The 964,001-nt window shown below is 44.4% G+C and overlaps 3 protein-coding genes and 1 long non-coding RNA gene across 8 annotated transcripts; 1 reads left to right on the forward strand and 3 right to left on the reverse strand.

The window, feature by feature from the left end:
* Positions 1-697: 697 nt before the first annotated feature.
* Positions 698-129,315, reverse strand: EXOSC1 (exosome component 1). Of its 2 annotated transcripts, none has more exons than XM_069239618.1 (8): positions 129,158-129,315; positions 95,889-96,004; positions 92,555-92,629; positions 78,734-78,822; positions 30,123-30,156; positions 27,025-27,075; positions 17,439-17,523; positions 698-1,192 (listed from the first exon to the last, which is right to left on the reverse strand). In XM_069239618.1, exons 1-8 carry the CDS (start codon positions 129,189-129,191, stop codon positions 1,086-1,088), a joined length of 591 nt encoding a protein of 196 aa, XP_069095719.1. In that variant the 5' UTR covers positions 129,192-129,315; the 3' UTR covers positions 698-1,085. The 2 variants fall into 2 exon arrangements, with proteins under 2 accessions (XP_069095719.1, XP_069095718.1); XM_069239617.1 differs by lacking the exon at positions 129,158-129,315 and adding an exon at positions 128,354-128,459.
* LOC138302053 (uncharacterized) lies at positions 99,867-116,706 on the reverse strand. Its single transcript, XR_011205246.1, has 3 exons — positions 116,612-116,706; positions 111,986-112,157; positions 99,867-100,146 (listed from the first exon to the last, which is right to left on the reverse strand). It is a non-coding gene; the product is annotated as an uncharacterized lncRNA (long non-coding RNA).
* Positions 129,316-129,747: 432 nt separating the features above from the next.
* Positions 129,748-252,327, forward strand: ZDHHC16 (zinc finger DHHC-type palmitoyltransferase 16). Of its 4 annotated transcripts, none has more exons than XM_069239614.1 (11): positions 129,748-129,857; positions 168,171-168,423; positions 177,563-177,757; positions 181,389-181,477; positions 194,388-194,416; positions 205,292-205,425; positions 216,036-216,083; positions 232,750-232,835; positions 237,713-237,836; positions 239,912-239,982; positions 251,680-252,327. In XM_069239614.1, exons 2-11 carry the CDS (start codon positions 168,187-168,189, stop codon positions 251,792-251,794), a joined length of 1,128 nt encoding a protein of 375 aa, XP_069095715.1. In that variant the 5' UTR covers positions 129,748-129,857; positions 168,171-168,186; the 3' UTR covers positions 251,795-252,327. The 4 variants fall into 4 exon arrangements, with proteins under 4 accessions (XP_069095715.1, XP_069095717.1, XP_069095714.1 ...); XM_069239613.1 differs by lacking the exon at positions 129,748-129,857 and adding an exon at positions 130,171-130,317; XM_069239616.1 differs by lacking the exon at positions 216,036-216,083 and having other exon boundaries at positions 129,759-129,857.
* Positions 252,328-391,678: 139,351 nt separating this feature from the next.
* On the reverse strand, positions 391,679-885,055 carry MMS19 (MMS19 homolog, cytosolic iron-sulfur assembly component). Its single transcript, XM_069239619.1, has 31 exons — positions 884,892-885,055; positions 842,222-842,270; positions 841,191-841,291; positions 798,212-798,297; positions 772,887-772,961; positions 737,288-737,357; positions 729,355-729,483; positions 729,187-729,248; positions 718,893-718,979; positions 710,953-711,027; positions 707,855-707,932; positions 703,760-703,898; positions 692,211-692,365; positions 681,510-681,588; positions 645,773-645,898; positions 607,878-607,959; positions 590,299-590,396; positions 582,025-582,180; positions 577,734-577,889; positions 568,263-568,362; positions 567,827-567,929; positions 543,998-544,072; positions 511,692-511,818; positions 502,817-502,917; positions 446,860-446,916; positions 433,573-433,759; positions 418,470-418,552; positions 417,622-417,786; positions 407,933-407,992; positions 393,319-393,419; positions 391,679-392,243 (listed from the first exon to the last, which is right to left on the reverse strand). Exons 1-31 carry the CDS (start codon positions 884,977-884,979, stop codon positions 392,216-392,218), a joined length of 3,078 nt encoding a protein of 1,025 aa, XP_069095720.1. The 5' UTR covers positions 884,980-885,055; the 3' UTR covers positions 391,679-392,215.
* Positions 885,056-964,001: the final 78,946 nt, after the last annotated feature.

Below are 964,001 nucleotides of genomic sequence, written 5' to 3' on the forward strand. Positions count from 1 at the left end.
TTCTAAGGAGCTCTGCCTCTGGGTGATTTGAGAAAAGATAAGAAATTATAAGAATATTAGTGACTCCTCATATATTAACATATACCACAAAAAGAATAAGATCACTAGTTGAGATTTGTGCAAGATATCTTTCATTTGCAATGAAATTATGTGTATAGTACATGTATTTGCTGTTCTTTAAAAAAAAACTAAAAAAATTCAAAGTATCTCGTGTGACATTAAAATCACATAGGAACTTAACCGACATGCTTGCTGCTTCTAAGTAAAGCACTGTTTTATATAAATTAAATAAAATGACTCTCCCTATATCACATCTGTGTGGGGCTGTTGTAGGAATATAAATGATCAGTATAACAAAGCAAAAGTGAACAGATACCTCAATAGATGTCATATTTTTATATTTTGGTTAAAACCTGTCCAACTTCATTAAGTAAAACCGGGACAGAGATGTACCCTTTCCATGTACCCAACGATGGTTTATTTTGTAAAACACTGAAGAGGAATCCAATATTGCCGGTTGATGTGCAACGAATTTATAGCAGGCTGCGAAGTACATGGACGCCTCCCTTTCTTTGGTCAAACAACAGAAGAATAATCAAGTGGTCAAAGTCAGTGTGTCAGACTAGTAAATATAAAGACAAAATCACACACTAAAACCAAACCTAACAAGCAGTGGGATTAAAAAATGAAACCCATGTACTAAGAGTGTACTTTTATTTTTCTTTAAAACACAAACTTTACACTTTAATTGTATTAAAAAACGTATGCAAAAATAAAAGGAATTATTCATTTTGTGCAGAATCAAACACTATCACACCGTTTTCAGAGCAGTATCACTACTGCAGGCAGCGAGGAACAAAGAATGCGGAGAAACACATTTTTTTGTTGGACATGAATCTGCTGAGGTGCAAATCTCCTCCGCAAACTCGTGCATCTTTTGCCGAGGACACGGTAGTGAGCAGCGAGACTGTGTATGTCCGAGAACAATAGATTTTATTTAAGCCTGGAGAGCGGCCAACGGTGCGGAGTGTGCAGTACAGCTCCAAGAGGCGCGGGGAACAGCACTTTTGAAATATACCAGTTGGCTACGTCTGCAGGAACTCTGGCTGCACCCGGGCCACCTTCCTGAACTCCTTGATGTGCGTCTGCGGGCACTGCATCTCGCACCAGCTGATCGGCACCATCTGCACCCCTGGAAATGGCAAAAGCAGACGTCAGTGGTACAGTTAACTGCAGAGAGCAACTTCCAAGAATGTTGATCCTGTTCCGCAAACACGGATTGTTTTCTTTAGAGGTGAAGTATGCCCCTAAAACTTTATAGCATGATGTAGGCATGTCATTGTCAATGTTTATCAGACGACGTCCAGCCAAAGCAAACCCACAACGCAAACTAGTCAGTCGTCAGTTAACATCAATCGTTGCCCGTATAAACGAAGAAACTAAGGATTTTTAGCAATCGGACTGCAATTGGGGCTGATGCTATCAGCAGCGCGCTCTGCTCAAATTCTGTCAACAAGATTGGCTATTAGATAGGATCTTCACACAAAAACAGATTTAGATTTCTACGCACTTTGTTTTCTTTTTAAACATTTCTATGTTGAGATAAACCTGAACTGATGTAATAAATACGTATCGACATTCATACTTTGCGTACACATCAAAAAAAAAAAAAGGGTTAATCTCATAAAAAGACCATATGAACAGCACCTCAAATGGCATATACGATATGTACTTCGTTAGAATGCAGGAGATATAGAGTTTTATTTTTTAACTACAGTAGGATATATCTGCAAGAAAACTGGGCCGTAGAACTGGTGTCCTTTTCTTTTGTTTAAAAACTTTTTTTTTATTTTTTTTTATCTATGGCGTACATTAATCAATCTAAATCCACATGTAAACAAAATGCATACTTGGAAGTCAAAACAGGTTGCGGGTACGATACACAAATATTAAAGTGGGTAATCTGCACACAGTTTCATGGTTAACAATATACAAGGTTTATACAATTTATCAAGTCATGAAATATGACCTCATAAGCGAGGGGGGTGGCTGGAGGACGAGGAATGACTGGTTGCAGCTCTTTGAAGGTACGCTCCATAAGGCTCCCAAATGTCCTTCGGTGGTGCCATGGGGTGTAGTTCCTCCACGTATTGGTCAGCCATGTTGCCACAGTAGGCAGCATCCTGGAACCATAGGAAGTTCGATGGAGTTTATTTGTGCATTCAGACCGTAGCTACTCGAACGTTTGGCTAGGTCCAACATCAGGGAGACTAGACAACAAGACGCAGAGGTAGAGCTGATGTGTCACATATCAGGGCAACCGGGGGGAAGGGTCTATTACAAACTCAAGCAAGTCACTCACCACTTGAAATAGCTAGTGCCAAAAAGCAATATTTTTCTCCATGCAGGATGTAAAAATAAATAAATAAATACAAAAAATCAGCCCCCAATAGCCTGGATCGTTTACATGCTTGGCCAACCGATCCACCAACTTTGGCGATCCGTTCAGGAGTGTAGTAATACTGGTGTATACATTTTAAATGAATCTATTTGTGTTTTAGTTCACAGGCGTATCCCTTCACCTGTGCACAGCATTATGCCCACGTCTTATGTTGTGTTACACAATTTATAGAGCGCATGTCTACCCTCGGGTTTCCCAGCGCTACTAAACCCTAACCACAGAGGGGATGAGAGTGATACACTACAAGAAAGGAATAAAAACAACTGGACCTAGAATAACCAAGTTTTCAAGGCCTTTCGAAATTCCAGTTCTTGCTCCATCAGCCGAAGATTAAGAGGCAGCGAGTTCCACAATTTGGCTCCTAAAAACATCAGAGAGGACCCACCCCATCTTGCTTTCTTTATTTTCGGTACGCTTACTAAAGCAAGAGTAGGGGATCTCAAATCTCTATTCAGCCTATAAAAAGAGGCCAAGTTCCTAAGGAGCATAGGTCCTCTATCATGCAAAGACCTGTGGATATGACATAGAGCCTTAAATTTGATCCGCTGTACAACAGGCAACCAGTGCAAGGAGGCCAATCCAGCTTTCACAGAAGACCTTCTCGGGATGTTCAGTAATAAACGAACTGCAGCATTTTGAACTCTTTGTAATTTCTTTTTAACTTATACTGGGGAACCTAGGAAAAGGCCATTCCCGTAGTCTAGCCTTGAAAGAATAACAGCTTGCACAATGAGTCTTCTAGCCAGTGCTGGAAGAATAACAAAAATCTTCCTAAGAAGTCTCAGTAAGGCAAAGCAAGTAGTAGATATGTTCGTAGCCTGCAGGTCTAGCGTCAGAAGGGGATCCAGACTGATCCCCAGGCTCTTAACGTGCTTTTTGGGAGGAGGGAACTCACTAAGTGCCGGTGTGAGAAATTCCAGGCTTTGGTTCAGGGCCCAGTATCATGACTTCAGTCTTCTCCTCATTTAGTTGCAATTTACTCTGAATCATACAGCTTGAGACCGCTTGCATACAAGTAAGGAAAGCGGCTCCTTCTGAGGTCTCATTACCAGAAAAGGAAACCACCAGTTGGGTGTCATCAGCATAGGACACTAATGCTAACCCAAATGATTCCACCAAAGAGGCCAAGGGAGCCATATAAATGTTAAACAGTGTCGGACTAAGGGCAGAGCCCTGAGGTACACCACACCTGCACTGTAGTTTGTTTGATAGGAACGATCGATCTAGGACCTGAAAGGACCTGTCCTGTAGGAAGGAAGTAAACCGGGCAAGTGCCTGTTCCTTAATTCCGAGCTCCCTCATTCTCTGGATCAATACGTGGTGGTCTACTGTGTCAAAAGCTGCGCTCAAGTCCAGCATAATAATCACTGTGGTAAGATCCTGGTCAACCCTCTTTCTAACCTCTTCCGTAACTGCAATTAATGCAGTTTCCGTGCTGTGACCAGTTCTAAAGCCCATCTGAGTGGGATGGAGCAACCTATTCTCTTCTAAAAAGGTAGAAAGTTGCCAATTGATGTATTTATCCAGAATGTTAGCAGGGGTTGGCAAAAGGGAAATGGGTCTAAAATTCTTCAACACTGTTGAGTCAAGAGAAGGTTTTTTTAATAGTGGTTTCACTATAGCATGCTTCCAAGAGCTATGTACTACTGCTTTGGAAAGAGAATCATTAAGTAAATGTGTCAGCATCGGAACAATAACTTCCGCCCCCTGCACAAATATGTGAGGAGGGGCAGGGTCCAGGGGGGGATCCTGATTTCAGGGCACTCAAGAAATTTAACACTTGAGTTTGTGAAAGAGGGTTAAGGTGAGAAAGACAGGCTGTATTAACACCATTAACAAACTCCTCCTCCTTCAGTGAAGGACTTTTCTCCCCAAAAGTGGCATAGATGTCCAAAATATTTTGGTGGAAAAATTCAGCTAATAAATTGCTGTGTTCTATGGAAGCCTCTAAAGGATTGTCTTTCACCGGCGCGTGTAGAATATCTTTTAATATTTGGAAAACTACTTTGGGGGAACCTGCCGCACCCTCAATTTTCTGCTGGTAGAAGACCCTCTGTGCCTCCTTAATTTCAGCATGATACCTTCTGATAGCCCCCTTGTAAGCTTCCCTATCTGCTGGAACAAACCGCTTTCTCCAAGTTCTTTCTAACTTTTTACATTCCTTTTTCAGGAGAAGTAATGAGGGGGTAAACCAAGGGGCACTAGTTATTTTACACGGACCAGACTTTTTCCTCAGGGGAAGAACTATGTCCGGACTTTCAGTGATCCAGTCACTGAAAGCTTCAACTTCAGATCCCCTCTTACTCATGACAATTGACTTAAGAGATTCCAAAGTGACAAAAAAATTCTCTTTATCCAATTTATTCCACGATCTCCCGATCTGAACAACAGGCTTACTCCCACTCACCGTTGTACCCGTGGCTAATTCAATAGAAATTAAATAATGATCAGACCACCCTAGTGGGGTCGGAGACCTACATGTCAGGGCAGGAGTGTTACTAAACACTAAGTCAATAGTATGACCCATTTCGTGGGAAGGGCCTTTAACAAGTTGGGTCAGGCCCATTGCTTCCATACCACCAAGTAGATGCCTTGATCTGTTTGTTCCGGGATCTCACCATGAATATAAAAATCTCCTAAGATTGTAAGATTAGGTCTGGCACATATAAAATCTGCCGTACAGTCTAAGAGAGAGTCTAAAAACTTTTCCGAGGGGCCTGGGGGGTCGATAAATTAGGATCCCAGAGAAGGTGTAACGAGGGTTAAGAGCTAGAGAAAAAAACATCCCTTCCCCCTCCACTAACTGAAGAGGCTGAAAGGTAAGGTTCAAACAGTCCCTATAAATGACTGCAATACCCCCTCCTCTTGCCATCCCTCTGTCTAATCTGGCAATTCGATACCCAATAGGTAATGCCAGGCTAATATCGGGATCAGAAGCATCATTCATCCATGTTTCGGTTAGAAACAATGCTGTAGGAGAGACCTCAGTTAACAGTAAATTAATATCAAGTTTGTTGGGGGCGACCAATGAGCGGCAGTTAGTGTAGAGCAAGGAGGTAAGAGGATTACCCCCTACCTCCAACTCAACCCCCCCTAGGATTGAAAGTCCAGTGACAGGCAGGGCAGCGCCATGTATTTCTAGTACACTCTCTACATATAATATATTCCTTGTTCCCTGAGACGCTCAGGTCATGCAGTTCCTTAGAGGAATAACAGTAGATAGAAGGGGCATCACTAACCTCTGAGGGAGAATCAAGGAAGCAGGCCCCCAGGCCTGACCTGGCGCGGATGGGCGCAGACTGGCTTGCCTTTGGCGCGCCCGCTCGCCGCATCGCGCTTAAAATAGCCTTGAAAGAGGCAATTAGTGATCCAAAACACAACTGGACCGCTAACCCCTCCAAGATGGCTGCCGCAAATGGCACCAGGCAGAAAGGAAAAAATGGCAGCCGTCACAAAAAACGAACCCCAAAACAAATAGCCCAAAATAGGAATCAGGTCTACAGGGACCCTAAACACAGGTCACAAGCAACAGTCCCCCTCAGCAAAAAAAAAAAAAAAAGGAAAACCAGATTCACACGTTTATTTTAAAAAATATGAACACCATAAAAATAGTAAAAATAGTAAAACCCAATTCAGTATTAATAATTACACAGATCAGGACTATCAAAATTTACCTTAGCAGTTTTCTGGGCCAATTAGCCCTCTCACCCCTCATATGGAAAAGGTACAATGCGCACTCGCCACATCGCGCTTAAAATAGCCTTGAAAGAGGCAATTGGTGATCCAAAAAACAACTGGACCGCTAACCCCTCTAAGATGGCTGCCGCAAATGGCACCAGGCAGCAAGGAAAAAATGGCACCCGTCACAAAAAACGAACCCCAAAACAAAGATGCACCCCAATGTTATCTTTCATCTCTGTCGAGCGCCCACAAGGGAGTTTATCTCAGTGGCCATGACAGAGATGTATAGAAAGGAGAAAGAGTTTCTGGTGTCTTCTCGAAGAATGTAAGGCTTGACAATTCTAGTGGGGTTGAGGGGAAGGTGGGGATCCCAGCCCTAAGAAGCGGATTAAATCAATGATATGCAAGCTTCCCTAGTGGGGTTTTTGCACCCCTATTTAGAAAACTGTTCAACCTATTTTCAAATAGGTCTCCCAACACTGATAAACCAACTTTCTGTAACAGGAACTTGAAATATTGCTCCTGGATGGCGGGGTGGAGGAAGGGTGTAGGAGTAGGGAGGGAATCAGTGGGTTAGCTGGCAGGGTTATGAACTTAGGATAGTGCTCTCACGCACGCATTCCCTCGTGAATAGCCACCAAGTGGGACATGTAGATGCAATTATTTTAATGTCCTCACATACAATTCACGGTGGCACTTACAGTGTACGCTAATAATTCATGAGAGAGGACAATGGTCCACTCTGCTCTACACAGGATACAGTCCTGTGGGCTGGTGTTAGGTATCTCAGATAGCGTGGCTCTGCAACAAGTTAGTACCTAAAGAAGTCAGGGACCACCATCCTGTCTCTCTGCAATAGTCTAGTTGTATTTCCCCATCAGATTATTGGCTGTCGCCCACTCCATATTAACCGGAGTAATGTCTGACAAAGTTGTTTGAAAAAACAAAGCAGAAGAGCCACTGTTATACTGGTAAATAATCATAGAGGAGCAATCTTAGCCATCTATCCACTACCGTTTGTAAGCTGTCTTAGTCATCCCAAAGTTTGCCCTTATCAGCTCAGCATGATCACTTGTTGCCCATGTTCCCTGATATTTTATGGGCTCCAGAACAGAGGGTTGTCCATGGGAGGGACCGGGGCTGAACCTGTGAGCGGAAACAGTTGTGAGTTGGACCATTTGGCCAGAATGTCCCCCAAAATAGCATAATTTCATGCACAGTGGGTGAAAAAGTTTCCTCTGCTTTCTGGACATAAAGTATCACGTCATTTGCATACAGCAAGATGATTAAAGAGCAACTAGCTAGCCTCATGCCACTATGCAAATGTGTTTCCGTATAGAGCAAGAGGGGCTCAATCTCTATTGGAAAGATTAAGGGAGATAGCAGGCATCCCTGACTGGTTCTCCAGGTTTCCGTAAAGGTATCAGAGTACAGCCAATGAATCTGGACTCTAGCCATAAGGCAAAGTATAAGAAAGCGATTGAGAGAAAATATTTCCCTAGGGCCAGCCCCTGGAGCACCTTCATCATATATGATCATTCCACAGTACCAAACACTTTTTCTGCGTCAAGCAGGGCTGCCTCTGAAGGTAGCATTGGGTCCACGCTATGTAAAATGGGCATTCGGGTTTGGAGATTAAAGGCAATGGATCTGTGGAGAGTGAAACCAGACTGATCTGGCAAGACTACAAACAGTATATGACACTGGAAATGCTGTGAGAGGATCTTCACCAAGATTTTATTAAACTGTATATAGCAAAGACAGAGGTCTGTATGAACAGCAGGATTCAGGATCTCCACTGGGTTTTAAAAGGTCCCTGATAAATGCCTATATATTGGATGGGGTAAGTTTGCCCTTGAGCACTGCTTCATTGTACATAGCCAGCTGTTTAGGTGACAGCAGGTCTACATAAGCTTTACAAAAATTCACGGGAGGCCATCCCATCCCGGCAACTTGCCACTGGGTAGGCTTTCTTAATATCTACTAGTGTTACTGGGGTATTGAGCAACTCTCTGACTTCCAGCCATGCTACAGCAACACGATCCAAGTCACGTAAGATATCTTACGCAACATGGTGAGTGGAGGTGTATAGTCTCTTGTTGTACTTAAGCAAGACTAACAATATCTCCGCAGTCGGTAATAATATCTCCCTTCTCAATTACAGATACTGGTGACTTGGTTCATAAAGTCTAGTGCCTATGGTAAGCCAGGCAAGGGTTCTACCCGGTCGGTGTCCTTCACCAAACTGACGTGCCCAGGCCTTTCGATCCAAGTAGAAACCCTCTTGTGCAGCTTCTTCCTTGAACTCACCTGAGCCAGCATTACAGTATTCTAGAAAGTGGCATATTCACTTTCAAGGGTACGCAGCTCAGACTCGAGTCAGCCCATGTAGTGGTGGATAAATGCCTTTGAGGATGCCTACAATTTCAGAGATACACATTCCTCAAACATAGGCCTTCAAGGCCTTTCAGAGAATCATAACGTCTTTGATAGAGTTTTCATTTAGACTGACATATTCTGTGGTGGCCTCCCTTATTTCGGTTAGCAAAACAGTCTTGTAATTCGGTACGGTGCAGGTGCCAGTTAATGAAACAGGGGATGGCGGGTAGGTCGAGAAGTCAAAAACTAGTTGGACTGGGGAGTAGTACGAGAGAGTACAGAGGCGGACTTCAGTGTGCCTAATCATAGAGCAAAGGATCGGGAACTCAGCCACATCTCCAGTCAGGAACATGTATCATGCACTTGAGAAAGATATGTGTATTCAGGGTTATACGGTGTAAGACGCGCCATGCATCTACGAAATCGCAAGCTGCATCACTTGAGATAAAGCCTTACTTGCCTTTGGTGTAGGATGTGGTTTTGCAGAGGTTTGCTCTATCGATGTAGGAAGGGTACTGCTAAAATTGTCCCCAGGCTGTAAGCCAGCCCCCAACATTTAACACAAAGGCCGAGAAGATCATTGAAAAATTCCAGGCTATCGATATTCAGGTCATATAGGTTAATAATGAGCGAGCAACACCCCTCAAGTTTAGCAGCAACTGTAATAACCAAGCTAGCAGTGTCCTTAAGGATATCCTGACGAGTATGACCACATCACAGGGATGAATAGAATAGAAGAAGAAATATCTATGTAAGCCCCAGGCAGATGCAAAGGTGGGAGGAGCCCATCGTCAAACAGTGTGTCTCCTGTTGAAGGGCCACGCCAACCCACTGACGATCGAGGTAGAAAGGGACTTGGTGAGCTTTGCAGGGGTTATTCACACCATGGACATTCCATGTAATGAAATTTACTATGTATTTTAGAATAAAGAGATTATGTAGGGCCTTTGTAACAGTAGCCCTAAGTCTGGTCAGGTTTGTGTCTAGATCAAATGTTACATCATCAGACCTAGTAGATTTATTGTGGACAGTAAGACAAAGGAAAATATATACTAGAACTCCCTTCTCCCCCATGCCAACCCCAACCGTTAACAAGTACCAACCCCTTCACAAACAGAACCTGTAGCAGTGTCCATCCAATTCATATAGAACACATGCTTGTGTTCCACGCTTGGGGGGAGGCCAAGGAGCACAGCTAGACCTCAGCCAGCGACCCGAAACATTTCGAACATCATTACAATTCAACCATATGCACAATAGTAAGTATACATTACTGCAGAGTTACATAATCAGATATACATCATATACCAGCGCAAATTCAGATGCCCACATATTACTATTGGACATAAGGACTAACTTTGAACCCCATGGAGCAATATTGGATAGTGTACTGTTGTGTACATCCAGATATACGTTCAAAGAGGGTACCAGATGTTCCAGGCACAATCTAACATGGCCTTCAACAGAACATCATGTCAAGCACTTGAATGTTAGTAGGTGAAAACTTTTAATCACTGTTGTTAACGGCAAGTGAGTGCATCATAATTTCTGCTGCGCCCTATACTTAACTGTAGGAGCAGATTCGCAGCTCGAATAATTTTCTGGATTCACATGCAGTGCATTATTCCACCATACAGTGGTTGGGTCTCACTTTTTAGCACTTATTCCTCCCTCTTCTTTTTTGTTGTTGGGTGTCGTCTGTGGCCATATCTCCGGCCGTCTATGTCAAAAGTGCTCATGGTTACCACCTTCAGAATCATTTTTTCCACTGTTGGTTCTGGAAGCATCAGCTGAAGTTCTGCGGATGCCAGAAAAGAAGGGCACTACGTTTGACAATCCTCAAGGACAGCAACAGGAAAAACACAAGACTATGAGGGACACCCATAAGGAGAGAAAAGGAAAGTAACCAAAATACACTGAAAATCACTAAAAAGTAGGTGGACTATGTGGACGACCAACCATGTAGTCAGAGAATACATGGGCAGGAACCGTCTACAGAAAATGAGAACATTCCCTTTAGGTTCTGTCCTAAGTGTCACCATAAAATCACCCACAAGGACAACCATCAAGTTTGCAACATCTGTTTGCCAAGACACCACAGCACTGAAGGCCGCGAGGCCCATGCAGTGCTCCTTTCAAAGATGCTAAGGAGTAGGACTATGCCAAAATGCAGGCACAGAAAAAAAGCTAATCACAGAGAAAACTCAGGCTGTTGAACGAAGAAGAGAACAATGTAGGCAAAGAGGTGGCACAGGTCGAGGAATCCGATGCCGAGGGAGAGGTTGTTGAGTTGGAGCTAGAGGTACCACCCATGAAACATAAGGATGGGGGACTCTGAAAACGCCCTCATGTAACATCCAAAAAGCAAGGGGGAGATCAACGAAAGTCATCAGACTCCAACTTCCACAAGACTGCACCAGTGCCAAAAGAATCATTGACCAAAAGAAAGTCCGAACACAAGGAGCCCCACAAGCCCCAACATAGGGACACTAGGACGACGTCCCTTGGAGAAAAGTTCCATGTCGAAGGTCAAGCAAGAGGACAAAAGGATCAGACATTGAAGCCCCAGCTCTGAAAAAGTGGCCTCTGTACTTCAGCATCTCCTCCAGCAACTGGCCATTGTCCCTCTCACTAGTATCTTTTATACCTTCTAAAGCATGGTGTTCTATAGAGCCGAGACAGGGTGGCTTATGCTTATCTCCTGTATTATTATATAGGATATCTGAACAATCCTTTTTGTTTAAAATATACTCAGGAGCTCCATGCTAATTTTCTTCCTCCTTATTACAAGCTTGAACACACCACGTTATATCCCCTTCACTTCCATATCTCAGCTGTAGTGCTTATTAAAAAAAAAAAAATGAAATTTTCCTTCTCTTTATAAGCATGAGTTCAGAAAAACACTTCAGTGTAGGCACATGGTTATTAGCCTCACAAACGGTTATATTTGCCTTCTTTCTAGGCCTTGACATTGCACTTCACAGTCCATTAATTGTAAATGCATGCACATTAATCATGCTAGCATCCAACAGGGTTTGTATTGTATGAAACATGAAAAATACATACAGAAGCCTTGGCATACACTTCAAGCCCCACTTACAAAAAGATTTCTTGCCCGTTGGACTTGTAAAATAAATTGAGCAATACTTCACAGATCAATATCATGTGGTGAAATCAGAAGTGACAAGAACCATGACTGACACCTCTGAAGACTTCCAAGATATAGGAGACCGAGTGAGTAATGAGGATGTTTCTACAATGGGCACAATCCTGGATAAAACTCAATCATCTGTAACTAATATAATGGAACAGCTGAAAGATAGCAGAAAAATGCAATTACTTTTAAGATCATCCCATGTGACAATGTGAGGATAAGGAACAAGTAAGCGTAGTCTGAAGGAGATGATGTAGGGAATTGTTATGTTGCACTCTTCCAACATGTACTTAGAGTAGGTGACTAATGTGAGACTGGCATCGTGAAGGCCCAGGTTGAGGGTGCTCCAGGAGAATCAGAACGTCTGACTGACAAGATGCCCTATGTGTGTTTTCCCATGGATCGGAAGGGAGGAAATTCTGTTTAGAAGGGAAATCTTGAGTACTGGGGAACTGTGTTTTACGGTTGTATGTCAGAACCACGCATTCTATTGCAACTCACCCAGTTACCATGAGTGTGTTACAACGAGAATGCCATTACTACGCATATGCCTTACCATGCATGCCTTCAGAACGAATTATGTTGTAAAAGCATGTGTTTTAAAGACATATGCGTGGTAATTGTCCCCCACCCCACCCAATACTCCCACAAGCCCAAAAAACACCACCAGGACTAAAACCTAACCCCCCACCCCTCCCTAAAGCAATACCCCCACCCCCAGACACAATCCCCCCCTCATCCCTCAAACCTAACCCCGTCCTAAAACCTAACCTCCCACCCTTTCCCTAAAAAAGGAACCCCCACCCCCAGACCCAAGCCCCCTTACTTTACTCCTACCCCACCCTAAAACATAACACCCCCATCCAAGCCTCCTCCCTAAAAGCATACCCCACACCCCCAGATCCAATCCCCCTTACCTTATTCCGAAGGTGCGTCGCAGCTCGTTCTAAGGAAACGGAATGATCTTTCCGTTTCTTCTAATGACGCCGATAGCCTTTACCATCATTACAACACATAGCCCTTACCAATGGCTGTTTCCCCATAGGAAGATATCCACAGCGGTGGGAAGGGGGACAAAAAAGTGCACCACCAGTAAGTTATCCAATCATAAATTCAAGGTTTCCAACTGTCTGTTTTTCATGTTGCTTAGGTACACCTACATTTCAATTCAATATTTCTAACAATATTTATCGGCTGTCAATAGCAGACAAAGCAATATTTAAATTTGGACTATAAATTTGTAGGCTTTGGGGGCTGTGGTGGACGTGGCCGGCTACAGGCATGGACTTATCAATATGCCTACAGTGTTTATATTTCCCACTAGGAGATGATTTTTCATTTTTGAGAACTGGGAAGAGCTTCACTAAGAGCTATTCTTCCTGGATCCATCAAGACTGTATGTATCCCAAAAGGAATGTATGACAATACCTGGAGTGTGAAGATTTTGTAGTTTGTGACCAACTCTTGCAAGCTTGATGGTAATTTTATTTATTTGGGTACTGACAGTAAATGCCTCCTTTTGCGTGGTCACCCTCAATTTTTTGGACTGATGCTGCTGGATTTTTTAATTGTGCACCAGGCAAAAGTGCAGGGGTAGTGGCACCTAAAACTTGTATAAATTGGCATATTTAATACCCTATAGGCCATACTATATAGAGTATACAGTACACCTATTGGCATGGAAAGTTAAATGTCACCTATGGCCTAAAATATTCCCTAGTGTGACAAAACAAACAAAAAGTAACGTATAAGTTTGAAATAAACATGGCATTATAGTGACTCTAAGGGTATGACTGGCCTCCAAAAGCTATTTTCATGGTAGAAAAGCTGGCTGATCCCATACAGAAAAACTGGAAAGAAATATTAAATATTAATTCTGTAACCACAGATTAGGGACCAGCTTAAAAACCTAATTCAACAACTGTTTTTAACATTTAGTCAAAGTTCAGCTCAATGATGAATTCGGTGGTGGGGAGAAACTTCCCCAGAACTGGTTTGGAGTGAACAAAGAGGAAGGGACTGCTCATTTCCCAGACCACATCTCTGGGTGGGCACTCAGGCAATGCACACAAGTAGAAAGGTTTCTCAATCTTGAATTTAGAGAGTGAGGAGCACTTGAGGGACTGTTTGCAGTAGCACAAACAGGAACTGAGTCAAAAGTGGGTAGGGCTACTCCTGTGAACGTTCACCTTTTTGGTTACTGCACGGTCATCAGTCATCCCTACCAACAAGCTGGTGCCAGGTGTGAATTTCTTGACAATACTAATGGACCCCTGGAAGAATAATAGGACTTCATCTGCTGTTTGTGACGTGTGGTAACTTAATCGGCATGTTGCAACAAATACAAAAAAAAAAGATGATGGGAGGAATGTTCACAGTAAATCCTCCACTGGCAACCGCTTGAGGATAGCATTCCAAACCATTATTCCTTTGCCCACTATGCAACCTCAGTTTGGACTCAGGTTATGGCCACACAAGGGCCCTTTGCTCATGGTGCCACTGCAATCAGGCTACACCATTCGGGTTAAGGGAGGACCTGGCCTGGCAATTCGGGCTGGACTGTTCCAACTGGAGCAGGGTCACAGCTGATTTGCATATGGCTGGGTCCAAACAAAGGTAGCATGGTGTGCAAAATAAAGATGGGCACTTTTTGTGTACCACAGTGAAACACCCCAAGTGCAACAGGTATATCCAGATACTGACTTAAGTCCTGAGGTAAGACCACTAACGATCGGTCAAACTTAGTTGGTTTATCAGACCCGTGCTCCATCGTACTTGGCCTGAACTTGCAACCAAGTCTTGGTTTACCGTGACCAGTTGACTCACACTGGCGATAAGTGCTTTTGGGGCTATTTTCATATAAAACCTTAAAAATTAATTTCTCCATTTCCCCTTATTTGGTTTTTGTTTAATTCTTTTCATTAAATTATTCTCTCCATTTTATACATTGGAATTAGATGTTTATTTTGTTGGGCTTTTAACTTTTTCCACTGGCTTGGTACTTCTAAATGCTTTCCACATTTTCTAAATTAAGTCATTTTTCTGTGCCATGGCTACTAGGAGCTGAGCTCAGGTTTTAATTACTAAAACCTTTAACTGGACTTAGCAGGATAGTGACCTTATTACTAACATCCACTCCAGTTAATAATTCACTTTCTCACAGGGAGTAAACTCCTGTGTAAAACATCACAACATCTAGAAATCTCTCAAGGCTGATTCATTTGGTATATTTTGTCTCCAAGAAGCACACCTGTATGACACCCATAAAAGGTCCCATATGTTCAATCCCACTCAATATTTTTTGGAGCTTAACAAATATTATGTGCTACAGATAGACCTGATCCATTTGTTAAGTTGTTAGCTGCCAGATTAAGTATTTAAAAAGCAAAGACTAGAATCCTACTGTCAGAGACAAAAAGGAATGCTAGATAAACTCCAAAAAGTGCAAGCTAGACATTCAAATCCTTCTTTCATAACCCCTCTCAGGTGTAACAGGCTCAACCTCGAGATCTTGCCAAAATGTTCTGAAGATGTATCCTTTTCAACCTTGGTGAAACAGGAACATATGTGTTGAAGAGATTTCATCAAAGCAAGTGGAACGGACACACAAAAGTCCACAATATAACAAAGACCCTGGTGTAAATGGGTTGACTGGGTCCAATATTAACCACTTTAGATAAATACTGCCCTTCAACAGGGTGCTATTTACAAAAAATTTCAGGAATTGGGCAAAATTCCTCCATCCACGAGAGTAGTGGAAATAGAATTCATGCATAAACGGGATAAACTTGCTCACGCCCACATCTCCTACAGGCCTATTTCTCTGCTTAATGTGGACCTAAAACTTTCTGAAGTATGTAGAAATAGAAAGAATACCTTTTTCTGAGACGACTCACAATATTCATCTATTTGGAACAATATTTTGCTAATTGTGAAGAATCCTGAACAATCCATCATTGGGATTTAAAGGATTTGCAAGAATATGATGCAACATCAGGATTCAAAACACATCCCGAAAAACTGCAATTACTGAGTATGTTCATAGAACAGGGGAGCTTAAGGGAGACGAGATCAAGCACGGTAGGAGAAGATCTCACCCATTTATGTGGGCCAAAGACAAAATGAAGTACCTAGGAATGTATGTTACCCAGTAGTCCATATAATACAAACTGTGGTGCTTTACTGTAGGGTACTAAAAATACCTTGTCAAATGGCAACCTCTGTTTATGTCATGGCTGGCAATTGTGGTCGCACTGGAATGGATGTTTTATTGGGATCATTATACCGGTTTAAAGCCTTTCTAATCACAATCCCTGAAAATAATTGGCGGGTACACAATCAGCCTGTAATTGTTTTTTTAATTTTTTTTTATATGGGGCAGGATGGCAAGGAATTCAAAAAGCCTAGAATTTGAAATAAACTGAAGAAGGCAAATACAAACAATGGCCTGGGTCTCTGGAATTTAGAAAGAGACTACATAGTGGCCCATTTCAGAGTTGTATTTGGGTGAGTATTGCAAGCTATTCAAAAATATTGACTCCAATAGATGGATGCGTAATTCCCAGCAAATGTATTGGAATCAAGTTAAATGCACCCAATATCTCACGACTCGGAAGTCATTTTATGGGATTAAAGCCTACTGATCTGTAAGGCGTGTACAGGAAAGCTATTATGGACATCTGGGACCACCCCCATCTCCAGAAGAATATGAAGTTTGATGGTGACATAGATGCTAACCCACGATATGAGTATCAAGCAAAACAGATTTACTACACACTTTTCTAGGTCTATCATATTTTTCATATGACTTTGTTCTATAGGACTGTACAATCAAGTATCACATTTTGGATTTCTATCATGTCAACAACATTACCTTTTGTAAGGTCGCTATCATGGCACCACAGAGAAGGTGCAGCTCACTCATCCCACATCCCATCAGCCCTGGAAGGTTCTTTTGCTGACCATCTGTGGATGTGCTGACTGAAGAGGGCTTCCTCATCGTCATGAGATCCAAGTCACCATCTTCACTCTTAACGGTTACCCTTAACTATAGAAATATTAAAGCTAACAACTCCAAAGACTGCATCCTTGGACTGCCTCTCCCAAAACCCTCCTTGGTCACTGCCATTGCTGCAATAGCTCTGACCATATATATTACTGGAAAGCACAAGCAGAGTGCCTGTATCCCGGTCTCCCATCAAAAGTCAGACAACTACTTTTGTGAAAACCGGAAAGGGAAAGTAAAGACTGGAGTAACGTACACTGGATATTATCTTCTCCACTATTTTTTTGTTAATGTTTGGGAACTAAACCAACCAGAAATAAAACCAATAAAAATGTCTTGTTAAAAAACAATCTAAGCATACCAGGCTAAAAAATAATTTTTGTACAGCCCAGTTTCCCACAAAGCTGGCTTCGTAGCAAGGAAGACAAATAACAGGCATTACAGTGTTCAACTTTAAGTGTAATTCATTTTCACAACGTTGGAATTATAAGCAACTAAGTGGACCCACATGAAATCAAATGTGCAGCTTGGTCACCAGAAAGGGGGCTGTAGAGTAACCAGATAGCAAGCGTCGTGTTCTTTCAGATATGTGGTAGGTTGATGAAGTGTATTAACTGTCAACGTTTTTTTTACAGAGAAGATCCACTTGGAAACACACAAGCTGGCAGCCCCTTATAATCTAAACATGAACATCACCCCTTGTGTAAACAATGCACAAAGTAAACAAGCAGTTCATCAGGCAAGTGGTGCTGACTCACCTGCTTCACTGTGGGCAACCACCACACCCAGCTCATTCTCAGATGTTGTCAGCAGATAGTTGGACTGTGCATCCCCAAGAGAAATCTAACCCACCAGTCAAGGAAAATTAAAGTACAAATTAGGAACTTGCTGTAGGAAGCTGGCTCTTTATACAATATATCAAAATGAGATATATTGTGCCGAGTCCAGGGGTTCACTTACCAGTGGACATGGGCTTGCTCTAGCAATCCCAATGTGCTCTTTTTAGCTGGTAGTGTGGTCTTAGGCTTATCAGAAAGGAGCATCAGACATCTGCAAATACACACAGTCAATAAATATGAGACAACTGAATAAAGAGATCCACACCAATTTACAAAAATAACAAGCATCTTGTTTAGGCACCAGAAACAATACGATTGCAAGAAAAATAATGAAAATGTCACTTACCCAGTGTACATCTGTTCGTGGCATCAGTCGCAGTAGATTCGCATGTTCTGCAATAGCTCGCCATCTGGTGTTGGGCCGGAGTGTTACAAGTTGTTTTTCTTCGAAGAAGTCTTTCGAGTCACGGGACCGAGTGACTCCTCCTTTTGTCTCCATTGCGCATGGGCGTCGACTCCATCCTCGATTGTTTTTCCCCGCAGAGGGTGAGGTAGGAGTTGAATTGTAGTAATAGTGCCCATGCAATGGAGTGACTAAGTATGCACTTATTTAAGGTTGAGATGATACATATATAAATAATTGAAGGTAACTTCCAAACTGCTACAGGCTCCCGGGGAGGCGGGTGGGCACATGCGAATCTACTGCGACTGATGCCACGAACAGATGTACACTGGGTAAGTGACATTTTCAGTTCGATGGCATCTGTCGCTGTAGATACGCATGTTCTGCAATAGACTAGTAAGCAGTTATTTCCCCAAAAGCGGTGGATCAGCCTGTAGGAGTGGAAGTAGTCTGAAATAATGTCCTTAATACAGCTTGACCTACTGTGGCTTGTTGTGCGGATAACACGTCTACACAGTAGTGCTTGGTGAATGTGTGAGGCGTAGACCATGTGGCTGCCTTACATATTTCTTGCATTGGGATGTTTCCTAGAAAGGCCATGGTAGCACCTTTCTTTCTGGTTGAGTGTGCCCTTGGTGTAATGGGCAGCTGTCGTTTAGCTTTAAGGTAGCAGATTTGGATGCATTTAACTATCCATCTGGCTATACCTTGTTTTGAAATTGGGTTTCCTGCATGAGGTTTTTGAAATGCAATAAAGAGTTGTTTAGTCTTTCTGATGTTCTTTGTTCTGTCAATGTAATACATTAATGCTCTTTTGACATCTAATGTATGTAGTGCCCTTTCAGCTACGGTATCTGGCTGTGGAAAGAACACCGGAAGTTCCACTGTTTGATTTAGATGGAACGGTGAAATAACCTTTGGCAAAAATTTAGGATTGGTCCTTAGGACGACTTTATTTTTGTGTAGTTGTATAAAAGGTTCCTGTATAGTAAACGCCTGAATCTCGCTTACTCTTCTCAGGGAAGTAATGGCGATGAGAAATGCCACCTTCCAGGTTAGGAACTGTATGTCGCAGGAGTGCATGGGTTCAAAAGGTGGACCCATAAGTCTAGTTAGGACAACATTTAGGTTCCATGAAGGAACAGGTAGTGTTCTTGGTGGTATAATTCTCCTAAGGCCCTCCATGAATGCTTTAATGACTGGTATTTTATATAGGGAAGTTGAATAGGTAGTCTGCAGGTATGCAGATATTGCTGCAAGGTGAATCTTAATGGAAGAGAAAGCTAGGTTAGATTTTTGTAAGTGAAGCAAGTAACCCACTACATGTTCTGGAGTTGTGTGTAATGGTTGTATTTGATTAATATGGCAGTAGCAAACAAACCTCTTCCATTTACTTGCATAGCAGTGCCTGGTGGATGGCCTTCTTGCTTGTTTTATGACTTCCATACATTCTTGGGTAAGTTGTAAGTGCCCGAATTCTAGGATTTCAGGAGCCAGATTGCTAGATTCAGCGATGCTGGATCTGGGTGTCTGATCTTTTGGTTGTGCTGTGTCAACAGATCTGGCCTGTTGGGCAATTTGATGCAGGGTACCACTGATAGGTCTAGCAGCGTTGTGTACCAGGGTTGCCTTGCCCAAGTTGGTGCTATCAATATGAGTTTGAGTTTGCTTTGACTGAGTTTGTTTACCAGGTAAGGAAGGAGAGGGAGAGGAGGAAAAGCGTAAGCAAATATCCCTGACCAGTTCATCCATAGGGCATTGCCTTGGGATTGTTTGTGTGGGTATCTGGATGCGAAGTTTTGGCATTTTGCGTTCTCCGTTGTCGCAAACAAGTCTATCTGAGGTGTTCCCCAGAGTTTGAAATAAGTGTTCAGTATTTGGGGGTGAATTTCCCATTCGTGGACCTGTTGGTGATCTCGAGAGAGATTGTCTGCGAGTTGATTTTGTATCCCTGGTATAAACTGTGCAATTAGGCGAATTTGGTTGTGAATTGCCCAATGCCAAATTTTTTGTGCTAACATGCTTAACTGCGTGGAGTGCGTCCCTCCCTGCTTGTTTAGATAATACATTGTTGTCATGTTGTCTGTTTTGACGAGAATGTATTTGTGAACTATTATTGGTTGGAAAGCTTTTAGTGCTTGAAAAACTGCAAGAAGTTCTAGGTGATTGATATGCAGTTTTGTTTGATGTACGTTCCATTGTCCTTGTATGCTGTGTTGATCGAGGTGTGCTCCCCACCCTGTCATGGAAGCATCTGTTGTTATTACGTATTGTGGCACTGGGTCTTGGAAAGGCCGCCCCTTGTTTAAATTTATGTTGTTCCACCACAGAAGCGAGAGGTAAGTTTGGCGGTCTATTAACACCAGATCTAGAAGGTGACCCTGTGCTTGAGACCACTGTGATGCTAGGCATTGTTGTAAGGGCCTCATGTGCAGTCTTGCGTTTGGGACAATGGCTATGCATGATGACATCATGCCTAGGAGTTGTAATACCATCTTTGCTTGTATGTTTTGTGTTGGATACATGTGTTGTATGATGGTGTTGAAATTTTGAATTCTTTGTGGACTTGGAGTGGCTACTCCTTTTGATGTGTCTATTATGGCTCCCAGGTATTGTTGTACCTTGCGTGGCCGAATTTTGGATTTTGTGAAATTGACGGTGAACCCTAGTTTGAAGAGGGTTTGTATGATATGATTTGTGTGATTTGAGCACTCTATTAACGAATGGGCCTTGATTAGCCAGTCGTCTAGATATGGGAACACATGTATTTGCTGCCTTCTGATGTGTGCAGCGACTACCGCTAGACATTTGGTAAAGACTCTTGGTGCGGTTGTTAATCCGAAAGGCAGTACCTTGAATTGGTAATGTATTCCTTTGAATACAAACCTTAGGTATTTCCTGTGCGATGGGTGAATTGGTATATGGAAATAAGCATCCTTGAGGTCTAAAGTTGCCATGTAGTCGTGCAGCTTTAGCAATGGCAATACTTCTTGTAGTGTGACCATGTGGAAGTGGTCTGATTTGATGAAAGTGTTGACTACTCTGAGGTCTAGGATTGGTCTCAGTGTTTTGTCCTTCTTTGGTATCAGAAAGTACAGTGAGTAAACTCCTGTGTTTATTTGTGTGTTTGGCACTAATTCGATTGCATTCTTTTGCAATAGTGCCTGCACTTCTATCTCTAGGAGATTGGAATGGTGTGTTGTTAAATTTTGTGCTTTTGGTGGTATGTTTGGAGGGAACTGTAGAAATTCTATGCAGTAACCATGTTGGATAATTGCTAGAACCCAAGTGTCTGTAGTGATTTTCTCCCATGCTCTGTAATAATGACCTATTCGTCCCCCCACTGGTGTTGTGTGGAGGGGGTGAGTGACATGTGAGTCACTGTTTAGTAGTAGGGGTTTTGGGGCTTTGGAATCTTCCTCTATTTCTAGGGAATTGCCCTCCTCTATATTGTCCCCGAAAACCTCCTCTATACTGTCCTTGGTAACTGGACGGTGTGGCTTGTGAGGTGCTGGCTTGTGTGCTTTGACCCCGAGACCCCCCTCGAAAGGGCGTTTTACGGAATGAGCTGTAATTCCCTCTGCTCTGCGGGGAGTAGAGTGCGCCCATGGCTTTGGCAGTGTCCGTATCTTTTTTGAGTTTCTCAATCGCTGTGTCCACTTCTGGACCGAACAGTTCTTTTTCATTAAAAGGCATATTGAGAACTGCTTGTTGAATCTCTGGTTTAAATCCAGACGTTCGGAGCCATGCATGCCTTCTGATAGTTACAGATGTATTAATTGTCCGTGCAGCTGTATCTGCAGCGTCCATGGAGGAGCGGATCTGGTTGTTGGAGATGGCCTGTCCCTCCTCAACCACTTGTTTTGCCCTATTTTGGAAGTCTTTGGGCAGATGTTCAATGAGATGTTGCATCTCGTCCCAGTGGGCTCTGTCATAGCGCGCAAGTAGTGCCTGGGAGTTGGCGATGCGTCACTGGTTTGCAGCTTGTGCTGCGACTCTTTTACCAGCTGCATCAAACTTGCGGCTTTCTTTATCTGGGGGTGGTGCATCTCCAGATGTGTGAGAGTTGGCCCTTTTCCTAGCTGCTCCTACAACAACAGAGTCTGGTGGCAGCTGTGTTGTGATGAAAGCCGGGTCTGTAGGAGGCGGCTTATACTTTTTTTCCACCCTTGGTGTGATTGCCCTACTTTTGACCGGGTCCTTAAATATGTCTTTTGCGTGCCGGAGCATACCAGGGAGCATAGGCAGGCTTTGGTAGGAGCTGTGGGTGGAGGAGAGTGTGTTGAACAAGAAATCATCCTCGACCTGTTCTGAGTGGAGGCTTACGTTGTGAAATTGTGCTGCTCTAGCCACCACCTGAGAGTACGCGGTGCTGTCTTCTGGTGGAGATGGTTTTGTAGGGTATGCCTCTGGGCTGTTATCTGACACTGGGGCGTCGTATAGGTCCCATGCGTCCTGGTCTTGGTCACCCTGGCTCATGGTGGTGTGAGCTGGGGAGTGTGATGGCGTTTGTGCTGGTGAAACGTTAATCACGGGCGGAGGAGAGGGTGGTGGTGTAACTCTTTTCACCACTTTTGGTTGTGGTGCTTGTTCCGTCTGGAACTCCAACCTTCTCTTTCTCCTAATGGGGGGAAGGGTGCTTATTTTTCCTGTCCCCTGCTGAATGAAGATACGCTTTTGCGTATGGTCCGCATCAGTTGCTTGTAGCTCTTCCTCAAACCTATGCTTCTGCATTTGGGAGGTTAGCGAGTGCTCTTCTGTATAAGAGCCTGAAGCTGGGTCGCTTGCAGTTTGTTTCGGCGTCGAAACTTTGTCTGCGTGTTTTTTCGGCTCCGAGGTGACTTTTTTCCTTTTCGGGGCCGAAACCTCTCGGCGTCGATCTGTTTCGGTGCCGCTGTCTCGGCGTCGAGCCGTGTCCACACCGGCATCTCGGTGTCGAGGCTTGTCTCCAGCACTTTCTCGGTCCCGAGAAGGCTGCGTGCCGGTGTCTCGACCGGAGTCGGACGATCTCGGCACTGTTTGGGCCTTTTTCGGTGCCGACGGTCGGTCACCGATTTTATGGGTTGAGCCATGGCCTGGTGGCAGTGGCGTCCCCTGGGCCTTGTAAATGTTTCTTTGTGTGGTTTTCGACGTCTTACTCACGGTTTGTGTATCGTCGAATCCTTCGGAGTCTGAGTCTTGGATCGAGAAGGTACCTTCCTCTTCCTGTTCCTCGAACTCCCGTCGGGCTGTCGGTGCGGACGCCATTTGAAGTCTTCTGGCTCGACGGTCTCGGAGTGTTTTTCGGGACCGGAACGCACGACAGGCCTCGCAGGTGTCTTCGCTGTGCTCAGGTGACAGGCACAGGTTGCAGACCAAGTGTTGGTCTGTGTAGGGGCATTTATTGTGGCATTTGGGGCAGAAACGGAACGGGGTCCGTTCCATCGGCGTTCTTCAGCACGCGGTCGGGCCTACCAGGCCCCGACGGAGGATCGAAAAATTACCCCGAAGGGCACCGGAGCTCTTCGATCTTCGATGCGGTGTTGAATGTAAGTATGCCGATCCCGAACGCAACAATACCGACGAAAATCTTCCGAAATTAACTATTTTTTCTGTTCCGAAACTCGGAGCGACAGGAACACGTCCGAACCCGATGGCGGAAAAAAAACAATCGAGGATGGAGTCGACGCCCATGCGCAATGGAGACAAAAGGAGGAGTCACTCGGTCCCGTGACTCGAAAGACTTCTTCGAAGAAAAACAACTTGTAACACTCCGGCCCAACACCAGATGGCGAGCTATTGCAGAACATGCGTATCTACAGCGACAGATGCCATCGAACTTTCAGGTTTCAAGCGTTGGGTATAGTGCAACGACTCACGGGACCAATCTCCTGGACTTAGGTAAGTACTGGGCAAGGGTTAGGACCACACCAACAGGTCACACCGGGCGGCACAGGGGCTGCCAGGTGCAGAGGCGTAGTACGTCGTAGGGTGTCCAATGTTAGTCAATGGGGAACGGTCTGGTTGAAAAGAGGCTGCAGGTTTGACAGGGAGTCCAATGGGGGTGAACCAACAAGTGGGTTCAAGTCTTGAGATGCTCAGAGGCGAGGGGACACCTTCAGTACTTTTCTCCACAGACCAGGAGCGACGGATGCAGGGATGTCCTGAGGGGACAGGTTTTCTCCACCGGGAGTACTCGTAATTGACGGGGCCTGCAGGCAGAGGTTTCAGTGGCATCAGTGGGTCCACAGTGGGCAAGTCATAGGTGGGCTTTGTTTCTGGAAGGGTGGGGGACTACGCTGGCACTGTTGGCCCACTTCAACACAGAGTAGGTGGCACAGGTCCAGTGGTGCTTTCCGGTGTCTGGTTTTTGCAGTTCTGAGTCCTCTCAGATTTCTTGGGGTCCCTGAAGATGCCGAGTAGCACCTCTACTGCTCCACTGGACTTCCAGGGTTTTTGTTGGCAGGGCTGAGGTCAAGTCTGGTGCTTCTTGCTTGGGCTTTGCTTTTGCAGCTCTTATGTGTCCTTCGTAGGTCAGCAGGAACCTGATTTCCTGGTGCCAGGCGCTCCACTAAATACTGAATTTAGGGGTGTTTTGGGGAGTGTAGGGTATCAGCCAATGAGCTACTTACCCCGGAGGTCACTACACTCCCTATATGACTACTTCATGTGGGAAGCTGGCATAACCCTGTCCCAGAGTTCCTAAATCTGCCAACACCAAGATGGCAGATTTCTAAATGTTGTGTCAACACCTTAGTGGTGGGACTGACCTGAGGGACGGACACAGCTCTTCAAATACTACATTTCCCACTTATCCTATGTGAAATGGGCCTTGGGGCATGGCTGTGGGCAGGCAGTAAGTCAGCATTTCTCCTTTGAGTGAATCAGATCTACATACAAAGGGCAGTGGGCTTCTTTGAAATCCTCTGCCTTGGAATGCAGATTCACAGGTCAGACTGTTGGGTGGGGCGTGCAAACAACTCTCCCAGAGCAGGCTTAGTTTCTGACGGCCCGAGAGCCAAGGCTCTAACCTTTGGGGGTCAGAATTGTGTCTGGTGGTGGCAGGCTGGCTAAAACTAGTCTGTCTGCACACTGGTAGTTGGTAAGGTTTCAGGGGGCACCTCTAAAGTTCCCTCTGGATGCATGTTTAAATAAATCCATCACTGGCATCAGTGAGGGTTTATTAATATGAGATGTTTGAAACAAAACATCCCTAGTTTCAGTGAAGCCATCATGTAGCTAGGGAACTTGTATTTACCAGTGTTCAGCACATGCACCTACAATGGCTTCACTTACTATGTCTAAGAATTGACAAAGACACAGCAGGGGCATATCTGCTCTTGTAGATATGTCCTCACATGTAGTATAATGTACCCTGTTTTGAGGCTGTAAGGCCTGCTGTAGGGGTGACTTACATACATTGGATGTAGTGTTAGGAGACATAGCACACAGGCTGTGTGCCATGTTGTGTTTTCATTTTTAGCTGCACCAAGACACATAGCCTGCAATGGCAGTCTGAATGTGCTAGGCGAGGGGTCCCAGAGCGTGGCACTATATGTACTCCAGCCCTTGGACACCCTCTTGGTACCCATGCCATAGGTACCAGGAGAACTATTTACTAGGGACTTACGGGGGGCAAAGGTATTGTCAATTGGGGAACAATTGCACAGTTTTAGGGAAAGAGATCTGGCACTGGGGATCTGGTTAAAATTTTCAGTCAAAATTGCATCAATTACTAGACAAAAAGTGAGGGTGACCATGTCAAAAAAGGGCATTTTCCTACACTTTCTTTAACAACTATATTTAGTTTGGATGTGGAGTACCAAAAATCTTTACAATATTACTGACAGCAAAGCCGTTTCAGATATTTTGTGACTGTGTTTCCAAAGCAATTTTTTAATGCTGTAGGGCATGTGACAAGTGCCATATTTACAATACTGTAATAGAGTATAGGGTAAGCCCAAGAAACGATGAACCTGGGAAAAACAAATGGTTCCTCGGTATATAACTGCACTGGGGAAATTTTGACACACTGGAAACCATATGATGACAAGCATTGGCAAAGCCAATAGGTCTCGCCTATGAAAAACCTATTGGCTTTTACCAATTTGTTTTAACCATGTTGTACACCAACGTTGCTGTTGTTCAGCATGGCTAAAAGTTAGAGGCATAGAGGAAAGTGGAGAAGAGTGTTGTAGAGTGGAATGTCAGAGTGTTGTGAATTGTAGTGGCATAGTGTGGAGTCGCACAGAGTGGCATACCATGCAGTAGCACAGAGAAGATTCGACTGTGTAGAGTGTTGCAGAGTATGTTGATGTAGAGTGCAGTGGCATTGAACTCAACAGCGTACAATGCAATGTCACAGAATGCAGTGGTGTATATTAGAGTGGTGCATAGTAGAGCGCAGTGGCAGAGAGTAGAGTGGTGCATAGTAGAGCACAGTGGCGTGAAGTGGTGCATAGTAAGGGGCAGTACAGAGTGGGGCAGAGTGGTATAGAGTAGAGTATAGTGCCAAAGACTGCAGTGGCATAGAGTGGAGTAGTGCAGAACAGAGTTGCATTGAGTTCAGTGGCAGAGAGTGTAGTGAAGGGTAGTGTCAGAGTGCAGTGGTGTACAGTGGAGCATAGTGGTGTAGAGCATTGGCATAGAGTACAATGATGCAGAGAAGAGAGCAATGGTGTAGAGTGCAGTGATTATGAGTAAAGTGGCATAGAGCTGATAGTTTCAGACGAGTGGAGTGGTGCAGGGTAGAGTGCAGCTGCATAGAGTATAATGGCGTACAGTAAAGTGGTGTAGAGTACAGTGACAGAGTGTAGCAGTGCAGAGTAGAACGGAGTTGCATACAATGTACTGGCGTAGTGTGCAGGGGCATAGAGTTGAGTGTTACACAGTAAAGTGCACTGGCATAGAGCATATATGTGTAGGGTGCAGAGGCAGAGAGTGGATGGCAAAGAGTGGCGTTTTTTGCATCTCCACTTTGAGACTCTGACTTCATTCAACTGCCCATCATTTCTCTAAAGGCAATTTTACAGTACCTTTTTTTTTTTTAATGACTCCTAGTGCAAAGTGAAAGGCAAGCACTATTGAACCAAATAATTCTCATTTGCAAGAAAAAGAGGATACAACTTTGGCCAGGACGATGTCACCAGGGCGGAAACTCTTGTACACTTCAACCTAAACAATAGAAACAAATGGTTATTAACATTTTTGCCACAATAAATAACTCTGGTAACTATCAAAAGAAAACGCCTCTGGCTACTAGTTAAACAGCTAGCTACCAAGAGGAAAAAATAAATAAGCTGATGCATTCTGGGTACTGTGACCCTGAAACTAATGTGAATATTTGAGCCTTTTGTAAAGGATAGATTTTCTATGCATCACTTCACTATAGGTGTTTAGCTCAACTACTGTAAAAGTTAAATATGGGTGACGGTCCAAAAAGCATCCCAGGACTACAAGAGATCAACAACACAGCAGTAATGATAGAGACCAAACCAAATGTTTATACTCCCAATTTTTTTCTGCATCCTCCTTTTTTAAATCCTCCTATTTCATGACCTACCAATCACAGTTGCTTCAGAAACGTCAATCTTGCCACAGTGATTTACACAAAAAGGACACCTTCCTGTACAATAGAGAATGAAAATGAAGATATACAAAAAAAATACAAAAGAAAATGAAGATATACTAGAACACATTTTGAAAATAACCATAATAACTCAAACATCTCATGTTTGGGGCTAATTATGGTTATTTTCAAACCATGAAGGGAAGTGATTTGATTTCCCAGTGTGGAGCTCAGGAGTAAGGTTCCCACACTAGGAGGGAAATCACTTGCCTACCAAGGATCACACACTAATGATGACCTTGAGAGCAGAACCTCTAAAGTTTCCACACACAAACCTGAAAATTGTCCTATTCCAGCATGAAAAGGCCACACGAAGACAGGCATTTTTATAGCAACATCACATGGACAAAACACTTTGATACGTTTAGGGTACACCCCTGCATTAGTTCAATTAACATAACTTGCACAGGTCAACAGTAGGTTTTACATTCAAAAACCCCAAAAGAGCAGGGAGTTAGAGATATAAACATTTCAAAGTAATGCACTGCCACCAGTAGTTTCACATATAAACTTAATGTTCATAATTTCAAAGTTGAACAACCAAATTAATCACTTCGAAATGAATGTTAAACAGAGAATGCAACCTGGGGACTAATGCATCTCTTCTTTGAAGCAACCTTGCCTCTGCAATCGATCCAAGGATCTTTTCAGAAACATAATAAACGGTTTACTGAAATTAATGTGGTGTGGAGTCCAAAATAATATTTTATTTTTACCCACAGCTTCCGCTCCAATATCTAATCACACCTCTGGGGTTTCTAAGTGCTGCATATAACAGATGTTACAATTACCCACTTATGGTACCTAACTTACCGACCAGGATTCAAACTTGTGACCTCCTGATCACTGCTTTGTCCCAGAGGCGACGGTTCAGCTCACTGAGCTATCCCTCTTGCAAAACAGGCCGAAGACCCTTTTGTACTCCAACTTCTCAGAGGCTTTATGGTTTGATTTTTCAGAAAAGGTAATCACGCATTTTTTAATCTGGGCACTGCAAAGTTTTGAAGCAGACAGCAGTGTGAGCGCCAACGAGGCTCAATATCCATTACGCCGTGAAAAATTGGACTGTTCTGTCACTAACAGGAAGCAACATTTAAATAAAGAACATCCTCCATTTACATTTAATAGTATCCCATGAGCTGGTGGAGACCTTTGTAACCAGCATTTGCAATGCAACGGGTCTCGCATTTCTCAGAGTTAGAGCTATTGGCAGTTGTAAACTCCCAACTGGACTTTTCTTGCCACATTAAACGGAAAAAAAGAGCGCAATCGCGCTGCTACAGTTCACGCGTAGTGAAACCTATTGGCAAAAGGTCAATTATCTACGTAACCGGCCAAAGTGCAATTGACTATGTAACAGGGTTGATGTCATGCAAAGCTCTCAACTTCTGCCAAGCGAGATCATGCTGCGAAAAAAAGATAAAAAGTAGTCCACAAACAGGACGGAAAAAAGCGAGCCTCGTATGTTTTCAGTACTGGTCGCTGCACTCGAGGAGGGCTAACCACCAGAAAAGGCATGACATGACGTATGCATGCCTGCCACTAATGAAAGCAAGCAGATTTTAAAAGGCAAGCCCACGAACCAATGAAAGACACTAACGTGACAAGGACGGGTTTCCGAGCCCTTTTCAAACTACTACAACGTCTCGCAAGAGATGCGCATGCTAGCGCAAGCTCGACCCTAAAAAGGGCAACAACTCAGTCCCTGGCTACAACATCAAAGGATTCTACGGAATGAATATGGAACTAGTGGCAACCAGCTGAAAAAAGGAGCGTTGGAGCACCCTAAACTTGGTTGCCTTCTTAAGTGCAACAACACACTATCATAAACTAAAACAATGTTTGGTGACAATCCATTTTTAGGCTCTTACAAAACACCACATCTCAGGATTCCCGTATTAATGGGATTTATTTCACTTATCTTATGGATAAGTGCAGAATAATGTTTCTGTTGCACCCTGAAAACACAGATGTTATCATAAATACATAACCACTGTTAAAGGTGTCAGTGTCTACACTGAGGTTAAAAAAATTTATTGCAGAGGATTGTACCTTTTTTTTTTTTTTACAACGAGTCATGTTCATCGATGTACAATTTTCTCTTTCAAGGGCACCTTCTCCACCCCTACTTCTTACGGCGGTGTGTTTCCAGCTTCACTACACATCGGTGCACACTAAATCTCATTTGAGGCAAATCTCGAGTCAGCAAGGCCTCTCTTTCAACAACCCAACGGCACTTTTAGCTGTATCAGCAATTACATAAAACGTATTTAGAAAGAATCCTCTCATGGCTATGTGCCACTAAAATAATAAGTGTAATGCATCACTTCTCTTCTGTGCCACAGACATGCTGTTATCAGGGTTTGTTTACATCCAGCTTGTGCTTTATAAAATCACACACACCTCGCATTAAGCTACAAGTGCACGGATGGTAAAACAATTATCAAACCAAGATGCAAGTTGCAAAAATAATGAACAGTAGATCCCTAGAACGGTCTGAAGATAAATGTAAGCTAACATTTTGCACACAACAGTTCTGAATATAACAAATGACAAAAATCCATAAGATGTAAAATTTCAATGAAAAATTAACCTTGTCTTTTTCAGTGGCTCGGATGTCTTCCTTTCTGCAATAGAAAAACTTATGGTTAAATATGAGTCACCCGATCCTCATCAGCCCCTCTGCTCCCAATAAATGCCATTACTAAAACATTTCTGTGTGACTTCAGAGTGATGCTTCAAGCAGTAAATGAGCAACTCGCACAACATTTCAATCAATTCCTGAGGTAGCCTGATGAAGAGGTCACCTTGATGCCTGGTGTGATTTGTGGCCAGGTAGTGACTTTACTGTAAGGAAATGGCTCCCTGTTGCAGTTGCAACCTAAAGAAGAAGGACTGCTGACCTGAAGCCCTGCAGTGAAGATGGAGACGACAACTGATTTGGCCCCAGCCCCACCGGCCTGTCTCCCTACTTCTAAAAAAAACAGCAACAGCGACGCATCCAACAGGGTCCAGCGTCCTCTGAAGCCTCAGAGGACTACCCTGCATCTAAACGACGAAGAAGCTCCCGAGAACAGCAGCCCTGTTCAAGAAACTGCAACTTTTGGAAACAAAGAAGCAACTTTTAAAGACCACACGTTTCCCGCCGGACGCCTGAGGCTTTCCACTCTGCACCCGACACCCCCGCTCGACCTGCGGAAAACTAACACTACAGGGAGGACTCTCCGGCGACTGCGAGCCCGTGAGTAGCCAGAGTTGACCCCCCTGAGCCCCCACAGCAATGCCTACAGAGGAAATGCAGAGGTTCCCCCTGACCGCGACTGCCTGCTTCAAGGAACCCGACGCCTGGAAAACACACTGCACCTGCAGGCCCCAGGACCTGAAGGAACCGAACTCCAGTGCAGGAGTGACCCCCAGGCGACCCTCTGCCTAACCCAGGTGGTGGCTACCCAGAGGAGCCTCCCCTGTGCCTGCCTGCATCGTTGAAGAGACCCCTGATTCCTATTGAAAACCCGACACCTGTTTGCACTCTGCACCCAGCCGCCCCGTGCCGCTGAGGGTGTACTTTCTGTGCCTGCTTGTGTCCCCCCTGGTGCCCTACAAAACCACCCTGGTCTGCCCTCCGAAGTCACGGTTACTTACCTGCTGGCAGACTGGTACCGGGGCACCCATATTTCCATTGAAGCCTATGTGTTTTGGGCACCATTTTGACCTCTGCACCTGCCCGGCCCTGAGCTGCTGGTGTGGTAACTTTGGGGTTGCCTTGAACCCCCAACGGTGGGCTACCTTGGACCCAACTTTGAACCCTGTAAGTGTTTTACTTACTTGTGAACTTAACATTTACTTATCTCCCCCAGGAACTGTTGATTTTTGCAGTGTCTACTTTTAAGATAGCTTATTGCCATTTGTGTCAAAACTGTACATGCTATTGTGATTATTTAAAGTTCCTAGAATACCTGAGTGTAATACCTTTCATTTTAAGTATTACTTGTAAATCTTGAACCTGTGGTTCTTAAAATAAACTAAGAAAATATATTTTTCTATATAAAAACCTATTGGCCTGGAGTTAAGGCTTTGAGTGTGTGTTCCTCATTTATTGCCTATGTGTGTACAACAAATGCTTAACACTACCCTCTGATAAGCCTACTGCTCGACCACACTACCACATAATAAAGCATTAGAATTATCTCTTTTTGCCACTATCTTACCTCTAAGGGGAACCCTTGAACTCTGTGCACACTATTTCTTACTTTGAAATAGTATATACAGAGCCAACTTCCTACATTTACTCTTAAAAAAAAAAACACACACACACACACACAATGTACTCTTCTAAAGGCTACACAAAACACGGTACATCAACACCCACCCAACAAACCACAAGACTAATTTGAAGGGCTGATCTGGAACTTACTAAGACAATTCTCAATTGCCTCCTCAAGCCCACTAGCCAGGCACTGCGCATATCAATCCTCTGATCGTAAAATGTCAGAAATTAGGAAAGATTCCAAGCTACACACCCATATATAATGCAGTCAAATTTACAAATTAAATACTGCACTGTGAGGCAATAATAACGGCAACGTACTGCTATACAAATCTGGTCACAAAACATGTGATAGTCTGATTTTGCCTCAGCTGGTACTGCCCTGAGCCAGCAGGGTAGTAAGTAAATACACATAAAAAGCATTAGGTCAGTGATTAAACAATCAATGAGAGTAGCTGATTAGGTGAGAAACATGCAGCTTTAAGTTACCAACTTTACTAGGTCCTTCAGGTATGGCAAAACACATGCATGAGTAGAGAATCAAGGAAAATATGTTTTAGTAATGCTGTCATTTTAGAAAAACAGAATGGCCAAACAAAACCTGAAAGGATATACATTTAGTCAAACAGTCCCGTTTACTTTCAACCTATCAAAAAAGCCTCCGGAATGGTGTGGTTCTAATGCAGCAGCATACTCCATATAATTATGAATTTGCTGCCCTTGTCATATATTCCCCGCTATACTATATAATACAGATTACTGTATTAGGTCAAACAAATCAAAGATTATGTGGTACTTTGTCAGACATTTTATAATAGTAACAAAGCAACTTTTAGTTACTTACTATACAACTAATGATTATTTTTTTATAAGAATAAATGTATCCTATATGAACCTGTACGAAATAACTATAGGCCCGACTAAACACTGTATTTTAAACAAGAACATTCCTTTGTGATCCTGCACAACATGCACTTGACAGGAAATGTTAAACTTAGTGAATTAACTGCGATAGTTCATTCAAAATGTTTATTTTGACCACAGTCATTGTCACTCGCATAATATTTCATGACACAATTGCCCTATGCTAACAAAAGGAGAACAGTGATGCTTTTTTTTTTTATAAAACCACTTGATCTGTAAAATGATTACTGCTATGTCAAATTAATCTTAAATTTGTTTCTTTATGAATTGGCTTTTGCTGAAGAGACGTGTGAGACTGGAAATTATCGAATATGTTTTAACCAATTATTTACACTACTATTCTTTCTCTCATAGATTTACAAGGCTGTGAGAAAAGCTTAATGTTGCATTGCTGTTAAACCTTTAGTTAAACGTATCATGTATTTAGAATGTTCTTTGTTAAAACTTGCCATTTCAACAGAAGCTGTCTTGTTCGGATGAAGATCCTGCATTTCCATTGAATGGGAGAAGATTTTTTTTAATCAGCGTGAATGTTAACTTTTGTTGCAATGTAAAAATGTATAAAATTATCCACACGGAAAGAGAGGGCGCGACTGAGCAGACATTTGACAGCATTAATGGCCAGACAGCCTATTAGACACCTGTTCCTTTTTGCTACTGCAGACAAGAACTCCTTGAGAGCTCTCTGACTTTGATACTTTGGTATTCTATTTTGCCCAAGCTTTCAGAATTGGTATAATAGAAACTCTACTAGACGTTATGCTTTCACATCTAGAAGAGAACTCTTTACGGGTTTTCTGCTGAATATTATTTCCTGAAACTAGTACTAGATTAGGGATATGCTCTTTATGGGACTCTATATGCTTTGTTCTGTAATTTGAATGGACTTTGATTAACGTATAATAAAGAGACTTACAAACTAAATGATTAATAAACTTAAACTAGAATTAAACTCTCATCATTGACTCCCAAAGATTAACTGTCTTTAAGAATAGTCAATATTTAAATGTTTAGATTTGCAGCTTCTTCCCTTAATTGCCTCTAAGGGTTATTGCCACCGAGTCCAGTAATAAGTGGAGATTGTTAAGTATATTTTTCCAGGTCCCCACTCGCACAAAACGTGGTAGCAGAGGTAAGGTAAGATAATGAGAAAAAAACTGCAATAATTAAGTGCCCAAGTTAGGTAAATGCCAAATTGACCAGAACCCAAATTCAAAGATTGACAGTGTGCAGTTCATAAAGCAGATTGGTGAATTCTACAGGCGTATCAATAGGGTCATGTGTCGAAATTATTCAGCACAATGTGGTTTGTGAATTGCTTATTGATGTTTTGAATTGCAGTGCTCATGCTTATTTGCTTTTGTCGAAGAAGATAAAGAGCTTATTGGACTAAGAACTAGTTTACAATCCCAGGATAAAATCTAGACATAAATAAGAAGCGATGTAAGGTATTATTGTCTGTTAGGGAAAAGTGCAAGTCGTGCGACATCATCGACCGCACAATTCAGATAGGGGCATAACCAGTGGTTGTACTAATATTAATCAGAGTTAATGTAGCCTTATGTGCAAAGGTGACAACATTGATTAGGTGATTTTCTCGTTGGTCGAGAATTTACCATTGCGAGTGTAAAACCTGTGTTGATTGAAGAATCAGGTGTAAAAACCTTAAAAGTCTAGTTGTTGATTTGTTCTATGATTTCTTTAGAAAAAAAACGACAAAGACCGATGTTATTTTATGTCGCATAGTAATTAGAATTGCTTCTTTATGTATTACAAAAAAACAGGGAAGGAGGGCGAACTGCTGCAAAGCTGGTGTGGTTGCGTCATATGGTCCTGCGCAGGTATAGGTTGGTTGGTGTAAACGCCGTGCTGAGATACGTTGAGTTATGTAGAAAGCTGCACAGTCACTGGTTGTAGGAAGTTGGCTCTGTATGTGCTATTTCAGAGTAAGGAATAGCATGCACAGAGTCCAAGGGTTCCCCTTAGAGGTAAAATAGTGGTAAAAAGAGATAATACTAATGCTCTATTTTGTGGTAGTGTGGTCGAGCAGTAGGCTTATCCAAGGAGTAGTGTTAAGCATTTGTTGTACATACACATAGACAATAAATGAGGTACACACACTCAGAGACAAATCCAGCCAATAGGTTTTGTTATAGAAAAATATCTTTTCTTAGTTTATTTTAAGAACCACAGGTTCAAATTCTACATGTAATATCTCATTCGAAAGGTATTGCAGGTAAGTACTTTAGGAACTTCAAATCATCAAAATTGCATGTATACTTTTCAAGTTATTCACAAATAGCTGTTTTAAAAGTGGACACAGTGCAATTTTCACAGTTCCTAGGGGAGGTAAGTATTTGTTAGGTTAACCAGGTAAGTAAGACACTTACAGGGCTTAGTTCTTGGTCCAAGGTAGCCCACCGTTGGGGGTTCAGAGCAACCCCAAAGTCACCACACCAGCAGCTCAGGGCCGGTCAGGTGCAGAGTTCAAAGTGGTGCCCAAAACACATAGGCTAGAATGGAGAGAAGGGGGTGCCCCGGTTCCGGTCTGCTTGCAGGTAAGTACCCGCGTCTTCGGAGGGCAGACCAGGGGGGTTTTGTAGGGCACCGGGGGGGACACAAGCCCACACAGAAATTTCACCCTCAGCAGCGCGGGGGCGGCCGGGTGCAGTGTAGAAACAAACGTCGGGTTTGTAGTGTTAGTCTATGGGAGATCTCGGGATCTCTTCAGCGCTGCAGGCAGGCAAGGGGGGGATTCCTCGGGGAAACCTCCACTTGGGCAAGGGAGAGGGACTCCTGGGGGTCACTTCTCCAGTGAAAGTCCGGTCCTTCAGGTCCTGGGGGCTGCGGGTGCAGGGTCTCTCCCAGGCGTCGGGACTTTAGGTTCAAAGAGTCGCGGTCAGGGGAAGCCTCGGGATTCCCTCTGCAGGCGGCGCTGTGGGGGCTCAGGGGGGACAGGTTTTGGTACTCACAGTATCAGAGTAGTCCTGGGGTCCCTCCTGAGGTGTTGGATCGCCACCAGCCGAGTCGGGGTCGCCGGGTGCAGTGTTGCAAGTCTCACGCTTCTTGCGGGGAGCTTGCAGGGTTCTTTTAAAGCTGCTGGAAACAAAGTTGCAGCTTTTCTTGGAGCAGGTCCGCTGTCCTCGGGAGTTTCTTGTCTTTTCGAAGCAGGGGCAGTCCTCAGAGGATGTCGAGGTCGCTGGTCCCTTTGGAAGGCGTCGCTGGAGCAGGATCTTTGGAAGGCAGGAGACAGGCCGGTGAGTTTCTGGAGCCAAGGTAGTTGTCGTCTTCTGGTCTTCCGCTGCAGGGGTTTTTCAGCTGGGCAGTCCTTCTTCTTGTAGTTGCAGGAATCTAATTTTCTAGGGTTCAGGGTAGCCCTTAAATACTAAATTTAAGGGCGTGTTTAGGTCTGGGGGGTTAGTAGCCAATGGCTACTAGCCCTGAGGGTGGGTACACCCTCTTTGTGCCTCCTCCCAAGGGGAGGGGGTCACATTCCTAACCCTATTGGGGGAATCCTCCATCTGCAAGATGGAGGATTTCTAAAAGTTAGAGTCACTTCAGCTCAGGACACCTTAGGGGCTGTCCTGACTGGCCAGTGACTCCTCCTTGTTTTTCTCATTATTTTCTCCGGCCTTGCCGCCAAAAGTGGGGCCTGGCCGGAGGGGGCGGGCAACTCCACTAGCTGGAGTGTCCTGCTGGGTTGGCACAAAGGAGGTGAGCCTTTGAGGCTCACCGCCAGGTGTGACAATTCCTGCCTGGGAGAGGTGTTAGCATCTCCACCCAGTGCAGGCTTTGTTACTGGCCTCAGAGTGACAAAGGCACTCTCCCCATGGGGCCAGCAACATGTCTCGGTTTGTGGCAGGCTGCTAAAACTAGTCAGCCTACACAGATGGTCGGTTAAGTTTCAGGGGGCACCTCTAAGGTGCCCTCTGTGGTGTATTTCTCAATAAAATGTACACTGGCATCAGTGTGCATTTATTGTGCTGAGAAGTTTGATACCAAACTTCCCAGTTTTCAGTGTAGCCATTATGGTGCTGTGGAGTTCGTGTTTGACAAACTCCCAGACCATATACTCTTATGGCTACCCTGCACTTACAATGTCTAAGGTTTTGTTTAGACACTGTAGGGGTACCATGCTCATGCACTGGTACCCTCACCTATGGTATAGTGCACCCTGCCTTAGGGCTGTAAGGCCTGCTAGAGGGGTGTCTTACCTATACTGCATAGGCAGTGAGAGGCTGGCATGGCACCCTGAGGGGAGTGCCATGTCGACTTACTCGTTTTGTCCTCACTAGCACACACAAGCTGGCAAGCAGTGTGTCTGTGCTGAGTGAGAGGTCTCCAGGGTGGCATAAGACATGCTGCAGCCCTTAGAGACCTTCCTTGGCATCAGGGCCCTTGGTACTAGAAGTACCAGTTACAAGGGACTTATCTGGATGCCAGGGTCTGCCAATTGTGGATACAAAAGTACAGGTTAGGGAAAGAACACTGGTGCTGGGGCCTGGTTAGCAGGCCTCAGCACACTTTCAATTGTAAACATAGCATCAGCAAAGGCAAAAAGTCAGGGGGCAACCATGCCAAGGAGGCATTTCCTTACACTGGTTGATTGGATTACTAAACCACATTGTGATTTGAGAAGAAGGGTTTCTGAGGTCTGACTTTTACGGAAAGGATCCAAAAACATTAAAACGTTCAAATTTGATAGCGGTTATTTATTGAATTTATTTCGAAATCATTACATTTTTCAAAGCTCTTAAAAGTTAATGAGAGGTGATGTGACTATTGCAGTACGGGAAGGTGAAGAGGCCCCTCCTGATGGTAAACCTGCATACCATATGATGATTGGGCTACATACATATGTATGGCTTCGTCAAAGGTGAAAGCTCACTGAGAAAGAGGGAGCATTGAGGTTTCCAAGTCGGGGTACATTTAATTTTAGAATTGACAACTTACGAGAAAGATTTTGTGCTTGGGAGAAAACAGCTCATAATAGAGAGATCCAAAAAAAGAAAGTTGTGAGAAATTGCTGATGCAATATGGGGGTGATCAACAGCAAAGGTAGAGAAAGAACATAATAGAAGGGACAAGATTATAGCGTGTAATATCAAATGAAAAAGGTGACCAATCTGAGAAATGGAAAAAGCAGCCTAAAAGGACAAAGATTAAAGGGGATAAAGAAACAAAGGATTAAACAAAGTAAGGCACTGATACTGTTTTGGGTGGTGATATTTTAGATGTATTGTTGGCCACACAAACACCACCTTATATGGGTCCAGTGTCAAATTTTGAAGCACAGGTGACTAATAATACAGTAGCTACAGCTCCTGTTGACCCTAATACATATCAGATTGCTGGACCGGCTCAAGTAACAGTCAGTAGTTGCACAACCAATGTTAACACAGACAACAATAGCACAGCCAGCTGTAACTCAGCCGACTGTAGCACAGCCAGTTACAACACAGCCCGTTATTCAGCAAGCGATTCTGAGCTTTCCAGCTCAAATGGGAACTGCTCAAATGGGAACTGCTCAAATTCTGATCTCTACAGACGCTACTGCAATAACAACTCCTACCCAACTTACTGGAATAATTTTGAGACAAACAGTACCTGCACAGGTTGTTTGCACACCAGCTACAGATAGCTCAGATAGCTGTTGGAGCTACATCGGTAACAGGATAGGCCCCAACTACACAGATTGTTGTGGGGACACCACCACAAGGGATACAGACATTAGGGGAAGGAAGGTGATTTGTTTTCAAAGCACAACAAATACAGGGAGAGACGGGCTTGTCAGGGGAAGGAATTATTCCCGAATGGTTTGAGTTAGAATACAAAAGCAGAAAATAGAAAAAACAAGCATAAGAACTGGTTCAGAGACTGAAAGACCACTTAATGTCCCGAGATTAAAGATTGAATTAGAATAAATAATTAGAGGATGCTTCAATCTTGATCATGTAAATCAGTATCAAGGAAAAAAATGATTTATTTGTGCAAGGAAATCACAAGGAAAGCAGCAACAGTTCATGATGAAATGACTGAATTAGCAAATAAATATGAAATCGGTCGTTCTAAATACATCCCATTGCAGATGAGTTCTAGGGTACAATTGGATGAGTAGTCAATCGAAAATATGCGTTCTTCAGGAATGCGAATACACCTCACTAAATTAAGGGAATGTGTATGCAGATGGAGTGAGTTTGACAAACTAGAAAACAAATGTTCCCAGAAACATGAAAAGAAAAACGAACAGACAAAAGCGGCAGAGTTAAAACAAAAGCCAACTTCAGATCTTACTGAGGATGAGGGAACTACTGCATACGAGTTAAGAGAAGTACCAGTTTGAGGCTATGTACCTTGGAGTAGAGGAGTTCTTGCTTCATTTACAAACAATTTCCCGAAGCTGAGAAAAAACCCACTCTAGTGGTACACTCAGGTTGAGAGGCTTGTTAAAATTTCAAAGGTGTTGTGGGTTGATTTGAATACATTCTTTGATATATTTGTTCCAAATAGCTTGTGGGCTGATTGTAAGATAGTTGTTCAGTGGCCAGATGCGGAACTGGCAAGAGATCCTCTCTCTCAGGCACCATCACCTGTGGTGGTGACTAAGTATGAGGTGATTACTTTTCTGAAAGGCAGAGTCCCTCCAAATGTCTTGGCTTATGTGAGATTAAACTGAATTGAGCAGGAAGTGAAAGAGTCTGTACATGATTATCATGAGAGATTGGTGAAGGCATTTCAGCATCTTACGGGTCAAACACATCTTGAACCTACAGATATGGGATTCTACAATTTCAGAATCAGTTGTTCGTAGGAAATGGTGGGACAGTACAAGGTGTTCAAATGTTATGCACGCAGTTGGATTTCAAGAAGGAATGCAAAGTGTTCAGGTAGGTATGGTTGTTTTACAGGGTAGAGGTCGAAAGCACTGATTGATCCCAGTACAGGTGTTGATGTTGCTACTTTGCAGAAAATGCAAGTGTAATGCAAGCTTAATCCTCCCAGAGTAAAACAATAATCAAATGCAGAATGTGAATGTGCAACAAATGCAAGTGCCAATGCAGATTCAGGTTCAAATGACGCCTGTTCCCCAAGGTCCTATAGTTCAACAAACTTAGGTAACATGAAACTGAATCCAAATCAGTTGCCTCGAGTAAGTCAAAAGAATTAAAATGCGATTCAACAATTTCCCCTATTTGAAGATTAGGGTTTGGATTAAGGAACGTCACAATGACAGTGACTGAGAGGGGAGGCAGATTGCGTACTTGGCGCAGTCTAAGAGGTAGGCTAGAGTGGAGCATTTGTTGAAGGTGAAGTAAATGGCCACCAAGTGTTACTCTTTATTGACACCAGAGCTACCGTTCCACTGTTAGAACAGCGGAAGTCCCAGACCTACTCCTCTTGGGAAACAAGATCCAAGTTGTAGGAATTACAAATAGACAGATTACAAATCCAAATACAAAAGAAGTTACTGTAAAAATTGGTACCTTTGTAGCAAATTATCAGTTTGGTGTTTGTGATCAAGTCCTGTAAATCTTTTAGGGCAGGACTTGCTGTGCAAATTACATTTCACTATGGACTGTACGCCTAATGGAGTTGAGTTTCAGACTCATGATGAAGATGTTGAATTTAAACTAGCCGAACAAGAAGTTGTAGGACTTTATCCAACGATGACAATGAAAAAGTTAACTCCAGATTTAACCCCATTAGTGCGGGCATCGGCCACTGGCCGACACCACCACACCCTCCTTGGTGTGGGTCACAACCAGTGGCTGACACCAAGGAGGGGGTTGAAAAATCCTACGGTGCTATATCTCACCGACATATATACATGATCTATATTTTTATATGTGGAAAATGTCACTTACCCAGTATACATCTGTTCGTGGCATGTTGTGCTGCGTAGTGTTACAAGTTGTTTTTCTTCGAAGAAGTCTTTTAAAGTCACTGGATCGAGTGACTCCTCTTCTCGGTTCCATTGCGCATGGTCTACTCCATGGTTAGATTGTTTTCCCGCAGAGGGTGAAGGAAGGAGTGATAAAGTATATAAGTGAAAAAAGAGATGTACATGCAAATTAAAATGTATATACATATGTACCATTGTGATAACTTAAACGACTACAGGCTTCCGGGGAGGAGGGAGGGTGCATGTGAATCAGCAGAAGAACATGCCACGAACAGATGTACACTAGGTAAGTGACATTTTCCTTTCGATGGCATGTGTAGCTGCAGATACACATGCTGTGCATAGACTACAAAGCAGTTTGTCCTCACAAAATAGCGGTGGCTAGCCTGTAGGAGCTGAAGTTGTTTGAAATAATGTTCTCAGAACAGCTTGTCCTACTGTGGCTTGTTGTTGTGATAAAACATCCACACAGTAGTGTTTAGTAAATGTATGAGGTGCTGGCCATGTAGCTGCTTTACATATATTAGCTATTGGTATGCTTCCTAAAAAAAGCCATTGTTGCACCTTTCTTTCTTGTAGAATGTGCTTTAGGAGTGATTACAAGTTGTCTTTTTGCTTTGATATAGCATGTTTGTATACACCTAACAATCCATCTTGCTAAACCTTGTTTTGAAATAGGATTGCCTGTATGTGGTTGTTGGAAAGCTACAAAAAGTTGTTTTGTTTTCCTAAATTGTATAGTTCTGTCTATGTAGTACCTTAGAGCTCTTTTGAGATACAATGTATGTAGAGCTCTTTCTGCCACAGAATCTGGCAGTGGGAAAAGACTGGCAGTTCCACTGTTTGATTGATATGAAATGGTGAGACTACCTTTGGTAGAAAATGTGGATTTGTTCGTAGTACAACTTTGTGTTGTGTACTTGGAAGAAAGGTACTTCAAGAGAAAAAAGCTTGTATTTCACTTACTCTTCTTAAAGAAGTAATTGCCACAAGTAAGGCAACTTTCCATGTTAGAAATGTAATTTGGCAAGAGTGCATGGGTTCAAAAGGTGGTCCCATAAGTCTTGTAAGCACTATATTATTTAAATTCCAAGATGGAGCTGGTGGTGTTCTTGTTGGAATGATGTTTTATTTTTTTTTAGCCTTTCATGAAACCTTTAATAACAGGAACTCTAAATAAAGAGCTATGTTGAATAGTTTGTAAATATGCAGATATTGCAGTAATGTGTATTTGTATTGAGGAAAATGCTAAATTTGATTTTTGCAAATGAAGTAAATAACATTTAATGTCTTGTATTGAAGCTGAAAGAGGTTCTATGGTTTTAGATTGACAATAATAGACAAATCTTTTCCATTTGTTTGCACAGCACTGTCTAGTAGTGGGTTTGCATGCTTGTTTAATAACATCCATACATTCTGACGGGAGTTTTAAATATCCAAATTCTATGACTTCAGGAGCCAAATCGCTAGATTGAGAGCATTGGGGTCTGGATGTCTGATTTGATCTTTGATTTGTGTTAACAAATCTGGTCTGCATGGGAGTTTGGAGTGAGGTACCACAGAAAGATCTAGTAGTGTTGTGTACCATGGCTGACGTGCCCATGTTGGTGCTATGAGTATCATGTTCAGTGAAGTTTGATGCAACTTGTTGGCCAGAAATGGAAGGAGTGGGAGAGGGGAATAGCGTAAGCAAATATCCCTGACCAATTGATCCATAGAGCATTGCTCTTGGAGAGGGTATGTGGGTGTCTGGATGTGAAGTTTCGGCATTCTGTATTTTCGCTTGTTGCAAATAGATCTATGTTTGGTGTTCCCCACTTCTGAAAGTACTTTTGAAGTACTTGAGGGTGAATCTCCCATTCGTGTGTTTGTTGGTGATTTCTGCTGAGGACATCTGCTAACTGATTGTCTATCCCTGGAATGTACTGTGCTGAGAGATGAATTTGATTGTGTATTGCCCATTTCCAAATTGTTTGGGCTAGAAGGGACAGTTGAGATGAATGTGTCCCTCCCTGCTTGTTGAGATAATACATGGCTGTCATGTTGTCTGTCTTTATAAGAACATTCTTCTGTCTGAGAAGAGGTTGAAAAGCTTTGAGGGCAAGTAACACAGCTAATACCTCTAAATGGTTTATGAGTAGCTGTTTCTGTTTGACATCCCATTGCCCTTGAATATTGTGATTGTTTAAGCTCCCCAACCAATCATTGATGCATCTGTTGTGATTATGGTTTGAGGCACAGGGTTTTGAAATGACCGCCCTTTGATTAAGTTGCTGCGATTCCACCACTGAAGGGACATATGTGTCTGTTGGTCTGCCAACACTAGATCTTGAAGTTGACCGTGTGCCTGTGACCATTGTTGTGCAAGGCACTGTTGTAAAGGCCTCATGTTTAATCTTGCATGTGGGACTATTGCAATGCAAGATGCCATCATTCCTAGAATTTTCATGACAAGTCTTACAGTGTATTGTTGATTTGGTTGTATAAGTGGAATTACATTTTGAAAAGCTTGTATCCTTTGTGTATTTGGATACGCTAGAGCTAGTTGAGTATTTAGGATAGCATCTAAATATGGTTGTACTTGTGCTGGTTGAAGGTGTGACTTTTGGTAGTTTATAGAAAAACGTAGGGTGTGCAGAGTTTCTATCATGTAACGTGTATGATTTTGGCATTGTGTACGATTGCTTGATTTTATTAACCAATTGTCTAGGTATGGAAAGACATGGATATGTTGTCTTCTTAGGCAAGCTGCTACTACTGCTTAGCAATTTGTGATTATCCTTGGAGCTGTTGTTATGCCGAAAGGTAACACTTTGAATTGGTAGTGCTTTCCTTGTATCACAAACCTGAGGTATTTTCTGTGAGCTGGATGGATGGGTATGTGGAAATACGCATCTTTGAGGTCTAAGGCTGTCATAAAGTCTTGTTTTTGTAGCAGTGGGATAACATCTTACAGAGTTACCATGTGAAAATGTTCTGATAGGATGTACAAATTTAGGGGCCTGTGGTCTAATATTGGCCTGTGGGCGCCATCTTTTGGGGGAATTAGAAAGTATAGTGAGTAAACTCCTGTTCCTAATTGAGACCGTGGAACTAATTCTATTGCTTTTTTGAGTAGCAGAGATTGAACCTCTTGTTGTAACAGAACTGTATGTTCTGGGGTTAATTTGTGATACCTTGGTGGAATATTTGGAGGAGTGTTTATCAATTCTAGGCAATCGCCATTGCGGATAATTGATAACACCCAGTTGTCTGTGGTGATATTTTGCCAATGTGCGTGGAACTGTTGTACTCTTCCCCCCCAACAGGAGATGTGTGGAGTGGAAGGGAATGAGGAAAGTCACTGTTTTTGTTGTGTTGCTGGTTGTTTAGAGGTTTGGAATTTACCTCTATGTCTAGAGTATTGTCCTCTATATGTCCCTCTAAACCCACCTCGCTGGTACTGGGTTCGATAAGTTGGTTTTGCTTGTGAAGTTGATGCCTCAGAGGACTGTGGTGTAAAACCTCCTCGAAACTGAGGCTTTCGAAATGACCCCCTATATGGTGTAGTATAGAGCGCACCCATTGCCTTGGCTGTATCGGAGTCTTTTTGCAATTTTTCTATTGTAGTGTCCACCTCTGGCCCAAAAAGATGTTTCTTGTCAAAAGGCATGTTTAATACAGCCTGTTGGATTTCTGGTTTAAAATGCAGGTCCTCGAATTGTAATTTCTGTATTCATGCTCCTTGCAGCTGTATCAGCCGCATCAAGGGCAGACCTTATCTGGTTGTTACTGATAGCTTGCCCTTCCTCTACTACCTGCTGTGCCATCTTCTGGTGCACTTTTGGGAGATGCTGTATGATATCCTGCATCTCATCCCAATGGGCTCTATCATAACGGGCTAGTAGTGCCTGGGAATTAGCTATCATCCATTGATTTGCTGCTTGGGACACAACTCTCTTTCCTGCAGAATCAAATTTCCTGCTCTCCTTATCAGGAGGAGGTGCATCTCCTGAGGACTGGCTATATGCCCTCTTACGTGCAGCACTAACTACTACTGAATTGGGAGGCACCTAATGAGTGATGTAATCAGAGTCAGAGTGTGCAGGCTTATACTTCTCTATTCTAGGTGTGATTATCCTTGCTTTCACAGGCTCATTAAAAATTTGATCTGCGTGCTTTACCATACCTGGTAGCATTGGTTAATAGAATGTGTTGAGGATAACGTGTTAAACATAAAATCTTCCTCTAACGGTTCTGTGTGCATTGTTACCCCATGATAGGCTGCAGCCCTGGCTATGACCTGATTATATACTGTAGTATCTTCAGGTGGAGATGGTTTAGAGGGGTAGGTGTCTGGGTCGTTATCTGGGATGGGATCAGGATCATAAAGTTCCCATGGATCAACAATGTCTTCTTGTGAATCAAAAGAATGTGTTGGAGAATGCATTGGAGGAGGGCTGGTGTGAGGAGAGGTAGGTAGGTGCGGAGAATGAGGAGGAGAAGACTGAGGAGGTGCTGGCTTCTCTTTTTGCTTTGGCACTTTAGCTGGGGGCTATGCAGTGTCCAGTTCTTCTGGGAATGCCAGCTTTCTCTTTGTCTTTAGAGGAGGTGCTGCAAGAATTCTCCCTGTCTCTTTATGGATGTGTATCCTAGATTGCCTCTCATCCATAATTTGCAGAATGGGTTCAATGTCTGACTCTTCCTCAGAGGTTTGATGGCTTTCTCGTAGTCGTCCGGAAAGTCCTTGTTCATCTGTATGATGTGTCTTTCGGTTCCGAAGTTTGACGTTTTTTTTCGGTATCGAAAATGTTGTGGAAGGTCTCGGCTCCGAAACTGTTTTTCTAATTTTCGACTCAGAAATTTGTTGTTTTTTGCTGGAGTCCGAAATGGAGCCCTTGATATTTTTTGTCGACAATCAAGTAGTTGGAGGTGTGGCCTTTTTCGGTGCCGAACCCAAAGGTCGGTCACAGACAGTCTTTTTCCGGGCCGAACCATGGCCTTCCTGCAGTGGTGTTCCAGCCTTCTTGCTCTTCAGTCTCTAAGAGTCTTTTTCAATTGGAACGATCAGCAGGCCTCGCAGTTTTCTTCCCGATGGTGTGGAAAAAGGCAGAGGTTGCAAACTAAATGCTGATCTGTGTATGGGTATTTAGTGTGGCACCGAGGACAGAATCGGAATGGAGTCCGATCCATCAGGCTCTCCACGCGGTCGGCCCAAATAGGCCAGAGTTGGGCACATGCGCCCCAAAGGGCGAACAAAGTGGTTTTCCGACGGTACTACTGGTTCGGAGAACGCGATCGACACAATACCGACGAAAGGGAATGTTTTCTAAAGTTTGCCAAATCAAAATCTCGTAGCGAGATGAAACACGTCCGAACCAGACGGGGGAAAGAAAACAATCTAACAATGGAGTCGATGACCATGCGCAATGGAACCGAGAGGAGGAGTCACTCGATCCTGTGACTCTAAAAGACTTCTTTGAAGAAAAACAACTTGTAACACTCTGAGCCCAACACTAGATGTCAGAATCGATATGCATAGCATGTGTATCTGCAGCTACACATGCCATCGAACAATATATATATATATATATATATATATATATATATATATATATATATATATATATATATATATATATATATCCATATACACACACACTTGCCTCCAGTTCTCTTGCAGCTTGCATCTTCAAAGCAATGAACATACTCCAACTGACGCGTTTCAGCTGCAGCTTTTAGGCAGCAATAAAAAAAAATCAAGGTAACTCTTGAGATTATGTTTCTGCTAAAAAAGGAACTGACTTTAGTCTAGTGACAGTTTTGATGCCATAAAGTAGCACAGAAGGTTCATATGCCTACTGCAAAGATCAACTCTATATTTTATGTGAATAGCAGAGTAGATTAGTAAAGCCAGCCATTACCTGCGCTATAATACAAATGAAATGTATGTGCGAGGGGGGCTATGGTGAGATAAAGGACACTTTTGCTGGGTGGTAGTGAGGAAATCCGAGGAGGTCATGGGGGTGGGAGCACCAATAATGATTGCGGGACTGTGCACCAGAGGTGCTAAAGACTGATGATTGGTACTTGACAAGGGGAAGTAAAAGTGTCTTTTTTTTTTTTTTGGTGAGTTTCTGGAAAGAATGTGCTGATTTGAGGGAAGAAGCGAAGGTAAGGTGACCTTTACTGTTGCACGCTTCATGCACACCCCAGCAATTCTGTGACTGTCTACGTAGGCTAGTGTTTTAGAGCGAGAGTTTAGCCGGTAGCAGAGATGGCGTCTGTAGGAAGTTGGCTCTGTATGCACTATTTCAAAGTAAGGAATAGTATGCACAGAGTCCAAGGGTTCCCCTTAGAGGTAAGATAGTGGCAAAAAAAGATAATACTAATGCTCTATTTTGTGGTAGTGTGGTCGAGCAGTAGGCTTATCTAAGGAGTAGTGTTAAGCATTTGTTGTACATACACACAGGCAATAAATGAGGAACACACACTCAGAGACAAATCGAGCCAATAGGTTTTGTTATAGAAAAATATATTTTCTTAGTTTATTTTAAGAACCACAGGTTCAAATTCTACATGTAATATCTCATTTGAAAGGTATTGCAGGTAAGTACTTTAGGAACTTTGAATAATCACAGTAGCATATATACTTTTTACATAAAACACAATAAGCTGTTTTAAAAGTGGACACAGTGCAATTTTCACAGTTCCTGGGGGAGGTAAAGTATTGTTATTTTTAGCAGGTAAGTAAATCACTTACAGGTCACAGTTTTGGGTCCAAGGTAGCCCACCGTCGGGGGTTCAGAGCAACCCCAAAGTTACCACACCAGCAGCTCAGGGCCGGTCAGGTGCAGAGGTCAAAGAGGTGCCCAAAACACATAGGCTCCAATGGAGAGAAGGGGGTGCCCCGGTTCCAGTCTGCCAGCAGGCAAGTACCCGCGTCTTCGGAGGGCAGACCAGGGGGGTTTTGTAGGGCACCGGGGGGGACACAAGTCAGCACAAAAAGTACACCCTCAGCAGCGCGGGGGCGGCCGGGTGCAGTGTGTAAACAAGCGTCGGGTTCTCTGTAGATTTCAATGGGAGACCAAGGGGTCTCTTCAGCGGTGCAGGCAGGCAAGGGGGGGGGGCTCCTCGGGGTAGCCACCACCTGGGCAAGGGAGAGGGCCTCCTGGGGGTCACTCCTGCACAGAAGTTCCGTTCCTTCAGGTGCTGGGGGCTGCGGGTGCAGGGTCTTTTCCAGCCGTCGGGACTTTAGGTTCAGGCAGTCGCGGTCAGGGGGGGCCTCGGGATTCCCTCTGCAGGCGTCGCTGTGGGGGCTCAGGGGGGACAACTTTGGTTACTCACGGACTTGGAGTCGCCGGAGGGTCCTCCCTGAGGTGTTGGTTCTCCACCAGTCGAGTCGGGGTCGCCGGGTGCAGTGTTGCAAGTCTCACGCTTCTTGCCGGGAGTTGCAGGGGTCTTTAAATCTGCTCCTTTGAAACAAAGTTGCAGTTCTTTTGGAGCAGTGCCGCTGTCCTCGGGAGTTTCTTGTCTTTCTTGAAGCAGGGCAGTCCTCTGAGGATTCAGAGGTCGCTGGTCCTTTGGAAAGCGTCGCTGGAGCAGGTTTCTTTGGAAGGCAGGAGACAGGCCGGTAAGACTGGGGCCAAAGCAGTTGGTGTCTTCTGTTCTTCTTCTGCAGGGGTTTTTCAGCTCAGCAGTCCTCTTCTTCTTGTCGTTTCAGGAATCTAAATTCTTAGGTTCAGGAGAGCCCTTAAATACTAAATTTAAGGGCGTGTTTAGGTCTGGGGGGTTAGTAGCCAATGGCTACTAGCCCTGAGGGTGGGTACACCCTCTTTGTGCCTCCTATTATAATGTTCTCATTATTTCCCCCGGCCTTGCCGCCAAAAGTGGGGCCGTGGCCGGAGGGGGTGGGCAACTCCACTAGCTGGAGTGCCCTGTGGTGCTGGAACAAAGGGGGTGAGCCTTTGAGGCTCACCGCCAGGTGTTACAGCTCCTGCCTGGGGGAGGTGTTAGCATCTCCACCCAGTGCAGGCTTTGTTACTGGCCTCAGAGTGACAAAGGCACTCTTCCCCATGGGGCCAGCAACATGTCTCGGTTGTGGCAGGTTGCTGGAACCAGTCAGCCTACACAGATAGTCGGTTAAGGTTTCAGGGGGCACCTCTAAGGTGCCCTCTGGGGTGTATTTTACAATAAAATGTACACTGGTATCAGTGTGCATTTATTGTGCTGAGAAGTTTGATACCAAACTTCCCAGTTTTCAGTGTAGCCATTATGGTGCTGTGGAGTTCGTGTAAAACAGACTCCCAGACCATATACTCTTATGGCTACCCTGCACTTACAATGTCTAAGGTTTTGCTTAGACACTGTAGGGGCACAGTGCTCATGCACTGGTGGCCTCACCTATGGTATAGTGCACCCTGCCTTACGGCTGTAAGGCCTGCTAGAGGGGTGACTTATCTATACCTGCATAGGCAGTGAGAGGCTGGCATGGCACCCTGAGGGGAGTGCCATGTCGACTTACTCGTTTTGTTCTCACCAGCACACACAAGCTGGCAAGCAGTGTGTCTGTGCTGAGTGAGGGGTCTCCAGGGTGGCAAAGGTTATGCTGCAGCCCTTAGAGACCTTCCTTGGCATCAGGGCCCTTGGTACCAGGGGTACCATTTACAAGGGACTTATCTGGATGCCAGGGTGTGCCAATTGTGGATACAAAAGTACAGGTTAGGGAAAGAACACTGGTGCTGGGGCCTGGTTAGCAGGCCTCAGCACACTTTCAATTCAAAACATAGCATCAGCAAAGGAAAAAAGTCAGGGGGCAACCATGCCAAGGAGGCATTTCCTTACACCTCTCCCCCCTCCTCCCCCCCCAAACGAAAGAGGACGAGACTAACCTTTCCCAAGAGAGTCTTCATTTTCTAAGTGGAAGAACCTGGAAAGGCCATCTGCATTGGCATGGGCAGTCCCAGGTCTGTGTTCCACTATAAAGTCCATTCCCTGTAGGGAGATGGACCACCTCAACAGTTTTGGATTTTCACCTTTCATTTGCATCAGCCATCTGAGAGGTCTGTGGTCGGTTTGAACTACAAAGTGAGTACCAAAGAGGTATGGTCTCAGCTTTTTCAGGGACCAAACCACAGCAAAGGCCTCCCTCTCAATGGCACTCCAACGCTGCTCCCTGGGGAGTAACCTCCTGCTAATGAAAGCAACATGCTGGTCAAGGCCATCATCATTTGTTTGGGACAAAACTGCCCCTATCCCATGTTCAGAGGCATCTGTTTGCACAATGAATTGCTTGGAGTAATCTGGAGCTTTTAGAACTGGTGCTGTGCACATAGCTTGTTTCAGGGTGTCAAAGGCCTGTTGGCATTCTACAGTCCAGTTTACTTTCTTGGGCATTTTCTTGGTGGTGAGCTCTGTGAGGGCTGTCACAATGGATCCATATCCCTTCACAAACCTCCTATAGTACCCAGTCAAGCCAAGGAATGCCCTGACTTGAGTCTGGGTTTTTGGAGCTGCCCAGTCCAGAATAGTCTGGATCTTAGGCTGGAGTGGCTGAACTTGGCCTCCACCTACAAGGTGTCCCAAGTAAACCACAGTTCCCTGCCCTATCTGGCATTTGGATGCCTTGATAGAGAGGCCTGCTGATTGCAGAGCCTTCAAAACCTTCTTCAGGTGGACCAGGTGATCCTGCCAGTTGGAGCTAAAGACAGCAATATCATCAAGATAAGCTGCACTAAAGGACTCCAACCCAGCAAGGACTTGATTCACCAACCTTTGGAAGGTGGCAGGGGCATTCTGTAAACCAAAGGGCATAACAGTAAACTGATAATGCCCATAAGGTGTGGAGAATGCTGTTTTCTCTTTTGCTCCAGGTGCCATTTTGATTTGCCAGTACCCTGCTGTTAAGTCAAAGGTACTTAAGAATTTGGCAGCACCTAATTTGTCAATCAGCTCGTCAGCTCTAGGAATGGGATGGGCATCTGTCTTGGTGACAGAATTAAGACCTCTGTAGTCGAGACAAAACCTCATCTCTCTCTTTCCATCTTTGGTGTGAGGTTTGGGGACTAAGACCACTGGGCTAGCCCAGGGGCTGTCAGAGTGCTCAATTACTCCCAATTCCAGCATCTTGTGGACTTCCACCTTGATGCTTTCCTTAACTTGATCAGACTGTCTGAAGATTTTGTTTTTGACAGGCATGCTGTCTCCTGTGTCCACATCATGGGTACACAGGTGAGTCTGACCAGGGGTTAAGGAAAAGAGCTCAGCAAACTGTTGCAGGACCTTCCTACAATCAGATTGCTGTTGGCCAGAGAGGGTGTCTGAATAGATCACTCCATCCACTGAGCCATCTTTAGGGTCTGATGAGAGGAGATCAGGGAGAGGCTCACTCTCAGCTTCCTGGTCCTCATCTGTTACCATCAACAGATTCACATCAGCCCTATCATGGAAGAGTTTTAGGCGGTTTACATGGATCACCCTCTTGGGGCTCCTGCTTGTGCCTAGGTCCACCAGGTAGGTGACCTGACTCTTCTTTTCCAGGATTGGGTAAGGGCCACTCCATCTGTCCTGAGAGCCACAGGCTCCAAAACCCAGACTTTCTGCCCTAGTTGAAATTCAACCATTGCAGCCTTTTGGTCATACCAAAACTTCTGGAGCTGTTGGCTGGCCTCAAGGTTTTTACTTGCCTTTTCCATGTACTCTGCCATTCTTGAGCGAAGGCCAAGTACATAGTCCACTATGTCTTGTTTAGGCTCATGAAGAGGTCTCTCCCAGCCTTCTTTAACAAGAGCAAGTGGTCCCCTTACATGGTGGCCAAACAGAAGTTCAAAGGGTGAGAACCCTACTCCCTTCTGAGGCACCTCTCTGTAAGCGAAAAGCAGACATGGCAGGAGGACATCCCATCTCCTTTTGAGTTTTTCTGGGAGCCCCATGATCATGCCCTTTAATGTCTTGTTGAATCTCTCAACAAGGCCATTAGTTTGTGGATGATATGGTGTAGTGAATTTATAAGTCACTTCACACTCATTCCACATGTGTTTCAGGTATGCTGACATGAAGTTGGTACCTCTGTCAGACACCACCTCCTTAGGGAAGCCCACTCTGGTAAAGATACCAATGAGGGCCTTGGCTACTGCAGGGGCAGTAGTCGACCTAAGGGGAATAGCTTCAGGATACCTAGTAGCATGATCCACTACTACTAGGATGTACATATTTCCTGAGGCTGTGGGAGGTTCAAGTGGACCCACAATGTCCACACCCACTCTTTCAAAGGGGACCCCCACCACTGGAAGTGGAATGAGGGGGGCCTTTGGATGTCCACCTGTCTTACCACTGGCTTGACAGGTGGTACAGGAGATGCAAAACTCCTTAACCTTCTGGGACATGTTGGGCCAGTAGAAGTGGTTGACTAACCTCTCCCACGTCTTGGTTTGTCCCAAATGCCCAGCAAGGGGAATATCATGGGCTAAGGTCAGAATAAACTCTCTGAACGCCTGAGGCACTACCACTCTCCTAGTGGCACCAGGTTTGGGATCTCTTGCCTCAGTGTACAGGAGTCCATCTTGCCAATAGACACTATGTGTTCCATTTTTCTTGCCTTTGGACTCTTCAGCAGCTTGCTGCCTAAGGCCTTCAAGAGAGGGACAGGTTTCTTGCCCCTTACACAACTCTTCCCTTGAGGGTCTCCCTGGGCCTAAGAGCTCAACCTGGTAAGGTTCCAGCTCCATAGGCTCAGTTCCCTCAGAGGGCAGAACTTCTTCCTGAGAAGAGAGGCTCTCTTTTTCTTGTTGTGTTGCAGCTGGTTTCCCAGCTGACTTCCCTTTTCTCTTGGTAGGCTGGGCCTTTCTTCCAGACTCCAGCTCTACTTTTTCACCCTGTGCCTTGCACTGTGCCCTTGTCTTGACACACACCAGTTCAGGGATACCCAGCATGGCTGCATGGGTTTTCAGTTCTACCTCAGCCCATGCTGAGGACTCCAGGTCATTTCCAAGCAAACAGTCTACTGGGATATTTGAGGAGACCACCACCTGTTTCAGGCCATTGACCCCTCCCCACTCTAAAGTTACCATTGCCATGGGATGTACTTTAGTTTGATTGTCAGCATTGGTGACTGGATAAGTTTGTCCAGTCAGGTATTGGCCAGGGGAAACCAGTTTCTCTGTCACCATAGTGACACTGGCACCTGTATCCCTCAGGCCCTCTACACTTGTCCCATTAATTAAGAGCTGCTGCCTGTATTTTAGCATGTTAGGGGGCCAGGCAGCCAGTGTGGCTAAATCCACCCCACCCTCAGAGACTAATGTAGCTTCAGTGTGACACCTGATTTGCTCTGGGCACACTGTTGATCCCACTTGGAGACTAGCCATTCCAGTGTTAGCTGGAGTGGAGTTTGAAGTGGTATTTTTCTTGGGACAGGCCTTGTCTCCAGTTTGGTGTCCAGACTGACTACAGCTACGACACCAGGCCTTTTTGGGATCAAAGTTTTTACCCTTGTACCCAGAATTGTTTTGTGAAGAGGCTCTGGGCCCACCCTCCTGTACAGGTTTTTGGGGGCCTGTAGAAGACTCTTTACTATTTTTGTTTTTGGCTGTCTCACCACCCTTCCCCTGGGGAGGTTTTGTGACCCCTTTCTTTTGGTCACCCCCTGTGGAAGTTTTGGACACCCTAGTCTTGACCCAATGGTCCGCCTTCTTTCCCAATTCTTGGGGAGAAATTGGTCCTAGGTCTACCAGATGCTGATGCAGTTTATCATTGAAACAATTACTTAATAGGTGTTCTTTCACAAATAAATTGTACAGCCCATCATAATTACTTACACCACTGCCTTGAATCCAACCATCTAGTGTTTTTACTGAGTAGTCTACAAAGTCAACCCAGGTCTGGCTCGAGGATTTTTGAGCCCCCCTGAATCTAATCCTATACTCCTCAGTGGAGAATCCAAAGCCCTCAATCAGGGTACCCTTCATGAGGTCATAAGATTCTGCATCTTTTCCAGAGAGTGTGAGGAGTCTATCCCTACACTTTCCTGTGAACATTTCCCAAAGGAGAGCACCCCAGTGAGATTTGTTCACTTTTCTGGTTACACAAGCCCTCTCAAAAGCTGTGAACCATTTGGTGATGTCATCACCATCTTCATATTTAGTTACAATCCCTTTAGGGATTTTCAACATGTCAGGAGAATCTCTGACCCTATTTACGTTGCTGCCACCATTGATGGGTCCTAGGGCCATCTCTTGTCTTTCCCTTTCTATGGCTAGGATCTGTCTTTCCAAAGCCAATCTTTTGGCCATCCTGGCTAACTGGATGTCCTCTTCACTGGAGTTATCTTCAGTGATTTCAGAGAGGTTGGTCCCTCCTGTGAGGGAGCCAGCATCTCTGACTATTATGCTTGGAGTCGGGGCTTGAGAGGCCCTGTTCTCCCTAAATAGGACTGGTAGGGGGGAATCACCCTCCAAGTCACTATCATCATCCTCTGTGTTGCCATCCTCAGAGGGGTTGGCTCTTTCAAACTCTGCCAAAAGCTCCTGGAGCTGTAGTTTGGAAGGTCTGGGGCCCATTGTTATTTTCTTTAATTTACAGAGTGACCTTAGCTCCCTCATCTTAAGATGGAGGTAAGGGGTGGTGTCGAGTTCCACCACATTCACATCTGTACTAGACATTATGCTTCTAAAAGTTGGAATACTTTTTAAGAATCTAAAACTAGTTCTAGAATCTAATTCAAACTTTCACAAAACTTTTAAACTCTAAAAGAAATGCTAAACGGGGACTAACACAAGGCCCTAGCAGGACTTTTAAGAATTTAGAAAAATTTCAAATTGCAAAAAATCAATTTCTAATGACAATTTTTGGAATTTGTCGTGTGATCAGGTATTGGCTGAGTAGTCCAGCAAATGCAAAGTCTTGTACCCCACCGCTGATCCACCAATGTAGGAAGTTGGCTCTGTATGCACTATTTCAAAGTAAGGAATAGTATGCCCAGAGTCCAAGGGTTCCCCTTAGAGGTAAGATAGTGGCAAAAAGAGATAATACTAATGCTCTATTTTGTGGTAGTGTGGTCGAGCAGTAGGCTTATCGAAGGAGTAGTGTTAAGCATTTGTTGTACATACACACAGGCAATAAATGAGGAACACACACTCAGAGACCAATCCAGCCAATAGGTTTTGTTATAGAAAAATATCTTTTCTTAGTTTATTTTAAGAATCACAGGTTCAAATTCTACATGTAATATCTCATTTGAAAGGTATTGCAGGTAAGTACTTTAGGAACTTTGAATAATCACAGTAGCATATATACTTTTTACATAAAACACAATAAGCTGTTTTAAAAGTGGACACAGTGCAATTTTCACAGTTCCTGGGGGAGGTAAGTTATTGTTAGTTTCAACAGGTAAGTAAATCACTTACAGGTCACAGTTTTGGGTCCAAGGTAGCCCACCGTTGGGGGTTCAGAGCAACCCCAAAGTTACCACACCAGCAGCTCAGGGCCGGTCAGGTGCAGAGGTCAAAGAGGTGCCCAAAACACATAGGCTCCAATGGAGAGAACGGGGTGCCCCGGTTCCAGTCTGCCAGCAGGTAAGTACCCGCGTCTTCGGAGGGCAGACCAGGGGGGTTTTGTAGGGCACCGGGGGGGGGGACACAAGTCAGCACAAAAAGTACACCCTCAGCAGCGCGGGGGCGGCCGGGTGCAGTGTGTAAACAAGCGTCGGGTTCTCTGTAGATTTCAATGGGAGACCAAGGGGTCTCTTCAGCGGTGCAGGCAGGCAAGGGGGGGGGCTCCTCGGGGTAGCCACCACCTGGGCAAGGAAGAGGGCCTCCTGGGGGTCACTCCTGCACAGAAGTTCTGTTCCTTCAGGTGCTGGGGGCTGTGTGTCTTTTCCAGCCGTCTGGACTTTAGGTTCAGGCAGTCGTGGTCAGGGGGGGGCCTCGGGATTCCCTCTGCAGGCGTCGCTGTGGGGGCTTAGGGGGAACAACTTTGGTTACTCACGGACTCTGAGTCGCTGGAGGGTCCTCCCTGAGGTGTTGGTTCTCCACCAGTCGAGTCGGGGTCGCCGGGTGCAGTGTTGCAAGTCTCACGCTTCTTGCGGGGAGTTGCAGGGGTCTTTAAATCTGCTCCTTTGAAACAAAGTTGCAGTTCTTTTGGAGCAGTGCCGCTGTCCTCGGGAGTTTCTTGTCTTTCTTGAAGCAGGGCAGTCCTCTGAGGATTCAGAGGTCGCTGGTCCTTTGGAAAGCGTCGCTGGAGCAGGTTTCTTTGGAAGGCAGGAGACAGGCCAGTAAGACTGGGGCCAAAGCAGTTGGTGTCTTCTGTTCTTCTTCTGCAGGGGTTTTTCAGCTCAGCAGTCCTCTTCTTCTTGTCGTTTCAGGAATCTAAATTCTTAGGTTCAGGGGAGCCCTTAAATACTAAATTTAAGGGCGTGTTTAGGTCTGGGGGGTTAGTAGCCAATGGCTACTAGCCCTGAGGGTGGGTACACCCTCTTTGTGCCTCCTATTATAATGTTCTCATTATTTCCCCCGGCCTTGCCGCCAAAAGTGGGGCCGTGGCCGGAGGGGGTGGGCAACTCCACTAGCTGGAGTGCCCTGTGGTGCTGGAACAAAGGGGGTGAGCCTTTGAGGCTCACCGCCAGGTGTTACAGCTCCTGCCTGGGGGAGGTGTTAGCATCTCCACCCAGTGCAGGCTTTGTTACTGGCCTCAGAGTGACAAAGGCACTCTCCCCATGGGGCCAGCAACATGTCTCGGTTGTGGCAGGTTGCTGGAACCAGTCAGCCTACACAGATAGTCGGTTAAGGTTTCAGGGGGCACCTCTAAGGTGCCCTCTGGGGTGTATTTTACAATAAAATGTACACTGGTATCAGTGTGCATTTATTGTGCTGAGAAGTTTGATACCAAACTTCCCAGTTTTCAGTGTAGCCATTATGGTGCTGTGGAGTTCGTGTAAAACAGACTCCCAGACCATATACTCTTATGGCTACCCTGCACTTACAATGTCTAAGGTTTTGCTTAGACACTGTAGGGGCACAGTGCTCATGCACTGGTGGCCTCACCTATGGTATAGTGCACCCTGCCTTAGGGCTGTAAGGCCTGCTAGAGGGGTGACTTATCTATACCTGCATAGGCAGTGAGAGGCTGGCATGGCACCCTGAGGGGAGTGCCATGTCGACTTACTCGTTTTGTTCTCACCAGCACACACAAGCTGGCAAGCAGTGTGTCTGTGCTGAGTGAGGGGTCTCCAGGGTGGCATAAGTTATGCTGCAGCCCTTAGAGACCTTCCTTGGCATCAGGGCCCTTGGTACCAGGGGTACCATTTACAAGGGACTTATCTGGATGCCAGGGTGTGCCAATTGTGGATACAAAAGTACAGGTTAGGGAAAGAACACTGGTGCTGGGGCCTGGTTAACAGGCCTCAGCACACTTTCAATTCAAAACATAGCATCAGCAAAGGAAAAAAGTCAGGGGGTAACCATGCCAAGGAGGCATTTCCTTACAGCGTCTCATTGGATGATTGCTGCCCAAGTGCTAACTCGGGTTATAGAGGACAGCTCTGACGTAGGATCATAGACTGAGACAGCAGGTACTGAGTCAGCATCTGAGAGATAGGACAATGGCACAGACTCTGGGAGTGATTTTTCAGTAGGAAGAGGCCCATCCGACAAGTCCTCTTCCTGTGAATCGGAGGGAGGTGATGAGGACAGTCCTGCTGTCCCTTCGCAAGCACAGTCTATGCAGTAGGACAATAGCAGGTTAGTTCACCCCAGAGAGCAGGTGCATGCAGTGGCAAGCATAGAGAGTGCCCTCTTGGGAGCTCCCCAATTTAGTTCAGCCCCAAATTCCACCGCTCAAATCGTATTGTGGAGACATCAAAATGATCTATCACAAAACAACCTGGTTTTGTAAGGCAGGCACCTGCGTTTTTGGTCCTGGGATCGACAGCCATATCAGGAAACCTACCAAACCCAGACATTTCTGGAAACTAGACACCCGGGGGAGTCCACAGATGTGTGTCACACAAACTTACAGGAATATGCTGGGATCCACACAATTCCTACCACCCAGTGTTTACCCACCTGTCCTGATAAAAACGCTACCCCACTTGAGTGGCTGTACCTAGTGCCTGCACCAGGGTCAACAGTTGCCCCTCATGTAAGGACTAACATTGACCACCCACACAAGTAAGGTACCATTTTTATCGGGAGACATGGGGGAATGCTGGGTGGAAGAAAATCTGTGGCTCCTCTTAGATTCCAGAACCTTTTATCACCAAAATGTGAGGAAAAAGTGTTTTTTGCCACATTTTGAGGTTTGCAAAGGATTCTGGTAACAGAACCCAGTGAGAGCCCCACAAATCACCCCATCCTGGATTTCCCTAGGTGTCTAGTTTTAAAAAATGCACAGGTTTGCTAGGTTTCCCCAGGTACCGGCTGACCTAGAGGCCAAAATCCACAGCTAGGCACTTTCCAAAAAATACTTCAGATTTCAATGTGAAAATGTGATGTGTCCATGTTGCGTTTCCTGTCGCGGGCACTAGGCCTACCCACACAAGTGACGTACAATTTTTATCGGGAGACTTGGGGGAACACAGAATAGAAGAACAAGTGTTGTTGCCCCTTGTCTTTCTCTACAATTTTTCCTTCCAAATGAAAGACAGTGTGTAAAAAAGAAGTCTATTTGAGAAATGCCCTGTAATTCACATGCTAGTCTGGGGACCCAGGAATCCAGAGATGTGCAAACAACCACTGCTTTTCAACACCTTATCTTGTGCCAATTATGGAAATACAAAGGCTTCCTTGATACCTATTTTTCACTCTTTATACTTTACCAAATGAATTGCGGTATACCTGGTAAACAAATGAAAACCCATTGCGAGGTGCAGCTCATTTATTGGCTCTGGGGTTCTTGATGAACCTACAGGCCCTATATATCCCCCCAACCATAAGAGTCCAGCAGACGTAACAGTATATTGCTTTCAAAAATCTGCCACAGCTGGAAAAAGTCATAGAAGAGAACATGGCCGGAAATAGCTCTTTTTTCACCTCAATTTCAATATATTTTTATTTTAACTGTTACTTTCTGTAGGAAAACCTTCAAGGATCTACACAAATGACCCCTTGCAGAGTTCAGAATTTTGCCTACTTTTCAGAAATGTGTAGCTGTCCGGGATCCAACATTGGCATTGGTTTCACACCCATTTCAGTCACTAACTGGAAGGAGGCTGAAAGCACAAAAAAATAGTAAAAATGGGGTATGTCCCAGTAAAATGTCAGAATTGTGTTGAAAAATGTGGTTTTCTGATTCAAGTCTGCCTGTTCCTGAAAGCTGGGAAGATGGTGATTTTAGCACCTTAAACCTTAGTTGATGCCATTTTCAGGGGGTGAGAGGGGGGTGGGTCCCCATTTTTCTGAAAGAAACTACATTTTAGCTGTAATTTGGCTAATTTCTTGGTCTCCTCTAGGGGAACCCACAAACTCTGGGTACCTTTAGAACCCCTAAGATGTTGGGGAAAAAAGGACACAAATTTGGCGTGGGCAGCTTGTGGACAAAAAGTTATGAAGGCCTAGCCAAAAAAGGGCTCAGCCTGGGGGTTAAAGCCCAGCAGTTAAGGGGTTAAAATAAACAGTGAATCCAGAAGTGTGGGATTTCACTGGCAAGAGACTGGACTAATCAAAAGAACAGAGTCATTCACAATATATATTAAACCAAATAAATTTTTTCGAAGGACACAACTTTACCAAATGACTCTTGAAGTAATAGCAGGAATAACACCAATAATTGAGGACATGATACAGAAAGGGATTCTAAAAGAGATAATCAGGAGTCCATGCAACTCACCAATTATGTGATTACGATAGTCGAACAGCAAGTAAAGGATAGCCCAAGATTTGAGACATTGTAATCCAATGTTGTCCTGTTGTACCATATCCAGCCTCCATACTTTACCAAATTCCATGTACTGCAGGATGGTTTACCATTGTTGATCTTTGCCAAGCTTTCTTCTCTATTCCTCCACACAAGGATAGCCAGTTCCTCTTTTCCTTTTGTTTCGAGAGAAAGTATTAGCATGGTGTTGAGTTCTACAAGCCTGTACTGAAAGTCCTTCCATCTTCAACCAGATCTTGAAGGAAGATCTGGAAACACTGATAATGTTTTGTAATACAGTCCTTGTGCAATACACCGATTTACTAATGGCATCAGAGACAAGAGAATCTTGCAAAAATTACACCATTGCATTGTTGAATCGTCTGGCAGAAAATGGACATAAAGTGTCTCCAAACAAATTGCACTACCGTCAAAAAGAAGTCCAATATTTGGGACAGATCACTGAAAAATAAACAGTGTTAGACCTGTCAGTTCTTGGTGTGTTTTCCTCTGGCTTTTTGGCTTCTGACCACCTGTTTTGATCATGTGCCGAATTTTGTTTTTGCTGGCCTTGGGACTCTGGGCACTTTACCACTGCTGACCAGTGCTAAAGTGAAAGTGCTGTCTGTCTAAAATGGTATTGGTAATTGGTTTACCCATGACTGGCACATTTGGTTTACCAGTAGGTCCCTCGTGAAATGCCCTAGATTTGCCCAGGGTCTGTAAATCAAATGCTACTAGTGGGCCTGCAGCACTGGTTGTGCCACCCACATGAGTTGCCCTGTAAGCATGTCTCAGACCTGCCACTTCAATGTCTGCGTGTGCCGTTTTTACTGTCAGTTTGACCTGGCAAGTGCGTCCACTTGCCAGGCCCAAACCTTCACTTTTACTACATGTAAGTTACCCCTAACGTAGGTCCAAAGCAGCCCCATGGGCAGGGTGCAGTGTGTTTAAGAGGTAGCACATCCATTAGTCTGTTTTACATGTCCTGATAGTGAAATAATGTTACATTTTGATTTCACCATTGCAAGGCCTATCTCGCCCATAGCTTAACAATGGGATTCCCTCAGGTATTGTGGAACAAGTCAATGGTAACATTAAATGAAGACTGGCAAACATTTGTGCATCCACTTCACTGAAATGGACTGATGCTTTACCCTTGGTGTTGATGAGAGTGCTAAGAACACCTGACAGAAAGACTGGATTATCACCCCATGAAATACTGATGGGGAGAGCACTGCAATTACCTGCTTAGTTCTGCAAATGCACTTCTGAACATAAAGGATGACATGGTACTTGATTACTGCAAAGGATTGGCTGATGTGGTGCATTCTGTCTCTCGACAGGTTGAAGCTGTCACTGCGAATCCACATCAAGAGCAGTGCCATGATCGCAGTGCCATGATCTCAGTCCCGGCGACTGATACTGATAAAGAAGCATATGAGAAAGTCCTATCTGGAGCCAAGGTGGAAAGACACTTATCAAGCCATTCTGATCACGAATACAGCAGTCAAGGGTGCTGGAGTTCCAAACTGGGTACATGCATCACATACCCAGAGAACAAGAGACCCTAATGTAGAAAAATTGTGTTCTATGAACCTGAACCAAGAACACTGGTGATAGTAGTACCGCAAGTTGTAAAGATATGGAGAAGGAGAGTATCTGATCAGAGTCAGCAAGAAGGAAGGACATGCAAAGCAGTCCAATTTTCAGACGTCTCACAAAGTGGATTTGGAGCTCTTGGTGTAGGAGGAGAAGAAGAAATAAGAACTCAAGCTGAAGCGACAGTTGAAGTGCCCCTAGAGCAACAAGACAATCCAGAATAAGGTTAAAGTTTTGGATTAAGGAAGGAAGATGCTCATGATGCTAGATGGCCAAAGGTATACAGAAGAAAGAAGTTGAAGTCAAGCGTGTCAGTTAGGGCCATACCACTGACAATCGAAGAAGAAGCAGAATCAAGTGGTATAAGTGACACAGAAGGAGAACAATAATCACTCAGAAGATACAGAAGAGCTAGAGTACCTTGTTGAAGATATCCAGCATCTAAATGGACATATTATGTGAGTCAAGTTTTTAACATTCCAATTGCAGATCTACTTTACTGGAATAAAGAGCTGCCTGAACCTCCTTGAGGGTAAACAAAAGAAACTTAGGCTAAAGACAACATTAAGTCTCTAGAAAAAAGCGAAGTCCATATAATGAACAGTGCAAATAACGAGACTAATTAAAATTTTAAAAAGAATATAGAAAGAGTACCTCAGGGAGCAGTGAAAGAGAAGCGATAACATTTTAAAAGAACACAGAGTAGAGTTAAGAAATACTATATGAGAGGCGTGGCTTCGGGCGTCAAGATGGCGGTCGCACTCTGAGAGTGTTCTGGACCCCTCAGTCATCCGCCTGAAGAAATCGCACTCCATCATCCTGGTGGTGCGGCACCGGTTGTCCCCGTGGACTCCCTGCCCCCGCGGACACCGCAGAGGGGTTTGGCGGCGAGAGGTGTGCTCCAGGTGCCTGCTGCGGCGCGACTGGCCCGGGAGCCAACATGGCGGTCGCGGCCGGAGCGGCCCATTGGGGCTGAGGCGACGCCCCCGGCACTCTGAGGCGGCCGCCCGGGGTCCAGGGCGCCTGGGATGGCGCAGAGAGAGCTGACACCGCGCGTTGAGGCGCGAGCCCCCGCGGTCTAGGAGGGCGGCGGCCTCAACCCGCGAGGCAGGACCTCCGGCGGCCGGGCCGTCTCTACCCTTCCACCCCAAGGCGCCGGATGCAGGGGCTCCGCTGGCCGAGGGAGAGGACGGGCCGCCGAAGAAAGAAGACTCCCCGGCTTCGACCGGGTGGCGAGGCGGCCGCGAGGGGAGAGCACGCGCCTACGCCGCCGGCCCCTGGTGTTCGGGCCGGTGCATACAACACATTGGGGGTGCTCCCGGCGCAGGGAGTGAACCGGTTCCTCGGACCACACCGTGTCGAGCAACCGGGCGAAACCTGGTACCTCCGGACATCAGAAGAAGGGGGGGGGGGGGGGGAATAAGGTGTTGTGGCCCTGATTCCCCTACCGACAAGAATCCTTGCTCCTGAATACTGCTGCGACTGGGCTCTGGACACGGTGCCACCCTTGACCCGGCCCATTAGAAAGAGGGCTGACCAAGCACCAACTGTGATCCGTGCACTGATGGAGATGTACGCGGGCCTAGGAGATGCTCGCTTGATCCCAAAGAGGTAGAGAACTGAATTCCTCTGCGCCGGACCAGGCCGGTGGGATGCTGGCGAGAGGTGTGCCCTGTCCCCCATCCTTCTCCCCCTGACATCCGGGGACCCCTGGTGAGCCTGGACGAGTGGCTCCAGACGAGATCCAGCACAGGCCTGGGTGACCCCTCTGGGCCTCCCCTCCACACGTGATGATCCGGTTCCGAGCAGGGGGCTTGGGACCTTTGACGACCTTCCGCTGAGACACACCCCCTCGGGGCCCCCGGTGGCACGTGGGCACTTAATTCGCCAGAACTTGAGCGAGATCGCCACTGAAGACAGCACAAGTCTACCCCCACTCTATGGGACGAGATGGGGAGGGACAAAGCACACAAACAACCCCCGGCCTCCCAGCAAAGAATTGACCAGTTCACGACGCCGGCAGGCCCCAGGGGAGAGGGGGACATGGCTAGCGGAGGTCCAGCGCTGGACGGTGTGAACACCATCCTCCAGGCAATCCAGTCTTCACAATCCGTCGTGGAGACCATGATTGGGGAGGTCCGAGAGGACGTGGGCCTTATTAGGCAGGATCTCAGAAATGCTGTGAACCGAATCACCGAGGTGGAGAACCGGGTCTCCCAAACTGAAGACGAATTAGCAGACCTCAGAACCAAGGTGGCCCAGTTGCAGACTCGAACAGGTGAGCTGCATCGCCGGACGGAGGATGCAGAAAACAGATCAAGACGTAATAACCTGCGGTTTATTGGATTCCTGGAGGGTGCAGAAGACAACAGGCCCTCTGAATTCCTGGAGGACTGGGTCAAATCCTGGATGCCAGACCATATTCTTTCACCTTGGTTTGCAGTTGAACGTGCCCACAGGGCCCTTGCGCCGCGCCCCCCCACCGGGTGGTCCAAATCGCCCAATGATTGCACGCTTCTTCAACTTCAAAGACCGTGACAACATCCTTAAGGAAGCCAGGCGCTCTGAAGGCCTTCAATGTGAGAATCATAAGATCCTAATATTCACAGACTACACACGCAAAGTCCAAATCCGGCGCCGGTCATATGAATATGTTAAACAAAAGCTTAGAGCAATGCAACTCTCATATATGCTCCTCTTTCCCGCACGGCTCAAAGTCCTTATGGCCGGAAAGGCGCTTTTCTTTGATTCCCCGGAGGAAGCGTGGGACTGGGTGACTGAGGAGGGCGTTGGAGCGTGGAGGGGCCCCCAGAGGCCCACAGGTGAGGCCCCCCACGACGGTCCCCCGGAGCCGGAGGCGCACTAGATCTCGGAAAGGGAAAAGGAAAGATCCAGACACATTTATGGACGGAGGGGGGGGCTGGAGACACTGGTTCCCGGATGGAGAGGCCCCCGACGGATCCCCGGAGGAGCGGGACCCGGCCCGTTGACGACAACCGCTTTAGTCAATCCCCGGTGCTCGGCTGAGATAAGACACATGGCCCCCGTTGGGGGGGTGTTTTGGAGGCGTCTGCGACCACCTGTCTCGTGCCTGCGGTTCCTTGTGGGTGCCCCACTGGTGTCTCAGCGCCTCCCTATCGCTTGACTTTTGACCGTTGATTGCAGACGATCCGACTCAATGGAGGGGTCCACCACTCCACTCCAATGACAGTCCTTCTGGCTGTCTTGTTCTGGTTGGGTATTTGGGCGACAGATGCTTCCTGGGTGGGAGTATGGGGAGGGGGGTGGTTGGGGGGAAAGAGGTTTGATACCGAGTTAGATGGTAATGTGTTGACAATTTTTTTGTGTTATTTTTACATTACATGGTTATGTTCGAAACGGTCGTCCCTATGTCCACTGGCAAACACTTGGCAATCTGTAACACTCACACTACTTACGCCAGGCCCCCATTGACACAGATCCTCTCATGGAATGTAAATGGCCTGTTGGATAAGATTAAAAGAGCCGCAATTTTCAGTACTCTCCGTAGATACTCCCAGTCAGTGGTCCTGCTTCAAGAAACCCACCTCCTTGGGTCTAGATGCCCCATGCTCACGCAAAGGGGATACGACAGGGTTTACCACGCGGGCTTCTCCAGAGGCTCCAGAGGGGTGGCCATTCTACTTCACCGCTCCCTACCCATGGTGATCACAGCCACACAGTCAGACGCACAGGGCAGATTTGTGGTGGTCACAGGGCTACTGCATGGATGACTCCTAAATCTTATATGCGCTTACGCCCCTCCTGCGGGGCTTGATATCTTTTTACACTCGCTCCGTCAGGTAGTTGCGGGACTCCCCCAGGGAACCACCCTGGTTGGAGGGGACTTCAATGCCGTTCTTGACCCCAGACTGGATGTATCTGGCGATGTTACTACGGGTAGATCCAGCCGGGCCTCGAGTCTTAGTAATTGGGTCGAGGGTCTTGGCCTATCCGAGGTGTGGAGGGCCTGGCATCCGGGGAAACCCCAATACACACACACACACATCCGCCGCCCACCAGTCACACACCAGAATTGACCTCGTCTTTATGCCCGCCCTAGATATCATCAATGTCACTGGGGCGGAGATAGTACCCCTGGGGGTCTCAGACCATGCACAGGTGCGAGTCCGGCTGGGCGGGGCGGATCCCACCAGGTGCCCGGTGTGGCGCCTGAACGCATGGTACATGCAGGACGACGAATACACTCGTGAGGTTAGGGACCACCTTACTCATCTGGGATCGGTTCACTCTCTAGGTATAATATGGGCCGCCTGCAAGGCCACTCTCAGGGGACACGACAAATATCTCCTCCTCTCTCGTGAACGTGCACGAAATTCACGGGTATCTGACTTGGAGGCTAAGGCGCTTAACCTGGAGCGCCAGCAGTCGACCTCATTGTCTGCCTCTAGCTTGAGAAAACTTGCCATTGTTAGAGAAAAGATCAAGCAACTAGTGATGGAATCTGCGAAACATATGTGGAGGGCCTCAGCTGCCCGAATATATGGATGGGGGGATAAAAATGGGAAGCTTTTGCATTGGCTGTCTACCCATCCTCTGGCTAATAGAATCATACCTGAAATCATAGAAGACTCAGGTTCCCTGTCCGAAACTCCCATTAAAATCGCACAAAGCTTTGCTTCCTACTACACACACTTATATGAGGAGGTCCCCCGACCCACCATTGAAAGGGAATCCCCCCTTCTAAAAGAAATAACCCTTCCCAGAGTATCCCAAGCGTCTAGAAACAGGCTGGACGAACCTATCAGCCTTGCCGAAATCACCAGCGCGATCACCAGCCTGGCCTCGGGCAAGACTCCAGGGCCTGACGGATTCCCAGGAGAATTATACAATAAATGCGGTGATATTCTGGGTCCCCACCTGCTCACTATGTATGAGGAAGCTGAGCGACAAGGCCGCTTCCCCTCTGGGATTGATCAGGCTACAATTGTAGTAATCCCCAAGACCCAACCCCCTTCGCGACACTGCTCGGCATATCGACCCATTTCACTTCTAAACACCGAGATCAAAATCCTGTCCTCAATCCTTGCCTCCCGACTGAGAGAAGTAATGCCCACACTGGTACACCCTGACCAATGTGGCTTCATGCCCACCCGCAGCACCAGGCACTGCATCAGGCGACTACATTTGGCTTTGGCACACCACAAGACCCTGTCCAGTACCCCACTGGCTCTGCTCCTTCTTGATTTTGAAAAAGCTTTTGACACTGTAGATTGGTCCTACCTTGAACTCGTGCTACAAAACAACGGGCTCAGACCTAAATTCCGAGGTCTGGTGAGGCTGCTCTACTCTAATCCGACGGCTCGGGTTCAAGTGAATGGGGTGGTATCTGACCCCTTCCCCATTGGCCGTGGCACCCAGCAGGGATGCCCGCTATCCCCGCTGCTCTTCGCACTCATAATAGAACCCCTGGCGGTACTTTTGCGGGGAGACACCCTGATTGAGGGTTGGCCCTGGCCTGCTTGCCCGGAGGATCGCGTGGCATTATACGCTGACGACGTCCTCCTGTACATCTCCAACCCTGCCAAGAGTGGCCCCCGCACTCTACAGATCCTGAGCCTCTTCCCGGAGGCCTCGGGCCTGGTCCTGAACCCCAGCAAGTCCTTATTGGTCCCCCTCCACCACTCCAGAGACTGTGTAGACTGGCAACAAAGCATTCCGGTGCGTAGGAATAGTTTCAAATACTTGGGTATACACGTCTCACTACTCCCAGGTTTAGCTTGGGAACTCAACATCACGCCACTAACTAGGAAAATCAAGAATGACCTCCAGCGGTGGAAGACCCTCCCCCTCAACTTACTTAGAAGGATAGCACTCTACAAGATGATCCTTCCCAGACTCCTTTCTCTACTACAAAACTTCCCACACCCTATCCCCATGAGGTGGTTCAGGGAGGTAGACTCGTCAGCACGCCAATTCATATGGAAAGGCACCCGCCCCCGGCTGGCACTTAAAACCTGCCAGAGAGATGTTTACGACAGGGGGTTGGGCTTGTCCAACATCCATTATCATTACCTTGCCATGCACCTGCTCGTGATTAATGACTGGATGGGGGGTGGATGGTCGGACCCGGCGTTTCGACTAGAGCTCCAGATGCTGAGCTACCCTCGGATCTTTGATACCTTGTACGGAGGCCTGGTTTCTCGAGAGGTCCCAGACGTGACCAGGGTGATATTCCTAGGATGGCGAGCGGCTCAGAGAGTGTTGGGGTGGTGGGGACGCCTCACCCGGCAGACCCCGCTCTGGCACGGGAGACACTTGGCGTAGGTGGCGAAGCTTGAGGGATTCCAGAAATGGGACAACATAGGTATTTCCACACTGGGTGACGTTTGGGACGGGTCACATCTTCGATCCTTTGAGGACCTCCAGAAACTCTTCTCGCTAAACAAAACACAATTTTACAGATATCTCCAACTTCGCCACGCCTTACTAGTACATATCCAGACAGGGGACAATATACCCGAGTACAGCCCTATGGAGGCTAAGGCATTGATGGGGAACTTGGGCAAAGGGGGTGTCTCCCAGATATACCGCACCTTGGTGGCCAATACTGCTTGTTCCCTGGAGGGGCTTCGCCGGAAATGGGAGGGATGGATGGGCTCTATGGGAGACGAGGACTGGGGGGAGGCTCTAATGGCCCCACGAACCTTAACAATTGCTTCCCGCTTCCGCTTGATACAAACCTATTACCTCCATACAGCCTACCTCACACCTACCACACTGCACAGAGCGGGTCTTCGGTCCACAGTCAATTGCCCCCGATGCACGATTTCAGAAGCCGATTTTTTTCACATGGTCTGGGCATGCCCAGTTATAGCAGCCTACTGGAGGGCGGTCATGCGGGAAATCTCCGGGGTTCTGCCGAAAACCATAGAGATTGCACCTGGGACTTCCTTACTGGGGGTCACGGGAGATACAGGGTTGACAAGGCCAGATAAAATTTTCCTTCAGGTGGTTTGTCTAGTGGCCAAAAGAGACATAGCAGCTGACTGGAAAGCAAGAGGCGCACCAGCTTTGACTAAATGGCGACAAGGGGTGGACTGGTGTGCACAGCGCAAAAAACTGGTGTATGAAGCCAGAGGCTGTCCGAATAAATACACTAGGGTTTGGGGGAAATGGGAGACCGCAGTATGATTACTTCCCATATCCCAAACAACATTACCGGGGAGGGCTGGTGTTGGCCTTTCCCTTCCTCCCCCTCATAGCCAGTGAGGGTCACTTCTCGGACCACGGCAACAAAATAATGCAAATTCCTGTTCTACTGTGTAAGCCGAGACATTGGGATTGACCACCCGTTAAGTGCCCGTTGGCACCCAGTTGCTTGTATGTAAATATCAATGTTTTAATTTTATGCAAATAAATAAAAATTTATCAAAAAAAAAAAAAAGGAAATACTATATGAAGGTTGCTGTAAATCAAGCCTACAGAGACTAACCTAAAGAAGATATGAATCAAGATTTATACATTTTAAGAAGAAGATATTAAATCTGTGTAACACACATTCGCTTTTATAAAGATCTGACTGTAGGCAAACATGCGTACCTTGACTAGAAACCAATGTATGTTTTTTGTAGGGATTTTATTCACATTGATAGTTCTACTAGGAATAGCAATATTATCAGTTATACATTTTACACCAGAAACAGAAATCTGTAATTTAATTTATTAATGCAACATCTAGGCCAAAGACTAATGAGGATGAGCTAAACTACTAGAGAAACTGATATAAAGGATTGCTATGTTTGTGCACACATGCCTTCTTCAGCTTAGTTTATTATATAGACAAAGACACTTTAAATACATTTTTCAAACTTTGCCATGGTTCTTTTCCAATGTTCCACTAATGAACAGCATGTATTTACATCCACAAGCAAGAGAGATGTAGACTGCATGGCATTACTTTAAACCATTTCTTCGTGTTAACACTGGTGAGGCTCATGAAAATAACTCAACATGCTTAGTGAACTCACTAATAAAGCCTTTATATTAATGTCAGAGGAGAGAAATGCACAGTTAGTAAGAAATGAATATAAGAAATATGTTCAAAAGAATGTGGAGGAAAGAAGAGGGTGAATTTAGAAGGAAAATGTCTGTTTCGAGATTAAAACTAGATAAGAGACACAAAGGAAAACTATGTGTGTTTAAAAAATGAATAAGTGGGAGAAAGACACAAGTAGGAAACACCAATTGTGAACATGTTTTTGAATTGTCAGGGTGAACGTGGCAGATTTTGCACAAGATGATTCAACTCTACCTGGAATATATTTCATTTGTGGAGAGAATGCCTATTTTAGATTACTAGCTGATTGGGAGAGTATCTGCTACTTAGGGTTACCTTTTTTCTATAAATGTATCACATTCAGTGTTTAGATGCATTAACTTGCAAATAGATATTCGTGCTGTGTAAATGAGGAAACAAAATTAGTGTAAGACTTCTTTCTCATAACTGCTGCGGGTGTGGTACTGAATAATTAAAAAGCTTTCAACAGTAGTGGATACAACTATCAAATACTACTCAGTACTCGAAAGCACAGAGCTAGTAGCAATTAGATCAATGGAACTTCCAAATTGTTATGCGTTAGATATATCACTAGCAGAAAAGGGTGGAGTCTGCAAAATGCTGAAGAATGAAAATTGTGTCACATACATTTCAGACAAGAGTAAGAAGATTATAGATTATGCAAAGAATATTTCAGATCTCAAGCTTCATTAACGTGTACAAAAGAATTATAGGCCTAACTAAATGTTGCATTTTCTATTCTGAGCCTGCACGACATGCACTTGATATGATTTAGCATTAGCAATATCTTAACTGCTAGAGTTCATTCGAATTGTTTATTTTGATCACATGCAAATGCCCTATGCTTACAAGAGAATATTGATGCCTATTTTTAACCACTTGACCTATAAAATATTGACTGCTATGTCAGATTAATCTTACATTTGTTTCTTTATGAATAGGCGTTTGCTGAAGAGATTAGCAAGAGTGAAATTATCTTATGTTTTAACCAAGTTTTTACATGACTGTTCTTTCTCTCATAGATATACAAGGCTTGGAGAAATGCTTAATGTTGCATTGGTGTTAAACGTTTAGTCAAATGTATTGTATGTTCTTTGTTAAAACTTGCCATTTCAAGGGAAGCTGCCCTGTTCACATGAAGACCCTACATATCATTGGATGGGAGAAGAATTTTATCTGTGTGAATGTTAACTTTTGTTTCAGTGTAAAAATATATTAAAGGGGCCCATGGGAAGAAATAGCATAATTGAGCAGAGGCATTTGACAGTGTTAGCAGCAGACAGACTCTCAGATGCCTGTTGCTTTTTGCTATTGCAGAATAGAGGCTCCTGGAGAGCTCTCAGACTTTTATACTTTGATATTTTATTTTGCCCAAGCTTTCAAAATTGCTACTAGGCTTTATGATTCCACATCTAAACGAAAACTCTTAATAGGATTTCTGCTAAATATTATTTCCTGAAACTAGTATTAGATTTGAGATCAGATATTCATGGGACGCTATATGCTTTGGTCTATAGTCTGAATAGACGTTGATAAACTGATAATAAAGAGACTTATGAAATTAATGATTAATAAACTTAAAACTAGAATTAAACTCTCATCATTGACTCCCAAAGATTAAGGGCCCCATTATGAGTTTGGCGGTCGAACCGCCCAAAGTCCAATATGGTGGTGGGGAGGCAGCCGTCAAGCTGGCGGCCTCCCCACTGTCATATTACAATGTTTCAACTGGGCTGACTGGTTAAAACAGTGCAGCGGCATTGGCCTTGGCTCCCTCAGTCGAGGCCAATGTGGTCTCACACAGCACCCTCAGAATATGCACTGTCTGCAACAGCAGACAGTGGGTATTCTGAGGGTGCTGACAGGGGGGCCCCCCTTTGGCCCAAATCTGCCTTTCCGCCAGCCTTTTCATGGCACCGATGTGGTTGACCATGGCTTTCAGCATCACCAACCTGTCAGGATCCCTGATCTCAGAGGTGGAAGTAGTCTCCTGGCGGTCTGACTGCCAGGATCGTAATCTCAGTGGATAGACCATCAGGATTGTGGTGGTCGGAGTGCCACTGTCCTAGAACCGCCAAACTCGTAATCAGGCCATAAATGTCTTTGAGAATTGCAAATATTTAGATTTGCAGCTGCTTCCCTTCTTACTTGTCTCCAAGGTTCATTGCTTCGGGGTCGAGTAATAAGCAGCGATTGTTGAATATATTTTTCCAGGTCTCCGCTCCCACACTACTCAGAATCTTAGGGCCAGATGTAGGTAGAAAGCAAATTGCGAGTTGCAATTTGCGAGTCCTTCCGACTCGCAAATTGAAACTCGCAATTTGCTATGCAGAAAGGTGTCTCAGACACCTTCTGCACCTCACTATGGGGTCGCAAAGACCCACCTCATTAATATTAATGAGGTAGGTCGCAGTTTGCGACCCCATAGCGAGTCTGGGCACTCAAGGGGACGGTGGCCTGCTGGAGACAGCAGACCACCATGTCCGTGACTGCTTTTAAATAAAGCATTTTTTTTTTTTTTCTATCTGCAGCCCGTTTTTCTTAAAGGAAAACGAGCTGCACATAGAAAAATTACCGAAACCTTTTTTTTTTTTTTTTTCCCCCCAGAGTAGGCAGTGGTCCATTGGACCACTGCCTGCTCTGAAAAAATCATTTTGTGATCATTCACAAAGGGGAAGGGGTCCCATGGGGACCCCTTCCCGTTTGCGAATGAGTTACCATCCACTTCAAGTGGATGGTAACTGCGAGTTGATTTGCGACCGCAATCAACTTACATCGCGGTGCGAGTCGCAAATAGGAAGGGAACACCCCTTCCTATTTACGAGTCGGAAACACATTTTGCGAGTCGGTTCCGACTCGCAAAATGTGTTTCTATCGCGCGCGGGCATTAGCGCCTCGCAAACTGCGTTTTTAGCCGTTTGCGAGGCGCTAATGCCTTGCTACATCTGGCCCTTAGTCTTTCTAGTTCCAGTCTTTACATGTACAAATCCTCACCGTAGGAAAGATAACCCTGTAACTGGTAAGAAATAAGCTTTCCTTTTTAGGTTGAGCATAAGCGTACAGCCTCTTGTATACTTTTAAGTATACTCCTGTGGGCTTCAAGCCATTTCATTTGCTTGTTTCAGTGGCATTTAAAAATCCTTCTTTACTATTGGTCAGTCATGCCTTTTTGTCCCTCCTTTTTCTCTTTGGGAGCAGGAAGCAACTACTGTATAATTACGCTTTGTCCTGTTTATCTCTTCTTTAGGGGACATTTTTTCCTTCGATCCTTGCTCGTGTTCGGCAAAGCTTCATTTTTCATTTGCAGAGCATTCTTGCTCTCAGTTTAGCTTCGCTGTAAACACGACTATAAATCAGGCTGTTTATCTTGGTCACATTTGCTGTTCATTATCTCTCTGTGCCGAGCGTGCCTGCGTGCGGTCCCCTGTTGTGGGAGGGAGGGTGGAGGCCCGCTTGATTATTTAATTACTTGTTTTAACTTTGGAGGCTTTACGTGAGTACCAACTATGATACACAAGGAAATATAAAAAAAAAATTAGGCACGGGGAGATTAAGTGAGGTTGAGCCAACGTCATGACTCGAACACGGGTCCTCATTTCCAAAGTCGGCAGCTCTAGTCCTTGCATCACACCTTTTCCCCTGTTCTAAAAGGTTACCATGAAGCACATGAGTCATTCCAGTTCCTTTAATTGTTGCAGCGCGGCACACCGTGCTTTACATTTTCATATGGCGGCCACTCCTTTCTTTCAGTCTGCACGGCTCGCACACCTCCTTTCTATATTTACTTGTTTTTCACTTTGTCGAAAATGTACTGGTGTAACAGCTGTTAATATGTGCAAGTGTCTGTGTAGCCTTTTATGTTGCTTTTCCTCAACAAAATCAGTTTAATCTCTGATGCGGTCAGGTGACTTTCCCGCAGCTGTACCGTGTGACATGCTTGTTATTTCACTCCAGTGCTTGCAAAGTGATAAGTTAGAGAGACAATCACAGCAGGGATGCCGGCAATAAACTGAATTGAAAGGCAACTGACAAAAGTCCCATGAGAGTACTGCTCGAGGCAATGTGAGGTAAGGCTTCTCTTCTGTGACACTTGCCTTTTGACGCCATGTCACCCCGAACAGAAAATGGGGGAAATAGTATTTTTATCATCCATAAACGTGTAGTGCTCTTCGCGGGGCATAACCCCTCCATTTAATGGACAAACAGTATCATATCCATATTGAGGGCTTTCCTATTCACAATACTTTGACATTTGTGGTACTCTTCAATTTTGTAAATACGTTTTCTTACTTCTTTGAAGACACCATTGCAAATGCTTACTGCTGCGCTTTTAAAAAAAATATACAATTTCATTCTCTATATGCTACGCATTCTTAGCAGCAGGCACATTAACCCACAGCACTACTTTATGTCCAAGGGCACATAATATGGTTGTCAAGGATTGACTGAGGTGTTCGCTCTGACTCAAGTCAAGCTCTATAATATTTATAGTCCGCATTTTTCTTCGTGTTATCAGCCCACTTAAAGACATCGGTCATAAATGTGGAGTTAAAAGTCGCTGCTCATGAAAGCAATACAAGCCAGTCCCGGCTTACCATTTTCATTATTCACTTATTGTAGTGAAACCTATGTATATTTTCAGAAATTATAGTCAAAACGAAGAATCTGGTGTTGTAAGTACATTTTATCATCCTTTGTTGACTACATTGTCATCTACAGTCAGGTATTTATATTTACGCGAATTTTTGTATTGTGTTTCATTCAGGGAGGAGTAGAGTTTTCTTTCACGAAATGTCACACTAAATGAAGTACCGTAGCATGAGACAACCACTTTTCAGAAACCAGCGCGCTTATAGGGAATAGCAAGTTCCCTCTCTCAGCTGGACATATTAGTTCAATCTCCATGGCTGTTTTTACAGAATTGTGCCAGCCAGCCAGCAACTCTGATGGTGGGGTGGTCAAAGTGGAATTCTATTGTAGTTAGCATGGCAGATTTAAATTAGGTTGCCAAACGGCAACATTTTAATTTTTTGCTGCAGAAAGAGAAAGAAGGTAAACGGAAGTGCTTTATTTATGTGCAGGGCCACTGGAATTATGTGGCATGAAAGGACCAAATTATGAGGCAGGATTGACCAATTTATGTGGCAAGAAAAGTCCGATTAGGCATTTACAACACCAATAGCTCTAACTCTTGCTTGTTTCGCAGTATGGTTAAACAGTTATTCCCTTTTATACTGTCCCCCTCTTCTTCAACTATTACGCAGACCATTATCGAAGACTTAACTGTCAACAGCAAGCACCAAGAAGTATCTGGAGAGGTGGCTGGTGTTCAGGAGACACAGTTAAAACTGCTACAATTTACATGTAGACATGCGTCTGTAGAAACAGACATGCCTAAGGGCTTGTGGTACTGTGAGGACTTACTTTCACATGGGGTATGACTTCTCAAAAGTAGCTGAGTTTTGGCAGGAAGTAGGTGAATGACTCAAGCGTATCTGATATCTGCGTAAAATGGAAAGATAAGATTTTGCTGCTGGGTGTGTGAGAGTACTAGCCACCCCTAAAATATTACAAACTGCTGTGTGACATAATGGTTAGCAAAAGGCTGAACAGGATATAGACAGGCCAAGTGGAAGAAAAGTCACATCTAGGTTTGTGAATGGCTGTACAGGTATGAACAGGTTTGGGCTTTGAAGCAAGAGGTATACCAAAGCAGGGGCAGACTGTAGGTCCACAAAAGGGTGGTATGGGTGGTAACATTTCCATGAGCCCCTGTCTGAGTTGCCAAGTTTTGTTAACATTGTCCCTGCTTATACACTGTAGATATACGGACATAAGGATGGGAAGAAAATTACACTGTATGGTAAAAAGGTTGCTTATTGTCTTCTGTGTAATATCTTAAACAAACAAATGGTTTAGAAAAAAGGAAGGACATGTGGAGGTGCCTCATAGAGGAACCCCAAACGGAGGGAGCAGACAGGTGTCAATGAAGACTGGAACTTACAGAATGCATCCCTTTAAGTATTATGGATGTTACCACCTCATCCATCCTCTTTGCCCCTGTCCTAGACTTCAAGAACCAAAAAGTGACAGGATACAGGAATGCAGTGCTATAATTGTGAATTTTATCAAGCAAAGTCCTACATGTTAACTCCTTACAGGACACTAGCACTATAAAAAGGCCGTTGGGCGGCTTTACATCTATTCGATAATGGAACATTAAGGTGTGAGGAGAAGCCTAAGTGACAGCATGATAAACCTTGCACAAGAGAATCCCACTCTTCCCATGAACCTACATTTTAGGCTGGAAGCACCACTTGAACTTACGCAGAACAGTCCTAGCTAAATTAAGTTAGAGCCTAGTGATGATTAGCCAAACCACTTATTCAAAGTTGCAGTGATGGGCTTCTTACTCTGGTTCTGTAAGCTAATAAGAAATAAAAAGAATCAGTGCACTACTTGACCTGGGGACTATCCACATAAGAGAATGGTCCAATGAGCTTCAAGAGAGTGGAAATTACAGATAGGATGAAACAGATATAGGGCACGGATCCCCTAAGACCCCAACCTCCCCTAATTGATAAGCCAACATGACTCCTAGAGCAGCAAATGTAGCCGAAAGCTAAGAGGGTCAGAGTGGAAAGGGTAAAACAGAGGACCCCAATTTGGGAATTTGGGCTACCAGCTCACCCAGCAGGGTGTTGTGGCCCTGTGCCGCAAACAGAAGGTCAGCCAACTGACCTATGGAGTCTCTTGCTTTAACTGGGCTCAGAAATTGACCTTCCATGAGCAGGACTCAGCAGGCACACTCCCTCTTTCTTTGCTAGACGGCAGGTGCAGTCCACATTGATACAACCAATCTTCACCACATGCTTGGTGCAGCAAGGCAGTCCTTCAGTCATCTTCTCCAGTCTGACACCAGAGTTCTGGGTGCCCCATGGGTTCTTTTTATGCCCGGAAAATGGCCTAATGGGAGGTTGCAGCCACTTGCCAATGGGCAACTGGATTCCCTCTCTCCATGATGACTACGTCTTGTTAAGTGTGGTATCTAGTCATACAAGAGTGTTCTATTCTGCTGACTCTCAAGATGGTAGGACCCCCTTTCTCAGTGTGCAGAGTTCCCTAGTTCAACCCAGAGATGTGGCTACCAAGGGGGTTACATTGCCCTGGAAAACCGGTTTGACAACTGGTTTCCTCACTCTCTCTCTCTCTCGCTGTTTCTAGTGCCAACATGTCTACCTAAACAATAGAGCAGCCCCTCTCTCAAGTGTTTCCATGTGCCCTTCAAAGGCAGCTTCTTCTATGAAGCCTGCATTTAGGGCTAACACCCATGTGGCTTCCTGCCAGGGAAAGGTAACACTTCTCCCTCACACAGATGTTCTATTGTGTCCTTTCCCGGGAGTTGTTCACATGTCTCCTCAGAAGGGCAAAAGGCTGTCTGGGAGGACAGTCCTTATGTGCAACTATAAACAGGCTTTGAATATTTTGGCCAACTAAAATGGCAACTTCCATAGTTGCACTTTGCCCACCAGAGACATTAAATTCGATGTAACCATTAAATCAGATTTACTGCACTGATTCTTTCGATACCTCACAGTGCCAACTTTAGTAGTCCCAGTCAGAAGTTGTCAGCCTGTAACTCTGCACTCGCCAATGAAGCTACTACCCTTTTCCACAGTAAAAATGACAATTAAAGGATTTTACTGCTGGAACACGTAAAGGTACAGGTACTCCCTTTTAATATACAGCACGCTGCCTTAGAACTCAATAGGCCTACCTTAGATGTGATAATTATATTAAAAAAGGGAGGACGGGGCGTTGCCATTACTTTCAATGACAAATTTGAGTCAGCTAGTTAAAACTGCCCTACCAGTCTGCAGTGGCAGTCTGGGAGACATGTTTTACTTTGTTGTACTTGTGATGCCACAACTAGTGCTGCAGTCCACAAGAGAGACTTCAACTTACAGGCCCTAGGTACCAAATTACAAGTAATGTGAGCTATGCCATTTGGGTGTAATCCAAACAACCATATGTCCCTTTAAGAGTCAGAGTCCCGATTAGCAGGGCTTTGAGCATTTTCAGAGCCATCATACCAGTGCCTGGTAGTCAAAATGGGGGATAAAAGTGGGTGTGAGCCTGCACAAAACCGGTTTCCTTCAAATCCCCGTTTCTGTGACCCTGCCAACAGTTCAAGCACTAATATCCCTCAACCCTGATGATCCTTGCCCCTCTAGCTCCAGCCACCTTCAAGATGGTCATAAACCGCCATTGTTGCTATCAGAGGAAGCAATGTGGAGGGGATAGAGGAACCTATTCACCCACAAATGTGCGAGCACTAACCCCTGTTCCGGACCCTGCATGATCATAGACATCACTGCAACCTGGACGTCGTAATCCTGGCTCTCCAGATTCCAGTGAGAGTAGAGACTGTGATGAAGCCCTTATCCCTTAGTCACTCCCAGACTAAGACCATCTGGCCAGCCAACAATACCCACGGACACTCCTGGAGACAGGCCTTTCTCTCTTTTGGCAGAAAGACCTCATCTCTTTCTGATGCAAGGCCTACATAACAGGTCTCTCCAGAACAGGGATGATGCAAGACTTCTTCACATTCAGCAAAAAAAACAAGCTGTTTCAAATAATACCCTGCCATATGGAATTCACATCCAATTTAGAAAAGAAAGAGCAAAGATTCACTATCCATCCAGGTGAGATAACATTGGATCCCATTCAGTGAAGAGAAGTTACCACAGGTAAGACACACAGATCCACAGACAAGCCTAAAGGTAGCACAAACTGGTAGCGGCAAGACTCCACAGCAAATATTAAGAACCACAGACCGTCCAGTTGTCTACAAAACATGTTGCACATAGATTGCTAACAAGAATTCCCACATATAGAACAAAGGAATCACAGCCTGCCCCACAATCTTCTTGAAGGGGATGTGCATGATGAACCGGGTAACACAATTCAGTTTCAAGAGCGATCTAATGTTCCCAGAAAGATTTTAATTTCCTGAATGGAATTAAATAAACACCTAGACTTGCTGCTGGTGCTCAGGTGTATCCTGAATAGAATTAAATAAACACCTAGACTTGCTGCTGGTGCTCAGGTGTAGTGGTACACCCAGACAGCAGCAAGTAAATCCAGTTCCCATGGACTAGTGGCATTCAAGCAACCTGGGAAGCAGGGTAAGAAAGCAAGCATGTGTGTAAAGTAGTAATTATGATGGGGGACACATCATTGAGGAGAAAGAAAACAGACCCAAATATTGCCAGAGATAGACTAACTACAAGAGGACTCACTGAATTCCAATCCTTACATGGGTTACTAGAGATTTACACTAGGGACTACTAATATTTGAGGAGAAGAGGGAAAACAAAGAGGGTGCAAAATGGAAGAACGGGAGAAGAGTGGGGTACAAGGAAACATTAGCAAAGGATTATTCAACACAGCATAAGGAAATCAACATAACATTGCAAGTCCTCTGAATGCTGCCTACAATAAAGGTGGTTCCAAAAAGAAAAACTGAATTGGGGGAAAGGTGGGAGGGTTTTAGAGAGGTATGGTGTTATGCCACTTGTCAAAGTAGATTTGTGAAATGGAGTCTGGAATGGTAAATACCGTATTGTTCCTCTGAAAGTATTCTTCAATGGAGTGGATGCAATGTAGAGGATCTGAACCTTGGCAAAGCGGGAATTGATGCTGCACACCTGTAAGAAAGAATACACAGATGAGAACATTGGCTTTCAAAAATGTGCCACCTGCTGGAATATGGGTGGACAATTCTATCAGCAGCAACACTGCCCAGGTGTAAAAGTGAAGTGTTGAGCTCTCCCCTTCCAAGAGTTGTGAGTGGTGACTCTTCAGGTGGCGAACTATGAAAGTGAGATGGAGCATCCTGACTGTTAGGATGGAAAAGTCCTCTCAAGGTAAGAGACGTGTGCCTCTACCCTGAAAGCCCATCTGTACTGTTGTCTGGCTTCCTAATGCAGATTCTTTTTTTATAAAAGGCAAACACGGATCTTGCTATGCGCCGCGACATAGGCCTGTTTCACAGACTGTGGTCTTGTTGGACGAGGAGGGGTGACCAAAGCCCTACCCTCGTAGTGGTGGAAGGCTACTGCCTTCAGCAAGAGTTAAGCAGCACGAGTTCGGTTGTTGCAGTATACTGTGCAATGATCACTAGAAGTGAACAGGCCCTTTTTTCCCTGTGTCACTTGGGTGGGGCTTACAGGCTCACTCACCTTTTTTAAAGTTCCACTGATGTGTGCTTAAGTCAACTTTGGCCTACATCAGGTAGATGTTAAGTGCTACATATGCAGTAATAGTGTGTGTTGGATGTATGTGTGCCTCGGAAGCGTACAGTACAACGGTAAAGCAGTACTATGCAGTACATGAGTGATTACTGCATGTGCTGAGTGTATGCATGCCTGCAAAGAATACACTACACAAAAGATGTAGTGCTGTGCAATGAAACTCATATGCTGTGTGTATGTGTGCTTGCAAGAAATACAATACATGAATACTGAAGTGCTGTGCAGAGGGTACATGGTAAGTGTGTGTGTGAGCTGGCAGTGTGTTTGCCTGCAAATAACACACTCTGGTACAATACAGAGAAACCACAGTACTGAACAGTGTGAGCAGAATGAGTGTGTGTGTGTTGAATGCATGTGTGTAAAAAGCTGGCTCTTTATCTAGTGGACCAAAAAGAGGTACACTGTGGAAAGAGTCCAGACAACTCTCAGAGGAGCTACAGAGGCACAAATGACACCCCAAATGCTCCCTTCTGTGGTAGTGTGGGCAAGCAGTTAAGCATTTCAGAGCGTAGCGCTAAGCGTGTTATGCACACACATTGGCAGTAAAACACACTTAATAAAGAAATCCGACACTAATTTATAAAAAAATAACATGTACTTTTATATAAATTTTGACAACAAGATTATCTGAATCAGGTGAGTAGTTTTTGAGTTATGAATTTTTACAGTTTTTAACAGTTGACACTTAGGATAACATGACCGCACCCAAAAATTGCACTATGGGAGAGAGCATGTACTGCATTCAGACACTTTACAACTACTTACGAGACCGTTCCGCAGGGAATAAGGTGAGTATGAGAAGGTCGAAGGCCACACCAACAGGTCACCTCGGAAGGCTCTGGGGCATCCAGAGGCCGATGTATGCTACGGCATTGGGTGCCCAATTCACTTTAATGGAAAACAGTCTGGCCGGGAGGTTGCTGCAAGCTGGGGCTGGAAAGTCAGACCGGGGGAACCCACAGAGGGCTCAACCCTTGAGGTCCTCTGTCAAGTAGGGACTCCGTTGGTCCACGTCTCAGGCTGCGGTGTTCGGGTGCAGTGGTGTCTTTTGGCATTGGGTCGGGTGCTGGAGTTACTCACGGTTGGAGGGGGCCTGCAGGAAGAGGCTGCAAGTAGCAAATGAAGTCCAGTCTGGCCACACCCAAGGATGGGCTCAGCTCCAGAGGGTCTCAGGACACCATGGCCACCATCGACTCCCTCAGACTCGGGCTGTGGGGCTCGGTGCAGAGGTGTCGGGTCGTGTTGATCAGGGACTTGCTCTGCGTCTTGGTGATCTAGTGAGGAGGGGAAACAGGGCAGTGGGGCCACTTGTCCTAAATGGCCTTGTGGATCCTGATGTCCCTCGATGGCAGGTCTGTTTTGGTGTTGTTGGAATCTACATTGGACCACCAACAAGTCTTAGTTGCTGGAAGGGGTCCAGTACCCTAGATCAGTGTTTTTCAAACTTCTGTGAACCCTCAACTTTTTTATTCCTGGAAGCCAGGGACCACCCCTGAATCATTATTGGAATCAGAGGTTCCCCCACTGAGTCATTACTGGAAGTCAGTAAACATGGTCTGTGATTTGAAATGAAATACACAAAAAACAGAAACAAGCATTCATCAAACAAATACACAACTGATAACACATTTTACAAACAAATATAAATACATACAAAAAAAACAAATTCATTTTAATAAGAAGGTTGAAGCTTTTCTAAATTCAATTGAAGCCATTTATTATCCATACTGTATTCTATTTGATGCACCTGCACTGCTCCCAGGAATCAATCTAAGGACACTAATTTAATTTTTAGCCTCCAATTTCAAATTCCTTGACATTTACAGTAGGTTTTAAAATTTTCTATTGCAAATTCAGGCACTTGATTTATATACAGTTTTCTAATCTGTTAATATTAATTTTATATGCAGTCGCGGACCCCCTGAGGAAGTTTCGCAGACCCCCTAGGATCCACAGACCACAGGCTGGAAACCACTGCCCTAGGACTAGGTGCAGAGAGCCTCCGGGCGGGGTCAGCGTCTTGGGACTTCTGTGAAGATGTGGGGATGCCCTCCTGGGCTCCAAACAGTCTTCTCCTGGCTTGTTGATCCCTCAGAGGGCTCGATGGCCAACAGGGGAGAGTACCAGACTTTACAAGCATGCCTGCAGATGCAGGGAAGCAGCTCCTCTCCTACAAGGAAGACTCTTCTGGTACTGGCAGCCCTCTGGGTTTCTTGGAGTCTACAGAGTGGCGGAATGAGTCTGTTTTTCTCCTTGGGTCAGAGGCAGCAGGCAGGCTGTCAGGTTGGTTAAAAGGAGATGAATACCCAACTTCAAACTTCAAACACTTTGGCCCTCATTACAACCCTGGAGGTTGGTGGAGAAGCAGCGGTCTTACCGCCAACAGGATGGCGGTAAAAAAAATGGAATCATGACCATGGCGGTTACCGCCATGGTCATCCGCCACTTCTCCGAACCAACCGCCAGGGCAGAGACGACCACTGGGCTGGAGACTTGGGTCCCCAACCCGGCGGCCGTCACAAGACTGCCGGCAGGATCATGACCCGGCTGACCGCCATGGATTTCATGGAGTTGGGAACCGCCATGAAATCCATGGCGGTAAGCACTATCAGTGCCAGGGAATTCCTTCCCTGGCACTGATAGGGGTCTCCCCCCACCCCCGAGTCCTTCCCCGACACACCCACCCCACAAAGGTGGCAGGACCTCCCTCCCCACCCCCAACATCACTATACAGACTCACACACGACACGCACGCAGACACCACCAACACACATACCCGCACACACACCAACAAACATTCCAACAGCCACACACACAGGCATACACGCACACAGACATACATAGACAGACACGCACACATTTCCAAACACACAACACCCCCCGCATGCATACACGCACTCACACACCCCCTCTCCATACTCACACGCACACCCCCATGCACGCACACAACACACAACACCCCCCGCCCCTAACGGACGATCAACTTACCTGGTCCGTTGATCCTCCGGGAGGGGACGGGATCCATGGGGGCTGCTCCACCGCCAGCACCCCGTCAACAGAACACCGCCACGCCGAATCATGTAACGTGATTCAGTGGGCGGTGTTCTGTGGACGGGGAGGTGGAGCAACCTCCACTTCCCCGCCGACCACCAGTATGGCTGCTTGTGGCTCTCCGTCCGGAAAAGGACGGAGGGCTGCCAGCAGTCATAATTCGCCGAGCGGAAAACCGCCAGCACTGGCGGTCTTCAGCACGGCAGTCCCTCGGCGGTCTTGTGAAAAGACCGCCGTGGTTGAAATGACCGCCTCAGTTCCTAAATCACATTTTGCGTCTGGAAATGGACTATAAGAAGGGGAGGTTGAGACGCCAAACGTTTTTGTCTGCCAAGCAGCCAGACGGCTATTTGAGTAGGGTAAACTCTGCAAGACTTCTCCATGTGGCCAGGACTGGGAGCCAAGACCTGCTAGTCTCCCTGCTGGGTAAGGGGGCATCACCAAGGGAAACCAAGACTGCATGCCCTGGAGCCACATCATCAGTGATTGCCTGCTTGCCAAGAGGAAGTAAGAGCTTTGGAAGCACACAGGTCCACTGGGGACCCCTAACTAAAGGGCTCCCTGAATGAAGTGTGAGGAAACAACTGTGCACCGACAGGTCATTGTCCATGTGCAGGAGTGATGTGGCAACCTCTGTATGCCAGGAGAATTCAGGTGCAGACTGAGCCTTGTATTGAGCGATGTGGGAAGCGCCAAAGCCGTACTTTTGCGGTGACCCAGTATCCCAAAGGAGGCCACTGTTAAAGTTACAGTTGCCAGCACGTGGAGCCTGGTGGCTGCCTTGGCAGCGACCCCATACTCCAGGAGGGGCCACTGCGGTGTCTGCGACTGCACCGTATAAGTCTGCACCTAGGTGGAAAGTACTGCAGCAACTCCGTATGCCAAAAGGGTCTAATGTACCATTATTGCAAAATGTTTGGACTGTTGCCTGCGAAAAGGCTGCAAGAAGATTGACTTACCTCAGCTTCACAGGTTGGGGACATCTCCAATCTCTGGGAAAAGCTGGTGCGCCGCTCAAGCGAGAGAGCTTGCACCTGCCGGGTACCACCACATTCACCTCGAGCAGTCTGACTTCTCTGAACAGGATCAGCACTTGCGAGTGCCTGCAGACAAGAAACTCACTGCCCTGCTAAACGCTTCCATACTACAGGAGCAGGTAAGACTTGTACTGGGCCTGTGGGACCCAGGAGGACTCGCTGCAGACGGTGCTGAGGCATCACAGACACTTTTGACTAGTTCCTAAAAGAGTCAAAGAGGAACTCTTGAGTACGGCCTACTAGTGAGCATTCCCCGGATGCAGCTACCAGTGAATGGGGAAGAACCCCAAACAAGTTAGAAGGAAGACGGTAGGACAGGGATTTGCCTCAGGTGGATTCTGTTGTTGCTTACAAATGTGGTTATTCATTTGAATGTATAGAGCAACTATATGACTGGACATTACTTTATTGAAAACACTGCGTGCACTTTGAGTTCTGAGTCGTGTTCACTCACCTGTAACTACACTTACCCCGGATGGAGCCTTTGACTGCTTGTCACAGCTACCACTGAGAGTCAAATGCAGAAGGTGTACTTGGCCCAGTTGCAAGATGAAACCAACACTCCCAACAAAAATAAGGAGGGGATAACAGATGTGAACACATAGTGCCTCAACTAGCACTGCTCCACTGATATGGTGCAATCAGTAACATCAGCAAAATACTGCCACAGAAAGGAACTCTACTACTAGTGCTGCCAAATCTGATAAGGTAACTGGTGGGAAAGTTGTCATAATTTCATGAAGTTGAATTATAAATTACAATGAACATATGGATTTGAACAAAAACATCCATGGTTAGAAATGAACAGACTTGCCTGCAATCTTTCACTGGAATGGGAAACGCTTCCTTAGTTGCCCATGAATCTATTTTATGTTCAAACTTCTAAAATAGAGGTTAAAGCACACCTATTTCTAAATCTCATTGGGAATCCAGATTTTGATCATACAAGAATAAGTATGTAGGCACCGTACCGCAACTGTATATGCATAGTGAAACAGCTTTAAACGTTCTATTTCTAGCAAATACAAGAAAGAATGCATTTTATTCTATTCAGCTACATCCACATTCATCTATTAGCATAAGCAGAGTGGATACCTGCTTTTTCCATATACGCCACACAACCCCTTTCTGTAAGAGTGTGCACTAGTCATAAAATAAGCTTCATCAGGCCTGATTTTCTAGGCTCCCATGAATGATATCGGCAAAGGACTTGCTCTGAGACCCTCAGAACCAGGTATATTGCTTCACCCATTTACGGTCTCACAAGATGTCCCTCTCTGGGTTGTCATTTGCAGCTCTAAAATAAAAGGGTGCGCTTATTTTGTTGGACAAAAACACTGAAACAAATAGGCCAAGGTTAGGAAATGCTAAAGATATCTGACAAACATTGAAATGTAAACAAATAGAGCCAATAAGTGTAGGAAACTGGGTTTTTGATGCAACTTTGACTGAAGTGCACAGGATTTGTGCTAACCAGGTTCCCAGTGCCAGTGCTCCTTCCCAAAAAGCAATACCACTGGTCACTTGATGCCCAAGTGACCAGGCCCATAGCACCTTTGTATGTCCCTAGTAAGTGGTACCTAGGGCATAGGTAGGGACTAAAGAGGGTCCCTACGAGCTGCACCATAACTTGTGCCACTCTAAGGGACCCAGCACCAAACTCTCACAGACTGCCACTGCAGGCTGCGTGACGAGCTGCTCCAAAAAGTGAAACCACGACATGGCACACATGTTTGTGCCATGTCCCCTAACACTGCCTGTAACATTTATAAGTCACCCCTACAGCAGGCCTTACAACCCTAAGGTAGTGTGCATTATATTACAGGTGAGAACATCTCTGCATGAAAAGTTAAGCAACGTTGAGAGATATATTTTTTCAGCAGGGAATTATCTGCCCATGCTATGTCTTTGTCGATTCTTAAACATAGTAAGTGAACAGGGAAGCAATTTAAGTACATGTGCTGGACATTGGTCAATACAAGTTCCCCAGCTACATGATGGCTTCACTGAAACTAGGGATGTTTGGTATCAAACATTTCAGATTAATAAACACTCACTGATTCCAGTGATGGATTTATTAATACATGCACCTAGAGGGAACCTTAGAGGTGCCCCCTAAAAACATAGCAACTGCTGGAGTGCTGACTGACTGGTTTCCACCAGTCTGCCACCAAAAGACAAGTTTCTGACCCCCTAGAGTGAGAGTCTTTGTTCTCGGGCGGTCAGGAACAAAGCCTGCTCTGGCAGGACTGTTACACACCTGCATACCAAGACAGGGGAGCTTCAAAGAAGCCCAGCGTCTTTGGTAAGCAGATCTGGCTTCCCCAAGAAGGGAGATGCTGGCCTCCTGCCCCAGTGCCATTTGGCACCTGGATAGGTGGAAAAATTAGCTACACAGCAGACAACTTGCAGGCAGCGACACACCTCTAGGGTGACCAGCCTGAAGTGAACACAGCCTTAGAAATTCCACCATCTTGTGTGTGGTGGAATGAGGAATTCTGGGGCAGGGTGATGCCCACACCCCAAACGTAGTGGTCCTCTAGGGGGCATATTGATCATAGGGGTAAGTAGCCCATTGGCCACTATCCCTCACTCCCCTTAACACCCCTAAATCGAGTATTTAGAGGGACCCCTGGATACCAGGACCTCAGATCTCCACTGGACACAAAAGAATAGGACAAAGAAGACTGCTGACCCTTGAACTGAGGAGCACAACTGACTTGCTGCACCCGACCGTTGTGGAGCAACTGACTTGTACTGCCTCAGTGCAGACGCCAAGAAACATGGGGAGCTGCCAGTGCTTCACCAATTGCCAGAAGAATCTCCCTTGGAGCAGAGGAGCTGCTTCCCTGCATCTGCAGGCACCCAGAGAAGAAATGAGAGGACCCATGACCACCAAAACTCTAGGCCAGACAGCCCCACTCCACCCATGCCTCTAAGCCTGAAATGAAGTGGGCCAAAGGTGTCAGCATGGTGAACAGGCCCTCCAGAGAAGAAGCCCAAGAGATATCACGCACCTGGCACTTGCAGCCTTCTTCTGCAGGCCCCTCTCTACCGCAATTGTCTCTGGTGACGGAGGTCTCACGGTCCACTGCACCTGGCCACCCCGGACGGAGAAGAGGACCACTGGTGTCCCTACATCCCCAAGCCTCGTGAGACCTATGCCCTCTTGTTGGTTCAGTTGGGCTGGACCCTCCAGTCCATGTCTGCAGCCTGTTTCTGTGGACCCCCCTCTACCGGAACCGCCACCAGTGACGGGAATCCAATGGTCAAAGACACCTCTGCACCTGGCCGGCCCAGAACGAGGAGAAGAGGACCACTGGTGTTCCTACATCCCCAAGTATCACAAGGACCTAACCCTCTTGGTCGTTTCCCCGACTGGTTCCCCAGTACACCCCTGCAGCATCTTTCTGACCGGAACGATCCCCATTGACTTCCAAGGGGCACCAGACATTGAACTACACCACTGCACCGGGCCGCCCCAGTGTCACCCGAGGTGATCTGTTAGACAGCCATGGACCCTGCCCTGTACTCACCTTAAGTCTAGAAGATTGGTCCTGTAATTTGCTGTGAAGGACCTGTTTGCCGTATATGTTTTATCTCCGATAGGGTAACATTGCAGTTACAGAAAAATGCAAGTGTTGTCTTCTGAAAAGTGTAAAAAGTCATATCTCAAAAAGTACTCACCGAATTCCAATGATCTTAGTATCTAAATTTATATAAAAGTATGTGTAATTTTTATAAATTAGCGTTGGATTTCTTTATTGTGTGTGTTTCTCACTTACTGCCTATGTGTGTGCATTACATGATTAGCACTACACTCTGATATGCCTAAATGCTCGCCCACATTACCACAAGAGAGAGCATTTGGAGTGTCATTTGTGCCTCCGTAATTTCTTTGGGTTGGCCTGGACTCTTGGCAGTGTACCTCTTTTTGGTCCACTACATAATGAGCCAGCTTCCTACAAGAAGCAGGTTATATCACCTGAAGGTTCTAGAAAGTACAACGCAGCTCCATACAATTTGGGGTTCACGCTCAAACAGATGTAGTCATACATTTTGAAGATTAGGCATGTGTATATTTGTAGCCAAGGTAAGCATGCTACCTATATATATGTTGGTATTTGTAGACATGAAGCTAGCTTGAGAGCAAAGGAACATTGAACAAGAAACAGAGCCCCCAGGAAAAGGTCAAAGGAACAATGTTGGTCAGTGTTAATGCTCCTTAAAGAGGTGTGTTTTTATGTTTGTTTCTGAATTTATGGTGCTAATTTTATGTCAACAGGGATGGCGTTCCAAAACCTGGGGCATCTAAGAAGGCGGCTTGCCTTCTGGTTTTCAGGTCAAGCCTACCAAACAACGCAAGCTGTCTGGTTGCAAAAGGCCTGCTGTGTGCTTAACAAAACCCTATGGGGAATTTCAGCCTGCCCACTGCTTGCCATTCATTTGCCTGCTTCTTATTAGATGGCTTTCATTGTCCCAGTTTGTCAATCTTGTGTTTATCCCTACCTTGGAACATAGCCTATGTGCCATCTCTCTGATTGGCTGGCTTCTATCCTCCCTCTTTTCATTTTTAGCAAACTTTTCTTCCTCTTTTTCGTTAAGCACTCCATGTGCGTAAGGTATTTTCAGCTCTTTCCTTCTCCCAACCGTATGCTCCACTCAAAAGCCCACCCCTGCACTTGGTGTTTATGTTGTTCTCTCCTGTGCTTCTCATCCTCAAACTCCGTTGTTCTAGCCCTCGTGTGCTTCCCTTCCGCTGCTCTCAGTGTTGCTGTCACTTTCATTTACTTGCTAATGTGTGCTTATCTCCCCAACTCCAGGACTGTGTTCTACTGCCTGCGTTGTGTCCTTCTTGCCATGTGTGCTTTGTCCCTCACCCACACAATTTTTGCCCTCCAACTTGTGCAATGCTTTTCCTTTCCTCACCTCCACCTTCTTCCCCCTTCACTAATCCATTACCCTCCCGACCCCTATGGACTTTATAAATGTGCAATTTTGTGCATAAAATAAAAAAAATATCTATATTTCTTTATTTACTGATCCAACGCATGCACGCGCTAGTGGAATACAGCCCCTCAGCAGTGGTTACATCATTGCATCTTTTTTTCCTTCAAATTTTAGTTTTTTACTATACTATACAACAAAGACAAAAAGGCAGACACTGAAGAGCATCACCAAAAGGCAGTGGAGAAGCCAATAGGTCCCAAAGATAAGATCCATTGGCTTTTACAATACATGTATAATTTTCACACTATTTAGTCTCCAGTCTGGAAATAGCCAGCCCCTGATCGGGCAACATACCTCAGGGTATGGCTAGTTTGTTTGCCAGGTAACCTTGGGTCTTGTTGTTGAGGGCTTTTTACGTAATGTCGCTGGTCTTGAAGGTGATCGGGCTGCAGAGTGGAATCAGTGTAGGTATTTTAACGTGGAAGATACATGGTTCAATTTCCTAGAGTCCTTCATTAGTGGTGCCAATGTGCATAGAATGCCTAAGCAACATCGGTTCATATCATGCAGACCACTCAGCAGGCTCCATCCAGTTGTTCTAAAACTGTGTTCCACAAGAAACAGTTTCACTTTCTTCAAGAGGGACAGTTGGAACAAAGTTGTCTGGTGATGTGTTGCCCGAATGTAAGCAAGATCTATGTACAGGATGAATCCAAAATTTGTTTTTTAGCCTGTCAACTTAAGTATCAAGTGTGGATAAATTTTCTGGACTTCCTTTCAGAACACCACCCAGAACTGGTCTTTCTCAACCCTCTGGCACTAAGGACGTAGTCAATGTGCCAAGAGGAAACAGAGAACCAGGTCGACTGCAACCACCCTGCAACCCACTGGGCATCACTGGAAAGAGGTGTGTTTTAGGTAACAATCAGAAATGTGCAACTTCACAGGAGTAGTTAGTGGAACCCAAAATCCTGTGCATCATGAACAGGCACACTCAAGAAAACTAGGATTGTAATTTCAAGAGTTATTAAAATCAAAATCCTATCCTAGTGCACACAATATGAACAGCAACTACTATAGTGGTAATATTTCTTATCAGAAGGCAAAATAATAAAAACTATTGTGATATAATGATGCTATATGGTTTCTTTACATTGATATCCCAAACTCCTCCTTCCTCTAGGACAACTAAGATAAATTTAGCACCAAAATGGGGTAATGCTAACACCTGCATACCTTTTCTAAACAATGGAACCAATGTTCAGCAAAGAAACAGCAGCTGCTGTTCCCGTTTGCATCTGTGAATCAGCAGATAAGCTGAGTAAAAGACTGGACATACCCTCCCTGTAGCCTTCAGCAAGAAAAAGTGATTACGGCTTCAGTTTGACCCTCAGTTTAAAATTAATCCCTTGAACGAAAACCCTCAGTGTCTCATTATGTTTTGCTCCAGTTCATATATTCTGTTTGAACAATGTTGAACATTTTCAAAATAAATAACAGTAACCCTACCTCACCTTTCAATTACTTATATCTGTGAAACCTTGGTTTAAAAACAATAATTGAGAATTTAGGTACCTAATTTTTTACAGAGCCCTGTTTATTATTTAGAAACAATAACTAGAAAAAACAATGCAATCTGTGGAAAAATAAACATGAATATGTTCAAGCAAGTTAAATTATCATGCTGCAATGACTAATAACATTAATAATAGCAAATTTATTTATGAAATACACATCCAAATAAATGAACATAAATAATTCACAGGGCGATACCTACAATAGACATTATATAAAGATTATAACAACCAGATAGGGTTAAACTGGGGAGCGCAACTTGATTTGGAGGTGTTTTGGTGCCAATGGCAAGCAGGAGGAATTCAGTCTTTGTGGGGTTTAACTTTAGGAGGTTAGTGAACATCTAGGATTGGATGAATTCAAGGCAGGATTTCAATCTCTGTATGTTGTTGGGTAACAGTTTTTATTTTTATTTTTTAGGTAGAGTTGGCCATCATCCACATTTTGATGGCTCTTGATGATGTTGGGTGCAAAAACAGATCGGAGGGGTTCTAAGTAGAGATAAAAGGAAATAGGAGAAAATGTTGAGCATTATGGTATTACAAATGAGATGGGGAGTGTCCCTGGTATTGTGGAATCAATGCGTATGAGCCAGTGTTTGTTGGCAATGTAGGGTGTAGATCACTTTAAGGGTGAAAAGGATGTCAGACAGGACCAGCAGGCGGCTGTAGCATGGTCTGGAGACTGAGTGGTAGCCCTGTAGCTGAGTTTTGGCAGCCTTCTTGATAAAGAGGTAATAGGGCAGAAGCAGGTAAAATCAGCAAAGTTGAGATGTATTTTTTTCAGCAGGGAATGATCTGACATATTTTAGGTGGGTCTGAGAACGTTCTTAGCTTAGTGAGATATTGACAATGTGAAAAAGGAGAGTGAGGGTTGGGGGTTTCCCTGGAGTGATTTCATCGTGTAAAAAGAAAGGGTGTCTTCTTCGTAAGTTTTCAGGATATCTGAGGAAACACACAACAATGGATTAAAGAAGGTTCATTTGGTGGCGAGGAGATGTGGGATGCTTGGAAGTGAGGGGGCAGTGGAAGTGATAATTCTGGATCTGATTTTGGGATACTCGCAGTAAAGTGGAAGCTGATAGTACTGCACATGTCAACTGAAGCAGGAACTGTGGGTTCTGGGAAACAACAGGTGCAGTGACAGCCCTTTAAGATGGCTTTGCTTCTGTTGGTTGCCTCAATAATGGTGGTCTGGCTGTAAAAGGCTTTAGTTGGGAAGAGGATGAGTGATTACAGTGTAGCGTTTGAGGAGGGTGAGGACATATGGGAGTTTTTATTATCTTCCTTGATTCTTATTCTGTTTTCATATGGTATGTTTATTTTTGTTAAGCTCTTGAGTGTAACAGGTTAATGAAGACTTTGGCTTGGTAATGTTCAACATGTGTTCCCTTGTGGTGATGTAGATGTCAAGGAGAGTATGGATATCTGTGTTGGGCAAGAATGGTTCTAGCAGGTTTAGTTCCTGCCGATTTGTTTCCAGATGGGACTGGAAGGCTATTTTTCATCTTTTTCGGCTGTCCTGGATGGTGAGGTGCAGTACACAAGAAGGTAAAGCAGTGGAAATGTGGTTGACCTAGTTCAGAGTTGTAGGTGTCTGGCAGTGCACACCAGGAGATGCCGATAGGTTGAGTGTATTCAGTGAAGAACAGTGTTTTTAGGTTGTTTTGGGTGATGACTGTAGCGGTGTAAGAAGCACGTTCATGATGGCAGACTATGCATTGATGAACATCAAATGAGTGTGTTGAGGGTGGGTGTGTTCAGACGAGTGGTGTGTGGACAAGTTGAGAAGTTTTAAAATGGGCAAATGCAATGAATGTGTTAGAATAGTCTGTGTGATAAAGCTAGTTTACCTTGAGCAGGGATTCTGGTCTTAAGAGCTTCAGGTCCAAATGGGTGAGGTCTCTTTCCACATTAATCTGAAAAAGCTCAGCCAGTTGCATGCCCTGAAGCGGTGACTAAAATATGAGCGATTGCAGGACATGAAACATGGAAGCCTCCTGCAGAGATGAATGCTGGAAAATGAGATAGTCGTTTTCTCTAGAGATGGATGCTCAGAGGTGGCTTCCTGTTCAGATGGATGCTGGGCTATGTTCGCTTGCCTGACTTTCTTTTAAAGATGGGTTTGGCAGTTAACTAGAAACGTGTCTTTTCGTGACACGAAAGCTGGGAAATGTAGTGATGTATTTCCTTTCTAGATGGATGCTGGGGAAAAAAATACACTTCACAACTGAGAGTAGGGTGGTAAAGAGAGACAATTTGGAGGACCCAAAACAAGAATGATAAGGAATAAAACGTGCTAACTTCTGAAATACTCTAATTCTGTTCTGAGGACATGAAACACTACAGCACTACCACTGGAAATGAACATAATCATAACATTTCCAACTTAATAAATCAGACATATGTAATGAATGGCAGTGCTTCCACTATTTTGATAGAATGAAACAAACTCTTGTTGATAGTGTGACTCAACTGATACATGCAATAAACAGTTCTTTGGAAGAGACTTACCTTACAAGTGACAGTTGCACCCACATCAGGCAGGAGCTGGGACTGTGCATCTCTCACCACAGAAACCGTAGGCAACTTAACAAAGGAAATAAGAGCCAGACAAAATGAGTGGCACTAAACAGTAAGAAATTCAGGACAAACAATACATTTAGCAAATATTAGCACAGTCTTTAAATTGAGGCATTTGGAGCCCTCACCCTCTCCCCCAGTATGAATATTTTTTTCTTAAGTACTAAAGCAACACTTTAGCTTCACTGTACGAAACAAACACTGTGAGAAAAAGGCACCTTACATAAAGAAACGAGAAAGGAGTTGCACTATTAAAACCAGTAATAAAATACAGATGCGGACAAGAAAGGGTTCCCCCCCCCCCCCCACCCCACTATACTGTAAATATAAAGGAGACCATAACTGAAGTCTTATCGAAGAGGCCAAAAGTGTTACCAAACACGTTTGTAAAACAGCAGGATGCATGTAAAAAGATGGTAAAATCCACTTACAATGCTACACAAGCAGAAAAGTGATTGTGACAGCTAAATTACTGCCATTTTGTAAAATGAATTAAATGGACAGGCAGGTCAAAATGAACTTTAAAATAAAGAAGAAAATGCTGGAATTTCAAATCAAACTAACAGTTTACTGAGATGCTGTATTCCGTAGACCTTCAACATCTATTATACAATGTAAATATGGACCTCAAGGTTGCTTGGAAACCCAGAAATAACTGTCACAGAACCCAGTTATGACAACAATGCATTTCTATTCTTATCTTGTACTTGCCGTGTAACAAGTGTGACCAGCAATTTATGGCTTAATATTGTTTGGAAATAGAAGACCGTAAGTTACAACATTTGGACAAGAAATCCACATGCCCTTACTCAAGTTTAGATTTGCACTTTACCACGCCTAAAGTCTATTTAGCAAAAGAGCCCAGGGATAAATATATGCTGCATTGTCACTTTAGGTTTACTGTATACTAGTACTAGTATAATTAGCATTGGCAAAGCAACAGATTTTGCCTTTAGGACTTATTGGCCTTGCCAATTCTCTTCAGCAATGCTGTACAGCCCCAACAAGATGTTGTGCAGCACTGCCAATAGTTCAAGAAATAAACAAAGATGTGGCCACACCACATGTGCCTACAAAATCAATCAGGTGCCATTTTATTTAATTTACTTATATGAGAGAGAGCTATTTGCTGCCTCAGTGGCCTTTACCCCATAAAAAGTAATTCTAAAAAACGGTGAGGGCAGCATAGGACTGGATTTAGGATAGCAACGGGGAGTGTGGGGAGGTGCAAAGCACTTAGGCATGTAACACACGTAGAAGTACTGCACGAGACAAAGCAACATGGAATGTGTGAGAGGGAGGTAGCTTGGCAGGGAAGCAGCAATTTGTTAATAACATGAAGGTGATGATAACACTGAGCGTGGAGGAGTTCGTTTCGCAGCGGAGAGGCGCACAATACAGAGTTGGAAAACACATACACTCTACTGGACTGCCTAAGCAAAAAGGAAAAAAATAGTTCCATAAAAGTAAGGAGTGGAAAGATAGAAGCCCGCCAGTCGGAGATATGGTACAGTCTATCCTCCAAGGGAGGAACCAAGATGGGCAAGCTTGGGGAAGGAAAGCCGTCAGGTAATAAGTAATCAAATGAGTGATAATAAAGTAAACCAATGGTAAGCAATGGATAAGATGTATGTTTTAGTTAAAGCCATGTTAGGTCTTTTGCAATGTCTGGTAAGCTCGACATAAAAAAAGAAGTATAACAAAAAAGTATCTTACAAAGAGAAGCAATTTCAAATGTTATTTGTGCATTTACATTTGTATCTTTTGTAATTAGAGATAATGTAGCTTTCTATTCCTAATACAGTGCTTATACATTGATTTATTGCATAATTGGTTGCTCTATGTAATTACATTTATTTATTTGATATATTATAATTTTTATGGATGTTTAGGGTAACTGTTTGCTCTCTTCAATATTCTTAAAATAAATTATTTTAAATTGAATATACAAACGCATACATACATTCACATAGGAGCAGTTTATGTTTCAGAGACAGAGGAAATTTATATGGGGATGTGCAGAGAAGGGAACAGTCTCTTAGCACTCAAAGACAGTATAAAGTTTGCACTGCCGAGTGTCTACTAGACCTTTGGAATGACAACCCAAAGTACCACTTCCTAGCTCTCTGTGAAGTCACTACATGACTGTCACTACGAATGTCAAATTCCAGTCCAGCGTGTACTTCTAGGAAGCAAAGAAATCTAGAATTGCAGTCCAACTGAAGTTAACCTGTACTACGAAGTAATCAATGGAGTCGGTTAGTTTTCTTATATGTCTAGTCACTCCTGGTCTACTTGTGGTCATAAACTACGGGTTTTTGCTAACTCAATTGTTATGTATAACAGATTGTGGCAGTTCAACTCCAGGGATCTAATACAAACTATAATTATAACTTAGGGTAAACTAATATAAGCCACCACCTCAACACCCTCAAACAACAGGGTGTTGAGACTGTTTTCAGCTGTACATAAAGCTAAATATAGTTGTATCTTTCAGGTCTTCCTTTTATTCCTGGTCTTTTTTAAAGTATTAGCAGATTAAGAATGCAATAATTGCATAATAGTGATTTTTGGGAACATCTCCAAGTGTGCAATTTTTGATTTTTAGAGGATCTCAAAGGCACAACTATAAGCTTGTCCAGACCTTGGAGCACTGAAGCACGGCATCCAATTCAGCAACACTCGTATTATTTTGGTGAAGCTAGCCAAACGAAAGCCAGCAGATACGTGGCAGCAAATATGAATGTCTTTTTTACTTCTGATATTAATGGCTAATGTATTGACAATGCTAGGGAAGCACTGTTAAGTTGAGGTGGGGAGCCAGGGGAAAGAAAATCCTAAACCTTTATGGATTATTAATTTGGGCCATGTTAATTATATATTTTTAATTATTTAAGCTATTTACAGCATTTTAAGACAGCATTCACTCATCCGTATTACTACTCACCACACACCTTGCCAGCACTCTTTTTCTCATCCCTTTGTGTGGTTTTTTTTGCACTGTCACAGACTTTAATTTGGGGCTATGTCACAAACCAAAAACCCATTAAAAGCTATCTAAAAACGGATTTTATTCACTGTACCTTAAAACCTTTCACACAATCCTGGTTTCCTTTGGTTAGCTTTCATTCAAAGTAGAGTACTTGACAAACAAAACACAGAACTTAATCCCTTTGGGAACAGGTGAATAACTGTTTCATAAACACCTTGCAAGCAACACAGACTACAGAATGAAAGCACAACAAACCTATTGGTCCTTACTCACCATTCCATTATCACTTTTCTTCATCACATATCCTGAGAGGGAGGCATAAATATATCCATGCCTGCTGTATGTCCCACTGCCAGGGTAAAAGTCTTCAAGGCTGCATAACCGCTCTCCTATGAGTGTAAAAAAATGGTATCAGTGCCCAGGAAACTCTGACTTAACAGGGCCGAAATTCCTCCAACTATCAAAACAAGTGGATCATCAATTCTATGTTCCCTCTCATCACCTTTGATCCCCCCCACTCTCCAATGGCACCACAGTTTTTCCTCCTTTCAACAACTTATCTAAACTAAAAGAAAGCATATTTCTTTGCTTTGGTGACTTGACAACATTTTCTGGTGTGTCATTGTGCATGGGTGAATTCCAGGTTACCGGTCTTCACTTTTTGAAACACCCGTTTCAGCAATACACTGCAACCACCAAATGCAGACTTTCTTGTCCTAATAACGTGCCACCACAGGCATCGTTTGCTTTAATGCTGCTTTTATTTACTCATAAAATGGTATAAGGCTTCCACAATAGCAACCCTTTCCTTGAGTAGCATACATGCAAGGACATTCGCACTGCCACCTTGCAGGGGGTAGTTCCATACATAGCACAACCATAAACTATTTTCAGTGCTCACCACTGAATGGTTGGCATACAGCTGGGAAAAAGACCACTTTCAAGAAATCCTACCCAGGATGCACCAAAGAAGGATGAAAACAGGGGCACTGAGGTGTTGATAATAAGCAATCTTTTCCAAAGAACCTCACAGGTGCATTTGACAGTAGGTGTACACCCAATGCTTTAACACAGTGGTTCCCAACCTTTTGCCTTCTGTGGATCCCCACTTAATCATTTTCGAAACCCAGTGCCTCTCAATGAATCACTAGCAGAATCAGGGGGCTCCCAATAAGTCATCATTTGAAGCAGGGGACCCAAAACTAAGCATTTTCGAAGATTTAAACCACAAAACATACAGGAATAAGCATTTATCAAACAAATACACAAATTATTGTATCATTTATTTAATTCACAAACAAAAAAACAATTTTAATTGGAAGGCCGGACCTTTTCTTACATCAATTGAGGCTACTAGTCGTTCATACATTGTGTTTGATGAAAATACACAGCTTTCACAAATCAAAATGACATCAACTTTTTAAAAGTCTCCAGTTTTAAATTCCTGCACATTTATAGAACATTTTAAAGTGTTCACATTTCCATTTTTTTAAACATTTAGATATCCTTTATTTAATCTGTAAACATTTTTCTATGCAGTTACAGACTCCGTGAATAGGCTTCGTAGACCCACAGGGGTTCCCAGACAAGAGGATGGGAACAACGTTCTATAAGGATGTGAAGCTACTGTTTTTGTTCAGGTCTGATGTTCTCAGAATCAGAGCATGTAAGCTTCCACTGAGCAAATTCTACTGCAGTGCTGGATGCATGATTGGTCTGAAGCGGAGCTTTCATCTAAGATTGTTATAGTAGGATTGCAATCTTGGAATAGTGCATTCTACCATGTGCTTTTGAAGTCTGTGGGCCTTTATAGGTTTGTCACGTTCTTTTTGACATTTTTTATTATGTTCTTTATGTCAGTTTCCAAACAGACTTAATCGGACTGATGTCACAAATGCCATGTGGTCTCCAAGGAGCTCCCAGTATTATTAGAACATTGGAATGCTGGGGGCTCCATTGAAAACAATGGAGTGCTGCGGGCTTTTACTGGCCGGTAAAAGCCCACAGCGCCAACATTCCAATGTTCGCTTTGTTCACAGCAGCAGCTGTGAAAAAAGCCTCACGGAGCCAGAGGGGATTTTAATCCCCTCGGGCTCCGTGAATTTTTTTTTTTTTAATAGAACATTCTGCCCTGAGTGGCAGAATGTTCTAATAGCCTTAGAACCCGCCGTAGCGGGCTCTACCGGCTATTAAAGTCCCTCTCCCTTGTTAAATACCCTCGCCTTCGGCTCGGGCATTTAACGCGGGGAGCGAGCCTTTAATAGCCGGTAGAGCCCGCTACGGCGGGTTCTAAGGCTATATTAGAACATTGGAATGTTGGCAGCTCCATTGAAAACAATGGAGTGCTCCGGGCTTTTACTGGCCGGTAAAAGCCCGGAGCGCCAACATTCCAATCTTCTTTGTTCACAGCAACAGCTGTGAACAAATCCTCACTGAGCCTGAGGGGATTTTAATCCCCTCCGGTTCCATGAAGCCTTTGTTTTATTTATGAGAACATTACGCCCTCTAATGGCAGAATGTTCAAATAGCCTTAGAACCTGCCGTAGCGGGCTCTACTGGCTATTAAAAGCTCTCGCCGGTAGAGCCTGCTACAGCAGGTTCTAAGGCTATATTAGGGCATTATAATGTTGGGAGCTCCGTTGAAAACAATAGAGTGCTCCAGGCTTCTAATGGCCAGTAGAAGCTTGGAGCTCCAACATTCCAATGATTTGGTTCACTGCTGTTGCTGTGAACGAAGGCCTTACGGAGCCCAAGGGGATTTCAATTCCCTCCAGCTCCTGCTTCATGAATTTTTATTACAACATTCTGCCCTCTTGTGGCAGAATGTTCTAATAGCCTTATAGCCCTCTATAGCAGGGCTATAATGGCATTAAAGTCCGGCTCCCTTGTTTAAGGCCCTCGGCTTTGGCTCGGCCATTGAAGCTGGAGTGAGCCTTTAATGGCCAGTATAGCTTTCTACAGCGGACTATAAGTCTACAGGGCTCGAAAAATCTACTCACTTGCTAGGCAAGTTTTATTTTAGGAGGTCGAGCTATTTTTAGATTCCGCTCTGCCCTTCTGGCAAGTGGACAAAAAAAGAGGTGTTCTGTTCAGTCAGAAAGGAATTAGCAATTAAGATGCCTTTAAATCTTATTCTTGTCACATTTGCTCTGTGTTCAGAGACAGAGGTCAAAAGTCAGTTAGTCTTCTTGCAGCACAAATACTTTTCCTTGTGACTGCAGAGTTCCAGGATTTTGTAAATTGAACTGTCTGACCTCTGTGAAATGAAAGGCTTTTCGAATCAGGTTTTTACTAACATACAGCATTTATATAAGTAAGTCAACTTTACAAACATTTCAAAATATATTTCAGTAGCTGTGAAAGACCATTTTTTGTACCTCTGTGTAATGAAAACTTATTTTAATAGGATGACAAAAAAGGTCACAACACTTTACTCAGTGATGTGCAAATGAAAAATGTTTTCTGAAATCCAATTTTCACAGATTGTTAATACACTATATCGTTTTATCAGTAAAGCTACAAGTTAGTGGGAAGGTTTTTGGACATTTCTTGGAAATGTACTGTCTGTAATTGACAGCACGCTACCACATCATGCTTTAGTAATATATTTAAAGTGAGCGTTTAAACAAACTGAGAAACACTCCTGCCATGATAGCAAAGCTATTAGTAAACTAAGAGGCAAGTCATGCATGGATCATGTGTACCCATTTAATGTATTTAATCAAACAAAAGAGGATTTTTGTTTTTCCAGCAGAAATGCTGAACTCAAATATTTGAAGGTGCATTCATATGTGAGAATGAAGAAAAAGGTGACTGTAAAATACAATATTTGCCTAGGATCACACCATTTTAGACCAGTTTCCGGGTCAAGTACATTACGGTCGAGTAGATTATTCAAGCTACTAGACCTGCAGGTCTAGTAAAAATTTTATGATTTTGCGAGGCCTGGTCTATATTCTTGCAGTTGAACGCATCCTGCTTTATCATTTCCTTTGTTGATGAACTGTACTAGAAACTAAAACTTGACTGTCAATGTATGGCTTACTCCTGGGGTTGTGGACTAATGTAGATCTTCCTAGTAATTTATGACGGAAAGTCTTAATTTTATTAAAGACACGGAGGCGAATATTATGCATTATTTTCTTACTTTATTTTAAATAGCAGCAGTCAAGAACTACAGTTCCCAGATGGACTTGCAACAGGCTAGCCAATGGGAGTTAAAAGAAGTCAAACATAGGACCAATAAGGGAACACCATGAACCATAGAGTCTACCCTTGACTGCAAGCAGCCCTCTTTTCTTGAGCGAGCAGATTAAACAGAGTCATGAAACAAAGGGTAAATAAGTCCTAAAATTGCCAAGGCAAAAGATACGGAGAAGAAGTCCTGAACGCGGGCAACCAACGCAGAAAATGACGGAGTAATATGAGGGTCGTGACGATCCTGGATAGATGAATCCTGAAGTCCTGTTCTGACAAGAGTAGAATTGGAGTAGCTGGAACTATCCCGATGACGGAGGTAATGCAGGAGTCGCTGGGAGGGAAAGAAAAATACATGTTAGTAGTGTAAGGAAATGCCTCCTTGGCATGGTTGCCCCCTGACTTTTTGCCTTTGCTGATGCTATGTTTACAATTGAAAGTGTGCTGAGGCCTGCTAACCAGGCCCCAGCACCAGTGTTCTTTCCCTAACCTGTACTTTTGTATCCACAATTGGCAGACCCTGGCATCCAGATAAGTCCCTTGTAACTGGTACTTCTAGTACCAAGGGCCCTGATGCCAAGGAAGGTCTCTAAGGGCTGCAGCATGTCTTATGCCACCCTGGAGACCTCTCACTCAGCACAGACACACTGCTTGCCAGCTTGTGTGTGCTAGTGAGAACAAAACGAGTAAGTCGACATGGCACTCCCCTCAGGGTGCCATGCCAGCCTCTCACTGCCTATGCAAGTATAGGTCAGTCACCCCTCTAGCAGGCCTTACAGCCCTAAGGCAGGGTGCACTATACCATAGGTGAGGATACCAGTGCATGAGCATGGTACCCCTACAGTGTCTAAACAAAACCTTAGACATTGTAAGTGCAGGGTAGCCATAAGAGTATATGGTCTGGGAGTTTGTCAAACACGAACTCCACAGCACCATAATGGCTACACTGAAAACTGGGAAGTTTGGTATCAAACTTCTCAGCACAATAAATGCACACTGATGCCAGTGTACATTTTATTGTAAAATACACCACAGAGGGCACCTTAGAGGTGCCCCCTGAAACTTAACCGACTGTCTGTGTAGGCTGACTAGTTCCAGCAGCCTGCCACACTAGAGACATGTTGCTGGCCCCATGGGGAAGAGTGCCTTTGTCACTCTGAGGCCAGTAACAAAGCCTGCACTGGGTGGAGATGCTAACACCTCCCCCAGGCAGGAGCTGTAACACCTGGCGGTGAGCCTCAAAGGCTCACCCCTTTGTCACAGCCCAGCAGGGCACTCCAGCTTAGTGGAGTTGCCCGCCCCCTCCGGCCACGGCCCCCTCTTTTGGCGGCAAGGCTGGAGGGAACAAAGAAAGCAACAAGGAGGAGTCACTGGCCAGTCAGGACAGCCCCTAAGGTGTCCTGAGCTGAGGTGACTAACTTTTAGAAATCCTCCATCTTGCAGATGGAGGATTCCCCCAATAGGGTTAGGATTGTGACCCCCTCCCCTTGGGAGGAAACACAAAGAGGGTGTACCCACCCTCAGGGCTAGTAGCCATTGGCTACTAACCCCCCAGACCTAAACACGCCCTTAAATTTAGTATTTAAGGGCTACCCTGAACCCTAGAAAATTAGATTCCTGCAACAACAAGAAGAAGGACTGCCTAGCTGAAAACCCCTGCAGAGGAAGACCAGAAGACAACAACTGCCTTGGCTCCAGAAACTCACCGGCCTGTCTCCTGCCTTCCAAAGAACTCTGCTCCAGCGACGCCTTCCAAAGGGACCAGCGACCTCTGAATCCTCCGAGGACTGCCCTGCTTCGACGACGACAAGAAACTCCCGAGGACAGCGGACCTGCTCCGAAAAGACTGCAACTTTGTTTCAAGAAGCAGCTTTAAAGAACCCTGCAACTCCCCGCAAGAAGCGTGAGACTTGCAACACTGCACCCGGCGACCCCGACTCGGCTGGTGGAGAACCAACACCTCAGGGAGGACCCCCGGACTACTCTACGACTGTGAGTACCAAAACCTGTCCCCCCTGAGCCCCCACAGCGCCGCCTGCAGAGGGAATCCCGAGGCTTCCCCTGACCGCGACTCTCTGAAACCTAAGTCCCGACGCCTGGAAAAGACCCTGCACCCGCAGCCCCCAGGACCTGAAGGACCGGACTTTCACTGGAGAAGTGACCCCCAGGAGTCCCTCTCCCTTGCCCAAGTGGAGGTTTCCCCGAGGAAGCCCCCCCTTGCCTGCCTGCAGCGCTGAAGAGATCCCTTGGTCTCTCATTGACTAACATTGCAAACCCGACGCTTGTTTCTACACTGCACCCGGCCGCCCCTGCGCTGCTGAGGGTGAAATTTCTGTGTGGGCTTGTGTCCCCCCCGGTGCCCTACAAAACCCCCCTGGTCTGCCCTCCGAAGACGCGGGTACTTACCTGCAAGCAGACCGGAACCGGGGCACCCCCTCCTCTCCATTCTAGCCTATGCGTTTTTGGGCACCACTTTGAACTCTGCACCTGACCGGCCCTGAGCTGCTGGTGTGGTGACTTTGGGGTTGCTCTGAACCCCCAACGGTGGGCTACCTTGGAACAAGAACTGAACCCTGTAAGTGTCTTACTTACCTGGTAAAACTAACAAAAACTTACCTCCCCCAGGAACTGTGAAAATTGCACTAAGTGTCCACTTTTAAAGTAGCTATTTGTGAATAACTTGAAAAGTATACATGCAATTGAAATGATTCAAAGTTCCTAATGTACTTACCTGCAATACCTTTCAAACAAGATATTACATGTTAAATTTGAACCTGTGGTTCTTAAAATAAACTAAGAAAAGATATTTTTCTATAACAAAACCTATTGGCTGGATTTGTCTCCGAGTGTGTGTACCTCATTTATTGTCTATGTGTATGTACAACAAATGCTTAACACTACTCCTTGGATAAGCCTACTGCTCGACCACACTACCACAAAATAGAGCATTAGTATTATCTCTTTTTACCACTATTTTACCTCTAAGGGGAACCCTTGGACTCTGTGCATGCTATTCCTTACTTTGAAATAGCACATACAGAGCCAACTTCCTACATTGGTGGATCAGCGGTGGGGTACAAGACTTTGCATTTGCTGGACTACTCAGCCAATACCTGATCACACGACAAATTCCAAAATTGTCATTAGAAATTGATTTTTGCAATTTGAAAAGTTTTCTAAATTCTTAAAAGACCTGCTAGGGCCTTGTGTTAGATCCTGTTTAGCATTTCTTTTAGAGTTTAAAAGTTTGTAAAAGTTTGAAATAGATTCTAGAACCAGTTTTAGATTCTTAAAAAGTATTCCAACTTTTAGAAGCAAAATGTCTAGCACAGATGTGGCTGTGGTGGAACTCGACACCACACCTTACCTCCATCTACAGATGAGAGAGCTAAGGTCACTCTGTAAACTAAAGAAAATAACCATAGGCCCCAAACCTACCAAAATACAGCTCCAGGAGCTTTTGGCAGAGTTTGAAAAGGCCAACCCCTCTGAGGGTGGCAACTCAGAGGAAGAGGATAGTGAATTAGAGGAAGAGGATAGTGAATTGGAGGAAGATTCCCCCCTACCAGTCCTATCTAGGGAGGACAGGGCCTCTCAAGCCCTGACTCCAAAAATACTAGTCAGAGATACTGGCTCCCTCACAGGAGGGACCAGCACCTCTGAAATCACTGAGGATAACCCCAGTGAAGAGGACATCCAGTTAGCCAGGATGGCCAAAAGATTGGCTTTGGAAAGACAGATCCTAGCCATAGAGAGGGAAAGACAAGAGATGGGCCTAGGACCCATCAATGGTGGCAGCAACATAAATAGGGTCAGAGATTCTCCTGACATGTTGAAAATCCCTAAAGGGATTGTAACTAAATATGAAGATGGTGATGACATCACCAAATGGTTCACAGCTTTTGAGAGGGCTTGTGTAACCAGAAAAGTGAACAAATCTCACTGGGGTGCTCTCCTTTGGGAAATGTTCACAGGAAAGTGTAGGGATAGACTCCTCACACTCTCTGGAAAAGATGCAGAATCTTATGACCTCATGAAGGGTACCCTGATTGAGGGCTTTGGATTCTCCACTGAGGAGTATAGGATTAGATTCAGGGGGGCTCAAAAATCCTCGAGCCAGACCTGGGTTGACTTTGTAGACTACTCAGTAAAAACACTAGATGGTTGGATTCAAGGCAGTGGTGTAAGTAATTATGATGGGCTGTACAATTTATTTGTGAAAGAACACCTGTTAAGTAATTGTTTCAATGATAAACTGCATCAGCATCTGGTAGACCTAGGACCAATTTCTCCCCAAGAATTGGGAAAGAAGGCGGACCATTGGGTCAAGACAAGGGTGTCCAAAACTTCCACAGGGGGTGACCAAAAGAAAGGGGTCACAAAACCTCCCCAGGGGAAAGGTGGTGAGACAGCCAAAACTAAAAATAGTAAAGAGTCTTCTACAGGCCCCCAAAAACCTGCACAGGAGGGTGGGCCCAGAGCCTCTTCACAAAACAATCCTGGGTACAAGGGTAAAAACTTTGATCCCAAAAAGGCCTGGTGTCGAAACTGTAGTCAGTCTGGACACCAAACTGGAGACAAGGCCTGTCCCAAGAAAAGTTCCACTCCAAACTCCAATCCAGGTAACACTGGAATGGCTAGTCTCCAAGTGGGATCAACAGTGTGCCCAGAGCAAATCAGGGTCCACACTGAAGCTACTCTAGTCTCTGAGGGTGGGGTGGATTTAGCCACACTAGCTGCCTGGCCCCCTAACATGCAAAAATACAGGCAGCAGCTCTTTATTAATGGGACAAGTGTAGAGGGCCTGAGGGATACAGGTGCCAGTGTCACCATGGTGACAGAGAAACTGGTTTCCCCTGGCCAATACCTGACTGGAAAAACTTATACAGTCACCAATGCTGACAATCAAACTAAAGCACATCCCATGGCAATGGTAACTTTAGAATGGGGAGGGGTCAATGGCCTGAAACAGGTGGTGGTCTCCTCAAACATCCCAGTAGACTGTCTGCTTGGAAATGACCTGGAGTCCTCAGCATGGGCTGAGGTAGAACTAAAAACCCATGCAGCCATGCTGGGTATCCCTGAACTGGTGTGTGTAAAAACAAGAGCACAATGCAAGGCACAGGGTGAAAAAGTAGAGCTGGAGTCTGGAAAAATGGCCCAGCCTACCAAGAGAAAAGGAAAGTCAGTTGGGAAACCAACTGCAACACAGTCAGAAAAAGAGAACCTCTCTTCTCAGGAAGAAGTTCTGCCCTCTGAGGGAACTGAGCCTTTGGAGCTTGAACCTTATCAGGTTGAGCTCTTAGGCCCAGGGGGACCCTCAAGGGAAGAGCTGTGTAAGGGACAAGAAACCTGTCCCTCTCTTGAAGGCCTTAGGCAGCAAGCTGCTGAAGAGTCCAAGGGCAAGAAAAATGGAACACATAGGGTCTATTGGGAAGATGGACTCCTGTACACTGAGGCCAGAGACCCCAAACCTGGTGCCACTAGGAGAGTGGTAGTGCCTCAGTCGTTCAGAGAGTTTATTCTGACCTTAGCCCATGATATTCCCCTTGCTGGGCATTTGGGACAAACCAAGACGTGGGAGAGGTTAGTCAACCACTTCTACTGGCCCAATATGTCCCAGAAGGTTAAGGAGTTTTGCCTCTCCTGCCCCACCTGTCAATCCAGTGGTAAGACAGGTGGGCACCCAAAGGCCCCCCTCATTCCACTTCCAGTGGTGGGGGTCCCCTTTGAAAGAGTGGGTGTGGACATAGTTGGTCCACTGGAACCTCCCACAGCCTCAGGAAATATGTACATCCTAGTAGTAGTGGATCATGCTACTAGGTATCCTGAAGCTATTCCCCTTAGGTCGACTACTGCCCCTGCAGTAGCCAAGGCCCTCATTGGTATCTTTACCAGAGTGGGTTTCCCTAAGGAGGTGGTGTCTGACAGAGGTACCAACTTCATGTCAGCATACCTAAAACACATGTGGAATGAGTGTGGAGTGACTTACAAATTCACTACACCATACCATCCACAAACTAATGGATTAGTTGAGAGATTCAACAAGACATTAAAAGGCATGATCATGGGGCTCCCAGAAAAACTCAAAAGGAGATGGGATGTCCTCTTGCCATGCCTGCTTTTTGCTTACAGAGAGGTGCCACAGAAGGGAGTAGGATTCTCACCCTTTGAACTTCTGTTTGGTCATCCTGTAAGGGGACCACTTGCTCTTGTTAAAGAAGGCTGGGAGAGACCTCTTCATGAGCCTAAACAAGACATAGTGGACTATGTACTTGGCCTTCGCTCTAGAATGGCAGAGTACATGGAAAAGGCAACCAAAAACCTTGAGGCCAGCCAACAGCTCCAGAAGTGTTGGTATGACCAAAAGGCTGCACTGGTTGAGTTCCAACCAGGGCAGAAAGTCTGGGTTCTGGAGCCTGTGGCTCCCAGGGCACTCCAGGACAAATGGAGTGGCCCTTACCCAGTGCTAGAAAGGAAGAGTCAGGTCACCTACCTGGTGGACCTGGGCACAAGCAGGAGCCCCAAGAGGGTGATCCATGTGAACCGCCTTAAGCTCTTCCATGACAGGGCTGATGTGAATCTGTTGATGGTAACAGATGAGGATCAGGAGGCAGAGAGTGAACCTCTCCCTGATCTTCTGTCATCAGACCCAAAAGATGGCTCAGGAGATGGAGTGATCTACTCAGACACCCTCTCTGGCCAACAGCAAGCTGATTGTAGGAGAGTCCTACAACAGTTTCCTGAACTCTTCTCCTTAACCCCTGGTCAGACACACCTGTGTACCCATGATGTGGACACAGGAGACAGCATGCCTGTCAAGAACAAAATCTTTAGACAGTCTGACCATGTTAAGGAAAGCATTAAGGTGGAAGTCCACAAGATGCTGGAATTGGGAGTGATTGAGCGCTCTGACAGCCCCTGGGCTAGCCCAGTGGTCTTAGTCCCCAAACCTCACACCAAAGATGGAAAGAAAGAGATGAGGTTTTGTGTGGACTACAGAGGGCTCAATTCTGTCACCAAGACAGATGCTCATCCAATTCCTAGAGCTGATGAGCTCATAGATAAATTAGGTGCTGCCAAATTCTTAAGTACCTTTGACTTGACAGCAGGGTACTGGCAAATAAAAATGGCACCTGGAGCAAAAGAGAAAACAGCATTCTCCACACCTGATGGGCATTATCAGTTTACTGTTATGCCCTTTGGTTTAAAGAATGCCCCTGCCACCTTCCAAAGGTTGGTGAATCAAGTCCTTGCTGGCTTGGAGTCCTTTAGCACAGCTTATCTTGATGATATTGCTGTCTTTAGCTCCACCTGGCAGGATCACCTGGTCCACCTGAAGAAGGTTTTGAAGGCTCTGCAATCTGCAGGCCTCTCTATCAAGGCATCCAAATGCCAGATAGGGCAGGGAACTGTGGTTTACTTGGGCCACCTTGTAGGTGGAGGCCAAGTTCAGCCACTCCAACCCAAGATCCAGACTATTCTGGACTGGGTAGCTCCAAAAACCCAGACTCAAGTCAGGGCATTCCTTGGCTTGACTGGGTATTACAGGAGGTTTGTGAAGGGATATGGATCCATTGTGACAGCCCTCACTGAACTCACCTCCAAGAAAATGCCCAAGAAAGTGAACTGGACTGTGGAATGCCAACAGGCCTTTGACACCCTGAAACAAGCAATGTGCTCAGCACCAGTTCTAAAAGCTCCAGATTATTCTAAGCAGTTCATTGTGCAGACAGATGCCTCTGAACATGGGATAGGGGCAGTTTTGTCCCAAACAAATGATGATGGCCTTGACCAGCCTGTTGCTTTCATTAGCAGGAGGTTACTCCCCAGGGAGCAGCGTTGGAGTGCCATTGAGAGGGAGGCCTTTGCTGTGGTCTGGTCCCTGAAGAAGCTGAGACCATACCTCTTTGGGACTCACTTCCTAGTTCAAACTGACCACAGACCTCTCAAATGGCTGATGCAAATGAAAGGTGAAAATCCTAAACTGTTGAGGTGGTCCATCTCCCTACAGGGAATGGACTTTATAGTGGAACACAGACCTGGGACTGCCCATGCCAATGCAGATGGCCTTTCCAGGTTCTTCCACTTAGAAAATGAAGACTCTCTTGGGAAAGGTTAGTCTCATCCTCTTTCGTTTGGGGAGGGGGGTTGTGTAAGGAAATGCCTCCTTGGCATGGTTGCCCCCTGACTTTTTGCCTTTGCTGATGCTATGTTTACAATTGAAAGTGTGCTGAGGCCTGCTAACCAGGCCCCAGCACCAGTGTTCTTTCCCTAACCTGTACTTTTGTATCCACAATTGGCAGACCCTGGCATCCAGATAAGTCCCTTGTAACTGGTACTTCTAGTACCAAGGGCCCTGATGCCAAGGAAGGTCTCTAAGGGCTGCAGCATGTCTTATGCCACCCTGGAGACCTCTCACTCAGCACAGACACACTGCTTGCCAGCTTGTGTGTGCTAGTGAGAACAAAACGAGTAAGTCGACATGGCACTCCCCTCAGGGTGCCATGCCAGCCTCTCACTGCCTATGCAAGTATAGGTCAGTCACCCCTCTAGCAGGCCTTACAGCCCTAAGGCAGGGTGCACTATACCATAGGTGAGGGTACCAGTGCATGAGCATGGTACCCCTACAGTGTCTAAACAAAACCTTAGACATTGTAAGTGCAGGGTAGCCATAAGAGTATATGGTCTGGGAGTTTGTCAAACACGAACTCCACAGCACCATAATGGCTACACTGAAAACTGGGAAGTTTGGTATCAAACTTCTCAGCACAATAAATGCACACTGATGCCAGTGTACATTTTATTGTAAAATACACCACAGAGGGCACCTTAGAGGTGCCCCCTGAAACTTAACCGACTGTCTGTGTAGGCTGACTAGTTCCAGCAGCCTGCCACACTAGAGACATGTTGCTGGCCCCATGGGGAGAGTGCCTTTGTCACTCTGAGGCCAGTAACAAAGCCTGCACTGGGTGGAGATGCTAACACCTCCCCCAGGCAGGAGCTGTAACACCTGGCGGTGAGCCTCAAAGGCTCACCTCTTTGTCACAGCCCAGCAGGGCACTCCAGCTTAGTGGAGTTGCCCGCCCCCTCCGGCCACGGCCCCCACTTTTGGCGGCAAGGCTGGAGGGAACAAAGAAAGCAACAAGGAGGAGTCACTGGCCAGTCAGGACAGCCCCTAAGGTGTCCTGAGCTGAAGTGACTCTAACTTTTAGAAATCCTCCATCTTGCAGATGGAGGATTCCCCCAATAGGGTTAGGATTGTGACCCCCTCCCCTTGGGAGGAGGCACAAAGAGGGTGTACCCACCCTCAGGGCTAGTAGCCATTGGCTACTAACCCCCCAGACCTAAACACGCCCTTAAATTTAGTATTTAAGGGCTACCCTGAACCCTAGAAAATTAGATTCCTGCAACAACAAGAAGAAGGACTGCCTAGCTGAAAACCCCTGCAGAGGAAGACCAGAAGACAACAACTGCCTTGGCTCCAGAAACTCACCGGCCTGTCTCCTGCCTTCCAAAGAACTCTGCTCCAGCGACGCCTTCCAAAGGGACCAGCGACCTCTGAATCCTCCGAGGACTGCCCTGCTTCGACGACGACAAGAAACTCCTGAGGACAGCGGACCTGCTCCGAAAAGACTGCAACTTTGTTTCAAGAAGCAGCTTTAAAGAACCCTGCAACTCCCCGCAAGAAGCGTGAGACTTGCAACACTGCACCCGGCGACCCCGACTCGGCTGGTGGAGAACCAACACCTCAGGGAGGACCCCCGGACTACTCTACGACTGTGAGTACCAAAACCTGTCCCCCCTGAGCCCCCACAGCGCCGCCTGCAGAGGGAATCCCGAGGCTTCCCCTGACCGCGACTCTCTGAAACCTAAGTCCCGACGCCTGGAAAAGACCCTGCACCCGCAGCCCCCAGGACCTGAAGGACCGGACTTTCACTGGAGAAGTGACCCCCAGGAGTCCCTCTCCCTTGCCCAAGTGGAGGTTTCCCCGAGGAAGCCCCCCCTTGCCTGCCTGCAGCGCTGAAGAGATCCCTTGGTCTCTCATTGACTAACATTGCAAACCCGACGCTTGTTTCTACACTGCACCCGGCCGCCCCTGCGCTGCTGAGGGTGAAATTTCTGTGTGGGCTTGTGTCCCCCCCGGTGCCCTACAAAACCCCCCTGGTCTGCCCTCCGAAGACGCGGGTACTTACCTGCAAGCAGACCGGAACCGGGGCACCCCCTCCTCTCCATTCTAGCCTATGCGTTTTTGGGCACCACTTTGAACTCTGCACCTGACCGGCCCTGAGCTGCTGGTGTGGTGACTTTGGGGTTGCTCTGAACCCCCAACGGTGGGCTACCTTGGAACAAGAACTGAACCCTGTAAGTGTCTTACTTACCTGGTAAAACTAACAAAAACTTACCTCCCCCAGGAACTGTGAAAATTGCACTAAGTGTCCACTTTTAAAGTAGCTATTTGTGAATAACTTGAAAAGTATACATGCAATTGAAATGATTCAAAGTTCCTAATGTACTTACCTGCAATACCTTTCAAACAAGATATTACATGTTAAATTTGAACCTGTGGTTCTTAAAATAAACTAAGAAAATATATTTTTCTATAACAAAACCTATTGGCTGGATTTGTCTCTGAGTGTGTGTACCTCATTTATTGTCTATGTGTATGTACAACAAATGCTTAACACTACTCCTTGGATAAGCCTACTGCTCGACCACACTACCACAAAATAGAGCATTAGTATTATCTCTTTTTACCACTATTTTACCTCTAAGGGGAACCCTTGGACTCTGTGCATGCTATTCCTTACTTTGAAATAGCACATACAGAGCCAACTTCCTACAAGTAGCAAAACAGCGGTGGGATAATATTCGCCTCCATGTCTTTAATAAAATTAAGACTTTCCGTCATAAATTACTAGGAAAATCTACATTTTATGTCAAGACCGGAGGCTCTATTATGCAAGTTTAAAGCATGTCAATAACCAAAGAAGTTGCAGTTCTAGCAGGTTTACAGGAAAAAGCCCTAAAAACAGTATCGTTAGACCAATTGGCCGACCTGAGAATGTCCTCCAAACTGGAACCCAGTGAGAAGGCCTTAGAAGCCATGGCTCCCCTAGTGGAATGGGCTCCGTAAGTGGAAACACCAATACCTGCCAGGGACATAACCCATTTAACCCAACGGGCCAAGGTGGCTGAAGAAACTGGTTTACGGGGCTTACGGAAGGAGATTAACAATTGATTGGAAGAGGACATTCTCAGGTTATAGGTTCTTTTTTCATACTCCTTTAAACAAAGACCCACACAGAGTTTTGGTTTGTCAGGGAAAAAAGGATAGAAAACAGAATGAAGATTGGTTTTAGTACGTTTGGAAATATGAAATAGCACACCTCTAGGTAAAAACTGGCGGGAAGACACGTCCAGAGACTTATTGGAAACTCGTTTTATGGAAATCAAGCACAACAACATAGTGAGTTTGGCAGAAAGCATTTTAGAGAAAGGACTGAATTGTCTGACCAATTAAGGAACAAATTCAACACTAAAGAAACATCCCAAGTATGGGAATACTTGGAGGACGGAGGTTTGGACAATTTGACTCCCTTCAAGAGTCGACAGATTAAAGGATGTTCCCCAACTGGTCTACCGTCAAAATAACAGTGGTGCATAGAAATGGCTGATCTTTGGAGGTTTATAGTTTGATAAGACTTACCTGCACTAGCTTGCGCGGCTAAAAAAAATTAATAATTAGATTTAGATCTGCTGAAAAGGGATCGGCACATTTTCCCACACACCAGCCTGACCAAAGAGCCCATGCTGATCTGTAGGCTCGTCTTGTGCCAGGAGCCCAGGCATTGCAAATGAGTTCTGAAGACTCTGCCGAAATAGGGAACAACCGGAGATCTTCCAAGCTGAAAGGGTTAATGAACCGTTGAGGACTAGATTGTGGGAGATCCGAATGGGTCTAGGAGGAGAGAGGGGAACACTGGGAGGAGAATGGGGAAGTCCATAGTTAGTTCGAGTAGAGGGGGAAACCAGACCTGAGATTGCCAGAAGGGAACTACAAGGACCAGAAATGCCTTTTAACGTCTGACCTGGGCGAGCACCCTGTTGATTAAGATGAAAGGAGGGAAGGAGTAATTGAGAGATTGTGTCACGATTCACCCTGGGCTTACCGTCGAGGTTGGAGAGAGGTGGTGAGCGGCCCTGGTTCCTGCTTTGGCCGAGGTAGGAGCAACCCCTTCCGGTAGCCACGGTGCTGTTTGAAAATAGTAAGCCACTACAGTCCGTGCCCTCCAGAAGGAGTCCCAGAGGAAAAACCCCAAAAGGGTAAAAAACAGGAACTCCCTGAAACAGAAGGAGGACACAAGGACGTTAGGACTTAAGATTCTGGAATTCAGGAATTCTGGAGACGGAAGACAGATCAAGAACAACTGGCTCCACAAGAGGAAACCAGCCGGAGCGTGACTACCACCACAGGAGTGTTGCAACGCAATGAGAAAGAAACTAGATTCCCCTTATATACCCCTAGACAGGAAGTGGAAAACAGGAAGTAGTAATACCACCATCTTGGATTGGGGAAAAGATCATAACTAAGAATAGAGAACATGCACCTGAAAAAGAGAAACACTACATGCAGGGAAGAGAGGAAGTGAACAGCATGCTGGGAAGGGGAAAAGCATGCATAAAAGCTAATCAAGTGCAGGCATCCGGCTTTTGATCATGTGACCGGTAAGTGGTGTAAAGGAGGGGGTACCGGGAATCCCAATGCGCTATTTATGCTTTACGCGCTCAGCGCGGCAAGGACCGTGACCCGATTCGGGTTCTCCGGTCCTGCCGCGTTTGCCCAGGAATCCGCGGCCGGAGAAAAGGGCCGCGGCGAGTGCCGCGACCCTTGAATCGAGCCGCGGCCCACCGCGGTCTCAGAGTTGCGCCGCGGCGGCCCGTGCTTGCGGGCGCGGCACGACAGATTGAGACCAATCTTGGAGGAAAGCGGCAGTACCGGTGGCCAAGGGATCGGGGCACCAGCTGAAGAAAAGTGGAAGTTGCGAATTCAGTCGTGACGCAAAGAGATCGATGTGAAAGGGACCCCATTTTTTCCACGAGCTGTTGGAAAACTGACGGATGCAGCTTCCAATCGCTTGTATCTTTGAGATGCCGGGAATGCCAATCTGCTATAAAATTCAAAGCGCCTTGGAGGTATTCGGCCAGAAGGGAGAATTTGTGGGACAGACAAAATTCCCCAAAGGCTCTTGGCTAGAGGAGCAAGGGGTCTGGATCTGGTGCCCCCCAGATGGTTGATGTATCATACAGCGGCTATGTTGTCCAGGCGGAGAAGGATGGAGCACCGGGCCCTGTTTTTTGTAAAACTTTTGATTGCAAAGGAACCTGCAAGAAGCTCTAAACAGTTTATATGCAATTTTGACTCCCCTATGGACCATATACCGCCAGTCGAGATCGAACCACAACGGGCGCCCCAGCCTGTGAGACTGCATCTGATTCTAACACAAGATCGGGCACAGAGGGGAAGATGGACCTGCCGTTCCAGGCCTGTAAATGGGATATCCACCACTGAATTTCCATCCGAGATTCGTCGTCTATCGACACGAGGTCAGAAAATGCCAAACCTCTGCGAAGATGAAGAATTTTCAGTCGTTGTAGAGTGCGGTAGTGGAGCAGGCCTGGAAAAATGACCTGAATTGAAGAGGAGAGAAGACCTACGACCCTTGCTGAAGACCTGAGAGAGATTTGATCTTTTTGAAGCGTGAGTGAAAGTTCTCTTCTGATTGCGGAAACCTTGGCAGGAGAAGGGTGGCTGAGACCGAATCTATTTGGAACCCAAGAAATTCTATTTGTTGGGAAGGTACAACCATCGATTTTTCTTGGTTTATAAGGAAACCTAGGTCGATAAAGAGAGAAGTCGTTGTTTGAAGTTGAGAGAGAAGGGTAGATGCATTCTGATGCAAAATAAGGATGTTGTCGAGATAAATTATAAGTCTGATACTTAGGGATCTGAGATACGCAACGACGGGTTTCAACAGTTTCGTGAAACACCAAGGTGCCGAAGAAAGGCCAAAAGGAAGAGAAGAAAACTGCTACGTTTTTGACCACCATTGGAACTGCAAGAATTTCCTGTGAGCAGGATGAATAGGTATGGTGAGATAAGCGTCCTGGAGATCTAATCTGACCATTCAGTCGTATTGAAGAAGAATATCCCTGAGATGGAGAATGGTTTCCATCTTGAAGTGCCGGTACACCACGTATTGATTGAAAGATTTGAGATTGATAACCGGTCTGAGTTTTTTGTTCTTTTTGTGAACGAGAAAGAGGGAACTGATGAAACCGGAGGAATCGGGAAGGCAAGGCTGGATCGCGTTTTTGTCCAAGAGCAATTGAATCTCTGAAGAAATGAGATAGGACATTGCAAGAGAGTATCTTAGAGGAGTGGGAAGATGGGACTGAATAGGAGGGGAGAAGAGTTCGATGTAATAACCTTGCACTGTGCTTAAAACCCATGGGTCTGAAGAAATTGACCTCCATTTTGGAAGGAAATAACGTAACCGGCCGCCTACGGGAAGGCCAGAAATTAGGCTTACCTTGTGTATTGGCTGGTTTGACGTAGCGTTGTCCACGGTTACGGAAGCCTCTTGATCGTTGTGGATAGAACTGTGGCTTAAACTCCTGTGCGTAATAATTGTAGGAATTAAAGGAGCCTCTTGCGCCCTGGTTTCGGTACGCACGGCCGGTAAAGCGGCTCCTGCCTCTACCGGCCCATGCAAAAACACGCTGATTAAACACCTTTTTTATGGATTGTTGGGCCTTGTCTAAAGATGAAAAGGTAGATACATAGCGGCAGAGATCTTTGATAAAAGTGTCCCCAAATAGCTTGCCGTCTGCCTGGATACCGGGATCCAAAGTGGCCATGTTAGCCAGTTGGGATCCAATTTTAGCAGAAGACCCTTACGTCTCTCGTGTATAATCACTGAATTGGCGTTACCTAAAAGGCAGAAAGCTCTTTGGGTCCAAAGAGAGAGAGCCGACGGATCAATTGGAGTATCCTTCAGTCTAGCTGCTTCCGCTAAATCAAAAATACGAGCCAGGGGACCCACCACGTCCAGGAGTTTGTCCTGGCAAGTCGTCCAGGCTTTGTCGACCCCCTTGCGAGGGTCCTTGCCAAATTTTTTAAAAAAGGTAATGAGGGACTGATCGATAGTAGGAGTGGCGGTTATGTTGGAATCCAAGGAGGGCCTAGAGCATTCTGATTTCAATTTCGCCCGTGTTTGTTTATCCACAGGGAGACGCAGTCGGGATGAAATGTAATCTCCTACGTAGTCAGAGGGAAGCCATTCTGTAGAGTTAGGATGTTGTATCAGAGAGGGATCAAACATAGGAACGCCCTCTGAATCGACTATGTTGGTCAAAGAATTACTCAGAGAAAGTTTAGAGCGTTTAGAGGGAGGCAAGGATGGAGGAAAAATGTCATCAGGATTGTCAGATTGGGACAAATCGTCCATATCCTCATCATCAGTGTCCAAAATGTTTGAAACAACAATCTTTTTTGGCGCCTCAATAAGTTTTGATTTAAATTTGCGTTTTAACTGCGAAGAAGAGAACTTCTTTGCAATATTCCCCTCCTTCAAAGGAGGCCTGGGAGGAAACAAGTCCTCAGTCTGGTGTGAGGCAGCCTCACTGTCCAATTGAGCGCCTTTAGCAGGTTTGACCGAAGCCTGCTTATGTTTTCTGCCTTCCCCCGCAGAATGGGCCAGAGAATTGGACACCATGAACTTTACTGTGTTTTCTATGTTTTTAGACATTTTCTCCATGGATGCCTGTAAGGCATGTTTCACTGAGGATTGTATGAATATATTTAAATCCTGTTTGAAAATTTCCTCATCCTCGTTAATATCTGGCATGACTGGGGAATTATCAGAATCCATTGAAGAAATAAAAGCACTTTTAAAATCAATAAACGTATGACAGTGTGCTAAAACCCACAGAGAACAAAGCTGAACTCTTTAACCAAAAAAATCCTGGGATGGTAAGGGTTAAAGAAATAAAGAGTAGTGTCTTCGGTGCAAAAACGCTCCCTGAGGGCGGAGCAGAAGAAGGAAGAGGAACAGCAGAGAGCCGCGCCCTCCAATTTCGTGTTCGGACTGCAGTGGAAACCACACGCCGAGCTGAAAAAAGGAGCCTTTAAGGAGGGGAGTCGCCCGTGAAGAGAGCGGACCTCCCACCGGGTAGACGCGATAATAATGGACGCGCGTTGAGAGGCCGTGACGTCGGCTGAAGAAAAATGTATCTCCGGAAGTCAGCTGCCCGATAAAAGGGAATCGCGCTGACAGAAGAGTACGCGGCCAGAATTCAAAAAGGCGAGGGGGTTACCAAACGGTAAGCGCGCGCGAGGCGACCTGAAAGGGATGGGGGGGGGACACGAAAAGCACGAAATGCTGCAAAACGGAGCAGAATTAAACCACCAACTTAAAAAATAAAGATTAAAACATTAAAGCAATGTACAAATATATTCATTAACACAGAAACGGAGAGACCATGAAAGAGTGCTTATCTTGACTGCGAGCAGCAAGAAAAGAGGGCTGCTTGCATTCAAGGGTAGACTCTATGGTTCATGGTGTTCCCTTATTGGTCCTACATTTGACTTCTTTTAACTCCTATTGGCTAGCCCGTTGGTAGTCCATCTGGGAGCTGTAGTTCTTGACTGCTGCTATTTAAAATAAAGTTAGAAAAGAATGCATAATAGAGCCTCCGGTCTTGACATAAAATTCCCCAGCTAAGAACTTCCTTACCTTAAATTAAGACCAATTTATCTGAATGGCGAGGGAGACTGCTGGCTGTCCTACTAGTAGTCTTTTCTCATCTTCATTCTTCCTGTCACCACTCGTTTCTCTGTAAATATATTTTGTTCTGGAAATTAGACCTCTTTCACTATCTGAGGTGTGGTATCTGATGGAAGACATTTTTGGGTGTCTAGTTCTAGCTCCTTGTTAATGGCATGATGTGTCCATACTATCTGAACTATTTTTCTCTTCATACTGTTTACAAATCCATTGCATCAGGGATCGATATTCTGCAGAGATTAAAAAGCTGTTAACAATTCCAGTGTTTGAACTGTTTGGATTATTTGGGCACATGTCTAAGACACCTCAAGTGCAAATTACACTCAAAACTTTTCTTGTACTACATGGAAAACAAACATGCTAATGCAAAGATGAAAGAGCTAGAGCCAATGGCTTTTGTGATGATGCAACACCATTCAGTTAAGTGAAAAGAGAAGCGGAACATCTTTTGCTTTTACACACTGGTTTTGATAAATATCATATTTACCCTTCCTTCATGTCATCCACCTAATTCAACTCCTAAAACCTGTGGGCAAAATCAATTTTGATGTATACTGCTTAATTTCCAAACAATAAACAATACCTTCAACAGAATGACTGAGGATGTCACAACATCAGCTGACATAATATAGTGAACTGGACATATTAAAAGATACAATTCGTGAGAATGATGAAAAAAAAAAAAAAAAAAATAAGCCTGGTTACCACAAAAAGGCAGAACCCCAAAAAAATGTGATACTTTCTTTTTTTTTTTTTTTTTTTACATTATCAAGATATTCTACATCAGTTAAAGCAGTGGCTGTTTTCTAACTTTGAAATCAATGTGTACTCTCCTGAGGTTAAAAAAAGTAAAGAGAAAGTTATGATTCTTTAGAATTGTAGGGGAGAAGAGACCGGATACTGGGCTCTTTTTTTATAAAAAATATTTATCAGTGACTCCACATGTGCCCTCTACCTTTTAATGATTGGTTTAAATACAATAGCGTCTGTGCCACAGAGTTTGTGACAAGTGTAGTATTTTCCAGAAAGCAAAACTAGTGCAGAATTGATCTGAAAAAGTTAGATTTAGTTAAGACCTTGGCTAACTTGCTTTTCCTTAAAAGCCAACTGACCCACAACATCATTCTTAGGACCTTGCTTTTCCTTATACTATGCTGCCCATTCGTTCTCTTGATAGTTTCAAATGCCTTTCTCTGTGAATAAAGCTTTAAAGGTGTTGTAATGTGAATCTTGTGTAGTAATCTATATTCTAGGTTCTTGGAGGCTGCAGCGTTCTCTCACGAGTCAGTTGAGATCTACAGCTGGCTGGAGAGGGAGCACCGACAGCGCCAAGACTCGCATGTTAATAAATCATCCATTATTACAACCGGCCGTTGTAACTGTTCTTGGCGCAGAGGCAATGAGTGTGAGGACCCACATCAGAAAGAGAGGAGCCTCACGAGGAAATGCCGGCAATAACAAGGCAAACGATTTATATGTAAAGCAAGCGATATATGCACATATATATATGGGTTACAATATTTGTATAAACTTACGCATGAACCAATTATATTGGTTATCGCTGGCACGAGCAGATTACGGGCGGCGCGTAAACTTGCTTGCACAAGCCAGAAACGGTTCCTGGATGTGAAGATTTATGTGAGTGAATAAACCTTAATGCCTGCAAAAACACACGTACAGCGACATTGAGGTGGGCCATCTTAACTCGTTGGGAAGTATTATATAAACAAGCTCTAATTCCTGCAGAAACACATGCATGGCGTGTAGAGGCCATCTTAATTGGTTGGGAGAGATTGTACCAGATTTTATGCACAGCACAATGTCTGTACATGCACAGTAATGAGGAAAGCCTGTCACTCTGTGGTAACACAGTGATAGGCACACCATAACGAGGAGTGCCTATTATTTGCTGATAACACAGTGATACACACCACAACGTTGACAGGCACTCCCCAAAAAGAAGTACCTGTTACTCAGTTGCAACATGGTTATAGGATACGGATATCATATAAGGATATGAAGAGAAAAAGAAAAAAAAACACAGATAGAGGTTAATGATAATACATTAATATCAACTTTTGTGAGATTATGGAAAGAGCTTTAATTCCCCCACCAGTATTTTTGGACCAAACTTTAACCTCACAAATTGAATGGGAAGAATGGATAGAAATGTTGGAAAATTATTTAGACGCTTTAGATGGGAGGGAATTTCGCCCAGCTAGGAAAAAAGCATGGTTATTGAGTACATTAAGTGAAGAAGGGCAACATGTCTTGGGCGACAACAGTCAACCAGCAGCAGAAGTTAATCTCGAAGCTAAGGCGACACCGGAGACACATTTTGTCAAAGACAGAAATGTAGTGATGTGCAGAAATAAATGTTCCACTCCACTAAAGAAAAGTCATGAGACCATAGACCAATTTGTGACGAGATTAAGAGAAGTATCGCTACAATGTCAATTTTGAAATATGAGGAATGGGATGATACGAGACCAGTTGATTGCATAATGTAAAAACAAAAGAATGCAATAGAGACTATGGGCGGTGAAGAATCCATCATTACAAGATGCTATAAAGATAGCTAAAGTGGTAGAAAAATCTGAGCAATGTATGTAGGAGATGGAAGAGAAAGTGGGTGATAGTAATGTGTTGTATGTGGAGCAAGACAGAAAACAATTGTTGGAACGACCAAAATTTATGTTATGAGCACAAAGAAAAATGTAGTCTACAGGAAGGGGAGTAATTATAATACAAAAACTGAGAAAAGTTGCACAAACTGTGGAAGTAATTATCACACATCTGAATTTAAGAACTGTTTCGCAATAGGTAAGGATTGTAGATGATGTGGGCGAAAGGGACATTTCGCACAAATGGGTAAATTTGATAACAAGTTAAGGATATCAGCAATCAAGAAAAATGGAGAGGAGAAATACTTCATGGAGGGCAGAATTCTGTGTGTCTCGGATGATCAAAGGGAGAATGGGGGCGGGGGGGGGGGGGGGGGGAGAAACAGACCAAAGCCATCTTCATTGTTAAATGTAAAAAAGTCCAGTTCATGGTAGATTCTAGATCATTATACACGATTATAACTAAAAGTATGTTTAAATTGCATTGGCCTGAGGTGCGGTTACTTCCAAAGGATATTAGTCCCGGAGTGCATCAGGGAGAGAAAATAGATATAGTGGGATACGCGTTAGCTAAGATTCAATAGCGAAATAGATGTGTACAGGGTAAGGAGTACGTAGCAGAAAGTGGACCGCCGATATTGGGATGGGAACATCAATATGACCTCAATCTTATAATTAACCCTAGGTCACCTAGCCAAGTTATGATAGTAGACAAAACTAATGTAGGACAAATTTTAGAAGGGTCAAGTAAAGCATTCTCTGAAGAAATTGGGGAACTTAAGCGTTATGTACACAAAATAAAGCTAAAAGCTTCTGCAACACCAGTCCACCACAAAGTACAAAAGGTTCCAATTGTAGCCAGACAAGAGGTCATGAAAATGTTGGAGACTTCAAATTGGATTTCCCCAGTGGTTATCAAAAAGAAGTCCGATGCGACTTTTAGGTTTTGTGTAGACTTACGTACACTAAAACAGAACATAGTGGTTGACAACTTTCCAGACAAGCCTGTTTACTAAGTTCCCCTATACGCTGTGTGTTGTTGTTTCAACTTTCCACTTCCCAGTATAAATGAGTTGATTTTGATGCCGAAAAGGGGAAAGTATTTTTCCAAATTGGAGCTAAGGAGTGTGTACCATCAAATTAAATTGCATATAGATTCTAAACATTTGACAGCATTTATAACAACAGAGGGAGTATTCCAATTTACGAGGATGCCATTTGGCTTATCAGCAGTTGGGGTATTCCAAAGGATGATAGGTCAAGTGTTGAAAGGAATAGATGCTGTGGTGTATTTTCAAAACGACATCCTGGTTTTTGCTGACACCATTGAAAATCACATAGTTCTTAAAAGAGTATTGGACAAAATAATAGAGTCAGGACTGACGCTTCAAAAAGAGAAATGTAAATTTTGTGTTGACGAGGTGGAATACCTCGGGTACACGTTATCATCAGGGGTTAGGCCAAAGAGGGACCTGAAAAAGGCGATAAGGCACCCTATGGACATAGACCAGTTGAGATCTTTCTTGGGTCTCACTGAGCTTTATGCAAAAGTTGTAAAGAATTTCTCAGAAAAAAAAATGAAAAACATGAAACAATTGTTAAGGAAGGCATGCAAATATGAGTGGATGGAGTATCAACAGAGGGCTTTTGAGGACATAAAAAAGATATTTGCTTAGCGGGGATATTTATCCCATTTGATATCAAACTTACACCTATAATTACTTTGGATTCTAGTGTGGTGGGTCTGGTAACAGTGTTGACGCAAAGGCATGGAAGTGGAGAAAAAAATCATAGCATTCGCCTCACGATCTTTCATTAACACAGAGCGCAATTATTAAGTGAAAGAGAAGCACTGGCAGATGTGTGGGCAGTAGAATACTTCAGATTGTATCTGTGGGGGTAACCAGTCATAATACGAACCAATCATAAGCCGTTATTGAAAGTCTAAATGCCGGGTGGGGGTGAAAATGTGTCAGCAAGACTAGCTAGGTTAGCAGCACAATTGCAAGAATACCAGTACACTATGGAAGATATTCCAGGGTGGGAGAATGCTCAAGCAGACTGTTTATCTAGATTACCTTTACCATGGTATGAAGTTGATAAGGTTGGAGTGGGAGTGCTGGAAGGGGAAGGTGCAGTAGCAAATGTAGAAGATCTAGTAGAGTGGCGGTGATTCGGATAAAGAAATGGTATGAGAGTATGGACAAAGATCTCATATTGCAACAGATTGTGGACGTGGTGATAAAAGGCAGTAGTAGGGAGAGTTTGTTACCATTATCTGTAAGGCCATATGTAAAAATTGAGGAATTGACAGTGTGTGACGATAAGATTGTCTTGAGGGGAGATAAAATAATACCCCCTGAGAATCTAAGACATTAATTGTTTAAAATGGTACACGAGGATCATTTAGGCCAATCGTTAACTAAAAAAAGGTTACGTGAACATTTTTGATGGCCAGGTATAGATAGAGAAGTGGATGAGTAGCTGGAACATTGTAGTGACTGTAAAGAAGGAGAAAAAATGTTCAAAGTGGGGAAACAGGCTAAGATGGGCATTATAAGTGAACCTGGCATTCCATGGCACACAGTAAGCTTGAACTTTATAGGATCTATGAGGAGATTGAGTTCTGAACTACGGTATGCTTTAGTAATGGTGGATGTTCATAGCAAATGGTTAATAGTGAAATTCATGCATGAAATCACTACAGAAAGCACCATTAGGGTACTGGAAGATGTATTTAAGGAGGAAGGGTACCAGCATAGAATAGTCACTGACAATGGAATGCAATTAGTATCTGAAGAAATGACGAGGTATCTGGAGTATGGTGGGGTGTCACATTCATGCACCTCACTATACAATCCTTAAGCAAATGGCATTGTAGAAAGGGCCAACCATATGGTGAAAGGGGTAATTCAGATAGCTATAACAAGGAAGAATGTAAAGTGGATGGTGAGTGACTTAGTATGGGCTTATCATACTACCGAAAATGGAGTGATGGGGAAAATAAGTTTTGAAGTAATGAGGGGAAGGAGAGCTAAGACCAAAATGTCTCCTGCATGGTTGAAGGTCCTTTTATCCCAAGGTTCTGATATAGCGGTAAAGCAAGATAAGAGGTTGGGAGAGAATGGATGTAGAATAAAAATTGGAGATTGGGTAAAAGTGAAGCCAGGTAGAAATAGTGGTGGGTTAAATAAGTTTCGAGGTCCATACAGAGTTAAAGAAGTAGGAGACTCATTAACTGTGTTGTAGAATGGAGAGCGTGGAACATGCGCAGGGTGGTGATGTATGAAAGGGGAAATATTGATGAAGTAGTGAAAGGAGATAGGATGGGAGCAAACAGAAGTGTAGTGGGTTCATGATGATGGAGGACAAGGAAATGCTAGGGAAGGAAGGGAGTGAACAATGCACAGAAACAGGGATTGAGGAGCAAAGTGAGAGGGTGGTGGAAGAATCAAGAAGGACACGACAAAGAATGCCACCCAAATATCTAGAAGATTATGTCCACTAATGTATTATAAATATAGAATTCACTGGTGTTAGTAAAGTGTATTTCGTTGTATAAGAATGTTATACATATGGTTATGCATCCACTTAATGTACGGATAGAATATATTTAAGTCTGTAAAAGGGGGGAGATATGTTTTAATGTGAATCTCGGGTAGTATTCTATATTCTAGGTCCTTGGAGGCTGCAGCGTTCCCATAAGAGTCAGTTGAGATCTACATTTGGCTGGAGAGGGAGCACCGACAGCGCCAAGACTCGCATGTTAATAAATCATCATTATCAACTACCACAACGGATTCTGCTACATCAATTATTTCACAAGGCTTCCCATGCAACCGTAAATTGGGGAATTCCAACTGCAAAACATTTGAAACAGGGGTCTTTACGCACTGGAATATTAGTTTTACCATCTTGAACAGCATATGGTATGTTCTTAATACTTTGGCAGAGTCTGGACTGGTAGCGACATGCAAAGGTTACTCCTTTAATGAACTGCATGAATTAAAATGATTTATTCTGGGCGGGTTAAACGAACGCACTGTATTTCTAACACTGTATCTAAAAAAATAACCTTTTGTATCTGGGATGTCTATTTCTAAAATGGCCAATTCTAAAGGTTGTGCCTAATCTAATATGAAGAGCTATTCATTTATCTGAAACATGAACAAGCATATTTCCAAGGATTATTTGAAGCTTAGTACAAGTACAAGGCCCCATTATGAAATGGCAAGAAACATCCATCACATCTCGCACTGTTCCAATGCAATGCAACAAGTTAAAAAATAGCTTACGATTTCCTAGTTGTTTCCCTATCTCCTCCCGAACCACAATTGGCAGGTGTCAGCAGTAATACCGCTCATGTCACTCACAAGTTACAGCCATTTGCCAACCCCAAATCTTCTTTTTATTGTCACATTGCTCTCGTTAGTGTACCAGCAGTGCACATACTACAGGGCTGATGTGAAGGGGCAGCTTCCCAAGAATATCTGTGTTGTTCAAAAATATTTTTTTTAATCCTCTTTTCTCAAGCAGTCAGTTTTTACCATGTGTTGCCTTTCTGACGTGAAACACCAGGTTTGTTTCTATGAAAGCCACTTTGGGAACGGTACTACCTCTTTGCTTCTATCTGGCAAAGGTTTTCCATAGTATCTTGCAGCCAAGGTGAGTAAATGATGCTTGTGCAGTGTGTTGAACAACAAAACCAGTTCTTCAACTCTCATATATTATTGCACACAAATTTCGTAGAACAATATACTAAGTGGCATTTTGCACAGGCACATTTTACCAATTTCAATTTGAGTTTTTTTGTTTGTTCACTTCTATACTCAAACCGTGTGAATATTAAAGAGAACTTTAGCAGCCTGCGTCACATTTCGTACTGGTAACTGTTCAAATGGAAAGTAATTATACAGATGCCTAAATGTGTTAACTGTGGCAAACGCCTTTTGTCTTCAATGTAACATCCTACAAAGTGGTGATATGTCATAATCTAAAACTTCAGAAATCAACAAAATAAATAACAACTGAACTAACAACTTTTTACATAGTGTTAGATCAGTGGTCTATGCCATTTCACGGGGCTGCACGTATCAAGTGTAAGTAATACTAATTCAATGTATTACTCTCTGCAGGCTGGTTCTAGCCTGCGAGGATGTACAGAAATTAACATATTGCACACACCCGCTCTGCTCTTCACTAGATAGGCCCACATATTTAGCACAGCTACTCATATTGGAGTTAATTTAGGTACAAACCTATGGTCACAGGTAAGAATTGTAGCATGGATGTCTTTCATCATTCTAAGGTCAATAGAGCAAACAAGTTGGTTTTTTCAAAATAAGTCACTTTTAAACAATTTATGGTATGAAATGCATACCTAGTATGAAAAATTAGGTTCAATCACACATTTCAAGTTAGCCAGTACTTCTCTCGCTGTCAAGATAAGTACTCTGCTCGCATTACATCCATAACATTTTTTGTTATATCGTATATACTGTATATTTATTGTTTTAACTCTATTATTTATTCATTATATTCATATGCGTGTTTACAGTAATTTTATGGTGAGGGCCATGGGCTCTCAGTGCTCTTCGAACTGTCCCTAACATTTGTTGTGCCTGTTCTGAGGTATTCCTGCCTCTGGAAGCGTGTTGCGTCTTGCTCCGGTCAAGCGCTGCCGCCTCTGAGCCGAAGCTGGCCTCCTTTTTAAAAGCCTCTCCGTCCTTCGCTCCTCGGCAAAGCAGATGATGAGGGCTTTCCTTTTTACTGCCTTCACTCATGTCAGGGGCCGCCTCTGGGCACACCCCATCCCACCCCCTTTTATTAAGGCCCTCTCTGTGGGTTTTTTCCCCTCAGAATTAACCCTTTTCTGTCAGGTTTTTTTCTAAACAGAAGCCTTTTCTGGGTTTTCCTTTCGTTTTGGTTAACCCTTTCACATTTTTATAAGTTTTTCAGGGTTTTCATTAATAAATCACAGCTATTTTCTAATTCTATGTCAGGTGATGAGCAAATCCAGTCTATAAAGGATATTTTTGAAATACTTATTTAAAGACTCTGTTCAGCATGTGGTCTCTATATCCTTGCTGGACATTTCAAAGAATTTGGAAGTCTCACTATCAAAAATGTTGCAGAACCCCAAGGATGCTCCTTCTAAAAGAGGGACGAAACATGTGGCACCCCCTTATATGCCTTCCAGAGGCATTTCTGTTAAATTTGGGCCTCCCACCCAAGAGGCGAATTCTTTGGGGCTCCCTTCCTTTCCCCTTAATATACTCAATCTTAGAGAAACTGACAGTGATGGGGATGGCAATTTAGATGATATTTATGATAATGGGCCGTTGGAGAAAAGGCGTAAAAGTTCTCCCTCTGTGCTCTCACCGCATCTAGTGTCTGATGATCTTGTTGATCATTTTGGTGAACCCATGTTTGACCCTATGTCAATTCACCACCCAAATTCTTCTGAGTGGTTCACGTCCAATCATGTTTCTAATTATATGTCCTTTTATTTAAGGCATGCGCTTGATAAATCATCTAGGAATAAGTTAAAGTCTGAGTGTCCTAGACCTTCCCTTCCCTTCAAGGTTGCTGATGCTCCCACAATTAACCCCAACATGTTATTTTTTACCAAGTTTGGGAAGGATCCCAAGAAAGGCGTCGATAGGACCTGGTATAAGTGCCAGGACAGACTTTGGGACCTTTAACTAGGATATTTGATTTGGCCGAAGAGGCTAAGATGGAGGGCAATCAAGTGGACACTGAAGCGCTCTCGAACTGGGCTCAGAAAACAATATGCATGCTGGACAAAGCCAATGCCTATATCTCCCAGGAGCGTCGAAAAAGCCTTCTGCTAAAAATGTACCCCAAGCTTAGTTCACTGGCAACCAAAGAGGAAGGCCCTAATGTGGATGGCCTTCTCTTTGGAGACTTGTTTATCAAGGAAATGAGCAGGTATGTTTCTGTGTTTACTTCTTTGGATAAAGCGCATTCTTCAATGAAGAAACTTTTTTCCCAGCGTGTTTTTGGAAGAGCCAGCAAAGGAAGGGGTTGATTTGCCGGCTGTTATTCTTCCACAGGGCAATCCCTCGGGAGAGGCTCCTTCATCCAACAATAATTCAACCAGGGGTAAAAACCTCAATTCTATCCTCGATGTTTCTGTGGAGCCCATAACAGAGGATACAGGTCTAAAGGAAACCAGCTTGCAGGTGAGGACTTCCAATTCTGGCCTTCCTCCAGTAAGAGGCAGACTGGGATCCTGTCTAGATGCTTGGTAATCTCTAACCTCAGATCCTTGGGTTATCCAAACCGTTCAAGCTTACTGCATAGAGCTATATCAGGTTCCTTTTCAGACTCACCTGCCTTAACCTCTTCATTTTTCCCCCAAGATCAGTTCCTTCTGGTTCAGGTGGAAGTGCAGTCCTTACTGACAAAACAGGCTATAGAAAAGGTTTCACAGTTCCTAAGTACCATCTTTCTGGTTCAGAAAAAGAACAACAAACATTGACCAGTTAAAAACCTGAAGCTCTTCAACAATTTTGTGGTATATCACCATTTCAAGATGGAGACTATTCTCCATCTACGAGATCCTCTGCTTCAAAACGACTGGTTGGTCCGTCTGGACCTCCAAGATGCGTATCTTTCAGTAGCCATTCATCCTTCCTAAAGGAAATTTCTTCAATTTCAATGGGGGAGCCTCTTTCTTTCGGTTCAAAACTCTCTCTTTCGGTCTTTAATCAGCTCCTTGGTGCTTCACCAAGATCCTCAAACTGGTAGCAGCCTTCCTCAGAGGTCAGGGGATAAAACTCATAGTCTATCTGGATGATTTCTTCATCATGGCACAAGACAAGTCTTGCCTGCTGGATAAGCTAAACCTTTGCCGAAACAGTTTGTCATGGCTGGGGTTACTTATAAATCTTCAAAAGTCTGTTATAATTCCTTCTCAACGTCTCGAATGTCTCAGTTTCATAGTGAACACTGTTGAATTGGTGCTTCAATTACCTCAACAGAGGGTGATGCTGATAAAGAGATATGTCACGCCTTATCTATCCCTCTTTGTTCCCTCAGATCCATAGCTCGTTTAGTAGGTCTTCTTTTCTCCTCCATTCAGGCCATCTTTCTGGGGCCCCTTCATTACAGGGCTCTGCAAAGGTTGAAGATCTGTCACCTTTGAAAGGGACTAGGTTACCCAGACCTCGTTGTTCTGGATTCCGAGTCCAAAGAAGGACTTTCAGACACCAAGGCTAGGAAAATCTCACTTAGAGGGCACTAAGCATGCACCAATTTAGCATACATGTCTTTTTACATCAATTCCAATGTTTGAAACATCACAATCAAAAGCATACTTCAAAGACACAAATGCTGTGACGATGCAAAATGTCACACTTTCGACACATATGCAGGCCACACCTTGTGGCTCAGTGTAAAAATCAGACAACTGAATGTTTAACACTATCAGAATAAACCCATCAACAAACAGGATGTTGGTGATGAAGATGACCTAGCTAGCCCAAATGTTACTAATACTACACAAAGAGGCAGGCCGGAAGGAACAAAAAATAAGACTCCAACTACAAATTAGGTTGGGGTTCGTGCAGGTGAGCCAAAACATAGGCAGCATCCTAAAATTACGAAAAATCTTGCGAAATTTGATGCCCTCCCCAAAATATTAACAACCTGAACTCCCAGCCAGCCAGATCATGCCACGTACATATAAACATGTTTTCCAACATAAAATACCACATTAAATGACTTACATCTCTAATAAAGTCACATTAATGGAATTCAATTTCCCAAAGACAAAATTATGGAACACCATCTTAAGATACCAAGAGTAATAGACGTATGTTCTGACATATGATAATAACTCCTGAACGTAACAAGAAAAATAAGCAATTACCTCCTCAGTCTGAGACACTTAAATGTGTCAGACCACCAACCATATACTACTCAAAGCACTATTACGAACTGGCATACAAGTAGTATGTTACACTGTATAATACCTCATGACAAAACAACAATTTCACAAAGCAGGTCCTCAATATTAGATACTTTCACAAAATAGCAATACCTTCCCACACAAAGAAACAAATCTGTAATTGCCATTTAAGAAACGGTTCATCCTGTATCCTAGGGGCACAAGCATACAACATTTTAGAAGTTCCTTCCATCTCTCACTGGCATCTCATTTTGACCTTTCTAAAGTGGTGGCAGCTGCGAGAGATAAAGAAGTATGATGGAGGTCGGCTGTAGGAAAGGGTGAATTGTGAATTTCTAGTTGTTGAAAGTGTTGTGTCCTAGCCACGATTGACAACCCCATCGAGGCAAGCTTCATTTTAACTTTACAGTTTTTCCAAGGAAAAAAATACACACCTCGTGTGAGAACATGGAAAAAGGTCCCAATTAAAAACCTTCCTCGTCACTGTTTTGTGCGGGGAAACTCAAGATCTGAGCTCAAACAAATAGGTTGTTATAGCTTCCTTCTGCTTTAAATATCCCCACTCAAACTGAAGTTAATGGGGAAATTAAATTCCCTCTATTTTGTTCAAACCTTACTTTTAGGTATTCTCAAATGTGAAGTGCATGCTTCCTGCCCAAGAAACGATCTGTCGTGTGCGTTACAATACAAGGCCACATGGCAAGTAAGGGAGAAAGAAGTACGCAAGTCAACCAATTGAGAAGTGTAGTGTAGATGAATATATTATTAAATAAAACACGGTTTCTATTAACTATTCATCAGATCGCTGTGAGCCATTAGATAGCGTGGATCCAAAGGCAAAGCATGCCCTGATAGCAACGCAACCTCCTGCAGTACACATTCCTAGAATAACTTCACGGCCAAATTGATGGACAGTCTTGAGAGAAACGTACTTACCAGGTACACAGTACCGCGCAGGAGCCATGACCATACGACGGTCTGTTAGTCTCACACTCTAGCAAAGCGATGCAAGGTCTACCGAGCGTGATCCAACGCGATTGGTTCTGTCACATGGCCATTTTGTAATGGGCAACTTGCAAAACAGTCCTCTATCTGAAACATCACAGATTCTCTGCTAGGCTCGTTGGCTTTGGTCCGTGCGGCAAAGTTATATCGCGGCGGCCATCTTATAATAGATCTCCTAAGTATTATTCAAAGGCAAGCTTCGAGAAAGGAAGTGAATTATGCAATGTTTTCTTAAAAGTCCATAAAATCATAGCCTTTTCACGTGCATAGTATTTACTTTTACCCAACAGGCCTCAACTTAAGCCTCTGTTGCTTTAAATCGTAGTGCTTTCAATGGCGTTTTTCTGTACATCAATATAAAGGAACACAGCCGCCTTGGTCAGTTTGAAAAATGCTATAGATGAGCCATAAATTACGTTTGAACTACTCTTAAATAGCTAACATAACGAGAGACCCACGGAAAAGTGTATTTTGGTTGGTTATAGATTGTTTTTGTTTCTAACGCCGTCCTTCAAAACGTCACTTGGATGTACCAAGAAACAACATACGCATGCGTGTAAGAAATGCTCGGCAGACCCATACCTACGAATATCCGAAAAAAAGAATGACAATCAGTAATAATCTTCCTCCGGTAATTATAACATAATAATAACGTCCATGATAACGGAATCGCCCTTTTTTTTCGCTGCCAGTTGAAACGGCGCAGTTTAAAAACTGCCGATTTATTGTTTATATTTAACACGATTATTAGTCTGAAGCATCCTTTGCAGACTTTTCAATCTAGAGTTTAATTTTTTGGAAATGTATATTAGCCCAACAATTCTTTTTAAATCAAAATCATCAGGCCACTTATTATAGACTCATTTTCTCACGGTATTTGTTCTCTTCAAAGATGGCCGCCTCACTCGTGAGGGTGCCAGGACAGATTCAATTTAATTCTATTTGTAGTCTTCTTCCTTGAGGTTGAGCAGCAGCTCTTATAGAAGGAGAGGGTTGATGGCTCTTCTCCTGTGCACCCCTGACCCGGTATATGTGGGAGACAGCTGGCAGTTCGGTGGTTGACAACATGTGATGAACGGTCTGTAGCAGAGGTAGGACTGTGTCAACTCTGGTCGTTTGGTTGCTCTGCCCAGAAAAGATGTAAGGGTTTAATGGGTACTTATTGGTGCTGGGATTGAATTAATATACCACTTATCCATTTTGACGTCAAATGTGGACCAATGTAGGATGATCATCAAAGAAAACTATATTATATAGGAAAATGTGAGCGAATTATAGATAAGATCTTGTCGTTGAAATTGAACTGATGCCCATTGGTCCGATTAGTTTCCTTAATATAGCCTATATTAAGTGCTTTAAATGGGCCGGTACTCTCCGGTACTGAGTACCGGCACTTTTTTATTTTGAGAGGGAGAGTACCGGCATAGCTCAAGAAAAACGTAATGCTTTTAATTGGAGAGTACCGGCACTTCTCAGAAACAAGCAGGTACTCTGATAGAGAGTACCTGCACTTCTATTTTTCCATTTAAAGCCCTGAATATAGGGGATGCCTTTTCCTTTCGTGGCACCCAGAGATTTGCTTGGTTACCGTGGTCTGAGTAATGCAGTTTCGTAAATTGGCGTGAATACTTCATTATTTTCACTTTAGTATAGTTTTAGTGCATTTTTTTAAAAGTAAATTACAAATATCAAAAGCAAATCACATTGCTGTCAATGATTTGTGGAATCACAAACGACAGACACATCCAACCCATATTCATGGTTATCGCGCAGCAAGTATCATTTTTTTATTTAGTTAGTGAGTCACGCAAGTGAGTGTATCTTTCCAAAGAAGGAATCGAAGGATTCACCCCCACCCCCCCAAATCTGTCCCCAAGGTGGATATTCCGATCCCGTTTATCAGTAATTGATCCAAAAATGTACGCCTTTTGCTTAGAGCAGTGGTGGTTCCCAACCTTTTGACTTCTGTGTACACCCACTTTATCATCACTGGAACACGGGGACCCCCCCACTAAGTCATTACTGTAAACTGTGGACCTAATCTGTTAAAATTATTTAATTTTCTAAGCAGTAGTGGACCCCTTGAGGAGGCTTCGTGGACCCCCAGGGGACCTCAGACCACATGTTGGGAAGCACTGGTTTAGAGCGTTTTATGGAAGGACAGTTTGCAATTCAGAACAAAAATGTGAGAGTTCAGTCAGGTCAATTTTTGTGATAAAATGAAGCTCAGTAATACATTTTGGAATTTAAAAAAAACATATATATTCACTGGAAAAAACTTAATTGACGTGGATGTTACAGTTACGAAATAGAATTAAAAAACATAGAAATTCACTTAAAAAACAAAGGTTACAGGCAGGATATATTTAGGCTCACATTTTAAATGTACCCAACAATAGAAATTCACCTGCTGTAGTTAGAATTATCTCAAGTAACTTTAACTCGTGGCATAAGATAACAAATAACTTGTGCCCCTGCCACGCACAGTTTGTTTGTCAAAAAAAATACTGCAAATATCACATTGATATTATCAATGTTGTTATCAAGGATATCATGAGTGCTGTAATTTGTGGGGTAATTAGCAGTGCGTGGCAAGGCCGTGTGTTATAGTTACCTTAGGGCACGAGTTATAGTTACTTGAGATAACTCTAACTATAGCAGGTGGATTTCTATGGTTTGGTATGTTTAGAATGTGAGCCTAACTATAACATCCCTGTAATCTTTGACTTTTTAAGTGAAGTTCTATGGTTTGTGGGTCGAACATAGCAGCGCACAAGCGCTGCTTTTCCGACGTGTTATCATCTATCAGTGTGATTTAATCACTCCCATCACTTTCACTCGTTCCTGGACCTGCCTTTCAGAAATCCCTTGATGTCATTGGTAAATGCTTTACTGTTTGTCCTGCCTTGAGGCGGTTTTGGTACCGCCTAGGGGACTGACCCTGATACATGGATTATTGCACGATTGCCAATATTTTCACTGTGAGCGAAATACTTACTTTCTTCTTCTGTGTCTCTCCTTCGAACTCATGGTACTTTGAATCAGATCGCACTGCCGTCCCCCAGCACCTCCCGCCCATTCCTTAGTTTCCTGTTTGTGTCGGACCAACCCTCCCACTTCGACCGCTGATCTTAAGTACTCGAAAACCTTGAAAATGTCACACATAAGAAATTTGAAAACTCAATAGCTAAGCAAAATGGCCTAAAATGATGAGTTTTCTTTTATATATTTAATGTATACAAATATTTTTAGTTAAATGTGTTTAATAATCCTACGGGCCAGTGGATGTCAGATAGATGCAGGGGCCGGAGGTGGCAGCGCAGAGGCTGCTTTGAACAGTAGGTACACACAAGCCTAGAACAGCAGCATGGTGGAAAATTAGCCCTGCAGGAGCCTCCACGGATTAGCAGTTAAGAGTACTGTTGTCGGTTTTGTTAGGTGAGATGGGGGTGGGCAGTGTCAGTCTCTCTATAGCGAGTACATATTAAAAAGACACTCCTTTCTTCCATGGTCGTAGTATGGGGGGCTTAGAATGTGCAGGTGGCAGTTGTCTGCCACCTTAAATTGTTCCCCTTGTGGTTCTGGTGTTCTAAAGTTGGCAAATGTTGTAAGTACTTGCACAGTCTCACCAGTTCTGGGGGTCTGCAAGCTGACAGCGCTCAACCGTCTAGGCTATGTCCCTCAATTAGCTGCGGTATAAAAACACTTTTCATTCTGACAGTTGCATGTTTATAGGGCCCAGGATGCTTTATAACAACATTGACTTCACACTAACATTTTAACATTTTAAAAATCTTTTAATTCTGTATATATTCTTTACCTTTTACATTTTAAAACATCGTTTTCCTATTCCCATGCGTTTTTGTTTTAATAATATGAGACAAGTCCTTTAGAGTTGCAAAACTCTTCTCTTGTTATTAACACTAAAATAAGTATGTTGTTTCCCAAGTAGTCCTCCTCTTCTCAAAATAAGGAATGCCCTGACTTGAGTCTGGGTTTTTGGAGCTACCCAGTCCAGAATAGTCTGGATCTTGGGTTGGAGTGGCTGAACTTGGCCTCCACCTACAAGGTGTCCCAAGTAAACCACAGTTCCCTGCCCTATCTGGCATTTGGATGCCTTGATAGAGAGGCCTGCAGATTGCAGAGCCTTCAAAACCTTCCTCAGGTGGACCAGGTGATCCTGCCAGGTGGAGCTAAAGACAGCAATATCATCAAGATAAGCTGTGCTAAAGGACTCCAAGCCAGCAAGGACTTGATTCACCAACCTTTGGAAGGTGGCAGGGGCATTCTTTAAACCAAAGGGCATAACAGTAAACTGATAATGCCCATCAGGTGTGGAGAATGCTGTCTTTTCTTTTGCTCCAGGTGCCATTTTTATTTGCCAGTACCCTGCTGTCAAGTCAAAGGTACTTAGAAATTTGGCAGCACCTAATTTATCAATGAGCTCATCAGCTCTTGGAATTGGATGGGCATCTGTCTTGGTGACAGAATTGAGCCCTCTGTAGTCCACACAAAACCTCATCTCTTTCTTTCCATCTTTGGTGTGAGGTTTGGGGACTAAGACCACTGGGCTAGCCCAGGGGCTGTCAGAGCGCTCAATTACTCCCAATTCCAGCATCTTGTGGACTTCCACCTTGATGCTTTCCTTAACATGGTCAGACTGCCTAAAGATTTTGTTCTTGACAGGCATGCTGTCTCCTGTGTCCACATCATGGGTACACAGGTGGGTCTGACCAGGGGTTAAGGAGAAGAGTTCAGGAAACTGTTGTAGGACTCTCCTACAATCAGCTTGCTGTTGGCCAGAGAGGGTGTCTGAGTAGATCACTCCATCTACTGTGCCATCTTTTGGGTCTGATGACAGAAGATCAGGGAGAGGTTCACTCTCTGCTTCCTGATCCTCATCTGTTACCATCAACAGATTCACATCAGCCCTGTCATGGAAGAGCTTAAGGCGGTTCACATGGATCACCCTCTTGGGGCTCCTGCTTGTGCCCAGGTCCACCAGGTAGGTGACCTGACTCTTCCTTTCTAGCACTGGGTAAGGGCCACTCCATTTGTCCTGGAGTGCCCTGGGAGCCACAGGCTCCAGAACCCAGACTTTCTGCCCTGGTTGGAACTCAACCAGTGCAGCCTTTTGGTCATACCAAAACTTCTGGAGCTGTTGGCTGGCCTCAAGGTTTTTGGTTGCCTTTTCCATGTACTCTGCCATTCTAGAGCGAAGGCCAAGTACATAGTCCACTATGTCCTGTTTAGGCTCATGGAGAGGTCTCTCCCAGCCTTCTTTAACAAGGGCAAGTGGTCCCCTTACAGGATGACCAAACAGAAGTTCAAAGGGTGAGAATCCTACTCCCTTCTGTGGCACCTCTCTGTAAGCGAAAAGCAGACATGGCAAGAGGACATCCCATCTCCTTTTGAGCTTTTCTGGGAGCCCCATGATCATGCCTTTTAATGTCTTGTTGAATCTCTCAACCAAGCCATTAGTTTGGGGATGGTATGGTGTAGTGAATTTATAAGTCACTCCACACTCATTCCACATGTGCTTTAGGTATGCTGACATGAAGTTGGTACCTCTGTCAGACACCACCTCCTTAGGGAAACCCACTCTGGTAAAGATACCAATGAGGGCCTTGGCTACTGCAGGGGCAGTAGTCGACCTAAGGGGAATAGCTTCAGGATACCTGGTAGCATGATCCACTACTACCAGGATATACATATTTCCTGAGGCTGTGGGAGGTTCTAGTGGACCAACTATGTCCACACCCACTCTTTCAAAGGGCACCCCCACCACTGGAAGTGGAATGAGGGGGGCCTTTGGATGCCCACCTGTCTTACCACTGGCTTGACAGGTGGGGCAGGAGAGGCAAAACTCCTTAACCATGTTGGACATATTGGGCCAGTAGAAGTGGTTGACTAACCTCTCCCACGTCTTGGTTTGTCCCAAATGTCCAGCAAGGGGAATGTCATGGGCCAATGTTAGGATGAACTTCCTGAACAGCTGAGGCACTACCACTCTCCTAGTGGCACCAGGTTTGGGGTCTCTGGCCTCAGTGTACAGGAGTCCATCTTCCCAATAGACCCTATGCGTTCCATTTTTCTTGCCTTTTGACTCTTCAGCAGCTTGCTGCCTAAGGCCTTCAAGAGAGGGACAGGTTTCTTGTCCCTTACACAGCTCCTCCCTTGAGGGTCCCCCTGGGCCTAAGAGCTCAACCTGATAAGGTTCAAGCTCCAAAGGCTCAGTTCCCTCAGAGGGCAGAACTTCTTCCTGAGAAGAGAGGTTCCCTTTCTTTTGCTGTGTTGCAGTTGGTTTCCCAACTGACTTTCCTTTCCTCTTGGTAGGCTGGGCCATTCTTCCAGACTCCAGCTCTACTTGTTCACCCCGTGCCTTGCACTGTGCTCTTGTTTTCACACACACCAGTTCAGGGATACCCAGCATTGCTGCATGGGTTTTTAGTTCTACCTCAGCCCATGCTGAGGACTCCAGGTCATTTCCAAGCAGACAGTCCACTGGGATATTTGAGGAGACCACCACCTGTTTCAGGCCATTGACCCCTCCCCATTCTAAAGTAACCATTGCCATGGGATGTACTTTTCTCTGATTGTCAGCGTTGGTGACTGTGTAAGTTTTTCCAGTCAGGTATTGGCCAGGGGAAACCAGTTTCTCTGTCACCATGGTGACACTGGCACCTGTATCCCTCAGGCCCTCTATTCTAGTCCCATTAATTAAGAGTTGCTGTCTGTATTTTTGCATGTTAGGCGGCCAGACAGCTAGTGTGGCTAAATCCACCCCACCCTCAGAAACTAGAGTAGCTTCAGTGTGGACCCTGATTTGCTCTGGGCACACTGTTGATCCCACTTGGAGACTAGCCATACCAGTGTTACCTGGATGGGAGTTTGGAGTGGAACCTTTCTTGGGACAGGCCTTGTCTCCAGTTTGGTGTCCATGCTGTTTACAGCTATGACACCAGGCCTTTTTGGGATCAAAGTTTTTACCCTTGTACCCATTGTTTTGTGAAGAGGCTCTGGGCCCACCCTCCTGTGCAGGTTTTTGGGGGCCTGTAGAAGACTCTTTACTATTTTTAGTTTTGGTTGTCTCATCACCCTTCCCCTGGGGAGTCTTTGTGACCCCTTTCTTTTGGTCACCCCCTGTTGAAGTCTTGGACACCCTTGTCTTGACCCAATGGTCCGCCTTCTTTCCCAATTCTTGGGGAGAAATTGGTCCTAGGTCTACCAGATGCTGATGCAGTTTATCATTGAAACAATTACTTAACAGGTGTTCTTTCACAAATAAATTGTACAGCCCATCATAATTACTTACACCACTGCCTTGAATCCAACCATCTAGTGTTTTCACTGAGTAGTCTACAAAGTCAACCCAGGTCTGGCTCGAGGATTTTTGAGCCCCCCTGAATCTAATCCTATACTCCTCAGTGGAGAATCCAAAGCCCTCAATCAGGGTACCCTTCATGAGGTCATAAGATTCTGCATCTTGTCCAGAGAGTGTGAGGAGTCTATCCCTACACTTTCCTGTGAACATTTCCCAAAGGAGAGCACCCCAGTGAGATCTGTTCACTTTTCTGGTTACACAAGCCCTCTCAAAAGCTGTGAACCATTTGGTGATGTCATCACCATCTTCATATTTAGTTACAATCCCTTTAGGGATTTTCAACATGTCAGGAGAATCTCTGACCCTATTTATGTTGCTGCCACCATTGATGGGTCCTAGGCCCATCTCTTGTCTTTCCCTCTCTATGGCTAGGATCTGTCTTTCCAAAGCCAATCTTTTGGCCATCCTGGCTAACTGGATGTCCTCTTCACTGGGGTTATCCTCAGTGATTTCAGAGGTGTTGGTCTCTCCTGTGAGGGAACCAGCATCTCTGACTATTATTTTTGGAGTCAGGGTTTGAGGGACCCTGTTCTCCCTAGATAGGACTGGTAGGGGGGAATTTTCCTCCAAGTCACTATCCTCTTCCTCTGAGTTGCCACCCTCAGAGGGGTTGGCCTTTTCAAACTCTGCCAAAAGCTCCTGGAGCTGTATTTTGGTAGGTTTGGGGCCCATTGTTATTTTCTTTATTTTACAGAGTGACCTTAGCTCCCTCATCTTAAGATGGAGGTAAGGTGTGGTGTCGAGTTCCACCACAGTCACATCTGTGCTAGACATTTTGCTTCTAAAAGTTGGAATACTTTTTAAGAATCTACAACTGGTTCTAGAATCTAATTCAAACTTTTACAAACTTTTAAACTCTAAAAGAAATGCTAAACAGGATCTAACACAAGGCCCTAGCAGGTCTTTTAAGAATTTAGAAAACTTTTCAAATTGCAAAAATCAATTTCTAATGACAATTTTGGAATTTGTCGTGTGATCAGGTATTGGCTGAGTAGTCCAGCAAATGCAAAGTCTTGTACCCCACCGCTGATCCACCAATGTAGGAAGTTGGCTCTGTATGTGCTATTTCAAAGTAAGGAATAGCATGCACAGAGTCCAAGGGTTCCCCTTAGAGGTAAAATAGTGGTAAAAATAGATAATACTAATGCTCTATTTTGTGGTAGTGTGGTCGAGCAGTAGGCTTATCCAAGGAGTAGTGTTAAGCATTTGTTGTACATACACATAGACAATAAATGAGGTACACACACTCAGAGACAAATCCAGCCAATAGGTTTTTATATAGAAAAATATCTTTTCTTAGTTTATTTTAAGAACCACAGGTTCAAATTCTACATGTAATATCTTATTCGAAAGGTATTGCAGGTAAGTACTTTAGGAACTTCAAATCATCAAAATTGCATGTATACTTTTCAAGTTATTCACAAATAGCTGTTTTGAAAGTGGACACTTAGTGCAATTTTCACAGTTCCTAGGGGAGGTAAGTATTTGTTAGGTTAACCAGGTAAGTAAGACACTTACAGGGCTTAGTTCTTGGTCCAAGGTAGCCCACCGTTGGGGGTTCAGAGCAACCCCAATGTCACCACACCAGCAGCTCAGGGCCGGTCAGGTGCAGAGTTCAAAGTGGTGCCCAAAACACCTAGGCTAGAATGGAGAGAAGGGGGTGCCCCGGTTCCGGTCTGCTTGCAGGTAAGTACCCGCGTCTTCGGAGGGCAGACCAGGGGGGTTTTGTAGGGCACCGGGGGGGACACAAGCCCACACAGAAATTTCACCCTCAGCAGCGCGGGGGCGGCCGGGGGCAGTGTAGAAACAAGCGTCGGGTTTTCAATGTTAGTCTATGAGAGATCTCGGGATCTCTTCAGCGCTGCAGGCAGGCAAGGGGGGGATTCCTCGGGGAAACCTCCACTTGGGCAAGGGAGAGGGACTCCTGGGGGTCACTTCTCCAGTGAAAGTCCGGTCCTTCAGGTCCTGGGGGCTGCGGGTGCAGGGTCTCTCCCAGGCGTCGGGACTTTAGGTTCAAAGAGTCGCGGTCAGGGGAAGCCTCGGGATTCCCTCTGCAGGCGGCGCTGTGGGGGCTCAGGGGGGACAGGTTTTGGTACTCACAGTATCAGAGTAGTCCTGGGGTCCCTCCTGAGGTGTTGGATCGCCACCAGCCGAGTCGGGGTCGCCGGGTGCAGTGTTGCAAGTCTCACGCTTCTTGCGGGGAGCTTGCAGGGTTCTTTAGAGCTGCTGGAAACAAAGTTGCAGCTTTTCTTGGAGCAGGTCCGCTGTCCTCGGGAGTTTCTTGTCTTTTCGAAGCAGGGGCAGTCCTCAGAGGATGTCGAGGTCGCTGGTCCCTTTGGAAGGCGTCGCTGGAGCAGGATCTTTGGAAGGCAGGAGACAGGCCGGTGAGTTTCTGGAGCCAAGGCAGTTGTCGTCTTCTGGTCTTCCTCTGCAGGGGTTTTCAGCTAGGCAGTCCTTCTTCTTGTAGTTGCAGGAATCTAATTTTCTAGGGTTCAGGGTAGCCCTTAAATACTAAATTTAAGGGCGTGTTTAGGTCTGGGGGGTTAGTAGCCAATGGCTACTAGCCCTGAGGGTGGGTACACCCTCTTTGTGCCTCCTCCCAAGGGGAGGGGGTCACATTCCTAACCCTATTGGGGGAATCCTCCATCTGCAAGATGGAGGATTTCTAAAAGTTAGAGTCACTTCAGCTCAGGACACCTTAGGGGCTGTCCTGACTGGCCAGTGACTCCTCCTTGTTTTTCTCATTATTTTCTCCGGCCTTGCCGCCAAAAGTGGGGCCTGGCCGGAGGGGGCGGGCAACTCCACTAGCTGGAGTGTCCTGCTGGGTTGGCACAAAGGAGGTGAGCCTTTGAGGCTCACCGCCAGGTGTGACAATTCCTGCCTGGGAGAGGTGTTAGCATCTCCACCCAGTGCAGGCTTTGTTACTGGCCTCAGAGTGACAAAGGCACTCTCCCCATGGGGCCAGCAACATGTCTCGGTTTGTGGCAGGCTGCTAAAACTAGTCAGCCTACACAGATAGTCGGTTAAGTTTCAGGGGGCACCTCTAAGGTGCCCTCTGTGGTGTATTTCTCAATAAAATGTACACTGGCATCAGTGTGCATTTATTGTGCTGAGAAGTTTGATACCAAACTTCCCAGTTTTCAGTGTAGCCATTATGGTGCTGTGGAGTTCGTGTTTGACAAACTCCCAGACCATATACTCTTATGGCTACCCTGCACTTACAATGTCTAAGGTTTTGTTTAGACACTGTAGGGGTACCATGCTCATGCACTGGTACCCTCACCTATGGTATAGTGCACCCTGCCTTAGGGCTGTAAGGCCTGCTAGAGGGGTGTCTTACCTATACTGCATAGGCAGTGAGAGGCTGGCATGGCACCCTGAGGGGAGTGCCATGTCGACTTACTCGTTTTGTCCTCACTAGCACACACAAGCTGGCAAGCAGGGTGTCTGTGCTGAGTGAGAGGTCTCCAGGGTGGCATAAGACATGCTGCAGCCCTTAGAGACCTTCCTTGGCATCAGGGCCCTTGGTACTAGAAGTACCAGTTACAAGGGACTTATCTGGATGCCAGGGTCTGCCAATTGTGGATACAAAAGTACAGGTTAGGGAAAGAACACTGGTGCTGGGGCCTGGTTAGCAGGCCTCAGCACACTTTCAATTGTAAACATAGCATCAGCAAAGGCAAAAAGTCAGGGGGCAACCATGCCAAGGAGGCATTTCCTTACACTAACTTTCCATTTTGACATTACTTTATAGCTGCATTGTTGTTGGTGTGATATGGAGGGAGCACAGAAGGGTCGTGGGTAACAATAGCTCACTGGATTCTTCAGACTACAAACTATTAGGGAAACATTACTTAAGGAAATTATCATACTCAGCCGATTTATTCAGTATAGTTGATGCACCCTGCATATTGTGACACATGTTTGCATTATTATAGAAAAGGGGGCATAGCACTTCAATTTAAAGGGTAATAGCATGTTTACACACATTGTCGCTTAGTTACACAAATACTAAACTTTGTCACAAAAATGTTAATTTTAGTAATTATACAAATTCGGGCAATTGTCTGGGTCAGAAATATGACCAGTTTATTGATTATCAAACCGGGAGCCATTCCTCTTAATCCTGGTTGACCATAACATGCCCATCACTATTATGTCCCATTCCCTTGGTTTCATTATCTGATCAGATTGAGAGTTTTTAGAAACATATCTCCTTACTAACATTAATATATTGTGTAGAATTGTCCAAAATGTAAGATGACGGTCTGCCAAAAAACAAAGGTGTAAAACTGCACCTTTGTGTTTCCCTAGGGTACAAAAAAATAGATCCCCCTCCCGTCCTACAAGAAGTCTATTACTGGAAATCTCTTTAGCGTCAGAGAGAAATATCCCATAGTACCTGCTTGCAGAAGCGAGGTATAGCACTATTTAGGAGGCTGGCCTGGTTTGTATTGGGTACCTATGGTACTTACACCTTATACCAGATCCAGGTATCCCTTATTAGTGAAATGTAGGCAGTGTCTAGAAGTCAGGCTCTCTAGAGTTAGCTGTACCTGAGCAGCCAAAGCGTATCTAGGAGACATGCAAAGCTCATGCAATACCACTGTAGTCACACAGTACTCACACACATGAAAGAAAACACTCAGTTTAAAAAAATAAAGGTACTTTATTTTGGTGACACAAATTCCCAAAATACCGTAGAGACTATACTCCCTTAGGAGGTAAGTAATACACACATTATATACACCAGTATGCAAAAACAGGTGTAAAAACAGTTAGGAAACAGTGCAATTAGTGACAATCACAATAGTTAGAAATGGGCCCAGGGGGAACACAAACCATATACTAAAAGTGGAATGCGAATGTCGGTTTCCCACCTAGGCAAGTGTAGTGTGTAGAGGGTCCCTGGGAGTACTAGAAAACACCAAAGGTAAGTACTAGAACCCTCCCCAGAGCCCAGGAAAGCAGGAGTAAAGTACAGTAACTTTCCTAGAACACACAGAAACACGAGAAAGAAGATTATGCAAGAACCAGAAGAGACTGCAAGACACCAACAGTGGATTCCTGGACCTGAAGACCTGTGGAAGAAGGGGACCAAGCCCAAGTAGCACAGAAGAGTCCAGGGAGAAAAGGAGCCCCTGCTGACCTGGATGAAGGTGCAAAAGAAGAGCCACCAGTAAAGGAGAATAGTCAGTATTGCACCCAAGAAGATGGGGTTGGGTTCCTGGTTGGTGCAAGTGATGTCCCACGCCGGATGGAGGATTGCAGTCTGGTTTGCGTCGCTGGAGTCTGCCAACAAGCCTTGGCACATGCAAAGCTCGCAAGTCAGAAAATGGCGCTGCCCGGGACCAAGAGGGCCTGGGGGACTCTACCCAGGAGGAGGAGTCAGAGGGGGCTGTCAGCAACTCAGTGAGCCCACAGAAGATCAGGCAGCGTGCACAGGAGTCCCACAGCACGGGGACAAAGGAGGTGCAAGAAGAGGCCCATACAGCACTACGACAAAGGCTCCCACGCCACCGGAGAACAACTCAGGAAGATGTGTGTCGCAGAATAGAGTGCTGAGGGCCAGAGCTGCAAGACGCACAAAGAACTTTATGGAAGGATGCCAACAAGCCTTAGCAACTGCAAAACATGCAGTGCACGGGGGTACTGTCTTGCATGGGGAGGCAAGCTCTTACCTCCACCAAAGTTGGATAGTTGGACGTTAGGACCTTCAGGACAACTTCAGTCCACCACCCGTGATCCACGCAGCTAGTCAGGAGATGGGATCCATGCAGCCGGTTGTCGTTGCAGTAGGTGCCTGCTGAAGCAGGGGAGTGACTCCTTCACCCCAAGGGAGATTCCTTTGCTCTTATGGTGCAGGCTGAAGACAGGCTGTCCTCTGAGGATGCACAACCGGAAAACAGTTGCAGTTGCTGGCAGGAGCTGAAGATACAATGTTTGCTTCTTTGTTGCAGTTTGTAGAGTTCCTGGAGGGTCCAGATGAAGTTTCTTCACTGAGAAGGTGAAGTAAGGGATGCAGAGGGTTGGTCACCTAAACAGGTAAGCACCTATCCGGGGAGGGCTCTGATGTCACCTGCTGGCACTGGCCACTCAGATGCTCCCATAGTTCCCTGCCAACTTGGAATCCAAGATTGCAAAACCCAGGGACCCTCTGTATGAACTCTGAGCACCACCCCTCCGGTTTAACCAGATTCCTAACTGCCTTGTTAGTGTCACCTGAAGCTTTCACCGTTACAGAATAAATGCCAGCGGTTGATCTGGAGTCATCATAGAGCTAGATTTTGTCATTGTCTTGAATGACCTCTTTCCAGTGTTCAATTTGAAGGCTTGGCACTAGTATTATGGAATACATATTCAACCACTGGAACTTCCATATTCAAATTTATAAGCTAAAGGATCCCACCATCCAGCCCAGGATATTGTAAATGATTTTTCAGCTGTTTGTTTTTGGGATAAAAGGCTTCAGGTAGCTATCATCTGGCTGGTACTGATAACTGGTTCACCTCATGGCTGCAGGAGCTGTCTGATGTTACGTTGAGTGCACTACAGGAGAAGCAACAGCCAACAAAAACCAGAGGGAGACAATAAAGGTGGAGATGAAGAGGAAGCCAGGAGATGACGCTGGTGTGAGTGGGGAAAAACACCAGAATGCGATGAGGCCAGGAAAGGCCAATGTGTAGCGACTGTGAATTTGAGCTGAGACAACCCCATCGAGTCCAATAAGTAGTTACAGTCCTAGATCTGACGCAGAACTCTAAATTGTATTGGGAAGGCCATGAATCGGTTCTATGGGGGTGAAAAAGGAACATCCAAGCAGCCACCTTGGATTGCAAGACATACTGGACTTGATGAGGGAACATGCATTTGCTGCAGACCCATCACAATATACCAACCCATCAATGGCTTCCATACCCTCCGGGCACCAGGACCTGTCATAGCTAACCCATACAGCCCCTTCAAAAACAAACATTAACACCTATACCTTGTGGACCTTGGGAGTGTCAAGAGGTGACGTCCAGAGGCACTGACTCCTGATAGTCAGTGAATCTTGATCTTATCCAGTTCTTATTAGGCGGTCCTGAAAATGTAGCAAAGTGCCCGTATTTCAGCTATTTCAAATCCTGCTTTCCTCTTTTGGCCTTTCTTTTAAGCGTACTGGCCTCACTTTGTGTCTCTGGCGATGAGTAAGCACTCTGATTATATTATTGTTTTATGTGTTCCACTATAGTCAGTACGATTGGGACCATTTTGTTGAGAAGTTGAACGTGGCCACAATTGTGCTTTTGTTTCTCCATCAGTAGACTTTACAATTATTTTTTGTGGAATCTATATCTAATGGCACCGAACTCCCAAAGACGCATCAGCCAATTCCACACCCAGTGCTTATTGCTTTGCTCAGCACTTCCAGAGTCGTTCACATTCATGAGCCATTGAGCACCGTTAAAGATGTCCGTCTTGTTCACCCTTCTCGCATGAATTCACAGTACTCCAAGTGCACCAAGTTAGACCTTGGGTCTACCTTTTTTTAAATTGAAAACTGTGACTTGGCTTGCACATTGAGAGTGTAGAAACACAGCTAGGAATACATGTTCTGATAAATAATTGTCCTTTAAAGAAATTAATATTTATTTTCCAAATAGAAACGACACCAATACATCATGTCTCCAAAATGGGTCTAGTTATTTCCACACAATGCATTAACTATTTTCTTTAGCCGTTACTTGCCTTCTCTTGTGTTAATTGTAATTTATTTAGTTTTCATTGTGTTGTACGAGGCATTGTGGCTCGTGAGAGAAGGCACTGCTTGATCCTTAGAAGCCATCAGCTTCCTTGCAGCCTCAGTATTCGGCTTGCTGGGGTTGAAGGAGACTGTACTAAAGACCAATTTTCATAGTCACTGTAGAGTTAATGGCAATATCAGCACCATCATTATAGTTTCTTTGGGCACAGGAAAGCTGATGTTAATCTTTCCCCTCCAACAGCATCAAATTTTGATGCAACTGCATGTTTTTTCTCATATTAAACAGCAGCACTGATGTACTGAGGTATTTTGTGTGTAGTAAAGAGTAGAAACCAATACCTTTCTCTTTCCTCCAAGTAAAGAGCAACCTCAGTTATTGGCAGCGTAGGGATGAGTGCAGTGTTGGGTGACACAATGTGTATAATATGCAATATTATAAACTTTCTTCCATCTCCGCAGAGCGGGCTGCATATTTATAAATGTGAACAAGCATTCGTAAACGGGAATGTGCTGTATGTTTATATGCTTTACCTCTTTAGAGGTAGCCTAATTTCCAGGGTTCTTGGTGGAAATTGATACAACACTTAAACATCATTCCTTAGGATTCAGACCAGCAAAGTGTCATTTCTAGGAGCAGTATTTCTGCGTACCACATCACCTGTGGGACTTTCATTGGGGACCTTTCACTCGCCTCGTGATATAGCTAGGGTACATGACTGCTGTATCCGGAAACAACTGAAGCTATTTTCCCAAATAAGAAAGGGAACCCAGTGACCCTATATTGATTTGCAGAATAAGTGGGAGCTTTTCACTTCTCAGACCCTTCACTTTATTCCGATAAGTAGCACTGCACAAATCTAGATAGATATAATCAGGAGAGCATGGTGATGTGTACTCAACCTACTTGTCTAGCTTGTAGTCCTTCAAGGGAACAACATTGGACAAATGTGACAGCAGTTCCTCCCATTTAGTTTGTCCTATCTTCCAGATTGTATTTAGTTGTTTTCCTGCATTTGAACAACGTCTCTGTGATGTCCAAGACTTAAAAGGATACTTTGTTGGGTTCCGATGCTGAAACCCAAGACTTTGCCCTTGGAGAGTGACTCTGCTCTGAGTGACAGAAGTTCAGAGCAAATGCACTTAATTGGGGGAAAATTAGGTTAAGGATTAATGAAACTCCAAAGACATCTTTGATGGTTTGTTAACAGCTTTGCATGAGTTTGTAATTCTTCACTGTCTACTCACACATGTCCTTCCAGTATTGCCTACATAAATGACATAGGCAATAGTTCACATAATTTCCAGCCATAACCCCCAGTCCAGTTCAGGACTTAGTAGGTTCTCAGTAAGGAAGGCTGATAACGTGCCAAGAGTACTGGTAAACCTTCAGAAACCTGGAGAGCCTGAGACTTGGGAAGCAGGTAAATCGAGGTGCGTCAGTCATGAAGCCACCTGAATTCTATAGGAGGAGACACCAATTGAACACACCAACCAGGTAGTTTCAGAGGGTGACTGGATTAATTTAGAAATCAGAAGCAGGAGTGAATGAGGCAAACAAAGTAGACAACTGCAGATGAGAGGAAAACATGGGAGTGAAGGGGAGAAACAACAAAAGGGGCAGACAAGGAGCAAATGGTGGGCGGGACTAAGCCAGAGAGCTATATAACTAAGCACTTGTGAGGCAAATTACTATTATTTATTATGGTTCTTAAATTCCCCTCGAAACTCTAGCTTTCCCTCTGGGCTTCACTCCAATTGGTAGCTTAGTGGCTTTGAACTAAAAGGTCTGTCAAATACCTTTGTGCCCCAGCCACTACTGACCTGTCCCCCAAATCTTCCAAGGTCACTTCTTCCTACTATTTCCTTGCTGTGTCTGTCTAGTTCTCTGGTTGGTTTTGGGCCTCCTATTGCCCCTGATCTGAACAGTCTCTTAGAGGGTATCCAAGCACAGTAGAATATTTTATTTTTTGTTGTTGTGGCAAATTCTGAAAGCCAAGAGCATAAAGTGACAACTTATACAAAAAAGGTTCCAATCACTTTATTGGCGATATAGTTTTCAAAGACACTTCCCAATCAGGCAACACATTCTGAGGAAGAACAAGACATCTTGGGTCCAACACTTCCGCTTGAAGAAAGTGAAGCAGTTACTCCCAAAAGATAGATAGGTAGAGTGCCAACAGTATAACATTGACACATGCCTCAACAGGTTTATAGCTACAATTTCTTCTCTAGGTCTTGGTGTTAACGTGTGTTTATTCCAAATATAAGAATCCAGTGCCTTTTTATAACCAGAATGAATTCTCCTTCTGAAAGAATTTAGAAATAAATCCTGAATCAAAGATGTTCTTGTACTGTTCATTTATGTGTGTAAGACAAAGGAGACATTTACTCAAATGTCTGGCAATGAGGACAAAAAGTAGCCTTTTCTTGGAAGTAAACATCATACTGAGGTACTCTAAGTTTGCAGCCGAACCCAATGGTTCTTCAAAGGTAGGATGGCTTCAAGTAGAAGTACAATTTCTGTTCAGTTGCTACATAAGATTAAAAGATTGTAAGGAGAATTTGTTCTTGTGCATGTGCTTATTTATTGCAAAGCCTTGTTAGCTGTTACCAGAGCATTAACACTGTTTTATGCATGTATTGCCCTATGATTGGAGAGTGGTGTGTCATAGCTTTCAGCAACACTCTAGATCACATGAAGGCTGCTGAAAAGGAAAAGAAGGTTATAATTTGTGTAGCAAACCAAACGTTTGAGTTCCAAAGCACTGCATGACTGAGGTGTGCAGGATTAACAATTTAAAGGAGTGCTTTTCCAGGAAGTCTAGTCATTCTTTTTTTTGTGACTGATCCTCCCCCCCCCCTTAAAAAAATATGTGCATAGAAGAGAGAAGGGCAGAGGCCTGTAGGCAATAATGTAGGTTTTCATCCCATGAGAGCAACAGAATGCTTGAGTTCTACTCTTCTCCTGGTCCTAAAAAACGTAGAGTGACTTCACATCAAGATGATAAGCACATGTGAGGAAGCAAAATTTTTAGGTGGTGGACATGAGTACTGAATTTAACACATGGTAGTACACACTCCATCAATAGTAATCTGAGTGCCGGTGATCTGATAGTGTGAATTGGTTGGAGGTGCACGTGGTAATAGGGCCTGAGGTGCAGTTAACAAGTCAGTAGTTGCCAATGGCTTCATTGGGTTGTTGAAGGTATTTAGGATTGGTGGCTGTTTTACCACTGGTTGACTGTAGGACATGGTTTCTGGTTTTCCAGGTGTTTGTGGTGGGGTTAAGTTGTTTTCTAAAGGTCATTATATTTGTCCTTTTCTGTTATTGCTAGGGTTGTTTATGCAGTAGGCAGGTCGCATGTAGGATGTTTGACCATGTATTTAGAAATATGATTCAGTGAAGCAGCTATAAAAAAAATTTTTTGTAGGAGCAGGATCAGCCCGGACATCATTCGTGGTACAGGAAACAGCTTAGTGTGTGTGGGGTTAGATTGAGGCCAGACTACAGAACCGAGAAACAGTGCAGGACAGACAACAAACTGTAGTTGTTTTTGCAAACAGACCTTTCTACTAATAGGTCAGTCACAAAATACTTATTCATAGTGGGTTGCAATTCAACATACCTCATGAATATTAATGTAGTAGGTCGCAAATTGCAACACTCCTTGATGTGCAAATGGACAAAAAGGATCCCCCCACCCCCATGACCATCATTTACAGGCCCATGTACAAACTTGATCAAAGCAATTAGTCAGTTGATTCACCAGTTTTACTTGTTTGTATTAATTCATTACTTATTCTCAAAAGTAATATACAAACATATTTACATCGTACGATCATACACAATAATTACAACCAGGTGTTTGAGACACCTGACACCTAATACTGACAGGTTGTCATGATATGAGTGGGAATACAAATGAATTGTGGCATTTTATTTTCAGTGTAGATTCTCCTCAAACCAGCGTTAACACATCATTCAAAAAGTGCATCAGTGCTATGTTCCTTCACCAACCAGTGGTCAATAATTAACCAAAGGGGAGCAAAAGAACCAAATTCATACTTACTAGAGTGATTAATCAAAATGGAGTTAAAGATCCAGTTTTTTGTACGTGTAGTTACAGTAAGTGTCTTTCTTACTCATTTACTTTGTATAGTAGTTTACAAAATAAGCCAGGGATCTTGGCAAGAGGGTTACGTGGAAACTATGTTTAATTTTCAGAGGACTATGTTAATAGCTTCTGCAATTCTTTTGATGTCTAAGTATCACTGGGTTCTGGTGTGGCCACGTTTTTGACTCATGGTTAGTTCAGGGTCTCATCAGGATTGGGAACTGTGGGACATTAATGTAGGGTCTGCTTGAAATGGATTGTTAGTTGCCTCTGTTGGTGGAGCAGGCATCGTTGTGAAGACTTGATGAGATTAACTTGCAAACTGGAGCCTTTTGGAGAGCGCTGTGTTTTTATTAAATTGTTTTTCTTAGCAGGGTAAACAGTGGGTGTCTGTTCCTTTCAGGTAGCCCATGATCATTCAGAGCATCAACTTCTTCCTGATATGGCGCTCGATATCCATACACTTTTGAAAGGTACAGCATCACTTAAAACATTGGCAAAGTCAATTGGTCCAATGGAAAGATTTGTTGGCTTTCACAGTGCTTACATGTATAGGGTTGGCTTTATCTAAAGTCAACATCTGCAGCACCTTGAGTACACTGTGGCTAACAATTTATTCAGTCTTTCTTGTAAAGTAGGTCCTATGCAAGCAATTAAATTGCAGCAGTCTTGCATTGCAACAACCTTTAATGTACCTTCTAGTATACTAACAAATTCCTTAGTGGCTAATTACCTTTCTATATCATTTGGTTGTTTTGCTCTCAAATTTTCCAGATCTCTTTTGGCAGCCTCATAACAGCTTTAAATGGGATAGTTACCAGCTTTTTTTCTTTCCCCAGTGTCAACAGTATTTGTGCTACTGCATCCATCATGCTCCTACCTCCTCATATTGTGTGTGTATGTATAATCCCCACCATTATATAATGTTAAGAATTGTCCATTTGGGATTTCAGTATTAAATACCAGTTTCTGAAATGTCTGTACCCTGCCTGATAGATAAAAATCCCTGGTCTTCTCTTTCTCAGCTGATGCCCAGACCCTTACATTGAATTTGTGTATTCCAGACAGGTACCCTATGCATAGGCTGTCGCCTTGGATAGTCTCCTCTCATACTGCCTCCAGAAACATTTCACTATTCATATGTATTTACTGTCACCCTTCCTTGCTATTCCAGACCCGATAATTGAACATAATATGTTCCTTTTAGGTAGGTCATTCATCATAAAGTTACTAAGTTTGTATTGACTCTGTTTTTTTCAGATACCATGAAGTCTCTCACTGAAGTTGTGCTACCAGTTAATAAGTTTCTTAATTGGGGATACTCAATCCTCCTTCTGTGTTTGGTAGTTAAGGTTTTCTCATGGTCTCTCGGTGCCTATTTGAGGTACAGACCAAGGTCAACATCATAGTACCCAATTAGATAAAAAAATGTTTTACAGGTGTCTGAACTGGTAAGGTAATAAAATGCAATAGTAATGTAGGTAACACTACCATCTTTGACAGTGCTGTTTTTTCCTTTAATGACTAGTGAAGCAAGTTTGAAAATATAAAGATTTCCCCCCCCCCAATGGTTAGAATTGTTCTGCGTAAATATGCTTCATTCACATCCAGCTCTTCCTGTTACACCTGTATCCCTCGACACCTAAATTTATGTTGTTCTCATCTGATCAGGTTCTCATCCATCCCCATTCTATTAACAGGATATACTGACATGTTTGGGAACACACCTCATTTGTACCATTTTATTTTCAGTCTAGATTCTCCTCAAATCAGTTTAAGAGCTCTATGGTGGCAGTGAACCCTGCCTAAACTTTTTCTAAATAAAATACACCATCATTCACAAACTATAATATCATTTGATGAACTTTTGATATTTAAATAACCCTGTTTATTCTGTATTCTAATGGATGACCGCATTATTACTTTAAACGTTGGCGATAATCCATGGCTGCACAGGTGCCTAATTTCAGAGACGTTTGTTCAGCTAAGTTTGAGTATCCCCTTTTGAGTCCAAAGTTTTGTACAAGGGGCATCAAATCTTAGTGAAAGAGGTAGGAACAAGCTGAAAAATATTAGCATCAATGTTCACATCTTTGTTCAGCAGAAAAGAGCCTTACTACATCAGAATCTGATGCTTCTCAAAGGAAACAGCAACAGCTGATGTTTCTTCAGCCTGGTTAACTGTGCTCAAAAGCATATTAGCAGTCCCCTGGAGTGTCGCTGAGGGGAATCATGCAGGTGGCTGCCCTACTTACTCCTTGCCTACGGTACGCAAAGAAAGGTATGCACTCGATTACATAACGCTTGCGAGGTGCAAGATGTACTAATACTTGTGAGAAAATACTGTGCTTGGTTTTAAGCAAAGTGCAATCAGGAAACTGTGAAGGTCTACAATCAGGAACTACAGAAAATCTTAATTTGCGTAATAAGCACTTGGTCACCCCCTAACACTTTGCGTTTTCACTTTTTCTGAATACTGTTAATATGCACAAAAATCACCTGATTTGTCATTTGCACCTCAGTCTGGTAGGGAATGTTGTAGATATATGTATGTGGAATTTTAAACCTTAATATTGTTACAACATAAAGGTAGATTAGAGTGGCATACAGTGGATTGGCGTAGAGTGCAGGAGCATAAAGTTGAGTTTTACAGGGTAAAGTGCATTGGCATAGAGTGCAGTATTGCAGAGTGGTGTAGAGTGGAGTTGTGCAGAGTAGATTGGTGTGGCCTAGACTGGAGTGGTGTAGAATGCAGTAGTGAAGAGTGCATTGGCCTAGAGTAAAGTGGTACAGGGTAGAGTAGAGCGGCGTAGCATGAAGTGGCGTAGAGTGGAGCAGTGCAGTACAGTGGTGTATAGTGGAGTGGTGCAGAGTAGAGTGCAGTGGTGTTGAGTGGTGCAGAGTGGAGTGGCGTAGAGTGAAGTATTTATGGTGTAGTAGAACACTGCCATTACAGACAGCACATTTTCAATTGAAATAACTTGTTCTGACTTTGAAGTCAGAGAAAGAAATGTAAACAAGCCCCTTTGAAAGACAACTCCTGACATTTGACCCCAGTCTTTGAATGCACAGCATATGCGACGAGATAAGAACAAGGCCTGTTAACAGAAAGCGAGTTTGTGGAAGGAGACAGAAAGCAGGGTTTAGGCAATAGGATGGATGAACTGAACCTGAAGAGCCTAAAGCAAATAAAGCCAGCACATGGAAGTCCAGAAAGTTGCAAACCACAAAGCTAATGATAATCAACGAGCGGAATTCATCCCTAGGAAAATTTTCTGAAAGTCCCCAACATGCTGATAGCAAACCAGAGAGCTAGGATGTCTGGTAGGCTTTGACCTGAAAATCAGGCTGCATTAAAAGCTTTTTTTTTTTTTTTTTTTTTTTTAAATTTGTAGCCATGCAGCACAATCTATTGGCTTTGTAATGTCTGTTTTATATTTCCATTTGTGTATAAATCCACCGTACATCAAATGTATTGTGTGGTTCCACACTTTACAATTGCAGGCAAGAATACAAAAAGGCAAGTGTGCCTCCCTGCATCTATGATGGGGAAAGCCCTCCGTGGAGTGAGATCAGATGATGGTTTCCCTGGTTAATCTTCACACCCCCTTGAACTGATCTCTTTTCATTGGATGTTTATTGTTAGCATTGATGACTGAGTGCGCGCTTGTAAGCTGGCTCATAAAATATTAACTGAGGGCATGTTTGTTAGAAGCTCTTGGTTCAATCATGTTGTAACACATCCAGAATAGAAGGAAAACAAAGGATCAAATTATTTCCAAACAGGAGTAGGTTTACCTTTCAGACTAATCCATTCTGTTCTCTAAGGCCGCTGTCTTGTTTGGTACCTCTATCTAGAGGCGCATCGGCTTTACTATATATTTAATCAACCTACAGTTATGACTAGCATACCCTTAATGCTAACCTACTCTTCTACATATTAATACTAGAAAAATGAAGTGTGAAAGCGTGGAACCTGTGCTGTGTTTGACATACCATTGTCAACTGCATTATTCTGTCTTTATTAAAGACTTTATAATTTGTACCTTTTTGAAGTGATTGTAAGAGGGAAACTCTCTGCACTATAACATCTTTGCTGTCCTGACTTTTTATGTTTTATATGCATTTTATTGTGGTTTCTTGTATAGAGAAAACAGTTGTGGTAACAAACATTAGCACGTTCTCATTGATGTCGTACATCTGAGATTTTGTCAAGTTGTGCATTGATTGACATTGTCTTGGTAGGTGGATAATATGCAGTGTAACATAACACCAACTGTTGCACAAACCCCCTCCCACAGCCTCCCCAACTCTACCAACGTTCACCCCTTAATTTGCTCAAACTTTTTTTTAATGATGTGTTGCACATGCTTTGTTACTCCACCAGGAGAGCACTAGGTCCTGCTGGACTAGGGGATGAACCCACCCAAAGTGAAGGGTGGCCCTCTTAGCTGCAGTTTTGCTTCACCCATCATTGGTTGAGTTATGTAGTTCTGCCTTTTAGAGATATGTGTTGTGTCTGTGAGGTTTGTGAATGGTGTCATCCATAAAGATACATTGAATGTAGCTCTGTCAGAACAGTGAGTCTGAACATAAAGGTGCTAATTAACACACAAAATATGCATGGACTCCTTAGATTTACTACATTTGGAGCAAACGTATTTGCATTTTCTATTGTTTTTAGCCATGCTATTCAGCTTACCCATTGCTGTGCGGCATGGCTAATAAAAGGGAAAAAAAGGCTTTGACTCATTCGGTTGTGTAATTTGGTAGGCGCATACTCGTGCCTACAAAATGACGCATCCATGTTTTTTTTTTTTTCGTGGTTTTTTTTTATTTGCCAGTTCAGGTTGGATTCGCTAATAAAAATAACAAATGCATAAAATTATTATTTTGAATTGCAGGTGTGACAAGCAATATGGAGGGCTTGCATGAGGGCGGGTCATCACAACGCATGTGTGGGGCAACATGGATGGCACAGGTGAGGGGAATTAACGTGGGGGTGGTGAGGAGAAGTAACAGGCAACAGAAGAAGGGTGGAGGAAGCAATACTGAGAACTGGGAGGGAAGCAACATTGAGGGCAGAGATGGAGGGGAGAAGCAGTGGGGGACTGACGGATGGCATGGGCGGGGGAAGCAACACTGGGGAAACAGACAACACAGATGATGGGGCTGAGGAGGAAAAGCAATGGACATGAGAGTAACATGGTCAGGTGCAGGAAAACCGCACAGGTGAGAAAGCAATGGGGGGATGGGTAAAAGAGCGAGGCAGCATGGAGGAAGTTGGGGAGAGGCACAGGGCAACAGAGCAACATAGTGCAGATGAAGAGGAATGCATACGGGAGACACCTGGAAAACATTTGCACTCATGGAGTACTTAACCAAAAAGAAAAATCAGTGCTTGAAAAGCAAACAGTGCAACTATAGAAGCCATCCAGCCACAAATGAAGATAAAAGGGCTACTCTCCATGAGAGGTCAAACATAAGCTTGACAAGCTGGTACAACAATAAGAAGCGGGAAAATGCGTTAGAGAAAATCCAATCAGTGGGTGGGCTTCAAGCCCCTATGTGTTCTTGGTAAGCCCACAGTATGTCTTTAAAGCCAACCAATAGTAAGCAATGATCAGCTTGCTCAGTCTGGTAGGCAAAATCTAAAAACTGCTAACACTCAGCCCTTTCAGTAGGTCTGTAATATTGTGACATGAATGCTTAGCAAAAGCGGTTTTGCAATTCTGGACTTTTTTTTTCTCCGCATGGAAAATGTTTTCCCTATGAACAAACTTTTCCTCCTCTCCCTAAACAGTTTTGAGGGTGTTGTATTGAAAATGTTGTGAATACCCACCCACAAACTCACTGGTTTATGTATGTTCATCACCTTTCGTGACATCTCTGCATTGAAACACACGCTTCCCGGTATATAGTGATGTAATTGTACGTTTGAATCTGTCAGTTTACAAATTTAAATTTGTGTTCCGAATTCCAAACTAAAATTACACTAGAAAATCTTGCTAAATCTTCTCCTAGGTGGAACTTAGATATTCAAATGGCTTTGTGAATTGAGGCTTAGGAATAAACAGGTCTAGACAGACTTGCAAAAAGGAGTTCATCCCTTTTTAGGTCGAACGTTTGCTAAAGGCATCTTGGGGACATTCAGAGAGCTGACCTAGAAATGCCTAATATTGACTCACATTTTCTAGCTTTCTATTTTCTGACTTTATTTGCTTTAGACTGTCAAGCTGGAGTTTGCCCTTTTCATGACCCGAAGCTTGTTGACTGTATTCTTCCTCAAACCCACTCTCTGTAAACAGGCCTTTAAATCTTGTTCTTATCTTGTCACATTTGCTGTGCATTCAAAGACAGAGGTCAAATGTCATGCTTCTGAGGGAGCTTGGTGTTTACTTTTCATTCTCTGACTTCAGAGACAATTTATGTGATAATCCTGGTGTGTACCCATGTAAGAGGAGAGAGTGTATGGTTTTTTTTCCACACAAAGAACTATGCTAATGTTTCAGAATATATCAGAATTAGTACAAATGAATCACATTTTGTTTTTTAATTCGGAAGTGTGATGGAAACAAGTATTTAAATATGATCAAAACACATCAGTACACACGGTGATGACTTTTGCACACATAATCGTTTGTTTGGAGTAAAACCTTATTTCAGTGCCAATGTAATAGTCATTTCATTTGAAAATATGTTGTCTGTAATAGTGGTGCGCTACCACACCCTGCATACTCCACTCCACTCTGTGCCCTTCCACTCTATGCCACTCCACTTCATTCTTTGACACTCCACTTCACTCTACCCAACTTTACCCCAATCCACCTAACTCCACCCCATCCCACTGCAATCTACCTGCCCCATTCTACCCTACTCCACTCCAGTCTACCTCACTCCACTCAAATGTACCCCATTCCACTCCTGTCCAATCACCACACTCCATTCTACCCCACTCCAGTCCAATCTCCCCCACTCTAATCCACCTAGTCTCCCCACTCCATTCTAACCTACCCCACTACACTACACTGCACCCCAATCTACCCCTCATCCACTCTTTCCCAATCTCACTCCACTTCTGTCTCGACTCTACTCCAATCTATCCATCTTCATTCCACCAAAATCTACCCCAGACGACCCCATTCCAATCTACACACTCCAAACCATCCAATATATGCCACTTCACTCCACCCCAATCTATCCCACTCCACTCCATTCTACCACATGCTACACAAATCTACCCCACTACAGTCTAATCTAACCTAAATTACTCCAATCTATCCTACCCCAGTTCACGACCCTACTCCAATCTACCCCATCCAGTCCACCCCACTCCAATTTACTCCACCTTAACCCAATATACTGTGCTTCAGTCTACCCCACCTCTTCCTGATCTACTCCACCCCACTCTATTCAACTCCACTAGAGTCTACCACACTCCAGTCTACCCCACTTCACTCTACCCTACCATAATCCATCCAATGTACCCCACCCCACTCAACCCCAATCCACTCCAATCTACCCCGTTCTATTCTGATCTACCCCAATATATCCAACTCCAATCTACCCCACTTCACCCAATCTTCCCCAATTCAGTTTTTCACACCCCCACTCCAATCTACTCAGCTTCAATCTAGTCCACTCCAATTCAATCTATCCCTTTCTAATCTACCCCACTGTCCCAATCTACCTCACTTCACCCCAATGAACCCCCGCTCATTCCATTCTACCCTACTATAATCCACCCAATCTACCCCCCTCCAATCTGCCTAACTCCCCTCCAATCTACCCCAGTGTATCCCAATCCACCCTTCACCAATGTGCACCACTCAACTCCAGTGTACCTGAACATATCCCATGGCACACTACCCCAACCTACCCTACTCATACCTACTCTACTCCAGTCTAATCCACTGTAATCTTCCCAGTCTACTCCACTGCACCCCAATTCAATCTCCACCCCTCATTTCAACTATGCTAATCTACCCAACTTCCCCACCCCAATCTACTTCAGTCTACCCTACGCCAATCTTCCCCAATCCACACCACTCCATTCTACACCACTCTACCCCCCTCCACTCTATGCCACTCTACTCCAGTCCACTCTACACCAATCTACTCCATTCCACGCCACACCACTTCAGGCCACTAAAGTTCAGCCACACTGGTGTACATAATGGCTAAACACATTGCCAAAGACAATAACTCTCACATAGGCGAGACTTATTGGCTTTGTTTCAGATTGGCAATGTGCAGGGAACTCCCACCCCAGGAATTAAAAAAAGATTCAAAGATAGTTCATACGTGGAGCCTAAGTGCAAGGCATGAAGTTGGTCATTGGGATTGAGGGAAATGAACGCAAGCATTGCTGAGAAGATTGAATATGGACTCATCTAGTTATCCCCTCTTCCCCGCCTCTCCTCCTCATCTATACTATCTCTTGTTTCTTCGAAGAAACTGCTACCCTTATTTCCTTACCTGCTCACACCCACCTTCCCCCGCCTCGGTATTCCTTGATGAGATAAAAGCTGAAGCGGAACATTCGAGCTGTCTGGTTAGTGGGGCGTTTAGGGCAGTGGGATGGAATATGTGCTCTGAATGCCTCTGCTGGCGTCGTTTCTTTCGAGTTTTAGGTTGCTACTAACTGGAGGCTGCAGGTATGGTTTGTCGGTTTTTTATTCTCTACCTATGTATCTTTAACTCTTGCTTTCGCATTGTTTATTGGACCTATATATATATCCTTATATTGCTTTCTTTAAGTATTTCTGCCCAATATCGTTGCATATTCCTTATAACATCTTTATCATCCTTTCTTCACCTTCTCTTTCTCCATTACTCCCACTCTCATTCCTTACCCCTCTGTTTGTCTAACTCTGTATCCCTATCGGTCGATATTCCATCTCTGTACCCATCCCCCACTCACTCTTACTGTTAAACGCTGTGTATTTTGTCTAAATCTGCCTTTAGTTGTACTTGTTTCTGTTGTGCGTTGTGCTGCCTACCTTCTGTGGTCTGTCTGTTCGTCTAGTTACTGCAGCATGAGCCCTGCACTTGAATGCTTTCACTTTTATGTCACTCTTCTTCGGTGCTCTTTCAAACATGTAGCCAATGCAGTTTACAACTGGTGTCTGTGCCGCTCCAGCACAACTTAGTCAGCCAAGTATCGAGTGCGTGGAGTTATAGTGTAAATTCCAAATCACATCTATTTCGCCTGGTTTAATTCAAATTTCTTTTTGGTTGACATTTTTGGGACTCTGATTATTTATTCACGACTTTAATATAGTGAAGCCCAAGACTCAGTTTTAAGGCACTTTAGAAGAAACCATAAAACGAGCGTGAAATGCTGAAAATGGCGCTATTCATATTTAAATATTTTCAATGCAAAAGCTACAAATAAACACTTTTTTAATATATATTTTTTTCCATTATAAAGCACTTTTTTCAGTTGACAATTTTTGAAAACGCTCAACATTGCATACTGTTGAGGTATAGACACTAACATGCAAATATTTATTCGTTACAACTCTCCATGGAGTCACCTTTTCCTTTGTTCTTTCACTGTGTTCTTGACTTTTCTTACTCCTAGACGGACAGAGTGGATATGGTGGATTCAGGAAGTAAGGAAAGGGACGAAATGGTGAAAGAAAATGATCCTTTACGATGTAATGCCTTTTCTGACAAAAAGTGAAGCAAATAGATATAACTGGCTTTAGTAACTTTCCCTTTGCACTGGGACTTGTAGCTAGCAATCGTCAGCCAGTCCCGAGTCTCTCATTTAAACTAGTGGGTGATGCTGAGATATTTCAAGCTATGTACTGCTGGTAACCCCGCACACTATCAGATCATGGAGAAAACTAAGAAAGCGAGGTCACAAAAGATGCCAGTGTTTGTTTTTTAATATAAACAATGAGTTTGTTATTTTTAAAGCACCTTTACCAACCTCCACACAAATGGTGTTCCAGAAAACTGAAAAAACACTAGCTTCTGGGCTCAGACAATACCGTACATCGGAAATATACATGTGACCACATAAATCAGTTATCAGAGCGTCTGAACTTCTTTGTCAGATGCCATCCGAAAGACAGATCGTGAAGATAGTACCGACAGTCTTTGTAGATGAATTGTCGATCCCTAGCGAAAGAATCTTTGTCACCGTAGATGACCACCTTGCCAGACAAAGTCATTTATTTCACCATCTCGGGTCTTTTAAGTTACACAAGTCAGCTTTAGTAACACACCTACTGATAGCATCTCTTCAAGACTCGTGCAGTTTCAACCATCCAGGCTATGTTGCCCAAGTAAAGGGCAGTTTTGTGATGACAAGCAAAACTATTCAACACCTGCCCAATCAGCTCCTTTGCAAGTATTAGCAAAGAACTTTCGCTCTCCTTTATTCTTGGGAACCTATGATGCACAGCCGTCTAGGCAGATGCCTCACTTTTAATCCCCTGATTATCATGGCATCGGTGATACACTGTACCCTTACAACACTGTGCAGTCAGTGGCAAATGAGCAAAGCCACACGATGAGGTGATTTGTCTCCATTGTATCTGAAATTAGATGGACAGCAACAGTGTACCACCACTGCCTTAGGTTTAGAATCATTTACCTCGCTATCATCTACTGTTGGAAATTTGCCCTTTCAGCAGGGTCACCGCGAATATTTTTGGGGGCTTTTTGCTGAACCCTGTTTTTGATAGCTATAAACTTGTGCCCTTTACTCCTGGTAACCAGTGGTAAAGTGCCTGTGCTCCTCCTTTCAGCAGGATAAATTGGTATATTCATGCTTGGCATATCTAACTTATCTACAGGTCCCTAGAATATGGTAGCTAGGCCTTGTAAGTTAAATGTCATCAGTGGGCTGCACCACTATTTTTCCCAACCACTACAATGTCCCAGTATAGCACATCTCCAGGTCTACTCCTGTAGGGTGGCTGTGCAGTTTTAAACTGCCAATTCAACCTGTCAAAATGAACCCTTTGACATGCCTAAACCTTACTTTTAATTATTAATGTCCCCCTATAAGGTAGGCTCTATTGCCCAGAGAGTAGGGTGTATGGTACTCAAAAGTAGGACATGTAGAAGTTTAATAATTCAGATTTCTATAGTGAATACTGTTAAAATCTGTTTTTACTGCAGCAAAGCTGGTTGTTTCCATAGGGAAACAAATGCTGGATTACATTATAACACCTTGTAATGCTAAATTTGGATTGGTAACAGCTGAAAAAAATATTCATAGGACTCTTTACTAGTTAAACAAAATATCATTTATTGGTAAAGTCGAACTTTGTCTATTACAGAAAAGGTATTTTAGAAAAGTTACCTTTTCCATTCTGTAAGTATTCAGTTGTCACCGGGCAGCTTGATGACTCGCGGGTGGTGAGTTGTTAACTGCTCCCAGAACAGGAACAAAGGGCCTTAGCTGCGTGGGGGTATTTTCCTTCCTTGAAAGGGTGGTCTTGGGGACTGTGCCCACACCGTTGGCGCACTTCAAAGAGCCTCCCTTGTCCCAGGCAGACGTAGCTCACACCTGGGCCTACCCCCCTTTTGTTATTCTAGTCATTCTGATTGAATGTCACACCCTGCTTGATAGGTCTGCTGGGGTTTTACATGTAACATTTGGGCTACACTTCACAGGAAGCCAAAACAGTTTGTGTGTATCCACTGTCTGGTCGCTGAAAGATCAATTTTGATTTTTCTAGTCTTCTGTCATTGAATTTTTTGGGTATACTGGGATTGTCTCTAAAACTAGATTTTAGTGTTAGATGCTAGATGACACTAAGGTTATAATAGTACACTCCCTACATGTAGAGGATGAAGAAATGCTCTGGACCTGGCTTACTGTTGTACAATGTGCAGCTAAGTATTGGTTGTTCTTAAATATTGTTATTGCCTTTCTCAGCAATTTTTGTCTTATTAACAAGAGGACCCGCCCACCCATATCTGAAGCCCAATTTGCTTTAAAAAATTTTTAACCTTTATTTTTGAGCTTTTATACCAACAAATATAGCAGAATTTACCATAGCAAACAGTATACAGGCTGCAAGTCAAGCTATGCTAGCAATAATAGATTGCATCGGTCAAAGCATTAATGACAATAAACATGATATCTGAGCTGTTGCAACACAGTACAAGGGACAATAGCTTGAATATTTAGAGGAAAGTTCCAAATGGGATCGTGATTTTTGAAGCAGAGTCAGCAAGAAGAACATGAGAAAGTAGAGTAAAACTACAGGGAGTCAGTCATCAAGTGGTACCTGGGGATTTTGTGGACCGGTTGTACATGGGGGACTCTGCACAAGTGGCAGCACTGTCAAGAGATAGTTTCGAGTGGCTGCCATATATCTCTAGATCTTGAAGAGAGTGGCTGCAACGTTGCATAGATTTCGCTGGTAGTATGACAAAAGGACATATCGTAGAGCCAGGCTGACACAGTAGAGAGAGTACCACTTCAGTGAGGATCAATGAGAGAGGTGAAAATTCAGACGGTTCCACCGGAGACGTAAGCGGGATTGCACACAATGTACTGTGCAGGCAGTGAAGGATGAATCTATTTAATTATGTCTCATTTCCCTCCTCCAGCAGTGAGGACCCAGATTTAAGGGTGCCAGCGCTGTAAAGGTCACCCAGAGTATACAAACAATGAGTATCAAGCATATGCTGAGTATCCTGCTCCAGAGTGAGTGGGATCCAGAGGTTGTTTGACAGGAGCAGGTGTGGAGAATACAGAGTGGTGCATTCCAAATATTTGAGCAATTTGGACCAAGCCCAGCCCATGGTAGGAAGTGTCTGCAACTCATTCGGGCTTCCAGGGAGGCCCCGCAGAAGCAGTGTGGGGAGGGAATACAGGGTGATTTCAAGTGTTCAGGTTTAAGGAAGGGTAGACACACGTCTGGGTGGTATAAAAAAATAAACCAAATGTGCCTGGGCCACTAGATAATAAAGGCACAGGTCGGGCACAGCAAATCTACCTCTGTTATGAGGAAGAGTTAAAATATCCCAGCGGATGGGAGGATGCTGTCCAGCCTAGACCAGTTTAATAAGCAGACCTCTGGAGAGTATCGAAAAATCTATTATAGAGGACAATGGGAATGTTAAGAAACAAGTATAAAAAGTGCGGCAGAACCACCACCTTGATTATAGCAATTCTGCCAGCCATGGAGAAAAGAGGCACAATCCACCTATCGATTTGCTTTGCAAGTTTGTCCATAGCATGGCCATAGTCCTAACGCACCATCTCAGCACTGTCTCTATGGAGAAATAAGGCAAAGTATTTTGGTGGGCCCACGCACCACCGGAGGGGGTACACTAAGGAGCAGGGGCTGTGGCATCAGTCAATGGGAATATTTCAGATTTGCCCAAGTTAATAAATAAACCGGAGTAGGCTCAAAAGCGCACAACCTCCCGAATAAAGGAAGGGAGGTTTATAGCAGGGTACTGGATGAATAGCAGGACTTCATCTGCATAGAGGGAGGCCACCAGCAGCGGGCCCAAGGAAACCTCAGTCCCCGATCAAGATGACGTTCCTGGAAAGCACGCACTAAAGGATCCATAGCTACTATAAATAGCAAAGGGGAAAGCTGGCAGCCCTGACGACTGCCGCAGATAAGATAGTATGCCATTCACCTGGATTCGGGCGAGAAGGGCCACGTAAAGCAAGGCGATCAGCTCTCTTTGCTAGAGTAGCATGAAGAAAGCACCATTCAAGAGAATCAAGTGCCTTCTCAGCATCATGCAGCACCCCTGCTGCTGGTAGAGTTGGAGATATTTGGTTGATCCTCGCAAAAATTGTACGGAGGTTTATTGGTGTTGAGCAGTGCGGTACAAACCCTGATTGCATAGGAGATATAATTTGGTCCATCAGAAGAGCCAGCTGAGTGGCTTCAACTTTTGCCAGTATCTTGTTGTCGTGGTTTAGCAACAATAGCAGTCTATAAGATGCACATGTGGGGGCTTGCCTGGTTTCAAGAGTAATACTATCACTACCTCCCTCAGAGTAGGCAATAGGGTGCCCGTCTACAGAGACTCTGCATAAACCTCAAGTAAGTGTGGGGTTAGAATAACTTTGTAAGTTTTATAAAAGCCCCCCGTTAAACCATCAATTCCTGGGGCCTTCCAGACACTCGGAGAATCGATGGCCTGAGAGATCTCTTCGCAGGTTATAGGGGCTGAAAGGTACTGCTGATGACCTCTCTCAAGCCACTCCATGGCCACCTCTCATAGATACTCTGCCAGTGAACCGATCAGCGGGTAACAAAGCCAGTAAAACAAGAATTCAGAAATAGCATCACTGTTAGGATGTATTAAGCATGCAATACAACTGAACCAAACCACCCCCTACATCCCCCCACACTCCGATAGGTAGAATCCCCTGATGAATACCAAAGCACAGTATCCAGTATCACCCATAAACTTTGAAATGTTCTGGCATTCACCATTGGGGTGAGTCAACTCTTTCACTTTCGGAAAGGGAGATTGTCAGTGCCTGAAATAGTATGAAATGAAGAAGGTATTATGCTGTCAAATACAGTACGTAAGCTAGGACAATGCCAAATACACTGTTAGCTCTTCCGTGCCCAGATCATGGATTTCCCCTCAGGGATTGTGCTGTATCGAGGCTGATGGGGAAGGGGGGGGCAAGCCCGAGCCCCCTGCGCGTCGAGGACATCATGGATGCACTCCCCATTGAGATTGTTTGCAAAACGATGCGTCCTTAGCAGGGGTTGAAAATGTGTAGTGCTTACCATCCAATTCTATGCGCAAACATGCAGGGTACAACATTGTATTGCTCTTTTGGAGCAGTGACTTAGTGTCTGCATATTTGCTCCTTGCCTCTTGAACCAGGTGGGTGAAGTCAGGGTAAATAGAAATGGACATGTTTTGATACTGTAGTGGGCCCTTTTCGTGCGCCAGGCGCAGTGCAGTGTCTCAAAATCGAAAATTCAAAAAGTGAGCAATAAAAGGCGCAGAGGAGCTGGGTGCTGGCCCAGTGATTTGTGTGCCCTCTCCACACCAAAATTGCTTGTAATGGTGTCCATGCCAAAGAGCCCATTCATTAGCTTCTCAACAAAGCTGTCCGTGCGCCCGGTGTTGGTATACTCTGCCACTCCTGTGATGCGAATATTATTGCACGCAAGTGCATCTCTAGATCTTCATTCTTGGATCCCTCAGTTTTCAACAGATGTTCTAACCTATCCAGATGATTTTGAGTGCCAACACATCCATCCTCAATCTCGGAAACGTGTCTTTAGGCCCCTTCCATTCTGATGACCGGACGGTCCAAGCGCTCAGTCATCCGATCCAGCTGCGCCGTGAGGGAATCGAAGCAAGAGTCTGTAGGCTGAAATCCTGCACGAAGCTCAGCCAGTGCGAGTCACAGGGTCATCAGAGGCGTGCTGATCCATAAAGGAACGCCTGGGTTGTTTGCTGTTATCAAACGTCAGCAGGTGTTGTCGCTGGTCTCCACGGCCCATCTTGTCATCCAGCAACGGAGAAGTAAATTCAGGGAGCTTAGGGCAATTTCCAGAGGTAGTGTAGCAGATCAGGGACGTTGACCACGCTTGCCTTGCATGGTCTGGCCAAGTTCGCCTCCAAAACTGGGGTTCCAAAAGTCAATGTTGTCAGGGGGTGAGCGCGCATCTGTATTCAGGCCTTTACTTAGGTATAGCGACAGCCCATGCTCCACATGTTTGCTCTTCATGCTCAGCTTTATACTGGATTTATCTAGGAGGTGGAGCACCTGTAGGGCATGCAGGACTCTTCCCTCCTGGCAGGCAAACTGGGGTGCTGGTAGGTGGCGAAGCAGGCCATCGATTGGGTCCGATGCCACCAAGCCCAGCACCAGGTATGAAGTCCAGGTGGCGCAAAATGTAGGTCCCCTGTAGGACACCCTGATCTGCAGGGACTTTTGGTGACGAAGGTGGACCCAGAGAAACCACAACACGGGATCCATAAAAAAAAATCTTTGTGCTGCGAGCACTGTGGTACTCCTGCAAGGCCAAACACAGCCATACCGTGAAGCACTGTGGTACCTCGCTGGAGCTGCCGCTAAAGCTTCATCCGTATAATACATTATTGCACAAGTTTGCCCAAGGAAGCTTGCATGGTACTGTTTCACCATAGGGATAAAGCTTGAGCTCTGGATCTACAGGAGTACCCCTGTACCAGCAAAAAAAATAAAAAAATGAATGTGGGGTGTCTGTGTTTGGGATGGGTGTCCACAGGAGATTGAGTGCAGGGCCTGGACATAGGCCAGGCCCTTCAGCCAACCCCCCTAGGCCATCGGCCCGCACCCTGTGAAATGCACAACCAAAGCACATACACAGACGTGTTTTGGTTATCCAAAGTGACATGTTGATTTTTTTTTTGTACTGGACAAGAAGATTTACGAGGCAGCTTGTTCCACGGACAATTAGGTATTTTATTACATTTCACACTCCTGCATTTGTCACTGTTCTGGGGCTGTGGGGACTGGTAGTGGTGATATTTTCTAACAATAAAAAGAAATCGATGTGAGGAAGTAGCAGTTCTTTTTTCATGGGGTCGGTTTGGTGCCATGTAGTGTGGCGGCAAATTATGGCAGCAATCTCATTATATAACAGCTTTGATAATAGGCTCTCTGATTATGCCAGAGCTAATACTATAATAGGTCTTGAATACTAGCCGTTTCATTATTTTGCCACCTTTCTGCAGAACTACATACTGGGCTGGAGATAGCAGTAGGCGATAACTTCCGGGGTTGGAATGCCCTTTGCAGTCTGTGCAAACTTTCTAACTTGCATTTTTTGGAAATGTACCACTGACAAGGGCAGAACTAAATCTTCTTCCATGATTAGGGAAAAAAGTGGTTGGAGAGCGAATGAACTTGTAAGTGCTGAGCAGATTTGTGCGTGAGCAACTCTAAACATGCATATTTGCTTGTGCTAAAATACCATTCACAAATACTTTCTAGGAGTACGATTTCCTAGTTTACTTCTGTAAATTCTTGTGAATTCAAGAAATACATTAATCTGCACTACTGCAAAAACGTGCACTTTTGTGAATTTCTTTAGGAATTGTGCCCCTATTTAGGTCTGGCATTAACCAAGACCTTTTTTTCTATTAAAATGCTATCTCTTTAGCCATTTATTGGCTGGCTTCTCTGAGAACGATAGCAATCTGCTCTTTCACAAGGAGCGTATTGGCACACAGAGTAGTTTTGCTCAGTGCCAGGAACTACTGTTAATGTGTGCTTTTTAAGACCAGAAAGTATTTTTGCTTTTTACCAATGTTTGCTACAATGGTGAGGGCCTGGCAGTTCCCATAACAAAGTTTTAAAAAAGCCATGTTAATACAAGACAAACATTGACTAAACCAAAAGACACATCCACAATGTCATACTTATTGGTTTGCCAATGCTTGTTTGTTTTCATGTTTTCCGTAATCTTGTGGAAACTGGTACACTGATTTTTCCATTATAAATATGTCTGGGAAATATTAGCATGCATCAATACATTTTACTAAATGATGCTTCAAAGAAATGGTTCCTAAAATTTCACAGTAGTTTAGCAAAACGTTTTTTTCCTAGTTTTTTTTTTTGTGGGCATTTTATTTTGAGAGCACAGAATCATCAATCATGCTTTCAAGCTTCTGCAAGTACTTACATCCAATCAGAGAGCATTCTATGTGGCCTCATTTTAACGTTAAACTTGCAAACAAATGTACATATGTTTATTTGCGGGAACCACGGTCAGGAGTGAAGTCAGAGCTTACAACATTTACTTAGAGCACTCACCTAATAATAAAGGTTTTGCATTAATGAACCATTAATACAAGTTGGAATAGCATTAACGTACGGAAACAAATATTACCTCAACTGCAGACTATTCCCTTCCCTGCTGAATAATGTGTTACTGTAAACTGGCAGCACGGGGTTTGTGCTGCATGGAGTTGAGCCTGCTTGTCCCCAGGACAAAATAAACATGAAACCTTGTTGTCCTTGACCCCAAACAATATGTGCAGGGCACCAGGCTATAGGATTTCCACACCCATTGAAATGATGGGTAAATGAAGGGGCAGCTCCGTCTCTTTATTGTAGTCAGGGCCACTGGAATTATACAGGAGTAGAATGCCAAATTATACGGAAGGATTGAGCAAATTATGCAGCAATGAAAGGCAAATTATGAGGCACAAGGCAGCACATTTTGCAGTAGTATTACTTCAAAATTAAATCTTTTTTAAACTTAGTAACACTTTCTGGGCATAGTTTGCACCTCTTTAGCACCAGTGACCTGTCTAGCTTTGCAAAGGGACTTTTACTGCGTGACAACCCCTGTTGCTGTCTTTTCAGTAACTTTTGAACCGTTTGAGCTAGAAACACATTTTTTTGTTAAAATCTGCAAATTATGTGGCAAAAGCGGCAAATCTCTAATTATTCGAAAATCGCTGCAGCCGCACAATCGCATAATTCCAGTGGCCCTAATTATAGTTTGAACCGTAGTTACATCGGAAAACTTATTTTTCAATTTGAAGGAAGATTTGTGTGCAATGCTTAAATCATTTCAATGATGCATTGTCAAAATCCAAAAGTGCAAAACACTTCCTCAAAGTACCTGCAGCTCAAAGATTCAAAATATGTATTTGTGCGTAGCCACTTGTGGCTAGGCTTTTTAGCAAAAATAAGTCATATTCAGAGGTAGATTTCTTATTCTGATACTGTTCAAATGGGAAACTGACAAAATTACTCTGGGCCTATGATTTTGTGCAGTCTGGGCAAGAGTTCTTTCTTAGTAAGCAATAGACACAAAAAATTAGTCCTTTCAAACTATTTGTTAACACAGACTGCAGATGCCTTTTAGAGATCTCTTCTTGAGTTGTGGATTTAGTTGTCTGTTCTCCTAATTTTGGTTGGTTCGAGTCTATTTGTACACTTTACATTCCAGTGTTCAGAGGTGGATCATTCCACCACCCCCGCCAAAATCACTCTTTGGATGAGAATCTCTTATCCTACCTGCAATGAGGTTGAAATGTTGGTCACCAATAGACTACTCTAATGGAAGACTACAGTTGCTTACAAAACTAGATTTATCGAGTTACATTTTCTCATCGCAAGATGAGTACGTTGATCACATTACTTGACTTCTGTCTGAACTTTTTCATTAGATAAAGACAATATTTTCTGGCAAGAGTACATTAATGGTAAAGCGTCACCAAATTGTCTCATAAAATAGCATTGCTTGTTTCTGTCTATATTCTTCTCATCTATATAGATATCATTATTTTTCTGAAGAATGCAATTCAGAGACCCAAATGTTGCATGTTTGGAGACAAGTGTGTATCCAGGCATCTTTTACCTTGTGCCATGTAAGGTCAGAGTTTACAAAAAGAAACATGGTAACCACAATCACATGTTTTTCTGTACTGATATGGCATGCAGACATATTTGTATGCATGTATTATTATTCAAAACTGACCATATTTATTTTGTGCCCATCATCCCTTGTCGGCTCTACAAATAATTCATATTCTGCAACCGAAAATCACCCTTATGTTTTAGTTAAAGATAGTTTTAGCTGAAGAAACTATCTTGTAATGCAAAACCTGCTTTGAAGTAGGATAAACTTCTGAACAAAACATAGTCAATTTCAATATGAAGAGTAATTTAAAGGGACATGTTATATGCACACTGCTTTTAAACCTTGCTGCTCTCCTAATTCATAGGTTATGAGTGGTGGGAATGCGAAGCCGTCAGCGCTTTTTTGCCAGCATCATGCGCCTCTTCTTGCGGTGCCTGCGGCTAGGGCGCCGACGGAGGCTTCGGTTTCTGAAGCGTATACAGGAGCTATGGAAGTATGGGCGCCTCTCCTACCTCACCCTGGTGTACAATTCTTTCACCAACAGCGACGTCATCATTGACTCCCTCTTTGAGCCCATCTATTGGATTGTGGATCATGTTACAAGGTGGTTTGGTGTGGTAAGTATTATTAGAAAATGTATTTCTTTAGAAATCAATTCCATTAAATTGTATGAGTTTTAAGAGTTTTATGTGTGAAATTTCTTTTCTATGAATTGAGAATAAGTTCCCTGTATTGCTTAATATTCTCATTAGACTAAACAATTATGGAAGTGCTAGAAAAAAGCCTATTTTGCACATGCCTGGCCAGAGGCTTTAAAGTTTTTGAAAGCTGCTGAAATTCAAATATATTTTTGATGTACATTAGATAGATTTTTAGGAAATGACTGGGTATCAGTGCAGCCACACCTTTAGCATCACTTGCATGATTCCTGTGAGGAGCGCTTTCTCTTGGAAAGTACCTCTTTCACATGATATAGACTTAAACATTATTACTCTGCCTCCTGTCAGTAATCAGGATCTCCAAAGGCTCTCGGTCTCTTCTTTGTTTGGAAACACACATTGGAATATAGTAGTTTAAATCATAAAAAATAAAATAAATACATTAGCTATAGAAAAGGCAGTCTTTCTCAGCAGCGTCAAAGAAAGAAGAAGAGCTAAATTATGGAGAGACTTGATTATAATATTGCTTGTAATTGGCTATTGATGACATGTTTAGTGATTTAATTATCAGATTTTCATTGAATGAATAAATAGGAATTAAATTGCATTGAAAATGTTTGTTTATTTTTCTTCTGTAGTTGGGGCCACTTTGAAGAATTGGGAACAAACTGGTACTAGGATGAACTTCCTACCTGTCCCCTTCAACAGTGGGGAACCTGTTCCACAAAAGCACAATTAAATTATTCTAGTAGATCAAGGAAGACTGTGGCCTTCAGGAGGGGCAGAGGTTCAGATAACTTAAAGTGAGACTTTGCAAATGCACCTGCAGATTAGAAGAGGGCAAACCAGATAATTAACACCATTTGTAAAACTGGTGAAAACAAATACTAACCAAACCCTGCAAATCCTATTTACACATACGATTCTGACACAGACACCGAGCCAAGTCAACATTCATTTCAGAGACGGTGAAAAAAAGAACTAGTGATTATGATAGAAGATAAGGCAATCTTGCCATAATTCACATTGAAGAGAAAAGATAATCCTACATGATGTATAGATGGCACTAAACACCAGCCAGGCTGAATAAAATTAATTGTATGAGGCTAAAATCCTGCTGGTGAGGCTGCAGGCAACATTGCACTCTCTCACATACCTTGTGGGCATGCCTTCTTTAACATACATACTGGAACGAGGTGCCTGAAGGCATACATGAGATTAGAGTCCAAAGGAGCTAGAGGCCCTTTGAAGATCCCACTAGGTCTCCCATCAGAAATTATCTACTCATTGCATGGAAATAAAGGAAAGAGATGATCGTCTTCATGCTTTCAAGCTGTAAAACAGGGAATTCTCATGCTTTGTGAAAAGGCTGAAGCCCCAGCCATAAGTATAGCGTTACAAAAGATATTCCAGGGAAAGATAGTTTAAAAAACTCTGGGGACCATTGCTCTTGTTTTTGTTGAGAAATGGCAACAGTGTAACATTTCGGAGGCGATTAAAAGTGGTTGGTAGATAAAGGGACACAACAGGGCGTGCCCTAATAGAATAGATAGCATGAGTGAACTGCCTGGTATTTAAATTGATAAGAATATGATGTCGAATTAAAAATGAATGTAAATACTGCATGATTCATATTTGTCTCTGGGACCCTTTGACACCTAGTACCAAGCCAAGCCAAGCCAAGCCAAGCCAATGGTGTCAGGCCTGTTTGTGAGTGTGCAGGGAGTCCCAATTTAGCAGAGGATGGGTACCTTCTGCATCTGGGCAAAAGGGTGGTAAGGTATGGGGATGCTGTGACAGAAAGTGCACCAAGGGAAGGGAAGAGAACTTGAAATATTCTGTCCAAACTGAAATGGTAGCTAAACCAAAATTATCACTTATGATGAATAAAATAAGGAAAGCTGAACTGCGCTTGCAAAATTAATTGACCTCTTCTACAGAGTTTTTATTGTCTCTCTCCTTTCTCTTTCTAGCACTTTCTCTCTCTCTCTGTTCTCTCGCTAGTTAGAATTGTATTTTCATGGGAAAAGCATTGTTTGGTTTGGTGATAACTTTGGCACCGTTTGGCGAATCTTCAAGAAACATAAAAAAAAAAAAAGTTTTTCCATCTCCGCATCCTCCTAGAAAGTTTTGGGGTGATCCATGAAAAAGAGGGAGTACCAAAATGTGATTTTCCCAATCATTTTTCCATTGGTTGGAAAATTGATCAACAATAACACAAAAAACTACTGAACAGAATTACACAAAATTTGGCAGAAAGCAAGATCTTGGTTCAGAAAGCATGCTAATTGTGATATGGTGTGAATCCGTTCTGTAGCTTGAGTAGTTAGGGCTAAAAAAATATATAGATATAGATATTTCTCACCTTCGAGAATTCGTGGAGCTGTCAGATCTCTCGGGGAGATTTGATTGGCTGCCACCACTTCAACAACGATGTGGTGGCAACCATATAAAGACTTGGGACTCAGTCCAGAGACCTAGAAAAAAAGTATTTTGCCGGGGCCAAAGTCATGTATATATATATTTTTTAACTTTTGCTGCAAATTTGCAGTGGATCCGCAAACCCAGGGAAAAATGAATACAAAAAAAAAATTCCCCCCAGGATGGGCCAGGGCGCAGGAGTTGGTGGCGCTTGTCATCTTGAAGGGGAGGGAGTCATGCCCCTCGCTAGGCCCCAGGAACACCAGCCCCCACGGACAAAATTATTTTAAAAGGTGCGGGGCTGGACCCACTCTCGCCCCAACATCGTCCCTGGGCGCCCTGTTCCCTTCGGGCCATTTTGTTTTTATTTAAAGGCAAGGAGGGTGTGCACCCCTCCCTGAGCTTGTTTAGGCCCAGTGACCCCATCCCTCAAGCCCTGCCCCCAAGGACAAAATTATTTTAAAAGGGGCAGGGGGCTGCGCCCACTCTCGCCCCAATATCATTCCTGGGCGCCCTGTTCCCTTTGGGGCCATTTTGTTTTTATTTAAAGGCAAGGAGGGTGTGCGCCCCTCCCTGAGCATGTTTAGGCCCAGGGACCCCATCCCCCAGGGCCACATTTATTTTAAAATGGGGGAGAGGGGCCGCACATGTCCCCTCCCCGATATTAGCCCACGGCACCCCATCACCTAGAACCACATTTTTTTAAAGGGTGCAGTGGGACCACGGACCCACTCCCTGGGCCTCTTTAGGCCACGTGGGCCCAATCTCCGATGGGTGAATTTATTTTAAAAGGGGAGAGGGGTGCGCTGGGCCTAAAACTTAACAGAGTCCTGGTGAGCCCATCCTCTGAACACTGTGGTTTCCTGCACAGGCGAGTGCAGGCATACCCCGTCTGCACTCTTCCAGGCAGGGAACAGAACTTTGCTCTCACAAGGCAGGACTAGTGGAAAAAAAAATCTGCTATCCCCGGTTGGGAGATAAGGACTGGTGGCGGCTCCAGCGGGCGCTTTGGGTACCCTGTGTGACACCCAGCAGTGGGTGCACCGGTGCACCCAGCAGTGGGTGCACCAGTGCACAGACCAGGAATTTTTGTTTAAAAGGGCTGGCTTCTGTGATGGGAGCCGAAGAGACCCTGGTGCTCATCTCCCCCAGTGCCCCTCACCCCATGAAAACATTTTGATCTGTGGTTGTCGGGCTGGAGAGGCCAGGCTCTGGGACTCCTGACGCAACCCTAAAAATTTAAAATGTGGGTGCCCCAAGTCGGCTGCTTATTTATTTTCTGATGCACCCACTCACTCATTCACAGACCTACTCGGACACTCATTCACCCAATGACAGAACCACACACACACACACACACACACACACACACACACACACACACACACACACACACACACACACACACACACACACACACACACACACTCACTCACTCACTCACTCACTCACTCACTCCACACACCCACTCAGACACCCACTCAGACTGACACATCCAGTCATAGACTCACTCACACACTCACTCACCCACCCACTCAGACACTTTCACAGTCCCATCAGTGACTCATGCTGCTGCTTACAGAACCACTCAAATACTTATACACCCATTATAGTTAGGAAATAGAATTTAAAAAAACTTAGATTCACTGAAAAAAACGAAGGTTGCAGGGTCATTATAGTTAGGAAATAGAATTTAATAAACCATAGACATTCACCTAAAAAAACAATGGTTAGAGGGACGTTATTGTTAGGATTTGAATTACTCACACAAAAACATAGAAGTTTAGCAGTTATGGTTAGCTCAGGTAACTATGACTTGCGCCCTTGAAGTGCACTGCTGGGATATTACATCACCCATGACATCGCTGATAACATCATTGATAATATCAAAGTAACATTTGCAGTACAATTATTTAGCAGAAAACTGTGCACGGCGGTGGGCACAAGCTATAGTTTCCTCCTTCTGATGACACCACCTTCTATCAGGAGCTTATTAGCAGTACTGCAACATACAACCAGCCATGTACTATCTACAGAAACAGGGCAGGATGTGCTCTCTACAGTTAGCCCGCCTTATCACAGACAATCTGGCGCTGAGCTCTCTGTCACAACATCCGTTAGTTGAACATCTTCTGGGAGCAGGCAACAATTTTGACAACCTTCTCAGCAGGATTCGGCAACAAGTCCACGAGTCAGCACTCCACCAACTTCCATACTTCCCAAAGTGGGGTGCTTCCAGACATAGATCTTCCGATACACTGGACAACGCAAATTGCCCAAACTTCACCGCCAGGTTCCCACACCCCGATCCAAAGTAAATGCTCCATGGATGAACTGTTCTGGGATATTTGCCTATGCTTTTCCGCCTCCCCCTCTTCTTCTGTTTCTTGTTCAGAAGCTCAGGCAAACATCCCTCACACTAATACTAGTGGCTCCCATATGGGCCCGACCCTGGTTCACAACCCTTCTTGAACTATTAGTAGTTCCTCACAAGAAGCTTCCCCTTAACCCAAACCTTCTCACTTGGAACCATGGAGAAATCAGGCACCAAAATCCCAAGGAACTCCATCTAGCAACTTGGCTCCTGAGGTCATAGAGTTGGTTATTGCAACCTCCCACCTGACTGTATGGGCATCCTTAAAGAAGCATGCAAACCGACTACTAGAGCATGTTATGCAGCTTAATGGAAGAGATTTGTCTGTTACTGTCATAACAGCAGTATCAACAGTATCAATCGATTCAGACAAAATTTTGTTTGCTACCTACTACATGTACAACGCTCTGGCCTTGCATTCATATTCATATCCATATGCTTACATTTAGCAGCAGTTGCTGACTACCTTCAAAACAGACAACATCTGTTTTTGTTTAAAATTCCAGTTATTAAAGCCTTCATGGATGTCTTAGAAGAGTTATTCCACTGCGGGTTCCCCCAGGACCTACATGGAATTTAATCATTGTCCTCACAAGACTTGGGGTCCTCCGATCAAACCATTACGCAATTGCTCACTCCAATTTCTACCTTGGAAGCAAGGTAGCTTTTCTCATTGCCATCACTTTCCTCAGAGGTGTCTGTGAGCTCCAGGCACTAACCTTTGAAGAACCTTTCTTCCAGCTGCATAAAGATAGGGTAGTACTTTGTATGAACCTAAAATTCCTTACAAAGGTGGTCTCCCTCATCCACCTGAATCAATCAGTGGAATTACCTGTGTTCTTCCCTCACCCTGAATTGCTTGCAGAAAGAGCTCTTCATACATTAGATGTTAAAAGAGTTCTTATGTATTATATTGACACAACTAACGAATTTCGTAAAACCAAACAATTTTTTGTGTTGCTTTTTTGCCCCCTCACAAAGGAAGACCCATTTCTAAATCAAGCATTGCTAGGTGGATAGTTAGCTGTACACAAACCTGTTACATGAAAGCCAAAATAAATCTACCTTCACCTCCTAGAGCACATTCTAAGCTCAAAATAGGGGCTTCAGTGACTACAATAGGTAATATAGCTATAGCTGAAATATGTAAAGCAGCTACATGGTCTACACCACACACCTTCACTAAACACTTTTGTGTGACAATGTAAGCATGCCAACAAGTTAATGTCAGTCAGGCAGTGCTACGTACACATTTCCAAACTACTGCAACACCCTCAGGGTAGCCATCGCTTTTGGGGGGCACTGCTTTACAGTTTATACAAAGCATGTGTATCTGCAGCCACACATGCTTACTGGGGAAGTAACATTTTACATTTGATGGCATCTTTTTGTGGCATGTAGTACTGTAGATTCACATGCACCCACCCTCCTCCTCGGACACCTGTGGCTGTTGCAGTTCATTTACATTCTCATTTGCATGAACGTCTCTTTACTTAGACTTACCCTACACTCTATTCATACCCACCTGCGGGAAAACAACATATCAATGGAGTAGATGACCAGGGGCATTACCACCAATAGGAGGAGTTACTCTACCTCGTGGCTCGAAAGACTTCTTTGAAGTAAAACAACTTGCACACTTCTGGACCCAACACTAGATGGCAGGAATATGCAAAGCATGTGAATGTACAGCACTATTTGCCACTACAGATGCTTACTGGGTAAAAAACATTTTCCATTATGATCTTAGAATATTATTAAGGTGATACAAAAATACATGGACATTATAAAGAAAGATTTTTTTAATTTTAGAAAAACTGGATTAATTGGCATTTATTTCAGAGGGGTTGGTATGGATATGGAAAATAATATTGATATTTTTTAAATGTGTTTTTCTTTTTGGTTGATGGAATCATTCAAGACCTTCGTTGGAAAATTGAATACCTAAGCATACGCATTTGATGTACTTGTGTGTGGCCATTGTTTTACATTTGAGCATTATCTATCAATGTCATACTTGAATGCTCATTTCGTTGACGTATTATACTACTACAATATTAAATAAAAAAATATGTTATAGTAGAATTTATTATACCAAACCATCCACATTCATGCTTAAAACTGTTATTAAAGCTAATTCTTGACACATATGGTATTTCACTGCACATAACCTGCTCTGTATGCCACAGAAGTTGCATAGCATCAGTCAGTTGAAGCTGAGTGTCTCAGATGGTGCAAAACCAAGATATTTGACTGAGAATACAGTCACATAATTTGTATGTATTGGCTGTGTGAATAAAGCGGAAGTCCAAGTCAAAGTATTCTTTCAACATCTGCCAAGTAGTAAATAAGCAGCCACTATGAACAAAAAGAGAAAATCATTATCACAGCTCATATTTATGCCATCCATTATAATAAAAGTATTACAAGAATACTGTTGAGTTTAACCTACATGACAACATAAATGCTGATATCCTTGACCGTTATGCCCCAAGCCCGGGATACTTGTGGCAGCATATATTAACTCCATTTTCCTATACATATATATATATATTCGCAACTGGAGCATCACTTTACTTCTGCCATTCCATGAAGCCAGTAGTGTATCCTTACCAGTGTAACGGGTACAATAATGCAGTGTAGAAACCACATTTTATTTTATCAAAGTAGTCAATGATCGGATTCATAAGGCTGCTAAAAAATCACTCAGACCACTGGCAGAAAGTTCAATTTTGGCCTCCAAGGATTTATTAGCAAAAGGAAACATTGATTGTGAATGAATAACTGGTATGCTTTGGACTGGAAAAAATATGTCTTTTCATAATAGCGGAGAGTGCCCTTCACATTACCATCTACAGGTAAAAGCCTATTTGGAGAAGGTGTCAATGTACGCAGTGAAAGGCTGCCAGTTTAGCCTACACTGCGGATACTGTGTTTTATATTGATAAGTTAATAGATTATCAACTACTTTCAGCTGTATGCTGACAGAGTATCCATGCATTTTCATTTTAAATGAGAACATTCATTATTGGCTGGCCACTCACCTTCCTTGTTTGTTCTTGGAAATATGGAGGCTGACTGATGTTTGTCCTTCACAACCAGAAGCTAAAATTCTAGATTCTTCTGATGATAGAGCTACCTGCCTCAGTTTCAAACATTAAATCAAGCTTTACACTTCAAGTTCGGCAAAGAACTTGACCAGTTTGGGGATGCCTTACCCAACAACTATGGGTCCCAACCTCTTAATCCTGTCTCCAACTTCTTAGATTCACTAATTGGTCCACAAATGTCAGGATATCTACAGAATATAAAATGGCGTTTAATCTGGAATGGGCTCCTGGCTAATATTAAAACCTGCTATATCATTGTGTCTGTCAAGAAAGCCATTAAAGACAGGATTTATGTTTCCCAAAGATTGTCACTTTAAATAAAAAAAGGCCTACCTGCAGACTTCCATGTGGTGCCCCGGACTACTATAGATAAGCTTGGCAACATGTGGCAATTGATCTGCAGTGTCTGTTCAAGTTTAGATCTTGTCCTTCTTCACAAACAGCTGTGCCCACCTCCCCTTCCTCACTTCTGGAAAATAACACCTCTTCGCTTCATCCCCACAGTTGCTGCTTTGTTAGGTACCAACAAACACTTGTTACTACTCCTTGAAATGATAAAGATAGTAATGTTTAGTTTAGAAATTGGATAATAAATAACTAAAATAATAAATTCCCAACCATCTTGGGTCTTGTAGTTACATTCTTGCAGCTGCCCACTCGGTGCCAGCAGATCCACTATCCCTGTAGTGTATCTGTTCACCTGTCTAATGTATGCACATTGGACACAAATATTTGGATCCAAAATCATGAAAGGTGGCTGTTGTGTGGGATTTTAGAGACTTGTTACAGGCTGTGCTGTGCTTCGAAACTAAATTCCACAGTTGATGTTTGTGCTGTGCAAAAGTGCGGTTGTCCTCTCTTACACCAGGCATTTGTCCAATTAGTATGGAGAGAGGGAGGGAGTTAAAGGTCAAAAAGTATATTAGTCACTACGGGGAGTAACTTGTAATTGTGGGAATATTTGTTTCACTTGTGTTGTGTGCCTGAGTTTGAGTCCTTCGTGTATGGGGGAATTTTATCTCTTCCTTTATGCAAACATCCCTCTTGATCAGATGGTTAACCAGAGAACCAGTTGTTTGTTTTGATGTTTCAGCATAGTCCTTTCTAATAGTTTGGCGCTAATTTCTCTTCTCTTCTTAAAGTTTTACATTACTCTTTCAGTTGCTGTCTAACTCGTGTACTTCTTTTGCAGGTTTTCGTAGCTCTGGTTATAGTGTTAACGAGTTCGATTGTGTCGATAGTGTACCTCTGCGTTCTACCAATTATTTTGAAGACTTACTCTGTCAGCTGGATCTCCTGGCACTTAATATATGGACATTGGAACCTTATTATGATTGTCTTCCACTATTACAAAGCCATATCCACTCCCCCTGGTTATCCCCCACAGGTAAGAAAAAGTATTAGTACTTTCTTTTGCTCAACAACATAAATGTAATTTAACCCAGATGGTATTTACCTCATAGTGTGGTAACTGTCTTAATTGAAACTGCACATATACAGTGCAGGATGATGATACATGTTTTCATTTGTGCAAAGGACAAACATAGGAAGAATCTGCAAACGTTCCTGCTTAGTTGTAAAATCATCATGTCCAAACAGAGTGCCTTTACTACAGTGTCAACTAAAACCTAGGCATTGTTGTTTGATTTTGCCAAGTGTAGTGACACATGCTTGAAAATTGAACCACGTCCGAGAAAAGACCAGGATTTCATAATTTTTGGGCAGTTGTAGGCTAACTAGGTAGATTGCTTGCAGCTTTTTGCCTGTGGCTTCCACTTGGTTTTTCTGAACAACTGTGAATAACTTGTGTGAGGCATACTAGTAACAAATGGCATTATTACTGCCCAATTACAGGAAATATTTAATCTCTTCAGTATATTTATTTATATTTATTGAAGATATCCACCCAAGAAGAATGAATAACCTGTTTCTGCTCAACACATTTAAATTAGAAACAATTATTTGAACCTTTCCATTCATTTTAAGTCTTGATGAGACTCCCACAATGCATTGTTATAATGCCAGAATCAATAATGGGCATGTAAGGCAGTGCCTACTTTTATCCTGTGATTGTAGTTGGGTCCAACCGGCTCTCCTTTTTTGGGCCAGTGGGGCCCAACTGGCACTTATTTTTCCTTATCAGACATTCCCTTAGAGCAGGAAAGGGGAAAACACACAAAACGGAAAGAAGAAGGAAGATAAAACTGAAAAAACGTAAAGGAGAAGGCAGGGGCCCGCAAGAGTGAGATAATAGGGGCAGGTAGTGACTAGCAGTGGAGTAGAGGCATGAGGTGGATTCATGGCTAGGCATAGGGACACTTAATAGCTCTGGGCGCTGCGGTCTATTAAACAGTGCTTTGGGCACAGGCACTCCTTATATTGCAAATTAAGCACTGCATTATGAAACAGTTAAGGTATTGATGAATACAGAGGTCTTGGGTTATATGGAATCCCAGAAACCTGGGATTTAGTCATTGTCTTCAGGTTCTGTCTTAATCCTAATCCTACCTGCTTTCTGATTTTGTCCATCAAGCAAGCCATAACACTGCTGAGGTGCCTCCATGATAGTGGACAATAAACGTAAACAGATTAACACTTCTAGTGGCTCTGCAGATGTCTGAAATAGAGCCCACCAACCTACCCCTCGAGACCACCATATTTTGCGTGGAAAGAACTACTGATAGACAACCAAGCCTGATTGTATGCATAGTAAATAGGAGGTTTCACCCACTGACCCAAAAGTGTTATAGATGATTTCAGCCCATTTTTGTCACCCTAAGTTTGGTGAACAGGTATTAAGGCCTATTGTCTACTGACCGGTGGAGGTCAATTTAAATCACTCTCTATATCAAGCAAATGTACAAAAACTTAGAAAATAAAGAGAGTAGCAGCCTCCTGATGCCAGCGAAACGTGGAGTTAACCTTGAATAAGAACATGGCCCTAGTCATAACACCATACTGTCCTCAAAAAGCCCTAAGTACGAAAGACCATGCCATGGAGCCTTACTCAGCCAAAGAGCTGTGGTAATTACCACTAAAAAGAAAACATTAAGGGATGAAATTGTTTAAGGGACCTCCTCCAAAGGCTCAAGGGAGAAACTTATAACTCAAATGAGACGAGTAAGAGGTCCCAGGAAGGTAGCAACATTTGAAATCTGAGCTTAAACAAAGCAGAGCCACAGAATAAACAACCAGCAATGTCTCGGCTGAGGGCAAACTACTCCTAGAAGCTGAAAAGGGCCAAATGGCAGCCATCTGCAACCACAAGGTCAAAACAACAAAAGCTTCATCAAACCCATCTTGCAGAAACTGAAGCACAAACCAGGAGATGCACTACAACGGAGGGAATAGCCAGAGCTGACTCACTTTTTGAATAGATGCCCTTCCATGGCCATAAGCCTGCCAAATGGTTGGCCTATAGAATATGTGGATAGCGAGAGAGAGTCAGTCCTAAACAAGTTACCTTTTTCCTTTGAACCTCCATGGGAATAGCCGCAGTAGAGGCAAGAGTAGGATAGCATGGTGGACATGAAGCTAATGGCAGCACCCACAGCGGAGCCGCCGGCATTTAAGAACGTCTTCCCTCTTTCTTGCTATGATTTCTGGCCGGGGTCTCGGGTGCCTTTCCTTACAGACTTCTATTTTTCTTGCTCTGTAGCATGTGGTCAAGATGCCTGTGGAATTCAACATTTATTTTGCAAAGATACAATGAGTAACTCACCACTTTCTTGTTCTTTACCACTGATCTATTGTGCAATTTCACTAGGATACCTAGTAGTTCCTAGCATGTGTTCCATTCATTTTCTCAACAGTGCACACTGCTCATCACTGCATTTTGCTGCATCTTGACAAACACACCCATGTATGGCATTACTAGCAGACATGCTTCAGCACACCTCCGCTTCTTTTGAAGTTGTCTTCCCATGCCCTATTGATTACTTCTTTCTGAGTGCATTGTTCAGGTTCCCAAGCTTCTTCAAATGAAAAGCTGACCACTGAAGGATCTGCACTTAGGCAGCCTCTAACCTGCAGTCTCAGTTGGGCATGAGATGGGGCTGCTGGGCTAACAGTGACGCCTTCTAAAATTCCTTAGTTGTCTTTTTGGGTAGCACCCACAGCTGAAACGGTAATCCCATTCAGATGTATGTAAACATTGCTCGTGTCGTATGCTGGCTAGTTTACAAGCCCATGGACTAGGGTCTTGCCCTATTAATCTTGAGTATTATATGAATATCTTTGTCAAGCAACCTTTGTCTGTGGGCCCCGGAGCACATGGCTACATTACATACATATCTATTAGTTATTTTCTAACTACAATGATGAAAAATGCATGAAAGGATATATGGGTGGTAGGCAGCAGCAGTGTTGAAAATTGTAGGTTAATAAACCACACTTTACTTTACTCTTAAGGACATTTTGAACCTTATAGGAGCCAAGCTGGAATTCATTCAGATTATGTATGCACAAATAACTGCACATGAAACTGAAAAATCCTAGAATAAACTACATTCAAGTCTCTATCGTTGATTATACACAATTAAGAGGCATACATATTTGTGGTTCACCATTGTCACTTAGTTCTCCTTCAGAACATAAAATGTGACAGATGCAGAGCACTTTACCCTGCTCCCTGCCTCCTGAATAAGCACAGCTCCTACAGCCTGAACATTGACTTCTGACCTCAATTGTTTCATTGTGTCTGCCTCTGGTTACTGTTGCTGCTTCCACCATTCCATTTCAGTGGCTTTTTCCATGCATTTCACTAACATTTCAGCTATCACAGGGGCAATTGCCCCACTGCCCATTAGCGTTGTATCATGATTTGAAATGCTTTTAGAGCTCTTCCGCGGTAAATGTTTATATCTTGTATATTTTAATTTTGTGCTGTAAGTTGAATTTGTCTTTCTGTTCTTTCATCTTGTCTGGTGCCTATGTAGCTCTTAGTGTCCCATCTCCTGTGGCTTGTCAGACAAAATCTACCCTCAAGAAAGGCAAATACTTTTGTTTGTTTCCTTCAGGCTAAGACAGAGATCCCGTCTGTGTCAATTTGCAGGAAATGCATCTCCCCCAAACCAGCTCGGACACACCACTGCAGCATCTGCAACCGGTAAGAGTGTACTTTTTCTGTCTATTTGTTTGCCATCCGTTTGTTCATTTTTCTCTAGACTGTTCTTCCAAGGATTTTGATACCCCCAAAGTTGAGGAAATCTCTGTTTCAATCAACCCAAGCTTTTGAGCACCTTCACACTGTTTATTCTTGGTTTGGAAGGGTGTTAAAGATTGGAAACAATTGTTTCTACTAATCTGTTGTTTTTCAGCTAGTTTCAGGTTCCTTAAGTGTGAAGCAAATAAAAAATGGGTGATTGTGAGTATGTGGAGAAAATGTAGTTCAAATATTGTTAACAGTCAACATTCTAAGCTGGTATTGACAAATCCAGTAGGCATTTACTTTGAAATGAATTAGACTACCTCCTGGCATTTCCAATTCATGTTGCTGATGCAAATAGAAGCTTGTTGCCAGCGCTGAACACCATCAGAAAAAAAGCTACAATTCAGTAACTGAGTGATAACGTATGTGCACGGTCAGTATGTATTTTTACCCTAGTGTGATGATTTGGTTGCACACGCGTCGCTGCCCACTTATGGCAGCCAGTTTGGCTTTAAAAAAAAAAAAAAAAAACATTGCAGCACAGAGGACGCCCATTTTAGAACAGTAATTTAAAAGAAAGAAAAGATTCTCAAAACCATATTTAGAAAAAGTAGAAGCCAGATAGTAAGCTTAGATGCCATGACAGGAATCGTTCAGTTACTTCTCAAAAGCACACACTATACATGTCATTAAAAAGTATTTTTTTGGTAATGTTAATTCCATCTTTATATGGTTATTGGGAACTTTCCAGGGCTCCATCTCTGTTAAACCGTAATTTACTTGTGTGATTAGACTTTATTACAGAATGTACTTCAACATGTATTTTCTTAACAAATATATTTATTAAGCTTTTTAACCATTAATACAGTATTATAAATCTGGGCACATCATGCTATCAGGACTTCCTGTACAACAGAACGACATACTAAAGCTTTGAAAATATAAAAATTCCAGAAAACAACAGGTAAAAAACAGATTTGACAGACCTGCTCCTCAATAAAGCTCCACAAAAAAGAATATGATGTTGGGGGCAGTGGGCGTTTAAGGGACAAGCATATAGGTTTAAGTCACTTTAATCGAATTCAGGCAATAGAGGTCTTCGACATGCATGGAACATCCCAGCAGCATCTAGTAAATACACCACTTCAGGCAACACAAAACCATTAAAGCTTATAATATAAAGAAGGATGTAAAACTGAGAGAACCGCACGGAAACTATTCAGCAGCTATATTGTTCGAATTAAGGAATTTCTGAGGGGACGAGGCCATCTTCATTTAACTGAACAACGTGGGGGGCGTAGCCAAAATGGCGACCGGAGCGGCAGCATAATCTGTAGCTCCGCTCCCGGCCGTAGCAATTATCCTGGCAACGGCGCCTCCCGGCTTCCTTGGGGCGGGCGTGGGCCTCCCTGATGCCCGGGACCCCCCCCCTGGAGAAGCTTGCGGGCTCTTGTCTCGTCGACCGAGATGACCTTTCATGACAGCGGCAGCTCGCGCGGAGGGGAGGCGCGGCCCGCGCCGCCCGGGGAGCCAAGGCCCGGCACTGCCGCTGAGAGGGCGTTGAGACGGTGAGTCCTGGGCCCGCAGGACCGCAAATAAGCGGGACCAGTGTGTGTGCTCTGGCACGAGCGGGCCCAGGCACTTGCACGGGAGCCGGCGCCGGCCGGCGGGGCTTGGCTCAGTACTCTTCCGCGGCGCAAATCGAGCCACGGTGTGCATGGCGGGTCCCGGTTCCCGCTCGGATCAGCGGCAACTCCCACGGGCAGGGACTGACAGCAAACACTGAAGGGGCTGCCACAATAACTTTTGAAACCCCACGTGTCCCACCTGTGGGAGTCTGGCCTTTTTCGCCTCTGAAGTTGGGCGTAAGTGGGCCTTTTTGCCCCCTTCCTTCCGCAGCCTTCACAAGCCCCGGTGATCGGGGGATCCGTAGGAGGTGAGGTGTAAGGGCTGTGGGTCCCAGCTGTAGACCTAGACAACAGGACCTGCGACCAAGCTGTACTCAGCCCATGCGACAGGGCTGCGCTGCGCAGCGCATTGCTGCCCAACACAAAAAAGGGAAGGTCTGGGATCTGGGCCCTACCCCCAACAGAGCCTGGACATGACCACAGACAGATGAGTATGCGTGCAGCCCACTGAGGAAGCTTGAGCGGCAGAGTGGACCGAGCCGCGGCACGGGCCACGTGCTCTGCACCACAATTAGTAAAAAATTGGCTTTCATGCCAATCGTAACTTCGGCTATACCCGACTTGTATTAGGGGCCCGCACTTATCCCCCATCGCTACAAGGCTGACGACTAACCTGCACAGAACCACGTTATCCCTGTCGTGCCGTCTAACCTGGGAAGCAACCGACTAGGCGCACAATACCCTTAAGCTCTTTCTGACAGTGAAGGAGTCAAATGGGCAAGCCGAAGACCCCACGGGCACCCCCGGGGACCATGGAATCAACTGCTGCCCCCCCACCCCCCAGAGAACAAGACGCGACATGTCAAGCGCTACAGAAAATGGAACTCACCCTACACATCCATACAGCGCAGTTCGAAAAGATACTACAGGCCATCACGGACACCAGGATTAATCTAGAGGCGGAAATAGGAACTGTTGCGGCGGATGTTAGCATACTATGGGCAGACCAACATGCACTGTCAGATCGAATGGTCTAACTGGAGAAAGACATGGCAGTCTGTAATGACGGCAGGAAACAGCGTCGTAGTAATGCGGTAAGCTTTTATTCACGGAGCTCTCCTCTAACGCGGTGTCTTCTTCCCCGGTCAGCAAGCAACTGCCGGGCGGAAGAATCACCGCTAACATTCTAGGCTCGCGGCAACGATCGCACATCGTAGCCGCGAGCCACATCATAACACATCCCCCATCGTTGACACCCACAAAAGGAACCACAAATAACAACTGGAAAAACTATAACAAAATAATAGATAACAAGTTAAAAACAAAGAAAAATCTATACACAAAGTAATTACCCTAACAATAGGCTTTAAGTAACATAGTCATTCAAGAACCCTGGAGGTCTCCTACATCTAGTAGTCCTGGGAAACCCCACAGTTCTAGGCGACACCACACTTGGAACACAAGTAGAAGCTCCCATGGAATCTGAGCAGGTAACAGGAGCGTCAATAATCACTTCACTCCTGCCAACCGCAGCATCGCCATTTCCACCATCAAACTGTTTCCTCTCGCCACCACTTGAACCGTTCAGATCTTCATCTTTCATCAACATATAACCACTACAATCATCACCCCTCCTTGCACATCCACCCTCCAACGCAGAGGAAAATTTTGCGACACGCCTGAAATTCCAACGTTGACCATTATCAAGCAAAACATGCCACCTGTGAACCTGAAGAACTCTAAACGGACCTAAGAACTTGCTAAACCCCTGTCTCACTCTACCAGATTTGATTTTTACCCAATCACCTGGTTTAATTCTCTCATTGTCATCCCCTGTCTCATTGGCTGAGTCTCCATTGAATGCGCCACCACCACCCAACAATCTCTCCATCCATGCAGGTCTGAGTTTACTGACAGGTTTCCTACCCCTCATATCAACAAACGGTACTCTGCACGACGTTGTATTTTCTGTAGTTCGATATCCCCACACCAATTCTGAAATCACCGAACCAGCATCCAAACCATTTACCACAGCCAATTGCAGACCACTCTTAATCATGCGATTAGCTCGTTCCACAATACCATTAGCACGAGGATTGTATAACGCTGTACGGGCATGCCTTATGCCACACGAGTTTAAAAACCCTTTCATCTCCACAGACGTTAATTGTGTGCCATTATCAGTAATCAACACTGACGGAAAACCCTCCTCAGAGAAGATTTCTCTCAGTACACTTATGGTAGCAGATGTCGTAACCTCTCCCATAAACTTGACAATAAGCCATTTGGAGTACACATCCACCATAACCAAGGCAAAATTCCTTCCTCTGCCAATGCCAGACAAAGGTCCAATAAAGTCCAAACAAACACTATGCCAAGGTTTGCCAGGATCAGTTATATTTCCACTAACTGACTGCTCTCCCACTCTCAACCGTTTCTCACTCTGAATGCACTCAGAACATCTTTCTACCCATCTCACCACATCATCGTCCATACCAGGCCACCAAAATTCAATTTTCAACCTTCTCTTGGTAATCGTTTGACCAAGATGACCCTCATGTGCAATATCAAACAAGCGCTTGCGCACCCCCATAGGCAGAACAACTCTTTCACCCCGCAGGATCATTCTTCCATCAACTTCAGAAAGCTCATCCACAACCTTATTGAAAGGCCGTACAGATACCGGGAGAGTACTATCTCTCCTCCCGCCTTTCCTTATTAAATCTACGACCCGCAACAAGACATCATCTGCTTTCATAGCCAAATCCCAGTCAATTTCCTTCACTGCTCCTTTACACCAATGCATAACCTCACCCACTGACGCAACGACTCCCTCTTGTTCATGCTCCAATACATTGTCACCATCCACTGTCTGCCACTCAAGAGCCAGACAAGAAAGACAGTCCGCTTGCACATTCTTCCAACCTGGAATGTACTCAATCTCGTAATTAAATTCTTGCAAACGGGACGCCAACCTAGCCAATCTCGCTGACCCTTTACCAGTCCCACCTGGTGACAATATCTTCAGCAATGGTTTATGATCAGAACGCAATGTGATGGTACTACCCCATATATATGTGCGAAAATATTCCACACCCCACACCGCAGCCAGAGTTTCACGCTCAATGACAGCGTAATGTCTCTCAGCAGAAGACAAAGTCCGAGAAGCAAAGGCAACCGTCTTCTCCACCGACCCATGCATTTGAGATAAGACGGCCCCAATGCCCACAGCACTCGCATCCACCGTGATTATAGTTCTTCTCTTTGTGTCAAAAGGCACTAGAATGCCAGCGTTGCATACATCATCCTTAATCAACTGAAAACATTGGTATTGCTCTCCTCCCCAGACAAAACTAGCCCCTTTGCGCAAAAGTACTTTTAAGCATTCTGTCTTGCTAGCAAAGTTCTTTACAAATTTGGAATAGTACTCAATCAATCCCAAAAAAGATCGTAATTGATCCTTGTCTTTGGGTGCTGGAGCCGACCTAATTGCCTCCAACAGATCTTTTTTTGGTTTTACACCTTCTTGCGACAGTGAGTGTCCAAGATACTCCACCTCTGTCATCAAGAATTTACACTTCTCACGGCGCAAAGTCAAACCAGATTGCAATAATCTGTCCAATAACATCTTCAAAGTTATATTATGGTTCTCAATAGTTTCACCAAACACTAGAATGTCATCTTGGAAAAATAAGATATTGTCCAACCCCTTGAAAATTTGGTTCATCAGCCTCTGGAACACACTGGCGGCAGACGCCAGACCGAACGGCATTCGTGTGAACTGAAATGTGCCCTCCATGGTGATGAAAGCAGTGAGGCCCTTCGAATCAGGATGAAGTCTAATCTGATGGTATGCGTGCTTCAAGTCCAGTTTTGAAAAGTACTTAGCACCCTTCATCAGTAGGACCAATTCATTAATGTTTGGCAAGGGAAAATTGTCTGTAACAATCATCTGATTTAGCCCTCTCAAATCCACACAGAACCTCAACTTCCCATCTCTCTTCTTAGAAATTACTACAGGTGACAACCATGCTGAGGCCTCCACTGGTTCAATCACCCCACTATCTAACATTTCATTCAAGAGTTCCTTTACCCCCTCTCTCACCGAGATTGGAACCTTTCTAACCTTGTGCTGCACAGGAACAGCACCGGGCTTCAACCTAATCTCGTGAACATAATCTCTCAACTCTCCCATCTCCTCTCTGAATACCCCTTTAGCCCCATTCAGTATACTAGCAAGGGAAACATCTTCGATTGCAGCTACCTGACTAGGGGCACACGGATTGATGACTATGCGAAGATCGTACTGGTGTTGCCAACCTAAAATAGGCGGACCTGATTCTGCCACATACACTTTGCCTAAGATCTTTCTCCCCTTGAACCCTATTTCAGTGAGCATATAACCTACGATGTCTATCTGTTCGCCCTGATACCCACCAGGATTAATGTCCTTTGGCAATAGTCTTGTTGAAGGCCACAATTTGAAAAATAAATCCTTAGGAACTATTGTATATAAAGAGCCAGAATCCACCATTAGCTCCACAGACACATTCTTAACCATAAATTCTGCCTTAGGTCTCTGCATCCTTTCTGCTCTCACCCCTGCTACATCCAACCCAGAAACACACAACACCCTTCCGAATTTATCACCAACGGTCACTTCGCCTGAGACATCACCAACCATGGCCACCTTTCCCTTTGAATACTCTTTTTCCCTACATACCCTCGCAAAATGCCCCTTGCGCCCGCACCTTCGGCACTCTTTCCCTAGGGCAAAGCAATTCTTGGACTCAGAGGTATGGTACCTGCTCCCACACTTGTTGCACCTCCCATTTTTAGATCCACTAGATCTTTCCCAGGATGATTTACTCGTCACAGCCACATCACCCTGAACAGAAGATACCTCTTCAGAAGCCTTAACTTCTCTCCTCTCCATTTGTTTCATACAAAACTCTGACTCCTCAACCACCTTTGCAATTTCTATAGCATCCTTCAGCTTGGGATCCTTCGCTGCCCACAATCTTTCCTGCATTTTCTTACTCCTACACTGCACTATGAGCTGGTCCCGAATCAACTCCTCTGTCATCGCCCCAAATCTGCATTTGATTGAAAGCTCTCTTAAACGAGTGACAAACTCGTCCACAGATTCACCATCCCTTTGAGGTTGTGTGTAAAACTTAAATCTTTGCATGACTACATTCTCAGTCTTGGCAAACCTTATTTCTAGTCTCCGCCTTGCTTCTAAAAATACATCATCTATGGGTTGACCAGACTGATCAACAGCTTTAGGCAAGTACTTGAAGACATGCTGACCTTCATTGCCTAGGGAACTAAGTAAGATAGCTTTTTTCCTACTTGACGAGAATCCTAACCCGTCTAAGGCTTCAAGGTAATTATCAAATATGTCTATCCACTCCTCCCAAAGTATTGGCGGATTTCCAGATTGCACCAAAAATAAAGGTGGAGAGTGCACAGCAGCGGTTGACATTTCCATTGTGTGAACCTGTGCTCAGTCTCTGTAAAACACAAATTTGACGGTATGTTCCAAAGAAACTCAAAAAAAAAACACCCAAATCAATGTTCCAGGTATTTTCCAGAATAACACAATGTAGCAAACAGCAGGTTACAGGTGTGCCTATCACCATAGAAGATACTTGTCCATGCAGTTCGTCGTGGCCAAAATCTATTTTGATTGAAGTTTTCCCAACACTCTAAGATGGCCGCCACAACACATAGTAGTTCGACGTATGCGCAAAGCAATTGAAAGAGAGTATTCCCAACTCTCTAAGATGGCCGCCACCAGTTTTCTATGACGTCAACGCGACGTTGCCATGACAGCAAATCAACAGCGCTGACATTACCGAGGCCGATGCAGTCGTGTCGCCAAATCCCAGCCGGACTGCAACTTATAAATACTCTCGTTGATTAAACTATCGCTGGGAAGGCATAAAACGCCACTCGTTATACCGCGTCTTTGATCCCACAACAAAAGCGGATCACAATGCAACGTTCGCGGCATCCGCGTTAAGAGGAAAGCAATCTGTTTGCTGACATCCTCGTCGCCAAAAGTGTAATGACGGCAGGAAACAGCATCGTAGTAATGCAGTAAGCTTTTATTCACGGAGCTCTCCTCTAACGCGGTGTCTTCTTCCCCGGTCAGCAAGCAACTGCCAGGCGGAAGAATCACCGCTAACATTCTAGGCTCGCGGCAACGATCGCACATCGTAGCCGCGAGCCACATCATAACACAGTCCTACCCCCGACTGTGAAAGAATTACAAGCACAGATGAGTCAGCTGGCAGCGGAAGTAGACGACCTAAAACGCAGAGCGGAGGATGCGGAGGGAAGATCGAGGTGCAATAACATCCGACTGGTGGGATTCCCAGAACGTGTCAAAGGCCCCAGAACAGAGCTATTAGTGGAGCAATGGCTCACGGAAATTATATTAAAGAACAAGATGCCGAAGTTCTTCTCAATAGAACGCCCCCATAGAGTGCCTGGCAGACCTCCACCACCTGGAGCGCAACCCCGCCCCCTGATAGCACGGGTACTTAACTATCGAGACAAAGACCTCATATTGCAGTTATTTCGCAAAATAGGACCTGTACGCTTTGAAAACGTAACGATCACAGCCTACCCAGACTTCACCACGGAGGTACAAAGGAAACACAGCTCTTTCTACCAGGTCAAGGAACGACTCCGTGAGCACAACATCAAATACGCGCTGTTGTACCCGGTCAGGCTACGTGTACTCCCGAGTTTATTTCTTCACCACACCAGAAGACGCCTGGACCTGGCTACACGCCAAGGGCCTGGCCGGATCGACAGACGCTGAAAACACTGAGGAAAGTTGGTCCCCCCCCAAAGGCAAAACACAGACAGCGCAAAAGACAAGGAACTAAACCCACACCAGAACAATTAGTCGAAGAGCGCTCCCAGCTGCTGCAAGCTACATCGCGATTTGTAACTGAATCCCCCACAACTATGTCCAGCCAAACAGATGTTGAACTGGACCAAGATGCCCGCTCGGACTCCATAGACTCCCCCCAGGGCCCATCCCTTACTCCGCGCTTGGCTGACGATATTTGACACACACCTAATGCTTGGACATTCATGAAAATCACGCCGAAGTGGGACCGCAGACCTTAGAGTTTACTCAAGCAGAAATCCAAACGCCCGGCCGGCTGATGCGGAAAGCCCACGGCGCTGCACTCCTCTGCGGTGCCTGTGACAGGGGTCCCGGGCGGCGGGTCGAGGGCAGCCGCTTAAAGGGCCGGGAACTCCGACAACCAGTCCCCATCAACTCTATACACGCCCGCTCCATTTGGACCAGTCTCTACAGTTGTCATTCGGCGGAACTCTACCCGCTGAGACACAGCTAATGTTAATGTTTTTCATTGTTGTTTGTTCTTTCATCACCCAATGGGTTTTCCCCATGATGTTTACATGGGTTTATATTATCAGCGTTGCACGTCACATTTGTTCCACAAGCCGAAGCGCGATTAACAAGCACCAAGGGTGCAAACATGTCAGTATCGGGTGGTAGTGTGTTTCTCTTAAACACGACAGAGGTCCTGATAGATCCTCAACTAGACAAAACCCACAACTTCACATGACTGCCCAAGGTAAAAAACACATCCCACGTTATAATGTGCTCAGATGGAACATAAGGGGAATGGCGTCACCTCGTAAGCGTCAGCGGGTACACGCTTATCTCAGGAGACACCAGATACATCTAGCTATGCTGCAAGAGACACACCTCTCAGATGCCACACTAGAAAGTACACGAGTAAAATGGAATGGGCAGCTAGATGGGACCACATCCTCTTAGTTCGCCTGAGGAGTGGCGATTTGGATCACCCCGGGAGTCCCATTTGTGACGGCTCGCACACAGATTGACCCTAACGGCAGATACGTGGTCCTAGAGGGCGCACCAGACGGCTTACCCTTATCACTGGTAGCGCTATATGCCCCCAACACTAACCAACACGACTTCCTACGCACACTATCAACTGGGATTTTTGGTGACCCAGCAGTAGACAGAATATGGGGTGGCGATTTTAATTGCATCTTAGATATCCACATGGATCGCTCCTTTCCCCCACTCAGTACTGCCGAGACCAACTTGGGTCTCGAAAAATGGCTTGAGAGATGTTTGGGGATCTGGGCATCCAACTCATCGCGAATACTCCTATTATTCCCCAGTGCACAACCTGCACACCAAGATAGATATGCTCCTCGCATCAGCGGCAGTAATCCACAAGATATGCACATCAGACTACCTGGCCCGCACCATATCAGACCATAGCCCGTTATGTTCAACACTAGATTGGGGTCGCACACACACGCATACCCACATGGCGCCTACAAACAGAGGCACTCGCAGACCCCCCCCCCTTCCACGCAGAACTAGCCAAGTGCTTGACCACTTATTTCTCCCTGAATAATAACACAACTGCATCACTCGCAACCGAATGGGACGCCCATAAGGTTGGGGTGCGAGGGTACTGCTTAGCAGCCTCAGTAGGGGTAAGGCGTACACTAACCAAAGAGCTGAAAGGATTAGAAACTAAGTTACGTGAGGCAGAGGTGGTGGTCTCCAGAGATGAGATGCCAGTGGAAGAGCTGAAACTATTAAGGGCTAGTTACACGTAGGCAGACACCAGACTGTGTAAACACGATTACAGACATTACACGACACGTCAATACGCAGAAGGAGATAGATCAGGACGGCTATTGACGTGGCTAGCTCGCAGCCATCGCAACACTCACCCATTGGGGCGATCCGGCTGCAATCAGGTAATATTATTAACACCCAGGTGGAAATTAATGAGGCCTTTTATACATACTACCGCTCTTTATACTCACCTCCTCCTCCATTATCCGCACAGCAAATGACCAAATTCTTGTCGATAATCCCCCAGAACCGACAACTAACCGAACACGCAGACGTACTGGGTAGCCCAATCACTATAGAAGAAGTCCGTCTGGCGATGTCACAGATGGCACGCAGCAAAGCACCTGGCTCAGATAGTCTGCCAGTAGAATATTTAAACTCCCAAGCAACCCATCTTTTGCAGCCATTACTAGAGGTGTTTAACGAAGCGTACGACCGGGTGCAACTGCCAGACTCTATGCGCAAAGCTTTAATAGTGGTGCTCCCGAAGCCTGGCCGCGACCCCCTAGATGTCCGATCATACCGGCCACTCTCCCTACTTAACTCTGACTGCAAGGTTCTTGGGAAGATCTTAGCAAACAGATTACTCCCCTTTCTACCAAGTTTGATCCATAACGATCAATCTGGATTTATACCCGGGAGAAGCACCTTCTTAAATATCAGACGATTACTCCGTATAATGCATAACGGCGAGGGCGGGGAAGCGGTAGCATTGTCATTGGACATAGAAAAAGCATTTGACACGTTGAGCTGGGACTTCCTCGTGCACACACTTAAAGCACTGGGCTTTGGTACCGGCTATATAAGATGGATTAAAACGCTATATGCTAAACCCACAGCCGTGTCAAAACAGGACAAGTTATCTCTGATTCATTCCCAATAGGCATAGGCACTAGGCAGGGGTGGCCGCTGTCACTCTTATTGTTCGCAATAGCCATGGAACCACTAGCGATCAAGCCCCGCAGCCAGGCCCAAATATGGGGCATCCCAGAACTTAATACATACCACATTATCTCCCTATACGTGGATGACGCCCTGATATATTTACGTGATCACGCCGCCTCCACAGCTGGGGTAATGACAATACTGGACACCTTTGCAGCTATCTCCGGCCTACGAATTAATTGGACTAAGTCATGTATCTACCCTCTCTCTCCTATAGCAACTGAACTACGCGGGGCACTACCGGAATATCAACTACCATGGTCCCACTCCACTTTCAAGTATTTAGGTACACAGATATATCACTCCATAGCAGACCTCAAAGAAGGCAATATCGATAGAGTTCTTAGATCTGTCCGTAGCTCCTTACCGCTCTGGGGATCGCTCCCCTTATCCCCTATGGGACGGGTAGCCATAGCCAAAATGCTGATCCTCCAGAGATTTCTATATTACTTCGCTGCGCTCTCGATACTCCTACCAAGATCATTCTTTCAATCCCTACACTCCCTAATGACCGACCTACTCTGGGGCAGAGTAGCATTATCCACAACACAATATCCTCAGGACGAAGGTGGGCTAGGCATGCCAAATTTCGAATTATACTGCGCTGCTGCCCAATTGCAATGGCCATCCACGTGGCTCAGCGAGTCCCCCTCAGAAGAGCGTAAAGCGATAAAGGAATCAATAGCACCGCTCCCGATCCTAACTTTGCTACTAGTTAGTCCCCACCACCCACAGAGAGGGGCTATATTGCTAGACTTAGCCAGAGCTTGCTTGCACAGATACGTCCAAGATGCTCACAAGCAGAGGCCCAGACATTACGTCAGTTACAACACAGGGGATTGATCCAGGGCGGCGCTGAAATATGGGATACTTTTGTGGTAAACATTGAGGCCAGAAATGATACATATCTGCCTTGAACCCTGGGTAAACTACATGATACAGACCTCGTTAAACCCTTATACTGAATATCCACCCAGAGGTCACCGTAGATAACCTAGGCATCATACTCATCGCACACCACTTAGGGCCCATGCCCGCTAGACAAATGGCCACAAGATAAGCAAGGTCCCCCCTGCAGCGGATATCTTCACTGCCACGATAGGATCACCTGCAGAGTAACACCCACCCCAGGCTAAATCAATCTCCCCCTTAATCTGCAGACGCACACTGTGCACCATCTCCCCTCTCAAGACAAGGACAGTCCAACCCACTCCACACACCTGGTAAGCCATATCAAGAATATAAATGTGACGTTATTTATCAGTTTTATGTTATGTGTTATCTCGCAGTACAGCAATATACGAATTGCACTATATAAGTTTATATATGCGTGTAAACAGTATATCTGAATTAATGGAGAAATGTACTGACGCTTTTAATCATGATTAATAAACAGACTTCAATTTTTTTTTTAAACTGAACAACTTCATATTTTTGCCAATAATTTACCAGTGACTCTAAGAAATCAAGTAAAGGCAGTTACATATACACTTGTTTTTTCTAGCATACAAACGGTGCACCTGTGTGCATTTAAAGGTTATTAAATTGTATACATCGGCGAAATCCCCTAACTTGTAGAAAACTTGTTAAAAATGTTCTCATTGTTTTTTTCTTTTAGGTGTATATTGAAGATGGATCACCATTGCCGTATCCTTTTAAAATGTCACCAGGTTTCGAAGCATATTCAGAGGCTCTTTTTGTTCTATTAAAAGTGCGACCCTTTTATATGAAAAATATTGAGTACTGGATATATATAATAATCACAGGCAAGCACTATTAAAACAGTAGCAAGTTGACATGCCATTGGATGGTTGATCTCTTGACTTTTATTGCATTGTATTGAATAGCACCCCTACGCATGGTGATGACCTTTAGGTATGATGTTTTTCAGTCAGTCAATCAATCATTTGTAGAGCGTGCTACTCACCCATAGGGTCTCAAGACGCTGTGGGGTATGTCCTCAGGGTTCAGTCGAAGAGCCAGGTCTTCAGGTCCTTCTTGTATTGAGGTAGCGATGGCGACTGCCTGGAGAGGAGTGGTAAGGTGTTCTAACCTTTTGCTGACAGGTAGGTGAGTGATCTTCCTTCAGCCGAGGACTTCTTTATGCGGGGTATGGTGGTGAGCGACTGCTGGGAGGAGCGGAGAAGACCTGGAAGGGGAGTACCAGGTGATGCAGTGGTTGAGATAGCTGGGTCCGATGTTCTGGAGGGCTCTGTAGGCATGTATGAGGAGTTTGAAGTTGATCCTCTTCTCGATGGTGAGCCAGTGGAGTTCTCTCAGGTGTCCTTTGATGTGTTCTCGGCCGTGGATGTTCACAATGAGTCTTGCAGCAGCATTCTGGATTTGTTGCAGCTTGCTCAGGTTCTTCTTGGTGGTTTTGGCATAGAGGGCATTGCCGTAGTCGAGTGTGCTTGAGATCAAGGCATGTGTCACTGTTTTGTGGCAGTCGCTTGGTATCCATCTGAAAATCTTCCATAGGTGTCAGAGGGTGGGGAAGCAGGTGGATGCGACGGAGTTGACCTGTCTGGTCATGGTGAGCGCTGAGTCGAGGACATCTCTGAGGTTTAATGCGTGGTCTGTGGAGGTGGGGGGTTCTGCAGAGTGTTGGGGGCCACCAGGAGCCGTCCCGGGCTTAGGAGAAAGGTCTCGGAATGAGGATCTTGGTCTTGTCAGAATTCAGCTTAAGGCAGCTCTCCTTCAGCCAGGTGGCGACTGCTTCCATCCCGTCTTTGAAATTCTTCTTGGCTGTTGAGGGGTTTTCGGTCAGGGAGATGACCAGCTGAGTGTCATCAGCATAGGAGATGATGATCATATCGTAGTTCCTGACGACTGGGGCGAGTGGGATCATGTAGATGTCGAACAGCGTGGGGCTCAACGAAGATCCTTGGGGTACTCCACAGCTGATTTCAGTAGGTTCTGGCAGTGTTTGACTCCGGAGCATTCTCTTCTGTGTGGAACACTGAATTTTAGGTTATGTTGAATTGTACAGTACGCTAATCATCCAGGCTCTTAGGCAGGTGTGTAGATATTGTGTCCCCAAGGTGTTTATACGAAGCTTTGTGCAGAACTCAAGAAGTGAGGAGGAGGCTGTGATGTGTTGAGAGAGGTTGTTCCATGTCTTGGATGCGATGTAGGAGAATGAGCAACCTCCAGTTTTGCTTTTGTGGACATGGGGAGTGTGTGTGTGAGTGAGAATGAGACAGAGTGTAGGTGTCTGGTGGGTTGATGAAAGTGTATGACTGTCAAGTATTTCTGGTCCTGTGTTGTGTATAGCTTTGTCTGTGTGTGTGAGAAGTTTAAATTGACTGTGCTTGTGAATGGGTAGCCAGTAAAGCTTCTTGAGGTGTGGTGTGATGTGAGAGGTTGAGTATGAGACTTGAGGCGTTATTCTGGATGGTCTGAATTTGTGTAGGAGTTGTTTGGAGATTCTAGCATGGAGAGTGTTGCTGTAGTCCAGTCTGATGGTGAGGAGTGCTTGCATGACGGTCCGTCTGGTGTTCTGAAGCAACCAGCATGCGTAGGATGTGGCAGCAGGAGGTGCACACTATGTTGACTTCTTGTCTAGGATGATCCCTAGATTTCTTTTGTGGTCTATGGGTATGTGTGTTAGTCCTAGCTTCAACAGTCACCAGGTGGAGTTCCATTTGGAGGTCTTGTTGCCGAAGACCAGTAATTCCATCTTGTCGGACTTGAGCTTCAGGCAGATGGGTCTTATCCAGTCTCCTACCATGGTCATGCAGTTGGTGAAGTTGATTCTGGTGGTGGTTGTCTTGTTCATCAGGGAGAGGCTGAGTTGGTTGTCATCGGCGTAGGAGTTGACGGTGATGTCTTGTGTTCAGATGATGTTGGCGAGCGGTGTCATGTATATGTTGAAAAGGATGGGGCTGAGGGACAATCCCTGTGGAACTCTGCATGTCAGTTTCTTGGTCTCTGATATGAAAAGTGGCAGCCTGACCCTTTGGGTTCTTCCTGGTTTATGCCAATCTTGTGGAGTCTTCTGATGAGTGTGTTATGGGAGACAGTGTTGCAGGCTACTAAGAGGTTGAGCAGGACGAGGGCCGCTGTTTCTTCTTGATTCAGGATGATTCGAATGGCGTAGGTGGCGACGATGAGTGCTGTTTCAGTGCTGTGTCTCTTTCTGAATCCTTATTGAGTGTTGTCTAGAAGGTGGGTTGTGAGTTGCTTATTGATGGCCTTCTCAATCCCTTTGACTGGATAGGGGAACGGGGAGATGGGTCAGATATTACTCAATTGATTTTGGTTGGCTGTGGGCTTCTTGAAGAGGGCGTTGATTTCTGAAAAATTCCACTCATACAGGAAAGTGGTGGACGTGATGGAGGGGTTGATGATGTGGGTCAGAGTGATGCTGATTGGTGATGTTCCCGGTTTGTGGATGTTGTGGGAGCATAGGTCTGTTTGGTCCCCTTAGTGGACGGTCAGCATAATTGCTGTTGTGTTGTTTCTGGTGAGGGTTGTCCATTCGGTCAGGTAGTTGTCTTGATTGGTGGTGGGTAGGTTAGCAATGAGTTCTTTGGGGTTGAGTTGGTGGGCGAAGTTGCTGTAGATATTTGCGATTTTGCTATGGAAGAAGTTGGATAGTTTGTTGCAGAGTTATTGGGCGGCAGGGATGTTGATAGTGGCTAAAGGTGAAGTGAAATCCTTGACGATGTAGAAGAGCTCCTTGCAGCTGTTGAAGCTTTCTTTGTTGCGTTCCACTAGTCCTTTTTTCTTGGTGTCTGTTATTAGCTTGTGATAGCGTCTGAGTGTAGCCTTGTAGGTTGTTCTGTTGGTTGTAGTGGCTGGATCTCCATTTCCTTTCTAGCTATTTACAGTGTTGTTTGATGTCTCGGAGGGCTCCTGTGTATCAGCTGACCTGCTTGTTTGATCTGCTATGCTTGTTGGGTTTGATGAGTGCAATGGAGTCTGCGCAGTTCTTGATGCAGTTGTTGATGTCCTTGTGGAGGTTGTCTGTGAGGCTAGGTTGATCCATGCTGAGGGCACTGAGACAGTCAGCTTCTGTTATTTTGCCCCAGCTGCAGCTTAGAATGCTAAACTTGATAGAGGTTTTGACGTGAGGTGTGTTGATTTGGAAGTGGATGATAGAGTGGTCGATCCATGTAAACAGTGTGGTGGAGTCGTATTTAATGCTATTGCTTATGGTGTAGCTAGGGTCCAATGTGTGTCCTGCGGTGTGTTTGGTTCTGAGACGAGCTGGGTGAGTCTGATGCTTTTGAGGAGTGCTGTGGAGCAGGGGTCGTTTAAGCCTTCCAGCTGAAAATTAATGTCACCCCACAGAATGTAGCCTCTGGATTCAGCTGTAAGTTCAGTGACAAAGTTGTTGATGAGTTTGGTAAAGGTGACTCGTGGTCCAGGTGGTCGGTAGGCAAGGGTTCCGTTCAGGGTGAAGTTTTCAGAGATTTGCAGCTTGAAGTGCAGGTGTTCCATGAACGGGGTAGCGTTCCTTGTGGATGTTGTGCATGTGATGGAGTCTTTGTAGATGACGGTGAGCCCTCCTCCTGGCTTGTGAAGACAGGCCCGTCAATCGATCTTGTAGCCCGCTGGGATTGCCGTGGCAATGTCTGGAGCCGATGAAGCATTGAGCCACTTCTCTGTGATGAAGAGGATGTTGGGTGCGTCACTGCTGAGAAGGTCCCATATTTTGGTTGTGTGGTTGCTCTTCAACCCCCACTCATGCATATGTTGAGAAGCATGTATGTAAGCAGGCGTTGAAATGCTGGTTTGCTGTGGTGTGTGGTGTAGGGTAGGGACAATTGCATTGTTGGTTCTTGTGTGTGTGTGTGTGTTGGTGGGGGGTGTGGAGGATGTTGTTAGTATTTGCATGGGGGTGTGGGTGGCTGACGAATCACCAGCAGTGGGTGCAGGTGAAAGCTCTACTGTGATGTGAGTCATGGTGCTGCAACAGTTGGAGTAATGGTGTCTGGGTTTTAGCGACCTAAGGAGTGCTGAGGAGTATCGCTGGCCATTTAGTATGTCCTGGGAGAGGGAAGAAGTGCAGGGTGCTGTGTTGTCATTTCCTGTACTGATGGGTGATGGAAAATGAAATCATATGGCTTGGCTTCTTCTTTTAAGCACGCTTTTGCTGGGAAAACCAATAATGTTGCTTCCTGTCCAGATGGGTGATGAGAAATTCAGTGATGTCTCTAGCTCTGCAGTGAATGATGGGAAATCCAGTGATGCCACCTTCTGTACTGATGAGGAATAATCTGACTGTGTTCCTTTTCAAGTTCCTATTTGTTTTAGTTTTCCGAGGTTCTTAGTTAAGCTGCTCCATGATTAGACATCTATCAATGCCTCTCAACCACATTCATTTTGGATTGCAACACTCCGTGTGCTGTCTTGAAGACATCAGATAAAGGGCTTGATTTACTCAGCATTTTCCCGTGTTGTTTGTTACAACATATCCTCACTTGCGGTGCTCTAAATTGCCTGTGTTTGAGCAGACCAGGCCTCCCTTGTCTCCTAGCACTGTCGGGATTTTCTTGATTGTCCTTATCGCCCTTGCTTTTTTTTCATTTATATGAATTTTGGTATTAATGTTTGCAGTGACTAAACTACATGTTTCGCATGGCTATTGGTAGTGCCTGATGGTAGCACAGAAGGTGAGGAAGACTCAACATTTCTATTACAGCACTCATCCCACGAAATGAAATATAGTGCCCCTTTCATCTTCAGCAGTCTGACTCTCAATTTGTGGTAGCTGACTTTGTATAAATTGTCAGTTTCTCTGGTTATGGGAATTCCCAGGTATGTCAAACCTCTCATCCACGGAAGACCCACCTGAGCCTCTAGCATGTCTTTCTCTGCCCTTAATAAGTTAAAGGCCAGCATTTCTGATTTCTGTATATTAAGTCTGAACCCCAATACCCTTTTGAAATGACGAATTATGCAATTTTAGATGCTCCCTTAAAGTAAGGTCCGCAAACCGACCCCGCTTGTGTTCCTTTATCCCCAATGTAATGCCATTGTTACTGTTCCTTATTTTCACTCCCTTTCGGCAAAAAACAATGTAGGAGCACAGACAGCAGTGTGTCAGTAGGGCAAAGGAGAAGGGAGTAGTTTTTTTTTTTCTTCATTTTTTTAAATCAACCTGTTCTTTATTTAGTACCTGCTACCTCAGCGCTAACTCTATTTTGGGGGCTGCTGTTATCCATATTGACCTTATCTGCAGAGCAGGAACACCTGTTTATTACCCTTCTATCATATACCCCCTCGCTGGAGGTTCAGATACCTAGCTGTGGGGAGGGTACTTAACAGCTGCTAACGTTTTGGTGTTGCTTTTAGTTCGTATTCCTCTGTCAGACTTATTTCACTGGAATTTATTTCAAATTACATCCTATGTGCGGGATGATTAAATGTGGAGGGAAGTTGCAACCCTCTAGCGTCCAGTATGGGATCAAATGTGTTCTCAGGAGAAAAAAAATCAATCATATTTTTCTGAAAAGTTGCAGGGCCTTGCACTTTGATTTGAAAAATTCATTCTCTCGTTGATAATGAAATCTAAACTCTTGATAAGGATAGAGCGCTCAGTAGTGGTAGGAGGAAGAGTGGAAAGGTTAACAGGTGTCATAGAATTAGTAACCATTGGTTGTTAGAGTTTCGGGCAATCTCTCTGCCTGTTTCCTGTTGTCTGAGATAAAAAAGTATGCTATGTGGGATTTGTCAGTTGCGCTGCTGTTCTTGTACTAAGTCCCAGTATGTCATGTTTGCTGTGCACATATTTGGAATTGACCTGTTGAGTTTTTGTAAAGTTGTTGCCAGTTGTTGCAGATAGATGATCTTAAGTGTCAGCTTTCCCTCCCTATAATAGACCATAGGACTTCCTTCCTGTGTCTTGCCTCATTTAAGAACCTATGCAGTATACGTGTAAGAGTCTGATTAGTGTATATAATTATAGAAAATACCTTTCCTCCTGTCTCCCTTAACTTTCGTGCACCAATTATTTATCCCTTTTCTGTTCACTACCAATTTGTTTTTACCCATCTTCTTTCCTTTGTGCATCTTCTCTTTTTTTTATTACTTTCTTTATTTTCTCTCCCTCCTCTCACAGGCAGTTTGCCTCCTCTTTGTACATCATACATTCTACTTCTCTATTTCTCTATCTTTATATCTCGACTGCTCTTTATCTCACGGTTCCTATTTCCATCTCTATTCCTTTGTCCATCTCTTTTTTCCTGTTTTGTAATTTAACTCTTCACCTCTCTCTCTCCATTCTTCTTAGCTTGCACTTTACTTATTTATCACCATTTGTCTAACCCTCTCTCTTCTTCACTCCCTTTTCCTTGATACCCCGTCTTTGATTTCCTTTACAGCTCCCTAATTTGATAACCCATCTAATCCACGTCACATTTAGTACATGACAGCAGCTGGATTTGATCCCTCACGGATGAGTGCTATAAATTAAAACATAAGTCCCTTATGCTACAAAAGGGAGAAGTCCTGAAGAGCTGTGTTGCAAAGCTGATTCACTTCTGGACCACCATCCAGCAGGCAGGTTGTGAAAACGGAACACTTGGTCTTGGGTTTTTACCCTGATGTGCTTTGGAAACCCACACCATTTCACCTAATCATCAAAATACCCATGGTTCATCTCCCATGTAGGCATATATTAAGAAAAACATCAGTAAATCAATAGATTGCTAATGCCATTCATTTATTAAGTACAACAGCATCTTGACTATGAAACTCTGTTTCTAGTACACTGTCCTACCATTTTCTCTTACGTTTGTATGCTAGCAAATTGCCAGTAGTGTGGTGGCGGTCACCATTAGTATAGAAAATATCAGGAACTAACTCTAATTTTTCTTTTGTGGCTTACTGCATTCAGTTCCAACAATGGCAATAGTGGAGATGACAATCCTAGCAGCTTGTGGGTGTCACATCAATCAAACACAGTACTTGTAGGGCCAGCTTACCCAAAGGTGGTTTTCAAAGCAAGAAGTTTTTTTGAAAAGAGGCAAAGGAAGATGCAGAATGTGGAATAGAACTAATGACTAATATCAGAACCAGTGGATGAGAAACTTCCAATTCATGACACACAGACTTGGGAAAGATGCTACATCCCAACTGCCGGACCAGACATTGTAGTCCGTTTAAGCACATCTTACTGAGATGCATATAGAAGTCTCAACAAGGGACTTGGACACGTTCCTATCCAAAAGATAACTACTTCATTTTTCTGAGCAATCAAATTAATATTGTTCTTTAAATCCTCGGAGAACTCTGCTAATCTTTCGCATAAGCAAGGAAGAAATTCTTCTTTATCCCTCTGCACACATTCAGTTTCTCCTGAAGTTCATGCTTTTGAAAAGGCTTTACTTAAAGATTCAGAGAACTTGGTAAGAAAGACTTTCAACAAGGGAACGGTTTAGCTCTACGGTAGAAAGATACGATCAGGGGATAAGGACAGCTATCAATTTAATTGCCCCCCCTAAGAAATCCAGACCCTTGGCCTGTAAGAAAGAATCCTCTCCTTGGTATATCAAGGAACTCAAGGATCTGCAAAGACTTTATAGGCTGCAGGAACGTAGATGGAAACTTAATCAGAACCCAGTAGAAAGAGACAAGCTCGGGTCTCTCCTTGGGGACTATAAACTGGTGATTAAAATGTTAAAGCAGACTATTTCACATTTAAAATTAAGGAAGCAGACAATGCTCCTAGGGAACTCTTTAGAGTGGTCCGCTCCCTTACTTCCCAAACCTCCCCTCCCACCAGAATTGCAGAATTCCCAAGCTTTTTGCAGTGAGGTCGCTGACTTCTTTAAAAACAAAGTCCTTCAGATCCATGCTAATTTTGATCAACACCCGATGTATCTGGACCCTAACGTCCATGGGGGGACTTGGTAACTAACAACGATCTGGCACTTACCAGATTCCAACCATTGCTGGTGATTAGGATTAAATAATTGTTGTCAGGAGTTAAGGCCAGGTTCCCTAACAATCCCTGCCCCCCTAATATACTGAAACTTGCTCCGGACTTGGTGTCCGCAGCATTAGAACTGGTCTACCAGGAGATATTGAATGCCGGAGTCTTTCCCCCCTCCTGATAAGAGGCATTTGTTATCCCATTCAAAAAGAAACCAGGAGGTGCCCCTAATGATCTTAAAAATCTTTGTCCCATCACTTTATTACCTGCCCGGGCCAAAATTCTTCAAAAACACCTCAATATTGAACTTGCCCGGTTCTTACAGGACACTGGCTGCTTAGACCCCTCTCAGCACGAATTTCATAAAGCGCATAGCACAGAATCCGCGCTCATTGCCGCCTTGGATTTGATCCGTAGACTGGTAGATCAAGGGGACGGTGCCATTCTAGTATTATTAGATCTCTCAGCTGCATTCAACACCATCTCGCCGCAAAAAGATTAACCATTGTGAGCTGGCCAAGCTGGTACATTCCTTTGGCTTCCAGGTTGCCTCCTTTGTTGACGACACCCAGCTTATTATCCCAGTCAATAGGAACTGGGAGGAGGCAGCCAACAGGTTTTACAACTCCATGAACGAGATTAATAAATGGATGAGACATAACTGGCTCAAAATGAACGGAGAAAAAGGGAAATTCAATTTTTTGGGCTCCAACAGTTCTTTATGGAATTCCCGCTAGTGGCCGCAATCTTGCATCCACCTACCAGCATCCATTCCAATGGCAAGGGAACCTAGGGATCCTATTTGACAACGCCTTATCTTTTGATCAACAGGTGAACCAGACCATTAAACATGTTACTGGACGATCAAAACCCTCCAGAAAATTCTCCTCTATATCAGAATTTCGGTGACCCGGGCTTTAGTTATCTCCAAACTGGACTATTGCAATGCTTTGATGTTGAACATCAACAGAGCGTCTCTTCACAAACTGCAACTGATTCAGAACACCGCAGCCCGACTGCGATTGGATCTTCCATGCTCTGCTTCCGCCAGCAGCAGCTTGAGGCAGCTGCACTGTTTACCATTAGAGAAGAGCATTATTTTCAAAGCTCTTTGCCTAACACATATCAGGAAAGAGGACACTTTTATGCCTTTCCGGAAGCTGCTAAAAACTTGGCTTTTTTCCATCAAATTATAACTGTCTTTCCAGCATGTCTCTTCTTCTCCCTTGTCTTTCTTCTCACTCACTTGCACTACTCTCCGCATAGCGATTCAATGCCACGGACGGAATGTGCTTTACAAATACAAATATACACACACATACACTACGGGAAGCATCAGTACTTATGAAGTCAAAAAGTTGAAACAAGTGATAAAACCAGCAGATAAAAGGGAAACAATAATCATACAACACATTGATGATCATCTTATTCCCATAAACCTGACCTCTGGAATTGGAGTTGATTCTCCTTCCAGCATAGTAAGTGATAAATCTGAGATCCTGTTTAAAAAACACTCTTTCTTGCAGTGGAGTGAAGCCATCACTGTAAACATCAGTACAAATCTTCAGCTCATGATGCTGAGAAGTTAGTTTCTACTCATTAAGACGAAACAACAGATGAAACATACAAGGCTTTAGTTACTTGCCTTTTGAAAAAGTATGTATTACTACGGATATGTAGGTATTGGAATGACACTCCTCCAACCACCCCAAAATAAAAGTTGCAAAAGGTACAAACATAGTAATGTGGAGATGGTTTCTTTGTAATATGTTTTAAATTCACATAGATCCACCCACCATCCATTCTTTGATTGTTTTCCCTTCTAAGAAGGGGTGAGGCCCAGCAACTCCCATCACTTAAGTCCCGTGTTCATCCACCCCCCCCCCCCTCCCAGGGCACACACAGATGCCACCTGGAGGTCAAGTGCCACAGCTGCACAAATTTATTCTCACATGCTGTAAAATGGCTACAAACTGTCGTGTTGGTATGTTACAAATGAATTGCAAAGCTGCCTCGACCAGTGCCTTTCTGTACACATGCAGTGATTTCTTTTTTTTTTTTTAAACCGTAGTAGCAAGCATAAATATATAATCTGTGACAGCAAAAATTGTACATCTATATAAAGGAAAACTTATCAATTTAGTAATAAAGCGGACAAAGCAATGACTCCATAACCTGATATGGGATTAATTATATTAAGGGGGAGTGGAGGGAAACACAAAAGCGCTGAGAAGGGAAGGGATAGAGTTAAAAAAACAACTCATAACTCAGTACCGTAGGTTACCTTAGTTTTTGGTAAGTACATGTTAAAAAAAGCACCTATATTGATTTGCACTGCAGTGAAGAATTATGTGCATTCTGGTGTTTAACATTCCACCTAGTAGACTAAGTGGTGTGAGTAGGGGTCCACCATGGAGGCAATGTTAATGAAGCTGCCTTCTTTCTGGTTGAATGTAAATGTCCTGCGAAAAAGTGCTGTAAACATATTGTGCTGTTGTTTTCCCAGCATTAGAGTTTGTTTATTATGTTATTGAGTCATTGCTGCTGCAGGAGAAGGTGATGCATTTTTTGAATGACTTACAAATCCTTTGTATGTTTGTCTTCCTGTACAGTTATCTAGCTTTAACTTTTTGCAACAGCTTGGTTGAACAACTGTGTTGGTCACTTCAACCATCGCTACTTCCTTTCCTTCTGTGTCTTCATGACCATGGGGTGTGTGTACTGCAGCATCAGCAGCCGAGAGATGTTTCGAGAGGCTTATGCAGCTATCGAGGTGAGAAAACCTAGGCTTTACAGCAGGAGTCATTCCTTCTCTCCTAAAAGGAGGTAAAAATGTTGATAATATGTTATATTTAGGCTTTTGCTTCATGTGAGTAATGGTTAATCTCTCTGGAAACAATATAATGGCGGAAAGTATTTTCCATATATTAAAATCTTAATTTCCCCCACTACAATTAAATTCTGCAGTTGATGTTGAAAAGTGAATGATGATAGGATAACAACATATATGTACAAAATGCGAATGTGTTTTCTTTACATAAGCATTGCAAGGTTTTCAGAAAAAAGGTATACTTACAGCAATTGGATGTAGGGTCATTTTATTGGGTCTAGTGCAGCAAGTGTAAGTGTTGATACTGGATGAGATACTATCACTTTAAATGGGGTTGTCACTTTATTTTGAAAATCGTAAGTGCTCTTCCTTAGCTGATAACCCCACGTACGCCTGTTATAATCTTTTGCACAACCATTGAGGCCTTTTCCTTGTTTTGTTCTAGCTATTTTCAACCTTTGAATTTTACTTGCTGGGCTGATAACCAGATTTGTTGTGTTCTGATTCTTACATGTATGTGAGGTTATGAGTGTATGTAGACATAAGATGTAGCAATGAGCAATGGGGAATAAATGTGTAATGGAGACTGTAGTGATAGTTTGAGTCTTTTTCGTGTATCTTTAAGAATTTCTTCTGTAGTCAAAAAGAGCGAGCTACTTCCCTACGGTAGTGCTCTTTCTGGTGGGAACTCTTTCTGAGTATATATTTCTCACCTTTAGGCTATCCCAAGACTAGAGCTAGAGAACTTCAGCAGTAGTGCTCTTTCGTGTCAGCAGGTGGCATTGTGTGGTTCTGCTTTGGCTCAGCACTGCTACAGAAGTGACGAAGTAGAGTAGCACACAAGCACCACCCCTGTGCACTGAGTTTTGTAGCTTTTCTCTCCAGTTCCGTGCCATCAGACTTGCAAAACAATTGTTTGTGACAGTGTGCCAGTCTTTAATTTGTGATCTTTTTAGATGTTTAAGAGGCCACTTCACAAAGGGGAGATGGGAGATCATTGAGAAATCTGCAGTTGGACAGAAGTACCCATGAGAAGTTACTTCTCTTGTGCAGCACTCTTCCTGGTGGATAACAGCAGACTTCTCACTATTAGAATAGATACTAAAGCATTACTTCCTAAAGGTGGAACGTCTGAGGAGTGAATTCAGACCAAAACGTCCAACAGAACTAAGGAAGCAGGCACTCCTGCCTTGCCTGTCAAGACAGTAGTGCTTTTTGAATGTATGTGCCGATGACAACGTTGCAGCGAGGCAGATATCAAGAACAGGCACCCCTTGTGCCAATGCTATTATCTTGTCTTTGGCACCTAATGAAATAGGTGCTCAGGGCCCTTTGGGGCTGCCTTTTAGCCATTGCATAATAGATTTTAGTGAAAAGGGTATCCAATCTTGCAGGATCCTCTTGGGCACCGTCCTGACATTCTTCCACTCTAGAAACTGATAAAGATCTGATTATACACCCAGTGTGGTTTCCTCTGGTCTATGTAAAAGCTTAACACCCTCTGTGGATGGAACCTCTCCTCTTCTTTCGAAGGATAAGGCATAGTGAAGAATGCAGGCAATGTTATTGATTGGCCGACATGGGTAGGGTGTTGCGACCTTAGGGAGGAAAGCTACCTGAGTCCTCAACACCAGCTTGTCTGGGAAGAAGGTAAAATAGGATAGTTGTACAGGCAGCACCTGCATGTCACTTACATGGTGTGCTAACATGATTGAAACAAGACTATTTTCAGTGACAATAGCCTGTGTACAGGCTTGAAGTGTTTGCACATAAGGAACATCAAGACATGATTATATAAAAACATATAGTGTATATTGTACATAAAACATAGTCCAAAATTACATTATTCACAAATGCTGTGCACACTATGCAAATACTGAGTCAGTACTCATTCCCCTGGCAGTGCAGGAATCACAATATCATGCATCCTAACAGCACGGCATGAAATGCAGCAGTTTGTTTAGAGTAAAATACATGAATCATCACAGATCACCATAGGCCTATCAGTAACTATAAAGAAACATGGATCCAGGAACACCTGCCCTCCTGTTAGCAGGATTATGGTCGTCGCAATAGCCTGGTTACAATTAGTGCATTGGTGCCCAGAGTGTAGGCTGCAGGAGTCCCTGCGGACCTACAATATGTACTGTGGTAATTTACAGGTTTCTTGGGATTAGCGACTTCCTGAGGTGGTTGGGAACCCAACCTGCAGTGCCACCAAGAAGGAAGGGTACCTCCAAAGCACGTCCTCCCCTAATGGGGACACGCCAGAGGGGAGACCTTGCTGGATCCCACATGCATGCAGCAGAAGAAGGCAGCTGCTGCAAGTGCAACCAGGGCAGTGCGTCTCAGGCACTGGGAGAAATCGGCATGGTCTGGGCACCCCGAGAATGGATGGAGCAACTGGCAGGTGAGGTGTGCTGTGGTCATCAAGGAAGGCGGAGCTGGGGTGAACTGGCTCTGCAAGTCTTGAACCCCGTTGCCTGCGAGCGTGTGGTGCAGGAGCAGTTTCAGTGCTCTCCTGCGGGGTTTCTGCCGGGACCCACGTTGGGAGAGGACTCCGTGTCAGCATGCGCTGAGTCCAAGGGGTGGGGCTGGCCACAAGGATCCCACAGAGTGCCAACCTGCCCCAGGTTTCAGAACAACGCAGCTTTCACTGGGCAGCCGCGTCATGTTTTCACAGCTTCACTAGCTGCCTGCAGGGCATGAAAAGTAAAAGAACACTCTATCCTCAACAGCTTCTAGGAAGACGTTGGTGGCCGGACTAGGGGAAGAACACAAACTGTTCCACACTTGCTGTCAGAGTAAATTGAGATCAGATAGCACTCGTGCAGGACAAAGTGCTTACCACACACTTGTGATTACAGCAGCCAGGAGCACAAATCCAAGTCGCTCACCCAGCAATAAATTTGTCTATGGGGAAAAAAAAGAAGCGCTCACCATGTGCTGTTTGTGTGGACTGCGGGGCCAGACTCAAGGTCCCACGGCCAATTCTTGGGCAGCCCAGTCCCAGGAGAACACTTGGGGGCACCTACAGGCAGGCAGGCCAGCACATAAAGGCAAACAATGGCTATTAGTCCCGGCAGTCAACAGTGCCTGGTGAACCCAAAGTCCAGGAGCAGCTGGCAGCAAGGTAACAAGCAGAAAAGCAACCTAGTGAGTCCTTTAGGCCACCCAACTAGTAGCAGGGCAACAGCAGAAAAGCAGTCTAGATGAATCCTTTGTGCAGCACAGCAGACGGAGGTTCAGTCCCAGTTCCAAATATGCTCTCCAAACTTGGGGTCAGAACCCGTGTATTTATACTCAAAAATGTATTTGATGTAAGAGGTGACATCAAAAGAACCCTTTTAAGTGTAACACAAACCCCTTTCAACCCAGCCCTGGCTCAAGACATCAGTAAGGGATAAATAGGCCCTTTGTGTTAGGGCAGGACACAGCATATTGACATGCAAGGTGTGAACCACCTCTCCCAGCCCAGGAAGACTATCATTATGCAGATAAATGCAGATGCCTCTCCTGTTATACCCATCCCTCCGTGTTGTGGCTGTCTGGAAAGTATGCACAATGTTTAACTGTCACTCTGCCCTAGAAGTAGAGCACAGGGAAATGCCCACATTCTAAAAGTGGCATTTCTAAAATAGTAGTGCAAAATCCAACTACCCCACTAAGCAGGATTTCTCACTACCATTTCAAACATACGCAAATCGCTACTCCTTCCAGATCAGATATTGCCACTAAGTTATATATGAGCAGCCCACCCAGTGGTGAAAAACAAAATAGGCTGTTTGTCACTAGGACACGTACAACATTTTACCTTTTACGTACACAGCACCCTGCCCATGGGCTTTCTAGGGCCTACTTTAGAGGCGACTTAGGTGTAATAAAAGGGGAGCTTAAGCCTTGGCAAGTAGTTTGAAATGCCAAGTCAAGGTGGCAGTAAACTGCACATGCAGGCTCTGCAGTGGCAGGCCTGAGATAGGTTTGAAAAGGCTACTTTTGCAGGTGCTGCAATCAGCACGGCAGGCCCACTAGTAGCATTTAATTTACAGACCCAAGGTATATGATATACCACTTTACAAGGGACTTACAGGTAATTCACATATGCCAAACAGGTGTAAGCCAATCATACCATTGTTTAGGGGACAGACCATACACACTTTAGCACTGATTAGCAGTGGTAAATTGCCCAGAGTCCTAGATCCAACAAAAAGAAGATCAGAAAAATAGGAGGAGGAAGGCAAAAGGTTGGGGCATAACCCTGCAGAAAGGGCCATTTCCAAACAAAACCTCCCTCCAGCCTAATGCCACATAGACCAGTCAGTACCTTGATGGTCTTCCCTGCTTGGGCCGATAGAACGTGGACAATTACCTGCAACCTCAGGGGCACGTGCCAGTTCTACGCCTCTCTGAACCCAGTTGGATCCCTTTGTCTATACTTTCAAGACCCATTAAGCTAACCCATGGGAAATTCCTCCTTACCTGTGGACCTCATCTGTCAAGCATCTAACTTTAATCTGCTCACAGATGCATCCCAGTAGGCAGACACTAGCACCATGGCCAGCAAAGTGGTGTGGCCCATTCCACCCCTTGGGTCTGGCTTCTGTCCCCAAACCAAGGATAAGTCTGTCCATAAGGACGGCAACAACCAGAGGCCACTAACCGCTGTCCGTGTCAAGAGCCAGGCCCCAGACCATCTAGGGGTGTATGTCCTCTGTGGCTTCTCAGAGTGGGAGGCGGTAGCGCCATGTGCATCGCATCAGTTCTCTACTCCACCTCCCACCGGTGCAGGGGTGGTATCCTGAGACTGGTCCTCCAGCCCAGGGTCTGTACCCTCAGGCTGGACGGGGGCGAGGAGCAAGGCTTTCCTCTCCTGGCCCCTCCTTCTGGGGTTCCTTACTGCCCTTTTGGGAGTGGTACCCCCAGAATCCAGAACTGTTAGGGCACTTGTGTTAGCTGTCCTGCTCAGCTCTCCCACCAGTTCAGTGGTTCTGCCCTGTAACTGGTCTCCCAGCCGAGGGTCTGCACCCTTGGGCTGAACTGGGATCAGAGGCAAGTCCTTCCTCCCCCTGCTCACCTCCCCCCCCTTCTAGAGTTCTGCACCCTTCTACCAAGAGTGGTACCCCCAGAAGATAAAATGATAGAGACGCTTGTGGCAGCCACCCCTCCTTCCAGGACTGGGGTGATACCCTGAACCTGGCTCTCCAATCCAAGGTCTATACCCATAGGCTGGACAGGGGTTAGGAACGCGTCCTTCCTCCCCCCTACTCCTCCATCTGGGCGTCGGCACCCTCCTTGGCTGAGTGGTACTGCCCGTCATCAGAACTGGTTGGACGCTTATGTCAACGGCCCTTCCCCACCCCCCAAGTTCTCCTGGCGCTATGGGGTCTCCCTCAGTAGATGGTCTCCCAGTACAAACTAAATCCCCTTCCTAGGGCCCCCTCTGGGTACTCACCAGGATCTGGGGCTGGGCATAGGGCACCCTGGGACGTCTCCCACCCCCACCACTCCTCCTCCTTGGAGAACGGACATGGGACCCTGTACCCACCACACTATAATGGGACCTGTTTGGACTACTATGAACCTCCTCTGCCCTTGGTTGGGGGAACCTGAGCCACTCCCTTTGGGATCACCCCCAAGTGCCTTACCAGACTTTCTGGTACTCACCCAAAGGTCGGCCTTCTTTGCAAGTTCCCTGAGGTCAGAGAACTTACACTCCAACAGGTGTTGCACAGCCCTGGAAAACAACAGAACATGTGTTCTTTGATAACCAGATTGTACAGCCTTTCAAAATTGTTTGCTATGCTATCCTTCAACCACCCATCTAGTGCTTTGCAACAATCCTCCACAAACTTCCCCCAAGACTCGTGAGACAGTTCCCTCCTGCCCCTCAACTTCACCCTACACTCTTTAGGGTTGAGCCCATACTTTACAATCAGTTCATGGGGTGTACCTCTGCCTGTTACTCCTTTCTAGGTCCAGAAGGGCATCCCTACCATCACCAGGACTCTATCTCCTCAAGCCAGACCTAAAACTATGCTCATGGGTCAGTATACCTTCCTCAAAAGCAAGCTTTTCTCTGGTGAAGTCTCTTTCAGCCTCCACCATCCTCTCCTCCATGGCAAGCCTTTTTTCCTCTAAGGTCTGTCTTTTCTTTTTCCCCATCTCCTGAATGGCCAGTTACCATTGTTTTACCTCACTTTTTAGCCTGGCCTTCTCCAATCTAAACTAATAAACAATAAAATTACCAATAAGAGAGCAGGAGAATCAGAAAATGCATATATTACAAATGAGAAACAGGGAGATTTAATGGTTCTGTGTATCACCTCCCTACACTACTACGGGATAGGAGACTAGCGCAAATACGTCCCCCATTATGGATCAGGCTCCATAGGAAACCACGGGCCAGGAGATTAGCGCAAATATTCAAAGCTTCTCGGTCTCCGATAGCAAACCTACCCACGCCCGTGTTCCTATGGAGCCTGATCCATAATGGGGGACAGTTGACCTTTACATGTGACTAGACTGATGTGCAGTTGACTTTTGTAAGTGACCGGAGACGTTGTAACTGACAGTTGGAGACTGATTGAGGTCCATATGTAAAATTAAGGAGAAGTATTGAGCTATCTGGTCCTGAAGAAGCGTCATTGGATCCGTATGGACCCTTGAGATGCGAAACATGGTGACCCATTAAAGGGGTTTTTAGGTAGATCCCGCCCCTTGTTGTTTTTTGATGCGATTCAGAGAGTGAATGAACATTATCTCATTCCCCACTCTCCTTGTTGTTTTAACCTTGGCCAAGACCCTCTTTGGATTAATAAATAATTGTCTCGTATTTGGATTTTGAGACAATTTTATTCTTTCCCTTTTTTCTCTCCTTTCTATTCCGTGTCTATATCTTTTTTTATGGCACCAAAACATTGAGATAAGATCTCCGGCAAAGAACCCCCCCTCATGGGATGCCTGTCAGACATTGCAGCGCCGGTCTGACGGGGAGCAGACCCCATGATGAAGCATGACATCCATGTGGATGTGTGAGGGCTCTTGCTTCAAACAATAGGCCATCCTTGTATTCTCTTTTCTATCTTGGAACAGTGTATCTTTGTTTGTTAGAATCAGAAAACGCAACACGTAATGGTTTAAGTGCAGAGTTTGTAGTGCAACAATTAGTCACTGTGGTATCATGCAAACGCAAGTCCTATCCTCACCACTGATCACCAAAGTTAGAAATAGGGATTTCTGGTTGGCTAGGGTATGCACCTAAGCCAGGCAGAACCCACCACTCTAGTTCTCCCCTTGCCTCTCATAGTCTTCTTTGCGTCCGCCACGTAGAGCAGTTTTTGTCCCATTTCCTAAAGTATGCCTAACCCTAATAAACCACCCTCTCCACCATCATACACCAGTCCATGTCCCTCTCCCATTTGATGAGTTCTGGTACTGATTTTGCCCCCAACTGCTGGGTTATGTTCTGTTGCGCCACTGTGAACCTTAATGCCATTCACGGTTTATGCTAGTTTGGCACTGTTTGGACACCCCATACATTTAACAGAAACTCTTTATCTACCCACACTGAAGGGAGACCAGTCACCTGCAACATGCAGTGTGTCATTCCCTACTGAAAGCTCCGCAGTTTGGGAGAGTCCCCCGCAGTGTGGGAAAAGGTGCCCAATTACCCAATTTCCATGGTGCACATTTGTGAGGCACCTCTTCCAATCCTGTGTAAGGTAACTCGGGACTAGTAGACCCTGTGCAGTATCCAGAGTTGGACGAGCCTGAACCTTACCCTAATGGTAATTTCTCTGGGGTCCTGGAGGCTTCCTCCCATTCTTCCTCTTCCATGTCCCCAAGATCCTGTTCCCATTTGGCCTTCAGGTGACCCAGGATGTCTTGGGAGTTATTGATTATTTTCTTGTATACTAAGGATGTGGTGCCCCTGATCATGCAGTCGACCAGCAGCCTGTCCTCTGGGGCGGTGGGGGGCATTCTGCAAGAATCAGACCCCGCGGAACGCAAGATCTCAAGGGGTGCCTTACCTGAATGTAGTGAAATATTTTGGTGCTTGCCATTTGTTAGGACTCTCTGAGGGTGTCAAGAGGGCAACATATCCCTCCCATCACAAGTAACCCATTTATGAAACCGCTACTGTGTTCAAACGTGTGAACCTCTTCCGGTACCCGAATGCCTCAAGTATGTCACTGTCCCATAGCGGGGTCTGTTCCGTGGGGGGTGCCTTTCCAACTCAGAATGCCGTTGCCTCTCCCCATACCATCTCATTATTTCAGTGTGTGGTAGTAAGGATTTCTAAGGAGCCCTTCTGTACAATAATGTGGGATACCTCCTGGTTCCCATCACAGATCTGTTCACTCGGACCGCTGGCTGCATGGCCTCCTTTATGGCTGTAATCTTCAGTGGTTTTGGCGAAGTTGGGAAACTCTGTGTGCATTGGGAACAGATGAGGAATCCGTTCTGGAACGAGGGATTTTGAATGGGAGCAATGTTCATCTTGATTCCCTCACACCTTTTCTTTTAAACTAGGGTGACGCGATGGGGTGGAGTCCTTCTTTTCCTTTTTATGTTTGCTCTTGGACTTCAACTTACCTGCAGACTTCGAATTAGAGGTGGATCGTTCACATAAGCATCCACAGGACTAAGGCAGAGACTTGACCTGTAATGTGGATTGGGAGCAAGACCTTAGTATTGAGAGCAATCTGTTCTTGTGTTTAAGGATGTAGAGCTTATCCTCCAGGACCTGGATAACCTTTGGATGCATGAGAGCACACTTGTTACACGTCTTAGAATTATTAACGAACCCCGTGCATTATAGACACACCTCGGGCAGGCCCATGACCCGCATCTGCTTTCTGCAGTCTCGGCACAGCTTGAAGCCTATGGTTTGTAGAGGGGGCATCATTCCCTGGCACACTATCTAATAGTTTTGGATACAGACAAAAGTTGGCAGCGGAACTCTAGATTTGTGTTGGAATGAAGAAACTAAGTGATGTCAGCATGCAGGGATCGCTCATGTGTGCTGCTCTACTTCAGCACTTGGGGCAGCGTGAAGCCAGTGCATGGGAGCATGATGCCACCTACTGCCACACAGGCAGCACTGGTTTTGAAGTTCCCAGGATCCAGTCTGGTGCCTAGATTTATTCTAAAGGTGAGGAATCTGCGGTTAGGCACAACCATCAGAAAAGGGCTTCACCAGTATGGCCAGTGAGGAGTGAGCACCCACACTTTTTCTAAAACTTTGGATACAAAAGCAAGTGACAACTGCAGCAGTATATATGAACGTTAGAGATAGGAGTGGAATCTGCAAAGAAGCAATCCAGTTCTTCGCTGTTTCACAAAACTTGTATTGGTCTTTTTTAGCAGCCAACAATGGATATAAATTGTTGATTGCTATACCTTTTTACAGTCATTTTGTGAAAATAAGCAACTAGTGCTCATATTTCACCAACAGTGCATTGGATTGGTGGATTCTGCAGCATCAAACCTGTGGTCTCATAAGTTCTAGTCTTAGCTAAGGTATCCCAAACATAAATACTGGATGCCTGTTACAACACTGCCTGTTTTGATGATTACTGAAAATTATACCTGTCCGGTTACAGGAGATTAAATCAATTGCAATCTTTTCATGGAATGCAAGTAATTTAGCAGTAACTACCATGATGTTTGAGATGCATTGCCATATTGTCACAGTAAGTGAAGTAAATATTGTGGTAGAGTGGCAGAGGTAAATGGGTGTGTCAATGTCTTCAGTGATCCTTCCAGAAACAGTCTAAGGGCAGTTGTAGACCACATATGCTTTATTGGTGTCCGTAATCGCCTATAGAATGCATTTATCACAGTGACCATTTACAGCTGTGTTTTAGCCAGAAAATAAAGCCTTGTGACTACTTCTCTAGTAACGCTCATCCATATCCCTGTTTATTGATCATTAGAGGGAACCACTCCTGCAGCCCTCAACCGACATGTAAAAATAAAAGGCTGCATCTGAAGCCGATATTCCCTCCACATTACAAAAAAAGCATGTATCTGTAAAGTGAAAGTGAATGTTTTCCACCTATATGCTGTCTAAACTGCATCAAATGGTTGCGTTGATTGCAGCCTAGTGTTTTGTGCTTGCACTACATAGGTTGCAGTGTGTCCATTATTGGGCTGTTTTTTCAACAAGATAATGTGTGTATGGTTGTGAACATCCAAAAATGATAAAACAAAAAAGAGATTGGCAAGCTAAGCATCCTAGTGATTAGACACATCTAATCTTTATTGGCAAAGGAGGTTGTGAAAGGTGGTAGTGCCCTCTAATTTCTAGCGTTAACGGTCTAAGCTTGGCACACATTTATTTAAACACATGGATTAACATTCAGGGCTGATATTTCTCTTAACCTGAGTCTACAGACAGTCTCGTCTCACTGGCTCTGCTAGTAGTATTTGGGTGCATGAAAGGCAGGATGTGTGCAGTTGGTTTTATGAGCAAGAACCATTTGCCCCCACCAGCCCACCTACAGCTCTATATAAAAGGTAACTGCAGTAATTTTATTCCCCTCCAATAGAAAATGAAAATGCTTGACAAGGAGAGACTTCAGTTTGCAGCCAATCAGGTGGGATATCCTTTTAGGGTTTCAAGAGAATGGTTAGTTCAGACAGTATCAAAGCAAAGATTAAGCTCAAGGTTGCGTGGCGGGTTGAGTAAGAACATCACTGTTTATTTCAACATTTTTATTAGTCACAGTGAAAATATTTGCCTTAACACAGCATGAGGGGTTAGATGTATTAAATATCAAGGCCCCCAATTTCATGCACATTGAAAGTGGGTTAACAATTTAAGAGATAAACACAAATGCTTGTGTCAATCAATTTTGTATGAAAAGGGGTATCTTGTAGTTCTTTTTAAAATGCTTTTGATACTGTCAGCTGACCTTCTGTCTCTTGGAATCTCTTACATGCAACTTAAAACATTAACTTCTAAAGTTTATTTAAACTAACTTGGGCTATTGCCAAACATGCATGTACTTCCTGTAAGTCCTGTGGTCTTGTCAAGTGTTGAGTAGTCATCAGATCAGTGTGTACTGGCCATTTTGTTTGCTTTATAGTCATCCTGTCCCACAATCCACGTCTTGTCAGTCCATTGTGTCATCTTTATTGGTTGTGAGTGCTTCTGTACAGTAAAACCTCCTCTCCAGGGTATTTTGCACTGACTCATTTGCTGCCACTGGTAGCCTTTAGTAGATTAAGACCAACCATATACCACAAACTAAAAGTGTACTCAGACCTCTTAACTGACAGACTTGCTTGACTACCATGATGTCAGCCAGAAGTTGCATGGTAGCAGTTGTACTCACAGTAATGTGTTTTACCATTTAAGGTTAAAAATATTTTTAAAAGATAAATCCCAAAATTTAACAGATTACTGGTCTGAGAGATAAGGAGTTCATTGAAACTACTGAATTTCATTTTCCCTTAACAATCGGTTTAACAATTTAAATGTCAACTTGAAATTCCAACAATATATTTAAGAAACCGGAAGAATTCTATTTTGTGCTTTGAAAGTTAGTAGCAGTGCTGCTGCTTATTTTTCTTGTGCAGTGTTTAAATGCATCTCATTCAGAAAAATTCACTTGAACTATTTTATCAGACCAGTGGATGTTTGCATGGAAACTTTATTCCCTATGCAGCTGTGTTTGCATGGAAACGTTAATTATTTTGCAGGTGTAGAAACTTCTGTGTTCCTTAAGCAAGAATCCTTACCAGGCCTTTTTTCCACATATTAGTGAATGCAGAAAATGTGTGTTACTTTAACGGGTAGACAAGCAATGCATAGCACGCCAAAGTTAATGCTACAATAGCACAGAAGAGTATATTAAGCAGCACCAAGAACAATTATCCCTACATATGTCACTAAGGCCCATATTTTTTGCAAATGCACTTGTATCTGGATTACATCTGAGTACAAAGTCTATGGTCTATATTCCAGTCAAACTCATTTGTTCGACATATCTGCCATTTCACTAAACAGAGGTCCTGGTCGATTTTGTAGATGCATACAGGCTGTGTCACTACCAGCACCTGGGAAATTGTGAAGAGACATATAAATGATAATGTCCTGGAAGGGATTTTGATTTGAGAGCGGATGATGATTTTCAGCATTCAATCGCTTAAATAAATACATTCTATGACGCGTGTTAGTCCAAAGATTGCTATACCTTTCTTTTCAATCCGAGCATAGCTGTGGATCATCTTAGAAATGAATATGACTGAAATTGGGAAGATGGACTTTAAAATGCTAATGACCGGCTTATCTCTTTTCAAATGTGTGATCTGGATCAGGCAAGGAAAACCAAGAGTCTTTAGCAAAGTTCCAGATAATATCAGAAAGATAACACATCTGAGGTTTGAACTAGGTGTTTCAGAGGGAAAAACATGAAACTGACAAAAGGGATGTAAAAAGTACAAAAGTTGTCCGAAAGCTGAATTGCAAGGTCTTTCTGTAGGCTTGGATGAAAAAGGTAATAGCTTTTAGATCCTGAGCCTCCACAGATGGTTTCACACCGCTTGTCTTGTGAAACCGAAGAGTTGGCCCAGAAGAACTAATGCCACCTTCATACTGCTGTGCCACTGCTTGTTGCCAAACCATGCAGACAAAACAGTTGTGAAGCCTGTGAGAGACATTTTTTTAATCATTCTTTGGACAAGTGGCAAGTGCAGTTGTGCTCTATAACCATGTACTGGGTGCATTCCTTTGTGATTTTATGGATGCCTCTTCATTTGGTTGCTCAGATAAGATGACCCAGCATGAATAGTGTACTTGATTAGAGATTTTAACATAGACATTAGCTGCAGGACTTAATAATACTCAAAGATTATAAAGTAGAGTTCTAGGATAACAACTAGTAGTGGGTGAAATTTAATCTGATGTACACCAAAATTAAATTCAATGTTATACGTGAATTCTCCTGTAGGCAATAAATCCAAACATGATGTCTTCAAAGTGAGTACTGAAACATCCAAATTATTTCTGTATGGTTTAATTCAGTGGCTAGAATTGTCCTCTGCTCTGTGGGAGATAACAAGGTGATCAATTTAGGATGTATTCCAATTGACTTATTGAATACTTACTAAGCATATGTTCTAAATTATTATAGTATGTTAGTTATGCTGAGAGAGAAAACAACAAATACTGAATATATTTTGGAGATCATTGCTGCCTAGTGTTTACGTTTAGTTCCTGTCTTACAAGCTACTTGATGTCTGTTTTTTAATGGCATCTCTTAGAACTAGGATGGACATTTAGTTGTTGAACGGAGGTGGATCCACAACGATGTCCATTGCACGTTAATGCCATTGTTTAGATGCTGGACAAGAATTGCTGCTAGCCCATGAGATTGTGTATTGTGTATGCCACTACATGAAAGGCAGCAATCCAATACAAATCTGTATTGGCTCCATCCCAAAAAGAGAAGTCCAGTCCCAACCGTTATACCGCCATGTTATTCCTGAATGTAAACAAATGTATTTGGCCTTGTTTGGCCTCCTCATTGAGATACATCTTGAATTCATATAACGTCTTACAAGGTACACTTTGTTGCATACCTTTTTAGGCAAACACTGAGAAACACAAAAAGGAGTAGATGGTAATGCTTAAATTAATCTTAACCATTGCCAATAACATTAGACACGTTTTTTCAGTTGTTTCTACACCTTGCTTAAAACAAAACTATTGCTTTGTTACATTTATTACTATACCTTGTATTTTATGAAAGATTACACAGCATTGTTTGGCTGGAAAATAGAATATTGAAATACTTTTTTTAAATTGTTGATTAAAGAATAAACAATATGGACTTTGTTAGAATGCAGAGGCCCAAGCAATAGTGAGTCATTTGGGTAGTCTGATCTAATCAAACATATTAGCTTAACAGCCATTTTAATTTGGTAAACGCACATAATTATACATGGTTTCAAACTAACATTTTTAGCTCATCACTGATTCCTTATAAGAAGATAAAGTTGAGAGAAACATGGTAGCACATCTTCAGTCAAGTAAAAAATATCGAATGTTTTTGCTCATTAAGTGGAAATCACTAACCTAAGGAGCAGCATTATTCAGAAAAGGCAGTAATAACTTTCACCAATGTTAAATGTAAAAGAGTAAAATGTTCCAGGGTGATGGGCCTCTTAAAATGGTTCAAAGTCTAGCTTCTACCAACTTTCATACAGTGAAATTAGGCTTTGGCTACTTTTACACTGTCATTCCAAAGTTTTTTTTTTTTTTTCAATAGCAAAGTTTCTGAAGAGGTCAGAATGGACAGGTGATCATTTTACCACCTACACAGCATGCTCCCAGTTTGATAATGGCAAATCCATCTTCACTCCTATTTAACATGGCTCTTTGGACCCTACTACTCTATGAAGATCACTTTAAAGATATATTTTTTTCTAGCTTTGCATATCGAAAGGCAATGTTTCGTCAAGCAGGTCCATTACAAATAACAAGCATCTTGCTTCAGAACACTTTTTAATTTCTTATTTGAAGAGCATAAAATGGGACCAGGAAGCCAGCAGCCTTATCAGAGAGGGTTTTACACAGTTATTTTAAGGCAGCAGGCAATGTTGAAGCCATTCATTGGCACTTTGACGAGTATGGATTTCTGAACATTGGACTTTACCCATTTTCACTTCAAAATTGGGGTTGATGCATTTGTTTATTTCCTTAGTAATCCTTATGTAACGAATACCTCGTGAGACCTTTTCTATGAAAGGAAAGTGCATTTTCACTTTTTTCTTTTCAGATACTTTTCCTTTGCTGTGCCTTCAGTGATCACAGTAGTTCTTTTTGACAAGACTCCTGCCTTTGTTTGGAATAAGTAATGGAGATACACATATGTGTGTTGTGTTACTTTCTGTAGTTAGCATGTGTGGCATTTGTGATGTGGTGATGCTTAGGAGACTAACAAACAGGCTGGGAGTTTGCAGTGCTCATAACAGGTCTTTTTGCAAAGTGCACTTAAAGAAATATTTTCATACCTAAGAATCCATTGTGCAACAGTGGCAAGTGTAGTATTTTCACCGTGGACCCACTTGGATACCTGCAGAGATTCCTCAGCTCCCTGGTGCTATTGCCACCATTCTCGAGGTCTCTTGTTAGCCGTCAAGATGTTAAAGGTTAAGACACTTTTTCTGTTGAAATGTGGTTTAATGTCATGAATTTAGATGCGGAGACAGATTGCCCTTACCTTCACCTGTGAGAGTGTATATTTTACCGAGTCGCATGACTATGCTCTTTTGATGTCTTTGGGGGGGGAGGGGGCAACTTATCTCCCAGGGTAGGCCAGATCCCTACCTAGCAACTTAGGAAGAGAATCGTTCCAGCATGTACAAAAAGAAGAAAAAATAAAATTACGAACGTTTTCAGCAAGTATATAAGTGGATTAAGCTGAAGAAACGTCTTTGCAACATACAGCCTAACCTAAATGTAACACTTTTTATGTTATATGAACACCAGGAACTAACTGCTGGACCTGCAGTCAGTTTTCTGTTAAGTGATTCACAATTGTTCAACACTGAACCTTTTGAAGCACTGAAAGCCTTACGGATTCTGGTATTAATTCATGCAATCTGCATTTATTTTCCTGGTGTTTGGAAAGGTATGGTTCATTTGAAAAATGCCAATAACCAACTCTTTGGTTATGTTTTCGATCACTGAGAACACATTAACAAACCAGAATTTCATTGGTAAATTTGTAGTGTGTAAAGTTCCCTGGGCATTTTGTGGTTAGTGTGCAGTAGCTCTGCCGGTTACTGTTGTTTACAGGGGTGTACCACTACTGAAGGCATTAGTCACTCCATTTGGATAACCCAAGTTCCTCACTATGTAACCTTGGCTCATGGTAATTAGGCTGAGCCATCTAAGCATACTCCAGGAGGTATTATTGGGTTTGGAGCACAGGCATAGTTGGACTCGGTAATCAGACACAATTTATTTAATGCGTAGTCTGCCATAAATTTGTAAAATAATATATATTTATTCCGAACTCAACCACAGTTGAAGTGTCCTCACCATGTTTTATCAGTACATCAAGGACATTTTTAGGGACTCACGACTGGGCCGGCCATTCTAAATCGGCCATTTTAAATCTAGCACCCTGTGTGCCACAATGCTATTAACCATCGAAGATCTTGAAGCGTCTCGGCCATCTGGAAATATATCTTTCACCATCTCCTAAATGGGCAGAAGAACGCAGAGAAGAGCAGACAGGACCTTTTAAAGATTTTTGGAAAGCGGCCCCATTACTGCACTACTCTAAATCAGGCTGTATGTCTTCAGCATCACAGCCACTGGCTGACTTCCTACATTGAAAGTGCTCTTTTAATTTCTGTACATGCTTTGTATCGCTTTTATTTTAATTTATCAATTATCTTGTTTTGCCGTCCAAACTCAAGGCCTTGTTTTCACTTTTTAGTGGTACAAATGCAGAGCTTTTTTTTTTTAACACTAACCTGCTCACCAGTAAATCAGATCTTTTTTCACTTGGAGGAAATCTTCAATAAACCATATTTTTTGACATTTTAATATTAATAGTAAACTGCCCTTGATCTCGTGTATAGAGGTGATGTGTCATACCCTATTTGACTACATTTGCATACGAATACCACTGTTGCAGGTAGGTAACTTGACCTTGCCTTGCAAATGATCCAGAAAATGATATCACCAACCAGTGGGAAACTGAGAAGGTTGTGTAAGATTACAGTGGGAATAAAGAAGTTACCTTCTGTAATGCTCTTTCTGGTGGATACTCTATCTAACTGCAGATTCCTCGCCATCTGAATATCCTGAGGTGCCAGACTGGGTCCATAGATTTTACTCAGCAATTCCCTTGTGCCCTGGTAGATGGCATCGTGCAGCTCCGTGTTAGGTTTGTCCCATCCTGAAACTGACATCAGGCCACACAAAATCTCCATCTCTTCACATCAACCAGAGTTTCTTTCTGATATCTGTCTGTGTCATTGGACGCAGAACCTTGAGCAATCAGATTTGACAGTGTGCAGATCTGTAATTGGAAGCTTTTGAGAAAAGCAGAAAAAAGGATCCAGTCCACAGTACAGGGAGGAAGAAGGGCTGGTGAGAAATGAGGGTTAGAGTATTGACGTAAAAGAGTGTTACCAAAGGTACTTAGCTTGTTTTGTTGATGCATTCTTCTAACCACAGACTTCTCACATCGTAAATAGATATCAAAGTAGTCCTGCCCCAGGTGGCGAGCTTGTGGAATGGCTCAGACCAAAATGTCCTGTAGGACCAAATGGGCAGAGTGCCCCTCCCGTCGAACCTTGCTATCCAGGCATTAATGCTTCGTGAATGTGTGAACTGATGACCACTTCGCAGCCTGACAGATGTCCAAGACAGTACTCCATTTACCAGCATGGTGATAGCAGCCGTGGGTTCGGTAAAATGAGCTCAGAGGCCTTCTGGAGCCTATTTTATGGCCATTCCATAGCAGATCTTAATGGAAAGCACAGTCCATCTAGAGAAGGGACCTTTCTGCCCTGCTTTTTCCATCTTTGTCCTAGAGAACCACCACAAAAAGTTGATCATCCACCTGTTGGTCCATGGTGCAACTGATATTGAAGCTCAGCGCTTTGTTTGGGTCCTAGTGATGGAGCCTGCCTTCTTCCTTGGAGGGATGAGGTGGCACAAAGAACTCTAGCAGGGTGATAGACTGCTTGATGTGGAAAAGCTTCACCAGGTTTAGGAGGAATGCTAGTCCTTAGTACTAGCTTGCCCGGAAAACGGTAGTATAAGGTTGCTGGACAGAGAATACTTGCGGTTTACTCACATGACAAGCTGACATTATCACTATGGGGCACTTAGTCATTAGGGTTAGCCACCTTAGAGGGCAGCTGTGCTTACGATCTGGGTACCAACCTATCCTGGCCCATTCTGGAGGCACTAGGTCGTTCCTAATCTTGAGGATTCCGGACCTGAAAGTAAGGCTAGAAAACATACAGGAGTCCAAAGCTCTATAACAACTAAAAAGCATCTCTGAGAGAGAAGTGAGTTTGGCACGCTGACGTGCAAATGTTTGGACTCTGCGAATTCTCAGTGGTGGCAAAAAGAGTGAGCCAGGGCCTTCCCCATTTCGGGAAGGTATCCTTCATCACCACCATTCGTGATCCGCTAGGCAGCGTCGTTTGAGAGCGTCTTCCCTGACATTTATAGTTTCTGCCAGGCGTGGTACAATCAGGGAAATGCCCAGATACCTCAAACAGTTCTTGGCACAAGACCCGCAGTCCCACTCCACCTTGCTTGTTGCAGTATCACATGGCTTGGGTGGGGTCTGTGAGAACCTGGACCTGTTCCCCCTTAATGGACAGGAGAAAAGTGTTCAATCCCAAGCAAATTGCTCGAAGTCTCCAACAGATTGATATAAAGGCAGGTTTCCATCAGGGACCAGAGTCCTCTGATCTCCTCCTCTCCCTGATAACCTCCTCAACTCAGCAACAATCCATCCATCACAAACATTAACTCTGGGTAGGTTAGTGAGAGGGTCCACTTACGGTCCAGCAGCCATGACTGCAGGTCTTATGCAGCCTCCTCCGACACCTAGCTGGAACTGTACAGGCTCCATTGGTGCTGAGTCCACTCAGCCTTCAGATCCACTGCAGAGTCTGCGTATGTCACCTGGTGTGGTCCACCAGCAGGATGCAGGAAGCCAAGGAGCCAGGAAGTCTCCTAGCCGCTCTCATAGAGACCCAGTTCAAGCGTCAAAACAGCAGGATCATAGCGGATTGTCATGGACTTGATGGTGTGGAGAAAAGGCTTTAAACGGCCCTGTCTGGATTGAACCAATGAATAGAAGCCTTTGCAAAGGAGCCAGGTGTGATTTCAGAATATTGGTCGAGGAACTCAAAGATACCAATAGATTAGCCATCATCTGGAGGTAGTTCATGACTGAGGTGAGCCCGCCTTCAGCAACCAGTTGTCAAGATATGGGAAGAGTCACACACAACACTAATGGACTTCAGGAGTCCATTATGTCCTCTCTGTTATTCAGTATTTATCCAACCCCTTTACCAAATCTGATTAAATCATTCAACTTAACCTGTTAGAACTATGCAGACAACACCCAAATCATTTTAAATATGGCTAGCCCTGAAGCGTTCTACAATTCAAAACTCTGACTGCCTTCGTGCCGTAATCACATCTGTGATGAGTAAACATCGAAAGCTCAAAGTAATTAACATAAGCACTACGTATTGTATGAAATACCATGTTGGGACCTACGAAGCTGTCCAAAGCTGCCTGCATGCTGAAAACCAGAAAACCATGCATCTGCCTTATACACTTTATCATCCAACACACTTGTATGCACTATGTCCAATAATACGATAACTGCACTTTGGTGGTCATCACTCACAACATGGAAACACTTCCCACATAGAATCAAAAGAAAGACAATATCCTTCCAATCGCACACCTACATGGTGTAGGTAGCATGCTACTAATCTAGGCAAGTGCTTCAGTGCCCCCATAGAAGTAGTTATCGCTATATAAATGCTGCAATTCAGTACAATGGATGGGCGCCTGAGCACCACACTGGTATGAACTGCCGTGCCCAGTCCATAGTATCCAAACTTGACCCAATCACATAGTCTGCTGCATCTTGTGCATCATGTGTTATCTGTCGTAGATTGTCTGAAAGGTTATCAGGGACCATGAGCAAGATGTTGCTCACCAAGTCACACAACACATGTGAGTAATGCCGCAGGATCGGAGTTAACAAATCTAAGGGCAAGTCTGGTGGAGGAAAATATCCTTTTATCGTTTTTGAAAGGCCGCCATGCGTTTTGACTCCCTCTGTGTAGGTTTATTTGGGAAGAAATTTGGGTTCAGCCTGTTAATAGAGAATTGTACCATAAGGCTTTCTATTGAGGGGTGCTGGAGGAGTAAGGATGGTACCCTGGAGATGGCCTAAGTCTCTTAGCAATCTGCGTATTAACAGGGAGGAACGATCCTGGCTTTGCCCATGTGCCCAGTGGGGTTTCTGTGAGGGCTTGGTTAAAAGCAGGAGCAGCTCTGAGGACATCTACCCTGGCTGCATGACATTCGTATTGACCTCCACTGAATGCAGCTGTAGGTCAGTGACTTTTGCTGCCCTCCTCATTACCACTGGGAATGAGGTGGATTTCTCCATTTAGGTGCCAGATGAAGAGTTGTGGCCAGTGTCAGGGGGATTTGTTGTGGCCACTTGCATCTTTTAGGTCCAGCAATATGTTATCCTCCTCATATGAGTGCAACTCTGTATCGCCACTGTAGGAAAGTACCATCTTGCCTGGCATGTTACCCCCATATTTCACTGTATATATGTTGTTTTAGTGTATGTGTCACTGGGACCCTGCCAGCCAGGGCCCCAGTGCTCATAAGTGTGCCCTGTATGTGTTCCCTGTGTGATCACTGTCTCACTGAGGCTCTGCTAACCAGAATCTCAGTGGTTATGCTCTCTCTGCTTTCCAAATTGTCACTAACAGACTAGTGACCAATTTCACCAATTCACATTGGCATACTGGAACACCCTTATAATTCCCTAGTATATGGTACTGAGGTACCCAGGGTATTGGGGTTCCAGGAGATCCCTATGGGCTGCAGCATTTCTTTTGCCACCCATAGGGAGCTCTGACAATTCTGACACAGGCCTGCCACTGCAGCCTGAGTGAAATAATGCCCACATTATTTCACAGCCATTTTACACTGCACTTAAGTAACTTATAAGTCACCTATATGTCTAACCTTTACATGGTAAAGGTTGGGTGCTAAGTTACTTAGTGTGTGGGCACCCTGGCACTAGCCAAGGTGCCCCCACATCGTTCAGGGCAAATTCCCCGGACTTTGTGAGTGCGGGGACATCATTACACGCGTGCACTATACATAGGTCACTACCTATGTATAGCGTCACATTGTTAACTCTGAACATGGCCATGTAACATGTCTAAGATCATGGAATTGTCACCCCAATGCCATCCTGGCATTGGGGAGACAACTCCATGATCCCCCGGGTCTCTAGCACAGACCCGGGTACTGCCAAACTGCCTTTCCCGGGGTTTCACTGCAGCTGCTGCTGCTGCCAACCCCTCAGACAGGTTTCTGCCCTCCTGGGGTCCAGCCAGGCTTGGCCCAGGATGGCAGAACAAAGGACTTCCCCAGAGAGATGGTGTTATACCCTCTCCCTTTGGAAAAAGGTGTCAGGGCTGGGGATAAGTAGCCTCCCCCAACCTCTGGAAATGCTTTGATGGGCACAGATGGTGCCCATCTCTGCATAAGCCAGTCTACACCGGTTCAGGGATCCCCCAGCCCTGCTCTGGCGCGAAACTGGACAAAGGAAAGGGGAGTGACCACTCCCCTGACCTGCACCTCCCAGGGGAGGTGCCCAGAGCTCCTCCAGTGTGCTCCAGACCTCTGTCATCTTGGAAACAGAGGTGCTGCTGGCACACTGGACTGCTCTGAGTGGCCAGTGCCAGCAGGTGACGTCAGAGACTCCTCCTGATAGGCTCTTACCTGTGTTGCTAGCCTATTTTCCTTCCTAAGTAGCCAAACCTCCTTTTCTGGCTATTTAGGGTCTCTGCTTTGGGGAATTCTTTAGATAACGAATGCAAGAGCTCATCAGAGTTCCTCTGCATCTCTCTCTTCACCTTCTGCCACGGAATCGACCGCTGACTGCTCAGGACTCCTGCAAAACCGCAACAAAGTAGCAAAGACGACTACTGCAACCTTGTATCGCTGATCCTGCCGCCTTCTCGACTGTTTTCCTGGTGGTGCATGCTGTGGGGGTAGTCTGCTTCCTCTCTGCACTAGAAGCTCCGAAGAAATCTCCTGTGGGTCGACGGAATCTTCCCCCTGCAACCGCAGGCAACAAAAGACTGCAACACCGGTCCTCTGGGTCCCCTCTCAGCATGACGAGCGTGGTCCCTGGAACTCAGCAACTCTGTCCAAGTGACTCCCACAGTCCAGTGACTCTTCAGTCCAAGTTTGGTAGAGGTAAGTCCTTGCCTCCCCACGCTAGACTGCATTGCTGGGTACCGCGTGATTTGCAGCTGCTCCGGCTCCTCTGCACTCTTCCAGGATTTCCTTTGTGCACAGCCAAGCCTGGGTCCCCGACACTCTAACCTGCAGTGCACAACCTCCTGAGTTGTCCTCTGGCGTCGTAGGATCTCCTTTTGTGACTTCGGATGAGCTCCGGTTCACTCCTCTTCGTAGTGCCTGTTCCGGCACTTCTGCGGGTGCTGCCTGCTTCTGTGAGGGCTCCCTGTCTTGCTGGGCGGTCCTCTGTCTCCTCACGCAATTGGCGACATCCTGGTCCCTCCTGGGCCACAGCAGCATCCAAAAACCCTAACCGGGACCCTTGCAGCTAGCAAGGCTTGTTTGCGATTTTTCTGCGTGGGAACGCCTCTGCAAGCTTCTTCACGACGTGGGACATCCATCCTCCAAAGGGGAAGTTCCTAGTCCTCTTCGTTCTTGCAGAATCCACAGCTTCTACCATCCGTGGCAGCTTCTTTGCACCCTCAGCTGGCATTTCCTGGGCATCTGCCCAATCTCGACTTTGTCGCGACTCTTGGACTTGGTCCCCTTGTTCCACAGGTACTCTTGTCCGGAAATCCACTTTGGTTGCCTTGCTGGTGTTGTTCATTCTTGCAGAATTCCCCTATCACGACTTCTGTGCTCTCTGGGGAATATAGGTGCACTTTACACCTACTTTTCAGGGTCTTGGGGTGGGCTATTTTTCTAACCCTCACTGTTTTCTTACAGTCCCAGCGACCCTCTACAAGCTCACATAGGTTTGGGGTCCATACGTTATTCGCATTCCACTTTTGGAGTATATGGTTTGTGTTGCCCCTGTACCTATGTGCTCCTATTGCAATCTATTGTAACTTTACACTGCTTGCATTACTTCCTTTTGCTATTACTGCATATTTTTAGTATTGTGTACATATATCTTGTGTATAATTGGCATCCTCATACTGAGGGTACTCACTGAGATACTTTTGGCATATTGTCATAAAGTACCTTTATTTTTAGTATATCTGTGTATTGTGTTTTCTTATGATATTGTGCATATGACACCAGTGGTATAGTAGGAGCTTTGCATGTCTCCTAGTTCAGCCTAAGCTGCTCTGCTAGCTACCTTTTCTATCAGCCTAAGCTGTTAGACACCTCTTCTACACTAATAAGGGATAACTGGACCTGGTACAGAGTGTAAGTACCCCTTGGTACCCACTACAAGCCAGGCCAGCCTCCTACAGCCACCATCATCATCATGTTTTTTGGGGGGTCTGAAAAATGTTGAGGTAACAGAAGCATGGCTTCAGACTCTGATTGGGTTTAGGATCGAGGTGGGTGCAATTTCTGCCAAGGTCACTGTGGATTGGATTCAGAGTCCGATATGACTATATGTTGTTCTCTTGGCATTCCCTGTGCTGCTGTCAGCGCCAAATGAGAAACAGGCATCAGTTCCGGAGTCAGGCAGGCCCCAAAATTGGATAAAGAGATACCATCAGTGTTAGGGATGTATTCGCTGGCTGAAACCTCTCTGTGGATCTGCAAGGCCCAAATGCACACTGGGGGGATCTCAATGGGTACCAAAAATAGGCAGCATTGCCTCCAAGTCTTGGATCTGTTGCGGCATCGACAATGGCCCTGGGAATTCTGCCTGAATCAGGACACCTTCAGAGATCAACTACATTGCAGGAAAACGGGATTTTGTTGTTAGGTACTCTGATGTCTGCTTGACTTTTCAGGATGAGAATTGTGGGAAGAATGGAGGAGTCACAATTCAACTTTTCCGTGGTGGTCTATAGATATAGAGTTTGACTTTGCAATTTCAGGTGGCCATCAGGTTCAACCAAGCGAAATCGCCGCATGATTTCATATCATGCGAGGAGCCCAGACGCCACAGACGGACCTCTTGGGGGATCCATCACTGACATTTATTTGTGGGGATCCATGCAGGGTTTCATCAGTCTTGAAGTTTTGGGGAAAGACATGTCCCTTGCACACTGGAAAATCTTTTTGGTATAAAATGTTTTCTGTCTATGACAGAATTGAGGAAGCGCGTTCCGGATCTGCATTTGAAGATGCAGAAACAAAGGAATGGCCATCAACCTGCAGAGGTGGCGGTTATATAATGACCCCAGCATCACTCTAGAGGCGGAATGAACACAATGTGGAGCAGCGCAATGCCACCTACTGTCACGCAAGTGAATTGCTAAAAAAAAAATCTGGATCCAGTATGGTGCCTGGGAGGTATTCACTAGGTGAGGAATCTGCGTTTAGAAGTATATATCAGAATGCATATTTTTGAAGCTGCTAGTGAAAAAGAAAAAAATATATGCCAGGTGAAAATAAAGGAAACTCAGATTATTCAAAGATTGTGCACAGCTATCTAAAGGATGCAAATCGTAAAGAGTTCTTAGTCATTACATCTCTGCCGACCATACTTTTCTTAGTGAAATATTGCTTATTTCCATCCTAGCACCACACTTCTGTATACTCCCCCTCTTTCCATTAGTTCCTCTTGCTCCTACCCCAGTTAATTATTTAACATTCTTTAGCCTCTGTTAGCAGGACCTACACCTTGTAGTTGATGTTCACAACTCTTCCCAAGTCTTATATTCACTATGTGTTAACTTGCAAGATTCTGCTTGTTTCCCCTTTCCTTCCCTGCCTGCCATATACTGTCCCTTTTCATATTTTAAATTTCTTAGTTTTTGCAATGGTTTATGTTGCATGTAATATCTTACTGATTTTGTATAAGTCATAAAATAGAAAGGCATATGAGTATAAATCTTGATAGCAACCTTGATAATATCGAGTTGGAACAACAAAGCAAAACAATAGGACGCTTATTTATCTAAATTATACGATAGCTGCAGAAAAAAGGAAATTAGGCCTAGCTCTTAACTGTAGACCACAACTCCTCAAAATAGTAAAGTTAGCGTATTGCTGCATCCCACCCTCCAGCAAAGCACTCAGGAAAAGATCCTTTACAATGTGGCAGTTACCATGCATTGCCTTTATCGCACAGCTTTTGCCACACATGAATGTTGTGGTGCTTTTACCATGCATACCTTACCACACATGGTTAATCTAGTTAAAGTAAGTATGTGTGTGTGTGCGGGTGTGTGTTTATTTTAGAGGTAGGTAGTGGAATAGGGTAGTAAGGATATTTTTATGATTTAGAGGTATAGGGTGGTAAGGGCATTTAATAAAGGGCATTTGGGGGGTTCCCCCAATAAAATGTATTTATTTAAAAAGGGAGTGTTGGGAGAGACAGTCACACCAAAAAAACAATCAAAAACATATATATATTTCACTTTCCTTATTTATACTTACCTGCATGTGTATGCAGTGTAAAAAATGCGTGGTAAAGGCATACCTTGTAACATTGTACAACTGCCACACATAATTATGATTGTTTCACTGGAAGCAAGTACTGTTGTGGAGCAGTAGACTACTTCTGTTGGTTCCAAAGGTACATGAGTGCTATCTTAAAAGCAGATGACTGACTGACTACACTTTTCACTGTGCATAGAAGCCTGGAAATAATTTTGCATTTAAAGTCTTGTTGTGAAGTCACAGCTATTATAAAATAAGACTATACCAGAGTGTAATTGCCAAATTGTAATGTATTGCAGTTTCTCTTTATCACTGTAGATGTAGTTACAGTCTAACTAATTCCAAGCCTGCATCAGATTCCAAAGAATACTTCTGACTTATGGTAAATAAATGTGATTTGAACAGTGTCTTGTGGCATCTTATCCCACAATTTATTAACAGCGTTACATTTGGGTTGGGGCATATGAAGGTAAACTGATGATTAGGGCGTCTTACATTGACTTACCCAATTGTCGAAAGAAACCTCTAATACTATGTAAGAAATTAAATTTGGAAAAATAATATGAATCAATTTAAAGCCCATATTTATTTTTGAATTGTATAGCCAAAGAACAATAGAGTCCGAATTAAATTTATTGGTATTCTGGTTGGACTGCTGTCGTAGCCTGCATAGAGATCATATAAACATTCATCACAATACCGGAGTAGGTGATCTCTATTATTCACACAGTACACTTGATTATTTAATCCCTTTGCATTCTGATGTATGAGTGGCTGTAAAAAATAGCATTTAAAAATGAGAAAATCTACTCTAGACACAAACCCTCATCTGTTTAATAGTCCATCGTGCCTAGAGAGAATGAATCAGGCTAGCTCTATAAAGCGATACTCAGTCAAAAAGCATTTAATCACAAGAATGTCTGCATTTTGCTAGGTACTTGCTGCAAATGACGGTGCAGAAGATTCCCTGATAATTATGCACAAATTAGAAAATAAAAAAGGCCCTAATTGAAGACACATACCACTAGAAATAGCAGTGAGATAGTATTCAAGGGCTTCTATTCTGAGCTTCACTTAGCTGAAGAAAAAGGTAGACTTCAGACCTTCTGAAACTGGAAAAGGACAAGCTGCTCTATATCAGTGAACACTGTTGTTAATCTTCTAGCTCTCCTTGAATGTTGCTATGGTGGAAGCAAAAAATTGCTTCATTTTCACAAAGGAGACTGTCTCGGAAAGTAAAGTGCGCAAATTGCAGTCACCAAAAGCCATTCAGCAGAATGAGATTTCTTATGCTGGTGACGTACATATGCTCTTATAAGAGTTCCAAAATGCAAGTTCTTTTGATCTGTTTTAGAATTACCTCTGCCTTGCATGAGCATTGGAATGTGGATGAAGGAACACAAAATGTTGAGGCTCTCCTCCAAAGCTATTTTGTTTTATTTCCTGTAAAAGAACTGGTGGAACGTCTTGTCATTAGCATCCAAAAATGTGTTTGTTTAACGTCAAATTGAGCACTGCATTGACGGTCCTAAAATATTTGATTCCTCGGTCATGGGTTCCTTCTCGTAACGTCCTTAAAATGTAAAAATCGAAGCATATCTCAGTTTCAAAGTTATTCTAAACCAAACATAAAATTCATTAAGTGAGCGTATGCTCCCTTTGTTTTAATCTTTATTTGCACTACAATTTAGAGTCTGTATTGTCTAAATTGATAGTCCTGCAGAAGAGTTGTCCTGAGTTAAGTGGAGAGGTCCTGAACCAGATGTTGAGAAGGCAAGGGAAGCGGTGTCGGGGATCTCGGTGCATGGCCTTCATTCACGTTGCTAACATTATAGTATAAATTCCCAAGGTTTAGATGATGAAAATGCTGTTTTTGTGTATTTCAGACATATTACCAGACTCCACCTCCCGTGTATTCATTCAGAGAAAAAATGTTTCATAAGTGTATTGTTTACCTTTGGGTCCTTTGCAGGTAAGTTATCTCCCACTCCTCACACCTAATATGTGTATTGAAGTCTAATATTAATCTTTCAGTTACTACTGTGCTTTGGTTTCTGCCTGTCAATGTGCATCCTGTAAATTCCTATAAGGAAATCCTTTCTAAACCCCCTTAACACGTACAGTATATATGTATTTAAGTGTACAGTGAACATAGCAAAGTTTTTTCCAGCTGTAAATCAGTCTTATGCCTTGTCAAAATGGTAATTTTTGAATTTATATTTTAGGCACATAAAACACAAAACATATATAAATACATGCTGACAGGTGAAATATATGTATGCAAGGATTGTGTACACTGTTGGAACATCCAGTGCTGCAGAATCAAGACAGATGTGGAGTAGCATGGAAAGTATTGATGCCCAGCAAAAATTAGATGATGATGAAATTAGAATCCTAAGCTCATATGTGGCCAGGCTGTGCCCAACCGAAACATCGCCCTTGCCACGCTCACTGGCTTTCAGACCCACATCTGTCTTTCCAGTGATTACCTTTCTAGGTTTTTGATAGTTCTCAAGCAAGCAGTTTGCAAGCTTAATACCAGTCATTGCCGGAGGCGTGAGATACTCAGCTATTTAGTAGAGATTCAGTGGGGGCTCATTTTTTGGACACTTGCCCACCCCGTACCCAAAACGTGGGGTTATCGATTGGACTCTTTCGTCTGTGGAATAGCAAATTCCTGACTCCCTGCTTTTAACACCTTCGAACCTACAGAAAATAAGAGAAACATAAAAACAAGTAATACAAATCGTCTACAGAAAATAGTTTTAATGAGACAAAAGACCATTTTACATCATCTTTCTCTCCAATTACATTAAATAACTGATATTTTGGACAAAGTGGAGAACAAAAATAATTCAATATCGAGGATGGAAAATGAGTGGATAAATCGAGTTGATATTCCTGACCACAGTGAATAAATGAGGGATTCAGATTTGTAGACTTGTAAACACTAAATAGGTATTCCACAGAAAGACTTAATTTAAACAGGAAGGTAGCAGTTTGATCGCATGCTTTTAAAAGGGACAGTGGTCCGAGTAAGAGCGGAATGTTTGTTTAATAAAACTAAAATAAAAAAGATTTCAGCATTTTGAAACCTATGCCAGTGGTGTCCGGGTGAGTTGTAATAATGTTGCATTGTTTTCCTAGAAAATCCGGTTTATGTTGTTCTTCCTGATGAAACAGATCCTTTCCTTTGTTAACAGAAACATAACTGATACAATGAAGTTTTTGTTCTACTAACAGAGTTTTTCTCCCAAAATGTATAGAGATTAACAAAACAAACTTCTCATTTGTTGAATATGAAATTATTATAGTGTTCGTGACATAGAAAGTTAATGTAAAATACAACAAAATGGGGTTTAGAACATACGTTTTTAAGAAAATGCAACAAATACATTTTTCATATCAGTAAATGTCGATAAACCTTGTGGAAATGCACGAAATCTTGGTATGTGTATGTCTATTAAACAATAGGGTGTCTGCTGCAATTTAAAGATTCCAGTGAGGTTGAGATTCTAGACATAGCATTACAGGTGCAAAAAGAGCATAAAACACATCTTGTATCTGATTCTGAAAAGGGAGAGGCACACATTGTACTCCTTACCCTTAAAGAATCTTGGAAAAACGTTTCAGGGAGAGTGGGCAGTGGACCACAGTGAAACGATTTTTAATGCAATCCCATCATTTTAAGTTTTCTTTTTATTTAAACATAGGGCAGACATGGTGGTCTGCGGACCCCTACAGGCCACCATCCCTCTGACCATGGCTTGTCGCAAGGGGTTGTAAATTGCAACCTGCCTAACGAAGATTAATTCAGAGGTCATTCTTTGACATGCAATTCAGTGTGTAAAGTGACCTATTTGTGCATATGTTGTTTTGAAAAATACTGTTATATTCGCAAAACGTCAGTTGACAATTTGCGACCACATTTTGCTAATGGAATAATAGCGCATAAGGCGCTAAATGCTTTGAGTCCTGCCAGGAAAGGCTTTTTGTCTTTTCTCGTTCCCTTCAGTTTGGCCCAAAGTTATACATCTTACCATGGATGATGAAAGCAGAGATTCCGCAGACTACTGTTCTGTTATTGGGTTCACTGGAATTTTTTAGTAATATGGCAGGATTATATACCATCATTTCCTTTGCATATCTACCAAACTATTGTGGACTTAATTTTTGCATCACCCGTGGTCACATTCTGTATGGCCAGTAATTATTATGAACTTTGGTCCTCTGAGAATACCTGACACACAATATTTAGTAAGAGCATGTTTTGTTAATGATTGCCTCTTTCAGCTTGTTTACACCCTCTAACATGATGATACCTTGGCTTGGGCTTATGACAGTGGGATTTACATTGGCCAGAGATGTGTGATTGAGCTCCATTATTCTGCCTGTGGTAGGCCCTCCTAGATAACTTGGGTTTCCCCTTTGGCAGCAAGGTTCTACTTGATCCAAGCACTCATTGCAGCGTAACTAGTTTTGTTTCCCTCCTAGTAATTGTCCTGTATTCTCTGAATGTGAAGGATTAGCATCCAGAGTCTTTTCACCCTGTATCTTTAATGTAGTGGCTTCAGGTGGCAAAAATGGCCTTCAGTTGCACTTTACTTTGGACTTTTAAGCTGTAAGCAAGTGGTGTTTAAATGTGGCATTTTGTTTACTGTTACTGTGTTGTCTTAATTTGAGACATTCTTGTTGGTTTTACTGGACTCTAAGGTCTTGAATTTACAGCACGCTGGCTCTTCCTCACGTCAAAATAGAGGAATTCTTTTAAGGGCTTTTCTACCACTGTTTATGTATATAAGCCTTTCAGCAGCATCCTTATCTATCGGTCTGTGTCCCTACTTTGGTTTGCCAACTGGTTCCTTTTGGAACAGTAAAACAATGATACACTATGTACAGTACTGTTCCAAGATGTCCATAACATGTAGAATCAGTTTGGTGACCATCTTAGAACTGTACAGAGTGTATCATTCTTCTACTGTTACAAGGTGGCTGCCACATTTAAAATAGACATGGTTGTCATCTTGTTTCTCACTAGTTTTACTTGTGTGCACATATCCAATCTTGTGCATTTGGTTTGGGGGCTGGGCTGAGAGTGATGCAAATGTTTGTCCCTACATCCACATGCTTTTGCCTGTCACTGTGTTGGGTAGTATGATGCATTTGATATGTAAGTTTGCTTTGTAATGGTACAGCAGAGAATTATATTCTTGTGTTTTATATCCTTGATTGCTGAGTTCTTTTGTCAGCGTCGTAGGGTCATGTTTGCCGATATTGGTGTTTAGAAATGTATGTTTACATGCACAGAACCAAATTTAGCACTATATAGTTCTGTTTAAGGAACAAAAGTGCTTACAGTGAGTTCTAAATATTGCTCTGGGCCATTTTCATTGTTGCATAAAATAGGACTGTTCTTAATGTTTGTTAACTATTGACTTTGCAGAACATTGATAGAGACGATAAATCTGTTATTAATGTGCAAACACAGGCATGCACAGCACAGCTGTGCACCATTTATGCCATGCCTTTTTACAACTGCCTCTTTCTGTGTTTCGTCCACATGTGATCTGTTTTTTGTAATCTCCGAGGATGATTTGCATTTGTTAGCACATTAAATACATACCTTGTTTATCAAACAGGCTAAACAGCCAAATTCTTCATGTTTTCAATTACCTAGCACCATTAAGTGTTTATATAGCCTGCTAGGTTTTTACTGCACACTGATTTAGTTACGATCACAAGACGTTTCACGTTGTGGATCCGCAAAAGAGAAGTCACTGCTGTTGCACCTGAATGCATGCGCCTGCAGTTGGCAATGCTAAAGAGTAAGTAGCATATTTAGAAGCCCCGTGCGCCACCAGAATGTCAACTTTTTTCACGCTCTGGCGACGCAGACTGCAGAACCATATCTACAAGGCCACATTAAGCCCCTTTATGTGGCTTTTCACGGCCTCCTAGATATGGAGTAAGGCAAGGCAGCGCTAGTTTCTACGTTGCCTTATTCTGCATCCAGGGGGTGCTCCATGAGCGTTGCAGTGGGTTTTCCCATGCAACATCCATGGGTTTTCGCGCATTCCCAGATTTACAAGGACATGTAAACCTGGGAATGCGTTGAAACCATATGCCTCCCCAGGGGATAATGAGATTTCTCCTAGTTTTTTTCCTCTTTCTATGTGTGCTGCATCCTGCAGCACACATAGAAAGAGGAAAATGCCTCCATTGATTGTTTTTGTGCAGGAAGGTATCCCATCATGCACAAAAACAATCCTGGATGCAATGCAGGCATCCTTGCGCAATGGTGCATGGGTGCCTGCGTTGGCTCTAGGCAGCCAAAAAGGTGGCAGCATAGGAAAAAAAGACAGAAATGCATCGTATTTCGTATGTTTGGTGCATTTCTGCCCTTTCCCAGTGGCGCAGCAAGGTGATTTGCTGGGCTGCCCTGCAACACCAGTTAAGTAAATATGCCCTTAAGTATCTTAGAGAGAAATAACATTCAACTTAAAATTAGCTGCTTCTCTAATAAGCTGTCGTGCATTATAAACGTCTTGCCTAGTCAAGTGCTCTTAAAGAGTGGTAGAAGGTCAGGAGAGAGAATCTGAATCTTTGAGGCTCCCAGACAATTCAAAACGCTTACCTTTTTTTCTATATAAAAGGCCTCATTTAGAAGCATTATGATGTACTGGTGTGACCTGTTGCCAACGTCTCAAAGTAATTTGGGATTCAATGCAGAGAATTTAATTAATAAACCTAGAACCTTTTATAGCTAGTTTAGAGATCATAAAACTGTATTTAAAAAAGTCCTAACGGTCTTATTTCTCCCTCTTTGTTATCTCATATAATACCATTCAGCTCTGTGGCATTTGCTCTGGGAGCCCTTACCCTCTGGCATCTCATCCTCATCACTCGGGGCGAGACCAGTATTGAGAGGCATATCAACAAGAAGGAGATGCAGAGACTCAAGCAGAAAGGAGAGGTGATTACAAATGACCAAAAAATTGCCTGCACTAAAAACACATGCTACAAAGAACAATTGCACAAAGCCAGTTGGGCCACATGATGTAATGTCCTTTTCTTCCAGAACACTTCTTGTTTGTTTTGAGTCTTTGATTTATTGTACTCACATATGCTTTTCATCCTTTTCTAAAAATACTCTGCAGCTTCACCATCTCCAGATTCTTGTTGTTGGACTCACTACATTCTAAAGATTTACAAGCACTGTTTGCTCTATGGAGTAGCCATACAGAGGGTTGTTGATCTGAGTAAGATTGTTAGCTCCTTCAGATCTAGTGAATAAATGTAGCCCATTTGGTTTGCAGCAAATATACACTTTGCTCATCTTGTGAGCTTGCGGTCATTCTCAAGTTATTGTTTACAAATAAATGATCTTTAACCAATATAGGGTGAATCAATTTGATAGATCTGTTCATTTGTGCGATTGGGGTTAATAATTAATCTGGGTGCACATATATTGTATAAACTAAACCAAAATAATTGTTTTTTTGGGGTAAAGCGTGTCATTCAGTGATACTCTGTAGCTCTCAGTCATGTTACATTAAAAAATCTCCTTTTAACAGAACAAATTTCACATCTACCAAAGAGCAGTCAGGCTCAGTGTTCTCCCAAAGATCGAATGTGTGCATTGGTGGGACCCTGTGCTGCTAGTGTCTAGCCCTGGTGAACCCACTTGATCTTCAAATGCCAGTTTGTCTAAGAACTATAAGACTTGAGGTGTCTGGTGTGTTCATTCCAACATGTCAATTCATTTAGCTATTGTAGGCTGAATACACCCTTTATATTAACTTCAAAGGTTAACAAGTTGTACTGCTTCCACCAGGCACTTAAAAAGAGATGTGTGTAAGCTTTATGCTTCATGTTAAGACACAGCAGCATTTCCTTACTTATTTTGTGGGGGAATGCATATCGTAGATTGCAGAGGTCTAATCATGCCATGACTAGTAATCTGATTGGGGTCAGTGGTATGATCAGTTAGATGTTGCCACTCCCTTTATTAGTGGTGAAAAGAAGGTTTGATATTACAAGGGGTGCAGTATTGCACTTTGTAGGATGCACTGTATAGCTGAGAGCAGAGAGAGATTGTTTGGAATGTACATAAGCCCTGAAAACTAAACTATTTCAAATCGCTTTCATCTGAACACTGCACATGCAGTGGAATCGAAAAGCATCGGACCAGTCCTTCCTCACGCCGACAGTACTTCTCACAATATCCAAACACTCACCCACTTCTACTGCTCTAAATTATACATAAATTGACATGCAGGACCATATATAAAAGTAAATTATAAAATGTACAACTCTGTCTTCTTTCTTTCCCTTAGATAGAGCTGTTGCCAATGTTTAGTTGCCGTTGAACAGACCTATTTTAAGTGGTTAGATAAGTTCTAGACAATTTTAAGCCATGTAGAAATATTCATTTCATTTCATTCACTGTTTTGTTGTCCTGAACATTATAATAACTTGTATTTCAAGAATAAAGGCTACACATGACTTCTGAGCCCATGTCCTGCAATATGGAAGAAAGAATTGTGTGTTTTTATAAATAATACAGCTATAAAAGTGATAAACAAATACAAATTGGTGCCAGGAATTTAATGTGAATACCTTTCATATACTTGAATTGAGTTTCACTGACTTAGCAGACTTAGAAGGGTGGGGTCTAATAGGGCATGCCTTGCCAAAAGAAACTCTGAACATACGATAGAAGATGCATTATTTCAGTGTCCTCTGGGTTCACCTTTGAGATATATATTGCATATTTAGATAACTTCCATAAGTATTCATAACTTTTGTATATGTATTTTATTTACAGACATCCATTTGATGAACATTGCAGTATGTTCTTCACCTTTTACGAATGCCTTGAGGCGAAAAGATTTTTGAAAATGATCATAAATCATTTTTTACAGTAGACCAAAGGAAAAGGATATGCATTGCCATCACCTTTCAATGTGTTGGGTGGCTTTGAGAGATGATCAATGATGCTTTAATTTGGAAGAAGGCTAATAATATATGCTCTGTCTCTGGCTGCAGGTGTTCCGGAATCCATACAGCTACGGCAGCATCAATAATTGGAGGGTTTTCTTAGGAGTAGAGACAGAAAGGTATGTGACTCCGGATACTTGCTTGAAAATGTCTTAGACTTGAAGCCAGCATCAGCTTTCACCATTGCGTGCTCATATTTAAACACTCAGGTGCTCATATTAGAATACTTGTGGACAACTGCTGCAGAACTTCATTGCTTTCTATCATTTCTATTGTTTAAATTACAGTGCTGTTGTTTGACCTGAAGTTAAAGCAGTGTCCAATCACGTTCTTGCATGAACATGTCAACAAAACCTTCAAGGATCTCTCCAATAGAGGATATTTGGAAGGGCACTGATCTCAATTGTGATAGTACTTAAATGTCTCTTTGTTGTGCAGCAAGTAATGCCTTCATGTTGACAGTTTCTATTCATCTCCAATTGTTTTGGACAATAGGTAAGAAGCAGTGGAAGGTTAGAATCTCGTAAAAAGTGTAGTGGGTCTGTTGGCAGTAGAGCTCAGCATCTCCTCAGTCCATTGGAAAATGCTTGTTCTGTAGACCACTTCTTTCACTCACTGGTCCTCCCACTAAATGCCCCTGTACCACCATTGAACAAGTTTTTACTTTCAGTAGTGCTCTTTCTGATATCAACTTGTCGCTGTAAATTCCTCACCTTTTGAATATTCCCCAAGCATCAAACTGGAACCTGAAACTTTTCAGCATTAGCGCTGCCCGCTGGTAGGTGGCACTGCACTAATGCCACTGATGCCACTCCACTTTGGAAAGGACGTGCGGAGCCTATAAAGGCCCCACTCCCGCATGCTGACTTCCGTATTTCTCACCTCGTTCAGAGACAAATATAATTTTGTTTTGTACATAATTCTCAGTGTGCAAGTGATGTCACCCCCCAAAATACAGATTTTAAGCCATGTAGGTAGTGTCGCAAACAAATGTTTGTGACAGATCCCTATCAGGAGTGCTTTTGACCCTTGGGTCGAGTCATGACTCTAAGGCTTGCAGTGACTGCACATCAATGAATTTGAAGGCCCTCTGGGACCATGAGGCAAAGCTTCACATCGCAAGCACAAGAAGTCTTTGTGACAAGACTGGTCTAAGTTGGGGCCCAGGTCCAAGGTTCAACCATGGTCCAATTCTCTCTCCCGGGGTCGCCAAAGCCTTTCCAGAGGCCAGTCTTCATTGAAATTCTAATGTTTGGGTAAGTCGAACAAGAAACATTTAAAAAAAATCAAAGCAGGGCTCTGTCTCCTCTCGTCACTTTCATTCACCTGAGCAGGCACAGGGGAGGTGCCATGTCTCTTTATCGCTCCAAGAGCTAATCAACTTCGAAACTGATCCCCCAACTGTTTCCAGCACAACCTGAATTTCTGGGGCCGTTCTCCTCTCCACAACAGATCCAAAAGTTCTGAGACAAGAGCCCCTCCACCGGCAGTACAGCCAGCAGGTTTGGTGCCACTTGGTCCTCTGAGCCTGTCACAAAGCATCTGGCTCCGATCCTGACACCACCTTCGGTGCTACAGGAGTCTACGATCAGGTCTAACCCCAACACATTTCTGACTACTCCCCTAATAAGGAATGCAATCAGAGACCTTTGGGAAGCAACGTTTTTTACCACCTGTCTGGCTCCTACCAGCTGCCTCCTGGGTCTAAATTTCTATGCCTATGTCAACTTTGAGGGTTCTCTTTCAACATGACCGAGACATCCCTGACTCCTCAGACGCTCCAGTTTATCAGAGCCTATCTGGCCATGGTTCTGAAAAGAGAATTCAGGACATTCAGGCTATGATCTGTATCTTTCAGCCTCTGGTCTGGATTAAACTCTGAGATTGTTGGCACTGATTGCCTCCTACATCCTGCTGGTTGAGCACTCCAAGTGGCGTATGCAGTCTGTGACATGGGATCAGACGTCTCAGTGACCCAACATCAAGGGGGCCTTTCTGACCACATGTAGATTTTGGAGGAGACTGCACAAGATCTGCAGTGGTGGTTACTGGACCACCAGTGGGTTTGCAGTAGATCCCTTTCCCACCCAGAGCTGATAGTGGTGACCAATGCATCCCTTCTGGGTTCTGGCAGCCATCTGGGAAAGGTGGAGATCTGAGGCCACTTGTCTCTGACAGAATTCGATCTCCAGATCAGCCTTCAGGAGCTGAGGGTCTTCTGCTTGGCTTTAAAAGCCTCCTCTCAAGCCATCAAGTGAAGGCTGTTTCAGGTGCTCACGGACAACAGTACCGCCATGTGGTATTGCAACAAACATGGTGGGCTGAGGTAAGTGACCGTGTGTCAGGAGGCCATGTCCTCTCCAAGTGGCTGGACAACAAAGGGATCTTCCTGGTGGTGAACCACCTGGCAGGCTATTTGAATGCTAGGCCAGGTGAACTCAGCTGTTGCAGCCTAGCAGTTCACGAGTGGCAGTTGCATCCAGAGATGGGGCAAGGTCTCTTCCGCGAAGAACCTTTACTCGATCTCTTCACCACTGCAGAAAACAAGCAATGTTAACACCTCTGTATGTTGCAGTTTCCAAGGCATCTCTCACTCGTAGACGTATTCTGCCTCGAGTGGAAGTCGGGACTCCTATATGCCTTTCTGCCACCCCTGCCCCGAGTTCTCAAGAAGATCAGGACTGACTGACCTACGTTATCCTAGTGGCTGCAGATTGGGCAAGAAGAGTATGGAATCAGAACTCCTGGGCTTGAGCATCTGTCCTCAAATCAGACTGCCTCTCTGGTTTGATCTGCTGTTGCATAAGCAGAGCTGGATTCTGCACCCGGCCTTAGCAATCTGTACCTTTATGTTTGGCGATTGAACGAGACAGCTGAACGCATTCGACAACCTTCCTCTGGGGATAGTTAATATCATCTTGCCAGCTAGGCGTCCCTCGACTAAAGCTGTATACACCCGTCATTGGGACAAATTGTGGGTTGGTGCAGCACTCCCCAGGCAGAACCCCTCCAGGCAAAGCTCTTGGAGATTTTATTTGTTTTGGCGATAGCCCGGCATGCCTTTTCTCTGGACACAGTTAAAGAACCCCTGCCTCCGTCCCCTTCTTAATGGCAGCTGCGCAGGGGGTGTGCCGCTGGCATGCCAAAGGCAAGCCCATCCGTGCCTGGACTGCACCCAGTGCCACAAACCCTGGTCCGCCGTCCTTCCACCGCTACAAGGCAGAGACCCTCCACGCACTGCCATTTCGCATCACCCAGACACCCATGGACCGTGCCCCTGCCTCCACTCCCACCGCGTCTTCACCCTACACCATGCACCGGACCCTCTTGCCACTGAGCCATCAAACACCAACCGGGAGCACCTCATTTGTATCCTCCTCAACATTCGCTTCCTCCACAAACATGCGGTAGAACTTTGGGACCTACTGGACTCCTCCCGCCCAGACATTGCCTTTCTCACCAAAACATGGACAAACCCAGCATCTGCACTGGACATCACCTTCCCCAGCTACTACAAAACTGCTTCGCAAAGACCGGTCTTCTCGCCCAGACGGCAGCCCCTCCATCATACACAAATCCACCCTCAGCCTGACAACCAAAGTGGAAGAACACTCCCCATCATGGAGCACCTCCATTTCTAGATACATGCTACCCCCAAGTCTACCTTCCATTGCACCCTCATCTACAGGCCACCCAGCCCCCGCCCAGCCTTCAGCGACTCCATCATTTCTCCTCACGCTCTCGCCTCCTTGAACTACGTCCTCCTCGGCGACCTCAACTACCACATTGACAACGGCAACGACACCAATACCACTTCCCTGCTCGATAATCTCGACACTATTAGACTAAAGCAACTGGTCACCTCACCAACACCCATCGCTGGACACACACGCAACACCATCTTTTCCACCAGCAACAACATCGTCGTTGACAACACCTCCACATTTCACTGGACTGACCACCACTGTATTCACTTCACCATCACCCCACCGACCATCCACCCCCTCACATTCTGAGCCCCAAGCAGAAAATGGAACCAGATCACTGAGGAACAGCTCACCAACACCCTCAGCAAATCTCCCCCACCCCTCACCGCAGACGCTAACATCTCAGCACGGAACTTCCACCAATAGATCTCCGAATGCGCCAACACCTAGCACCTCTCCGTAAGACCTCAGCTAAACACCACTTCAAAAAAGCCAGCTGGTTCTCCCCCACACTCCAGAATTCCAGGCGCACCTGCAGACGGCTAGCGAAAAATGGAGAAACAGCAAGTCCCCGAAAGACTTTGAGGCCTTCAAACCTGTCATCAAATCCCACCTCATCAGAGCCACCATGAAAGCCACCCTGCAGGACCGTATCGGCGCCATCACTCACAACATCAAAGAGCTCTTTACTGTGGTCAGAGTTTTCCAAACCCCAATCAGAAACAACAAACATCCCTCCATCTCAAGACCTCCTCAACAGACTAGCCAATTTCCACTGAAAAATCAAAGACATATACAACAGCTTCGGACCCCAAGATCTTCTAAGCCTTCGAGAAAACCCCCCAGCCCCGTCCCTCCGAACCGTCACAGATCCTGCACTGCTGGACCACCCTCTCCACGGACAAGACCAGCTCCATCATGAGCAGCATCCACTCCGGAGCCCCTACAGACCCCTGACCTCACCACATTTTCAACAAAGCCAACATCTTAATCGCATCCGAGCTCTGCGACACCCTCAACTGTTCCATAGATAAAGCTACCTTCCCCGAGGACTGGAAACACTCTGAGATCTTCCTGCTTCTGGAGAAACCCACAGCCAACCCCCTGGACCACAAGAACTACCGCCCCATCTCTGCTGCCTTTCCCAGCCAAGGTCATTGAAAAGGCCATCAACACAGAGCTCTGTAAGCACATTGAGGACAACAACATCCTGGACATCTCCCAATCAGGTTTCAGGAGCAACCACTGCATGGAGACCACCCTTCACAGATGACATCCGCTCGCTCCTCGACCGTGGCCATACCGCAGCCCTCATCCTACTGGACCTATTGGCCGCCTTCAACACAGTTTTACACATCACCCTCTGCTCCAGACTCCACACAGCTGGCATCTGCTGAAAGGCCCTACAATGGATAGGCTCCTTCCTGTCTTGCAGAACACAGAGTCAGACTCCTGCCTTACGTGTCAGAGCTTACAGAGATTAGCTGCAGAGTTCCACAGGACTCCTCAACATCTACATGGCCCCACTGCCAGAAACCACGAGCTGAACATCGTCTCCTTCGCCGATGATACCCAGCTGATCATTTCACTGGCCGAAAACCCCACAACTGCCAAGAAAATTTTTCACCACGGAATGGAAGCCATCGCCACCTGGATGAAGGACAGCTGCCTCAAGCTTAACTCTCACAAGACCGAGATCCTCATCGTGGGACCCTCCACATCAGCCTGGGACGACTCCTGGTGGCCATCCACCCTCTGCATCCCCCCACAACCCAGGCATGCAACCTCTGTTTTATCCTGGATTCATCACTCACCATGACCCGCCAAGTCAACTCAGTTGCATCCTCCTGTTTTCACACACTCCAACTTCTACAGATGGATTCCAAAGGACTGCTGCAGAACCATAACCCATGCTCTGGTTACCAGCAGACTCGACTATGGCAACGCCCTGTACACTGGCACCGCCCAGAAGAACCTGAAGAATCTACAGCACATCCAAAACGCCTCCACCAGACTCATCCTGGACATTCCTGCTGTAAACACATCACCAGTCGCTAAGAGACCTCCACTGGCTTCCTATTGAGAAAAGATTTAACTTCCAACTCCTCGTCCATGCATATAATACAAGACCCTCCACGACCTAGGACCGCCAACCTTGACACCGCATCACCTTCTACCCCTCCTCTAGACCTTTTCGCTCCACTCAACAAGCACTAGCCACTGTACACCGCATATGAAAGACCTCGGCTGGAGGAAGATCCATCGCTTACCTTGCGGCAAAGAGCTGGAACACCCTGCCCCTGCACCTCAGGCAGTCACCATTGTTACCTCAAACAGGAAGGACCATAAAACCTGGCTGTTCAACTGACACAAAGGACAAACCCCCTCAGCTCCTTGAGACCCTTACGGTTGAGTAGTCGCGAACTATAAATCCTGTTTTGATTTGATTTGAAACGGTACCTTTCAGCTTTATCCTGGTTGCCAGATCAGCCTTCATTATTTAAGTCCCCAGATGTTATGTATTTTTTTTAAAGGGTTACATTTGTTTCCTCCCTCTCCCTTTGTCATGCCACAGTTGATTTTAACTTGTTTATTACGCTTCTGATGTGCACTCCATTCAAGCTGCTTCACAGCTGCCCTTTTCTGCTTCTTACCCTCAAGACAGTATTCCTCATCAGTATTACATCAGTGTGGAGGTTGAGTAAGCTTCAGGCTCTCCGTGTTAACCCTCCACACATCACCTTGTTCCCAGACAAACTGGTTCTGAGGACGCAAGCATTTTTCTTACCAAAAATCCACATCTGTCAAACCATCACCCTGCCTGCATTGTATTCTTCGTCTCACCCCTCTAAGAAGGAGGTGCGACTCCATCGCTTGGACCCCAAGAGAGCGCTGAGCTTTTACATTGATCGCACCAAAGAATACAGGGCAGACAATCAGCTCTTTGTGGGTTCTCTGGAGCAGAAAAATCAAGGCAGTACAGAAGAGAACCAACTCTGGCTAGATCATGCTCTGCATTAACATCTGCTATGCATTGGCTAAAAAGCAGCCCTTGGAAGGAGTCTGTTCTGATTCTACCAGGGCCAAAGCTGCTAGCACTGTGTTGGCATGTGTAATCCATGTCCCCGACATTTGCCACGAGCTACGTGGGCGTCCCTCCATGTGTTCACAAAGCATTATTGTCCGGACAGACAGGTCCACCAAGAGAGGCCTTTTACCAGCACAGTCCTGCTGTACTTTTGGGTTTGAGAACATTCACAGACTTGCCTGCATATAGGTACAGCTTTTTGGTTATGTATTCAAAAGGTGAGGAAACTGCAGCTAGAAGATGAAAGAACAAGTTACTTGCCTTTTCTAATGCTTATTCTTTGTAGAGATGCTATCCAGCCGCAGATTCATCACCGATTCTCCCCGATCTATGATTGGACTCTATCCAATAATAAGAACCCAAGTCTAGAAATCCGCACACTGGTTACACCAGTTTTCTTTTGGGGCTCTGTGTCTAGGCGCATGGACAGTCTCAACAGCAACTGATGTCCGTGTGCGAGGGTGACACCTGTATCAGCTCTGCATGTCATTTCCAGAGCAGAACGGCCTCAGTGCAGAACCCCATGGTGCTACCCACCAGTGCTAAGAGGTACTTCTGAAAGGTTTCCATCGGATCCAGTCTGACGACTGGGAAATATTCAAAAAGTGAAGAATCTGTGGCTAGATAGGGTCTCTACCAGAAAGAGCGTTACCAAAGGTAGGTTGTTATTTTTGGGATACTTTAACTGAAAATACCTTACCTTCAGATTATCTCCAGCTTATCTCCCACCTAAAGGTTTGTGCTGGAGTGGGGAAAATAAAGACCGATTGGCCAACAAGGAAGGGATCCATGACCTTTGGTAGGAAGACGGCCTGGGTCCCCAGTACTGATTTGTCCAGAAAGAAAGTGGTTTAGAGCAGTTGTACCAAAAGCACCTGCAGTTCACTTATGCAGCATGCTGAGGTAATTGCAGTGAGGAAGGCAGTCTTAAGTATCAAAAGTGTTAAGGAACATCTGTGCATAGGAGCAAAGCGCGTGCACATGACAAATGTGAAGACGGCTTGGGAGAAACGTAAGCCAACTTTTTATAAAACGCATTACAAACAGTAACTTAAGCATAAAGGGTTGGTTAGATAAACAAGGAAAAGTTGATGGGACTGATAAAAAAACTGTTTAATGTGCCCTCTGCATGGCCTTGTTAGGCTAATGAAGGAACAAACCAAGCAAGTCTAGCTTGCAAAGGGTTAGTGTTTCAGACACCACACCAGGCAACATATTTGTCCCAGCATAGATCTAGTTCATGGAAGGGTGTCTGACGGCATGGATGACACAACATTTACAGGCAAGTCAAACCCATTTAGCTGCTACCGCTCAACATCCACGCCTAGAGGTGTAGTTTATAGAGACTTGGATGTAGGACCCTCGCCTGTTGCTGAGACAGGAGATTCTCCTGAACCATATGCCTGATGGGAGGGCAAATGCTCAGGAGCTCTGGGCAGCACTCTCTCCTTGCCCAGTGACTGGCAATAAGAATGACATGGGCCCGGTTTGTCTTGATCTTCCTCAGAACTCAAAGAATAAGAGGCATGGGGCAATTACATAGAGAAGCCTTTATTTCCATCCCAGCCGGAACACTTCTGATAACAAGTGCCTTGGAAGAAACTCCAGGATGCAGAATTGTTGACACTGCATATTCTCGATGGTATCAGATCTAGCCACAGAGTACCCCACTGCATGAAGACTCTCTGCGCCACCTCCGGTTGAAGATCCCATTTCTGGTCCACCAGACAGCATTCTGGCATTCAGAGACCCTTGCAGGAGGTTGATGGTTAGGAAGATGTTCTGCTTGGCCTGCCACCTCCAGAGGTGTAGCGCCACAAGACGTAGGATCCCCACCCCACTCTACTCTGTTTGTTGCATTACCCCAAGGCGGTCATGGTGCCGTAAGAACCTGAGCCAGCATCCATTTGATGGACTGCAGAAAGGAATAATCGCCAACTTTACTTGCCAGGGCTTGACCAATCCAGCTGTCCTGTGTAAGGTGCTCGGTTGAGAAGTTCAGGTTGTTAGGGGCTTGTCTGTGTCGCCTAGCCACAGGTCGACTGACTGACTGGTGAGCACGAGCAAGGCTTAGACCATGTAGGCAGAAGGGGATCAATAAGGATTTCATTATATGGCAATAACAGCTCAGATGAAGCTAGCTAGGGTTCAAGAATCTTGGGGCCTCCATTTTTGGCTCCTCAGCTGCCCTCCAAACCACTAATGCAGATGAAGTGTTGTTGGTCTAAGTGGGGAATCTAGCTTCATTTCAGGGAATGTATCTATCCCACTGGCATTTTACATTTTACTTCAAATACATTGAATTGTTGTGGTAATGAGTGGGGTCGCAATATGTCCCCTTCTTCCTCATCAGGAACCAGCCTGGTGCCTGAGGATGTTATGAAGGTGGAATATCTGCGGTTAATTTCTGGTTTTGAGCATTGAAGCGAATTGTATTCTCTGATCATATCATTATGAAACCCTTCTGTTATGTAGCTACCTCCTTTCAAAGTATTTGGGGTGTGCATTAATATGGCTAAGTGATGAATGCCTTCTTCGACGTGATTGTATGATGCAATAGCACCTCAGTAACAACGAGAAGCAAGGGAAATTTACCTATGGAACAAAGTTTAGCTTAAAAATCAATAAAATGCAAGTTAGAAAATAAGTGCTGCTGCCCTCTCAATATTGTAAAACTCTGCTAGTTAGCAGGCCTTTAATACTGCTCAATTGTGCCTTATGTGGGAATGAGAGTCAACACAACATTATAGTACATTTTTCTGTATGAACAAAAGCATCTTTTGTAAAAAAAAAAAAAAAAAAAACACCTTATAAAATAAAAAAAATCAGCAAATAAAAAAGTTGTTTCTTTGGCTTTAAGAAAAAAAACACAAAAGCATTATGCCAGACTCTAATATTGTGCCTTATAGTGAAATAGTTTGCTCCCCATATTTATTGTCCCGCCCAGATGTTCTTTAATGGAACTAGAGGTGTACGCTATGGTAACGTGTCGTTCAGGTCTTTCATCTGTCCCCTGCTGCCTGCTCTAATTTATTTATAGGTAGCTTTCTACCTGGTTTTCGAACTTCAGCCTGTACTTTTCACAGTTCGGCGGCAAACCTGATCTCTGAGATTAAATTTAATTCAATCCACTCTTGGAAATGTGTGTTAAATTATTCACAGGTATCTTTCCACCTGCCTCTGGATCTAGAGCTAGTACTTTCCCCTTTCTGCTGCAAAAGAACACTTGAATCTCTTTGATGACCATCTTTGCAAATGTGCATTATGCTTGGTTTTTTTTTTGTGTAGATTTCTAAATTCTCCAACGACTCACAACTTGTATTCTGTTGTTTTTGGTCATCCATAAAGATTCTTCTGTGAAACATCAACTTTGCTAGGAATATAATGCCTTTCAAGCCATCAAACGGCGCATTTGTCTCTCTTGACTGCTCTGTTTTTTGACCCATATCCCATCATGTGCTTCCTTGGCTACTGACCAATTTAAAACCACATACATCTAGAGCTCCAAGATCTGTTATCTTGGTGCAGGTAGGCCTGGGACCAACGAAATGCAAGGTTTGTTCTTCCACAGGCTCTTAAATCTCAAGGGATATCCTGAAAACGGATCTAATGAAAAGGCAGGTAAGTGAAGATGAACTGCTTACCAGTAGTACACAATGTTTACTTATTTAAGAGTTGTAAGTTTTATTTTTATTTTATTTTTTTATATATCTTTATTAACTTTTCACTTTGTTACATTTGCAATACTATTGGTAACATCAACAGATTTCCATTAAATGCACATTATTAATCTTTAATGGTACGACGGATTCTAAGAGTGGTAAGTTGTGGCAAAAATAAACTGCTGGAAGACAGACCGATTGGCCAACATGGAAGGGAGTCATGACCTTTGGTAAGAAGACAGCCTAGGTCCCCAGTACCGATCTGTCCAGAAAGTGGTTTAGAGTAGTTGTACCAAAAGCACCTGCAGTTCACGTATGCGGCATGCTGAGGTAATTGCAGCGAGGAAGGCGGTTTTAAGTATCAAAAGTATTGAGGAACATCTGTGCATATTTAAAAGTGTACTCACCAGTTGCTCTTAATATGTGCCATTTTTTTCGCCGTCAAGTAAGGGAAAGGTGGCTGGTGACTGAGACTAATTGCACAGATCTCTTCACAAAGGTGTCATAAACTACGATGCCAAGTTATGCATTTAACATTTCATCATTGTTTGTGTGCCATAAGCAGAAAACTGAGTTGCAAAATTAAGCTGTCATTTATAGTGCCAAGAGCAAGAGGGTGTCAGATTGCCTCTGAAAACAATAAAAATGTTTCTCCAATGCCGCGGGTGCAGGAACTTCCCAGCAAAGTGTGCGAAACATCCTTGCCCTGGTCTTGGTATGCTGCAGCCTGATAACACTAGCAACCCAAGGGAAACAAGTCACAGTTTGGGAGTGTGATGCAGTGAACAGTACGGTTGGGTTTGCCATACGAATAAATACACCACAAAAACCTTGTCAAATACATTTTCTGATTATGGACCTGCAGGCAGTGTCTCTTCTTCCGCCACCTTGGATGAAATCAGTTTAATTTCAAGCAGCAGACCTGAGGGCATTAAAACAGCCGGAATACAAGTGAAGTCACCCCAGAGATACAGCAGACATTCGAGATACCTAAAGCTTTCGCGTCCATCCATGTTTTGAAGCAGATCACTGCAGACACAATGAGCATTAGGCTAGTGATAGCGCATTGTCCGTGGGGGCAGCCGGAACAGATGGAGGAGATGAGAAAAGTGCTGCAGAGATGTTGAAGCGAGTCATTTCAGTTTTAGGTTTTGCGACACTTACAACTGAACTAGATCAGACAGTCATAAACAGGTTTAGCGTTTCCTAGTTTTTGTGTAACGGTGTAGTCACAATGCGTTTGACGACTTATCTATACTATTGGCGAGGGATCTGACCTAATATGGTATCATTTTTGGAAATCTCTCTTCAGGGGGCAGCATCTGTATGTGAGTGAATCTGTTGTTTGGTCACTTTTAGGCATTGGCTGACCCGCGTCCTGCTGCCGTCTTCGCACTCACCTGATGGAGATGGGCTCGTTTGGGATACACCTTCCTGCATATCCTGCAAGCCAGCGTCCATTCTAGCGATTTGATGCCCTCAAGGACGTGAACGCCGACGAGCTCCGGCCTCTCTTCACAAAGGGGTTTAAAACATTTAATCTGTAATACTTTTCAGGCATTAAACTGGTTTTGGTGCCACTGCAGTGTTGGGAAATAAGCAAAGCTGCTTATGTCTTTAAATTCGAACTCGTAGACAAATCATGTGTTGTTTGTACATCCGTGCACAGGACCAAGTTATCTGTCGTTATTTCCTTATAAAGGTGAACATAAAACCTTGCGACGTAGGACGATGGACTAGCCTGCTACTTAGCACATACTATTGAAAGAGAAACCACGCAAAACAGTACCCGGAGGCCGTGGAAAATGCAACGCCACCATTTACACTATTTTATGTCTTATAAATTTGATAATCATGGATTACGAGTGCGAATGTGTGAATGAAAGGCACACTTTAATTGTCGGTCTTTAAAGCATTGTTTTATACTTTGAATAATTTTATTTGGGGTGGAAGAGTGGTTTGGAACGGAATTAAATACACTTTATGTGAATACACTGGAAGGGTTAATTAATGTCTACTTTTTTAAACCAGTTGAAATCCAGCCAACAAGTATGTTACACACATCTATTGAGATGTATTCTTTTTCTAATTCTAATTAACCTCCTTAATTTAGAAATGATATAACAATCAAGATTTTATTCTGTATCAGAAACAGAGGTATATTTTGTTTTCATCTGTAAAATGCATCTAGGACGTGCTTTAGCATGGAGTCCCGGTTTTTAGCCATCTCCCTGCATTCCAAATATGAAGCTCTTGAGCCAGCGAGTCAAGGCGAGAGTTGAGGGACAGCCCTTTATAAATTATCACTAGACAACAAGCAGTCTCTTCTCCCTGCCCTGTCAAGGATGACATTTATAATTGCAAAATACTTTCCGAGTATTGCTTTCTCGCCCTGCTGTTTTAGCCAGTGTCTGCTATAGTACAGCCTGTTAGAACTGGCGTGGGTCGGAGTTCACGGATGTGACCCCACTGACGTGCTGACGTTGTTCGCGTGAACAGGGAACATGACGTGTTTCTCCTTCTCCTGCGCACCTATTGCCTGTTGAGTGGGTGTTGGGGGACGCCTGTCAGCAGACTTTCTCTACTTCATTACCACCGGACTCTTCAGACATGACTCAGTCGGGAAAGCCCTTAACCGTATAATTGTTCTTATTATTCCTGTCTCCACCTGGTGTTGAGTATACCTTTATCTTATACGGTGAACGTCGGTAACGCAATTGGAGTAGATGAGTTTTAGGAATGGACTGACAACAGTTCAGTTTTGTTGGGAACTATATTAATGGAAAAGGTAAGTGGAATCTGCTGTTGTAAAGTTAGATTTAATAGGTGCGCCTACAGATGGGAATATGTCTAGCAACCAAACATTTGTACCATCCCGCAGTGAGTTCAAATGTCAAGCGTGCCCACTCCTTTGTGTAGGCCAGTACGTTCTGCTGCAGACAGAAATACTGCCATACCCTGCACGCTGCTGTGTAAGGCTGCTGCCTGGACGATGACGCTGAAGTAGTTGCCTGATCTAAAGGGTGAGTCGTCATAAGCTTTTCTATTGTTGCTGCCTCCATCTTCAAGCAACTGCTATGGTATTAAATGGTAAATCGATAAATGATGTATCAAATAGACTTAATCTGCCATTCCACCCTCCCTAATTCCAGTGGACTTGTGTTTACCATTTAATGGTATGGAAGAGCTGAGTTCTTGATGTCAAATCATCTGTTGTATATTGCGAGCAGTTCGTCCCACCAGCACCATAACTTTGAAAAGTCTTTGTCTTCTTGTCCCTAAAAGACATTTCAACTGTACTCGTCTGTAGAGTGGTGTACTCTTGAGAACCAGTGTTACTTGCACAAAAGTACCATCTCGTATGTTTCTCTTAAAATGTTGTTTCCAGTCATTTTGTTTCAAACACGCAGTTTTAGTTTTGTAGTAGTTAAAGTATAATTGATCATGTCAGAACATATAGTGGGTGACATTGTCTGAGGTGAATGTAAAATTGTAAACTGGACATTCCCAATTAAGCTAGCATTAGTTTGGGGTGTAAAGCTCAGTTCTTCCGTGCCACAGGTGCTCCCTCTGGTGTTGCTATATCTTACAGAGACAACAAAGTACATAATACAGTAAAATATAGTTTCTGTGCTGCAGCACACCATTGTGTTTATCTGTGTATTTATTTTATAGTGTATACAAGTATGGCTTCTGGACCATGCATTGGGCAAGACCACCACAGGAAAAAAAGAAAATAAACAACTAAGTCATAGTACAAACAGACCCACATAAGGGTAAAGGTTGTTTCATGCAGTAGAATGTCACTGGTCAAAGCCTCTGCACGCAGAATCAGTCATGTATTTGAGAGTATATGATTGAGCAATGTTGGACCTGGCCTTTTTTGCAGGTTTATCCCCAAACTTTTTGCCTTCTTCCTCCTATTTTTTTTACAGTCTGTTTTTGTTAGCTTTAGGACTCTGGGCACTTTCCCTCTGCTAACCAGTGCTAAAGTGCATATGCTCTCACTCTAAATTGTACTCATGATTGGTTTAGCCATGATTGGAATATTTGATGTACTAGTAAGTCCCCTAGTATAGTGCACCAGGTGTGCCCAGGACATGTAAATCAAATGCCACTAGTGGGCCTGCAGCACTGATTGTGCCACCCACATGAGTAGCCCTGCAAACATGTTTCAGGCCTGCCATTGCTGCATCTCTGTGTGCAGTTTTAAACTGCCATGTCGACCTCGCAAGTGCACCCATTTGCCAGGCCCAAACCTTCCCTTTTACTATGTGTAAGTTACCCCTAAGTGCAACGTCTGTGTTTCCTCATCGTTATTCAAGATACTGTACCTGGGGTCCATGTGACTCTGTCACCGGCCCACACGCCCTCACGAGTTGCGTCAGATTGTTGGAGATGACCCCATCAAGACGTTGTGATAACCCCAGTTGGAGCTATTGTGTTTCTAAGCCCTATACTAAGATTGAACCTTCGAAAATGCATATCTTTGCCTCTGTATGTTGGATTTTTGTCATTTTGGTCCTGTTTTACTCAGATAAATATTGGCTATTCTTCTAAATTGGTGTGTAGTACTTTTGTGGTTTTTCACTGTGTTACTGTGTATATTTACAAATACTTTACACATTGCCTCTGAAATAAGCCTGACTGTGTGCACCAAGCTACCAAGTTGGGGTGAGCAGGGGTTATCTTAACTATGTGGCTCCCTTACCCTGATCAGAACTGTCTGGTCGGCTGTTGACTGCAATTTGAAGGTCCTCTCCAGCATTGCCTGTGAAGATCCTGGTCAATGTATTTAGTCACTCTTAAAGTGAGAGACAGCTGAGACCACTAACAGTTGAATAACGCTAACTCAGTATTGTCAACTGGTGGTTCCTTTCACTCTATTGTTGTGGTGACCCTTTTTTTTGCTGGGGAGAGGGGGCTCACTTATTGGATGTAATGCACTACTGACCATGGGTAATTGTTTCATGGACCACTGTCTTGAGTTAGTAGGAGAAATGAAGGAGTAAATCTGCCCTAAGGTGAGTCATGCAGACATTGACAAACAAGCTGAACTTTTTGGCAAGGGATAGAGTATGGTTGAGGTGATTGCTGAGACTTTTAATTTAGTTCCTTGCTGGATAAATTTTACCTAATAATTTCCCACTTTTCCCACTAGATAGCTGGGAAGGATATATCATTTATTTTCGCTTTTTCAGAGTTAAATTTGAGACCACTGTAAATTTGTGAGGATTGAAATGGACTACATTGAAGCAGCTTGAGTGGCTGCTAGTCACTCTTTATAGCTCTTGCAGTTACCGTTGGCAGTGACTTGCCACTACCAACAGTAGGTATTTTCATGGTTGTAAGGTGATGTGCAACAACAGCCTATAAGCCACGTGGCATGTTCTAAATATTGTTGTTTGGGAAAATGCTTCCGTATAGGTTTTGCGTCATGTAAAACAAAACCAAATAAAAGAACCCACAACATATAAGACCCAACAGGCACATCTATCTACCAGCTGAAAGTCCTTAACTTCCTTCACTGTATTCATACTTTGCCTTGATTTGCTGCCCCCTCTCCAAAATACAATCAGCGTGAATCTAGGAGGTTATGGGTTCGACTGACACTCTTTTATTCTAAAAAAAAACAATAACATGATTATCAATTAGTTGGGGCACCTCTGTGGTTAGAACCCTTAGTGGCAAAATTTAAAAGCCCTTTGTAACATGCTCTTTTAAAGTGGGATATTATTGTATCCTAGACTTTTAACAAAGTGCCTCTTTTCACTGTGACATAGGGATCTCTATTTGCAGTCTCACATCCAGACTCTGACTCCTTTTGGCAAAGTGCATAGCCTTGCTCCTTTGTTTTCCTTGCAAAGCTTGCCATTCGTTGACCCAGACATGAAGCAGAAATAGAGAGCTGTAGTAATTTAAGGCAGAAGTGGCTTATACCAAAAACTATCAGGTTACATAAGTCGAATTCAAAACTCAAGGCTTGTAAACCATCTACTGTGATTTTTCAATGCAGCTGACTATGGTTAGGCAGGCACTGTTGAAAAGTGCCTCCTGCATAGTGCTCTCCAGAAGTGGTCTCTATATCCACACTTAGTCCAAGTCATCAGAACCTTCTTTTGATCAATGATGACACTACTCGTAACACGCAGCAACCCCCTCCCAACCTTCAGATATTTTCAGCCAAGTAGGTACAAATCAGAATTATGGGAATGCTGTTTCAAATGTTTTTGTTTTTTTGAAGATCATGCATGTTTAATTTGCTTTTCAGTCATGGTTGCAGTCTCTTCTTTGTGTTCTAGTTCTTCTTCCAGTGTGCATACTTCGGTTGGTGTGATGCTACAGATTGCTTGCACCTCATATGAGACTGAGCCCCAGCAAAAGCGAAGTCAGGCTAGGTGATATCCAAGGATACAACAATATAGATTCAAGGAGACACTGGATATACGAATTTTGGTGCAGTTGCCCTGGTCCTTATTCATGTACCTTCCATGCCAGATATGTAAACTCATTGAACATTTGGGTGAGAGCATGTAAGGGAAAAAATTGAAAATGGCTGACTATGATCTAAGGAAGATTTAGGAAAACCCTGAAAACATACTAAGAGCCATGGTTCACCCAGGCTCGTTTTCGCTCACTTTCCAACCTGCCCCCTCACCTGGTGGTGCTCACAGTTTTGAACACAAACATTTTTGACTGCCCACTTCCCACACACCCCTTTTTGGAACTTTAGAAAGACTGCACAGTATTATTTTTTCCCAAAGTACCTTCCCATATGGGCGCAAATCTCCCTTAGTGTAATTCCTAATTTGCACATTTTATTGCCAACTTCACACTGCTAATTTTTGCATTTCACTATATTATTTTTACATTTCTGGGTATGTGAATGGGCTCTGTATGGCTGGGTACCCACCTCTATTTATTGCAATTCGGTTGCCACCAGTCATGATTCTAATAATGTAGTTTCAGGAATCTGTCACAGAGTGCATTTTAAATCACAACCCAACCGTTCAGTTGTGTACCTTAACACGCTGCATATCAGGTTTTGAGAAGTAGCTGGTATAGCAAAGCTTTCAGAAAGATTGTGAAAGCACGCAAGTACTGATTTCATTCAGTTGCCTTTTGAGAGGTGGCTGGTCAGCAACGAACTGGTGTGATAGTTACCCCGTGTGACGAAACTTAACTCTGCTGAATCAGAATATAACGGGTACTATAAATACCACCCAATTACGAGTTTTTGAAGAATTTCATTCAGATATTGGTGCTTTCTCCCTGTAATGTCCTGCAGCTTAAACTTGCCGATATGTATTATAAAACTCATTATTGAGATGTGTGAGGTAACATAACGTACTGTATATTTCGTAGTTAGCGGGCTGCTCATAATGAGGGCTGAAAAGTCTTCCTTATAGAACTCAGAATGTGCCTGGGTTCGGTTCTGCCCCCTGGAGAGGAATGTTAGCACCACTTTCCTCTTTCAGTCTCCTCGTATAAGGTGCTGCATGCTTCTACCAGTGTGATTGGTCACAGTTTGACCAGTAGGAACGCTTAGAGGGGACGCGGCCTTTAGAAATATGGAGTCCTGTGAGGCACTGAGGATTTCTCTCTTGGTGGATGGTCTACACAAAGTGTGAATCCAGTGAAAGGCACTATGGCATCACTCTCACACATACCGAAGAATCGTAAGAGGTAAAGAGGTAATAAAATAAAGACTGTCCCAGTGAACAAGTGACATTCCCAGGTGTTTGTTTCACAATGAATGCTATAGAACAGCCAGCCCTATGTCATAGTTACCAGCCGAGGCCTGTCCTGGGAACTAATTGTGTATGTAATACTCTGTGTACTTTTAATAATTGCATTTGTTGGTTATATTTTTGTTGTACCCCCAGTTTAACATAGTAGATGAAATTACAGAAGCTGTAAAACAAAATCTCAGTCTCTGGCGTGTGGAATGGCACAAGAATTTTTAAAAAGTGTTCGATAGTTTGAAAATAAATGTTTTCTAACAATTTGAGTGCTGCAATGTACCTTTGTTATCCTCCATATGTGTTCGCCGATAGCTTTCCAAATGGTGTTGAGATGTGAATTACTTTTCCCCACTGATCCCACTGCATGTTATTCCCACAATGCTATAAGTGCACAAATCGTTTTAAGAAAACCTCTTCGACAGCATTATGCCATCTGATTCACATTTAGTAATGCTGGAAGCATGCATGCCTGAACAACGCGGTCAGAACAATGACTGGTGTGCAGTAATTTATGAGAGCAGTATTGCTGTGCACTGTTCTCAGTTCTCTCCTGAAGAATGAGGAATTATTGTGTAAAATGTGTTTCTGTACAAATTTCCGCTTTGTGCATATCCTCGTAGTGAAATACTGCATGCGGAATCATGGCAAACCTCAGATTCCTGTGTAACTCCTGTGTGGTACGAGCTCTGGCAAAGCCAATAGGTCTCGCCTATAGAGGAGCTATTGGATTTGCCAATGTGATTGACCTATGTTGCACACCAGTGTGGCCGCTGTTTAGAGTGGATAAAAGATTTTGAAGTGCAATAGAGTGGAAAAGTGGAGAGTGAAGTGAAGTCTTGTGAAGGGATATAGCATAGAGTGTAGTAAAGTTGCCTAGAGAGAAGTGGATAAGGTGGCCTAGAGTGAAGTGGCATAGAGTAGAGGGGAGCACAGTTTGTGGAGTAGTGACCCATAGAATGGAATAGCGATGGGGTGGAAATGGCATCGCCAAGCATTTTTAATTAAAATATTTGTTTTCCACCACACTTCAGAATTACAAAAAAACACTGATATATTCTGAAATATTTGCTCAGTTCATTTACAGACATTTACATTTTGCTGTGTGGTACAACAAAATAACATCTTGCAGCCTCTCCTCTCACATAGGTACCCAGCAGGATTGTAACATAAATCCTCTTACTTAGAAGTCGGAGAAAGAAAAGTAAACACCAAGCTCCCAGGACGACAGAGCCTGGCATTTGATCTCTGTCTTTGAATGCACAGCAAATGTGAAAAAATAAGACCAAAATTTAAAGGTCTGTTTACAAAGCTCGTGAAAGAATACAAGGAACGATAGTAAATAGGCAGTGCTCCACGGGATGGACAATGACATGCTGAACAGCCTAAAATGAATAAAACCGGCAAATAGAAAGCAAGCAAATGTGAGTTACAAATCTCAAAGCCAATGGAAAGCAGTGGTTGGAATGGATACCCAGGGAAGCTTTTTGAGTGTCCCCAAGATATCGTTGGCAAACTAGACAGCTGTGCTGCTTGGTAGGCTTTAACTAAAAATGATCATTGATGAGCTAAGGCTTTAAGAGCAAGATCACTTTATATCTGAGCTAAACCAGAGGTCAGCATTGCTGGGAATGCCCGTTAGTGATCACAGCAGAATATACTGCATTCCAATGTTCCAAGGATTCAAACAACCAAGAGAGTTGGGGCAGAAAGAGGTGAGGAAGAAATATGGGGAAAAATGGAGTGAGCGGGCAAATCCAAAAACATGGAAACAACATACAAAACATTCATGGATGAAATATAACATATGACTGGCAATAAATAGCACAATAAAAATAAAAGCCAGTTACCAGACCTATTGGAAATAGCAAGAGGCGTGGAATGAAAACCCTTTTATTTTTCAAGTGGAAAATGAAGTAAATTCAGAATACCACCCAGTCTCCTTTTTTAAATAAACATAAGGTTAGCAGTAGCTTTGTTAGTCTCACTAGGAGAAAGAAGCAAGCAACTGATAGCCCAGAGGTTTATTGGTAGGTAGCACCAACTTCCTAAGGTAGAGTGAGTTCCATATCATATTCAGTTCCTTATGAGGCCTAGGGTCTGTGACGGGTTAGGGAAAAGCATAGGCAGTTACTCGTAACTTGATGCAAAGTCAGCATGGGAAAATCTTAAGGGAGCAGAGGTTTTCAGAGCCATAGGTGAGAACACAATCATTCCATCCAATCTCCACCGACTTTAAGCTATTGCCAAATGCTCTGGGCTTTATTTTGGGCATGATCGGACTTCTCTTCTGTGTAATACTCGTAATACCTTCAGTGTTATTATTGGCACCAATAAATCGTCCATAAACTGAATCAATATTTATTGTAGTAAGGAGATATAACTGTGACATAATTGATCTCACATATTTTTATTAGTTATTCATGGTGGCTTTAGGGGTTGGTGTGACAGGAGACAGTACAGTTTATGGTGGCTTGGGGTTTTAGTTTCAGATTTGTTTGGCGAGTCGAAAGTCCAGTTCAAACTAGGCCTCATCCCAGCACATTTAACTGTAGTTATATACTTGGGTCCCTATTTAATAACATTTTGCGTCATAGTTGCCCCATTTTTGTGGCACAGCTATGATGCCAAAAGGCAGTAGATTTTTATAAAGCAGCACAAGCGGCAGTTTGCACCACCGGCCGTGGCTTTGTGAAGAAATGTAACGCAACGCAGTGGCTTGCTCTGCATTCGTTTTTGTGGGCGTACCATAGATGGAGCATCGGCGTTCACGTGCATCTATCCAGGGATTTCACTCAATCCTAGCTTCCCAGAGGTTTGTAAATTTGGGATTACCTGAAATCCCTACAACTCCCATAGGATGGCGTAACCAGCAGAAAAGCTCTTTTTTCCCCTTGTTATTTCCTTTCTGTCTGTGTCAGCTGTATTTTGTGGCACATCTAGAAAGAGGAAAATGCCTTGAGGATTTGTTTTTATGCAGGAAAGTGTCCCATACTGTGGTGCAAGGGTATCTGCGTTGTCGTTAGGCTGCCTTTAGTGCACCTGTGCTATGAGAAGGTAAAAGTGTGCCATATCTTAGTAGATATGGCACATTTCTGCTCTCTTCTTTTCACGCAACACAGCGCAGCAAGTTGCCTTGCTGCACTGCATTGTATGAAAGATTTAATAAATCTGGCCCTGGGTTACAAGGACAGATGCAATGTCAAAGGTCACAGAGCATCAAAAGCAATCATTGAAAATGCTACTTGTTCTACTGCTGAGGTATTTAGACGATTTCTGCAGATCTCCCTTGATTATCAATTGATCAATCTTACAATGGCCTTTGCAGGATTTACACACATTTCTTTAAAATGTTCCACTTGGACTGAAATCAGGCCGCTGGTCCTGAAGTAAAGCATACTGAGGAAGTGTCCAGCTTCTGAAGGCTCAGTGCAACATTTTAACAGACTTTATAGTAACGCTGATGCTGTGCTACAAGTAACTTTTACACCTGCATGCAAATAAAACATAATGAAACCAGTGCTGACTAGCTGGAGGATGAGCTCCTTTCATGGTCACTGAGGAGCCATAGCTGTGCCCAGCTTTCCGGCCACATAGGGTTTCAGATTTGCATGTTCCACATAAGCAGACTCTGGCCTCTTAGGCAGGAATTCATGCCTACTCCAGGCAATGTAGCATGTGGTGCAACTTGTAGATGTTGTGTTCTGCCCTACTGATTGTTATACCACTTGTTTGGAAAACACTTAAAGGGACACTGCCAGAGAGCACAGAATGATTAGCCACAAGCTTTATGATGGGACTTATCCTAGCCTAACAGTTCTTAACCTGTTGCCTTCTGTGGACCCCCACCGAAATGCTGTTGGAAGCTAAGGATCCCTGCCTAAGTAATTTCTATGGTTTGAATCTAAAAACAAAACCTCAAAGATAGAAAAACAAGTACAAACCAAAAAATAAATAAACTATGAAACATTTTCTTTAATTCACAATGAACATAATATACAGCAATCCAAATTGTATGGGAAGGTTAGAGCTTTTCAAAATTGGGTTTCAGATCTAAAGAACAAGTTACTTACTTTCAGTAATGCTGTTTCTGGTAGAGACTCTAGCCGCGAACTATCTAGCTGCAAATTCTTCACCTTTTGAATGTTCACCTGGTGTCAGACAGGATCTGGAAACTTTTTCAGCACTACCTCTGTGTGCCAATAGGTGGCACTGTGCAGCTCTGCACTGATGCAGCTCAGGTCAAGAAATGACCTGTGAGTCCTATATGGGCTCCACTCCTGTCTGTTGACGTCACTTGCATTCAAGACTGTCCATGCCCCCAGATGGAAAACCTCCATAGCAAATTGATTCTGACCAGTGTGCAGATTCCTAGATGTGGTATCTTAACAATGGGTGGAGTCCAATCACAGAACAGGAGGGATGGGAGGGTTGGTGATTAATCTGCAGCGAGATAGAGTCTCTACCAGAACAAGTATTACCAAAGTTAAATAACTTGTTCTTCTGATAGAGACTTCTTGCTGCAGATTCCTCACCTTTTGTATAGATATCAAAGCAGTAGATATTTAGAGGCGGGCCTGTGCTGGGACTCAACCCAGAAAGTCCTGCAAAATCGACGTGGCAAAATGCCCCTTTTAGCTAACTTGACTGTCCATGCAATAGTGCTTTGTGAACATATGGAGGGACACCTACTCAGCCACCTGGCAAATGTCCAGGACAAGGACTCACTGGGCCAACGCAGTGGTAGTAGCTTTGGCCCTAGTAGAATGAGCATTCAGTCCTCAGTCCTTCTGGATGCTGCTTGTTAGCCAGTGCAGAGCAGATCCTAATCCAGCAGGAGTTGGTTCTCTTCTGCAAATTGTCCACCCAGTGTTATTTGGTACAATATATGTAAAACCTTAGCACTCTCTTGGGGTCCAAGCGATGGAGTCTCGCCCCCTCATTAGAGGGGTAAGGCAGAGCATAGAATGCTGGCAAGGTGATGTGATCGATGTGGAGCTGCAAATAACTTTTGTGCAAGTAGGATTCTTGCTTCAGCAGAACCAGTTTGTCTGGGAAGAAGGTGGTGTATGGCAGGTTCACACACCAACTTAACCCCACCAATGTGCTGTCAAGAATACCACCTTGAGGGTGAGAAGCAGCAATGGGCAGCTGTGAAGTGGCTGCACAGGAGTGCACATCAGAAATGCGATGACCAAGTTAAGGTCCCACTAAGGAATTACAAAGGGAGAGGGAGGCAATTTTTTTTTTAAACCTTTCAAAAAACAAACAAACATCGGACAGCTTTACCTGGAGAGGGGCTGTCTGCTGAGCACGTCACCAAGCCACAAATTTGTCCCAACTATAGCCATATAAATTTTTTACCGCAGGAGGTTTATCTGTCAAGATTACATCAACCACATCCAGAGGAAGTTTGAAGGTGTTCATCTATGTCCTCTCAAGCATGAGGGTAAAGATTGCGAAGGCCTGGATGCAGAACCCTGTACTCACTGTTGCTACACTGGCAGGTCCTCCCAGAGGGGCACCCTGAACAGTGGACAGATGCTAAAGCCCAGGAGTGCTGGATACCCTACTCTGTGCCCAATCCGGGCACCATAGATGACTTAGTCCTGGTCAGTTCTGATCTTGAGAACTCTGGGCACGAGTGGTTTTGCAGAACATCATACAGTGGTCAAGAGTTCCAGGTGGAACTTGCCTTCGAGCGAGAGACAGCTTGGAAACTCTAACATGCAGAAGTGCTGACATTGCGTGTTCTCAACGTTGGTGAACAGATAGAGCCAATGTTCCCCCCAGTCACGGAACAGTCCTTGAGCCACCTCTTAAGTAACTGCCACTTGTGATCTTCTAGGAGTCAACATTTGAGCTTGTCTGTCCTGGCATTCAATAATCCTGAAAGGTGGTTCACCACTAGGAAAATTCCATGGTGGTCCAGCCATTTCCAGAGATGCAGAGCCTCCCGGCTCAGGGTCCGTGACATCCCACCCTACTCTGCTTGCTGCCATGGCAGTGATGATGTCTGTGAGCACCGGTTTCAGCCTCCTCCTGATGGATAGAAGGAAGGCTTTCAATGCCAAGCAGAAGGCCCTCCAGAAGGTTGATAGGCAGCTGGGACTCCACAGGAGGCCATGGGACTCCGATCTCCACCACTCTCAGAAGAGATGCATCAGTCACCACTATCAGCTCTGGGAGGGAAAGAGAGAGAGGTCTGAGTCTGACCCAATCAAGGACAATAACCTCCATTGCAGACCTTTTGCAGTCTCCACTGAAATCTGAACCTGGTTGGAGAGTTCCCGTTGATGTTGGGCCTACTGAGACTTCAGAGCTCACTGCAGTGCTCATATATTCAACCTAGCCTGGTCGACCAGTGGGATGCAGGGTTCCATCAGTCTCGGAGTCGACCTCCCTGAAATCCAGGACCAGGGCTAAAAGATCAGCATCATAGTCTGAATGTCCTGGACCCTCCCTGGGGAAAGGCACGAAACTGAATTGTGACTAGAATGGCACCGATTAAGTGGAGCATCTAAGAAGGAGTCAGGTGTGATTTCAGCATGTTGATAGTGAACCCCAAAGATGACAGGAGGTTAACAGTAGTGTGGAGTTGGTTGACGTCTGCCTGGGGGCAAGCCTGCCTTAAACAGTGAGTCATCTAAGTAGGGGAAGACTGGGACCCCTGAAATCTGAACATGCGCTGCTACCCCCACCATAATTTTCATGAAAAACTGAAGGGCACTGGTGTGACCAAAGTGGAGCACAGCATACTGAAAGTTCTCCAGTCCCATCATGACTCCAGGTAGCACCAATTGGCCAGCAGGACAGGTATGTTAAAATACCATATACCTCATCTCAAGGGTCAAGTGCAGATAAGATCTAGGCCAGTGCCAGTATTTTGAATTTCTCCATCCATTGAGAGGGTGCAGGTCTAGAGCAGGATGAAGGCCTCCATCCTTCTTGGGCACCAGAAAGTAGCAGGAATAACAACCACATCCACTTTCTGGTACGGACACCCTCTTGATAGCCATGTTGGCCGAAAGGGCGTTAACTCCCTGCCGCAAATCAGAGAGATGATCCTCTGTCAGTTGCTATGGGGACAGGGGATGGTGAAGGGTATGGAAAGGAAGAATAGGGCATAGTTCTTCCAAACAATCTGTAAGACACACCTGTCTATTGTTATGGCCTGGTAAGACTTGTCAGATCATGCCTCCGACCAGATGGCTATGCCTCGCTAAGGGCACATTAAAGGTGTTTGACAGGTAGAGCTGTAGGGTGGGTAGTGGACTGAGGGGACCATTGGCCATGACGGTGGGCACCACGTCCTTGACTGCAAAACTGCTGGGCTCCTTGCGAAGGTTGAATTGGCTGGCAGGATAGAGCACCTCTACACTGAAGCTATGAAAGGAGTGAGAGGGCTGTTTCGGTTGGGAAGGTGGGGCAGACAAGCCCAGGGAGAGGACGTGGCCCTACTCTCCTTGAATTGCTCAAGAGCAGAAACTGCCTTGTCCCCAGACAGGAGAAAAAGGTTGAATGCCATGTCGATGAGGGAGGATTCGACATTGCCTGAAAAAATGGTGAACTGCAACCAAGCATGGTGGCAAATGGCTCCAATGGTGCCAATAGCCCACCTGCTGGCATTGGTGGTGTCCACTCCATGTAGCATCTGTGAGACTGTAAGATGGATACATGAAAGTTAGGTGTCCTGCATGTCCAAAGCTACAACCCAGCTGCCTCGAACCAGGGCAGACAGAACATGTGCCAGTGTGTTCATCTTGATTTTTCAGTTCTGCAAGAAGGTGCTAAAGGGCAGAGATCTAAAATATGAACCACCCTTCTTCAGCTCGAGGAAATACCGGGAGTAACAGCCAATCCCTATTTCCGGGGTTGAGACCCTCAGTATGGCTCCTTTTGTCAAACATCCTGCAATTCTAGGAGCAAGATGGATAGGTGCTCCTCTGAAAAATGCTAAGATGTGGCAGATCTAAAAGGAATGGCAAGATGCAGCCTTGTTGAATGATCTGCAGGACCCTCCTGTCGGATGTTATCCTTTGCCACTCATGGAAGGAAAGTCATGGAAGGAAAGTCTGATCCTGCCTCGCAGAGGGTGGTCCTGTGCCACTAAGGACAAACTACAGTGACTTAGAGAAGTGTATGATTGAGAAGTACATTGTCCCTGATGGCCTACGCGCTCTCTGCATTGATCCCTCCCGCCGACAGGACTGTTGCAGGGTAGGGGACCTTGGTGTTGCTGAGGGCAAGCCCTCTGGAGTTGGTGTGAAACTGTTGGGTCGATGGACTCCCAGGGGTTGAAAGGCCTAAGGAACGCACCACTACATAGCTTTCTTTAAAGCCTTCCAACAATTAATTTGCCTTCTGGCTGAACAGAAAAGACCCATCAGCATGTCTATTAAAGAGGATTGCACATCCCCTAAGACATGGATCACATTCAAGCTTGCCCCAAAGCTCAGTGCTACTGCCAACTGCTCTGCCTCCCAGTCGGTAGTGCGCATTCCAGATTATGATATACTTTGCAGCATTTTACCCATCCTGGGTGCTGTATCACAAAATAAGGATCACCTGGCGCTGGTCTGTAACATTTGGTAACCTGACTCTTCACTGGTGGACAGGACCAGGTGCCCATTTGAGTGTCAGTTAGGGATTCATTAAATGGAATTAAAGTTTCTGATGGAGTTTGTTCCGGTTGTAAAACTTCTGTTAGTATGTTAGTTTTGATTTCAATAGACGGTCATTGTAAATCCAATTCCTCAGCTGCACGCCTCCTTTCCAGAGGAGACATTCTCTTCCATTGGTGTCAACAAACCTAGGGACATATTTACAAGAAACGGGTGCATCAGCTCTGTTGCGCCAGTTTCCTTACGTCACCCTGTGCCCCCTGACGACACCATGGTAGCGTTGTATTTACAGTACAGTGCACCTTGGCGCATGTTAGGACAATAGCGTCAGAATTTTTGCCCTATTGTGGTGCTTTGCTGGACTACCACCAAAAATGTTGGCGCTAGTTCAGTAAAGCACAGGGAGCCCATAAACGAATGCACTAGCATCACTCTAATGCCAACCCTGAGCAGGCGTTAAAAAATTATGCTAGAATGGTGCAGTGAATTCTTGTTAATTTCACTGTGCCATTTTTTTGGGGACTGCCTGCGGGTGAATGCTCCTCTTGCATACATTATACCTGGCGTAGGTATAATGCGGCGTAAGGGGTTACAAAGTGGCGCAATGCTTGCATTGCGCCACTTTGTTAATATGGAGGAGGGCGGGTAACTGATTAGTGCCGCCTTAGAGTAAAAAAATTACTCTAATGTGGCAATAAGGGCTTGTAAATATGCCCCATAGTATGCAGGGAAGTATCCAATTCACAGGCTTCCTGCAAGTCCATGTAGAAACTGTCATCCTCATAATGTTGAGGAAAATAATCCTCCTCATCTTTATTGCCATCTCCAAAGGGTGGCTGGCTGGCTCTGATTAGAGTGCAAACTAAAAGATGCTGGAGCACTGGGCTGCAGCTCCAAACTACGGGCACTGTTCTGTCGGAGTTTAAATGAACTGGTGCTGGGTGCATCGTTATGGTTTCGAGACATGACCATGGCTGAGACGAATTTGACTCAGTCGGATAAGACTATAAGAACAGTGTCTTCCTTTGACAGTGTCAAATGCCAAATGTAGTGGCATGGATTTTGGTGAAAGATTACAGGCTTACTCTGGCAGAACTTGAGATAGGATCAGGTAGCACAGAGTGGGATGGACCTGCTGGCAGTAACCCGACTGGTGGCCTCTTTAGAGACTTTGGGGGCATATTTATACTCTGTTTGCACCGAATTAGTGTCATTTTTTTTTAACTCTAATTCGGTGCAAAACTAACTCCATATTTATACTTTGGTGCTAGATCCCTCTAGCGCCAAATTTATGGAGTTAAAGTAATTTTTTTTAAAGTGGAGACCTACCTTGCCTTAATGAGATGCAAGGTAGGTGTTCCCATGCAAAAAATGACTCTATGGCCTTAACGCCATATTTAGGGGCATGTTTGTACTCTGTGGCATATTTATACTCTGTTTGCACCGAATTAGCGTCATTTTTTTTACTCTAATTCGGTGCAAATTTAACTCCATATTTATACTTTGGTGCTAGACCCTTCTCGCACCAAGGCCCTGATTTATACTTTTTTTGTGCCGCATTAACGTAATTTTTTTATGCAAAAGTGGCGCAAATGTACAAAATATTGGCCCTTATTTATACTTTTTGCTGCAAAACTGCACTAACTCAGTTTTGCACCAAAAAGTTTAGCACCGGCTTGCACCATTTCTGTGCACCAGCCGGGCACCATATTTATGGAATGGTGCAAAGGGTAGGCTAGAGTAAAAAAAAATGACTTTAGTCGGGTGGGGCTGGAAGTATAGAAGAAGAGGGTTTAGCACCAAAAAATGACTTTAGGCAGGTTAGAGTAAAAATAAAAATGACTCTAACCAGAATAGCGTCATTTTATGGTGCTAAACCTACCATGCCACATGACTCCTGCCTTAGAAAAGGCAGGAGTCATGCCCACCCCCCCAATGGCCAGCACAGAGGACAGGGGTCCCCTGGGCATGGCCATTGCATCCTGTGCCATGTATGGGGGCCCATTTCAGGGCCCCCATGGCACTTTCAAAAATAAAATGCAATCTTACCTGTACTTACCTGAGATGGGGTCCCTCATCCTCTGCAGTCCCTCTGGTGTGGGTGCCCCTTGAGCGTGGGGAGGGCACCTGTGGGCTTATTCCATGGTGTTCCACTATGGAAATAGGCCAACAGGTCCCCTAACTCCTGCCCTGACCCAGGCTTTAAAAAAATGGGGCAAAGCAAGCTTTGCCCCATTTTTTGACCCCTCCTCCCTCCCATGCACCATTTTTGCATGGGAGTATAAATATGGCGTTAAGGCCATAGAGTCATTTATTTGCACGGGAACGCCTACTTTGCATCTCATTAAGGCAAGGTAGGTTTCCACTTCCAAAAAATGACTTGCAGTTTTGCACTGAATTAGAGTAAAAAAAATGACGCTAATTCAGTGCAGAGTATAAATATTCCCCTTAGCGTCAAAACATGATGCTAATCTGGTTAGAGTCATTTATTTTGACTCAAACCTGCCTAACGTAATTTTTTTTTAAGCTAGCCTACCCTTTGCACTGGCTTGCACCATTCCATAAATATGGTGCCCACCTGGTGCTAAAAAATGATGCAAGCCGGTGCAAAACTTTTTGGTGCAAAACTGCGTTAGTGCAGTTTTGCACCAAAAAATATAAATAAGGCCCTTGGTGCTGAAGGCATGCCAGTGGACACCAGAAGAGTGCCAAAAATTCACAACATGGCTCTTTGAAAAGCCTCAACCTGTTGTGATGTTGCAGGTGGACCCATAAACTCAAGGTGTATTGGGATCAGTTGCGGTATTGGCTCCGCAGTCGGAGACTGATGACAAGACTGCAAAGCACCCTGACATCCTCCCCAGTTCTCAGGTTGAGAGTGGCTATACTGGGACAAATCCAGCTTTGCCTATTTGTCCTTCCAGTTTGATTTTGACTTACCAGAAGACATGGACTGAGAAGAGACCATGTCATGAGAACTGGTCCATAGAGTTGACTTTGTGCAGGAGTGGGACTTCTGAGACATCTTTTGGTGCTCAGCGACATACAGCTTCTCTTCCCGTTCCTGGGTCGCCCTTGAGTTCATAAGACAAACTCCTTGCTGGACTTGGAGTCTCCCACTGAATTCAGACACCAGAGGATACTGTAGTTTGAGGAGGGTGCACACCAGAAAAAATAGCAAAAAAAAATAGCAGACATTAGCAAAAAGTTTATATCAAGATCCGTGTTCATGTATGAATGCATTGTAGAACAAGTTAGTTATGTTCAATAACACCTTATCTGGTAGTGACTCTATCAAAGTGCAGATTTCTTCCCTTAGAGTTATCTCCAGGCATCAGACTGGATCCAGAAATGTTGTTTGAGCAGTATCCCTGCACGCAGGTAGGTGGCATCGTTCGGCTCCACGTGGCGTCATCTGCACTGGAAGTGACCTGCATGGAGTTTATGTAGGCATCAACGCAGCACACTGAACATTGACCACTGGTGTGTAAAACTAGAGCTGCGAAAGGGGAACAGCCCTGTACCTAGAAATCCGTTGGCAGACCATGGAGGATGGGTGGGTCAGTAAGGAATCTGCAGCAAGATAGTCTCTACCAGATAAGACGTTACTGTAGGTAAGTAACTTGTTCATCAGATAGAGACTTCTAGCTGCATATTCCTTATCTTAGAATAGATATCCAAGCAATACCTCCACAGAGGTGGGTCTGCAAAACAGTTTCACACCAAAATGTCTTGTTGGAGGAAATGGGCAAAGTGCCCATCCCTACGTACCTGACTGTCCAGGCACTAGTGCTTGGTAAACGTGTTTAGAGACGTCTGCGTTGCTGCTTGGCACATGTACAGGACTGGGAGTCCATGTGCTAATGCAGTGGCTGCAGCTTTTGCATTGGTCAAATGAGCACGCAAACCCTCTGGGTGCTGCTTCTTCATCAGAGCATAGCAGATTTTATTGAAGAGCACGATCCAGCGAGAGATTGTCCATTTCTGCCCAGCCTTTGCATTCTTGTACCCAACATACCCCACGAAGAGTTGATTTGGAATGGATTTGTGCGTTCCATGTAGAACGACAATGACCTTTTTGGGTCTAGCCGGTGGAGTCTCTCTTCCTCCCTCGAAGGATAAGGTGAATCGTAAAAGGTAGGCAAAGTGATTCATTGGCCTACCTTTGGGCAAGAATAATACTGGGGTTCCAGGACCAGTTTGTTGGGGAAAAACATGCTGTAGGGAGTCTGAGAGGACAGTGCCTGTAACTCATTGACCCGCCAAGCAGATGTAATTGCCACCAGAAAGGCTGAAGGTAAGAACTAAGTTAAGGTCCCATGAGGCATAATAAAGGTGAGCTGGGGGAAACTTGCAGTAGACCTTTAGGGAACCTAATTACAATATGGGACTTATAGAGAGGGCTGATCTTGCCAAAGCAGAAAGAAAGAGATGGCAAATAAATAACCCTTCGAAGTGCCTAATGCAGAACCCTGCTAAGCCAGGGTAAGGAAAACAAAAGAACCTGAAAGGGTTTCTGGATTATCCTCCTGAAGTGCAAATCCAGGATAGTCAGGCTATGATACTAATGTTTCGGTCTCTAACCTGGGCTTTGGTGCGACTGACTCTGAGGCTGCGGGGCCTCATGGCCTACTGCATCCTGCTTGCAACACATGCCCACTGGCATAAGTAGGCTGTGCAGTGGAACCTGAAGTTCCAGGGAGCGCAGCATCAGTGCAATCTCTCAGACACAGTCCAGATCTCTGAGGGCACTGCAAAAGATCTGCTGTGGTGATTAACGAGCAGAGATTGGGTCAGTGGCAGATCCCTTCCCCAACCAGATTTGACAGTAGTGACAGATGTGTGACGGCTGGGGTAGCATCTGGGACAGGAGCCCCTGTGCAGGGCATGGACCAGGACCCAAGCATGGCATCTGTGAGGGCTTGGTTATTGGTTCTTATGGGGAGAGTTATGGCTGAAGCACCTCTGTCAAGACATTTATCTTGACAGCCACAGAGGGCAGCTAAAGGTCTAGGACCTTGGCCGCCCTCCTCACCACCATAGCAAATGAGGCTCCCTCGTCTATAGCCACAGTAGGAGAGACCAAGTCAGTATCTGGGGAGGTGACTAGTCCAGTGGCATCTGCCAAATCATCACATCAGGTGTCCTCCTTGGGGTCTAGAGCCTGGTATTCATAGGGGTTCAGTGGCCTCTCCTAATCCCCCAGGTTCCAGCCCATAGGAGTAGGGCTCTGGGCTAGATGGCACGGCTCAAGTCGACATCGGGTGATGCCAATCCAGCTCCCTGTCATGGATATGAATGTGGACAGCGCTGCCAGGAGCGTCTGCAGCGGTGCTGGCGCTTTGTAAGGTAGTAAAAGTGGCTCGACTGACGCCAGTCCAGATGGGCGTAGAGGGTGAACCCGGTGGCAGAAGACCAGTAGGGGCCCCTCCCAAACCTGCAGGACCCGAAAGTGCCTACAGTATAACAATACATGGTATCCCTCTCCCCAAAATAGCTTGTGTGCACCTTGCCAGTGATAACTGCAAAGAAAAAGAATCTTCCTTTTTTTAAATATATAACCCTCACCCACTCTAGTTGTGGGATACTTCATCATTGGGTTCACCCTGGCCGCTAAAAGGCAGGGTGGGCTTGACCATATTCCAGGGAGCTCTTAATATATTGTGGAGGTCAGGGTGAGCCAAGTGTGATAAAAATGTCTTATCCACACCCAGGTATCCCTTTATCAGTAGGGTGGATGGGCACAATCAAAATCAACGTACAATGAAGGATATTAGTGGTCCTATCACCCTCGCTGCATCAACATGTTTCTGACCTTCTCTTTGGCCAAACAAAGATCAGAGGAATTCACCAGGACGGGTTCCAACTGCTGCCACGTACTCCAGTGACAACCTGTGAATAGCTTTTCACTGCCTGATGCAAATCGTTTTAGCATGCACGGTGAGAACTATAGTTGCCTGATCACTGATAAGTGTTGCCTGTAAGTTAAAAACATATGTACACAAATGATTAAGATTCATACATGGGAAAACACAAGGTGCTAATGCAATAAACCACATATTTTGGGGCATATTTATACTCCGTTTGCGCCGAATTTGCGTCGTTTTTTTCGACGCAAAACTAACTCCATATTTATACTTTGGCGTTAGACGCGTCTAGCGCCAAAGTTCATGGAGTTAGCGTCATTTTTTTCCGTGAACACCTTCCTTGCGTTAATGATATGCAAGGTAGGCGTTCCCGTCTTAAAAAATGACTCCGATGCTATTGCGTCGGATTTATACTCCCGGGCAAAAATGACGCCCGGGAGTGGGCAGGACTAAAAAAACCCGCATTTGCGCCGGATTTTAGCGCCTGGGTCAGGGCAGGCGTTAAGGGACCTGTGGGCTCAGAATGAGCCCAGAGGTGCCCTCCCAAGCCCCCAGGGACACCCCCTGCCACCCTTGCCCACCCCAGGAGGACACCCTAGGCTGGAGGGACCCATCCCAGGGAAGAAAAGGTAAGTTGTGGTAAGTTTAAAAAAAAAAAAAAAAAATTGTGGCATAGGGGAGCCTGATTTGTGCCCCCCTACATGCCACTATGCCCAATGACCATGCCCAGGGGACAGAAGTCCCCTGGGCATGGCCATTGGGCAAGGGGGCATGACTCCTGTCTTTGCTAAGACAGGAGTCATGTTAATGGCGTCTGGGCGGCAAAAAAAAATGGCGCAAATCGGGTTAAGACGTTTTTTTGCCTCAGCCTGACTTGCCCCATTTTGGGACGCCCAAACGCCATTTTTCACTACGCCGGCGCTGCCTGGTGTACGTGTTTTTTTTTCACGCACACCAGGCAGCGCCGGTCGACTAACGCCGGCTAACGTCATTCAATAAATACGGCGCCCGCATGGTGCTTCAGAATGGCGTTAGCCGGCGCTAATTTTTTTGGCGCAAAACTGCGTTAGCGCAGTTTTGCGTCAAAAAGTATAAATATGGCCCTTTGTGTTTCACTAAATCACTTCATGCATTCTAAACCAGGCTCTTATGACCAGTCTCAACATCCCATAATTCAGTGCCATATGACGAGACTAGTGAAGGAAACACATGCATCCTGTAACAGTTGTATACCTAATGGTTACTGCAAACCATGCTGATTAAAAGCTCCAAAGAAAGTTAACAAAAGTAGCACTGCTGGCATATCTAACTGTTGTGTAGGTTCTCATTATCCTAATGAGACTACTGGATTTATGCAGCAGAATCACCTGAATTGTGGGGTACAGAGTACAATCCCACACCATGTGACACCTGTCAGGCCAATCTAGGTTTTCCGACCAACTAGCAGTGCCTCATCTCCACCCGAGAGCAGGTATGATTGTGGCAACTGGGCGCATGGCTGAGTGGACTCCTCAAGGGAATCGTGGTCTATCAGATCTCATCCCTTTCCCTCAGTTACATTAGTCTCACACAGGCAAAGACAAGCAGAGTATAGTTCAAAAAGGTTTATTGAAGTAACAGCATCTTGGATAAAATGGCATGTATTACAATAACTAGGATGATAAAACACGCTAGAAGCAAAATTGTTACAAGAAGTGAAACACAAAAACAGTCCCATCATACTGTTACTAGGAAAAATATGTATGCATTTCCTACCTAAGCTATGTTAGAGTACAGTGTGATAAGCCTAATCCACCCTTCTGCTCCCCCTCTCCCCCGGGTAGGCATCATCCCCATACCTGAGCAAGGAAACCTATTGTCTAAAAAAGATACTGTCCCCATGTAGACCAGGGATCTGGCAGTCTAAGCAAGCAGCTGTAGCGAAGACGTTCAGCAATCGGCATGCAGTTGTGGTCATCTGGCTGGAACCTTCCTCTAATGTGTATGGGACAGAGAAGTGTTTTTATAATAAAAAAAGCTGATATTCTAAGAAAAGGTCCCCACGTAAGGATATGTATGTTTCTGTGAATGTTGGAGACACAGCATACCACTTTTGCTGGCAACCTTATCTGACTGCAGCGTTGAGGGAAGCACAAAGTGAAATGAATGCTGTGCTGGGAATGTAATACTTTTCCAGGTGAAAGAGAAAACAGATAGAGAAAATAAAACAACACCGCAAATGTGGCTAATGCTAGAAAAACAAAGTGATGCTGAACAAAATGTAACTGGGCTAAAGTGCACAATAGCAGGCCTAGTTTGCTAAAATGACTTGTCTAAAACATGGCTAAATTAGCTATACACCACCCTCCCCGTGCCGGTTCAAAGGTGGGTAAAATATGAAAGCTACTAAAATCTATTCATAAAAGCATATTCACATAAACGTCAATAATGACAATTGAAAAGACACTTGAGCATAGGGTAAAAAGGGCAATTTATAACAGTGGCTCCAATAAAACCAAATTCAAAAGTCAATGTCATTTTTTAAATTGGCAATTATATCCGGGACAATTGAAGCCAGGAAATGTTCCACTTCGTCCGGTGGTAAAATATCCAAATAGTTTCCAAGGAAAACCAATGAGCACTCATGTTCCAAAGCCTCAGCTCCAGCTGAGGCAGCAGCATTCCACGTTGTGCCCAATGTTGAGAGCTGCATGATCCACAAAGGGCAACTCATAAACAGCTTCCCGTAGCAAACACACCCTCATTGATCATGTCTGGTAAAGACCGCTCAGCAAGAATATCAACAGATCAGTGTCCAATGAAAGTAAGCGCTACGTAGAAAGACAAACTTTCAGTGCACATTCGATAAGGCACCAAAGGCATCGAAATATGGGCTGCACACAATCCAAAACCTGTCTAAATGACAGAGACCTGTGGCACTCCAGTTCTTCCAGGAGTGGTGCTCTGAAATACTGCATCATGCGTTCACGACACAGTTGCGCTGGTGGAAGCACTTTCAGTCCTCCTTGTTGTGAAGGGACAGCCATTGCGCAGACAAAATGGCAACAGCAGAATGTCACTTATGATATCCAAAGTAATCGGAAATCCCCCCAAAACACTCGAAAGTATAGATTGTATGGCTTAAGATATTAAGTCAAATATAGAGGAAAAGGTGTGAACAAAACCAGAACCAACAGCCTTAAAGAAATGTGTGACCCCAGTAATACTGGACCCGTTAAATATTCATCCCATGAGTTCACCAAAGTGTCTCAGAAAGTTTGTACTTAAAAGGGACTGAATCTCTGCAGATGACCTTGCAACTTGAAGCACATAGATCTTGGCCGCAGATGTAAGTGCCAAATGTTTTTTTGAAACAGTAAAGCCTTGAATCTGTTCAACTTGTCAAAATTCACTTCTGAAGTAGCAATATGAGGCCAAATCTCTGCCACTTCCCTTTGTTGTGTAGGGGGAAAAAGGAAATTCTTGCAACAGGTGACAATTTGTGAGACAAATGACATAAGCTATTCAGTCTTGCATTCCACAACAACTCTCACTATTAAGGAGCACATAGCTTCCAATTGAGAGCACCTGAAATGCAGGTCTAATAAAGGGGACTGGAACTCCCTTCAGATAGCAAGCCAAGTTCGCTGCCGAGGCATTACACGCCCCCATGCAAAGACAGCTGCTTACACACCATTGAATGGCTCACAGAAGTCTTGCATTCACTGCCGTTAAGAAAGACCTCTTTCATGCCATTGAAACATTTGTATGAAAAGGGAAGCTCCCACACCTCGTGTATACAACTATCTCGCAGCCTTTCATATCTGCCTACTGGAATGTCTTGAAATAGGCAGATTAATAACCCTGTGTATTAACCATTCAGCAGATGGTATTTCAGCCACAGTAAAAGGCACCTTTCCAATTCCTCAATGTTTAGCATGATATAAGTTGCTTCCTTATTAGCCATTATTTGTTGTTATCGCATTAAATTAAATGTTGAAAATATATACCTTCTCCTAACGTGTTGCCAGGAAACACGACCTGCTTTCAATGTTTGTAGTGTCTACCCTAACTGCATAATGGACCTTAGCTGACTCTGTCCGTGGTGTAAAGATGACATGTCACTCTGTACTATGTCTATTGCAGAAGAGACAATGTTGTTTAAAGGGTATATCTCGTCAGACAAGGTGTTAATCCTATTATCTACAATGGCTAATGCTTTCTGTACATTTTCTTGATCTATTTGCCTTAACCGGGCAGCAGCTTCTTGTTGGGAAAGTTTCCAAATGTAATTATATACTGCATATAAGAAGCGCTTTGTGCGTTGTCTTCTGGGGTCTTACAGGCAATCCTTCAAATCTGTATCATTAGACAGGAAACTGAGGTGTTCTTTAACAGCATCAAGTGAGGAACCTTTCAGCCATTGCTGGCATAATTTCCCTACACTATATGTTGTTACTATACCCAAGTGTTCCAATGACATATAGCGAGGGTCTGGCCTATTGTTCTAAAACCCTCCGTGCAGTTTACAAAACGTGTATGGCATCAATTGGTGTCTACTGGCCACAACACCACTCACCAGGACGTGAGAGTGATGTATTAGATGTTCCATTCTGGACCCACTCATCAAGCTGATTTTCAGATGCATTTATGTACTTTTGCCATTTGCAAAATTTTGCATTATACTGGGGCGCATTCAAAGCCTAAACAACTTGTTTGTTGTACAGTTTCATTTAAAAATATCATTTGAACAGGTTTCAGGCATGCTCTAATAAAGCTTCCTTTCCCTTTATTTGCCAATTTTAGTTCCCCACACACTTTTTAAGTCTATCGACTTCAACCAATATTCATAACCTTCTAACCCGGAAACAGGAATCAAAATAAATCAATTTTGTATCAGTCAATAAAATATGTTGACTTTCCATTACTGGCAATTTGAAATAATACGACTCTGTGTTTTTAACACTGTGCCCAGAGAAATATGCAAACTTTTCAGAATATGTTTTGGAATATTTCCGCTGGCGGAGTTGGACAGTGTTCCCACTGCATATAATTAAAAATAGTCTTTGGGGTATTTGCTCTGTGAATGAAATGATGTCCATAATAATTATGACAGAACATATCTCCAAATTTTTCTTTGGATCGATAAACATCCTCACTTTCAAATACAGTGAAATATTGCAAATCAGACACCATAGAATCAACTGTTTCACATCCTAATCATCAGAAACTACTCCTGGTGTTATTACATCGTTCATGGAAAGTTTTTAAATACATACGGAATTTGGATGACCTCCGTAAGGCCATATATATCAAATGATACTTCATCCCAAACAATTCCATCAGGAATCTATATAGTGGAAATGTTCACTAGGTACAAGTCCGTGTGGACTTTGTGAGAGGAAAAATGTGGTTTTAGGACCTCATCCACTAGTTCAATGTAGAGCGCTGAGGAAGTAAAAAGAAAATGATGACAAACCCAATCCAAAGGAGGAAGGCAAGTACAGTTAATAAGAGCCACAGATAGTTCCATGGAAAGATAAAATAGTTAATTTTGAGCCAAATTATCAGCTAACGTGCTCTTAACAGTTCTGTTGCAATAGAGGTAGATGAGGTGATGAAAGTGTCATTAATGTCGGGGGAAATATCCAGAAGTAGTTCGTGCAAAAACTGGAGCTGTGTTTGGAAGAGGAGAGTTGGCAAAAGTCTCCCTTGGTGATTCATAGTAGACTATACCATCCGTTTGGGTTGAATTTGAGTAGAATCGCTCAATGTTGTTGACGTTACGTGTCACAGACGAAGTTAATGGAACTAATGAAAGATCATTTTCCACCCTCCCCAATCTCGGAGAAGTGTCAGCGTTGCTGCTTAGAACCTGTAGAGGAACATCCTGGTCTGTAGCGAGAGGTATTTATGTACTACCCAGGAGTCTTTTAGTTCTGCTGTGTGAGATCAGCCATATGGTGTAGCTTGACATTGTCGATGGAGACAAAGCGATTTTCTTTAGAGCCAGGCAGCAGTGGTAAAATGACAGTTCTGTTACTATGTATTCCCAGGACTGCAACCGGTGCACGATTGGAAGGACTAAACTACTTCACAGCAATCTTTTCACACACTTGATCCCCAACTTTTGGAATCCAGCCAATAGATGTTATTGGTACATCCTTTATTCCCAAGGAGGTAGCACTGGCAGATGCATTGTCATGACAGAACTGTTGTAAGTCCTGCAAGACAGTGACACGTTCATTTATGTCAAAGGTGTATCTGCCACCTCTGTGCCAGGACCATCAAGATCTGGAACACACATGTGTGTTCCAAACAGGCATTCGTATGAGGTCCATCCCCTCCCCTGGACCTTCTGGGTAGATTATTAAGTGCTCTCTGGACTCCATAGAGGTGAGTAAGCCAACTACGACCTGTGCCTAAAACTCTGTCTGTTAAGGATTGCTTTAAATCCAGTTTTTTCGCTCTACAACACTATTTCCCTCGGGATGAAATGGAGACGAATAATGCAGTTAGGCCCAGGGAAGCCATGGCATCCCTGAAAGCCCTTAAGGTGAATGAAGGTCCCTGGTTCAAGTGGAAAGCTGCAATACCGTATGTGCCGACAAAGACTTGCAAATATTAAATAACAGTTGGAGTGTCAGACGAGCGTTGTGGCCAAATCCCTAGAAATCTGGAGCATGAGTCAACAGCGACTAAAATGTATTTGTACGCACTGGCAGGTGGCAGGGGACCACAGTGGTCCAAGCACACACTGTAATGGTTTGTTAGAAATTGGGAGGGGTGTCTGCGTTGGGCGTTTGATGGTGGACCCCTTCATTTGCTGACAGATGTCAAAACAAAGGACATACTACTTGGTCCTTTTTTTATATATATATATATATATATCTATCACCAGTAACGTGATAACAAGGATATTGTAGCCACCACACCAACATGGGCAGAAGCAACTCTCTCATGCGCTGCTTTGATCAATTCTGGTCTTAGATGGGAATCACACGATTACCCACCCCTGGTATTACAACCAGGGCAGTATTGAGGCATGATATGCAGTAGGAACATTTGGCAGGATAGGCCTTTGGCATGGGTGTGCCGTCAGCCGAAGCTTTCACAGCAGCCAGTGTTTTATCATCCAATTTTGTCCTAGAACGAGTTGAGTACTGCTGCAACAGAAGACTTAGTTACTGCTGATTTGGCTGCTTCATCAGCCAAAGTATTGCCAGCAATGTGTATTCCAACATGCTGGTGTCCTAGTGTATGTACAACATGGATATTAGGTGGCGTTTCTTTCAGATCTGCTACTTTCCCCCACAGAAGTCCGTGCTTGATGGTGTTTCCTTTTGAATCTCTGAACCCATTCTGGCCCCAGTAATGCAGATATTCATTGAAGGAAGGACTGGACACAATAGGACGTTCACAGAAAATCAACGTCAGCTGATCTGGATCCGTGTGTTCCAGTGCCATCACCAGTGCTTTAAACTGTGCCAATTGTGCAGTGCTTTCCCCGAAGGTCTGCGTATAAGTATGCTGCAGATTGAATTCACCATTCTTCATGTAGCCACTCACAACTGCGCAAGCAGCGGAGTATTGATGTTTTCTGCCTGTAGCTTGTTGGGCTGAGCCATCAGTGTACATATTTGTTTGGTATTTTTCAATAGGTAATGAATTTGCTGGAACTGGGAATTTAAGTTTGTATTGCAAAAATTCTTGAGTTTGTAATTTAAATCAAAAATATAGTCAACATCAGTGGCTGTCAGAGATGTTGCCCATTGAATCCAACATTGATGTAGTGCTTTAGCTTTGAGAACACTAGCTTTAGTAACAGCCTCAAGGGCGGGATGGGGGATACGACAATAATATGTTTCCATAGGGCCATAGGTCTCTCTTTGATGATAGCCATCTGAACAGCAGTGAGAATTTTCTCAGTGGGAGCAAAGCGTTGTTCTGCTGTAGAGTACAAATGTGATTTGTATGCAATCAGAACAGTCTCACCCTCATTGAACGTTACATAGGTGAAACCAATGGCACCAGCAATTACTCTGATGACCAAGTGTAAGTGTTTAGCTGAAACATGTCTTGTTGTAATGCTCTGAGAATGCATGTGTGTTCGACTGTCCATAACTTACAGGAAAAGTCAGAACGTATCAAGTCATATAAAGGTTTAATACGTTGTGCATAATCTGGAATGTATGTTCTGCCAAAATGTAAAAAGCCCAACAAAGACTGGATCTTTTTGATGGTGTTTGGAGGTTGTAGTTGTGCGCGTTTATCTAAGAATTGGGGCGCTAGGCTCTTGCTTTCATCTGATAATTTGTATCCCAAAAACAGGACACTAAGGAAGGCTATTTTTGTTTTCTTAAAAATGAATTTGTAGTCTAATTCGGCAAAGGTCATTGTTCATGAGGTAGATGGTCATCTACATGGGACAACGCCTCAGGGTCAATGTTGTGTAAAATAGATGTGACACGAGCTGAAAACAGTCCTAGATTGTCTTGTACCCTTGTTGGAGTTGGCACATTTTTTTCTGAGAGCATAAAGCGCTGAAATGTGTCAAGTCCCTACTATCAGGCACTATATTTTGGCAGGAAAATCAGTTGGAAATATCCATCGTTGTTTTATATTTCTTGCACAATATATTGTTCATAAGTGCCGTGCTGTGTGCATTTTGTATAGAAAATGTGCGTGTATTGCTGTTTAAATGTCTGTAGTCTAATACTTTTCTGTATGAATAGTCTTGTTTAGCTACGGGGAATAATGGATTATTCACTGGTGAGCACAGGGTTCAATTACACATTGGTACTCTTAACTGGTACTCTAACTGTGTGAGGATTTCCCTCACGGGTGCTTTAGCTTCATGCTTTATTGGATATTGGGGTTGAGGTTGAGGTTGGGATTTAATGGGTATTACATGATAGGGGGAGTTGTTATACCACCCTACGTGGTTGCGATATAAAGTGGGTGCCTGCGCCACTTCCCAATCAATGGCGTGAATTTCTACGAGCTTTCTGGGAACAAGGGGTGAGAAAGACTATTCAATAATCCCTTCCCCATAGGGGAGATTACGAACACATTCTGGTTGCCAATCTTCTCGCCCAGCAAAATATTATGAGTAGTAACAACGCGATCCCAAAAGATGGCATATACTGTGCATTAAATGTCTCCTTCTAAGTTTATAGTTACTTTATACACCCTATCGGGCGTGGAAACACACATGTCCGCAGTCTCAACTTGTAAGACGTCATCAGTTGCTTTCACCTGCAGACGCTCTTGAAGATCCCGGCAAACTATTGTGACCTCTGCTGCACTGTCTGGCAGTGCTAGTGACCACTTCCTGTTCTTCATGAAAGTCCTTTTCCTGAGTGGCATGTAGTATTGCAACTGTTTACACTTTTTACTTTTTAAATTGGGGTTTTTGCTGGGGAAGTTTCTCTTCTTTCTTAACAAAAACTTCAGACAAGCGTTAGGAGTCATTTCTCTGTTTCACGTACTCTGTTCGCTGCTCTGACTGCCCACCTCTCTCACTGCGTTTTTCTGGTGAATCCTGAAAGGAACCAGATAGGCATGTATCAGTATATTGATATCTGTCAGGCTTTTTTATACTATCTCTATTTCTAAGATTATAGTGGTTTTGAGAGGTCTCCGAATGCAGAGATTCTCCCCTTTCTTTTTTAGGTGTTTGTTATTTTTTTACCCCAGCATTCTCTAGAGCCTTCAGGTGCTTGCTTGGTAGAAGTTTTATTAGATTTACCCTGTAATTGTAGTTTAATGGGGCTGGCCATCAGACTATCTTGACCAATACTAGAGTAGGTCTCAGCGATAATCTTTGGCAGCTCACGTTCTTGATCCTTTGCAGAAATGTCCCGGAGCCGCATACGCACTGCTAGTGCAACTGCCTCTCCTTTGAGATTACTGAATATTATTGAAGACACTATGGCAAAATTCCTCATCAGTTGCATCTTCAAATCAAGGGCCGGGGTAGCTCTGTATTCATCTTGAAATTGTTTTAACACCTCCAGAAAATTGTTAAGTGTTGGTGTACCGTGTGCAGTAGTATAGAGCGTGGCAAATACCGTGCCCAGAGTATTAGAGTTATCTACTGTGGGAACCATCCCAAATGGCAGGTTCATGTGAGTATTCTGTGTTTCTCCTGAGGACCCGTATGGGGGAAAACTGCTTCCAGCACATTAATTTTTTGAGCTAACCAAAACTGAATCTCCTCTCGCTTGGCGGGTACTTTACCCATGATCGAATGTACAGTCACAAAATTAATGCCTGGCATAACTGCATGTGGTTGCGCTGGGGCAGCATGTGCTGGGTTAGTATTTAATGTTTGCATTACAAACTGTACTAATAGTCAGTATATTGCCATGAGCTCTATATATAAGTGGTGAACTTAGCTACCGCCAAGGTTGCTGCATCAGAGTGTGGTGTACAGTACATGTGGCCAGTAAAGGCCAGGTAGGACCGTCATTGCTCAGAGGACCTAATCTAATGTGCAATATTGTATGTGGTAGGGCGCCATCAAGCCAATTGTTGTTCTTGATAAGATAGAGCTATCTCTATGTATGCTGAAGCCCTGTATTGTGCAGGTATGTTAGCAGGTGTGTAGTAATGAAATGTGTTAGTGTTCCCATCAACTGCTGGAAAGGTGACCCAAGATGAGCCTCAACTACAATTGTGACTTGACCCCCCTAGCCTGAGAGGCCATTTGCCAATAAATGTGCTGTGAGGGGTGGCCACATGTTTGCTGCAATTACTTACCGTTGTGGGTTCGCCATGGTAATGTTAAATGTATTTGTTCAGAGATAAGGACACCAAATGGGGATTGATCCTGTTAAGGTTCAAGCTTGAACAACCTACAGATTTGGATAGGTACTAACTACGTAGCTGAGGAGTAAATCATCAAAACCACAGACGTCTCCGTATATAGAATTGAGGTGCCTTTTGCACATAGTGAGACAGAGATACTTAGGAGGATTCGAAAATTAGTGCCTGACCAAACGTTGGCGGCTCCATGTCGCATAGGTTCTCATTATTCTATTGAGAGTACTGGATTTGGGTGGCAGAATAACCTGAATTGTGGGGTACTGAGTACAATCCCACACCATGTGTGTCGGGCCAATCTGGAGTTTCCCGGCAATTAGAAGTGCCTCATCTCCACCCAAGAGTAGGGATGATTGTGGCATCCGGGCGCATGACAGAGGACTCCTCCGGGGAATTGTTGTCAATCAGATCTCATCCCTTTCTCTCCGATAACATTAGTCTCACACAGGCAAAGACAAACAGAAGCAGAGTATTATTCAATAAGGTTTATTGCAGTAACTGCATCTTGGATAAAATGGCATGTATTGCAATAAATAGGATGATAAGACGAGCTAGAAGCAAAATTGTTGTATGTATTTCCTACCTAAGCTATGTTAGAGCACAGTGTGATAAGCCCTAATCCGCCCTTCAGGTTTCCCCTCTGGGAAGACATCATCCCCCTTACCTTAGCAAGGAAGCCCATTGTCTAAAAAGACACCGTCCCCATATAGGCCAGGGATCTGGAATTTAAGCAAGCTGCTGTTGCGAAGACGTTCAGCAATCAGCATGCATTTGTGGTCATCTGGCTGGAATCTCCCTCTAAAATGAATGGGGCAGAGAAGTGTTTTTTATAATAAAACAGCTGATGTCCCCACATAAGGATATGTATGTTTCTGTGAATGTTGGAGAGACAGCGTACCACTTTTGCTGGCAACCCTATCTGACTGCAGCCTTGAGGAAAGCACAAAGTCAAATGAATGCTGTGCTAGGAACATAATGCTTTCCTAGGTGAAAGAACAAACAGAGAAAGTAAAACAACTCACAAATGTGGCTAATTCTAGAAAAACAAAGCAATGCTGAATAAAATGCAACTGGGCTAAAGTGCACATCGGCAGGCCTGGTTTGCGAAAATAACTTGTCTAAAACATGGCTAAAATAGTTATACAACAGAATAAAATGGAATACAAAACAACATGAGAGTCACAACGACTTATCCAAAAGGGTATACTGTCAGGCCTCAATGGGGTGCGGGAGGATGTTTGACCCTGTAGTCAAACACTGTTCTCCATATGACATCAGCAATCGTTGTTTATTGCATCCAAACTAACCTAAACAAGCACAGACACATCAGTAAGACCGAGGCCGGGGTTAAATGACCTGGTCATATAACATCAGACCCACAGCTGAGACTAGAAACATCTGCCCCTTTACTCACGTCACCAAATGTTTGCAAACCGCCTGTGTACCTGCTTTGTCCTGCTTCACCTGACTCTTTGTGCAGAAAGAAGGGCGGCGAGACCAGTATTTATCTCGCCTCACTGTCTTCAGCTGAAATGGGTTATGGTCATGTGGTATGTTGCAATGTGCGTCATCCGCGTGATACATGGCGACGAGGATAGATGGGAAATTAAGTCCATTCCCACCTCGCATCAACCCGTGTTTTCAAGGACTGAAAGAAAGATTTGGATTTATGTCCGAGATCAAACATAGAAGCAAATCATTCTCGCCTAAATAAATCGCACCGTAGAAAACAAAGGATTGAGAAAATTGCTAAACACCCTTTGTTTATGGGGGAATTGCAGAGTATATCAATGCACTCCATGTGGAATGTCCTTTAAGATACAAGTGCCATTTGGGAAAAAAACATATAAGTGTGTGTGAATGTACAAAATGGAGAGACTGACTTAAAAAATGCACTCCTTGGTAGGATGTCACGCTGTGCATGTGAATAAAACATAAAAAAGGAATAAGGCAAAAAAAATGCAGAAGTGTTAATGGTAAAGAGAGAACTATAAATAGAAGAGCACAGTACCCCCACTTCATGGACAGAGCTTGTCATATAACTTACTTATCCATTACCCCATATAAGATTAAGTTATGTGTGAAGAGTAAAGATCGCATGACATCTAGTGCTAAGTAGGTTCCAAGGTATATCGTCATTGAGCCCTATTTTGCCTTTTGCGTTCTCCTATTCTTATTCTTACCTTTCAAGTGGTCATCCGAATGGAATGGAGTCTGCATGGGCATTTGATCAAATATATCACATTGTCACTGTTAAAATTGGTGTGCACCCGCTGTTAAGGAGCACAAAGTACAGCTTCCGCAAGGGTAATGACCCATTACTTGTGGTAAACCCCAAAGGGTGTTTGGTCTCTCAGTGTTCTGTGTCCACGTTTTTGTGTGTGCAAGCCTATCCCTAATACTCCTTTTCTTTCTGAAGAAAAAAGGGGATTGGCAAAAGTCAGTTGGTTAGATGTGAGGATCCTCCATTGCTTGTTGATAATTAGCTTGACATCATTTGAGGAGGTGTTGTACGTGCTGACACAGATTAAGGACTCCGTATCCTCCTTCCTGTTTGTCTCCCACAAAGGATCTCTAGAGATATTTTTTGTTTGTTTCTTTGCTCTTGCAATTCTCTTGCCTAGGTATTGTTTTTCCCTGAGTTTGTTATTTATGACCTCACCTTCCTTATGAAAATCTCCTATTTCTGAGCAGTTTCTCCTTATGTGCAAAAACTATCCCAATGGGAAATTTTCTCTTAGTGCTCGGGGATGGACGTTGTTAAAGTGCTGAAGTCTGTTCCTGCCTGTACGTTTTGTGTATAGGGTAGTGGTTAGCTTCCCGTTATTGGCTTTGATGGTGAGATCAAGGAATGGTACGGACTGACTATCAGCCGGGATTGTGAACTTAAGATAAGGGTTTCTATTGTTGAGCCATTCTAGAAATAGTACTCTGGTTCTGTCTTTGCTATGCCAGATAACTAAAGCGTCATCTATGTAACAACGCCAGTGAAGTATTTCCTAGGCAAAGAAGTTATTGTTCCCTGTAGTCTACTCCTCGAACCAATGCATGTAGAGGCACACTATGCTCGGGACAAATGTACTGCCCATCATTGTACCTGATGCTGCAGACAGATTTTGTCTTCATAATTGAAGAAATCATCTGTTAATGCCAGCTTGGCCAACTTCATCACCCAATACAGTATATCGGGACTGCCTAATCCCAGTTTGGGGTGTGTAGTAGGTCATAGGCTTTCCTCTTGAGGAATGCTGGTGTAGAGTGCTTCGATGTCTAGACACAGCACCCTCTCAGTATTGGGGTCATACTCAACCTTTTCAATCCTTTTGAGGATGTTTAACAGATGTTTTGTATCCTTCATGTAGGATCTGGTTTAAGTCACCAGAGGATGAAGGAACCAGCCTTCGAACTGAGTCAAAGGCTTGACAACTGAACTAATGCCAGAGACTATGGGCTGGCCTGGAGGCAGTGTTCTTCCTTTGTGTATTTTTGGGATGGTTTGAAACAATGGCATCCAAGGTTCAGCTGTTGTGAGGAAGTCATACTCCTTACAGGTGATCCACTAATTTTCCTTTGCCTCGTTAAGGAGGGTCTTGATTGTTTCCTGTAGTCGTTGAGTAAGGTCTGTTCTGACAACCTCATATGTTCTTTCATCACATAATAGTGTGAGGCATGCGTCACTGTAATCATTTTTATCTTGTATCATAATAGCAACTCCCTTATCAGCAGGTGTTATGACAAGGTGAATTTTTACTCAAGGAATTCAGAGCCTGCCTTTTACCTGTAGTCAGATTCTGGTAGGTGTTCCTTCTGGGGTTTTGCTGTTCCACGTCTTTTATGACTGCTTCTTCAAACGCCCAGACCTCTGGTGGTATTGACAAGGGTGGAGGGTTCAAATAGGATTTTTTGCGTAGGATAGTACGCCCATCATCAGTATCTGTACTGGGTTTACTGTGAAAAAAATACATTTATCCTAATCTTCCTAAAAAATGTAATTCATGCAGGTCTTGCAGTTGTAGTCGTGCTCAAGGCACCAGAGGCAGATGAGGTGTGGGTCTGTCACCGAAATTTGTCAGTGACAGGCGATGCAGGGCTTGAATCCATCCTTCCTCATTGACATAACTGCCACACCAGGAGACATGTCTAAAACAACATTGACAAAAAGTTTTTAAAAAAAGACAGTCAAAAAATGACTGAGGGTAACTCTCTGCGCTGACTGGTATGGAAAGAAAAGAACTGACTTCAGCCTGCAAGGGTAGTGCCTATATAGGCACTTCGCATGCACTACCCACCTGGACAATGCTGACGAAGCAATGCGAAGCCAAACAATGCCACCTATATGCACGGAGGTATACTGTAATGAAAAATCTCCAGATCCAGTCTGACGCATGAGAATAGTTCTAAAGTAAGGAATCTTTGGCTAGAAGTCTCTATCACATAAGAAAGGTACGCAGAAATGTCACTTAGATGAGGTTCCGTCATCACTTCTGGGGTGGAGCATACTAAACATGGAACTGCATGGCACCACCTTTAGGTGTGCCAGAGAGTTGCTTTTAAAATCTTCTGGATCCAGTCTATCACCTAGGGATATTCTAAAGGTGAGGAATATGCAGATAAAAGTGCCTATCAGAAGAGATAAATAATTGCACACTCGCTGGAGAAGATGTTTCTTCAGCAGCTAGGTGTTATTGCATAACAATAAAAAGTGGACTAGCCAGCCAAATACCATTTTCAACAAAGGGATAATGCAAGTGTTGAAAAGTTTAGGTCCCAGTGCTGAACCCAGTGGAATTACACAATTCATAGGTTGGGGTGCACAGTAAAAATGTGGGTGTGACCTACCTGTGATAATCCCTCAAAAACTATCAATACATTCCAATGACCTTTTGTGCAACCCCTTCTCTCTCTGCAATTTCTAGAAGGATGGACAACAACATGACTACTATCCAATTCCTGTCTGTAATCACCCAGTAGTAAAGTTATCACTGACTGTACTATTCTTTGGAAAGATGCCTGCTCAAGCTTTATTGAAAGCTTAGCACTCTAGATGAGCTTCAAGTCTGGCAATAACTAATTGTCACATCAATTTAGCTAGTTGTGGTAAACTGAACATTGTCCCGAAGCTGGACATGTCTTGTTGGTTCTGCTTGTGCTTTTTGAGCAGTAGAATATGGTTGCTGTTTTAAAGGTGTCTTGTATAATGATAGAGTTGAATGTTGAGCTGGAAATGTCCTACAGGGCTTCTTAAAGAGAAAGAAGTTCCTGAATCTTCTTACAGATGTCTGCACAGCAGGTATCTACAGCTGATCCTGACGGTTTGCTTTTCTGAATCAGTGCTACCAGTTTATCAGGATCAAATGAGAAGACCCCATCCAGCAGAACCCCTTCCACAAATGGCCCAGGTGCTCATCTAATTGTTACCTTTTGAGAATAATAAGAGTGACTATATCAGATTTTTCAGAGAGGTAATAGTAACACACATAATCATAAATGAGTAATAGTGAATAATGGTTGTTTTTCACCAAGGGGTTCTGAGTGACACAGAGAGCAAAGCTCAAGTTGTTTATAGTGCTAGTCATAACCCTGACACTAGTATGTGTGGCCAATTCACATAATCTGCCCGATTTCAACAGCGGTGCAGGGGTAGACAAGTCATGGAGGCGCATCCACAAATGGCCTAACCTTCCTCAGCCCTTTCCCTGGTCCTACACCTCATGTCATGCCACCCACACAACCATACTTTGGCCATTATGTTGACTCCCTAACACCACCAATAAAAAAAAGAAAATACATGCCATCCTGACACTATTCTTTGCCCCCAGATATAATGAAAAGCACTTGCTGTCCTGCCACCTACTCTCACCAAATTCTCCATTTGCCATTCCTCCAAGTTTAATATTCTACCACCCCCTCTTTAACCCACAAAGCAGTGCTCTCTGATCCCAATGGAGCAGAGCCAGTGCACTCTGAATGGCTGAGACCCTGTCAGAGCAGTCTAGAATTCCTTTATGACGCAGTAACTGTGTGAAGTAACATTTGTTCCTTAATGTTAATGCATCATAGCATCAAATAACCAGACTTAGAATTTGGTATTCATACTAGTAGCTTACAGCAAGAGCCATACAAAATAATGGGATCACATAAGGACTGAGACATTGGAATCGTGCTCCCGTGTCTGAAGGGTCAAGCTTGTACAGAATTGTGCAATATTTCTTTTGTGGATCTGAAGCAGCTCTGGTCTAATTGAACAAAAAAAGCTTGCATTTCTTCGGTTATTAAAGATTTGAGAGCGCTCCACCACATGGCTGTCTGATTATGGTCACTTCTCTTTTTACTTTTGAGTTTCTTCAAATTAACTTGGGGGTTGCAATTAAAATTGTGTAGCTGGAATCTGATCAAGCCGCTCAGTCTTGTGTTGATCTTCCCAGGAAGACGTGATAAGCAGTCAGCGTCCAGTTTAAGTTGGTAGGTCTTGCTTCGCTTCCTAGGTCACAGCATCAAAGAACCTCCACAGGTTTATTCTGACTTAAATCTAGTGTGGAGCCGCTTTTCCCACACGTATGTAAGGTGACTGTGGTGAACAAAGTACAACATGAGTGGACTTATACCCCCCCTCCTAATTTAGGTGGACTGCCAAAACTAACTAGAGCTGCTACATTCAAAGATTTATGAGCCCCTCCAATCCTGAAGGAACATTCTGTTGTTGGTCAGGCTTTGTGGGCTTTCTGTCCACTGTGCACAATGACACTATTTTATATTAGCTCTGGGCGATGTACTAGTCTCCATCAGGAGGTTTGCACTGCTTCTCTTTCCAGGGGTTATCGCCACAATAAAGGAAAAGGATTACGGGGTGGGAACATTTTTAGTTTCAAACTAGCATAGACTCCAAAGTTCAGAGAACAGTGTTTGTATTGCCAAAAACATAAAATGGAAAGAGTAACAACAATAAATTTGATGAGAAAACAAGGCTATGAGAAATTGTACAAGGGTAGGTCAGCACAGCTTTGCGAAGCCATGCTTAGGAGTTTCACTCCAACAGCAGACCCATCCAAGATAAGGCTCTCCTCAAGTAGCTCAGATTACCCACATTTTTCTAGCCTGAGTCAAGAACGATAGCCAGCATCGCATGCAGTTCACCTCCTGCGTTGTGCTGCACATTAAAACACAATCATTGGAGGGAGATGGAAAACTTGAGAAGCTTAGGTTATAGCCACTTTAGCCATCAGCCACTTGAAAAGTTTATTATTGTAAATTTAGGTCCAAACGAACAAGTTACTTACCTTCAGTAATACTCTTTCTGGTGGATACTCTATATAACTGCAGATCCCTCACCTTAGAATACTCCCCTGGCACCAGACACCAGACTGAGAGTTGCAATGCACCACTAGGTGGCACTGTGCAGCTCTGTATTGCCCCAGAAGTGACATAGCAGAACCGCATATGCTCCACCGATGCACACTGACGTCACTTTCTCGATTTTCATTTTCTGCACTCTCTCACACAGAGCGTGAGCAAATGTTGGCGTCAGTGTGCTGAATATGAACTGGGCATCTTTTTAGATTTTTTAATTTTTTAAATAAAGAAGCCACTCAGCAGAACGGAGAGGTGGGATGTGGGAGGGGACAGAGTGGAATGTGATGTTTAGAGTATCGATTCGAAATAGCGTTACCAAAGGCAACTTACCTGTATTTGTGATGGACAGTTTGTAGTGGATCCTATTTAGTTTTATTGGAAATCAGGAGTTTGCTTAGCTTTCTGGTTTGCAGTCCTGTGCCCCTGTCACCTAATGACTTAACCTACTTAGCCTGCTCTATTTTAGTGCATTAATTTAACTATTTCCTCTAAGATGGCTGCTATGTTTATAGTTAGGAAAATGTTTTGATTTCACGTTATCAGAGCCACCCTGTGAAGGCGTCACTATCAGCATAAAAGACAAGTGATATACGTAGGTATTCACATTATGTCCCTTTCCCACTTACGTGAGACAGGAACATAATGTACCTTTGGAGGCAATTGTTTATATATTGTCGCCCCAGACATGCCTCCTTATCTATGGTTTAGGAACATACCTGCGTCATGGGTCCTACAGGATCTGTATAAATACATCTCACACAGACAAGGTTATCAGAGGGATTCCTACCGGATGCTATCAATGCTATCTATGCTGCATGTTGCCTTGATGCAGACCCAGCCTTTGTGTCTCCACTGGGTCTGACCTAGAGGCCTCGTTCCAAGGTAACTAGGGTCGGAGGGCGTATCTACGATACTGGTAGATTATGTTTATCACACCTAGCTCTCTTTAGGTTAGAGATTAGGTTCTGTATGCTAGGGCATTAGGGACTATTTTACATCTTATGTATATTGCAAGATGGTGAGAGTCTTTGTATTCTTGACTCTCATTTTCACAATTGCTTCTTGCACTATGCATTATCCTACTCATTGCAGCTCATGCATTTTATCGCAGATTTCAGCCATTTCAATAAACCTGTTGAAAGCCTTCCTGCATCTCCTTCATTGTCTGTGTGTGACTGAGACTTGTTGTTCATGTGAGAAAAGGGTACTCTCCGTTTAACCACAACTTCTCTGAGATGTCGCACTCTAGAGTCCATGCGTAAAGGCTACCCAAAATCACCTTTTACTGTTTGGGTATTTGGTGAGGTACTGCTTGTGAGGCGGGAGGGTTGGGCCGACATTTGCAACTTATTGTAGGAGTGACCTCATCACCTACAAAAAAATGCTGTCATCCCTAAACCAGCAGTCTCGCCTAGGAGCAAGAGTCCAACTATGACATGGCACCACCAAGGATGGTGTTTTGGCACTCATTTACAGATGCCCTGAGTATCACACACAACAGGTACCCTAAGTACCATTATACGGAGACGTCCGTGGTCTTGGGGATAATCCTTCTCAGCTGAACAGGGAGCACGTAACTAGGCTGTGGGTTGTTCGAGTGCGAACTCTTAAAAGGACTTTTTTCCCCATTTGGCGTTCCGTCTCTCTACCCATTTTTCAACATGGCTAGAGCCATAGATATTGCCGAGAATGTCAGACATGTATTAACACTATATGTAATAGGGCGTGGATTAACAGATGAGGGCGAGGATGTCACATTCCTTGTAGAAGCCAATGAAGCTTACCAAAGAGAAACATGCTATTCCTAGGTTAACTTACCTGAAGAAGATGGGACTACATGCACATTCCACACATACAGAATGGCAAACATACCACAACGGTACCAAGCATACCAGTATCTTGAAATACTGATTACTTAACAAGAACATCAGAACTGGTTTAATGGTGCCGTACCACACGTAATACAACCAGTGAGATTAGGTCCCTTAGGTAATGACGGACCAATGTGGCCAATGTTTGCCACATATACACCACACCCCGGGGTGCAGAAGATGCAGGTGGCTGATCTGCGCAATCTTCACAATGAGCTAGTAACGTTATACAGACGACTTGTTCAGTTCATAATGTGAACTTTGAACACAACACCAGCAGGACACCAATTGGTCCTTACTGGGATTAACCCACAAACATTACATTCTGTCATGGGCAAAGTGCCCACAGAACGAGAGAAAATCCCGTTCTGGATAGCCCAGAAAACTAATCAGCTGGAAGCTGTGTTTCCTTATACGGGCCCACGTGAGAAACATAGAATTCTCACAATGTGCTTACCATTCAGAATGGTTCCCTCAGTAGACAACTGCACCACATGTGGTACAGTCTTCACTGCAATATACACTACCACACATGGTACCCCGACACTTGCCAATTTACCGGAAGCGTTAAAACAAATTCAAAACGAACACAGGCTGCACTAGCCCTGGACTTGGGAATGAAATTGATGTGTAATTTCGACACAGTCTCCTCAATAATACTCAGTAACATTAAAGGGGAAGCAGTAGCATTGGTCATATGCCAGCGGCTCCGGGAGATTCCAAACCTGGAACAGGAGCAACATCTACCGAAAATGATTTCCGATACCTATATTAGGATAGGACGAGATGGTTTGGGAGCCAAGCCGAAAAAGCCTGAAATGCAGAGTACCACCCTTGAGGAAGGTACTAAACAAGCACAGGAGGGTTCTAAAAAGCGCTGGGATATACAAAAACAAAACAAAGAGAGGCGAAGTCAGAGAGCAGACTCTCCACAATCGTAGAACTCCGAAAGGAGAAATAATCTCAGAAATAGAGAACATTTAAAAGCTCCTGACAGGTGTCCCTCTCGTTCCTTTCAAGACGCACCTGATAGTCGTAGCAAGAGAGTGGGATGGTCAGAACAACATCCTGACTACATGAAACAGAAGAAAAGCTCACAGGCCTTCAGACAAGCAGACAAGTCCACACAACAAAAGCCACAATTGAAAAAGAAACAGGTGGCAGCACTTTCAATTAAAAATACCAGCAAACTTAAGAACACTGCTAAAGAACAAGACGTGGGCAGTGACAATGCTGGACAGTGCGGCAGAAGTCGCAATATGTTGCCAGAGTCTGAAAGATCATCTGGATGTGACAGCAACTAGCGACTTTTTTAGTAGTCGAGATTACGGACGCGTGCGTTCTCCCACCCAGCAGAGTTTATGAATTAAATATCCAAATTGAGGGAGCTATAGAGTGCACCATTAGTGTAATATTCTGGGATGAACTTAGTTGTGAGACCCTATTGGTCGAAAAAGACTGGCTTCCTGAACATGTCCATAAGCTCCTTCATGGGGAAGAAGTCATTTTGCATTCTTTCTCTTTTCTTTTTTCAGAGGCGGTAAAACAAGCCTACAGTGTCAACTTTGCTTTAGCGCAGGCACCTGCGCTATAGTGCAATCATGTAGGTTGGGATAAGGATTCTCTGTACCATATAATACCTTTTTAGGTCTACACGCCAGCCTCAGCCCCAATATCCTGTTAAACACGAAGCCAAAGCTCCGGTGAGGAAGATCCTCACTCAGCTCGAGTACCAGGGTGTAATTGAACCCTGTGTCTCTGCAATGAATAACCCGTTATTCCCCATTGCAAAAGCAGACCATTCATATAGAATGGTCTTAAATTACACACATTTAAACAGTCACACACTCATGCGTAATACAAAATTCACAAAGCACAGCACTAATTAACAACATAGTGCGTAAAAAATACAAAACAACCTTGGATATCTTCAGTGGTTTCTTTTGCCAAAACTTAGCACATGAAAGTCGGGACCTGAGTGCATTGTCATTCGGCTCACAAAAACACTTCCGTAGTTTGCCCCAAGGCTATAAGGACAGCCCAGGGTTGTTCTCAGCCTGTGTAACACTAATATTGCATGATATTGACCCCCGAGGCGTTGTCCTATGTGGATGATATCTACCTCACAGATGACGACCTCAACATTCATCTTGCCAGGGTCGATCGGATTGTTCTAGGATTAGCAGGCGCTGGCTACAAATTCAATTTCAAGAAAACTAAAATAGCCTTTCTCAGTGTACTGTTCCTGGTATACGAGCTATCAAACGAGGGCAAGAGCCTCGCCTGCACTTTTTAGAAAAATGTGCTCAACTCCAACCACCAAACACTATCAAGAAACTGCAGTCTTTACTTGGTTTCTTCTTCTTTGGCAGAACTTACATTCCTGACTATGCACAAAGCATCAAGCCACTCTGATTTAATACACCCAGATTTCTCAAGCAGACACTACACAGTTGAACACACATGCATCCTTAGAGGAGTGCAACAGGACATGCTAGAAGAAGAACACTTACACACCCGTGAAAGCAAAACTAATTTGGACATCAGAATAATTGCTGGTGCCATTGGGTTCACCTATGTCATCCTTAATGAGGGTGACACGTGCCCATAGCATGCAAAGCACATTTACTCTAATGCTGAACCATGCTTTGCACCCACAGTAATGTTTTTAACTGCTGTACAGATGGTTGTCATCAGGGAGAGGCCACTTGCCCAGGGGAAAAGCATTATTGTCATTACCCCGGTGCCAGCCTTAGAGGCTGTCACGACAGTAAGCATTCTTAACGCTAAAGCATTACATCCATGCTGGATTCAGTGGGCAACCTCCCCGACCACCACCAATGTTCACTACATCTTTGACCCAAAACTTCAAACACAAGAATTTCTCCAATATGAACAGGAGTACCCCTCACCTCTTAAAATCTTGCTATTCGACAGATCTCACACTGTCATTTACTTTGATGGTTCAGCACAACCAGTTGAAGGTAAAAAACATCAATATTCAGCTGCTTGCGCAGCCGTGACTGGTGTGATGAAGGATGGTGTATTCCACCCTCACAATACCTACACGCAGACCCTAGGGGACTGCACAACACAATTGGCTGAACTCAAAGCCCTAATCCTGGCATTGGAACATATACGGATCCAAAACAGTTTACATTGATATTATGTGATTCGTACTACTGTGTTTATTCTTACAATGATTATCTCAATCATTGGAGGTTGAACGGGTTCAGAGACTCAAAGAAGAACACCATAAAACACAGAACTCTGTGGAGAAGGGTGGCTGAACTTAAGGATAAGCTATGATGAGGCGGAAAAATCGGCTACGGGTTCTGTTGCTGCAGTGACTTGTTCTCAGATGAGACTGGATAATGAAATCTTGGCTACCATGAAAGCCTTGGCTCAAGGCAAGCCTTTCCCAAAAACATACCCTACTTAATATTCATACCACATCAGTGTACAGAAAGTTGCCTTTGCAACAATTCCTGGTGGTTGGAGATTGAGTGATCCCCAACCAAGACCAGAGATTAGATCTCATCAAAGCAGCACATGAGGGTGTTTAATCTGCTCATGCTGGTGTTGCAGCCACACTAACACTCTTACAGAAGCGCTTCTGGTGGCCAGGCGGATACAAACAGACCAAGCAATATGTTCTTTGCTGTGACATTTGCCAGCAAATCAAGGGCTTTAAAGTCAAACACCCTCTGTAGACTTCCCTCTTAGTGTCCAACAAGCCACTACAATGTGTGTACCTGGACCATTGTGGTCTCCTACCTCCCGATGGTGCCTACAAATACAGATTAGTTGCTGTTGATTCATATTCTAGATTCCTGTGGGTGTGGCCACAGCTGTCAGCTGACGCTCAAACTGTTATAAAAGACTTGCTGATCTTTATCGGTACATATGCGGTTGCAGCATTTCGTTAGGACCAGGGCCCTTTTGCCTTTAAGGCATTCAGGGGGGACGATGAGTGTTGAGCTCCATTACTCCTAACTCTACCATCCTGAGGATAATCCTGGTGAAGAGGAATTGAGATCGAAAGCAGTCCTTAACAGCTAGAGTATTAGGTTCAGGTCGCAGTTGCCTTCATCACCTATATGGGGTCTAGAGAGCACAGAATAATCTCCTAAAATGGTCCTTGGGAGGACGCACTCCTTAAGAGGTTCGGGATACCTATGTATGTCCCAGATCTAGATGGCCCTAGTTTGGTAGCAACAGACACTCTATTTGACATGAATGAATGTCTCACTGTCTTACAGGAGCTTCAGCAATTTCATGATGATAATTCATCTGCCAATGCTGCCACCTTAGAAATAAGGGTTTTGCCAACAACTTCTACAGGCTGGATTTCTAAAGTTGGGGATCTGATTCGTCAGAAGATTGCTGTGAAGAAGGAATTCATCCCAGTCTCAGTCCTGGGAATAAAAGGCACCTGAACCATCAATCTTACCTCCGCTGCCAGGCTCTAAACGAAACAGATTTGTCTGCATTGACAACATCAAACTACACCATGTGGTTGATCCTGCACAGTAGACCCAGAGGTCCTTTGGGTAGTCTCAGTCCCCTCTCACTACCCAACAGGATATACCTTTCGAAAGAAGAAGCAACAGCACTTCTGAATATACCTCCATGTACAACACTGCTATAAATGTCTCCTGGAATGTGGGGAGGGTGGAAAATTAACTTCTTATAATATCTGTTACCATCTCACCGACCAGAACTGTCCAGGATGTGGCTGCCTTTTACTCCAATGTAGCACAAACTGGCAACACAAACTTGCAACACTACCTTCTATGAGCTTCCACATGAAGTGGGTCCATCCACCAATAATGTACCAGCACCTGTGTTTGCAGAAACTGCTTATGGTTACTTCATCGACCTTGATGACTTTTCTTTAACTTCATCTACACCTACAACTGAAAATGTTTCAAAGACACATAATTTGTACTTATGGCTTAAAATAACTAGTTTATACATGTAATTATCTGTGGATATCTCTGACATTGCTAGCTTTTCTAATATGGATTGGCTTTGTGACTGTTTTCTTTTTCCTTATAAATGGTCATTATCTTCCTGAACGCTCTCCTGTCAAGCCGATGAAGAAGTTCTAACTTCCTATCTTTCCTCGCATAAGGTCCGAAGAGACATGTCCTTTGTGAACATTTCAGCGGTACCAATTCCAGGAAGGATTGTTTGGGATAAAGTTCCATTTGGTATCTACAGGCCTACTGAGATCATTCAAATTCCATATGTATTTTAAATTTCAATGACTGATGTAATTACACCTGTTTTTCTTTGGGATGTTCACACAGTTGATTCAATGCTTGCTGAACTACAAGATTACACTGTATTTGAAAGTGACGATGTGTACACTAACACAAAGAATTATGGGGAAATGTTCTGCTATCATCATTGGGGACATTACTACCTGCACTGAGCAATTAGACATAGATCATTATTCAAGTACATACAATGAGAACACTGTTCCACACCTCGAGGAAGAATTAAATGCTAAGGTTTGGGATGGTACCTATAATTCTTAACTTTCCAGTCCTGGTGGGCAATTATTGGTGCCAGTAGACACAGAAAAATGTTGACTTTGCACATTCTCTTGTAGCTATGATTCTTCCCACTGTTGAAAGATGCTCCGCACCACCCTGGGGTGTAGATGCCACTCCTGCTCTTCCAGATATTGCCTGTTCAGCTTGCCCACTTTGGCATTGAGGGGCCCTGCACGGTGGTTTGCGATCCAACCAATCCTAGGGGCGCAGAACCTCCTGGCACAGGATCCTAACTCCACCCTGTTCATTGCAATACCTCAAAGGTAGTGGCGTTGTCTCTGAAACCCTGCACCAGCCTCCCCTTTATGGATAGCAGGTAGGCCTTCACAGCCAGACAAATGGCCTGCAGCTTCAACAGACTGATGTGGAGTCAGGCTTCTGGTGGAGACCAAAGTCCTCTAATGTTTACCTCCCCCTGATGACCTTTCCAGCCCAGAAGGGGCATATCCATCACTACTGTCAATTCTGAATGGGAAAGAAGCCTGCCACTTGATCAATTCTGATTTAACAGTCACAATGCAGATTATAAGCCATCTCTTCTGAGATCTGGATGACATCTGTTACATTTCTTTGATACAAGGTGAACTGGAACTTTGGATTCCATTGCAGAGTCTACCTGTGACTAAATGTACCTGGCACCAGTTACAAGGAGGATGGATGCAGGAGACTAAGGGGCATATTTATACTCTGTCTGCGCCGAATGTGCGTCAAAACTTTTGACGCACAATCAGCGCAAACCGTGCACCATATTTAAACTTTGACGCCCGAGCCCGCGAACGCCAAAATTCCGCTGTGTGCGTAATTTTCTGGATGCGGGAAACCGCCTTGTGTTAATGGCATGCAAGGTAGGAGTTCCTGTGCAAAAAATGACAAACTCCTGTGCGCCTTATTTATGCTACCGCGCAAAAATGACGCACGGCCGGGAGGCGAAGTCTGAAAATGACGCACAGCCCGATTTGCGTAAAAAAATAACGCCTGGGTCAGGGCAGGCGTTAAAATGGGGCAAACCCACCTGTACTTAATGAAAACACACAGAAGCAACAGCAAAGCTCCAAAAGGGAAACATGGAGGTGCTTTTCATCCAGCATGCACGCAAACGCAGAGCACAGGACCAACAACAGCAGCTTCCACAACACCAGCAGGGACCCCAAAGGCAATGCAGAAGGCAGGAGAGGATGTTCCGCACCAGGACAAACCTTCTGGGACTCCACCAACAAGACATCATTCAGAGGTACAGGCTTAACTGGCAAGCCATTCAGCAGCTGCTGCGCAACATTGAGCCACAATTGGCACCCAGCTTGCAGACACCCCACACCATTCCACCAGAAACCAAGCTGCTAGCTGTACTCCACATGTTGGCAAGTGGCTCCTTTCAAACCACTGGTGCCCTGGTTGCCGGGATCTCACAGCCCTCATTCTCTGCCATCCTACGCAAGGTACTGGATGCCTTCATCTCCCTCACACCCGCCACATCAGCTTCCCCAACACACAGGCGAAGCAGCAGGAGACCAAACAGGGTTTTTTACCTAATTAATGGCTTCCAACACGTCCTTGGTGCCATTGACTGCACACATGTCCGCATTGTGCCACCTGCTGCAACCGAACATCTATACCGCAACAGGAAGCACACACACTCCATCAATGTGCAGGCCATTGTCGATCACCGGGGTTTGATCACCAACATCGTGGCAAAGTATCCTGGGAGTGTACATGATTCATTCATCTTCCGTCACTGCACCATCAATCAACACTTCCAGGAAGGACAATATGGAAATGGACTACTTGTTGGTAAGTACAGAAACCCAGTTATATACACACTGCACAGCAACCCTCTAGGACACACAACACATACACCACGACATCGACACGTGGACAGGAACACACTGAGGTTGTGACACCGCTAGGCATGTTTGATATCCTCACCCAATGGGATACACACCTAGGGACAAATGACAGTTCCAAATACAACAGATGCCACTCCAGAGCCACAAGGGGACAATTTAAAACAACTCAATGACAAAGACATGGCCCCAACTGGCAGTACAATTTGGAAGATTAATCTTTCAATATCACATCAATAACACTCAATCAAACACCCTTCAAACCAATACGTACTGTGTAAGGGGTGTGTAATGATTTTTGCTGCAGGTCAAACACCATGACACACATAGCATGATGATGACTCAAATGAAGGTCACATGCAATCATTGAGGCTGTACCAATATCTCACATCACTCCTGCTCTCACATTGCCCACTACCAATAAGCAAGTGGACTGTACTCAGAACACATCTTGATGGGACAATATTGAAAGTGCACATTCCTACACATATGCATCGCGCCAAATTAACACACACACACAACAGATGTACAGGCATACGGACCTTCTGAAACTCTAAATGAACACCTCACAACCAAGTTACCATCTGAACTAGAACATGTTCAGTAGTATATGTACACGTTACAACCTGAGTCGACTTGGCAAGGGCTGAGAAATAGGTCTGCAGTGAACTTGTCACACGTGAAATTAGTGCATAGTCAATTGTTAACACGTCAGTGCTCACAACGTACGGACATGTGTTGCACATTGTCGCCTTGCAAAATCTAAGGGTCTCACTGATGGTTAAAAAATTCTATTGCATATGTGAAATTGGATGGGATGTCCAGGGTATATAGATGCAACTGTGTTACCACCACTGTCGAATTGATTCTGTGTATGGAAGTATGATGTCACCCCCAGTTAAGACAGAGAGACACCTATTTCACATGATACAATGCAAGGGAGTACACACTGTACTGCAACTCTACAAAAATACTGCTGACATCCGGTCAACAGCCAAACACCCGTTCAGATAACAAAACAACCCAATGCTGATGGTACATCCTAGAAGCCTAGGATTCCACACAATAACAGAAACACTGATGAGTCACAGAAAACACAAGAGAACAACTGCCATGCAAAGTGATATTTATGGTGCAAGGTACATCAACATGTTCTCACTCATTTTCTCTTTCAGCTGATCAGGGGTATGGGATCCAGCCATGGATCATGACCCCATTTGCAAACCCAAGCACTGCAGATGAGCGTGCCTATAATGAGGCACATAGGAGGACACGCACCGTAGTCAAGAGGACCTTTGGCATCCTGAAGTCAAGATTCAGGTGCCTCAACATCACTGGAAGCAGCCTCTTATACTCACCTGAAATGGTGTGCACAATCATTTTGACCTGTGCCATCCTTCACAACATATGTGTAAGAAGGAACATTCCCCTACATGAACCCGACCCACAAATGCCGGAAGAGGAGGATGCTGTCCATCAACATGAGGGGGATCATCCAAACACAGCTGCAGGATTGCGTCGGAGACAACATATTGTCCAAAATTTCTTTTAACTCTACTCATCCATCACCACTGTCTTACCATATGTAAATAGACCCCTATACCAAATCACTATATCATGGTCTGGATAATCATTTTTGCATAACATTATCTCTAACTATCAGAATCAGAGTGTAGCCTCATGGAGCATTGCTGAAATACAGATTAGGACACAGAAAATTCTGAAACTATTTTGATGCGTATGAATGTACAGCCACATTCACTCACACTGCAAATGACATATATCCTGTACATTTCACATTTGAAGGGCAATAGCAGAGGACCACACCTATTTCACACATACATGTTGGCAACATGGTTCATCACAGCATATGGCACACAACTAAGACACCATCAGTCAATAAGGGAAACAAATGCCTCATACATGAGGCAGTGGATGTGCTATTGCATTGGTAACAGGAATGTATGACCAGACCCTTGACAGCAGTAAGTATTACATCACCTATCTTTGCAAGGACTATGTGTGACAAGATTTCAGTATAAGCAGCAAATTTATAGCACAAGTGCCCCAGGTATGACTACGTTGCTCACATGACATCCCCTGCACATGGCAGCCCATGTCCTAAGTCCAGCCACACCCATGTTCCCTGTCTCAGCCCACCCTTCTTCAGAGGTCCCTGGAATGGGAATATGTGTCCCCAGATAATCCCTCCTCTACACATACCCAGACTCACAATGTTAATCCAGTGTGCTTCCCTCTTTAGTATGGTATGCCATAGTCATTATACTTCTGTCTGCATGGACGTCAGGTTAAATAATGCACTGCCTTGTAGTCTGTAGGACCTGTAACTTGCTTCCCATTTGAAAGGTACTGTTGGCCCTTTGAACTAGAATCTCACCTTTGACCAGTCTCAGTCTGACCACTGTGTATTTACCTTGTGAAATGTTTGGATCCTGATTGACCCTGCATCCTGTTAGCCTGACTGGCTCCTGTCTTTGCGTTACCCTAAAGGCTCTTTGTGCCTACATTTGTATCATACTTTCTTTCCCAACCCTCATATTACTCCTGGGGTATTGTGTCAGGTGGGTCTACAATGCATACTCAAATACATTGTATAGTATAATCAGTTTATTTGTTGTACCATGGGGGGGAACTTGTCTCCAAATAGCCGAATCATGGCCTATCCCTTGTCTGGGTTTCATGTATGCATGAGTGACAAATAGTGACAGTGTGCCATGGCTGTATGCATGGATTGGGTATGGTGCCTCCAGCATAACAAACAATGTCAGATAATGTGCATGAAATGTCTACACATGTTAGGACCCTGACAGTCCACACGCTGATTCACATTGCTCCCAACATATTGATGGGGCTTGTGTGGTGAATAGCTGTGAGATTAATCAGCACAGAGGCACTGATGTTCCCAGATGCAGTGGGAATTTTAGAGGCCAACCTGTGTACAAATGTTGTGAGGACACCTGCCGGTATAAGAATCCTGAGACATTAACTTTGTCAGCACACCAAGGTTGCCCTGTTGACAGTCTCATAACACATCTGCAGTGACAGGGCTGGACCATCCCCATGTGTGTTCTCAAATCCTCATTGACTTTCCTTCTTTTGATCTGCGAAGGATACATTGTAGATACAGGAAATGGCTCCACAGACTCATGACTAGACCTGCACGTAACTGTGACAACATAGACCCCAATAATCATACAGGCTAAACATTGGCCCAAACACATGAACCAGACACCTCTGTGCATTTTACCACTGGAAATATGTGAACACGTGGTGCTTGGTCTGCTGGTCCTCCACTGCCACAGGAGAGACATGGCTCAGTTATATGACTCCAACTGTGGCGTAACATTACAATTGTGTATTATATTTGAGACTCGGTGTCACAAACACGGTACCCACATAATATTATCCAATGCCTGACTCATGGTAGGTAAACAAACAAGTGCCTAGGAAGTAGTATCCAACATTCCAGGACATGTGATGGCTAAGTTTTGGAACATTGCCATGAACAACCATCTGCTATCTATCCTGTGCATGCTTTGTCATTGGTGGTGCTTATGTTCCCAAAAAATCTAGGAAGTGCACACAGCAGTTGTTGCTATGTGTATGACTAACACATGTCCTCTCTCATTTCCACACTGACTTGCATCTGAGGGTTGAACACATTGAATCCACATGCATACAAGCAGATTTGCAAAAATGCATCATGTGATGTTCACACAGTGGGACAACAACAATAGTAGTAGCCAAATCACACACATTGACCCATAGGCATGAAGTTACTGTATTGAGTTGGGTCGCCTTGCTATCCTCTCTTGACGCAAAACATGCCCAAACTGGGTAATACATAATTGTATCCCACACGTTTGGCCATCTATTGCGTCAGTGAAGAGTGCAAATCCGGTACAACAAGTAGAGGATCATGGTCCGCAGTAGTATGATCTGTCACATGTGCCCATACACCGTAATGCCCAATGTGGGTGCAATCAGCCTATCTCTGTATTGTCACAACTGTCATGTACCACTACAAATGAGAAATGACCCAAACCCAGTTAATGACAGGAATTTTGAGGCATACGCTTAAAAAAAAGACGCACATGCATCAAAAATTACGCATATGCGTTGAAATATGACACACATTGCCATGAAACATCCATTGGCCCTGAGCGGTAATTCCCACACTATACCCCCGAAAATTGGTTAAGTATGAAACATATTTAACAATATGGATGCAAGGTTATTTCTAATCATGTGTGTTAAAAACAAAATGACGCACAGACTGTAAGCGTCATAATATTTTGACGCATAACAAGAAAAACGCACTGCATTTGAGGCAGGAAGTGATGTAATAGGAAAACCTGTTTACAGAATTGGTACAGTGGGTGTACTTTCACTTTCACTTTGCAGTCTGTGATATTTCCTGACTGTGTGGCTGTGTTCAGACTTGTCTCTCTCTGCATTTTGTGATTTTGTCTCCAGTGTGGTCTTTAAATTGTCTTTTTGTGTTTCATAACTGTCTGTGGTATCCCATCTGAGTGTTTTTTTGGTCATTTGTGGTGTCAACATTTGTCTTTGTTGTGTTGGGAGTCTGCTGTGGATAGTGGTAGTTTGGGTACAGTTGGGCTGTGTTCTTAGTTATTTTGCATTTCCCTGTCCTAGTTTCCCTCTATTCTCCTTTGTACCCCTTTATTCCCTCTTTTTTTGGTGCAATAATGTTGGTTAGGCCTCGTCTTGGCAGGATGGGAGAGGAGGAGCTGGGTGGGTTTATTTGGCTGGTGTGCCACTTCCTACCCTTAATGATAGAAGCAGGTGGTTGTGTGATCCAAGGCTATCACAGAGAGGCAAGGAGGCTCCGGTGGGCAAAGGTGTACCATATGCAGAGAATATACAACACACCGTGCAATGATCTTGTTGCCAGGGAGCAAGACCTGCTGGACAACCTGGGGATTGTGATTGGTGGCCCTGTTGGTGAGTACAAATCAGAGTAATGTGCACGTTTAAATGCTCTGTAGTGACAGTAGCTGATTTGTTCATATGCTGCCGGTAATGGTTTTGAACATGTGGAATGCTAGTGAAACATACAGGGCCATATTTCTACTTTGTTAGCACCGCAATTGCAACCTGTTTTGAAGCAAGAGCGGTGCAAACTTACAAAATACAATTGTATTTTGTAAGTTTGCGCCGCCTTTGTGTCAAACAGCAACACAAATGCGGTGCAAAATTTGTATAAATATGGGCCACAGTTGTCTGTGAGGCATACAATATTTCCTACACATTACCATCATTTGTTGATGCAACAGTTAGACCAACTTTCAAAACACAACAGGAGCCTGTAAATTTGTGCTGCCTTCACGTCAATTGATGATGGCAATGTGGCTCTAACATATGTTTCATGTGTACTCTGTGATTGTATCAGTAAACATATCTTGGAAATCCAGAATTTTTCAAGAAATAATTGTTTTCGAATACATGCCTGAACTGGATTCTGACACATACGTAACAAGTTATAGCTTACCTCAGGTAACATCTTAGACTGATATTTGGAGTTTGTAGTGCCACATTTAAATTAGGGATGGCTGGCAAAAGGTATGCACATGGGTTCATATCTCTACGGTTGGTGCAACTTACCATAGCTGTGGCACATGAAATGAAGAAAATGATACAAATTGAGGGCTAACAACTGTCCCTGGCCCTCTGTACATTGTACCTGTGTGTCTAAAATTGGTCTTAGTCACAATGCCTGGGTAACTGGTATTGCAGTCCTCACGGAAAGTGGCTTTGCATGTCTCTCATGGATACACATGATGAGAGGAATACACTCCATGAATTTGTCTGCTCACTAATGAAGAAGCATGTTTGCCACCACATGATAGTTAGGACCACTGCATGTGTGCAGATATGTGTGTATCACTCACTGGAGTCCCGGGTCTGTACATGTTTGCAGTGGTATGTAGGATGTAGTATCATCATGTCTGAGAGGCTTGACTTTCTGAGTTATTACACTTAGTATTTGTATTTGGAAGTGTTGTACAGTGCACAGATATTGAGCACATTTTCCCTTCCATGCCTTACAGGTGGACCTGCACCCTACACTATCGGGGAGGTGGCTCGATTTGCGGACCCAGATATCTCCAGTAAGTGTTGTTATTTCTGGTCTGTGTTGTGTTTGATGATGATGTGTGATTGACTCCTGTGTCTTGTACACATAGCAAGGTGTGGTGCGCCTGTCAATGATCTGTTTTGTTACTTGAGTGGAGTATTATTTTTTACCCATCTTTGAGTTGGCCAATCCTTATCGTATTGTCATAATTTGGGATTGTAGGTCAGTCCTGTAGGCACGGCAATGTGAATAGGGATGAGTTATGTGGATAAAACTTGAAATCAGAAAATGTAGCAGTGGACCATATTAGTGATTTAGTCAGCCAGTCAGACCCTGATTCTCCCAGAATAGGGTTGCCAAAGTCTTACGCACAGACTTCAGCTTCCCTATTCACTAATGAACATGTTTGACTGTATGTTTAACTTCCTAGCAGCATGTAGCTCCACATGTTGTGCTACAAGTATGAGGCACTTGAGTACAATGGCCTAGGTGTGCATGCAGCTCATGGCCAGAGGTGTGCTTGCATCTATCTGTTTGTTGTAAGTAATGGGTTACTGGTAGGAAATTATGTTGACAATGGTCTGCATTTCCAAAGATAAGTGTTGATGAGATTGTCCAAGGTTTGGGTGTATCCTAGTTGGACTTCCTCCTTACCTGTGGTGTGCTGGCCAAACCCATGTACAGCTTTCCAAAGATTCCAGGGTACCCCTGTTGTTAGAAATTATTAGTTACTTGTCCACCCCCCCTCAGGCACAGGCGTAGGGTTGTGAATAGTGTACCTAGGACTAATGATCCAAGTTTAGTACACAAACATGTAAATGTGTAAATCACTTGTCCATACCTAGTATACCCACTCATGATTAGCACCTGCATTCTATACTGCCATTCCATTTACAACTTGCAGATCTTGTGGCCCTAGATTGTCATCAAGAACATAGTAATTTGTTGGCCTGTCAGTGGTGGAGGATTTGCAGCATGATTTTTACCTGACAAGTGGCTGAACAATGATGCCAAAGTCATTCCAGTTGTTACCCATCTTTTAGGGTTTTGATGTGCTGTTTGATGATAGGACATGTGTAGGCTGGCTTGGTATGTACTTCCTCAGGGACAATCAGTGATCTGTATGATGATATGGGCTGTTTCAGGTACATTAGATGTATTGTCTGATTTACTTCTTGAGCCATTTCACACAATGAAGTACCTAATGTTTGGTTTTCTATTTGTCTTAAAGAAATAAAGATATATATATTTGTTTAGTATAAGATAGTATGTGTTTAGGTTAGTATATGTTGTCCTCCATGTGTCCCGTCTTATAAGGGGGTTGGGGGGCTGATGTTTAGATCGTTTTGTTAAATGTGATAAGTAAGTTTAGCTTAGGTTAGTTAGGGACAGTTGTGGGTAATGTGTAGTTAGAGTAGTTTAGGTTAGGTAAGGTGTTTCCCCTGGTTTTACCTTCTGTTTTTACTGTTTAATAAATATCTAGGTAACCCTTTACTGTATGTGTCAAATGCTTGTAGATCAGGGCCTTGCCATGAGTGAACAGTGTCTATTTTGTATTAGCTTTTGTGTCCTATGCTGCAACCATATCCCAACTGAGCTGTTACATTGGCAGCTACACCAAAGCTAAGATTCGGCCATCCATTGCACCCACCACTCATGGTTACTATGGATCCCAAAGTGTGGTTATTTTGTAATATATGTTTTCAATGTCACATACTTTGCTAACAGATTTGGTATTGGGGACACTGTGTTTCTGCCTGTAGCTTGATGTCCAAGCGAATCCTTATAAGGTGAGTGGTAGTATGTTCTCATGTAGTATCGTTGACCTGAGGTAAACATCACTGATCGCCATCACGGTTGATGTGTCACATAACACAGAGACAAAGTTGTTGTGTAAATACTCTTTATTTGAAAGTGCTGTAGTGCTATATGTACATTGTCCATGATTGTGACATCTTCCATTGTGATCCTACACAAGTGCAAAAGGACATGTCATTGGACATGCTGGGGTGAAGTGTCAGACAGTGCAGAGGGACAGGATTTGCCAATGTGTTAGTGAGAGACAATCACAGGGCAGGGTGACAAGATAAACAGTGGGTTGAAGAACAGTGCTTGAGTACAGTTGTTGCAAGACTGGCATGTTACAAAGCACAGGACCTTGGTAATAGGTGGCCATGTGGCAGGGCCTAGTGCTACCGGGTACTCTCACGGGTGAAGGTGATCTGTTCCACGTCTTCATCTTCTGATGTGTGTGTTGTCTCCTCTGCCCTTGGTGGTGGTGGTGGTTGTGAAGGGGAAACACACACCTCAGTGTTTGAAGACGTATAGTCAGACATCCTGGTAGCTGCCAACTGTGGGGCTCTTAAGGGCAGTACTGCAGCAAGGAGGAGCTGCTGGTTCTTAAGCATAGCAGCCACATCACGGTGGTAGGCGGCCAGGTCAGCCCTGAGGGGTTCAATATTGCATTTGTGCACGCGTTGACAGGATTGTTGTAGGTGTTGGGTCAATTCTATTGCAGCTGTGCTGATTTCCTTCAACCTTTTTTCAAGTTCCTGCAAGATTGTTGTTCGCTGCTGCCTGTTCTTCAGTTGACATCATGCACAAACGCACCCCCTCTAGGCTGGCTGCCATAGTTTGCATCCCCCCCGCACCTCCTTGGCCAAGCTCCTGCTGTACTCCAACTACAGTTCTCTCCAAAGCTGGTGCCAGGGTCATCAGAGTCCTCAGCTGTGTTGGAGCTAGCAGGTTGTACAATTGGGGTGGTGGGTGGGTCCTCTGTATTGACTGCTAGTTCTGTGTTCCTCCTTGTGACTGAAGGTGGGGTCTGGAGGGTTCCAAGGACATCTTGGAGGGTCTGCTGGCTGATGTTTGTCAGCTCGTCATCCATGTCATCAGGGTAGTCCTGGACAGGCATATCCACAGGAGAGCCATCGTCCTCTGCAATGAGATATGGTACAATTAGTGAGTCTGTGTTGTGGGCTTTGTAATGTGACATGCCTGCCTTCTGATTATTTTCACATTGTGATCTTGGTTCCTGTTCATTGTTCATGTCTATAATATAAGCATTCTCCCAGGCCTGTGCCCCACCTGCATGTCACATGTATTGTGGTCAGTTTGTGGACTTGTCAGCATCACATCCTCTAGGTGTTGGTTCAAGGCAAATTGTGAATTGCCACCTTCTTGTCCTACTCAACCCTCTGTTTACTTCCATTCTCATGGTGAGGCCTTTCACTGGGTGTGGGTGCTCTGATGGCACTAGCACCACACTTAACAATCTGGACCTGCCCCAGTCTCTGATCTTTCACATCCACCTATATGTTGTTGAGATCTAGCATATACTATGTATAGCTTTGTTATGGCACAATATGGATATCAGCATTGGTGGTAATGTGTACTGCTGATGTTGGGGAATGTGTGGTACATTGGATTGCATTGATAGTCCTAGCAGTGTTCCATTTCCTCCTCTGACTGTACAGGTGTATTTCTGTAACCAGTTACATGTGTCCCCGTCCCCCCCTCAATGCTGTTGTCTGAGCAGTATGGCATTTGGAATGTTGCATGGTGTCATTGGAGCTATTGTGACCCAGGCACAGGGTGGACCCTGACATATGCAGCATGGGTATGGCATTAGTGCTGTGTACCTCCTAATGTTTATGATCAATGGCTGATGTTTGTAGCAACTTTGGACAATCACATTTGACTGTATTGGAACATTTGTATTGATTTCAGGGGATTGATAACGTTGTCATCTTGAACCCTCTAATTTGGGTGTGTTTGATCCATGGGGACGTTACTGCCATTAGCTACTTGACCTGCACACACAGCAGAGCAGAGGTGGTAGTGGCAACTGTTGTAAATGTTACATTCCACTTGCAGGTATAGCCAGAGGTTGTTAATTGGGCCCTAGTTACTGTAGGGAGAATACTGGCTGACGTGTGACGGGCTGCCAGTTTTACGTTGTACCCTGCCCTCCTAGCCTGGCCTTACCTTTGCAACATCCTTGGCATGGCAGCATACCCCCATGCAAAGGTGTTGGTGTTGTGTAGTAGCGTGCCCCAAGTTTCCTCTGAACGGGCTATGCCCCTGTGCTGTGTCCCTTTACCCATTCCACTCCCTGAATATCATGACTTACATGCTTTGTGTAGTAGGTATGTCCACCCCCGCTTACAGTTAACATTTGTGCATTTTAATTCCCCATGCGACTTACCCTGCATCTGTGTTGTCTCCTGGTAGTCTGCGCTGTCCTGTCCTTGAATCCCTATGACGATCTCAGGGATGATGGCTGCCACCATCTCCTCCATGTGGTCCAGGGCCTCCTGCGGTGCTGGACTCCCACCTCCTGTTCTTGGCCATCTTTTCCTTAGTCCTGCGCTTGCAGTCATGCCAGCGTTTCTTGCACTCGATGACTGTTCTCCGTACTTCTGCCACACTGTTGATCTTGTCAACAATTTGTTGCCATATTGCCTCTCTCCTACTGATTGGCAACTTTGAGGTGACAAACAGTTGGTGCTGGTGTTCTGTCACCTCTTTAACCAGAATTTCCTGCTCCTCTGCACTGAAGCTACACTTTCTTTTCTTCTTCTCCCTGTCCTGGGTCTTCTGTGGGTCCTCCTGACTGGTTCCTGGTCTGTTGTCATCTTCCTGGGGTCTGTGCAAGCATCTGGGATCCATTTTGTCTCTCCTTTGCACATTTTGCAGTGTTTGCACTGCTTTTTGACGCAATTGCGTCAAAAAACGGCACTTATCCGGTTTGCGACGTCGTAAACCGGCTCACAGTCATTTTCGCCACAATAACGTAGTTTTCCTTTACGACGTGACGCATTGGTTTGAGTAAAAAAAAAAATGACTCACTCCTGTGGTTTGCGCCGCCATGCGTCAAAGTATAAATTTGATGCCAGCACGGCGCTAAGAAATGGCGTTAGCCGGCGGTAATATTTTTGACGCGTCGGCGCAGTTTTGCATCAAAAAGTCTAAATATGGCTCTAAGAGGCCAACAAGCCTCAGAGCGGCTCTTTACCTTGTCCAGCAAAAAGACTGAAACATCAGGATCATAGCCTGAATGTCCAGGTCGCATTGCAGCAGAGAGGTAGCTGTGGCACTCAGCAGCAAGGCTTACACAGAGGAACAAGTGTTAAGCATTTAAACAGTACCAAAGCAATTGAAAAAGAAATTGGCGCAACTTTATAAAAAATAAACTGTATTTGTATAAGAATTTAGACATTAGAATGAAAAAGATCCATCAGAGGGTTCTAGAGATATAGATTTTACAAGGAATAATAAATCAAAGCAATTTCACTCAACCGTGAACAAGCCTTGGCAAAGTCAAGTCACACATTTTTTCAAAGAAAATGTAGGTATGTGTCAATGCGTTTGAAGTACTTGGGGTGACCAACTCTAGCTGGGAGCTAATCAGGGGGGACCAGCAAGGTTCTCAAGAACAGTTACCTTCACAGAGGAAGCAGTCCTTCAGGAGTTACAGGCACTTTATCTGCGTTGCAATAGATTCCTGTGGAGTGGTCTTGATGCAAGGGATGAAGAAAGTTGAAGGTGCTGTAAGGATGCTGTGGATGGGATGCAGTCGACAGGGAGAAGGGGGTCTTCTGGCAGGGATTCCTTGAAGGTGAGGGGGTCCTGCTTGCAGGATCGATGTCCCACAAGGTCCTCTCCGCTCTGGCTGAAGTCCAGTCCCCCATTGTCAGGGTCACAGGTCGATCCTTCCCAAGTCGATAACTTCCCTTCTGAGGGTCCCAACAGCTCTCTGACAGCACTTCCCGACTCAACAAAATTGGGTGCATCTCTGAGGTCTGGATGCCAAGGGTGCCCACTTTTTGCTCAGAAAGTGCACTTAGGGCAGGATGCAGTTGGTAGCCAATGGGCTACCAGTTGTTTTTTTCCTCCCTCTTCCTGTTCCTCTTCCCCCTTCCTCTTTCTCTTCCTCTTCCTTTCCTCTCTGTTTCCCTCCGCCGCTCTTTGCAGGAGGGAGGTGCACCTCCCTGCCCTGCAATCCCTCATTGTTCTCCTTCCTGAGAGTTGTTGGCACATCTCTCCAGGGGGTCAGAAAGCTGTTTCAAGGAGCAGGTTCCATTTGTGCCCAGGAAGGCACAGGTGTTTTATAGGCAACAAAGTGGCAGCATTGCTACAGCTGCACACTATAACAAGTTACATTAATTTCGACTTGAGATACAAGTCAGACGTAATGCAAAAAGTAGTTTGATACGTTGGAGTGCCTACTTTGGTCACACTGTTCAGGAGTTAGCATAGCTAAGGAGGTCAGGTTATAAACCTGTACTTACCATTTGAGCGACTAAGTATTTCCACAGTAAAAACTGCAGTTATGTGTGTTTTCCTGTCAGGATATGCAAAGTACATGTCCTGCCTGACTCATATGTTGCACCTTGCCTTTAGAGCTCAGTAGGCCTGCCAAAGAGATTACTTATACACATGTCTGGGGAAGTGGTTGCTTTGCCATTGCTTTTGATGACAAAGTTGGGCTAGCAGTGCACCACTGCTCTACCAGTCTGAAGTGGTGGACTGGGGGTGTTATATGGTTCCTATGAATAAAGTAGGACTATGTTTTTGGTTGACATAAACGTAATGGTACAGGGACGCTGTTATGCCATTAATTGTGTTTGACCAATGACTTTGTGTTTCACCACTGCCCATATTAGTTGTTCAATGTTCATCAGGAGCACATTACATTCTGTATTCAGTTTAGATGCCTATTGGCTTTAATGTGGCATTAGACATTACATTCTGTATTCAGTTTAGCTGCCTATTGGCTTTAACGTGGAGTTCGGCATTGCAGTTGAGACATTGCAGAAGAGCTGTGTTTTTCCACATGGTAGGCCAAACTGTGTTTTTCAAATTGAATTCACACGAACCCTAACGTGATAAGAGAACGTATATTTGGTGTTTTCCTTTCTGCTCAGCCTTGGGAAGAGGAGAGGCTTAGGAGATATGGCCAATCTCCAATGGCTTGTTTTATTTCCCAGGTCTGAGAGGAAGGGGCCAGGCTTTTTTTACGGTGGCCCTGGGCAGCAGCGAGGGAAGATTTTCCAGGACTTCAGTCAGGAGCGGACGTCAGCTGCCTGGCCTCCCGTTTGGGTGGAAAACCTCTTTCTCGCAGTTGAACAGGAGTCATCAACTTGAAGACATGAGAAAGATGACAAGCAGTGATAGGCCCTACGGTGATGCAATTTTGACTTTTATTCTTTGCTTTGAAGTTATGCTATAATATAATCACATGTATTTGCTGTATACATTGCAATTGAGAAGTACTTTGATATATTTTGCTTTAGTACTTTGATATATTTTGCTTTCCTTGCTGCGACTACTTTTAAACGTGTGCTTCCAACCTACTAATCTCGTCTCTCAGGAACCTCGTGGTGAAGTAATAATAATAAATGTCTTCTTTAAACTAAAAAGTGCATTCCAGAGACTTTTTGTCAGCTCAGTCATGAGATCAGTAAAGCAAAACATTTTGGCGTTAGTCGACAGTCTGGGAGTCGAATTGGGGCTTGGAAGTGCACTATCTAAAAGTGTAATTGTTTTTGTTGTTTAGAGAATTAAAGAAGCACGGCAGACCATGTTTGAAAATGCATGTGAAGTTAAACTGCCTTATGGTGCTGTGAGAAACATGTTTTCTTGTTTATCGGGACTTTGTGAGTCTTAGGATGAGTGCTTGGATAAAGCAAAAGTGTTTTCATATTTAGAAAATGTGTTTTTTGAAAGAAATTATGTCCCTTTTGTTCGTGACAGAAGGGTTTGGATACTTTTGTCTGCTTACAGAAAATGCATGCGAGATGCAGGCAGTTAGAACATGAAAATAAGAATTTACGTGAACAAATTAGCCAGAACAAATTGTTGCAAGATAAAACTGCTGTTTTAGGAGAATCTGGCTTTTCCCATGCCAGTAATGAGGAGGTTAAAAAAGGTGGGGGCCAGTGTGAGCCTCTTGAACAGAGCGTAGATCTCCGTGTGCAGAGCAGCCCACGGTTGTTGGCAGTTGAAGTGCATTCCTTAAAAGATTACACTAAGCACGAAGTTGACAATGTTATTTTCAGACCGCTTTTGCAAAGTACAATGTGTAAAATTAATTCAGACAAGGCAGCAGTACTGTCGCAAAATGTGCAGTTTCTGGGAATTCAGTGGAATCCAGAAAATAGACAGATGTTGTTACAGGTAAAAGAAAAGATTTGAGAGTTTCTTACTATTTGCACTAAGCAAGAGACACCGAGTTTCATGAGCTTGTTTGATTTTTGGAACAGCATAGCCCTCATCTGAGTAAAATCCTAACACTTTGGTACAAAGTAACTAGGAAAAAACATGTGTTTAAATGGAGTGAGAAGCAGCTGCGTGCTTTTGATTTGGCAAATGAAATAATTCAACAGACTTTAGATTTGTGCGCAGTGCAAGAGGGAAACACTGATTTACATGAAAATCAGAATGAGGGGAAGACAAGGGTGCCCCTGGACCTTGGATTAGAAAACTATCTGACTTTGTGGAGCGCTGTACTCCTTTTGAAAAACAGCTTTTGACTTGTTATTGGGCTCTAGTGAATACTGAGCAAATGTCATTAAATGATAATGTCATTCTGAAATATGAACTATCAATCATGCAGTGGGTGATGAGTTCACCTAAATCTCACAGTATAGGACAGGCACAGAAGGCTAGCATCATACACTGGATCTGGTACATACAAAACAGGGCTCGAGTCACTGCAGCCCTACATGAACAGGTGTCACAAACCCCTTTACAGGATGAGGAGAGGGTGCAGAAGGTGCCACAGGTAAAAGAGTCACCAGTGAAATTGAATGCACCATTTGAATTCTTGTCCCCTGAGAATAAAAAGCATGTTTGTTTGACTAATGATTCATTGAAATGCATGAGTACTAAAAGACAATGGAAATAAGTGTTATACAATCCAGTTACTGAAAAGTTGTCTTCTACCACAGGAGAAGGAAAAAGTAACCAATATGTAGAGTTGTACAATGCGTGTCAGACTTTAAAGCAAGAGCTGTTTGAGATGTGTCATTTTTACACTGATTCTTGGTTCACTGCCAATGGTTTAGCCGTTAGGTTTTCCACATGGCTTGTACATAACTGGTTCAATTCCCTTGCAGATGTTAAAGCCAAAATTTCAGAGACAGAAGGGTCCACCCAGAATTGTGACTTGGTGTGGATGGCTAAGTGGGTGCACCAGAAATGTGGACATCTGGGAGAAAAAGCCACTTACAGGTGGGTAGAGATTAGAGAGATGCGCATTCCCCTAGATTTGATACAAACTGTGATTTTGCAGTGTCCTATTTGTCAGCACACACAACAGAGATCTGTCCCACAAACAGTCAAAAATCAGTTGTGGAGAGGAAAGTTACCCGGACAGATATGGCAAATTGATCAGGTTTTAGGGGGAGTGATTGCTGCAGATTACCAAGTCGAAATCAAAAATATTCTGATAACTAGTTGAGAATCTGATTCATTCGTACAGATTGGAGGCAGAATTGCCCAACTTGTCATAAGTGCAGTGAATGGAGGTTTGGTAAAGAAGGAGTCTGCCCCAGCCCTTCTGACAGTGCAAGGAAAGGGAAGCTGTGGTGCAGCAGATAAAAACCTCAGTGCTAAAGTGTGGGTTGAATCCCCAGGTGACCCTCCAGAACCTGCAGAAATTATAGCAAAGGGTCCCAACAATGTTCTGTTGATCATGAAACCAGGACAGGAAAAATGGGAACATATTCCAGATGACAAATGTTATTTGCAAGAAAAGTAAAACTTTTTTCTTTTGCAGATCCTACCACGACTCACCACTGACCATGAGTGTGCTGTGTGGTCTCCCTTTGGGTGTTTGCGTGTGGGGTCGGGGGAGGGACCGAACCCCCAACCTGAACCTGACTGATTAAAGTACAAACCCCATGGATCCATTTTGCGCAACTGGCGCCTTCAGTTCAAGTTCTACATGGGATCAATATAAAGTTTGTCAACTTGTTTGATTACATTCTTCCACTGGAACTAAGCAACATTGCCAGTTAACTGTCTGTGTTTTTTCGTGTGGAACCCTGACTTTCACATTCCAGCAAACCTTTCAGGTGGACCGTGTACCTTTACATGAGTAGAACTCATGCTACACCAACGTGCTGTTTAAGAGACACTATTCAATCAGTTATTATCCCAATCAGAGTATATAAGTTTCAGTCTTTTCATTGTAGATGTATCTGATTTAAAAGGTTATGAGATCAATATGTTAATCCACTTCCATTGCTTTACAGTAATTGCTTTTATCATTCAAATCTGATTTGCTTATAATTTTTTTTTTGTTTGTTGTTTTTGTTTGAAATAAGAGGTAGTCATTGGTCATAGGGTGGAGATGTTATGCCATTAATTGTGTTTGACCAATGACTGTGTGTTTCACCACTGCGCATCTTAGTTGTTCAATGTTCATCAGGAGCACATTACATTCTGTATTCAGTTTAGCTGCTTATTGGCTTTAACGTGGTATTAGACATTACATTCTGTATTCAGTTTAGCTGCCTATTGGCTTTAACGTTGAGTTCGACATTGCAGTTGAGACATAGCAGATGAGCTGTGTTTTTCCTCATGGTAGAACAAGCTGTGTTTTTCAAATTGAATTCACAACAGCCCTAACGTGATAAGAGAGTGTATATTTGGTATTTTCCTTTCTGCTCAGCCTTGGGAAGAGGAGAGGCTTAGGAGATATGGCCAATCTCCAATGGCTTGTTTTTTTTCCCAGGTCTGAGAGGAAGGGGCCAGGCTTTTTTACGGTGGTCCTGGCCAGCAGCGAAGGAAGATTTTCCAGGACTTCAGTCAGGAGCAGACGTCAGCTGCCTGGCCTCCCGTTTGGGTGGAAAGTCTCTTTGTCGCAGTTGAACAGGAGTCATCAACTTGAAGACATGAGAAAGATGACAAGCAGTGATAGGCCCTACGGTAATGCAATTTTGACTTTTATTCTTTGCTTTGAAGTTATGCTATAATATAATCACATGTATTTGCTGTGTACATTGCAATTGAGAAGTACTTTGATATATTTTGCTTTCATTGCTGCAACTACTTTTAAACGTGTACTTCCAACCTACTAATGTCGTCTCTCAGGAACCTCGTGGTGAAGTAATAATAATAAATGTCTTCTTTAAACTAAGAAGTGCATTCCAGAGAAGTTTTGTCAGCTTGTCATGAGATAAGGAAAGCAAAACAGACGCAGTCCGCATATACTATTGGGAAATGTTGACACAGTTCCTAGCTAGCTCACAGTGCCCCGTCTGAACCCCTGAACACACCAGGGTAGCAGATGAGTTCTGCAACCTCAAACATGAATCCTCAGATTCCCAAGGAATGTCATTTAGAGTATCGCAGATTAGACACAAGAAAGAATGCAAAAATGTCATTTAGAGCATTTATTGCATTAGTGTTATTCTTGCATAAAAAACACGATCTGCGATTATTAGGCAAACGGGGACAGAGCATGGTAACCAGCATTACAAATCTGGTGAAAAAGATAAACATTTCCAAAATAGTTCTGTGATTGTGTTGGTATACTCCTATCTGTCACTACCTACACTGCTGAGAGCAGTGCTTAATTTGTAAATAAAAAGGTGGCGGTGCTCAAAGCCCTCCTCTTAAACACGCAGCTGCTGCAATTAAATGTGTGAACATGGAAGACTGAGGCAGCGTAATCCTGAAGCCATCTCAGCCTTTTCAATCCATATAAAGCCACTCCCTGCCCCTTCAGCTCACTCTTGCAACTTTCTGCTATCTCCCTTTGTGACGCTTTTTTGTTTTTCCCTTCATCCATCTTTCCCATATGTGTTTTTTGCTCGCAGCAAATGCTTGAGGCAGAAGAATAAGCTCCGGCCCTCAAAAATAAGTGCCGGTGCTCAGCACCGGACACCACAAGCACAAATTAAGCACTGGCGGAGAGCATAGCTGCAGCCACAGGCAGCACATCCACCCAGGCTTGAAAAGTGAGTTGAAAAGAACCGAAATGGTAAGATACAGCCAAATCACTGAAACTTAAGGCAAGAAAGCCATTTGTGTATTCGCAGGAATCCAGGAGCTGAAGTGATCATATTAACCCGAAAAGAAGCTCATAATGTCTATCCAGCAGCAAAGGCATCCTCGTGGGACAACACTGTAGATGGGGCCTCAACTAACTCATGTGCAGGTTAATGTTCACAGATCCCCAAATCAGTGAAACTTAAGGCAGGGAAAGCCAATTGTGTATTTGCAGGAATCCAGGAGCTTAAGTGTCCAAAGCAACCAGAAAAGAAGCTCATAGTGCGTATCCGGCAGCAAAGGCATCATCATGGGACAACACTGTAGGTGGGGCCTCAACAAACTCATGTGCAGGTTAATGTCCACAGATTGAACCAAATGGGTAGTCAGACATAAGTCCAGCGCACACTCTAATGGTCGCAGCAGACAGTGGAACACAGGCTGTACACATTGTAACCAAACTGGTTGAAACGACACAGACCAATTCAAATTCAATTCTTGGAGCAGACACTCCGAAGCACTGTATCATGTGTTCTCACCACAGCAGGACATGTGGCAGATTCATCACTATCTGGCCTTGCTGTGATGGAACAGAATGTGCATGGATCCATTGCTGAGCAGAAAAATTAAAATAGTGCTGACTAGGAAAAGGACAATCTGTATCTCTCCAAAGACACTGGAAACCAAGGAGTACAGAAAGGACGGGCTCACTGCAAAAACTGTGTGGAATATGCTCACAAACCCAGACCCAATTACTTTAAGAAAGTATACTACACCCACGGTGTTTGAAGCATTAAATATCCAGTGAATAATTTCACCAAACTGCTGGGGCAAGTTAATAAGTAGTAGCAATTGTACTTCAGCAAAAGACCTTGCAACTTGGTGATCAAAGTTCAACCTAGTTAAAGCGATGTCACAATGAGGCTTTCGACAGTTCAGCTTATTGAAATTTACACTAAGAATAGGGATGGAAGCCCAAATTGTACTCTCCTTTACTACACATATGAGCAGAAATAACACATTGCTACAGCAAGTTACAACCCTGGAGATAGTCACTACATATAGGACACCTATATTCATCCCACAACAACCTTGAACATTCCGGACCATATAACTCCCATTTGGGAGTAAATGAACACTGGGCGAATCAAGAAGACTGATCCGTCTTTCAGATGACACACTAAGGCCCATATTTATACTTTTTTGCGCTGCATTTGCATCATTTTATGATGCAAAAGCAGCACAAACGTACAAAATATAATTGTATTTTGTACGTTTGCGCTTTTTTTTGTCAAAAAATAATGCAAATGCGGTGCTAAAAAAGTATAAATATGGGCCTAAGTTTGCGATAGATGCATTTCATGCGCCATGCAGTGGGACCCCTTTACAAAGAAATGAGTGGCCAAACGAAGTTACACATTCATTTCCACTAAGGAAGACTTCAGTTTCCCCATGAACACATTTGTAATCAAAAGGCAGAACCTTTCTCCATGGCTTCATATCTACCTATTTAGTAGTTTTTCAAACAGGATGTAAACTGAAATATAGAGGTTGGTAACAAGATAAACCCATGGATTAGTCACACGGCTAATGGAGTCTTGGCTACTGAAAATGGTAACTTCTCCAAAACCTCATTGTTAAGTATGGTGTAAGTTGCATCTTTTTTTGCCATAACCTTCGGTATGCCTGTTAAATTAAAAGGCAAAACAACTATTTTGTTCTCAGGCATTTCCATGGTACATAATTTGATTTTAAAACCTGTAATGTCCAATTCACTTGCATAATTGATGTTGCCTGGTTCTGCCCATGCTGCAACACAGACATATCACTTTGTATACTATTGAATGCAGAAATTATTCAGTTAGAGTTGAGACAGTACTCATACCGTTGTCCACAACAGCCAAGGCTTTTTCTAAATTTTTTCCTATCAACTTGTTTAATTTGTTCAATAGCATGTTGCGTGGAAATTTTCCAAATCTCATTGTATATTGCATACAAGAAGCATTTCTGATGTGGTGTTCTAAGACCTAACAACACATCTTGTAAATCCATGCCATCAAATTGGAGAGATAGGCGTTCTTTCACTGCAGCTAATGTGGAGTGTTGTAACCATTGTTGGCATAATTACCCCATACTGTAAGTGGGCACTACCACTGAATATTGTGACTGCAAGTATTGGGGGGGGGGTGGTCTGCTAGGTTTGAAACCCAAATTGTAGTTTAAAAAGTGCACATGACAACCTTTTGTGTTGCCTGGCCACACTAATCACCCGTCTAGACCTGAAAATTGAGAATTATTTGTACCATTCCGTATCATGTCATTTCATTGACCTTCTGTATAGTTTGCAAAATGTTGACAATTTTTAAAACATGCAATAGATGGAATGCTAGGCGTTGTTATATTATGTTGTTTGTTGCACTGTTTTGTTCAGGCAAAGATAATTTGCCATGATATTAGGCAGGCTCTGAATAAAGCCTCTGTACCCTGTACTTGCCAACAGCATGTTCCTCAAATTGACTTCAAACCAGTATTATTTTCCCAGTATTCATAACCCTGTAGGGTTCATTCTGATACAAATGAATCTGAATAAATCAATTTAGTTTGTGTAAGCATATTTTTCTTTGATGGTGAAGGGGTAAGTTTATAATAATATGATATAATAATATGAAGTAGAGTCAAGGTGATTATGTCCTGAAAAAATATGTATACTTTCTCATGTATGTTTTTGAACTGTTTACTGGTGGTGTCGAGCAATGTTCCTATTGTGTGTAGTTAAAAACTGCATGGGAAGAACTAGCCCTGTGTAAGTAATGATGAGCATCATGATGGTAACAGAACATTTCACCATGATTAACAGAATTCAGATACAAATCTTCATTTTGAAATACACAAACGATTTCCAAATTGGTCAGCATACTTTCACCGTTGTCACATCCCATTATTCAAAGTTAGCCCCAAGCACAGGAATGGTGTCTAGTGATATTTTAAAAACATAGGGCATTTGAAGTGTTTCTTTGGGACCAAAAATTCCAAACAGGATCTTATTCCATACAATTCTGGAGACCGGAAAAGCAGAAATGTTCACCAAGGACAGGTTTCTCTGCTCCCTGTGCAAGGAAGAATGAGGCTTCAGTACCTCGGCTACTAGCTCAGGAGCAGTGCGTTCTGGGAGATAATGTCCATTCAGAATCAAGAAAAATACTGTGACAAACCCACTCCAAATTAATTGAAAAAACAATGCATTGTTGTCTTCTTTGCAGGTTCCACTGGTTACACTTATGTCACCTTCAATGATGCCTATCACCAAATTTGTTGTGTTGACACGAGTGTGTAAGTGTCTAGATACTAGCATGCCAGTCTGTAATGATCTGAGAATTTGTGTGTTCTCAGATGTCCAATGTGCACTGGAAAAATCTGGATGTATTAAGTCACACAGCTGTTTATTCCGTTGTGTGCAGTCTGGTATGTATGTTCTACCAAAATTTAAGAAGCCTAACAGTGACTGTAGTTTCTTTATGGTGTTTTGTGTTTTTAAAAGAGCACACTTCTCTAGATAGTGCAGGGCAAGGATTTTGCCTTCATTGGCCAGTTCTATCCTAAAAACAGGACACTGTAGAAAAGCAATTTTGAAAAATTGAATTTGTAGCCGTATACTGCAAATTCCACCACTAGGCTACTCGTGCTAAGGTTCTATTTAAGTAATCGTCCCTCAAATAGATGTCATCAACATAGGACAATTCTTCTGAGTAAATTTCATGTACGATTAATTTTACTCTGGCATCGAATAGTCCAGGACTAATGTTATACCCTGAAGGAGTCGTCAAAATCGTCTTTGTGACCCCAGGGCGCTGAAGGCACTTAGCCTCTGCTTTTAGGTGGTATATTTTGACAGAAAAAAGCCTGAAACTATCTAAAGTTTTGTATTTTTTACAGGCTATGTTGTTTATTAGATCTGTACTGTATGAGCTTTGAATTGCAAAGGTACATGTGTGACTGTTTAAATGTCTGTAGTCTAAAACTATGTGGTAAGAATGATCAGGCTTAATGAGCGGAGAAAGAGGATTATTCATTGGAGATACACAGTGTTCTACTACACCCTGGTATTCTAATTGTGTGATAGTATATCCTTCACAGGAGCTTTTGCTTTGTGTTTAATAGGGTATTGTGGTTGCACTTGTGGACTTGAGTGTATGAATATTATATGGCGGGGGAACATTTGTCTCATCCTACATGAGTGCCAGACAACATAGAGGCTTGTGAAAGATCCCAATCCTCGGCCTATGCCTGTTTGACTTCTACATGCCAAGAACTGATGACAGTAGTATAATATCTTCTTCTTGTGGAACTTTCCTCACAATATCAGGTGGCCACGCTAGTTCAGCCAAGAGAATATCATAACTGTGTGTTAATTTTTCCCAGAAAATTACTTTAATAGTGCACGTAATGTTGTCCTTGATTTGAAATTCCAATTCATATAATTTGCTGGGAGGGCTCACTCGCTGATCTGGTGTTTCAACTTGTACAAATTTACTAATGGCTCTCGAAACCAGAAACTCTTGAAGATTCTGGAAAACTATTGTGACTTCTGCTGCGCTGTCTAGCAGTGTCAATGCCCATATCTTTTTCAGAGAGTGTGCGCAGTATGTGTATATATTTAACAGAAATTCCTGCCACTTTCTTCTTGTATTGGGATTTTTGCTGTGAAAGTCTCTCTTCCTTTTTTATGATGATGTCTAACGAGCATTGTGAGTCCATTTTTGGTTTCACATACTCTTCATGCCTGTGCTCAAACCATCCCTCTGTATCAGAAGGTTTGTCATGTGAGTCTTGAAAGGAAGGAGAAGGATGAGTATCAGCATACTGGTATCACAGTTACGCAAGTTATAAAGTTTCTCAGTGGGCTCCAGTTGTGGAGATCCACTCCATGTTTTTATTTTATCTTTTGTTTGTTAGTCCCAGAGTTTTTAGCAGACTCTGGTGCCTGTTCAGAACCATCTTGGACTGATTAGCTTTTAAGCTGTGGCTTATTGGGCCAAGCTCCCAAATTATCTTGACCTATAGATGTATGTGTCCCTGATAATTTTAGGCAACTCGCATTTCTGATCCTGTGCAGGAATGTGAGCGAGTCATTGGTGCACTGTCAACGCTGATGCCTCTGCTTTAATATTACTTAATATAATTGAGGAAACTGTGGCAAAATTGTTAATTAATTTCAACCCCAAGTCCAGTGAAAGTGCAGCCCTGTATTCATTTTGAATGTATTTTAGTACATCCAGCAAATCAGCTATTGACAGTGTACCGCGAGTTATGGTATATAAGGCAGCAAAGACGGTGCCCCAGGTGGCATAAGTTTCAACAGGGGGAACCATACCAAGTGGAAGGCACATAGTCCGAATCCTGTGTTTGTCTTGGGGTCCTGTATGGTGAAACACTGATTGAGGCTGATTTGTTTTTTTAGAAATCTAGAACAGAATCTCTTCCTGTTTGGTGGGAACCTTACTCATTATTGCATTAATAGTATGAGGACTAATTGCAAGCATAGCTAACTGTGACTGGACAGCTTGAACAGCCCTAGCTGGGACAGTTGTTATTGTCGCATAATAAATTGAGTCAAACGTCAATACAATCTTACAAGGTTATTGTCCAAAGGACAGAGTTTGTTAGCAGTCAATCCTGCTATATTAAGATGTGGTGTGTAACCAGCTAGTACTGGTCAGGTCACCCCATCGTTACTAAGGAGACCCAGGTGTGAATGTTGTAATGCGCTTGGAAGGGCGCATTGGAAACAATTGTGGTGTTCCTGAAATGTTAATGGTATTTCTAAATCACACCTGCTGCCTCATTGTATGTATGAAGTGTTTGTGTGTTTGGGTCAACTGCAGGAAAGGTGACCCATGAATAAATTAATTACTTCACATTTATATGCTTCGTGGGCTTCTACCATGTAAATAACTTCACCTCTTTTGTCAGGGAGACCCTGTTGTGTCAGATATTTTGTGAATGCCTGTCTACAGTTAACCAGAATATTAACTGGATTCCCCATAGTAGGAACTGGATTCAGAGAGGGAACACTATAATGGGGTTATCCTTTCAAAGGTTCAAGCTTGAGCAACCTTCAGACTAAAATAGGTGTTCCTATAAAGCTGAGGAGGATTAATCCCTAGCACCATGGACTAACTCCCTATAGATGTGAAAAGTGGGATCTTGGGTATGTAACAACTACTCAGGAGACCATTAATTAAGTACCTGACCTAGAATGTTGGTGGCGCTATGTTATACGGTTCTTACACAAAGTATTTGATCAACATAAACATCAAGGTCAAGGTCTAGGGACTCAATCCGCATATGCTTTTGGGAAATGTTGACATGATTCCTAGCTAGCTCACAGTGCCCCATCTGGACCTCTAAACCCACCAGGGTAGCAGATGGGTTCGGCAGCCTTGAACATTACTACTCAGATTCCCAAGGTAATCGTGAAAATAGATCTGCCCTTTTGATGTCATTTAGCATTCCCCATTTTAGACACAAAAAAGAATGTGAAAATATTGTATGCAGCATTTATAGCAATAGTCTTATTCTTGCATAAAAACATGATCAGTAATTATTAGGCAAAAAAGACAGAGCATGGTAACCAGCATTGCAAAGATAGTGAAAAAGATAAACCGTCATCAATAACAAATCCTGCAGCTCAAAAGTTCTATAGAATTAATCTATATCATATTGTATTGGAGCAACATATAGCATTAGTGTACACAACTGTAGATAGAATACAAAGAAGATATTTATTGGACCATATTTATATTAAAATTTGCCACCAGTATATTCATCGATTTATGTTATTTTTTGGAAAGGCTGGCACCCAGTGGGTTACCCCATAGAAATATTTCAGAGATTGTCCCACAGAGTTATGAAACCACAGCTAGAGGTCTATTCAGAGGTACTCAAGAAAGGGATAGTATCTGAGGACCAAAGAACTGCAACTGTGGTGTTGATACCTAAGGCAGGCAAACTCAGGGACAGATGTGAGTCATATAGACCAATATAGCTGCTAAATGCCAACCCCAAGATCCTAGCAAAAGTCCTTGCGACTAGATTCAGAGAGGTAACCACAGATCTGGTTCATCCTGATCAAAACAGGTTTATACCCGACAGATCAACCAAACTTAATCTACGTAGATCACATAACAATATTGCAACAGGGTGACCCAAGAGTGATTGTATCACTAGATGCAAACAAAACATTTGATTCAATAGTGTGGCCATACCTGTTTGGACTCCTACATAATATGGAGTTTTGGCCCACGTATATTAGATGGGTCAAACTATTATACACTGCACCTAGGGCCAGAGTAAAATTAAATGGCAGGATATCTAAGAGCTTACAAGTGAAGAGGGGGACTTGACAGGGATGCCCCGTCACCGATGTTGTTTGCACTGGCAATAGAAGTCCTGGCCACGTAGGTGCTTGTTGATGCACAAATACAGGGATGGTCTGGCACAATGGGAGGGGAGGAGCGCATTTCATTAGATGCGGATGAGATCTTACTATACCTGACACACCTGAACCAATTGTTAGCCAGATTGAGAGATATCTTCGCAGTATTTGGCAAATACTCCGGGTCACAGGTTATCTGGGACACATCCCTATGGTACCCTGTGGGAGGATGGGAAAAGAAAAAGGTGATACCACTTCCACTCCAGTTAGAATGCTGACAATTTAAATACCTTGGAATTTGGGTGACTAAAAACGCAGAGACCCATTAAAAGGCTAACATTTTACCCCAACTCCAAAGACTAGAGGGAGTTTTAAAACACTGGAGCAGGCTGCCACTATCCATTATGGGCCGGGCAGCCATGTTTAAAGGGATTGCACTGCCCAGGCTCTGTATGTACTACAGAATTCCCCTAACAGGATACCAGATGCCTTCTTCAAAAATTTGGACACACTGGTCAGAACGCTGTTGTGGAATCTGGGGGCAACCTCGTATAGCCAAGACAACTCTTCAGCATAGTAATTATGAGAAAGGTATAGCTTTGCCCAGCATTTGCAAATATTATGAAGCAGCACACAGGGGAGTTGTGAATGACTGGGCAAATCAGGGATGGGAAGACCCGGCGTTTTGCCTAGACAGACAGAGTATGGGAAACAGGAGCTACCTACACGTACTGTATGGGGGAAACCAGAGACACAGATGGACTCGGCGACAAAAAACTGTGATAGATATATGACACAAACTAATCAGGGAACTTAAATGGGAGAAGAGATTAACTACCAAGACACCATTGTGGGAAGGCACTAGGCTGCAACTGGGGGCCATGTGGAATGACTTACGAGAATAGGATGCAATTGGACTTTCCACATTAGCAGACATGTGGGATGCGAATGGCATAGTACAATTCGAGCACTTACAGAAGGAGTATGAAATGCACCCCACACAGTTGCTAAGGTATAAACAACTGAAACATGCACTTCAGAGGCACATAGCACACAATGAGGAAACCCAGGAGGTTTCCCCCTTGAACACAGATTGCTGGACAGGCACATTAAGAAACAAACTAGCCTTCCTTACTTATGGCACCCTGAGGAACTCACAGGGCCCCCTAGAGCACTTACATGCAGACTGGGTACAAGTCATAGGGGAAATAGACAAAGAGGACTGGTCAACAGCACTGGGATTTCGTCATGAAGTCACCATTAAAGCCAGCTACTGCCTGATACAAATTAAGATAGTTCATAGGACGTACTACCCAAAGGCAGTTGTGGCTCGCCAGGGTTACAGGGGGTGGGGTGTAGTGCGGGGAGAGGAATTTTTCAATAAACAAAAAAAACAAAAAAATTCTCCCTGCTTCTCGCCACCGCTTGTCCATCTTGCAGTGCAGGCACAGGCTCAGAGCAGTGTTAGGATTGGCTGGGAGCACCCAGCCAGGTCACTCCCAGGCAGACTGGGAGCCTATGCATGCTCTCTCCACCCTGGCAACACAGTGCCGGGCTAGACAGAGCACACTGCGCATGTGTGTTTGGCCGGCCCGATACAGCCGGCCAAACACACATGTGCTCTGAGGGTAGTGCACAGTGCACTCCCCTCACTGCTTGTCACCCCCGTGCCCCCGCCCCTTTCACAACAAAGGGATAGTTTATTATCCCTTCGTTGTGAAAGGTTTGCAGCTTCTGCTGCTGGTGGGGGGGGGGGGGGACGGTGACACTCCTCCACCATAGCGGAGGAGCCCCCACTGCACAAGGGTATTGCTCCAAAAAATAGGAAGGGCAGATAGCTCTGTCTGTCAGTCTGAGGGACTGTGGACTCGAGGGCACTCTGATGCATACACTGGGGGTCATTATGACCCCTGCGGTCGATGATAATGTGGCGTTAGTACCGCCAACAAGCTGGCAGTACATACTGCCGCATCAAGACATGGCTTCAGCCAACCCACCAATGTACTACTCCGACCGCCATGGCGGTAGCAGCCGCCGGGCTGGAGAAAAGAATCTGTAGCCCAGCAGCTGCTATTGTACCGCCATGGTTTCCGTGGCGTTCGTAACACCACAAAAACCACGGCGGTAGGCCCTATCAGTGACAGGGAACCCCTTCCCTGTCACTGATAGGAGGCCCCCTCCCCCAAACACTCCCCAGACGCCCCCGCCCCCTCCCCTCCATCCACGCTCCCCCCTTCCAATCCCCCACACTTCCATACACACGCAGACACGTACCACACATACACACACTCACTCACACAGGCATACACGCATTCATACATGCATGGATCCATTCATTCATGCACAAATCCGTACCACCTTCACACTGACATGCAGACACACATTCACATATCCATTCATACTCGCATTCTCACACATGAATACACGCATGCACCAACACTACACACTCATTCGCATTCATGCACACGTTCATGCACACACCTCCATACAACACCCCCTGCCCCCTCCCCTGTCGGATACCCAACTTACCTGGATCCAGGGGGTCTTCCGGCAGGGGACGGAACATGGTGCTGCTACCACCAGCAGCGCCCGCCAGCAGAACACCGCCAGGTCGTATTATTTTTCATAATATGACTGGCAGCGGTTTACTGGCGTGGCACTGCTGGTGGTAGCAGCGCCACCTTAACGCCATCCGCCAGTATGGCCACAGCTGGATTTCTGTCCTTCTTGTGGCAGAAATCCAGCTGTGGTCATTATTTGGCGGATGGCTGTTAGCGGCATCAACGGTCTTTTGGCGGCCGTCGCCGCAGCGGTAGGCGGCACTTACCGCCATTGTCAAAATGAGGGCCTATGTGTGTAATGTAATGTATATGTAATTTTATCCATGGCAATATCTAAGGATCCTGAGTATTTAGAGAGTTGCCCCCCCTTACTACTGTGCACCAGAGTATATGTTACCATTGTTACCTAGTGTACTTTGTTCTGGATTCTCCCATCATCCCATCTTATTTGTATAAAAGTGACTACACCCTGAAGAAGGGGGCCCGCAGTCCTGCGGCTTTCACCGAAACGTGCGCCGGCGCTGGTCAAAGGCCTTGGAAGATCACAGTTAATTTGAGACTTTGTACATAATACTTTGAGCTTGTTCAACTTTTGTGTGTAATACCACCTATGAATATACAAGGCACTATTGTCAGATTCTGTATATGCAGTTATTAAACATGTTGCAACTTGTAAACCAAGTATAAAAAATAGTTGATATGTGGGAACATTAATAATATTCTATGATAGTAATAGATGTATTGTCAAGCTCCTTGTGACTGTTGGACCTGTGTATAGTATTTTGGATGTTTTTATTGGTAGAATGCAAAGTATCTATAATGTGAGGATGTAGTATGTTTGGGATATGATAGTGAGAATTGATTTCAGTGTGGGTGATGTGAGAAACCCACAGAATTTCCTATTCATTTTACTTTTGTGATAAAGTGTACATATTTAGTATCCATATTGTTTGGGGCACAACAATAACAAAATGTAATATATTGGTGGTAAATATTAATAAAAATATAGTACAATAAATATTTATTGTGTTCTATCTACAGTTGTGCATGTTTAGTGCTATCTGTGGCCTCAATACAATATGGTCTAGATTAATTCTATAGAAATGTTGAGTTTGCAGGATCTGTTCTTGATGGTGGTTTCTTTCCCTGGTCTGCAGCTCTATATCCAGTTTTCAGGGGCCCTCATATGTTTTTGTAAAAGATAAAAAGTTCAACCGCAGTTCTGTGGTTGTGTTGGTGTAATGCTGAGAGCATAGTGAGAGCACCCTCTGCGAGATCTATTGGGAAAACCTGCACCCCCCATACCTGGGTAAGATGTACAATTCACCATCTAAGTGGAAGAACATGGAAAGGCCATCTGCATTGACATGGTCAGTCCCAGGTTTGTGTTCCACTGTGAAGTCCATCCCCTGTGGGGAAATGGAGCACCTTAAGAACTTGGGGTTCTCTCCCCTCATCTACATTAGCCATGTGATGGGACTGTGGTCAGTTTGAACCTTAAAGTGAGTCTCCAACAGGTAGGATCTTAGATTCTCCAGGGACCAACCCACAGCAAAGGCTTCCCTCTCACTGACACTCCAACGCTGCTTCCTAGGAAGGAGTCCCCTGCTGATCAAGGCAGCTGGCTGATCCTGACCAAAATCATTCATTTGTGACAACACTGCATCTATCAGAGGCATCTGTCTGGACAATAAACTCTTTATGAAGTCAGTGGCCTCCAAACCAGGTGCTGAGCACAGTGCTTCCTTGAGAGTCTCAAAAGCCTTTTGAAACTGCTAAGACCATAAAACTTTTCAGGGATGCTTTCTCAGTTAATGGTGCCATTATGGTACCATAACTCTTTAAAAATCTCCTGTAGCATCAAGTCAGGCCTAAGAAGGCCCTGACCTGAGTCCGGTTCTTAGGAGGTTCCCAAGCCAGGGTGAGCTAGGTGTTGGGCTGGGGAGGTTGTACATGGCCTCCACCAACTTGGTAACCTGTGTACACTACATATCCTTGCCCTAACTGGCACTTACCTGTCTTGATAGTCAGGCCTGCCTGCTGCAAAGCCTAAAGCACTTCCTTGAGGTGGACCAGGTGATCCTCCTAGGCTGGAACGGTTTCTTGGGAGTGACATCTTGAGCGAGACACAGCATAGAATGGTCCCTCTCTTCGATAGCCGCCAAGTGCAGTGCTTGTTGCTGCAGCCTTTCTTTGCTAGTCTCTCTATGCAGCTGGGCAGCCCTCCGCTGGTCCTTCTTCCAAGTCAGTTGAGATCTGAGGTCTAGGTGCCCCCTTCATGGTTGGAAAGTACACTCAGGGCAGGATGCTGTTGACTACCAGGTTCCCTCCCACCTGGTGACCACTTCCTGTGGAGAGTGGCATCTGGCTATTCCAGGACTCACCATTGTGCCCACTCTGAAGATGGTGAGACCTCCCTCTCAGTGTGCAGACCTCTCTAGCCCAACCTTGCGGTGTGGCTACCTCAGGGCTACACGCCCCTGGGGAAACCGATTTGGCAAATGGTTTCCCCTCTCTGCTTCCCATGCCAGCCTTTCTACCTCAACAATGGGCAGCACTCCCCTGATGTTAAACATCAACCCTTCAAAGGTGGTTTCTCCTTTGAAGCCTGCCTTTTGAAGCTAACAGCCAAGTGGCCTCCTGCAGGAGGGCAGAGACACCAACCAGGCCTGCAGTCCCTCATTGTTCTCCTTCCTGAGAGTTGTTTGCACATCTCACTATGACATCAGAAAGTTGTCTCATGGAGCAGGCTCCATGTGTGCTCGGGAAGGCACAGGGGTTTTAAAAGCAACAAAGTGGCAGTGTTACTAAAGCCCCACACTTCAACAAGTTGCATTAATTTCACCTTCAAGTACAAGTCTGGTCTGAAACCTTGGTGTGCCTACTTGGGCCGTACGGTTCAGGAGTTAGCACAGCTGAGCGGTCAGTATGTAACCCTGTACTCGCCAACTGGGTGACCAAGACCGTAAAAACTGAATTTTGGCTTGTTTTAATGTCAGGATATGCAAAGTACAAGTCTTGCCTATGTCATATGTTGCACTCTGCCTTTAGGGCTTGGTAGGCCTGCCAGAAGGGTGACTTGTTTTACGTGGGAGACCTCCAAGGTGATGCGATCAGTGCTGCAAGCCCTGGGGCACCCCTCTAATTTACATGCCCTGGATATCAGCTTATCACTTACTACATATGTTAGTAATTTCCAATTGGGTACAGCCAATTGGACATACACTTTAGAGTCAGGGCTCTGGCACTGAGGTCTGGTTATCAGGCCTCAGTGCACTCTCAGAGTCAAAATACCAGCAGCATCAGTCAAAAAACTAGGAGGTGACCAAACAAAAAGAGGCATTTTCTTACACAGCTTCAGTCAGTGAGAGCTTCTGCTAAAGAGCTAGGTACAATTTTGATGTGTTGATAGCGTACCCAACCATTTTTGGAGGTTTGCCATTATCTGGGGGTGGTCTATAACTAAATGTGGCAAGCCCGCCTTCAACTGCCAGTTTCCGACGTAAGGAAAGACAGTATCCCCAATCTCCAAAGGTGGGCAGCTAGCAGTGTCATTACTTTTATTAAAATCTGAGGGATGCTGGTGAGGTTGAGTTGGACTACAGCAAACTGAAAATGCTCCTAGCCTACCTTGAATTGCAGATACAGTCTATGGAGCTGCACGACAGTTATATGAAAATGTGTGTCCTGCAGGTCCAAGAACACCACCCAGTTGCCTGGAACCAGAACAGTCCCAATCTGGGCCAGCATAGGCATTTTGAATTTGATTTGGCCTTCTGCATGAAGGTATTCAGAGGCCAAAGGTCCTAAATAGACCTGAGGCACCCATCTTTCTTCAGAAGCAGGAAATAGCAAGAGTAACAAAACTTTCCTCTTTCAGGGTCTGCTACCCTCTCAAGAGCACACTTGGACCTATATTTATACTCTGTTTGCGCTGGATTTGCGTCATTTATTTTGGCGCAAATTCGGCGCAAACTTAACTCCATATTTATACTTTGGTGCTAGATCCAACTAGTGACAAAGTTATAGAGTGTGCGCCATTTTTTGTATGTGAAAACCTACCTTGCGCTAGTGACATGCAAGGTAGGCGTTCCCGTGCAAAAAATGACTAAGGCATGTGCGCCTTATTTATCCTCCCGCATCAAAATGACGCACAGGAGGAGGCGGGCCTAGAAACATGGCACCCAGCCAGATTTGTGCCGTTTTTTAACGCCTGGGCCAGGCGTTAAGGGACCTGTGGGCTCATTTCCATGGTGGGAGACCATGGAAGCAGTCCACAGGTGCCATTCCCTGCACCCAAGGTCACCCCCGGCCACCCTCACCCACCCCTGGAGGACACCCATGGATGGGGGTCCCATCCATGGTGAGTGCAGGTAAGATAATTTGTTTTTTAAGTGGCATAGGGGGGCCTAACTTGGGCCCCCCTACATGCCACTGTGCCAATTGCCGTGCCCAGGGGACAGGAGTCCCCTGGGCATGGCCATTGGGCAGGGGGGTATGACTGCAGTCTTTGCTAAGACAGGAGTAATTTCCATGGGGGCTGTGCGTAAATAAATGGCGCTAGACAGGTTAGAGCCAATATTTTTTACTCTATCCTGACTTGCACCATTCTTTGGTGCCAACCCCCAGTCTTCCCTTCGCCTCCGCTGCCCGGTTACCGTAATTTATTTTGACTCTAACCAGGCCGCAGCGCCGGCTAACGTCATTCCATAAATAAGAGGCCCAGCTGGTGCGTTGGAATGGTATTAGCCGGCGGTAAACATTTTGACGCAAATCTGCGCTAGCGCGGATTTGCGTCAAAAAGTATAAATATGGGCACTGGAGTGCAAGCAACACCTACACCTCTTATAAAAGAATAGACAAGTGTTAATTTAAAATTCTCTCTGATGTGGTGGGAAAATGTGTCAGGGCAACAAGAAAACACAGGCTATATCCATGTTAATAATCTGTCAGAGACATCTGTCAGACGTGATGAATCATCACATTGGGAGGAAATGATGGATCCTGCTTCCCCTGGTGTGGAAAGTGTTTGGCAGGGATCAACAGACCTAAGACGCGTAACATAGCTCTACTTTCCTTAGAGTGCTCTAACACAGAGTCTGCCTTCTCATTGAAAATGTTTGGCCCATCATAGGGCATATCCATGAGGGAGGCATGCACATCGCCCAAACAAATCCTGCGGAACACATCTATGCTTGTCAATGAAGTACAACACTAGTGCAGGCCTCCCTCCCCAGGCAATAAGTACTATTTAGACCAATACAAGTAAAATATTTGTCTGCATGTTGTCCATCATAAATTGTCAGAGCCAAAGAGCCCCGATCTTCAGTGACTGCTGTCAATATTTTACAGGCAATGTCCACATCAAATGTTTATAGCAATCCAGTCAGCAGATGCAATTTACTGACTGCGGTGCCAGCCTGTGGGGGAAAAACATAGGGTTGCCAAAAACCTCAATTCCCTTGGTTTCTCTATGTGGCTGAGTGCTTGGAAAGGAGTTAGAATTCACTTTATTGGTTGAGGCCTAAACCACCAGGCCCTCTGGATGTTGTTTGGAAAGAAAATCAGGGTAGCCAGGAGCTGGGATGTCATGCCTGCCTACCTACCTATTTACAGCTGGGCATTAAAAGGGCTTAGACAAAGGGGTCATGAAGGTGTGGGTGAAGTCCTGTTAAGCAGGAGAAAGGGTTCAGGAGTAGCTGGCCTAGGCTGCAAAATTTTGTCTGTGAGTTTGTTTTGGGCTCAGTTGAAGGCAGCTGTAATTCCAGAACCACAGCTCCCCTCTGGACTACCACTGCTAAAGAGGTACTTTCTTCCATTGGTGGCCTAAGTGGAGCCCTTCTTTAGGAGAGCCGATTGGCCTCTTACAACTCCATGTAGGAAGCATCTTCTGTGTAGTAAGGGAGATAAAGCCATTTCCATCACCCTCATCATCCATATATTGGAGTATCCCTTGTTCTGAGCCCAAGAACCCGTAAAAGAGCCAATGTTGGCATGTACACCCTCACTGGTCAGTCATTTCTTAGCACACATTGATCAATACTGAGCCAAGTCAGCTTGGTTTCCGATATTGGTATAAGTAAAGATTCCTTATCCTGCACTAGTGGCATGAGGACTAGTGTTGATTTGAAAGGGTCTGACCCAGGCCTCAGAGCTAGAACGGAAGTCCTTACCTATGTCAAAGGCCGTTATGGTCCCAAGGGGTCAGATAGTGTGGAGGATGGATCTGCAAATGGTTACCTAACTGGGGGCTTCCTCAGATCCCTTATTATCCGAAGGTGCATTAAAGGGAACCTAAAGCGCTCCAAAAACTTGCACCATTGCCTCCTTGAAGGATCCACTTTGCTATATTGTTACTAATAGCTGGAGAACTCAGGCCACACAGGGATCAGATGAGGAATCTGCTCCATAATGTGAAATTTCGAAGGTGCATGACGCAGACGCTCTTGCTCACACTTCTTAGGTTCAAAGTGGTGGGATGAGGTCAAATGCTGTTTCCTTTTTTTACATTTGCACTTGCACTTGGACTTTAATTTTGATTTACAGAAGGACATTGAGCATAAAGTTGAAAACTTGCTGGGACAGCCTTAGGAGTAGGACCGAGTACGTGCACGCGACCTGGAGTGGGACTAACACAAAGGATGCAACGACCTGTGTTCTGCAACATACAGTTTTGTTTCCCAGATACCCTGGGGATGCATCCGGACACTTCTATTGCACAGCTTCAGGTTGTGACCCAAGTACAGACAGTAGAGACATACCTCCTGTGGGTCCTGACAACATCTTTATTTCTGCAGTCGCAGCATGGTTTGAAACTTGTAGTTTTGGAAGGGGACATCGTTGTCGGAAACCCAACAAGACTGAGAGTGGCACTCTGGAACCACATCCGAAACTGCAGAAAGGAACAGACAGTGTGCAACAGCAGCAGTTATATGCTGCTCTGCTCTGTCAATTCTGGGGTAGTACAGAGACAGTGCAAAGTTGCCATGCTCCACTAAGTATCGCAAAGGGTACTGCAAAGGACAAAGGGCCATATTTATACTTTTTGCTGCAAAACTGCGCCAACGCAGTTTTGCGTCAAAAATATTACCGCCGGCTAACGCCATTTCTGTGCGCCATGCGGGCGTCAAATTTATACTTTGACGCACCACGGCACAAACCACAGGTGTAAGTCATTTTTTTTTACGCACACCGCAGCATCATGTCGTAAAGGAAAATGACGTTAAAGCGGTGGAAATGACGGTGAGCCGCAAACCGGATATTCGGGTTTTTTGACGCAATAGTGTCAAAATTCCCCGCAAACACAGCCATTTCAGCAGAGGAGAGCCAAAATGGATTCCAGATGCCTGTACATACCCCAGGAAGATGACAACAGACCAGGAACCAGCCAGGAGGACCCACACAAGAACCAGGACAGGGAGAAGAAGAAAAGAAAGTGTCGCTTCAGTGCAGAGGAGCAGGAAATTCTGGTAAAAGAGGTGACGGAACACCAGCACCAACTGTTTGTCACCTAAGTTGCCAATCAGTAGGAGAGAGGCAATATGGCAACAAATTGTTGACAAGATTAACAGTGTGGCAGAAGTACGCAGAACAGTCATCGAGTGCAAGAAACGCTGGCATGACTGCAAGTGCAGGACCAAGGAAAAGATGGCCAGGAACAGGAAGGCAACACTGCAGACTGGAGGTGGGAGTCCAGCACAGCAGGAGCCCCTGGACCACATGGAGGAGATGGTCGCATCCGTCATCCCTGAGGAGATCGTCACAGGGTTTCAAGGACAGGACAGCGCAGACTACCAGGAGACAACACACATGCAGGGTAATGTTAACTGCAACCTGGGGGGGGGGAATACCTACTACACAATGCATGTAAGTCATCATATACATGGAGTGGCATGGGTAAAGGGGTACGGCATGGGGGCATGGCCCGTACAGAGAAAAGCTGGGGCACACCATAACACAACACCAACATTTCCATCGGGGTAGGCTGCCATGCCAACGATGTTGCAAAGGTAAACCCATGCCAGGAGGGAAGGGCACAACGTCAAACTGACATCCCGTCACACGTCTGCCTCTATACCCCTACATTAACTAGGGCCCAATTAACAACTTCTAGCCATACCGACAACTGGAATGTAACATTGACAACAGTTGCCACTACCACCTCCGCTGTGTGTGCTGGTCAAGTAGTCAATGGCAGTAACATCCCCATGGATCATACACACCTAAATTAGAGGGTTTAGGATGACAACGTTAACAATCCCCTGAAACAAGACAAATGTTCCAGTCCTGTCAAATGTGAATGCCCATATTTTTTTTTTATTTTTTTTTTATTGGTTTTAACAAGGGATGCAATGACACAATTTACTAAATTAGACACAGCAACGAAATCTTACCCCCCCCCCCACGTGCACTTTGCCCATCATCAAGGACTCTTATTACAACAATTTTCTGCTATTAGAAGTCGCAACAGTACTCTATGGAGTTTTGGTATTGCGGTTGTGACGATCTACTCAGCTTCTGGTTCATTGTCAGAGTTGTTATCCTCTGATGTGGAAGCATCCATAGACTTAAAATTTTCCAGCAGAGAGTCCCAATGTCTGGCATCGTCTCTAGACCTTTGACCCTGTAGAGCTTCTTTTAACAGCACAGAGCTTTCAGATCCAGCCCATTTCTCCAGTGCATTTTGCCATCTTGCCATTTGGGGGCCTCCCGGGTCCTTCCAGTGTGCCGTTATTTCTCTCCTTGCTAGTATTAGTGCCAGGTCTGCAAACCTGTTGATTATTTTTTGAGCTGGAGGGCGGGGAAAGTCCCCCAGAATTGCCACTACTGGGGTGGGCGATAGTGATTTTTCTGTGCTGGAGGATATTTTCCTGAACACTTCCAACCAATATGAGCTCATTCTCGGGCAGCTCCATAGCATATGTACTAGGTCTGCTGTGAGTTCTCCGCAACGGGGGCATTTAGAGCTATTCGTGTTGTAAAATTTGGATAGCAATTGTGGGGTAAGGTATGCCCGATGGTAGATATATAGGTTTATCAGTTTGAATCTTGCATTCCTAGATACTATGTAGATGTGAGAGGTGATTCCAGACCATTGAGTGTCCTCCAGTAGAATGTCTAAGTCTGTCTGCCATTTGGTTCTGAGTTTATTCATTGGTGCACAGGTGCTGCTCTGTAGGGATCTGTAGATTCCAGAGATTGCCCCCTTGTGGTCTCCCGTTGAACAGAGGAGCTGGCATCCCACATGTGTATTTGGTTCATTAGATTTTGTTCCCCATAGTTTTTGGATGGTGTTTACCAAGGCATTGTGAGCAAGGAACAAGCCGGAGGGGAGATTAAACTGTTCTTGAAGCTCTGTGTAGGAGCAGAGCTTACCATTACTATACAAATCCCCAACTTTCATAATGTTGTGTGCTATCAGTTTACTAGTGTGTGTTGTGGTGAGTTCCTTCAGGAAGGGGTTTAAGGCTACTAGGGGGATCTCGGGAGAGTCTGGGGAATTTGCACGGGTGCGTCTCAGAAATTGTTCCCAGCAATGTCTTGAAGTTTCCCATTCTAAAGGGAGTGCTTGTTTAGGTTTTTTGGGGTTCAGTAGTATGTGAACATTATTTTCAAGAGGACAGTTTAGAGGGATTCGTAAATCCATTGTGCCTGAGGGTTCGCTGATTAATTTAGCCAGCCATTGTACTTGTCCTGCCCAGTAGTAGATTTCCATGTCTGGTGCAGCTAAACCACCCTCCGAAGTGGGCCTCCGGAGGGTGTTAAGAGCGATTCTGTGCCTGTTCGGGCCCCATATGAAATTCACAATTAGGAAGTCTATGTTTTTGAACATTCTTTTTGGGATTATTAGCGGGATAGTGGAAAAGTAGTAGAGTAACCTGGGTAGTACTATCATTTTGAGCAGGGCAACTCTCCCAAAAACAGTCAATGGTAGTGTGCTCCAGAAGAGCATATTAGCTTTGATTCTTCTGATTGCCCTCTGTACATTTCCCTCTAACAGATCTTCTACTGTGTGGTATATGTTGACCCCTAGGTATTTAAATGTGTTCGGGGACCAGGGTAAGCCCCTGGTATCTGCAGGTTCTGCAGAGTACTTGGTTAGTGGGAAAATGGAGAATTTTCTCCAGTTGATTCGGAGACCGGAGGCCATACCGAAATTTTCTAGCATGTTTATTGCGCCAGGTAGGTCTATATCCAGGTTTTTAAGGAATAATAGCTTGTCAACTGCATATAGATCTATGTAATGTGTCCAGCTATTAATTAGGATACCCTCAAAGCACTTCTTGGATCTTGCTGTTTGTGCAAGGGGTTCTACTGCTATAGCAAACAGAAGGGGGGAAAGTGGGCAGCCCTGTCTGGTTCCTCTACCTATAGGGAAGGAGTCAGAAATGGTGTTGTCTGTGCGTACTCTCGCTGTGGGGTTGGTATACAGTAGTTTTGTTCAGCGTGTGAATCCCTCTCCTAGTCCTAGTTTTAGCATGACCTGTTCTAAGTAGTCCCACCTAAGGCTATCGAAGGCTTTTTCTATATCTACGGAGATTATCGCTGCTTGGTGCATTGTTGGGGGCAGGGTATGAAGTATTGAGACTAAGCATCTAATATTTTGTGCTTTACTGCGTTGTGGGATAAAACCCGATTGGTCTTGATGCATCAGTGATGTCATGTGGGGTAAAAGTCTGTTTGCCAGTATCCAGCTTAGTATTTTATAATCTAGATTCAACATTGATAATGGGCGGTAAGAGCGAACGTCCGAGGGTGATTTATCGGGCTTAAGTAGGGGAGTGAATGCCTATAGTTGCCGCAAACATCAGCAAATGTGATCAACATTAGGAGCTACACAGCACTAATGTCACACCCATGCTGCAATGCAACATCCCAAATGTCATACTGCTCAGACAACAGCATTGAGGGGAAGGACACATGTAACTGGTCACTGAAAGACACCTGCACAGTCAGAGGAGGAAATAGGGCACTGCTACGACAATCAGGGCAATCCAATGTACCACACATTCCCCAACATCAGCTGTACACATTACCAATGCTGACATCCATATTGTGCCATAACAGTGCAATGCATAGTATACGCTACATTTCAACTACATATAAGTGGATGTGAAAGATCAGAGACTGGGGCAGGTCCAGATTGTTAAGTGTGATGCTAGTGCCATCAGAGCACCCACAGCCAGTGAAAGGTCTCAACATGAGAATGGAAGTAGGGGGAGGGTTGAGTAGGACGATTCACTATTTGGCCAAAACCAACACCTAGAGGATGTGATGCTGACAAGTCTACTAACTGACCACAATACATGTGACATGCAGGTTGGGCATAGGCCTGGAAGAATGCCCATCTGAAAGTCTGGATCAATGAACAGGAACCAATATCACAATGTGAAATCATCACAAGGCAGGCATGTCACATCACAAATGCCACAACACAGACACACTAATTGTAACCTATTTCATTGCAGAGGTCCTGCGGATATGCCTGTCCAGGACTACCCTGATGACATGGATGACGAGCTGACAAACATCAGTCAGCAGGCCCTCCAAGATGTCCTTGGAACCCTCCAGACCCCACCTTCAGTCACAAGGAGGAGCACAGAACAAGCAGCCATCACAGAGGACCCACCCACAACCCCAATTGTACAACCTGCCAGCTTCAATACAGCTGAGGACTCAGACGACACAGGCACCAGCTTTGAGAGAACTGTAGTGTGAGTACAGCGGGAGCTGGCCAAGGAGGTGCGGGTGGGGATGCAAAGAATGGCAGCCAGCCATGAGGGGATGCATTTGTGCATGATATCACCTGCAGATCAGGCAGCAGCTATGCAAGCGCTAACATCCATCCTGCAAGGACTACAACAAACTGTAAAGGAATTCACCACTGCAGTAAGGGAGTTGCCACAACACCTTGCAACCCAAACCTTCCACTGCATGCACAAATGCAATCATGACCCCCTCAGGGCTGACCTGGCTGCCTACCATCGTGATGTGGCTGCTATTCTTAAGAACCAGCAGATCCTCCTTGCAGCAGTACTGCCGTTAAGACCCCCATAGGTAGCAGCTAGCGGGATGTTAGACTCCACGTCTACACACACTGAGGTGTGTGTTGCCCCTTCACAACCACCACCACCACCACCAAGGGCAGAGGAGGCAACACACACATCAGAAGATAAAGACCAGGAACAGATCAACTTCACACGTAAAAGTACCCAGAAGCACTAGTCCCTGCCACATGGCCACCTATTACCAAGGTCCTGCGCTTCGTTACATGCCAGTCTTGCAACAACTGTACTCAAGCACTGTTCTGCAAACCACTGTCTATCTTGTCAGCCTTCCCTGTGATTGTCTGTCACTAACTCATTGGCAAATCCTGTCCCTCTGCACTGTCTGAGACTTCACCCCAGCATGTCCAATGAAATGTCCTTTTGCACTTGTGTAGGATCACAATGGAAGATGTCACTATAATGGACTCACAATCATGGACAATGTACATATGGCACTACAGCACTTTTCAATAAATAGCACTTACACAACCACTTTGTCTCTGTGTAATGTGACACATCAACCGTGCAGTAGACAACTGAATTTTGTCTCCTGTCAAATAACATAGCTTGTCAATACAACTGTCCTGAAATAATGTAGGCTGATAACTATGCACAGTGGCCTGGATTCTACCATACTCTGCCCTTCCTGAGGGTAGTATCTGAGGAAAAGAGAAACTATACACCATAACGCTGTGTTGGACAGAATAATGCTTTCTCAAGGGATATCTAAACCATAAACTAGTGCCTTCAAATTGTTGTTTCAATGCAAAACTAACACTTTTAACATTGCCCACAAATATAAGCGAATAGTCACCAAACTGCATGAATGGAGGTGTATGAGTTTACATCCTAATAAGTAATCATGCTGAACAGTGTAACAAATGATCTATGTGAGTTATGTACACTATACTACAAGAGAGCTTACTACCACTCACCTTATAAGGGTTTCCTTGGACATCAGACTGCAGTCAGACATAACACAGTGTCCCCAATCATAAATCTGGAAGCACTGTATGTGACATTGAAAACATACATTATGAATAAAACACATTGGGATCCATAGTAACTGTGATTGGTGGTTGCAATGAATGGCCAAATCTTTGCAAGGTAGCTTTGGGGTAGCTGCCAATGTTACAGCTCAGTTGGGATTTGTTAGCAGCATAGGACACAAAATGTAATACAAAAGAAAAACTGTACACTCATGCCAAGGCCCCGATCTACAAGCATGTCACACATACTGGAAATGGTTTACTACATATTTATAAAACAGTAAAAACAGAAGTGAAAACTTGGGGAAAAGCCTTACCTACCCTAATCTATTCTAACTACTCATTACCCACAACTGTCCCTAACTAACCTAAGCTAAACTTACTTATCACATTTAACGAAACGTTCTAAACATCAACCCCCCACCCCCCTTATGAGACGGGACACATGGAGGACAACAGATACTAACCTAAACACATACTATCCTATACTAAACAAATATATATTTTTTTGTTTTAATTTTTAAATATATATACATTTTTTTAAACACACAAGAACCCCAACATTGCCATCCACACACTCAAAAAGAAACAGTAGACATATTCAGGACCCCCCACCCACTAACACTAACTAAACTAACATCCTATACTAACCTAACACTAAGTCCCCTAAACCCACAAAGTATAAGAATCAGGAAAGAGAAGGGAGGGGAGGGAATCATGTCTGTCAAAACTGCTACAGGTTGGCCCTCCGGAGGGTCCTCTTGATTGACCGCACCTGCCGGTTGACATGTCGCACCTCCTGCCGCAGTCGACTCATCTTCCACAGGACATGGTCCAATTTACGCTGCATATGTCCAAAAGCAGCAGGGTCAATGGCTGCAGCTGGGGTGGTCTGGGTGCCAGCCGATGGAAGTGTGGGGCCGTGTAGCGTCCATGGCTGTGGGCTGCCCTGCAGGTGGTGCTGTGCTTGGCCATGGAGCACTTGCTGAGGATGTTGCTGCAACGGTCCCAGCTGCTGGTGGTGGTGGTGGTGCTGGTGGTGGCTGTGGTGATCAAAGAAGGGCCGCCTTGGGGAAATGCCCTCCAGGATCAGGAGGCCCGTTCGTTCCGGTATCTGCGAGCCATTTTTCGGTACCCAAACTCTACTTGAAGTATGTGCTGATACTTCATTGCACGCTGTTGAAACTCCCTGACCTGGATGGGTGTCATATTTGCAGCTGTGAAGACAAATAGAAAATCTAACATTAGGAACTGCATTGTGTGAAATGGCACAAGAAGTAAATCAGACAATACATCAATTGTACTTGTAACAGCTCATATCATCATACAGATCAATGATTGTCCCTGAGGAAGTACATGGCAAGCCAGCCTACAAAGGTTCTATCACACATAGCACATCCAAACCCTACAAGATGGGTGACAACTGGCATGATTTTGGCATCTATGTTCTGCCAGTTGTCAGCTAACAATCATGCTGCACATCCTCTGCCAATGCCAGGGCTACAAATGTCATTATACGGAATGGAAATCTAGGGCCACATGATCTGCAGGTTGTAAATGGACTTGCTAGTATAGTACTCATGTGCTAAACATGAGTGTGTATACTAGGTTCAGACAAAAGATTCACTGATTTACATGTCTGTGTACCAAACGTGTATCATCGGTCCTAGGTACACTATTCACAAACCCATGCCTGTGTTTGAGGATGGGGGGTGGACTAACAACTAACAATTTCAAACAACAAGGACACCCAGGAAGCTTAGGAAAGCTGGACATGTGTTTGGCTCAACACACACACACCACAGGTAAGGAGTATCTCCAAATAGGAGACAGCAAACCCTTGACCAATCCCAGCGCCACACATGTTTGGAAATGCAGACCTTTGTCCACATCATTTACTACTAGTAAGCCATGACTTACAACAATCACAGAGATGCAAGAACACCCCTGGCCATGAGTTGCATGCACACCTAGGCCATTGCACTCAAGTGCCACATACTCGTAGCACTACATGTGAAGCTACATGCTGCTAGGAAGTTCAACCTACAGTTTAATCAGTACATGAGTGAATTGGGAAGCAGAAGTCTGTGGTTAAGCAATTTGCAGCCCCATTCTGGGAGAATTTGGGTCTGACTGGCTGACTAAATCACAAATTAGGTCCAGTGCGACTCTCTGATTCAAGTGTTATCCACATGACTCATCCCTATTCACATTGCGGGGCCTACAGGACTGACCTAGAATCCCTAAATAAGACAATAGCATAAGGATTGGCTAACTCAAAGATGGTGATAAAATTAAATTCCACTCATGGAACAAAACAAAAGATTGGCCAGCGCATCACACCTTGCTATGTGTCCAACACACAGGAGTCAATCACACATCACCAGCAAACATAACACATAACAGACATATCAACACTTACTGGAGTTGTCTGGGTCCTCCAATCTAGCCACCTCGCCACCAGAACAGTGTAGGGTGCCGGTCCACCTGTAAGGCATTGAAGGGAGAAATGTGCTCAATGTCTGTGCACTGTACAGTAATTCCAAAGACAAAAACTATGTGTAAGATTACATAAGTAAGTAAAGCCACTCAGACATGATGATACTGCATCTGATATAGCACGGCTAACATGTACATACCATGGGTCTCCAGTGAGTGTTACACACATATCTGCACACATGCAGTGGCCCTAACTATCATGTGGTGGCAAACATGCTCCTTCATTAGTGAGCAGACATAATAATGGAGTGTATTCGTCTCATCATGTGTATCCAAGAGAGACATCCAAAGCCACTTTCCGTGAGGACTGCATTACCAGTAAACCAGCCATTGTGACAATAAAAATTTATGACACACAGGTACAATGTACAGAGGGGCAGGGACAGTTGTTAGCCCTCATGTTGTTACAGTTTCTTCATTTGATGTGGCCCAGCTATGATGAGTTGCACCAACCATAGAGATATGAACCCATGTGCATACCTTTGGCCAGCCATCCCTAAACGAAAGGTGGAACAACAAACCCCAAATACCAGTCTAAGAAGTTAGCTGAGCACAGCTAGAACTTGTTCCCTATGTGTCCAAATCCAGATCTGACATGTATCCGAAATGAAGGAGGGGCACAATAATCCCTAAGATTTTGGGAATTTCCGTGATCGTTTTCCTTACACACTCACCAGACACACATGAGACATATGTTTGGGCCACATTGCTATCATCAATTGCCGTGAAGCCTGCACTCATTTTCAGCCTCATGTAGTGTTTCAAAAGTCAGTCTAGCTGTTGCGTCAACAAATGTTGGTAATTATTTGGAAATTTCTATACCTCACAGGCAAATGTGACCTATATCAATACATAATTGGCTCCTGATTTGTGGTGCTGTTTGACACAAAGGCGGCACTAACTTACATCATGCAAAAGTATTCAGTAAGTTTGCAGAGCTCTTGCTTCCTAACAGCTAGCAATTGTGGTCCTTAACAAAGTAGATATATGACCCTGTATGTTTCAGAAGCATTCCACACACTCAACAACATTGCCGGCAGATATTGTAAAAATCAGCTGATGTCACTACAGAGCATTTAAACGTGCACATTAACATGATTTGTACTCACCAACAGGGCCACCTGCTTGTATGAATGTGAAGTCAATGTGTCCAACCCTCAGATGCAAGTCAGTGTGGAAATGAGAGAGGACATGTGTTAGTCATACATGTAGCAACATCTGTTGTGTGCACTTCCTAGTTTTTGGGTAACGTAAACACCACAAATGGCAAAGCATGCACCGGATAGATGGCAGACGCTTGTTCATGTCAATGGTCCAACACTTGGCCATCACATGTCCTGGAAATTTGCATACTGCTTTCTAGGCACTTATTGGTGAACCCACCGTGAGTCAGGCAAATGTACAGACTAAGTAGGTACCATGTTATTGACACGGAAAGCCAAAGGAGAACCACAAATGTAATATCACGCCACAGTTGTGGTCATATGACTGAGCCACAACTCTCCTGTGGCAGTGGTGGACCAGCAGATGAAGCAGCACTTGGCCACATATTTCCAGTGATCAATTGCACAGAGGTGTCTGGTTCATGTGTGTGGTCCAATGTTGATCCTGTATATTTTTAGGGGTCTATGTTGTCACAGTTACGTCCAGGTCTCATCGTGAGTCAGTGGCTGCTATTCCTGTATCTACTGAGTATCCTTCAGAGATCAATGGAAGTAAAGCCAATGAGGACATAAGAACCTACATGGGGATGGTCCCACCCTGTCACTGCAGACGTGTTAGGAGACTGTCAACAGGTCAACCTTGGTGTGCTGAGTGAGATCATATCTCAGGAGTCATGTTCCGGCAGGTGTCATTACAACATTTGTACACAGGTTGGCCTGTAAAGTTCCAACTGCATCTGGAAACATCATAGCCTCTGTGTTGATTAATCTTGCAGCTGTTCAGCACGCACAGCCCATCAATATGTTGTGAGCAATGTGATTCAGCGTGTGAACTGTCAGGGTCCTAACGTGTGGACTTTTCATGCACATTATCTGACGTTGCTGGTTCTGCTGGAGGCACCATACCCAATCCCTGCAAACGGCTATGGTACACTGTCACACTTTGTCACTCATGCATACATGAGACCCAGACAAGAGATAGGCCATGATTTGGGCATTTGGAGACAAGTACCCAATTATGGTACGATAAATAAGCAGATTATGCTAAGTAACTTATTTGAGTATGCATTGGTGAACCACCTGACAAAATACCCCCGGAGGAATGTGAGGTTGGGAAAGCAAGTATGATACATTTGTAGCCACAAGGAACCTTTAGGGTAATGCACAGACAGGTGCCAGTCAGGCTGACAGGATGCAGGGTCAATCAGGATCCAGCAATTTCACAAGGTACATACTCAGTGGTCTGACTAAGACTGGTCGGAGGAAGAACAAGACAGTTGACATGGAAAACTGTCTTTGTCCTGTGTTTTGGAAGGTGACACATAAACCCAAGGGCTGTGTTACACAGCTTATTTTTCTAGCAATGCATAACAGAGTAATCGACAAAATTGCAGCTTCTATGCTGTTCCAAGCATCTGCAAGGGCAGTGCATGTTCAAATGGGTGGTCTGCATGGAGGTGCTCACAGGTGTGTGCTGCATCAGTTTCTCACAAGTCCTGTAAGTGAGATTTGAGTTCAAACGGCCAACAGTACCTTTCACATGGGGCTTAGAGACTACAAGCCAGTGCATTAGTTAACCTGACGTCCATGCAGACAGATGTACAATGACTATGGCATACCATACGAAAGGGTGAAGCACACTGGATTATTATTGTTAGTCTGTGTGTGTGTAGAGGAGGGAATATCTGGGTACACATATTACCATTCCAGGGACCTCTTAAGACAGGTGGGGTGAGACCAGGAGCATGGGTGTGTCAGGACATAGGACATGGGCTGACATGTACATGGAATGTCATGTGTGCAATGCTTGTCATAGGTGTGGCACTTGTGCTGTCTATGTTCTGCTTATATGGAATTCTAGTCACAGATAGTCCTTGCAAAGATAGGTGCTGTACGACTTACTGCTGTCAAGGGTCTGGTCATACATTCCTGTTACCAATGCAATAGCACATCCACTGCCTCATGTATGAGGCTTTTTTGTCCCTTATTGACTGATGGTGTCTTACTTGTGTGCCATATTCTGCGATGAACCATGTTGCCAACATGTATGTGTGAAATAGGTGTGGTCCTCTGCTATTGGCCTTCAAAGGTGAAATGTACAGGATATATGTCATTTACAGTGTGTGTGAATGTGACTGTTGTATAATACGCATCACAATTGCTTTGGAAATTTCTGTGTCCTGATCGGTATGTCAGCAATGCTCCATGAGGCTACACTCTTAGAGAGATAAAGGTGAGAAAAATGATTACCCAGACCATGATATGGTGATTATTATAGGTGTTTATTTACATATGTTGATACAGTGGTGATGGTGAGTTGTTTCAAAAGAAATTGTTCACAATATGTTGGCGCCTACGCAATCCAGCAGCTGTGTTTTGTTGGTCCCCCTTCATGTTGCAGGCCAGCATCCTCCTCTTCCTCCTCTTCAGGCATTTGTGGCTCTGGTTCTAATAAGGGAATGTTTCATCATACACAAATGTTGTGCAGTATGGCACATGTTTAAATGATTTTGCAGACCATTTCTGGTGAGTATAGGAGGCTGCCACCAGTGATGTCAAGGCACCTGAATCTCGACTATGGTGCGTGTCCTCCTATGTGCCTCATTGTAGGCACGCTCTACTGCAGTGCTTGGGTTGCCAAATGGTGTCATAATCCATGGCTAGATCCCATACCCCTGATCAGCTGAAAAAGAATATGATTGGGATCATGTTGATGTAGCTTGTCCCATTAATATCACCTTGCATGGCAGTAGTTGTCTTGTGTTGTCTGTGACTCTTTTGTGTTATTGTGTTGATTCCTAGGCTTCTAGGATGTACCATCTGCATTGGGTTGTTTCCTTGGCTGAACAATTGTTTGCCTGCTGACCGGTTGTCAGCAGTATGTTTTGGGATTTGCAGTACAGTGTGCACTCCCTAGCATTGTGACTTGTGATACAGGTGTTCTTGTGTCTTCACTGGGGGTGAGATGATTGTTCCATACACAAATTCAATTTGACAGTGGTGGTAACAGGTTGGAATCTATGTACCCTGGACATCTCATACTTCTAGACATATGCAATGGATTAATTTAAACATCAGTGAGACCCTTACATTTTGCAAGGTGACAATTAGCCAAACCTCTCCATACGTTGTGATCATTGACGTCTTAACATTAGACTGTACACTAATTTCAGATGTGTGACAGGTTCACTGCAGACCTATCAAACATGTCTAGCGGTGTCACGACCTCAGTGTGTTCCTGTTCACATGTTGCTGTTGTGGTGTATGTGTTGTTTGTCCTAGAGGGTTGCTGTGCAGTGTGTATATAAGTAGGTTTCTGCACTTACCAACAAGTAGTCCATTGCCATATCGTCCATCCTGGAAGTGTTGATTGATGGTACAGTGACGGAAGATGAATGAGTCATGGACACTCCCAGGATACTTTGCCACAATGTTGGTGATCAATCCTTGGTGATCCACAGTGGCCTGCACATTGATGGAATGTGTGTGCTTCCTGTTGCGGTATAGGTGTTCAGTTGCAGCAGGTGGCGCAAGGCGTACATGCGTGCAGTCAATGGCACCAAGGACGTGTGGGAATCCATTAATGAGGTAAAACCCCTGTTTTGTCTCCTGCTGCTTCTGCTGTGTGTTTGGGAAGCAGATGTGGCGGGGTGTGAGTCTGATGATGGCATCCAGTACCTTGGGTAGGAAGGCAGAGAATGATGGCTGTGATATCCCAGCAACCAGGGCGCCAGTGGTTTGAAAGGAGCCACTTGCCAACATGTGTAGTACAGCTAGCAGCTTGGTTTCTGTTGGGATGGTGCGGGGTGTCAGCAAGCTGGGTGCCAACTGTGCCTCAATGTTGCGCAGCAGCTGCTGAATGGCTTGCCAGTTCAACCTGTACCTCTGGATAATGTCATGTTCCCTGAGGCCATGAAGGGCTGTCCTGGTGTGGAATATCCTCTCCTGCCATCTGCGTTGCCTTTGAGGTCCCTGCTGGTGTTGTGGTAGCTGCTGCTGTTGTTGCTGTGCTCTGCGTCTGCGTGCACGCTGGATGAGAATCACCTCCATGTCTCCCTTTTGCTGCTCTGCTGTTGCTTCTGTGTGTTCTGATTAAATACAGGTGTGTTTGCCCCATTTTAACGCCTGCCCTGACCCAGGCGTTAATTTTTAGCGCAAATCGGCCTGTGCGTCATTTTCCGCCTCCGCCTCCCTGCGGTGCAGGATTTTTGCCCGGTAGCATAAATATGACGCACAGGCGCTTAAGTCATTTTTTGGACGGGAATGCCTACCTTGCATATGATTAACGCAAGGCGCTTTCCCGCATCCAGAAAATGACGCACACAGCGGGATTTCGACGTCCGCGGGCTCGGGCGTCAAAGTTTAAATATGGGGCAAGGTTTGCGGCGAATGTGCGTCAAAATTTTTGACGCGCAGACGGAGTATAAATATGCCCCAAAGTTTCTAGGTGCAATCTTGCACCTGGGTAGTATTCTCAGGTGAAGAATCTGCTGACACAAGTTTCCATTAGAGAACAGTATGGTCTGAAGCTCACACTATGGCAAAGCATTCATTTTCAACAGCAGCCCAGTGATTCTCCTAAGGAGTACTGAAACTTGGAAAGGTCAATGGTGGGGTCATGGTATTCATGGCACAAGGTTCATGGTAGAATGTTTTTAGCACAGGGTGGGCATAGATTGTGAGATGAGTAAGAATTTGACTCAATGAGTGAATCAGAGAGCTTTGCTTATGTTTCTGTGATTAGTATGACACTTGTCTACCTTTCTTTCATGCCCTTTGTGTACAACAGGTATTGTGCCAACAACTCGAATGGTATTTTTGGATTTCAGAACTGAGGAAATCAGTGCGCCACAGTAGTTGAACCAGAAAGTTAGTCCAACAGGTGTGATGTGGTAAGGGGTCCCAGACATTTCCAACTAAGAGTTAGGTAGAATGAAACACTCTTTACCTTGCGTCACACTAATATTTCCAGGCCTTTTTGGACATACTTAGGCCCATATTTAAAGGAAAATGCCTGAGTGTGACGCTGCACCAAAATTGGCAGCGCCGCGCTCTGTCATTTTCACAACACAAGGATGCGCCGTAATTGAATACAGCACACCCCTGTGTTGGCCCCTGCGCTAGTGCTAAATTGAGCTGCCTAGCAACAATGCAGGCATCCTTGCACCATCGTGCAAGGATGTCTGCATTGAGGGTTTTGATTGTTTATGTGTGGGAAGGTGCCCCTTCTTGTACATAAACAATCACTAATGGCCATTTGGCACTTCTGTATGTGCAGCAAAATGCAGCACACACAGAAGTGCCAAAGTATCATTTTGAAATGATTCTTTATGTGCAGTAAGGAACAACTTCCCGCACATAAACAATAATGTTAGGCATATTGCTCTTTCTATGTGTGCTGCAGAATATCCTCTAAACGAGAACCTAGGGAAAAATATTTGGATGCAATAGCTTCTCTAGTTGCATGAGCTCCAAATTTTGATACATCAGTACCCGCTTCTGACAGAAGCCATCGCATCCATCTGGCTTAAGTCACCGAAGAGACTGGACGAAATGGTTTCTGGAGGGATATCAAAAGTTGACCCAACATATCTGAACGAAATTCGGCTGTACTAACATCATAATCTTTCAAACATTGTACCGCACAAAGGGGGTTATTGTGACCCTGGCGGTCAGACTGCCACATCATGACCGTGGCGGAGCCGCCACGGTCCAACCGCTGACACTGCCAGGTTGCTGCCAGGTTGCCGCCAGCCTGCAGCCTGTCGGTCCCGGTGGTTGTAATTCGCCAGGGCAGCGCTGCCCTGGGGATTACGAGTCGCCATCCGCCAGCCTGTCCATGGCGGTTTACACTGCCATGGAAAGGCTGGTGGAACAGAGGTCTTGGGGGACCCTTGGGGGCCCCTGCACTTGGCATGGGCAGTGCAGGGGCCCCCATGCACAGCCCCATCGCGCGTTCCACTGCACGAATTACAGCCAGCCCTGTTCCCCTTCTGGGCCGGCGGGCGGAAACACTGGCCTTGGAATCCTTCAACTTGATAGAGCCTCTACCAGATAATTGTTACCAAAGGAAAGTAACTTGCTCATCTGATAAGAGACTTCTAGCTACAGATTCCTCACATTAGAATAGATAACAACGCAGTTTCTCCCTACAGGTGGATCTGTGGACTGGTTACATCAAGTCCTCGGGAACCAAGCAAGTGAAATGCCCATCACACAGGACAGGATTGTCTAGAGAGCAGTGTTTGACAAACATGTGCAGCAATGCCCAGGAGTGGGACTTGGGGAGAGCTAACTATGTGGTCACAGCCTTGGCTCTGGTGTAATGAGCCTGCATACCTTCAGGGGGTTGCCTCGTGGCCGGTGCAAAGCAGATTTTAATACAAAGGACAAAATGCCTGGAGATGGTTTTCTATTCCACCGCGGTCCCTTTCTTTACTCCAGCAAATGCCACAGAATTTCTTTAGTATGATCAATTTAGAATGATACTGCTCGTTTCGGATCCAGGGAGTGGAGTCTCTCTTCTTCTTTGGAAGGGTGAGGTGGTGCAAAGAAAGTTGGCAGGGTGATGTTTTGTCCCTCATGGAAAGGTGTCACAACCTTTTTTTTTTTTTTTTAGTTTTACAAGCAAAAAATATACAGTACAAACAAAGCAAACTAACTACAGAATGCAGTGAAATTTCCAGTACTATAAACGCAGTAAGGAGAAATGTAATATGGAATGAACAGAGCAGTGACATGAAAGCAAAAATTAGGTAGTAAGGGGGTCAGAGGCACCTGCACAGTCGCGACAGACTCTGGACTCAGAGAGGAGATCAGATGCTGCCCAGGCAGCCAGGTAGGGCCTTAAAATGCACCTAATCGTCTTAGTGCGAGACCTGGCAGCATTAACGCCCAGTAGTGGTCAAGGCATTCTTGGCAATAGGCAGCATCTGTAAACCAATCAGTAAGTTTTGGGCTGCCTCGACGACCCAAAGGAATAGCAAATCTTCTCTTGGCGAGGAATGACAGCATAGCTGTCAGATGGCGGGCATCCGCTGGGGCATGCTTGACAAACCTTAGTAGGGCAACTAGTGGAGTACGAGGTACAGTCTACTACTACAGTGTCAATACAATACAATATGACGAACAAATAGGTGGCAATTGCAGGGGAGGACAAAGCCAGGTGTAGAAAGTCAGGGTCAGCAGTCTGCAACGCACACAGCTCACATCAGGCATCAGACACATCCGACCCAAAGCCACATGGGTACGATGCATGTGGTGAAGGAATTTTACATGGATGAGTCTCAAACTGTAATTTGGGGACAGCAATCTAGTTAAGGAGCAGCAGTACCTCCAAGTATCCTCCATCAGGTCCTCACCCAGATCGGCCCGCTATTTTAATACATCTATCAGTTTGAGCGCAGGGGCCTTGTCTTGCATAGTAGAATACAAACGAGTGATAAACCTCCTGGAGGAGGGAATAATGAGCATAAGATCTAGAGCATGTAGAGCAGCACTCATGGGGGAAGGAGCTGTGCTGGGCGTTGCAGGCGCTATGCAAATGGAAATATAAGAGTATGTCAAGCGGTAAACAAGCAATAGGAGCCTTGAAATCTTGTAGCTGCAGGAACACATTGACGGGATAGAGATTGCCCATCTTCTGAATCCTGAGCTCGCGCAGCCTACACTTAGTTGGGAGGCATGAGCACGTTGTCAGTGAAGGGGAGATTAGCGGAATAAAGTCCGTCTAGCCCGGCTCTGTGACGCAGGTTCTATCAGGCTCAGATGGTGCATTGCATGATATTTACGCCCCCTTGCGGGTATCCAGGAGAGGTACAAACTACCATGCACAGAGGTGACTGCCTCTATTGCCATGTGTGGAAGATGTTGGACGGCATGTATCCACTACTGGATGACGTCCGCTTGGACACAATAGTAGTATAACTCAATGCAGGGGGCACAACGCCCCGCTGCTCAAAAGGAAAATTCTGTATCTCCCAGGCCAAACGCAGCTGCCCACCAGCCCACACCAATTAGATTAAGACGGCATGAATATGATGAAGGAACACAGCTGTGGGAGGAATAGAGATGTTTCCTAACAGATAGAGGATTTTCGGAAGAACCACAATTTTGGCAATGGTGACACATTCTGTAAGAGACCGAGGCAATCTAGACCAGTGGTTCCCAACATTTTGACTTCTGTGGACCCCCATTTTACCATTACTGGAACTCGGGGAACCCCAACGAATCATTATTGGAATATGGGGACCCCCCCCCCAATAAGTCATTACTGAAAGCTGGGGACCGAAACTGTCAATATTATTTAATTTTCTAAGCAGTCACAGACCTCCTGAGGAGGCTTCATGGAACCCCAGGGATCCCCGGACCACAGGTTGGGAATCACTGGTGTAGACCACACCGGTAGATGATCTGATAATCACGTCGCCACTCAGCTGTAATTCTTGCTCAAAATCTGTGACATCAAATGCTAGTAGTGGGCCTGCAGCACTGATTGTGCCACCCAAATGAATAGCCCTGTAAACATGCCTCATACCTGCCATTGCCGTCTATGTGTACAGTCCTGCACTGCCACTTCAACCTACCAATTGTACCCAATTACCAGGCACTAACCTTCTCTTTTACTACATGTAAGGCACCCCCTAGGTAGGCCCTAGGTAGTCCCATAGGCAGTGTGCAGTGTATTGAAAAGGTAGGATATGTACTGGCGTGTTTTACTTGTCGTGATAGTGAAATACTGCCAAATTCGTTTTTCACTATTGTAAGGCCTATCTCTCCCATAGGCTAACATGGGGACTGCCTTTAAATATATTTTATGTGCAGTTTCCCCATTGGGAGCAGATAGAGCTATGGAGTTTGGGGTTGCTGAACACACAATTTAAAAACTGACTTTTTGGTAAAGTTGGTTTTTGGATTGTCAGTTTGAAAATGCCACTTTTAGAAAGTGGGTATTTTCCTCCTTAACCATTCTGTGCCTCTGCCTGCGGAATCCACATTTGGGTCAGGCTGACAGTTGGGCTGTTTGTGAATTCCCTCTAGACAGTGACGCAAAAGGAACTGAGGAATGTCCTGCATATCCCGACGAGTCTCCTGGGCAAGAGTGGAGAGGGAGGAGCTGACACTTACACCTGAAAGGGCTGTGCCTATCCTCACATTATGCAGTCTCTAACCCCCTGGTGTGTGTCTGGGGCCAGGCCTGGGCAAGGCAGGATCCTGTGAACAAAAGATACTTTCCTTTGAAGTTTGCCTACTTCAAAGTCAGAAATGGGTATAAGTACCAAAACCCCAGACTTTCAGATTACTCCTGGATCAAGAGGAACCTTTGCCAAGGAGAAGAGTTGAAGAGCTGGAAGAGGAATACTGCCCCTTTGCATGTGAGGGTGCTTTGCTGGGTTGGCCTGCAGTTGCTGCATCTACCTTAGAGTGGACAAAGACTGGACTTTGCTGTGTTTTCCTGCTTCTGAAGTGTCTCCAAAAGCTGGGACTGAGCTTTCCCCCTGTTTTTGAAGTCTGAGGGCCATCAAAGACTTCATCTGCCACCACCTGGACTCTCTTGCTGAGACTCCTAGCTTGCCAAGTGGTGCCCTATCCAGTCCCTGGGCCCTTGATAGAAGCTGGGGGAACCAAAGCTGAAATCAACGCACCCGAGAAGAGCAGGAGAAAAATCAACGCAGCACCTCCATCGCGACTGAGAAATCGATGCATTACCTTCATCGCTGCTGGAAAATCAAAGCAACACCCGCCTGCCGAAATCAACGCATCAACCACACAGAGCGGCTCGTCACCACAATGCATCAGGTTTTTGCACACATCAGTGCTCGGCATTGAAACCACAGTGAACCTGCAGGGACCCGAGGTGTCTCGTCTGGAAATCGACGCATCGCTCATCTGCGGGAGAGAAAAACAATGCTTCGCCTACCTGACCAGAGAAGAATCGATGCACGGCTTCACTTGCGAGTCAGGAATCGACGCAACGCTTACTTTTCTGACACACACTCGTCCATGCAGCTTTATTTTTGACACATACCAGCTACTGTGTGTAAAAACAACGCGTCCGTTGATTTCTATTGATTAGGACGCTCTTTAATTTACAAATTCATATCTTTGCTTGTGTATGTTGAATTTTTGTAGTTTTCGTCTTGTTGTAATCAAATAAATAGTGACTATTATTCTAAACTGGTGTTGAGTCCTTTTGTGGTGTTTTCACTGTGCTACTGCGTGTGATTGTACAAATACTTTACACATTGCCTCAGAGATAAGCCTGATTGCTTGTGCCAAGCTACCAAGGGGGTGAGCAGGGGTTATCTTATGTGTGTATCTCCCTTTTCCTGACTAGAGTGAGGGTCTCTGCTTGAACAGAGTACAAACTGACTGCCGACCACAGACCCCATTTCTAACATTTGTGGCAGCGGTATGATAGGACTTGTATTTGTACTTGACATACAGTGATTGGTGTACACTACTGGTTCAGTGCAGACCATTACATGACCACATCCTACTTGTTTTTTTCTCTGTGGAGTTTTCTTCCTTTTGGTTCTTCTTTTTTCCGTGGCATCTCTCTGCCTTTTTAAAACTCTTGCATCTTTATTGAACCTCACCCACAAGAATGTCTCAATCTGGGGATGCACCAGCTGTTACTACAAAAGTAGTGTTTGAGTTGGAGAAACTGGAGGAGTATAAAGTGGCTCAGCTTAAACAATTTAGCAAAGAACTTTCCTGCCCAATCAAAAGCTCTGCTAGAAAGGAGGAGCTGCAAAAGACGCTGAGGGCCTGGTTGGCAGCTAAGGAGGATGGAGGGCACACACAGGTGAATGTGGCTGAGGAGGTGCAGAGCATACATGATGTTGTGTTGAGTAATCCTGACCTGCCTCTGGGTAAGGGCCTCCAGGTCAGGCAGTGGTGTTTTTCCAAAGATCTGACCGTAGAGGAGCTGCAGGACAGACAAGCAGAGAATGCACCAATTTGAGACAGAGAAGCTTAAAATGGAAATAGAAGAGAAAAGATTAGCCAGGGAAGAGAGAAAGATGCCTTTGCCTCATGAGTTAAGTTTGAGAGAGCTGGACCAAAGGAGCCAGTCCAGCAGAGATGGTGGCAGCAATACCACAATGCAGCCTGAAAGGAGGGTAAACATACCAAAGGATTTAGTGAAGGATTACAAAAGGGAGGATGACATACACCTGTGGTTCAAGGGTTACAAGTGAGCTCTCCACATGAACATGGTTCCTGAGGTACACTGCAGGGCTGGTCTGTGGGAGCACTTTGAGGTAGAGGGGAGGGATACCCTAACATCCTTAGGGGATCCTCAGGGGCTCACTTATTCTATCACAAAGGATGCCCTACTCACTAGATATGGTCTCACCCATGAGCAGTACAAAGAAAAGTTTAGCTCCTATAAGAAAAAGGAATCCCAAACTTGGCTGGAATGTGTAGATTCTTTCTGCAGGTCACTGGATGGTTGGGTGAAGGGCAGTAAGGTAACAACTTATGAGGGGCTGTACAATTTGATTGCATGGGAGCACTTGTATAGTTTTTGTTTTCCACAGCTGTGCCAGGACCTAATTTACAGCAAGCTGACTGACCCCAGGAACCTTGCACAGGAAGCAGCCATTTGGGAGAGCACCCAGGTCCAAAAGAGGTTTGGGGGAGACTCCACCAAGGGTGAGCAGGGTTCCCATCAGAAGAAGGGGGGGGTAAGGGTAAACAGGGGGAGTTTTCTAAAGGGCCCAAACCTAGTTCCCTGGGTAAGGATTCCCAGGCCCGAGGTGAGAAGAAACCATGGATCACTACAGGGAAGCCTGCAGAGAAGGGTCCCTGCAAGTGTTCTGCATGTTATCAGGTGGGCCACATGAGAAGGGACCCCCAAATGTCCCAAGTGGACACCAGCACCCACTGGTGCTTATTTACAGGGTTTGGCCAGTGTAGCGCTTGGGGAGTAGTTGGTTTCAGACAAAGGGTGGAAGCTAGCTGAGATTTGGAGTTTGGGGTCTCTGAACTCACAGTTTAAAAGTGCATATTTTGGTAAAGTTGGATTGTCAGTTTGAAAATGCCACTTTTAGAAAGTGGGCATTTTCTTTTTTAACCATTCTGTGCCTCTGCCTCCTGCAGAATCCATGCCTGGGTCAGACTGACAGTTGGGCTGTTTGTGAATTCCCTTTATACAGTTGGACAAAGGGAGCTGAGGAGTGTCCTGCATATCCTGATGAGTCTCCTGGGCTAGAGTGGGTAGGAAGGAGCTGATACTTACACCTGACAGGGCTGTGCCTGTCCTCATACAATGAAGTCTCTAACCCCCTGGTGTGTGCCTGGGGCCAGGCCTGGGCAAGGCAGGATCTTGTCTACAACAGAGACTTTTCTTTGAAGTCTGCCTACTTGAAAGGAAGAAATGGGTATAAGTAGTGGGCACAAAACCCCAGACTTTCAGATTACTTCTGGATCAAGAGTAACCTCTGCCAAGGAGAAGAGCTTAAGAGCTAGAGGAGGAGTACTGCCCCTTTGCCAGTAAGTGCGCTTTGCTGGGTTGGCGTTTAGTTGCTGCATGTACCGTGCCCCCTGCTTTGAAGCCTCAGGGCCATCAAAGACTTCCTCTGACAGTACCTAAACTCCCTTGCTGAGACTCCTACCCTGCCAAGTGGTGCCCTATCCAGTCCCTGGGCCCTTGAAAGGAGAAGCTGGTGGAACCAAAGCTGAAATCCACGCAGGAGAAAAATTGACACAGCACCTGCATCGTGGGTGAGAAATTGATACACCATCTGCATCGCAGCTGAAAAATCGACAGCACCTGCCTGTGGCTGGCAAAATCAACACAACACCCGCCTGCGGCTGTCAAAATTGACACATCACCCACCATCGTGCATCAGTATTTCGCACGTATCACTGCTGGGCACCAAAACCACAGTAAACCTGCACGGACCCAAGGCTGCTCGTCCGAAAATCGACGCATCGCTCTTCTGCTGGAAAGAAAAACAATGCTTCGCCTATCTGACTGGAGAAGAATCGATGCACGGCCTCACTTGTGAGTCAGGAATCAATGCATCGCTTACTTTTCCGATGCACACTCGCCCGTGTAGCTTTATTTTTTATGCATACCAGGTACTGTGTGTATAAAAAATGCATTCATTGATTTCTATGGATTAAGATTCTTTTTAATTTAAATATTCATATCTTAGCATGTGTATGATGGATTTTTGTCGTTTTGGTCTTGTTTTTTTCAGATAAATATTGACCATTTTTCTAAACTGGTATTTAGTCCTTTTGTGGTGTTTTCACTGTGCTACTGTGTGTGATTGTATAAATACTTTACACATTGCCTCTGAGATAAGCCTGACTGCTTGTGCCAAGCTACCAAGGGGGTGAGCAGGGGTTATCCTAGGTGTTTACCTCCCTTACCCAGACTAAAGTGAGTCCCTGCTTGGACAGAGTGCAAACTGACTGCCACCCAGAGATCCTATTTCTAACAATGTTCCAACTAAAGAGTGTGGAGATATGCTGCAGAGTGGGCATGCTGACGTCAGCAGGATTGAGACCTAAAAATAGTAGGGTCTAGGACAACATTAAAGTCACATCCCCAAATAACCATGGAGCCACCAAAAGCTCCAACTCTGTACCATACATCCCCAAAGAAGCATGAAGTGTCAACATTAGGACCACAGATACAGACTATATAGTGACGCTCTTTTAAGAAGCACCCCATGAAAAATTACATAGCGACCCTTGCCTTCTGCAAGAGATCTGAGGGTCTGCCAGTGCAATCCATGTCGGAGTAGAATGGCAACTGCAGGGGCATAGGCCAAATTAAATGAGGTGCAGCTCCCTGATCCAACCAGATCGCATTCTGTTGCGAGAATGAAGGGTGTGATGAACCTCTTGTAATAAGGCAATGTGAACCTGATGATGGTGAAGATAGGCAAACATGTGTCACACTTTTCAAGCATCATTCAGGCCACAGACTTTCAAAGGAACAGCATGACACCAGCCATAACTAAGTGGGTTCTAACCAGGTGAGAACAAACAAACCAAGCGAGAATGTTACACAGCATATCGCCAAGATGGAACCCAGAGCAACTGCAGTACATAAAGGTAGCAAGCACAGAACCTTAAAGGGTGGCATGGAAAAATCAAATAGACTATAATCCAACTTTCTCACCCACTACCCAATACAACCAAAACCAACTGAAAAAAATCCCCTTCTCGACAATCACATTCGATGAACATTGTGGGATTCATCCCTCGAATAAGCCAAAGAGGCAGGTGGTCTTCCGGTTCCACATTCGCCCGGAGAGGGTATATATAAAGCTGCAGAATAAAAAAAACAAAGGCATGTTAATCGTCATCGCAGCATACGTTTGCATCTGCATCAGCCAGGGCGTCTGCATCTAGAGGTCTGCAGGGACAACAGCGACTTGAGAGCCTGCTTAGGATCTGTAAAGATATGTGTCTTCCCATGAAGGCTGACCAGAAGCTTGGCGGGATAAAGAAGAACATAAAAAATGACCGTTTATCTACAATATGCCATTAGCTGGAATAAATGCTTTATGGGGCGCCTGCATGGTAGAGGTGAAGTCCGAACAGAATGACAACTTATTTCCCAGGTAGTGGAGTTTTTTTTTTGTTCATGGGTGAGGGGCAGGAGAGTATTGTTGTCTTGTTAGTTGAGCAGTCTCACTATAATAAGGCAGACCGGGGTCCCCAGCAAGGGACGCGGGCCCAAGCAGTGGTGGGCTTGCTTTAATGAAAACATAGGAATGAGATGTTCTCCAAACAAGAAACATAGGAGCCCTGAGCATCTGACAAGACCTCCAACGCCTGTCAGGGATGGATCCACCAGCGGGTCTCTGGGTATGGCGTGTGTTAAAGACCAGCTTGTTTTGTTGCTTTTCCACTTCCCCATCTCCAGGCCTGAGTCGAGGCAACAAAAAAGGCTAGGGCACTATAAGAAACAGGAGGAATAACGGGGCTCCCACTCCATTCACAGTCATCTGAAGGTGAGATCCCGGAGAGTACGAGGAAGAGAGGGGGCAGCCCCTCCACAAGCAGTCCAACAGAGGCCCATCCAGGATACAGGACACATGCTGGGTACAAGACCAGTGGCGGCAAGTGTACAGGTACGATAAACATGCACCTGGTAGGTAGAGAAGAATCCGATGGCAGCCTCTCCACTCCCCAATCCATGCCTGGTGCACTAGCAAGCCGTAAAGCACGTAATACAGGTATGATCTCTAAAGAAGTGTCTCCCTGTGTCACCAACACCAGGCCAAGGGAGAAAGGGGCAGACACTCTACCCCACAAGCAGTTATGTAACAGGCAGGACAACAGATCTCCAATGACACAGGTGTCCAAATGTCAGCCTCACCACACCCCATCCCACATCAGGGCGCACAAACAGGCCACCATATTGGCAGCAGTCCTCAAAAAATACTGTCCGTTCCAGATCAGGGGAGTAGAGTCAACACAGTATCCCAAGCGGGCAGGGAACACTGGAGGAATATGGCTGTCCCTTGCAGATTGAGTCACAGTGGGGGATCTGGCTCCTGCACTAGGGGCAAGCCGTGGTGCCACCACACAGCTTTGGCGATCAGGGCCCACCTGCAGCCTTGGGATAGCACCCTGTCTGGCCGCCACAAAGGCTGAAGCAACAAGGAATGGCAGCAAAAGAAAGACTTCAGGCAAGGAGACAACCAAGGGTCTGCAGCCACACAGCTCCCCAGGCACCGAAACCAGCCCCGCCACTGCCCTCCAGCTCGGACAAGTGGCCACTCATCAAAGGAGCCGCCTCGAGGATCTGGCCCTCACAGTGAGGACAAGCCGCTGCACAACCCCAGCAACCAGCAAACAGTCTTGGGCCCACCTACTGCCACATGACAGGCAGCCACAGTATCACTAGGAGGCAGGCAAAGAAAAGACCAGGCCAGAAGAGAGCCGGGGAGTTGCAGCAATGCAGTCCCTCCACAGATCACAGCTGGCTCTACCGTTGCCCGCAAGACCAGCTGAGCAATCGAGCAGTTGCATGGAGACCTACAAGTGAACCACTCAACCTCCAAAGAGCTATCCCGGTGTCAGCATGGGGAAATCCGGTGCCCAGTGGCATGAAGGGCAGCTGGTACAGGAGAATGAAATAGGACTTTACCTCTGGGCCTCACAGGTATGAGAGAGTTTAATTTCTATGTTTCATGCAGTTCTTAGTTATTCTGTTGCAGCCAAGTTTCAATTATTTCTGTTTACTACTTGATTCATCTACATGTTATTCTATTTCTGAGAAATGCTTATCTGTTTACATACCACTAAACCAAATGTTCTTGACACTCAGAAACAGCAGAATAGCGTTATTCTTTCCTATCTTGTAATAGCTCAAGGCTTGTTCCTTGAGAGTAGGGGACAGCTGAGGTCATCAGGAAAATTCTGCTGAATTATGTATCCTTATCCTGGAAAGTCTCTGATTAAGCCTCTTCTGATTTATGTTTGACTTATGTTTGACACTAATGAGAGAAAGACAAGAAGTCTAAAATTAAGAAGTCCAAAAGTGGTACATCTGTCAGGAACACATATAGACACATCCTTTCAAGGATGTTTGCACCTACTATGATATTTTTGCTTCCTGACTCATCTGTTTCACAATTATAATGAACGGTATGTCGAACATACATATATTGTGTGCATGTATTTGGCAGAGTTGCTGGTCTGAAGTGTACAGGGCTCTCTGCAGTGCTGCAGATGAATAAATAAACAATTATTTTCCACGTCTGCATTCTGTCCCATTGAAAGCAGTGATTTTTTTTTCCCTCTGTCAAACTGGAGCACATTGCTAAGATAGTGGGAATTAGTCAAGCTGGATTCTCTATGCCGCAGTCCAAGGGCCAATTTTGTTCCTCCAATGTCTGATGTGTACACCTCCAGAGGGGAATGCATTTCCAGAGGGACTGGCCATGTAGCCCAAGACACAAGACTGATTTCTTGTTCTATCTCCGAACTATTGTGAATGCAGGCGTCAACATCAGGTAAGACTAAAGTCTCAGAGGTTTCTCCTTTGGTATGTAATTAAAGGTCTGTACAGCAAACAGGGGTTAAAGTCCCAACAAAATTCTAGGGGTTAAAGTCCTCAACAAAACTGTAGGGGGGTTACAGTATCTATCAAAGTAATAGTGGTTAGAATCCCTAAAAAAGTAGGGTGAGTTAGGTGACCGGTTTCTCCTTTGAATAATGCTGTTAAATTACGGGACTATGTACATTTTCCTGGATCTGTGCATATTTTTGAGGTTCCTAAGAAGTAAGACACCGGGTAACCTATTTAATACACATACCCAGGTGGATCAAGGGCAAACCAAAAATTTGCCTGCTTTTGAAATAATAATGAAAAAGGGACTTCAGTCTGGACTTTTTCTGAAACAGTGGAATTACTACATTAGGAAAAACTCATTCTTACAATTCCAGACTACAGGCATGTTTGCCTTTGATAACTTAATTACCTTCGCAAAACATTGTATGCACTAGGTAAGAAAAAGATAAGATTAACACAATTTGAAACATGAAAAATATGGGAGGACCATGTCAGGGAGTGATTGGTAAAAACAGACCATGGTAAAACGAGATACGAAAAAGAATAATAGAGAAGTGGCCGGGAAAATAAGGGAACAAGGTAGGCAGGATGAACTAATAGAAGAAAAATGTCACCCAACTAGGCCTTCAGCCCCATCAGTGCCAGAGGACGGAGATCTTATTACAGAAGGGTTACTAAATGGGACAATACGTCCCCTCCATATGAACAGCCAAAAAAAGAAGACAGAAAGATGGAAGTAAATCACCTTTACAGTCTTAAACTTCCAACATTAATTATACCTTTTGACTCTCCCAACAACCTAACAGAGGTCTAAAAGATCAGTAGGTACTGCATTATCCACCACTGTTATTTTTATGAAAATGTGATAAAGCAATGTCATTGATCATTTTGGGGGTGATGTTGAAAAAGTAGAGTTCCCTGGAGAGTTTACCTTTATCATGAAAAATCATTTTTTAGAACAATGTGTCAACAAATATTTCAAGATCTGAAAAACATGGGGCACGTGACAAGAAACTGGAATTAAAATGTGAATGGGCTACAGAGCTGCAGGATATTGATTACCAGGCTCACAACTTCAAGTTAGGGGAGAAGAGGCACCATGTCTATTGATGCATTTAGTATTCACAATTGAGAAGATAAAACAATTATGTATTGATGACCAGTTTCCAATGAAAGAAGTTGCTAGGTTTAGCCCTACATAGCCTGTGTTTCATGTACACACACACACACACACGTTGGACTAAGGCAGAGCTATTAGCTTTCACTAAAAACTATCAAAACATTAGGGAAACAGATGAGTAGTATACCCACACAGAAAGGCTACTAAAGATAGGACAGTTGACAATAAGGGACTTAGATCAGATGTTTTGCCAGCAGAGATATGGCAAAAGTGTAAAGAGGACCAACAGGTAATGAAGTGGCATAACGCAATATTTAAAAAAAGGAGAGAAAGGATGATAGGACCATACATGAAAAAATACAAATGCCAATGCTAACTTCAACATTTTTATAAACAATTATGCCAAGATAGAAAGTAGACTGGAATAAATTAACACAAGTCAAGCAGACTAAAGATTAAAATAGTCCATACCTATTATGCCTGAATACAGAAGTTGTTTTTACCACATACTGGCATTGATCCCAGAGAAGATGACAGCCCAAGATATAATTTAGGCTATATTAGAACACCCAATTCCCAACACACAACAGGTTAGGATCCTTCTTGGGGATAGCAGGCTATTGTAGACAATGGATTCCAAACCTTTCCCACATTTCCAAACCCCTTTAACAGTTGACACAGTAAGATGTTATTAGTCCTGTACCATGGTCACAGGAGCATCCCACTGCATTTGACCACACCAGAAAAAAAAATGTGATGCATCAGCCTTGGGTATTTTGGTCTATGAAAAATAATTCCATTTGTATGTAAATGAACGCGAAGGATGTGCACTTGCTTTTCTTACTCAGCAACATGGGGATCGCAAAAGACCATGAGCATATTTTACTGCAGTGTTAGATCCCATAGCTAGAGGTCTCCCAAACTGTTTGAGAGGTACAACAGCTGCTGCAATATCATTACACAGGGTGAAATTTTATATTAGGAAATACATGTCATATATGTTCCACATGCTGTTGATCTGATTTTGTTTTAAACAAGGACAAAGGATTTAACAAATGCTTGATTGTCACATTATGAGTTACAAATATATACCCCAATGTTATTCTGCATCAATGCACCACGTTGAACCCAGCCACCCTTACACTCATGCCTGGTGTGGATAAGAGCTATACCACACTATTGTGTCCTCATAACCGAAGAACAGACTGAAGGCCAAATTGATCTAACAGATCACGAAATAGAAGGGGTCTCTGGGTAGATAGGTCTTGTTTTAAATTACCAAACAGGGATACTACTACTGCATATGCTGTTACTATAGTAAAAACAGTTTTTGAAACTTGTAAACCTGCATAAATATTCACACAAACAGCAGAGATCATTGTATTGACTACAGCATGTGAACTAAGCAAGGGGTTGATTGTAAATGTGTAGATTGATAGTTTGTATGCATTCAGAGTAGCCCACAGCTTTGGAAAGCTGTGGTAAGAAAAAGGGTTTCTCACATGCACATGAGGGAAAATAAAATATGGCCTGCTCCTTGTATAATTGTAGAATGCTTTACAAAGACATTAGCCTTTCTAAAATGTAGTGCTGATAAGAAAATCTTTGATAATGTTGGTAAAGGTGATAATTTGCAGCCTACATGGAAAAACAAATTGCCGGGATCGAGAAAGCATTAATGTATATATCTCATCATGTTAATGTATGGAGAATTGATCCTGTACACATAGGTCCCCAGGAATTGCAGAAGTCAGCAACCCCCCTGGAGATACAAGAATGGCAAAAGAAAGGAACATTATTGAATGATATTTGGGTGTGACTTGGGAAAAGAATAAAATTGCCTGATGCAATGGTTTGAAATATAGCACTAACTATACATAGACCCGTCCATTTGGGGCAGGGCACAATGTGCATGTATTTCTTACAGTTGTGGAACCAGAACTTTCAAAAACTGTATGTCAAACATGTAAGACGTGTGGACTGAATAATGCTGGAAAGGGAATATCAACAGAAAGAGGACATTTTACACCATCTGAGGCACCTTTTGAACACTTGCAAATTGACTATTTTGAGATGTCTCCATCAAAAAAATGTCGATATGTACTGATGGTAGTCTGTGTGTTTTCAGGCTGCTTCGAGTGTTGCACAGAATCTGTTGATAGAACTATTTCCAAGGTTCGGGCTACTTAAAATATTGTCAGACAATGGGCCACAATTGTTTTAACAGAGTAATAAACTGGGTGACCAAAGCCTTAGCCATCAAGAGGAGTTCCATTGTGTATATCATCCACAAGCAGCAGGAACAGTGGAGAAATGACATGGAATACTGAAAGCCAAAAGTGTGAAAATATGCCTGAAATGACCCTGACTTGGGTGGACACTCTGCCTTTGGGACGTATGAATATGTGAAGTACACCTGGTTCAAACAACAATCTGAGCCCCCATTACATCGTCACAAGGTGCCTGATGTCTGCTGGGGGGGCTCCCAAACATGCTGCAACATTGCATTTGTAAATGATTTGCTAAGAGGCTATTGAATTGCCCTGACTAAGCAAGTACAACTTTTTCACCAGTAGGTGAAAAAAGTCTTGGCAGAACCTCTGCCGACCCCGGGGCATGATCTCAAGCCTGACAAGTGGGTTCTAGTAAAAATATATTTTTAGAACAAAGTGTCTGCAGCACAGGTGGAAAGGTCTGGTAAAAATTCTGCTTGTGACCAGTACTGGAGTAAAATGTACTAACTTTAGAAACTGGATAGATGCCTCATGTGAAGAGGGGACCCGTATCGATGTTTCAAGAACAGTCTGAAGTGCACCAGATTTACAACAAGCATCGCATACCGACAAAGGAGACAAATGAACTATAAGAAATTTTAATTTTTTTTTATAAAAGACTCATTAGTGCTGGAAACCTCTGTGAGCTGAATACATACAAGCTTGTTGGGAAATGATGGATGGAGAAAGAAAAGAGAAGTTGAAAGAACTAAAAAAGGAACATTTCTACTACAACTGCTTGTATTATATTAGCATTTTTGTGTTCCTTAATAAATAGTTTGTGCTACATTCATCTATAAAATATTGCCTGTTATATTGCCTACATCATCTCCTGTATTACAAGATGACCATCATCATTACAATGCGGAATATAAAGACAATGTTGCTATAAAGACTAAGAATGCTTATCACAGGGAAAGGAAGGTTTCCGGCTGTTGGATATATGGGAAACTCCCAGCAACAGTAGAAAAAGGTATGCCTTGCTTACATCTTCCCTTGTTATACGATGATTCATGTTTTATTATATATAAAATGGTTATTATTTGGGTTCAAAGAAGCAAACTAACTTACAAAATCTATATTGATAAATAGTGATTACACCTGGTTGTAGTAATTATTTATGGAAGACAGGTGATAATACAAGAGATGAATCAGCATACAGAGATTTGATACGTTTTACTACCGTGTCTAAGAGATCTAGAGATTTCCATATGTGGCTCAATAACTCAGAAACAGAAGACCCCAATATTTCATATTGGAAAATGTTACTTACCCAGTAGACATCTGTTCGTGGCATGTAGAGCTGCAGATTCACATGCTTTGCATAAGTTCGCCATCTAGCATTGGGCTTGGAGTGTTACAAGCTGTATTTCTTCTAAGAATATTTTTGAGTCACAAGATCGAGTGACTACTCTCGGTGATACTGCACATGGGCACTGAATACTTTGTTAGACTGTTTCTCCGCAGGCGGGTGAAGTAAAGAGTGTATATATGTATAAGTAGATAGTAAATAAAAGAGATGTCGATGCAATACATGTAAATATTTACAACGTGTTGTACTACAACAACCATTGGCTTCCGGGGAGGAGGGAGGGTGCATGTGAATCTACAGCACTACATGCCACAGACCGATGTCTACTGGGGAAGTAACATTTTCCGTTTGATGGCAGGTGCAGCTGAAGATACACATGCTTTGCATAGACTGTAAGGCAGTCCCCTCCCAAATAAGCAGTGGCTAGCCTTTAGGAGTTGGAGTAGTTTGGAATAATGTCCTAAGGGCTGCTTGGCCAACGTTTGCTTGTTGACAAGCTAGAACATCTACACAGTAGTATTTAGTAAATGTGGGTGGTGTAGACCAAGTAGCAGCATGTCTGCTATTGGAATGTTTCCTAAATAGGCCATAGAGGCACCTTTTTTCCTCATAGAGTGTGCTATAGGAGCTAATGGTAGTTGGGTTTTAGCTTTAAGATAACAAGTTTGGACACGCTTGACTATCCATCCAGCTAATCCATTCTTTGAAATTGGATTACCCTTGTGAGGCATTGCTGAAAAAGCTATGGATAGTTGTTTTGATTTTCTAAAACATTTTGTCCTATCAATGTAATATATGAGAGCTCTTTTAACATCCAGTGTATGGAGAGCTCCTTCAGCGACTGAGTCTGACTGTGGGAAGAAGACTAGCAACTTCACTGATTAATTAATATAAAATGGTGAAATTACCTTAGGTAGGAATTTCGGATTTGTTCTAAGTACTATTTTGTCTTCATGTATTTGGAAGAAGGGTTCCTCTAAAGTGAATGCTTGTATTTCACTAACTCTTCTTAAAGAAGTTATAGCTACTAAAAAAGCAACCTTCCATGAAAGGAATTGTAAATCACAGGAGTGCAAGGCTTCAAATGATGGACCCATAAGTCTGGTAAGTACAATGTTAAGGTTCCATACAGGACCTGGAGGAACTCTGGGTGGAATATCTCTCTTAAGGCTTTCCGTAAATGCATTAATCACAGGAATTCAAAATAAAGAAACATGCTGTCTGTTTTGGAGGTAAGCAGCTATGGTTCCTTAATGAAGTCCAACAGAAGGGTATGCTACATTTGCCTTTTGTAAATGTAGAAAATAACAATGTAGTGAACTGAGGTTTTAAGTGGATCAATATTTTTAGGTTGACAATAATATACAAAACATTTACATTTAGCAGCATAACACTGTCTAGCTGTAGGTCTGTGTGCTTCTTTAAGAATGTCCATACATTCAGAAGGAAGTTGATAGTAGCCAAACTCTGACTTTAGGAGCTATAACACAAGATTGAGTGCTTTGGGGTTTGGATGTCTGATTTGACCTCATTTCAGTCAAAAGTGCTGGTCTGTTTGGAAGTTTGTGATGTGGAACAACAGACAGATCCAACACCATTGTGTACCAAGGCTGACATGCCCATGTGCGGTTTACAAGAATCATGGTGAGTGATGTTCGTTACAATTTCCTTATTAGAAATGGTATGAGTAGGAGAGGTGGAAAAGCATAAGCAAATATCCCTGACCAATTCATCCATAAAGCATTGCCCTTGGACTCAGGGTGTGGGTATCTGGATGCAAAGTTTTGGCATTTTGAGTTTTATGCGGTGGCGAAGAGATCTATCTCTGGTGTTCCCTACAATTGAACTTATTGGTGAAATACCTGTTGGTGAATTTTCCATTCATGGACTTGTTGCTGCATCCTCCTTAATAGATCCGTGAACTGATTGTGCATTCCTGGGAGATATTCTGCCATTAATTGAATGTGACTGCAAATCACCCACTTCCAAATTTTATGTGCTAGAAGGGACAATTGAGATGATTGTACTCCCCCTCCCATAGTTTTTGCAGATAATACATTGTTGTCATATTGTCTGTACAGACTAACACTACCTTGTGTGAGATTTGTGTAAGGAATGCTTTATGTGCTTGAAAGACTCCTAGCAGTTCCAAATAATTATTTTGATGAGTCTGTTGAATGGGATCCCATTTCCCCTGTATGGTGAGGTTGTTACGGTAAGGCCCCCAACCTGTCTGTGACGCATCTGTTGTGAGAATGATCTGAGGAACAGGGTCCTGAAAGGGCCGCCCTTTTGAAAGGTTGGCGGGATTCCACCATTGCAGAGAGCAGCGAGTCTGGTGGTCTAAAAACACTAGATCCTGAAGATGACTCTGTGACTGAGACCACTGTTGAGAAAGGCACTGTTGCATTGGATGCATGTGTAGTCTTGCATGGGGAACTATGGCTATGCAGGAAGCCATCATTCCCAACAGTTGCATCACTAGCTTCACTGTGTAAGTATGATATGATTCTCCTGTATTTGAGTGATGAGATTTTGGAAAGCTTGAATCCTTATCAGGTTTGGATATGCTAATGCTGACTGATTGTTCAGAATTGCTCCTAGATGAGGCTGTATTTGTGAGGGTTGAAGATGCGATTTGAGGTAATTTATTGTGAACCCCTAATTGTGTAGATGATTTACTGTGTACTGAGTGTGTTGCTGGCATGTTTGAATGGTATTGACTTTTATGAAGCAATCGTCTAGATATGAGAAAACACGTATGTGCTGTCTTCTGAGAAATGCTGCTACTACTGCCAAGCATTTTATGAATACTCTTGGGGCTGTTGTTACCCTGAATTGTAGTACCTTGAATTGGTAATGCTTTCCTGCAATGACAAATCTTAGATATCTGAGATGTGCTGGATGTATGGGAATATGGAAATGAGCATCTTTGAGATCCAATGCTGTCATGTAATCTCCTTGCTGTAATAGAGGAATAACATCTTGCAGAGGGACCATGTGGAAATGCTCTGAAAGTATGTATAGATTGAGAGGCTTGAGATCTAGAATTGGTCTTAATGAACCATCCTTTTTGGGTATGAGGAAGTAAAGTGAATATACTCTCAACTCTTGTTGGGATGTAGGTACTCATTCCATAGCCCCTTTGAGAAGAAGGGACTGTACCTCTTTTAACAGAGTAAGATGGTTGTAAGAGAGTTTGTGGAAACGAGGAGGAATGTTTGGTTGACTGGAAATGAGTTCTAGGCAATAGCCATGTTGGATAATTGACAGAACCCACTGATCTGTGGTGATGTTGTACCGTTGTGGATAAAAATGTACTAGTCTTACTCCCACAGGAGATGTATGCACTTTAGGGATTTGTAAAAAAGTCACTGTTCTGTTGAGGTGACGGAACCTCTGGAGGCAGATGTTTTACCTCTTCCTCTCTTGTTCGAGCCTCTGTATGAACCTTTAAATGAACATCTATTGTAGAAGTGTGATCCCTGTTTTTGTTGCAAGGTGGATGGCTCTGTGGTTGATGATTTGAAACCACCTCTAAATTGTGGCTTACGAAAAGTGCCTCTAGTGGGTGTGGTATATAGTGTACCCACAGTCTTGGCTGTTTGAGTCTTTTTTTAAGTTTCTCTATGGTGGTAGCCACCTTTGGCCCAAATAACTGCTCTTTATCAAAAGGCATGTTTAATATAGCTTGCTATATTTCAGGTTTAAAACCTGAACACCTCAACCATATGTCTCCTTATTACTATGCTAGTGTTGACCCCCTTGCTGCTGTATCAGCTGCATTAGTAGCACATCTGATTGCATTGTTTGAAATAACCTCAAAAGAGAGGGCAGGAAATAGTAGCAGAGGGCTGCTACTATTTCCTGCCCTCTCTTTTGATGTTCCTGTGGAAGATATTGCAATAGCTCTTCCATTTCATCCCAGTGGGCTCTATTATACTTCGCCAGAAGTGCCTGGGAATTGGCAAGCCTCCAGTGACTAGCAAGCCTGAGCAGCCATTCTTTTGCCTGCTGTGTCTAATTTCGTACTCTCTTTGTCTGGAGGAGGAACATCTCCTGTAGAAAGATTGACTATTGGCACATTTTTGTGCCACACTTACTACTATGGAGTTAGGCAGTAATTGGGTTTTGATGAAAGTTGGATCCGAGGGTACAGCTTTGTATTTTTTTTTTTTTTTTTTTTAAATCAACCCTAGGTCTGATGCTTGCCTTGATGGGTTCTTTGAATATGTCAGCGGCATGTCTAAGCATGCCTGGAAGCATAGGGAGACATTGGGACTCTGTGTGTACTTGTTAAATATTTACACAAGAAGTCCTCTTCAATTGAATTTGTATGTAATTGTATGCTGTGATACGCAGCTGCTCCAGCTATCACTTGAGTATAAGCAGTGGTCTCTTTAGGGGGAGATAGCCTTGCTGGATATAAATCTGGGCCATTAGACAAAATGGGAACAGGATCATAGAGATCCCGTGGGTCTACATCCTGTTCATCACCACTTAAGTCATCCTTATGGGGTGATGGTGATGTTTGTGGAGAGAATTGTGTGGAATATGTAGGTGAGGGTGGAAGTGGTGGGGTAAAAGGAAGTAAAGAAGAATGGGGTGGTGAAAGTGTAGGTTGTTCTGTACCTTTTTCCTTAGAAGCTTTCTTAGGTGGAGGCCCAGCATTCAACGTCTCTTGAAATGTGAGTCTCCTCTTAATTGTTACATGTGGAGAGGCTATGATCCTTTGTGTTCCTTTTTGTATTTGAAACTTGCACTGCTTAGCGTCCATCACTTCAAGTATTGGTTCTATGGAAGATGACTCCTCAGTAACTGCAGAATGTTTAATGATGACAGTTTTCGATGCCGAAGTTTTGGACAATGAATGTTTGACTCGAACCAAAAATGTCAGCTCCGAAGATTTTTAACTTTTTCGGCTTTGAAGTAGAAATGTTAGATTTGCAGCTCGATACCGAAACAGGTGTAGCTGTCTGTTTGGTCAGAGCTGAATGCATTTTGGTCTTATGTATTTTTGGTGCCTAACCCAAGGGTCGGTCATCCGCATGTATTTTCCGGCTCCGACCATGGCCAGATGGCAGTGGAGGACCGATGACCAATGCAAGAGTCTTTTCAATGGTCTTTGTTTGTTGTGATGGGGCTGATGTACTCACGTACTGCGCGGGTGGGATGGGTTGGCTCTCAACATCAGAGTCTTGATCCGAGCTAGAGTCTCTAATGGAGACACTTGTGTGTTGTCCTACTTCTTCCTGCGCGTGCTCTTCTCTGAAGATATCGGGCATGCCAACAGGCCACAAACTTTACAAAAGTCTGTCACAGTGGAGGACAGTGTATGTAATGTACAAGTTACTTACCTCCGGTAACTAAATATCTGGTAGAGACATATTCTAGTTGCAGGTTCCTTACCTTAGAATTTCCCCCAGGCGTCAGACTGGATCCGGAGATTTTTCTTCGAGCACTACCCTTGCGCATCAGTAGGTGGTGTCGGTCGAGTCCGCTGGAGTCATTGGCGTCGTAGTCACCGCGATGACATCAGGAGTAGTATATAGACTCTGCCTTCGCCCTGTGACGTCAGTTTCCACGCCAAAGCACAGAGCCGCTAAGAATACTGAGATTGGTGCGCCAGTCTAAGGGCCTGAAGGGGGAATTCCTGTCCCTACAAAACAGTTTGCAAGCAGGTAGGATGGGTGGGCCGTAAGAAATCTGCAACTAGAATATGTCTCTACCAGATATTTTGTAACCGAAGTCAAGTAACTTGTGCATCTGATAGAGACTTCTTGTTGCAGATTCCTTACCTTAGAACAGAAATCCAAGCAATGCCATCCTCAGAGGTTGGCTGCTAACCAAGATCATACTAGGAAGTCTTGCAGAACCGGATGACCAAAGTAGCTGCCCTGACGGACCTGACTGTCCAGGCAGTAGTGTTCAGCAAACGTGTGCAGGGACGCCCACGTAGCTGCCTGGCACATATCCAGGACAGGAACTCCGCATGCTAATGCAGTGGAAGCAGCAGTTGCTCTGGTGGAATGAGCACGCAAGCCCTCAGGGGGTTGTTTCTTGGCCAAAGTGTAGCACATTTTGATGCAAAGAAGTACCCATGGAGAGATGGTACGCTTTTGCACTGCCTTCCCTTTTTTCGCACCCATATACCCGACAAAGAGTTGATCGTCCACCCGGAAATCTTTAGTACGATTAAGATAGAAAGCCAACGCTCTTTTTGGGTCCAGACGGTGGAGTCTCTCCTCCTCATGAGAAGGATGTGGGGGTACGTAGAAAGTAGGCATGGTGATGGACTGGCCTACATGAAAAGGCGTAACCACACCTTTGGAAGAAAGGAAGCCTTAGTGCGCAACACCACTTTGTCAGGGTGCACAGAAAAGTATGGAGGTTTAGACGAAAGGGCTTGAAGCTCACTCACCCTGCGAGCAGAGGTGATGGCAACAAGAAAGAGGTTTGAAGGTGAGGAGCCACAAGGGACAATTGTGCATCGGCTCAAAGGAAGTACACATTAAATAAGTAAGAACAAGATTGAGGTCCCACTGAGGCATGATAAATGGAGTGGGAGGAAATAAATGGGTGAGGCCTTTTAGGAATCTACTCACAATTGGAGATTTAAAAAATGAGGGCTGATCAGGTAACCTAAGGAAGGCTGAAATGGCAGATAAATACCCTTTAAGGGTGATCAAAGCAGAGCCCTGCTGGGCCAAAGAAATAATGAACAGAAGAACCTCGGAGAGAGGGGCAGAGAGGGGATCAACAGATTTGCTGGTGCACCATGCCACAAATTTATTCCAACAACAAGCGTATACAGTTGGACATGCTCAATAGCTCTGGATACCAGACTCTCCGTGTCCAGCCCGGAGCCACTAAGATGACTTGGGCCCAGTCGTTCCTGATCTTCTTGAGAACTCTGGACAGAAGTGGTGTAGGCGTAAGGGAGGCCGGAGTTCCCCTGAAGACGAAAAACGTCTCCAAGCGAGTGCCACCTTGGAAACTCCAACGCGCAAAACAGCTGAAATTGCGCGTTCTCTGCGGAGGCGAACAGATCTAACCACGGCTGTCCCCACTGTTGAAAGAGACCTTGCGCCACCTCCGGATGGAGATGCCATTCGTGATCGGCTGTGCATCAACGGCTGAGTTCGTCCGTTCTGGCGTTCAGAGAACCCGCCAGATGTTGAACCACCAGGGTAATGCCCCGATGTTCCAGCCATGTCCAGAGGTGTAGTGCCTCCTGACAAAGGGTCCAGGACCCAATTCCGCCCTGTTTGTTGCAGACATAGTGCCTCCTGACAAAGGGTCCAGGACCCTATTCCGCCCTGTTTGTTGCAGTACTACATGGCGGTAGTATTGACCGTGAACACCTGCACTACTTTCCCTTTGAGGGAAGAAATGCTTTCAACGCAAGACTGATCGCCGGGAGCTCCAGAAGATTGATATGGAGCCCAGACTTCACTGGAGACAAGAGGCCTCTGATCTTCGCCTCTCCCATGTGGCCACTGCAACCCAGAAGTGACACATCTGTCACTATAGATAGATCTGGTTAGGGAAGGGAGAGGGATCTGTCGTGGACCCAATGCAGATTCGAAAGCCACTACTGCAGGTCTTTCGCAGTCCCCTCCGAGATCTGGACCATGTTGGAGAGATTCCCTTGATGCTGCGCCCACTGGAACTTCAAGTCCCACTGCAGAGCCCACATATGCCATCTGGCATGTGTTGCTAGCAGGATGCAGGAGGCCATAAGGCCCAGCAGCCTCAGAGTCAGTCTCACCAAAACTGAAGACCGAGGCCGAAAGATTGGAATCATAGCCTAAATGTCTTTGTACTCACTTTTCTGGAGGATAAGCCCAAAACTGCACTGTGTCCAGAACAACTCCAATGAAGGGGAGCGTCTGAGAGGGAGTCAGGTGTGACTTCGGCACGTTTATAGTGAACCCCAGTGTGTGCAGGAGGTTCGCCGTAGTCTGAAGGGGGAAGACGACTTTCTGGGGTGAGTCCGCCTTCAACAGCCAGTCATCGAGGTAGGGAAAGACTGACACCCCAAAACTGCGCAGATGAGCTGCAACCACCGCCATCACTTTCGTGAACATGGTAAACTGAAAGTGCTCTAGACCACGAATCGCAGGTAACGTCTGTGGGCAGGGAGGATGTGGATGTGGAAATAAGCATCCTGCAAGTCCGATGCTACCATCCACTCTCCTGGGTCCAAGGCAGACAGAACCTGAGCCAGGGTGAGAATTTTGAATTTCTCTTTCTTGAGGAAGTAGCTCAGGTCTGGAAGGTCTAGGATAGGAGGTAAGTCCTTGACCTTTTTCAGCACCAGAAAGTGGCGGGAATAACAACCACCACCTACTTCGGGCACAGGCACCTTCTCTATAGCTCCCTTGGTCAAGCGACTTCCTGGCGGAGAAGTGCCAAATGGAAGGTTGTGTGAAGGAAGGAGGCATGGCTGGTGGAGCAGATTCAAAAGGGAGGGAGTAGCACTTTCGAACGATCTGCAAAACCCACCTGTCCATAGTGATGGATTCCCAGTGGGGCAGGTGATGCCGAATTGTGCCGCTAATTGGATGGGAGTGAGGGGGTGGACTAGGAGGGTTTGGAGGCTGCAGTGGACGCAGAGTGGACTGGGCAGACCTCTGGTTCCCTGTCCCACACCCACGTGGGATTCCACATCCCCGGCCACGCGGAGGCTGGAGATCATGGGTGGCACTGTGGCTGGGTGGAGGACGCGACAGGGAGCTCCTTCAGTGGCCACGAAAGGGGCAAAAAGCAGACTGTGGGGTGAGGGACAGATGAAAGACCAAGGGACAGAGCCGTAGCCCGGGAATCCTCGAATCTCTCCAAGGGCGAGTCCGCTTTGTCTCCAAAGAGAAGGGAGCCATCAAAGGGCATGTCCATGAGGGACTGATGGACATCCCCAGAAAAACCAGAAGTACGCAACCGGCCGTGGTGTCTCAAGGCCACCGTCGTAGCAACCGATCTGCCCAGAGTCGGTCTTGTCCAGCCCACAACAGATCGTGAACTTTGACGCATCTCTCCCATCGTTCACAGCTTGTTAGACAATAGCACGGGCCTCCTCCGGTATCTGCGGCAGGACTTGCGCAACCGTATCCCACAAAGAGTGGGTATAGCAGCCCAAAAGGCATGCAGTATTCACAGACCGAAGCCCGAGACTGGAGGAAGAAAACAACTTCTTACCAAACTGTTCCAGCCTTTTTGATTCCCTGTCTGGGGGTGTGGAAGGGAATGCGCCTGAAGAAGAGGAAGCCTGGATGACAAGACTCTCAGGCGTGGGGTGTTGGGACAGGAGTTTAGGGTCATTCGAAGGGGGCCGAAGGCAGCATGCGAAAGTCCTATTCACCGGAGCCCCTGTGTTGGGTTTGGACCAAGTACCCCAAAGGACATTGGTGAGGGCTTCATTGAATGGCAAAAGGGGTTCTGATGTGGAGGCCCCAGGCTGAAGCACCTCCGTTAGGAGATTGTACCTGACCTCTACAGTAGGAAGGTCAAGGCCAAGGACCTCAGCTGCCCTACTGATCACCATACCATAAGTTGCTCCCCTCTCCTGGAGCCACGGTAGGAGGAGACAGTATGCCAGTGTCTGGAGAAGTATCCAGACCACTGGCGTCACCAAATCCTGAGCCCAGACAAAGAAAGGCGGTGGCTGAAGCCTCTCCGACTCCCGAGTTGTTGGGGATAAGGATCGGGTTGACTTCGATAGTGGGCACTACCGACGTCGGGAGTGTCGACAATCGACCTAGCGCTGGGGAAGGTCTCAAGTGTGCGACCGGCGCTGGTGCGGATCCATGAGCATATCCAGAGGGGACCTTGGTGGCCGGAGCTGAAGCCACTGGCGTGGAACCCGAAGGCCCCTCAACTGAACCCCTTGGACCCGAAGGCACCGTATTGGGGTCGGTCCGCCCCAAAGTTGAGGCGCATGGCCTCATAGAACTTTAAGTTTGGCGGGGGTTGCTCTGGCTCCGGGAAACTCGGGGAAGCACGGAGCGGACCCAGACGCAGGCTCCGAGGACGGAGGCCTTCAGCATCAACGCTCTTCCCATGTCGCGTCAGCTGAGCGATGGGCAAAGTCAGAAAGCATTGGGACTTCTTCTTACCTGCACCCAAAGATTTAGAAGACCAGTGGTGATGGCTCCGCGAACGGTCTCGAGACCTACCTCTCGATCGAGACTGGGACTTACGCAGAGTTGAGTGCCGGGCCGCCATGAGCTTTAGGGACTGCTCTCTCAAAGCCTTCGGGTGCATGGCCCGGCACTCGGAGCACAACTTCAGGTCGTAGTTGCACTCGAGACACCACAGACAAATCCGATGCGGTTCAGTCACTGACATCGTGCGGTGACAGTCCTTGGGTGGCTTGAAACCAGTCTTCGGGGACATCCTCGATGCCCCAAATATCTCACAAAAACTCAACAAAACGGTTGAAATGGGTCAAAAAGAGACCAGGGTAGCTCTTCTCCAGATCAGCGCGCGGCGCGGAAAGAAAAGAAGTGACGTCACTGTGCGAAGGCGGCGTCTATATTTTACTCTCGACGTCATCACGGTGACTACGATGCCAACGACGCCCGTGGAGTCGACCAACGCCTCTTACTGACGCGCAAGGGTATTGTTCAAAGAAAAATCTCCAGATCCAGTCTGACGCCCGGGGGAAATTCTAAGGTAAGGAATCTGCAAATAGAAGTCTCTATCAGATACTACATTTTCGCTTACCAATAGTTCATGGCCTAGCGTACCTTTATATGCAGGGGAATGGATCTAATGGATATGTGGAGTGAAAGCCTATACCTGGCTACCTCCTAATTGGGTAGGTACCTGCTACCTTAGAATTGTATTTCCCTGTGTCTGATATCACAGTAGAGACAGTATGAAGTATTGGATAGTGGATTATAAATGAGTGAGGGGGAAAAAGGGAAAAACAACCAGAAGATTCAGAGGGAGAAAGTTTCTGACCCTGCAAAGGGATCTCATTATACCTTGGGTTCTATGGAGAGTAGGAGAATTGGCAGATTGCTGGAGGCAACAATAAATGAAACATCAATGAGAATAGCTAATGTGACAGTAAGAAGTAGCAGCAGTACGTATACTAACTTTACAAAACAGGACTGTCATTTGGTTCATGGTGGACAGTCCTGCTTAAATGGGCATTAATGATACTTGGCTTACTAGTTCGGGTTGTCGGTGACTTTCTTACTGAGTTGTTTGTCATTTGTATGTTTATATGCTGTCCTGAAATTACTAAGGTGGTGATGGCAAGACCAACGGCCATACATCAGTTTGCCAACTGTGAAGAAATATATGATAGGATGAAAAGAGAAATAGATTAAAGTTTAACAAATTATTGACTATTACTTCAAAAGGTAGGACTGAGAAAGTGTAATTTCTATGATTCATGCAGTTCTCTTCTATTCTGTGCCAGCCAAGTTTCCCTTATTCCTGTCACTAGTTGATCTGTCTATGTGTTGTTCTGTTTTTGAGAAATGCTTATCTGTTCACTTACTGCTAACAACCAACTGTTCCAACCAAACAACACTCGGAAATAGCTAAATAGTGTTATCCTTACCTATCTTGTAATAGCTCAAAGCTTGTTACTTGACAATAGGGGACAGTTAAAGTCAGCTGAAGTCTACAGGAAAATTCTGCCGAGTTATGTGTTCTTGCCCTGGAAAGTGTCAGATTAGGCCTTTTTTGATTTATGTTTGAAACTATTGAGGGAAAGACAAGAAGTGTAAAATGAAGAAGTCCAAAAGTGGTAAATCTGTCAGGACCATGTATAATCACATCTTTTCAAGGATGTTTGCACCCACTGTGATATTTTTGTTTCCTGACTCATTTGTTTCAATTTTAACGAATGGTGTCTTGAACACATATAGTGTGTGCATATTTCATTCGGCAGAGTGCTGTTCTGAAGTGTACCAGGCTCTCTGCAGTGCTGCAGATGAATAAACAAAATACTCTTTTTCATGTCTGAATTCCATCCCATATGTGAGCAGTAATGAAAATGTCACTTACCCAGTGTACATCTGTTCGTGGCATCAGTCGCTGAGATTCACATGGTATGCATGAGCTCGCCATCTGGTGTTGGGTCGGAGTGTTACAAGTTGTTTTTCTTCGAAGAAGTGTTTTCGAGTCACGGGGCCGAGTGACTCCACCTTCTGTGCTCATTGCGCATGGGCGTCGACTCCATCTTCGATTGTTTTCCCCGCAGAGGGTGAGGTAGGAGTTGTACTATAGTAATAGTGCCCGCGCAATGAAAAAATGTAAGTATGTATCTATTAAAGGATTAAGTAATATATATACAAATGTACAAAATTGAAGGTAACTTCTGAACTGCTACAGGCTTCCGGGGAGGTGGGTGGGTCCATGTGAATCTCAGCGACTGATGCCACGAACAGATGTACACTGGGTAAGTGACATTTTCAGTTCGATGGCATCTGTCGCTGTAGATACACATGGTATGCATAGACTAGTAAGCAGTTAGTTCCCCATAAGCGGTGGTTTAGCCTGTAGGAGTAGAAGTTGTCTGAAATAGAGTTCTTAATACAGCTTGACCTACTGTAGCTTGTTGTGCGGATAGCACATCTATACAGTAGTGTTTGGTGAATGTGTGAGGCGTAGACCAAGTGGCTGCCTTACATATTTCTTGCATTGGGATGTTTCCTAAAAAGGCCATTGAAGCACCTTTTTTCCTTGTTGAATGTGCCCTGGGAGTAATGGGCAGTTGTCTTTTTGCTTTAAGGTAGCAGATTTGGATGCATTTAACTATCCATCTGGCTATACCTTGTTTTGATATTGGGTTACCTGCATGAGGTTTTTGGAATGCAATAAATAGCTGTTTAGTTTTTCTGATGTTCTTCGTTCTGTCAATGTAGTACATTAATGCTCTTTTGACATCTAATGTATGTAGTGCTCTTTCAGCCACAGAATCTGGCTGTGGGAAGAATACTGGTAGTTCTACCGTTTGATTTAGATGGAATGGAGAAATAACTTTTGGTAAAAATTTTGGATTAGGTCGTAGGACGACCTTATTTTTATGTATTTGTATAAAAGGCTCTTGTGTTGTGAACGCTTGAATTTCACTTACTCTTCTTAGAGATGTAATGGCGATGAGAAAGGCAACTTTCCAGGTGAGGAATTGTATTCCGCAAGAGTGCATGGGTTCGAAAGGTGGGCCCATGAGTCTTGTTAGAACCACGTTTAGGTTCCATGAAGGAACAGGTGGTGTTCTTGGTGGTATAATTCTTTTAAGCCCTTCTATGAATGCTTTGATAACTGGTATCCTATACAAGGAAGTTGAATATGTAGTTTGCAGGTATGCAGATATTGCTGCAAGATGTATTTTAATAGAAGAGAAGGCTAGCTTTGCTTTTTGTAAATGGAGCAAGTAATTTACTATATGTTTTGGAGTTGCCTCTAGTGGTTGTATCTGATTATGATGGCAGTACCAAACAAATCTTTTCCACTTACTTGCGTAGCAGTGTCTAGTGGATGGCCTTCTGGCCTGCTTTATGACTTCCATACACTCTTGGCTAAGTTGTAAGTGTCCGAATTCTAGGATTTCAGGAGCCAGATTGCTAGATTCAGCGATGCTGGGTCCGGGTGTCTGATCTGTTGGTTGTGTTGCGTTAACAGATCTGGTTTGTTGGGCAGTTTGATGTGTGGTACTACAGACAGATCTAGCAGTGTTGTGTACCAGGGTTGTCTTGCCCACGTTGGTGCTATTAAAATGAGTTTGAGTTTGTTTTGACTCAATTTGTTTACTAGGTAAGGAAGGAGAGGGAGAGGAGGAAAAGCGTAAGCAAATATTCCTGACCAGTTCATCCATAGGGCATTGCCTTGGGATTGCTTGTGTGGGTATCTGGACGCGAAGTTTTGGCATTTTGCGTTCTCTTTTGTTGCAAATAAGTCTATTTGTGGTGTTCCCCAGAGTGTGAAGTAGGTGTTCAGAATTTGTGGGTGGATTTCCCATTCGTGGACTTGCTGGTGATCTCGAGAGAGATTGTCTGCCAGCTGATTCTGGATCCCCGGAATAAACTGTGCTATTAGACCAATTTGATGGTGGATTGCCCACTTCCATATTTGTTGAGCTAACAAGCTTAACTGCGTTGAATGTGTTCCTCCTTGTTTGTTTAGATAATACATCGTTGTCATGTTGTCTGTTTTGACAAGGATGTATTTGTGGGTTATGATTGGTTGGAAAGCTTTTAGTGCTTGAAAAACTGCTAATAATTCTAGATGATTTATATGCAGTTTTGTTTGATGTATGTTCCATTGTCCTCTTATGTTGTGTTGATTGAGATGTGCTCCCCACCCTGTCATGGAAGCATCTGTTGTTATTACGTACTGTGGCACTGGGTCTTTGAAAGGCCGCCCTATGTTTAAATTTATACTGTTCCACCATAGAAGCGATAGGTAAGTTTGGCGGTCTAGCAACACCAGATCTAGAAGGTGACCCTGTGCTTGAGACCACTGTGAGGCTAGGCACTGTTGTAAGGGCCTCATGTGCAGTCTTGCGTTTGGGACAATGGCTATGCATGAGGACATCATGCCTAGGAGCTGTAGTATTGTTCTTGCTTGTATTGTTTGGTTTGGAGACATGTGTTGAATGACCCTGTTGAAATTGTGGATCCTTTGTGGAGTTGGCGTTGCTACTCCTTTTGTCGTGTCTATTATGGCTCCTAGATATTGCTGTACTTTGCTTGGCAGAATGTTTGATTTTGCAAAGTTGACGGTGAACCCTAGATTGTAGAGGGTTTGTATGACTTGATTTGTGTGGTTTGAGCATTGTGTGAGCGAACTGGTTTTGATTAGCCAGTCGTCTAGATACGGGAACACATGTATTTGCTGCCTTCTGATGTGTGCAGCGACTACTGCTAGGCATTTTGTGAATACTCTTGGAGCGGTTGTTAAACCAAAAGGCAATACTTTGAATTGGTAATGTATTCCTTTGAATACAAACCTTAGATATTTCCTGTGTGATTGATGTATTGGTATATGGAAATATGCGTCCTTGAGGTCTAGGGTTGTCATGTAGTCGTGTTTTCTGAGCAATGGTAACACTTCTTGTAGTGTGACCATGTGAAAGTGGTCTGATTTGATGAATGTGTTTACTACCCTGAGGTCTAGAATTGGTCTCAGTGTTTCGTCCTTTTTTGGTATCAAGAAGTACAGTGAATAAACTCCTGTGTTTATTTGTGTGCTTGGTACTAATTCTATTGCATTTTTTTGCAGTAGTGCTTGAACTTCTATCTCTAGAAGCTGTGAATGGTATTTTGATAAATTTTGTGATTTTGGTGGTATGTCTGGAGGGAATTGCATGAATTCTATGCAATAACCATGTTGGATAATTGCTAGGACCCATGTGTCTGTAGTTATTTTGTCCCATGCTTCGTAATATTGATGTATCCTCCCCCCCACTGGTGTTGTGTGGGAGGGGTGAGTGACGTGTGAGTCACTGCTTGTTGGTAGTGGTTTTGGGGCTTTGAAATCTTCCTCTATTCCTAGGAAATTGCCCCCCTCTATACTGGCCCCGAAAACCTCCCCTGTACTGTCCCTGGTAGGTGGGCGGTGCGGACTGTGAGGTGCTAGCTTGTGTGGCCTGACCCCGAAACCCTCCTCTAAAAGGTGTTTTGCGGAAGGTGTTATAAGATCCTCTGCTCTGCGGGGAGTAGAGTGCGCCCATGGCCTTGGCAGTGTCAGTGTCCTTCTTGAGCTTTTCTATGGCTGTGTCGACCTCCGGACCGAACAGAAGTTTCTCGTTTACTGGCATGTTAAGCACTGCCTGCTGAATTTCTGGCTTGAATCCAGACGTTCTGAGCCATGCGTGCCTACGGATGGTAACCGACGTATTAATGGTTCTTGCGGCCGTGTCTGCTGCATCCATGGAGGAGCGTATTTGATTGTTGGAAATGTTTTGACCCTCCTCAACAACCTGTTTTGCTCTTTTTTGCAGATCTTTTGGGAGATGTTCAATGAGATGCTGCATCTCATCCCAGTGGGCTCTGTCGTATCGCGCTAGCAGCGCTTGTGAATTTGCGATGCGCCACTGGTTTGCTGCTTGGACAGCAACCCTCTTCCCGGCTGCATCGAACTTCCTACTTTCTTTATCTGGGGGAGGTGCATCCCCAGAAGTGTGTGAGTTTGCCCGTTTTCTGGCAGCCCCTACCACCACAGAGTCTGGTGGCAGCTGAGAGGTGATGAATACGGGGTCCGTAGGAGGCGCCTTATACTTTTTGTCCACCCTAGGCGTCACTGCCCTACTTTTAACTGGCTCCTTGAAAATGTCCTTTGCATGGCGTAGCATGCCTGGGAGCATCGGCAGGCTTTGGTAGGAGCTGTGGGTTGAGGAGAGGGTGTTAAATAAAAAATCATCCTCTACTTGTTCCGAGTGTAGTTCCACATTATGGAATAGTGCTGCTCTAGCCACCACTTGTGAGTAGGCTGTGCTGTCTTCCGGTGGTGATGGCCTAGTTGGGTATGTGTCTGGGCTGTTATCAGACACTGGTGCGTCGTACAAGTCCCACGCATCCTGATCTTGGTCATCGTGGCTCATGGCGGTGTGAGCTGGCGAATGTGACGGGGTGTAAGTTGGCGAAGCCGGAGTTACAGGTGGAGGCGAGGGAGGAGGTGTTACCTTTTGTGCTGTTTGTTGCTGAGGAGTAAACTGAAGCGTTCTCTTTCGTTTGACAGGTGGAAGGGTACTGATCCTCCCAGTCCCCTGCTGAATAAAGATACGCTTTTGCGTGTGATCCACGTCAGTGGATTGCAGTTCTTGTTCAAATCTATGTTTCTTCATTTGAGAAGACATAGAATGCTCTTCAGTGTAGGAGCCAGAAACAGGGTCTGATGTCGCTTTTTTCGGCTCCGAAAACCCTGTCGATTGTTTTTTCGGCTCCGAGGTAACCTTCCTCTTTTTCTGTGCCGAAAATTCTGGGCCTCTATGGTCTTCGGCGCCACTGTCTCGGCGTCGATCCGTGTCGACACCGAACTCTCGGTGTCGATGCTTCTGTTTAGCACTCTCTCGGTCTCGAGGAGGCTGCGTGCCGGTGTCTCGACCGGAGTCGGACGATCTCGACACTGAATGGGCCTTTTTCGGTGCCGATTGTTGGTCACCGAGAATTTGGGTGGAGCCATGGCCGGTTGGCAGTGGCGTCCCCTGGGCCTTCTTTCCTTTTTTAAGGTTTGATCTCGACGTCTTACTCACAGTTCTTGTAGAGTGTAGCTCGTCGGAGTCTGAATCCTGGATGGAAAAGGATTCCTCCTGTTCCTCTTCTGTCTCGAACTGTCGACGCTCTTTTGGCGTGGACGCCATCTGCAGTCTTCTCGCTCGACGGTCGCGCAGAGTTTTTCGGGACCGGAACGCCCGACAGGCCTCACAGGATTCTTCGCTGTGCTCGGGTGACAGGCACAGATTACAGACCGAGTGTAGGTCCGTATAAGGATATTTGTTGTGGCATTCGGGGCAGAATCGAAACGGGGTCCGTTCCATCGGCGTTGTCCTCCACGCGGTCGGGCCGACTAGGCCCCGACGGGGTGCCGAAATCTACCCCGAAGGGCACCGAAGCGCTTCGATGTTCAACGCGTCGTCGTATGTGTCTATCTCTAACCGGATCGCAACGATACCGTCGAAAATCTTCCGTCTTCAGCTATCTTTCCGTTCCGAAACTCGGAGCGACAGGAACACGTCCGAACCCGATGGCGGAAAGAAAACAATCGAAGATGGAGTCGACGCCCATGCGCAATGAGCACAGAAGGTGGAGTCACTCGGCCCCGTGACTCGAAAACACTTCTTCGAAGAAAAACAACTTGTAACACTCCGACCCAACACCAGATGGCGAGCTCATGCATACCATGTGTATCTACAGCGACAGATGCCATCGAACCATTATTTTCAGGTGAACAGCCATCTTGTGACCCAGCTCTCTGGCGCCTCCAAGGTGTCACAAACTTGCGTAGAAAGGAGGCACAGCTTCTAAGGCCCAGTTTCTCTGGGAAGAAGGTAGAATACAGAGGACAGACCAAGTGCATTTATAATTCTCTTATCCTCCTGGGAGATATAATAGCAACAATGACTGTTTTAAAGGTAAGCAGTTGGAGAGGGCAGCTAAGCATGGGCTCAAAAGGTGAGCACATTGGAAACATACGAACAACATTAGGCTTCCACTGGGACATAATGAAAGGTGTTGTAAACCTTTTAGGAATGTATCACAACTGGTGACTTGAACAGGGCTTGATGATACAGCAAGAAAGTAGAGCTGGCCAAAAGGTACCCTTTAACTGTGCCCAAAGCAGGACCTTGCCAGCTAATGGCAGCCCAAACAACAATACTTCAAACAATGGTGCGGACAGATGGTCAACTTGTTTTGCAACACACTGAGCAATAAAAGTGTGCTATCAGCAGGTGTATACTGTTTTTGTTGAGGGATGCCTGACTACCAAGATGTCATCACATAGTTTGTGAGGGAGTTCGAACACTTATCTTTTTTCACTCTATCTCCATTCATGTAGGTGGAGAGTGTGCAGATTTGGGAGGAGAACACTGTCTTGTTGCTGCAAGGTGGCCCTCATGAAGGGGCAGCCTGAATGGAGAGCTAATACTAATGCTCAGGAGTTTGGGATACCAGACTGTCCATGCCCAATCCAAAGCTGCAAGGATGACTTGGGCCCATAATTCAGAATAGGAGTGATATTGGAGGAAAGGAGGCCTGAGCTCTACTCAAGACAAAATGCATCTCAGAGTGAGAGCAGCCTTGAAAACGCTAGCGTGCAGAAGACCTGACATTGCATGTTCTCGGCAGTGAACAGATTTAACGAAGATTCTCCCCAGTCGCGGAAGAGAACTTGCACCACCTCCGGATGGAGACTTCGTTCATTATCCCCACAGCACTGCCGGCTGAGTTTGTCCACCCTAGGTTTTATGGAGCCTGCTGGGTGTTGCACAACCAGGAAGATGTCCTGACATTTCAGCCACATCCAGAGCAGCACAGCCTCCTGGCACAAGTTGCAGGACCCCACTCTGTACTATTTGTTGTAGTACCACATGGCAAAGGTGGTGACTGTGAACACCTGAACCAGCCTTCCTTTGTTGGATGGAAAGAAGGCTTTCAATGCAAAGCATATCACCTTAAGGTCAAACAAGTTGCTGTAGAGCTGACACTCTGCCAGAGATCAGATGCCTCTGATCACCTCTCACAGATGGCCGTCCCAACCCAGAAGGGACGCATTTGCCACCACTAAAGACTCTGGGTGTGGAAGGGAGAAGGGGTCTGCCGCTGACAAATCTTGGCTCATCAGCCACCACTGCAGGTCTTTTGTAGTTTCCTGGAATATCTGGACCAGGCCGGAGAGATTCCTCTGATTTTTAGTCCATTGCAAAATTGCAAAATCAGGTCCTAGTGCCGAGCCTGCATATGGCAACAGGCATGTTTTACCAGCTCCAGGCCATGAGGCCCACAAACCTCAAAATCAGTCTCACCGAAATCTAGGATAGAGGCTGTAACATTGGTATCATAATCTGAGTATCATGGAATCCCTGCTCTAAGGGATAATCACAAAATGGCACTGTGGCCAGAATGGCTCAGATAAAAGGAAGGATCTGAAAGGGAGTCAGTTGTGGCTCTGGTTCGTTGATAGAGAACCCCAGCGAATGCAGGAGGTCCACCATAGTATGGAAGTTGAAGACCACTGCCTAGGTGAGCCCACCTTCAACATCCAGTCATCTAGGTAGGGGAACACTGGAATCTCCAGCCTCCACAAATGCAGTGCAACCACCTATATCACCTTTATGCTGTGCTGGTGAGGTTGAAAGAGAGCATAGCGAATGGTCTGGACTTAGAAAGAATCTCCAGTAATGTCTGTGGGCTGGCAGGCTGGTAATACAGAAGTATGTGGCATCCAGTCCCTGGAAAGTCACAACCTGAGCCAGAGTGAGCATTTCCATCTTTTACTTTTACACAAAGTAGTTGAGAGGGTGCAGGTCTAGAATAGGATGGAGACACACAAAGGTAGTGGGAACAGCAATCACAATCTACTTCTGGTGGAAGCACCCTTTCAATGGCTCCTTTGGCCAGAAGAGCCAGTGCTTCCTGTCAAAAGTCTCAATGTGGTCCTCTGTCATCCAATCAAAGAATGGTGGCAAGGTCTGAGGTTTGTTGGAAAGAGTGAACATAACCTAGCTGGATAATCTGAAGCACCCATTTTCTCAACATTATTGTTTGCCATTGGGGCAAGTGGTGCTATATTTTCCTGCCAACCAGTTGCCCAGGATGTTGTGAGGGCATGTTAAAGAGGCTTTGGTTGCCGGAGGGGTAGCAGATTGGGGAGACCTCTGGCCTCGAGTCTCATGAGATTTGTGGGAGCCGCGTCTACAAACAGGCACGAAAGGACTGAGGCACCTATTGGCTGTGGTGGCCCAGGGTGAAATGATATGGCTGATCACTGCTACCATAGCCACGGAAGGTAGATTGCAATTGTTGTGGGGCCATGGTGCGCTCCAAAGACCTAAGGGTGGCCCTTCAATCATTAAAACACTCAAGCACTGAATCCACCTTGTCACTAAAAAGACAAGTGCCATCGAAGAATATGTCCATTAAGGATGACTGGACATCCCCCGAAAAGCCAGGCATGATGTCTAAGCATCACCTTAGGAGCAATGGCTCTGCCCAGTGAGCCAGTGGTACCCAATCAACAGTGAATGGGGCCTTTACTGCCTCTCTCTCAAAAGCTTGGGAGGGTAAGGCCCGGGCCTCCTACGAGACCACAGGCAGCACTTGTGCAATACAGTATGGGAATATTGGCCCAATAAGCATGCAATGTTCAGAGACTGCAATGCAAGGGTGGGGAAAGAGACAATTCTCTTCCCAAATGTATCAGGCCTCTTGGGTTTCCTATTCAGTGGTGTGGTAGGAGGCAGAGGCCTGGACCACCAGGTTCTAGGGGGTGGAGTGCTAGGTAAGGTAAGCTGGATTCCTGGGAGTGGGGAGATGGCAGTGGGAAATGGTTCTGTGCACAGGAGTGCTTGTGCAGGGCTTGGCCCAGACTTTGAGCAGGGCATCAGCGAGTGCTTTAATTAAGGGGATTAGGGATTCTGAGGAGGATACCCCTGGTGGAAGCATCTCTATCAAGATATTGGTGTTAACCTCCACTGTGGGAAGCATCAGACCCAAGACCTCAGCTACCCTCTGGACTACCATAGCAAAGGAAGCCCCTTCCTCCGTAGCCACTGTGGGAGGAGAAAGGCAACCAGTGTCTGGTGAGGCATCCAGAATGGTGGCATCAGCCAGTTCCTCACACCAGCTATTGTCGGCCATAGGCTCTTCTTGAGAGATCAGGATAACTGTAGGGATCCTTGGATCCCCTCCATTCCTTCTTTTCACAGGGCTTTGTAAGAAAATAAAACTCTGTTTCCAATGCAGACAGTCTGGGTCCGGTCAGCGTTGTGCTATGTTGGTCCAGGTTCATATCAGAGTCAGGAATCATGATGGGGTCGGCTGCGCCGGGAACTATGCCAGTGGAACTGACTATGGAGGAGGTTGGGAAGTCGTGACCAGGACCACAATGTAAAACTTTATTGTATGATTACTTAAAACCATTCCGTAAGTGCAAAACAACTGACTAAAATACACTGAGCAAATGACAGATATAAAAATTTATTCCTTTGCAGTACAGCGTCAGTTCATAAAAAAATGATTAGATGAAAAAATACGAATGGGAACAAACAGCTTCCCATATTAAGCTTCAAGTGGAAATGCCCTGTGCTGCTGTTTACCAGATCGACATTTTCTGGAGACCTGTCATTTAACAATGTCTTCATTAAGTTAATAAATTTACTGAATTTTGCTGGATTGATACAGTTTTCTTGAAAGAATAGAAGGCTTTGTTGCTCTTCAACAGTGCAGACACCAGGTTGAAAGATCGACCTCAGAAGCCTACATTGGGTGTTATACAATGATGAGAAACAGCATAACAGATGAGCCAGTGACTTGTTTTCTACAGACTGCATCATACCATACTGGTGAGAGATTTCCAGCTGACGTTCAACTCATATTGGGAGAGGGACTAACCTAACCCAAAGAATTAGTTTTAGACAGCGTTTGCCCAATGCTTAATGCAGGTATGGTTGTCTGGTCTAGGTTATGTAAGATGTTATTAGTGGAGCATGTATGCCCCTTCTACAGTAGTGCCTTCAGATTTCTCTTGAGAGGAGGCTTTGATGGCAGAATAAGACAATGAGTTCTTGGCCCAGTTTTCTATGGCCAGTTGTAGCTTTTCTACAGCTATGTTCAGATAGTTGTGCCACAGGTTGTTTCTCAGTGGTGAAAATTGTTTTTAATTCTGCGTTCTATGAATTCTCAGGGGCTGAAAATATCTGGAAAAGTATTTAGTCTGTGCGGCCATACATTCAAATTTTTACATTGCGAGATCAAACTCCAGTCTAATCCATGTGTTCTGCAGCCAGGAAGGATCCGGATTGACTAATGGATCCTGAGTGCCCAACTGACAGTGAGGGTGAATCCACTGGGCGAAATCCAGTTGGTGTCCCTCCCGGACCCATTCCCCAATGTTCCCCAGACTGGTCCAGCCACCCAAAAACTGAGGCGCATGGCCTCATAGAATCCACATGTTTGGATGGAGTTTAACCTGGGAAACTCGGGGAAGTGCAGAGCAAACCCCTGCTCCACGGAGGCAATGTGGGAGTTGGGCATCGATTTGTGGTGTTGTTCCTATGCCCAGTACGATGACTTGGACTAGCGTAGTGAAGTCGAAGAATGCTTCGACTTCTTGTGTGACTCACCTGAAGAAGTCCTGTATCGTGACAATGACCGGTCTTGTGACCTCCCTCATGTCCGGGATCTGGAGCAGTAAAACTTTGCATGTCAAGCAGCCCAGGCTTCATAGCTCGCCCATGGATAGCATTCAGGTGCACTGTCTTGCACCGGCTACAGGCACCAAAGGCACACCAAGTGGGGGTCCGTCCCGGACATTTGCCTGTAACAGACACAATAAGGTTTAAAACAAGGCGTTTTTTGTTTTTAGGAAACATAGTCCAAAAAGATGTGAAACAAAGGAACACTGATCATAAATTTTGAAAAACAGCTGTAAAAAAATTACTGAGGGTAGCTCGATCTGAATCTGTGCAATGGCGCAGAAAAGAAGGATCTGATGTCAGCATGCTAGGGTGATGCCTACATAGCCACCACATCTGTCACATCGGATGTGAATGAATCTACATGGAGCCGAACGACGTGGTGCACAATGGGACTGCTCAGAAATATTTCTGGATCCAGTCTGTTGCCTGTGGAATATTCTAAGTTAAGGAATCTGTGGCTAGAAGTCGCGATCAGACAGTAGCTTTCAGTAATGTTATGTTTGTAAATTCCTCATATTTAGTGGACTGAATGAATGGAAGATTTTCTAAAGGATATCCTGTTGATTTCAGGAAAGAAGCAGTGATAAGCAGGAAAATGATGGGTCTTTAGAAGCTTATGAAAGGTTTGGTAACCACTACCTGTGAGAAGATAATTTCACGCTTTGGGATAAACACTACGAAGTCCCAGCCTCCAAGGTGAGTTCTGCAATTGTTTGGGAATGCATGTTTCTAACAGGGAAGTAAGGCGTGACAAGAGAGGTTATGTGCCTGGTTGCGAGCCCATGAAGGGCTCTGTGGCAAAAACAAAGAGAGTTATACATACTATGTTTCTGAAAGGGCACCCAGTGCAGGAACCAAACATGGGCTGTAATCCTGGAACATGCTGACACCCATAATGAGGTAGGTCACCACATTTTGAATGCATTGTAGTCTTACCATTAGGTATGCTAGAAGATCATTGCAAAAGGAATATAGTAGTCCAGACCTGGGAGATCAAGGATCCAGGCACCAGATTTGCAGACTTAAACTCAGCAGTAATCCAGAAAGGAGAAGAACCACTTCTGATTAGGCGCTTTCACTCCAATATGGATGAGAGGGAAAAATAAAATTGAGTGTGGGCTGGTACTGCATGCTCCTGAAAGGTCGAGGAGAATCAGTGCAGCAATGGCGACCAAGCAGAGTGTCATATGGATGGGTTTTGTGACTAATACTAGGACAGTCTCTGTACTGACAGAGACAAAACCCTGATTGTGAGCAGTTGATTTTCTAGCCTTTCTGGGATCTTGAACTGTAAAGGAAGTTTAGAGGTACGCAGTACTGATAGGTCAGATGTAGGCTTCTTCACCAAAGATAGAACAAGGGCTTTTTCCAATCAGCAAGGACTACCCCTGATTCTAACAAAGTGTTGCATAGACTAGTCAGGACAGACGTCAAAACTTCAGTAAGCCTATATGCACAGGGATCCCAAAGCAATCTATTAAACTTCAAGAGAATTGAATGTATAGGAGCAAGAGCAAAAGGGTAGAGTGTAAGTGTGGAATTTGGGACCCTGACTATGAAGTAAAGAGTTTGGTGCCTGGTCAGAATCCTGTGAGAGAATTCACATTTTGTTTAAATCTAGTATTTGAAAAAAAGTCAGAGGGTTCTTGAGAGTGAGTGATGTTAGTATTTAGAGGAATTTCGATTAGCTAAGCTCTCATAAATAGTGAAGACTTCCATAATGGGGGTTAGAGGCAGACTCAATGTTGGTTCGATAGAAGAAGCATAGTGCTTGGTGAATAACGTGTAAAATTGCAGTGAGCTATTTTTATCAGAAAGCCTTAGTATTGTAGATGAGGTTCTCTCAAATTGCCAAGGTAGATATCAAGTGCAACACAAAGACACATTAAAGACACTTTCGATGCACAAGATGCCTGAAGATTTTAGACATATTTTCAATCCATTTAAGCCAATTTTGTATAACGTGTGACTGATATGTTGCCGACATGTGCAGATTTCCATTTCTGTGTAAACTAAGAATTGAATATTGGTAATTCCCTAATAGTTTATGGAATGATTTTCAAACTGTATCCCAAACCCTAGAGAGGAAGTGTTGAACTGATAGCACATCTGAAATATACACAAACTGAGTGCTGGAACAGGAGAAACAACCATTGACTGAAAGGCTTTATGGTGCAACAAGCCACCCAGTATGGTATGTTAGCAGAATCCCATTTAATGCAAGAGAATACTCCAAGCAAAAGGAATTATCAGGGGTGTTTAATCTTCAATGTCCACAGAGATAAACACAACAATGTACAAATTATTTTGTCCCCCTTCTATGTCAAGTAAAGGAATTGCAATTGCATGGCCTAGTAACATCTACTCCTTCACAAACATGGGTTAGGAACAGAGTGCATCCACCTATAGAAAACTTGAATAATTCCGAAATAGGCTCCATACACTTTAGTCTTGACCACTGTGGTGCCTTGAAAAGCCATGCAAAATATTTTCAACCTGACAATTAAGTTGTGCTAAAAAAGTTCTGTTGCTTTCTGTTCTTCTAAATGCGACGGGAAGAACTGAGTTCATAAGACCAGTGCTCACGCACATTAACATAAACATGTCTTTCTCTTCAGTTGTCTACCAGACCTACTCCTTGATCTCTTTATAAACTCTGTATTGTTTCCTGGGCACAGTTGGTGATCTTGGTCCATGGCATTGGTAATGGTTTGGCAGAATATTGGCTTCCTGGTTAGATTGTCTCCATAAGTGCTACTGGATTTAGTGTTCAGATACAGCTCAGCTACCAGGGCTTCCCAACAGAAACCTAGAAAAAATAAGATATGTTACTGATGTTTTTTTCTTATTTAAGTTGTCATACATTGATCATTTAGAGGTCTTACACATGTTTCCATTGCCCACCATAGTCTGTTGCCCTCTTACATTTACATACTGACTTACTAGCTTCTCCTCCAGGCAACAAAGTGTGAAACTGGCAATAAAAATCAGCTTGCTAATTCTATTAAGTACTGTGCGTTTTTTTATAGCCCCTCATCAATTTGCTACGGTGTCACAAAGTGTAGGTGAGCAGCATATGAAGATTCTTAATAAAACATATGGGAAGCTGCCGCCACTTGTTCTTCTTTTCTTGCTCTGTCGTGTTTGAGACCTCTAAGACTGATGGGAAAAGCAAGCTTGGCACAAAAATGGAACTCACCTGCATTTTAGGTATATTTAAGGCATGGTCTGGGCAAGTGTGTGGAGCTAGTACTCTCACAAAAGTAAACTAAATATCTGGTTGCTAACTTTGCCGCAATGTTGGTTTCAGTTAAAGTGATATGATCAACATGCAGTCTTTACCATAGACAATATAGAGGAACTAGTGGTGTAAGGTGCAGCTTGTAACTGGCCCCGAGTATGGTGCCAGAGAAAAATCAGTGTTACTCGCTACACTAAATATTATACTCTTAGTGACCCCTTTGGTCACATGCAAAGAGTGCTCTTGTTTTGCACAATCATGAAGATAGTAACCTTGAACTTAAAGAGCAGATGGATTAAAGCTTGCTTTGTGAGATGACCAAACTCCAAATACCTGAAGGTACTATTAAAGAGCTTTTTTGTGGGTACTTGTTAGGTGTATACTGATACACCACTTTTACCAGTAAAAAGGTGTTTTACTTGAGCATTGTAGCAGAACATTGCTTTTTTCCCCTTAAAGTAAATAAACCTGTATTAATGTTTCTAATCCCATCCACATAATTCATAAGAGTAGGGTGGGGCAAGTTGATTTCTCTATTTGACAAAGTAGAATTCTGGAGACTTGTGTGCCTTGGATAAGTAGATTAAAAAAATTCAGTACCCGTTATAACTATTTTAGAAACAATTCTAAACAAAGAGCTCACCAATCGCCACGTGCAGCAACTGCCACCTTTCTCACTAGCCTCTTCTTGTCATCCAGGGGTTTGGCCAAGGCACGAATCACTTTTTGCTTATAGGGCAGGAGCTAAAGACAATAAAGTAGAAGCACAATCAACAGCGGTGACAACTGAAAAAGTATATAAATGCAGTTAAACTTTCTAAAGCAACAGAATGGAATTACGTAAACAGTGCAGGTACAGTGATATTCCTGTTATTTCCAAATACACAGAAAAAACATCTGATTCAAGTAAAATCAACTAGCTAGTATCATTTATGTGGGTGATTTGAATGCTTTAGCAATGACTCATTACAGAAGATCCATTTTACACAGGTTGCCTGGGAAGACATACTAAACAGTAAACACAACATTCTATGGTCTAGGCTTTGTAGAATACCACTCATGTTAAGGATCAACACAGCAGGTGGTGGTCTTTTTCAGGAGTAGGACAGCCTGGTAACTTTTGAAGCTGCACAGGAAGTACTGTAGAATTATTTATGTTGTTTCGCCAGATGGAACATCTGCACTTAATAACTGGCCTCATCTTTAAGGAAAGTAGAAGCCTGCATGGAAGAGGAATGGCAGAGGAAATGTAATATTTTCTGGAATTCATTTAATGAGAAAGAGATGACATCATACAGACTGAGGAAGAGGAAGAACTGGATGCTCTGAAAGGGACTGGGGCTTTAAAGTCATGCCTGAATTTCTCAGTTTTGCCTGAAATGTATCATACAATTCTCTGTTACTTCTCCATATCGTAAGGGATTTATGAAGGTGGGACTGATTTGGAAGAACATCTGATGAGCTCATTTAATTTTTCTGGGCAGTACATGCTGTACAAGGTGGATGTTTTATTTACCATTGGTCAATCAATCAAAGCATTTATAAAGCACAGCACTATCACCCCTAAGGGTATCTGGGCGCTGAGGGTACAGTGCCTCTGTCGAAAAACCACGTCTTGAGTCTCCTTCTGAAGTCCGCCAGAGAGGGAGCTGTCCTGAGGTGGAGGGGCAGGCTGTTCCAGGTCTTGGCTGCTATGTAGAGGAAGGAGTGGCCTCCGCTGCGTCTGCGATGGATGTGGGAGTGTATGCGAGGTTTAGCGAGGCGGGCGTAGTTATCTTGCCTTGACATAGAAGGTTGATGTAGGACGGCCCTAGGTTGTGGAGAGACTTGTATGCGAGGATGAGGATTTTGAACTGGCATCTCTTCTGGACGGGGAGCTAGTGGAGGTTCCTGGGGTGTGGGGTGATGCTTGAGCGCTTGGGGAGGGTGAGGATGAGTCTGGCTGCCGTGTTCTGTAGAGTCTGGAGTCTTTTAAGTAGCTGGGAGGACACTCTGCCGTAGAATGCGTTGCCATAGTTGAAGCGACTGGTGACCAGGACATGCATGACTGTCTTTCTGGTGTCAGTAGGGATGCAGCTGAAGATTCGGCAGAGTTTACAAAGGATGTAGAAGCAGGAGGAGGCGACCAAGTTTATTTTGTTGATTCATGGGTAGTCGGCAGTCAAGAATGATTTGAGGTTTCATGCGTGGTCTGATGGAGAGGGCTGTGGTCTCATACAGAGGTGGTCTTCTCGAATATCAGGGCTTCTGTTAAGTCAGTATTTTTTTGAGGCAGCGTTTTTTCAGCCATGTTGCTAAGTTGATCGTGGCATTGCGGAAGTTGGCTTGGGTGTTGTGGGAGTCTTCAGTGAGTGAGAGGATTAGTTGAGTGTCATCGACATGGGAGACTGTATTGAATCCGAAGGATCTGAAAATGTCTGCGCGGGGGGTCATGTAGATGCTGAACAGGGCTGGGCTGAGGGAGGATCCTTGGGGTACGCCATAGGTGATGTTCTTGGGTGTAGAAGTGAAGGAAGGAAGGAAGGCGGATGCTCTGCAGAGAGATCGGTCGCTGGGGTCTGCAGAGGGTTTCTTTAGAAGGGGTATGACCTATGCGTTCTTCCATTCGTCCAAGAAGGTTCCTGTGGAGATGGAGGTGTTGAGGATGCTGGTTAGTTCTCTGCTAATAGTGTTGGAGCTGAGGTTGAAATACCGGTGGGGGCAGGGGTCGGCGATGCCCCAGAGTGGATGGATGACATGATGGCTGATGTGGTCTGTGTGGTAATCTGGGATCAGGAGGTTATCGTGTGGCTGGAGTTCGCTGCTTGAGAGATGTTGTGTAGGCTGGGGATGGAGGGTTAGGGGTCTAAATTGTTGTATATGGTTGTGATCTGGCAGTAGAAGTAGTCTGAGAGGGTGTCGCAAAGTTCCTGGGATGGGTGGTTGGAGGTTTCTGTGGCTATCAGGTTAGAGAATTCCTTGATGATTCTGAAGAGTTCTTTTGTGTGGTTGACTGCGGTGTCGATACGGTCAGTGACTGCTGCTCTTTTTGTTGCCTTGGTTCGGTGGTGGTAGTTGTTGAGAGCTCCCTTGTATGTGACTCTTGCAGGGGTCCTTGGTCACACACCATTGTTTCTCGACTCTGTGGCAGTTGCGTTTGGAGTTTCTGAGCTCCGGAGTGTCCTATCTCGCTAGGTTGGAGGTGTTGCTGGATTTAGCTGGTTTCAGCGGGGCAACTCTGTTGGTGAGAACTGATGTGAGAGTCCCAAGCACACAAAGGCTACTGGTCACTAATTTAGTCAATTGTGGCCTTTTACCACTGATGTCTGCGGCCTGATATACTGATGAAGCAAAAACTGGATAACATGTACACACCTTTAGCAGCTGCTCCTCATGATATCGAAGCAGAGCAATGAAAGGCTTAATCAGAGTGGTGGTCTGGTGTTGGAGACTCATAAATCAATGCAGCGCACATTTTTTTTTATTACAAACCTGTACTTTGTCTCAAACAGAGGGTTCTTTATTCCAACATCAATAGCACAATACCAGGATTCAGGAATTGAGTGTCACCGATTTAGGTATCTCCACACAATTTGTTTGCTAATCTGACACCTTTGGCTAATATAAATGCTTGAATTCCAATCTCTTACTAGGATCCCTCACTCTGTGTTACAAGCCAAACCCCCAAAGTGTCTCCTGGCTCATATGTAGAGATACCCATGGTGCATGAAGGGACTTATACTTTATTGCTGTGCCCTTGGTGCTAAGAATACAGCTGCAATTTCAGTGCAACCAGGAAAATTAGACTACTCCTTTTAGTTCATGAGTATCAGAGTTTTGATGGTTAATCTTGGAATGTTTTCCTCATCCTGTTGTCCTGGGCGCAAATCTGCACACTCTTAGAGCAGCTGGCTCCACCATCCACTCCCTCTCTCCGCTGACTGTTCCCGGCCATGACCTTTGCTCTGGCGGTCCACTCTGGAATCAGAAGCCTAAGTGATATTGATGGTGCGGACAGTGAACGCTAGTTTGTGGTCTGCAGAGTCCTTGATTGAAGATGCCATTGGTGTTAATCCCCGAGGCAGGGATTTCTGATTGGGCAGACTACCTGCCCAAACAGAAATCACAGATCCCACTTATTGTAGATTAGAAGCTGGGTCACGGACAAGTACATTTCCTGGAACTTCGCAGAGGGGTGTTAACTGGTTCAGCCCACAGGAGTCGGTAGCGCCTCCAACTGATCCTGTTCAAAGGTATCTCCTCCATATTTAACACAACTAGAAACCACAGCTCTGAATGTCACAGTTCATTCCCCCATTCCTCACTCAATGCCTTGTGCTCTGTCTTACACCTCTTGTAGAGAATGGCAAAGGGGCAGAGACTGTGATCACATTTCAAATGGGCGCTTGTCTCACTCTTACCTTCCACAGAAGCCTGGCTACTACAAAGACCATCAGGAATGTTCTAAGAACTACCTCCAATCTACATCCCCTGTATGGTAGGCTCTCTCCATTGTGACCAATCTTTTCACAAGAAATCTAAGATAGATTCCAGTGTCAATGCAGTCATATAGGTACACACACACTCTCTGTACTGATTCTACTACACCACACAAAGCCAGCATGCATGTGCCTGAAGACACACATGGATGGAAGATAATGGAAACACAGCTCTGGTAGACTTCCTTGTCGATTATGACTCTTCCAATGGCATATTATTTACAGCAGTGGCCAAAATATCTAATGGCATATTTTTACAGCAGTGGCCAAAATACTTATTTCATGAAGATCACTTCACTAGCTGCAGTTGGATGTCTTCTACATCTTTAGAAGTGTTTGTCCTATTCAAAAAGCAGTGATTCTAAAAAAAGCTGAATTTCCTTGATGAGAAACTGTTACCGTATGGGCTTGGCGTGTTACAAGATGCAAAGACAAGCAAGTTACATAACTTTCGTAACCCTTTTTCTGATGCACTATGTATTTGCCTGCAGTTTCCTCACTTGGAAGTGTCTCAAAGAGGCAAACTGGAGCTGACTTAATTCAAGCACTTTGTCCATTTGGCACTGGCACAACTGCAACATGGGATACAGATTTGCTAGATGTGAAACAGTGGCTCCATAAAGGTGACGCCCACACTGGTGCTGTCTGTTCCCCAAATCACCCCACTCAACAATAGTCAAGTCAAAAAGAAAGCACCAGGGTAATGAAATAATCAGGAAAACACGTACTGATTAATTAACAAACCCACAAAAGGGGGAGATGGAAGGAATTTGTAGGAAGAAAAAATGTGTCACATAAGACAAGTAATTTGTACTCGTAAAGGATACTAAGTTATGCAGATTTCTGATCTAGAAAGCATGTGTTCACAATCACCACAAAGGGAAAAAGCTGACTAGTCTCAGTTGAGGAGGACAAGTAAATATTGTATCAAATATACTACTCACTAAACTAAGATTCACTCCCTGTATCAATATAGAGAGGCAGATTTATCAATATTTGATGCAACGCAGCAAGACAACCTGCTGCTCTGCATCAAATGAAGAAGGTAACAATGTGCCACATCTACTAAGATATGGCACATTCTTGCTTCCTCCCTGCACTGACGCACTATGTGCTGCCTAGAGGCTACAGGCACCCTTACACCATTGTGCCTGCGTTGCAGGCAGGATTGTTTTGTGGAGGAAGGGACACCTACCTACACCAAACCAATCCTTAGAGTAGCTATTTCCTCTTTTTAAGAGTGTTGCAAGATGCAGAACACTTAGAAAGAGGAAATAATTAGGAGAAAATATTTCTCCTTGTTGCGCCTCTATCAGGAAGGCGTACAATTTTCACCCATTCCCAGGCTTAATTGTCTTGGTAAATCTCAGAAAGCGCCGAAGTGCGTGGGTGGAAACACCCACGCTCCACCCATGTAACACCTACCTGCTGAAGAGTAATGCAAGACAGCAACTTGTGCTGTCTTACGTTACAATGGATATACCAAGCCACACAGGGCCATACAAGGTGGCTTTGTGTGGCTTGGTAAATCTGACTTTAGGATTGCGTTGCCCTTGCATCCACTTCCTGGTAAATATGTGGAGAAAACGAGTGATCCTGTCTCCCACCGAGAATTCACGTGCCACTAAGGACAGAATAAAGTGACTTGGGGGGGGTGCTAGCGGAGGGGCTGGGGACTGGGTAGTTTGTTGCTCCTGCTATCCTGGTCGTTGTCGACTGGATCCTCTACTTTGACACCGTGGTGCCTGATGTGAGAGATGTGGGCCCTAACACTCCCTGAAGGTAAAACCTCGAAGGATGCCTCAAAAGGGGAGAAATTATTGGGAATACTGCCTTGTGTCTGTCGAAAGAGGAAGCATGCATTAACTCTACACTCTTTGAAACACTCACATGGAGTGAGCCTTCTTGCCAAAGACATTAGGCCCATTAAAAGGCACATCCATGAGTGATGCTGAACATCACTTGACAAGCTCATGGATCTTATCCCCACATGACACCGGAGCATTACGCTAGTGTTAACTGCTCTGCCTAAACAGTCTGCTATGTCTAGGTCTTACCGGATTACATACTTGGCTGCATCCTGGACATCTTGCAATCTGGTCTGTGCCAAATTTGTGCAAAATTCTAATGAGACTGCAAGTAAAATCTCCGTAACACTCTCCCATAATGCATGAGGGTACCTTCCAAGAAAACAGCAAGCCTTTTCTGTTCTGAAAACATCCTCTTTCTAAATGCCAAAAGCCTTTTTTGTCCTTCCGTCCAGAGGAGAAAGGCAGGGTCATCCAGCGCAGGTCTGTGTCTCCTGACTGTTTACGGGTAAGCAGAGCAGAGTTTGGTGCAAGGTCCCATGAATCTGTCCATCAGGGTCTCATTCAATGGCATTAAGTCAGATGAGAATTGTCCAGGTTGTAACACTTCCTTGAGGGTGCTGGTTTTTACCTCAATGGAAGGCAATTGTACATCCAAGCTTTCAGCTTCCTGTCTAATTACCATAGGAAAAGAAACAAACTCTTCCACGGAAGGGCCGGTTGGGGAAGACCAGTCTCTGTCAGTGGAAGTATCCAGCCCACTGCCCTCTTTTAGGTCCATATAAAAATGTCTTCATATTGTGGGGAGAATTTGTCCCCATAATCACAGAAAGGTGGTTGGCCCTGAGTTGAATATGAATTTTGTTTAGAGCACTGGAGGGTAGCTCCTAGGCAAGTGCATTATTGCAGTCAGAATGTGTGGGGGCCGGTCGCATATGGTGCATGGCTTCAGCCAATGTAGATGCTGATTTGGGTTGGAGCTGAATAGGACTATTGGAGCATCATAAGTGCTAGTATTGACGCAGCAGGAACTGGCATGGTTTGTGGTGTTGGGTGCAGACTCTGCTCCAGAGTTGGGGTTGAACCTGAGGCAGGCACAGACAGCGCAGACATGCCGGCAACCAGAGTGCAGACTCCAACATTTCCAATGGGCCAGAAGTCATGCAAAAGGGAGCCAGTGGGTGGCGAAGAAGCAGAGCATGTTCTCCTTAATTCCTCAATCTGTTGCGGACTTGGAAATTCAGAGTGCATTGGAACCAGTTGTGGACTAGGGTCCTGAGTAGGGCACCGGGAACGAGACTGCTGGACACCCAGACATCCTCATGACTTCTCACAAGCAGAGTAGCAAGGATGGGAGGAGGTCCACTTTCTGCGTTTCTTTTTTGACTCTGACTTACCTGAAGATGTGATGTGGAACGAGACGAAGACTGGTTGCGAAACTGATCAGAGAGCAGGAACGTGTCCTCTACGTTGGCCAGGGTCGGCCTTTATGCAATTTTCTACGGTGTTCAGAGTCTTACAGCTTCGCTTTGCATCCCGGATCACCTTCAGGTACATCATGGCACACTCTTCGCACAGTTTATAGTTGTGGCTCTATCCGAAATACCTTAGACACACATTATGGAGATCAATCACAGACATTTGTTTTGCGACAGCCCCTACATGTCTTCAACCCTTGTAGTTTTTACAAGGGTAAATATACCCTTACACACTGGCGGAGGAATTTGGAGAAGAAAACATGGCATATGACAAGAACAAGTAGGAGCTAACTTGGAATGTTTTAAAATTTAGAAATCTGTGGTTAAAAGGATCCTTCAGAAATTCTAAACACGGCAGTTACAAGATGATTAAAGATTTATCAGTTAGTGTTGGAACATACAGAGGAAGATATTGATTTATGTTGGAAACCTACGACAGCCAATAAATATATCTTTAATTTATAGATATTGACAGTGCTAAACTTAGAGAAGAAACAAGGTTACGCTGTGGTTGATTCTTAGATTTCTTGTAAGGTGAAATGTTCAGTAACAGCTGCCTGGAAGAAGATGAGGACAGAAACAAAATGCATTTCAATTGGGAGAGAGTTGCAATACAGTGGTTCGAGCAAATAAAAGTACAAGTATCTGGATACCGCAAATGGATGTTTTGTAATTACCAGGATACTAAGGATGCCAGAAGGCAGGTTATGTTTTAGCGCGTATCAACTTAGGACTGAAGAACATTAGTTCACAGAGGAAATATTTATAGCTTGGACCACCAGGATCAATAAGCTTGTAGAGAGTTCTATTGTACGCTGACTGCCAAGCGACTTGGTAAAGGTGGTCAGAGGTGTTCGGGATGTTCGGAAAGTGTCTTTGGGGCAAAATATACGTCTTTCTCCAATGTGGTAAAAGACTGCAAGGGAGACACACGAATACTATTCCAAATGCGGAGTTTGCAGCAGACAAGTGAGAATATCAGTGTCTTGGCTCAGTTGAAGGATATTAATAGCCACATTTTTTGAAAGGTCAGCAACTGAGATCTGGATGATGTAGGTCATGAATGTGTCCATGTTCTTAAAAGTATTAAAGGGGACTCTGAGGATTTGAGCTCAGGATGTAGGAAGTAGGATATATCGAGAAAAGTGTAGTTCAACATAAGTCATCTGATATTCATCCAATGACAGATGGCTGTGAGGCAGGTAGAGATCTTTGTTTGAAGGGATGGCCCAAGACTAGGACTTCAGGGAAACCAACTTATAGATGAGAGAGTGTGGTGAGTGTGGAGTGCCAACAGACTAGAAAGAACAATCAGAAAATTAGGATGAAAGGCAGTTTAATGCCAAGTTTATGATAACAATATTGAACTGTGTGAACAGTAGAGTGGAGAGATCTACAGTGTCAAATGTGGCTAAGTGATGGAGAAGTATGAGGATAGGAGACAAGTATATTATGATGGGCAAGGGAAGGACACATAGGAGACTGGTGTTTCTTTTAAAGGGACAGTATAAAGACTGGACTGAAGAAGGCCAACCTCACAATAAGTAGTGAAGTACTGGGGCAAATAAACATCAATTGTTCAAGAAATTAAGAGAAAAGGGGGTAGAGAAACAGGACAGTTAGTAGGAATTGAAGGGGCTGTGCCATTTTGTTTTAGTATAGAAAGGACTACTGCAGAGCAAGGTAGGCATATGTCTGTGTTAATGAAGCTATTGGATAAGATAGTACATAACAGACAGAGAATAGAATTTAATGATTTGGGACTGAAGTGGTCAGATGTTGTGCACAATGAAGTGACAGCTTTGGGTATGGATTTTAATTCAGCAGGAGACAAATGCAAGAGATCAGAAAGCTTGATGGTTATACTGGAAAGGCTAAGACAGCATGCGTAGGTTGAGTGCTGGTGGGTTAATTCTAATGCAAGAAACTGTGAAAGAGAAGATGGGTGAATGTAGTTGTTTCAATCACAGAGGAAGGGGGCCATGGTTTGGCTGTAACAGCAGCACTGGCAGTGTAGGAGATGCGGTTGAAATGGACCACAAGGCTTAAGTTGATGTGAGGTCAAGGTGGTGTTAATAAATTTCGAGTCTGAGCCTGTGTTCTTAGCTGTTTGCCTGTTTACCACAGGTGCAAAATGAGTTCCCCCCACAAATTGTTCGATGGATCCATAAGAGCCTCAGTGAATGCAAGGAGAGGGGTCTTCTGCATGCTCAGCTGGTCATAAAATTCCAGTAAAATGTCTTGCTTTTACCATTGCTGACGAATGCTGCACGCCCAATGCTTCTGTTGGCTGTGATGTAGTGCAAGTGCTATTTAAAATTTCATGAAAAGCACCAATAGGATAGTGTTTCTATTGTGTTAGCCCCCCTCTGAGTAGTACTCCGACAAGCCCAAAGTCTGAGCCGGAGCCACACACCTGCACAAACCCAGACGCCACCTGGGTGGTCTCAGAGTAAGACCGCAGCCCACCAACTCCTGGAGAAACTCAAACATCTTTATATGGTATAATGAGACTCCTCTAATACTGAAATTGGCTCCATGGGCATTTCTGATGCCTCAAAAAATTGTGGGGCAACGGTGCTCATCTACCTTGCAATTACAAGAGGAAGATGGCCCTTGATCCTTGTATTTTCTCTTCTTGGAATGGTGCAAGGAAGACTTGGCACTCAAAGATGAAAGCCATTGTGATGGAGCCGACCGACTCAAATTTAGACTTAGATGGCTTCTCCTTTGTGTGAAGAGCTGTATAATATTCAGTCTCAGTTTCCCTAAAGCGGTCAGAATTCAATTTGAACCAAAGATGCAAAATTCCAAATCAAACCTAGGACCCAAAAGAAATAAGGCATTAAGATCAGAATCCAACATTTGTATTTTGAATTTCAAGATGGATTAAAACTGGAGGACTTAAAAAGAAACATGCAGAGGATCAACAAAAGCAAAACCAATTAACAAAAATGCAAAAAATGGATGAAAAATATATTGATAAATACCGTTTGGTCAGACTGTGAATTCTGGTATCTGAGAAACTAAGGAACCGCTGTCACTGCTGCAGGCGTTGTTGCATGACTTACGGCAAGGATGTCCTAGCAGGTTCAGAGATTTGCAGCAGTAGCAGTACCATCTAGAGGGATTAACTACTTAAAGTTTTCAGGATTTACTGCGATGCTTAGAGATTCTTCTAGCTGGTAACTGTACACTAATAAGTATCAATTGGAACAAGGAATAGCACGTAACTAAAGCATGTGTAACAGGGGTGCAATTAATAGTATGTAACAATAACGGTTTGCACACGGCCGCCTGTTGCAGTTTGAATGACAGAATAACGGCATTTGTATAATGTGTGGCTAGGTAATTAATCTGTGTGCTTCTTGCAAAACACGTTACGGCTATAAGAGAACATGGGTTAACGTGTTCAACAAAAAAGGGTGTCAAGGAACTGTTCACTAGTTGTGGAAGTGGTTCTAATTTCTTTGTCAAATGACTACATGGAGTCTTAGGCTTTGACTACGAAGAGATGAAGTCAGAAACTGAACCCTCAAATGTTTGCATCAACAACTACTATCAAAGCAGCTGGGTCATTTATAGCAGGTTCCCAAGAGATCACATCAGGCAGCATAGGTAACTGAAAGCATGGCAAATAAAAACCTTGAAACAAAGCCACAGGATTAGAGGGGGATTTTATAGCTCAGCATAAACAGCAGTTTTCTTAGACCACCACATAGTTCAATCACTTTGAGGGGATGGAATATAGATGGCCAGCAGTACTGTACAAATAAATACATTACAAATTATGTTTCAGGTATTTGTATATACTACGAGAGGCAGGAGGGCTAGATACAGGATCCAGGGATATCAACAGGTGAAGGCATTGGTGGCCTCCCCTCCATAAAGCCTGTGGATAAGGATATCTGGCAATACAGCAAATAAGATTTAAGAATGATGTTATAAAGAAACAAAAAAGTAAATGGTGAATGCGGCAAAGGTTTGCTGTGAATCGAAACAAAGCTTGTCTTAAAAATAAACACGAAAATAATCTTCTATACAGACAGAGTAAATTGATCTAAAGTAAATGACAAAATCAGAATAAGGGTGAGGTCCAGATGTTGATGGTCCCAAAATGATTGTTCCATCATTAATGCAGAACTAATTTATGTGCAGACACAACATACCACACATGGAAGCAGATAAACATTGCCTTTGCACACAATCTGAACTTGCAGGCGAAGGAACTACTTACACTAGTAAAAGGTTTCTGAAAGCGGCTGGTGAAGTTTGTGAGTGGTGGGGCTGGGCTTCGTCCTAGGGGTGGGGGAGAGAGGGCAGTGTGGCACAGCATTTTTTGGGGAGCTTAGTCGCCGTTTCCTGTGCAAATCTAATTTAACAAAAATGGGATAAAAAGCTGCATTTTCAAGCTCCATTTTTTTTAAATAAAAGGAATACGTTTCATAAGCCTGGCTTGTTAGGCAAGCCTGATTTCCTTCTGTCTTGATGTGTGCAGCTGTCAAGAAGTTTTAGGGTTAGTTTCTCTCTCACATATTGCTGACTGATTTTTAATGAGTATTTTTCCAGCCTGCCCGAAGTTCGAGTATACCATGTTCTTCTTCCTGTCAATCACAACCTCAAGTTTGAAAGTTCTTTTATATAAAGATAGTGCTGCAGGCTTGATGCATTGTTTATTTGTATATGGATCTCAACACAAAGCCATGCGAGATGAACTATAATTCCAGTTAATTTGATAGTGAAAATAATAAACCAATCATTTCCAAATGCTATTGTGTGTAGCAGAAGTAGCCTTTGTAAGTTTGAGTACAATGCCAGCAAGGGTTGATTCACAGACATTACATGCCCCTAGCAGTTGTCACCTAATTAACTGAATACAGCAGAAAACACAATGCTGTAGTATCACCTACATTTCTGCCTGGACCTAAACTTGACAAAAATGTATCCAGGTGGCTGAAATATACGCCAGGAAGATTCAACCAATCTACTTCTTTGTCCTCCAGCAATCTCTACAAACAAAACTACAAATCCCAGAATGCAACTTTGCTGTCGACTAAAAATAATGTGCAACTAGCTGCAGGTGTCTCACAATCCTTTCTGAAATGTGTCTCATTACTGTAGAAAAGTGTCACTAAACCATTTGAATGTCACACGCAAACGGCAAATGCACTCAAAACATGGACATGTCACAAGCAGTATGGGAGCTTGGCAGCTCTGATGACATACAGTTACAAAACCACACACCACACCACCCACCTACAGCACAATGAAGGCCCTGTAACCAAGTGTGTGCCTGCACGGACACAGTGGGCTATATACCCAGCAGAGGCGCTGCCAGGCACACCGGGCACCCACACAGTGTATTTGTTTGACAGGTCTGTCTACACTGAAACTCGCCCCTTTATTCCCATTGCACTGTACATAATATTCAGACCCAGGATAACAATGACCTTCCCTCGCCTTAAACAACAACACATGCACTTAACGAACACAAACAAGCAATTAGCCAACATCCTTTGTTGTTTGCTTTGGTGCTTTTTTCATTTGCCACGGTGTGTCTGATTGAAATCCTCCATGACGTGTGTTTGGTTCTGCACTGGTGTTTCTGTTTTCATTTACTTTTAAAATGATCTGGCGTTGGCGCGTCTAGTCCACAGAAGTGGCTTATCATTATGAATGCGGAGGTTCACATTAGGGGGGATGCGGGCATACGTGCATATGTATATTAAAAAAACATGTAATACATGGACTTGGTGAATCATGACAGACTGCAGCACAACTAGGCTCTCTGTGCCCCAACTTAATCTATATACCCCGGCCTGGCATGTGGAAACAAAATAGTGGATGAACATCAGTGGGGCCATTTTAAACATATAGGCGCGAGCTAGCAGGGACCGAAACCCTGTAACAGCCACGTGTGTGAGTGCATAGGGCTCCTCAGCCTCGTGTGAAATCATGCATGATATGCATGCATACTCCTGCCATTGCTTTGTTTGAATTGCAGTGATTTCTAATTGGATTTGCCATATTTAGAACGCCTGCTACTCCTGGGGAGTTTGAAAGATTATCATAGGCAGTGACACATGATCATTTTGCAATTGGACATAAACAATGTAGGGCGTAGTGGGTGAAAGTTAGATGCATGCATGTTGAAACTCGGGGCAATTTTTCACAATAATTGCACCGCACATTTCGCTGGATACACTGGCCTACAGAGTTTTTCCTTTGGCGCATACAAAAAGACATTTAATTTACATTCCACCAAATGCAACTTCAAACTCACTTTTTTAAGCAAACATAATAAAGTGATGTTGCGCTCATATAAAACCCAATTTACTCGTTAACAGCATGTGCACTTATTAGCACCGATAATTGCAACTCTGAACTTGTTAAAGCACAAGAAGAAATGTTTTAAAATAGTACCAAGTTTCGACAGAAAATGCACAGTCCTTTTGAAGAATGCACTTTTCCATAATATGCCATTGCTTACAGGGACCCCATCATTTCACATGCATCTGCCCTCTGCCTGTACGCATAGTAATAAGTGGCTCAAGTCTCGTTTTATATTCATATTCCACTCCTGAGGCAAAATGCTCCCCTGGCCCCAAGGCCTGCTGCTGCACTACACTCCTGCGTACAATGGCCCAATTACAACTACGCAAGTGAGCCTAGGCCCGGCAGCTATTAATTTATTTTTTATGACCCTTACCTGGTGAACTGCCGAATGCTGGCCTGACTCCTTTACATATGTCAAGGCGGCACTGCAGTAAATCATAGATCTATCGGAACCTACACACGGCATGCACTGTTACTAAAATGGCTCAAGCGTGGGAGCACTGGCAGTCTCAGACACCACTCAAGTAGAGTGTGCGCAGACTCGATTTTATGGCTTCCCGTTCGCCACACCCTTTCCCAACTTGTCACGTGGGGTCCCACCCACACCCTGTAACAAGTTAGGAAAGGGTGGAGTGACAATACCCTCCACCCTCTGATTGATGTGGAGTGTAAGCCCTACAGGGCTTGCATTAAAAACGCCCAGGGCTAACTTCACCACAACGTCATCAGTGGGTGGAGACTGGGCCTCAATGCTAGGTCTTTGCCGAGCTGATGACATCACAGCCCTCAGGGCTGTGAGACTGTCAGCCTGGCAAATACTTAGTCTTTAGTTCCGCTGGGAGAGCAGGTAAAGTAATGTGTCAGTCACGTGGGGCAGACAGTGCTGTGCTCCCCGTTCTTTAAAGTTATAAGAGGGTTTTTTTTTTTGTATTAAAAACATATAATATTGGAATGATTGCTTTCTTTTAACTTTGACTATACAGGGGGCGGAGCCCCGACGCCCGTGCACAGAAACCGCCACTGTCTGAAAGTGAGTTCTATTGCCACAAGTCGCCACAATAATGACTATATCTGCAAGGCTATCCAAGAGTACCAGTATTACTCTACTGAAGCAATGGTAATCACAACCATTTATTTTTCTCGAATAAGCAACTTACCAGATGGGTTGGAAGTTTGCTTACAGCATGAACACACTGTAATGCAGCAATCCGGACGGCCTGCAAGGAGACAAATATCCAAACCAGCATTAAAATGTATCCTATTTTACATAAATTCAATATTTTTTTTTCAATTGATCGCCTGTATTTGCCATGGCCAGCTCAAAACACTAACACCAAAGAAGAAGCGCTCAGTTGAATTGAAAACTATAAGTCGGTAGCAAGATGTCGACTATCCAGAAGTTAGATGATTGGGGTGGTTTGGAAATGATGTGCGAGTGAACCTTAGTACAAAGGTATGAGGACAGTTTCCCGTTTTCAGTTTCTATGTGTTGTGAATTCCGGTGATGTTTTCTTTAGTATTTTCAGGATTTGCAAAAATAATTGGTTGCGAGTGTTTACCTTTCAGTGTAGTAAAACAACCAGAAGTGTTTTCAGTGCTTCTACTTGATAATTATAACTTCTTTCCTTACCTGGCCAAAAGTATTGTCAATGTCATCTTTCCTGCTCCTCGCTCCCTTACTCACATCTCTTTCTTTTAACTTACTCTCTCTTTTAACTGTCTTATTGCTCTCACCTTTCTTCCGGTCTCATTCCCCACGATTTAAACTGCTCTTCGCAGCAGACCAGCCACATCCAAGGACGTGCATGGCAGGAGACATGTTTGCTACTCATTAAGACTTGATTAAGGTAAATAAATAGTTAATTGTAGGCACATAACACAACCTCTGTAGGTCAGTGCCATTACGCTGAAGAAGAGAGCAACAGAGAGAAGTTGTTCTACTTATCACATTAGGTATATGTTGTGGTGTGCTCGGTGCTCCATTACTGCGAGCCAGTGTTACCTTGCCCTGTTCTTTGACTCGACACCAAGAAAGCAGAGGACTGATTATATTATGGTCTGAGATCATTCCTGTTCTCTCGTCATACGGGAGAAGCATACTGCTGGCAGCATGACGTCTGGTGATAGGCAACTGTAATGCTGCAAGAAAAAACAATTCGAGGTGATAAGGAAACATTGTGACCTGCAGGTGGCCTTAGGTCGTTTGACTGAGCATATCACACATGAATCAACTAAGACTACTGCAACACAGGAGGTGAACTGGCAAATGCAGGAAGACGACGACAGCAATGTCTGTGTGCGTCTTCTCTCCTCACGTTTACTTAACATTGTTGGGCCATGTTTGAGGAATATTGTTAGCGTGAGGACTGCTAAGCACTGATTTCTGCCAGACACGTGGGCCGACATGTTTCTGAATGAAGTGCAGACACTGCTGCAGTCCTGCCGGGAGTGTGCGAGAGTGGAACAAACAGTTCTAGTGTTTTCTGTCTTGTGAGGAACGGGGAAACAGCTCGACATTGACAAAAACATGAAGTTCTGCCACAGCGGTTTCTACCAGTGACGTTGTCGTGTGTCAAGCCTTTTTTTGGCACTATCACAATCAAGATTAATTTTGATTTTGGAAGTAGTAGAAGTGAATGTTCAACTTTATAATCCTTGAGAGGTACAATGAATGTGTTTTGTCCTAATGCGCCTAAGTGTTCCATGCACCTTTTTTTAGCTTAGATTATACTGTGTGCAGCAGATACATTAACTTGGTGAAAGTAAAAGTTAGAACATAAGCAGCAGACAACACAGTTGAGAAACAGGGCAGAATTGTTTCAAAACTTTCAAGCTACATTGACTGCGGCTTGCAGACTAACTTGTAGAATTTCTGAATTAATGCATTTGCTTTAGACACCTTAATTTCATTAAACGTCTACTTGGAACCCTTCTGAGACAATGTATGGGCACTGAAGATAACATACTGCCCCGGTCCTTCCATGTGACAGCTTGCAACCCGTACAGGCTTTTCTGCACATCACAATGTAGGTCAAGAACAGACGTATTGGGTGCAGCTATTTTTATGAGGATATTAATTCTTGAGGCATCCGTATACACAATACATGTGACTTCTGCTGCCACCATCTTGATACCTGAAATCTTAAAAAACAAAACAGTTCAACTTTCAGTGAAGGAAGGTGGCATGATGGACATGCTGTGTGCCCTGAAATAAGTCAGAGCTCAGAATTCAGCTCCGAACATACTAGCCACCACAAAGCAGCATGTGAGAACAGAGTTAATGCAAATAAGGCAAGACAAGCTCCCAAAATCGCAGGATTGGAAAGAGAAATTAGGTTCTGGGCCACAGACCTTGGAAGCAGTCACAAATACATATTGGGTGGTTTACCAGTGGCCGCGTGGGTCATAACAAAAGCATCCAACACAGAAAAGTGCTTGAAGATGGGTGCACGTCCACTGATTCTACACCGGAGGGCCCAGAAGCAGATTAAATGCAGAAAACATAGGAAGCATTTAATGCTAAGATTTGCAATTTTATACAGCGCAGAAATGGCCCGAAGGCATCAGAACGCTTTAAAACCCACAGAACTTGGATGTTTACATCACTGTATGTGTATACAGGAGTTAACACAAGAGAGAGTTACAACAAAAGAGCAGAGAACATGAACAGTTAAACAAAGGCAGATCATGGTGCATTGGAGAAAGTAAATAAGGATGGTCGAGGGTGAATTAACCAAGATGTCTGTCAAATAGGGGGAGCCTGAGGACCTTTTTGAAGGTTGCTAGGCAGGTGGTTAGACGGAGTGAGGGAGGCAGGGAGTTTCAGAGTCTAGTGGCGCTGTCAGAGAAGGACTGCTTTATGTATCATTCTTCCCTGAAGGCATGGGGCTCCAAGAGCAGAGATTGGGCATTTCTGGAACACCTATTTGCTCCAGAGATTTTCAGTTTCTCGTTTAGATAATATCTTTGAATTTGAGTCTTGTTCTGCAGGGAATAAGTGCACTTCTCTTAGAGGGTTTGGGTTAAGTAACTTGGTCCCTATTGTTAAAATATGGATAAGTGCTTGCCTTGTGCATCTTTTAGAATTTGTTAGTGGTGCCAAACATTGGTCCATGAGGGATGGCGCCATGGCAGACTTTCTAGATAACAAATGTTTATGCAAATTATTCCCATTGAGATTTAGTGTATCCACATTTACCCAATGAAGTTATCTTACAAATATTTTTGGAGTAACAAAACCTGGTTTGATTGGCAGAGTAGGCACCATGGCATGGAGATGGGAAACAAAGTATGGAAGAATATGATTTGCTAGTTTCAGGGGGAAGAACGTCCCTCTGATGATTGGACTGATCTGCAAGTCCCAGGTTGCTCTGTACACCTAGCCTTTCTGCACTGGTTATAACCGTTGAATAAGGTGACGGCGGGAAGAGAGGTTGTGACATTTCTCAAGGTGCTAGAAACGTAAGCATATGATTCAAGCGTAACCACAGATCAGCAAAGGAGTGAAGATTAACAAGAAGATTGTCCTCAGACAGAAGGTGTTGGTGATGGGGATGAAGATAACGCTCTAAGGGGAAGACTTTGAAGTCCTAAACGGGGCAGATGAGAGGGTTCTCGGACACTTACAGGAAAAAAAGAGTAAAGTGAGGGTAACACTACCTGCCATGGAGGAGGTCAGTTGAGATAAACTAGATTTCTTCTGTGAAAAAGAAATGAGGTTGTTTAGATGGTGGAAGAATAGCCCTTGTTTAAGGTTATGAGGAAAGTCTAGAGCTTTACTCTAGGCTCGAAGATTACAGCATGGATGTAAAGTGTAGGGTGTTATTCAGAAGAGTGATCTGCTTGCTGGTAATTAAAGAAGGTGAGTGGGGTCAAGGTGATGTGGAAATGCAGACGAGAAAGGCCTATGGTGACTGGTACAGAAAACATTTAGTGGGTTAGAGCCAATGGTATACTGTATTGCCTATGGCACATTTACATGTGAAGTACAAGTTGCATCTTCAGCAGCAGAAGGCAGGAGTTGGGTACTCCCAGATATAAGAAGGGAGGCTCAAGATAATATGCAGCTGTACTTAGGCGACATTCATTTTGTATACAGAAAAAATCACAATGCTTAGTTGGGCTACAATTATTGCAACAGTACTATTTCTACAACGGAGACAAACAAGTTACAGTACCACCCTTTTAGGAGGATCCTCCATCTAACTACAATAGTTACATTTTGAATGTTCCTAGGCAACAGGCTAGTGACATTGGACTCTGTGGCGAGTCTGTCCCACCTCTGAAAACAAGGAGCAGCATATAGGCACCTCCCCCCCATGCACTGATGTCAGTTTATCAACATACAATTTTGTCATCTTCAGAGACAGATCAACTGTCAAATTATGACACTCACAGTGTGCAAGGTCTAGCTTTGAACCTCAACCTACAGGAGGTCCACTCAGTGGATTTGGCAGGCGGGCAGTGAGGAATCTTTAATTAGAGTATCTACCAGAAAGACTTACAGAAGGTATGCAGCATGTGCTTCTAATACTTGTAACCACAAATTTCTCACACCTTGAATCAATACTAATGCAGACTCTCCCCCAGTACTGGTGGATATGAGAAGTGAACTTCACACCAGGAAGTCCTGCAGGACCAAACAGGCAAAATGATCCTCCCTCCAGACCTGATAATCGATTCAGAAGTGCATGATTAAGGTATGGACAGATGTCCCTGTAGCAACTTGGCAGATGTTGAACTCTGGAATGTCACTAGCCAGGGCCGTAGTCACAGACTTTGGATGAGTGGAATGAGCTTGAAGGCCCTGATGAAGCTCCTATGTAACAAGAGCATAACACAAGAAAAGGACAGCCCACCTCTATAAGGTCAGTTTCTGGACTGTCTTTCCTTTCTTTGCACTTGTGAATCCAACAAAAAGTTGATCGCACACCCAGTGCTTCTTAGTCCTATCAATGTAGAAATTAAGGGCCTACTGAAGATCCTGTCCTCCTCCTTGGAAGAATGTTGCAGATTACAAAAAAAAACAGAAAGAGTTATGAAAGGCCATACATGAAAAGGAAACAGAACTTTCTGGAGAACAAATGCACCACTTATAGGAGAACTAATGATTGAGCATGAAGCAGCAACTTGTTGAGGGAAAAGGTTGTCTAAGGCAGCTGATCAGAAAACCCATCCAATTCACAAATGCGATGTGTAGAAGTGATGGCAATGATAAACAAATGTCGCCAGAGTTGAAAGTCTCAGGGTGCAACTGGACAGAGGCTCAAACCATGCACACATCAAAAAGGTAAGGACTAAACTAAGGCCCCTTTAAGAACTGCATCACAATGGCTGACTTGAATAAAGAAAAGCTGACCACGTAAAGAAGGAAAGGCTAAAAGGGCTGATAAATAACCTTTAGCTGTGCCCATGGCAAAACTTTGCCTGCTCAAAGACCAAACAAACAACAGAATATCAGACAACTTGGTTTGATGAGGACTGATATGCATGTCCCCCACACCAGGTGATGAACTTAGACCAGTGGCCAGAGTGGAAGAATGTTGTGGATGGATGGCGAGCTGCCACATCCGGAGCGAGATCAAAGACACTTACTTGGTTCCACTCAATCTAAATGCACAGATATTTAGATGAACTATCTTCAGGTGCAGAACTCTGCTCTCCTGCTGGAACAACAAGTCCTCCCGAAGAGGCAGTCAAAGTGGAGGGCAGATGCTCAGATCCATCCAGCTATCTGGATGAACTGGGCATGGTTATTTCTGACATTTCTCACAATGCGTAGGGGCAGAGGCAAAATGTATAAAGGAGTCCCACCAAAGGTGAAATGAGCCTCACAGAAACTATCAGGGCGCAAAAAGTTTGAACACTGGACGTTCCCATCGGTCACAACCAGCCACCTCAGGAAGTAAAAGCCATTTGTGATCGGCAAGGTGAACCATGCTGAGTTGTTCCTCCCTGACGTTCAGGAAAACTGCCAGATGACTGACCATCACAGAGATCCCATGAGACTGGAGGTCACAGCACAGCTTTAGAGCTTCTAGAGACAAGGCATGGGAATCCCACAGCAACCTACTTGTTGCAGTACCACATAGCAGTTGTGTTGTCGATAAGATCCTGGCGCAACCTGCTCATGATGGAAAGTAAGCAAGCCTTGTTAGCTAGGAGGATGGCTTGCAGCTGCAGAAGGTTGATATGGTGACCCCAACCTGCTTCACAAGGGAACACCGGCCTATGATTTTCACTTCATTCAGGTGACCATCCCAGTCCGAATACAACATGTTGGTCATTACTTTGGATGGGGCAGGCAAAAATAGTCTGCTGCATGTCAGGCTGACATACACCATCCACAACCAAAGGTCCTGTGCTGCCTTTTCTGATATGGGGCTATTGTTCTGTGTTGGGCCCATGAAGGGTTCCCACCACAGCCCACAAGTACCAACGGAATGACCCACCAGTAGCGTTCACATGGATGGGAGACCAAGCAGTCTCAGAATCTTCTAACTGAAAACAAAAGTACAATAGCCTGAATGTCCTGGGACTCGTTGTGTAGGTGGGAAGGCCTTCCAATCGACTGTGTCTAGCACGGCACCCGTAAAGGGAACCCTCTGCACAGGGCAAAGATAGGACTTCAGCTAATTGATTAAAAGCCCCAGGGTGAACAGTAATGAAACTATAATTGTCAAGATGTCCAAGGCTGAGTGCAGCCAGCCAGTTACTGAGGTATGGGAATACATGTATTCCCAACCCGGAAGATGAGGCGCAATCACTTTTTTTAAAATCCCTGGGCCAAGGTAAGGCCAAAAGGGCCAACAGTGGGACTTGCGGATAGGCACATGAATGTATGTGGGTACCACTTTGATCAGATCCTTCACAAGCAGTGTCTTACCTTCTCTGGCTTAGACAATGGCATGACCCACCGATGTCTGGCCAAAAACTGGAGCAACTGAAAAACCTGAAGGACCCACTGGTCTGAAGTAACTGCACATCAGCCAGGTAGGTAAAAGTAGACTTCTGCCATCTACCAGTCCCACATGTCTTAGTGAGGGGAAACTAAAGCAGCCTTGTTAGGAGGACTGCTACATCTCCTGATGGCAACAAGCCTTGCCACCAGCTTGCTCTTTGAAGCCACAAAAAGGACAAACAGAATGCACAACATACTGTGAAGGCTACCCCAGTCAGTAGGCAAATCCCTCCAAACCCCTTCTCCCGAATGACCCTAGAACTTCCAGTACTGCTGAAGGAACTTGTGATCAGGGGAACGTATCCTTAGGGAGTGAGTTGTAGCCTAGCAACCCTAATCTCTCCATGGTAAAATCTGCCTTTTCACAGAAGAGCTTGGTACTCTCAAATGGCACGTCTATCAATGAGGCTTGGATGTCCCCTGAGAATTCAGTAAGCATGCATTCAAGCATGATTGAGGAGTACACAAGTGCTCATGATGTGGATGACACAATCTGCAGTATCCAGACCGGACTTCACAATATATTAGGCTGCATTTACAATTTGGGCACAGAAGAACCGAAAATGCTCAGGTAGAGAGGACAATCTCTAGCTTAAATTGTCCCAGAGTGTGTGTGTTTAGGGGCCCAAGAGAGTCTTACTGGACTGTCAATCTGAAGGAGCAGTAGGCAAAGCAACAGGGGCCATCTTGTTTGCTGAAGTCTGTAGGACAAAACTCTAAGGAGTTGGATGTTGCATTAGGAAGGATGAGTTATCAGAAGAAGGCCTGCGGCACCAAGCAATAAAGTGGCTTACAAGAGGACCAGAACAAGGCTGCCAGAAGAGCCTTAGTCAGGGCTATTTTATTTATTTATTTTGTTTTTTTTAATAAACCTTCAGCACGTTTACCTTAGTCTCCACTGTGGGCAACTGCAAATCTAAGACTTCCCCAGTCATGTGTACTAGTACCAAAAAGGATGCACTCTCTTCAGTAGGGGAACTCAAGGCCACCATCAGTAAAACAAGAGGGAGCAAATTGTCCATCTCCTTATTGTCATGTTCTTTGTGAGGAACCTGTTGAAGCCAATGGACCACATCAGAGATACACCCAAAATTGTTTTTCAACCTTCAATGGTACTGGCATAGAGGCAAGGGGACAGTAAAGGAATTCTCCTAAGTCACAAGCAGCGTGCCTTTTATTTCTTAATGGGACATAGGTCGAGATGTCGCTGGATTTGATTCTGGAGCAGATACCATAACTGGAATGAAAATTGGATCTGGTCTCTCTTGAGCAGAAGTCAGCACTAAACTTGGTACAACCTGTGGCAAATGTGTTGGATCGGTCAGCAGTGGCAGGCCTGCTGGGGAAGTCCATTTGTAGGCCATTGACAGAAAACAGGGCCTGCGGATGCAGCAGAGCCTGTTGGAACCATTCAAGACAACTGTAGCAGCATGTGTGTAAGGGCCTAAATCTTTTGTACAGTGGAAAACAGCCTAGTAAATTAGGAGCACACTGCCTCCAATCCTAGAATCTGGTTAGAATCTGATAATGGTGCCCATCGGGGCTTTCGAGAGCAGATTTACACAACTTTTCCCTCGAAGGAGAATGGCAGGACAGTATCAGATCCTGCTAGGCCTTCTTGCACTTGCATGAAGTCTTGTCTTTCAACCTCACCCTGATCTTATCTGAGGGCAAGGACTGGGAAAGATCTTAAACCTTCGAATGGAACCATCTCAGTGTCTTGTGCTTAACGTCAAAGCTTAGATTCGCCCTTACTCATGGCCTTCTGATGCATCACAGAGCATTTGTCGCATGACACCGAGCCATGTTTGGAGCCAAGGCACAAAAAACAGACACCAGGGAGGGACTATGATTAATATCGGATTGCTACAGATGTGGCACAACTTAAATCACATTGTCTTAGGGTGAGACATTCCTGCACACTGGCACAAATGCTTTTTGGGCAAAGTTGGTAAAACAGCGAAGTAGTGTGGAGCAAAGCTCTGAATCAGGTCAAATGTGTGGAAAATGAGGAAGTGATGCCAGTGCACAGGGGTGGCACCTATATGGAGCTCTGTGTCTGTGCTTCTGGGCATGAGACAGAGTAGCCAAGAAGTCCAATGGCATCACATACCATAGCGCTGGTTGTTGCAAAAAGTGTTGCCGATCCAGTCTTGTACGTGGAAGTTTAATTGGTAGAGAATCTGCAGTTAGAAATATCCATCAGAAACTGACACAGTAACATGTTGATAATGCATCATGTTATAAACAGACGGTAATACAAATGGAAACCTGATCCTATTAATTCCAGCCACTTGCTGACTTTTCCTGTAGGCATGTGTAGTAATCAAAGGAAGAACTCTCTGTAGTGAAGACTGTGCTGCTATTCATTGGATAAACACAAAATATAAAAGTGGCACTTACAGACCACAAAACTTAAGGTGGTATCAGTAATATGGCAGTATTTACATGCAATGAAGGGCACATTTTGCTCCTAGGAACAAATGCATTACCACATTTATGTTTCCCTTTTGTTGAAATAGTAAAATGTAACATGACCTAAATCAAAATTAACTAAAAACTTTCTGGCAAGTGTGGATCAGCAGCCCTGAACTAAAGAGGCTTATCAGAGAAAAATGTCATAGTTTAAGTCATTCTTAGCACACAACAAAAATAACGAATGCCCTGAAGTACTCATTAATACTGCCCCGTTGATCTTGAACTCACTATGGAAAGGTAAAACTCATTACAACATACATGTTCACTATGTGAAAGCTCAATGTATTGGGCGTATGTACAGAAAATGATCAATTCCACGCTGTGTGTTTGTACTCTTCAAAAATGTTAATACAATGGTTTTTTAAATACATATAAATGTCTCCCTTCTTCCGAGGTCTGGACCCTTACCATGGAGGGGCTTGAAGTGAGGGTGAGGAGCTTTGTGATGAGTGTTTCCAAGTGCAGGCTCATTATCGGAGCAGCGTCTAGCATGAGGGGTTCTAAACAAGTCAGAGTAGACAACTGAACCACTCGATCAGGACAAGATAATGCCTCCAGCAATAAAGCGAACAGCTGAAACGAGACAGAAGGATAAGGCGGTGCAATTAAGTGTCTAAAACATTTAGCTAAATAAGAGCCATTTCCACCAAGGTCGGAATTCTTGCAATGATACTGCACTCATGTAAAGACCCACTCAACTCATACCTCACCAAATCTTACTGGCAACAGTAGTGAATACACATATAGCTTTGCCGACAAGAAAGTGCCAGACACAAGCAATGTTTAATAAGTCCACACAATAAATCATTTGTTCCCTGCAGCACACTTTTTTGGTTATTACGCACCCAAGCCTTTTCCATAAAAATCAAACCTGCATCACAAGTGTACCAAAAGTGGTACTGCCATTTATTGTCTTGTGAAAGGACGCAATGATAAAACCAGCATGATGTATTAAGTACTGTGTGACACACTTTAACAGGGTCATAGGCACTGGTGAGCAATGTGAGAATATACAGTATTAACGTATACTGTTCTCAAGCACCAAATTCACACCCTAGATTCTGACCAAGATTTGTAATAGCAATTGTCAAACATTCTGGACAGAACATACACAGACAGAAGCACAGACACCAGTACCACAGAACACCTTTTTACCGTGAATCAATTCCCGTTACATACTTGTCCAACAAACAACATTGAACTACAAATCAGTACAACCAACAGCATCCATTAATAGGATTTGTGCTTGTTCTCACCGATGGCAGCTCTGTCATTAGGACCTGCTTTGGCAGACAATTCAGGACTTGTGATAGTGCCTTCAGGTAGTTTGACTTGTTATCTATTTTGTAATAAGAGAAGAAGAATTAAAATTATTAAAAGGCACAGCAAACACCTAGAAGGCAAAGACACATTTTCTTAAATAGATGTTGTAACACAACAATATTAGAACCTAGTTTCTTTTCTTTAATATATATTTGTTTTTTGAACTACGGATACCGTTCACTCTATGAATGTGAGTTCACAGTCTCAATTCATAGGCTCAAAGGCTACAGGCACAATGATTCTCTGACATTATATAGGCATATTATTTGCTCGTCATACTTTTATTCATATTTGCTGATTTATATGCAGTGCCTACTTTTTAGGTGTGATTACTTAAAGTGAATGCAGCATCTATAACACAAAGTGGTGCCAAAAAGTGCCGGGGAAACATCTTTTGTATAAAAGTGTCTAATATAATTTCAACATAGAGCAAACATGCTTCTGCTAGACTATAGACACAAAACAAGCACATCGATTTTACTTCGTGAAGTTCCCTAATTCAAAAACATCCAGAGGCAATGGAAAGGACATTAAAGTCATTCGTACAATTGCCTTACATGGAGAAAGCCGACAGACACTGGGACAGCATATCCTTCACATCCTGAAGAGCACATGTGCGTTCGACAATGAGTTCCAACATATCCAGTAACCAAAACTGTCTTGCAGAGTTGTGTGCTATTTTAATAGCTTTGCTCTGTATCTTACCTTATGAATCACTCTTTGCAAAAGAGGGAAGGAAGGTCATTCATAATAAAGCAGGCCTGTCCAATCACAGAATGACCCATTCTGAAAAAAATTTGAACATCAAAAGGGACACCTCGTGTCGCAGACCTGTCTCAGATGTCACTGAAGAGTTCTCATCTGGAGAAAGTGCTGCAGACAGAGTTCTCAAATGTCCTTAAAGAGAACGCTTTTGGGGAATGGCACATGACATCAGGAAAACGCATGAAGCCAGACCTAAAAGTCCCAGGACACACCTGACTTTTTAATGAGAATTGCAGAACAGTCTGTCACATTTTGGGCTCTTTCATGTACAGGAAAAAGCAGTTCTCTCGTTGTGTCTATGATTGTCTCAATAAAATATGGCTGTTGTGATGTCAATAAAGAAGACGTTTCTTTGTTGATGAAAAAGCACAAGACAAGCAAAATGTTGCCTGCAGCATCTACATGTCTTGCTACTTTCTATGGGGATCTCACTTTAATCCGCCATTGGCCCTTGTACAAGCTTATTTAGATCCACTATCCTGAGTAGGCAAATTACTACTATTGCCGGGATACTGATGAAAAGTCTTTGTGCAGGAGTGAGCCAGAAAAGCAGCACAACAAATTTGTACTGTTTCCCTCCAACCACAAATCTAGGTTAATTTCTCTTACAAGTGCATACGGTGTTATAAAAACAAAATGCTTGAATATCTGGTGACACCACCCGCTCTTCCCTTGGAACTGGTTATAAAGTCTTCTTTAGAACATGTCTCCTAAGATACTTAGTCAGTAATCTGAGTCTGAGAATGCGAAGAAATACCCTCTTTTTCCAGACTATAAAATATCTATGGAAGAATCCCTTCCCTCTCACTAAACATTCAGCCTTGTCTAGCGCCTATTTCTGTAATAACACTGCAACCACTTCTTTAAGATGCCTGCTTGGGTGGAGAATGGATAAGGACACGCTGATGAGAGGGCAGCTTTTCTGGATCTCCTGCTGCAGTATTGTGGCATTTGAAAATTACACTTCCGGAGGGTTTGAGACGGTGGGATCTGACAAGGGAGTAGAGGACCCATATTCCCCTCTCTCTCTCTCTGTGGTGACTAAAGAGTTGTTGCTGCTCTGGAGGCTTAGGTTACTGCCAAGGGTGGGTGTGGGACTCAACACAAATATTTCATTGGCAGTACTTTTCATGAAGTTACCATGCAGGACCCACATAATTCCTGCATTTGGTGCCTGGAGTTGGGACATGATGTCCTGACTTGCAACTCCTGTGTCTCCATGCAACAGAAGGCCATCAGGCAGAGTGTTTCCTCTTCAAAGCCTTCATGGTTACACCAAACTGTTTCCCTCGTATCAGGTAGGTCCCTATCTTGGAACAATCTTTAGAAGAAAAATGGTCCTTTAGTGTGTAGTATTGTAAATTCATAAGCTCTGCATACTCCTTCCATGTAGACTTTGGCATGGACTTTGCTACTTGTTTTTCTTCCAAGAGGTTCCATCCACAAGTCCTGTTGTGACTCCAGCCTTATTTCAGAGTGCATCAGCATAATGGTTCCACCTCAGACTGTTTTCCCTGCTCAGTGGGCAAGTAGTATAAGTAGAAGGCATTCCTGAAGCAGAAGCTCAGCATAAAAAAATAATATGGAAGTATGGAAGAGATACACCAAATGTAATCATTGCTAGGTTCTGGGCTGGAGAGTAGGCACGTGTAAGTCTACAGCAGTACAAGCTGTGAACAGAACGTTTACAAGGTAACATTTTTAGTTTACAGCGCGTGTAACTATAGACACATATGCTACACACAGACAGTAAAGCAGTCCCTTTAAATAGCGGTGGGTAGGAAGCAGATGATGCAGATGTCTGGAACAGGTTCCTTCGCACCATTTGGCTAACTAAAGCTGGTTGGCACTCCAGGACACGTACACAGCAATACATGGTAAATATGTGTGGGGTTGACCAATTAGAAGCATTACAGATACTTAAGATAGGAATATTACTTAAAACGATGGTGTGACTCCCTTTTTCTCTGTAGTGTGTGCTCTTGGCACAGGTAGAGTGTGCTTGGCCTTAGCGTAACTAGTTTGAATACATTTAAATATACATCTGGCAATTCCAGCATTGGAAATAGCAGATCCGTTGTGGCGTTTTGTAAAGGGTACAAACAGTTGGCTAGACTTTCAGAATGGTTTAGTTTTTTCAATATAATACCTGATCACTCTTAACATTGAGAGTGTGAAGAATCCTTTCAGCTACAGACTTTGGCTGTGGGAAAAAGACATGCAGTTTGGTGGATGTAATGGTGAAACAACCTTGGGTAGAAACGTAGAGATAGGATGGGTCTTCACACTAACCCTGTGAACATGAATGTATGGTTTGAGTATGGTAAGAGATGGCAGTTCACAAATGTGTCTGAATCAAGTGACTGCTATGAGGAAATCCACCCTCCACGAAAAGAACTGTAATGCACATTAATGCAAAGAAGGGCCCATAAGTCATGTGAATACCAAATTCAGGTTCCATACAAATGCAAGGGAGTCTTTGAAGGGATGACACTTTTTAGCCTTTCAATGAAATTCTAACAGGTTCCATAAAAATAGAGGAGTGTTGTACGTTTGGAGGCACACTGTGTAGGAAAGAACCCTTTTTTTGACACAAGCACCCTCACTTTTTGCATGGTAACAGATGCAATTTTGACTGAAAGTGCACTGGTTTCCTGCTATCTAGGTCCCCAGTGCCAGATCTCTAACCCTAAAACTGTGCAAATTGTTCCCCAATTGGCAATACCTTTAGCACCCAAAGTCCCTAGTAAATGGCACACCTGGTACCTAGGGCATGGGTACCAAAGAGGGTCCCCAACGGCTGTAGCATGTGTTGTGCCACTCTCAGGGACGCCCCACCTAGCACAAGCAGACTACCATTGCAGGCTGTGTGTCTTGGTGCAGCTAAAAGTGAAAACACAACATGGCACACAGCCATGTTCCCTAACACTGCATGTAATATATGTAAGTCACCCCTACAGCAAGCCTTACATCCTTAAGGCAGGGTAGCTTATATTACATGTGAGGACATATCTGCAAGAGCAGATATGCTCCTGCTGCTTCATTGTCGATTCTTAGACATAGTGAGTAAATGGGGAAGCCATTTTAAGTACATGTGCTGGACACTGGTCAATACGAGTTCCCCAGGTACATGATGGTTTCACTGAAAATAAGGATGTTTGATATCAAACATCTCATATTAATCAGTGAGGGATGTATTACATGCACCCAGAGGCCACCTTAGAGGTGCCCCTGAAAAACATACCATTTACCTGTGTGCTGGCTGACTAGTTCTAACTAGGCTGCCACCACCTGACAGGTTTCTGATCCAAGAGTGAGAGCCTTTGCTCTTGGGTGGACAGGAACAAAGCCAGCTGTAAAAAAAAATGCCTCTTATGCCATGGTAACCCCCCACCCTTTTGGCCTGGTTTCTGGTGCAATTTCGACTGAAAGTGCACTGGGTCCCTGCTAAACAGGCTCCTAGTGCCAGACCTCATTCCCCAAAACTACACCAATAGCAAATCTTTAGCTACCACTGTAAGTAAGTTCCTAGTAAATGGTTCTCCTGGTACCAAATGCATGGAGTAATAAAGGAAGGCCCCTGAGAGCTGCAGCAGAAATTGTGCCACCCTCAGAGACCCTCTTACTAGGTGCACACAGTGATGCCTTCACAGGCTGCTTGTCTTGGTACAGAACTGAAATGAAAGCACGACATGGTACACAGCCTGTGTGCTCTGTCCCCTCTACACTGCAGGCAATAAATGTAAGTCACCTGTCTAGCAGGCCTTCCAGCCCTAAAGGCAGAGTGCACTTTATTACATGTGATGACATAGCTGCATGAGCGGATATGCCCCTGCAATGTCTTTGTTGATTCTCAGACATAGTAAGTGAACAGAGAAGCCTTTTTAAGTACACGTGCTGCATACTGGTCATTACGAGTTTCCCAGCTACATGATCGCTTCACTGAAAATAGGGATGTTTGGTATCAAATATCTCGTATTACTAAACCCTTACTGAATCCGGTGATGGATTTATTAATACATGCACTCAGATGGCACCTTAGAGGTGCACCCTGAAAACCTACCAACTCCTTAGTGTGGGCACTGACTGGTGCAGCCACCTTAGACAGAGATCTGGTCCCCTGAGGTGAGAGTCAATGCTCTCGAGGGCTCAGAACAAAGGCCTGCTCTGGGCAGAGGTGTGACCTCGTCTCCTAGGCAGGGTGAAAATTCCAGCGAGGGGAGCTTCAAAGGTCTTGCCACCTTTTTAATGAGACCCAGGTCTCTCCAGATGGTAGAGATGACCAACTCCCCTGCACTGAGCCTACTTTTGGCAGCAGCACATGTAGGAAAATTAGTTAAATTAGGAGGAGTGCCCACTTCATGTCTGTCCCACCCCTAAGGTGGACAAGCTGAAGTGGACACTACTTTTTAAATTCCTTCATCTTCTTTGGGAGGAATTAGGCCAGTAGGGTTAGAGGTTTGCCCACTTCCCAAAGGAAGTGATCATAAGAAGGGTGTAGTCACCCTAAAGGTGAGTATCCCACTGGCTACCACCTGGCACTCCCTGTAACACCCCTAAATTCAGTATTTAGGCGGCAGCCCTTAACCCTAGAACTCAGATTCCTGTTAACCTAAGAAGAGCCAGACACCACAGAGTCACAACAGCAGAGAAGACTAAAGATACCAACTGTCTTGGCCCCAGCCCTACCGACCTGTCTGCAGCCCTCAAAGAACCAGCACCAACAGACGACTTGTCCTGCAGCCCCACAACCTCCAAAGCCTTGGGAGGACTGCCTGCCTTCAATAAAGATCAAGATCTCCCATAGACAGGGGGCCTGTCCAAAAGAAACCAACTTCAAAGAAGAAGTCTGCCTGAGGAACTGTGAAAATGACTTTGGATCCATCATTGCACACGACGCCCACAGCCCAAGCCCAAGTCCAAGCGGCCCGCCGGTCCAGTGAGGGTTCCCCAGAGATTCTGATCCCTGCCGGACTCTACCTCAAATGCTGCAGGGTCAATCTGAAGACTCCCCCTGACCGCCACCTGCCTTGTAAGCTGTTGCCCGTGCACCTGGAGCCCCTGGGCCTTGGGGAGCTGGACCGCCGGTGTCCCTACTTCCCCTGGCATCTGAACTTACATGATCAGCTGTGGGTTTTCTTCTTTCAACCTCCTGGCCCGAGCCTGCAGCCTTTTTCCAAGACTGATCTCCCCCACTGACTTACATTGGGCGCCTAATACTGATTTTGTGCTATGCACCCGGTCGCCCCTGTGCCACTGAGGGTGTAGGTTGGGTGCTACCTTGTGACCCTGCCTTGTACTTACCGCAAATCCTGGAGATCAACCCCTGTCCTTGCTTTACTCAAGCGCTTCTTCAGTTACCCCCTGTCTCCACTGGTTAACACTGGGCACCTGATGCTGAGCTGGCACTCTGCATCTACCGCCCCTGTGCTGCTAAGGGTGTAAGTTTAGTGCTGCCTTTTTGCCCCCCTCTCCCAACCTCCCAGTGCTTACCTCAACCCCAAGAGTCCAACCTCTGACACCGCTTTTACTCACCTGTGAGCAGCGCATCCATGTTCACCCCCAGTCTTCATTGGATAACATTGGGCTCCCGTATCTGAATTTGACCACTGCACCCAGCCGCTCCTGTGTCGCTGTGGGTGAACTCTTGGTACAGGTTTGAAACTTGCCTGATGTTGACCCCCAACCCTGAAAACTAGATCTGTAAGTCATGTACTTATCTGCAAAACTGCATTCTTGTTTCCCCCCCATAGGTTAACACTGAAGACTCTGAAAATTGCATTGTGTTGATTTTTTAAACTGAAAAGTATTTTTAATTTAAAAACTGCTTACCTTATAACGAAGTTCTTTGGTTCAAAGCATTTATAAAAGCAAACGTTATTTTTCTAATTTAGTCTTGGATTTATTCTTTGTGTGTGTCTCATTTATTGCCTCTGTGAGTAACAAATGCCTTAGCACGACTCCTTGATAAGCCTAACTGCGCGCCCACACTACCACAAATAGAGCATTAGACCTATCTATTTCTGCCTCTGTGAGCCATTGGAGATCCACTGAACTCTCTGCCCAGTGTACTTCATTGTAGTACACTAAAGAGAGAGCCAGATTCTTACACCTGCCTTGGCAGGGGCGTTAGCACACCTCTCCCAAGAGGATGACCTGCAAATCTGCATTCCGAGGCAGAGGTTTCAAAGAAGCCAAGCACCCTTGGCATGCAGATCTGTTTTCCTCAAAGGAGGGGATACCGACCCTCCTGTCCCAGGGCCCATCTGCTACCTGGGCAGGTGGGAAAATTAGTAGTCAGAGAGACCAGCCGAACTCCCAAGTCAGTAACACCCCTAAGGTGAGCTGCCTGATGTGGACACAATTTCTGAAAGTTTGACATCTTGGTGATGACAGAACTAGGGACTACTCTGGAAAAGGTTTATGCCCACTCCCCACAGGAAGTGGTCATAAAGGAGGCATAGTGGCCCATTGGCTCCTACCCCAATCTCCACTAAACGCCCCTAAATTCAGTATTTAGGGGAGCCCCTGACACCAGGAAATCGGATCCTGCTGACCTGAAGGACACTCCCGGGACGCAAAAGGCAAGAACTGAAGACCAGTGACTGACTTGGTGCCAACCCTGCCAGCCTGCCTGTTGACTTTGACAATTGCGAGAATGATGCCTTATCCTCCAGCTGCTGAAACTTCCAAAAGCCCAGGAAGACTGCCAGCTTTCACCCCAGCACAAGGAACTCCAGTGGAGTAATGGAGCTGCTTCCCTGCACCCTTGCAGGCACATAAAAAAACACTGAAGAGGCCTGGACTGCCAAGACCAAACACCGGACAGCACCACTGCACCCATGCCCTCCAGCCCAAGTTGAAGTGGGCCAATGGTGCCAGCGTGGTCTCCAGCCTCTCCAGAGACATAGTCTATTGTGGGTGTCCCCACTGCAACCTTCACACCAAAAAAGCAGATATCCCTGACATGTTGATCCATAATGTATTGCCCCTGGATCAGGGGTCTGGGTATCTGGCTGCAGAGATTTGGCATTATGCATTTTCAGGAGTGGCAAACAGGTCTATTGCGGGAATCCCCCAATTTTGGAAGTACTTTTGGATGACTTGTGGGTGGATCTTCCACTCACATACTTACTTGTTGATGTGTCCTGTTGAGCAGGTCCTCAATGTCATTGTCCACCCCCTGAAGATGGTCTGCCAACAGATGTATGTTGTGGCGAGTCTGCCCAATGCCAAATCTCCACAGCCAGCTGCGAAAGCTGAAGTGGATTGGGTACCCCTCCCCTCAGCCCCATTTCCGGATTAAAAAAACATGGTGTTACATTGTCTTTTTTTTAATCAGCTTCCCCCTCAAGAAGTGGCAAAACACATTGAGGGTTAATCTACAGGGAGTGCAGAATTATTAGGCAAGTAGTATTTTTGAGGATTAATTTTATTATTGAACAACAACCATGTTCTCAATGAACCCAAAAAACTCATTAATATCAAAGCTGAATATTTTTGGAAGTAGTTTGTAGTTTGTTTTTAGTTTTAGCTATGTTAGGGGGATATCTGTGTGTGCAGGTGACTATTACTGTGCATAATTATTAGGCAACTTAACAAAAAAAAATATATACCCATTTCAATTATTTATTATTACCAGTGAAACCAATATAACATCTCAACATTCACAAATATACATTTCTGACATTCAAAAACAAATCAGTGACCAATATAGCCACCTTTCTTTGCAAGGACACTCAAAAGCCTGCCATCCATGGATTCTGTCAGTGTTTTGATCTGTTCACCATCAACATTGCGTGCAGCAGCAACCACAGCCTCCCAGACACTGTTCAGAGAGGTGTACTGTTTTCCCTCCTTGTAAATCTCACATTTGATGATGGACCACAGGTTCTCAATGGGGTTCAGATCAGGTGAACAAGGAGGCCATGTCATTAGATTTCCTTCTTTTATACCCTTTCTTGCCAGCCACGCTGTGGAGTACTTGGACGCGTGTGATGGAGCATTGTCCTGCATGAAAATCACGTTTTTCTTGAAGGATGCAGACTTCTTCCTGTACCACTGCTTGAAGAAGGTGTCTTCCAGGAACTGGCAGTAGGACTGGGAGTTGAGCTTGACTCCATCCTCAACCCGAAAAGGCCCCACAAGCTCATCTTTGATGATACCAGCCCAAACCAGTACTCCACCTCCACCTTGCTGGCGTCTGAGTCGGACTGGAGCTCTCTGCCCTTTACCAATCCAGCCACGGGCCCATCCATCTGGCCCATCAAGACTCACTCTCATTTCATCAGTCCATAAAACCTTAGAAAAATCAGTCTTGAGATATTTCTTGGCCCAGTCTTGACGTTTCAGCTTGTGTGTCTTGTTCAGTGGTGGTCGTCTTTCAGCCTTTCTTACCTTGGCCATGTCTCTGAGTATTGCACACTTTGTGCTTTTGGGCACTCCAGTGATGTTGCAGCTCTGAAATATGGCCAAACTGGTGGCAAGTGGCATCGTGGCAGCTGCACGCTTGACTTTTCTCAGTTCATGGGCAGTTATTTTGCGCCTTGGTTTTTCCACACGCTTCTTGCGACCCTGTTGACTATTTTGAATGAAACGCTTGATTGTTCGATGATCACGCTTCAGAAGCTTTGCAATTTTAAGAGTGCTGCATCCCTCTGCAAGATATCTCACTATTTGTGACTTTTCTGAGCCTGTCAAGTCCTTCTTTTGACCCATTTTGCCAAAGGAAAGGAAGTTGCCTAATAATTATGCACACCTGATATAGGGTGTTGATGTCATTAGACCACACCCCTTCTCAGTACAGAGATGCACATCACCTAATATGCTTAATTGGTAGTAGGCTTTCGAGCCTATACAGCTTGGAGTAAGACAACATGCATAAAGAGGATGATGTGGTCAAAATACTCATTTGCCTAATAATTCTGCACTCCCTGTAATGGTTAGCATTTCCAGGTAATTGATGTGGTGACCCGGGTGCTGTGGAGTCCAAGTGCCTTAGACTGTCATGTGGTGAAGGTGGGGCCCCCTTCCCCCCCATGAGAGACAGATTTGTGGTGATTGCCATTGTTGGAAACGGGTTTAGAAAGGGGATTCCAAGCAACAAATTGTTGCTGTTCCACCAGTGGAGCGCATGGTGGGCACTTGTTATCAATAATAGATCCTAAAAACGGCCTCCCCCTTGTGCCTACTGTAGTGACAGACACTCTTGTAACCAATCACATGTGAAACCTGGTGTGTACTACAATGCTATGCAAGAAGTTACCATTCCTAACACTTTCATCATATTCTGATGAGTGATGGAGAGGTGTGTCTGAAGAGGCGGCAACTGTTGGCAAGCCATTACCCTTTGTTGGTTTGGGTATTCCTTGCCCCTTTTTGCAATCAAAACAGATCCTTAAATGGGCTTATTTTGCTGGGGAGTGGGGAGCAACATTTTCACATTGATCATGAAACCCAGTTTGTGCAGTAAAGACACTGCCACCTGAGTGTATGCTAGACACTGGTGTTTGCTGTTGCTCTTTATCAAGAAGGTATTTTTAGGTATGGAAACACATGAATAAGATGTCAACAAGGAGGGGCTGCTATGACTTCTGGGCACTTTGGAATCAATGAATGTTGAGAAGGGGCTTTGTGAATTTCGAGGCAGTACACTTCTCGCACAAGGCGGAAAACCCACTGATCTCATGTAATGTTTATCCAGTATGACAGGAAGTGGGTTATCCTTTCCTCAACAGGTGTACTGTGATCTGGAGGACTAGAGTCACTGTTCTGTAGTTGAGGACCCCCTGGTAGAACCACTTGTACCTTTTCCTTATGTGTGTTTATAGGTGTTGCTTAAAGGATAGATCACTTACCTGTATAATAAGCAGGCCTTTTCATTGTGCTGACCAAGTTCTATACAGTTTCCCAAAGTATCTTTGCATACATGGCTTTTAGACCAATTTGACTGTGGTTTTTAGGTCGAGTGCACAAGCAGTTTGACCTGTTGTAATTATTGTGGGCTTTTAACCACACCAACTCACACTCATCACTTTCAGTCATTCGTGGGCTTGCCTTTCAAAAATCATTTGATGTCATTGGTGAATGCTTTACTTTTGTCCCACCTTGAGGCTGTTTTTTCACACCGTGCAGACTGTCCCTGTTACATGGATTATTGCACGATTGTTGATATAATTCAGTCTGGGCAAACTATTTCTTTTGTGGGTTTCCCCTTCCTGATGCATGGCAGGTACAACAGCGTGAACTCGATTGGCGGTGTTAGAGCACTGGTAACATTGTTCCCAGTTACCTAACCAGAGTCATTTATTGTGGCTCTCCCCTCAAAACACATGACATTGGTGGATGCTTTATGTAAAATAGAAATCCTCAAAGCGAAAGTGGCTATTCCAGTACAGCCGGAAAGCCAATACTACAATATTCACTGCCCTTGGGAAAACACGACCCATAATGCTTTGAGCATTACTTTAACAAAACATTTTTGCCTGTAACTCAGCCTGTGGTGGTCGTAGGACAATGGAACCACCACCAAAACTGCCACAATAACATGCTCTTTCCGCCTACATCTTCTCTGGGTCCACATACTAGATTAGTGGGGACCGCAAAATAATAACCCCTCCCCACCATTCAGAGTCTATTTACCCTCTTTCATGGCTGGAACGTTTGTTTTACTGCTGGGAATAGCCTGGGTTTTGTAATATTATTGTTATAGGCCTGCTATTCCTGACTATATTTAATGCACTACGCCCTCTATTGGCTAAATATTGCCATTTTCTTTTTGTGTGGTTATGCCCTATAGAGGCTAACTATATAGTTACATGACCATGCTTTTTACAAAAGCTATTTTCATTGTTGTGTCCTCTAGGGGCTGCTCTAGGCATTACAGTCACATCAACAAATTTAAATATTCTCGGCATGGAAATGTGTCCCATAATGCTTTTCAGGGCATTACTTTTACAAAACATTTTTGCTCATAGTAGTCCTAGGACAATGGGACTACCTTCAAAATATTGACCACAATGTGCTCTGTCTACATCATCTCTGGGTCCCCCACACTATGTTAGTGGGGACTTCAAAATAATAACCCCTACCACCATTCATTATCTTTTTAAGCTTTCTCTTGGCTAGAACATTTGTTTTACAGCTGGGAGAAGTTATGTTTTATGAGTCTTGTTTGTAATATTTCAATAGTCTTGCTAGCCTAGAAAATGTGTAATGTACTATGGAAATAAGGAAGTAGAGGGAGTAAACACCTGCTCCTTGTTGGTGTAAACATATGGTTACACTCCATTACTTTCTCTCATCTTTTTTTTTGCATGTAGATATGCTCTCTAAGGGCTGACTGTATGGTTACATGACAATGTTTCTTCCAAATGCTATTTTTATTGTGGTGCCTTCAATGGGCTAATATTCACGTTTGCTCATATCTCAGCCCGACAGACGAGACCACCTTCAAAATGCTCTTTCTGTTTACATCACTTCTGGGTCCCCACACTAGCTTAGTGGGGACCCCAAAATAATAACCCCTCCCACCATTCAGTGTCTTTTAAGCTTTCCCATGGCTATAACTTTTGTTTTACAGCTTTGAGAAGTTTTGTTTTAAATGCCTTGTTCGTAATATCATTGCACTAGGCATGCTAACTCTAAAAATGCCCTCTAGGGGCTAAATATACGGTTACACTGCATTACTTTCTTTTGTTTTTTTTCATGGTGTTATCCCCTCTAGGGGCTAACATTATAGTTACATGACTGTTTCTTGCAAATGATTTTTTTTATTATGGTGCCATCTATTGGCTATTTTGAGCATTACAGTCTAATGTCAAAAGTTTATTTCTGATAAAGGTTTACATGATAATTGTATATGTTTTAATAATCTCTCCAGGCCAACATTACATCCTTATTACACTATGACTGTTTGAACACTCTTGAAATGTTTGGGTGACCCTTCTAGTTTATTTCTCCTCAGTTACTATCTTGTGTGTCTATCTGAGGAATTGTGTCAGCCAGCCAGCAAGTCTGGTGGTCGGGTGGTGAAAGTGGTATTCTATTGGAATTAGCATGGCAGATTTAAATTAGGATGCTAAATGGCAACATTTTCATTTTTTGCTGCAGACAGAGGAAGAAGGTAAATGGAAGTGCTTTAGTTACATGCACGGCCACTAGAATTATATGGCAAGAAAAGATGAAATTATGAGGCAGGGTTGACCAATTTATGTGTCAAGAAAAGCCCAGTTTTACAATTTACATTGCCAATAGCAATACGGCAAATGCAAGACCTCCTGCATTACAAATGCTTGTTTTCCACGATTCTGAATTTCGAATTATACATATTGTACGAAAACTGTAAGCATTTATTTTTTATAAATGTGCACAGCATTTCGGCGTTCAACAGGCTGCAGGTCATTTAAATATACTTCCCACAGCCCAGAGAGAAGTCAATAGCGAGTGCTATACACAAGTTGGAACACTTAAGTAGAGGTGGCAATTCTTCTCGAGATCTGGCTTATTATAGTGTAAATTCACATGGTACACATTGTAGGGCGTCCAGAGTTTGCCTCCTTCAGCGCTTAGAATCAGGAACACTGTGTTTAGAATGGTAATGTGCCTCTGGGTATTTTAGTTATTGTTCCCCTAAAGATCGAATACATCCAGTCTGGTGCCATTCCATACTTTAGTATTTTGTTACTCTCACAAAACAGGCACAAGAAGGGGTTTTAGAAATGAAGAACTCTCTTGGGTTAGAAGCCTTCTAAAGAGGAAATAATGCTGAAAGGAAACTTTAGTGTTAGCACTGATTATAGGAATGTTAATCTTATTGGAGCGACAAAACTGCATTTTGTGCTGCCAGACTTGTGTCACAGAAGAACAGAACTTGACCACTGAAAGAATTAGTTCTACTTCCCCTTGAGACAATAATCATATTAAATACAATGCATATCATCTTGAAAATCTTTCGCTTAAAACACACTGAATATCTTTGGTCCACTCTGAAAACTTTCACAAGGATAAAATACATCTAAAACAAAGGCACACTAAGACCTGAGACAAAAAGATTCTTCTTCAGGTCCGTAAAAAAACTTAAAACTCACTTTCTCATAATATATTTGGACAAGCCCCTTCTTTTGTGATAACCTTTGTACCCTTCCTCAATCCGAAGTTCTCCCCACTTTAAATACATGATCCACAGCCATCCAACTCCTCCCTTATTCGCCACCTTCCATTCACATTTCTTTCCTCTAACCTTCCATTTCTTCGCCCCTTTCACCAACCTCGCCTCCCCATACATCCTATTTTCTTCTTCAGACTACCTTCCATTTTTAAATGGTTCCTAATTGTTTTAATCAATTAACTGTAAACAGAGATCTCAATATCTCCAGATTTTCTGTATAGCAGACTTACATCTTCCTCGTTGCTTTGTACATCAAAAATATCCAAACCAACCAAATGAAATCCGAAACTTGGTTAACATTTTCATGATGCAGTCGGAAGAAAAAACTGATGACTTTGGCGCAACGCAGCATGCATCGTCAAGAAGCTGGAAGTACTTTAGAGGTTATTTCTGTGGCTTCCCTAAAGCACAAAGTATTCACACTGCTCATCAGAGGTCCTGGAGAGGAATATGCAGGAGAATGCACAATCAAGGCGAAAATGAAAAATGGAAGCAAAAATGACTTGCAGGCTGCCGCCAGGAAACACCTATACATGCAGATGCAAGAAACCACTTTTCTCACATCATCAAGCAGAGAAACAATTTACACTGTTAAAAAGGGAGGGCAGATCTTGAACACTGAGGGTTTAATAAGGCATCCTGTTAGACTAACATATATGCATGAAGAAATGCTTCATGCTTTTAGTCAGACAACGCCCATCACAGATTTCCTAAAACTAAATAAATATACAGAACTTAAACAATGCTGTTAGTAGGCTGCTGGATCATGTTAACTCACAGATCATCTCAATGTTCCAACCAATAATATAATTGAAAATAGGGAAGTCGAGGCAGAAGTCCAAAGGGCATTCTACCTTAAAAAAATGCAGCTTTGTTGATTTAGCACCCTTTCTTCCACTACTATACACCCTTTTTTACCATGGGTCATCTAGAGAACAAGAGGATAGTATTACGCATGTGTAACACGGCCATGTCAGCGTGGCAGACACTGGGGTTTGCTTTGAGGAATATTAATTGACCTTTGCATATTCCCACTCTTGAAAAAAGGATGTAAGCAAAAATACATTTCTAATCTATTTCTAGACAATCTAACATCCACTTACCTTCCGCTGACGAGTGAAACCCTTGTACTATTTTTGGCACATTTTCTGTGAAGAATCTCTGCCGGAACATGATTCGTATATTGGCATGACAAGCTTTGTTAAGTACATCAGTAGAGTCCGACAGGAGAAGGGAGAAGTTGTCTGCAGCCAAAGAGCCAAGCTCTGGATCTGCTAATAAATGTATGAGCTATAGAAATTCAAATGAAAGAAAACAAACATATCACCTTAAAGTAACCAATGAACACTTCCTTGAGGTATAGCCTATGAACTTGTACAAGTGTAAACTAACTAGAAAAAAATACAACTAACGCTTTCCAGAGCTAAGGTATCAAATAAATCATAACTCTTTCCATCATCTTTCACCTAGCGAATAGTACGAATATCCATAATGTCCTGTGGTTGTCGAAATGCACAAATGAAACAATATACATTGTGAAGATTTGTGCACGTTAATTATTCTCCTGTGCCTCACAAAATATGCGGTAATAATTATACAGCACTACAATTAACCACAGAATATCAAACTAATATCAGATGCAATCTTGCTCCAGTATATATTTAACCTTTTTACCTATAATACACACTTCTCCCTCTAGCCCCTAAAAATATGCTGGGGAAGCACCACCATACGTGAAGAACAAGCTACTTACTATCAATAGGTCTTTGCTGAGATTAACTCTCAAGTGTCGCATTGACTTGCACATTTTCCATGCAGTCCACACATAAGCAGACAGCAGCAGATGTCAACCCCTCCCTCCCAAGGCATGTGCAGGCACCATGAACCTCACTCACATCGAAGCGTACAACACAAGACAGATCTTTACTTCAAAAATTGTTGTAGCACAGCACTAACCTCACTCATCAGAGTTAAGGATGGGTGGAACTCGCAGAGTTTCACTTCGCGGAATTCAGCAGTTACATAAAAGCTCAATGAGATTCTGCAGAGTTCCACGAGCAGATGGAAATTGGTACATCGCGCTGCCTGCGTTGATTTGTAGCGCTGGGAGATTGTTCCATGCTCAGAAATCAGCGTGAACACCACCATACAGTGCACCAGAGCGTGCTGCTACTCGCGTTGGTTTTGCTGCCATTCGAGAAGATTTTCTATTTGAGCAGCAGCTTTTCCAAAGCGAAGGGTTGAGATTGCCAGCGTTGGCAAAATCTCACCAGGTGCCATTATAATGCATGAAAACCACGTTAGGGGACACCAGTTCTCACTCACTAACTCACCCGTGGCAAGCTGCATGTGAGAAAAAGCTCAGCCACACGACAGAGTGCATAATTTGGCCAGACCTCTGTGTTACATGTGTAACATGGAGCGGCCAAAACTCCACACACTCTGCCTGCGGAGCTGAATTTATCACCCACTCCTAATTGCGGAAATATGTTATTAAAGTGCGCAAGAGTGACTAACTGGGAGACTGACAGATGTCAAGAGTAGGGTACCCCTTGCCAGGGCATACATGTAGATACCCTCTCATTTGTAGAGTGGAGCTTGATCCGATCAAAGGAGTCTTTTTTGGAACTTACAGCACAACTTAATGAACACTGTCCATCTTGAGACTGTTTTTTCTTCTCCTTCCCTGTTATTAGAAACAAGTTGGAGGTTAAGCTACATTAAACAAGCAGCATACCTCTACAGAATGAGAGTATTCAGAGGTGTGAACATGAGATTTCCCACAGTTGGCAACTGGCGATACTGCTTTGGTTAATAAGCTAAATGGCCCTTTCCCTTAAGGGTCTTTAACATCTGTGGTACATTCTAAACATTTAATGTTTGACATATTTTATTCCATAATACTGTTACTTCCAGCGTAGCAACTGTAATCATTTAGCTTGACCTTAAAAAATATACTTGACATATAATAAGTGTGCAAAATAACAGAATTTGTCAAAGTTAAAATCTTCACCACGAGTTCGAATTATGCTTCACATCCTATTTCTGCACAGGTTTATCATATAGACCTTAAAGTGACCACCGTCTCTGCGTAGCTCCTTCTTCCTCTTTTAGTGGAAGCTACAACATGTATCTTCTGCTGAAAAACTCCTAACAATAACTTGAGAACTTATCCTAGTAAAATATTTACCTCATCAAAAACATTTCATGAAAAGACTGATGAGAACATTGATCCTGTACAGCTTCTTGATCATTTACAAAGTCACATCGATATAAACAAACCTACACTAATTCAGTAGAGGGCTGTGAAGTGGACGCGAGATTAGCCCTGAGAACCTTCTGCCCAATTTCTACAACTTCCATTGCAGTTGTTCTCAAATGTCTGCACGAAACCCCTGAAATGCTGTATTCTGTTCCCCTAATTGTACTTCTCATACTCAAAGGAATGTAATGTCTAGTAGTACTTAGATGCTCACTATGTTCAGATACTCACCCTAATTGGTACCCCTCCTGTTCCCAATAAATCCCTATATGTTATGTGGAACTATTTAACACAATTCGCACTATGCACCAAAGGGTCTGTCCAGCCTATACATTACCTGCTCCTATGAACCCTCAAATAATGCAGAAGCTTTTTTAATGATGCCCAAGAAGATGATGCCAGGAAGTCTGTGAAGTAGTAATCACACAACATGTGGAAGACACTAAGGCCTGTGTCTATGGAATCAGGATTGTGTTTTCAGGTTTCAACTCTGAAAATTAGCTATTTTAATACTGTGCTTACTTCCGTGTAAGGATGAACATAAAGTATTTTTAAAAAAAGCATCCATCTGCTTCAGATTGTCTAGAAAAGATGCAGAGCCATTACAAGATCTCAGTTATGGTGTGATGGATTTAGCTGCAAATATTCCTACTGCGTAAAGGGTGGCATAATAAAAATGGAGATTGAAACACTTAGAACCAACTGCCCTTGGTCAAGAGTACACACATAAGGCTTTGAAAATAAAATACACAGCTCACCCAAGTGTGTACTCAGGTTGTCTGTCATGTTCTGATGTTGATTAATTAAAAGAAATCCGTAAGGAGAAACTGGTACTCCCAGTACTGGGTAATCCCACTGGTGAAATCAACAATTGCCCGACAGAGGTTCCTTAATCCCCTGCAGACTCCAGCATGAGTGGGTTGTTCTTGCTTGCAATGCACATGGTCATCGGCACCATTGTTAAATAGTTTTTTCTCACGATGAATGAGGATAACTGGAGCACAGCGACAGAGGAAAAAGAGAGAAATAAACAGATGACCATGCAAGGGAAGCAGAAAGCAATGGTAACTGCAACAGCCAAAGGAGTCTAGGGAGGAAGATGGGTGCATGTTGATCTACAGCACTACTTGCCACGAGCAGATACCTCAGGGTACGTAATATTTTCCTTTCGAGTCATGTGTGGCTGTAGATACATATGCCGTGCACTGACTGAAAAGCAGTCCTCCCAAGCAGTGGTTTGCCTGTGGATGTTGCAGAAGCTGAAAAAGGGTAGGTAGTACTGCCTGGACAAAATGTGCCTGTTGGCGGGCTAATACAGCTATATAGTAGTGCTTTGTGAAAGTGCGTGTTGTAGACCAAGAAGATGCTTTGCAAATGTCAGCCATTTGGACGTTCCCAAGGAAAGCAATAGAGGAACCTTGCTTTCCAGTGGAATGGGCTCTAGGGGAGCATGCAAAACCCTCTAAACTTTCACATAACCGCTTAGGATGTTTTTGACTATCCATCGGGCAATGCCCGATTTTGATAAGGCCTTTCCTCTATGTGGTTCAGAAAAAGCAACAAACCGCTGCTTAGTTTTTCAAAACGTTTTTCTTCTATCTATATATTACATATGGGCTTGGTTGATGTCCAAGGTATGAAGAGCCCTTTCTGCAACTGAGTCAGGTTGTGCAAAGAAGACTGGGAGTTCTATAGACTGGTTTGGGCGGAAAGAAGAAGCAATATTTTACAAACATTTAGGGCTGCTACGAAGGACCACCTTATCTCTATGAACCTGAAAGAAAGGTTCTTCTAATGTTAAAGCCTTTAGCTTATGAAAACACTTAGTGATGTGGAACAAGTAGTTGGCCCTTTAAAAAAAATATTCATGCATTCTGGGGATATGTTGAGATAGCCCAATTCTAAGACCTCAGGAGCCAATTGGCAAGGTTGGGACTCTTGGGATCAGGGTGTCTGATTTCTCCATGGGTCTACGTGCAAAGGTGGCCTGCTTGGGAGCCTCTCGTGTGGAATCAACAAAAGCTCCAGGAGAGAGGTTAACCATGGCTGTATGGGCTAGGTTGGAGCCACTATTTAAGAGTGAGGAAGTCTGTCTCAGCTTCTGAACCGGGAACAGAATGAGGGGGAGAGGTGGAAAAGTGTGGGGAAATATCCCTGACCTGTTCATCTATAATGCATTGCCCATGGACTGTGGGTGAGAGTATCTGGAAGTGAAGTTTGACCATTTTGCATTTTCTACTGTGGTGAAGAGGTCCATGTCCAGAAACGCCCTTTGCTGGAAGTAGTGAAGAATGACTGCCGGGTGGAGTTCCTATGCGTGGACTTGTTGCCACTTCCTGCTGAGGTTGGTAAAGTTGTTGTCCACTCTCGGGAGGTATTTCACCAGCAGATGGATACTGTGGTGCAGAGCCCATGGACAGGTGGACTGAGCTAATTGAGAAAGTTGAGGTGAGCAGGTGCACCCCTGCTTCTGAATGTAGTACATGGCTGTCATGTCTTTCCCTACAAGTACTAACTTGCCCTCTATGTGGGGAAGGACAGCTTGAGGGCTAGATGGACAGCCAGAAGCTCCAGATAGTTGATGTGGAGGTCTCTGTGAGTGGAACACCACTGTTCCTGGACATTCAGATTTTGAAAGGGCACCTCCCACCTACTGAGGAATGCATCTATTTTGTCACTGATCTGCAGAACTGGGTCGAGAGAGGGCCACTCAAGTAGCAAGTTGTTGGTCTTCCACCACTGCAGAGAGTGATACGTGCAGGGGCTGATCAACAGTAGATCTTTCCAATGATCCTTCTTTTGAGACCACTACTGCATTAAGCATTCCTGCAGCGGATACAAGTGCAATTTTGGATGGGGTACTATGGGAATGTAGGAGGCAATCATCCCTAGAAGGCGCATGACTGTCCTTATTGTGACCTCTTGATCTGCCTGAAAAAGGAAGCCAGACTGGGATATGCCATGATGATCTCTGCATTCAGGATAGCTCCCAGATACAGTTGAACTTGAAGGGGCTGGAGATGGGACTTTACAGCATTAATGGTGAAGCCCAATGTTTACAGTAGGTCTATTGTGGCTTGGGTGTGTACATAACAATATAGTCCTGTTGCATTCTTTATAAGCCATTTGTCCAGTTATGGAAATACACTGATGACCTGTCTTTGCAGATGTGCTGCTCCTACTGCAGGGCATTTTGCAAAGACTCTGCGTGCGGTGGTGACCCCGAAAGCCAACGCTTTAAACTGGCAATGCTGTTCACTTACCACAAACGGGAAGTAGCACTGATGAGCTGCATAAATTGGAATGTGGAAGTAGGCATCTTTAAGGTCGGGTTGCGCAATGAAGTCGCCTTGCTGCAACGGAGGCATGACATCATGAAGGGTGAACATATGGACGTGTTCTGATAGATGCACTTGTTTAGGGGTCTGAGGGCCAGAATGAGTTTGAGGGACACTTCTTTCTTGGGAATGAGAAACGATAGGGAATACACCCTGAGCCCTGTAGGTGTTGTAGGGCAGGTTTTATGCCGCCCCCCTTGAGGGGGAGCACTTCAAACTCTTCCTGAAACAGATGATGATGGTCCATGGAGATGGCATGTCTGCAAGGTGGTATGTTGGGCGGTGTGGAGGTGAGCTCTAGGCAGTAACTGTGTTGGATGATGTCTAACACCCACTGGTCTGAGGTGACGTGTTGCCAAGCGAGGAAGAACACTGCAGCGATTCACTGACAGGTGCTGGGTGATGGGGGAAAGGAATGACAAGCTGGCTCTGTATATACTATATCAAAATGAGATCTAGTGTGCACAGAGTCTAGGGGCTCCCCACAGGCTTAACAGAGGCTTAAGTAGATAATACTAATGCACTCTTTTGTGGTAGTGTGGTCGAGCAGCTAGGCTCATCAGTGGGTAGTGCAAAGCATTTGTTATACACACACAGTCAATAAATGAGGCACACACTCAATGACTAACTCGTGGCCAATGTATTTGTATTGGAAAAATATATGTTGTTACTTTATTTCTAGAACTAAAAGGATCTTGTTGCAGGTAAGAACATTTGCAAGTAAGTAACGAACATATAAATCATTAGCACTTTGTTTGAACTTGGCAAAGAAAACAGTTTACAGGCAAGTAACACTTTTCACTTTTAAAAGTTGACACTGCAATTTTTAGAACAAGCCTGGGGGGGGGGGGGGGGTGGGGGGCAAAGTGTTAGTGCGGTTTTGAGGCGAGTACTAGAATGTCCACTGGTCGGGGTTCAGGATGACCCAAAACGTACGCAGGGTGCATACACAACATCGGGCTCCCAATGTTTTTCAATGGGGGGGACCCCAGGGGTCACAAAGATGCTGCAGGCTGGGTCCAGGGGGTCGGTACCAGGAAACCACAGGATGGGCAAGGAGGAGGGCCGCCTGTTGAACATTGCTGGACTGGTGTTCAGATTCCCCAAGGCCAGGGGGTTGCGGGTGCAGGGCTATCTTTAGGCATCAGGAATCTTCGTCTAGTTCTCTTGGGGTCAGGGGGTCCTCTTGATTTAGGCTGCAGGCTTCGTCGTGTTGGCCAGGATGGGTCAAACCAAGGGTGGACACAAGGTCAGAATTGCCTGGAGACCTGTTCTGGAATGGTGGGCCACCTGGACTCGGGCTGTGGGCGTCGGGTGCAGAGTGGGCAGGACTTGCGGATCCGGGACAAATCTGGAGTCCTTCTTGGTGTTTCTTTGTGGACAGGGCCGCTGTCCTCAGAAGTTCTAGTTCTTCTGGTGAGCACGCAGTCCTCTGGGGGGTTTGAAGAGGTTGCTGGTCCTGCAGGATGTGTCGCCTTTTTTGTAGCAGGGTTTCTGAAGCTGCAGAGAGGCCGGCAGGACTGGGGCCAAGTCAGTTGGTGTCTGGAGTCTTCTCTGCTGAGTTTGGCTTAGCAGCCCTTCTTCTTGCTTCTTTTCTTGATGTCACCAGGAATATTGTAAGCTAGGTCTAGGGGTGCAACTAAATACTACATTTAGTGGTGTTACAGGGGTCAGAGGGAAGTAGCCAATGGCTACTGTCCCTGAGGGTGGCTACACCCTTCCTGTGCCTACTCCTATCCCTATTGGCCCCTTCTCTGGAAACCAAGATGGAGGATTCTGCAGGGAGGGGGGGTCACTTCAGCTCTGGACACCTTAGGGGTGGTCCTAGCTGGGGTGGTCACTCCTCCCTGTTACCAAATTCTCCCGCCAGACTTGCTGCCAAAAGTGGGGCTCCATACAGGGGGGCAGGCATCTCCACTAGCTGGAGTGCCCTTGGGCACTGTAGCAGGAGGACTGAGCATTCGAGGCTCACCGGCAAGTGTTACAGTTCCTGCATTTGGCAGGTTTCAAGACTTCCACCCAGAGCAGGCTTTGTTTTTGACTCCAGAGGAAAAAAGGCCCTCACCCCAGGGTGTCAGAAACTTGTCTTTTAGTGGCAGGCTGGCACAGACTGGTCAGCCTTACACTAAAGGATCAGTTAAAATACAGGGGGCATCTCTAAGATTCCCTCTGGGTACATTGCACAAAATATCCAACACTGGCATCAGTGTGGGTTTATAGGGCTGAGAAGTTTGATACCAAACTTCCCAGTCTTCAGTGAAGCCATCATGTAGCTGTGGAGTTTGTAATAACAAACTCCCAGCTCGTGTACTTTACATGGCCACACTGCACTTACAATGTCTAAGAATGGACTTAGACACTGTAGGGGAATATTGCTCATAAGCTTTGCCCTCACCTGTGGTATAGAGCATCTTGCCTTAAGGCTGTGAGGCCTGCTAGAGGGGTGGCTTACCTAAACCACAGGCAGTGGTTGGTGTGCTTGGCATCCTGAGAGGGATGCCATGTCGACATACAAGCTGCAATGGCAGTGTGCTTATGCTTGGTGAGGGGTCCCTTAGGGTGGCACAATACATGCTGCAGCCCTAAGGGATCCTCCCTGGTCACAGAGCCCTTGGTACCACTGGTACCTTTTACAAGGGACTTAGCTGTGTGCCAGGGGTGTGCCAACTGTGGGAACAATGGTACAGTTTTAGGGAAAGAATACTGGTGCTGGGGCCTGGGTAGCAGGATCCTAGCACACTGTCAGTCAAGTCAGTATCCATATCAGGCAAAAAGTGGGGGTGGTAACCAGAGCAAAAGGGGCACTTTCCTACAGCAGGTCAAGGTTTGGTTGGGGTTGCTCGTCTGGGGGAGCTACCTTTGCCTCTACCTTTGGTGCTAATTCCGTGATAGGCACCTCTGAAGTAGTCCCTAGTAGAAGTTGGATGGACAGTTTGGCCCTGGAAGGACACAGAGGCTTCAGGGATAGTGGTCTTGGATTCTCCACAACAAGCAGGTGGAGAAAGGAGGCGGTCTGGTGTCCAGAAGAGGGCTGGTGGCTTTATCTTGTGTTTTTCTGACTGCTTTGAAGAGGAAGGGGCTCCAGAGCTTCTTCAAAACCTTGGATCCAGCATCAGAGGTTGTTCGAGAACACAGCCCGGCTGAGGGCAGATGACCATCAGTTTTTGTCAGGCATTGAGCTACTCTTGTAGTTTCTAGAGGACTGATTCAACTGGTTTGTGGGTTGGTCTGATCGGAGCCAAATGTTTTGGTGCGATGTCTATGCTGAATTATGCTTCAAGACTGACAGATTCAGATCCGTCCATCGGGTCAGTGCTGAGAGCTTTGGTTTTAAGATTTTCTTTGGCACGGACCTACTGCTGAGCGTGACATCCAAAGTTTACTCAAGGTGGCGACCATGGCCTGAAGGCAGTTGCGGCCCAGAAGCTTGCCTCTGTAGGCCCAGAGCTGCTGAATGCCCCTTGTGGGTTAGAAGCTCAAAGCGGTGTCAAGGAGGGGGAGCTATACTCACAACCTGGTGGGAGATCTTCAATCTCGAGGTTGGAGCCATAACTTTCTTGGGCAAGAAAGCCTCCTCGTCAGCACCCGAAGGCTCAGGATGATGTTCCCTCTCAAGGCCCTGGGTGCCGAAGAGGAGTGAGGTATCTTCTGTGCTCCTGAGTGACATTTCGAGGCGATGGGCCCCGCAGTCTCAAAAGGTCTTCCTCAACTGAAAGAATTGACATGTGTCACAAGAAGCCTTGTCATGCTTGGGTGAGAGGCTTAGATCGTCCCAGGGGTATTTTACACAACATTGCAGGTAGTATCAAAAGGGAGTTTATTCCATCACAGGGAAAACCTGTTGAGAGCAGACCACGCCAAAGGAAAAAGAGGCCCAACATACGAGGTCCCTCTGGAGACCAGTGTTAACCAATGCACAGCTCTGAGCGGTAACTGGAAATAACGACCCGATAAGCGAGAAAGGGTGCAACACAACCAATACCGACAGGGAGATTGGTAACAAGGAAACTTGATAATGATCACCACGACAGTCTATCCAGAGCACAGGATCACACATACCCGATGACAGAAAAAAAAACAATCTAACAATGGAATCGATGACAATGTCCCCTGCAACCAAATGGTGGAGTCATACTACCTCGTGACTCGGGAAGAATTCTTCTAAGAAAAACAAACTGCACGCAGGAGTATATACAGCATGTGTATCTACAGCCACAATGCCTTAAACCTAATGTGCTGATACACATCGAACTGTAATCCATCAATGAAGACACTGATGAAGGTGCTATCTACAAGGGATCCATCTCGACTGGAAGATCATGGCTCCCACTGACAGAGTTGAATACTTTTGCTACCTGTTTCCTTCACTCAAGCTTTCAGTCACTTCCATCACAAAATTCTACTCTTGAAGCTGATGAGCAGATGATGATTAAGTTTCTCTCCTTCTGTGTGTAGCTGAGGGTAAAGTGAGAGTAACATAGCACACTGTACTACAAGTGTTGCTTTTTCAGGAGAAGTGTCTACGTGACCTCAGTTACTACAGCGTGAGTGAGGCCACAGTGACAATAGTGTTTGTCTTATACCATTGAGATAGAGGGAATACATTTAGCATATATGTTAACCATTATATTCATCTATTAAAATTACTTGAATTGTGGCTTGAGGTGTTAGTCATTAATCTTGTAAACAATGTTAATAGCATAGTTACATAACACTGAGGTTACTTACACTTGGGAAAGTAAGAAGAATGGTTCAATACGTTTTTTTGGGTTGCATGGCGAATAGTATTTTACCAATATTTTTGGGTGGAGAGCAATTAGTTATCAGGAAAGGTGGTTCCTCAGAATTGGTGTCTTTTGAAGACAGAAATATTACTCAATTATTTCCCCCACATTAACTTGAGAATCCTCCAATAGAAACTCTCTACGCTTGAGGATCCCCCTCTTCCTCTAACATCTTCTGAGCATGCCTTGTATATACCAATTGAACCAGCCTGCCCTACCTGAACCGTCCCATGTGAATCTATAAAAGATACAAATATGAGAGAACCACATTTATAGATCATTCCTCTTCAGCACGTTATCTTTAGTACTGCCTGACGGGTTGCAGCACCATCAAAATAGGTTTTCCAGCAATACGTGCACCACTGTAGCACTCGCCTCTGTGTTAGCAACAAAGCAGTAGTGGTTAGCAGAAGGTCTGTGACGATTATTAAGTGAATGCCTTGTAGATGACCAAACAATGGTGTACTTGTGATGAATACTGCTGTGGCTAAACAATGTTGTGTAACAATATGTCTGTGGTGGGCTTGGCCACAACCAGCCTCTGCCAGGGTTGTCTGAAGGTCTTTGGCCAGACAATAGTGACCTAGCCCAGTAGATATAGCAACTGAGTACACTTGATGTTTAGCATATACAGCACTTATTCGGTCTTAGATATAAACTTAAAGACCAAAGGACAACATCTAGTTGGCATCAAATTCTGAAATAATGTTCAGTGTAAATTCAAGTGTTTCTGCAGAGTAACCATGTAGGGTGTAACTTGATTTGCAGAATTCCAGAATAGAATGCTTGAATCTCCCTACACTTACAGCCAGGGTGACAGCCACCAGAAGGATGACTTCCAAGTAAGACCTGACATTAGAGTCATTCATTGGCTTGAAAAGCTTCAATATTATTACAGCACTACATTGACTTGTCAAATAGGTACCGGTGCCCTAATCAGCTGTACCATTTGCAACAAACACTTCAGAAAGTCCTCTATAATGGACTGACTTAACAGTATATGCCTCGGTCTCTTCATGTAGTGGGATATAATCACTAGATGCACTCTTATGGAAGCATGCTGAAGTCCTGACCAAGTAAAGCCCATTAGATAGGACAGCTGTTCAAAGGTTTGCTCCACACCACAGCCAGAGTAGTGTCTGAGACCCAGGCACAAAACATCTTCCATTTCACACTACAGAGAGTATTTGTAGAGACAACAACCTCATCTAATTCATCTCATATTTGTGCAACTTGGTCTACAACTGGCTGACATCATCTACTCTGTTACTCGTTATTCCAATAAAGTGCCACACCGTGAGTGAAACAATAAATTTGTCTGCCTATGTTCAAATGGTCCAAAGTGAGCTCAAGTGCTGCCAAACCATCCAAGTAAGCATCACATCTATGATTAGTGGCAAGGCGTGCTATGCGTCAGATACACAATACAGATTCACTATCCTGGGCTGGTTTAATTATGTTCATCATTGAATCATCTTCTGGCAATTCGCAGCCAACTGTGTCCAAACGCTGGTGAAGCTATTGGTCCAGGTTGTCACATAGGGTCATTCCTTCACTGTCATGGATCTTTCTAGCTGGGACTGCACCCTTTGTGCTTCCACTTTCATATGGTGGCACCTGGAATCCAGATAACTGCTGAAGAACACAATGTCCTAAAATGGTCTCAATAGGAATTTCTGTAAGTTGAGGGGAGACCTACATCTTTGAACAGCCGAAGACAAGTGCAGAAGACTGTTTCTGCCTCTGCCTTCAGCAGCACTTTCACCTGGTAGTTGTCAAGGTAGTGGATGAAAAGCACCCCATTCAGTAAAGATGAGTAGTCATGGGTGCAAGGCCTTTTGTGAACACCCTTGGAGTCAACTGCTATACAAAAGACAGAACCTTGAACTTCAAGGGCCCTCGGCTCACTCTGAACCAGATGAATCTTTGAGGTTTCTGGTGGAGTCCTTGTGGTCCAATGATAAACCTCAGTCCTTGCACAGCAGAGAATGGATCTCTGTCCTGTTACTATCTTGAACAACTGCTTTCCGATGAGCTTGTTGACAAAGCTTATGCTGGATCAGAGGCCCTTGTCTTCATTCTGTACCATGGAGTAACTGGAGCTGTTGTCCCGATTTCTTTTGACAGGGTGGGTTCTGGGATCAGCTGCATCTTTGCCAAGCAACATCTGTACCTATATCTCATCCTCAGATTCATAGAGGGTTGTTTTCCCATGAATTCCAGCATATGGCCAAATGAAAAAATATTCACCATACATCTGACTGAAATGATTATGTGCTACAGCAATGCCCTGTGGTAAATGCCCTAAGCCCAGCAGAGTGAGAAAATGCATCTTGGGCCCATCACACCACCTTCTACATGACCCTACATGTTTGTGAACCATCTTTTCTTATAAGGCGCTATGGCGGCCTGACACTCTGTAGGCCGCCACAGCGGTCCACTATGAGAACAGGTTCCTTAGAACCTCTAAGGTTGTATCGAGCTGCTTCTAGATTACCAAAAGGAAGAGTGGTGACTTGCTGACAAGGCCACCATAGTCTTCACGGTCACCCTTGATGTACTGGAGAGTTTAACCATCACCTTCTCAAAGAGGTGTTAGTCATTGAATGACATGTTAAATACACTGGCTTACACATTTTGTTGGAAAAAGATACACTATGGTCACACCTGACATACCAATTATTTTTATCTTAAAGATCTCATCAGTTACACATCACACTGTTATAAGAATCCTAAATGTTGTTGTTAAGTAGCACGTGTATGTGTGCTCAGTAGTGAAAATATGTCATTTTTAGTGAGTATTCGTTTTTTTACTGGGTGAGACTGGAGAGTTGAACCCAAGTGGCTACATAATCCTTTGGTTTTGCTCTAGTGGTCTTTTACTTGTAAATGTATGAGTGTGGTAGACAGCCAATAGTAGCAACTACTGTATTTCCAAGAGGTAGACCACAACATAACATTCCTAATCATGCCTTTATGAAAACAGAATGATGCTTGAATCCTTACCTTATTCATCAAATCTGTGTTTAAAGGATGATATCGCAGCACTAGAGCTTTGGTCACCTGAAAATTACAAGCACAAAAAGACAAAGGTCAGTTTTAAAGAAAACAAAAATACTATCAGCTTGGAAACTTGTACCTTTTCTTGATGTTGCCTATTTCAAAAGTCAATGTAAATAATTGAAATTTGAAGAGTAGTTTCCATTAAAAAGGTAGCATTACTTTGAAAACTACATCTACAGACAAATGCCTTGCACTTGCTCTACAGTTGAGAAAGTCAAAACAGGAAACAATGCTTTGCTCGTTGAATGTGATTTGGCTGGTTACTGTGTTATACTAGTTTCTGGATTACAGCACATTTGCACATGGGGGCTATTCACAAACTAAAATTTGTAGTATAATTGGTAGTGCTACAATAGTGCTACAAAATGCTACTCACAAACCTACTTGTGGACACATCTGTATTTCCTATCTTTTCTACATGCAGTTCTCAGCCCTAGTTCTGGAGGTCTCCACATATGTAGCTATACCTTTCAGTAGTAAATGTGGGAGGAACCCAGATGTGTGGCTTAAACATGGGCAATAATTACTAATGAATGGACAGTGATTAGGGAAGAAGGAGGGTATTAGAAAGGAATAAGAATGGCTTCAGGGAGGGATATGCAAATATACACACCCACGCAGAAAAGAGTAAGCCAAATGCTATTCACAAACTGCACTTCTCCAGTTACTACAACCAAAAAGGACCCTAAACCAGTGCTTTCTAAACTTTTTTGCATCACAACCCAGTTTTTAGAACAACAAACTTTTGCAACCCACCCAGCTTTAATGGACATGAGGTGGTCGGTTGTTTTAATGTAACTATAGTATCCTTTGGTAGCGCACTGTCATTTATATACAGGACATTTTGCAGTGAAATGGGCACTAAAGTTGCAAAGGCATTCCGTTTTACTGAAAAATATATTTCACACAAACGATGATGTGTAGACATTGGGTTTCAGTGAATTTATATCATGTGTGCATCACCAAGTTAAGTGCCTTGATTTGTTTTGAGCCTATTAAAAATCTGTTTCCATCACACTTCAAATTACCAAAAGATGTGCTGCATTTTTGCTTTCCTAACTGCTGAGTGCGTACAGTTGATTTACAAGCATTTCCTTTTGTTGTTTGTTACAAAAAATGACATCCTACAGCACGTCCTTTAAAAATCATTGTACACCAGCAAGACTGTCACATAATGCACTTTACTTATCTTTCTCTGACTGCAAAGTCAGAGGAGTTTGTTAACACCAATCCCCATGTTAAAAAAAGTAACAAGTTGTAGGAAGACATAGCCTGACAATAGACCTCTGTCTTTCAAGCACAGCAAATGTGACAAGATACACGCAGAATTTAAAGGCAACGTTATTTATTGCTTGGATTTTGCAACCCAGCAAAAATCGGCCCGCGACCCCCCAGTTTATCGCAACCCACTGCTTTGGAAAAACAGCCCTAAACAGTCATAAATGTACTTCAGTCCAGACTCCGATTACATGGCCACCACAGGAACTGTAATAAACTTTCAAAGAAAATAATGGAGGCAAGGACTTAAAAATAACAAGACATCACACAGGAAATAATGTTAAATAAAATAAATTATTTCAAATTTTAAAACTGATATATATATATATATATATATATATATATATATATATATATAGATATATAGATGCAGACAGGGAACCAGAGAAAAATACTGCTCCTGTGCCATGCGGGAGCATGCAAGGATAGCTGCTTCCTCCTGGAGGGAGAAATACCATCTCACATATCATGAGGAAAGCCGGCTGGGGCTGCAAGGGTGCCCAAAGTCTCCCCGCTGTTTGGTGCGTGCCAAAATAGGCTCAGGAGGGGATCCTGTACCCCGTCCCTTTTTTAAATATAATATAGCCCAAGGGGAATGGGGTCTCCAGGGCGTATTCAAGATTTTTTTTTTGGGGGGGGAGGGGGATTGGGGGGATGCATGCCACCCCCCTTCCCCTTTTAAATGCTATGCGGCTCAGGGGGGTGGGGTCCCTAGGGCCCACTAAGGCTTGGCTACGGTGGGCACCCCCCCCCCCTTTTAGAAAATGGACAGCCCTGGTGGGATGGGGTCCTCGGGGCCTTATAAGGCTCGGGATGGTGCCATGTGGCAGCCTCCCATTTTTTATTATATTTGACACTGGGGATGGGGCCATTGGGTCTATTAGAGATAAGGGGGTTGGGTGTGTGCGTGGGGCGCCACGGCTCCCCGGGCCTATTAGGGCTCATGGGACTCAGCCGAGACCCCCCAAAAAAGTTTTTTTTAAAAAGACAAGAGGCAGAGTAGGAATACCCTGATCCCACAGGCCTGGGATTGGAGTCTCGCAGGGACTTCACCAGGGACATAAAGTATTTTTTTTATTTTCCCTAGGAAACAGCGGAGGCTCAGAGGAAAAAACACTTGTTTTTATTTGCCCCCCCCTGGGTCAACCAGGTCATGGGGCATATTTTTTATATGTGATTGGGGGGTGGAGGGGGGAGAAGCACGGCCCTGCTCTGTGGGGCTTTTAGGGCCCAGAGATCACCACTTCCCCGGGCCTTGGCCTTTATATTATGAGGGGGTGTGCAGACCCCCTTTTGCCCATTTACAGCCCTGGGGACCACAAACTCCCTGGGGCCAGCATAAGTTTAAGAAAGGGGGGGGGGGGGGCACTCTCCCTCGCCATTTTCAGACCTCATCCTAGAGCTATTAATGGCCCTGAGGACCACCACCCCCACCCAGGGACGGCTTCCTATGTCCTGGGGTGTCCACCCTCAGGGAAGAGTAGTTTGCTGTCACATGGCGGGAGCTGTCACAGCTCCCCCAAAGGGATAGCAATCTGTAAGTTCGTTCTCAGCAGGTGGAAGCAGAAAAACTGCCCCCTGGAAAACAGATGAAACAAATGCTACCGCACGGAGGGAGCAGCAAGAAATGCTGCTCCCTCTGTGCAGGAGCAATGGGACTGCAGGGGAATTGAGGCTCACCCCGCAGTCTTTAAAAGCACACATATATGTAGGAAAACGCTCAAGGAAGTCATATTGCCAAAGTTACACCAGACATGGTTACTGGAGGCATTAACTCGTAGTCCTTTTCACAGTGGTAGCCAAGAATGAGCACTATACATTTACTCAACAAGGTAGCACTTAGTAATTATCCAGTGGAAAATACTTCAATTGGGTAAACATTCTGCGCAAAACTCTGGCCCCTTCATGGATAAATAGGCAGGCGAGGTTCCATTCTGGCACTGATGCTCATTTCACAGAAATTAAACCACAAACATAAACATAGCAGGTGCACCATTTGATTCTCTGCTTCTATAAAAGACAAAACCTCCTAAGTTATTAAACGTATATAAGTCGAACCAGGGTGTTTTCTCTGCAATTCCACACTGGAAAATGCTCTGAAATACTTGCTGGAGGTGAATGCATCTTTGTTCACCCCAGGATCTATAAATGTGCACCCTGGGTTGCCTAGAAGGGGGCCAGACCCTGTGGCCCTCCCCCCCGTGCAAGGCCACAGGTGTAGGGTTGGGTGGCTACATTGCGTTGGGCTGCACGGCCTGCCTAAAGGCTGTGGGTTGGGTGCCTGGTGGGGGTGGTTGCTGTAGGCCAGGCCCTGCAGCCAAAGGCCGTGTGTGGCTGGGATTGAATGTCTACAGGGTGTTGGCTGCAGGTCAGGCCCTGCGGCTGACTCCCGCCGCTCAAGTCTGTTGTGAAGAATGGCTTAACGTAAGGTAATTTAATATTACTTGACGTTAAAGACACCTTGAAGTTCACTGATTAAAACTAAGGTTACAGGGACGCTATAGTCAGGAAATATACTTTAAAAATTAGAAATTCATTAAAACCCCAAAGGTTAAGGGGACCTTATATAGTTATGTTCTGATTTTATACACACAAAAAATACATTTTGCATCATCCAGCCACTTTCCTTGAAGTGCACGTTTTTACTGTCGTTTTTGGTAAATACATATATCTATTCACTTGGATGCCCAGACGTGGGTCCCATGCTCACTGTGCCACTGGATTAAAGCTAGCCTGGCTGATGAAGGGTGATACCCTGAAACCAGTCCCAGGATGCTTGTTTCCGTGCAGGGAGGTCCTGGCTTGGGAGTGTGGGCTGGACTGTTACCACAGGGAATGGGTTCAAGACTCTTGTGGGTTGCTAATATTTACCTTAGAGCACAAGTTAAAGTGACTTGAGAAAAATATAACTAAGAATTTCTATGTTATGTGCGTGTGAAGTCTGAACCTAACTAGAACATCCCTATAACCTTTGGTATTTTTGTGAATATGTATATACGTACACCCAAAGGTATTCACTGAAAACAACAGTAAAAACATCAACACTCCAAGAAGAGTGGCTGTAATGATGCAAAATCTGCAGCAGGAAAAAGTCTCCATCAGAACCAATATTACAGCAGGTATGCAACCTTTTTTTTTTTTTTTTTATGACTACTATTCTCTTTTCAGATTATTTATCTTTGAGTGTTTAACAAATCTAGAGGGGGGGCTTGCATAAGAAGAAGGGGCAGGTCTAAAGGCAAATGTGCTGAAACACTAATATTCCAAGTATGGCTTTAGTCATGGCATCAGAGTTCCCAAGCTCCTAATGTTGTTGAGGCTTGCGCCATATTTTTCTTGTTTCACAAGCCAAGTTATGCGACAGTAGAAATCTAATTTCTTAATAATACTAATCTCATGTCTGCATGGATGCTTTTTAAAATACTCTCTTTCTTTAAGGTCTGAGACTCTGTAGGATGGGACCGATCCCCTTCTGGTTTCTCAGTGGTGGTTTTCAATTCTATTGGACTAAATTCTGCAGCACCCACACCTATCCCGTTATACGGGGCCCCATCAGCTGCCTCATTCTCCAGTATCTTCATGACGCAGTCTACAGTGTGAAACCTTCACCCTACAATTTGGACTTAAGTCCTTGGACCTCGACCTTAACAGGTCCCCAAGGATCTGTTCTTGGAGTCACTACTTTATTTTCTTTAATCACTGTTATCACTCCCCTCCACACCCAACATATCAGGAAAAGGCTATGGTTAGTGCTTCACTATCTTACTGACTCACACTTTCAAGGTGTTAGGCTTTCCCACAAGGCAGGTTACCCTATCAACTAGTTTTATAACATTTCTCTTTTCAAGCGTGAAATGTATTTTTCAATTCTACAGAATGCAGTCAACCAGTATATGTCTTCCTGTACAGCTCCTCTCAAAGGTCTCTTTTGTTGTCTGCATTCCTCAATGTAAAAGATTCTCAAGTTCCATTCTGTCCTACTTTGTATTTTAATATCTTTCCATACTTCTACTTGTTTGTTTTGGCTCACTCTTTTTTGTCATAAACCTCCAAACTCTTCACAAAGCTCCCTCTATTTTGTATCTATTCTTTCATAAAGTGTGAGATGCAACTCCCATCTTCCTCTTTAGGCATGATTTGCATGGTCATTTCTTAGACAGATTTTGTCTGGTCAAGAAAGGTTTCTGTCTTCCCTCCCACCTGCTCTCCCACAAGCTTCAGGCACTCCTGTCAATCTGCCAAGCACCTAGTTCCTGGCCGCTTGCTGACAGCTACATTGGTCTAGTTCATTTTCAGAGTGACCTGAGGCCTTACTGACAACATACAAAGGTTGTGCCTGCCTCGATCTGCCCCTTCTTTGGCACTCCATTGCCCTTTGTGGGCTCTTTGCGCCCATGCCTCTCAAAGGCAGATTCAGAGCCATATCCTATTTGGACCTACTTCGGTCAGCAAAGGAAGAGCCCAGTTTTGATGAGTTAGTGCAGCCTTAAGGCTCCATGAGAGAATGTTTGTGGTGGAAGAGCTGGGGTGATGAGAGAAGCACTACTGTAAACATCGTGACATGAGGTCAAGGCTGTAAAGGGGTAGAACCATCCTTGTGGTGTTCAGTCAGAGAGGCATGCAGTGTAATGAGCTATCAAGCACTACACCAGCACAATCATGTGCTGCCAAATTCAGTCTTTTAGCAGCTACTTTACAATTGCAAGAAGTTTAAGTTGAGAAGTAAAAGGGTCCAATACCCACATTTTAAAAGAAGCAACAGAAAACACTTAAATCTGTTCAAGACAATTGAAACACTTGGATAAGGTAGGCATGCTTAAACCAGATCGTATTTTCAGTAGCCCATTTTTGAATCTTCAGAACACCTCAAACTCTGGAGAGAACAACGGCCACTTCATGTTCTCATTTTGTGACTACACCCTAATTAAGACTCCTTTGTATGAAGATTACTATAAACAGCACTGGGGAATGTCGAATTCTAGAGCATCATTACTCCAGAATTACAAGGTTCCGATACCCCCATATATGTTGACACACTGCGAGGCATAACAACTTATATGCCATTCTGCTCACCCTGAGTTCCAATAAAACAATGTGGAGACTTATTTCAGTTTCCAACAAAGGTCGCTCACATTATGCTTCTTCACATCCCCGTTCCTCCCCCAGTTCTGACAGGGAGTTTGTCCTCCTCAATTAACCCAACTAGATCTTGGCAAATATTCTGCTTGACTACCAAAATACATATTCAATTCGTCCATCAGCTGGCCCTACTGGTGAAATATTCTGCAGAGGCAACTAAAGGGGGTTCATGAGAAGCAAAGCCCATGTCTAAGCTGCCTTGATTGGTCCTCTGAAACAAGACGATGCATGAATCAAGAAAGATTGCCTCCTGTGTGACAATAACAGATATTTTCAGGTTAACTTAAACTCTACAATGTTCAATGTGTCATCATCTTATAACATTTAACATGTAGGGACATGTCCAGAATTTTGGACCATACACCGTGAGAGAACTATGTCAGTATAATTTAAGGGTGACACCTCGTGTCTCTAGAGGGGACACACTATCTAGCTATAGCATTATTTTGATTCTAGTTCAGCTTGTATGATATGCTTGGATGGGTCATGCTAAGCAGCACCACCTGCTTCAATGTGCCTGCTTGTCAGGCAAAAGATCAAAAACTTTCTACCATATGACATAGTGATTATCTCACCAAATTACTAGTTACCTTCACTGGGTTAGTAGCAAAGACTGTTAGGATATATCTTTCTTCAGCAGTGCACCCATCTTCCTGGGCTCTTCTTGTGGAGGTAAACTTGGAAAATGTATCTCACTACAATTAACAAAACACCAGCGAATCCAACAATGGATGACTTGTTTGGAATAAAGAGTTTTCTACCACAGACTCATATTTGTGAAAAACTATTCTGAAAACAGGAGCACAGGAACACAGGTGTCACTCTATGTCTACAATAAGATTTCTGAACATTTCTGCAAAAGGGAGAAAGGATGTCTCAATACTTGAGCTCTTAAGTAAAACATAATTTCCATGGTAAATGTCCACTTTGTGGCTACTGGTAGCTTCAACCCCAAAACAGCAAACACCCAGTTCAAGTGTGGTATGTATGCCATATGATCACAACACATATAAGGAATATGCTACTTACCCTGTAAGCATCTGTTCGAAGCATGTAGCGCTGTAGATTTGTTGTAGGACTCCCACTGTAATAACAAGACTGCTGGATTTTGGGCAGCAGCACCACTGAGTATGGGGGGCTGAGTCTGATCCCACACTGTGTGACAGCTGTTTGCCTAACTCTTCCTACGAGCTAGCAGCATCTCACCAGTAACAGAGATAAAAGTGATTTGTGGCAGCTTATCGCATGACACTCGGACTCCTCAGGGTATCGTGGTGGAACAGATCGTAACCCTTTCTCTCAGTTACATTAGTCTCATACATGCAAAGACAGAATACAGTTGCTTCAATAAAACTATTGAACCGAGATTCTGCTTCTATGTAAAAAGGCAGGAATTGCGATTATGAGTATAATGAAACACAAACCTATTACGGCGGTGACCAGGAAAGTGAAACACAGGAAGAGTCCCATGTATTCCTACCTACCATACTAAGTTTCTACATGAGCGCAAATAGCAGTGGTAACCTTAATCTGCCCATCTAGTCCTGGGAAGGCAGCCCAATTCCCATATCTGTGTTAGAGGTAAAAAAGAGGTCTGTTAGTCTGTTGGGAATCCTTCCAAGGAGACAAAGAGGAAGCGTGAGGTTTAAGCAGAAACTGCAACGACGTGCAGCATGAGATAGCAGAATGACTGGATTCTGGCTTATTTTGGGCAGCCTGTTTTATAATAAAACATGTTGTTCTGAGAACTGCCCAGAAATGATAATCCATCATTTCTGGATAAGGTAGAAATTGCATTCTCTGGACAGACAATGCCCGGTAAACTATTGTGTATGGCCTTGGAATTGAATACAGGATGAAATGTTATGCAGAGAAATAACAATTCTGGGTCAAAGGACAACAGATATAAAATAATAAAACATCACCACTAAAATGAAGCCTTACTAAACTACTAAGAGGAATAAAATGAGAAGTAACCAGGTGAGAGGGCACAGGTCTCAGACCCAAGCTAAAATAAATGTGCCTACACAAACGCTAACATAACTTCACAACACATTCTCCATTGTCGGGACGAGAGTGCCAAGCCCTATAAAACATAACCTACAGCTAAAAACAATCACTATATCTGCAACAAGTCTAAAAAAAAAAGCAAGGTAAAATAAATGTACATGAAGGGGGACAACATTTTTATGTTAACAGGCAGGATAGACCAAGTGCAAGTCAAATTTAAATAGTCAATTTAGAAGTTTTATAAAAAAATATTCCACCAAATTAAGGCCAAATGTCAGCAATAATCATGATCTTTAAAAAAATGTTAAATGTCATCAATTAAAATTGGATTCACGAAAGACTCTACCTCGGCAGGTGACAAACTAATTAGGTTGCTGACAAGGAAAGCAAGGGAGCACTCAAGTTCCGTTGCTTCAGCGACAGCTCCAGCCAAGGTAGCAGCCTCCCCTGCAGTGCCAGGTGTGTAGCACCAGGAGCCACTTGATGCACAAAGAGCAGCTCATAGGAAGCCTCTCGTAGCAACTGCAAGCTCAATGTGCAAGTCAGATAATTAGCCCTCATCGAGAACATCAATAGACTCATGACCAAAGAAGTTACATTCTGCATAGCAAGACACACTTCTGGGGCATGTTCAAATGGGCACCACAAACATTGAAAGATGGGCTGCACGCAATTCAGAACCTGTCTGAATGACAAGGACCAGTTGGACTCCAGTGCTGCCAGTAGTGGTGCTCCAAAATACTGCATCCATCAGTCCTCGTTGTTGAGACTGGGCAGTCAGTGCGAATACAAAAATAGCAACAGCAAGATACCACAGATTAGTACCAAAGTTATATGGAATCCCCCAAAGAGACTTAAAAATAGTGTATGAGTGAATGCATTATGCATGCCAAATACAGATTGGGAGCTGCTGACAAAACCAGAACCTACATCCTTAAAAAAAAGTACAATCCCAGCGGTGGTAGATGCACTGAAAATGCAACATATTAATTCACCAAAAAGTTTTGGAAAGTTGGTATTTAAAAGGGACTGCATCTCTACAAATAACCTAGCCCCGTGGAGTGAATAGGTCTCGCGGGCAGATGTAAGCGCTGCATGTTTTTGAAACAAGAGAGCTGCTCAGCTTGTCAAAATTTACATTTGAAGCAGCAATACGAGACCATTTTTCTACTATTTTTCTCTCTCGCCTGGGGGGGGCGCGGGGAAAGCATGTTACAATTTGGGAGACCGAAACTACGTAGGTGATTCCGGCTCGCATTCCACAACAGCTTTCTCCATTCAGCATCAAGTAACTCCCTTTCGAGAGCACCTGGAACATAGGAGGAATCAAAGGGTCAAGAACACTTCATATAACAGGCTATATTTGCAGCTGAAGCATTACATGCTCTGTGTAATGACAGCTGTTCAAAATCACTGAATGGCTTACAGAAGTCTTGCATTCGCTGCTGCTAAGAGAGACCTCTTTCATGCCATTGAAACATTTGTAGTTAAAGGGTAGCTCCCACACCTCACGGGTGTAACTATCTCCTAGCTTTTCAAATCTGCCAATAGAAATGTGCTTTAAACAAGAGGTGAACTGAAGTGTTGAAATAGGCAGATTAATAACCCCATGTATTAACCAAACTGCATACTGTATTTCTGCCACAGTGAAAGGCAACTTTTCTAACTTTTTGATGTTTAACATAATGTATGGTGCTTCTTCCTTAGTCAGCATTTGTTGCTTTCACATTAAGTTAAATGCAGAAAACAGGGCCCTGGAAGTGACGCGTTGCTAGGGTACACAACTATTTTCAGTATCTGTAACGTCTAACCTAACTGCATAATGACCTAAGATGACTGTCCATGGTGTAAAAATGACATTTTATATGATGTCAATTGCACATGAAATAATATTGTTTAAGGTGTAAACACGGTTGGACAAAGTGTTCATACCATTATCTACAATTGCTACAGCTTTGGGAAGGTTTTCCTGATCTATTTGCCTAAACCGGGCAGCAGCTTCTTTTTGTGATAGTTTCCAAATTTCATTATATATTGCACAGAAGAATCGCTTGGTGCATAGTTTTCTAGGATCTAACAAGAAATCTTGCAAGTCTGTTTTCTGACAGGAGACTAAGGTGTTATTTAATTGCTGCTAGTGTGGAAGATTTCAACCATTGTTGACACAGTTTGCCCACGCTGTATGTGGTAATGATATCAGGGAGTTATTTTGAGATGTAACGAGGGTCAGGTCTATTCATTCTAAAACCTCCTGCGGAGTTTACAAAACACAAATGACAATCATTTGCGTACACTGGCCACAATAACCACTCATTTGGACCTGAAAGTGTTGAATTAAATGTTCCATTTTGAACCCAGCCATAGAGCTGTTCTTCAGTGACATTCAAAATCTTTTACCATTTATCAAATTTAGCAGGTGACAGAATATTGGGCGCATTTAATTCCTTGACAATTTCTACTTTTCCCACACACTCTTCAATCGACTTGACCCAATATTCATAGCCCTCAGTAGCCAACTGGGAAATGAACCAGAATAAATGAATTTGGTGTCTGTTAACAGGAGATTGCAACTTCATAGGAGGCAATTTGAAATAATAACACCCAGCATTTTTAACATCATGCCCAATAAAATATACCAACTTTTCTATATATGTTTAATAACTCCCCACTGATGAAGTTGGACTATGTTCCCATTGTGTGTAATTGTAAATAGTTCTCAGGGTGTTGGCTTTATGTATAAAATGATTGTAGGAAAGTGCCCTCTTTCTTGGCATGGTTACCCCCATTTTCTGCCTCTTGTCTCTGGGTTTGACCATGTTTACTGGGATCCTGCTAACCAGGACCCCAGTGGTTATGCTCTCTCCTGCAAATTTTGGTAAAAGTACCTTTTTCTTCCCACATTTGGCATACTGGTTCTCCCCCATGTAAGTCGCTAGTACTTGGTACCCAGGGGCATTGGGGGTCCAGGGGATAACTATGAGCTGCAGCAGTTATTTTGCCACCCATAGGTAGCCCATGCAAAGGGTTTTGCAGGCCTACCATTGCAGTCTGCGCGAAACTGGACAATGGAAAGGGGAATGACCATTCCCCTGTCCATCATCCTCCAGAGGATCCCTGGGTTCTGCCATCTTGTTTCCAAGGTTGGCAGGGAACTCTGGGAGCATCTGAGTGGCCAGGCCAGTCAGGTGACGTCAGAGGCACCTCCTGATAGGTGGTCACCTGGCTGGGTGACCAAGCCCACTCTTACGGCTATTTAGGGTGTTCCTCTAGGGTGGGTCCTCAGATTTGGCTTTCAAGACTCCAGCAACAGAACTCCTCTGCAACCTCCACTTAGACCTCTAGCCACTGGTAATGCGACTGGACTCTCCAGGAACCGACAATCTGCATCCACGAAGAAGACTCTTCTTGCAACATTGTTCCACTGCTCCTTACAGCTTCTGCAACATTTACCTGGCTGTGCTTCCTCTTAGGGTGGCATGTCTTCAGTCTGCACAAGAAGGAAGAAGGAATCTCCCTTGGAGTGAAGGAGTCACTCTCCTGCATCTGCAGAAACCTACTGCAATGATGACCGGCTGCGTGTATCTTCTCTCATCTTGAGCAACGTGGATCCTGCATCACAGGTGGTGGTTCGGAGTAGTCCTCTTGGTCCTCCCAGCCAGCTGTCCAACTTTGGTGTTGGTAAGCCCTTGCCTTCTCACGCAGAACAGTACCCCCGTGCACTGTGTCTCTTGCGGCTTGTTTGCACCTCCTCCAGGGGATCTTCAGGCTATGTGAAGTTCCAGCCCTCAGCACTCCTTCCTGCGATGCACAGCCCTCTGTGTAGTTCTCCTGTGGCGTGGGATCCTTCTGTGACTTCTGTGTCCCCATCCTGTGGGACTCCTGCGGGTGCTGCCTCTGCTTCTGTGGGATCTCTGTGTTGCTGAGGGTCCCCTCTGACTATCCCTCCTGGGCCTTGCTGGTCCCCGGTAACACCACTTTTAAACTAGCTGCGAATTTGCCTTTGCCAAGACTTGTTGGTGGAATTCCTGCACCAACACCCATCAGCAATCTTCGCTCCAGCATGGGACACCTTCTGCATCCATCAGGAACTCTTCTCCGGCTCCAGGGCTGACCTGTTCTTCCTCACTGTTGACCAACTCCTGCAAGTACAGCTAGGTGGGTAGTGGCTCCTACTCCTCCTGGACTCCACTGACACTTTTGGAATTGGTCCCCTCTCTCCACAGGTCGTCTTCTCCAGGAATCCACCGCTGGTTTCTTGCAGTCTTGTCCGGGGTGTCTTCTTTTCTTCGTTCACTTCCATTTTGGGTGGTTTGGGGAAATTCCAGTGATTTACTCCTGCTGTCCTGGTCACTGGGGGGTACTGTGTTACTTACCTCTCTGGTTTTCTGGTACTCCCAGCTCCCCTCTATACATTCCACTTACCTAGGTGGGGGTCCTGTATCCGCGTTCCAGTTTTTAGTATATGGTTTGGGTCCCCCCTAGGGTCACTACTGGGTATTGCTATTTGCACTGTTTCTAACCTTTTCTGTGCCTATTACTGTTTACTAGTGTATATAATTAGTGCATTACTTACCTCCTATTGGAGGGTTGCCTCTCTAGTATTTTGTGGTACCCTGTGGCCAAAAATAAAGTACCTTTATTTTTGTACAACTGAGTGTTTTCTTTCATGTGTGTAAGTGATGTGTGACTACAGTGGTTTTGCATGAGCTTTGCATGTCTCCTAGATAAGCCTTGGCTGCTCATCCACAGCTACCTCTAGAGAGCATGGCTTCTAGACACTGCCTACACTTCACTAATAGGGGATACCTGGACCTGGTATAAGGTGTAAGTACCTTAGGTACCCACCACACACCAGGCCAGCTTCCTACAATGATGTCCAAAATGATGGTAACAGAACATTTCCCCATAATTTGCTGCTGTTAGGCAAACATCTTCACTTTCAGACACAGTATAGCATTCAAGCTCAGAAGGCATAGAATCAACTGTTATCACATCCCAAGCACAAGAAACAACCCCAGGGGTTATTACATCAATAATTGAAACTTTAAATATATACTGAATTTGAATCATTTCTGTTGGGCTGAATATAACAAAAGGAATTTTAACACCAACAATCCCATCAGGAACCAGAATAGCTGAAATGTTCACTAGGAACAGGTCTCTTCTGATCTTATGTGAGGATAGGTAAGGTTTCAAAACCTCATCCACCAGTTCGACAGCAGAGCGTTCAGGAAGAAAGTGACCACACAGCAGAAAGAAAACAATGACAAAACCAATCCAAAGAAGGCAGGCAAGCACAGATAACAGGACTGATAGATAGTTCCATGGGCGAATCAGATAGCTGATTTTAGCCAACTAAATAGTTGGCTAATGTGCTTGAGACATGTGCAGTTGAAGATGCTGAAGAATTTGAAAAAGAGATGTCGACGTGAGCAAAATATCCAGAAATAGGTTGTGCAAAGACTAGCGCCAGTGTCGGAGAAAGAGAACTGGCAGATATGTCTCTTGGTGGTTGGTAGTAAACTATTCCATCCGTTTGTGTAGAGTTGGACAAATATAACTCAGAACTTTGGACGTTTCTTGTTGATGATGTAGAGACAGGTACTAATGACATAATTTTTTACCCTTCTCAAGCTCGGGGAAGTCTTATCATTATTGCTCAAATGTTGAAGAGGCACATCTTGACTGGCAGTGAGAGGGGTTAGGGAACAGCCTGGGAGCCCTCATGGTCTACTGTGCAGAACTGGACACATGGTGTAACTGGACATTATCAACTGATATTAAGTGATTTTCTTTAGAACCAGCCATTGGTGGTAGAATGACAGTTCTGGCACCGGGTATTCCCAAAACTGGAATCAGTGCTCGATATGCAGGGTCAACTTCCTTTTTCACAGCAGTCTTTTCATGGACTAGATCCCAAGTTTTTGGAATCCCTATGGTAGGTGTTGTTGGTAAATCCCTCATTCCCAAGGTGGAAGCACATGCAGATGAGTTTTCATCACGGAACTGTTGTAATTCCTGCAAGGCAGAGATACTTTCATTTATGTCAAAAGGTGTGTCTGCCGCCACAGTGCCAGGACCATCAAGATCTGGGACATACATAGATATGGCAAACAGAACATCATAAAGGGTGCACCTGCATATGACCTGATGGAGACCTGCAAATCTTTACTAACAGTTTGGGCGTCTGCTGCTGATTGTGGTGGACCTACCCATAGAAATCTGGAGCAAGAATCAACAGCGACTAAGGTGTATTTGTATGCACCTTCAAGTGTAAGGGGTCCACAATGGTCCAGGTACACACACTGTAGTGGTTTCTTGAAAATTAAGAGGGTTGTCTGCGGGGGAGTTTTGCAGTGGACTCTCTTACTTGTTGGTAGATGTCACGACAAATTACGTACTGTCTGGCCTGTTTGTATAGACCTGGCTACCAACAGTGCTTCTGTAATAATGAAACTGAAGCTGCCACACCCGCATAGACAGAAGCAACCCCTTCATGCGCTGCTTTTATTAGATCTAATCTTTGGTCTGTGTTGGGGGAGTCACATGATCACCCACCACTGGTATTGTTACGAATGCAACATTTTGAGGGCTGAGATGGTAGGAATATTTGGTGGGATACGTCTTTGGCAAGGGCATGATGTCTACCAAAGCTTTCACAGCAGCCAGTGTTTCATCATCTAACCTCATCCTAGAACAGGTAACCGCACCAACAGAAGCCGTGGCTACTGACAGCATGGCTGTCTTATCAGTCAAGGTGTTTTCTGTAATGTGTATTCCTACACATTGATGGCCCATTGTATGTGCCACATGGGTATTTGGTAGCTTCTCCTTTAGATCAACTACCTTCCCCCACAGATGGTGTTCCCTTTTGAATCTTTGAACATTCTGGCACCAGTAATGCGGATATTCATTAAAGGACTGACACAATAATACAAATCGCACACAATAAGTGTTAGAAGTTCACGATCTTTATGTCCAAATGCCAATATTAGAGCCTTAAGCTCTTCTAGTGGTGCCGTGAAGTCCCCAAGGGTCTGCATGTATGTGTTCTGTGGGTGGAGCTTGCCATTCCTCGTGCATCCACTTACAGCCATGCAAGCAGCGGAGTATTGTTGTTTAGTGCCTACTGCTCGTTGTGCTGAACCATCAGTGTAGATAATCATTTTGTACTGATTAAGAGGCAAAATGTTTGTAGGTTTTGAGTACTCAAGTTCATACTGAAGGAACTCTGGGGTCTGAAGTTTTGGATCAAAAACATAATCGGTATCAGGGAGCAACATGGATGTAATGCTTTTGCGTTTGGAACGCTGGCTTTTGTGACAGCCTCTAAGGCTGGTATTGGGGTCACATTAATAATGCGTTTCCCCTAGGCCAGAGTTCTCTCTTTTATGACAGCCACCTGAACAGCAGTTAGAATTTTCTCAGTGGTAGTAAAGCGTTGTTCGGCCATGGAACATTAATGTGATTTATATTCTAATGGAAACATTATCACCTTCACTGAATGTTACATAGATGAATCTGATGGCACCAGCAATTATTCTGATGATCAAGTTTGTTTTGTTGTCACGTGTGTGAAAGTGTTTTGCTTCAAGCATGTCCTATTGTAATGCTCTGAAAATGCATGTGGGTTCAACTGTTCAATATTTACTTGAAAAGTATGTACATATCAAATCATAAAGTGGCTTTATTTGTTGTGCATAATCTGGAATGCAAGTTGTGGAAAAATTGAAAAAGCCCAATAATGATTGTAGCATTTTGATGGTGTTTTGTGGTTGTAATTGTGCACACTTTTCTAGAAAGTGGGGCACCAGGCTCTTTCCTTCATCTGATAACTCGTATTCCAAAAACAGGACACTAAGAAAGGCAATTTTGTTTTCTTGAAATTCAATTTGTTGCTCATTTCAGTGAAACCCATCACAATGCGGTCCACCCGTCGTAGGTGTGTGACCAGGTCGTCATCTGTCAAGTAGATAATCATCTACATGGGACAGCGCCTCATGGTCAATGTTGTGTAATATGGATGTTACACATGCTGAGAACAGTCCAGGACTGCTCTTATACCCTTGCGGGAACTGACAAAACTTCCTTTGTGAGTCTGACACACTGAAGACAGTAACATTCCTGCTTTCAGGCACTATATTTTGCTAGAAAATACTGTTCCAGATTATTCACAATGCATAAAACCACTTTATGAAATCACCTTATGACAGATTCACATGCTCTGCATTCTCCTGCCATCTAGTGTTTGGCCCAGATGTTTGTAACTTTAATCGAAGAAGTGTTTAAAGCCACAAGGTACTGTGTGATTCCTGCTTTAGCTGGCAACGTGCATGGGCACAGAGTTAATTGTTAGAATGTTTTCTGCACAGATTAAGTATGAAGTAGTGAGTAGGATAGTATGGTGATCATGTGTGTGATGCATATAGATAAAGAGTGTTAAAAGTGAGGATATCGGTCACAGCCACCGAGTCCCATAGAGGCGTGTGGGCACATGTGAATCTACAAAACTACATGCTACAAACAGATGGCTACAGGGTAACATATTTTGTTCATAGCATATGTGGCTGTAGGTACACATGCTCTGCACTGACTGTAAAGAAGTACTACTATAAGCTGTGGTCAGCCTGTGGATGGTGCAAATTTCTTAAACAATTTTTTTAAGACAGTCTGTCCAACTCAAGTGTATTGCCATGCCAGACTGTCCACATAGTAATGTTTTGTGAAAACATGTCTCTACCTGCCTCTGATACAGGGTGACGTTTATGAGGTTCAGCAAAGGCAACGAAAAGATGCTGTGTCTTCCGAAAGGATTTGGTTCTGTTAACGTAGCAGATGAGGGCACACTTATTATTAAGTGTGTTTAGTTCCTTCACGGCAACAGAGTCAGGCTGTGGAAAAAAGACCAGGAGTTCTGTGGTTTGGCTGAAATGGAAAGGTGACAACAACCTTGGGTAAAAACTTTGTCCTAAGAATAACTTTGAGCTCACAACTCACTAATATGCCTGATAGACGTAATCGCTAGGAGGAAGGTGACCTTCCATGTGAGGAATTGCAGAGGGCAAGTGTGTAGTGGTTCCAAAGGAGAGCCCATGAGTCTAATAAGGGCAACATTAATTATTATTTTAAGGCCTTCCATGAAGGCTTTGATGACTGGGATTTTGAAAAGTGAAGAGTGTTCCCTGTTCAGCATAAATGCAACAATGACAGCTTCATGTAGCTTTTTCAAGCTAGCCCTGATTTAGTAAATGCAGGAGGTAGCATAAGCTGTGGACCACTAGTTTGAAATAGGGGGGTCTATGCTATTTGAGATGGAATAGTAATCAAACATTTTCATTTATCAGCATGGCAGGCCTGTATAGTGGGTCTGAGGGCTTCCTTCAGGATCTCCATGCATTCTGGAGATATGTTAAAGTAAACTAACTGTAGGAACTCAGGAGCTAAAGTGCTAGGTTCAGTGGCCTGAGGTCTGGATGTCTGATTCTACCTTGGTTCTGTGTGAAAAGATGCATCCCGTTGAGGAGTTTCTCGTTGGGAGCTATAGACAAATGCAGTAAGGTTAAGAACCATGGTTTTGTGGCCCAAGTGAGAGCCACCACCTCGAGAGTGAGGGATGTTAGCTGAAACTTCCTTACTGTGTACAGGAGAAGTGGGAAAGGAGGAAGAGAATGAGCAAAGATCCCTGACCAGTTCATACACAGAGCAATGCCCATGGACTGAGGGTTTGTTAACCTGGAGGTGAACATTCGTAACTGTACTTTTTCACAAGTAGCAATGAGGTCTTGGACCCAAATCCAGCCCCCCCGCCCCCCAACCCGATAACGTAAATACAGGAGTAGGCCTTGCAGGTGGAGTTGTTACTCATGGACTTTTTGGTGTGTCCTGACAAGGTGGTCTACACTTGTTTTAAAAGCTGAGAAGAATGTGCCATGCCATATCTGTGTCGATAGTACATGGCAATCATGTTGCTTGTCCTTACGATGACAACCTTGCCCTAAACATTCTGTAGAAGCACCTTGAGAGCTAGCTGGATGGATAAAAGTTGATGTGGAGACCTCATTGACGAGGTGGCCACAGACCCTGGACTGTCATGTTTAGAAGATGTACCTCAACTTGTGGATGATGCTTCCACATCCTGCAGGGTGGGGTCCATAAAGAGCCTGTCCAGCAAGAGCTTGCTGCTGCTGCACTACTGTAGATAATAATGGGTGCTGGTCCTTGCCAACACCAGATCTTCCCAGTGACCCTCCACCTACAACCACTGTGCCAAGATACACTGCTGAAGTGGGTGGACGAGAAGTCTAGTATGGAAGACTATGGCTATGCAAGAGGCCCTCACCACAGGAGGTACAATAGTGTAACGACAGAGCACTGTGGCTGAAAAAAGGCAGTAGCTGCTGAAAGTCCATCAACCCTCTGGTTGCTTGGGTACGTCTTGGCAGTGACTGCATTCAGGTTCATCCCTTCCAATGATCCGTTCTAAAGAGACTGGCGATGGGACTTTGTGGCTATGATTGTGAATCCCAATCTGTGGCGCAGAGAACTAGATATGGGCTAAGCATTCCTGCCAGCATGTGCTCTTGATCAGTGAATCATCTAGGTTAGAGAAACATGGGTGTGCCACCACCCTTCTGAGATGGGCAGCTCTGACTAAGACTGGGGTTGTTGTGACTCCGAAAGCTAACATCTTAAATTGGTAGTGCGGCGAAATCACCGTAAGGTGGAGGTAGGGCCAGTGAGCCGGGTGAATGGGTATCGAAAAGTAGACATCCGTCAGGTCTAGCATGGTCATTAAGTCTTGCTTCAAGAGGGGGATCAACATCCTGTAGAGTGGTCACATACAAATGTCCCAAGAGGATTTATCTGTTGAGAGGCCAGAGGTAGAGGATTAGACTGACAGAGAAGCTCTTTTTGGGAATGAGAAAGCAAAGGGAGTAAAAGCCTTTGCCCCAATGTTCAGGGGAAACTGTCTCTATGGGTCTTTTGAGGAGTGCCTGAACCTCTTCTTGCTGCAGGCAAAGCTATATGGGACTGAGGGTGTGCGAGAGGGGTGGGATATTTTGGGTAATTGAAAGGAATTCTAAGAATAACCAAACTCGATAAATGATAGAACCTACTGGTCTGAAGTGATGGTCTCCCAACTTAGGAGAAAGCCTTGTAGTCTCCACCAGACAGGTGGGTGATCAGGTGGAGTGAGGGGCAAGTCAGTGTTCCCTTACTAGAAGTGCCTTTGCATCTGCCTTTGTTGGAGATGTTACCCCAAAAGGTGCCCTGGATGAATTCTCTACCCCTTGCTGGTGGTAGGTGTATGCTGTCTTTGGTATGATTGAATCTGATCGAAGGAGATGGTCTTGGATCCTTCCCTCCTTTTTGTGGATTCAAAACTAAGTGCCTACTGGCCCGGGACTGGAGGGCACACAAAGCTATGTCTCTATCCTTGTTTTTTCCCCAGCATCTCATCAAGATGCTGGCTGCAGAGACGAATAGCAGGTTGATGAGATGCTGCTGAATATCAGGTTTGAAGCCACATATGTGGAGCCAGGACTGCTTGTTACTCCTTTGTCTGCGGTATCAGCTGCGTTGAGGGTGCAAGGTATGGGAGCATTAGAGATGGTTTGGCAATCAAAAACAATCTCCTCCTGTTTTCTGAACATGTCTGTTTCCTCCCACTGAGTCCTATCATTGAGTGACGGGAGGCTGGAAGGACAGGATATGCCAGTGGGTAGGGCCCTCAAGTGGTACTGTATTTCCCACTAAATCTATGCGCTTGCTCTCCTTGTCAGGCAGGGGAGCGTCGCATTTTGCTTTAGCAGCAGCACATTTGCAGGCAGTGTATATACTACCAGGGAGTCTGAAGGGACGTGACCCAAGATGTATATGGGGGCAGAGGGAGAAGGTATAAAGTTATCCTTCACTTTGGGTGTGATCCCCCAAGCCTTTACCAGCTCATCAAATGTGTCAGTGTAGGTCATCGGCAACCCCTTCAACATCGAGAAGAACAGGACAGAGCTTTCTGTTTTAGAGAGAGCCTTCAATAGGAATTCATCGTCCTCGGGAGGGTGTGGTGTGCATTTCTGTGTTAAATGTGGCTAGCTGCTGCATAACCCAGTGGTACACTGTGGTGCCATTTGCGGCGGTGAGGCATGGTACCATCACTGGAACATCCTCTAGGTTTGGATCCCCAGGGGGTCTATGTCATAGACTTCCTATGGGTCTTCGTTGGGGAAAAGGGGGTGTTGTCCTTCTCTGCTACAGAGTAGAGTCTAGGATGGCCAGTTTGAGTCTAGGACTGTGGTGACCCCTGTCAGGTATCTGGAGGCGGTGGTACAGGTGGGGGAAGTGTTCGAGATGAAGGTGGCGGGGGGGTCAAAGTGGAGGTGGACTAACAGCTTTATCTCTGTACCTCTTATGTGGAGCAGGCTGGGATGAGTCATCCAGTGCTAGCATGTGCTTGAAGGCAAGCCTTATTTTCCTTGGGCTGTGTCTGTTGGTGCCCATAGAAATCTTCTGAGTATGGAGTTTGATGAAAATCCGCCTTTGCCTGTTGTTGATCACCTCCTGAGCTTCTGTAAGATGGCCCGATCCTGATTTCGGTGTTGAATGAACTGGAGACACCAATGAGGCTTTCTGCTTCAATGTGCTTTTCAGTCTTAACGCTGACAGTTTTCTTTGAACTCGAAAGCCAGTGAGGGTTAGAGCTCTTGGCTGGATCCAGTCTCAGTTCCGATGCTTTGCATCCATGCTGACCGGAGCTCGAAGGTGGCCAAGGACCTGCAGATGACAATGACTTGTGCACAGGGCTTGATGCCTGATACCCTTGGAGCAGGTTTTTGCCTCCGAGTAAGGTTTGGGGCAAAGTTTGTGTGCTTTGGCCATACTCAGGCCCCTTGGGTCGACTAGGTGTATGTGCCGATGTTGAGTAAAGTCAATGGAAAGCATTTGTTCCCTACTTCCTCAGGTCTGGAGGAGCCAGATCTGATTACCTCTGGGCTGGGATGGGATGCTTGATACCTCCATGCCATCCTCTTAGTCTGCTATGAGGGGTTCACCTTCACAAACGATGTTCCGTGTGTCTTCTGTTGACCACAGCATCCTGATGTGGGTCCAGCACCTGTCTTTCCACTGACGAAGGATCTTCTTGGGCAAGGAGGCAAATCAGAAGGTGCCACGGCTGCTGCCGTGGTTGAGAGAAAGACTGAGATTTACAGACCTTGTGGACGTCAGCTCAGAGAGAGGTATATGGTGTAGACCTAAGAGTATTTCCTCAAGATTGTCCGTTCTAAATCCTATATGCTTCTTCAGTTTCCAGAGTCAATGATGGAAAATCTGTGGGGCCCTGAAAGGGTGGTGGCACCCCAAGAGTTGGGGACCCGGTCTTCGATAAGGGTCTCGAAGCGTATCAAGTGAGCAGAAAAGACTAACTATTGGTGAGGAAGTCGTCTCAGCAATGGGCGTGCAGACTCAGACAACGAAGACCCGATGAACGGAATGTTGAGATGTCTAGTCTGGGAGCACTGTTGGTAAATATTCGAACCCAATGGCTGAGAAAAACACCCTAACAGTGCAGTGTCATATGTACTTACAGCTACACAAGCTAGAAACCTACATTTACCACACTGATAGGAAAATTATCCACTTAATTCTGGCAAATCGGAAGTCTAAAAATCATCTTCATCAACTTTCTTTGCATAAATATGTTTCAACTCTGCATAAGGTATTCCTCATCTATGTCATACTATTGTCCTAAGTGAGAATAATAATCATTAGTACAGTAAGCTGGCACTACAACTTCCGAGCTAGTTTTCTGCCTGGGTATTGATGATGGCAACAGAGGCAATGACAAAAGTGGAATCACCACATGGCACTGCTCATTCACAGCACCCTAATTTAGCTCCCCAATGCTGCAGTCACAGTTCCTTGCACCACTCATCACTCCAAAATGGCACATCAGGCAGGTCTGCCATGGGCTCATCAATTATAGACAAATGTGATGACAATGAACACTCAATTTAGCACCACTGTTACCTCTGATTTGCACTCTGGACAAACATATTTGAAAGCTTAAGATGTCATCTCTTCCTTCAAATGGTTCATTATCAAGAGCATGGGTACTTGCAAACATTTTCCCAACGGCCACAAAAATTGGTCTGTGGTGTGACCGAGGGCTGCACTGATGCCAGCAGGCATGGCGGGTGATTGTGGATGCTGGGAACTGCAAGGTGGGTGTAGGAGAAGTGAAGCATATACATCTAGTGGCTGAACTGCACAATGTGTAACCAGAAAACCTGGGATCAATCCTGGGTTCCCTATTTCACCAAATTGTGTGATTCTAGGCAATTTTTTTATTTCACTTTCCCTCCTTTTTTTTCATTAGCACATATAAAGGGACTTTGAAATATATAACTTTGCTTCCCTTGTTCCTAAACTCAGGAATGCTCTGCAGTGGAGATGAGAAGGATTGAACTGGAACTAACATTTAGAAAATGCGAGAAGGCTTCCCTTTTCATTTAACATGTACGCTCAGGACCATGCAACCAACATACTGTCTCCAGCACTGAGGCCCTTCTGGGTAGCCCTGCACTCCAGAAATCTATATGAATAGAATGTAATTAATGCAGACTTTGCTCTGCAGCTGTGCTTGGATTAGCAAAAAATGTCTGCAACATGGTTCTTTGCTTCAAATGAAGAGATGTTGGTGTTTTTGCAAAGAATCCAGATTTAGGTTCTAAAGTCATTTTATCCATCAAGAATATCAGATGGTTCTTTGCAGCTTAAAGTTGTAACTCACCAAATCTACGAGCTGAAATATTTGCCAAGCGCAAAACAGCATTCCATGTTAAATTCTTCATGAATGTTTGAGGAATAGGCTCAAGTGATGCCTTCACCAGTGCTGTCAGCACAGTATTTCACTTCCATCTCTGAGCCCGCTTAGACGTATGAGCAAATTATGTGGACAAGCCCCTCAAACTCCTTAATTATTCAGTGTGAATATAAAGTTGCTTTATTTGAAGTTCTTAGCAATCTTGAAATGGCAGCCGAGTGGACCTTTAACAACATATATATGATAATCCAAACCTTGCAAAAGGTAAGAACTGGGCAAAAATTCACATGGAGCCATCTTTAGTGGATCTAAATTTTCTCCTCTTGTCTATACTATACTCTCGAGATCAATAGTATTGGTGGGAATGCGTACACAAACTATTGTAAAGGCATACCCTCCAGAGCCTGGGCAAAACCACCTGCTTGCAAACTTCTTTCACTTGCAATTTCGATCTGTTGCAAACATGTCTTTCTCACCTGCAAAATATCAAATTTAACTGATTGTGGTCTATTTTCCATTCAGGGGTGTCTGCTCAGCTTATCTGCGATATCGCTGCACATTCTTGGTATGTGCTCTGCTGAGAGGAAAACATTGTTCTGAATCGTCCATTTCCACATATTCTGTGCTTTCTTCGAGAGTTGCCTGTTCCACCTTGTTTCTGAATATAATACATTGTTGTTGTATTGTCTGACCAGAGCATAACATGCTTATTTTTCACAAAGGGCAAAAAAGCTTTCAGAGCTAGTCTTACCTCCTCAACTCCAATATATTAATGTGCATTTTTTCCTCTTTTGTCCATACACCATTAACCTGATTTATGTCCAAATACGCTCTCCATCCTGTTAAAGAATCATCTGTTGTCAGACATTGTTGTGGCTTCTCCAGATGCAATGTCTGACCTTTGAAGATGTTCTCCTCCTGCTTCCACTATCGCAATGCCTTTTTCAGAAGATTTGTTACTTGGGCTACGTTGTCCCATCCTCGACACATCTGTCGCACTGCTCCTTAATCTCCTCATTCTGAGCAGACTATAAGGAATAGGCAGAATGCAAGAAAACGTATTCCTCGCAGAGCTTTGAGCACTCTCATTGAGGTTTTCTTGTTTCTCATCAGTAAAGCCACCTGTTTCCTCAGTTTTTTGCCTTTCTCCAGCGAAGGGTATATCACCCCTCTCTCCATCATTATCCTTGTTCACAGAAACACAAAATCTTTCCTTGGCTATAAATGTGGCTTTTTTTCTGTTGATAGCTAATCCTAACCTCAAAAGTACTTCCATTGCCAAAATGGTAATTCTATGTGCCTTCTGAAAGCTGTCCGCCTTTATGAGTCAGTTGTCTAGGTATGGCTATACCATAATTCCTTGCCTTCACAAGTAGGTTTTAATTGGAGCCATACATTTCATGAGAGTGCAAGGAGCCGACCCGAGCCTGAAAGGAAGGGATTTGAACTTTTAAAGTTGTCCATCTACCACAAATGACAGGTACTTTCTGTGTTTTTTTGTGTATTGGCACATTGAAGTAAGCATCCTCTAAGTCTATTGAAGATAAAAAACTTTCCTTTTATTTGAACGACAAAACCTCTTGCAATGCTACCATCCTGAAATGGTTTCCTTATGAATTTGTTTAGCGCTCTCAAATCTAACATTGGACTGCAATCTCATAATATTTTTTTATATTGTGAGAAAGAACCTTGAGTAGAAGCCAATGCTCATCTCCTCTAATACCCTCTAAATAGCTTCTTTATGTAATAATTTTAATATTTTCTGTTTCAATTCCTTTACATGATTGTGTCTTTTTGTGACTGGAAGTACAGGCAGAGTGGATCCTCCACAAACTCCAGAGCAAGTCCCTGTCGAACAAGTTACTTACCTTTGGTAACACCGTATCTGATAGAGAAATATTTTAATAGCATATTCCTTATGTTTGAACTTCCTGAATTTCCCTAGGTGTCACCTTGATCCGGAGAATTTTCTGAGCCGTACACCTGCGAGCCATTAGGTGGCCTCAATCAGCTTTGCGTCCGTTGCTGGCGTCATCTGCACCGGAAATGATGTTGCAGGTCCTATATAGGTGCCACCCCGGTGCACTGACGTAAAAAAAATTTCCATGGCTTTCCACACCAGAAGCTCAAAGCCATGAAGGACACGGACTACTGGTGCATCATAACTATGGCCCTTAAGGGGGAGTCCCTATACCTAGAAACCAGTATACAGAACAGGGAGGGTGAGTAAGGAATCTGCAACTAGAATATATTTCTGCCAGATAAGGTTACCGAAGGTAAGTAACTTGTTCATTTGATAGAGACTTCTACTTGCAGATTCCTTACCTTTGAATAGATAACCAAGCAATACCATTCCCGGAGGTGGGTCTGCGAACCAAGATCATACTAGAAAGTCCGGCAGGACAGAACGGGCAAAGTACCTGACTGTCCAGGCAGTAGTGTTTGGTTAACGTGTGGAGTTAAACTCACACTGCCACCTGTCAGAGGTCAAGGAATCAAACTCCACATGCAACCTCCAACGCAGTGGTCGCAGCTGTAGCCCGGGTAAAACAAGCATGCAAACTTTCAGGTGGTTGCGTTCTGGCCAGTGCATAGCATATCTTGATGCAGATTAAACCCTATTCGGAGATGGTCCACGCGTGCACTGCCCCACCTTTCTTTGCGCCCACATAACTCACAGAGTTGAACATCCACCTGGAAGTCTTTTGTATGATCAAGGTAGAATGCCAGTGCTCTTTTGGCGTTCAGGCGGTGGAGTCTCTCCTCTTCCTTAGAAGGAAGTGGGGGTGCATAAAAAGTAAACAAACTGATGATTTGCCTACATGAACGTGAGTAACCACTTTTGGCAGAAAGGAAGCCCCAGTGGTAAGCACCTCTTTGTCAGGATAGGTAGGAAGGTAGGGTGGCTTAAATGACAATGCCTGCAGCTCACTATCCCTGCGGGTAGATGTAACAGCCACAAGGAAGGCTGTTTTGAAAGTGAGAAGCATGAGAGGATAATTGTGGAGAGGCTTGAAAGGAGCGCCCATCAGAAATGTCAAAGCCAAAGTCAAATCCCATTGGGCCATAATGATTGGAATTAAAGGAAACATATTAGTAAGGCCTTTAAGGAGCCTATTTACAATAGCAGATTTAAACAAGGAAGGTTGATCAGATGTCAGAGAGAGGGGCCGAAAGGGGGTTAAGAGACATGTCTGTGCACCATGCCACAAATTTCTTCCAATGGGGGGAGGGGAGAGTCAAAAGCTGTCAACTGCTGCCGCTCAATTGCCATGCAACAAGGCAGAGAATGGACAGGTTCGGGTGAAGAACCCTCCCTTGCTGCTGTGACAGAAGAGCTTCCTGAAAGGGCAGTCTAATCAGAGGATCGATGGGCATGCTCAATAGCTCGGGACACCAAACTGTTCATGCCCAGTGCGGAGCCACAATGATTCCTTGGGCCCAGTTGTTCTTGATCTTCTTGAGCACTCTGGGCAGACGTGGTATGGGAGTAAAGAAGTACAGGAGGCCTGAGTAAGGCCAAAGGGGAGCAAGATGAACTGAAAGCGCTTGTGGCCTACCGTGAAGCGCAAGTAATACTGTGGGCAAGGAGGACGGGAATATGAAACTAAGCGTCCTGCAATTCTAACGCTACCATTCAGTCTTCAGGGTCCAGGGCAGATAGAAAAGGCGCCAGTGAGCATTTTGTATTTCACCTTCTTGAGAAAGTGATTGAGGGACCCAAGGTCTAGGCTAGGCCTAAGGCCCTTGTTCTTTTTGGGCAGCCGAAAGTAGAGGGAAAAAGAACCACTACCTACTTCTGGCACAGGGACTATAAGTTTGGCTCCTTTGGCCAAGAGAACCATAACTTCCTCTCTGAGAACTGTCAAGTGATTCTTCGTCATCCGATCATAGGATTGTGGCATGGATGAAGGGGTAGTCTCAGAAGGGAGGGAGTAGCGTCTTCCCACTATCTACAAAACCCTCTTGCCTGAAATGATGGACTGCCAGTGTAGCAGGTGATGGTGGATCCTGCCTCTGACTGGTCCCTCGTGGGGAATCGTCAGACTAGGAAGGTTTTGAGGCAGCTGCGGAAGTAAAAAGGGGTGGGGAGATGTGGACTGATAAGACCGCTGGCTCCCTTATCCACGAGGATGGTCGATTCCACACCCTCAGCCACGCAGAGGCTGGGTAGCATGCGGGGCACAGTGGCTGGAGAGGAATGGACACGGCTGGGCCCCCTTCCGTAGCCACAAAAGGGGGGAAACGCAGACTAAGGGGGACAATGGGCAGCTGCGAGGCCCAAGAACCTGGCTGTAGCATGAGAATCCTTAAAGCGCTCGAGCGCCAAGTCTGCTTTCTCTCCAAAGAGACTTGTGCCATCAAAGGGCTTGTCCATAAGTTTGGCTTGAACATACCCCAAAAAGCCAGACATCCTCATCCAGACGTAGTGCCTCAAAGCCACTGCTGAAGCAACTGCTCTGCCCAGTGAGTCGGTCATGTCCAGTCCACATCGGATTGTGAACTTTGCTGTGTCTCTCCCATCAGCAACTCCTTGGGAAATAACAGCCCGGGCCTCCTCCGGGACCTGTGGCAGCATTTACACAATCGTATACCACACAGTGTGGCAATAATGCCCCAAAAGGCATGCAGTGTTTATGGACCGCAATGCCAGGCTGTCAGAAGAAAACATCATCTTCCCAAATGAATCCAGCCTCTTGAATTCTCTAGCCGTGGGTGAAGAACAGAATGTGCCAGAGGATGTAGAGGCTTGGCTGACCAAGCTCTGATGGGTAGGGTGTTGCATTAGGAAACCTGGGTAACTTAGAGAAGGGCGGTGGCAGCAGGCAACTGTTCTATTCACAGGAGGCCCTATGCTGGGTTTGGACCAGGTCCCCAGTAGGACATCTGTAAGGGCTTTATTAAAGGGGAGTAGGGGTTCTGAGGAGGAAGCCCAAGGCTGAAGCACTTCTGCCAGAAGGTTAGTCCTGACTGCCATTGAAGACAGCTCAAGGTCCAGGACATCTGCTGCTTTCTGCACCACAGAATATGCAGCTCCCTCCTCTGTAGTCACATAAGGGGGAGAGAGCATGCCAGTTTCTGGGGAGGCTTAACCCAGGTCTGTCCGCCAGTCCATGGGGTGTTGGAGCTAGTATACTAAAGGGTCCAGCGACTCCTCCACTTCCTTACTGTAACCTAGCCCATAGTAATAAGGTTCAGGATCCTATATAAGGGGCAAATCCACAGCCAATGTCAGAATCGGCATCTTACAGCACTCATCCTTCTCAGTGTCAGAGTCGGCAATGAGGATGGGTGTGGCGTTGCCCGGCGGGAACGGGCAGTGCTGGAAGCGTCAACATCGGAACCGCCACCTGGGAAGGTCGAAGTAGCACGACAAGCACCAATTCAGATCCATAAATGGATCCCTGGGTGCCCCTCTGGCTTAGGCCGAAGATGCCACAACTGCGGAGTCAGACTGCCCAAAAAGTAGGCCCATGGCCTCATAAAACTCTTTTTGTTGGGCAGGGGTCACTCTGGCTGTCAGAAACTCAGGAAAGCACAAAGTCAGCCCAGACACAGGCTCTGCAAATGGAGGCCTCGATCTACAACTCGGTTGACAGACTAGGTGAAGATGAAGAACGTTTCGCTTTCTTCGACTTCTTATGCCTCGACTTACCTGATTGTCCTGAGGACTTGGAGTGGGAATGACAAATTGGGGATCCTCCACGACCGATCCCAAGACCATCCTCTCAATCGAGACTGGGACTTACATGAAGCTGAGTGCTGGGCCACCACCAGCTTTAAGGACTTCTCCCTCAAAGCCTTCAGATTTACGGCCCAGCACGATTTCAGGTCGTGGTCGCGCTCCAGGCACCAAAAGAACACAAGGTGCGGTTCTGCCATGAACATTGCCCAATGGCAGGGTTCGCAGGGGTAAAACCCGGTCTTACGCGAAGACATCCCTCGACACACCAGGAGCGGAAACACTCCAAAAAGCAGAAAGAAAATAACTGACGTCAGCACGCCGAGGTGGCGCCTATATAGGACAAGTGATGTCATATCCAGCGTGGACAACGCTGATGAGGATGGACACGGAGCAGATCAACGCCACCTAATGGTGCTCAGGGGTACTGCTGGAGAAAAATCTCCAGATCCAGACTGACATCTGGGGAAACTTTAAGGTAAGAAAGCTGCAACTAGATGTCTCTATCAAATCTTCTGTGCATCAGTACTGGACTTACAGCTTCTGGAACTATAAATTAGTTCCATTCAAAATCATCATCATCATCCTGATCACTAGGAGTCACTGCTATACCATCAGAGTTAGCATTGTCACACAGAGCATTATTGCCATGACCCAGTGGTGATGTTTGAGCACCTTCATCAACATTGTAATTTTCATCTATACTCTCATCGTGCCATCTACTGCTAACTTGTTGATTCTGCTGCTTGTCATCCGAATTTCTAGTCCTGTGCTTGCAAATCCTCTGGTTGCAAGTCTGGTGGTTGTGGGGTCTCCAATAACCAAGAGTGTGGCACAGTTTGTGCTGGTGGTGGTAGTCTCTTATAAATGTCTGTAATCATATCCTACAGTGAATTGTTAATCTGCATTGGAACCTGCGACAGTTTCTCAAATGGATGAATACACTCTTGCTCTGTGGGTTCACACACTAATGGTCTTGACATCTGACCCAATCTTGAGACCAACCATTTACCTTCATAATCATCCTTGGCATAAGCAAAATACTAAATGTTCAGCTGATCTGGATGAGTCACCCCATCTCCTTCTGCTCTCTCCTCATCACTGAAGAAAGCCTCCATATGGTCTAGATCCGGATCTATCTATGCTTCTTCTTCAAGTTCTGAAAAAGCATCCTGCGAGAAGTTCGATGGTGGATGCACTGCAACAGGGGAAATCAATCAATCGGAGTTTGTAGAGCACAGCTTATCAAGGTTGCGGCCGTGGTCTATTGGGGTTTGCCCGAGAGCGGTGAGCCAACAGGTGTCATCCTAGGGGGAGGTGTTGTTTAAAACATTATCACTTCCGTCTTGTCTGTGTTCAGTTTCAAGCAGTTGGATCTTATCCACTCCAACGCTGGTCATGGTTTTGGCTTTGCTGAAGTTGGCTCTGGTGTTGGTGTGGTCCTTAGAGAGGGATACGATTAGTTGCGTGTTGTCGGCTTTTGAGATGATGTTGGCTCCGTTAGTGCAGACAATGTTAGCCAATGGCGCCATGTAGGTGTTGAAGAGGGTGGGGCTGATTGAGGACCCCTGGGGAACGCCGCAAATGATGTTCTTGGGTTCTGAAGTAAAAGGTGGTAGGTGAATTCTCTGCGTGCAACCTTTGAGGAAAATGTGGATTCACTTGAGGGCACTGCTCCGGATTCCAATGTGGTGGAGTCTGGTGATGAGGTTGTGATGGGAGACTGTGTTGAATGGTGCTGAGAGGTAGAGGAGGATTACGGCTACTCTCTCTCTGCAATTGAGGAGGACTCTGATGTCATGCGTTGCGGCGATCAGGGCAGACTCAGTGCCGTGGTTAGTGCAGAAACCGGTTTTGGAGGCGTCCAGTAGACTGTGTTCTTCCAGGTGTTTGGAGAGCTGTATGTTGATGGCTCTTTCCAGAACTTTGATGTGGTAAGGTAGCAGCGAGACCGGACAGTAGTTTTGAGTTCGCTGGGGTCGGCGGACAGTTTCTACAGGAGCTGTTTGATATGTATGTGCTTCCAGGCGTCAGAAATGTAGGCTGTCGTGATTGAGGCATTGAGGATGGGAGTGAGGGCACTGCTTATCTCCTTCTGTTTCAGGTTGAAGACGTATTGGGGGCAAGGGTCTTTGGGTGATCAACAGTTGGTCGAGCTTATAATGTCTGCTGTCTCCTCAGTCGTTAGCGGCTTACAGTCAGTGATCAGGTGGCTGCCAGTGGTTTTGGTCAGAGTTAGAAGTTTGCTGAGGCTGGAGGGCAAAGTTACTGCAGAAGGCTGTGGTATTTTATCGTGGAAGTAAACTGCCAGCATGTCTCAGAGGGTTGGATTGTGTCCTCGGTGGCTGCCAGGCAGGAGAACTCTTTGACAATGCTGAGGTACCACCAGTGGCTGTAAATGCATATTTGGAGGCCACTCTTCTAACCCCGCGGATGGATACTCGTTCATTTTAACCAGTAAATCTCTTGTCAACAGAGTGCTTCTTCCATTCGACATCATCAATGTCAGTCACTAACTCCCCCACTGATTTTACCTTGATCGTCAATATGTCTGTAGTCATTGTTTTTCTTGTCAATGGAGATGACCTCGTCAAATTTTTCCTTTCAGCAAGAACCTAGTCAACAGTATTCCCATCTTCAACCATGGTACCGTCCTCGTCTATTCCACACCTACTTTATTTACCATTGTTGATGATGAGTCCGTTAACAACATACTACAAGCGTGTTGTTTATTGCTCATTGTTGCCAAATCTTTCATTGACAATATTTCACTGTCCCTGGCTTTTCAAGCTGACACATTAACAGTATGACAAAACTAAATCTTTTCGCTGGTGTCTCGTCATCACCAGAGGCCACTCTCTTATCCTTGTGCTGTTCTGGGACATCACCTTCCTTGTGTAATTCACCACTAGTATGAGGCTGACCCTTCAAGGCAGGGCCAGAGGGTCCTTTTCCCTGCTTGGAAGTCACCTTCCTCGAATCCCCTTTCCTGGAAATGCTTGGCTCACCTCAATGTTTTGAAGGTTCTTCTTCTTCTTAGGATTTCTATAAAACTGCAAGAGCCAAACACCTTTCTCGATCTTTCAAGGTCTTTGTCAAGCATTTCTTGCATATCTCACACTGGCTGGGATATGGTGTCTATATAAACAATATAACACCTTTGTGGGTTGATCATACAACAAAATCTTCCTCTTAAAAGGTTTTACAAGCTCTACACAAAGATTTCCAGTCTCAGCCATGATCTTATTTTTCTGCACTCAATATTAACTGTCACAAAAAAACTCCTTTTCCAGAGGAGCTGTCAAAGGGTTTCTTGCACTGAGCACACAGTAAAAAATATGACAGTTTGAAGCATTAGACAAGGCAAGGCTTGAATCGAGGTTAGACATGGGTAGACGATGTCTACCCACTATTTTCAGAGGATAGACGCAGTCTATCCTGTTGCAAAGCTGGCCGCTTTCAGCAGAGTGCCACGTTCCTTTCCTACTTCTCATGGAATTCACAGAAATATGCTGAACTCGGACCTGTGTAATTTTCTGACACCAGGACACTTTCAGCAGCACTTGCACATAGTCTGATTTTGTTCTGAGCAGCAACGGGCAGGCTGGAAGGGGGCTTATCAGATTCCAGCTTGCCCATAACAAAAGCCGACGTTAAGGGGCCTTTAGGCCTCTTTTTGTTAGAGTAGGAACCTCACACCTAGATGCAATGGAGGAAATACAAAGGCTCACAACTTATCACTTTACAGGTACTTAAGAGAGAAACGCTTTTGACTTTGTCCAGTCCCTGTATATAAGAGATATACATACACTGTAAGAATGCCAGATTTGTTGGTCGCCCCAGTATTTACACAAATAACAATATAAATACCACCATTTTGTTTTAATTCTGTTATGGCGCTTTTGCGCTAGAGTAGTGCTAAAGCGCTAGAAGAAAAAAAACAAAATAGTGGTATTTGAATTGTTATTTGTGTACGTGTGAGGTAAAGCACTATGACACCCTGCATTTGGATGAGTAGTGCTATCAGACACCCTGCTTTGGGATGAATAGTGCCACTACTCATCCAAATGCAGGGTGTCAGTGCGGTTTACAACACACGTACAGATGATAAATTAACAATAAATCATATGTGTGTACATCAATATGAAGGATGTGTTACATAACATTGTGAAGGTTACAAGGTGTGGGAGACCCATGTCCTTCATACCCCTCAGTGCTATATTAGAAAGATTTATTTTTATAAAGAATTTTTATTGATTTTGCAAAAGGTAAAACAGTGATACATACATGTAACTAGGCGCCAACGGGCACCGAACAATGGTCAATCCCAAGTCCTAGACAACACCCTGGTGGGAAGAGTATGTATAGCTCTGCAAGGTGTCCCATGAATGTTTCCACCCATTAGAGGGGGGAGGAGGAAGGGCCTGTTTAGGTTCTTTCGGGTGTTGAGCCCGTCGACAGTGCAGGGAAGTTGATTTGTTGTGGCCTCCCACTTCCCCCACACCTTATTATATTTATTCGGGCACCCTCTTGCCTCATAAACAAGTTTTTCACGTTGAGCACACCAATCCACTCCTCGCCTCCATTTAGTCAAAGCTGGTGCGCTTTTGGTTTTCCAGTCCATCATTATGTCTCTCTTGGCCACTAGGCATGCCACCCCCAGAAAGGTCCGTTCCGCCCTCCTCAGTCCAGTATCACCCATGATCCCCAGCAGGAGCGGCATTGGTGTCAACCCCATGTCCGTCTGTAAGGCCGTTGAGATCTCCTTTGTAACAGCCTCCCAATAAGCTTTAATAATTGGGCAAGACCATACCATGTGGAAAAAGTCTGCGTCTGGGTCCACACAACGTGGACAGTCGGCTGCGTTACGGAGACCTGCTCTGTACAACCTGACGGGTGTTAGGTATGCCGTATGGAGATAGTAAGTCTGTATTAGTCAGAGACGAGTCGTCATCGTTAAAGTGTGCGGAGCTGCTAATGCTTCGTTCCAGTCTTCCTCCTCCGCCACAGGACCCACCCACCCCTCCCATCTCCGTCGGAGCCCCTCCAGGGAACCGGCAGTGATGGTGATTAATGAACTATATATCTGGGAGACACCTCCTCTACCCAGGTTTCCCATCAGAGCTTTCGCCTCCATAGGGCTATACTCGGGTATGTTGTCACCTGTCCGGATTTCTGTCAGCAGGGCGTGGCGGATCTGGAGGTACTTATGGAATTGCGTCTGGTTTAGTGAAAACACTTTCTGGAGGTCTTCAAAAGAGCGCATATGTGTGCCATCCCATACTTCGCCCAGTGTAGAAATACCTATGTTGTCCCACTTCTGAAATCCTTCCAAACCCGCCACTTCTCTTAAATGTGTTCCCTGCCATAGTGGGGTCTGATGGGTGGGGCGCCCCCACCACCATGTCACCTTTTGGGCCGTCCGCCAGCCCCGCAGCACCACCCCGGTAACCTCAGGGGTCCCGCGCGAGATCGGGCCCCCGTACAGGGCATCAAAGATCTTTGAATAACTCAAGGTCTGGAGTTCTAGCCGATACGCCGGATCTGTCCATCCACCTCCCATCCAGACATTGAACAGTAGTTGCATTGCTAGATAGTAGTAATGGATGTTGGACATTCCCAGTCCCCCTTCATATATATCTCTCTGGCAGGTTTTAAGCGCCAGCCGAGGACGGGTGCCATTCCATAAAAATTGACGTGCCTGTGAGTCCATCTCTCTGAACCATCTCATGGGGATAGGGTGAGGGAAGTTCTGGAGGAGGTAAAGAAGTCTGGGGAGAACCATCATCTTGTAAAGTGCGATTCTCCCGTGCAGATTAAGGGGGAGGTCTCTCCATCGTTGGAGGTCATTTTTTATTCTCTTGGTTAATGGTGTGATGTTAAGTTCCAATGCTAGCTCAGGGAGCAAGGAGACATGCACACCCAAGTATTTAAAGCTATTCCTTCGTATTGGAATGTTTTGCTGCCAGTCTATACCGTCTCGGGATTGATGGAGTGGAACCAGCAAGGATTTACTAGGATTTAGGGTCAGTCCTGAAGCTTCCGAGAAGAGACCTAAAATTTGTAGAATGCGGGGGCCACTTTTAGCCGGGTTTGAGATGTACAGCAGGACGTCGTCCGCGTACAATGCCACGCGGTCCTCTTGGCAGACGGGCCAGGGCTAGCCTTCCATCAGCGGGTCTTCCCGTAACAATTTCGCCAGAGGCTCTATTGTTAGTGCAAAGAGCAGGGGGGATAATGGGCATCCCTGCCGGGTGCCACGGCCGATAGGGAATGGGTCGGAGATTACCCCGTTCACTTGGACATGGGCCGTTGGATTAGAATAAAGTAGCCTCACTAGTCCCCGGAATCTGGGCCCAAGTCCGTTTCTTTGCAGGACGCTTTCGAGGTAGGACCAGTCTACCGTGTCAAAGGCTTTCTCAAAATCGAGTAAAAGCAAAGCCAAGGGGGTGCGAGACAAAGTCTTTTGATGCGCCAAGGCTAGGTGTAATCGCCTAATACAGTGCCTAGTGCTACGGGCAGGCATGAAGCCACATTGGTCAGGATGCACCAACGTAGGCATTACGTCTCTTAGTCTTGAGGTAAGGATTGAGGCTAGTACTTTGACTTCAGTGTTCAGGAGCGAGATGGGTCGGTATGCCGAGCAGTGTTGTGACGGGGGTTGGGTCTTGGGGATCACTACTATTGTAGCTAGGTAAATCCCAGGAGGGAAGTGGCCCTTCTGTTCAGCTTCTGCATACATATTGAGCAGATGTGGATCCAGAATATCACTACATTTCTTGTATATCTCTGGCGGGAATCCATCAGGACCTGGGGTCTTGCCTGATGCCAGGCTGGCAATCGCATTGGTTATTTCTGTGAGGCTAATTGCCTCATCCATCCTAGTCCTGGCCGTCTGGGAGACTCTAGAAAGAGTTATGTCGTTCAGGAGGGGGGATTCCCTTTCAGTGATGGGCCGAGGGTGTTCTGTGTACAGGCGTGCGTAATAAGAGGCAAAGCTCTGTGCAATCTCGACGGGCGTTTTAGAAAGAGCACCAGAGTCGTCTCTGATCTCAGGTATGATTCTATTGGCCAGGGGGCGGGTGGCCAGCCAATGCAGAAGTTTTCCATTTTTGTCCCCCCAGCCATATATTCGGGCGGCCGATGCTCTCCATAGGTGTTTTGCTGACTCAAGCACCAAGTGTCTTATTTCCTCTCGGGTCTTAGTGAGTTGCCTCAGAGTAGAGGCCGAGGATAAGGTTGTTTGTTGGCGCTCCAGGTTTAGCGCCTCGGCCTCCAACTCAGACACTTGTGAGTCTCGAGCACGTTCATGAGCACGAAGAAGACACTTGGCATGTCCTCTTAGTGTGACTTTGCAAGCGGCCCATATTATACCGGAGGACTGGACCGTTCCCAAGATCAGCTCAAAGTACTGAGCAAGGCGGTCTCTTATTTCAAGGGTATATTCGTTATCTTGTAAGTACCATGCGTTCAGGCGCCATATTGGGCGCCTGGCGGGGTCTGTTCCACCCAGTCGGACTCGCACAGGTGCGTGGTCTGAGACCCCTCGTGGCAGTATATCAGCCCCCGTGACACCGGTGATGTCTAGAGCAGGCATAAATATTAAGTCAATTCTGGAATGTGTCCAGTGGGCGGCTGATGTGTGTGTGTGTATTGACGTTCTTTAGGGTGCCAGGTTCTTCATACCTCGCAGAGGCCAAGGCTCTCCACCCACCCGTTAAGACTCGCAGCCCGGGAGGCCCTACCAGTGGTAATGTCACCGGATATATCCAGTCTGGGGTCCAGAACAGCATTAAAATCCCCTCCTATCAACGTGGTTCCCTGGGGGAGTCCCGCTACCACCTGGCGGAGTGAGAATAGGAAGGCATCGAATCCCGCTGGGGGGGCGTATACGCATACAAAGTTCAGCGGTGAACCGTGAAGCACCCCTGAAGCAACTACGAACCTGCCCTGTGGGTCAGACAGCGTAGATGTAATCACCATAGGTAGTGAGCAGTTAAGTAGGATGGCCACTCCCATGGATCCCCTGGAGAAACCTGCGTGGTAAACCCTATCAAATCCTCCCCGTGTGAGCATAGGGCATTTAGTTCCCAGGAGATGGGTTTCCTGCAGTAGGACCACTGAGGGGGAGTATTTGCGGAGGGTGTTGAAAACTGCAGATCGTTTGATCTTGTCTAAGAGCCCGTTCACATTCCAGGAGATGATTTGTGTCAATGAGGACCAAGCGTGGGCTGCGTGGGTACCGTACCTTGTTGGGTGTCTGTCAGTGGAAACATGGATGACCGCTTAAAACCGAACATTGAAATCCTAACCCTATAGTAAATAAGTAACCGCGTGTTACTATCTAACCCCAACTCAAACTTCTCACCCCCCCAACTGCCCCCCACCCCATACTCCCACTCCGGAAGCATCTGTCGCCCATGTGCCCAACCAGAACAAAACAGCCAGTAAGACTGTCGTGGGAGTGGAGTGGTGTACCCCTCCATTCAGTCTGATCATTCTGCAATCATCAGTGAAAAGTCGTCAAATTGTACTTGGCGAACCCCAAGGAGCCGCCGGGCCATCCGTTGATGCGCCCCGGAGGGCCCCGCAAGGGCGATCTGGTCCCCACGATCCCCTCCATCTGTCACAGCAGGGACTCCGTGTAGTATTTCAGCCAAGCACCGGGGACTGGCTCAAACGGCCGCCATCCTCGGCTCGTACTTGGTCCCGCACCTCTGGGAACCCGACGGAGGTCCCCTCCATCCGAGAGTCAGGGTCTCCAGCCATCCCTCCAGTTCCGGGAACGGCTAGGTCCTCTTGCTTCCCTTTCCAAGATCTGGTGCGTCTCCGGCTCCTTCGGGGTCCTCCCATAGAGGGGGGTCTATCCCGAGCGGGCTCTCCCCTTTGTTTCAGGGGTCCTTTTCGGGCTCCAATGCCCTCCTCGGTCAGCCAGTCCCATGCCTCCTCCTGAGATTCAAAGAAATGCGCATTACCAGCCATAATGACTTTAAGCCGCGCGGGAAAGAGGAGCATGTATGAGAGTTGCATTGCTCTAAGTTTTTGTTTGACTTGCTCATACGATCGGCGGCGGGTCTGGACCTCTCGTGTGTAATCTGGGAATACTAAGATCTTGTGATTTTCCCATTGAAGATCTTCCAAGCGTCTCGTCCTCTTTAAGGATATTGTCTCGATCTTTGAAATTAAAAAAACGTGCTATCATCGGGCGCTTCGGGCCTCCCGGAGGGGGGCGCGGTGCAAGGGCTCTGTGAGTGCGTTCAATTGCAAACCAGGGCGAGAGGGCCTGGTCTGGTATCCAGGTCTTGATCCAGCGCTCCAAAAATTCCGATACTTTATCTTCCTCCGCGCCCTCCGGGAATCCAATAAAACGCAGATTGTTGCGTCTTGATCGATTCTCTGCATCTTCTGCACGGCGGTGCAACTCGCTAGTTCGAGTCTGTAGCTGGGCCACTTTTGTTCTAAGATCAGCCAGTTCGTCCTCGGTTTGGGAGACCCGGCCTTCCACTTCAGTAATTCGACTCACTGCATTTCTGAGGTCCTGCCTGATCAGGCCCATATCCTCAAGCACTTCCCCAATTCTGGTCTCCACAGCCGACTGCGATGACTGAATTGCTTGGAGGATGGCGCTCACTCCGTCTAGCTCTGGGCCTCCACTAGCAGTTTCCCCTTCTCTTCTGGGGCCCGCTGGCATCGTGAACTGGTCGATCTTTTGCTGGGAGGCGGGGGGGTGTTTGTTTGCTTTGTCCTTTCCCATTCTGTCTCAGGAAGTTGAGGGCGGCTTGTCGACACCCAGATCTACCTCGTCCAGACTCCGGCACCCGAGCCGTCCCGACAGGGGGCTGTCCCGGAGGGGGTCCTCCGGCGGGATATCAGAAGCACATGCGGGTGGACAATGACCCAGTCACCTCCCTGGGGTCTGGCGGGCACTGGTCCTCACCACTCCGCTAATTCACGCCGCCAAGCGACTGCCCGGTCTTGCGGCAGGCCCTGTCTCGCGCCACTAGGTCATCAGGAGATCGTAGGACTCTCTGCTTACCCGGCAGTCCGGCACGTCTCCAGCAGATCCCCCCGGTCAGGGCTGATCGGAATGCACTGTTTTGCGCTGCGTCCCCGGGACGTGGCTAGGACACGGAGAGGTCCCTCTGTATCAGTCGGGACGGTAGGTCTTATTCTTTTATGGATTCAACCGCTTGGTGCATTGTTCCGATTGGGGGCCCCCCCGTCAAGTTTGTGCTGGAGCACCTTTTTTTTTCCTCCCCTTCAAGGGGGGGGAGGGGGCCCCCACCTCCCGGTCCAGAGTCCTCTCACCTCCCAGGGCTCAAACTCAGCAGCCACCGGGGGGTCACCCACCTCGCCCAGGGGGCTCAGAGTCAATGATCGGGAGCAGGAGTGCCTCACGCGGCGGCCTCTTCTTTTATTCAGCTTTTCCTCTCAGGGCCCCGCATACCTGTACGGCGAAGTCCGGGCCGCCGGGAGCCTTTCAGAAGCCGTTTGTGTAATCTCGGCCCCCGTCCACTGGGGCCCGGGTCCCGGTGCGCAGCACCGGCGCCCCCGGTGTTGATCCCATCACTCAGGTCGGCCGCCTCGGCAGGCAAGCTCCCCACAGGAGCGCGGCCGGCGTCTCGATCACGGCCGCCACTCTGATTTCCCCTCCTCGTTCAGTCCGGACGGAGGAGACCCCCTTGCATCTTGGGATGTCTCTCAGATCTCCCGGACCTCCGCGCGGATGCACAGCGGGGTCTGGGCCGCCGGAAGCCTTCTTCAGCCGTCCTCACCACAGTCTCGTTTTGTTTCGTTTTGGCCCACGGGGGGCCCGGGCTCCGAAGCGCAGGGCCGGCGTCCCCAGCGTCACCCACAGCGCGGCCGCATCAGCGGGGGAGCCCCTCACTTCGGGATCGGCAAAGCGCCACAGTCCCGGCCGCCATCTTGCATTTATCGAGCCGGTCGCGGCCGGCGTTTACGGCTCAGGTTTGCCGATATTGGTTTGGGGGGGATCCCTGGGGTCCAGGAGCCGACGGGCATACCTAGGGCAGCGCCAATAATGTAGATAATGGCAGCTTCATAGGGCGGATGACGGAGGGGTCCAGAGCACTCTCAGAGTGCGACCGCCATCTTCATATTAGAAAGATTACAATTCATGTACTGCAAGTAACAAAAAGGTCTGTCTTAAAATCAGTAACCCATTTACATGAAATAAAAATCTGTAATCTGTGTGTTACATAATGTGTGTTGCAGGACACATATTAACCCTCTATGCTACTATGATTCAAAACTAGGACTAGGCAAAACGCAGATCTCTCCAGCAAATATGTTATTTTATCATTATTTTTATTCCCAGTCATTTAGCTGGCACACAATGATCTCTCCAGCAGATGCCTTAACCCCATAAGATATCTGAAAATACAGACATTGCAACCAATTAAGCAGAACAGATTTACTGTCACGTTTCTCCTTTTTGCCAATTTCTTTGTGGCAGGATTAAAAAAAAAAAATCTTTAAGCTGAGTCCCAGATTTTGCGTCAGGGTTGCGTACATTTTTTGGCACAACACCAATGTGAAATCTAATTTGTTAAATATTGTAATGCATCATGATAGACTTTCTAAACCTATGTGAGGTCTTAAGATCTGATGTCACTTCCTGTGAGGCCACTTGCATACAAGCCTAACTTGGTTTGCCCCCCCCCCCCCTTTCTTCTTTTTTTTTACGACTTGTGCCCTGAAAATAAACGTTGATTTGTGTGGGTTGACAAATACTGGAATATTTTTTAAATGACTTTGTGCTCTTTTCAGGGTATTAATCTAGAAATGTTTGTTGGTAAATTTCTCAGTTAGCACAGAGTCACCCTGTATGAAGTGTTGCTGAAGCACTTAAAAGAACAGCTCCATTATTCACCTGCATTTGCAGACGCTTCTAAGGACGATTCTCAGGTTAATGGTAAACTTTTCACACAGCCCAATATCATTTCATCATGACTCATTTTAAAATCCTCTACTTTGTCGGCACTGGAACCCGTGACCTGTTATTCATGAAAATGTTGCTGGTTTAACATACTGGGCTAGTCATCCATCACTTTGTTAAATTCCAGTCACGTTTCTCCGCTCTGCGTTAAATACACAGAGGTAAAATGCCTTACTGAGGGTAAAGAAACTAGGAGTCTGACTCCAAGCTACTTGAAAATCTTCATAGGCAGGCATTTCTCCAAAAGCCAATCCAAGGGCCATAACTGGTGCCTCCAACTGCACCAAATGCTACTGTTTTGCAAGTTTTAAAATTGAAGGTGAAGTAGAATTTCCTGGAATGAGTGACAGCCTGTTGCCCAAATGACTTTGACAAAGTCATGTAGATACAAAAGGGGGTACTCCCAGGGGCGTAGCTACAATTGGTGCAGCAGGTACAGTGGCACCACACCTGAAAGCCCTGAATCACCCATTGACACTTGCTGTATTGTACTACCCCAAAAGTCCAAGGGACAATTTTCCTAGCTGGCACCATGGCATCCTTGGTATACTACTTTGTACTGCTCCATTGTTCAGCTTTCCCTGCGAAATAGCTGCCAATTTTCCCCAGGTCTATGCCCGATGTGCTGGTCCAGTCCAGGTTTTGTTTTTAAATTCTGGGACTTGTAGTCCTGTTTTATAATGGAATAAACAAGGCTAAAAGTCCCAGGATCCAAAAAAAAAACATATTGCACTGGACAGCACCATGCACGGACCTGGAAAACTTCACTGGGCTGCTGTGAGGACTCACTAGAGACAAAAGAAGCCGTTAGCAGAGGCAGACATTCTTTGTACCACCACCTCAGTAAGATGGTCCAGCAACATTCTTCATTTGAGGCATGTATGATAGTGTCCAAGACCCTCATGTAGAGTAGCAATATTGGGCTCCTTTTGGTTTGCTTTGGGCTAGAGAGTGTTCTAAAAATCTGGCAACACTGGAAGGGAGTTCATAGCGTTTTGGAATTGTTGTAAAGGACTGCCCCAGCCTGCACTGCTGACATAAATCTTGCTGGTGTCCCATCTCATCAGCCTTTTCTGCCCCCCAACCCATGTACCATATTTATTAAATGGACCTCCTTAACAAAATATCCAAGTGCTTAGAGTGGAGGACCAGTGAATATCAGGAGGGTCAGGGATACATAAAGGAGATGCAGTTAAGTTTGGGTGGAGGTATGGTGTTTTAAGAGTATGTACAGGGAGTGCAGAATTATTAGGCAAATTAGTATTTTGACCACATCATCCTCTTCATGCATGTTGTCTTACTCCAAGCTGTATAGGCTCGAAAGCCTACTACCAATTAAGCATATTAGGTGATGTGCATCTCTGTAAGGAGAAGGGGTGTGGTCTAATGACATCAACACCCTATATCAGGTGTGCATAATTATTAGGCAACTTCCTTTCCTTTGGCAAAATGGGTCAAAAGAAGGACTTGACAGGCTCAGAAAAGTCAAAAATAGAGAGATATCTTGCAGAGGGATGCAGCACTCTTAAAATTGCAAAGCTTCTGAAGCGTGATCATCGAACAATCAAGCGTTTCATTCAAAATAGTCAACAGGGTCGCAAGAAGCGTGTGGAAAAACCAAGGCGCAAAATAACTGCCCATGAACTGAGAAAAGTCAAGCGTGCAGCTGCCACGATGCCACTTGCCACCAGTTTGGCCATATTTCAGAGCTGCAACATCACTGGAGTGCCCAAAAGCACAAGGTGTGCAATACTCAGAGACATGGCCAAGGTAAGAAAGGCTGAAAGACGACCACCACTGAACAAGACACACAAGCTGAAACGTCAAGACTGGGCCAAGAAATATCTCAAGACTGATTTTTCTAAGGTTTTATGGACTGATGAAATGAGTGAGTCTTGATGGGCCAGATGGATGGGCCCGTGGCTGGATTGGTAAAGGGCAGAGAGCTCCAGTCCGACTCAGACGCCAGCAAGGTGGAGGTGGAGTACTGGTTTGGGCTGGTATCATCAAAGATGAGCTTGTGGGGCCTTTTCGGGTTGAGGATGGAGTCAAGCTCAACTCCCAGTCCTACTGCCAGTTCCTGGAAGACACCTTCTTCAAGCAGTGGTACAGGAAGAAGTCTGCATCCTTCAAGAAAAACATGATTTTCATGCAGGACAATGCTCCATCACACGCGTCCAAGTACTCCACAGCGTGGCTGGCAAGAAAGGGTATAAAAGAAGGAAATTTAATGACATGGCCTCCTTGTTCACCTGATCTGAACCCCATTGAGAACCTGTGGTCCATCATCAAATGTGAGATTTACAAGGAGGGAAAACAGTACACCTCTCTGAACAGTGTCTGGGAGGCTGTGGTTGCTGCTGCACGCAATGTTGATGGTGAACAGATCAAAACACTGACAGAATCCATGGATGGCAGGCTTTTGAGTGTCCTTGCAAAGAAAGGTGGCTATATTGGTCACTGATTTGTTTTTGTTTTGTTTTTGAATGTCAGAAATGTATATTTGTGAATGTTGAGATGTTATATTGGTTTCACTGGTAATGATAAATAATTGAAATGGGTATATATTTTTTTTTGTTAAGTTGCCTAATAATTATGCATAGTGATAGTCACCTGCACACACAGATATCCCCCTAACATACCTAAAACTAAAAACAAACTAAAAACTACTTCCAAAAATATTCAGCTTTGATATTTATGAGTTTTTTGGGTTCATTGAGAACATGGTTGTTGTTCAATAATAAAATTAATCCTCAAAAATACAACTTGCCTAATAATTCTGCACTCCCTGTAGTTCCTGCACATAATACTAAATAGAATTGTAAACAAAACTGTATGTATTCTATTGTAACATTTCTTTTCGGTCTTTTTTTACTTTAATTGATAGCCACTGATCATTAACAAATCTCTAGAACTATTTATATTTGCTGTTTGAAGTATGTACAGATAAAGGCTAGAAATACCACCTTTAGATTTTGCTTATTTACTGATGTCACCCACTCTATTTTTATATGTGGAAATGTTCTTCATGTTTTTGTTTATTACTGTTGCTTACAGCTGTGTAAAGTGGTGGGTTAAAGCTCAACGAACCATGTACTTAAGAACTTTGCTGCTCAGGTTATATCTTCATGTATGTCCTTCAGGTAACATTTAAACTAACAGCTGCAGAAATACCATCCTATCAGGTTCGTCATACAAATTCATAAGAGTAATTTTGAGTGTATATTATTTGCAGTAGTTTATAGGCAAATGGCACTGAGGGTTTGTTTGCTATCATATGCTTGCCAATGTCTTGGTGCAGTGGTTGCCAGAGTTTTGGTGGATCATGGTGAAGGCATGCCACTTACATATATCCTAACTGAGTAAGGAATGGGATGAGGATGATATTAATGGTGTGATTACATACTCTTAATCATCAGCAATATGATTCTCACCCCTTCATCCCAGTACTTATGTGAACACACCTCTACCTGTAACTGTCTGACTACGTGGGTATGTGCTAAGATGCCAGGTGTCCAATTCATTTCATGCCTTGCACTGGGGACTGCAAATTGTACCATGGAACCTGATCTAATTTTCACTAAAGGCAACATGCTCCCCCTTCAGCAGCCAACATCCGTTCAGCTCTTCGGAATATTTATATTTGGGGGTTCCAGTTTGATGGATATCTATGGAATGCCTCTGAAGTGTTCCTAAGGAATGAATAACTGGGCCAGCATTATGTCATCTGCCCTTCAAATGCCAAAATGCATACAGTCTTCAAATGTCTGAAGTCTTCTTTTCATGTGCAACAGCTTACAGACGTTCTCCCGGGAGACACCCAATTAAACAGAGCTCCATGCTTATGTGTTCACCTGAAGCCCCATTTCTCTGTCCTGGTCACACCTGCCATGTTCTATCCTCCAACACAGCATTGCTGTGTCGGTCTAATGCACACCCAAAAGAAAAAACAGATCATCATGCGCAGAATATCAAATTCTGTGTGGAACTTGCCTTTTGTTTTCTTGTAATGATCAGACTGTTTACAATTGTTGGTGTATACAATGGCGCTATCTTGGGTAGATGAATACATTTTATAGTTCACAATTACTGTTTCTACCATCTTTATAGCAATGTGTTATCTGCTTTGTTCTTGGTGCCAAGTTTAGTATGCCACAGGCTTAAGCACTGATCACGATAATACTTGTTAAATCTCTTTATAAATTCAAGTGTACTCATGTTAGACCAACTGAACATGCATGTAACTTCCAGTGATGTCACACGGGGTGATATCACACCCATTCTGCCTAACCTGGGCAGTCCCCCCACTTCTATTTTTTAAGAATTGAGCCCTGAGGCAAGAGAACAGCTAGGTGATGTGGTTTCTGACTGGCTGTAGTTTGGACTATGTATGAGGTGGATAGAAAGAAGAGGTTTTGATGTAAGGCCACGCAAATGGGTAAAGCAGTACATTACTGTGTTAACATTTTTAAACAGTTCCCACTCTGATGAAGGGTATGAATTCCAGCATATGAATCTATGAAAGATCCAATACTGGACAGCCATTGTTGTACTGATGTAGTCACTGGTGTCAACTTCAGTTGGCATAACCTGATGATACTAGTGTATCACTTGGGTATGAGTGACACCGCTTAGTGCTGTGACAGAATGGTAGCAATTTTCACGTTCTGTGTAAGTATCGGAGGCTCAGATTATACTTATCTCTTTCATTGTATTCACACTCAGCAGTCTTAACAATAAGTTACATTTAAAGACTACAAATCCCATGAGTCTTTGCAGTGACTCAATGCAACAACCATAGAGTAAGTCCCATATATTCAACATCAAGGAAAAATACTTTTTCTTCGCTGCTCAGCAGCTAGACAAGCACTTTTCCTTAATGTCTTGCTAATGAGGATAACTGTATAGTTAATTTCTACATTTGCACTGTTAAAATGTATATGTTTGCGCTTATTATACACCTAATTTTGAACTCAATGTGTTTAATCCCGCGTGTGCTAGTTTTTACTGAAGTATCGTATTGTACTGCTGTGCAGCCTGTATGCCACTAGGGGGTGAGGGCCGTGGTGAAGATTCGCTCAGGTGAGCTCACAGTGCAGCTGTGCTCTTCTAGGGGTGTGGTGGAGGCGCGTCGGTGACTGAAGCACATTCTCAGCATGTTGGAAATTCCTCCTTGTGCGCCTCACTGTAGCGTAGTGGTCTCCAAACTATTTAATGCCGTGCCCCCCCAATTGAAAAATAAAAACCATTGGGCTCCCCCCACATAATTTTTCACAATTATCTTTTAAAGCTGCCAATGTTTAAATATGTCTAGACTTATTTAAACATTGCAGTTAAGTACTGTTACCTTTTTAAAAATGCAATAACATGTTTCTGCTCAAAACAAAGCCCTGTTAGCTGTATAATGCTTCTTTTGGTCAGAGCCTTGCATCCCCACTGGGATCACTTGAGGCCCCCCAGTTTGAAGACCCCTGCTGTAGCGATACGCACGGTGTGCGTCTGGGCCGGCTAGACGGAGTGAAGGGGCTCAGGCCTCCTAGCAATGGAGGACATGCCCCTCCCTTTTGTGAAATTACTTGGTGAGTCTCTGAGGCTCGATGTCTTTTCCATCCACGTTGGCAGTGAAGGGAAGACATTCCTCTCAGTGCGCAAGACAGCAGGAGCCTGGTCCTTTTTTGTTTTTTCCTTGCTACTATGTATTTTGCCCCAGATAAGGGGGTTTAGCCAGCAGTGTGTTTTTTGTCTTAGGGCCCAAGTATAATTGGAGGGGACACATCGATCATACATGTGGTTTACACACAAATAAACAACAAGCATTGGCGTCAGCGAATTACTAACTGTGCAGGCAAGAAAGTGTTTTTGCACTATTGTCCTCTTGTATTTCTGCCTAACTACTTAAATTCCACCCGAAAAACCATGTAAAGTGCGGGTGATGGCTTTTGGGAGTCTGTGGAGGAGGAACAGATGCTCCTTCCCATTCATGAGGAACTAGTGGATGCCACTCACGCATCCCTTGAGACGGTCTCTCCGGCTCTGGAGCCCCTAAGTAAGAGAGTTAATAAGCTAACTGTATGACGCAGTATCTTACCCTAGAATCGGGAAGGCCTGAGGCTTGCACCTCATATTGACACTGAGGGTGCCCCTAAGGGCAAAGGCAAAACCAGACTGGCAGGCTAAGTTAGGGTGACCTCTCCTCCCCTCGGACACCTTCAAAAGGCTTTGCCAAACCTTCTGAAAAAGGAGTCTTAACACCTTACATGTACAGGATGATTCCCAACCTGGGTATACCCAGATGATGATTCCTGTTCTCAGGGAACAGATGACAATGCCAGGGAGGACTCAGATACCCCTGATGGGGACTGTGGTGATGAGCCAGGTCAAACCAGATTATAGCAGTAAGAAACCCAGGTTGGAAGATGAGAGTGAGCAGGTCTCGACGGGGGCACCAGGTATGCTGAACCTGGAAGATATTTACGATCTCCACTACAGCAAGCCACATTAGAAAGTCCATGGCCGAGGAGGTACAAGGGTGTCTGAAGGCTGAGTTCTCTAGACCCTCTTTAGATGATAAGGTGGCATATACCCCTGACATTGATCGCAAGATAGCAACATTCATCACCAAATTCCTCAAGGATTGACCAATCCTGGCGATCCTGCCAGGAGAAGCTCTTGATGTCCTAAGGTCCTTTATGAAAATTCTCAATATGGCCGAAGATGTCAAAGACTCAAGCCCCATGATCGCCCCGGTTGGGTCCAGTGTTTCTTAGGCAACACCAACCGTGCCTTATCAACAGAGCAAAGGCGCTCATTACTAATCAAGATCGAACCGAGGTTGGGGGAGCTGGCCACAACAGAAGCCGGTCTGGTGGCGAACAGAAGTCACTTTGGAGAACCCTTCATTAAGGAGCTCTTGTGTTTTGTAATGAAAATGTCACTTACCCAGTGTACATCTGTTCGTGGCATCAGTCGCAGTAGATTCGCATGTTCTGCAATAGCTCGCCATCTGGTGTTGGGCCGGAGTGTTACAAGTTGTTTTTCTTGGAAGAAGTCTTTCGAGTCACGGGACCGAGTGACTCCTCCTTTTGTCTCCATTGCGCATGGGTGTCGACTCCATCTTCGATTGTTTTTCCCCGCAGAGGGTGAGGTAGGAGTTGAATTGTAGTAATAGTGCCCATGCAATGGAGTGACTAAGTATGCACCTATTTAAGGTTGAGATGACACATATATAAATAATTGAAGGTAACTTCCAAACTGCTACAGGCTCCCGGGGAGGCGGGTGGGCACATGCGAATCTACTGCGACTGATGCCACGAACAGATGTACACTGGGTAAGTGACATTTTCAGTTCAATGGCATCTGTCGCTGTAGATACGCATGTTCTGCATAGACTAGTAAGCAGTTATTTCCCCAAAAGCGGTGGATCAGCCTGTAGGAGTGGAAGTAGTTTGAAATAATGTTCTTAATACAGCTTGACCTACTGTGGCTTGTTGTGCGGATAACACGTCTACACAGTAGTGCTTGGTGAATGTGTGAGGCGTAGACCATGTGGCTGCCTTACATATTTCTTGCATTGGGATGTTTCCTAGAAAGGCCATGGTAGCACCTTTCTTTCTGGTTGAGTGTGCCCTTGGTGTAATGGGCAGCTGTCGTTTAGCTTTAAGGTAGCAGATTTGGATGCATTTAACTATCCATCTGGCTATACCTTGTTTTGAAATTGGGTTTCCTGCATGAGGTTTTTGAAATGCAATAAAGAGTTGTTTAGTCTTTCTGATGTTTTTTGTCCTGTCAATGTAATACATCAATGCTCTTTTGACATCTAATGTATGTAGTGCCCTTTCAGCTACGGTATCTGGCTGTGGAAAGAACACTGGAAGTTCCACTGTTTGATTTAGATGGAACGGTGAAATAACCTTTGGCAAAAATTTAGGATTGGTCCTTAGGACGACTTTATTTTTGTGTAGTTGTATAAAAGGTTCCTGTATTGTAAACGCCTGAATCTCGCTTACTCTTCTTAGGGAAGTAATGGCGATGAGAAATGCCACCTTCCAGGTTAGGAACTGTATGTCGCAGGAGTGCATGGGTTCAAAAGGTGGACCCATAAGTCTAGTTAGGACAACATTTAGGTTCCATGAAGGAACAGGTAGTGTTCTTGGTGGTATAATTCTCCTAAGGCCCTCCATGAATGCTTTAATGACTGGTATCTTATATAGGGAAGTTGAATAGGTAGTCTGCAGGTATGCATATATTGCTGCAAGGTGTATTTTAATGGAAGAGAAAGCTAGGTTAGATTTTTGTAAGTGAAGCAAGTAACCCACTACATGTTCTGGAGTTGTGTGTAATGGTTGTATTTGATTAATATGGCAGTAGCAAACAAACCTCTTCCATTTACTTGCATAGCAGTGCCTGGTGGATGGCCTTCTGGCTTGTTTTATGACTTCCATACATTCTTGGGTAAGTTGTAAGTGCCCGAATTCTAGGATTTCAGGAGCCAGATTGCTAGATTCAGCGATGCTGGATCTGGGTGTCTGATCTTTTGGTTGTGCTGTGTCAACAGATCTGGCCTGTTGGGCAATTTGATGCAGGGTACCACTGATAGGTCTAGCAGCGTTGTGTACCAGGCTTGCCTTGCCCAAGTTGGTGCTATCAATATGAGTTTGAGTTTGCTTTGACTGAGTTTGTTTACCAGGTAAGGAAGGAGAGGGAGAGGAGGAAAAGCGTAAGCAAATATCCCTGACCAGTTCATCCATAGGGCATTGCCTTGGGATTGTTTGTGTGGGTATCTGGATGCGAAGTTTTGGCATTTTGCGTTCTCCCTTGTCGCAAACAAGTCTATCTGAGGTGTTCCCCAGAGTTTGAAATAAGTGTTCAGAATTTGGGGGTGAATTTCCCATTCGTGGACCTGTTGATGATCTCGAGAGAGATTGTCTGCGAGTTGATTTTGGATCCCTGGTATAAACTGTGCTATTAGGCGAATTTGGTTGTGAATTGCCCAATGCCAAATTTTTTGTGCTAGCAGGCTTAACTGCGTGGAGTGCGTCCCCCCCTGCTTGTTTAGATAATACATTGTTGTCATGTTGTCTGTTTTGACGAGAATGTATTTGTGAACTATTATTGGTTGGAAAGCTTTTAGTGCTTGAAAAACTGCTAGAAGTTCTAGGTGATTGATATGCAGTTTTGTTTGATGTATGTTCCATTGTCCTTGTATGCTGTGTTGATCGAGGTGTGCTCCCCACCCTGTCATGGAAGCATCTGTTGTTATTACGTATTGTGGCACTGGGTCTTGGAAAGGCCGCCCCTTGTTTAAATTTATGTTGTTCCACCACAGAAGCGAGAGGTAAGTTTGGCGGTCTATTAACACCAGATCTAGAAGGTGACCCTGTGCTTGAGACCACTGTGATGCTAGGCATTGTTGTAAGGGCCTCATGTGCAGTCTTGCGTTTGGGACAATGGCTATGCATGAAGACATCATGCCTAGGAGTTGTAATACCATCTTTGCCTGTATCTTTTGTGTTGGATACATGCGTTGTATGATGGTGTTGAAATTTAGAATTCTTTGTGGACTTGGAGTGGCTACTCCCTTTGATGTGTCTATTATGGCTCCTAGGTATTGTTGTACCTTGCGCGGCAGAATGTTGGATTTTGTAAAGTTGACGGTGAACCCGAGTTTGAATAGGGTTTGTATGATCTGATTTGTGTGATTTGAGCACTGTATGAACGAGTGGGCCTTGATTAGCCAGTCGTCCAAATATGGGAACACATGTATTTGCTGCCTTCTTATGTGTGCAGCGACTACCGCTAGACATTTGGTAAAGACTCTTGGTGCGGTTGTTAATCCGAAAAGCAGTACCTTGAATTGGTAATGTATTCCTTTGAATACAAACCTTAGGTATTTCCTGTGCGATGGGTGTATTGGTATATGGAAATAAGCATCCTTGAGGTCTAAAGTTGCCATGTAGTCGTGTAGTTTTAGCAATGGCAATACTTCTTGTAGTGTGACCATGTGGAAGTGGTCTGATTTGATGAAAGTGTTCACTACTCTGAGGTCTAGGATTGGTCTCAGTGTTTTGTCCTTCTTTGGTATCAGAAAGTACAGTGAGTAAACTCCTGTGTTTATTTGTGTGTTTGGCACTAATTCGATTGCATTCTTTTGCAATAGTGCCTGCACTTCTATCTCCAGGAGATTGGAATGGTGTGTTGTTAAATTTTGTGCTTTTGGTGGTATGTTTGGAGGGAATTGTAGAAATTCTATGCAATAACCATGTTGGATAATTGCTAGAACCCAAGTGTCTGTAGTGATTTTCTCCCATGCTTTGTAATAATGACCTATTCTTCCCCCCACTGGTGTTGTGTGGAGGGGGTGAGTGACATGTGAGTCACTGTTTAGTAGTAGGGGTTTTGGGGCTTTGAAATCTTCCTCTATTTCTAGGGAATTGCCCTCCTCTATATTGTCCCCGAAAACCTCCTCTATACTGTCCCTGGTAACTGGACGGTGTGGCTTGTGAGGTGCTGGCTTGTGTGCTTTGACCCCGAAACCCCCCTCGAAAGGGCGTTTTACGGAATGTGCTGTAATTCCCTCTGCTCTGCGGGGAGTAGAGTGCGCCCATGGCTTTGGCAGTGTCCGTATCTTTTTTGAGTTTCTCAATCGCTGTGTCCACTTCTGGACCGAACAGTTCTTTTTCATTAAAAGGCATATTGAGAACTGCTTGTTGAATCTCTGGTTTAAAGCCAGACGTTCGGAGCCATGCATGCCTTCTGATAGTTACAGATGTATTAATTGTCCGTGCAGCTGTATCTGCAGCGTCCATGGAGGAGCGTATCTGGTTGTTGGAGATGGTCTGTCCCTCCTCAACCACTTGTTTTGCCCTATTTTGTAAGTCCTTGGGCAGATGTTCAATGAGATGTTGCATCTCGTCCCAGTGGGCTCTGTCATAGCGCGCAAGTAGTGCCTGGGAGTTCGCGATGCGCCACTGGTTTGCAGCTTGTGCTGCGACTCTTTTACCAGCTGCATCGAACTTGCGGCTTTCTTTATCTGGGGGTGGTGCATCTCCAGATGTGTGAGAGTTGGCCCTTTTCCTAGCTGCTCCTACAACGACAGAGTCTGGTGGCAGCTGTGTAGTGATGAAAACCGGGTCTGTAGGAGGCGCCTTATACTTTTTTTCCACCCTTGGTGTGATTGCCCTACTTTTGACCGGCTCCTTAAAGATGTCTTTTGCGTGCCGGAGCATACCAGGGAGCATAGGCAGGCTTTGGTATGAGCTGTGGGTGGAGGAGAGTGTGTTGAATAAGAAATCATCCTCGACCTGTTCTGAGTGGAGGCTTACGTTGTGAAATTGTGCTGCTCTAGCCACCACTTGAGAGTACGCGGTGCTGTCTTCTGGTGGAGATGGCTTTGTAGGGTATGCCTCCGGACTGTTATCTGACACTGGGGCGTCGTATAGGTCCCATGCGTCCTGATCTTGGTCACCCTGGCTCATGGTGGTGTGAGCTGGGGAGTGTGATGGAGTTTGTGCTGGTGAGACGTTAATCACGGGCGGAGGAGAGGGTGGTGGGGTAACTCTTTTCACCACTTTTGGTTGTGGTGTTTGTTCCGTCTGGAACTCCAACCTTCTCTTTCTCCTAATGGGGGGAAGGGTGCTTATTTTTCCTGTCCCCTGCTGTATGAAGATACGCTTTTGCGTATGGTCCAAATCAGTTGCTTGTAGCTCTTCCTCAAACCTATGCTTCTGCATTTGGGAGGTTAGCGAGTGCTCTTCTGTATAAGAGCCTGAAGCTGGGTCGCTTGCAGTTTGTTTCGGCATCGAAACTTTGTCTGCGTGTTTTTTCGGCTCCGAGGTGACTTTTTTCCTTTTCGGGGCCGAAACCTCTCGGCGTCGATCTGTTTCGGTGCCGCTGTCTCGGCGTCGAGCCGTGTCCACACCGGCATCTCGGTGTCGAGGCTTGTCTCCAGCACTTTCTCGGTCCCGAGAAGGCTGCGTGCCGGTGTCTCGACCGGAGTCGGACGATCTCGGCACTGTTTGGGCCTTTTTCGGTGCCGACGGTCGGTCACCGAATTTATGGGTCGAGCCATGGCCTGGTGGCAGTGGCGTCCCCTGGGCCTTGTAAATGTTCCTGTGAGTGGATTTCGACGTCTTACTCACGGTTTGTGTATCGTTGAATCCTTTGGAGTCTGAGTCTTGGATCGAGAAGGTACCTTCCTCTTCCTGTTCCTCGAACTCCCGTTGGGCTGTCGGTGCGGACGCCATCTGAAGTCTTCTGGCTCGACGGTCTCGGAGTGTTTTTCGGGACCGGAACGCACGACAGGCCTCGCAGGTGTCTTCGCTGTGCTCAGGTGACAGGCACAGGTTGCAGACCAAGTGTTGGTCTGTGTAGGGGTATTTATTGTGGCATTTGGGGCAGAAACGGAACGGGGTCCGTTCCATCGACGTTCTTCAGCACGCGGTCGGGCCGACCAGGCCCCGACGGAGGATCGAAAAAACTACCCCGAAGGGCACCGGAGCTCTTCGATCTTCGATGCGGCGTGGAATCTAAGTACGCCGATCCCGAACGCAACAATACCGACGAAAATCTTCCGAAATTAGCTAATTTTCCGTTCCGAAACTCGGAGCGACAGGAACACGTCCGAACCCGATGGCGGAAAAAAAAACAATCGAAGATGGAGTCGACGCCCATGCGCAATGGAGACAAAAGGAGGAGTCACTCGGTCCCGTGACTCGAAAGACTTCTTCCAAGAAAAACAACTTGTAACACTCCGGCCCAACACCAGATGGCGAGCTATTGCAGAACATGCGTATCTACAGCGACAGATGCCATCGAACATACAGTTTTGCCTCTTCACAAGGCGCAGCAATCCATCTGAAAAGTTTTCAGCCAACAGATTTTTGGAGGGACCGGAATAGGTTGAGGGCGCTCCTCCAGCCAGATACATAATTCCAACCCCCATTAACACCAAACCAGGCGCTCAATCCAATGACAGGACCAGAAGTAGTTTGGGGGGTTCTACCACTCCCGAAGTCATGGCAGAGGTCGGGGAGGTAAAGGAGCCTTTCAAGGAGCCACAATGCACCAGGTGGCCCCAATGGTAAGCACTAGCCCTTCTTCCCTAGGGGTGGGGGGCAGGCTGCAGTGGTTCAGTCAAAAGGGGGCGTCCGTAACAGGGGATGCGTGGGTGCTCCAAATCATGAGGGGTTTCCACAGACTTCTACGGTGCTCCCCCATCAACGCTCAAGTCTTAGACCCTTGGTGTTCTCTCAGGAAGGGATGCGGGTGGTAGACCAAGAGTTGGCAGAGCTTCTGGAGAAAGGAGCAATTACCCAATGCATTCTTTATCCCACGAGGTTCCTGAGCAATAGCTTCCTTGTGGAAAAGCAGGACAAGGGTTACCTGCCAGTCATAAATTTAAAAGACTTAAACCAGTGGGTTGTGTATCGCCATTTCAAAATGGAGGACATACATCTCCTCAGAGATAGTCTGTTACCCAATGACTGGTTGGTGAGACTCGATCTGAACCTCATTGTTCTGATTTTTTCATCCCACAGACTGCTTCTGCAGTCTGAATGCGGTGGGCAGGTTTTCAAATTCACGTGTTCTGATCGGTCTGTCCTCAGCACCTTGGTGCTTCACCAAGGTGTTACGGCCCATCATGGAATGGCTACATGCATAGGGGGGTCAGACTTATAGTGTAACTGGATGACATCTTCTTATTGCACGGAACAGAGCCACTTCAGTCACAGTACTTCGGAGGACAAGATCCCTCCTTCAGGATCGGGGTTCATTGTGAATGTTCAGAAACCAGTATTTGTTCCAGCTCAAGAAATGCCCTTCTTGGGCTTCGAGATCAATACAGTGCTTCCCCAGAAAAACATGCTTCTTATACAGTGGGAGCTGCGCAAAACCCTGGAGAGAGCAAATTCTCTGTCATCTGGCCAGAATTGTAGGCCTGCTGTCTGTCTATCATGGTGATCTTTCCAAGCCCACTGCACTACCATGCTCTTCAATGTCTGAAAGCACAACATCTCAGAAGAGCCCTGACGTATGTACAGGAAGTCAGTCTCTCTCCCGAAGCCCGTACAGAGCTTCGATGGTGACTCGACCACATGCACACATGGAACGGCAAGGCCATCTTTAAGTCTGCCCCGGATCTGGTTATCGAATCTGCCGCCAGGGATGGTGTGTACATTGTGGCAATATTACCACAGGAGGACAGTGATCAACAAGTTCAGAGGCCAACAAAGTGGCCTGCTCCATTCTTTTAAAGATGGGCAACATGACTGATGTGTGGTATATAAACCGCCAGGGGGTACCCGGTTCAAGGTACTGGCAGATCAGGCCATGTATTTTCTGAATTATTGCCTGGAGCACACGTTGTCGGTAACAGCGGAATATATCAGCCGGGGGAAGTCAACCAGACTGTGGACTGAAGGATACAGTGCATGGGAACTAGATCCCTCTCTATTTCAGATCATTATGATAATGTATCAGTGGGATCCATGCTAAGGGGATCTCTTAGCGTCAAGACTCAATCATCAACTACCACGTTTCTTCAGCTGGTGCCTGGATCCTCTTGCAGAAGCAACGCGTGCCTTCTTGCACGACTGGAGTCAGATTTGGGGGTGATCATTGAGATAGCAGACAGAGAGAGATGCAACTGTTTCAAAATAGTGAACAGTGCTGCCTATGCATTAGTCATTGGGGCTGGCCACAGGTGTTTCAGGGTTATATGAAAAAGGAGTACTAGAACATACTGTTTGGTGTACTTTGAGATCGTCCAAACGTCCGTCAGATACACAAAAGAAGTTACATTAAATTACATGATTGTTAAAGTGGACCAGTTCAGTTCTAAGAGGAAAAAATGAGCCAAATGCACTTCTGGCCTGACAGGTGTTTGAGTGTGCAAGAAGGGGCAAGCAAGTGTGTGGACAGTAAGCATGCTCAAATAGCAGGAAAAGACATGAAGCGCAAAATGGTCAGTTGCTGCATTAAAAGTCAGGAACAGTTTTTATTGTGCACTTACCCAGAGCAAGAGTGTAAATGCCTGTGTCCTATTTGGGCCACCTGCCAAGCCAGATTCGATTTTGTCCACAGCACTATGAAGAATCTCATTCAGTTGTTCTCCTGCCAGACAAAGAAAGAAGGAAGGAAGGCTGCATTAATCACTGAAGAACAGCACTAGGCTATAGCTCTGTCAGGCATTTTTTGTGCTATTGCACACAGTTTAATTTAATAACCATTTAGTGATTGAGCTACTTAGGACTGAAATTATTACACTGCTTCAAAGGGACACTAGAAGGAACAAGAAAATGGAGAGAAATGTGCTGCAGGAAGGGGGCATTATTCATTAGAGAACAGCACTGGGCAATATCGCTATCATTCAATGCATGCTTTGTGTGCTAATGCACACAGTTTCATTATTTTAATACCCATTTGGAAGGTGAGCTAGTCAAACGAAAACTATTACCGTGCACTGCTTCTAAGGGAAAGGTGTCAAGGAAAGAAGATGTAAAATGTGGCACAGCCATCTGCACAACCTGCTCAGGACTCTTGCTGCAGGGGTTGCAGAAACTAGACAAAACCCACTGCAGAAACCTATGACACCACAAAAAAATCTTAAGGGGAACAGAGGGAATTTATAACCTCATCAATTTCTTTCCAGGATTGGGTTGGTAAGGATGGGTGGCATAATGGTTTGCTAAGTAACAGAATGAGACGTTGGAATTTGGTATAAGTAGAATTAAAATTTTTTAAAGAGTTATCCAAGTCATTTCTCCCACTGTGTGGTACAAGAATTTTCAGTTGCCCTATTTAAAAAAATGCAGGATGAGTCAATGTATTGATTACAAGTACAGAAAACATGGGTGCAAAAATAGAAAGTCTAGATTTGAGAGAATGTTTTGATTGCTTGCTTTAAAACAAGTATGTATCAGTAGGGCTGGTAAAGTGATTTTCGATATCAATACTGTAAGGGAAATGTTAATTACCCTGCGAGCAGCTGTTTGTAGCATGTAGTGTGGATTCACAAGTTTTGCATACTCCTGCCATCCTGCATACCTGCTGGTCTTGTTTGTTTGCCAGTTGTTTTTCTTCAAAGAAGTCTTTCAAGTCACAAAGTATATGCATGGGTATCAAATCTATGCTAGATTGTTTTCTGCAAAATAGGTGAGAGTAGTATGGAGTGGTGAGAAAACATGATATGATACACATAACTGCAGAAGGGAGAATATAACGTCTGAGAAATAAGAGACCTGTGTTCAGGACCACACACATTTGAGGCAGAGTGTGGCCGTGTGTGAATCTACAGCACTACACTCTAAGAACAGATGCTCAAAGGTTAACATTTTCCATTCGTAGCATGTATTGCTGTAGATATCCATGCTCTGCATAGACTGTAAAGCGGTACCATCCTATAAGTGGTGGCTAGCGCATGGATGATGCAGATGTATGAAATAAGGTTCTTAAAACTGTTTTTCCAACCACGGCTTGTTGTCTAACTAGGATACACAACCAACAGCGTTCAATAAATGTGTGTGGGGTTGACCATGTAGCTGCCTTACATATGTTGGCTCGGAGAATGTTCCCTAAGAAGAACATGGATGTAACCTTCTTGCCAAGTAGAGTGAGCCCTAGTTGCAACTCGGAGGGCTTTGTGACATGAGACCCTAGGGCAGTGGTGAAATCAAAAGGAAGTACCACTGATAGTGCTCACCACTTATGAACGGCAAGTAGCAGTGGTGGGCGTAACGGATGGGAATGTAGAAATAAGCATTGTTAAGTTTTAACGTCGTCATGTAGTCACCTTACTGGAGTAGCGGTATGATATCCTGCACCATCAGCATGTGGAAATGTTTAGACCGAACACATTTGTTGAGCGGTCTGAGGTCCAGAATGGATCTAGGAGAGCCATCCTTTTTGTGGATAAGGAAGTAATGTGATTAAACACCTTTGCCCTGTTGACAGGCAGAACTGGACTGATGACGCCATTTTGAAGGAGTTTCTGGACTTCTAACACAGGCATAGATGTTTATTGCTGAGAAGGTGTTTTTGGAGGTGGGATATGTGGAGGGGTGAATGTTGGGTGGTGATGTGAGAAGTTCTAGGCAACAGGCCAGTGTCGGAAGAAACTATGAAGCCTTCTCCTGACAGCTGTTGTATGGTCAGGCAGGAGGGAAGGGGAGTCACTATTTTGAGGTGGAGGCCCTTTTGCCACAGCCTCACTTCCACCTAGCTCTTTCACGGTCATTCCTTTATGTCTTCTGAAGTAGCCTCATAGAGACTGCTGATGGTAAGCCAGCTGTTGCCTCTAATAAGAGACAGGAGTATGTGGGTGGGTGGTTGCCTGCCCTACCGCTGCCAACTAAAGGAACCACTCAAAGTGGACCAACTCATATCTTGGGGGTGTCTGTCTTTCTGCAGCTCGTCTAGCATCTGGTAAAACCTGCAGGCTAAAGAGGAGTTCACCATCGAATTGCAGTTTTAGCAGATGTGGCTGAATATCTGGTTTAAAACCAGAGACAGATGCAGGCATGGAGGCTGACCAGATTCTTAATTACACAAGATGCTGAATCGGTGGCATCCAGGGCACAATGGATGATGGTGTTGGAAAGATGGAAATGGTTTTACCGTCTGTTACCAATTCTTCACCCCTATGCCTGTACTACTCAGGAGTTTGCTTAAGGAGGCCTTGCATTTCATCCGAGTGTGCTCTTTCATACCGTGAGACTAGGCCAACTGAATTGGCAATCCTCCAGCGTGTAGCCACTTGCTCTGCTCCTCTTTGCTACTGCCACATCTATATTTTTCCTCTCCTTATGTGGAGGGGCAGCATCTCCTGTGGCCTGGGCTTTGCCTAGTGTGGACCAGCAGGAAATCATGGGGATGTACAGTGGGTCATTTGGAGAGCGTTTCTATTTATATTATTTGTCAACCCTGTGTAGGAAAGTAGCCTCTTTCTAGCTTGGTTACCCCCACTTTTGGACTGTTTGACAGTGTGTTTGATAGTGTTCACTTGGATCCTGATAACTAGGATCCCCGTGACTGTGCTCTCTCCTCTAAATGTGGTTGCTCTTAACTTTTTATCCCCACAATTGGAATGCTGGTGCCCTCATGTAAGTTTCTAGTGTTTGGTACCAAGGGCATTGGGGGCCCAGGGGATCCCTATAGGCTGCAGCAGTTATTCTGCCACCCATAGAGAGCCCATGCACAGGGTTCTGCAGGCCTGCCATTGCGGTCTGCGTGAACCGGGTGCACACACCCGTTCTCGCTACAGTAAGTCACCCCTATTATGCCCTCTCAGCCCAGAGGGCAGGGTGCGGGTACCTGTGTGTGAGGGCACCCTTGCACTAGCAGAGGTGCCCCCACAAACTCCAGCTCCATTTTACTGGACTTCGTGAGTGCGGGACGCCATTTTATATGTGTACTGGACATAGGTCACTACCTATGTCCTGCTACATAATGGTAACTCCGAAACTGGGCAGGTTTCGTATCAAACATGTCGGAATCATACCCCAATACTTTTGGAAGTATTGGAAGTATGATTCCATGCACTCTGGCGGCTCCTTAGAGGACCCCCAGCATTGGTACCAACAGTCTTCCAGGGTTTTCCAGGCAGCCCAGCTGCTGTCATCCCTCAGACAGGTTTCTGCCCTCCTGCTGCTTGATCTGATCAAGCCCAGGAAAGCAGAACAAAGGATTTCCTTTGGAAGAGGAAGGTAACACCCTCTACCTTTGGAAATAAGTGTGACTGGCTTGGGAGGGGTAGCCTCCCCAAGCCACTGGTTTGCTTTGAAGGGCACATTTGGTGCCCTATGTGCATAAACTAGTCCACAGCGGTTCAGGGACCCCTAGTCCCTGCTCTGGTGCAAAAATGGAAAATGGAAAGGGGAGTAACCCCTCCAGAGGGTCCCTGGGTTCTGTCATCTTTTTTTTCAAGGTTGGCAGGGAACTCTGGGAGCATCTGAGTGGCCAGGCAGCTGACGTCAGACGCACCCTCGGATAGATAGTTACCTAGTTAGGAGACCAACCCCCCTCTTTGGGCTATATAGGGTCTTCCTCTGGTGTGGGTCCTCAGATTCGGCTTGCAAGATTCCAGCAGGACTCCTTTGCAACCTTCACTTCGACTTCTGGCCTCTGGAACTGGAACTGGAACTGGAACCTCTAGGACCCGACAAGCTGCTTCCAAGAAGAAAAGCCTCTTCAGTAACATTGTTTCCAGGGCTCCTGCAAGCTTTGCAACAATTTCCTCGCTGTGCATCCTCTGAAGACTGCAACGCTTCAGCCTGCACAAGAAGAAGGAAGACTCTCCCTTGGAGGGAATGAGTCACTCCCCTGCAGCCGCAGGCACGTACAACAAGCAACGACCGGCTGCGTGGATCCCCTCTCCTGCTGAGCTTCGTGGATCCTGCATCACGGGTGGTGGTCCGGAGTAGTCCTCTTGGTTCTCTCTGCCAGCTGTCCAACTTTGGTGGAGGTAAGCCTTTGCCTTCCCATGCAGGACAGTAACCCCATGCACTGCATCTTTTGCAGCTGCCAAGGCTTGTTTAAATCTACTCCAAGGGATCTTCAGGCGACGTGCATCTCCAGCCCCCAGCACTCCATCCTGCAAAGCACAGCCTCCTGCGTGGGTCTCCGGGGTGGGATCCACTTTGGTAGTGCTCCGTGGGCTCCTTCTGCGACTCCTGTGTCCCCATTCTGTGGGACTCTTGTGGGTGCTGCCTCTGCTCTTGTGGGCTCTCTGCGACGGTGAAGGTCCCCTGTGACTCCCCCTCCTGGGTTGAGTCCTCCTGGGCCTTGCTGGTCCCCAGCAGCACCTCTTTTCCACTAACTGCAAGTTGTGGAAATCCTGCACCCACACCCGTATTCTATCTTCCTTCCAGGGTGTGATATCTTCTGCTTCCATCTGGAACTCTTCTCCAGCCCCTGGGCTGCAGTGCTGTCCTGTTCTTCAGTACTGTCGACTAACTCCTGCATCCACAGATGGGTGGGTAGTATCTCCAACTCCTCTTGGACTCCACTGTGACTCATGGACTTGGTCCCCTCTCTCCATAGGTCTTCTTTCTTCAGGAATCCACAGCTGATTTTCATCCAGCCTTCTCTAGGTGGCTTATTTTTCTTCTTTTCCTCCTTTTGGGTGATTTAGGGAAAAATCCAGTGTTTTACTCCTGCATTCCTGGTCGCTGGGGGGTACTGCGTTACTTACCTTTGTGGTTCTCTAGTACTCCCAGCTCCCCTCTACACATTTTACTTACCTAAGTGGGGGTACCTTGTTCGCATTCTATTTTTTTTGTATATGGTTTGTGCTCCCCCTAGGGTCACTATTGGTTATTATTGTTTGCACTGTTTTCTAACCTTTTCTATGCCTAATTCTGAGTGCTAGTGTACATATTTAGTGTATTACTTACCTCCTAAGGGTGGGGCAACTGTCTAGTATTTTGTGGTGATTTGAACCAAAAATAAAGTATCTTTCTTTTTGTACAACCGAGTGTTTTTTTTCATGTGTGTAAGTGCTGTGTGACTACAGTTGTATTGCATGAGCTTTGCATGTCTCCTTGATAAGCCTTGGCTGCTCATCCACAGCTACCGCTAGAGAGCCTGGCTTCTAGACACCGCCTACACTTCACTAAGAGGGGATACCTGGACCTGGAATAAGGTGTAAGTACCATAGGTACCCTCACACACCAGGCCAGCTTCCTACACCCTGGAAATAACTATCCTGGCTTTTGCAGACTCCTTGAAGGTGTATTTGTTAGTCTTGAGCATACCTTTAAGTACAGGGAGGAATTATACTGTACACTAGGTTTTGCATAGCATCTCTATCAGGAAGTCACTCTCTTCCTGGAGGACGTTATTACCAACATTATGATAAGCGGCTGACCTCTAAATTACTTTGTGATAAGATGTAGTGTCATCTCGTTGGGTGGTGGGGATTGGGCGAGGAGACTTTGGAGACGGCCTAGCTGTGTACAGATTCGTGTCACCTGCAGGACCAACAGTGTAGTTGTCCCATGGGTTGTCAATTGGCACAGAGTCATAAGGTGTATCACAGGGGTCTGCAGGGTGAAGTGAGCTGCCTTTCCCAAAGAAAGAATGGTGTGAACCCCCTGCTGAGTATGGAAGAGATGTGTGGAGAAGGTAGTGTTAATTAAAGAGGGGTTATGGGGGAGGTGAATGAGAAGGAGGAGGAAGTCGAGCGAGAGAGCTGGCGACCCTGTTCTTGTGCCTTTTGAGGTTAGCACATGGGGGAGGCTCCAAAGCAATTTCACCCTCAAAGGGGACCTCCACTTTCATGGCAATCCCTCTGTTGGCTTCAGTGGGGAGCTTTGTACTGATCTTGTCTGACTGAAGATGTATGACAAAGCATTACTGGAAAACATCCAACTCTTTCTGCAGCCACTGGAGGATGGGTTGCTTTGACTACTCAAAACTTCTGTTGAGGGTGTTTTTGTCCTCAAGTGGGATCTGAGCTGACAGAAATTTTGACGCTGAGAGGGGTTTTACATCAACAAGGGTTTTGGCACCCAGGCATACTTCAATGCCGGAAATGAAGGTCTTTTCGGCTTTGAAGGTCTATGCAGAATCTTTGGGTTTAAAGGGCGCATTGTTATTGCGCCAGAAGGGAGGAGCATAGTCGGCTCTGAACACTTGGGTTGGGCACCAACCAAACATGGCCAAAAAAACATAAAATAGGTGATGGAAGGATGCTTGCAATAAGTCTCCACCACTCAATTGCTCAGTGTAGCATTCCAATCCATCATTCTACTGCCCACTATGTCACCTCACTTTGGACCAAGCTATATGCAAATTAGTCTTGAACCTCTTCCAATAGGAGCAGTCCAGTCCAAACTGCAAAGCCAGGTTCTCTCTGTACCGGAAGAAAAGAAACTAAAGACTGGTTTCATCCTGATTGGGGCTCATCAGTTGGGAGTAGCTTGGTTTCAGTGGCACAGTGAGCATGGGACTCACGTCTGGGTATACCTTTGACTACATAAGCCCTTAACTAGGACAAAAATGGGCCTGGGTAACGTTTGTTCTGGTTTAGGGAAAAGCTGCCCCAGCAGTTCAGGCTGGACTGTTCCCACTGCAGCAGGGTCCCCCGCAGCCCCCTAAAATAAAAAAATCAACATGTGGTTGTCCTGGATGAGCACCAAGACACCCAAAATATAAAATAAGAATAAGAATCAGGAGCCGCTCAATAATTACTCACTGTTCCAAGCGAGAAGCTCCCCATAATGCCCTGCAAGAGTTTCTTAGTTACATGTTTTTAGAGCATGGTGGTGCCCCTAGAAGAACAGGGTCACCATTAAGCATTTGTTTATGTTGGGATGGTCTGCAGGAAGTGCAGCAACCCCCAGGCAACATTTTTAAAAAAGTAAGGTTGGGTCTGGCTGCATCGAGGGGTGGGTGGGTTTGAACACAGGGCCTGGCACCAGGTCAGGCCCTCAAGCCAACCCTGGGCCGTGCATGGCCAAAGGATGCGAGGAGGCAGGGGTAGTCTTCTGCCCCCAGAGTGGGGGTAGTTAGATGCTGGGCATGGCAGCTCCGATTGGAACTGGTGTTACACAAGGTAATGACAAAAGCCATTGCATTGTATGGTATTTGACCAGTCCAAAGCTGTAATACTGTGCCTGGAGTGGTAAATGGCTTTTGTCATTTTACAGCTCGGCGAGGATGACACTATGTCAATCCTATGCTTAAAGACTTTGCTGTACAAATGGCAAAAGAATTTGTCTCTATCTAGCTCGGCGGGAATAGCACTGTGCTGATCCTATGCTTAAAAACTTTGCTAGATAAACAGACATTTGAGGTGAGCAAATCTAGAGTGTCGCTGGTGTTGTAGAGTGTTCCTTATTGGAGCTGCTCTCCACCTAAATTTGGGAACTACCCAGAGTTCTCGCTTGTATTTTGCATATTTTATGCGTCACTCTAACCCTGAAAGGGATTTGTTTTGACTTATACTGGGTGCTCCCTTGTGTCTGGACAAAGTTAAACTCCTCTGAAGAGCTCTAATGAGAGCGAAACACGTGTCAGGGGTTGCTTTACTCATTCCAGGTTGGCTTGGATGGTATTTGACCAGTCCAAAGCTGTAATACTGTGCCTGGAGTGGTAAATGGCTTTTGTCATTTTACAGCTCGGCGAGGATGACACTATGTCAATCCTATGCTTAAAGACTTTGCTGTACAAATAGCAAAAGACTTTGTCTCTATCTAGCTCGGCGGGGATAGCACTGTGCTGATCCTATGCTTAAAAACTTTGCTAGATAAACAGACATTTGAGGTGAGCAAATCTAGAGTGTCGCTGGTGTTGTAGAGTGTTACTTATTGGAGCTGCTCTCCACCTAAATTTGGGAACTACCCAGAGTTCTCGATTGTATTTTGCATATTTTATGCGTCACTCTAACCCTGAAAGGGATTTGTTTTGATATATATATATATATATATATATATATACACACACAAATTAGACCTCACCCCCTCTTTTTTGCCCACAAACCTTGATTTTATAGTTTTTTTTTTTACACTTTTTGGGGTAACCCTTCTTTTTTATGTACTAACCCCTTTCCTCCCTTTACCCCAACGCACAGCTGAACCTTAAATTCCTTCACCCTTCAATTACCCTCACACCCTTTACCTTTACCCATCCCTAAACCCTAAAATTACACTTACCCCCTTTATCTGTACGCAAAAAGCATGAAGAGGAAAGGCACGTGTGGAGTAAAAGCACATGTGGAGTAATGGCAGAGAAGTAAAGGCTAGGTGGACTAAAATTTGTAAAGTTTAAAGACCATTTGAACAGAACAAATTCCTTCCAATAAACAGCATTACAAATAAATAAACCATTGCCGACTGCTTCTTTCCTGCTGACACTGCAAAGGACGAAGCAAAAGGCCTTGAGGTTACCTGCAGGACACTTGTTCACCAATCCTGCAAAGGACTTGGAAGCTGAATCGCAAACAAAAGGGCAGAAAGAACGGCTACTCAGGGACAGCAATTGGTGTAATAGTCGTGTTTGGTTAGGAATTATCACCTGCAAATCAAATGAATAGATAATTAGAAAACTTAATGGAATCAAACATCACAGCACATAAAAAATATACAATATTTATTCCTCTGTAAAACAGGAAAACAAAAGCTGAGAAAAAAGCTGTTTCCTGTACGAGAAATAGCTTTAAAAGGTGTTTGTAATTATTTCCTTATTGTGAACAACTGAACTGCAGTGGTATAGCATAACTACAGCATAAGAGGAACTGGTGTAAGTAAGTGTTAGACCCGACAGCCTTCGGGTGGTCATCCCCCAACTTTTTGCCTGCCTCCCTCCATTTCTCTAACACTGTTTTTGTTGGTTTTTAGGACTCTGCACACGTTACCACTGCTGACCAGTGCTTAAGTGCATGTGCTCTCTCCCCTAAACATGGTAACATTGGTTCCTACCCAATCGGCCTATTTTACTTCCTTGTAAGCCCCTAGTAAAGTGCACCGGAGGTGCCCACGCCCAGTAAATTAAATGCTACTAGTGGGCCTGCAGCACTGATAATGCCACCCACATAAGTAGCCCCTTAACCACGTCTCAGGCTTGCCATTGCAAGGCCTGTGTGTGCAGTTTCTTTGCCACTTCTACTGGGCATTTAAAACTACTTGCCAAGCCTTAAACTCCCCTTTTTCTACATATATGTCTCCCCTAAGGTACTTATCTAGCTTTTCCAACAGGCAATTAATTACTTGTTTTGGTTAGGGCTCTACTCCCAGGCTTGTGCTAACCCTGGCGACCTTCTGCCCTGTCTGTTTTCTCGTTTTAAAACCAAGCTCTCATATTCCGCCCAAATCAAATCAAATCATTAACATTTATAAAGCGCGCTACTCACCCGTGCGGGTCTCAAGGCGCTAGGGAAAAAGGGCGGGGGGGGGGGTTACTGCTGCTCGAAAAGCGAGGTTTTTAGGAGTCTCCGGAATGCGGAGTGGTCCTGAGGCTGGTGGGGAGGGAGTTCCAGGTCTTGGCTGCCAGGAAGGAGAAGGACCTCCCACCCGCAGTGGAGCGGCGGATGCGAGGGACGGCAGCGAGCGCGAGGCCCGAGGAACGGAGGAGACGGCTGGGGGCGTAGAAGCTGATGCGACGTTTGAGGTAATCCGGTCCCTTGTTGTGGAGGGCTTTGTGTGCATGGGTGAGAAGTCGGAAGGTGATCCTTTTGCTGACTGGGAGCCAATGCAGCTGTCTCAGGTGTGCGGAGATGTGGCTGTTGCGGGGTACGTGGAGGATGAGGCGGGCCGAGGTGTTTCGAATACGTTGCAGGCGTTTTTGGAGCTTGGCGGTGGTCCCAGCATAGAGGGTGTTGCCGTAGTCCAGGCGGCTCGTGACGAGGGCGTGGGTCAGGGTTTTTCTAGTGTCTGCGGGGATCCAGCGGAAGATCTTGCGGAGCCTGCGGAGGGTGAGGAAGCAGGCGGAGGACACGGCCCAGAGTTTCAAATCCCACTTCCAACTACCCTGCCTAGGGCAAGCTGGCCATTTCGTGTTCCTCATTATCTCCCTCTTTGCTAGTATATATACAAGGTCCTGCAGTCTGCTAGTGGCCCTAATCTTGCGAGTGTGGGGGAACCAATGGAGGAGACAATGTCCAGGTGTGCATGGGATAGCTCGATCCAGGACCTACGCCATGTGGGTCATTACCCCTCTCCAATAGGCGGTTAGGTTTGTACAGGACCATAGCATGTGTAGGAACTCTGCAGCTGCTTCTATGCAACGTGGGCACTTAGCATCTACTACTTGAAAGTGTTTGCAGGACTCTCTAGGCGTGAGATAGACCCTTTGTAATACGTAGAAGTGTATTAGTTTAAATCGGGTGTTTCTAGAGACCTTTGGCGCTCTCTCTAATATCTGTCCCCAGGACTTCTCTGATATCAGGATCCCAAATTCCGTCTCCCACTTTATTCGCAGAGCCTCCAGGGAGTGCAATGCTGCCGCTTGGGTTGCCCTGTATAGGCAGGTTACTGCCCTGAAGGTACCTTCCAACGTTACTATATAGCTGCTGACGCCACAAGGCTGAGGTTCTATTCGCCCCGTGTGCCAATGCTTTTGGATGGTGAGGATAACAGCACAATGTAGCAGGGAGTGGCCTTGTGGGAGGTCATATTCCTGCCGGAACACCACAAAGGGCAGAAGCTCCCCATCTCTGTACAAGTCCCCTATCCGTGTATCCCCCGCATCTACCCAGGATGTGATGCCCCCCCAATCTCCACGTTGGGGCACCCATAGCAGCCAAGCCATTGGCATGTCAGGTGAGTAAGTTGTACCCATATCTGTTTTTTGGAGACATCTCTTCCAGCATTTGCGTATGACTTGGACCTCGGGGTGTCTATGTGAGTGGGTCCAGTGAACTTTAATATCGTTCCCACCAATTGAGGAAGATGGGGGACCGTTGATGCCAAACTACCAGTCAGGAGTCGGTGCCATGCTATCCACTAGGTCAGCCATTGTAGTTGAGCGGCAAGATAGTACGATTCGTAGTCCGGGACCACCAGTCCCCCCTCCGTCCTTGGTGGCGAGGGCCACTCGGCGCCTCCCAGGCCCCCAAATGAACGCAGTAATCAGAGAATCTAACTCCCTAAAGACCGCAGCAGGTATCCAAAGCAGCAGGACCGCAAAGTAGTATGAATCTTGGCAGAGCCACCATTTTGAGAAGTGCTATTCTCCCTGCCACCGACAAAGGAAGTGTCTTCCAAAAGTCCAGACTAGTTTTCAACGCTCTAGTGGCTTTGCCTATGTTACCCTCTAAAAGATCAGCCATAGTGTCAGATTTTGACTACCAGGTAGGTCATGCACCTAGGTACCCAGGGAACATGTCCTAAGTCCTCCGGTGGGTCACAGTCTGCTGACAATGGGTAGAGTTGTGATTTTTGCCAATTCACCCGTAGCCCTAATAACATGCCAAACTGTTCTAGGAGCGTCCGGGCCCCCCTTAGTTACGATGTTGTATCTCGTAGGAACATAAGCAGATCGTCTGCATAGAGCGCTATGCAGTGAGAGGTATCAGCGTGCTGTGGTCCCTGAAACCAATGAGATGTCCGCACTTGGGTGGCCAATAGTTCCACTGCCAGTGCAAATAGCAAGGACGAGAGGGGAACCCCTGATGTGTGCCCCTCTCCGCTCTGTATAATTCAGATATTGTGGTTCCAGTTTGCACACAGGCTTTGGGGTCTGTGTACAGCAGCTGTGTCCATCTAATAAACCCCACCCCCAGCCCATACTTTTTAGTGCCATTCCAAGCTGTCGAATGCCTTCTCTATGTTGACGGCAAATACAGCAGCAATCTTTCTTTCAGGAATATTAGCATCTAGGAGGTTGATAACTCTGCGGATATTCTGGGCTGTGTTAGGAGTGGGGATAAACCCTGCCTGGTCCGTGCGGACCAGGCGAGTCATGAAGGGTAGCAGTCTCGTAGCAAGGATCCGACTGAGGATTTTATAGTCCGTGTTAAGCATGGATAGCGGCCTATAGGCCCCGCTGTGATGTGTAGGTTTGCCAGGTTTCAACAGTGGGGCTATCAGCACCTCCCTGGTTGTGTCCGGAAGGTGTCTCAGGTCTATTGCCTCTTTGTACAGTGTCCCAAGTTTGGGGGCAAGGTCATTAATGTATGTGGCATAAAATTCTATGGGGAGTCCATCTGTGCCCAGGGCTTTCCCTCTTGCAAGGCCTTTTCTGGCCTCTCGGATTTCCGTAACTTTGATATCCCCTCCTAAAACATATTTTTCTCCCCCGGTGAGGTTCCGGTGTGGTAGTGCTTCTAGGAAAGCCCGAATGTCAGCCTCCCTACTGTGTGTGATGCTGGTGTATAGAAAGGTGTAGAAGCTAAAAAATGTAGGTTGATTTATTCCTGTCGGAATATCCTCTGCCCTGTTAAGGTATACATTTCCATAATGGTCATCCCCCAGAAGTATGCCCGTTTTGTCCCTTTCAGCATGCGCTCTTATCATATAGTTTTTGCAGTCAAAGTGACAGAGCCTTTCATATAGTTTTTGTAGTCAAAGCAACTGAGCTACTCTCTTCCTAGCCCCACTCACCTCCCTTTACAGCTCAGGGTGATCCGGCTGCCGTTTTTCGAGTGTTCGTAACGTGCCCTCCGCAGCCATGACTTCCCCTAGTAGTGTCCTCCGGATTCCTACCGATTCGGCTATACAATTCCCTCGTATCACTACTTTAAATGCATCCCATAGGATCTGGAGAGAAGAAGCAGTGGTCTCATTTCCCGCAAAATATCGTCTAATGTGACCCCCCTCTCTATTCCCGGAAACGTGTCTAAACCGATATGTAAGTCATGCATATTTGAAAAGAAGGAGTAGTGTCTGGTGTGGGGGTTAAAGTATCTCCATGAGTCCACCAAGCCCCACTCGGCCTACCATGCTGAAAACACATCAGCTATTATACAGACTGGGGAACTCCCAGACGGGGGATGTGATCTGTCTATGTCAGGATTGGCTACTCAGTTGAAATCTCCTCCCATCAGTACTGTGTGCATTAAGTGAGGGGCCAATGCCCCTGAAAGGTGCCCCAGGAATGCTCACAGATCAGTATTTGGTGTGTAGATACTAATGAGTGCTATGTCCCTTCCCTCCAGATGCCCAGCGACCACCACAAAGCGGCCATTGGTGTCAATGACTGGCCCTGTTTTTTGGAAGGGGACTCCCACCCTAATCCATATGAGAGTTCCCTGAGCATAAGCAGAGTATGATGTGTAGTACACCTGGCCCCTTCACCTCTTCTGCAATGTCACTCCCTCCGATGCAGTCATGGGTGTTTCCTGCAGCACTGCTATGAGTCCCTCTGCTCAGTAAACAGAACACTTTGTACCGCTTAGTCACACTGTGCAAACCCCCTAATATTCCAGGACACAATCTTATAGTTCTGTGGTGCCCCTATTTGGTCTGCTTGTTATACAATTCCTGCTATGCATTCCCCTGCCGTATGCAGTTTGTTTCGGCCAATCTTCACTCGCCCGATTTATGCTTCTAGGGATGCAGCGGCAGCATTCCCGTAACCCAACAAGCTCCCAGCTCCCATGCCCCAGGACAAGTGGAAAAACAACCCCCACCCAAACTAATAGTTAATCAAAGAACTCTCTTATGAGGTTCGCGAAGCAAGGCCCAAGGCGGTGCAGGGCTCACAGCTCTGGGTCTTGCCCCATCGAGACTCTGGTGTCCTTTGAGCCGCTTGTCTTGCCCTCCCTTAAGCACCATGAGGCGGTCTTCGCAGTCCTCATTTCTACTTCATTTAGGAGCCTCATATGGAATCCTCTGAGGTCCCCAATGTTACTATCAGCAGTTCCATGCTAGGTGTCGCTGAGGACCCAGACTCCCCATCGGACTCTGAATGTTGCACACCTTCCTCTGTCGCTGCAGACTGGGGGCTGGCCTCGCCTCCACCTAAGGATGCCATGGTGGCTCTTTGCCTCTCTCTCCGTGCTTCCTCCCAGGATGGCGCCGCCTCGCTGCCCAGACTGCTGACGATGACTCCGGGGTCAATTCCCATTGTGTGTCTGGTTGTGGTCTGCCCTTGGTTGTCCATCTAGCCATTCTTGCGCCTCCTGCGGGGTTCGGAAGAAGAGTGCCCCCATCCCTCTGCCACTCTCAGCGTGGCTGGGAAGAGCATAGCATAGGAGATGTTCAATTACTGCAGCCGTCTCTTTACCTCCAAGAAAGTGGTCCATTGTTTTTGCACGTCCTGTGAGAAATCTGGAAAGATGCGGACCACAGTATTATCCACCTTCATCTCCCCCTGTCGCAGGGCCCGCCCGAGGATATGGTCTCGGTTTTGTAGTGTAGCAGTCTGGCCACAACCGGTTGTGGGGGGGGGGGTGGGAGCCTGGTTGAGACTCTGTGAGCTCTCTCAAAAGCATAGAAAGGGGATAGGCCCTCCAGTGCCACCTCTGTGTGGATCCAATTTTCCAGATAGGAAGTCATGTCATTGTGCTCAACTTTTTCGGGCAGGCCGATTACCCGGATATTGTTCCAGCAAGATCTATTTTCGGCGTGGACCGCAAGGGCCTTCACTTGTTGTTCCAAGGTAGTTAGTCGTTCTCTTGCCATAGAGAGTGCCGGCTTGATGTTCGTGACGTCTCGCTCCTCCATCGTGACTCTCTCCGCCAGTCGTCTTTGCTCTTCACGCAGCAGGCCCAGATCCGTTGTCAGGCTGTCTATTTTAAACTCCAGGGCCTCTCTGGAGGCCGTGATGGCCTGCAGTATGTCACACAGAGATGGGTTGGTATTCGGACCTTCTGTGGGCACCACATTTCTCCTCTTTGTTGCATTTCTTGTTGCTTCCTGCCTGACGCATGTTATCCACAGCTGTGTCTTTTTTCTTACTTGTCTTCCCCATGGTCATCGGCGGGTGCAGTAGATATCCATGTGCAGAGCACTGCAGGAGGCAGAAAGGAGGGGCATCCGTTGCAGAAACTCCTCTCCCTGGTGCCCCACTCCTTGTGCCCCCTTTAGTTTTAGATCAGAGATCTATGTGTCTATGCTGGCCACTTCTGTTGTTCCTCAGCGTAATAGCCCTGAAGCACACTATCGCTGTTCGATTGGAGCACAGATCTTAGGGGCCCGTGCTTGCTAAGCTGCAGCGCTGTATCATTTGACGGTATTCATCGAGCTCAGTTCACGGCAGTGGCTGCTCCATTTCATGGCAGGAGCATCATCTACCACTGGACCCCCCCGCTGAGGTACTTTCAGGGCCCTTCCACCTCTGTTTTCTACCGGCTCCGCGGGCCGGCTCTCCACCACTGTTTCAGGAAAAGTTAGCCAGCGCTCCAGGTGCCAAGCGCCGTGACCCGGCCAATCACTGCCCTCAATACTCACATCCAGCGCCTTTTCCAGGGACTCAGGGCAATGCTAGGGGGAATCACCGCTGACAACCAGCCCCCCCTCCACCCGGGCTCCTCACCTTGGAATTGGAAATAGGGGGGAGAGGGTTGGGCTGCTGCCGCAATCGCAAGCCACCCTCAGTTCATCCCCAGTTTGGGCCCGCTCTCCACCTCTCGCTCGGGCCCGGCATGCTTTGCCCTCCACTCACCTGGTCCTCGATCTGAGCCGTCACGTCTCCTCCGCCTGCGCTCTGCCACAGGAACCACTCTAGTGCTCACGGTCGGGCCAGGCTCCCCCATCCGGTCGCTGCCATCTGGGTTAGGCCGCGCCTGCCATCCTGTTTTTGGCCACGTCTGGCCTCTCGTTTCAGGTCAGGCCGGATTTGTTAGACCTCGTGCCCTCCAGTTCCCACGCTTAGGTCCCCGGTGCCCCCGCTATACTTAGGGGTCAAAACCACTGCAGCCCTGGTTTTAAAGCATCAGGATGGGTCAAGATGGGGGATTCCGTCGACGGAGCTCTCACCCTCTGCTCCCTACTCCATTGGCATGAAGCCACACACTTCCCCCCCCCATTAGAACTGCCCTCATATACTTTTTAATGGTATATTCTGATCTGGAAGGAGTAGCCCCGTCATGTTTAGTATGGCCAGAATGGTAATAGAAAATCCTGCTTACTGGTGAACTTAGATTTAATATTACTATTTTGGAAATACCACTTTTAGAAAGTGGGCATTTCCCTGCACTTACTGCCATCTTTACCTTACAGCCTGTCTCCAATCCACGTCTAGTCTGTGCTGGTGGACAGCTCCTGTTGTGCATTAAGGACGGACAGCCATATACACAGGACACTCAGTCACATCTGCATTGATCTGCATAATCAATGGGTGTACTGAAATATGTATTTTTGACCACTGACTTTGGGTTGCACCACTTTGCATCTGGATTATTTGTTCAGTGTTCACCAATTGCAGATTACATTTTGTATTCAGTTTAGCTGCCTATTAACTTTATCGTAGCATTAGACATTGCAGTTGAGCTTTGTTTTTCCACATGGTAAACTGTGCTTGTTTTTCATATTCTTTCTCACCGAAGAGCTAGAACATATTATCACCGAACAGTTAGTAAGTCAGCATAAGAGTGTACCAGACTTATGTTTTTAAAGTGCAGGGAATGGTTTGGCCTTGGGAGAAATGCTTTGAGGTATTGGTCAGTTCTCAACAAAGGTTAAAAAGGTGGGGGCCAGTATGAGCTGCATGAGCAGAGCGTAGTTCGTACACTGAGTAGCCCACAGTTTTTGGCAGGAGTTAAAATGCATTCTTTAAAAGATTACAGTGAGCAAAAAGTTGGCAATGTTACCAGTATATTCAGACAACTTTTGCAGAGTAAGATGTGTACAGTTATTTCAGACAAGAGACAGGTACTGCAAAATGTGCAGTTTCTGAATTCAGTGGAATCCAGAACACAGAGAGATGGTGTTACAGGTATAACAAAAGATTTTGAAGATTTTGGAGTTTGCTACTATTTGCACTAAGCAAGAGACACAGAGTTTCATGAGATTGTTTGATTTTTGGAGACAGTATAGCCCTCATCTGAGTAAAATCTTAACGCTTTGGTACAAAGTAACTAGGAAATAACATGAGTTTGAATGGAGTAAAGAGCAGCTGTGTTCTTTTGATTTGGCACATGAAATAATTCAACAGACTTTAGACTTGGGTACAGTGCAAGAGGGAGACACTGAGTTACATGTAACAGTTCATGGAAAATATGCAAACTGGAATATGTGGCAGAAACAGAGGAGGACAAGAATGCCCCTGGCTAGAAAACTACCTGACTTTGGGGAGCGCTATACTCCTTTTGAAAAACAGCTTTTGGCTTGTTTTTGGGCTCCAGAGGATAACACTAGGTCATAATGTAATTCTGAAACCTGAAATACTAGTCATCCAGTGGGTGATGAGTTCACCTAAATCTCACCGTATAGGACATGCACAAGAGGCTAGTATCATATACTTGATCTGGTACATACAAGACAGGGCTCGAGTAGGACTGGCAGGCACTGCAGCCCTACATGAACAGGTGTCACAAGCCCCTGTCTAGGATGAGGAAAGAGTGCAGAAGGTACCGCAGGTAAAAGAGTCACCAGTGAAATTGAGTGCACCATTTGAATTCTTGTCCCCTGAGGATAGAAAGCATGTTTGTTTTACTAATGGTTCATTCAAATACATGGATACTAAAAGACATTGGAAAGCAGTGCCATACAATTCAGTTACTGAAAAGTTATTGACCACTACAGGTGAAGGAAAAAGTAGCCAATATGCAGAGTTGTACACTGTATGTCAGACTCTAAAGCAAGAGCTGCCTGGGACGTGTCATTTTTACACAGATTCTTGGTACTGTGTCAATGGATTAGGTGTTTGGCTTTCCACATGGCATGCACATTACTGGTTCATTCATTCAAAGGAGGTGTGTAGCAAACAGTTGTGGCATGAAATTTGGGAAATGTTAGAGCAAAGTAAAGTCATAGATGCTCATTGGCCCATTGACTCATTAGAACGCTGGTTCAATTCCCTTGCAGACGTCAAAGACAAAAGTTCAGAGGCAGAAGTGTCAACCCAGAATTCTGACTTGGTGGGGATGGCTAAGTGGGTGCACCAGATTTGTGGACACCTGGGAGAAAAAGCCACTTAGAGGTGGGCAGAGATCAGAGAGATGCTCATTCCCCAGATTTGATCAAAACTGTGATTTTGCAATATCCTATTTGTCAGCACACACAACAGAGATCAGTCCCACAAACAGTCAAAGATCAAATGGGGAGAGGAAAGTTACCAGGACAGGTAGAAATCAAAGCTATTCTATTAAATAGTGGAAAAGCCGATTTATTCATACAGATTGGAGACAGAATTGTCCAACTTGTCTTAAGTTCAGTGTATGGAGGATTGGTAAGGAAGGGGACTGCCCCAGCCCTTCTGATAGTGCAAGGAAAGGGAAGCTGTGATTCAGCAGATAAAAACCTCAGTGCTAAGGTGTGGGTTGAATCCCCAAATGGCCTTTCAGAACCTGCAGAAATTATAGCAAAGGGCTCCAATAACGTCCTGCTAATTATAAAACAAAGAAAGGAAAAAGGAGAGCACATTTCAGACGACAAATCTTATTTGCAAGAAAAGTCATACTTGTTTCTTTTACAGATCCTACTGCGACTTGCCACTGACCATGAGTGTGCTGTGTGGTCTCCCTTCGGGCGTTAGTGTGTGGGGTCGGAGGAGGGACCGCACCCCCAACTTGAACCTGATTGATAACGTTCGTGTAACGCTCATGATGCATTTAAAGTACAAAACCTATGGATCCATTTTGCGCTAATTGTGCTTCACAGATTCAAGTTCTACATGGGAACAATACAGAGTACCATGGATGTTCTGTTAACCTGTTTGACTATATTTTTTCAATGAAATTAACCCATGGCTTGTTATCCTCTGAAGACTGCTGCCAGTCTCATTAAGCATGTCAAGTGTCCAGCTGGCTGGCTGTTTTCCTGTGGAATCCTGACTCTCACTTATATTCCAGATAACATAACGGGCGGGCTGTGTACTTTTACACGCCTAGAAGTCATGATGTTTTCATCTAATTCTACACCAATTTGCTATCCTAGAGACACTATTCAATCAGTTATTATCCCAATCAGAATATATAAGCTTCAGTCTTTTCATTGTAGGTGTGTCTGGTTTAAATGTTTATAAGATCAATACGTCAATCTACTTCCATTGCTTTTTAGTGATTGCTTTTATCATTGCATTATGTTGCTGTGTACAATGCATATCTGATTTGCATTTTTTTTTTAAATAAGAGAAAAGTACACAAAGTCATTGATCAAAGGGTGGCAATGTATTGAAATATGCATTTTTGACCACTGACTTTGTGTTGCACCACTTTGCATCTGGATTAGTTGTTCAGTGTTCACCAACTGCAGATTACATTTTGTATTCAGTTTAGCTGCCTATTGACCTTATCATAGCGTTAGACATTGCAGTTGAGCTGTGTTTTTCCACATGGTAAACTGTGCTTGTTTTTCGTATACTTTCTCACCGAAGAGCTAGGATATATTATCTCCGAACAGTTAGTCAGTCAGCATGATAAGAGTGTACCAGACTTATTTTTTTTCAGTGCAGGGAATGGTTTTGCTTTCGGAGAAATGCCTTGAGGTGTTGGCCAGTTCTCAATGCTTTTCCTTCCAACTCTGACCTACAGTAGTCAGCATGTTTGAATATTTCTCTTTCATGGGAGGGGTTTTCTCCAGAAAGCCCTTTCAGTACTTTAAGATATAAAAAGGTGGCCCTGCTCAGTAGCGGTAAACTGTAAACTGTAAAACTGTAAACTTCACACTTATATAGCGCTCTGCTCACCCGCTAGGGTCTCAAGGCGCTGTACGCATACCGCTGTGGAACCCTTCCTGGCTTTTCCCTGTGAGGTGCCCACTCCTGGACAGCCCCAGGGTGAATATCCAGGCATCCAAGCACTGTGAGGGCTGTTGTGGAGATTAAGCAAGCTATTGCCCAGAGTTACAGAGTGGGACCCATTAATTAGATTAGGCACGGAGGTGAAAATTATCTGGTCCAAGGGAATTGAGCCTAAGACCCGCTGAGGAGGGAATTGAACCCTGGTCCCGGGCCAGATCTCTGCGTCAGGGTCTGCCGCTCTAACCATTGTGCCACACTTCTTCATAGCTCGGCCAGGTTTGGACGTCAAATGCCTGACATTTGTCCCTTGAGGGTGGGGATCTTTTTCTTGCAGTTGAACGGGGTCATCTTCTTGCTGGCATGAGAAAGATGAAGCGCTTGGCAGGCCCTATGGTGATTAATTTTTACTTTATTCTTTGCTTTGCAAATACTATAATATAATCACATATATTTGCTGTGTACATTGCAGTTGAGAATCATTTTGATATATTTTGCCTCCATTGCTGTGACTATTTTTTAACGTGTGCTTTCGACCTACTAATCACCTTTTAAGTACCTTGTGGTGAAATAATAATAAATGTCTTCTTTGAACTGAAAAGTGCATTTCAGAGATTTTTGTCAGCGCAGTCATTTGTGAAAGCTAAACAATGGGTATCCCAAGGCAGGAAGGATGGAGGGTCTCTCTCTTACACTTCAGAGGCCAGTGGTCTGCCCTCACACAAAGAACTAATAATCTCCCACAGGGATCCTGGCGACAGGACTGGGCTGAAAGGGAAACTTATGCACTTCAAAACCACTCTTTGAAGTTCCCCTCACTTCAAAGGCACGTTTGGGAATATATATTTGGTCTCCGACCCCACCAAATCAAACACTTCTGGATCTACATCTGCCTGGCTGCCCTAAGGACTCATCTAGACTGCTTTGCTGAGAAGGTCTGCTGCACTGCTTGTTTCCCTGCTGCCTGCTGACCTCTGACTCCAACGGAAGGACCCTGCTGTGGGAAAGTACCCTCTTTTTGGCATGGTTACCCCACTTTTTGCCTGCTGTCACTGTGTTTTGGCCGTGTTCCCTGGGACCCTGCTAACCAGGACCCCTGTGACTGTGATCTCTCCCCCTAAAAATTGGTTGCTTAGGACATAGCATACCCCACAATTGGCATACTGGTGCCCCCATGTAAGTCCCTAGTATATGGTACTTAGGTACCCAGGGCACTGGGACACCAGGGGTTCCCATGGGCTGCAACATGTACTGGAGCCCACGCAAAATGTGTCTGCAGGCTTGCCATTGTAGCCTGCATGAAAAGGTGCATGCACCCTTTCACCACAGGTCACTGTACGTCACTCCTATGGCAGGCCCTCCTAGCCCAAAGGGCGGGGGCAAGTACCTGTATGTGAGGGCACCCCTGCATGAGCAGAGGTGCCCCTACAAACTTCAGCTCCATTTTCCTGGTCTTCGTAAGTGTGGGGAAGCCATTTTAGCCGTGTACTGGTTATGTCCAGCTACATAATGGTAACCCAGAACCTGGGCATGTTTGGTATCAAACATGTCAGAATCATACCCAAATACTGTTGCCAGTATTGGTTGTATGATTCCATGCACTCTGGGGACTCCTCAGATTACCCCCAGCATTGTTCCTACCAGCCTTCTGGGGTTTTCTGGCTGCTGCTACCCCACAGACAGGTTTCTGCCCTCCTGCTGCCTAGTCTGCTCAAACAGAGGAAAGCAGAACAAAGGATTTCCTTTGGGAGGAGGAGGCAACACACTCTCCCTTTGGAAATAGGTGATACATGGCTTGGGAGGGGAAGCCTCCTGAAGCCACTGGCATGCTTTGAAGGGCACATGTGGGCCCTCCTTGCATAAACCGGCTTGCACCAGTCCACAGACCCCTGGTCCCTGCTCTGGCGCGAAACTGGACAATGGAAAGGGGAGTAGCCACTCCCCTGTCCACCACCACCCCAGGGGTGGTGCCCAGAGCTCTTCCAGGTGGCTACGTGATTCTGCCTTCTTGACTCCGAGGTAGGCAGAGGTCCCTGGGAGCATCTGAGTAGCCAGGTCAGGCAGGTGACGTCACAGCCCCCTCCTGATAGGTGGCCACCCTGCTAGGTGACCAATCCACCTTCCTGGGCTATTTAGGGTCTTCATCCAGGGTGGGTCTTCAGATTTGACATGCAAGATTCCAGCAGGACTCCTCTGAATTGTTTATTTCATCTTCTGGCACCAGGACTGAGACTGGATCCTCCACGAACTGACAATCTGCAACTCCAGCGATGACTCCGCATTGCAACATTGTTTCTCTGGCTCCTTCCAGCAACTGCAACATTTCCCTGGCCGTGCATCCTTCGAGGGCGACGAGTCTTCAGCCTGCACATGAAGCAAGAAGGAATCGAAGGAGTCACTCCCCTGCATCCATAGGCACCAACTGCAATGACGACCGGCGGCTTTGATCCTCTCTCCTCCGGAACTGCATGGATCCTGCATCACAGGTGGTGGTCTGGAATGGTCCCTTTGATCCTCTCTACCAGCTGTCCAACTTTGGAGATGGTAAGCCATTGCCTCTTCTTGCAGGACAGTGCCCCAGTGCACTGTGACTCTTACAGCTACCAAGGCTTGTTTGTCCCTATCTTCAGGCTCCGTGTAGGCCCATCCTCCAGCACTCTTCCTTGCAAAGCACAGTCTCCTGCCTGCTGCTCCAGCGACGTGGGACTCCTCTTCAGGTGTGCTGAGTGGGCCTCACTGCGACTCTTGTGCCTGCTGCCTGTGAGTTGCTTGTGGGGCCTGCATCCTTGTCTTCCAACTCTCCTCACTGCTGAGGGTCACCTGGGACTCCCCTCCACGGGTTAAGTCCCCCTGGACCTTGCTGGTCCCCGGAAGCTCTACAACTCATCTGCGACTTTTGCCTTGGCTAAGGCTTTTTGGTGGTTTTCCAACACCACTGACTGACTGCAACTCTTCTTCCGTCATGGGACACTGCATGCATCTCTTCTGGAACTCTTCTCCTGCTAAGGTGCTGCATAGCTGACTTCTTGTCTCCACCTTTGACCTGATCCTGCGCCTCCAGAAGGGTGGGTAGTGGCTCCTGCCCCAACTGGACACTCCGACTTGAACTTGACTTGGTCTCCTTCTTTTGAAGGTTCTTTTCTGTCAGGGTCCACCTTTGGTTTCTTCCAGTCTTGCACAGTCCTTTTCCAAAGTTTACCTGTGGGTAGGGGAAAAATCAGGTACTTACCTCTTCCTTCCTGGTCGCTGGGGGACACCCTGGTACTTAGCTGTTGGGGTTCCTAGTTCCTCCAGCTCCCCTCTACAGATTCCACTTCCTTGGGTGGGAGACTGCCTTTCACATTCCACTTACTTAGTATACGGTTTGGTCTCCCCCTAGGGCCTTCACTAGTTTCTATTGTTTTACAATTTGCTATTGCTTTCTATGCTAATCACTGACTTCTAATGTGTATATAACAGTGTGTTTACTCACCTCCTAGTGGAGTACTGCCTATACAGTATTTTAGTATTTGTGTTACCATAACAAAGTACTTTTATTTTTGTAACACTGTGTGGTTCTTTTATGTGTGTAAGTGCTGTGTGACTATAGCGGTGTTGCATAAGCTTTGCATGTCTCCTATATAAGTCTTGGCTGCTCATCCACAGCTACCCTGAGAGCCCTGGCTTCCTAGACATTGCCTACACCTCAAAAATAAGGGATACCTGGGATAAGGTGATAACACCATAGGTGCTCGCCACACACCAGGCCAGCTTCCTACATCTGCCTTCCTCACAAGTGCTCTCCAAGGGCTTGGAATGAGCTTGCCTCCTGTTCTGAAGTCCCAGGGACACAAAGACTTCACCCCAGAGAAGAAAATCCATGTGCGTCGGAAAAATCAACGCAATGTCTGCAGAAATCGACACAGCACCTGCCCCACGGTTGAAAATTTGCTGCATCGCCTATCGGATCAATGCAGTGGCAGCTCTTTCTTACCAGTGTGTCAAGGATTTTCAATGCATCGTCCCTGGGTGTGGCAGTGAGGAACCAAGGCTGCGCTCCTGGAAATTGACATCACCTTGCAGCGTGTAAAGAAACGATGCATCGTCTGTGCCGTGCCGGAAAATCTGACGCAGCGCCCTATTTTTTAACGCATCTTCTCCTCTGAGGCCCCTGTGCATTATTATTGTTTACGCATCCCAGGTACTGTGTGTTACAGGCATACAACCACTATGGATTGAGACTCGTTTAAACCTTTAAAAAGTAATATCTCAACATGTGCGTATTGGATTCTTGTTGTTTTTATCTTATTTTATTCAGATAAATATTATCTATTTTTCTAAACCTGTGTGGTGTATTTCTGTGGTGTTTTCACTCTGTTACTATATGGGTTATTGCAAAAACACTTTACATATTGCCTTCTAAGTTAAGCCTGCCTGTTCTGTGCCAAGCTACCAGAGGGTGAGCACGGAATAATTTGGATTGGATTGTGACTTACCCTGAATAGGATTGTGGTTCCTACTTGGACAAGGGTGTATACCTTTGCCAACTAGATACCCAATTTTTAACAGTAAGTGAAGTAGGGACAAAGCCCATGGAAAGACACAGATGGAGGGCAGAAAGTAAAGACAAAGAACCAGATGGATCTCGCTCGGCATAAAGCAGCACCAATAAAGGCACAATTTTCTGAAACTATAGCACGGTTCCCTTTCTGTGGTTACATATATACACAGGAACCAAACTCATACACAGAGTTTGTTTCCCCCTCACCCTATATTAATGTTTCTACTAGTGTAAGTACAGTTCCATGTACAGGGACAACTCTAAAGACAAGCTCATCTCCTTACCTTACCATACATATTCTGTCATGTCTAAATATACATTCCCTAAATGCTTTCATTTCCAAATATATTGTAATACTCTTACGGGTGCCTTCCCTTTAATCGGAAATGCATACTGTTACAAAGAAAGAAGCATAAAGGCATATACACTCATGTTATGTGAATAAGATGCATTTCTTATGTGCTATGACACTTATATCTATGTGTAATGCGAAAGATCCACATTTACTGTACATAGATTCATTTTATTTTTTGTTATAACTAAATAAAATACATGTATACGGATGAAGGCACCCATTTAGATCTAAATAGGAGTCTATAAATATATAATACACACACACACACACACACACACACACACACACACACATATATATATATATATACACACACACACACACACACACAATTATTTATATATATAGCAAAGTTTCATCAAAAGTATGTGGGGGGGGGGGGGCTGCTAACAAGGCGGACTGTGCTGGCTGCACAAATATCCAAAACAAAGTCCTCTTCCCAGGAAAAGAGTAAGGCACTAACCACAGAGTGCCGGATATGCTAGAAGATTTTATTTACAGTGGCTTCACCTACACGTTTCGGCTGTAGCCTCGATCACGGTTATGCCCGAAACGCATTGGTGAAGCCACTGTAAATAAAATCTTCACACATCCCGCACTCTGGAGTTAGTGCCTTACTCTTTTCCTGGAAAGAGGACTTTTATATATAGCAATTATAAACTATTATTATTGAAAGACAAGAAATAAATCCCAGTGCATTGTGCATCTACATCCATATGTACATGCATATAGTAATAGTTATATGTTTAGACATACGCATGTATGTTGTGTGTATGAATAGTCTGTATATATACACTTAACATTTTTAAAATCAAAATATATTGCTACACATTTATTGTCCCTTTTACTGTACTTTCATTTGCATACTGTGATGAATATGTATTATCCTAGAAGGAGCAGAAACCTTTATGCAGACATTCATATATTTTAAAATTCAATGACCCACTGATGGATGTATTTGTTTTTTAATTTCTAGTTTGTTTTTTATTATTAATAAATATATCTAGACATAGAAAACATAAATGTTTATATGCATGAACAGATAGATTTTTTAAAATTGCTCTTTATAGAACGTCTTGCAGACCAGAAAAGACAGCCAGTAGGATCATGTATGTGACACATGCAGGACACAGTGTTTCATACAGTATTAACTCAAATACAGTAGGCAGAGGAACATGATCAGTTAAACATATTTACAAAACAACATGGAAGAATTAGTGTGGCAAACCACTGAACATGAAGTATGGGATTCGCAATGGGTACAGTGCATGTCACAGTCAGGAACCAAGTGGGGGTATCAGGCAGCTCTGCTGTTGGCAGGGAAAGTGGCACGGGGTGTGGGAGCAACCATGTCGGGCGTGATAGTCACGAAACACTGCTACCACCCGCAGGCATCACCATGGCAGGCCTGTCCAAGGACTTCTGGAGTCAAGGCTGAGTGGCCAGGAACATTGGTGGCCACACGTCAGATTAGGGCTCAAGCACCAGCAATATTAAGTCCCAGCCTGTGATCTGTGTCCAGTTCGGTACTGGAGCCGCTGCATCACATCTGGGCCTGTGCCCAGTGGTGGAACTCAAGCTTCCAGTCCAATGTCAGGGCCAAGCCTATAAATGTACTCCTGGCCTTGTCTGTCTTGGGGCAGGGCATTAGGCCCAACAGGCATGTTTTAAAGGTGTTTTAATGTGTCTATCCATTATATGTGTGATGTTGTCACAAGCTTCAGTCCAGAAAGCGTGCAATGCTGTGCACTCACATATACATACAGATAACAGTGCTATCCCTATACAAAATATAGACCTATTTAAAGATAAATGGCTATATGCATATAGAGGTGTAAAAATGTGCATATTGCATCTACACACACACAAATACACACACACACATAATATATATATATATATATATATATATATATATATATATATATATATATATATATATATATAGCAAAAACGAGATGTCCTCAATGAAAGTGCGCTCCCAACTGGTTACAATGAGGGTTTTGAAAACAAAGCCAGCAACTCACGGTGAGTCCTTGAAGCATTTTCATTCTTTCTGGCCTTTAGTAATAAAGTCATCTCTGGACACGTGTTTCAGGGTAGATCCCATCATCAGCAGAGAAAGTGTAAAAAGTATTCCACCCTCGTGGGTGCAGCCAGTGCTGGATGTAATTCAGACTCTCTTTAAAAGCACCGAGTGCGAGGCTCTTCAGCTAGTTTGATTAATTGCAGGCACCTGATTAATCCATTAAAATTCCAGTCCTGCCCCTGTGGGCCTCTATAATGGCAAGTGCACACTGGTTATAGTAGTCCTGCAAAGTCGTATTCCCCAAGCCGTGACTTGCTGGCTTTGTTTTCAAAACCCTCATTGTAACCAGTTGGGAGCGTGCTTTCATTGAGGACATCTAGTTTTTGCTATATATATATATGTATAGATACATACAAATGTTACTCAGTGGAGACCGTCACTGGGAAGTTATAGATAGGGCAACATTTCCACATGAAATTGAATTTTTGTTCTGCTAATAACTTTGGCGGTGTTTGACAATTTTTCATGAAACTTTCCCAAAAATGTCTCAGCTCCATCCTAAAGTTTCAGGGTGATCCGTCAAGCAGGGACTGAGAAAAAAAAAAAAGGGGTAGGTGAGGAATGGGTGGGGGTGGCAGGCAACTGGGGCGTAGGGCATGGGCAAGAGCATTTTTTCACCATGCAATTTTCGATAGGAAAATTGAATAGCGATTCAGAAAATACGGCTGAACGGAATAACACCAAATTTGAAAAAGCCAGATCTTTACCCAGATAATGTACTTTTTGTGATTTGGTGTAAATTTGTTCAGTAGTTTTTGAGAAACTAAGGTTCAAAACTGATGAACAAGTTACTTACCTTCCGGAGAGTTTTCCTCGAGCAGTACCCTTGCGAGCCGTTAGGTGGTTTCGGTCTTCTCCGCATCCGTCGTTGGGGTTGTGAACGCTGTGTTGTATATGGCGCCGCCTCGGCGTAGTGAAGTCAGTTTCTTTTCACGACTTTTCACACCAAAGCAAGGAGCCATGAAGAACACTGAGAATGGTGCGCCAAAACTAAGGCTCTGAGAGGGTAATCCCTGTCCCTAGAAATCAGTTTGCAAGCAGGGAGGATAGGTGGGTCGGTACGGAATCTGCAACTGGAATATGTCTCTACCAGATAAATTGTTTCCAAAGGTAGGTAACTTGTTCATCTGATCGACTTCTAGTTACAGATTCCTTACCTTAGAATAGACACCCAATCAATACCATCCTCGGAGGTAGGCTGCGAACCAAGATCATACTAGAAAGTCCAGCAGGACTGAAAGACTGAAGTAACCATCTCTGCGGACCGGACTGTCCAGACAGGAATGCTTTGTAATCCAGTTATATAGAAAGAATAAACAAAGGCGAAACCTATTGGCATTAGGGCATGCAGTGAAGAGGAAAGAAGAAAGCGAAGAAAGAAGACAGAAGGCGACATGCAGTAAATAAGAAAGAAGACAGAAGCAAGAAGACAGAAGCAAGAAGACGGCATGCAGTAACGAAGACAGCAAAGAAAGAAGACTGAAGGTAGCATGCAGTAAAGTAGATAGTGAAGAAAGAAGACAGAAGGCGGCACCTGGTAAAGAAGAAAGAAGACAGCGAAGAAAATGAAAGACGGCATGCTGAAAGAAGAAAGAAGACCACGAAGAAAGAAGACAGCATGCAGTAAAGAAGATGGCATGTGGTAGAGAAGAAAGACGGCAACGAAGAAAGATGGCATGCAGAAAGAAAAAAGAAGACGGCACACAGAAAGAAAAAAGAGAGCAGCAACAAAGAAAGAAGGCAGAGAAGATGGCAGCGAAAAAGAAGACAGCAGCAAAGTAAGAAGACAGCATGCAGAAAGAAAAAAAGAAGATGGCATCAAAGAAAGAAGACGGCAACGAAGAAAGAAGAAGGCATGCAGAAGGAAACAATAAGTACCTTCAGAGTTGTAGCCAGAGGAAAGAAACTGGCCTGTGTCCAATGGGAAGTGACAGAAAGGAGTACGTGGTCCAGAGGCAACTCGACGGCAAGATTGGCAAAGATGACTACAAGAAGTGACATGCAGATGACATGCTGGCAAATCAGAAGCACGTAACTCAGAGAGACGTTGGAGTAAGCCAATGGTAAGTTCAGATAAGTTAGGGGCTGTTTCTAAGCCCCTTATAAGTTTTGTTTTTTTAGTTAACAATAGGTTTCACAAACAGCGTAAAGGTGTGTGTGCAGGAGTAAACTAAAAATGCAGTCTGGCTGCCATTTTTTTTTTTATCCTGCGAGAGCCTCGTCGGATCGCTGCATTGTTTGCCATTTTTTTTCTTTGTTTGCTTGGGGGGTTTGGGTGGTCCCTTAGTCCCTTCCCTCCCCCCAATTTTCTTAATTTTTTCGAGGCTGGGGGGGGTGTAAATAAGGTCTCTCTCTCTCTCACTCACTCTCTAGGACAGGGGACTAAGTGCCTGAGTCTTGTAATGCCTGCCACCAACATTTTTCTCATGTTGCTGCCAGCCAATCGGAGAGGTCGCTCTTGTGGGAGTCTGCCTCCTGCAGGAATGAGATGGCCCAAGGGAAATAAAGCACTCTGGGCCAATAAGAATGCTCTATTTTTAAACTGGTGGTCCCGCAAGGGTCTTGGACACTCTCGCGAGTCCAACTGCCAAAATATACAATTATTTTTTACTCTTCTCAGAAACAACTGAACGGATTTACACCAAATCACAAAAGGCACAATCTGTGGACCAACATCTAGCTTCAAATTGACGCTTTGACATTGTTGCAGAATCCTAGGTGTAGGAAGCTGCGTTGCAGCATTTTCATCACAAAAAAAGAACGATTTGGCTATGTTATCCACTTGGGCATTCATTGACAACTTGGCGTTCATTGTAATTCAGAGGTTTCTTATACCCTTAGATATTTTTGGTGGTGGTGGTCCTCGACTGTCAGGCCAGGCGCAGAAAAGATCATACGTTTTCCAGTCACCACAGACGAGGATTTCAGTTTTGGGTGCATTGAGGTGACCATATCATGCATTGGTCAATGCGCCCCTCTATACTGATCCAAGATATATGACCCTCAAGGGACCCACATCACTCACGGTCCAAACGCTTAAAAAGATAGCCTGGGGTGATAAAATTACCCAGTCAACACTGCTGTGGGAGTCAGAGAAACTAGGCACTGGCTCTGATAGATGGGACCTTTCAGGCCTATCTAAGGTTGGGGCCCTTTGGGTCCTATGGGGGGACGTTTTGATCCCTTTTTCAGAGTTACAAAGAAACCATGAGCTAGCAACCGCAGAAACCTTCCGCTATATCCATGTCCGCCATGCACTCCAGGCGTCGTTTCCTCGAGGGACCTTCCTGAGTCGTCGCCCCTCAAAGATAGACTGCTAGATGAACACATGATCCGTAAAGCAATATCCTTATGTGCAGGAAATTAATCAATAACTCCTCAGACACACTTCATCACCTACAGGAACACAACGGGACTTGGGTGGCTAGATGAATGGATGAATGGATAGAGGCGCTGGCCTTCCCTAGGGAGACAGTGGTCAGGGCAAGAATCTGGTTGGTACAGCTCAAAATTCTCCATAGATCCTACCTCTCTTGCACCATAATGGTCCATATGGGTAGACAAGATGATTCCAAATTTCATAGTCAGTGTAGGCAGGAGGGAACCTTCTTTCTTATACTTTGGGGTTGCCCATTGATTCAGTCCTTCCGGAACTGGTGGTGGTGTGCATGAATTCGGTACACAGTAGTGACCTTTCCCAAGTGGTGTCTCCTGAATGTGTGGGAGGCAACAGACGTAAACAAGATGGACCAGACTTGGATGACACTGGGCAGGGCAGTAGCCAAACACAATATTGCATGATTGTGGGGGGCCATATAAATACCACTCCTGATCGAGTGGAAAAGAGTCATGGATAGGTGCATGGTAGCTGAAAGGAAAATATTACTTACCCAGTAGGCATCAGTTTGTGGCATGCAGTGCTGTAGATTCATATACTTTGCATAAGTCTGCCATCGAGTTTGGTCTCAGACTGTTGCAAGTTGCTTTTGTTCGAAGAATCTTTTCGAGTAACGAGACCTAGTGACTCCTCCTCTCGGAGACACTGCGCTTGGGCATCAAATCTTTTGTTAGATTGTTTTCCCGCGAAGAGTTTGTGTGTGTGTGTGTATATATATATAATCTGTTCATGGCATGTTCCGCTGCAGATTCACATGCTGTGCATTAGTAGTCCACCATCTAGTGTTGGGCTCGGAGTGTTACAAGTTGTTTTTCTTTGAATAAGTCTTTTCGAGTCACAGGATCGAGTGACTCCTCCTCTTCGTTCCATTGCGCATGGGCATCAACTCCAATGTTAGATTGTTTTCCCGCAGAGGCTAAAGGAAGGAGTGATAGAGTATATAGGTACAAAGTACAAGATGTCCATGCTAATGTAAATGTATGTACATATGTACAAATTTTGTAACTTAAACGACTGCAGGCTTCCGGGGAGGAGGGAGGGTGCATGTGAATCTGCAGCAGAACATGCCACTAACAGATGTATACTGGGTAAGTGACATTTTCCGTTCGATGGCATGTGTAGCTGCCGATACACATGCTGTGCATAGACTACAAAGCAGTTTGTTTTCCCATGAATTAGCAGTGGTTAGCCTGTAGGAGTTGAAGTTGTTTGAAATAATGTTGTAAGTACAGCTTGGCCTACTGTGGCTTGTTGTCGTGATAATACGTCTACACAGTAGTGTTTAGTGAATGTATGTGGTGTTGACCAAGTGGCTGCTTTACATATTTCAGCCACTGATATAGTCCCTAAAATAGCCATTGTTGAATCTTTTTTCCTTGTAGAATATGCTTTAGGAGTAACTAAAAGCTGTCTTTTTGTTTTAATATAGCATTTCTGGATGCATCTTACAATCCATCGTGCTAACCCTTGTTTTGATATGGGATTGCCTGAGTGAGGTTTTTGGAAAGCGACAAATAGTTGTTTAGTTTTTCTAAACGGTTTAGTTTTATCTATATAGTAAATTAAAGCTCTTTTGATGTCTAATGTATGTAGAGCTCTTTCTGCCACAGAATATGGCTGTGGGAAGATGACTGGCAGTTCCACTGTCTGATTTATATGAAATGGTGGTACAACTTTTGGTAGAAATTTTGGATTTGTGCTTAGTACAACTTTATGTGTATTTATTGGAAGAAAGGTTCCTCAAGAGTAAAGGTTTGGATTTCACTTACTCTTCTTAAAGATGTAATTGCCACTAGGAAGGCAACTTTCCATGTTAGAAATTGAATTTGACACGAGTGCATAGGCTAAAATGGTGGTCCCATAAGTCTTGTGAACACTATATTTAGATTCTAAGAAGGAACTGGTGGTGTTCTGGGTGGAATTATGCGTTTTAAACCTTCCATGAAAGCTTTAATGACAGGAACTCTAAATAAAGCTATGTTGTATATTTTGTAAATATGCTGAAATTGCAGTAAGATTAATTTTTATTGAAGAGAATGCCAAGTTTGATTTTTGTAAATGAAGTAAATAACATACAGTACCTTGTATTGATGCTGTAAGAGGGTCTAGATTTTTAGATTGACAGTAATATACAAATCTTTTCCATTTGTTTGCATAGCACTGTCTAGTAGTGGGCTTTCTTGCTTGCTTGCTTGCTTGCTTAATAACTTCCATAAATTCTGATGGGAGTTGTAAATATCCAAACTCTATGACCTCAGGATCCAAACTGCTAGATTGAGTGTCTTGGGACTTGGATGCCTGATTTGACCTTTGTTTTGTGTCAACAGATCTGGTCTGGATGGGAGTTTGGAGTGTATTGCTACTGACAGATCTAATAATGTTGTGTACCATGGTTGACATGCCCATGTTGGTGCTATGGGTATCATTGTGAGTGAAGTTTGATGCAATTTGTTGACTAGAAACGTAAGTGGGAGAGGGGGAAAAGCGTAGGCAAATATCCCTGACCAATTGACTCATAGAGCATTCCCCTTGGATAGGGGATGGGGGTGTCTGGATGCAAAGTTTTGACATTTTGTGTTTTCGCTTGTTGCGAACAGGTCTATGTTTAGAGTTCCCCACTTTTGAAAATATTTTTGAAGTACTTGCGGATGAAGTTCCCATTCGTGAGTTTGTTGGGGATTTCTGCTAAGGATATCTGCCAACTGATTGTCTATTTCTGGAATGTTTTTTTATTTTAAAAAAAAATATTTTTATTGAATTTTCATTACAGATCTAAGTACCATAATTTTGTGTTTACATTGGTAGGATTTGGTTGATCTGATATAACATTTACATTCAAACAAAACAAGAAAAACATAACTTAGGTCTTATTATATCACTCAATATATTTGTCTGCTGTATCTGGCTGATGGGTCTTGCAGTGTGGTATTTAGTTGCCACACATTTAGCTACTTGGTTACACTATCCCCTGTTGGTTCATGCTTTGTTTGTGGTGGTGGGGAATGCCGGTCTGATGTCTATTTATGGTATGTGTTGTACTTGTACTTGTTGTGCGTGTTCTAATTATTTACTCATCACTTGTTGGCCGCTGTGGGTAACAGCGACTTGAGGGTGTGGGAGTGGGTGCTCTCTCAACCAATATGGTGTGACTCGCCCGGTTGCTTTATTATGTTTGAAATGGTCAGGTACTATCTAGCTTATCTCTAAGGCTATGTCATTGTCCAGTTCATGGTGGTCTCTCATCGTTTTTGGCCTCTAATCTGGTTACTAAAGTTTCCCAGGCTACGCATCCTGTGTGTTGTTGGCCCTCCCCCGCTAATTTTCTTAATACCTGGTATTCTGTATGGGTCTAGCGCAGTGTCCGGGTGTGGCAAGTTTTCAAATTTGGTGCTTTGGGAGCTTTCCAATTCATAGCTATCAATCTTTTGTACATCACGTATGCTAGGTCTGCAAACTTGTGTAGATGCCTAGGTTTCTTTTCTCTTGTTCTCAGCCCTAAAAGGCTATTTCTGGAATGTATTGAGCCAGTAGATGAACTTGATTGTGGATTGCCCATTTCCAAATTTTCTGGGCTCGAAGGGACAGTTGGGATAAATGTGTTCCTCCCTGTTTGTTGAGATAATACATGGTTGTCATGTTGTCTGTTTTGATAAGAAAATTCTTCTGTGTGAGAAGAGGTTGAAAAGCTTTGAGTGCTAGAAAGACAGCTAATAACTCCAAGTGGTTTATGTGTAGCTGTGTGTTGACATCCCATTGACCTTGAATGTTGGGATTGTTTAAGTGAGCTCCCCAACCAATCACTGATGTGTCTGTTGTAATTATGGTCTGAGGCACAGGGTCTTGAAATGGCTGACCTTTGGTTAGATTTGTGGAATTCCACCACTGAAGGGACATGTACGTTTGGCGGTCTATCAACACTAGATCTTGAAGTTGACGGTGTGCCTGTGACCATTGTTGTGCAAGGCACTGTTGTAAGGGCTGCATGTTTAATCTTGCGTGTGGCACAATTGCAATACATGATGCCATCATTCCTAAAATCTTCATGACAAATCTGACAGTGTATTGTTTATTTGGTTGTATTTGTATGATTATATTTTGGAAAGCTTGTATCCTTTGTGTATTTGGATATGCTAGATCTTGCTGAGTGTTTAGTATTGCCCCTAAATCCTGTTGTATTTGTGCTAGTTGAAGGTGTGATTTTTGGTAGTTTATTGAGAAGCCCAGGGTGTGTATTACAAAATGCGTATGATTTTGGCACTGTGTTTGACTGTTTGATTTTATTAGCCAATCGTCTATATAAGGAAAGACATGTATATGTTGTCTTCTTAGGTAGGCTGCCACTACTGTCAAGCACTTTGTGAATACTCCTGGCGCTGTTGTTATTCCAAAGGGCAACACTTTGAACTGGTAGTGTTTTCCTTGAATGACAAAACTGAGATATTTTCTGTGCGCAAGATGGATGGGTATATGAAAATACGCATCTTTGAGGTCTAAGGCTGCCATGAAATCTTGTTTTTGTAGTAGTGGGATGACATCCTGTAAAGTTACCTTGTGAAAATGTTCTGACAGGATGTAAGGATTGAGGGGCCTGAGGTCTAATATTGGCCTGAGGGTGCCATATTTTTGGGGAATTAGAAAATATAGTGAGAAAACTCCTGTGCCTATTTGAGACTGTGGAACCAATTCTATTGCTTGTTTGAGTAGTAGAGATTGGACCTCTTGTTGTAACAGAATGGTGTGTTCTGTGGATAGTTTGTGTGACCTTGGTGTGATATTTGGAGGAGTGTTTATTAATTCTAGGCAATAGATATTGCGGATAATTGATAGCACCCAGTTGTCTGTGGTAATATTTTGCCCATTTGTGTGGAACTGTTGTAGTCTTCCTCCTACAGGAGAGGTGTGGAGTGGAAGGGAATGAGGAAAGTCACTGTTGTAGGTGCTGTGGAGGCTGCTTAGAGGCTTGAAATTTCCCTCTATTTCTGGGGTACTGTCCTCTATATGTGCCCCTAAAACTAACACATTGGTATTGCGGTTGGTAGGTTGGCTTTGCCTGTGAGGTGGATGCCTCAGAGGATTGTGGTCTGAATCCACCTCGAAACTGAGGTTTTCTAAACGAACCGCTATATGGTGCAGAGTAGAGTGCACCCATTGCCTTTGCTGTGTCAGAGTCCTTTCGTAATTTCTCTATGGCTGTGTCTAATTCTGGGCCAAAAAGATGTTTTTTATCGAACGGCATTTTTAAACACAGCCTGCTGTATTTCCGGCTTGAATCCAGAAGATGTGAGCCATGCATGCCTGCGTACAGTGACTGCAGTGTTGACACTCCTTGCAGCGGTATCTGCTGCATCTAGGGCAGATCGTATTTGATTGTTAGTAATGGCCTGCCCTTCCTCCACTACTTGCTGTGCCCTTTTCTGGTGTTCTTTGGGGAGATGTTGTATTATGTCTTGCATCTCGTCCTAATGGGCTCTGTCATGGTGAGCTAATAGTGCTTGCGAGTTGCCTATTCTCCACTGATTTGCTGCCTGGGGCGCAACTCTCTTCCCTGGAGCATCAAATTTCCTGCTCTCTTCATCAGGAGGTGGTGCATCTCCTGATGACTGACCATTTGCTCTCTTTCTGGCAGCGCTAACTACCACAGAATCAGGAGGTACCGGATAGGTGATATAATCAGGGTCAGAGGGTGCAGGTTTACATTTTTTTCTCTATCCTAGGTGTTATGATACACGCTTTAACAGGTTCACTAAAGATCTGATCCGCATGTTTTACCATGCCTGGGAGCATCGGGAGGCACTGATACCTAGAATGTGTTGAGGATAGAGTGTTAAACAAGAAATCCTCTTCTAGGGGCTCTGTATGCATGGTGACACCATGATATGCTGCAGCCCTAGCTATGACTTGATTATAGACAGTACTATCTGGTGGTGATGGTTTAGAGGGATAGCTGTTTGGATCGTTACTTGGAATGGGATCTGGGTCACTGTCCTGTTGTGAATCATAAGAATGAGTGGGTGACAGCACTGGTGTAGGGCTGGTAGGAGGAGAGGTTGGTAGGTAGGTGGGGAGAGTGAGGAGGAGAAGATTGAGGAGGTGGTGGTTTCTCCTTCTGCTTTGGCACTTTTGCTGGAGGCTGCATAGTGACAAATTCCTCCTGAAAAGCTAGCTTTCCTCTTTGTTTTTAAAGGAGGTGCTGTCAGAATTCTCCCTGTTTCTTTATGGATGTGGATCCTGGATTGCCTTTCATCCATAACTTCTAGTATTGGTTGTACCTCCAACTCCTCTTTATAGGTTTTGTTGCTTTCTTTAAGTCTCTTTGAAAGTCCATGTTCCTCTGTGTAAGTTGGCCTTTTCGGCTCTGAAGTGTGCTTTTTCGGGATCGAAAAAGATGATGAGGACGAAGGTTTCGGCTCCGAAACTGGTTTTCTAATTTTCGACTCCGAATATTGGTGCCTAGTGGAGTCGGAAATGGAGCTCTTTGTTGTCTCCGATGTTTTTGGAGGAGTGGCCTTTTTCGGTGCCGAACTGGGAAGTTGGTCAATGCCAGTCTTTTTTCGGGCTGAGCCATGGCTTTTCGGCAGTGGCGTACCCAAGGCCTTGTGCTTTTTCTTTTGTGAGGGTGCAGGGGCAGACGTACTCACATGTTGTCCTGCTGTGACTGGTCTGTCTTCCTCCGATTCCTGCTCGGACTTGGAATCTAGAACTGAGACTGCGATCTTCATCAATTCTTCTTCTTCTACGTCGAGATGTTCACCGCTCCTCGATGCCATTTTGAGTCTTCTTGCCCTTCTGTCTCGAAGAGTCTTTTTCGATTGCAAGGATCAACAGGCCTCACAGTTTTCTTCCTGGTGGTCGGGGGAAAGGCAGAGGTTGCAAACCAGATGCTGGTCTGTGTACGGGTACTTCGCGTGGCACTGATGACAGAATCGGAATGGAGTCCGATCTATGAGGCTTCCATGCGGACGGCCCGAGTAGGGTGCGCACGCCTCGAAAGGCGAACAAAGTTGTTTTCCCGACGGTACTGCTGTATCGATGGAAGGATATTAGCCCGATCAATACAATACCGACGAAAAGAGAGTTTTACAGAGTTTTCCGAATCGAAATCTCGGAGCGAGAGAAAACACGCCCGAACCCGACGGTGGAAAGAAAACAATCTAACAATGGAGTCGATGCCCATGCGCAATGGAACCGGAGAGAAGGAGTCACTCGATCCCGTGACTCGAAAAGACTTCTTTGAAGAAAAACAACTTGTAACACACCGAGCCCAACACTAGATGGTGGACTACTAATGCACAGCAAGTGGAGCTGCAGCTACACATGCCATCGAACATAGATAGATAGAATAGAAAAAAGGATGTTCATGCAGTGTGTATACATGTGTACAATATTTGTAAAATAATTCTACTACGACCACAGGCTTATGGGGAGGAGGCCCCCCACCCCGGTTTCTGCAGATAATACATGGTTGTCATGTTGTCTCTATGTAGAACTACCTTGAGAGAGAGTTGTGGCAGAAATGCCTTGAGAGCTAGAAAGACTGCTAGTAACTCCAAGTAGTTGATGTGATTAGTTTGTTGAATGGGATTCAGTCTGCCTTCTATTGTAAAGTTGTTGAGCTGAGCTCTCCAACCTATCTGTGATGCAGCTGTAGTGAGAGTGATCTGAGGCACAGGGTCTTAAAAGGGCCACACCTTGGAAAGGTTGGTGGGAATCCACCACTGCAGAGAGTGGTGAGTCTTGTGGTCCAACAAGGCTATATCCCGGAGATGACCCTGTGACTGAGACTACTGACAAGACAGACACTGCTGTAATGGACGCATGTGTAGTCTGGCACGAGGAACGATGGCAATGCAGGAAGCCATCATCCTTAATGGCTGCATCACTAATCTCTCTGTGTAAGTGCGGTTCTCCTGTAATGAAGCCAGAAGAGTTTGGAAAGCTTGAATCCGGGTTTGGTTTGAGGATGCCAACCCTGAGTGAGTATTGAGAATTGCTCCCAGATAAGGCTGTATCTGTGAGGGTTGGAGATGGGATTTGAGAAAATTGTTTGTAAATCCTTGAGTGTGGAGAAGGTCAACTGTGTACTGGGTACGATTTTGACATTGTTGGATGGTACTGGCTTTGATAAGCCAGTCGTCCAAGTGTGGGAAGACATGAATGTTTTCTGAGGAATGCAGCAACTACTGCTACAAATTTTGTGAATACCGTGGGAGCGGTTGTTCCTCCGAATGGTAAAACCTTGAATTGATAGTGTTTTCCCGCAATGACCAATCTGCGGTATTTGCGATGTGCTGGATGCATCTGAATGTGAAAATAAGCATCTTTGAGATCTAAGGCTGTCATTAAATCACCTTTCTGTAATAGGGTAATAACATCTTGCAAAGTGACCATATGGAAATGCTCTGAGAGGATGTATACGTTGAGAGTTCTGAGATCCATAATTGGTCTTAGTGACCTATCTTTCTGTGGTATAAGGAAGTATAGTGAATATACTCCTAACCCTTGTTGAGCCAGGGAAACTGGTTCTATAGGCCCTTTGAGATGGAGATGAGTTCTAAACAGTAACCATTTTGGATAATTGATAGAACATATTGATCTGTTGTGATATTGGACCATTGGGGATAGAAACGTGCTAGTCTTCCCCCCTACTGGAGAGGTGTGTGCTGGAGGAATATGTAAGAAGTCACTGGTGTGTGTTTGAGGCAGAGCCTCTAGAGGTGGACGCTTTACCTCCTGCTTTATTATATGCGCCCCTGTAAGAGCCTCTGAAGGAACCTCTCCTGTTAAAGTGTGTTCCCTGTTTGGTCTGGAAGATGAAAGGCTCAGTGAATTATGTTTTGAAACCTCCTCTAAATTGTGGCCTACGACAAATTACCCCTACCTGTTGTATTTAATAGGGTTCCCATAGCTTTAGCTGTCTCTGAATCTTTTTTCAGCTTGTCTATGGTGGTGTCAACCTCTGGTCCAAACAAGTGTTCTTTATTGAAAGGCACGTTGAGAACTGCCTGTTGTATTTCTGGCTTGAAGCCTGAGCATCTCAGCGAAGTATGCCTTCTTATAATAACACTGGTGTTTACACCACGTGTTGCGCTATCTGCTGCATTAATGGCACATCTAATGGAGTTGTTTGAGATGGCCTGCCGTTCTGAGACTATCTTCTGTCCCCTTTTCCGATGTTCCTCTAAACTATACTGAAGAAGCACCTCCATCCCATCCCACCGGGCCATATTATATCTTGCAAGAAGAACTTGCGAATTAGCAATTCACCAATGATTAGTGGCTTGTGCAGCTACTCTTTTCCCTGCTGCATTAAGTTTTTTGTGCTCCTTATCAGGAGGAGGAGCATCTCTTGTGGACTGACTATTAGCACGTTTGCTTGCTGTGCTTACAATTATAGAGTCTTATTGATTTGATAAACATAGAGCCTGTAATTTGATAAATATAGGGCCGGACGGTGCTGCCTTATACTTTTTGTCGACCGTTGGGGTAATAACCCTTGCCCTAACAGGTTCTTTAAAGATGTCTGCGGCATGTCTAAGAGACCAAATAAACGTACAAAATATTTTGCTCCTTAGCTAAACATGTGACCCCGCTCCCATGCTCACTGATCCCGCCCCACATTGCATGCAGCATCACAGTTCCCATACTTTTTTTTAATGCTCATTGATCGCTGTTATAAAGGCACCACACCTGCTACTGTATTACAATGGCTTAATTCCATGAACAACAGAAGCAATGAACAAAGTAGAGATGTGAGACCTTTTCACAGAACCATAAGCAGTGAGTGGTTGCGTGGCTGCATCCTGTCTGGGTAACGTTGTTTATAGTAGGTGTTTCAGAGTTACAATACCAGTCCACTTCAACTGGATAGTCAAGCTACTCACTAAAGTCCTTGACACTCTCAAGATAGAGATTAAATGCAAAAATAAAAAATATGTGATTAATTTTCTCTGATTGTCATATAAATTAATCTAAAGCAAGAGCAGAAAAGCCACAGAATTATGTTGGAGCCCAAACACCACATACAGTTTGGTAAAATCTCACACAAACATCAGGACCCGGTGGTCCTCACAATTTCAGGCATTGCATCCCACCAAATAAGAGAACGAAAATCTGTGTTAAAAAGGGCATCAATACAGATAATATTGCGATTTTAGAATGAGTGGATACAACTGATGTAATATATTTGACTTGACTGCCTTTTAGGGATTCACAAAATCACTTCAGTGAGTGATATCTGCGGTTTAACGCCCAATGTTGGACAGGCACTGTGCAGACTAACTTTAAACTTTTCCATATCCAGTCTGATGTTTAAGGTTCTTTTTTAGATAAGGAATCTGGGTGAAGCACTCAACAAAAAGATAGTATTCCTGGTGATTAGAGTCACTGATAAGGCAATATAACCCACAGATTTCAGTCACAATGGAAAATCCAATAGAAAATGTAATATTAACTGTATACACATCCAATTATTAGATTCATTTGCAAGTTTTAATAAAACTAGTTAACAAAATCCAAGAATATTTTATGACTTACATCAGCTGGCAAGGAGCAGACAAACGCCATCAAGAGAATTACCAGACGCTGGTGTGATCCTGCTGACTCACCACCCTAGGGAAGAAAATTACAACACACAAATAGCAATTTCTGGGAATCAAGTTCATAAATGTTTGCCGATTTCAGACACCCAATATAGCATGGCTTCTGGTTGTGTGCAGCACATCAATTACAATATATCCACTATTAAATGTAGGTTTACATCAATAAACCTAATTTATCTTAAGTTGCAAACCCCCTTCCATGTACTGAGATATGTATGTGTATATATATATATATATATATATATATATATATATACACAGGGAGTGCAGAATTATTAGGCAAGTTGTAATTTTGAGGATTAATTTTATTATTGAACAACAACCATGTTCTCAATGAACCCAAAAAACTCATTAATATCAAAGCTGAATATTTTTGGAAGTAGTTTTTAGTTTGTTTTTAGTTTTAGCTATGTTAGGGGGATATCTGTGTGTGCAGGTGACTATTACTGTGCATAATTATTAGGCAACTTAACAAAAAAAATATATATACCCATTTCAATTATTTATTATTACCAGTGAAACCAATATAACATCTCAACATTCACAAATATACATTTCTGACATTCAAAAACAAAACAAAAACAAATCAGTGACCAATATAGCCACCTTTCTTTGCAAGGACACTCAAAAGCCTGCCATCCATGGATTCTGTCAGTGTTTTGATCTGTTCACCATCAACATTGCGTGCAGCAGCAACCACAGCCTCCCAGACACTGTTCAGAGAGGTGTACTGTTTTCCCTCCTTGTAAATCTCACATTTGATGATGGACCACAGGTTCTCAATGGGGTTCACATCAGGTGAACAAGGAGGCCATGTCATTAGATTTCCTTCTTTTATACCCTTTCTTGCCAGCCACGCTGTGGAGTACTTGGACGCGTGTGATGGAGCATTGTCCTGCATGAAAATCATGTTTTTCTTGAAGGATGCAGACTTCTTCCTGTACCACTGCTTGAAGAAGGTGTCTTCCAGGAACTGGCAGTAGGACTGGGAGTTGAGCTTGACTCCATCCTCAACCCGAAAAGGCCCCACAAGCTCATCTTTGATGATACCAGCCCAAACCAGTACTCCACCTCCACCTTGCTGGCGTCTGAGTCGGACTGGAGCTCTCTGCCCTTTACCAATCCAGCCACGGGCCCATCCATCTGGCCCATCAAGACTCACTCTCATTTCATCAGTCCATAAAACCTTAGAAAAATCAGTCTGGAGATATTTATTGGCCCAGTCTTGACGTTTCAGCTTGTGTGTCTTGTTCAGTGGTGGTCGTCTTTCAGCCTTTCTTACCTTGGCCATGTCTCTGAGTATTGCACACCTTGTGCTTTTGGGCACTCCAGTGATGTTGCAGCTCTGAAATATGGCCAAACTGGTGGCAAGTGGCATCGTGGCAGCTGCACGCTTGACTTTTCTCAGTTCATGGGCAGTTGTTTTGCGCCTTGGTTTTTCCACACGCTTCTTGCGACCCTGTTGACTATTTTGAATGAAACGCTTGATTGTTCGATGATCACGCTTCAGAAGCTTTGCAATTTTAAGAGTGCTGCATCTCTCTGCAAGATATCTCACTATTTTTGACTTTTCGGAGCCTGTCAAGTCCTTCTTTTGACCCATTTTGCCAAAGGAAAGGAAGTTGCCTAATAATTATGCACACCTGATATAGGGTGTTGATGTCATTAGACCACACCCCTTCTCATTACAGAGATGCACATCACCTAATATGCTTAATTGGTAGTAGGCTTTCGAGCCTATACAGCTTGGAGTAAGACAACATGCATAAAGAGGATGATGTGGTCAAAATACTCATTTGCCTAATAATTCTGCACTCCCTGTATATATATACATACACACACACAAAAATGATTAATATTCATTCACTGAAAAAAACAAAAGGTTAAAGTAATGTTACAGTTGGGTGAAGTGTTCAGTAACAACTTAACATTTTAAAAACTAAACAAACACCAGTTATAATCATCTCATGTAACTATAACTCGTGCCCTAAGGTAACTATAACTCTCGCCCCCACCATGCACAGTTTTCTCATCAAAAATGTCATTGCAAATGCTGCAGTCATATTATCAATGATGTCATAGAAGATGTCATGAGTGATGCAATATGTGGGGTATGTAGCAGTGCATGGCAAAGGCGTGAGTTATAGTGACTTGAAATAATTATGACTGGTGAATTTCTGTGGTTTCTAAAGTTCAAAACATTATGTTGTTACCGAACATTTCACCTAACTATAACACTACTTTAACCTTTTGTTTTTTACAGGGAATTTCTAGGTGTTTTATTTTTTTTAATGAAAAGTAATTTCCTAATACCATACATTAAACCCAAGCCACGAGGTCAGGTCTGTGGCCAGGTCCTACAGCCAAGCCCCAACATGCAGCTAACCCCACACTGCGCAAAGTCTATTGCCGTGCACGGCAGGGGGTTGGGAATAAGGTCTGGCTGTAACCAACTTCCCCAAAGGCAGCCAATCTCATGCTGCAGAAGGCCTTTGGCCGTGCATGGCAGGGAAGTTTAGCCTTTGCCACATGACACAGGATTGGCCTTTGTGCACCAGGAACCCCATCCCTGGGGCCAAACATAATAAAAAAATCCCCATCCCTGGGGCTCAGGGAGGGAGCACTGCCGCCCTCCCTGAGGCTTTTTAGGCCCCATTGCCAAGGGCCGTACCTGATTTTAAAGGGGAGATGTGGCAGAGCAGCCTTCTTCCCCGAGCCTGATTAGGCCCCATGGACCCTATCCCCTGGGCCTGAATTCTAAATAAAAGGGGAGGGGGCCCACAGCCTCCCGTCCAAGATCTCATAAGGCCCCCATTACCCATGGTCATTTTTATTTTAAGAGAGGTGTGTGACCTTAAGGCCAAAGCCTCATCAGGCCCTGGGGGCCCCATCCACTAGGGCTGTATCTATTCTAAAAGGGAGGGGGCTGCACAGCCCTCCTCCCCGAGCCTATTATGGCCCCGGGCCCTGCACACGAAGGAGCATAACTGATTTTAGCAGAAAAGAAGCCTTAGGGCAAAGCAACACTTTATCAGGATACATGGAAAGTTTGGGCGGCGTAGATGCCTGCAGCTCACTCACCATGTGGACAGATGTAATGGCCACAAGGAAGGCTATTTTTAAAGTGAGAAGTCTGAGAGGGCAATAGTGGAGAGACTGGAAAAAACCACACAGCAGAAATGTCAAAAACAAATTCAGATCCCATTGGGGCATAATAAATGGGGATGGAGGAAACATGTGTAAGACCTGTGAGGAAACTTTGAACAATAGGGGATTTAAACATAAACGGTTGATCAGGCAACCTCAAAAAAGCAGAAATAGCAGACAAATATCCTTTGAGAGTGCCCTTAGCAGAGCCCTGCTGGGCCTGAGAATGGTTAAACAGGACACCAGAGAGAGAGGGGAAGGGGGGGGGGGTCAACAGACTTGCCTGTGCACCATGCCACAAATTTCTTCCGACAGGCATATACCGTTTCGGTGGAGAGAGGTCTGGCTACCAACATTAAGTTACAGACTTCTGGCGGAAGATCAAAAGCGGTCACTTGTTGCAGCTCAATCTTCATGCAAAAAGCAGATAGTTGACAGGTTCAGGTGCAGAACCCTCCTCTGCTGCAACGGAAGATCCTCCCGAAGGAGCAGTCTGATCGGAGGATTGATGGACATGCTCAACAGCTCAGGATACCAGACTCTCCATACCAAGTCTGGAGCCATAAGAATTACGTGGGCCCGGTTGTTCTTGAGAACTCTGGGCAGCGGTGGTATGGGCGGAGTGAGACAAAGCGTGTCTGAGCAATTGCCACCTTGGAAACTCTAACACGCAAAACTGCTGACATTGCGCGTTCTCTGCAAAGGCGAACAGATCTCACCAAGGCTCTCCCCACTGATAAAAGAGATCCTGCCTCTGGATGGAGAAGCCATTTGTGATCTGCTAGACATTTTCGGCTGAGTTTGTCTGCTCTGGCGTTCAGGGAGCCGGACAGATGTTGAACCACCAGGGATATGCCCTGCTGTTGCACCCACTCTCAGAGGAGCAGAGCCTCTTGACAAAGGGTCCAAGACCCCACCCCACCCTGCTTGTTGCTGAACCACATGGCGGTGGCGTTGTCCGTGAACACCTGCACCATCTTCCCCTCGATAGAGGGAAAAAATGCCTTCAAAGCTTGCCAGATCGCACAAAGTTCCAGCAGGCTGTGGAGTATAGACTCCACCAGATGCCTCTAATTTCCACCTCTCTCAGATGGCTGCCCCATCTCAGGAGCCGCACTTCTGTCACTACTGTCAGATCTGGTTGAAGAAGGGAGAGGGATCTGCCTCTGAGCCATTTGCGGGTTGTTAACTATCCCCGAAGATCCTGCGCAGTTCCCTGTGAGATCTGGTCCTTGTCAGAGATTACCCTGATGCTGCGTCCACTATAACTTCAGGTCCCACTGCATAGCCTGCATATGCCATGTGGCATGAGTCACCAGCAGGATGCATGAGGCCCAGCAGCCTCAGTCTTTTTCACAGCTCCGATAAAAAGGAGCATCTGAGGGGAAGTCAAGAGTGACTGGCATGTATATAGTGAACCCCAGCAAATGCAGGAGGTCTGCTGTAGTCTGAAGGTGGGTGACGACTTCTCGGGGTAAGCCCGCCTTCAACAGCCAGTCATCATGATAGGGGGAAGACGGAAGCACCCGATTTGCGCAGATGAGCTGTAACTAAACCCATCACCGTGGTGAACACACAAGGGTGCACGGTGAACTGAAAGTGATTGTGGCCTACTGTGAACCACAAGCGATGTCAGTGAGCAAGCAGGACGGGAACATAGAAATAAGCGTCCTGCAAGTCCAACGCTACCATCCGGTCTCATGGGCCCAGTGTAGATAAAACCCAAGCCATTGTGACCATTTTGAACTTCTTCCTGAGGAAGAGACTGAGGGACTGAAGGTGCAGGATCGGGCAGAGGCCCTTGTCCTTTTTGGGTACCAGAAACTAGCAGGAATAGGAACCAAGGCCTACTTCTGGCACACAAACCCTCTCTATGGCTCCCTTTGCCAAGAGAGCCTTAACTTCTTCGCAAAGGAGGGATAAGTGATCCTCCGTAATCCAGTTGTAAGATGGTGGCACAGATGGAGAGGCAGTCTCGAAGGGAAGGGCGTAGCCCCTTTGGACTATCTGAAAAACCCACCTGTCTGATGTGATGGACTGCAAGCGGAGCAGGTGATAGCCGATCCTGCTTCTGACTGGCCCTTGATGGGGAGTAAGACTAGGAAGGCTTAGAGGATGCTGCAGAGGGGGTGTGGAGTGGCAGACTGGCCAGAGCACTGGCTCCCTGATCCACGAGGTTGGTGGATCCCCATGCCCTTGGGCACAAAGAGGCTGGGCAGTATGTGCAGCACGGTGACTGGCTGGGATTGGTCCCGGTTGGAGGCCCCTTCCATAGCCAAGCAAGGGGTGAAAGGCAGATTGAGGGGGGATGAGGGGCCGCAGCAAGGCCCAAGGACTTAGCCGTAGTACGAGAATCATTGAAGCACTCGTGCACCGAGTCTGCCTTATCTCCAAAGAGACGGGTCTATCGAAGGGCATGTCCATCAAAGTAGCCTGGACATCCCCTGAAAAGCCAGACATCCTCAGTCAGGCATAGCACAGCAGGGCCACTGTTGACGAAACTGGTTTGCCAAGCAAATCAGTAGAGTCTAGTCTGCAGCAAATGGTAAACAGTGCTGCATCTCTCCCATCGGCAACTGCCTGAGAAAGTCCTCCAGGACCTGTGGCAGCACTTGTACAACTGTATCCCGCAGCCAATGGGAATAGTGGCCCAAAAGTAATGTGGTGTTCAAGATCAGCAATGCAGGGCTAATGGAACAAACAAATCTTCTTCCCAAGTGTTTCTAGTCTTTTGGATTTGCTATCCGGGGTTGCAGAAGGGAATGTACCATGGGAAGTACAGGCTTCAATAACCAAGCTCTTATGAGTGGGGTGTTGAATCAGAAAGCTTGCGCCACCTAGGGAAGGACAATGGTGGCGGGCAATTGTACTATTCACAGGAGCTTCTGTGCTGGGTTTGGACCAGTTACACAGTAGGACATTCATGAGGGCTTCATTAAAGGGGAGCAGGGGCTCCGAGATAGAAGCTCAAGGTTGAAGCACCTCTGACAGGTTAGTCCTGACGGCCACCAAAGGCAACTCAAGGTCCACGGCCTCAGCTGCTCTTCTCACCACCATGGAATAGGAAGCTTCCTCTTCCGTAGCTACAGTAGAGGAAGAAAGCGTGCCAGTATCTGGGGAAATATCTAGTCCGTTGGCCTCACCCAAGTCTGTATGTCAGTCCATAGGGTTTTCCTCGCAGTATCCTAGCCCATAAGAAAGGGGCTCAGGATCTGACAATGGAGGCAAAGCTGCTGCCCGCATCAGAGTCGGCATCATACAACGCCCATACGGCTCTGTGTCGGAGTTGGCAATGAGATTGGCAATGGGCCGCCCATGGGACCAGCGTCGGGGAAGGTTGTGGTGGTACGACCGACGTCAGTCCGGATCGAGGACTGGATCCATGGGTGCCTCTCAACACCGAGGCTAAACCCGCTGATGCGTAACCTGAAGGGGCCAATTCCAACTCTGTGGGGCCTGAAGGTGCTCCAAAGGTGTCCGACTGCCCAAAAATTAGGCTGATGGCCTCATAAAACTCCTTGTATTGGGCAGAGGTCACTTTGGCACAGCGAGGCCTAGAACATCGAAGCTCCCTCCTCTCATCGACCAATGGACTAGAATTTGAAGAACGATGTGACTTCTTGCTTTTCTTCTTCTCCCTCGACTTACCCTATCGCCCTGAGGACTTGGAGTGGAATAACGATGGACAAGTCAACAAATGATCCTGGGACCTCCATCGCGACTTGGGCGGAGTCGAGCTTCGGGCACCATAAGCTTCAGGGACTGCCCCCTCAAAGCCTTAGTTTGCATGGCCCAACTCTCTGAGCACGACTTCAGATTGTGGGCGCGCTCCAGGCACCGAAGACATACAAGGTGTGGATCCGTCATGGACATTGCCTGATGACAGGAACCGCAGGGCTTAAACTCGTTCTTCCTCGATTACATCCTCAACGCACAAGGAGTAGAAACAACAAAAAATCTTTAACAAAAAGTTGAAAAAAAAACAGTAAAAAAATGACTGAGGTGCAGCTCTCTCCGGATCGGCTTCTATAGGACTTGCAATGTCATATCTGGTGCGGATGATAACTGATGTTGAGCTGTTCGACGCCACCTAACAGCACACAGAGGTACTGCTCAGAATATTCTCCAGATCGAATCTGACACCTGGGAGAAATTCACAGGTAAGGAATCTGCAACTTGAAGTCTCTATCAGATATTCATTTATTAATGAAGGCTGCAGTCTTTTAAATCAAATCAATAGAATATTTGTTGTTGTAAGTCTTATTAGCAGACACACAAAAATGCAAGAAGCATAGAATATAACCCTGCACAACAAAGTACAAGTTAGATACTGTATCGTCGAGTAGTCATGAATCAAATTTTCTCCTGACTTAAGGGGTGTCTGAACCTTGCAGGCTGTAGAAAAGAGACCCCTGTTGCCCAGATTTTGCCACAAGTTTCCCCCAGCCTATTTGTCCACTTTTCTTCCAAATCACCAGTGACTAATCTCTGTGAGGAGGTTAGTCATGGGCACTGATACCACAGATGTTTGTGGTTTAGTCATTTGGAGGAAGAGGATGAAGAACTGAGTAGAAGTCACAATGGTAACTTGCATTTCCTTGAACATATTGGCACCCCCACTCCTCTGGCAATATTAAAGACCCTCACCAGCTGACTTCAAGGCAGACAGGGGTAACACTCCAAACTATTTAAAGCCAACAGAGCATAATCCTAGGATAAAAGAAACCAGTCCACCTGTCACAACATTAGACAGGGCAAACCATTACAACTTGCTGCAGAAGTCACAATTAAGACATGAAAAGAAGCTGCCAAGTGGTAATACTTCAATATCCAACTCTAGCAGAGAAAAAGTGGCGGGTTCAAAAGGGCTCCAGACCACAGTACCCAAGAACTCCAATCTACAAGTAGAGGAACAGAGAACGATCTCTCCATGTAGTATGAAAAATAATCAAAATCAGCAACATTGTGAGGTTTATAGGAAAATGGCCAGCAGCAATAGAAAAACAAAATACATTTTAGATAAAGCAAAGAATAAGTAAAACTTTCTTGTAATTTTGAATACTTACATATTCTGATAGACTTTACGCAACAAAGTCTTAGCATGGTTCAAAAAAGGACTGGGTTGGGAATTATTAGATTTTTTGATTTATTTGGGATGAAAGGCTGGAAAAATCACAGGCAGTCGCCAAAGATTCTATGGTAGAGTGTGATGAACTGAGAATAAGACTTTCATGTCTCAACCTTAAAAACTGAAAGAAATCGCAGACAAACGGTATAATTTCAAACCTGTGCCACTTGGAGTCCATAAATTTCCTATCTCTGAAAACATGAAGTCTAGAATAGAAGTGAAGCATTTTGACTCGCTCTTTCCTCTAAATGATGATCACATACACAGTTACAGTATATGTACTTCTGTGTTTATACTCCCTTTACTTTTCACATTTGGGGGCTCACTTTGTGGAAATAAAGAAGTCCTCATATTAAGACTTTTTATACATGTCAATATTTTAGTTTTATTATATCTTCATGCTATGTATCCTATAGCTAGTTTTGGCTAAGTATATTGTGCTGACTTAAAAAAGAGCAAGCTGAGACCCCAAATTTCACCAACCAACAACCACCTGAACATGCTGCTATCACTCCTTTAAAGGACAATGTCCAATGGTTGAGCAGGAACAAACACCAGTGCATCCATGTCACCAGCTCTGCTGCTTATTTCTCTGCCCTAGTTTATGTTTACACTTGTTATATAACATTATATGCTGTTTGAATACAAGCCATATCATATATAGTATTCAAATGAGACTATCCTAGCAGTCTTGTTATCTATTTGCTCTTTACCCTCATGAGCGATAACCTAAAGTCAAATAAAAATGACACTTGTTAGCCATGCAATGGTTTCCTCTAACTGTAACAAGTTTTGTCACACTAATATGTCCCCAACCCTGCTTTTATCTTTAGGTGCTCCATAAGGCAATAATACATTTTTCATAATTTTGTATGTCAAAACCCTTTTAGGATTAGAGTATTAATAATTCCAATGGCGAGCAATCTTTAACACTGCCTAAAGTATAACCTAAAGCAGTCATCCTAAAATTCCTTAGATAAACCCATCATTATTAGTGAAGTATCATAACGCACAGGAAGACCAGCCATGGAAATTTAAAAAAATAAAAATAATAATAATAGTAATAATAATACAAACTACGTTCATCCGGGTATGGTCAGATTGCAGGGAAAGTAACAGACATATGCACCAGTTTGCCTCCAAATGTTTACATCTGGGACAGTATGATCCAAAATCCACTCTCCATTTGGCAATCTTCGTTGGAGTTATATAGAAGTGGAAGCACTCCTTTATCTGAGATGCAACCCCTTTACCACTGATCTGATTCGGACACAGTGCCTCTACCTTCGCAAATGGCTCAGACTACAATAATGGGGGCTATGATGCTGTGGGTGAGTGTGTTCTGCCTTACCTAGAGGATAACCAGTGTGAGGACCTCCAAAATGTCTGTGGTCTGGATACTTCCCTAGACACTGGTCTAGTACCTCACCCAGGGCCTGCCACAGAAGACAGCTCTTCCTGTGCAATGGTTATGCGAAGGGTGGTGGAACTTCTTGATATTCAACTTCCGGCTAAGGAATTTAAAACCAACATTTTGATGGAGGTACTGCAGGTCTGGCCAGTCGAGTTCTGAGCTCCTACTCCTAGGGTCTTACTGATATGGTCTTAGGTACCTATGTCAAAAACTACCCTAAGCTGTCCTGTGCATCACCAAAAGCTGCAGGGGACACAGCTTTCTTTAACCAGAACCCGTTCCTTGTAGCCTTGGTGCAAGCTTCAGCCAATTGTTTCCCACAACTCTGCCTAACAGTGAATCAGAGGATAGAAATTTGCTAACCTGGTGTTTTGCTCTACAAGTCTGGCCCTTCACTCAGAAATGCTAGTGCCTCTCAGGCCACTACTCTCATGCCTTACAGGACTCCATGGCCCAGGTATCGTCCATGGTCCCAGTAAAAACTCAGGCCACACTTTCTAAGGCCATCCAACATGGTACTGATGCAGTCACACTGAACATCGACTGCAGACTGGATACCACTGACTCCCTCAGCAAGGCTATTGGCACCAATGTGGCCTTTTGGAGGTATGCATGGATGCGCTTCACTGGCTTTTCAGTAGATGTTCAGGTCAGTCTTATGGATATGCTGTTTGATGGCTCCCAAAGTTTTGGGGACAAAGCAGACTCAGCCATGGATTGCTTCACAATAGCAGGTCCACAGCACGCTCCCTTGGTCTTTCCGCTCCTCACCAGCTATACCAGAAGCTTTGCCCTCTCTGTGGCACCAGTAGAAATTTCCAATATTGCCAATAGCCACAGCATTTGCAACAATCACCCCAGCCTTATTGTAGCCATGTACCCACAGTAGGATTACACTTTAGCATTTCTCGAGCACCAGGTGAACCTTCCACCATCCTTAGACTGACTAGCAGGGGACAATCTTATCACTTTTGCAGTGGAAGTGCAGACTCTTTTGGTCAAAGAAGCAAAATAAAGGATACTAGTGCCAGGAGCTGGTTGTGGTTGTTATTCCACTACTTCCTAGTGCCAAAATGAATTTTAAAGATTTTCTAGAGCTTCACCCTGTCAATGTCTTTCTTTCGGAATACAGGTACAAGATGCTCACCCTGATCAAGGTCTTCCCTGCTCTCAACCCTGGATAATAGATGGTAGTACTGGACCTGTAGGATGTTTATGTCCACATTTCTGTCCTGTACACCCACAGGCGTTATCTGCAGTTCAAGGCCACAAGCATTGTCAGTTCGCTGTGCTCCCTTTTGGCCTCACCAATACCCCTCGGGTGTTGATGGGGGTGATAGCAGCAGATTTAGGGTGGCAGGGGTTCCAGTTTTCTCCTCCAAAACTCATCTGTTGATGGCACGTTTGCCTTGGGCAGTCGGCACCCAGTTCCAGACTGCAGCAAACCCTCTGACATCCTTGGGATTCACTATCAATCGCAGTAATCCTGGACATGGTGAAGTTTCGCCCCTACACCCTGAAGAGTCCAGGACATTTTGGCTATAATCCCAATGTTTCAACCTCTGTCCTGGATCTCAGCGAGGATGAATCTGAGGCGCTGGCTTCCTGCATCCTTTTGGTCATGCACACCAGCTGGCATATGTGGGTTCTGCGGTGAGATCTGAAGTGCCAGTAGGTACAGCACCGGGGGAATCTTTCTGATCTAGTTCAGATTTCAGAGGAGTCTGCAAAAAAATTGCATTGGTGGCTGCAGGACTGCAATTAGGTCAGCTGCAGACCCCTCTACTTACCCCACCCAGAGCTCACAGTAATGACTGAGTCATCACTTTTGAGTTGGGAGGCCTTCTAAGAGAGGTGGAGATCAGAGGCATCTGGTCTCTGGCAGAGGCCCGGCTCCATACCAACCTTTAGGAGGTCACAGCCATCTGGTTTGCATTACAAGCTTTTCTGCTCTCCATCAAAGGAAAGCTGGTGCAGGTGGTCATGGACAACACCACTACCATGTTGTACTGAAGGAAGCAGGGTGTTTTGGGATGTGGTCGTGGAACCTGTACTAGAAGGCTCTGAGTTTCTGGATGTGGGTATACTGCCATTCTCAGAATGGACGATCTAAGCCTTCCTGATCACAAATGGAAGTTAGGTACACAGATGGTGCAGGGAATTTTTTTAAAAATTGGGATCGCCCTGGTTCAATCTATTCATGACAGTTGAGAATGCACTATGTCAGCTCTTTTAAGCACTGAAGTTATCAAGGCGTCGCTCACTCAGAGATGCGTCCTGCACAGAGTGGAACTTGAGACTACCATACGCCTTTCCATCAATACCTCTACCTCTACTAGTTCTGAAGATCCAGACCAACCAAGCACAAGTCATCCAGGTGGCCCTGGTTTGGGCACAAAGAGTATGGTATTCCGAACTCCTGGGCATGAGCCAATCAGGATGCCCCTTTGGGCGGATCTCCTGTCGCAGCAGCAAGGCAGGGTTCAGTACCTGACCCAGCGTACCCTACACCTCCATGCTTGGGGAATGAGCAGTGACAGCTGAGTGCTTTCAACCTTCCTCCAGAAGTTGTTGCTGTAATCTTGGCAGCCAGGCGCCCCTCAACCAAATCTGTATACACCTGTCTTTGGGATATGTTTATGTCCTGATGCACTAGCTAAACAGACCAACCCACTCAATGCCAAACTGTCCGACGTTCTGTTATTTGTGTTGTCCCTAGTCCAGCAAGGCCTCGCTTTGGGCTCTGATAAAGGATATCTGGCGGCTCTTTTGACCTTCTTACAATTGCTGGACCAGCTATCATTATTTAAATCACCTGTTTTGATGTGTATCCTCAAAGGGTTAAACATATGCCTCAAAATCTTAATCCACCCTGTGTGGGTGACAAAATGTGACCCAATGTAAGTATCCAGAAATTCCTAACTTTAATGCATCCATATGTGCCATGCATGGATACTCCATGCCAAGTGAACATCATGTGTAATAAACAAGAGAACAGTGTTGGGAACCCAGAAGCTACCAATTGCTCTGTTGGTTAAACAAAGGTCAAAACTTTAAAAGGATGCAGTAGTGCACTGAAGAGAGAAGGAGACAGACTTTCTGGATACTCCCAATGGGTCAGGCTTACTTGCGCCAGGAGTTTTTTTCTTACACATATTGTTTGCAGCCTTGCCAAAGTCTCAGTGACGAAACACGTGTTTGCTGCTTTTCAATGGACATATCAGGCAGCTTGAAGAAAGCTTTTATCCTACCTTTTGGATTTGTGATTTATCATCAGTGTGCTTCAGTACTTATTGTATCTGTTTTCTGTCCTGGGTCATTTATTCCAGGCCGGGCATTTTTCATCCATGGTGGCAGGGTGAATGTACCAGGCGAGCACCTCCTTACAGAGCCCTCATGGACACTAAAATAATTCTTGTATGAACAATTGACCTTTGTTACAATTGCTTTTCTGGATGTGCGGCCATTATATGATTGTCACCAGTTCTGTTTCGACCTGATCATCTGGAAGTAGTCGAAAACAATAAGCCAGTGTTTAAGCAGCTAAATCATAGACATACAGGACAAGTAAACCCAACCTGCAAAGATGGCCCGCAACTCCAAATTTCATTTGCCAAAGAGTAGAATGGCAAATTGAAAATTTTCCAAATCCACTGTGAACTGAAAATAGCTTCTGTGGCACTGCAGGATGGACACATGAAAGTACCTATCTTGCTCATCAAAGGGTAGAATCCAATCCCACAGATCCAGGGCAGAAAATGGTTGTGCAAGAGTGAGCATCTGAAGATTACCTTCCCGTAGGAAGGCGTTCCGAGGCATAGATCTAAAAATCTATCAGAATCCTCCATCTTTCTTGGTGACCAAGGTATGGTGGAAATAACACCCTTCGTCTTTCTCTGCCTTCTGAACCTTCACTATGGCCTGTTTAGCCAAAAGGGTTTGGGATTCCTGCAGAAGGATGGCAGAATGATCTGCTGAATTTTAAGCGACACTGGTGGCAAGCAGGGTTGGAAAGAACATGTGAATGGCAGAGTGCAACCCCTCTGAACAATTTGTATCACCAACCCATCTAATACTGTAGCTTTCCAGCCATCCATGGAAATCACATCCTGGCCCCCACCAGCCGAGCATGTCCTAGGAAGGGATAATCGCAGCAGCTTAGAAGCTGTTGCGGCAGGTGAAAACTGATTGTGTCCAAGACTTTGGCTACCACGAAGTCCCCTGGGGTGCAGAAATTCTGGGTTGAAGGTGCTGAAAGAAACTGTCTTTAGCAATAAGCTGGGGCTTGCAAGAACCCTCTGAATTTCACATTGGTAAAACCGACAGGCTGGTGACTGAGCAGACTGTGACACAACAGTCTATAAAAAGCTCTACAGCCGAGCCAGCCTTTTCTCCAAAAAAGGCTGGAACCATCAAAAGCAGCGTCCATGAGTGCTGCCTTTACATTACCAGAGGAACCTATGGCAAGCATGCCAGCATGATGCCTAAGCACAACATTGGTGTCCATGGCATGGCCCACATAGTGCGCTTTGTGAAGGCCACTCAAGATATACTTTGCATCGCACTGTCCTTTCTGAAATGTTTCTGTGAAAGTGTTCTTGAATTAGTCGGGGACTGACAGCAAGATCTTACTGGCATTGTCCCAAAGGGAGTGTTTGTATCCGCCAAACGGCATTTAGGGTACCATGGGCCAAACCATTGAAAAAGAACATCTAGTTGCTAAATGTGTCAATGCACTTAATAATAATAATTATTATAATAATAAATAGATTTCTAAAGTGCATAGCTTCTTCATTTCAGGTGTCCCTGTGCTAGGTTCAGCTACCACAAGACTCCCTGCAATTATTAAACTCCCCTACATCCCAAACTAAAAAGACAAGTTTTAAGTTTTTTCATGAAAACGTCTTCTGATTGAGCCTCACAAACCTCTAGTGCCCCTTCAGTGCCAGGTAGCCAAAAGAGCTCATGCCCATGCGCACTCTCTTGACTCTGGGAATAATTGCCAACATTACCCCTGATGATCTAAAGTTCCTCGGTGGTACACAAGGTCTGACAAACAGTTGCAAGTACAGTGGGCCTTTGTTATTCAGGGATTAGAAGCAATACCACAAGGCTTTAAATGAGGATCTCGTCTCATTGGAAGTCAGTCAAAATCTCTGACTTTCCAGCACCAAGCTTGAGACAATTCTGCAGGGCATAAGGAAGCGGCCAGGTGGGCAGAATGTTTTGACAGCGTAATGATGAGCTGCGTGTCATTTGCATATGACATCACTGTGAACCCATAACTTTCAATTATGTCCACCACTGGTCGCACATATATATTGAACAGGGATGGACTCAGAGAGGAACCCTGTAGCACCCTTTGCTTCAGTTAGAGCATCTTTGACTAGTGGGCCTTCTGTGACACCTGAAAGGGGCGCCCTCGCAAAAAAGAAGTGACCGATTGCAGTGCTTTATGTACCACCCCACAGTTCCAGAGTCTCTCAGAGTAAATATGAGAGGCAGTGTTGAATGCGGCACTGAGATCCAACATCAGCAGTGACGCCGAAGTGCCAGTGTCCAAGATCTGACGAATAGACGCTGTCGCCAGCAACAAGGCTGACTCAGTGCTGTATGAGGGTCAGAATCCAGATTGGGTCCTGTATAATAAGTCACAGCTCTCTATAAAGGTTGACAACTGTTTGTTAACAAATTTGTCCATGATCATGGAGAACAGCAGTACCAACCAAATGGTACAATAGTTATCCGGCTTAGTGGGAGCCAGCAAAAACATTTTTAAGAAGCAGAACCACCTGTACTGCCATTTGATGGAGTTTGTTTGACCAATGACTTTGTGTTTCACCACTGCGCATATTAGTTGCTCAATGTTCACCAGTAGCACATTATATGTTTTGTTCAGTTGAGCCGCCTATTGGCTTTGACATGGCATTAGCCATTATGTTCTGTATTCAGTTTAGCCGCCTATTGGCTTTGACATTGCATTCCTATTGGCTTTGACATGATATATTCAGTTTAGCTGCCTATTGGCTTTGACATGCTATTAGATATTGCATCCTGTATTCAGCTCAGCTGCCTATTGGCTTTGACATGATATTATACATTGCATTTTGTATTCAACTCAGCTGCCTATTGGCTTTGATATGATACTAGACATTGCATTTGATACTTAGGTTAGCTGCCTATTGCCTTTAACGTGGAGTTAGATCTTGCAGTTGAGAATCCAAGCTGTATTTTTCCAAGCTGTGTTTTTGCACAAGAGAACCAAGATGTTTTTCTCACAGTAGACTAGACCTGATAAGAGAGAGTACATGGGTGTTGTTTTTCTCCGCTTGAGCTTGGGAACAGGAGTAGTCTCGGAGACCTGGCCAGTCTCCAAAAGGCTTGCTCAGTTTCCCGAGTCTGAGAGGAGGGGGCACACCTTTGTAACAAATGTAACAGGCTGCAGAGATTCAGATTCGAATCTGCCGGACCTCGTGCTGGAGCTTGGCGCCAGCTGCCAGCAATCCCGTGTGGGTAGATGAATCTCTTTCTCGCGGCTGACAGGGGTCATCAGCTTGCAGACCTTAGAAAGATGAAGCTGTAAATAGTTTCCCACACGGTGAAGTATTTGTTTTGCTTTGCATTCAATATCTTATAAATATAACCTGCTGTGTATATTGCAAACTGATATATTTTGTTTGATTAACGCGGGCTTGAAAGCTACTAATTCGTCAACATAAAAATTGTGGTTAGGGAAGAATTAACAACAATAAAAGTCTTCTTTGAACTCAGAAGTGCATTTCTGGTGTGTTATGTTAGTGCTTTAAAACTAGATAAGAGGAAAGCACTACAATTGGTACCAGAAGTGGGGTCGATCATTAAGAGTTGATTAAGGGGTTTGACGAATTAATAGATTTCTAAGTGCACACTTTAAAAGTGTAATTGTTTTTGTTGTTTGGAGAATTACAGAATTTTTTTTTTTGTTGTTTGGAGAATCACAGTAGCACGGCAGACCATGTCTGAGAATGCATGTGTTGTTAAACTGCCCGATGGTGCTAAGAAAAACTGTGAATTGTTTTTTGTTTGGAGAATCACAGAAGCACGGCAGACCATGTCTGAGAATGCATGTGTTGTTAAACTGCCCGATGGTGCTAGGAAAAACTGTGAATTGTTTTCTGTTTGGAGAATTACAGAAGCACGGCAGACCATGTTTGAAAATGCATGTGTAGCTAAACTGCCTGATAGTGCTTGGATAAATAATTCCTGTTGTACATATGTAGAAAACGTGTCTTTTGGAAGTAATGATGACAGAAAGGTCTGGATACCTTTATCTGCTTACAGAGAAATGCAGGAGAAATGTAGGAAGTTGGAACATGAAAATAGGAATTTACGTGAGCAAATTAGCCAGGATACAATAATTCAAAATAATGCTGAAAGTTATAAAAATGTTGGTTCTTTCTTTTCCCATTCCAGTAATGAGGGGGTTAAGACAGCTCCGAGCTGCACTGAGTTTTCGTGTGAGCCAGGGTTTTTGGCAGCCAAAATGCATTCCTTAACTGATAACACGAAGGAGAGAGACCAGAATGTGATTTACGAGTTACCGTTGCAAAATGCACAAGTAAAACGAAAGATTTTAGAGCAAGAGCCGACTTTCATTAGCTTGTTTGATTTTTGGAAAAAGAATAGCCCTCATTTGAGTGAAATCCTAACACTTTTGTATATGGTCACTGTGAAAAATAATATGCAGCTGCGCGCTTGTGATTTGGCAAATGAAATAATGCAGACTTTAGGTTTCTGCGCAGTGCAAGAAGGAAAAACTGATGTACATGTAAATCATGAACAAGGGAAGAAAATAGTGCCCCTAGCTAGAATCATACAATGGATCTGGTACTTGCAAGACAGGGCTAGAGTACCACAGGTAAAAGAGTTACCAATGAAGTTGAGTGCACCATTTGAATTCTTGTCCATTGAAGATAAAAAGCATGTTTGTTTTACTAATGATTCACTGACTGAAATGTTGTTTTCTGGCACAGTAGAAGGAACAGAGTTGTATAATGTGTGTCAGATTTTAAAGCAAGAGCTACGTGAGATGTGTCATTTTTACGCTGATTTTTGGTTCATTGCTAATGTTTTAGCACCTAACTGGTTCAATTACCTTGCAGATGTTAATGAGAAAAATTCAGAGAGAGAAGTGTACACCCAGAATTCTTCCTTAGTGGGGATGGCTAAGTGGGTGCCCCAGAAATGTGAACAGCAGAGAGAAAAAGCCACTTACAGGTGGGCAGAGATGAGAGAGATGCACATTTCCCTAGATTTGATAAAAACTGTGCAGCATGCACAAAAGCAATCTGTCATGCAAGCAGTCACAGAGCAGTTGGGGAGAGGAAAGTTACCAGGACAGAAATGGCAAATTGAGCAGGTTTTAGGGAGAGTGATTGTTGCAAATTGCCAAGGAAAAATCGAAATTATGCTGATACCTAGAAAAGAATCTGATTCATTCATACAAATTGGAGACAGAATGGCCCAAATTGACAAAAGTGCAGTGAATGGAGGTTTGGTAAAGAAGGAGTCTGCCCCAGCCCTTCTGACAGTGCAAGAAAAGGGAAGCTGTGGTGCAGCAGATAAAAACCTCAGTGCTGATGTGTGGGCTGAAGCCCCAAGTGATCCTCCAAAACCTGCAGAAATTATAACAAAGGGCCCCAAAAACGTCCTGCTGATTATAAAACAGGGAAAGAAAGAGGAAGGGTACATTTTAAATGAAAAATGTTATTTGCAAGAAAAGTCATACTTGTTTCTTTTGCAGATCCTACCACGTTTCGCCACTGTCCCTGAGTGTGCTGTGTGGTCCCCCTTCCGGTGTGTGCGTGTGGGGTCGGGGAAGGGACCGAACCCCAACCTGAACCTGGCTGAGTAAAGTGCCAGCACCATGGATCCATTTTGCGCAAACTGCGCCTTCAGTTCAAGTTCAACTTGTTTGATTGCATTCTTCCACTGGAACTAAGCTGTGTTTTTTTTTTTTCTTCCCCTTCTCGTATGGAACTCTGACTTTTGCTTATCTTCCAGAAAACCTTTTAAGTGGACCGTGCACCTTTACATGAGTAGAACTCATGCCACATCAAATTGCTAACACTGTTGAATTAGAGACTCATTCAGAGTACAAATTATTCAGTCTTTTCTGCGTAGATGTATCTGATGTGAAAGGTTATGAGATCAATGTGTTGATTCACTTCTATTGCTTTACAGGGATTGCTTTGATCATTCAAATCTGATTTGCTGATAATGTTTTTTTGTGCTGATGTTTTTTGTTTTTTGTTTTTGTTTGAAACAAGAGATATGTGAAACAAAAATTCATTGGTCAAAGGGCGGAATGTACTGCCATTTGATGGAGTTTGTTTGACCAATGACTTTGTGTTTCACCACTGTGCATATTAGTTGCTCAATGTTCACCAGTAGCACATTATATGTTTTGTTCAGTTGAGCCGCCTATTGGCTTTGACATGGCATTAGCCATTATGTTCTGTATTCAGTTTAGCCGCCTATTGGCTTTGACATTGCATTCCTATTGGCTTTGACATGATATATTCAGTTTAGCTGCCTATTGGCTTTGACATGCTATTAGATATTGCATCCTGTATTCAGCTCAGCTGCCTATTGGCTTTGACATGATATTATACATTGCATTTTGTATTCAACTCAGCTGCCTATTGGCTTTGATATGATACTAGACATTGCATTTGATACTTAGGTTAGCTGCCTATTGCCTTTAACGTGGAGTTAGATCTTGCAGTTGAGAATCCAAGCTGTATTTTTCCAAGCTGTGTTTTTGCACAAGAGAACCAAGATGTTTTTCTCACAGTAGACTAGACCTGATAAGAGAGAGTACATGGGTGTTGTTTTTCTCCGCTTGAGCTTGGGAACAGGAGTAGTCTCGGAGACCTGGCCAGTCTCCAAAAGGCTTGCTCAGTTTCCCGAGTCTGAGAGGAGGGGGCACACCTTTGTAACGAATGTAACAGGCTGCAGAGATTCAGATTCGAATCTGCCGGACCTCGTGCTGGAGCTTGGCGCCAGCTGCCAGCAATCCCGTGTGGGTAGATGAATCTCTTTCTCGCGGCTGACAGGGGTCATCAGCTTGCAGGCCTTAGAAAGATGAAGCTGTAAATAGTTTCCCACACGGTGAAGTATTTGTTTTGCTTTGCATTCAATATCTTATAAATATAACCTGCTGTGTATATTGCAAACTGATATATTTTGTTTGATTAACGCGGGCTTGAAAGCTACTAATTCGTCAACATAAAAATTGTGGTTAGGGAAGAATTAACAATAAAAGTCTTCTTTGAACTCAGAAGTGCATTTCTGGTGTGTTATGTTAGTGCTTTAAAACTAGCTAAGAGGAAAGCACTACACCACCATGGCATGTTTCTTTCCCCCCTCGGTACCTGGCCAGGGGTCAAGGAGCTGTTGATCAGCTCACCTAATATTGGGCGCATCATCTCTATGCTTTGTTCCAAAATGGGCACGTAGATTGAACCCAACAAAAGCCTGACTTTACTGAAGCAAATAGTGCAGTCAGCTCTTCAATCTCATTATGCCTGAAATTAAGCAGCATAGAGCTATTCTCTGATCAACTGAACCAAGCATTCAAGCCGGGGCATCTCTAGCTGCTACAGGAAAGAAGTCGTAAATATTAGCTACCGTTTTCTAGGAAGAACTTAGCCCTTATCCGGCAGCGCAGAGGGGAATGAATTAGAGTTGATCAGATTCATGGAGATTTGGACCTTGGCTTTGACCATGATGCAATCAAGGTATCTGTTAAGATCTCATTAAATGGCAACAAGAGCTCTGACAATTTGTTTGCAATAAATTGGCATATGTCTCAAAAGCTGGAAGTTATACAGTACTTCTTCACCTTTTCAGCCAACTGCAAAAAAGACACTTGGCTCAGTGGAGGGAAATGTCCCTGGAGAGATGTCTAGACCACTAGTATTTCGTAAATCCAGGTATAGTCCAGTGTCAGGCTCATGATGGGGGAGTAAGTTATTCTTCTCATCGTTGTCATTAAGTGGAACATTTGAGGGATCTGAATCCAAGTCTAAGGAGGACTCTAACCTCCGGCAAAACTGGCACTGAGGAACAGGATGGGGATCATCCAAGTTTGGAAAATGAGCCTTGGTTATCTCATTCTAAGACATGAGTTTAAGCTTTAGCCAGTTATGCTCAGAACCAAAATTGAGCATCTGTGCTTAAGTCGGCACAGGCATGGCTTCAAGAGTGTATCAGGGAAGAGGGCCCGTGGGCGCCTGCTGATGATGTTGGAGCACCCACTGGCAAAGGCACAACAAGTGGTCCCACCACAGGGTCTGAAAATACTCCAGTGGGAGCTGGCAAAATGGCCACTATGAAGGCTGCTTTCTGCAGAAAGTTTGAGAAATGCCCAAGAAACGTGGGAAGCGGCTAGACAGGCCTGGTGGTGGCCTTGAAGTCAGACAACACCTCCAGAGCTGCCTCTTGGGAATATTGCGGTGTCTCCACTGCATGAGAAAGGTGAGAAGAAGACAAGTCCTGCTTGGCCTCTTTGCACTTGTACTTTAACTTGCTAGATAACTTGGAGCAGTAGTGGCCCTTTGATGTACGGCAGGAGTGGGTCCGTCGTTTCAACTGTGATGCACTCTCTCTGATCACCTTTAGATGCACCATGCAGTATTTGTCACACAGCTTTGAGTCATGACCCAAAACTACACATTTCAGGAAAACATTGTGTGGATCAGTGATCAGCATCTGCTTGCTGCAATCTCAGTACAGGATTAGAGTCTGTGGTCTTTGGAAGGAGTGGGGCGAGGAGACATTTCCCTTGGCACACTGTTAAGATTCTGAAGATTTTTCACTAGAGGTTGGTCCAGTTTACAAAGTTAGGAGCATGGCTCTGGATCCTCACCGTACGGCATAGAATGCAAGGGACTGATGTAAGCATGCCAGGGTAGCATTTAAATTCTGCTCTTGAAAGCAATATAGGGCCGCTGAGAAGCTTGATGGCAGCACTGACTGACAGGCAGGTGGGAGCAACTGCCTGAAAAATCCAGATCCAATCTGGCACCTGGGTATTTATACTTCACTCCAGTAACATTAATGTATGTGAAACGCAAGGGTCAGCCTAAGCAACATTTTAAGTGAAGCAATATATGGCCACATTGGAGAGGCATGCAGTGATTTGATTTGTGAGATCCACACTGATTTCCCTTGTGGTGTAGCACTACTGCTTCACCAGCCTCAACAGTTCAACAAATATAGTATTTGGTATGGTAACGCACTTCATACAAATACCTTGTCAGCAGTCTGACAATTGTTAACATTTGCAGATCCCAGAAATGTTTATAGTGTAAAAACCTTATGAAATATGTGCATTTTTTCTACACTTCATTTCTATTTATTCTAGTTTGGAGTTTTTGGAGGAAAATGCTAAAGTTTCACATCTTTAATTGTATTGGGCATGCCTGTGTGTGAAGCCTTTAAAAACTTTTGGTTTTGGTTCTGAAAGAACTTCAGGTTCTTCTACAGTATGCAAATTCATGACTTCGGTGGACAAGACTAAGGGGGTCATTACAACCCTGGCGGACGGTGTTAAAGCGGGGGTAAGACCGCCAACAGGCTGGCGGTCTTTTTTTGAGTATTATGACCATGGCGGTTACCGCCATGGTCATCTGCCGCTTCTCCGTTCCGCCCGCCAGGGCGGAGACGACCGCTGGGCTGGAGACCTGGGTCTCCAGCCCGGCGGCCGTCACAATACCGCCGCCTGTATTTTGACTCGGCTTACCGCCGTGGATTTCCAGCGGTAGGAACCGCCATGAAATCCATGGCGGTAAGCACTATCAGTCCCAGGGAATTCCTTCCGCACTCAGGCACCACCAACACACATACACGCACACACACCGACATACATGCCTACATTCACACACACAGTCAGACACGCACACCCACATTCAAACATACATGCACACATCCATACAGACATATACCTACAGACATACACGCACTCATTCCCAAAACACGCAACACCCCCGCAAGCATACACACACTCACACACCCCCTCTACATACACAGACGCACACCCCCATGCACCCACACAACACCCCCCCACCCCTAACGGACGATCGACTTACCTGGTCCGTCGATCCTCCGGGAGGGGACAGGAGCCATGGGGGCAGCTCCGCCGACACCACACCACCAACAGAACACCGCCACGGCGAATCACAGGACGTGATTCGCTGGGCGGTGTTCTGTTGGCGTGGTGGTGGAGGTGGAGCAACCTCCACTTCCCCGCCGCCCGCCAGTATGGCTGTTGGCGGCTCTCCGTCGGAAAAGGACGGAGAGCAGCCAACAGTCATAATACGCCGAGCGGCAAACCGCCACTACTGGCGGTTTTCCACACGGCGGTCTTGTTAAAAGACCGCCGAGGTTGTAATGACCCCCTATATGTTTTATTCTACCAGGATAAACTTGTTTTGTCTATTAGTCACTACAATTAATCAGAATACATGTCACGATCCTATTTATCTCCCCCATCTACTCCATGCTCTGCAGCCTTCTGTAAAACGTGTGACCGCTGTGAGTTTCAAGGCGCATGATAAAGTTACCATTCCTGATAAAAAAACAACAACTTACCCCCCCTACAATTGCAGAACATGGAGTAAGAAAAAAGGGAGCGATCTGCTTCAGTTTAGACAAAAAAATGTTGAGTGAGTGAACCTATGTATAAGGTGGATTTGACAACTAAATGGATTTGGTGCAGTTCCTCAATAATCTGTGGTTTGCCAGTCTCCTGCTGGCCTGTGCAATGAGAGGAAGATGACTGTAGAAGTGTGGGGCATCAATATGACAAAGGGGGTATGATATGCTGTTTTACGAAATTGCAATGGAACAGATAAGGAGAGAACTGGAAACATGCTACATTAATTCACAGGAAATAGTCAGGGAGTACAGACTTGAACTAGATGATGGTAGCGACACAAGCTCATAGCACACTTTAAAAATAAAAGCAGCCGGACTTAAAAATATATATATTTTTTTTTTTAAAGCACAAGAGCAACCACATTAATGCTCACCTGGAATGGCTGGAATTTGCAGGGGAAGCTGTTGTCCGGGAGAAAGGTAGCATCTCCGTCCAGGAAAAGATTCACAATATGCAAAACACTTTGAGCTGCTAAACTGAAGACAAGGGAACAAAAATACCATTGGGTAAAAGATTACTATACTTTGCATCCAGCAACCTGTGCTCATCTACATTAGATCTTTATCACACTTCACTCATTAGTCAGCTGCCTTAGCATATCACCCAGTTTTAAGCATTATTTTTTTGGTTAGCAAAACGGAACCAATAATCCCCTTAATCATCTGTGCCTATACAGTGCAACAACCAAGCCCACCCCCGTCTTTTAGCGACTCTTTAATGTCAGCACAATCTCCTATTCATGGTCCTGTATTTGAACATTTAAAAAGTTGGAAGGGAGAACACCAAAGCGCCTTCCTGACTGTACTCACTCTGGGCTTAGGTGGCTGCAGGTGGCACTTATCACTGGGCCCATTGCAGTTAGAATACTCTCTTCCAAGAAGATGGGAATTGTCGAGTTTGACTCTTTTGCTGAAAGAATTAATTCATAATAAACAAAGCATTCTAGCACAATGTAAGCATATTAGCAAGCTACTGAGTAGTGCTGAAAGAACTAGGAACTGAAAAGAGGCATATATAGAACTTTCTATAAAGTAGCAGGTGCCACCACTGGCAGCTTCAGAAGAAGTGTGTGAGAAATTGTAATGACAATATTAGCTATATACTAAACAATTAGCACAGTACAAACAGAAACGGGTTGCTGACTACATACAATTATTCTAGTCATGTCAGTCCTTCAAAAAGCCTGTGCGAAAGGGTATGGTTGGTCGCTACTCTGTCTAGAGATGATAGGAAAAACAACTGGAGCACATGACTTAAGTCAAGAAGCCGTTCACACCACAAGATCGATCTCAGTTCCTCAGCACAAGCCCAAAAAAGTACTGCAACCTGTAGTATGATCAATTTCTGAGGAACCGATCTGAGCAGGCATGAAAACAGGGAATAATGTATGCAAGACGGGCTATCCACCTGACAATTATCCCAATGCCAAGGTCCATTTCCTTAGAAAAGGATTTGAAAATTACATATTATTCTCCCGAGTGCCACAGTTGCAAACCGATCAAAACACACAACTACTGTGTAAACAAACAATAAATTACAACAGTTAAGCTAACACTTAGAAGGGGTTGTTTCCAGGCATACTAGAACAGAAAGGAAATCCAAGGGCAAAACAGACCCTCAAACTCTTCACCTATGAGGATAATAAGCTATGATAGCATTGTTTGTCCAGATCAACACGCTATTCACTGTCTGAGAAAAGGAAGTATCAGAAGTATTACATGCATAGACAGCTAAATGGCTACTAGACTTCTGTCATCAAATAGCTTCACTTACTTTCAACAGTTCTGCTAACTTCGAAACTCAGAGGATAAATATTCCTGACCAATTGTATCTGGCACAAGGAACAACGATCCTATAAGAAGGATCCCACCATTTTGCTGTAAATGCAAATCCTGGTCATGTGAATGAGGCTACTGGAAAATGTACAAAATACTCCGTAATTGGGCAATCATCCCATTTCACCATTCACCAAGGTGATTATCTATAAGCAAAAAAGATCTTTAACCTACAGCTCCAAGAGGCAAAATATTATGGGTCACTGGTGACTTAAACAGGGCACTGAATTCCCAACACAGCATGTCTTATCACCATCAACTCTGCTGCCATTGGATCGCTAAAATTAAGTAGCAGTATGAACTTAAAACTCAACTCCAACTATCTTGGTTCACTGAAATACCACATCTGTATTTATAAAGTTGCCCAGAATGCTGAAGCCAGATGTGACTTAATCACATCCATCCCCATTTCAAGGCAAATGCAGATCCAATTTACATTTAAGAATTTAGATCTCTTCAAAATATGTATCTGAAGGAAAGCCTACTAATACTGCAATGTGTATAATAAAATAATTCCCCTTAGCAAGCTCCATCTGTGTGGATAACCAAAATGTAATCTTCATTACCAGAACAAATTGTATCTTGCACAAGGAATGATACGTCACAATTGCAGTCAATAGTGTCCTTGAAGCACATCAAAAAGGCCCTTAAGGAGAAAAGGAAAATATACCCCAGCAGGTAGACTGATAGCAGCTGTCTGATAATATACTTTCAAGGGACAGATGGGACAAAGAAAGTAGGTAGTAGTAAACATAAAGGAAGCGTCTTTATGTATTGTAGAAGTGGACGGAAGCTGTATCATATTGCATGCCAAGATATGTTTAACTGCCTGTAAAACAGTGCATTATAAATCATAATACCTCCAATGAGACTGGCTAAATGAATTCTCTTTTGCTCCATTTATTTTTACTTTTCTAGAGAACAGAGAGCATCAGTTTGAGGAATATTTTTCAAGTGTGTTTTGACTTGTGGGCTTGATTTTCTACCCAGCTCCTAAATAGAGCTCTCTACAAAACCAGCGATACTCAATCTGCTCACCTCAAATGTCTATTTTTCTAGCAAAGTGTTTAGGCATAAGATTAGCACAGTAAAATCCTTGATGACCTAGAAACTGTCAGTCTTTTGCCATTTGTACAGCAAAGTCTTTAAGCATAGGATTAGATAGTGCCATCCATGCCAAGATGAAAAATGAAAAGACCCTTTTTACCACTCCAGGCACAGTATTACAGCGGTGGAGTAGCAAAATACAACCCAAGCCACTTTGTAATGAATAAAAGCAACCCTGACATTTGTTTCACTCCTTATGTGCTCTTCAAAGAGGGATAGCTTTGTCCAGACACAAGCAAGCACCCAGTATATGTCAAAAGCTACACTCTGAATCTGTTCACCTCAAATTTCTGTTTTTCTAGGAAAGTACTTATGCATTCGATTAGCGCCATGCCATCCGTGCCAAGCTAGAAAGTGACAAATTATTTTGTCATTTTACAGTAAAGTCTTTGAGCATACGATTAGCTTGTGCCATTCATGCAGAGTTGAAAAATGACAAAAGCGTTTTTACCAATACTGGAGAGGTACTTTTGGAAGATTATTGTTTTGATTTATTGACTTGTACAGTTAGACAGATACAAAAATGGTAGGATCCATTCCCCAGCTAGGTACAACATTTTTGAAGCACTCAGTGGAGGACATTGCCCCTAAAGCAGAGAGCCTTTCTGGTCTCAATGGGTGGTGATCAGGTGGTGGATGGGGCTATCTCCTGTGCCATCGAAATAGGAGCACACACTGTATTTGACTGTATGATCAGGTATTCGTGCACTTCAAAACAAGCCTGAGGCATGAATTAAAACCCGTAATTATCAGTAATCTTGAAACTAACATCACCTAAAAGGAACATCACAGAAACCACACACTGTTTAGAATCTGCCACATTTATTTAGGCCAGGGACCACTAATATTCTGGAAAATTATTTAAAGTTATTGGAATACCCTCCATTTTAAAAAGATAACTGGTCACTCAGCAAATCCACTACTCAGACCAGAAGAGAAAGATTGTCATTAAGTAATTAACAATTTAATCTGAGTTGATACACCGAGTATTCGGAAAAAAGGGTGTATAACCAACAGAAGAATAATGTACATCCCACATTACAAATGATACAGAGTCCAAAATACAGGCATAAATATCACTCAGGGCACCTGTTATTAGATGCCTTATGTAACTGAAATGGGCAAGGGATTTAGGGAAAACCTATTCATTATTAAAAAAAAAAACATGTTGGGAATTACAAACATGCTAGTTGATTCAACGTCCTATAATGTGGTTGAAAAGGGATCATATTTTAATTTAATGAAACTAAAAATAATGTGTAGGGAACAGATGAGAAAGTGATATAAGCAGCAACAACGTAAAGAAGTTATGTACAATCCAAAGGAATACATAATTCTTTTGGATATAGGCAAAGAGGTTAATTTTGTGATGCTAGGGGTTTTAGAAAATTGACATACACTATATTTTTCCAATCTAGTGAAAAGCATGGAAGCTTTTCTGGCAATGGGCAATTTCATCACCATTAATCCAAAGAGGAACAAATTTTGTATTATATTAAATTGCGAATCATTTTCTAGGTAAAAATACAATCTAGAAAACGACTTGTCATCAGGGACATACAGGGAAAGTGCTGAGGAGAACTGTGATGTTGCCATGGGACTTGGTGTTCCAACATTAAAGTTGAAATCAAGGAGGATGGTCTGATCCCGTTACCCCTGAGTGCTTGAAAGCACCCTTACACTTCCTGTGGCGCGGGACACACATTGGGTGAAACTGGGCCAGCTACCCCCTTGGCGCAATTATCTTGTGCCTCAAAAAAAGGTAGGAAGCTTGTTATTTTCTCGTGCCAGTAAGGCAAGGTCTGTCCTCCCATACCATCATGGCTAAAAGAAAACATACCCAAGGCATAGATGGGAAACGCACATTGGACCTCAAGTCTGTTAACGCCATTATCAATTATTTAAGAGATGCCCTGGGACTGATTGAAAATGAAATGACTAATGTTGAGGAATGGTTAGCCATGACTAAACAAGCGAGAAACGCAGTACCCGGGAGTGCAATCATGGAAATATAGAATGGCATAACTCCACTCACTGACAGATCTATGCCCCTTACTCTAAGTGCAAACCCAGCAAAGTCAACCTATACCCCATGTGTTTCAAATCTGCCGCTGGAAATTTCGGAACCATCAGATACCCAGGCCCGATTACTCACCTTCCAAAAGGAGCAAGCAACCTGAGAAGGTACTTAATTTGGATACTATCTCCAAAAATCTTTCCAGCGCACCTAGAGCCAGTATGCTCAAAAATAGTGAAAACATGAAGGACTTAAAAAAGTAGAAAGATCCACATTTTCATAAAAACCTTGAAGTATTACTGAAGTAAAACTACATTGAAAGTTGGAATCTACTGAATGTAAGGTTTTGCAGGAACTTAACGAGATTAAAGAGAGGGTAACCACTCTCGAGAGAAACTGTGAAGCGGTTTCTAGTACATCTGAAGAAAATGTTGCGGTACCTAAAGAGTCTTTCTCTATGACAATTAATAAGCTTAAAATACCTGATCAATCGGTGGCTACAGACATTGCCAGTTAGGAAAGCACCTCATGACAGTAAAGCCCTGGTCCTAATGATGGGGTAAATGGGGAGGATATCACCAAAACACCTACTGCAGTACGGGCGGGGGATGGGATTTCTCAAAACAGCTACGATCAGGCTGAATTATGTCAACCCGAATCAGACACACTGCATTTGCCCCCCCAACGCTGTCCCCTATGTCTTCTTCTTAAAAGGCATCTCTAAACTTGAGCCAAGGATTAAAGAAAGCTGGAACAGCCTAAAGAATAAGGTGGTCCACTGGATGGCTAATGAAAGATATAGTGCATATTATTCACAGAAAAAGATCATGGTAAGGAGGACAAATTGGGTGAGACATGATCGGAAAAATCAATGGTGACTGTGTAACAGTAAACGTCCGAAACCCCACTGTGGTACATACCCTACTCTCCATCTTACATCATTGCCAGCATTTTCAATGGCGCCAGGAGGGAAGGATCATTGCTTTACACCTCATCCATTTTTGAAGGCCACCAGATTATATCCAAGTCTCTCAAATCTTGATGATCAAGATTGATGCCAAGTGAAGAACAAAGAGACAGGTGATGCCAGTTTGGGGGCTAGCGTAAGAAACTGGAAGGTGGCACATAAGCCCACAGCAAGGACCCTGTGTTTTAATGAGACATTAACTCTAAGATCCTGGAAAACTGCAGGTGTGAAAAATGAACTGCATAAGAATGATTGGTTAAACTATAGCCACACTGCAGAACTGTTGGGTTTCAAAGAAACGTGGCACAGGTTTAAAGTTTACAATAAATGGTTATGTTGCAATCATCACTCAAGGTACTCCGTCGGCCCAAAGGCGAGCAAAGGGTGGCCTAGCTATATTGGTCTCAAATTTAGCTCCTGTGACTATAAAAAAAAACTTTTACTAATTCTCCATTCTTTCAATTGGTGCTCTTACAGACTGATATGAGACTATTTATTGTACTGAAAATTTCTATAACAACATTTTCAACTGTAAACGATATGAGGTTGTGGGGGTACTTGATAAAGAACTAAGAAAACTCATAAAGGGTCTCGCTGGGAAACGTGTACTTGTCTGGGCAGGAGATTTTAATATTAGCTCCTGTATACACTCAGTAACATGTATATGTGGCTATACTGACTCATAGGCAATAACCAGGCACAGTTTTCCCATAACAGCTATGACAATAGCATAAATGAACTACTTTATAAGCATAACTTTATTGACACAGAGTGGGACAGCCCCCATGCCTACTTTTCATGGAAATAGGAGCAGCTTATACATCAAACATATTATGCTCTCAGCAAATAACGTTAAACCTTTTTATTTCACTACCTGTAGATGCTACCTGTTTTAGTGACGACTTTTCGCTCATGTTAACCTTGTATTTACCAACTCAGTCCCATGAATTAACCTCTTTGTGTATATCCAAAAGAATTATGTAGTCCTTTGGATTGTACATAACTTCTTTACGTTGTTGCTGCTTTCATCACTTTCTCATCTGTTCCATACACATTATTTTTAGCATCAATAAATTAAAATATGATCCATTCTCAACCACATTACAGGAAGGGGAATCAACTAACATTTTTTTTAATCCCCAACATGTTTTTTTTTAACAATGAATAGGTTTTTCCCTAAGTCCCATGAAGCACCTCAGACGGATGCCTACATCGATATTGCAAAGAAAAATGGGGTTAGCCTGAAACGGACAGGGGTTAATGAACCAGCTCTCTTGATAAGGTTGTGAAAAGCAACAAGAAGGACTTTATAGTGTGCACTAAATAAGAGCCACCACCACCAGATAAAGTTGTGTCAGTCATCTGTAGGATTACAGCCGCTATTTGAGATAACTTAAAAAAGCCCAATACAAGAACAAAGAAAGTAAGTCTGGGCTGGTTTGATCATCACTTTACACAAGCAATCTCCAAGTTAAAAAAGGCCCCTCAATGGTCACCAAGGGACAAAGAGGAAATTAAACTGCTCATGCTTAGCTATAAACAGGCCCTACGTCATCACAAGAATGAATTGAGAGAGCAAGCATGGGACAGCTTAGAACAAGCAGCACAAACAAAACATGGAGCGTTATATTGGAAAATAATAAACTCCCCCTTTCTGAAAGACCACGTGGACTCGAGTTGATGTGTTAATCCTTCTCATTAGATTAGATAGATCATTTTAAAAGCATTTTCAACCCTCCGATTGAAAACTGGCCACTCTTGGGAATGACAATAATAACATGCCAATTCCTCTACATGCTGTATGTGTAGGAGGTGGTGGTAAACGCAATTGGAAAATCCAGCGCTATGAAAGCTCCCGGCTCTAATGGGGTGCCTGTGGATGCATTTAAATCATCTATAGATTTGTGGGCACCAATTTAACGCAGGATTTTAATGCGGTGGGTCAAGGGATCATACCTGGAGTGATTCCATTTTCATCTCAGTAGTTAAAAAAAGGGTCCAGGGGATCTTAACTGTTACTGCCCGATATCCCTCCTGGACTCCTCTGCAAAAATAATGGGGAGAATTATTTTAGATAGATTAGAAACCCGGGTAGTAGAAGATCATGCGCTGACTCCCAGTATGGTTTCAGGAAGGATATAGGGACCATGGAGCAATGCATTAATCTCCATTTTATAAATAGCAAGTACACCCTACCTAACAGGGACAAATCTATCTTTGCTTTGCTGATTTAACCAGCGGTTTTGACCTGGTAAATCATACTACTCGATGGAAGACCTTGGCTGAAATGGGTGCCTCAATGGACATTGTTTCACACCTGTCTCAGATGTATGCCTCAATGACATCCCGTGTGAGATTTGGGCTAGAGAGCGAATGTTCCCCAAGCTTTAGGGTCACCAGACATATAAGGCAACAATGTGTTTTAGCCTCTATCATTTTTCCCCTTATGTAAATGGGGTTGACAAGAAGATACAAGAATTAGACGCTGATGCACCAAGAGTAGGATCCCCCACCCCAGTGCCCCTATGTGCTGACGATGCAGTTCTACTGTCAAGATTGGCAAATGGTCTTACAACAAGTGATCAATGCATTTGTAGCATATATGGATCAAAAGGGCAGGGGAAGCAAAGAAAAAAGCCTACCTTGTGAGAAATCACAAACTTGAAGTACAGAACTATTCCTAGTTAAGTGTATTATTCACACAGTATGGCTCTTGGGAAACCCATTTAGGTCTGGAAAAGTTAAAGTTTATTAGGTCAATAGAGGCCCTGTTTAGGTTTACTAATAAAATTGGCAACAAACCTATATGAAAAATGTTGCAGGTGTATAGGAGTAAATGCATTCCAACTGTAACATATGGGGCACCTCTCGGGGGTCTAACAGGGCATAATATACTGCAATTTCAGGAAAACTCCTTTGTGCGCATGCTCCTTGCTGTTCCCCATACTGTACCATTTTTCATAACCCATAGAGAACTGAATATAACTTATCTTGAAGATATAGTAGACAAGAGTGCTGTAACTGGCTGGCACAATATCTCGAGCAAAGCAGGAATGAAATTTACAAGAGATGTAATCACTGACTGCCTTGCACTTGAGCATTATGACAATATTCCTTTGTTGGCCCATTTGAACAGGCCAATCAAGGAGATTGACAGCAAATTCTCAGTTGAAAGCCCGGCTAGTATTCTACAATACAGTAGAAAAGAACTTACTGTAATTTCTGCCAACAAACAAGCCTTCAATAGGGAAAATAGGCAAAGGAAAAAGAAAAAAAACAACAGGTAACTAAATATCTGCAACGGCCTGTACAGCAAAGGTTGCAGGGCTATTTTGTAAAGGTAAAAGATACACAAAAAAAATTCAATCTCACAAGATTGCAGTTAGGCATCTTACATCACCTCGTGGCAATCCCAAAAAGAGAGGCGTGGTCTGAAAACCTCTGCAGATGTCTGTGTGATGGGAAATCTACTACCAACTTTATTCTGTTTTGTAAATTCCATAGTGCCATTAGACAACGCTTTTGACATCCTTTGTATTTATCAAAGCTATTTTTATCATGTCAGGAAGCCTACTATATTTTGTGTAAGATTGTGACAGATTTGACCTGCTATGACACTTCCTCCTTCACCAGTTATTACATTATCTAAAGGAAAACATTAACAATGTACGACAACTTAGTATACGAAAGAGATTAACTAGGTTGGAATTATTCTTTGTGCCTTTTAATGTGATTGTAACTGTTTTATATTTGTTTTAGGATTCCAACACATTATATGTTGGTTACCATCCGTAACAATACATTAGTGTTTACTTTCAGGATTAATAATGGTACGATTTTTTTAGAGAATCAAACGGAAATGGCACTGTAACGGAAATTGCTATTTGCACATTTTCTGATTATTGTGATGAACTATGCTGCCTTGTATGGTTACTAAGTAGATACTTCTGGAGTAATTTAACTTGAAATGTGTTTTTAAACTTATTTTATGGATTTAAAAAAATAATCAGAATAAAGATTATTCTGACTTATCTATTGGAAGATTAGTTGTTTTAAGGAGTTTGCTAAAAATAAAATCTCCTAAACCGCAAATAGGACAAAAAGTATCATTAATTAAATTAGCACATTCACACTAACGGTGTGGACAAAGTATTAATAATGCAATAATTGAATTGCTGGAATTTAGAAGGGAAAAGCAAATAAAGGAGGATTCATAAAATACACAGTTTTGGGATTTTTTATAGTGATGAAAAATATATATTAATTTGGTGCAGCAAAGCAAACCTTACTTTTCATTTACCTCAACTTTAAGTTGTTAATTACACAGTACGTATTTGAATGTGTAGTATCTTACCCTGAGTGGCTGCTTGGACAGTCAGTGCCAGAAGATGAGGCACAACAGTTTCATGAAAGCACCACAGGCTCTCTGCGTCATGCTGGCAATGCAATGCCACGAGATGAAGACTCTTGCAGACAGACACCAAATTTTCAGCATCCAACTTTGTATTTCCTAGGAAAAGACAGAGAACCTTTAATCTTTATCTTCTCTTTTTCTATAATACATACAACTTAAAAAACAACCGCAATGTAACACACAACGGGACACTTCTGCATAACCGTCTGGTTTGCAATGTGACAGCGACCATAACAATAAACCAATTTTTCACATTGTCTACATACAATAGACAAGTATATGATGACTTCAATGCACTAATAAATTAACTCTGGCTCAAGGTCCTACATTTCCAACCCACAATCTAAACAGATACATTATCACGAACTATCAAAGATCTGATATTGGGGGTATTAAGAAGATAGTGTTTGTATCTATTCAAGTGTTTCTGGTGCATCCTGTTATTTCAGGGAAACAAACAGAAAAATACTTTTAGTTTTTCTTTAAAAAAAAAACTGTTGAAACGCTATAGAGAGACTCTGTATTAGTATAAAGGAATAGGCCTAGAGAAGATGTCTGTTGAGAGTTAGGGATATGGTAGGTTATTGAAGGGACAGGCTGCTTTAGAAAATACACTGTTGTACACAGTTCGTTTTAGGGATCTTTCTTGTAAAGTGTTTTTGTTGTGGTTTTTCTGAAAACACAAATACTATAACTGCATAAATCAGTTTCTGGGTTGAAAAATGAAACTGGAGTTGCGCAATATATGTGTTTACCCATTATCTTAATGTGCTTCAAACAATATGGCAGAGTTCCACCCAAAATAGATAATGGCAGTTGTTGTCAGTTAAAATCTAACTCTTCTCAACCACTGTTGTCGAATCAGCTAAGGAGACTCTTTTGGATCCATATAATGGAGATCATCAAAGTACAATTTAAGAGAGAGGTGTGTCACATACAACGCAATATCGTCAGCATCACAATCAACAACCAATTTATGTAAAATAGTCTGATATCAATATGCTATTCGCCTTAAGCATATACAAATGGTTTGTTGCAGTGGTGAATTATGGTGCGGACAGCAGGCAGCTGGGCTAGGCAATTTAAGCTTTTCAGATATCAAATTGTCAAGTCTTCATCTTAAAGATTCCTGAAGATGCACATGATGAATATCCAGATGTGGCACTAAGTGTTCGCTACCTGCATTTTTCTCAAGTGCTCTTCAAAATTAGTCCATGTAATTCAGACAATTTTAATCACGGGACATAACGAATGCTTCAACATGTGTTTACAGATTACTCTTCTGTACCATAGCAAAAACTGTCCTAAAGTAACAGCACGTGGACCTTTTTAGTCTCAATACTGATTGATCCAACAGCACTAGCAATACAGTAGGTACGGGGCAGCATAATATTCATTTTATGTTTGGCCAATAATCTGCTATCCATGCTATTAACATATAAATGTCTGTCGAGGATTGTCACAGCTTATCTGGCTTCAACAGGGACCAAAACTCACAAGTCCAGTAAGGCAGCTTTCGATTCCAAATTGCCTCCTCATACATTAACACATTTTGGGCAGATGTGGAATCATGATTCAGGCATTTGCAGGCAGCAGATCACTCAATTTTTTACAGTCACCATTCATACATAGTAGGTACTTCTGACCAAAATAATATTTAATATGATCTAGTGTCATACTTCATTGAATGAAATATAACTCAATACAGGTGACAACAAATATTTTGTTTTATGTAGACGTCACAATCCAAAGATGTTCACGCCACTGTATATACCAACACGCATATCAAAAAATGTTCTCTTCGACTGCAACTGAGAAGGCAGCAAAAATCTAGGTCTCATCAATTCTCTGTATCTCCTGGCAGCTATTTTAGAACCCAGGAACATAACCTCTTTATCAGACTCTTTCCTAAAGTCATCAAGGCCCTGATTAGTTTCTTCTTGTCAATTATATTGCTCATAAGGGGTGAAAGAGTTGATCACTAACATATATCTGATTTCTTCAGGCGAAGAAATGCTGTGGGTGCTTGCTGACTGACATACCTGGAGGAATCAACAAAGTTCCCCGCTCTAAAGTAAATGATCAAAGACCTGAACAGGAAAGTATGGATTTTTACACTCTATAAATTATACACAGTATCTCTCGATGTTGCAGCAGATACGATTATTGAGAAATGGGAGGCCTTTCTTTGTGAATCAGTAGGCCAGGGGAAATGGAAATATTGTTGCGCTCCTACTAAACTGATCTCTAGTAGCTACAGACACAAACTTGCACATTTTAAGTTACTGAATAGGATGTACTGCTCTTCCAGCTCCTGCACAGAATTAACCCCAACAAACCTTCCCAAGATGAGGGATGTACAATGCCACCCTACATCGCCAAAGTACTGGAGAAAGCAATCAACACACAACTATGGAATTTCATAGAGGCCAACTCCTCCCTGGACAGCTCCCGGTCCGGCTTCCGCAGCAACCACAGCCTACAGACAGCCCTCATGGCAGCCACCAACGACATCCGATTACTCCTAGACTTCAGCAACACCGCAGTGCTCATACTCCTCGACCTCTCATCAGCATTTGACATGGTCTCCCACAGCACTCTACGCAACAGACTTCACGACATAGGATTCCACGGAAGAGCCCTGGAATTGATCCAACTCCTTCCTCTCTGGGAGGACGCAGAGGGTCAGACTCCAGACCTACACATCAAGACCCACAGAAGTCAACTGCGGAGTCCCCCAAGTATCCTCACTGAGTCCTACACTGTTCAACGTATACATGGCCCCTCTTGCAGCCATAATCAAAAGCCACGGTATGAACATCATGTCATATGGCGATGACACACAACTCATCATTTCCCTCACCGAAGACCTGGACACTGCCAAAAGGAACTTCCACTCAGGAATGGAAGCCGTCGCCACCTGGATGAGAGAAAGCTGCCTCAAGCTCAACTTCGACAAGACTGAGCTCATCATCTTTGGAAACTCCACCTCAGTTTGGGATGACTCCTGGTGGCCCACATCCCTCAGCACCACCCCTGCACTGACTGAGCACGCCCACAACCTAGGCAGCTTTCTCGACTCCTCTCTATCTATGACCCGCCAGGTAAACTCAGTCACCTCCTCCTGCTGGCACACACACTGCAAACTTTTGAAGCTCTTCAGTTGGATCCCAGAAGGCTGTCGCAGGACAGTCACCCATGCCTTACTCACAAGCAAGCTCCACTACGGCAATGCCAGCACCTCCAATAGAAACATTAAAAAAACTACAACTCATCCATAACGTCGCCGCCAGACTCATCCTGGACCTCCTACGCCGAGAACACATCTCCCAACACCCGAGGACCCTCCACTGGCTCCTGTTCGAGAAATGAATCACCTTCAAGCTACTCATCCACACGTACAAGGCACTACACAAAGCAGGACCAGCCTACCTGAACCACTGCGTCTCCGCCCACCCCCCCGCCAGAACCCTCCGCTCTGCTCAGATGGCCCTGTGGCCCTTGCCACCACCCCTCGCATCCGCAAAACCACTGCTGGAGGATGATACTTCACCTACATCGCAGCAAAGAGCTGGAACAACCACCTCAGACAATACCCGACGCTCACCATCTTCAGGAAGAACCTCAAGATGTGGCTCTTCAGATGAGGCCCTCCCCTTCCCCCCAGCATCTTGAGACCATCACGGGTGAGTAGCCGCACTTTTACAAAAACTGATTGATTGATTGACTTTTTTTAAGTGCTCTTTATTGGTTTTAGGCACTTCAAAGAATCTCTTAAGGAAACAATTACACATCCATTCTTGTTAAATCCTATGACAACACCTGGCTCAGTGCCACCTTTGCCATATTAATATGACAACTGAACAAGCTTAATGTAACCACCCTTGCACCAAAGTGATCAAAGGTCTTGACTTGGTCTATGCGCGACAATAACGGAATATATTGCCCAAAGAACGGCTCTTTCCTGAGGAGCGTCTTAATGGTTTTAGAAACACTGACCTCCAGCTGAGTCTCCTAACAAAAACCCAACTGCCACATCTGGAGCTATGAAAGTGCACTAGGAGAGCGTGGAAACAGAAAAACATCATCTGCAAAGGGCAATACAGGGATGCCCAAGCTCCCTAATTCAGAGACCAATCATGTTCGCACCTGGAGTGGTCTACTGCAATAACCAAAACTGTTGCTGTATTTTCCTAGCATAATAGGTACACTCAATGTATTTCACACTTACCATTTTGTTCCACTTGCATGTAGCGCAGTAGGATAGGGACGGTCTCTTTCACAATACTGGGGTGTGTGGATACAGCTGATAGTGCTTCAAAACGGCGCTGTCTCAAGGAATGCTCGGTTGGTGCAGACTCTTCATTCTGGCAGGTTTCCATTGTTTCTGTAGGTATAAGTAAACACTATTTTGAATCATTTTATAGGCAGCAAACAGTAGGGAACTGCAAAGAAGCACAGCAAATAGAGAAAAGGGCACTTAGAGTAAGCACACTTAAAGAAACTAAAAACCAACAGAAATGTAACAAAGTGTGCTCTTAATGCAACACCGAAAGTAACATCCTAGAAGTTGTTCAAGTCTTGTGAGAAACAGTAACTATTTAGAGTTAAAAATATAACACACCTATGTGCAGTCAGAAAAATATCAGTAATATGACTTTGCAGGAAACTTGGATAAATTGGTGTTGTCAGGTCTGTATTTCCTTAGAGATGTATTAACACTAAATTAGTTATACGCATGTGATGTCTACTGCTTAAGCATTAACTACTGAAAACTATAGGGTGTACGAGGAAATGATAACATTTAGCTGGGGTAACCAATGTAACAGCAATGCAAAGAAAGTGTCCCCTGGGCAATAAATTGGTAACAAACATGCACACTAATGAACAAGTTACTTAACTTGTGTAGTGCCTTATCTGGTAAAGACTATATCTAGCTGCAGATTCCTTACCTCTGATTTCTCCCCAGTGGTCAAACTGGATACAGAAGTATTTTTTTCATGAGCAGTGCTCCTGCACACCAGTAGGTGTCATCGTTCGGCTCTGCATCGACCGCACTAGAAATGACATTGCAGGTCCAATATAGGCGCCACCCAGACATCCGCTTCTTTTCACGACAGAAACGCAGAGCCATGAAGAACACAGACTACTGGTGTATCAAAACTAAGAAATCAGTTCGCCGAGCCGGGAGGTAGGGTTGGTTGTTAAGAAATCTGCATTTAGATATGGTCTGTACCAGGCGCTACCAAAGGTAAGTAACTTGTCCATCTGACAGACTTCTAGCTGCAGATTCCTTACCTTTGAATAGATACCCAACCAGCACCATCCCCGAGGATGGCTCTGCGAACCAAGGTCAAACATGAAAGGATCACACAGGCAAACGGCCCATCCCTACAGACCCAACCGTCCAAGCAGTAGTGTTTGGTGAACGTGTGCAAAGATGCCCACGTTGCCAACTGACAGATGTCAAGGATTGGAACTCCTTGCAGCTTTAGAATGAGCATGCAAATTCTCACGAGGTTGCTTCTTACCCAGTGTGTAGCACATTTTAATGCAGAGAACAACGCATTCGGAGATAGTTCTCTTTTACACTGCCCGACCTTTCTTCACACCCACATAACCAACAAAGAGTTGATCATCCACCTGGAACCCATTTGTACGATCAAGGAAGAACGCTAATGCTCTTTTTGGGTGCAGGCGATGTAGTTTCTCCTCTTCCTTAGAAGAATGTGTAAAAAGTAGGCAAGGTGATGGATTGGCCTACATGAAAGGGGGTAACCACTTTTGGCAAAAAGTAGGCCCTAGAGTGAAGCACCGCTTTGTCAGGATAGATGGAAAAGAAGGGCGGCTTAGATGACAGTGCCTGCAGCTCACTCACTCAGCGGGCAGATGTAACTGCCACAAGGAAGGCTGTTTTCAACACGAGAAGCCTGATAGGACAATTGTGAAGAGGCTCGAAAGGACTGTACATCAAAAAAGTCCAAACCAAATTCAGATCCCATTGAGGCATAATGAATGGAGAAAACATATGAGCAAGGTCTTCAAGGAACCTATTTTCAATAGGAATCTTAAACAAGGAAGGTTTTTCAGTCAACCGCAAAAACGCAGAAGTGGCAGACAGGTAACCTTTGAGAGTGCCCAAAGCAGAGCCCTGCTGGGCCAGAGAAAGGATAAACAATAGGACCTTAGAGAGAGGGCCAGAAAGGGGGTCAACAGACTTGTCTGTGCACCATGCTGTACATTTTTACAGGCGTATACTGGCTGCCAAGATTACGTTACAGACTTGGGGTAGAAGGTCAAAAGCTGTCAACTGCCAATGCTCAATCTCCACGCAAGAACGCAGAGACTGGAAAGATTCAGGTGGAGAACCCTCACCAGCTGCTGCGACAGAAGATCCTTCTGAAGGGGCAGTCTGATCAGAGGATCGATGGCCATGCTCAGTAGGTCGGAATACCAGATTATTTTTGCCCAGTCCAGAGCCACAAGGGTTACTTGGGCCCGGTCGTTCTTGATCTTCTTGAGAACTCTGGGCAGAAGTGGTATGGGTAGAAAGGTGAAGAGGAGGCCTGAGTTCCACTTGAGACGAAAAGCATTGGCAAGCCATTGCCGCCTTGGATAATCCAATGCGCAATACAGCTGACATTGCGGGTCCTCTGCGGAGGCAAACAGATCTAACCGATTTTCACCGAAATACAGGATAGAGGCTGAAACATCAGTATCTTAGCTTGAATTTCCTGGACTTGTCCCTCTGGAGGATAAGCCCAACACTGCACGGTGTCCAGAACAGCTATGATGAAAGGGAAAATCTGGGAGTGAGTCAATGTGACTTTGGCACGTTTATAGTGAACACCAGCAAATGCAAGAGGTCTACCCTAGTCTGGAGGTGGGAGACAACAGCGTGGGGCGAGCCTGCCTTCAACAGCCTGTCGTTGAGGTAAGGGAAGACTGACACCCCCGACTTGCGCAGATGAGCTGAGACCACCGCCATCACCTTGCTGAACACTCGAGTGGTGCAGGTAAGGCTAAAGGGGAGCACAGAGAATTCAATGTGCTCATGGCCTACCATGAACCACAAGTAACGTCTGTGGACAGGCAGGATGGGAATATGGAAATAAGCGTCTTTTAAGTTCAACCCTACAGTCCAGTCTCTTCGGTCCAAGGCTGATAAAACCTGAGCCAGAGTGAACAATCTGAACTTCTCCTTCCTGAGGAAGAGATCGAGGGACCAAAGGACTAGAAAAGGGAGGCCCTTGTTCTTTTTGGGTACCGGAAAGTAACGGGAATAGCAACTATGACCAACTTCTGCCACAGGAACACTCTCTATGGGTACCTTGGACTACAGAGCCACAACTTCCTCCCAGAGAAGTGCCAAGTGATCCTCCATCACCCATTCGCAGGATGGTGGCATGGATGGAGAGGTAGCCTCGGAGGGGAAGAACTAGCCCTTTGGACTATCTGCAAAACCCACCTATCTGCCTGTCCACTGACGTGATGCCAGAGGAGCACATGATGGCATCCTACTTCCGACTGGACTCTGGTGGAGAAGAGGTAGACATTGAAGGTTTAAAGACAGCGGGGGGGGGGGTTTACTGGCCAGATCGCTGGCTCCCTGATCCACAAGGACGGTGAATCCCACGTCCCCAGCCAGGCAGGGGCTGGGCAGCATCCAAGTCACAGTGACTGGAGGAGAACGGACGTGGCTCACCGCCCCTTACATAGGCACAAAAGGAAGACTGAGAGGGATGAGGGGCTGCCGTGAGGGCCCAGGACCTGGATGTAGCATGAGAAATGTTGAAGCACTTAAGCGCCAAGTCTGCCTTCTCCCCAAAGAGAATGGTGCCGTCAAAGGACACATCTAACAGATTGGCTTGGACATCCCCCCCAAAAGCCAGATGTCCTCAACCAGGCTTGGCGACTAAGGGCCACCATTGATGCAACCGCTCTGCCCAGTGAGTTGGTCGTGCTCAGTCCACATCTGATTGTGACCTTTGCTGTGTCTCTCTCATCAGCAACAGCTTGAGACAGTATACCCCAGGACTCCTTCGAGCCCTGTGGCAGCACTTGTGCAACCGTATCCCACTGCATGTGGGAGTAACAGCCCAAAAGGCATGCGGTGTTCATGGGCCGCAATGCCAGGCTGGAGGAAGAAAACATCTTCCCATGTTGGTCTAGTCACACTAAGACACCAGCCCACTGTTTGGCAAGGTGCCCAGATCACTGGAATCAGCTAGGTCCTTATACCAGTTATCTTCAGTCAAATGTTCTCCAAGGGGATCAGGGTACCCACAGATTTATTCAGATCCACCCCAGTCATACTTGCCACAGGATCTATCAAGGAAAGCAGGCATTGTTTCCAACCCAGATGGTCTGGTTGAAGGGGAAGTAGAGGATTTCATTTTGTTAAGAGATAACAGACATAGGTAATGTATACAATTAGAAAAATAACATCACTGATGGAAGAGGGAAGGCAGAAAGAAAATCCTCCAAATCAAATAAATCACTGATGGAAGAGAGAATGTAGAAATCCCTTCTTGGCTGGGGGTGTGGGTCCCCGGAGGTCAGTGAGAAAAGAAATGCTGTAATGGAGATAAGGTAAGACTAGATATCCTCACTTAAGGTGAAGGGTTCAATGAATACATGGCTACAGTGTGCGTAATTCAAGTCTTCAAATCAGCAGATTCATTTTGTCAAGAGTTTTACACCTTTTTGTGAAAAGGACGGAGATTGAAGGGAAGCAAGAGCCTTTATTGCATTAGAGATGAACAAACTGAGCTAACATTCACTGCAGCAAGCCCTCAGAAGGAAATAGAGAAAAAACATTTATATCAAACAGGATTTTCTATTTTTATGATTTCTCACACAAAAAACTTGTTAATACTGTAGGTTAAAAAAATATTGTTTTAATCTTTGCACACAATGTGTAGAAGAGATGGGAAGCAGAGTATATCGATATAGATAACATAGTGGCAGCACAGATGGCAGTATCAGGAGGATATTGCCTTTGTCTTAATTCCTCATGCCCAATAATGCAGCTCAGTACCACAAAATATGAACACAAGTGTACTTCATTACCATGTGTTTGGTTGGTTATTGATTACAAAGCTTTCACTCTACATGAAACCATGTTGGTCACATATACAATGCAAAATCTGAAATCGTACTCCGTGGTGAAAATTCTAGTTTGCATTGTTTAAAGTTTGACTTTTTGCACCTGAACATACATTTGTGCATGACGAGTACAAGGGTTTTATTCTGCCCAGCATACCCCCTATTTTACCACTAGCTGGTAGCAATTAAAAGGGCAAGATCTCAGCTATTAAGATATATTATCACTCACACTGCAAAAACACAAGAGAAAGTTCCACTGCATTTGGGAGCCAGCCCAAAACGTGGCTTTGAAATGTAACAGCAAGAAAATTAGCCAAGGAATAGATTTTTTTCCTTGATGTTCATATTACAGATTAATTTCCCTCCTTCCCCCCCCTTTAGCATCAATCAATGCCAGCTCAGACCATCTAACAAGAAGTCGTGAAACAAAAGAGAAAATATTTAATCAGCAAGAGCGCCAACTTCAAGATCTCCATTAAATACATTAGCCTAAATTGTTACTTCACCCAGGTAGAAACTTTATACAAATCCTAAAACTGAAAATAAGGAACGTACCTTTTAAAAGTGAAAATGGGAGGAAGTAGAAAGTTTGGCATGGGTAAAAACAAAAAACAGGGAGTCTGTGGTCAGTGATTAATTTGTGCTGGTGGTTCCAGGTGGTGGGGACTGGGATATATTTTTTTTATCTCAAACTATGACCCAAAGCAAGAGATAGAAAGGAAGAAAAGGGAGAAATGAGAGATAGGAAAACAGCTTCAAAGGGAGAAAGCAGGGACGAAAAAGAACCTGCAGGAGTTAAACAACGTGACAGGAAGTGTATGGTCAGCGGAGAAAGATGCAAGTGGTGCAATCCAGACTAGGTAGCCTTGGTGTTGCTTAGTTTTTTATGGGTCTGTTAATTCGCTCTTCTTTCTCTCACTTTTTCTATAAGCATTTGAGTTGTTAGACTTTTGACTGCTTTAAAACAGGTCTGGTTAAGTCTTAGATCAAGTAACATCCTGACTGAAGAAGAGTGTGGATTCATTCGTTTGTCTTACCGTTACTTTCTACTAGTCTTTTGCAAGTGTAGTTGGGTTTGCAAATTTTGTTGAACGTTGGCAGTTCAAGAACCATTACATCACCTTATTCCAACTCATTAATTTTCTCTCTTCTAAGTGCATAGCATATGATTCATACTGAGGAAAGCATCGCCCTATCTGCTAGCAAGCTCGACCGCCAACAATATGAAAAACTGAAACGGAAGTCTGTTTTGGCCATAATATGTGAATGTGCTGCAAATATTAAATCCCAGGGCCCATACTGTAAGAGGAAATTAATCAGGCATTACGTAAGCCAAGAGTTCTCGCTTTTAAAAACCAAGCATTTTCAATGCAAGGGGTCTCGCATTTGTTCGAGTAAGAGCTATTAGCGTTGTAAAGCAAAAAAAAACAAAAAAAACAGCGCGATTGTGCTATGTAAAATGCAGCGTGATCGCGCTGCGTGGAAAATGAACAGATAAAGTAGTCCAGACTCCAGGCTGAAAACATTGAGCCTTGTATGTTTTTGGTACTTTACCGGTGCTGTGTAGGTGGGCTAAACACCGGAAAAGGCATGACGTATGCATGCCTTTTTACAAATGAAAGCAAGTGGATTTTAAAAGGTAAGCCCACGAACCAACGTAAGTGACTGACGTGGCATGGGCGTGGTTTGAAGCCCAAAGAGAGATTACAGAATGGACGGAGCACTTTGTGCTCGCCCATAACAAGTTACTGCCTTTGTTTATACTTGTTTGCGATGGTTTAAAAAACGTGTCTTCTGCTCGCAGTAAATGCATGAGGCAAAAAAAATAAGTGCCGGCCCTCAAAAATAAGTGCCGGTGCCCAGCACCGGAACACACCTGCTCAAATTAAGCACTGGGAGACTTACATATTGAAACAAGCCTGCCATCACTACAGGATAAGGGAAACCCTTTCAGAGCAAGTATTTAAAGATGGACTAAGGTATATGCTATGCAAACAATTAGTCATTTGCAATGTGATGTACTTTCATATGCATGTGTAACCGTTCATTGCTGCTGAAAGAGAACACAAGCAAAAATTTTATTCAGGACGCAAGTGTGCATCTGTTTGGTCCCTGTGTGGTCTCAGGACAAGGCACCTATGAGTGCCGAAATATGCTTAAGGATACCAGAGTGGGCGACTTAAACTAGTGGAACATGGATCAGTGGATGTAATGGTATCCTTGTTTTTCTCTGTCCTCTCCCACAGAAACATCTTTCAAAAGACTGGAAGGCAATGTGTGGGAAGGAATAAAATGGAGCTTTTAAAGAATTACATAGCGGATAGTCTTATACTAACTTACACCTTAATAAGCATTGGCAAGGCCAAGAGGTCTCACTTATATAAGAGCGGTTCTAGGCTATTAACTTTGCCAAAGCTCGTCTGTAAAGTATCATTTAAAAATTAAAAGAAAAAGCATTAAAAAATACTGGAGTAAAAGCAAACACCTTATTTAATGCATCTCAGAACTAGACACTGAGCTCAATATTTCCACTCTTTATTAATGGCTTGGTTTATATTTTTCAAATACTTTTCACTCAGGACTCTCTGAACAGAATTCAGAAAGTGTAAGGAAGTTCAAAGGAAAATGCCTGCCAATGCCTAATTTATTTTTCACAGGACTCGTAACTGATACATGCTCCAATCATTTTGCCCTCTGCAGCAGCTCAGGTAGCAGATGTATGGACATCTGGAAAAAGAGACATCTCCTAGTCAGTCATGCGAACTACATCTTCTGCCTCAAATGCCAGCTGAGCGAGTGCAGCAACATGCCTCTACAACAGAGCCATAAAATGTTGTGTCCAAGGGCCTGTTTTCTCATGCAATATGTGGAATATAAAGATAAAACAAAAACAACTCTTAAAATCTGCTCTTTAGTTATCCCTTAGAAAAAGTATATTTGTTGTTATGCTTTTACAGACAAGCTGCATAAGGAAGCGACACAGATCACAGATGACAGGCATTTGGGGGCGGCATCACACGAGGAAGATCGCAAGAAAACACATGCACTCTCATGGAGTGATGAATGAGAAAGAAAAAAGTAGTTCCCTAAATGTAAGCAGTGGAAGGATACAAATCAGACAATTGAAAAGATGATAAAGAAACTATGCTCTAGACGAGGGAAAATACAAGAAGAATAACGCAAGCAATTCAGAGTGGCAATATAAACCCAAGCAATGGGCAAGCTCTAAGCCCACTATTACGTTTTTAGCATTCTCCACAAAAGGGTTTCACCTACAGACAGCCAAAAGATGTCAGGTATGTGGAACCTAAAAAGTACAAATTGTGCTGTGTGTCACATTTTGTCTGTATCTGTGAACAGGATTTTAACTCAAACTAGCAGTTTTAAAGCAACAAACCTGTGCCTTGGTCGTCTGAAAGCACTGGCACCATTTTGTTGGCAAAGGCAGATGGATATAATCTAGCCAGTGACCCAGATGCCTCTATTGCTGCTGAACTGCGAGAAGAAAGAAAGTATAATTATTAAGATATAGAAGCCTACCTGCACTAGGGATATAAAACCTATAGAAATGTTTGCATACATGTTTTACAAAAATATGGTGAAATACATATTACTAAAATATTGGAATGCACACATTCACTAAATGATCTCAGATTAACATTATGTAAAAAAAATAAAAACTGCTGCTGCCTAGGGAGCAACACGACAATACATATACATGAGCATCCACGTCACAGTAAACATTATAGCATTGACACACCAGGCCATGACATAGCTGATTAATGGCAGTGATTTTAAATTTGTTTTCATTTGAGATTACAGTATATGGAAAATGTTACTTCTCTAGTAAGCATCTGTTTGTGGCATGTAGTGGTGTAGATTCACATGTTCTGCATACTTCTGCTATCTAGTGTTGGGTCCGGAAGGTTGCAAGTTGTTTTTGTTCGAAAAGTCTTTTGAGTCACAAAGTAGAGAAACTCCTCCACTTGCTTGCAATGTGCATGGTCCTCGACTCCATGTTAAGATTGTTTTCACGCAGGCGGTGATGAATGGAGTGCAATAAAAAGATAATCAAGTGACGTGACCATGCGTGAGAATATATATTTAGAGACTTTAACGGCCACAGGTGTCCGGGGAGGCGGGTGGGCGCATGTAAATCTACATCATTACATGTCACAAACAGATGCTTAGTGGATAAGTAACATTTTCCGTTTGATGGCATGTGTGGCTGTACATAAATATGTCCTGCATAGTGCCTCCTAAAAAGTGGTGGCTAACCTGTGGGTTTTACAGTGTTCTGAAAAAAAGTGCATAGCACTGCCTGTCCCACATTGGCTTGTTGGCATGCTAAAACATCCACACAATATTGTTTGGTGAAAGTGTATGGTGTTGACCTCATAGCTGCCTTACAAATTTCAGCTACAGGTATGATACCTAGAAATGCCAAGGATGCACCTTTCTGACGTGTTGAATGTACTCTTGCGTTAAGCAGTGGCCTTTTGGCTTTTCAATAGCAAGTTTGAATGCACTTAACAATCCATCTTCCTATGCTGTATTTAGTAACATGGTTACCTTTATGTGGCGGAGAAAAGGCAACAAAAAGTTGTTTTGTCAGTCTAAACATAAGCGCTCTTTTCACATCTAACGCATGGAGGGCTCTTTCAGCAACTGAATTAAATTGGGGGGAAAACGGCAACTCAATAGTTTGATTAAGATGGAATTGAGATACTATTTTTAGTAGATATTTTTTGTTGGTGTGAAGAACCACTTTATGTTTGTATACCTGAAAAAAGGACTCTTGTAATGTTAATGCCTGAAGCTCACTTACACGTCCCAGGGAAGTGACTGCAACTAAAAAGGCACTTTCCACGAGAGAAACTTCAGAGGGTGTGAATGTAGTGTTTCAAAGTGTGGTCCCAAAAGTCTAGGGAGTACTATATTAAGGTTTCAAGAAGGCACTGGAGGTAATCTTTGCAGTATTACAGTTTTTAGTCCTTCCATAAAAGCCTTTATGACAGGAATTTTAAAAAGAGAAGACTGTTGTATGTTTTGAAGATAAGCAGTTATGGCTGCTAAATGTAACCTTACAGAGGTATATGGCAGGTTTGCTTTTTGCAAATGTAGAAGGTATAAAATGATATTTTATATAGACACTTGGAAAGTGGGCCAGGATTTAGAAATGCAATAGTAAACAAAGAGTTATCCACTTTGCTGCATAACATGCTCTTGTGGTTGGTTTGCATGCTTCTTTAAATATGTTCATTCTTGAGGTAGATTAAAATAGCCAAATTCTATGACGTCAGGAGCTAAATTGCAAGGTTCAACACCCTGGGCTTAGGGTGCCTGATTTGTCCTTGGTTCTGAGTGAGAAGGCCCGGGTCGAGGGGAAGCTTCTCGTGTGGCGCTACTGATAATTCAAGTAATGTGGTGAACCATGGTGGTGGTCTTGCTCATGTGGGTGTCTCTAGGGTTAGTGTGAGAGAGGTTTGCCGGAGCCTCCGAACCATATATGGAAGGAGATGGAGAGGTGGAGAATCGTAGGCAAATATCCCTGACTAGTTCATCCACACAGCATTGCCTTTGGACTGAGGGTGTAGATACCTGGTGGCGAAGTTTGGGTATTTTGTGTTTTCTTTTGTTGCGAACAGACCTATGTCTGGAAGACCCAATTTATGGAAGTAGAATTAGAGGACTCTGTGGTGTGGACTTGTTGCCGCATCCTGCTGAGGAGGTCGGCAAAACTGTTGTGACCCTGATAGGTGTTACGCTAACTAGTACATGTTGTGACAAATGGCCCAGTGCCAAAATGTAGGAGGCTGGCCTGGTTTGTAGTGGCTACCTAAGGTATTTACACCTTATACCAGGTCCGGTTATCCCTTATTTGTGAGATGTAGGCAGTATCTAGAAGTCAGGCTCTCTAGGGGAAGCTGTAGCTGAGCAGCCAAGGCCTATCTAGGAGACATGCAAAGCTCATGCAATATCACTGTAGTCACACAGTACTCACACACATGAAAGAAAATACTCAGTGTTGCAAAAATAAAGGTACTTTATTTTAGTGAACAAATGCCAAAAATACCATAAGGGACTATACTCCCTTAGGAGGTAAGTAATACACAAATTATAGACACTAGTATGCAAAATCAGGTGTAAAAACAGTGCAAAAAGTGAAAATCACAATAGTTAGAAATGGGCCTGGGGGGGGAACACAAACCATATACTAAGAAAGTGGAATGCGAATGTTGGTTTCCCACCTAGGCAAGTGTAGTGTGTAGAGGGGTGCTGGGAGTTTTGGAAAACACCAAAGGTAAGTAACAGAACCCACCACAGCGCCCAGGAAAGCAGGAGTAAATCACAGTAACTTTCCTAGAACACACAAGAACACAGAAAAGCGAAGATATTGCAAGCATCAGAAGAGACTGCAAGACACCAACAGTGGATTCCTGAAACTGAAGACATGTGGAAGAAGGGGACCATGTCCAAGTAGCACAGAAGAGTCCAGGGAAAACAGGAGCCCCTGCTAACCCGGATGAAGGTGCAAAACAAAAACCACTGGTGAAGAACAACAGTCAGTACTGCACCCAAGAAGACAGATGCGGGTTCCTGGTTAGTGCAGATGATGTCCTACGCTGGATGGAAGATTGCAGTGTGGTTTGCGTCGCTGGATTCCACCAACAAGCCTTGGCACACGCAAAGCTTGCGGTTAGCGGAAAATGGCACTGCCCGGGACCAGGAGGGACCTGGTGGACTCTACCCAGGAGGGGAAGTCAGAGGAGGCTCTCAGCAACTCAGAGAGCCCTCAGAAGACCAGGCAGCACGCACAGGAGTCCCACAGCACTGGGACAAAGAAGGTGCAAAAGGAGGCCCACGCAGCACTACAACAAAGGATCCCACGCCGCCGAAGAACCACTCAGGAAGTTGTGCATCGCAGGCTAGAGTGCTGGGGGCTGGAGCTGCACGGTGCATGAAGAACTTCGTGGAAGGATACCAACAAGCCTTGGAAACTGCAAAACATGCAGTGCACGGGGGTACTGTATTGAGTGGGGAGGTAAGCTCTTACCTCCACCAAAGTTGGACAGTAGGACGTCAGAACCACTTCAGTCCACCACCTGTGATGCTGGACCCACGCAACTTGTCAGGAGAGAGGACCCACGCCGCCAGTCATCGATGCAGAGAGGTGCCTGCTGAAGCAGGGGAGTGACTCCTTCACTCCAAGGGAGATTCCTTAGCTCTTCTGGTGCAGGCTGAATACAGGCTGTCCTCTGAGGATGCACGACCGGGAAACAGTTGCAGTTGCTGGCAGGAGCTGGAGATACAATGTTGCAGGAGTCGTCTTTGCTTCTTTGTTGCAGTTTGTGGAGTTCCTAGAGGGTCCAGATGCTTCTTCGGTGAGAAGGTGAAGCAAAGGATGCAGAGGATTCCTGTTGAGAGTCTGTGAATCCGAATTTGAAGAACCACCCAAGAAAGAGACCCTAAATAGCCCTGAAAGGGGAATTGGTCAACTAAACAGGTAAGCATCTATCAGGGGAGGACTCTGACATCACCTGCTGGTACTGGCCACTCAGACGTATCCCAGAGTTCCCTGCCAACTTGGAATCCAAGATGGCAAAACCCAGGGACCCTCTGGAGGAGCTCTGAGCACCACCCTTGGGGTGGTGATGGACAGGGGAGTGGTCACTCCCCTTTCCTTTGTCCAGTTTTATGCCAGAGCAGGGACTGGGGGTGCCTGAGCCTGTGTAGACTGGATTGTGCAAGGATGGCACCAAATGTGCCCTTTAAAGCATTTCCAGTAGCTTGGGGCAGCTACCCCTCCCAAGCCTGTAGCACCTATTTCCAAAGGGAGAGGGTGTAACACCCCTCTCCCCAAGGAAATCCTTTGTTCTGCTCAAGCAACAGGAGGGCAGAAACCTGTCAGAGGTGGTAGCAGCTGGGGCTGCCTGGAAAACCTCAGAAGGCTGGAATGGTAATATGGGGGTCCTTTAAGGAGCTCCCAGTGTGCACAGAATCATACAACCAATCCTTGCAAAAGCCTCGGGGTAGGATTCCAACATGTTTGATACCAAACATGCCTATGTTCGGAGTTACCATTATATAGCTGGACATAGGTACTAACCTATGTCCAGTACACGTGTAAAATGGCAGCCCCACACTCAATAAGTCTGTGAAAATGGCCCTGGAGGTCGTGGGGGCATCTGTGCTAGTGCAGGTTTGCCCTCACACACAGGTACTCTGCACCCTGCCCTCAGGGCTGGAGGGCCTGCTACAGGGTGACTTATAGGTGACCTGGTGCAGTGCAAATGGGAGTGAAAGGGTGCATGCACCTTTTCATACAGGCTGCAATGTCAGTCCTGTAGAAGCCTTTGCATGGGCTCCCGATGGTTGGCAAAAGATATGCTGCAGCCCATAGGGATCCCCTGGAACCTCAATGCTCTGGGTACCTAGGTACCATATACTAGGGACTTATAAGGGGACACCAGTATGCCAATTCTGGGTGAAATGCTGAGTTAACAGAATGCAATACCCATAATTTAAGGGAGGGAGCATAACTACTGGGGTCCTGATAAGCAGGACCCCAACAGACACAGTCAAACACACTGACAAATAGGCCAAAAGTGGGGGTAATCAGGCTAGAAAGGGGCTACTTTGCTACACAAAATGTCTGTGGAAGGCAAGAAAACTGTAGTCAGTGTTCCCCCCACCTCTTCTTCAGATAAAACATGGTTGGCATGTTGTGTGTGTGAATAAGGACTACTTTGTTGGTTAGATGTTTGACAAAAGCTTTGAATGCTGCTCAAAGCACTGCTAGAAGCTCCAGATAATTGATCTGCAAATGTCTGTGCGCATGATCCCTAAGATCCTGTATTGTAAAGTCTTGGAGATGAGCACCCCACCCCGTGTGAGAAGTATCTGTTGTTAGAATGACTTGTGGAACGGGGTCTGGAAATGGCCGCTCTTTCAAAAGGTTGTCTTTATACCACCATTGCAGAGAGCATAAGGTACAGCTGTCATCAACACTAGATCCTCTAAATGACCCTGTGCCTGAGACCATTGGCGTGATTGACATTCCTGCAAAGTGCGCATGTGAAGACATGAATGTGGCAGGATTGCAATACAAGAAGCCATAATTCCCAGAAGTTTCATGATTGATTTCACTTTGGCTTGTTGAATGGGGCAAAAATGAAGAAGCTGTGTTTGAAAGTTCTGTATTTTTGCTGCATTTGGATAAGCTATCACCAGCTGTTTTGATTATGGCCCCATGGTAAGGTTGACCCTGAAGTGGGGTGAGATGGTACTTTCGGAAATCGATTGTAAACCCTAATTGGTGAAGCAAGTCTACTACAGCTTGTGGCTGAGACATTGAGAGAGCTGACTTTTATGAGCAAGATGTAAAGGTACAGATATACATGAATCTATTGCCTGTGCAGGTGCGCGGCTACTACCGCTACGCAATTTGTAAATACTCTTGGAGCTGTGGTGACCCCGATTGGGAGCACCTTCAACTGATAATGCTGCCCTTCTTTGTGGTGTGCAAGTAGGCGTCTTTTAGATCTAGTGCTGATAGAAAGTTGCCTGTTGTGTTAATGGTAGTACATCTTGTAGTGTGACCATATGAAAGTGTTCTGATTGGATGCATTGGTTCAAGGATCTTAAATTTAGGATGGGTCACAGTGCACCATCTTTCTTGGTTAAGAGAAAGAATACACTCCGGTTCTTTGAGGTTGACCAGGAACAAGTTCTATTGCCCCTTTTCCTAGTAAAGAGTGCACCTCCTATTTGAGGAGAATGATGTGATCCTGTGAAAGTGAATGACGACGAGTTGGTATGTTTGGAGGTGTGGAACTGAGCTCTAGGCAATAACCATGCTGGATAATATCCAACACCCATTGGTCTGTTGTAATTTGTTAACAGTTTTGTAAAAAGACCTGAAGGTGCTTTCCTAGAGGTGCTAAGTAAGCAGGGGGAGCTGTAGTGAGTCACTGCTCAGGAACAGTTGCAAAGGCTCGAGGGGAGGATGATTTACCTCTACGTTTGTAATTGTTTCCCCTGCAGGATCCTTTGTAGAATCCTCTGTGTAAGGATGTGTGTGGCTGACCATTAGTGTATGGTGCAGATATTTTGCCATCAGAATGTTTAGAGGCTGGCTTGTATTGTAGCCAGTGCTTAATTTGTGCTTGTTTCCGGTGCTGAGCACCAGCACTTATTTGTGAGGGCCGGGGCTTATTCTTCTGCCTCAAGTATTTGCTGCGAGCAAAAGACACATATGGGAAAGACGGAAGGAGGACAAACTAAAAAGCATCATAAAGGGAGAAAGTAGAAAGTTGCAGGATGAGCTGAAGGGGCAGGGGTGGCCGTAAATGGATTGAAGAGGCTCGAGATGGCTTCAGGATTACGCTGCCTCAGTATTCAGTGCTGGCAGATTTAGTTACAGCAGCCTTGTGTTTAAGAGAAGGGCTTTGAGCACTGGCACCTCTTTATTTACAAATTAAGCATGGATTGTGGCCTGTGAAAAGCACCATGAAAGAAGGAAACTGGAGGGCTCCCATGGACTTCGCTACCTCGCTGTCCTTCTTCATCTTTTCTAACGCCTGGTCTACTTGTGGCACGAAAAGATGTTCTTTATCAAATGGCACATTTAGTATTGTTTGTTGCATCTCTTGTTTGATGCCGGAAATACATGGCCACACATGCCGGCCTAAGAGAACACTTGAATTAATCCAGCAGGCTGCTGTATCAGCTGAGTCCAAATCACAGAGTATGACATTATTTTAAATTAGCAGTCCCTCATTGACAATTTCTTGCCCCCTTTTCCCATGTTCCTCTGGGAGGTATTGGTGTAACTACTTTATTACGACTCAGTGGGCACGACCATATCTTGCTACAAGTCTCTGCGTGTTGGTAATATGCCAATGATTTTCTGTCTGAGCAGCAACATACTTGCCAGAGGCGTCAATGAGTTTATCCTCCTAATCAGGAGGTGGAGCATCTTGAGAAGCTTGGGAGTTGACTCTCTTCCTTGCATTTCAGACAACCAGAGAGTCTGCTGGAATCTGGCCCTTAATGTATATAGCGTCTAAGGGAGAAGCCTTGTATTTTTTCTCCACTCTTGGGGTAATAATACAAGTTCTGGCTGGGTCGTGAAATATATTGTCTGCATGTCTCAGCATTGCCCGGAGCATGGGAGGTACTGAGTGGAGTAGGCAGTTAGTTTCTAGAATAAAAAGTCGTCCTCTATAGGATATTTATGGAGGAGTAACCACTGGTATGTTGTGGCCCTCCCGACTGACTCTTGAAAAGAAGTGGTGGTGTCGTGATGAAGGTCTAGCTGGGTAGGCATGTTTATTACTATCAGCATAGGTGTCCACATCATACTGAAACCAAGGTTCTATATCCTCTTTAAAATGTGCTGTGTCATCCCCTGTGTCCTAAATACTATGGAAGGAATGAGGTGAGCCTTACGGAGAAATACCTAAAGGGTTTCTTCGGTGCCAAAGTGGGTTTGATTTTTGGTGCTGAAGTTGTCGGAACCAAGGCAGACAATCTTTCGGTGTGAAAGCAGTGGACGCCGAATGCGATGTTGAAGGGTTCGGCACTGAAGCTGATGGCGCTGGGCGAGGGTTAGAAGAGGTGATTTCTGGTTTAGGTTTCAGTGCTGAGCCTGATGGTGGATCTCCTGCTCCTGCTCTGTGTCTGACATTGTGTCCTGGGTTCTGAAAATGTCAGGTGTTGTCTCCATTTCTTGCCTCTGCATTTCTCCACGACAAGCACTTCAGTCCCGCAGAGTCTTTTTCGACTGGAACGACTGACAGGCCTCACATTCTTCTTCCCAATGTTCAGGCGATAAGCAGAGGTTACAGACGCAATGATGATCAGTCCGAGGGCATTCAGAGTGACACTTCGGACAGAAACGGAAAGGCGTCCGTTCCATCAGTCTTTCATTCTCCGAGATGTGGAATGGAGAAAATGGCTGCCCGACAGGCAGGGCCCGAGGATCTCAATTGCAAAAGTTTGATTGAACAAAGGTTTCTTCAATCCCAGAATGCAAAGGGACAAAGAAAAACACAGTCAAAAACTACGGCAACAGGTTTGGAGAAGTTTTCTTGAATGGAAGAGACCTATTACAGTCATAAACCGGAGCTCCGAGAGAACCCGACTGGATCTGACAGCGGAAGAAAACAATTTGAACAAGGAGTAGAGGACCATGTACATTACAAGCAAGGGGAGGAATCACTCTACCTTGTGACTCGAAAGACTTTTTGAACAAAAAAAAACCTGCAACCTTACGGACCCAACACTACATGGCTGAAGTATGCACATCATGTGTATCTACAGCCACACATGCCATCAAACATACTGTTATAAAGTGTCTGAACCTTCTAATATAAGGATAATGCCAGAATAGTTGCGGTTTGAAAATGCAAGTGTAACAATTTTGGTATTTCATAGCATAGAGTACAGGTTCAGGCTGCGGTGCTGGGTCCAGAGTTTATTCATATAAGATCTACATTCATATAACAATATTCTATTTTCTTTATGTGGAACAGCTGACATTTTTAGCCCCAGGGCACTGTTAAGCTTGTGCTTTTCACAGATGGGTAAAGTAGTTTCATGTCTGTCCTGGAAGGTAAAGTGTATTCCATAATTAGGTTACCGGTGATGCAGCGTGAAGAGACTGTCCTCTGGTCTGGCAGTATGTCTGAGTATGGGGGCCATGGAGCCTGTCAGTGTATTACAGACTGTGATTTGTGGTAGACTACATAAATGCAATTCCATTTTAGCCACCAGGGCACGGCTCTAAGGAGAGTCCTTGTTGTGGTGTGATGACATATCCAAACTTCTCGGCCTTGCAGGGACTTGGAACTGTGCTGTCAAGAACTTAGCTCAGTTATTTTAGCACCTGCTCTCGATATCTTTCTAACTACCCAGTTGAATAGCAAGCTGTAAGACCCAAGGTGAGGGCTTCCACCCCTACGTCCTGAGTAATTAGTCATCAACAACCAAATTCTCTCTATATGGCCACAGGGAGGAGAAGCTCTATCTCTGACAAGGCTAGAAAGCAGTCGCTGGATGAGTATGCTCCATGTATGGTGTGACCAAATCTCTGACAGAGTCAGCCTGGCACGTGACAGCTACTTCTTAGATAACTGGCTTCCATTACAGGCAGATCTGTTTAGGCACAGTCTTGCCCTCTCCCTCAATAAAGCTGCAACAGCTGCAAGAGATTACTTACAGCAATTACAGTACAAGTGGTTCTACTTAGACAGTACACTGGTGCTGCCCAGCTACTAACTTTTGTGGCAGAATGATCCTGTGATGTAAACGCTTGCTGCTTAGACATACAGCGATTTGTAAATCATCACTTTCAATCCAGGAAATGCCAGTTCACTCCATCCAGACATGAAATTAACATTATTCGACTGGTTAAAAAAAAAAAAAAAAAAAAAAAAAAGGCCAAAGTGCAGTAATGAGAGATAGATAAAAAAAATCTCAACTGTAGTGACTGCCATAGTGTATTTTTCTGCACAGTAGAATGAGTGAAGAATTCCCTGACTTATGCTGTACAACATTTCTGTAAAGGCAGTCATTTAAATGGGAATGTACCGAGTACTTGCACTTCTTTATGGTGCAGACGAAAGTAACAGCACTATTATGCAAGGATTCAATACTTTACTCTAGGATAATGAGTACCAGAATATTTAGAATTCTATGTCAAGCACTGTGGAATGGAACCTCTCAAGTAAGGTACTTAGTTTGCGTCAAAAAATGAGTTCTGCCCAAAGTGGATCGCCATTTATCATTGGAAACTATCGTACTACCATCCCAAATTCTATGCCATGACACAATTGGTGGTAGCTAACTAATAGTAATCAGCAAGAGCTGGTTAGACAGCCTGCAGTCTGTGGAGTATGTCATACTCCTGAGTGGGATTTCTCACTTCCCCTATCATGTTAGAAGTATTTCTGTGCGCAGCCTGAGTCTATTTAACTGTGCAAAGCATTAAAAAAGTACCATTACTACACAGGCCCTTTAGGCACCAGTTGCCCCTTACCATCCCTGCATCGGCCATACTATTCCTTCTCGCCTTGCATACCCATTTACAGGCCACTGCACAGAAGTTACTGTATGTCTGGCTTGAAAAATCAGGTACTAAGAATAACAAATGTGAGATTGCATGTGTTTTCTAATGACCATGGCATTAGGTACTCGGTCTGCAATGGAAAGGTAGCCTTCCTAGCATCTTTTTGTAGCTGTATTGAGTAGTCCACAACTATCTCATAGGAGGTGGCTGTAACTGGACATGGGGATGGTAGTGACTGATGTTAGATGGTGGCACACATTATATAAGATTGATCTAGAGCAAAGCCAAGTATCTTGCTCAATAGGTTCAGTTACGCAGTGATTGAAATAGAAATATGTAAATACTGATTTTGATCAAAGATGTAATAACAATGGAAAAGCTGAAGAATATCACTTTAATAAAATATGTATAAGTAAATATACACAGGAGTAATATTAACTATGGGATGACAAGTACCAAAGGCAAATAAGCAACAAAGACATTGAAATGCACAAAAACTTCGTAGGAGGACAGGCACAATTTTATTTCATGGAGTGTAACCAACATTTTGCCAACTGGCACAATCTAGCAGGACAGCCCAACATATTAGACAGCACGGACACTATGCAGCAGGGTAGCCACATTCAAATGAAATTTCAAACTTATTAAACATTAGCAGCTTTTTGCTGTAAATTTGCTATGAAGGGTTGACATACATTTTAGAGAAATACAACTAGAATGTTCATGGATAGTGTCAATACATCTAAGCAGGGCTTCTAAATTCAGCAGGGTTGCCATGAACTTATCGAAAGCACCAACTCTTCTTAGGAGATCTGGTATGACTGGCACCCAGAACCATCACTCCAAAAAAATGCCTTTCCAAGTCATAACGGCGAATCCTTCAGCCTCCACAGCAGGCCAACCTTAGAAGATCCATCAGAAAGACGAGTAACATGCTATTGTATTTTTCCATGGGCAGGGCAGAAATCACGATCTCATGTACAATTATTTCGCCAAACGAGGTGTAGCAGAGAGACAAGACCTACAAGTTACTTACCTTCGGTAACAAAATAGATGGTAGAGACATATTCTAGTTGCAGATTCCTTACCTTAGAATTTACCCCCAGGCGTCAGACTGGATCCGGAGATTTTTCTTCGAGCACTACCCTTGTGCATCGGTAGGTTGTGTCAGTCGACTCCGCAGGCGTCGTAGTCGCCGTGATGACGTCGGGAGTAGTACATAGACCCCGCCCTCGCGCAGTGACGTCAGTTTCTTTTAACGACTTTCCACGCCAGAGGCCCCGAGCAGCTAAGAACACAGAGATTGGTGCGCCAGAGCTAAAGACCTGAAAGAGGGAATCCCTGTCCCTAGAAACAAGTTCGCAAGCGGGGAGGATGGGAAGGCCGTAAGGAATCTGCAACTAGAATATGTCTCTACTAGATATTTTGTTACCGAAGGTAAGTAACTTGTACATCTAATAGAGACTTCTAGTTGCAGATTCCTTACCTTAGAATAGATACCCAAGCAATGCCATCCCCGGTGGTGGGCTGCGAATCAAGGTCATACTACAAAGTATTGCAGGACCGAACAACCAAAGTAGCCATCACAACGGACCTGACTATTCAGGCAGTAATGCTTAGCAAACGTGTGCAGGGATGCCCACGTAGATGCCTGACAGATATCCAGGACAGGAAATCTGCGTGCTAACGCAGTGGAAGCAGCAGTTGCTCTGGTAGAATGAGCATGCAAGCCTTCTGGAGGTTGCTTTTTAGCCAAAGCGTAGCATAGTTTGATGCAAAGAAGCACCCATTGAGAGATGGTACGCTTTTGCACCACCTTCCCTTTCTTCGCATCCACACAGCCAACAAAGAGTTGATCATCCACCCGGAAATCTTTAGTACGATTAAGGTAGAACGCCAATGCTCTTTTTGGGTCCAGACGGTGGAGTCTCTCCTCCTCATGGGAAGGATGTGGGGGTGCATAGAAGGTAGGCAAAGTGATGGACTGGCCTACATGAAACAGTGTAACCACCTTAGGAAGGAAGGAAGCTCTAGGGCATAACACCACTTTGTCAGGGTGTAGAGAGAAGTATGGAGGCTTTGAAAAAAGGGCCTGAAGCACACTCACTCTGCGAGCAGAGGTGATAGCGATCAGAAAGACAGTTTGGAATGTGAGGAGCCGCAAGGGACAATTATGCTTTGGCTCAAAGGGGGTACTAAGTACAATATTAAGATCCTACTGAGGCATGATGAACGGAGTGGGAGGAAATAAGTGGGTGAGCCCTTTTAAGAACCTATTCACAATAGGAGATTTAAAGAGTGTGGGCTGATCAGGAAGCCTAAGAAAGGCGGAAATGACAGACAAATACCCTTTAAGGGTGCACAAAGCAGAGCAGTGCCCTGCTGGGCTAAAGAAAAAATGAACAGAAGAACCTCTGACAGAGGGGCAGAAAGGGGGTCAACAGATTTGTTGGTACACCATATCACAAAATTATTCCAACAACAGGCATATACAGTTTTAGTCGATGGATGCCTGGCTGCCAAGATAACATTACAGACTTCAGGTGGAAGGGCAAATGCCGTCAACTGTTGCAGCTCAATCTCCACGCATGAATGCGGAGGTTGAACAGGTTCGGGTGGAGAACCGTCCCCTGCTGCTGCAACAGAAGATCCGCCCGAAGAGGCAGTCTGAGTGGAGGATCTATGGACATGCTCAACAGCTCTGGATACCACACTCTTGGGCCCGGTCGTACTTGATTTTCTTGAGAACTCTGGGCAGAAGAGGGATAGGCCGAAAGGCGTTAAGGAGGCCAGAGCTCCACTCGAGACGAAAAGCGTCTCCGAGCGAGTGCCGCCTTGGAAACTCCAACACGCAAAACAGCTGACATTGCGCTTTCTCTGCAGAGGTGAAAAGATCTAACCAAGGCTCTCCCCACTTGAGAAAGAGACCTTGAGCCACCTCCGGATGGAGACGCCATTCGTGATTGACTGTGCGTTGGCGGCTGAGTTCGTCTCCTCTGGCGTGGAGATGTTGAACCATCAGGGTAATGCCCTGATGTGCCAGCCATGTCCAGAGGGGTAGAACCATGGCCTTCACGGAGTCCATGAGGGCGTTGGCATATCTACCCAGCACACAGGTAGCGTTTGCAGCCTTGAGAGCCATGCTGCAAGACGAGAAAGTCTTCTTTGCGGATTGCTCCATCCGCTTGGATTCCCTGTCTGATGGAATCACAGGGAAGGAGCCTGGAGCAGACCGTGTAGAGCAAGAGGCCTGAACCACCAAACTCTCCGGGGTAGGATGTTGTGATAAAAACCCCGGATCACCAGGCACCACACTGTATCTCCTTGCCACGGATCTATTCACAGCAGGCGACGATACAGGCTTCTTTCAAAGTTCTAATATGGGCTCCGTAAGTGCCTCGTTGAATGGAAGCAAAGGGTCTGCAGAAGCCGAAGAGGGATGCAGGACCTGGGTTAAAATGTTCATCTTAACTTCCGCAGCAGGCAATGGAAGTTCTAAAAAGTCCGCTGCCTTCCTGATCACTGTGTGAAAAGAAGCTGCCTCCTCAGTAAATTCCCCCGGTGAAGACAAGTCCCATTTCGGGAAAGTATCCAGTCCACTGGCCGACTCCAGGCCTTGATACTCTCCCAAGGGTTCGACAATCTCTCCTTCCTCCTCTAAGAGCCACAAGGCCTTCCTGCGTGACCTCAATCGAGCCTCCAACCTCGGCGTCGACATGGAATTTGCAGACGTCGAAGACACCGGCTTCAACACCTGACGTGGAACAGGAGGGGAAGGTTGACTCCGCTCGAATCCATCACTCGGATCCAGCGCCGGTACGGATCCTGATGGCGCCGAGGATGCTTGCGGCTCCACCATCGGCGCCGGCTGATGGGGTGATGAAATTGGCGCCATAGATCTAGAAGGCGATGGGATCCACAGGGCCTCAAGGCGATGTCATCAGCGCCGGTCCTGTACTCTCAACCGGATAGAATGGCATAAACGGCGCCACCTTGTACGGAACAGGGGAGCCCAACGAAAATGCCAATGGATCCGTGGGACCAGCCGGTGCACCAGCAGGGGCCATCGCATTGAACATAGAGAACATGGCATTCAAAAATGCCGCCGGATCCGATCCCGGAGCCGGAAAGGCAGGATGCAGCTGGTTTCCCTGATGCACCTGTGCTTGCTGAACATCGGACTCCTGAGCAGCAGGTGAAAATTGAGGGTTGTCCGTACGTGCCACAACCTCAAAGACAGACAGCGCCGGAGAAGCCTCAGGGCTCTGGGGTTGAGGAGTTATCATCGGACTCCCCTCCCACGCCGCACGGAACCGACGAGATGGAGATCTCAATCGGCTCTGAGCCGAACGACGCCGGGAGTCATGACGGCGCCGTTTCTTATGCTTCTTCGAAGAAGCATGGGAAGAGGATCTCCGCTGGCTCCTATGACCCCCTTCTTCGCCTTAGCCAAAAAGAGTTTGGCCTCCCTTTCCTTTAACGCCTTTGGATTCATGCTCAGAGCTAAGGCACCAAAGACGATCTTCATGAGGGTCAGTGACCGACATGCGACCCCCGCACTCTCTGCATGGCTTGAAAGAGGACTTCCTAGGAGGAGATACTGTATCTAACAATTCTGATAGCAACAAAATGAAACCTCCAAAAGAAGCGAGAGCTAGGAGAAAACCGTTAGCGTCGAAGGCATGGAAAAAAGGAAACTGACGTCAGCACGCCGGCGAGGACCTCTTATTGGCACAGTGACGTCAGACAGAGTTGCGTGGAGCCGTGCAATTGTGACGTCCTCATCGACATGGAGAGCTGGGAAGGGTGAATTCATAAGGTGAGAAATCCAAAGGTAGTTGTATCCATCAGAAGTGCTTAACCAGGCATAGCGCCGTATGGCCACCATCGCCGCAACCGATCTGCCCAGAGAGTCGGTCATATCCAGTCCACAACGGATAGTGAACTTTGCCGCGTTGCTCCCGTCTTTTACTGCTTGGGAGACGATAGCACGGGCCTCCTCCGGTATCTGCGGCAGGACTTGCGCAACCGTATTCCACAAAGAGTGGGTATAATGGCCCAAAAGACATGCGGTGTTCACAGACTGCAGTGCGAGGCTGGAGGAAGAGAACAACTTCTTGGCAAATTGTTCCAGCCTTTTGGATTCCCTATCCGGGGGTGTGGAAGGGAACGCGCCAGAAGAAGAGGAAGCCTGGATTACAAGACTCTCAGGCGTAGCGTGTTGGGACAGGAATTTTGGGTCATTTGGCGTGGGCTGATGGCGGCGAGCGATAGTCTTGTTCACAGGAGCCCCTGTGTTGGGTCTGGACCATGTACCCAAAAGGACATCAGTGAGGGCTTCATTGAATGGGAGAAGGGGTTCTGAAGTAGAAGCCCCAGCCTGAAGCACCTCTGTCAGGAGATTAGACCTGACTGCCACAGTAGGTAGCTCAAGGCCAAGGACCTCAGCTGCCCTACTGACCACCATACTGTAAGTAGCTCCCTCCGCCGTAGCCACGGTAGGAAAAGACAGCATGCCAGAGTCAGGAGAAGTGTCCAGACCTCTGGCTTTGCCCAAATCCTGTGCCCAGGACATAACAGGGTCATTATGGTATTCATAAGGGTCCAGGGACCCCTCCAATTCCTCCCTGTATTCGTACCTATAGGAAAAAGGGTCCGAATCCAACCTCGGGCGAATAGGGCCCGCCGACACCGCTCCGATTCAGAGTCGTCGGGGATAAGAATTGGGTCGCAGTCGATAGTGGGCACTACTGACATCGGGAGCGCCAACAATTCCGGCGCAGGGGAAGGTCTTGAAGGTGCGACCGGCGTCGGTACGGATCGGCGCAGGGATCCGGAGGCGACCTCGGTGGCCGGGGCCAAAGCCACTGGCGCAGAACCCAAAGGCCCCCTTGGGCCTGAAGGCGCCGTATCGGGGTCGGTCCACCCAAAGATGAGGCGCATGGCCTCGTAAAACTCCTTAAGTTGGGCGGGGGTCGCTCCGGCAAACTCAGGGAAGTGAGGAGTCGACCCAGATGCAGGCTCTGAGGATGGTGGGCTAGTGCCTGGACGCTCGTCCAGAGTCGCATCAGCCGAGCGACGGGGTGAAGTCGGAGAGCAATGAGACTTTTTCGACTTCTTCTTCATCTTACCTTGACCCGAGGACACCGAAGAAGACGAGTGGTGATGACTCTGCGACCGATCTCGAGACCTTCCTTTCGAGCGGGACCGGGACCCACACGGAGTAGAGTGCCGGGCCGCCATTAGCTTTAGGGACTGCTCCTTCAAAGCTTTCGGGTGCATATTCCGACACTCGGAGCACGACTTTGGGTCGTGGTCGCGCTCGAGGCACCCCAGACAAACGCAATGAGGATCTCTCACGACATCAGCCGGTGGCAGTCCTCACAAGGCTTGAACCCGGTCTTCGGGGACATCTCGACGCACCAAAGTCGTACACAAAAAACCTTGACAAAACGGTCTAATTCGGCCCAAAAATAGCCAGGGTAACTCTATCCGGATCAGCGTGTGGCGCGGAAAGAAAAGAATTGACGTCACTGCGCGAGGGCTGTGTCTATGTACTACTCCCGACGTCATCACGGCGACCACGACGCCTACGATGCCTGTGGGGTCGACCAACGCCACCTACCGACGCGCAAGGGTATTGCTTGAAGAAAAATCTCCAGATCCAGTCTGACGCCTGGGGGGAAATTCTAAGGTAAGGAATCTGCAACTAGAATTCATTATCAGATATGCACATTATCAATACAATTAACTTAGCCGAGTTGTTTCTGGGAAACAGAAATAAGCTAACCACCTTTGGTTCTTTCATTAACTGATGCTGTGTAAGTAATAGGCGTTGATTAAATGTTATTATTAGTTCTTAAGTCCCCCATGGCTCATTAAAGCAGCAAATAAATTCATACCAGCTTTGGGAATCCTTCTCCTGGAAAATGAATCTGTTCAGGTGATCAATTAGCAGCTCAACATCTGAAGGCGACAACAGACCTGAAAACAGAACAAGCACATTAAGTCTGAAATTGCATCAGAAGAAAGCATCTGTTACCTGCGAGACCACAATAACTGAGTGTTAAACAACAAAATACTATGGAAACTAATAAGACAATCAAGTACTGAAAAAAGAGTGTACTTGGCCTCCAAATGTCCTGGTACCACCCGTTTTGATTCTGTGTTGAATTCTAGCAAAGACTGCTGCAGACAATCTTAATACAAATAAAAGAAGAGTTTTGATTTACCTTTGTGTGACCTAATGGACTAACTACCCTTCACAGATACTCAGATGACGAGAACATCAGTGGCGTCTACAATCTTAAATCAGTACTTTATCATCAGCATAATGCTCATCAGAACTAGCAATAAGAACTGACCAAAACAACTGTATCTCACAATGCTGAGGTCAGTAACATCAACTTGCACTTATATCGATTTCATAATATTGGCTCCCAACAAACCTCAATACAGCCATACATAGGGAAGCATACTCTTTAATTCTATATCCGTTGCTTTCATGATATGTTCGTAGTGGATATTACAGAGTATACGTAACTGCAGGTCGATAGAAAAAAATATAAATTTTTCAATATTTTGATAAAATGACCAATAGGATTTGCGTTAGTCTACAATAGGTAAATGTGCCATCAACCTAATTAACAAAAAAGTTAGACGTGTGCATTACAATTTTATAAGAGTAACTTCTTTAATTTTAACATCGCCAAAAAGGCATCTTCAAATAGTACATCAATTTGATTTGCCAAGCACTATGAGAGAAAGTTTGGACAAAGGTAAAGAAAGTGTTAAATAGCAGGTGGCAGAAGAAGAGCGATGAAGGAAGGCCAGGAGATTGAATTAACATGTCCATATGCATTAGAAGAATTCACTTTCCACTAACAAAATGAAAATATTATGAAAACAATGTAATTTAGTTACACATAACGTAACAGGCAAAAAGATGTCAATGAATTGAGTACAAAATGTAATTAAAATGTCGGCAATGACATGATTAGAATCAGAGTAAATAAAAAAGCATTTATCATTTGGAACAATAATATATGTATGATATCCAAGCACTTCCCTCCTCAAAGATCAATTTCTATATCCTAGTTCTCATGTACAACATACTGAGTTAGACATCCCATGCGAAGATAGTTCTCTATAAATCACACTGTTGATTCTTCAATCTAAAGCTTATAGATTAACAAATTAAAATAATTGGACCAGAGTGCACATCACAGATACAAAAACCCCAAAATAGTGTTATATTTAGTGTCACAATATAGTACACCGCTGCAAGGGACACTTGAATAATAAGCATGACACTACAAATCTGTAGCCCTTTGCATTAATTATTAATTCTGTTTAGCTCTTGTAGCTCTAAACAGTGAGACGGTATGTCCATCAATGTGAATGACACACCTTGTTTTCCCTCAGTCTTCTTTGAATCTTGGAAGGCTGTCCAAAGGTGCATAACAGCATCAAAATATCAGATTTTTCTAAATGTATTAAGTTATTGATTATTTATCATAACCTAGTCTGCCAATTGTCAAACTAAAAGCATTACTCTTTTAGGGATAACATTGCCTAAGCCAGATTTTATATGCAATACATTCCGTGTACAATTCTTCGCATTACAGGTTTAGCCCCCATTTGCATAATATATCAAGGTGTCATTTAATCATTAATAACTTGAATGTTGTAATGACGCTTTCTACTTTGTCAAAAAGAAGCGATGATGGACGGAATGATGAACAATGGAAACATTCGCCCCCAGTCACAGAGGTCTGGGGTTAATCTATTTTTTTTGCCCACCACACCACCCCAGTTTGGACCCAGCCATATGCAAATCAGTCTTGACCCTGTTCCACATGGTAACAAGTCCAGGGCTCTGACTGTTTGAGGACCCCCCCTTAAGCTCTTCCTTGACTGCTGTGGGGTCTATACATAAGCTGATAGCACACCTGTGGCACACAGAGATGTGCCTTAAAATATTCTAGGAGTTGTTTGAGTGCCACTTGGAGTCTATTCCCATTTAGGGAGTCGACCCAGCTCGAACTGCCAAGCCAGGTTTCTACTTTTTGCCATACATTTGTATTAGCCAACTTCATTCAATGTTTTAAGGCTTATTTGAGGTATTCAGCTTTCCCAATAAATAATGTCAGAAGAAGGGGGAAATGACAGAAGGAGGCAGCCACACCATAACTTTCTTCTGCAGTTTCAAAAATGTTTTAACGTGTGTTTCTAATACCCAGTTTAATGGTACTCAACATAAAAACCTGAAAGGAAAGAAGTTATGTTGGCATTGTAGGAATGAAATTTCAAATTAATCTGCCAGTCATTAACTAACAGCAATACGTCTGTACCCCACTGAGGCATTTTGCCGATAGATAAGCTATACTCAGTCCTTTTTTCGATTTCAGCACTCCCCTCCATAAGAGAGGACAGGCAGGCCAGTGCACAGTACATCTACAGGCACTGTAGGCCTGGTTTCCAGGACGCAGTTCCTCAGGATTCAATAGCTCCTTTTAGCTCTGACTGTTTAAGGACCCCCTTGAGCTCTTCCTTGACTGCTGTGGAGACTATACATAGGCTGGTAGCACAGCTGTGGCACACAAAGAGCTGTTCCTTAAAATATTCTGGGAGTTGTTTGAATGCCACTTGGAGAGGAGAGACTGAGGCTGGGTACCCTTGAAGAGGGAAGTATCCCTGTGGTTTGTACAGGTTCTGCAGTGCCAGGAGCTTCACTAAGATTTCCTCCCTCAGTGTAAATTCTTTGTGTAGCTTAGATAGCCACTTCTGAGCATTTTTCAAACAATCTCTATGAAAAGGTGGAGGAGGAATACTATTAACCTTCCAAATGGGCTTCTCAGGGCTACAGACTCTTAGATGACAAAAATGTTATGTCTGAGAACCTGCAGCCCATGGGAAGGCAGTGTCGGCTCTTGGAAGCACAAAACCGAGAACACCTACCTAGAGTGTAAGGTCTATCCAGGATTCCAAAAACATCAGAATCTAGGGGGCTCAAAGATACTAAAGCACTGCTTAACAGCAAAGCTAAGAGGTAATTAGATTATTATATTCCTTTGGATGCTTTAGAACTGCTATGGGATGCCTTTCTGCGAAATGCACGTACTCCCTTGCATGCCACCCTGCTTCTAAGAGGCTGTTAAATTAACTGACCCTGATCTAGAATAGAACTATGGAGCAGACAACTCTGACTTGTCAAACAAAGAATGCAGATAAACCTGGCCATAGTCCACCAATGGGGTTAAAAACTTCTGGGTCTATGCTGCAGACTTGGAGCATTGGAAGCGGTTCCCTGTATGTTTGGACTGGAAGACCTCCTCCATTCTAGGTCCTAAAAATAGGCGCTTGTAGAAAAGGTGACTCTGTTAGTGGGCAGTAGAATCTGTACATCTTTCAACCAGGTGTGTGAAGCACCCATAGGTACTGACAATAACCCCCAGACTCAAAACTGCCCCACCCTCTCCCCAACTGGCCATTTTGGAGATTATGGTACGGCAAAATTACCTGCTTGGAGCAGTGGTAAGCTGAATTCTCCTGGGAACAAGGTACTAACGTGCTCCTCGAAGGCTGGGCTTGCACAAGACTGTAAGGTATGCAGCAACACAGGTCATTGCAGGACTTGGCAGAGGGACTGGGATAGACAATAGGTGGATTAATAACCACTGGTCTCTGGATTGATCATAAGATACAAGAATCCCCAAATTGGCCCTAACTGGGCGGCAACAGTGCCTATTGGACTACTTCCTGAAACCAAGTAAAGTCTGCTTTTATCTAAGAACGAGTGGATATAAAAGAACTGCAAAACAAAGTAGACTAGGTATGGAGAAACACTTTCTGCCTCACTTTCTGAAAGCAAGAAGGCGGCTTTCATAACTATTTTTTGCAAACAGAAAGAACTATAATCCTCTCACACGCACATGTCAAAACCAAAACATGCAAGGCAACTCCTCTTCTCTGAAACAGTGCCTGTAAAAAATCCCCAGCAGCAGACATGTCAAATACTTTAGCGCAGTGATACTCAAAGTGCGGCCCTTTTGACCTTTACATGCGGCCCACAGGGCAGCAGTAGCACGAGGCTGCTGTTTACTCGACTTAACAGGCAATACTTTATTTAAACACTATTGAAGATAACGAAAGGAAGTAAGGAATGTGTCCTGAACCACTTAACTGCAGGAACACTTATTTTTTAATAAACCTTGCAGCAAATGTCTGCAACTATGATAAAGGTTCTTAAAAATTCAAAAAGTGTATTTCATTTACATGCAGGACCATTTCATTTTACTACATCAGATTATATCAGTGCATGGAGAAGTAATTTTTTTTTTTAAGAACAATAGATTTCACACATAAGTTCAGAAACATTTATTCTTACCCCCACCTTGATAACAATGCCAATAGTGAATTGAGAAGCAATTCGGTTATCTGCACTATTTGATTGACATGATTTGCTGTTATACATGAACAGCTTCATAGTTTATTAAATCAAACACAGGAGAACAGTTCGCACAGCACACATACTGAAGTCATGCATTGTGAAGTCCACCTACATACAATAATGAAGAAAATGAAAGGAACGTGAAATAAAACAATTGCCTAGGATCACACAATTTGGTAAAGTGAGGAAGCTGGGATGTTTTCTGGTTTCACATTGAGCAATTCAGCCACTAGCTTTATATGCTTTGCTGCCCACTACACCAACCATACCGCCACAACCCCTCCCCATCCAGAGCCCCCCTCCCTTTGATCACCATGCTGCTAGCATCAGTGCAGCCCCCGGTCACACCACAGACCAAACTTTGTGGCCCCTGGGAAAATGTTTGCGAATACCCATGCTTTACCGGTATCAAACTCGGAATGGACTGAGCTGCTGCAGGAATCTTTAGACAAAGGTTTCCCTTGGCTCAGTGAACCTGACTGCGGCATCAACGAATATGGAAATGCAACGTTTAATGGGTAAGATTACCTCCTTTCAAAAACAGCTGACATCCATAGACCATAAGCTCAAGGATGTTGAGAAACGAGTGGATAACCAACCAGAAAGGGGCCTGGAACTGTGGAAACTGCATAGAAAAAACACTAAATTGGAAGACAGAAGCCACAAAGACAATCCAGTTCACTGAAGTACTGGAACAGTTTGAGAAAAAAAGGCGACATTTTTCCAATGCAGACTTGTTCCCAACTTACTTCACGTAACTTTCAACCAACCTTTTGAATTTCAACAAGCCCACCCCGTCAGACAGTTTGCTGTTTGAGGCAGCAATAGGCAAGGCAAATATTAATGATGCCAAAAAAACATGGTCTGCACATATCTGAAAACAATCAAGTGTATTTTCCAGACTGGAAGGAAGGATATCTCATCAAAATGCCCAAGAAAGACGACCTGAGTAACTGCGCTAAATACAGAGGGATTACTCTTCCATCAACCCAAGGCAAAGTGTTTAACAGACTCATCCTGAACAGTATGAAGGAACAAGTTGACGCTCAATTGCAAGACCAGCAAGTTGGGTTCTGCAAAGATAGATGCTGCACAGACCAGATTGCAACACTGCACATCATCAAGGAGAAGTCGATGGAATGGATATCTCCCCTCAATTTCAACATCCTCCACTATGAGAAGTCATTCAACAGTGTGGACAGAGATGCTTTGGAAACTCCTCTGCCACTATGGTACACCAGATACCCTTGTAAGAATCATCAGGAACTGTTACGAGGTAATGACCTACAAGATAGACCATTGAGGACAACTCAAGGAAGCCTCCAAAGTGAGGAATGAACTCCCCCAGCGTTGTTTGCTCTCGCCTTTTCTCTTCCTGCGGACCACAGACTGGATCATAAAGGCATCCACCACAAGAAAAAGAAATGGGATTTAGTGGACACCTTGGACACAGTTCGACAACCTGGTCTTTGCAGGTGACCTAGTCTTACTCTACCATACGCATCTACAGATGCAAGAGAAGACTGACAAAGTGGGAGCCACATCAGCACAACATGACCTCTACATCCATAGGGAAAAAAAAAAAAAAAAGATCCTGAAAGCTAACATGGCCAGCACAACTGCAGTCACTCTTGCAGGCAATGCACTGGAAGAGGTTCAGGCCTTCACCTACTTGGGCAGACAACCAGGGCAGCACAAATGCCAAAGTAAAGGCAAGAATCATCCCTCATTCAGCTAAAGAAGATCTGATGCTCCAAGCACCTAACGCTGCTAACCAAGATCAGGCTTTATAACACCAACTTAAAATTAGTCCTTCTGTATGGAGCAGAAATTTGGAGCAAAACAGGGACCACCACCAAACCTTCATCAACACCAGTCTGAGGAAAATCCTCCAAATCCGCTGCCAAACACCATCAGCAACGTGAAACTATGGCGGCAGACTTTCCAAGACAATGGGCCTGATCGGTGACACCCTCAGCAAGCCGGCATCAAAACATCACCAGGCAAGCCCTCACCTGGAAACCTCAAGCTAAAGGAAAAGAGGAAGGCCAAGAAAGCACCTGGCGTTGAGGGTTCAATGTTGTTTTCAAAGAGATTGGCTACATCGGGAGTCAGATTGAAAGAAAAGCTCAGGGCAGTGATGGCTGGAGAGTCCTGGTTGATGGCCTAAACCCAGAAGGAATAGTAGGCATAAGTAAGTATTCAAACTCTGAGTGGGAATTATACAGATGTAAGGGGTCATTTAAAATCATAGTAGTAGTCCTTGCTGCTCACAGACATAGGTGATAAGCGTAGAAAGGAAGTCCTAATCCTGGGGAGAGGAATATGAGAAGAGTGGATGGTGGGGATTAAAATGGGGAACAGGATAAGTAATCCTACAGTTTTGTCCAAGGTGATTAAGGTCTGGTCCCGTTACAGCTTAATTAGGGTAGGGTAGCCATGGAGGAGCTTGGGTACCTAATTACCATGGTTTATAGTTTATAAGTGTTCAGGGCAGACCAGGAACACTGAACGCAAATAACATTGCTATTATGCTAGCTGGATAATTCAAAAGACTAAGGTGATGCTATGTACAAATGAGAAGCAGGTATCCACAGATCAAATGCATTTCACTCTGGAGAACTGCCAAGATGTAATTATTGGTTGACATGTGGGTCGGAAAGGGTGGTGCCATAGGTTGGGACATCACTAGTAGCTTCCAGTTCATAGTTTAGAATAGTAGGTTGGTATATTTGGGATTTAGACACAGCATTAACATATGGGTGTTACCACAAGTTCATACTCCTACTAAATAGTTCAGGAAACGGTTCCTCAGCAGCGGAGGAGACAATTATCAAACTTCCTGGTACAAGAAATGCTCTACACCTTGTCTCTGCTACTCAAGACTCATGAGAGAGGTTAATAGTGTGATGGTGCATTTCAGAGGGAGAGAGGTGTACACTAATGGTACTTGTCTAGTACGGGATATATGAGGATATCAGGGTGTGCAGTAGTGTTTTCAGACCTACACAGTATTTTACCCAGGGCACAAACCAGATGCACCAGAAGCTCAATACCACAAGGAAAAAAGTAATTGAGGGACATACTGCATGTATACTTAACATGGCTAACAGCACCAAGAAATCGACGACAGTGACCTCACTCAATGTTAATGGCTTAACATTCTACATAAAGCGGAAAAAGTACATGCATTCCTGGAAAATACAAGACCAGGCCTAGCACTTGTCAAACGAGGAATGTGATATGTTACCTAGAAAATAGGTGAGAGAAGTAATCTATGCATGCACATGAAAGGGGCTGATGCCCCACAAAACACCCCATTAAATCATAGGAAAGGGGGACTAGCTACAATAATCCAGAGCTCACTACTAGTCAAAACAATACGCACATGGTCAGATGTTGAAAGCAGATATAAATTTGCTAAGCTCCGAATACAGGATACTCACATTATTGGAAAGTCGATTTATGCCCCAGTCGGCCAAAACTAGACTTACTGATAAAGACATGATAAAGACAAGTGTGTTTTAAAAGACATTATCTTGGATAATAACCTGGTTCAGGCCTGGAGACTCAGATACGCAGAAATGGGATTAAATATTTACTTTGGGTCCCATGCAACCCGCATCAGTTGAGTATTTTTGACAACATCTAATGTAACAAGACAACTGCTGAGGGCCTTTATTATCCTAGGGAGAGTGTCAGACCATGATTTAATAGAAGTGGAACTGGGCCTAGATATAAACATACCACTGCGAGGCCAATCACGTATGAATGTGTCTAAATATAGAGATCCAAAAGGCAAACAAGATGGATGCTCCCATGTGTGAAGTTTTTTTTTTTTTAGAAGCCAATGATGGATCCTCAGTGCACATATTATGTGGAGCTGGGAGAGAATGTATTAGACATGAACTGAGAGACTCTGCTGTCATCAAGAGGAAACAAAAACTACTGACGCACAAACAGAATCATCTGTTAGCTCCTCAACATCAACATGTGCCAAGTCATCCACTCAGGCTACACTGACAGCACTAACTAAAGCCAAATATCATTAAAATATGCTGTGCACTATACAAGCAGAAACTGCCCTCTTTAGGCAATGCCAAAGACACTGTGAGAAGGGGAAAAAACAGGACAATTATTGGCTACCCAGCTATGACAGACTGAATCCAGTTCAACAATTCCAACAGTACATAATAGTAAGGCCGAACTGTTGACAAGTCTGACTGATATAATGGAGATATTTTGTACCTATTATAAGACACTATATAACTCGGATGGCCAAAATACATTGGTGCATGAAGCTGAATTGACTCTTGATCAAAAAAGGTTAGAAATGGATAGATCAGAAGATGAGATTCTGAAAGCAATACAATATATGACAGCAGGTAAAGCAACAGGAGAAGACTGTTTTCCCACAGAATTGTCATAACATCATCCAACTACTGACTGTCCCATTGCTAGCATCAGTTTTTAAGGAAATCCATGAAAAAAGATACATCGCTGGATGACATTACAGGAGCAAGAACACTGTCAAACCTAAAACAGGTAGAGAACAGTTAGAGTGCTCTGATTATAGACCTATATCACTTATTACAGCGGATGTCACAATCTCAGTACAAATTCAGGTGATTCAGTAAAAGAAACTGATACCTCCCCTCATTCACCAACCCAAAGTACGATTTACACAGGGGCATTCTGAGGGCTAATCGCCTAGTAAACTTATGCACATAATGTGGCAGGTGAAAGATTGTGTAGATGAAAAAAGTGTTGTTATCCCTAGTTGCCAGAAAGGCATTTCATCGGTTGGAACAGAAATACTTGTTTTGTACCATGGAATTTAATAGGAATAGGCATTATTTTCATAATATGGATCCAGGTGATGGACCATAACCTGACAACCTCAGTTAACTGTGGGGGTTTCTGCTCCTCATACTTTCGGCTATATTAATGAACCATACTGGTTTGCCCTCTGTCAACCCTGCTGTTCTTGCTTGCCTTTAAGCCCTTAGCTACTGGGCTACAGAAAGATGACCACATTAAATGGATAAACGACGAACTTGAGGAAACATAAGGCTTGCATTACATGGAAACCATACTAGAGACCCTGTCATGTCCACTGGATTCTGCACTGGCCTTGATGAAAGTGAATAATTCCTTCTGGAGATTTTCAGGGTCCTAAATAAAATCGTCAAAGTGTGAGAGCCTTACCAATGACTTGGCCATGATGCAGGCATCAACAAAGACCCTATCCTTCAAATGGAAACACACACAAATGAAGAATATATATATATAACTGAAAGAATTAAAGATATAATAACATTATAACATTGCCATTAGTGGACAAAACAAAAACAAACTTTAAAAAATGGTCCAGCTTAAACCTGTCACTAAGAGGGGTGGTTCAAATCACTAAAACAATTTAGAGCGCTGTCCCCAGATTTATTTATGTATTAGTGGACAAAACAAAAACAAACTTTAAAAAATGGACCAGCTTAAACGTGTCACTATGAGGGGTGGTTCAAATCACTAAAAAAAATTTAGAGCGCTGTCCCCAGATTTATTTATGTATTTGGAATGTTACGGTTGGTGATTCCTAAAATACTCTTGCAAGAGAAAGAAAAGTACATCAAAATGTTTATATGGGGCAGAGAAAGGCACAGAACGAAAAGTTCAAAATTGGATACTACTACAAAATCTGGGGGCTCAAGGTTACAACACAGAGTCCTATTGGTTAGCGCTTTATTGGCCCACTCTATCTACATGATTAAAACACATACAGATATACCAATGTGGATCAAGGTCACATAAGCTAATAAAAGTCCTAGAAAGTTTACAATCTAAAGCACCATTGAAGTGGAACACAGATATTAGGATGCAGAAGGGAGAAATTGGCTGGTCAATATGGAAAGGCCATACAATACACATAGACCATATGCTTAAAAATTGTTCAATAAAAAATTCCTAGAACTCATTTAAGAAAGCAACATACCACCAATGCAAAGGTGGAGACATGCCCAATGGTTACATGCTTTGAAATATAGGCTAGGCATGACTTCTGGAACGCTGCTGCCCTGCCAGTTAAGTCAAAGTAATGCACCCTGATCCCAACCCCTTAGCGTACATAACATCCAGATGCCCATGAACAATGGAAAAATAGACACATTCTTTTCAAAATATTTCAAGGATGAAAGGCATCAACAGATCTTTGAAAACTTGCTAAGAAAACTGTTAGATATAAACGGCATTCTCACAGATACTTGTTCATTTGAACGAGGCCATGGTGCCAGGTAACCCAATATTTCCGGAAAGTTTGACAGCAAACTATTGGGTTTTCGCACCAAGCCAAAAGTGACCGGTCTATGGAGTGCAAACGCTAGTTATTTATTGAGGTGGATATCAAGATAGAGGGAGCTAACCTTCGTCAGAGACCCGGTCAGTTGCTGATGGTGGTCTGTTTGACAAGCTCTTACTAAAGGAGCTCAGTAAATGTCATGGCCTTTACTTCAGTGGTTAAAGTTCACACCACTAATAGCAAAGTTTTGGGGCTCACATTTTTTTGCCAGGGCCGGGGATGAATCAGGGGGAGCTCAACTAGTCACGAAAACTTTCAAGCATCCCAGAACAACCATGGCTGCTCAAAGGTGGTCATGTCCCAAGACGAGAAAAACATGTGGGGCTTTCTTCCCCATCAGAGAAGATTACAGAGAGGACCCTTGAATTAATAGGAGCTACTAATGGCAATGGAGTTACTATGATGGGGTTAGGATTAGACCTTTCCAGCTCCCCAAGGCAGGGCCAACAGACATGCCACCTATGTCTTTTTCAAAGGAAGAGTGTGAGTTGGTAGATGCAGAGGTGGTGGAGCTTGAAGCTATTTGGGGGGGAAACTGCCTGGTCTAGTTTATACCCCAGAGATAAAAGAAGCAAGTTATTTCTAGTGGCAGCACTGAGGATTATACCACCCAGCAGCAGACTACGCTAGCCCCACCCAGGACCAGAAAGATGTGGATTGAAAGGAATAAGTAATGCCTTACTTTTGTTAGTTAATGGTTCACATTTATTTTAATACTCTCATTTTAAATGTCTTTAGTGAGCGGGCCCATTTTTGGTATTTGAGTTAAGTCACACTTAAGCTTTGTAATTTTTTATCCACACAAAACGTCCAGGACAAATTTGCATTTTGTTTCCCCACATGTTGGGGACTGTAAAGGGAACCATGCCCTGTAGTTTCCCCCAGGGGAGCTAAGAAACTAAAGGTACAATTGTGTGGTTTATTTTTATTTGTTTTTTTAAATGGAAAAAACAGTTTTTGTGCAAGACAAAGTGTCTGTTTTCTTTTTTTTTAACTGGCAAACGGTTTGCTGTGCTAAAACTGCCCTCTTCCCAGTTTTCATTAACAAGGCAGTATTATGAAAAAGAAATAAAAAAATATATATTATTTCGCACCACAATATTTGCAATATTCCAAATGCAGGTCAATATTTTCTATATTGCAGGTTTTGATCTACTTGCAATTTGTGAGAGAAAGTGGTGTGAAACCCAATTGTGAATCTGGAAAAATGAACAAGTTACTTAACATCTGTAATGATATTTCTGGCGATGACCTCTAGACGAGCAGATTCCTTTCCCAATGAATATCCTTTGGCACTGGATTGAGTCTACCCTGCTCTGGTAAGCGGCTTTTGGCTATATCTAGGCATCAAGCAGCCTGTGCACATGACATTACAGGACCCTTATAGCACCACCCTGGTGTTCTGATGTCAGCTTCTCGTATATTTTTTCCAAGCCCTTAGAAGCAGAGACAAGGTGAGCTGTAAGTTAATGATGGATATGAAATGCAACAACCAAATGAAGAAAAAAAAGAAATAGAACCTTATTAGTTAATATGATGACTACAACCATTTAACTGTATGATGGAGCGGCTGATCGGTGAGAAGTATCCAGGCAGACAGAGTATCCATCACAAACATTGTTATTAAAAGTAAGTAACTTGCTGCTCAGATGGATCTTTATACCTGTATATTCCTCACCTTTTGAATATATACAACAGCAATATCCCTTTCAGGTAGAGGGTCTGAAAGAATGGTCACACTAAAAAGTCATTTAGCATTGAAGGGGTGAAATGGCCATCTTTTCTCACTTCAAATGCTTGGCAAATGTGTCAACTGAAGCCCATGCCACTGCATTTCCAGGATAAGCACTCCGCCACTGCATTTCCAGGATAAGCACTCCCCTGTACAACCCAAAGTAGTCATCTATGGATGAGACAACTGGGATAACATCTGGAGGTCCCTTTCTAGCAAGGGCATAATACATTTTGATACTGTAAAGAAATGGCTCCCTGTTGCAGTTACCCCCACATTTTGCCTGATACTGATGCTGACTTGACTGAGAAGTGTGCTGGGACCCTGCTAACCAGGCCCCAGCACCAGTGTTCTTTCACCTAAAATGTACCATTGTCTCCACAATTGGCACAACCCTGGCACCCAGGTAAGTCCCTTGTAACTGGTACCCCCTGATACCAAGGACCCTGATGCCAGGGAAGGTCTCTAAGGGCTGCAGCATATCTTATGCCGCCCTGGGGACCCCTCACTCAGCACAGACACACTGCTTGCCAGCTTGTGTGTGCTAGTGGGGATAAAATGACTAATTCGACATGGCACTCCCCTCAGGGTGCCATGCCAACCTCACACTGCCTGTGGCATAGGTAAGTCACCCCTCTAGCAGGCCTTACAGCCCTAAGGCAGGGTGCACTATACCACAGGTGAGGGCATAGGTGCATGAGCACTATGCCCCTACAGTGTCTAAGCAAAACCTTAGACATTGTAAGTGCAGGGTAGCCATAAGAGTATATGGTCTGGGAGTCTGTCAAAAATGAACTCCACAGCTCCATAATGGCTACGCTGAATACTGGGAAGTTTGGTATCAAACTTCTCAGATAAATAAACCCACACTGATGCCTGTGTTGGATTTATGAAAAAATGCACACAAAGGGCATCTTAGAGATACCCCCTGTATTTTACCCAATTGTTCAGTGCAGGACTGACTGGTCTGTGCCAGCCTGCTACTGAGAGACGAGTTTCTGACCCCATGTGGTGAGGGCCTTTGTGCTCTCTGAGGACAGAAACAAAAGCCTGCTCTGGGTGGAGGTGCTTCACACCTCCCCCCCTCCAGGAACTGTAACACCTAGCAGTGAGCCTCAAAGGCTCAGGCTTCATGTTACAATGCCCCAGGGCACTCCAGCTAGTGGAGATGCCTGCCCCCTGGACACAGCCCCCACTTTTGGCAGCAAATCCAGGAGAGATAATGAGAAAAACAGTCACTGGCCAGTCAGGACAGCCCCTAAGGTGTCCTGAGCTGAGGTGACTCTGACTTTTAGAAATCCTCCATCTTGCAGATGGAGGATTCCCCCAATAGGAATAGGGATGTGCCTCCTCCCTGAGGGGAGGGGGGCACAAAGAGGGTGTAGCCACCCTCAAGGACAGTAGCCATTGGCTACCGCCCTCCCAGACCTAAACACACCCCTGAATTGAGTATTTAGGGGCTCCCAGAACCAAGCAAGATAGATTCCTGCAACCTAAGAAGAAGAGGACTGCTAAGCTGAAAAACCCTGCAGAGAAGTCGGAGACACCAACTGCTTTGGCCCCAGCTCTACCGGCCTGTCTCCCCACTTCTAAAGACACTGCTCCAGTGACGCTTTACCCAGGGACCAGCGACCTCTGAATCCTCAGAGGACTGCCCTGCTCTAGAAGGACCAAGAACTCCTGAGGACAGCGGCTCTGTTCACCCAAGACTGCAACTTTGTAACAAAGGAGCAACTTTAAAACAACTTGCCTTTCCCGCCGGAAGCGTGAGACTTGCTACTCTGCACCCGACGCCCCCTGCTCGACTTGTGGAGAACAATCACTTCAGGGAGGACTCCCCGGCGACTGCGAGACCGTGAGTAGCCAGAGTTGCCCCCCCTGAGCCCCCACAGCGACGCCTGCAGAGGGAATCCCGAGGCTCCCCCTGACCGCGACTGCCTGCTCCTCAGATCCAGACGCCTGGTAAAGACTCTGCACCCACAGCCCCCAGGACCTGAAGGATCCGAACTCCAGTGCAGGAGTGACCCCCAGGAGGCCTTCTCCCTTGCCCAGGTGGTGGCTACCCCGAGGAGCCCCCCCCTTGCCTGCATCGCTGAAGAGACCCCTTGGTCTCCCATTGAAACCTATTGAGAACCCGACGCATGTTTGCACACTGCACCCGGCCGCCCCCATGCTGCTGAGGGTGTACTTTCTGTGTGGACTTGTGTCCCCCCCGGTGCCCTACAAAAACCCCCCTGGTCTGCCCTCCGAAGACGCGGGTACTTACCTGCTGGCAGACTGGAACCGGGGCACCCCCTTCTCCATTGAAGGCTATGCGTTTTGGGCACCACTTTGACCTCTGCACCTGACTGGCCCTGAGCTGCTGGTGTGGTAACTTTGGGGTTGCTCTGAACCCCCAACGGTGGGCTACCTTGGACCCAAACTTGAACCCCGTAGGTGGTTTACTTACCTGCAAAAACTAACAAACTCTTACTCCCCCCAGGAACTGTTGAAAATTGCAGTGTCTAGTTTTAAAATAGCTATATGTAATTTATGTGAAAACTGTATATGCTATTTTGCTAATTCAAAGTTCCTAAAGTACCTATCTGAAATACCTTTCATTTGAAGTATTACTTGTAAATCTTGAACCTGTGGTTCTTAAAATAAACTAAGAAAATATATTTTTCTATACAAAAACCTATTGGCCTGGAATTGTCTTTGAGTGTGTGTTCCTAATTTATTGATTGTGTGTGTACAACAAATGCTTAACACTACCCTCTGATAAGCCTACTGCTCGACCACACTACCACAAAATAGAGCATTAGAATTATCTCTTTTTGCCACTATCTTACCTCTAAGGGGAACCCTTGGACTCTGTGCATACTATTCCTTACTTTGAAATAGTGCATACAGAGCCAACTTCCTACAGATACAAAATACTTTCCACCTAGAGAAGGTTCTTTAGTGGATTGCTCCGCCCTTCTTGTTGGCTACATACTACTCCAGGAAGATCTAGCCTGTATAGACTCTCCTCCTCCTTGGTGGAATGTGGTGCTGGGAAAAATGTGGAAAGTGTAATGGACAGCTCCACACAGACTGTGGTAACTCCCTTTGGAAGGAAGGCCGCCTTAGTTCTCAGAATTAGCATGTCTGGGAAGAAACATGTGAATAAGGGCAGGCCAGGTAACACTTGTAATTCACCAATACGTTAAGCTGGCATGATGGCTACAAAAACACTGTTCTGAACAGCAAAAAGCACAACTAGCAGTTATGCATGAGCTCAAACTGAGCCCACGTTAAAAAAGTTAAGATGAAGGTAAGGTCCCACTAAGGCTTAATATAAGGGAAAGGAAGAAACATGACAGACACTTAAAAAAAAAAATAAACTCACAAATGGGAGACTTGAACAGGGATGGTTGGCATGGCAAACAAATAAATGGTGACAAGGCTGCAATATGGCCCTTAACTGCATTCAACTGCACAACTCTCCTGGGAAAATCAAAGTGCGATGTGCAAACTTTTTAAAGACATGCAAAGTGACTATTTTTTCGTTTCTGCACCACGCATCAAGCCTGTTACGCCAGTAGTTCCCAACCTTTTGACTTCTGTTGACCCCCACTTTATCAATACTGTAACCCCGGGACCTCCACTGAACCATTATTGGAATCCAGGAACCCCTACTTAGTCATTACTGATAGCTGGGGACTTAATCTGTTAAAATTATTAAATTTTCTAAGCAGTCGCGGACCCCCTGAGAAGGCTTTACAGACCCTCAGTGGTTTCCGCACCACAGGTTGGGAACCACTGTGTTACACAATCCAGCATAAACCAGCTTTGTGGAGGGGAAAACACCAAAAGGTGTTGACCAATGCCGGCAGCAGATGAAATGAGATCAGATGTCCCCACTCAATCTCCAGGGATGAAGATGGAGAAGATGGAGACTATGGAGGTTGGTATATAGGAACTGCCGCTCCTACTTACTGAGGAGGTCCATTCTGGGTAGAACCTGAAAGTTGGGGGGGGGGGGAACAGTCTCAGAAGATCTGTATACATCAGCCAATTCAATATACCTCACATTGGAGCTACTTTCTCAGTACTCAAAGAATCAAGGATTCTGAGGAAATGCAAAGTGTAAATAAAAATTACACGCCAACTAAATGTATCCCCAAAGGCTTGTGTAGCATAAATTGGAAGGCACAGGAGGGCAAAGGTGGTCAAGTACCATTTCTTGAGGGAAAAATCAATCATGTTGGAAAGATGATGTTGACTTTAGAGTATTGGGTCTTGTGTTCAACAAGCATGAAAAATGGTTGTTAGCTTGCTAGATCTTCTGCACAGGTTCATGGTCTCAAAGTTTTGCGACACAGAAGATGTGATTCTATGTCACCCTTCGTGCTCACAAACCACATTGTGGTTGTGTTGTCCACCAGGACCTGGACAGATTAACTGCAATGGATGGGCAAGAAGGCCTTCAGGGCCAGGTGTCTGCATCTTGAGAAAAGCGGACATGAAATCTTTGCTCCGTTAAATACCAGAAGTCTCTGATCTCTTGCTCCTACAGGTAGACACCCTACCCCAGGTGGAGGCATCAGTCAGCCCTGTGACCACCTCTGGTGCCAGACAAAAGACTTCCCACAGAAGAAGCTCTATCCTACCAACCACCACTGGAGACTGTCACAGTGCACTAGGAGATCCTGTCCTTCAAATGGGGGAGGGTCTGTGTGTTTGTGTGTGTGACCAAAAGAATGCAGGAACCAACAGGCGGAGAACTTCAAGACCAGAATCCAAGCCTATTCCTGAATTACCAAATCATATTACAAATGCCCTAAATCTCTGGAGGGAGGGAAGGCTCAGAAATGCTGTGACAAGTGCTGCCCTATGAACAGGAGGATCTGAGACAGCTTCAGGTGTGCCTTTGGAAGACTGATGTGGAAGTTCAAGTTGAAAAGCAGTGACGCTGTGGTTTCAAGTGGTCTGACACCAGCTGTGGCAAGCCTCCCTTGAGCAGACAAAATCCAGGAACTGGAATACTAGGACGTACGACCAGCGCAGATGTGCTGCAACAACTGCCATTACCCTGGTGAACACTCTGGAGGTCAATCTCAATTCAAACGTGATGGGGGAAGGGGACGGGGGGAGGCAGACAGGGGGGGTGCAAACTTGGAGTGGACGGAGCCTTCCATGAAGCACAGGACCTGGATGTGAAATGAAGCGTCCTGCAAGTAAAGGAATACCAACCAAACTCTGGCAACAAACGAAGCACCCGAACTAGGGACAGCACCTTGAATATTTTCTTGGAAAAGAACCACGATCAGTTGCAGACCGCCACACTACTTGGGAACAAGAAAGTAGTAGAAGGAGTAATATCCTTGCTCACCTTACTGTCCGGGGACCAATTCCACCATTTCTTTCTGCTTTATTGCCATGACTTCCTGCTCAGAATGCAAGTGTGTTCTTCTGACTGGGAGGGAGGAACTGGGGGCAAAAAGGAGGCTTTTGCTGGAAGGGCATAGTTCCTTACTATAAAATGTATGACCCACTGGAACACTGTAATGGTCAGGTCAACCAGGCCTCTTGATGGAGCAAAACCCTTCCTCCACAGGTCACATGTGTTAATTTGAGGAGAAACTAAAGTGGCTTGCCAGGAGGTGGGGAGGAAGATGAGCAGGAAAAGGACTGCTGGGCCGGTCTGCTCTCTGGTCTGCCACAGCTCCTGTATTACTGCACAACCTGGTATGAATGCTGATTTGCCTAGAAAGGTTGATGAACCAATACTGCAAACTTTTGAGTAACTACGAAACTTGCAGTACTGCCGCCATAAATCACCAGCAGTGGAAGCCAATCCCAAAGAAAGTCCCACAGCCCCAAACGATTTGACCCTCGCAAATGCAGAGTTAACCCTTCTGGGAAAACCCATCAAAATGCAAGTCCATCAAACTTGTCTGGACATGCTACGAGAAAGCTGTTAGACAAAAGCCAGCCTGTCCCCTAAGTGCCAATAAAGATTTCATGGACCCGGCTACCGAGTCCACCTTGACAAGGCAGACTCTGATCACGTGCTTTGCATAGACATGCCCTGCCATGACTACCTCTGCAAAGTTGTTTTTAAAATAGTCCAGGAGTTTTGGCACCACCATCTGCATTAGCTCTTCTAGGTCATGGGTGTATCTTGCCAGAAAGCAAGCAGGGTTGATGGATCTAAGTGCCAAGCTTCCAGCAGAGAAAACTTTCTTCCCCAGCGCCTACATTTTTTTTTCTATGTCAGCAGGTGCAGTAATGAAAGAGGCAATGTACTACTTAGTACATGAAGACCGGCAACACCAGGCTTTGTGGTGAAGGATGAGCTGACAAAATCAGGTGCTAATCAACACCGCTGCATATCTGTCTTTTCACTGACGGTGCCGAAGGAGACTTCTTCCAGGCTGCCTTCATGGGCTCCATAAGAGCTTTGTTAAATGGAAGCAAAACTCAGAGGATGCAGAAGCCGGATGGATGATCTCTGTTGAAAGACTAAGTTAGGAAGAGCTCCTCAGCAGCCATTTTTATGGCTTCAGTAAACAAAGACACCTCTTCATGAAGCAGGTCAGCGGTCCATGCAATTTTTACCTCTGGAGAGGAATCATGGCCATTAGCATTTTCTGCTGTGTCTGTGAGGAAGCATATTGGCTGCCTCATTGCCATCATCATGGTCACATTCAACAATATGAGATCCATGGAGCCCAAAGGCACACTAGAGGAAACCAATGCACCACAGAATGGCACCAGCATTGCTTGTGTGAAGGACCTATGCCAGTTTGGCACCAGGAACTCCGGATATGCCTGAAGATGGTTCAGCATCAGAGCAGGAAGTTATGTCTGGACAGAGATTGTTTCTCAGCTAAAGTGATGTCAATCAATTATGCCTCAGTGGTGGAGGGCCTAACTAAGGAGACCATCCTCTAGAGCCAGAACGGTGTCTGGGAGTGAAGACATCTCACCTACACCTCTTCCTATGCTTCCTCTTCCTCTTTCAATGACTTGGAAGAGAGCAATGATCAAAACTTTAATCTTGAGTGGAATGTAGCCAGCGATAAGACTGGCACTCACTGTGCATGCGCTATGAATAACTTCTCTTCCTGCTCCTTAATAGCCTTGGAGTGCATGAGGCCACACACTTTGCATGACTTGAAGTAATGCTTAGGCCCCAGGCACCACAAGCAACCTCATGAGCGACTGAAATGGACACCTGATCAAAACAGGGCGTAGATTCAGATTTCTTTGGTGGTGACATCCTGCCTGGCACAGCAAAGTTAAGATTTTTTCATGAAAAACTACTCAGACAGCATCTCAGGATCCGAGTCACATGACGCTGAAAAAAGGGAACTGACATTAGGGCCCCGAGTGACATTAAGGTAAGACCGGGAATGGCAGCACACACTGGGAATCCAGGGCATGCACTGCAGATTAACTGATGATTAATATCTCAAACAAAAGGTGCAAATGCTGCACATTAGGCAAACATTGTTTGGCAGCCTCATTAGCAGGGTACTAGTACAGAAGCTACACAAGAGAACAAAGCGTCATTTTTAATATTGAGTGGAAACCTTAAAACTAATCTACCCATCCCTCCAACTCCCCACCCATCCAGACACAACACAAAAGTACGACCCATTTATACGGCCTTTCAAAGAAGGAACTGTATTTAGCAGTCAGACAGGTGGGGTATCAATGCTCGGTAAGACATCAGGGTGGTTGTGTGGCATCAAGATTTAAGATGTGGAGATAGTGGATGGCTGTGGTCGGATGTCCAAGATGGTCAGACATCATCTTTGGCACATTCAATAAAGTTGTAAAGGATTGTGTCCCTTAGGTCACTAGGGGTATTACTGTAGGACGGAGGGCTGTGCATTCTGCTTGTGCCCATCAAATCGATTCCACAAGTGAAATCAGGAAAGCATGTTGTGGCGTTTTATTTTTTTTGGCCAGGGAGATAGGCCGAGCAGGCAGTTGTGTGCTGTTATAAGATGCTTGCGGTCTGTAGCCCATGAAATCACAGACAGTACAGTGTCTCAGTGTTCTTATATCACCCTGCAAACCCAGAACATTGTGCATACAAGCAGATGAATAAATGAGGTATATGCTCGGGGGAGTCAAGTAAGCCTTCTGTGGGATACAGAATTGTCTGCAATTAAAGCGGGCATTTCTGGCGACCTGGTGAGGGTACTTGAGGGCTTTGAACCAGTCCAAATTATGAAATTCTGGTTCCAGGGAGTGTTTCTACTTAGTATATAAGCATGCAGGTTAGAGGGTCCCGTACGAAAACTCAATACACTCGAGTCACCAAACGTATCACATGAGTGTAATGCATGGAGCAGCTTGCTTGCTGTTATTTCTGGACCTAAGAAACAGCAGTGTTGAAGCAATGCCCCTCTGAGTAAACCATATGCCAGGAAAGCCCCTCCATGTAGGCTGTAGAGGGTCTTGTAGTCCTCGAAAGTTTATTAGGGCTCAGTTGCAAAACAGATCGCCAATCGTGGTGATGCCAAAAGTCTCTCACACCTCCGCGGCACGATGAGTTGCATCCCCTATGTGGAGTGCCAGGAGTGGCATAAGATGGAAATAAGTTCATATTAGTTTGGCACAAGGGAATCCCTGCCACAAACATTTCTGTGCCGTATGGAGAAGAAGCGGATGGGGGCTGCCCAAAGTATAACCCAGAAGTAATAGGCGAGTAGGTAGCCCTTACGAACTGCATGAGGGAGTCCTGTCCCCTTCATATAGTAGCTTCACAACCAGAGGGCTATCCACTGAAGCTAAACTGCTAGATAATAATGTGAGAAGTTTATGGTGGCCATACTGTTGCATTGTGGGGGGGAAGGAGGGGGGAAACGGGTGAAAGGAGGTGGACTCATTGTGATCAGTGTCACTCCCTTTCTTTCTTTCCCCAATCAGTTAAGTGAGTTGGAAGTCAAGTTCACTGAAGGTGCAGGGGTGCATAAGCGGGAGGTTAGTGAAAAAGTAAAGGAAAGTGTGCCAGCAGGGCAACCCGGTCTGCCATGGACAATGAAAGGGATGTCCAAAGGGATATTTGGGAACACAGAGATTGTCTGGTTTTACAGAGGGTACCCTCAAGGAGGTTCTTCCCTTTGTGGTACATTTGAATACCCAAATGGGCTTGGGGCGCAAGCTACTGGGCTATCAGCTGTATGAGCCTCTCTGGAAGGCGTTCCCTGAGCTGGATGGCAAGAGTTTTGTAAAGTTAAGTTTGAGGACGAAGATTCTGCTGACTGAGTCCAATATAGAGGTGAGTGAGGTCAGGTCTCCATAGACGTCCCCCATATAGAGGATCATGTCATCGCCGTAAAGGGGGACCATGTGTGTCTGATCACCCAACAGCATCCCCTAGTCATGACACTGGCCACGAGCTGCTCCAGTGCCAAGACAAACAATAACAAAGACAAGGGGTATCCCTTGTGGGTGCCTCTAGACAGTGGGTGAGTATCCAAGATATGGCGGCATGTCTTGACTCTAGCCTTGGAGTTGGTATAAAGTAGACTAATCCAAACCAATACATGGGAGCCAAAGTGATCAGAAGTAGTATTCTCATGGGGGCGTGGCCTGGCCATTCTTCAAGATGGCCGCCACACTGCGAGGCTCTGCAGGGCAGGGGCATAAATCTGTACATAATCCTGACGGATTGGATGCCTGAGGCGCTCCTTTCTAAGTGCCTCTTGTGCTGAAGCCCTATGACGGTGAGAGCTGGAAGAGTGGAGCCAGACCGGAGGTAACTGATGCAGGGGCCCACTCGGATCGCCGGAGGCAGTGCCTGGCGGCGGGTCCTTCGCCTTGTGCGCAGCTGGTAGGCGTCACATCTGGACGGGACCCTGCAGTGGACATATGATACCTGCTGGCGGGGCGAGAGGCATTGGCCACTCCCACCCACCACCCCAGCCCCGGAGAAAAAGAGTTGGTGCTCTGGGGCCCCAGCGCACCTGGTCTGCTTGTGCAGATCTGGCGTTGTGCGTCCATGGGCCGTGACTGGTCCTGCATGACGGGGCCTGGGAGTCCGGCCTAGAGCGATGCGGGAGGCCAGCGTTGCGCCTTGGGCGTGTGCTGAGGTTCGCTGGCCGCTGACCCGCTATTTTCATCAGGCGACATGCCCGTTCCCTTGGAGGGGACACTGCGTGATCGGTTCCGGTCCCCGGGTTACATTGACTGCTTTGTGGCTGTTGGGGGGAGACGAAAGGGAAGGAGTGTGACCACCACCCCCAGCCCCCATTACAAGCAGAGAGCTGCGGACTGCAACAGCAGAAAAGATGGTGGGACCCAGGGCCTGTTTTGAGGGAGAAGCGCTGAGCTGTTGATACCCGCATGTGGGCCGGACGAGGGGCGGGCGGCCTGCTCTGCTCCTTGCCGAGGGACCTCCGGGAGCAGGGTGGGGTGCCCCCGAACTTACATTACGAGGCACAGCTGGGAGGTGGCTGGTGCTAAACTGGGTGCTTCGACAGAGGACTCTGGGCGGTGTGGGCCATCCCCCCACCCCCAAGGTGGGCTCCTTCTGCGATGGGGAAAGCAGACCAAAAACAGCCCAAACTCACATTTGAGGGGGTGGGGGGGAATGCAGTCAAGCTGGCAAGTCATTGGACGATCTGCCTCAAGAGGAAGACTCTCAGTCGACCATAGTGAGGGCTAGGTTTTTAGACCTTAAGCACGGCCTGGCTGGTATAGATGCTAAGCTAGATCACCTGACGGATCAAATGGATCGCTTAAAAGAAAGGGTGGACGACCACGATAACAGTCTTGAACAGGTGGAATCTTACACTACAGATTTGGAGTACAGTCGTCGCGGGAAAGGAGAGCAGTACTACAAATGGAACGGGTGCTGGAAGTAATCCGAAATAAAAACTAAGATCTTGAAGCCCGCTCTAGACGTAATAATAGCTGTATTTTAGGTCTCCCGGAGTCGAACACTATGCGGAGGCGCTGCGGTCTGCGCTTCTCCCTTGCGAACCTCCCCCGGTGTTGGTGGTGGAGCTGGTGCACAGGTCGCTGGGGCCACAGCCGCCACCTGGAATGGCGGTGCACCCTGTCATTACACGCTTGCTGAACTAAAGGGACAGAGACAGTGCTTTGCCTTGCTCATGAGCGCCGACCCACAGTCTACAACAACAATGAGCTCAACATCTTCTTTGACAATACCCCTGTGTACAGGCGATCCGCAGAGCGTTTCTCCCGGTCAAGCGCACTCTGAGCCACACGGATGCTAAATATTCCCTCATCTATCTGGCCAAGTTACGAATGCAGCACAAAGGCAAACTACATTTTTTCACAGACCCGAAACAGGCAACTAAATATGCGAAAACCATCCCTAAAAAAAGTTATACCGATTGCTCACAGGATAATGGAGAAGGTGGCGACACTCTTAGTGACAATGACTTTGACCTTGTTTTTGGGAGACGCCTGCGGTCCTTGACCATGTTTTTATGACCTGCCGGGTCTTGTGTGCGAACTTCGCTTCGGTGCTGACGGGCCCTTGGTACCACCTCCCCCATCCCCCACCCCTCCTCAGCACCTTGAGACCCTCACGGGTGAGTAGTGCGCTTTACAAATTCCTGATTGATTTACTACTGGCGATATGGAGGCTCCTGCCCACCCACCCATACCAGGGTGGAAGACTGATGGCCACGCCACAGCCCCATTGGATGAGTCCAATTAAGTTGTTCGTTGAGATTCAGTGGGATCTGTTTTTGGGTGGGGGTGGGTTTGGAGGTCTGGCTCAATTGGGGGACCAGAGTGGGAGGAGGGTGGCAGATGTTTTGTTAGTTATCGTGTTGGATGCTCTTCCTCTACTTTCTCTTATCTGTAACTGCTGGTCCTCGCTGTTGATCCGATTTGTGGCTGAGTTTGGGATGGCCGCGGCTCGGTTGAGATATTTGCTATGCTGGCTCCCAGAGGGGTGACATTTGTGAAATGCTTGACCAGGAATGTTCGGGGGTTGAATGACAGGCGTAATGCTCCAAGAAATTCACCTGACTACTGCCACTAAGCACGGGGTGAGGGCTGGCTGATTGGAGAGTGCCATGTGGCAGCGTATATGAGCTATGCAAGGGGGGTAGCCATTTTGATTTCAAAGGAGCTGCAATGGTGTACTGAGAAAGTGTGATTGCAGACCTGTATGGTCGTTATGTTCTACTGCAGTGTACATTACAAGACAGGCAAATTCGCCTGGTGTCAGTATATGGTCCAATGTGGATGACCCGCAGTTCTTTGAGGAAGTGTGGTACTTGGTGTGTTCTTTTGGGCCCCGGGTCTTTACTGTGGAGTTCAATGTAGTTCTAGATACAGTGGCAGATCGTGAGAGCCCGGTGCTCCGTCAACATGTGGCAGGCGCTTTCCCAGATCATGGCAGAGGGTGCTGTGGTAGATTTATGGAGGGTGAAACATGGCGTCGAAAGAAAGGGAACATGCCTCAAGTGCTTTGTGCCAGAGACGTGGAGCTCTGGATGGAGTCTATTGAACATATGCCTTGCACTTTGTCAGACCATTCTCCGGTTCTTTTGAAGTTAGAGATTCCTGTGGAGGTTGCCGCATAACGCACGTAAAGATCAAGCTTTTAGGGAGGAGGTGTGAACTTCTATAGAGGAATACTTCATGTTAATAAAGGATCGGTATCATAAGCAGGCACTTTGTGGGAGGCATTCAAGGTGGTAATCCGGGGGATATGCCTGGCTAAGCAACACGGCGTGCTCAGGGCGATACGTTGGGAATTGGCAGACCTGGAGACCCAGCTGACCGTGCTGGAGAAACAACTGTGCATAGACATGTCTAACGCCCTCCTGGCTGAGGTTCGAAAGAAATTGTAAGAGTACGAGGAGGTGGCACTCCGTGAGATTTGTTTTCTAGGTAAGGAAGCTAAGGCAAGGTGGTACGGAGAGGGAGAGTGGGCCGGCAGGACATTGGCGGCAATGCTGCGACGGCCATGGGCCGGGAATTATATTGTGTAACTGCTGGTGAACGTCAGGCTACTGCTGATGGGGTCAGGCAGGTGCTAACTGATTTCTATGTTTCCCTTTACTCTGCGTCGGCGAGGCCGTGTCCGGAGGTATACACAGAATACTTTGAAGAAGTTTGCTCTGACTTGACAACATGCAAAGGCAGTATTTAGACTCGCCGTTCTCGGTTGAGGACGTCATACAGGTCATCCGTAGCCTGCCAGGTGATAAGGCCCCTGGCTTAGATGGGGTTACGGTGGCCTTCTATAAGGAATATGCAGACCTATTGGCATCTATTAGATGTGTATGCAGAGGCATTTGAGGGTGGCATCCTCCCACCGTTGATGCGTGAATCCCACATTGTTACCATATTGAAGTCGGGTAAAAACCTGTGCCACTGCAACTCGTATAGGCCACTATCGCTTATAAATATAGACAATAAGATATTAGCGAAGCTAATAGCAACGCGTCTGCAGCCCCTTCTCCCGTCTCTGGTGCTCCCATAGGGATGGGAAACCGTTCTGCTTAAAAGGATGTTTGGATTTCAGCCAGGTTTTGTTATTAATACCACCAAAGTCTCACATGGCGCATGCTGGAGTTATGCCGATTTCCTAGGTTAATGGAACAATTAAAGATGTGAAGCAATAGATGGCTCATGGGTTGTGTATAAGAATAAGTTACTTACCTTTGATAACAAATTATATGGTAGAGATGCAGAAGATAAACGACCGGGCCCAAGTAATTCTTGTGGCTCTGGACTGGGCACGAAGAGTCTGGTGTCCCGAGCTCTTGAGCATGGCCATCGAACCTCCAACCAGACTGCCCCTTTGGGAGGATCTTCTGTCTCCACAGCAGGGGACGGTTCTCCACCCAAACCTGTTCAGTCTCTGCCTTCTTGCATGGAAATTGAGCGGCAGCAGTTGACAGCTTTTGACCTTCCACCCGTAGTGTGTAACGTTACCTTGTCAGCCTTGAGTCCCTCCAACAAAAGGGTACACGCCCGACATTGGAACAAATTTGTGGCCTAGTGTACAGACAAGTCTGTTGACCTCCTCTCTGCCCCTTTTTCTGAGCTCCTTTTGTTTGTTCTTTCGCTAGCTCAGCAGGGCTCTGCTCTGGGCACCCTCAAGGGTTATTTTATCTGCCATTTCGGCTTTCCTGAGATTACCTAACCAACGCTCTTTGTTTAAATCTCCTATTGTTGAAGGATTCCTAAAGGGTCTTACCCACATTTTTTCTCCTTCTCAGTTCATAATGCCCCAATTGGATTTGAACTTGGTTCTTACTTTCATGATGTGTGCTCCTTTCAAGCCACTTCACAACTGTCCACTTCGATTTCTTACTCTGAAGACAGACTTCCTGGACGCCATCATTTCTGCTTAGAGTAAATAAGCTGAAGGCCCTTTCCTCAAAGCCACCTTTCATTTCCATCCATCCTGATAAGGTGGTGCCTTGTACCAAATCTTTCTTTTTACCAAAAGTGGTCCCGCCCTTTCATGTAGGCTAATCCATCACTTTGCCTACTTTTTACATGCCCCACATCCTGCTAAGGAAGAGGAGAGACTCCATTGCCTGGACCCAAAAAAGAGTTGCCATTCTATCTTGATCATACCAAAAAGTTTCAGGTGGATGATAAACTCTTTATGGGCTATGTGGATGCGAAGAAAGGTCGGGCAGTGCAGAAGAGAACCATCTCTAGATGGGTTGTTTTCTGCATTAAAATGTGCTACGGATTGGCTAAGAAGCAACCCCAGGAGGGTTTGCATGCTCCTTACACCGGAGGAGCAGCTATAACCACTGCGTTCGTACACAGAGCTCCAGTCCTGGACATCCGCCAGGCAGCAACGTGGGCATCTTTGCACACATTCACCAAACATACTGCCCGGACAGTCAGGTCTGAAGGAACGGGTACTTTGCCTTTCTGTCCTGCAGGACTTCCTAGTCTGATCATGATTCGCACACCCACCTCTGGGGATGGTATTACTTGGGTATCTGTTCTAAGGTAAGGATTCTGCAACTAGGAGTCTGTATCAGATGAACAAGTTACTTACCTTCAGTAACAAATTATCTAGTAGAGACATATTCTAGTTGCAGATTCCTTACTGACCCACCCATCCTCCTTGCTCTGATCCAATCGTGGTTCAAAAGCCACCATTACATATCTTGCTGAGCTCCCTCAGAGATCTGAACCATGTCGGAGAGATTCACCTGGAACTTCAGGTCCCAATGCAGAGCCCAGATATGCCATCTGGCATGATTCACTAGCAGGATGCAGGAGGCCATGAGGACCAGCAGCCTCAGAGTCATTCTCACCGAAATCCAGGACAGAGGCTGAAACATCAGAATCATAGCCTTAATATCCTGGACTCTCTGCACGGGTGGATAAACCCAAAACTATACTGTGTCCAGAATTTCTCTGATGAAAGGGAGCATCTGAAAGGGAGTCAGGTGTGACTTCGGCACGTTTATAGTAAACTCCAGCGAATGTAGGAGGTCTGCAGTAGTTTGGAGGTGGGAAACAACAGCCTGGGGCGAGCTCGCCTTCTACAGCCACTCGTCAAGGTAGGGGAACACTGAAACCCCTGACCTGCACAGATGAGCTGCAATCACTGTCATCATTTTGGTGGACTCCTAAGGGGTGCTGGCAAGGCCAAATGGGAGTACAGTAAACTGAAAATGCTTGTGGCCTACCGTGAACCGCAAGTAACGTCTCTGGGCAGGCAGAACGGGAATATGCGTCCTGCAAGTCCAACCCTACCATCCAGTCTCCTCGTTCCAGGGAAGATAGGAACTTAACCAGAGTGAGCATTTTGAACTTCTCCATTTTGAGGAAGGGAATGAGGGATCAGAGGTCTATGATAGGGCCTTTTTGAGCACCAGAAAGTAGCGGAATAACAACCACGACCTACTTCTGACACAGTGATCCCTCTCTATCGCCCCCTTGGCCAAGAGAGCCGTAATCTCCTCACGGAGAAGTGCCTGGTGATCCTCCGTCATCCAATGGTGGCATGGATGAAGGGGTAGTCTGAAAGGGAAGGGGGTAGCCCCTTCAGACTATTTGCAAGACCCATCTGTCTGATGTGATGGACTGCCAGCGGGGCAGGTGATGGCGAATCCTGCCTCTGACTAGCCCCTGATGGGGAAGCGTCAGACTAGGAAGGTTTGGAGGCTGCAGCGGGAGGGGTGGTGGACTGGGCAAACCGCTGGCTCCCTGATCCAAGAGGACATTGGATCCCACGTCCCTGGCCAAGCAGAGACTGGGCAGCATGCGCAGCACAGTGGCAGGAGGGAAAGGAACGTGGTTGAGCGCCCCTTCCATAGCCATGAAAAGGGCAAAAAGCAGACTGAGGGGGGCAAGGGCAGCTGCGAGGCCCAAGGACAGAGCAGTAGCTGGGGACTCCTTAAAGTGCTCAAGCGAGGAGTCTGCTTTGTCTCTTAAGAGACGGGTGGCTTCGAAGGGCATGTCCATAAGTGCAACTTGTACATCCCCCGAAAAGCCAGACATCCTCAACCAAGCCTGGCGCCTAAAGGCCACCATCAATGTAACAGATCTACCCAGTGAGTCGGTCGTATCTAGTCCACATCGTATTGTGAACGTAGCTGCGACCCTCCCATCAGCAACGGCTTGAGAGAGAATGGCCCAAACTTCCTTCAGGACCTGTGGCACCACCTGCGTAACCGTGTCCCATAAAGTATGGGTGTAACGGTCCAAAACGCATGCAAGTTCACAGACTGGAGGAAGAGAACATTGTCTTCTAAAGCTGATCAGTCTTTTGCATTCCCTATCCGGGGGTGCAGAAAGGAATGTGCCAGGGGATGTAGAGGCCTGGATAACCAAGTTCTCAGTGCTGAGATGTTGGATCAGGAACACTGGGTCATTAGGCGCATTTGTCCTAATAACAGGAGGCCCTGTGCTGGGTTGGGATCAAGATCCCAGCAGGACATCAGTGAGGGCCTCAGTGAAGGGAAGTTGAGGTTCTGAAGAGTAAGCCTCAAAGTGACGCACGTATCAGTAGGTTGGTTCTGATGGCCACAGAAGAAAGCTCGAGGCACAGGACCTTGGCCGCTCTCCTCACAACTAATGAATATGGTGCTCCCTTCTCCGTAGCCACGGTAGGGGGAGAAAGCATGCCAGTGTCTGGGGAAGTGTCTAGACCGCTGGCTTCACCCAGGTCCTGAGCCTAGTCCATGGGGTCATCAAGCTGGCATTCTAGGGGGGACAGACTCTCACCATACCCGTAACCATAAGAATAGGGTCAGGATCCGGCCTATGGAGCAAGGTCCCCGTTGAAGTCGGAATCGGCAATGAGTGACACTGATCCGTCTGTGTGTCGGGGTCAACAAGAAGTATGGGATTGACGCTGACCGTGGGAATGGGGGATGTTGGGACCGTTGATGTCTGCACTGTCGGCTGGGAAGATAGTGGTGGCACGACCGACACTGGTGCAGATCTGAAAATGGACCACTGGGCAACCTCCGGAGATGAGGCCGAATCCGCCACTGCGAAACCCGAGGGGGCCCCATTCGATCCCACGGGGCCCAAAGTGGCTCTGGTGTATCCAACTGCCAAAAAATGTGACGCATGGCCCCCTAGAACTTAGGGTGAGGTCAAAGAACGTTTGTTCTTCTTCGTATGCTTACCCAAGCGCCCCGAAGTTTTAGAAAGGGACAACAAAGAGTGTGCGCTCCGTGAGCAGTTTTGGGACCTTCCATCGCGACCCGGAGCGATGCAGACCCGAGGGCCGGGCTACAAGAGGCTTTAGGAACTGCTCCCTCAAAGCCTTTGGGTTTACGGCCTGGCACGCGGAGTACAACTTCGGGTCGTGGTTGCACTCCAAACACCAGAGACACACGAGATGCGGCTACAGCAAGGACATCATCCGATGACAGGAGTTGCAGGCTTGAAACCGGTCTTCCATGACGACATCAAAGCACCAATAAGTAAAACAATCTTCCACAAAAGTCAAAAAGGTCAGTAACTGTGGGGGGAGCTCTTCTTAGGATCTGCGATTAGGCTGGCGGGGAAAGAAAAGAACTGATGGTGTGTCAGGGTGGCGCCTATATATGACCTGCAATGTCATATCCGGCGACCATGACACTAACGACAGACGCAGTCGACTGACCCCACCTAGCAGCGTGCTGGGGTACTGCTTGAGGAAAAATCTCTGGATCCAGACTTACGCCTGGGGGAAATTCTACAGTAAGGAATCTGAAACTAGAACTCTCTATCAGATTTCAAATGACAGTCTGCCATTCCCAGGGGGGCGGCCTTTTGCCAGGGACTGAATTGCCTCCCTGATAATCCTGTCCTGTATTGTGGGCTTCAAGGACAGGCCTGTATCCTCTTGGTATCTGGGGCAGTGTCAAGTCCCCTAGAAGCGAGCAATTTGTTTTAATCATCAAAGGGGCATACTCCAGCGTACCCAACGCAGTATGAGCAGAAAACAAAAGCTAATTTCTCTTTGTCTCTAAAGGTATGAATGAGGGTCTCCATGCAATGTGGCACAACAAGCCAAGCCTACAGTTTGCTTGGTCTATTGGCCTGAGTGTGACGGTGGAACAAGTGTGTCATCCATGCCAGACAGAGAAGTTGCTCATTCAGCGTTGCCTGGTGTACTCTCTCCCTGTCCAACTCCTGCTCAAGAGTATTGTCACTGTTTGCCTTCGCCTCCAACATCATGTCTTAATGTCACAGAGTTACGCATCCAGGTCCTGATGAGCCCCCATGACTGTGTTAATTCAGAAACCTTGTGTTCCTACTTTAAAGGCTTCCCATTCCACCACAGTGGGAGGAAGCGATGTCAGGAGACGCCATATCAGGACCTGGGTGGGTACCTTGCCCCATTATGTATCCACCAGCAGTGGGTTATGGTTGGAGAAGTTCTTGCCCAGGTAGGATATGTGAAAAATCGAAATAAGGAGGATGGTGGAGCACACTATGCGGTCCAGGTGTGTGTGGAACCCATGAGGTGGAGAGAAAAGTGAGTATTTATTGTGCTGGGAAGTCATTCAGGTAAGGCTTTGGAATTTCAGACTACCGGTGTACTTAGTAATAGGGATCTGTCCAAGGTAACGTACAGCAGACAGTGGAAATCTCCTCCCAGCAGCCATGGGACATCAAACAACCAGTGAGCAAGTTCAGCTGTGAGTGTGTCTGGGAACCATGGTTAGTCAACGTTAAGTGCATAAAGGCTACAATATATCACAGACAGACCATCTAGGTAGCCCTCGTAAAAGAGAGTTTGGACCCTCCTGACTGATCAAGGAATCTTCGGTGGTGAAGTGGACCAAAGGAAGGATCCAGATCTCTGCCCTGTGGAGAATGAGTAAGAGGTGTGGAAGAGCAGGGATTCCCAGCATCAAAGAAGGAGGTAACCCTCACATAAGTCGAGGTGGATCTTTGATCTTTTGGAGGAAAATTATGTGGGCCACTGACCTCTTTAGCGGTGAGCTAATCCTACATTTTAGTGGCAGATCCCATACCACTGACGTTCCACATTAAAAACCTATAGGCCCCTTTTGTGGCGTTGTGTAGGACAGTATATATACAAGACAGGGTGACCGGGGCAGAAAACTGGGAGTGATGGTAGGCAGTTCCCACAGCCTGAGAGGAGTGCCAAAGAACAAAGAGTAGTGGGACTCTCTTACAATGAAAAGAACAATTCCTCAAAGCAGAAGCCAATGGGTCATCCAACCAAAAATAATATCAGTATAACCAATGGAGGTGTACCAGGTAGTTGACGTGGGAGAAGCATTCAGCAAGGTAGGTGGCCTCTGCTGGTGTAATGAGACAGCTAGCTCGACAGCTATGAAAGGACTGCATAGTAAATCACTAGGGGATCTTACAGGACAGGGTAAATCACCATGGGATTGTACAGGACAAGGAGGGGCTGGTACCACGTTTTCAGTTCCCCTGTCCATTAACATAGGAGTTGTGTGCCATGGCCCCATAGATTTGCTACATGAGGTCATTAGACATCTAAGGGGGTCACCTGCTGGATATCACCGGGTGATAGTGCTGAGTCTGAATCAGAGAATGCTGCAGAGGAACCCCCAGAGGGGGTGGGGTCAATGGAGTTCGCAAGGGGGGTTTCTGATCTTTCTCTATGAAGACTGACCTGCAGTGGAGGCTGCAGCAGCTGCCATCTGCGGACTCGATAGCCAAGGCCCTGGTGGGCCCTACATGGGGGAGCACCAGGAGGACCATGGTTTCCTGGCAGACCTGCATGGCCATGGTGCACCTCTACCCAGGTTCACACCTCAAAGGGGGTGGTTGCATTAGAACTGGTTGAGACAAGATATTAGAGTCCCTCAATTAACCCTTTAGCACATAATCTCTTCTAGCACATCACTGCATGGGCGGCTGCACTGGTAGTCCTCATCCTGCCCATCCTAGGGGATCCGTCATCCCATGGGGCTAGTCCCGCCAGGAGGAGGCCAGGTCCAGAAGGTCAGACTAAATAATCCAAGCAGGGCCCAGGGCGGCGCAGCATGCGTGCAACAGAAATGCCAAAGGTGAAATGTGAAGGTGAATGTGTAGGAGGCCTCTTTCCTCCAACAGAAATTCTCACTGTGGCCTGCTGGGTACCACAGCCAAGACCAGGGTTTTCAGGTGCAGCCCAGGTCCAGGCGCAGACCAAGTACATGTCAATGGGTGCCCTGTTCAGCATAGGGGTAGTGAATGAGGCCTAAGCACTTCTAAGAATTATGAGTCAAGGTTGGATATTAGTTGGCCAGTGTGTGCCAATTATTATATATATATATATATATATATAAAGAGAGAGAGAGAAAAAAAAAAAGGCAGAGAGTGTCTGTGTTTCTCTCTCTCTACCCCAGACCGGCCTCTTGGCTTTGCGGCGCTGTATTCAGGGCTGCTAGGCACTGAATTGTGCTCCTACACCATGTGGATCCAAGCTGGCGCATGCCACAGGACCTGGCCCAACCGCTCCTCCACGGCCAGGTTTTTACAATCAGGGCAATAAATGGATGGGGAATTGCTCACCATCCTGACAGGAGGGTAAGCGGGATGGGGGTATAGCATTAGATCACAGCTAGCGTAGCACAGGCTTCAGAGCCAGGGGTCAAGGCTGACAGTGCCAGCCCAAGGAGCCACTCCGGCTGCACTCACAGCAGCTCCAGTTCCCACCTCCATGTGGGCCAAGACTCTCCCCCAGGACCCCCATGTGTCACTGGTACAATCCTCTGCATCCACCTAGCCTTCTCAGGTGTCTTTGGATGGCCCTGGGTGGGGAGGGGGGGGAACCAGGATGTTTTTTATGGGGCCAGGTTCCAGAGCTTCTTTAATTTTCAGCTGGCCATGCCCCTAAGAGAGTGGTACTATGTGGTTCAAGTGTCTAAATGATACTCGATGCAGAGATGTTGCTGAACCCAAACCACTGGTGCAGAATAGGTTTTGAACAATTTTTTGAACCCAGTCTGGCCCCTGGGGAGATACACGAGGTAATTAATCTGAAGGTAGAAGAATCCATTAGAAAGAAGACAACAGGAATAACTCATCCAACCATCCCAGGCCCTCCTCTCAGACACACCACCCCTACTACTTCTGGTAAAGATAAAACCCCTTCCAAAACTGAGGCAGAAGCCACAAAAAAGTATAACTCTACTACCAATACCCAGCCACCCTTACCAGACCCTGTAAAATCAATATGGCAACCTCACTGTGAGAACACAATAGTTTTTGCCGCTGTGGACCACTTTTAGTTGCACTGAAAGCCCAGAGAAGCTTTCACTGCTTTGGCCAAAACATCTTTATGGATTTTCATCAACTCTCTTTTCTTGATCATGCTGACATGGCACATGTTTGGAACAAACAAGAGGCACTGGTTGTCACAAGTGGTGCATTTCACTTACATCACAGCACTCAGTAAAGCCTTCCACCTTTCAGAAGTGTTGACAATCAACAACACAGTACCCTTTTGCCCTTCTGTCACGCACCTTCATCTTCGCTGGAAGTGTTACTAGCGGTACCATAAGATAAAGTGCTAAACCTCAGGGTACCCCATCAGGACTCTCAAGATGATCTCTGCTGTCACTGACAAAAAAGCTGCACCTAGTGTTACAGGAAACCCAGAACTGTGGCTTGGGAACCTCTTCTGTTTCTCTTTTGCACCACAGCTCCGACCTCACAAGACTATCAATTTCTCAGTCTTTAAATTCTGCCGTCCTGGTTAAAGCTTCCTTTGTGTTCTGGCTCTTGAACGCCATGGACAAAGCAGTTGCTTGCTTAACCTGCACCTCCATTTTTCTGTTCAATCTAATTTGTGGCTGTCTCTATCTTATCAGCCATTAATTTGAAATTAGTATGGAGCACATTTGTTTGCAGAGGGGTGAACAAACTCCCCGTTGGATGTTTGACATTGTCTATGAAGTCATTTTTCCCACTTTTTAGTCCCGGATCCCCAAGGTTGCCATGTGGGCAAAACAATCAGCTTTTCTTTTCCTGGATCCACAGGGTGTCTCTCAAAATGGCACCAGTGATACAGGACAGGAAATCGGCAGTCTTCAAAAGTGATAACCGGAGGGAAGGTAGAACAACCAATGCCTATATCTATAGGCATTAAGTGCCATTGCTGAGTGAATAATGGAGGTCCAAAACACACGCTAGTTGAAGCAAGCTTTGAGATCTTCACAAAGCACAGTACTGTGATCACCAGACTGTGCTCTCCCTAGGTTGTTTGCCCAGTAGCTTGAAGCTCAAAGTCACTTATATGGTCCAACTGTGGCTCTAGGTTAGCCACTGGAGCAGCTATGCATATCTTTTGCTGTCCCTCTAGTCACAAAGACTGTTCATTCCTACCTCACCTATGCTCCTACAATGGAACGAGGAACATGTACCGGCCCGCCCCATCGGCACTACTGTTCTTCCATATCTTGCCCACACAAAGTAATCTCATTGAGAAAGGAGGATATCTTTTTGTGTGTGGACCCAGGAAAATCAGACTATTTACCGTCAAAACATAGGTCACCTTTAAGGCTCTGTAGTACAGTTCTGGGTCTTATGAGTCTCACTATCTCTGGCCCCAAACCACAGGATTCAGGAAACATCCATCTTGGGCCCGTCCTGACCAAAGCTCCCCCAACCCATTCCACCAAGGATAAAAAAAAAAAAAAAACAGGAAAACCAAAATAAATGAAATTGGATAATCGACACAAAGGTTAGGTAAAAGGAAAATGTACTTAAATTGCACATGAGCAAATATGTCTGAAGTTAATAAGGGTAATTAGAAAACCTTCCACAAAAGTACAATCCCTGCCAGGAAGTCCATAGTAAGAGATTTATTTCATCCCCCGACTCAAAAAAGTCAAAAAGGCTATGGATTGAATGACAAACGAACGGCTATAGATGTGTAGTCAAATGTATATTAAATCACTACTCAGTCTAATCCCGTGGCTCAAATATGTCAAACATGCAGCCTAGAGAAACCTAAATGACTGCCACAACTCTGGCAGGAAGCCACCAACAAGGCAAAGGAGCTTCATGAGGACAATTCTTCAGCTTGCTGTGAAAGTTTTAGGGTTGCAGAGTTTGAAATAGATAAAAAGATGCCCAATACTGAACTTAGCTGTGTTTCTTCGATTTCGGTTCAATCAATTCTACCCCTTTTGGTGCAGATTATCTGTGTTCAAAATGTCCACTCATTCTAGGACGGTCTTCATCCAAAACACTCAAGCACTCCAAAAACCGGCTTCTCAGCAAATACATGCCCTATTAACTCAGGTGGTACACTGGCTATAAACCTGGAACAATACTTGTCAACTAAAGACTTCAAGGTGAACCTTTGGTCTGTTACCTGGGTATTCTTCTACCACAGGAGTGATAGGAGTTTAATCAGCTTCCCCCTTCCACTATGAAGCCCTCAGAATCATAGCTGAGCAGAACTATAGAAGGAAAAATCCTACAACATCGCTAGTAGATTTCTTTCCTTTTCCAACAGCATTTCCCACACCTAGTACTTACATTTCAACTACAAAGTAAGTTCCCAGAGGATTTGTGATAACTGCTTTGAGGATAGCCTACTGTCACAGAGGAGTCCGAGGAAAAATAAAGATAGAGGGCTTCCTAATGGGAAAAGAGTTTCTATCCAGTAAAAACCCTCTTCTAAACTTCACCTACCAAAACGCTAATCAGACCATAAACATGACATAGTAACTCCTTAACTTTCAGTGAAACCAATTGCAAGGTCACGAAGACAGCCACGCTTCTTTTCTCCCTGGGTCTAATAATTTATCTGAGGAAGCAAAACAATATGAAATCTCATGTCTCATCATCCCTGCAAGAAAAGAGCTAATCAAAATACAAATGTTTGAGTGTTTAAGGATAAGATCCTAATCCACTCATAAAATCAAATCAGTTGCAACAACTAACTGAATTCACTAATTAATCAATTATTTAGGAATGGGTATGTGGCTTAAAGTGGCTGCCAATCTCTATGATACAATTAAAGCATGGAGACAAATGTCAGGATTTTGCGTAGAATATATTATATTTAGCAGTCACCTACTTATAACTGGGTATGCCATTTGTAATCGTACAATTAAATACAATAATCTAATTGACTGCAATAAATAAGTCTTAAAACAAGCATAATGACCTCAGGCAAATCAGGCCACTTCCACAAACGTGCAGCTACAATGAAGATATAGTGTAATGGTAATTGTAAACAGAGCATACACTGTCTGGTTAGCAGTTCTGAGCCCACAGCAGAGATGTTGACTTAGGAGGCTAGAATGAAAAAGAATGTACATTATACCTAGGCAGGTGACATTTTCTACAACCCTCTCTTTTAATAGGACTGGATATACGGATATTGCTCTCAAATGGGAATCCTCCACCACCCCCTCACTTTGGCATAACAGTGGATATAGGGGGACTAGTACACCAAGATGGAACAACCGATATACCACGTCAGGGGCTGTCCACAAAAAGATAATGAGATTTGGGCCGAGTGGTAGTCTTATTATGATGGGAGGCAATGGAATGGTGTGTAAACACTTCCTATCTGTTACATTTGAAACCGACTGTACTAAATGCTATAAAGAAAACAATAAATACAGGTTTATCAAAATACTTAAAGCTCAACACAATCTCCTGTATAGTAACAATAATTCATGGTGCAGTCTAATTCTTTGTAATCTGGTATTGCTGTTGTAAGATTCATATGTTATACTGCACAATACAAATCAAGTAAATACATAAACTGAGTGTAAGGAGATACTCTGTACCAGACCTCATAATTTATGAGACAATTGCACAAGTGGAAGCAGGATGGCAAAATAACTAGAAAAGATACCTTTCAGTGTGCCCAGAACAGTCAGAGCTTTGATTCCCACTAGCTGTAGCTGGACACTTGTGTCAGTCATCGCAGAAAACACCACATTGCAGAGAGCATCTTTGGAACTAGTTAGTGCACACTCATCTGAAAAAGAGTGATAAAGACAGTTGCATTATAAATGATGAACAATTTAGAGGATAATTTGACAAGCAGACATAACTAATAATCACAACATTTATAGTTTAAGGCACAGATGATTCATTCTGGATTTCACATTAAGAACAAATTGTACATACTTGAAATGCCCAATCACCAGGCAACATTATCTGAGCTGTAACCAAAATATCTGAATAGTTCCCAACTGAAAGAAATAATTCTTATTTAAAGCAAATGAGTCCTAGTGATTCCCTGCTTTCCTATGACCACATTGTAACATGATATCTGCCTGCTGTGAAAAAATAAATAGTAAAAAACTCAGTGGTCAGACCACAGTTCAGTGCTGCCATTGTGGAAACGGATGGCAGATACACTGCAAACCATAAGCACAATGAACGAAAGAGACATTCAAGGTAACAATAACTGTTTAATATCTTTGTGATAGTCGCCCAAACCCTTTATGGTGTTCACCAGTTTGGCCACTCCAAAGAACGGAGTATGCAGAGGTGATGACATTTCATGCCTCAAACAATAGGGATTCTGCAGGACAACCATCACCACTCTAGAAACTAGGGGTCAATTCATTTCAGTTTTTTTTTTTTTTGTAATGCCATAACAATCATGTCAATTCAATTTTAAAAATATGCAAGAACAAAGAATGGCAAAACTTTTTTAACAAATGATGTTTTCAATTGATTTTACCTATATGTGCTTAGTTACAGAGGAACTCTGGTGATGTCACAAAATCTTGCAGCAGCTTTTATTTCAGTGCTAAATGCTGCAAATTGTTAGTTGGCAGGTTGCTCATTACAGTCTGCCACTACAAATACAATAGCTGATTAAATATTACTCTCTGATAATTACCAGGCTTGCTCATAAATAACATTCCAAAAGCTATCCAACACGGGACACTCCAAATAATACCAGCTATTGGTCATGCTGTTGACCGTAAACAAAAATGCATGTTTTTCTTGCTACCTTACCAACAACTTATATTTTTTTCTATGTACCCGACACAAGGAAAGAGAAAGTTAAGCAATTTTTTCTGCAGTTTACCCATCTGCTAGTTCCACTGGAAATGTTTAATATAATGTTGAGCTATGCTTTGTACAGAGTCCTTGGGTTGTTCCTCCTTAAGAATCAAACTCATAAGGCTCCCCATTGACCTTAGTTCGATCCGTTCTTGTTGTGGGCACTAGTCCCAACCATACAAGTGGCACAGTATTTTTATAAGAACAAGTGGGGTAACCCTGGGTGGTAGGACTTTTTTGGATTCCTTAAGTTTACGTCACAAGACTGAAAAGAAAATGTGATATTTTGAGGGTTGCAGGGCATTGTGGATAAGACAACTGCATGGGATCCAAGCAAGGCATATCACTCTGGAATTCACTGGTTGTCTAGGTTTCAAAAATGTAGTTGGTTCACAGGTTTGCATGGGTGGCACCACAGTACCGCCCCAAACACCGAGCTACCCTGGTCGAGAGATAAGCAATGTAGAGGTTTAGGGTCTCTTTGTTTTGTGGTCCGCCCACACAAGTGAGGTCAGGGGGGTGGGAGGGACAAGTGGGTTTAAAATATGTGGCCCCCACAGATTCCAGAACTTTGTCACAGAAACGTGAGATAAATGTGTTTGTTTTATATCGAAGTTTGACATTTGCAAGGGATTCTGGGTAATAAAAAAAAAAACATGGAGAGCGCCAGGCAAGTCACCCCACCCCACCCAGTATTCCCTATGTGTCCAGTTTTCAAAAATGTGCAAGTTTGCTAGGCCAAAATCCACAACTACCAAGTTTGCAAAAAAGGGTCAATTTTGAGTAGAAAAATGTGATGTATACATGTTGCGTTGGGACTGTTTCCTGTTGCGGGCACTAGGCCTACTAACACAAGTGAGGTACCGTTTTTATCGGCAGACATGTTGGAGCAGAGATTAGTAGAATATATGTTATTACCAATTGGATTTTGCTGCATTTGTGCCTATCAAATGTAAGCCAGTGTGTAAGAAAGAAGACATTGTGAAAAAATACCCTCTAAATCATATGCTAGTATGGGTACCCATAAATCAGGAGATGTACAAATAATTACTGCTCCTAAACTCCATATGTTATGCCAATTTCAGAAAAAGATAGGTTTCCTTGACACCTATTTTTCACTCTACATATTTGACCATATGAATTGGTCCATGCTCGGCACACAATGAAAAACAATTGTATAGTTCAGCTCAATTGTTGGCTCTGTGTTCCTTGAGTTCTTGGAAAACCTACAAACCCTATAAATCCCTGAGACCAGAAAGGTCTAGCGGATGTAATGGTATATTGCTGTTGTAAATTTGCCATTGTGATAAGAAGTTAGAGAAGAGAACGTTGGCATAAATGGCTCTTTTTTCCTATTCATTGTCAATATTTCTCTATTTTAACAGTTTCTTTGGGAAAACCTTAAGGGACCTACAAATATGACCCCTTGCTGAATTCAAAGTACTGTTCCGAAATCTATTGCTTTCCTGGATCACCCATGGGTTTCACAGAGGTTTCCACCAGAAACTGGAAGTAGGATGAGAGCACAAAAAAATATGAAAAATGGGCGAACTCTTTGAAAAATGCCAAAACCGTGAAACAAATGTGTTTTTTTTCATTCAGCTCTGCAAATTCTCGAAAGCTGGGGATATGGTGACTTTAGTAAAGGAAACCGTTTGTTGATGTCAATTTCACTGAAAAAAATAGACACTCATTAAGAACACGTGTTTCCTATTGTCCCCCAAAAACTCAAAATGTAGTTTTATTTTGCCTATTTTCTTGGTCCCCTACAGAGGAATCCAAACACCCAGGGTCAGTTTATAATCCCCAGGTTTTTTGAAAACAAGAAAAAGGACACAAATTTGGCACGGATACCTTATGTGGAAAAAACGAAAACGGTTATGCAGCCCTAAGCACAAACTATCACAAACAGCCAAAAAAGGGTAAGCACAGGAGTGAGGTTGCAGGGTAGAATGGTGGGGGGGGGGGGGATGGGGGAGGTCATCATTTATCAAATCCTTAAGGGAGATATTTTGACAAACACTTTCTGAAAATATACATAGCACAGTACAGTACATTGGATACTATTGTGAATTACAACAGGACACAACACTGCCAAAACTGAATTGCATGTAACTAAGTAGCAAGATAGCTCCATCAGACTAAGATATGTGTGGAGCCTGTAGGCTCAGTCTTCTCATTTCTATAAAACCTCCCAGAACTTTGCTGTAATTCAACATACCTACTAAGATTCCAAAATACATGTTTTTATGACAGAAGAAAAATAAAAGCTTACTGATATTGTCAAAATTGAAGTTTGGGCTAGCATAAAAGGAAATGAGCGTCTACTTAGTGTTGCTACAAACAGTATTCCCTTTATTAGCCTATGGTTTGGTTTCTCTTACACGCAGTTGTATCTGAGAGGAACAACCTTTTTCTAATACCTCAAAATATCTGTACATTCTGCAAAAGTGAGCAATGGGATGCACAATTTGTGCTTGAGGGAAGTGTCTTGGCTGTTAGTAAGGTCACTGGATGGCTTAATGGCAGATTGGATAAATCATATCACTTTGGTGGCCTGCCTTCATGTGTGAAGAACACATTACTTTCAGTAATGCTCTTTCTTGTAGAGACTAACCGCAGATTCCTCACCTTCTGAATATTCCCCAAGCACCAGACTGGACCCAGAAAATTTTCAGCAGTGGCTCTGCATAGACGTTGTCCAGTGCTAGACATGAAACACGTGGGCCTATATAGGTGCCACCAATACACACTGACATCAGTTGCTTTCTGACTCGCCCCTGCCTGAAGACACAGGGTCAATAAATCAATTGGGACCAGTGTGCAGATCTCTTTATATGAATGAACCCAGTTCACAGAACAGGGAGGAAGGAGGATTGGTAATGAATCTACGGTTAGATAGAGCTCCTTACCAGACGGAGTGTTATCGAAGGACGCTAGTTCTTCCGATTCAGATTTCTAACCACAGATTCCTCACAATCTGAATAGATACCAGAGCAGTAGCTTTTAGGAGGCTGGTCTGTAAACTGTAAAAGAATCGAGCGGGCAAAGCGCCCTTGCCGGCAGAACTGTCCCTCCATTCAATAGTGCCTTGTGAACGTATGAAGTGACAGCCATGGAGCAGCCTGATAATTGTCCAGAACAGGCATCCGACACACCAACACAGTAATAGTAGCCTTGCTGTGGTAAAATGAGCCCGCAAACATTCAAGGAACTGCTTTTAGGTGAGTGTGTAGCAGAAGTTAATGAAGAGTATGACCCAGCACGAGGTCCTTTTCTGCACAGCCTTTCCATTCTTTGCTTCACAGAATCTGGTAAAGAGTTGATCGCCCACCTGGTGCCCTTTGGTATGCTCAATAAAGAAGTTAAGATCCCTTACCGGATTCAGCTGAGGAACTCCCTACTTCTCCTTAGATGGGTGAGGCGGAGTAAAAACTGCCACAAAAATAATGCTCCGACCAACATAAAAGGGAGTAACAATCTTCGAAAGGAAATACCTTACTTGCTGTGCCCAATGCGTGGCCACCAGGATATCTTGGGTCCTGGTTGGGCCTGATCCTCTTTAAGTCTTGGGACAGGAGAGGTTTTGTCAGGAAGGCGTACAGGAGTCTCACTTTCCACTCTATGCAGAACGCATCTCTTAGCAAGAGATGCCCTGGAAACTCCAATGAGCAAAAGTGGTGACACTGTGCATTCTCTGTAGTGGTGGAATGATCGCCCCATTCGCAAAGAAGACCCTGTACCAAGTCTGTATGTAACTGCCCCTTGTGATCTGCAAGGCTTCAATGCCTTAGTTTGTCTGCTTGGTGTTCAGGGAACCCGCCAGATGGTGTGTCACCAGAAAAATTCCTTGGCAGTCTAGCCATGTCCAGAGACGCAAAGATTCCTGGCACAGGGTCCCCAACCCCACCCCACCTGCCTTGTTGCAGTGCCACATGGTGGTCGTGCTGTCCATGAGCACCTGTACCAGTTTCCCTTTGACAGAGGGCAGAAACGCTTTCAATGCCAAGCAGACAGCTCTCGGCTCCAGAAGGCTGATATGGTGCTGGTCTCTGTCGGAGACTAGATGCCTCTGATCTCCACTTCTTCCAGATGGCCTCCCCAACCCAGAAGCAATGCATAGGTTACCACTGTGAGCTCAGGGCGGGGTAAGGAGAGAAGTCTGCTGCTTGACCCAACTGCAGTCCTGCAGCAACCACTGCAGACCTTTTGCAGTCTCCTCCAAACTCTGGCCCAGATTGGTGCTGTGCCCACTCAGACTTCAGATCCCACTGCAGAGCCAGCATATGTCGTCTGGCATGCTTGACCAGCAGGATGCAGGAAGCCATCAGTCCCAGCAGCCTCAAAGTCCTCCTTACAGAGATCCAGAATACAGGCTGAAACATATAGATCACAGCCCAAATGTCCTGGACTCTCTTCTCTGGGGTATAAGAACAAAACTACACACATCCAGAACGGCTCTGATGAATGGGAGCATCTGCAGTGGAGTTAGTTGTGACTTAGGCCTGTTGATAGTGAACCTCAAACACGTTAGGAGGTACAAAGTAGTCTGGAGGTAGTTGATAACTGCCAGGGGTGAGCCCGCCTTCATCATCTAGTCATCAAGGTAGGGGAAGACTGGAATCCCCGACCTCCAAGGGTGTGCCGAAACCACTGTCAGCACTTTCATGAACAACCAAAGTGTGCTGGTAAGGCCAAAGGGGAGCACAGCAAACAGAAAATGCTTGTGGCCTGCCGTGAACCACAGTTAATGCCTGAGGGCTTTCAAGAAAGGAATGTAAAATTTAGAGGGCAGTCAAGGCCTGGGCCTTGAACTCGTCTTTCCACAGAAAAGCATTGAGAGGACAAAGATTTAATATGGGTTGCAGGTCCCTATCCTTTTTCGGCAGTAGGAAGCAAAATGAAAAATAACCCTGGCCACCTTCTGGCGCTGCTACCATCTCTTTGGCACTTTTGGCCAAAAGAGCCTACACTTCCCGCTGCAAGAGAGAGAGATGGTCAGCCATTAGTGGTTATGAGGAGGGAGAGAAAAGTGACGTGGTTTCGAGAAATGGTATGAGGTAACTCCACAGAACGATTTGGAGGACCGACCTGACAAAACTTATGACCTGTCATTCTGGCAAACAATTTTGACTCCTGTCTGCTGTCCTGGCTTTGTGCCATCACAGGCACGATAAAGAGGCTTGGGAGCTGGGGTAGCTTGAGTGGGGGTGTATAAGGTCAAGCTGCGAGCTGTCCCTAATGCCCACTCTTGTAGGTACCATGGCCTTGAAAAGGCTAAGGGGCCTGCTGTACGGGCGGAGTCTTTTGGTGATACTGAAGCACCTAAAAAAAAAGCTGAAAAGATTAAACTGGTGATGCAGCTCGTAGGTAGAGAGCAGAGCCGCCCAGAGAGCACGCAGTTGTCCTGTTGTCTATGAAGTGCTCTAGGGCTGAGTCTTGTTTGTCCACAAAAACACAGAAACCATTGAGTAGCATGTCCATGAGGCTAGGCTGGACATCTCACAAAAACACTAGAGGACTGCATCTAAGATTCCCTGCAAAGGGCTACACAAGTGCAGATAGCTTTTCAGTGGTATCAAGCCCACCATGGGTAATACCTAGGCTACTGACTCCTACAATTCCTGAGACTAGCAGCTTAAGAGGCAGCTGCCATTCACAGAGTGAAGGGCTAAACTTGCTGATGAGAAAGTTGCTGTGCCGAAAGTTTCTAACCTCATTGATTTCATGTCAAAGTGAGTGGTGGGGAACGAGTTCAGATTTACCATGCTGGCCTAAGCATGCCCCTCAAGGTTTTTATGGCTAAGGTGCTGAGTAAGAATGTCTGGGTCACCCAGCGCAGGGTAATGGCACCTGGCGATCTGTCAATTAATAGGTGAGCCTGAGCAAAGGTAGGCCCAAGTTCCCAAAACTACATCGATAAAAGCTTAATTGTAAATGTGTTCAGTAGTATACCAGAATGTTCAAAGTTCATAGATATTCTGAGTTGGGTACACAGGACTCCTACCGGAGTCCCATGGGCCTGCAACTTCAAATAAAAGAGCAATCTGATTGGCAGAGGGGGTTTGTTTTCCCCGTCTTTCTCCTTACTCCCACTAGTCTTGCGGAGCTCAAACTCTGCTTGGCTGTTGTAACATGAAGAAAAACGGCCACCGTTACGAGACACTGGGACCCGTTCCCCATGTTGTGAATTCTTTAAAAAAAGAAAAAGAAAGTATAAGGGTGCAGGGGTACATTGACCCCCCAGACGTTGAATAGGTCTGCTAGAGGTGAAATCTAAAAAAAGAAGAAAAAAAAATTAAGTTGCGAGAGTCCAGAGGGATTTACAAACAATTTAATTTAAAAAAATTACAAAAACAAGCGGGGTGAGCGTCCCTTGCGGCAGGCCAGACCCTACGGCCAATGTAATGCCGCACATGGTGAAGGGTTAGGCACCCACTGAGGTTGGATGCAAGGCCAAACGCCGTGCTTAGTGGTGGATCGGCTGCTCTCAGGATGGGAATGATAATAACATATAACTTTAAGTAAAAATAAAAACCCTCGAAATTTACTGAGCATAACCAAAGTTTAAAGTGATGTTCTAGTTAGTTGAAAATGTAAATTAAAATGTAACATTTTAAATTTAAAAATTCTGAAATTATCCAACTATAGTCAAATGAAGTAACTAATTTGTGCACTTACCATGCACAGTTTATGACCTCACATATTACATCACTAATGGCATGTTCTATGATACCATTTATATCACTGTTGACATCTGAAATGACGTGTGTGTGTGTGTGTGTGTGTGTGTGTGTGTGTGTGTGTGTGTGAGATATGTAGAAAATGTCACTTACCTAGTGTACATCTGTTCGTGGCATGAAGTGCTGCAGATTCACATGCTAGGCATAGGTTCCATCGTGGTGTTAAAATTCTTGCCTTAACAGGTTCTTTAAATATGTCATCTCCATGTCTGAGCATGCCAGGCAACACTGGCAAGCACTGGTATTCGGAGTGGGTGGAGGACAATGTATTGAAAAGAAAATCCTCTTCCAAAGGCTCACTATGCATCTGTACCCCATGGTATGCAGCTGCTCTTGCAATGACCTGCGTGTATGCTGTGCTGTCCTCTGGTGGCGAAGGTTTGGAAGAATAGGGGGTCTCGGTCATTTAGTGGTATGGGACCAGGATCATACAAATCCCAGGGTCAACTATATCACCATGGGAATATGTATGGGAGTGTGTTGGTGAAGGCAATGGTAGTGGGGTAGCAGGTGGTCGTCAGAAAGAAAGTTGTGGTGAATGTGGTAGAGAAATTAGTAAAGGTAATGGTTTCTCTTTCCTTCCATAGATTTTTGCTGGTGGTGGAGCAGAATCAAGATTTTCTTGAAACGCCAACTTTCTTTTGGTTTGTGGAAGAGGTGAAGCAATGATCCTCCCAGTCTCTTTTAGGATATGTACCCTTGTTTGTTTGGCGTCCATGACTTCAAGTATAGGCTGAATATCGGATTCTTCAGAAATATACTCTGATGTTTTACGCAATTTAGAGGATTGATCATCGAATGTCTTTGAGCTGTGCTTTAATCGGCTCGAAAGTCCTTAATCCTCTGTATAATATTCTTTCGGCTCCGAAGTGGATAACTTTTTTGGTTCAGAAGAAACAACCTGTGGTTTCGGCTCCGAAGCTGGACGTTGAGCTTTCGACTCCAAAGAGTGTGGACGGCGGCTTGACTCTAATGTGGAGCTGTTAATGGATTTGCTCGACTCCGGCATCGAAACGGGTGTGGAACCATGGCTCTCTGGCAGTGGTGGCTCTGAAGCTTCTGAGGAAAGCGTTTAGAATTAAATTGAGCAGACTTTTTAATTGCAATGAATGTGGAAGATTAGACAGTTAGATAAAGGAACATGGGTGACCAGTTTTTATGGACGAACATTATTAGTATTCTATTGTTGTTTTTCCCCTTCCTTTCTGTACACAGATGGAGGAGTTATGGAAGTTATGTGAAAGATCCCCCTAGAAATTCTCTACCTTAAAGACTATCTTGGTGGGTGAAGCAGTAAGTTTCTGTGCCTATTGTTAGAAGATTGTGTTTTTACACCTTTTTATTAATCTAGGGTGTCTGTTTTGAAAATAGGGGTAGGTAACTCTTTATATTTGGTTGTGTATTCACACAAGGAGCCATTTGTGAACGGAAGTTGGAATTAGAAAATTTAACCCTTTTCGTTTTGTGTCTGAGGAAACTCATCAACATCGCCGGCTGGTATTTATTATCATTTTTTCTGTGAATGCTGCTATTGGGGAATTCACACATATGGTGAGATTTTTGTGCATGTTTTTATTTTTTTTCAGTTCACTTTCATTGGATTCAGGTGTTTAATTATTTTATTGTTTTGTTATTTCATCACTTTTCATTCTTTCTTTATATTTTCTACTTTTGATTTTCTAGATCTTATTCTGGTTGTGGTATTATCTTGGTGCTAATCTCTGGTGGTTAGTTGGATCTCAAGGAATTGGATCAAATGCATCACTTTGTTGTATTTTGTGTTTATCAGGATACATACTAACGGGAAGGACGAAAACGTATAAGATCTGCGATATTATATATTAAATATTTAAAAGGAACTGCCCTGATGAAGGCGGCCTTATAAATTGGATGGTTACCGCCGAAACGCGCGTAGTCTTGGTTCCTACTGTTGTCTGGATGGACTATGAACTTATGGTGTTAAAATATAAATCTTTTTCTTTCTTGATTTAGTAAGACAGAGACATAATCAGGATTTGAATAATAGTATTATATTATTGTGAATATTATGAAAGCTCCAGAAAGAGAAAGTGTACATATTTAGTTTGTATCTTACTGTATCTTTGTAAATTTGAATTATATTTTTGTTCAGTGTTATGTTTTTATTATCCTCACTGTCTCGTCTATCAATCTGTTTATATGCGTAGGTATATTTAGAGAAATAAGTGTTTGTCTTCCCATGTTAACATGTATATATTTGTATAATTTAGATAATTGTGTTTGCTTTTGTTGTACATACATATGTAATAAATATCATTTTTTAAATTTTTGTTATTGTTTAGTTGCTCTGTATATTATTTTGGATAACAGTGACTATTAGTTGTAGCTCATTTGCTCTTTCTTGTACTCAAGTGGTGCACCCAAGGCCTTAACTAGTCTCTTGGAAGTGGGCGTAGGGGCAGTTGTACTCACATGCTGATCCGCAGTGATCAGTTGGCTATCTTTGTTCAAGTCGGCTTTAGAGTTGGTGTCCTGGATGGAAACTGCCGTCTGTGCCTGTTCTTCTACAGTGTCGATGCACTCTGTATTTTTCAATGCCATCTCAAGTCTTCCCGCTCTCCGGTCACGCAGTGTCTTTTTCGACCGGAACGACCAACAAGCTTCACAGTCCTCTTCTCGATGCTCAGGAGAGAGACAGAGATTACATACCACGTGGTGATCTGTATACAGGAATGTTGCGTGGCATCGAGGACAGAATCGGAATTGAGTCTGAACCATCCGATGTGGTAGGCCTGAACAGGCCCGAGTTGGGCGTGCATGCCCCAAAAGGGCGTTTTCTGTTTTTTGACGGCACTATTGGTTCGATAATAGATAGAAACGCGATCAAAACAATACCGACGGTAAAATTGAGTTATTATAAAGTTTCCAAATCGAAAGTCTCAGAGCAAGAGGAAACATGTCCGAACCCGACAGCGGAAAGAAAACAATCTAACAAAGGAGTCAATGCCCATGCGCACTATCACCGAAGGGAGGAGTTATTTGATCCTGTGACTCGAAAAAAGACTTCTTAGAAGAAAAACAACTTTTAACACTCCGAACCCAACACTAGATGGCGGAACCTATGCAGCTACACATGCCACCAAACATATATATATATACATATACATATATATGGAAAATGTCACTTACCCAGTGTACATCTGTTCGTGGCATTAGTCGCTGCAGATTCACATGCTGTGCACATCCCGCCATCTGGTGTTGGGCTCGGAGTGTTACAAGTTGTTTTTGTTCGAAGAAGTCTTTTCGAGTCACGAGACCGAGGGACTCCTCCCATTTCGGCTCCATTGCGCATGGGCGTCGACTCCATCTTAGATTGTTTTCCCCCGCAGAGGGTGAGGTAGGAGTTGTGTATGCTAGTAATAGTGCCCATGCAATGGAGTAATGTACATAATGTAGTTTAAAGTAATATATTTACAAATATACAGATGTTCAAGATCAACTTCTAAACGGCTACAGGCTCCCGGGGAGGCGGGTGGGCGCATGTGAATCTGCAGCGACTAATGCCACGAACAGATGTACACTGGGTAAGTGACATTTTCCGTTCGATGGCATGTGTAGCTGCAGATACACATGCTGTGCATAGACTAGTAAGCAGTTATCTCCCCAAAAGCGGTGGTTCAGCCTGTAGGAGTTGAAGTTGTTTGAAACAATGTTCGTAGTACTGCTTGGCCTACTGTGGCTTGTTGTGCCGTTAGCACATCTACACAGTAGTGTTTGGTAAATGTATGAGGCGTAGACCATGTAGCTGCCTTACATATTTCGGTCATTGGAATATTTCCTAGAAAGGCCATGCTAGCACCTTTCTTTCTAGTTGAGTGTGCCTTTGGTGTAATAGGCAGTTCTCTTTTTGATTAAAGATAACAGGTTTGAATGCACTTAACTATCCATCTAGCAATGCCTTGTTTAGAAATTGGATTTCCTGTATGAGGTTTTTGGAAAGCAATAAATAATTGTTTTGTTTTCCGAATTAGTTTTGTTCTGTCAATGTAGTACATTAACGCTCTTCTGATGTCTAATGTATGTAGTGCTCTTTCAGCTACAGAGTCTGGCTGTGGGAAGAACACTGGTAATTCTACTGTTTGATTTAAGTGGAACGGTGATATGACTTTTGGTAAAAATTTAGGATTTGTCCGTAGAACTACTTTATGCTTGTGTATTTGAATAAATGGTTCTTGTATGGTAAATGCTTGAATCTCACTTACTCTTCTTAAAGATGTGATGGCAATTAAAAATGCAACTATTATATAAAAATGCAAGTATTGCATTTCACAAGAGTGCATGGGCTCAAAAGGTGGACCCATGAGTCGTGTTAAGACAATGTTGAGGTTCCATGAAGGAACTGGTGGTGTTCTTGGTGGTATAATTCTCTTTAGACCTTCCATAAATGCTTTTATGACTGGTATCCTAAATAGAGAAGTTGAGTGCGTAATTTGCAGGTAAGCTGAAATTGCTGTAAGATGTATTTTAATGGAAGAAAAAGCTAGCTTTGACTTTTGCAAATGTAGTAAGTATCCTACGATGTCTTTGGCAGATGCGTGTAAGGGTTGAATTTGATTATTATGGCAGTAATAAACAAATCTTTTCCACTTATTTGCATAGCAATGTCTAGTGGTAGGTTTCCTAGCTTGTTTTATGACCTCCATACATTCATGTGTAAGGTCTAAGTGTCCGAACTCTAGGACTTCAGGAGCCAGATTGCTAGATTCAGCGATGCTGGATTTGGGTGTCTGATCTGTTGTTTGTGTTGCGTTAACAGATCTGGTATGTTTGGTAGTTTGACATGAGGCACTACTGAAAGGTCTAGTAGTTTGTGTACCAAGGTTGTCTTGCCCATGTTGGCGCTATTAGTATGAGTTTGAGTTTGTTTTGACTCAACTTGTTTACTAGATATAGAAGGAGTGGGAGAGGGGGAAAAGCGTAAGCAAATATCCCTGACCAACTCATCCATAACGAAATTGCCCTGAGACTGATCTTGTGGGTACCTGGGTGCAAAGTTTTGGCATTTTGTGTTTTCCTTTGTTGCAAATAGATCTATTTGTGGTGTTCCCCAACTCTGGAAGTAAGTATTCAGTATTTGGGGGTGAATCTCCCATTCGTGGATCTGTTGGTGATCCCGAGAGAGAATGTCTGCTAACTGATTCTGAATTCCTGGAATAAATTGTGCTATTAGGCGAATGTGGTTGTGAATCGCCCAATGCCATATTCTTTGTGCCAGGAGACACAACTGTGTTGAGTGTGTCCCTCCCTGTTTGTTTAGGTAATACATTGTTGTCATGTTGTCTGTTTTGACAAGAATGTGTTTGTGGCTTATTATGGGTTGAAATGCTTTCAGCGCTAGAAAAACTGCCAATAGTTCTAAGTGATTTATGTGAAACTGTTTTTGGTGAGTGTCCCATTGTCCTTGGATGCTGTATTGATTGAGGTGTGCTCCCCACCCTATCATTGAGGCATCTGTCGTTATTACATATTGTGGCACTGGGTCTTGGAAAGGCCGCCCTTTGTTTAAATTTATACTGTTCCACCATTGAAGCGAGGTGTATGTTTGGCGGTCTACCAACACCAGATCTAGAAGTTGACCCTGTGCCTGTGACCACTGTGATGCTAGGCACTGTTGTAAGGGTCGCATGTGCAACCTTGCATTTGGGACAATGGCTATGCATGAGGACATCATGCCTAGGAGTTTCATCACCATTTTGACTTGTATTTTTTGGTTTGGATACATGGCCTGTATTACATTGTGAAATGCCTGAACCCTTTGTGGACTTGGAGTGGCAATCCCTTTTGCTGTGTTGATTGTCGCCCCTAAGTATTGCTGTGTTTGACACGGTATAATGTGTGACTTTGTGTAGTTGACTGAGAAACCTAGTTTGTGGAGGGTTTGTATGACATACTTTGTGTGTTGTGAACACTTTTCTAGCGTGTTGGTTTTGATTAACCAATCGTCTAGGTACGGGAACACATGTATTTGCTGCCTTCTGATATGTGCAGCTACGACTGCCAGGCACTTTGTAAAACCTCTTGGCGCAGTTATTATTCCGAATGGCAACACCTTGAATTGGTAATGTATCCCTTGGAATACAAACCTTAAGTACTTTCTGTGTCAAGGATGTATCGGTATATGGAAATATGCATCCTTTAGATCTAGTGTTGTCATGTAGTCTTGTTGTTTGAGTAGTGGGATTACGTCTTGTAATGTCACCTTGTGAAAGTGATCTGATTTGATGTAGGTATTTAATGTTCGGAGATCTAATATAGGTCTCAGACTCTTGTCTTTTTTGGGTATGAGAAAGTACAGAGAGTAAACTCCTGTTCCTTTCTGGTGTTTTGGTACTAATTCTATTGCTTCTTTTAGTAGCAATGCCTGAACCTCTAGTCCTAGAAGATCTATATGTTGTTTTGACATATTGTGTGTTTTCGGTGGGACGTTTGGAGGGAATTTGAGAAATTCTATGCAATAACCATGCTGGATAATTGCTAGGACCCAAGTGTCTGTTGTTATTTCCTCCCAATGTTTGTAAAATTTGGTTAGTCTCCCCCCCACAGATGTTATGTGTTGGGGATGTGTGACTTGGAAGTCACTGCTTGTTTTGAGGAGTTTTGGGACTTTGGAATTTTTCTCTATTCTTTTAGAATTGTCCCCCTCTATATTGTCCCCGAAAACTTCCCCGCTGATACTGGCTCTGGTAAGTGGGTCTTGTTTGTGAGGTTGTGGGTTCTGTGCTTTGTCCTCGAAAGCCCCCTCTAAACTGTGTTTTTCGAAATGTGCCTCTGCCCTGTGGGGAGTAGAGTGCGCCCATGGCTTTGGCCGTGTCAGTGTCTTTTTTAAGTTTTTCGATCGCAGTGTCCACCTACGGCCCAAACAACTGCTGTCCGTTGAATGGCATATTCAGCACAGCTTGCTGTATTTCTGGTTTAAATCCTGATGTACGCAGCCATGCATGTCTCCTTATTGTTACTGCTGTGTTGACAGTTCTAGCAGCTGTGTCTGCAGCATCCATTGCTGACCGTATCTGATTGTTGGAGATACTCTGTCCTCCTTCTACTACCTGCTGCGCTCTCTTTTGGAACTCCTTGGGCAAATGTTCTATAAAGTGTTGCATTTCGTCCCAATGGGCCCTATCGTATCTGGCCAACAAAGCCTGTGAATTGGCAATCCGCCACTGGTTTGCTGCCTGTGCCGCCACCCTTTTGCCTGCTGCGTCGAATTTTCTACTTTCTTTATCTGGAGGTGGTGCATCTCCTGAAGTATGTGAGTTCGCTCTTTTGCGCGCTGCCCCTACTACAACTGAGTCCGGTGTTAGCTGTTGTGTGATGTACACGGGGTCTGTTGGTGGCGGTTTATATTTTTTCTCCACTCTTGGAGTAATGGCCCTTCCTTTTACAGGCTCTTCAAACACTTGTTTGGAGTGTTTAAGCATTCCGGGTAGCATAGGAAGACTTTGATACTGGCTGTGTGTGGACGATAGTGTGTTAAAAAGAAAGTCGTCTTCAATGGGCTCAGCATGCAGGCTGACATTATGAAATGCTGCTGCTCTCGACACCACCTGTGCGTAGGCTGTACTATCCTCTGGTGGCGACGGTCTAGCTGGATAACATTCAGGACTATTATCTGACACTGGTGCGTCATAAAGGTCCCATGCGTCAAGGTCATCTTGACTCATTCCTGTATGAGTTGGGGATTGCATCATTGGTGGAGTGGCTACCGGTGATGGTTGCGGAGAGCATTGTGGAGATGGTGGCGGGGTTACTTGTTTAGCCACCTTTGCCTGTGGCTGCTTGTCTTTTTCCTGAAAGGCAAGTTTGCGTTTCATTTTAATCGGAGGGAGAGTACTGATCTTCCGTTTCTTTTTGGATATGGAGCCTTCTTTGTGTATAGTCTGGCTCTATTGTTTCCAATTCCTGTCCAAATCTATGTGTCTTCATTTGTGTGGACAGTCCTTGTTCCTCAGTGTAGGAACTTGTTTTCGGTTCCGAGGCCGGATGTTTCGGTATCTAAACCTTTTCGGCTGCTTTTTTCGGTTCAGACGAAACCTTCTTTACTTTCGGCGTCGTGGTCTCTCGGTGCCGACCCATTTCGGTGCCGCTATCTCGGTGCCGAACCTGCTCGGAGCCACTATCTCGAGCCCGAGATTGCGGTGTGGCGGTATCTCGACCGGAGTCGGATGACTTCGCCCCCAGCGTGCCCTTTTTCGGTGCCGATGATCGGTCACCTATTTTTCGGGTTAAGCCATGGTCTGTTGGCGGTGGCGTCCCCTGGGCTTTAGTGGTTTTTTCGTGAGTTTTGTGTTTCGACGTCTTACTCATGGTTTTCGGCGTTTCTTCGGGATCGATCTCATCCGAGTCCGATTCCTGGATGGAGAATGTTTCTTCCTCCTCCTCGAAACGCTCTTGTCCTGTCGGCGCCGACGCCATTTGCAGTCTCCTTGCTCTTCGGTCTCTTAGTGTCTTCCTGGACCGAAACGCTCGACAGGCTTCACAAGTATCTTCCTTGTGTTCCGGCGACAAACACAAGTTACAGACCAGATGCTGATCTGTATATGGATACTTGTTATGGCATTTTGAGCAGTACGGAATGGGGTCCGTTCCATCAGCCTTGAAGAGACACGTGGCCGGGCCGACCAGGCCCCGACGGGGGATCGAAAAAAACCCAAAGGGCCACCGGAGCGCTTCAAAAGTCGGTGTCGATCTGTTGTAACTAACCAGATACCGAACGCAAACAATACCAACGATTTTTCCGAGATTCTAACTAACTTTCCAACCCGAAACACGGAGCGAAAAGGAACACGTCCGAACCCGATGGCGGAAAAAAAACAATCTAAGATGGAGTCGAAGCCCATGCGCAATGGAGCCTAAATGGGAGGAGTCCTTCGGTCTCGTGACTCGAAAAGACTTCTTCGAACAAAAACAACTTGTAACACTCCGAGCCCAACACCAGATGGCGGGATGTGCACAGCATGTGTATCTGCAGCTACACATGCCATCGAACATATATATATACACACACACACACATTGTGAGGACTGTATCAGTCCTCGTAGTGTGCGTAAGCCCTGACAGAACCAGACAATACTACCCTTGTGAGGACTGGTGTGCTATGAGGACCGGTCCGCATAGTGTGTTAAGGTAGCTTCAAGCGAGCATATCAAAAAACCTAAAAGTGCGTGTGGACTTAGAATAGTAAATACACACTTCATTGTGGTAAGTGGTCGGTCCTCATAGTGATAGGTGAGAAAGCAACAGCAAGATAACAAGAGAGTGGGTGTGTTTTACAAAAAAACCCTGTCATATAAGCAGTCTAGTAAAATATATAATGCAAGTTTCTCCAATGAGTTGCTTGCGAGTTCCTGGTAGCCCAGTCTACTAATTAGACATGTTTGCTGGGCTGAATTACTATATATCAAAAATAAAAGCATGTATTTGAGACAGAAATGTGTGTATTTTCAAAACTCATAACAAGCTGATATTTGAAAGAAAATGGTTGAATTTCCAAAATATATTTAAAGCTCAAAATTGAACAATAAGTGATGGAGACAAATTACTAGTATTTTTAACTTGGTGCCAGGACCACTACAGCTGATACATACTACTCACGGAGAGGCATTCCACATTGACAAAGCATTTTTATATTACTGCTGATAACCATGCTGGATGAATTGAGGAGATCCCTAATGGCAATCTTGTACGTGGTGGCCAGTGATTTAATTTTGTTCGTTATGATCACTATTACAATACTAATAATATTAGCATCTTGTGATGATTTCCATTAAACAAAAGAGGCTCTTATTATAAAAAATGTTGGAGACCCCTCATATAATGAAGTCCAATTGGCAGCATAAATCCCCAGAAGACGTATGCACTCGCTAATGTAGTAATGAAAACAGTAGATTGTATTCTGACACTTCACGGAGAGAGGCCTGAGACGGGTCTACACTACATAAAATGCACTGGCCAAATGATCAGGAAATGTAACTTATCTTAAAAACAAACTGCAAGAACATTTCACAGAAAAAACACAAATATCGTTTCACAAAGAAACCACATACATAAGAGCAAAGTCCTACAGGTTTCTTGACTATGCAGCAGCAAATATTCAACAAAACAACGAGCCACAGAATAGACTATGCTGAGGTAAAAAAGCTAAATTAGGCTTAAAATAAATTTTACTCACAAGAAATACTTTACGATGACAGATGTCGTCAGAAAATGTCTGCAAATCAAGTATGACCCTTCTGAGGTATCGGCAATTAAAGAGATTGCTGGCTGTTAATTTAGAATTTCCAATATCACTTTCAAAACTAAATGTAGACTTCAAGGGGTAGCAGTCTTGAAAACATGAGGACATACATGCTTTAAATGCTCCATTGTCAATCCTGATCAACAAAGAAGAATGTCATCCTATTCATTCCTTGGTGAAATGACACATAAATGAATCACCAGCATTACAAATAAGGTTTGACCTTGCCAAGTATAAACTGTTCCTGCAAATCTACCCTTGAACAATACTAATGAAAATGGAATTTAACCAATGTCCTTTAAATCATTTAGATTAAGGTACAACAAGTCTGTCTAGCTGGAGAGGTTTCTTGCCACTCTGCTCATGTCCAGTCATTCTCGAGGATCCTTACAAGATACAAGTAGTAGTAAATGTTTTTTGGGAAACATACAAACATAATACATTTCAATTATAATCTAATAAGGACATTAAAAAGTGTTTAAAAGACTGTCATCAAACTACCATATCAAAAGGGAAAATAGCATATGTCATAATATACGAGGTAACATAAAAAAAGATTCATAAACAAACCTATGACAGCTTGAAGGTCAATGGTGTCCAAGGTTAAGTGCTAGTGCAATCAATATTATTCATACAAAATAAAAGTTAATAAAATTATTTTGAAAAAAACTCTAAGAAAGTGCAAGCAAAGTGCTAGCAGCTGCCTTGTACAAATCAAACAATGTATTTGCTGTGCTAGCCACAAGGAAGATCTATTGCACTCAGTATAGTACGCTTCTTAATAAGAATCTAACACGGTAACCAAGCAGGACTCATAAGGTCTTAAAACTTCAAATATTTTTGTTTCTTCAGCAGCCCTCCTGTAAATAAATATTTACTAAAGGTTGACATTGTAAAAATGGATGCGTCCCCTTCAATGCCCTTAATGCTTTGTGATGTACAGCACACAGCTTATATTTTTTTGGAGGGCGGGAGGCACATTGGACAGATGTCAATAGGGTCAGAAAACCTGACTGCATTCCGTAAAGATATAAAAAAGTGAGCCATATGAAAACTTTTTATACAGAGATTTAGTCAACTGCGGTTGGGGAATATCCAGGAAAGCTTCATAGTAAAGGGTGCCCTTGATGATCAGAAACTGAGCTGACAATCTCCCGAGAGTGGGACACCAATGGAGGTTAGCTAGGATGTACTCCCAATAAAGAGATTTCCGTTACTTTTTCGGCAGATGGATTTAAAGATCTCAGGTCAGACCAAAAGTTTCCAAGATCCAACATTAGCAACCAAGATTAAACATGCCTAAACCACGGAAAAGTGATGTTTTTATCTATCGCCAACAATTCCTCCACCACATTTCTATAAGACATGAGCTCCTCTGTAGCCCAGATCATCACCCAGTACAAAAGAGGCCTTAGGCGAGCAATATTTACAGCTCTTTTAAGTGCCACATCAAGGAATATAGGAACTAGAGGAGTGCTCTTGGGAGATGAAAAAGTGAGCAAACAAACGTGTTCTCGCTTAGAGTGAGTAGTTCAGTGTTCGCGTGGCCCCATATTTTAGTACCATATAAGGCAGCAGATTGGACCTTTAACCTAAAGGTATCTATAAGCAGGGAGAAGGGCTCTTGTTGATGTTGTCTGATGTTTTTTCTACATAACTACAGCTTGCTGATGCACTCCCCTTTGCTTTTTAATGTGTGGGGACCACGAAACCCTGCTATCCAAAACGTCTCTAAAAAGATTTATGGGGCCTAATTACCATATATTTCGTCTTTGCAATATTAATATCCCAAACCCTTGGATGCACAGAAATCATTAAAATGATTCAGTAGTTGTTGCAGACCCATAGGAGTCAGAGAGATAAGAAGAGTGTCAACTCGAAATAAGAGAGCAGGGACACAAACCCCTTCCAATTTGGGAACACCTATGTTGCCTTCAAGTGGGCCCCTAAGACATTGCTTACGTAGAGGGAAAGGAGTGGGGGCCAGCATGCACCTCTGTCTCACCTTTCTACATATTGCAATAAGGTCTGTCTAGTGCCCCTGTGGACCCCATCGGATTTGGGCATAATTATCTTGGTGCAATCTTATTAACTGGCCATGGAGACCTTCAGGGACCCCCATACTCTTAAGCGATGCACACAGCAATACCCTGAGGACTAGAACAAAGGCTGCCCTACGGTTTACAAAGGCTAAATACAAATGGCCATCTATCAGCTTAGCGTACGTCCAGACAATAAGAAAAATCCTCAGGACTTTCTCTATGGTACATACTTTGGATCTAAATCCAGCCTTATGGGGATTCAGAATTAGTGTGTTATCAATTCATTCATTAAGTTTATTTGATACCTGTCTCACATAGTCCTTCTGTGAGGTGTCCAAGAGTCTTTTGAGTCTACAGTTGCCTGGATTATTACGGTCCCCCTTATTAGGTCAAGCCTAGGCATGCCGTCTCTCGACATGTTGTAATCTAAACCTGTGGGCTTTCACCACGCCCATCACACACTCATCACTTTCATTCGTTCCTTGGACTGCCTTTCAAAATTCCCTTGAATTGTTAGGTAAATGCTTTCCACTTGTCCCACCCTGAGGCTGCTTTGTTACTGCCCTGGAAACTGACCCTGTTACATGGATTATTGCACAATTGGCCATATACCTTAGTATGGCGTACTACTATTTTTTGTTTTGCCTCACCGTTTTGCGCTGCGTGGCCGTATGTTGTTTCTTCCTCTTCCTTGTTTTGGGCATGCCACTGTTTCTTTGTGGTGTCTGTGCACAGACTGCGATCTGCAGGGGGGGGGGGGGGGGGTTCTTTTTAATTTATTTAAGACCTCTTAAAAAAAAAAAAAAAAAAAAAAGTTCATATAGTGCAAACTCCATCGGAGGAGCGCTTTACATTAGGACTTGAAGTTTCATATAGCATGACCTTGATCTGAGGAGCGTTTTACATGAGTACCACTTAACAAGCTTAATTCCCATGTTAATTCCCATAGCACCTTTAGACACAACTACAGTCCAAACCACTGGACGGAATTACACCAGATTTGGCAGAAAGCTAACTTTGGGTACACAGATTGTGCTTTCGCTTATTTGGCGTAAATCCGTCCAGTAGTTTTGGAGACATTAAAGGGAAAATACATTTGTATCTCTCTGGCGGCAACAACTTTGCGAATTATGACAAGCTCATGCAGGTAAATGCACAGCTCTGATTGGCTGCCAACACTTCAAACTGCCAACACTTCAAACCAGGTGTTGGCAGCCACCTTGGCACTTAGCTTCAGCCGAGTCTCACAAAAAAAGTAAAAAAATAAATAAAATAAAAAAGTCAAGGGGCCAGGGTAGAGTCACCCATATTCCTTAGATCTGGTGCTGGGTATATATATATATATTCACAGATCCAGGGAAAATTAAACAAATAAATACGTGCAGGCTCCCACGCTTGTTTCATAAACAGCCCCTGGGTGGGCCAGGTCCCGGGCATTGCCTTTTTAATGCAGTTGGCTGCCCAGTCCCCCACAGCCCCGGGGACTGCCACCTACAAATATGCGTGTAAGGAAGACTGATGAAAACATTGCTCCCACAAGCAGGGAGCTACTATTTAAAACAGATCCTTGTTTATGGGAGCAATGCTGGCTCCTGCAGGATGCGGTGAGCCGGCTATGACTGCGGGAGCCTTCATGCTCCCCCCCGTAGTCCAGTCACTCTCTCTCTATTCATTCCCATTATGGGATGAAAAAAAGAGAGAGAGAGAGAGAAAGGGAAGGAAAAAGTGTGCGAGAGAGAGATAGATTGTCATTATAATGGCCTCTTCATGCAATGACTTCAAAGACTAAGAGTAGCAAGATGTTTGGCACAAATGTTATAGTTACACTTGGATGCCCAGCAGAACAGAGACACTGCTGGCCTAATGGTCAAGTTCTTGTACTGTCACTCAGTAGGCTGAAGGTTCAAATCCTAGTATCGCTTGGCAGTGTGTCTGTTTATTTCCTAGTGTTTTGACTGTTAAACCTTCTTAGTAATGCAACATTCACGTTTCTTTCCTCTCACATGTGTAGGCTGCATGTCATAGGTAGGTCTGGAAACAGTCCATCAAGGAGTCAACTGTGGCCTAATGGTTGAGGTGACAGACCTTCACACTGACAGCTGAGGGTTCTACTCCAGGTGTGTCAGTGATCATTTTCCTGCTTTAATTTCTTTTAAACTTCAAAAGTTTAAGGTTCAGCATGAAAGGTGATCTCACTCTTTTTAATTGACAAATACATTTTTCTTTTCAATTTGTCCAGAAATATCTCATTCTAAGTAGATCATCCATCAACACCTGAAAAACTCTCTACCTCTCTCCCTCTTTCAATATTTCTCCCACTCAAACACCCACTCAGACCTTTCCGCACCCCACTTACAGACCTACTCAGACCCTCATGCACCTACTCACAGCCCCACTCAGACCCTCAAACACCCACTGACAGACCCACTAACACTCTCATGCACCCACTCACAGACCTGTACAGACACTGATGCACTCATAAAGACACTGATGCACGCACTCTCACACTGACCGAATCTCAGTCACTCTCAGCCCCAGATACACCCTTTCACACCTTTTCTCACACCCAGAGAGACGGGCTGCGGCAAACTCCTGCTGCACATGACCAAAGGGCTGTGAGCAGAGTAGGGTAGGGTGGTTGGCCGCAAGGTCTAGCTCCAGGGCAGGCATTGCAGGAAACTCCTGCCACGCATGGGCAGAGGGCGTGCACGGTGCAAGGTTTGGTGCTTATAGGGGTTGGTGTCAGGGCCTGGCCGCAGGCCAGGCTCTGTGGCCAACTGCTGCTGCACACAGCTGAAGGCCGTGCACGACAGTGGTTGGATTAACGTAAAGTAATGAAAATTACTATATGTTAAAAAAACAGAGAAACTCACTGGAAAAAAAACAAAGGTTTCCGGGATGTTTTAGTTAGGAAATACAATTTAAAAAGACATAGAAAGTCACTGAAACCAAAGGTTACAGGGACGGTATAGTTAGGCTCACATTTTAACCGTACTAAACCATAGAAATTCACCTGTTAGAGTTACATCAAAGAACTGTGACTCATGTCCTAAAGTAACTTTAACTCGCACCCTCGCCATGCACTACTTATTACCCCTCAAATTACACCACTCATGACATTTTTTATAACATCACTGATAATATCAATGTAATAGTTGCAGTAAAAAAAAATTACAAATAATTGTGCATGGCGGGCGTGAGATCTAGTTACCTTAGGGCATGAGGTATAGCTACTTGCGATAATTCTAACTATAATAAGGCAATTTCTATGGTTGTGTATGTTTAAAATGTGAGCCTAACTATAACATCCCTGTAACCTTTGCTTTTTTCAGTGAATTTCTATGTTCTTTTAATTCTGTTTCCTAACTAGAACATCCCTGTAACCTTTGTGTTTTTAGTGAACATATACATATATATAATAGATTATATATATATATATATATCTATATATAAAGAAACTGAAGAACCAAGGAAGGTGCGGTGAGCAATGCATGGTAAAGGACAAACTGAGGCATGGGGAAGCAGCTTACGCACGAGCAGCCAATAGCAGGGGCAGCTACCTAAGATACGATCTTTAGAGGTGTCATACTGCCACAATAAATGTCGTAAGTCATTCACTTGTGTGGAGCTGGAACTGTGCGGAAGGTTGCAATCTAAGCGGGTTTTAAAGGAGGCAAATGTCATTTCATGTTTAAAATGTCAGTAAAATGCAGTCAACAGACTGGAATTCTTCAACCTACATTTATTAGTATACCACGTCACTCCAGGTTGCGGTGGCATTCAAAGCATATGTTACGCTATTAAATGTCATGTCCGTTTGGTGCAGGCTTGCCATTAGAAACTGTATGCATTAGAAATTCTTCAAAACAATTTACAAGGAAACGCCATTTAAACATAAAAATGTGCATTCCTTTTCTAAAATACTGTTTTCAACTAACCACTGCATAATTTGAAACCAAGACCGTGCAAGACAGTGTATGGAATAAATGTAATACTAACAGATGAGACAATTCTTTTTTCCATGTTGGTCCAAAATGAAAAAAATACATACATGGGAAGCAGTACTAATGTTTTGTTTAAGACTAAGATAGCATTTTGAAAGATTCTTTAACTTTACACAGCTAGTGCAAATACAACAAACAGGTCCTATCCTTAATTTTATCTGCTTGAGTAAAAAGCTAAGGCTACAAAAAAGATCCAGGTCTATAAATGGATGTTCCACTGCGAATGCCTGAAGGAGCCCTGTGAGTAAGTACAGAGCACAGCTGTAGCCAAGTGTGATCCTTGACAAGCTGTGGTTTCTGCAGCATACCCCTCTGAACCTACTGCAGTGGTGCTACCAGTGACCAGAACGCAACTCCAATACTAGAGCAATATATGATAAACGTCAAAAGGGATGAACGGCCAAACATTTGGCACAGTGCCCCACAACATCTCTCTCACACACAACAATGGAGTGAGACTTCTGCTTCCTAGCCTTTCAGGCACAGACATTTTACAGTGTGTTTATTTTTAGAAACAGTTTGCAAGCTGGATAACGCTTCTCAAATCCAAGCTGCAACATTTGCCCCATCACAGTCTATCTGGGAACTGAGGGGGGAGATGGGAGGACCTTGGACAGGAGGGAGCAACGCGGGTGCTTTAGGGGAGAGCAGCACAGGAGGTGGAGAGAAAGAAACACATGCATTCTCAAGGAGTGCTAGGAAGATTTTATAAAATAGGTCTTTAACAACAAGCAGATAAAAGTGGTCTGTAGGAGAGACCTAAAAATGTGACAACACTTGTAGGGGTGAAACCAAGAAGAATTAGGTCAGAAACTATTCCAAGTCCCTCCTTTTCCTCCACGCCCAAGACTTGACTGCCTTGTATCATAAACAGAATATGAATCAGTTAACTAGCTAGGACAACGATGGGAAAGTTGAGCTTGTTGATTAGGACACTGATCTATCCATGCTTGCCCGTTGATGTGGACACATCATGTGCAACTACTACATGGCCTGTGCCTGCCTGCATGTGGAGGTCTATGGTTCACCAAGAGCAGCTAGGGCTACACTGCTTGTGAGCTAAAACTGCTAGAAGCAATGCAAACCTTTTTTTTTTTTTTTTTTACTTTATTTATCTTTTTGGAATAAACACAAAAAACATATCATCACAATACTCATGAGGGGATACATACAGCGCAGCTGCAAAGTCTGAGCAATACACGTCTTTTATTATACAGTCAGGCATCTCACTATCTGCTAAAAATAATTGAGGTAGGGGGCAGTATGGGTATAATGGAATCATCAGAGGTGACATAGGATCGAATATCTGTGAAGTAGTGTTATCGATCTGGTCTGTAGGAGGGGAGGGAGACCAATATTCAAACATATGACGGCATGAACTGGTGACATCAGTCAGTATCAGAGCTTTCCTGTAGTGCAAGATAGTTTCTGAGGGGTTGCCATATGTTGCATGGTCTGGAAGACGGTGGTAGTAGGGATGCGTAAACCTTGTTGGTTGTGTTTTAGTCTATCAACCTACGAATCCAGTCAGTCATAGTTGGGCATTGTTTGCTACCCCAAAACCTGGCAATTTTCCAATTAGCCAGCAACAGCGCTATTGCTACAAATCTGCGGACTCCAGGGGGTATCTCAGCTACATAGTTTCATGTCATGTGCGAAAAGTCGGCAAAGAAGCCTTGCATTTAAAGCAAAGAGAGGGTCATGAAAAGTCCCATTTAGCCTGTGTGCTGGGCGAGAGGTAGGTGCATCTAAGAAATTTGTAATGTATCAATTTATGTTTATTGTTGGGGGAGATCAATATAGTCTGGGTGCAGCAAAAATTCCACATCTTATGTGACAGTTGAAGATCTAAATCTATTTACCAATTTTCCCCTCAGTCGGAGTCGTGGGTAAGAAGTAATTCGATCAATGTATGATATAATTCAATCCAGTTGTGTGAAAAAATAATGATTTGTTCGGGTGCTCGTGTATTACGCTATTTAAAAAAGACTCAGTGCTATTTTTAGGTTGTTGAGCTAGAATTGTAAGTTAATGGATGGACAAAGTGTTAAGTTTAAACAAGATTGCCTGGGCTTGGCTGGTTAGAGGAGATTCTTTACTGCTGTAACCAATACCTGCTCTGGTTATGAGCCTCATGAAACCTTTAAAAGAGTGAATTAAATGTATATTTCCACAGATACTGCTGGACCCTCCTGTAGGAAGCTGGCCTTGTGTGTGGTGAGCACCTATGGTGTTATCACCTTATACCAGGTCCAGGTATCCCTTATTAGTGAGGTACATGCAGTGCCTTTGAAGCCATGGCTCTGTAGCGGTAGCTGTGGATGGGCAGCCAAGACTTATCTAGGAGACATGCAAAGCTTATGCAATACCACTGTAGTCACACAGGACTTACACACATGAAAGATCTACACAGTTTTACAAAAATAAAGGTACTTTATTATAGTAACACAAATACTAGAATACTTAATAGGCAGTACCCCAACTGGAGGTGAGTAAACACACTATTATATACACATTAGCAATTAGTAAATAGCATAGAAAGCAATGGGCACTGGTAAAAGCAATAGCAAATAGTGAGGGCCCCATGGGAGGGCCAAACCACATACTAAAAAAGTGGAATGTGAAAGGCAGTCCCCCACCCAAGGAAGTTGTTTCAGTAGAAGGGAGCTGGAGGAACTAGGAACCCCAGGAGATGAGTACCAGAGTGACCCCAGGCAACCAAGAGAGTAGAGGGAAGTACCTGGTTTTCGCCAAAACCAACAGGAGGGCTTTTGAAAGGATTATGCAAGACTCAACCAAGACTGGAAGAACCCAAGGGTGGATCCTCACAGAAGAGGACCTGCAAAGAAAGGGGACCAAGTCCAGTTCGTGATGGAGTGTCAAGTCGTGGCAGGACCCACTACCCACCCTTCTGTGGACGCAGGACCAGGTCGACGGTGGACGAAGAAGGTCAGCAGTGCAGCACTGGAGCCGAAGTGGAGTCCCAGGAGTGATGCAAGTTATGTCCCACGTTGGCGGTCGAGATGCAGTCGGTCAGTGCTGCTGGAAAACCACCAATAAGCCTCAGCAAATGCTAGAAAATGAGAAGAAGGTTTGCAAAGATGATGAGAACTAGCAAGGTCCAGGGGGCTCGACCCAAGGAAGGTAGTCCGGGACGACCCTCAGCAGCTGGGAGAGTCACAAGAAGAGGAGGCGGCGGCGGCCCCCACAGGCAACCCACTGGCAATAGTCCCAGGAGTCGCAGTGAGGAACACTCAGCACACCTGAAGAGGAGTACCACGTCGCTGAGGCAGCAGGCAGGAGACTGTGCTTTGCAGGATGGAGTGCTGGGGGCCGGGCCGACACGGAGCCTGAAGATCCCTTGGAGGAACAAACAAGCTTTGGCAGCTGCAATTCGTGGTGCACAGGTGTACTGTCCTACAAGGAAAGGCAAGGGCTTATCGTCTCCCAAGTTGGACAGTTGGTAGAGAAGACCAACAGGACCACTCCAGAACACCACCTGTATTGCAGCTCCAGGGGAGAGGAGATCCACGCAGCAGGTCGGTGTTGCAGTTGGTGCCTGCAAATGCCGGGGAGTGATTCCTTCACTCCAAGGGAGATTCCTTCTTGCTTCTTGTGCAGTCTGAAGACTCGCTGCCGTCAGAGGATGCACAGCCGGGGGAAATGTTGCAGTAGCTGGAAGGAGCCAGAGAAACAATGCTGCAGAGTGGAGTTATTGCTGTAGTTGCAGACTGTCAGGTCTTGGAGGGTCCAGTTGCAGTTCCAGTGGCCAGAAGCTGAAGTAAACAATGCAGAGGAGTCCTGCTGGAATCTTGTACATCGAATCTGAGGACCCCACCCAAGAGGGAGGCCCTAAATAGCCCAGGAAGGGGGACTGGTCATCTAGCAGGGTGATCACCTATCAGGAGGGGGCTGTGACGTCACTTACCTCACATGGCCACTCGGATGCTCCCAGAGGCCTCTGCCTACCTTGGTTTCAAGATGGCAGAATGAAGCGGCCACCTGGCGGAGCTCTGAGGACCACCCCTAGGGTGGTAATGAACAGGGGAGTGGTCACTCCCCTTTCCTTTTTTTCAGTTTCATGCCAGAAGAGACCTGGGGTCCCTGGATTGGTGAAACCAGTTCATGCACGGAGGGCACCAAATGTGCCCTTCAAAGCATACCAGTGGCTTGGGAAGGTTACCTCTCCCAAGCCATGTAACACCTATTTCCAAGGGATAAGGTGTTACCTCCCTCTCACACCGGAACTCCTTTGTTCTGCCTTCCTCTGCCTGAGCTGGTCAAGCAGCAGGACGGCAAAAACCTCTATGAGGGGTGGCAGCAGTGCGGGCTGCCTTGAAGACCCCAGAAGGCTAGTAGGAACAATGCTGGGGGGTCCTCTAAGGAGCCCCCAGAGTGCATGGAATCATAAAACCAATGCTGATAACAATATTGGGTTATGATTCCGACATATCTGATACAAAACATGCCCAGGTTCGGAATTACCATTATGTAGCTGGACCAGCTAGTGAACTGTGTCCAGTACAAGAGGTAAAATGGCTTCCCCACGCTTACGAAGTCCAGTGTAATGGAGTTCGTAGGGGGACCTCTGCTCATGCAAGGGTACCCTCACACACAGGTACCTGCACCCTGTCCTCTGGGCTAGGAGGGCCTACCATAGGGGTGACTTACAGTGACCTGGTGCAGTGACCTATAATTAAAGGGTGCATACTCCATTTCATGCAGGCTGCAAAGGCAGGCCTGCAGACACATTTTACGTGGGCTCACATGGGTGGCACAATACATGCTGCAGCCCATGAGGAACCCCTAGTGCCCCAATGCCCTGGGTACCTAGGTACCATATACTAAATACTTATAAGGGGGCACCAGTATGCCAATTGTGGGGTGTACAAAGTCCTAAGCAACCAGATTTAGAGGGAGAGAGCACAATCACTGGGGTCCTGGTTAGCAGGATCCCAGTGAAAACAGTCGAAACACACCGACAGCTGGCAAAAAGTGGGGGAAAACCATGCCAAAAAGAGGGTACTTGCCTACATAACCCCCCCACCCCCAAAAAACGAAGGACAATAAGACTCATCTTGCCCAGTTGTGTCTTCACTGTAAGTGGAAATATATGGAGAGTCCATCTGCACTGGAGTGGTTACTCCCAGGTGTATGTTCCACTGCATAGTCCATTCCCTGTAAGGATATGGACCACCTGAAAAGTTTTAGATTTTCACCTTCCATCTGTTTTAACCGTAGGAGGGGCTTGTGGTCTGTTTGAACAAGAAGGTGAATGCCAAACAAGTATGGCCTCAGCTTCTTCAAAGTCCAGACCACAGCAAAGGCCTCACTCTCTATGGCTGCCCAAGGCTTTTCCCTGGGGTGTCAACCTTCTGCTTATGAAAGCTACAGGTTGGTCCTGGCCCTCTTCATTCAGTTGAGACAGTACTGCCCCTATCCTTATCTCAGACGCACCTGTCTGAACAATAAAGTGATTGGAGTAATCAGAGCTTCTTAGTATAAGAGCAGAGCACATGGCCTGTTTGAGGTCATCAAAAGTTTTTGGCAGCTCGCTGTCCATAAAACTTTCTTGGGCATCCTCTCACATGTGAAGTCACTTACGGGGGTACAATGGAGCAATAGTTCTTAATGAATGTCCTATAGTACTCTGTCAGGCCTAGGAAGGCTCTGATCTGGACATGTGTGGTAGGGGCAGTCCAATCCAGGATGGTATGGATTTTGCCCTGTAGTGGTTGAATTTGGCCTCCACCTACCAGGTGTCCCAGGTAAACCACCTTTCCCTGCCCTGCCTGGCACTTTGAGGCCTTGATAGCGAGGCCTGCTTTTTGCAGGGCCTCCAGCACACACCCAAGGTGGATCAGGTGATCTTCCCAAGTGGAGCTAAAGACAGCTATATCGTCAAGATAAGCTGCACTGAAGCTTTCCAGGCCTTAGAGAACTTTATTCACCAGCCTTTGGAATGTTGCAGGGGCATTCGTTAGTCCAAAGGGCATCACTGTAAAGTGATGGTGCCCACTGGGAGTAGAGAATGCAGTTTTTGGTTTGGCATCCTCTGACAGCAGCCAGGTCAAAGATGCTCAGATACTTGGCAGATGCCAGTGTATCTATTAGCTCTTCTGCCCTAGGGATAGGATGAACATCTGTTTTAGTTACTGTACGAGGCCTCTGTAGTCTACTCAAAACCTCATCTCTTTTTTGCCATTCTGAAAGTAGGACTTTGGGACCAGCACTATAGGACTAGCCCATGGGCTGTCTGAAGGCTCTCTTACTCCTAGGTCTAACATCATCTGCACCTCAGTTTTGATGCACTCTCTGACATGATCAGGCTGCATGTAAATATTACTTGTGATAGGCAGGATGTCTCCGGTGTCAATGGTGTACTCACACCAAATAGTCTGACCAGGGGTCAGAGAGAACATTCCAGAGAACTGATCTATGCAGTCATCTTTTTGTGAGTCAGAGAGGCAGTCTGCAAGCACAACCCTATCTACTGAGCCATCCACTGTATTGTGGGAGAAGAGGTCAAGGAGAGGATCACTACCCTCTTCCTGTCCCTCATCAGTTGCCATGAGCAAGGTCATGTCGGACCTATCATAGTAGGCTTTCAGGCGGTTCACATGAAGCATCCTGTGGGGGCTTCTAGGACTAACTAGGTCAACAAGGTAGGTGACCTAACCCTTTCTCTCCACAATAGTGTGTGGTCCACTCCATTTGTCTTGTAGTGCCATGGGAGCCACTGGCTCCAGGACCCACACTTTGTGTCCTGGCTGGTACACAGTCGGCACAGCCTTCTGGTCATGCCACTGCTTCTGAAGTTCTTGGCTGGCCTGACGATTTTGGAAGCCCACTTCATGTATTCGGTCATCCTAGATTTGGGCCTAGTACATAGTCCAAAATGTTCTGTTTTCAAGGCTTGAGAGGTTGATCCCAGCCTTCTTTCACAAGAGCAAGGGGACTCCTAACAGGGTGTCCAAACAAAAGTTCAAAGGGGCTGTAGCCCACTCCCTTTTGAGGAACCTCCCTCTAGGCAAAGAGGAGGCAAGGTAACAGGACATCCCATCTCCTTCTGAGTTTTTCCCGAGAGTCCCATTCTCATGCCTCTGGGGGTTTTATTAAACCTCTCAACTAATCCATTGGTTTGAGGATGGTAAGGAGTGGTGAATTTATAAGTGACACCACACTCTTTCCAAATGGGTTTATGGTAAGCAGACATGAAGTTTGCACATCTGTGTGATACCACCTCTTTAGGAAAGCCCACCCTGGAGAAAATTCCCAGGAGGACTTTTGCCACTGCATCAGCTGTAGTGGTCCTAAAAGGAATGGCCTCTGGATACTTGGTGGCATGGTCCACCACCGTCAGTATAAATCTATTGCCAGAGACTGCTGGAGGATACAGGGGAACCAAACATATCCACCCAACCCACTCAAAGGGCACCCGAACCACTGGTAGTGGGACTAAAGGGGCCTTTGGCGTGTCACCTGTCTTGCCACTGGCTTGGCAAGTGACACAGGAGCAACAAAACCCTTTGGCGTCTTCAAACGTAGGGCTGGTGAAAGTGAGGGACCAGCCTGTCGCAAGTCTTCCTTTGCCCCAAGTGGCCTGCAAGGGGAGTATCATGTGTAGGAGTTAACAGGAACTCCCTAAACATCAGAGGGATACCAGTCTCCTGGTGGCACCCGGTTTAGGGTCCCTTGCTTCTGAGTAAAGTAGGCTGTTATCCCAGTACATCCTATGGGTGCCACTGACAACCCCTGCCTCTTGTGCTGCAGCTTGCTCGCTGAAGCTTTCCAGTGTGGGACAGGTTTTCTGTTCCATGCTCAGGTCTCCCTGCACTCCAAGCTGTGTCAGCTTGGAGCTGCTCTGGTCTAGGTTCTACCCAAGGAGTAGATTCTTCTCCCTCAGGAGTTGAATCTTCACTGGAGGCTGGAGCAGGGGGTATCTTTTTATTCTTTCTGCTCTTCTGTTAAAGAGCCTCCTGGGCCACTGGTGGGCAAAGATATGCCCAGGGATGCCCAGCATTGCTGCAGGATCTCCATTCCACGTCAGCCCAAGCTGAAGTCTCCAAGTCATTACCTAGCAGACATTCTACAGGTAGATCAGAGAACACTACAACCTTTTTAGGGCCAGTAACCCGCCCCCAGCTAAAGTCAATAACTCTTCAGCATATTTATAAATTCCCTTTCCCAGATCTATGGTTCAGGTTTTCCCTCTTTTTACTCCAATCTCTCTTTTGCTCACTGTCCCTGCCTTACAGCCCCCGCGACCTACAAGAACCACTCATCGTCTCCCCGTTAGTGACCTCCCCCACACCGCTTCCCTTGCCCCTGCCCGTAGTGGCAGTTGCTGCAGTGGGAGGAGGTAGGGGAAAACTAATAAGACGGGGATTTAACCAAAATATTGATCGATTATGAATACTATCATTGGGACACGACTGAAGCCGTGAAGGTATCCTTATACACTTATTAGACTGCTTGTGTTGAGCTACCAGGTGCATTGCATTTTGGAAGTATGACATTAGTATTAAAGCCATGTTCGACATTTGTTCGCCCCAGGTCATATACTATCTTTGCACGGCTATAGACTCCTTCATCTATGTAACTGCTGGGTCTTTGTAAGGGACACTTATCTATTGCATGTTGAACGGGATCTAAGTACTATGTTGATTGTTGATTCTACAACCTTTAATAAAGAAATACAACACAAAATAAAGTCAATAACTTCCATGGGGTGGCACAAAGTATTAGTGTGAGCATTAATCACTTGGTACGTGTGACCAAGTAGATGTTGTTCAGGAGACACCAGTTTTTCAGTCACCATAGTGACACTGGCACCTGTGTCCCTGTAGGCCTCAGCCTCAACACCATTTATCAAGGGACGCTGCCTGTACTTACCCATATCAAGGGGACAGGCAGCTAGAGTGGCAAAGTCAATGTCCACATCAGAGACCAACACAGCCTCAGTGGTCTCTCTGACTAGCCCAGATCCTACTACAGTCCCCAAGGTGAGCCCAGCTACACTTTTGGACTGACATGCCCAGGTTCGGAGTTACCATTATGTAGCTGGACACGGGTAGCAACCTGTGTCCAGTAAATGGGTAAAATGGCTTCCCCACACTTACGAAGTCCAGTGTAATGGAGCTGGTGCAGTGACCTGTAGTGAAAGGGTGCATGCACCTTTTCATGCAGGTTGCAATGGCAGGCCTGCAGACACATTTTACATGGGCTCTCATGGGTGGCACAATACATGCTGCAGCCCATGGGGAACCCCTGGTGCCCCAGTGCCCTGGCTCCCTAGGTACCATATGCTAAAGACTTATAAGGGGGCACCAGTATGCCAAATGTGGGGTGTGCAAAGTCCTAGGCAACAACATTTAGAGGGAGATAGCACAATCACTGGGGGTCCTGGGTAGCAGGATCCCAGTAAAAACAGTAAAAAAAACACTGACAGCAGGCAAAACGTGGCAGTAACCATGCTAAAAAGAGGGTACTTTCCTACACTGACTCCCCTATACACCTATATTGACAGTAGAATCTATTAATGGGAGTTTAATAACCAGTTTCACAAATGAGAGAAGGGTGCAGCTTGACAGAGCCCATGTAAGAAAATATCAAATTGTAAAGTATCCAATTGCGTTCATCTGATCTGTTTTAAATACACACTGGTGTATGGTAACATAGTGTGGTAAGGTTAAATAAATAAATAAAATCGGGAGCTGCCCACCAACATTGGTTGTGTAAATCATCTTGCTTCTTTACTTTCATAGCGGTCTGTGTCTCGCTGTAAATCTATATTTCAAAGGTTTGTGTGTTTTTTTTTTTTTACTATACAGATAGTGGTGTCTGTATTTGTATAATCCTAGCTCTCTGTACCCCGCATAGATGTGTCAAGAGAAATGTCAAAAACTAATATGTGTCCTTCCCCTTCCTTCAGGTTTCCTTCCTCCCTGATGCTGTGAAGCTCCTGGGTCGTTTTAAGTGCTAGACAATACAAAACATGGTGCTGCCTCTCTTTCATTCCATATAGTATGTTTCCTTTGTTCCTGTTTTCTTGTTATCTCTCATGCTCCCCTTACCTCCTTCGGTTACCCGTTTGTGCTTTAAAAAGACTAAGAGCAGTCTAAGCGCTATCCAGATTACCAGGATATCCTAACATCAGTATAATTTGAGAGGCTGCTTTCAGTACTATGGAGCAATACCAATGCCAGAAGTATGGAACAGACCCTAACAGTTAATGTCCCTTATCTTACCCATGGTGCTTTGAAAAGGGTCATGGGTTATCTAAGCACTATCCTACCAATATGAGATAACAACATCAGTATAAAACAAGAGGCAGCAGTTACTAGCGCTACAAGGTCATAACAGTCACAGAAGTGTGCTATGCAAAAACTGAGTAACACAGCAAGCAGTGCACTTTCATCCCTTCTCTACTCCCTTATTACATTAACATTCTAAGCGCTACACAAACAACATGACAATGGCTTAACATCAGGATAAAGTATGGGACCCCCCCAGTAGCAGAAGTCAGCTACGCAAAAACTAAATAACATAACAAGCAGTGTCGTTTCATCCCTTCTCTACCCCCTCAGCAACTTGAAAAGGAGTATGAGCATTCTAAGTGCTACGACAAGCAGATTTCACATCGTAGACACGTGCTATACAGGCAGCAGATAACACCACACAAGAAGACCAGTACATGGCGGACTCACCAGCACAGTCCAGCAGCAATGCCAGCAGCAGAATGAGCCCAGGTTCCTGCTCCATGCCTTAAGTCTGTGTGCTTCTTGTTAAACACTCTGAAGCTCCTCCCAAGGAAGCACCAAGTGTCTGCCAAGCACCTCTGCTTCCCCTGAGCTGCCTGCAGGCACTGCAGACCACTTTTATTCACTAGGAGAGGTTGTCAAGGCATCTGGGGTCAAACAACAGAAAAAAGCGCCTCCTTCCGAGCATCAGGCCTGACCCCCTCAAGGCTGTCGGGTATTTCCAAAAGGGGATTTCTGCTATCAGAAGATATTTTTGGGAGTGCTTATGTTTGGTTTGGTCTCACAAACGTGTCAAACTCTTGAGGCCTTTATTAAAAGCCATAACGTTAGCCTACACGGTGAAAAATGTCATAAGACTCCACCTTCCCACAACTAAACAAACGTGCAGCTGCTACAACAGTTGTAATTACACAAAGTAAGCACTCACAGAGGGAATAAGCAACAGAGCGGGAGGTGCAAGAAGGATGGCAGCAATAACAGGGGAAGGAAGGGACGGGAGAGATGATGCAATAAAATATGGGCACCGAAGCTGAAGTCGCACCCACAGTGTAACACAAGCAGGAAAGAAAAGAAATAGTCCCAGAATGAACAGATAAACAATCAAAGCGTAAAGATACAGTACTTCCTCTCTGCTCTGCAGGAGGAAACGAAAGACAAAAAGGAGGGACAAAGAGGAAGGAGTGACCATTACCAAGCATGGATTAAAGCTCGAACTAAAAAGGTAAAAGACACTTTACGTTTACCTTCCTCCTCGAAGATCCACTTCTCCTGCAGCCTCAGGAAGCCAAGAAGCATTTCAAGTATAGTTCGTCGTTGACTGCTCTACAAAAAAAAACAAAAAAAAACAAAAACTGTGCTTCACTTCATAGTCAACATATCTTATAAAGGGATCTACAAATATGTCACAGTAGACTAAGAAAGGAATAATATGTTTTTTTTATGTACACAGCTACTGATGGTTACATTTTAAAGGATACCACAATACATCTTGATAATATACAACATACACTCATTACCTCTCATGAATGTTTGCTTAAATCTAGCTTTATGGTAGTTGAAAATCAAATTAAAATATCCCTTGAATTATAGTGACGACTTTCCTGTGGAGCTGTATCAGGCTTTTTCCTCCACACTACAGGAGAGATGGCTGGAAGTTTTTGAGGAGGCGCGGGCGTGGTAACTTAACCGATACCATGCGTCAAGGTAAAGTGTGTTTGCTGCTCAAGCCAGGGGTGGGGGGGGGGGGGGGATAGGGAGGCAGGGGATGCTGCTTATCCCTCCTCGTATCGTATGTTAAACAGCGATGTCAAGATACTCTGCAAGATCTTGGCCACTCGGCTCAGAGGGGTAATTCCGGGTCTGGTGCACAAAGACCAATGCGGGTTCATGCCGGGTCATAGAACGCTCTATAACCTGCGTCGCTTGGTGCATGTTCTGCATGAGACTAAGGGTATGGAGTCGGAATTGGCGAAGGTGTCTGTCGACTTGGAAAAAGCGTTTGATACAGTGGAGTGGGACTATCTGTTGGAGGTATTGCGGGGGATGGGCTTTGGGTCCGGCTTTTGCGCCGGTTCAACCACTGTACACTGCCCCATCAGCTCGAGTATGTGTGGGGGGGAGAGACCTCGCCCATCGGGGAGATAGGTAGGGGTACACGACAGGGATGCCCGATCTCACCTCTTCTGTTTGCTCTGGCGGTGCAGCCTCTGGCGATCTGGCTTCGTGAGGAGATGGTGCAGTGGGGGATTCGGGTGGGTCGGGCCACACACATAATTTCCATGTATGCTGATGATGCATTGGTCTATGTGCGGGATCCCCGCATGCCGGTGCTGGAGCTGCAGAGGCTGAGGGTATTTGGGACCGTTTCTGGTCTCAAGATCAATATGGAAAAAATGGCTCCTGTTCCCTTTGGGGGTCTCTTGTTGGGTTTCCTGAGGTCGAGCTCCCTGGGGTTGGGTTACACTGGGAAGTTGAGTGCTTTCGGTACTTTGGTATCTGGGTCGCTAACTCTGTGGATGCATACAATAAAGACAATGTTGAGTGAGTGGTAGCGGGTCTGGAGCACTCGGTTTCTTTCTGGAATAAGTTGCCTCTCTCAGTTAAGGGTCGGGCCACAGTAGCAAAGATGGTGTTTTTGCCCTGGTGCCTTTATCTGGTACAGAACTCTTGTACCCGCTGCCTGCGTGGCTTTTTTCGTCGCTTGGATAGCCTGTTGATTTCCCTAGTATGGGCAGGCCGGCAAAGTAGGGTGGCTCTGTCCGTCCTGCAGAAGGACCTGGGGGGGTGGGTGGGGGGACTGGCAATCCCCAACATCAGATATTATTATTATTATGCAGCACATCTGCAGTGTGCAGCAAAATGGATGTCAGAGGTTGATAATTGGGAAAAGAGGTTGTATGCAGGTGTGTGGGATGGGCAGTCCCTGGCGCATATTCTCATGTCGGGGGCAGATCTGATCCTGCCGCGCCATACCTGGTAAGGACTACTGCTGGGATCTGGGAACAGGTGGTGAAACAGGTGCTCCGACTGGCTCCCTTTGACAGGGAATTAAGGATATGGGATCTGTCTTCGTTTCGGGATATGGCAAGGACAATGTCGATAGAGGCCTGGAGGTCGGGTGGTTGTGAGGTGGTTGGTGACCTGTACCCCAATGGTGAATTTCTTTCATTTACTAATGCTCAGGATCTGTTTGAGTTGGGTTGGGTTCTGGCCAGTTTCTGCAATACGCAAAAATTGAAAGTGTGACCCGCGAAATCTGGGACGGTTTCCAGATTGCCCCTAAGGCCTCCTCGGTATTGAATGGACTGCTTAATTGGGGCGAGGATACGCACCTGATCACTCAGTTCTATAAGGCACTGCGGGAGGATCAACCGGGTGTGTTAAGCGCGGGAACGTAAGGCGTGGGACGTTGACTTGGGGCTGACCATAGAAGATGCTGATTGGAATGCGGCCTTATCGTTGGTCCGAACTATATCATGCAATCACAGGGTTAAACGTTTGCATTTTAACTTTGTGCACAGAACATATATCACTCCCAGTAAACTAAATAAGATGGACCCAGGTTGAGGGGCTTGCTGTCCTCGATGTGGTGAGTTTGGTGCTTCATTTCTACACCTGGCCTGCTCCTGTAGTGCAGTTCATGCATTCTCGCAGGAAGTGATGGTGGCGATTGCGGAGGCTACTGAGCTTGAATTGGAGGCAACCCCGCTGTGTTGTCTTCTGGGAGTGGCGCATAGGCTGCGGGGTAGAGGGGTTCTGTACAAGATGGTGCAACTAGCGCTGGTACTGGCTAAGCGTAGAGTAGCGATTGGTGGGATGAGCGCACAGACCCTAGCGACTTCTGGCTGGCTGCGGGATTTGCCGGAGTGGGGGCGGCAGAGGAGCAACATATGCGCATAACACGCAGCGATGAGAGGGCACTTGCTGATGTGGCAGCTTGGGGTGCACTGTAGGAACGGTTCACTGATGAGAAGGAAGTAGGTGCTGTAAGTAGCAATGGGGCAGCGGGGAACGGGGATACATATTCTCCCTCACTGAACTCACGACGACGGAATATGGAGTTGATGTATTCCTTGGTTGTGTGGTGTTGTGGTTATGTCTTCACTGATGGTACACTGATGTGTGTGCCATTCGGGCATCATTATACGTCGGAGACATCTTGCTCTGCTGTAACCTGCACTGTGTTGTATGTTTATGTTGGTTTGCAGTTTTTCAAACGAAATAAAAACAGATTAAAAAAATATATATAGCCCTTGAATTTTGCTGAGTTAAGCTTTAGTCACTGGCACTTCCTGGATAATGTACTTGAGGCTCACAATTTCAGATTAGGCCGTTGTGAGAGGGCACGTTAAGGTTTGAGAACCATGCTAAGTGCCAAGTATCCATAGAGGCAGAATTCAGGAACACCTTTCCTATAAGCACCATCCAACTAAAAAGAATTGGAAGTTGGGCACTCTACAGAAAGGTGGTGTAGGAAGTTGGCTCTGTATGTGCTATTTCAAAGTAAGGAATAGCATGCACAGAGTCCAAGGGTTCCCCTTAGAGGTAAGATAGTGGCAAAAAGAGAGAATACTAATGCTCTATTTTGTGGCAGTGTGGTCGAGCAGTAGGCTTATCAAAGGAGTAGTGTTAAGCATTTGTTGTACATACACACAGGCAATAAATGAGGAACACACACTCAGATACAAATCCAGGCCAATAGGTTTTGTTATAGAAAAATATCTTTTCTTAGTTTATTTTAAGAGCCACAGGTTCAAATTCTACATGTAATATCTCATTTGAAAGGTAAGTACTTTAGGAACTTTGAATGATTACAATAGCATATATACTTTTTACATATAACTCATTTAGCTGTTTTAAAAGTGGACACAGTGCAATTTTCACAGGTCCTGGGGGAGGTAAGTTATTGTTAGTTTTAGCAGGTAAGTAAATCACTTACAAGTTTCAGGTTTGGGTCCAAGGTAGCCCACCGTTGGGGGTTCAGAGCAACCCCAAAGTTACCACACCAGCAGCTCAGGGCCGGTCAGGTGCAGAGGTCAAAGAGGTGCCCAAAACACATAGGCTTCAATGGAGAGAAGGGGGTGCCCCGGTTCCAGTCTGCCAGCAGGTAAGTACCCGCGTCTTCGGAGGGCAGACCAGGGGGGTTTTGTAGGGCACCGGGGGGGACACAAGTCAGCACAAAAAGTACACCCTCAGCAGCGCGGGGCGGCCGGGTGCAGTGTGCAAACACGCGTCGGGTTTTCAATGGTTTTCAATGAGAGACCAAGGGATCTCTTCAGCGGTGCAGGCAGGCAAGGGGGGGGCTCCTCGGGGTAGCCACCACCTGGGCACGGGAGAGGGCCTCCTGGGGGTCACTCCTGCACTGAAGTTCCGTTCCTTCAGGTGCTGGGGGCTGCGGGTGCAGGGTCTTTTCCAGCCGTCGGGATTTCAGAGTCAGGCAGTCGCGGTCAGGGGGAGCCTGGGGCCCTCTGCAGGCGTTGCTGTGGGGGTTCAGGGGGGACAACTTTGGTTACTCACGGTCTTGGAGTCGCCGGAGGGTCCTCCCTGAGGTGTTGGTTCTCCACCAGTCGAGTCGGGGTCGCCGGGTGCAGTGTTGCAAGTCTCACGCTTCTTGCGGGGAGTTGCAGGGGTCTTTAAATCTGCTCCTTTGAAACAAAGTTGCAGTCTTTTTGGAGCAGGGCCGCTGTCCTCGGGAGTTTCTTGTCTTTCTTGAAGCAGGGCAGTCCTCTGAGGATTCAGAGGTCACTGGTCCTTTGGAAAGCGTCGCTGGAGCAGGTTTCTTTGGAAGGCAGGAGACAGGCCGGTAGGTCTGGGGCCAAAGCAGTTGGTGTCTTCCAGCTCAGCAGTCCTCTTCTTCTTGTAGTTTCAGGAATCTAAATTCTTAGGTTCAGGGGAGCCCTTAAATACTAAATTTAAGGGCTTGTTTAGGTCTGGGAGGGCAGTAGCCAATGGCTACTGTCCTTTAGGGTGGCTACACCCTCTTTGTGCCTCCTCCCTGAGGGGAGGGGGGCACATCCCTATACCTATTGGGGGAATCCTCCATCTGCAAGATGGAGGATTTCTAAAAGTCGAAGTCACCTCAGCTCAGGACACCTTAGGGGCTGTCCTGACTGGCCAGTGACGACTCCTTGTTTTTCTCATTATCTCTCCTGGACTTGCCGCCAAAAGTGGGGGCTGGGTCCAGGGGGCGGGCATCTCCACTAGCTGGAGTGCCCTGGGGCATTGTACCACGAAGCTTGAGCCTTTGAAGCTCACTGCTAGGTGTTACAGTTCCTGCAGGGGGGAGGTGTGAGGCACCTCCACCCAGAGCAGGCTTTGTTTCTGTCCTCAGAGAGCACAAAGGCTCTCACCGCATGGGGTCAGAAACTCGTCTCTCAGCAGCAGGCTGGCACAGACCAGTCAGTCCTGAACTGAACAAATGGGTAAAATACAGGGGGCATCTCTAAGATGCACTCTGTGTGCATTTTTTAATAAATCCAACACTGGCATCAGTGTGGGTTTATTATTCTGAGAAGTTTGATACTAAACTTCCCAGTATTCAGTGTAGCCATTATGGAGCTGTGGAGTTCGTTTTTGACAGACTCCCAGACCATATACTCTTATGGCTACCCTGCACTTACAATGTCTAAGGTTTTGCTTAGACACTGTAGGGGCATAGTGCTCATGCACCTATGCCCTCACCTGTGGTATAGTGCACCCTGCCTTAGGGCTGTAAGGCCTGCTAGAGGGGTGACTTACCTATGCCACAGGCAGTGTGAGGTTGACATGGCACCCTGAGGGGAGTGCCATGTCGACTTACTCGTTTTGTCCTCACTAGCACACACAAGCTGACAAGCAGTGTGTCTGTGCTGAGTGAGGGGTCCCCAGGGTGGCATAAAATATGCTGCAGCCCTTAGAGACCTTCCCTGGCATCAGGGCCCTTGGTACCAGGGGTACCAGTTACAAGGGACTTACTTGGGTGCCAGGGTTGTGCCAATTGTGGAGACAATGGTACATTTTAGGTGAAAGAACACTGGTGCTGGGGCCTGGTTAGCAGGGTCCCAGCACACTTCTCAGTCAAGTCAGCATCAGTATCAGGCAAAAAGTGGGGGGTAACTGCAACAGGGAGCCATTTCTTTACAGGTGGTAGAAAATAACATTCCTAGAAGACTCAGATTATAGAACATAAACCATTAGCAGGACCCTATACATTAGAAGCAAGCATAGTGAACCTGAAGGTGTTGCAAGATGTGCATAAGATCTAAAACCTGAAAGAAATTACTACAGTGAGGGAGGGGCCAGAAGGATAACTGGAGACACCACAGAGGTCAGTATAGCTATAATTTACAATAAAGTCACACAGAAAGAAAAATCCCAAAAGATTAAATTCAAAATGCAAGATACACTCAGGACTCCAAAACTTTGCGGGGGGAAATTAAAGACATTCCAGGAAACAGCAAAATAGCAAGATCAAAAGCATTTGAAGGAGTTACATTTATACAGAGCAAGAGAAAGCAAGAGAGATGAGAGAGCAAGCAAGTGAGAGAGATCAAAACAGAAGTCGAGAGAGTAAGAGGGAGAGCGACAGGGCAGGTATATGTGTGGTTTTATAGGTAATATGGGTCTGGCTTTCAATCATGTGCACTGTATCTATAGGACATCATGTCTTGCTCCATGTTAGCACAAGCTGGCGTGAAATGAAGGGTGGATATTGTCTCTGTGTTGTTACCTGCCACTAACAGGTTGGCGCTTGTGGTATGGACAGCACGGGTCAGACTGGAAATAAAAAAAATCACTCTTGCAAAAACATTCAAACCAGCCCTGGTCCCTTCATCCACCCCCTTTTCTTTTTTGCAGCCATGTATTCTCTTTTCTGTTTCCTTCTCTTCTCTTGTGATGCAATGAAAAATATTTACAAAATAATCAGTAACTGAGAAAATATATAATTACTTGTTTCCAGACAACAGAGTAGTGCATCGGAATTTCAGGGGACAAGGATCTATTAATATTTGAAGTGAATAAAGAATATTTTTTTGTGAAGGGACGAATAGGCACCAATTACAATTAAACAGACAACAGGAGTGAGTGCTATCAACATGCTAGAGTCTATCTGACCCAGCAGTGCCTGCTGCATTCAATTCCTGGAAGCTTCAGCGAGAGAACTTCCAGCAGAGGCCGAGGCACCCAAAAACAGCCTCCAGAGGCTCCAGTCTCCTACCCGCCAAAGGAAATACCTGATGGGATAAATGCCCAGTTCAGTCCTGCCTGCAGCATACTCAGTCAAGAGCAGCGAGTACTTGTAATGTGCTGGTGGACAGAGTGGCCACAAGCAATGAGTACATGATGCATGCAGCATGCCATCACCACACAGCATGCAGTGGCTGCATGGCCAAACTATGGTCAATTACCTTCAACTGTTAAACCAGCTCAATTTATTTAGGTGCTGCACAAACAGATCGCTATGAAAACTAAGTCACAGGTTTGAATCAAAGCGGGCCGGGATTTCAATGAGGCTCTACTTATCCAGAATGGACCAAGCAGCGCCATTATTAGTCTGCAGACGCTAAAGGCAAATAACATATTGTTTTGTTTATTCTTCCAAGAGGAGTGGAAGATTATACGGAAAAGACATGACATTGAACCAGAATCAGAGACACTAGATAATGAAGAATAATGACGGTAAAGGAGGGAAAGTTTCCCCTCCACTGAAGTTGTGTGCTCTGGTTAAGAAAGATGGTTGATGGAAGATAGAAACATGAGAACGGTGTTCCTAAGCTTAAGACTTCAGCTCATATTTGTGTTTTAGAATCTGTAGTATAACGGAGATTCTTGCATCAGTAGACAGTTGCTCCTATTGACTGTTAATATCTTTCTCCTGTTGCTTGAGGCTCTGTAGGGGGACATACATTCACACTCTTCTCCTCTATGCTCTCTCCTTGCTCCTCTGATTCTTAACTTATAACACTGAGTTATAATGCAGCAAGTTTTGGTTGAGTATTTCTGTCTTTTACTGCTTGTCACAAACCCCAGAGATGAGGCATGTGCAATGTGCATTTTCGTTTTTACTGGGATGTATTGTAAATTCTAATTGTCTATTCACAAGTTTAATGATATTCTCACTAATGGGTGATGGTAGGGGTCGATGGGACTGGCTAGGTTGTAAGCTATGCTAAACTTGCAGCAAAAAGGGTATATGCATCTAGAAAGAGCTCATACAAAGAAAAGCTTACTCAATTACAAGCCAGTGTCAGTTTATTCATTGGCCTACTTGTGCCATCCTTCACAAAGACTGCTGCAGAAGGCTATCTGTGTAGGAAGGTCCAGGATAGCCAACGCCTTACTGGGCTTCCATTTTCCTACTATGTAATTGTCAGAGAACGATTGGTCCAAGGTGAGTCAGTGGGACTATCTGGCTAAACTGATGCTGGGATATCAGCTTAAGTACCTTAAAAGAAGGGGCAATACTGTTTGAAGTGAGTTCCAAGATTGGGTTTGACCATTGTGTCTATCTTCGCTGATGAACTTTGTCGACATTTAAATCAGAGATTCTTCCCATTGAACGCTAGATCATCAACACTCTGAAATCTGTTACAACCGAAATACTTCAACTATGCCTTGCCCTTAATGTAGGCACTCTTGTTCACGTGTCTTAGACAGTGGGGTTGATCAGGATAACACCAGTTTCAGCTCAGCTGCAACAAATGAGTATGAAATTGTACTCCTCTTGAACTTGTTCAGGTCCAGAGAGTCACAAGGATCAAACTCAGCCCACAGGTGCACCCTTCACTGGCCTGAATTTGTGAAAGATCACAGGGCACGTATACTTTTTTCCATTAGTTCCCAGTATTTTCTAGCTCCTTGTCCAAGTTTCAAGACAAAGGGCCTCATTCAGAGCTTGGTGAGGGCCCTGACTGCAAAACTCTCAGTTCCACTGTCATTTAGAGTTGGGGGACCACTGACCTTGCAGTCCATCCACTAGTTATTACCCGGTTGCAGTGGCAGTCGTTCAGCCCTATTTAGGGTGTGCACCCGTCGCTGGTTTTCCTTTCCTAAACAGGCCCCAACTGTGCAACTGAGTATACAAAGGGCATTTAATTTTTTGCTTTATTGAAACAAACTATACATTAATTTGGGTAAAAAACAAAATGAATGCCGTGCGAGTCAAAAAAATAGAGTGCCTGTTTGGAATTCATCTGAGCCTTAAGTGCTTTTGCCACACCAGCAGGTAGAATCTCTAAATGAGGCAGGCATTTACATGAAGGGCTGGTTGTAGCCTGACAAATGATACATGATTTCCATAGCATTGTCATACAGGGAAGCTAAGTGCACTACCACAGTGTAAGCCAGAAGAATCAAAACATTGTGTAGTCTATGTGAATTCTATACATGTTGTCCACAGGCTCTAAAATAGTAGACTCAGGATGTGATTTCTTTAGACTTTTTATGGTGCCCGGCTGATGATCTGTGCTGTGATTTGAATCAACAGCTTATGAGAGAGTTTAGAGGTAGTCACCAAAACATAATTACCCTTATTTTATGGAAGAGGAGAGTTGCAATGGACAGTGCCTCTCATTCGTCATGAGGAATCCAGAGATATTCTATGTGAGAAGCAATTCCTCAGCATCAGAACTTAAGCACATTCATGGAGTAAAATTGAAATGACCATCATTTTTTTGTAGAAAAGTTGTATTTCCAAACTTTAGAAAAATAGCCATGTATGAGTGATGAACCAGAATAGACAACCATCTTGACATTTGGATAACAAAAATGCCTTGGCTGTGAGAACCACTGAGTTACCTTGGACCAGAGTCACTTCAGTACCAGGAAGAAAGACACAGTTTCATGGCTAGTACATTTTTGTGATGTAAGCAGCGTACAGTTCAAGGTTATGTTAGTCTGGATGATGTAAAATGCATGATGCAAAAGATCATTTTTGTGCTGCATTACAGAGCTCATCCCTTGAGTGAAGAAAAAAAAAATCAACAGTGCACGACTTTCTCACAACGTTGATATTAGCAAAGTGCATGGATTAAAGTGAGAGCTTAAAATAAAACAACATCCTATCAAGTTATTTTTAACATGATGGTTTGACTGGGGATGGAAATCTACGAATGTGAAACTGCTCCTTGCACAAAAGACCTCACAACTGCTTTAACTCCTTAGTCATACAATAGTGTAACAACATTAATAAGTGAGGGGGATGAAAGACAAAGGTTGCTGTGTAATTAAGCAATGGGACTCAAAGAAAAGGAGCTAAAGCAACCAATATCTGATACTCAAATATAAGACATTATTTCGGACAACTTATCTTGTAGTACTTTATCCTCATTAGTTTTGTGGCATTGGGGCCCATTTTCTGGAATTGGGGCCCATGCTTAGACCAGACTGGTCGTCAATTCATAAAGGTCCATGTCGTCTACTGGAGCTCTCAACAAGTTAATCAGCAAATGAGTCTAGACAAAGGTAAATGTCATGTGCTGTACGACTTCATGTTCCACTCACTAAGTAAAGTAAATGACTGAGAAAAGCAAAAAAGAAACAGCACAAACCTTGATGGCAAAATCTACCTGGTTAGGCTACAAAATAAACTCGAAGAAACATCGCAGATATCGGCAGCAATGTCAATTTGGTTACTATCACACTTCGGTTTTAGCAGGTCCTCTTGCAATCAGTGTAAATAGTTGCCCACCCACATTAACATTTTTCAAATGGTTTGATAAATGAAATAAAATATTTTTACATGATAATCAATGGGGAAAAACGTGCTCCCCCACCATAAATTTCCCAAAACAAATAACTTAGAAATAAAAATTGACATAAATGGATACTTCAGAAGTGTAATTAGAAAAGTAAATCAGCAGGTACATTTGTTTGCTTACTATATCACTAAGAGATGTTTCTTTAAAAAAGTTTACTTGTCTTCAGTGCATCATGTTTTTCCCCTCTATAACGCCATTGCTTCTCACCTGTGTATGCTGGTTATACTGATCTAGTAGCAATGGGAGGACACTGCCAGTAATCTTGTAGCAAGCACGGTAGGAGGAACCTGCGGCTGCCTGGAGGAGCTTTGCACTCGGCCACACGAGTTTCATGTCTGGTTCGCAAAGATGGTGTCTGCAGTCTGCAGCAGAGACAGAGGGGGTGGAGGAAAAGCCGGTTCAAGGATTTTCAACACAAGATCAATAACCAAGACGTTATGCATTGTAATCTATTGGCCATCATTTGCACAAAACATTCAGTAAAACGTCATGTGTTTTGCAATGAACACTAGAAAAGGTTTTGTTACATATAGCTTGATACCATAAGCACTAATCCCCCTGATCGCTATTCTGCAATATGCTCTCAGTGTGCCTCATCCACAGCGAGACAAAACATCAACTAACATGAAGGATGCAAATGTATCTAAATACTTAATGTGAAATGCATTTGAGTGCGAAAAGATTAAGTGCAGTAATAGTGACTGGGCTTATAGGCTTAGATCACACAAATAGCATTCATGTCGGACTGGCTAAGCACAGCACTTTCCAGTTTCAATGACTGTGAAATGCATCCGCTTCTTTTAGTTGGCTAACAGGTTTGAGATCCTGTCTCTTAAGATGTGAAAATTCATCAGGCTTTCTACCAAAGATGCCGTTTCACAAACCAAATCAACATGTCCAATCCAGAACAATATTTTCCACAATCCTGTTATTGAAATGTATACAACTTAAGAAGGCTGCATCTGGAGGAAAACCTTTCTCCAACTTGGCGTCTTGACTCTGGTGTGTCCCACCCCAAAATATAAGAGCAAGAGCAAGTCCAGTCCATATAGCATTAAAAACACACCAGCTGCGTTTGCATACAGACTCTCAGTGCCAAGAAGTTACTGTGCACTATTAGCTCAATTAAGCCAATATAACATAGAAAAACAGAGCAATGTAATAAGATCTTCTAAAAGTCCTTATATTAAATTGCAAGCACGTTACTGACCATAGTAACATCTTGGTTTCCTGCGTTTACATTTGGTACATTTCCAAAGGGCCAGTACCACCTCCTAAAGCAGTGACAACAATATGGAAGCCGGAGCACCTGTGGAGACCCACCGGCACCCGGGTCCTTCCCACTTCATGTCAATACTCAGTCTTCTTCCTTCTCTTCCCTTTGGTTTGGGCTAAACTAATAGAAACAGTAGACCAAGAAGATAAAGTTAATAGAGGCTAGACACCTGATGAATAATATGTGCTTGCTTTTGAATCTGCAGTTTTTCCATTTCCATCCTCCTAGGTGCGCAAAGATTCACATACATAAAGCATATTGTAGGAAAGTACCCTCTTTTTGCCATGGTTATCCCCATTTTCTGCCTGATGTCAGTTGGCTTGACTGTGTTCACTGGGATCCTGCTAACCAGCACACCAGTGATTATGCTTTCTCTCCTCTAAATGTGGTTGTTGCATACTGGTAATCCAGTATTTAACCCACAACTGGCATATGGTGCCCGCTTAGAAGTCCCTAGTATATGGTACCTAGGTACCCAGGGAATTGGGGTTCCAGGGGATCCCTTTGGGCTGCAGCATATTTTTTGCCACCCATAGGGAGCCCATGCAAAGGTTTCTACAGGACTGCCACTGCAGCCTGTGTGAAATGGTGCATGCACCGTTTCACTGCCATTTATACTGCACCAGGTCACTTAAAAGTCACCCCTATAGCATGCCCTTGAGTCCTGAGGGCAGGGTGCAAAGTACCTGTGTGTTAGGGCACCCCTGCACTAGCAGAGGTGCCCTCACAACCTCAAGCACCATTTTCCCAGAATTTGTGAGTGGGGGACACCATTTTACGTGTGTGCTGGACATAGGTCACTTCCTATGTCCAGCTACATAATAAATACTCCGAAAATAGGCATGTTTGGTATCAAACATGTTGTAATCATAGCCCAAGGCTTTTGCAAGCATTGGTTGTATGATTCCATGCACTCTGGGGGCTCCATAGAGGACCCCCAGTATTGCCATTTCAGCCTTCTGAGGTGTTCCAGGCAGCCCCCACTGCTGCCACCTCTGACAGGTTTCTGCCCTCCTGTTGCTTAAGAAGCTGAAGCCCAGGAAGGTAGAACAAAGGATTTCCTTTGGGAGAGGTGTGTTACATCCTCTCCCTTTGGAAGTAGGTGTTACAGGCTTGGGAGGGGTAGCCGCCCTAAGCTACTGGAAATGCTTTGAAGGGCACATTTGGTGCCCTCCTTGCATAATCCACTCTACACTGGTTCAGGGACCCCCAGTCCCTGCTCTGGCGCAAAACTGGACAAAGGAAAGGGGAGTGCCACTCCCCTGTCCATCACCACTCCAGGGGTGGTGCTCAGAGCTCCTCCGGAGGGTCCCTGGGTTTTGCCATCTTGGATTCCAAGTTGGCAGGGAACTCTGGGAGCATCTGAGTGGCCAGTGCAACAGGTGACGTCAGAGCCCTCCCCTGATAGGTGCTTACCTGTTTAGCTGACCAATCCCCCTTTCAGGGATATTTAAGGTCTCTCTCTTGAGTGGTTCTTCAGATTCGGATTGCAAGACTCCAGCAGGAATCCTCTGCATCCTTTACGTCACCTTGTCACCGAAGAAACTGCCTCTGAACCCTCCAGGAACTCTATAAACTTCAACAAAGAAGCAAAGACGACTTCTGCAACATTGTTTCTTCAGCTAATGCCAGCAACTGCAGCTGTTTCCCCGGTCGTGCATCCTCAGAGGACAGCCGGTCTTCAGCCTGCCCCAGAAGAACAAAGGAATCTCCCTTAGAGTGAAGATGTCACTCCCCTGCCTCAGCAGGCACCACTCTGCATCGACGACCAGCAGCGTTGGTCCCCTCTCCCTTCATGCTGCGTGGATCCAGCATCATGGGTGGTGGACTGAAGTGGTCTCGACGGTCCTGACGTCCTACTGTCCAACTTTGGTGGAGGTCAGAGCTTGCCTCCCCACGCAAGACAGTACCCCTGTGCACCGCATGTTTTGCAGTTGTCAAGGCTCGTTGGCATCCTTCCACTAAGTTCTTCGTGCATCGTGCAGCTCTGGCCCCCTGCACTCTATCATGCAGCGCACATCTTCCTGAGTGGTTCTCTGGGGGGTGGGATCCTTTGCTGTAGTGCTGCGTTGGCCTCCTTTTGCACCTCCTGTGTCCCCGTGCTGTGGGACTTCTGTGCACGCTGCCTGGTCTTCTGTGGGCTCTCTGAGTTGCTGAGAGCCCCTTCTGGCTCGCCTCCTGGGTAGAGTCCACCAGGTCCCTCCTGGTCCCAGGCAGCGCCATTTTCCGCTAACTGCGAGCTTTGCGCGTGCCAAGACTTGTTGGCGGAATCCGGCGACGCAAACCAGGCTGCAATCTTCCATCCAGCGTGGGATATCATCTGTACCAACCAGGAACCCGCATCCGTCTTCTTGGGTGCAGTACTGACTGTTGTTTTTCACTGGTGGTTCCTCTTTTGCACCTTCATCCGGGTTAGCAGCGGCTCCTATTCTCCCTGGACTCTTGTGTTCTTCTTGGGCTTGGTCTTCTTCTTCCATAGGTCTTCAGGTCTAGGAATCCACTGTTGGTGTCTTGCAGTCTCTTCTGGTTCGTGCATTAACTTCTTTCTCGTGTTCTTGTGTGTTCTAGTAAAGTCACTGTGATTTACTCCTGCTTTCCTGGACTCTGGGGAGGGATCTATTACTTACCTTTGGTGTTTTCTAATACTCCCAGCGCCCCTCTACACACTACACTTGCCTAGGTGGGAAACCGACATTCGCATTCCACTTTCTTAGTATATGGTTTGTGTGCCCCAAGGCCCATTTCTATCTATTGTGATTTTCACTATTTGCGCCTTTTCTAACTGTTTTACACCTGTTTTTGCATACTAGTGTATATAATTTGTGTATTACTTACCTCTAAGGAAGTGTAGTCTCTATGGTATTTTTGGCATTCGTGTCACCAAAATAAAGTACCTTTATTTTTGTAACACTGAGTATTTTCTTTTATGTGAGTGAGTACTGTGTGACTACAGTGGTACTGCATGAGCTTTGCATGTCTCCTAGATAAGCCTTGGCTGCTCAGCTACAGCTACCCCTAGAAAGCCTGGCTTTTTAGACACTGCCTACATTTCACTAATAAGGAATAAGTGGACCTGGTGTAAGGTGTAAGTACCATAGGTACCCACTCAAACCAGGCCAGACTCCTACATATAGAGATGGGTTGGTACCCATCAACAGCTTAGGAGTTAAGTTAGACAGTTTTCAGTATGGTCTAGCCGCGCCACACAAAACCAGAGAGATCCAATGCAACACACATACTCCTCTGTACATGATGTCTTTGGATACTAATTAGTTGCCTTGCCTAAAAAGTGCAAAACAGCAACCACTGGAAAGTAAACTACTGCTGGTCTGAACAGAACTGGCAGATTATGCAATGCAATGTGAATAGCTTCAGCCTGTTAGGACAAAATATTTAAGTTAGCACAAAGTATTTGTGCTTTTGATTGTCAATACATATTCAACCACATGTCCACTGAAAAAGGACGTTTTTAAAACATTCTTACAAAAATCCCTTTAAAAGGATTACCAAGTCTAAAGAGTGATTGATTGTGTCACAGTTGCACCAGCAGTTAATTACCGACCAGGAGACAGAGTGCCAGGGTAACTTGTCTGTTCCTGGGACAGGTTTTGGAGTAGCAGCTCATCTCAGCATCTGCATGGGTAGTAACACATCATTCTTCAACTCAGATGGTTTAATGATTGTAAATGCCTGTACACCTTTTGTCACCCTAAGAGCCAGTGCAGTGCTTCTTAATCAGCCAAATACAAGCCTTTTGGAAAACCTAAACTACCAGTGAACAGTTTTTGCCAAATTCTTTCATTAAGGGGCACATTATGGGTTCTAACAAAGAAACATTCTCAGGTTTACGATACACTACTTTCCTTTTGCAGTGATACGAAGGGGAAGGACTATGGATGAACAATACCTTGAATCTAATCATTTATTTAAAAATGACTGATATCCAAGTTTGGCTTTCTACAAGACTAAGGGGGTCATTATGACCCCGGCTGTAGGTGTTAAGGTGGCGGTAGTCCCGCCAACAGGCTGGTGGTACATACTGCCACTTATGACATTGGCGGGTTGGCTGTGGTCAAACTGCCAATTTACCATTCATACCGCCATGGCAGACTGGAGATTGATATGCCGCTATAGTATCACCGACGGCATTTTGAGCCAGTCTACCGTCATGGTTTTCGTGGCATTAGCAATGCCACGAAAACCATGGTGGTAGGCCCTACCAGTGACAGGGAATTCCTTCCCTGTCAGTAGTAGGAGGCTCACCCACCCCTGCAAACACTCCCGAGACGCCCCCCCCTTCTGGTTCCTCACCCCCCCATACATGCACACACCCACAGACATGCACCACACATACACCCACTCACTCACACTGGCATGCACGTATTCATATAAGCATACATCCAGTGATGCTTGCACACATCCGTACACACATTCACACTGACATGAAGACAGGCATTCACATTTCCATTCTTACACGCATTCACACACATGCATACACCCACGCAAACAACACTACACACACACACACACACACACACACAGATGCATTCATGCACACACTCACACATTCATGCACATAACCCTACACACACAAACAACACCCCCACCACCCCCCTCCCCTGTCAGAAGCCCAACTTACCTTCATTCAGCTGTTCTTCCATCAGGGAACAGGACGGGGCGCTGCTACCATGCTGGTGCTGTCATGATATGGCTGGCGGCGGTCTACTGGCATGGCGGTGCTGGTGGTAACAGCGCCAACTTACCACCATCCGCCAGTACGGCCACGGCCAGATTTCCGCCCTTCTTGTGGCAGAAGTCCTGCTGTGGCCATAATCTGGCGGACGGATGGTAGCTGCAGTGACAGTCTTTTGGAGGCCATCACAGCGGCAGTAGGTGGTTTATACTGCCAATGTCATAATGTGTGCCTAAATGTGATTATATTCGGTTTTTGATCTGGGGTCTTAATGTTATAACATATATGCATATCATTTGATTACATTTCAAAGTCATGATCCAAGGAGCCTAAAATGGATTAAGAGAGCAAATATACACAATGACATATTCACTAAGGCAACAGGAAGGGAAAGGGATCTGCCTTTGGTGGTTCGTTAACCACCACTGCAGATCTTGAGCAGCTCCCTCCGAGATCTGGGCCTTGTCTGAGAGATTCCCCTGAGGCTGTACCCACTGGAACTTCAGGTCCCACTACAGAGCCTGCATGTGCCATCTGGCACGTGTCACAAGCAGGATGCAAGAGGCATGAGGCCAGCAGAGACATTCTCACCGAAATTCAGGATAGCGGCTGAAACATCAGTAGCATAGCCTGATTATCCTAGACTCGCCACTCGGGAGGATAATCCCTAAACTGCACAGTGTGCAGATCAGCTCCGATGAAAGGGAGTGTCTGAGAGGGAGTGTGGTGTGACTTTGGCACGTTTATAGTTAACCCTAGCAAATGCAGGAGGTCTGCCGTAGTCTGGGGTGAGCCCGCCTTCAACAGCCAGTCATGGAGATAAGGAGAAGACTGAAACTCCTAATCTCTGCAGGTGAGATACAACCACCAAAAGCACCTTGGTGAACACCCGAGGGGTGCTGGTATGGCCAAAGAGGAGCACAGTGAACTGAAAGTGCTCATAGCCTACCGTGAACCACAAGTAACATCTGAAGGCAGGAAGGACTGGGATGTGAAAATAGGCGTTCTCCAAGTCCATCGCTATCATTCAGTGTCCTGGGTTCAGGCAGATAGAACCTGAGTCTCCGAAGAGACGGGTGCCATCAAAGGGCATGTCCATCAGGGTAGCTTGGACATCCCCTGAAACGTGAGACATCTTCAGCCAGGTGTGGCACCTCAAGACCACTGATGAGAAAACCGTTCTGCTCAGCGAGTCAGTTGTGTCCAGTCCGCAGCAAATTGTGAACTTCACTGCATCTCTCCTATCAGCAACAGCCTGAGAGAGTACAGCCCGGGCCTCCTACAGGACCTGTGGCAGCACTTGCACACCTTATCCCACAGCATATGGGAATAACTGCCCAAAAGGCATGCAGTATTCATGGACAGCAATGCAAGGCTGGTGGAAGAAAACATCTACTCCCCAAGTGTGTCCAACCTTTTAGATTCCATTTCCAGGGGTGCAGAAGAGAACGCGTCCTGAGAGGTCGAGGCTTGGAGAACCAAGCTTTCAGGGTCAGGGGTGGGGTGTTGCATCCGAAAACCTGAAACTCCTCTAGCGGGTTATGGTGGCAGGCAATTGTCCTGTTCACAGGAGCCCCTGTGCTGGGTTTGGACCAGGTGCCAAGTTTGGCTTCCGTGAGGGCCTCATTAAATGGGCGCATGGATTCTGAGGTGGAAGATCCAGTCTGAAGCATCTTTGTCAGAAGATGAGTCCCGATGGCCACCAACGGCAACTCAAGGCCCAGGACCTCAGGTGCCCTCCTCACCACCAAAGAATAGGAAGCTCCCTCCTCCGTAGCCACGCTAGAGGGAGAAAGCATGCTAGTATCTGGAGAAGTATCCAGTCTGATGGCTATACCCAAGAGCATATGCCAGTCCATACGCCGTTCTTGCTGGAGCTGGTATTCTAAAGGGTCCAGCGACCCCTCCCATTCATCCTTGTAACCTAGCCTGTTAAAAAGTGGCTCAGGATCCGACCTACGATGAAAGGCTCCTGCCGGTGTCGGAATCGGCATCGAACGACACCCATCCGGCTCCATGTCGGTGTCGGGGACTACAGTGGGGATGGAGCCACCCGTGAGTGCGGACGGTGCCATGATAGTCGCTGTCAGGGAAGATTGGAATGGTACAACCGACGTCGGTCTGGAACCATGACTGGATCTCTAGGTACCCCTTGGCGCCGAGTCTGAAGCCACCACACAGAATACAAAGGGTCCCTTCCAACTCCACAGGACCTGAAGTCACTCCAGTTGTGTCACACTGCCCAAATATTAGTTGCACTGCCTTATAAAACTCTGAGTTGGGCAGGGATAGCTTTGGCTCCCGGAAACTTGGGTAAGCGTGGAGATGGCCCAGGTTCTGCAGAGCAAGGCCTAAAACGTTGACACTCCCACGTCCCGACGGCCGACAGACGAAGAGAAGCCGAAGAATGCTTTGACTTCTCAGATTTCTCCTTGTGCCCGGACTTACCCGATCACCCCAAGGACTTGGAGTGGGGAAACGACCATGGAAGACTCCACGACCGATCCCAGGACCTTCTTCTCAACCGAGATCTAAACTTGAGCAGAGTCGAGCGTCAGGCCGCCATAAGCTTCAGGGACTGCTCCCTCAAAGCCTGTGGATGCATGGCCCAGCAGTCACACCATGACTTCGGGTCAGGATCGCACTCTAGGCACCAAATACACACGAGGTGTGGATCCATCACGGACATTGCCCGATGGCAAGAACCGCAGGGCTTGAACATGGTCTCAATGGCAACCTTGATGCACCAGGAGTTAAAAAAACTCGGAAAAAGGTCAGTAAAAAAATGACTGAGGGGTAGGGTTCTTCCAATCAGCACTTGATCGTGTGAAAAGAGCTGACATCAGCAAGTTGGGTTGGAAGGGGAGTTGGGGCCTCAACATCATAACCGGTGAGAATATGCAGATCTCAATGCAGAGTTGATCGACACCACCTTAGGGTGCAGAGGTAATGCTCACAAAATGCTCTGGATCCAGTCAGATGCCTGGGGGAAATTCCAGTTAAAGAATAAGCAACTATAATTCTCTTTCCAAAACACAGGAAATGTGCAATGTTGCAAAACGACATGCCTGAATGTCTTAGGGCATTTTCGGCCAGGGCCACTTTCAGTCACCTCTTGCAGAGTCTACACATGTCCTGGGCCTGTATCCTGCCCCCACTATTGCACTTAAAGTTTCTTCTCTTATTTCCCTGAGGTAGGATTTTATAAGAAGGCTGGTTGTACAATGTTTGATCCTCTGCCATACCTCAATAGACTCCAAACACAATTTTTAAGTTTAATTGGGCCACCATGGGCTGTCACTGTCACTTCTCAGTGGACTTTATACAGCGCTCCATGTATCAGCACCAGGGTTCGGGCCACCATCACTCCAGCGGAGACTCACATAGCATTCTCCCGACTGCTTAACAGTGCATCCGGTGGGAAGATCACACTTCCAAGGGTTTCAGCGTAATAAAGAGGGTTCTGGAGATTTCCAAGTAGTGATCTTCAACTGCATTTGCCCTGTCATGTAATTTGTTGCTGGAGGAAAAAAATGTGTTGCTTTAGCCACCAAATGGTGTGATACTGCCCAGCAGGCTGTTATTGTTATTGAGTGTCAGCTAAACACCACTTACCTGAGTTTATGGGTCCTAAACCTTTTCCTCCACTACTGATCTTGTGCTGTGACTGAAACTCTCAGGAGCTGCGCTGATTCAAACACAGGATCCACAGGATCACAGGGCCAGTCAGCTCATTGTTCACTACAGATTTTTGAAGCAGAGTCACTTCAACTTGGAGCCCCGCCTTCCAACATCTCAGTTCTTATGAGAAGCTGATGACCCAAGTTGTAGCATAAAATGCAAGTTACTCAGACTCTATGCATGAGATGAGGAAGTTCACTGATAACATTTACCAGGTGGCAAGTGAAGACAAACCAGAATCCGCCAGCAAATACTCCCTCTTTTGTGAACGATTGGGCCTGCACACATCCTGTGCTCTTAGGCTCTGCGGCTGCACTGAAGCCACAGTTGATGTAATAATCAGTGACCTGGTAAACCAACATTTAGACACCTGTGAAAGAACTTCGGCACAAGCCTAGGGTGGCAGGTACGAACCTAAAAGTAGAAGGGGAGAAGGCAGAAGCAAACACAGGAGACAAAGCAATTTGCAGCACAGCTGGAAGCCCAACCTGTCTCAAAAAAAGTTTTACAAATAATGTGCCAAGGTTGTTGGGATGCAGCAGCATCAGAGTATCGGCACAAAATTATACTGAAGCTGCTGAGGATTCTGCAACTAAGGAGTGCAGATGAATCTTATGGAATAGGAGCTGTGGTCAGCGATGAGGCCAGTCATGTTTTCCCAAATAAGGGAATTAATACAAACTATCGGGGTCAGAGTTCATTTTTATGAGTTTGAAGTGCCTAAATCGATGGGACTTTTAAAGCCTATTATTGCTTTGTAATCCTTCTATTGTGGTCCTCACATCAGGGGGGTCAAAATCAAGTAATTCATTAATCAAAGTGCAACTACTATGAATCACACCTTTAAATGTCTTATTTTACCTTCTGTGCATGGACTGGAGGGGACACTGACTGATGCAGCCCCTAGACAAAGGTGTGCTTTACCATGTAACATCAAGAATGGCGTAAGGTTCTCCATGGGAGAAGAAGACAACATAGCAATGGATAAGTTCCCAGATCCAGTGAAATCTCCAAGACCACAGGAGCATGTAAGGCTGAGTCACTAGGGATAAAACCCAGGAATAATCTAAGGGCTATCCATGGTACAAGACGTACATGGTATCTTGGTACTGCCCCAGGCCATAGGCCATATCAACATCACCTCTTCAAGCTCACCACCAACCCCTGACCCAGGGAAGGTCCTGTCCAGAAGAAAAAAAAATCAAGTCATCCGGGACAGGGGCCTACAAAAAATGTTTGCTTATGTTCAAATTATTGTTTACCAACACATAAAACCCTATTGGAACACCACATACTGAATATATTATGCCAATCTGTGAGGTGGGCCCATAAAACATTGAAATGAAGCAGTCACAGATGCTTGTAAAATAATGCATGTATTTTTAGTTATTTGATAGAGCTCAGGCTTAGCTGAAGGGAGTAGTAAAGGACTCTGAAGAAAACATGTTTGTAGCAAGATCATTTCAAACATGAGGTGCGGTGCGCACAACATATTGGGTCTTGGTCCCGATGAGGCTGAATTACAGAAATCAGGATGTGATGGCGAGACTTGGTAACACATAGTTAGGATTGTTTTACATACTTCCATTACATTAAATAATTTTGTTGCTCATAGCTATAATTTCAGGTGCAGGAAGTTAAAATAGTTTGCTCAGAGGTACATACCGTTATTTTAGCCAATTGCTGAAGCCTGGATTTGAAATCAGGTATAGGGGAACCCAGTTAAACAATTCAACCACTGGATCACATTTCCTCACCAAGTCATGTGAGGACACAGAAGCAAGCTCCTTTGACATGGATGTTCAAGGATGAAAATGGAAAAACAATCCTGACAGAGTTTGCAAATACAACACTGAACAAGTTCTGTGTTCTATATATCTGTTCTGCAGAAGAAAAAAAAGCCAAGAAGGATGAAAGGAGGAGCAGGGCAAAGGTTCAAGGCTTGCCAGCCTGAATTTTGTCATCCAGACTGTTTACCATTTAGGAAAGGTACTTCTGGTCCCTTCCCCGGGTATCCCATGTACATAAAATGAAGGTGATGTGGATGGCACAGAAGTTCTGTATGTACTGACCTGCTTGTATAACCTCTAATTTAAGTAGGTGTACCTTGTAAAACACTATCCAAGAATGAGTCCAGAAGGTCTTCTGCATCTGACCCAACCACTGAGCAGGACAGACATGTTGTCATATTCTGTAGTGTCAACAGGCCCTCAGCTTCAATCTTTTCACTAGCAGTTTGAAATACCTGTTGGAATGGGGAAAAGGTACAAAGAATAAAATACAATTTCAATTTTTTTCTTCTCAGTATCCATGTATTTAATTGTAAATACTGTGGCACATTAAGGTATCTTGAAGAAGATGGAACTGTATCAAACTTGATCCACCCTCATAAATAGGAATCCTACCCAACGTCACATCCTATAGCATCCCAGAGGAGATAATTCCTCAAGTTTCTACTAACCACCTAAACGTCACAGCTGAGCATTAGATAACTCACTCACCAGTCGCTACAATATACTGTGACTGAAAGTTGCTGTGGTTGCGCCTATAAACTTACAAACAAATAAATAATTCTAACAAGTGATACATAAAAGAGTTGACTAAGGGGAGGAAATTGCTGGCAAAAAGGTCTGGAAAAGAAAACAGGGGGGGAAACAGTTGTGGTTAAATAAAAGTGGAGCTGAAAATATTGCTGGGTATGTGTGTCAAGAGAAGGCATGAAACCGCAGGGGGCGGTCCGTTTATATTGTCAAAATCTCTTACTTTGATTATCCATCTGCTATTATGACATGACAGGGACTGGGCAATTATTTTAATTCAATTAAAACACATTTTTGTCCCCCTGCACCTAATGATAGCTTGATACTGCGGTTTAAGAAGTTGGAACATAATGATATGCATACAACAGACACAACATAATAAGTGTGGAAATATGTCAAATAATAAAAGTACATTTCTTAATGGATTAGTGATTAATCACCATCAAATGATGAAATGGAGAGAGCAATGTTGTGCTCATTAGCACCTAAGGATATCAGTTAAAAAGAAAGGCTATTATCCGATAACCTCTACTACAGATAACTGCTGAGTGAGCATACGGATATGGAGTCTTATATACACACTAGGCTTGATGGTTGGTGTACAGGTGGTCTTAACCTGGAAAGACTATTTTTTAGAACAAATTTCCAATCTGTCCAATTTATATCTATGCCCTGGCACGTAAATCCACGGGAAAATACTTTGAAGATCTGCTGTGCACAAGGAAAATATATATGTAATTAACTTAAATAATTTCTATTACAGGACACTAGGGACCTTAGAGAGGAAAAAGGATCGCCTTTGTTATCCAGGACATGCATTTGTCACAATGGGCATGGTCTGATTTTGTACACATATACAGTTACAAGAATAATGAGTTCTTAAGGCAGTTTATATTCTCTAAATACAGATCAGTATCATAAGATTGTCATACCCAACAAATGCCCTTAACAGACAAATATTAAATGGGGAGTTTCATCAGCATGTCCAGGGTAACCTCTTCGGCTACTGCTTCCTGTCATTCTATGCCAATCAACCGAAAGGTCAGTGGGTAGAAAATGGTGGCCTGGGATGACGTAACAAAGATGTTGAGCAGACAAGCAATGCTATAGATCTGTGATAGTAGTCAAGAACTTGAGAAGCCACGTTGTTTTCAGGCACAAATCTAAGAATTTCTGATCACAACTAGCTGCTACCCAATTTTTCTCAGAAGCATCTACTCCTCTTTGAAACTCTTTAGCTGAATACCTCCACTACCAAATGAACCTTTGAAAATTTCACAAAAATCTAAAATCCTACGTGCTTAGATTTAATCTCGTTCCATAACTACTTTACCTTATTTCTTACCCCCTGCCCACTTTATCAATCATACTCTTTATCCCTTCCATCTCTTTACCAATTGTGCCTAGTGTTCAGTACTTCTCTGCATGGCCTAACCTTCTACTTTGACTCATCCTTTTTCTATTTTTCTCCCACATGTTTCACTCTTCCTCCTGTAACATTTTACACCACTTCATGCTCATAACTTCATTAGTCACCTCAGCACTGCTTTGTCTTACCCTGCCTTTTCTTTTTTTTTACCACACCCTCCACTTTCACCCCAAATCATTGTAATCTGCGTGTTCTCATAACTTGATTTCATTATTTCCCTGTCATGTATCCAATCTATGAAGAACTGTTTTTGCAGTGACCCAGCTGAGTCGCTTCGGTGTACAGACTAGAACCTGGTGCTTCTTTTCAACCAACTATTGATTAAGGCACACCACTTAGATCGGCCATGTGCACCCTATGAAGGGGGAACCCCTCAAATGCACGAGGGCACAGTTAACTAAAACTACGTGTGTTAAAGTGGTAAGTCTAAAGTGACCAAATGATTAAGAATAAGCTAAAAATTGTAATACTATGAGTGCCAAGTGGATTTTTTTCTATTTTTTAAATCCAGGCAAAACTGAAGCACATTCTGTGTTCATGCTGTCTGGTAGGAGAGGCAGACCAGACTCTCTTCTGCTGTAAATGACCTCTTCCTTCCTGCACATTGGAGTGGTCTAAATAATTACAACACTAATGAACAAAATACAAGGTGCTTATAGAAAAGGATAGCCATTTTCCATCAGGTTGATTAGTACAATAACCCAAAATGCTCATAACACAAGTCGTATTGTCAACAGACACTGGCATATGTCCCAGGTGGATCCTGAACTCAGAAAAGTGATAAAAGAAAAAATGGCTACACTTAAATGAGATTAATGATGCTGAATCATACTGTTGGGTGCATTTAAAATGTAGCTTCATATATATTTGCATTACATGGTTACCAAGGACGACAATGGCATTTTTCATGCGTGGTTGCTATTTAATATGCAATTATGTTTTGAACAAATGCAAATGTGTGGTATTTAAGATTGGTAATGAGTTGTTTATTACTGGAGATTGTATCGATTGTGAGACTACCTATGTCGTGTAGACTTTCATTTGTTCCTAAACGTTTCAACACATTGCTGGCATAATGAAAAATTAACAAATTATAAGCATGTAAGACCAATTACGCAACTGAATATCCAGTGGCTATATACTTTAATGAGTAGCATGTAATATAGCATTTTTCAAATATCTTTAACATAACACAATAGCCTAAGAAAGTTTGAAGGGAAACCGACTGTCACTAAATTGGAGGCTAAACCGAACACTGAATTTCAAAGAAACCCAGTGGCTTAAATGTGGAAGAGGATCTACTTTTATTATTAGTTCCAAGACTTGCATGCATTTGCTGACCATTGCTTCTTAGGCTCATTCAACTCCTGAAATCTGGTGATTTAGGACATTTTTTATCAAGTGACTGCTAGCTGTTTTACATATCTGAAATGTGTGATAAAAACAAGTCTTTTATCTTTTAAAATGTGTTGAATTGTATGTGATGTGATATCAGGTCCACACACAGAATTTAGCATTTGTGAAGAACCTGGATAGGTTATTACACACAGTAATCAATGCCTTTTCTCAATAATTGTAGATACTGAGCGTTTCTCTATCGGCTCAATTCCCCACAGTGTATCCTGGCATTTTGTCTACACTGATGTAGTTTCCAGTGGCTTAGTGCATTTCTTGAATGGTTTTGTTATAAATTGTTTTAAGTTTATAAGTCATATGTAAGTTCACAAAATTGTATTTAGTGGGAAGCAGCCTCTTATATTTTATTGTCATTATAGAGAGTTTTCTGGGAAAATCGCGGACTCCAGATTAATGAATGCATTTCAACAAGGCAGAGAGGAATTCCAATCATTCATTTGTAATTGTAAACAAGACACTGCCTGGATAGGGACATGCATACTTTGCAAGCTTATTCCACAATTAGGTTTGACAATGAATGCTCGTTCCTTTCATTAATAATAGGACTTTAAAAAACATGCATCTGATCTCACATTGTGTATCTGCCCCGTTACACAATATTTAAGGGTTCTGGAGTGCCTATGTTGCTACTACTTGATAACTCATTGGGAATGCATCCCTTTGCTTCCTTTCAGCTTGCTTTCTTCCAGATCAACTTAACTATTTTTAATCTGTCATTATTCGAGGGTGACATTTATTGTGAATGTGAGCCCCGCAGTGAATTCCAACTGTTTGAGAAAAACACATTTTGCTCATGCCAAGATAATCCATGCTTACCTCCCGTCGGATCGATGACCAAAGACTTGGAAGAAACTCTTTTAGTTCTTTCTGTCCATATATAGCACAACAAGCATTCTGAAATGAGAAGCAAGCAAAATGAGGAAAAGGACGTACTGGTGACCTTCATCCTCTGGTTTTGATGCTAATTCAAGTATGAGTTTGGTGAGGGGGTTGAAAGGCAGTGGAGACATCTTTTCAAAGCTAAAGCAACCATTCATATGTGAGTAACCAAATAACTATGTAATCCAATGGCCAAAGCACCCATGCACCGTTCCTGTCACACAAAAATAACTTCTAAAAAGTCTTAGTAGAATTGCAGTGGTATCGGGGAATGGCAGAGATCTCAATCTTCTGCCCCTCAACTCTAGAGTATACATGATCAGGAGTTTATGAGGAGTATGAGTAAAACAGCACTCTCTAAAAATCTCACTTCTCTTAAGGCTTTCCATGAATATCTTGATAATAAACTTTAATTTCTCAGACTGGGATAATTCAAAGTACAAACAGGGGTATCAGGGAAACAGTTCACTCCCACAGCCTAGTTAACAATCAGTATTTGCTTTAGGGCCAGTAGAAAAAGAAACTTAACTGGAAAACATCACCCTGAGAGAAGAATACAATGCACAACTTACTCTTTGGCCTCTCTGCAGCTCACAAGGAACTCTCTAAGATACTGCTGTGAGTGACTGTTTAAGAAAACTGACAGTAGACCAGAATCTCCGGCACTGCTTTAGATTTAACATAATCTAGCTTCAAAAATCGCAAGAAATGAGTTGAGAATTGTAAGGTCAGGACTCTCTATGAAAGGCATAATGCATGCATCTATGCATTGAAATGATCTCACAGATACCATTAAATACTTTTTAAAGTTGGTACTCGAGATAAGATTAAAAACAGGGTACTAAAGTTTCTTAGTAGTATATCTGAGATAACTGTAACATCTGGAGCACCTACATTGTCCAGATTTACTTTATTAAATATCTCCCTATCTTAGGTTGAACCCATTCTTACATAGAAAAACTGTCCAAAGTGGGGAAAGGTTTTCTATGATAAAATAAGTCACAAAAGTGTGGGTGTGATTTCCTTGTCTAGAAAAGTTGGACTTCTAAAGAGGGTAATTAGGACTATATATTAACCTGAGATTAGCACATTTTAGGTGAAATGGTGATCCAGTGGTGATGTCCTTATGTGCACAATATAGATTCATATAGAAAGAGAGAAATACACAAACGTATTAAATATATAATTGTAACAGAGATTGTTACTTCTTACAGTGATCATGCGGGGGGGGGAACTCTTCAGTATTTCTGGCTATCAAACAACATTCTATGACAGAGAGAAAAGTGTTTCCACCAATGATAAATTGAATTTATCTCACGGTCTACGTGCACTTGAAGAGACCATGAACATGTGAGCAAACCTATCTATCACTTTCAAAACAATAACAGAAGTAGGGGTTAGATGATCTGAGAATAAAGGAAGGTCTCTGTAGATCTTGTAACATTTGAGCCAAAGAAAGAATCAAAAAGATCAAGGCTGCTTGTCCAAGCCAGGCATGACAAATGGAAAATGTTTAAAGTTAATTTAACCAAAAGGCTTATATGTTATTGTGCTTGATTCAAAGTGACATTCTGTTTGCTTTTCTTTGACAGGTGGAGGATAAAGATATACATCAGCAGTTCACATGTTGATTTCTGTAACAACTATTCATCGTCATAAAACTTTTCTGAATGAGGTGAAAATCAAGTTTATGAAGCCATTCTCAAGTCAGCAGCAATTACAGCAGGGGGTGTAAGAGACATATTTAGTAAAATCGCTTGGCATCGAAAAAAGGCCAGACAGTCCAGACTGGCCTGTTGGCATCAAGAAAGATCTTAAATATAGAAGCCCGTCTCATTTATGTCGGAGAGGGTGGCCACAAAATGACTGCACAATTCTAACAGCCTAATGTAGAGTTTCGTGCTAACTCAAAATTCTACCATTTCTGGAGAAAACACCAAAAAAGGCAGAAAACAATGGTTCCATTGCTCCATTATACTTTGTTTATGACTGAGAAAATGATCCTAATGGATCGAAATCATTTAGCATTTCTTTTAGAAATTGGAGGATTTTCCACTGGTGTCGAAATCTAAATCAGGCCAGATTCTAATAATCCACTATAAAATAAAGGCAGCAAGGCTTCAGTCTAGTCAGAAAAACATGGTAGGCATCCTCAAGTTATGCTACTTCAAGCCTCACGGAAGTGACACAATACTATATTAAATGCTAAACTCTGCACCACATTTAACGTCCTACTACACTCAACTTGTGATTTTTTTTCTGAAATTAGTGACCTGAGACAGGACAAGACTAAGGTCTTGTTCTTTCCATTTTAAGACAAAATTCCTTTCTGTAATCTTAAACATGTGAGTTGATTCAACCAAAACAAATACAATGTGCCAAAAAAAAAACATTCACTAGCACCTAGTTTGGGCCTAGAAGAAGCCATAAATCTACTTGTTTGTTAAAATTTTTCTATATAATGCATAATCCTAGGACTAGATACAAAGGTCACACGCTCTATTAAATGGATCACAACAAAGTTCACTTTATGGAACATTGGAGCTCCTCAAATTAATTCAAGAACAAAACTTTCCACAGGTAGGGAAAGGCTAAAAAGACATAATGCAGATGAAACAATTTACATTTGAATTGAATTTATGTGACAGCAGTGTGGAAAAACCTCAAGCAGAGGGCAAGATGCACCCAGAAAAAGGAAGAGAAGCACATATTACCTTCCTTAGATAAGTAATTATTGCTTTCCTTCCAAACATTCCACATGTACCTAAAGATTAAGAACATTTGATTGTTTGACACACTACACCAAAAAGCAAGCAATATGGATAAATACATCAGAAGACATTTATTTTTTGAAGGGTGGAAGATACTTTGAGAGAGAAATATATCAATGTCTGTAGAACTGAAGCACATATGATTCTTTGTAAAGAGGGTAACATTTTTACTTTGTTAGAAAAATATTCTTAGCTTCAAATGTTGCCTTCCTCTGACAGTGGTAGCCAGAAAGCATAAAACATCACTCATGACAAGTTTCTTACCAGAGTTTCCAGAGAGTCCAACTTTGCTCCCTGCACATCAGAGTCCATTTTTTCAATTAGCAGTGGAAGAAGGAACTAAAACACATTATTTGCATTAACTTCAATTGCAAACAAAGAATCAAAATCACAGAAACTGTTGACCACAAAATATAAGGCACAGAAGGTAATCTAGTACATAGTTAAAAATGTTTTTCCATAGGCTACTACACTATCATTCCAAAAACATATAATTTGAAAATAAATTCTTACTGTAAGTCTTCACAGCATACCTTATGATCCCTCAACAGAAGCAGGCCCAGAATAACTTAAGGCGATATATAAAAATGGAAGTATCCCTGGCTAACCTGTGTAGTCTTCACAGTTGTGATTTGCTAGAGGTAAATGGCACACTGCCTAGGTGCCTTTAATGGTAGCTGGATATTGCTCTGCATACTATACAGAAAAAGGGAATTAATGGATTGGGTGTCTGTAGAGCGCACATGTTCACCCAAACGCATAACAGCACCGAGTTTTGCATGTTCCCTAAACCCAAGAGGAGGACGAATATTAAGGGGGTTAAAGAGCTCTTCTAAGGACACTATGATTCTCAATTTGAAACAATTGGAAATTATGTTTACTCCATACTATGGGCTTCACACGGAGCTCAAATAAATCAAGGAATAGTAAATAGGAAGAGAGATCCCATCTGAAGAGGTTGCTTGGGGAAATATCTAGTCAGTTCACTCTGATGACTACTATGACTAGTCCTGTAAAAGGCTTTTTGCGCAAAACCGAGCACCTTCAACTGAAACCACATATCCACTGGCAGTTAATGAAGCTTGCTTTAGATATCTTCTCAAATTTGTGTATAACCAAGAGTACAGTTGTTTTGTGAACTACCTGCTGTTTTTGGATTGGGCAAGCAGGAAATCATAGATAAAAAGAGTTTGCACGAACAAGCCTAGACAAGATTCCTGCATTGACAAAAAAGGCCTCGAGGCAGAAGGTGGTAAAACAAGATTATTCATTGAATAAGCCCCACTTTATAGCAGCAGGAGGATACTATTGCAATGACCTGCACATTGAGACTATGGCCAGATGTAGGAAATATTTTTGTGGTCGCAAATGCATGATCCACAGAATATGGCTGTTTGAGGTCACATAAATGGTTTCTTTATGTACTAACCACAAACTGAGAATCAGTAACAAGTTACAGAATCACAATTTGGGTTTGTGACCGAATACAGATTCAGTATTTTAAAGGGGCGTGTTTAGAGCATCCCTTCAAATACTGAATAAGATTGATAAGTATTAATGGTTTGCAACCAAATTCAGGTCTCAAAATAATAATCTTTTACCACCTCCTCAAAAGAGGTAGTAAGCCATTTGCAAAAGGGAAGGCCTGCTCAAGGGACCCATTTCCCTTAGTGAATGATGACAAAAATACTTTTTTTTTTTTTTTTAAGAGTAGGCCATGGCCCTATTGAGTATTGCTTACTCCTAAAAAATACATTAAACTTTTCATCTTTTTTTTTCCTTAAAGGAAAATGTGATGCATTTAAAAAAAAATACTCTATTTAAACACAATCGCAGGCACAGTGGCCAGCTGACCTCAGCAGGCCACCATCCCTGTGATGGCTATGATTCCTAGTGGGATCACAATTTGCAACCTCATTAATATTCATGAGGCAGGTCGAATTGCGGCTCACTAGGCATCGGTAATTTGCAAACCGACCTATTAGTACATAGGTCAGTTCACAAATTTCCACACTGGTCGAAAACACATGGAAAATACTGGTAGAGACTGAAAGCGCAAAAACGATAAGGGAAACTGCACATGCATCAACTATGAAAACTGCACATGCTAGAACCAAGGAAACTCCCAGTATTTAAACCATAAAAATTACAGAACAGATAAGAATATGTTTTTTCTGCAAGAATGCTCAAAATACATAAGTCAACTTTTCAAGAACCAGGGTATCAATTTCTGGAATGGTAGATAAATGGAGGAAAGAGGGGTAAATTTGGTCCTCCCTACTTGACTCAAAGATCTTGAACCTGGAGCTTAAGGACCTCTTTAACTTCAAAAAGGTCCAAAGAATTAAGGGACTGCCTAACATAACTTTGCCACACAGGACAAGAACATATCCTAAGGAAATTCTCCTCACTTCCAGATGGTACGCAAACCTCAAGGGATGAGTTTTGCTGCCAAAGGGGGAAAGGGTCAAAAATCTGCACGCCCAAATGAAGTTCACAAGGGAGTGATTGTTGAACAGGGCACTGACTGGCATGAAGTTCCTTGCAAAGTGTGCATGGGAACCTGAGCTCCTGGAAGTGGAAAGAAGCAGATTAGATTTCAATCATCTTTATATGTGATTTTAACACACATTTCATACACCTTCCACAAAAATACTTTTTCCACCACTTCCACAGATTTCTGGCAAACCTCTTTGGGAAGAACCTAGGTACCAATCACTGAATTTCTAGTTGCTGTCTTAGCTTTCAAATGAACTTTCTCAGGGCATTATACTCCCTCGGGTACTGCCACTTTTCACTTCTGAATGTCTTTTGGTGTTCAGAAAACAACAACTCACTTATAACTTTGAGTTGATGGATTAATTCCCGATTTCAAAGGACACAAGTTATTACTGGATAATATAAACATATACATTTTAAAGACTTAAATGAATAACTAATATCTACATTAGAAAATAATTTCATAGTTTCAATTGTGGGATCTTGTGGGGTTGAAAGCTCACCATCTCAGAATGCAATAGATGTGTGCACATCTGTGAAAATGCTACCATAATAACATTTAGGCATTTGTGGAAAGCGAAAACAGAAAAACATTGCTGTTTTGAATTTCCCACAAGCATCTTGTGCAAGAATTAATAAATGTATTTAAGCATGTACATGGGTCTATAAAATGAGAACCTAGCTAAAATGCAAAGAAGTAATGTGTAGGGGATACAATATATAGGTGGAGGCAAATTACAGTGGGGCAAGAGTGCTTCTTATCTTTACAATGAACTGGAGGAAGAATTGAGCTGGAGCTATGTCTAGCATATTTTATTTATTGCATTTCATCATCTAAAGCCTGTCAATACCCTTTGCTGATTTTTCAGAAACCACCTGATACCATCATTTTTTAAGCAAAGTACTGTAGAAGACATTAGTGATTGCTTTAGTGATGATGCACCTTGTCTCAGAAAGAATGCTTAATTAAGGGTTGGAGTCAGAGGAAATTGTTGAGCGTATGGATAGATTCTCCAAGCCCTGTAATGACAGTAGCTACAGCATCAAAAGCACTTTTGTGGGTGGGTAGGTGGATTTCTGGACAACTAGAGTGATCTCTGTTGAGGAGAGACTTGACTAGACAGTCATTCTAAATTCAATTTCCAGCAGCAAACCTCATGCAAAGCTGTCTAGAGTAAGATGTGTGTAATGAAGCTGAAGTTTCTGTCAATAAAGCAACAAAGGGCTTTTGTGATGCTGATGTGTGAATGCCATGTCAGTCACTTACAATGCGAACCAGCAGCAGACAGCCCACAAGTCAGTAAAGAAAATAGTTCAGAGGCTTTACAACTCCATGTTTTATCTTGGTGAATGAAGACAGACACAGTGCCTTGCATGTCATTTGAGAAGAGAAGCTTGTTGTTGCCTTATTTTTGTGTAGTGGTTACAAATCATATTTTGCAGCAAAGGACAGGAGCTGCTTCTTGGAATATACGAAGAATGAGAAGCACTACAGCTATTTCAGATCCATTTTAAGATTGAAATGTGCAGTGTGGCCAGTCAGCAGACGAAAGCGCTATGAAAGAAGACTTGTAACCCAGTGTCCCAGCCTCCTCTCACCTCTCCAAATCCTAAATCAGTTCTAAGACAGATTACCCTCCACATACGGCTCCAGCACAGGGCAATTCAAACTACGCATGCACCGTGACCCCAACTAGTATATGGGCAACTGAGCTCTCAACAGTTATTCACGGGAGAGATGGGGTCTCTTAACATTTCCACATTAGGCTGCCCCCAGCAACTCAGTGGGCAAGCCGGTGGCACAGGTATTCCTCTATTGAATCTGCTGTAGACCTCAGTAAAAGCAGTGTCATACTTACTGGGTCCACATTGGCTGCACGAGTTAAGGGCAATAAGAAATTAGCACAGGGGTTTATATAGTGACCCTGAGCTTCCCGTGTTTCATAGGTGCTAAAGGTCCAAATACGTGCAAATGGATCTCTTATGGTTCTATGCCGCAGCTTTAGACTGACTGGTCCTATGAGTTGGTTCTTAAGCAGCTTAAATTACAGCCTTCCACAAGGAGTGGCATTTGACCTGTAATGAAGGACTATAGGCCAGTGGCCATATAGGGCAGGACAACATCATTCAGGTTGCTGAGGGGGCTGTAGTGACCAATATATTCATCACACTTATAAGACAGAATACATTTGTTAACAGAGTAATAAACTTCAGATTTCAATCTCATTTAAGAGGCTTCGAGGTCGTTTTCAGTTGTTGAAAATGTCTCTTACCTACATCTTAACTACACATGTTGGCACCTAATACAATTGTTGGAAATGGCCCTTTTTGCAGGGTTATCCCCAAACATTTTGCCTTCTTCTTCCTATTTTTTCAGGTCTGTTTTTGCTGCTTTGTCTCTTTGTATTTTACCACTGCTAATCAATGCTAAAGTGCAAGTGCTCCCTATAGAAATTGTACTGTTGACTGGTTTATCCAGGATTGACGTATTTGAGTTACTGGTAAGCCCCTAGTAAAGTGCCCTAGAGGTTCCCAGGGCCTGTAAATCAAATGCTACTAGTGGGCCTGCAGCACTGGTTGTGCCACCCACATTAGTAGCCCTGTACCCATGGCTTAAGCCTGCCACTGCAGTGTCTGTGTGTGCAGTTTTAAACTGACAATTCGACTTGGCAAGTGTACCCACTTGCCAGGCCTAAACCTTCCCTTTCTATGGGTGAGCGCAAAGTGCTCTGTCCATGATGTAATCTCTCTTTGGGCTTCAAACCACACCCAGGTCACGTCAGTTACTTTCATTGGTTCCTGGGCTTGCTCTTTAAAATTTGCTTGGTTTCATTTGTTAAAGGTATGCATACGTCATGCCTTTTCCGGTGTTTAGCCCACCTACACAGTACCGGTCAACTACTGAAACCATTCGAAGCTCAATGTTTTCAGCCAGGGTTTCCGGACTACTTTATGTGTTTATTTTCCCCGCAGCACGATCGCACTGGGTTTTACATAGTGTGATCGCACTCCGTTTTTACGTTTTCAATTTCAGCGCGATCGCACTGCATTTTACATAGCGCGATCGCGCTGTTTTTTTTCTCTTAGTTTATGTCAAGAAAAGTCCGGTTAGGAGTTTACAACGCAAATAGCTCTAACTCGAGCAAATGCGAGCCCTGTTGCACTGAAAATGCTTGTTATACATGTAAGGAACCCCTAAGGTAGGCCCTAGTGAGCCCCATGGGCAGGGTGCAGTGTAGGTTTAAAGTAAGACATGTACTGGTGTGTTTTACATGTCCTAACAGTGAAATACTGCCAAATACGTTTTTCACTGTTGTAACGCCTTTCTGTCGCATAGGTTAACATGGGGGCAGCCTTTAAATAACTTTAAAGCTCAGATTTCTTTTGGGAGCAGATATAAATATGCAGTTTAGGGTCTCTGAACTCACAATTTAAAAATACATATTTTAGTAAAGTTGGTTTTTAGATTGTTAGTTTGAAAAAGCCACTTTTAGAAAGTAGGCATTTTCTTGCTTAATCTATTCTGCGACACTGCCTGTTTGTGGATTCCCCGTCTGGGTCAGACGGACAGTTGGGCTGTTCACACCTCTCCTCTAGACAGTGACACAAAGGGGGCTGGGGTGTAGCCTGCATATCCTGATGAGCCATCTGTGCTGGAAGGGAGGGGAGGAGTGGTCACTCGCACCGGAAAGGACAGGGCCTGCCCTCACACAATGCAGTCTTCGACCCCCTGGTGTGTGTCTGAGGCCTGGCCTGGACAAGGAAGGATCTTGCAAACACTTGAGACTTTGCTTTCAAGTCTGCCAACTTCAAAAGCAGAAAGGGGTATAAGAAGACCCAAAACCCCAGACTTTTAGAATCTTTCTGGAATCAAGAGGAATCTCTGCAAGGAGAAGAGCTGGAGGAGGAGGACTGTCCCTTTGCTGTGTTGTTTTGCTGGACTGGCCTGCAGATGCTGTTTCTGCCTGAAAGGAGTGCAAAGGGTGAATTTTGCTGTGTGTCCTGCTTGAGAAAGTTCTCCAAGGGTTTGGAGTAGAGCTTGCCTCCTGTTGGAAGGCTCAGGGACACCAAAGACTTCAGTTTCCTCGACCTGCAGCACTGGGAACTGTGTGTTTTGTGCTGTTCAAGAGGAGAATCCACTGCGACAGCACCAGCGACCCTGCTGGCCTGCACTTTGACCTGCCGACGCAGCACGGAGTTGCATTGCCCTGCTTCGCACCACGACCCTGGTCTCACCAACGCTGTCATCGGATGACTTCACCAAGCCACTGCTTGCACCACGACCTGTGGGCCCCGCACTCCGGCATTGCCTGCTCACACCACAAACTGGGCATCCCTGACGACACCAGTCCTGCTGACGACCACGCCGCTGCCTACACCGTGGCCTGTGGACACCGCTTTTGAGGAGCACACAGCACCGTGGCACCAACGCCAGCATCATCGACTCCAGTGTCATCACAGCGTGGCCTATGGACACCGCTCCAAAGGGTCACAAAGCACTGTCCCGCACCGCTGGCTTGGGCCTACTGACAACAGCGCTTCAGCAACGATGCAGCCACAGCCCGCACCGTGACCTGGTTATACTGCACGTCGCACCGCCCCACTTCACACCGCAGCCCTGGTCTCACAGAACGCCGCTGGACACCATCACCGAGCCACTGCCTCCACCGCCACCAGTGGGCACTGCACGCTGCATCGTCCCACTTCGTACCGTAGCCCCGCCGCCATCCACGCCAGCGCTCATGACATCATCAGCCTGGAGTTCGATCTGCAACTCGTGTGACTTCAAGGGTCCGATGACTCCCGCACAGACTCCAGAACCGGCACCACGATGCCAGGGACAATGCTCTCCGGAGCTCACTGCGAGGATCACAACACCCTGCAAATCCAAGGTACTGTTTGCTGGTCTTCCCAACCCCGTAGCTGGCCTGCAACGCCGCAGCAAGCCTGAACTGCTGGTTTTGTTGATCACGACACCGGGATAGCCCCAGCTGGAGCTATCGACTTCAAGGAACTGTATTTGTAAGATAAATCTTAACAAACTAATATCTTTATTACTGTATTTTGGATTCTTATCATTTTGGTCTTGTTTTACACAGATAAATATTGGCTGTTTTTCTAAAACTGGTGCGATGTCCTTTTGTAGTGTTTTCACTTATCTCAGAAGCAATGTGTCAAGCATTTGCACATAACACACAGTAATAAGCCTGACTGCTTGTGCCACGCTACCAAGGGGGTGAGCAGGGGTTATCCTGACTAGATGGGGGGTCCCTACGTGGACAGGGTGCAAACCCACTGCCAACTAGAAACCTTATTTCTAACAACCACCAAATATAGGACTTATTTTGACTTGTTGGAACTGCATCATATTTATTATGTTGTTAACCCTGCCTTCATTCATTACGAATCATTCTTCCACACTTAACATATATGTAGATCTGTTATTTACAACCTGCTTTCAGAGTGCATATTCTGATGTCCATTCCAGGAATAAAAATAAAAGGTATTAAATAATACAAAAAATTAAAAACCATTTCTAAATATCTCTGACTTCTTTAAAACATTTTTAATAACATTTTGAAAACATCAAACTGATAAAGTTCATTTTATGGTAAGTCTCAGTTGCACTGAAAGCTACTTGTGACAATAGAAATATACATTAGGCAGTCTAAAGGTTTTTTTGTATCAGTGAATATCAGGTTTACCTCTGCAAACTGGGGAGTGGAAGTCAAAACTGCACGGAGACTATTGATCAGGTCCTCCTTGGTGATACCATGTGGGTCACTTGTTGGCTGTAACAGAAGGAGGAGGGCACAATAAATTGATTAAGGTAGTTTCACCATTTATCAGAAAGACACAAAAAGCAAGCATTACATTCAAATCATTAAGAATATTCCTCAAAATTGGATTAGGATCCACTTTACGGGAACACATAAGACATTATTTACACCACTGAAATGAAAAATTTAGTTATAAAAAATTGGTTGGAATGAGTATGAAACAAATTAACTTTTGCAAAGATATCCTTGAGCAGAACAAAATAGGGAGCTATTGAGTATTATTTTTATACAGATCAATGGGGCCACTTTTGTGTTCCCAGTGAAAATGGAATTGTTAGAAAAGCGTGTATCCGGGGAGGATAAAACTTGTAACTGTGCTTCAAGGAAATGTTAATCATTACCATGATTCCAAAGAGGCAAAGACAAGCAAAATGTCTACTTTTGAAGGTCCGTACTTATGTACTAACTATATGCATTGAAAAGTAAAAAATAACCATACTCAGCTGTTTAATAAAGAACTAAATATTAACAACACACCTTTTAATTAGATGTGCGGTTATGTGAACTTTGGGTATGAATCCCCTTTACCTACCACATACTCATGAGGCTTGAAAAAGTATTACAGCTTTCTACCTTAATTCGTAATTCAGGTGCAAAACAAGCATAATACCCTGCTGTCTGCCCACAGTTTCTTTTAATCATTATCAATACTAAAAAACAGATTTCTACTTATAAACACAATAGAAGGTACTCAAACTGAGAAATGTGCCACAATAACATAAAAAAGAACTAGATTATCTCACCTCATCTTGCTGGATAGAGAACTAAAAATGGAAGCAGTATGCAGTCTGTAAAGGTAGACTTGGAATCAAACAAAGTTTTCTGTAAGAAATTCACCTATCCTGCAATGATAGTTTTTTTCACTGTATGTGTTCTTTATCCTAGAGAGAATGGTTCTCATTTCTGACCTAGGTTTTGTGGTATTGTTTTGCTTGTAGTGTGATAGGGACAGTTTTGTTAGGGATAATGGTGGTGCTTTTAACTAGTATCTTGAGCGAGAGTTGCTCATACAATACCCGACTCACTTTTCATCATGAGGTCAAAGGCTAATTGTGCTGCAAAGGACCTTTGCCGAGTGTTGCTGTATTTTCCAGTGTTTGTCCACCAGTTTGTGTGGCAGATGAATACAAAAGTGACTGAATGCCAGGAAAGTATTGTGCATGCCTGTGACTCAAGTTTGAAAAAAAGGCTTTCATAGCCCTCTCAACATTTTTCAGAAGCATCCTGTCCCATTGTCATTAGATTTATTAAGCTTGGCCTTCAGAAATCTTCTCTAAACATTTTAATGAGGGCAAGTTGCAGCTACATATGTCCTACTAGCCTAAAAAGAAACCAATCAAGAGTCATGCTTGGGCTCTCTGAGGATTTGACATGTAAATTCTCCAAGCTCTTGTCCTTGAGACGGACAAGAAGGAAGCATAGATATACCATTAAGATCATACAGCCAGATTTCAGAGGGAACAGAAGTCAAAGACAATGGAGAAAGGTGATGAGGCAGTAGCAATTTTCAGGAGAAGGTATCAAACAAGAAACAAAGGGATTGTTCACAGAATGTAGTGGATTAGGGCAGTGGTGGCTGGAGACTTTTCAAAGTGGTGGGGCATAAAGGTAAGGTGCAAGTTTGACTTAGCAAATGAGCCTGACTGGCATAAGAAACGACCAGGGGGTGTCTGTCTAGTACATTTCAAGCTAATTTTGTCAAATAATTTGTTGAAAAAGTAATAAGAATCTAGACCACATATAGAGTGCACATGACAACTGACTTGCCTCTTGGTTTATTAATGGCATTATTGCAAGGGGGAGGCTGAATGCTTTTAGTGAGTATGCTTAAAAGGTTTCACTTTTAATAAATGCCACTGAAAGCAGTGATATAATTATTCTGATTGACAAAGGTGAAACACCTTCTTGTATCAAGCAATTCAACTGTATGAGAACCAGCTACACATCAGCTACCAGCCAGCGTGTCAAGTTAGCGTTGACTGGGCTAAAATATTAACACAGTCCTTCAGAGACCATTTCAGTCCCTCTTCGAATGCTTCAGAGCTGTGGAATTACAGTGACATTTGTAAGTGTGTCACATCACTTAAATTTAAATGAGCCGGGGCAAGGCTATCCTCCACGCAAGATGGTTGGTCTCTACTAAGCTTCAGCAAGCCTGTCACACCACTGGCTCGAATTCCCGGTCCTGAGCAACTCTCCAACACTCCCCTACAGGGTCGGACGTCGTATTACAAAGGTGCATCTATCTTAAGAACCCTCATGACACCGAGACTCCGTTGGACCAAACTTTCAAGGGCACTGCTGAGACTCACTGGGACCCGCATGGCCCACAATATGGCGGCGCCTGCTTACCTGAATGAGAACTAACACTGAGGTATTTGTACGTGCTCCTTCATGCGTATATCCAAGCAGCTATTGCAATAATACCCTCTCTGGTGACATATGCCCCCCCCCCCTCACAGTACTGACATTGTTAATTTGATATGATGAACCGTCCTGGCAATTAACACGACCAATACTGATGCAAGACTCTTGGTGTCCTAAGTGAAAGCCTCTACACCCCTGAATGTTAGCAGGATATAGTGGAATTTGCATGATTGATAAACTGCCTAATAAAATGACGCCATCTGCTTCCTTCAACAAAGACTGATACTGAAGTATTCAAACGCGACATCACATGCGTTTTTGCAGCGAACAGGGTGGACAACCCTGAATACGAAACAACACACACAGTGAAACTGAATGGAGGCTGCTCTTTTAACCACTAGTACCGCGCGCCTCCTGACAACCACTTTTGAATCAGACAAGGCGCATAGCCTCACAAAGCTCACAGAGCGCTCAGCTCTATGAAGGAGGTTAGATTCTCCATGGACCATGGGAACCCTGCTATGCCAAGCATCATCATGTGCAGCACCAATATCACTCCGTGAACATGACTAGATGATAGATAGGACTGTGATATAGAATATTGGTGGTGAGTCTCCCAAAGCGCTTGTCCATCACTTGCTGAGTGGAGCGATTGATCAAGGTGTCATACTGCATAACCTACACAAGACAAGCACACTGAAAATAACAAATGATGTGCCTTCATTACAGAATCTATTCGACTGTCCGTACCTGCGCTCCCTAGCACCTTTTCACGCACAATCACCTTAGCAAACTTCGCACTGCTTTAACACACCACCTTAGGAGCCAAAAACCTACAGTGCCCTACTTGCAGACAACCCCCCTCAATGTTTTATGTCATGTATGACTCCTCATCAAGACACTCTACTTATTGCTGTCTCAAAATCCTCGATGATGTCTTAACATTTTGATTCACATTTAGATGTATCTTTTTTCTTTACAGCTACAGAGGTTAATTGCCATGACTCTACAAGTGAATTACATTTTATGAGGTTATATAAATGCTATATGTATGCAATCGTTATCCATCAGGGCCATATCCTTATTGTTGATATTTTACTCATTGCTCAACGTTGCGGCTGGCTTGCGCCCTTGTTCCAGTTTGATTAGTTGCTCCTTGCAAGTGATACCCAGTGCCTGACACTGTACATCTCATCTTTTCAGACTCCTGCGTCCTCGTTGGAGGACAATGACCTTTTTTTGATAACTAAACTTAACTCCTTTCCTTGCCCCTGTGCAGGGTCATGTGCTGCACATAATCCACCACTTGCCACTTCAATTAATGGCCATCTACAAGCTCACACATCTACCATTCCACACTACACCAATGGCTAATCAAAACACATCAATACTTAAAGTGATTTCCCTTAATGTCAAAAGCCTCAACAATCCAGTGAAACATGGAAAATTCTATGACTACTGCCATTTTCTTAAGAGTGACTTGGTCTTTTTGAGGGAGTCCAAAATTGGATATAAAGACACTCTCTCCTTCAGCATGAGATGGATACCAGACATTGCTTGGTCCCCCGAACTCTCCACACACAAAAAAAAAAAGAAAACACAAAAAAACATAGTTCTTATTCTGATTTCGAAAACTCTGTCCTCTCAAATATTACATCAGAACCAAATAACGAAGGCTGATGATTTATCACATGCCTACAGAATGCCACCTAATAAATGTATGTAGTGAACATTTATGCTCCTACCACAGATGACCCATTATTTTGGGACAAACTCTCAGCAAAATTAGCACTTTTAGACCCAAAGCACAGATTATCCTTGGTGGGGACTTCAATCTACCAAAGGACATCATCTTGGACAGACAGTCCGCCTTGAGAAACCCAATTCCTAGATCCCACAAAGCATTACATACCCTTTCTCAGAGCACAAATTGTCAGATGTTTGGAGACTCCACAACCCTACTGGCAGTAATTTTACATTCTTCTCACCCCCACATAACACATTCTACAGAATCGATTACCTCTTAACAGACTTCTTTCTTCTTCCGCACGTCACCTCCACCTCTGTAGAACCTATCATCATCTCAGATCACGCAGCTATTTCTATTTCTTCCTCCCCAGTCCTCCGAAAGTAAAAACTTGGTGTATGAATTTAGAGATCTTAGAAGATTCAGATGTGATTAGGGAACTTCACAGTGAACTATTACAGTTTATTCAAATAAACAAAGACTCAGTATCCTCATCAGTAACTCTCTGGGACTCCGTGAATTTTTTTTGTGGAGGCCAAATTATAACACAGAGGTTCCGGAAGAACAAAATAATTAGGTTGTTCCTTGGCCATTTGACATCAGAAATAAAAGCTAATGAACAGGACTACCAGGAAAGTAATAAGACTACCTTGGTTACACTGAAACGCCTTAAATATGAATTCAAATCATTAATCAGCAAATGCGCACACCTCTGGGTTCATGCCCAAAAGGGCAACAAATGTTTTCTTCTCTGGCTATTCCCTGATCAGGGACAAAACAGAGATTCCCCTCCTGATCGTTCACTATCATCCTGTGATAATTAGCTCTTCAAACTTTCAATGGAAAACTAATATTAAGTACCTTGGAATTTGGTTCTGTAAGGACCTTTCTGAATCTATCGCTATAAATGAAAATAAAACCCTTAATAAAATAAAGGCCCTACTAGCTACATGTTCACCTAAACATATTTCATGGTGGGGTAGACTTGAAACCATCAAGATGATGGTATCACCGTTGATTAACTTCTTATCCTGTATGCTTCCCGTTCGCCTATCGCCAGACTTGTTTTTGAAGGTCGATAAAGCTGTCTCCAACTCCCTATGGGATAACAAAAGGTCTAGAATCAGTCTTAAAAATCTGAGGGCACCCCTCTCCACAGCAGGAGGTTGTAATTTTCCAAACTGGGTCACCAACTAGACTGCATACCTAGTGACTCAAGGCGTGCAGTGATTTGTAACTGATTCATTAAATACCTGTATGGTTGGAGGTGGAATCCTCAACCTGCTCCCTTTTCGTATTACTGGCCACCCTGACAATGTCAAACAACTCTTATAACGAATCTCAAAAGATCTTTAGAGACACCATATTGTCCCTGGATACAATGTTAACTATCAATATTCACAAATCTTTCACCTCTTTGTGGAATAATATGAAACTACCAACCCCTGAATCAGTAACCTATGGAACGACATGGGGTGCCAAAGCGATCTTAGCAATAGCCAAAATTTACAGCAATACTGAACCACTCTCATTCGCCACCCTACAACACAAACATGACTTTTTGAACATGGATTTGTATGACGTTTTACAAAAGAAGGCCAAAATATCGACATTTGGTTTACTCCACAATTCATCCATTCTGCAAAAAACACAAATTATACTTTTGAGTAGCCACAAAGAAATGAAATTCTATAAAATACTTCTACTAAAGCCCCGTGTTACCCTCCTTTAATGCAGAAATGGTCTTCTTATTTTTCTATGAAAGGTCTTGCTCTGCCTAACGAAGACTCCTGGTCACAGATTGGCATGAACCTACTTTAACATAAACTAGACATGTAACTCATCACCTGGTGACGAAGCGCACATGTTCCTCTCTGGTCCTCACTTGCACACTTACTATCGAGACATCGCCTTACAACTTCCAAAAATGTCAAAACTACCATCCCATTCTCTTTTCCACTTATCCAACTGGGTTCACTGTGCAAACCCCACAAACATTCTCTATGAGATGGACCTTTCTCTATTTGACCTCTTACTTACCATTGCCATCAAAGTGATTCTGATTGACTGGAAATAAGGTACTAACGTGTCATATCATACACGGTTGGGCCTGGGTTACTTATCTAAGAAGCACACATATAAACCAGTCTCTCAAAAAGGTTACCCTACAACATACCAACGCATATGGGACATGCTAGATCGCTTTTATATTGACCCATCCTCGTAATGGGAAATCCATCAATACTAAACCCTCCTGATTACGTGTAAAAAATTTTGGACACTCCCCAATATACATAACTTCTTTAATGGATCACATGACTTTACCATACCTATCACTATACCCACTCCATCTCCCTTCTCCCCTTAGGCTACCAACGACATGTGCATCACGGATTCTCTAGTCAAGTTTATCTCCAATAATCATTATATGCTGTTAAATATCTGATGTCCAATATATGTTCAACATATGATATCAGATGTTCAATATATGTTCAACTTATGATGTTCATTAACTGATCTGTATAATCAACGCTTCCATAGATTATTTCATTTAACACTGAAGGTTAATGCTGTATATTTCTTGACTAATATATCCATCCCTTAATATGCTTCTTCCCTTTTCATTTCAGCGTGTTTTATCCATGTACCACTGTTTATTATTAAAAATGTCAATAAAAAGTTCTGAAAGAAAAAAAAAAAAAGTCAATTTTAAGCATATTGTATCACCATTACTCGATAGCACTAGCCAGTGCTTTCTTCTGTACGCTCCTTGGGTTGGACACAGCAAAGGATGCTGCAGTCATACATTCTCATCCCTGTTAACTGAAGGTTTTCGCTCAGGCACTATCAGCTTTTAGAAAATATACTTAGCACACTTTCAAACTGAAATCTTTGGACCGCATGCACATAGCAAATATATCACGCTGTCTTCATTTAAGTGACATGGCACTGAAAAAGACGCAGTCGTAGGGAGTGTAAGGAAATGCCTTCCTTGGCATGGTTACCCCCTAATTTGTTGCCTTTTGTTGATGCCAGTTATGATTGAAAAAAATGTCAAAACTACCATCCCATTCTCTTTTCCACTTATCCAACTGGGTTCACACTGTGCAAACCCCCCAAACATTCTCACATTCTATAACTATAGGCCTTCCATAGAGGAAGGCCTCAACCAGGTCACCAGCGGGCTGCGCATGAACTCTTCCAGCAGTGGGAAAGGCCTCACTCTGCATTTTATGCATGATCCTGCTCAAGGCAGGAATGGAGGGGAGTGGGGACCAAGGCTAGGCGCTGGACACAGGAAACCATCACACGTCTATCCACTGCTTGCTGGAAGTGCATTGTGGGAATTGACACCTCAAGGAACAGAACATGACCAATCACTGTAAGGCTTAAAAATTAAGCCACAGAGGATTAGCCATGCTCTGTGTTACTCTCACCCCTACGCTGCCTTCTGAGCGCAGGAACTGCAGTGAACAGAACAAATACATGCATTGATCACATGCTATTTTAGTAGAAAATAGCTGAAAAACAACGCAAGGATTGGTGGGTGCTTGGAGAACTTAGCGCTCCAAAGAAGACTAAAGGAGCTGTACTGTATTCCCCCGGCTCCTTTACAGCGCTGACTCAAGAGGGCTAAAGTGCACATCTGGTCATCTTAAGAGACATGGTCACTTAGCTTGATACCTGAGGCCTGTCAGCTATCAGGGTTGGCCACGCCCTGCCAAGGACACATGCTCAACACAACACCACCCCATGCTGGGTCACCCCTTATAAATGAATCTAAAAAAATTTATAGATTTTTTAAATTAATGGTAATGTGTATGTGTGGTAGCTCGAAGCAGGGTTGTGGGGAGGGGAGAAATGCTACAACATCCCAATTAAGACTCTGTCCCTGGATTAGGATATGAACAGATGAGTTGTGAAACATTTTCTAATAAAGGGATGAATCTGGGATGGTTCAGAGATCAGCAGGCAGCAATTACCACACCCTAGCTGGTGTGCCGGGGAAGCAGCTGGTGTGCCGGGGTAGCCATACCCCGGCACACCATAGAAAACAACCAACAGACTTGCAGATTCAAATCTTTAAAAACTTGCAGGAAGGTAGGGCTTAAGAAGTCCTTGCGAGTAGTGAGGAAAGGCTGGAAAAAATTGATGGTTTTAGGATGAAGAATTGGTGCTTTAAACAAGCATCAGCTCTTACTTGGGAGCCAACAAAAAGATTTTAACTGCTCAGAAATAGGTCAATGTTCTACTGAGCCCAAGTCTACAACAGGCAGACGAAATCTGAATACATTGTTGCCTTGCAAGCAGGAAAGTAAAAAGTCACACAGATTTTAAATTGCTTTAGAACTCAAGATGAAAACATAATGGAAACTGAATAAAATGCTAACTACATGAAGACTTTGCATGTTGAAATTATTGTGATTTGTGCCTTTTCTCCATCACTTATTCACATCATCAAATGCATTGGTAAAGCAGAAAGGCATTCTTATTGATAGAAGTACAGCATGTCACTTGGTTTTAATTCAGAACTCTTTTCCAGTCTTGCATTTGCTCCACCCCTTTCTTGCCTTACATCAATAGTTAAGGATTCCTCTTTCCGACAAGCACATGAAGCATCAAATTAAATGTGTCTTTTTCAAGCCACAATGCCTGGTTCACATCTGCCATTTTTGGGTTGAGCTAGGCAGTGCACAAGCTCAACATGTTGTAATCTACATCTGTGGGCTTTAACCGTGTCCATCTCACGATCATCACTTTCACTTGTTTCTTGGTCTGCCTTTCAAAATTCCCTTGACTTAATAAGAAAATGCTTCACGCTAGTCCCACCTTGAGGCTGCTTTGTTACCGCCTTCCAGACTAACCCTGTTACATGGATGATTGCAGGATCGACCATTTTGCTTAGTGTACTTCCACACACCCAAGCTATCTATCTGCCTTTTGAATGCCATTGTTTATTTAATTTTTTTGTTACAAGTTTATTTTTTAGATCTGCATTTTTTTTATTTTGTTTTTTAAATAGAGCCCACACCAGACTCGAACCCGGTTCCTGGTCCAAAAGTCGGCAGCTCTGTAAGTTACGCCATATCGTTGTTGTCACAAGTATTCTTGCACTGCATTGCATTGCATTGCCCTGCTGTCACCTTTAAAATTGCACAAAGGCAACAATAAACAACAGGCTTTAGCTATTGTTTTCCTTCTAATGCATGGTTTATGTCCTTTGCGCCTAACGTAGTTGACTGGATTAAACAACAACTTCTTTTCTTTTGCTGCATACAAAAAAAAACAAAAGGAGAAGAAAAAAAACTGTTTTCAACACCAATACATATAACTTGCGTAAATGCAAGACCTAAGTCATTGCAAATGCTTGTTAAACTTTATTAAAGTGTGGGTATCTTTATGTGCAATTTCTCAAAATTTAACATATGTACATCAAACTTGACGAGCACACGCAAATGGAGGGAAAATCATCTTGATACCAAAGTATCTTTTTTCCTCAACTAAATGTAACCTTCACCCTTCCACGAGATTGATATTCTAGACACTGAGCATTTTACTCCTCTACTGTCTATTTGAAAAAAATGCCTCACATATGTGTTTCCTGTCTAACACCCCGAATGTTAGTGTTATTCTCCCTTCTTGAATAAGGTCCAAATTATTCACTATTCACAATTCTTATTAATGGATGCACTTAAAGGGCTTAAAACAAAAAGAGTATGTGTATTGTTTAGTCATTCTAAGCAGTTTTCTAAAAAGGAGCCTCAATGATCACAATAAGTAAAATGGGCTGACTACATCTGAGTGACCATGTAATCCAAGTAATTAACACCAACCTCTCCTATGAACACACCTAAATTAAAATCTTCTACCTGTATTACAGAATTACAATTCTATCATGCATGTCCTTCCAGGTGCAAACCTGCTCAAATATTATACCCAAGAAAAGCTATCAAATTAATTCATGCCTTTGGAAACTAATCATCTAGTTTTCAAAGTCAGTAAGTGATATGAAGAGATGGTCAAGCAAGTAGAAATGCAACTTACGGGACAAAAATCAATAGGAAAGTAGCAAGACGTGACTTCAAACAGCTCTTCAACAAAGGGCCCTGCAAACACAAAAGGATGGAATCTCGGGTGAAGTTACAATAAAAGCAACCTGACCATGACATACAAAACATAATTATACTCCTAAATGTGGAGTAAAAGTTTTACCAAGTTCATAGTTCTTCACAACCAGGTCTCGGGCAATCTGGAAGGCCACTAGTAGGTTGCGTGGATCTTTTTCACCATCCATGACCTGAATAAACCCAAAAGTGAAGTCAACGCCTAGGCTCTTCAGTTCTAAGCAAAGAAAAGAGGACAGTTGATTAATAAATGACACCCTGACCAATTAATAACATAAATCACAAATTTGAGAATGTGTTTTAATTTTCTTTTGCTACTACAGAAGAGTTTCACACAAAAGTAATTAAGGGCCTACAAAGAAAAACAATGTATTAAAGATCTTTGTGTCTTGGTGGTTTTGAAAAAAGTCAAGTAAACGGAGTAAATTAAGACTTTTTTATTAAAATGGATAAGGCATTTGAATAACCTGAAGCTTCATAGCTGATTAAGACTACGTATGTTGTCAATGGATTCTGCAGTAGTGCTTGCTTTATGGGCCCTGCTTGGGAGGGAAGCACATGAATGATTTATCAATAGTAAGATTATTTCAATATGTTGTCATGTTAACAGTTTTATACCTATTCTTTTCATGGATCAGTGTATAGTAATGTTTGAAATCACTATATATATATATATATATATATACACACACACACACACACACACATACATATACACATATATATATATATATATATATATATATATATATATATATATATATATAGGGAAAATGGCACTTACCCAGTGTACTTCTGTTTGTGGCATGAGACGCTGCAGATTCACATGCTGTGCATTATCCTGCCATCTAGTGTTGGGCTCGGAGTGTTACAAGTTGTTTTTCACGAGACCGAGGGACTCCTCCCTTTCGGCTCCATTGCGCATGGGCGTCGACTCCATTTTAGATTGTTTTCCCCGCAGAGGGTGAGGTAGGAGTTGTGAATATACTAAATGTGCCCATGCAATGGAGTAAGTATGTATGTACATAATGTGTATTAAAATAGTATTGATTTACAAATTTACAATTTTCATTCAACTTATAACAGCTACAGGCTCCCGGGGAGGTGGGAGGGCCCATGTGAATCTGCAGCGTCTCACGCCACGAACAGATGTACATTGGGTAAGTGACATTTTCCGTTCGATGGCATGTGTAGCTGCAGATACACATGCTGTGCATAGACTAATACGCAGTAATCTCCCCCAAAAAAGCAGTGGCTTAGCCTGTAGGAGTTGACGTTTTCTGAAATAATGTTCTTAATACAGCCTGTCCAACTGTGGCTTTTTGTGTTGTTAACACATCTACACAGTAATGATTTGTGAATGTATGAGGCGTAGACCACGTGGCTGCCTTACAAATTTTTGTCATAGGTATATTTCCTAGAAAAGCCATTGTGGCGCCTTTTTTCCTACTGGAATGTGCTCTTGGTGTAATAGGTAGATCTCTTTTTGCTTTAATATAGCAAGTTTGAATACACTTCACTATCCATCTGGCAATGCCTTGCTTGGATATAGGATTACCTGCAAGAGGTTTCTGGAAGGCTACAAACAATTGTTTTGTTTTACAAAACTGTTTTGTTCTGTCAATGTAATACATTAGTGCTCTTTTTATGTCTAATGTATGTAAGGCTCTTTCAGCTACTGAGTCTGGTTGTGGAAAGAAGACTGGGAGTTCCACTCTTTGGTTTAGGTGGAATGGTGATATAACCTTTGGTAAGAATTTGGGATTTGTACGGAGAACCACTTTATGTTTATGTATTTGTATAAAGGGTTCTTGTATAGTAAATGCTTGTATCTCACTTACTCTTCTAAGTGATGTGATAGCTATTAGAAAGGCTACCTTCCAAGTTAAGTATTGCATTTCACAAGAGTGCATGGGTTCAAATGGTGGTCCCATGAGTCGTATTAATACAATACTAAGGTTTCACGAAGGTACTGGTGGTGTTCTCGGGGGTATGATTCTTTTTAATCCTTCCATAAATGCTTTGATGACTGGGATTCTAAAAAGCGATGTTGAATGTGTAATCTGCAGATAGGCAGATATTGTTGTGAGATGTATTTTAATAGAAGAGAATGCTAGTTTAGACTTTTGTAAGTGTAATAAGTAACTTACAATGTCCTTTAAGGAAGCATGTAGTGGTTGAACTTGATTATTGTGGCAGTAGTAAACCAATCTTTTCCATTTGTTTGCATAACAATGTCTAGTAGTAGGCTTTCTAGCTTGTTTAATGACCTCCATACATTCTTGGGTAAGGTCTAAGTGTCCAAATTCTAAGATTTCAGGAGCCAGATTGCTAGATTGAGCGATGCTGGATTCGGGTGTCTGATCTGCTGTTTGTGTTGTGTTAGCAGGTCTGGCCTGTTCGGTAGCTTGATGTGAGGTACTACTGATAAATCTAGCAGTGTTGTGTACCACGGTTGGCGAGCCCAGGTTGGTGCTATAAGTATTAGTTTGAGTTTGTTTTGACTTAGTTTCTTTAACAGATAAGGAATGAGTGGGAGAGGGGGAAAAGCGTAAGCAAATATCCCTGACCAACTGATCCATAACGCATTGCCCTTGGACTGAGGGTATGGGTACCTGGACGCGAAGTTTTGGCATTTTGCGTTTTCTTTTGTTGCAAATATGTCTATTTTTGGTGTTCCCCAGCGTAGAAAGTAATCTTGTAGGATCTGGGGATGAATTTCCCATTCGTGGGTTTGTTGGTGAACTCGACTGAGATTGTCGGCTAACTGGTTCTGAATGCCGGGGATGTATTGTGCTAATAGGCAAATGTGATTGTGAATTGCCCAATGGCAAATTTTCTGGGCTAAGAGACACAGTTGTGACAAGTGTGTCCCTCCTTGTTTGTTGTGGTAATACATCAGTGGTTGAAATGCTTTTAATGCTAGAAACACTGCCCACAGTTCTAACTGGTTTATGTGCAGTTGTTTTTGTTGATTGTCCCATTGTCCCTGAATGCTGTGCTGGTTGAGGTGTGCTCCCCACCCTATCATGGAAGCATCTGTTGTGATCACGTCTTGAGGCACTGTGTCTTGCAATGGCCGCCCTTGGTTTAAATTTATAGGGTTCCACCATTGAAGCGAGAAGTGTGTTTGGCGGTCTATCAACACTAGATCTTGGAGTTGACCCTGTGCTTGCGTCCATTGTTTTGCTAGGCACTGTTGTAAGGGCTGCATGTGTAATCTTGAGTTTGGGACAATGGCTATGCATGAGGACATCATGCCTAGAAGTTTCATTACAAACTTTACTTGGTAGTGTTGGTTTGGCTGTATGTTTAATGTAATATTCTGAAACGCTTGTACCCTTTGTGGACTTGGTGTGGCAATCGCTTTTTGTGTGTTGAGTGTTGCTCCCAAGTATTGTTGTATCTGGGATGGTTGCAGATGTGATTTTTGGTAATTTATAGAAAACCCGTTTGTGTAGAGTTTCTATAACGTATTGCGTGTGAAGAAGACACTGTTGTTGAGTGCTGGTTTTTGTTAACCAATCGTCTAAGTATGGGAATACGTGCATGTGCTGTCTCCTTATATGAGCGGCTACTACTGCAAGGCATTTTGTGAATACCCTTGGGGCTGTTATCCCGAACGGTAACATCTTGAATTGATAGTGCACGCCGTGTATTACAAACATTAAGTATTTTCTGTGCAAAGGATGTATGGGTATGTGAAAGTATGCATCCTTGAGATCTAACGTGGACATGTAGTCCTGTTTTTTGAGCAAGGGAACCACGTCTTGAAGTGTTACCATGTGGAAGTGATCTGATTTGATGAAGAGATTCAGCGTTCTGAGGTCTAATATGGGTCTCAACGTTTTGTCTTTCTTCAGAATTAGGAAATATAGTGAGTAGACACCTGTTCCTTTTTGATGGTTGGGTACTAACTCTATTGCTTGTTTTTGTAACAATGCTTGGACCTCTAGTTGTAACAGGTCTAAGTGTTGTTTGGACATATTGTGTGCTCTTGGAGGCACATCTGGTGGGACATTTATGAATTCTATGCAATAACCATGTTGGATAATGGCTAGGACCCATGCGTCCGTAGTTATGTGTGTCCAGTTTTTGTAGTATGCAGTAAGTTTCCCCCCCACTGGTGTTAAGTGTTGGGGTTTTGTGACATTGAAGTCACTGTTTGGTTTGACTTGTTTTAGGGCTTTGGAATTTTCCCCTTGATCTCGGGAATTGTCCACCCCTATATGAGCCTCAAAACCCTCCTCTCTGTTATTGCCCCTGATAGGTGGGTCTGGTTTGCGAGGTGGACGGCTCTGGTGTTTGCATACGAAACCCCCCTCTAAACTGTGGCTTTCTAAATGTGTCTCTGCTTTGTGGGGACTAGAGCGCGCCCATGGCTTTGGCCGTGTCTGTGTCCTTCTTTAATTTCTCAATTGCTGTGTCCACCTACAGCCCAAACAATTGTTCCTGGTTAAAAGGCATGTTTAACACAGCTTGCTGGATTTCTGGTTTGAATCCTGAGCTCCGTAACCATGCATGCCTGCGAATGGTTACCGCAGTGTTGACTGTCCGTGCTGCTGTGTCTGCCGAGTCTAATGCGGACCTTATCTGGTTGTTGGATATTGCTTGTCCTTCTTCAACAACCTGTTGGGCACGTTTCTGGTGCTCTTTGGGCAAGTGCTGTATAATGTGTTGCATCTCGTCCCAGTGTGCCCTGTCGTAGCGAGCCAGTAGGGCTTGCGAGTTTGCAATCCGCCATTGATTGGCTGCCTGTGCTGCCACTCGTTTGCCCGCTGCATCAAACTTCCTACTCTCTTTGTCAGGCGGTGATGCGTCTCCTGATGATTGAGAGTTTGCCCTCTTTCTTGCTGCTCCCACAAACCCAGAATCTGGTGTCAGTTGCTGTTTTATAAACACAGGGTCCGTTGGGGGAGGTTTGTATTTTTTCTCCACTCTAGGTGTGATAGCCCTCCCTTTCACTGGCTCCTGGAAGACCTGCTTTGCGTGCTTGAGCACGCCTGGGAGCATTGGCAGACTTTGGTAGGAAGTGTGGGTGGATGCCAAGGTGTTGAATAGGAAATCATCCTCTATTGGCTCCGAATGCATTAACAAGATTTTCAGTCCCCAAATTTTGACAGGGGGGGGAGTTACTGCGGACTGGGGGCATGAGAATTTGTTTGGCTATTCATCTTGTTCAGCAACCCAAGAGGCCAGTGCTATACGAAAAGCAGGGCACAGGACCAAGTAAAATTTGAATCTTCTTTCACTCCAAGTGTGGAGCCAGCCAACAGTCAATAACAGAGAAGGTTCATCAGGTGAAAATTCACACTTCTTCTCAAGTAAGACGGGGAGAGAGACTTGCACAGTGTGTGCAGATGTATCTTACAGGCGGTGAAAGGTTTTCATGTAGGTTTATGAGACAGAGTCTTCGTGCTCCTGTACCAAGAGCAAAATAACTGTGCTTTTAGTAGAATTTCCATATCTAGATAGCATGGAAATGTTTATTCTAATATTTTTTTTTAAATTGGATCACTAATGTAGGGTTTGGGTTTTTTCCAATCAACAGCCCACAGTACCAAATGGAGGTTAGAATATGGATGTCCCAACACGTCACGCAAGATACAGAATGAGATAAGCACAATAAATCACTAGCTGCACTGATACTATCCTTTCCTTCAGCTATTGTTTTACATAAATATATTAAATGGGTGAGGAAGTCTCTGCCTAGTCCCAGCTAGCGCGTGAAGCACCCATCCTAAAAATCACCTTACTAATTTTGCATAGCGAGAAAAATCAATTGGCCTGTGCTTTAGCAGAGCTCTTAAATGAGGAGTCTCGAAAAGCAACTTTTCCCAAAATTATTGAAAATGACATACTTGGGAACACTTCTGCCTCAGGTGTCACTTACTACCACAGAAATGTGACATCATGTCATATTTTTGCCAGTGTTAACTTTAGGGTTAGGAAAGGGGACATGGGTGGTCCGAGAGCTGGGCAAAGGGAAGTTACTGAGCAGTCACACAGTTATACTTTATTTAGTTAACAACCACAAATCATACTTTATACCTTTGTGGCTAATCACAAACATTCTCAATCGATTAGGGCCACTACGAGTCCTATCTAGAGATAGTGAGTTAAGTAAGAAAATTGTGTGTGAAAAATACCTATAAACCCAAATATTCCATGCTGGTATCTGGTAAAGACGATAGCCCAAAGTGAACCATTATGGTTTTTACAAAGACTGCAATGTTTAAAACACATGTGCATCCTTCCATTTCACCAAGATCGGCAACTTAACTACTTACCCCAATACAAAATATCAGACTTGAGTCAAGTCTTTTATTAGATTCTTTAGATATCACATACTTTCTCTGATGTCTAAAGTTGTTGAAACTCATCTGGAAGAACCAAAATGCGCTATTTTCCTAAGAGTATTGTGAATACTCTTAGAAGATTATGCAGCACATTGTATCAGCATCTTGGGCACAGGGTGAACTAATTATTTATAACCCTCCTTTACAAAAACCTGCCACTGCTGAATCAGAATTCTTTTTGGGTGCTTATGGGCTCAAGCTCTCACCCTAGCTTTTTCCTACTGTGAGGGATGATTCAGTGTCAACCTTTCTAGTTTCACTCACATGCCACAGAAGTTCCCTTGCCAATCAATTAGTGTGGGTTCTGGGTTAGCATATTTGTTGTTCCTGAAAAACGAGAGGCTTTGTTTCAAGGCACCCCTTCCATAGCACCCAGATTACAATTGTTAGGTTTCCTGGATGGTCATGAATTTGCAGTTAGTAGGCCTTGATAGTCCTGTGATCTCCCCAGTCATCCAAGCCTCCAGCGAGATCCAGCCACTCCTCAGTGTATCCCTCTCTTTTCATGCCTGTAGCTAGTACACCTTACTCTCTCTCGCTCTCTTTCACACCCAGAGGCTGTACAAACTCTGCTGGAAGTAAATGTTTGCTGGAAGTGAAATTCATCACAATGCTGCCTCCGCCAAATGAGGTACTGGGTCTCTCACGTCGCCGGACACATATCCATATTTGTTATAAGGTTAAGATGGACCAATGTCTCTGAGTTCTCTCACACCCATAGAGCCACACAACCTGTATGGCTCACATTATACACAGTACCAGACGTCTGGGAGCATTTACATTGAAACACTAATTGCATACCAACACATTATAGACAAATACATTTTATTGATTTTGATTTGATTTTTCTTCACATTCAGTTTAAAAATACATTTTAAAAAAGACTGACAATTCTATGCAAATCCATGAAGCAGCATGTCACGGTTTTCAAAATAAATCCATGATAAATCATATTCATTTACACCCACGATAATGTACCCAATTCTTATAATTCGCTTTTCAAAAGCTCTTAATGCCTTAATGGGTAATCTCATCCACTGAAAGACTATTTTGGGTCAAACAATTTTAAATTATTCATCAGATTTCCCAACTTAGGACAATACTAGTTACACAGCCATCAGCAAGAATCGAAAAATCTGAAATTAAGCATCTGACAAGCAGTCAACACTTGTTTCGTGGTGTGGTGTCACTTCTTCAGGGCTCACTTACAACCTTCTCACCACCTAGGTAGATATATCCATTCCATATTCCTTATTAACTCCTCTCCTTATCTCGCAATTCTAAAGGTAAATTTCCTCACATCCCTTGGGTGGTCCCTGTATGGAATGTATATCCCTGATTTCGGATTTTTGCGATTCTTGCTGATGACTGTGTAACTATTTTCGAAGGTTCTAAGCTGCAGAATTTTAAACCCAAAGAGCTGTGTCCCTTACTCCCAGGGCCTGAGAAATTGCAATAAATACAGAGCAATCACACATTATGCTAAACGTGTATCTCACCCACTCAAATACTGATATTAGTTAACAAAGCCTGATCAGTGTTAATGGGTGCATCCTTGTTATATTATTGACTGGTATTATGATGCATTTCGCCAAAGATCTGGAAATGCAGTCTATGGTGAAAAAGCTCACCCAGTGAGTGCTCGTAGACTACAATTCTTACCATCTTCTCTGGACTGCATGAAGTTAGTGATGATTACATACACAGTGTGGCGGTCCATCTGCATAAGCGACTACAACAAAATGGAAAAAGATTTTATTAGAACAATATTATCCTATTGGAACATATTCAAGATCTTTGGAAACCTTGGCATACACAATACTTATGAGAGCAAACGTTTAACAATATTGTATGAATGTATGAACACGGTCAGGGTCCTAGGAATGTATACAAACTACATAGATTGGTTTTATAAAATAACCATATGCTTCAATGTGTTATGATGGTTAGTTTTTCTGTTTTTAGTTCAATGATGTAATGCCAGACATCAAAGTAGCCCTGGCTACAGTATAGCATTCACTATGTATGACATACAGTTAGTAAAATGAATGAGAGTCAAAATTATTATCCTATCTGAAAACAGATATATCAAATTTTGCAGTACTAATTATACACTTTCTCCCTTGTAAAATATTTTGCCAAGTGTTGTGTGTAACGAAGATGTTTATTAATCTGCTTAAACAAATTAATAGTGTGCCTCGACTAACTACGCATTAGTGAAGGCTAAACCAAAATCTAGCCCCTTTCCATCAAAAAGTCCCTCCTCAATTTGCAAATATTAATAGTTTATTGTATTCTATGTCCAACGATGTTCCATTAGTCACAAGCAAATTTCTAAAACAACAAGTAAAGTATTGTTAAGTCTTCTCATCTGATCAACCTTGACGTGAACTGTGCACTTTTTGAGCGAGCATGCATCTTCTTGGTTCACTCATTGACAGTACAGGCAAACTGAACTCTTTCTGAGCTCCTATCCAGAACAGATATTCCAAGCGATCACATTCTTTTACCGTGTCAATTTATATTAGCACATAGTTTGCCAACTCATCTTTTACTCTTATGCATGATATAAGGAATTATGTGATTTGAGGAGTTTCTACTCACAACAGCTACAACCTATTCAGCTTGTATAAGTTGCCGAAATTGCTCCCTGTAGTATATCCCCAACAACGTTTTTTAGCATCTTCAAAATTGTATTCAATAAACAGACATGGTGCTAAAAAGTATAATTTCCTAGGTCTGTGGAACTCTGCAGCGTTGGGGATGTCTCTCCTCAGCTAATAAAGCAAATGGATATAAAGAATAAAAACTTCGATTTGAATATGACGAATGGGTAGAGGTCCTGGCCTGTCCTGTGAGAGATCCTGAGACGCAAACAAAAGTCAATCTTTTGTATATTGGTACCCTACCAAAGCCCTTAGGTTAATAGTTTTGCAGTCTCCAAAATGCGGCAGAAACTCTAGGGAACAAAGGGTCCATACATTTACATGATATTACACTACCCTAAGTTGAAGACATTTTGGGCACAAATATTCATCAGGCCCTCCTGAAGTTGTTGGTGAGGTAGAAACAAACTGTGAAGTAGACAGCAAAATATAGAGTATGAAGGACATGCATAGCTTGACTTATTGGCAGAAACGGCGCACATAAAAAAAAAAGTCTAGCCGTGGAGGTGAACAAAACAACTGTTCTATTCTGAGAGGTCTATATGGCTCTGCGGCCTGTCAATATACAAAAACATGCGTACGTAAAATATATAAACTAATTGGCTACCAACTAACAGTGCTAAGAAAAAGGGAGGCAGGGGAGTTGTCACCTACATCAAGGCAATTTAGAACATTTGGGTTTCTCGAGTGTATCAACAACCTGGGGACACCAGCCCAGATGAGTGAAAATCAAGTCAGATGTGCCAACTTGGGCATTTGGCATCAGCATTAGTACACAGATAGGTTTCTAACCTCAATGAGTTTATACTAAGGGAATACATGTTCAATGAAGAGAACTTAAATCATCTTGAGTTTGTAATTGCGTGGAGAACGAAATAAGAATTTTATTTGAGTCTCTTCCTGATATAAAAGTCTATGTATTGTGCCACCCTCAGGGACCACTCACCTGGCACATGCAGACTGCTGTTGCAGGCTGCGTGTCTTGGTGCAGTGAAAAGTGAAAACACGACATGGCACACAGCCTGTGCGCCCTGACCCCTAACATTGCATGCAATATTTAAGTCATCCCTACAGCAGGCCTTACAGCCCTAAGGCAGGGTGTATTATCTGAGAAAGCAGATATGCCCCTGCTATGTCTTTGTCAATTCTTAGACATAGTGAGTGAACAGGGAAGCCATTTAAAGCACATGTGCTGGACACTGGTCAGTACATGTTCCCCAGCTACATGATGTCTTCACTGAAAATAGGGATGTTTGGTATCAAACATCTTGTTTTAATAAACCCTCGCTGATGCCAGTGATGAATTTATTAATACATGCACCAAGAGGGCACCTTAGATGTGCCCCCTAAAAATTACCCATGTGGGGACTGACTGGTTTTAGCCAGCCTGTCACTACCAGACAAGATTGTGGCCTCCTAGGGTGAGAGCCTTTGCTCTTGGGCAGTCAGAAACAAAGCGTACTCTGGGAGAGATGTTTACTCACCCCACCCAACAGGATGACCTGTGAATCTGCATTGCAAGGCAGGGGTCTTCAAAGAAGCCCACCACCTTTGGTATGCAGATCTGGCTTCACTCAAAGGAGGGATGTCGACCCCTCCAGGGTCTATTTGGCACTGGGAAAGGTGAGAAATTTAGTGTTCAGAGATGTGAGTCCAGCCCTCAGAGGTCAAGTCCGCCTCCAAGGTGAGCTGCCTGATGTGGACACCACATTTAGACATCTGCCATCTTGGTTTTGGCATAAGTAGGAATTCCGAGACAGGGTTTGTCCACTTCCCACAAGAAGTGGCCATCTAGGGGGCGTAGTTACCACAGGGGATAGTCCCTTGGATATTACCCTACACTCCGCTAAACTCAATATTTATGGCTGCCCCTGGTACCATGAAATCAGATTCCTGCCAACCTACGAAGGACACTCAAGAGCCGCAAAAGCAAAGCGCAAGGAAGAAGCACCTGACTTGGCCCCGGCCCTACCAGCCTGTCTGCTGTTCTGGCCAATTTGTGCCAAAGGTGACTCATCCTACATGCCTGGGCAGTCTACCTGCCTTCAACAAAGACCCAGGAACTCCTGTGGCGCAGTGGAGATGCTTCATTGAATCTTGCAGACACCCTAAGAGACCTGAGAGGACTTCGGACCGTGAAAACCCGACACCGGAAAGCACCACTGCACCCGCGCCGACTAGCCTGAGCTAAATTGGGCCACGAGTATCAATCTGGTCCCCCGGACCTCCAGAGACAAAGCCCACCTTGGACTTGCCCACGATGGGCTCAATGACATCACCTGCAGTACCTGCCCGCAGGCTCCTTCAACCGTGAGAGCTCCCGGTGGAGAAAACTCAATGCCTCACGACACCTCTGCATCCGTCACCTATGGAGAAGAGGTCCGAAGGTGTCCCTCGACCCCAGAGCATCTCAAAACCTGAACCCACCTGTTAGTTCTCCTCGACTAGACTCCCTGTCCAAATCCTCAGCCTCTTTTCAACTGGGCCGATCCCCATTGACTAACATTGGGCGCTCAACTCTGTACTACACCTGTGCAACTGGATGCTCCAGTGCCGGTCAGTGTGACCTGTTGGTATGGCCCTGACCCTTGCCCAATACTTACCATAAGTCCAGGAGATTGGTCCTGTAAGTCACTGTACAATACCAAACGCAGTACTTGTTTTTCTCTCCATAAGATAACATTGCTGCTTCTGAACAATGCAATGACTGTCGACTTTTGAAACCTGAAAGCATTTTTCTTGCAATATGTACTTACCTGATCGTATTGATTCTGTTGCCTATATATATATATATATATATATATATATATATATATATATATATATATGAAGATCCTTGTTAATTTTGTAAATTGGTGTGGTTGTCCTTATTGAGTCGTGTATCTCATTTGTTGACTGTGTGTGTATTTGCAGATGTCTAACACTACTCTTCTGATAAGCCTAAGACTGCTCGACCACACTAGACTCTTTGCACGATATATCTCATTTTGATATACCATATATAGAGCCAGCTTCCAACAAGCATGCTTTTCGTTTTCCTTCAGTTTAAAACATTTAAATAAAGATTATAAACAAGAAAGCAGAAGCCTCTTGATAGGAACCTTCACTAATTTGCCCATAAGTGTCTTCCTGCTTGAGCTGCAAGTGATATTAAAGATCACATCAGCAACCCTTCATTATAATTGCTATTAACCACTTTCTATTTTCATTTAGGTTTTTTATTCCAGTTGAACCGGTTTTCCTTGCTATTTGTCTAATGAAAGCACTTAGATTATAATTCCAACGCTGTGCTTCAGACATCTCTTTTTGCAAAATCCTAGAAAGTTATGAATATACAAATGTTTCTATTCACTTGTCCGTTAGAAAACGGTAGGAAGGCATATACCATACAGACACAGAGCAAGCGATGTGTGAAGGAGCTATATATGCACTACTAGCACAAGTATGTGTGATCTCATACTCAGGCACGCTTCGTGCTGTGACACTGCATCATTCTGGAAATTAGTCCAGTATTCACTTTTACTCGACCGGGGGGGGGGTATTATTTGCACCTCATGGACTATCTATTGCATAAAAGCCTTAAAAATAAATACAACTTCAGGCCCCCTGACACTGATGTTTTACTTTCTGCGGCTGTCAACTTAGTCACTTGCTTTAAAACTGTTACATGCTCGGGGCCTCCCAAACATATTTACTGGCTTGCTCAACTATTAACCAGGCAGCGCTTGATGGACATAGGCAGCTTCTAAAAGTAGGGGGAAATTAAATACCTGAACTTTATATTAGAGAAAAGTCAGATTACACTGACTGCTCCATGTAACAAGAAGGGCAAGCAAAAAAACACAGCATCAGATCGCCAGACAAGATTAGTACACTCTAATAAATCATACTGGAATAGAATCAACCGACAAGGGTGAGATTAAATAAGTATATAACAGGTTGTTTAGAATAGCCACACCTGCTACACACCGAGGACGATATAACAGTGCTCTTTCTGACACTTCCAGATGACACCGTCAGGCTTATTATAACGGAGTCAGCTAGCCCCTAATTTTAAGTTCAGATGTGAAGAATTAAAAATGTCATTGCGTTCTTACTTCTGAGCACGTTGGGGGTCACTCTTCATAGCAGCCATAGGATGGAGAACGAGGTCTTCCAAAATATTCTCATATTTGGTAACATTGTACTGGAGTTTATGTTGTGGTTAAGTTGCGGGATGTGTGGGTGTGTATATATATATATTTACACACACACACACAAACACACACACATACATACACACACAAACGTAATATATGTCTCTGAAAATAACTGAATACCTTCATATTGGTCTTGAGCTATCATTTTGCTCGCTTCTAGTATTTCTAGCCATGTCTCTCCCAATCATGAGAACACAAGATCTCATTTATTTTGGTGCCTTCTTGTGTAATACTTCATATAATTCAGCTTTTCCCTGCTCAGAGAATCTCTACATTCTTTGTATAACACATTACCTGCATCTCCAATCTACTAAGGAAAAAACCTGACCCCACCTTTTGCTCAGTCTAAGCCCTGTAGAAGCCACCTCAGTCCTCACACATCAGAAGAATGTCTAGTGAACAGTTAGCAATTTAAAGGTACAGCTGGAGAAAGAATTTAGATTGACTTATGATAAATGGTAGTCCCTTGTTTTCCGACATTTAATAGAAACAGAAATGCGCTCATTTAATAATAAAGATATTATACAAACGTTGTGTGTAACAAGATAGCTCTCATTGAGCAAAGTCACCAAAAGAACCCGGCACTCGCTGTCAAATGGGGCCCAGAAACCACATGCATTTTCAAGTGAAACTGGATGAAGGTTATTTAGTGACCAGCTGCTAGGGGCCAGAACTTCACTCTAGGATACACAGAAAAAACCCCACTCCTACTTAATTTTACAAATGGCAAGTTTTCATCGGAGCGGAGATCTGAGGAGGTAAGAGACAGCTTTTCAATCCACAGTTCACTTACCTGAAAGTAAAGATCAAAACAATTCTACCGGGATTCTGAAAATTAACCGATACAGACAATGGGAAGGTGTGTTTACACTGCCCGTAACGGATTCCAAACAGCAAACAACTTGAAATGCATGATTATTCAATGAATAGGCACTGGTGTCCATTTACACTTGTGTAAGTATGAAGTGTTAATTCTGTACCTATCAAGCCATCAAATGCTTGTACAGAGAATTAAGCCATACATGGTTCCAGAGTAGAACTTTCTACGTACACAGACCGACACCTTATTGAGGTTCAACCTGTGCATAAATTCCTTTGTCTGTGTTATACTATCAATAAAGTTAATCAATTATAAATTTTTATGTGTACAAATCTGCAACGCTTAATACCAGTTGCTGACCCCTAGGAACTCGCTTAATTTCGGATTATGCCCTCGTTTCATAGCTATTGGTAGTACTTTTACCTACACATTGCTTCTAGCATTCTACCATTTGACTGAAATATTCACTATCAAAGAGATGTTTGTTCACATATTTGATGAGGTTCCATAATGAAAATGTCACTTACCCAGTGTACATCTGTTCGTGGCATTAGTCGCTGCAGATTCACATGCTTAGCACAGTCCGCTGCCTGGTGTTGGGCTCGGAGTATTACAAGTTGTTTTTCTTCGAAGAAGTCTTTTTTGGTCACGGGACCGAAGGACTCCTCCCTCTTCGGCTCCATTGCGCATGGGCGTCGACTCCATCTTAGATTGTTTTCCCCGCAGAGGGTGAGGATGGAGTTGTTTGCTATAAATAGTGCCCATGCAATGGAGTGAATACGTATGTACATAAAAAGTTTATAATAATTATTTACAAATGTACAAATGTTTAAGATTTAAGATCTACTTCTAAACGGCTACAGGCTTCCCGGGGAGGCGGGAGGGCACATGTGAATCTGCAGCGACTAATGCCACGAACAGATGTACACTGGGTAAGTGACATTTTCAGTTCGATGGCATATGTTGCTGCAGATACACATGTTTAGCATAGACTATAAAGCAGTTACCTCCCCTAAAAGCGGTGGTTTAGCCTGTAGGAGTTGAAGTAGTTTGGAATAATGTTCTTAGTACAGCTTGGCCCACTGTAGCTTGTTGTGCATTTAGTACGTCTACACAGTAGTGTTTAGTAAATGTATGAGGCGTAGACCAGGTTGCAGCCTTACATATTTCGCTTATAGGAATGTTTCCTAGAAAGGCCATTGTAGCACCTTTCTTTCTGGTTGAGTGTGCCTTTGGTGTAATAGGCAATTCTCTCTTGGCTTTAAGATAGCATGTTTGAATACATCTGACTATCCATCTAGCAATGCCTTGTTTAGAGATTGGATTTCCTATGTGTGGTTTTTGAAAAGCTATGAACAGTTGTTTTGTTTTCCTGATTAGCTTTGTTCTGTCAATGTAGTACATTAGTGCTCTTTTGATGTCTAATGTATGTAGTGCCCTTTCAGCCACGGAATCTGGTTGTGGGAAGAACACTGGCAATTCTACTGTTTGATTTAAATGGAATGGTGAGATTACTTTTGGTAGAAATTTTGGATTTGTTCTTAGAACTATTTTATTTTTGTGTATTTGAATAAATGGTTCTTGTATGGTAAATGCCTGTATTTCACTTACTCTTCTGAGGGATGTGATTGCAATGAGAAATGCGACTTTCCACGTTAGATATTGCATTTCACAGGAATGCATGGGTTCGAAAGGTGGACCCATGAGTCTTGTTAAGACGATGTTAAGGTTCCATGAAGGAACTGGTGGTGTTCTTGGTGGTATAATTCTTTTTAGCCCTTCCATGAATGCTTTAATAACTGGTATTCTAAATAGAGACGATGAATGAGTAGTTTGTAGGTAAGCAGATATTGCTGCGAGGTGTATTTTTATAGATGAAAAAGCGAGATTCGCTTTTTGCAAATGTAGTAAGTATCCCACCATGTCCTTCGTAGAGGCATGCAATGGTTGGATTTGATTGGTATGGCAGTAGCAAACAAATCTTTTCCACTTAGATGCATAGCAGTGTCTAGTGGAAGCTTTTCTAGCTTGTTTTATGACCTCCATACATTCTTGTGTGAGGTCTAAGTGTCCGAATTCTAGGATTTCAGGAGCCAAATTGCTAGATTCAATGATGCTGGGTTTGGATGCCTGATCTGTTGTTTGTGTTGTGTTAACAGATCTGGTCTGTTGGGTAGTTTGACATGCGGTACTAGTGAAAGGTCTAGTAGAGTTGTATACCAAGGTTGTCTTGCCCATGTGGGTGCTATCAGTATGAGTTTGAGTTGGTTTTGACTCAATTTGTTTACTAGATATGGAAGGAGAGGGAGAGGGGGAAAAGCGTATGCAAATATCCCTGACCAACTCATCCATAGAGCATTGCCTTGTGATTCGCGGTGTGGGTACCTGGATGCGAAGTTTTGGCATTTTGCGTTTTCTTTTGTTGCGAACAAATCTATCTGGGGTGTTCCCCAAATTTGAAAGTACTTGTTCAGAACTTGGGGGTGAATTTCCCATTCGTGGACTTGTTGGTGGTCTCGTGAAAGGTTGTCTGCTAGTTGGTTTTGGATCCCTGGAATAAATTGTGCTATTAGGCGAATGTGGTTGTGAATCGCCCACTGCCATATTTTTTGTGTTAGGAGACACAATTGTGTTGAGTGTGTTCCTCCTTGTTTGTTTAAATAATACATTGTTGTCATGTTGTCTGTTTTGACAAGAATGTATTTGTGTGTTATTATGGGTTGAAAGGCTTTTAACGCTAGAAATACTGCTAACAGTTCTAGGTAATTTATATGAAATTTTGTTTGGTGTACATCCCATTGTCCTTGAATGCTGTGGTGATTGAGGTGTGCTCCCCACCCTGTCATGGAAGCATCTGTTGTTATAACGTATTGAGGCACTGGGTCCTGAAATGTCCGCCCTTTGTTTAAATTGTTGCTGTTCCACCATAGAAGCGAGAGGTATGTTTGGCGGTCTACCAACACCAGATCTTGAAGTTGACCCTGTGCCTGTGACCATTGTGATGCTAGGCACTGTTGTAAGGGTCGCATGTGTAGTCTTGCGTTTGGGACAATGGCTATGCATGATGACATCATGCCTAGAAGTTTTAGCACAAATTTTGCTTGTATCTTTTGGTTTGGAAACATAGCACTTATTACCTTGTGGAATGCTTGCACTCTTTGTGGACTTGGAGTGGCAATTCCTTTTGATGTGTTGATGGTTGCCCCTAGATATTGTTGTGTCTGACACGGTTCGAGGTGTGACTTTGTATAGTTGATGGAGAAACCCAGTTTGTGAAGGGTTTGTATGACATATGTGGTGTCGTTTGTGCACTTTTTTACTGTGTTGGTCTTGATTAGCCAATCGTCTAGGTAAGGAAACACATGTATCTGTTGTCTCCTGATATGTGCTGCTACTACTGCTAGACATTTTGTGAATACTCTTGGTGCAGTTGTTATTCCGAATGGCAACACCTTGAATTGGTAATGTATTCCTTTGAATACGAACCTTAGGTACTTTCTGTGAGAAGGGTGTATCGGTATATGAAAGTACGCATCTTTTAGGTCTAATGTGGTCATGTAATCTTGCTGTTTGAGCAGTGGAATGATGTCTTGTAGTGTGACCATGTGAAAGTGGTCCGATATGATGTAGGTATTTAGTGTCCGGAGATCTAATATTGGTCTTAATGTTTTGTCTTTTTTTGGAATTAGAAAGTACAGGGAGTAAACTCCTGTGTTTTTTTGTTGTACTGGTACTAACTCTATTGCATCCTTTTGCAGTAGTGCTTGAACTTCTAGTCCTAAAAGTTCTAAATGTTGTGGTGACATTTTGCGTGTTTTTGGAGGGATGTTTGGTGGGAATTTGTGGCATTCTATGCAATAGCCATGTTGGATTAATGCTAATACCCAATTGTCTGTTGTAATCTGCTGCCAAGATTGGTAGAATTGGCTTAGTCTTCCCCCCACTGGTGTTGAGTGAAGGGGTTGTGTGACTTGAAAGTCACTGTTTAGGTGGAGGTGTTTTTGGAGTCTGGAATCTTCCCCTACTCCTTGGGAATTGACCCCCTCTATATCCCCTGAAACCTCCCCTTTGGAATGAACCCTGATATGGTGTGGTTCTTGTTTGTTGGCTGGTGGTGTCTGTGGGTTGGCCACGAAACCCCCCTCTAAATGGAGTTTTTCTAAAAGAGCCTCTGCTCTGCGGGGAGTAGAGTGCGCCCATGGCTTTGGGCGTGTATGTGTCCTTTTTAAGTTTTTCAATGGCTGTGTCCACTTCAGGGCCAAAAAGTTGTTTTTCGTTGAAGGGCATATTAAGGAGAGCCTGCTGGATTTCAGGTTTGAAGCCTGAAGTGCGGAGCCAAGCGTGTCTCCTTATGGTGACAGCAGTGCTGACTGTTCTCGCTGCAGTATCGGCTGCGTCCAGTGAAGAGCGGATTTGATTGTTTGAGATTGTTTGTCCCTCTTCAACTATTTGCTGCGCCCTTTTTTGGTATTCCTGGGGAAGATGGTCTACGAGAAGTTGCATCTCATCCCAGTGTGCGCGGTCATATCTGGCCAGCAGCGCTTGAGAATTTGCGATGCGCCACTGGTTGGCTGCCTGTGATGCTACTCTTTTTCCTGCCGCATCAAATTTTCTGCTTTCTTTGTCCGGAGGTGGGGCGTCGCCAGATGTATGGGAATTTGCTCTCTTGCGAGCTGCCCCTACTACTACGGAGTCAGGTGGTAACTGCGAAGTAATAAACACTGGGTCTGTGGGTGGTGGTTTGTATTTCTTATCCACCCTTGGGGTGATGGCTCTTGATTTTACGGGCTCTTCAAAAATTTGTTTTGCGTGCCGTAACATCCCTGGTAGCATTGGGAGACATTGATATTGGCTATGTGTAGCCGAGAGGGTGTTAAATAAAAAATCATCCTCTATAGGATCGGAATGCAGTTGGACATTGTGGAATTCTGCAGCCCTAGCCACCAGTTGCGAGTATGAGGTACTGTCCTCTGGTGGTGACGGCTTTGTGGGGTATGAATCGGGATCATTGTCCGGCACTGGGGTGTCATATAGGTCCCAAGCGTCTTGATCCTGATTATCTTGACTTATGGTAGTTTGCGCTGGTGAGTGCATTTGTGGCGGTGTTTGTGCCGGCGATGCCTGTTGTGGTGGAGAGGGCGGAGGCGTGACTTTTTTAACCACTTTGGCTTGTGGTTGTGCGTCATCCTTAAGAAGTCCGATCCTTCTTTTCCTTATTATTGGGGGAAGGGTTGATATCTTCCCTGTGTCTTGCTGGATGTACAGTCTCTTTTGTGTGTAGTCTGATTCTACACTTTGGAGCTCTTGTCCAAATCTGTGCATCTGGCCACTTATTCCTTGTTCCTCTGTGTAGGATGAAGGTGTGGAACTTTTCGGCGCCGAGAGAGAATCTTTTTTCGGCTTCGGCACCGACAGAATTTTTGTGGATTTCGGCAGTGTGTCTCGGTGCCGAGGTTTTTCGGTGCCGGCATCTTGTTTTTGCCTCTCGGAGCCGCTATCTCGGCTCCGAGGTTGCTCCATGGCGGTCCCTCGACCGGAGTCGGGTGTCTTCGCTATGGGCGTGCCCTTTTTCGGCGCCTTCGACGGGTCGCCGGTCTTATGGGTCGAGCCATGGCCTGTTGGCAGTGGCGTCCCCTGGGCTTTTGCCTTCTTGATGGTTTTAATTTTCGACGTCTTACTCACTGTTTGTTGCTGTTGTTCGACGTCGGAGTCTCCGGATTCTGATTCCGGAACCGAGAAAGTTTCCTCTTCGTCATCGAAACGTTGTTTTGTTGGCGTGGACGCCATTTGTAGACGCCTGGCTCTTCGGTCCCGGAGTGTTTTTCTGGACCGGAAGGCTCGACAGGCCTCACAGGTATCCTCCTTGTGCTCGGGGGACAAGCACAAGTTACAGACCAAGTGCTGATCTGTATAAGGATACTTACTGTGACATTTTGGGCAGAAACGAAATGGGGTCCGTTCCATCGGCTTCGATGTCGCACGCGGTCGGGCCGACCAGGCCCCGATGGGGGAATCGAATCTACCCTAAAGTCTTCCGATGATCGGTGTCGATGTACCTAACTATCCCGATACCGAACGGAACAATACCGACGCTTTTTTCCGAGATTCTGACTAACTTTCCGAACCGAAACACGGAGCGAAAAGGAATACGTCCGAACCCGACAGCGGAAAAAAACAATCTAAGATGGAGTCTACGCCCATGCGCAATGGAGCCGAAGAGGGAGGAGTCCTTCGGTCCCGTGACCAAAAAAGACTTCTTCGAAGAAAAACAACTTGTAATACTCCGAGCCCAACACCAGGCAGCGGACTGTGCTAAACATGTGTATCTGCAGCAACATATGCCATCGAACACCACGTTATTTGTGCACAATGTGAGGTCCCCCCTTGTTCTTCTTTCTTGTACAACAATTTTTAACAACGTTTATCACTTTTAGCGGTCAAACAGGTCAAGATTCAAGTGAGTAGAATTCAAGTGAACGCAATCATAAATATCACGCCAGTCTTTATAGAGTCCAATTCCATCCAGGATTTATTGGATCACATCTTCTGATAATCAATAACTTTCATGAAGAAACATCTTGAGCCAAACACATTGAGCCAACACGTGTTTCGTCTTGGGATAGTCCTTTTGTCCCCAACGACTTCTTCAGGGCTAATCTCAAATAATCATGAGTTATTTTAAAGTGTCCTTATTTTGACTATGTAGTACATCAAAAAGGTATACATTTACTATCCTCGAATCTTAAAAGTTCCTAAATTTTTTTTGATGGGCGAATATTTCAAGGCTTCTATAATCGTAAACAGATCAAACAAGGTGTTCCCATATTAAGGGAACGCTTTCCAGCGAGTGCGCACATTGTGTTTATCATTGTTGGGTTTCTTAGAACCTTTAAGGGAGGGGTGTTTTCCCTTGTGTAGGTAACCCTAAATGAGATTTTTGGCCAATTAGCTTCCTGAGCGCCATCAGTCCCCTTTTCTTTACTCCCAAATTCTCTTCACGTTATTTGTGCAAACTGATTTTTTTTATTATGTTCCATGTGGTAAACCAAGATGATAAGAACCAGATTCACGGAATCACTTTGTATCAAATAGGACCTACACAATATGCCATGAATGTCCTTAAATTTACCTTTAAATAGCTCCTTAGACGTTAAAGAAAATAAGGGACATTATTTATTGTGTTTCTTGTATCTTCCCACAACCCATGAACACTATAGAGTTGTACCAGTACTGTGGTTTATTTGCAACCACAAACCTTAAAACTCTCCATTAGTTCCTTTAATGTACAGTAACACATTAATCACTCTATTGCACCTCACACCCTTGACTGGGCAATCGTGCCAGTAAGTCAGAGTTAATGACAAAGTGATAGCATTCTGAATTTTGGGAATCCATCCCAAATCAGTAGGGATGAGACTGTTGCTTACTGCCCTTAGAATCAGATACATTTCTTCATAACGCTACCGGATTACGTTATTTCACTTCAGGTGGACACTGTCTCCATGCCCCACAAATCATTACCAAATAGTGTTCTAGATCAACAGCCTCCTGAAGAGTTAGATCAACAGTGATCAAATCAAAATCAAATCATTAGCATTTATAAAGCGCGCTACTCACCCGTGCGGGTCTCAAGGCGCTAGGGACAAAGGGGGTGGTTATCGCTGCTCGAACAGCCAGGTCTTTAGGAGTCTCCGGAAAGCGGAGTGGTCCTGGGTGGTCCTGAGGCTGGTGGGGAGGGAGTTCCAGGTCTTGGCCGCCAGGAAGGAGAAAGATCTCCCACCCGCCGTAGAGCGTCGGATGCGAGGGACGGCGGCGAGTGCGAGGCCAGAGGAGCGGAGGGGGCGGGTGGGGACGTAGAAGTTGAGCCGTCTGTTGAGGTATTCCGGTCCCTTGTCGTGGAGGGCTTTGTGTGCGTGGGTGAGAAGTCGGAAGGTGATCCTTTTGCTGACTGGGAGCCAATGCAGGTGTCTCAGGTGTGCGGAGATGTGGCTGTTGTGGGGTACGTCGAGGATGAGGCGGGCTGAGGCGTTTTGAATGCGTTGCAGGCGATTTTGGAGTTTGGCGGTGGTCCCAGCGTAGAGGGTGTTGCCGTAGTCCAGGCGGCTCGTGACGAGGGCGTGGGTCACGGTTTTTCTGGTGTCGGCGGGGATCCAGCGGAAGATCTTGCGGAGCATGCGGAGGGTGAGGAAGCAGGCGGAGGACACGGCGTTGACTTGCTTGGTCATGGTGAGAAGGGGGTCCAAGATGAAGCCGAGGTTGCGGGCGTGGTCTGCGGGGGTCGGTGCGGTGCCGAGGGCCGTGGGCCACCAGGAGTCGTCCCAGGCGGACGGGGTGTTGCCGAGGATGAGGACTTCAGTTTTTTCAGAGTTCAGCTTTAGGCGGCTGAGCCTCATCCAATCTGCGACGTCCTTCATACCCTCTTGTAGGTTGGTCTTGGCGCTGGCGGGGTCCTTGGTGAGGGAGAGTATAAGTTGGGTGTCGTCGGCGTAGGAGGTGATGATGATGTCGTGCTTGCGTACGATGTTAGCGAGGGGGCTCATGTAGACATTGAAGAGTGTCGGGCTGAGTGATGAGCCTTGAGGTACGCCGCAGATGATCTCAGTGGGTTCTGAGCGAAACGGAGGGAGGTAGACTCTTTGGGAGCGGTTTACGAGGAAGGAGGCGATCCAGTCCAGGGCCTGGTCTTGGATCCCGGTGGAGCGGAGGCGGGTGATTAGGGTACGGTGACAGACGGTGTCAAAGGCAGCCGAGAGGTCAAGAAGAATGAGGGCGACTGTTTCACCGTTGTCCATCAGGGTTCTGATGTCGTCTGTGACTGAGATGAGGGCGGTTTCAGTGCTGTGGTTGGTTCGGAATCCGGTCTGTGAGGGGTCGAGCAGGTTGTTGTCTTCCAGGAAGGTGGTCAGCTGTTTGTTGACGGTCTTCTCTAATACTTTGGCTGGGAAAGGCAGAAGGGAGATGGGGCGGAAGTTTTTCAGGTCGCTCGGGTCAGCCGTAGGTTTCTTTAGTAGGGCGTTGACTTCGGCGTGTTTCCAGCATTCGGGGAAGGTAGCAGAAGAAAAAGAAGAGTTGATGACGGTCTGGAGGTGCGGGGCGATGATGTTGTCGGCTTTGTTAAAGATGAAGTGCGGGCAGGGGTCCGAAGGGGCGCCGGAGTGGATAGAGTTCATGATGGATTTGGTTTCTTCCGTGCTGATGTGGGTCCAGTTGTTGAGGGTGATGGTCGGGGATGTGGGTTCGGTGGTGTTAGGTTGGGTCTGGTGTCCGAAGCTGTCGTGGAGGTCGCTGATCTTGCGATGGAAGAAAGTGGCGAGGGATTCGCATAGATCCTGTGAGGGCGTGACGGCGTTGGCGTTGGCGCTGGGGTTGGAGAACTCCTTGACGATGCTGAAGAGTTCTCTGCTGTTGTGGCTGTTTTTGTCCAGTCTGTCGGTGAAAAAATTCCTTTTGGCAGTGCGGATCAGGTGGTGGTGTTTGCGGGTAGCGTTCTTGAGGGCGGTCATGTTGTCAGCGGTGCGGTCCTTGCGCCAGGCTTTCTCAAGTGCGCGACAAGTTTTCTTTGATTCTTTGAGGGTGTCAGAGAACCAGAGGGGTTTCTTGGTGTTGTTCTGTCGCTGCGAGCGTTTGAGGGGAACAAGGTTGTCTGCGCAGTTGGAGATCCAGTTTGTGAGGTTGAGGGCTGCGACGTTGGGGTCGGTGGTGAGGGTGGGTTGGTTGGTGGCGAGTGCGGCGAACAGTTGCTCTTCAGGGATCTTGTTCCACTGTCGGCGAGGGATGGGTTGAGTGCGGAGGTGGCGGGTCTCGCGTCGGAATGTGAAGTGGACGCAGCTGTGGTCGGTCCAATGAAGGGCGGAGGCGTGGCTGAAGAAGACGTGTTTGCTGGCGGAGAAGATAGGGTCGAGTGTGTGTCCGGCGATGTGGGTGGCAGTGTTCACCAGTTGTTTGAGGCCGAGGTTGGCGAGGTTGTCGAGCAGGGTGGTGGTGTTGGGGTCGTTGTTTTGTTCCAGATGGAAGTTGAGGTCGCCTAGGAGGATGTAGTCCGGTGAGGCGAGGGCGTGCGGGGAGATGAAGTCGGCGATGGTGTCGCTGAAAGGGGCGCGAGGTCCGGGAGGACGGTAGACGAGGGATCCTCTGAGGGTGGTCCTCGGGTCGGTGCGAATCTGAAAATGCAGGTGTTCAGCGGCAAGAGGGGAGTCTTCAGTGGAGGTGGTGACGCTGATGGAGTCTTTGAAGACGATGGCGATGCCTCCTCCTACTTGGTTGGTGCGGTCTTTCCTGGAGATCTTGTAGCCTTCGGGGATGGCGGTGGCGATGTCTGGAGCAGAGGAGGCGTTCATCCAGGTCTCCGTGATGAAGGCGACGTCCGGTGCTGTGGAGTCTAGGAGGTCCCAGAGTTCAACGGCGTGTTTGTGAACGGAGCGAGCGTTGACTAGGATGCACTTGAGGTGGTTGATGGCGCGTGGGCTTGTGGTCGTAGTTGTTGCGTGGTGGAAGATGCGTTTGCAGGAGTTGCAGGCGAAGGGTCCATGGGTGCGTTTGGGGTGAGCTTGGAAGCAGGTGTTGGAGCGTCCTGGGTTGAGGGCATGGAGGGTGGTGGGGTCATAGCGGATCATCGGGGCTTGGGAGCGCTGGGGACCAGGGGTCATGGCGCTGGGCGCGGGCCAGGCGCAGACGGGCGCAGACGGGCTTGCCTCTGGTGCGCCTCCGGCGCGCCAGCGGCGCACCCGCTGCACGCGCCCGCTGCGCGGTCGCACAGCGGCCGCCATATGAGGTAGGATGGGGGGAGGGGGGGAGGGGTCAGCTGGGGGCGAATGGGAGCTGGGGGGCGGGGGTGTGCAGGAGGTCGAAGCGGGAAAGCGCGAGGGAGGGGGGGACAGGTAGAGTGAGAAGAGCTGGGGGAGGGGGGTTTAAGGGTGGAGGGGGGAGAGTGTTAGGAGGTTTAGGAGATTAGGGAGAAAGATAGGTGTAGGGTTGTGAAGATAGGGGAGGGGGGGTTGTAGAGGTGGGTGAGGGTGAGAGGTAGAGTGAGGGGATAGGAAGATAGGTAATAGAGGGGGTGGTGGGAGGGGGGGAGAGATAGAGAAATAGGTAGAGAGAAAAGGTAGATAGAGAAATCGATAGATAGGGAAAAAGATAGAGAGATAGGAAGATAGGAAGATAGGAGGAGGTGGAGAGTGAGGGAGTTGGATAGTGGGATAGAGAGATGGAGAGATAGGTAGATAGGAGGAGTGAGGGAGGTAGAAAGTGAACGGGTTAGATAGGGGAGATAGAGGGGGGGATGCGAGTGGGGGAGGGGGATGAGGCAGGAGCAGGAGGGCAGGCGCGGGGAGAAGAGGACGGAGGAGGCAGAAGAGCCGAAGGCAGAAGACAAGAAGAAAAGAAGAACAGAAGAAAAGAAGAACAGAAGAACAGAAGACCGGAAGAGCAGAAGACTGGAAGAGCAGAAGACACACAGAAGAACACAGAAGAACAGAGAGGAGTACAGAAGAACAGAGAAGAATACAGAAGAACACAGAAGAATACAGAAGAAGACAGAGGAAGACAGAGGAAGACAGAGGAAGACAGAGGAAGACAGAAGAAGACAGAAGAAGACAGAAGAAGAGAGAAGAATACAGAAGAACACAGAGGGAGACAGAAGAACACCGAGGAAGACAGAAGAACACCGAGGAAGACAGAAAAACACAGAGGAAGACAGAAAAACACAGAGGAAGACAGAAAAACACAGAGGAAGACAGAGGAAGACAGAGGAAGACAGAGGAAGACAGAGGAAGACAGAGGAAGACAGAAGAAGACAGAAGAAGACAGAGGAACACAGAAGAACACGGAGGGAGATACAAAAAACGAAGAAACAGGGTGCAGAATACCACAGCAGAAGATGAGGAAGAAGAGAAGAGGAGAGAAGACGGGGAGAAGAGGAGTACAGAAGAAGAATACAGACGAGGAGCGAGGAGGAAGAACAGAGAAGAAGGAAAGAGGAAAAGAAGCAGGAGCAGGAGAGAGGGTGAGTAGCGCGGGGCAGAACGAGGGGCTGGGAGGTACTTACTGTGGGGTGGGTCTCAGGAACTCAGGAACCTGGAGGAGCTGCAGCGGCAGGGGGAGCGACCTAACCTTGGGTCAAAGGTCGCTACCACTGTCGCGCAGCGGCCGCCATATGAGGTAGGAGGGGGGGGAGGGGTCAGCTGGGGGCGAATGGGAGCTGGGGGGCGGGGGCGTGCAGGAGGTCGCGGCGGGAAAGCGCGAGGGAGGGGGGGACAGGTAGAGTGAGAAGAGCTGGGGGAGGGGGGTTTAAGGGTGGAGGGGGGAGAGTGTTAGGAGGTTTAGGAGATTAGGGAGAAAGATAGGTGTAGGGTTGTGAAGATAGGGGAGGGGGGGTTGTAGAGGTGGGTGAGGGTGAGAGGTAGAGTGAGGGGATAGGAAGATAGATAATAGAGGGGGTGGCGGGAGGGGGGGAGAGATAGAGAAATAGGTAGAGAGAAAAGGTAGATAGAGAAATCGATAGATAGGGAAAAAGATAGAGAGATAGGAAGATAGGAAGATAGGAGGAGGTGGAGAGTGAGGGAGTTGGATAGTGGGATAGAGAGATGGAGAGATAGGTAGATAGGAGGAGTGATGGAGGTAGAAAGTGAACGGGTTAGATAGGGGAGATAGAGGGGGGGGTGCGAGTGGGGGAGGGGGATGAGGCAGGAGCAGGAGGGCAGGCGCGGGGAGAAGAGGACGGAGGAGGCAGAAGAGCCGAAGGCAGAAGACAAGAAGACAAGAAGACAAGAAGAAAAGAAGAACAGAAGAACAGAAGAGCAGAAGACCGGAAGGACTGAAGACCGGAAGAGCAGAAGACCGGAAGAGCAGAAGACACACAGAAGAACACAGAAGAACACAGAAGAACAGAGAGGAGTACAGAAGAACAGAGAAGAATACAGAAGAACACAGAAGAACACAGAAGAATACAGAAGAATACAGAAGAAGACAGAAGAACAGAGAAGAATACAGAAGAACACAGAGGGAGACAGAAGAAGACAGAGGAACACAGAAGAACACAGAAGATCACGGAGGGAGATACAAAAAACGAAGAAACAGGGTGCAGAATACCACAGCAGAAGATGAGGAAGAAGAGAAGAGGAGAGAAGACGGGGAGAAGAGGAGTACAGAAGAAGAATACAGACGAGGAGCGAGGAGGAAGAACAGAGAAGAAGGAAAGAGGAAAAGAAGCAGGAGCAGGAGAGAGGGTGAGTAGCGCAGGGCAGAACGAGGGGCTGGGAGGTGGGGGGTACTTACTGTGGGGTGGGTCTCAGGAACTCAGGAACCTGGAGGAGCTGCAGCGGCAGGGGGAGCGACCTACCCTTGGGACACCCCCTGAGACACAGCCTTGGTACATTTTCTAGATCATCCTCTAGAACATAGCCCGCAGCTAGGTTTTCCAGACCGCGTGGCACTAAGGGTTTCTTAGTCAATGTGGAAACCCAAGACAGAAAGCCAGTTGGACTGCAACCACCCCATAACCCAATGAGTAATATTTGAATGAGAAGTGTTTCAGGTAACAATCATTCCTATGAGAAATCAAGATAGATAGTGGAATCCAAAACATCCTTCAATAAGGAAAAGCACATCAAGAACACTAGGAAACAATGGACATATTTTAAAGATATATTTGAAAAGCAAAATCCAGTCCTAGTGCACACGATAAGATTTGCAACTACAAAAAAGTTTTACAGAATGGTAGTTGCAAGGTTTACCAAAAGAAGGAAAAACAAAACAAATCCAACATAGTTGCTGTGCAGCTTTATAGCAATCCCACCCTCATACTTTTCACTGAGCTAATCTTAGAAACAAAGGGAAAGTCTAACTTGAGTTTCAGAGATGGTGTGCACAATGTTTGAACAATAAGGCTTTATGTTCAATATAATAGCACAGTCTGTTATTTTCAGACTATTATTGGCAGCTGGGCTGATAAATGCAGCAAGTGAAGGCAGAATGGCTTCCCGTTAGCCTTCAGCCAGAGAAGGAGATGAGATTTTGCACTGTGCTTCTCATCTGCGTTACCTGGCACAAAGATCACCTTTCACCCTTCAAGCCATGTGGTTATCTTATATGACATTATTTAGTTGCCACTAATCTTTTCAGGCTAAACAATTAGCAGAAAGTGGCCTGATGCCCTTTTATATTTTCATTCGCCAAGGCTTTGTACTTGGAAGAAAAATAATAAATGAAACCTGCAGTTATCAGCTTTCCATGAAACATTGTTCACAACTAAGTAACAATTATTTAGAGGAGAACAGTCAACTCGGATATAATACTGAGAACATATTAGAGCAGATTTGATGATCACACTGCAAAGAAAAACAAGCATTTGCAATGCACTAGGGTCTCGCATTTGTCCGAGTTACAGCTATTACCAGTTCTAAACTCCCAACCGGATCTTTCTTGCCACGTTAAAAGAAAAAAACAACACGATAGCGCTGCTACAGTTCACTCTTAATAATACCTATCGGCAAAAGTGCAATTATGGAAGTAACCGGCAAAAGTGCAATTAACTGTGTAACAGGGTCGATATTATGCGCTCGACTTCTGCCAAGCGAGATCGCGCTGCAAAAATAGAGAAAAAGTAGTCCACAAACCTGACGGGAAACAGCGAGCCTCGCATGTTTTCTGTACTTGGTCGCTGCGCTCGAGGAGGGCTATCCACCGGAAAAGGCATGACGTATGCGTGCCTTCCACTAATCAAAGCAAGCAGATTCTAACAGGCAAGCCAACGAACCAATGAAAGACACTGACGTGAGGTCGACGGGGCTCCAAGCCCTTTTCTATTTCCTAAAGCGTCTCGCTAGCGATACGCATGTGCAAGCGCATGCGACGCAGGCTCAACCCGAATGACATAAAAGAAATAAGTGTTCTCTATTAATCACACGCCTCCACTGCTAAACGATTAATGTGTATCCTAAAAGGGGATAGAAGCAGAAAAAAACTATTGTAACAGTTTCTACCACACTTTACTACTAATAGTTCCTATAATCAACTAGTCCTTCACAAGTTTGTACATACAGCTATTAAATCGGTATTTTGTCACAAATGTCTTTAATTCATCTATGTAATTATAGATTATCTCATGAAGGTCATTGATTTTTTGAGTTAAATATGATTGGCTTAAAAAATGTAAATTGTTGCATAAAAATCACCATCCGCAAACTTTTCAGTCAGTTCTAAATGTTTCCACTCTCCTTTCATCTGTTGTTACATTACTTTGGGAAGGTGAGTACATAAACTGCTATGAGAAAGCCGCCTTTCTGCAGAAACCAGACTGGTCTTTCCCTCTGGCAAAATTCATAAGGAATATGTTCTTATCCTTGGCATGTAGTGCTGTAGATTGACATGCTCTGCATACTCCTGCCACCTAGTGTTGGGTCTGGATGTGTGCCAGTTGTTTTTCTTCAAGTAAAGTTGCTCGAGTCACAGGTTAGAGTGACTCCTCCTTCGCTGAGATACTGCGCATCAGCATCAACTCCATTGTTAGATTGTTTTCCCGCAGGAGGACGAGAATAGAGCAAGTGTACGTTATGAGATGTTCATGTGAAAAAGAGCAGAATAAACAACAACGTCTACAGTTGTCAGGGGATGAGGGTAGGTGCATGTGAATCTACAGCACTACATGCCACAAACGGATGCTTACAGGGTAAGTAGCATATTCCGTTGGAGGCATGTGGACTGTAGATACACATACTCTGCATAGACTGTAAAGCAGTCTTCCCCAGAAGCAGTGGCTAACCTGCGGGTTTTGCAGTTGTCTGAAACAGAGTACATAGCACTGCCTCACCTACGCTGGACTGGCTTTAGTCACTGGCACCGTGAACAAAGAAGGGTGTTCCCTATTTTCGTGATAGTCAGTAACTGTAGCAAGAAGGAATCTTATAGATGTGAACACTAACTCAGCCTTTTGTAAGTGAAGAAGGTAGCAGACAATGTCTTGTACAGTGGTTTTAAAAGGGTCGATTTGTTTTGAGAGACAGTAGCACACAAAACGTTTCCAATTTGCAGCAAAGAAAGCTCTAGTGGTGGGTCTACAGGCTTATTAAGCATGTCCATACACTCTGGAGGCCAATTAAGGTAACTAAACTCTATGACCTCATGAGTCAAATTGCTAGTTTGAGAGGCCTGGGTTATGGGTGGCTGGTTTCTCCATGGTTCTGCGTGAAACGGTCCGGACTGTTGGGGACTTTCTAGTGGGGAACTATCCAGAGGTCTAGTAGTGTTGTGAAGCACTATTGACAAGATACTAGGATCATTTGCAAATTACATTTGCCTGAGCTTCCAAACCAGAAAAGGAAGGAGATGGAGAGGAGGAAAAGCACAGGCAAATATCCTTGACCAACTCATTCTTAGTGTGCTGCCCTTGGATAGTGGGTGTGGGAACGTCTAGACGAAGTTTGGGCATTTGCATTTTCTGTGGTTGCATAAAGGTCTATTTGAGAAAAACCCCATTTGCGGAAGTATGGCAGTAAGACTTGTGGGTGGAGTTCCCATCCGTGGACTTAGAAGGTCTCAAAGTCACTGTCCGTCCCTGGAAGATACTCTGCTATCAGGGGAATGTTGTGACGGAAAGACCATTTCCAGATGATCTGTTACAGTTGTGAAAGTTGTAGAGACCGTGTCCCCCATAGATTTTGTAGATAATACATGGCTGTCATACTGTCAGTCCAGACTAGGACAACCTTGTGAATAAGGTGTGGATGAAAGGCTTTCAAGGCTAGGTGAACAGCTTGAAGCTCAACGTAGTTGGTATGGTGCTTGACATCCCATATACCCTGTATCGTCACATATTTCAGATGTGCACCCCTTCCTGTAAGGCGTCTGTTGTGAGAGTTATGTGGTGAACAGGATCCAGAAGAGACCCCCACTTCAATATGTTGTTGGGATTCCACCATTGCAGAAGAGTGAGAAGTTTAGCAGTCTACCAACACTAGATTCTGTAAGTGACCCTGTGACTGAGACCACTGACGAGCTTGACATTCCTGCAACTGGCCCATGTGTAAGTGGGCATGGGATACTATAGCGATACCGGCGGCCATGATCCCTAGAAGAAGCATGACTGTCTTCATTGTTATCTGGTGACTTGGCTGAAATTGAGCTAAAAGGGCCAGAAAATCGTGAACTCTTGCAGAGATGGAATAAGCTAGGCCGATTTCTGTGTACATAATTGTTCCTAGATATGGCTGTATCTGTATAAGTTGTAAATGAGATTTGGGAACAATGACAGAGAATCCCAGGCTGTGAAGCAGGTCTAATGTTACCCAGGTATAATGGTGAAACTGCTGATGGGTTGTGGCTTTGATAAGCCAATTGTCCTGGTAGGGAAGGTAGGGAAGTATGTGTATGTGTTGTCTGTGGAGACACTTCTACTGCCAGCCATTTAGTGAAAACCTGTGGTGCAGTTGTGACCACAAATGAAAGAAATTTGAACTGGTAGTGCTTTCCGGCCACCACAAACCTGAGATAATTGCGAGGGACAGGGTGTACTGGTATGAGGAAATATGCATCTTTTAGATCTAATGTTGTCAAAGTCGCGCTGTTGAAGTAGTGGAATCACGTCTTGCAGAATGACCATGTGAAAATGCTCTGAAAGAATGTATTTGTTCAGGGGCCTTAGAACTAAGACTGGCCGTAGAGGACTGTCTTTTTTGGGTGTGAGGAAGTATAGAGAGTATACTTCTCGTCCTTGGTGTTGAAGAGGGATGAGTTCTATTGCTCCCTTGAGAAGGAGAGTCTAGACCTCCTGTTTGAGTAATGTTTGGTGTTCTACTGAGTGTCAATGAGTGCAAGGTTGAATGTTGGGAGGTTTGGTAATGAGCGCCACACCATAACCGTATTGGATAATATCTAACACCGACTGGTCTCTTGTTAACTGTTGCCAGGTGGGTAAAAAACTGTGTAAGTGTACCCCCGACAGGTGTAAAATGATTGGTGGAAGTGAAGCAAATCACTGCTTGCTGCTAGCGGTGGCACCACTTGGTAAAGCACTTTTGCCTCTACCCTTGGAGTTATTTTCTCTACAGGAGCCTCTATAGTAGGATTTTGTGCGGGAGTACTGGCTCTGCCCATGTTGGTATGAGGTGGAGGCTTACAGAGTGGTAGTTTTTAAACCTCTGCAATAGCTGGAATGCCAAAAGAAGCCCCTAGATGTAGGAGTTTGTAGGGCTCTGCTGGACTTAGCCATTTGTGTCTTTATTTTTTCTAGAGCTTCATCAACCCGGGGACCAAACAGATGTTCTTTGTTGAATGGAACATTGAGAATATGCATTTGGACATCAGGCTATAAGCATGAAATACGCAGCCAAGTTTGTTTTCTAAAGAGGAAACTAGTGTTCATACTCCTGACTGCAGTGTCAGCAGAGTCAAGGGCACACTGAATTGATGTACTCAATATCAGTTTGCCCTCTGCAACTAACTTTTGTACCCTCTGCCTGTGCTCATCTGGGAGATACTGGAGGAGCTCCTCCATCTCATCCCAGTGAGCACGGTCATATCTAGATAAGAGACTCGTAGAACTGGCCATACACCACTGGTTTGCAGATTAAGCTGCAACCCTTATCCCAGCTGTGTTAATTTTACTTTCTTTGTCGGGCAGCGTAGTATCGCCCATAAAATGAAAGGTGGCACTTTTCCTAGCACTGGTGACTACCAAGGAATCTGGATGGAATTTCCCAACAGATGTAGACAGGATCTAAGGGAGAGCATTTATATTTTTTGTCAACCCTGGAATTAATAATATGGGCCCTAACTAGGTCCATGAATTTGTCCTCTGTGTGGTGAGGCATCTCCTTGAGCACAAGCAGGTACTGTGTGCCTGTGTGTGGATGAGAGGGTCTCGAATAGGAAATCATCATCTAGAGGTTCCTTATGTAGTTGAACCCCCTGAAATGCAGCCGCCCTAGCGATGAAATCCTGGTATGTGGAGGAGTCATCAGGTGGTGATTGGCGTGTGTGGTACAAGTCTGTGTTTGTTTCCCCTGGTGGGTCAACATCATAAAAGTGCCAAGGGTCAAGGTCTGGTGGGATATGAAAAAAGTCATACCTAGTATCAGGGGGACTGGTACCATCGCCAGGAGATACCTGAGGAGAGGCATCTAAGGGTTCTATGTCAGAATGCGGGGAAGATGGCATCTCTGGTAGTGGTGGTGGAGGTAGCGGAAGTGGTTGTGGTAGCAGAGGTGGTGAAGGTGGTGGTGGAGGCAAAGGACTCGTGGACTTGTCCATCTTCTTGCATTCAGGTGGAACAGGGACATCTAAAGTCTCTTGGAAAGACAGATGTCTTTTTGAAGGTGGTGGCTGAGGATGAAGTAGCATGGCTACAATCTGTCCAGTTTTTGGTTGGCTCCGGAGCTGTTGCTGCCAAGAGGCCAGTTTTTCTTGTAGTTTGTCGAGTACAGCCTGCACTGATGCCTCAATAGTCTTTTTCAGTATCGACTTAGATGTTTTTACCCAAAAAAACTGTTTTGGTGCTGAGGCTGTAGATGCAATGTCTGGCTCGTCACGGAGGGTGTAGAGACTGTAGAGGTCGTCGGTGCCAAGGTTTTCAGCTTCGGATGGTGTTTCAGCGCCGAGCCGGAGGGCAGGGCATCCAAACTGGATTCTCGGGCTGACCCTGGCCTACAGGCACTGGTGGTCCAAAGACCTCTTGCTCTGGAGGCATTAGTCGTTTTGAATGCTTGATTCGAGGGTGAATACAGGGGGAAGCATATTCACTGCAGGAGACCCAAGTATTAACTTGGTGATTTCGAATTAGAACTCCAGATTGGACTCCGGACTGGCCTCGACCGAAAGCCTCCTCTTCAGCCATGGAAGCCTCTGGATGCTCTTCCTCCCCAAAGTGTCCTGATATCCGAAGTGGCCCTTCGCTGCATTTTGAACTGACAAGCTTGATGATCATGGGGAGTTTTCTTCAAGTGGAATGCTTGACAGGCTCACATTCTACCTACCTGTTGTTCAGCGAGAGAGAGAGACAGGTTACAGACCTGATGGGAGTCAGTCCATGGGTACTTTGTGTAGCAAAGCGAGCAGAAACAAAATGGCAGTCATTCCATCACCAGGAGTGCATGGTTTGGAAGCTTCACTGGAGACTGAGATCGAAGGCCCTGAAGGCTAAGGCCCTCTAGGGGCTGCAATGAGTTGTGTCGACTCAAACACCATCAATAACAATAGTAGACAAATATAGAACCGAAAGAGAGATCCGGCGTTTGTCTTGGAGCATAAGCATACACGTCCAAACCCGACGAGAGAGAGAAAACAATTCAACAATGAATGTGATGCGCTTGCGCAGTAACACAGAGGAGGAGGAGTCACTCTACCTTGTGACTCGAAAGACTTTACTCGAAGAAAAACAACCGGCACACTTCCAGCCCCAACATTAGATGGCAGGAGTATGCAGAGCACGTGTATCTATAGCCACATATGCCTCGAACATATGTGTTTCCTACTCTATTCAATCATGGCCTGGAGGATACCCATATGTATCTAAGGAACCCTGGTGGTAAACATGAAAGATCACAGTTATGTACATACACTGGAAACAGGGTACATTTTATAAACCTCACTGTAGACCTTTAATGACACCTTCACTGTAGACCTTTAATGACACCTTCAAAAGTGGAAAGAGCCCAATAAAAAACAGGTTAACAATTCAGACTTCCTGCTCACTTACAATACACAACCAACTTTAATTATAGTGTTAACATTATACATGTCTTGTTGCATCAGCACCCTAACAATTCTATCCTGCTCTATTCCACAACCAGGTATTTAGGCCTTCTGAAGAATTCTCCAACACATTATGACAATGCACACACTTAATCGTTATGATCATGGGGATTTGTATTTAAAATTAGGTACAGTCCAAGCACCCCATTAGTACCTCTTCAGGCACCGCTCTAGAAGAGGCTTGGAATGTGTCATGTAAAGGGATGCATACAATGAGATGACACAAGTGATGCACATGATACATTGGTTCATCCGGTCCTAAAATCCTCCGACTGTGTAAGAGGTGTCATCCGTAGTAAGTACAGAATAAATAAGACTAACTCAAAGATTAATTTTTTAACTGACTCTTACAAGTACCTCAAGTAGAACTGTGCCCTCCTAATTAGACCTTGTCTTCAGGCTAGATTACCTGAGCAAGACGATTGATGGCACTGGCTCAATCCCTAAACATAAAGACTTTTGTGCAACTTTTTAGCACTGTTGGCCATTCTAATCTGTAAACCCTCTGTGTGAATTGGAGTCTGGTTTTAAATGGCTAATTTGATGTTGCTGACTCCTCATTTGAGGCTGTAGTCAGTCAGCAGCACTTTTGCCAGTCTACACACAAGTTTTGAGTTGGGCTTGAGGGTTCCCCAGGTATCCTTCTTGCGACCCACTTATAAATAATATTTACTTTTGTCTTTTTACAGACCTAACACGAACAGTTTGGTTTCCATTTCATATTCATGTACAAATGCCATAAAAATGCCAATGAAACCTAAATTCTCCCCTAGCTGCATGGCGAATTAGGTTTATCACCTTTCTCGTTTAGGCATTGTATGAAGCCCGCCGATCTGTGACCACTATGCTGCTGGTCGAACCTCAATGCCAGCAAGACAAAAGTGAACCTCTGCAGCAGGAATAAGCCTTCATTCAGTGGAAAGGATAGGTCTAAGTTCAGCAATTTCTGCTCCAAGTCATTGGGACCTTGTCCTACTACTACAATTGAGGTGAAACATCTGAATTTCAAGGAGTAAGGTAGAGACGTGCTAGGCAGACATTTTACAGAATAGTTCACCCTCGGGGCTCTGCGAGAAAACCTTCTATAGGATGCCTTTCAATGCTTCGGTGCAAGTAAAGAACCAGTTGGTGACAACCAAATGGTAGGTAAGAGTTTGTGCACCAGATGTTCAATGGAGATAATTCGCAATGCTTCAGCTAGTCACCAAGACTGCGATATATGCATTACCCCCGACATCCATGGGGATGAAATATGGCAACAGCACTTTCCTTAGGCCACAGTAGTGGGAGACCCAGCTTGATGTAGCCCTGCTGGAGTGGGATTCCATCATGGACTCAGACAAACAATATAAACGTTGTGTGCTTACACCTCACAGCTACAAAATATTTAAAAATTACCATCAAAGTGCCTCTGCTCTCACCACAGGCAACCATGGCATAGAGGACTACAGGTGAGGTAACAGTGATGGGGCTCAAGGAGGCTCAGTCCCAGGTGGGCTCTATGATATCTCTACTGAATTACTACCATCAGGTGCTGGTCAACACATGATGGGAGGGCTAGATCACACTGCACTATTTTCCTCTTGTTTTAATCTCTCTCCTCAAAATATAATTTGAGGCACAGGGAAGATGACAAAGGACAAAGTAGAAGGGATACTCTTTATTCCCTAGACGCCAATCACGAGCAGAGGGACATGTTGGGGTTGAGGGAGAATCTGAGAATGCAGGTGGAAGCAGCACATGTCAGGGCAAGGCCCTAAATTTCGAAGCATTATAAGATGTGCAATAAGTCACCTCCAACCTGGAGGATCATATAATTTACACTAAAGTCCCCATGGTGTTGATGCACAAGTGGCTAACCACAACTAAATAAGAAGTTCAAACTGTAGTCAGAAGAGGGTCAATCTAGACTTCTCAGTGACAGAGTTAAAGGATGAGGAGAAATGTTATCAGGACTTTGTGTTTGATACAAACTGACTGGGATCCTAGGTGGAATTCTTAGACACCCTGAGAGCTGTCAACATTCATTTTGTGGGAATGCCTTGAAAATGTGCGAACTGGGACCCCTCACAGTTAGGAGCAAAGAGGTGTTTGGAAAAAGAAAAGTTCCCAGGTCACTATGCCCCTTGTGCTGAGATTCAGAAAGTGCATAGATCAGAGACTATGATGGAGAAAGCGACCACAATGCAAAAGGGTGGTCATTGTGAAGCTGGGTAGTACTGTGGAGAGGGAAGTGAATCCTGCCATGTCACCAAGAGAAGAGTAGCACCCCCAAAAGCCAACAAATACAGATTGTTCCTGCTAAAATGTGAAAACTACACTGGACACACACAGAACTACAAGGTTATAAAAAAAACATTCATCAGGATGTAACTTGAAGCATCCTTGTTGCAACCTGTAAAACGTACGGTGACCTCAAGGGCATGGTTTATGTTTTTTGGGTGAGAAGGAAAGACCATGAACTGACATGATGAGATTGTCACTGGCCTTCTTCCTGAGGGTTAGTGCTTATTTAAGCCAAATATATACCCTCTTTTATGATATGGGAGAGGTTCAGGGGTGTGCGAGACTCACGTTTCATTCACTTTAGACTAGTTTTTTTTTTATTACAATAATTTCTCTTCCTCTCTCACCACCTCTCCCATCCTATCTAAGGAAGGTATGGGCTTTACAGTCAAAGGGCCCTGTTCACAAATATAAATTTGCTAGTAAATATACATTTGTAACCAAATGAGCCTGTTTTTCAATACCAGCTAGTAATTCACAAACGGACTGAACAGGCGGCCCTATTTCCCCTAACTGGACTTCTCTGCTATGGACATCTCTGCACAGTGGGAATAGGTTCCTACAGAAAAGGCTACCTGATCTTCCCAGGAATATTCTCAGAAACCTGCGGTTGGTGCAGTTTTTCAGGGGTACTCTTGGTAATGCTGGTGAATATGAAAAGGTAGGAAAGGAAAATGTTATTTACCCTGTAAGCATCTTTTTGCAGCATGTAGTGCTATAGATCCACATGCTCTGCAAACTCTTACCATCTGGCGTTGAGCTTGGACATCTGCATATTATTTTTCTTAGACGAAAGGCTTTTGAGTCACGGGATGCACTGTGATTCCACCCTTCGATGGCCATGTGTATGCACATCAACTCCATGTTACATTGCTTCGCACAGCAGGATAGGGTACTTTAGCGTGGCAAGTGAACACAGTATGGTGCACGTATGTCTTGTGAAAGGCAGACAGTTAATAAAGAAAAGGTCTGCATGTAGGCCCACACACTTACAGGGTGGAGGGTGAGTGCATATGAATGTGTAGCACAACATGCAGCAAACAGATGGCTACAGGGTAAAACTTTCAATTCTTTGCATATGTTGCTGAATCTGCATAGACTATAAAGCAGTACCACCCCATTACAAGGGGTGGCTAGCATGTGGATGATGAATATATCTGAAATAAATATTTAAGCCTGTCTGGCCAACCACTGCCTGCTGTCAGGAAGATATTGCTGCAATAATGCTTGGTAGAATTAAGTGGGGTTGTCCAAGTGGCAGTCTTGCATATGTTAGCTAGCAGGATATTGCCAAGAAAGACCATGATTGTTGTTTTTTCCATGTAGGATGCACACTGAGGGGGAGGGCTCAAATGGCTTTCTGATAGCACGTTTGGATGCATTTTATTATCCATCCTGGAATGTCGGCTTTCAAAATAGGCTGGTGGTTGTGGGGTTTGGCAAAGGATACTAACAATTGGTCAAAGGGCTTGGTCCAATCAACGCAATACATGACAACCCATTTAACATCCAGGGAGTGAAGAGCTCTCTCTGCTATTGTGTCCCGTAGAGGAAAGACGACTAGGGTTTCTATGGTTTGGATAAGGTAAAAGGAGCAAACCACTTTGGGGGGGAAATTTGGGTTGTTCCAAGTACAACTAGATCCTTGTGGAAATTAATGATGCGTTCCTATAGCGTGAGAGCCTGCATCTCACTAATGTGCCTCAGACACACTATGGCTACAACAGAAGCTACTTTCCAAGACAGAAACTGGGAGGGCAAGAGGGTAAGGGCTCACTGGAGAAGGGGAAACCCTTGGAGGGATAACCCTTTAGAAGCCCTACATGAAAACTTTACCGGGATGCAAAAACAAAATGGGAGAAGTACTCCCTGTTTTGCATGTGAGAGGTTATCGCTGATAAATGGAATCATACTGAAGCGTACATAAGGCCTCATTTCTGTAGGTAATCACCTGGTGAGGGGATTCAAGTGGTTCAGTATTCAGTACCTAACAATCTTTAAGAATTTTGCTAGGGAGCAGTCTAGCGTGGTAAGCCTGCAAGCCTCACAGTATATGTCAATGCACTCCTGTCGCAGGCAGAGGTAGCCAAATTCTCTGAACTCAGGTGCAAGATTGCTAGATTAAGCGGTTTGGGGGTCTGAGTTTCAGATCTGGCCTTGATTCACGATGAGAAGGTCCTGCCTGTTGGATAGCTTCTCATGAGGACTGACTGAACACTGACATTCCGAGGAGTGATCAGTACCAGGTCCATTAGGCCTACTTGGGGGCTACTAGAACTAGGATTCTGGACTTTTGTCATCTTCTGCACAAAATGTGGGAGGAGCAAAAAAAAAAAAGATCCTTGACCAGTTCAGCCACTGTGCATTGCCCGTGGACTGTTGGTGTGGGTGTGGGTGTGGGTACTTGGATGCGAAGTTTTGATGTTTTATTTTGGGGGGGGGGGGGGTGAGAGGAAATCCATTTGTGCAGTGCCCCAGAGTTGGAAGTACTTGGAGTTCCCACTTGTGGACTTGCTCCCAGCCAGGAAGTAAATCCTTTTTTCTCCCTCTGACAGGTGTGAATGGGGGAGATCGTGGAAAGTAAATTTTCAGAGGTGGATGTTGCCTTGATAGAACTGCCTATACCCCTTCCCTTATTTCTGTTGCCCTTGTGGGGACCCCTGGTGTATCCTCTTTCTGCCTGCTGGAGGAAATGAGGGGGCCTTGGAACCACCTCTGAACTGCTGCCTCCCAAAGGAGCCTCTGGAGGTCGGGGTCTGAAGAACACCCATGGATTTGGCTATGTAGGTATTCTTTATTTTCTCCAGCGTCATTTCAGTCTGTGGCCAGAATAAATGTTTTCATGAAAGGCGAGGCTGAGGAGATGCTTCTGTACCTCCAGCTTGAAAGCTGAAATGCAGACCCAGGCATGATGTCAATAAGGATGTTGCAGAGTAGAATAGCAGGGAGTTGGGTGGGACATTACCCCTGAAGTAGACAGGGTCATTGGGGGAGGGACTGTACTTCTTTTCAAACCATGCTTTCGTCACCCTGGCTCTGACTTGCTCTTTGAAGGTGTAAGGGACCAACTTTAACATGCACTATAGCATGGGAGGAACTGGACTGTTGTTTGAACTTCGATAGTATCTCTACGAGGAACTCGTCTTCCTCTTGGAAGACATGCGTATTCACCTTATGGAAGATGGCTGCCTGTTTAATCAACTCACACCATAGTGTCACATAGGGGAGATGCCTCAAAAGGGTAGTGATCGAGATCCAGGTCTCCCTGAGGTGGAGGGGTCGACATCATAGTCGTCTCGTAGGTCATCTGTGGCCCTGCATCCAAGGGAGCCTCATGGGTCTGCCAGGACCATAAGAGGAATGAGGGGATCTCTCCGGGGACTATGGAAGAAGTGGAAGAGGTGAGTGAAGATGTGGTGGAAGAAGAGCTGCTGGTGGAGGGGGAGGAGTAGGATGAGAGGGAGGAGTACGGTGACGGGGTGCAACATAGGGGTGAGGGTTAGTGTCCCCGTCCTATGCCTTTTAGGCTTTGAAGCTGAAGGGGTCTCTGAACTAAGTTCCTCCTTGGAAGTTAGTTTCCTCTTCCGAAGCAATTTCAGCAGGTTTCGGCAGAGATAGCTTCTTCTAAATCTTCCCAGTCTGGGGGGTGCATAAAGAGTCTCTTGCTTCACGTCCAATTCCTACAACAGCATTGGAGAATCGGTCGCTCAGTCTCGTTAGAACGAGTCCTGGAGGGAGTCTTCGACATCGATGGAGGCATGGAAGATTGGAATGTGGACTAGGCTTGTGGAGGATCATGGGGCTCGATCTTGGGGATTGAAGTCGGGAGCTTGTCAGCTCTGAGGCCTTTGGTCAGTGCCTACCGGAGTCTGAAGGCAGTAGAGGGCCTGAAGGCTGAAAATATTTAAATACGGGTACCACGCCCGAGCCCCTCAAGGGTGGTGCTCTGCCTCTGTGTCAGGTCTCTTTGGAGGCGTAGTGTGAGTGCTCGTGCCAACCACACTCATGGACCCTGGCAGAGGTCTTTGGTCGAGGGCAAGGGGTCATGGCAGTTGAAGGAGCCTCTATTCGTCCTCCTGTCTGAGTCGGTGGAGAAAGCTGAAGCAGGACTGGGTGATGGCTGATGGGGCAGAATGCCTGAAAGGCGGGTGTCCTCATCTCCCTCTAAATTAAACACCACCTGTCTGGCATGTTATCATCAGAGGATTATTACTGCATCTTCTAATGTGTGCAGCACCCCTTTCGTCAGAATCAGACGGTCTATCAATCGGACGAGAGGCAGGCTTTGGACTCCATGTTGTCGTGGTCAGGGGAGAGGCAGAGATTACAGACCCCGTGACGGTCGGACCATGAATATTTGTGCATGACACTGGGGACAGTACTCGAAGGGAGTCCATTCCATTACCATATGTGTATTCTCCTCAAACAGGTTTTCAAGATGAGGGCCTAGGCCTTGGCAACTGGGAGCTGATCCATGAGCATCAGCCTCTGAAGAGTATTGCAGAAAAAAATTGTAGATGATAACTTTTTCCTGATCATGGGTGTCCAATTTGACTGTGCGGTCCTGAAGCAAACACGGAGAACACATTAAACTTTGGAGTTGTATCTGGACACATCCAAACCCCAAAGGTTAAAGAAAATCTTAAAGAAATCGAAGCTGTTGCACATTGTCAAGTAAGGGTGGAGTCACAGCTCGTCCTGTGACTTAAAATCCTATCTTTGATGAAAAACAACCTGCGCATGTTGTAGCCCAACACTAGATGGAAGGCTTATGCAGAGTACGTTTATCACAGCAATACATGTTACAAACAGTAGGTTTCTGCAGAAATCTCTATGAACTTTTTTGACTTCTTTGACACTCAGGCACACAGTGTTTCTCTGGAGATGGTAATTACCAATCTAATGATATCCGATTTATTTCAATTGAGCCCTCGGTGGCCAAACCAGTTTCAGTGAATCTTTTGAAGTATCCTCCATAAAAATAATTGAAAACTAAACTTCTAAGTTTGTCAGCCTCCCTCTTGTCATTCGCAAATGACCTTAGCAGTTATCTCAGGTTTGTTTCAACAAAACGTTCTAATGAAGCTGCAATCACATTAGTGTATATTTTTGGCCATCTAAATTACAGCAAATATCTTTATTTGGTCACGCCACCCCATAAGCTGAAACTTGTGCAGAAGGTGCAAAGCCAATTGAGAATTTCTCAGAACGTTTCCATCATTAGTACATTTAAAATGACAAACAACTTAGCACTAGTCCTAAAAGCAACTAGAATTCAGACAGGAAACTCATTTTGGAAATAAATGTATATGAAACAAGGAAAGAAACTGGGATGACTTCTTAAAAGACATTGATGAAATGTTGGACACTGAGGTCCCACGTTTCCCCAGCTACAATATTTTGGGACTCCCTGACGCACTGACCTACCCCTTGAACATCCATAGAGCGAATGCCATAACACCATCTCTATATGTGGTCAAACAGGTCATTACAGCCAGCTTGGGGGGAAGGAGAAGACGCTAGAGCACTGTGACTGTATACACAGGCTGTGGGACCTGGTGGGGCGGAGAAACTAACAGCATCCCTTGAACACAAGCTACCACAATATGACAAAGTATTGGGGCACTGGGTGCGGTTCCTTGCACAGTAATTCAAAGAACTTACTTGTCCAGCTTACCTGCGTGTCCTACCACTCACCAGTACAGAATCAACCTAAGAGCCAGAGAAGATAGGGCCTTCGGTCTCCACACTCACCACACTGATTGAGTGTATTACGCCAAATGTACTGCTGAATGCTAGAGACTGTCCTTGGGATGGAGACTCCTCCGGTTAATCTCCAAACTTTACCTTTGGCCCTGTTTTCAGTTCATACCTCTTCTCACTCACCATGTTTTCTCTTATTTTCCTCATACCTTGCCCATCATCCACCTCACCGGCCAGTGGATGTAGTTCCGTGCATGCGTAACTGTTCTAAAACCCAAATTATTTGAATCATAAAATAAGGCAAGGAGGCAGAGCTCCAAGTTTACAAAACCTGTTTCCAGTGGAATACAGAAAACACATGGGACAAGATTACGCTTTCCACAGATCTTAATTTCTGTTCTTGCTATGGATCACCTTCTGGAGGTCATAAGTTGGAAGTTGAGAATTTTAATTCACAAAATTATGACCACATATTTTCCAATTAAAATTTGATAAAAGGGGCTCAGCTTGGCCAACAGGGTGGTTTAAGATGCCAATTTGTGCAATTAAAGGATTAGTAGTTTACAATGGCCGTGTGTTCTGGTGTATTTCGACTGTAAAGAAAAATCGTTAGTACCCTAGCCAAACCTCACAAAAGAGAAAAAGTGGAAGGGTGTGAAATAAAAGGATGGAAAACTAAATCACAGGAAACCAGCAAGAAAATTGATGGCTATTAAGGGGAGTCCAAAAAACCATGCAATAGTGATCTCTCGAAAGCTGAACGGCCGTGGACAGATTTGTAAATGTTTTATAACCCATAATTTTCATCAACCGATTAAAAAATATATAAACGGACAAAACCTCACCTGGACATGAACTTCCTGAAAAATTGCCTTCAGCACAGACACAGCCAGTCCTTTAGGCAAAGCTTCACACAAGCTCTGTGAAGAAAATAAAACAGAATTTTGAATGGAATTTCGAAATGTGACAGTTTAAGTGAGTCTGCAAGAAGTATGAATATGACAAATGAACCTACAAGGAGACCTTGTTCCCACGAGGGCATATCTTTCTTCAGAAGAAGGAAAATGAACTTCCTTTGTGATTAAATCCCATGCTCTGCTTAAATTCTCCCAAGATACCCCATATTTACTAAATAAAACAACTTGAACAAGGCATTCTTTTTTTAAAAATGTTTGTTCATTAGTTTGGAATTACCCCAAATGTTCTCCATACATTTTGGCACTTATTATGAGTGGGCCCCCTAAATCCAGCGAGGTCGGCAATAACAGTTACCTCTCGGAATTATGAGATTTTTACTTTCACTGTACAAGGAAGGCTGGGCAAAAATTTGCAGCATAAACTAAAACAATTTTTAGAAATATCCCAGGAGAGGGAGGTAAAATAAGCAGGTGTTACAACTTCATTCGACCGAGTCAAAGAAATAAACCGAGAAGATTTATTCAAAATTAAAAGGAAGATAGGAAGCAAAATAAGGGATACTGTCGGCTCCATCGCTAAATTTAGTGCTACAAAATAAGAAATTATACAGTATCTTGAGAAATTGTGATAATGTCAGACAAACCGATCAGTGAAATTCTTCTTACAAGACAATCTATCACTTTTCAGCAAATTCATATATTAACCATATACATGCGAGTTTCGAATGACATGATAAAATATGTCAACCATAAAACAGCAGGACTGTAGACATTACAATCTGGTAACTTTAAACGTGGGCCATGTCGATGTTTTACATATTTATTTAAAAAATACCACCAAGTGCAGAAAATATAGAGATGCAAAATACCTAGAAATCGGACGTTTTAACTGCAACCCAACATTCTGTGTATTTGTTACAATGTGTATGGTATAAACAATATGTACTCTCTGCGAAAAGATGCTGGGCAGATGAAGCGTAAATCTAAAACACTCACAAATCATGATCAAAATACCCAACTGGAAAACAATTTGATGTATTAAATAAATAGGTGACACAGAAACGATTTAACTGCTGGTTACTTTATATGTTCCTATGCACGAGGAGAAGGAGACAGAGAAAAAAAAAACGAGCAAGAAACAAAATGGATTAATATATTAGATACAGTGAACATTAGGATGGAGAAGTATATACCTTGATGTAACCAACTAATGAAGAGTAACTGAGGCCCTAAGCTGCAGTATGATTAGAACTTTTATACAACTTGTTTGTCAACCAGTACAAATAGGGGCTGAACGCAGCACTTACAGACAAAATACTGTGCAGGCATACTAAAGATATGTTGTTTTGCTTACCAAGGGTATTAAGACTCGTGAGTTAAATGTGATGTAGTACTACTAATAAAAGGACTAAAGGCATATACGAAGCATACAAGGTTGATTCCTTTTTGATGTATAAAAGAAGGAAATGAACGAAAAATTATCAGCTGAGTAGTAATTTAATTATAAAACAATGCAGGTATCATAGGTAAGGATATTCAACTGTTGCCTAGTATAGTGCTCAATGGATTGCAGCATTAAAACAAATAACAAAATGACACTGAAATATACACGAGCCAAACATTTGGGTCTCATTTCCAGGCTTACACAGAGGGTTAGCACCAACACAAATGACAATGCATATATGTATGTAATGCTATTTGTGTTTGACCACCAACTCAACCTTAGACCACTGACTCCATTTTGTGCTTAGCTTCAAGTGCTGTCACATCAGTGGCACAGGTATTTTTCCACAAAGACTGTTTCTACACGGAATGTGTTTTCGCTCTGCTCACCAGAGCAGGGAACATATTGTGGGGGATGCAGAGGTAATAAGAGTGTACCAAGGTGAGAATATTTTTAGCAGAGATAGGTACAGCTCTATCTCTGGAATGTGCATCGAGGCAAGGCCTGTTCCTCTGCGCATTTTCGATGCAGACCAAGGATAGCCACGGCTTGAATTTCATAAACTACTCGAAGGGAGAGTGAGATTGCCAGAATCTTCCTCTTGGGTTTGTTTAAGGTATACAGGGTGGGGAGGTTTGGCAATGATGTAGACGGAGCTCGCCTGAACGTAGGGGCACAGTTCAGGAAACACCCCATGTTGGGAAAACCGCTTGCTTCAGCCGTCCAGGGTTCCTCCGTTTGATGATGCTGGCAAGGATGAAGAGTTCAACCCCCATGGTGATGCATATATATATATATATATATATATATATATATATATATATATATACACACATACATACACATATATATATTTTTTTTAACTGCATATATTCATTGTTGATGTATTGCAGTAATATTTTAGAATTTACGCATGTTTTACTGCATTCAAGTAAAATGCTCATGTCCATATTTTTGTGTGCTTTTATTTGATAACTGGGAAGTGCCTAAGTAAATTCATTACTTAAATAGAGTGTTGCCTTCCTTGGCACTGTTTCCTCTCAGTCTGAAGCAAAGCAGAACAATGTAGTCTCAGGGTTTGATTCCAATGTGGAGGTTTTTCAGGTTGAGATGGGCGAATTTAGAGTGCCCCACGAGTTGTACGGTGCTCTATACTGGAGCTGCTTTCTAAATAAACCCTGGGAACTACCCAGTTTTTGCATAAAGAAATACATTTACAAACACAGGATTTACATATATATGTACATATATAATAATGTGTATGTTTCCATAGAAGTTTTTTTTTTGACTTGCTTATATCTTTACCACCATTTGACGAATCTTAACAAACTTTTCCAAAACAAAAGATTTTGAAGTGGCCTTGAGGCTCCCCCGCGGTTCCAGATAGCCCATAAAGGGTGTGAAGGTCAAACAGTTCGGAGGATTCAAGTCCAGGTGTGAGTTCCCTCTTTTTTATTCAACTGGAAATGTTTAAGGCTCATACTGAAAGGTGATCTTGGGTTTTTAATTGACAAATACATTTTCCTGTTCAATTTGTGCAGAAATATCTCATTCTAAATAGATCACCCATCAAAATCTAAAAAAAACTCTATCTCCCTCTCACTCTCTTTTAATCTTTCTCCCACTAACAGACAGTCATGTACCTACTACAGAACCACTCAGACCCTAGTGCACCAACTCACAGCCCCACTCAGACCCTCACGCACCCACTCACAGACCCACTGACACCCTCATGCACCAACTCACAGACCTGTGCGGACACTGACTCACCCACTAAGACACTGATGTATGCACTCTCACACCCAGACAGACTCTCAGAGCCACTCTCACCACCAGATACACCCTGTTACACCTATTCTCACACACAGAGAGAGAGACTGCAGAGGTTTACGGCCACGCAGGGCCAAACGGCCGTGTTTAGTTTAGTTTAATGAATTTATAGAGCGCGTAGCTACCCTAGGGCGTCCCAGCGCTGAGATACGTGAAGACTCCTAAGAAGGAAAAAAAGAAAAGAGAAAAGGAGGAATTAAGGCAGAGAGTTAGCAGCAAAAAGAACAGCTTTTAGATTCTTCCTAAACTGACGTTCTGAGGGTTCATGACGAAGCTCTGAGTGAAGGGAGATCCAGAGCCAAGCAGCTTTGACCGAGAAGGAGTTGCCTCCCCAGGATCTCTTAGATCGTGCTATGTGGACTTGCCGGGAGGTAGACGAACGCAAAAATCTGGCAGGGGCATAAATAAATAAGCAATGTCTGAGAAAAAAGGGACCCTTATCATGTAGGGCCTTGTGGACCAGACATAAGGCTTTAAATTGAATATGTTGTTTTATAGGCAACCAATGGAGTTCAACAAGTGCTGGCTTCGCAGAAAGATGTCTAGGTAGATTAGTGAGCAATCTGGTTGCGGCATTCTGTACAACTTGAAGTTTTTTTATCACATAGCATGGAGAGCTAAGGTATAAAGAGTTGCCATAGTGAAGCGAGAGAGAATCAGTGCCTGAATGTGCCAGTGTGTGCAGAGTAGGGCTGGGTGGTTCAGTGGGTTGGCCGCAGGGACTGCCTGCAGACCAGACTTTGCAGGCAATCCCCGAGGCGCACGGGCAAAGGCTGTGCACGGTGGAAGGTTGGGTACTGATAGGGGGCGCAGCCTCACCATGCACTGCTAACTTCCATACAAATTACAGTACTCATGACTTCTTTGATAACATAATTGATAAAGTCACTGTAACATCATTGATAAACTCACTGTAATATCTGCAGTATAATGATTGATCACATACCTGTGCATGGTGAGGGCACAAGCTATAGTTAACTTAGGGCAAGAGTTATAACTACCTTAAATAACTAACTTAAACAAGTAAATTTCTATGGTTTTGTACGAATAAATTCAGAACCTAACTATAACGTCCCTGTAACCTTTGTTGTTTTTTCAGTGAATAGATATCAAGGGACTCATTCATCTACACACTGATACATACAGGCATCTACTAATCTAGATACAGACACACCCAGATGGACACTAATGTATACACTGGCATACCCAGCCAAAGAGTGATAAACATACTAATATAGCCAGGTATACACATATCCATACTTTCATACACCCAAGCACACACTGATATATAGAATAACACACCTAGACACACACTAATGCATACACTAACACCTATGCAAACATGGCTGCATAAAGTAACACACCCACACACTCAGCTATGCATGTACTGACACAATCCAACACACACTAATATATTTCCTGACATGTAAGCACACACAGGTATATACTCTCAGATATGTAGGGAACTATTCATACAGGCATGTACTAATCCACACACAGATACCCAGATAGATATTTATGCATACACTAACTGAGTCAGAAAAACGCTGATATGTAGTCTGACATACCAAGGGACACACTGATCTATAAACACACTGACACACCTATATGAGACACTGATACACACACTTAGGTACACTCTTGTGCATGTACTGACACACCCAGGCAAAGACCTAGGCATCCACTATCACATACACACGCACACACTGATGTATATACGAACAGACCCAGGTACATGTTCATGCATATACTTAGACACCCAGGCACACATTTTGCATAAACTGACATCCAGACAAATACATATATATACAGTAAGACACACAGGTACACACCGACTCATATACTGACACATCCAAGCACACTCATGCATACACTGACACACCATGCACACCCAGAGACACATTTACTAAAAAGTGACACACTCATGTACACCCTGACATCTCTGCTAACATACATTGATCCATACATCCACATAGCCACGCCAACACTAATGCATTTACTAGCACAAGCAGATAGACATTCATCCATACACTTACACACTCCAGCAGACACTAATGCATACACTAATATACTGAGGCACACACTGACATATTCCTGGCACAACCAGTAGGACGCTGATCTATACACTGATACATGCACATACATAGTAATCCAGATGCTAATACAGCCAGGCACGCACTGGTATATACAGTAGCATACCGAGCTACACACTCATCCATACACTCATACTCAAGCATATACAGTAAGAAATTCACATACAGTCATCCCTGCACTAATATACCTATGCAAAACACTGACACATACTATAACAAACTGAGACACACCTAGTCATATACTGAGACACACCTAGTCATATACTGACACAACCACATACACACTGGTGCATACAGTAACATATCCAGACACTCATACAGTGACAAACCCACATATACACTAACCTATGCAAACACACAATTATCTCTAAAATGACACACTCATGCCCACCCTCCCGTATGTGCTAGTACACCTAGACATACACTAATGCTTACACTGAGTCACCCAGGCACATATTTATGTACACAGTGACACTCCCAAACAGACACTAATGCATTCACTTATACAGCCACGCATATTCTTAACTATACTTTCACACACTTATCGTAAGAGAAAAAAAACATAGACACAGCTCTTTTTTCAGTGAATAGAGTGGTTCTAACAAGAACCTTTTATTTTTTGTAAGGTTTTGTAAACTTTTTTTTTCTTTTTTAACCCCTTGTAAGCAACAGACGTAATGGTTACGTCCGTGGCTGTGCCTCTCAGGTGCCACGGACGTAACCATTACGTCCGTGTACTGGCCCTCAGGGGACGCGCTAGCGTTCCCCCCGAGGGCTGGCCCTCCCCAGTTCGGGGTTGGAAGGGGAATCGCTTCCCCTTCGACCCAGTGGCGTCTGATGACGTCAGCTCACGTAATTGCACGCTGACCTCATCAGAGGCCTGCCGCCCCCCCCCCCCGAAGTGAAATGCTTTTGCATTTCTCTTCCGATCACTGGAGGGGCCAAGCAAGGCATGAAAGGAGAGGAAAGGCCTTTCCTCTCCTTTCAGCTCTCTCAGCATTTCTGCTGCCCGATCCCGATGCCCACTAGACACCAGTGAATTTTATTTTCTATTGTAATAGTCATGAGGGGAGCGGGGTGGCAAAAGTATTTTTAGGCCATTTCTGCCTGAGGGGGGGGTGGAGGGGGGGGGGGGTGAATGGCAACCACTGAACACCAGTTTTTTTTTTTTTTTTTTAAATTATGCTTAAGCATAAGGGGAGCCACCCCTTGGGCAAGGGCCACTCCTGGGGCAGGAGGGGTGGGGGAGGTGTGGGGGGGGGGGGGGGGGAGAGAGATTTCCTAACAAAATAGGCTGATCTGCCCCCGGGGGGGGGGGGGGTTCAGAAAACCTCTAGAAGCAGGAATATATATATATATATTTTTACTTTGGGTTTTTATGGATGGGGAGTGACCCCTTAGGCAAGGGTCGCTCCTCTGGGGGGCAAATTGTATCTAGGCCATTTCTGCCCCCCTTGGGCAGATCGCCTATTTTTGTTAGGCCAATCTTCCCCCAAGGGGGGCAGGAACCACTAGACACCAGGGATTGCACATTACTGTTGGCCATATTTGCCGCCCTTGGGGGCAGATCGGCCTATTTTTTAAAGCCCACCAGAGACCAAGGCAGAAAGTCTACTAGATGCCAGGGAATAAAAAACCAAAAATAGTCAGGTAGTGGCTATCAATCAGTATGGGCCTGGTTATGCCCCGACCCGAACTGAAGGGGGGTAACAGTCTTTCAAGCTCTTTCCCGCACACTAAAACATCTTATCCCACGGCATGCAATAGGACATTTGATTATTTTGGGATTTGGTTTTATATTGGACCATGATAGCTGGCTAACTCTCAAAATTGTCCCACTTGGAATGGTGGGGGCTGCACTTTTTAGACTTTGGGACGCTGCCATGTAGAAAAATCCACAAGACCTAGACACATCTGAAAACTAAACATCTGGTTGATTCCAAGGTGGTGAGTTTCACATGCACCCGCACCATTTTCTTACCCACAATGCCCTGCAAACCTCCAACTTTGCTGGAAATCACACATTTTTCCCACATTTTTGTGATGGAACCTTCTGGAATCTACAGGAATCCACAAAATTCCTACCACCCAACATTGTCTCATCTATACCAATAACAATTCTGCTGCACTTGTCAGCCTAAAAATGTTTTTTTTTCTTCCAAACTGCCCTTTTGGATCCACTTTGGTTCCCTCTCAATTTTAACATGTTTTTGACTCTTCCCTGTCACAGGCACTTGGCCCACCTACACAAGTAAGGTATCATTTTTACCAGGAGACTGAGAGGAACGTTTGGTGGTAGGAACTTTGTCCTGGTGCAGTGATCCCACACAGAAATGTGGGAAAAATTTGATTTTTTTGTGCTAAATTTAAGGTTTGCTGAGGATTCTGGGTAAGAAAACATTGGGGGATCCACGCAAGTCTCACCTCCCCCACCCCGCAAAAACAGGTAGTTTTGTATTTGATCATTTTGATGTGTCCAGATAGTGTTTTGGGGCATTTCCTGTCACCAGCACTAGGCCTACCCACACAAGTGATGTACCATTTGTATCGGAAGACTTGGGGGAACGCTAGGTGGAAGGAAATTTGCGGCTCCTCTCAGATTCCAGAACTTTCTGGCACCAAAATGAAAGGAAAAAGTGTTTTATTAGCCAAATTTTGAGGTTTGCAAAGGATTCTAGGTAACAGAACATGGTGAGAGCCCCACACGTCACCCCATCTTGGATTCCCCTAGGTGTCTAGTTTTCAAAAATACACAGATACAATGCTGTTCTAAGATACGGAAACGCTGCAGAGTGTATCGGACCACGCGGCGGTTTCCCGAACCCAAATAGAATTTAGATACCAACCGAGAGATACAGACGGAGACTATCTTGTTATAAGAATTGTTTTGGACTGATTATATGACATTAAGCCCTGATGAAGTCCTCAAGAGAGAAACTTCTCAGAGGATGAAACACGTGTTGGCTGTTCTTGTGGAGCACAATAGAACACTATGAATTAAACTGGACTCTGAGACAAACACGAGTTTGTCGTACTTTCACCAAGGAGATTGGACATTTGAACTTACTTCTAATTTGATATCATGAGTGCTCTGACATCTGTTTTTTCAAAAATACACAGGTTTGGTAGGTTTCCCTTGGTGCCGGCTGAGTTAGAGGCCAAAATCTACAGCTAGGCACTTTGCAAAAAACAGGTCAGATTTCAATGTAAAAATTTGATGTGTCCATGTTGCGTTTCCTGTCGCGAGGATTAGCCCCAACCATGCAAGAGAGGTACCATTTTTATCGGGAGACTTGGGGGAACACAGAATAGCAAAACAAGTGTTATTGCCCCTTGTCTTTCTCTAATTTGTTTCCTTCCAAATGTAAGACAGTGTGTAAAAAAAACGTCTATTTGAGGAATGCCCTGTAATTCACATGCTAGTATGGGCACCCCAGAATTCAGAGATGTGCAAATAAGCACTGTTTCTCAACACTTTATCTTGTGCCCATTTTAGAAATACAAAGGTTTTCTTGATACCTATTTTTCAATCTTTCTATTTCAGCAAATGAATTGCTGTATACCCGGTATAGAATGAAAACCCACTGCAAGGTGCAGCTCATTTATTGGCTCTGGGTACCTAGGGTTCTTGATGAACCTACAAGCCCTATATACCAGAAGAGTCCAGCAGACTTAATGGTATATTGCTTTAAAAAATCCAACATTGCAGGAAAATGTTACAGAGTAAAACGTTGAGAAAAATGGCTGTTTTTGTTTTACCTCAATTTCAATATTTTTGTATTTCAGCTGTTATTTTCTGTAGGAAACCCTTGTAGGATCTACACAAATTACCCCTTGCTGAATCCGGAATTGTGTCTACTTTTCAGAAATGTTTAGCTTTCTGGGATCCAGCATTGGTTTCACACCCATTTCTGTCACTAAGTCGAAGTCGAAGGAGGCTGAAAGCACAAAAATAGTAAAAATGGGGTATGTCCCAGTAAAATGCCAAACTTGTGTTGAAAAATTGGGTTTTCTGATTCAGGTCTGCCTGTTCCTGAAAGCTGGGAAGATGGTGATTTTAGCACTGCAAACCCTTTGTTGATGCCATTTTTAGGGGGGAAAAAAACACAAGCCTTCTTCTGCAGCCCTTTTTCCCCATTTTTTGGAAAATAACCCGACATTTTCACTGTATTTTGGCTAATTTCTTGGTCTCCTTCATGGGAACCCACAAAGTATGGGAACCTCTAGAATCCCTAGGATGTTGGAAAAAAGGACGCAAATTTGGCGTGGGTAGCTTATGTGGACAAAAGGTTATGAGGGCCTAATCGCGAACTTCCCCAAACAGCCAAAAAAAGGCTTGGCACCTGAGGTTGAAAAGGCCTGGCAGCAAAGGGGTTAAACTACCTCTAAAACAAAAAATCATAACAACAAAGAAGCAATACTTCATTTTATAAAAATGGAAAACAAAGTTTTAAAAGAAAAAAAAAAAACGAGCAATGGTGATTATCAATGGTACAGAAAAAGTCAGACACAGAGGAGACCTTGGCAGAAAAGAGCAAGCGACGTTTTGAACAGTAAGTCACTGTTCTTCCCAGGTCCTGTAATACAGATGGCACTGTGATAGTAGCAGCTGAAGACTGTCCCTCAGCAGCAGTGAAAGAAGAAAGACCTCTTGTGCAGGATTATGTTGTCTCGCGGATGGTCTTAAGGTGCTTCCACATGGAACTTGTTCCATGTGAATACTTTTTCGAAGTTCCACGTGAAAGCTGTCTGCCACAAATATTACATGTTGCATATTTAGCGGTCACTTTCTTTTCTCCTAGACTGATAGTGAAGGGTTTCCACACCTCACTCTCCTTGTTCACTGGAGATGTTCCCCCCCCCCCCCTTCCTCCATGGGGGGGATCTTCTGGACCTTGTGCCACTCATGAACCACTAGTCTTTGCTTTAGGGAAAAAAAGCAAAGAAAAGCACCCAATCTAACAGCTCGTTTGGGATTTTAGTGCTCTCTCCACACAGATGAAACAATAACTACTGTAGTGCGTGGCTGCTACTCTAATAGGGTGGGGTCCAAATACAGTCAATCAAAAAAAAACATTTATTTTTCCAAAACGGGCAGATCCACGGTTCCCTTTGTTCCCAACAACACATCAAATCACATATTCAAAAGTCAAACAACTATAGGGTAACTTATACATACTTATATTTAGGTGCACCCCGATTCCAATATAAAAAAAAGAGATGCCTCTATATACTAAAACTAACCATATTAAAAAGAAATGTGTGATCCAGTGATCTGAAATCACAGACCCCTCTCTCCTGATCACATGATTGCAACAAAAACCCATAGTATGGCCATCCATATTTTATTTTTCTAATTCTTACTCTTCTCCTCACTACTACTTTCTTACTTCTTCTCTATACCATTGGGCACTCAATCACTCATACACTAATGATGCACTCAGTCACCCATACACTAGTCACACACACACACCCATACACAGTCATGCACTCAATCACCCATGCAATCACTCACACATGAACGTATCAATTGCTCACTTACTCATACACTCAATCACTCATACACCACTCATACACACTCTCATACACTTACTCACACATGCACTCATACACTTAATCACCCATTTATGGACACATACACTCTCACTATACACACTCTCATACACTTGGTCACCGATGCACCACTCACACACACTCATACAGTCCCCTATACACCACTCACACACACTCACCCATATATCAATCATACACTCACATATAAATGCACTCATTACCTTAGACAATCATCTATACACCATTCACCCAATAAGTCACTCATCCATACACCACTTATGGACTCATTCACACACCTGTACATGCATTCATACACTCAATCAATCCATCATACACCACTCATGGACTCAGTCAGTCACCTATACACCACTCTTGCACTTACTCACTTGTACATAGCTGCAAGTATACACTTAGGCAATCACCCAAACGTGGGGTTGGGTTGTTAGGGGGGTTGGCCACAGGGCCTGGCGGTGGTGACTGGATTAACATATAGTAAGTGAAAATACTTTACATTAAAAAACATAGAAAATTACTGAAAAAAACAATGGTTACAGGGACATTATAGTTAAGTTCACTTTTCACACATACAAAATCACAGAAATTCAGCAGTTATAGTTACCTCAGCTAACTGACTTGCACCCCCATAATGCACTGCTTATGGCTTTACATATTACATGCTCATGACATGCTCAGTGATGTCACTGATGACATCTCAAATGACAGCCCTGATGACAACACCCACCGAACCACTCACACACGCACTCATACCCCCAAACAAACTCTTGTACATCCATACACACACAACTACTCAGATGCTCATTTACAGACCCATGAAACTGACACATACACAGGCACTCACTCTGACAACCACTCACTCATCCACTCACTGACCCATACAGCACTAACTCAGCTAAACACAGACTCACACAGCTACTCACACACCCATGCAAAAATTCACACACTCAATCACTGAAAGTCACTTACACACCCAGTAAGTCACTCATAGCACCACTCACTGACCCTTACAGGCACTCAGATATGCACTCAGTTACACATGCACCCACTCACACACCCATTCACTCACCGATACAACTACTCACACATACAGTCATTCTCATACAGTTACTGACACAGCCACACACTTATGTATAGAGCCACTCAAACACCCACTCACGTAGTCACTGTCCCACCAACTCACCGACAGTCACTAACACACAGTCACTCGCTCATTCAAGCAATCACACACCCACTCACCAATACAGCCACTCACACACCTACTCAACTCAACCAATTCCACCACTCACAGAGCCACTTGCTCACCCAGTCACTTACATATCCACTCACTTACCCACACAACATCTCACTTAACCACTCACTCACCCACCCACAGACCCACTCACACACATTTCTATACCACCTACACTCACTGGATGATGTCATCAGTGATGTCATTTGAGATGTCATCAATGATGTCACTGAGCACGTCATGAGTGATGTAATATGTGAGGTCATAAGAAGTGCATTATAGTGGATCAAGTTATAGTTAGCTGAGGTAACTATAACTGCTGAATTTCTATGGTTTTGTACGTGTGAAATGTGAACATAACATAACTCCCCTGTAACCTTTGTTAAAAAAAAAAAATATATATATATATATATACACACACACACACACACACACACACACACACACACACACACACAAACACTTACTTACATTTTCACTGTAATGGCATGCATGGTAAACGTATTTCTTTTGTAATGGATGCGTTGAAAACGGCATAGGTGGTAATGGCATGCATGGTTCCGTCGTACAAACCGTCTGGTTTGCTTACGACTTCTTGTGGGCATTTTGAAAGCTTCCCTGGGAATGGATTTTGCTGAATGCTTACTACTGGCTTTGTGGATTGTAACTCAGTTGCTTGCTTTCAATTTGCTGACTTTTTAGGTTGCAGCCTACCAGACAGCATAGCTGTCTGGTTTGCTAAAGGCATCTTGGGGACATTCAGAAAGTTGACCTAGGAATTAACTCTGCCAGTTGCTTGCCATTGGCTTTGAAACTCAAATTTTTTGCTTTCTATTTGCTGGCTTTATTGGTTTTAGGCTGTCCAGCTTGAGTTTGTACCTTCCGTTGTCCAAACCTTATTTACAGTATCGGTTCGAGTGCTCCCTTTCAGTAAACAGGCCTGTAAATCTTGTTCTTACTCGTCTCATTTGCTGTCCATTCAGAGAAGAGGTCAAATATCAAGCGCGGTCTTCCAAGTGCGCTTGTTTACTTACCTTTCTTGGACTTCAAAGGGAGAGGATTTATGTGACAATCTTGCTGGATCTTGGGGGTAGGAAAGAGTATTTCTTCCAGCACACGACAACATCTAAAGATTGAACTCTGTTAGTATTTCAGAATATAGCCGAACTAGGGCCACAAATGAAGCACATTTTTTGTTATTTCTGAAGTGTTGGAACAAATACTTTAATATGATCAAAACAAATCATTATACTTGGTGATGCAAGTTCCATACACTTTCGTCTGTGCACTGTATAGTTCTATTAGTAAAACTGTATGTCTGCGCAAATGTAATGGCCATTTCAATTGAAAATGTTTTGTCTGTAATGGCAGTGTGCTACCACACCATGCCACTGTACTCTACTCTGCACAAACATAAGGGTGTATTAAGAACAAATCCGAAATTTCTACCAAAAGTTATCTCACCATTTCATATAAATCAGACAGTGGGCCTGCCAGTCGTCTTCCCACAGCCAGATTCTGTGGCAGAAAGAGCTCTACATATGTTAGACATCAAAAGAGCTTTAATGTACTATGTAGACAGAACTAAACCATTTACAAAAACTAAACAACTATTTGTTGCTTTCCAAAAACCACATACAGGCAAACCCATTTCAAAACAAGGTTTAGCACGATGGATTGTAAGGTGCATCCAAACATGTTAAATTAAAGCAAAAAGACAGCTTTTAATTACTCCCAAAGCACATTCTACACAGAAAAAAGGTGCAACAATGTTTTTTTTAGGAATATACCAATGGCTGAAATATGTAAAGCAGCTCCATGTTCAACACCAGATACATTCACTAAACACTACTGTGTAGACATATTATCAGAACAACAAGCCACAGTAGGTCAAGCTGTCATAAGAACATTATTTCAAACAACTTCAACTCCTACTGGCTGACCACCGCTAATTTAAGGGAGAACAAACTGCTTTGTAGTCTATGCACAGCATGTGTATCTGCAGCTACACATGCCATCGAACGGAAAATGTCACTTACCTAGTGTACATCTATTCGTGGCATGTTCTGCTGCAGATTCGCATGCACCCTCACTCCTCCCCGGAAGCCTGTTGTAGTTTAAGTTACAAACATTTGTACATATGTATATACATTTACATGGACATCTCTTACTTTATACCTATATACTCTATCACTCCTTCCTTTACCCTCTTTGAGGGAAAACAATCTAACAATAGAGTTGATGCCCATGCGCAATTCAACTGACGAGGAGGAGTCACTCGATCCTTTGACTCGAAAACACTTCTACTAATAAAAACAACTTGTAACACTCCAAGCCCAACACTAGATGGTGGACTAATGCACAGCATGTGTGCTGTGCATTATACTTCTGCCATCTAATGTTGGGCTCGGAGTGCTACAAGTGGCTTTTCTTCGAAGAACTGTTTTTGAGTCACGGGATCGAATGACTCCTCCTCTTCGGTTCCATTGCGCATGGGCATCGACTCCATGTCAAGATTGTTTTCCCGCAGAGGGTAAGGTAGGAGTGATAGAGTATATAGGTGAAAAAGAAAAGTGATGTCCATGCTAAAGCATATATATGTACAAATGTTGTTAACTTAAACGATTACCGGCTCCCGGGGAGGGTGCATGTGAATCTGTATCGGAACATGCCACGAACAGATGAACACTTGGTAAGTGACATTTTCCATTCGGTGGCATGTGTAGCTGCTGATACACATGCTATGCATAGACTACAAAACAGTTTGTCCTCCCATAAAAGCGGTGGTCAGCCTGTAGGAGTTGAAGTTGTTTGAAATAATGTTCTGAGTACAGCTTGACCTACTGTGGCTTGTTGTGTTGCTAAAACATCTACACAGTAGCGTTTAGTGAATGTATGTGGTGTTGACCAAGTAGCTTCTTTACATATTTCAGCCATTGGTATATTTCCTAAAAAAGACATTGTAACACCTTTTTTCCTTGTGGAATGTGCTTTAGGAGTAACTAAGAGTTGTCTTTTGGCTTTAACGTAGCATGTTTGGGTGCATTTTACAATCCATTTTACTAATCCTTGTTTTGAAATGGGGTTACCTGTATGTCCTACTACTGCTTGTTGTTTATATGAACGCTGAATTAATGAAGTTGAGATATAATGTATTTTCTTTTTCCTAAGTAACATGGAGACACAATCAGAAATTGAATAATAATATGGCACTTATGTGAATATCATTTAATTTTCAGAAAAAATAAGTGTATATTTCTTGTTTGTATTCTATTACTTTATACATTTTAAAAAAAGTTATTTTGTATATGTTTTTGTTCTTTTTATGGTTGGATTAGTTTTATTGTCTTGTCTGATGTGTCAGTTCTTTTTTGTCTATTTATTTGTATATAGGTGTAAATATGTATAGAAACATTTTTTGTGTTTTCCCAGCTTTACTTCTATATAACTGTATATCCTTATATTGAGATGTGTTTTTGTTTGACATACATTTGTAATAAATATTTTTTGTCTATAAATTTTGTTACAGTTTAATTGTTTTTTTTACTATGTTGGTTAAAAGTGAACATTATTGATAGCTCATTTGCTTTTGCTTATATTTAAGTATTATTCCCTGGATGGGCTACTTATCATACCAGGGACCCTCAATAGTCTTCTTCCTTTTGAAAGGCTACAAACAGCTGTTTAGTTTTTCTGAATGGTTTTGTTCTATCTTTATGATACATTAGTGCTCTTTTAATGTCTAATTTATGTAGAGCTCTTTCTGCCACAGAGTATGGCTGTGAGAAGATTTATATGAAAAGGTGACACTACTTTTTGGAAGAAATTTGGGGTTTGTTCTTAGTACAACTTTATGTTTGTGTACTCGTCGGAACGGTTCTTCAATAGTGAAAGCTTGAATTTCACAGACTCTTCGCAATGATGTAATTGCGACTAGGAAGGCAACCTTCCATGTTAAGATTGTATTTGACATGAAAGCATAGGTTCAAATGGTGGGCCCATAAGTCGCATGAACACTATGTTTGAATTCCAAGAAGGAACTGGAGGTGTCCTGGGTGGAATGATGCGTTTTAAGCCTTCCATGAAAGCTTTAATAACAGGAACTCTAAATAAAGAGCTGTGCTGTTTATTTTGTAAATATGCTGAAATTGCAGTAAGATGTATTTTTATGGAAGAGAATGCTAAATTTGATTTCTGTAAATGAAGTAAATAGCATACAATATCTTGTATTGATGCTGTAAGAGGGGCAATCTGTTTAGATTGACAGTAATATACAAATCTTTTCCATTTGTTAGCATAGAACTGTCTAGTCGTGGGTTTTCTTTCTTGCTTAATCACTTCCATACATTCTGATGGTAGTTGTAAATATCCAAACTCTATGACTTCAGGAGCCATTGCTTGTTTGAGTAATAGAGATTTGACTTCTTCCTGTAACAGACTGATGTGTTCTGTGGATAGTTTGTGTGGTTTTGGTGGAATGATTGGGATAGTTTGTATCAATTCTAGGCAATAACCATTGCGGATAATTGATAGTACCCAATTGTCTGTGGTAATGTTTTGCCAATTGGTGTGGAACTGTTGTAGTCTTCCCCCTACAGGAGAGGTGTGGAGTGGAAGGGGACGAGACAAGTCACTGCTTAGTGTGGTGTGAAGTTTGTTTAGAGGTTTGAAATTGCCCTCTACTTCTGGGATACTGTCCCCCTATATGTGCCCTTAAAACCACCTCATTGGTATTGAGGTTGGTAGGCTGGTTTTGTCTGCGATGTGGATGCCTCTGCTGCTTGTGTTTGAAATCCACCTCTAAACTGAGGTTTCTGAAATGATCCTCTGTATGGTGTGGAGTAGAGTGCACCCATTGCCTTTGCGGTGTCTGAGTCTTTGCGCAATTTCTCAATGGCTGTGTCAACTTCTGGGCCAAAAAGTTGCTTCTTATTAAATGGCATATTTAACACCGCTTGCTGTATCTCGGGTTTAAAGCCTGAGGACCTAAGCCATGCATGCCTTCCTATTGTTACTGCAGTGTTGACACTTGTGGCAGCGGTGTCTGCTGGGTCTAGGGCAGAACAAATTTGATTATTCGTGATGGCTTGCCCTTCCTCCACCACTTGCTGTGCCCTCTTCTGATGCTCTTTGGGGAGATGCTGAATTATGTCTTGCATCTCATCCCAATGTGCCCTGTCGTATCGAACTAACAGTGCTTGTGAGTTAGCTATCCTCCACTGATTCGCTGCTTGGGATGCAACTCTTTTCCCTGCCGCGTCAAATTTTCTGCTTTCTTTATCTGGTGGGGGTATATCTCCTGATTATGGGGAGTCTGACCTTTTTTCTGGCTGCGCTGACTACAACTGAATCTGGAGGAACTTGCTGTGTTATGTAATCAGAGGGAGGTGGTTTGTACTTTTTCTCTATCCTGGGCGTGATTATACGTGCTTTAACTGCCTTGTTAAATATTTGATCGGTGTGTTTTAACATGCCTGGAAGCATGAGGAGGCACTGATATTTTGAGTGTGTGGAAGAGAGGGAATTTAACCAAAAAATACTCTTCTAATGGTTCAGTGTGCATAGTGACCCAATGGTAAGCTGCAGCCCAAGCTATAACTTGGTTATAAACAGTTCTATCCTCAGGTGGTGAAGGCTTAGAGGGACAGCTGTCTGGGTCATTGCTAGGAATGGGATCTGGATCATAAAGATCCCATGGATCTACACTGTCCTGTTGTGAGTCAAAAGAGTGTGATGGTGACTGTACTGGTGTAGGACTGGTAAGAGGAGAGATATGCAGGAGTGGAGAGTGAGGAGGAGATTGAGGAGGAGAGAATTGAGGAGATGGTGGTTTCTCCTTTTGTATTGGCACTTTAGCTGGTGGCTACATAGTGTCCAATTCCTCCTGAAAGGCTAGCTTTCTTTTAGGTTTTAGAGGAGGTGCTGTTAGGATTCTTCCTGTTTCTTTGTGGTTATGAATCCTGGCTTACCTTTCGTCCATTACTTCAAGTATTGGCTGTACTTGAGATTCCTCTTCAGAGGTTTTGTGGCTTTCTTTCAGTCTCTTAGAATGTTCATGCTCCTCTGTGTAACCTGCTCTTTTTGGCTCCGAAGCTGGCTTTTCCGATATCGAAAAAGATGGTGTAGTGGATGTTCTCAGCTCCGAAAGGGGTTTCCGGATTTTCGACCGTGTTTGCTCGAGTCGGACATGGAGCCTTTTATCGACTGTTCCTCGGATTCCCGGTCGGAGTCGGAACCTCGAACGGAGACTGCTGTCTGTATGATTTCTTCCTCTTCAACGTCAAGATGTTCGGAGCTTCTGGACGCCCTCTTGAGTCTTCATGCCCTTCTGTCTCGAAGTGTCTTTTTGGATCAGAAGGATCGGCAGGCCTCACAATTTTCTTCCTGATGATCTGGGGGAAGGCAAAGATTACAGACGAGATGTTGGTCTGTATAAGGGAATTTTGCGTGCCACAGAGGACAGAATCGGAATGGAGTCTGAATCATGAGGCTTCCACGCGGTCGGCCGAGTTGGGAGCACGCGCCCCGAAGGGCGAATAACTTTTTCTTCTCCGACGGTACAGATGTGTCGATGGAAGATGTAAACCTGATTGATACAATACCGACGAAAGTAAGGCGTTTTTCAAGTTTTCCGAATCAAACACTCGGAGCGAGAGGAAACTAGTCCGAACCAGACAGCGGAAAGAAAACAATCTAACATGGAGTCGATGCCCATGCGCAATGGAACCGAAGAGGAGGAGTCACTCTATTCCGTGACTCAAAAACACTTCTTCGAAGAAAAACAACTTGTAACACTCCGAGCCCAACACTAGACGGCAGAAGTATAATGCACAGCATGTGTATCTGCAGCTACACATGCCACCCAACATATATATATATATATATATATATATATATATATATATATATACTGGGAAAAGTATAGAATCTTGGGCAGGATCGACATTTCTGTGGCTACAATATGCCACAACCACCAAAGCAACTCATGCTTCCAGCTTTGCAGTTCCACATCCACCATTATACGAAGGGTGCTGCTGTGTTAGATATTCAAGTATGTGATGGTAGAAGGGGACCATTGCCATTAGAATGTGGCTTTTAAATGGCAGAGAATGTTTTTCCACATAGAACTATTCAACCCTCCGGATTTGCTCAAATGTATTTTAAAGCCCAGACTATTCAGGATTTCTTTAAGTTCATCCATAAGAAATGGGAAAGGCCAGGAAAGGGCCACCAACAACAGTAAAATATTGTCTGCAAACATAGCAAGTTTAAACTCATCTTCACCAAAGTGTATCCCCCAAAAGAGTAACTGGCACAAATACAACAAGCCAGTAGTTCTAGCAGGGGTTACAAATGGAGAACAGGTGCCTTTTTCCCTTATTCCCATATACACACTGCACACATAGCCACATGTTAGCCCTAGGAGTGCAGTAGACAACAATCACCCATCGCCTAACCTTGTCCTCCAAGCCAAATCCCTCAATGTATCATCCATGTAATCCCAGTCTATCCAGTAAAAAAGGTTTCAGCATTGAGGAAGACTAGGATCACCTTCCTGCCACCCTTACTCTCAACATCTATGAGATGGAAAGACATTTTTTTGCTGGTAGCTGTCTGTCTTCCCATGATAAGCCATGCTTGATCGGGATGAATAATATTTTACATCACTCCCTGCAGTCTAAGGGTGGTGACTTTCATTAAAATATTTGCATCAATTTTGAGCAACAAGATCGGCATACAGGAGGCACAAGAGTCTGCTAGTTTCCCTAACTACAGAACTATATAGATAGTGGATTCAGTAATTGTGGGCATTATGCCCCTATAATCTACAACTTAATGAAAGATCTTGAAGAGCAAGGACAGCACTGGGGCCTGAATGTTTGATAAAACGGAGTTGTAAACCTGTGAAAGCTCGGATGCTCTCCAGGGGTGGAGGACTGAATTTCCTTATTCATAGTCTGTCGCTCTAGGGCTTCTCTATTTTTGGATTACACTTGAGGTATGCAAGCTCCTGACATTTACGGTATTCAAAGGGAAGGGCCCATAGACTCCCTCTCATGTAGCTCTCTATAGAAGGTGTGAAAGTAGCTGGTGTTGCCTTCCTCACTACTGCACCTCACCCATGGTCATTTTAACCTCAACTATTTAATTTCTTGCTTGGACTACTTTGAGAAAATTTGGTAGGAATTTATGTGGTTTATTGCCTGCTTTGTAATATTTATTACCCAATTTTCTTTTTTTGACATCTTTTTATTCTATCTTCATCTGCCATGTAATCAACATCACATTTGTAACCAATACTTCAACACAGTTTTGGAACATCATACATTTTATCAATCTCAGTATTAATAGGTAAGAAATCTCCAAGGGCACCAAAGCGAGACAAAGAACACATGTCGAAATCTGTCCCACACTGCTACTGACCGAGTGTTCAACTCTCTAGACCAGGGACCAGTTTTTAAAGGCCCTCAATCCCCACTTCCAGAATCCAACAAAAGACTCAGTCTGCACCATAAAGCTCCAGCCAAAGGCCTCATATCCTTTAAAATTTCTGTGAGTATCCCCTCATCCTATACACTGCCCTCTCGACTTGCATCCACCAGTCCATATTTGGTCTTCACTGTTCAAGTCCAGGGACTTCTGGGCTGCCCACAAGCCTATGATGGCACTTCTGGCCACCACTAAAAGCACACTGCATACCAGGAGAGTGTACTTAAGTAGAGTTTATGCTCTTCAGATGCCCAGTGTGGCTTTTTGTTGGCCAAACACAAAGGCGGGTGCAAGTGTGGCCAGCTACAACCTCTTGGGTACCCTTCCCATAAGAAACATTTGTTCCTTATGAAAAAACCTCTATATAATTGGTGTATGTTGCACCAAGTGGAACACGGATTTGATAGCAACCTCCCTAGGATGCAGGCATACCTTCCCCTCAGTCTTTGCCCTCCCCAAGCTTCAAGTCCTGTTCCACCTACCCCGCAACGCTGACATCCGATTATTTATATTCTATAGAAATGTGATAATGCATGCTTAGGCAGGGGGCAGCCAAAAGTTTAAATTACAAGGTTATGCCCTTGGCCACATCTAATAATCTGTCCATGTAGCATGCCAGAGTGTGCTTCACCTGCGAATATCGGAAATGCTGGTTTTCCTCCATTTCACATTGGCACTGTAGTTCTCCAAATGGAAGAAGCCCCCAGGAATCACACACATCGACCAAGTTAGATAACTCCAAAATATCCCATTGTCTCCTGTGCAAGCTGTTTAAGGTCTGCGAAGATAACAGACTACCACAGTGGAGTTTCCAGTGCCACCTTTTCTTCCATCCCATCCGATTTGTTGCATAGCTTTTTTCCACATGTGGACAACCAGTTCTGCTGGCTTAGACCAACGGTCAGGTCTTTTAGTCGGCAGAGGTATCCACCAGGTCGCATAAATCCTCTATTTCAAGCACAGCTTGCTGTTGGGAGGCAAAGGCCAGACGTTAACCACCAGCTGGTGAGCTCCCCAGTAATATAATCACAAATCAGGTAGAGTCATGTCCCCCTTATAAGAATTTGTTGTCAAGATTGTTAATGCTGTTCTTGGGATGACCACATCCCATAGCAGCATTCTTGTTACCACGTCCACTGCTCGGAAGAATTGGTCAGGTGCCTCATACATCAAAGTTTGCAATACATAAAGAAACTTGGGCAGCGTAATTATCTTGTAGAGAGCAGCCCTAACCACTAATTAAATAGGGAATTTTCATCAATGTCCAACGTTGTTTTTGTATTCCTCCACGACCCTCCACAAATTGCATCACTGAAACTCGGGTGGGGCCCGTGTAAAGTATATCCTTTGATATTTGAAGCCTTCCCAGTACCACTGCTGAAGAACTTCCCACCCCAGCAGGTGCTGCCACTCTGTTTTCTGGAATGCCACCGATTTGTACCAGTGGACGCATATTCCAGAGTACCCACCAAATACACCCAACACTGCCAGGACTCTGGGAACCGACTGCTCCAGGTCCTTCATGCACGGAATTCAATCATCAACGTAAAGAGATATAACATCCTCACATTCCGTTGTTCATTTCAATCCCTGAATCTAAGCATCCATTCTTACCCAACCAACCACTGGTACCGATGCCAGTGGAAACGAGAGGGAGAGTAGGCATCTCTGTCTCGTCCCCCAACCCAATAGGTATTCCTCTGATAGTACTGTGTCAATTGTCACCCTGGCCAATGACTCAGCATATAACAGCTATATCCAGGACAGAAACTCTGTCCCAAACCCTATGTTTTACAGGATTACTAGCAGGTAGTTCTACTCAATCAAGTCAAATGTCTTTTCCGCATCCAGAGCCAGTAGGATCGCTGGCTCTTGTATAGCATCGTGTCTCACCAAGCATCCAAAAAGCCCCCTTAGGTTGTGTTGTGTAGACCATAAGGGCATGAAATCAGACTGATCTTAAGATATCAATTTGTTCATCATTATATTAAGGCTGTTGGACAGAAACTTTGCCAAGATTTTACCCTCAATTTTGAACAGTGTGATTGGCCTATAGGAGGCACGCTGTTCCTTCTCGTTACGGAGGAGTATTATGCTTGCCATCACAATGGTTCTAGGTAAGGTCTCCCTTATTCGCTTCGTACAGCATGGCCTGGTGCGGTTGCCCTAGCTTTCCTCTTCTTCAAATGTTTGAGGAACTCCAATGGGAACCCATGATCTGTTTGCCACCATGCTGCAAAGTAAAATGTTGGTAAGGTCCTTATCACCATGCAGAACTAGTCCCTCCACACACACACCAAACAGTCGGTACTGCGCACAGTCTCTCAAGATATGTTTTGTTCCAGCAATCATGCAAAGGGGTTCTCACTACCCACCTCAGGCATCTTCATAGGTGGCAAAGGTTCGTTTCACTGTGGGGGCACCTGTGCAGGAAACCTTTTCAGGATGGTGGTCCCTGGCGGGCCGTTGCAACTACTGGCTACAGGCTTCTGCTTACTCACTGCTATCATTCACATCAATGGACCCCTATAAATCGGTTACTGTGCCATCATTCACATCCATGGACCCCCCATAAATCAGTTAGTGCCATAGAGGTGAAGGACCCCGCAGCTCATGTAGACCACAGCGCTGCAATAGAATTCTTTGCATACCTGCAGTTTCTGAGCTCTGCCACAGGGCCTCCCCTAATAGTCTGTGTGTCATGCAGCCTCTAGTGTGGCATGGCCCGTGCAGGCCTCACAGGTGTCTCCACAATGATGGAGACTAGAATCACCTAGGGAGCTCCCACTTCACATTTAGGAAAGCCTTCCAATGGTACTTTGTACATCACGTCTTTCAGGGCCAGGACAGGATGCAACACTTCATCTGGACTGTAGCGGAGCATGTGAACTATATGTCCACAGGCATCTTGGGGCAGGCTCCGCCTAAAGCACAAAGTTTAAAATAAAATCTATTTTTTACGTCTTTAATATCAATCTGTGTGGTGCTGCTTTTACTAAAAACCATGCATGGCATTGTGGTCAGGTAACAAATCCAAACAACACAGTGACATATTAATAATATTAATACATCCATGTCATACTAATCACTTACAATTTTGCTTGCATGATTCTCATAACTCTGAAACAACAGACAACTTGGCCCATCTATAATCCTGTAATAGTAGGCAATTGGCACTGCACAACCCCACAATAGAATGAATAGTTCAGAAACCAAATAAAACCAAGAGGACCCAACAATGCCAGAAGTGAAATACCAGTAACATAGCATACAGCCTCAGTAAATAGCTGTGTTTAGAAAAAGCATTATGGTTTGCGGTTCTACACTCTCACGTCAAGGGAAGTGCTTCTCTAGTTTAAACAAGATGGAGATTTAAAAACTGGTTTGCAAAACCCTGTTCTACTGAAGGAGTTCTATCAAACTAGTTTCCTTCGAAATCACATTTGCAAATAAGTCAAATCTCACTGAGGAATGGTATTTTTTGTAGAAATAAGGAGCAAACAGTTTTCTGTCCTTTAAGGTCCAATGAGCAGCACCGCCGACAGTAATGACAAAAGATTGCAGCTTTTCAAATATGTCATTCACTGTATCCACAATGAAATTAAATGTTCCTGATAAATTTTACAAACTTAGAAACCTATATTTACTATTTTCCTTTCAAGAAGATTCACATCTACTTACAACCTTCCAAAGTTCCAACCCTTAAAGATTTAGGTAATTCTCTCCTACGTTGTGGGACAAAAGGATCCTTAAATTAATTATTTTCATACCCTCTGTAATGTTCCGAAAAAGTTGACAAACATAAAAGGCCAATTAACAAAAAATAAACGTTTTGTTCCAGTATGGCGAACATGGATTAGCAAACCAGACTTTCTGAGATTACTCACCAGTCAATGAGTCAGAAGTGGACACTGCCCAACACTCTGAGCAGGTTAAATAAAAATGAGGATTTATGCCATTCCTTCTCTCACACTCACTCTCACGCACTGCTAAACCATCTAAGAAACAGAAACCACATCACATCAGCCTTAAAAACCCTCTTCTGCCCACCCATCACTTCCAGAGTTTGTTTCCTGATTGAGTATGTGATGCATCACGCCACCCTCCAGGTAAATTAACAACTATTTCAAGAATGCTTTTTTAATATGCCATCTTCGATCATGTACTTTTTGTGTAAATAAATCTCTCCTTGTACAACCTGTAGATGAACACAGGGATTCTCTCTTATAAATCACAGCCCATTTAGTGATCTAGAGGAAATAAGTCTCAACCTACAACAGACAAATTGGTGAGTGGGATTAGCCAAGCAATATGGTCTTCACAACAGTGAATGCTCTATTCATAAGAATCATCAGGCTGACCCCTGTTTGTCTTTATAAAGATTCTTTGACCTATTAACTAAACAGCAGAGTGCCTCCAACCCGTATTGCTGTGTCTGCAACACCTACTAAAAAGCAACATTAATTTCTGATGGGCTACAAATTTAATTAAAGAAGATTAGTGTACTAGACTAAAAAGGGAAATACACATCAAAGCTTAACTACTTGCTTTTAAAAATATGGTTCTGGTGGCATAGATAGGGGAAGAAATACAGTACCAGTGCCTTCAGTCCTTGTAGAACAAATGGAGTGATAAAGTGGTGGTCCTTCAGCCTATTCTCGTAAAATACAATCAAAACTTCCACTGGAAAAAAAAAATAACACTATAAATATATATTCATATTCACACAACACACAATATCTTTATTGTACATTACAGAGCTGTGCTGTTATCATACATTACAAAAATAAAACATCAGATCACACAATTATCAAAAGTAGGAGCCATAACATTTTAAAAAGCAAATACACCATAAGGATAAAAATATACCACCGTGATAACATATCTTTGAGGGTAAAGTGTGGGAGGCAAATGCTTTGTTAAGCCCAAAAGTTGCTTATTGGAAAAGACTCCGACTTGCAGAAGTCAGGACAGTTGGGGTGGCAAAACGTCATATTCCCTCTGCTACTTTAATATTTTGCTAATCTACCAGTGACAACATCTAGAACAACCTTTAGGGGATCTGGAAATATTACTGGATGAACTGATTCTAGGAGAGATTAGGAGAGTGGCATTAACCACACTTGAACGACCAACAGGCAAAGGAGTTCTGAGTGCCTTTGAGTAGGCATTATGTTACCTAGCAACAAAACTGTGTGGTTGACAAGATGGTGGGGAGGGTAAGAAATCACAGAGACAGGGCTATCAGAAAACAGGTTACAAATTATATAATATGTTAATGATGAGGAACAAGGTAAGCAGCAAATGTTGGAAATCCACCTTTTCTGCGTGATCACCCCACATGTTTTGCCTTCCGCTGAACCCTATATTTTTGCTGTATTTTGAACTCTGTGGACTTTACCTCTACTAATCAGTAGTAAGGTTTCTGTGCTCCCCCTCTGAACATGGTTGAAATGGTAGATATCTAATTGGTGTATGTAACTTTTCAATATGTCCCTAGTGAAATGTACAAGATGTGCCCAGGGAATACAAGTTAAATGTAACAAATGGACTGCAGCATCTATTGAGCCATCCACTACAGTGACAGTATGAAAATAGCTTCAGGCCTATCACTATAACCTGACAGACTGCTGCAGTTTAAACACTCCAGTTCGACCTGTCAAAATAAACCCTTTTGACAAGTCAAAACCTCCCTTTTAAATATTCATAAGTCACCCACATGCATGCCTTCTCACCCGCACAAGGCAGAGTACATGTTATTTAAAAGCAGGACATGTAGAAATCTAATGTTAATATGTCATTACAGTAACTGGTACCCAAAAGCTACTTTTCCCTATGGCAGGCCTAGTTGCTCCTTGTAGAAAACCAGAGCACAGATCAAAAAAATCCTAATCCTGGAAATCAGGAATGAAACCAAATAAAAAAATAATTAAACTTCTATATTTAATAGTTATTAAAATCCAATTCAATGGTAAAGATAGAATTTTAATAAATATTAAGGAAAAATAACGTTCAGAAAGTTACCTTCTCCCTGCTTGAAGTTCTTGGAGGCTTAATTTGCATTTGCTATCCCACTTGTGCTAGCCAGTAATTAGCATTTGAATAGGTGTTAAAAAGGTGCAAAATGCTTCTCAGGAGAAAGGACCGGGTGACCTGAATGGGAAGAGGTGACTCCTCTGAATCCGACAGAAAATGCAGGGGAGGTCTGGGAGCATCCCTTTTCAAATTACAGTCTCAAATCCTGCTTCACAGGTCAGCTGGGTTTTACATTTAACTATGGGGGGCACTTGAAAGGATGGTGAACAGGATGTTGAAGCATTTCTTGGGTAACCACAGTCTGGTTGCTGGTAAACCCTACTTTGTTCTGCTAGACGTCTGTCTCTGGGTTTATTGGGGATCCAATGACTGCCTCAAACTGGATTTTAGTGCTAGAGGTGGGAGAACATTTGGATTACCCCCTCCCCCCAAACACACACACACACACACACACACACACACACACCTACACAGCCCAAGTTGAGTTTGGCCAATGACTTCGTCATTTTGAAAGTGCCCGAAGTGGGTAAGGTTGGCCCTTGGTTAGGATGGGCACATTGTCATTCGCACCCTAAAACTCCTGCCAGACACTAGTATGGCACTTCCAGGCATCACTTTCAGATGACTACCAGATCTGTAGAAGAACAGAACAGGTCGACTGCTGGCCGATAAACCAAGAAATTAAATTCTCTCTAAAGTACTACATGTCCACTTCTGGTTAACATGGGAACGTTTCAGCTTTAGATCATAACTTTCAATTTGGTGATTCTTATGCCACATACCGATACCTTAAAAGCGTTCATGGTATATGTCCCTAATTATGGTGAGCAACTGTTTGCTCATTATAATAGACTGACTACCTGTGAAAAACACTCACATTCCAAGCTGGTTGACAAACGAAAACATTTCATTATCCTGAGTATTTTGCATATCAACTTCCAGGTTAACATGGGAACATTTCCACTTTTAAAGCTGCCTTTCAAAATGGTGACTCAAACACCACTTACCAATACCTGGGAAGTGTTCCTGGTAAGAGCCTTAACAATTGCTCTCCTTTACACAAAGGCATGCCAGACTATTCCTGCGAGCAAATAAATCTGTTTTGGATAGCCGGGGCTTAATCTTTCAAGAGGAATACATTTGGGTCAATAATGAATAACTGTGGTTAACTTTGGACGAAGCAATCCTTATTGGAGCATTTCGAAATATGAGTCACACCTTTTTCAGTAATGTAGGGATCCACTTCAATAGAGATGAATGGCCCCATATTACTCAAGAGGTCCTACACCAGGGATTATTTTATGAAAGGCAATTGCAATAGATCCATTACCTTTGAAAATAACCTAATCCTGTTTAAAATAGCTGCTCCTCCGATTGAAATAAATGTTACTTCTGGATTAACAGTGTAATAGCTGTGTTTTGAGGACTGCTTCCAAACCAGGGATTTACAGGCAAAATACTAATATCTGGGCAATTTACATGGCAATAGCCCTGATAGTTGCACTGCATTATATGTTAGCACTACTGATTATGACTTAATGGATGAACAATTTCCATACTGGAAATCTCAATTTGTATTCTCTGCAGGTTATATTTATACTGTGCATTGTGTCAGAGTTAATATTAAATTCATACTACTTGGAATGCTCTGGGGCTGATTTTATATACATGGGCACTACATAATCTATCTTCTAGGGAAACCATGGCTTCCTTATTAGGATATACAATACACATTTTTGTGCTTCAATTCAAGCCTTGTGTTATATCAAAGGTTAGACTGTCAAAGTCACTGTTGCAATTATGTATAAGGGGGGGAGTTAATTGATTTTTGCATGGAATGAGGGTGTTCACTTGTGTGCTTTTTCCTATTATCTTGTTTCCCTGTGTACACGTTTACTGTATTATTTTAGATTAGATTAAAGAGATTACTGCTGCTGAGAACATCAGTGTCATTAATTCTGTGGTGCGTAAGGAAATAGTGTGGAGACACACATGGGCAGCATCAAAACTTTTGGTTTTTAATCATGATGATCTATCACAATTGTTAGGGCAGGGATAGGGGAGAGGCAAATTATATTGCCTAAGGGTCTCCAGGACGAATAGATTAATCTCTTAGAACTAAAAAAGGCTAGACGCACAGAACAACACGCAGATTTTATGCTCGAGTAACTGAGAGCGGACGTTATTCCAGTGGGCCTAAGAGTTAGAAATATACCAGGATTGGAAAAATTGTCATTTATATCTAACCGATGCTCTCTGGATTGGATGATCCTTATTATTGAGAGCTAGGGAAGTAGTGGAGATATTGGCTACGGAGATAGAAACCTTAGACGAGGAATTAAGAAAAAAAGAACACAATAGAAGAGGCTAAGAAGCAGATTGAGGATATCAATCTAGAACTGGACTCATTTAATGATTACTTGCTAAAAAGAAAAACTGATAAACTGAAGAAAGACATAAGGTTGTTTTCATAAGAACGCACCTATCCCTATATGTCTGAGAATTATTACCAAGGATCCAGAGAGAATCTATTGGAACAGGAGAGACAATTCTGGACTAATTCTTACCTTCTCTGATACATCTGAATTAGAAGAAGAAGGAAGATCCAATCAATTTGACCTGTATGGCAACAGAAACGAGTATCTCAAGGGTGCCAATTATAGTAATCATTTTTTATCCAGGAGAGAAACATACAAAACCAGGCTCAGAAATCAATTGAGGGAGAGATACAAAGACATGGACAGTTCCCCACATTTGCTTCAGACATGAAAACAGTACTGGAGGGCCTAAACTCTAGCCCAATCTTTAATCTTGGACAGACAAATATTGATCAAAATACCAAGGATATCTTAGTCAAAGGATTGTCATTTGTACTGAGTACTAGCATTGCTAGATTTGGCCATATGAAAGGTCTGTTTGCATTTGTAGACATATTAGATTGAAGAAATTCTTTATGGACAGACATAATGAAGTAGAAGTTAGTGTATCTGGACTTAAGCCTACACCTATGTTTACACAGAGTCTGGACGCGGTAGGGCCGGAGATGGGTATCTTTAAGAAGGCAGTAATCATGAAGATCGAAAATATACTTACATTTACTCACAAACCTCAATTTAATCTTTCTAAAGATGAACATACTGCTCTAAAAACAAACTACAAAAGGACCATCAAATTACAACTAAGCCTTGTGACAAAGGTGGAGAAATTGTCTTGATGGAAACCAAATGATGTAAAGAAAAGATACAAACTCTGCTGGATGTCCCTTAACACTATTGTCAAGTGAGAGGGGACCGAGAAAGGAAGATTAGAATGAAAATTGCCAAGATCAGCCAACGGGCACTGAGTAAGGGAACTATATGTAGGCAGGAATTTGAGTTACATAATCCCACCAACATGAGATTATCAGTGTTCTATGGGGTGCCTAAAATACACAAGAATGTGATGGATCCTCCACTGTGTCCCATTGTCTCCACGTTTGGATCTATTGCAAAACCTTTATAGAAAGATGAGTAGGTCTTCTTAAAGCCCCTGTTTAGTGCCCTACCAACGTTCATTAAGGACACAGGTCATGTAATTTCTAAACTAGAATGCAAGCAATTCAACCCTATGAAGGAGATTCTAGTCACAATGGATATAGAGGCCAAAAAGACAAGCCTTTGAGGCTATCCAAGAGATCTTTGAGAGGCCAGGGCTTAGTGATTAAAAGGAGTTTGTCTTACAATGCTTCGAGATTGTACTTGAGCAGAACTTCTTGAAGTTTGACAGTGATGTCTACTAAAGGAGTCAGCATGGATGCAGGTTGCGCCCCCAGTATGGCAAACTTGTCTACGGGGCTTTTTGAAGAGAAGCACATATACCATGAAAGAGCACCCTTTTATGAGAACATTCAACAATGGTCCAGATATATTGATGATATTTTTTACCTGGACGGATGAAGAACTATTGAAGGAATTTTGCACCTGGATTAATGCATGCAATACTGATCTCAGGTTCACTCCAAATATGAGTAGCGAGAGGGTAGAGTTCCTGGATATGTGGATTCAACATAAGGATCACAACATCGAGGTCTCACTGAACACGAAACCAGCAGCTAGGAATACCATTCTTCACTTTGACAGCTTTCACCCGAGATGCTAAAACAAGCCATCGCCATTAGGCACTTTCTACATCTTCATAGAAACTGTACTAACTTGCAGGACTTTAACAGGAATGCAGAGGTATTATAGCAGAAGTTGAAGGCACAGGAGTATTCGAGGTGCCTTGTGAGGGACTCCTACAAATGAGCCAAATATTACAATAGAGAGAGCCTTTTCCAAGAGATAAGGAGAGGGAAGGAAGAAAGACGTGTGTGTGTGTGGTACAGTATTCAAACCTAAACCACTAAATCAAGCAAATTGTCAATTCACAATGACACATTTTAAATAATGATCGTACTACACAACAGTTGCAGAGGCCTATTTTTGCCTTCAAGCACAATCACAATCTATGGAGTCTTCTGGTGAAATCAGTTTTACCGAAGAATGACGGGTTACAATATTTCACTGAGAATGAGCATACCGCTGGGACTCAAGCAATTGAGTGGGATGCTATGAAGGTGGACCTCCAGGGGGTTTGTATGGCTACCTCGACGGGTGTGTGTCATATGCTTGAAAGGGAATTATCCGATAGAGAACGGGAACTAGAAAATCTAGGGACAAAACTTCCTGAGGACCCTGCGCTTGGGGTGGAACCAGAACACCTGAAGTGTACATTGAACAAAATGTGGCTCCAATTGGATAAACATTATAAAAAAAGCCATCTGCAGAAGGTGGTACCAGGAGGGAGATAAGTCGGGGAGAATGCTCATTTAATCCAAGCTGAAAAGGCACTTAAAGCAATATTGACCTTGCGAGACTGGGAGGGCTGAGACGTTTATACTCAACAGGCCCTTAACAGTGTCTTTGTGGAACACCTAAGGGGCGGGTTTACCTAACAGTATTCAGACTCCAAGGAGGCATCCAGGCAAGCCTGCTTGCATGCCTTCCCTCTGAAAATTGTCACAGCAACACACCACAAACACCTAGGGGCGCCGGATTAGTAAACCGGAAACCTTAGAGGCTATCAGAACACTAAAGTCAGTCAGGGCCCCGGGAAGTAATGGCCTGCCATCTGAGTTTTATATAGCCTTCCTGGGAGTCTTGACGGAGCGGCTATTGGAAGTATTCGAGGACGCGTATGAAGTTAGATGTCTTCCCCAGTTTATGATAGAGGCTCAAACTGCAGTAATACCCAAACCCGGCAAGGATCGATTAGATGCCGGTTCCTACCGACCCATATCAATGTTAAGCATTGACGTTAAGATTCTAAGCAGTATCCTGGCAGCCCGTCTGCTTCTGTACCTCCCAACCATTATACACGAGGATCAGTTGCGGTTTATCCCACAAAGAAACACCCTCCATAACATAATTAACATAGCCGTCTGGCGCATGTGCTACTTAACTTGCAGCTCCGACATGGCCAATACGCCTTAGCCTTTTTAGATATTGAACAGGCCTTTGAATCCCTCAACTAGGACTATGTCTGGTATGTATTGGTAAAAATGCAATTGGGCCATCGATTTATTCAATGCATCAAATTACTTTATACTCAGCCCAGAGCTAGGGTTCTCACTGGTCACTATGTTTCAGAATAAATTATACTACAGAGAGGCACTAGGCAAGGGTGTCCCGTGTCTCCCTTAATAGTTGCAATAACAATAGAACACCTGGCGTGTAGACTCCGCCAAGTTCTAAAGGGATGGGGAATTCAGGTGGGCCTTAAGGAGCATATACTTTACCTGTACGCTGATGATGCTCTGATCTACCTCCGATGTCTCGCTATATCGGTCCCCATCATGCTGAATGTTATGGATGAATTTAGGGAGGTGTCTGGCAACATGAAGAAGTCAACCTTGTTCCTACTCGGACTACTGACAAGTAAACCCCTCGAAAGTTTCCCCAAAACTGAACTTCCATGGGTGATAGAGAACGTCAAGTACTTAAGCCTGTATATAACGCAAGACCAGGACCTGTTCTATGCCAATAATATGACGAGAGTTGTGGCTGGATTGCGATCTTCCATACGCTTTTGGAACACCCTTCAGCTTTTCCTGATGGGGGAAAATAGCAGTCGTGAAGAGGGTCATCTTACCCAGATGTTTATACATCATGCACGGCTCCTCCTATGAAATCCCAAAAGAAGTGTTCCGAGAGCTGGATATTCTCTTGGTGGAACTTTTATGGCAGTGTAAAAGATACCGGGTCAGAATAGCTACTGTAGGGAGAGAGTGGAGTAGGGGTGGCTTAGACATCCCGGATCTGGAGCTGTACTTCTTTGTGGCCAAGCTCCAACATGCTGTCTCCTGGCTCAATGGGGAGTGGAATTGGGAGATACACCTTTTAGAGGGATCCCATAATGGACACCAGTAAGGTGAACTCCTGATGATCGGAGCAGGAATACCCAAACACTTCCCACATTTAATAGGCCTAATGGGTCGAATTTGGGAGAGAACGGTAAAAACAGTCCTGAGGCGAGCCCCTTTTGCATTAGATTTAGATATCTGGATAATCTCTCATTTCAGACGCATAGCCCAAGAGATGGCAATGGATAAATGTCAAGAGGGGGACTGCATAGTGCTAGATAATCCTTAACCTGGTGGCCGCTTTAAATCATTGCAGGAGGCACAGACAACCTTTCGCTTAGCCAGGGGACAATTCCTCCAACATGCCAAAATATCTGCCACGGCAAGTCAATTATGGCCTACATTCCCTGATGCACCAGACTCTACCACACTATGGTCACTCTCTTAGCTATGGCAGGGGGAACGATGATTCATTACACATTTATATTGTGCACTTCTGACTGACCAGCACCATCAACTGTTAAAGATTGAAGAACTATAGCAACAATACAGGGTAGAACAGATTACTCCTCCAAATTGGACTAAGATACATGAGGTGGTCCATAGGAAAGCCACATCTGCTAGATTTAAACAGATTCAGTATAACGTTATTCATATGACATCTCTCCCCCCCACTCCCCCCCCGCTACCCCCCTCAGAGGGCCTCCATCACATTTAGGGCTACATGTATCAAAGTTTGGTTTTGCGGCTCGCAAACTGCGAGTCGCAAAACCGTATGTTGCAGAGTCAATGGCACTATTTGCGACCTGCAAGGGGGTCGCAAATGCCCACCTCATGACTCTTCATGAGGTAGGTCTCAATTTGCGACCCCCTTGGGAATGGCGGACCTCACCACCATGTCTGTGACTGCTTTTAAATAAAGCAAATATTTTTATTTATTTTTTATTTTTTTTTAAGTGCAGCCCGTTTTCCTTAAAACAAAAAATGAAACTGCATTTTTTCAAAGCAGGCAGTGGTCCGTGGGACCACTACCTGCTCTGAAAAAATGTTTTTACCGACAATACAAAGGGACAGGGGTCCCATCGGGACCCCTTCCCGTTTGCAAATGGGTTAGCACCAGTGTGACACTGGTGCTGACTGCGATTGTTTTGCGACCGCATTCGCGGTCACAAAACAATCATACATGGGACTGCGAGTCACAATTAGGAAGGGAACACCCTTTTGAAATTGTGACTCGCAATCCCTTTTTGCGGTTCGGTAAATAGTTTACCGAATCGCAAAAATAGTTTGGTACATGTCAAAGTGCATTTTGCACGTGGCAAACGTCCCGATTCGCCATTTGCGACGTGCAAAATGCTACGTACATGTGGCCCTTACCCTTCTAGATCTGGCTCCTGTCGTAGATTTAGGGCACCTGGAGCAAACTTTGTCCATATGATATGGTATTGCCCGAAAGTTTTCATGTTCCATCAACTATTAAAAATTGTTTGTTGGGCCACCTGCCAGATAACCCAAAAAAAAAAATATATACATCAAATCACTAAACCATATACGATCCTAGGTCTAGTGGTGGATAAAAGATGCATTGCCATACATTGGCTCAGCCCTCATTTCCTGATGGACACAACTTGGAGAACTGGTCTCATGGAGTAGGAGAGTGCGGAGGAGGCACAACTGAGGAAAACTAGAACCGCTGCGAAAGCAGAAGAGGCATTGATGGACTGGGTGGCTCTGACCCAGGCACTATTACATACCGACTCACAAGGCCAAGATGCCATAATGTGACTGGACTCAGACTGTGATTAAACTACTGAGGATGTATAGCTACATTTCCATTTATTAGGCTTACTCCCAGTCAGTAATAAAGATATTCGGTGGGGAGGGTGTTAGTTGCATCTCCTATGACACTAAATAATCAAGATTGTGGGGTCAGGAGGAGTACTGCGAGCTGCAGTGAGCATGCAATGTGATGGTCTGGTGTTATCAAGTTTGAGATTTGTTTAATCGTCATGAAGGTATTTTATATATGTCATACTATGATCTTTCACATACATATTTGTTCCTGATACATTATATGTACCGAAATTCTAAATGACAAAGAAATTCTGTCCAGAATCCCATTTGCGGCAATCACAAATGTGGATCATATCAGGTTTGTGCATGAGCGATAGTGGCCAGCACGTTACAATAGGGGTGGGGGTGGGGGTGGGGGGGGGGCGAGGGGGGAGGGTAGATTACCCTATCAGACAGGACCAATTGCAAAACAGCGACGTTGTTTATTTAATCTGCTGCCCATGTGGATTGAGCTATGTAGGAATTGAGGGTACGATTCACGGAGCACAAATCAGCCATTAACAATACGAATGGGAACACCACTGGAAGTTGATGAAGCATACAGAACAAGACCTGACCTGGACAATTCTGGTGAGGGTGAAACTACCAAAAGGACAGGATGAGACGAAAATTAGAAAGAAAAAAAAAAGAAGTGTTCTGGATATTTACCCTAGACACAGACAGACACGGATTAAATTAATTTATCCCGTGGGAAAATGCAACTGTTTGAGCATGAATTTTTGGTGGATTCCACCTTTTGATCCTCCTTCTTACCTGCCCAAGGATTCTTTATATCTCTCTTCTGGTTCTGTGTCCACGGAGTGAGGGGCTTGTTTTTTTATGGATCTTGTATCCGTCCGGTATGCCCAATTTCTATCCTCACTAGTAGCGTCCCAATGGGGCACTAATCTTAAATTTTCGTGTGGTTACAGGAGGCTTTCCTCTTTATAACTATGCATTGTTGTTGCCTTGATTTAGGTTTCTTTTTGGGAGTTCTGGGGTCGTTTTGGTTTGTGTGTTGAGGTATAGAGTGTTCTTGCCTGTTTGTGTGTTTATTTATTAGCAAAACCCCTGCCCAGATGGCGCGCTCCCTATTCCGCTATTCCATCTACCCTTTGCGCAAATGAGCGTTATGTCACTTCTGGCTCTACATCCGGGATCTACTCTTATAAAATGGAGGGTTTATCAGCGTACTTTTTTCGCCATAAGTAGAGTAACTATTACCAAGGCGGTACCAGAGGCTTTGCTCACTTTATCTTCCCATTAGGTAAGGTATTCCTGCAGCAGCCTTTTCCCCATTATGTTTGGGTGCATGAGTCAGGTTCCCGTTTTTAAGACCGTTTTACGGTTTTATGTTAGGAGAGTTAGGGCTTTGGCCCACTTTTATGTGTAAAATGGGAACATTCCAATTAAAGGACAAGACCACCCTCGGATTGCATTCTTCTAGCCTTTGCCATTCTGTTGCCACCTGGGTTGATACCGCATACTCGGCTGTATTGTTTACCTCATACCTAGTTATCTTATTAGGTTCCATCCACATTTGCTGCCTCTTGTGATATTTTGCTATGGTTCAACCTTCCCATGTTTTTGTTATGTGTATATATGTGCGGCGGCTCTCTTTTCAGGTCTTATTCATTCTGGCCCAGCTTTACATTTGGGATACCCCCTTCCTTTAAATGTTTTCCATTACTGGCTTGTAAACGGATCTTTCTTGTCTAGTGAGGGTCGCTATGGACCTATAAGTAAGTATAGGAGGAGCCACCTAGTAGGGATATGTGTCACACATCTTGTATGTGAGGATAATATTTTTGTTTGCATCGTTTTGTCTGCATGATCGTACTAGGTCGAGATCTTCATATTTGGTAGAATTCGTAGGGGACATCCGGCATTCATTTAGTGCTCTTCCATTGTCCAATTGATGGTCAGTGAAGGCTTCCAGACTTATTTATTTGTTCAGTGGATTTTAAGGTGTCACTTTTATAATGTGTGCGCCTTAGTGGGGTGGTTTACTCTATATCCGTTCACAGTGGTTTACTGTCCGGCTCTCCTATTTTCTTTCTATTTCTGGGTGTTGGACACAGTTGATCTGGTTGGACTGGGTCCTCTACAGAGTCAGTCTTTGTACAGACACAGGCTACGCTATTCTGGATCTTTCCCTAGTTTCATTCTCTTGATATCTTTTAATGCAGTGAACACCAAGTAGAAGTGCATTTTCAGTGATGATGGTGGTTGTCGGAATATTATAAGAACCCTTGTGTTCTTTCAGTAGATAATGCCTTTAACTTGAGCCCTATTTTTATTTGTCGTTTCAGATGTTTTGGGGATATTTTGTTCTAGACATATCAGCATTTTTAATCTTCTCCCCCCTCAGCATTACCCCGTTGGTTCGGAGCGCCCTGATGAAGGGGTTTCCTATCCTTGAGACTCACAGAAAAGTGTCTGCGCTCTGGACTAGCCGGACCAACAAAGCATTGAATCTGTATTTGCATCAACAGGGGCTAAAATACCCTATTTTTCTATTAATGTAACTGGTGAAAATAATATATTTGTAAGTGAAAAATATTAATGATTTTTTCATGTCAAAAATGAGAATGATGTATTGTAATTGTAGATACGGTACTAAGATGCTTTTAGTTGGTCCTTCAGTATACCTACCCCAAGAGAGGCAGCTGAATTTACGTTTAAGCTATTGGGAAAAATTGAAGTGGATGGATTTATGTGAGAGAATTGCTTGATTGGGAATGAATGATGTTTGACTGATTTGTAGTTAAGAGTAGGTACGTATGGTTATTTCTGGGGGGGGGGGGAAATCAAACATTATTTTAAAGTACTTTAAGGAGCTAATCTTTTTCGATTGTGTATTGCTTTGATAATTGAAACAAAAAGGAAAAAAATATATGTCTGTATGAATCAACTAATATATGATACTATACAATAAAGAGATGCATTGAATCTCATTCTTCAAAATATGAATTTTTGAAATAATACATTGTATAGTTAACTAGAGGGGAGGCCTATTTTCCTTTGGTACTTCTATACTGTCTTTTCCCCTGACCGGGTCAGCCCTAAGTAGTTTTAGGGACCCTCTTTTGTATTTTAGAAAGTCCCTACTACGTACATCTATTATTAAATAATTTCAGTAGCTCTGACAAAGGTTCACATGTTTATGATTTTTAGGCCAATTGAAACAACACAGCCATTATTTGATTTTTGGTTTAATTTTGGTATATCAAGTTAAGTGATTTTGTCGAAATGGGGGGAAGGTAGGATGCATAACAATTTGCAATACTGAAATCTGTTCCAGATTAGGAAATCATCACATAGGAAAGTATTTCTATAACAAAGAAAAATGTGATTGATTTAATAGTGGTATGTAATACTTCTTGCATGAAGTCTACAGGAAAGAGTTACATAAGGGGTTAAAATCAATCAGATGAGAATGGCAAATCGGGTGTATCTAAGATCCATAAATTCAGCTGGTGGAAAAAATTCTCCTAGATAGTACATGTTTCCTAATTGTGAAAAAAAGACTAAGGACTGTCAATGAGGTGAGTTTGAAGATACTTTATGACAACTGTTGCCTTGACTGCTTTATTTGTACAGCGTTATGAACACTGGAGTGACTTATCTGAAGTTGCTCAATCCAACAGAACTCTTCCATCATATTAGAACTTACAAATAACTTGTATAGTTGAGGATACAAAATTAAAAAGATGAACAGAGATTTTCATTATGAGAATATGTGGTCCAAAGCAAAGCGCACTGATTTTAAAGTTTTGAATGCAATGAAACAATAATGGTTTTACATTTTGTACATATACTAATGCAGCCTTGAAAAAGTTCTACTGAACAAAATGCATTGGCTAAATTGTATTGATTGTGCTAAGATTTTAATAAAGAATCTGAAACTTCCAACTATATGTGTGGCAAACATTTTCTTTTTGTCCTTACACCATGATTAGAAGAATCATGATTCTGAAAAAAACAACATTTGAACTGGAAGAATGATTGTAATAATTAAAGTGATTTCCCCATCCATATGAGAAACTTAGCAGAGGATTGAGCCTGCTGTGTGAGACCTCGGAAAAGCAGTACAGGACTGGAACTGCTCTCCTTTTTGTACCCACAACAAAGAAGTGGGACTGAGAGGGTCATAAGGTAGACCTGTTCAAGCTACAGGGATTCAACAAGCTGCAAAAGACCTTTCCTGGAACTGTCCAGCTGACCACCCTAATGCTGGACTCTGACTGACACCGAGTGAGTATCTAAGGGTCTCCCCTAAGGTCCTGAAGGAAGGCTTTAGAAGTGTCCTCATGTGGTAGATTGGGACTTAAAAGGCTAAAGTCAGATGGTAACGTTTTTTACCTGAACTAATATAATTGGAGTATACGACCCGCAATCCATCACGGTCAGCTTTACCTTATGCTTCCTGGGGCTCTTCCCACTTAAAACTTTAAAAATTCTTCTCTTCGGTTCCCCTTATTGGGTTTGTTGTCATTTTGTTTATTAAATATTACACTATTCTTCTAGCTCAGTTTGGGATTTTGACTGGTTTTTCATTTTGATTTTATAACTGTTTTGGTACTGCATAACTACCATATTCATTGCCCCAAGTTAAGCCCGTCTGCTCTGTGCCATAGCGGCCAGGGGGTTGAGCTGAGGCTAATTTAGTGAATTAGAGGATTCACCCTGACAAGGGATGTGATTATTCCTTGACATGGGTAGTCACTGAATAGAAAATAATCTAATTTCTTACACAAAGGTATTGTTGGCAAGTGGCCCTACTCAGAATGCGTTAAGGGCCCATTGTGCAGTGGCAGTACCATTAGAAGGTCTCCTTAAAACGTAAAGACATCAGACAGAAAAAGAGTTGGCATGGTGTGAAGAAGTAGTGCTATTTACAGTGGGAGCACTGTTTGAAAACAGGCAAATCTCTTGTGATTGATTACAGAGTACATTCACTTTGAAATTGTAGGAAATAACAAAACATGGATAACTTAAAAGAAATAGTGATTCACAAAATGATACATACGGATTTGCAAGTTATTAAGACACAGTCAAAGATGTGTGAAACTTGAAAAGAATTGACTGCATAAAATGATGGTATTTAAGTTAAGAGGGAAAATATATATATGAAGAAAACTATTTAGTACAAGAACTATTACAACAGTGAATGAACAAGCCAAAGTAAAGAAACACAGACACCGTCTAATAGCAATGTACTGTAAGAGCACAATGTATATAAAGGAGCCATAATTCAAAATACTAAAGTAAGCTCTGGGTATGTTATGTCAAAACCCAAGTACAGAAGAGTTTGCAATTCTGACCATGATTGTGAGCCAATTATTCTAGAGATTTGCCCAAGATTCATCAGTCTTTGCTCTCATGAAAATAAAGGAAGCATAGCAACCCCTAGGTTAAAATCCATTTCATTGTTTGTGGAGGTGTATCTGTGGCCATCAAGCCCATTATGAAGCATTTCAAAATTCGAATAAATGCTCACTGGGTTCCAGAAAATTGACTAAAGATTCCCAGTGAGGATGTGGAGCTGTAGACATGGTATTTTGTTTTTGGACTCATACTTTAAATCACCTGCAGATGTGAGTACCCACATAGTCAAGGCTACCTGACTTTTATATCATGCAGTAAAAGCCAGGGTGTTGCTATCCATAAAGATCTGCTGCTCAATACAACTGTGCAGTGCCTAAAACACGGAGACAACTTGTTATTTTATTACTTTCAAGCACAACGCAAATATGATAAGTTGGAGTGTTTGTTTTTTAGTTTCTTTGCACAACCAGGTACATGTAACAAAACACTATCCAAGTGCAAGCATTAGAATTTCTGCTTGGAGCCAAATCTGTTTAACTCTAAAATGCAAATTCCACTTGGATAAAAACGCCTTTACAAGCTTTGTAATAAAAATAGAATGTGTGCTTCTGTGATGTAAATTCTACAACATGCAAATCAAAATATAGATGTGAGGACTAAAGGCCTGGATGTTCAAATGATAATTTCTCCTCGCAGCAGCATACAGCTCAATTGCCTCAAGACCCTCACGGATGATTTGCAGTGCTCTATAATTTTTTTTTTTTTTTATTGATTCCAGAAGGCACGGCATAGACAAAAGCCTTAGTTTGTCTTTGCTCTAACTCTTAAGAAATATACAAGAATATATGGCTTAATTTCTCTGTTGAAATCGGTTAAATTCAGGGATTCTGCTATTTTACTAAGATACCGGTCATTAGAAACAACTCAGCCATAACTGCCAGGCCATGTCTCCACTAAATGGGAGTGTGTGTGTGTGTGTGTGTGTGTGTGTGTGTGGGGGGAGGGAGGGTACACTCCTGTTTCCCCACGGAAAACATACACTCTTCTGCAGGTCTTGATGTGCTTTCTAACTACAATACAACAATACTGTTGAGTTATTTCTGTTTTTTTAATGTAATGTTAGATTTCATTTCCATAAAATAGTCTTTTGTTAAAATAGTTTTTCCATAGTTTGGTTTCCTCTAATGAGTTTTCACGGTTACAATTTTTCCATTAATTCACATACGTCACTATTTTATACCCACACTACAGCAAAACCGCTGATGTACTACCAAAGCACATTTTAGCATTTGGGGACTGCTAGGCTTTCTATTAACATTCCATGACAATGTAGAGGTGGCAAGCACAGATGACAATTTTCAAAGGGGTGCACACAGAAGTAGTCATTCATAAGGATAACAAAGATGAAACAGGTATCTTCCCTTACTACAGAACTGAAAACATTTGAGACACAATAGGAAGATTAAAAGGACAATAGCCAGGTAACCAGGTGTTCAATTATAGCAACAGGAGAAATAGGAAGAATGCATGTTACTAAACTGTGACCATACAAAAGAGACAGATTCCAAAGAAATTTCAGAAAGCTTCCATAACTATCCTAATTTATACCCGTGTCAAACACCACTACTGACCCTCGTAGCTCTTTATTTATTGCATTCAACATTCCAAGATAAAATCCTTCAAGATATTTGCTGTCTCAACAATCGCCGCAACACTGTGCTAAAACCGCCATTTCCATTCTATAAATTTCCCTGGTCATTCAGAAGTCACAAAAACCATCACTACTTACAAGTAGGTGATTATTTACTTGCAAATCACCATTACCACATTACGTGCTTGCAAAAACCAGCAACCCACATTTCTTCATGGATAATTTTCCACTAACAAACTTGTTATCGAAGGACAAAATGATACCAGTGTGAAGTAATATGCTACAAAAGCAAGAGCCCATACAGATAAAAGACAGAAGTATTTGCTACTGTCACATGATGCACTGGAATGAGCACACTGGAGTAAAGTTTGAAGCACAGTAGTGGATTTAATGACTGGGTGAATTTACCAATTCATGTACAAACCAACAACTTTGGAATAGCCTTGATCTTTGCCTTGAAAAATCTTCAGGGATACGAGACAGCTGTTGCTGGAGCGCCCATAAATCCTAATAAAAAAATTGGCAGCCAGCAGGAAAAGGAGCAAACAGCTAAAAGTGAACAATGAGATCAGGAAGGCTTCATGGTCCAAATCACATTAATAGATTATTTGTAAAACAGAGAAAGAGAACAAAAAGCGCCTCTGAAGACCTTTCTCAAGCAAATCAAGACTGAAGTCGGGAATATTCGAAAAGACTTTAAATCTTGCTACAAGGAACTAAAGGGGCAACAAGCCTCTCCGAGCCAGAGAAGATGACCTAAAGAAAACAGTCAACTAATGGTTAAAATAGTAGTCTCCTATACGAGGCATCGCTCACTCACTTCAGGAGCAAACAGCTACTCCAACTCAAACGGGAAGGCCTGGAAAAACTAATCATTGAAAAAATAATTTTTACACAAGAGATCTGCCCTGAAGAGCATATATCAAGACATCCAAAGCTACATCTGTGACTTGCTCCATTTCACTAGATCGCAGCCTGAGGATCATCCAGAAAAACAAGATTGCAAGCTCAAAATTAAGGTCGGAGGACGAAGAGGTAAATCTGCTGCTAGAGTACACTTTTTTGAGAAAAGGGAAGAACTGGTGGCCCTGGTTAGGGCCAAAACAAATCCCATTTAGGAGAGATATAAGACAGTTATGGCAAGACCTCACTGCCTGCATGCTCATAGGTGAAGGGAACTCAATCCACTAACAATTACAATTCCTTCACATGTAGAAAGTGTCCCAACTGCTGGTTAAGGAGCGAAAGATTGTCTCACACGCAGAAACACAAGGAAACCAACTTTGAAGTCATGTACCCTTATGAAGCAGAGTAAAACTAGGAGAAGGAGGAAGCTTTCACACAGACATTGCTCCTGTGAATGCACTGCAGCATCAGAAAGAAGTCAGTGGGGGGCATGGCTCAAACCTTAGAGATATACGAATTAGAATCAGACTCGCAGCGGGTGGGTGGAATGGGTTGGAGAGAAACAGTCCAAGGCTACCCTACGTTCCCCGGCAGACACATTCCTATACCCTGCACCCCCAGATGTTGCTGCTTCGTATAATGAGGTTCTTCATAGGGCAGGTACCTTCCACAATGTGGGGATGCATGTGCAGCATGAGGAGGAGGAGGATTTTCTCATGGAGGCCCTCTCTTCCACCCAACGTTCCCTTCCCATGCTCCATATCCCTCCATTACCCCATTCAATCCATCTAACAGACAACATTCAAATAAACTCATATTTCACTATACTAATCCACCACTAATCCTTTTTGGGTTCGAAACAGTGTGTGCTACTCGTCGAAAAGTGTTTCAACACCTTGTCAGGGGTAATAAGAACTATATGAATACAATTACAACTTGGGGTCTTTTATGAGAATCTATATACAACATTTACCAGTCGCAAATTGGAATACCTGGAGAGATCTCAAGTTCTGAACCTAAAGTTGAGAACAGCAGAACACCAAAAGCCACACAAACGGAAGAAGTAAACAGACAAATCAATTGCCCCAAATGGGTATACTTCACTATTGTAGGAAGTTGGCTCTGTATGCACTATTTCAAAGTAAGGAATAGTATGCGCAGAGTCCAAGGGTTCCCCTTAGGGGTAAGATAGTGGTAAAAAGAGGTCATTCTATTGCTCTATTTTGTGGTAGTGTGGTCGAGCAGTAGGCTTATCAGAGGAGTAGTGTTAAGCATTTGTTGTACACACACAGGCAATAAATGAGGAACACACACTCAGAGACAATTCCAGGCCAATAGGTTTTTGTATAGAAAAATCTTTCCTTAGTTTATTTTAAGAACCACAGGTTCAAGATTTACAAGTAATACTTCAAATGAAAGGTATTTCAGGTAGGTACTTTAGGAACTTTGAATTAGCAAAATAGCATATACAGTTTTCACACAAATGACATATAGCTATTTTAAAAATAGACAGTGCAATTTTCAACAGTTCCTGGGGGAGGTAAGTGTTTGTTAGTTTTTGCAGGTAAGTAAACCACCTACGGGGTTCAAGTTTGGGTCCAAGGTAGCCCACCGTTGGGGGTTCAGAGCAACCCCAAAGTTACCACACCAGCAGCTCAGGGCCGGTCAGGTGCAGAGGTCAAAGTGGTGCCCAAAAACGCATAGGCTTCAATGGAGAAGGGGGTGCCCCGGTTCCAGTCTGCCAGCAGGTAAGTACCCGCGTCTTCGGAGGGCACACCGGGGGGTTTTGTAGGGCACTGGGGGGGGGGGGGGGGGGGGGGAGACACAAGTCCATACAAAAAGTACACCCTCAGTGACACGGGGGCGGCCGGGTGCAGTGTGCAAACAAGCGTCAGGTTCGCAATAGGATTCAATGGGAGACCAAGGGGTCTCTTCTGCGATGCAAGCAGGGAAGGGGGGGGCTCCTTGGGGTAGCCACCACCTTGGCAAGGGAGAGGGCCACCTGGGGGTCGCTCCTGCACTGGAGATCGGATCCTTCAGGTCCTGGGGGCTGCGAGTGCAGAGTCTTTACCAGGCGTCGGGTCTTTGAAGCAGGCAGTCGTGGTCAGGGGGAGCCTCGGGATTCCCTCTGCAGGCATCGCTGTGGGGGCTCAGGGGGGTCAACTCTGGCTACTCACGGTCTCGTAGTCGCCGGGGAGTCCTCCCTGTGGTGTTTGTTCTCCACAAGTGGAGCCGGGGGCGTCAGGTGCAGAGTGCAAAGTCTCGCGCTTCCGGCGGGAAACGTGTGTTGTTTCAAAGTTGCTTCTTTGTTGCAAAGTTGCAGTCTTTGGTGAACAGAGCCGCTGTCCTCTGGAGTTCTTGGTGATTCTAGATGCAGGGTAGTCCTCGGAGGCTTCAGAGGTTGCTGGACCCTAGGAACGCGTCGCTGGAGCAGTGTCTTTAGAAGGGGGAAGACAGGCCGGTAGAGCTGGGGCCAAAGCAGTTGGTGTCTCCATCTTCTCTGCAGGTTTTTCAGTTCAGCAGTCCTCTTCTTCTTAGGTTGCAGGAATCTGAGTTCCTAGGTTCTGGGGAGCCCCTAAATACTGAAGTTAGGGGTGTGTTTAGGTCTGGGGGGGTTAGTAGCCAATGGCTACTAGCCATGAGGGTGGCTACACCCTCTTTGTGCCTCCTCCCTGAGGGGAGGGGGGGCACATCCCTAATCCTATTGGGGGAATCCTCCATTTGCAAGATGGAGGATTTCTAAAAGTCAGAGTCACCTCAGCTCAGGACAACTTAGGGGCTGTCCTGACTGGCCAGTGACGACTCCTTGTTTTTCTCATTATCTCCTCCGGCCTTGCCGCCAAAAGTGGGGCCATGGCCAGAGGGGGCAGGCAACTCCACTAGCTGGAGTGCCCTGGGGTGCTGTAACAAAGGGGGGTGAGCCTTTGAGGCTCACCGCCAGGTGTTACAGTTCCTGCAGGGGGAGGTGAGAAGCATCTCCACCCAGTACAGGCTTTGTTACTAGCCACAGAGTGACAAAGGCACTCTCCCCATGTGGCCAGCAACATGTCTGGTGTGTGGCAGGCTGCTAAAACCAGTCAGCCTACACGGGCAGTCGGTTAAGGTTTCAGGGGGCACCTCTAAGGTGCCCTCTGGGGTGTGTGTTACAATACAATGTACACTGGCATAAGTGTGCATTTATTGTGCTAAGAAGTTTGATACCAAACTTCACAGTTTTCAGTGTAGCCATTATGGCGCTGTGGAGTTCGTGCATGACAGACTCCCAGACCATATACTCTTATGGCTACCCTGCACTTACAATGTCTAAGGTTTTGCTTAGACATTGTAGGGGCATAGTGCTCATGCACTTATGCCCACACCTATGGTATAGTGCACCCTGCCTTAGGGCTGTAAGGCCTGCTAGAGGGGTGACTTATCTATACTCCATAGGCAGTGTGAGGTTGGCATGGCACCCTGAGGGGAGTGCCATGTTTTATCCCCACTAGCACACACAAGCTGGCAAGCAGTGTGTCTGTGCTGAGTGAGGGGTCCCCAGAGTGGCATAAGACATGCTGCAGCCCTTAGAGACCTTCCCTGGCATCAGGGCCCTTGGTACCAGGGGTACCAGTTACAAGGGACTTACCTGGATGCCAGGGTGTGCCAATTGTGGAAACAAAAGTACAGGTTAGGGAAAGAACACTGGTGCTGGGGCCTGATTAGCAGGACTCCGCACACTTTCAAATCAAAACTTAGCATCAGCAAAGGAAAAAAGTCAGGTGGTAACCATGCCAAGGAGGCATTTCCTTACAACTATTTTGAAAGATTTTTTGTAAGAAAATTGCCCTTATACTTATTAAACATTTCAACTCCTTCACAGAAACCAGGGGGTTAGTGTCCACCACGACTGAGGCAGCAGTCACTGATGGTACACATATAAGGCGATTGCTACTAAGCGTTGTTGTAGGTCCTATTTATAACACTAGATCAAATCTGACACCGGTGGTTCGGAATTTATTGGGTGTGATAAATAGCACCTATTGAGAGTTTAGGGGAATAACATGCAGATTTTGGAACTTAAGTCACCAAAATCCATGTTACTGTAAACATTATACTATTTTTCCCTGTTAAACATCAGCATGTCAAACTTGCTGCCCTTTAACGTAATCTGATGAACTTAATGTACCCGGTAATCACTGTTGAAGGTTCCTACAACACAACTCGGAATTCTGCCCCATGCGCAAACTGGAGTTTGTGCACAGTCGGTAAACTCTGACCAACTCTGAATCGGCACCTAAAAGTAGACACCAAATTGTTACTGGAATATATGCAAAGCGAATGGGAACAGTCTTACAGAGGCTGATGCATCCAGACAAGACAAATTTGCACTAGAAAAGACTGTGGAGACAATACATAAAGACATTTCAGATCACTAAGAAGAATCTGAGATATCTCTGTAAAATAAAAAACACATTGTGCTCTCTTTAGACACAGAGTAAGTCTCAAAGAGTGCTAGTTGGCTTTCTCTGGGAACAACACTAGATACATTTAGTGGGCCTCACGTATTTGAAAAGCACTCTCAGCACCCGTTTGAGTAAATGGGATTTCATTACCCCTTTTGCAATATGAAGATAAGTCAGACGAGGTGCCCCTGCCTTCTTTCCTTTTCACTCTCACCATGAATTTCTAGCCCGAAAGAGTCTATAGCAAGACACATGAGGACTTCACATATGTAAGGAAGAATATAAAATGACAATATACTCTGATAACTTAGTAGTCTCAGTCTTTGAGCCGGATGTATTCTATCTCCAGTCTGATAGAGCCGCTGAACTAATACAGACAGGTTTCAGGATTAAAGGATAACATACCAAAAAAAAAAAAAAAAAAAAAAAATCATTAATTTTGCAGTGCCATTGGATCAGTTGCTGAATTATTTCCAGTCAGTCCCTCTATAACAAGTTTGGAGGTCAGGACAAGAGCCTCCTTTTCACAGATATTCTTGGCTTACTACACCCACAGCAAGAAGACTGACAGAAATTGGTGCATACTTGGCAAATGGAAGGGCTTCCATGTCTGGGGAGACAATCTTTGTCACCTTACTAAAAAAACTAAAAGCGGCTGATGCAATGTTTGACACATGAATACCTAGACTCCCAACATAGACTTTACTGGGCTTTTGCTAATAGACAGACTTTTACAATATATTTCCAACGGTATAGGCAGATGTTGAAAATGTTATGTGCAAATAGACGGGCTACAACAGTTCTGTGGGCCAACAACAGAATTCCCACCACTGGTGAATAGACAGACGGAGTGTGGAATGTCACTGCAGCTTCATGCTAGACGTCTGAATGTGATGAGCGCTTTTGGTAAACTATTTGACTAGGGATTGTAGAGAGGTGATGTCAAACCCCAATAGGAAGCCATGAGAGAAGGGTTTGAGTTCATTTGCCTCCTATTTCCTGGGGTCTATCTTACTATGGATCTGCAAACTACATTGCTATGGATGAAGTACAACTCCTTCAGTACTTGACTCGGTGGTAGCGAGGGCAAGCGGTCATAGGCTTCTCAGGGAGGTAATGTGGGAGTGCTCAAGCTCAGCAGTCAACAACCATAAAACAACACAAGAACTGTCTAATCTAGGGCTTTTCTTTCAAGAAGAAAATTACCAACTAGAACTAAATACTACACACAGAAAATTGACAAGATTCAATTATTGTGCCGAGAACAGAGAGGCTAGGCCTCTACCTGCTATGTCTCCCTAGTACCGCTCTCTGGTCCTAGCACTTCCCAATAGAGAAAAAGTTATAGTATGATTAGGCTAATACAGATTACACCATTTACACTGATGTGTCCTCAGTCTTTCACAGTTCACATTTATTCTCACAGAGTGAGGCTTGGTTACTCAGTCCGTGGTGGGACTGGCACACTCGAGTAGCAGCCAATGTTTGTCTCTGCATGTCCTCTTTCACATTTCTGGGAAAGAAGGCACACAAACTAGCAATTCCAATGGGGTCTCTTCTGTAGCAGTGGGCACCTGCCCAGCAGACACGTCTTTGGCAAGGTTACTGCATAATGTCTTCCAATGGCTTGGGCAGCTGTCTCTGCAAATGTCTGATTCGTGCATAGAACAGATGGGTAGATGCTCTGGAATTGGTGCGGCCCAGCTCACGTTGATCTTGTCCTAGGACTGCAGATGCACACATGCAGGTCCCCAAGGTGGAGCAGATACACATAGGTAGATCTTAATTGTGTACATAAGGGACCCTTTCACTTGTACAAAACACTACCATCATCATCTACCATGGTGCAGTGCTCTAGGAAGAATATTCAGCTGTTTGCTCAGCAAAAGGCCTGACTGCATTTCTAATAAATCTTTTTTTCCTCCCTCAAGATTCAGGAATGCCAGCAATTATCGTATACTCTTTGGAAAACAAACCACCATCAAGTGCACAAGGTCAGGGTATTCAAAATGGATCCCAAACAGCTCCATTACTCTGGTTCACTCACATACACCATGCATGCACCACGCTGGCTACACATACAACTAGGAGTTGTGAATGCACATAGACGTGAAACTTTACAAAAGTGGACCAGTAGTCCTCCACTCCAGTGACACAGATTAAAAGGTCTGGTCACAACTATGGATTCACAAAACACAGTATACTGCCACAATTTCTTTAGATGCTAAAACCATGACATAAATAGTAGGCTGCTGTCTGTGCAAACAGGGCAAACTTGGTGTGCCACTCCAAGTAATAGGACAGGAGGTCCAGGACAACACTCATGCCAAGGAACAGGCCAATGCTTCTGCACGTACACTGGATAAGCATGACACTAGGGGCAAAATCAAAGATCAGGAAACCTGATACTCAACGTTTGGCACTTAAGGAAGGGGAATATGATTGTACACCATGCGGTGGGCATTCTGTGCCAACAGATAACATGTCCGGTTTGAAACTTTTGAGATTAATGCCTCAAGACAGATAGCACCTGCTATATTGAGATGCTGGACAGGTGGATAAAAGGCAGAAGGGCAAGTAAAAAGCCATTAAGCTGAACAACACAGCATGGCAATACACCCTTTCCTACAGGACGTTCCTGAATGGGTGGATATTGGGGAGAACGAAGGTTTTACTGTTTTTGACTTTTCGATTGATGTTTACCTTGACACTTGTTTAAGTCATGTTTCTCCTTGCCGGCCAGTGGATGTAAGCAATCTCAAATGTTTAATAAACTACAATTAAAAACATTTAATTAAAAAAAAAAAAAACGGACCCTAATCCCACATTCAAAATGAAATCAGTCTATTTCCTAAGTTCATACCACTTAGCTTACAACTTCGTTGATACTTGAACCCACTTCATCACGTTCCTACCACTGTTAAACCATACTACTCCAATGTGCTCCAAGTTACAACAATGTAGAATTTCTGAGACTCGAAGTTAGCTATTACGTCTTCTGTGATAGACACCTTCCCATAACTTGCTATAACCATTCTAAAAATACGAATGCACCCAGCGAACTCCTGATCAAAACACTGCAACACAGCTGGTAGTATACTATCTGAACAGACCTTGCACCTTCAAAATACATGCATATGCGACGATTAATCTTTTCTAATATGTATTTTCTTCAAAGAAGCACAAAGGAGTGAAAAGGGTCACAGCAAACATCAGTGCCTCCTCGTGTGCACGCTTCTAGAGAGAAATAAGGAAAGGCTCCTCAGCCCGAGTTATCTTTAGACACAGCAGTTGCCGAAGTCTCCCCAAGCCAACTCCCACTTCATGTGTGCAGAAACAAACTGTAAGCGCTGCAGCGGCAGCTCACATTCACCTGGTGACGGGTAGTGCACACAGGCCTCATTATTCCTCACATAGTAGTAGTACAGCTACAGCAAGTCTTACCAACTCACTTCCGGTGTGCAGGGCACAAAGGCCTGCGTATAGGACACTGCAGCAGCCTGTGCCATCACCGGGATTCAGCGACACAAGCTTGCAACAATTTGTATTATCTCATCGAGCACTTCCCGAACACACACAACCTCAGAGCAGGGCACACGGAAATATAAACAAGTTACCAGTGCCAACCGGCTAATCTCCACAACACTCCCCTTTTCTACAGCATCGAAGCACCTCAGTAGGTTTAGAAGTCTTACTTTCCCAATGTAAGTAGCTCTGGAGTGCGAGTCACAATATACAGGAAAAAAGATTTTCAGTAGCCCAGTCCGATGTTTTGTTTTTTTTGTTTAAGAGGACACTAACGAGATAGCGTGCCACCACAAGCACACCATAGTTCAATGTGACATTGCATACCCTATGTCCGACAAATATAGATGAAGACTTCAACAAAGATCAAATCACCAACATGGTCCTCACAAGCACAGAATGGTGCAGGAACCTGCATGCAGCCAGGAGCACACAGAGCATAAGGGAGATCAGACTCGCCAGTAATTAAAAACAGACATTGAAACGAGTTCATATCGGGCCCTCAGTGCTTGATTTAAGCCGGTGGTTGCTGGTGTGGGGCACCAGCATTTATTTTTCTGCATCAGGCATTTACTGTGAGCAAAAGAGACATATGGGAAAGTTAGAGGAGGAGAAAGACGGAAAAGAGTCACACATGGAGAAAGCATAAAGCTGCAAGAGTGTGCTGAAGGGCATAGAGTGGATGTAAATGGATTGAAGACGCCCGAGATGGCTTCAGGATTACGCTGCCTCTTTATTCCGTGCTCGCACATTTAAACGCAAAGGAAAGCTCTGGGCACCAGCACGTTTTTACTTACAAATTAACCACTGGGAGCCCTCTATCCATGTGCTTAACTTTTGTCACAAAAACATCAATCAATTTCTGAACAACGAATGTAAAAATAGTTTCGTTTCATGTTCTACTTAAACTTGCATTCCCCGGAGTGTTAGCTATTTCAAGATGTTGTGTTTCTGGATTTGTTTTGTGTAGAGTATTACTCTTGCACTATGAGAATCAGAGAAATGTATTTTACATGTTTAAGCCACGCCCTTAACCCGTTTAAAACCCTCCACGTTTCCATTTCCTTAAAGCTGGTTCACAGACACGGGTCACTAGACAACCCGCCCTGCGCAGTAGTTGCGGGGAATGCCAAGGCACTCCTGGCAATCATGATCCAAGCAATGTACTCTGATGTAACTGCATTTCTAAATAGTATGTATGTAGCACTAACTACCCCGATAGGGTGTTGACGCGCTTTTCGATGAGTAGCATATATATGCTTGCAGAGCGTATAAAACAAATATTGGGAGGGGTGGAAGGACGAGTGATGATTAACAGTATAAAAAATAAAAAACGCCCGGTATACCACCCACAAAGGTGACTGAAGGACAATGACAACTAACCAGATCCATTTTCGAGTTTCAGTATATGATGCCCTCATACACCCAAATGTCGAATCGCACACAACTAGCGAGTACACCGGAGATACACCAGTGCACGCTCAGACACACACACATCCCAGCTTAAACATACTTAAAGATCAATTATCTGCTCCGCTGCACAAAGCTAAAACAAACAAGCCCCTCTCTGTTACAGTAGTTTGCAGGCCAAGAAAAGAGCCACTTCTCTGCAGGCATGTTTCTTGGTAAACATTAAAGTTCAAAGTATTGGTCCTTAACTGTCCCTCTCTTAAACACTTGTGAGCGGTTGCTGCCTACTGTGGCGATTCCTACTAGGCTCCAGTACCCTTTTGTCGCCAATGGTCCGCTGAAGGAAGTCCGGCAAGTAGATCGTTTCCAGCCTTCTTCATTCTAACATCCGAGCAACAATCCAGAGATCCCAGCCCCGGGCAGCTGCTAGCAAGGAATGACCACTGCTTCCAGTCCCCTGCCCTCCGCACACGCACGTTCCATGACACAACAGAGGTGACCATTGGAGACGATGAGGTCATAGACATAGCTGTGGCCCTATATACATATAAGGAATAGGGTAAGCCTAGAGCTTTAACCGGTGCCATGATACACAAGGAAAAAAGGCCGCCTAGATGAGCCTTCTGGTATTTTACTACTGTATAAATGTGTGGACATATCTCCGGCACAATTTCAAAACATCTTCCACATCCGCTTTCAAGTCCAAACACGCACTAATCCAATATGGACTTCTTACATACAATAAAGGAGGGCAACCAGTGCTTCCGGTTTAGAGTGCCAAAGTACTAATGGTGAGGAGGTTATAACTTAAGACAAACTATTCAGAGAAAGGAGGAACTGACAGTCACCTGTAATATGACTGGTGACAGAACAGAAATTCACGCCAGTGTACAAAGGTTATTCTAAGTCACGTGGCCATTAGTCAACTGGAGGTTTCCATCACACTGCTTTGCCTATAAACACCTTACCAACAAGCATTTGCAATGCAACGGGTCTCGCATTTCGTCGAGTTAGAGCTATTAGCATTGTAAACTCCTAACCGGACTTTTCTTGCCACATTAAATAGAAGAAAAAAAACGAGTGCGATCGCGCTGCGAAATAAAGAGAAAAAGTAGTCCAGGAATCATACGGAAAACATAGCCTCATATGTTTCCAGTAGTTGGTCGGAGTAATCTAGGAGGGCTAATCACCAGAAAAGGCATGGTGTATGCATGCCTTACACTAATGAACGCAAGAGGATTTTAAAAGGGAAGCCCACAAACCAATGCAAGGGACTGAGGTGACATAGGCGTGGTTAGAAGCCTAAAGAGAGATTACAACACAGGACGGAGTGCTTTGCGCTCACCCCTAAAAAGGAAGTATCGGCATACATTTCCTGATACAATACTCTGGATGAGGCACTGTAGCATCAAACGAGTAACTCCAGTGTAATAGATAATAAGTATCCGTTTCGGGGATGTAAAGCACCTGCACTCACACAACGTTAGACTATAGAGTGACATCAAGCCACCCCACAACAGAATTCAGCACGAGGTGAAACGCGAGCCATAAAGAATGTGTTTCATTAGGAAACAGCATTACACTTAACAATGAGAATAAACGTCTTGACTGAAACTAAATATATATTGGTTGTATGGCAGAACCACGCATGCCGGAACAATGCATGCCTTAACAATGCAGCCACAACCGCGTCTTTTCCACGCATGCTCTTACCACGCTTACCACAATGAATTTCGTTGAAGAAGCATGCTTAGTAAAGGCATTTGTGGAAACGGCATATGTGGTTCTGTCATACACCCCCCACCCGCCCTGAGCCCCAAAACTACCCTCACCCACAATAAACTACCCAAACATCCCCACTGACCCTAAGCCCTATAAAATAAACTAACAACCCCCACCCCGCCCCTAAAAACTAAACTATCCGACAACCCTAAGAAACTATCCCGATCCCCCATCTGCTGCTAAAAACAAAACTACCCCAACACCCCCACCCAGAGCCCTAAAACCTTCCCCCCCAATAAGTAAACTACCCCGATCCCCCCCACCCACCCTAAGCCCAACCCACCGCTAAAAACTACCCACCAAACCTGCCTCAATCCCACTTACCTCATCACGTCCTCGCCCAATCCTTCCTCCTCTTCTCTCCTCCATCCTCCCACCCTTCCGTAAACCTTTCCCAACCCTTAAAAAAAGAAAATGTAACTACCCCCCCACCTAAACCAAAAACCAAAAAATACCCCAAATCCCACCCCTAAAAAAAAAAAAAAGTGCCCAAACCCTACCACCCTGCCCCTAAAAAAAATAGCCCGACCTCTCCACCCACCTGAAGCCATTATTTCACCCTCACACCTAAAAACTAGTCCCTCACCCTGGCCCAGCCCCACTTAACTCCACGCCTCCTCTCCTGATCCACTGCCTTTTTCTGTGCCTTAACCATGCATATGCGTAGTTTGGCACATGCGTGGTTAAGGCACAAAAAAAGGCAGTTGTTGTTCGAGCAAATGTGGTGACGCTTGCGTGGTGAATGTCCACGCTGCTTAGGATGTTGTACGACGGAACCACGCATGCCGGAACAACGCATGTCTTAACAAGGCAGTTGAAACCACAACCGCATCTTTTCCACACGTAGTTACAATGAATTTCATTGTAAAAGCACGCTTAGTAAAGACATATGTGAAAAATGCATGTGTAGTTTTGATATACAACCCCCTCACCCACAGAGCCTGAAACTACCCACAGCCCTAATAAATAAGCTACCCATACACCCCGCCCAGAGCCCTAAAACCTTCCCCACCCCTAATAACTAAACAACCCTAACCCACCCACCCTAAGCCCTAAAAACTAAAATACCCTGACTCCCCCAACGACCCTGAGCCCTAAAAAAAGGAAAAAAAAGACCCCAGCCCCCCTCCCCTGCCCATAAAACTAAACTACCCCAACCCACCTACCTGCCCTGAGCCCTAAAACCTTCCCCACCCCTAATAACTAAACTACCCTGACCCCCTCACCCCTGCCCCTAAAAACTGAACTACCCCAACAGCTCCACCCACCGAGCCCTAAAACCTTCCCGAATAAGTAAGCTACCCCGAACCCCCACCCATCCTAAGCCATAAATCCACCCCACCACTAAAAACTACCCACCAACCCTGTCCCAACCCCACTTACCTCACTGCGTCCTCTCCTGATCCTTCCTCTTCTTCTCTCCTCCCACCCTCCCTTAAACCTTCCCCCACATCTAAAAAATAAACTACCCCGCCCCCGGCCTGACCTTAAGCCCAATAAAAAAAAAACCTAACCGGCCCACCCCATCCCTAAAAAATAATAATAATAATAATAAGCCCTAAAAAAAAAATACCCAAGCCCCCCCCCCAAAAAAAATTAGCCCGATCCCCCACCTAACCCAAGCTGTTAATCCACACCTCGCCTATAAACTATCCCCAGCCCTGCCCCAGCCCCAGCCCCACTTACCTCACCACCTCCTCTCCCGATCCACTATGCCTTTTTCTGTGCCTTAACCACACATATGCGTAGTTTGGCACATGCATGGTTATGGCACAGAAAAAGAAAATCTTTGATCCGGCAAGCATGGTTATGGTTGCGTGGTACATGCTGCATTGTTCACAACGCATGCCTCAACAATGCAGTCAGAACCACGACGCATCTTCACCATGCATGCCTTTACAATGCAAATCTTTACAACAAATTTTGTCGTAAAAACATGCTTAGTAAAGGCATATACGGAAACGGCATGCGTGGTTCTGTCATACAAACCCCCACCCCCCCTGAACCATAAAACTACCCCCACCCCTAATAAATAAACTACCCAGACATCCCCTCACCCGCCCTGAACCCTAAAACCTTCCCCCACCCCTAATAACTATACTACCCTGACACCCCCCAAGCACTAAAAACTAAACTACTCCAACCTGTCCACCCGCCCTGAGCCTTAAAAATTATTTAAAAAATAACTAAACAAAAAAAAAAAAAAAACACACTACGCCGACCCTTCCACCCTTGCCCCTAAAAACTAAACTACCTCAACATCCCCACACGCCCTGAGTCCTAAAACCTCCCCCCACCCCTAATAACTAAACTAGCCCAACCCCCTCACCCCGCCCCTAAAAACTAAACTACCCTGACTCTAAAAGGTAAATTATTTCAATTTTGTTTTATGGCTGGGATTTGATATTTTATGGCCCTTGTTTGTAATATCATTGATTGCAATAGTCCATCTAGCCCTGCAAATGTGTAATAAACTATGCCTTCTAGGGGCTAAATATATGGTTCCTCTGCAGTACTTTCTCCCATTCTTTTTTCATGTGGCTATGCTCTTGAAGGGCTGACTGCATGGTTACATGACCATGGTTCTTCCAAATGCTATTTTTATTGTTGTGCCCTCTTGGGGCTGATCTGAGCATTGCAGTGAAAATACTATAATATTCGCGGCACAAAAACTTGCCCCATAATGTTTTGCAGAGCATTACTTCTACAAAACATTTTTGCTCATAACTCAGCCTGTGGTGAACCTAGGATAATGTGACCACCTTCAAAACGCTCGGTCTACATCATCTCTGGGTCCCCAGACGAGGTTAGCGGGGACCCCAAAATAATAACCACTACCACCATTCGTCGTCTTTTAAGCTTTCTCACGTCTGCAACTTTTGTTTCACAGCTGTTATGTTTTAAAGGCCTCGTTTTACTTTCATTGCAGTAGGCATACTCGCCTTAAAACACCCTCCAGGGCCTACATATATGGTTACACAGCATTACTTTCTCCTGTTTTTTTCATAGGGTTATCCTCTCTAGGTGCTAACAATATGGTTACATGACCAGGTTTCCTACAAATGATATTTTTATATGGTGCCTCTAGGGGTTGTTTTGAGCATTACAGTGTAATGCCAAAAGTTTATTTCTGAAAAAGATTTAAATGATAATTGTATATGTTTTAATAATCTCTCCTTATTACAAGTATGACCATAATTCAGGCCAACCTAACATCCATATTACATTATGACTGTTTAAACATTCTTGATATGTTTGGGTGACCCTTCTAGTTTATGTCTCCTCTGTGGCTGTCTTGTGTCTTTTTTGGGCGACTTGTGTTAGCTAGTCAGCAACTCTGATGGTGGGGTGGTGAAAGTGGTATCCTATTGGAATTAGCATGTCAGATTTAAATTAGAATGCTAAATTGCAACTTTTTTATTTTTTGCTGCAGATCGAGGAAGAAGGTAATTAGAAATGCTTTAGTTATATGCAGGGCCACTGGAATTATATGGCAGGAAAAGACAAAATTATGAGGCAAGGTTGACCAACGTATGTGGCAAGAAAAGTCCAGTTATGAATGCCAATAGCTCAAACTCAAGCAAACGCAAGACCTATTGCATTGCAAATGCGTGTCGAAACATGAGAACACATATGCCCACGACCCAAGTCTCTGCCTAATTGGTTTGTACTAACTTCTGAAGTAAGAATGGCCTGCCCTCAATTGCAACAAAATAAAAAATAACTAAACACATTTTGTCTCTTAAAAATATCACACATTGGTGTTACTTGGTTAAAGATAGAGAGCTTGAAAGTTAAATATTTACTTGTACGATACAGTTACATCGGCTTGGTAATCTCATGTGTAAGGAAGGGATTGCTTATAAGTATTTATATAAGTCCCTGTGCTTAAAATAAATAGGTGATGCCTGAGTTTGTGGACAAATAGAAAACCTACCAAGACTTTAATACTTCCCCAATGTAGTAAAAAAAGTGAAAATTATGAATTTCATGCACACAAGGGGACACTTTCTAGAAAGGACCAAGGTGATATGATGTCTGCACTTCAAAGAAGTCATGCCTAGGTGTCATCACTACTTAAGGACCAGTCAATCACAGGCCTCAACTCCAGCTGTTTGCACAAAACGTAACAGAAATGTGTTAGCTGTAAGCGCACTCATTGTATGCCTAACACAGTTTAAAACTTGTTTAAAATAGGAAATTATATTGCCTTAGTTTTTCCCTAGGCCTCACAAATTACTTACGAACAAGAAATCTACATGGACCGAGTTTTAGAAGAGGTTGAACTTATTCTACTTGGTTGTTTTCATTATGATGTCTTTGACGGAAAATGGTCTCAAAGAAGCAGACATAGAATGCACATCCTCCTTCTGCAAAATCGGTATAAAGATGGGAGCACAAGACCAATTGAGTTTGCTGTTGTAGTCTCTTCTACTGATGGGAGTAGTCTCTTCTACTGATGGGAGTACTCTGCAGAGTAATCATGGACAACCTAAGCAGCCATGCGTTGGTGTTGCACTGAAAGGCAACTCCCCAGAGGCAAGAGAACATCACTTGGAGTCCATTCCGAAGAAGGAATTAATTGACAGCCTTATATGCCAAGACATCCTGCCTGTGAGCGAAGGTAGGAAGAGCCGATTGTGGAAGATTCTACCATAATTGACCCTGGTGTACGGTTCATCCAACAGAGGCTTGCTAAGCAAGAGCACCAAAGAAACTGCGGCACTGGCAGACTGCTAGGTTTGAACTATGTCACTTAATCCCATCATCGCTACCAAGACACCTGGAGCTGAGTGGTAGCTCTGAACGAAGTCAGGAAAAATGTCTGCTTTGTGGCATGTGTGCCCTAGAAGTGGGCTGCGTGACCACAGCCCTGCCCAAGGGTACCTTTTGTTCAGACCAGTTCGGAACACCAAGTAACTGGAGAGGGGCTTCTGGGATGCCTTGTGAAGAATTGTGGTCGTCTTGAGGCACTGGGGTCCCAAAACACCACCTGGCATGCGCACACCAAAGAACCATTACCTGCAGGTGTGTGACTTTTGCACTTAAGAAGAAATAGCAAGTACTCAATGGAATGTCTGAATGAGCTGAAGAACTTCGAAACTAACCTCCCTGAGAAGCCTGTGACTGCTCGCCCTTGCTACCACTGACAGTCAAGTACATAACGGGTTGTACAAGGCCGAGTTTGCAGAGCCATAGTGAGATAGGCCCAGGGCATCAGTCACAAAAGAACTTAACCCCCCTTAGCTGTGACCCACTAGCCACTGGCTGCCAGGCTGCCACCTGAACTGGGTCTCATAAGAGGTAATTACGGTGAGGCATTATACTTCAGACAGGTGGAAATTAGATGGCAAATATTATAACTACTCAGGTAACATTTAGGACAGAATTTCCAAATAAAGGAGGTGTACATACAAGTCAGGCTATTGTTTGGACGGCAAAATATCTACTTGAGCTATTTTGGTAAAATAACTGGCTGAAAAGATGGGGAATTCGATTATTCCCTGAGCTAGTGGAGACAGGAGATGAGTAAGTGCACACATGAAGGAAGGTGGATCCAATATGGGGCATACATTGTGACGTTTGTTTTACGTCTCTTTCTTCATAATTATTTAAGCATTACATCTTGCAAAGACTTGGCTCAGAGCAGTAAGGGCGTGGCTTGAGAGAAAAAGTCGCTTTGCCTTTTTGTCGCTTGGCACCTTGTCTTCAATGGAAGGTCTACTCCATCACGTACAAGTTTGAAGTGGTAGTCAGATTAAGGCTTTCTACATGCAAGTGATTTAGTCAAATTACTTTTGACCTAGGATCACAGACAGCTTTTCACATCACCTTCTTTCAATGGTTCTTTTCAAAGTAGCCATAGCATCTGTCATTGAGAGAGCAAGGAACAGTGGTGAGAAAATGTCCTGCGGGCTAGATAAATATAAGTATGCATAAGCATACACAAAATGCCTCATGCTTTCTCTTAGTCTGATGGGAATCAGTGTCCTTATGAGCAAGTTCCCATAGTAGCTCACTAATATCACTTAAGGAAAAGTGATTTTATAGTCCCTAAGTTTCCAACACTGACACAATACTCACAAGACAATAATCAATCAATCAGCAGATTTGTAGAGCGCGGCTAGACACCTGCTACAGTCTCCAGGCACTAGGGGGTGAGGGGGGCCAGCAAGGGAACAGTAGTTGAGGATCAGTTTGGGAGCAGTCGAAAAGCCATGTTTTGAGGTCTTTCCTGAATTGCGATAGGGTGGGAGATCTTCTGTGGTGGATGGGGAGGGAGTTCCAGGTCTTGGCAGCGGGGTGTGAGAAGGATCTTCCTCGAGCTGTGGTCTTCTCTATGGATTGGAGGCGGCGAGGTCAGTAGAGCGGAGCTATCTGGTGGGCGTGTAGAAGTCGAGTCTGCGGGTGAGGTATTCAGGTTGGCCGTCGTGAAGGGCTTTGTAGGCGTGCGTGAGAAGTTTGAATGTTATTCTCTTGTCTACTGGGAGCCAGTGCAGGTCTCTCAGTAGAGCAGAGGTGTGGTTGTGTCTGGGAGCGACCTTGATGAGACGGGCGGAGGCGTTCTGGATGCACTGCCGTCTTTTCCATACCTTGGCGGTGGTTCCGGCGTAGGGTGCACTGCTGTAGTCTAGGCGGCTGCTGACGAGGGCCTGGATGACTGTTCTTCTGGATTCATTGGGATTCTTTTGAAGATTTTCCAAAGCATGCACATGGTGTGGAAGCAGGCGGAGGAGACTGTGCAGACTTGAAAGTTCATTGAGAGTGCAGAGTCCAGGTGAAGCCGAGGTTGCAGGCGTGGTGGGTAGGGGCCGGAATGCTTCCAAGGGAAGTGGGCCACCACGAGTCATCCCAGGTGGAGGAGTTGTTGCCAATGACAAGGACTTCTGTTTTGTCAGGATTTAGCTTGAGACAGCTATCGTTCATCCAGGCGGTGACTGCCTTCATTCCGTTGTGGAGGTTGGCTTGGCTTTGTGCAGGTCGTTGGTGAGGGAGATGATTAGCTGTGTGTCGTCGGCCTACGAGACAATGTTGAGCGCGTGGTGTCTGGTGATGGCTGCTAGTGGGGCCATGCAGAGGTTGGAGAGTAGGTCTTAGAGAGGAGCCTTGCGGGACGCCTCAGTTGATCTTGGTGGCCTCTGAGTAGAAGGCCAATAGCCTACGACAGCCCAGAACAAACAAAATAATACTGATTCCTGAAAACAGGAATTAGTAAATTGAGAGAAAAGGGCAGAGGTGGCCGGCTGGAGAGATCAAGACCCAACCTCAAAAGACTTTTTTTTTATTTTTATTTTTTACTTATAGCGCTACTGATAGTGAAATACAAACAAAAACTTATACCAGAAATTGCAAAAAAAGCTGGCTGTAGTTTCTACAGGTTCCAGGTTTAGAAAATTACCCAGAAACTGTATAAAGGGAAAAGCAGATGTACAAGAAGAAATGAACACTAACATTCTAAGAATAGGACTACTAAAAAAACTGTGGAATGGACTAATAAGTAAATCATAGAACAGAGTACCAAACGTACTATAGAGCTGACTGAAGTACGAAAGGTACTTCAAAATGGAAACTAGCCAAAGGCACTGAGGACTGAAGGCAACCTTATATACAAGGGTACTGTGAACTGGAGTTCTTAAGAAACAAGGTAACATTTTGAATACAAATGCACAAATTAAGCAAAAAAAGCAAAACTTACAAATACAAAACAGAAGTATGTATGTGGTTTGAGTATTGAAGAGAGTCAGTTTATTATAGACTCCAACGAGAGGTGATTTAAAAAAATGTGTCAGAGATTGGAGAGAAGAGAGAAAAAAAAAAAGAGATCAAATTAAGGTTGAGGAAGAATTCAGATTGTCAGATTGGGGTCCAAGATGGAGAATGGAACATGAAAGGAAGGATGAGATGTGCATGGTGCATTGTGAACCTGCAAGATTTGAAAAAGTTGAATTTGTGGAAGAAAGTGAGTGCGAGAAACGGAAAGCTGTAAATTGCAATCTCCTGGTTGGTGAAGAGCCAGTACTGAGAAGGATATATTATGTGTGTGGTTAGACTGCTTATTTCAATCTGCTCTGTAAAAGGGAGTGGATCTTGTTATTTTGCCTTACTGTTTCTTTGAATCTATCATGTGAGTGAACTGGATGATGCAGTTAGTTTGAAAAGAGTGAAGCGTGGATTTGGACAGCTAGCATAAGATATATTAGGAGCTATTATTACGTGTATAGGTGTAGCTATGAAAGATGTGAAAATTGGACACCTGCCTACGCTTGTTGACCAGCTTGTTTCTAGCAAGGCTAGAGCCTCGACTCTGAACTAACTAAAATGTGGGCTTTAATTATACAAAACCGCTAAGTGCTAGGTATCCTTTTTGTGAAGGAAGGTGGTGTTTACAAGGTACTGAAGGTGACGGAGTACTGCCCCTTCATACCGGATAGCACCAGGGTTATTATCGCTTATGGCCAGAGCTTCACTAATTTCTCTCATGAAGTTCAAGCATTAGAAGAGCACAGTGTGAGGGAACGTTTAAGTGTGGGAAGCTGGCCCCTTGTTTGCAGTACCTCCCACATTTTTTCCTGTTATTTGATGCTAACCTGACAGAGTGTGCTGGGATCCTGCTAACCAGGCCCCAGCACCTGTGTTCTTTCCCTAAACTGCACCATTGTTGCCACAATTGGAACTCCCCAGGCACACAGCTAAGTCCCTTGTAAAAGGTACCAGTGGTACTAAGGGCTCTGTGACCAGGGAGGATCCCTAAGGTTTGCAGCATGTATTGTGCCACCCTCACCAAACACATGCACACTGCAGCTGCAAATGGTGTGTGTTAGTGGGGAGAAAAAGCTAAAGTCAACATGGCATCCCTCTCAGGGTGCCATGCCCACAATTCACTGCCTGTGGCAGAGGTACGTCACCCTCTAGCAGGCTTTACAGCCCTAGGACAGGGTGCACTATACCACAGGTGAGGGCATAGCTGCATGAGCAATATGTCCCTACAGTGTCTAAGACCATTCTTAGACATTGTGAGTGCAGTGTGGCCATATTAAGTACATGGGCTGGGAGTTTGTCATTACAAGCTTCACAGCTCCATGATGGCTTTACTGAAGACTGGGAAGTTTGCTATCAAACGTCTCTGCACAGTAAACCCACACTGATGCTGGATTTAATGTGAAATGCGTGCAGAGGCTATCTTAGAGATGCCCCATGTACTTTACCTAAATCTTTAGTGCAGGACTGACCAGTCTGCGCCAGCCTGCCACTAACAGACAAGTTTCTGGCCCCATGGGATGAGGGCTTTTGTGTTGTCTGGGGTCAGAAACAAAGCCTGCTCTGGGTGGAGGTGCTTCACACCTCCCCCTGCAGAAACTGTAACACTTGGCAGTGAGCCTCAAAAGGCTCAGGCCTCCTTTTACAGTGCCCCAGGACACTCCAGCTAGTGGAGATGCCCGCTCCCCAGACCATGCCCCACTTTTGGCAGCAGGTCCAGCGGGAAAACTTGGAAAAACAAGGAGGAGAGACCACTTCAGCTGGGCCCACCCCTATGGTGTCCACGGGTGAAGTGACCTCCTCCTTGTAGAATCCTCCATCTTGGTTTGGAGGAGAGGGACCAATAGGGATAGTAATGTACCTCCCTTCCCAACGGGAGAGGGCACAGGAAGGGTGCAACCATCCTCAAGGACTGTAGCCATTGGCTACTGCCCTCTGACCCCTGTAACACCCATAAATCTAGTATTTAGGGGCACCCCTGAACCTTACTCACCAGATTCCTGGTGACCTCAGAAACAAAAAGAAAGAAGAAGGACTGCTAAGTCAACCCCAGCAGTGAAGACTCCAGACAACAACTGACTTGGTCCCAGCCCTATTATCCTGTCTGCAGCTTCAGAGATCCCTGCTCCAAGAAGGCGACACATCCTGCAAGACCAGCAATCTCTACAAACCTCCAGAGGACTGCCTGCTCAGCAGAGGACCAAGAACTCCTGAGGACAGCAGCCCTGTCCAGCAGAAATCACCAAAACGATTCCAGAACTGCCACGCATCGGTGAGCCCTGTTCACTCTGCACCCTTCGTCCACGGCCCGAGCCAGGTGGCCCACTAGTCTGGAGGAAGTCCCCAGGCGATTCCAACCATGAGTCTATCCTGGGTTGACCCCTCCTGGCCAACATGACGACGTCTGCAGCCTGAATCCAGAGGCTCCCCTGACCATGACTGGATCCAACAAAGATTCCATACGCCCAAGAAGACTTGACGCAGGCCCCCTGGCCTTGGGGAATCAGAAAGACGGTCCAGCAACGTTCATCAGGTGTCTCTCTTGTCTGTCCAGCATTTGAATTCCCAGAACCAACCCCCCCGGGACCCAGCTTGCAGCATTTTTTGTGACCCTCCGGGGTCACCCATTGAAAAGCATTGGGCACCCAGCTCTGTGTTAGCACCCGGCACTCGTCCGCCTGTGCTGCTGAGGGTGTGTGTTTGGTGTGATCCTGTGGCTTCCCCGGTACTGACCTAAACACCCCAGACATGTGTCCTGGAACTGCAGGTACTTACCTGCGATCTGTTTTCTACAGAGCACCTCCTGTCCTCATAGGATTCCATTACAAACCCGATGCCAACTTTGACCTCTGCACCCAGCCGGCCCTGTGGATGCTGGTGGTGCACTTGTGGGGTCAGCCTAAACTTTGACCTGTGGACATCCTAATTCCTGAAGGCTGGAATATGAAGTTGTGTACTTACCCATTTTCTGTGCTAACACTTCCCTCCCCCCACCCACCAGGGCTCTATGGACACCTATGGAAAATTGCAATAAGTGTCAACTTTAGAAATAGAAAATTGCTACTTACCTGTAAACATTTTTTTTTTTTTTCTTTTTTTTAAATTAAACAAAGTACATTTGATACATATGCTTGACATCTATTAACAACTGTACTTAACTGCAACAAGGTTCTTTTGGTTCTAGTAATAAAAGTAACAAAATATATTTTTGCTATATAAAAACCACTGGCCTGGAGTAAGTTATTGAGTGTGTGCATAATTTTTGACTGAGTGGGTATATACAACAAATGCTTAACACTACCCTCTGATAAGCCTAACTGATCGACCACACTACCACAAAATAAGGGATTAGTATTATCTACTTTAGCCTCTTTTAAGCCTCTGGGGAACTCCTGTACTCTGCACACTGCACACTGCACCTCATTTTGGTATAGTTTATACAGAGCCAGCTTCCTACAGGAGGTTCCTGGGTTGGTGAGATAGGGAAAAGTTTTCATCAAGATTGGTGAATGGATTGATAATCTTGGAGGAGAAACTTGTGACTAATCCCAACCACTGTAATAATTATAATGAATTGTGCAATTGTCATGTTTCTCTTGCTCACGCTTTCTGGCTGTCTTTTAAAAATGTGGGTGCAAGAGTGAAAGAAAACATTAAAATTAAAGAGATAAAACTATCAAAATGGAAAAAGTTAAAGAACGTGTTTACAACCAACTGAAGGGGACGGAGGCGTCAACCAGGAAGAAACAGAAAGTGATTCAGACTGCTTCATAATTTTTGATTGGTTTAACTTTTTATTGAGTACAAAAAAAAAAAAAAAAAAAATCAGAGGGGGATTTGAAAGAAATTTTTATTTATACGTTTATATTTTTGTGCAGGATGCATTTTCACGCTCAATTTCACATGTACCTGCTGATATAGTGTTTCTGCTTTTGGAACAAATTTTCTATGTTTGTGGAAATGCATTTTTCAAATGTATATTATTTAGACCACACTTTAGTGCAAACGCCAGGTTGTCAAAGATGGAAGTCATCTTTGTCACTCATCCTGCTTTCCCCCTGCCCACCTTCTCTCCTCGCAAACTCTGCTGCACACAGTCAACCTGAAATTTATTGGTTTATTTACTCTGTTATTGTTATTCTGCGTTCAATGAACTTTCCTCTGCTCCACCAGGACCTGAAACATTTACACATCCTTCTGTTAGTTCACTGTACTCTTTTCATTCACTTAACAAGTTATTGTTAATGTATTTTGTTCTGTTCTAGCATCTCTGGGCGACATTAGCATAGACAGTGCGAAATAATTACTTATGTGGTGGGTTAGTGCTTAGGTTTTAAGGCAATGTGACGTTTATTTTTCATGTGCTCCGATATGCTGATGAAAGTCTGTGGTTTTCTGCAACTTCATGTGTGAAAATAATGTATAAAACCGCCTTGATTTCTGCAATGCTTGCTGATTTTGTTTTTGAAGTATGCTGCAAGAAAATGTAAAAGTCCAAAGATTTGGTGGCGGGATTAGGAAAAACCATCCACAGTGTTTCTACAAGATGAATCCCTGGAAGTCTGAGATACCAACAATCCACAAAAGTGAGTTCTGGTACAACTTAGTTTCAGACTAACAGCCAACATTCATTTTTAGGTTGAGTGCACGAGCGCTTTGACCGGTTGTAAGTATTGTGTGCTTTTAACCACGCCCACCTCATGCCCATCACTTTCATTCGTTCATGGGCTTGCCTTTCAAAAATCACTTGATGTCATTGGGAAATGCTTTACGTTTGTCCTGGCTTGGGGCGGTTTGCTACCACCTTGGACACCGACCCTGTTACAGGGATAACTGCACGATTACTGATATACTTCAGCGTGAGCGAACTACTTTTTTCTTTTGTCTGCGCTTCGTGGCTCTCATGCCACTCACAGCGCTCAGATCATCAACTCAATCAGCTGTATCGTTCTTGCATTATATGCACGCTGGTCTGCTTAGAACACGTTCATTGCAGCACGCATATTAACCCTGTGCACTACCTTATGACTCCAAGCTTCCACTACACAAAACAAATTATCTTTCCAGAAAGAACATAAATCGTCAGAGTTATTTTGATATTTTTACAATATATGCACTTTGTGATTTGCCTAATACATGTTGTTTGCAGCAGGCACATTAAAACCCTGTGCGCTACCATGATGATTCCAAGCTTCCACTAGACAAAAGTACGTTCTCTCTCCAGAAAGAACATTAGTCGCCAGAGTTATTTTGACATGTTTAGATTATATGCACTCTGATCTGTTTAGTACACATTCTTTGAAGCACACATATTCATTCTGGGGCTTGTAGTTTTATTTCTATAATGTGACAGAAGTTGGAAACCAGCCCTTGGAGTGGTATTTGTAGAGTTATCAAGGTTCCTAGTTCTATGCATGATTCACTCATTTAATTTGTTTCAGATTTGCATTCTGGGACTTGCAGGTTTATTTTTATAATGCGATACAAGATGGGAATACAAAGCAGAATTGTAACTAGATGAACTGCTGTGTGTGCGTGTTTTTATAAAACTAACCTCAAGGAGAGATTACAGTTAATTATGCTGTATAATGGTCAATATTTTATAACTAATATTTCAGTTCAAGACTAACTGTGGATCAATAATATCATGTGAGGTGGCACTCCTCAAGCATGTGAAAAATCATGGGCGTTTTGTTTGACTTCCCAGACTGCAGTAAAGGGACAGTGATCCAGTAAGCCTGACTTCTTGGAGTACAATTACTTATTCATTGCCTCGCTTGGCAATGTCGCCTGTACCAACTGCCAAGTAAATATGTTTTGCACCTGGGAGTAATTTGTGTTTTAAGGGCTTTGTTTAAAAAAATCCAGTAGGCCTACCAACTCTTTAGTAATATGCACGGCCACTGGAATTATGTGGCAGAAAGGACCAAAATATGTGGCAGGGTTGACCAGTTAATGCGGCAAAAAAAGTCCAGGTATGCATTTACGATGCCAATAGCTCCAACTCAAGTAAAGGGGAGACTCATTGGATTGCAAATGCTTGTTGTATGAGGGAGCTGCCAGTCTTCGTCTAGCAGATATTGATGGCCAATAACCCCCAACACATGATGGTGTTTCGTCATTGTATTGATAGATGACTAGGGGCATAGGTTGACCATCCACATTTTCAGCTTAATTGGTTAGGGGATGCTGGAACTGAAAAGACTCATTTTATCTGATGTAAACCCACAGAAACTAGTTTGAGAGAACAGTGTTGTTAACATCCGATGTACTACATTAACAAGGAAGCAGGTCTTATGTGAAACCATGTAACAGTCTAAAAGTTGTATCCCTCTTACCTTCATGCAAAACACATTCCCCACAAACATTACTTGGAAACCTCAGCAATAGTATTGATTACAAAACTGTATATTTAGACGTGCAAAGGCCTTATATGCATCAGCTACATCACCATTTTTCCCCAACAAGCTCAAATACAAAGACCTTTAAATACATCAAATCAGCTTCAGCTCCTCAGGTACAGTACCTTCTTTTTCCTTCAACATGAAGTAACACTGCAGCAACACCTCGGACAAAAGTTGAACCCCTCGCCCTCGTGTCCTAGGCTCAGGGTTTGACAAACATGACCTACAAAAAACAAAATACTGAACAGTGACAAACAATATGAAGATAACTTAAGGCCATCACAAAAGGTAAGAAGTATTTGTCAGAAGAAGGTAGATTATGACAAAACAGAAGTTTATTTATCTACAAAATTAGCGTACAAAAAGGCAAGTTATCCTACTTCATAACTTTATGCTAGTACTTGGAGGTTACAGTAATCCAGTCTAACATGGAAGTAGTCTAATGTCATAAAAGCTATCCATGTGGACAACACAAAAAGAGACCACAACACAAATTGTGTGGGTAGCTGTTTAAATAATGGGGAGAAATGACATTTTAAACCAATCTTACTCTAGAATAAATCCCACAATTATTTAAGTGGTTCTGTGTATGCCTGTTTCATTCTATCATAAGAGCAGTTTTTCATATGACAACCAACTAGTATCCACAAATTGTTTCTTCTGTTAGCTTTAAAAGATGTATCCATTGCATGGCCCTGTGCATACTCTTGACCCTTTGTTCGTCCTTGTATAGAATATTAGGAAACCCATGACCTGACAGCCTGTGGCTCATCAAATGGTATTTGGTTACTAGTTTATTTAGGACTTTTTCGTTCATTGAAATTTTACTATTATGATTATTGCAGCAGGGCTCTTATAAAGCTCTATGAAGTAGCTAAATGGTCTTTCACCTGAAAAACAACCCAGCAAAACATTTTTGGTTATTAAATCATTGTTCTGTACTAGCAGCATACCAGACCCAAACCAATGCAATATTTCAAGACACAATAACACAAACAGGAAGTAATCCTAAGACTAAATGAAAAGGAGAAATATAAAAGTAGATTTATGCCCGAATTAACATGTGAGAAGGCCCTAAATGTATACATTTTCAGTGAGTTCAGACAAAATAAATTTAACATAAAAAAGGATTTTAATTCAAGTCTTTTCTTACCCAAGAGCTTCCACCACCTGCAGAACTGTACAGTTGCCTTCTTTGACGCCTATTGAAAACACAAGAAGTAATTTAGATACAGCAGGTAAAGAAACATGTCAGTTCTAGAAGTTACTGACATACATATTTGGCCATTGTTTAACTGGGAAATAGCACCTTCAGTATTTGAGTTCAAATGTGACTTCTATTGTAAAAACAAAAACGCATACACATTGGCAATTACATGAAAATGTGTTCAAGAGACGAATCCCGAACTTATGCATTAGATGATGCCCTAGAAAATAAATATTACATCATAAACTAAAAATATTATAAAACAAAGCCTATTAAGATTTTCTATGTTGTTGCGATCACAATCAATACATCATCTTTGTAAGGACCAGTTACAAAGGGTGAAGCCCCCCTGCAAGCATGATAAACCTTCTAACAACAACGTACTGGTCCCTACTTGTGGGCATCATTTCTTAAACTGACAAGACAAGAAATCAAACTTTAAAGAAAAACTGTAAAATTTGAGTATTATGTTGGCCACCAGAGCAATGGCTGTGTGTACAGCAAGTACATACTGTGAAAAAATATGAATCTTACCCAACGCATACGCTATTTGTTGCTCAAACCCATATGAAACAAAATTTGCAGTGTCTGGAGTCTCGAAATGTTACTAAGACGTGTTTCTGCTTCTGAAACTGTGACTTGGACTACGCTGCCATCTGGTCTTCTCCTTGGTTTCAAGGCCAGAAGGGTCACTGCAATGAGTTTTGTATTTGTGACCGGAGACAGTGGTCCTAACTAGCTGCTTTGAATTTAATGCAGCACATTTTCAAGGTGATTTGGGCAGCAGGAAGAGCTAACGGAGATCTTGGTGTGTACGAGTACAATTTCTGTCCTTTGCTGAGTAATATAAATGCCTCAACAATGCTGTTTAAAAGTACCAGGTGAATCTCTAAGATGCCAGGCCAGCAAAGACAGCATTGTCTCCATACATGTAAGAGAGGACCAATGGGTTGATGGCCATTGTGCAGTTTGGGGGACCTTCTTACACGCATTCTAAACATTGTAGGTGATGTGTGTTTTGAAACAGAGACAGTTGTCGATGTAGAATCTGAGTGACAGAGGCTGACTGACATTGGAGGGGTGAAAAATGAAGATTGATTGAGCTAAGAAAACCATATTTGTAAATGGATTTCTTTGCTTTTGGTGTCCATTAGGACAAATTCGTTTTTATGGAAGTCAGATTCAAGTAGGCCTTTGACACTTGGACTTAAAAAGATTAATAGCAGTCCTTTACCAGACATATGGTGCAATATAATGAGGTATTTACATAGAGCACTGCCCCATTTGAGAACTGTTATTCAGGAATGGTCAAAGTAATTACATGAAATTACCTAGGACACAGTGGAGCTCTGGGGTACACAACAGGTCACAGTGATATGCTCCATTTATGTTGTTTTAATTCTTTTTATGTGGGCTAACTTAATCAAAGCAAAATCATGAGGCAAAGGTATTGAGCAGGGATGAATAGTCTTTTCTTTTAAATCCTGCAAAAAGCTCAAAAAGGATGATATGATATTGTTCATAAGGACATCCATGTGGTTATCAACCACATGGAAGGTGGCTCTGGTTAGCTCTATGCTCAACTGTAGCCTGAGTCGTAAATGGTACTTAACAGGAGGGAACTGACTTTAAACCACTTAAAACTAGTGATCAGGTGCTTTCTAAAATATGCTGGACAGAAAGTGAAGGGTGGTAACTGGGCAATAGTTGGTAAGGTCATTAGGATTTTTCAGCAATGGGGGAACTGGTCCTTTCAGGATTGTTGTTGGAGAGAGCAGGGTACTATTGAGTTCTAAATAATTAAAAAGCCACTACTTGCCATGTAAGGATGGCCCACATGTTGGATGGAGTACCCAGGCAAAACAAGGACATCAAACATATCAAAAATGCTGGGGAGAAAAGTGTTTGTGATTTTGAGAAAGTGGATAGTTGGCTGGGGTGGATGGTAGTCTACCACAAGTAATAATGCTACTATACTCATTACATCCAGTGAAGTTTTCAGTAATTTAACCCTGTACTGGTAGCTCTGGCACAGAGCAGACAGGGTAACAAAATATGTAAAGCATTTATAAGTACTAAAACAGTTAAAATGTTTAAAAAAACAACAACAAAAAAACACAACATTAAAATCACACTAAAATGTATAAACATAGAAAATACAATTAACAAAATAACACATATTTAGCAAGGAGAACCTGAAATATTAATTTAGAATTTTTGAATCTAAACAGTACCAAAAAAGAATTAGGCGCCCACCATGGTCATCTGGTTGCCCTTGACTGGAACCTAGGTGCAAATTAAGGACAAATGTAAGCTCGGATCAGATACAAAAACCAGGTTCATTCCAGTCGGACATTTTATCTTCTGGCTTTGGGCCCGATTAGGAGGTTTGTGGTCCTAGGACCGCCAGCCTCGCACTGGCGGTACTGCCACGGCTGGGGCGTTCCGACGGTCACATTACAAGGTTGGAGGGCGGACCCGCCAATTGACTGCTGTCTCCGCCAGGATCCAAGATCCCGACTGGGTGACGGAGGGCTTGGTTTTAATCAGCCAGGGCGGCGCTAAACTCAGCACCGCCCTGCTGATAACAACCTTGTTCTCTGCCAGCTTTTTCATGGTGGTCTGACCGCCATGAAAAGGCTGGCAGAGAAGAAGCGCAGGGGTCCACGGGGGCATGGGCACTACAGGGGTCCCCCTGCCCAGCACACTTGAAATGTGCATTGTCTGCTGTGCAGACAGTGTGCATTTCAAGGGTGCTGGTGCACACTGCGTGTGGCAGCATTGCCGCCAGCTCAATTATGAGCCGGGAACAATGCTGCTGCACTCTGCTGAACGGCGGGAACCTTGGTTCCACCAGGCAGCCCAGTGGGAATGTTGTAATAGTCTCGGTGAGAAGACCTGCGGGACCGCGGCGGTCTTCTCACAACAGGGCTGGTGGGGCGACAGTCGGCCCGCTAGCCTCATAAAGAGGTCCTTAGTTTCTGAAATGGAAGGCAGAAATCCTTAGCTAGGCAATGCAGCAAGCTGTGGTAGAGAAGGGCTCCACAAGATAGCAGTTGAACAAGATATCAGTGAAGCCACTTGACTTTTGGCGGGAATACTTTGAGGAGGAGAAATTCAAAATGTAGGTCTCTTGCCTGCTAGATACTTTGGCGTCTTTGCACCGGTGAAGAGTTCCATGTTCTATGGTCACTTTTTTGGCACTCTGATTTCTCTAGCAGAGCAAGGATGAAACCCGACTCCAAGAGGCAGGATACCTTCTATGCAACCAACCAGCTGAAAGAGATTTGCTGTTGCACAAAATCTCTGACTGGGAGCAACTTGACTCCTTGGCCCAGCAACAGCACACCGTCGTCTGAATGACTTGGTAGGTTTGTCACTGTCTTACAAAGGTCTTTGGAGCCCAAAAGCTTCAAGACCTCGTTTTTCAGGATATTTGGAAGAGTACACTGTGACACAGACAGCTAGAAGCTTGCTGGATCCTTGTAGCTTACCAGAAGGTCAATTAACTGACCCTTTGAATAAACGTCTTTGTCCTGGGCACAAGTGGGAGCACGTCCAGCCTGTCAGCAGGAACCAACAGAAGGTGCAGTCCTACTTTGGTCTTCCACACATACAGTAGTTTTCTGAAGAGGGGCTCCAGGGGTGCCACATTAATGACAGGCATTAGCCGGTGGCTAGGTGTGACTCCTAGCCCATCGCTAATCATTAAGGAAAAAAAATCCCAGAGAAAATGTCCTAACAGTATCTTCTCAGAATGGGGTGATCATGTAAAGAGAGGCATTTTACTACATTGCTGAACAGAATAGCCAGGCAAGATGAGAGAGGAGAGAAAGAAAGAGAGGAGACCGAGTGGAGACAGAGAGGAAACAGGAGAGAAAAAGAGGGAAAGAGAAAAAGAGAAAGAAAGGAAGAGAGATGGAGAAAGAAAGATTGATTTTATTTTCTTCTACCTACTGGCGGTTACTAGTAGGTAGTTTTAGTTAGGACCTGGCTTTCATAGGAAAAGCGTTTTTGTTTTATTAATAACTTTGGTGATATTTGATGAATCTTCACAATGTTCAAAACTAGTGTGCCAGTCACTCCAGCTGCTGCCTGGAACAGTTTGGGCTGAATCGTCAAGCAGGGGCAGAGAGAGGGTGAGGGGTCCTAAAATAAGATTTTTCCCATAGGGATTTTAGCCATGACTACAGACAGAATTGTTGAACAGAATTACACCAAATTTGGCAGAAAGCTAGATTTGGTTCAGAAAGATAATCGGAAAACAACTGCTTCAAGGAAAGAGGAACACCCCAAACTTCACCTCCTTCACAGTAAATTATAAAATGGTGCACTCCTTCCTCGGCCCCAGCCACTGAATGGTGCTGTTGCAAACTGCAGTGAACAAGCACAAATACACAATATGGAATGGTGCACCCAAATATATTAAGGAGTCCAATTATCTCAATATAGCGTAGTGTGTTCAGTTCTTTCCTTTCATCAACATAACACCAAAACAGCCAATGCTTTTCATTGACACTTTAATATTAGGGTGTACCATTCCATATTGTGTATTTGGTCCAGAAAGATCTCTTTTTGCAATTTGGTGAAAATCTGTTCAGTAATTTTGGAGTTATTAAAGAAAAAAGATTTACATGCCAAGAGCAAAGCCATGATTAGCTGGCCGTAACCTGAGAGATAAGATGCAGCTGCCATTTTGTCAGTCAGGACATGGTTCCCCCGTGAGGAAATAAAGATAAAATAGGATGTAAGAGGTCAGGATAGGAGTATCCTTAGCCCATGGACCGATAAAGGGGTCTCTGAGGGACCCCTCCTGGACAAGAAACCACACAAAAACATGCTTTTGGAGTGTGCCAGGATCCGCAGATCCACTGTGGTGCTCAGTGCGGCCCCCCGTGTGAACACGCAAGGGATCTGCAGATCCAGAGACCAATATATCACTGACCCACTTACACATTCACACACACACACCGATTCACACACTCACATACCCATTCACAGACACCCACAAAACCACTACCACACCCACTTGCAGACCCACAAAACCACTAGCGCACCAAGTCACAGACTCCCACAGCCACTCACAGACCCCACACAGCTACTCACAGACCCACAAAACAACGTGCATACCCACAAGGCCACTCTTACACCCAACCACTCACAAAACCACTCAGACCCACAAAACGACTCACATACTCACTCACAGGCCCACAGCGTGGGGATGGCTACATGCAAGAGGTTGGCTGCAGGGCCTGCAGAAAACTCCCCACCACGTATGGCCATATATAATGAGCAGAGTGAGGTTGGTTGCATGTGGGGGCTTGGCCAAAGGGCGGTTGCAGCAGCGTTTGGATTAACATATGGTAATTAAATATTACTTCACATTTTAAAAAACCTAGAAACTCACTGAAAAAAAAAAAAAAAAAAAAGCAAAAGGTACAGGGACGTCATAGTTAAGTTCAGATTTCACACACAAAACCAAAGAAATTCAGCAGTTATACTTATCTCAACTTGTGCCCTAAGGTAACTATAACTCACCCCTTGCCAAGAATAGTTGGCACATCAATGATTTTACTGCCAATATTTTAGTTATATTATCAGTGATGTAACTGAAGATATCATAACTCATGCAAGATGTGGGGGAATTAACAATGCATGACGAGGGTTCAAGTTATAGTTACCTTAGGGCACAAGTTTCAGTTTCTTGAGAGAAGTATAATTTTAACTGCTGAATTTCTATGGTTTTGTGTATGTAAAATCTGAACCGAACTATAACGTCCCTCTAGCCTTTGTTTTTTTTAGTGAATTTCTAAAGGTTTTGTTTTTTTAATTCTATTTCCTAACTATAACATCCCTGTAACCTCTGTTTTTTTTCAGTGAATTTTTTAATTTTATTTTTTAAACACAGTGGGGGGTTGGCTACAGCCTACCGCCTGCATGCATTTAGTCCCACAACGCACATGGATTTTGGGTGTGTGCAGAGGGGGTTAGTCACGGGACCTGGCCTGCAGTCAACTCTCGTAGGCATCCAACCCCACTAAGGCACGCAAGGCCTTTGGCCATGAGCGGTATGAGATGGCCACATGGTCTAGCCAGCAGCAGGGCCCTGTGGCCTACACCCCTTCCCCCACCCCCCTCAGTCATTAACAAAGAAGAGGCCACAGTTCTGCACAAAACGTCTACCCAACTGGAGTACTTACCACTGGCTAATTAGTAAGAGATACCTTGTTATGTAAATAAACAGTGCATCTCCTGCACTACAACTGTGTGAAGGACCACGAAGTAATGTCTCCAATGACCTTGTGCGTTTGTGATTTTGACAATGTAATTGCTCCCCGAGCGCCTTCATATAGAAATCTGTATCCTCGTATAGAGATGTCAACGAGACTATAAAGAGGTGAATATCAACCAAATAAGAGTACTTCCTCTGAATTATACGTAGTAAGTGCTTCCTTGTTTGGTGGCGACCTCTGCATCAAGAACGTATCTCCAAAATCGGTGGGAAAGGAGTTGATGGGGGCTTTTTGGTAAGCTGTCCATCATCCTGGAAAAGGGCAGGAAGACATTGCATGCCACTAACATATGTGGCTGGGACAAAAGGGAGGGGCTTCTAGGTCATTTTGCATTATTGGAGTGGTTTAAATGGAGATCGACAAGCTCTGATCTCAACAGGAGATGACAAGAAAGAACCTACTCGTCGTAGTCACTGCATAAGATACTGCCCGAAATATTAACGAAACAAACACATCCATCAAGGATATCAGATAGCATTTCAAGGTGGAACTACTCAGAAAACACACCAAACTCTCCTGTGGACCAAATGGGGGACCCTCGAGGCCCGTGTGGTCCCTGCCTGCTCTGCGCCTCCAGCTAAAAACACTGCCTGTGTGCAGAAGAAATCCATTCATCTGTTTTCCTGACCGCTATCAAGTGGGCAGGAAAACAGATGAAGTCACCTCCCAGCGAGCGGGAGCAGTATTCCTACTCCCTCCTGCAGGGAGCGGACTTACAGTTTGCTCTCGCTTGGCAGGAGCCGTCAAAGTTCCCGACAAGTGAAAGCAAACTGCTATCTCCCAAACGTGGGCACTGCGGGAAATAGGGAGCTGGTCCTGGGGGTGGCAGTCCCCAGGGCCATTAATGGCCCGTCTCCTTTTAGTTTGCATGGGCCAGCCCTGGAGAGGTGGTGGTACCCAGGGCTGAAGTTGGCCTGGGAGGGGGGCAGCGGAACCCGGTCCCCCTTTATTTACATTTGTAGCCTCGGGAAGGTGGTGGTCCCCGGGTCCTAACAGGGCTATTGAGGGGGGTCCGAACGGCTCCCCTCAATGTATTTTTTTAAACCCTGGGGAGGTGGTGGCCCCGGGCTTGTCAACGGGCACAGGAAGGGGGGGGTGCTCATCTCCTCTACAATACGTAATTAAAGCCCGGGGGGAAGATGGAGGTTACTGGGGCTCAAAAGAGCCTGAGCGGGGTGCCACATGCACCCCCCCCTCCCTATTTATTTTACACAGAGCATAACCCTGGAACCTGGCCCACCCAGGGGCTGATCTTTTTTTTTTTTTAAACAAGAGTTAGAATCCACATTTATTTATTTATTTTTTCTATTTTTCTTCAGATCTGTTATTTTGCCCCGGTAGGGTCCCTGAAGGACCCCAGCACGAGCCCTAAGGGGTCAGGGTATTCCTACCCTACTTCCTTTTCATTATTTTTGGGTTTTTGGGGGACTCAGCTGGGTGAAGTGTTGGCAGCCAATCAGTTCTCAATACAGAGCTGTCTGATCCGCATCCCTAGATAGCTATATTTTTTATTCCTTCACCATCTCAAAAACGACTGAACAGATTTACACCAAATCATGAAAAGGGTGCTTTCGGTAACCAAGAGCTACCTTTCTGCCAAATTTGGTGCAACTCTGTCCAGTGGATCAGGATGTTCAGTCTGTAGTAGTTCCCTATGTAAATTGCTTGGGGAAAAGCGTTTTGTGACACCCTCCTTTTTTTCTCAGCCCCCCGCTGGATCAGCACAGTGCTATCCACGCCGAACTAGATAGTGACAAAGTATTTTGCCATTTATACAGCAAAGTCTTTAAGCATAGCTTTAACACAACATCAACCTTGCCAAGCTGTAAAATGACAAAAGCCGTGGATAGCACTGTGCTGATCCTTTGCGAGATAAACAGACATTTGAGGTGAGCAAATTTAGAGTGTCGCTGGTGTTGCAAGGTGCTCATTACTGGAGCTGCTCTCCACCTAAACTTGGGAACTACCCAGAGTTCTCTCTTCCTTTTTGCATACTTTATGCATCACTCTAACCCTGAAAGGGATTTGTTTCGACTTATACTGGGTGCTCCCTGGTGTTTGGACAAAGCTAAGCCTCTCTGAAGAGCTCTACTAATGAGAGCGAAACACACGTGTCAGGTGTTGCTTTTATTCATTCCATGTTGGCTTGGATGGTATTTTACCAATCCAAAGCTGTAATACTGTGCCTGGAGTGGTAAATGGCTTTTGTCATTTTACATCTCCCCAATAACGATGAATCAGTTCAGTTTACGTACCTATGGTTAAGGTCCTAAGCCTGATAGTCCAGGGGTTGAATGCCCCGGTTAAACACCTGGTGCTCATATCCTTTCTCAGAGATGCGCGATGTGACCTATGCATTGTCCAAGATACGCATTTGCGTAGAGCGGATTTGAAGGGCGTGCGCTCTAAATGGTTTGACTGGCAATAATTCACCTCTAGCCCTAAGAAAACAGCCAGAGTAGCAATCCTTTTGGCCACGCATTTCCCAGGCCAGGTAATCCAGAACCAATTTGAAACAGCGGGCAGAGCACTCTCTCTGAGCATTGCCACTCAAGGTTACACGTTCATGCTAGCAAACATACGCACCAGACTCCCAGCAGGAGGCATTCTTAGAGAAGGCTGCATTGCAAATACTGACCACAACAGATAGGGATATTATGATCTGAGGAGACTTCAATTTGGTCCTACGTGTCACATTGGAAAAGTCCACACAGAGGGTAGGACAAGCGGGCGCACACTCCTCGACATTCAGACAGTGGCTGGCAGAGGCGGGCCTCGTAGACATTTGGCGGCAACTAGTTAAGAGCTACACCTTTTTTTCCCACTGTCCACCAGTCCTACACCCGGATTGATTACTTCCTCCTCTCCCAACACTTGTGTACAAACACCACAGCGGCAGACATTGGGGTGGCAGCCCTGTCTGATCACTCGCTCATCTCGGTTTGCTGCCGCCTGCCAGGGTCACCAATACAACAGCATTCCTGGTGTTTAAATCCCACACTTCTGCGACAGGACGAGATGATTTCAGAAATAACCCTACCTATCACACAGTTCCTGCAGACTAACAATAATCCAGAAGTCCAGGTGGCCCTGCAGTGGGACACAATGAAGGCAGTAATCCGTGGTGCCTTCATTGCAAGGGCGGCCCAGTTGAACATTGATAAAAGAGATAAGAGATCCCAACTGAAGACTGACGTCAGGGACTTAGAGGAGGAACACAAACATGCAGGTGCCTGCAGAGTCAGGAGGAAGCTGACAGCCGCACGCAAACAGCTCAAGGCCCTACACACAGGCAAAGTGGAATAAGCTCTTCTGCACCTAAAACTGAAATTCTATTTGGGAGGCAACAAAGCGGGTCATGTACTTGCCCACAGGCTCTGTGCTCAAACCCTCTGACAGAGACTAGTGGAGGTGGCAGACTCTCAGGGCAATCAGGTACTCAAGATACCCACATAGCACAAGCATTTGAACACTTCTACACCACACTGTACGCGGCCAAACACCTAGACCCCAGCCAAGCAGACTCCTATTTGGACCAACTGCCATTGAACAGTCTCGCCGTTACAGAGTCAGTAGCTCTAGAGAAAGTTGTTGAGGTTGAGGAAGTACTGCAGGCCATACAAAAGCTCGCCTTAGACAAAGCACCAGGCCCGGATGATTATACGGCAGCCTTCTACAAGACCTTTGTCCCAACCCTGGCGCCTGTCTTAGCTAGACTCTACAACTCATTTAGTGTAACCTGCACCCTAACAGAATCTATGCTTCAGGCCACAATTTTTGTCATTCCTAAACCAGGACCCGACACGGTGGTCATCATACCGTCCCATCTCGCTATTAAATGTAGATGCAAAGATCTATACGGGAATTCTGGCGATGCAGCTGGGCCCCCATATTGACCCAGACCAAGCATGTTTTATTCCAGAACGGAATTGTAGTGATAACACTAAACACCTGTGTCACTTGGTCAACAAGGCTCACCACTCCCATACCCCCATGGCACTTCCCTCGGTTGACGCGGAGAAAGCGTTCAATAGAGTGCACTGGCCATATCTACAGCTGGTTCTCACTAAAATGGGACTGGGAGAGAGATTTAGCCAATGGGTATGGGCCAGTTATAAATCCCTAAGAGTGGCATAGTATCACCCACCTTCGCTATCAACAGGGGCTGCTCACTGTCACCCCTACTGCACGCTCTCTACGTGGAGCTTTTTGAAGCCAGGTGCGACTCAACTGGGACATCAGAGGCCTGAGAATGGGTGGTAGAGCGCACAAACTAGCGCTTTATGCTGTTGATGTGATGCTTGTGCTGATGGATCCCAAGTCCTCACTGCCCCCATTGATGGGGGAACTGGAGAGATTTGAGATGGCTCCGGGTTGCGAAATCTAGCAATGTTAACATCACGCTTCTCAAAGTCGACCAGACATACGTGGAACGATTTTTCCCATTGATGTGGGTGCCTCAGAGTTACTTACTTTAGACTCCAGAAACGTCCAAAGCTGGGGCGCACGATAGATAGCAACTATGCAAAGCTCCTGCAGGGAGCCAGGGCAGATTTAATACCCTAGGAGAAACATCTACTATCATGGCTGGGCAGATTAGCGGCAGTTAAGATGTCACTGCTTCAGAAGTGGCTGTACGTCATGCAAACCCTGCCGCTGCAGCCTCCCCCCTCAGCCCTTGCTAAATTACAATGGCTTACAGATGATTTCATTTGGGGAGGCAAAAAGGTGCGGATTTCAGGGAAATAGGCGTATCTGGCTCCAGGAGAGGGAGGGTTGGGCATCCCTTGTGTGAAGGCATACTACCAGGTGGCTCAACTGCAATATATGGTTGAGTGGGCCAAAACCCGCACGGAGAAGCACTAGTGCTTCATCGATCAAGCGGTGGCCGATGTCCACATATGGAAGGTATCCTGGCTACCTAAGCCCTATACGCCAACAGGCATCTATATTTCCCCTGTCCTAGGAGCCACTCTGGGATGCAGTTCAGACACGCTACAACCTATCGTCTCGCCTATCGCCCCGGACTCCCTTTATAGGTAACCCAGAGTTTCCCCCTGCAGCACGAGGTGCCTCCTTTGACACTTGGAAGAATGCAGGTTGCAAGAGGCTGGGAGATGTCTTTGATGCGGAGGGCCTCATGGACGTTTCTCAATTACAAACATGTTACGACCTTCCCTCCACTGCTCAATGGCAAAACTTGGCCCTGAGGCACTGGCTCCTACAGCCAACCATCCGCCCTCAGGCAAGCCACCCGCTGTCCAGTTTAAAAAAGTGGCTGATTACTCACTAAGAGAACAAGTGCATCCTTCAGGTATCTATAAATTCCTCAACACCCCTCCAGCATTTAACAAGTCACCGATGCAAAAACGCTGGGAACGGGAGTGCGTGCGCACCCTTCACAGACAAGGAATGGAGAGACATCTGGTGCAGAGCACACAAAATCGGCAACTAGTGCAATGGATAAAGAGACATTGATTAAAACAATTCACTACTGGTATTACACACCGGCTAGCGTGGTTAACTGGAAGAAGAACATGGACAGGTTATGTTGGAGACACTGTGGACAGCCTGGCACACTTGTTGTGGCACTGCCCCCCCAACTACGGTCTTACTGGGAAGCAGTGTTGGCTAACATTAACAAATGTGGAACACAGATCTGATGAGATTCCCTAGCTACATTCTTCTGGGCCTACCAAACCCACTCACAAACCCACTCTCTTCGCCAAAGGGGTAAGCAAACACATTGGCACTGGGCGTGGCTAAACAAGTCATACTGCCATGCTGGGGACAGACCAAACTCCAACACACTTGAAATGGATCCACAAAGTATGGGCTCTTCTGGGTATGGAACAGTTAACTGCTTGTTAATGCACACATTGCCACAGTTTGAGAAAGCTTGGGGAAGCTGCGTGAGTTTCCTGTCTGACAAATTTAGAGAACTTACCTGCCCTACTTACTTACACATATTAGGCCTCACAAGATCCCCATACACTACCTCACGAGCAGGAAGGGGTACCTACTTCTGTTGTCCTCTCTCATGCTCCAGGCTAAAGCAGCGCTTTGTGAGGTTGTTTAACATAGTCTCCCCCCCCCTCCATTTCCTACCCTTGGTCTAACACGTTTTAACCACCAGCTGTTGGATTTAGGTGGTTGTATTGTTTGAAATATGAATAAACAGATTTGAATCATAAAAAGACACTGAATTGAGGGAGGGGTTATTATTTTGGGGTCCCCACTAACATAGTGTGGGGTCCAAAAGATGATCTTGACAGAAAAAGCAGGTAGTGGTGAACGTTTAGAAGGTGGCCCCATTGTCCTCGGACCAGCACAGGCTGAGTTATGAGTAAAAATGTTTTGTAAAAGATTGCCGTGCACTTTTTTCTGCCCAGCAGCCGCGTCGGAGTGGAGCTGCTGCTGAGGTGCTGCACCAGCACCAGCACCAGCTCTAGATCCAGACCTCCCTCCTTTCACTGTCTTCAGCAGCCACAGGGGCAGAGGGAGGCCGAGAGCTAGGCCGCTGGCAACTGGGAACCTGGATCCAGACAGCATTTGAGGCAGGTAAAACCGGCCTCATTTCACTTTCTCTTTTGTGTGCACACAGGGGATGGCATTGGGCATGGACAGTATTTGCAAATGGGGTGCGGGAGTCTGTGCTAGGGAAAAAAATAAAAAAAGGAAACGTGCAGTGACAGCTCCACCTGAAAAGAACCTGCCTCCCTAGAGTCCTTGGGAAAGGAAATGGTGTTATGGGGTACGGGCTGAGGCCAGGAGGGAGAGCTGGAGACCGGGGGAGCATCAGCTGCTGAGTGGTAGTCCAGCGGCCCACGCCAGATGTGTGTGGCCTGAGAGAGTGCCTTAGAGCCCAGTGGCAAGCAAGGCTAGACACTTTGTAAAAATACCAGGCTGCTGGTTTGCTGCTGACTAGTGCTGGACCCAAAAGAATGGGCGGTCTGAGGCTGTGTGTAAGTGCAGAGGAAGCGATTGCAAGGCTGGTGCAAGACAGGAGGTGTGCTTGGCCCTCCATAGCAAGTCTGCAAAGGAGGACAGTTGGTGAGGGGAAGTGTGCAGGTGGAGACCTGCGCATGATCTCGGAAGGGCTAAGCCGGGTCGGGCCCTTAAGCCAGGGTGGTAGCCAGGCAGCACTACACCGCACACGGAACTCTACTGTACTGAGTTTTTAACCAACTCTGCGGAATTCCACAGAGTAGAACTCCGTGAGCTCCGCCCAGGCCTACTTGTAACCATATAATTAGCCCCTAGATCAATCAGGAATTTGTAAAGCGCACTACTAACCCGTGAGGGCAATAACCAAATGAAAATAGAATAGCACGAAGTAATGTAGTGCAACCATATATTTAGCCCCTAAAGGGCATAGCGAATTATACATTTTCAGACCTAGGAGCCCTATGGAAATACTCAAACCCTTAAAACACAAACTACTTCAATCTGTAAAACAAAAGTTCCAGCCATAAGAGAACTTAAACAGTGACTGAACAGTGGGAGGGGTTATTCTTTGGGGATCCCCCACGAACCTAGTGTGGGGACCCACATATGACCTAAACAGAAAGAGGGTGTCATGCTGAACGTTTTGGTGGTAGTCCCATTGTCCTAGGACCACAACAGGCTGAGTTATGGTCAAAATGTTTTGAGAAAGAATGCTTGCAAAGCATTATGGGGTGCCTTTTCCTGAGTGCAGTGAATATTGTGGTAACAGCTCTCCCACTGTGCCGGGGGAGCCACCTTGCGGATTTCTGTGTTTTTTTTAGTAAAGCATTTATCAATTATATGTGGTTTTGGGAAAGCTATGGAGTGGGAAGAGGAGAGACAAAAGAAAGGACTCTGATTAGGTAACAGTGTGAAGAATGTGGCCAGCGGCTGATGGGCTTTGCGCTGTTGGCAAACGGTGAGGGTCATGGCTGGCATGGAGCACAAAGGGGGGAGACAAAAGGAAAAAAAAAATAGTTTACCCACGCTGAAGTATATCGGCAATCGTGCAATTATTCATGTAATGGTCAGTCTGCAAGGTGGTAACAAAACCGCCCCAAGGCAGGACAAGCATAAAGCAATTACCAATGACATCAAGAGATTTTTGAAAGGCAAGCCCACAAATGAATGAAAGTGATGGGCATGGCTGAAAGCCCACAACACTTACAACAGTTCAAATTGCTTGCGCTTGACCTAAAAATAGTGTAAAGTTTTGCTAAGCATCGAAGGGTCAATTACAAAGGTGGCCTGTGGATCACAAAGGGATGAGGAGGACAAGCGGCTATTCAAATGATTCACGGCTCTAGTTTTACATTTCCTACTGCCTGACAGGAATGTTAGTGCGAGAGAAGTGGCTGCAAGTCACTGAGGAAGTAGTGGGTTAGATAACTCATTCAACGGGCCCCACAAGAATTGATGTTAACAGCACTGATATCATAAGGTTTGAGGCTTTAATGGCACACCTAACTATGACATCTAGCACACCACAATAATACAAAATAAGCTGCACGATAAACCACTGTTCAGGTAAATCTCCAAGCATAATTCGTGAAAGTACATCAAGACTGGCAAACATGACAACCAGGGCACTAAGAGAAAACAAATAGCGTGGAAGTGGAAAAGTGGTAACACTAGGATTGTTGCTGCCAGGGTGTGGGGGGGGGGGGGGAGAATCTGGATTCCTTCACAGTGAAAATATCACAAAGAATAGTTATTAAAAACTGGAAGGAAATTTTCGCAACTGACACTATTATACAGGGAAAATTAGTTGTGCTGAGTAGTCCCCACATCTATTCCACCTTGACACCAACTTTAATGCGGAGTCCAGCCTTTCTGCTCTTGCCCATCATTATGCAGATTTTAAGGCTACTGTTTTTGCATACACTGCTTGAAGAGACCGTTTCAGTCTCCTCACGTTTACAGTGAAACCAAGCCTCTCTAGAGCTCCTCACCGAACTTGCTGAAAAGTCCGACCTACCAAGGTAGGAGTTATATGTTGTGCCTTTTTTTTTTATGGTGTCAAAGACCAGCCTTCCAAATACCTTATCTCATTCCAAGGACGTCCTTGACAACACTTAACGAAATACAAGATGCTGCTGGGTTCACTAAATGAGAAAGAGTCACATGGTGTGTGAGCGTCCCAGTGCGTAGGAATAGGAAAACTACTATGCAGGAAAACACACTGGGGTAAAAACTGTGTAGCGGCAATACTATATATAGCCATATTTAACAATTCTTCAACAGGGTCGATCACCCGTTGCTGGCTTGTGCTAAAGAGTGAAGAGAAGGAGAAGACATCCTTGGTCCATACCGAGAACAATCTTTTAAAATCTGAACAAAAAAAAAAACAACAACAAAAAAATGTATAGCTCGGAGCTTACTGACAATCACTAAAAACGAGCAGGGAAAAAAACAATATTCCTTCATTTCTGACACATGCAGTCTGTAAAGATGCCTAAAGAAAAAGCAAAATGTGAATGGTAAATGGCAAGCTCACGGCAAAGCTTAGAGGAATATCGGGGACATATCGAGTACAGCAGGTGAAGTTGCAGAGATGCCCAGGGATGCAAGGACCCACAGCACCCCAAATAAGACTGGCTTTTCTTCATGAGCATAGGGGAGGGGCCCATTGTTTGAGTCAGAGTTCCTGGCATTCTTGCTACGTCGCTGTCAAATAAGCTCTCCCTGTAGAGTTATAGAATGTTCAAGGAGTATACAGAGTCTGATGCACGGCTAGTATAAGATAAACTCAGTCCCCAGAAAAGAAGGGCAATCTGGTTTCAGCCTCACCCAGATTCCTAGAACTTACATATGATACTGGAGTGTAGGGTCGAAGCTTCATCTGTGTGAAATAAAAACTTTCCATAAGATATCCAATCATGGTTGCCCTACAGCTATGGAGGATTATTCGGCTAGGACTGAACACGGTAAAAAAAAAAAAATGAGGATTTCTGTAGACAGGTATTCTTACAGTTCCAAGCCAACGCTGTCTTGCAGCAGCTGAACTGTTCCGGTCTTCATTCCTGCTCAAAACTTGCTGTAGCTAACCTGTATCAGCTCACCGCGATTAGTATCAAACCTATAGAGATGCCTGTTTTGGGCGGGTCGGGTTAATGTTCAGGAATATTGCAGCCAACGCAAGCACCGCTGTATTCACAACAACGCCCTTTACAAGAACTTTTTTTCATGAACCAGGTTTTATTTAGAAAATAAATCGAGGTTCTTAAAGATATTTTGCATAAACAAGGGGAATTTAAGAAAGTTATCTCGGTGTACAAAATAACGGACTGAGGCAGAACTCAAAGTAAACCATTAATAGACCGTTTTAATATGCTAGCCTAAGAGTACCACAAACCCTGTGCCAATCACTACAACCACACCTGTGAAAAGCAGCACAATACATGGTCAAAAGTACATCACCATGACACACGACACCAGGATTTGCCAAATATAAACAATATGTGGATCTCTAGTCCATCAACCATAAATACACACTGCCCTTGCCGGACCCCGCACAGCGCCAGTACCTCTGGCTCCCGTCCCTCCCCACCACACACGTCTTTACTACGCCTCCACCCTCCGCGCCCTCAACACCGGCCGCTCTCCCGCCTGCCTTCAAGCCTCTCCGCAGACCACCCGCGGACCCTTCTCCTGCCGGAACTGCACCTTCACCAGCCTCCACGCCAATGACCCACCCACCAAGGAAGGACGTAACCATCTCAGATGTATCCTCCTCAACACCCGCTCCATCCACAAGCACGCAGTATAGCTATGGAATCTACTCGGATCAGCCTCCCCAGACTTGGCCTTCCTGACCGAGACCTGGATGAACCCCTCCTCAGTGCCTCACATCACCATAGCCATCCTGGACGGCTAAAAGATCACCCGCAGGGACCGCTCCTACAAACCAGGAAGAGGCATTGCAATAATCCACAAGAACACCCTCAGGATCACGTCCAGCACCAAAGACATCCTCAGCACCACGAACACCTGCACGTCCAGATCCTCACTGACCCAAACACCACCCTCCGAGGGACCCTCGTAAACAGGTCTCCCGGCCCCCGACAGCAGTTCAGCAACTCCATCACCGACATCACCAGCACGCACGCTCTCGCATCCACTGACTACATACTCCTCGAGGACTTAAACTTCCACCTCGAGAACACCAACGACAACAACATTGCCACCCTGCTCGACAACCTCTCCAACCTCGGCCTGAAACTGCTCGTCACGACACCGACCCACTCTGCAGGACACACACACTCGACCCTATTTTCTCCGCCAGCAATCACAGCTTCTTCAGCCACACCACCGAACTCCACTGGACAGATCACCGCTGCATCCACTTCTCTTTCAAGAAACCCACAACACACCACCACCGACAACGGATCCCCCACTGCATTTGGAACAAGGTCACTGAAGACCAACTTATCGCAACCCTCTCCCGGAACCCACCCACCAACACCACAGACACTGATGCAGCTGCCCGCAACTTCAGGAAATGGGTCGACACCTGTGCCAATACTCTCGCCCCAATCAAGAATCCCTCCAACAGACGCACCAACAGAAAGGCCTTCTGGTTTACCGCCGACCTCCATGAATCTAAGCAAACCTGCTCAAGACTTGAAAGAAAGTGGTGCCAAGATCAGACTGTAGACAACCACACAGCCTTCAAAAAATACCATCCGCAGACACCACCAACTCATCCGAGCTGCCAAGCGAACTGCCTTCAAAGACCCAATCAACAATGTACACAGCCACAAGGAGCTCTTCAACGCTGTGAAGGAACTCTCCAACCTCAGCTCTAACGCCTACGACATCCCGCCATCCCAAGACCTCTGCGACTCCCTAGCCTCCTACTTCCACCACAAGATTGCAGACATCCACGACACCTTCAGCACCCAGACCCCTCCGGCAACCACCAACACCACAGATTCACCTCCGACCAACCTCCTGCTCTCCTGGACCCCCATCAACGACAACAACACCATCGAAATCATGAACACCATCCACTCTGGCTCTCCATTTGACCCCTGCCCTCACCACATCCTCAACAAAGCAATCTCCGTCATTGCACCCCAACAACAGAAGATCATCAACAGCTCCTTCGAGTCCATCACCTTCCCGGAGAGCTGGAAACACGCAGAGATCAACACCCTCCTCAAAAAAACCAAGGCGAACCCAAAGGACCTCAAGAACTTCCGGCCTATCTCCCTGCTCCCCTCCCGGCAGAAGTCAATGAGAAGGCTGTCAGACTACTAACCCGCTTCCTCAAGGAGAACTGCACCCTGGACTATTCCCAATCTGGATTCCGCAGCAACCACAGTACCGAAACCACCCTCATCGCCGCCACAGACATCAGAACCATACTGAACAGTGGTGAAACCGCGGGCCTCGCCCTCCTGGAACTCTCGGCCACGTTCGACAACGTCTGCCACCACACCCTAGGCTCACGCCTCAGCAATGCAAGAACCCGCAACAGAGCCCTGGACTGGGTCATCTCCTTTCTCACCAACAGAACTCAGAGAGTCCACCTCCCCCATTCCGCTCGGAGGCCATCACAAGCATCTGCGATGTACCCCAGGGTTCGCCCCTCAGCCCGACCCTCTTCAACGTCTACATGGCCCGCTCATTAACATCACCCAATCCCACAACCTCCACATCATCTCATACGCCGACACCCAGCTGATCCTCTCCCTCACCAAGGACTCCGCCAAGACCAGCCTCCATGAAGGAATGAAGGCCATAGCTGAATGAATGAAGAGCAGCTGCCTCAAACTCAAATCCAACAAGACGGAAGTCCTTCTCTTCGGCTCCACCCCCTCCGCATGGGATGACTCCTGGTGGCCTGCCACTCTCTGAGCCGCTCCAACTCCCACCGACCACGCATGCAACCTAGGATTCATCTTTGACTCCTCATTATCCATGACCCAGCAAGTCAACGCCATCTCCTCCTCCAACACCCTCCACATGCCCTGAAAGATCTACAAATGGATACCCACCGAAACCAGAACAACAGTCACCCAAGCCCTCGTAAGCAACAAACTGGACTACAGCAATGCCCTCTAAGCAGGAACCACGGCCAAACTTTAGAAGAGGCTGCAACGCATCCAGAACGCCTCGCACACCTCATCCTGGACATCCCCCACCACTGCCACATTACAGACCACCTGAGAAACCTGCACTGAATCCCAGTCAATAAAAGAATCACCTTCAAACGCCTCACCCACGCTCACAAAGCACTGCACACCCTGGACCAGAATACCTGAACAGACGGCTCTCCTTCGACACCCTGACCCAGCATCTCCGCTCTGCCGACCTCGCCCTCGCAACTGTCCCATGCGTCCGCAGAGCTACAACCGGCGGTAAATCATTCTCGCACCTCGTCACCAAAACGTGGAACACTCTTCCCACCCACCTGCACCAGACCAAAGACCTCCTTACCTTCAGGAAACTTCTCAAGACCTGGCTGTTCGAGCAGTAGCAGCACCTCTTCCCCCCCCTCGATCTCCACCCTTCTCCCCACCCTCTCCTCAGCGACTTGAGACCCTCACGGTTGAGTAGTGCGCTTTACAAATTCCTGAATGACTTTCTTGAAGAAAAACTTCAAAGGCCCACAGACTATCACAAAGTGGAAAAAAGAGGGCATTATCAGTAAAAACGTCATGCACTTCATGTACAGACGAGGAGACAAGCAAGATGTTGGAAACTGTCCTACAGTAAAAGTAACCTTAATTCTACCCAGGAAAGAGCAGGGGTTAGTGTCTTGGATGTGTATGGAGGCAAAAAAAAAAAAAAAAACACAGGTGAAATCTCGAGTTGTTAGCACCACCGCTTATATCCGATCATTCTCGAGAGAAGGAACAACAGCAACTATCACATCCATCTATTGTCAATGTCTATTTGCAGGGTACTAGCCAAGCTTGAGGAAACCCGGTGAGCATCTGTCCATGTCTCGAAACGCTCGTCAGGCATGAAATGGAATCAAAACGCTAAAATATACTTAGAATGTACTTGTTTTCAGCAAGAAGCAGGACGCAAAATCGAAATTCTAATCATGAAAATGCTGACTGACTCTTCAACGTTTACAGCAACTTTGTAAGGTTACCTGGTCCAGAATATACTGTATGTTGGATTTGATATATCCTAAAAAAGCTTTAGCAGCTAATCGTTTTTTTCTGAACTGTTCTGACCACTTTGGTCTGCCTTTGTCTGATAAGTTTTTACTCCTTAGTCAGGGATAAGCTGGATACGCGGTCTTAAGAGAGTTAGAAAAGGTAATACTGCCAACAACCGGTTCCCCGCCACCCAGAAACTCAGCAACAGGCAACAAACAGCCTTAAACAACGCCGAGTGGCTATGCGCAAAACAATGTTGCCCTCGTAAATGTTTTTATACTAACATCGAAGCAGTATTGTTCAACCTCTCTGGGAGCTTCTGCTATTTTGGGTGGGTCCTCCGGAGAATGCACACTTGTAAAATTCAGTCCATGCTGAAATACACGTTTCGTTTCTGAATGTGTAAATTGCTATGCAGTCAAGTGCCGCTGGAATGCTTTCTGAAAGCCATGCAAGTCAGAAATGTTCTTTAAATGCAAACCTATGCCCTTGGTGTATCACATAAACCAGTGGGGGCAGTGTAACTTGCACCTGTGACTCAGTAGTGTGGCTTGAACGTTTAACACTGCGAGTGACGATTTTCTGCCTGATCACAAGTACACATTCACCAGAAAGAAGACATGTGGTCATCAGTGCACGACAGATGAACCAATACTTTGTTGTCAATGCGTTTCTCGTCCCATTTAGATCAGTTACTTTTTAATCATCCTTCTGTTTTTAAACTAAATCCTCAGTTAGTCGATTAACTCCAATACTGCTTCTTCCGGCTACACGGAGAGTAAAATGATAGCTGCAGGACGTAGGATACTGCCAGGACCAAACTTGCAGCATACTGAGAGCTCATGCAAAAACGTTCCCTACCCAAGGACATTATCTTGCTAACAGGGTTAGGGCTGTAACCCGGGAGAGAGAGTCAAGCCCCGGTGACGGGGTGACCCTGCCCTGACTGGTTCCCTCCTGGATAGTATATCCATCTGCAGGAACGTGTGTGGCTCTATACTCTGGCGCATTGCTGTGCAGTCTGTGATGTGGGGAAGGGGTGTGAACACGTTCATGTTTGTTACATTGTGAATGAGAATGCTTACCTTCTCTTCTCCTAACCCTGTGTTCTGTACTTTTATAAGTGCATGCTGAGCTACACCCCGTTTCTTTGTTGCTGCGCGTTGTTGTTATTGATGGTATTCTGTAAAACTGCATAAATACATTTAAAAAATAAACTAAGCCTTCAGTTTACAGTCATAGTCCATAATACTGTCTTTTCAGTAATAAAAATAGTACTTTCCTATGATGTGCATCAAAACTAGAAAGCATTTCGACTCATGTTCTAAGCACACCTTCCTGCTAGAAAGCGCACGTACTATCCTATCAAAAGGTTAATATGATTTTTATTTTTTATTGCAGGATAAGGCGGCCATGTTTAGGCAGTTGCATGGCTTCTTTTTTTACTTCTTTGTATTTGTGAGGCAAAAGCCTGTATTTAAACTAAACAATAAAACGTAACTCTAACACACCAGCTTGGCAAGGTCTGACCTGTTGGTTTTGCCTGTGCTCGTCTGTGCTTCACAATGAGTAACTTTGAGTGGGCTTCTAATGCACGGAGATGGGCCCCAGTGCTTGAAGGGCCATAAGAATCAAGATGCACCTCACTGGCAAGGACCAACAAGGCAAAAATGTATATTTACTTGAGGGACCATACGGAGAAGATGCAGCCTAGGAATTCAGGAAGGCCTATCCCTCTGCCTCTATTGGCAACTACAGCCACAAATAATTAATTCAAATACAGCACAGAATAATTACCAGCTGCTGAGAACTGTGCTCTGTACAGTTACACACTTCAACGCCCCTTGTTAATGATATTTCACTAATACAACTGGGTTGCACATATATATTGTTCCACCAGTTAGTATTATCAAGCTTTGTAAATCGACTCCTAAAATGTTTGAGATACCACCAATGTCCAATCCCTGAAAAATGTTGCATACTGCACTGAGAGTTAAGAAGAAGAAGAGAAGTGACTTATAAGGAGAGCTGATGAAAGAGGCTAATTTGTATCTAGGCTCAGGATCCATGTTTTCTCTGATAAAAGCCCAATCAAGCTATAAGACAGTTTTGAGGTTTAAATCCAGAGAACCGAAATATGTATGTATAGACACCAATTGGTGTGCTAACTGGTTACTAAGGCTGAAGAGCATCATCAACTTAGGGGCTAGCTTCTCATGGAGAAGAAATCCTGTGTCTCCAATTCTCTAATCAGGGCCCATGATAACTTCCAGACTGTCGGCTACTGAAAGGCATTCAGCCGACTGGTGGAGTCAAAGCATCTTGTCAACATGTTTCCATTCACTCTGTGTTACACAGAAATTATCAGATGAATTTTAGAAGCTGTACAGCTTTGGACAGAGGACAGACAGGGGGAAACTCAATATGCCAGAATGCCGGATGCCAGAAAGAATTATCTGATACTAAGCACCCAACATCCACTTTATATTTGCCCTGAACATGCCTACTCTTCCCAGTCTGGGGTGAAACAATTAATACTATCAATGACTGCTTGTATAGCCCAAAACTCAAAATAGAAAATCTATAAGAACACAGGCGAGATCACCCAGTTCAGGAGTAATTCCTTTTTCAACCTCTGCAGAATGAAAGACTGAATTGGCCTCTTGGAATTTAAGCCTACCTTTTCAGCACAGGCGCTTAAAGCACACTTCTTTCAGTACACCACTCCATTAGGCAAGCTGTCCAGTTAGCACTTGCAAATAACAAGAACAGCGAACTTCTTGTCATTGCTTGTATCCAAAATATGTTTTTGCATCTAATAAAGCCAAAAGTGCACCCCTGCTGTCGAGTTTGGAAGGCTGAATGAGCCTCACCAAGATTGACACTGGACAGGGGACTTGCACAAATTCAACAGGTTTATTTATTTACCTAATATGAAACCTAATTGGCTCTTAGAAGAGACAAGCTGTGCTTTCCATACACAACCTGTTGTATATGTGGTAAACATATCACTCAGTGGTAATGCCCACTATCCCAATCACAAGCAGAAAAACATAATTTCTGCCAACAACGGCCATACATGCCTTGATCACCCAGAAATTAATGCACACCAGTTGTGTCACGGACAACAAAGTTCAGCGGGTGCTTGCAAAAACATGGATGTAGTCATATTCTTACAGCTTGTATGAGTACCCGTCAAACGTTACAACGTGGCACCAGGACTAGTTGACACCAATCTATATAACGGGTCTCAATAAATCTAGTCGCTATAGCATGCCATTTTCTATTTGGGCATGCTAGTTCTTGGGTCTACTAGAACCCTCTGGGGAGAGTTCAGACTGGCAAAAAAACACATGTTCTGTTCATTCAGAAAGTGAAAGAGCAATAAAGATGCCTTTAAAACGTATTTTCATCTTGTCACCTTTGTTGTGCTTTGAAAGACAGAGGTCAAATGTCAGGTTATTCTTCTTACAATTTGCTGCTTATATTTTTTCATGGAGTTTGGGGTTAAATTGTCTTTCACTGACTGGAAAGTCAGAAGATTTTGTAAAGTGAACTGTGACAATCATGCTGGGTACAGGGAATGTGAAAAGAAAGGCTGTGGGATGTCAGTATTTTTCTAACACACAACCATACAAATATTTCACAATATATCAGCACAGCACTTAAGAAAGCACTTTCACTTTAGTGAAATTATAAAGTGTGATTGAAACAAATATTTTAGTAGGATCAAAACAAATCATAACACTTTATTGATGTGCACATTATATTTGCTGAAACACTGTTTCCACACATTTGTTTGCACACTACATATTTTTATCAGTAAAAATGCATATCAGTGGGGAGCTTTGTGGCCAGTTCAAAGGAAACTGTGTTGTTTGTAAACAACAGTGTGCTACCACTTCATGTTTTGGGAATATATTTGTGATAGTGTGCTCCAAAATGCATTATCTCCTACATAACACACCCTTATCACGTTCCTGCTGCATAGGCATGGCCTATTTGCTATATTTGTATGCGTGAAGCTTGCATTTTGATAATCCCTTAGGCTTCAGTAATGTAACAATGATGGCAGAACCACCCACCTTGAAAATTGTTCCAGCACCACTTGTTCTGACAGGCTGGCTGCAGCACAGGCTCAGGCCACAGTACCTGAATTGCAATAAGCCAATCAGATGGCAGCTCATACTTGTGTACTCATTAGTCAATGATATCGTGTGCTTCTAACTGGCTGATTACAATGAAGGATATAGGTCCCGGGACACATGCACACCTGCTTTTGCCAGCCCATGCATGCACTGCCTAAGTATTCAGTCTAAGATTGGGTACCCGTGTCAGACTGCACTTAGAATGTGGCCTGTCTTTGCAAGTGCTTTTTCCGTGCTTTTTAAGTTATGGCAAAAAATTGTAACACATCAGCTGCCCCGTAAGCTAGCTCAGTCACAACCCTGCAACTCCAATCTTTGAGACCGGCATATCGATACACACCTGCAGGCCCCTCTGAGTGGTGCTCCTTGATGAATCAAGGCAAATTCAAAAAAGTGAATTTATTTAAAATGTAGAAGCATTTCAACTACACGAAAAAAATAAGCATGCAGCTCCTATTGGGGAAAAAAAAAAAAAAAAAAAAAAGATTCTAACCAGGTCAAGCTATTCCCAAACTAGCAAACCAAGGGTTTCTTTTGCCCGTTTCGGAGCAAAAGCCCTCACATACCCCATAGGGTGTCAGCCTTCATCATCGGGAAACTCCTGGTTGGGTTGGCGCTGCAATGCCCAACGTGCCCCACGATGGGGCTCTTTGTCGGAGATCTTTTTGATTGTCGATCTGACGGGTCAGGTGTAAAGGGTATTGTGATGTCTGGAAGGGTGAGCAGAATGGTGCAGGTGCGGTTAAAAAACACTAAGAGTTGCCCAGACTTTATTTATTGTCCAGGAACCCTTGTTATGATTAAAAATGAGAACTGGCAAGAATTGGGTACAATGATCCTACTGGCTCTAAAAACGTGTAATCAGGAGGGAGGCATTTTTCTGGCCTATTTAATGTCCACGACCATCAGGGCGATTCTTGGGGACAAAATCCCTTATTTAATCTCTTGGGAGGAAGGGGTGGCTGTGGGGCTGTTATCCTATTCTAATCTTACATGTAAAACCCTACCCGTATTGAGAACCAGAAGGTGTGGTGTGTATCGGAGTGTTAAAATGCCGGCCTGTAATAGAAAAATATAAAGAAATAATCAATAATAGGAAGTATCGGGGCCCCTATAAAGGGGCCTCAGCGTTTATCACACTCCTTTGTCAAGAAACACGGACACAACGATGACAGACAGCAACATACATAACAAAGATCATCATGCAGTGCTCAAACCAAACGGGTGTTTTTTTTTTAAACGACTACGTAATCGCTTACCTGTTTGGCAGCTTAGGTTAGCCTCAATCAAGTGGCAGAGGAGACGCTTGTACAGGGAGTGCAGAATTATTAGGCAAGTTGTATTTTTGAGGATTAATTTTATTATTGAACAACAACCATGTTCTCAATGAACCCAAAAAACTCATTAATATCAAAACTGAATATTTTTGGAAGTAGTTTTTAGTTTGTTTTTAGTTTTAGCTATGTTAGGGGGATATCTGTGTGTGCAGGTGACTATCACTGTGCATAATTATTAGGCAACTTAACAAAAAAAAAAGATATACCCATTTCAATTATTTATCATTACCAGTGAAACCAATATAACATCTCAACATTCACAAATATACATTTCTGACATTCAAAAACAAAACAAAAACAAATCAGTGACCAATATAGCCACCTTTCTTTGCAAGGACACTCAAAAGCCTGCCATCCATGGATTCTGTCAGTGTTTTGATCTGTTCACCATCAACATTGCGTGCAGCAGCAACCACAGCCTCCCAGACACTGTTCAGAGAGGTGTACTGTTTTCCCTCCTTGTAAATCTCACATTTGATGATGGATCACAGGTTCTCAATGGGGTTCAGATCAGGTGAACAAGGAGGCCATGTCATTAGATGTCCTTCTTTTATACCCTTTCTTGCCAGCCACGCTGTGGAGTACTTGGACGCGTGTGATGGAGCATTGTCCTGCATGAAAATCATGTTTTTCTTGAAGGATGCAGACTTCTTCCTGTACCACTGCTTGAAGAAGGTGTCTTCCAGGAACTGGCAGTAGGACTGGGAGTTGAGCTTGACTCCATCCTCAACCCGAAAAGGCCCCACAAGCTCATCTTTGATGATACCAGCCCAAACCAGTACTCCACCTCCACCTTGCTGGCGTCTGAGTCGGACTGGAGCTCTCTGCCCTTTACCAATCCAGCCACGGGCCCATCCATCTGGCCCATCAAGACTCACTCTCATTTCATCAGTCCATAAAACCTTAGAAAAATCAGTTTTGAGATATTTCTTGGCCCAGTCTTGACATATCAGCTTGTGTGTCTTGTTCAGTGGTGGTCGTCTTTCAGCCTTTCTTACCTTGGCCATGTCTCTGAGTATTGCACACCTTGTGCTTTTGGGCACTCCAGTGATGTTGCAGCTCTGAAATATGGCCAAACTGGTGGCAAGTGGCATCGTGGCAGCTGCACGCTTGACTTTTCTCAGTTCATGGGCAGTTATTTTGCGCCTTGGTTTTTCCACACGCTTCTTGCGACCCTGTTGACTATTTTGAATGAAACGCTTGATTGTTCGATGATCACGCTTCAGAAGCTTTGCAATTTTAAGAGTGCTGCATCCCTCTGCAAGATATCTCACTATTTTTGACTTTTCGGAGCCTGTCAAGTCCTTCTTTTGACCCATTTTGCCAAAGGAAAGGAAGTTGCCTAATAATTATGCACACCTGATATAGGGTGTTGATGTCATTAGACCACACCCCTTCTCATTACAGAGATGAACATCACCTAATATGCTTAATTGGTAGTAGGCTTTCGAGCCTATACAGCTTGGAGTAAGACAACATGCATAAAGAGGATGATGTGGTCAAAATACTCATTTGCCTAATAATTCTGCACTCCCTGTATAAGTGTGATGTCCAAAAGTGAAGACAAACCGAAAAGAAACCATACTGTGCTCAGAATATCAAAAGGTAGTGTAGCGGTATGAGGCACGCCTCTTACGTCTAACAGCAATTACTCACAGGTATTCAGGAGGGCGTCTTGCCCGAGACCTGCCCAGTCCTCTGCCTTCACCAGAGAGGAAATACAATCAGGCGGACAGTTTTTAAGAGGAGCATGGACAAATGCCGAACAGATGGATCAGGGACATGGCTAGAAAGGCCGAGCTGTAACGTTGATATTTAGGCAGCGTCCATCTCTAAAAAGGCCCATCAGTTCAGAACTACTTCTATTTCTAGGGCTAGCAGAGGCCATTTAGGATTAGGAATCACATACTCGGGCCCCATCAACCATAGAGAACTTCTGGGCTTTCATCTTAAAAGTGGAAAACACATTATAACACAATCCTTATGGTACAAAAATCATAACTAGTGGCTCTGACTAATTAATAACCTATTCAGTTGCCAGAATCTCTCTCACATTATCAAAAAGATACCGAACAAGAGACTGGTCAAGCAAAAAGATAGATGGAGGAATGCAGAAGCCTCCGAAAATGCGATCCCCAACATGTCAGAAGTGGCAAAGAGGAAACACATGCTCTTGTTCTAATGTGTAAAACCAGGAAAAAGTGAGAGGGAACGTGACCAAACACCCCCATTCATTCACAAAATCCCCCAATATACCCACTGAAACACTCTCTGTGGACAACATCTGTGCCCAGACGGTGCTCACATCAGGTGGAGGTTGGAAAAATGATGGATATCCCAGCAGTAATCTCTAACCCCATTATGGTTATTCAAGTTGTGAGTTCAATTCAGGGAATGTCATCATTCAGCCCTGTCTCACGAGCAGAAAAAAAGATGGAAAATCCACCTCTGCTGATTTTGAAACAAGATTTATTTGCACATTTGGGGATATACTTTCAGGACCGTCAAGGAAGTGTGCACTCATTCTGGTGGCTTTTTCCCCGCAGCGTATCAAGCTATGATGTTCCATAATTCTGATTTTACAGGGACATGTTATCATATATATATATATATATACACACACACATACAAACACACACACACACACAATTATTGGTGTTGCAATTCGTATGTGATCTTTGGGTCCAGGTCCACGTCTGGTCTAAAACAATGATCTTGGAAGATGTTGTCAAACTGCATACCCTACAAGACCCACATGGAAAATGGACCATAACTGGAGGCAGATCCCACAAGGGAGGTTGTGTTTCTGTTAAGATGCGGAGGTGAACAACTTCAAGAAAATAACTTTAATGGTAGTCACCAACCCACAGCAGGCACATATATTTTCCAACCCCTACCAACCGCAGTGGAACTCTCTCCTCCCAGCTCTATGCCAACACATGGAACCTCAGTATCATCGAGATTCCAGGCTCCCCAACATTCCCCAGATAATCACAACACATCCCCCTTCCCTGCACCAAAACATACTAAAGGATAAAGAAGAACAGTTAAAAATAACAAAATAATACATTACACAAGATGTGTATCAGAAAATACACCACAATTCACGATGCAGAAATGCATGCTATGATAGGTGTTACAAGGTGTTAGGTATCAGGACACATAGTCTTTCAACCACAATGGCTTGGAGCGTATCCTGAAGGAAGCCTTGGTGCGTGGTGACGCCTCAGATCCATTCGAGGAGTGACTTCTTCCCTGGTTTTCCAAGCTAGAGGAATCTTTGCCAAGTTGCTCCGTTTCACAATCCTGGACATGCTCCACACTTCTCCATTATCTAGGACCACAATATTCTTCTTCACCTCTCTGATGCGGAATGGACCCTTGAAGCTTGACCTACCTTTGGTTCTAAAGCCAGGGTTCTTCACCAACACCATGTCACCAATTCTCCATTTAACATTGGAAACACCATACTTAGAATCATAATCGCAATTTATATTTACGCTGATAATTCTCTCTAAGATCAGGCGCCTTACTAAATTTCTCTTGATCAAGATCATCTTGCCCCAATCTGTTTTTGATCCATGCAGGAAACATTTTAGTGCAACCAGACCTCCCCCTCATATACTCAAAAGGGGCAATGTTAGTGATGCTATTAGGGGTATTATGATATGCCCACCACATGTCCCTAAGGAGATCAGCTAGAGGAACCCTGGTTTTGATAGCTTCCTGGACACAGGACTTCACCATTCTGTTCATACGTTCAGCAAGGTCATTGGCCTGGGGTAGATACAAAGCTGTTTTCAAATGTACAATGGCTAAGGAATCTTAAAAAAAAAGGTATACCTTCCCGAGAGAATTCCTCCTTCAAAACTCGATCACTGTTCTGGTATCTACAGAATTCACACATTTAGTCACCACCCACTTTGACGCATAATCCACCATAAGCATGACATAACGTTCATTTGTAGGCAGAAGATGGAAAGGACCCATGAAATCAAGGCCCAATTTAACCCAGGGTTTCTCAGGAATCACAACTGGAGAAAGTGGGGCTTTCACCATAACTTTGCCCTTATCATTCCGTGCACAGGTTACACAATCTTTCACCACTGCTTCAGCATCATGATCTAAACCCGGCCACCAGTATACTGTTCTCAGTCTACATTTGGTCAAATTCCTGCCCAAGTGGCCCTCATGAGCCAAATTGATAATTTTACTCCTCACACCCATAGTAGGTATAGATTTAGTACCTCTGAATAATTCACGTCCACTTAAGGAAAGTTCATCTCTTACATTCCAGTACCTCTTCAAAGAGTCCAAAATGTCTTTGTATTCTGGCCAACCTCTCACAATGAACTAGACAAGTTTATGCCTGTCAGAATCCAGATCAGCTGCTGACTTCCACTCATCTTCATTTATGGCCATCTCCCTCAACCAATTGATCACACCCTCATCAGACTCATCACTACTGTCAACTGAAGTTCGGGACAAGATATCTGCCACCGTATTCTTTGGCCCAGGTACATATTCCACTGAGAAATTGTATTCCATTAATCCTTCCACCCACCTTCTTATCCTAGGCGTCAGCTCTTCCCCCTTCTTAGAAGAAAATATTGGGACAAGTGGTCTGTCCTAACAATAAAAGGTAAACCCCCCCCCAAGTAGAATTTGAAATGCTTAACCGCCCACATACATGCAAGTGCTTCTCTTTCTATAAACAGAATAATGCTGTTCAGCTTCCCTGAGGGAACAAGAAGCAAAGGCAATTACTTTTTCTTCCTGGTCTACTCTTTGGATTAAGACTGCCCCTAACCCTTTGACACTGGCATCTGTGTACAAGAAGGTTTTGGCACACGTATCGAAATGTCCCAAGGTGGGCATCTTCCCAATACAGCTCTTTACAAAAAGTGAACGCGCCGCACACTCATCGGTCCAAATGAATTCACACCCCTTCTTTAAGAGACATCTCAAGGGTTGGATTACACTCGAAAAGTTGGCAATGAACTTGGAGTAATACTCAGCCAACCCTAGGAAGGATCTCACCCCAACCTTGTCTTTGGGTTCAGGTGCCTGGATAATGGAATCAACTAGTTCTAACTTGGGTCCGATTCCCTCACCTGATATAGTATGACCCAGGTAAGTTACTGAAGTGACCCTGAACTTGCACTTTTCTTTCTTCACAGTAAGACCAGCCCGGGCTAACTTACCTAACACTTCCCTAAGAATTTTGTCATGCTCATTCACGGTTTTACCATGAACCAAAATATCATCTTGAAAAAATAAGATACCAGAGTCTCCCTCTGAGACCTTCTTCATAATTCGTTGAAAACAGGCAGCCGCAGAGGCCAGCCCAAAAGGCATCCTTAGAAATTGTTAGGCCCCTAATGGTGTCACAAATGAGGTGAGATGTCTAGACTCAGGATGTAAGACGATTTGGTGATAGGCCGAGGACAGATCTAACACACTGAACACCTTTGAGCCAACCAAACACGACAACTCCTCCGAAATGTGGGTAAAGTTGGCGATCTACCCATATGTGCTTATTAAGATCTCTAAGATCCAAACACATGCGGATCTGTCTCCCATCGTCTTTCGGTGCCAGGACAACAGGGGCCAACCATTCGGAAGATTCTATCTCTTCAATTACTCCAGCATTCATTAATTTGTTCAACTCTGCTTTGATGGGTTCTAACATCAACTTTGGTACTCTCCTCGCTTTATGCACAGAAAGAACTGCATTTTTCTTCAGTATGATTTTGTGCTCAGAGTTAGGGTCTAACTTAATTCCCATATCCCGCTGGTGCCGGCAACCTAGAAGATTATTACCACGTTTCGCTACATAAACTTTCCCCTATCGTGGTCTTATTCTGAAATTGAATATTCATGATTTTGTATCCAATCACTTCTATTTTAGCACCACCATAGCTGACCGGGTTAATGTCAGGTTCAATCAAGGAGTCAAGGTCCTCCCTGAAAATTACTTGCCAATTCCTGTCACCTACCATGGTGTAGGGAGATCCTGAGTCTGCCAAAACTGTAACTGTTTTACCATTAAGTCTAAAAGTGCACTCAGGCATAACCACGGGCCCATCGTCGACCATTCCAGTGTTACCCCCAATGTGGTTAACATCATGTCCTACACATAAAATCATTTTGTTAACACTTTCAGTGACCGAATCTATGTTACATTTGTCGCTATTACAAACCCTAGCATAGTGGCCTCTCTTTCCACACAGCGAATTACGTACAAAGCAATTTGAACTATTTGCTGCATGTCCAGTGGTTCTCCCTCCGCCCCTACCCATCGGAGGGGCGGAGGGAGAACCCAGAGATATTTATGAGATGTCTGTAGCGATGTTGGTGGCACATTTCGATTCTAAGCTCAATGTCGTCTTGGAAAGACACACATTTTTTGCAAGATCCCATCCTCGTCGCCAGTGTTAAGATGCTGAGGCGAATAACTTCAAGAAAAGAACTTTAATGGTAGTCAACAACCCACAGCAGGCACATACACTTTTCAACCCCCCCACCAACCGCCATGGAACTCTCTCCTCCCAACTCTACGCCAACACATGGAACCTCAGTATCATCGAGACTCCAGGCTCCCCAACATTCCCCAGATAATCACAACAGTTTCCTTGATAACTATGTGTGGTCTAGTGTGTATAACCATGTCCCTGATATTTGAAGTTTGTGTCAATGCAAAATGGGGGACAGGAAAAGATAGTGATTCTGTACTTAAAACTGGCCAATGTCTCTTAACTACCTTCTTGCTAGATAATGGAGTGTAAGAATTGACACAACAATATTGAGTGGGGCTTTTTAGTTCCAGTAATACTGCTCTATTATTATTATTTCTAGATTTCTTACGGATTAACTGGATACTGTGCAGTGGGTATCTCTGGGTCATCAAGTCAGTGGTCAGTTTTCCAGCCTGTCTCTCAAACTCCCTAATAGAGCTGCAGTTGCAACGTAGTCATAAGAAATGACTCCTCCAAGGTAATCAGAAGTTCTAGGAAGGGAAGTTTTTCCGAAGTGATATTTCTGGTAAATTTCAGGAAAGGATTCAGACCCTTCTAGACATCACAATACTTTTTGCACCTCACCCTTCACATTGGCAATCAAAAATATCTCTGGCAAATAGCCCCCTTGTGGGGCCAGTTAGTCATTGCAGCGACGGCCCAACAAGGAGTTGCCCGATGATGAAGCACTACATCCTACGAGGTGTGTGAGGGCTTTTGCTCCTGAACAGGTAGAGCCCTTGGTTTGCTAGAACTGCATACTTATTTTTTTGGTATAGGCATAGGGGGTGTGTATGCAACCCTCTTCCCTCGGTCCCTTCTTAGTTATATAGCATTTTAACTACCTCAGATTATATTACTTCATTGAGAGGTATTGAAAGTAATAGTTTTTAAACATGCACTAGGAGACATTCCTACCTTCCCACGCCTCGGTGGGGATGCAAGACAGGGCTACGGAATTTAATAAAATATCTACTTGTCCATGGGACAGGTTGCTTCATAAATCTACTTGTCCCTTTGGTGTCATTTAGTGTGGCGACAAATTATGGCACCAATCTCATATTAGAGCTTTGATAATAGACTATCTGATTATGCCAGGGCATACACTACAGTAGGGCTTGAATACTTGCCACTGGGGTGGAAGGTAGCAGTAAGCAATAGGTCCAAGGCTGGAATGCCTTCTTTGGTCTGTGCAAACCTATTAACTTGAATGTTTTAAGGGTTGTCACAGGCTCTTCTCTAATCATTTCTCAGAATTAGAAAGGTTGGAAATTTACTTCTGGCAAGGGTCAGAAGTAAAACTACTTCCAGGGTTGAGAAAAAGTGGTTAAAGAGAAAGTGAACTTATAAACGCTCAACAGGTTTTCACATGAGCAAATCTACACCTGCATATTTGCTTGTGCTACAATACAGTTCACAAATATTTTCTAGGACTACTATTTCCTGGTTTACTTTTGCAAATTCCTTTGAATTTATGACATATGCAAATCTGTGCAATGTTTGCACTTTTGTGACATTCTTTAAGAATTAAGAATTGGGCCCCCAATTAGGTCTGGCGTTACCCAAGACCCTTTGTTTTATTTAAATTATATCTCCATCCATCTATCGGCTGGCATCACTGTGACTGACCCTACTTGCAGAAACCTATCTTACTCAGCAACTGGTTACACTCACATTGATTGCAATCTGTTCTTTCACAAGGAGCATACCAGCAAGCAAAGTAGTTTTATTCAGTGTCAGGAACTACTGTGGCAATGTGTGCTTATTGGGACCAACACATATTTTTGTTTTTTTGCTAATATTTGTTACAATGGTAAGGGCCCAGCAGCTCCCACAACAATGAAGTTTTACAAAAGCCATGTCAAAACAGACATGCACTGACAAAACCAAAAGACTGATCCTCGATGTTGGACCTATTGGTTTTGCCAGTGCTTGTTTGTATTCATGTTTCCCATAATCCAGTAGAAACTGGTTACACTGACTTTCCATTATGAATATTTTTTGCATGCATAAACACATTTTAGTAAATTATGCGTCAAAGGGATGGTACCTACGTTTCAAAGTAGTTTAGCAAACCTTTTTTTTCCTAGCTGCATTTTTTGTGAACATTTTATTTTGAAAGCAAAAAATCATCAATCTTGCATTCAAGCTTCTACAAACATCTGCATTTAATCGGAGAGCACTCTGGGAGCATTATACATAGCCTCATATTTTAAACTTTGAAAATGTGTGTACACGCTTTTTTTTTTTTACTGGAACCACTGTCAGTAGTGCAGTCTGAGTTTACAAGATTTATTTAGACCGTTCATCCTAATAATAAAGGCTTTGTATTAATGAACCTTGAATACAATTTCGAACAGCATGAACATATGGACATCTCAACTGCAGACAAATTCTCTCTCTGCTCTTTATTTGGTACTGTAAATTGGCAGCCAAACAGTTTGTGATGCAGGGGGTTGGGCCTACTTGTCCTCAGGACAAAGTAAACTTGAAAACGTGTTGTCCTTGATCCCAAACAATATGCCCTGGGCATCGGACTAGAGGAATTCCACACCCTTGGCAAGAAGAGACTAGCTAAAGCCAGGGGCCACGGGACCAGACTCAAAGGACTGATGTTCTGCCTGACCTTTCACACCAGCATAGAGTTAGAAGCATCTTTCATGAGACTTTCACGTTCTTAGATTTGTGTTTAATTAACTTTTGCACATGAGCTCTTAATTGTAATCAAAGCTGGGTTGCAGCTTGCTGCCAGTATCTGCTCCGTAACCTTTAATGGCACATGTTCTTACTTGGTTTAGTTGTCTGGGAACCCAAATTTAAACTAAGTAGGATTCTGGCATTTGGTCAGCACGTGGCCTTCGGTTACATCAGAGGGACACATGAGAGGCCACCAGTAAGGTAGGGAGACAAATTAGGCAAACTATTTGGTAACTTGAGGAACACTGCTAAATATACTATTTACGTTGTATTGTATAGTTAGAGTTTTATTTGTTGCATCATAGGCAGCTGATTCTGTTACCTAGAGGGGGATGAACTAGCTCTGTATCCCCAAGCCACCAGGAAACCCCACCCACCACTGAGGGACACATACACCGGAGGGGAGTTCATAGCTGGTGAGAGATTTTGGGGCTGGGTCAAAGGAGGAGGCTTGCAAGGGGTGAGGAAGGTCCAGCTGTGCAGAGTATTGTAGTAACCATAAGTGCAATGCCTTTAAACGATTCTGCAACTTGATCTTAACTAGAAGAGAAACAGGTAATGATTCCTGGAGAACAAGGGCAGTATAGATTATAACAGATGCCAGGTACAGAACTCAGATAATGTACAGCGCTAACATAACAGTGTCCAAGGAATGATCAACAGGTTTACAATATAAAGTTATAGACATACTAACGTTTGACCAATCTAAAGATCTGAGGATATGCTGTAAACTAGCTCCTGCCCAGAAGGCTCAAGAAGCCGTAGCTCCTCTCACCGAATGAGCAACATAAGAAAGGGTAGAAATGCCAGCAAGGGACATGAGCCACCTAACCCAACGAGTCAAGGTGAGACCCAAGACAGGTATGTGAGGTCTCTGAAAGGAACTAAGCAATTGAGACGAGGAGGGAACCCTGAGATCTGCAGTTCGGGAAACGTAATTCCTCAAACAATTACCCACACACAATTTAGGTTGAGAGGGGAAAAAGGGATAAAGAACAGTAGATAACTTAGTCTTAGTAGGTCTAAAGACTTGAAAATAAACACCCAAAGAAGAAAAATGTAAGGAGGAAACATCCAAAGCTTTAACATCTGATATACGTTTAATAGAGACTAAACACGGGAGCATAGTCAATTTTGCAGACAAATGTTTCAATGATAAACTGGCGTTATCCGGCCATGTGAGGAGTAACCGAAGTACTGAATCAATATCCCACATCACATTGTATTTTCGAACCAGAGGTTTAGTGCAACATACTCCCTTTAAAAGTCAACAAACCAATGGGTGTTCACCAAAAGGCCTTCCATCCACCCTGGTATGTTCTGAAGAGATCGCAGACATTTAAGAATTAACAGTACCATAAGCTTTACCTTGTGAAGCTAAGGAAGCCAAAAACATTAACCACTAAGGTGACATCTGCTGAAAAGGGATCTGAATCCCTGTCCACACACCAGCTACACCAAACCAACCAGGCGGATCTGTAGACCCTTGTTGTAACCGGAGCCCAGGATTGCTGAATGAACTGGACAGCTTCCTCCAAAATTCCTGGAGTTCTCCAGGAAGCCCTGAAATTCTCCATGCTATAAGATGAAGGGAGCCTTCTGGAATTAGACTATGAGGAAGACCCTGAGGGTTCAAGAGAAGATCTGGAAAAGAAGGGGTCAACACTGGAAGGTCTGAGGATAGTTCCAACAGGGTTGGATACCAAGGCTGGGACTGCCAGAAGGCAGTGATGAGAACCAGGGAGGAATGCTGCCAACAGGCTTGCGCTAGCAACCGAGCGATAAAAAGGAAGGGAGGAAAAGGTGTAGAGAAGGAAAGGAGGCAACAACTGCAGGAAAGTGTCCATAGCCATTGCTAACGGATCTGGCTTCCAGCTGAAGAAGGCAGGAAGTTGAGAGTAGATCCAGGAAACAAAAAGGTCTATTGACATAGCCCCGAAGAGCGAAGAAAGATGATTGAACAAAGAATGATGAAGTTTCCAATCGCTTGAGTCGTAAGTATGCCTGGAAAATCAGTCTGCCACCACGTTCAGCTTGCCTGGAAGGTATTCCGCTATGACTAAGATATTCCTTGGGAAACAAATCTCCCACAAACTCCTGACCAAGAGTGCTAGAGGTTTGGATCTCGTTCCGCCTAATCGGTTTATATACCTGACTGCGGACAGGTTGTCCATTCTCAGAAGACTTGAGCATTTTATTCAGTCTTCTATAAAAAGGACTGGATGGCAAAGGAACCTGCAAGCATCTCTAAACAGTTGATGTGCAGTGAGGACTCCTGAACAAACCATTGACCCTCAGTTGAGAGCTGACCACATCTTACAGCCCAACCTGCCAGACTTCCATCCGACTCCAAGACAAGATCTTGGGCGGCAGAGAAAAGTGTTCTCCCGTTCCAGGCTTCTAAGTGACTTATCCACCAGGAAAGTTCTTCCCTGGACTCAGGATACAGCATGACAGGATCTGAGTAAGCTAGACCCTTGCGAAGGGGACGGATTTTCAACCTCTGAAGAGCTCTGTAATGAAGGGGTCCTGGAAAGATGGCCTGAATGGAGGAAGAAAAAAGGCCTACTAAACAAGCTAAAGATCTGAGGAAACAGAGAGGGATAGATAAGGTGTGACAAATCTCTTTATCAGAGTCACTTTCTGTTGAGGGAGCTGAAACACTGAATCTACAGTGTTCACTATGAAACCGAGAAATTTGAGACGTTGGGAAGGAATTAAAAACTGACTTTTGAAGAATTATGAGAAATCCCAGCCGAGACAATAGGTCCCGACAAAGGTTTAACTGTTCCATCAGGCAAGACTTGTCCTATGCTGTGATGAGGAAATCATTCAGATAGACAATGAGTCTTACACCCTGACCTCTGAGGAAGGCCACTACTGGTTTGAGGAACTTGGTGAAACACCAAGGGGCTGATGAAAGGCCAAAAGGAAGAGTGTTGAACTGAAAGGAGAAGGTCCCCCACTGGAACTGAAGAAACTTCCTGTAGGAGGGATGAACGGGCACCGGGAGATACGCATATTGTAGGTCTAATCAGACCAACCAATCGTTCTGAAGTAGAAGGTCGCTGAGATGGAGAATCATCTCCATCTTGAACTGTTGGTATACCACAAAATTGTTGAACAGTTTCAAATTTATAACTGGTCAATGTTTGTTGTGCTTTTTCTGAACCAGAAAATTGGTACGGAGAAACCCACAAGAGTAGTTTGGAAGTTCCTCTTTAGCCCGTTTTGTTAGAAAGGATTGTACCTCCTACTGAACCAGAAGGCATTGATCTCAGGAAAAATGAAGAGTTTAAGGCAGATGAGTCTGCCAAGGCACCTGATACAACTCCATGCAGTAACCTTGAATCGTTTGGAGGACACAAGTATCTGAGGTTAGAGATAACCAAGCATCTAGACAATAACCCAGTCGGTCTCCTACGGGAGGAAGGCCAGAATTGGAAATCCTTACCTGCAAGCTGGTGTTCTTGGATCTGTATCTCTTGTAAGAGCCTCCATGGAAATGTCGGTGATAGAATTGGGGTTTGTACCCCCGACTGAACTCCTGCTGGTTGCCTTGCATGGAGGAGCCTCTGTCGAGGGATTGCCCTCTAGAAGAATAACGGCCAGCAAATCGACCCCTTCCTTTGCCGGCCCTTCCAAAAACACATTGGGAAAATATTATTTTCATTGAAGAGCGTGCCTTGTCCATAAAAGTAAATGCAGAAACATATCTGCTCATCTCTTTTATAAACGAGTCCCCAAAGACAAGGCCGTCTGCATTAGGGCCTTCCTCCTTGGTCGCCAAGGAACTGAGCTTGGGGTCAATTTTGAGCAGAAGGCTTTTCCACCGCTCCGGAGAGATGTAGGCGTTGGCATTGCCTAGCATGCATATTATTCTCTGCGCCCAAGTTGAGGGCGCCTCTGGATCCACCCGATTCCCCTCCATCTTTGCCTCTTCGGCCAAATCAAAAATCCTAGTTAAAGATCCAACTCGGTCCAAAAGTCCATCCTGGTAATTTCACCAGGCTCGATCTACCCCTTTCTTGGGATCCTTCCCAAATTTAGTGAAAATAATAACATATTGGGATCAATAGTGGGGGTATCAGCCACCTTAAATGGAAGGGTAGGTCTAGGGATTTCGGACCTCAACTTATTTCTAGACGCTTTATCAAGCGCATGCCTCAAATAAAAGGATACATAATCAGCAACATGATTGGATCGAAACCATTCCGAAGAGTTTGGATGGTGAATCGACATAGGGTCGAACATGGGTTCACCAACATGATCAACGAGCTCATCAGACAGTAGGTGTGTGTGTGTGGGGGGGGGGGGGGGTGTACTGAGGGAGAAACTTCACACCTTTTCTCCAAAGGCCCATTATCATAAACATCATTTATAGCATTGTGTAAAACAGCATCCCTGACACTGTCACTGTCTCTAAGATTTAGAATACATAGGGGGGAGGAAGGGAGCCCTGAAGTATTCGCCTCTCGGGTGGGAGGCCCAAACTTAACAGAAACATGGAAGGCACATGTGGGGGTGCTGCATGTTTCGTTCCTCTTTTAGGAGGATTATCTTTTGGGTTCTGTAACATTCTTGATATAGAGGCTTCTAAATTCTTAGAAATAGCCAACACAGATACATAGACTGCATGCTGAACCAAGTCCTTAATGAAGGATTTTAAATTGTCCTTCATGGACGGGGTCTGCTCATCCCCAGACATGTTACCCAATAAACTGTGGAGAAGGATTACCAAAAACGCAAAAAATTTGGAAAACGGGAGACTAAAAATAAAGCATAAGTCAGAAAAACTTCAAAACGCAGAAAAACCCTGACCTAAAGGGTTAAATCTTACAGAAAATCAAAAGGGAAGGCCCAAATGAAAGAGGGACTGGGAAGAGACGTGCCCCGAGGCAGAGACCACACCAAGCGAAGGGAGGGAAAAGGTAAGCCCTCACCGGCCGTATTCCGACAGACAAGAGTCTGAGCGGAAGAAGGCAGCAAGGTCACTTCAAAAGATTACGAGCGACGGCCCACAGGGAGTCAACAACGGAGTGCATAAGAGGTAGGGATCCCTCAGGGGAAACCAAACTAACGTTATAGAATGTTCAAGGATCGTCGCACGCGTGCAGCCAGAGCGCAATATCATAAAACAAGTGCGTGACGACAAAACGTTATTAACCTATGAAGCACAACATTAGAATACATGTAGAAATAACACCATACATGCAATAAAAACTGTATCAAATTAACAGCGAGCAGAGTACTTGTCTTGACTTCCAGCAGCAAGAAGAGAGGGCTTCTTGCTCTCAGTCAAGATTGTTATGTGAAGTTTCTACATCGGATTGGTCAACCCCATTGTGATGATGTTTTGTAGTTTTTTCCCCCCCTAGGGTTTCTGGGATTTGTAGTCCTTGGCTGCTGTTTAATAAAGTAAGAAAAGAAATGCATAATATGAGCCTCCGGTCTTGTAATAAAATCAAGGGTCATTTGTACAAAATTCTTGTTACAAATGAAGCAAACGTTTAGTCTATTAACTCAAATAAAATAGTTTTCTGTACAGCTCACACAAACTCACATATTTGAAGGTGATCTCGTTTGTGATAATGATTTGAAACTAATCTCGGAGAAATAAAATATTTGCATAGCATAACACAATTTGAGGCTAGTTTATGGGTCAAGGGCATTACAGTTAGGTCACGTAGATTAGTCAAGTTACTAGACCTGCAGGTATGGTAACATTTTATGATTTTTCAAGATCTGATATAAGAATGAAAAAACGTAGGCACATGGTTCGCCCCCCTTCCTCGGCAGCTAGTATACAGCATCAGTTGTTGAGTAGCTAAAGACAAACACGTAAAATCCCTTTATTTGAATAAGACAGTAATATTTCTTGTGGAATAAACTGTAACAAAAAATGGTTTCGCTATGCAGGAGTTTCAATTGTGTCGCTCCAACTGATAATAGTACAATGTCCAATGCCCCCTACAGGATGTCAGAGACAAAGAGCAACTAAGCCTATTCTAAAAAAAAAATGCTATCATATTACTGCACTAACGAAGAACTGGTGCAGTCAATATGCCCTGCCCATGACCCCACCAGGGACAGAGGCTGCACCCGAGTATGGATCAACGTACAATGCCTATCACAGTACTGCAGGAAACAGAACACCTTTATCAGCCTACTTAGCAGGGCACAGGAGGACACTTAAGATAACCTAACTAAAGTGCACACAATACGCAAGACTTGTCATGCCAGTGGAGTGACAAGAAGCACCTGAGCCACGGGTAACCCAATGTGCAGTCCCCACCAACACCAAAATGAACAGAACCGCTTCTATACTTAATGCCCATATCAATTGTCCATGGGCACAAACCCCTTAAGTTATAATGTTAATAAAATGCACCGTGAAGAGAACAAAGCCAGAGGTAGTGTGCATACTGAAACTTCCCTTCCACCTAATTTACTACTGGCAAAGACGGGGACAAAGAGAGTGTGTCAAGGGCCCTGACAGAAAAAAAGGTAATTGGCACCCCTCCCAAGAAATCCCTGGTTTGGTGCTAAAAGAAGCTGCTATATCTGAGGTGCACTTGGGCCCTGGGAATCTTTGGGCCTGGAGTCACTGCTCATGCTACACTACTGACATAAAGCCAATGGACAAAGTCCGTCACAAAAAAGACACAGCATCCGTCAAAATTGCAATAAACATAGATCACCTAACGTGTAATATGCTCGCCAGTTTCAAAGAGCACAGAGCCTGTCAAGTTCAACCCGATATGTACAGCACAGACTGTAAAAAGTCAATCTAAAACTTCAAAGCCCTCTAAAATCTGCTATGAAAACATTACACCCACCATGCTTTGCTGTGCATAAATGACGAATAACAATAATAGGGCAAGACAAATGCAAGGTCCACCAACGATGCTTCGGACTAAGAAACCTCAACATGCAACATTCATCCTAATCTAACGCTGGCACGGAGAGTGCAACATATATTATCCACCCTTATTTAGCATGGGCACAATGTACTCTACATTCAACGTGAACGCTCTAAGCTGCCATGGACATAAACCAACCAAAGTGCAGTAGCCACAACAAATTGACATGGAGACATACTTCTTACATGAAAACACTCCTTGGACACTGAACAGGGCGACTGGCACGGAGGGAACCGATTGACGAGCCCTCAACAAACAATCCTATTACAACATAATTTACTCGACGCCCAGCAACGGTGCCAATCGGTCAAGTACAAAATGGAATCAATATGCAGCTTTACTACAATCCGCTGTAGAACATAACTTATCTAAAATGAAAAGCTGTGCCATTAAGTTAACTGGCAATTAGCAGTTGACGTGCTTCGATAATGATAACAAAGCACATACTATTATGTCTAGACGAGAAATGCACGACCCAGGATGTAAAGGAACGTCCCCGCCGTGTTTGGGACACATGTGCACAGTGTTCTCGCCTGCAAGTAATGCATGCGCTAACCACCTGAATGCCATTTTAGCGCCCCGATGCCTCCCGTACCTGCTGCCACTTCTGCAGCTTTGCTGTCCTGTTGCCCAACCACAAACTCCTCCACCAGGCTGCAGACCCAGCTCTCCATCCCTGCCATGTTGCTAGAGGGACAGGAACAAACCTACGGCGCAGGCGCAGGCGCAGCTGCACGTGCAGCATACGGGCTACGGCTGGGAGAAGCAGATCGTCACAGTCACGTTACAGGAAAGCATAAATTACGTTTTTGTTGCTTCCATTGGACACGTGGGTATTTTTTCAGGTGCTCAGTTAGAGGTAACGTGTTGTAAATTACGACGTCATATCAGTATATATAACGCCGCTCTCTTATATGCGGAAGCGAAATAGAACACTCGTTTTACCAGAACTATCCGGGCTAAGTGTAAATCGCGGTGCATCGTATTTGTTTCCAGAATATTATACCAACTTTTAGACAGACTATTCATTAATCGTTTAAAACGTTGGCTAAACACCAAGGATGGAATATATTTTCAATAACATTGGACTTTATCTCTTCTCCGACTTTAGTCCAAGGTTTTCTTATTTTTCCCATTGATACTTGTCTGGAGAATGTCCTTGCCAAGATGGCTGCTCTATTCTTACATAGTCTGAGGGGGAAGTTCCTGTTTCCTTTATGTTTCGGCTCAACACACAGATCTTCTAAGTTACGGTGAATGAAATCTAAGGACCATAGCAGTCGTTAAACATAAGTTACAAACCAACACTTCGGTACAAAAAACACATCCCAAACTGGCAGCACAATGTGAACGAATGTGCAGTGGTAATGGAACACCTTAGCAACAAAAACAAGCATTTGCAATGCAACGGGTCTCGCGTTTGCTCATGTTAGAGCTGATCGCGTTGTAAACTCCTAACCCGACTTTTCATCTATTGGCAAAAGTGCTTTTATGTACGTAAAAAAGTGAAATTAACTGTGTAAGCGCTCGACTTCTGCCAAGCGAAATCGCGCTAGGAAAATAGAGAAAAAGTAGTCCACGACCCAACAGAAAACAGCGAGCCTCGCATGTTTTCTCTACTTTGTCACTGCGCTCGAGAAGGGCTAACCACCGGAAAAGGCATGACTTGTGCATGCCTTCCACTAATGAAAGCAAGCAGATTTTACTAGGCAAGCCCACAAACCAATCAAACACACTGACGTGACGTGGACAGGGCTCCGAGCCCTTTTCTAATAACTAAAGCGTCTTACTGCGATACGCATGCGCGAGCGCATGCAACGCAGGCTCGACCCTAAAAAACACAGGCAGTTGAACACATTGGCGGGTTGTGGAAAGTGCTTGCGTCTTGTTCCCAGCTCCCGTGCGCACGGGAGCCGGGAACAAGACGGAAGTCTTTACTCACTGGGCATATAGATGAGAGGAGTAACCACACCGTCACCGGACCATAATGATAACTGGATGTTGTATCATGGGTAGGGAATAACTTCAGCACGATCCCAGTAAAAAGTATTTGTCCTTGTGTGTGCGTGCATTGAATATTAAGTTTAGAGTGTCCTAGTCTAGAAATCGAGCGATATACGATTGACACATAGGGGAAAGGATGTGGTGTGATGGCCAGAGCTACCCACCTAGTTGCTGAAGAACCAGGCTCGAATCTTGACGTCGGCTCAACGTGCTGGGATTCTATGTCAGGACCGGAGGCACAGATTTTGCTTCACTCTTTCTTTACTACTTTTCAACAGCAGCCAATCAACTTATTAATAACAACGTACATTAACATAAAATCATAGAGCATATATCCCACCATGCCTTGTGTGCATCCACCAGTCCCCTGAGGGCTATCCCTTTAAAGTCTGCTATGCTCGCATAACTTCCTCTTTCTTTGCTGCTCAGCGAGGCAAGATAAGTGTATTTCACGTCCCTTTTTATCTCTCGTTGTGAGGTTTAATGGCTATGACGTTGCTTTTTCTGTTTTCAGCCCAGTTCCTCCCTGTCACAGTCATTATGGTGACCGCTTGGCTCGCAGTCGGCAGAGTGTTTGTTTTATTGCCCTCTAACTGTCACCAGCTGGCTGCCTCCTCAGCCGGCAGGCGGAGTCAGCCGAGCCCGGTGGAGTTCTGGTGTGGCAGTGGAGTGCAGTGTGTCGCACGCAGTGTTTTTTTGTGTATCTTTCCCCCTTTTTTTTCAGGTAGTTCACTACCCTTCTGATTTGCCAATTCCTCACGGCATGGAAGCTCAGTGCCTTCCTTCAGCAATTCTGTGAAGCCATTACTGTCAGGTGCTAGCCGGCGCCTACAGGGCCGATCGGGAGATTGTAGTCATTAGGGACTACACCTCCCATGAAGCCCAGCGCGGTAGAGATCGCGTAAGAGTCAGCACACCCCGGAAAGGGTGTGCGTTATTCTGTGCTAATGAGGCAGGTCGGAGCCTCAACGAGGTCGGAGCGGACGGCGTTCCCAAGGGGGAAATCATCGGCGGCCGGAAAAGAGGAATGAGATTCATCAGGGCCCCCTCCTGGAAACTGACATTTTACCGGCAGAAGGAGTTCCTAGCTGCTCCTCCGTTCAAGATCCAAGTACTAAGGAGGTGGTAAGCGGCAAGCTGTGCTACTTGCCGGAGGCTATCGCCTTTCTTTATTTCTGCATTCCTTATGGCCAGGTTGTGAGTGACTGTCATATACTGGAGCACCTTACCTTTTGATATACCATAATAAAGGAACGGCGATCTTATGAGACATAATCTTTTGGCTTTTTTTTGGCAGCAATTCAGAATGAGATTTACTGTTTGCAGGATTCCAAACAGCCGGGACAAATGATTCTTGTCAATATTCAATGAGATATGAACGAGTTACTTCTTCAAATATACGTGACATTAACAAAAGGCTCAGTGTGTTAACTGAATCATAGGAAGAAGTGCAAAATAGATTTTCTTCACCTTATTCCTTCTCCTCATGTTTGTTTCTTTATACGTACTGTAGTATTGTTTAGGAGGAGGGGCGGTGAGACCCTTAAGTGATTATTAGTGGCCGTAGTTGGCTTGGGGCATCCATTGGTGATACTGATGGAACATAGTCAGGCTTTGGACTAGTTCTGCCCTTATGAGTTATGGGCAGGCCAGGTCGTTTTGGTTTTAGTGAGACCTTATGAGAATAGACAGACAATGTGATAATTAACACTGTGTATTTTTCTTTACAGTTATCCCGTCCCTGCTGATCCTTCCCCTTCCTTCCCTCGCCTGATTACTCCAATGCACTGTGGTTTTTTATCGGTGACTTGGTGGTGTCGGGAGGTGGACCTTGTTTGCATCACACCGAGTCTGAGGAGTACCTACACCGTGACAGAATAACGCACCCACGAATAATACTCCTCCTGCTCGGTGTAATGCAAAGATGGCATCTATGGATGATGTATTACAGGCGTTAGTGGTAGTGCAGCAAGAGTTGGCAAATTCTAGGGTGGAGGCAGCGGCCCTAAGGGACAAGGTAGAAAGGCTTACTAGGAATCCCTTCGATGCCTCAGCATCTACACCGCAGGTAACCGTGAACGTCTCCCCTCCAATCCCTTTGGCCAGTCCGGAACGGTTTTCAGGGGACCCCAGGAAAGTTCAGGCTTTTTTAACGCAGTTGTCTCTTCAATTCTCTTGTAGACCGGCGTCTTTTCCCTCTAACCTTTCCAGGGTAATGTTCGCTATTTCTTATCTCTCGGGAGATGCAGCTAACTGGGCAGTGCCGTTAGTTAGAAACGATGACCCCTTATTATCGGATTGGAATGCCTTTCGGTCGGCCTTTGAGAAGGTGTTTGATCACAGAACAACCACCTTTAGTGCTGATAGAGAATTGCTGGAGCTGAGACAGGGGAGGTCTGACCTGGTTACTTATCTTACGACCTTCAATAGACTGGTGGCGGAATCAGAGTGGCCAGAGGAGAAGAGAATGTCTCTCTATTATCAAGGATTAAGAGACGACATGAAGGATATCCTAGCCCAAATAGATCCACAGCCTTCCACGTGTACTGAACTTGTGAATCTTACCTTGAGATTGAATCATCGGCTAGCAGAGAGAAGGGGAGAGCGTAGAGCGGGTGATAGGCGGCCGGGCATTCCAGAAAGGGAGGGGCGACCAGTTCCTAATTCCCATGATTTATGCGGGGAACCTATGGAAGTGGGAGCCGTTAGGGCACCTCTGTCAAGGGCCGAAAAAGAGAGTAGGAGGGTACAGGGGTTGTGCATGTATTGCGGCAGGAAGGGTCATTATGTGAGAGAGTGTCCCCAAAAACCAAGAAAAAGGTTCTCCTACTCCCCCACTCAAAAGGCCGCGGTGACGTCAGGGAAGATATCAGAGAAAGAGGATTTGCCCTTTATAGAACCCCTATCGGGGTTCCGGTTGACTTCTTTAACCCTCTTGCCACAAGAAGAAAAGGCGTCACACCTTTTGTTATCCGTAGAGCTGGTGTCCCAAGATCGAACCCATCCTGTGTGGGCAATGATAGACTCAGGAGCCACGGGAAATTTCATAGATGAGGGGGTGGTTAAGAGACTGGGACTTCCGAGAATTCCAAGAAAGAACCCCGAAATAGTGTTGGCAGTTGACGGTACACCACTGAAGTCTGGACCCCTTACTGAACAAACTGAGGATGTGGGGTTGGTTTTCAATGGAGTATCTCCGGCACGCAGAGAAATGATCAGGCTAGATATAATAGAGGCTCCTCAGTATGAAATAATTTTGGGAATGCCCTGGCTAAGAAAAAGCAATCCTGTTATCGATTGGCAAACCAAGACGGTTAGTTTTCAGTCCTTGAGGAGTGAGAAAGTCTGTTTCTTATATGATAACCCCCCCGCGTTAGCGTTGGCTCAAGGGTTACAGTTGGCCACAGTGGTGGAGAAAGCTGTGATATTGCCCTCTGTTTACGCCAAGTTCAAGGATTTGTTCGACGAAGGTCAGGCGGAGACATTGCCACCCCATCGTATATACGATTGCAAGATAGATCTGATTCCGGGAGCACTCCTTCCTTCTTGTAGGGTATATGCTCTATCAGACCCAGAAACCAAACATTTGCGAAGATATCTGGACCGCTTCCTGGAAATCGGGTTCATTAGACCATCTTGTTCTCCGGCAGCTTCTCCACTCTTTTTCATAGCTAAAGCGAATAAAGAGTTGAGAACCTGCATCGATTATCGAATGCTGAACAAGAACACGATAAGGAATAGATACCCTCTTCCCCTCATTCCTGTGTTATTGGAACAGATGAAAGAGGCAACTATCTATACAAGGTTGGATCTGAAGGGGGCTTACCATCTGGTCAGAATCCGTGAAGGGGATGAGTGGAAGACGGCGTTCAAGACCCGTTATGGCCTGTTTGAATACTTGGTAATGCCGTTCGGGTTGTGTAACGCCCCGGCGGCTTTCCAGTACTTTCTGAACGATGTTCTCAAAGAATACGTAGACCACTTTGTGATCGTTTATATAGATGACATATTGGTGTATTCTACCTCCCTAGAGCGGCACATGGAACATGTTTCCCTAGTACTCCAAGCATTGCAACAGCACCATCTTTATTGCAAACTGAGCAAATGCGAGTTCCATGTACAGAAGGTTGAGTTCTTGGGGGTGGATTTAAGCCCGGAAGGGTTCTGCATGTCGACAAGAAAAATACAGGCGGTTCAAGAGTGGCCAGTGCCCACTAGTGTGAGAGACGTGCAATGCTTCCTGGGGTTTTCCAATTACTACAGAAGATTCATCTGTCATTTTTCCCACATTGTGTCACCTATAACAAGGTTGCTAAGAAAGGGTGTGTCTTTTGTTTGGTCAGAGGAGGCAGAGGAGGCCTTCTGCTTCTTAAAACAGGCCTTCTGCTCAGCGCCTATACTTCAGCATCCACAGCCAGAAGTACCTTTTATAGTCGAAGCAGATGCCTCGGATATAGCCATTGGGGCTGTGTTATCCCAAAGAAACAAGACCTCGGGACAGCTTCATCCGGTTGCGTTTTTATCTAAGAAGCTATCTGCTGCGGAACTCAACTATACGGTGGCAGAAAAAGAACTACTAGCCATAAAAAAGGCATTTCAGGAATGGAGACACTATCTCTGGGGGGCCCAACACCCGGTCACGGTATATACTGATCACCGAAACTTGCAGTATATGAAGGAGGCTAGACAGCTTACCCAGCGGCAAATGAGGTGGATGCTGTTCTTTTCAGAATATGAGTTTGTAGTAACCTTCCGTCCTGGGGTCGACAATCGCAAGGCAGATTCACTGTCTAGACAAAGTGACGCGAGGAACATCGCTTCAAGACCTGATGAAGCAATCATCCAACCGGAAAAAGTGCTTTGTGCCCTTCATATCTCTCACTTCCTAGAAAAGGTCTCTAAGCATAAGTCGGCTGCTCAGTGGAAGGAGTGGGCCGAAGTAAGTCAGGACCGTACCCTTAAGCATGGAATACCGTTGCAAGGTAATCGTGTGTATTTACCAACACATGAACTTCGAATGCAAGCCTTCAATTGGTGTCATGATGCGGTAACAGCTGGTCATCCGGGGTACACCAAAACTGCGCAAATAGTTCAACGACATTTCAGGTGGAAAGGTTGGGCTAAGGACGTTGCGACATGGGTGACTCGGTGTGAGATATGTGCTCGATCCAAGGGAGAAAACGCGAAGAGCCAGGGCAAGCTGATGCCTTTGCCCACTCCGGAAAAACCATGGCAAACCATCAGCGTGGATTTTGTGGTAGGATTGCCAATGGATCAGGGGTACAATGCTATCATGGTGGTAATCGATAGTCTTACCAAGATGGGTCACTTTCTCCCTTGTAGAAACCTACCTACAGCAAGTCAGACCGCCCATCTAATTCTGTCTCAAGTGGTGTGGTTACATGGTTTACCAAGAACCATTATTTCAGACAGAGGTCCCCAGTTCATTGCTAGGTTTTGGCGCATGTGGTGCAAGGTTCTGCGCATTGAATCCGCCCTATCCACCAGTTTCCACCCACAAACCGATGGCCAGACGGAGCGCCTCAACCAAACCCTGAAGAAATATCTGAGGTGCTATGCAAAGGACGCCCAGGAATCGTGGGTGTCATTGCTATGGCTGGCCGAACTATCGTACAACAATGCTTGGCATAGCTCGATAAGGGAGTCTCCTTTTCGTGCTAACACAGGGTTCCACGCGGAGATGTTGCCCATAATCATACCTCGGGATGTCACGGATCAACCTACGGTCCATGCTATGGTTAAGAACCTACAATCCATGCAAAAAAAAATACGACTTAATTTGGATAAAGCCAAGGAACAGTATAAGAAATGGGGTGATGTACATCGGCGTGAGGGGCCGGTGTATCAGCCAGGGGATCGAGTGTGGCTTTCCACCAAGTATATACGCTTTAAGATGCGTAGCATCTTTCATCCTCGTTACATTGGTCCTTATGAGGTGGTACGCAAGATAAACCCTGTGGCTTACCGTCTCAACTTACCTGCTTCCTTAAGAATCCATCCGGTGTTTCATTGCAGCCTTTCAGCCACCCGGCGGGCGGTGCCTCCGGTGGTTAGAGACGGGCAGCTGGAGTATGAGGTGCGCAAAGTGTTGGATTCCAAACTACGGGGGGGTAAGTTATGGTACTTGGTTTCGTGGAAGGGGTATGAGGCCGAGGAGGATTCGTGGGAGCCGGAAGGCAATGTCCATGCCCCTAGGGCGGTGCAACGGTTTCATGCTTGTCATCCCACTAAACCTGGCCCTAGGAGGCGCTTTGGAGGTGGGCGTACTGTCAGGTGCTAGCCGGCGCCTACAGGGCCGATCGGGAGATTGTAGTCATTAGGGACTACACCTCCCATGAAGCCCAGCGCGGTAGAGATCGCGTAAGAGTCAGCACACCCCGGAAAGGGTGTGCGTTATTCTGTGCTAATGAGGCAGGTCGGAGCCTCAACGAGGTCGGAGCGGACGGTGTTCCCAAGGGGGAAATCATCGGCGGCCGGAAAAGAGGAATGAGATTCATCAGGGCCCCCTCCTGGAAACTGACATTTTACCGGCAGAAGGAGTTCCTAGCTGCTCCTCCGTTCAAGATCCAAGTACTAAGGAGGTGGTAAGCGGCAAGCTGTGCTACTTGCCGGAGGCTATCGCCTTTCTTTATTTCTGCATTCCTTATGGCCAGGTTGTGAGTGACTGTCATATACTGGAGCACCTTACCTTTTGATATACCATAATAAAGGAACGGCGATCTTATGAGACATAATCTTTTGGCTTTTTTTTGGCAGCAATTCAGAATGAGATTTACTGTTTGCAGGATTCCAAACAGCCGGGACAAATGATTCTTGTCAATATTCAATGAGATATGAACGAGTTACTTCTTCAAATATACGTGACATTAACAAAAGGCTCAGTGTGTTAACTGAATCATAGGAAGAAGTGCAAAATAGATTTTCTTCACCTTATTCCTTCTCCTCATGTTTGTTTCTTTATACGTACTGTAGTATTGTTTAGGAGGAGGGGCGGTGAGACCCTTAAGTGATTATTAGTGGCCGTAGTTGGCTTGGGGCATCCATTGGTGATACTGATGGAACATAGTCAGGCTTTGGACTAGTTCTGCCCTTATGAGTTATGGGCAGGCCAGGTCGTTTTGGTTTTAGTGAGACCTTATGAGAATAGACAGACAATGTGATAATTAACACTGTGTATTTTTCTTTACAGTTATCCCGTCCCTGCTGATCCTTCCCCTTCCTTCCCTCGCCTGATTACTCCAATGCACTGTGGTTTTTTATCGGTGACTTGGTGGTGTCGGGAGGTGGACCTTGTTTGCATCACACCGAGTCTGAGGAGTACCTACACCGTGACAATTTCGGTTATTTCTAGTAGATTGGGCTCTTCTAGAGTCCGACTTTGGTTTGACAGGTCTGGTTGCTTAGCAACACGCATGCTTCAATTGCCAAAGCGTGAGGGAGACGCTGGGCCTGCGGCTGAAAGAATTAAGTCAATTTCCATTGGAATTTATTGATTTTTGAGCGGAGTGCACGATCGGCTGAACATTTGACTCAATATTGACGCCCACATTCCCAGAGTAGGTGTGGGCTATAATAATCCAATCACAGGCTTGCCTGAGGATCACAGTGAGTCTTGCTGCGGCAGATTCTTGTTTAATTTGAATCCTTGCACTTTGGGGTTGCTCCCACCTGATGCCAAGTGTCACTTGGACTGTGGATACTGGTCAAATTATGGCAGACAAGCATTTATTTGACGGGGCGGTCTATTTTGAGGAGGATTACAAGGAGGTTGGGGAATATAACAATGAGGTGGATCCTCTGCAGGCTTTGGACGCATCTGTTCAACATTCCATTCATAAAGCCTTGACGGCAGCTTTGCAGCCCATCACAGCCCAACTGCAATTATTGGCTAACTCCCAGGCCAGGAAGATCCCTGCCTCCTCGAATTCCGCTGCAAGTCATCGAACGTTCCTTTAAAATGTAAGGGGAAGGTTAAGCATTGTCCTCATGAGGAAGTTATCTCTTCTTTGGAGCACAAACTGGCGCAGGATAATGGTTATTGTGTGTCCACCTCCAAGCGCACTCCAGTTCTGATCCTGAGTCTCGCTCTGGTGAGTCAAGCAGTTCAGGAGATGATAAGTCACGCTGCCATAAAATCAGGAAACAATCTCCTTCTTCCGGAGAACCATCTGCTTCTACCACCCTTTAATTTCGATCCGGAGAGTATCATCCATCCTCGGTCTTCGGATTGGGCTCCGGAACGGGAGGTGTCCGATTATTTGCATAATACTTTGTGCAAACCTTTTGATAAAGATGTGCGCAATCGTCTCAGGGCAGAATGCCCCAGACCGGACCTTCCAGATAAGGTGGCTCTTACGCCAGAGGTGGACCCCAGCATTATTACATTCTTGAAAAAATACTTAAGGGCTCCCAGGAAGGGAATCAATAGGGCATGGAAGGCATGCCAGGGTAAGATGCTGGACGTTGTGGGGCCCCTTGCGAAAATCCTGGAGATGATGCTACAAGCTAAAGAGAAGGGTGACTCCATCGATCCTGATATTCTCGCTGGTTGGACTTAGCGCACCATCTGCCTCCTTGGTAACGCCAACTGTGCGATATCGACAGAGTGCCGCAAGTCTATTCTCATGAGAATAGACCCCAAGCTTTCAGATTTGGCACTAGCGGAAGCGGGCCATTGGCTGACGGACTCCTCTTTGGGGGAAAATTTGTTGAGGATATCGGGAAATACGTCAGTACCTTTACAAGGCGCAGACGTCTTTGAAGAAGGTTTTCCATCCCAACCTTTTCATCAGGGCCGGGCGAGGCCAAGGCTGCTCGTCAGGCTGTCAATTTTTGCAAGGCCTCCAACGGGGGGCGTATGACCGCCAGCGAGGAGGATCTCAAGACTCCACTAGAGGGGGAACTTTCTTCCCCTCTCGAGCCCGGTACCACAAATCAAGATAAGGCAGAGGTTCGAGGGGAGTCTATACCTCTGGTAACTCAGGTAAGAATGCTCAACTTGTCAAAGGTTCCTTTGGGGGGCAGGGTCAGACTGTTTCTACACAACTGGCAAGTTCTTACCCGCAATGCGTGGGTTCTTCAGACGGTCCAAGGGTTTCACATCGAGTTTTACCAAACACCTTATCAGCACCCTCTCCATTTTTCCCAACAAGAGGAAGAGTTTATAGATGCAGAAATAGAGGAATTACTACAGAAATGGGCGGTGACCATATGCGAGCCCCACCCGAGGTTTCTGCAGCAATATCTTCCTGGTGCAAAAGAAAGGAGGTGGTCACAGATTGGTTTTGAATTTGCAAGAATTCAATTTCTGGATTGTTTACAGGCATTTCAAAATGGAGGCGATTCATCTCCTGAGGGATCTTCTTCAGGAAAGCGACTGGATGGTCCAGCTGGGCTTGAAAGACGTGTACCTGACCATTCCCATATTTCCCCCTCACAAGCGTTTCTTACAGTTCCAATGGAAAGATCAGGGGTACGACTTTCTGGTGCTACCGTTCGGGCTAGCTTCAGCCCTGTGGTGTTTCACCAAAGTCAAGAAGCCGGTGATAGCGTGTCTGAGAGAGAAGGGAATTCGTCTGATTGTGTATTTAGACGAAATATTGATCATGGCGCAATTGCGCAAGAGGGTGATCGAGCATCTTCAGGTGACAATTGATCTTCTCCAAGATTTAGGTTTTGTGATCAACAGAGAGAAATCCAGCTTAGTCCCAACACAGTCTATAGAATTTCTAGGATTCCAAGTGGATTCTGTCATGGCAACGCTGTTGTTACCCAAAGCAAAGCCCCGCAACATCAAGAAGGAATTGATAATGGCCCTTTCCAGATCAACTGTGTCTCTGCGACAGATGGCAAGACTGGTGGGCCTATTAGCATCATCCATTCATGTGATTTTTCCGGGCCTGCTGCATTTTCGGGCTTTGCAGAGGTTGAAGATTCACCATCTTCGGAAAGGCTTAGCTTATTCGGACCAGGTCCCTTTTACTGTGGAGGTCAGAGTAGAACTGCGGTGGTGGTTACAGCAGGTCGGGGCGTGGAATGGCAGGGTAATTTTCAGTGTACAGCCAGACAACATCATAGAATCTGACGCCAGCCGATGGGGCTGGGGCGTGCGTTGTGGAGAGTTGTCCACAGGAGACATATGGGCCCCTCACAAATTGGAGGTGCACATCAATTGTCTGGAACTGTTGGCAGGATCCTTCGCTATTCAGGCTCTATCCCCGAAGCAGCCATCATGTTGCATCCTTTTGAGGATGGACAATATATCTGCGGTCAGATACATCAACAATTTGGGTGGAACCAGGTCCAGACTCCTGGCGGAGACAGCCAAGGGCTTTTGGATCTTGTGTCTGGATTGCAAGATCATTGTGATAGTGGAGTACATTCCGGGGCAGTCCAACACCATAGCGGACTTGAATTCCAGATTTCTGAGAGATTCCAGCGATTGGAAACTGCGTCCACAGTTATTTGCTCTGATTCAGGACACATGGGGCCATTGTTACATAGATCTGTTTGCATCCCAACTGAATCATCAACTGGAGAGGTTCTTCAGTTGGAGACCGGATCCAGAAGCATTGGCGACGGATGCTTTTTTTCAGGATTGGTCGGGCAATCTGTATTACACCTTTCCCCCATTCAGCATGATATCGAGAGTGGCCGCTCAGGTGAAGCGTCAGAGGGCGTAAGTGGTTCTGATCACTCAAGTGTGGAAAGCAAAGTCATGGTTTCCACAGCTGTTAGCGGTGGCATGCAATTATCCATTGCTTCTTCAGTGGAGACCGGACATGCTCCGGGGGCCTCTGGGAGAAGTTCATCCGTTAGTGATGTCAGAGCGACTTTCCCTGATGGCCTGGAGGCTGTCAGGCAAGTTTGTTATTTGCCGGGCCTTTCAGAATCAGCTTCAGAATTCCTCAAGCAGACGTGGGCCCCATCCACTAGGAGACGGTATGCATCAGCTTGGAAATGCTGGATGGGTTGGTGCCTGGAACAACAAGTGGATCCTGTGGAAGCAGACATTACAGAGGTTGTGAACTTTCTTTCTATGAAGGCTTCTGAAGGTTTGTCTTACAGGTCAGTAAATAACTTTCGGTCATCCATTGCAGCAGGACATGTGCAGGTAGGTATCTTGTCTGTGGGTATGCATCCTGTGGTTTGCAAATTAATGAAGGGTATCAGGATGTCGAATCCTCCAAAACCTAAATACTCTTCTTTGTGGGATGTAAATAAGGTTTTAAACCTTTTTGAGAACTGGCCTCAGAATAGTTTGTTGACTAGGAAGCAGCTTTTTGCCAAATTGGCTATGTTACTCTGTCTGGTTTCCTGCAGGAAAACTGCGGATGTGAGAGCGTTAGATCTTGCAGGTAGAATTTTTACTCCGGAAGGAGTCTCTTTCTCCATTACAAAAAGAACGAAAACCTAGACCAAAAGTATTGATTATCCAGCTTTTCCTTTTAATGAGCAATTGTATGTTGTGAAATGTTTAAAGGCTTATGAACTCAGTACTCAACTGATTAGAAGTGATTTGCATGGGCAGTTATTGATTGTATTGCAAAGACCTTTCAATCCGGTGTCATCCTCTACTATAGCGAGATGGGTCAGAGATGTCATGAAGGAGGCTGGTATTGACATTAGTATCTTCGTAGCACACTCCGTTAGAGGTGCTATGGCTTCGAAATCGGTAAGTCTGGGTACTTCTCTGCAAAATATTATGAAAACAGCAGACTGGTCCTCAGATTCAGTTTTGAAACGGTTTAATTATAAGCCTGTGTTGGATGTTGCTTCAGTGGTAGTTACTCAGCGTTAAACTAGCATAATCTGAGCCTCCGGTCCTGACATAGAATGAAAAATTTGCTAACATTTGCGCCAAGAATTTTAAATTCTATTAAGGACACGGAGGCGAGGATTATCCTACCATAGTTCTGGGTTTTTAGAGCTATGTTGATGCTGTCCTTGATTTATCTGTTGTACGCAACTTGTTGATTAAGGAAATTGCATGAGTTTAGTTCTGTTTATCCTGCCCATGATTGCAGCTAAAGAGACTTTTAGGTTTCTAACGTTAGGTATTGTTTTAGTTACAGAGCAAAAGACGGATTGAGGACTGATCTGCAGATGCTTGGGTGGAGATTCATTTCGAACATCGGAAGAGGAAGGTTCTCCATTGGTCATTGGAGGCAGCAGTTATGATATCAAATCTGGTTTCCACCTAGTAGACCTGCTGGAGAATTGCTGTTGATTTCATTATTAGTTGGTTATTTAGACAGTTTACAAACTTTTTTCTGCAAAGAAAGAGGAAGTTATGCGAGTGTAACAGACTTTAAAGGGATAGCCCTCAGGGGATTGGTGGATGCACACAAGGCATGGTGGGATACATGCTCTATGGTTTTATGTTAATGTACGTTGTTATTAATAAGTTGATTGGCTGCTGTTAAAGAGTAGTAAAGAAAGAGTGAAGCATAATCCTCGCCTCCGTGTCCTTAATAGAATAGAAAATTCTTGCCGCGAACACTAGCAAATTTTTCATTTTGGGCAAATCACTTAGGTGGTCATTACAACCCTGGCGGACGGTGTTAAAGCGGCGGTAACAAATTTGGAATTACAACCGTGGTGGAAACCGCCAACAAAGACAGCCACTTTAACACTCCGACCGCCACGGCGGTACAGACAAACAGCGCAGCGGTCACCGCCAACAGACAGGCGGGAGACAATGTACCACCCACACTATTATGACAGGCCAATCCGCCACCTTTTCCAGGGCGGATTCACCGCGGATAAAAACACGGCGGAAACAGGAATTTCGAATGAAAAACGCTCATCTCTACCCACTCCACGAGGAAGGAGGGCACCATGGAGCTGGAACTCCATATTCTTCCTGCAATAGTTTTCCTGCTCCTGTACCAGGAGCACCAACGCCGGCGGCGAAGACCACAGTGAGTACTGCACCTACGACACAGGGGAGGCAAAAAACAGACACACACACACGCAACACGCAAAACCCCCACCCCCACCCTCACCCACTATAACACACACATCACTGCATATCCAAACATTACAGTAACACCCCCCCCCAACCCCCCCGGAAGAATGCAAAGACAAAAGGAAATGAGTGTAACCATTGTATAATATCTAAATAGAGTAAGCAAAAATATACATATATACACTATTAACAAAATATACACCACGAATAGTAGTCCAGGTAATACACCATTCATAGTCTGTGGACCACTGGGCCCAAAATGCATGGGCGAGGCCCACACAAGATACCCGAACATGACGGAGAGAACACTGCAGGGGCCTCAGATAGAAAAACAACAGGCACCTCAGGGGGAAGGCAAGGGGGGGGCACTTCAGCCGGATGAGTGCACAACACCAGATCCACGAGGGGACTCCATGCCCATTAATGTATCCTGGGGAGTGCAAAGCCACAGTCTCTCAAGTCTCTCAAGTGGGTGGTTTGCCCACTGTACCATCCTGGGGAGTGGAAAGCCACAGTCTCTCAAGTCTCTCCAGTGGGTGGTTTGCCCACTGTACCATCCTGGGGAGTGCAAAGCCACAGTCTCTCAAGTCTCTCCAGTGGGTGATTTGCCCACTGTACAATCCTGGGGTGAGCAAAGCCACAGTCTCTCAAGTCTCTCCAGTGGGTGGTTTGCCCACTGTACCATCCTGGGGAGTGCAAAGCCACAGTCTCTCAAGTCTCTCCAGTGGGTGGTTTGCCCACTGTACCATCCTGGGGAGTGAAAAGCCACAGTCCCTCAAGTCTCTCCAGTGGGTGGTTTGCCCACTGTACCATCCTGGGGAGAGCAAAGCCACAGTCTCTCAAGTCTCTCCAGTGGGTGGTTTGCCCACTGTACCATCCTGGGGAGAGCAAAGCCACAGTCTCTCAAGTCTCTCTAGTGGGTGGTTTGCCCACTGTACCATCCTGGGGAGTGCAAAGCCACAGTTTCTCAAATCGATAACAGTCTCCACTGGTTCTGGAAGGGGCTTTGTGCCCAGAGTGCTTCATCCTGTGCAGGACAGACGGAGTGGATGCATGTCTCCACTGGTTCTGGAGGGGGACTGGTGCCCAGAGTGCTTCATCCTGTGCAGGACAGACGGAGTGGATGCATGTCTCCACTGGTTCTGGAGGGGGACTGGTGCCCAGAGTGCTTCATCCTGTGCAGGACAGACGGAGTGGATGCATGTCTCCACTGGTTCTGGAGGGGGACTGGTGCCCAGAGTGCATCACTCACCCCGTGACAGTCCCTGTTGCGTCACTGCCCCTGCCGCTCATGGGCTAGCGGTGCTTGAGGTGGCGGTGCTTGCCCTGTTCAGCAGTGCTTGAGTTGGCAGTCCTTGCCCTGTTCAGCGGTACTTGAGTGGCGGTCCTTGCCCTGTTCAGCGGTGCTTGAGTTGGCGGTCCTTGCCCTGTTCAGCGGTCTTTGCCCTGTTCAGCGGTGCTTGAGTTGGCGGTGCTTGCCCTGTTCAGCGGTCCTTGCCCTGTTCAGCGGTGCTTGAGTTGGCGGTGCTTGCCCTGTTCAGCGGTCCTTGCCCTGTTCAGCAGTGCTTGAGTTGGCGGTCCTTGCCCTGTTCAGCGGTGCTTGAGTTGGCGGTGCTTGCCCTATTCAGCGGTCCTTACCCTGTTCAGCGGTGCTTGAGTTGGCGGTCCTTGCCCTGTTCAGCGGTCCTTGCCCTGTTCAGCGGTGCTTGAGTTGGCGGTCCTTGCCCTGTTCAGCGGTGCTTGAGTTGGCGGTGCTTGCCCTGTTCAGCGGTCCTTGCCCTGTTCAGCGGTGCTTGAGTTGGCGGTGCTTGCCCTGTTCAGCGGTCCTTGCCCTGTTCAGCAGTGCTTGAGTTGGCGGTCCTTGCCCTGTTCAGCGGTGCTTGAGTTGGCGGTGCTTGCCCTATTCAGCGGTCCTTACCCTGTTCAGCGGTGCTTGAGTTGGCGGTCCTTGCCCTGTTCAGCGGTCCTTGCCCTGTTCAGCGGTGCTTGAGTTGGCGGTCCTTGCCCTGTTCAGCGGTGCTTGAGTTGGCGGTGCTTGCCCTGTTCAGCGGTCCTTGCCCTGTTCAGCGGTGCTTGAGTTGGCGGTGCTTGCCCTGTTCAGCGGTGCTTGACTTGCCGGTCATTTATTGCCCAGCTGGGCTGGGGCTGGCTGTCCTTCAATGCCCAGCTGGGCTGTGGCTGGCGGGGTCCTCCTGGGCAGCTGGGCTGTGGCTGGCAGGCCCTCCTGGGCAGCTGGGCTGTGGCTGGCGGGGCCCTCCTGGGCAGCTGGGCTGTGGCTGGCGGGGCCCTCCTGGGCAGCTGGGCTGTGGCTGGCGGGGCCCTCCTGGGCAGCGGGGCTGTGGCTGGCGGGGCCCTCCTGGGCAGCGGGGATGATGGCGGTCTTCTCCGCCGTGCTGCTCCTCCCAGACTTTGCGGCTTTCTTCTGGCCCTTCCCCACCTTGGGAAGAGTCACAGTTGAGTCCACACTCCCCCTGGAACCCCTATGAGCGGCGTGAGTGGCTGGAGTCTTCCCCCTCTCCCGCCGGGCACTGGCCAACTTCTGACAAACAGTTAGGAGCGCACCTGCCTGACATCCCAGCAATTAATCTGCCCCATTGCATCATGGTAGATGTAGTATCTTCAAAAAACGAACTCCATTACTTTTTAAATATTTCACCTTTAAGTAGGTACAGCCTTTACTGTGCATCTCTGGACACATGTGTTTCTGGGTTAGTCCCTTCTTCAGCAGAGAACATATTTGCGGGGTGCTGGGAATGCTGCCATAAATCCCCCGGTTTCAGTACCTCTTTCCTGGCATGCTGGTGCCTGCTCCAGAGCTCGTCAGCCCAGTAGCTCAAGGGAGCCTTTAAAGTCACAAACAGTTAGGAGCGCACCTGCCTGACATCCCAGCAATTAATCTGCCCCATTGCATCATGGTAGATGTAGTATCTTCAAAAAACGAACTCCATTACTACATATTTGCGGGGTGAAATATTTAAAAATTAATGGAGTTCGTTTTTTGAAGATACTACATCTACCATGATGCAATGGGGCAGATTAATTGCTGGGATGTCAGGCAGGTGCGCTCCTAACTGTTTGTGACTTTAAAGGCTCCCTTGAGCCATTGGGCTGACGAGCTCTGGAGCAGGCACCAGCAGGCCAGGGAAGAGGTACTGAAACCGGGTGATTTATGGCAGCATTCCCAGCACCCCGCAAATATGTTCTCTGCTGAAGAAGGGACTAACCCAGAAACACATGTGTCCAGAGATGCACAGTAAAGGCTGTACCTACTTAAAGGTGAAATATTTAAAAATTAATGGAGTTCGTTTTTTGAAGATACTACATCTACCATGATGCAATGGGGCAGATTAATTGCTGGGATGTCAGGCAGGTGCGCTCCTAACTGTTTGTGACTTTAAAGGCTCCCTTGAGCCATTGGGCTGACGAGCTCTGGAGCAGGCACCAGCAGGCCAGGGAAGAGGTACTGAAACCGGGTGATTTATGGCAGCATTCCCAGCACCCCGCAAATATGTTCTCTGCTGAAGAAGGGACTAACCCAGAAACACATGTGTCCAGAGATGCACAGTAAAGGCTGTACCTACTTAAAGGTGAAATATTTAAAAATTAATGGAGTTCGTTTTTTGAAGATACTACATCTACCATGATGCAATGGGGCAGATTAATTGCTGGGATGTCAGGCAGGTGCGCTCCTAACTGTTTGTGACTTTAAAGGCTCCCTTGAGCCATTGGGCTGACGAGCTCTGGAGCAGGCACCAGCAGGCCAGGGAAGAGGTACTGAAACCGGGTGATTTATGGCAGCATTCCCAGCACCCCGCAAATATGCTCTCTGCTGAAGAAGGGACTAACCCAGAAACACATGTGTCCAAAGATGCACAGTAAAGGCTGTACCTACTTAAAGGTGAAATATTTAAAAATTAATGGAGTTCGTTTTTTGAAGATACTACATCTACCATGATGCAATGGGGCAGATTAATTGCTGGGATGTCAGGCAGGTGCGCTCCTAACTGTTTGTGACTTTAAAGGCTCCCTTGAGCCATTGGGCTGACGAGCTCTGGAGCAGGCACCAGCAGGCCAGGGAAGAGGTACTGAAACCGGGTGATTTATGGCAGCATTCCCAGCACCCCGCAAATATGTTCTCTGCTGAAGAAGGGACTAACCCAGAAACACATGTGTCCAGAGATGCACAGTAAAGGCTGTACCTACTTAAAGGTGAAATATTTAAAAATTAATGGAGTTCGTTTTTTGAAGATACTACATCTACCATGATGCAATGGGGCAGATTAATTGCTGGAATGTCAGGCAGGTGCGCTCCTAACTGTTTGTGACTTTAAAGGCTCCCTTGAGCCATTGGGCTGACGAGCTCTGGAGCAGGCACCAGCAGGCCAGGGAAGAGGTACTGAAACCGGGTGATTTATGGCAGCATTCCCAGCACCCCGCAAATATGTTCTCTGCTGAAGAAGGGACTAACCCAGAAACACATGTGTCCAGAGATGCACAGTAAAGGCTGTACCTACTTAAAGGTGAAATATTTAAAAATTAATGGAGTTCGTTTTTTGAAGATACTACATCTACCATGATGCAATGGGGCAGATTAATTGCTGGGATGTCAGGCAGGTGCGCTCCTAACTGTTTGTGACTTTAAAGGCTCCCTTGAGCCATTGGGCTGACAAGCTCTGGAGCAGGCACCAGCAGGCCAGGGAAGAGGTACTGAAACCGGGTGATTTATGGCAGCATTCCCAGCACCCCGCAAATATGTTCTCTGCTGAAGAAGGGACTAACCCAGAAACACATGTGTCCAGAGATGCACAGTAAAGGCTGTACCTACTTAAAGGTGAAATATTTAAAAATTAATGGAGTTCGTTTTTTGAAGATACTACATCTACCATGATGCAATGGGGCAGATTAATTGCTGGGATGTCAGGCAGGTGCGCTCCTAACTGTTTGTGACTTTAAAGGCTCCCTTGAGCCATTGGGCTGACGAGCTCTGGAGCAGGCACCAGCAGGCCAGGGAAGAGGTACTGAAACCGGGTGATTTATGGCAGCATTCCCAGCACCCCGCAAATATGTTCTCTGCTGAAGAAGGGACTAACCCAGAAACACATGTGTCCAGAGATGCACAGTAAAGGCTGTACCTACTTAAAGGTGAAATATTTAAAAATTAATGGAGTTCGTTTTTTGAAGATACTACATCTACCATGATGCAATGGGGCAGATTAATTGCTGGGATGTCAGGCAGGTGCGCTCCTAACTGTTTGTGACTGGCCAACTTCTGGTGCTTCACAGGGGGGGACTGGCAGTGCTCTGGCTCCGTGATACACACTGGCTGGCCTGGTGGCCGGTGCACTCCACATACCTGTCACAAAAGGCACCACTGGTCCCGGTGATTTTGTGGCTGAGGTGCTCGTACGGGACCTATGAGTTGGACAGGGGGGGAATGGAAAATAGGTTAAGGGTGGACAGGCAAAGTTGTTTGGAGACACTGGGACGGGTAGCTGGAGGGTGTTTGGGAGTGGAGGAAGAGGTGGTGGTTGTAGGAGGTGTACATTTTGTGGATTTGGGTGCAGGTGCATGCGCTGGAGGCTGTCGTGAGGTGGATGGCTGTTGGGTGGGTGTGTGGCTGCGTTTGTGTATCTTGGGAGGGGGCGTCACAGACACACTGGGAGAGGACACAGGGGACGTGTGCATGGTAGTGAGGGTGGTGAGTGCACGTGAGTGGGGTGTGGTGGTGGGTGTGCTGGTGCGGGACGTAGTGGCTGTAGTGGTAGTGCATGCAGGTGTGAATGTAGATGAGACTGGGAGGGAGGAGGGACACGAGGAGGAGGGGGACACAGTGGAGGCAGTGGATGTTGGTGTGTCTGTATGTGTGTGATGCTTGCGTGAGTGCCTGTGGGATGTGTGGTGCTTATGTTTGCCTGAGCTTCCCTTGTGTGGGGAGGTGTGTGCAGGCTGGTCTGATGGTGTGCTTGGGATAGGCAGAGGTACAGGGGATTGGGTCTGGGTGGAGGAAGTTGGAGGGGGGAGGCTAGACACAGGGACAATGGCTGCCATCAGTGCTGGGGCCAGAGTTTGAACGGTTCGATGAAGGGCAGCCTGACCAGAATGAATGCCCTCCAGGAATGCATGTGTGTGTTGCAACTCCCTTTCTACACCCTGGATGGCATTCAAAATGGTAGACTGCCCAACAGTGAGGGACCTGAGGAGGTCACTGGCCTCCTCACTGAGAGCAGCAGAGGTGGCAGGGGCTGAGGTTCCTGGTCCAAGGAGATGCCCACCCTTCTGGGTGAGCGGGCACGGGGCGAAGGCTGAGGGGCTGCTGGGAGGGCGGTGCTGGTAGGGGGGGTGACGGCTGTACCTGTTGAAGTGGGGGGCACAGATGTTGCGGCCACCACAAGGGAGCTCCCATCGGAGGACGAGTCCGTGTCGCTGGTTGCAGATCCTGTGACCGCCGTGGTGCTCCCCTCGCCCTCCGTCCCACTGGTGTATTCCGAGTCCATAGTGTGGGCCTCCATGCCCATGTGGGATGCAGCTCCCTCGTGCTCCGGTGCCACTGCTCCTCATCCTGATGATGCTAATGCACACAAGAACAGGGAGACCGCAAAAAAAGGGGGGGGGGGGAACAGAAGAAAGACAGGTTGAGTCCATGGCTTACCACTACCGTTGACGGACAAGACAGACACAGCAGCCCCCTGCACTATGCCGCGCACTTGGGCTCTACAGTGCAATTCCTGGGAAATGGCCTACAAGGCTATGGACGACATCTGCACACATATATGACACAGGGGCATGAATAGCTGTACTTGGCACGCTACAGAGGTGGGGTGGGGGCCACAGGGCCATGCCTTACGAAGGGGCCTAGCCTACGGAACTCGCCCTGGCCTAGGGAAACCCACAGCCCTCCTTCCCCACCCAGACCCCTCCACTGTGCACAAAGTCAGCTGAATGAGAGTGTACTCACCCCCTTGTGTCTGCTGTGATGCCCTCAAGCGCCCATCCAACTCAGGGTAGGCCACCGCCACGATCTGGAACATCAGGGGGGTCATGGTTCGACGGGCACCCCTCCCACGTTGGGAGGCCATCCCCAGCTGAGCCTCCGCCGTCTTCTTGCTCCAGCGGCGAATGTCCTCCCATCTCTTCCGGCAGTGGGTGCTCCATCTGTGGTGGACCCCCAGGGTCCTGACGTCCTTGTTGATGGCACGCCAAATATCCTTCTTCTGGTGGGCGCTGACCTACATGAAATTTACAGTGGAAGAAGAGAAGTCATTACCAACTGCACCGTCAAAGTGATTGGCCCCCATCCCTACCCTTGCCATATGGCACATGCACCCACCGTCTTTCATGCACGCAGGACTCTGCCCCCTTCCTTCTTACAACCAGCCCTCTCAACACAGGCATAGCCCATACAACAGGCTCCCTGTGTACTTACCTGTTGGTCTGGAGGACCGCAGAGTAGCGTGTACTGGGGGAGGACCCCGTCGACTAGCTTCTCCAACTCCTCCGATGTGAAGGCAGGGGCCCTTTCTCCAGACGCACAAGCCATTGTCTCTTCCAGACCGAGGTCACAGAAGCACTTGCAGTGTAGGTCCTCTCCTGTCGAAGATCAGGTATTGAGTGATTCAACAGATAGAAAATGGCGGTCACGTCCGCGGCTGTCACGTCCGCGGCGGTGCGTACCATCACCGCCGGCGTACATCGTCATTGGCTCCTGGGACCCATAGGGTCCAATGTTAACCAATGCAGCATTGCGCCGCGGCCTTCGACCGCCTACCGCGACGGTGTACAACGCCAGCGCAGTTACCTCACATCCCATTGTCCCACTTTAGAGGTCAGGCAGCCGCCATTTCAGGGGCCCACATGGCCTAATTACCAACTGCCATGGCGGGTAGAGACAGATTTAACCTAAGTTATAAGCACAGTCTTGAATTCTGTTACTATTGAGTTTATTTCTTACTCAGAATTATTTCAAAACCAATTATAATAGTCAAAAAACGATAGGGAAATTAGAAAAATGAAAAGGCTTGTATACAATACAGTGACTGAAAACACATAACAAATTGTACTTTACTAGGTATAACAATCGACCTACACGAACACAGGACTTATACAATCACAATTAATGATATTACAGGAGGACAGAAACACAAACATGAGCCCTATACATTTAAATAGTGGTCACCATTAACATTTCACATGTAATCCACTTCTGCATGCTAAGGTACTGGGCTTCTGCGTACACTTACTAATCTAGTGTTAAATATTGCTTTCACACTAGTGTATTCTAGTGTACCTACACTCTTTATATTCTCATCAAGTATTTAATAAACCCAGTGCTCTTGCACTCTATAAAGTCAACGCGTTTCGGCCTTTCAATTTAAGGCCTCATCAGGACTGGAAAAGGGCAGAAGGAATTCTTAGTTCTTGTTGCCCACATCTGGGGAACCGAACTTGTTTAAAATCAATTCCTGTTAAGAGCCGACTGAAGATGCTTCTAGTCGCCTTTCTCGTGACCGGCGTCTAAATTGGAAACGCTCGCATTTAGGAACACGTGCAATTTTGAAGCCGTGTTCCGTGCAGCACTCGCTACTCGGCGGCCGGCTGCTCGTGTCCTTAACTGGCGTCTTTCCGTTTACTGTCTGGTTGCCTTGATGGGGTCGCCAAGGCAACCAGACAGTAAACGGAAAGACGCCAGTTAAGGACACGAGCAGCCGGCCGCCGAGTAGCGAGTGCTGCACGGAACACGGCTTCAAAATTGCACGTGTTCCTAAATGCGAGCGTTTCCAATTTAGACGCCGGTCACGAGAAAGGCGACTAGAAGCATCTTCAGTCGGCTCTTAACAGGAATTGATTTTAAACAAGTTCGGTTCCCCAGATGTGGGCAACAAGAACTAAGAATTCCTTCTGCCCTTTTCCAGTCCTGATGAGGCCTTAAATTGAAAGGCCGAAACGCGTTGACTTTATAGAGTGCAAGAGCACTGGGTTTATTAAATACTTGATGAGAATATAAAGAGTGTAGGTACACTAGAATACACTAGTGTGAAAGCAATATTTAACACTAGATTAGTAAGTGTACGCAGAAGCCCAGTACCTTAGCATGCAGAAGTGGATTACATGTGAAATGTTAATGGTGACCACTATTTAAATGTATAGGGCTCATGTTTGTGTTTCTGTCCTCCTGTAATATCATTAATTGTGATTGTATAAGTCCTGTGTTCGTGTAGGTCGATTGTTATACCTAGTAAAGTACAATTTGTTATGTGTTTTCAGTCACTGTATTGTATACAAGCCTTTTCATTTTTCTAATTTCCCTATCGTTTTTTGACTATTATAATTGGTTTTGAAATAATTCTGAGTAAGAAATAAACTCAATAGTAACAGAATTCAAGACTGTGCTTATAACTTAGGTTAAATCTGTCTCTACCCGCCAATGCTTGTTTTGTTGATGCTTTATTTACCCTAGGCTGGGTTGAGTTAAAGGGTTCCCCCTTTTTGCTAATTGTTCTAATTACCAACTGCGTCACACATACCTAGGCCTACTCTAAACACACATACAGGCCAGATTTTGGGGGTCATTCTGACTCCCGCCGGCCGCGGTAACCGCAGGGCCGGCGAGAGCCGCCGAATGACTGCACCGTGGTCAAATGACCGCGGCGGCCATTCTGGCTTTCCCGCTGGGCTGGCGGGCGACCACCAGAAGGCCGCCCGCCAGCCCAGCGGGAAAGCGCCTTCAACGAGGATGCCGGCTCCGAATGGAGCCAACGGAGTTGAAGGCGTGCGACGGGTGCAGTGGCACCCGTCGCGATTTTCAGTGTCTGCTATGCAGACACTGAAAATCTTAGTGGGCCCCCAGGGGCCCCACGACACCCGTTACCGCCAGCCAGGTTCTGGTGGTCAAAACCGCCAGAACCAGGCTGGCGGTGGAGGATTCCCCAGGGCAGCGGGAAACCGGCGGGACACCGCCGGTTTTCCGTTTCTGACCGCGGCTGTACCGCCGCGGTCAGAATGCCCATGGGAGCACCGCCAGCCTGTTTGCGGTGCTCCCGCGGTCGTTGGCCCTGGCGGTCCATGACCGCCAGGGTCAGAATGACCCCCTTTGTGTATGAATCGTGTTCTGTGTAGAATGTGGGTACATACCTCTGAGTTGTTTGACTCTGTGGTCGCTGTTTTCCTTCATAGGCACCGTCCGCTGGGACATGTGAGGAGATGGCGGAATCCTCCGGTGTACCGACCGCTGGTGGACCTGTCGACAATGGAGGAAAGAAATTTGATTATCACCTACAGGTTTGACCGTGCCACAATCCAGGAACTGTACACCCAGTTGGAGCCAGACCTGATGTCAGCAATCCGCCATCCCACAGGCATCCCCCCTGAAGTGCAGGTGCTGTCAGTGCTCCATTTCCTTGCAAGTGGGTCATTTCAAACAACTGTGGCCATGGCATCAGGGATGTCCCAGCCTATGTTTTCCAACGTATTGTCCAGAGTGTTGTCTGCCCTGCTGAAACACAAGCGCAGCTACATCGTGTTCCCTCAGGTGGAGGACTTGCCTACAGTGAAAGGTGATTTCTATGCCCTTGGACATATACCCAACATCATAGGTGCCATTGATGGGACCCATGTGGCTTTGCCCCCCCCCCACAGGAGTGAACAGGTGTACAGGAACCAGAAGAGTTATCATTCCATGAATGTACAGATGGTATGTTTGGCAGACCAGTACATCTCCCATGTGAATGCCATGTTCCCTGGCTCAGTGCATGATGCCTACATCATGCGGAATAGCAGCATCCCTTATGTGATGGGTCAACTACAGAGGCACCGGGTGTGATTATTAGGTGACTCTGGTTACCCCAACCTTTCATGGCTACTGACCCCAGTGAGGAATCCCAGGACCAGGGCAGAGGAACGCTACAATGAGGCCCATGGGCGGACTAGGAGGGTGATCGAACGCACCTTCGGCCTCCTGAAGGCCAGGTTTAGGTGCCTCCATATGACAGGTGGATCCCTATTCTACTCACCAAAGAAGGTGTGCCAGATCATCGTGGCCTGCTGTATGCTTCACAACTTGGCTTTGCGACGACAGATGCCTTTTCTGCAGGAGGATGGTCCAGATGGCGGTGTTGTGGCAGCTGTGGAGCCTGTGGACAGTGATGTGGAGTAAGCAGAGGAAGAAGACATTGACAACAGGGACTCAGTCATCCAGCAATATTTCCAGGGAAACACAGGTGAGAATACATTCCTGCCTACTACATGTACTTTTACACTTCTACCTCTATCATGTCTGTTGATTTCACCCAGTGTATGGTCACTGAGTTGACACTTTCCCTTACGGTTTCACAGGTGTGGGTCCCAACGTGTGTCATCTGCTTAGATTCCTCATGGACTTGAGCTGTGTGACATAGGTATGTTGACATTACTAATTCCTGGAAATTTTGTCACTGTCATTGCAAATACACTATTTCAAAATCACAGACAGACTCCAGATCTTTTGGTGCTTTAGGTGTGTTTATTTACATACAAAAGATTGGAGGGTGAAGTTAAATGGTGAGGGGTGATGGCGGAGGAGTGTCCATGGCAGAGTCCAGTCTATTTGTCTCATAGGTGCATTGCCCATATGGGCATATGAAGTGGAGCTGGGGCAGTTCCAATATGGACAGGGTGTCAAAGTGGGACAGTGGGTTGACAATCAGGGTGGTCTCATTTCTTGGCGGGGGTCTTGGCATCGTGCTCTGTCTTGTTCCTGGATCTCAGGGACCGCTTGCGGGTGGTTCTCCATCTTCAGGGGGTGGAGTGCTGGAGTGGTGGTCCTGTGGCGGTGGCTCCTGTCCACTTGCGCCGGCGGAGGTGGTGGGCAGTTCATCGTCCATGCTAGTATCAGGGGCCCCTTGGAGTGCCACAGTGTCCCTCCTGGTGTTGAGTATTTCCTTCAGCACCCCTACGATGGTGCCCAGGGCGGAGCTGATGGTTCTGAGTTCCTCCCTGAACCCCAAATACTGTTCCTCCTGCATGCGCTGGGTCTCCTGAAACTTGGCCAGGACCGTTGCCATCATCTCCTGGGAGTGGTGGTATGCTCCCATGATGGAGGAGAGGGCCTCGTGGAGAGTGGGTTCCCTTGGCCTGTCCACCCCCTGTCGCACAGCAGCCCTCCCTGTTCCCCTGTGTTCCTGGGCCTCAGTCACCTGGACCGTGTTCCCACTACCACTGCCCCCAGGTCCCCGTTGTTGTTGGGGTGGTGGGTTATCCTGGGTTCCCTGTAGTGGTGGACACACAGCTGATTGACTTGTCCTGGGGACGGAGGTATGAGCCCGCTGGGTGGGTGCTGTGCTGGTGTTACCAGAGGGGGGAAGGTCTGTGGTGGCCTGTGCCTGTGTGAGGGGAACCGACTGTCCCGAGGCCCTCGATGGTCCGGGCTGGTCATCTAGATCCAGTTGGACAGAGCTGCTGTCATCACTGTGGGTGGGGTGGAGATGTCTGGACCCTCCTGACTGGTGACGTTGGGTAGTGGTCCTGCAGGGGTGTAAAAGCATGATTATTGCATTTGTGTGTCTCATGGTGTGCAATGGGTGGGTGAGCGTGTACCCCAGTGCTTGCATTCCTGTGTGGGGGCTTGTGTGATGCTGGTTTAGGGGGGTGTTTGGGTAGGTGCAGTGGGCATGCTTTAGTGATGGGTGTCCATGCGTTGTTGTTGAGGCAGGGCTTGGTGTTGGGATGTGTGGTTTGTGATATTGGTACATTTGTGAGGAGTTGGAGTGATAAGGGTGGGGGCGAGGGTGGGGGTATGTGATAGCATGCAGGTAGGGTGGGGGATATGGTAGTTAAAGGTTTGACTTACCAGAGTCCATTCCTCCCCGTCTCCTGCGAGGCCCTCAGGATGCAGAATCGCCAGGACCTGCTCCTCCCATGTTGTTAGTTGTTGGTGAGGAGGTGGGGGTCCGCCGCCAGTCCGCTGGCCCGCCAGGTGGTGTCTGGAGACCACGGAACACACCTTCCCCCGTAGGTCGTTCCACCTCTTCCTGATGTCATCCCGATTTCTTGGGTGTTGTCCCACTGCGTTGACCCTGTCGACTATTCTTCGCCATAGCTCCATCTTCCTTGCAATTGAGGTGTGCTGCACCTGTGCTCCAAATAGCTGTGGTTCTACCTGGACGATTTCCTCCACCATGACCCTGAGCTCCTCCTCCGAGAACCTGGGGTGTCTTTGCCGTGCCATGGGGTGGTGTAGGTGATGTGTGGGGTGGTGTGTGTGGTGATAAGTGTGGTAATATGTAGTGGTGTGTGGTGCTTTGTGCGTGGAAGTTGTGTGGGTGATGGTGTTGAGTGCCTGTGGCTGCTAGTTTGTGGATGGTGGTGTCTCTCTCTGGCCTTCTCTCTGTAATAGTGGTCGTAGGGGTTTGTGGATGATGTGGGTGTGTGTTTTATATTGTAATGGGTGTGTGGGAGTGGTGTGTGTAAGTGTATCAGGTGTGTGTATTTCGAATTGTCCAATGTGGTGGTGTTTTGTAGAAGTGTGTGTATTTCGAGCGCAGCGGTGTGTACCGGCAATGGAATACCGCGGTTGAAAGACCGCTGCGTGGATTCGTGTGTCGTGATAGCGTGGGCGTATTTCTGTTGGCGTGACGGTGGAGGATTTGTTTTCGCCAGTTTATCACTGACCTTTGGTGTGACGGACTTGTGTGGGTGTTTGAATTTTGTCGGACTTCGAGATGTGGGTCATAATAGCTGTGGCGGAATTCCACGGCTGCGGCGGTGTGTTGGCGGTCTTCTGCACAGCGGTAAGCGGCTTTTACCGCCAATGTTGTAATGACCCCCTTAATCTCCCAGTGCCTACTAAAAATGAATGTGTGACGTAACCGGTGCTCATGTTAAGTGCTCCAACACCTTCGGGTCGAGTTAGCGCTATATAAAACTGCAAAAAATAAAACAGTTCACATGAAGAGTCTCGGTGTTGATCAGCTTTAAGAAGATCTAGAGCGTTTTGTGGCTTGGACACACTATTACTATATTTTTCCTTTAATGGTGCTCATAAGGTAGACATTGCTTGTAATGCTAAATTGAAATATTCCATATTTTTATTAAATATGTTTGGTGGAATGTTTAACTTTCCCTAAAATACTGCAGGTCTGGAGTTATAATAGTAAATAAGCCTTAGAGAACAGCCCCAAATATTCAAAGGGTTAGAGATTAAATTTAACCTTCTAGTGTCCACAAAACTCTGCTGCTTTAAGTGAACAACTGAAGGCAAATCATTTATTTATGAAGCAACCTAGGTAAAATGTACTGTTTATGGATAATAAAAATCATAGCACCAACAAAGACAAGCATTTAATCTATCATTACTGTCTTCTTTCATGCTAAAACAATCAAAGTTAAAGATTATACTCTAAGTAAGTTGAATACCACATCAGTTTTAAAAAATGTAGATTTCGTAGTAATTTATGAAGAAAAATCTTAATTTTATCAAAGACACGGAGGTGAGTATTATACATTCTAATCTTGCTTTTAATATCTCAGCAGCAGTCAAGAACTACAAATCCCAAAAGGCTGGCTAATGGGATAAAAGGACATAATAGTAAGCACCAATAAGGTAATACCATTGACCATAGAATACACACTTGACTGCAAGTAACCCTCTTTTCTTGTGTGAGAAGGTTAAGAAGACTCATAAAACAAAGTAAAAATTGAACAAATAATAGTGATTGCCAAAGTAAACAACAAAATTTCTTGGCAACAGTACACAATCCAGAAATTCTTAGAGAAATATTGAGAGTCTTGAAGATAGGAGATCCTGGAATCCTGAAGAGATGAGTAGAAGGAACACTGAAATGGAAAACTGGTATTCTTATGATGATGTCGTTGGTAATGCTGGATTCACTGTTGGGGAGGGAATAGAACAAAATATGTAAGCAGTGATTGCGGTGGGATAATACTCACCTCCATGTCTTTAATAAAATTAAGACTTTTATTCATAAATTACTAGGAAAATCTACATTTTATGTCAACGCCGGAGGCTCCTATTATGCTGGTTTAGAGCATATCAACCTCCATAGAAGTTTCAATTTGAACAGGTGTACAATAAAATGTTCTAAAAACATTGTAGTTGGACCAGTTGGCCGACCTCAGAATGTCCTCAAGTCTGCAACCTGCCCAAAAGGCTTTAGAAGCCATAACACGCCAGGAAGAATGAGCTCAAAAAGTGGAAATGTCAATACCTGCCAAAGACATGACCCATCTGACCCAACGAGCAAGAGTAGCAGAGGAAACTGGTTTGTAAAGTTTATGAAAATAAATCAGTAGTTGGTGAGAGAGGACATTCTGAGGTTCATCGTATGTTTCAGATAGTCTCTTAAACGCAATCCAATGCAAAGTTTGGGTTTATTTGAAAAGTAAGGGTAAAAGACAGCATGTAAGCTGGTTTTAGTGCGTTTGTCAACATAAAACAGTACCCCAGTAAGAGTATTCTGATGAGAAGATACATCTAAAGATTTGATATCTGACAATTGTTTAATAGAAAAAAGACATAACAACATAGTCAATTTTGCTGAAAGCATTTTCAAGGAAAGATCTGCATTATCAGGCCAAGAAATAAACAGATTCAATACTACAGTTACATCCCACAGATTTGTGTACTTTGGAGAAGGAGGTTTGGAAAGTTTTACTTGCTTCAACATATGACAGATTAATGGGTGTTCTTCCACAGGTTTGCCATTGATATAATGATGATTCATGGAGATTGCTGATCTGTATAAATTGATGGTTCTATAGAGCTTACCTGAGCTAGCTTCTGCAGCTTGGAAATTAATTATGTAGATTATATTTTTTGAAAAGGGATTGATACATTTTCCTAAACACCAGCTTGACCATAAAGTCCATGCTGATTTATAGGCCTTGGCTGTTCCTGGGGTCGAGACGTTGTTAATGACTTCTGAAGCTTCTGACGAAATGAAGATGCTGTGTTGGGAAGATCTGAAACTTTTCAAGCTGAGAGTGTTAGTGAATTGTTGATTACAAGGTTGTGGGGAGATCCAAATGGATCTAGAAGAAGGTAAGGAAAAGATGGGAGAAGGACTGGAAAGTCCATTGTTAGTTCGAGAAGAGGGGGAAAACAAATTTGAGATTGCCAAAATGGGGCCACTATGACCAAGGTAGCTTTTTGATGTCTGACTTGGGCTAGCACTCTGTTGATCATGATCAAATGAGGAAAAGCATAATTGATTTTTTAGAGACCAATCTTGCAGAAAAGCATCTGTACCTACGGCCAAGGGATCTGGTCGCCAACTGAAGAAGCATGGTAACTGTGAATTTAGGCGGGACGCAGAGAGATATGTGTTGAAGGTGCCCCATTTGTCAGAAAGAATTTGAAATATCGAAGAATGGAGTTTCAAATTGTTGGAGTTTGTGAGATGGCAAGAGTGCCAGTCTGCAATGGAATTTTGAATACCTGAAAGATACTCTGCTTGGAGAGAAATCTTGTGGGAAAGATAGTTCTCCCATAGGCTTTTTACTAACTGTGCCAATGGTTTTGATTTGGTACCTCCGATGTGATTGATGTAGCGGACAGCAGAAACGCTGTCCATGTGGAGAAGAATAGTAAATTGTGCTTTGTGTTTTGCATGGCTTTTGATTGTAAAGGAGCCTGCAAGCATCCCTAAACAATTGTTGTGCAATTTGGACTCCTCTAGCAATCATGTACCCCCAGTCGATATTGGTCCACAACGGGCGCCCCAGGCCGTCTGGCTTGCATCTGATTCTAATACAAGATCGGGTGCTGAGGCAAAGATGGTCCTGTCGTTCCAGGCATCTAAATGGTGGATCCACCATTGAAGCCCTAGACAGGACTCTGGGGGTTATTCTAACTTTGGAGGAGGTGTTAATCCGTCCCAAAAGTGACGGAAAAGTGACGGATTTACCACCAGCCGTATTACGAGTCCATTATATCCTATGGAACTCGTAATACGGCTGGTGGTATATCCGTCACTTTACCGTCACTTTTGGGACGGATTAACACTCCTCCAAAGTTAGAATAACCCCCTCTGTGTCTAATTTTATGAAGTCGCAGTAGGGTAAATCTTTGTGTAGGTGGAGAATTTTCAAGCGTTGTAGAGCCTGATAAAGGAAGGGTCACGGAAATATGGCTTGTACGGAGGAAGAAAGAAGACCTACTATTCTTGCGAGGGATCTGAGGGAGATTTGATCATTGCAGAGGGTGTGAAGGAGCTCTTTTCTGATTAAACTTACCTTTGAAATGGGGAGATAAAGAGTAGTGGTAGAGGAATCTATTAAAAACCTAGGAACTCTTTGTTAAGTGGGAATCATTATTGATTTTTCCGAGTTATCACAAAACCCAGTTCGGAAAGAAGTAAGCATATGAGATGAAGATGGGAGTAAAGTCTTTGAATATTTTGGCTCATGAGAAGGATATTGTCTAGATATATTATGAGTCTGATACCTAGAGATCTGAGATGGGTGACTACCGGTTTCAATACCTTTGTGAAACACCAAGCAGCTGAAGGAAGCCCGAAAGGAAAGGAAGAACACAGATAGGTTTTTGTCTGCCATTACTACTGAAGATATTTCTTGTGAGATTGATGAATGGGTATCGTGAGATTAGCATCTTTTAAATCTAGTCTCACCATCCAATTGTTTGTAGCAAAATATATCTTAGATGTGTTATGGTTTCCGTTTTGAAATGGCGATATACTACAAGTGATTGAACAGTTTGAGATTGATCACAGGTCTTAACTTTTTGTTTTTCTTTTGAAAAAGGAAGAGAGAACTCAAGAAACCTGTGAGATCTGGAAGAGAGAGCTAGACTTCATTCTTCTGTACGAGAGATTGAATTTCTAAAGATATGAGATTGGTAATTTCCAAGGAAAACTTTAGAGGGGGAGAAAAGACATTTTTAAATGGAGAGGAATAGAATTATGTGAGGTAACCCTATATTGTATTTAAAACCCAAGGATCTGTTGTAATAGTTTGCCATTTTGATAGAAAAAATGGAAGACGCACCCCTATGGGAATGCCAGAAAAAGGCTTTTCTTGGGGAACATTGGCTTTGAAATGCCGTTGTCCATGGGCACGATATCCTCTGGAGCTCTGTGGATAGAACTGGGGTTTGTACTCCTGGACGTTGGAGGTTGTGTTAAAGGAGCCTCTTGAACCCTGGTTACGGTAGGCAAGGCCGGTAAAGCAGCTCCTTCCTCTACCGGCCAAAAAACAGTTGGTTGAAGGACTTTTTAAAAGATTGCTGTGCTTTTCTCAATGGACTAAAACATTGTGACGTAGCAACTGAGGTCTTTGATGAAAGAGTCGCCAGAAAGTTGACCTTCTGCTTGTATACCAGGGTCGAGAGTGGCTAGATTGGTGAGTTTTGGCTCTGATTTTAATAGTAAACTTTTCCTTCTTTCATGGATAATAGCCAAGTTGCTATTACCTAATAAACAGAAGGCCCTTTGAACCCAAAGAGAAAGGTCTGAATGACTAATGTCCGCAATGTCCAATCTAGCTGATTGAGCCAAATCAAAAATACGTGCAAGCGGGCCAGCCACATCCAGTAACTTATCCTGGCAGGTTGTCCAGGCTTTGTCGACTCCTTTCCACTGATTTTTTCCAAGTTTGGTGAAAAAAGTAATTAGAGATTGGTCGATTGAAGGAGTAACAGTGATGTTGTAAAGCAAAGGAGGTCTAGGGCATTCAGATTTCAATTTTGCTCACTTTTGTTTATCTAAAGGGAGACGAAGGTGAGAAGAAATATATTCCCCAACATGGGAGGCTGGTAACCACTCTAGAATTAGGGTGGTGAATGAGGGAAGGGTCAAACAAGGGAGCTCCTTCAGAATCCATAATGGTATTGGAAAGAAAAGGATCAGAGTTGATTAATTTACTTCTCTTAGCAGGAGCGGAGAAGAGGTAGGATCATTGTCACCAGCCATATCACATTTGTCCAGATCATCCATGTCGTCATCTGTGTCCAATATTTTTTAAATAATTATTATTTTTGGCGCTTCATCAATATTTTTTGTTTTCGATTTGAATTTAGAATGTGAATTGGAAGATTTTTTCGAGTCGTTAGAAGTATTCCCCTCCTTGCACAGAGGCCTGGGAGGTAGTAAATCTTCATTCTGGTGTGAGGAAACCTCACTATTTGACTGTGCGCCATTAGTGGAACATCTCTTTTTGTAAGTAAAAATTTTGCACAAATTGGGCCAATAAAGTTTTGGCCATAATATTATTGGCCATCATATTTATTAGAGTATTTTTAATGTTCTTAGACATTTTTTCCATTGAAGCCTGAAGGGCTTGTTCCACAGAGGATTGAATAAAATCATTTATTCTTGTTTATAAGTTTCCCTATCATCATTGATGTCAGGCATCAAAAGGGAGCTATCTAATTCCATTTTAAAATATGAGCAAGTAAAAATTTGGCAAGTAAGGGGTTAATACAGCCAGAAGACACAGAGACGGAGAAAAATGAAGAAAAAAACACTCCCTTGCAGCGTGTTCTGGAGGATTGAAAAGCTGGTTTTCAATAGGAGAGGTGGAGATTGAAGATGCGCCTCTTCTGAGGAAGCGGGGATCTTAGGAGCTGGAAAAACAGAGCAGCAGCGTGGCACTGCAAAGGGGAAGATGGAGCGTGCGGCAACAAAGAAAAACTGTAAGACGTTGAGACTGTTGCAGAAGCGCGAGCCGTTAGTTGAGAGAAAAATGACAGGTGCGTGTCCTGCAGAAAGGACTAGGGCATGAGGCGCACCAGAAGGCAAAGCAGACATGCAGCGTGAGAAAACAAAAATGGAACGAAAGAAAATCGATCCAAGATTATAATATCAATACTATAGCATAAATAAATTACATTATTAAAAAATATTAAACATAATGAATTCACAATTAAAAATTAGTGTACTTATCTTGACTCTCAGCAGCAATAAAAGAGGGCTGCTTGAAGTCAAGTGTGTACTCTATGGTCAGTGGTATTACCTTATTGGTGCTTATTATTGTTGCATTCTTTTATCCCATTGGCCAGCATATTGCTGATCCTTTTACAATTTGTAGTTCTTGACTGCTGCTGCAATATTAAAAGCAATATTAGAATGTGTAATAGGAGCCTCCGGTTTTGACATAGAATTAAGTACAATAGTTTATCTGTCCTCATACTACAGAAATTAAAGAAAATGTTTATCAAGTTATTTCTTTGTGTCACTTAAAAATTGCTTCATTTTTTAGCTCTGACAACACAGACTGCCCGCCTATTAGAGAGAGAAAAAAATATTAATCAACGTACTTGCCTCTAAACTCTGCTATGTTAAACATCAATACAAATCATGTTTTACAGATCATGTTGCTGCTTTTCTGGGCTCTACTTGTTGCCCCAAAACAATTCTACAGCCCCAAAACTAATCTGCGGATCTGCACGACAGTGGACGCAGTCATCAGTATGTGGACGCTAATCTTTCCTTTGCAAATGCATATCAAGGAGTGCATGTGCTACTTTTGACTCTGCAGAGGCAGCAACATTGATATTTCAAATTATCTTTGTCCCATGCCAGTCAGAATTCTACAATAGAGATTAATGAAAGCTAAAAACACAGAAAATTGTGTCTGATTGCTTCTGTCAATGGAGTTCTAAAATAAAATTGAGGCAAAAAGTGATTTTTGTGCATATTGTATCAATAGATCAATTATGTTATCAATATTGTTTAATATCTTCAATCAATGATCTATATAACAAATCGTTCTTAAAAAGAAAATTAGGGGAGTGGCCACGACATGGATATGGGAATATATGCCTTGCTTGAGCCCTGATCTATTGCCATGTGTTACTCTGTCTGAATCAGTTGTTTCAGCAGTGGTCACCAGCTGAGTGAACATGCTCATCAACTTGGCTGATATCTCAATCGGCAGCCACAGGAATTAGGTAATGAGCAGGCAATGTCTGGAGATTCAAGATGATACTGAGAGGAGAGCTGTGCTCAGTGGTGGTCCTGATAAGTAATTGTATATCTGTTTTATGCCCTAGGTATTAGTGTGTTCATTATCTTTGTCCTTTTTCCCTGTTTACTTTTATGTTAGGCATGTGGGTACCACGTGCCAAAGTACGAATGTTGGGGGGTTTTGACGGTTGTGGGTGCGGGACGGGTATTATTCCGTGGGAGTATGTTGATGTAGAAAGAATAAAGTTTCCTGCTCTACATGGTGTCCTGTCATTCCTACTCAGCAAATTTGCATCGAGGACAGGCGGCTGATGCGCATCAAGGACTCAAGTCCATTGATGCGAGCCTATCATAGGAGTCCTTGCCTGTTTTTATTCTTTATTGAGGTATTCCAAACACATCCTATTGCATGGGAGGTGTATTCAATAGTGTGGCTTGGTGCTCAGGAAGCTGAATGTGACCTGTCTTCCTGACATTCACACATGTCTTCAGAGGAGTTTTCACCTATCCTGCAATAGATGTGTCCCCCACCTCTGTGTCATGTGCAGGCATTTTATGTTAGTATAGCCGCGCACGAAGTCTCCACTCTGGGGCCGCCTCTCCTTGTGATTAGAAACTCGCTGCACTCTCGTCTGACAAAAATCATTATTGCACAGATAGTTGACTAAATGTACAGTATTTTAGCATTAGAAAAATAAATTTATATTTAATGAAGAATATATAAAATGAAAGTTTTATTTTACTGCCACTTTCAGCTGTATTCATAGGATAATTCATTTTAACCATTCAACTTTACTGTGAGAAAGCATTTGAAGATAGTTACGTTTGTAGTTCACCTCAATCTGAAAAAAAAAACGGGGTAATGAATGCTATCTCCACACCAGCACATTTTCTGGATTACCTGGTACTTCTAGGGAGAGATAGAGTGAGTGGATTACAAGTTTTAAGATGCATTTGGTGGCAATTGATGGATTGGAATACAGTGCTGAATGAAAAACAGCGCTCTTGTACAATAGTCTTACCAGTGAAGGTAGGTGGCTGTTTGATAATGTGAGTCTTGCTGCAAAACATAAAGGAGGAGACATCTGGAACTCATACACAGAGGCAAAAAAAAGAATAGGCGATTACTTTGATACTACTAGTATCATAATGGAAAGGCATAATCTTTTATTACTGTTATTAAGCCCATGGTGAATCTTTGGAGACGTATGCAGCTACATTACGGATGCTTGCTTCAACATATGCCTTCCTAAAAATCCAGCTAAAATGATCTGAGATCAGTTAGTAATGTTCACAACCTGCACAAAGGCACAGGAGAACTTGCTATTTCATAAAAAACCCACATTAGATAAGGTCATAAGTACTATAAAAAGTTGTGAATGTCCAGTGAAAGGTATTAACGGTAAAGAGGCCGGAAGCAATGGCTAGCAAGGTCAATTCAATTTGTGTGCCAGAAAATTACAAGGAGAATGTTTTGCACACAAGGGGCAAAACAGAGTCACCTATACATAAACACAATGAACATGCAAAGACTGAATGCTACTGTGGTGGATCAAACAGCCATGTAACATCCTACAAAATCGGTCCTGCTTTAGGTAAGGAATGCTGAAAAAGTGGCAGGAAAGCTCACCTTGCCAAGGTGTGTCGTTCAGATTTACAAATTAAAAAGGTACTAAACATACAAGCAGATTATATTTTATGCAGCAGTCTTGAGGAGCACTTGGATGATTTGGTTCTAATGGTAAATCTTCTCAATTAATTAGATCATCATGATCAAACTAGGTGTACGGTACGAATACATTAAATACCATTGGAAATTTTAGTTGCCACAGCAGCTTGCATTACTATAATTGCAAGGGAAGAATATGAACAAATTCTAGATAGACAAACACTGCAACCTAATAAACTTATACCGGGAGCTTATGGATGGCACAAAATCCATCTAGAAGGAGTCTTTATTACGAATATCAAGTTCAAAGTGAAAGTAACAAAAGCAAAAATATATGTGGTCAACTGTGGTGTGAGAATTCTGGGATGGTCTGAGCAAATACAATTACCCATAATGATCAGCGCTTGCATAGGTCCTTACGTGTTTACTATAACTGACAAGCATCTTGAGGAATTTCCACAAGAGGTTGACCCAGTATTCAAGGAAAGATTGGTACTTCGGAAAGGATTTCAACATATGATTAAACTAAAGGAAAATGCAGTCCATGTGAAGCAAAAAGTACAAAATATACTGCTCTCAGTAAGAGAAGATGTTAAAAACATCCCGGATAAATGGTTGAAGGAAGACGTAATCAGACTAATTGATGCTTCGCCGTGGCTTTCCCCAGTTGTCATCGCAAAGAAAAAATCTTGAGAAATCAGACTATGCATAGACTTGGGGCAACTGAATTGACAAATAACAACCCTTGCCCAGCATTCACAAACTGATGGCACCACCTGGTGGCGCAAAGTTGTTTTCCACACTAGACTTCACTATGGTGTATCACCAGGTGTTATTGCATAACGGCTCTCAAAACCTCACATCATTCATAACACCTATGGGATCATTCAGGTTTTGCCATGTGCCATTCGGTCTAAGTTCAGCATCAGCTGTTTTAAAAAAACCATGAACAAACTATTCGATCGAATGCAAGGAATAAGAGCCTTCCAGGATGATGTTTTAATTTTTTCTAAAAATAATGAATGTGACATACAGATTTTGAGAGAAGTACTCACTTGCAGTCCAGTGGATTAACTCTTCAAAGGGATAAATGTAAGTTCTTCAAAAAAGAAGTTACATATTTAGGGCATCTCATCAGCTCAGAGGGAATTAAACCTAAACCCAGTGTTGTTTCATCCATTGTTAATTCACCTAGACCAGCTAATAAAGAAGAACTAATATTCTTTGTGGGGTTATGTGAATTCCATTCAAAGTTCATACGGAATTATTCAGACAATGTTGTCCCTATGTGGAGGTTAGTGAACAAAGAAACTGACTTTGTATGTAAAGATACATATGAAAAAAGTATGCTTCAACTTAAAACAGAGATACAAGAATCCCCTTTATTGAAATCATTTGACAAATCACGTTCTTCAGTTGTGACTGTAGATGCAAGTCAAGTTTGTCGTGGAGCAGGGCTAAGCTAAGACAAACTGTAAAAAAAGTCAACTTATTACCTTTGCTTCTCGTAAATTGAAAGAACCTAAACTAAATTACTCAGTGAGAACTTTTAGCTTGTGAGTGGGCTGTTGCAAAGTTTAAGGTTTTCCTATGGAGTGAACCTTTCCTCATTCATACAGACCACAAACCCATGTTAATTATAATGAGGAAATGCTGTACAAATAAGGTATCCTCCGTATAATAAAACTAGCTTGCAAGTTACATGAATATGTATTTGACATAGAATACTCACCTGGTAAATCCAGTATTGTTACAGATTTACTATCACGTTTGCCATACAATGGTGGATTGATGATGATGATTTGAGTGAGAAGGATTAAGCAGTGGCTTGTCTGATGAACCTGGTGCCAAGAGTGCAGTAAGAAGAAAGCAATGGTTATCTGCAATTTGCAATGATGTCAAATATCATCTAGCTTCCAGATTCATTGTCAAGGAGTGGCCAAAAGAGAAACAATTGGATGAAACCTTATTGGAAGGTGAGTAGTTAATTAGCAGTCGTTAAAGATATTCTACAAAATGATACCCCCTTGAATATTATACCACGACTCCTTAAGTTAGCTCACGAGGGACATACCAGAATAAAGGGTACAAAGCGAAGATTAAGAGTGGAGTACTGGTGACCCTTCATGGACCAAGATTTATAAAGATTGGTGCAAAATTGTATCATTTTTAAAGATGCAGACAAATCTATGTGTACACGTCCATGTGCATGTCCCTTGACACCCTTACATTTACCTGAAGGACCCCGGCAAAGGGAGGGAATAGATTTCATAGGACCAATGTACAAATTACCACTAGAAAAGAGATATGCAACAGTTTGTATTATAATAGCAAATGGATTGAGTTGGAGTTCATGGACAGTCCTACCACTAGTGATATTTATAACTTTGTGAAAACAGTATGTGCCTGAGAAGCTTTCCCACACCAGATTGTATGCGACAATGGATCATCATTTGTATCACAAGAGATGATTGCATTTTTGAAGGCCTCCAGTATTAATTGCTGCATATTATCCTTGTACCATCCCCAAAGCAGTGGGCAGGTAGAATGTGTCAACCGCATTATCAAAGAAACTATTCAGTTGGCATTGAGGGGTAACAGTCACATAAAAGAAGCGTTAGGCATCCGCCTGTGGGCATATCACACCACTCCACAAACTACACCCACAACTAAATTGGCTTCAAATATTGCTTAAAAACGAATCCCCTCAATGCAGAAAAATCTCAGAACAAAAAGGACAGGTTGTATGAGGCAGTTGCTGAAAAGCAATCCAAGATGAAGAAATATTACAACCAATGAACAGTGGTAACTAAGACTAACATAGCTGTAGGTGACATGGTAAGGATCAAACATCCTACAGTAAAAACATGTGAAACCACGTTTGGTGAACTCTTACGGGTGGGCAGAAAGTCTGGCCAGCCTTTAGGTTGGAAAATGGAGGACGGTGGAATGTGTAATTTGCTGTTCGTGTTTCCCCAAATGTAAGAGAAAATATCCAACAGTCTACTTTTAGGGATAATACCAGGACCAATCTAGATGATTCGGCCTACAAGTCTGAATCTCATGCATGCCTTCAAAAGCCTGAAGCCAGTCATTCACATGGACCATGTACATGGGCAAGGTTAGTCCTAGACAAACAATGTGCAGGATAGTTTGCGGTGTCGACCATCACACAATGTGGGAGTGCCTTCAAAATGTAAAGCTTTTATGATGTTATAACATTTCTGAAAGAGGGGGGAGATGTAGTGCCTGATAAGTAATTGTCTATCTGTTTAATGCCTTATGTATTAGTGTGTTCATTATCTTTGTCCCTTTTCAACATTATGTTAGGCGCCTGGGGCCCATGCACCACAGTTGGAATGTTGGTGGGTTTTGACAGTTTTGTGCATGGGGCAGACGGTATTCTGTGGAAGTATGTTGATGAGGAAAGAATAAAGTTTCCTGTTCTACCTGGTGTCCTGTCATCCCTACACTGAGGCCCCAGTGAGTGGCAGCGGGCACACTGGAAGAGACCCAGTGGCCTTAGGCTGGCGTACTTCTTCAGTGCTGGGGGCCGATGGGCAGAGATCTCTTCTTTTCACAGCAATAGGGTGGAGGCATGGTAGTTGAGCAGTGGAAGACACGCAACCTTGAGGAGGTAGCTTGAGACCATTGTAGCTGCCAAGAGGACAAGTGGCCAGGGGGAGCAAAGGACCTCCTGAAGATCAATTTCTTGGCCTAGGAGGAGGCACCCAGTCATGAGCTCGTTCCAGGGCACTGGCTCCCCAGGATGAGCAGCACACAGCTGGAACACTTGAGGGCTTCACCCTGGGCTGGTTGCTCCTGCCCCTTCGCCCTGGAAGGTTCAAGCTGCCGCAAGTGGCCGGCCCAAGTGAGTCCCCACATCAGCCGCAAGTGAGTCAGCGGTGCTTTTCCCTAAGACTGAACATCTTGACCAGGTTGTCAGCGGCCTTACAGTCAAAGTCTCAGTGGGTGACCATCAGAGTCTGACCCCTTTTGCACGCCAGGGTGGACTGCCTCTGTGACCTTCAAGACCGTGCCTCAGTCATGGCCGCGCTGAATCCTAAGGCCTCCAGAGCCTCTTCCATCAGAGACATGCTCCAAGTCCAAAAGATGGAGAATACCCAAGACCAGGATGCATCCACACTGATGCACCTGTGTGACTCCATAGACCCCTTGCAGGCCAGCCAACAAGCTTGTGCAACAAAGGTGGATTTTCAGGTGCTCATAATGGAACTTTGCAAATATTTGGCAGCATGGCGCCAAGACATCACCAAATTAATTTTGGAATTAGATCACTCAATCCAGAGAGTAGAAAATAGAATTGGCCATGCAGGTAGCAATACATAGCAACACTGGCCCATTACCAGGAGAATCTCTTGTGATGATTTGCCTCACTGGAATCATGCCACCAAGAACTGGCCAACAAACTGGAAGACGTGACTCAGGGGATCCCGATAGATACTTCTTCCAAAGACCTGGAGGAATACATTCAGGCCTTGTTCCACCAGTTATTGCCAAACCCAAATCCTGACTCCATATGAATTGATCATACATGTAGGGTGTTTTCAGCATTCCAGAAGAAACGGAACCTAGCCCAGGATGTGTTCACCAGGGTACAAGCCTATAAAGACAGATAGGCCATCCTGGTGGTGGCCCATATGCAAGACTCAATCACCATCAGAGACTCCACCTGCACACTGTTTCAGGACGTCTCGCCTTCTAACTTAGCATGCACAAAACATTCACACAGATTACAACCCGTAAGGAAAATATCCCATACCAGTGAGGATTTTCAGTTCCCCGGTTCATCGTATACAAGGTCAAACAATATGGGTTGCAAGAGGTGGCCGAAGCATCAGAGGCCTTGGATCAAGCGAAGGCTGTGGGATACTTGGCCAGAACATTCACCAGTGAAACCAACTTAAGGGGCATCTGGAGCAAGTCCAAGACCAATAGGGAATGAAAATAACTAAAGCACCAAAGACAACAACAAGGTAGAGAAGATTTCACAGCCGCCTCAGGAGATGACTCATTTGAACCCCACTGCCAAGCCAATTGTGCTGACTACATCATGGGGGGCCTGTCATGGGCCCCACTAATAGCAGATCCCCCTTTACCACCGATCAAACATCAGTATAGGCTGCAATAATCCATGGCTGTCTGGTTCCTGAACTTCCACTGCAGTGATTCACGTAGAAGCTGTGATTAGCAAGCAAGCAAGGCGGGGCTTGTCTTCCAACGCTAGGAGCCAGCTCTACCTGACCTCTCTAAGTTAGATAAATCCTGTGAGATGGACAATAGAGTTGAAAAGATTTTTGAGTTACCAGTCGTTGGTTTATTTTACGATGTGTGCAATAGTTATTATCCAGGACTTGTATTCACACTGCACAGATTTCACTATATTCTCATCCATGGCTACTTCATGCGCAAACAAATGCCACACCTGGCAAAAGACAGGCTATGGGGCAGGGTCCAAATGAATATAGACTCTCTCTCAACTGCCCCTCTTCCACTGAACATATATCTCACATTTCTATGACTACCATTACAGCAGTGCTTAATTTGTAAATAAAGAGGTGCCGGTGCTCAAGGCCCTTCTCTTAAACACGAGCCTGCTGTAATTAAATCTGCCAGCACTGAATACTGAGGCAGCGTAATCCTGAAGCCAACTCTGGCCTCTTCAATCCATTTACGGCCACCCCTGCCCCTTCAGCTCACCCTGCAACTTTCTACTTTCTCCCTTTATGACGCTTTTTAGTTTTTCCTTCTTCCGTCTTTCCCATAAGTGTCTTTTGCTTCGCAGGAAATGCTTGTGGCATAAGAATAAGCCCCGGCCCTCACAAATAAGTGCCGGTGCTCAGCACCGGAAACAACAAGCACAAATTAAGCACTGCATTACAGTACTAACATTAAAGGTACGGGTCTCCAGTAGGTTGACATGGCCTTCTTCCGGGAAACCTACCTGGTTTCCAAATACGCCCCAGGTTGTGCTCTTTTTGGTTCCCATCCCAGTTTAACGCCACAAAGGCCACGAAAACAAAGGGCACTGCAATGCCTTTCAGAAAGAGGCTGACCTTCAAGTTGGACGCTAGGCATGTAGACAGAGAGGGCAGATGGATAGGCATACAGGGCAGGTTGGGTGGCCTCCTCCTGACTATTAACTGTCTTTTTGCCCCAGATGAGAGGATGGAACAATTCTACCCTGAGTTTATGCCCAAACTGGTAAGCTCAGCAAAAGGCTACATTATAGTGGGGGAGAATTAATTATCTGTATTTTTAACCCCGATTTGGCTAGAACTCAAGCATGCCCCCCCGCTGCCCCAAAGCTTCTCCATCCCTCCTATGAGCTATGGTGGACTTTAGCATTGAGGATGTGTGGAGAGGATAACCCCTAGGAGACAGAGTTTACACCTTCTACTTGAACGTACATGGATCTCATATGCGAATAGACTGCTTCCTCATCTCACTGGCGCTAAGGCCACAAATACTTAATACTGAAATGGGTCCAAAAGTACTATCGGATCATTCATCAATGTGTCTCCAACTCGACACGGTGAACCTGTACCCCAGACCTGGAGGCCATGGCCTTTAGAGTAAATCAGACTAAAGGACCCAGTGGTAAAGGAACACATGAAAGAAGCACAAGCTAATTACTTGTGAGGCAGTGGCGAGGTACGATATACCCTACTATGGGACAAAAGGAGTAATTAGAGAGGAATTAATATCTCACAAAAAGACCATCAAGAGGTTGGGCAGGCAGAGAAAGCAGGAACTCCAAGACAAATTACATAAACTAGAAACGTAACATTAACAAGATAACTAGAACAATTCCTAATGTGTGATGCAGCCAAGAAATTACTATACATTAAACACACCTTTTATGAGAAAGGAGACAATGCAGATAGGTTATTAGTGTATAAACATTTGTAGGCCCGTACAATATATCACAGAAGGCATTCTCCATACCGACACTAAGGGCTTGCAGACACAGTTTTGATGGGGAGGAGGAGTAGGCACTGGTTTCATCTTTAACTTTTATTAACAGAATATCCACATTTCTTTTCACCATGAATCGGGCAAGACAAAACAAGGCTGGCTCGCCGTTCAAAAACTGCCACAAGACACTGGACGGCCATAAAAAGAGATTTGCTGCACACCGTAAGTGATGGCCCTTTTACCATTTACTTAAACAAGGGGAAGGCTCTGCCTCCCATCTTCAGCACAATCAATATCAAGGTGTTTGCAGATTTAATCAGCTCTGAGCCCACAACAACACCTATTCAGGAGAACACAGTCATTGATGAGGCCAGAGGATCTCAAAACCCCGACGAGTTACCCACGACAGATAAGAGGCAGCAGGCTTTGCTTAGTTACAGTCTGATAACTGTTGAGGCAGACATTCATGCAGCAGAGGAAAGTCTGCCAACCTCCTATAAGCCCAAAATAACAGCTTTCGGGTTCCACTAACAGCAATTACCGCAGGGAAAGGGGTAAACCCTTTAACAAAGTTCACCAGCTCCAAGGGCAAATGTGCTGACATTTGTTTCTGCTTCACAACTCTATAACTCACCCTCCTTACATAATTCAGTCCTCTCACAAAATACATCGTACACCTCTGACACAGTATCAAATATTCCTAGCTTAAAATATTTAAACAGAACTCTATACTCTGTCATACTTTAGAAATATCTATTTCAGCATTAAACCAGCAGACGGACAAGATTGGTATCCAATCAGACATCCTCTAGACGCTGGTCTCCTGTTGTATCAATATGTACCATGCTTAACTCAATAAGGAAAGAGACACAAACCAGCCAATCAACTTGTAATAACTGTCCAATAACAGATACATATGCAAGCCTCACAGGGCTATTATCTTCCTTAGTATACTCTTTTAAAGATTTAGGTTCTCTGCTGCTTCAAATGTTGTAGCTTGTAATATGACTGAAAAACTAGAGAATAATCATCGCACTCTGGATGGTTGCATTAAACCCACAAATCCCGTACAAGATGAGAAGATGGCCCAAAAAACAGGTATTGACAACATTGTAGAATCCATCGCCCACAGTCAAAAATCGGCCGGCAAGGATGTTTCTACCATACCCCCCATCAGCTCTGTCTAGACTTCTAACTCAAAAACGAAACAAGCGTTGTAAAACTTCAAGAGCATTAAGAATCAATACTTTAAACTACAACTCTATTTTCACTTACCATCGTGGAAAATGTACCCAATATTTTACAGGCCGGTAAAGGCTAACACACCTGAGAAAGTGTCTGCAGAGCAACAAAATGTGTAAAGCATGCGAGCGGCCTCACCGGCGATAAATGAACTGGGGAAACCTGATAAAGCCATACATCTCAATATGGCTAAACGTGAACAGGAAAACTCTGCTCCGTGCCTGACTTTATTTCAGACTGTATACACGGCTATAGATGGCCCACCAAAGCACAATGTGGCTGCTTCAAATGCCCAGAAGGCTCAATCATTACAAACCGGGTCAGAAAACACGCCTCTGCAACTCCCCTCTAGTGGATTATTATACAGTTTAGCAGAACCCACAAGGACAATACAGTTAGAAAGAGAGAGCAATCCCATATATCATTTAAGTTGCCCAGTCTGTGTCCCATATAACTCTTATAGCAATCTTAATGCTCTGCCATCAAGGATCGAAGGAGGACTGTTTTCTGATTGCACCATCTCCTCGACAACATCGCCAAGATTCCAACCTCACAAAAACCACAGGTGTGACCGCTGGTTTGACAGAGGGGATTGTGAAATTCACTAAGGATCCCTCCTTTTGACACCTAAATACATTTCAAAGGCTAGCATGAAATACTAAATATAGGGAACATACTGAGGCTTCTTCACTCACAGGATGCCCAGAATCTTTGAACTCCCAAAGAATGGAAACAATCGAGTTTGTGGAGGGGGCTATAATTGCTGGCAGAGAATCAACCAGTGTAATTTTGGCTAACCCTGAAATAACACATTTGGTTTGAAGACACAAGGATTAAATCACAGCATGGGTCATTACAGTGACTGAACCTTCTATAGTGAGATACCTGCAACCACTGACTCATGTCCTAACTACTGGTATGCACTCCATCACTAATCCAAAAACAATCCTTAAGGCCTATTAGGGTTACATAGTCTAATCACTGATGATCTAACAATCAATTGAAACTCTCAAACAGGGAGATAAGAAAATTTAAAGAAATGGCACTCCCTGGAAAGAGACTATGGGACAGACTGGTGTAGCCTGGCTACTACCCTACATAAGTCTTCTGCACAGAGGGGGTAATAGAATCCATCAGTGCAAACAGGGTACAGAGTGTAGCAGAAAATATTTAAAAATACTCTCATGGATTGTACCTGTGCTGAACAAATTTCTAAAAGATCCTGACAGTTACTTTTTTATCCTTACTAATGACATAGTATGCATTCAGGAATCACGGTGCCGTGATCCCTCTCCCATCTTCGATTTTCAGAGTTTCTGTGTCGACCCTATTAAACGTCTAAGGAAGGATAGCGCCAGTAGGGGTTTGTGTATCTATGTATGATACAGACTTAGCTGAGCAGCGAACCATATGGATCTGGCATGCAACAACTTGAAGGCATTGCACTTTACTGGTGCACCAGAAGGAAAGCAGTTTACTCACTCTTTTTGATAAACATTTAGCAGCGCCCTGGCAACACCAATAAAGCAAGAACTATACATCACGTTGAGATGACACTTAGGTGGTCATTCTGACCCTGGCGGTCTTTGACCGCCAGGGCGGAGGACCGCGGGAGCACCGCCGACAGGCCGGCGGTGCTCCAATGGGGATTCCGACCGCGGCGGTAAAGCCGCGGTCGGACCGGCACCACTGGCGGGGTCCCGCCAGTGTACCGCGGCCCCATTGAATCCTCCGCGGCGGCGCAGCTTGCTGCACCGCCGCGGGGATTCCGACCCCCCCTACCGCCATCCAGATCCCGGCGGTCGGACCGCCGAGATCCGGATGGCGGTAGGGGGGGTCGCGGGGCCCCTGGGGGCCCCTGCAGTGCCCATGCCACTGGCATGGGCATTGCAGGGGCCCCCGTAAGAGGGCCCCTACATGTATTTCACTGTCTGCTGTGCAGACAGTGAAATACGCGACGGGTGCAACTGCACCCGTCGCACAGCTTCCACTCCGCCGGCTCGATTCCGAGCCGGCTTCATCGTGGAAGCCTCTTTCCCGCTGGGCTGGCTGGCGGTCTGAAGGCGACCGCCCGCCAGCCCAGCGGGAAAGTCAGAATTACCGCCGCGGTCTTTCGACCGCGGAACGGTAACCTGACGGCGGGACTTTGGCGGGCGGCCTCCGCCGCCCGCCAAGGTCAGAATGAGGGCCTTAATTCGCTACTCAAAGGAGAGAGAGATGTCTTCCTGGTGTTAACAGGTGACTTTAACCTTAACTTTGGATACAACTTGGTGGCAAATTACTTTTACACATAAACTGATATTTTTTGGGACTTCCCATTGCAATTCCTGTTCATCGAAGGCATGATCCCAAAAATCTTAGACTTAAGTCATTGGAGTTAGTCAATTTACATTTCCTGAATGGAAGGTTCCGTGCCGATAGGCCAATGAAACACACACACAATTTTCGGCCCATCGAAATGTGGTGTTGGACTACACTTTAGCCTCAGCAGAGATCTTCAGCAGGGTTGATTCATATGAAATTATTGATTACTTAAAAAGCAATCATGTGGCTAAAAAAATACATCTGACTCACCAGTCACCGAGACATCAGACACTTAGAACGATTGGTAAAGCAACCAATTAAAATATACTAAAATATGTGAAGTTGTTAGAGACCATCTCTGGCAGTCTCACTAAATGGCTAACTGTGGAAGTTGGAGGGTTGTACATTATGCATCTTCTAGAAGAGGGTTTTTCGCAAGCAACCTGTTACTCTATATGGTCAGATCTTACAAAGTTCATGCTATCACTAGGGCCAAACACGCCTTCTAACGTATCTATGTGCAGGGCTCCTACCAATGGAATATGGTACACACAAAAATTAAAACAGCAGAAAAGAGGGAGACCTAAACAGGTCCCTAAGGCTAATACGGAAGTCCTCAATGAATGCTAGTGCTTTTTAGGTAACAAGGTATCAGGAAAAGCTATAACCAGCACTCAAGTATGTCACCAGGGATGCCCAAAGAAATTCTGGCAATTTATATGTAATTTTAATCACCAGCATTTAAAAGAACCTGGTAACTCAATCCTTGGAGAAAATTGGATTTCCAGATCCATACGTTATATGAGGTTATTAAGGAGATTGGGCTTCCCCAATATCTGGCTCATGCTACATCATCTTCCAACCTTAGCTCACTTGTATATATTTAGAAAACTTCAAGAGCAGACGGAGCAGTAGGCCCCTTTGGCCCCCACCTTCTGTTCTGTTGAAATCTAACATTGATTTATGGGTCCTTACCCTTCTCACCCTCCATAGCAGCGTGTTTAATACTCAGATTATCTCCTTATCGTGGCCTGGTTCCATTCTGCGTTCTATATATAAAAAAGGTGATCCAAGGCTGGTCACAATTTACTGACTGATTGCCCTATTGGATGCAGAAGCTACGGTTTATTCAAAATTATTACTAAAAGATCTAGAAGATGGGCTGCTTCACCAAATTTGATACCAGTAACTCGTACTGGGTTCAGGGGGAACAGCAACGCAACAGATAATGGCTTAGCACTCTTGATGCTTATACCCAAGACAGTGACCTACAATAAGTGTATTCTTGTAATGATTTATTGATTACTGCATGGCCTTTGACTGCACAGATCCTAATGAGCTTTGGTTAAATTTGCCAGATGGGGTATTCTAGCACGTTTACTCAGATCAATTCAATCTTTGTAGTGGAACACCTAGTAAAGGTTAAATTGGCTAACAATTACCATAGTATAAAGATAATAATGATAAAATGAGGCTTAATACAGGGGTGTGTACTGGCTCCCCTGCTTATTAAGCTGTACATTGCTGAGCTACCTGATGCATTTAGGGTTGAGGAAATTCACCCCTCAAGGCTAAATACTCTTTGCATGCAATCATTGCAATATGCAGACAATATGGTTATACTGGATTATACCACCACAGGCCTCTATAATTCTTTATTAGCCCTTGACAGATTTCATAAAGACAACAAATTAAGTCAATGCTAGCACATTAGCTGTTTCGGTGTTTAGCAATAAATGCTATAAGGTGAAAATCTGGAGAATATGTGACACTACTGATACACGTCTCTTTATAATAATTTATTTCACATCAGGACTCGTTTTAGGCCAATGAATCTTTTGACCCAGTTGAGAGACACCGTAGGACGAGATAGCTAATCAATATATCAATCAATACATCAATAATGTCATCAATATTTATCACGACAATGCATTTCACTTTAGTCAAAGTCATTAATCATTTCAAATGACGCTACCATGACCTTTCAGCCATGAATACCCACACCTTGTTTAGTAGAATTTTATGAGTTTTATTCCTTATTAATTACAATCTAGCAGCAAATACGTTAATCTCAACACCAAGAAACATAATAGCATAGTCACGATATGGCAACTTTGATAAGATTTAATTAAAGCGAGAATCACAAACATTAGAACATAGCACGGCGTGAACATAGATCAAGTTTAGCAGAGTGTCAATATTGCGTCAGTTCAACAAAGCATAGTGTCGGTCGTTTGTCTATTTGCGTCAGTTTTGGTGAACACCTGTCCTAACCACTGATTGGCATTAGCATGTTGGGCTTCATGCAAAATAATTTAGAACACCAATTTGGAAAACATCTAGCTAAGGTCTCTGTCAAAAGTAAGCAGTTGGTACCTAGAAAGGAAAAGCAAACAGACAAATTACAAATGCATTGTCATAATTACCCTCCAAAGATTAGGTCAGCACACAGGATCAGTCTTCGTCTTCAGGACATCAGTCAAATAGCATCAATCAGAACTTAGCTCTGGGAAAAGGTACTTCCCTCATAAGGAGGAAAAGTGTAAATGGGCAAACTAAGGACAAGGATGGTTTTTAATAAATCTCAAGTCACCAAACAGAGTGACAGAGTTTCTGGATAAAATCAATAGCATTCCCTAACCCACCTAAATTACCTCTCTGTGACATGGGTTTTTATCCCTTTTTCTTAGTACATTCCCCCAAAATTCTATCGGACATTTGCTATACCCCACTATCTTTAACCTATCAAATTAAACATTAGGTAATCCTAATCTTCACCCCATATTGGTTTACAAGTCTTTGATTGGTCTTCGTAATTGACGTCTTCAGAGGTGGCACGTCTGGTGTGACTTCATCCCTTGGTAATTCTTTGCACAACTTTGGGTCAGCAGTTCCATTGTATTCACCGGTTTGAATGACCTTGTACATTACATTAATCTACACGGTTTCAATTCATTTATAACATTTATTCCATGGGCACAGAAAATATGCCTGAGAACGGATTTAACATGGTTACATTCATCTTCCAAGTTTGAAGAAAAGGAACATTGCAGGGTCATGGCCCTCTGTGAGTCAGCACACTGAAAAATAGGAAAAAATGCATTTAATATGAGAGCCAGGCAGCTAAGCTTCGGCTCATGCTAACTTAAGGCCTATGAGGTTTTTAATACAGATTTAATAACGCAAATGTTAGTATAAGCTTATTTGAACATAACATAAACATTTTGATCATCATTATTAGTTCGCGTATACATTGGTGGCCACTCATCGTGGTCACAATTTAAGCGCACGTTTAAGTAAAATCGCTATTACTATAGTTTCTATGCGGCATTCATCACACATTAATTCATAAACATTTCATGTTAATATAGATTGTATAAGCTACGCTCTCTCAGTCCCTCCTCTGATGACGTTCGTCATCACACAAACCTTTCCCTTTGACCTTTCACTTAATTTTTCACTTTACGCATAATGCGCATTTCAACATCTTGTCCATTGTGTGAACTTTCCCAAATCTCATTAAACATTTTCTCCCTTTCACTTTCTTCATTCTTCCTGGTTCTTTTTGTCCAATTTCCTTTAATTTTATCATTAATTTTGCATGCTCCCCATAATCCTAATAGACAGGCCAGAACAATTAATAGACCCCCGAATATTTTTGCAAGTACCCCATTCCAAATATTGCTAAACCAACTCCCTACTCTGGCAATTCCCTTTCCAAATTTCTCCCACACTCCAGGTTCCTTCAAGTCCTTCAAATCTGCACTATCTCTAGTTACGTTAGTAAGCATACTTCTAATCTTTTTACTATTGTCCGGTATAAATGAGCAACAATGACGCTCGTTGAGCATCTTGCAGACTCCGCCACTCTTTGCTAAAAGAATGTCTAAGGCAAGCCGATTTTGAAGAGTCATAGCTCTTTCCGCAGCAAGTTCAGTATCCATCAGGAGTATAGCCCCTGCAAAATTTGTCAGCATGTTATCCACAATAGTAGACAACTTTTGAATCTTTATGGAGTTTAAGATAACCCCTACTGAAGGAATTATGGCTCCAAATATGTCTCCAATGACAGCAGGCGCTGTCTCTCGTTTTTGTCTAGCATATTGTAATTCAGACGTTTTAGGTATTTGCTTTAAGTCATCAATCTGGTAAATCTTTGGGAAAACTATTCCCAAATAACATGTCCCATAGCATCCCTTAGGAAGACGGTAATAAGCATTGAGTCCACAAATATAATAGATCCCAGGGATCGCTGGATCTTGTCCATTTAACATAAATGTCCATTTACTCTGAAACAAAAATACATGCCTGCATTCACTCGTTACCACAAATAAAGTGCCCTGCTCAGATTTCGGCCTATATATACAAAGCCTCCCTACATGTAATGCATCTATAGCTAATTTGCCTTGCGCTTTGATTGCAGTGTAAGCATAATCATTAGCATATGTGTGTTTTTCTAGCCCCTTTTCTAATCTTTCCTTTAATGCTTTGCGTCTATCATCAGTGTGATCTAAGAAGCTTTTCTCTACAGGTGTCAATAAGCAGGTCAGATTGTTGCGGTGTGCATAAGCTGTCCCAAATGTAAGCGTCGGCTCAAAGAAACCTCTAACTATTTTTATACTATGCTCCTTAGCTAACTTGTTCAGAAACTCAATCACAGGCACAAAAGAAAACACAACATCCAGATTTGAATAAAAATATTGCACATGCTCTTGATTATAAAATGTTGTTAATAGCAAGCTACAACTTATCCCGTAAGTTAACGGTCAGCTATGGTAGGTGACCCCTTCTTGCACTGACGAAGGAATCTTTGTACACACATAACAATTTTTCGCATCCATGGTCTCAATATACTCATTCAGCAAGCGATAGAAGACATTAGTAGAAAGTTCCCCCTTTGAATTAGTTCCCTCATGCAAGTGCCTTGCATCCTGCTCAAACTTTTCCCACGGTGTTAATGTTGTAGTCTCAGGTTTTGAAGCAGCGTTAGTTGCTTTCTTATCTAACCACGGCATTCCCACAATCACTCCTACAATTATTATTGCACACACAATACCTATTATAAGACTCAGCCAACCACACACCTTACCCTTCTTGTTACTACCTCTATTATAAGCCATGTCTGTAAAGAATCAGATAGCAGAACAATAATCAATTTGAGGACGATATAAAACTTTTTTTTTTCTTTCTTTTTCTCTTTGATGCAAAGGTCTCTTTCTCTCTCTTTGCGTGTATTTACAGCGCTTTCACTCACTCCAGGACCCCTTTGTCAAATCAGGTTAGCAGCTTGTCATAATCGGTTTTTCAAAGTCAAATCAGGTTATCAGTGTCTCATCCGGTAATTTATAAGTCTCTCTTCATAAGTTTTCAGTTGTCGATTTTAACAAAGTCTGTTTCTTTGAGTTATTTCAGGTACCGTAGTATTGGCCTGGTACTTCTCGATCAAAACAGAACGCTAAGAATTCTTGTTGCCATTCAGATGTTGTTGCATATGCCCACTCAGGACCTGCGTACCTTCTATTTGCGGTTCTCTTTCTTTTCAATCTGCGTTCGCCTTGCAATTCTCCTTCACTCAGATCTTCTACTCAGGATGTATCAGTCTCTTCTGTTATTGTTTCACCTGGTACGCTTCTTGCTTTTGCCGCCTGTTTCTCTGGCCAGTTATCTCCCTTATGCGTCTTCTTTCAATTTGTCTTTTCAGGACGCTGAACAGCACCCTCCTCTTGTAATATGGTGTTTTCTCTTGATGGACCTGCAACTGGCTCAGGGGATGCCGGAGTATTTTGATCTCTTTCTATTATTTCCCCTTCTTCTTCTTCTTCTTTTTCTGGATCTGTAACGGGTTCAAGTTCTAACCCGTATCCGTCTATTTCTGGGAGAACCTCTCCTTGATTTAGTTCTCCTGCTGCCTCTACTGAGATAGGCACACTGTCACCTCTCTCGAACTTGTTCACTGTTTGAGGGACTAGGCAGTTCTCAGTGGGCTCTCCTGCAGTCTCAGTTCCCTCTTGGCTGTTTTCTGGCCCTGAGACTTCCCTCTCTGGAACTGCTGTGCCGGAAACTTCAAGTTCCTCATCAGTTGGACACGTTACCTTTTTCGTGTGACTGGCATGTATCCAGTTTGGAATGCCTGCACATTTCACAGCAGTGGTTGTTGTCAAGATTACTTGATATGGCCCCTTCCAGCGCGGCTCCAAACACGACTTTCTCACGTGCCTCTTGACAACCACCCAGTCACCGGCTTGTAGGGTGTGACCTGGATCACTGATCGGTGGCAATGTGTTAGCTTCTACCTGGTGAGAGAAAGAGCGAATCACATCAGCCAAGCCTTTGCAGTAGTCCAACACCATATCATCCGTGATATTCACTAGAGCATTTGCAGGTACTGCTGGTAACCTCATAGCTCTGCCCATTAAGATCTCGTGTGGTGATAGTCCTGTCTTCTCATCAGGGTGTTCCTCATTGACATCAGCACTAAGGGTAATGCATCTGGCCATTTCATATTGGTAGCTGCGCACATCTTTGCCATTCTCGATTTTAAAGTACCATTCATTTGCTCTACTAATCCTGATGCTTCAGGGAGGTAGCTACAGTGCAGCTTCTGTTTAATGTCTACTGCGGTACACAAGAGTTTAATCACCTCATTGTCGAAGTGTCTCCCCCTATCTGATTCTATAGAGACCGGAAACCCGAACCTGGGTATTAGTTCCCTAAGCAGCAGCTTTGCAACTGTGAGACTGTCATTTCTACATGTGGGTTAAGCTTCAATCCAATGACTGAAACAGACACAATCACCAACACGTACTTCAATCCTCCGCAAACAGGCATTTCAATGAAATCCATTTGCATCTTGCTAAATGGACCACCAGCTCTCCCAATGTGGCTCAAAGTCACCACAGACCCTTTTCCAGCATTCATCTGCTGACAGATGATGCATCTGTGACAGGTAACCTCTGCGGCATGTCTGAATTTTGGGTTAAACCAATCGATTTTGAATGACCTGATCATTGCATCTCTCCCGAGGTGAGCCTGTCCATGGTAGAGCCTAGCGAATTGTGACAGAAGACTGTTTGGCAAAACTAATTTCCCCTCCTCTGAGATCAACAAGTCGTCAGCTCTCTGTACACATTGCATTCTTTGCTAGGAGCGTTTTTTCTCTTTGCTAGCACGACCTGTAGTGTCTTTAGCTCATCTAGGGTATTAACCACCCTTAATGCAAGGTTCAAGCATGTGTCATTTTCAGTTTGCGGTAACAATTCCCACTGATCCTTGAATGATATACAGTTCAATGCGCAAAACCTTTGCGACTTGATCTGCATAACCATTTCCGATGGACACAAAGTCTTGTGACTTAACGTGAGCATTGCATTTCACCACGGCAATTTCAAGAGGTAACTGAATCGCATGTAACAAATCCTTAATTTGTTCACCATTTTTCACAGGAGAACCAGAAGAGGCTATGAAACCTCTCTGCGACCACAATTGGCCGAAATCATGTACAATTCCAAATCCGTACCTGCTGTCAGTATAGATAGTAACTCTCAGATTTTCAGCTGCGTGGCATGCCTTAGTAAAGGCAATTAGCTCTGCCACTTGTGCGGAATACACTCTCTCGAGCCAGGAAGCTTCAATGATACCAGCTATGGTACATACAGCGTAACCGGCTCTCAGTGTTCCGACTGAATCTCTCAAACAAGACCCATCAACAAACATAATGCAGTCATTTTCTTTTAACTGTGTGTCTTGAATATCAGGTTGTGGCTTGGTACATAGTTCTGTTACCTCAAGACAATCGTGCTCAACTTCCTCATTATTAACGTCAGTATTCTCAGCAGGAAGTAGAGTTGCCGGGTTCAACACAGTACATCGTTTCAGTGAAACATTAGGTGACCCCAGTATAATTGTCTCATATTTGGTAAGACGAGCATTTGTCATGTGCTGAGTTTTGGTTCGAGTCAACAAAATTTCAACTGAATGCGGAACCATTACTGTTAGGGGATATCCCATTACTTTGCCTTCACACTGCGTGAGGCTCTGACCAACTGCTGCAACTGCACGCAAACAACCCGGTAAGGCTGTTGCGACGGGGTCCAAGGTAGCTGAAAAATATGCTACAGGGCAATTTGCACCTCCATGGACCTGTGTCAAGACAGACAAAGAACAAGCATTACGTTCATGACAAAACAGTAGAAAAGGCTTCGTATAATCAGGCATACCCAACACTGGTGCCCTGCACATGCACTCTCTCAACTCCATGAATGACTCAAGCTCTTCTTTGGACAAAGCTATGATATACGGCTCATCCTTGATCTCTTTACCTGTCAGTTTTATCAAAGGTTTTGAGATAATTGAGAAGTTGGGTATCCATTGGCGACAGTAGCCCACCATTCCCAAAAACATCCTGACATCTCTCTTTGTTGTTGGGGGGTTCATCTGCAAAATGGCTGTTATCCTCTCTTTCGATATTCTCCTGGACCCTCTTTCAATCAAGTGTCCTAAGTACTTCACTTCTTTCAGGCAGTACTGCAGCTTCTTGGATGATACTTTATGTCCATTCTTTCCCAAATGATTCAGTAAGGCAATTGTGTCATACTTACAGTTATCCCTTGTCTTGGATGCAATCAGCAAATCGTCAATGTGCTGCACTAGAGTCGAGTTAAAAGGCAGTACTAAGGATTCTAAGTCCTTTTTCAATATCTGATTGAAGATGGACGGTGACTCAGAAAACCCTTGAGGAATTCTGCACCAACTGTACACCTTATCCAGGAATTTGAAACTGAACAAAAACTGGCTGTCCTTGTGAAGAGGTATTGAAAAGAAGGCTTGTGACAGGTCTACAACGGTGAACCACTCAGCATCACATGGAACCTGAAACATGATCACTGCTGGATTGGGCACTATGGGGCAACATTTTACCACAATCTCATTTATTTTCCTCAAATCCTGCACAATTCCAACCTTCCCACAGGGCTTTTTCAGACCCATTATCGGTGAATTACATGGGCTACTCAATACTTCCTTCAGAACTCCCTGTTTCACAAAATCTGCAATTATTTGTGACACTTGAATAAGAACATCTTGTGCCATTTGATATTGTGGTACCTGGGGAAACACTGCATTTGGTTTCTCTTGTACTTTAACTGGTTCTACTCCTTTTATCAATCCCACTTCCTTTCCTGTCAAATCCCACACTTTCTCTGTCACCGTTCCCTGTAACTCGGCAGGTAGGTCAATCACTGTAAGCATCGGGAACAATGTAATCAAAGGGTAATCTTCATTTGTAGTTCCTGTCTCTAACTCTGAGAACTGACCATCATCCCCTTCATCATCACTGTTTGTCTGTACTTCGATTCCATCATTGGAACAAGTAATCGAACATTTTGTCTTGCACAGTAAGTCTCTTCCCAGTAGGGATAACGGACTCGAATCGCAGACTACAAACTTATGTAGTCCCTGGAAGTTGCCGATCTCAACCTGCACTGGATCTGTAATCGGATTTGTCAGGTACTGGTTTGCTACTCCGACCACCCTTATAGGACGCCCCAAAAGTGGTAATTTCGGAACCTCTGCACTTCTGACTGTAGAGTGTGTAGCTCCGGTATCAACCAAGAATGAAACTTTGTGACCCATTACCTTTCCTTCTACATAGGGTCCCCTCTGATCTACCTTTAAGGACGCTGCAAGCCTGCACTCTTCGCTATCTGAGCTGTCATCCGACCACTCCTCATTCATTCCATCTTCACCACGCAATGGGAATTGCTGTACTGTATTATTTTGACTCATCACCTGACCTGTGACCTGCTGAGGAAGCATCACCTGTTGCTGTCCCATCGGAGCCATTGCTAATTTCATTTGCCGTCTAGGTACCATGGGAACCTGTTGTTGTACTTGCTGCATTTGCGCTGGCTGAACACGCTGCATTTGCATTTGCTGCACGGGCTGTAACCCCTGCATCTGTAGCATGTTATTTTGAAAATTCGGGTTTTGATTTCTCAACTTTGGACCTCTAATATTTTGCAATGTACCGACATTAGTGCTTTGTTGAACGACACCATCCTGCACCACATTCGGGCATTCCCGCTTCCAATGCCCCCCGCACGCGTGACATGGTGACATCCTTTTCATCCCCTGCACATCGTTTTGGACCACAACAGTATTTAAATCTGGACCGCGATTCACAAAACCTCTACCTCGACCTGAAACACACCATTCACTTGCGGTTGCTGTTGTATCATCTGTTGAACTCCATTTCCCTGTATTCCTGCCTGTGTAGCCCTTATCTGCATCACCATCACTTTCTCCTTTAACTTTTTCTGCTTCAGCTCAATTTCGTCGCTACAGTATTTCGCGTACTGCAACACCTCATCAACCGGCTTCGCTTGCCAACAAAGCAAATGATTCTTAATCATCTGGCTAACCTCTGGTCTCAGCCCTTCAACAAATCTGAACACGCGATGGTTCATGTCTTTCGGCTCAATGGTCTCAGTACCACTATAATGTGTGAATGCCTTCAACAACCTCTCATAGTAAGCATGTATTGATTCCTTAACCTCCTGTGAGGTCTGGTCGATTTTCTGCCAATCAGTCACCTTCGGCGACACTTTCTGCTTCAAAAATTCAATCACTTTATGATAGTACTTCATCACCTCCTCAGATGGAGCTCCGGTCACCTTATCCCTTGCCGGTTCCTTCGTCGGCCAGACTACCCCTCTCTTGCACTCGAGCCACAAATCAGGCGGAACAATGATCTCAAACAAGGTATTCAAGTCTTCCCAGAGACACTTTGCAAGCTTCACAAACCTATCTGTTTGTTGATACCACTCGATCGGTTTCTCCCTCAATCTGGGATAATAATTTGTAAAGGATAGGATGTCTTCTCTGGACCACGGCACATGAATAAAAACTCCACCAGCTGTTTCTCTCATGGGTAATATTTTTACTGATTCTGTATCGGGTGAAGCTTTACCCTGACTCGACCCCAGACTGTCACCTTTCTCTTTATCTCTTTTCTTTGCCCATCTGCCTTCCCACTTTTCTAACGCTCCCCAGAATTGCGCACTTTGCAGTATTTCTTTTAAATGCGCTTTCATTCCGGCAGACCTCATATGCTCAAAGTCTTTTGAATCGAAGTCTAACCTGTAACTTCTTTTCAAATGTTTAGTGTTTTCAATATCAATGTTGTATTTGTCTGCCAGGTTCGCTAATCTCTGATGTACCTTGCCTACCTCTTTAGTAATTTTGGGACACAGATATCTCAACTCTACTTTGGTGTATGACTCTAATCTGTTTACCCCCATTGTTCCGTCCACTAGTTCAGCAGCTTCCACCCCAATCTCACAAAGTTCAGGTACTCATCTTTCCCTATCCTTTCCGGTTCTACTGCAGTCACTGTAGTCTTCTGTGAAGCATAGGTCTTTTCTAACCACTCATTCAACTGTTGTACTGTAAAACCTTGCAGTGAAATGTTCCCTGCATGCATCATTGGCGATTGTGAAGCATTCGTACTTATCGTCTGTGGGGTTAGCACGCTTAGCCCTGCCTGTCGCATTGCCTCCAATGGTGTTTCTACTGGATCATTACTCCCTGATCACATATGCCAGATTTACCTTGTGCATACAATGGCACCAGTGGACCAACAGTAATTGGTAACGATATTGCAGCTGGTGTCTGACCTGGTCCCAAACCTCGTGGAGCAGCTACTCCAAAGGTCTGATCTAGTGAAGCTGGGGCAGGTATTAATGGAGGACCTGCTACTGGGTTATATCCTGGTATCAGTGGTGGCTGTGGCTGGGGCAGCAATTGCGGAGTCGACTCAATCTGCACTAACCTTGATTTTGCATATATTGGGTCTGGCGGCACTATCAGGTTTGTAGTAGTCTCGAGTACCGGTACGTCTGGATAGATTCTCTGTATCTGCGGTGGAGGTTGCAACTGTATCTGCATGTCTGGTGCAGTGGGTACACTGACACCATTCTGTATCGAACCCGTATCACTAGTCTGTACTGTATCAGTAACTCCCTTCTCCTGTGTCCGGTTCCCAGGACCCGTACCAGTGCTCGGGACATTGTCGCTCACCGCATAAGGTGGCGGGCGATCATGTAATATCCGATCCATAAATTCTTCATCATCTGAGTCGTCTTCCTCTTCCCAAGATCTCTTAGTTTCTTTAAGCTTACTAGAGTCTTTGTCTGTTTTACAGGTGGCTTTCTTTCCCTGCGTCTCTTCTCCCTGTGTTATTGCTGGGAACAATTTCAATCCATCAACTATTCCCCATCTCCACATTTTGTTCTCATTATCCCACCTAGCTTCTGCATAAGTCTTTTCTGCCCTTTTTATCCTTCTTTGGAATTTTTCTTGTCTATGTTTAAGGGCCATTAAATCCCAAATCGCTAAAGTCTCATACTGAGCTGGCCTCGGAGGTGGTTTTTGTGTACTTAACATCCCCCTTAAATTCTCTAGCACCTTTGTATTGAACGTCCCATGTTCTGGGAACGCTAAACTTCCCTCTTTCTCTGTTAATTTGCGCCACTTTTTTATCCATAAACAAGGCGCAACACCTTTTTTCTCCATAACTACATAAGCTGGAGTACCCTCAGGCGGTGTAGGCTCCCCTTCACTCGCCATAATGTATACATCTCCTTTCAGAGCACTCTTAAAAGCCTTGACAAAATTCATCTTTGCGTTTTCTCTTATTTTGTATTTAATCAGAAGTGAATTTAATTCCCAGGACACTCTTCACCCACCTTTCTCAACCTATTGCCCCTCACGGACGGCAGCCAATACGTGCACGACCACTCTTGACGACTGACCTATCTCAGCGCATCACACTCACACACTGCAGCTGACAAAGTCTTGCGGCTCGTCCGCCCCTCACTAGATTCACACCAAACTAATGCAAAGTTTTACTGCAAGCACTTTAACAACAACACAAATCTGCTGGTTTACTACAGGAAGGGTAACACATTCGCTTCAGAACTTTACAGAGATTTCACTTAAAGCCTCGGCCGCTACTCTCTCCTTCTCAGTTCCCGCATACGCAAGCAGAATTCGACCCACAAATCCTACTCTCGACTTGTCAATGGTTTATCCTAGTGCACTTTAGAACTTGCCAAATCTCCATCGAAGGTTTCACACATACAATTTGACTCAAACTCGACTTGTCAACCATGCCCGATTGACCTATTAAACCGCACAGATTACAACATAAACCCAAGTGTCTCCTACACTTGTCAATATTCTCCGTAGTCTTAGACCACGACGGGTCCGTACATGAACAACCAACCACGTGGATAATTTTGAGCACAAAACGCCACACTCATATGAAGTACGCCGACTTCCCTACTCTCATACTGCGGAGTACGCCCACTCCTACTAAAACAACATTTACCTGGCCTAAAAACACACAGATTTCACAATCACCTGCAAAAAGTCATAAGCTGAGCAAGCGCAAAAACCCTATACTACACACGCTATGACGCCGAGAACATTCCCAACTCACTTAGGCAGGCTCAGAGATCCCGGGAAAGTCATGGTGAATTTAGAAACACATCATACATCCAATTTGCATTATCACAGAAAAACAATTTAAACTATGATTCTCCGTCCTAGGGCCCCAAAGGGCCAAACCGTCGCTCTGCTACAAGAACTGATAACGCGTCCCTTTATGATAATTTATTTCACATCAGGACTCGTTTTAGGCCAATGAATCTTTTGACCCAGTTGAGAGACACCGTAGGACGAGATAGCTAATCAATATATCAATCAATACATCAATAATGTCATCAATATTTATCACGACAATGCATTTCACTTTAGTTAAAGTCATTAATCAGTTCAAATGACACTACCATGACCTTTCAGCCATGAATAACCACACCTTGTTTAGTAGAATTTTATGAGTTTTATTCCCTATTAATTACAATCTAGCAGCAAATACGTTAATCTCAACACCAAGAAACATAATGGCATAGTCACGATATGGCAACTTTGATAAGATTTCATTAAAGCGAGAATCACAAACATCAGAACATAGCACTGCGTGAACATAGATCAAGTTTAGCAGAGTGTCAATATTGCGTCAGTTCAACAAAGCATAGTATCGGTCGTTTGTCTATTTGCGTCAGTTTTGGTGAACACCTGTCCTAACCACTGATTGGAATTAGCATGTTGGGCTTCATGCAAAATAATTTAGAACACCAATTTGGAAAACATCTAGCTAAGGTCTCTGTCAAAAGTAAGCAGTTGGCACCTAGAAAGGAAAAGCAAACAGACAAATTACAAATGCATTGTCATAATTACCCTCCAAAGATTAGGTCAGCACACAGGATCAGTCTTCGTCTTCAGGACATCAGTCAAATCGCCATCAGTCAGAACTTAGCTCTGGGAAAAGGCACTTCCCTCATAAGGAGGAAAAGTGTAAATGGGCAAACTAAGGACAAGGATTTTTTTAAATAAATCTCAAGTCACCAAACAGAGTGACAGAGTTTCTGGATAAAATCAATAGCATTCCCTAACCCACCTAAATGACCTCTCTGTGACATGGGTTTTTATCCCTTTTTCGTAGTACATTCCCCCAAAATTCTATTGGACATTTGCTATACCCCACTATCTTTAACCTATCAAATTAAACATTAGGTAATCCTAATCTTCACCCCATATTGGTTTACAAGTCTTTGATTGGTCTTCGTAATTGATGTCTTCAGAAGTGGCACGTCCGGTGTGACTTCATCCCTTGGCAATTCTTTGCACATCTTTGGGTCAGCAGTTCCATTGTATTCACCGGTTTGAATGACCTTGTACATTACATTAATCTACATTGTTTCAATTCATTTATAACATTTATTCCATGGGCACAGAAAATATGCCTGAGAACGGATTTAACATGGTTACATTAATCTTCCAAGTTTGAAGAAAAGGAACATTGCAGGGCCATGGCTCTCTGTGAGTCAGCACACTGAAAAATAGGAAAAAATGCATTTAATATGAGAGCCAGGCAGCTAAGCTTCGGCTCATGCTAACTTAAGGCCTATGAGGTTTTTAATACAGATTTAATAACGCAAATGTTAGTATAAGCTTATTTGAACATAACATAAACATTTTGATCATCATTATTAGTTCGCGTGTACATTGGTGGCCACTCATCGTGGTTACAATTCAAGCGCACGTTTAAGTAAAATCGCTATCACTATAGTTTCTATGCGAAATTCATCACACATTAATTCATAAACATTTCATGTTAATATAGATTGTATAAACTACGCTCTCTCACTACAATTGAGAAGCAACAGAAATACTGTTATCCTGGGATATGGTTCATCGCAAACGGCTTGGTCAGAGAGTACTTGGCACATCTGAAAGCAAAGTCTGCTTCATTTTTCTTCGCTCTCCGGCTCCTATACAACAACGTGAAGGCACCAATGATCACACCATTTGTTGCGGTGCTCATTAAAAATTCCTTCCATCTCTGACATATTGGCTAGCGGTGTTCCAAGGGAAATTGGGCACATGGCTAAACTGTACACGATGCATGCTGCTTAGACTCATGGTGCACCTTCCTCGCTCCATTTGTCAAGCAAAAATAAGGCTGGAATTCAAACTCCATCAACCAACATTGAAATTTATGTCTCAATTTTTAATCTCTTTCTGTGCAATACTCCTCGTTGAAGATAACACCTTTAGAATACACATTTGGCGTGTCCTTATTGCCTCTAGTATACGCTACCAACCATGTCAATTTTATCGGAAAACTATGCTTTCCACCTTGCAAGATACTCACACAATAGGTGACCTTTATTCTGAAGTGAGATTCTCTGCAGTGACGAAATTCAGAAGGGGTGGCACCTTAATAGAGCAGACAAACCCGACTAACATAATTACTACACTGCGCTAGATCTAGAGTGGTGGAGAATGGAGCAACCCGTGAGAAAACCCCAATAGAGGCCATCTTACAGAACAAAACTCTCTGGAAGGGAATTGCGTGATTGCAACACGCAATTTCAGACACAAGTTCCAAACATAAATCATAGTTAGACAATACATTGGGAAAGGGTAGAGAAATATCAGACAACACATGGAAAAGAATTAGGCATTGGGCCTCGAAGTCCTCCATTTGCATTGCTCACAAGGAGAGTGCATGTGAATTACTCACCAGATGGTACTTTTCTTCCACAAAGCTTAAAGCAATGTTTGGTAGTCCAGCAGCTGTGGAGAGAGGGGCATCTTCCTACAAATGCGGTGGTCTTGCAAATTCTTCCAAGCTTGTTGAAAAGATATCAAAGTACATATTAGAGCCATGCAGGGTACATCGATCCCTGTCCAACCATTAATTACACTGCTGGGCTACCTGGGGAACATAGTGAATACCCACTAACCACTCCATGTGAAAGCTAATCACACATTTGCTAGTAGTGGCACACTTGGCACTAGCAACATTTTGGAAACAACCCACAGCATCTTCGCTAAAATCTTTGGTTGGAAATAGGGACTCTCGATGCACTTGAGAGACTAACTGCACCACTTCACAACAGAATGAAGAAATCTGGGGAGATTCAGAATGTTCTTTGCAAGTCCTCTCCAGGAGTTTTTGCAAGTTTCTAGATGATTCTGGAGATTTCAGATGTGCTTTAAAAAAGCGTCAATGCACATGTTTACACTGTGGCATGGCATATAACTTACTAACCAGCTAATAAATAATAAAAAATTCCTAAAAGAGAATACAGACTCATTAAGGGTACATATTGCCGAGGCCTGAGTCTGTCGTGGAGCGACCTGCGGTCCCCTACTTTGGTGGTCGAGGCCACTGCCAAATGGGGGTGGTGCAAACTTTAGGAGCGCCCTCTTAGGGGTCTTCTGGATGGCCATTAATCTCCCAAATGTACCTCATGGGCAGGTTCAATATTTTTTCACCATAAAGATGCAGGAGGAATAGGTTCTGTGCTCCTATAAAACAAACCTGCTTTCTCAACCAGTTTTCCTTAATTAACAAATAAGGAATGTGGTTAGTTTCTACCTCTTTCGTGCTATACCCTTTGTCTCTCAATAACTTCAACCCGTCCCTCAAAGCCCTATCGTTCACGGAAAAAACACAATCCTTGTCAGGGTGAACCCTTAAAGTCACTAAATTAACCTGAGGTCAATCCCCCTGGTAGGTATGGTACAGAACAGACAGGTTTAACTTAGGGCAAAGCATAAAGTATTTATGCTGTACAAAAACAGTAATGAAGTCAAATGCAAAACAATAACAATTCCAAACCGAATTAGAAAAATGTGGTTACAATGTAATAAATAAAATTACACCACAATGCCAATAATCCAGGAAGAGGATATGATTTTTTTAAAGTTTAAATTTAAAATAGCACCAAGAAGCACAAAGTGCCAATGTCAGTCAACAGTTGAGGTAGATCTGGACCTAGGTGTAATTTGATGCTGATCGTGATGGAGCGCAGGTTGCATACCAACAAGGTTCATCCTTTTCAAAGATTTTAACTTCTGACTTTAGTATTTTAGGTCCCCTGCAGGAGTCTACTTCCAAAGTGCCCCAGGACTTCTGGAAAGGCACTTATAGTCTCAAAGAGTGTCAGGCAGAGGTCAAACAGCAGACCTCAGTCCTGGTCCAGTTGCCACTAGGAATCACTGTACCACCAATAAACCCAGAAGTCTGGTAGAGAAAGCAGGGCTTTCTAGAAACCAGGCAGTGGGTACGCAAGATTTGTTTTGGCATCCTGTTCTCACCATTTGAATGTGCCCCGAGTGTTTAATGTAGAACCCCAGTAGACCTGTCAAGCAGGGTTTGATATTCAAGTACTATTTGACACTTGAATTTAAAAAGAGGCCTACTGGCATTAGAGCCTGTCTGACTGTCGAGAAAAAGGAAGGTCCCTTCGAAGGTGTTTGCTGACATTTGCCTGTGACATGGAGGGCCTCTTTAAAGTGAATCAAGTTCCCACTGGCAATCCTGGCAAGGGAAAAACAAAACCTCCCCACACCCAGGTCTTTGCACTCTGCTCTGGGAGCAGTTTTTACATATCTTTAAATGCTAATTACTGGCTGGCAGAGGTGGGAGACCAAATGCAAATGGGCTTTCAGAGGCTTTAGTTCGGGAAAAGGTAACTTTTTAAAAGTACCTTCATTAAAATGTATCAAAAATCTGACCGCCATTGAATTTGATTTTTTGGTTGTTTAGTTGTTCTAGCTGTTTCCTAACCAAAATTAGCATTATGAAATGTAATAATGTAACCTAGTGTTTGCTTATGGAACAGGCCTCCTTGCTGCAGTGAAAGTAGCTTTTGTGGCTTTTTCACTGTCAGGATATGTTTAACATAAAATTCCTGTATATCCTACTTTTAAATGCCTTTCACTCTGCCTTATGGGCAAGGAGGCCTATGTAAGGTTTACTTATAAATATTTAAAATAAAGATTTTGACCTGTCAAAAGGGGCTATAATTCACTGCAACCGCCAGGCTTCAAATGGTAGATCTGCGGTCATGTTTGCACTGTCACTGTAGTTGGTGGCACAATGGGTGCTCTTGTTCAATAGTGACATTTAACATATAAGTCCTGGTTCACCTTGGTACCATATACCAGAAACATATAGATAAGTTAAATATGCCAAGTAGGGGGATGCCAATTTATAATGTTGCAAGGGGGAGCGCAGTCACTTTATAGATTGTTAGCAGGGGTAACATGCACAAAGATCTACACTCAGCACAAATATAGAGTCCAGCTAAAGGCTACAAAAATACAAATATATTTACTCACTTCTTCCTTCCATTCTCTTTCAGAAACACTACATTGATAATTGTATATACGCTCCATGACCCAATTGTCCTCCTCCTCATCTATTACTTCTCCTCATCAATAACCAGACTTTATAAGCACACTGATGCATTATTTCATATTCCTGGAATTTCTCTACCTTAAAGATATACTCATGTAGGCTAACCACCCATTCCCTTATCCTTGCCAAATGAGCATCCAGACCATCCTTTGTGCAAATCTCTTGCAGTGGTTTTGGTCTGATTACTCTGAACATTGCTCCCCACAGGAGATTCAGAAACGTATTGATCACCCAGTTAACGGTTGAAGCCTCCTTCTCAATTTCTGAGTATTTAACTCTTGGGTCCTAAAAGACCAAGGGGCAAAATCTTTTATTTTTTCTTCTTCATGCAGCGTTGGCATTAATACTAGTCACAGATGTTTTGAGCTCATGTCAGTGACTGCCAGGGCCAGCTTAATGACAGGGCAACTGGTGCAGCCGCACCTGCCGCTGAGCTTCGCAGGTTTGGGGTGCTGTGGTTAGAACTAACATTTGCATAGTTCCTTGTGTGTCCAGCGGTTTTCAGGCAAGAATACAATTATCAATATAACTCTAGTGATTAATGTTCCTGCTGGAGAGAAATCAGAGTTTTGCCTACTTCTAGCTTTGACTCGTCATAAAATAGCACAGGCGGTTAATATGCCTGCAAAAAAGAATGTGTACAATGCAGATCACAGAACTGTACCTTATGTGGGTGGCTAAGTGGGTTACTGCTTTTGTCATAGATCCCTTTGCTACTTGTAGTTCATATGTTACTAATACTGCGCAGTGACCAATGAACTGTCATCAAAGAGCTGCATGCAAACTGCCTGGTATAGGTTAGACCATTATGTTTTCTCCCCAGTCTTTCATTATCCTAATTTTGCTAAAAAATGGTTTGTTTGCATAGAAATTGATTTTTATTAGGTGAAAAAGGGACTATGGAGAGATGAGTGGCACTGTTGAAGATTGGTAGTCAGGGAATCTGTAGAGAAAGAGGTCATGTGGGGGAGCCAAAAAATATTGCTGCACTAGGCACCACCTGGGCCCTGGTGACCACAACCGTACCTCATCCAGGTACAAAAGCTTGTAGCCCATTTTAAGTCCTTCTTTACAGTATTAAACTCTTCATTGTACTTGGCACACCAATAAAACTTATTATTATGTTTAAATAACTACCTTTGTGTGCTAGCCGTCTCTGAAATTATCTCAATACATTTTCTGTTGAAATTTACCACATAGCAGGCCTCGAGAAATAGACTCCCCCACTTACTACGGCGAGTCAGATTTTATCAGGCTAAGCTATTTTTAGGGCCTAATGGACTGGCCTGTCGAGAGAACTCGGCTGGCAAAGAACTGGTGTTCTGTTCATTCAGAAAGTGAATGAGCAATAAAGATACCTTTAAATCTTGTGTTCATCTTGTCACATTTGCTGTGCCTTTCAGGACAGAGGTCAAATGTCAGCCTGTGTCTACCTACAAAATGTTACCTGTGTTATCCAGGAGATTGGTGATGGCAAAATCCTCTAACATTACAGTCAGAGAAAAAAGTAAACTATTTGACAGTCGTGCTTGGGTGCAGGCAGGGAAATCAAAGGCTCTAGGATGTTTTTCCAAACATACTTAAATAGTTTGTAAGTGAACTGTATAATCATTTCAAAATATATTTCAGTAGTTAAGAAAGCACTTTATTGTAATTCTGAAGTGTGATGGACACAAAAATTTTAATAAGATCAAAACAATTCAGAACACTTTACCTAGTCATGTGCAAATGATAAATATTTGCTGAAACCTCATATCTACACATTATTGTTTGTACGCTCTATGGTTGCAGCAGTAAAACCGCACATCAGTGGGAAAGATTGTGAGTATTTCAATGGAAATGTGCTGTCTGTAAATGATGGTGCGCTACCAAATCATGCTTTAGTGACTGATTTTTTAAAACTGGGAGTTATTAAACATGAACTGAGAAACATTTCTGCCTCCACCCTGATTATTGGGGAACTAAGAAGCAAGTCAGGTCATATGTACCCTATAGGAGGGGTAGAATTTTATTATACATGGAACAAAAGTATAGTCTATTAAATCTAACAAGAGTTTTTGTACAGCAGACATGCTGAACTGACATATTTTATGGTGCTCTCATATGTGCTAGTGAAGAAAAAGGCAACAGGATTAAATAAACTTTTTGCCTAGGATCACACAATTTGAGGCCAGTTTATATGTCGGATTATGGCTAGGTCAAGTAGATTATTCAAGTTACTAGACCTTCAAGTATGGTAACATTTTTATGATTCTTTTGAGGCCACAACAGTCATTCTTCATTATTCCTGGGTGTCTACAATTTAATTATCATCTCCATTAGCTCTTTGTTAGGCCTCACACCATGCTGTTACCCCTACTAATAGGTAAAAGCATCAATATACACTAAAATGCCGATGATACACAACTCAACTTGAAAGTATCTTTCGCTTCAGGCATTCAACACCTCAAACACTGGTTCCACATCACCCAGAACTGGATTTCCAGCTCCTTCTTGAAGCTCAGCCCATCCAAGACAGAATCGCTGTTCTTTGCCAAGAACAATTGACAAGATACAGTACAAACCTGTCTTAATGACATTAAACTTGAAGGGTTCCAGCCCCAACTTTTGCTGACTACAAAGTCACTTGAATTCACCCTGAACACCAAACTCAACTTCAAGAACCAAATTGGAAATAACACAAAGACAGCCTGGTACCAGCTCTGTCTTCTAAGGAAAATGTTACCATTTCTTCCAGAAAGCAACTACAGAACTGCTATTCAAGTTCTCATTCTCTCGCAGCTGGATGGTATTAATGCCCTACTTCATTGCCTCCTGGATGTCACACTGGCACCCTCATCAGGGGCCTGAAAAAAATGATCACATCACCACCATCCTGACTGTACTTTACTGGCTCCTCTTGCCAGCTGGCACTGTTTTCAAAACCAGCTGCATCGTTTACAAAGCTGTTATGACCAGCACCCCTAATTCTGCATCGCTATATCCATCAGGACTGGCCCAATGTTCCTCCAATTTAAGAAAGCTTAGAAGGCATACCTCTTTAAAGAACACTACCTCACAATGCATTTACAAAGCTCCAGCTCCTCTTACTCATTGCCTTTATGCTTGTTTTTGACCACATATAGCTCTCCACTGCCTTTTGGCTACCTTAGTGCTAAAGAAATAACATATATATATGTGTGTGCGTGTGTGTGTGTGTATAGATATACATATATATATATATATATATATATATATATATATATATATATATATACATGCAAAAGAGGAAATAATGTGTTCTCTGGCCAAAACAGCATTTTGTCCACTCTTAAAGTTAAGCCATAGTCTTTGAACCTCTGAAGGACCTTCTTAACATGTTCATTGTGTTCATTTCATCTTGGAAGTACTTAATTCCTGACAGACCTTACAAGATTAAAGACATATCTCTTTAAAACAGATGCTGCAGAAACTAGTCCAAATGGCACCCTCATAAATTGTTAAACTCTCATGGGGTTTATGGATGCTGTTAGTTCCTGTGACTTTTCATGTAGTCTAATCTAATGGTGAAGATTTTGTCTCTTACAGTACAATAATGGGTATTTTTTCTGCCACCACTTCCCTGTTTAGTGCCCACACAAAGCCAATTCTCCACACTAGGCATCGTGCAACAACTGTTGGGGACAACCATTCTGAGGCCTCCACAGATACTATTATTCCGAACTTATATCTATATCATCATGCCGTTGACTGGTAACCTCCTCATCTTTGAGGTAACTGGCACAGCTTTCTTCTTCAGCTTTATATTATGCAAGTATGAATTTAAATGCTCTAGTTGCCCTTTAGTGACCTCTGGAAACTATTTCTCAAAATTCATACACCCATCCGCAATCAAATGGACTTGCCTTTGCAGAAGAGAACTATAATCAAAAACACTCCCAACCCTTTCTGGTGAGGCAACCCTACGGTATTGTCACTCTTGTTTGAAATGTATACTTTTCCCAACATAGTTTTGTACCTACATTCCAAAGCAGCTACAAGGTAGCAGTTCGCCTTGATGGCCTGACCACCATATATCCCTGGCCAAAGTTCATTCTAAATACCTGAATGCTACCAATAGATTTTAGAAATGATGGTGAGATAAGAATATCAATCAAACATCATCTCCAAATCCTTCCCATCAAGCATCACCCATTCAGATGGATTACTACTACACTAAGTCAACATTTGTAGCTGTCGCCTCACATACCTCTTTCACATCCTTTGTTCTCTTTACTTGCACCAACTCTACATGTAATGTCCGTTTTTTCACCACACGTATTACATGTGGTCTGAAATGCAAGACGAGACTGTATGCCTTATGCCCAAGTAGACCACTGCAGTCAAATTTCCCTTTTAATTTCTGACATGTTTTCTTCATGCTGTTTCCTTTAATTTCTTCTCTAGGCACCATCATGTGCTCTGTTCTTTCTTTAGCAAGTAACACCTCACTCAAAAGTGTTTCTATTCTTCATATAGGTTTCACTATTACAGTTCAAAAGAAATTGATCTCTGATTTGCTAATCTGGTAATCTCCCATATTTGTATGTAGCTGCCGGTTTCCTTAAACTTTTAACATATTATTTTCGCAGACTCTTCCTCACTAAGTACCTATTTTCCAAAATTACACTTTTCAGGTATCATGCTGTTGTGTGGCCCGCAAGATATAAACATTTTTTACACAAATCTCATATTAATCTCATATTGATTCTGCTCCTCCAAGATGGCTGCACACACAAACGCCACTCACCAACCTCTTCTGTCAAATATTTGCCTGATTAACACTTCTGGCAGTGCATTTCGGTTACTTCACACAGCCTCCATATAAAATAAGCAAAATATATTTCAGAAGCTGTTCAACAGTTCACACATTTATTCAATGGTTTTCAGTTGAAGAATCGTAAATTGTTCATAAATAGTCTTTCCCAATGCTTGCCACTACCCTCAAATGGTCTGAGACCTTTTCTGGCATTGCACGTTCTGCTGCATGGAGTTCAGTTCCATCAGCAGTAAGATGTGTTACAGTGTCCCTATCCTCTGTTGCCAGTGTGAAATTGACAAAAGTCCAACCAGAATGCACCCAGGAGGTAAGATTTGTTAGAAAGCACCTCAGCCACTGCTCCCTCATTTCAACTGTTGCCATGGAATTCTGCATCTCCTTGGCCTCAAAACACATTCTAGTGTAGATCATCCAGAGAGTACAGAGCAGATATCAGACTAATTTGGTTTAGGATTCATCTTATGTATCATCTATTTATATGATTTTAAGCATCTTATTATAATGTAAACAGAATAGAACAATGTTAGGTGAAATCGACTGGTGAGAATGGACGACTAGTCATGAAAGATGCCTACTGGCTATAATAGGCGACTTGAGGGAAAACATGTGGAAATGTACTTGGAGAGACAGAAACACTAGGACTTGTCAACCAAAAACATTTTTGAAGCACCGTGGAAGGTGAAACATGAATTGAGTGTGGATGGGAATGAGCGGGTACAAGATGGTGACTGAGTTATCATACCTCTGTAGTAGAGTAGGTAAGTGATACCACAATAGATGGAGTTCCAAAACTGTACCATAAACTCTACCGTGGGAATTTATTTCTATTGAAATTGTTTCAAGATGTTACAGGATACTTAGATAGCCCAAACCAAAACTCTCACAGGTTCCTTTATATCTTCTTTTCAGAGTGTCACTGTAAGCTGGATGACCCTGACATCGACGGAACAAGAAAATACCCTATAAGAAAGCATGTACAAGTATATGTGAGACAAAAGTAAGATTAAGAGATGGTAAACAAAATAACAAAAGTATCTGGTAAAAAAATAATGAAAATGAAAAAATAACTAAATCCTATTTTCTTCTGTCCTTTCAATTTTCTGTTTATCACAAAATTACTTGCGTTCTGATTTTCCTTTCTATGTTTACAATTGTCCTTCTTTGTCTGGCAAAAATTATAGGGTCTCTGTTCAAACTCTACTCTCTTTCTCTTTTTTCCATTTTTCTTTCACTTTCATTGCTTTACTGGTAGCGTAAGAAACCTTGAAAGTGCTGTTGCTTCTTCCCTACGTGTTTTGGCTGGCATTCCTTCCTTTAACAGGTTGTTTCCTCAAAACAACCCTTCCTAATGTGATCCAATCCCTCCCATCTGGCGCACCCCCAGGCACTTTGTTTGGTTTAAAGAATCTTGCCATCCTGTCTGCTCTGGGCTTTCTCTTCAGCTCTGCATTCGGGTTGGTGTTTTAGCACATTGTTACTTTTCTATAAGAAACAGTATATCATCGCCTCCTAGCCTCACTTATAGAACATAATCTTCCTCATCCTGTCACCTTTCTGTCTGTCTGTTTCAGTTGTCCTTTCTCACTTTCTAGACTGCCCCACTTGAGTCTTTCTTGAGTCTTTCTTCCACTCTAATTAAGTCTGTTTTGTTTCCTAGGAACTGCTACCACATCAATACTCTGGGGCAGGCGTAAGGTATGTATTATTTACGCACTCTGTGACATTCCACTCCTCTTAAATTTTTCAATTCAGGAAGAAACTTTGCTGGGAATCTCATTAGCAAATCAGTATACTTATTTTCCTGCCTGTCATTTAGCTTGAATTTTAAATGGTTGTAATGCTAGGAACCACCACAGAAGCTTGGGAATATTGCTTTTATTCTGAGAAAGCCAAGGTAGGTGGGCATGGTCCTTAAACAATATGAATTCCCTACCACCAAAGTCATATCGCAAAGTATCAAGTAGCCATTTTATGGGGAGACACTCTATTTTCTATTGTTGAACTGTTAGTCTCTTGGGGAAACAGTGTATGACCGATATACAGTATGGGCCTTTCCTCCCTAGCATATCTTTTTGTGACAATACTGCCCATAATAAAACACTAACAGCATCTGTCTGTAATAAAAAGTCAGAGATCTGGAGACTGTAATAAGATGATAGAACAAATTATTTCTTTCAACTGGTTGCAGGCTAACATAGCACTTCTTTCTTTGTTTATTGGTCTTTACTTTCCTCAATAAATCAATGGGATGGGTATTTGAGAAAACATTGTATGGCTGTTGTGTAGTATCATACGTGTATCTCACATATTTCTTTGTTTGGGGAAAATGTATCTCCTTGATAACTAATATCTTGTCTTCCTGAGGTCAAATGTGTGCCTATCCCAAAAAGAGTGTGAGCTACCTACCTTGCCTTGGAGCCAATTTGCCCTTTTTAAGATTTATGTGAAAACCTACTTTTTAAAGGTAGTGAACACAGCTTTTAAACGGGTAAGATGATCTTTCCAAGTGTCGCTGTATATTATGATATCATTTAGATATGCAAATGCATATCCTTTATGGCATGTTGACTGAAAATTAATAAGCTTTTGAAATGAGGCTGGGGCAATCTATTAGTCGAAAGGAAGTACAGTAAATGTAAAGGCTTTTTTCCTTGTTAAATTGTAATAAGGGAATCAGCCAGTAGTCTTTTGTCAGATCCAGAGTTTTTATAAATTAAGTCTCACCTATTTGCTCAGTCATCTCATCTATCATTAGTAAGGCATAGGTGTCAACTCTTCTAATGTTGTTTACCTTTCTAAAGTCAACACAGAAGCATATGGACCCCTCTGGGTTTTGTACCAGAATTGTTGGAGAGTTTAATTTGCTTTGTGAGGGCTGTATTATCCTGATCTGAAACATCTTTTTGTCTTTTTGCATGGCCATTCCACATCTTCTGGTATCCTGTAATGTCTTTGACTACTTTTTCTGGTTCTGTGACAATATTATGTTGTACTAAACAAGTTCTCAGTTCGGCCAAAACCAGCACTGGAAAAGAGTTAAATAGATGTCTCAGAATGTCCTTATGAGTATCCTCCATGTTGGTGGCAATATTGTATCCTCTGCTATAGTAGAGGTATTTTCAGCTAATTACATCAGCAGGGAAGGTTGCTGTCCCGCGCTTTTTTAAGGTTTATGTGACATATTTGGGTTTAATTTTTCTTTCACTTTCCAGATTTTCTATAATACTCTGTAGGGGGCTTGCCAAATAGTCAACATTTTATTTTCACTTGATAGCAACAGAAGTAGAAACCAATCTAAGGAACCAAATCTCTGAATTTGGCTCCTGAATTGTAATATTGTTGTTACTTAGCTTCAGTATTTTTTATATTTGCTTTTACAGTTTCCAGCTTTTTTATATTTGCTTTTACAGTTTCTTGTATCTCTTCAATTTGCTCCTTCAATTTACGAAACATAAACATATTCAAGAAGTTGCTTTCTGTATTAGGCTGCTCTTCTTAAACCTCCTTAGCTATATCCAGTAAAGAGGGAGGTGTCCTCCACAAAAATAATTACATTGCTGAAACCTCAGTTGTTATTTGTGGTTGGCAATGTATGGCAAATTATATAAGGAGTAGCATACAATTCCAGTCTTCCCCTCAGCATCAAGCATTTACTTAAGAGTAAATTTTAGGACTGGATGGTACATCTCTGCTACACCATCAGTCTTGCGGTTATATGCAGGTGTTCATAATATTTGTATTCCCAACTTTTCAAATGAGGAATGCTGGCTGTCACAAACCTAGCAATTTAGGTATCTTCTATTTGTCTCAAAGGAATGGCCTATGGTTAGTGTATTGCATATTCCATTGTAATCAAAATGTATTTATAACGTTTGGATGATGGTATTAAAAGGCCTTCCAAATCCATACCTACTATTTGAAAAGGTATGTCTGATATAGGAATGGATTTTAATGGGGGTTTGATAGGAGTTTGGAGACTTACCTTCTGGCTTACTACACATTGCCTACAAAACTGCTGTTTTTGTGAGCAGGTTCCTGGAAAAATAAAATGTAATTAAGATACTTTTTTCAGTTATCCACTTGCAGGTCTGATATACGGATTTCCCTATCAGATCTGACTGGTCTAGTTCACTGGCAGAGGGTGTAACAATGCATCCTAGGATTGCACCCAAGACCCAAATGTTTTAGAGTAGGGGCACGTTTTGCAGACTTTGGGATTCTATTAGCTAAGCAACTCTTGACGAGGCGCTGGAAATCCTCAACTGTGCCCCTCATTTCCCAGTGGCATGAGGAGGTAGCAAGGTGGAGTCTGGAGGAGAGTGAGGCCCTGCATAGAGAAGAATACCAGGGCTTACGAAAACAACCCATAGCAGTAGAATGGAACGCCTTCCTGGAATCATTTAAACACAATAGGCTGACGATACATAATGCCTCCTGCCGTAGGCATCCTATATGTCAGGTTTAGTCCCTTGCCTGATGTAGTGCTACTACTTCCCCGGCTGTGCACTGTTCCCTGCATTGCCCTGACATACTGCTAAATGAGGTATCCTTGTATAGCGTAGCCTTGCACACCTGCCGTATTATATTCTAGACACTGGACCGCAGCAGGATCAATGCCCCCAGTGATTGTGCTACTGCATAGATATCTATACCTACTTGTATTAACTATGTTTTTAGTACACTATTGTGCCGCTGTCAAGTTTTGGGAGAGGGAAGGATAGGAAGATTTCGGAGGGTTCACTTGGGTTTAAATTTTGGATGTATGTCTTTTGACGATTACTTGTCAAAAGACTTTGTCCATGTACATCATGCCTTTAAAAGAATATTGGTTCATACTTTTATGTTTAATGATGTGCATATACAATGTATCTATATCATGAGAAGTGGGCAGTGCAGGGGCCCCCAGGGGCCCCACGACACCCGTTCCCGCCATCCTGTTCCTGGCGGTAAAAACCACCAGAAACAGGGTGGCGGGAAGGGGGTCGGAATCCCCATGGCGGCGCTGCAAGCAGCGCCGCCATGGAGGATTTCCTGGGCCAGGGGAAAACCGCCGGGAAACCGCCGGGAAACCGCCGGGAAACCGCCGGTTCCCCTTTTCTGACCGCGGCTTTACCGCCGCGGTCAGAATAGCCCAGGAAGCACCGCCAGCCTGTTGGCGGTGCTTCCGCTGCCCTCCGCCCTGGCGGTCATGGACCGCCAGGGTCGGAATGACCCCCAAAGTCTCTCAGGATGGACATCATTTCTGCTGTCCGCTACATCAACCACTTGGGAGGCACCAAGTCCAAACCCTTGGCAGATCTGGTAAGGAGTTTTGAGGATTTTTGCCTCCAAAACAGAATCTCGGTACGTGCAGAATATTTACCGGGCGACCTAAACATGGTGGCGGACTGGTACTCACGTCATCTTCGCGACTCAAGCGACTGGAAACTTCACCCCGACATATTCAACTCTAGTCATCAGAAGTGGGGTCCCTTCAAACTAGATCTATTTGCTTCCCGTCTCAATGCCCAACTTCCCCTATTCTTCAGTTGGCGCCCAGATCCATCAGCCTTAGCATCCGATGCCTTTTCGCAAGACTGGTCATCTTCTCTCAACTACGCCTTCCCTCCTTTTATCATGATCAGCAAATTATTGGCCCAAGTCAGATGCCAAGAAGCAACTCTAGTCCTCATAGCCCCTTTCTGGCAGTCTCAGGTGTGGTTTCCCACCCTTCTGGAACTCTCAATAGAACCCCTGTTCCTCCTCCCTTCTTTCCCTCACCTTTTCTCCAGTCCCCATGGTCTTCTTCACAACCTCATTACCGACAATCTTCTAACTCTCTCCGCCTGAAAGATTTCGGGAATTCTCTTTCAGTCCTGATCATTTCGGAAGAAGCTATAAACTTCATTAATCAATCATGGGCTCAGGGAACTAAAAAAGCATACAAATCTGCTTGGTCTTTATGGGATAGCTGGTGCATGGGAAGGCACCTCGATTCCCTTTCAGTGGATGTTTCCTCAATAGTCAGTTTTCTAGCAGCTGAAGCCAGCAAAGGCAAATCCTATTGTACTATTAACTTATATCGATCGGCTATTTCTTCTTCTCATCCTTACATCAATGGAAAACCAGTAGGAAAGCATCCACTGATCTGCCGACTTTTAAAGGGAGTAAAGTTTTGTAATCCTCCTTTACCAAGGTATAGTTCCGTATGGGATGTTAATCTAGTGTTAAACCTTTTTGTGTCATGGCCTGATAATACACTTCTTTCATTGAAAATGTTGTCTGCAAAGCTTACCATGTTATTTTGCCTCGTTTCTATAAAACGTCTTTCTGATGTCAAAGCACTTGATATTACTGCTCGCCAATTTACCCCCTCAGGCGTGTTATTTTCAGTCCACAGACGTACTAAAACTAATCTGTCCACAGTGTTCTATTCATATTTCCCCGAACCAACCTAAGTTATGTGTAGGCCAATGTCTAAAGATTTATGAACTCAAGGCAGCCGATTTGAGACCATCCTCTGCTTCCCAACTACTCATTTCTTTTAAAAAACGATTTAAGCCTGTTTCCTCTCCTACCCTTTCTCGCTGGGTTAAGGGGGTTATGTCCTTGGCTGGCATTGATACCTCCTCTTTTGGGGCCCATTCGTCCAGGGGAGCTATGGCTTTTAAAGCTTTTTGGGCTGGTTCTGGAGGACATTCTCAAATCGGCTGACTGGTCTTTTTATTACAAGCCTGTTCAGCATGCTTCGTTTTCTGTGATTAATTCGCTTTAAACAAGCATAATATGAGCCTCCGTTCTTGCCATAAAATGTAGATTTTCCTAGTAATTTATGAAGGAAATTCTTATTTTTATTAAAGACACGGAGGTGAGTATTATCCCACTACAGTGTATTAATTTCTGTTTTACTCCCCCTCCATCATCTACCACGACACAACCTTCGTCTCAAGGATGATCCTACTTTTCGTCTCCAGAATCAGAGTGTTACGTTCTCCTCGAATAATCTCTTCACGACTGTTCCAGAATCCGTGGATTTCTTGCAAGGCCTGCAACAAATAGTGAACTTTCTACAAGGACTTTTTTCAGTCGTCTTAATGGCTGTCTGCATCATATTATCTATTGTTCCCATGTTTTTTACCTTTTGATCACTCGCACAAGAAAAGAGGGCTGTTCGCTGACCAGATAACTACTAGGGGGCACTCTGGCTGTTCATTGCTTCGTTATCAAGGACTACGTTTCGTTCCCCATTGGCTACTGCTCCTAGCCTTTTGGGTCTTGTAGTTTTGACCGCGCTGCTGTTGAAAATAAATGAAAAGAGAAAGCATAATACTCACCTCCATGTCTTTAATAAAATTAAGAATTTCCTTCATAAATTACTAGGAAAATCTACATTATTCACAAAATCCTTGAGGTAGGCAACTAATTCCTCCTTTTTTAACCTCAATCAATAAGTTTCAGAGTCTACACCAAGTCTTTCTAGGATTTCTTTATCTCTTACTAAAGAGGGATTCCTACTTTGTGAAGCTGACATCACTAATCAACGGGTCATTAAAGCAAGTGCAAAGCGATCATCAAGGCATGGTAAAGAGCATAGCATGCCCCTAGTAGCAGGAATGATTCCCTAGGCTTGACACCGTATCTGGCATCTATAAGCACTGAACCTAAAGCACCCACGATCATTGAGAAAGGTGCACACCTCTGTGGACAAAGTACTGATTTCTGTACCACCCCAGATGGTCAACAGTTATTGCATCTTGTAGATGCCTGCATGAAGTATCCCATAGTTGTATTTGTAGCTGTGATGTAATTTGAAAATTGCACCCTATCAAGTTGAAAAGCAACAGTTAGTATGCCCAAAGCAATGGGCCCGATTCCAGAGGGATGAGTTTCAAGAATACTTATGACAGTTAAATATTAGATATATTGCCGATGAAAAAAAGTAACGCTACACAAGGACATACAAGAAGACCATGCAAACTGGGTGAACAACCAGAATGCACTGAGCTAGCTTATGACAATTTACAGCATTGGG

Source organism: Pleurodeles waltl, chromosome 6 (genome assembly GCF_031143425.1).
Source record: "Pleurodeles waltl isolate 20211129_DDA chromosome 6, aPleWal1.hap1.20221129, whole genome shotgun sequence".
Lineage (NCBI taxonomy): Eukaryota > Metazoa > Chordata > Amphibia > Caudata > Salamandridae > Pleurodeles > Pleurodeles waltl.

Excerpts from the sequence above, each read along its gene's own strand:
- EXOSC1 (XM_069239617.1), bottom strand. The coding sequence starts at position 128,453 with ATGGAAGGAACTTCTAAAATGTTGTATGCTTGTGCCCCTAGGATACAG. Across the intron at positions 27,076-30,122 it reads GAGCCACTGAAAAAGACAAG|GTTGAAGTGTACAAGAGTTT; the intron begins GTTAATTTTTCA and ends TCTATTGTTTAG. Across the intron at positions 17,524-27,024 it reads ACATCGTCCTGGCCAAAGTT|ATTTCTCTTGGGGATGCACA; the intron begins GTATCCTCTTTT and ends CTGGTGGGTTAG.
- ZDHHC16 (XM_069239614.1), top strand. The coding sequence starts at position 168,187 with ATGCGAAGCCGTCAGCGCTTTTTTGCCAGCATCATGCGCCTCTTCTTG. Across the intron at positions 168,424-177,562 it reads TTACAAGGTGGTTTGGTGTG|GTTTTCGTAGCTCTGGTTAT; the intron begins GTAAGTATTATT and ends CTTCTTTTGCAG. Across the intron at positions 181,478-194,387 it reads CACTGCAGCATCTGCAACCG|GTGTATATTGAAGATGGATC; the intron begins GTAAGAGTGTAC and ends TTTTTCTTTTAG.
- MMS19 (XM_069239619.1), bottom strand. The coding sequence starts at position 884,979 with ATGGCAGGGATGGAGAGCTGGGTCTGCAGCCTGGTGGAGGAGTTTGTG. Across the intron at positions 577,890-582,024 it reads CATGCAAGTGGAACAAAATG|GAAATACAAAGTTGGATGCT; the intron begins GTAAGTGTGAAA and ends GTCTTTTCCTAG. Across the intron at positions 567,930-568,262 it reads TGCAGCCACCTAAGCCCAGA|TTTAGCAGCTCAAAGTGTTT; the intron begins GTGAGTACAGTC and ends CCTTGTCTTCAG.